This window comes from Pan paniscus, chromosome 7, assembly GCF_029289425.2.
Source record: "Pan paniscus chromosome 7, NHGRI_mPanPan1-v2.0_pri, whole genome shotgun sequence".
Lineage (NCBI taxonomy): Eukaryota > Metazoa > Chordata > Mammalia > Primates > Hominidae > Pan > Pan paniscus.
Genome location: NC_073256.2, coordinates 115,436,339 through 116,313,653, shown reverse-complemented (window position 1 = coordinate 116,313,653; position 877,315 = coordinate 115,436,339). Strand labels below are relative to the sequence as shown.

Genomic DNA, 877,315 nt, shown 5'->3' with positions numbered 1-877,315 from the left:
ATATATTTATATATAGTGTGTTTTTAATAAAAAGAGAAATATAAAACTCTGCTTATTCAGATACTTTGAAAATTTTAAGATTCTTAAATAAGTAAGAAAATAAACCATTTCTTAACCTTTTTTGAATCACAGATGTCCCTGAAAATCTGACGAAAGCTAGTTTCCTCTCCCTAGGGGGAAAAAAAAACACACATGTGTATACGCAAGTGAAATTTTGCTTACAATTTCACAAAGTTTATGGACTCTCTGAAGTCTGCCTATGGACCCACTAAAGGTCCATGAACTCTAGGTTAAGAACTTCTGCAATAAACCCACACTTTGTTTTGGCAAGATGAAAAACGAAACTATTACAAAGTATGACTGTTTAAGCTTTCATTCTTTAGGGGCATGTATCTGAAAGGAATAATTTCTTTTTTAATCTCCCATTCCCTAAAAAAATTTGGCTCTGTTATCCCTCCTGTTTAGCCTTAAAATGAGGACCAATTTCCTTTGGGTCAAACCCCAAACTCTTAGTGTCTTGACTTTCTAAATGCTTGACAACTATAGACACTTTAATGAAATCCAAATGGGTGAAATTCAACACTTCATTCTGATGCTCTTTACAGATGTTCTTAATAAGAACACTGAAGAAGTCCTTAGAAACCTAGCTTCACACATCAACCAAGGGAAGAAAGAATTCATTGGAAAATGAAGATAATAAGTAATTCCGGATAATAAGTATCTGTATCCTGTACCAGTCAATATTGTGCACTTACAACATAAACCTGTAATCAGCTTTGTAGGGAAGTATGTGACACACAGGGTACAGCCTGCTGATGGACTCCTGGGTAGCAATAGTATTACATCATAGTACCTTCTGATGTTGGATATTTAAATTCTGCTCAGAATAATTTTTCCCCATAAGAGCTTCATTCATACAAGTGACCATTTCTTTTTTAATAAACTCCGGAAGAAGAAGAAGCTGAAACAATCACCTTCAGCTATCATAATATTAAAATAATTATTTAAATAGAAATGAAGATAATTACTTTAAAATAAACTTTATGAATGCTAGAGTTTTGTCAGTAGAATGAATGTCATAACACCATCTAGGTAGCCTAGGTTACCATAATCATTTTGTTCTTCTACTCCCTTTATTTTCCAACAGTCGATAAAAGCTCACCTGATATCTGTCTTCAAAGCTCTGAATAGAACATTTATGGTTTGGAAAATGATTTCCCTGAATATTCTTTGAGGCCATCTGGAGAGAAGAGTTTGCACACTTAGATGGACATAAAAGTTTACATTAAACATGTTTACCAATGAGTTCAAAACTTTGAAGGTGAAAAATACTCGATTTATCTGACAAGGTATTAGTGGTAAGGGCCCTTTTCTTACAATTTTCAAGAGTGTTAGCTTTACAGGAATGTGTGGAAGTGAGGCACATTAACCTAAAAGGGAAGATCAGCAAGAAAGGTACTCCAGATTTTGCATTAGATTAAGTCAGAGTTCTGAATTCTGATCCAGAACCTGTCACTCTTGTTTCCTACAGAGCCTTAGGCAATTTACTTCACCCCACAGCTACTCCCCCATTCATCTCTTTCTTCACCCATGAAACAAAGATAATGCTGACCTACCTAATATGAGAAGGTTGTAATTTAATGTCATGTTCAAAATATTCAACAATTTTAAAGCTATTTAGTTAAGTTTTAGTATTTGACAAATTTGTACCTATGCCAAACAGATGGCTACAAACAAGTGAGACACTGGCAATGTGCTTGTGCCTAACACCATCAATAATTAGAATAACATTAGGTTAGAGGGAGACCAGAGGAAAATAGAAGTATGTAGAAAGACAGAGAGGAAGGCAAAGTTCTAGAATTGGCTTGTACCTTGGGAAAATCACTTGACTTTTTTGCACCTCAATTTCTTCATCCTCAAATGAAATGAAATCCTCTGTATGGTCCATGTTAATATTCTGTTTATTTTTAAATTTGGTCTCTTTCTGGTAGAATGTAAGCTCCAAGGGTGTAGAGCCCTTGTGTCGCTGATGCACCAGAGTAATCCTGACATCATCAGAGTAATCCTAACATCACAGAGTAGCTACTCACTAAAAATCCAAGTATTCGACATTTCCTAAAGTCCCTTTCAGCTCTAATATCTGATTCTTTTTTGAAAACGGTTTATTATGAAAATTTCCAAGTATATAGGACAGTAGAGAGACTAATATGACAAACACCCCTCTATTTATCCCTCAGCTTTTCCAAGTCTTAATTTCTATATTTGCTTCAGATATAATGAAGAAATAAAATATCATAAATACAACTGAAATCCCCCCTCAATATGTACTGGTCTCTAATTTCTTTCCTCTTTCTCTCCAAAGGTACCCACTATGCAGACTCTGGTGCTTATTATTTCCAAGAACATCTTATACTTTCACTATAGTTTTATGAACTACATGTCTCCAAACTTTATATGAATGATAGGTACACATCATTCTGCAAATTATTTTTTTCCCATACAATATTATGTGCTTGAGATTAATCCATGCTGATACGTTTACTGCTAAACGGGTCATTTTAACTACTATATGGTGTTCTATTATGTGAATATTGATTATTTATTTACCCATTCTCATGCTAGGGGACATTGATTTTTTTTTTTTTAGTTTTTCTCTATTACAAACAATATTTCAGAGAATATTCCTGCCCATGTATCTTTCTGCAGATGTGTTTGAGTTTCTCTAGTGGAATCACTGAGTTAAAGGGATATGTATCTTTAATTTCACTGGTCTAGGCCAAATATCTGATTCACTTGCCCATATTCTTACTGAGATGGTTGGTCAAGTTATGTATTTATTTTTTCATTTTCTTTTTTTATTTTGCCCCGGGCAGGAAATGAAGTGTTAATCAAGTTGACGAGAGCATCATCTTTCTATTTCTAACCTTTTCTAGATTTAAACAGATAGAAATATGGCAGAATTCTTTTAGAAGTCAAGAAGACTAACATAAAATAAGGAGCTTTCAGATGGATCTTGATCAGAACCACATAAAAATATGGCCATGTCCTGTCATCGCATTATGAAATTTACAACACAGCACTGTCAATATGTGATGTTGCAAAAACACAGTGCCACATGGTAAACATTGCCGAGGTCTGTGAATAAATCCCTCTGAGAGCTTATGACTCTTTATGACCCAGTTCACAAATGAAATAACTTTTAGAGTAGAGAAACATTGACTTTTTAGATCAAGATAATGGGAAATGTTAAATTCTGACCCATAACACCAACTGAACTACTGTTTTAATGCTGTCCTTAAATAGGCAACATGTCTATTAGTTTAATTTGGTGTTCTAAATACTGGATCTTATGCAATTCCTTTAGCCTTGTATTTAAGATGATCTATTTGCAAAGATAGGTTATGGGAAAACTTTCTTAGTCTCAGTCCCTGCAATTAAACAGTTTATGTTTCCTCATTCAACAAATATTAAAATATAATAAAGAATATGAAAGTATTTATATTATCCACTTAACATAGTTTTTTTCCCTATGTTCATTTTCTTATTTAGATAAAAGATGTAGGGCATGAACAATGCAGTTTCACTGGGAGGTTTACCTTGGTAAAAAGACAGGAGCTATTACATTCTATCTTGTCAATGATCCATGGATAATGGGTCAGCAGGGGATTTAAGAACTGTATCTTTCAGTTCTTGCCAGAGAGATACATCAATGTGCACTGATGTGAGCTATAATATGACACACCTTGCAGAACCCTCAAAACCCTTCAGGCACTCTAAGCTGCTTTTATGAAGATAGGGGACTAAAGGTTGTCAGTTAAGGATGGTATTTTGTAAATAATTTCGGTAACAGAATGATTTCCCTATTTCTCCATATTAAATTCTAATGCATAAGAATTAATCCTCAGGTTTAAAAGTCCTTAGTTTTGTTTTGATTATTTCCATTACATTAGCAGCAGATCTGTTTTTACCAATAGGGTAAAACAGACCCAATATATGCATTGGTTTATACATACATTATTTTATATATACATTGTTTATTGTTAAGTGGGGGTGGAGGGAAGCAAGTTGAAAAATAGTATTACAGTAGATCCTATTTGTGTGTGATTGTCCAGATTAGTCGGGGTGGGAGCAGATAATAAGAAATTTACCTTATACACTTATATACTGTTTGAATATTTTAAAATAAGTATGATTGTTTTTATCATCTAAAAAATAAGTAAATTTACTTTTCAATGTAAAAATATTACTTTCAATTTACAGTCTTCTGTGTGGTCTTTAAAATTTTAAGAAAGTTTTAAGAAATTAAATTAACAGTCTTCTGTAGGGTCTTTAAAATTTTGAGAAGTTTTAAGAAAACAAATGATATGTGTTTCTAGTAGAAATCACATTTATTTTTATTGAGTTAATAAAAATTTTTATGGGACAAAAGTGATCTGATTTCTTGATATTTTCTAACTTTTGTGAAATCATCAATACTTTTCTAGAAATGCTCTTTTCTCAAAACCATATATCTTACAAGCTAGAGAGGACCTTATAAATTGTGTAGTGCAAATTCTTATTATACAGATGAGAAACTGGGTCTCAGAGAAGTTAACTGTCTTGTCCATAAACAGTTTCAGAGCTTAAAAAAAATAAATCCGTCTCTGACCTTCACGTTTATGACTCTTTCTGTCAAAAAATGGCCTCCTCCAGCTCTAATTTTAGTGTGATGATAACATAAATAATCTAAAAGCAATGTAGTTTAGCTCTGATCCTAAAACCAGCACACATCCACACCTCAATACGTAAAGCATTACTGCAGCAAATGGATGCTGTTTGTACAAAAGCTGAAGTAAGAAGTCATTTGGTGACAATATTTTCATTAGTAAATTGAAAGAAAATTATTTTTACTCTGTGATTTTCCCATTTCAACCAATTATTATAGTCTCTTTCATCTGCTGCTTCTTTAAATTAGGGAGCAGATCAAGAGAACAAAGAAGAATGAATAAATAAAATATCAAAGCCAAACATGTCTATTAATGAAAAAATTGAAATTTGGGACAGCAACAATAGAAAATAAAAGTACATGGGAAAGACCACGGAAGGGCAGTAAGCATCAAAGCAGAGGAAAATTTGACAACTTCAAGGACAGTGAGTAAACAAGTAAAGAAAAGGGGGTTGAGATTTGTTTTATGTTTATTATGGTAGGCACATAGTAAATGGCTGATGGATAAGATAAAGGGAATGATGGTGTCAAAGGCTAACGCAGAAGTTCTCTCTCTAATACACATAAGAACTACCTGAAGTGTTTGTTTAAAATAGAGTACTTATTCTTTATCACCAGAAATTCCAATTCGCCCACTGGATTAGGGAAGACACAGAAATAAGTACCTTGGGTAATTCTAATGTTCACACATGAGGAACCCTGGGCTAGAACTGTCGAAGCTCTAAAAAGAGTGAAAATATGGAACCAGGATAAAGAAACCTAGAGAAGAGAAAAGATAGGAAAAGGAGCTCTGAATGCAAATCAATAAAGACAGATAAATTAGAACGTAAAGATGTAACTAAATTAGAAGAATGGTTTAGAAGTGTCATGGAGGGTTATATGAGTGTGTGTGAAAGGAGACAAGCAAAGATTGGTCAGAGGTAGTAAATCCAGATGAAAAATTACAAAGATGAGCAAATTAAGGCTTTATTTTAGATTTTTAAAATAAAGATTATTACCCTTTTCCTTCATAAAAGTAACATGTGCTCATTGTGGAAGAGTTTAAAAATTTAAAAAGGAGAAGAAAAGTGTACCCTTAGTTTGTCACTCATGAAGCTGCTGTTAACATTTTGGTATATTTTCTGCTAGTCTTTGTTTCTGCTTAGTTTTTTAAAGGTTTTGTTTGTTTTATATATTTGAGATAATAGTGTCTCTGTCTTTTTATATAGTTGAGATAATACTGTCTAATACCAACATCTCCTAACACAAGGTATTTCATGGAAACTTCATTTTAAACATCTGCCTAGTATTAACAATAGCCAGTTCTCCTTTCTTTCCTGCTAACAGAACTCAGGTTTCTTCAGGTGGTCAAGGGCTTCAGGCTTAAAGGCTAACTCCATTTCCACTCATAAAAGGTGATTTTTTAATTTAGTTTAAGCCAATCATGGTACAATTCTATTCCCCTTATCAGTGATTGGCCAAGGAAGGGACAAGTGACATACTTCTGACCAATAAGATATAAGGGCAAATCTACAGGTTAGATTTGTGAAACAGATTCTTAGTTCCTTAAAAGTGATACAAGGAAGAGATAATCCCTTTTTCTGCCTATGGAATGTGTGTAAGGAGGGAGCAGTGGAGCTAGTGCTTGGTGCTGTTGCAGCCATTTTGTGGCCATAAAGGAAGTCCAGTATACACACTAAAGATGGAAGAACAGAAAAGTAGGAAGAATTGATCCTAGTTGATTGTGACACTCCAATTAATTACACATCCCTGGACCCTACTTTGAGACTTCTTGTTATGTGAGAAAATATCTCCTATTATTTAAGCCCCTTTGAGGTGGGTTTTCTGTTCTGTGCAGTAGAAAACATCCTAACAGATATAGCATGATAATTTACTTACCAATTTTCCTCTTGTGGGCTATAAGGTTACTTACAATTTTTCACTATCAGTTTTTGCCTGGGATAGTTTCAAGAAAAAAAAGTTACATAGCATAGATAATAAGGTAGCTTGTGTTGGATGAAAAAAACCAACAAGCAATAAAAAAAAAAAAAAAAAACAGGAATGAACTTGAAATATCTCAGGTCATCAAAGCTGAATCATTCTGAATCTCCACACCCTTTATTGCTCATTGCTGTCAGCAGAGGTGGTTATCAGTGACAAGTTACATTACAGAAGAAAAAATTGAGAAATATAGTCTCCATATAACACACTAATAAAGGCAAACACAAATAAACCCCTAAAATACAAAAGTCATTCCTGTTTGCAATGTGTTATATGGTTTCATCAATTGTTTAAATCTTTCCTTATTATAATAATATTAAAATTACTTTGGTAATAAGAAAGACAACCCATTATGCTAATACTTTTCTTGTATTAAAATTTGCTGTTGATTCTACACAGCGTTTAGTGCAAATGCATCTATTTTGTCATGTTGACGATCCTCAAGAACTAATGTTTCCCAAGTGCCTTCCAAGGGTAGGCTGCCCCTCCAGAATCAAAGTTTGGGTAAAAGTATCTGACTGAACATTATTTAAGTGAAGAGGACCAAATGCCTGGGCTAACATCAGCAGATGAACAGACGAAATTCCCAGTAACCACCTCTGATTTTATCACTAGTGGTAGTTGGGCCTATTTATAATTTGAGATTTTAGATTTGTTGACTTTTTAAATATTTTGTTGTTCTACAGACAGATTTTAAAAATGCTTCCTCATGTAAAAAAGGGTGTGCCTGTGCAAAATAGCAATTGTAATTGCTACAATTATAAAGCACTAGTACCACAATGACCTACATTTCAAGGTTAGCATCAGTAAGAGCACCTAACACACATTCATAATTTTATATTAACAATTGATTACATGTAATTCGTTTCTAGAAATTATTTTTAAAACCTTACTGCATAGACTACAAAATGAGATTACAGTCACAGCTCGAGAGTTAATACCTAACTTGTGCATGAAGTTCTTCAGCACTGTGGTTATGACTTGCGATATTTCCAACTCCTGGCCGGTCTCTTGCCAGGAGCATTGATTCATGAGTTGACTGTGGTAGAGGGTGTAAGGAAAACACAGGCTAATCTAAAACTCAAATAATGACTCTTCTCTGAACCAAAAAACCCAGCAGATCAATTTCCTAAAATACAAGATATTTTCCCTATGATGTCTCATAAATTTGTTCATTTCCTGTACACTTGGACAGTCTAAAGAAGAAGAAAACAAACCCAGAATTTGGAGAGGAACTCACTGTTTAAAAGTTCACCTGGCTGGGCATGGTGGCTCACCCCTGTAATCTCAGCACTTTGGGAGGCCAAGGCAGGCAGGTCACTTGAGGTCAGGCATTCGAGACCAGCCTGGCCAGCATGGTGAAACCACATCTCTACGAAAAATACAAAAATTAGCCAGGCATGGTGGCAGGTGCCTGTAATCCCAGCTACTTGGGAGGCTGAGGCAAGAGAATCATTTAGAACCTGGGGGTGGAGGTTGCAGTGAGCCAAGATTGTGCCACTGCACTCCAGCCTGGGCAACGAGTGAGACTTTATCTTAAAAATAAAAATAAAAGTTCACCTAAGATCATGAAGAGTATGTAGAAAAAGTCTACCCTGACAGAAGCTAGAACCTTTCTGAGCCTAGATGAATGCTGGATTTAAGTGTCTAGATTGAGGGGAGCTGTTAAATTAGCCCTATCATAGGTTTTTAATTATCTAAGTAGCCAAGATTCCAAAAATGTGTCACTAGATATAGAAAGGCAGAAACTGATCATGAAAATCAGTGGAACTTAGCACATGGCTTGGCATATGAGAAGCATAAAATAAGCATTTATTAAATTAATGAGTAAATAAATTAATTATAAGTAACCTTAACTTTTAAAATAGTATGTGTATCAGATGGGGAACTGCTTTCTCCACTTTCTCCTCTCTTCTTCCTCTTTCCCTTCTGATTCCCATTTCTTCCACTAAAATAAATGGAGAGGAACAGTTCTGTGGTTATACCTATCTATGTATTCCTGTAATAGGGACTTCAAGGATATGCCTGTAGCTTGATAGTGAACAAGGGTCATTCTTTGATAATTGGACTGAACCCTGTGAGATGGAACTGTAACACTTGTAGTCAGTAGGGGTGGGTGGGGCTGTGAGATTGACTATGTAGAAAAAGCCTGCAGGATTAGGGGGGCTCTAGGGACAGTCAATGTTAACTCTGCCCTAAAGTATTCAAATCTTCTGTACCAACACGGGCAGGATCTTGAGAGAGGAGGGGCAGGGAGGTCACTGAGTTAATTCTGTACAGACAAAAGAAAGCAAACAGCTGTTTCATTCCTCTACATAACACAAGCACATGCACTCCATACTCTATCCCTACCCCTACTCCTCAGGAAGACTTTGGGCTCATCCCATGCTGGGGAGTGCATTTGTGTGAGCATTAGGCACACAGGCTGGTGAGTGGACACTTTGTTGGAGAGAATTAATCTCTGGTGAGAGATAAACATGACTTCTAGCCAGCTCCCCTGAAAACAGAGGAAGCAATTAGTCAGGAACACTTTTTGAAACCTCTTAGTAAGTTGAATTGAACAAGGTACTGTTGAGAAATTTTGATTCTAGTCCTCAAGTCTCTATCTACTTTTCTGGAAGATTCTAAGGTACAAACATAGGACATGTTGCTTGGAATCACCCTGAAAGTGAAATATGCCATCCCCACACAAATATACAAATTTTAAATAAATCTGATAATGCCTTGTTTAACCTGTTGTTCCATATTAAACAGTTTGTGAGAGCCTACTGTGCCACAGGCTCCTCTGTCATTCCCCCTTTAAGTTAAATCACTTTCCTTCCAGTCTCTGCATAGCACTACTCTTTATCTCCTTCCAAAGCCCTCCACTCAAATCCTACACTATACTTCAGGGTTGTCACTATACTAGAGTCATGTTCCCCGAAACCATTTAGGAAAGGTTGAAATATCTCAGAAGGTGATTACATGTTTGCCATGAGCTCTATACATGGAGTAACCTGCACTTCTGGCATTTTCCCAGGGACAAAGACCAACCAGTGGTGGAAACCTCACTGGTAACCCAACTCAGTTTGCTTTGCAGAGAAATCCTAACCTTCTAGAAGAAAGGATCCCCACCCTTGGAAAAAAATATTTTGTGAACATAGCTTAGTGGTTTCTCCTTTCTCCTCTTCTCTCCCGTCTTCTTGAAGGTTGTATCTTCCTGTACTCTTCTGTAGGATTTTAGACTTCTGTCCTGAAGGCAGGATAAAGTCTCTGTCTACAGTGATAAATCATAGTGTTCAAAGTCTAATGGTAAGAGAAGTTGCCCATCATAAATTGTGACAATAGGCCAAGGACTTTTCAAAAATGAAGTGGCAAGAAGCTCCCACCTCTTCTATGCTTCCTGCTTCTTCCCATCCTGTGCTTTCAAGTAGGACAGCCATGGAAGTTGCATGTTATATTAAGATATTGCATTTATCTGAAGGAATAATACACAAGTCATTGAAATAAACAAAAGGGGATAAAACCTTAGGGGCATCAATGTTTTTAATATCTTTGAAAAACAAGCAGCCCAATTGTCTAATTCCAAAATGCCACCATATAAAAAGGGAAGGGCTGAAGTTGCAGAATGAGAATTCTGAGAAATCCTATTTTTTAAACCTAGGGATAAAGAATGCCCTTCAGTATTGAATTTTATAGAGGCAGCCCACTCTTCCAGAATCTAGAGGAAAAACAGTATTTAAATAGCAAGACACCTTTGCAGGAGTGTTGAAACAAACAAGAAAAAGTTTTATTTTGAAAATACAGTCTTTAAAGATAAAATTTGGGTTCCATTTTCCATATCTAAGTGCATCCAACAAGATCCAAAAACAAACAAAACAACAAAACAAAGACCCACAACATTATGTACAGAGCTCTAAAATGAGCTGTGAATATCTACAAGAAACTAGCATATACTCTTTGTGATGGGATGTAGTAGTGTGTGGCTTTCTACAGTTCTCAGTCCCCCAGAAGAAGAGTTAACTCCCTGGAGCTGCAGGTGCGGCTGCAGCAAGGGAAGAGCTGGGGTCAGTGAAGGGCTAGGGATGCGACCCCCCGGGTAGGAGACGTGGAGAGGTGTCTGGGGAGGGGAGCAGCGGCGGCACGGGACAGATCCTGGGCTTCTCTAGAAGTCCTGCCGCGGGGTGTGAGTCAGGCTGTGCCGCCGCAGATCACAGTTTCGCCTGAACACTTTGCCGCACTGCTCGCAGCTGTAGGGCTTGATGTCTGTATGGGTGAGAAGGTGAGTTTTCAGATTACTTCTCTGATTAAAGGTTCTTCCACATGTGGGACATTTGTGTGGAGATTCCTGTTCAGATGTGAAGCAAGCAAAGGATTAATCCTTCACACCACCACTGCACCCTTTTCAATAGTTTCTGTCTTATCGTTATCACAAGCGTTAACATAACACTCGCATGACAACAAAAGAGGAGACTTGCAGGAACAAATCTGTGCTCCTAATCCTCCAATCATGAAAATACACGTGCAGGCATACACAGAGGCCCGATTACACTGATAACTTCGGAGGCAGACCCGCAGCCACCTCGGTGGGCTTTGTGATTTCCAGCTCTTCACATTTCATCACCATGTCATAGGCAGGAAAAGGGGGAAGGAAAAACTCTAATCCTCTCTTAAGGAACAACATTCTCCTGGGTAATAAGGCTCCTCTTTGCTGGAAAACTAAACTATTCCTCAATGTCCTGAAAGCTACAAATTATGAGGCCCTTGGGAAAGAGAACGTATGGGATTTCACTATACCTCCATTATCAAAATTACCTTTATTTCCTCCTAAACACGAAAGCTTTATATGCAGGACAGATTGGATGAAAAAAATTCTAAAATTAGGATTTATGATAATCAAAGTGGCCTGTTTTTTGAGAAAAATATAAAAATGCTTTATGTTAAACAAGATTAATTTTACGTATTAAAGAAATCAAGTGTTGCTTTTCCCCACCTAGAGAACTAATCTAAATAGAGCCTTTTAAGAGAAAGAGTCTGCCATTGAACACCTTTTGCAAAGCAGTAATGATAACACGAACCAGCCACTGTTTTTAAACAAGAAAACAAACTTACCTGCATGTGTAAAGTTTTGTGAACTGCTAGAGTTCTAGACTGACAAAATCCTTTCCCACACTCCTGACATTTGAAGGGTTTTTCTTTGGAATGGATGTATCTGAAAATCAATATAAGGTTTCATTGAAATAACTTTGCCCCATGGTGAAGAGTTACTTTTAGCAATTACTTAAAAGGAAGTCGTGGAAGAACAAAAGAAACAAGATTTCCATTTACGTTTTTAGATTTTTTTTTTTTCCTGTGTAATTCTCTTTATGGTTAATCTCAACTAATTCTCTTCAAAATATTCACCAGCCCGCGGGCTTTATCTACACTTGATCGCCCTCTCTGGCGTATTCTGGAGCTCGAAACCCCGCTGAACGGGCCTTTCTTGGCCTCCATGGTTTTCTCTGGGATTTAAATTGGCCAAATCAGGATGTAAGGCAAGGCTGAATTTAGAGGTGCTAATTTTAGTGAATCCCTTAACAGCCTCGGAGGATGGGTACAGAAGTTTCATCTCTGGGAAACAGCAGGTAGAGTCCAGAAAAGATACCGCTAAAAAGGTCTCCCCAACTCCTGAGAAGTTTTTACCCAATGATAACACTTACATTATTGCATGTCTTCAATTGCCTTGTATTAATGCAGAGTTTAAGGTCGCGGGAGGGAGGTGGGAGCTGTTTGTAAATTCGGTGACCTCAAGACCTCCTCCCCCTCTCAACCCACAAATACAGCTTAAAAGAAAGGTCCCCATGGTAGGCTCTGGGGCGCACCTGGGTGGAGGGTGGGTGGTGGGGGGAGGGACGAAACCCAACAGAAGTAGCCCGACTGCAGCCAGGACCGGCACCCCAGGGTACCTGGGTTCTGCCTGCACCACTCCCCACAGCACCGGGAGGAGACAGGATAACCATCCCAGGACTAAGGCCAACGGATTGTTCCTGTCCAAGACTGAGGAAAGGCCCTCCCTCATTCCAAACAAGAACGTAGCAAGAGCCGCTGGGGGAAAGAAAGGGTAGATGTTGGGAATTAGCTGAACCGGGCTGGGGAGCGTGACTGAGGGTGTATTTTAGATCACAGGAGATTATAATGACACTTGGAATGTCTATCAGGACTCGGTGTGTCCAGGACAAATTCGCTTTCCCTCTCCCAGCCATCCTCCTTGCCCGCCTCACCTGTGATCCCGCAGGTGATCTTGCCTCCGGAAGGCCTTGTGGCAGATGTCACACGTGTACGGCCTCTCGTCCGTGTGGGTCCTCTCATGGATGAGCAAATTGTAGGATTTGGTAAAGTGTCTGCCACAAAACTTGCAGATAAACTCTTTTTTTGTTTTGGAGGGCAACCTTCCTCGAGAGGGCTTTCTGTCCGGAGTCAATTTACTGAGGCCCGAGATGGGGCTACCCAGTCCTGGGCTCAGCTTGCTCAGGTCTCCCATCTTAGGCGGATCCTCTTGCGTGGCAGCCACCGCCAAATTGGCAAAGTCAAAACGGGGCCGGTCCTTGTGCAGGGCTGGGAGGACGTGGGCAATGGCCCCCTGCTTGGGGTGGAATAGGTGGGTGGTAAAAGGCAGGGCCGGGAAGGGGAAGCGCGCATCCACGAGGCCCTGCGCCGCCGCCATCTCCGTGATGGTGGAGCGGGTGATCTCGTGCACATTGGGATACCCCAGCGTCCAGTGGTTCATGTGCATGGTCTGTACCGCGCTGAGACCGTACAGGCCCTGCAGGTGGTCCACCGTGGCCGGGAAGGTGTTCACGGCCTGCAGGAAGGAGTAATTGGTGAGCTGCAGCGACGGGTGGAGCGGGATGGGCGCTGGCAGAGCCTTGCTCCCCATTTTCCGGGATGCTGGGGGAGCTGAGGGGACCAACCCTTTCTTCCAGGAATCAGAGGCCGGAGGGCGTGGGGCTCCGACAAAAACCCAGTGAGACAACAGCACGTAGAGAAAGCCCTAAAAATGGCAGGGAAGAGAGGGAGAGACCGTGACTATAATCCAAGGCTGCTCCTTCTGCCCTTTGGCACCTGCGCAGGTTACCACACCTAAGTCTCCCTCCCCACCCGACTCCAAGATCCCCCGAAAGCCGTGAGGGGACTGCGTGGCACCTTGGCACCTGCTCAAGTCCGCGTGCAGATCAGCCCTGGGCCAGAACAAGAAGTGCTCCGCTGGCGAGCGCGTGCCCAAAGGAAGGAAGGTCGGATTCAGACTCTAGGCAGATACGGAGCGGAAGACTCCTCGGTCCCAGGAAAACGAAAGGCGGACAGCCGGGCAGCACCCAGCCCAGCCCAGCCCACCCTCCCCAAGCCTGTTAGGCGAAGCTCAGTCAACCGCAATGCCAATGCTAGCAGGCCGGGGCGAACCTCTGTCGCCGCTGCGCCTCGGAGCTCCTGGGAACGGTGGGTTAACGGATGGGTCGTGAGATCCCACGCGCTGCGCTGCCGCCGCGCCCTGAGGCCGCCTTTCCCGCGCTTACCCGGACGGCAAGCCGGCGTGCAAGAGCGAAGCCGGCGCGCTTCATCCTCCTGGGCCAGAGGGCCCTGGGAGGGGCTCACCTCGCCCCGCACTGACCTCGGAGGTTTTCTTTTTCCTTCCTCTGCCCTCAGCCCCATCTATCAGCGGTGACGGGCCGCAGGAAAGAAAAGTGACACCTCAGGGGCTGGATTCGGCCTAGAATCGCCCCCTCCTCCTATCCACGGGCTCTCCTCCCAACCCCCGACTAAGATCCCTTCCAGATGGTTCAGGCTCCCAGGGGGTGGGGTGGGGGCGGAGAACGTCCCTGAGGCCGGAGGAACCCCTTTTCCCAGACTGAGCGCCAAGCTCTTGGGAGGCCTGAGCTGCTTCCCGGCCTGGCACCGAGGAGCGACCTCTACATCCCTCCACCCGGCATGCCCCAGGAGACGAGAGAGGAGAGAGAAGAGAGGGGAGAGGAGAGAGGAGAGCGCTCCGGGGAGGGAGAGGAAAGGAGCTGCAGGGGAGCTGCAGTAGGCCAAGCACAGGGTGGCCCTGCTGGCTTGCAGGAACCTTGTCCGTTGGCCTGGACGTGAGTGCGGCTGCGGTCCCACCACCAGGACGCCCGGCCTGGGCCTAAGCAGGGCGCTTCCCCTCTCTCCGTGCTCCCAATGGCAACACAGGTCTGTCAGACCCAGGTTCCCGGGATCACCTCACCTACATTCACAGCGGGCCCACCTTCTCCCACTACCAGCCCCCTTTTAGAAAGGAGTTCTGCCAGTTCGGGGGACCGGGGCCTTCCCTCTGAGGGCAGACCCCCAGGTGTAGGAGTCACGTTTCCCAGTCTGCGCCACCAACCGCCAAGCCTGGCATTTGAACCCAGCAGGAAGGCAGGAGAGACTCCAGCCTTCCCTTCCCACCCAACCCCTTCCTGCGTCTGAGTTGTCCTCTCCAGCGCGTTATGAAGTATTGCCTATGGTTCCATCTGTGAGCAGACTTAGGGGGCTACGCTAATGACAGAGAGCTCTGGCAAGGCAGGATCTGGCTGCCTCTGCGGGGCCCACACCTTCCTCTGGAAGGGCTCGGGACAGAGATTTATTAACGAATCGCTTCTGCTTGGTGGTATGCGGTCTGGGAGTTCAGGCTAGGAGTTAATGAGAGGTGGGTAACAGTCAGAGGGTCTCAGTCAGACCATTCAACCGCAACTGTAAACCCCCATTAGTAATCAACTTTCCCACCACAAATCACGATTCATTTTTGCTCGGTGGCAAGTCTCTTAGGGAGGCAGGGGAAAAGGATTCTACTAACATTCCTGGTAATCTATCTGATTATTTCCCTTTCAATTAAAAATAATAATTTATACCTTTATTTCCTTCTCTTTGCGTAATGAGGATTTTCCAGAGATTCAAAATATTATTTTTCCCTTCTTGTTGAAAAGTAACCTCTTTCCCATAGAGAGGAAACCGAAATTATTATTTGGGTGTATTCCCAGACTAGATTTCTTAGAAATAAATACAGGAGGCAAAGCACAACTCCCACCACAGGGTGTATGTGTTGGGGAGGGGGGAGCGGGCATGGGGGGGAGTGGTTTCGGCTAAAGTACTGTTGTGACCTGTGATTTCTATACCAAAGGCACAGCGAACTCTGCCATAAAGGTTACACAGCCACAAAGTTGAGTGCCATCTTCTTTCCCTTTTCTCTGAATGGTTTATAACACAGAAATTAACGACTAATATAATTCAGGTTCATGTTAGCAAAAAAAAAAAAAGTGCTATTTCATAGTACCTGTTTGTTTTAATTTGTAGGGCAGATAGTTTCTTCATAGAGGAAGAGCAAACCATTGGTCCTTTTGAAACCCTTTTACAAACAGAACAACCTTAAATATCCACCAATGGCTCTTGCCACAAATAATTAGGAAGGTTAAATTTCCACACTCCCATTGAGTTGCTGGAAATGTATGTCAAAAGAAGTATTTTAAGTGAATGCAGAGATCCTAAAGTACTTTCGTTTTGTCTAGAGCTGAGCCTTGTAGTTCCCACACTCCCTTTCAGGAAATAACAGCGATCATCATCTGCTGTCATTTCTCCACCGTCCCGTTTCAGACCACTGGTTACTTTTAATCTTGGAAGGAAAGAAACTTAAACCAATGAAAAGTCATAAATATGTTGGTGGAGCTGAGGCTACTTTTCTTTCATCAGTCTTCTTCACAGGAATTTCCAGGCATGTGGAGAAATTTTGTAAAATTTACTTGACTGGCTGTCACCAAGGGAGATGTGTACACACTTATTTCAGTTCAGTGAAGCTTTCAAAACATTGGAGAAAAAAATTAAGAAGTAACTTGATAAGGAGTTTTGCTCTTTGGTAATGGTAATATTACATTGAATTATCTAAAAATAATATACAGTCAGGGTTCATCTGCTAAAACCTGTGCACTGGTATATGAGATAAATGACTGATGGTCGGATAGGTAGGCTCACTGAATTTCAGCCCAAACCACAGCAGAATTTTATATAAATTAGAGAGCTATAGACTAAGTAGATCAAAGAAGATCATTAAAAAGAAAAAAAAATTGTTAAAGGACAGATTGTTAGGGCCAGACTGTATCAGGTGAATAGAGAAACGGCTGCGAAGTTCCTGCCCCTTCAGAGCGCCTCTGCCTTCCCAAGGAGTTAATTAAATTAAGATGCCTTCCGCATAATCTAGGTTCTGTTTCTCTGTGCTCCCCTTGCTCCCCCTGCGTGAGTAATTTTCTTGTTCTGCCCAGGACTGCAGTTTGTTTAGCAGAGAAAGTGGCTGTCTGCGCCCTTTCGCTTCGGGAAACGCCAGCCCCCTTTTGTTCTCGGCTAACAGGTAGGAAGACAGATCCGGGGCTCCCTCCACAAACACCGTTTCCTCGCTCCTTCTTCGTACAACTGCAACTCCTTTCTCACTTGCCATTTCTCAGGAATCCGAGCGTTTAAGCCCACGGGGAGTTTGCTTTTGGGCCCCCCTCAGTCAGGACTAGAAGGTGGGAGGAGAATTTTAAAGCCAGCACGAGGTTGACAAATTACCGAGGACTGAACTATTTCCCTCTTGAAATGTGCCTTCAGCGTCGCTGGCTGGGCAGGCACCGGGTGTCCGGGCCCGTCCACGCTGCGCTGCCGCGGCTGCCCCGGGACAAGTCGACCCAGGCTTGCTAGGGCAGGAGCAGAAACACCATGGGATTGCGGGGTTTGATCTCAGTGTACGTAGACCAGCTTTTATAAGAAGTCTTGCTGACCTCTTAGATTAAATATCCCAAAACAAAATTAAGAAACAGTATGTAGAAATGTGTGTGGCTGGGTGTTAGCTGGGAGTCGCGTGCCAGGGACCCAAGGAAGTGAGAAATACAGTGCCCTGGGATTGCATCCCCATGATCTATTTTCACATCTGAACTTGGGGCACACCAGACCGAGAATCTGAACGCCTCTTGCACCCCCAAACCCTTCCTTCCAAAGGGCAGCTACAGCCCCTTCCCAGAGCGAACACTCACCTCCCGCAGAAAGGTCAACCTGGGCAGCCGCGCTCAGACCCGGTCCAGGCAGCGATGCGCACAGCTTGGAAAGGTCATTGAGTCCACGCCTGGCAAACTTTTTTTTCCGCGCGGAGTCGCAGGAGTCGCGGACATGATCTGGAGGACCGCGAGCAGCTAAAGCGAGAGCAGATCCACGTCTTCGTCAGAGTCTGTGGACGCGGACTGTGTAAAGACCCGGGGTGCTTGGGGCCGGCGTTCAGCGCTCGCCCAGAACCTCGCTCTTCGGCGAACCTCTCGCTGTCGACTCCGGGTGAGGTCGGAGCCCACAGCCTTGCAGGGCCATCACCCTGCAGCAGCAAGCACGCCGAGCTCCGTCCCCGCCCGCGTCCCTCCCCAGGCTGCCCCAGGCCGGGAGTCTTGGGCTTTAGTAGCGGCCCCGCCTCCCCTTCGGGCGGGCGTCCCGCCGCCGCCGCGCGGGGCCCTCAGCGCCCTGGCTCCGCCTCCGCGCCCGGCGTCTGCTAATGGTCCACTCTGTTTACTTCTGTTTGGATAGCAACTGAGTCTTAAAGGCACAGGTTTGCTCGAGGTTTCCCTGTTATAGAGACGCAGCCGTAGGTGACTCAGTTCAAAACTCACACACAAACACAATACCCACCCCCTTTCTTCTCGTTGCCACTTTTCCTTATACCATTAGAAACTCAACAACTGCTTCTCTGCCTCTCAAAGACTCCACAGAGAAGCCCAAAGGGCATTTAGTAGTTTTATTTGGTGCGCTCGCCGGCTTAATTTGCACATCTTAACACATTCAATACAACTACTTTCACCGTAGAGTAAAATAATTCAGGTCTAGACTGCATTCTCCAGCATAAATCACTCTTTCCCCAATTTTAAACATCTTTGTACATACTTTTGGTCAATTATGACTACATGTGTAGTCTGCTTTCGCCTGCTGTTTTCTAAACGAAGTTTGTTTACAGAGGTGGCAACTGACTAATTTAGTTATTATTGCAAAGACGCGTGGAATGCCCCAGGAGAAATTTCTTCCAATATTTAAGCTTTAATCGGGAAATGTTCATTTCACACGCAGTAAACCAACTTGGTTAAAAGAGTGGGCATCTGCAACCCATTGGCAAAGAATAAAGAATCCATCTGGAATTGGTGAAGAACACTCATTTTTAAAATTTAGGAAAATGCGATTCTAGTTTTTCAAAACATTTACATCTTCATTCCCAGCAAAAATTGAGTTCATTGTTCAGTCTCCAGGAAAGTTAATAGAATTCAAAGTGCAGTGATACATTTTTCAGGTCCTTCTAAAGGTTTGGTCTTGTGTGAGTGTAACTGCAAAAAGCACTTCAACCTCTCTGGAATAGGGGTGACCGAGTGACAGGAAGGGAATGATACACACTCATTTTAAGCAGCTTCTTTTCAGATGTGATTTGCGTGATCAACACTAAGCAAAAACGCCCTTCGTCCCAGACGAGTTGCCAGAGGGGATCTGCGTTACTCCACGGCAAGCCCGCACTTTGAGGACGTAGATCTTCAACCAAGAGGCTGTACAATTCAAAAGTGTTCCGTCGAAAGATGGTTTTGAATGAGACGCCCCAAAGGACAATTCAAAAAATCTCAATCGTGCGGGGAAGTAGATAAATATAAGCAGAGGCTAAAAACTGTCAAAAGGTTAAGCAGTAATTGGGGAGTCAGGCAGAAGCTCCCAGATATTATTTTATTAAGATAAAATTCTTTCTATTTTATTTATGCCGAGGTGGAGAGAATTTTTCGTTCCTTTGATAAAACATAACAGGGGTCGCAGAGCTTTTTTCTGTCTTTCCAATTTTAAGTTCGCAAAGATTAAAAAGTGAGCTTGAAACGGAGATTCGAGTGTTTAATATCCTGCAGTACTTAACTGCTTCAAAGTAGATTTGACACACAGAATGGAAGCAGCAGAATGCCTAAGCATTCAGTTTTGTTTTTTTTTTTAACGTTTTCCCTGGTGGGTCCCATAGGGGTGCTTTCATTTTAGAGCTCAGTCCTGAGCCTCAGCTGCGGGATGCCTGCGGTCCTCTCTCTCCAACTGCCTCATTCCTCCTGCAGCTTTTCTCAATTTGGGAGATTTGGAGGGAGCTTTCTCTTCCTTCAGACTCCCCAAGTCTCCCACTCACGGGGTGGTGACCTGAAGAGCGTTCCTACGCTTCACACTTCCTTTTCATTAAAGGAGAGGCAACTCCCCAGCAGCGGGCTTCACACCTTTCCCGCCCTTAAGTATGTGTACGTTGGGTGCAGAACCGTTTGGTTTTCCCGAGGGGTAGGCAGAATTTCCAACCCCACGAGCTGCTCCCTCTTTCCGCAAACCTCCTAACCCCGGGGTTTTTCCATAAATGTGTTTACTTCGTCCACGCCAGCCTGCGAAGTTCCAAAATGGAGTCTGGGCCACGCCGGCGTTCTGGGCACGACTACGGTCTCTTGAAAAGGTAGGGAAGAGTCGGCGAGCTCCAGCTTTGGGGGATGCCGCGTGGCCCGGCCGCGCCTAGGCCGCCTGCTGGCCCTGCCGCCTCGATGGGCAGGTGCGCGCCGAACGCGGGGAGCGGCCCGGAGGCTGAGCGCAGCGCAGCACCGTCCGCGGGCCCTCCTGGGCCACCTCTGCGCCCACCGGGGGCTGACCCTTGTGTTTCTCCAGGCTCAGACCCAGCCAGCCCCTCGTCCCGGCCGGCGTCTAGGGCGCAGGCATTGCGGGGCCCACCCAAGAGCAGGTCACCCGCCAGGCTCGCCGCCCGCCCCCAGCAGCCCTCGGCGCAGAAAGGCCACGCGGCCCACGGGCGAGTTGTGGGTTTCGGGTGTGCGGAGAGGGAAGTCCCGGAGTCTGCAGTGGCCCGGCTGTGCCCCGGAGGCTGTCTCCGCGGAGCCGATCCATTCCTGCCGCGGCCCCGGGGACCTGAGCTGCTGGCTTGCTCTGAAATTTCCGCTGATCCGGTCATCTGCTGTCCTCGCGGCTCTGGACTTGGGACACCAAGGACGCTCTCAGGGAAATGGCTAACTGATGAGGGGCGCGCGAGCAGCGGCTGCCTGAACCCCAACCGCTGCAAGTTTACGCCCCGGGAGGCCGGGATGAAGGCCAGGGAGAGGAAACGCGGAGGAGGAGGTGGAGGAGGAGGGGGCGCGCAGCGCAGGCCCCTGCCCCCCGGCCCACCCAGGAGGCTCTGCCAGCTAAGCAGCGAGCAGGTGTCAGACACAGACTTCCCTGGAGTTGACTCTCAGCCTCTCCCACTCGGACCGCGCGCCTCTCCCACTCGGACTCGGATCCTAGAAACTTTTAATATTTAAAGAATACAATGTGGAAACCTTATCTTTTTCCAGGGATCCCAGCCACTACCTCCGGGGACTCGCCTCCCTTCTCAGCCTTCCACTGCCTCTGCGGGGCGGAGACCTTTTGCATTTGAACTTCCCGCACTGTTGGCCGTTTTTCGCCAGAGCCTGGAGGAGTAGGGAGCTTGGCTCTGCTCAGGGTGCGTGCACCCTGGCCCTGGAGTAGCAAGGACGCCTGGGGAACCCAGAGGAGGATTGCGTGTACTAGGCCGAGTCGAGGGTGCGGAGACAAGGGCAAAAGGCTAAGAATTTTATCTTTTAAAACAGCGCGTCAGCGCCCGTGCTCTCAGCAGGGCTGAGGTGGGAAAGCGCAGCCGCGGGCTGTAGTCCGCAGCCGGCGGGAAGGGCCGCAGCGCCCCCTGGAGGCACCGGCCGAGCTCTGCGTGGCGCGGCCTGAGGGGGCGGCCACACTGGTGGCGGGCTCCGCTGCGCGAGGGCTTGGCCAGCAGCTGCCCCGCCGGCCCAGCGGCTCCCTGTACCTGGGCCCGAGCCCCTTTGCTGCAGAGAAAGAGTCGCGTGTGCGGTAGGGGTCCTGTGGAGAGGGCCTGGGCCTATTATAAGGGCCAATAAGCTTCTCCACACCCACCGTCGGGTCCTTTGTGGGAGCCCCACATGGTGTCCCCCACCCCAGAGCCTTTTCTCCTGGTGGGTTTCTGAGACGGATTTTTCAGACCCACGACGCCACTCCGGGCTGCCCTGACTTCCCCAGAGGAGGAGAAAGATACCAGTTCTGACCCCAGCGCAGGGAGTTCGCAGGCGGTCGCGTGCGGGGCGGCGCAGATTCCAAGGCCGGGGACCTTGTCTGGGCGGGAGATGCAGAGGGGTTTCCCAGGGGACCGCGTGCAGACAGGCTGCCCCACTCCCACGGATGGCGCGGGGGCCCTCCCGCGTCTGCGGGAGCTGAGGGTCGCTCCTCACTCCAGGAACCCCGCCACCCGGAATCGGGCCGGGCCAGCCAGCCGCAGGCACCCTTCCGGCCACCAGCCTGCGAGGCACTGAGTCACAGGGAAGGGGAGCTCAGTGGGAAGGCCGAGCACGGGGTCTCAGGGCAAGTTGCGTGGCCGTGGCCGTGGTGGTCTAGCCTGGGGACAGAAACCTCCTTGAGCCCAGGTCCAGCCCGGGTTTGGATTTCCCAGCTGAGGCCCTCGGCTGCCGCAGCGGCGGAGCCCAGAGCCGGCGCAAGGCCACCCAGGCCACCGTCAGCCCCTCGCTAGTCGCAAGATGCCTCCGCGACCCTGGAGCGTGAGGATGGTCCCGGGGGAGGAGCGGGCGGAAGGGCGGACCGGCTCCTGCACAAGCTGGATACGGCTCGCGCTCCGCGGTCTCCAGGCCCGCGCCGCACGCCGAGGGGGTAGGAGCGGGCTCCCGGGGCGGCGCGCGGGCACAGAGCGTGCTTTCGCCTTCCGGTGACTCCAGGGAAGGGGATCTCCTGCAGTTTGCCTCGTCGGAGAGAGCCAGGCTAACGCCCATGGTCCCGCGTCCAAGGCTGCTTCGAATTCATGGTGCTTTTCGAACCAAGCGCTTCAGTGTCCGTGACAAGGAAGACCAGGTTTACCGATGACATCGCAGTGAAGGACAGGCCCCAGACACATCCGGGGAGAGGGGGGCTCTCCGCACCGGGCCCCTCTGGGAAGGCCCCAACCGCCCAGGGCGGGACTGGCCCGGCCGTCGTGCTCAACGTGGGTAGACGATGGATGACAGAAAAGAACATCCTCGGAAAAGACTAGGGCACGGTCTGCAAACCTATATTTTTGTTAGGCTTTCATATTGTGTGTGTTTTTCAACGCACTTGCCAACGCTTAAACATTGGGAAAATTCAAACGGAAATCTTGATTTCCGATGACCTCCGTTCCTACGCGGCAGTGAGTTGGCTGGAGCTGAGTAGCTCTACCCTCCCGTCTCCAGACTTGTTTTTAAAAGGCCGGCTGAAGATTGCCTCGGACGTTCCATTTCTCACTGCAGATTTCGTTTCCCTGGGACGCTGGGATAGGTCCGAGTTACCCTCTAGAGCAGCGGTTCTTAAAGTGTGGTCCAACAGCATTCGCATCATCTGGAACTTGTTAGAAATGCAAACTCTCTGGCCTCACCTACTAAGTCAGAAACTGGGAGTGGGGCCTGGCAATCTGTGTTTGAGCAAGCCCTCCAGGTGATTCTGATGCATGGTAAAGTTTGAGAACCACTAACCTAGATCAGATTGACATTGGGGTCCATCGCGGGCGGGCGCGATTTATCTTTCCCGCGCATGCTCTCTCTCCTGCTCCGTCCCTACCTCTTCCTTCTTCCTTCACTCGAGAGAATGCACGCATAAACGCATCTGCTTTAGGCAGCTTATTCATTCATTCACTCGCTCACTTATTTCTCATTCATCAGACTTTCCAAAGGCACCTTCAAGTACTTGGAAACGAGCTTAGGATACCTAGGGGAACAAGGCTGTACCCCTCCCCGCAAGGAGTCGGCATAAGATGGTGGGGAGAGCAATGGAGAAAAAGTGCGGGTGCCTTCTTTCACGGCCAGTTGTTGTTAATTAGTATTATCTAATACTAGATCTGACTGATTTCCGGAAATGTCGCACCTCATTTTACAGTTTCTAACTATTTGTAACACTTGCCTGCCTTCCTTGTCCGTGCCGATGTCATTCTTTTATTTTCATCACATTTTAGGGATTCTGTGTGTCTACTGCACACCTTCCACACACATCTTGACACACATTGCCCACACCTTGCCAACCCTCCCTGCAGTAGGTCAGAGTGCATGACACTAGGGGTGAGGGAGTGTCACAATCCGCGGGACCACGGGTGGGCCAGGGCTCAGAGTCTCTGTGCCCCTGGATTACCCTGAGGCTGGGCAGGAGGGTCTGAGGACAGCTGGAACTGACTCACATGTTCCCCTCACCCACTTGGTGCACACTAGCTCCCACCCTGCTTCCTGCTGCCTCAATCTGCCTAGCTCTCCACCTTCAAGTGCATCCAGCATTGGCGTCCTGATTTGTCACCTTAAGATGGAATCAAGTCCCTTTGCTTTTTTCGAGGGAGTATAAAATAGTCTCCCTTCTCCCCCAACTAAAAATCTGAATGACACTGGCACTTTTTAGTCTTCTTATGCCAAGTCAACTTCCCTTATGATTGTTCACTTTGCACTTTCTCTCTAGGACCTTCACTTGAACTTCTCTCCTCGGCCAAAGAGCTGCCTCCACTGGACCATTTGCTTCCCTCCAGGATTTTCTAGTTTTGGGCAGTGAACAATAGAAGGCACTTTGCCTCCCCAAAATCCCGTCTAACTAGAAGCCTCTTGTCATCATCTATTTTCAAGTTTTTTTAGTTTTTTTTTTTTAAGCTTTAATTTTAGTGAGTCAGTGCAGGGAAGCCACTGAAAACGCATATAAACAAAAATGAATTTTCATACTGACCATAGTCATAAATTGTACAAAAGTATTCATCATCTCCACTTTGACAAAGGGTTGCTATTTTCAAATGACCTTTTCTTATGGGGATTCTCAAAATATAAGTTGTTACAGTGGTCAGGAATGTGGTAATCTCTTTACTACCAGTGATTCTATTTCTTAACAGAATTTTGCTTCCCAGTGCAGATGGTTTGATATAGTAACATTCAAAGCAGCCAGCCCTTAGGAAATGCCAAGGCCAATATTTGAATGCAGATACAAGTTTTAACAAAGGAAAATGTAGTATATCCTTGTAGCTGTTTGCCTGTGAATATTCCCCTGGAGGGCTAATACACTATTCTTGAATCTAATCCAAGTCAAGCCAACTCTAAAAATCCTGTGAAGTACCAACTAATAAGGCACATACAATTCCTTTTCAACAGTTTTCTTGAGTGTCTACTATGTACCAGGTAAGAGGCAATTGTGCTATCGTTTGAAACCTTGAACTTTCATCCTGACTTGTGGGTAGAAGTGAGGACAAGGAAGGTGGAATTTTAAGGTTGGATCCCCTTGGTTTTGTTAAATTGTTAAAGTATTTGTATTTAATGGCAATCTTTAAAACATTTATTGAATTCTGTCTTACATTTTTAGTCATTTTTATAAGTCAAGGAGAGAAAATCAATGTTTAAGCCAGCCCATTTATTAGAAAGTGAATGCCAGCACAGGCTTAACTTCTGGCTTTCCAACTGGAAGACAACATTTTATAATGATGTTATTTCACTTCATGCCAGGTGATAATTCCACTGTAGCTTCATTGTGATTGGTGACCATAGCTCACTCAAGCTGATTCTCACTTCCTGACTGTAAGGAGCCACAGAGAAAAAACAAATCATTCTTCTTCTGGCACCCTTGCTGGAGGAGGAGTAAGGGAAGAGGCAGACGGCTAGATTGGCCCCATCCTCATAGTTTTTTGGGAGAATTTGGAGCAGGACCAGCTCAGATCAAAGTTTCAAAGAATACTGGTCTTACAAGAAGTGATGAGCTCTGTTATCTTTGCCTCTGAGCCCCAAACACAGAAAACTTCAATGGATCTGGAGACATACCAGTATGAGAAGCCCCCCTCCACTCTTTACAGTGTCTGCTCATACTGCTTGTCTTAGCCACATACTTCACTTTTCAGTCACCAAACCCCTCTTCCCTTGTCCTTTCCCCCATACCATCCCTGGCCCATGCTTTGCAAGTGGGCTTGCCTCCAGGAATCAAACTGGGTGGATGCTATGATGTCAGAACACCAGGCAGCAGTGTTTCTAACGTGTTAGACCATGGTTGTCTTTTTCTTTTCCTGGAAAAGTACACTAAGTGCAAGTTGTCTCCCAGGCCATGAGGCACACATCCAAATGTCCTATGTGGTGGGCCCGCCCAGGCCCAGGAGAGTGTGGAGAACAAGTGTGTCATATGGGTGTGTTCACTAGTCCTGCTCCCCCTCTGTCTCATCCTTGACCACATTCTCTTGACAAGCCATATGGCCTGGGAGTCACCTGGAATATATTAAGGGCATTGGTATGTAGAACCCTTGCAGAGCAAGGGAGCAATAGCAGAGTGGTATTTTAGAGTTGGTAATTCATTTAATATACATTTATTGAGGATGTTTGGTATGGTAGGCCTTGTGGTAGGTACTGGGAATGCAATAATGAATTTGGAGCTATGGTCTACTGGGAAGATGTACAAGTAAATAGGCAATTATGATATCGTATGCATCAGAAAACCTGGATCCAAGATCCCTAGTTAATAGCTCTATTATGTTGGGCAAGTCATGTTGCTTGTTGAACCCTCTGTGTCTGAGGGTTCAATCTGCAAATTAAGGATATTCTGAGGGTTAAATAACATGGATGCAGGCCAGGCATGGTGGCTCACGCCTGTAATCCCAGCACTTTGGGAGGCTGAGGTAGGTGGATCACAAGCTTAGGAGATCGAGACCATCCTGGCTAACACAGTGAAACCCTGTCTCTACTGAAAATGCAAAAACAAAATTAGCTGGGTGTGGTGGCGGGCACCTGTAGTCCCACTACTTGGGAGGCTGAAGTGGGAGAATGGCATGAACCCGGGAGGTGGAGCTTGCACTGAGCCAATATCGGGCCACTGCACACCAGCCTGGGCGACAGAGTGAGACTACACCTCAAAAAAAATAAATAAATAAAAACAAAAATAAATAAATAAATAACATGGATCCATATTAATGCTCTTAGTAGTTATGACTTTTTCTTACCCATTAACATGAACTGACCTTACAAAATTATTCCTCCTATCCATGTAAGAAGTTGGAGAGAAAACCAAGGGGAAGAAATTTGACTCAATACCTATTATCTGGTTATCAAGAGTATACAATTTAAGCTGTTGGAACAAATGTTAGAGAAAAAGTTACTCATCTGCTTTGACAGTAAGACTTTTACCAAGAGAAAATGTCTACATTTTCATTTTTTACTGAAAAGTAGGAATACAGTACCATGCATTATATTATAATCTTGTTTTAATTGCAATTAGAGAATACATGGAGTGAATCTATAATAAATAGGTTGTTTTAAGCTTCTAAGTTATTATTTTGGATGCTATTCTCTAATGAAATAATGATGCAATTAATTTGGGGATACTATTGATGTATGAGGCCTTGAGGAAGGAGATTGTATTAAAATACAATTGAGCTGTGTGTATCAGAAAATCCAAATTAACATGGGTTTAAACAACAGAGAAGTTGACTTCTCCCACATAAATATAGACAAGCCAGCATCAATATGGTGGATAGCTTCTTCATTATCAGGTACTTGGGCTCATTCTATCATGTGTTTTCACCAACTTCAAGCCATGACTCTTACTTTATGGTCCAAGATAGCTGCATTCTGACCCACAGCAAGAAGGAAGGCATGAAGGAGGGCAAGCCCCCCACCCCCACCTCTAAGGAGACTCCACAGAAAGCAGAACCTAGTCACCAGGCATATCTAGCTGCAACGGAGGCTAGGAAATGTAGTCTTTACTCTGGGTAGCCATATGCCCAGTTTAAATTCAGACTTCTATTACTAAAGAAAAGGAGAATGGATATAGGGAGACAACCAACAGTTTTAGCCATAGGATGTCTAGGCTTGTGCTTTGTTCTTTATATATGTCATGTTATTTTATTTTATTTTATTTTATTTTCGAGATGGCGTCTCGCTCTGTTGCCCAGGCTGGAGTGCAGTGGCACAATCTCAGCTCATTGCAACTTCCACCTCCTGGGTTCAAGCTTATTCTCCTGCCTCAGCCTCCCGAGTAGCTGGGATTACAGGAGCATGCCACCACACCTGGCTGATTTTTGTATTTTTAGTAGAGACGGGGTTTCACCATGTTGGCCAGGCTGGTCTCGAACTCCTGACCTCAGGTGGTCCATCCACCTTGGCCTCCCAAAGTGCTGGGATTACAGGTATGAGTCACCGTGCCTGGCCTACATATGTCATCTTATATGTGTTGGCACCATAATCACTGTCATTGGTTCTACATCGTTTTCACTGACACCTTTGCTGCTTTTATGGTTTTAAGCACTATATGCATTGGCAGGATTCTACTTTGGAACCCCTGAGCATATTGCCACTACTTGCCCCTTTTTGTTCACTCTTAGTTGTGGCTTCCGATATGCAGCTTTCTTCTTAGAGTGGGGAGGTGTGAACAAAGAAGGTGGGTCGGACTTGGAAAAAAGAGGTTTCAGGAACCTGGCTGGGGATTGTTGGGGAAGGCCACTTGTACCACATGGCAGGATTCCTTTTGTCAGATATGTACTAGGTGTCAGGTGGGCCTAGTGACTGGGTCTTCTGCAGCAGGACTTCATTTTTTCCTTGGAAGATGGAATAGGAAATGAAACAAAACAGTACATACTAGTGGAAAAGTCCCTGTATTGAAGCCCTGGATTCTTCCTGGCTCTGTTGCCATATAAAGCAGACTTGGTTGGCAACTGCTAAAGGCAGGAATGGCCTTTTTATTAATATAACCTCATAGTCAGAGGCTGCAGAAAAAAATGTGCAGCTTGGGTTCCCCAGAGGGGCAGAGTCAAAACTGCAAGCAGACCCCACACACAGCAGGGAAGGCCCTGCTCAGCCAGAGCCCAAGGACAATCTCTAAAGATAAGTGTGGAGAGACTTAATTACCATTTAAAATTGTCCTGGCCTGACCTCTCTGCCTGGTGGGTTAACTTTGCTTCTGAGCCTTGTCCTGTGTTAATACTTACAGGCTCTATTCTCTCTTCCAAGCCTAGAAGTATATTTAGTAACATGATCTTCCAGGTATGGAAGGAGGGTGGCAGGAAGGGCCTAGAGCTCCCCAGTCTCACCTGGAGTCACTCTTCAGGATGCTGCTTGGCTTGGGGCAAGTTTGAGTATGGAGGTTACATGCAGGGTGTTGATGCCAATATATGGGGAGAGGGATTATTTCCCTGCAAAAACATCTGGAGTGACACTGAAGACATACTTATATACAATTTACATGAGCCCCAAGGGCTTCCCATGCCTGAGAGAATTGGGTAGATAGTTCCTATTACACATTTATTTCCTTAAAGGAGATATTTTATATTCTACCCTGTAATTCAATTCTTTTGACTCCCCACTCTGCTAAAAAGAAAAAGAACATATAGTCCAAACAATTTTTAAAATACATTTCCCCCTCCAAATAGTAAATGTGCACAATTTGTGCAGATTTACACACATCTGTAAGCTATGCCTTGTTTATGCCAGTGCTTACAATATTTTAAAAATAAAGGATAATGTTTTTCATTCTGTATACAATAGTATTTTCTTTTATCAACTCCCCACATACAAATGTATTTCCCTTTTTTAGGGTGTTATTACACGTCTAAATAGTAATGTACACAACTGATATATAGGAAGGACACATATGTTTTACAACAAACATACCAAAGGATGTAAAATACTCATGCTGACTCTTTAGAATACAATACCTAATAACCTGCAGAGTTAGAAAAGGCCATGTAACTTGGTCTGACCCCATTCTATGTGTTGGAGTTAGAGGATTTAGGATCATGGAATGTAGTTTAGAGACGATATAACCCAGGTCTCTCATTTTACCTATGTGGCCACAGAGGCTCAGGAGGAAAGTAATTTCCTCAAACTAGCTGACTTTTCCACGGCACAGACCTGGGGCTCCTGATTTCAGGCACAAGGCTCTTTCTCTTATGACCAGGTAACGGTCTAGATTGAAGCTGGAATTCGGCTCTGGGAAAAAGTGGTGACTTGATTCCAGCAGAGTAATTGGCTGTATCAATAGCCTCTGAGTATCAGAATTCCATTCAACCCCAGCTGTCCTCCCAGGGCCTAACTTTTCGAAGTATGGCTGGAGGACCAGGAGCATTGGCCTCACCTGGGGGCTGTTTAGTAATGCAGCAGACCTCCTGAATGAGAATCTGAATTTTAACAAGATAGTTCCCTTGGTGATATGCCTATAGACTAAATTTGGAAACAAGTACTCCAGGCCACTGTGCCTCTATTGCCAGATAATTTCCTTAAAGCCCTTTTAAATCACTTTCCTCTGATTCATTAAACACCTACAATGGCTTCCTATTGCTTATCTCTTCCTATCCAAATGTTTTTGAAAGTTGAGTGTTTATCTACTAAACCTGGGGAGTACTGTTTCCCTGGTTATATACTTGACTTGCTCTAGAGCTAGATCTGGGAATCCAGCTATTGATATTTAAAGACCTCCTCCAGTGACTAGCCTTCATGGGTCCTTAAATTGGCTGTTTGAGAACTATTGATCCAAAATGTTGCTTAGGAATAACTAAGAATAGATAAATCTTAGAAAACAGTAAGCATTACTCCCAACTACCTTGTTTTTCTTAGATGCCAAATCATAAAAACTGTTTTCCTACTCATAGTATTTTCTCTTATTTTTTTTCCCCTTTCATTGGCTTCTCACTTGCTCCCAATCTGAGATGATAAACTCTGCATGATTCCCAAATTATCTCTTCCATTTCCCACTGTTAATTATTGTTACCATCAGGAGTGAACTATCCTGGAGGCCTGTTTAGATCAACTGGGGATCCAGGCATTTCGTTGATCTGGCTTCGGTATCTGACTACCAGAAATTATTTGGATTATCTGGTTTGCTAACTGCAAGTCTCCACTTACCTCATCATTTCATTAAAGTACCACCCAAAATTGTGCTTTGGTTAAAAGGAACAACATTCCTGGAGCAAGAGGGACCATTCACTAGTCAAGGCGAAATCAATTAAGGAGCTCTATCTTTTAGAGTAAAAGAAAGTATACTTAACCATAGATGGGGCTCTTAAGTTGCACTGACATATCCAGGAAAGGAGATTGTTGTGTATTCCAGAGTCATCTAGTACAGCATGATTGTTTTTGTTCTGACAGGGCTCCTTTCTTACAAGGCAATGATTTAGGACGGAGCCAGTCAGCAAAGTTTTTTGTACTTAACAAAAATGGCTGTTATCAAAAGCCAGTGCCTCTCCTGGCTGTTCACTGTTACCTCATTACAACCATGATGTTATCTGCTGGGTATCTGGGTTTACCACTGACCACAGCAGAGGCTTGGACATTATTTGCTCAAATGATTTTCTTCTCCTCTTCCTTTTGTTTTAATTATGTGCATGAGGGATCAGGCTGGAGCAGGCCGGGTCAGGGTAGGAGTGGTTATTCCACAGAGCACAATGTGTACTTTTTCAGCATTCTACTTACTTCCATAAAGTAGACTTTATGAGCTGTGTGCTTGCATTTTTGTTTTCTGACTTATTGTTCTCTATCCTACAATTGTTCTATTAATTTGATAGTATATGGTTTCAGCCAAACATTTGTTCCAAATTCTGCCAGATTAAGGGGAAGTTTCCAGACAAAACACTGCCCAGGGGCCTTCCTATACAAGCAGAACTACTTCAGCTCATCCCTTGGCCACTGCACTATCTCCTTGGAAGTCTTCAGGAGTGGAGTGGGGTCAGTGGTTGCACTTGAGCTCAGCCGATTTCAAGGATACCTCATCTCTCTGTAGCAGGGCACATCCACAGGCAATTCTGGAACCAGCTCAGTGGCAGAAACATGGGTCAGACAGAAGCCGTGGATTAGGAACTTGATCTGAGTGTTGAGAAATGAAGTACAGAAGCTTGTAGGGTCAGCTCCATCCTTCTTGGGCTAAGCATTTTCCTTCAGGCGCTGTGCAGGCCTGTTCTCAGAATGACATTCACATTCCACTCAAGTAGTCTGCTTTTGTAATTCCCTGGGGATTTTCATGAGTATAGAGGTCACTGTCTCTGACAATTAAGCTTTGAAGTTAATTCCCAAGATAAATAGAGCAAATTGACACCAGTTTGGTTGTAATTTTTCTTGCTTCAAATTCTAGAAGACAACAGTGAACCGGCTGCCAGACTCAGTTCCTGGAAATCCAAGAAACATGGGCATTTTATTTTTTACCCTTCCTAAATGAGGCAATTTAAGGCTGTTAGAAACAACAAAATCCATGTAAACGTCTTAATTCTACAATTTTGCTTGCATTTCTGAGAGGACAGACAATCATTGTTTCCATTTTTTTTTAAGCTACATAAGTAGTGGTTTCTTTTAAAACTGGGATGATAGAAGGTTATAATCTTTTTAATTCAGACCTTGCAGCAGAAAAGTTGGATTTACTTGTGAACTGTATTATTCAGTAACACACTCTGCATGGAACAGGGAAAGTAAATAACTGAACACATACTTTATAATTACACACGGGAGGAATTCAAAGCTACAGTGAAGGGAATGGAGTTTGGGGGCCTGGGGCGGCAGCTGCAGTTTCTGGCTTCTCCCTCCCTACATGCTGAGGGCCTGAGAGAACAGGAACCTGGAGTTCCCAGTAGGCCTCCCATTCCCCCCACAACCGCCTTCCCCTCCTCACCAGGGTAGTGAGGGAGTTGAGATGAAGGATTTGTCACTCTAGGACTCAGCTTACAGGGACATAATTAGGATTTACAGAACAAAATGTGAGCCCAGGATGGGACTCTAGAGATTTATTATACCACTTCCTACATGGTGTTCAGGACACCTCAAGATCTTAATAATTTTGAGGAAAAAAGATTCCATTGTCAAATAAGTTTGAGAAAGGTTATATATTGGAGAATCAAAGTGCATGCTAGCACAACAAAGACTCTGAGAAGGCCTACGGTAAAGACATCTGTTTAATCCAGTCTTCCTCACCCCTGTTTGATTTCTAAACTTCCTTTCAGCTACAAAGTTCTGAAGGTTCTTGCTGACCAAGCACTTTCTGCTTTTCAAGTGAGTTTGTGGGAAGACAGAGAAAATCATGATAATTAATTCAGATTTTAAAACTCAGATTATAACACACTAAAAAATAGGGATATAATTAATTTCATTGTCAAGGGAGACCAAGAGGCTGGCACAATTTAATTGTACTAACCTGATCTTTATTCCTTTATTTATTTATTTATTTATTTATGACAGGGTCTGGCTCTGTCACACAAGATGGAGTACAGTAGTGTGATCTTGGCTCACTGCAACCTCCACCTCCTGGTCTCAAGTGATCCTCCCACCTTAGCCTCCCAAGTAGCTGGGACTGCAGTGGTGCACCACCACACTCAGCTAATTTTTTTGCAGAGATGGGGTTTCGCCACATTCCCCAGGCTACTCTCAAACTCCTGAGCTCAAGCAATCCTCTGCCTTGGCCTCCCAAAGTGCTGGGATTACAGGCATGGGCCAGCACATCTGGTCTCCCAACCTGATCTTTGAATCACAACACTGTTACTCATCAGCTGTGTGACTCTTGGCATTCGTTTGCCTTAGTTTCTCTAGTTAGTTTTTTGTTGTTGTTGTTCATTTTTTGAGATGGAGTTTTGCTCTTGTTGCCCGGGCTGGAGTGCAATGCTGTGCTCAGTTCACTGCAACCTCTGCCTCTCGGGTTCAAACGATTCTCCTGCCTCAGCTTCCCAAGTAGCTGGGATTACAGGCATCTGCCACCATGCCTGGCTAATTTTTGTATTCTTAGTAGAGACGGGGTTTCACCATGTTGGCCAGACTGGTCTCAAACTCCTGACCTCAGGTGATCCACCCACCTTGGCCTCCCAAATACTGGGATTAAAGGCATGAACCACCATGCCCGGCCTCTTTGTCAAGTTTTGACCTTTGAATTAAAAATCTTTTTCAGCTCAACTCTTGTCCATGTGTGGGACTATTGATTGGAGCTTCTCCCAGTAGTCCATACAGTTGTTAAAGCCCTCCTCATTCTAAACCTGTTATCAGGTTTAGAAATTGTTTCTGGTCCATAAAGCCAGTTTTGCAGGGAATTATTTCCAAATGAGGAATTTGTGCTTCCTTTGGGGAGAATCAGCAACTTATTATAATTTTTTTAATTGGAAAGGTAATACCAGTATTGTAGAATCTTTGGAAAGCCAAGAAGAGAAGAAAAGAATGGTGCTTGGTTAATGAGCACTTACTATGTGCCAGATACAGCTCTAAGAGTTTCGCTTGTATTAACCTCAAGGCCAAGCCACACAAAGGCTCACTGCTCTGCAGTGCAGGAACCTAGAAAGGATACTTCAAACTAGTCAAAGGTGGAGTAACTATTGAATCTGTCTAGCTATTCGTGAGGGACTAACTAACCATCCAATTGCCAAATCCCCCAACCTTTTAAAGGAGATGCATAGGTATATTTTAAAGCACAAGCTTTGCAATTGTCTTGTTTTTTCACAGTTTCTTGGGTGTGGCCTTTTTGTGATCAACCAGCATTCTACAGGTTATTTGCAGTATGCTATAAATCCAGGTATTGATAAGGCAGAGTAAACATTTTCTCCTGGTGGGGTGATAGCCCTGCATTGCTTTAGCTTTAGATTTCTCTCCAGTGGACTGTGTCTGTGCAGAGACAGTTGGTTTATAGACCGTCAACTGAAGCAGGGCACAATAATAAGGTAAGGACAACTGGAGCCGTGGAATGCCACAACAATGGCATGCGTGTTGTAGGATGCCAACCTGCTTTGAACACATTCTGACTCATTTCTCCTGTTCTCATCTTCTCTAGGCTCCCCGCTGCATACTGAAGTACCCTACAGACAAGCCTGTATTAGTCAGGACTCTTGTTTGCAAGTGACAAAAACCCAACTCTAGCTAGTTTAAGCAATAAAGGGAGTTTAGTGGTCCATGTAACCGAAAAGTCCATGAGTTGAATAGCTTCAGGCATGCCTAGATCCAGGCACTCAAACCATATCATAAGGATCTCTTTCCCTTCTTTTCATAATATATGGCCTCATTCTCTTCTACTGCAGACAGCTCCCACTCTGCGGCCTGGGAAGGTGGACACTTATAGTTCCAGCTTATGTTATGTGATCATTATAGTTTACAATCCTAGAGCAGGGAAGTGTGTCTTTCCTTTCATGTTAATAGCACAAGCTCTGGGACAAGACTGCCTAGTTACACAGTCTATCTCTACCACCTAGTTGTATGAACTTAGACAAGTTACTCTATCTTTGCTTCAGTTTCTTTATCTGTAAAGGGGTGATAATAATAGCATTACCTTATCAAATTATATGATAATTAAATGAGATAATGCATCTGAAGCATTTAAACTGTTCCCAGCACAGGGTAAGCACTCAATAAACGCTAGTAGTAGGAGAAGACCTTCCATAGAAGATTTGGCTCAGCTTGTGCCATATGTGTATCTCTGGATTAATCACTGTAGGTTGGGGAATAAAGGAATCTGACTGGCCAGATCTGAGACATAGTCCCACCCTTTTGCACTGGGAGGGCAATGCCCAAACCACAATGAATCACAGAAAAGTTATTCCCAAAGGAAGGACTGTTGAGCAGACAAATAACACTATAGGGCCAACACATGGTCCAACCCTGACCAAGACAGGTAGCCTCAGCTCTGCCCTCCAGTATGATTTGAAATAAAGTTGGATTGCCAGCATGATCTCACATTCAGAGATTGAGCCACAGGCCTAATATAGCCCTAAAGTGGAAGTATCATCTCATCACCCTCATTCTGTCAGAACTGCGCCCATCTAGATGTCTTGATTCTAGCTTGATCTGCTTGGTTATCCTGCCTAGAACTCCTGGCTCTGCATAGAGCTAGGACACACTATAAACTTCATTTTGCCTGGCTGTGGCCCTTACACAGCCTAGTCTGCATTCGGGCCCCATGCCCCTGCAGTTCTCACTGTCACCACACAACCACCCACCACTGCTGCCTGGAACTTCTCAGTACCTTGCCTTGCCTACTGGTTTTGGGCCAGCTGGTACCATAGCACACCTAAGCTTGCTGTGTCCTAACATACCATGCCATAGCTATCCTGGAGTCAGTTTCCTCTACCCTGCCCTAACTTCCTCTTTTGTTGTCCCAAATCCCAATGTGCTTTGGCCCCATTTTAAGAAGATCTGGCTATGCCTTATTTCTTAATGGCCTTAATTTTAAAACTGCATTTGTATGTTGTCTTTTCTTTGCTGGTTATTCTTTTATGGCTTTGGTTCTTATTCAAAAACCTCTTCCCATTTCCCTGTCCATATTACTGCATTATAGATGTGTGTGTGTGTGTGCATGTGTGTGTATTGTTTTACTTTCTCTTGAAGAGAGTATTATTTTCAATGTCTTAGCCCAGGGCACTAATATGGGGGCATCACGGGGTATGATAAACTTGAGGGTCCATAAGTGGCATCTTGGGTAGAATGAAAAGTTCCATATTCCATATGTTTGCATTAATAGACAACTAGTTCTGTAGCTGACTAATAAATCACATTTCCAGGTCAATGAATAGGTTTTTATTTCACAATGAATGATTCCCCAAATATAAGAACTTCTAAAGAGCAGATAAAAGCAGCTGCAAATGTGATCTAGGAATAAATATCACGAAAGGAAACCCAAGCAGCCTGCAGAGTTCCAGCTGCTCTCCCCCAACCCTTATCAGCGTTCTAATGGTCAGGCGCAATTTGAAGTTAGAAGGCACATTTCCAACAGCTTTTGTCCTTATATGTGGTTCTTGAAATAGTGCAGACATTCTGGTTCCTATCAAAATAGTAGTCACTGTCTCCAAAATTATTCACTTCCTTCTCATCCTCTCTTCTCCCCCGGCCCCTCTTTGGCATCTGCATCTTCCATCCTGATACTCAAGATGACAAATCCTGATTATGAGGAGGCTCTGATGCTACATACTTTAATATGAGCTGAGCAGAGCCAAGTTTAGCCTGTGATTTATGTGGTCATTCAACTCACTAGGGCAAACAAGGGTTTCTTAATCCCATATCTTTAATCCTTGCCTCCTCCAAACCACATTTCCATCTTATTGTTGCAGCTGCAGCGGGTTCCTTGAAACTAAACTGCAGTTTTCCAGGGATGGTAATTCCATCTTCCTGAGCTGATTCAAAGATTAAACAGAGTGCTTTAGAGATTGCATTCACAGCAAGCAGCAAGGGCAATCAAAAAGTGGTGTTTGGGCCAACAACAATACAACTTTCAGATGAAAAAAGGGGGCTGAAAAAATCTTTAAAATTAGAGGGGTTTGAATGAGTTTTTATTCTTGACATTGAAGGCTATGGAGCTGCCTTCTATACCGTAAAGTGCTAAGGATTTGGCATCTCTATTACCTCAAAACCTGAGTCCCCAGGTAAATGAGTGAGTGAGGCATACAGTACAGAAAACAGTTTCTCTCCAATTCTGCTGCCAATCTGCTCCATGATCTTGGGAGAGCTAAGGAACTTGTTGCAGAATAGTCATGTATCTCTCTTTAGATTTTCAGTAATTGTCTTTTCCTGCCTTGTGATGCAACAAGTCTGGATGCCTTATTTTGCAGTTTTTACTTGAAATGTGAGCAATCACTATCAATAAGCCAGGCAGAAACATCAGAATTGTTGAGCCAACAGAAAGATCAAAAATTTCTTATGGGTTTTCAGGAGACCAATGGCAGCCCTGCGCATAGAGAGAAGTAGCATTGAGTCTGATGAATGACTTTGGGAGCAGATGGGCCCCAAAGCACCCACTCTGTCTGGTCAATCTGACCTTCTTGTGGTTACTTTTGAGAAAGTTTTGGACTTTAACATCATTCTCATTACAGGATGACATTTCAGAGGAAACCTAGCTTTGAATCATTGGTGTGAGTAGTTTTCTCTTTGTCCCTCATTATTTCAAAATCAGAGGATTTTGTCCTCTTCCTTCTTGTTGGTACCATACCGTGCCTTACACCAGCAGCAATTCTGAGGCATTTTATGGGCACAGTGCCCAGGCTCCCCTATCCTATGGGAAGAGAAAGAGAGGTTCATCCTCATTCCTCTGAACTCTCACAGCCTCTCATTGCACCTTCTGCTTTCCGCAGACTTAGCTTCTAATACTGAGTTTACCTCCTTTTAATTGTTTGGTGGTAAGCCAGTAAATTAAACTGTGCCTCAGGTTTGTTCCTCAGTTCTGGCTTTTTACAAGGACTGTTGCCTATGTGGTATGACTTAAGATTGTCATTCTCAAATATAAACCCACTTCCATGCCCAAAATTCAGTCTGTAGTGATCATTCCTTGGGCTAGTCCCTCTTTTGTTTTGATTTAAAGAATCCTGGGAAGAAATCCATTGGTTCCTTACGAGGTTGATGCAAGATGAGCATAGTGGTTTCAGGGGCCATCTGGGCCTTTGAAAGAGGGAAAGTATGCATAAAGAAGAAGAAGGAGCCCATAGAAATAAACTGTACTGACTTCACAACTCTACCCAGGGCTGTCTGCTTACACAACCTTGTCGTTTCTTTTTCCTGTGTACATAAAGCCTTTATATAACCAGTTAGGGTAAGCAAAAACTCAATTTAGCAGAGAAACAGAAGCAGATAATGTTTATTTATTGACAAGGGAAGCAATCAGCCTTTGTTCACAAACTTATTAAACAGACAAGGTTCTCCCTGCTGTCTAAACTGCAGTGTGAAGAAACAAGAAGGCAGAGGCCTGCCAAGGATGGGGAACAGCCTCCACAAAATTTTCAGGGGCAAAAATGGAATCTTTGTCTTCATGCTTCTCTGCTTTCTTCAAATGGACTCTCTGAACCTGCAAACCTCCATGAACTCAAGAAGGCCTGACAACTCTTTCAGGGTACAATGGCTGGTTTTAGTGCTATGGTTTTTCTTTTCTTTCTTTTTAATATCATGAATCTAAACAAATTCCACAGGGGGAAAAAAATAAAAAGAACTGGCTGGCTCAACATAAAACCATTGATATGGTTCCAAATTCTCTCCCATCATTGTCAACGCGCGCGTGCGCGCGCGCACGCACACACACACACACACACACACACGTTTTTGCAAAACTGTAACCTACATATACACAGAGTTTTATGTTCTGGTTTTTCACTTCACTTTATTCCATATACACATTTCCATGACTTGGGGGGTACCCCAGACTTCAACACTTTTAATAGCTAAAGGGTATTCCATCTTATTTATATCTCTGGTTGAGTGACCATTCACCCTTGTACTGTGGGCTTCTGGGTTGTTCTAGCCTAGGGAGACTCCGTCGTTCTGTGCTTAAGGACATGCCCGTGGGGTTTCTCAGGCCATGTTCACAAGTAGTGCTAGGGTTTAGGTTTGTTTGTTTGTTTGTTTTCATGATTTCTTCCGTCACAGTTTTCATTTTATGTTTGCATGAGGTTGTTATTTCTGGATTTGGTTGCTTTAAAAAAATATCATATTCATCTTTGCCAGCTATCAATGCATTTGTTCTGAAATGCAATCAAGGCCTACTCTAAAAAGCAAACAATACAAGTGTTGCCACCTGTTGATGGAAATTTTATTACTCTTGTTTCACTGGAGCTCTGATGAAGAACAGCGTGAAAGGAAAAAAGAAACTTTATTATAACTCCCACAAACTCAATCCCCAGACTTATTAACATAATATTTGCATTATTACTGTTCTTTTTTTATTTCATACCTTCTTCTAACATGGGTCATTGACTGTAAGCAAGTATACATTTTGCTTCATTACAATTTGCTTTAGATATATTTAAAACCTTTCCATTTGATCAAGGCTCCACATTTCTTTTTAATTTAAAAGTTTCAAACATCAAACATTTTGAAACCCCATGGATGGTGTATACCCTAGTGCTCTACATGAAATGATGTCAGCAAACAGCCAGAGTTTGACAATCCTCAGCGGAACCAATTTTAACTAATTTCAAAGAAGAAAAAATAGTTTCCATATTTCATAAAAAGGGTTTGCTAATAAACATAATAGAGGAAATAGAGGAAGTTACTTTTGTTAAAGCTTCAAGAATGAATATGTGTGCATTAAGAAAATAAGCAAACAGCATGCACTTTGATAAACCATAATTTATATAAATCAAAGGACAAGAGCCAAGAATTACAGTAGTTTGTAACCAATGCCTTATAAATACTATAGTTTAAATATGCAAGTAAATAATAAATTCTAAGAACAGCCCTCACTCAGCGATCAGCAGTGCCTTGTATATAATAGAAGAGCAATCAACAAACTTCTGAATCCCTTTTTATTTGTTTCCTGTTCTGTTTGTTCATTCGTTTAATAATATTTGAGCTCTTACTATGTACCAGGTTCTGAGCTAGGTGTGCAGGAATAACAAGCTGAATAAAACACCATCGCTATCCATGTATCTAATGTGGAAGTAAGAAAAGTCCCAGTTATGAAATATTCAAATGCAGATAATAGAAAATAAAATGAGACTAATTGTGACTCAAACATTACAGATGTTCCTGTTATCTCACTTAATAAGAAGGCTGGAGGTACGTGGTTCCAGAGATGATTCAGTGACTCTCTGAAGCCCAATAACCCAGAATATTTTTGTTTCTCCTCTACAATCCTTAGTTAGGTGTTGCATTTTCCTCTTCATGCTTGTCACTACTGGTTGCAAGATGACTGTCACAGTGTCTGGCTTTACAGTCCACATTCACAGCAAGAAGAAGGAAGAAAGGGCAATGCCAGAAAGTGATTTTATTTGAGTTTTTTTCTTTTTTTAATCAGAAAACAAAATATCTCTCCCAGAAATACGCCAGCAGTTTCCCTCTTAAGCCTTATTGGCCAGAACTGGCTACCCCTAGCTGCAAGGGTGCTTTCCAACCTCTGTAGTGAGAAGGAGAAAGGAGATAGAAATGACTGTTGATAGGCCGGGCGTGGTGGCTTATGCTTGTAATCCCAGCATTTTGGAAGGACGAGGTGGGTGGATCACTTGAGGCTAGGAGTTCAAGACCAGCCTGGCCAACATGGCAAAACCCTGTCTCTACTAAAAAATACAAAAAATTAACCAGACTTGGTGGTGCGCACCTGTAGTCCCAGCTGCTTGGGAGGCTGAGGCAGGAGAATCGCTTGAACCCGGGAGGTGGGGGTTGCAGTGAGCCGAAATCATGCCAATGCACTCCAACCTGGGTGATAGAGTGAGACTGTCTCAAAAAACAAAAAAATAAAATAAGAAAAAGGAAAAAGAAAAGAAAGAAATGGCTGTGGCTACCCAGCTAACAAAGTTTGCCACAAGGGACCCAGTGTAGTATGAAATGCCTCCAGACCATCATAGGCTGTAACAACTTGAACATTAAAGATTCAACATATTTGCATGCAAGGGTGATCTGGCTGTGACATCTGTCACCTTATTGACCACCAGGATTAATTCAGCTGATCTGGCTGGCTAGGCAGGTGTCCCCTTCCTCCCTCAGCACTCCATGTGCCTCTCTCCCGAAGCTGTGCGCTCAGTTGAAGTGGATGACCATCTCCGACAGAGGAGGACCGGCCTTCGGTCAAGGGTACAGAGTAGCTGAGCTCCCCTGCTAGAACCTCCAGACAAGCTCTCAAGATTCAACATATTCATTCATGCAGTAGAGTTTTATGGTTTTTTTTTTGAAGGTTTTGTCTGAGCCAGACCCTGAAGATAGAGCAGTGAATAAGATAGACACAACTCCTTCCCTTGAAGAACTTAAAGTGTAAAAGGGGAAATAGATAGTAGACAAATAATTACACTAAAATATTGTTAGCATATCATCAGCAGATACTAATGACCTCCACCAGGATTTCACCCCAAATCCATTTGCACCAGGCTGATCTGCAGCTTAGAAACCCAGAAAAGATCTTATCAACTAAATAGATCTAGGGATTCTTTTAACTGGATACACCCACCCAACCACTCAACCAACCAACCAACTTATTTCAAGGGTGTATTTCAAACAGAGGTATTACAATTAGGCTTTTTTGTAGTTTCGCAGGTATGCCTGTAAGAGGCAGTTTTTGTGTTAATTTGCCTCCTCCCAGCTCTTTGCACTGTGTTAAGAACCTGGACCCTGACAAGGCAGGTCAAACAGTTTCTTAGGGTGAGGTTGTAACCTTCTGCTGTTCTAACCTCAGCCTCTTGCCCTGCTTCTCCAGGGGCTGGAGGATGCTGCCAGGCAGTGAGCATGGCTGTAGGCCAGCACAGGAGCATGGGGGGCTTGCAAACTGCACATGGGTAACATCTGGACAAACTAGAGCTTCTGGAAAAATCAAAGAACAAAGCCCCATCCCTGAGAAAAACCTACAATGGACTCCGCCAGGTCCAAACAACGGCTGCACCACTTGTGGCAACATAAAAGGCCAACATCCTGGCCATGAGTAATGTGCTCTTGGCAGCTGTTAAAAGAGGCCTAAAACCCCACTGGCTCCCAGACCTAGCCGGACGGGCCAGGTGCAGGCTGACAGGAGAGCTGTGTTGATTCTAAAGGCCAGAGATGTTATTTTGAGGTTTGACTGTTTATGTCTCATTACTGCTAATTTCCATGAGTTTGCAGGCCTTGTTCTGTCAGCTCTATCCCCTGGTGGAGAAATCTATCTACACATGAAGACTATTCACTAACCTACCCCAACCTCCAATTTTTTTGTGTGATGAGAATCATTTCTGGGAATACAACAATCTACACATGGAAGTTTCTTAAGCAATTTCAGTTTAGATTTGTGGGTCCCTCTCCTCTGAAGTTCTCTCACTTGGTATGAGCAGGGCTGGCCTGGGACACATTTAAACCGCGTTGTAACCTTCTAGTTCCCCTCCTCTTAGGAAGCTTGTAACTATTAATACAGTGGCCTGTGCAAACACATGAAAATATTAGCTTTCTTTTATGCAGTTAGAAAATGAAATGGAAAAAGATTGGATTCATAAGGCAAAAGAATATATAACACGTGGGATTAAATTTGACAAGAAATGTGCAGGGGACAGAAGGCTCCTTCCTCCCTCCCCCCAACATTTTTGTGTATTCCCCATGCAGTCCTTTGACTGTGTGGGTCCTCATCCCACAGAGCCCCTTCCCGGTCCCCAGTCCTACCTGCTGCTGCTCCTAAGACTTTTCTTAGCTTTTTTATTATGGAAAATTCTAAACATATACAAAGCAAATCCAATAGTATAATGAACAATCATGTACCCATCTCATTCTGCCATCTCTATATTATCTATTCCTCCACTCTTCCATTGCATTATTATTTTTTCTTAAGAGTTGTTTAAGGTAAAATTTACGTACATTGAAATATTCAGCTCTTGGGCTCTTAGCGGTCCAAGTTTGACAAATGGATACATCACCCATGTAACTTATTCCCTATCACAGCATAGAATTTCCCCCTCCCCTGATTCCTTCTTGTACCTTCTCAGTCAATCCCCCCCAGGCAACCATTGTTCTGATTTTTTTTAAACCTCAGATTTATTGTTATTTTTTGGCCTGTTTTAGAACTGACAGCGGTTTTTCTGATTTGTGTCCTATCTCTGAACTCTACTTTTAGTTTCCTAACATGAGAGCTGGCTTATCTACTAAGACAACACACTCATTTGTGGGTAGGTGAATGGACAGATGTATTACCTCTCTCAAGTCAGACCTTGGCATTTCACAGAGGTCTTTGGAGATAGAGACATTAGCCTCAAAAGGTCCCTCTTCTAAGGTGAGATCTTGTGGCAGGCTGTGGTAAGGGAGGCATATGAGGGGCCCCTCAACTCTTATCCCCTGGGGCCTGTTGGATATGGTACAGTATGTATGGGAGAATATAGGGTTCATAAACTGTTACACAGGCAGATCTTGCTTGCGAAATCTTGGCTTATGAACACTCTCTACTTCTTTGCCTTATTACAAGGTGTCATTCTCACTGTTTTGAGCCCATCTCCCTTAGCCAGTCCCCTAACCCTTTCTTCTGCTTGGCCATGACACTGTTATTGCCTCTTACTCTCAGGCCAGTCCTGATGTGGCTGACAGAGGTGCCAGGACCCCTCTTCATGTTCTGATTGTCAAATTCTCTGCTGAGGCATGAATTTGAACATTGGAGAGTAACACCTTAAACAAAGGTTTAGATTTTCTTTTTTATAGTTTTGTTTTTGTTTTTGTCTTTTTGAGAAAGGGTCTCACTCTGTCACCCAGGCTAGAGTGTAGTGGTGCAATCATGACTCACTGTAGCCTTGACCTCCTAGGCTCAAACGATCCTCTTGCCTCAGCCTTCTGAGTAGCTGAGACCACAGGTTCATGCCACCACCACAGCTAATTTTTTATTTTTTGTAGAGTCGGGGTCTTGCTATGTTGCTCAGGCTGGTCTCAAACTCCTAGGCTCAAGCGGTCCTCCTGCCTAGGCCTCCCAAAGTGCTGGGATTAGAGGGATAAGCCACCACACCCGACCTTCTTTTCTACAGTTAATAAATACTAAGTTGTATTCTCTGAGCTACCTTTTCAGGTAGTTCTGGATCTCAGCAGAGAGGAAAGAATATTTGTTAAGCATCTATTATGCTCCAGGCTCTTAATCAGTCTCTAGGATAAGTTAGCAGCAAGATATACCCCAAATACCTGACTTTTGCAAGTCATTCAGCAGGGCTTTGACCCTCCAGCTAAACTAGGGCTTCACAGAGGGAGGCTTGATAACATCATTATTATTATAGCTATAATATGTTGGGCACCCACTATCGAACAAGCAATTCATACACGTTATCGCTTCTAGTGCTTTTGAAGGCAGACATTTTAGTCTTCACAGAAAAAGGGGGAGGGAACAAATATTGATTGATTTGCAATTCACATCTCAGCCTATGAAGTAGGAACTATTATTATCCCCGCTTAAAGACTGAATGAGATAATACATGCAAGGTCTTTAGAACAATGTCTGCCCTATAGAAAGCACTACATGAACACTTACCTTTATTGTTATTAGGTAATTCACTTGCTCAAAGTTGCATTGCTAGAAAGGAGTAGAGAATGGGTCTTGAACTGTTGGTTTTTTCCCTCCCACACTCCCCAGAGATGGCTTCGAAGTCTTGGGACCCAGAAGACATGACACTAACCTTGAGCTTAGTTCTTGGTGTTTGGCAGGTTGTTGGTGGAATCTGCAATTTACAGTGAAATAGGAGCGGTTTCTTCCAAGATGGATGATGTCTTAGCTTGTTTGGGTTGCTATAACAGAATACCATAGACTGGATAGCTTATGAACAACAGAAATTTATTTTCTCACGGTTCTAGAGGCTGGGCTATTCGAGATGAAGGAGCTGCCAGATCCGGTGTCTGATGAGGGCCTCTTCCTGGTCCTTGCCATGTCCTCAAATGACAAATAGTGCAAATGAGCTCTCTGAGGTTTCTTTTAAAAGTGTACTAATCCCATTCTTAAGGGGTCCATCCTCGTGACCAAGGCTAACCTCCAAATACCATCATCAAATTGGGGGTTAGGATTTAAAGATATGAATTTTTGGGGGTCACAAACGTTGAATCCATTACAGATGAGAAGCCTACCTCTGGATTCTGCTCCCTGGAATGCAGCCTGCGTTACTGTCCTCTTTAAAAAGTCTATGATGGTACATCTGCCATTTGCTCAGAGCCCTGGTCAATTAGATGACTGTTAGATCACATATTTATCTAAGACATTATGTCTGTAGGAAATCAATGAATATAAATATTTGTTAAGTGCCTATTGTGTGTCAAGGCAATTAAACAGGAACATCTGCATTTCAGCAGATTTCTGGAATAATCCTTACCATGACCTAGATGCACTGGTTTCCATCTGTTTTCTGACTTCATCCTCTGTCCCTCTCCCTTGCTCATTGTGCTCCAAGAACATGTGCTGTCTTTCTAGTCCATTGACATGTCAATCTCATGCCCAACTCAGAACCTGCATGAAGAAGTGCAGATGCTCTTCCCAGAACAGATGCTCCTCCTCCACATCTGTTCATGACTGGCTCTTTCCCATTGCTCAGGACTCAGCTCCCAAATCCCCATCAAAAAGGACTGACTAACCTAGAACCACTCCCATCTCCACCCTGTTTATTGTTTTGTTTTGTTTCATTTTTTAATTACTTTGCTCTGTTTATTTTCTACTTAGAACTATTCCCAAACTAAAAATATCTTACAATTACTTAGGAAGCTGCACGAGGGGCAGACATCTTAGTCTGATGATTTAATGCTGTATCCCCAGAGCCTAGAACAGTGATCTCAGTATTTGTTGAATGCATGATGAATAACAATAATAATAATAACTTAGGTAATGTATTGCTGCTACTCATGGTCATGTGGTCCTCTCAATAACCAGTGGAGACAGGGAGGGCAATTATATTTACACTGCAGGAAGAGAAACTAAGTCTCAGTTGTGAAGACTGTAGACACAATGCTTGTTCCATTTTCCTTTTTACGCTTTTTGGCATCCTTCATTGCATGTCCAGCACTACGCTAGAAGCTGAAGTGGTTTTTTGTTTGTTTGTTTGTTTGCTTGCTTGTTTTGAGGTGGAGTCTTGCTCTGTCACCCAGGCTAGAGTGCAGTGGCGTGATCTCAGCTCACTGCAACCTCCGCGTCCTGAGTTCAAGCTATTCTCCTGTCTCAGCCTCCCAAGTAGCTGGGATTACAGGTGCCTGCCACCACACCCAGCTAATTTTTGTATTTTTAGTAGAGACGGGGTTTCACCATGTTGGCTAGGCTGGTCTCGAACTCCTGACCTCAAGTGATCCACTCGCCTCGGTCTCCCAAATTTCTGGGATTACAGGCGTGAGCCACCACGACGGGCCAGTTTTTGTATTTTTTTAAACAGGGGGTTTTAACACTCCCTTTCTTTTGAGGACACTTGCTCTCCTTAGCTTTTGCAGGGTTATGCCAAAGCAGGAGAAAAAAATGCATTTGAGACAGTGAATAAAGGCTTCTTGTAGCATCTGCAGCAGAAGTTGGTGAATCTGCTACTGCTTTGTAGGTCTTTGAAACAGGAGGAATTTTCTTCTGCCTTTCATACTTTCTGGAAAAGCTATCCTAAAATAGATAGGTAAAATGATATTGGTCACTAGTAAAGGAAATATGAGCTAACCGTGTTGGCATAAAAAGGAAGGGAGAAACTTCTTTTGGATAAGAACTTGATGTGTGTGGAGGGGCGGAGGATGGATATTTTCTCTGAGTGGTGGGTGCCCTGTGTGACAGAATGATGAACACGTCTTATCTGGGGAAAATTTTTGTAAGACTCCATTTTAAAAATCACACGCACACACAAACACACACACACACACACATATCAATCAATCAGCATTAATTATTATTTGCATTTCAAAAAGATTTCTCAAATGATAAAATAATTATTTTAATATCCAAATAAAAACTTTTGTGTATATTAAGTACTATACCAGGCACTTTTATAGTTTCCTATTCAATCTTCAAAACCATTGTATTAGGGTTCTTTAGAGGACAGAACTATATATATATATATACATATATATATATAAAATATATATGAAAGTTTATTAAGTATTAACTCACATGATCACAAGGTCCCACAATAAGCCGTCTGCAGGCTGAGGAGCAAGGAGAGCCAGTCCAAGTCCCAAAACTGAAGAACTTGGAGTCCGACGTTCGAGGGCAGGAAGCATCCAGCATGGGAGAAAGATACAGTCTGGGAGGTTAGGCCAGTCTCTCTTTTTATATTCTATCGGCGCTGGCAGCTGATTAGATTGTGTCCACCCAGATTAAGGGTGGGTCTGCCTTTCCCAGCCCACTGACTCAAATGTTTATCTCCTTTGGCAACACTCTCACAGACACACCCAGGATCAATACTTTGTATCTTTCAATCCAATCAAGTTAACACTTAGTATTAACCATCAAAACCACCCTTTCCTTTGAGGTGGGTGTCTAAACTACACTTTTAGAGAAGAAACCAAAGCTCAGAGACAGTGCTTAAGGATCTTGCCCAAAGTTGCACAGTAAGTAGCAGAAATGAATTTGGACCTAAATCCAGTGTTCTTTTTACATTTACATTTTTAAAATGTAGTCCTGGATACTTGTCTTACAACACATAAAATTTGATTCTGTTTAGTGAAAGATGTATTTGCCTTCAATTTTTCAGGAATTTTTCCTTCAATCAACCACTGTTTATTGTCCTTGTGTCATATCCATCTTTCAGGCACATATTCAGCATATCAGCACGTTTAGCTCTTACATGCCCCCAAGCATGTGGGGCTGGCTCCACCATCCTGTTTTGAGGACCCATGTTTAGAAATCCATTCTGCTTAAAGAGAGATGAGGACAGTTGAGAGGACAGAAAACAATCCAGTACAATTAACATGTCAATAGCGGCAACATGAAACCCAGTGTTGAGCAATTTGGGCCTGTGTGAACAAACAACTGAAATAATTTCAAGCCCCGTCTTTTAAGAGTGAAGAGTGTGTGTGTGTGTGTGTGTGTGTGTGTGTGTAGGCATGTGCTTGCACACAAGTGTAGCTTACAGGTTTTTTCATTTTTTTTTTTTAAGACAGGGTCTTGCTCTGTTGCCCAAGCTGGAAGGCAATGGCACAATCACAACTCACAGCAGCCTCAACCTCCTAGGCTCAAGTGAGCAATCCTCCCACCTTAGCCTCTATTTTTGTATTTTTTGTAGAGATGAGGTATTGCCATGTTGCCTAGGCTGGTCTCAAACTCCTCAAGGGATCTGCCTGCCTCACCTCCCAAAGTGTTGAGGTTACAGGTGTGAGCCACCGCACCTGGCTGGTTTTTGTTTTTTTAATATATTTTTTATCTTTATAGATTTAGGGAGTACAAGTGCAGATGTGTTACATGGACATATTGCATAGTGATAAACTCGGGTTTTTGTTTTTTTTTTGAATTGGCTTTAACTGAATAATCAATCACTGCAATAAATTTCACCTTAATTTATTGGATTACCATGAGAATGTTTGGATAGAAACAAACTAAAGTATCATAGAATCTTAAAGCAGTTCCCACCTGATAAATCCAGCCTCTGTGTTTTTGCGATGAGAAAATAGAGGCCAAAAGAGGCTTAAGGGTTTCAAGGTCTCTCAGTAAAGAGAGACCCCAGGTATCTCAGCCTGTGGCTGCCAGAGGCAATTGCCTTGGAGAACTCTGTTCTCACTCCTGGACTTCTGGTTGCTCCTAAGCAGAAATATTCATTTATGCCTGGTGTGGAAGATTATTTTCCTCAGGTTCAGTCACATTGCAGTGTGGAAAGGGATTCAGTTTAATACCTGAGTGGGCAAATGTGGTGCAACAGGTTTGTACACTGAAATACCTATGTGAAAATCTTCTTACCTGGCATCTCCTTGGCGGCATTCAGGCGCATGTGGACACCTTGTCCCAAGGAGTCTGGATGAAGGCCAGGAGTCTTGCACAGCAAGTGTGTGTGTTGAACCAACATTTCTGGTTATAACTCTCCAGGGACTCTTCTTTGAAGATTATGCAACTCCAGCTAAGAGGATGGGCTTTCCTTACCAGCTTTGCACACTGAATTAACTTTTAAAAAACAAACAACAGCTTCTCTACCCTCTTTTATAGAAGTTTTTATTTCTCTGTTTCTGGCTAAGTAGTGTTTAGAGAAGGGAGAGAGAATTCTGTTAGACATGACAATGTTTTTCTAATTTTTGTTTTAATTTGCAAGTCATTTTTAATTTGTGGAATTTGAAAGAAGCATAAATCAAGTGAAAATATTATTGCACATTTTTAAAAAAGAAAGCTCTTATTTGTTTTTCAAAATACAACAGGTTCCTCTGCTTAATGATTTTTTTTTGCCATTTATGTGAACCCCTAATTTTTAAAATCAATTTAGTTTCAAAAATAGCCAAAACGGGCTGTGTGTAGTGGCTCACGCCTGTAATCCCAGATATTTGGGAGGCTGAGGCACAAGAATTGCTTGAACCCAGGAGGTGGAGGCTGCATGAGGCAAGATCATGCCACTGCACTCCAGCCTGGGGGACAGAGACCCTGTCTCAAACAAACAAACAAACCACAACCAGTGAGACTTTGTCAAAAAAACAAAAAACAAAAAACAAAAAAAACACAACCACTCAAAACTATTTCTTAGGATCACATGGCCCTGGTTACCTGGCTGGAGTTTTTACCATTTATTATTGCTTCAGGTGGGTTAGGATTATTCATTTCCCTTGGTCTTATAGTTCTGAATGGAAGACTTCTTTTCTTAAAGTAACATCCCTGGTCTCTCTTTACCCCCGCTACCTCTGGTGTTTGGGCATAAGAACTGGGCATGCATGACTCAGCCTCTTGGATTCCACTTCCCTGTTAGCCTGGCTGCCTGCAGAGAGTATGTTTTTTAGTCTGTTCTCTGCATAGTGTTGTTAGTGGGGCACGTTCCATCCCTATGAAGAGAGCCTGTGGCTTTCCAACTCTTCCTGTGACCAAGCAGACAAGTTTAATTTGGGGCAAAATGTAAGTCACAGATTTAAAACCATGTTCTCCAATCCAGCTTTACCAGCGATCAAGAGAAAGTTTTTTTTTTTTTCGTTTGTTGTTGTTGTTGTTGTTGTTGTTGAGATGCAGTCTCACTCTGTCACCCAGGCTGGAGTGCAGTGGCGCGATCTTTGCTCACTGCCACCTCCTCCTCCTGGGATCAAGCAATTCTCCTGCCTCAGCCTCCAAGTAGCTAGGATTACAGGCGTGGGCCACCACATCGGGCTAATTTTTGTATTTTTAGTAGAGACGAGATTTTGCCATGTTGATCAGGCTCATCTTGAATTCCTGACCTCCTGTGATCCACCTGCCTCTGCCTCCTAAAGTTCTGGAATTACAGGTATGAGCCACGGTGCCCAGCCCAAGATAAAGTTTTGATCTTCAACTGTCTGACTCTTGTGTCTATCTCTCAGTCGGTCTTAAACTCAGGTGAGGAAAAAGGGCTTAGTTCTGTAAAACCTCAACACATATAATGTTGTATAGACAAATTCTTAATGTTTTTCTATAACCTAATTATTTGGACTGGAAGTAATCTATTTTGGTCAATATTTCAAGGGTGGAAAGCACTACTATAGAAACTAACAAATTTGAATCATTTAGGAATAAGCTTTGTTTATTTTTTATTTTATTAGTTTTCATTTTTAAAAAAATTCCCATTATGTACAATTAGAAAAATAGAAAAAAAGTAGGATAAATACTCTTATTATAAGGCCCCCATTCAAAATATACTAACATGATTGTTTTGGTGTATTTCCATTAAGAATATTTTCTGGGGTGGACATGGTGGCTCATGCTAATCCCAGCACTTTGGGAAGCTGAGGCGGGCAGATCACTTGAGGCCAAGAGTTCGAGACCAGCCTGGCCAACACGGTGAAACCCCGTCTCTACTAAAAATACAAAAATTAGCCAGGCATGGTGGCGTGTGCCTGTAATACCCAGCTACTTGCGAGGCTGAGGCACAAGAATCACTTGAATCTGGGGTCGGAGGTTGCAGTGAGCCAATATCATGCCACTGCACTATAGCCTGGGTAACAGAGCAAGACCCTCTCTCCAAAATAAATAAATAAATAAATAAATAAATACAATATTTATATGAGTAATACATCCTTGTGGCTGCATTAGTAATTTTGTAAGGGAGGCTGCTGATGTATTATTGATCATGGCAAAAACAGAATCTTGACTTAACAATTAGTTGTGGTCTACCTAATTTATCTATACATAAAGAGCTTTTTAAATTTAGAACTTGAGGAAGACAATAATTTGTTGAGAACGACCAATCCGCTCATTGTGAAAAGAACTAGAGTTTGCTTACAAGATTACATGCAACAAACTACAAAAAATGAACAGTGACATCTGACTCCAGACCCTAGTTCTTCCTCACAAAGAACTAGTGGTAACCTTTTTCCAGCATGTGTTTCTTCCAGCAGTCCACAAAACTGCTTGTGGCCTGTTGCCTTGCTATGTATGGACCTCACCAGAAGCCATGTGATGTGTCAGCTCTGTTTCCCTTGCTAAGTGCGATGGCTGACCACTAAGCTGGCTGGAGTGGGCTATTCACCTATGCTCTCCCTGGGGCTATAATCTCTCTGCCCAGTCAGTTTTCTCTTGAGCACTGTAACCGTGGGAGGGACATGTTTAACACCTTTCAGTGGAAAGACTCATTTCCTCTGGAGTCTAAGTTGAAGAAGGATATTCTCACAGGCAGGTCGTAGACTGTGTTAAACACTTCCTGTGTGATGTCATTTAACACTGCAATCTCCCACAACCCAGCAGTAATGCACAGGGACTAATGTCATCCAATAATGCGGGCTACATGGGCTTTATTTTAAAACACAGTTGTAAATTCTGTAATGTACCACATATATCCAATAAAAGACAGGATTTTCGTAAAAATATTCCTCAGAAAAGAGTCACCATATGTTCAAGTCCTTACAAAGTTGATCACACTATAGAAGTTTCCTTCTCAATATTTTGTTTTGAATAACAACTTATTGTTTAGGGAAGACATGTTAGTTTGAAAAAAACTTCAGCCAATGTTAGTTCTTCACGTTTATTGAGGTCATCTGCTGGAATATTTAAAAGTTACTAAAAAACTTAATATGGAGTCAATAATTAATCCTGAGGTTATTACTACACAACTTTAAGTCCTGGTTACATTTATAAAGTAAGTTTAAAAAAATTACTTTAAAAAGTATAAGTGGTTATATTAATACATACCTATGTGGCAGATGAGAAAAATTATCTATCCTACAACTCAATAAAAAAGACAAAATATCCAATTAAAAATGGGAAAAGGATCTGAATAGACATTTCTCCAAGAAAGCTATACAAGAGACCAATAAACACATGAAGAGATGCTTAGCATTATAAGTCACAGAAGGACAAATCAAAACTACAATAAGATACTACTTCATACCCACTAGGTTGGCTGGAAACAAAAAGTCAGATAACCACGAATGTTGGTGAGGATGTGGAGAAATCAGAATTCTCATACACTGCTAGTGGGAATGTAAAATGGTGCAGCTGCTTTGAAAAAAAGTCTGGCAGTTCCTCAAATGATTAAACATAGTATTACCATATTCTACTCCAGGTATATGCCCAAGCAAAATGAAAACATATGTCCACATAGAAATATGTACATGAATGTTTATAGCAACTTTATTCATAATAGCCAAAAGCTGGAAACAACCCAAACATTTATCAACTGATGAATGGATAAACAAGATGTTGTATATTTATACAGTGGAATATTATTTGGCTGTAGAAAGAAATGAAGTACTGATATACGCTGCAACTTGGATAACCCTTGAACATATCATGCCAAGTGAAAGAAGCCAGTCACAAAGGACCACATAATATATGATTCAATTTGTATGAAAGTCCAGAAGAGGGAACTCTACAGATCAGAAATTAGATCATAGGTTACTTGGGCCTGGGGGAGGGGATGGGTAGATAAGGAGGTGGTAGTTAAAGATTACGGAGATTTCTTTTTGAAGTGATGAAAATGTTTTAAAGCTGATTGTGGTGATGGTTACATATATCTGTGAATATACTAAAAAACACTGGATTGTACACTTTACGTTTGTGAGTTGCGTGGTATGTGAATTCTATCTCAAAAATTCAACATCTGTCGATAAAATATGATTATCTACTGAAAAAAAGGTCAACTATCCTAATAGTTTATAACTGGTTGGTTGTAGCTTATAATAAAAATTCCACGGCCAGGAGCCTATATAAAATAAAAAGTAGTATATCACAAATAAGATAAAACAAAACTAAGTTTTTGTTTTTGTTTTTGTTTGAGACAGAGTCTCACTCTGTTGCCCAGGCTAGAGTGCAGTGGCGTGATCTCAGCTCACTGCAGCATCCATTTCCTGGGTTCAAGCAATTCTCCTGCCTCAGCCACCTGACCTGAATAGCTGTGATTACAGTCACACACCACCATGCTTGGCTAATTCTTGTATTTTTAGTAGAGACAGGGTTTCACCATGTTGGCCAGGCTGGTCTTGAACTCCTGACCTCAAGTGATCTGCCCACTTCGGCCTCCCAAAGTGCTGGGATTACAGACATGAGCCACCTCTCCCAGCCTTGTTTTTCTTTCTTTCTTTTTTTTTTTTTTTTGAGACGAAGTCTCTCTCTTGTTCCCCAGGCTGGAATGCAATGATGTTATCTCGGCTCACTGCAACCTCCGCCTCCCGGGTTCAAGGGGTTCTCCTGCCTCAACCTCCTGAGTAGCTGGGATTACAGGTGCCTGCCACCACGCCTGGCTAATTTTTGTGTTTTTAGTAGAGACAGGGTTTCACCATGTTGGCCAGTCTGGTCTTGAACTGACCTCAGGTGATCCTCCCGCCTCGGCCTCCCAAAGTGCTGGGACTACAGGCGTGAACCACCGCGCCCAGCCATTTTTGTTTTGAGACAAGGTCTTGGTCTGTTGCCCAGGATGGAGTGCAATGGTGTAATGATAGCTCACTGGAGCCTCAAACTCCTGAGCTCAAGTGATCCTCCCACTTTGGCCTCCCGAAGTGTTGGGATTACAGGCATGAGCCATCACACCCACCCAAAAAGAAAACTAAGTAATACCTAGACATTAGGTCACTCTTGATGGATGTTAGGAAACCAACCCATTATTCTGAAAACTAATAAAAAGAAGGAATCACACATTTATCTTGCCTTTCCTGAAGACTGCACCTTAGGGTAATCAAAAGTTGATAAGAGAACATTTTTCCTTAGAGAAGTATTCTAGCTAATAAATGAAGAAGAAATGATAGAATCAGAGTATCACCATTTTGCACCCTTTCTGAAATGGTGAATCTAGGTAGTGATGATTAATGGCTATAATAACACAAAAAGAAAAACAATCAACCAATTAGCCTCTTGATGAAAGTGCTAAGAAATATTCTTGCCAATAAATAGAATGTGAATGTGATAAAGTCTCCAGAGCCACCTACTATTTCCCAGGAGATAAAGGGGAGTAGAGGAACATGATACGAGACACCACAGGAATGCAGTCAGCAAAATTCCAGGTATGGGAAACTCTAAAGGGCGGATCAACAAATGAATTGCATGCAAGGAAAAAAGAGCCAGAGGAAGGAGGACACCCATAGATTAAAAGATAATTAAAAAACATATCAACTAAATGCAAGTTATGGACCTAGTCTGGATCCTAATTTAAACAACTTTATGACACAATTGGGGAAATCTGAACACTTGCTACATGTTTAATGATGTGAAGGCATTATTAATTTTTAGGTACTATAATGCAATTGCAGTTATATTTCTCAAAAACAGCTTTCTCTTAGGGATACATATTGAAATATTTTTGGGTGAAATGATAAGATATCTGGGATTTGCTTAAAAACAATTCAGGAAGGAGGGCATGGAGGATTATGAACGAAACATTGGCCGTGAGTTGATAGTTGTTGAGGTTATTTTTTTGTTTGTTTGTTTGTTTTGAGATGGAGTCTCTCCCTGTTGCCCAGGCTGGAGTGCAGTGGCGCAATCTTGGCTCACTGTAACTTCTGCCTCCCAGGTTCAAGGGATTCTCCTGCCTCAGCCTCCCGAGTAGCTGGGACTACAGGTGGTGCCACCACGCCTGGCTAATTTTTTTGTATTTTTAGTAAAGACGGGGTTTCACCATGTTAGGTAGGATGGTCTCGATCTCCTGAACTTGTGACCCGCCAGCCTCAGCCTCCCAAAGTGCTGGGATTACAGCCATAAGCCACCGCACCCGACCTTTTTTGAGATTTCTATATACTTCTATTTGTGTTTGAAATTTTCTGTAATAAATTTTGTTTTTTGGTTGCTTTTGAGACAGAATCTTGCTCTGTCGCCCAGGCTGGAGTGCAGTGGCACAATCATGGCTCACTGTAGCCTCCAAATCCTGGGCTCAAGCAATTATCTCACCTCAGCCTCTGGAGTAGCTGGGACTACAGGTGCATACCACCATGCCTGGCTAATTTTTTTTTTTTTTTTTTTTTATTGGTAGAGATGGGGTTATCCCTATGTTGCTCAGGCTGGTCTCGAACTCCTGGTCTCAACGGATCCTCCCTCCTTAGTCTCCCAAAATGCTGGGATTACAGGCGTGAGCCACCACACCCAGCCTGTAATAATTTTTTTGTTTTTAAGAAAAAAGCACTATGTGGCAAATAGTTTGGATAGAAGTGAAGATGAGGTGGTCAGGAAAATTGGTAGAGAACATCTCTTTAGAGGTGATGGAAGACACTGACATGAAACATGCCTTTAAAAAGTTTGAATAAAATGTTTTCATGAAATGTGTCAGTGGGAAAAGGCAATTTTTAAAAATAACATTTTTTAATACTTGCAATTTTGTATATGCATTTTAAACTAAATTACCAAGTTAAATATTGTAAGAAGATAGTTAAACATTTCATCTTTGCATCAGTGGCCAAAACGACTTGGCTGTCTGATGAGTGCAGCCCCAGGCTCCAAGTTCCTGACTGCCCTCCTCTGTTGCGGTGGCATTCCTGGAAGGCAGTGGATCTGGAAGCACTGGCGGCCGCGCTGCAGACCATGAGAACTACTACTGAACAAGCGTGTCCTATCTGACCACGGGGCAGGAGCACAACCACGCTGTGGTGCGCAGGGCTGAGGTCTTCCATGCCGTGAAGGCAGTCAACACTTCCAAGTTCTGCCCTCATAGATATGTTGTAGACCAGCTAAACCATCACAATGTCACCAAGAAACGGCCCTAACTCTGAGCCATAACTCTAGATTTTATAGATCATGGTGCTGCCCTGTTTTTACCTATCCTTGGAACTGAAAAACTGTAGCTTCTATAGAAATGTGAGCCTTTGGACAGGGATCTTATTAAGATTGTTAAATCAAGTTTAGCCTAAAGCTGCCTCCTTACATATTTTAATTTTGGCCTAGGTTTCTCCGTACATAATGAACTATAACAAGTGGAGGTGTAAACAGACCGTAGCCCACACGTGTGCCAATCTCTGAGTTTTGACCAATCACATGTAGCCAACTCTTTGAACCGTGTTCAAATAAGGCAAAAGCTGAGCTGTAACCAATCTGGCTGTTTCTGTACCTCACTTCCGTTTTCTGCACATCACTTTCCTTTTTCTGTCCATAAATCTCCTACCATGTGGCTGCGCTGGATTCTCTGAGCCTACTCTGGCTCCGGATTTGTGAATCGTTCGTTGCTCAATTAAACTCTTTTAAATTTAATTTGGCTCAAGTTTTTCTTTTATCAAGACAAACGATTTTGTAGGGTTCTCTCTGACGCAGGAGCTACCTCCACCGCTGCCACCCAGAGGTGCTTGTCCGGATGATGAAGCTGCATCAGAAGCCTGCCCCAGGAGGCCACAGAGCAGGAGATCCACTCTCTTTTCAAGCAATAGGGAAGGTGCTGGAATGTGACATCATTAAGAACTACAGCTTTGTACACATAGAAGACAAGACGGCGGCTGAGGATACCATACACAACTTGCATCATTACAAGCTTCATGGGGTGAACATCAACGTGGAAGCCAGCAAGAATAAGAGCAAAGCATCAACCAAGTTACACGTGGGTAACATCAGTCCCACTTGTACCAACCAAGAGCTTCGAGCCAAGTTTGAGAAGTATGGTCCAGTCATTGAATGTGACATCGTGAAAGATTATGTCCTCATACACTTCATACACATGGAGTGGTCAGAGGACGCAGTGAGACCGTCAGGGGCCTTGACAACACAGAGTTTCAAGGCAAGATAATGCATGTGTAGTTGTCCACAAGCCCGGCTTCGGACTGCCCCTGGAATGGGAGACCAGTGTGGCTGCTATCAGTGTAAGAAAGAAGGTCACTGGTCCAAAGAGTGCCCAGTAGATCGTACGGGTCGTGTGGCAGACTTTACTGAGCAGTGTAATGAACAGTGTGCAGCAGTTCACACGCCTTACACCATGGGCTATGGGGAATCCAGGTATTACAACGATGCATATGCAGCACTCCACTACTATAAGCGATACTGGGTCTGCTCTTATGAGGCAGTAGCAGCAGTGGCAGCAGCTTCTGCATGTAACTAGGCAGAGCAGACCATGTCCCATCTGCCTCAAGTCCAAAGTACAACTGTGACCAGCCACCTCAACTCTACTTCTGCTAATCCCTAAGACAGATACCTATTGCCAAGTTCCTGTGCTGCTGCCACTTCAGCTGCTATGGCTGCTGCTCCGGCCACCACTTCCTCCTATTGTGGAACCGCGTCATGCTGCAGCCATGCTCCCCACAGTTGGAGAGGGCTACGGTTATGGGCCAGAGAGTGAGTTATTTCAGGCTTCAGCAGCTACACGGAATTCTCTACACGACATGGCCCGGTATGAACGGGAGCACTATATGGACCGAGCCTGGTACTCAGCCTTTTAAAAACTGGAGGTAGAATAATTGCTGACTGAACCCTCGGGCTGCGGGTATATATGAGAACTTGCTCCGTGCGGTCCCCTTTGCCAGGATGTTTCCATTGCTTCACGTTTCAGTAAACAAAAGGAGTTTGTGACCAACTATGTTTTCTTTCTTAATTTAATTCTTCTAAGTTGACTTTTCTTTCCTCCTGATACTAGTCTCTGTAGCCTTTTTTACTCTGTTCCTTATATTCTCAGCCTCTGAACAGCCCTAGGTAAGGATTATGCTGGCATCCCCTTTTTCTTGTGCAGTGGAACCCCTCTTATCTTGCTTTCCCTAGGAGTTGAATACTTCTCCCTGCCTACCTGCAGCATCTCCTTTCTCTTTCAAATGACCATGTAGTGGCAAGCAGCCTTTTACTCTTCTCTGTTAGTTCTGGACTCTAACATTGAAGTTAATCTTCTGAAATTGCTAGGACCATTGGGGGTTGTGTTGTTTGTTTTTTTGTATCTGACCTGTGATCGTGGTACAGCATTAGCTGAAATTTAGCCTTGTTTTACTCCACTCCTCCCATTTTTAAATAATTTTTTGACAAATAAACATTTCTAACACTTAAGAAAAAAAAGACATAAACATGAGCATAGTGGTCTGCATATAGAATATCTGGGGCTCTAAACTCCCTAATATTTAAAAGTATAATCACTGTCCTATTGTGTTTCTTATTTCTTTAGGCTGATAGGAAGATATCAGGGTTTTCCTGTGTGACAGATGATAAAAAACATATTTTGAATGAAAGCTGCAGTAAATCTACAAACTATGATTTGGGGTCTTTGCTTAAGTATGAGATATTTGATGAGGACTTTATAATGCAACATTAGTTTCCATACCTTCTGTCAAAAATAATTGCCTAAGGCCAGGCACAGTGGTTCACATCTGTAATGCAGTGTTTGGAAGGCTGAGGCTAGAGGATCACTTGAACCCAGCAGTTGGGCTGCTATTGTGTCACTGCACTCCAGCCTGAGTGACAGAGCAAGGCCCCACTTAAAAAAAAAAAAAAGAAGAAGAAGAAGAACTTCCTAAATTCAAGTGGAAATATAAGCTTTTTCAGTTAAACATACTAAAAAATAGCATTTTCTTCTGGGATTTGACTACTAAAAAGAGCATTCTCTTCTGGGATTCATTAGAAAAAAAAATCATCCCCATTGCTAAAAGTTTATTCAAGTTTTCTATCACCTGCCCATAAAAACTCAATTGTTTTAATATTTTCATCAGGATAACTTGGGACTGTATAATAGTCAAAGTTGCTCATATTCAGGCATATATAATATAAGCAATTATGTGTTTTCATTTAGTGCATTCAATGTCATATCCTAGCCATTTCCCTGTGCTATAATGAAATTGTAGTAAACATAATTTTCATGGCCCCTTAGGGTATTAGAGTCACTGAAAGGAGACCCGCATGGCTAGAACACACTGAAAGATGGAGATGCAGAAGGAGATGGTGCTAAAGAGGCGGTAGAAGCCAGAGTCTTTTAGGTTACGTTAGGGAATTTGGGTTTTGTCTTAAGTGAAAGGCAGGATAGTGGTGATTGAGAGGCTTGGGTTTTGGAGTCAGACTGACTGAGTTCAAATCTTAACTCTACACTGTTCTAGTTGTCAGTTTGGGCAAATTAATTTCTCCAGTCCTCAGTTTCCTTATCTGTAAAATAGGATGGTAATCACAGGGTTGTGAAGACTAAGATAATGCACCTGTGTAATGCATGATAATCTCTGCAAAGTGCCTGACACATTGGCTATTATTAAGTGCAATGGGAAGCCATTGAAGTATTTTTGTGTAGGATAGTGACATGACCCCATTTACTATGTTTTTAAATGATCCCTGGTTTCCATATGGAGGGCTCAGGGTGATTAGCTAGCTGGCTATCAGAAGAGAAGGCTTGGGCCAGGACGGTGACAGTGGGAAGACGCAAGAAATATTGTAGAGGAGGAATTGAGAGAGATTTGTGATCAACTGGATGGGCGTGGTGAGGGAAGAGGATGAATCAAAGATGACTTCTAGGTCTCAGGTATGCTTGAACTACTGAGCAGATAGGAATCGCTGAGATTTACTAGGAGAGTAGCACTGAATGAAGGGACAATTTGGGGGAATGTGTATTGGGGTGTTAAGATCAAGAGTTTCAGAAATGTTAAGTTACAAAAGATCTTAGAGACATTTAAGTGGAGATGTGTGTATCCATGGTATTGGACAAATAGGTCTAGAGCTCAGAAAAGTCTGAGCTGGAGATAAAAATTTAGAATTAGATATTTCAAATCATGGAAATGGATGAGGTCATCTAGGGAGATGGAAAGTTCATAAAGAGGACAGAACTTAGAGCCATCCCGTAAGGAGCTCTGACATTTAGAGGTCAAGTAGAGGAGAAATGGCAGACGAAGGAGGGAGAGATGGAACATCCAGAAAAGCAGAAGAAAGCGCGGGAGAGGATGACATCATGGCAGCCAAGAGAATAGAGTGTTTCCAGAACCAGGGAGTGCTCAATTGTGTGGAATGTTTCTGGAGACTTCCTGGGCAGCAAAAAGCATCTTGTGTGTTGCAGGCAATGGAGTAAGGAAGTAGAGGGCACATGTGAAGTCCGTCCTTCTGAGGAGGGTTAGGATTGACCCTTTGTTTTCTTTACTGCCCATTCTTTCCCAGCTTGCCTATTAATGATTTATTTGACTCACAGCAGTTTCACATTTCTGGGTAGGGATCAGCTCTACTTTGAAGGCTGAGGATTTCAGACAACTGAGAAGCTCTCACGGAACACAGAAAGCTGCCCTGACCTCCCCAGCTGCCTCTATCCCAGGCCACAGAGGCTTCGGTCATCCCAAGAGAGCCAGTGTGGAATGAGGCTGCCTGAGGGAGCAGGTGGGCACAGCCCACACATCCCAGCAGTGACCAGATCTGCCCTGTGAGCTACCTGAGAATGGAATTTCAGCCTGGGAACCCCTGCTGCTCCTGCAGTTGCAAGAGTTGCAAGAAAAGGGCTAAGGCAGGCGTGGTGTGCAGTCAGAGAGCCTAGCAGAGCCTTCCCGCTCCCAGGCTTCTTTTTCTCTCCCCTTTCACCTCTCCCTCTCTTAAACCAATGTAATCTCTAAGCATATTTCTCTAAAGCCATTGATTAACAGAAAATGTGAAGTAATGCTGTTTGGATGGGGGAAGGAGAAGCCTCTAGTTAAGAATAGCTAGAGTTAATAAAAGCTTATTGTGAATAGTAAAAGCATAGGGGCTTTACAAGTGTTACCTCACTTAATCTTCACAATAATCCTCTGATGTAGGAATCATTATCCCTATTTTACAAGTAAGTAAACAGAGGCTTAGAGAGTTAAGAACTTTCCTAAAGTCATGTGGTGATAAGTGGTGGAGCTGAGGATTCTATTCTAGATTTCTCTCACACAGGGCCCAAACTCATCCAAAGGAGAAAAAAATATTCCAGAATGGTTCACTGATTTTGTGATTAAAGATGCTAAGCATAAATAGGATGTAGCATAGTATTCATATTATTTATGATATTCATATTTATGATAATGCTAAGTGAAAAAATATAATATAAAACTATAGGCCGGGTGCGGTGGCTCATGCCTGTTATCCCAGCACTTTAGGAAGCTGAGGCAGGCGGATCACTTGAGGCCAGGAGTTCGAGACTAGCTTGGCCAACATGCTAAAATCCTGTCTCTACTAAAAATACAAAAATTAGCTTGGTGTCATGGCGTGCACCTGTAATCCCAGCTACTTGGGAGGCTGAGGCAGGAGAATCACTTGAACCCAGTGGGGGGAGGTTGCAGTGAGCTAAGATTGCACCACTGCACTCCAGCCTGGGTGACAGAGCAAGACCCTGTCTCAGAAAAAAAAAAAAAAGAAAAAAAGAATATAAAACTATAACAATCTTTAAAAAAAGACACGTGGGAAAACAGCAGAAGAAAATATACAAAAAACTATGTGTAATGTATACATATATCAAAATATCAAGTTGTATACTGTAAATATATACAATTTTTGTCACTTATACCTCACTAAAGCTGGGGAGGGGAAACTATATATGTGTGATTGGATGTGGGGCGATTTCATATAATTCTACATTTTGTGCTCGTGGTAATGTTCAATTAGACTTCTTAAAAAAATGTTTTTAAAAAGCAGACTGGAGGCTGGGCATGGTGGCTCACGCCTGTAATCTCAGCACTTTGGGAAGCCGAGGCAGGCAGATCACTTGAGGTCAGGAGTTTGAGACCAGCCTGGCTGGCCAACATGGTGAAACCCTGTCTCTACTAAAAAAACAAAAATTAGCTGGGTGTAGTGGTTGGCACCTGTAATCTCTGCTACTCGGGAGGCTGAGGCAGGAGAATCACTTGAACCTGGGAGGTGGAGGGTGCAGTGAGCCAAGATCGCACCACTGCACTCCAGCCTGGGCGACAGAGGGAGACCCTGTCTCAAAAATAAATAAATAAATAGCAGACTGGAAATCAAGGAAACCAGTCTGTGGCCAGCAGGCCCTTTTGTGACTTCAGTATTTCATGTATAAATTTATATTACTAGCCAACAGTTATTAAGCAATCACTATGTTCCAGGCATGTTTACAATAAAACAAAATGGAAATCTCCCTACAGTTTTCTAAGGGAGGTGTTATTATAGCTATTCTATAAATGAGGAAATGAAGTCTCAGAGAGGATGAATAGGAAAGGCAGTAAGGAGCTTCAGACCTGGCTTTGAATCTTGGCTTCCCTCCTACACGTTAACTGGCTATGGGAAGGTTACTATCTCAGAGACCCAGTAATTTCTACCTCCCAGGGTTCTTGTAAAGAGTAAATATGATTATGCATATCATGCCCTTGGCACAGAATAAAGTACAGTTATCCCCTAGCATCCATGTGAAATTGGTCCCAGGACTCCCCATGGATACTAAAATGCAAGGATGCTCAAGTCCCTGATATAAAATGGTGTCATATTTGCATTTAACCTATGCATATCTTCCCATACTTTAAATCATCTCTAGATTACTTGTAATACCCAATACACTATAAATGCTATATAAATCATTGTTATTAATATAATGTATTGTTTAGGAAATCACAACAAGAAAAAAAGTCTGTGCATATTCAGTATAGATACAATTTTTTCCCAGATATTTTTGATCTGAGGTTGGTTGAATCCAGATATGTGGAACCCATGGATAAGGAGGGCCTACTGTGCTTGATGAATGGTAACTACTATTAATATTAAGCACTTTGCAAAAAATTTTGCAAACTGGGGAAGGCAAAATAGGAATTCAATCCTAGGGCTGTATGAAAGCCAAGTCTAGGCTCCTTTCCCCATGAAATGATGCCTGGGTGATCCTGTGGCATCTTCTGTGCTATCTTCTGGGTGTAACAGTAATGATCCTGACATTCTTAAATCTGCTTTTGAAATGATAGTTGAAAACATAGTGCCATATTTTGTTTCTTTCTATTTATAAAAGTGTATCCATTGCCAAAGGCCTTGGACTCGAGGGTCAGCCCCTGATTTCTCTGCTTAAGTGAGATGTGTGGGCTAGCACACTCCAACCCATTCTGGAAAGCACACTTGTGTCTGGATCCTAGGAGAGGGGACTGGGGACTGGTCCACAGGCTGGAGATTTTGTTACTGGCTGTGGCCGAGCACGTACCAGGCAGGCTGTGTTTGAATTAGCTACATGTCAGAAGGTTATAAAACACTTTTACTCCCTGTGTCCTCTTAAAAATATTTCTTTCGTTTTAAATACTGGAGGAACACTACATTATGTTTAAGATCTCTGGATCCCAAAAAGTCTTTTGGGGAGTTGGTTTCCTGCCATTTGTGTAGTTAGCCTCTTCTCTAGGTCTTTCTGTATGCGTTTCTACTGTGCAGAAAGATTAAATTACTGCTAAGTGAATAATGTAATCTTTCATTCATGCTGCACATTTCTTAATGCTCTTTATGTTGATTGTCAGTATTTGGTTAATTCTCATAAAACATTTTAGAAAGAGAGAGAAAAGAGTTTATGGAGCTGTAGGTTATGCCACACCTACAGCCCCCTTTTCTGAGAATGATGACCCAAATCAGTTATTCCCTACATAAAGTGGCTTGACTATTCCCTGAGTGAAACTGACCCTATTGTTTTGGCCCTAGCTGATTAGACCAGGGTGTCCTAGGCAAAGACAATCATGGGAAGCCAGGTATGCAGGAGGTTAAAAGCCTCAACAGAGTTTGTTGTGAAACTCTACCTGACCGACAGAGTCTGTTTGACAGGAATAAACTGATGATGCTTTCACACAGAGAAGGGTAGTCACACTCCATGGCAGGAAATGTTGTGCCACTTCTCCATAAGGTCCGGCATCAGGCCATGACTAGGAAGTCCAGGAACTCAGAATACAGCTAGGGACATGGAGGATGAACTCCACTCCCACAGGCAACCTGGTAATCTGAGTGCTTCTTCTCCTAGCAAACCTGAAGAACATCCCTAATATTGACCCTCAGAAATAATATAATCAAGTTCCTTCTTACAGGTGAGGAAAACCGAGGCCCAGAAGATAAAAGGACCACATGACTAGTTAGCAGTGCTCCTGGGGGAGAAGAGCTCTGATTTCTTGATTCCTAAAGTAGTTATTCAAGCTGTAGGGGCTGTCTCGTGTTTTGATATGGTGTGGTGATCATATCAGTATGCTTTAGAAGACACAAATTAATAGTTGTCAACATTTATTAATTATGTATGTATTTATTTAATACCTGCTAAGAGGCTACAGCTTAGCCAAAAATCCAGGGGAAAGAAGAGAAAATACAGGCCTTAGCCTCCAGTCATTTATAATTCAACTAAGGAATCACACACATCAGACTCTTTTATAATTAAGTGCCAATGTGAATCCATAAAATGATGGAATAAGGGCTGTATTTACTGCAGAGGATAAAAAGACTTTTGTTTGTTTGTTTGTTTGTTTTTGAGACGGAGTCTTGCTCTGTCACCCAGGATGGAGTCCAGTGGCATGATCTCGGCTCACTGCAAGCTCCACCTCCCGGGTTCACGCCATTCTCCTGCCTCAGCCTCCCGAGTAGCTGGGACTACAGGCGTCCGCCGTGACCACGCCCGGTTAATTTTTTTTTGTATTTTTAGTAGAGACAGGGTTTCACCGTGTTAGCCAGGATGGTCTTGATCTCCTGACCTCGTGATCCGCCCGCCTCCACCTCCCAAAGTGCTAGGATTACAGGCGTGAGCCCCCACGCCCGGCCAAAAAGACATTTCTTTTGCGTGTTAAATAATAGGATTGATAGTGGTTGACTGATGTGATGCATGGAAACAAACTGTGGAGCTACCAAACTCAGAGGAAGTGAGACTGATGGATTGGGATCGATTGGTCATGCCTGTTATGTGGATGCTGGGAGTGTGTGTTCCATGTTGTTTTCAGGTTTCTAGTGGAGGTGTATCTGTTTTGCATAGACACAGACATGGACACACAGCTTTTCTTATTTCTTTCTTTCTCTTTCTCTTTCTTTTCTTTATTTTTTAATTGTTTTTTTTTTTATTTTTGAGACAGGGTCTCTGTCGCCCATGCTGAAGAGCAGTGACACTATCAGAGGTCACTGCAGCCCCCACCTATTGGGCTCAAGCTATCCTCCCACCTCAGCCTCCCGAGTAGCTAGGATTACAGGCATGAGCGACCACACCCAGCTAATTTTTGTATTTTTTGTAGAGTCGGGGTTTCACTATGTTGCCCAGGCTGGTCTCAAACTCCTGACCTCAAGTGATCCACCAGCCTCTGCCTCCCAAAGTGCTGGGATTACAGGCATGAGCCATTGCACCTGGCCCACACATTTCTGATGCAAGTAATAGCCTAGGCAAAGACTTGAGTGTGTATGTTTGAAGGGTAATGGGGAGGCTGGACTTGGTCAAATCAAGAATGTGGGCAGATAACAGAGGCAGGTAATAGAATGACAAGTGGAAATTTTTAATTTTACCCTATGACAAGGCTACTGTTTGTGAAACTATGTGAAGTGAAGGCACCAGTTGAACTCTACCACTCCTCAGGAAGTGGGTGTGTTGGGATGTGAAGTAGGAATGGGGTTGGGGAGGGGATGAGATTCTGGGTGTCCCTCACTTCTACAGCAGAGCACTAGTTTGTCTATTTAATACATTGTGACTTTGTATAATAACCTTTTTTGCTTTTGAAGAAACAGTTTTTTGCTTTCATAAAGCAAACTTGAAAATCACTGCTTTAAGCAATGGAGGGTCTCTGGAGAATTTTCTCTCGTGAATTTGATGCTTTAGGAAGATTAATAGGGTACTAGTTTGTAGATTGGATCTGAGAGGGGTGTTAGGGTACTGTTGCAATTTTCAAGTGTAAGGAGACAAAGCTCTGTTTTAGGATGAAGGCAGTTGTACTAGGGCAGAGATGACTAATAAAGAACTATTTCAGGGGCAGGGCTAGGGAGGGAGAAGTAGTCCGCATCCAAGAATATAAATAATTTAAAATGAAATCGTGCTCATCTCAGAAATTTGAACTCTATCAAATTAATTTATCATCTAGGCTATAAATTTTACGAGGGTAGAGAATTATGCCTGTCTTATTTATCTGGTGCCTGGAACATAGTAGTATTCAATAAATATTTGTTCCCTAAACAAATAAACAAAAATCAGATGTAACCATTAGGATAATTTCTGCTGCAAGTAGAAGCCTTGACCTCAAATTGGCTTGAACAATAAGGATATTTATCATTTCACATACCTGAAAGATCAGAGGTAGAGTAGATTCCAGGATCAACACAATCAGCAGCTAAGTGATCATCAAGGACCCAGGTTCTCTCCCCCTCTCCACTCAGCACCCTTGGCATTCGGTTCATCTTGAGGCTCATGCTTCTCATGTTGGAGGATGGCTGCCTGTAGCCATCAAGCCATACGCTTCTTTGTTTAAGGACAGCAGCATAGAAAGGAAAACCTTTCCCCTAAACAGATCATGCATCCTTACTTCCCATTCCCATTCTCACCCAGTAATCAGTCAAAAGAATGCCTTGTCCTGATTGGCCAAGCTCAAATCCAGTCTAACCCTGGAGCTGGGACTAGAACCACTTCCTCTCCATACTGGAGGAGGGAGTGTTAGATACATGGACAAAATTTTAGTCTAGTAAAAAGAAATAAGGGGGATGGGTGCCGAGTTGTGTACATTTGTCAGTCAGTGTGTGGTTTGAGGACAAGCAGCCTCAACAACACCTTGTTAGAGATGTGAAATCTTAGGGCTTACCTCAGGCCCATCAAACCAGAGTCTGTTTTAACAAGAGTCCCCAGGTAACTCATATGGAAATAACAGTTGAGAAACATTGCGCCATACCATACACTTTAATCCCTTTGTGGCCCTTTACCTGGCACAGGGAGCAGATAAACATCTGTGTCTTCTTTCAGACTCAGGCGTGAAGAATGATCTTCAGTGCCATTGCTCCTGAGTTCCCATGCCATTTTGTTCCTACTTCTATTATTTATATTTATCCCATTGCATCATAGTTAGTTATTTAAAATATCTAGAATCCCCAAGCACCTCACTTAGTACTTGGTACTAAAAGGTACTCAATGAGTTCCTATCCATTCGTTCATTTATTCAACAGATTTTTATTGAACACCTTTGCTACCTGGTGCCATTCTAGATTCTGGGGACACAGCAGTGAACAAAGAAGTCAAAGACCTCTACTTCACAGAGTGTAAATTCCAATTAGAGGAGTAAGGTATTTTAAGTTACATTATTTGTTATATTAAGTATATACTTGTAGAGTGAATGAATTAATTGAACAAATATTTATTGAGCACTTACTGTATGTCGGGCACTGTTATAAGCACAGGGATGATATCTGTGAACAGAAGTCTCTGTCTTCAGTGGTGCTTACATTCTAGTAAGATTTGGGGACAGAATGAGAAATAATAAGTAGATAGGTAAATTATGTAGCATACTAGAAAACAATAAATGCTGGGAACAAACAGAGCACTTTAAGGGGGAATCAAGAATGCTGGGGCCATAGAGATGAAATTTTAAATGGAGTAGTCAAGGTGGCCCTCATTGATGAGGTGACAGTTTATGTTCTAGTGGAAGGAGTGAGTTTTCTGACATGTGACTAGGAGAATAATGATGTACTGGAAAAAGTTAGGATGTTGCAGCTGTGGCTCAGATATTTTTTTGGAGGAAGGTAAGATAACAAGGTAGTTTGGGCTTGTTGAATTGATTGATGTGCTATCCAAAGGAAAATGTCCTACAGACAATGAAATATGTGGGGGTGGATTCTGTTTATGAGGTCAAGGTGGATGTATTAGATTTAGGCATCATCAGTATGTAGAATTGGTTCACCAAGGAAAGAAGAGAGAGGAAAAAAAGTGGGGGCTCATGTCTGAGGCTTAGAAAATACCCCCTATCACGGGATAGAAGGAAGAAGATATTTTTGTATTTCCCAGAAACATCACCGGGTGATTGATTGAGGTCAGTAGTATAACAAACAAATAAACCAGTGAACACATTTTACATCTTATCCTTCCACTATACTGATTATAGGTAAAAGGGTATACTTGGGGAGGAAAATACATGAAGCATGGGCTGCTGAAACTTTAATACTTTTCCGAAAGGCTGTGATAAGCAAAAAATTATTCATAACCATCTGTGACTAGATAAGTTTGGTCAAATTGGCCAGGGTGACACAGACTGTCCAGTCCACTCTGCCTTGTTCTTGCAGCTTCTCCATGGCACAGGCCACAGTCATTGAGCCAGCTGTGGGTGGAGCCACAGGCCAAGTGCGGGTACTTCACTGTTCAACCCATGCAGAGGAAAACCACCTTTCTTGGTGGTAACCTTGGGGATGAAATCAGGGACAGAACTCAAGCTTTGGTTGCTTTTTTTTTTTAAGTTCTTTTTCCTTCCTCTTTCCTTTCCTTCTTTCTTTCCTTTCTTTCCTCCCTCCCTCTCTCTTTCTCTTTCTCTCTTTCTTTCTTTCTTTCTTTCTTTCTTTCTTTCCTTCCTTCTTTCTTTCTTTCTCTTTCTTCGCAAGTCTTGCTCTGTCACCCAGGCTGAAGTGCAGTGGTGCAATCTTGCCTCACTGCAACCTCCACCTCCTCGGTTCAGGCACTTCTCCTGCCTCAGCCTCCTGAGTAGCTGGGACTACAGGCATGCACCACCATGCCTGGTTAATTTTTGTATTTTTAGTAGGGATAGGGTTTCATCATTTTGGCCAGGCTGGTCTCGAACTCCTGACCTCAAGTGATCCACCCACCTTGGCCTCCCAAAGAGCTGAGATTACAGGCATGAGCCACCATGCCCAGCCGCTATTTTCTTTTTATCTAGAAAGGACCCCTATCTAAGCAATCCCAATAGAACCTGTTCTTACCTTCCTTCTCAGTGCCTTTCTTTCTTGGCTAACCATTGCCTTTATACTGTCCCCTGGTTTTCCAGAGCCAATTCTGCCTTTATTTCATTAACCGTCTCAAATATATTCTTAGAGAGCTGTAGTAAGAAAAATCACACTGAAGTGTGAATTGCTAACGTTGTTAATAAAAGATAAGACATTTACTGATTCACTTGTTCATTTAGTCAACAAATATTTATTGAGTGACTGCTATGAGACAAGTATTTGCTAGGTCCTGGAAATAAAGTAGTGAATAAGTAAGAGTTCTGGCTTTTGTGAAATACATAGTCCTAATTCAGAAAGAATTAGAGTCAGATGGATAAAGCTTACATAGTAAGAAAGTGCTAAAGTAGGGATAAATTTAGGGTCATGCAGTCTTTGGGAACAAAGGTAGGAAACGGGGAGAGTGTACCAAGCAAAGGGAACAATGTGTACAAAGGCCTGGAAGCAAAAGTAAGGGACTAAGAAAAGGTGAGTGCACTGACGGGGAGGCAGTGGCATAGGAGAGCCCGCAGTGGTCAGCAATGGCCAGAGCATAAGGGCTTGTAAACCCCATTAATGAATCTGGACTTCATTCTGAGGGCCTTGAGGACCCAGCTAATGGTTTTAATCTGGGGACTGTCATAATCAGATCTGCATCTTAGAAAGATCACATTTGTTGCAGTTGCAGTGTGGAGAACAAATTGGAGGCACACAGACAGGTCAGGAGGTAACCACAGTCATCCTGGCAGGAGTCGATGGTGACCTGAACTATGTACTGTCAGAGGGAATGAAGATAAAGGGACAGAGTCAAGCTAGGAAGGAGGAATTCATGATTGATTGAATGGGGTCAGAGAAGGAGAGAGAGGAGTCAAGGATGATTCCTAAGTCTCTGACTGGGATGGAAATACTCCCTAATGGTAGAATTGCAGGCATCCGTGACCTGGGTCTATAGCATAGATTTTTTTTGGGTGGAGTACGTGCTTGTCACACTTAAAATCACATTATGCAAACAGCTGCCTACCCCAGATATTTACCTTTGAGGATGGCTCTGGCACTCATTTTTACTTATTGGCATAGGGAGGTCTTTTGTCATGCTAGGACTGGGAGAGTTTGTGGCCTGAGTACTTTCAGAGTCTAGTGAAGGACCAGAGTATTTCCTAGAATTATTCAGGGTATTGGCAGTTTTCACCTAAATAGATGATGACTGGAGTCCAACCCCCGGCCCTCACATCATGAAGTTTCACTTTCATGCAATCTCTATTCCCTCTAGATCCCATTCTTCCCGCCTCTTGTTTATAGTGGAAGCACTTGACAGCTGAAAGTCTTAACAGTGTAACATACTGAATTGAATCAGCTTTCTTTTACTACTGTTTATATCTAAGCACTGTGTCTCTCTCTCTCTCTCTCTCTCTCACACACGCACACACACACACAGTTTTATTTAAAGATAAAGTCTGCACAACTTACAAAACTTTTAACAAAACCCCAGGCAACCTAAATTGCAATCCCTGCTATGTACATATCAAGAGTGCTATACCATGGATATTTAAATGTTATATATCTAAAGGAATCTACCTAGAAATCATGAATTATCATTAAATATGTTTTATAAAAGTTCTCGTTATAATTTATAATGTAACAAAGGATGGTTAATGTTGCACATAAAGAGTGTTGGAGCCATAAACGAGAATACTTGACAAAGCAATGAGATTTAAAAAGAAAATAAGTGCACCTGGTCTGCCTTAAATGCTTTTTAAAAGACTCTTTCAGGAAAGTTCCTGCAAGTGAATTAAGTCTCTGTTTCTCCCGGGGCTGCCAGCACTTTCTTTGGCCAATACAACAGCTGCACCATGCGGTGCTGAGCTGCAAAAGGCGCAGCACGTGGCTGTGGTCACTGCCCCAGCCCTGGTAGACTGACCTTCAGAGGCTCTTAGCTGGCACATTTAACAACTGTTAGGAGGCCAGATTTTCCACTTGTGCAACAATGTATAAGCCATTTGCTTTCAGCAGTCCCTGTTAACTGAGTAGAAGGCATTTGTAAGTCGGACAGCATGACCATCTTTCAAATTAGGCCTCTTAGTTACTAGCATTGATAACCATGCTCAAGGCTAGGATGATAAAATGATATCGTTCTTCAATTCAAGGACAAACACAATGCCAAGCTGACTGGTGTTTTAGAAGATGTATCTTTACCAAAATAATGGTTTATCTGTACATCTGTGCTTTCAGATAATGGATTGTCATGAACCCTGGCCTAAACTCCTAAAGGGTTTCATGTCTCTGGAATTAGAAAAAGATATAGTTTTATAGGTGTTTTCTTTTCTTCTTCAAGGGATTCTTGTTGCTGAATTATGTGTTCTACCAAGGCCTGTGGTGGAAGAGGGTAGGTTTGTGAATTAGAAAGGTCCAGTGAAAACTTCTATTTATGTGACCCCTGGTGGCTGGTGGGAGTGATTGGTAAGCCTAGACAATTTTTCTTAAAGGCTAATTTCCTTCTAATAACAGAGTAGCAGATTGATGCCTGGGTCTGGTTGGTGTTTCCTGAGATTCTAGTTGCTTGCTGTCGCACAGACAAGGTACATAAAAAAGTAAATAAATGGGTCTACATTCATTAATGTGTCCTCCAGATATTGTAATTAAAGGCTGTTGTGGCTGTCGGCTGTCCCATTTTGACTGCCTGTCTTAGGCTACGAAGACACGAACGAAAGCGAGAGTAAAATTCCTGGGTTGGGGATTATACTTTTACCAATGCAGAGAAAAGGCAGAAGGCTGTGGAGAAATTGGGATGAATCAGAATCATGTTGGCTTCCTTGTTCCTTGCCAAGCCCAGGTGTCCCATTTTACTCCAGCAAGGGCCAGAGCACTGGAGTGGAAGCCAGGACAACTGGGTACTTTGTCCCAGCACAACCACGGACTTACTGGGAGACTGCACAGATTGATTCCCTCTAAGCCTACATTTCCTCAGTGGGAAAATGAAAATGCTGGACCAGGCAGTGCCAGTTTCTGGATCTTCCGGAACTAGAGGCTTTGCCTTTTACTCTTCCCCACACTGCTAGAGATGGCTGGGGTCTTCTCCTTAAAGATACTGCTAGTTCAAAGCTTGCAGAAATCAGTAACTGTGTGCCTTCTTTCTTGATAGATTTGGAATTGACCATGTAGATAATCTCTGAGAGCAGTTCTTAAAGTGTAATCCAGAACCGGTGGAACTTGTTAGAAATGCATATTCTTCGGACCCCCTCCAAATCTGCTGAATCTGAGATTGTGGAGGTACGGTTCAGCAATCTGTATTTTAACAAGCCCTGAATTCAGGTGATTCTGACGCATGCTAATATTTGAGACCGCTGATCTAAATGAAGTATAATGCATTCGTTGAGGGTAAAAAAACATTGGACTCTTGTTCTATTATACCTTGACGATCTTGGTCACATTTGGTATTTTTATCTTTTAAAACATGCCCAAGGACACTGGAGATAAGATGAAATTTGAAATGAGCTGAGTCAACTCTGTATGTCAAAAGGTTGTCACATTTAAACATTTCTGCTTTTCTGGTGGGGGACAATTACAGAGTGGTTTAAAATATAGCCCCAGGCCTGAGCAAAGAGAACTTTGGGAAATGTAGTTTATTTATTTGTTATAGGAGTGCTTTGCAGGGGAGGGAGGTTTCTGGGAACTGTCTTCCTGGAGAGGTATGAAGTTTTCCAGGGCACCCTAGACTTGGCTGAAAGAGAGCCATTTCTGCTGTCGCTGGCAGCAGCTCTCTGTAAAAGCTCATGCATTTTATCTTTGCATGTTTGTTTGTTCTGCCTGTTGAACACTGGCTCTCATACCATCTTGTTCTGTAATTCAAAACTGACTTTTTAATTAGGTCTGAAAAGGAATGGTTCCCAGGCAATTCCTTTACAAAACTGGTAAGGACAGTTGCATTTGCTTTGACTTGTTTTGATGTAATTTGTCTGAGAGGGCTGCAGGGTCGCTCTGTTTTAAGTTATATTGGGCTGGCCTCTCTCCTGTGTTTGTAGTGGGAGGGGAGGAGGGCTGAATTCTGCTCTTGGGAACTTTGTGGGGATGAGGAGAAGATCCTGGCAGACTTTTCTCTTTCATTTTTAGACAGTAAACTGAATTGGTTCATGTGTTTAAGTCCACCTGGCTCAAGTTTAGCTGTTTGGCCAGAGGAAAAGCCTTAACTAGCTAAATTACAGGGGCCACGGGGCCTGCCGAGAGAGCAGACTGGAAATGGTGACTGGTGTGCTAGTTCAAAATTTCCGTTTTCAGGTTCTATCTAACACAGACTGGAGACATTCTAGTTAATTTGCATACTTGAAAATTGGATTTCTAACCTAACTTCTCAATAAAGAAAATTACTGCATTTTTGAATTCCTTTTTGCTTCAACATCCGGATGTGGGACCCTCAGGAGGCCTGGAAATCAAGGATGCAGTTGCTACCAGAGAAACCCCACTTTGTTTTGGTGGTTTACACTTTTATTTAAGATTTACTTTGGAGAAAATGTTCCACTGCTTTACAAAGTTTGAAAACCGTTGATTTAGACTGGGGGTGTCCAGCCCAACCTTGGCCCTGTAAATCAGGTTTGTCTACTCCCTTTTAGTCCACAGAGCAAGCCTCAGACACCGGAGGCACTGAGACCACTCTTCCTCAGCCCCTGTGCTATTTGATTTTTCCCAATAGCTCTGACTTTATCTATTTATTTTAAAATTTTTTATTTTTGAGACAGAGTCTCACTCTGTCGCCCAGGCTGGAGGGCAGTGGTGCAATCTCGGCTCACTGCATCCTCCGCCTCCCAGGTTCAAGCGATTCTCCTGCCTCAGCCTCCTGAGTAGCTGGGACTACAGACACGCACCACCATGCTCGGATAATTTTTGTATTTTTAGTAGAGATAGGGTTTCACCATGTTGGCCAGGCTGTTCTCGAACTCCTGACCTCAAGTGATTCACTCACCTTGGCCTCCCAAAATGCTGGGATTACAGGTGTCAGCCACTGTGTCTGGCCCCCAATAGTTCAGACTTTAGATCCACCACTAGCCCCACATTCAGCCATCCCTCTGCTTCCCCCCAGCATGTGAATACTTACTTGGGTCTCCAACTGTCTGGCATTTTGTCACATTGCTAAGCAACTGCTTCAGAGACAGAAAGGCCAGCGAATGCCTTGAGCCATGTGTTCTCCATAGCTGCTTGGCTTTGTGGTACTTTGTCCAGGCCTACATAACAGGTCTTCTTAGTGGCCTTGTCCAGAATGGAGTCATCCCTGCTGACTGCTCCTTGCTCTGGGGTCATCTCTACTACTACGGTTTCACAGAAACCTACTATAAATAGTTATCTCATGTACATCTATTTTCCAGTTTCTATATTTTTACAGTCATCTCCATTTCTATGGTCTCATACTGGGGGTGGGGGTATGTGTGGTTGTATACTTTTATGTTTATAATCTTTTCTTTACTCCATTTAGTGGGATTTCAGAAGTAAATGAAGGCAAACATATATGCTGAATGTTGTTTTACTAGAAATAACATATTGCATAAAATAAGTTTTTATTTTGAAGCCATTATAGATTCACAGAAAGTTGCAAAAATACAGGTTGAGTATTAATTATCCAAAATGCTTAGGACCAGAAGTGTTTTGGATTTTGGATTTTTTCGGATTTTTTCAGATTTTGGAATATTTGCATTATACTTACCAGTTGAACATCCCTAATCAAAAAATCTGAACTCCAAAATGATTCAATGAGTATTTTCTTTGAGCATCATTTCAGCACTCAGAAAATTTCAGATTTTGATTCAGGGGGAAAATGGATGGTTGTTTCTGTACTGAACACGGACAGACTTATTTTGGTCATTATTCCCTAAACAAGACACCATAACAACTATTACATGACATTTGCATTGTATTAGGTATTATAAGTAACCAAATGATGATTTTTTTTTCTTTTTTTGAGGTGGAGTCTCGCTCTGTTGCCCAGGCTGGAGTGCAATGGTATGATCTTGGCTCACTGCAACCTCCGCCTCCTGGTTCAAGCGATTCTCCTGCCTCAGGCTCCCAAGTAGCTGGGATTACAGGTGCGCACCACCATACCCAGCTAATTTTTGTATTTTTAGTAGAGATGGGGTTTCACCATGTTGGCCAGGCTGGTCTCAAACTGCTGACCTCAGGTAATCCACCCACCTCGGCCTCCCAAAGTGCTGGAATTACAGACATGAGCCACCGTGCCTGGCCCAAAAGATGATTTTAAGTATTCAGGAGGATGTGTGTAGGTTATATGCAAGTACTCCACCATTATGTATAAGGACTTAAGCATTTGTGGATTTTAGGGTGTCCTGGAACCAATCTCCTATGGATAATGAGAAATGACTGTTTCTCTCTTTTTCTGGGCACAATATTTTTAAAGTTTTTACATTATGAAAGTAGTATAACAATGTTGAAATATCTAAAGAAAAAGTTAATGTGTATTTCTTTACTCCCAGGGCAACCACTTGTAACAGCTTAGCATGGGTATGCCCTCATTTCATTCCATATTGTCCTAATATTGCATATAAATAATTGGCCTAACTCATCCCTTACTGATGAGCATTTATATTGCTTAAATTGTTTTGCTCTTGCAAATACATTGCATTGAACATTTGTTTTAATAAATTTCAGATTTTGAGCATTTCAGATTTCAGGTTTTCAGATTAGGATTGCTCAACCTGTCACGTGGAGGTTTCGTGTATACTTCACCCAGATTCCACCAATGCCAAAATCTTACCCAACTCTAGTACAGGATCAGAATTAGGAAGTTGACATTGGTACAATTGACAGATCTTATTCAGACTTCACCAATTTTAGATGTAGTTGTGTGTGTGTGTGTGTATGTGTACATAGTTCTGCACAATTTTATCTAGTGTAGACATGGGTAACCACCACCACAATCAAGATACAGGACTGTTCTACCATAAAGATTCATTATACTGCTACCTTATAGTCATGCCTTTCGCCCTCTTCTCACTCCCAACCTCTGGAAATCACTAATCTGTTCTCTATGTCTATCATTTGGTCATTTTAAGCATGTTATATAAGTGGAATCATACAATATGTATTTGATATTGGCTTTTTTCCCACTTAGCATAATTCCCTTGAGATCCATTGGAGGAGTTGTGCATATCAATAACGTGTTCCTTTTTACTGCTGAGTTGTATTCCACGATATAGGTGTTCCACAGTCTAACCATTCACCCAACTGAAGGACATTTGAAATGTTTCCAATTTTTGGCTGTTACAAATAAATGCAATGCTTTTCTATTAAATAAAAACCGAAATCAGCCTGCTGCGGTGGCTCGCGCCTGTAATCCCAGCACTTTGGGAGGCCGAGGCGGGCAGATCACCTGAGGTCGGGAGTTTGGACCAGCCTGACCAACACGGAGAAACCCCGTCTCCACTAAAAATACAAAAAATTAGCCGGCCTGGTGGTGCATGCCTGTAATCCCAGCTACTTGGGAGGCTGAAGCAGGAGAATCGCTTGAACCTGGGAGGCGGAGGTTGCTGTGAGCCGAGATCGCGCCATTGCACTCCAGCCTGGGCAACAAGAATGAAACTCCGTCTCAAACAAAACAAAACACAACACAAAACAAAAACAAAAACCTAAATCATAAAAGTCTAAGAAATGCCACAAATGTTGAATTTGACACCATCTTTGCACTTTTAAAAGAGAGGGTAAAGTTTGGCTTCCATATGGCTAGTCATTGGTAAGTCCTTGGTCTGAAGCCTCCTTTACTCACCATGAAACATAAATTGTGCCCTCTTGAAATCAGTGCACATCTGTGCTGGGGCAAGGAGGCAGGCCTGGTCTTGGTTCAGTTAATTACCCATTGATTTTATACTCTTGGTAAGACCAGACTCTGGTATGTTATGAGAAGTTTGTTCAAGTCCCTAAGGCCATTCTCCATAATAATGCGGCCAGTTACAATGAGTTATAGGTGATTTGGCTAACACATTCCTCATTGTTAACAGGGTAGTTCATTTGTTTGAGATTTATTTCATCTGTTTTACAACACCATGCCCAACCACACGGGGAACCTGGAAGATGGTATTGCAGTGTTCTTTGAGTTTTTAGGCAAAAACAATTCTCTTAACAATGGTTCCCAGCATCATAAAATGTTTTAAAGGAATTTATTCATTTGTTTAATAAATATTCATTGAGGACATAATATGTGCTAAACACTATTTTAGGTACTGGGAATATAATGGTGACCAAAGCAACCTGACATGATTACTCCCATCATGAAACTTATATTCTAACGGGGGAGACAAATTAATCAAATCACAAGGAGAAATCTGAAGTTACAACCGGGATACATTCTATACAGGAGAGGTGTTATTAAATCGTATAATGACCTGATTATTTCCCAAAAGCCCTAGCTCCTAATGCTGACATCTTGGGGGCTCGCATTTCAACATATTGATTTTAAGGGGACGTAAGCATTCAGTCCACTGCAATCCTGAACCAGGAAAAGAAAATTAATAGGACAGTTGACAAAATTTAAATAAGATCTGTAGGATAAGCTATTGTATTGTTAATTCCTTAGTCTTGATAAATTATGCTTATGTACCAAGTTACATTTGGGGAATCTGGGAATTCTTTATACCATATTTACAATTTTGTAAAAAGTCTGAGATTACCTCCAAATGGGGATTTTTTATTTAAAAAAATTAAAATGAAGATTAAAAAGGGGGCTCCCTGAGTAAGTGCCCAGAGCAATAAATAAAAATAGACTCACATCTTAGAATATCATCGTGAAGTTTTAGAGCAACACGGATAAAGAAATATCCTGAAGACTTTCAGAGAGGGGAAAAAATAGATCACATATATAGGAATGAGAATCCTATGGGCACAAAACTTATCAATGGCATTACTGAAAACTAGAAGTTACAGCAAAATAGTCTTGATGGTAAGGGCTCAGTGACGTCATTCCTTACAGTAGCTAATAAGTGCTACCTTGGAAGATTTCCTTGTCCACATTGGCTGTCCGGAGCTTACAGGATGTAGTAGTAGTACACCTTGGGGGAACTCCTGCTCTTCTCAGGATGACTCCCTCAATTGCTTCCTTTGCTCTCCCGTCCCTGTTCCCAACATGCTGAAGTCATCCCCAGCAACCCTATTTGTATGTGACTGCCCCTCTGGCTTCAGTTGACTGAACTAAGGAGTGAATCTTTTATTCCAAATAGGCCATTCAATGTCCCTTCTTCAGGAATTTGGAAAAAGGATGGAGAGATCTCTCTGAGCTAGACTCTTCAGTGGAGGAAATGTTACAACTCATGGACAGTGGCATTACCATCTGCCTTAGGAACGGAGCAGCCTCTGTCTTCAAGAAAAAAGAATGCAGCACACAAGGAGAAGAAAACAAGCAAGACAGGTAAAGAAATGCCTGGTTGCAGTCCCTCCTCAGACCAGGCAGCGGTTTTGGTGTTGCGTTCCTTTAGATGTTTATTGTCCTTAAAATAAATTCTTCTTTTTATTTATCTTAAATTGACGTGTTACTTGGAAACAAAGGACTTCAGTAATACAGAAGAGTGTTTGGATTTCCTTGCAGATATTTTAGCCCAAGAGAGTGATTTAGATAGTTTCGATGAAATTTTGTAATATGCTGTATTTTCCTTCTGGCAGGCCAGCCTAATCCATAAGTAATGTGATGAATGGTGGAGAGTGACCTCATCAAGCCCCAATGAATGTACATTGTTGGGTGGTTTCCAAACTGGATGGTTAATCATCAGACTTACCTGGAGGCACTTTTTTAAAATTCAGATTCTGGACTCCCCTCTCCCCCTTAGCTGTGGAAGGAGAACAGTAGAGGGAAAACAGGAGAGAAATTAGTTTTGCCTAAGTGTGCCTGGATAGTTTTGAGAGATTCCATGTCAGATATTCAACTTTCTTTTAATATTTTCTCTTAAAAAACAAAACAAAACAAAACAAAACCCTTGCTGATAACGTGCTTGTGCTTACCATAGGCCTTTTCTCACTTTACAAAGAAAGACCCATCACCATCCCAAATCAAGCTGGCCTTGGGTATGAGAACTCCTAGGACACCAAAGAGAAGGTTCCTACGATGATGTGGTTCCCAGATAAGGCTTAGAAACTCTCATTTAGAAAACCTTATTTCTGAGAGTAAAACCAGCATTAGAAATGGCCATTTTGGTATTGAGATATTTGGTTGAGTGTGATGGTAGGAGTAATGATAATTGTTGTTTAACATCTTTCTTCCTTAATCTGAGTGGCCCTGTCCTAGTGGTTCCTCTAAATAAGGCAGCTGTTAAAGAATGCATCACCTGGTGAGTAAAAAAAGAGGATATTGGGCCAGGCATGGTGGCTCATGCCTCCGGCACTTTGGGAGGCCGAGGCGGGTGGATCACCTGAGGTCAGGAGTTCGAGACCAGCCTGGCCAACATGGTGAAACCCCGTCTCTACTAAAAATACAAAAACTAGCTGGGCATTGTGGTGTGTGCCTATAACCCCAGCTACTTGGGAGGCTGAGGGCAGGAGAATGGCTTGAACCTGGGAGGCAGGGGTTGCAGTAAGGCGAGACTGCACCATTGCACTCCAGCCTGCGCAACAGAGCAAGACTCTGCCTAAAAAAAAACAACAAAAAAAAGGATATTGGTATGAAGGAGTGAATGTCAATATATTTAAGTATATGTAAATATTGATTATTTTTTACCTCTTCAATTACTTATTCCTAAAATGTATCATTGATTAGAAAGGAACCCATAAACATATACATCTACTATGTACCCACACAAATTAAAAATAAAAAAATTTTAAAAAGGAAAGGGAAGCCACTATAAACACCCAAAGCAGAATAGGTGAATGATTTTGACTATTTTAAATGTTTTTCATGACTACCCAATTTTTCAGGAATAAGTCATGGATAAATTTTTTATTTATTTTGGACTTGCTGTATATTATTACATAAAGAATATAGTTAGAATTGATTATCAAATCATCATGAAATATTTATTTCAAATATGGTCAAGTCTCATCTTTAAAAATATTTTTTGAATGAAGCAATTTTTTTTTAGAAACAGGGTCTTGCTCCATCACCCAGGCTGGAGTACAGTGGCATAATCCTAGCTCACTATGGCCTCAACCTCCCGGCCTCAAGCTTCTAGCCTTCTCCCTCTTTGGCCTAATTCTCATTTTTATTTATTAAATTTTGCATATTTTCTTCTTTCGATTAATAAGAAATAACATGCTAGCTTCTGGATTTTTTTTTAGCAATGCATACACTTTTCTTTCATTAATTCATAGGGAAATTTTGATCATATATTTAAACAAAATTACAGAGTTTGATATTTTTAAATTAACAGACTGTTTTTTAGAGCAGTTTTAGGTTTACAGAACAAATGAGTGAAAAGTACAGAGTTCCCAAATCTCTTCTTGTTTCTCCCCCTCCCAACATTTCCCTGATGATTAATATCTTGCATTAGTATGGTACATTTGTTATGATTGATGAGCCAATATTGATTCATTATTATTAACTAAAGTCCACAGTTTACATTAGGGTTAATTCTTTGTGTAGTACATTCTATGGGTTTGGACAAATGTATAATGACATATACCCACCATAACAGTATTGGACAGAAAAGTTTTACTGCTCTGAAATGCTCCTGTGCTCCACCTGTTCATCCATCTCTCCCCCACAACTCCAGGAATAACTGACCTTTTACTGTCTCCATAGTTTTGCCTTTTCCAGAATGTCATATAGTTGGAATCATATAGTATGTAGCCTTTTGGGGTTGGCTTCTTTCACTTAGTAATATGCATTTAAGGTTCCTCTATGTCTTTTCGTGGCTTGATAACTCATTTTATGTTAGTGCTGAATAATATTCCATTGTATGGATGTACTACAGCCTGTCTATTCATTCACATATTGAAGGAAATTGTTGTCATGTTCAAGTTTTAGAAATTAGAATGAAGCTGCTATGTTTATTATTAACTAAATAATAATATGCTATATGTTATTGGCATAAATATGTTATTTATTAACTAAACATTCATATGCAGGTTTTGGGGTATTCATAAGTTTGGGTGATACCAAGGAGCAAAACCATTGCTGCATAATTAAGAGTATGTTTAGTTTTGTAAAATACTGCCAAACCAACTTTCACACTGGCTGTATCATTTGCATTCCTACCAGCAATGAACTGAAGTTTCTGTTGCTCCACATCCTCATCAGCATTTTGTATTGTCAGTGTTTTCCATTTTAGCTATTTAAACAGGTGTGTAGTAGTTTCTAATTTTTGTTTTAATTTGTAATTCCCTAATGACATATGATGTTGAACTTCTTTTCATATGCTTATTTTCCGTCTGTATATCTTTTTTGGTGAAGTGAGATCTTTTCATGTCTTTTGCCCATCCTTTATCAGATATGCAAATATTTTCTCCCAGTCTGTGGCTTGTCTTTTTATTTTCTTAATGGAGTTTGATTTGTATTCTTGGTTCTTATTCTTTCTCAACAAATGAACACCAGAGTTTGATCAAACTAAATTTTTCAGAAGAATACTATGCCTTTTACGATACCTCTAACTTCACAAATAACCTAAAAGTTTAGTCACACATTCTATTACATTTTTACAAAGTATCAGGTTGGTGCGAAAAAGTTTTTGCTTTGTTGAAATTTGCCATTTGATATTGGAATACATTCTTAAATAAATGTGGTTATGTTATAGATCATTTTAATGCACATTTCTTAGTTTTTTTGGCTAATGAATTATTACTTGCGTTTATTTTATATTTATTTTATTTATTTTTGAGATGGAATCTCCCTCTGTCACCCAGGGTAGAGGGCAGTGGTGCAATTTTGGCTCACTGCAACCACCACCTCCTAGGTTCAAGCGATTCTCCTGCCTCAGCCTCCTGAGTAGCTGGCATTACAGGCATGTACCACCACACCTGGCTAACTTTTGTATTTTTAGTAGAGACGGCATTTTGCCACATTAGCCAGGCTGGTCTTGAACTCCTGACAGGTGTTCCACCCACCTCGGCCTCCCAAAGTGCTGGGATTACAGGCTGACCCACTGTGCCCAGCCTATTTTATATTTATTTTTGACTATGGAAATGATGTTAGACGAAAAGCAAATTCAAGTGATTTTCTTATTCAAGTTCAAAATTGTTGAAACAGCAAATTGATTTATTATCTTGCTTAGCATGTTTGAATAACATGTTATAAAATGATATATTAATTATCATGTTATTGATTTAATCTTTTTTAGTAATATTATGTAGTACTTCCCTGAAGATATTTATCAGTTGTTTTTAACAATGTTTTTGAGATATGAATTAATACATTAATTTGAATTGAAAAACAAAGTCATTGCACACTGATTAATTTTTGAGAAAAAAAAGAAAAAGTCAGGCTTTATGTGAAAGTGAAATAAGGCTGATTGGATTGACATAGAGGATTAGCTCTTTAGGTTTTGTGGCAGGTATTTTCCAAGACTTGAATGTACTCTTTCCTCAGCTCCCAGTTTTGATAAAAGTATATGTAAAATGTGTTAAGAACAGTTTACTGAAAAAAATTGAATTGACAGAAGTGTAATGGAATTAAGATTGATATGGAGATCCTAGTCCTGTCTAAATCCAAAGGATAAAACCTGATGCCTCGAAGTGAAAGAGTAACAACCGTGGTCAGCCATCCGTATCCGTGGGTTCAGCATCTGTGGATTCAACCAACCTCAGATCAAAAATATTCAGAAAAAAAGTTGTCTGTACTCAACATGTACAGACTTTTTGCTTTCTTCTCATTATTCCCCAAACAATATGGTATAACAACTATTTACGTAGCATTTACACTGTATTAGATGTTACAAGTAATCTACAGATGATTTAAAGTATACAGGAGGATGTGCATGGGTTATATGAAAATACTATGCCATTTTATATTAGGGACTTCAATATCCGTGGATTTTGGTATCCAAGTGTGCATACACAAATACACCAATTTATGGCCGGGCGAGGTGGCTCACACCTGTAATCCTAGCTACTCGGGAGGCTGAGGTAGGAGAATTCCTTGAACCCAGGAGGCCGAGGTTGCAGTGAGCAGAAATCGCGCCACTGCACTCCAGCCTCGGCGAAAGAGCAAAACTCCATCTCAAAAAAAAAAAAAGAAAAAAGAAAAAAGAAAAGAATTCTCTATCAGTAGACTTTTTTGGCCAGGAGTGGTAGCTCACCCCTGTAATCCCAGCACTTTGGGAGTGTTATAAATAAAGTTTTGGTGCTACAAAAGAAATAGCGCTCGAATATAAAATTTTCTTTTTAATTCTCAGTAAGGCAAGTTACTTCTAGAGAAGGGTGCACCCTTACAGATGGAGCAATGGTGAGCGCACACTGGACAAGGAAGGGGAAGGTGTTCTTATCCCTGACACACGTGGCCCCTGCTGCTGTGTTGTTCCCCTATTGGCTAGGGTTAGACTGCACAGGCTAAACTAATTCCGATTGGCTAATTTAAAGAGAGTGACGGGGTGAGTGGTTTGGCGGGAAAAATGGTTATGACAGAGCTGGTAATCGGAATTTGTCAGAGTGGAGTAGGTAATCAGAATGAGTCAGGGTGGTGCAGGTGATTGAAATGAGTCAGGGTGGAGCTGTTAATCCAAAAAGGTTGCTTTATGAGGAAGTTAAGTTTAAAAGTAGAAGGCAAATAATTGAACATACTGACATATTGATTCTTTGTAAAGAAATTTAGAACTCATATCTAACAGGAGGCAGAGGCGGGTGGATCACTTGAGGCCAGGAGTTCGAGACCAGCCTGGCCAACATGGGGAAACCCAGTCTTTACCAAAAATACAAAAATTAGCTGGGCATAGTGGCTCACACCTGTAATCCCAGTTACTCAGGAGGCTGAGGCACGAGAATTGCTTGAGCCTGGGAGGCAGAGGTTGCAGAAAGCTGAGATCACACCACTGCACTCCAGCCTGGGTGACAGAGCAAGACTCAAAAAAAAAAAAAAGATTTTCTTTTGTTGTTGTTGCTGTTGTTGCAACAAATTTGGTTATGATTTGCTAACACCAGTTTGAGCAGGTCAGTTCACCCAAAACTCTGGGGCCGGTTTCTTTGTTTGTAAAATTAGACCAGTGACTATTTCTTTTAGGTTTCCTCAATCTCTATAATTCTTTTATTTTATTATTGTCTTAAAAGTTTCTGGAAAACATTTTTAAAGTACTACATAATAATTATTTCAATATTTTTTCAAGTTTTTTTCCCTCACGAAACATGGAATGACTGGGCTGGGCACGGTGGCTCACGCCTGTAATCCCAACACTTTGGGAGGCCGAGGTGGGCAGATCACCTGAGGTCGGGAGTTTGAGACCAACCTGACCAACATGGAGAAACCCCGTCTCTACTAAAAATACAAAATTAGCCGGGTGTAGTGGCATATGCCTGTAATCCCAGCTACTTGAGAGGCTGAGGCAGGAGAATCGCTTGAACCCGGGAGGCGGAGGTTGTGGTGAGCCGAGATCATGCCATTGCACTCCAGCCTGGGCGACAAGAGCGAAACTCCAACTCAAAAAAAAAAAAAAAAAAAAAACACATGGAATGACCGAATTTATTAACATAGTATTACTGCTAATTTTTTTTTTAAGTGAGCCTAAGAGTGAAAAGTCTAAACAATCAGTTGAAGGCATTTGTTCCAACACCTTAAGCTTTGGAGTTTGAAAAGTAGACTGTATAGTCTCCTGAGCTAGAACAGAGACAATATGGAGGATGTCAGACTGCCCATTATTTTAAATTCCAGACTCACATAGAATTGTAAGTGCTGACCTAATACTGTTTCGTTATCAAAATGCCCGTTTGTATTGTCATTACATAGCCTAGATAAACCTTAAAAGACCTGTTTACTTTGAATCTTTAGTTACATAGTAATGCATGTTGTTTCTAAAACCTTTTGGAATAGATGTCATAGCTCAAAATCACAGTTATCTATCTAATCAGTCTAGCTAACAAAGCTTACAAAGTGTGTAACAAATTCTTAGATAACACTGCAAGGCTATGTTTTAATGGAATAGCCAGGATCTTTTTGTTCTGGGCGGAACAAAATTTTCTTTATCTTTTCTGCAAGGAGTTGGCAGTTTACTCAAGGGCATTTCTAGCTTTTCAAAATGCAAATTTACAAGCACATTGCCTACATTTAAAACTACATATATTTGTCTGTTTTGATCTGCACAGCAGTTCTCAGCAATAGACAGTGTTGCTGCTGTTAGTCACATTTGGAGAAGCTGAAACAGAGAGACTGAGGCTTTCTCACTTTCGCACAGCTTCTTAGAGACGATTAAGCAACAAGTTTATTGAGCCCTACTAGGAGCAAGTCATTGTTCCAGTCCTAGAAGTCATCTATAATATCCTGGCCTCAAGAGACTTTCCTCTAGACCTGGGCAGGAGAATAAAGCTTTGTGGAGCCGCAGTGTAGTGAGAGTGTTCCTGTGGTCCTTCCCAACACAAATGCCTCTCTGCCTCTCTTGCCTATGCCTTTGGTTTATTATGGACATTCCTGGGCACTACTTGGCTTGTTAGCTTCTCAAATGGCAGACAGAGATCTGACTCTAGGGCAGACTCAAAAGTCTGGAATTTAGGGACATTTCTCCTGAATATGATAATGTGGTGGCTGGATCCATTGAGAGATTAATTTCTCTTAGGTTTCTTACAGTAAGAAAACATGAAAACAATAAGTAGAATTTTTCTCTCTTGGGCTTTGACCCACTTCAAGCAGTCAAGTGAGCCTGCTTTTGTTCTCTGGTGTCATTAAAAGGCTTTTCCTTCCCCAACCTCTCAAGCCGTAGGTTCCTAAAGGTGCTAGATTATCCAAGAAGTAGAGGGACCCCAAAGGCTGAAGGGGGCTAAGTGGAACAGCTGCTCCCATGTTGTACCCCAGAAGGGATTGGACATTTGATGGGAATGGGGAGCAGTGGTCCTGGGGAACGAGACTGAACACCAAGAATCACTGCCTTTGGTGCCACAATGGAAGTTTCCTATGACTCTGCTTGGCACTAAGCATAATGGAGAGAATAGGGTCCTTTGCCTTTGAACAGACCCTGCAGGCTTGGTCAATAAGCATCTGCTACTGTGATGGCCTGAGAAATAAAGGCTCTTCTACCATTTCCTGGGTACCACATTATCCTACCCTTATCTCTACTGTTGGACTATCCAAAGGAGGAGGAGAAAACTCATACTAATCATTGTGATGATGATCTACCATGCATTGAGATACAACATATATTTGGCACAGTGTTTACTTAGCAGGACAATTTGTGAAAAATTTCACGTGGCAGAATAACTTGATTACAGAGTTAACTGTGTCTTGTGTTCAAGGTTGTAGGCTCATCAGCAAAGAATGAGAGGAATTTTTCCATATCTCTTCCAACAAAGAAGCCTAGGCATTGTGTTCTGAAACCTGGATTTCTTAACCTCTGGGAAGAATGAAATGGTCTTTATTTATAAAGGTCTAAATCCCAAGTGGAAACTGAAAGGACTGAGCTTCTGGATTTTATTTGGCCTGAAAAATGTTTTAAGAGAATGTGAATTAGATGCTTGTGTTTAAAAAACAGAAGTTTTCATATAAAAACTGAAATTTCCAGTACCTCTTTAAAAATCAGAAGATTTGGTAACATTCAGCCTAACTTCCCTGTGACAACAGGCAGTTGGGGATGAGCTGGAGCTCCAACTCAAGACAAGAATGTTCTTTCCAGTTTGCCACAGTACCCAAGACGCCTGAATGTCTTCTATGGTACCAACATCCTTAAAGAATATTTCTGCCTGGCTACTATAGATATTTGAGTTTTTTATCTCTGGTCTGGGTCTATTGATGGGAAAACAACTGAATATTTCCACATAATTGAGGAAGATTGGCTCAATCTCAGAAGTGACTTCCTCAAATCTGGACAAGAGAATAAGATCTGGGACCTATCCATTGATGCTATATGGGTTTAAAGCCTTCTAATTATTTATTCAGAAAAATATGTAGTGCAAACACTCATTGGGTAATGGATAGTTGTCATGTATTGTTTCAAAATCAAAATAGGATCATACTGTTTACGACTTGTATTTTTACTTTACTGAATATATTTAAAAATCATAAACAAGGGCCAGCTGTGGTGGCTCATGCCTGTAATCCCAGCTGTTTGGGAGGCTAGGGTGATGGGATTGCTTAAGGCCAGGAGTTTGAGACCAGCCTGGGCAACATAGTGAGACCCCATCTTTAAAAAAAAAAAAGTAGCAGGATGTGTTGGTGTGCACCTGTAGTCCCAGCTACTGGGGAGGCTGAGGTGAGAGGATTGCTTGAGACCAGGAGTTCAAGCCTGCAATGAACTATGATCTCACCACTACCCTCCAGCCTGGGTGACAAAGGGAGAACTTGTCTCCAAAAAAAAAAAAAATTATAAACATTTTGATGGATAGCACATATATATATGTTTATATATATATGTTTATATATATGTTTATATATGTTTATATATATGTTTATATATATGTTTATATATGTTTATATATGTTTATATATGTGTGTGTATATATGTGTGTATATATATATATATATATATATATATAAAAAACATGGGTTATAAAGGAAACAATGAAACAAGACTATCCATTTGAGCTGGCCAATCTTGGGGTATTAGTTTCCTGTGGCTGCTGTAACAAATTGTCACAAACTTGGTGGCTTAAAACAACAGGAGTTTATTCTTTCATAGTTTTGGAGGCCAGAAGTCTGACATAAAGGAGTTGGCAGAACATTCAAATTCAGGAAATACAGAGAATGCCACAAAGATACTCCTTGAGAAGAGCAACTCCAAGACACATAATTGTCAGATTCACCAAAGTTGAAACAAAGGAAAAAATGTTAAGGGCAGCCAGAGAGAAAGGTCAGGTTACCCACAAAGGGAAGCCCATCAGACTAACAGCGGATCTCTTGGCAGAAACTCTGCAAGCCAGAAGAGAGTGGGGGCCAATATTCAACATTCTTAAAGAAGAGAATTTTCAACCCAGAATTTCATATCCAGCCAAACTAAGCTTCATAAGTGAAGGAGAAATAAAATCCTTTACAGACCAACAAATGCTGAGAGACTTTGTCACCACCAGGCCTGCCTTACAAGAGCTGCTGAAGGAAGCACTAAACATGGAAAGGAAAAACCGGTACTAGCCACTGCAAAAACAAGCCAGATTGTAAAGACCATTGATACTAGGAAGAAACTGCATCAACTAATGGGCAAAATAACCAGCTAACATCATAATGACAGGATCAAATTCACACATAACAATATTAACCTTAAATGTAAATGGGCTAAATGCTCCACTTAAAAGACACAGACTGGCAAACTGGATAAAGAGTCAAGACCCATCAGTGTGCTGTATTTGGGAGACCCATCTCACATGCAGAGACCCACATAGGCTCAAAATAAAATGATGGAGGAAGATCTACCAAGCAAATGGAAAACAAAAAAAAAAAAGCAGGGGTTGCAATCCTAGTCTCTGATAAAACAGACTTTAAACCAACAAAGATCAAAAGAGACAAAGAAGGCCATTACATAATGGTAAAGGGATCAATTCAACAAGAAGAGCTAACTATCCTAAATACATACGCACCCAATACAGCAGCACCCAGATTCATAAAGCAAGTCCTTAGAGACCTACAAAGAGACTTAGACTCCCACACAATAATAATGGGAGACTTTAACACCCCGCTGTCAACATTAGACAGATCAACAAGACAGAAAGTTGACAAGGATATCCAGGAATTGAACTCAACTCTGAACCAAGCGGACCTAATAGACATCTACAGAACTCTCCACCCCAAATCAACAGAATACACATTCTTCTCAGCACCACATCATACTTATTCCAAAACTGATCACGTAGTTGGAAGTAAAGCACTCCTCAGCAAATGTAAAAGAACAGAAATTATAACAAACTGTCTCTCAGACCACAGTGCAATCAAACTAGAACTCAGGATTAAGACACTCACTCAAAACCGCTCAACTACATGGAAACTGAACAACCTGCTCCTGAATGACCACTGGCTACATAACGAAATGAAGGCAGAAATAAAGATGTTCTTTGAAACCAACAAGAACAAAGACACAACATACCAGAATCTCTGGGACACATTTAAAGCAGTGTGTAGAGGGAAATTTATAGCACTAAATACCCACAAGAGAAAGCAGGAAAGATCTGAAATCGACACCCTAACATCACAATTAAAAGAACTAGAGAAGCAAGAGCAAACACATTCAAAAGCTAGCAGAAGGCAAGAAATAACTAAGATCAGAGCAGAACTAAGGAGACAGAGACATAAAAATCCCTTCAAAAAATCAATGAATCCAGGAGCTGTTTTTTTGAAAAGATCAACAAAATAGATAGACCACTAGCAAGACTAATAAAGAAAAAAAGAGAGAAGAATCAGATAGACGCAATAAAAAATGTTAAAGAGGATATCACCACCAATCCCACAGAAATACAAACTACCATCAGAGAATACTATAAACACCTCTACACAAATAAACTAGAAAATCTAGAAGAAATGGATAAATTCCTGGACACGTACACCCTCCCAAGACTAAACCGGGAAGAAGTTGAATCCTTGAATAGACAAATAACAGGTTCTGAAATTGAGGCAATAATTAATAGCCTACCAACCACAAAAAGTCCAGGACCAGATGGAGTCACAACAGAATTCTACCAAAGGTATAAAAAGGAGCTGGTACCATTCCTTCTGAAACTACTCCAATCAATAGAAAAAGAGTGAATCCTCCCTAATTCATTTTATGAGGCCAACATCATCCTGATACCAAAGCCTGGCAGAGACACAACAAAAAAAGAGAATTTTACACCAATATCCTTGATGAACATCAATGCAAAAATCCTCAATAAAATACTGACAAACTGAATCCAGCAGCACATCAAAAAGCTTATCCACCACGATCAACTTGGCTTCATCCCTGGGATGCAAGGCTGGTTCAACATACGCAAATCAATAAACGTAATCCATCATATAAACAGAGCCAAAGACAAAAACCACATGATTATCTCAATAGATGCAGAAAAGGTCTTTGACAAAATTCAACAGCCCTTCATGCTAAAAACTCTCAATAAACTAGGTATTGATGGGACATATCTCAAAATAATAAGAGCTATTTATGACAAACCCACAGCCAATATCATGTTGAATGGGCAAAAACTGGAGGCATTCCATTTGAAAACTGGCACAAGACAGGGATGCCCTCTCTCACCACTCCTATTCAACACAGTGTTGGAAGTTCTGGCCAGGGCAATCAGGCAAGAGAAAGAAATAAAGGGTATTCAAGTAGGAAAAGAGGAAGTCAAATTGTCCCTGTTTGCAGATGACATGATTGTATATTTAGAAAACTCCATCATCTCAGCCCAAAATCTCTTAAACTGATGAGCAACTTCAGCAAAGTCTCAGGATACAAAATCAATGTGCAAAAATCACAAGTATTCCTATACACCAATAACAGACAAACAGAGAGCCAAATCATGAGTGAACTCCCATTCACAATTGCTTCAAAGAGAATAAATACCTAGGAATCCAACTTACAAGGGACGTGAAGGACCTCTTCAAGGAGAACTACAAACCACTGCTCAATGAAATAAAAGAGGACACAAACAAATGGAAGAACATTCCATGCTCGTGGATAGGAAGAATCAATATTGTGAAAATGGCCATACTGCCCAAGGAAATTTATAGATTCAATGCCATCCCCATCAAGCTACCAATGACTTTCTTCACAGAATTGGAAAAAACTACTTTAAAGTTCATATGGAACCAAAAACGAGCCCGCATTGCCAAGACAATCCTAAGCAAAAAGAACAAAGCTGGAGGCATCATGCTACCTGACCTCAAACTATACTACAAGGCTACAGTAATCAAAACAGCATGGTACTGGTACCAAAACAGAGATATGGACCAATGGAACAGAATAGAGCCCTTGGAAATAATACCACACATCTACAACCATCTGATCTTTGACAAACCTGACAAAAACAAGAAATGGGGAAAGGATTCCCTATTTAATAAATGGTGCTGGGAAAACTGGCTAGCCATATGTAGAAAGCTGAAACTGGATCCCCTTCCTTACACCTTATACAAAAATTAATTCAAGATGGATTAAAGACTTAAATGTTAGACCTAAAACCATAAAAACCCTAGAGGAAAACCTAGGCAATACCATTCAGGCCATAGGCATGGGCAAGGACTTCATGACTAAAACACCAAAAGCAATGGCAATGAAAGCCAAAATTGACAAATGGGATCTAATTAAACTAAAGAGCTTCTGCACAGCAAAAGAAACTACCATCAGAGTGAACAGGCAACCTATAGAATGGGAGAAAATTTTTTAAATCTACCCATCTGACAAAGGGCTAATATCCAGAATCTACAAAGAACTTAAACAAATGTATAAGAAAAAATCAAACAACCCCAAAAAAAGTGGGCAAAGGATATGAACAGACACTTCTCAAAAGAAGACATTTATGCAGCCAACAGACACATAAAAAATGCTCATGATCACTGGCCATTAGAGAAATGCAAATCAAAACCACAATGAGATACCATCTCACACCAGTTAGAATGGCAATCATTGAAAAGTCAGGAAACAACAGGTGCTGGAGAGGATGTGGAGAAATAGGAACACTTTTACACTGTTGGTGGGAGTGTAAACTAGTTCAACCATTGTGGAAGACAGTGTGGCGATTTCTGAAGGATCTAGAACTAGAAATACCATTTGACCCAGCCATCCCATTACTGGGCATATACCCAAAGGATTATAAATCATGCTGCTATAAAGACACATGCACACATATGTTTATAGCGGCACTCTTCACAATAGCAAAGACTTGGAACCAACCCAAATGTCCATCAATGATAGACTGGATTAAGAAAATGTGGCACATACACCATGGAATACTATGTAGCCATAAAAAAGGATGAGTTCATGTCCTTTGTAGAGACATAGATGAAGCTAGAAACCATCATTCTGAGCAAACTTTCACAAGGACAGAAAACCAAACACCACATGTTCTCACTCACAGGTGGGAATCGAACAATGAGAACACTTGGACACAGGGTGGGGAACATCACACACCAGTCCTGTCATGGGGTTGGGGGAGAGGGGAGGGATAGCATTAGGAGATATACCTAATGTAAATGACGAGTTAACGGGTGCAGCACACCACCATGGCACATGTATACATATGTAACAAACCTGCACGTTGTGCACATGTACCCTAGAACTTAAAGTATAATAATAATAATAATAATAAAAAGAAAAAATATATTATCCCAAAGCAAAGAAAAAAAAAAGAAAATCTTCTTCAAAGACAATGATATTCATTTCTATTTTCTTATAGTATTTCTGAAATGTATGATAAGTCTGTATAAATGGATTAAAATTAAAAAAAAATAAAATGAAAGATTTGGCAGGACGGTGCGCACTTTGAAGTCTCTAGGGGAAAATCCTCCCTTGCCTCTCCCAGCTTTCGGGGGCTCCAGCCATCCCTTAGCTGTGGCTGCATAACTCTAATCTCTACCTCTGTCTTCACATGGCCTTCCTTTCTGTGTTTCTCAAATCTCCTTCTGCCATTCTCTATAAGGACACCTATCATTGAATTTAAGGCCTACCCATATTATTCAGGATGATTACATCTAGAGATTCTTTATTATTTTATATTATTTATTTATTTTTTGAGACAGGGTCTCACTCTGTTGCCCAGGATGGAGTGCAGTGGCACAATTTCGGCTCACTGTAACCTCTGCCTCCTGGGCTCAAGCAATTCTGAGGCTGGTGCCTCAGCCTTCTGAATAGCTGAGATTACAGGTGTGATCCATCACACCCAGCTAACTTTTGCATTTTTGGTAGAGATTGTGTTTCACCATGTTGGCCAGGCTGGCCTCGAACTCCTGGGCTCGAGTGGTCCACCAGCCTCAGCCTCCTAAAGTGCTGGGACTACAGGCAAGAGCCACCAGACCCAGCGTGAGATTCTTATCTATCAACAAAGACTCCTTTTCTTTTCTATTTTCTCTTTCTCTCCTTCCTTCCTTCCTTCCTTCGTTCCTTCCTTCCTTCTTTCCTTTTTCTCTCTTTCTCTCTTTCTTCTTTCTTTCTTTTTTTTGAGTCAAGGTCTCATGCTGTCATGCAAGCTGGAGTGCAATGGCATGATCATAGCTCACTACAGGCTTGACCTCCCAGGCTCAAGCTATCCTCCCACCTCAGCCTCTCGAGTAGCTGGGACCACAGGCATGTGCCACCACAGCTGGCTATTTTTTTTTTATTTTTTATTTTTAGTAGAGACAAGGTCTCACTATGTTGCCCAGGCTGGTCTCGAACTCCTGAGCTCAAGCCATCCGCCGGCGTCGGCCTCCTAAAATGCTGGGATTTACAGGCACAAGCCACTGCACTAGGTCCCTTTTTCTAAATAAGTTCACATTCACAGGTTCCAAATGGACACATCTTTTTGGAGGCCACAATTTAACCCACTATGCTTGGTTAAATGATTTTCTTCTTAAAAATTATTTTTTAAAGCAGTGATTGATTTAAATTTCCAAGTCCTTTTATCACATGGCTACATGGTAGGCAGAACTGAGCTGTGGCAGAACTGAGCTGTGGCAGAACCCACTGAGTGGCTCCAGTGGGGCTGGGGGATATACAGTAACAAATGGGCCACACACCTAAGAAACATGCACTGAGGGTTTAACTCCCTGAGCGTTGCTATCCAGGGGAAGTGGTGGTGAAATTGCAGCAATAAGGTTAATGATCTTTCTCCTTAGGCTGTGGGATTTGGATTACAAAACTCAACTGAGACTTCTTTGAGAATTGAATAGCTTCCACTCATGCACTGTCCAAGATTTCTAAAAAGTTGACTTCAATAAAAGGTATTTTGTTTGGCAGACAATAAGGAGCTGTTTTTTTAAAGTTTTCTTTTATTTATTCTGCCTCCAGGATTATACATTGGAGGTGTAGGTGTGGTTGGCACTTGTTCCCTTTCGTATTTCAGGAGTCACCCTGACCACCTAAAAGCTGGGTTTTTAAAATTATTCAGATCCATGGAACATCCAGAGCCTTCACTGGTGATGAGGCTGTGTGTGGTGCTCAGGGACAGGCATCATTCTTTGAAATGGTAGGCAAGTCTCAGCAGAGCCCCTAAAGAGAGTATTTCCTGTGCTGTCAAAAGAGTTACCATAAATGGGAATGTTATAATAGTAGCTAAAGTTTACCAGGGGCTTATTATAGGCCTGGCACTGTCCTAGGCCCTGGCATGTGCTGCATTTATTCTTTCATTTAAGCTTTGTAATAACCCTGTGAGGCATGTACTGTTATTATCTCCATTTCACAAATGAGAAAACTGGGGCATGGAGAGGTTAAATTCTTGCCGAAGGTTGGTAAGCAATGAAGCTGAGATACAAACCAGTTAGGGTAGCTCCAGAGACTGTGCTCATAACCACTCTGTAATCTGCATCTTCTGATCCATTTCTGACAAAATTGTGCAGTGGGTGAAGCTGTGTCCAGCGTTTTTCCATGCCCTCCCTGCCTTATTTTTTCCTTTCTGAGGCAGGGTAGTGTAGTAGAAAGCATATGGATGTTTTAGTCAATCTAACCCAGCTATGTGAGCCTAGACAAGTTAGATAAACATCCCAAGCCTCAGTTTCCCCTTTTAAAAAAATTATTTTTTCGAGACAGGGTTTCACTCCTATCACCCAGGCTGGAACGCAGGGGCGCGATCTCGGCTCACTGGAACCTCCGCCTCCCAGGCTCAAGTGATCCTCTTGCCCCAGCCTGCCACGGCTGGGATTACAGGCATGCGCCACCACGCCCAACTAATTTTTGTATTTTTTGTAGAGGCAGGGTTTCACCATGTTGCCCAGGCTGGTCTCCAACTCTTGGGCTCAAGCAATCTACCCGCCTAGCCTCCCAAAGTGCTAGGATTATAGACATGAGCCACTGCGCCAGGCCAGTTTCCCCATTTTAAAATGGTAATTATAATGACAACTTCATAGGATGTCCTGTGGATGAAATAATACAATGTAGTGGATGTCGTGGTGTGCTGCCCAGATCACCCTTTCAGGATCAAGGCACTCTTCCCCTCCCTCCCCTCCTGTCAAGAGAGTTACCTGTTAACAGTTCACAACTGAGCCTCTTCCAGAAATTGCCTTCAGCTGAAGGTATTAAGTCCAAAATTATGCCCCTCCCCAGGGGCATCTGGCATCTGATGACTTATCAATTGTGTGTGGAAAGGGCAAGAAGGCCCACTCCCTTACTTCCACTTAGGACACCTCTGAAGGACCACCCCAGTTCTAGCAGCTACCAGTAGGAGGATTGGTTGAAACCTCTATTGCAGCTGTGCTATTCTTCCACTTTTTCCTCTGCCCGATCCTGTTTACTTCAGTCCTCTCAGGCACTGGTGCTGAGATCACTTCCCAATGAACCTCTACATTCAGACCTCCATTTCAGAATCTGTTTCCTGGGGAGCCTGACTTACAGCAGCTAATGTATAGAGAACATCTGACACACGGTACATATTCAATAAACTCTTTCCAGCGTTCCTACTCACCTTGTATTCTTCCTACTGCAATGCCTCACCACCCCAGAGTGCTTGTGCCTTGGACTATCTATGTCTCAACGAAATTTAGCAGCCCCACATCTTGCCACAGGGAAGCATCTTATCAAAAGCTGGTTAGTCATGGGTCAATTAATGTCTCTATTCACCTGGGTTGAGGGCTTCATAACCTCCTAGACTACATTAAGCAGTCACAGGGTGAGAGCCTGATTCTAGAGGAGATCCAATTACACTACATAGGTAGCTGCCCACAGCCCTAGACATAAGAGGCTTTCAGCGAATGTTTATTGTTGATGATGTAAGGCCACTACTGACCCTGCAAAATGAACACTCAGTTTGCAGATTCCAAATAGGTGGAATTCAAAAACTAGACACACTCTCTCAACAGGAGGTGCTTTGAGAACTTAACAAAATTTGGAATTTCTGCTCCATCAGCAACATGCCTGAGAGATCTGAGCATGATGGTCTAAAAACTGTAGGGTATAGATAGAGAAGAAAGCAGCAGCCACAGTGTGCAGGCAGCAACATACAGCAACGGGGCACATGGTCCTGCATCCCAGGAATGTTGCTTGCAGAGCCTCTGCCCACTCCAGACTACAGGACTGTGTGGCCAGGAGGAAGAAACAGTCTGGGGCAGCCCCATGTGTTGCCTTGTGGGCAGGCGACAGGCCTTGCAGAAAACCTAGTGGGCTATTTCACACAGTGACCACTGCAGGGCACTAACGGGGCTTTGATACTCCACTGTGTTGCAACGTAATGTAGACTTAGATGGACTTTGATGTCCATAATGATACTCTACAGCCAATGGCATTGGCCTACTGCTATTTTAAAGGCACGTCGTATAACTTTATTAGAGAGTACCCCTGATAAATGACCTGTGCTTTAAAAATAGCAAACTAGGCTGGACATGGTGGCTCATGCCTATAATCCTAGTGCTTTGGGGGAATAAGGTGGGAGGACAAAGACCAGCCTGGGCAACACAGCGAGACACCATCTCTAAAAATATTTTTAAAGATTAGCTGGGTGTGGTGGTGAACACCTGTAGTTCTAGCTACTTGGGAGGCTGAGGCAGGAGGATTGCTTAAGCCCAGGAGGTTGAGGCTGCAGTGATATCATGCCATTGCACTCCAGCCTAGGCAACAGAGTGAGACCCTATCTTTAAAAAAAAAGTAGTAAACTATATGGCATAAACTATATGGGCATTTTGGATTGCTTATGTTGGGAGGCTGAGAGGTATAGGGGAAGAAACACAAGCTCTGGCAAAATTAACCTGGTTTCAAGCTGGGTCTGCTACACTCACCTAATTGTTAAGAAAGTTTTTGTAGAGACAGGTCTTACTATGTTGCCCTGTCTGGTCCTGAACTCCTGGTCTCAAGTGGTCCTCCCACTTTGGCTTTCTAAAGCACTGGGATTACAGGTGTGAGCCACCACGCCTGGCCTCTTCTTCTATAGTAATAAATGCTGTATGGCTTCTATTGGTTGCCCTGCAAAAGCCTGTATTTCTGATCCTTCCTGTCATCTAGGTGTGACCATGTGACTGGGTTCTGTAAAGTGGGATGAGAGCTGAAGTGATATGTGCAACTTCTGGCCCATGTCCTAAAGAGAAAGGAGATTGCTTTTTCTACCACTTCTTTCTTTCTGACTGAAATGTAGCTGTAATAGAAGGAGTGGAAGCAGCCAATATGGACCACAAAAAGCTGCTTGTTGAAGATGAAAGTAGTAATAGAATAGGCCAGAGTTTACCGTATTAGCCTTGGGCCCTTATGTTCGGAGTGTTATGTGACAGATACAAACTTCTATCTTATTTAAGCTACTGTTATTCTGACCTTTGATGTAGCAGATAAACAAGTATTTTACCTAAACTCTTAAATCTCAAAAAGTTTGCCTGTGATGTACATTTCTCATGAAGTTACCTGGGATATGCTCCACCAACACAGGGGAATCAACCAAGAAAAAGGAAACCATGTGGTTTGGGAAACAGAGGATTTAATACAAGGTAGAGACAATGGAAGTACTCAGGAATCTAGTTTAGTTATATGAAAACAGACATTTCCAATAGCTAGTGGCTTCAACAAGAAGAGATTTTCTCTCACCAAATGAAAGATCCAGAAGATAGCAAGCAGTTCCTGGTGCATACAGCTGTTCTATAATGTCCTTAGAGACTTAGTCTTTCTTGTTTTGTATTCCACCATCCCCATGGTGTGCTTTTTATACTTAGGTTTACAAGTTGATTGCTGAAACTTCAGCCATCATTCCCATGTTTTAGACAGTAGGAAGGAGGAAGATTGATGACAAAATGGAATAAAATCCAGCTGATTGAGACTTTTTTTTTTTTTTTTTTTTGAGGAGTCTCGCTCTGTCGCCCAGGCTGGAGTGCAGTGGTGCAATCTGGGCTCACTGCAAGCTCCACCTCCCGATTCATGCCATTCTCCTGCCTCAGCCTCCGGAGTAGCTGGGACTACAGGCACCCGCCACCACACCCGGCTAATTTTTTTTGTATTTTTAGTAGAGACGGAGTTTCACTGTGTTCGCCAGGATGGTCTCAATCTCCTGACCTCGTGATCTGCCTGCCTCGGCCTCCCAAAGTGCTGGGATTACAGGCGTGAGCCACCGCGCCCGTTCTGATTCAGACTTTTTTTAAGGAGCTTTCCTAGAAGCCCCACCCAACAACTTCCATTTGCCATAAATTAGTCACATGCCTGATCTTATTTGCAAGGAAGGCTGGGAAATATAGTTTGCTACCCACAACAAAATCAAGGTGTGGTTAATAAGGAAGAAGGAAAGAATAAATATTACATAGTTAAATGGTTGTTTCTACCTTGTACTTCTTTCCCAAAATGTTGCCATTGCCTGTGGATAGTGAGAATATGGATGGTAATGGGTTGTTTTCATTTAAAATTTTTTTGTATACTGGTGGTTTTATAGCAAACATGTATTATTTTTTAATCAACCACACAGAAATATAATAACCAACTTTATTAATTACCACATGCTAGGCGTGCTCTAAACAGTTTGTGTGGTGTGTGTGTGTGTGAGCATGTGTGTGTTTATGAATTCCTCAAAGTAAATCTTTGAGGTAGATGCTACTGTTATCTCTATTATATATGGGGAAACTGAGGTACATGAAGGTTAAGTGACTTGCCTAATATCACTCATTTAGCCAGTGGGAGAGCCAGTGTTGAAATCCAGGGAATCTAGCTGATAGTCTGCCTTCAGCTCAATGTTGTACTGCCCTTCCTAAAAGAAAATTAAACAAAGAAAATAAAACAAGAAGGCAAATGCTGCTCCTATCAATGATAACACCAGTCTCACTATTTTCACAAAGACAAGAGCTGCATCTCTATCATACTTCATATTATCTTGATGTTGTCTGTGTCAGGTAAGATCCTTGGCTGGGGACCTCCTGCTCACACCATAAAAAAGGAATCATATCCTCCTGAAATCGACCATGTCTCCACCCAGAGGGCAGCAGGCTTGGGCTCCACTCACTTTTAAATACATTTGACATCCTTGGCAGCCCTGGCCATCATCAATACCACTTAACATATTTCCAAGGAGTCTGGTATGTTTGGGAGTGCCTCCTTGCCTCAGACTAAATTGGCCAATCCACCAAGTGAATGCCTGAATCTCTACTAGGCTGGTTTGAACCTGTTGTGTGTACCTTAAGAATGAAAAATACTAGACATCTGTCACTTCATCCAATTAAGTCCTACCTTGGTTTATTAATAGAACTAAGAGCCTCACATAGGTCACCTGACTCCTTCTTCAGTAGATGCCATTTCAATAGATTTTGCAATCCCTTTGATACCAGCGTCCTCCTTTCTGCCTTCTCAGGTCTTCAAATGATTGCATGAACTAAAATCGCATGAGCTTGAAATTGCATTGACTGTGACTGGTGACATTTGAGAGTTCCAATGTCTCTAAAAAGCCCTGTTCAGTCTGGCATTGAGCCATCTCCAAATGAAAAACCCATTTTCCTGGCAAGAAACAATTGATGTGAACCCAGACTAACATGGTATTAAAAGGGCCTATGAATTTACATAGCTGAAGATTGTTTACTGGAATCCCAGGTCAGGCAGTGTAAAAAATGTTTTCCCGTGTTGGATATACTGTGCATTGATTTGAGCTTAACTTGGTTTAAATTCTGGCAAGTGGGGTTGCTAGTTCTTATGTTTGGATTTTGTTATCAAAATCTTGGCAATAAATGATTTTAGCCCTATTATATTTTAACACCCTTAAAACCAATGTCTGTGTTAGCTTCCTGCATTAAGAAGGGAGAAAATGCATTACTCCAGAAGTTCCAGAGTTTCTCTTCTCAGAATCCTTTTGGGAATGAAGATAAATTTCATTTTTCACACATCTTTCCTCAATTCAATGCCTCGTAAGTAGTACCAGCTTCTCCTAATGATCTCACCTTCCTTCTGCCCTTTCTCCTTAGGGTCTGTGGACTCCCTATTCCCCACCCAGAGTGGGCCTCCAGGATTTGGGTGAATTGGGGCCACAGGTTTGAGTGGGAAAAAAGACCCCTGCACATTTACTGAATCTGGCAGGCACTTTCATTTAAATTATCCAATTAAATCTCTGTAACAAATCTCTCAGGCTGACATTCTTTCAGATGAGGAAACTGGGACTTCAAATAATAAATTTTCTCTAGGTTCCACAATGAGGCAAGTCCATGAACAGTGTACCTGGTTCACAAGGCTGTGAATGCTGCCTCCTTAAAGCAATCTCTTTACTCTGTTCTGATTCAAAAGCTGCAAGTGCCTCATTACTATCTCTTGCCTTGTTATAAAGATGGAGGGACTATAATTGCATTTAAAGTTCATACCAAGGTGCTGCCATTCTCTCATAACAGAGACCTCTTGAAGACTAAATATCCAAATAAATGGGTCCTGGCATGGTGGCTCACGCCTGTAATCCCAGCACTTTGGGAGACCAAGGTGGGCGGATTGCCCAAGCTCAGGAGTTCGAGACCAGCCTGGGCAACACTGTGAAACCCCGTCTCTACTAAAATACAAAAAATTAGCCAGGCATGGTGGCGTGCGCCTGTAGTCCCAGCTACTCAGGAGCCTGAGGCAGGAGAATTGCTTGAACCCGGGAGGCAGAGATTGCAGTGAGCCGAGATAGCACCACTGCACCCCAGCCTGGGCGACAGAGTGAGACTCTGTTAAAAAAAAAAAAAAAAAAAATCCAAAGAAACAAAGCCCTAAGAATACATTGCAAGGCGTGACATGTTAGTGACATGTAAAGTGTTTCACCTCCCCAGAGTGAGTCCTGAGAGGTTTCTGGTGGAAAAGGAGATGGATTTGATTGACCTTTTAGGGATCATTCAAACCCAGTAGTGTAAGGAGCTTAGCCTTGCAGCCCCTGTCCCAGCCCTGGACAGTACCCTCTTTGCCCACTTCTGCAGCTGCTTCTGCTCCCACAGTACAGCTTATTCTTAGCCTAGTGTCCAGATTTTTTCTTTTTCTTTTGGGATAGAGTCTTGCTCTGTCCCCCAGGCTGGAGTGCAGTGGTGTGATCTTGGCTCACTGCAACCTCCACCTCCTGGGTTCAAGCAATCCTCCCAACTCAGCCTCCCCAGTAGCCAGGACTACAGGCATGCACCACCACACCTGGCTAATTTTTTATTGTATTTTATTGTAGGGATGGGGTTTCACCATGTTGCTCAAGCTGTTCTCGAACTCCTGGACTCAAGGTGTCTGCCCACCTCGGCCTCCTAAAGTGTTGGGATGACAGGCATGAGCCACCGCATCCACCCCGTGTCCAGATTTTTGTGTGTTTATCGTATGCTGGTCCATAGTGTCCATAGTCCCTCTTCCTCAGCATTATGCTCCTAGTTCTTTCTGAAAATATAATTCATAACCTATGATCTTTCACTCCTGTTTCACATTTAAAATAAAATTGATCTCCTTTGTAAATCTGTGCAATCTGCGCGTTATCATGTACTTACTGACATGTTCTTTTTTTCTGTTGGGCTATGAGGGTTGAGGGATCCACAAAAGGAAGAACAAGGTCTTCCTCCAGCCTTGTCTGTCTGGCTTCTCCAGGCTTGCTGAGCTATAACTGGTCTTTCTTCTGATTTTCAAGCACACCAAGCTCCTTCCCACCTTAGGGCCTTCACACTTGCTGTTCCCTCTGCCTAGAAAGCTCTTCTTGGGCGTCTTCCCACAGCAGGCTCCTTCTAATCAACAGGTATCAGACGTCACCTCTCTGGGAGACTTGTTCTGATTCCATATAAAGAAACCACCAACCTCCAGCCACTCCATCACATCCATTTGTTTTGTTTTCTTCATAGCACTTATCTATTTCATGTTATCACATCTATTTTGATCCTTTAAAAAAAATCTGTCTTAACTTCATGAGAACAGGGACCTTGTCTTTTTCACCGCTACATCCCAGCACCTAGAAAAGTGGCTCGCACATAGTAGTAAATAAATATTGATTAATACATGAATGAATAGTGGTACTCAATACATGTTAGTTGAACTAACATGAATAAATGACAGAATTTGGTTTCGCTTTCCTCTGAACACCCACAACCACACCTCTCAGCATAATTACCAACTCCTCCATATTGCAATAGTTTTATTTCTCTGAGTAGGCTTGGAGCTCAAGTAGGCAAGCACACTGTCTAATTTATCTACATACCCTTCCTAAACCCAGCAGAGTGCCTTTCACGTTGTAACTTCTCAATAAACGTCCTTCCATTTTCTGGTGACTATCAGAGCCCAAGAAATGCTGTCTGGGTTCTTACCAGTGATGTGGCCAACACACATTCTGTCCTTATACATAAGCATGGTCATGCTGTGTGATATGATTGCACAGGGTAGAAAAGCATGCCCTGGATGGCCAGCTCCTTCTATTCATGCTTCTGGGTCTCGGAGCCAAATGTGCTGAGAGGAATCATAACAGCTACGTTGTTCATGGATAGGAAAATCAACAATGTCAGTTGCCTTGTTTCCAATAACCTTGTGCTGATTTTTTAAATGTCAACAGCTCATTGGGGTATCTTTAAAAAGCAGCCTCAGTGACGCCTAGATTCCTGTGCCCCATTGTGACTCAGCAATCAAATCCATGTATAACTAGAGCTTGGATGATTTTCCCACTAATGTGCTTGTTAACTTATATATAGGCCAAAATTGTCTGCTGTTTTCGCTTTGCCTAGTTTATCCTTGTCATTTTGACATCTCACTCCCCATAAAAATGTAGTATCATTTTCAAATGTAGAGATTTTACTGTCTTTTCCAAAACATAATAAACCATTAAATTGGACTGACCCAGAATTGCTTCCTCAGGAAATACCACAATTTACACTTCTCCAATTAATAATGTCTCTGCCCTACTACCTTGATGTTAATTCTTTTCTCATAGTGAAACCCTAGGCTAACTCAACTAAGGAATAGCTATTGGTGTGAAAATTTTTCAAAGATTTTTCCAAAAATCAAATAAATTCATTATTTCTCCCCTTTCTCTGTAAATTTGCTTTCCTTCTGAAAGAATAGTCAAGAATGATTTATTCTTATAGACACTGAGTTGGCTTTCCTTTAACTGACAAATATTCAGTAATCCTTAGTCCTTTTATTTATTCACATTGCTGCCAGTGTGCAGAAATCGCTTTTTTTTTTTTTTTTTTAGATGGAGTCTTGCTGTCTTGTTCTGTCACAGGCTGGAGTGCAGTGGCATTATCTCGGCTCACTGCAACCTCCGCTTCCTGGGTTCAAGCAATTCTCCTGCCTCAGCCTCCCAAGTAGCTGGGACTACAGGCATGCACCACCACGCCCAGCTAATTTTTGTATTTTTAGTAGAGACAGGATTTCACCATGTTGGCCAGGATGGTCTTGATCGCTTGACCTTTTGATCCACCCGCCTTGGCCTCCCAAAGTGCTGGGGTTACAGGTGTGAGTCACGGCGCCTGGCCCAGATATCTCCCTTTTAGAGGCTTGACCCCTCCCACTATCCCTTCAGACAGGGAAAATAATGATTAAGTCTAGCAACTCAATTTTCAACCTTTTTCGGTTAAACATAAGATACAGGTACAAGAGAGAGTTTAAAAAAAAATTACCGGATGGATGTGGTGACTCACGCCTGTAATCCTAGCACTTTGGGAGGCCAAGGTAGGTGGATCACGAGGTCAGGAGTTATGTATATATACTATATACTCTCTCTCTGTCTCTCTGTCTCTCTCTCTCTGTCTCTCTCTCTCTCTCTCTCTCTCTCTATATATATATATGTATATACTGTAGCTGGGACTATAGGTGCATGCCACCACATCCAGCTAATTTTTGTATTTTTAGTAGACACTGGGTTTCGTCATGTTGGCCAGGCTGGTCTCGAACTCCTGATCTCAAGCCATCTGCTCACCTCGGCCTCCCAAGGACTGGGATTACAGGCATGAGCCACTGTGCCTGGCCCTACCTTATATTTTTAAAATTCATTTTATTACAAGGTAAAAAATTGTTGTCCATTTGCACATCCAGCCATTGGTAAACATGTGAGAAAATTAGTTTTAAAAAATGAGCCTATCAAAATTATCATATTTTTCAACACCCAGTTAAATATTTCACACAGGCTTTTCTTTTCCTTTTCTCCTTTCTCCAGTTTTGCTTCTAACTGATTCTGTTATTATCCTCCTATCAAAATATTGTTACAGCTCTTTCATCAGCTTTTTTTAAATCCTGTAATAAAATGATTTACATTTTTATTTTCTTCTTATCCCCATCTCAATAATTCTGTATTTAGTTTAATTGCTTATAGCCAGTAGTTGGTCTAGTAAATAATTTTAACTTGAAATACTCATTCAGCTTCTATTTTATGGTCATTGATGTCACTTTTAGAAGTTTTAAATGGACTTTAATGCATTATTCCTTTTTTAAGAACTTGAAATGCTAGTAACTCTTACAGAAGTTTAAACCTATTATTCACTAGCATACTTCTCTAAACAATGAGCAAATAAGCCATTTAATCTTTTTTTATTCTGCTCTTTTGATAGAAACTTAGTACTCTTGATTTGTTAATAAGGCAAATACATTTTCCTTTGAAAGACATGACAGGTGCTGTTCTTGTGCATAGATTCATAACTAGAAATTCTAAGCTCCCAAGTAACAGTTTTTGAGAGGCTGGAGAATGCTCCTTTAACATTCATTAATTGCAAAATAAACAGATCCATGAAGCTAAACCTTCAGGAATCTGCACTAGATGTTCAAAGCTTTTTAATGTTCTGAAAAGTCATCAAATACAACCCTTGGGTGGATTTGGTTATTGTTTGTTTGTTTTTAACAGCTTTATTGAGATATAATTCACATACCATAAAATTCACCCTTTAAAGTGTGTGATTCGGTGGCCTTTAGTACGTTCACAAATATGTGCATTACCATAGTCAATTTTAGAACATGTTCATCATCTCGAGAAGAAACCCCCTATTCTTTAGCTATCTGCTCTCTCACTGTCTTCCCCCTGTCCTCCCCTGCCCTAAGCAACTATTAATCCAGGTTTTTTCTTTATAGATTTCTCTATTCTGGACTTTTATATACATGGAATCCTATGGAATGTAGTCTTTTGTGACTGGTTCCTTTCCCTTACTATAATGTTTTCAAGGTTCATCTATATTATGGCAGTATATCAGTACTTTGTTCTGTTTTATGGCCCAGTAATATTCAATTACATAGATGTGCCACATTTCATTTATCTGTTCATTAGTTGATGGACATTGGGTTGTTTCTACCTTTTGGCTCTTATAATAATGCTGCTACAAACATTTGAATACAAGTGTCTGTGTGGACAGATGTTTTTATTTCTCTTAGGCATATACCTAATAGTGAAATCACTGGGTCTTATGGTAATCTTATGTTTAATAGTTTGAGGAGCACCCAGACTGTCTTCCAAAGTGGTTGTGCCATTTTACATTCCCACTAGTAGTGTGTGAGAGTTCTAATTTTTCCACGTCTTCGCTAACACTTAATTGCTATTTGACTTTTTTATTCTAGCCATCCTACTGTGTGAAATGGTATCTCACTGTGGCTTCAGTCTGCGTCTCCTTGATGACTAATGATGTCAACCATTTTTTCATGTGCTTATTGGCCATTTATTTGTATCTCTTTCTTGGTAAACACCTATTCAGACATTTGCTCATTTTAAAATTGTGTTATTTGGCTTTTTATTATTAAGTTGAAAGAACTCTTTTTTTTTTTTTTTTTTGAGATGGAGTCTCACTCACTCTGTCACCCAGGCTGGAGTGCAATGACATGATCTCAGCTCACAGCAACCTCCACCTCCCAGGTTCAGACCTCAGCCTCCTGAGTAGCTGTGGGATTACAGGCACCTGCCATTACTGCATGGCTATTTTTTTTTTTTTTTTTTTGAGATGGAGTCTCTCTCTTGTCGCCCAGGTTGCAGTGCAGTGGTGTGATCTCGGCTCACTGCAACCTCCGCCTCCTGGGTTCAAACTTCTCCTCCCTCAGCCTCTTGAGTAGCTGGGATTAGAGGCACCCGCCACAATGCCCAGCTAATTTTTGTACTTTTAATAGAGACGGAGTTTTGCCACGTTGGCCAAGCTGGTCTCGAACTCCTGACCTCAGGTGATCCACCCACCTCGGCCTCCCAAAGTGCTGGGATTACAGGCGTGAACCACCATGCCCGGCCTAATTTTTGCATTTTCAATAGAGATGGGGTTTCATCATTTTGGCCAAGCTTGTCTCAGACTCCTGATCTCAAATAATCCTCCCACCTCAACCTCCCAAAGTGCTGGGATTATAGATGTGAGAGATGTGAGTCACTGCGCCCAGCCTGAAAGCCTCCTTTATATAGTCTAGATACAAGCCCCTCAACACAAAAGTTCTTAATGTTGACAATGTCTAATATATCTATTTTTTTCTTGTGTTGCTCTTGCTTTTGTTATCATATCTAAGAAACTATGGCTGAATCCAAGGTCATGAAAATATACCCCTATATTTTCCTCTAATAGTTTATAGTTTTTACTCTTCTATTATGTCACTAACCAATTTTGAGTTAATTTTTAAAAATAGTGTGAGGTAAGAGTCCAGCTTCATTCTTTTGCATGTGGCTATCCAGTGTCTCAGCACCATTTATTGAAAAGACATTCTTTCCCCATTGAATGATCTTGGTTCTTATGTCAAAAATCAGTTGATTGGCCATAGATATATAAATTTATTTCTAGACTCTCTGATCCATATGTCTGTCCTTGTGCCTGCACCACACTGTCTTGATTACTGTTGCTTTGTAGTAAGTTTTGAAATTGGGAAGTATGAGTCTTCCTACTTTATTCTTCTTTTTCAAAATTGTTTTGGCTACTCTGGATCCCTTGAATTCCATATGAATTTAAGAATCAGCTTGTAGATTTGTTCAAAGCTGTCAGGTGAGATGATATTGGAATTGCATTGAATCTATAGATCAGTTTGGAGAGTATTAACATTTTGTTGTTGTTGTTGTTTTGAGACAGTGTCTCACTCTGTCGCCCAGGCTGGAATGCAGTGGCGTAATCTCAGCTTGCTGCAATCTCCGCCTACCAGGTCCAAGTGATTCTTGTGCCTCAGCCTCCCCAGCAGCTGGGATTACAGGTGCACACCACCACGCCTGGCTAATTTTTGTATTTTTAGTAGAGACAGGGTTTCGCCATATTTGCCAGGCTAGTCTCAAACTCTTGACCTCAAAGTGATCTGCCCACCTTGGCCTCCTAAAGTGCTAGGATTACAGGTGTGAGCCACCGTGCCCAGTTTTGGAGAGTAGTAACATGTTAACAATGTTAAGTCTTTTGATCCATGAACATGGGGCATTTTATTCATTTATTTAGATCTTCTTTAATTTCTTTACAGAACGTTTTTAGTTTTCAGAGTACAAGTTTTGTGCTTCTTTTGTTAAATTTATTGTAAATGAGTTTTTTATAATTTTATTTTTAAATGATCATTGCAAGTATATAAAAATACAATTAATTTTTGTATATTAATCTTGTATCCTGCAGCATTGCTGAATTCATTTGTTAACTGTAATTTTTTAGTGGATTTCTAAGGATTTTCTATATACAAGATTACATCATCTTTAAAAATAGTTTTAGGCCAGGCATGGTGGCTCATGCCTGTAATCTCAGCATTTTGGGAGGCAGAATTGGGCAGATCACTTGAGGTCAGGAGTTCGAGATCAGCCTGGCCAACATGGTGAAACCCCATCTCTATTAAAAATATAAAAATTAGCTGGACATTGTGGTGGGCACCTGTAATCCCAGCTACTTAGGAGGCTGAGGCAGGAGGATCACTTGAACCCGGGAGGCAGAGGTTGCAGTGAGCCGAGATCACGCCATTGCACTCCAGCCTGGGTGACAGAACAAGACTCCATCTCAAAAATAAATAAATAAATAAATAAATAAATAAATAAATAAATAAATATAGTTTTACTTCTTCCTTTCCAATCTCAATGCCTTTTATTTCTTTTTCTTGCCTAGTTGCATTCATATTCATAAGAGATATTGGTCTATAGTTTTCTTGTGGTATGTTGGTGTGATTTTGATATCTAGGTAATATTGATCTCACAGAGTGATTTGGGAAGTGTTCCTGCCTGTTCTATTTTTGGAAGAGTTTGTGAAAAATTGGTATTCCTCATGGAATGTTTGGTAGAATTCAGTGGGGATGACATGTGGGCCTGGGTCTTTCTTTATGAGCATTATAAAAAATTACAAACTAATTATTCATTACTAATTCCTAATTCATCTTTCTGACATATAGTTCTATTCAGACTTTCTATTTCTTCTGGAGTCAGTTTCAGTAGTTTGTATCTTTCTTTTGGTTCCTGATTCTGTCTGAGCTTCCCCACTTCATTATCTCTAAGTGTTGACAGATGTGATGAATCAGCACTAGCATTGTGGAGCACAAATGAGTGTGGCTAGATGCAAGACCTGGATGGATTAAAAAGCAGTCAGGGGTCAGCAACCCATGGAGCAATAGAAGCCAGAATGTGCATTAGCAGAGAAGTCAGGACCAGCCATAAAATAGAGCCAGTGGGAAACTAGACCCAGAGGGAAAGTAAGAACGAGGAGGTGTGCAAAGCAGGGGAAGGAAAACAGCAATAGAAGAAAACACAGACCAAGGCTTAGGCAGACAGACCAGAGACCAGCAGTAAGAACAGAGCTCACTCCCTGGTACTGAACCAACTTCTGCCTCAACCCAAGACCTTTTCTGAACTGTGTTGAAGGCAGGAACCACTCCTGAGCTTGGTGCCATGGGACTCAAAGATACAGATATGTGGGACCTATCTGACAATATTAGGTAATGAAATAATTAGGTATTTCAATTAGTGATAATTGAAATAATGTGAGAGCCCTAAAAAGATCTATACAACCTGCTCAAGTCATACCCTATACCAAATTCTTTTAAGCATGAGAGTGATATCCTAGGAAAAATTAATTTAATATTAATATATATATAATTTCATATTCCTTAGAACTACACATGACTATACCAAACAATGCACAATTAGATTGACATTTTATATGTCCCAGAAAGAAGAAATTTTTTTTCATATTTTGGAATATAAAAGCTGAGCCTTTATTCCAAATTAATTATCTTCCAAAAAGAATGGGTAACATAAATCCATTAAATAAATGAAAGAAGTAAAATGGAAAATATTTTTGATCACACATTTGATTAAAATATTTAGTATGATGTGTATCTGGAAAAAATGGTCCCTTAAGGAATACAAATTCCAAGTAACATAGGGTTTATTTTAAAGGGAGAAAGCCACAGCTATGCTAATAATCCCTTTTAAGATTCTGTGGATAACATGAGACCCACAGTAGTATCTTACATAAACATGTAAGGAGATTTGAGAGAAACACAAAAATAAACTGTGAGAATTGCCCCTGCAAAGTTTTTTCCACCCTCTGGCTTTTTTTTTAAATCTCAAGGAAAAGATGAGAGTAGAAAAGATAAAGGAAATTAAATCAGAGGAGTGAATTGTCAACTATGTCCTTGAAGAACATATTAGTAGATAGGTGTGGGGATAGATTGATTACTTGATTTATTATTAACTGGGTCAGGGTGTTTTTACTTGAAAGTCCCCAAAGCCAGTGTAAATTAGCTTAGCTCCAGGCTGGGCGCAGTGGCTCACGCCTGTAATCCCAGCACTTTGGTAGGCCAGGGTGAGTGGATCACCTGAGGTCAGGAGTTTGAGACCAGCCTGGGCAACATGGTGAAACCCCACCTCTACTAAAAATGCAAAAATTAGCCAGGCATGGTGTGGGCACCTGTAATCCCAGCTGCTTGGGAGGCTGAGACAGAATTGCTTGAACCTGGGAGGCGGAGGTTGCAGTGAGCCAAGATCACGCCATTGCACTCCAACCTGGGCAACAAGAGCAAAACTCTGTTACGAAAAAAAAAAAAAAATTAGCTTAGCTCCAAAGGCAACTTGTTAGTTCATAGAATTGCAAAGTCTAAGAGATGTAGCTGAATGCTATACATCATTCTCTTGTCTTTCTGTCTCTTGGCTCTGCCTTCTTCTTTCTTTTTCTTTTTCATTTATTTATTTATTATTTAAGAGCAGATTTCACTCTGTTTCCAAGGCTGGAGTACAGTGATACAATCATAGCTCACTACAGCCTCGAACCTCTGGGCTCAAGAGATCCTCACACCTTAGCCTCTAGCTAAGTAGCTAGAACTACAGGTTTGCACCACCATGCCTGACTGTTTAAAAAAATGTTTTTGTAAAGACAAGGTATCTTCAAAAAAAATTTAAAAGCCTGATATGTGGACTAGGCTGGTCTCAAACTCCTGGCCTCAAGTGATTCTCCTGCCTCTACCTTCCACAGTGTTGGGATTATAGGCATAAGCCACCATGCCCTACCCCTCCTTTTTCTATTCCTCCTCACCCTCCTTTCCTCATCCTTCTCTGTCTTCTCCTTCTCTTCTTCTTTTTTTAACCTCATGTTTCTTCATTCTAAAAATGGATTTTTCCGTGTAGTTGAGGAAGATAGTTTTTGACAAAAATGCAGTTTCATACTCCTTAGAGCTAATTGTTGATTACATTAAGGAACACACTTCAGGCCAGTAGAGCTGTAGTAACACAGAAGGCAAGATAAGAGGCTCAGAGAATGGTCATATCTGAAGGCCCCTCTGACTCTGCAACCTCTGTCTTTTCAACCATGACCTTGCCACAAGAGCCTTTCTCTATACTAGTGTGGGCTCGAGGAACTTCCGCACATTGCCTAAAGATGAGAATGGCTTCAGTTCATTCGACATTCACCCACTAAACACATGCTCTTAAGCTCCTACTCTGTTTGGGCTCTGGAGTACAGAGAACAGTAAGATAGATGACTCCCTGTCCTCATGGAAATTATACTTAAGTCAGCGCTGATGGTTGGGGGTGTTGCTTCCCTAGAATGGTGAAGGCCTCTTTGAGATGTGACATCTCAATGTGAGCATTGAGCTCAGATGCTCAAAGGTGAGGAGGTTTTAGCTATATGAAGATCACTTTCTAGGAAAGCAGAGAAAATCTCCTAGGAGATGCCAGGTGAGCTTCTGACTTAATCACAAGAAGGAGCTGGAGCTGGGCATGTGAAGGTTACACACCTGCCACACTTTCATAATTGAGTTCCTCGCCCTCTCTCACCATTGTGGCTGCAGTAATCTCTTGAACAATCTTCTTGATTCTGAAGGGCCCTGGAGCTGCCTTTCTAAAATGCGGCTCTGATCATGACACTCTCCTGTTTAAACCCTTCCACTGCCCCAGGTTAAACTCTGAACCCCCAGGCACACAGGTGTGGTTGATGACCTGGCCCCTGTGCTCCTCACCAGCCTCATTCTTGCTACCCACCACGCACTGCACGTCGCAGTCACACTGAAATCTCTGGTGTTCCTCTTCCATGACAGGCCCTTTTACATCTTCATGCCTTTGTACATACTGCTCCATCACCCGAAATTCCCTTCCTTCTTTGGCCCTCGTTCCCTGGGTAATCAATACTCATTCTTGAAAGATGTCACCTCCTTTAGGAAACCTCTGACTACCCCCAAGCTGGGTTGGATGTCTGTGCTGTGCACTTGTAAGCCCCCTGAGCTTACCTTAATCATATCATCTTATTGTAATTTTCTGCTTCTTGGCTTCCTCCTCCATTAGACAGTAATCTCTCTGAAGACAGGGTCCTTGTCCTAGCCCAATACCCAGAGCAGAGGAGACTCACAGTAAACATTTAAATACAAGTGTAGTGGCATGTTGACTGTAGTCCCAGCTACTTAGGAAGCTGAGGAGGGAGGATTGCTTGAGTCCAGGAGTTCAAAGCTGTAGTGTGCTATGATTGTCCCTGTGAATAGCCACTGCACTACAGCCTGAGCAACATAGACTCCATCTCTAAAAAAATTAATTAAATAAATAATAAATACATAAATCATTTTTTTAAATCTACACAGAAACCAAAGTGCGGAAGGTGAATTATAGACTTCACCTTGCAGAAAACCGAATAAATGATGTATAGGGCAAATTTGAGAAACATTTCATAGGAAACCCATAAAAGTAATAAAGAGATAAAAATGAAAATTATGAGATTGAATAATAGATACAGAAAGTGTTGAACAGTTGTTTCTTTTCTGTTTTGCAGGCATATTTTCCTTTCAGTAACCTCTCATGCCATACCTAGTGTGTATAGCAATCATTTGACCCCCTGATTCCTGCCACAGGAATGGGCCTGTAACCCAGGCTGACCACCCTATTCCTTTGGACCTGGAAATTGAACAAGGAGTAAAAATAATCCCCACCCCCACCTCCAAGGAGGGCCAGTTAGCAATTTATGAAGAGATTGATACGGATCTCTTTTGGTATCTGAAATTATGAGCTTCTAAGAGCACTTTTGTTGTCAAGCAGAGCAAGCTCACCTGAGAATTCAGCCAAAGCAGAAAAAGGATTGCTGAAAAGTAGAAAGCTGGCATCTGTCTCTATTCAGTTTGAACCCTTGCATCCAGCTATATCTGAAGTCAGGTCTCCCAAACTTCTCAGTTATGTGAGACCTAACTGTTTGGTTTACTTGCAATCATAAGATAAATATTGGTAACTAGAAGTGGAGTGCAGCAAGTCTTAGGCCCTAACATGAAGAACTGGGTGAGTTGAGGTGTGTAAGTGGGAATAAGGATTCTTCTGTCCCCATCTAAGAACTGAACACTTGGATTATAGGGTAACCACACATGTTATATTTGAGAAATCTGATCATGTGCCTTCTATAGCTAGTGCTTTAGTGACTTGTAGAAAATATCCAGATATTGGAATAAGTTGATGATTTTTTATGCCTTTAAGAATTTCTTTTCTTTTTTTTTTTTTTTTTTGAGATGGAGTCTCACTCTGTCACCCAGGCTGTAGTGCAGTGGCGTGATCTCGGCTCACTGCAAGCTCCGCCTCTTGGGTTCACGCCATTCTCCTGCCTCAGCCTCCTGAGTAGCTGGGACTACAGGTGCCAGCCACCACGCCCGGCTAATTTTTTGTATTTTTAGTAGAGACGGGGTTTCACCGTGTTAGCCAGGATGGTCTCGAACTCCTGACCTCGTGATCTGCCTGTCTCGGCCTCCCAAAGTGCTAGGATTACAGGCTTGAACCACCGTGCCTGGCTGCTTTTAATAATTTCAAGAAAATTACAGCCTTCATCAAGCAGTTAAACATGCTATTGGCATATGGCTCAGCAATTCCACTCCTAGGTATTCCACAAGAAATGCAAACACATGTCCACATCAAAGCTTGTACATGAATGTTTACAACAATATTATCATAATAGCCAAGAGTAAGAAACAACCAAATGTCCACCAACTAATGAATGGTTGAGGAAAATGTAGTACATCCACACAAAGGAATATTATCCAGCAATAAAAGGAGAAGTTCTGATATATGCTACCACAAGGATGAACCTTGACAATGTTATGCTAAATGAAAGAAGTCAGTCACAAAGCACCACATTTTATATAATTCCATTCATATGAAATGTCCAGAATAGGTAAATCTGTAGAGATGGAAAGTAGATGTGTGGCTCACACCTGTAATCCCAGCACTTTGAGAGGCCGAGGCAGGCGGATCACCTGAGGTCGGGAGTTCGAGACCAGCCTTACCAACATGGAGAAGCCCCATCTCTACTAAAAATACAAAATTAGCCAGGCATGGTGGCGCATACCTGTAATCCCAGCAACTTGAGAGGCTCAGGTGGGAGAATCACTTGAATCTAGAAAGCGGAGGTTGCAGGGAGCACTGAGAAGGCACCATTGTACTCCAGCCTGGGCAACAAGAGCGAAACTCTGTCTCAAAAAAAAAAAAGAAAAAAAAAGTAGATTAGTAGTTGCCAGGGACTGGGAGGGATGAGGGAATTGAGAGGTGAGTGCTAGGTTTCTTTGGAGTGATAAAAATGTTCTAAAATGGATTATGGTGAGGGATGCACAACTATGTGAAGATATTAAAAAGTCATTGAACTAAGATATTAAAAAGTCATTGAACTTTACACTTTAAATGAGTGAATTGTATGGCATGGAAATTATATCTCTATACAACTGTTTTTTTAAACAAGAAGGCTTTAACCTAAACAGCATGCTGAATAAACAGCATGCTGAAGGGGAATGACATATAGCTCTGTGGAGAGGCCCTTTCTGTCTGTAACCAGCAAGATATCTGAGATACCTGTAGGATAACTAAGAAGCAGCTGATCATGTGCATTTGGAGAAGTCTAAGGACTCTATTCCCTACTTGAACCTGGAGCTAAAGTTAGTGAGAGGTAAGGTAGGCAGGTGGGAATTGCAGAAGATAAAACTGGCTGGGGTTAAGTAAGCACATAATTAGGAAGAAATATTTTTAAAAGTAAAAACAAACAAACAAAAAAAACCCTTTTTTTAAAAAAAAGAGGGAAAAAGATCCTGGCTGTGGTAGAAGCTTGACCCCCAGGCCTCCTCCAGACACCTCCTGCTGTTACTTCTCAGCACTACAAAGGTGAGAGTAATTCTGCTACTAAAGACAACCACTGGGATGTGGTCTGAGAAAGACTACTGGATCTTGGGGTGTTGGGACACAGCCAGGAACAACACAGTTAAACCAAGAGCGAGGCGTATGGGCACAGCATCAAGGTCTGTGGCAAAGAGAAAAAGCCATTGGGCTGTGGGTTCGGGTTCAAAATTCAGGACCTGGCAGATCTTTGGCTTTGGTTACTAGCTCATGGAGTTGACAGTGCAAGATTCACCCTACTGCTAGGGCAGACTCCTTACTTTTTCTTTTAGCAGCACAGGTATATGCTATAGAGTGGTGGCCACTGGAAATTGGCTCTCAGTTTTCAAATAAGAGGTTTTGTTGTGGTCTTCTGATTCACCTCATATATTGCAAAACTGAGTATTCAGGCCAGAGCACAGTGGCTATTCACAGACGCAATCATAGCGTGCTGCAACCTCAAACTCCTGGCTTCAAGCAATTTTCCCACCTCAGCCTCCTGAGTAGCTGGGACTACAGGTACTCGCCACTGTGCCCAGCCTATATTTTTAATTTATCCATTGGTTATTAAATGAAGAGTCATATCTAGACCTAAAATTCTGGGACTTTAGAGCACAATATGGTGACTAGATGAGTTTTGAGGTTTCTTCTTTTGGGGAGAAAGAGAGTGTGTTTTCATTTGTGGAAGAAAAATTTGCATTGTCATGGGGGGGCACTTTTTAAAGTATATGAAAATGTGTGTGTGTGTGTGTAGGATCCTGAATAGTTTAGGAATGAAATGGACATCAACTCTATCTTTGTGGTTTCAGTACCTTTTGTGTTTGGGAACAGTCTCTCCACATCCAGTGGACATATGGTACATGCCCCTCAATACCCTGATTGGTCTTGGATACATCATATAATAAAACCAATTAGAATCTTTTTATTGTGTAGAATTTATAGGGCTTTGGGGGAGGAAAAACCTTTCTCCTTGTGATATTTCAAGCACTAAGTAACCTATAAGCTTGGAGCTACTGGGAACTAGTTTTGCTGCCATTTTCAAATAATCTGCCAGAAAACAAAGCTCTCCCAGAAAACAGGACCAAGGGGGCAAAGACTTATGTATGTTTTGTTCACTGCGGCATCCCAGCACTTAGAACAGTGTCTGGAACATAGTAGTTGCTTAATAAATGTTAGTTAAATGAATAAAATCAGAACTGAAAAATAGGAAGAGAGAAAGAATGCCTGTGACATGGTTTGAACTTTTGCTTCCATTTGTTTCTAGAGTCAGCTCTATTCCTTGGCCTTCCCAGGGACATGGGTGAACAAATTTATTTTATTCTAGTGAGTGTGGCAGACACTATCAATTGGTTCACTCAATACTGCTCCAACCCCATACTAATGAGACTTCGTGTACATCCGAGGCTGGAAGATGGAAGTCTACATTACCCATAGACCTTTGCAGTGAGGATTTCTGCATGGGATGTAGCATCCATCACATAGATGCATCTGAATGAGATTTGGAAGAGGGTTATGGGTCCTATGAGGTGGCTATTCCAGCAGCACAGTGGCAGAGGCATTTTGGTGCTTTTGCAGCAGCTGTCAGAAGCTCTGATGTCTTGTCAGTTCCTAGCTCTGTGCAACCAGCAGTGACAGCAGCAACTTCCTACTCTGGCAACTTTCTTGACCATGGCTTAAAGGCAGCCTGGTCTTTAAGTCAGTAGTGGTGCAGTGGCAGTGGTAGCAGCAACTTTGCTGAGGTAGATTTCAATGTAGCTCCAGGAGTTCCTGAAAGCCCAGCCTCCTGCTACAAGTCTTCCAATCATTCTGCAGCAAGTTAATACACTTTAGTAAGTATCTCTCTGCTTAAACTGTCTTCAATGAATTCTTTTGTCCACAATTGAATGCTGACCAATTTGAAGTTGATTTTCTGTCATTAGCAACTGCAAGAGTCCAGACTAACTGTGTAGAACTTATAAAGGTAAAAATAACAAAGGAAGCAGAAATAATAAGAAAACATATGAGAAAACTTCCAAGTATATGAACGTGGAAAAATGGTTATTTTCAGTGGAAAAATATCAGATTGGCCTCAGGCTTCTGAGTAACACCAAATACCATAAAACAATAAAGCAATACCCATAGAAACTGAGGGTGGGAGTGCTGTCATGTGTGATGTCAAAAGAATGGCATTCTCAGTTATAAAAGATCTCAGAATTAGACCATCTATGTGTTCTGTCTGAAAAATTTCTTAAAGATGAGCTCTATTACATTGAGAGACTCGTCAAAACTTAAGAATTTAAGAATGAGGAAATTGTGGTAGAAAAGAACTGCTGACATGTAACAAAATCAAGTAAGCACATAAGACATAAAATTGATAAATATATTATAAAACTGAATGCAAAACAAAAACTTAGTGAAATAAATACGTGGTTTAAAAAAATAAGTAGGTATAGCTAGTAGGGTTCTTGCAAGTAACAGAAATGAACTCTAAGTAAAAAAAGAAAGTTATTAGAGGGCCATGATGTAGCCATAGAATCGAGGCAAAAACTATAGAATAGGGTCTCAGAGAGGAAAAGAACCATAGCAAGTTCAGGGATCCAGAAGGAACTAAGTGACAATCTCAAGTCATTGCCACTGGGATGCTCTGCTCCAACCATTGTCAGTTTTTGTCACGTGAAAGCAAAGTGCTTCTGGTGTACTTTGCTTATTGGAAAGTAGAAAAAACACTTCCTAGCTCCAAAGCTGTATACCAGTGACTGAAGCTGTAGTATTTTGCCCCAGTGCATATTTAGAAGAACAGCTGCAGTTGGAATAACCATCTGATCATGCTAGCAGTAATCATTGACATTCTTTAAGACTGTGTTGGGGCCGGGCACAGTGGCTCACACCTGTAATCCCAGCACTCTGGGAGGCTGAGGCAGGAGAATACCTTGAGCTCAGGAGTTGGAGACCAGCCTGGCCAACATGGTGAAACCCCAAAATTAGCTGAGCATGATGGTGCAGGCCTGTAATCCCAGCTACTGGGGAGGCTGAGGTGGGAGGATGGCTTGAGCCCAAGAGGTAGAGGTTACAGTGAACCGAGATTGCACCAAGGCACTTCTGCTTGGGCAACAGAGCCAAACCCTGTCTCAAAAAAAACAAAAACATACACACACAAAACCAAGCTGTGTTGGGATACTGTCAGCCCCCTTGCAGGCTGTGTTCTCTTCTATTTCCTTTCTTCTCATCTTATTGGCTAGAATGACATCATATTCCCATATCTGAACCAATTATTGCAAAGATAATGAAATTATTTAGATTTGGACATAGTCTAATTAAGATTTATTCTCATGTAATGGGAAGGAGTTTGGTCTCCTTGAAGCCCATGGCTGTTTTATAATTTTAAAATAAAAAAGGTAGGACTGGGCATAGTGGCTCACGCCTGTAATCCCAGCGCTTTGGGAGGCCGAGTGGGAGGATCGCTTGAGCCCAGGAATTTAAGTCCAGCATAGCCAACAAAATGGGACTGCGTCTTTTAGAAAAATGAATTAATTAAGCCAGGTGCAGTGGCACATTCGTCCTAGCTACTCGGGAGGCTGTGGTGGGAGAATCACTTAAACCCAGGAGTTCAAGGCTATGGTTGTGCCACTGCACTCCAGCCTGGGTGACAGAACAGACCCTGTCTCTAAAATAAAATAAAATTTAAAAAGGCATTTTGTTTAGCAAGTAAAAATAGCTATTGGGTAGGTCACAAACAGTGGTGTTAATATCTGAAATTCTCCCAGGGATATATCCTTGCCTTTGATTTACCATTTTAATAGGGAGAGGAAACCCCAGGGTCTTCCATTTGGTTCTTCCTATTGCAATAATTCTTACTTCATAGGAAAAAAGTCTGGGGATTTTTGCCACTTGTGGAGAATGTTTATCCAACACAGTAACTGAAAAAATCCACGGAATGAGTGAATTTAAAATTTGATCCTGTCAAAGTAACCTAGGCACATCCTCACTCTGACAGGTAATTCCTGGTGATTTATGTGTGCCAGAACTAGCTAGTAGCCCCGAGCAAGTATCTAAGAGTTTCCAAAAAGCCTTATTTCCTCTCGTCCTAAAACACAGTTACCCTATTAAATTCCCATTAGGACTGTCTAGGAGTAATAGTCAAAGAAAGAGAACCTTTGCTGTTATAACACTACCTAGACTTCCATTCAAGCAAGTGCTATGATTTGTTAATTCAGCTCTGGAAATTGTATGAGGAGTCATGACTCTCTACTGTCTTGCCTGATTTGCTTTATCCAATCCAGTCAGACACCCAACTGATTGAGCCAGCACTTTGGATGCAGCACTTCTGGTAAGTGCATCCTTATCGACAAATTCAGCCCAATCTAAAATTGTGTTTCACTTTTCTTGGTTGAGTGCTTTTAAAATATATTCCCACAAAAATTTCACCAATAGTTTGTTTATTTAATGTAGCAAATCCCTGCAACCCTTGCAGTGTAAACATCTTCTCTTAGCAAAAGGACGGTTCTGGCCAAATACCCCAGGCAGATGTTGTCGTCTACTCTTGTCCTTTATGTGCTTGTTGCAGGATCTTGCTCTGTCACCCAGGTTGGAGTTTAGTGGTGCAATCACAGCTCACTGCAGCCTTGATCTTCCAGACTGAAGCCATCCTCCCACTTTGGCCTCCTGAGTAGCTAGGACTACAGGTATATGCCACCGTGCCTGGCTAATTTTTAAAATTTTTTTGTAGAGAGGAGATCTTACTATGTTGACCAGCCTGGGCAGCATAGTGAGACCTCCTCTCATATTCTCTAATAGTGAGAACTCCTGAGCTCAAGCAATCTTCCCACCTTGGCCTTCCAAAAGTGCTAGGATTATAGGCATGGGCCACCATGCCCAGCCCAAAATAAGTGTTTTAAATAGAGCAGGTAAATTATTATAAAGCAAGGTGAACAATTAAGATAATGATTACAAAGACTCATAACATGGAAATGGCTTATGATATAATGTTAATTGAAAATGGCAAGATTTAATTAAAAGTTTAATCAAAATATTCAAAACAATTGTGTTTGTATGCATACCTATTGATGTACACATAACTATTGATATTATATTATTTTACTTACCTTACTGCTTTCTATATTTCACAGGTTTTCTTGAATGAAGATGTCTCAGTCCATTCAGGCTGCTAAAACAAAATGCCATAAACAAGAGAAATTTATTTCTCACGGTTCTGGAGGCTGGGAAATCCAAGATCAAGGCAGATTCAGTGTCTGGTGAGGGCTCATCTCACATGGTGAAAGGGGTGAGGAGCCTCTGTTACAAGGGCACCCTCTGTCATGGGCAACATGGTGAAACCCTGTCTCTACCAAAAAACAAACAAACAAACAAAAAACCCCCAAAAATTAGCCAGTTGTGGTGATGGCACACGCCTGTGGTCCCACCTACTCTGGAGCTTCAGGTGGAAGGATTGCTTGAGCCCGGGAGGCAGAAGTTGCAGTGAGGCAAGATGAGGCCACCGCACTCCAGCCTGGGAGACAGAGCAAGATCATCTCAAAAAACAAACACAGATATTTTCCAAAACAAAAGTAGCAATAATTTTTTTCTACCTCAGTAAGTTTTATATTAAGCTTTACAGCACAGTACAACTTGTCTTTTTTTTTTTTTTTTTTTTGAGACAGAGTCTTGCTCTGTTGTCCAGGCTGGAGGGCAGTGGCACATCACTTGGCTCACCACAACCTCCACCTCCTGGGTTCAAGCAATTCTCCTGACTCAGCCTCCCGAGTAGCCAGGATTACAGGCATGCACCACCACACCCGGCTAATTTTTGTATTATTAGTAGAGACAGAGTTTCACCATGTTGGCCAGGCTGGTCTCCAACTCCTGACTTCAAGTGATCTGCCCACCTCGGCCTCCCAAAGTGCTGGGATTACAGGTGTGAGATACCATGCCCAGCCTACAACTTGTCTTTCATAGGCTTCCTGAAGTCTTGAAGCAGCTATACACTTTCTTTCTTTTCTTTTTCTTTCTTTCTTTCTTTTTTTTCTTTTTTTTTTTTTTGAGACGGTCTCACTGTCACTCAGGCTGGGAGCGCAGTGGCATGTTCATAGCTCACTGTAGCCTTGACTTTCCGGGCTCAAGTGATCCTCTGTCCTCAGCCTCCCAAGTAGCTGAGACTACAGGCATACACCACCACACCTAGCTAATTTTTACATTTTCTGTAGACATTGGATCTCCCTGTGTTACCCCACTGGTCTCCAACTCCTGGACTCGAGCAATCCTCCCACCTCGGCATCCCAAAGTTTTGGGATTACAGATATGAGCCACTTTGTCTGGATACAATTGTTAATCTTACGCTCTTCAAAGGGATAAACAGAAGTTGCTCCCAGTGTCAATTACATACTCCTTCTAATTTTATTTTTCTTCTCCTTCCCTCCTCTCCTCCCCATGATGACTTAAAAACATTGTTACTTTCATTTGCATTTTCCTGACTATTGGTGAGGTTGAACATCTTTTCATGTTTACTAACCATTTGTGTTTTGTCTATAAATTTATCAGTTTAGATTTTTGCCCATTTGTCTATTTAGTCTATCTTTTCCTAATTAGTTCCTTTTATCTGTTTTTGTGTTCTACATATGAATTCTTTTTCATCTATTATATATATATTGCAAATATTTTTATTTCATTCTGTTGGATATCTATTTTAATTAACTTTAAAAAAATGTTCAGAGATAGGTCTTGCTATGTTGTAGCTCAGGCTGGTTTCAAACTCCTGAGTTCAAGTGATTCTCCCACCTTAGCCTCCCCAGTAGCTGGGACTGTGGGTGTGTGCCACTGGGCCTGGCTTTAGGTAGGTATCTATTAACTGTGGTTATTGTCTTTCATGTAATGGAATTTTTCAATTCTTTTTTGGTTTGTTTGTTTGAGACAGAGTCTTGCTCTGTCACCCAAGCTGGAGTGCAGTGGTACAATCTTGGCTCACTGCAACCTCTGCCTTCCAGGTTCAAGCGATTCTCCTGCATCAGCCTCCCAAGTAGCTGGGATTATAGGCACAAGCCACCACGCCTGGCTTTGTATTTTTAGTAGAGAGGGGGTTTCACCATGTTGTCCAGGCTGGTCTCCAACCCCTGACCTCAAGTGATCTGCCTGCCTTGCCTCCCAAAATGCTGGGATTACAGGCGTGAGCCACCAAAACTGGCCTAGTCTTCAATTCTTATGTAGTCAAATCTGTTCAACTTTTCCTTTCTGTTTTTTGAGTATTACATATTGCTTATCAGGTCTTCTATCTCAAGTTTATAAAAATATTCCGCTATACTGTACCAAAACTTTTATATTTGGGGATATTTATTTATTTATTTTTGAGAGAAGGCTTTGCTCTGTCACCCAGGCTGGAGTGCAGTGGTGCAATCACAGTTCGATGCAGTTTCTACCTCCTGAGCCAAAGTGATCCTCCCACCTCAGTCTCCCAAGTGGTTGAGACCACAGGCACGCACTATCATGCCTTGCTTTTTTTAAATTATTTTTTTGTAGAGACAGAGTCTCCCTATGTTGCCCAGGCTGGTCGCGAACTCCTGAGCTCAAGCAGTCCTCCTGTGTTGGTCTCCCAAAGTGCTAGGATTACAGGTGTGAATTGCCGTGCCTGGCCTAATTTGTTTAAAATTTTTTAAATAAGATTTTAATTTTAGAATATTTTTACGTTTACAAAAATGTCATGAAGACAGTACAGAGAGTTCTCATATACCTCAAACCCAATCTCCCTTATTTATTAACATCTTATATTAGTGTGGTACATTTGTCACAATTAATGAACCAGTATTGACATTATTAACTGAACTCCATACATTGTTCATATTTCCTTAGTTTTTACCTAATGTGCTTTTTCTGTTCCAGGAGTCCCTGATACATTTGGGATACCCCATTATATTTAGTTCTAGTATTTCCTTGCCCTCTTCTGGTCTGTAACAGTTTCTCAGACTTTTCTTGTTTTTGATAATTAAACTAGAAGAGTTTTAGTCAGATATTTTATAGAATACTCCTCAACTGAGATTCGTCCAATGTTTTTCTCATAACGAGACTGGAATTTTGTGTTTGTGGGAGGAAGATCACAGAGGTAAAAAGCCCTTCCCATCGTGTCCTTTTTTTTTTTAAGACAGGGTCTAGCTCTGTTGCCCAGGCTGGAGTGCAGTAGTGCGATCTTGGCTCACTGCATCCTCTGCTTCCTGGGTTCAAGCAGTTCTGCCACCTCAGCCTCCTTAGTAGCTGGGACTACAAGTGCCCGCCACCACGCCCAGCTAATTTTTTTTTTTTTGGTATTTTTGGTAGATATGGGGTTTCACCATGTTGCCCAGGCTGACCATCGTGTCATATTAAAGGTATACATGATCAAATGACTTAACACCATTAAGGTTAACCTTGATCACCTGACTGAGATAATGTTTCTTTATTAAAGTTATTTTTTCCTCCTTTTCATACTGTACTATGCAAAGGTATGAGGAAGTCACTACATATAGCCCACACTTAAGGAGTGAGAGTTATGCTCTACTTCCTTGAGAGTGGAATATCCCATTTCTCTGTTTTTAACAACTTGGATCTAAAACACATCTGGAATTTATTCTGATATATTGTTATAGTAGATATTAGGACTGTTTCTTCCTCCTCTCTTTTATGTAATAAGCATTTCTTTTGTCTGGGGTAGTTGGTTGAAATTGACAACATCCTTACCGCTAAAAGGAGAGCCCTGCTGTTTTAGATCAAATGGAATTCCCATTCCTTTTTTTTTTTTTTTGAGACGGAGTCTTGCTCTGTCACCCAGGCTGGAGTGCAGTGGCGCCATCTTGGCTCACTGCAACCTCTGCCTCCTAGGTTCAAGCGATTCTCCTCCCTCAGCCTCTGGAGTAGCTGGGATTACAGGCATGCACCATCACGCCCGGCAAATTTTTGTCTTTTTAGTAGAGACGGGGTTTTGCCATGTTGGCCAGGCTGTTCTTGAACTTCTAACCTCAAGTGATCCACCCGCCTCAGCCTCCCAAAGTGCTGGGATTACAGGCATGAGCCACCAGGCCCGGCTTCCATCCCTCTTTCCACACAGATTTATTCAGATAAGCCAATTGTTGTTTCAGGCGTAAACTAAATCATTGCCTGCTAGGGAATGGTCAAGCCGACAGTTTGAGCCAATGACAAGAAGAGGTTGTGGAAGCATTCTGGAAGAGGAGGTTGCTCCTTCTTATATAAAGGAGCTACCAAAAGATAGTATTTTTCTCCTTTGGGGCAGTTTGGTGTAAGATTTGGAGCTTGGCAAATTCGGCAGCCATTGAAGTCTTAGGAAGCAGCTGACACTGCCTATGTCAGAATGAAGATGCAGAAAAAGAAAACATAAAACAAGTGAATAAACAAAAACTCCAATGTCTTTCATGTCAGTACTGAGCCACCAACTCAAAGCAATTCCTAAATTTGGAATTGCTCTATTTCAGGGTCTTTCAGTTAAATGGGCCCTTTGTAGAGTAAGGCAGTTTGGGCTGGATCATCAATTGCTTGCAACATAAAGAAGCCTAACTGATGCAGAGTTATAGAAACAGAGATCTAACTTTATTTTATGTATTCCAAAAAGTCACCTGTTTCATCCAAATTTATTGAGTGATCTGTTCTCTGTGATGTAAAATGTCACTTTATCATAAACAACATTTCCAGATAAAAATGGTTATGTTCTGGGCTTATTATTTATTATGTATTATATATATATAAATTTATCTATATCTAAGTTAATACCACTTTATTTATTTATTTATTTATTTATTTATTTATTTTTTTTAGGGAGTCTTACTCCATTACCCAGGCTGGAGTACATGGTAGCATGATCTTGGCTACTGCAGCCTCCACCTCCCAGGCACAAGCAATCTTCCCACCTTAGCCTCCTGAGTAGCTGGGACCACAGACGTGCTAATTAGCTAGGGACCATGCCTAGCTAAATTTTTTTGTATTTTTGACAGAGACAGGGAGGTTTCACCATGTTGCCCAGGCTGGTCTCAAACTCCTGAGCTCAAACAATCCACCTGCCTCGGCCTACCAAGTGCTGAGATTACAGGCATGAGCCACTGTGCCCAGCCAATACCACACTGTTTTAATTTCCATTGTTTTGTTTTGTTTTTGAGACAGGATCTCACTCTGTTACCCAGACTGGAGTGCAATGGTGTGATCAAGGCTCACTGCAGCCTCAACCTCCCAGGCTCAAGTGATCCTCCCACCTCAGTTTCCTGAGTATCTGGGACTACAGGCGCATGCCACCATGCCCAGCTAATTTTTTGCATTTTTTTGTAAAGACTTGATTTCCCCATGTTGCCCAGGCTGTTTTCAGACTCCTGAGTTCAAACAGTCTGCCTGCCTCAGCCTCCCAAAGTGTTGGAATTATAGGTGTAAGGCCGGCCAATTTCCATGGTTTTATTCCATGTTTTGCCACCTGCTAAGACAAGTCTCTCTTCATTGTTCATTTTTTCAAAACCTCATTGGCTGTTTTTATGTATTTCCCTTTTCCATTTTAACTTGAGAATTAACTTGTTAAATTCTGTAAAAGGTCCTTTTGAGACTTTAAAAAATTGCAGTTAACTAAATTTATATATTAATTCAAGGAGAATTTAAAAATTTTAAATATTGCATCATCTCATTTAGGAACATGGTATATCTTTTATTCAGAGCTTCTTGCATGCCTTTCACTATTTTTTTTTAAAATTCATATAGGTTTTGTATATTTTTCTTTTGGATTATTTCTATGTATTTTATGGAGCTTGTTATATTTGTGAATGCTATCTTTTTCTTTCCCAATTTCTAGTTGATTATTGCTGATGAACTAGAACACTGATTCTGAAAGTATGGTCTCTGGACCAGCAGCATCAATATTTCCTGAAAACTTAGAAATGCAGATTCTCCAAGTGATTTTAATGCATACTAAAGTTAGAACCACTGGATTAGAAAGATACTTTGTCTTTCCTGATTGTTGAAGTCCTATTTTTCTTATAGTTTGCAGTAGACAACCTTGTATTTTTTATTACTATTATTATTTTTATCTTTTTCCATTTTCCATAGAACTGTCAAGTCCAAACTTTTTATTTTTATTTTTTACATTTTTACATTTTTTATTTTATTTTTTGTGACCAGGTCTCTCTTTTTTGCCCAGACTGGGGTGCAGTGGAGGTCACTGTAATCTCCAACCCCTGGGCTCAAACAATCCTCTCACTTCAGCCTCCCAAAGCCATGGGGTTACAGGCATGAGCCACCATGCTAGACCCTGTACTTTTTTCTTTCTTTTTTTAGAGTTCTTAAGGTGAAATGGTAGAATTATTGAAATAGTTCCTGCTTTAAAGAACCTCAGTTTTGCACACAGATAAAATAATGCTTTATTTTTGAAACAGCTTTGTGGAGATATAATTGACATACAATAAACTGTACATAATTCAAGTGCAGTTTATTGTACATCAATTGTTTGATAAGTTTTGATTTATATACACATTTGTGAAGCCATCACCACAATCAAGACAATGAACATATCCCTCCCTCCCAAAAGTTATCTCTTGGTACTCAAGCTCTGTGTAATCCTCTCTCTTTGAGTGTGGGCTGGACGTAGTGATTTGTTTCTACCTGATAGAACACAGAAAAAAATAATAGGATGCCACTTCTCTGATTAGGTTGCAAAAGACTGTGACTTCCATTTTGCTTGCTCTCTTGTCTTCTCTCCACTTGTTCACTTGGATGAAGCCAGCCTCTATGCTGAGTGCTGCCCTCTAGAGATGGCCACATGGCTGGGACCTGAGGGGCCTCTCAAAGGCCAACTGGTAGTAAGGAACAGAGAAGTCTTGAGTTCAGCACCCATGAGGAACTGAATCTTGCCAACAACACCTGAATGAGCTTGGAAGTGGATCCTGTCCCAGTTAAATCTTGAGGTGACTATGGCCCTGGCCATCACCTTGACTAAAGCCCTGGGAGAGACACAGGGCTGGTGCCTCAACTGCAGCCTTTTGAGAGGCCCTGAACTGAAGGGTCCTGATAAGTTGCACCTGGATTCCTGACTTACAGAGACTAGGAGGTAATAAATGTTTGTTAAATGGTTACATTTGGGGATAATTTGATATTCGGCAATAGGCAATTAATACAGATAGGAATTAATAAGTTATGTGTGTGTATATAAATATATATATATATAAAACGTATGTGTGTGTATATATATATACATTTTTTTCTTGAGACAGGTTGTCACTCTGTTGCCCCAGGCTGGAGTGCGGTGGTGTGATCACGCTCACTGCTGCCTCCACCTCCAGGGCTCAAGAGATCCTCCTGCCTTAGTCTCCTGAGTAGCTGAGACTACAGACAGGTGCCACCACACCCAGGTAATTTTTGTATTTTTTGTAGAGAAAGGGTTTCACCATGTTGCCGAGGCTGGTCTTTTTTTTTTTTTTTTTTTTTAACAGAGTCTCACTCTGTTGCCCAGGCTGGAGTGCAGTGGAGTGGTGCATTCTTGGCTCACTGCAACCTCCACCTACTGGGTTCAAGTGATTCTCATGCCTCAGCCTCTTGAGTAGCTGGATTACTGATATGCACCACTATGCCCAGCTAATTTTTTGTATTTTTAGTAGAGACGGGGTTTCACCATGTTGGCCAGGCTGGTCTTGAACTCCTGGCCTCAAGTTATCCACCTGCCTCAGCTTCCCAAAGTGCTGGGATTACAGGTGTTAGCCACGGCACCCAGCCTATATTTTTAATGCCCTTACTCTTTATTTTTTTCAAAATAATTTCCATTTACTAAGCATAAATCTGTGGTGTTCAGACCCTTCTCTATTACTCTTTCTCCCCTTATTTGTGGCTAAATATAAAGAGATAATTCAACAGTTCTTTGTCGACGGTATTTTATAACAACTGATTATATGGCAGAAAAATCTATTTTTTTTACTTTTGAGTTACTCAAAACCCTTGGATGATGATTTATTAGCAAGGTGCCCCTGAGATAACTTTCCTAATATCTTTGACTTTGTTTCAAAGGAAATTTTAGAAGCCACAGTCATCTTACCCTCTTTCTCCTAAAGACTGAGATTGAAATCGTAGTTTAAATACCTGAGGGAAATTAACCACGTAAAAGTATTCCATGGATAATTTTTTGTAAAATAATCACTTTATTAAGCAAAAAATTACCTTTTGTAAGGGAATCACTCCCGTTGGAAAGGAATTCCAAAGAAAGAGCAAAAAGAAGATTGTAATGGGGATGGATATTCCATAGTGTCAGGTTAGGGACCACACTTCATTATCTGTGTCTGGCAACTTAATGAATAAATGTTGGTAAAAAGAATGTTTGAAAGGAACAAAAATATTAAAGTTTGAATATTCAGTCTTTCTCCCTTTACTTCTCCCACCCACTGAAGGAAGGATCCTTCATTTCTTATCTCTCCATCTATGTTGAGTTAAGGAAGAGGTTAGTCTGGGCATGGTGGTTCATGCTGTAGTCCTACCACTTGGGAGGCCAAGGCAGGAGGATTGCTTGAGCCCAGGAGTTCAAGACCAGCCTGGGCAACATAGTGGGAATCCCTGGTGCTACAAAAAATTTAAAAAATTCGCCAGGCCTAGTGATGCACACCTGTAGTCCCAGCTACTCCGGAGGCTGAGGCAAGAGGATTACCTGAGCCTGGGAATTTGAGGCTGCAATGAGCCGAAATCACACCACTGGACTCCAGCCTGGGTGACAGAGTGAGACCTTGTCTCAAACCCCCCCCCAAAAATCAAACAAACAAAAAAGCCACAAGCACACACACACACACACACATACACACACACACACAAAACAAACAAACAAAACAAAAACAAAGAAGAAGGTTAAATTATTATTTTGTGTGTTGGGGGAAAGGTCTTGAAGTAATAGCCAAGGAAGGTAAACGGCCTCGATGGTAGGGTGGGGGCGGGATTGCGGGGAGGGAGAGAAGGGTGAGTATGAGAAAATGGAATAACCTTGAGAGTTTGGTGAAGTTATTTGGAGAAGTTATTTGGGCAGGTTTTCAGGAAAACTTTAGGGAAAAAGACCGGTAAAGAGGATTTTTGGGAAGTTTTGCTGTGTTAATATGCATACAATTCCTCCCTTGGCACTTCTGTGAGATTTTTAGTAAAAATTTTCATCTTTCCAAACTTTTTGCAATTGAATTTGAGCTTACTTTGAATGTATCACATGCTCAGACTGGCCTTAGGGCGGCTGAGTTTACTGCAGCTTCTCTCTGTCTACTAAGCATCTACCTCTCCTCTTTTTTCCCTCCTGCTCTAGGCCTCATTGCCCTGTTTTCCAACAGCATTAACTGATACCACCAGTACACATTTATCTAGGGGTATTCTTACTTCCCTAACTCTCCTTGCCTAGAAGTAAACAAGTCTTCTTTCTGCTTAGTTCAGTCAAGACACATTAGAAATTATTCATAGAGGCCACAGGCAGGAATAAAAAGAAATTGAAAGATCAAAAATATATAAAGAAAAATGATTAAAGCAAGAAACATTAGTTTATAGAGTTTAGGTTTCTTATATATTTTTTAACTAATTAATTTTGATGGAGTCTCATTTTGTCACCTAGGTTGGAGGGCAATGGCATGATCTTGGCCCACTGCAACCTCTGCCTCTAGGGTTCAAGCGATTCTTCTGCCTCAGCCTCTCGAGTAGCTCATACTAAAGGTGTGCCCTACCACATCTGACTTTTTTTTTTTTTTTTTTTTTTTTTTGTATTTTTAGTAGAGACACGGTTTCACCATGTTGACCAGGTTGGTCTCAAACTCCTAACCTCAAGTGATCCACCCACCTTGGCCTCCCAAAGTGCTGGGATTATAGGTGTAAGCCACCACACCAAGACTAATTTACTTATTTTTAGACAGGGTCTTGCTCTGTCACCCAGGCTGGAGTGGAGTGGTGCAATCATAGCTCACTGCAGCCTCAAACTCCTGGGCTCAAGTGATCCTTCCATGTCAGCTTCTCAAGTAGCTAGGACTACAGGTGTGTGCCACCATGCCCAGTTGACTTTTACATTTTTTTGGTAGAGATGGGGGTCTACACTATGTTGCCCAGGCTAGTCTTGAACTCCTGGCCTCAAGGGATCCTCCCGTCTGGGCCTCCCAAAGCTCTGGGATTACAGATGTGAGTCACCATACCTGGACAAGTTTCCTTATATCAATGTAACTAAAGACTCACTATGAAAGGGCTTCATCTTATGGAGTCTTTCAGATTCTTAGTGTTGGTTCTTTTCTCTTCCTTAGCTCTGTGGCTGTGTTTAGTGTCTTAGCCAATCATTGCTGTGTTTTGAGAGATCTTCAGCTTGTTCTGGAACTTAGGTTTGTACATAAAGGAAACGTTTTTTCTCCTTGTAACTACTGTATAAGGAGGGTGAATTTTATAAAATGAAAGCCATTTTTTTCTTTCTTTCTTTTTTTTTTTTTTTTTTTGCTGAGCTCCAGCCTGTTATCAGCCTGAACTACAGCACTTTTCTGAATGATAGAACTTACTGATAGTTTGTTACATACAGAATTGAATTGTTATTTTACTCTTTCATGAATATATACTCTATATCTTCAACTAAGCAGTTCTGAGAGGGCAAGGGCCATATTTTCTATATTTTCCCTTCATAGGTCTTAGTTATTGTGTTTATATAAAGTTAGTTTAGATCAATAGTTCTTAAAGTGTGATCCAGGTACCTCCGGGGGTATCTGAGACCATTTCAAGGGGTCCACAAGGTCAAAACTATTTAAAAACAAAGTTTAAATATTATTTGCCTTTTTCAGTCTCCTTCTTTCATGAGTGTATGATGGAGTTTTCCAGATGCCACATGGATATGTAATGATATCATTGATCTGATGCCTAATGAAATGTGTGCTTATGTATCTTGTGTTTTAAAATTTTCTCAGTTTTAATTTCTTAATATTGATAAATATAATCCACATAAACAAAAGCTTTTTAAGGTTCTCCATAGTTTTTAAAAGTGTAAAATGGTACCGAGACAGAAAAGTTTGAGATCTGCTGATGTAGATAATTATGTGTTGAACTGAAAGTGAAATCAATCTGATCTTATCTAAATCATTTTTCTGAGTTTATAGTGGGGCCTGGGATTCTTTGCTATTACTCTCTGTCTCAGTCAAGGTCCAATCTGATACAGAAACCACAAGAGATAGAGCCCACAGTTATTTGAACAGGAAAAGTTTAATATAAAGAATTATCAACTATAACTGAGGACTGGAGTAACAAGGGATTGGCTAGTAAGAAGCAAAGACACCTCTAAAGAATATAGGTGCTATTGTTTGAATGTTTATTTTCCTCCAAAATTCATATGTTGAAATCCTAACCCTGAAGGTGGTGACTTTGGAGGTGGGGACTTGGGAGGTGATTAAGTCATGAGGGCTACCCTCATTAATGGAATTTGTCCCTTACAAAAGAGGTCTGAGGAAGCTGTTTACCTCTTCTACCATGTGAAGACACGGGGAAAGATGGCTGTCTATGAATCAGGAAGTTGGCCCTCACCAGGCACTGAATCTGCCAGGCCTTTGATCTTGGACCTCCCAGCCTCCAGAACTGTGAGAAATAAATTTCTCTTGTGGGTTTTTTTTTTTCTGTTGAGACAGAGTCTTACTCTGTTGCCCAGGCTGAAGTGCAATAGTGCAATCTCAGCTCACTGCAACCTCTGCCTCCTGGGTTCAAGTGATTCTCCTGCCTCAGCCTCCCAAGTAGCTGGAATTACAGGCACCCACCACTGCGCCCGGCTAATTTTTGTATCTTAGGTAGAGACAGGGTTTCACCATGTTGGGCAGGCTGGTCTCGAACTCCTGACTTCAGGTGATCTGCCCACCTTGGCCTCCCAAAGTGCTGGGGTTACAGGCGTGAACCACCGTGCCCAGCAAATTTCTCTTGTTTATAAGCCAACAGTTTATGATGTTTTGTTATAGCAGCCTGAACTGACTAAGACAACAGGAATAACAGCTACTCCTCCCTGGGGCTGAGCTAGAGCATCCAAGGAAGAGGCCCCCCAGGATTGAGATCCAGACCTTGTTGAAGAGGACACAGCTGTGTCTCACTGAATGGCAGAGAAGTTACTGTAGTGCCATGCTGACAGAACTTGCTGGAAATCTTCTTTCTGGAACTTTGCAGAAATCTTCCTCTTAGGTTTCTGGGAAAGCTGTTCATGGTGAGGTGTCTCAATGGGGGCACTCGGTAGCAAAATTGCCTGAGGGAGGAGTGGGGTGTGGTGGGAAGGAAACTGTTGGCCACTGGGTGCTGTTGCTGCTCTGCACTGCAGGAACCAAATGCTGATGAAGGTACATGTGTTGCAGGACCTGGCTGGACAATGTTGAAGTTGCCCATTTAGTAGGACCCAGAAAAGCAGCCCTGGGTGCAGGAGCCTGCAGAGGGAACATATGCCCACCAGGAAGGAAACCTTTTTCTTTTGCAATGTCTCTCCAGTGCTGTCCACTGACAAAGTTTACCATCATGCCATCTGGTAAAGAAAAATTACTTAAAGGGCCTAGCTCTATTTTAACAGAGCAGGCAATGAAGGATCAATCTAGAGTTGAGAAGAAACAAAATCGCAAATGGCATACTCATTTTCTCTTATGAGAAAAGAAAAAGAGCTCAGAGTAGTCTGAGCTATGTGAGGTATGCAAAATGACTCTCTCAGGCCCAGAGAGTCATGAGTATGGAACTTCAGTCATGCCTCTTCCAACCCATGCCCAGGGGCAACTGTGTAAAAGCATTTTGTTCCTGTCTAGCTGCCTCACCCACTATCTTTATGTTCCTGAACTTTGTGATACAAACAAAAAATGAATAGCCAATCAATAGCTTATGTTATTTCAATGTAAATTCCTGGTAACAATTTAGGAATTGCCTCTTCTTTTTTCCTTACACCCCACTTCTAACTGCTATTCATCAGAAGGTCATTCTCAAGCTTTGGGCTGGAGTAAACTCTATACTTAATCATATTTTCTGAATCTCATCATTTAAGGTTGACAAAATATATAGTTTATGAATTACGGTGTCTCTTTAAATTCCTTATATCTTACCCCTGAAGGTGATGGCATTTGGAGGTGATTAAGTCATAAGGGCTACCCTCATGATTGGAATTAGTCCTTTACAAAAGAGGTCTGAGGAAGCTGTTTACCTCTTCTACCATGTGAAGACACAGGGGGGAAAATGGCTGTCTATGAATCAGGAAGTTGGCCTTCACCAGACACTGAATCTGCCAGGCCCTTGATCTTGGACCTCCTAGCCTCCTTATGTTTTCTTTGCTTGGAAATCCATTCATTTATCCAACAAACATGTATTAATTGATTATAATGTTCTGAGTACTTATGTGTAGCAGACATTGTAGTCTGTTGTCTAATTACAATTTCCCCATTTTTTCTACATAATAGGATTCCAATTTTGTTCTGTTGACCTAAAGGAAGAAGTGGAGACAAAATTAATATAAGTAGAGAGTTTATTTGGGTCAAGTTGGAAGATTGCAGCCTGGGAGCACAGATTCAAGTTGCCATGAATATGCACTCCAGTTAGCAGCAGTTATAAGTGGAATTTTAAAGGGAAAGAAGAGGCAGTTCCATTGCCAAGAATGTATATTAAAATAACATAAGCTATTGATTTGCTATACATTGTTCAACTATAAAGTGTGGGTTATGGTGTCTGGTGCTACATTATTAGGTACACTTATAGCTACTTGTGGCAATAGCAAGCAGTTTTAAGAGATGAATACATAGCTAAACAGGTGGTTGTGGGGGAGTAGAATGTGATTGCTGTCTCATTGGGCTTGATAATTTTTAAAGACTCACATCCCTCAGATAAAGGTTTTTTCTTTTCTCAGTTCTTCTCTGCATGGTTCTCTTTGCCATAAACTTCAGGGAAGTCTAGTCCCAGCCTCAGCTCTAAACCCACCTCCATGGGGTGAATCACAAATGGTCTTAACAGGTTTTGGTTATCCTCTTTTCTTTGTCAGAGATGGGGCTATAAACCAAAAATAAAATATAACCCCCCTCAACTGACTAAATGGACCCGCTTTTGGCCAAGGGATTCCAAAGAAACCTGAAAAACTAGTTCAGGTTATGAAGGAAGTAGAGTTTAGGCACAACTGACCAGTGTTAACATTAAAATAGCAATCCTCAGATTGACAGAACAGACTCTTTATAGCAATAAGATACCAACTCCAAACTGCCTCTGGTCACATCACATGACAAATAACAGGCCCTAAAGGAAATCAAAGTATTTTTACCCCCAAATATATTTCTTTGAGATATTTTGGAATGGCCCTGCAAAGCTGTCTCTTGTGGGAAAAATTTACTTTCTCTAGAGAATCCTCTTCCCTTTCCATATCTTTTCCTGATCCAGGAGAGATTTAACTGGTAAATATCTGATAAGAGACATTTACCATCTATTCCCTTTGAAGTCAGCTACCTGGAGGCTCCATCTACATAACATGAACCTTGGCTCCCATAACCCCCCTTATTTTAACTACAAGACTTTCTTTCTGCTGATTTGAACTCTTTAGGCAAAACTTAACTCTTTCAACCAATTGTCAGTCAGAAAATATTTGGATCCTCCTATGACCTGGAACCCTCCCCCTGCACCCCCCAACTTTGAGAAGCCTTTCCAGGCCACACCAGTATAAACTTTACGTATATTGATTTATGGTTTTGCCTGTAGTTTCTGTCTCTCTAAAGTGTGTAAAATCAAGCATAACCCAACCACCTTGGGCACGTATTCTCAGGACCTCCTGAGGTCATTGTCCTTATATTTGGCTCAGAATAAACCTCTTCAAATATTTTACACAGTTTGGCATTTTTCATCAACATGTCTGTGACACATTTCTAGCCAATAGGACATGTAGGGAAGTCTGCAGAGGGGCTTCTGGAATAGACTTTTCCTACCATCTTATAAAAGTTGTATTCAGAAATAAATAATTATCTTCTGGTGCTGGGCATTGTCATGTCTCCATGTAAGGCCTGGAACATTGGTGGCCATCTTTGTCCTTTGAGGGGAGGGAGATAGTTTGAGGAGACAACTAGGTCTGCTGTGCACAGAAGAGCAGTGAGAAATAGAAATTAAATCCTAGGCCCCGCAGCCAACTGAATGGACCCCCCTTGGCCAAGGGGACCCCAGAGAAACCTTAAAAACTATCCCAGCCATGACAGGATAGGCGGTCAGACATACCTCATTATACTTCTTCCCTTGCTAATTGCCTTTAGACTTTATTTCCTGAGTTAAACAGGAACAATTCCTTTTGAAAGACTTGCTGGACTCCTTTTTTTGTGGTTTTGACAATACAACTGACCAGCATTCCTTTCTGGTAAGTGACCACCATGGATTGGTTGTGGCTGATTTACAGAGGATGCACACAGGATGCCTCTGTGTCTTCGGTTTCACCTTTTGAAGTATATAGCTTAATTTTAATGCATGTAAATGTTAAGTCTCCACCCCAAAGTGAACATGGGACATATATAATATGCATGTTTGCTTATTGTGCATGTGAGTGTCTGCCTTTGTGAATATATATATAGATATATATATATATATATTTTTTTTTTCACGAAAAGAAGGCACTATAACCTATTGAATATGTACACTTAGCCAATCCGTCTCATTCTTCCTTCTTTAAAATGCCTGCTTCCGGTTTCTGACAGAGGCTATGCTTCCCAGATTGTGGGATGGCCAGCCTGCAGGCTGCAACCTTTTACAACAAATAAAGCTCTCCACTCCAAATTTATGAACCTTGTGATTCTTAAATCAACAACAAGAAATGGAAGTAAATTGAAGAATTATTCAAACCTAGAAACACCTCCTTCTAGGCTTCTTGTTTTAAAAATCATTTTGAGTTGTTACTTGTAGCTAATAGTTATGCTTGACTCCTGACATGACAAATAGGAAGAAGATACTGTCCTTATTCCCAAGAGGTTCACAGTGTGGTCTGAGAAACAAGTTAAATAATAGTTTAAGATTGTTATGATAAAGGAGGACAGTGGTTAAATTCAAATGCAACATGCTAGTTTCAAACTAACTATAAAACTGAGTTAGAAAAGAGAAACAGATCAAGAGAAAATGTTTTGTAAAGTTACCTCTTGAAGGAAAACATTTCCAAATTTTCCTGCAAATAAAAACCTACACAATATATTTGATTAGTGATTTCTCTCTTCCCCAAACTGTTCCTTATTATAGCAGAAAAGATTAATTAACATTTGTTAATTGATATTATTTGTCCAACAAATATAAAAATGAGGCTGGGCATGGCGGCTCATACCTATAATCCCAGCACTATGGGAGGCTAAGGTGGGAGGATTGCTTGAGACCAGGAGTTCGAGACCAGTCTGGGTAACATAGTGAGACCCCTGTTTCTACAAAACTCAAAAGTAAACTTAGCTGGGCATGGTGGTGGATGCCTATAGTCCCGGCTACTTGGGAGGCTGAGGCAGGAGGATTCCTTGAGCCTAGGAGTTCAAGGTTGTAGTGGGCTTTGATTGTGCCACTACACTCCAGCCTAAGAGAAATACAAAGTTGTAGTTTCATTGAATAGCTGCAACTAGTATGACAAGGAAAAATTTTTACCTTAATATGTTTCTATCTTAATATTTTAAACATGGTGGTGTACGTATTCAGTTACAAAGAATGTATGCGCCCTCTCCCTCTCCCTCTCCCCTCTCTCCCTCTCCCCACGGTCTCCCTCTCCCTCTCTTTCCACGGTCTCCCACTGATGCCGAGCCGAAGCTGGACTGTACTGCTGCCATCTCGGCTCACTGCAGCCTCCCTGCCTGATTCTCCTGCCTCAGCCTGCCGAGTGCCTGCGATTGCAGGCGCGTGCCACCACGCCTGACTGGTTTTCGTATTTTTTTGGTGGAGACGGGGTTTCGCTGTGTTGGCCAGGCTGGTCTCCAGCTCCTAACTGTGAGTGATCCGCCAGCCTCGGCCTCCCGAGGTGCCGGGATTGCAGACGGAGTCTGGTTCACTCAGTGCTCAATGGTGCCCAGGCTGGAGTGCAGTGGCGTGATCTTGGCTCGCTACAACCTCCACCTCCCAGCCGCCTGCCTTGGCCTCCCAAAGTGCCGAGATTGCAGCCTCTGCCCGGCCGCCACCCTGTCTGGGAAGTGAGGAGCGTCTCTGCCTGGCCGCCCATCGTCTGGGACGTGATGAGCCCCTCTGCCTGGCTATCCAGTCTGGAAAGTGAGGAGCGTCTCTGCCCGGCCGCCATCCCATCTAGGAAGTGAGGAGCGCCTCTTCCCGGCCGCCATCCCATCTAGGAAGTGAGGAGCGTCTCTGCCTGGCCGCCCATCGTCTGAGATGTGGGGAGTGCCTCTGCCCCGCCGCCCCGTCTGGGATATGAGGAGCGCCTCTACCCGGCCGCGACCCCGTCTGGGAGGTGAGGAGCGTCTCTGCCCAGCTGCCCCGTCTGAGAAGTGAGGAGACCCTCCGCCTGGCAACCGCCCCATATGAGAAGTGAGGAGCCCCTCCGCCCGGCAGCCACCCCGTCTGGGAAATGAGGAGCATCTCTGCCCGGCAGCCACCCCATCCGGGAGGGAGGTGGGGGTCAGCCCCCGCCAGGCCAGCCGCCCCGTCCTGGAGGGAGGTGGGGGGGGTCAGCCCCCCGCCCGGCCAGCCGCCCCGTCCGGGAGGTGAGGGGCGCCTCTGCCCGGCTGCCCCTACTGGGAAGTGAGGAGCCCCTCTGCCCAGCCACCACCCCGTCTGGGAGGTGTACCCAACAGCTCATTGAGAACGGGCCATGATGACAATGGCGGTTTTGTGGAATAGAAGGGGGGGAAAGGCAGGGAAAGGATTGAGAAATCGGATGGTTGCCATGTCTGTGTAGAAAGAGGTAGACACGGGAGACTTTTCATTTTGTTCTGTACTAAGAAAAATTCTTCTGCCTTGTGATCCTGTTGATCGGTGACCTTACCCCCAACCCTGTGCTCTCTGAAACATGTGCTGTGTCCACTCAGGGTTAAATGGATTAAGGGTGGTGCAAGATGTGCTTTGTTAAACAGATGCTTGAAGGCAGCATGCTCGTTAAGAGTCATCACCACTCCCTAATCTCAAGTACCCAGGGACACAAACACTGCGGAAGGCCGCAGGGTCCTCTGCATAGGAAAACCAGAGACCTTTGTTCACTTGTTTATCTGCTGACCCTCCCTCCACTATTGTCCTATGACCCTGCCAAATCCCCCTCTGTGAGAAACACCCAAGAATGATCAATTAAAAAAAAAAAAAAAGAAAGTTTCTTCCTGACTATAAGACCCTGACCGCTCTTACAGCTCTCACTTTAGAAAACTTGCAATTGTAAATTCTTCCTCTGCCCCTTTGAGATGTAAATCTTCTACAGCCAAGGAGTATCTTTCTCAAGGACATGGAAGGCATCCCTTTGAAATATAAACATCAAGAAAAACAGCAGCCCTATCTTCCAGTCTCCGTGAGAAGATAGAAGCCTAACTTCAATAAGCACCAATTAGCAAACAGAGATGGCCTAAGCACACAAGCCAACTTCCGGGCTAATGTCCTCTAGGACTTTTCCAGTAGCTCACCTCAGCAAGCACAAACACTCCAACCTTTTGTTTTGGAGTAGTTGAGTTCAATTTTTGTCCTCTGTTGTAACAGTCTTGACCCCTTTGCAATGGTCTTAAATAAAGCCTTTCTTGCCTTTTAAAAAAAAAAAAAACCAAACAAGAATGTATGCTTTTTGTTATTCAAAGGCACTGGATCTCAAATTGCAGATTTCTTTCCCATTTCTCTTAGAGCACTCAACTGAGAATTGTAATCAGCTGTTTGCTAGTATAATTAAAGTGTATATTTAATCTCGATTCCAAATGGAGCTGTTGGAAGCAGAAACAGATTACCTTACTTTCCTTTTTTTTTTTTTTTTTTGGGACAGAGTCTTGCTCTGTCGCCCAGGCTGGAGTGCAGTAGCACTATCTCGGCTCACTGCAAGCTTCGCCTCCCGGGTTCACGCTGTTCTCCTGCCTCAGCCTCCCGAGTAGCTGGGAGTACAGGTGCCCACCACCACGCCTGGCTAATTTTTTGTATTTTTAGTAGAAATGGGGTTTCACCTTGTTAGCCAGGATGGTCTCGATCTCCTGACCTCGTGATCTGCCCGCCTTGGCCTCCCAAGGTGCTGGGATTACAGGCGTGAGCCACTGCGCCTGGCCGATTACCTTACTTTCACAGTTAAGTGAAGCTGGGTGACCCTTATCTGTATCTCAAATGTTCCTGCAGCTTTCCTTTGTTCATGAATGCTGCTGCCTCTTATTTGCAGTTTGAATGGTGACTTCTATGCTTTCTTCCTGGAATCTTCAGGTTGGTTTTCCACAGACAAAGTAAAACAGAAGCTTGAAGCATTTTTTTTTCTTCTTCTACGTAATTCAGGAGAAAAACAATTCCTTTATTGAGTAACACACAACACAACAGGCACAGTCCTGCCTCTGGGCCTTAGCACTTATTGTTCCCTTGGCCTCACATTCTAACATTCCCTTGGCCTCACATTCATGCTATCTGCATGGCTCTGGCCTCCACTTCCTTAGTCACTCTCTCATTGAGGCCTTCCTTTGCCATCCTACCTGAATTTCATCCCTTCCCCTCCACTTTATTTTTATTTACTTTTTATTTTTTTGAGGCAGAGTTTTGCTCTGTTGTCCAGGCTGGGGTGCAGTGGCGCAATCTTGGCTCACTGCAACCTCTGCCTCCCAGGTTCACGCATTCTCCTGCCTTGACCTCCTGAGTAGCTGGGACTACAGGTGCCCACCACCACACCCAGCTAATTTTTGTATTTTTTTAGTAGAGACGGGGTTTCACCATGTTGGCCAAGCTGGTCTCAAACTGCTGACCTCAAGTGATCCGCCCACCTTGGCCTCCCAAAGTGCTGGGATTATAGGCGTGAGCCACCACGTCCGGCCTCTTCCCCTCCACTTTATATTCCCTTTTTCCATTTCACTTTTCTTCCTTACCAGTTTTCAATCTCTAACATGACCCATTAGGTACTTTTTTATCTTATTATGTTTCCCCAACCAGAATGTAAATCCCCTGAAGGCAGGGATTTTTGTCTATTTGTCTCTTTTCTTTACTGATGAATATCCAGCACCTAGAACAGTGCCTGGCATACTTAAGTGCTCAAAAAATATTTGTTGACTGATCTACAATGGAATAAGGCCCAGCTTTGGAGTCTTAAAGGCCTGGATTAGAACACAGACATTCTGTTTATCCTAGGGTAACTCCTTTCACACTTTTGAACCTCAGTTTTCTCACCTTTAAAATGGAAATAACTACTTCACAAGGTTGTTTTCAGGGTTTAATGAGAAAATGGAGGCCTAGTGTCTGATCCTATTGGAGTCGTATGATAATTATTAGTCTTCTCCCTTTTCAAGTTGAGGAAAGACCTCAGAAATTTATTTTCTGATAGTATTCCTCCTACTTCCACAATTCTTTATGGGTGTATCAGTCAAGATCATAAGCCCTTTAGAAGGTGCAATCAAATTAGTGTCAATTGAAAAGAGTTTAATTTACAAAGCATCAGTTGAGGATTGAGGTTAGGGGAACATAGGACATAGAGAAGAAACCCAGGGAATAGCAGAGCAGCCATGATACTCAGGCCCAAAGGGTCAAGGGGAAGGAGGAATAATTAGGTAGAGTAGTTTGCCTTGCAAAGAGCCATGATTCTCTGGAACACAGCTAGCCCTAGGTCACCTCACAGGAAGGGAACCAGGGCATCCAATAGTCTGACCTCACCCTCCTTTCTCCCTCAGATGATCTCTTGCTGGGTCTATCATCAGACCCAACCATAAGCCAAGGGGCTTCTGATGTCAGCCATACATATTAGCTCTCAGAGCAGAGAGCAGATGGAAAAGGATGGAGAATGAATCTGCAGGACCAAAAGGATGCTATCCAGCCCAGTGCCCTTACGATTTATCAGGCACTTGCTATGCAAGGTATAGAGAATAAAGATATGGCTCAACTTTCAATCAACTCATAGTTGGGTTGGGATGACAGCCTAATAAACAGAACTTCAATATAGTGTGACAAGTTTCATACAAAAGCCAACACGGTGCTACGGACATATATACAAGACAGTATCTCTATCACAACTTAAATGTGACAGATAGTGGGTGATGGTGCTGGTGGTTTGACTGGGAAAGCCTCCCTGGAGATTGCTGTTGGTAAAACAATTCAGGGATCATTTATTTTCTTTCTTTCTTTCTCTCTTTCCTTCCTTCCTCCCTCCCTCCTTCCCTCCCTCCCTCCCTCCCTCCCTCTCTCTCTCTATCTCTTTCTTTCTTTTCTTTCTTTTGAAACAGGGTCTCACTCTATTGCTCAGGCTGGAGTGCAGTGGCTTGATCATGGCTCACTGAAGCCTAGTAGTTGGGACTACAGGTGCATGCCACCATGCCCAGCTATTTCTTTTGTATTTTTTTTTTTTTTTTTTTTGTAGAGATGGGTTTCACCATGTTTCCCAGGCTGATCTCAAACTCATGGGCTCAAGCTATCTGCCTGCCTTGGATTCCCAAAGTGTTGGGGTTGAAGGTGTGAGCCACCTCGCCCAGCCTTCCTCAAGAGGTTTCTCTGATGAAATACAAAAAGATGGGAGTGAGCCTGGCATAGTGGCTCATGCCTGTAATCGCAGCACTTTGGGTGGCTGAGGTGGGTGGATTGCCTGAGGTCACGAGTTCAAGACCAGCTTGGCCAACATAGTGAAACCCTGTCTCTACTAAAAATACGAAAAATTAGCTGGGCGTGGTGGCGGGTGCCTGTAATCCCAGCTATTAGGGAGGCTGAGGCAGGATAATCTCTTGAACCAGGGAGGCAGAGGTTGCAGTGAGCTGAGATCACGGCATTGCACTCAAGTCTGGGCAACAAGAGTGAAAGAAAAAAAAAGCTGGGAGTATGGCATGGAAGTGAAGATGAGAGTTGGGGGGGTTAGAGTGGAGTAATTTCAAAGATTCTTCTCAGCTTTAACATTTTAAATATTTAGGTTTTAAAATTGTTGTTGTCCTGTTATTTCTGAACAGTCAGACTGTGGATCTTTAATAAATGCAAACAAGTATAAAATTTTGTAGCTGGGCATTGTAGTCCTAGCTACTTGGGAGGCAGAGGTGGGAAGATTGCTTGAGCCCGGGAGGTTGAGGCTGCAGTGAGGCATGATCACACCACTGCACTCCAGCCTGGGGGACAGTGAGAACCTGTCTCAAAAAAACAAAACAAAAAAAACCCTTTTTCTTGTTCTCAGAATTAGAGTTTCAAAAATGAATGGTCTTAAAATAACTAAATTTAGGAAAGAATATAATGGTTTGAAAATAGTGTAAGTTTATTACATAGTGAAACTTAAAATAATGCAAAAAGAGGACTAAACTAAACTTGTATTAGCTGCTAATAGTCAAGTTTAATTTGGGCAAATATTCACATTATTCAACATTCTCTTCAAATTGGTTTCCTTTATTTAACATTCTCTTCATATTTATTGTTCTAACCTCCAAGAAAATTCTATGTAACTCTACATCTTGACAATTTCTTTCTTTCTTTTTCTTTTTTGAGACAAGGTCTGCTCTGTCACCCAGGCTGGAGTGCAGTGGCGCGATCTCGGATCACTGCAACCTCTGCCTCCCGGGTTCAAGTGATTCTCTTGCCTCAGCCTCCCAAGTAGCTGGGAGTACAGGCGCATCACCACGCCCGGCTAACTTTTGTATTTTTAGTAGAGACGAGGTTTCACCATGTTGGCCAGGCTGGTCTTGAACTCCTGAGCTCAAGTGATCCGCCCGCCTTGGCCTCCCAAAGTATTGGGATTACAGGCGTGAGCCACCGCGCCCGGCCCATCTTGACAATTTCTGACAAAAACAAGTAAACTCATGTAGCAGCTGTATATTGTTATGTGAAAGGTATATATGGAATTTAAGGTTAAAAGTATACCCACAATATGGATGCATGCAGTGGTCAGATTACAATGGGATGAGGGCTGCTGGGACCAGGTTGGGGGAGAGGACCAAAGAGGGGAGGAAACAAACTTTTCTTGAGTATTCTTCCTGGCAGCATAATTTGTGACAGGCTTGCCAGGTTACCCAATGGGACAGCTGCAAGGGCCCAGTGCAACTGAATTTGGTGCACCGAGAGATCTCACTGTACGAATTATTTTCTCGGTAATTAGATGTAATTATTGTGAAATGTAGCGAGGAGCTTGTCCACAATAAAAATCAAACAAGAATTTCCAGAAGTATCCCTAGTACTGTGGCCTACACATGTCAAATGGCTGGGGGAAAACATAACCGATAATTATAAACAGAACTAGAGAGGGAAGCGTGGGCAGTGAGAAAGTAATACTTCAAACGGATTCACACGATGTTAGGATGTGTCGTTGGGAAAGCCAAAGAAATGAGTCAAATTGGATCAGGGCAAACCGTAGTGAGGGCAGGCTAGGGGCGGAGCTCTGGGCCAGCTCATAGGGACTTGCCCATCCCCAGCCTAGAGCGGCTCCGGCCTCGCCCCCTAGCTCTAGCGGAACCTTCTCCTTTTCCTGGTCACGGGGCTCTGGGGCCAGCCGGGCCTTCGTCCCCGGCCCCGCCCACCCGCCGCGGCACCGGCCCCGCCCGCCAACCCAGGCCGCGGCAGGCTCCGCCCCCCGCCGCGGCGCCCGGCTCCGCCCACCTTCTCTGAGCCGCAGCCGCAGGCTGGCGGCCGGCGGCCGGGGGCGGGGAGGGGCGGGGCGGGAGGAGCCGCGCTCCTAAGCGGGAGGGAGATCCGCCGCGGAGTTACGGGAAAGTTGGTCCGAGTTCCCAGAGTTTCCCTCTGTGGTGCCCTAGGCTCGGCCGGCCGGTGCCCCGGCTCCTTTCCTCCTTTCGGCCTTCGCCGTCCACCAGGTCCCTCTCTCTGCCCCCGGCCGCCATGGAGCAGCCGCCGGCGCCTAAGAGGTAACGAATCGGGGAGCGGGAAGAAGGAGGGAAGCGGCGCCGGCGGCCGCGGGGCGGGGGTGGCTAGGCCAGGCCCTGCTGCGACCCTCTCCCCGCCCGCCGGGCCCCGAGCCGGGCGCGCTGAGGTCGGGAGGCGGGTCCGAGTGTCCCGCCGCGTCTGTCCACGGGCGAGGGGACCTGAGGGGAGCGGGAGCCGGAGCCTCCCCTGCGGCCGGCAGGCCTGGCGCGTGGAAAGTCGGGTGGGCAGCGCCGGGCTCCCTGCGGCCTGACCTCCCGGGGCGGGAGGAATTAAATATTAATAGCTACACAGTCTGTAAAACATTGTGGATGTGCTGCTCTGACAGGTGTTCTTCCCCCTACCCCCTCAAGTTCAAAAGTATTTATGGATGCAAGACAGTGGGAAGTTTAAATTAGAACCCCCTCCCCCAATATAGTTTTGCGTGTAAAAATAGTGCTGCTTTGGTATGGTATTTACTGTTATTAATAGTTTATATTTAATCTTTGACACCTGTGTTGGAAATGTATGCATACAAGAGTGGGATGTGTTTGAGCTAATATTTGCAATGATCTTAGGAAGCCAAATCTAGGTTGTCCATTGACAGAAGTTCATAGTATGTATTCCTCTCTCCCCAAGAATGAATTAACGAATTGTTTGATGTTGCTAAAACATTTAACCTCAGTCTTTCATTTTTAACTTATAAAATAAGGATAGTAATCTCTCAGATAGTGCTGTTGTGAAGATTAAAGAGTTCGTATGCTTTGACAGCTAGAGATCTTTAGATGAAAGGTGTGTTCAAGAACATGGGATAATTGAAAAGTTAGGAACTTTGGGAGCTATTGTGAATTGTGTGACTAGACATGTGAGCCTTGAAGCCTGGAAGCCATCTGTTCAGGTGGAAAAAAGGGGGGGTCGTGAAGGAGTTTCCAAAAGGGACCTGCTGTCAGAGCACTTGAGCAAGTCAATTGATAGATTCTTTTCTAGCATTTTGTAAGTTACCTGCATTCTACTCATTGGGCACCGTTTTAATACAATATAAGAGAATTGGGCACTTTTTTCTTTTCTGGAAGAACTGGAAGGAGCACCTTTGAGAAAACACAGTAGTCCAGTTTGAACAACTCTGAATTGAAGTGCAGCTCTCTATTGATTAGCTGTACTGTAAGTTATCAGAGTTTCATTATAGGTGTAAGAGAATCCTTGCCCTTGTGGAGACATTAGAGAACCTGGAGGAGTCAGGGGCAGGTGTAGGCGGCAATTCTGTGGTGATTTATACTTTTCAAAGTGGTGGTTGCACTTTTAACAGACTTATTTTTAGCTTATTCAGAGTCTTATTTTGAAGTAGTGAACAAAAATGCTGCAAAAGCATTTTTGAAGGCGAAAGATATGTGACAGCAATCCCTGATATTTGAATGTCTCAACATTTTTTATAGAATTTTCATATTCATAATATTTAATCCTCACAGCAACCCTATGGAGTAGATTGGATTATAGGTATTAATCCTAATTTATAGATGAGGATGTTGAGAGAGTTTGCCACATGGAAGGCTATGACAGGAATTACTGGCAGTTTTGCCCCTATTGATTATTATCTCCTAATAATGAAATATAGCTACTCCTTTTGAGGTCATCCTGTTTGCCAGGAAATTTAAGTATACATTATTTAAATCCTAAGAAATAGTAATCCTGGCTCTGCTACTTATTATGCTAGTTCTAAGTTTAATTTCTTCATCTGTGAAATGTATTGTGGGGATTAAATGAGGTGATATGTAAAGCACTTGGGACAGAGCAAGACCCTGTCTCAAAAAAACAAAAACAAAACAAAAACAACAAAAGATAATGGGGACTAATTTAATAAATATTTATGTATCACAACTGAGCTTAAGAAATAAAATTTGACAAATATATTTGAAGCCCCTATGTGTTCAACAGTGTTAGTTGTTAACTTCTGTTTTCCTTATTATATGAGGCTCAAAGACGTTAAATAACTTGGTCAAGTGGAGAAAGTGCCAGAATTCTGCATCTGATTGGCCACAAAGGCTGTGCACCCTCTTGTTGTATACAGTGATGGCTCTTTTTGAAACTCTCTTTCTTATCATTCCATGATGTAGTGGTCCTCTTTTTCTGTAATCTCCTGGTCTCTGTTGCTTATTCTGCTCTTAATCTTTATAAAAGTGCCATTTTGCTTTTCTGCCTTGAATAACACTTCCTTAGTGCTGACTTTTACATGGCCTTATCGATGTCGTTGATGTTCAAGTATGACTAGAAGCTGCTGCTCAGTTGGCATTTTTTATTTTTTCAGGTAGGTCTTACTCTTTCATTATCCCATCTAGTTTGTCACTACAGCCTATCAAATTTTCTATTAAAAAGTTGGTGGATTAATTTTTTCTGTTTTCTTTCTCAAGAGTACTACCCCATAAAACCCATTCCATGGTTTTATGACCCTCACTTTTGAATTGCAGCAGTACCTTCTAGCTGGACGCTTTAGTCCAGTGGTTTTCAAAACTATTTTGTTTGGTTTTGAGATGGAGTGGTACAATCTCGGCTCACTGCAACCTCTGGCATCCTGATTCAAGCGATTCTCGTCCCTCAGCCTCCTGAGAGGCTGGGATTACAGGCGGGCGCCACCACGCCCAGCTCATTTTTGCGTTTTAGTAGAGACAACGTTTCGCCATGTTGGCCAGGCTGGTCTCCAACTCCAGACCTCAGGTGATCCACCTGCCTCGGCCACCCAAAGCGCTGGGATTACAGGCATGAACCACCGTGCCTGGCCCCCATTGTTCTTTATTTATGTTATAGGCTGTGGGTACTCCCAGCTTTACCTTTATTCACATTTTTCCTTTAGAAAAGTTTGTGTTACTTTTTGCCTGAAGAATAATCTATGTTTTATTCTTCCATCAAAGCCTACCTCATCAAGTATGTTTTCTGAGTACTTTCTAGCCTGAGATATTTCACTGACTTCCTAACGTGATATCCATTTGATTATATACCATCTTTTTATTCTATTTTATTACAAAATTTTAGATATCCAGAAGATAATGAGGGCCTACTGCGGTGGTGCACGCCTTGTAATCTCAGCACTTTGTGGGGCTGAGGTGGGAGGATTGCTTGAGCCCAGCAGTGGGAGGTTTCAGTGAGCTATGATTGTGCCACTGCACTCTAGCCTGGATGACAAAGTGAGACCCTGTCTCAAAGAAACAAAAATAAAAATAAAAAGAAAACAAAAAGAAAAAAGAGAACAGAGCGTAATTTAATAGATACTTAGGTATTACCATCCAGTTTAAGAAATATTAATAAAAATATTACCAATACATTTGAAGCCACCATGTGTATTTCTTCTCAATTACACTCCCTTCCCATCCCCCAAAAGGTAATCACTGACATGAATTGGATATTTGTCCTTCCCATACATGCCTTTATATTTTTAGTATGTTACATATATATGTGTGTGTGTATGTATGTGTGTATATATATATGTATGTATGTACACGTATCAACACATAATGTTAGGCATGGGTATTAGGCCTGGCCTTGTCACTGACTTTGAAATTTGCTTCTTTGGGCATCTTCTTCTCCTCTGGGAGTTGGAGATTCCAGTGTGTAGCCCAGTTCAAGAATCATGACTCAGAGACCTAGATGATTTTTAAGGCACCTCTCACCCTCATATTCATTGATTTGCTCTCCTTAACAAGGTTTGTGTTAAACATAGGCAATAGATGTGGTCACCCATGTCACCGACTTGAGGTACCAGAGTAGTTTTTAGATTCCTTAGATTTCGTTAACATACTTGTCACTGAGGTCTTCAGAAGTCCTTTTTTTTCTTTTTAACTTTTTTTTTGTTGTTGAGATTGGGTCTCACTCTATCGCCCTGGCTGGAGTGCAGTGGCACAATCATGGCTCACTGCAGCCTTGACCTCCCTGGGCTCAGGTGATCCTCTCACCTCAGCCTCCCTGATTAGCTGGGACCACAAGCATGCACCACCATACCTAATTTTTTTTTTTTTTTTTAATTTGTAGAGATGAGGTCTTGCCATGTTGCCCAAGCTGGCCAAAGTCGTTATTAAAAGGATTTCCCTCTGGGAAGGGAAATTCATTAAATCATAGATCCCCAACCATTTTGGCACCAGGGACCAGTCTCGTGGGAAATGATTTTTGCACAGATGGTTTGGTTGGGGGCGAAATGGTTTCAGGATGAAACTTCCACCTCAGATCATCAGGCAATAGTTAGATTCTCATAAGGAGCGTGCAACCTAGATTCCTTGCATGCACAGCACAATAGGGTTCGCACTCCTATGAGAATCTAATGCTACTGCTGATCTGACAGGAGCTGGAGCCCAGAGCAAGGGCGGTAATGCTCGCGTATAGCTCACCTCCTGCTCTGTTGCCTGGTTCCTAACAGGCCATGGACCAGTACTGGTCCACTGTATTGTGCTGTAAAGGAGTTGGGGACTCCTTTATTAAATGATCATTAATTAGCATTTTGGTTAGATGGAATTTGTTGGATTTATTTTATTATTTTATTATTTTTTTTGAGGTGGAATCTTGCTCTGTCGCCCAGGCCGGAGTGCAGTGGCACAATCTCGGCTCACTGCGAGCTCTGCCTCCCAGGTTCACGCCATTATCCTGCCTCACCCTCCTGAGTAGCTGGGACTGCAGGCGCCTGCCACCACACCAGGTTAACTTTTTTGTATTTTTAGTAGAGATGGGGTTTTTCCGTGTTAGCCAGGATGGTCTCGATCTCATGACCTCGTGATCCACCCACCTTGGCCTCCCAAAGTGCTGGGATTACAGGCTTGAGTTACCGTGCAGCCGAATTTATTGGATTTTTTATAGGGGAACTGCTAGCTGAGAGAAAAATGACCACATAATAGTCCAGCTTTGATAGGTAGAAAGGTAAATGACCAGAAAACATGGGCTCTTCACCAGGTGGAACCTTCATAGAAGGGAGGTGGGTCTCTATGATAGACAGGTGGGCAGCATGAAAATATATTTAATACTTGTCAAAGAGAGGACAGAATATCACTGCTGGAGTGAGACACTTTACCAGATAGGCTTGTTCCTCAAATAGGTTGTAGTGTTAGTAGTTATTTAAAATGTGTAATTCGTTGATTAAGGTATGGTTGGAGGGCAGGTTAGCATTGAACAATGAAAACATTAAAAGGATAGTAAAAGAATAAGCTATTGAAGCATACTTACTCTCAAGACAGGTGAGTTCTTTAATTTAAGCTATAGTTGGATTCTGTGGCAATTTTTTATTATTATTTTTAATAGTGTGAAAGGGTAGTTTGGGGGAAATAAAATTGAAGGTTGAAGTCATATGTTAGGGGTCCTTCACGCAAATGGAAAGCTAGAAAACACTAATTTCATAAGGGCAAATGAGTGTTTGGATGGATTACCCATCAGAAAACAGATTATTATGGAAAGAAAAAGCAAAGGGATCGGGTTGAGAATATAGAGGAGTTAAGTAGAAAGTACTCATGAATTCTTCAGCATGAAGAGCCCACATCAACTTGTAGCATCTGTAGCCCGGATCTCAGGCCAGGAATTAGGAATGGAGAGAGATAGCAGATAACTCTCAGCGCTCATGAATGGAAGTGGGTGAGAGAAAGCAACACACCAGTTAAGTAGATAGTAGGAATATCACGAAGATATTGCAGGGAGAAGAGGGGTGGATGTCATTTTATGTGTATATTTCTAATTTATGTTTCCTTGGAATGTTGGAAAGTAAAATTGTGTGTATATCAGAGAGATTGACTAAATAGAGAGCTGGAGTTGTCTTTGAGTAGATGAACTCTAAGAACTCTTAAAAAAACCCCAGCAGACTCAGAGGAAGGCCCTAGGGAAAATTTCCAATTCTAGAGGTAGGCAAGTGGACAAAATGTTCAAAGTAGTTAGTCCAAGGGGAAAAGAACCAACCAAACAGGAGCGTCTCTGAATTAACAACTTGGTCCCTAAAGCATCTGCTGTCTTCCCTTTGGCTTTTCTTGGTTAATTTAGGGTGGCATTAACTTGATTAGGATTGCTTTAGGCCGTGCTGATGGGAATAGTCAGTTGGCTCTTCCTTCTTGGAGAGAGGGAGTGCGACAATAAAATTTGCAATACTTCCGGTAAACAAACTTCTGTTGCATGTCAACTAGAGAAACTCAGTCTTTAGTTGACTCTAGGAACACTTCAGGCCATCATATATTACTGGCTTTCAACATTTAAAAAAAAAAATTCATTGATACTGAGACTCAGTACAGACCCACACATTTACATAAATGGGAGGTAGAGGTGGGACAATTGCTTGAGCTCAGGAGATTGAGGCTGCAATGAGCCATGATTGTGTGGATGCATTCCATCCTGGGCAACAGAGCAAGACCCTGTCTCAAAAACGTTCATTGGGCTGGGTGCGGTGGCTCACGCCTGTAATCCCAGCACTTTGGGAGGCTGAGGCGGGCAGATAATGAGGTCAGGAGATCGAGACCATCCTGGCTAACATGGTGAAACCCCGTCTCTACTAAACAAAATACAAAAAATTAGCCGGGCATGGTGGCGGGCATCTGTAGTCCCAGCTACTTGGGAGGCTGAGGCAGGAGAATCGTGTGAACTCGGGAGGCGGAGCTTGCAGTGAGCCGAGATTGCGCCACCGCACTCCAGCCTGGGCGACAGAGACTCCATCTCAAAAAAACAAAAAAACAACAAAAAAACATTCATTGTTTGCATACATACTGTGAATATCGAGATGAAGATTACCTTGAATTTCTGAAAGTACATCATAGGAGTATATCTTGAAAAATGACTCATAGCAAAATGAGAATTACAAAGTGTTAACATTAATGATAATTAGTTTAGGTAGTATTATTTTGAGTTCTGAATTAGTTTATAGATTTATATAATACCAGACATCTTAGTATAGAGGTGAATTGAGTAAATTTTTCAGATGTTTCTGCTATCTTGATACACACACACACACACACACACATTTATAATTTATAATTGGCAGCTAATTTTCTTGACTCTGTTTATGGAACCAAGCCACATAGTCTCCTGTTCTCTGTTGTGTTGCTCTGTTCTTTCTGAAAACTGGCTTTCTTTACTTACTGATCACTACTCATGGCAAAATTGGCATTCGGCCTTTACTTCATTCATTTCCTCATTTATTCATACATTCAGTAATTATTAATTGTTTTCCACATTCCAGATGCTCATTGGTGAATGAAACAGGTGGGTTCTTTGCCCTCATATAACATACACTCTTGTTGTAGCTTGAGCTATGAAAGATATAAGTAGTGTGTAGAGAAAGATGGTGAAACCTGCTTAATAGGGCAGTTGGCAGAGGCTTCTCTGAGAAGGTGATATTTAAGTTGTAACCTGACATTGAGAAGTTATCCATGTGAGTAGCAAGGGAAAAGTATTCCAGGCAGAGGGGAAAGCTATGAGAAGGCCTGGAGGTGGGAAAGAGCTTAATGTGTGGGAGGAATTGAAATGACACCAGTGTGCCTGGATTGGAGAAGAGGACAGTGGCTAGAGATGAGCTCAGAGAGATGGGCACGGATTCAATGATGCCGGCCATGGAAAGGAATTTGGATTTAAGTCAGAGCTCTGTGTGCTGTCATTAAAGGTTTTTAAGCAAGATTTTAAGCAGTTTATGTTTTTAAAAGATCCTTTTGGCTGCTTTGGGTAGAGTAGATTGTAGAGGGTTAAGAATAAAAGAGAAACAAGTTAGGAAACTATTTTAATAGTTTGTGATTTGAGATGGTAGAGTCAGTGGAGATAGAAGTTGAGAGATTTGCGATATTTTGGAGTTATAAATGAAGGACTTGCTGATAGACTAGATGTGGGGAATGAGGGGAAAAAAAAAAGAATCAATCCTGGCTCCTATGTTTTGAATTGAAACAACTTGGGGAATGAGGAAAGACCGGGAGAACAGGTTTGGATATCTATAATCTCTTTCTTGGAATTTCATAATCCCAAGAAAGTGAATCTGATTGGCCTAAAATGTGATATTAAGTGGTTCCTTTAGAAGAGGAAGTGGGTAGGGAGGAAATGATGCACACTGATTTCTATTTTTTTTTTTTTTTTGAGATGGAGTCTTGCTCTGTCGCCCAGGCTGGAATGCAATGGTGCAATCTTGGCTCACTGCAACCTCCGCCTTATAGGTTCAAGCAATTCTCCTGCCTCAGCCTCCCAAGCCGCTGGGACTACGGGTGTGTGCCACCACACCCAGCTAATTTTTGTATTTTTAGTAGAGATGGGGTTTCACCATATTGGCCTGTCTGGTCTCGAACTACTGACCTCAGGTGATCCACTCACCTCGGCTTCCCAAAGTGCTGGGATTACAGGCATGAGCCGCCATGCCCGGCCTGATTTCTATTTTTATCCTATTGTTTTCACTCAGAGTAGAGAATGGAAAACATATCTAGCCGTTTTTAGGTGTTGAAATGTTCAGGTGTGCTGGTAACCTGCTATTTAAAAAAAAATCTTTTTATTGCAAAATAAAACATTAGTACAAAACACATGTATGGCTTGGTGAATTATTATAAGGCAGATACCTTTGTAATCACCCCTCAGGTTGAGAAATAGATCACAGTGGCCTTTCCCTATAAGTAATCATTTTCCTGACTTGTGTAGTAATAACCCAAATGTGCATTGCTAGATACTGTAGGTTAGTCTTGATGATTAAGAAATAGTAAGTTTTGGCCAGACACGGTGGCTCACACCTGTAATCCCAGCACTGTGGGAGGCCGAGGTGGGTAGATCACCCGAGGTCAGGAGATCAAGATCAGCCTGACCAACATGGCAAAACCCCATCTCTACTAAAAATACAAAAATTAGCTAGGCATGGTGGCAGGCACCTGTAATCCCAGCTACTCGGGAGGCTGAGGCAGGAGAATCCCTTGAACCCAGGAGGTGGAGGTTGCAGTGAGCTGAGATTGCACCATTGCACTCTAGCCTGGGCAACAAGAGGGAAACACTGTCTCTAGGTTGTGTTTTGTTTGTTTGTTTGTTTGTTTTTTGAGACAGGATCTTGCCCTGTCACTGAGGCTGGAGTGCAGTAGTGCAATCTCAGCTCACTACAGCCTGACCCTCCTGGGCTCAAGGGATCCTCCTGTCTCAGCCTTCTGAGGAGCTGGGACTATAGGCATTGGCCACCATGCCCAGGTAATTTGTGTATTTGTAGACATGGGGTCTTGCCATGTTGCTTAGGCTGGTCTTGAACTCCTGGGCTCAAGTGGTCTTGCCTTGGCCTCCCCAAGTGTTGGGATTATAGGCATGAGCTACAGCACCCAGCCCAAAAAGCAGTTTTGATATGAGTTGTCACTTTTAATCTTTAGTTTAGTCCTCCATCCTTTTCCTTTTCCTATTGGAGAACCCAGGTTGTTTGTACTAGTTTCCCAGAGTCTGGATTTTGCTGATTGCTTAATATAGGTCAGTTCAACATGTTCCTTTGTCTTCTGTATTTTCTGCAAACGTGCAGCTGGATCCAGAGATGGAGCAGACTCAAGTTCGATCCCTTAGGCATTGTGATATATATATATATATATATATATATATATATATATATATATGTGGGGTTTGGCGAGACCATGGGAATATCATAATGTCTAATTGTCTTTCTTTTTTGTGATGTTAGCGGCTGTGGATGGTTAGTGGGTGTTGCAAAATAATGAAATTCTAAATACATCATTTTGCTTTCATTTATTAATTGGAATGTTTTTATAAAAAGTAACTTCCCCTCATCTTCTGTTTAGTTACCCAGTGGTATTGTTGATAAAGGAAAGACAGGATAAATGTTTGATTCTTTCCTTTTATTTACGAGTTTTCAAGATAACGAATTAGTTCCCTGTCTTTCTCCAAAGGTGGCCATTTTTTTTTCTTTTAAATGCCATTATGAGAAGATGGATTTAAACATACTTGATGGATTTAATCCATTGGAATCACTTTCATTGAAGCGCAAATTGTCTCACCTTTGGTTAGTGGGAGTCTCTTCAGGAGATAACATGACCCTAGTGGTTTTTGATAGTTTCCTTGTTGTCTGCTGTGATATTTGGGGCCCATCTTGTATACTTCTTGTCCTAGATCTGGAATCATCCATTTCTCCAAAAAGCCGTGGTTTCTCTTAGTAAGAAATGATATTTCAAGATCCTAACCTGGAGACTAATATCCTAATAACTAATATTCTGTTATTTTTAATAGCATTTTATTCATAGATAGGATAACTGATTTTTTCTTTCAAACTATGGGATATTCTGCCAAAAGTGATGGCACTGGTGGTTTTGAGCTCTTTTCTCTGGATAGTCTCTCCACTACACATTTATTTTCTAAGTTTGAGTCAGAAATTGGGCATATATAAATTCAAATTACGTGATATAGACTATTTAGAGCAGACTTTTATCTTTATGTTCTTCCTATTTGCTCTGGTTGCTCTTTGACCCACTGTAATCCTAATACCCAGTCTTACTTTTTTCTCACCACTAAATATTTCAGATGACCTAGGGTCATTTTAAATGAAAAAGATAGAAAATAAAATAATCCAAGACAAATAACACCACTGTTGATAAGAGCAGATTTTAGGCTGGGTGCAGTAGCTCATGCACTAATCCCAGCACTTGGGAGGCCGAGGCAGGCAGATTGCTTTAGTCTAGGAGTTTGAGACCAGCCTGGGCAACATGGCAAAACCTGGTCTCTACAAAAAAATACAAAAATTAGCTGGGCATGGTGGTGCACACCTGTGGTCACAGCCAGGAGGCTGAGGTGGGAGCATCACCTGAGCCTGGGACGTTGAGGTTCCAGTGAGCGATGATCATGCCACCGCACCCCAGCCTGGGCTACAGAGTGAGACCCTGTCTCAAACTAAAGTAAACTAAAAATAAAAAAATTTGCCAGGTGTGGTGTTTCACGCTTGTAGTCCCATCTACATGGGAGGCTGATGTGGAAGGATTGCCTGAGCCTGGGGGGTTGTGGCTGCAGCAGGCTGTGATTGTACCACTGCACGCCAGCTTGGGTGACCTGGTGAGACCCTGTCTCTACAACAAACAAAAAATTAGCTGGGCGTGGTGGCGCATGCCTTTGTCCCAGTGACTTGGGAGGCTGAGGTTGGAGGATTGCTTGAGCCTAGGAGGTTGTGCTGCAGTGACTTGTAATTATACCACTTCATTCCAGCTTGGACTGCGCTTGGGTGACAAAAAAAAAAAAAAAAAAAATGCTGGGCGCGGTGGCTCACGGCTGTAATCCCAGAACTTTGGGAGGCTGAGGCAGGTGGATCACCTGAGGTCGGGAGTTCGAGACCAGCCTGACCAACATGGTGAAACCCTGTCTCTACTAAAAATACAAAAAAAATTAGCCAGGTATGGTGGCAGATACCTGTAGTCCCAGCTACTCGGGAGGCTGAGGCAGAATTGCTTCAACCCAGGAGGTGGAGATTGCAGTGAACTGAGATCGTGCCACTGCACTCCTGCCTGGGCGACAGAGTGAGACTCCGTCTCAAAAAGAAGAAAAAAATCAATTAAAGATTCAGTTGCCTTTTTTAGTTCTCAAATCTAGGTATGGTTATTTCAGAATACTTACAACGAACTGGATTAAAATGTATGAGCCTTATAGGTGTCCATATTGCTAATAAAATTATTTTTAATTTTTATTTTACTAGAACATGAATATGTTAGGGAATTTTCAAATTTATTTTAATAGGACGTGAATATGTTAGAGCATTTTCAAATTTGTCTATATTTTCTGAATTTGTGATTTTTGAGTAATTAGTAATTAAGAAAGCGAATGTAATAACATGTCTTAGGGATAGGGAGTATGTTGCAGTGTTTGTTAATTTTGTATAGGTTTGTTACAAGAAATGTAAAGAAATCATATCACTTTCCAGTTTATGATAAGTGGAGAAAATTCTTAGATAATAAAAATTAGAGTCCAAGGGTGAAGGAAGAAGAGAAAATTTCAGCTTCTTTTAAAACTCCTTGCCAGAAAATTATAATTTTAGAGTACTTTTGGGCAAAGAGCCCAACTTAAGAGGAAATGGTATGATAGAGTTGAAAAACAAGACTTTCGTATAATTAAAAAAGCTCTTCTGTCTATTGCAGAGCATTTATTTTCTTAGGTGGTTTCAGGTCTTTATGGTGCCAATAATTAATTAAACCCCCATAAATTTAATACTGTTTTATAAAAGTAAATACACTATGAGATCATCAGATTACATCTATTTTGCTATCAAAACAATGATAGAAAGTGAAGCAATTAAGAGCTGGTGCTTTAGAGTCCGATAGATGTTGGCTCTAATCTCAGCTCTGCCATTTACTGAAATGCAGTGGTGGGCAAGTTATTTAGCTTTTCTGTCTGAATTTACTCGTAAAATGGAAGTTATATACTACCTTCTCCTTGAGTTTTGTGAAGATTAAATGAAATATTGATTGTAAAGCATTTGTCTCTGAAGACAGCTTCCAAACTGTTTAAAAAGTGTGTCTGACGTCGTCAGCATCTTTTGAAGAAACACATAACTTTCTTTTTTTTTTTTTATTATGCTTTAAGTTCTAGGGTACATGTGCACAACGTGCAGGTTTGTTACATATGTATACATGTGCCATGTTGGTATGCTGCACCCATTAACTTGTCATTTACATTAGGTATATCTCCTAATGCTATCCCTCCTCACTCCCCCCACCCTACAACAGGCCCTGGTGTGTGATGTTCCCCACCCAGTGTCCAAGTGTTCTCATTGTTCAATTCCCACCTATGAGTGAGAACATGCGGTGTTTGCTTTTCTGTCCTTGTGATAGTTTGCTCAGAATGGTGGTTTCCAGCTTCATCCATGTCCCTACAAAGGACGTAAACTCACCCTTTTTTATGGCTGCATAGTATTCCATGGTGTATATGTGCCACATTTTCTTAATCCAGTCTGTCATTGATGGACATCTGGGTTGGTTCCAAGTCTTTGCTATTGTGAATTGTGCCACAGTAAACATATGTGTGCATGTCTTTATAGCAGCATGATTTATAAACCTTTGGGTATATACCCAGTAATGGGATGGCTGGGTCAAATGGTATTTCTAGTTCTAGATCCTTGAGGAATTGCCACGCAGTCTTCCACAATGGTTGAACTAGTTTATAGTCCCACCAACAGTGTAAAAGTTTTCTTATTTCTCCACATCCTCTCCAGCACCTGTTGTTTCCTGACTTTTTAATGATTGCCATTCAAACTGGTGTGAGATGGTATCACATTGTGGTTTTGATTTGCATTTCTCTGATGGCCAGTGATAGTGAGCATTTTTTCATGAGAAACACATAACTTTCTAAGAGTATAAAAAGACAATGTTCACTTCTAGTTGAATTTTTTAAGAAAAATCAACTTTATTACTTCAGAGCTAAACATTTGCTAAATATTTATAAAATGTTGAGCTTTTAAAAGGCAAAAGGGAGCAGGATTGAAAAAAAAAAATGGCCAGGCATGGTGGCTCACCCCTGTAATCCCACCACTTTGGTAGGTTGAGGTGGCCGGATCACTTGAGATCAGAAGTTCGAGAACAGCCTGGCCAACATGGTGAAACCCTGTCTCTACTACAAATACAAAAATTAGCTGGGTATGGTGTCCCACACCTATAATCCCAGCTACTTGGGAGGCTGAGGCAGGAGAATTGCTTGAACTTGGGAGGCGGAGGCTGCAGTGCCACTGCACTCCAGCCTGGGTGACAGACCAAGACTTCGTCTCAAAAACAACAACAAAACCTTTCATTTTACTAGTTTGAGGTAAAAATGTACTTCCTGTAGTTGATGTAGAAAAGATGTTTTATTTTGTGGATTCAAGATCAGACTCCTCAATGTATAATTTAGAAAATGCTTGTTATTTAATGCTAACTTTGAGACTTTTTGACATCGTTTAATAATGTTACATTGAAGGACTGAAGGATGAAAACCTTTCATGTGTTTTAAAGATGTATGTTTTTTTTTTTTTTTTAACAGTATTCAAGATGAAACTGCTAGGGTACAAGAGGTTTTTTTTTTTTTTCTTTTTTCTTTTCTTAAATGGAACACTTAATGAATTTGCATATCATCCTTGTGTAAGAACCATGATAATCTTCTCGGCATCATTAGTAGGACTTAATTTTAAATGAGATTTCACATATGAGATGAAGGATCATGCCTAGCACATAGCAGTAACACTTACGACTCAGTAAGTAGCTGCTATTAGTAGTGATACAGCTACCAGCAGTGTGGTCATTAAAACCTATGCTTTAGTGGATAGGGAAATCTGCCAGAAGAGAAAAAGAGATTGACAGTTACAGAGCTGAAATCAGGTAGAAGGCACTTTATGAAAAAGAAATCTCTGTTCTCAGGGGTGGAAGTTTTTTCTCTTCTGCTGGGTTAGCACTCTTGCCAGTGCCTCTTCTCCATGATTAGTTTCCTAAAAGATCTAGAGGGCAGATACCAATTGTATTAGTCTGTTTTGTGTTGCTAGTATAAAGGAATGCCTGAGACTGGGTAATTTATGAAGAAAGATTTACTTGGCTCATGGTTCTGCAGGTTGTACAAGCATGGCAGCAGCATCAGCTTAGTTTCTGGTGACACTTCAGGAAGATTTTATTCATGGCAGAAGGCATGGGGGAGCAGATGTGTCACATGGGGAGAGAGAGGGACCAAGAGAGAAGAGGAGGTGCCAGGCTCTTTAAACAGCCAGCTTTCTTGTGAATTAATAGAGTGAGAACTCACTCATCGCCAGGGACAATACCAAGCCATTCATGAAGGATCCTCCCCCATGACCCAAACACTTCCTACTAGGCCCCACCTCCATCATTGGGAATCACATTTCAACATGAGATTTGGAGGGGACAAACATCCAAACTATATCACCAATTATTTTTGACTAGAGAGCTAGATCTGATTATACAGAAAGCCTTCCTTTGTGTCTCTCTTTAAAAGCTTTTCTCCAAAACAAATAACCCAAATAAAAAGTGGGCAAGGAACTTAAATAGAGATTTCTCCAAAGAAAATGTATACATTGGCCAATAAGCACATGAAGAGATGCTTGACATCACTAGTAATCAGGGAAATGCAATCGAAACTACAGTGAGATGCCACCTCATAGTCTTTAGGATGACTATTATTAAAAAAAAAAAAAACAGCAGAAAATCACAGGTGTTGGTGAGGATGTGGAGCAATTGGAGCCCTTGTGCATTGCTGGTAGGAGAGTGAAATAGTGCACCCACTGTGGGAAACAGTGTAGCAATTCCTCAAGAAATTATAAACATAGAATTACCCTGTGACTCAGTAATTCCACTTCTGGGTATATACCTGATATGCTTTGGATCTGTATCCCTGCCCATATCTCATGTCAAATTGTAATCTCCAGTGTTGGAGGTGGGACCTGGTGGGAGGTGATTGGATCATGAGGGCAGTTTCTCATGAATGGTTTAGCACCATCCCACAGTGCTGGTCTTGTGATAGGGTTCTCACGAGATCTGGTTGTTTCTAAGTGTGTAGCACCTCTCCATCTCTCTCTCTTCCTCCTGCTCTGGCCACGTGGCCCTGTGAAGTGCTACTCCCCCTTTGCCTTCCACCATGGTTGGAAGCTTCCTGAGGCTTCCCCAAAAGCAGAGCAGAAGCTGCTATGCTTCCTGTATAGCCTGCAGAACCATGAGCCAATTAAACCTCTTTTCTTTATGCATTACCGAGTCTCAGGTATTTCTTTATAGCAGCGCCAGAACGGATTAATGCAATACCCAAAAGAATTGAAAGCAGGGTCTCAAGATATTCGTGTGCCTATATTCATAGCAGCATTATGTACAACAGCCCAAAGGTGGAAGCAACTCACGTGTCCACCAGCGGATGAATGGATAAACAAAATATGGTATATATATATATATATATATATATATATATATATATATACAATGGAATATTATTCAGCCTTAAAAAGGGATAAAATTCTGATACATGTTACAACATGGATGAACCTTGAAAACATTATGCTAACTGAAGCAAAGTACACACAAAAGGACAAATTTGTATGATTCCAGTAGAATAGTCAAAGTCATAGAAACAAAGTAGAATAGTGGTTACAAGGGACTATGGGGAAGTGGAAAATGGAAAGTTATTTAATGGGCATAGAATTTTGGTTGGAGATGATAAAAAACTTTTTCTACACTTATAAGACTTCTGACACCAAATACCTGGGGTTTTCTCCCTACAGCTCTCAGTTCTCTGTCCTAGCATTTAATTCAATTTTGATACTATCTCCCTGGAGTGAGTGTCAGACACCACAGGTTAAGGACTGAGTTGTATAAAGACTTCCACCACTTCAGATGCCAGTTGCAAGCCCCAGGCCTCTGGTACTTCTGACTTGGCTACAAATCAAGTTCAATCATTGGCTACAATGATTCATTGAATGCAGGGAAACACTTTACTTACTATTACCAGTTTATTATAAAGGATATACAGATGAAAAGGCACATAGGGTGAGGTCTGGAAGGGTCCCCAGTGCAGGAGCTTATGTCTCCATGGAGTTGGGGTGCATCACTCTTTCAGCACGTGGATGTGTTCATCGATCCAGAAGAAATTCTCTGAGTCCCATCATTTAGGGTTTTTATGGAGGCTTCACCCTGTAGGCATGATTGATTAAATTATTGGTCATTGGTGATTAGGTCAGTCTTTAGTCCTTCTCCCCTCCCTGGAGGTGGGGCTGAAAGTTCTGACTATGTAATCACATGATTGATTTCTTGGGTGACCAGCTTCCCTACCCACTCCCCTGCAGCTTTGTAGGGGCCTACCAAGAGTCATCTCTTTAGCATAAGCTCAAATATGTTTGAAAGGGACTTATTATGAATAGCAAAAGATAATTCTTCCACCCTTATCATTCGGGAAATTCCAAAGGTTTTAGGGGCAGTGTGCCAGGAATTTCTTACTAGATCACCATATTATAGATGATGAAAAAGTTTGGGAAATGGATAACAGTAATTGTTGCACAAGAGCTGAATGTACATGTTAAAATAGTAAACTTTATGTTGTGTATATTCTGCCACAATAATAAAGAAAAGCCTTTAGCCAATCATAAACAGCTCTCTCCTTTCTTCTGAACTTTTCCTGAGTCTCTTCAAAACTGAAGAGACATCCTTAGCAGAAGTTACAACCTGTCCACAAACTTGCAAACTGCTGTTCCAAGGTTGGAAACAGAGAAAGAAAGAGGACCAAATATAGTCCCTTCATTTTTTCTGCTGTAAGGCCTTTTATGACTGACTGAGCTGTTTCATGTGTTTTGGTGTTTGCAGACTTTTCAGAAACAGCTCCAGTCCTCTCACTTCACACTTTCTTTCCTGTCCTGCCCTCATGTTTTCATATAATTTAACACAGATGCTTTCTGCTACTTCTTAGAGAAGATTGAAATACAGTGGCTGTTAGGAAGAGGTGCTGCCTTATGTACTTTCATCTTAATTTCATTTGATTATTGTTCTACATAATTTTTGCTTCTGTCACACGACAATTTCTTCTCTTCTTCCTTTTATCTGACCTTTGAACATGTCCCTTTTCATAGCTCTTAGGACTTTATTCCTGTAATCACACTTTTGCCCCCCAGTTTAAAAATCTGTTTCTACGAGTGTATTCTGTTTCAGCCTTCCAACATGGTCAGGCCTTGTTTATTAATGAAACTACTCTAGGTTGCAAATTAGTTATTGTTTTGGCAAGACCAGAAACTTTTTCTCTGTTCTTAACATTCCTCATATCTGTTTCTTGAAGTTTTCTCTGGCATTTTGATTCTCCTGTTGCCTCTGTTTCTCTGCCTGCTTTATGTTCGGTTATGAACTGATCTTCACAGTGCATAATTGACAGTGACTTTGCATTTTCTATCTTTTCCTCCTTTATTTATTTATTTTGCATAGTTATTTCCTTGGTGAGTTTATCTACTCTAATGGCTTCAATTTGATTGAAATGACCCACAAATACTTTTGAGACTTGGAATTTTTGTACTCAGTCTTATTCACTATTTCCAGTCTCCTAAATAACATTTGATTACTGGTCGGGTACAGTGGCTCACACCTGTAATCCCAGTACTTTGGGAGCCCAAGGTGGCTGGATCTCTTGAGGCCAGGAGTTTGAGACCAGCCTGGCCAACATGGCGAAACCCCATCCCTACTAAAAATACAAAAAATTAACCGAGCATGGTAGTGTGCTCCTGTAATCCCAGCTCCTCGGGAGGCTGGGGCACGAGAATTGTTTGGACTCGGGAGGCAGATGTTGCAGTGAGCCAAGATCATGCCATTGCACTCCAGCCTGGGCAACAGAGTGAAACTCTGTCTCCAAAACAAAACAGAAACCCCCGAAACCAAAAACCCAAATATTTGATTACTGTCTCCTTAAAGGCATTATGTTCAGAACTGAATCCTCACCTTCTACCTAATCTTTTTTTTTTTTTTTTTTTTGAGACGGACTGTCGCTCGTCGCCCAGGCTGGAGTGCAGTGGCACGATCTTGGCTCACTGCAAGCTCTACCTCCTGGGTTCGCGGCATTTTCCTGCCTCAGCCTCCCAAGTGGCTGGGACTACAGGTGCCCGCCACCACACCTGGCTAATTTTTTGTATTTCTAGTAGAGACGGGGTTTCACTGTGTTAGCCAGGATGGTTTCGATCTCCTGACCTTGTGATCCGCCTGCCTTGGCCTCCCAAAGTGTTGGGATTACAGGCGTGAGCCACCGTGCTCAGCCCACCTAATCTTACCGTGTTCAGCCCACCTAATCTTTACTAATTGGCATTGTCACTTTTTCCAGTTCACATTTGGTGTGTGATTCTTTCCTCTGCTTGGTTTCCTATATTATTTACTGTTACTTAGGTCTTTTAAGACTCAAGGTAGAGAAGTACATAGATTATCTTCAGTAATAGAAGTTTATTGTGAGGATACTTGGGAAATGTGCATGGGGTAGCATGCTCCCTCTGAGCTCCAGTGTTTTCTAATACTGGGTTGTGTAACAGGCTCCATTAACACAGGGACTAACAGCTTAGAGTCACTTGGAATAATGACTTGAGCTCCAGTGACTTTTGTCTTTGTTCAGTTAGCATGTATACTTTGCTGAAATCTAAGATTAATTGGGTCATTTTGCAACCATAAAATTTGGAATATCCCCATTGGCCATTTCAGCCCTGGTAGGGATGCTTTTGGCCTTTGCATCGACTTCTAGCCATATATGTGTATTTTTTATTGCTGTGGTAGCAAAACTGATTTAAGTTGAAGCAGGTCATGGTTAGCCATAAGCGTTTATATAGGAAGATAGATTTTTTTTTTCCCATAAAGGCATGTTTTAAGTCACAGACATTTTGAGGTTCCTTTAGGTCTCCAGGAGTTAGCAAATTTGTTTTCATTTGTTTATTCATTTATTTATTAGATATGTTATTTAAACAGTAGTGTGTGAGGTTCTGTGGTAGGTATTTAGTGGAAATAGGCTGGATAAGACATGATCCATATCTTTATGGAATTCATATTCTAGCTCTAGTGATATTCTCATACAGTACATAATAATGAAAGGAATAATGAATCACTGTACTAAGTACTACAATAGAGGCAGGTGCTAAGTGCTGTGGGACCATAGTAGACAGTGGAACTAGTTCTTTGTGTATGTGTGTGTGCTTGTGTGGATAGGTGGGGACAGTGGTAGAAGTGAGGAGGTGATTTCTTTAAACTTCCCAGAGAAAATTTTTGATTGTGTCTTTAAGGAGGTGGTTAATTTTGACAGGCAGAGAGAAGGGGAAGATCATGTTGTAAGAGAAAATGGTGATATAGAGGTAGAGCCTGTATTATCTCATCATGAAGAGATAGCTGCCAGTCCCTTCTCAAATCAGTTATGAAGGTCTCCTGCATTATCTTCATTCGTTCATTTTCCAACACAAAATTTGAATGCCTTTCCCATTCCTGTGTTCTACTGTCTATTTCTTATGTAACATACAAGTGACTGCACACTATCTGCTTTTTATATTACAGTTATTATTATTATTATTTTTTGGAGATGGAGTTTTGCTCTTGTCACCCAGGCTAGAGTGCAGTGGCATGATCTTGGCTCACTGCAACTCTGCCTCCTGGGTTCAAGCAATTCTCCTGCCTTAGCCTCCCGAGTAGCTGGGATTACAGGCACCCGCCACCATGCCTGGCTAATTTTTGTATTTTTAGTGGAGACGGGGTTTCACCATGTTGGCCAGGCTGGAACTCCTGACCTCAAGTGATCTGCCTGCCTCGGCCTCCCAAGGTGCTGGGATTACAGGCGTGAGCCACCGCGCCCGGCCTATATTACAGTTATTGTGGGAGTTTTAAAATGTTATGTGAGAATTCAGGACCTTTAAGAAGTAGTTCACTCTGGCTAGGCTGTAGGAAACAGAAATGAGATGACTGAGAAGGTCTTAGTTTCCGCAGTTAGTTATGATTTTTGTTTTGCATGTAGTGAGAAATGATTCTGCTTTTGAAATATCTCTTGAATTATTTCCCATCATTCTCGCTATTTTTAGCTCAGATCTTTATCACCAGATTTTTGCAAGAAACAAAACTACCCCCTAGTTTTGCACATTTCCAGTTCTCTTATAAAATTTGGCTTATAGGACATTTAGAAGATTAGGAAGAAGTCCCTGGAGGAAGAGTATCTTGGTTCATCTTATACGGTCAGCAGTGTTCCGCCATTAGCATAACCACCATAATTTAGCACTTCAGAATTTTATTCTCTGATTCTCTCATACCACATTTTCCTAATAACATAAATGAAATTGCTATTGACCTAGACCAACTATTATGTAATATGGCATAGTGATTTGGAATTTAGGAAGCATAAAACAAGCTAAAAGTTCATCTGTTTAATATTTCTTGAGTGCATACATTGTATAGCACTGGGAGAAGAGAAACTACTGAATCCTGTGCTCTAGAGGCTCGTAGGTTAATGGTTGTAATAGTGTATTTCAAAGTGGAGATAACTAGTTGAGTTGAAGATAAGAAATTCCTGGGAAGACTTCCAAAAGGATATCTACCTTAAAAAAGGTGACTATTGTGTTATACTTGATAGTAACTGATGGAACTGATAGAGTCCACTTTGGTGTTTACTAGCATCCTAATAATGAGAGACACTATATTGTATCTGGGACAGGGTTTATTTGGTTTGATTCTGTTTTGCCATTTATTACTCAAGTGACTGAGGAAGTCATTTAAGTCTTAACGTTTTCTTATCTAAAAACTGAGAATATCGTAGTAACTACCAAAAAATTGTTATAGGGATTAAATAAGAAAATGCTTGTTTGGCCAGGTGTGGTGGCTCACACCTGTAATCCGAGCACTTTGGGAGGCCGAAGTGGGCAGATCACTTGAGGCCAGGAGTTCAAGACTAGCCTGACCAAAATGTTGAAACCCCATCTCTACTAAAAATACAAAAATTAGCCAGGCGTGGTGGTGTACACCTGTAATCCCAGCTACTTGGGAGGCTGAGTTGGGAGGATTGCTTAAACCTGGGAGGCGAGGGTTGCAGAGAGCCAAGATTGCACCACTGCACTCCAGCCTAGGCAACAGAGTGAGACTCTGCCTCAAAAAAAAAGAAAGAAAATGCTTGTTAAGTGTCAGCACAATGCCAAAAAAAGAACCTAATAAATGTCAGCTACCTTTATTATTATGTTTCATTTAGCTTTTATTCATCTATCTTTCCCACTAGATTGGGAGCCTCTTGGTTATCAAGGGCTACAACTTAATTTTCTTTGGATTACCCTAGCAGGTAACTTATTGTCTACAAATTCAGTAAGTGTATATTGAATGAATATAATGGACTAATTTTTTAAAACTGATTTTATAATTTTTTGTACCCGTTTTAAAGATTCATTTTAGAAGTATTAGCTTTCCTAAAGATAGTAAGGTTATGTTATTGCTCAGCAGCAGAATTCACTCACAGGGATAAGACTGATTAACAGGTTATTGTTTTTACTATTTCTTTTCTTTTTTTCATTTTTTTTTTTTTGAAACAGAGTCTCGCTCTGTTGCCCAGGCTGGAGTGCAGTGGCGCGATCTTGGCTCACCGCAAGCTCCACCTCCTGGGTTCATGTCATTCTCCTACCTTAGCCTCCCGAGTAGCTGGGACGACAGGCGTCCCCTACCATGCCCGGCTAATTTTTTGTATTTTTAGTAGAGACGGGGTTTCACCATGTTAGCTAGGATGCTGGTCTCCATCTCCTGACCTCGTGATCTGCCTGCTTTGGCCTCCCAAAGTGCTGGGATTACAGGCGTGAGCCACCACGCCTGGCCTGTTTTTACTATTTCTGATTGCCGTGGCCAGTTTATTCAAAGTATAGAAGAGGCCTTTCTTTTTTCAGTGTATAAGATGATTTTATTGAATGCATTTCATGAAGTAATTATTGAATCAGGCAAATAAATTTTAATTTTGTTATGTGAGATACAATTTTAAAGGTTTTCCCCCAATAACAGAAAAAACTGAATGTTTATTTGAGAAACCGTATGAAACAAAAGCATAGAGAGAATCATACCCCAAGGGAAACCCTGTTGTCTGGAATTCTAAAACCTTTACCTGCAACAAGTATGTATTGTTCTTATTATGTTCCAGGTACAGTTTTTTGTGCTGGGGATAAAGCAGTGAATGAAACAAAGTCTGTCAGTATTTGGCAGAAATACACACATATGCAAACACGCACATACACACACAGATGCTCACATTTAAAAAATGGTTCACTTCTGTACATATTATTTTGTAACCTGCCTTTTTTTCTCTTAGAAGTATATTGTGAATTCTTTTTATATCAATGAGTTTTCTGCAACATGATTTTTAGTGGCTACTTGGTATCTCATGGAATGAGTGTTCTATAACTAATTAATATTTTATGTTTGGACATTTAATTTCCTTCTAAATTTTGTTACAAATAATTTACAATTAATACCCTTTTTTGTGTCTATTTCTAAGAACAATTTAATTAGATTTAATACCTATTGTTTACTCTTTAAAAATCTTTTTATTAGGGAGAACTTTAAACATAGTTTAGCAAAGTAGAGAAAGTGAACCTATATGTATTCATCATTCATCACCCAGTTTCAACAATTATTAATTCCTTGGCCAATCTTACATAATATATTCCCCTATATATACTGCATCCTTTATTATTTTGAAGTTAATCGCAGATATGTTCTTAACTTGTAGCATGCATCTCTAAATGATAAGAATATTAAATAATTTATCACCATATTAGCATTATCTGTGGTATAATTTGAAATGTAACTTATTCTTGAAATTATAAAAAATTAGGAAGAATTTGGAGAAAATGGAGACTATTCTATACAGAATCTCCACCTCCCCTCAAGATTTAGAAAACTTTGTATTGAGAGCTAGGAAAAATTTTGACAGAATTAGTTTTTCCTTTTTTATTTTTTTAAGAGACAGGGTCTTGCTCTGTAGTCCAGGCTGGAGTGCAGTGGCACAGTCATAGCTCACTATAACCTCATACTCCTGGGCTCAAGGGATTCTCCTGCCTCAGCCTCCTCAATAGCTAGGACTACAGGCACCCATTACTATGCCTGGCTAATTTTAAAATGTTTTGTATAGACAGGATCTTGCTACATTGCCCAGGCTAGTTTTGAATTCCTGGCCTCAAGCAGTCATTTCACCTTGACCTTCCAAAGTGCTGGAATTGCAGGTATGAGCCACTGTTTCTGGCTGGAAATTCTTACATTGAACAGGAAACAACAAAAATGAGATACAACAAGCTTACTGTTTTAAAGTGCTAGAGAATTTGGATGTCACTGAAAAAAAAAAAGGCATATCCTAATGTGTCTGGAATTGGTGGGTTCTTAGTCTCACTGACTTAAGAATGAAGCTGTGGACCCTTGTGGTGAGTGTTACAGTTCTTAAAGATGGTGTGTCTGGAGTTTGTTCCCTCTGATGTTCGGACACGTTCGGAGTTTCTTCCTTCTGGTGGGTTCGTGGTCTTGCTGGCTTCAGGAGTGAAGCTACAGACCGTCGCGGTGACTGTTACAGCTCTTAAAGCGGCGTGTCTGGAGTTGTTCATTCCTCCCGGTGGGTTCGTGGTCTCGCTGGCCTCAGGAGTGAAGCTGCAGACCTTCGAGGTGAGTGTTACAGCTCATAAAGGCAGTGCAGACCCAAAGAGTGAGCAGCAATAACATTTATTGCAAAGAGCGAAAGAACAAAGCTTTCACAGTGTGGAAAGGGACCGAGCGGGTTACCACTGCTGGCTTGGGCAGCTTGCTTTTATTCCCTTATCTGACCCCACCCACATCCTGCTGATTGGCCCATTTCACAGAGAACTGATTGGTCCATTTTATAGAGAGCTGATTGGTCTGTTTTGACAGGGTGCTGATTGGTGCGTTTACAATCCCTGAGCTAGACACAGAGTGCTGATTGGTGTATTTACAATCCTCTAGCAAGACGTAAAAGTTCTCCAAGTCCCCACTAGATTAACTAGATACAGAGCACTGATTGGTGCATTTACAAACCTTGAGCTAGACACAGGGTGCTAATTGGTGCATTTACAAACCTTTAGCTAGACACAGAGTGCTGGTTGGTGTGTTTACAAACCTTGAGCTAGACACAGAGTGCTGATTGGTGCATATACAATACTTTGGCTAGATATAAAAGTTCTCGAAGTCCCCACCCAATATAGGAACCCAGCTGGCTTCGCCTAGTGAATCCCATGCCAGGGCCACGGGTGGAGCTGCCTGCCAGTCCCGCACTGTGTGCCTGCACTCCTCAGCCCTTGGGCGGTTTATGGGACCGGATGCCGTGGAGCAGGGGCCAGCGCCTGTTGGGGAGGCTCCGGCTGCACGGGAGCCCACCTTGGGGGGGGGGCTCTGGCATGGGGGGCTGCAGGTCCTGAGCCCTGCCCTGTGGGGAGGTGGCTGAGGCTTGGCGAGAATTCGAGCTCAGCGCGGGAGGGCCGGCAGTGCTGGGGTACCCGGTGCCCCTTCCGCAGCTGCTGGCCCGGGTGCTAAGCCCTTCACTGCCCAGGGCTGGCGGCATCAGCTGGCCACTCCGAGTGCGGGGCCCGTCAAGCCCACGCGCACCCGGAACTCGCGCTGGCCTGTGAGTGCCGCGTGCAGTCCTGGTTCCTGCCCACGCCTCTCCCTCCACACCTTCCCGCAAGCAGAGGGAGCCGGCTCCGGCCTTGGCCAGCCCAGAGAGGGGCTCCCACAGTGCAGCGGCGGGCTGAAGGGCTCCTCAAGCGTGGCCAGAGTGGACACCGAGGCCGAGGAGGTGCTGAGAGTGAGTGAGGGCTGCTAGCACGTTGTCACCTCTGAAATCCCCCTCTAAACAGGACATCCCAACTGCTGTTGGGAATTTGGTCGATGACCACTCTAACTACTTCCTGCTGGATAGGGGCTTTGAAGGGGCCCTGCAGTTGTAGTGTCCTCCAGAGGGGAGCTCTCTAGGCCATTGAAAGTGCCAGCGGGTCGGTCCAGGGGTCCTCGGTAGAAGTTGTTAGTTGAACTCATTTGGGGTTCCATTTGTAAGACCATCTGTAGCTTGGTGGCCTCAATTCTAGAGGAAACAAAACAAGGAGGTTAAAAATATAGGGTCTAAAGGCGAGTAGCAGCAAGATGGCTGCCACGGGACCTAGAAAGGGGAGAAGCCATGTTGCCCAACTCCAGAGGTTGGTATAAGAATTTGAAAGGCGTCTGATTTCAGAAGCCTTTTCCTGTAAACGCTGGGTGGCATCTTGTACTATCCCTGGCTGATTAGTGTAAAAACAACACTCTTCCCCTAAGAAGGTGCAGAGTCCTCCTTTCTCAGCAGTGAGGAGGTCTAGGCCTCGGCGGTTTTGGAGAGTCACTGCTGCTAAAGAGTCTATTTGGGATTGTAGAGTAAGGATAGATTTCATTATTTCTTGAAAACTGTCTGAAAAATCCTTTGAGAGTGTGTGGTAGTAGGATAATGAAGTAGATAAACTGGCTCTTCCGGTTCCTGTAGCAGTAGCCATTCCTAACCCTATAAGTAGGGGTATTAGTTGTATGGCTCTGTGCTGATGGACTTGAGCTTTGAGGGGTACTGATAGGGTCTGATTTCCTGGGGCAATGTTAATGTTGGAACTTGGAAAGACTAAGGTGCAGGTGCCGGTCCAGTTAGTGGGGAGGCAGATATAGGTGGACATTCCACATAAGAAGAATATACCTTGGCTGGGTAGACAGAACCTTACCCTGGCTTTTAAAGGAATAGGGTACACTGTTTTTTTCTTTACTATTTCTATCTCCCTTTCTTTTTGACTTCTTCATTGTCTCTCTCTTTCTCTCTGACTCCCTCTTTTTCTCTCTGTCTCTTCGCCTGTGTCTCTCTGACTTTGTCTCTTTCTCTCTTTCCTTTCTGCTTGTCTTTCCCTGCCTCTGCCAGCAGCTTATGCTGCTGTTCTTCCCTCTCCTTCCCCTTTTGATGGCTTTGGCAATGTAAGACTGCCATCACTTTGGGTTTTTGCACTGCGTGTAATACTAATGTTTAAAAATGATTGCTTTTATCTTTGATTCAGTATATTTCCATTGCCAGTATAATAGGAGATTATGCTCTTGCCTACTTAATGAGATAGTCAAATGATAGATGTCTTAAGTCTGTTTGTGCTGCTATAACAAAATGCCATAGACTGGGTAATTTATAAAGAAGAGAAATTTATTTACTCACGGTTCTAAAGACTGGGAAGTCCAAGATCAAGCTGCCAGCAGGTTTGGTTGTCCAATAAGGGCTGCTCTCTGCCTCCAAGATAGTGTCTTGTTGCTATATCCTCTGGTGGTGAGGAATGCTGTGTTTTCACATTGTGAAAGGACAGGGGTGAAATCTCTTTCATTAGGGTCTTAATCCCATTCACAAGGTGAGGAGCCCTTATGACCTAATTACCTCTTAAAGGCCTGATTTTTTTTAAAGGGTCTTGCTCTGTTGCCTAGATTGGAGTGTGGTGGCATGATCATAGCTCACTATAACCTCAAACTTCTGAAAGTACCCCACCTTTTAATACATGACATTGACCGTTTAGATTCAGCACCTGAATTTTGGAGGGGACATATCCAAAACATAGCAATAGGAAAACCAGATTGCATTTGCTAGTTGCTTATTTTAAAAAGATAATTCTAGAGTATGTCTGCCTAAGCATATAAGAAATCCTCTGTTTTAACTTCCAGGAGAGGTACTTTGTGGGTAACTTGTTCTCCACAAAATTCCCGAGCAACTAGAAGAGTACATGCTCTAAAGCCACTCAGTCAAGAATAACGTTTTTGGGGGCCTTTGATTAAAAACATTACCTTTATGATGATATTCTGAGGTGTTAAAATTCACAATATGTCAAAGACAGATGAAACTATGTACATTATATTGTGTTTGCCAAGTCAGGAAAATAGAAAATTGTGTTGTATGTGTATTTTATATTGACATAGAAATATAGAAATATAGAAAATTCTCGTGTTTACTGGATTCATTTGGGGGATCTTTGACTTATTTGTTTAAAGTGAGCCAGATTATGAGCTGCCTTGAAGCAAACTTTTTACTCCTGGAGAATCATGTAGCCATTAGATTACTTGTTTGGTTTAATATTAATGAGATTTGTTAATATAGTGCTGCCTCTATTGCTGTATCATGTGGATGGCTTCATCTTGAGCTTAGCCATGAAGGTGAAGTCTCTTTGATTTCTAAGGCACAATTGTCAATTTTTAAAAAAGATTGCTTCTCTTTCTATAGGAATATGCTCTTTAATCGTTCACAAAATGTTTCTACTTTATTCCTCTCCCTGCTCATTAGTTCCCCTCCCTCTTTTAAAATTTCTTTCTCTGCTCGGTCTGTTTCATCAACCATTCTTTTGCTAATATCTTTAACTCCCTTATATCATTGTTGTTCTGTGGCATCTGCCTGGAAAATGCTAACTCTGGACAAATTCTACTGTCCAGAGTTCTGAGCAGCATTGAAGAAAATACACAAACTCTAAGATTGCCAGCTTGTCAATTTCTACTAGAAAAACCGGCTGAAGTTTTAAAAGATAGGATCATTAATATTTTTATATAATAAAGTTCATGTTCTCTAAGTGTGCAGTTTGATGAGTTTTGACAAAGTGTGTATAATCCTGTAACTCACCCAAATCAAGATTTAGAACATTTCTACCACCTCGAAAAGTTGTGTTGTGTTCCTTTGCAGTTATCTTACTTTCTCTCAGTTTTGGCATGCACCTTTCAAAGTGATGTGTAATGACATACCAGAAAGGCTTCTGGGATTTTGATTCTGATTGCCTTGATCTAAGCTCAAATTGGGGAGGATTGAGTTTAAAAATATTGTCTTCCAATCCTTGCACATGATATACTTGTCCTAAGGGAGAGAGAGAGAAGGAAAAGCCATCTGCTGGTGGGGGAAGGATAGGAATATTTTTCATTCTGACTCCAGGCAAAAAATCATGTTTCTGATGGGCAAGTAGAAGCAAAAGCTGTCTGCCCTTCAGGTGGGCCAAGAAACCACCCGCTAGCAGCAATTGCTGATATAGAAGCTTCAATAAGTTATCAGAAGATCTAGTTAAGGTAATCGATGAGTGTAGCGGCTGTAAACAACAGAGTTTCAATGTAGATGAAACAGCTTTCTACTGGAAGATGGTGTCATCTAGGACTGTCATAGCTAGGGAAAAGATGTCAGTGGCTGGCTTCAAAACTTCAAAGTACAGGCTGACTTTCTTGTTAGGGACTGGTGAGGTTGGTGACTTTAAGTTGAAGCCAGTGCTCACTATCAGTCCAGAAATCCGAGGCCTGACTTTTTAATAATTGTCATTCTGACTGGTACAAATGGTATATTATTGTGGTTTTGATTTGCATTTCTCTTATGATTAGTCATGTTGAGCATTTTTTCATATGTTTGGCTACTTGTATGTCTTCTTTTGATGAAAGTTTGTTCATGTCTTTTGCCGATTTTTAAAATGGGATTATTTGCTTTTTACTTTTTGAATTAAGTTTCTTACAGATTCTAGATATTAGACCTTTGACGGCTGCATAGTTTGCAAATATTTTCTCCTATTCTGTAGATTGTCTGTTTACTCTGTTGAGAGTTTCTTTTGCTGCACAAAAGCAGCTCTTTAGGTTAATTAAGTCCCACTTGTCAGTTTTTTGGTTGCAATTGCTTTTAGTCATAAATTCTTTCCCAAGGCTGATGTCCAGAATGGTGTTTCCTCTTTTTTCTTCTGGGATTCCTACAGTTTGAGGTCTTCTATTTAAATCTTTAATCTATCTTGAGTTAGGGGTCCAGTTTCATTCTTTTGCGTATGGCTAGTCAGCTATCCCAGCACCATTTATTGAATTAAGGAGTCCTTTCCCTATCGCTTTTGTCAATTTTGTTGAAGATCAGATGGCTGTAGGTGTGCAGCTTTATTTCTGGGTTCTCTTTTCAGTTCCATTGGTCTATGTGTCTGTTTTGGTACCAGTACCATGATTTTTTGGTTAAAGTAGCCTTATAGTATAGTTTGAAGTTGGGTAATGTGATATCTCTGACTTTGTCCTTTTTACTTACAATTGCCTTGGCTATTCAGGCCCTTTTTTGGTTCCATATGAATTTTAGAATAGTTTTTTTCTAGTTTTGTCCAAAATGATGTTGGTAGCTTGATAGGAATAGTGTTGAATCTGTGTATTCCTTTGGGCCATGTGGCCATTTTAATGATGTTGATTTTTCCACTTCATGAACATGAAATGTTTTTTATTTTTAATGATATTGATTTTTCCACTTCATGAACATGAAATGTTTTTCCATTTGTTTGTGTCATCTCTGATTTCTTTCAGCAGTGTTTTATAGTTCTCCTTGTAGAGATCCTTCATCCCCTTGGTTAGATGTATTCCTAGGTATTGTATTGTATTGTATTGTATTGTATTGTATTGTATTTTGTGACCATTGTAAATGGGATTGTGTTCTTGACTTGGCTCTCAGCTGGAACGTTACTGGTGTATAGAAATGCTACTGGTTTTTGTTCATTTTGTATCCTGAAACGTTACTCAAGTAGTTTGTCAGTTCCAGGAGCCTTTGGTGGAGCCTTTCAGGTTTTCTAGGTATAGAACCATATTTTCCGTGAAGAGATATTGTTTGCCTTCTCCTTTTTCTATTTGGATGCCTTTTATTTCTTTCTTTTGCCTTATTGTTCTGGCAAGGACTTCCAGTACTGTGTTCAATAGGGGTGCTAAGAGTGGGCATCCTTGTCTTATTCCAGTTCTCAAGGGGAATGCTTCCATTTTTTGCTTATTCAGTATGATGTTGGCTGTGGAGTTGTCATAGATGGCTCTTACTGTTTTGAGGTATGTTCCTTTGATGTCTAGTTTGTTCAAGAGGTTTTTTTTTTTTTTTTTAATCATGAAGGGATGTTGGATTTTATTGAAAGCTTTTTCCATGTCTGTTGGGATGGTCATATGAGTTTTATTTTAAATTCTGTTTATGTGGTGGATCACATTTATTGATTTGCATATGTTGAACCAACCTTGCATCCCAGGAATGAAACTTACTTGACCACAGTGAATTAAGTTTTTGATGTGCTGCTGGATTTGATGTACTAGTATGTGTGTGTGTATATATATATATATATATATATTTTTTTTTTTTTTTTTGCGACGGAGTTTTGCTCTTGTCTGGCTCTTGTTGCGCAGGCTGGAGTGCAATGGTGCGATCTCGTCTCACAGCAACCCCTGCCTCCCCGGTTCAAGCCATTCTCCTGCCTCAAGCCTCCGGAGTAGCTGGGATTACAGGCATGCACCACCACGCCTGGCTAACTTGTGTTTTTTAGTAGAGACGGGGTTTCTCCATGTTGGTTAGGCTTGTCTCGAACTCCGGACCTCAGGTGATCCACCCGCCTTGGCCTCCCAAAGTGCTGGGATTACAGGCGTGAGCCACCGCACCCGACCTTGGTTTACTAGTTATTTTACTGAGGATTTTTGTGTCTATGTTCATCAGGGATATTGGTTTGTAGTTTTCTTTTTTCTTTGTGTCTTTGCCAGGTTTTTGTATCAGGGTGATGCATCCTTCGAATGAGTTGCAGTGAGTTCCTCCTTGATTTTTGGAATAGTTTCAGAAGGATTGATACCAGCCCTTCTTTGTACATCTGATAGAATTCGGCTGTAAATCCATGTGGTCCAGGGATATTTTTGGTTGATAAGTTTTTAATTATTGATTCAATTTCAGAATTCAATACTGATGTCTGCTCAGGGTTTCTATTTCTTCCTGATTCAATCTTGGGAGATTGTGGGTTTCCAAGAATTTATCCATTTTCTCTAGGTTTTCTAGTTTGCGTAAATAGGAGTGTTCATAATCGTCCCTAAGGAACTTTTGTATTTTTGTGGCATTGGTTGCGTGTCACCTTTGTCATTTTGATTGTGCTTATTTGGATCTTCTCTCTCTTTTTTCTTTTGTTAATCTAGCTTGCAGTCTGTCGGTCTTGTTTTTCCTCTTAGAAAACCAACTTTTTGTTTCATCGATCCTTTGTATTTTTGGTCTTAATTTGATTTAGTTCTTTGCTTTTATTTCTTCTGCTGTCTTTATGGTTAGTTTGTTCTTTTGTTTCTAGTTCCTCTAGATATAATAGATTGTTGATTTGAGATTTTTCTGATTTTTTGAGGTAGGTGTTTAGTGTTGTAAACTTTCCTGTTTATACTTTTTTGCTGCTTCCCAGAGATTTTGATACTCTGTTTTCATTTATTTCAAAGAACTTTTTGATTTCTGCTTTAATTTAATTGTTTACCCAAAAGTCATTCAGGAGTAAGTTGTTTAATTTCCATGTAATTATGTGGTTCTGAGAGATCTTCATGGTATTGATTTTTATTTTTATTCCACTGTGGTCTGAGAGTATGGTTGGTATGATTTTGATTTTTTTTTGAATTAATTGAGACATGTTTTATGGCCGAGCATGTGGTTGATCTCGTAGTATCTTCCATGTGCAGACGAGAACAGTGTATCTTCAGTGGTTAATGGATGAAGTAGTCTGCAGATGTCTGTTAGGTCCAATTCATCATGTGTTGAATTTAAGTCCAGAATTTCTTTGTTAGTTTTTTGCCTCAGTGGTCAGGCTAATCCATTAGTCAGTGGGCTGTTGAAGTCTCCCATTATTATGTATGGTTGTTTAAGTCTTTTCCTAGGTCTAGAAGTATTTGTTTGCTTGTTTGTTTTGAGACTGTCTCACTCTGATTGCCCAGACTGGAGTGCAGTGGTGCAATTTCGGCTCCAACCTCCCAGATTCAGGTGATTCTCCCACCTTAGCTTCCTGAGTAGCTGGGGCTACAGGCTTGTGCCGCCACATCTGGCTAATTTTTTGTATTTTTTGTAGAGATGGGGTTTCTCCATTTTTTTATTAAAATTTTTTTTTAATTTCCATAAGTTATTGGGGAACAGGTGGTGTTTGGTTACAGGAGTAAGTTCTTCAGTGGTGATTTGTGAGATTTTGTTGCACCCATCACCTGAGCAGTATACACTGTACCCAATTTGTCGTCTTTTATCCCTTATCCCCTTCCCACCCTTTCCCCCTGAGTCTTCAAAGTCCATTGTGTCATTCTTATGCCTTTGCGTCCTCATAGCTTAGCTCCCACATATCAGTGAGAACATACGATGTTTGGTTTTCTATTCCAGAGTTACTTCACTTAGAATAATAGTCTCCAATCTCCTCTAGGTTGCTGTGAATGCCATTAATTCATTCCTTTTTATGGCTGAGTAGTATTCCATCATATATATACATACACACACACACATACACATATATGTACACACATATGTAATACACACACACACATATACAGTTTCTTTATCCAGTTGTTGATTGATGGGCATTTAGGTTGGTTCCACATTTTTGCAGTTGCGAACTGTGCTGCTATAAAAGTGCGTGCAAGTATCTTTTTCTTATAATGACTTCTTTTCCTCTGGGTAGATACCCAGGAGTGGGATTCCTGGAGCAAATGGTAGTTCTACTTTTAGTTCTTTTTTTTTTTTTGAGACGGAGTTTTACTGTTGTTGCCCAGGCTGGAGTGCAATGGTGCAATCTCAGCTCACCGCAACATCCACTTCCTGGGTTATAGTGATTTCTCCTGCCTCAGTCTTCCAAGTAGCTGGGATTACAGGCATGCGCCACCATGCCCAGCTAATTTTGTATTTTTTTTTAGTAGGGGCGGGGTTTCTCCATGTTGGTCAGCCTGGTCTCGAACTCCCGACCTCAGGTGATCTGCCCACCTCGGCCTCCCAAAGTGTCGGGATTACAGGCATGAGCCACTGCTCCCAGCCCTACTTCTAGTTCTTTAAGGAATCTCCACACTGTTTTCCATAGTGGTTGTACTAGTTACATTCCCACTAGCAGTGCAGAAGTGTTCCATGTTCACTCCATCCCTGCCAACATCAATTATTTTTTGATTATGGCCATTGTTGCAGAAGTAAGGTGGTATCGCATTTTGGTTTTGATTTGCATTTCTTGATCTATTAGTGATGTTGAGCATTTTTTCCTATGTTTGTTGGCCATTTGTATATCTTCTTTTGAGAATTGTCTATTCATGTCCTTAGCCCACTTTTTGATGGGATTGTTTGTTTTTTCCTAATTTGTTTGTGTTTGTTTTAGATTCTGGATATTAGTCCTTTGTCAGCTGTATAGATTGTGAAGATTTTCTCCCACTCTATGGGTTGTGTGTTTACTCTGCTGACCGTTCTTTTGTCGTGCAAAAGCTCTTTAGTTTAAGTCCCAGCTATTTATCTTTGTTTTTATTGCATTTGCTTTTGGGTTCTTGGTCATGAAATCATTGACTAAGCCAATGTCTAGAAGAGTTTTTCCAATGTTATCTTCCAGAATTTTTATAGTTTCAGGTCTTAGATTTAAGTCCCTGATCCATCTTGAGCTGATTTTTTATAAGGTGAGAGATGAGGATCCAGTTTCATTCTCTTACATGTGGCTTGCCAATTGTCCTAGCACCATTTGTTGAATAGGGTGACCTTTCCCCACTTTGTTTTTGTTTGCTTTGTCGAATATCAGTTGGCTGTAAGTATTTGGGCTTATTTCTGGGTTCTTTCTGTTCCATTGGTCCATGTGCCTATTTTTATACCAGTACCATGCTGTTTTGGTGACTGTGGCCTTAGAGTATAGTTTGAAATCAGGTAATGCGATGCCTCCAGATTTGTTCTTTTTGCTTAGTCTTGCTTTGGCTATGTGGGCTCTTTTTTGGTTCCATATGAGTTTTAGGATTGTTTTTTCTAATTCTGTGAAGAATGATGGTGGTATTTTGATGGGAATTGCATTGAATTTGTAGATTGCTTTTGGCAGTATGGTCATTATCACAATATTGATTCTACCCATCAATGAGCATGGGATGTGTTTCCATTTGCTTGTGTCATCTATGATTTCTTTCAGCAGTGTTTTGTAGTTTTCATTGTAGAGGTCTTTTACCTCCTTGGTTAGGTGTATTCCTAAGTATTTTATTTATTTTTGCAGCTATTGTAAGAGGAGTTAAGTTCTTGATTTGATTCTCAGCTTGGTCACTGTTGGTGTATAGAAGAGATACTGATTGTGTACATTAATTTTGTATCTGGAAACTTTGCTGAATTCTTTTATCAGTTCTAGGAGCTTTCTGTGGGAGTCTTTAGGGTTTTCTAGGTAAACAATCATATCATCAGCAAACAGCAACAGCTTGACTTCCTCTTAACCAATTTGAATGCCTTTTTTTTTTTTTTTGAGACGGAGTCTCACCCTGTCCCCCAGGCTGGAGTGCAATGGCGTGATCTCAGCTCACTGCAACCTCTGCCTCTGGGGTTCAAGCGATTCTCCTGCCTCAGCCTCCCAAGTAGCTGGGATTACAGGCGCCTGCCACCATGCCCAACTAAGTTTTTGTATTTTTAGTAGAGACGGGGTTTCACTATGTTGGCCAGGCTGATCTCGAACTCCTGACCTCGTGATCCACCTGCCTCAGCCTCCCAAAGTGCTGGGATTACAGGCGTGAGCCACCGCGCCTGGCCTAGATGCCCTTTATTTCTTTCTCTTGTCTAAGTGGTCTGGCTAGGACTTCCAGTACTGTGTTGAAGAGGAGTGGTGAGAGTGGGCATCCTTGTCTTGTTCCAGTTCTCAGAGGGAGTGTTTTCAGCTTTTTCCTATTCAGTATTACGTTGGCTGTGGGTTTGTCATAGATGTCTTTTATTACATTGAGGTATGTCCCTTGTATGCTGATTTTGCTGAGTTTTAATCATAGAGGGATGTTGGAGTTTGTTGAATGCTTTTCTGCATCTGTTGAGATGATCATGTGATTTTCGTGTTCGATTCTGTTTACGTGGTGTATCATCACATTGTGTATGTTAAACCATCACTGCATCCCTGGTATGAAACCCGCTTGATCATGGTGGATTATCTTTTTGATATGTTGTCGGATTTGGTTAGCTAGTATTTTGTTAAGGATTTTAACTTACATGTTAATCAGGGATATTGGTCTGTAGTTTTCTTTTTTGGTTACATCCTTTCCTGGTTTTGGTATTAGGGTGATACTGGCTTCATAGAATGATTTCGGGAGGGTTCCTTCTTTTTCTGTCTTGTGGTATAGTTTCAGTAGGATTGGCACCAATTCTTCTTTGAATGTCTGGTAGACTTCTGCTGTGAATCTCTCTAGTCCTGGACTTTTTTTTTTTTTTTTTTGAGACGAAGTCTCCTTCTTGTCCCCCAGTCTGGAGTGCAATGGTGCGATTTCGCCTCATTGCAACCTCTGCCTCCCGGGTTCAAGCAATTCTCCTGCCTCAGCCTCCCGAGTAGCTGGGATTACAGCTGCTTACCACCATGCCCAGCTACTTTTTTCTATTTTAAGTAGAGACAGGGTTTCACCATGTTGGGCAGGCTGGTCTTGAACTCCTGACCTCAGGTGATCCACCTGCCTCGGCCTCCCAGGTGCCTTGTTTGTAATTTTTAAATTATCATTTCAATCTTGCTGCTTGCTGTCGATCTGTTCAGGGTATCTAATTCTTCCTGATTTAAGCTAGGAAGGTTTTATCTTTCCAGGAATTTATCTATCTCCTCTAGGTTTTCTAGTTTATGCACATAAAGGGGTTCATAGTAGCCTTGAATGATCTTTTGTATTTCCTTGGTATCAGTTGTAATATCTCCCTTTTCGGTTCTAATTGAGCTTATTTGGATTTTCTTTCTTTTTTTCTTGGTAATCTTGTTAATGTTCTATTAATTTTATTTTATCTTTTCAAAGAACCAGCTTTTTGTTTCATTTATCTTTTGTATTTTTTTTTGTTTCAATTTAATTTATTTCTGCTCTGATCTTGGTTATTTCCTTTCTTATACTGGGTTTGGGTTTGGTTTGTTCTTGGTTCTCTAGGTCCTTGAGGTGTGTGTGGCCTTAGATTGTCTGTGCTCTTTCAGACTTTTTGATGTAGGCATTTAGGGTTATAAACTTTCCTCTAAGCACTGCCTTGCTGTATCCCAGAGGTTTTGATAGGTTGGGTCACTATTGTTGTTCAGTTCGAAGAATTTTTAAATTTCCATCTTGATTTCATTTTTGACCCAATGATCATTTAAAAGCAGGTTATTTAATTTCCATGTATTTGCATGATTTTGAAGTTTCCTGTTAGAGTTGATTTCCCATTTTATTCCACTATGGTCTGAGAGAGTACTTGATATTATTTCAGTTTTCTTAAATTTATTGAGGCTCGTTTTGTGGCCTCTCATATGGTCTATCTTGGAGAAAGTTCCATGTGCTGTTGAATAGAATGTATATTCTGCAGTTGTTGAGTAGAATGTTCTGTATATATCTGTTAAGTCCATTTGTTACAGGGTATAGTTTAAATCCATTGTTTCTTTGTTGACTTTCTGTGTTGATGACCTGTCTAGTGCTGTCAGTGGAGTGTTGATGTCCCCCACTATTATAGTTGCTGTCTCATTTCGTAAGTCTATTAGTAATTGTTTTATAAATTTGGGAGCTCCAGTGTTAGGTGCATATATATTTAGGATTGTGATATTTTCCTGTTGGACAAGGCCTTTTATGACTCTCTTTGTCTTTTTTAATGGCTGTTGCTTTAAAGTTTGTTTTGTCTGGTATAAGAATAGCTATTCCTACTCGCTTTTGGTGTCCATTTGCATGGAATGTCTTTTTCCACCCCTTTAGCTTAAGTTTATGTGAGTCCTTATGTGTTAGGTGTGTTTCTTGAAGGCAGCAGATGGTTGGTGAATTCTTATCCGTTCTGCAATTATATATATATTTGTTTGTTTGTTTGTTTGTTTGTTTTTTCTGAGATGGAGTCTTACTCCATCACCCAGGTTGGAGTGCAGTGGTATAATCAGGGCTCACTGCAACTTCTGCCTCCCGGGTTCAAGCAGTTCTCCTGTCTCAGCCTCCTGAGTAGCTGGGATTACAGGCACGCACCACCACGCCCGGCTAATTTTTGTATTTTTAGTAGAAACAGGGTTTCACCATGTTGTCCAGGCTGGTCTCGAACTCCTGGCCTTGTGATCTGCCTGCCTCGGCCTCCCAGTATTGAGATTACCCCCGTGAGCCACCATGCCCGGCCAGTTCTGTATCTTTTAAGTGGAATGTTTAGGCTATTTACATTCAACGTTGGTATTGAGATGTGAGGTATCATTCCATTCATTATGCGATTTGTTGCCTGTATACCTTGGTTTTCTTGTTTTGTTTTTTAAATTGTATTTTTGTTTTGTAGGTCCTGTGAGATTTATGCTTTAAAGGGGTTCTGTTTTGATGTGTTTTCTGGCTTTGTTTCAAGATTTAGAGCTCCTTTTAGCAGTTTTTGTAATGCTGGCTTGGTAGTGGCAAATTCTCTCAGCATTTGTTTGTCTGAAAAAGACTGTATCTTTCCGACATTTATGTAGCTTAGTTTCGCTGGGTGCAAAATTCTTGACTGTTAATTATTTTGTTTGAGGAGGCTGAAGACAGGGCTGCAATCCCTTCTAGCTTGTAAAGTTTTTGCTGAGAAATCTGCTGCTAATCTGATAGGTTTTCCTTTAAAGGTTACCTGGTGCTTTTTCCTCATGGCTCTTAAGACTCTTTTCTTTGTCTTAACTTTAGATAATTTGATGACAGTGTGTCTAGGCGATGATCTTTTTGTGATGAATTCCCCAGGTGTTCTTTGAGCTTCTTGTATTTGGATGTCTGGGTCTCTATCAAGGCTGGGAAGTTTTCCTCAATTATTCCCCCAAATATATTTTCCAGACTTTTAGATTTGTCTTCTTTCTCAGGAACGCTGATTATTCTTAGGTTTGGTCGTTTAACATAATCCCAGACTTCTTGGAGGCTTTGTCCATATTTTCTTATTCTTTTTCCTTTGTCTTCGTTGGATTGGGTTAATTCAAAAACCTTGTCTTTGAGCTCTCAAGTTCGTTCTTCTGCTTGTTTGATTCTATTGCTGAGACTCTCCAGAGCATTTTGCATTTCTGTAAATGTGTCCATTGTTTCCTGAAGTTTTTTTATTTATGCTATCTATTTCATTAAATATCTCTTCCTTCAGTTCTTGTTTTTTTTTTTTTTTTTTTGAGGTGGAGTCTCGCTCTGTTGCCAGATTGGAGTGCAGTGGTGCGACCTCAGCTCACTGCAACCTCCAGCTCCTAGGTTCAAGTGATTCTTCTGCCTCAGCCTCCCTAGTAGCTGGGACTACAGGCATGCACCACCATGCCAAGCTAATTTTTGTATTTTTAGTAGAGACGGGGTTTCACCATGTTGGCCAGGAAGGTCTCGATCTCCTGACCTCTTGATCTGCCCATCTTGGCCTCTCAAAGTGCTGGGATTACAGGCGTGAGCCACCGCACCACATTGACCTTGGACGGCCTGGTGAGTATATGCCTTGGTGATGTTCATTTTGTATGTTATCTCACAAGTGTTGTCTGGATTTGTATATTATCTCACAGATGTTGTCTGGATTTGTTGTATCTGGATGTCTACTACTCTAGCAAGATTAGGGAAATTTTTTTGAGTTAGTTCCTCAAATATATTTTCCAGGTTGTTTGCTTTTTCTCTTTCTGTATCATGAATGCTAATAATTTATAGGTTTGATCGCTTTACATAATCCTGTATTTCTTAAAGACTTTGTTCAATTTTAAAAGTTCATTTTCCTCTATTTTTGTTGACTGGGTTAGTTCAAAAGATCAGCTTTCATTCCTTTCTTCTTTTTTCCTTTTGTTCATCTGTTTTGCAGTGATGTGATCATGGCTCACTGCAGCCTTGAACTCCCAGGCTCAGGTGATCCTTTCACCCCAGCCTCCCAAGTAGCTAGAACGATAGGTGCGAACCATCATGCCCAGCTAATTTTTAAATTTCTTTGGAAAGACACGGTCTCTTTATGTTTTCCAGGATGGTCTCAAGCTCCTTGGCTCAAATGGTCTTCCTACGTCAGCCTCCTCAAGTGTTGGGATTATAGGCATGAGCCACCATGCCTGGCCTGAAATTCTTTCTTTTGCTTGGTCCAGTCTATTGATAAAGCTTTCAGTTATATTTTGAAATTTCTTAAGTAAACCTTTTTCAGTTCCAGAAGCTCTGATTGATTTCTTTTAAAAATCTTTACCTCTTATTTCCTGGATTTCCTTTGAAGTTTTTTAGTATTGATTTTCAATCTTGTCTTGGATCTCTGAGCTTCCTTGCAACCCATGCTTTGAGTTCTTTGTCATTTCTGAGTGTCCTTTTTGGTTGGGGACCATTGCTGGAGAGCTAGTGTGATCCTTCTGTGGTGGCACTACATTCAGATTTTTTCATGGTGCCAGTATTCTTGTACTGGTTTCTTCCCATCTGGAGACACTGGCACTGCAAATTTGTGTAATTATTTTCGTACTGGTAGGATTTTTTCTTTCTTGTCTTACAATGTTGTTTTTTTCTTCTTTCCCTTTCCCCTACTCCTTAGGGGGTGTGAGTGGAAATAATGCTGTGTAGAGTCTTTTGGCTTTGTTTTTATAGTCCTATGCACTTCAGTTGGCAGGTTTTATATTGGGCTGTGTAGTTTGGCCTATAAGCCAGTAGAAGGCACTTATGGGTAAGAGCCAGGTGTTGCCAGTGTGACTGGGTATATATTTGATCCTTGTTTACTGGGAGCAGCTCTCCGTTGCCTCAGGCAGTGGGCTGATTTGTGGAGTGTACAGTAGTCTGAGTTTCCTGCTCAGCCCTGAGGGGGCAGAGGGAAAGATATGCAGGGCTGGACTGGGCAGGCTCACCGCCAGACCCTCCAGTGGCAAGCACAAGTGTCAGTGCATAGGGAGAATCCAGTGGGTAGTCACCAAGCACCCAGAGGTGTACCTGGGTATGAAGCTGGGAGAGCTCCTTGGCCCTAAGTTCTCTGCACAGGGATGGGTGGCAGCTTAGAATCCTAATCCTGAAGAGTAGGTGCTCCAGATGGCTGGACATCTGCCTGGACATGAAGTGGAAAGGGTCCCCCTGCCACCCCACCACCACTAAGATTTCTGCGGAGGAGGGTTGGGGTGATGTAGGCTGCTGAACCAGGCAAGCAGGTGCTCTGAATGCCTGGAGTTATGCCTGGGCATGAAGCAGGGAGGGCCTGCCTGTACCCAGATCTCTTCATAGGAAGAGTGGCATGGCCCAATATGCCAATTTGGGCAAATAGGTACTTTGAATGTCTGGAGATCTTCTTGGGCAATGGAGTGGAAGGGCCCTGCTGCACCATAATCTATGTATAGAAGGATGGAGCAGTTCAGGCTGCTGATCCAGGTGAATGGGTGCTCTGAATGCCTGGGAGATCTGTCTGAGTGTGAAGCAGAGAGGGCCTCCCTACACTAGGATCTCTGCACAGGAAGGGTGAGGCAAGTCAGGCTGCTGATTCAGGTGAGCAGATGCTCTGAATGCCTGGAGATTTGCCTGGGCATGGAGCAGAGAGGGCCCCCCTGCACAGAATCTCTGCACAGGAAAAGTGGGGCAGCTCAATCTGCTAGTCCATGTGAGCAGGTGCATTAGATGCCTGGGTATCTGTCTCCATGTGGAGTGGAGAGGGCCCCACTGTACCACAATCTATGCACACACAGGAAGGGTAAGGCAACTCAGACTGCGGTTGCAGGTGAGGGGGTGCTCTGAATAGCTCTAGATCTGCCTGCATGTGGAGCAGAGAGGCCTCCACTGTGCCATGATCTATATCCATGAAGGGTGAGGTGGTTCAGCCTGCTTGTCCAGGCAAACAGTTGCTCCAAATGCCTGGATTTTTGCCAGGGAGTAGAGCAGAGAGGGCCCTGCTGCACCACATTTTCAGGGGAACAGGCTGTGGCAACCAACCATGGCACATGCAGACCAGTTCCAGGTTGCTAAGCTGGATCTGGCTCGAAGTCTGGTTGTCCAGGAGAAACAATAGCTGTAGCAGCTCTTCTCTCATCCTTGACCTGCAGTGGAGGAGAGCACAATCCCAGCACCTACTGCTGAGGCACTTACTACAGTGTGGCTGTGAAGACCTCTGTCCTGCTCCAGAGCCAGAAGCCTATGTGGCCATGCTACTGGGTTGCCAAAGAATGGTTGACTTGCATGCACCCACATTTAAAATGGTGTCCTGCTCTCCATCCTGGGTCTGGGAAATGCCAGTAGCTTTTCCGAGTGTCTGTCCCTCACAGCATCTCCAAACCAGCTTGTCCCCAAGTTAGATCCAGGGCTTAGAAGAAACAAAGTGCTCTTTCTTGACCTGGGTTGCTCAGATCCCCAGTGGAAAAGTGAGTCACAGAGGGAGGCTTTCTGACTGTCTTGCATACTTGGGCTTCCCTCACTTTTATCAATTGGATGCCATAATAGGGGCTGTTTGTGTTTCTGTGTCTTCCTTGGATCTGAGGTGTCTGTCACGATTCCAGTGGATTCCTGTTTTCCTTTGTGAATTAAAGCTCTCAGAGTTGGCCTTTGTACACTATCTTGCTATTTCCAAGTGAATGAGGCCCACTAAAAGCCTCTAATCTGCCATCTTGGAAATAAAAAAGGATTTAGAATATTCCATAATCTTAATTGAGAAAGCAGTGGCAGGGTTTGAGAGGATTGATTCCAATTTTGAAAGTTCTACTTGTGAGTAAGATGCATCAAACAGCATCACATGCTATAGAGAAATCTTTTGGGAAGGAAGAATTAATTGATGTGGCAAACTTCATTGTTGTCTTATTTTAAGAAATTTCCACAGCTAACCCAACCTTTTGCAACCACCACCCTGATCAGGCAGAAGCTATCAACATAGAGGCAAGACTCTCCACCAGCAAAAAGATTTTGACTCGTTGTAGGCTCAGATGATCATTGGCATTTTTAGCAATAAAGTGTTTAAAATCTTTTTTATTTTTAATTTTTGTGGGTACATAGTAGGTGTATATATTGGGTACATGAGATATTTTGATACAGGCATATAATGCATAACAATCATCAGGGCATAGTGGGTATCCTTCACCTCAAACATTACTTTTATATTAAGGTATGTACGTTGTTTTTTCAGACATAATGCTATTGTACACATAATAGACTACAGTATAGTGTAAACATTTATATGTCCTGGGAAAACAAACATTTTTGTGTTATTTGCTTTATTGTGGTGTTTGCTTTATTGTTGCGGTATGGAACCGAACCTGCAGTATCTCTGAGATATGCCTATATGTCTTTCCTGTGACTACTTTTAGTATTCTTTCTCACTGATGTTCAGCAATTTGATCATAATATATCTTGGTTCTCTCTCTCTCTCCCTCTCCTTCTTTCTCTCTTTGTGTGTTTTATCTTTTCAAATTTGTTGAATTTGATGCATCTGGGTGGGTTTATGGTTTACATAAAATTTGGAAAATGTTTCTCCTTATTTCCCTCCTTCCTTTCCTTACTTTTCTTTCCTTACTTCCCGTCCCATTTGTTTCTTTTTCATGTGGGACTCAGGCTTTTTGTTTCTTCCTTTATTTAAATAACACTTTTTCCTTTTCAAATGATTTCATCTTTTGTGCTGCACTGTCTAATCTTTTAATCTTATTCAACAAAATTTATATTTCAGATATTTTATTTTATTTTTTTAGCAGATAAAGGCTTGTTTTATTTTAATGATTGATCTGTATAATCACCAAGACCACTATGTACAGACAAGAGAAGGGGAGCTTTATTTCCTCGTCTCTTCCTCCTTGGACAAAGTCTTGATGCTCTCTTCCTTCTTGGCCTGGAGGCGCTCTTCATGGTACTTGCATGCTTCCTTGGTCTTAGACCAGCAGGCCTCTGCCTGGTCAGCCAGGAGCATCTTGTGGGTCTGTGTGCCTTTAGCAGGTGGATGTGTTCCATGAGAATCCACCTGTTTTTGAACACACTCCCCTTTACCTTCAGGTACAGGCTGTGATACATGTGGCGATCAGTCTTTTTAGACTCACAGTATCTTTGAGCAGCTGATGCAGAATTCCTATTCTCCTCACCCAGGTTACCTTCTCTGGCATTTGAGTATTGGCTGTACCCTTTTTGTTTACCTATGCCCATGTACCTGCCCTTCTGGCAGGCCAAGGTGCTTTTCTGGCAGGGAGCCCAGGAACGGACAGTCACAGGCTTATGGATAATCAGCCCATCTTTGATCAGCTTCTGGATCTGCTGACAGGAGTTGGCATGGCCAATTTCATTGGTCTCATTGGTGTCCAGCCAGATCTTCTTTTTGCCATAGCGGAGGACACTAGAGGCAAGCCTCTTCTGAAGCATTGAAAATACTCACAGCTTCTGCTGCAGCAACGAAAGCAAATATTTTATTTTTTATCTCTTAAATTTCCATTTATCTTTCCCCCTACCTTCCATTTCCTTTAACATCTGTGAGTATGTGAAAGTATATTCATAAGAGGTTTTTATAAGATATTTATCAATTTCACCACCTCTTGTTTCTGGGTCTGTTTTATTGACTAATTTTTCTCTTTATGAGTTATAGTTCCTGATTACTCATAGGTTTAATAATTTTTTATTTATTTTTTTGACATTGTTAATTTTACATTTGTGAATGTTGAATTTTATTTTGCTTAAGAAGTTACAGACTCGTTCTGGTAGGCAGTTAAGTAAGTTGTCTTGTGGTTTGGCTTGATGCTTTTGAGGTTAGTTTTTAAGCTCCTCTAGGGAGAATCTGGAATATCCTTTATCTTTTGGTAATATAATCTCCTTTCTAAAATAATGCTGTTCTGAGTTCTTTTCTGAATGACCTTTGTATTCGTGGAGTTCTTTCAACTCTGGATAGTGGGAAAGATTCCCTGCCTTGTGATATTTTGTGATAAATTGCCTTGTCTGGGAATTTTGCTTTTTATTGCTCCCTGGTCATTTTTTTTCGCCTTAAGAAACTGGTTTTGCTGGGCTTTGAGGAGTGTTTTGTAAGCATGCACAGATTGGCATTTCATGGAAACCTCTAGATAGATTGCTGAACCTTTTCCCTGCATAGCTCCCTTCTCCCGATACTCTGTAATGGAATTTCCATTTGCCTTGATTCCTCACCAAACTCTAAGCTCTATTTCTTCAACTCAGCAAAATTGCTTGGTTCTCTTTGAGTTCTTCTTTTCCTGTGCTACAGTCTGACATAGTCTCTAGATATAAAGCCTGGGCGATGGCAGGGCTCATCTTATTTCTTCTCCTTCTCTTGGGGACCTCAGTATATCCAGTTCTGGAATGCCTGATAGCCAGCATCTGAAAATAGTTTCTTACATTTTGTTGAGTTTTGTAGCTATTTGCAGCTGACAGATAATTCTGCTTCCTGTCATAAACCTGGTGGGCAGCTGACAGATAATTCTGCTTCCTGTCATAAACCTGGTGGCTAGAAGTGGAAGTTCTACAATGGATACTTAAACTTTCAAGCTGCTTGCACTTTTGGTAGCTTTTGATGTAGCCAAATATTACCTTCTTGTGCTTCATGACCTCATTTCTTAAATATTGGTGTTTCCTTGATATGTGTTTTGTGTTTGACTCTTATTTTTTCTTAGACATTTTCTTGATGATTTTGTCTCTTCTGAAGGCTTTAAGCAATGTGCTGATGACACCAAAAATTATATTTCTTGTTCAAATCTCTCCTGAGATTTGTAAATCCAGTTGCTTACTGGAAATCTACTTTTAGATGACTAGAATTGAGCCCATCTTGTTCCCCTCCAGACTGTTTTTTTTTTCCCTGTGTTTCTTACCTTAGTAAATGGCATTACCATCCACTCATTTGCAAAAATAAAATAATGACATTTTTTATATGGCAAAAAATCAAATAGACTGCAAAACTAAAAGCTTATAAGTGAAGTCAAAATCCAAATGAAAATGTTTATAATCTCGAAAAAAGGGCTAGTTTCCTTTGTATACACGTAAGAAAAGGACCGAAAACCCAGTGGAAAAATGAGCAAAGAACAAGTAGGTGATTTAGTTTCTTAATCATATGAAAAGATGGTCAACTTCACTCATAATAATACAAGTTAAGTCTACACTGAGCTAATAAGTTTTCATCACAGATTGGCTAAAATCCAAATAATTTCATTAAATACCCTATTGATGGAACTGTGGGAAAGAAGGGCTCTCATATATTACTTGTTGGAGAATAAATTGGTACAAACTCTATGGAGGACAACTTGCTGAAATCAGTGTATATGTATATATATTTATATAACATACAATTATAATAGGTAAAATATACCATAATGTAATCAATAATTTTAATAATTACCATATAGTTATGACAATAGTGATCTTATGTTATACTACATTATTAAAATTATATTATTACATGATTATATACTTATTTGTCAGCATATCTACTTTTATATTTATGTGTGTGTGAATGTGTCTGTATTCTCAGTTTCATTTCTGGGAATTTATTCCACATATATACTAGCACATGACTTATTCATTCATTGACTTATATATAAGGTTATATATTCATTCATTCATTCATTGACTTATATATAAGGTTACTCATTGCAGCATTGTTTATCATATCAAAAGAGAACCTGGATGTCCATAAGCAAAAGACTGGGCAAGTAAGATATGCTATATCTCTGTAATTGAATAGGGTGCAGCTGTAAAAAAGAACATTGATGCTTTATTCAGGTTGAGAATCCCTTATCTGAGATGCTTGGGACCATAAATGTTTCAGATTTCTGAATTTTGTTTTGTTTTGTTTTTTGGAGTATTTGCATATACATAATGAGATATTTTGGGTCTGGGACCCAAGGCCAAACATGAAATTTGTTTTGTATCTACCTTATACACATAGCCTGTAGGTAATGTTATACAATATTTTAAGTAATTTTCTGCATGAAACAAAGTTTGCATACATTGAACCATCAGAAAGGAAAGGTGTCACTATCTCAGCCACCCATGTGGACAGTCTGTGGAGTTGTTTGGCATCACCTTCATTTCTGACTCTGAATTTACATGCTACTGATAAGCAATCATTTTCTTATACTTGCTCATGCATAAGTACTTAACTGCAAAAAATATGGCATAACATTAATACAGTGGAAAAAAAAATATGTTCAGGGTAATGAAGCAGCACAGTGGCATTACCAGAATACCTCTATCAGCTTTTAAACAACAGGAACAACAAACAACGGCAGGCTTTTAGTTTTCACCTATGATGCTGATTTTTGATTGAAAGGTTACTATACACTGTGTAGTTTTTTTTTTAGGTGAGAAGAAACATCAGAAGCAGCTGAGGGGCCAGGAAATAGGTCCGCTAGGGATAAGGAAACATTCTGCTGGATGGCTTTTTTATTTTATTTTATTTTATTTTATTATTATTATACTTTAAGTTTTAGGGTACATGTGCACAATGTGCAGGTTTGTTACATATGTATACATGTGCCATGTTGGTGTGCTGCACCCATTAACTCGTCATTTAGCATTAGGTATATCTCCTAATGCTATCCCTGCCCGCTCCACCCACCCCACAACCGTCCCCGGTGTGCGATGTTCCCCTTCCTGTGTCCATGTGTTCTCATCGTTCAATTCCCACCTATGAGTGAGAACATGCGGTGTTTGGTTTTTTGTCCTTGTGATAGTTTGCTCAGAATGATGGTTTCCAGCTTCATCCATGTCCCTACAAAGGACATGAACTCATCATTTTTTATGGCTGCATAGTATTCCACGGTGTATATGTACCACATTTTCTTAATCCAGTCTATCATTGTTGGACATTTGAGTTGGTTCCAAGTCTTTGCTATTGTGAATAGTGCCGCAATAAATATACGTGTGCATGTGTCTTTATAGCAGCATGATTTATAATCCTTTGGGTATATACCCAGTAATGGGATGGCTGGGTCAAACGGTATTTCTAGTTCTAGATCCCTGAGGAATTGCCACACTGTCTTCCACAATGGTTGAACTAGTTTACAGTCCCACCAACAGTGTAAAAGTGTTCCTATTTCTCCACATCCTCTCCAGCACCTGTTGTTTCCTGACTTTTTAATGATCGCCATTCTAACTGGTGTGAGATGGTATCTCATTGTGGTTTTGATTTGCATTTCTCTGATGGTCAGTGATGATGAGCATGTTTTCATGTGTCTTTTGGCTGCATAAATGTCTTCTTTTGAGAAGTGTGTGTTCATATCCTTCGCCCACTTTTTGATGGGGTTGTTTGTTTTTTTCTTGTAAATTTGTTTGAGTTCATCGTAGATTCTGGATATTAGCCCTTTGTCAGATGAGTAGATTGCAAAAATTTTCTCCCATTCTGTAGGCTGCCTGTTCACTCTGATGGTAGTTTCTTTTGCTGTGCAGAAGCTGTTTAGTTTAATTAGATCCCATTTGTCAATTTTGGCTTTCGTTGCCATTGCTTTTAGTGTTTTGGACATGAAGTCCTTGCCCATGCCTATGTCCTGAATGGTATTGCCTAGGTTTTCTTCTAGGGTTTTTCTGGTTTTAGGTCTAACATGTAAGTCTTTAATCCATCTTGAATTAATTTTTGTATAAGGTGTAAGGAAGGGATCCAGTTTCAGCTTTCTACATATGGCTAGCCAGTTTTCCCAGCACCATTTATTAAATAGGGAATCCTTTCCCCATTGCTTGGATGGCTTTTTAAAATGTTTCCTCGAGAATCGTCTGCCTCATTAACAGTGGCTTTTGTCTTAGAAGTCTCTCTTTGATGTTATAAAGTGACGTGATTTCCTATTCTGTTAAGAATGCACTCCACTTTAGTCCTAAAATAAGCCCATCACACCATGTTGTCTTCCGGCACTTTTTCTGCAATGTTAACATCATCTTCATTGTCATTACTACTACCATAACCTTGATTCAGAACCATTTCTGCTATTTCTTTTTTCTTTTTTTGAGATAGGGTCTAACTCTGCCACCCAGGCTGGAGTGCAGTGGCGTGATCTCGGCTCACTGCAACCTCCATCTCCCAGGCTCAGTCTCCCAAGTAGCTGGGACCACAGGCATGTGCCATCATGCCCACCAAATGTTTTGTATTTTTTAATAGAGACAGGGTTCCGCCGTTTGCCCAGGCTGGTCTCAAACTCCTGAGCTCAAAGGATACGCCTACCTCGGCCTCCCAAAGTGCTGGAATACAGGCGTGAGCCACCGTGCCCAGCCCATTTCTGCTATTTTACCATCGGTCAATGAATGAGCAACTGGAGACTCATTATCAATGTTAAAAACTTATTTGATATCAATTTCTTCCAACTTACTGACAGACTCTGAAGGTATTTTTTTGTATATGTAAGGAAGTCAAACATCTTTTTATTTTTATTTATTTATTTTTAAAATTTTTAATTATTTTTTTTTTTTGAGACGGAGTCTTGCTCTGTCGCCCAGGCTGGAGTGCAGTGGCGCGATCTCGGCTCACGGCAAGCTCCGCCTCCTGGGTTCACGCCATTCTCCTGCCTCAGCCTCGCAAGTAGCTGGGACTACAGGTACCCGCCACCATGCCTGGCTTATTTTTCGTATTTTTAGTAGAGACGGGGTTTCACCGTGTTAGCCAGGATGGTCTCGGTCTCCTGACCTTGTGATCCACCGCCTCGGCCTTCCAAAGTGCTGGGATTACAGGCGTGAGCCACCGCTCCTGGCCTATTTTTTTTTTTTTTTTTATCTTGACATACAGAATCCTTCAAAGTCATTGCCTTGTTCATCATCATTACTGAACATAGTTGCAAGCTAGAGATTGTGCCAGGTATGCACAACTGTGTCTTTAGATACTGTGTTCCAGTCATTGACAATAGCATATACAGCATTCTAAATGCTGAACTGCTTTCGAAAACCTCCCACGCTCATATTTCTGTTCACTGCTGCAAGTAGGCTGTTCAAGAAAGTGTTTTTATATTTATTCTTTATTGATCTGAGGATACCCTGCTCACTTGCTGAATTAATGAAGTCACATTTGGGGGAAAGTACATGAAATAAACATTATATTTAATGAGATTTTTCAGCTGGAGGATGAGCAGAACAGTTGTCAAGGAATAACAAAATCTTGTAGCCATCATCCAGTCTAGCTTCCCTGCAGCAAACCTGAACCACTGCTACAAAATGCTTGTGAAACCAATCAGAAAAGATGTCCCTAGTGACCCATGCCTTTTTGTTAGTCTAATAATGAACCCAATCTTTCCCACACAGCAGGTTTACACTTAGTGTGCCTTCTGCATTAGCACCTCCCAGGACAGTTACTCTGTCCATGGCATTCTTATCCTGTAGGGGCTGTAGTCAGAGTCTTTCTGGGGAACTGACACTAAACTGTGATGTTTCATCAGCATTATAGACTTGTTCTGTTGTCAGATTTTCATCAGTGATGGCCTTGGCAAACTTGTCAATGAATTTTTCTGCTTCTTCATGATCAGCAGTTGCTTTATTCACCACAAATCTTTGAAAAATTAATGTGTCTTTTCTTAAATTTCTGCAATCAGCCTGTTGAATATTCACAGTTCCCTTCAATTTTCAGTTCATCATGATATATCTTTGCTTGTTTCATGAGCACCATACCATTAAGTAGTGTGTTTTCTCTGCCGTGCTGACAGATTTACTCTTTCAGTACACATTTGAGATCTTCATTTTGGTTTTCCGCAATTAAGAAAAATTTTTCGTTAACTTCTGTTCATTGACACTTCAGCATAGAACTTCAACAATTTATCCTTCTGTTTCTTCAGGTTGTATATGGTGGTCATTCCAACACCATGCTCTTTTGTAAGACATTTCCCATATTGCTTTCCAGTTTATCCAGCAGCTTGACTTTTTGTGCTAGAGATAAGCATAAATGCTTCCTCTTTTTCTGTCACTTACTCAGATTTTCAACATTGTCTTTATCCAACAAAGCAGAGAATAAGCAAAAAAACCCACAGTGAGTAATGCACAGTCTTGGCTCCGTGTGGGGCATCGTGGGGAACCTATCATTGGTGCATCTGGCGTGTACCTGTGCCATTTTATTACCCTTCTTTGGATGTGCTTGGGTGGGAGAATCTGTGCGTGCATGGAAAAGGTATGTCAGAGCTGAAGGGGGCTGGGGAGGATCTTTTTTCCTTAAATTGTGTTATGTGCTTACAGTTTGACTGTGACTCATTACATGAGGTCAGGTGTGGCATTTTCCATTGTGGGTATCATGTTGGTGCTCAAAAAATTTCAGATCTTGGAGCATTTTGGATTTCAGAGTTTTGGATTATGGATGATTAACCTGTATGGAAAGATCTCTAACATAGTTTTGTCAAGAGAAAACAGTAGACAACATGACAATATTTATACAGAAGGGTGTGTATATGCTTCTTATATATTCAAAGGGGTGGAATTAAGAATATGTATTCATATTTATATAAAGGTTTCACAAAAAACTAATAAAAGTGATTATTTTTGGAGGTGTTGCTGGGCACATGAGGAACAGGGCTTGAAAGGAGAATGTTTACTATGTATATTTTTATATTGTTTGAGTCTTCTGAATATATTAAAATAAAATTAAAAACTTGGTAAAATTTTAAAAATTAAAAATTTTGTAAAAGGTCTTTAAAGAAAATATTTTCTTTCTTCTTTCTTTTTTAAATCAGTAAACTAAAAAAGCTGAGTGAAGACAGTTTGACTAAGCAGCCTGAAGAAGTTTTTGATGTATTAGAGAAGCTTGGAGAAGGGTAAGTACAAAAAATATGAAAGCATGTAAATAATTTCAGAACAATTTAAAAAATATTATATGATGTTAATCTTTCAACTAGAGTATATTCGTATGAATTGAATAGTATTTAATAGTAATTAAACTTGGCAGGTGATACTGAATTTTAAAGATTAGTTTGTGCTAAATCTGGTAATAGTGTTTTTTCAGAGAAAGTAGGCCATATATATATAAGGGAAAAGCAAGAAATGTGCTGTGAAATGATGTTCAAGAGTTTTGTTAGTTCATCCCTTACGGCATTCTTATTAATACGTTTGAAGGTTTTGACTTTGTTAGGCAAGTGACCATAAGGCCATCCTTTTAGATCTTGAGGCTCATTTTATTTTGGAAAAGGTAAGTAGTTGATATGACAAGAATATCTTAGTGAGGGAAACAGTTTATATAGGCAGAAGAATAGTTGACATGGTTTCAAAATAACAGTAGAGAAACATGTGCCGGTTTGAGCAGAGAGAAAGGTAGGGAGCATTTAATGGAATGGCAAAGTATAGGAGAATTTCCAAAATAATAAAGGTACAAAACAGAATTAAAAGAAGCTTATAGATCAGCAAGAACAGGGACAAGGAAATAGAGAAAATGAAAAGGTAAAATAATAAGCTAGGCCGGGCGCGGTGGCTCACGCATGTAATTCCAGCACTTTGGGAGGCTGAGGTGGGTGGATCACTTGAGGTCGGAAGTTCAAGACCAGCTTGACCAACATGGAGAAACCCCATGTCTACTAAAAATACTAAATTAGCTGGGCGTGGTAGCGGGCGCCTGTAATCCCAGCTATTCGGGAAGCTGAGGTAGGAGAATCGCTTGAACCCGGAAGTTGAAGGTTGTGGTGAGCTGAGATCACGCCATTGCACTGTAGCCTGGACAACACAAGCGAAGCTCTGTCTCAAAAAATAAATAAATAAATAAATAAAAAATAAAAATAAGCTGAACATGATGGAAGGAATAAAATCAAGTGTATTTTTCAATAAATGTTAATTCTCCCATTAAAAGACAAACTGTTAGAGTAAATGAACATGCGAAATCTACCTATATTCTGTTTATAGGAGATGCAAGTAAAACAAATAATGGAAATATAAGGCTATTTATTTATTATTAATAGAGATGGGATCTTGCTATGTTACCCAGGCTGGTCTTCAACTCCTGGCCTCAAGTGATCCTCCTTCCTTGGCCTCCCAAATTGTTAGGATTATAGGTGTGGGCCACTGTGCATAGCCTATAAGGATATTTCTTATAAAAATATTATAGATAAACATACAAATAAAAAAACAGAAAGTAATAGTAGCAATATTTATATTAGATACATTAAAGTTTAAAAGGTTTCAACTAAATAAAGAGATATATTAGGTAGCAATATCAAGGACAATTTATAACAAAACATGTCAGACAACATGGCAGCTAAATTTATGACAGAAAAGCTATTAGTGATGTCAGAGGCATCTAATAAAAGTATAATTGCATGGGAGATTTCAATGTATCTCTTTTAGAATTGGACAGATAGAAAAAAGAGAAAGGACATAGAGGGATTAAACATTATGAAGAATAAACTTGATTTTATAGAAATGTAAATATATATAAAGTAAAAATATATGAAGTACCTGTATGTCTATATAACTATGCATATATATTCTTGCAGACCTGCTTTTCTGGTGTATGTTCAAAGGACCATTGATAAAAGAAAAGTTACAAATTCTAAAAAATAAGATATTTTTACAGGTCACATTTTCTGATTGTATTAAGCTGTTCTTGTGTTGTTATAAGAAAAATACTTTAGGCTGGGTAATTAATAAAGAAAAATTTAATTGGCTCACGGTTCTGCAGACACTGCAAAAAGCACAGTGCCGGCATCCGCTTCTGGTGAGGGCTTCGGGAAGGTTATAGCCATGGAAGAAGGCAAAGGGGGAGCGGATGTCTCACATGGTGAGAGCAGGAGCAAGATAGGGCAGGGGAGGTGCCACGCAGTTGTATTTTTTTTTATTTTAAAATTGTTTTTAGACAGAGTTTCACTCTCGTCATCCAGCCTGGAGTGCAATGGCGTGATCGTGGCTCACTGCATCCTCCTCCCGGGTTCAAGGGATTCTGTTGCCTCAACCTCCCGAGTAGCTGGGATTACAGGTGCCTGCCACCACGCCCAGCTAATTTTCATATTTTTAGTAGAGATGAGGTTTCACAATGTTGGCCAGGCTGGTCTTGAACTCCTGACCTCAGGTGATCTTCCCACCTCGGCCTCCCAAAGTGTTGGGATGACAGGCACGAGCCACTGCACCCGGCCTGCCACACCGCTTTAAATAAGCACATCCTGTGAAAACTCACCATCTCAAGGACAGCACCAAGCCATGAGGAAACTGCCCCTGTGACCCAAACGTCTCCTAACAGGTTCCATCTCCAACATTAGGGATTACATTTCAAAATGAGATTTGGAGAGGACAAATATGCAAACCATATCACTGATTATACTCACTAAATTAGAAATAAGTAATTATAATATGACAAAATCCACACCAACTAGAAATTAGGAAACATAATCTGAAGTAACCCGTTGATTGAAGAGGATATTATAAATTATAAAACAATGAAAAGGAGAACACATTGTGCCAGTATCTATGGAATATAGCAAAACTAATTAAAAGTTTTAGTTCTAAATTCTTTCATTAGACTAACAAAGAAAGGCAAAAAATAAACTTAGTGCTTACTTAAAGAACTTAGAAAAATTATGAAACATACCAAAAGAAACTGAAGATTGAATTAAAGAAAAAGCAGAAATTAATGAGATAGAAAAAAAATTAGAAACGATAAATATGGGCCAGGTGCAGTGGCTTACACGTTGTAATCCCAGCATTTTGGGAGGCCGAGGTGGGTGGATCACTTGAGGTCAGGAGTTCGAGACCAGCTTGACCAATATGGTGAAACCATATTGTCATTTAGTAGAGTAGCCATCTCTACTAAAAATACAAAAATTAGCCGGGCGTGGTAGCATGTGCCTGTAATCCCAGCTGCTTGGAAGGCTGAGACAGGAGAATTGCTTGAACCCAGGAGGCGGAGGTTGCAGTGAGCCGAGATTGTGCCATTGCACTCCGGCCTGGGTGACACAGCATGACTCTGTCTCAAAAAAAAAAAAAAAGATATGTATATGTTTGTATATATAAAAGCTTTTGAAGAGATCAGTAAAATAATTAAACCTCTTACAATGTTGACTAAAGAAAATAGAGAGAAAATACAGAAGATTTGGAATAAGAAGGAAGATATAGCCAGTGATAGAGAAATGATTAAATAACTGTTAATTATAAAGGTACCAACTCATAGCATATTATTTACAATAGCCAAAATGTGGAAACAACTCAAATGTCCATCTGCTATCCCAGGTGAATAAACAAAATGTGATATGTCTGTACAGTGACCTTTTAGCCATAAAAAGCAGTGAAGTACTGGTACATTTTACAGTGTAGTTGGACCTACAAAATATTATGCTAAGTGAAGGAAGAAGCCAGATATAAAAGGTCACATATTGTATGATTTCATTTATATGAAGTATCTAGAATAGATAAATCTGTAGAGACAGAAAGCAGATTCTATATATTTTGGAACTACATACAGATAATGGTTGTACAGCATTGTGAATGCACTAAATGCCATTGAATCGTACACTTTAAAATAGTGAATTTTATGTTGTGTGTATTTCACCTCCTCCCCTCCAGAAAGGTTCCAAGTATGTTTTATACAGTGTTTAAAGGACAGTTAATTATAGTTTTTTTTTAAATGAAGCTAGTGTAACTTTAATATCAAGACCTAAATGTACAATAAAAGAAAACTGTAATTCAGCCTTGCTTTGTTACTCATTATGGTAACTGTTCCCACTTTGTCTCAGGTGAATAGCTGTTGCCACTTCTCTTGTGCTGGGATCCTGTTATCTATTAAACTCAAGGAGCCAGTTTCACTGTTGGCATATTTGTCATCTTTCCCCTGCACTAATAGAGCTTTGGTCGATGCTGGTATCCTCTGGACCCTTTTTGTCAACATAGTTAGGGAGTATGTGAGCATGGCACTTATAATATATATCCATTCTAGTATCCCATTTCCTTGAGCCTTTGATATGCTTCCTTTGGTGTGTACTGAGGCTCACTTAGCATCTCACTTAATATGGGCCACTTTTGAGTCCAGGTTTCAGTTAACTGGCTGAGCAACTGTTAGGGACACCCCCAACTGTTTGAGCTAACATGCTGAGTCTGGAATTTCTGGTCTTGCATCCATATCAGTACATTTCTTCCTCTCTGGAAATCTTAGAATTTGTTCTCACACATATTCTTTAGGGTTCTGATAAAAATTGGCAAAATCTTGCAACTTTTTTAGTGTGAATAGTAGCTGCTTGGGTTAAATTTTATACTTGTCTCCCTGGTGTCTATGGGAGTTGAGTATAACTTTGGGTCTGGAAGCAATAAGTGGTGGTGGAGTGGTCTGGAGGACCACTGCATTCTGCTGAAAAGTGACTGCCTCAGGAGGTAGATAGAGTCTTCAGGCATTGTAAGGTTAATTTTCTCAGACAGGAGGGCAGAGTTGCTTTTGGTATCAAGGGAGGCTTGATAGGATTTGGGGATTCAAGGTACTCAGATTAATGAGAATCTATCTAAATGTCCTAATACCAGTTCTCTAGGTACTTCTCTTTACTGTTAGATGCCTTAACTTTAACATAACAGACCTGGTGCTAATGTGAATTCAACTTGCAGTGTAATTCAACTTCCAGTAAGACTATACCTAGAGTTTGTTTTTCAGAAATCTCAACCCTGTTTCTGTACGAATTAAGAAATTCAGAAGTTTTCTGGTTCTCTCAGTCTTGAGCTGGACATTTAAGCCTTTAGCTTGCTGTGTTTGTTCTATAACTTTTCCAGTGCAGGCAGAGGCAGCAGCCCATTCTATAGTCCTTATATTTTATTTTCACCATACATTGTATTGATACAGCTACTTGGTCTTTTAAAGCTTTGCTTAGACTCCAGGCAACTAAGGGTGATAATTTAAATAACCGTTTGCCACTGAATGCCATAGACCATCAGTATACTATTTGTTACTTGTATTGAAGTCATTACTGTCTACACATCTGTATTAGTCTGTTTTCACACTGTTGGTAAAGACATACCCGGGACTGGGTAATTTACAAAAGAAAGAGGTTTAATTGACTTATAGTTCCACGTGGGTAGGGAGGCCTCACAATCATGGTGGAAGGCAAGGAAGATCAGGTCACATCGTACATGGATGGCAGCGGGCAAAGAGAGAGCTTGTGCAGACAAACTCCCATTTTTAAAACCATCAGATCTTGTGAGACCCATTCACTATCATGAGAACAGCATGGGAAAGACCTGCCCCCATGATTCAGTCATCTCCCACTGAGTCCCTACCACAACAGGTGGAAATTATGGGAGCTACAAGATGAGATTTGGGTGGGGCATAGCCAAACCATATCAACATCTAAGAAAGAACTAATTCAAGATTCTCTTCTTTAAGATTCTTTCCCTTGGAAACACTTCTACCAAAAACTATATTGCTATCAAGGAAAAGATAAGCTACTCTATGTACTCTAGATATGAAGAATTTAGTAATGAAGTTAGGAGCTCAAATGAATTGTGGAGGGGCCAGGGATGCAAAGTTCATGAAAACTGTTGCCAAAGGTTGAAGGTCGAAGTCAGCATTGAAGATCTCAGCCTGAAGCACTGAAGTGGGTGTTTCTCAAAAGCTCTCTGGGAATCTGCTGGAATCCTGCAGTCTTGAGAAACTCCCACCAACTACCTCAGTCTGCAGCAGTGGTGGCTGTTGGAAGCTCAGCAGGAAGCTGCTATGCACTTCATATCTGTCAGTCCATCTGCTACAGCTGTATCTGGAGAAAAATCGTTTCTCCTTTCGTCATTCACACATACGTGTTTTTCTCACTGGCAGACTTTTAATGAGGAACCATTCAGGGAAGGGGATTCTGGGAAGTGGGGATTGCAGCTTCTCTTTCGTAGTGCTGAGGAGTCCTTAGAAAGGAGTGATGGTGTTGCCTAATTGACAGTAGATGATCTAGCACTGAATTCTATGTTAGCTTTTGAGGGAATATACACACATACACACATACGGCTTTCAAGGGGAGATACACACACATACATTCCCCCACACCCAGCCCAATGTGACTTTGGGTACCAAACCAAATTAAATGACTTCAGAGAGCCCAAAGAAACAGAGGAGAGGATAAAATGTATTTTATTGAAGTAGCCGCTTTATCACTTATTTGTCTCTTTTTCACTTATTTTAAAAGATTATAAATTTGGAAGGGCTTCTGCATAGATTTCTAATATTAGGAAACATTCGATGTTTTCCATTGGCTTGCTCTTGTTTCTCTTCTGTAGAAAAATATGGTGAGAAAAACCTGATTTTTGGGGTGGGAATGTGTTTGAATTCTGGCCCTACTGGTCTGTTTCTCATCTTTTAATGAGGATAATAGTGTTTTTCCTTATGATTGTGAGGGTTGAATTTCATAATGCATGTAAAATACCTAGCATAGGACCTGGTTTATAGTAAGAACTCAGTACATAGTAGTGTTTAACCTCGTTTTTAAGTTCATACTAAGGTATAAATGGCTTCTTCCTTCTTTGTTTTTGCTTTTTAAAACACGTGAATATTCAGTTGGCAAAGTTTCAGGAGTTGTAGCAGAGACAGGTTTTGGGCAAGTTACTATTAGACCCTGTTCCTCATTTTATTTACCTGTGAGTTTGTAGTTTTTCTCTTGAGGAAAAGGTAATGAAAGGAACTTTTTAAAAAGAGACCTTGGATCTGTAAATCAGGTAGAAGCAGATGGCTGCAGATTCCTTGCTTCTCTAACTTTGATGTTAATGTGGTCCCCAGCTGAGGGTTTTAACTGTTAAGGTACTCTGAACAGAAGTGTGACTTTTTGATATTCTGGGGGTCATTTTCCTTGAGATCAGCCTTTTCTCCTAATTTGAGGCTTTGGCTATTTTTAATCTACATTTCATTCTTTTAATTTCCATTTATATCTTCTTAATGCTGCATTTGTTTGAGTTGACCAAACGCAAGTCTGTTTCTTTCATTCATAAGAAAAATAGCTACTCATTATATGTTAACTTGATTATTTTAAGTCTGTAGTTGAAGCAATAAAGCTAAGATATAATTCATTACCTTTTAAAATTGTTACTTGTTTACTTTGATTTTTTAATCATTTAAATAGTGTTTTAAACTAGAAAAGACTATCCACAGAAAACTCATAGTAGACTTTTAATCTTATAGTTACGATGTTTGATAGGAAAAAAATAATGTCTTGGTTTCTTTTAGGTCTTATGGAAGTGTATTTAAAGCAATACACAAGGAATCCGGTCAAGTTGTCGCAATTAAACAAGTACCTGTTGAATCAGATCTTCAGGAAATAATCAAAGAAATTTCCATAATGCAGCAATGTGACAGGTATGAAGAGATTTTATTTCTTTGCTTACCCTTGTTTTGACAAGTTTTGCTAATAAAATATAACAAAATTTATTCTTTGATCATCTGTTTAGTTTTCATTTCTTTTTCTTTTCTTTTTTTTGAGACGGGGTTTTGCTGTTGTTGCCCAGGCTGGAGTGCAATGGCGCCATCTCGGCTCACCACAACCTCCGCTTTCTGGGTTCAAGCGATTCTCCTGCCTCAGCCCCCTGAGTATCTGGGATTACAGTCATGTGCCACCACGCCTGGCTAATTTTGTATTTTTAGTAGAGATGGGTTTCTCCATGTTGGTCAGGCTGGTCTCGAACTCCTGACCTCAGGTGATCCACCCGCCTTGGCCTCCCAAAGTGCTGGGATTACAGGCGTGAGCTACCACGCCTGGCCTAGTTTTCATTTCTGACTTCCCATTGGAAGTGAGATTAATCCTTTAAGGCAGATGAGGATGGCTTTGTCAAGTGTCTTTAGGACTTACAGCTCTTTGCAGCTTTTCTGCTTAAAAGCAGAAATGAGGCTGGATGTGGTAGATCACGCCTGTAATCTCAACCCTTAGAGAGGCCAGAGCATCGAGGGTAAAGGAGCCCAGGAGTTCAAGGCCAGTCTGAGCAACATAGTGAGACCCTTTCTCTACCAAAAAAGAAAAAATTATCCAGGTGTGGTGGCTTGGACTTGTAGTTCTAGCTACTTGGGAAGCTGAGGCGGGAGGATTGTTTGAGCCCAGGAGTTCAGGGCCACAGTTAGCTATGATTGCAGCACTGCACTATAGCCTAGACTTTTTTAGGACAAATTTATGGATGAGAATGAGTTTTTGATGTTAAAGGGGTCATTTAACAGTCTGTATTATGTAATCACTTTTACTAATTAAGAAGTCATGTTTTATGTAAATCTAATTCATTCAACAAACATTCACTGAGCATCCCCAGTTGACCCGGTACTGTGCCAGGATCTAAGAATGCCAAAAGAACTAAGACACTTTTTTCTTTTTGAGGGGTCAGTAGTGTAGTTGGGAAGACAAATATATAAATAAATAGCTGTAATATAGCACACTCATTGTAGTGACTGGTGCATGGGGTAATGTGAAAAGAAGAAGGCAGGGCATCTTCCTCAGCCAGTGGAGCCAGGAAATCTGGAATGCTGACAAAGAGTTAATTGGGTGAAGAAATGGAGTGATAAGGGAGAGTCAAGGGGATGACAGGTAGAAAGGTAAAAACAACTCATTGGGGTGTGCTCATCTGACAAGATTTAGAATTATTGGAATGGAAAGTATGGGACAGAGAACAGAATGAAATGAGGTTGGATAGTTAAATGAAGCTGATGGTGAGAAGCATCTTATGCAATGTGAAGTAGCCTAGGCTTTATTCTATAAGGGATTCAGAGTATATAAATTATGACTATGTTTAGCCTAAAGTTACTTAACCACAGAGGGATTTATTATTCTCCCTTAACAAAAAGTCTGCTAGTACAGCAGCAACAAAGGAACAGCCATGTCTCAGTCTTCTTTTCTTGTACTCTCTCATCGTTATCATGTGCTTTGTCCTCATGCTTATTATCTCATGGCTACAACAGGGCTGCTACAGCCCCAGCTTTATGTCTACATTCCAGGCAGGAGGAAGAAAAGAAGAAGCAGGGAAGGGGCTTTCCCAGAAACCTTCAGCTTCAGTCTTATTTGTAAAAATTGTCTCATGTGTGACTTAGAGCTGGTGACACAGGGTAGTCTGGGCACATTGTCTCCCCTTATCAATTCAGGGCCCTGTAATTAGAGATTTATGGAAAGCTTTCTCTCCTAACAATACATGGGATCTATAGATTGTAAGCTTTTTGGCTAATGAAGTGATTGCATAATCCTAGAGGAACTTTGCTGCTTGGATCTGTTCAATTTTGCTTTTCTTTAGAATATGCTGTATATTTAAATTATGTTACATATTTCCCATAGCATGTGAAATTCAAGTGGTTATAGAAAAAAAAAAAGATACATTCCTCAACTGTGGTTCCCACAATTTGATATAGAATAAGAGATGAGATAGCATAGTGCTCGGCCACCAGGTATGCTTTATACTTGCCTGATGTGAGTATTATTTTGTTATTGTGGTTAAAAATAGTTCAAGGATTAGCATTGTACTTTGAGTGTTGTCTAGGAAAGTCAGGGTCTCAAATGTTACTATTACATATCTCTTCCCTCAATCTTTGTAGGTCTTGGAACCTGTCAAATCTTGTTCAGATTTCTGCAACAGCATCTTATTTGTTCACTTTGTCTTTCATTTTTGCCTCCTCCAACCCATTATCTTCCTTGAAGCTAGAGTGTTCTTTCCAAAATGCAAATGTAATCAAGCATTCCCTGTTTAAAACCCATGGTTCCCCATTGCCTCGAGAAATCCAGTCTCCCAAGAGTGGCATACAAGGTCCTTCATGTTCCATGTAGTGCTTACACCTCCAGTCTCTTACCTGAGTTTCTCTTTTAAGTGCCTGTTTACTTGTATTCTCTATCATCTAAGTCTTAAGTTCCTTGAGTTCGGGGATTGTATTTTACTCAGTGTCCTTGGATCCTGCCACATAATGGTTACTCAGATACTAATGAGTACTTCTATTTAATAATTTCTGTTTGGGCAACTCAACTAGACTATCCAGAGGGAATTACACATTTAACATTCTAAAACCAGTTTTAAACATTCCAGACAAGCCTTTCAAATTCCTGTGTATCAAAGGCATCATCATCTACTTAGTCTTTTAGCAAGGCTGAGAATCATCTTTATTCCTTTTTATGATACTTCAGATGATACTGAGTCTTGTAGATTTTCCTTCTGAAATGTCATCACTATCTTTATTCTTCTCTTCATTCCTTAAGGAAAGGAACCATATATTTTTCTTTATTAGCACCTGTTCAGCGCCTAGCAGTATACTTTTTGATGAATGAATGAAAGGGTGTGGTATGTATGAGGAGTACAAGGAAGAGCATTACAGATTGAGGGAACCCCAGGGAAATCAGGTACTTATTCTTGTTATGCACTTTAAGCTTTTAAAGGGAAAGAAAAGTAAAGAATACAATGAGAAGGAAATGTTAATAGAATTCTAGAACTTTTGTACCACTTTATAGCAGAATGCCTTGCACATAGTAGGTACTTCTGAAATATTTGTTGAATGAAATAAATGCTGAGGCAAATATTGATGAAAAATGGTTTCTGCCTTTTAAGATTTTACTGTCAAATTCATATTGTAAGTATGAAGTTGTGAAGGATCAAAAAATTAGTTGGTTAAAAGATCCTAAAATGCTAAAAGATAGGACTAGTAAAAAATAAATTAGGGCCGGGCATGGTGGCTCACGCCTGTAATCTCAGCACTTTGGGAGGCGGAGGTGGGTGGATCATCTGAGGTCAGGAGTTCAACACCAGCCTGGCCAACATGGCAAAACTCCATTTCTACTAAATAGATACAAAAATTAGCTGGACGTGGTGGCAGGTGACTGTAATTCTAACTACTCGGGAGGCTGAGGCAGGAGAATCACTTTAACCTGGAAGGCGGAAGGTGCAGTGAGCTGAGATTGTACCACTGAACTCCAGCCTGAAGAAAAAAAAAAGAAAAAGAAAAACAATTAGGAAATGACAGGGAGAAACTTAGATTTTAGCTACCAATAACTAGTATTAATGTAAATGTGTTATTAAGAAATTAGCATAAAAATGATTGGAAGAAAACAGTATGAATTGAAAAATTCCCAAATAATACACTGAAATTTTGATTAGGGAAAATGAGATATGCATTTCTGAAATTTAACTATTTTCTTAATACATTCAGCTATTTGTGAATTTGGTAAATTGTCTTGTTTTCTATACTCTATAAAAGGACCAGAGGTGGTGTTTTAATCTTTTTTTGTTCATTTTAAGTGAATATTTAATAATGGGCTGAATACTACATGTTAGCATAAATATTTCAGGGAGCCCATCTGCTTTGTTTATTGCTGAATGTGCAGTGCCTAGTTCAGTACCAGGTACAGAGTAGACATTTAATGAGTATTTATTAAATGGATAAATCATAGAATATTAGTGCTAGATTCAACTTCTGTGGGTCAGCTAGTTTAGTGTTTTTCAAATCATACCCTGCTCTAAGAAGGTACTTCTAGGGGCATTTTCTTCACTGAAGAATTGAGTAGAATGAGAACCTCATTATTGCTTTTATCTTTTTTATATATGGGACTCTTTTGAAATTTTTATTTGAGGAAAAGTCTTCTAGTGCTAAAGCATATTTAAAAACAATTTTGCAGATACAGAAAATGAGACCTAGAGCTTTTACATGAATTGCCCAAAATCACACTGCTAGTTAGTGACTGAGATGCAATAAGAACCCACATTTACCCTACTTCAGGGCCAGTGTTGAAGAAAGCAATGCCTGTAAAAAGATTCCAACAGTTCAAAGTGAAGCACTCTCAAGGCATTCCTAGGAGTAGAGGCAACAGCTGGTTAGCAATACTATGTGGCAGGTAATATGTACACAGCGGAATCACAACTGACATAGTCCCTACCCTCCTGGTGCTTATATGCAGAGAAGGAACTTTTCATATCTAAACAAAGAGAAATATGTTGTTATGAATCAGGGCACACACTTATCCCCTTTTTACCTGTTCAACTAGTATGTATTGAGTACCACCTACTCCTAAGTGTAGGCCTGATGTGCTCTCACAAGAGATACAACAAAGAATGGGTCTCGGCCGGGTGCCATGACTCACGCCTGTAATCCCAGCACTTTGGGAGGCTGAGGCGGGTGGATCACAAGGTCAGAAGTTTGAGACCAGCCTGGCAAACATGGTGAAACCCCGTCTCTACTAAAAATACAAAAATTAGCTGAGCGTGGTGGCAGGCACCTGTAATCCCAGCTACTGGGGAGGCTGAGGCAGGAGGATCACTTGAACCCGAGACGTAGAGGTTGCAGTGAGCCAAGACTGCCATTGCACTCCAGTCTGGGTGACAGAGTGAGACTCCATCTCAAAAACAAAACAAAACAAAAAAAAGAAACAAAAAAGAATGGGTTTGAGGCTTTAGACTTTCACTCAGCTGGAAGAAACAGACGAATGGGTAGGCTGTTTCAGTACACAGTGTGGTAACAGCTGTGATGGGATAGATATGGGGAAGTATGTGGGTTGGAAGAGATATCTAACACCTCATGTTTGGAGGTTCAGGGAAAGTTTTCCCAGGGAGGTCATACCTCAGCTGAGTCCTGATTGATGAGTTAGATTTGCTGGGCAAAGAGAAGAGATAACTCTTATGGTGAAATAGAGCATTTTCAGCTGGCCTGTTCAGGGTGTCACTGAGCACCCCTTGGCTTCTACCAGAGTATTCTACATTCTTACCTGTTCTATTTCCTCATGTTTCTAGATAAGATTCCATTTGAACACTGTTTCTGAGGCAAATAAATAAATAAATAAATAAATAAATAAATAAATAAAAAGTTTGAAAATCACCATGTTGGAGGATTATTGATGAACTTTGGCAATTTGTATCAGCAATTTTAACTTTGGCAATTTGTATATTCAGTTTTGGGTGGGCCAAGAAATAAATTGCTGTGTGATTGAGATTTATGCTGGAAACAGCTCAGTTTTAATAGAATATCCACATTGCCTTTGTAAAAACACCATATTACCATACTAAGTTATAGAACACTACTAAGATTGTAGTAAGATGTTGATGAAAATGATGTAATTAAAAATAGCCATTTCTTTAGTATTTTAATTATCACATGCTCATATTAGGAAGACTTTTAAAAAGTATACCTTTAGCTATATATGGTTTCCTTCAATTAGAATGAAATTCAAGTTACTATTTAAAAAGTCACCTTTTGATTGTATGTGGTGGCTCATGCCTATAATCCTTGCACTTTGGGAGGCCGAGGTGGGCAGATTGCTTGAACTCAGGAGTTCAAGACCAGCCTGAACAACATGGCAAAACTCTCTCTCTAAAAAAAATACAAAAATTCACCAGGCATGGTGGCACGTGCCTGTAGTCCCAGCTACTTGGGAGGCTGAGGTTGGGAGGATTGCTTGAGCCCAGGAAGCAGAGGTTACAATGACCTGAGATCATGCCACTGCACTCCAGCCTGGGTGACAGAGCCAGACCCTGTCTCAAAAAAAAAAAAAAAAAAAAAAGTCACCTTTCAAGCAGTATTTTCAAATAGTATTCCATTTTCTTTATTTAATTATATGATGTTGTTGATGGACACTTAGATTGATTCCATATTTTGGGTGTTGTGAATAGAACATTTGGATTTTTATAAGAAGCTTAAACGTAATGATTCAGTCCGTATAATTTGTATCATGCGTAGTGTTTAAGTAAGGTACAATTAGATAGGAGTATGTAGTCCTTTTTCCATTTTTCCCCTTTGGTTTTTCTCATTTTTTTTTAATACTCTTTCTATTTTGAGTTGTGATGCTAGAGGAGGACCATTAGGATAAAGAGTGTAGGGAGCTGTAAAGTGAAGATGGAAATGGAAAGGATGTGATCATTAGGTATGAGATGAGAGGAAGCCCAGAAGCCCCCACCCCCTCAAAAAAAAAGAAAACGAGAACAAGATACGTCATTTTATTGGATTGAAGGCGTTAAATAGGGGAAGGGAAAAATTAATGAGACAGGAGGATGAAATGGAGAGAAGATGCATAAGAGAAAGGCATAGAATGTGGCTCATGATTGGCATGCTAGTTATTAAGGCATCATATTTCACCTCTGCTTCCTGGTGTAGTCTGTAATTTCCTTTGTGTTTTCCTGGTTCTTCCACCCAGTGAAATTTTCAAAGACATAGCTGCTTACTCCTATTTAAAAGAGACAAAACTAGCCAGGCACAGTGGCTCACGCCTGTAATTCCAGTGCTTTGGGAGGCCAAAGCAGGAGGGTCACTTGAAGCCAGGAATTTGAGAGCAGCCTGGACAACGTAGTGAGACCCTGTCTGTACAAAAAATAAAAAAAATTAGTCCGGGTGTGTGCATGTTTATAGTTGCGGCTACTTGGGAAGCTGAGGTGGAAGGATCACTTGAGCCCAAGAGTTTGAAGCTACAGTGAGCTATGATTGTGCCACTGCACTCTAGCGTGGGTGACAGAGTGATACCCTGTCTCTTAAAAAATAAAAATAAAAAACGTAACAAAACTACAGTTAGCCCTCTGTATCCTGCTTGTTCTGCATCCACGGATTCAGCTAACTGCATGTTGGAAATATTGGGAGAAAAAAAGCAATAGAAAAAAACAATTAAAAAAAAAACCAAATGCAGTATAACAATTATTTGGATAGCATTTACATTGTATTAGGTGTAATAAGTAATCTAGACATGATTTAAAGTATACTGGAGGATGTATGTAGTTATATGCAAATACTGTGCCATTTAATATAAGGAACTTGTGCATTCATGGATTTTGGTATCTGTGGGGTTCCTGGAACCAGTTCGCCATGGATATTGAGGGATGGCTGTGTATAGAATTGCTGGGTTCTGATACAACCTGCAAGTCCATATACTGGCTTAGTCAAAATTCTTAGGCATATGGCTGAATTAAAACTTTCTGCATTGCTTAAAATTTATATACAGGTATACCTTACTCTGTTGTACTTCTTCACTTTGCAGATGCTGCATTTTTTTTTTTTAATTGAAGGTTTGTGGCAACTGTACTGAGCAAATCAAGTCCGTCAGCACCATTTTTCCAATAGTTTGTGCTTGCTTCATGTCTCTATGTCATGTTTAGGTAATTCTTCCCATATTTCAGACGTTTTCATTATTATTATGTCTGTTATGGTGATCTGTGATTAGTGATCTTTGATGTTACTGTTGTAATTGTTTTGAGGTGCCACGAACTGCACCTTTGTAAGATGGTGAACTAAATTGATAAATGTCGTGTGTGTTCTGACTGTACCACTGCTAGGCCGTGGGCCCCATCTCCCTTCCTTTCCTCAGGCTTTCCTATTCCTTGAGACACAATATTGAAATTAGGCCAATTAGTAATTCTACAATGGTCCGTAAGGGTTCAAGTGAAAGGGAGAGTCACACAACTCTCACTTTAAATAAAAAAGCTAGAAATGATTTAGCTTAGTGAGGAAGACAGGTTGAAAGCCGAAATAAGCTGAAAGCTAGGGTTCTTGTGCCAAACAGCTAGCCAAGCTTGAATGCAAAGGACAGGTTGTTGAAGGAAATTAGAAGTGCTACTCCAGTGAGCACATGAGTGGTAAGAAAGTGGAAGAGCCTCATTGCTGATATGGAGACAGTTTGAGTGGTCTGGATAGAAGTTCAAACCAGCCACAGCATTCTCTTAAGCCAAAGCCTAATCTCGAGCAATGCCCTTACTGTCTTCAATTCTATGAACGTTGAGAGACCTGAGGAAGCAACAAAAGTTTGAAGCTAGCAGAGGTTGGTTCATGAGGCTTAAACAAAGAAGCTGTCTCCATAACATAAAAGTGCAAGATGAAGCAGCAAGTGCTGAAATAGAAGCTGCAGCAAGTTATCCAGAAGATGTAGCTGAGATAATTGATGAAGGTGGCTACATTAAGCAACAGATTTTCAGTGTAGACGAAACAGCCTTCTACTGGAAGGAGATGCCATCTAGGACTTTCCTAGCTAGAGAGAAGTCACTGCTTAGCTTCAAAGGACAGGCTGACTCTCTTGTTAGGGGCTAATGCCTCTCATGACTTTAAGTTGAAGCCAGTGTTCATTGCCCATTCCAAAAATCTTAGGACCCTCAAGAATTTTGCAAAATCTCCTCTGTTTATGTGGCAAATCACATTTATTCATTTGTGTATATTGAACCAACCTTACATCCCAGCAATAAAGCCTACTTGATCGTGGTGGATTAGTTTTTTGATGTACTGCTGCATTTGGTCTGCAAGTCTTTTATTGAGAATTTTTGCATTTATGTCCATCAGAGATATTGGTCTGAAGGTTTCTTTTTCATTTTGTCTCTGCCACATTTTGGTATCAGAATGATGCTGGCCTCGTAGAATGAGTTAGGGAGGAGTCTCTCTTCCTCAGCTTTCTTGCAATAGTTTCAGTAGGATTGGTACCAGCTCTTCTTTATACGTTTAGCAAAATTCAGCTATGAATCTGCCTGATCCAAGGTTTCTTTCTGGAAAACAAAAATTTGTGTGACTCACTGTATTGTGATATTTGCTTTATCCAGGTGGTCTGGAATCAAACCTGCAATATCTTATAGATTTGCCTGTATATAACACTAGAGTGTTACAATGTTTTGAGTGAAACTCTCTCCCCTTCTTCCCTAACCTTTAATAATCAACATGCTGGTTTAAAAACAGATGTTAGAACATCTAAATAATTGTAGTTAGTTAACTTGCTGGCTAGAATGAACAACATCATGTTTGATCCTTGACAGTCCTGCTCAGGATAATATTTAAATGCTAGTTTGATTGTATTATTTCCTTATATAAATTTCTTCAGGGGTTCCCCATTGCCTGGACTGCCCTTTCTTCTTTGTCACTAGTCTAATGTTTTTCCATTTTTCTCCCTAGCGTCTGCTAGTAGGCTTGTTCAGTGAATATTTGTTGTTTGAATTACTTAAAAAAAAGATAAATAAATGTGAATTTGAATGCATATCTATGTTAATGGAAATAGACTTGAGTTTAGAAGTCTCAGGTCTTGAACTGTCTGAGCCTATTGGTAGGCTTTTTTTTTTTTTTCTTTGAGATGGAGTCTCGCCCTGTTGCCCAGGCTGGAATGCAATGGCGCGACCTCGGCTCACTGCAACCTCTGTCTCCCGGGTTCAAGAGATTCTCCTGCCTCAGCCTCCTGAGTAGCTGGGATTACAGGTGCGTGCCACCAGGCCCGGCTAATTTTTTATATCTTTAGTAGAGACAGGGTTTCACCATGTTGGTCAGGCTGGTCTGGAACTCCTGACCTGGTGAAACCCCATCTCTACTAAATACAAAAATTAGCCGGGCATGGTGGCGGGTGCCTGTAATCCCAGCTACTCAGGAGGCTGAGGCAGGCGAATCGCTTGAACCCGGGAGGCAGAGGTTGCAGTGAGCCGAGATCGCGCCAATGCACTCTAGCCTGGGCGACAGAGCGAGACTCTGTCTCAAAAAAAAAAAGTATGCTTTATTATTACTCACATATCATGAGGCCAACAGATCAAGAGACTATTGCTATGGAAAAGATATATTGTTATATATACAGCTCACAGGAGAAGGAGGCGTGCTGTGTCACAGGGGGCTCCACAGGGAAGTACCAGAGTCAGTTAGGAGGCAGAGAAAGAGAGGGGGGAAAAAGTGGACAAGAATGTTTATGTGGTTTCCCTGGGAAGGGACAGGTGAGATAGGGTAAACAGGTTTAGGATTGGCTACTTTGAGTATTTTGAGTGGGTTCTGGGGCATAGGGCTTTCTCTGGTTGTCTGGTACCTGGCCCTGGGGCAATTTGGGCAAGTGAAAAGTTGACCCTAGAGTGTAACCATAGAGGTGGTTGGAGGTTTGGGCTTTAGATAGGTTGGTGTGCATATGAAAGACATCCTTCCATGGGAGTTAGTTTGCTGTCTCTAGGAATTAGCTTACCCTGAGAGGGGCAGTCGCTTCAGTTTTAGCAAGGTCCCAGATACCAAAGCATCAAGAATACAGAAAATAAAAAGATATGCTTACTATAATCTCTGCATGGACTAACACTACTTTTTAATTGGTCTCTCTGTATTCACATTTGCTTCCCTACAATCTAGCTTTCATTCAGCAACCACAGAAACTTTACATCATGTTATTCGTCTGCTTAAAATTCTTCACTGATTTTTTTTTCTGTATTTCAAATAAAGCCCAGTCTCTTTACCTTGGTTTTGAGGCCCTTCATGGTCAGGCTTCTGCCTACATGTGCAACTCCATTATGTTCTACTGTATCCTTTACTCACTTTATCCTGGGCCCGCTAATCTTTCAATTCTTTGACCGTGATTTGTTCTGTCTTTCAGGGCCTTTGCAGGGCAGTTCTTAGTGCTTAGTTATCTGGCTAACTTCTCGTGAAGTTTTGCATCTTAGCTTAAATATTATTCCCTTGGAGAGTCCTAAATTAGGTCCTGTCTTAGTTTTTTGTGTGATTTATTTATTCATTGGTTCTTTTCTTTCTTTCTTTATTTTTTAATTTTAATTTTTCTTTTTTTTTTTTTGAGGCGGAGCCTCACTCTTTTGCCAGGCTGGAGTGCAGTGGCACGATCTCGTCTCTCTGCAACCTCTGCCTCCCGGGTTCAAGCGATTCTCCTGCCCCAGCCTCCTGAGTAGCTGGGATTATAGGCCCCTGCCACCATGCCCAGCTAATTTTTTTTGTATTTTTAGTAGAGACAGGGTTTCACCATGTTGGCCAGCATGGTCTTGATCTCTTGACCTCATGATTTGCCTGCCTCGGCCTCCCAAAGTGCTGGGATTACAGGCATGAGCCACCGTGCCCGGCCTGCTTCTTTAGTTTGTATATAGGAGAAGAGAGCTACTGAGGATAAAATGGAAAGCAAGACAGATTGGTACCTATCTTTATGGAGCTTCTGTTCTTCTGGGGGAGGCAGATAAAAGTCAATGACAAAGTCCTTGCAGGATGTAATAAGTGCTTTACAGTATAAAAGGTGCTGACTTAGAAAGTGTCAGAGGATGGCCACTGTATACATATGAACTCTGGAGTTTAAGCATTTCTTTCTTTTCCAATCTGTGGATTTTGTAATTCACAGCAGTTCAGTGGAGAAAGGACATTTTATTGTTAAAGCTCACTTATCTACTTTCAAAGGTTTTTCACATACTCCAGTGCCTTCCAAGTCTCAGAGGCTACCATGGAATATGAATGCATTCCATTCCTTCATATGAACTAGGAGCAATTTTATTTGCAGAAATGGTGAATACAAAATAAAGTCACAGCCAGTTTATCTTATAGCACCCTTTCTTCTTTTCTTGCCATGGTTAGTAATCATATTTATTTGTGAGTTTACTTCCTTAATTCCTGTATATTCATGCTAGTGTATTTGGTATGAGGGTCCAAATTGTGAATGTGTGTTTCACTAGTGCATACTGAACATCTGGTCAAATGCCTGGCCCAAGTAGAGGGTCAGTGAATGCAGGTGGCTGTTTAGTTCTAGTTGCTTAAATACTTTGCTGGGTTAAAGTTAGTGAGGCCATGTTTTATGTTATAGAGGTGTTGGACTTGGATCCATCTACTTACGTGGGTGTTAGATGGGCCATGAATTATTTTTTTGAAGAGAATTTTACCTTTTGCCAAAGTTTTCTCTTGACTTACTCTTATGGAGAGATAGGGCTGTGTTTTCAGGTGGCTGCCCAGGTTAGAATTCCTAATTTTCATGAGTTATCACTTCTACCCTTAGCATTGCTGATTAGTGTGTATGGCAAGAAAAATGTACATTTTTTGTATGCTTTTCAGTGAACATAATCATCAATTCATTGTTACTTAACACTTTTCAAAATTTTGAATGAGAACATTCATATTTAAAGAATTTTTTTTTGGCGGGCATGGTGGTTCACGCCTATAGTCTCAGCACTTTTGGAAGCTGAGGCAGGCGGAACACATGAGGCTAGGAGTTCAAGACAAGCCAGGTCAACATGGCAAAACCCCATCTCTACCAAAACTACAAAAATTAGCTGGGCGTGGTGACACAGGCCTGTAATCCCAGCTACTTGGGAGGTTGAGGCACGAGAATCACTCGAACCCAGGAGGCAGACATTGCTGTGAGCCGACATGGTGCCACTGCACTCCAGCCTAGGTGGCAGAATGAGATTCTGCTTCAGAAAAAAAAAAAAGAGAGAGAGAGAGAGAAAGAGTTTTTTTTTTTTTTTTCTGAAGGATATACAGTCTATTCACTGGTAGAGTGAAGCTTAACTCTGGGTCTATGTCAGAGTCACCGGTAGAGCTTTTAAAAACCTACTGAATCAGAACCTCAAAGGAGTGTGGGCTTGGGTCACAGGTGGCTCTGATGCACAGCCAGGTGTAGGAACACTACTCCCTATAAAAGTTTCCACATAGGCGCCATACCTTAAAGGAGTACATGTAAAGAATTTTTTTTTTTCCCATATGTTGCAGTTCTAAGTCTGTATTTAGTTTCATTTGTTTGTAAACAAGCACTTTTCTTAAATGGTTCAGTGAACATTTATGAACTCCAAATACATACTTTCAATTCCCAAGACCTAGCAAAGCTGAGTGTGTCTGGAAATTTAAGGTATGAGATGGAGAGTAATCAGAGATACGGGTAACAAGGTAGACTCTGAAATAACTTGTATGCGGTATGAAGCAGTTAAGAGCTTTTCCTTTGGGTAATGGAGAGCTGTTAGAGTATTTTTGTTTAACTAGGAGAGCAGTATGATCAGCTTGTTTTACTTTTGTTTTAAAGTAAGGTACCTTGTCAACTGTATGTAGCATAGACTAGAACAGGGGAGAAAACTAAGACAAGGAGACCAGTGGGGAGCAAGTCTGTGCAAGAGGTAACGGAGTAGCAGTGGGGATAAAACAGGTTTGAATTCAGGCCCTTCAGCTCCAACCACTGTTCTACCTTTGACTTCAAGACATAGTTTTTTTTTTTTGTATTTATTGCCTTTGTTTTTAATATAAAATTTAATTATAACGGGAAAATTTTAAACTTTTGTTTTTTAGATGACTGATGTTTTTATTTATTTATTTTTAACTTTTATTTTAAGTTCAGAGGTACATGTGCAGGTTTGTTACATGGGTAAACTTGTGTCATGGGGGTTTGTTGTGCAGATTATTTTATCACCCAGGTATTAAGCCTAGTACCCATTAGTTATTTTTCCTGATCCTCTCCCTCCTTCCACCTTCCACCTTCTGATAGGCCCCAGTGTGTGTTGTTCACTCTGTGTGTCCATGTGTCCTCATCATTTAGCTCCCAGTTATAAGTGAGAACATGCAGTATTTGGTTTTCTGTTCCTGTGTTAGTTTGCTAAGGACAATAGCCTCCAGCTCCATCCATGTCTCTGCAAAGGACATGACTTTGTTCTTTTTTGTGGCTGCATAGTATTCCATTGTATATATGTACCACATTTTCATTATCCAGTCTATCATTGATGGGCATTTAGGTTGATGCCATGTCTTTGCTATTGTGAAGAGTGCTAGTTACAATGAACATAAGCATGCATGTGTCTTTATAATAGAACAATTTATATTCCTTTGGGTATATATCCAGTAATGGGATTGCTAGGTTGAATGGTATTTCTGTCTCTAGGTCTCTAGGTCTTTGAGGAATTGCCACACTATCTTCCACAATGGTTGAACTAATTTACACTCCCACCAACAGTATATAAGCATTCCTTTTTCTTCACAACCTTGCCAGCATCTGTTTTTTTTTTTTTTTTTTTTTGACTTTTTAATAATAGTCATTCTGACTGGTGTAACATGATATCTCATTGTGGTTTTGATTTGCATTTCTGTAATGATCAGTGATGTTGAACTTTTTTTCATATTCTTGCTGGCCACATGTAGGTCTTCTTTTGAAAAGTATCTGTTCATGTCCTTTGCCCATTTTTTAATGGGGTTTTTTTTTCTTTCTTGTAGATCTGTTTAAGTTCCTTATAGCTGCTGGATATTAGACCTTTATTGGATGCATAGTTTGTTCAAAAATGTTCTTTCATTCTGTAAGTTATCTATTTACTCTCTTGATAGTTTCTTTTGCTGTACAGAAGCTCTTTGATTTTACTAGATCCCATTTGCCAATTTTTGCTTTTGTTGTGATTGCTTTGGGTGTCTTTGTCGTGAAATCTTTGCCTATGTCCTGGATGGTATTGCCTAGGTTGTCTTCCAGGGTTTTTATATTTTTGGGTTTTACATTTAGGCCTTTAATCCATCTTGAGTTAAATTTTTGAACATGATAATAAGGGAGGGGTCCAGTTTCAATCTTCCGCATATGGCTAGCCGGTTATCCCAGCACCATTTATTGAATGGGGAATCCTTTTTCCTTTCCATTGCCTGTTATTGCCAGGTTTGTCAAAGATCATATAGTTGTAGTTGTGTGGTCTTATTTCTGAGTTCTTTATTCTGTTTCATTTGTCTGTATGTCTTTTTTTGTATCATAACCATGCTGTTTTGGTTACTGTAGCCCTGTAGTATATTTTGAAGTCGGGTAGTGTGATGCCACCAGCTTTGTTCTTTTTGCTTAGGATTGCCTTGGCTATTCGGGCTCTTTTTTGGTTCCATATGAATTTCAAAATAGTTTTTTCTAGTTCTGTGCCGAATCTCAAATAGTAGTTTTAGTAAGAATAGCATTGAATCTATAAATTACTTTGGGCAGTATGGCCATTTTAATGATGTGTGTTTGTGTGTGTGTGTTTATATATATTTTTTTATTTTTTATTATTTTTTTGAGATGGAGTCTTGCTCTGTTGCCCAGGCTGGAGTGCAGTGACACAATCTCAGCTCACTGCAACCTCCGCCTCCTGAGTTCAAGTGATTTTCCTGTCTCACCCTCCTAAGTAACTGGGATTACAGGCATGCGCCACCATGCCCAGCTAATTTTGTATTTTTAGTAGAGATGGGGGTTTCACCATGTTGGCCAGGCTGATCTGAAACTCCTGACCTCAAGTGATCCTCTCAAAGTGCTGGGTTTACAGGCATGAGCCACAGTGCCCAGCCTCATTTTAATGATATTGATTATTTCTATCCCTGAGCATGGAATGTTTTCCTATTTCTTTATGTCATCTCTGATTTCTTTGAGCAGTGTTTTGTAGTTCTCCTTGTGGAGATCTTTCACCTCCCTAGTTTGCTGTCTTCCTATGTAGTTTATTCTTTTTGTGGCAGTTGTGAATGGGAGTTAGTTCCCGATTTGGCTCTCGGCTTGACTGTTGTTGGTATATAGGAATGCTAGGGATTTTTGCACATTGCTTTTGTACCCTGAGACTTTGCTGAAGTTGCTTATCAGCCTGAGAAGCTTTTGGGCTGAGGCTATGGGGTTTTCTAGATGTAGGATCATGTCACCTGCAAACAGGGGTAGTTTGACTTCCTCTCTTCCTATTTGGATGACCTTTATTTCTTTCTCTTGCCTGATTGCCCTTGCCAGGACTTCCAATACTATGTTAAACAGGAATGGTGAGAGAGTGCATCCTTGTCTTAATGCCGCTTTTCAAGGGGAATGCTTCCAGCTTATGCCCATTCAGTATGATTGTTGGCTGTGGGTTTTTCATATATGGCTCTTATTATTTTGAGGTATGTTCCTTCAATACCTAGTTTGTTGAGAGTTTTTAACATGAATGGATGTCTGATTTTATCAAAAGCCTTTTCTGTATCTATTGAGATAATCATGTGGTTTTTGTCTTTAGTTCTGTTTATGTGATGAATCACATTTATCGATTTGTATATGTTGAACCAATCTTGCATCCCAAAGAGAAAGCCTACTTGACTGTGGTGAGTTAGGTTTTTTATGTGCCACTGGATTTGGTTTGCTAATGTTTTGTTGACGACTTTTGCATCAATGTTCATCAAGGATATTGGCCTAAAGTTTTCTTTTTTTGTTGTATCTCTGCCAGGTTTTGGTATCAGAATGATGCTGGCTTCATAGGATGAGTTAGGGAGCATTTCCTTCCCCTCAATTTTTTGAAATAGTTTCAGCAGGAATGGTACCAGCTCTTCTTTGTACATCTGCTAGAATTTGGCCCTAAGTCCATCTGGTCCTGGGTGGTTTTTTTTTGGATGGTAGGCTGTTTATTACTGCCTCAGTGTTAGAGCATAGCTAAAATTTTAAAGGCTGTACTGAGAAGTCTTCCCTGACAGTCTTCTCTTAACCTCCACAATTGGTAGAGTCTCTACGTGTTCTTTTATTGTACTTTCAATTTTTTTTTTTTTTGCTTATTTGTTTTTCTGTCTTATTTATCTTACATTGGTGCCCAGCAAAATGGCTACTGTTTTTGATTGTAGCTATTACTAGATAGAAGTATTTACTTGAACAAGTTGTCCTCTTACATGCCATACTTGGTTTTTCCCTTTCTATTTGTGTACCTTTATTCATGGTCTTTCTCTTTTCTAGAATTTTCTTATCCCTCTTCTCCATCTACATTTTGGAGTTTAAACTTTTCTTTCAAAATCTCATTCAAATCCCACTCCCTTCCGCAAAGTTCTCTTTGGATGATTCCAATGTTATTTCCTCATTTGAGCTCTTGTAGCATTAAAGTTGTGTCCTATTTAGTTTCTGCTGTCTTGTATTTTCTATCTCTATGCATTTTTTGAATATGATATTCTGCCTCTTTGAGATAGGTTAGATTTCTCATACATCACTATATGTAGTTTATCCATAATATACATTATTGCTGATGGTCATTTGTCCCTTTCTAAATCTTCCTGAAGACAGCTTGGCTATAAACATAGTTTATTCTGCTCTGGAAGACTTAAGACCTCAGTTTAGAAATTAAATTGCTAATATTTTAATTCTATAAATTTAAGCAGAAAAATTTATAATTTTTTTCTCTAGAATTTTCAAAAGCCAGAAGGAAAGAAAATTTAAAATAACTTTTTTGGCCTCATGGAAATATAGATTATTTTCGAGTTGATTAATATTTGACTGAATGCAAAATCCTTTAGAAGACATATTTAAAATGCTTTAGTTAAAGGGAAAACTTTTCATTTGTTCCTCATGTTAAGTAGTAAGTTCTTTGCCAAAATGAAGTCTTATTTTCTTCAGAATCACTCAAAACATTTGGGCCTCTTCTGGTTTGTAATCCTGTTAAATTTCGTCCATGAAGTAAAGCCTAATTATGCATAGTTGGTGAACTCCAGATATTGAGAATTTGATGTGCAATAGAAATTTACTTATTTAACTTATTGGAACATTATGAAATGTTGAAAATACTTTGTATTGGGATTAAGAAAAAAATTTCTTTGGGAATTAACTAAATTTAATTGTTTATGTATTTTCCTTTAGCCCATATGTTGTAAAGTACTATGGCAGTTATTTTAAGAATACAGACCTCTGGATTGTTATGGAGTACTGTGGGGCTGGCTCTGTCTCAGACATAATTAGATTACGAAACAAGACAGTAAGTATTTTAAAATTGTTTTGCTAATCTCATTTCTAAAGATTGATATTTTAGAATCTGACTAGTTGGTATTTTGTTACACAGAAAATAATAGCATGAAAAAAGGAAAGGTTTTAAGTGGTGTAAAGATATCTAGTAGGAGGTGTGAGAACCAGCCACATATCTTTCTGTAACAAATTTAGGAATTACATGATTGTTTAATTTATTTATTAGGATAATTTTTGGTGTGTCACAGAGAAACTACCATGGTACTTCTCTTCTTCATTTGGAATCAGCGTGTGTGTGTGTTGTTTAATAATGTGAGTTTCATAAATTATGGCTAGAATTTTATTTAAAGTTTATAATATTCATGGTATTTACGTATCTTAAATTTTATGTATTATAATTTATGGCTGGAATATTTGAAGAAATTATATACTTCTGAATTTAAAAAAAATAAAACATTTTTGTATTTATTTTCCCAAATATTGTCAGGATGTGTGAAAGTGATAGAAATATATATATTTCTATAAATTTAGCTTAGTGAAATGTATTGTTTAATAAAAGCTTTTTATGGTTATATTTTAACTCTAACTAGAAGTGCTATTTACAAAATTGTTTACTTTAAGCTAGTAATACATCTAGTTTATTTGGACAATTTGTATGGACCAAAGTGACCTTTTTTTCTTGAATAGGAAGAGTAATCAGTGAAATAATTTGTAATTCTGTAGCAGTAACATTATTATATGTTGTCAGCCATGTTTCAGTAAAATACATTCAGAAAAAATACTTCAGTCAATTTGTAGTTAACCAGAATCATTTTAAAGTTTGATTTGGGAAGTACACTGTAAGTTTATTTTACTAATTTTTTTTTCCCTGTTAGAGAAAAGAAAGTAAATAGGATTTCTTTTAAGGGAAGTGAAACAGAAGTTGAAATAATCCCTGTTTTGACAGAGTAGATTAAGTGATCTGTGACATTCTGCTAATGATATATTTTAGAATTTCTATGGCGCTTAACTAGCATTTATGTAAATCAGATGATTCTTGAGTGGCAGAACAATGCTTCAGTGGAAAGTAATTATATCCCAGTTAGAGAATTGTTTTAAAATCATTTCAGGGCTAAACTCAGTGCATTTGATATTTAAAGTTATCAGGTAGGAATATGAAGTAGTGTGTGAAATGGAAAATTTTAAACATCTCTATTTTCTTAGTTTTAAGTGTTAATGTTACAATTTTGAGTAGATATGAAGTATTTGATCCAAGAAGTTTAATCCTTGTTGCCAATAATTACAACTGTGAAGACATACTATAGTTCTTAAAGATAGGTATGGATCAGATCATTATCTTCAGAAAACTCTTTGTCAGTTATCAAAGGAAAGATTTTATCCATTCATATTCTTTGTTATAAGACACAGTCCACTGAGCATGTTGGGGAGTCGTACACTTGGAATAACATAGTTGTTACGCTCACACAACAGGTACCCTGGGTTCTGGGATGGCATGGTAAGAGTCTAATTTCCATATATGAAAAGGAACCCAGAGCTGCACAAGAGATTGATCAGGAGCTGTAGGTATATTGTTTCTGAGTGTTGCCTTGATGACAGCTCCTATTAAGTCTCAGGAATATTTGTATCTTTCTTTTCTAGTGCAAGGACATTTTTCTTCATTTATTTATTATCCAAAAAGAGTACCATTATTGTTAAGGTTAATAATATAAAGATACGTAACATCCTATTTAAAAAATATTTGGATGTTGTAGGCCTTTGTTCACTAGAGTGTTACTCTTGATTGTCTGAATTTCAGAAGCATGACTATTACTGACTGACTGGCTTTCAAAAATTTGACGAATCTAACAGTCGTCTTTGATTAAACAGGTGTAAAACTCACTCTAGTAATTGTTTTCATGGTCATGAAACAATCTTTTCCTAAGAATATGGCAATTTGTTTTTAAGAGCTTGTATGGTCTGTTGTTTTTTTTGTGATCTGCTTTGTTTCTTTAAATTCTGTATACATTTTAAATAGCACAAGGAATTCTTGTTATTTTATATTGTTATTCTTGTTATTTTATATTGCAAAGTTTATATTTACTCATATATTTATGCTTTTTATTGTTCTTTATTTCTTTCTGTGTTTCTCAGTTGTCTGAAGAATATCTGTTAGTATTTCCTTATGTGTGGTGGGTATGATGATAATGTCTTTTTTTTTTTTTTTTTTTTGGTGAAAATATTGTTATTTTACTTCATGTTTTCTTTTTTCCTTTTTCTGAGACAGGTTCTCGCTCTTTTGCCCAGGCTAGAATGCAGTGGTGTGATCACAGTTCACTGCAACCTTGAATTCCTGGGCTCAAGCGATCCTCCAGCCTTAGCCTCCTGAGTAACTAGGACTTCAGGAGCATGCCATCATGCCTGGCTAATTAAAACAATTTTATTTTGTAGAGATGGGGTCTGGCTATATTGCCCAGGCTGGTCTTCAACTCCTGGTCTCAAGCAATTCTCCTGCCTTGGCTTCCCATAGTGCTGGGATTACTGATGTGAGCCACCATGCCTGACCCTCAGTTCACTTCTGAACAGTATATTTGCTGGGTAAAGAATTCTAGGTTAGTGATTCCTTTTAGCCTTTTAAAGATATTATCCAGAAATCTTGTATTTTATATCCCAGAACATAATTTATTTATTTATTTATTTTTTATTTTTGAGACAGGGTCTTGCTCTGTCACTCAGGCTGTAGTGCAGTGGTGTGATCATGGCTCACTATAGCCCCGGCCTCCTGGGCTCAAGTGATCTTCCCACTTCAGCCTCCTGAGTAGCTGGAACCACAGTCATGTGGTACCATGCCTGGCTAATTTTTTTGATTTTTTGAAGAGATAGGGTCTCACTTTGCTGCCTAGGCTCATATCCTAGAACATATTAATTATAGTCTAATTCTGTCTGCTAATCTTTTAAATGTTAATCTCCTGTGGGTCTCTTTCTATTTTATATTGTTTCTCTTGTTTTTTATTGTTTTTGTCTATGCCTTGTGATCTTTGATAGAGTGCTAGACATTGCGTAAAATGTGATAGAGGTTATTTGAACTTCTGAATGTTGACGTATTTTACTTAAGGTTTTTGTTTCTATCTGGTGGCTAGAACTACCAATCCTGGATCACTTAATTCAATTGGGGTTAGAGATAATTTGAATTTGGGCTTCAGTACAGTTATGTGCTACATAATGATGTTTCTATCAATGATGGACTGCATGTAGAATTGTGGTCCCATAAGATTATAGTATGATATTTTTACTGTACTTTTTCTATGTTTAGATGTGTTTAGATACACGAATACTTACCATTGTGTTGCTGCTGCCTACAGCATTCTGTACAGTAACATGCTACACAGGTTTGTAGCCTAGGAGCAATAGGCTATACCATCTAGGTTCGTGTAAACACACTCTGTGATGTTCACACAATGATGAAGTTGCCTAATGATGTCTTTCAGAATGTATCCATGTTGTCAGGTGACACATGACTGTACTTTTGAGGGTTGATCCTCCTTTACATCTAGGATATGGTCCTTTGGCATTATAGAGCTTCTCAGTTTCTCGGTAGGTTTTGATTTCCAGTCTTTGACCTTCTCATCTTGTAAGTCAGTCAAAAGGTCTGCTCTGCTTATTAGCCTCTTGGCCTCTGTTCCATAATTGATAGATGCCTCTTGGGGAAAAGCAGCCCTTATTGCTAGGCTTACCTCTTCTTTTTTCTTTTTTTAATATTTTGTTTTCAGACAAAATACACTGCTCGTGTGTCTTCATTAGCCTTAACATAGACTTTTAAATGTATTTTCTCCAGACATTTTAGTTCTTTAAGCAAGAGAGTGGTCTGAATTATCTAGTTTATCACTACCAGAAGTGGAACTCTTTCAAATAGTACAAGTTCTGTTATTAGCAGTTCTGTTCTGCTATGAGCAAATATATGCAAAGCTACCCCCAAAGGCTAAGGGAGCTGAGAGCTGAAGAAAGATGCTGATAAATCCAGTTTCTTATAAAAAAAACATTTATTACAGACTAACAAACAGAAATAATGTTTTGGGTGGCCAAGAGGTGGTGTATTCCCACATCCACCCTCCCGAAAATATCCTTTATATAGCAAGCTTTTTTGGTAAAACATATGCAGCTGGTTACACCTCAGACTTTGTTGCTACTCATGACCACTGGAGAGGTTAGATAAACATCTTTATGAGGGGTTGTCTATGCTACAGGCATTGTTTAAAGACCTTGCTGCTGGAGCCAAACTCCTGTCATTATGGTGGTTTTGCTTCGAAATGGTGTCACTCTTATCTTGCAATAGGCTGGTTTTTTACCTACATCTTTAATCTAGCTGGAGTTTATTTCTGTATATGATAGGAGATAGGGGTATACAGCACTTTTTTTTTTTCTGTTTGGAAATCTAATTGTCCTAACACAATTTTCTATCCCTTTTTAACTGGCTTATAAGCCTGTCCTACTAAAGTTACGTATATATTTGTCTCTATATTTGGTCTGTCTGTTCTAGCAGAGATTTATTTGCCTGCTTCTGCAACAGAAATATGTTTTTTTTAAAATTATTATTATACTTTAAGTTTTAGGGTACATGTGCACAATGTGCAGGTTAGTTACAAATGTATACATGTGCCATGCTGGTGTGCTGCACCCATTAACTCGTCATTTAGCATTAGGTATATCTCCTAATGCTATCCCTCCCCACACCCCCCACCCCACAACAGTCCCCAGAGTGTGATGTTCCCCTTCCTGTGTCCATGTGTTCTCATTGTTCAGTTCCCACCTATGAGTGAGAATATGCAGCGTTTGGTATTTTGGTTCTTGTGATACTTTACTGAGAATGATGATTTCCAATTTCATCCATGTCCCTACAAAGGACATGAACTCATTATTTTTTGTGGCTGCATAGTATTCCACGGTATATATGTGCCACATTTTCTTAATCCAGTCTATCATTGTTGGACATTTGGGTTGGTTCCAAGTCTTTGCTACTGTGAATAGTGCTGCAATAAAGATATGTGTGCATGTGTCTTTATAGCAGCATGATTTATAGTCCTTTGGGTATATACCCAGTAATGAGATGGCTGGGTCAAATGGTATTTCTAGTTCTAGATCCCTGAGGAATCGCCACACTGCCTTCCACAATGGTTGAACTAGTTTACAGTCCCATCAACAGTGTAAAAGTGTTCCTATTTCTCCACATCCTCTCCAGCACCTGTTGTTTCCTGACTTTTTAATGATCGCCATTCTAACTGGTGTGAGATGGTATCTCATTGTGGTTTTGATTTGCATTTCTCTGATGGCCAGTGATGGTGAGCATTTTTTCATGTGTTTTTTGGCTGCATAAATGTCTTCTTTTGAGAAGTGTCTGTTCATGTCCTTCGCCCACTTTTGATGGGGTTGTTTTTTTCTTGTAAATTTGTTTGAGTTCATTGTAGATTCTGCATATTAGCCCTTTGTCAGATGAGTAGGTTGCGAAAATTTTATCCCATTTCGTAGGTTGCCTGTTCACTCTGATGGTGGTTTCTTTTGCTGTGCAGAAGTTCTTTAGTTTAATTAGATCCCATTTGTCAGTTTTGGCTTTTGTTGCCATTGCTTTTGGTGTTTTAGACATGAAGTCCTTGCCCATGCCTATGTCCTGAATGGTAATGCCTAGGTTCTCTTCTAGGGTTTTTCTGGTTTTAGGTCTAACGTTTAAGTCTTTAATCCATCTTGAATTAATTTTTGTATAAAGTGTAAGGAAGGGATCCAGTTTCAGCTTTCTACATATGGCTAGCCAGTTTTCCCAGCACCATTTATTAAATAGGGAATCCTTTCCCCATTGCTTGTTTTTCTCAGGTTTGTCAAAGATCAGATAGTTGTAGATATGCGGTGTTATTTCTGAGGGCTCTGTTCTGTTCCATTGATCTATATCTCTGTTTTGGTACCAGTACCATGCTGTTTTGGTTACTGTAGCCTTGTAGTATAGTTTGAAGTCAGGTAGTGTGATGCCTCTGGTTTTGTTCTTTTGGCTTAGGATTGACTTGGCGATGCGGGCTCTTTTTTTTTTCTATATGAACTTTAAAGTACTTTTGTCCAATTCTGTGAAGAAAGTCATTGGTAGCTTGATGGGGATGGCATTGAATCTATAAAATACCTTGGGCAGTATGGCCATTTTCACGATATTGATTCTTCCTACCCATGAGCATGGAATGTTCTTGCATTTGATTGTATCCTCTTTTATTTCCTTGAGCAGTGGTTTGTAGTTCTCCTTGAAGAGGTCCTTCACGTCCCTTGTAAGTTGGATTCCTAGGTATTTTATTCTCTTTGAAGCAATTGTGAATGGGAATTCACTCATGATTTGGCTCTCTGTTTGTCTGTTATTGGTGTATAAGAATGCTTGTGATTTTTGTACATTGATTTTGTATCCTGAGACTTTGCTGAAGTTGCTTATCAGCTTAAGGAGATTTTGGGCTGAGACAATGGGGTTTTCTAGATATCCAATCATGTCATCTGCAAACAGGGACAATTTGCCTTCCTCTTTTCCTAATTGAATACCCTTGATTTCCTTCTCCTGCCTAATTGCCCTGGCCAGAACTTCCAACACTGTGTTGAATAGGAGTGGTGAGAGAGGGCATCCCTGTCTTGTGCCAGTTTTCAAAGGGAATGCTTCCAGTTTTTCCCCATTCAGTATGATATTGGCTGTGGGTTTGTCATAGATAGCTCTTATTATTTTGAGATACGTCCCATCAATACCTAACTTATGGAGAGTTTTTAGCATGAAGGATTGTTGAATTTTGTCAAAGGCCTTTTCTGCATCTATTGAGATAATCATGTGGTTTTTGTCTTTGGTTCTGTTTATATACTGGATTACATTTATTGATTTGCATATATTGAACCAGCCTTGCATCCCAGGGATGAAGCCCACTTGATCATGGTGGATAAGCTTTTTGATGTGCTGCTGGATTCGGTTTGCCAGTATTTTATTGAGGATTTTTGCATCAATGTTCATCAAGGATATTGGTCTAAAATTCTCTTTTTTGGTTGTGTCTCTGCCCGGCTTTGGTATCAGGATGATGCTGGCCTCATAAAATGAGTTAGGGAGAATTCCCTCTTTTTCTATTGATTGGAATAGTTTCAGAAGGAATGGTACCAGTTCCTCCTTGTACCTCTGGTAGAATTCAGCTGTGAATCCATCTGGTCCTGGACTCTTTTTGGTTGGTAAGCTATTGATTATTGCCACAATTTCAGAGCCTGTTATTGTTCTATTCAGAGATTCAACTTCTTCCTGGTTTAGTCTTGGGAGGGTGTATGTGTCGAGGAATTTATCCATTTCTTCTAGATTTTCTAGTTTATTTGCGTAGAGGTGTTTGTAGTATTCTCTGATGGTAGTTTGTATTTCTGTGGGATCGGTGGTGATATCCCCTTTATCATTTTTTATGGCTTCTATTTGATTCTTCTCTCTTTTCTTCATTAGTCTTGCTAGCAGTCTATCGATTTTGTTGATCCTTTCAAAAAACCAGCTCCTGGATTCATTAGTTTTTTGTGTCTCTATTTCTTTCAGTTCTGCTTCGATTTTAGTTATTTCTTGCCTTCTGCTAGCTTTTGAATGTGTTTGCTCTTGCTTTTCTAGTTCTTTTAATTGTGATGTTAAGGTGTCAATTTTGGATCTTTCCTGCTTTCTCTTGTGGGCATTTAGTGCTATAAATTTCCCTCTACACACTGCTTTGAATGTGTCCCAGAGATTCTGGTATGTTGTGTCTTTGTTCTTGTTGGTTTCAAAGACCGTCTTTATTTCTGCCTTCGTTTCGTTATGTACCCAGTAGTCATTCAGGAGCAGGTTGTCCAGTTTCCATGTAGTTGAGTGGTTTTGAGTGAGTGTCTTAATCCTGAGTTCTAGTTTGATTGCCCTGTGGTCTGAGAGACAGATTGTTATAATTTCTGATCTTTTACATTTGCTGAGTAGAGCTTTACTTCCAACTATGTGGTCAATTTTGGAACAGGTGTGGTGTGGTGCTGAAAAAAATGTATATTCTGTTGATTTGGGGTGTAGAGTTCTGTAGATGTCTATTAGGTCCGCTTGGTGCACAGCTGAGTTCAATTCCTGGGTATCCTTGTTAACTTTCTGTCTGGTTGATCTGTCTAATGTTGACAGTGGGGTGTTAAAGTCTCTCATTATTATTGTGTGGGCGTCTAAGTCTCTTTGTAGGTCACTCAGGACTTGCTTTATGAATCTGGGTGCTCCTGTATTGGGTGCATATATGTTTAGGATAGTTAGCTCTTCTTGTTGAATTGATCCCTTTACCATTATGTAATGGCCTTCTTTGTCTCTTTTGATCTTTGTTGGTTTAAAGTCTGTTTTATCAGAGACTAGGATTGCAACCCCTGCCTTTTTTTGTTTTCCATTTGCTTGGTAGATCTTCCTCCATCCTTTTATTTTGAGCCTATATGTGTCTCTGCTCGTGAGATGGGTTTCCTGAATACAGCACACTGATGGGTCTTGACTCTTTATCCAATTTGCCAGTCTGTATCTTTTCATTGGAGCATTTAGTCCATTCACATTTAAAGTTAATATTGTTATGTGTGAATTTGATCCTGTCATTATGATGTTAGCTGGTTATTTTGCTCGTTAGTTGATGCAGTTTCTTCCTAGCCTCGATGGTCTTTACAATTTGGCATGATTTTGCAGTGGCTGGTAGTGGTTGTTCCTTTCCATGTTTATTGCTTCCTTCAGGAGCTCTTTTAGGGCAGGCCTGGTGGTGACAAAATCTCTCAGCATTTGCTTTTCTGTAAAGTATTTTATTTCTCCTTCACTTATGAAGCTTAGTTTGGCTGGATATGAAATTCTGGTTTAAAAATTCTTTTCTTTAATAATCTTGAATATTGGCCCCCACTGTCTTCTGGCTTGTAGAGTTTCTGCTGAGAGATCAGCTGTTAGTCTGATGGGCTTCCCTTTGTGGGTAACCCGACCTTTCTCTCTGGCTGCCCTTAACATTTTTTCCTTCATTTTAACTTTGGTGAATCTGACAATTATGTGTCTTGGAGTTGCTCTTCTCGAGGAGTATCTTTGTGGCGTTCTCTGTATTTCCTGAATCTGAATGTTGGCCTGCCTTGCTAGATTGGGGAAGTTCTCCTAGATAATATCCTGCAGAGTGTTTTCCAACTTGGTTCCATTCTCCCCGTCACTTTCAGGTACACCAATGAGACGAAGATCTGGTCTTTTCACATAGTCCCATATTTCTTGGAGGCTTTGTTCATTTCTTTTTGTTCTTTTTCTCTAAACTTCCCTTCTCGCTTCATTTCATTCATTTCGTCTTCCATCACTGATATCCTTTCTTCCAGTTGATCGCATCGGCTCCTGAGGCTTCTGCATTCTTCCCGTAGTTCTCGAGCCTTGGCTTTCAGCTCCATCAGCTCCTTTAAGCACTTCTCTGTATTGGTTATTCTAGTTATACATTCGTCTAAATTTTTTCCAAAGTTTTCAACTTCTTTGCCTTTGGTTTGAATTTCCTCCTGTAGCTCGGAGTAGTTTGATCGTCTGAAGCCTTCTTCTCTCAACTCGTCAAAGTCATTCTCCATCCAGCTTTGTTCCGTTGCTGGTGAGGAGCTGCATTCCTTTGGAGGAGGAGAGGCGCTCTGCTTTTTAGAGTTTCCAGTTTTTCTGCTCTGTTTTTTCCCCATCTTTGTGGTTTTATCTACTTTTGGTCTTTGATGATGATGATGTACAGATGGGTTTTTGGTGTGGATGTCCTTTCTGTTTGTTAGTTTTCCTTCTAACAGACAGGACCCTCAGCTGCATGTGTGTTGGAGTTTGCTAGAGGTCCACTCCAGGCTCTGTTTGCCTGCGTACCAGCAGCGGTGGCTGCAGAACAGCGGATTTTTGTGAACCGCGAATGCTGCTGTCTGATCGTTCCTCTGGAAGTTTTGTCTGAGAGGAGTACCTGGCCGTGTGAGGTGTCAGTCTGCCCCTACTTGGGGGTGCCTCCCAGTTAGGCTGCTCCGGGGTCAGGGGTCAGGGACCCACTTGAGGAGGCAGTCTGCCCGTTCTCAGATCTCCAGCTGCGTGCTGGGAGAACCACTGCTGTCTTCAAAGCTGTTCAGACAGGGACATTTAAGTCTGCAGAGGTTACTGCTGTGTTTTTGTTTGTCTGTGCCCTGCCCCCAGAGGTGGAGCCTACAGAGGCAGGCAGGCCTCCTTGAGCTGTGGTGGGCTCCACCCAGTTGGAGCTTCCTGGCTGCTTTGTTTACCTAAGCAAGCCTGGGCAATGGCGGGTGCCCCTCCCCCAGCCTCGCTGCCGCCTTGCAGTTTGATCTCAGACTGCTGTGCTAGCAATCAGTGAGACTCCTTGGGCGTCGGACCCTCTGAGCCAGGTGTGGGATATAATCTCCTGGTGAGCCGTTTTTTAAGCCCGTCGGAAAAGCACAGTATTAGGGTGGGAGTGACCCGATTTTCCAGGTGCCCTCTGTCACCCCTTTCTTTGACTAGGAAAGGGAACTCCCTGACCCCTTGCGCTTCCCGAGTGAGGCAATGCCTCGCCCTGCTTCGGCTCGCGCACAGTGCGCTGCACCCACTGTCCTGCGCCCACTGCCTGGCACTCTGTAGTGAGATGAACCCGGTACCTCAGATGGAAATGCAGAAATCACCCGTCTTCTGCGTCGCTCACGCTGGGAGCTGTAGACTGGAGCTGTTCCTATTCGGCCATCTTGGCTCCCGGATCCAGAAATATGTTCTTAATTATATGGTGGCATGCTTGATGTTTGGGATGCAATTCCCTTGCCTTTGTTTTCCTTGATCTCTCTTATAAGTTTTATTTATTTATTTATTTTATATATATATATTTTTTGAGTCGGAGTTTCGTTCTTGTTGCCCAGGCTGGAGTGCAATGGCGTGATCTTGGCTCACTGCAACTTCTGCCTCCCAGATTCAAGTGATTCTTGTGCCTCATCCTCCCTAGTAGCTGGGATTATAAGCACCCGCTATCATACCCAGCTAATTTTTATATTTTTAGTAGAGATATGGTTTCGCCACATTGGCCAGGCTGGTCTCGAACTCCTGACCTGAGGTGATCCACCCGGTCATCTAAAGTGTTGAGATTAGAGGCATGAGCCACCGTGTCTGGCCTCACATAAGTTTTAGAATAAGTTGTCAAGCTCCACAAAAAGTCTTGCTGGGTTTGTGATTGGAATTACATTTAACTCATAATTTGTGTTAACTAATATTTTCCAATGCATGATCATAGAATATCTTTGTGTTCAGTTCTTCTTTTTTGTATTTAAATGCATTTTTAAATCCCCTTGAATATCATTCGGCCGGGTGCGGTGGCTCACGCCTGTAATCCTGGCACTTCTGGAGGCCAAGGCAGGTGGATCACCTGAGGTCAGGAGTTTGAGACCAGCCTGGCCAACACGGCAAAACTCTGTCTCTACTAAAAATACAAAAAAATTAGCTGGGTGTGCTGGCAGGTGCCTATAATCCCAGCTACTCGGGAGGCTGAGGCAGGAGAATCTCTTGAACCTGCGGGGCAGAGGTTGCAATGAGCTGAGATTGCGCCACTGCAGTCCAGCCTAGGCAAAAGAGTGAAACTCCGTCTAAAAAAAAAAGAAAAAGAAAATTATATACATTTTAAATTTGATTTGCTTCTAGGAGCTTTGTTGTTTTTACTGCTAATGTGAATGATCTTTTGTTGCTGTTATATTTTCTAGTTGGCTAATGGTAGTATCTAAGATTGCTATATCTCATATATTTTTGTTATTCACCATAGCAGTTTTTACCATTGTTACTCCTCTGACCCTGTTCCTTGATTTTACTAATTAGTCATTTGCTTATTTATTTTCTATTCACGTACCTTTTTTGTAATCCAGTTAATAATCCTGTGTTACATTTTGTATCATTCTTGCCTAGTACCTCATTTATTTCTCTTAATCTCTTTTTAGGAGTTTTATCTTGTCCTTGAAACTCATGCTTTATGTTTGGGGCCTTTTCCTTGGAGTGAGTATCTCAGATACTGGTTTACTCATTTGCTTGCATCTCTTTTTACTCTTGTTCATTTGGGTATGTCAGGTAGAGCCCTTGAATTGACTTTTCTTATTATTATATTCACTTAAATGAATTCATGTATGATCTGTGGATGTAAAACTTTATTGACAACTTTAACCTTTATAAATCTAAAAAAAGATATACAAACACAATTACTGAAATTGTTTTGTGCTTATCTTTAAATTGTTAATAAAAACTATAAAATATAGGTTGAGAACAAGGTTGGATTGGTGCTCAAGTGGACCCAGATGGATGTTGTTGTGACAGCATAATCCTGTTCTGATGTGAGACCTTAACTTTATAATTCATTTGATTATGTATATACTACATATATCAACCACATTAATAGTAAGCTTTCTCAGAGTAATGGACAGTTTAGATTACATTATTAGAAACTTTCTGGATATTTTCTATGTATAATTTGCATATTCTATTTGTACATATTTATATATAGTGAGCTTCATTTATTATAGAGAAGAAACAAAATTATGTGATGATTTAGGGAGTTGACAATAGATTCTAAATTTTTAATTTGTTTTAAGAGTAGTAAGTCTTGGAGAACCACCTAAGTAACATATTTTTTTTGTGTGTGGAACTGTGCTTGTCTTTGAAAGAAATCTTATTAGGGATAAAGCGTTCTTGATTCTGAATTATTGACTATTGTGTATTTTTGAACAAATGTTTCCTTGAAAATTGAAAATAAAAGGCACAGGAAAGAGCAAGTCCAATTAAGTTACATGTCTTTTAAATAAAACATTTAAGTTCAAATTTTTTAGCTTGATGTATAAACAGAGTTTATGTATTACCTCCTTTCTACCTGTACAGTTTCATACCTTGTCACTGTTTTATCAGGTACTTTCCAGTTCAGTGTTACAGTGAGAACTGGCTCCTAGAATAAGAACTGGCTTCATATTTTGGTGATTATATGTATGCCCTTGCCTCATCCTCTGCCCTTCTTTTAGTGTTATCCCTACCCCCAGTCTTTGCCTAGTGAATTTGCATCCATGAAGGTCCAGCTGAAAATGTTACCTCCTATTTGAAAATTTGCTTATTTTCTCAGGTAGTTTGTTGTCTATTTAGTAATTCATTGATTAATTAATTGGGTGTTTATTGCATATTCACTCTTACATAAAGAAAGCACAATAAATGCTATTTTTACTGTGATGATGATGTTTATTTTGACTATTAGGTAGGCTATCTTTTCATATTTGTATTGGCTGTTTCATGTTCTTTTTGTGCCTGTTCTTTGCTGTTTGTTGTTTCTGTTGGCCTTTTTTTAATGTTTTATTGCTTGACAGTTTGCTAATAGTTATATGAGTACTTCACGTATTTTAAAAGTCATAAAACAAATTATCTGATTGTCAGCATAGATATTAAAGAAGGACCTTCAAAATCTGATCTATACTTTTCCTTTGGGAAACATGTAGGAAAAGATGAAGGCATAGAATTAAGTTGTGGGTTAATTAGACATATTCCAGTGATTGTAACTGAGTCTGAGTTGTAAAGGGTAGAGATTTTGTCTATTTAACTGCTGATTCTTACTCAGCATGGGCCAGATCACAGAGTTGGCACTTGAGCTGGTAACGAATTGTGGTAATTAATGGTAGTGGTACTAGAATTAGGAAAAAGGTAAAACTCCTGTATTCTAATGGGTGATAAAAGTTTCTCTGACTCTTCTGGTTACATTATGAGTAAAAATCACTGTAAGATTAGTATTCATTGAGTCCTTTTGGTTTTTAAGTATTTGGGGCTCTATAAAATAGTATATGTGACTTAAATTTCTGATTTTTGTGATCAGACTCACAAACACAGCTCAAGTCCTGGTATCATACACATTCAGTAACTGATTTTTTCACAGTATTTTAAACTGTCTTTTAAGTTTGATGAAACTTCTTTGTAGATAACCCAGCCATGGTATCCTATATATGGGAGTTACATTTAATTAGTCAGCTTTTAGTGTTTGGGAGAAGAGTAGTTGCAGTTGCCCAGGAGTTTTAATATATTAATCTTGAAATATTCCAAGTGCCTAGAATAGCTTTTGGCACCTACAAGCCTTTGATAAATGTTGAGCTGAAACAGCCAATTTTTTGGCTTCTTGTCCTGTGAATATAAAATTACCCTACCTCTTTATTCAGTGTTATATTTTTGTGGATAAGTTATAATTTGCATGGCTACTATTCGGTATTAATAATGTGGATTGCTGAACAAATATGGTCATATACCAAAGACAAGCCATAAAAAGTATGCTTACTAGTAACCTTGGCATGTGTGAAATACCAGAATGTTTCATTAGTTCCCTGATTTTTACAAAAGTTATATATGTGTCTGTTTAATTTTTTGCTTAATTTTAAAAATGTGTATCTTGATAATTTTAACCATAGGCCTTCTGTGACTCATGAAAAAGCTTTTTGTTGTTGTTTGTGTAAGGTAATATGAGCATTTTTTTTTTGAGGAGTCAAGTGTTTTCAAGTTTTAAAAGAATAAAAACTTTAGTATATTTGTGGTAGTAAGTTTTGAAGGTTTCCCGTGAAGAAATTTTTTAAAAACCAGTTTATATTATATTAAATGCCGTTAAACATCTCGAAACATTCATGCATTTCAAACATATACTGCAGAGTAGAAATGCATAACTCTGTGAAATTGAAGCTCTTAAAAGATAGGTTAGATTTTTGATTAGAGGCTTTCCAAATGATCTTTACATAATTGTAAAGGTATGTCTTGACATATGGAAGAAATAGAGTCTATATTTTGGATGTTTATTGTATACTTAAAAAAATTCTAAGAAAATGCCTAAGGTTATTCTTTCCCATTTAGGCCCATTTTTTGATTTGACTACTTGTTTTCATTCAACCTAGTATAGGAGAAATGGCATGAACCCAGGCTTTCAGCAATATGGGTTTTAGTTTTGGTTCTTCTACAGACTAGTCTTATGGTCTGTAGCAAATCATTCAACTGACAAGGACTTCAGTGTCCTCATCTGTTAAGTAATAAGTAACATTTGCCTAGTGCTTTACATTTTACTTGGCAGTTGATATGGTTTAGCTCTACGTTCCCACCCAAATCTCATGTTGAATTGTAATCCCCAGTGTTCGGGGAGGGACCTGGTGGGAGGTGATTGGATCATGGAGGTGGATTGGAGGTGATTGGATCATGGGTGCAGATTTCCCCCGGCTGTTCTTGTGATAGTGAGTTCTCATGAGAGTGTGTAGCACTTCCCCCTTCATCCTCTCTCCCGCTGTGCCATGAGAATTCGGTGTTTGCTTCCCCTTTGCCCTTCCGTCATGATTGTGAGTCTCCATGGCCTCCCCAGCCATGCCTCCTGTACAGCCTGTGGAACTGTGAGTCAATCAAATCTCTTTTCTTCTAAATTACCCAGTCTCAGGTAGTTCTTTATAGCAGTGTGAGAGTGGATGAATACAGCAGTTTTATTTACATTTTGGTTGAATGGAAAGGTTCAAAACACATTTATTGATTTAGGCCCAGTGCTGTTCACCAGAAGTACGAATAACTAATAAATGTTGCTGTCTTGCATTCTTCACACACTAGATGAGGTAATAGGTATGTAAAAAGCCAAATTCTGTTTTGCAAAGAGTTAGAGTTCTTTAGGAGGAAAAAAGGAGACGCACATAGCCTAACAATTTAGAAAAAGTTTCATTGGTGAGAGAATCCGTTAGCACAGTGGTCCTCGACCTTTTTGGCACCAGGGACTGGTTTCATGGAAGACAATTTTTCTACGGATGGGGGTGATAGTTTCAGGATGAAACTGTTCCACTTCAGGTCATCAGGTATTAGATTCTCATAAGGAGTGCATAACCTAGATTCCTCGCATGTGCAGTTCACAATAGGGTTTATTCTCCTATGAGAATCTAATGCTGCTGCTGATCTGACAGGAGGAGGTGGAGCTCAGGCAGTAATGCTTGCCCACCCGCCACTCACCTGCTGCTATGTGGCCCAGTTCCCAACGGGCCATGGACCAGTACCCAGGGGTTGGGGACTCCTGCTTTAGCAGATTCTTGAAAGAATAGGAGTTATTGAATATAAGCTTCAAAAGGGCAGGTGTTTTTCTTTTTTCGTTCACTGTTTTATCTTTAGCTCCTAGGATGGGTGCTCAGTAAATATTGAGAGAGTGAATGAATAAATGAGTGAGTCAGAGAAGAGAGGGCAAAGAACATCTTGGAAGAGGAAACAATGATATGCTCAAATTTTATTTCTGTCTCTAAATATCCAGTGTTGTACCCCTAGGTTACCCAAAGAAGAATGTTCCCAGCATGTGGTCTAAATGGATTTACTTTTCTCACACTTAATTAATTACTCAAAATCATTGCCACATTTTAGGTTGATGGCTCTATGTTAGGATCATGTTGTTATATAATTTTCTGTTTCTGGGAGTTTTTTCTTTTTTTGTTATTTTGAAAAAAGCAATGTATTCATCTTTTATCCCTTTGGTAATATCTTTGAGCTTCTTACTCAGTGTATTTATTTCCTGAAATGTATGTGATTCTTCTTTGAGATTTCTTTGGAGCTTCCTGATTTCTTGTTCTAATGTGGACTTATTGCTTTGAGGTCTGTTTTATAGCCGTATTCTTAGAATTTCTTTTCACTTGACTCTTGGGTTAGTGCCACCATTAAAAAAAGGATATTTCCTGTTTTCTTGGTTTTTACCTTTGTTTTGTATTCTTCCTAAACTCTCTTCTTCATGATACAAGAATAAGGGGTCAATTATTATTTGAGCCTTTGCATATCTGAAAATGTCTTTATTTTGCTTTTATGCTTGGTTGATAGCCTATGTAGAATTTTACAGTGAAAATAATTTTCTCTCAGAGCTTTGAGACTTTCCTCCATTTATCTTCTAACATCTAGTGTTGCTAATGGCTGTCAGAGTCTTATTTATTTGTAGGTTTTTTCCCCCTCTGGAAATTTCTGGAGTTTTCTTTTTATCTTGACGTTTCTGATATTTCACAAGAATGTGCCTAGATGTGAGTCCATTTTATTAGTTATGCTCAGCATTCAATAGTTCCTTTTAATATATAAACACTTGTCTGTCTTCAGCTTTGGAAAATTTCTATTTTCTTTATTGAAAGGTTGAATCTCCTGAATTTGTTTTTCCTCTTAGATTTTCTGTCTCTTTTTGTCTTTTTGCCTTTTGGAGGAGGCGGGGTGCTTTATTTTGCTTTATTTTCTGACTTTTCTAACTGAACTTTTTATTTTAGCAGTTATATTTTAATTACAAGAACTCTTTTGATTATTCCTTTTTCATAACATATTGATGCTGACATGGATAGAAAAGCTTTTGAAATTGCTTTAAGAATAATACGTTTTTTAAATAAATGCTATTGTCTGTTTCCTGAATCATTTCTGTTCCTTCTAGGGTTATTGATTTCCTTGTTTTATTTATTCTGGTCTTGCCCTTGGAACTGGAAGGCTGCTCAGGTCTCACCGTAAGCACTGGGACAATGCCTTTTGACTGACAGGCATAATATTAGGGTGAATGGGTTGGGAGCTAGCTTTTAAGGGAAAGGGCCTACAACAGGTTTTTATTGAATTTCTTTTTTTTTTTTTTGAGACGGAGTCTCACTCTGTCGCCCAGGCTGGAGTGCAGTGGCGCCATCTCGGCTTACTGCAAGCTCTGCCTCCCGGGTTCACGCCATTCTCCTGCCTCAGCCTCCCGAGTAGCTGGGACTACAGGCTACTGCCACCACGCCTGGCTAATTTTTTGGTATTGTTTTTAGTAGAGACAGAGTTTCATCATGTTAGCCAGGATGGTCTCGATCTCCTGACCTCGTGATCCGCCCACCTCGGCCTCCCAAAGTGCTAGGATTGCAGGCGTGAGCCACTGTGCCCGGCCCCCTGAATTTCTTTAGAGAGGAACCCTTTCCCCTTTTTTTTGATCTGGGGATAAATGCCAGAATTCATGTAATCTGCATGTACATGGGAGCAGGGGCAGACTGGGGACAAGGAGCCAACTCTTGTTCCATTTTCTTCTTTACAGCTTCCATGAAAAAGTGAACTCCCTTTCACTCTTGCTCTCCCTACCCTATGGTTCTAAGCTTGGAGTCCTTCTGGGGTTTACTTGGTAGATCACTTCTTTGTCTGCTCTTGGTTATGACCCTCTCCATAGAAATGCTTCCAAATTTATTGTACTCACTTGTGCCTTATATATACTCTATATGCTATCATACTCTTAGGAATTTAAATTAGTACAACTACTTCAAAGAGTAATTTGGTAATCTCCTGTCGTTGAATATGTATGTACTCTAGGCTCTATCCAGTGGTTTTCCTCCTCCTTCTGTACTTTTGAGAAATCTTGGCACAATTGTATAGTGGGGCCTGTGCAAGAGTGTTGTCACAACAGAAAACTATTAATAGAAGCATATTTAAATGTCGATCAGCGTTAGTCCCTGGGTTAAAGGATGGTTGTAGTTCCTTCAGTCTTCACACTTTGTAGCTCTTTCGTGAAGCCAAACTCTGGGAGTAGTATTCTGATTCAAGAGTACCCAGCATCCAGCTGTATAGATGAGAATTACATTAAAATACCACACAGGTGTTTGTTTGTTTTTTTTTTTTTTTGAGACGGAGTCTTGCCCTGTTGTTCAGGCTGGAGTGCAGTGGCACTGTCTTGGCCCACTGCAACCTCCGCTTCCCATGTTCAAGCAGTTCTTGTGCCTCAGCCTCCTGGGTAGCTGGGATTACAGGCATGCACCACTATGCCTGGCTAATTTTGTATTTTTAGTAGAGATGGGGTTTCACCATGTGGCCAGGCTGGTCTTGAACTCCTGACCTCAGATGATCCGCCCACCTCGGCCTCGCAAAGTGCTGGGATTACAGATATGAGCCACCACACCTGGCCTTTATGTCTTAAAAGTTATATAAACATTCAGTTTGATATATAAGAGACATTTTCACTATATACCTTTATCAGGATGAGATCTATTTCTGTAATATTGGGTGGGTGTGAGGGAACACAAAATAATGGAGAAGAAATTCCAGACTGAAGATAGCAACTCTTAAATGATTTGTATATTTTCTTGAAGGCTGGTGGTGGACTTGTTTTATATTGAAAATAATTGAGAAAGTCCAGTTTTCTTTAGTTACCAGTGTAAGGGCACATTAAGACTATTCTGCTTGGTAAATTCTCACTGTTACAGTTTTAGAACAATGGTTCTCAACTCCAGTGACAGACATTTGGTAGATAAAATAACAACAGAAATATGTATTACTTTTATGTGCCAGGTACTTTTCTAAATACATTATGTATATTATGGCATTTAATCCTCATGAGGATTGGAGAACTCTATGAGGTAAGAACTATTAATGACCCATTTTCCAGATGAGAAATGGAAACATATGGAGGTTAAGTAGTGATATGGAAAGAAAGGATTGGAATTATAGCTGAAGATTAGAATTGAGCTGAGAACATGAAATGTGGAGCCAGACTGCCAGGATTTGAATCCTGGCTCTGCTACATACTACCTCTCTGAACTTGGGCAAGTTTTTAAACTTCTCTGTGACTTAATTTCTTCATCTGATATATGGGACAAGGTATGAGTTGTTATAAAGATTACATGTATTTAAAGAATAACACCTGGCACATAAGTGGCCCTATATATATTTGCTTTTGACATTGTCGTCCTTATCCTATCATCTCACTTAGGTAGATAAAAGTGTCTTTGCATTTTGGACATGATCATCTATCAGATGTATTTGGGTAGAAGAATGCAGAGAACTATAGAACCAAGGATAGAATCTTAGTATTCACCATTGGTACTTTGGTACTTTGAATTATTGTTGTTAATGAAGAAAGTATACATTCCATAACATAGACCTCACATTTTTAGGTACAGTGTTAGTTTCTTTAATAGAATCAAAAGGTGGTGGCTGGGCGAGGTGGCTCACACCTGTAATCCCAGCACTTTGGGAGGCTGAGGCAGGGAGATCACTTGGGCTTAGGAGTTTGAGACCAACCTGGCTGACATAGAGAAACCCTGTCTCTACTAAAAATACAAAAATTGGCCTGGTGTGTTGGCATGCGCCTGTAATCCTAGCTGCCGGGAGACTGAGGCATGAGAATCACTTGAACCCAGGAGGCAGAGGTTGCAGTGAGCCTAGATCTCGCCACTGCACTCCAGCATGGGTGACAGAGTGAGACTCCACCTCAATAAACATATAAATAAATAAATAACCAAATAACCAAATAAATAAAAGAGTCAAGCAGTGGCTATTCAAAATATACTAGCATATTTTATCCAAGTGCCCTTAGAATCAATACCTTGCATGTAATAGCCTTTATGGTAAACATTTGGTTTGTTATATTTTAAAAATATGTATATGTTCTGCCTTGATGTTAAGTGCTTCTTCAAACTTTTTTTTCTTGGTAAGGGCATATCAAGTTTGCATTATTGATTATTAAGATTTATTTGGAGTTTAAAAGCTTGATATATCATTGTTAATAATAGACATCTTTTTTATATGTGTGGATTTCTGTTCAATAAAGTGCTCTTTGGGGTTTATATTTGCCTTTGTGTTATTAGATTAATTCATGTTTGACTTTCCTAATCACTTTGTTGCATGTTCCTCCTTTGTGTAATAGATACTGGTTCATACTGGATTTACAACTCCATATATATTGAGTGCTTTTCTGTTGTCTTCTGATCTCTTTTTCAGGAATCTTTTCATGTGGGAAAGGATTTTAAAATGTGTACCCACTGACCATTTTCACAGTAGAGTATCAGTTCTCTTTCTCTGCAGATCAAGGGATTATAAGCAGCTTGTATATATATATATTTACATATGGTGTAAGTAGTGAAAGCTTTCATTTTGAATCACTAGTTGTGGGGCTTTGTGATAGATTATTAATCTTTTTTTTCCTTGCCAGACATGTGCAATCCAGATTTCATGAAAGACAACCTCTCTCTGCCCTCTCGAATAATGGTTAAAATATTCTAGTTATTTTTCCTAATGTATGTACTTTGTGTTGAACAGAAGATTTGTGTTTTTCTGGACAAATTCCATAACTTTTTTTATTGTTTATAACCTTGGATATTTTATATTTTCAAGTCTCTTCTTTAGGGGGGTGGAATGGAATAGATTTGTGAGGGTAGAAGGGAGTTAACTGAACAGCTGTGCTGTTTTTCCCAGAGTATTTTCCTCATCCAGGATACCTGGGAGCCCCAATTTAATGTGTGCATTCTTTATCCTAGGAGAGGAGGAGGGGGCAGGGAGAAATTTTGGTTGTTAAGAAGTTGGAATATGAAGCTTGATGAATGATCAGATAAAATCTTACATGTAAGCTTAAGTATTACTTTTGAGATTTAAGTATTTCAGAAATTGCTACATATTCACCAAGTTTCTCGAAACCATTGATTTTTCTGTAAAGGGTTTTGGTAACTATTGTGTGAGTTGATTATGCCATAAAAATGAATGGAAACTGAAACATCTGAGAGTTCCGTAAAATGAGAAATCAAATGCAAATGAATACAATGACAAACTCGCTAGGGGAGGTGCTAGTAGGAAAATGAAGGCAGCAGGAGACTTTAAAAAAATGACTGTGCATGTTCCTTTTAAAAAATATGTTTATTCTACTTTTCTTTCCGCCAATTATTGTATCCCTTTTTTTGATGGGCCAGAAAGTAGAAAATAGATCAGACATCTAAAGCTGTTATACATCTGGAATAACCTCTAGCATTTCTGGAGTTAGTCAGTGGTTTGTGCTTTACACAAACCTCTTTTCCAAGAACTTCTCCTGTTTGGTATTTACTTCAAGTTTACTGAATCAGTTTCAACTTTTGGTTATAAGTTACAGAAAACCCAGCCTAAGCCAGCTTAAGCCAAAGAGGGAATTTATTTGTTCACATAACCCTTGCTCATTGCAAAGTTAGTTTGTGCATGGCTTGATTCAGGGTGAAAGGAATTACTTGAATTCATGTTTTTGTTCTGATACCTCTTTCTTGGCCTCACTCACACAAGCTCTTCCCTCAGTTACAAGATGTCTGCCAGCAGTTCCCTGGGTTATATCTTTCTAGTTGAAATCCAGCAGAAAAGAGTGATAATCTTGTGCCTCTGCGTGGGTCATGTGCCCTTCTCTGAGCAAATCATTGTGGCCATTACAATGTGATTTAGTAATTGACTTAGACCTAGGTCATATGTTCAATCTGGAGCTAGGGTAGACTTGACTACCAGAAATACATGGTCTGAGAATGGAGAAGTAGTGATTTCCTAAAGGGAAATCAGAATATGTTTAGCAGGAGAAGAGCAAATGAGTGCTAGACTGGCAAAAAATAATAGATGTTTCTATATATTTACTAAACTTCAAAACACACCAGGAATAAAGGACAATAATTTAAAAACTCTAAAATAGCTCACAAAATGAATCTTAAACTGTGGAAGATACATCTGGTGACATTGAGTCAAAGCTTTTGGGTCCCATCTCTTTTTTCCTTCTGTCACAGTAAGGGACAGTAAGGTTGATGTTTCTCAAGGAGGCTGTTCCTGCTAGGTCAGCAGTAAATGTTTGCTAAAAGGATTTTCCTGGAAAGTACTCAGTGGAAAGACCCATGGTTCCCTTTAGTCCAGGATGGCTTGATCCTAGTGTTATTTCTGGTGTCCCTGGCCCGTTCTTACTAGGATTTTCTGACTCTGAGTGGGTACTAGTGATCAGTGCTGTACTAGAATCTTAGGAGAATGAGTTCTTTTGTGTAGAAAGTGATACTTTTTGCTCCTTATTTCGGGTGTCCCATGGAGTGAGTATGAGTTCTGAGTGTACTTCACACTTGCCTCTTAAAGTTCTAAGCCACAGCATTAACAGGATATGCATTGTGGGATTAGACCATTAAAATTTTCATGGCAGTCATGTGCTGCCACATTGTAATCTCTGATTAAATACAGCATACACATCATGCCTCATTACATCTTTTCTAAATCTTTTGATTGAATTATAAACACTTTATGATTTTTCCACATTATAATATATAGTCCCCTACATAGACTATCCCTTCTACCTTAACTAAGTAAATTAAGTTTACAAAGGTATTTCCTTGGCTTCCCTTATTGGTAAGTTGCCCAGTTTTCACCTTTGTTGCTATTCTTCTTGGCATTTCTCCCAGTTCTACTTCCCTTTCGTCAGTCAGGCCCACCTTCATACACTTTATTTTTATATTGTACATTCCTCTGCAGGCAGACTGCCTGTCATTGCCAGATCTGTAGTGAGCCCTTCTTCCCTGTCAGAAGCCTGACCCCATAGCACGCTGTAACAGTGGTTATTTGGAGTGATGTGGTTTAGTGGAAAGACCTTTGGATGTGGAGCAGGAAGACCAAGCTTCAGTGCTTGGGTTGTTACTTATTAGCTCTGTGACCCTGGGTACATTGTGTAACTCCTCTCAGCTTCAGTTTCCTAATCCTGAAATTGATCTAATATCATATTACTTGCTTTACCTACATCAGTGTTTTCTTGTGGGAAAAAAACATGGTAAGTGTCAGAGGACTCTGTAACCTGTAAAGTTCTATACAAATGTAAATTGCCACTTTTTACTGTTAAGGTAAAAACTTTAAAAAGTGGTATTTAGTTTTAAATCACAAGTGATTTAAGAATCGTATGATGTTTGTTGAAATAGTGGATATTCTTCAGCATTAGAAAAACATATGAAAAGATCATTGTGTCTTATCTTACTTTTGTTTAATCTTAGGAAATCAAGAAATATATATAAGTTAATATTCCAGGAAATGGAAAGTTAGTTCCTTGGATGGCAAATTTCTAATTTTAACAGTTTTATATGGAGATCTTCTAAAATTGCATTGCATAATTATCTGTACTTTTAACTAGAGTGTACTTTTAACTGCTTCATTCCTTTTAATTATATAAATTATAGAGAAAAACATAACACGAGCACATTGTAAAAATTTCAAATAATACAAAAGGGTACAAAAGAGGAAGTTAATGTCTTCACATCTACCCTTCAATTTTACTTCCTTGAGGTTGTGTCAGTTAATTTCTTGTGGATTCTTTCACCACATACGTATGTATATCTTGTTTTACACAAGGGATTAATACCATATGTGATATTTTATACCTTACCGTTTTTCATTTTCAACTTCTGATATATTTTAGATACCTTCCCATACCAGTACATATAGGTCTTATGTGTGTGTAACAGAATGTATTTTTTTCAGTCTCCTGGATGAAAGTGACTTCTAACTTTTTAATGTTTTGTTGCTACAGTCAAAGCTGCAGGGAACTTTTGTACATAGGTATTGGCATATTTGTGTTGTGGTCATTGGATGTATTAATGAAATGGAATTACTGAGTCAAAGGACATGTTCATTTTTTATAACAATTTTTTGGGAGAACTGAGAGGATGCTAACTAAGCAATATATGATTCTTTAGTGCTAAGGCACTTTCAGTTGTGGGAAAAGACTCTAGATAGTCTTTAAGACCTACGTAAATTAGGAAAGATGGATTTTGCTTTTGGCACCTTTTGGCTTCTCTGCATGGTCTGACTCTTCTTCGTCTTCTGAATAATTTTGCTTAAGGTGTTCACTATTAATTCCACCACACAAGTCTCTCTTAGGATTCTAAGCAAGGTTATAGACCTGTTACTATTACTCCTACTGCTACTACTGTTATTTTTACGAATTATTTTATTATTAAATTCTCCACTTCTGTTTTCGTCCTTTTAGTCTTTGTCTGAGAGCCTGCTGTCAGAGTTTTCTTCCTAAAAGTTCAGATATGATCATGTCATCTTTCCACTTAAAAATATGTGGGTGTGTAAAACAGTTTGGCCCTAATCTGACTTCCCATTTTGCACTATTTTACCATACACACTATGTTCAAACACAAAGAACTATTCACTGGTAATGCACTTTATGTATTTTTATGCTCAGTGCCTTTGCACATGCCTTATGTATCTTTCCCTCTTTGGTCACCTGATAAACTTTGTTCACTCTTTTAGAGTCAGCTCAAAAGTCATCTCTGTGAAGCCCTTCCTGAGTGGTAGAATGGTAAGGTAGATGGTCGAGGCTGGCAGGAATTGTATCATTCAAGGCCTTAAATGTTGTATTAGATGGTTTGGATTTTAAGAGTACTGGTTCTGATGCATAATCAGCTTTAAGAACTGCTGTCCTGGAGTGCTCCTATTGCTAATCCTGTTGTTGCAGGCATCACTTAGTATTGTAATTAATTGTTCCTATTCCCTTCCCACAAAATTCTGAGTGTCATGAAGACAGGGATCATGTAACAGACTTTCAGTAAATCCTTGTTAGTGCCTACCTTCTACAGTTCTGTTTGGGTGTTAAATGAAATGAAACCTGTGGAGTGGCTGACTAGTAAGAACTCAGTAAATGCGAGCTGTTATTGTTATCACCATTGTTAACACTGGATAGATTAATCCTGACTCGAGGAACATAGGGTGATTTCTTGAAAGAGGCAAAGTTTGATCCAGGCCTTAAAAGACTGTGTAAGGATTACATTGGTGAGTTTCGATCAATTTTTAAGACCTTATGCAAGTGCCTATGAAAGTAAAACTTAAATGAAGTATCTGTACTTATCTATTTATGGCATTTGAAAGGGGGGCGTATGTCTAATTTTTTGTATCCTTACTATCTAATAGGTATTAAATGTTGAATTAATGCGTCATTTTATATGCATAAGTAATTATGGCCAAAAGGTGGAGTTTAGCTAAGATTGCGAAAGACTTATTAGAAAATTAAAATTCTTAATTTTGTGTGAACTTAAAACCTCACTTGAATTCATTTTTACTGATCTAAAAGCATTAAGGCAGTATATGTATTTTAAAACCATTTGTGCATGTGCCCTTGAGACAAGTTGGTGGGTGTATTTTTATCAAAACCATATACACAGTGACATATTAAATGTATCATATTATTATACTAATCATGTGACTAAAGAAACAAAAGTAACCAGAGGACTAAAGCCTATCAAAACCATCTTTTTGTTTTCGTACAATGAAATTCTTCTTAAATTTGCCAGTGAATTCATACCAATTGAAACCAGATGTAGACTTCCGTCTTTTAACGTATTAGCTCAGCTATAAATGTCTTATTTTCATCCCTGATTGCTGAGTATTTCATTCATGGTTTATTATCTCTCTACCACCCTTCTTTAAAAAAATACAGCAAAACAGACTATAAAATGTGATTCAAAGGATTTAAAAATGACATCGCACCATTTGTATAGTGACCTAAATGAAATGAAATCTGTAATGTATTGAGGATAACCTAATTAAATCCACAAATGAAGTATTCTGTTGATAAAATATTTTGTATTCCAATCAATGGTGTCCACAAATTTTTTTTGTTTGTTTTAAGGGATTCTTAACAGATACCACTGAAGAAAGTGCTAGCTGTGATTTGAGAATGGATCTAACGCTTTTCCATCTTGGAACTGAATTCTTACATTACCTTCTTCTATATGAAGCAGATCCTCTCTCATGTGTTTTCTCCCTCTTGGTGTTTTCAGTATAAATCTGACCATTTTGAAATAGTTGGGTATGGACCTATCCAGCCTCATGAAAAGTCTTACAGATATGAGAAAGGTACTTCTTTAAATTTTATGTCACAATAGAAAGAAGTAGTTCTCTTTGTTGCCAAATAAAAATCTAGCTACTTTTGGTAATTGGCTGTGCTTATATGTGAATGAAATTTGTTAAAACAGCTAGAGATTATTTGAAAACAAAACTCCATCTATCTAGGAAAATGACTGTCAACTTCTTTATTTTTTAATAACAAAAAGGTTAACATATGTCCAAATGACATGAAATGAGCATGATACAAACATCTAGATCAGAACCTGCTGTATGGTGTCCACTAAGTATACGTTCTTATTTCCTTCCACTCTCCTCCTTTTCCATTAGTGACACACAATACTTGTAGAGTGCCTTAAACCTTGATACAGATATTTCTCTTGTCCAAAGTTCATTTGGTACCATTGATATTTAAAAGAGACCAACTAAACATTTATCTTCCAAATTTGCTAAGATTTGTCTCCGTTTTGGTACAAGGCTGAAATTTGGGCTATCGCTTTTTGTCATTTTTCTTATTGTAGTGGAAGGAAGAAAACTGGGCCTTACTTGGTTTCTGAGTGCCATTTTATAATTGTTATATTTCTATTCTTTAGTTCATTATTTGAGTTACTCTATTAGTAGTCTTTCCTTTCTCTGGATAGTGAGCTACTTTTTTTATTTAAAGCTTGATTTTAATGCCACTTCCTCTATCTGTTCCTAATTAATTGCACTCCTTTTTGGTTATGTTTCACTTTGAAAGAGCTTTTTATGATCATTTATGAGTCTCTAAGTCTGTATTTCCTGCTAGATTGGAGCCCCATGAGGTTAGGTTAGAGATTTAAAAAAAAATTAAATCTAGAGTAGGTGCTCAATAAATAATTTTTCAGTGGATCAATGTTTCCTAGTGCTTCTTGGAAAATACTTCTGAATTCTTATGTCACTTTTACACTCTGGTTTACATTCTGGTTATATATGTGCTGTTATTCACAGCAATATTGTAACCCCTGGGGTAATTTTAATTTTATATTTGATACTTTATTGTTTTAATTTGCCTTTCTTTGATAATTAGAGCAGTTTAGTAGTTTCCATGTATGTTAATTAGCTCTTTTTTTTAGTTTTGTGAATTTTATATTCATTTCTTAGGCCTGTTTATTTATTGAGATTTTATTGTTTTTCTGAAGGTTTTATATGAGCTCTTTATGTTCTAAATAAATAATTATATATATTAATATCTTGCTATGACTATTTTTTTCTTTTTAAAAATTTATTTAGTTTTTTTTAGAGACGAGGCCTCACTATGTTGCCCAGCCTGGACTTGAACGAACTCCTGGGCTCATGTGATCCTCCTACCTCAGTCTGCTGGGTAGCTGAGACTATAGGCCTGTGCCACCATAACTGGCTATTTTTCTGAGTTTTCTAAGGTTATGTAGAACCTTGTATGTATTCTAAGCTTATGTATTTTAAGTTTTTGTGTAGACAAAACTAATAAGTTCTCATAATTCTTTCTTTGCTTTTTTTGATTAGAAACTATCTTTCCTGCTTAGTGATTTGAAACTTACTTTGGTTTTCTTCTAAGTATTTTAAAAATGTTTAAATCTTTGATTTATATATTTGTTTTAGCAGAATTAAGCATCTGTTTTCAATAAAATGCTCATAAAGCCACCCATTAATGTACTCAGGGTGAAAGGAATCAAAAAAATTATTGGCCAGGTGAGTGTGCTTACTTCTACAATTCATTAACAGGTATATTTGTTTTGTTTGGCTGGCATACCATTGAAAATAATTTAAATTTGAATGCTGAGCTGGGGCAGGTACTCTGTCTGATATTCAGGGATGATTTTTTTTTACTGCCTATTTATGGCTGGTATCTGTTCTTACTGTTGTTTACCACTGGTAGCTGTTTTGATTGGTTGGTATTGTGGTTGGCAACTGTTCTAATTAGACATTTGCTTTAATAACTGTCAGATATTTTGAATATCACACTTAGAACAAGTCTCAAAATCCCCAGTTTTTCTTTTTTTTTTTTTTTTTTGAGACGGAGTCTCGCTGTGTCACCCAGGCTGGAGTGCAGTGGTGTGATCTATGCTCACTACAAGCTCCACCTCCCGGGTTCATGCCATTCTCCTGCCTCAGCCTCCCGAGCAGCTGGGACTACCGGTGCCTGCCACCACACCCGGCTAATTTTTTTGTACTTTTGGTAGAGACGGGGTTTCACTGTGTTAGCCAGGATGGTCTCGATCTCCTGACCTTGTGATCCACCTGCCTCGGCCTCCCAAAGTGCTGGGATTACAGGCGTGAGCCACCGTGCCTGGCCCCAGTTTTTCTTATATTAGACTAATTAATATATTTATGTTTGTGACATCTGGCAGTGGTGGGATGGAAGTAATATTGATTGTTGAAGGAATGTGAGGTTTGCTACTTAGTAGTTGTATGACATTCGGTAGTCCATTTAATTTCTCTGAATTCGTTTCCTCATCTGTTAAAAGGAATAATAATAAGTGTTTCTGCTTACTTACTTAAGTAGAGAAATCACATAAAATACTTTTTATAAACTGTAAATAAATATAAAAATTTAAGACAACAGTATGCCTTTACGTTCTAGAAAATATTTCTCCACCTGTTTATTGTTGTTTAAAGTGATTTTATTGAGGGATAGGAACCTTTCATTTCATAATTGAATTTAAAAGTCTTAAAGTACAGATACTGCTTATAAGCCTTAATACTAAATTGGGTTGTTAAAATAAATTTAAATTAAGCTCTATTCATGTACTTGTATGAATGACTGGATATTGCATCATTTTTTGATTAAGGAGGATATGAAGCGAATGGGAAGACATTGACTCTCTGAAGTAGTGGGAGGGATTTGTTACCAAAGGGAGGAAAGCATAATGAAAGAGAGGCTGTATAAGCTTCAGATCTGCACTCTCCACCTTTAACAGTTCAGAGCCAAATTCAGGTTATGCCCTCAGATATTCTTGTCTGCTCATTAGGACTGGGATTATCAGTTTCCCTGTCCGTGTATACCCAGCACCTTGAAGAGTATCAGCGCTGTGGTAGAGCCAGTCAAGAATATATTTACTAAATGAACACATAGATTGATGCCCAAATGAGTGAGAATTTTATTTAGTGAAGATTGCCTCTACATGAAGATACTTTGATAACATAGAATCATAGAGTTGGAATGACCCTTTCAAGTCATTGAGCAAAGCCAGACAGTTCATGAATTAGTATAATATCCCTGGAATATCCTCCTTTAGACTTGCTGTGGATTTGTCCAGTGGCTTTATAGCATTAAAATCAGACAGATCCTAAGACCCTGAAGTACAGTCAGTTTATTTAATTCTGAACATTCTTTAGTAGAGCAGTGATATATAGGGTACAGGAGCAGAGATAACAAATCAGAGTTAATAGAAAATTAGTGACTTATTGGTTGGAAATAGAATGTTAAGAGATAAAAATTGAAGTCTAGGTAACTAAAAAGGTCTGTACTGAAGTAACTAAATAAGACACAATTTTATGGGCTGATGCTGCCTTTATTAACACCCCAAGCTTTTTAGTCTTTATACAAAGAGTGGAGGATGAGGACAGACGAGAAAACCTAGGTGCATATGACAGCACCACCACCTTGCCCACCGTCTGCAGTGGTCCATTATGGTGGCCCTAAACACACTCCTACCTCCCACTCCCCCACATTTGGCTGCACACCACTAACTTAGAAAGATTGGGAACATCAGATGAAGGTGTCTCCTTTCTTTTTGTATCGACAAGTCTCTACCCATTCATTCATTATTTATCAAGTGCTATCTGTACGCCAGGCATAGTTCCAAGCATTGTGGATACATCAGTGAACAAAGTGTTCACAAAACATTCTTGTTGACCCTTTCTAGTGCAGTACTGTCCAAAAGAAACACAAGCCACATGTAATTTTAAATTTTTGAGTAGCCACATTAAAAAAAGTGAAATTAACTTTCATAATGTATCACACATATTAATATATAACAATATTATATAATATGAAATACCATATTTAATACTTATTATATTAAACATTAACATTTTATATGTTCAACATTAATATATTAATATCATAACATAATATGTAAATATTTAGTGGGTAATCAATATGTGAATTTTTAACAAAATAGCTTGCATTCTTTTTGTACTAAGCCTTGATCTTTGGTGTATATTTTACATTTATAGCATATCTGAAATTAGAATACCCATGATTCAAATGTTTAGGAGCCATGTGTTGTTAGTGGTTACTCTATTGGATGGTGCAGCTTTAGAGTATGGTGCTTGCTTTCTCTGCGCTGTCAAGTCAGACCATCTAGTCTGAAGGAGAGAATAAATTCCTGGAAGTACCAGAATTTTCAGATAATCCAGACTGCTTACCTATGGCCAGGAAAGCCTTACATGATCTTGTCCTTGCCTGTCTCTCAGATCTCATCTAGAGCTAGTCTTCTGGTGCATTAAACTTCAGCCTTCTTTATTCAACTCAAATATGGTGAGCTTTTTCTTGAATCAAGGCATTTTCCCCCCTCAGTTTTATTTTTATTGTGCCAAGATACACATAAATAAAATTTGCCATCTTAGCCATTTTTAAGTGTGCAGTTCAGTGGCATTAAATACATTTATAAAGTTGTGTAAGCATCCCCATTATCCATCCCCCTAACTCTTTTCATCTTGTAAGACTGAAACTCTGTACCCATTAAGCACTAACTGTCCATTCTGTGCTACCTCGGCCCCTGGCAACCACTGTTCTACTGTCTATCTGTGTGATTTTGGTAACTCTGAGTATTTCATATAAGCAGGATCATACATTAGTTGCCTTTTTTTGTGACCGACTTACTTCATTTAGCATAATGTACTCAAGGTTCAGCCATGTTGTAGCATATTGCAGAATTGCCTTCCCTTTTAAGGCTGAATAAAATTCCATTGTATGTTTCTACCACATTTTACTTATTCATTTGTCTGTCGAATGACATTTGGGTTGCTTCCACTTTTTAGCCATTGTGAATAATGCTACTATGAATATGGGTGTACGTTCATCGTGAAGTGAAACTTGTTCAAAAACACCTCTTTGAGACCCTGCATTTAATTCTTTTGAGTATTTACCCAAAAGTGGAATTGCTGGGTCAAAAGGTAATTTTATGTTTAACTTTTAAAGGAATCTTCATACTATTTTCCACAGAGGCTGTACCATTTTACATTCCCATTAGCTATACACAAAGTTTCCAATTTCTCTACTTCTTTGCCAACATTTGTTCTTTTCTGTCTTTTGATAATAGCCATCATAATGGGTGTGAAGTGGTATCTCATTATGTTTTTGATTTATATTTCTCTTATGATTAGTGATGTTGAGGATCTTTCCACGTGCCTCTTAGCCATTTGTATACCTTTGGAGAAATGTCTATACGAGTCCTTTACCCATTTTTGAATTTGATTTTTTTATTGTTAAGTTTTAGGAGTTCTCTATATATTCTGTATATTAATGTCTTATCAGATACGTAATTTGTAAATGTTTTCTCCCATTCTGTGGGTTGTCTTTTTACTCTGTTGATATTGTCTTGGGATGTGCAGGTTTTTTTTTTTTTAATTTTCATGAAGTCCAATTTGTCTGTTTTATTCTTGTGTTCTCTGTGCCTTTTTGGTCGTATCTGAGAAATCATTACCAAATCTGGTATCATGAGGTTTTTGCCCTGTTTTATTTTTTCCCAAGAGTGGTATAGTTTTAGGTCTTATGTTTAGGTCTTTGATTCATTTTCAATTAATTTTTGTATATGGTGCTAGGTAAGGATTCTACTTATTCTTTAGCACATGGATATCCAGTTGTGCCAGCACTGTTTCTTGAAAATACTGTTCATTTCCTATTGAATGTTCTTGACACTCTTGTTGAAAATAATTTGATTATATATACAAGGGTTATTTCTGGGTTTTCTACTCTGTTCCTCCCATCTATCTGTCTGTGTTTATGCCAATATCACATTGTTTTGATTACTATAGCTTTGTAATAAGTTTTGAAATCAGGAACTATGAGAATTATAGCTTTGTTCTTCTATTTTCAGTGTTGTTTTGGGGCCCCTTGAGATTTCATACAAATTTTAGGATAAGTTTTTCTATTTCTGCAATAAACATCATTGGGATTTTGATAGGGATTACATTGAATCTGTAGGTTGCTTTGGGTAGCATGGGCATCTTAAAAACATTAAATTTTCTTATCTATGAAGATATGATAGGTTTTTATTTATTAATGTCCTAAAATTTTTTTTTAGCAGTTTTTTGTAGTTTTCATTGTACAGATATTTCACCTCCTTGGTGAAATTAATTCCTAAGTATTTTATTCTTTAAAATAAAGAAATTCTATTTCTATTGTAAATAGAATTTTTTTTGTAGTTTCCTTTTCAGATTGCTCATTGGTAATGTATAAAAATATATCTGATTTTCTTGGGTTGATTTGTATACTGCTACTTTGTTGAATTTATTTATTAGTTCTTTTTTTTATTATACTTCAAGTTTTAGGGTACATGTGCACAACATGCAGGTTAGTTACATATGTATACATGTGCCATGTTAGTGTGCTGCACCCATTAACTCATCATTTAACATTAGGTATATCTCCTAATGCTATCCCTCCCCACTCCCCCCACCCTACAACAGGCCCCGGTGTGTGATGTTTCCCTTCCTGTGTCCATGTGTTCTCATTGTTCAATTTCCATCTATAAGTGAGAACATGCGGTGTTTGGTTTTTTTGTCCTTGCAATAGTTTGCTGAGAATGATGGTTTCCAGCTTCATCCATGTCCCTACAAAGAACATGAACTCATCATTTTTTATGGCTGCATAGTATTCCATGGTGTATATGCGCCACATTTTCTTAATCCAGTCTATCATTGTTGGACATTTGGGTTGGTTCCAAGTCTTTGCTATTGTGAATAGTGCCGCAGTAAACATACGTGTGCATGTGTCTTTATAGCAGTATGTTTTATAATCCTTTGGGTATATACCCAGTAATGGGATGGCTGGGTCAAATGGTATTTCTAGTTCTAGATCCCCGAGGAATCGCCGCACCGGCTTCCACAATGGTTGAACTAGTTTACAGTCCCATCAACAGTGTAAAAGTGTTCCTATTTCTCCACATCCTCTCCAGCGCCTGTTGTTTCCTGACTTTTTAATGATCACCATTCTAACTGGTGTGAGATGGTATCTCATTGTGGTTTTGATTTGCATTTCTCTGATGGTGAGTGATGATGAGCATGTTTTCATGTGTCTTTTGGCTGCATAAGTGTCTTCTTTTGAGAAGTGTCTGTTCATATCCTTTGCCCACTTTTTGATGGGGTTGTTTGTTTTTTTCTTGTAAATTTGTTTGAGTTCATTGTAGATTCTGGATATTAGCCCTTTGTCAGATGAGTAGATTGCAAAAATTTCCTCCCATTCTGTAGGATGCCTGTTCACTCTGATGGTAGTTTCTTCTGCTGTGCAGAAGCTGTTTAGTTTAATTAGATCCCATTTGTCAATTTTGGCTTTCGTTGCCATTGCTTTTAGTGTTTTAGACATGAAGTCCTTGCCCATGCCTATGTCCTGAATGGTATTGCCTAGGTTTTCTTCTAGGGTTTTTCTGGTTTTAGGTCTAACATGTAAGTCTTTAATCCATCTTGAATTAATTTTTGTATAAGGTGTAAGGAAGGGATCCAGTTTCAGCTTTCTTCATATGGCTAGCCAGTTTTCCCAGCACCATTTATTAAATAGGGAATCCTTTCTCCATTTGTTGTTTTTGTCAGGTTTGTCAAAGATCAGGTAGTTGTAGATATGTAGCATTATTTCTGAGGGCTCTGTTCTGTTCCATTGGTCTGTTTCTCTGTTTTGGTACCAGTACCATGCTGTTTTGGTTACTATAGCCTTGTAGTATAGTTTGAAGTCAGGTAGTGTGATGCCTCCAGCTTTGTTCCTTTGGCTCAGGATTGACTTGGCAATGTGGGCTCTTTTTGGGTTCCATATGAACTTTAAAATAGTTTTTTCCAATTCTGTGAAGAAAGTCATTGGTAGCTTGATGGCGATGGCATTGAATCTATAAATTACCTTGGACAGTATGGCCATTTTCCTGATATTGATTCTTCCTACCCATGAGCATGGAATGTTCTTCCATTTGTTTGTATCCTCTTTTATTTCATTGAGCAGTGGTTTATACTTCTCCTTAAAGAGGTCCTTCATGTCCCTTGTAAGTTGGATTCCTAGGCATTTTATTCTCTTTGAAGCAATTGTGAATGGGAGTTCACTCATGATTTGTCTCTCTGTTTGTCTGTTATTGGTGTATAAAAATGCTTATGATTTTGGCACATTGATTTTGTATCCTGAGACTTTGCTGAAGTTGCCTGTTGGCTTAAGGAGATTTTGGGCTGAGACAATATGGGGTTTTCTAGATATCCAATCATGTCATCTGCAGACAGGGGCAATTTGACTTCCTCTTTTCCTAATTGAATACCCTTGATTTCCTTCTCCTGCCTAATTGCCCTGACCAGAACTTCCAACACTGTGTTGAGTAGGAGTGGTGAGAGAGGGCATCCCTGTCTTGTGCCAGTTTTCAAAGGGAATGCTTCCAGTTTTTCCCCATTCAGTATGATATTGGCTGTGGGTTTGTCATAGATAGCTCTTATTATTTTGAGATACATCCCATCAATACCTAATTTATTGAGAGTTTGTAGCATGAAGGATTGTTGAATTTTGTCAAAGGCCTTTTCTGCATCTATTGAGATAATCATGTGGTTTTTGTCTTTGGTTCTGTTTATATGCTGGATTATGTTTATTCATTTGCGTATGTTGAACCAGCCTTGCATCCCAGGGATGAATCCAACTTGATCATGGTGGATAAGCTTTTTGATGTGCTGCTGGATTTGGTTTGTCAGTATTTTATTGAGGATTTTTGCATCGATGTTCATCAGGGATATTGGTCTAAAATTCTCTTTTTTTTTGTTGTGTCTCTGCCCGGCTTTGGTATCAGGATGATGCTGGCCTCATAAAATGAGTTAGGGAGGATTCCCTCTTTTTCTATTGATTGGAATAGTTTCAGAAGGAATGATACCAGCTCCCCCTTGTATCTCCGGTAGAATTCGGCTGTGAATCCTTCTGGTCCTGGAGTTTTTTTGGTTGGTAAGCTATTAATTATTGCCTCAATTTCAGAGCCGGTTATTGGTCTATTCAGAGATTCAACTTCTTCCTGGTTTAGTCTTGGGAGGGTGTATGTGTCAAGGAATTTATCCATTTCTTCTAGATTTTCTAGTTTATTTGCGTAGAGGTGTTTATAGTATTCTCTGATGGTAGTCTGTATTTCTATGGGATCGGTGGTGATATCCCCTTTATCATTTTTTTATTGCTTCTATTTGATTCTTCTCTCTTTTCTTCTTTATTAGTCTTGCTAGCGGTCTATCAATTTTGTTGATCCTTTCAGAAAACCAGCTCCTGGATTCATTAATTTTTTGAAGGGTTTTTTGTGTCTCTATTTCCTTCAGTTCTGCTCTGATTTTAGTTATTTCTTGCCTTCTGCTAGCTTTTGAATGTGTTTACTCTTGCTTTTCTAGTTCTTTTAATTGTGATGTTAGGGTGTCGATTTTAGATCTTTCCTGCTTTCTCTTGTGGGTATTTAGTGCTATAAATTTCCCTCTACACACTGCTTTGAATGTGTCCCAGAGATTCTGGTATGTTGTGTCTTTGTTCTTGTTGGTTTCGAAGAACATCTTTATTTCTGCCTTCATTTCGTTATGTACCCAGTAGTCATTTAGGAGCAGGTTGTTCAGTTTCCATGTAGTTGAGCAGTTTTGAGTGAGTGTCTTAATCCTGAGTTCTAGTTTGATTGCACTGTGGTCTGAGAGACAGTTTGTTATAATTTCTGTTCTTTTACATTTGCTGAGGAGAGCTTTACTTCCAAGTATGTGGTCAATTTTGGAATAGGTGTGGTGTGGTGCTGAAAAGAATGTATATTCTGTTGATTTGGGGTGGAGAGTTCTGTAGATGTCTATTAGGTCCGCTTGGTGCAGAGCTGAGTTCAATTCCTGGATATCCTTGTTAACTTTCTGTCTGGTTGATCTGTCTGATGTTGACAGTGGGGTGTTAAAGTCTCCCATTATTATTGTGTGGGAGTCTAAGTCTCTTTGTAGGTCACTCAGGACTTGCTTTATGAATCTGGGTGCTCCTGTATTGGGTGCATATATATTTAGGATAGTTAGCTCTTCTTGTTGAATTGATCCCTTTACCATTATGTAATGGCCTTCTTTGTCTCTTTTGATCTTTGTTGGTTTAAAGTCTGTTTTATGAGAGACGAGGATTGCAACGCCTGCCTTATTTTGTTTTCCATTTGCTTGGTAGATCTTCCTCCATCCCTTTGTTTTGAGCCTATGTGTGTCTCTGCACGTGAGATGGGTTTCCTGAATACAGCACACTGATGGGTCTTGACTCTTTATCCAATTTGCCAGTCTGTGTCTTTTAATTGGAGCATTTAGTCCATTTACGTTTAAGGTTAATATTGTTATGTGTGAATTTGATCCTGTCATTATGATGTTAGCTGGTTATTTTGCTCATTAGTTGATACAGTTTCTTCCTAGCATTCATGGTCTTTACAATTTGGCATGTTTTTGCAGTGGCTGGTACTGGTTGTTCCTTTCCATGTTTATTGCTTCCTTCAGGAGCTCTTTTAGGGCAGGCCTGGTGGTGACAAAATCTCTCAGCATTTGCTTTTCTGTAAAGTATTTTATTTCTCCTTCACTTATGAAGCTTAGTTTGGCTGGATATGAAATTCTGGGTTGAAAATTCTTTTCTTTAATAATCTTGACTATTGGCCCCCCTGTCTTCTGGCTTGTAGAGTTTCTGCTGAGAGATCAGCTGTTAGTCTGGTGGGCTTCCCTTTGTGGGTAACCCAACCTTTCTCTCTGGCTACCGTTAACATTTTTTCCTTCATTTCAACTTTGGTGAATCTGACAATTATGTGTCTTGGAGTTGCTCTTCTTGAGGAGTATCTTTGTGGCTTTCTCTGTATTTCCTGAATTTGAATGGTAGCCTGCCTTGGTAGGTTGGGGAAGTTCTCCTGGATAATATCCTGCAGAGTGTTTTCCAACTTGGTTTCATTCTCCCCATCACTTTCAGGTACACCAATCAGACATAGATTTGATCTTTTCACCTAGTCCCATATTTCTTGGAGGCTTCGTTCATTTCTTTTTATTCTTTTTTCTCTAAACTTCTCTTCTCACTTCATTTCATTCATTTGATCTTCCATCACTGATACCCTTTCTTCCAGTTGATTGAATCGGCTACTGAGGCTTGTGCATTTGTCACGTAGTTCTCGTGCCTTGGTTTTCAGCTCCATCAGGTCCTTTAAGGACTTCTCTGCATTGGTTATTCTAGTTAGCCGTTTGTCTAATTTTTTTTCAAGGTTTTTAACTTCTTTGCCTGGGTTCGTACTTCTCCTTTAGCTCGGAGTAGTTTGATCATCAGAAGCCTTCTTCTCTCAGCTTGTCAAGTCACTCTCTGTCTAGCTTTGTTCCATTGCTGGTGAGGAGCTGCGTTCCTTTGGAGGAGGAGAGGTGCTCTATTTTTAGAGTTTCCAGTTTTTCTGCTCTGTTTTTTCTCCATCTTTGTGGTTTTATCTACCTTTGGTCTTTGATGATGGTTATGTACAGATGGGGTTTTGGTGTGGATGTCCTTTCTGTTTGTTAGTTTTCCTTCTGTCAGGTCCCTCAGCTGCAGGTCTGTTGGAGTTTGCTGTAGGTCCACTGCAGACCCTGTTTGCCTGGGTATGAGCAGCGGAGGCTGCAGAACAGTGGATGTTGGTGAACAGCAAATGTTTCTGCCTGATCATTCCTCTGGAAGTTTTGTCTCAGAGGAGTACCGGGCTGTGTGAGGTGTCAGTCTGCCCCTACTTGGGGCTGCCTCCCAGTTAGGCTACTCGGGGGTCAGTGACCCACTTGAGGAGGCAGTCTGTCTGTTCTCAGATCTCCAGCTGTGTGCTGGGAGAACCACTACTCTCTTCAAAGATGTCAGACAGGGACATTTAAGTCTGCAGACGTTTCTGCTGCCTTGTTTGGCTATGCCCTGCCCCCAGAGGTGGAGTCTACAGAGGTAGGCCGGCCTCCTTGAGCTGTGGTGGGCTGCACCCAGTTTGAGCTTCCTGGCTGCTTTGTTTACCTACTCAAGCCTGGGCAATGGCGGGCGCCCCTCCCCCAGCCTCGCTGCCACATTGCAGTTTGATCTCACACTGTTGTGCTAGCAGTGAGCGAGGCTCTGTGGGCGTAGGACCTTCCAAGCCATGCGCGGGATATAATCTCCTGGTGTGCTGTTTGCTAAGACCGTTGGAAAAGCACAGTATTAGGGTGGGAGTGACCCGATTTTCCAGGTGCTGTCTTTCACCCCTTTCTTTGACTAGGAAAGGGAATTCCCTGACCCCTTGCACTTCCCAGGTGAGGTGATGCCCCGCCCTGCTTCAGCTCATGCTCAGTGCACTGTACCCACTGTCTTGCACCCACTTTCCGATACTCCCCAGTGAGATGAATCTGGTACCTCAGTTGGAAATGCAGAAATCACGTGTCTTCTGCAGCACTCACGCTGGGAGCTTTAGACTGGAGCTGTTCCTATTCAGCCATCTTGTCTCCACCCCTATTTATTAGTTCTAATAGGTTTTTTTTTGTGGAATCTTTGGAATTTTCTACATATATGATCATATCATCTGTGAACAGAGATAATTTTACTTCTTTTTTTCCAGTTTGGATGCCTTTATTTGTTTTTCTTCCCTAATTGCTCTGTCTAGAACCTCCAGTACTATATGTAACAGAAGTATTAGGCTGGTGCAAAAGTAATTTTGGTTTTTGCCATTACTTTAAAAAAAAAAAAAAGGCAAAAACTGCGATTACTTTTGCACCAACCTAATAGCATCCTTTCATTGTTCCTGATCTCTGTGGAAAAGCTTTCAGTCTTACTGCTTTGAGTATGACGTTTACTTTGGGTTTTTTGTATATGGCTTTTACTATGGTGAGATAGTTTCGTTCTATTCATATTAGTGGTGTGTTTTATGAAAAGAAGTTAAATTTAATCAAATGCTTTTTCTGTTTTCATTTAAAATGATCATGTGGTTTCTTCTCCATTCTGTTAAGGTGGTGTATTGCATTGTTCGATTTTGTGTGTTGAATCAACCTTGCATTCCAGGAATACATTCCAGTTGATCATAGTGTATAACCTGTTACAATCCTGTTGAAGTGGGTGTGCTATATTTTGTTGAGGATTTTTGTATCAATGTTCATAAGGGATATTGGTCTTAGTTGTTTTGTGGTAACTTTGTCTGGCTTTGGTATCAGAATAATGCCTCTTAAAATGAGTTTGGAAGTGTTCTCTTTTCTTCAGTGTTTTAGAAAATTTGAGAAGTTGAATCAAGATATTTTAATTTTTTTTTTTCCTTTTTGTGGAGTGTATGTTCCCAGATAGCCATTCACATGGTTGGCCCCATTATATCATTTAGACTTCAGTAAAATGTCTTTTGGGCCTTCTTGAATGTCAATCTAAAGTAGCTTCTCAGTCGTTCTCTATCAGTAGCTCTCTGTTGTTGTCCTCATAGCAATTTTCACAGACATTTTCCTGTGTTATCCTATTTTCTATCAAATTATCCCGTTGCTTATAGATAGAATATAAGCTTGAGAGTAGTCCCTAATCATTTAGAATTTTTATGGTTGATTCTGTTACATAGGCATGATTGATTAAGTCTTTGGACATTTGTGCTTAACTAAATCTCTACCCCCTCTCTCCTTGCAGCCCTCCCGTAAGTCAGGGGTCAGGCGGAAATTTCCAAACATCTAATCACTTGGTTGGTTTTTTCGGCAACCAGCTCCCATCCTGAAGCTATCTAGGCTCCCACCAAGAGTCACCTGATCAGTATAAATTCTGGTATGGTTGAAAGGAGCTTATTATGAATGACAAAAGACAGCCCCTCTCACTCTTGTGAGAGGGTGAGAAAACAAAGATAAAATATCTTGATTCAACTTCTCACTCACTCAGTCAATTCACAGGGTCTTAGGAGATTTTGTGCCAAGAACCTACAAAGACCAAATATTTCCTGTGATTTCATAATATCACACTACCTTACGAGGTTGTTTTAAGAATAAATGAGAGAATGCATGCATAACTCTTAGCACATTGCCTGGTACAGATAGCAGTGGCTCTACTGCTACAACTATTAAGAAGATTTTCTTTCTTTCCCATCTGTCTCTTCCTTGGCCTTCTCTACTCTCCCCTTTTTCCCTCCTCTGATAGTCTTTGCTTGTGTTTCCATTTTCCTAATCTTTCTCTGACGTTTTTTCTTCTGAGTTCTCAATATTAGGTCAGAAGTCCAGAACTTGGAAGGGTTAGGAGTGGCATTGGTGTAGGAGCTTCTCGCAGAAGATTCATTGCAAGCCCCCCTCCCTCATTTACTTTCCTTTATGTAAAGCTGTTGGTTTCATTTTCATCAAGAATCTGAAATATCTCAGGGGAAGTATCTGAATTTACTTTTTCAGAACAGATATTAGCTGTGATAGTGCCCTCCCAGTGTTAGAAGATGTGGGAAATCACTATTATGATTCCTTATATCAGGCTGATTCTTGAGATATGTTGTTTGCTTTAGGAATGATACTGATAATTTTTTTTTTTTTTTTGAGATGGAGTCTCGCTGTGTTGCCCAGGCTGGCATGCAGTGATGTGATCTCAGCTCACTGCAACCTCTGCCTCCCAGGTTCAAGTGACTCTCCTGCCTCAGCCTCCTGAGTAGCTGGGATTACAAGTGCACGCCATCACGCCTGGCTAATTTTTGTATTTTTAGTAGAGACGAGGTTTCACCATGTGGGCCAGGCTGGTTTTGAACTCCTGACCTCAAGTGATCTGCTCGCCTCAGCCTCCCAAAGTGCTGGGATTACAGGTGTGAGCCACCACGCCCTACTGATACTGATAATCTTAAAGAGAGAAATTTGATCATCCTTTCATTAGTAAAATGTGTAATAAGAGTAACAAAGCTTATTGTGGGAAGAAGAGGTTCTCGATTATTTACCCCTTTAGCATTTTCCTGGAGGTTTAGTGGTCATTAGAAAGAAGTACTTGTGGCTAGGCATGGTGGCTCACACCTATAATCCCAACACTTTGGGAAGCTGAGGAAGGAGAATTGTTTGAAGCAAAGAGTTCAAGACCAGCCCGGGCAACATAGCGAGATCCCCATCTCTACAAAAATAAAAATAAGTTAGCCTATTGGGGTGGCATGTGCCTGTAGTTCTAGCTACTCGGGAAGCTGAGGTGGGAGCATGCCTTGAGCCCAGGAATTTTAGGCTGCAGTGAGCTATCATCACACCACTGCACTGTAGCCTGGGCAACAGAGTGGGGTCTCTTAAACACACACACACACACACACACGGAAAGACATACTTGTTACTATTGCTCTTTCGTAAGATTTTATCTAACGTGGCATTTTAATTATGGTTTTAAAAATATTTCTTTCCAGTTAACAGAAGATGAAATTGCAACCATTCTTAAATCTACATTGAAAGGACTAGAATATTTGCACTTTATGAGAAAAATACACAGAGATATAAAAGCTGGAAATATTCTCCTCAATACAGAAGGACATGCAAAATTGGCAGATTTTGGAGTGGCTGGTCAGTTAACAGTAAGTTAACTTTAATGGTTTTCTAAACACTTGGCTAATTTGTTCAGATTTGATTATAACTAAACTTCAATTACTTTTTGAGGGGGAATGGAAAGAAATGTGTAGTTTTTTAATTTTTGTGGAGAAGGAACCATAATTGAGCCAAATTTGAGTATTATTTAATTTATAATTTAGGGTGATTGAATGTGAAAATATATCTTATAATCAAAATGCTTAAATGTTCTAAAAGGGAAGCTACGTAGCTCATTTCTGTAGCTTTTATCATTATAGCACTATCTTTAACGACTGTGTTTAATGATGGTAGTGTGGATAAGTTACCTGTGGACTTGGTTATTTTCAGAATTCAGAATTCCTAAGTATGTCATAACTAGTTGAAATTTTAGCAAAATAGTCAATTTCTGATATAATCTGTGGCATTGGAGGTTTTAACATTTTTTTAAAAGAATGTGTGGCATACAGATTTCCTTTGTGCTTTTGTAGTAGCATTTATGGCTATGTAACGTTATTGCAGGATACAATGGCAAAACGCAATACTGTAATAGGAACTCCATTTTGGATGGCTCCTGAGGTGATTCAAGAAATAGGCTATAACTGTGTGGCCGACATCTGGTCCCTTGGCATTACTTCTATAGAAATGGCTGAAGGAAAACCTCCTTATGCTGATATACATCCAATGAGGGTAAGAAAATTATGGTTTGCTGAAAATGTTAGCCTTATATAAGTGTTGCCGTTTTGTAATGTCAATGTAAGTAAATATAAACTAAATAAGTTCATTTAAATGTATTCTTTTTAAAAATGGTAAAATTACCTCTTAAAGATTAGTAACTGTTAACTTCTCTTCCTTCTGCATTCTTAATTGTGAGAAAAGAACCGAAGGCTTTGTATATCTCTACCATCACTGTTCTCCTCCCCCAAAAATATACCTGTAAAATTTTTGCTTGCTTTTCAATAGAAGAAAGGGTTGGTAAATCCTCTTTGCTCTTCAGTTTATTGTTTTCTTGATTGTGGTAGTGAAAGAGTTGGAAGTAATCATTTCTCACCTTTTTACCCACTCTGTAATTTATACCTTACTGTGTGTGTTTTTTTTTCTGCCTTTTCTCTTCTTTGGTCTGAGGATGGTATTAAGCAATCCTAATTTCTAATATTACTATGCACATATAAAGGAATTCGGCTAATTTTTTTTAATGAATGCTTGCTGAGAAAATGGAATTCCTTTTTTGAACATCATTATATGCTTCTGTGACCTCTGCAGGATAATTTTTGAGTTTGAAATATATATTTTGCATATTCAAATCTAATTGCCTATGTTTCAGGGTTTGTGATGATATACTTTTTAGGTTTATTACTATGTGAATCATATAGATAAGTTCATCATCATAAATAGGTACACTGATCTTTGTATACTTATTGCCCTCTAGTGGCTGTAGTTATCTCAATAAGGATGTAGGAATGAGGGGAGGAGTGTATGTATGTGTGTATTTGTAGAAAAGAGAAGATAATATCATGGTGGTTGGAGGAATGTGAAGTAAATAGATAGAAAGAGGAAGAATGCATAAAAATTCAGATATTTTAGAATATCTGAAGAAGAATAAATTGGAATTACATCTGATATTATAATGCCATTGTGGGTTAAATTTCGATAATATAGGTAACAGTGTATTATACAGAAAATATTTAAAAATCTGTCTGCTGTATTGAAACATTTTAAAGAGAGTTTTTTTTTTTCTTTTGAGATAAGGTCTCACTCTGTCACCCAGCCTGGAGTGTAGTAGTGTGATCATGGCTCACTCGAGCCTCGACCTCCTGGGCTCAGGTGATCCTCCCACCTCAGCCTGCAGAGTAGCTGGGACTATAGGTATGCACCACCATGCCCAACTAATTTTTTGTAGAGACAAGGTGTCGCCATGTTGCCCAGGCTGGTCTCCAACTTCTGGGCTCAAGCGATCCGCCCACCTCAGCTTCCCAAAGTGCTGGGATTACAGGAGTGTGCCCAGCCTAGAGTTCTTTGAGTAATGTAATTGTATACAATATGTATCATCTTCCTGGTGTATATAAATTCCTTTTGGTAAATGAAAGATAAAAATGCATCAATTGTTTGAAAATAACTTGAAAAACAACAAGGTCAGCATAAAAACAGGAACACAAAGTCTTATTTCATCTCTGATCATTAGTTATCTGTGGTTCTTTTAGTTAGGATGTTTGTAGGGTGATCCTCAAAGTAGGTGTATTTGAGTTTGAATCAGTGAGGTTTACTAAATTACCCAAGGCAATCTAGGTAAGTACAAGAGCTGGGATTTAACTTAGGACTTCCATTATTACTATTCTGCTTCTTCCCTGTGTAAATCTTATTTTTCCAACCAAATAGTTCAACATGTTAAATTTGATCCTGTTCTCAGATAGCAGAGAATTGTAATATGTGGCCTCTTCCTTTAAGGATCTTCTAATATTACCTGAGAGTTTGAATGAATACATTATACATTATTAAAAATATACCTGAAAATAATATTTCTCTTAGAAAAAAATATACATATATTGCAAACTTCCTAGGATGCCTTGCTCACTGTTTTTTTTTTTTTTTTAATTTAAATCCTACCAGTTTTTCAAGTCCCAACTTGGATTTTATGCCTGTGTAGAGCCATTCTTGACAGCTATCGCCCAAGTAAATTTCTCTTTTTCCTCATATTTTGTATATAGGCAATTTCTTCACAGTCCAGTTCTTTGGATAGTTAATCAAGTGTTGCCTCGTGCATTTCCAAACATAATATAGTTTATTTCCTATTTAAATGATATCATTATTTAACTTTTCTTGTGTTTGTGAGCTGTCTTACAAAGTAGAGTATTGAACTGCAAGTATTGGAAGCTGTTAAGATCATGTAACAGATAGTTTTATCACTGGTAACAAGTACTGCCTTTTGTTTTCCTTGAAATGACAGGTTCACTTGGTTCCTTTTTGAGAAAATGTCTGTCAAATACCCAAGTCTGTGTAACCTTAGTTTTCTGTTAGTTATTCTTCAAGTAAAAATGATGTTCTTTGAAAAGAGCCTTGTAGTTTGTTTAGCTTGCAGCTCAGTCACACAACTGCTGTTTTTCAGATTATTGTTCTTTGATATGTGGGGAAGTGCTTTGTGCATATTTTCCATTTTGTCAATGTAGAATATTAAAAATACATATTCAAGTGTAGAAATTTAATAGAATTAATAAACTTTACTGTTTCATGAAGGTTTACAGTAGTTTGGTGGGGGTATAGTGAGGGCAATGAAAGAAAGAGCTGTCCAAGAGAGAAAAAAAATTGTTGAGGGCCCAGCTAAAATTGGTAATTGGGAAAGTATAGTGTAATTAATCCTGGTTTGTGGGCCTTCCTATGGTAGTGTGCTCTGCTGTGCAGTAGAATGCATTATGGCCTTGATATGGAGGGTTTGGGTTTTAATGAATGAGTGTCTTAGAAGGATGGGGCTATAGGGAATTTAAGGATGCTGCTGAGAGACAGTTCAAGGGGTTACTAACAGGGCACAGTCTGGAAAGAAAAGAGAGAGTGTAAGGAAATGGGGTGATCAAAGAATATGTAGTGTTCTCCATGCTTGCTGCATAGCAGTCATCTGGGGAGCCCTACCCTAAACAGATTAAATCAGAATCTCAGGAGGTTAGAGAGGAGATAAAGTGGTAGTTAAGATATGAGAAAGCTGGTAGGATATGACGCTATGGTAAGTGAGTGAAATATTGAAGTTTTTTACCAACTTTTTTTTGTACTGTAGTAATTTTCTGAAATAAATATTTTATCCTCCATTGGGTGGATTGGATGAAATGGATAAGATTATGTTATTTAAGATGACATAACTTGTCAGTGGCAGAACTGAGATATGAACTCAGTTTGTTCTGTGTTTTTGCCTAGACACCAAAGAAATATCCTCTGTGTTAATATCCCAACTCTGTGCAAGTGGAGGAGCGGCTAACAAAAATAAGACATTTTAAAACCATGTAATCCAATATTATAATTACTGATTTAAAATCTGAACCCTCTAAGTTTTCCAGAGTAGCAGGAAATATGGACAGATTTCAATTTTTAAAGTTTTGTTTTCCAGCCATGTTTTGGTAGCCATATAGGCTAATGAGATAATCAATAATCTACAAAGTTGCCACAATGAGACAAAGATGTGATTGACACGAAGACCCCACAGCTGATACAGGCAAAAAACCTGATAGTTATTTTAATATAAGTAAATGATACAATTTACTACATATACATGGTTATCTAGAACAAAGTTAGAGACAAAGTTAGGATGTGGTGGGTGAGTGGTGGGTGAGTTTCCCCAGCCTCCATCTATAGTGGGGTGCCCAGCCACTGGTGGTATTGCCTAATTGGAGTGAGGATTCTAGCCAGTCTTTCTGAAATGCCTTGCATTCATCCTCACAGAGTTCTAGCCCTTTCCACTATGCCTGCCCACTAGCTGTATATAATTAGGAACACTGCAGAACAGTGGTGCTGCCTTGTAGACTGAGTGAACTGGGATTTGGTTTCCCAGTCATTTTCTCAGCCTTTTACCGTGTTTAGGTACCAGGCCTGTTTGTAAAGTAGTATTGCTTAGGCCAGCAAAAATTAGGGGCAAAAAGAGATGCCTTGAGCTTGGATAATTTAGAATGGAGTTGCTTCTCCTTAAGTGGCCACAAATTAATACTGTTTTTCACTGATTAAGGTTTTTGTAGGACATATATTTAGGGTGTCATAGTCTGAGGGATACGAAGAACTTAAAGATGGCACTAAATTAGAAAATGAAAGTAGTTAAATTGGAAATTTGCAGTTATTTGAGAATGGGTCCTTCAAAGGTGTTAAGTCTGAGGTCATTTGTTTTATATGCTTTAGTTTATCAGTTTGTCAAAGATTGATTATTTCTTTTATCATTCCTGGGCAGAATAAGGAATATTTGGAATATAGATGTTCAAGGAGAAATTTTCTAATAAAAAGAACTATTAAAAACACTGGATTTGATTGATGGCAAGGAGTTAACCAAATTTGTTAGTTTCCATACAACTTTTTCTTCCCCCCAAAGAAACTTGTAGTATATGTAAACCGAATCTTCACTGTGGTAGACAGTAATGATTATCTGTTTAGTAAAGGGAAATGATGATGTACACATTGAAACATATAAAGCTTTTAAACAGGAGAGGGATAAAAGTGCTTATAACTTTATATTCATCTATGAGATTAAAATTAGTGAGTAGTGGCAAATGGGAGTAAGTCTAATCAGAATGTTAAGTGAAACAAATTTTTTAAAATTAAAACTCAGTTTATTTTATAAAGTTAAATATGAAACCACCAAATTAATTTTGATCAGTTAGATAAATAGAATAGTTAAAAAAATTTAGTTTTGAATTCAGTTAACCACATACTTTTGAGGAGATCAGTCTTCTCTTTTTCTCAGGCCTTTAGGAAGTGAGTGTGAGAGAGTGTGTGTGTGTGTATATGTGTGTGTGTGTGTGTGTATATATATATATATTTATTTATTTATTTTTTTGAGACAAAGTCTCGCTCTGTTGCCTGGGCTGGAGTATGGTGGCAGTCTTGGCTTGCTGCAACCTCTGCCTCCCGGTTTCAAGCGATTCTCCTGTCTCAGCTCAGCCTCCCAAGTAGCTGGGATTACAGGTGCGCACCACCATGCCAAGCTAATTTTTTGTATTTTTAGTAGTGACGGGGTTTCACCATGTTGGCCAGACTGATCTTGAACTCCTGACCTCAAGTGATCCACCTGCCTCGGTCTCCCAAAGTACTGGGATTATAGGCGTAAGCCAGTGCACCCAGCCTTAGGAAGTATGTGTATATATATATATATATATTTTAAATCAGGAGGTGAATAAATAGTATCATTTCCTTCCTTCCGTCCTTCCTTCCCTCTTTCTTTTCTTTTCTCTTTACTTTTTTCCTTTCCTTTCTTTTCCCTCCCTCCCTCCCTCCCTTCCTTCCATCCATTTGACGGGGTCTCACTGTGTCACCCAGGCAGGAAGGAGTGCAGTGGCACAATCACAGCTCACTGCAGCCCTCAACCTCCCAGGCTCAAGCAATCCTCCCACCTCAGCCTCTCGAATACCTGGAACTACAGGTGCACACCACCACACCCAGCAAATTTTTGTATTTTTTTCCTTGATGGAGTCTCCTGTGTCACCCAGGCTGGAGTGCAGTGGCGCCATCTAGGCTCACTGCAATCTTCGCCTCCCTGGGTCAAGCAGTTATCCTGCCTCAGCCTCCTGAGTAGTTGGGAGTACAGGCGTAACCTGTAAAAACCCTTTGTGTTTGCTTACCTGTTGTTCAGCATAGGGAAAGGGGTAAGGAAAGAACTGTATGGATCACTCTGTGGACAGCAGGAGAAGTACCTGATGATTTCTTCAATCAGGCAAAGGAAAGAAAATAGAAATCAAACCAAGAATTTTTACTTCTATGCAATGCAATACTGAATGTTTATAACTTTAAAAAAAGATGTGTAAATAAATAGTGTAATTTGGAAGATTTATGTCAAATGTGATTTAAGGAGATAATTGGAGGCACTTGGCAACTTTCTGGAAATTTAACTCACATAAAGCATGACAATCTCTGTTTAAGAGTAAATTAAGAATTATTGATTTTATTGGGGAAGCAGCCAAGATGGCTGAATAGGAACAGCTCTGGTCTACAGCTCCCAGCGTGAGCGACGCAGAAGATGGGTGATTTCTGCATTTCCATCTGAGGTACTGGGTTCATCTCACTAGGGAGTGCCAGACAGTGGGCGCAGGACAGTGGATGCAGCGCACCATGCGCGAGCCGAAGCAGGGCGAGGCATTGCCTCACTCGGGAAGCGCAAAGGGTCAGGGAGTTCCCTTTCCTAGTCAAAGAAAGGGGTGACAGAGGGCACCTGGAAAACCGGGTCACTCCCACCCTAATACTGTGCTTTTCCGACAGGCTTAAAAAACGGCTCACCAGGAGATTATATCCCGCACATGGATCAGAGGGTCCTACGCCCACGGAGTCTCACTGATTGCTAGCACAGCAGTCTGAGATCAAACTGCAAGGCGGCAGCGAGGCTGGGGGAGGGGCTCCCGCCATTACCGAAGCTTGCTTAGGTAAACAAAGCAGCCAGGAAGCTCCAACTGGGTAGAGCCCACCACAGCTCAAGGAGGCCTGCCTGCCTCTGTAGGCTCCACCTCTGGGGGCAGGGCACAGACAAACAAAAACACAGCAGTAACCTCTGCAGACTTAAATGTCCCTGTCTGACAGCTTTGAAGAGAGCAGTGGTTCTCCCAGCACGCAGCTGGAGATCTGAGAACGGGCAGACTGCATCCTCAAGTGGGTCCCTGACCCCTGACCCCGGAGCAGCCTAACTGGGAGGCACCCCCAAGTAGGGGCAGACTGACACCTCACACGGGCGGGTACTCCTCTGAGACAAAACTTCCAGAGGAACGATCAGACAGCAGCATTCGCGGTTCACGAAAATCCGCTGTTCTGCAGCCACCACTGCTGGTACGCAGGCAAACAGAGTCTGGAGTGGACTTCTAGCAAACTCCAACACACCTGCAGCTGAGGGTCCTATCTGTAGGAAGGAAAACTAACAAACAGAAAGGACATCCACACCAAAAACCCATCTGTACATCACCATCATCAAAGACCAAAAGTAGATAAAACCACAAAGATGGGGAAAAAACAGAGCAGAAAAACTGGAAACTCTAAAAAGCAGAGCGCCTCTCCTCCTCCAAAGGAACACAGCTCCTCACCAGCAACGGAACAAAGCTGGACGGAGAATGACTTTGACGAGTTGAGAGAAGAAGGCTTCAGACGATCAAACTACTCCGAGCTATAGGAGGAAATTCAAACCAAAGGCAAAGAAGTTGAAAACTTTGGAAAAAATTTAGGCGAATGTATAACTAGAATAATCAATACAGAGAAGTGCTTAAAGGAGCTGATGGAGCTGAAAGCCAAGGCTCGAGAACTACGGGAAGAATGCAGAAGCCTCAGGAGCCGATGCGATCAACTGGAAGAAAGGGTATCAGTGATGGAAGATGAAATGAATGAAATGAAGTGAGAAGGGAAGTTTAGAGAAAAAAGAATAAAAAGAAATGAACAAAGCCTCCAAGAAATATGGGGCTATGTGAAAAGACCAGATCTACGTCTGATTGGTGAACCTGAAAGTGACGGGGAGAATGGAACCAAGTTGGAAAACACTCTGCAGGATATTATCCAGGAGAACTTCCCCAATCTAGCAAGGCAGGCCAACATTCAGATTCAGGAAATACAGAGAGTGCCACAAAGATACTCCTCGAGAAGAGCAACTCCAAGACACATAATTGTCAGATTCACCAAAGTTGAAATGAAGGAAAAAATGTTAAGGGCAGCCAGAGAGAAAGGTCGGGTTACCCACAAAGGGAAGCCCATCAGACTAACAGCTGATCTCTCAGCAGAAACCCTACAAGCCAGAAGACAGTGGGGGCCAATATTCAACATTCTTAAAGAAAAGGATTTTCAACCCAGAATTTCATATCCAGCCAAACTAAGCTTTGTAAGTGAAGGAGAAATAAAATACTTTGCAGATAAGCAAATGCTGAGAGATTTTGTCACCACCAGGCCTGCCCTAAAAGAGCTCCTAAAGGAAGCACTAAACATGGAAAGGAACAACCGGTACCAGCCACTGCAAAATCATGCCAAATTGTAAAGACCATCAATGCTAGGAAGAAACTGTATCAACTAACAAGCAAAATAACCAGCTAACATCAAAATGACAGGATCAAATTCACACATAACAATATTAACTTTAAATGTAAATGGACTAAATGCTCCAATTAAAAGATACAGACTGGCAAATTGGATAAAGAGTCAAGACCCATCAGTGTGCTGTATTCAGGAAACCCATCTCACTTGCAGAGACACACATAGGCTCAAAATAAAAGGATGGAGGAAGATCTACCAAGCAAATGGAAAACAAAAAAAGGCAGGGGTTGCAATCCTAGTCTCTGATAAAACAGACTTTAAACCAACAAAGATCAAAAGAGACAAAGAAGGCCATTACATAATGGTGAAGGGATCAATTCAACAAGAAGAGCTAACTATCTTAAATATATATGCACCCAATACAGGAGCACCCAGATTCATAAAGCAAGTCCTGAGTGACCTACAAAGAGACTTAGACTCCCACACAATAATAATGGGAGACTTTAACACCCCACTGTCAACATTAGACAGATCAACCAGACAGAAAGTTAACAAGGATATCCAGGAATTGAACTCAGCTCTGCACCAAGCGGACCTAATAGACATCTACAGAACTCTCCACCCCAAATCAACAGAATATACATTCTTTTCAGCACCGCACCACACCTGTTCCAAAATTGACCACATAGTTGGAAGTAAAGCTCTCCTCAGCAAATGTAAAAGAACAGAAGTTATAACAAACTGTCTCTCAGACCACAGTGCAATCAAACTAGAACTCAGGATTAAGAAACTCACTCAAAACCACTCAACTACATGGAAACTGAACAACCTGCTCCTGAATGACTACTGGGTACATAACAAAATGAAGGCAGAAATAAAGATGTTCTTTGAAACCAATGATAGCAAAGACACAATATACAAGAATCTCTGGGACACATTCAAAGCAGTGTGTAGAGGGAAATTTATAGCATTAAATGCCCACAAGAGAAAGCAGGAAAGATCCAAAATTGACACCCTAACATCACAATTAAAAGAACTAGAAAAGCAAGAGCAAACACATTCAAAAGCTAGCAGAAGGCAAGAAATAACTAAAATCAGAGTAGAACTGAAGGAAATAGAGACACAAAAAAACCTTCAAAAAATTAATGAATCCAGAAGCTGGTTTTCTGAAAGGATCAACAAAATTGATAGACCACTAGCAAGACTAATAAAGAAGAAAAGAGAGAAGAATCAAATAGACACAATAAAAAATGATAAAGGTGAAATCACCACCAATCCCACAGAAATACAAACTACCATCAGAGAATACTACAAACACCTCTAGGCAAATAAACTAGAAAATCTAGAAGAAATGGATAAATTCCTCGACACATACACCCTCCCAAGATTAAACCAGGAAGAAGTTGAATCTCTGAATAGACCAATAGCAGGCTCTGAAATTGTGGCAATAATCAATAGCTTACCAACCAAAAAGAGTCCAGGACCAGATGGATTCACAGCCGAATTCTACCAGAGGTACAAGGAGGAACTGGTACCATTCCTTCTGAAACTATTCCAATCAATAGAAAAAGAGGGAATCCTCCCTAACTCATTTTATGAGGCCAGCATCATCCTGATACCAAAGCCTGGCAGAGACACAACCAAAAAAGAGAATTTTAGACCAATATCCTTGATGAACATTGATGCAAAAATCCTCAATAAAATACTGGCAAACCGAATGCAGCAGCACATCAAAAAGCTTATCCACCATGATCAAGTGGGCTCCATCCCTGGGATGCAAGGCTGGTTCAATATATGCAAATCAATAAATGTAATCCAGTATATAAACAGTACCAAAGACAAAAACCACATGATTATCTCAATAGATGCAGAAAAGGCCTTTGACAAAATTCAACAATCCTTCATGCTAAAAACTCTCCATAAATTAGGTATTGATGGGATGTATATCAAAATAATAAGAGCTATCTATGACAAACCCACAGCCAATATCATACTGAATGGGCAAAAACTGGAAGCATTCCCTTTGAAAACTGGCACAAGACAGGGATGCCCTCTCTCACCGCTCGTATTCAACATAGTGTTGGAAGTTCTGGCCAGGGCAATTAGGCAGGAGAAGGAAATCAAGGGTATTCAATTAGGAAAAGAGGAAGTCAAATTGTCCCTGTTTGCAGATGACATGATTGTATATCTAGAAAACCCCATTGTCTCAGCCCAAAATCTCCCTTAGCTGATAAACAACTTCAGCAAAGTCTCAGGATACAAAATCAATGTGCAAAAATCACAAGCATTCTTATACACCAATAACAGACAGACAGCCAAATAATGAGTGAACTCCCATTCACAATTGCTTCAAAGAGAATAAAATACCTGGGAATCCAACTTACAAGGGACATGAAGGACCTCTTCAAGGAGAGCTACAAACCACTGCTCAATGAAATAAAAGAGGATAGAAAGAAATGGAAGAACATTCCATGCTCATGGGTAGGAAGAATCAATATCGTGAAAATGGCCATACTGTCCAAGGTAATTTATAGATTCAATGCCATCCCCATCAAGCTACCAATGACTTTCTTCACAGAATTGGAAAAAACTATTTTAAAGTTCATATGGAACCAAAAAAGAGCCCGCATTGCCAAGTCAATCCTAAGCCAAAAGAACAAAGCTGGAGGCATCACACTACCTGACTTCAAACTACAAGGCTACAGTAACCAAAATAGCATGGTACTGGTACCAAAACAGAGATATAGATCAATGGAACAGAGCAGAGCCCTCAGAAATAATGCGGCATATCTACAACTATCTGATCTTTGACAAACCTGGGAAAAACAAGCAATGGGGAAAGGATTCCCTATTTAATAAATGGTGCTGGGAAAACTGGCTAGCCATATGTAGAAAGCTGAAACTGGATCCCTTCCTTACACCTTATACAAAAATTAATTCAAGATGGATTAAAGACTTAAACATTAGGCCTAAAACCTTAAAAACCCTAGAAGAAAACCTAGGCATTACCATTCAGGACTTAGGCATGAGCAAGGACTTCATGTCTAAAACACCAAAAGCAATGGCAACAAAAGCCAAAATTGACAAATGGGATCTAATTAAACTAAAGAGCTTCTGCACAGCAGAAGAAACTACCATCAGAGTGAACAGGCAACCTACACAATGGGAGGAAATTTTTGCAATCTACTCATCTGACAAAGGGCTAATATCCAGAATCTACAATGAACTCAAACAAATTTACAAGAAAAAAACAACCCCATCAAAAGTGGGCGAAGGACATGAACAGACACTTCTCAAAGAAGACATTTATGCAACCAAAGAACACATGAAAAATGCTCACCATCACTGGCCATCAGAGAAATGCAAATCAAAACCACAATGAGATACCATCTCACACCAGTTAGAATGGCAATCATTAAAAAGTCAGGAAACAACAGGTGCTGGAGAGGATGTGGAGAAATAGGAACACTTTTACACTGTTGATGGGACTGTAAACTAGTTCAACCATTGTGGAAGTCAGTGTGGCTAGTTCTTCAGGGATCTAGATTCTTCAGGGATCTAGAACTAGAAATACCATTTGACCCAGCCATCCCATTACTGGGTATATACCCAAAGGACTATAAATCATGCTACTATAGAGACACATGCACACGTATGTTTATTGTGGCACTATTCACAATAGCAAAGACTTGGAACCAACCCAAATGTCCAACAATGATAGACTGGATTAAGAAAATGTGGCACATATACACCATGGAATGATATGCAGCCATAAAAAATGATGAGTTCATGTTCTGTGTAGGGACATGGATGAATTTGGAAATCATGATTCTCAGTAAACTATCGCAAGAACAAAAAACCAAACACCACATGTTCTCACTCATAGGTGGGAATTGAACAATGAGGACATATGGACAAAGGAAGGGGAACATCACACTCTGGGGACTGTTCTGGGGTGCGGGGAGTGGGGAGGGATAGCATTAGGAGATATACCTAATGCTAAATGACGAGTTAATGGGTGCAGCACACCAGCATGGCACACGTATACATATGTAACTAACCTGCACATTGTGCACATGTACCCTAAAACTTAAAGTATAAAAAAAAAAGAATTATTTTAGCGTAAAAAAAGGTCTCTATCTCTGTGTCCTTACACTACCTACTTACAAATAAAGGAGCCCTGCAGATATTTTCAAACATAAGGAGTCATTTTTGATGAATGATGTCTTCAAAAATAATGCTATCCTTTCCTGAAGAGTCTTTTCCTTAACCCACGATATTTTCCAACTGGCTCCCACCTCCCTTTTTGGAGAAACATAGCATTTAAATAGGTGCAACAAATGCTTTAGTATAGGCAGCGTAAAAACAGACATGGGTTAGAAGATCATTCTTTATAGTGCATATCAAAAAGTAAAACACAGTAGCTCTCTCCCATTGCAAATCCCATGGTACTACTTTTTTCACAAACAAATGATTTTTAAAAAAGAGACAAAAAATGTGGTTATGTCCACATGTAAAGAGTGAACACTTAGTTAACCGTTTTTTAATATTTAAAAAAACCCAACACCAAAAAAGAGAAAAGCCTCCATGTCCTCCTTCCTTCCTGCTCAATTAATAATAAAATTTGCTTGAGAAGTTCTGGAAAACTGATTCTCTGTAGTGGTGAGACTTGAGTAATACCACACCCAACACACTTAACACACCTTCCATCTCCCAGTCCCTGCTGTATAGGTATTTGTAGATACCTTGGATGTCTTAGTGTTTGTGCACCTGTGTTTGTATGACACCACCTGTTGGAAGATTCCTTGCAAGGATTTAACACAGGGGTGAATGGCATAGAGGAGTATCTTCATTTAGCCTGGGAAACCAGAAGTCTGAAATCAAAGTGTTGGCAGGACTGTAGTCCCTCAAGGGGCTCTACAGGATAATCTATTTTTCACTTTTTCCAGCTCTTGGTGGCTGCCTGCAATCCTGTTTTCCTTAGATTGTAGTTGTCTTACTCTAATCTCTGCCTACATCTCCATATTGCATTTTCCTCTGAGTGTCTGTGTCATCATCATCATCTTCTTTCTTCTTTCACAGGGTCTTGCTTTGTCACCCAGGCTGGAGTGGCGTGAACATGGCTCATTGCAGCCTCGAATTCCTGGGCTCAAGCAATCCTCCCGCCTCAGCCCCGCAAGTAGCTGGGACTACAGGCACAAGCTACCATGGCTGGCTAAATCTTATATTTTTTTTGTGGAGATGGGGTTCACCATGTTGCCCAGTCTGGTCTCGAACTCCTGAGCTTAAGCAGTCTGTCTGCCTTGGCCTCCCAAAGTGCTGGGATTACAGGTGTGAGCCACTGCACCCAGCCCTGTGTCTTCTTTTTTGTCTATCTACCTCAAATTTCTCTCTGCCTTTCTCTTATAAGGGCACTTGTCATTGGATTTAGGGCCCACTCAGATGATCCAGGATGATCTTCTGCTTTCAAGATTCTTAACTTAATTATATCTGCATAAATTGTATTTTCCCCCCCCAAATTGTGTAACATTTAGAGGTTTCAGAGATTAGGATGTGGACATATCTTCTGAGGATGGCCATTTTTCAACTCACTACACTCCCCATAATATGTTCTCTTCTTTCAAATAGAGAAAGAAAATTTAAGATTAATAATTATGTATAATTTAAGATTAACATTTATATAGTATAAGTATAATTACATAATTTAAGATTATAATTAGGATTAATGAGTAATATATAACATAAAATTTATCATTTTAACCATTTTAAAGTACTCTATACAATTCATTGCCATAAAGTACATTTACATTATTGTGCAATCATTACCACTATTTCTAGAAATTTTTTAATTATCTTAAACTGAAACCCTGTACCCATTAAACAATAATTCTCCATATCCTCTTGCCCCAGCCCCTCGCAACCAGTATTCTACTTCCTGTCTCTATGAGTTTGACTGTTCTAAATATTTCATATAAGTAGAATCAAACAATATTTGTTCTTTTGTGTGTGTGTGTGTTTTATGTAGCCTAATGTTTTCAATAATTTATACAAGTCGTAGAATGTGTCAGAATTTGCTTCCTTTTAAAGCCTGAATAATATTTCTTTGTATGTATATAGCATATTTTGTTTATTCATTCATTTGTTGATGGGCACTTGGGTTTCTTCCTCCTTTTGGCTTTTGTGAATAATGCTACCATGAACTGGATCCACAATAATCAATTCAAGAGTGTTTTATTTTTTGAGGAACCTCCATACTGTTTTCCACAGCAGCTGTACCATTTTACATTCCTACCACCAATGTACAAGAGTTCCAGTTTCTTCACGTTCCTGCTAGCACTTGTTATTTTCTGTTGTTTTTCTTTGCTAATGGCCATTGTAATGGGAGTGAAGTGGCATCTCATTGTGATTTTGATCTGCATTTCTCTGATGACTGGTGATATTGAACATCTTTTCATATGCTTATTGTCCATTATCCATTATGTATATCTGTTGGGAACTGTCTATTCAATTCATTTGCCCTTTTTTTTTTTTTTGAGGCGGAGTTTTGCTCTGTCACCCAGGCTAGAGTGCAGTGGCATGATCTCGGCTCACTGCAACCTCCACCTCCCAGGTTCAAGCAATTCTCCTGCCTCAGCCTCCCGAGTAGCTGGGATTACAGATGCGCGCCACCACGCCCAGCTAATTTTTGTATTTTTAGTAGAGACGGGGTTTCACCATGTTTGCCAGGATGGTCTCGATCTCTTGACCTTGTGATTCACCCACCTTGGCTTCCCTAAGTGTTGGGATTACAGGTTTTGAGCCACCGCGCCCGGTGCTCCTTTGCCCATATTTAAATTGGGTTTTTTGTTTAACCTCTCTCTAGTACTGACCTGCTTGTTGTTTCTATGCTGGTGAAGGTCTCCTACTCCTTTAACTTTTTACTGCCTGTTTATTGTCTTTCCAGTTGTCCCCATATCACTTTCTCCACCCCAATTATAATATGCAGTCTGAGTCCCTTTGTATGTCTTCTTTGTAATCACTATATTGAGAGATCTTTCAATCAGAATGCTTTTCACTGTTTCTATGCAAATGACTTAGTTGTCTACCAAGTAGAGGATTATTTTTATTAAATCATATATATGTACTTTGCATTATGCAATAGGTGTGTTCTGAAGAAGTTGTGTAAATATTTAATAATTGTGAATCAGCATTTCATATTCTTTGGAAATTATTTTTTAAAAATATTTTTTCACAGTTTGTATTATTTAAATTTCCATTTTTATTTTAGGGTACATGTGCAGGTTTGTTACAAGGGTATATTGCATGGTACTGAGGTTTGGGCTTCTGCTGATCCTGTCACCCAGATAGTGAACATAGTATCCGATAGGAAGTTTTTCAGCCCTTGTCCTCTCCACTCCTTCCTTCCTTTTAGAGTTCCTAGCGTCTGTTGTTTCCATCTTTATGTCCGTGTGAACCCAGTAGTCAGCCCCCACTTATAAGTAAGAACATGCAGTGTTTGGTTTTCTGTTTCTGTGTTAGTTTGCTTAGGACTATGGCCTCCAGCTGCATCCACATTCCTGCAAAGGACATGATCCCATTATTTTTTTATGCCTCTATTCTGTTCCATTGGTCTGTGTGTCTATTTTTGTACCAGTACCTTGCTGTTTTGGTTACAGTACCATGTAGTATAGTTTGAAGTCAGGTAAATTGATGTCTCTGGCTTTGTTCTTTTTGCTTAGAATTGCCTTGGCTATTTAGGCTCCTTTTTGGTTCCATATAAATTTTGGAATAGTTTTTTTCTAATTCTGTGAAAAATAATGATGGTAGTTTGATAGGAATAGCATTGAATCTGTAGATTGCTTTGGGCAGTATGACCATTTTAACAATATTGATTCTTCCAACCTGGGAACGTGGAATGCTCTTCTATTTGTTTGTGTCGTCTCTGCTATCTTTTAGTAGTCTTTTGTAGTTCTCCTTGTGGAGATCCTTCACCTCCTTGGTTAGGTGTATTCCTAGGTTGTTTTTTTTTTTTTTTTTTTTTTTTGGTAGGAATTGTAAATGGCATTGCATTCTTGACTTGGCTCTCAGCTTGAACATTATTAGCCTATAGAAGTGCTACTGATTTTTGTACATTGACTTTATATCCTGAGACTTTGCTGAAATCATTTATCAGGCCTAGGAGTCTTGACAGAATCTTTAGGATTTTCTAGTATACAATTATATTGTCAGTGAAGAGAGATAATTTGACTTCTTTTTTTCCTATTTATATGTCTTTTACTTCTTTCTCTTGCCTTATTGCTCTGGCTAGGGCTTCCAGTGACATAATGGATAGGAATGGTAAGAGTGGACATCTTTGTCTTGGTCCAGTTCTTAAGGGAATGCATCTGGCTTTTGCCCATTCAGTATGATGTTGGCCGTGAGTTTGTAATAGATACCTCTTATTATGTTAAGGTATGTTCCTTTGATGCCAAGTTTGTTGTGGATTTTTATAATGAAGGAGTATAGGATTTTGTCAAAAGCCTTTTCTGTGTCTATTGAGATGATTATATGGTTTTTGTTTTTAATTCTCCTTATGTGGTAAATCACATTTACTGACTTGCATATGTTGAATCATCCTTGCATCCTAGGAATAAAGCCCACTTGATGGTGGTGAATTAATTTTTTGATGTGCTGCTGGATTTGGTTTGCTCATATATATAAATTTTTTTTTCTTGAGACAGGCTTACTTTGTCATCCAGGCTGGGGTGCAGTGGTGCAGTCATGGCTCACTGCAGCCTTGACCTCACAGGCTCAAGTGATCTTCCCATCTCAGCCTCCTGAGTAGCTAGGACTATAAGCATGTGCCACTGTACCTGGCTAATTAAAAAAATTTTTTTGGAGAGATGGGATCTCAATATATGTCCCAGGCTGGTGTCAAACTCCTGAGCTCCAGTGATCCTTCTGCCTCAGCCTCCCCAAGTGCTGGGATTATAGATGTGAGCCATTCCACCTAGCTCAGTGTGCTAATATTTTGTGGAGGAATTTTGGGTCTTATGTTCATTAGGGATATTGGCCTGTAATTTTCTTTTTTTGTTATGTCTTTGCCAGATTTTGATATCAGGATGATACTGGTTTTGTGGAATGAGTTAGGGAGGAGGCCCTCCTCTTCGATTTTTTATAATAGTTTTATTAGGACTGGTAGAATTCGGCTGTGAATCTCTCTCTTTGGGGGCTTTTGTTCATTGGTAGGTGTGTAATTTCTGATTGAATCTTGTTACTTGTTGGTCTGTTCAGGATTTCTGTTTCTTCCTAGTTCAATCTTGGAGGTTTTGTGTTTTCAGGAATTAATCCATTTCCTTTAGATTTTCTACTTTGTATGTACTGAAATGTTCATAGTACCCTCTGAGCATCTGCTGTATTTCTGTGGGCTTCGTTGTGATGTCACCTTTGTTATTTCTGATTGTGCCTATTTGGATCTTCTCTCTTTCCTTTTTTAATCTAGCTAGCAGTCTGTCAGTTTCATTCATCCTTTCAAAAAACCAATTTTTTGTTTCATTGATCTTTTGTATGGTTTTTTGTTCTCAATTTCATTTAGTTCTACTCTGACTTTACTTATTTATTTTCTTCTCCTAGCTTTGGGTTTAGTTTTTTCTTGTTCCTTTAGGTGTGAGGTTAGATTGTTAATTTGAGATCCATTTTCTTGATGTAGGCATTTAGCATTCTAAACTTTCCTCTTAACACTGCTTTTGCCGTATCCCAGAGGTTTTGGTATGTTGTGTCTCTGTTTTCATTTTTTTCAAAGAACTTTTTTATTTATGCCTTAATTTCATTGTTTACCCAAAAGTCATTCAGGAGCACGTTGTTTAGTTTTCATGTATTTATGTGGTTTTGAGAGTTCCTCTTGGTGTTGGTTTCTATTTTTATTCCATTGTGGTCTGAAAAGATGCTTGGTATGATTTTGATTTTTTTGAATTTATTGAGACTTCCTTTATGACTGAGCAGGTGGTCAGTCTTTGAGTATGTTCTATGTACATATGAGAAGAATGTATATTCTGTGGTTGTTTGGTAGAGTATTCTGTAGATGTCTATCAGGTTCAGTTGGTCAAGCATTAAATTTAAGTCCAGAATTTCTTTGTTAGTTTTCTGCCTTGATAATCAGTCTAATGTTGTCAGTGGGATGTTGAAGTCTCCCACTGTTATTGTGTGGCTGACAACATCTTTTCTTAGGTCTGAAAGTAATTGTTTTCATAAATCTGGGTGCTCCAGTGTTGAGTGTGTATATATTTAAGGATAGTTAAGTCTTCTTGTATAACTGAACCCTTTAAAATTATATAATGCTCTTTTTTGTCCTTTTTTACAGTCGTTTGTTTAAAGTCTATTTTATCTAATATAAGACCTCTGCTTTTCTTTGTTTTCTGTTTAACTGATCTTTCTCCATTCATTTACTATGAGTCTATGGGTGTTGTTACTTGTGAGATGGTTCTCTTGCAGATAAGAGAAAGATGGATTTTGTTTGTTTTTTCCAGTTTGCCACTCTATGTCTTTTAAGTGGGCCATTTAGGCCCTTTATATTCAAGGTTAATATTGATGTGTGAGGTTTTGTTCCCATCACAGGGTTGTTAGCTAGTTGCTTTGTAGTCTCGATTGTATAGTTGCTTTATAGAGTCTGTGGGTTATGTGCTTTATGTGTGCTTTTGTGTTAGTAAATGTCATTCTTTTGTTTCCATGTTTAGACCTCCCTTAAGCATCTCTTGTAGGGCTGGTCTGGCAGTGATGAATTTGCTTAGTAATTGCTTGTCTGGGAAATAGGTTATTTTTCCTTCATTTATGAAGCTTAGTTTGGCAAGATATGAAATTCTTGGCTGGCATTTCTTTTAAGAATGCTCAAAATTGGCCCCTAATCTTGTCTGGTTTGTAGGATTTGTGCTGAGAAGTCTACTGTTAGTCTGATGGGTTTCCCTTTAGAACAGGGGTCCCCCAACCCCTGGGCCACAGACTGGTACCGGTCCATGAACTGTTAGGAACCGGGTCACACAGCTGGAGGTGGGCGGTGGGCGATCAAGAATTACAGCCTAAGCTCCGCCTCCTGTCAGATCAGCACTGACATTGGATTCTCTTAGGAGCGTGAACCCTTTTGTGAACTGCACGTGCAAGGGATCTAGGTTGTGTAGTCCTCATGAGACTCTAACTAATGCCTGATGAACTGCGGTGGAACAGTTTCATCCCTAAACCACCCCCTCCAACCCTATCTATGGAAAACTTGTCGTCCACGAAACCGGTTCCTTGCGCCAAAAAGTTTGGAGACTGCTGCTTTACAGGTCATATGACACTTTTCTCTAGCTGCCTTTAAGGTTTTTTCTTTTGGGTGACCTTGGATGGTCTGATGACTGTGTACCCTGGGAATAGTCATTTTGTGTAGTATCTTGTAGGAGTTATCTGGATTTCTTGTATCTGCATGTTGATCCCTCTAGCAAGATTGTGGAATTTTTTCTGAATTATATCTATCTTCAAATATGTTTTCCAAGTTGCTCACTTTCTCTTCTCTCTCAGGAATGCCAGTAAGTCACATATTTGGTCGTTTTATATAATCTTATATTTCTTGAAGGCTTTTTTCATTTTTAAAAATTATTTTTATTTTTATCTGACTGGGTTGATTTGAAGAACTGATCTTCAATCTCTGAAATTCTTTCTTTTGCTTGGTTTAGTCTGTTGTTAAGGCTTCCAACTGTATTTTGAGATTCCTCTAGTAAATTTTTCAGTTCCAGAGGTTCTGTTTGGTTCTTCCTTAAAATAACTGTGCCATCTTTCAAATCTTAGATTATTTTTCTGTTTCCTTTGTGTTGGATTTCAACTTTCTCTTGGATCTTGTTGAGTTTCTTTGCCATCCATATTCTGAATTCTGTATCTGTTATTTCATACATTTCATTCTGGTTAGGATTAATTGCTTGGGAGCTAGTGGGACCTTTTGGAGTACAAATAATTTTTAATGAATCTTTTAGTAACGAGAATGACACTCTTGAAATTTTCTGCCATGTAAATGTGTATCTTCTCATGATGGGACAGTCCCATGTTTTCATCAATACTAAATTTAATCATTAATATTAAATTATTTTTGATTTAATATTGTTAAAATGCAAGAAATGCATATTCTAACATAAAGGCAATAAATTTGGCTTTGGGACCAGTTGGACAGTATCTCTTCTCTCCCAAATTGGTTGTTTTGTGTCAGAGAAATTAAATGTCATCTAGAGTGCCTTCTGTATTCTTTTACTCCCTTTCCCTTTGCTTTATTTCCTTCCGTAGATACTTGGTGCACACTTATCAGGTACCACTTGAGCTGTTAGGAAGTAGTAGTAAGCACAGCAGACATGTTCACTGTTCTTTTGGAATTTATAGTTCAGTGATAACTAGCATTTTAATGTTAGAATCATTTAGATTTCTGTTTAATAGGAAAGGGTAGATAAGAGTTTTGTTGATTAGAATAGAAAGCTATACACTGTAAAACGTTTATTCAGTTATATGTATATATTATCTCAAATTACATAAGATCATATGGTTGTAGATAAAGATTTTATTATTTTGTCATTACATACTTTACTTGCATTTCTCCCTTGAACCTACCCTTATCTTCCTTTTTTTCTTTTCTTCCTACTGTTGTCTTTTCATTTTTTTGTTTCCTGACAGGGCGTGTAGGTGAATACTCTCCCCTCACCCCCCTCTCTACCTTTGGTTTCTTTTCCTTTCTCTTCCCTATTTTTTTGCCTATTTTAGGTGATACCTTGATTCTATTAACTGTACTTTCACATCATCCAAGGATCCAGAGGAGTGGGAGAAATGGGACCATCAGGGAATTTCAGTACTGCTTCTAAGACATGGATTTTTACTCCATTTGAAAGTTAAGAGTTCTCTGCTTTGTGGTCCTGATACACATTGAAGGGTGGTGGTGGTACAAGGCATTCTAGACCCTAAACTGGGGATTAAGGTTTATTACAGTGACAGTTTCAACATATTTTTGTCTTGTCAGAGTTATTATTCTTTAAGACATGAACAAGTGAAGAGAATAAACAGGTCTCAACTTCTCTAGATTAAGCCTGCTGGGGTCACCCCTGATACTTACACAGGAAAGAGACATTCCTACTCTTCGTCTGTATTCTAACCTTGCTGTTGGTATTGCCAAGTGCTCTGTACACATGATTAGTTTGGTAACTATTGAGGAAATAATTATCATTTTCCTACTGACATACAAATTATATAAATATGAATTATAGTTTTGGAGACGTGTTTCCATTAAGTATTGCTTAGAGTAATACTTACGGAGAAAGAATTATACTACATTTCATCTTTTTAGGATTTTAATGTGGGATACTGACAAATGCAATATTTCTCTGTATTTGTGTGGGAGAATTTAAAGGAGATGAGTTAAATTGATTTATTAATGATTGAAAGATGACATTTACATTTCAGACTTTTAAAATTGTGGTCCATGGTAGAAATATTTTCACAGTGTGATCCATTATGCACATGTGTGCAGACACACACACACACATAAGTGAAACAAAATATACATGAAACCATACTTATTTTCCTTATTTGTGATTCACTCTGACTTCTGTTCTATCACAGTATTCTATTCTGTTTCATCTTTTCATTAAAAAATGTGTGGTCCAAATCCATTACATTGATTTTATGACCCAGTAATGATTTGTAACTTGAATCTATAGAGCAATAATTACTGAACCAGGTGTTGGAAATCCAAATTCTAACAAAGTCCGAATGCTTCTATTGTTGCTACGTAATAATGGTGTGACCTGATGTTTGAGACTTGTGAGGCTTGAATCAATTTTGTTATCTCTGAATTAGTTATAATGGACCCTCATACATCTACTTCACAGAGTTCTTTTTGAAGATCAAAAGGGATAGTGTATATGAACAATACATGTAAAATACTAAGTACTGTAGAAATATGAACTAGCTTTATGAAGTTGCTTTTGAAGTAACATATTTAGACTATAAATTAGTTCAGGTTCTTACAGAGGATGCCCGTTTAATATTTACTATTGTTACTTAAGGAACTTTGAGCTGTGGAAGGATCGAGCAGTTGTTTTTCATCACCTGATTTTGTTGTAGGACATTCGGTAGGATGGGAGGTATTGGGACGTTACACAGTACCCAAAGGAATTACTGTTTCTGTGCCTGAACCTGCTTATTGACAGTTTATTGCTAGCCAGGGGAGATTGCTGAAAACTTTTAAGTTCTTGCTTATGGCTGCTGAGATGTCTTCTGCAGCCTCTACTGGAAGCAATATGAAAATAATGAGCCTATTAGGACTGTGATACATTTTATCTTTTCTAATGGTGAAAAACAGTTATTTTTTACTTCTTCATTTTCCCCTATACTGCATACTAGCCCAGTAATGGAAACCATGATTCACAAGAGGGTAGAATGAGCTGTTTCTGGAGCAGAGAATTCAGTCAGCACATCTTATGAAATTGCACTTAAATATTGATGTTTGTGCAGATATGTATTTTTCTGGTAAGATAGTTCATAGTTTTCCATCAAATGAAAATAATAACTCCTTGAAACAAGGATTCCTTGATCGAAAATAACTGAGAACTGTGGTTCTTAATATCAGTGACCCTCAAGAGGGTATCTTGTTACATTGTGTATTTAGGGTAGTGTTTTGTTTACTATTTTCTTTATCATAGCGTATTACAGTTCTGCATTTCAATCTGGAACCAACCGTAGATTATGATGTCTTCCTCCCGTAATCTTTCTACTTCTGGAAAGCTTAGTTTTAGATAAGTCTAATTATTGTTAGAAGTTCCTCATCCCACTGATTTAAAAAATCTTTTCTTTCTTTGAATTCTCATATCACCTTATCTATAATTTTCTTATGGCACTTTTAAACTTACTGTGTATTATCATAGTTATTTTGATATAGTTGTCTTATTTGCCTACTAGATCTAAGTTTTAAATTCAAGTATGTTTCATCTTTGTGTGTCTAAATGAATCTAGCAGATTCTAATATAAGAATATCCAATAAATATTTTTGTTGAATATGTGCTTATTTCCTTTCCTATCTCAAAGATACTTCTGTGGTGTTAATACTGAAATCTGGTAAGCTCAGATTTTTCTTTCTTAAAATAATAAGTGTTGTACTTACAACTTAGCATAAGAATCAATGAAATAAATTAAAAAATGAAAGTAATTAAATGCTAATCAAATCCAACTTGAAAGAGCTGTCATCCCTCACAGCTTGCCTTTCAAACTTTTACTTAGCACAATTTATTTATTTAACATTTAAATTTTAAATTGATATAATTTATATTATTTATTTTTTGGCACTTTAGTTCCTGTTCCTTATTAGAGATCAGAAAAATCAGTAGTGGGCACCCTTAATTTTGGCCTCAGGATATAGTAGCTTTGGTTTGCTAATTGGGGATGAAAACTGTTTTAACAGACAACCGTTAAGCATTATTGAAGATATATATCTTAAAAGCAATTGTGTGGACTTACTCTGTTGGTCATAGTAAGTTTTATTTTATTCTAAGCCAGTAATAGTAACTATTTGTGCCAGAGATTTAAGCTAGCATTTATTTTAGGAGACATAAATAGCTAGGTGTGCATAGGGTAGGAAGGTGGAAGGAGGTATACTGAGGGCAGGTATTTACTCTAATTTCATGTGTATAACACTTAAAAATTTACATTTTTGGAGGAAATGGTGTCTCTATCAGGTTTAAATTTTGAAATTATGTGTGGATTGACATTTTTAAAAAGAAAGACAAGTCATACCTGACTTATAAAATAAATATGCATTTTAGTTAAATTGCTGTAGAATAGAATTCAGCTGTCCTAGAAGACTATATTAATTACAGATTAATTATTTAATTTTGTTAACTTGGTTTTAAGTATAACTTTCACATGAATAGAACCATCTTTATTACATCTGGGATCATTTAATTTGCATAATTAAATGTAGTTGTGCTATGCAATGCAAGGTAAGAAATAAATGATTAGCGGTGACTTTGTAAGCATTTCGGTAAGTAACTTATAAACTGAAGGTCACCATTTTAATTGGAATGCTCGTGAATCTCTTACATTCTGTAATCAAATGAATGATATCAAAGAAAGAAGTAATTTAACATAACCATTGTGGCTTACACTGAACATATGTTCCTGTTAATAAGTTGTATCATGATCTTTAAGGACTTGTATGTAGTTAGTACATTTTGGTTCATTTGATATCCATGGTTTTTCTTCATTTTTATTAGTGAGTTGTTACAGTGGTTAACAAGAAATACACAGATTTAAGCTGCAATAGTTTTCCCAGGGTTATATGATCTAACTTCACAAGCTTCTTGAACATATGTAGATGCTTTTCTATTTTGCTTTACTTATGACATACAATTGATATAGGCAAGCATGAAAGCTTGGGCAGATTTTCATTGCTTTTTCTGGATCTTGCTCAGGTTCTGTGGTATTTATGTAAAGCACAATTTTGTTACTTGGGAATGCATGTTGAAATTATCATGTGCACTATTTTGCTGTAGGCCCGTTGGCACTGCCACAAAGGTAATACACTGCTAGTAGGCCATTTCCTTGTCGACTGCATTTACAATTTAATAGAAATATTACATGACTTTTTAAACAAGTGTTTTGGCAGGGAGGAAATGGCAGATTCCATACAAACAAGCATAGCTTCCTTTCCTAAACCACACTCCAGCTACTCAAGAAATTGTAGTTGGTTTCAAGTTTGGGAGTTTAGGGGTAGAATGGGAAGTCAGGTTGAAATAGGAATGACATTGATATTTACTGTAAAATAGTTATATATTTTTAGCTGCTGAATTTCATTACTGTATAGTTTGAGTGACACTAGTATATTTCTGAATAAGTGCTGAGATTATTTTCTTAAACATTCATTTTAAGTATTATGGATATGTAGTAGTTGTACATATTATTTTTATACAGTTCATCTGACTGGCCTGGTTTTGATTGGTCAGGACCACCAGATAGGCTTTAAGACTTAAACATTATTAAAAAATTTATATATATATATTTTTTTACAGTTTTGGCTTTGCTGTGTAAATTGGTCCTTCATGACACTTGCCTAAGTTAAGCTCTACTTCTTTTATGTCAACTCTTATTGTATCTTGAAGGTGAATCGCTTTGGGGGTTAGAGAGTATAGAAAGGTGGGGGTTAGAGGCCGGGTGCAGTGGCTCACGCCTGTAATCCCAGCACTTTGGGAGGTTGAGGTGGTTGGATCACAAGGTCAGGAGTTCGAGACCAGCCTGACCAACATGGTGAAACCCTGTCTCCACTAAAAATACAAAAATTAGCCGTGTGTGGTGGCACGTGCCTGTAGTCCCAGCTACTTGGGAGGCTGAGGCAGGAGAGTTGCTTGAACCCAGAAGGCGGAGGTTGCAGTGAGCCGAGATCATGCCACTGCACTCCACCCTGGGTGACAGAGTGAGACTCCATCTCAAAACAACAACAACAACACCAAAAAAAAAAAAAAAAAAAAAAGAAAGGTGGGGTTAGAAACTATAGAAGGAAAATTTGGTAGACTTATTAAAACTGATGTAAAACGTAATGGATTCCCACCACATCTTTTGTTCAGTTTCTTTTTATACTCTATTATGTATTTCAAAACTTGAAAGGTCATATTTATAATTTTTTATTTGGAAGTTATTCCATCTTATTCCTCTGTTATTTTATTTAGTTCTCTGGATCTTAAATCGTTTGTAGTTTTGGATAAAATGTTGCCTTCTTTAATTCCAAAGTAGTTTATACTTTTAGAAACTGTCTACAGAGAAAAAATTGTACGTTACTTTTCAGCCTTTATCGTTGCTACATTCTACTTTCTAGTATAGATCCCAACTTTGTCTTCTGTAGAGAAAGAGAACAGTTTATAGTTAGTTCTTTCTCCTTTTTTTCTTATTGCTTCTGACTTCTTAGCCAACTTACCTGGCAGCTGTAGTAAGTTATGCTGCTGCGGTGTGGTAGAGACTGGCATTGGGTGTGTTCTTATAGCCATCATAGCATCGGCTTTTGTTATTTTCCATGTTTCAGTTTGTTGGTAATGGACATATGGACATCATATGTTCCACAGAGTAGTGTATGAAGCCAATTTGAACTGTTTCCATTTGCCTCAAGTTCAATCATGATATTTATTTTTCCATGGCACTTACCCAGATTATCCATACCTCCTGCTTAGCTCTGTCACTGCCACCATGGACTGTATTTCTTCTGATTGCCTCCATTTTTTCACAGTATCTAATTGCTTTTCCCTCTTAGCTCTGTCTGCACAGCATTGATTGATGTTTATAAAAGATCCAAAGATCTTTCAGATAACAGATACTCAGGTGCATAGTAGTATGATATTCAGCTAGTTTTTTGTTTGCATAAGGAAAGTTATATATCCAGTTTCACAGACTGGAATTGAATATTCTAATGGAAAAGTTAGAAGAGTAACAATATGATTTTAGACAGTTTTGCTTACTTTTTAGTACCAACAATAACAGCAATATGATCTCAGGGTACCTTACCTTTGTTATACCAAATCAAGTCATAATTTTATTCATAAATTTTGAAGCTAAGATCCTAGATGCTCCCTTTTAGGCTTGAGAAAATATGTCTGCATTATTGTTTACTATAGCTGTTCTTCAGCTCTCTTGCCCTATGCAAAGTCACTTAGAAAGTCATTGATTCTCAGAATATGAATAAATGTGTTGCTATCATTTCATGACATTCATTGAGCCAACTATTACTGTAACTGAGAAGCTGTGGGTTTAAGCTTGTGGATTCACTGGAATGCATTTATCCATTTATTCAGTAGATATATATTGAGTACCTACCATGTGCTTGGGACTATTCTAGGTACTAGGGATGCAGCAGCAGGAAAAACAAAGGTAAAAATTTCTCTTTATTGAGTTTATATTCTACTGAGGGAGGGAGATAATATCAAAAATAAATAAATACATCATGTGTCTTAGATAGTCATAAGTGCTAGAGTAGAAAAAACAAAACAGGGAAACAAGATAGGAAATTTCAAGGGTAGGGTGGAGTGGTTGTTGTGTTGTGTTGGATTGCCAGTGAAGGCCTCATTGAGAAGATGATACTGGAATAAAAAGCTGAAGAAAATGAGGGTATCTGGATGTAGAATATCTAGGCAGAGCCAACTTACTGCAAGTTCTGTGGTGCTGAAGTGGGAGTGTGCATGGTGATTCCTGGTCCAGATCATAGAGCCTAGAAGGTCACAATCAGTGCTTAGACTTTTATTCTGAATGAGATGAGAAGTCACAGAATTTCTAAGTAGAGGAGTGACATTAGAGCCAGAAAGGTGGTAAGGGTGGAATTACATAGACCAGTTAGGAGACTTTTGCATAAACCGAGAGATGACGGTGACTTCTCTTGAAGAAGCAGTGAAAATAGTGAGTAGTTGAATTCTGTTATATTTTTTAAGTGGATTAACAGGATTTGCTGATGGATTAGGTACATGAGAACACTGACAATGCTAAAAAGTTACTCTGCACAGCTTTGAAAGATGGTCCTTTCCTAGTCTATCAAAATATAAGCAGGAAGGCAGAAATGGAATGAATAATATAGAGTTTATTCTTCCACAAAACTCAACTGTAAATGTGATGCATGTTTGCTATAGAAAGGAATAAAGGTGTAAAGGAAGAAAACAAAGTATAAGGAAGAAAATAAAAATACTTGTACTGCCTCAAGATTTACCATTAACATTTTGATATATGGGCTTCTGTGTACTTTGTCTACCTACTGTGCCCATTAGTACATACTGGTTTTTAACCACAATTGGAATCATGAGATTACATTGTTTTATAACTTTCTTTTTTTCCTTTATCACTACATCTTGATCACTTTCCCATATCCTTAAGTTTTTGAGCCTTAAAATACTTTAAAAATTGCTAAAGTGAAATAATTTCATATACATTCTGTTTTTATGATAAAACTTTAAAATGTATGGTTTCTTTGTTTAAGGCGAAAGGAAGCAACTTATGCAAAGAAGCCATTACTAGTCATTAATCCTAAAGTTTAAAAAAGTTCATGGTTTTAATTTTTCATACTCATAAATTATTTATTAAATATCATAAATTATACTTTTTAAGAATTTAAGTATTCTGATGATAAGTTTTAATTTAAGGTGTAGCATATCAATTCTCTATGGATTTCATTTTTCTGTTTCTTTTCTACAAATTTTATTTCCACATAGAATGTTAAGAACTCTCTATTGGAGGAAATTATTATTTTTTTTAACCTTAAGAAACTGATATTTAATTGCATTTGTACATCCTATCTTTAACTTTGTATCAGTAAGCAGTCTTAACCAGCTGAGTGATTACATCAAGCCTAAATAATTAACCATATCAGAAAACATGCAATTAATAATGAACAGATTGTTAGATACTTCCTTCTAGCAGTACAATCATTTTGAAAAGAAAACATTCTAAATGTTTTTTTCATTTAAAATGTATTGTACCTGCCAAAAAATACAAATGTGGTTTTCTTAACCTTGGACACTGATATATACATGTGCAGTAGGGAAGCATACCTCTGTTGCCAGCTTCTTAGTTACTGGGGTAGGCAGAATTGTTCTCCAACTACCTGACTCCTTCTGCAACCTCTTGTGCTGATGGTATTCATATAAAATGTAAAAAACATTTTCAAATGTTTTGCGAAGTTTCGAGAAGAAAAGTTCTGAAAAATTCCTAGGAGAGGGAAGAAAAAGGGTGAAGGCAGAATGACAAGTACCCATATTTGGAGATTTGGTGGAAGGAGATAAAAGAGACCAGAGAGTAAGAGAAGAATTAGGAGAGTTTCAGCCAAGGGAGAAAATAGTTTTAAGGAGGTTGTGATTGATGACCTTTTACAAATGTTTGTCCTCTTCTCTGTCTCCATCTCCATCTCCGTCTCCTTCTCCTTCCTTCTTCCTTTTCTTCCTTCTTCCTTCCTCTTCCTCCTTTGTCTTTCTTCTTCTTTCTTCTTTTTTGCCTTTAGTTTGGGTAGTATGAATAATAGGTTATCAGATTGGAGGTCATGGTTAACTTTCAGGAGTGTAATTCAGTCAAGTAGCGGGCTGAAGTCAATTCCTGGGGGATCCAGAAATGAAGTTCGGTAGCCAAGAAGAGGAGTAAGTTGGGTGGCGGTGGGGGCGGGGGGTGGGGGTGCGGTGAAATTTGAAGGTTTGAGAGTCCAGGGAAGATTTTAATGGCATGAGGAGACTTAGTCTGATTTTAGAATGAGATGTAGGACCCAGAGGAGAGGATTAAAGATGTAAGGAGTAGGGCCAAGGGCGACAGATAATGAAACAAGGCCCCAGTCAGGTAGCAGGGAATGTGACTGAGGATTTAAGTCTAGTCATCAACCATGGGGAAAGTAGATTTAAGCATACTCTGTCTATAACCTGCTCCTGCCCTGGACATCAAGTGTTACATTTGAAGAGCTCACTGCTTATTAATGCAGAAGCAGTATCAAGCATTTTATATGGTTGCCAGACTTAGGCAGGGCCAGTGGGTTGAAAGGCAGTAATACTTTGCTAGGCAATAATTGGTTTAGGGGTGCTGGTTAGCTGTAGTGGTGGTTCAGTTGCTTACAAAGTATTTAGAAGCCTCTGAGCAACTATATTCTGATCTGCCTTAAAAATAATTTAGAGTGAAGCTAATTACTGAAAGACCTTAACCAACTTTTAAAAATATTGTGGAAATAAGCATAAATTCACCATTTTAACATTTTTAAGTGTACAATTCAGAGATGTTATATACACATTTACACTGTTATACAGCCGTCGCTACCATCCATACACAGAACTTATTTTTTTTTACTTTTTTATTGTGGCAAAATACACTTAACAAAATTTACCGTTTAACTTTTTTTTTTTTTTTTTAAAGACAGAGTTTCACTCTTGTTCCCCAGGCTGGAGTGCAATGGCATGATCTTAGCTCACTGCAACCTCTGCCTCTCAGGTTCAAGCGATTCTCCTGCCTCAGCCTCCCAGGTAGCTGGGATTACAGTCATGTGCCACCACTCCTGGCTAATTTTTGTATATGTAGTAGAGACCGGGTTTCACCATGTTGATTGGGCTGGATGGTCTCTAACTCCTGACCTCGGCTGATCCCAAGGTGCTGGGACTACAGGCGTGAGCCACCGCGCCCCGCCTCATTTAACTGTTTTTAAGTGGCATTAAATACTTTCGTATTACTCTGCAACATCACCACTATTCATCTCTAGAACTTTTCATCATCCCAAACTGAAACTCCATGCCTGTTAAAACAGTTACTTCCTACTACTTTCTCCTCTAGCTTCAAGTTAGAACTATTGTATTTTCTGTTTCTATAAATCTGACTATTCTGGGTACCTCATGTAAGTGGAATCAAGAAATATTTGTCCTTTTGTGTCTGGCTGCTTTCATATAGCACAATGTATTCAAGGTTCATTCATCTTGTAGTAACTATCAGAATTTCATATCCTTTTTATGGCTGAATAATATTTCATTTACGCATACACATCATTTTGTTTATCTGTGCATCTATTGATGGAAACTTCGATTGTTTCCACCTTTTGGCTCTTGTGAATCGTGCTATGAATGTGGACACACAAATATTCTGTTTGAGTCCCTGCTTTTTTTTTTCTTTTTTGAGACAGAGTCTCGCTCTGTCACCCAAGCTGGAATGCAGTGGCGCAATATCGGCTCACTGCAAGCTCCGCCTCCCGGGTTCACACCATTCTCCTGCCTCAGCCTCCTGAGTAGCTGGGACTACAGGCTGCCCGCCACCACGTCTGGCTAGTTTTTTGTTATTTTTAGTAGAGAGGGGGTTTCACCGTGTTGGCCAGGATGGTCTCGATCTCCTGACCTCGTGATCCACCCACCTCGGCCTGCCAAAGTGCTGGGATTACAGGCATGAGCCACCACGCCCAGCCCGAGTCCCTGCTTTTAATTCTTTTAGGTATATACCAGGAAGTGGAATTGCTGGATCATATGATAATTTCATGCTTACTTTTTTGAGGAACCACCATACTGTTTTTCCATAGCTCAGCCATTTTTTTTGTAGACATACAGATAAGATGGCATATAAAATGCATAATATTTGTATTCAAAGATTTATGGAACTCATGACGTGCAAGAAAATCACATCTTTAGGTTGAATCACATTTACATCATTTCAGGAAGCTAGCTGACTTATTTGTTTAAAGATGTTAACAGAAAAAGATAACATGTATATTTTTAATATAACAATTCTTGTAGTTGGAGAGTTCTTTCTCATATATAGTGTAGTGTAGTGTTATTAACAGTCTTGGCATGTTTGATATAAAATCTGTACAGTGCTTTATTTTCCACAAGCCTTGTTCATTTGAACTACTTTTATTCATGAAGCACTTTATGTATATTTTTCTTTACTTGTTAAAACATTTGGCTGTTTTAAGGAGCTTGACCTAAACTCTGTGCTTTTGAAACAGTGAAGGCTACATGCATCATGCCACAATTCTTTGACTGCTGTCAACATATGTTTGAAAGTTTATTCTAATAATTTAATTCCATATTTAAATTAATGACAGTTTTCTCTTTTGTTGTTTATAAATGTGTATGTGAAATGTAGTTACCATTCCCGACAGGAACTTTTGGTAACACATTTAATAGAAATTTATAAGATAAACATTAGTCATGACAAAGAAAACAAAAAAACAGCTTTCTTCTAATAGTAAAACAAATATGCGAGGCAAAGAAACGGAAGATACGAATTATTCTCTTGCTTTTGAATATTTCATGAGTTTTCTTCTGAGATATTAGTAGAAAGTACCTCATAGTCTCTTCTAGTAGCTTTTTATTTGAAGTGAAGGGTTTTTAGACTTGACCTTTTGGCTGCTATAATTATTTGGGAACTGTGATCTCTTCATTTGTTGACATATTCTTTAAACTATAGTATAAATGTGTTAAGTTTGATATATAGAATGCTTTTTTACTTTGACCTTTTTTTGCCTCAAAAATGAATTCATTGATTTCTCATATCCACAAATCTAGCCCTATGATTTTGTCTTTTTAAAATTTGCTTTCCCCAGGCTGATCCAGTTCTAAATTCCATTTTTGTATCCCATTATGAAGATGTTTTCTCATTTTTTTCTGATTCATCACAAATTGAACATTTCATTGAGTTTATAAATATGTGTATGAGTCTTTTAGTGGTATTTTTTATATTGGTTTAACAACTGAATGTAACAATATAATATTTATAATTTGTGGGGTTAAATTTACAAAATAATTCTTTGGTTGTCCTTTTGTGTATATTTTCTTCATGCATGTCATCTCTTTATTTCCCAGATAGTTTAACACAGAAGCACTGTATGTTAAAATAACATAACTTGGATGACATATAGCAGTAAATGTACAAAATAAATTTTTAGTTGCCATTTTTCATATGTATTTTCTCTCCGAGTGTCTCTTTTGGAGGAAGCGAGAGTTCCTTGTAGATGAATTACATAATTTCATGCTGAATTTAGGAGAAATAAATTGTTAAAATGAATACTTAAAAGAAAACATAAACTCCAAACCTATGTATATTTATTTTAATCTTTGGAATGTAGCATAGTATTCTACATATTTACCAGTTTATATGTCATTGATAATTATTATAGTGTACATTTACTGAACTCATTTTGTATCACTGCTATTGTTCTAAGTATTTTTTTGGATGGTGTTAATAAATTGTTTCTTATTTCTTTTTTTAAAATTTGAAATTATTGAGATGAATTTCATATAACATATAATTAACCATTCTAAAGTGAACAGTTCAGTGGCATTCAGAACTCTTATCTAGTTCTAAAACATTTCTTTCACTCCAAAATACAGCCCGGTACTTGTTAAGCATTTTATCCCCATTCTCCACCATCCCACCTGCCCCTCCCCACCCCTCCGATCCTGGCAACCACCAGTTTGCATTCTGTCTTTATGGATTTATATATTTTATCTAAATGGAATCATGCAATATGTAACTTTTGTGTCTGGCTTCTTTCACTTAGCTTAATGTTTTTGAGGTTCATTTATGTTGTAGCATGCATTTTATTCCTTTATATGGTTGTGTTCTGAGTATTTTTTGTATACTAACTTATTTGATTCTCACATCAAACCCTATTTTGTGGGTGTTAGTACTATATCTACAGCTTACAGTTGATCAAAGTAAGGTATAGAGAGAATAAAGAACTAGTAATTGGTAGAATCAGGATTAGAACCCAGACACTGGACTTTATATCCTGGTCTTATGACCTAGATGTAAAATAGTGTTTTATTCATCCTTGTATAAAGTAGATCCTAAGTATGACTGAACAAAATTGAAAAGGGAATTATATAACATTGAGGCAACTGGAAAAATTTAGGTTGAATAACTGAGTGCCTGGGCTATGAGAAAGTTTAGAAGCCATAACCAAAATATGTAATACCAAATATTAAATATAGACATTATCTTTCTGATATTTTTGATATTTTTGGAACTAAATACCACTCAAAGTCAGTAAATGTGCATTTTTTTTTAAAGAAACACAGCAAACTGTCATAGCTTCTTCTTGAATCCCTTGAAGTATTTCACAATAATTATATGGCTTCTCTGTATGTAAAATTTAAACCTGCATAAAAAGTTCTTAGTGACTGCCCCCGACCTCCACTAAATAGTAATAACTTGATGGTTAGAATGTGCCTGAATTTGGCAGTTTTCCAGAATTCTGGTCATTAACTGTATAGCCACCTAACTTTTCACTTTTTTCTTTGAGAAAATTAAATCATCTTAACCCTTTACTCTTAAATTATATGGCTTTGCTAATAGGAAAGCATTCTTTTGATTTACTGAGGCAATTGCTTTGAAACCTTTGGGAAATAATTGTTTCTTTACTTAGCTGAACTTTGAGTACAGGAAAAAAACAAAACCCAAACCTCTTTGTTTTCTAAATGTGCTAGTGCCTGTGGAAGAGATGGTGATGTTGTTTAAGTAATTAGCTTGAAGACATGTAGATGAGAGATTTTATGTAAAACAAATTTTTGAGTCATAATTTTATTGTAATATCAGATATATGATTCTGTAGAAAAGATCTTTCCCAAAGCTGTAAAACAAAACAAAACAAAAATTCTTTCTTTCCCATACAAGGTTTCTCTCTGTCGCCCAGGCTGGGGTGCAGTGGCAGGATCATAGCTCTTTGAGATCTCAAGCCCCTTGGCACAACACCCCCGCCAAGCACAGCCCCTAACCCCCTAACCCCCTAACCCCCCGCACCCACCACCCACCATGCCTCAGCCTTCCAAAGTGCTGGGTCTACATATTTGGGAGGCTGAGGTTGGGGGATCACTTGAGCCCAGAAGTTCAAGACCAGCCTGGGCAAGTTTGAGAGACCCTGTCTGTGTTAGTTCATTCTCATGGTGCTATGAAGAAATACCCGAGACTGAGTAATTTGTAAAGAAAAGAGGTTTAATTGATGCACAGTTCCACATGGCTGAGAAGGCCTGAGGAAACTTATAATCATGGTGGAAGGCACCTCTTCACAGGGCGGCAGGAGAGAGAATGAGTGGCGAGCAAAGGGGGAAGCCCTTTATAAAACCATCACATCTCATGAGAACTCACTTACTATCATGAGAACAGCAGGGGGAAACTGCCCCTGTGATTCAGTTATCTCCACCTGGTCCCACCCTTGATACCTGAGGATTATTACAATTCAAGGTAAGATTTGGGTGGGGATACAGAACCAAACCATATCACTGTTATCTACAAAAGATTTTTTAAAAAGTAGCCAAGTGTGGTGGTATGTGCCTATGGTCCCAGCTACTCTGGAAGCTGAGGTGGGAAGAACTTTTGAGCTCAGGAGGTCGAGGCTGCAGTGAGCCATGATTGCACCACTGCACTCTAGCCTGGGTGACAGAGCAAGAGACCCTGTCCCAAAAAAACAAAAAACAAAAAAAAAACCCCGAACTAAAAAATTTATATACAAAAACCTCAGCATATTTCTCAAAGAACTGTGTCAGTGAGTTCTTAAGCATTTTGTTTTCATATAATATAAAATATTTTATTTCCTGCTGTCTTTGTATGTATACAAATAACCAAGTTGTTAGTTTCTTTGTTGTATGAGCTTTTATGTAATTTATGGCATTTCCATTTGTATGTAGCTGTAATGAACTTTGTCTCTGCTTTGTTCCTTACCATGGAAATGGGTTTTTTCCCCCTCAGATGGATTCAGACAATAGTTCTGGGTGCTAAGTCTCCATGTAAGGAGTTAGCCCTTCTATTTACAAAGGCTGTCCTTAATTTCATAGGTAATGTTTCTGGAAGTTCAGCCATTGACAGAATGTTATAAGAGAAGGTTCTTATCCCAGAGAGCTTTATTGTACATTCTCTAATTTCATTTTGCCTTATCATTAATATATTTTTAGTGTGTTATACGTGTTACTTATATTGACTTTTCCTTTAACATTTAAATAGTGTTGATGCAGGATTTTTCTTGGCCCCTTTGCTGGGCTTGCAGGAGCAGGTGCCCCATTTACTCAGCCTGCCAGGCCACATCTGGCTTGCACTCCAGTGTGGATCCCACAGCTGCCACAACTGCACACTCAGCCCCCACATTCAGTGGGTCCCGAGTTCTTGTCCCATGTCCAAGAAGAATGAGGTCTCACTGACAATTGAAGGGTGATGAGGACAGAGAATTTTATTGAGTGATGAAGCAGCTCTCAGTCTAGAGAGGGGACAGGAAGGTGGTCTCTCACTCGAAGTTGGGTCATCTCTCTCAGTGTGGCTGGATCTGGGGTTTTTATGGGCACAGGATCGGGGGGGCCCATGGGCCACAGGTAGTATTGGAAAAGGCAACATTTGATTGGTTAAAAAGCATTGTTCAGAAAGAACCAGCTGGGAAAGAGCAGGCAAACAGAAATAGAAGTTCTTTCTCTGGGTCATGGGTTTCAGGCTGTTTTTGACTTGAAGGTGGGGTTTCACCCTGTCTGACTAGGATTTTTCTGCTTCCTGCCTCTATCAGTGTTGGATGTTATATTAAATCTGATGATTTTTATTTGCATCTAGATTATTGCTTATCATGTGTCAGTACTTCTTTCCTGAGTCCGTACTTCTTTCATTTTTTTTCTTTTTTTGAGATGAGGCCCCACTCTGTAACCCAGGCTGGAGAGCAGTGGTGCGATCACGGTTCACTGCAACCCCTTGAGCCTGGGCACCTGCTCGCCTCAGCCTCTGGAGTAGCTGGTACTATAGGCACACACCACCACGCCTAGCTAATATTTCTATTTTTTGTAGAGATGGGGTTTCACCATGTTGCCCAGGCTGGTCTCGAACTCCTGGACTCAAGCAATCCACTTGCCTTGGCCTCCCAAAGTGCTGGGATTTACAGGCATGAGCTACTGCGCCTGGCCTCTATTCATTTTTATATACAGTGTTGTGAGTACTAATTTTCAAATATTTGTTAACCTGAAACCCTTCAAAAGGGTTGAAAAGTTATCTAAAAGTACAGTTATCTACTACAGATATAGGTGGAGAAGCTTATGGTGGAAGAATGCTAGCAGCTACAGCCTTCTGAACATCTCTTCATTTTATCATCTATCGTGTGAAAGAGATCTTCTATTGTGTGAAAGGGATCTTTAATCTTTCCTGTGTTTGGGTATCTTCGAAGGGCTAGGCCATACATAGAACAGGGTAGGAGAAAGGAGGTAAGTAAGGTGAAAGGAGAAACAGATTTGTTTGACACAAGTGTTGTAGGGACTGATACTTTGTTACCCTCAGTTGTGTAACATGTTGCTTGATTCTGTTGAAGACCCTGTATTCCGGGTGTTCATTGATTTTTTTTGGGATACTTCCTTGACGATCTGTATGAAGCACCCTAATAGAACATTTTAGAACATGTAGTTTCTCTAAAAATTCCACTTTGAATTTTTGGAAGACTGCTATGTATTAGTCAAAAAATATTTTAGATAAATTTCTTTCCCCTGCCTTCTTATTCTTTGACTAATTAGGCAAATGTATACAAAGGGTGTCTTCCTGTATTTGAACCAACCAAAAACACACATCTGAACTGTCAGCTAAGGGGTAGGCTTGGTGTTATGATCAATTAGAGGAGTCTTGCTTCTAGAACAATACCCACTAGAACAATAAAAAATCCAAGTCTTTTTTTAGAACTGTTGATATGATTTAAAAGACAAGATTAATGGGCTGGGCGCAGTGGCTCACGCCTGTAATCCCAGGACTTTGGGAGGCCGAGGCAGGTGGATCATGATGTCAGGAGTTCGAGACCAGCCTGATCAATATGATGAAACCGCATCTCTAGTAAGAATACAAAAATTAGCCAGGTGTGGTGGTGAGTGCCTGTAATCCCAGCTACTCAGGAGGCTGAGGCAGGAGAATTGCTTGGAGCCAGGAGACGGAGGTTGCAGTGAGCTGAGATCACACCATTGCACTCCAACCTGGGCAACAGAGCGAAAGCAAGACTCCATCTCAAAAAATTAAAAAAAAAAAAAGACAAGATTAATTTGGCACGTGTAATCAAGTAGCAGAGGCAGTTTGAAAGCTGAACACAATTGAAATATAATTGGAATTATACAGAAAACATTTATTTCATATTCTTAAACAAGGTTTTAATTAAAATAGAATTGACTCATCTTTTTTTGATGTGCCTCTGAGAAGGAAATTTGTAACACACTTCAGTTGATGGTTGGCTTTCTCTGACTTTGATTAATCACTTTCAAAGTAAGCAATAGATGAGTATAGTAATTTTATAATTATACGCAAGTGAGATTATTTTAAACTGTAACTGTAAAGGAAGTTTTATATTGTTCAACATTATATAATGCTGTATATTTTTCTTTTACTATTAAAATACATGTAGTAATCTGAAAAAAGATTTTGTATTATTTTTATAAATACAATTTAATGGAAACTTTAAGCTAGAAATATTAGTTTCAAAGACATTTATCTATTAATACTGAAACTTTAAGCTTTTTTGAAAACTAGTTGATGAAACTAATAAATATTGGAAATAATCCAACTAGTGGAGCTGACTGTAAGTTATGATTCCACACTAGTGAACCAACTTGAGCCTCCCTGAAGCACTGCTAAAAATAAAACTTTGAACTGTCTGAAAGATTTGAAATGACAATGGAATTTGATTATTCACAGTCAAGATAAAAGGACTCTCCTCAGTGCAAGATTAAATGCCCCTAAAAGTTTAAGAAGTTTTCACCTGTCAAAACTGATTCAAAGAGAAATTAATTCTGTTTAAATTAATAATACTGAAGAATGTACACCTCATCTTACCTGTATCTAGAATCCTCACTGGGTAAGTATTTAATCCATTCTGAAAGAATCTTAAACAGTTTTATTAAGAAGAACATCAACCAATCTGCAATATTACCTATTTAAAAATTTCTTATATGTTCATTTCTTAATTAAAGCTTTTAACAAAAGTAAGTGTATTTTGTCACTGAAACTGTATTAAACAACTGAGAAAGTGTCTAATACTCTAATGTATTTTTAAGCATTGATTAACTTTTATATGGTGAGTCACTTGCTTCATCATCTCTTTTAAGAGTAAAAATAAGTGCTATTTAGTGGTAGAAACCAAGTATTTATACTCTTTTCATTACCAAAATAAGACACAAAAATTAATGGATTTTTTTAACATTGAAGATTATAGTTCAATTAAGTTTATGAGGAAAAGTTATGATTGTCATGTTACTAATTGTATCACTTTTTCCTTATATGTTGTGAATTTAACATTTGTTTTGTACTTCATTTTTTATTTTTAAAACAGCATAGGCTCAAAACAAAGTAAAATCTTTCAGAAAAGACTATCAGAGTCTATACTTGCTCTCTTTTCTTATTTTGACTTGCCTTTTATACATTCAATTTTTAAAATGATGCTGCATATTTAATGAAAAAAGTTTTTTAAAAGGAAGTGTTGCCAATCAGTCAAAATTTGTTACAGTTAAAATTTGATGGTCTACAGACAATTTATAATCCTTTTCTTGTTATAAAATATTGTCAAATTTATAGTAGTATCAGTTAGAAAGTTTATGGAAACATTGTTTAAGGTGGTTTAAAATAGAAGTAAATCTTTAATTTGAATTTGATGACACCTGTTTTCATTTTGTTCCCCCGGCAACACTGCTAGTACCAAAATTGCCCATAGACCACCCTGGTTTTTGAAAAGAATGAAATCATTCTGTTTTTTAAAAATTTTATCCTTTTACTGACTAAATATTTAAACAGGGTTATAAAACATCTGTCAGAGTTTGTGAACTCATGTTGGAGTAAAAGAGTTTAGGACACATAATTGGAAGTTTTGCATGAAAATTCCTGAGTAGTTTTAGTTTGTCTTTCTTAGTTATGCTGAAGTTTTTATTAGAATTATAATTAGAAATTAGAAAAGTAATTGACAGCAACAATGGAAAAAATATCTGGACTCAGTTGTTTTGGAAAGCTATGCTTGCTTTCCTTCAGTTATTGACAATTGAGATTTTTTAAAAAGACAATATGATCCTTTTCTCTGGAAGGCTCTGGGCAGTCAAGATATACGAATTAAGGTTTACACTGTTGAGACTCCTGTGAGAGAGAGGTAAAGCTGACACAAATATTATCTTTTCTAGCATTTTTTCCACCTGCTGTATGATTGATTCATGTGTTTGGGACATTGTAAAATGTCATTATTCTATCTTTTTTAGTTGTGAATAATTGAGACTTAGATGTAATAAAACAAGTGGCTGAAAATTATTAGTTTTTCATGTCCAGAGACCAGAATTGTTTATAATAGGCAAACTGAGCCAGACATGTTAGATCAATGTGTATTCTTTTGATAATTTCCTTCATCAGATGGGATTTATTCCTGTGTTCTCCAAAGGAAAATTTATATGGGAAAATTTTGGTTTACTTTTAAAGAATTGGGTATTTAGACCAGCAAATCTTTGTTTTATTTACATTTGCCTTGTGTATTAAGAAATATAGGTTATATTCTGTTATAGAAATATTTATGAGGCTAAATCTCTACACTTAACATGATTAGGTATAACTGTATATAGAACTAACAGAGACACTAAATATTTAACATCTATTACAAGTAATATTCTGCTGCTGTTTTTTACTATAAGGTTACTTTTTCTTACAGTAGATAAATCATTTTTCTTATTGAGAAGCATGTGGCTGAATATATACCTGTCTACCCCTAAGTTTTCTTGGATATTACTTTATTCTGTATGTTACTAGGCTAATATAGAAAATGTCCTTGGATGAATCAGAATACCTCTGTGTGTTTTTTTTTTTTTTTTTACATTTACAAAAACCATTGTGTCAAGGTAAGGAGATTATTCTGGTTTAATATAATGCCATTTGAATGAGGAGTCAGTTTTCTTTCTGGATAAACCAGTTATTAGGTGAAATTTACTTCTTGACAGTGTCCATCATTTAAAAGGGACTGGAAGAACTCGTGTTGAAGTTTCCTTAAAAATCAGGATGGGGCCAGGGGCGGTGGCTCACGCCTGTAATCCCAGCACTTTGGCAGGCTGAGGCAGGTGGATCACGAGGACAGGAGATCGAGACCATCCTGGCTAACATGGTGAAACCCTGTCTCTACTAAAAATACAAAAAATTAGCCGGGCGTGGTGGCGGGCACCTGTAGTCCCAGCTACTCGGGAGGCTGAGGCAGGAGAATGGCGTGAACCCAGGAGGCAGAGCTTGCAGTGAGCCGAGATCGCGCTACTGCACTCCAGCCTGGGTGACAGAGCAAGATTCGGTCTCAAAAAAAAAAAAAAAAAATCAGGATGGGTACTGGGTGTGGTTGTGGCTCATGCCTGTAATCACAGCACTTTGGGAGGCTGAGGTAGGAGGATCACTTGAGCCTAGGAGTTTGAGACCAGTTTGGGCAACATAGTGAGACCTTGTCTCTACAAAAAATAAAATTAGGTGGGCGCAGTTGCACATACCTGTAGTCCCAGCTGCTCCGGAGGCTAACATGGGAGGATTGCTTGAGCCTGGGAAGACTGAGGCTACAGTGAGTCATGATTGTGCCACTGCACTCCAGCCTAGGCAGCAGGGCAAGACCCCATCTCAAAAAACAAACAAACAAAAAGAAACCTTGGTGGTTTATGTAACCAGCTACTTCAATGGGGATACAACCGTCTGATGACATTTTAAAATTTTGACTTCTGCTTCATAGGATCAATAGTGTGGTGAAATAGAAAGAACTGCCTTTGTAGTCAGACCTTTAGTTTTAGCATTTTGTTCTCTCTAATACGATCTCTGTGAATTACGTAATGTAATCATCCGTAAAAAAGATGTAATACCTTTCAAGTTTGTTTTGAGAGTTAAATGAGAAAGTAGGTAAAGATAGTGTTTGACACACAGTAGGAAGTTAAAGTTAGTGCACATACATTCTTACACTTTTCATTCTTTCTGGGAATTTGACTTCTTAGTGCTGAGTACCTTGGCAAGAAAGAACAGTACATACAATTATAAGAATGTTGTGTCCTAGTGGAATTTAGGGTAGGAATTGGGATCCATGTTTCTAAGACTATTTTTAGTTAAACTACTTACTATACCTAGATACTTTTTTTTTTTTTTAATTGAGACAGAGTTTTGCTCTTGTTGCCCAGGCTGGAGTGCAATGGTGTGATCTTGGCTCACTGCAACCTCCGCCTCCCGGGTTCAAGCAATTCTCCTCCCTCAGCCTCCCAAGTACCTGGGATTATAGGCAGTACTTCTAAGAGAATTCTCAAAGCCAGAGATCATTCTCTCTCCTCTTAGTCATTTATGCTTTTGGTGAACTTATTAGTTCATCTCCTTTTCAGTTAATATGGAAAGCATTTCTTATGCTTAGTAATATAAAGTACCCTTGAAGGGAACACCTTATAAGATGTCGTTTTATATATCCAAACCAAACAAAGTTGGGCTAAAGAGTCATGACCTGGTTCTGAAGGAAGCAAAGACAGTCTGCTTAAAATGTAGAATATATATTATTTGGCATTGTACAGCAATAGTATTATTAGTCTGTATTTATGAAATATTTTCAAGCTTAGCAAACAATTCTACATAAATTATAATTTTTAAATTCTCACAGATAGTTAACCCTATGAGATCCGATAGGAACTGTGATTGCCATTGGACAGATGAAGAAATGAAGACCCAGACTGGGGTAGCATCTGATCACTCATATTGCAATCCAGGATTGCGATTAAGTGCTGATCCCCCTTTTTTTTGGTGGTGGTTAAATTTTCATAGGACTTTATTAGTGAAGTGATTTAAGAGTCAATCCACAGCAGAATACTACTAAAATCTTTCTTCAATTAGATGGGAATCAGTAGAAAGAAATGGGGGCAGGTTTGGTATGTAGATATATTCATTAATGAATATAGACTTATCTGAGTGGTGTGTTTTCTTTTCCTTTGCAGAGTATACTGCTGGTAACTTTTTGGGACTTGGATATGTCATAATAATTATAGTAATAATAACACCTAAACATGTAAAAAGTTTTTATTGTGCATGAGGCAAAAGTGTGGTACGTGAATTCTAGTCTTCTCAACAATCCTTTGAACAAAAGGTACTATTTTTGCTGTATTTTATATATAAGGAAAAGTTTGATGTAAAGGAGAAAGTATTAAAGACTATGTAACCTTTCTCCTACCTTAGAAATACAACTTGTGTTCTCGTTGTTCAGTTCCCACCTATGAGTGAGAAAATGTGGTGGTTGCTTTTTTCTTCTTGCAATAGTTTGCTGAGAATGATGGTTTCCAGCTTCATCCATGTCCCTACAAAGGACATGAACTCATCATTTTTTATGGCTGCATAGTATTTCATGGTGTATATGTGCCACATTTTCTTAATCCAGTCTATCATTTTTAGACATTTGGGTTGGTTCCAAGTCTTTGCTATTGTGAATAGTGCCACAATAAACATACGTGTGCATGTGTCTTTATAGCAGCATGATTTATAATCTTTTGGGTATATACCCAGCAATGGGATGGCTGGGTCAAATGGTATTTCTAGTTCTAGATCCCTGAGGAATCGCCACACTGACTTCCACAGTGGTTGAATTAGTTTTCAGTCCCACCAACACTGTAAAAGTGTTCCTATTTCTCCACATCCTCTCTAGCACCTGTTGTTTCCTGACTTTTTAATGATTGCCATTCTAACTGGTGTGAGATGGTATCTCATTGTGGTTTTGATTTGCATTTCTCTGATGGCCAGTGATGATGAGCATTTTTTCATGTGTCTTTTGGCTGCATAGATGTCTTCTTTTGAGAAGTGTCTGTTCATATCCTTCGCCCACTTTTTGATGGGGTTGTTTTGTTTTTTTCTTGTGAATTTGAGTTCATTGTAGATTCTGGATATTAGCCCTTTGTCAGATGAGTAGATTGCAAAAATTTTTCCCGTTGGGGAGGTTGCCTGTTCACTCTGATGGTAGTTTCTTTTGCTGTGCAGAAGCTCTTTAATTTAATTAGATCCCATTTATCAATTTTGTCTTTTGTTGCCATTGCTTTTGGTGTTTTAGACATGAAGTCCTTGCCCATGCGTATGTCCTGAATGGTATTGCCTAGGTTTTCTTCTAGGGTTTTTGTGGTTTTAGGTCTAATATTTAAGTCTTTAATCCATCTTGAATTAACAGGAAGGGGAACATCACACACCGGGGCCTGTTGTGGGGTTGGGGGAGGGGTGAGGGATAGCATTAGGAGATATACCTAATGTTAAATGACGAGTTAATGGGTGCAGCACACCAATGTGGCACATGTATATATATGTAACCTGCACGTTGTGCACATGTACCCTAAAACTTAAAGTTTAAAAAAAAAAAAAGAAATACAGCTTGACATATAGCACATTATACATTTTTAGGTCTGTTGGAAATTTTGTGGTTTCAAAGGCTTCGTAACACATTTGCAAAACAGTAGATAGAGTATTATTTAAGCTTTACTTTTAAAAAACTCATTTTCACTTTTTAATCCATGGTGTTAAAAAAATCCCTCCAATACTGTTAATAAGACAAAATAAGTTTAATAGTCAAGGCCTACATATGGATCATAGATCATATTGTTTAATTTGCTGCAAGATGACTTGGGAATTCCACATCAGAATTTGAAAGAAGCTCATTTTCTGGTTGTAAAACTTTTGGGGAGGGTCTCCATTTTTTTGCTGGATCCCACTTGCTTGAATAAAATATTTTGAAGAATGAACTACAAAAATTAAGAATTATGTTAGTATATCGATTTACTTATTTTTACTGATTACAAAGTTACTAAAGATTAATTTTGGTATTTCAGTTTTATCAGATTATTAATTTTGATGTTTGTTTTTGTTATAGATAGTAAAAATTGAACAGCTTCTCCATGGGTCTCTCAATGTACAACCTGCTTCATCCTTTCATTCATTTTTTTCAAACATTGATTGAACACTTACTCCATGGCAGGCATTTTTTGCATATACTAGGGACAAAAAATAGGAGTAAGGAAACAGTCTTTATGCTTAAGAAGCTTACAGTCTGTGGGATAAATACATAGCAAGCAGGTGTTTATAGTACATTTTGGTAAGTACTGTGGTAATTGTGACTAGAATCTATGAGATGATATAACTCAGCATTATTGGGAGTTAGGGTGGGTGGTAGGTATAGGCACTGAGTCCTGAAGACTAAAGAAGTAGAGATGGGGGTGTGCTACAAAGTAAGGTTTTTCTAATCAGAGAAGTTAAGCATGTATAAAAGTAGATGTGTGGTATTCTGGGATCCTAAATAACTCTTAAGGGCTGTAGCAGAGAATGTGGGTGTAGATTATTTATGTATGTGGTGATTCTAATACTGGAGACAGAAGTAGTGGTCATGTCCTGACCTGTATATTATTTGGGAATTTAAATTTTTCCTCCCTGAAGATTATGGGAGGCCACTTGAAAATTTTGAGCAGAATGGTGGGATCTGATTTTTGTTGTTGTTGTTATGTCACTAATGGCATCAGTGTAGGAAACGGATTAAAGTGGAGCAGGACTAATATTAGGAATACCCATTAGGAGGCTGCCAATAATCCAGGGGAGAAATGATGATACCCTGGATTAAGGTATTAGCTGCGGTAATAGAGAAAAAGGGACAGGTTCCAGAAATATAAAAGAGGTAAAATAAGATATGGTTAGTATTTTAAAACTTCATTGAGCTAAATAATCAAGTTATAAGAGTACTATATGCCTATGACATGTGAGGGATAGTTCATCTACCACAGATTTGTTTTGAAGCATTTCCTTATTTTCAAAGAGGCTGTATTTCCTTTAGCTATCTCTATTCTAGAAGTGAAATATAAAACGTACTTCTTAAAACAGGTTCAGTATTTACCTATTGAATTGTAGCGTGACATTTTAAAAATTGTAATTTATACTTATGGTAGGAGTGCTCTAAAGAGTTACAAAGAAAAGGAAAAAATACATTTATACTGTCTTTTACATTTACCTCTGTAGTTACCTTTGCTGTACTCTTGATTTCATTGTGTGGATTTAAGTTAGTATCTAGTGTCCTTTCATTTCTACCTGAAGAACTTCCTTTTTGTTTTTTGCAGGGCAGGTCTGCTAGCAGTGAATTCTCTCAGTTTTTGTTTATCTGGGAATGTCTTGATTTCTTCTTCATTTTTGAGGAGGGAGAGGAAGTCCCAGGTAGCAGAGGCTTCTACAGTGATGATGGGAAAGTGAAGAAAAGAGGGAAGGGAAAACCTAGTGTGATATCTTGACTGACAAATACTGGATGGAAAGTTGTATGTTGGGTACTGATTGCATTGGTAAAGGGCTTCAAAGCAGAAAGTCTTGGCTTGGAATCCTACAACATTGGTGGGAGAGGGGTGAATGAATATGGCTAAGGGACAGTTTTAAGAAATAAAGTTGATAGTGTTTGTCAGAATTGATATGGAGAGAGCTGCTATATCACATTCATGGGGCATCAGATATTAAAACCTTTGGCTTCCCTAAAGTTGTAACACATAACATACATGTTTTACCTGTAAGATGTACCATTTCTTTGCCTGTAAGAAAAATTGTGCACAGATCTTCCATTTTTACTTTACATTCTTTTAAAAAGCTCTTATTTTTAATTGTGGTTAAAAAAATTTACCGTCTTAACTGTTTTTCAGTGCACAGTTCAGTAGCGTTAAATGTATTCAGATTGTTGTACAGCAGATCTGCAGAATTTTTTCATCTAGCACAAATGCAACTCTTACCCATTAAGTAACCACTCCCCATTGCTTCCTCCCTCCAGCCCTTGGTAACTACCATTCTACTTTCTGTCTCTATGATAATTTAACTACTTTAGATACTTCCTGTAAGCGTAATCATAGAGTATTTTTCTTTTTGCAATGGGCTTATTTCACTTAGCATAATGTCCTTAAGCTTCATCTGTATTTAGCATGTGATTTTCTTCCTTTTTAAGGCTAAATAATATTCAATTATATGTTTATACCACGTTTTGTTTATCCATTCATCGTCTTCGTTCATTTTTTGGTTTTGTTTTTAGTATAGATTATCTTTCCTTTTTACCCGCTAAATTTCTTTATCTCTAGGCTTCAGCTTATTTAGGGACATAAACCATTTGCCTGGTTTGTTCTTTGGAAGTCATTTTATTTTTTGTTTTTGTTTTTATTTTTATTTGTTTTTTTAAGCTACTTCCTACCGAAAGGATGTAAGTCATTTTAATGGTTATATTTTCCACCTGTTTTGCAGCTATATTGCTAACTTATGCATTGCGATGTTAATTATACATCTAGAAAACTTTGAGTTATTTTATTAGTTTTCTTAGATATTTAATTGATTGGAAGTGTTTTTAAGAAAACTTGGAGTTTGCTAGTTAAATAATTATCAACAATGTAGCTAATAAATTCTTTTCTACTAGCATGCAAACTCTACACTGCATCGGTTCAAATTATAGTACCTAATGCTGCCTCAAGGCTTGTGACATTATAACTTTTCAACTGAGCAATGCTTAATTTGTTATGAAAGTAAAAAAAAAAAAGTTAAGTAATTCCATCAAAATTGTATTGCTGACATCTGTTTCTGATAAAATTTTAGTAATATGATAAGAATTAAAAGCATTGTGTGATACTGGTTTCTGAGTCTCAAGATAGTAAACTGTAGAGGACTTGTCTTTTGTGAATCATTTGTATATGTAAGGTGTTATTAAGTCCAAATGGAAAAGAAATTTGGTGCTGAGAGACATTAAAGCAATAACTGAGTTTCTTTTTGACACCAATCTTCTGAAATATCCTGTTAACATTTGTTAAATAAGTGATATATTACTCCTTGAATTTTGCAAAAATAATGAAAAATTGTATGAAAGAATTTTTAATACAGTCATGCATTGCTTAATGATGGAAATACATTCTGAGAAATCTGTGAAGAATATCATAGAGTGAACTTATACAAACCTAGATAATATAGCTGTCTATACACCTAGGGTATATGGTATAGCCTATTGCTCCTAGATTACAAACCTTTACAGCATGTTACTGTACTGAATACTGTAGGCAATTGTAACACAATAAGTATTTGCGTATCTAAAGGACTAAAATGTTGTTAATGCAGTTGTTAATGCAGTGCATGTTGTATTTAGGGCATAATTTTTTTCTAAAGCCATATAATATTTTAACATAAACAGGTCAGTGTGCTTGACCCATTTTTTAACTCTGTGACATGTGGAATTGTTTCATGTTAACCTGTGGATTTGTCTCATTAGTAATTCTTAAATTACTAATATTGGAAGAAGAGCTATGACCTTTGAGATCAAAATGTATTTGGAGGTAATGAAGTTATTTAATAAGAATCCTCTTGAAACCAAACTGGTGGTGAGAGGGAAGAAAGCAGTTCAATAGGGGGTGATTGAAAGGAAAAAAGAGACCTAGAAGGGAAGCGTCAGCAAGAAAGAGTCAAAGAGCAAGGAAAGAAAGAAAAATGAGGTGGTTAACAGGAGGTAAAAGTAGTAGTATTGAGAAGAGAAGAGAATGAGGGCTGAAAGGGAGTAAGGTTCTTAACTTCTTACATAGTTTGGGTTGGTTGCCTTTTGATCTCTCAGAACTAGGAACAGATATGTTTGCTTTAGTTTGCTGTTGTTGCTGAGCAACTTTGTCACTGGTGCATCCACTAGGGTTATTGCAAGCATCACCCTGCAGATACTAATCTCAGCAGCGCACTCCCGTTTCAGTTAACTCCATAGCCTTCTCTGCCTGACCTGAATCAAGCATATTTTGCTCCAAAGCTCATTTTTTTTTTCTACCGCACAGTCCAGCTTCAATAGGGAATTACTTTTTTGGATTTACCATATATCCTATAATTTTGCTGAACTTATTTACCATAGAAAATTGATTTTCTTGGATCTAATAGTCTGTGCTCATGCCATCATACAAATTCATATTTTCAGCAGCTTTACTGAGATATATTGACATATAAAGATTTTATGTGTTTAAGGTATACAGTGATGTTTTACAAATTTGTATTTTATTTCTTCCCACTTTTCCTATTATGTGACTTTAGGGCAATATACTGATTCTCCTAAATTTTACTTTCTTTATATATTAAATGGACACAATAGATTTATTGGAATCACAGGCTTATTGTAAGGACTAAATGAGAAATTGTGTGTAAAGGATCCATTACAGTATTGGTACATAGGGGTGGTAGGTAGACTGTTATTCTAGTTTTATTTCCATTTTTATTGAGAATGTGTCTGTGTTTCTTCACTTTATATAATTCTAGCATTTAGTTTTAGAAATAAATTTTAAGAAATCACATTAAGATACTCTTAATACTCTTTTTTTTGCTTTTTTGCATTTTAATCCTGAGTACTTTATCTGATCAATTCTTGAGTGATAAGGTAATATAACCTAAACATTTCTCTATACATGTGAGGAATTGTTTCAGCCACATATTTTAAGGTTGAGTCTAAGATTATAATACAAATATTTTAATGTATTTATATCTATTTTTCATTGCGTTTATAAGATTTGTGGTGGCTTTTCTTTTTGCTGGGAATTCTATTCTTCCATATAACCCTATGGGTCTCTCTCCTGCCCTCATTTCCTTTCATTATCTACTGAAATGGCATATTACCAGAGAAGCAAGAAAACATAATGGTTAAGAGCTGGACAGCTTGGTTCTACTACTTATTTGCTGTTTTACCTTTGGTAAATCAACTTGTTTGTGCCTCAGTTTCACCAGTTATAGCATGTTTATTTTAATAGTAACTATCTCGAAGGGTTGTTTGTGATTGAATGATTTGATGTGTGTCCAGTACTTACCACAGTACCTGGCACTTAGAAAGCACTATATATGGGTGAATGGCCATTATTGTCAAAATCAGAGGTCGGTCTTGACTGTTATGTATATATTATAGAAGATTTTCCTTGCCTTGCCTTATTTTTTCTTAGCTCTTCTAACCATTTTATATTTAATTAATTGATTCATTTATGTGCTTATTGTCTGTCTTTGTCTGCTGGAATATATGTATTCTTTAAAGGCCGGGACTTTTTTGTCGTGTTGTATCCATCTGTATTATGTAGAGTAATTCTTACTAAATAATGAATGAATGAGTGACTCAACCAGTATTTCATCCACCTTTCAGAGTAAAGATATGTTTAGATATTCAGAGATTGACAGAATATAACTCTCATTTGCTTCATTTGAGGAAAATACTTGAACTAACTCTAACCAAACAGTAAATGAATCAGAATTGAGGCTTTGAAAGATTATGAAGAAGAAACAGTTATAAACAATAAATCTTTCTATATATATTACCAAATCCCAATGGATAATGATAGAGTGACTGGAAGCATACTAAATAAGAATTTTTGAAATAAAAAGGACGCACTAATTAATAGCCTTTAACTGAAAATAATTCTGCATAAATTAAAGAATATCAAGTAGGGTGTATCAAATTGAAGAAGGAAAATTAGATGATGATAATGGATGCTGAAAAAATTGAATAAAATTCAACAGCCTTTCTTGAGTACATAAATATAAAGTATATAAAAAAGGAAACTTTTTTTTTATTATACTTTAAGTTTTAGGGTACATGTGCAAAATGTGCAGGTTAGTTACATATGTATACACGTGCCATGCTGGTGTGCTGCACCCATTAACTCGTCATTTAGCATTAGGTATATCTCCTAATGCTATCCCTCCTCCCACCTCCCACCCCACAACAGTCCCCAGAGTGTGATGTTCCCCTTCCTGTGTCCATGTGTTCTCATTGTTCAATTCCCACCTATGAGTGAGAACATGCAGTGTTTGGTTTTTTGTCCTTGCGATAGTTTACTGAGAATGATGATTTCCAATTTCATCCATGTCCCTACAAAGGACATGAACTCATCATTTTTTATGGCTGCATATCATTCCATGGTGTATATGTGCCACATTTTCTTAATCCAGTCTATCATTGTTGGACATTTACGTTGGTTCCAAGTCTTTGCTATTGTGAATGGTGCCACAATAAACATACGTGTGCATGTGTCTTTATAGCAACATGATTTATAGTCCTTTGGGTATATACCCAGTAATGGGATAGCTGGGTCAATGGTATTTCTAGTTCTAGATCCCTGAGGAATCGCCACACTGACTTCCACAATGGTTGAACTCATTTACATTCCCACCAGCAGTGCAAAAGTGTTCCTATTTCTCCACATCCTCTCCAGCACCTGTTGTTTCCTGACTTTTTAATGATTGCCATTCTAACTGGTGTGAGATGGTGTCTCATTGTGGTTTTGATTTGCATTTCTCTGATGGCCAGTGATGGTGAGCATTTTTTCATGTGTTTTTTGGCTGCATAAATGTCTTCTTTTGAGAAGTGTCTGTTCATGTCCTTCGCCCACTTTTTGATGGGGTTGTTTGTTTTTTTCTTGTAAATTTGTTTGAGTTCATTGTAGATTCTGGATATTAGCCCTTTGTCAGATGAGTAGGTTGCGAAAATTTTCTCCCGTTTTGTAGGTTGCCTGTTCCCTCTGATGGTAGTTTCTTTTGCTGTGCAGAAGCTCTTTAGTTTAATTAGATCCCATTTGTCAATTTTGGCTTTCATTGCCATTGCTTTTGGCATTTTAGACATGAAGGCCTTGCCCATGCCTATGTCCTGAATGGTATTGCCTAGGTTTTCTTCTAGGGTTTTTCTGGTTTTAGGTCTAACATGTAAGTCTTTAATCCATCTTGAATTAATTTTTGTATAAGGTGTAAGGAAGGGATCCAGTTTCAGCTTTCTACATGTCGCTAGCCAGTTTTCCCAGCACCGTTTATTAAATAGGGAATCCTTTCCCCATTGCTTGTTTTTCTCAGGTTTGTCAAAGATCAGATAGTTGTAGATATGCGGCATTATTTCTGAGGGCTCTGTTCTGTTCCATTGATCTGTATCTCTGTTTTGGTACCAGTACCATGCTGTTTTGGTTACTGTAGCCTTGTAGTATAGTTTGAAGTCAGGTAGTGTGATGCCTCCAGCTTTGTTCTTTTGGCTTAGGATTGACTTGGCGATGCGGGCTCTTTTTTTCTTCCGTATGAACTTTAAAGTACTTTTTTCCAGTTCTGTGAAGAAAGTCACTGGTAGCTTGATGGGAATGGCATTGAATCTATAAACTACCTTGGGCAGTATGGCCATTTTCACGATATTGATTCTTCCTACCCATGAGCATGGAATGTTCTTCCATTTGTTTGTATCCTCTTTTATTTCCTTGAGCAGTGGTTTGTAGTTTTCCTTGAAGAGGCCCTTCACGTCCCTTTTAATTTGGATTCGTAGGTATTTTATTCTCTTTGAAGCAATTGTGAATGGGAGTTCACTCATGATTTGGCTCTCTGTTTGTCTGTTATTGGTGTATAAGAATGCTTGTGATTTTTGCACATTGATTTTGTATCCTGAGACTTTGCTGAAGTTGCTTATCAGCTTAAGGAGATTTTGGGCTGAGACAATGGGGTTTTCTAGATATCCAATCATGTCATCTGCAAACAGGGACAATTTGACTTCCTCTTTTCCTAATTGAATACCCTTGATTTCCTTCTCCTGCCTAATTGCCCTGGCCAGAACTTCCAACACTATGTTGAATAGGAGTGGTGAGAGAGGGCATCCCTGTCTTGTGCCAGTTTTCAAAGGGAATGCTTCCAGTTTTTCCCCATTCAGTATGATATTGGCTGTGGGTTTGTCATAGATAGCTCTTATTATTTTGAGATACATCCCATCAATACCTAACTTATTGAGAGTTTTTAGCATGAAGGATTGTTGAATTTTGTCAAAGGCCTTTTCTGCATCTATTGAGATAATCATGTGGTTTTTGTCTTTGGTTCTGTTTATGTGCTGGATTACATTTATTGATTTCTGTATATCGAACCAGCCTTGCATCCCAGGGATGAATCCAACTTGATCATGGTGGATAAGCTTTTTGATGTGCTGCTGGATTCGGTTTGCCAGTATTTTATTGAGGATTTTTGCATCAATGTTCATCAAGGATATTGGTCTAAAATTCTCTTTTTTGGTTGTGTCTCTGTCAGGCTTTGGTATCAGGATGACGCTGGCCTCATAAAATGAGTTAGGGAGGATTCCCTCTTTTTCTATTGATTGGAATAGTTTCAGAAGGAATGGTACCAGTTCCTCCTTGTACCTCTGGTAGAATTTGGCTGTGAATCTGTCTGGTCCTGGACTCTTTTTGGTTGGTAAGCTATTGATTATTGCCACAATTTCAGAGCTTGTTATTGTTCTATTCAGAGATTCAACTTCTTCCTGGTTTAGTCTTGGGAGGGTGTATGTGTCGAGGAATTTATCCATTTCTTCTAGATTTTCTAGTTTATTTGCGTAGAGGTGTTTATAGTATTCTCTGATGGTAGTTTGTATTTCTGTGGGATCGATCGTGATATCCCCTTTATCATTTTTTATTGCTTCTATTTGATTCTTCTCTCTTTTCTTCTTTATTAGTCTTGCTAGTGGTCTGTCAATTTTGTTGATCCTTTCAAAAAACCAGCTCCTGGATTCATTAATTTTTTGAAGGGTTTTTTGTGTCTCTATTTCCTTCAGTTCTACTCTGATTTTAGTTATTTCTTCCCTTCTGCTAGCGTTTGAATGTGTTTGCTCTTGCTTTTCTAGTTCTTTTAATTGTGATATTAGGGTGTCAATTTTGGATCTTTTCTGCTTTCTCTTTTGGGTATTTAGTGCTATAAGTTTCCCTCTACACACTGCTTTGAATGTGTCCCAAAGATTCTGGTATGTTGTGTCTTTGTTCTCGTTGGTTTCAAAGCACATCTTTATTTCTGCCTTCATTTCGTTATGTACCCAGTAGTCATTCAGGAGCAGGTTGTTCAGCTTCCATGTAGTTGAGCGGTTTTGAGTGAGTGTCTTAATCCTGAGTTCTAGTTTGATTGCACTGTGGTCTGAGAGACAGTTTGTTATAATTTCTGTTCTTTTACATTTGCTGAGGAGAGCTTTACTTCCAAGTATGTGGTCAATTTTGGAATAGGTGTGGTGTGGTGCTGAAAGAAATGTATATTCTGTTGATTTGGGGTGGAGAGTTCTGTAGATGTCTATTAAGTCCGCTTGGTGCAGAGCTGAGTTCAATTCCTGGGTATGCTTATTAACTTTCTGTCTTGTTGATCTGTCTAATGTTGACAGTGGGGTGTTAAAGTCTCCCATTATTATTGTGTGGGAGTCTAAGTCTCTTTGTAGGTCACTCAGGACTTGCTTTATGAATCTGGGCGCTCCTGTATTGGGTGCATATATATTTAGGATAGTTAGCTCTTCTTGTTGAATTGATCCCTTTACCATTATGTAATGGCCTTCTTTGTCTCTTTTAATCTTTGTTGGTTTAAAGTCTGTTTTATCAGAGACGAGGATTGCAACCCCTGCCTTTTTTTGTTTTCCATTTGCTTGGTAGATCTTCCTCCATCCTTTTATTTTGAGCCTATGTGTGTCTCTACACGTGAGATGGGTTTCCTGAATACAGCACACTGATGGGTCTTGACTCTTTATCCAATTTGCCAGTCTGTGTCTTTTAATTGGAGCATTTGGTCCATTTACATTTAAAGTTAATATTGTTATGTGTGAATTTGATCCTGTCATGATGATGTTAGCTGGTTATTTTGCTCGTTAGTTGATACAGTTTCTTCCTAGCATTGATGGTCTTTACAATTTGGCATGATTTTGCAGTGGCTGGTACCGGTTGTTCCTTTCCATGTTTAGTGCTTCCTTCAGGAGCTCTTTTAGGGCAGGCCTGGTGGTAACAAAATCTCTCAGCATTTGCTTTTCTGTAAAGGATTTTATTTCTCCTTCACTTATGAAGCTTAGTTTGGCTGGATATGAAATTCTGGGTTGAAAATTCTTTTCTTTAAGAATCTTGAATATTGGCCCCCACTGTCTTCTGGCTTGTAGAGTTTTGCCAAGAGATCCGCTGTTGGTCTGAGGGGCTTCCCTTTGTGGGTAACTCGACCTTTCTCTCTGGCTGCCCTTAACGTTTTTTCCTTCATTTCCACTTTGGCGAATCTGACAATTATGTGTCTTGGAGTTGCTCTTTTCGAGGAGTATCTTTGTGGCGTTCTCTGTATTTCCTGAATCTGAATGTTGGCCTGCCTTGCTAGATTGGGGAAGTTCTCCTGGATAATATCCTGCAGAGTGTTTTCCAACTTGGTTCCATTCTCCCTGTCACTTTCAGGTACACCAATCAGACGTAGATTTGGTCTTTTCACATAGTCCCATATTTCTTGGAGGCTTTGTTCATTTCTTTTCATTCTTTTTTCTCTAAACTTCCCTTCTCACTTCATTTCCTCTTCCATCACTGATACCCTTTCTTCTAGTTGATCACATCGGCTCCTGAGGCTTCTGCAATTTTCACGTAGTTCTCGAGCCTTGGCTTTCAGCTCCATCAGCTCCCTTAAGCACTTCTCTATATTGGTTATTCTAGTTATACATTCGTCTAAATTTTTTCCAAAGTTTTCAACTTCTTTGCCTTTGGTTTGAATTTCCTCCTGTAGCTCGGAGTAGTTTGATCGTCTGAAGCCTTCTTCTCTCAACTCGTCAAAGTCATTCTCCGTCCAGCTTTGTTCCGTTGCTGGTGAGGAGCTGCGTTCCTTTGGAGGAGGAGAGGCGCTCTGCTTTTTAGAGTTTCCAGTTTTTGTGTTCTGTTTTTTCCCCATCTTTGTGGTTTTATCTACTTTTGGTCTTTGATGATGGTGATGTACAGATGGGTTTTTGGTGTGGATGTCCTTTCTGTTTGTTAGTTTTCCTTCCTACAGATAGGACCCTCAGCTGCAGGTGTGTTGGAGTTTGCTAGAGGTCCACTCCAGACCCGGTTTGCCTGGGTACCAGCAGTGGTGGCTGCAGAACAGCGGATTTTCGTGAACCGCGAATGCTGCTGTCTGATCGTTCCTCTGGAAGTTTTGTCTGGGAGGAGTACCCGGCCATGTGAGGTGTCAGTCTGCCCCTACTTGGGGGTGCCTCCCAGTTAGGCTGCTCCAGGGCCAGGGGTCAGGGACCCACTTGAGGATGCAGTCTGCCCGTTCTCAGATCTCCAGCTGCGTGCTGGGAGAACCACTGCTCTCTACAAAGCTGTTCAGACAGGGACATTTAAGTCTGCAGAGGTTACTGCTGTCTTTTTGTTTTTTCTGTGCCCTTACCCCAGAGGTGCAGCCTACAGAGGCAGGCAGGCCTCCTTGAGCTGTGGTGGGCGCTACCCAGTTGGAGCTTCCTGGCTGCTTTGTTTACCTAAGCAAGCCTGGGCAATGGCGGGCGCCCCTCCCCCAGCCTCGCTGCCGCCTTGCAGTTTGATCTCAGACTGCTGTCCTAGCAATCAGCGAGACTCCGTAGGCGTAGGACCCTCTGATCCATGTGCGGGATATAATCTCCTGGTGCGCTGTTTTTTAGGCCCGTCGGAAAAGCACAGTATTAGGGTGGGAGTGACCCGATTTTCCAGGTGCCCTCTGTCACCCCTTTCTTTGACTAGGAAAGGGACTCCCTGACCCCTTGTGCTTCCCGAGTGAGGCAATACTTCTCCCTGCTTTGGCTCGCGCATGGTGCGCTGCACCCCCTATCCTGCGCCCGTTGTCTGGCACTCGCTAGTGAGATGAACCCGGTACCTCAGATGGAAATGTAGAAATCACCCATCTTCTGTGTCGCTCACGCTGAGAGCTGTAGACCAGAGCTGTTCCTATTCGGTCATCTTGGCTGCCCTCCGGGCCATTCTTCAAAAGTAAACATTTTAAACAGTGGAATGCTAATGTTATTTCTAATAACAAGTATGTCCTCTATTATCATTATTATCATTATCATTATTTAGTTTTGTTCTAGCATGTTCAGTGAGGTAAAAAATGAAATAATCTGTATGAACATTAGAAAAGAAGAGGAAAAATACATTTTATTTTGCTGATATGATTGTATGCTTATGATATCCAAAAGGTACCAGTAAAATATTATCAGACTTAATAACATAATTTGGTGAATAGTTGTCTATAAAATACACAGAAATTGGTAGCCTTTCTCAGTGCTGATAATAATGTTATTAAAGAAAAATTGGAAAAAGTAATCAATTAAAAGTAGTTTCAAAAACTAGAAAATCCTTAGGAATAAAGTTAACAAAAGAAATACACTTCTGTAGGAAGAAATTCGTAAAAATCTAATTGAAAGACATTACACTGGAATTGAAATGAAGGAAAGAGCATGCTGGCTTTAAAAATATGTTCCCAATTCTTATAATATTGTGTTGCCATGCAAAAACTATATCATAATAATCTTTTACCAAAAATTGTTTAAAAGTTAATTGCAGTTCTAGTTAAAATTCCTTTATGGTTTACATTGGAATTGGGTAACATAATGTTCATACTTGTTGACTAAGAAAATTATGGAGAAAAAAGTGAGAAATGAATAGCTTTACCAGATATTAAAATAAATTCTAAAGCTACTGTAATTTCAATAGTCTGTTGGGAATTTAATATGATAAATGTGAAAATTTGAGCTCAATGGGAAAATGATAATCATGCATTTGGAATTATCTGTTCATCTCAAAGAAAATTGAATCTTTGGTCTCTTACAATACCTAAATAAATTCTAAGTATACTAGAGACTTACATGGAAGAATATGAATTCTGGACTATATGCATGAATTAGAAACTTGGGAGAAGTTTCTAACCAACATAGGAAACGCAGGAGCTATGAAAGAAAAATAAGTCTAATCATATAATGATTTTTTTGTAACTTATATGTGGGATCTCATTGGCAGCAAACTCAATAGATAAGCGGTATGTTGGGAAAAATATTTATACTTCAAATTACAGATAAATGGTTGATATCTACGATATTTTAAAAAACTACAAATTAGTGCCAAAGACAATCCAGTATAAAAAACAGGGAGAGAGATGAATAGTTGACAGAAATGCGAATCCCAATAGACTAATGACACATAGGAAGATGATTAATAGTACTTTAGGATATGCAGATTAAAGTAACATTGAGTTTTTTTTTTTTTTGAGACAGAGTCTTGCTCTTGTTGCCCAGGCTGGAGTGCAGTGCACGATCTTGGCTCACTGCAACATCTGCCTCCTGGCTTCAAGTGATTTTCCTTCCTCAGCCTCCCAAGTAGCTGGGATTACAGGTGCCCGCCACCATGCCCATGCTAATTTTTTTTTTTTTTTTTTTTTGAGACAGAGTCTTGCTCTGTCACCCAGGCTGGAGTGCTGTGGCACGATCTTGGCTCACTGCAACTTCCACCTCCAGGTTCAAGTGATTCTCCTGCCTCAGCCTCCCGAGTAGCTGGGACTACAGGTGGGTGCCACCACAGCCGGCTTATTTTTGTATTTTTAGTAGAGATGGGGTTTCACCATATTGGCCAGACTGGCTTGAACTCCTGATCTCAAGTGATTCATCTGCCTTGGCTTCCCGAAGTACAGGGATTACAGGCTTGAGCCACTGTGCCTGGCTGAGATATCATCATATATCCAAAATTAAAAATGTTATGGCTCCACTCAATATTGGTGGCAAATTAGAGCAAAAGGCATTTGTGGTAGAAATGTGACATTTACTTCTTTTCTTGGAAAGCAGTTTTGGCAGTTTTACCCCTAGAATTTATCTCATAAAAATAAAAGCATAAATATGTAAGGATATATGCATTTTTCAAAGCAAGGATCTTTTTGCAGTATTTTTATTAGTGGTAAAAAACTGGAAACAAGGTGGGAAAAGTTGAGTACATTTGATACATTTTGGCCTTGTAACATGCAGCCATTAAAAAGAATGGAGTTCTGTGTATACCAATTAATGTAGTTATATTCCACTGTTTGCTATGAGATGAGAAAAATAAGATGTGAAGAAGCATATGTGGGGACAACTTCATTCCCAAAGAAACAAAATAGAATTTTAAATCTCTACATATGTTTGTACGTGGTTATTTAAGGATGGAGAAGAAGGTATGGAGTGATACATATCAGGTTGTCATTGCTGGTCACCTGGAGTTGTGGAGAAAGGTAGGGGAAAAATCAAGAATGGGAAAGTAGGAGGGATGGAAAAAGATTCAGTAGTTTTATAGGCTTGTATTTGAATAAAGCCCAAGTAGAATACTGACAGTGCATTAATAAAAGTCATTGAGGCAAAAAAGATACCTCCTGATGCACACAGGATTTATGGGACACATTAATGGTCTAGAGTTGTATTGTAAAAGGTATGTTAGCCACAATTTATTAAGGGTTATTAACAATTTATTAAGGAGGAGACATTAGATAATGACATCAAGGCTGGGTGCAATGGCTCATGCCTACAGTCCCAGCTACTCAGGAGGCCTAGGTGGGAGGATTGCTTGTATCAAGGAATTCAACACCAGCCTTGGAAACATGGCATACTGTGCCTCTACAAAGAAATACAGAAATTATCTGGGCGTGGTGGCACCTGCCGGTGGACTCTGAGAGGCTGAGGTTGCAGTGAGCCGAGATCGTGCCACTGCAGTCCAGCCTGAGTAACAGCATGAGACCCTGTCTCAAAAAACAAACAAAAAGAACATACTATATATTTATTATATTTTAAGATAGTCTAGTATATTTTCATGTATTCAAATTTTTATTCGGTGTCTACTCTGCCAGATACCTTTCTAGGCATTTGGGATATATCAGAGATTACATCCTAGAAGGAGGCAAGAGATATGAAACAATATATAATAAGTAATTTATATAGAATATGAGAAAGCCATAAGTGTTTTGGAAATGATTAAAGAAAACTAGAGTGTACACTAAGAAGGATACAGGGAGTTTTGGTGGACAAATTTGTGATTTTAAATACAGTGTTCAGAGCCTCCTTGGGAAGGTGATATTTGAGTAGAGGCTTGCAGGTATTGTGGGAGTAAACCACACATATACCTGGGGAGATCATTTTGGGCAGATGGAATGGTCAATGGAAAGCCCTTTTGTGTTTGGAGAGGCAGAAGGGAGCAGAGTGATCTAGGGACAAAGAAGTAGGAGATAATGTCAGAGAAAGACAGGAAGTAAGGGAGGTGATGGAGGTAGGTGAGATCAGTAGTGCCTTGTAGACAGACCCCTGGCAGGCCTTGAGCAGCAGAGTGATAAGATCTGATTTACATTTTTAAAGGATTACTTAGGTTTTGTTGAGAACAGATTGTGGGGGCGGGGTGGGCAAAGATAGAAGGAAAGAGGCCAGTTGGGAGGCCTCTGCAGTAATCCAAGTGAGAGATGATCGTGGCATGTGTTAGGTTGGTAACAGTGGAGGTGGTAAGACCCAATCAGGTTTTGGATATATTTTGAAACAAAAACCCACAGAATTTTTTTTGACACATTGGATGTTGTATGTAGAAGAAAGAAGAGTAAAGTTAGCTGGAGAGAATTACCGTAAAACAGAAAAAAGCAGGAGGTAAAGAGTGACAGAACAATTGAGAGGGACAGATGGAGAATAACCTCAAGAAGCAGGAGTTTAACACAAAGAAATGTATCTCTAATTTTGGTTTATAGCAGGTGTGTGTGTTTGCATGTGTATGTGTTTGTATATATTAGGGTTGGGATCTTTCTGTACTAAGTAAGTCACATCTGAAGACTGCTGTCTTCTCTTTTGCATAGGCTAGCTCCGAATAGAGTTACTACAATTAAATAGAAATAAACAATTGAATAGATAATAGATAAAATACAATTAAACAATTGAATAGATAAGTGGGTTATTAATATTACAAATATTAAGATACTAAGTGAGAAAAGGAAAACTGGGTGTTTTCTGGGAACTAGGTCAAGTACAAATTGAAACCAGTGTGGAAAGTGCAGTCAAGAAGGGAATGAGATAATAACAGGAATTCTTCTCTAGAAAGGGGAAGACCAAGGAAAGGAGGTAACACTAGCAATGAAATAGTTCATTACAGTGGTAGCATTTGAAAAGTTATAACCTTGAAGAGTTTAGTCATAGCAGTCAGAGAAAAGACTGATGTCCAGCTGGCTGGCTGACTTTTTATTTTCCCACACATTATGTCATCTGCTCTTAGTGTTGATTCTTAGCAGTTTAGGGTAGACTTAAAGTTTGTTCAGAAAGGTGCAATTTTCATTTTCTTGAAGTTGACCTTGAAAAGTGGTGAAGCACGACTGGGCATGATAGATCACGCCTGTAATCCCAACACTTTGGGAGTTCGAGGTGGGTGGATTGCTTGAGCTCAGGAATTCTAGACCAGCAACATGGCAAAACCCTGTCTCTACTCGATATCTATATCTATATCTGTATCTATATCTATCTATATCTGTATCTATATCTATATATGTATATATATATATAATTAGAAAAGTAGTGAAAGTGTTTTGTAAAATCAGAAATCTCATTACATAGTTATTCTTCAAGTTGTATTTACTCATTTATCTATTCAATCAGTGTTTACTGAATATCAACTTTGTATTCAAGCACTAGGAATTAAAAGATGAATGAATCACACACTCTGTCATAAAGTACCTCACAGTTTAGAGGTATGTCATTATGTGAGTACTTGAAAATTTCATTTCGATTTTCCTCGAAAATCGAAAAGTGAATAGATTCATTCACTTTTGCTACAGTTTAATATATAATACAGTGTTTAGCAAGAAAGGGTGTCTAATATAAAATGTGCCATTTAGCCTACAGCAACTTTATATACTTTAAAACCTTATTAACTCCACAGTATTTGAGACAGCAATTATTTCTTAGGCCTTGTGTGTTCCTTTAAGTCAGAGATCCAGGTTTGACATATTTTTGCTACACATTCTGAAAATGTTTTGAAGCTAATATTGGAGTCCCTGTATGTTTAAGGACTCTACTGAGTAGGAGGATGAACACGCTGCTAAGACATTACTGGTGATTTTTGATTACAAGTTGATATTTAAGTCTCTGCTTCTAGTTCTGCTGTTTAAATGAGTCTCATTCAGCAGAGCAAAAATGGAAATGTTTTAAATCATTTTGGTACCTGTAATTGTCCATAAACAATCAATTTCAACTTTATGAACTCCCAAATCTTTGGTACACCAAGGGTTGTACTAATAACTGTTCTAATTGGTCTTTGTGGCTGCATGTTTAAATGTTGGAAATGAGACTTTAATGTGAACATGCAGTAAATCTTAACCACAGAGGCACACACAGGTCCCCCTGTAATGTGGACCGGGAAAGAGACACATGTAAACAGACATATTCCTCATCTGAATACGTGGAGCCATACTTCCATAGAATTGCATTCAATGTTTATATATAGAGAGATGGCAATGAAAAACTGCTGTTTGTATGGGTTTACTGTGTATTTTGATCTCTAGGTTATTTACTTCTTCTAAATGTGTAGGGATGATATTAAAACATGCTGGTATCAGTTAATTTAATTAAAATAATAAAAAGTTATATAATTGGGGAGGAGTCATATGCCTTCATTGACCTTAGGAGAAAAAGATTGTTGAGTAAAAATATTTTAATATAATAAATAGTTTTGGATAATAGTTTTTTTGTTACACATAAAAGACATGAATAATTTAAAGCTTAAGTTATGATGTGATTATAATTTCTGTTGCATTTGGGACCCTTTATTCATGTGAATGTCCTAAAAATATTTGGTCACAGACTGTAAACAACATAAGGAAATCAATTTTCTCAGAAGCTTTTCTAAAGACTTAGAAATATTAAACAAATGCATTCAATACAATGGATGCCGTAAAGCATCAGATAAAATATTAATTTTAATTTTTAATCTATGAGTTGCTCTCTCAAAAGATTATGGATTTAATAACAGTTTATTGAAATGAGAGCTAAAAGATGTGTCTATACAAGTTCGGTTTCATTCATACTTTGACTTTTAAAGTCAAACACTGATTTTCATCATGTTAAACTTCTAAAGAGCAATGAAAAGAAGATTTTTGGCCAGAGTAAGGAGGCAAACATTTTATAAGAAGGGGAAGTTCAGTAGTGCTAAATAATATAAAACTTGGCTTTAAAAGAAGTCTTTAATTGAATTATTTATCAGTGATGAAATTGAACTTACACAATTCCTCTTTAGGTTCCAAATAATGAAGTTCATTTAGTATTATTATTATTGTGGTTGTTATTATTATTGTTGAGTTGGGGTCTTTGTCTGTTGCCTATGCTGGAGTGCAGTGGTGTGATCATAGTAACTACAGCCTCAAATATCTGAGCTCAGGAGATTTTCCCACTTCAGCCCACATTGACCTGAGTAGCTGGGACTACAGGTGCATGCCATCACACCCAGCTAATTTTTAAGTTTTTTGTAGAGGTGAAGTCTCAGTATGTTGCCCAGGCTGGTCTCAAACTTCTAGGCACAAGCGATCCTTCCTTTGGCCTCCCAGAGTGCTGAGATTATACACATGAGCCACTGTGCCTGGCCACAAAGTTCATTTATTCATTCAACAAATATTTGTTGTGCATCAGCCACTTTTCTATGGGCAGGATATATAGCCTTGAGTAAAACAAAAATTCCTGCCTTCATTGTGTTTATATTCTGGTTGGGTTAGACATAATAAATATAACACATACATAAAATATATCATTGGATGGTGATTAGGGAGTATGAAGGTCTGATTGTACTTTTAAATGGTAGTCAAGGATGCCTTGTTAAGAAGGAGATATCTAAGCTAAAGACTGAAGCACACAAGGGAGTGAGCCATCTGGGGTAAGACTGCCTTGATTGGAGGGAACAGACAGTACAAAGTCTGTGTGAGATGGGAACATGCTTGGCTCATTGATTCTTAACCAGAGGCCAGTGTGGCTGGAGTGAGCCAGAAGGACATTAATAGAAGATGAGGTAATAGGGATAATAAAGGTGTTACAAAGATCTCAAGGTAAGTTTATTTTTTGTTTAATTGTGCTTTCATTTATTGTATCTTATTTTTTGAGCTCTCTGTCGCCCAGGCTGGAGGGCAGTGGAGAGCAATCATGTCTCACTGCAGCCTTGATCTCCCAGGCTCAAGTGATCCTCCCACCTCAGCCTCTGGAGTAGCTGAGACGACAGGTGTGTGTGCCACCACACCCAGCTAATTTTTAAATATTTTTGTAGAGGTGAGGGTCTCACTATGTTGCTTAAGCTGGTCCCAAACTCCTGGGCTCAAGTGATCTTTCTGCCTTGTCCTCCCAAAATGCTGAGATTACAGACATGGGCCACTGTGCCTAGCCTAATTGTTCTTTTAGAAATAGTGTCAGTCAAATGGACTTGCCATTGAAGATTTATAAGAACACTGTGCAGTAGATTTAAACAGTTTGGATGTCATTATACTTGAGATTTTGTTCATTCTTCCATCTGCCTGTCCATCCATCTGCCTGTCTGGGTTAGCAGGCTAGGTAATCATATGTGATCCTGTTTTCAACAAGGATGTAAACTGTTTTAGATCAGTTTACATATGTATCTACATATAGGATGGTTAAAAATAATCATAGAAGAGGAATTAATATCCCTAAATATTAGATTCTTTATGGGAGTGGGCAGCTATCAGGTAGAGTGAAAAGATCCTTGACTTTGTGTTCATATGGATTTCTTTTACATTCTAGGCCAAATGGTGTACAACCTTGGGCAAATTATACAATCTCTCCCACTCTCAGTCTTCACATGTGAAAAACTGGGTAATAAAAATACTAATCTTCTAAAGGTTTAAGCTTAGAAATAATGTTATATAAAGGGTGTACACAGTGCCTCTCCTGCTGGAGGCACTTAATAAATGGTAACTAATGTCTTCGTGTGAATAAGAGATAAGGATGGTAAGGATAATTATTAATATTATTATTGAAAATATTTTTAAAATTAACCATCTTTACCATTGTTAAGTGTACAGCTCAGTGCCAATAAATACATTTATTTCCCTTTTCCCTCCATTTCACTCCTCCCTCCCCACTCCCCTTCCTGGCCTCTGGTGATGGCAAGTGTACTCCATATGTCATGAGATCCACTGGTTTGAGCTCTCACATATGAATGAGAACTTGTGACATTTGTGTATTGGAATGGTAGGGATTATTGAGGCCCACGGTTAACCTAGAAAGTGTATACAAGTTAATTTTTAAAATTGTCATTCTTTGAGAGCTTTTCTTGGCTACTAAAAAGTGTCAACATGTAGTGATTAGAATTTTCCCTCCTTTTCCATTAACTCTTGAAGATGCTAAGGGGACATTAATTATGAAGGTCTGTAAAGCAGCACCTTGATTTACCTCTAAGAAAGACAACATAGAGTTAGATATAAAGCTGTATTGGGCATATCTGTTCTCAGGTTGGAATGCCTGTGTTTGATTGTTATAGGCAGAGAGAATTATAGTCCTTGTGATGTTGTACTCAGTAACATCTGCACAGAGGCTTCTTCCCCTCTACTCTTCATGGCACTTTCTATATGCTTCTGCTACCATTTACATATGCATATTTTAGCATTATATGATAAGTTGCATTGAGGACATTTTTCTTGCCTTTGATTAGATTAAATCTTCTTTAAGTAAGGGGTAGTATCTTCAATTTTGTATTTTTAGTGTGGAGCACAGCACAGGGTTGGTAAATTGGCAACATGAGGGCAGGAATTTCTTATTTCTTTTGTTCACTAATATATGTTAAGCACTAGAACAGTGCTTGGCCCATAGTAGTTACTCAGTATGTATTTGTTGGATGAATGAATCCTGTATGCCAAAGATAAAAGTCTTAATAGTTAAGAATGTTCTTTTGGCACTATATTGGTTCAGATTTGACAAAATGGTGTAGAACTGATTAATAGGTAAATTCCACCAGAACTTGCGGTCAACCAACACCTTTGCTTTAGACTGCCTCCTGTTTGGGAGGGCAAGAATTTAGCTAATTTGGATCTTGAGCTTAATAAACATTAACATGGTCAAAAGTCAGTTAGCAGGAGAGAAAAATGGAAATAAAAGAGCTAAATATTTTGCAGATTCATTAACCAATCTATCATTAATTAATCCTTAAACATTGTATGTTAGTAGCCACTAGAAAGGGAAATCTTCTTGTGGGGAAGATATAGTGCTGGGAAATTTGTAAATTATAAACTACAAAGTTAAAGTAGTAAATAAAGGAAATTAGGAAATGTATTTAAAAAGCCAGTATTATATATAGTAGTATATTTTTATAGTATATAAATACATATTACTATAGTTATAAATGTGTTAATATATAGTCTGTATTTATAACATATAAATATAGTAGTATAAACATATTATACTCTTAAATATTTAAGACTGGTAAATAGTTTGATCATCCTTTTTTATGTCTTTTCAATGAGCTAAAAATTAGATTTTATAGTTAAATTCCATTATTTGAGCATATGTTTTCTTTATTAGAATAAAAAATTGTAAAATGTGATAATATTTATAATTATGCTTATTATTTGTTAGGTATACTGTATTTATATTTAAGGAAACATGAGCAAATGACCAAGAATAATTAAATTATATTGGAATGTTCCTTTCAAGTAGGTGCTTTGGAGTTTTAAATTTAATACTTTAATAATAAATGCAAATTGTTAATTATTTTATTGTTGTTTATTGGTACAATGAAAGTGTTGAAGATATTTTCATAAGAAGAATGGTAGTATAAAATAGATTGAGAATAAAATCAAAGTTAATTGAATATTAGGAACCCTTCACTAGTATATCATTAACTTTTATGTTTTTTTATATCACATTTTTCCACTAGATTACAGAACTACAAAAGAATATATTCTTCCTTGAAGTTTTGCCACAATTTTGTGTATAAAATTCTTTTGAATAAAATGAATATGGAGGTCAGGCACAGTTGCTCAAGCCTGTATTCCCAGCACTTTGGGAGGCCAAGGCAGGCAGATCACTTGAGCTCAGGAGTTCTAGACCAGCCTGGACAACATGGTGAAACCCCGTGTCTACAGTACAAAAATTAGCCTGGCATAGTGGCTTGTGCCTGGAGTCCCAGCTACTTGGGAGACTGAGGTGGGAGAATCACTTGAGTCCAGGAGGTCAAGACTGCAGTGAGCTGTGATCACGCCACTGCACTCCAGCCTGGGTGATGGGATGAGATCCTGTCTCTGAATGAGTAGAATAGAATAGAATAGAATAGGGAATATGGAATAACATATAACAAATAACAGCCTCTCAAGCAGCTGGGATTGCAGGCATACACCACCACTCCCAACTAATTTTTGTATTTTTAGTAAAGATGGGGTTTCACCATGTTGGCCAGGCTAGTCTTGAACTCCTGACCTCAGGTGATCCATCTGCCTAAGCCTCCCAAAGTGCTGGGATTACAGGCGTGAGCCACCGCGCCTGGCCAGGAACCAAAATATTTAAATTGAACAAAGGCGTGTCTTTGTTTCTTGCTATGTGAAGTTAAGAAACACACCTTCACGTTAACATGGAAAAACACTTAAAAAGATATGAAAGATAACATTGACATCAGATGAAACCTGATTGTAAAAGCATAATGAATTATTACTATATGCCTTTGGTTTTGAAAAGCAAATAAAGAAACAAAAAGTAAATTTTCCCCAAAGCATTAATAGTCATGAAGCTTACTGAAAGTAGTAAACATTATGAAAACTTGTTGTGTGAAGGTCTAAAAATTCCTGTGTTAGAAGAAAGCTTTCACAGTGTCATGTCATTTTCAGTGAAAGAAGAGCACATTTCAACGTTGAAACTGAGTATTGCATTTTAAAATCCCATCTATTTCAGGAGGATTAATATCCATATTGGACCAGGCATGGTGCCTCATGCCTATAATCCCAGCACTTTGGGAGGCTGAGGTGGGTGGATCGCTTGAGCCCAAGAATTTCATACCAGCCTGGGCAACATGACAAAACCCTGTCTCTACAAAACATACAAAAACAATTAGCTGGGTGTGGTGGCATGCGCCTGTAGTCCCAGCTACTCAGGAACCTGAGGTGAGAGGATCGGTTGAGCCCAGGAGGTTGAGACTGCAGTGAGCCGTGATCATGCCACTGTGCTCCAGTGTGGGTGACAGAATAAGACCTTGCTCAAAAAAAAAAAAAAAAAAAAAAAAGTGTATCTCCTTATTGTAACTTTTAGAGTACTGTTTCTACAGACTAGTATAACTGTTGCCTTTTCACAGCTTTATGCATAGTTGTTAGAACAGTAATCCTTTCCCATAATATGTCTATTATATTTCAGACCATAAGCCCATTTTAATTATTGTTAATTTTTACTTGATATTTACTATATTTGCTCTTGTCTAAATAGTAATTACTACATTAAATAAGATTTTTATATAACCAACATTTCATTATAACATTATTTCCAAGAACTGTCCTATAAATAATTGAGTAAAACTGACATTTTAAACCACCCCCTCTGTGCTCCATGTTTAACTCTTAATACTGTTCTCATGCTCTGACCCCACTGCTGCCTGTCTCTTTGCTGGTGTTGCTGTCCTCTGTCCTTTGCCTCTTAGTGGTCTCAGTTTTCTCTTAATATGAACAAGCAATGGGAGGAATGGTGCTGCTGTTTCTTCCACCTTGGTCACAAGCTAACCTCTACATTTTTGTCTAAAGAAGTCACTTTTATTCACTAAGTCCTTTCTATTCCCATTCTGTTTCAGTAATGCCTTGATTGGTTGTGTCACCTGTGCAGTAGTTGAAAATGGATATGAGTACACAATTTCAGGACCTCCCTGCTTCCTTGTAGATCATTTGGCCGTATGTAAGTGATTTAACAGTCATGCAGTCAGAATTGTTAGAGTAAATAATTTCCATCTTCATTACTGTATCTTTGTATTCATGAACACTTGCAGGAACATAATATTCTTCAGTTAAATTTAGGCAAGTTTAAAAAAATTAGGCTAAATAAGTAACAAATTTAAAAATCAAGCTAGTTTACATATTTGGAGACTTCCATTTTTGTAATAATGGTGAATGAAGAGTTTCTTTTGAGTACTTTTTAAAATACCAACAATTGATAAAGTGTAAATTTACTTAAGGAATTAATTAATGTAGGTTTTTTGTATGAAAGCAGTCTTGATATCAAATTATGATTATATGTAAATTTTAACTTAGTTACATTATAACTTTCAAAAAATTTCTTAGCCAAAAAAAATTAGCAGAGAGTTTAGTATTTATTTCTAGAAACACAACTAAAGTAGCATGAGTAGAGAGTTTAAAAGGAATAGTAAAACAGATTTCTTTACATGATAGATTATAAGAAAATGTTGGGTGCCAACACCTAATAAGATATTTAAAAATAATATTGCTTTTAGTTATGAATATTTCTATTAGTTTATCATATACCTAATTGTATGGTGGTTCAGGTTGATTTGAGATTACAAACATTGATGTTGAAACTTCATAGCTTTAGACCATCTTTTTTTGTGTGGGTTTGTGTCAGCTAAATTATCAGTTTCATTTGCTCATTTAAAACTGTAATACATAAAAAAATTGGTTAAAAAGGATTATTATACTTTTTTAGACATTGTGCAGATTCCATTTTAGTAGCTCCAAAATAAGACATTGGAGTTGAATTAGGGGAAAACTGATATTATGCAGGAGTGCTGTCCTCACTTTCACCAGAAAATTATTTAAATTGGAATTTCCAAACGTGAGAAATCTGAAAGGAATAAAAAATGCTAGTCCTTAATGTTAGCCGTATGGTTGGTGTTAGCCAAAATGAAGTTCAGGCTGTGATGCTCTGTAGCCACTGTATGACCTACCCAAAGGCAATCAGAACTCACTCGTTTCTTCCTTTTTTCTTTTCTTCCTCTTTTTTTAAAACTAATTGGCCCATGTTTAGTTTACTGAATGTCATCTGGACTCAGTAAAAAGCAAGTGACCTGCATTGAATTAGTGTAATTGTAATACAAACAGAATATTGCATAGTTTTGGTCTTATACAGGAAAGGAGAAAGTTGGAAAGATTTTTCTGTTTGATAAATAGAAACTGAAGATATGGGAATCCAGGCCTGGTTCATACTTGATTTTACCTTTCATGTCTCTTTGTAAGATCAGTATTTGGACTTTTAGGCATTTTTCCTCTGTAAAAAAATATTGGTTTTCATTTTGAAATTTATTATGAAAGAAGTCTGCTTTTTGTAAAAAAAAAAAAAAAAATCTTACAAATGATGTATATTAAGTCATGGATCTAATTCAATCATAAGAAAGTTAGCATTGTCCAAAATGGAAGTACTTTATGCACTACTAGGATTGTCAGGAACTTGGCATATTATTTTACCTTTATCATGACCAATATTGCAAGGACATTTTCAAATGCTATTTTATTAGTTTCGGATAGTTTATATTTATTACATTCTGTGTCAGATGCGTAATAGCTCCATTTGCTAAGGGGAAAAATAAAGAGCTGACATATTTAAATTTCATTTTAAATAATATGTTTTAAATTTTAACTATATGACTTTGGTCTTATAATTAATTAATTTGATTTTGAAAGTGTCATTTTGAAATGGAATTATTTGGCATCCTGAAATGCATATTCTGTGTAACTTATACTCTTGTAATAGGACACTGCCAGTACAATAACTATAAACAGCTTAGATCTTCCTATTATAATCTTGGAGTGCCTTGTACTTTTTGTCCTTAACACATATTTCTTGAAATATTTCTCTGATTTTTAATTTAATGTTTGGTTTTTCCACTGGATTCCATGTCTCAAGAGAGCAGGTACTGGGTCTTCCCTTGTATTTTAACGTGATAGTCTTTCGTGCCTAACACAATGCCTGGCATATGATAGGCAGTCAGTAAATGTCAGTTAAATAAGTGTAAAAATGAATAAGGAAATTATTTACGTTAGTACTTAGAAAAATCTAGTATCTAAATAGTATCCAAGTACTGAACAATCTAGTAATTGCTTATATAGTATAATTGCAGTGGTAGAATCCTAGCTTTTCTACTTGCTGATTGTATTACCATGCCCAATTTAACCTCTCCATGTCTCACTTTTTTCCCATAAGTACAGTGAGAATAATTATAATCTTTATCCTGAGGAGTTGTTATGAGGATTGAATGAGGTAATTCATGTTTCCTTGGGGAATGCCCCACAGAGTTAATTGATATTATTATCATTGTTCTGTTTTTTACTATTTTAGAGGTGCTTTGGAATCATAGAAGGAATGTATGGCTTTATTAGGAAGGGTTGTATTAGGGAAAGCATAAAAAAATAGGTAATGTACTAAAAACTTATTGAAAGATGGTTAGACAATGCCTCATGGCCAAAGGTAAGCCATGCTGAAAAGAAGTTGTACTTTATTTCGTAAGTAATAGGGGAAAGATTGGGGTTTGAAGTATGGGTTCAGCAATCTGCATTTTAACAAGCCCACCAAGAAATTCTGATGCATAGTAAAATTTAAGAACAATTATTATATGTACATATTTATATAGATGAGAACTATTGTTATATGTACATGTTTATACAGATTAAAAATGTACAGATGTTTTAAATAATATTTTAATTCTGTGTGTTTTTTTACTTAATAATGTAGTCTAGCAAGTTTCTGATCAGTAAACTCAATTTTCTCCTACATGTATTGTAAAATTAGAAATATTTCCTATTAGAAAATAGTTGTCTTCAGATTAAGTTAGTAACCAAAAGTATTCTTTATCCACCTGAAAAGAGGTAGTATAACTTGATGATTAAGATCATGGACTTTGGAGCTAGACTGCCTGGGTTCCATTTTCAACTCTGTCCTTTATTTGCTGAGTATTTGAGGGCAAGTTATTTAACCTTTCTATCCCTCAGTTTTCTCATATATAAAATGGAGAAATACTTCCTCATAGGGTTTTGGTGAGGATTAAAAGAAATAATTTTTGTAAAGCTACTTAGTACATTGCCCCATACATAATAAGTGCTATATAGAGAAAATGTAATAGTAACAACAATAATTACAACATATGATAACATGAATGTATCAAAAGTTACATAATTAAAGCATTTAACAATAGTGCTGAGACAGCCTAAGCACAGCATGCTTATTGCTTAAAAAGTCCTGGTTAAATGGCCATATACATATGCCTGAACTTTGGGGCCTCATTTTACCCTTTTCTGGCTGTAGTATTATAGAAGGGTATGCCTCTTTCTTCTTGTTTTTTTTTCTCCTACCCATCACTTATTTCCTCTCTGCTATGGAACTTTACAGGCTCACGTGCTCCTTGATTTAGGAGACAAACAGTTCTCCTTTGGGAGAAGGAAAAAACAGTGAAAATAACCTGGGGATATTGCATTTGAATTATCTCAAAATAGTATAAAAACGCATGCCTGTAGTCCCAGCTACTTGGGAGGCTGAGGTGGGAGAATCACTTGGACCCAGGAAGCGGAGGTGCCAGTGAACTGCTTTTATATGTGGCTCTGAAAGAAAGGGTTAAGACAGCAGTAGAGAACACTGCTGTCTCCATTCCCTGGCTTTCCTCCAGCTTTTATCTCTGTCTTGAATTCTAGACATATTTCTAATAATCTGCTTATATAATTTTCTTTACTATTTTGAGATAATTCAAATCCAATATCTCCAAGTTGTTTTCACTGTTTTTTCATCAGACTTGTTTCTCCCTTTATATTTGAACCAACTATGTATTTGAAACAACTGGTTAGATGGTGGTGCCATTAACCAAGAGTATCCTCCCTCTGCCCAATCTTCCGCCTTTATTTTTTATTTTATTTTGAGACAGGGTCTCACTCTGTCACCCAGACTGGAGTGCAGTGGCACGATCTCCGCTCACTGGAACCTCTGCTTCCTGGGTTCAAGTGATCCTCCCACCTCAGCCTCCCAAGTAGCTGGGACTACAGGCATGCACCACCACCCCTGGTTAATTTTTGTATATATATATATATATTTTTTTTTTCTTTTAGAGACAGGGTTTCATCATGTTGCCCAGGCTGTTCTCAAACTCCTGGACTCAAGTGATCCGCCTGCCTTGGCCTCCCAAAGTGCTGGCATTACATGCCACTGTGCCTGGCCCAATCTTCTGCCTTTAATCAGTCACCAGGTCCTGTTGATGTTTCCTTCCCTCCTTCCTGTCCAGCTCCACTGCCACTGAGCTGATTCAAGTTTTCATTATTCACCAGTTCCCATCTCTGTAACTTTCTTAATATCTCTCAAGTAATATCCCCTTCTTTTCGTCCACATCTTTATTTTTCCTTCCAGATTTTTTTAATACTCCGCATCACCAACTAATTTATTTGGAATCGAGATTAAAAGAACATTTGACAGTTGTGAATGTATGTTTATTCTGAAACTTCTAGCTAGTTGTACAGCTAACCCTTGACAACTTACCAGGTTAATTTTACTTTATTTCTTCAGGCCTGGGGTTTTTTGATGACTTCAAGTTTGGGATCTTCAAATTTGAAGTTAGGGAATGTATTCATGTCTGCTTTACCATACACTTGCTTGAGCTTAAAAAGCTTCTTCTCTGGCTCTTGCTGGTACTCTGGATCAGTATCAACAGATCCTCCAGATGTCTGTCACTTAGATTTGTATTCTCTAACCTTGTACATAAAGAGTTTCTGTACAGGATCAAGTTCCTTATTAAACGCCACTGCTGTAACACCAATGTTCCTCCGCAAATGGACTGAGACTGCTGACTGAAAGACAGAGGAGAACCTGAAGAGCCTCTGGAGAATCTGGCTGATTCTTTTTTTTTTTTTTTTTTTTTTTTTTTTTTTTTTTTTTTTTTTTTTGAGACGGAGTCTCGCTCTGTCGCCCAGGCTGGAGTGCAGTGGCGCGATCTCGGCTCACTGCAAGCTCCGCCTCCCGGGTTCACGCCATTCTCCTGCCTCAGCCTCCCGAGTAGCTGGGACTACAGGCGCCCGCTACCACGCCCGGCTAATTTTTTGTGTTTTTAGTAGAGACGGGGTTTCACCGTGTTAGCCAGGATGGTCTCGATCTCCTGACCTCGTGATCCGCCCGCCTCGGCCTCCCAAAGTGCTGGGATTGATTCTATGTTACTTGCACTCAGTCCTGAGCTGGCAAAGCCAACACCACCGCCATCGTTCTACCTTCTTCTGGATCAGTACCAACTGATTTAATAATCTGCAGTCTCAATCCCCTCTCTAAAGTAAACTTCATGATGCTGCTAGATTGATCATCTTAAATGAAACACAACTCATATTACTGTCTTACTTAAGATCCTCCCCATTAATAGCCAAATTTTTAAGGGTGTCATGTAAGACCTTGGGCTCTGCATACATCTTTATTCATGTGATATTTCCTTTCCTTTAGCCATACTATCATTTGTAGGTAGTGTTAGGTTTACCTCTGCCTTCTTCTAAGTGTTACTTTATGCCTGCATTTTCTCCCATCTTTTTTCTACACATTCTATCTTGGGAACTTTTCCTCTGGGCTTCCTTTGCATCTTGTGTGCCCCAAGACCATACAAGTTATCATCTTCTGTTATAGTTTATATGACTTCTCTACCACATTATGAAGTTATTGATAGCAGCATGTGTAATTTTTATTTTGTGTCTTCAGTATCTAATACTACGCTTTATGACATACTAATTATTAAATAAATGATTAATACATTTATATACAAATTTGGGGTACATAATTTTCATTTGCATTTTTTAATAACTGGGAAGGTTGAGGTGGACATATCTATATTTAATAAACCTTGAAGGAAAGAATATTCTCTCTCTTATCAGTGAACAGCTTGAGTGCTACCATGTGTTCAGCTGTGGGTGAGGCACTACATGAATGAAATCAAAATACGAGGGAAGGACTGGTGTTATAAATGGCTTTTTCTTTGACAAAATATTATTTAAAATAATTCATTTTATACTCATAATGCATATTTTTTTTAGTGCAGTTTAGTTTTAGGAAAACAAATCATTTAGGTTAACATCTAAAATGTTAATGTTGAACTTTACTGACTATAGTATGGCATATGTCCAATAGAATCTGTTAAAAATTTTCCTCTGCATCAGATCTAAGTTGAGAAGAATGAGGTAACTTTAATGTGAACCTAGATTGTAATGCAGTCTTTCTCTCCAGTGAATTGCCAAATTCACAATTCCATTTGTATCTGGAATTGGGGAAGCTGAGTTTAATATGGATGTTTGCCAAGTTAGCAAATCTTGGCAAGATAGTCTTATTCTCTGTGCTTAATTATATAGTTTTATTATAAAGTTTTTCACATGTTCATTTGTAGGTATCTATTATTCTCTTGAGGTGAGTTCACATGGTTGCCAATCTCTCATTTATACTTTATTCTTTTGGTAGTTAATCATTTACTGTCAAGCCTTCTATCTTTCTTAGAAGACTACATTTTTATTTTTACATTTTTATATATTACCACTAGTGATCCAGTTTTGTCTCTTTGCGAGGTTTATGGATTTTTGAGCAGTACAAGTGTAAATCCCTCAGAAAGGCTTTGGTATATTAATTTATTTCATATTTATTGAGTGCCTGCTCAGACACTGTTTTAGGCACTCATACATAACAGTGAATGAAACAAAGTTCCAATCTCTTAGGTACCTATTTGTAGTGGGAAAAGACAGTAAATTACACACAAAAAGCTGGGCACAGTGGCCCACGCCTGTAATCCCAGCACTTTGGGAGGCTGAGGCGGGTGGATCACCCAAACTCAGAAGTTCAAGACCAGCCTGACTGACATAGTGAAACCCATTTTCTATTAAAAATACAAAAATTAGGCGGGCATAGTGGCGCATGCCTGTAGTCCCAGCTACTTTGGAGGCTGAGGCAGGAGAATTGCTTGAACCCAGGAGGCGGAGGTTGCAGTGAGCCGAGGTCGTGCCACTGCCCTCTAGCCTGGGAGACAGAGTGAGACACTGTCTCGGGAAAAAAATACACAAAAAAACGAAAACTATAACATATCAGGTACTGATAACAGCTATGAAGAAAAAGCAGGATAAGAGGGATACAGAATGACAGATATGTTTGTGATATTATATGTAGGATGGTCAAGAAAGGCCTGTCTAATAATGTGACTTATAGTAGAGATGTGAAGGAGCTAAGTAAATGAGCAATGCAGATTTCTGGGGAAAGAACGTTCTAGTCAGAGTAAACTGATGTGTGACTGTGTTTGATGTTTTAGAAACAGTAAGGAGGTTTAAGTGGCTGGAGCTGGGTAAGATGGTGAAAGAAGTAGGAGATGAGATCAGAGGGGTGGCAGGGAACCAGCTCACTTAGAGCCTTCATAAACCATGGCAGGACCTTTAGCTTTTACCCTGAGTGAAACAGGAAACCATTGCAGGGTTTCGAGCAGAGGACTGGTATGGTCTGATGTGTAATTTAAACGGCTCGTTCTTCATTGAGAAGGGATTGTAGCAGGACAAGAATGGAAGCCAGGTGAATAGTGAGGAGGTTACTTCTTCAGTAGTCCAGGTAAGAGATAATGGCGGCCTGAACCAGGGTAGTAAAGGTAAAGTTGTTGAGATGTGGCCAGATTCTGGATATTTGTATTTTCTGATTATCTAAATGTGGAATGTAAATGAGAGTCAGGATTTTTGGCCTAGGTTTTTGGCTCAGATATCTTGAATGATGAAGATAAGAAATGATGTTAAACATATTTATAGTTAATGTGTTTTAATAAAAAAAAGAAATGTTTACTATATGTCAGGTTTATCTCTTAAAACATTCTGCTTTGGCATCTCTCATAACTAGAAAATCTCATCTTTATACTGTTTCTTCTTCTTCTTCTTCTTCTTCTAATTCTTCTTCTTCTTCTTCTTCCTCTTCCTCTTCTTCCTCTTCCTCTTCTTATTCTTATTCTTCTCCTTCTCCTTATCCTTCTTCTCCTTCTTCTCCTCCTTCTCCTCCTTCTCCTCCTTCTCCTCCTTCTCCTCCTCCTCCTCCTCCTCCTTCTCCTCCTTCTCCTCCTTCTCCTCCTTCTCCTCCTTCTCCTTCTTCTCCTTCTCCTTCTCCTTCTTCTTCTGTTCCTCTCTGTCACCCAGGCTGGAGTACACTGGTGCCATTAGGGTTCACAGTAGCCCTGACCTCCCAGGCTCAAGTGATTCTCCCACCTTGGCCTCCCAAGTAGCTGCAACTTCAGGCGTGTGCCACCACCCCTGCTAATTTTTAAAATTTTTTTGTGGAGATGGGGTCTCATTGTGTTGCCCAGGCTGGTCTCGAACACGTGGGCTCAAGCAGTCCTCTTGCCTTAGCCTCCCAAAGTGCTGGGATTACAGGCATGACCCACCATGCCCAGCCTTAATACTGATTCTTAATACTTCACATTTTATTCTCTAAGTATGTGCTGTTTGTTTGGTGCTTGGTCCTGAACTCTTTTTAAAATGTGGTTTATATTATTATTCAAATATGGTGAAACTAACACGTCAGGAGACAACTGCCATTGAAAAGATTGATACAGTTTCTAAGTGGAGAGGGCATGGCACATCAGACAGGGTGGCATATATGCCACGCCACATAGTGCTCATAGGGAAGCACCAGGGTTGTTTAGGAGGCAGAAATAGCTAGGGAAATCATGGGGGAGAGCCTTTATTAAGATTTTAGTGAGAAGGAACAGGCGAGGCAGGGTAAGGAGGCTTAGAATTGGCTGGTTTTAATAATGTCGGCATAGTCACATATAAGAGCAGCCCCCAAGTTGTTTGATACCTGGCCCTGGCGTGATTATTAGAACAGGGGACTATTCTAATAGTCCCAGAATATAAGAGTTCTGTGAGAGCTGAATACTGGGGATGGATGGGAGGTAGTTTTAGATTGAGTGGTTTGCATGCGAAAAGCACTCAAGGAGGGGTAGTTTGCTGTCTAAGAAGTAGCTAGCCTTGGGAGGGGCAGTCTCTCCTGGGTCAGCATGGTTCCCATCAAGAATACGGAAAACAAAGTGAAAACAGTTTCTGTATGTTATATTTGCTTGGCTTCTGTCTTTTTAATACTACCATCCTAGTTTATGCCCTCCATTGGTCTGGTCAGGAAAATTACAGTAGGACCTTCCTTTCCATCTTTAGTTTTTATCTTTGTTTCCTCCCTAGCATTTATTTTCGAATCAGTAGCCACAAAGGGGAATCTTGGTTGTATGACTTTACCTAGATCCCTCTAGATTAGTAAACTTTTGACCGTGTTCTAAAGTAGTGCTTTAGGGTTCCCCATATTTGATTTGAAGTCCACTTGATTATATGAACCAATGTTTGTGAGAGGAAGGAAGGTGGGTGTGTGGGGTCTCCAGTTTTTTTCATGCCCCTTTCAATTATTGTGGGTTTAAAAAAGGTTTCTGTACTAGGGTTCCATGTATGAGTTTATTTGGAAAGTAGATTTCACTGCTCAAAAGTTGGTAAACTCTCGTAAATGACTGTCAAGCTTCCTTATTATAGCATGATTATTTTTTTCTTCTGTGTCTAGGGTGATGGGCCTACCAGCTGAGCCTATCATACTAAAGAGATTAGTCTAATTTTGTGTATGAAGTACTTGAGTCTTTTCTGAGTCAAATAATTTAGCCAAAGTCACAAATCTCTTATTGGGGGAAAAGAGAATTGGTATAATCTGTGTCTAAAAATCCATCAAGTTACCCTAAAAAACTATCACTGTACAAATTCCTCACTTGGCCTTTACTCTTGCTGTCCCATCCAGGTTTCCAGGCTTCTCTCAACATCCCCCTATATAGACAATTTTTCCTGCCAAACAAGATGATTTAATGTTTTCCAAACCTGTTGCTTGGTCTACTTTATTCCTTTACCTTTGTCACTGTCTTCTATTTATAGGCACATTCCTTTTTTTTTTTTTTTTTTTTTTTGGAGTGTGGAGGGGAGTGGAGACAGGATATTCCTCTATTGCCTGGGATAGAGTGCAGTGGTGTGATCATAGCTCACTGCTGTCTTGAACTCCTGGCCTCAAGCTGTTCTTCTGCCTCAGCCTCCTGAGTAGCTGGGAACATAGGCACATACCACTAGGACTGGCTGATTTTTAAAATTTTACTTTTGTAGAGATAGGGTTGCGCTATTTTGCCCAGGCTAGTTTCTAACTCTTGGCCTCAAGTGATCCTCCCACCTCTGCCTTCCAAAGTGCTGGGATTACAAGTGTGAGCCACCATGCCTGCCTGTGTATTCCTTTAACTTAGCAAGTGTTTATGAAACACCTGCTTTGTGTTGGGCACTCTCCTGGACTCTTGAATATAGGGATAAATAAAATTCTTTCTGCTTTAGGGAACCCCCAGGTTAAGGAAAGCCAAAAGTCTAGCATGAGTAATCTACAGAGTCTTTCAAGAGTACTTCACATCAGATGTGTCTAGTAACATTGTGTAGCCAGACCAAGTGGTTGGGAACAATGGTAAGAGATGAGCCTGGAAAATTGAAAAGAGAGGAAGGGGGCCATGAGCGAAGGATTGTGGATAGCTTGTATAAACTGGAAAAATCAGGGGCAAGTTCTGTCTCAGAATTTCCAGAAATTCTAATTCTGTCAGCAGTAGGTATCTTTAGTTTTATGTAGAGTTGTTGCATTACTGGACTGTGTTTTACACAGATATAAAACAGATATTAAAGGAGAAACTAGAGACAGGAGAATTAGGTTACATGTTTGTTGTAGTATTCTACTGAGCTGTTTGCTTAGTACCTGAATTTTAACAACCACAAATATTTGTAGTATCAAATTATCTTATATATTTTCTCATTTGATGTTAAAACAACATAGTGTGCTGGCACAATTAGATACCCACATATACAAAAATGAAATTAGACTCCAACCTCATACCCTGTAAAAATGTTAATTCAAAATGCACCAAAGACCTAAATTTAACAGCTAAATCTATAAAATTTTTAGTAGTAAACATAGATGTAAATCTTAGGCTTTGCTGTGTGTGTGTTAGCTTGTTTTTGCATTGCTATAAATAAATACCTGAAGCTGGGTAATTTATAAATAAAAGAGGTTTAATTGGCCTACAGTTCTACAGGTCATACAAGCATGATGCCAGCATCTGCTTGGCTTCTGGTGAGGCCTCAGGAAGCTTTTACTTCCTGAGGCAGTGGGGGCATCAGTATGTCACATGGTGATAGCAGGAGCAAAAGAAAGGGGAGGAGTCTCAGGCTCTTTTAAATAACCAGACCTTTTTTTTTTCTTCTTCTTCTTTTTTCTTTTTTTAGTGCAGTGGCACGATCTCGGCTCACTGCAACCTCCGCCTCCTGGGTTCAAGTGATTTTCCTGTCTCAGCCTCCCAAGTAGCTGGGATTACAGGCACATGCCACCACGCTTGGCTAATTTTTATGCTTTTAGTAGAGACAGGGTTTCACCATGTTGGCCAGGCTGATCTTGAACTCCTGACCTCAAGTGATACACCTGTCTCAGTCTCCCAAAGTGCTGGGATTATAGGCATGTACTGCTGTGCCCGGCTAATTTTTATATTTTTAGTAGAGATGGGGTTTTATCATGTTGGCCAGGCTGGTCTTGAACCCCTGAGTTCAAGTGATCTGCTGGGCTTGGCCTCCCAAAGTGTTGAGATTACAAGCATGAGCCACTGCGCCTGGCCTATGATGACTCTTAAGACTTGAGTCCAAGCCACATAGCCATTAGAGGTGGCATGGAATGTTTTTCCAGGTATGAAGTGGGGACAATTTTTTTCTCTCTTCTCAATCTTTTCTCTCTACATTCTGTACTCTTAAATTGTTTTACTCAACAAACATTATCTTTTGTATACTAAGCATTGCACCTGGAACTGAGGATACAGAAAGCAGTGTGGAGCTAGAATCACTTACCAAAATTCTGAAGTTTCTAGTTTGGGAAGCTGTTTGGTTGGTGATTAAAGAGAGTGACTCCAAGAGGAGGAAGATTGGTGAGATCAAGAAAATTTCTTATTTCCCCATGCAGACTTGCATGTAGTCTTCCTTTGTTCCTAGAGGCTGTTTGAAAGAATACCTTATCCTCATTGTCTCTACTTTATTCGAATACATTTAGTTTCTTTTAAACTTCTTTTAAATTGTTTCTTCATATTTGCCAGAGATCACTTATTATCAAATCCGATGGCCTCATCTCAGTCCCCTTCTTACCCCTGACCTCCTAAAGCAGGGCCTTTTTTCTGTAAAGGGCCAGATAGTAAATATTTTAGTCTTTACAAGTTATATGGTCTCTGCTGCCGTCATTCAGCTCTTCCATTATAATGTGAAAGTAGCCATATAGACAGCACATAAATGAATGAGTGTGGCTGTGTTCCCATAAAACTTTATTTACCAAAACAGGAGACTGGTTAGATTTGGCATGTGGGCCGAAGTTTTCTGATCCCTGCTCTGAAACATTTGATTGTATTTCTACCTTTTTTGGGAAGAGAGTGTTTCTTTTCTTCAGTGATACTTTTCCCCCTTTTCTCATTGAATGGCACCTTTTCCTGTATAGTCACTTTTTCATGTGATTCTATCTACAGCTATTTTCTTGCTTTATACTCAGGCTTCTGTTAAGGCTTCTAGGCTGCAGATTCTTTCCCCACTTCTAACAGGAAATAACTAAGGTGGAGAGTTCACTCCTGCTGCTGCCTTTATGGCTGCCTCCTTTTTCCCCACCTCCTTTTATCAGGGGAGCATCTGGGGGGCAGGGTGAGGGGCAGCCTCTGTAATAAAGGGAAGAGAAAAGAGAGTCATTACCATGACCTGGTAGATGGTTCTGAACCACTTTTTTCAGGGTTATAGTAGGGTAGATTGCTTCCTCATGTTTGCTATCATAAGCCCCCCACTTCAGCATCCTATGCAGGCCTGTACACCTAAAAAGTACCCTTAAGTGTAGCAGTCTAGCATTCTGAGCTGCTGTGGATGTTTTTTCTGTGGTGGTTGTCTGTTGTCAGTTATGACAAACACTTCTTTTTCTTCCTCACAACTTTAAAACAGGGAAGAAAGAAAATCTCCTTGCCCCAAATTATCCCCTTTCCATTCTGCCTGAAATTTTGCCAAATAGATTCGTTTCAATTTTTAAGCCAAACACACTTGGGAGGTTTAAGCACAGATGAGTTACTGTTCATCCTGGCATCATTATGAAAAGGCATAATCAGTTTGCCTTTTCCCTTGTTAAACTGAGATAGACTCAGTGGAAGTTTTAATAGGTGGGAGGGAGGGAAGAAAGGTCAAAGAGAAACATGGCACTTTGGGCTTTTTCTGGGAGCGGAGCCAGCAGTGAGAGCTGGGGTTTTTGGGCTTGTAGAGGTGGGACTGGGAGAGGGAAAAGGGAAGTGGGAGGATGCACAAGACAAATGTCAGTTTTGAAAATGTGCCTTCTTTCCAGATCTTTGCTCTTGTTTACTGCCTTTCTTGATCTTTACTATAATGATGAGTGTGTATGTGTGTATGTGTGTGTTGTCGGAGAGAGGGTACAATGGAAGTGGAATAAAGGAGAAACCAGAGGTAATTTGTCAGTAATCCTCAAATAGCAGTAAGGCTCACAGTTTAAGCGCCTTCTTTCAAGATACACTGCTAGCTAATGACAAGGCCACGACCATTTAGCTGGCTTTCTTTTTTTTGTTATGTTTCTCTGTGGTGTTACATATAAGAAGTAACTGCTGATTCACACTCAGCAGTCTTCTCTGGAGGATTTTATTTTAATTACCAATCTTTCGATCTTTCTCATTTTCTTGGGTTTAAAATTCAACTGGACTTCATCCTCAGGCCATGTCACTTATTTTTCCTCCTGTTTTCCAGCTTGTCAGTATCCTCAGGCATTCACTTTACTCCTCTATCTAGCCAAGACTCTACTCTGTCACTTGAACCACTTTCTTTTTTTTTTCTTTTTTGAGACAGAGTTCCACTCTTGTTGCCCAGGCTTGAGTGCAGTGGCACAATCTCAACTCACTGCAACCTCCACCTCCCAGGTTCAAGTGATTCTCCTGCCTCAGCTTCCCGAGTAGCTGGGATTACAGGTATCTGCCACCATACCCGGCTCATTTTTTGTATTTTTAGTAGAGATGGGGTTTCACCATGTTGCCCAGGCTAGTCTCGAACTCCTGACCTCAAGTGATCCACCCGCCTTGGTCTCCCAAAGTGCTGGGATTACAGTCATGAACCACCACACCTGGCTGAACCACTTTCTTTTCATTCCTTTTTTTCCTTCTCTTTTTTGCTGTATCTTCCTAACAATGTACCAATACTAAACTAATCCCATAGTAATAAGTATAGTAGCTATTATTTATTGTCTACTATCTGACCAACTCTATGATAAAGTTTTACATAACTTTTAAACAACTCTAAAAGGAGTAGATATTATTATTGGCACACTCTAGGTTAACTATCATTATTATAACTCTAGATAACAACCCAAGACACAGCTACACTGATAGAGCTAGATTATCACTCAGACTTAAAAAACCTCAAAGGTTTTTACCTTTCCCATTTTGCTGTGTTCCTCGTAACCAGGCTGCTTAACTGCAATTATGTAACTGTGAAGACTGATGCCCCCAAAAGATTGATTTCTAATCTGAAATGGACTGTTGGCAATCCTTTCACATGTTCCCCTACGCCTACCACCTCATTCTCTTCTGGGTCTGTTGCAAAATTTCTTTACCCCATCTCTCCTTGGTCTTGTCAGACTTGCTTTCTGGTCCAAAGAAAAACTGGAGACTATTAGCAGTTCACTGTTTCTGTGCCTCCATCTAACTTAATGTATTAGTCTGTTCCTGCTGCTATAACAAAATGCTAAAGACTGGGTGATTTAAACAACAAAAGTTTATTTTCTTACAGTTCTGGAGTCTGGACTTCCAAGATCCAGGTGTTGGCAGGTCTGGTTTCTTCTGAGGTCTCCCTCTGGCTTGCAGATGGCTGCCTTCTCTGTGTGTTCTCACATGGCCTTTGGGTTTTTGTTTTTGTTTGAGGCAGGGTCTTGCTCTGTCTCCCAGGCTGGAATGTCATGGCGTGATCACAGCTCACTGCAGCCGCGACCTCCTGAGCTCAAATGATCCTTCCACCTCAGCCTCCTGAGTAGCTGGGACTACAGGTGCACACCACCATGCCTGGCTAATTGTTGTATATTTTGTAGAGACGGGCTGTCGCTATGTTGCCGAGGCTGTTCTCAAACTCCTGGGCTCCAGTGATCTGCCTGCCTTGGCCTCCCAAAGTGCTGGGATTACAGGCATAAGCTATTGTGCCCAGCCCTGGCCTTTGGTTTTGAATGTACACATTCCTAATGTCTCTTCTTCTTCTTATAAGGACACAAGTCATATTGGATTAGAGCCCCACCTTTATGACCTCATTTAACCTTAATACCTCTTTAAAGGCCCAATCTGCAAATACAGTAACATGGAGCATTAGGGCTTTGACATAAAATTTGGTGGTGGTGGTGGTGGGGGGACAGGACACAATTCAGTCCATAACAGTCAATATCTATACTTTTCCTTCCTTCCTTTATGTCTTTTTTCCCCCTCTCTTTCTTCCTTCCCTTTATTTTTTCTTCGTTTCTTTTTCTCCTCCTTCTCATCTTATTCTTCCCTCCCTCACAATATGTTCCATGTGGAGGAAGAGGGTTCCTTCTCTGCTCAAGTCCAATCTCTCAACCTCTATTCTGAATCCCATTCTTTCTTTTTCTTGTATTTTGGAGCATTACTCATCATTTGTTCACTCTAGCATTTATTTTCTTCAGTTTCTTCTACATGGGTTTTCTTTTATCGGTATGTAAATATACTACTGCTCAATCATTATTACTACTACCGTTGTGTTCTATTATGCGTATTAGTCCCACGTAATTTATTATTGTAAGATGTAACAATTAAATGCTATAGAAGTAATCCTTCTGATTTTAAAATGGGAAATAGTACAGGTTTTTGCAATTTCAGAGCAATTTCTATTTCTTAGTTTGATAGAATGTTTCTACCTTAATGTTAAGCTAAAAATATACTAAAACTATTGTAATAAAAGTTTAATACATTAGGATAGGTGAACACATAATTTCCATCTTCTTCTGAGATATAGAAATGTGTTGATTACTTTAAATGTAGCAATTGTAGGGAATTCTCTGCCAAGTTACAGAAATCTATGTATTAATATAGTTCTTCTTGAACTCGGTCCTCGATAATTTGATTTTTTACAGACCCTTGAGTTTACCATGATGAATTGTCATTGCAATACTTATTTGCACTTACTATACCAAACTTCAGTTGTGCTATATCATTAAAGTTTGTTACTTTTAGATTGCTTTGGGAAGCTGTATATTATAGTCTAGCTGTAGGAAATTTACATACAATGAATGAATGGCAATATAATATACATCCTTATGTTTATTTATGAGTCATAACTAATCCTATTTAGTATTTGGTTTATTGTATTCAGTGATTAATAGAATCAGGGAAAGTAAACCAAAAAAATCCAATTTTTTTTTTTTCGGAGATGGAGTCTCATACTGTCACCCAGGCTGGAGTGCAGTGGCGCAATCTCAGCTCACTGCAACATCTGCCTCCTGGGTTCAAGTGATTCTCCTGCCTCACGAATAGCTGGGAACACAGGCATGCACCACCACACTCAGCTAATTTTTTTTTTTTTTTTTTTTTTAGTAGAGACAGGGTTTTACCATGTTGGCCAAGCTGGTCTTGAACTCCTGACCTCAAGTGATCTGCCTGCCTCAGCCTCCCAAAGTACTGGGATTACAGGCGTTAGCCGCCGTGCCCAATGTCTGATTTTTTTTTTTTTTGTATGTAGAATTTTTCATTTGACGGTCTTTTTTTCTCAGCCACAGATATATTTTACTTGCAACAAGAAGGTTTTTCTCATGTGTCCACAATCTGTATCATCTGGCCATACGGAGCTTCTTATGTAAGCAATTACCACTGATTCTGGGACTAGCTATATAGATATGTTGCTTTATTCAGGGTCATAGTGTTAAAAAAAAAAAAACACTCTGAGCTTCCACCTTAAGAACATACAGACAGCTGGGTTATTGGGTGGGGAGAGTACCATTCAGCTGAATCAATGTAATGCACCATATTAACAGACTAAAGAAGAAAAGTCACATAATGTAGAAAAAAAAATTTGATGCAATTCAGCACCCATTTACGGTATTGAATGATCTCAGAAGAATAGGAATAAAGATAACTTCTTCAATTTGATGAAGAATACCTATAAAAACCTTTCAGCTAACATCATAATTAATGGTAAAAGACTGAATGTTTTCCCCTAATGTTGGGAACAGGAACGATGTTCACTCTCACCACTCATTCAGCACAGTACTGGGAGTTCTTGCCAGCTCAAAAAGGCAAGAAGTGAAAGGAAAAGGCATACAGATTGGAAAGGTAGAAATGAAACCATCTCCTTTTGTAGATGATATGATTTTCTACATAGAAAATACCGATAAACTCATAGAATTAATGAGTAAGCGCAACAAGGTTTCAAGATGCAAGATATAAAAATCAGTTGTTTTTCTGTATACATTAACAATGAATTCATGGACATTAAAGTTAAAAATGCAATACCATTTACAGTTGCTTAAAAAACAAAAATATATTTAGAAACTTTACTACTCTTTTTGTCTTTTTTGTCATTTTGGAAGAGGTTTGTCAATTTCTTGTGTGTGTGTTTTTTAAAATAGCTGTTTGTTACATTGATATTTTTAACTTTTTTCATATTTTAAATTGTATTGATTTCTACTCTTTATTATTTTCTTTCTTCTTGTCTTGCATTTATTTTTGTTCTTCTTTGTCTAGGCTCTTCAAGTAGGAGCATGTGTCCTACAAATTTTAACAGGATTTGTTGTATTTTCATTTTTATTCGGTTTAGTGTATTTTTTTAAATTTCCCTTGAGACATCTTCTTTGACACATAGATTATTTGAAAGCGTGTTCTTTAGTTTTCAAGTGCTTGATTTTCCTATTATGTCTCTGTTATTGATTTCTAATGTGATTCCATTGTGCTTGGAGACTCTACTCTGTTCAGTTCTTTAAAATTTGTTGATGTATGTTTTATGCCTCAGTATATGTTCTCTCTTGGTATATGGTCCATGATTACTTGAAAGTAATAAGTACTCTGCTGTTGTTGAGGTGGGGTATTCTATAAATTTTGTTGATGGTGGTGTTGATTTCTTCTGTATCCTTGCTGATTTTCTGTCTATTTGTTTTATCTCTTGTTGTTAGAGGATATTGACATTTCTACTGATAATGGTGAATTTATCTATTTCTCCTTTCAAGTTTTAGTTTTTGCTTCATATATTTTATAGCTTGTTGGTTGGTACATATACATTAGTGCTTGTTATATTTTCTTGGTGAATTATGTCTCATCACTATGTAATGTCCCTCTCTGTCTCTGGTAATTTTCTTTGCTGAAGTCTCCTTTATCTGTTATTAATATAGCCACTTCTGCTTTCCTTTGATTATTGTTTGCATGTTATATTTCTTCCATCATTTTTCTTTCAACATGCCTGTATTTTTATATTATAAGTTAGTTTCTTATATACTACATATAATTGAGTTGCATTTTAAAATCTACCTTTTCAGTTTTTGCCTTTTAATTGGCATATTTAGGCGATTTACATTTAATGTAATTATTAATATGTTATGGCTAAAGTTTTGCATTTTTTTAATTTCTGTTTTCTTTTTTTTGACTTCCTGTGGGTTACTTGATTTTTTTTAAGAGTTTTCTTTTGATTTATCTATAGTGTTTATGAGGATATTTCTATGCAAAACTTTTTGGTGGTTTATTTTAGTATTATTCTATATGTACATAAATTATCACAAGGTACTGGTAAAGCTGAGGCTTTCTATTTTTACATTTGTTTCGGTTACTTTCATGATTGTTCATTGAAGCATTTTTTTAAAGACTCTTAAAATATTTGTCAGATACTTCTGACATGTCTTTTTTTGGTGTCGACTTTTATCTTTTTTGTTTTTTTGGTCAGTTTGTGATTTTTTTGACTCTTGGTCTGATGAGTAATTTTTGGTTGAAAACAGGACCTATTTCCCCATTATATTCTGAGACTGGATCTTATTTAAACCTTCTGTTTTAGGTGAATGTTTATGACATTACTTTAAGAGGGGAAGGGAGCTCATCACTGCCAGGTAGAGTTTGTTGAAGTCCAGATTCCCCTTTCAGTCTCTGTTGCCCTACTCAAGTAGCAGGAGTGGCTCCTCATTATTGCTGAGTCAGAGTGGTGATTCTAGCTCTCCGTGTGTAGTCTCTATTGTATTGGTGCTTACCTAATTTCCACTGGTTAGTGAAAGTCTTAATTTAACTTTTTTCTAGTCCTCCTCAGTGGGTAGTGGGAGGATCACCTCATTGCTGCCAGTTTGGAGAGGAAGTACGGGTTCTACTTGATGTCTACTGACACTGCTAGGGGGAGCTGTCCTTTTACTTTCCAGAGGGGTGAAATTCTTGGCTCCCTACTTGGTCTTTTCTCACCATGTCAGGAGTATTGTGGGACCTTGTTATAGTCTCATGAGGATAGAACTTTAGGCTGTCCACTAAGCCTTTCTGACATGGTTAGAGTGGGACTACAGTTTTTTCTGTGGTGTTCGGCTGACATAGAGTGAAATTTGCCTAAAGTTTTCTTCTTTCCATGGTGTTCTTCTCTTCATCTTTTGGGCAGGGTTTTGTTGGAGCTTTTTTGTTTGTACCTGTTAGTTTTTTCTGGTTGTTGGCTTATCTGGCCCCAAGTGTGGAATATATAAGGGAAAAAGAAGATCCAGGGAAGTCATCAGTTATGTTCCTTGGGTTCCAAGATCCCTAGCTGTTCTGCCTTCTCTCCATCTTTCATATATATATATATATTAGAATCTATATATATATGGGTTGATATATATATAGAATTGATATATATGTATATATAGAATTCATATGTGTGTGTGTGTATATATATATATATGTTTAGAAACAGTGGTCTTGAACTGGTCTTGAATTCCTGGTTTCAAGCAGTCCTCCCCACTCGGCTTCCCAAGTGGCTGGGATTATAGACATGAGCCACTGTGCCCAGTCTGGATCTTCGTATGCTTGTTTATTCATAATGTCCATGGTTTTTGGTTGTACTTAACGAGAGAAATAGGAAAATGTACATCTACTCTATCTTCCTAGAAGCAGAAGTTACACATAGTTTTTAAACAGCAATGACTTTCTAATTTATGGAATTTTAGATGAAATATAAAATATAGTGACATACATACACATATATATTTATATAAATGTCTATTATATGTATATTTATATATATTTTATATACTATATATGTATTTATTTATTTAGCAAGGGGAACAGTTTGATTGTTGTTGCCTAGAGTTGGCCCCTGAATTAGTTTTCCTAGTTTCTCCCATTCTATTTATGAACTCTGTCTCTAAAAATGGTAAGTTTTTATTCCCCAAACTTGTGCTAAATGTAGTGGGAATTTGGATCCATACTGTTTGATTCATGCAGTGATTTTTGACCCTTGATACACCTTACACTCATATAGGACATTTTTTAAAAAACCAACCAACCTAGGCCTAGACAACACCAGATTCTTTGGGTTAAGTTCAGGGAATAAGCAATTTTAGAATGCTTCCCAGGTGATTCTAATATGTAGCCAGTGTTAAGAACCACTGGCATAGAGTTTGGAATTGGTTGGTTGCTTGTGAATCATAAGGTTTTCTTAAAGAAATTTGGAGTTAGAAACTAATTTATGAATTTTTTTTATCATTTTAATTAACTTATGGTAGAATCTAAGGGTTTATTTATCTGGCAATCATATTTGGCCAAGGCTGTAGATTAAGCCTTATTTTCCCTAGGCACGAAAATGAGGGGCTGTGTTGACAGATTTCTTTTCTTTCTAAAACTTACTATTTACTCTTAAATTTCACACTAAATTTCTGAGATCTATTGTTTTTTTCTGATTGTAGACTTTGATGTATGTATATATGTCTGTGTGTCTTTTTTTAATTATAAACTTTTCATATTTTCAGTTGTTTCTTTTTTGTTCTTCATATATTTTTTGTTGTTAATTTTGATTTTCTTAATCCTAATTTACATTGACTTCTATTATAGATTTTTGTGAAATTGATTTGTACTGGGCATTATACTGTTTTGGGACCAGAGCCTCACTTATTGCATCATATTCTTGCTATCTTAGGACTAGTGTATTGTTTTATTGTGATTCAATCACAGGAGCTCTGTGCTGACCTCTGCTTGTTTAGCTTTAACCCAGTTCTTTGTATCAGTTTGAGTTTATAGGCCTTTGTGTAAACATCTGCTTAAGTTTTGTAGTCTCTATTAGATATGACTGGATTTTGAATGATGTGTTCTTTATAATGAGCATTTTTATATTTTACTATGTTTTGATTACTTGATTAACTTTCACAGATTCTATAACAACTTAGTCTTTGCACTTTGGTTGTAAAGTGACATAATATTTTAACTCGAATCAGGATGATTTTATGCTAAATGATAATTTTGAGGATAGTATGTCAATTATAGGCACTAGGCCCGGTAACTGGAGCCTTTGCCCAAAGATTATGCCCTGCATGGGCCATGCTACATCTCTGTGCTAGAGCCCATAGTTTTCCCTCCTAGATCATGCTCTGCAGACCCAGGATCCCAGGATTCCCCATTTAAATGGTCCTGAACCTATGCAGGCATCTTCCCTGCTTTTCCTCATTAGGACAGACTGCACCAGGCTAGTGATAGACAAGACACAGCTATTGCAAGGGTGGCATATGGTGGTGGGGGCACTGGGATAGAGCTAAGACATGTGTGCTGCACTGTTTTAGGAGTCAGAGGTGGGAATAGAATAGAAAGAAAATCAATGGATGCTATTGATTTACTTTGGATTGAATTGAATTATTGTTGCACTTTGGTAAAATGAAGCTAGGCAGTATTGCATATAATATTCTGATCTTCTAATAGTACTTCATGGTGTTGAACTTCTTGTCCTTGGAACTCTTTTACCAGATGATACAAAAGCTGCTAATGACTAGTATTAATTTATTTCCCTAATCTTGTGGTCAAATTATACTAAGTTACATTACATGAATCTTTTGTTCATTATTTCCTTTTTTCTCATTTTGTAATCATATGTTTTTTTTTTTCTGTTTTGAAGCATTTTGGTACATTCCAGATTGTTCCTTTGGATGGGGGTATTGGTTCTTCTTTCTTGCTTTTGAAGCTCTGATTCATTTTCTGTTTTATTACTAAGATAAGTTACTATGAAAGTTTTCTTCCAGATTCTTAATTTTATCATGCTTCTGAAATTGTTTTGATAATACATGCAATTAGTTTATCTGATATATGTCAATTATTTCTTTTTTTTTTTTTTTGAGACGGAGTCTCACTGTGTCACCCAGGCTGGAGTGCAGTGGCGTGATCTCTGATCTCGGCTCACTGCAAGCTCCACCTCCCGGATTCATGCCATTCTCCTGCCTCAGCCTCCTGAGTAGCTGGGACTACAGGTGCCTGCCACCACGCCCAGTTAATTTTTTGTGTTTTTAGTAGAGACGGGGTTTCACTGTGTTAGCCAGGATGGTCTCGATCTCCTGACCTCGTGATCCACCCGCCTCAGCCTCCCAAAGTGCTGGGATTACAGGCAGAACCACCATGCCTGGCCACTGATTTCTAATATTTTGTCTTCCCTTAAGTTTTCTGATACATTCAAGGCAATTAGTTCATCAGCTTTATTTTTCAATCTATTTTATTGATGTTTTTGTACTGTCTTCTTATTTTTTGTAAACTTCTAGTAGTTGTTCTAGTATTTTTTCCGCATAGTCTTACCTTTCATTTTGTTCTTTTTATAATATGTAAATGTTTATGATCCATTATTTATTGTTATAGCTAATGCAGTGTAAAGTATACATTGTACCATATTTCAGATGAGATACTTTATTTAAATAGCTGAGATAAAAATTTCATGGCTTAAAGTGACATCCAAACCATACACTTCTTTTTTTGAGAAGTTATTATGCTGTTAAAATGTCTAGAATTATTCTAAAATTAAACATTAAAAGGCCTTATCTCAAAACTTATTTAACATTTAAAATATTATTTTATTCACTATTCTTAGTAAAGTTTCACTCTTATTCCATTATTCTGAAATATATAACTTAATATGCTTTGTTATTGGCAGAGCCCTCTTCTTTGTCAGGGTGTGAATTTAGGTAATCAGTGATGTAGTATGAGCATAATGCTTGCGGAAGGGTTGTGGTTGTGTATTTTCTAAGGAAGATCAGTTGGCTACCCAGACAAGATCACAGAGCAGCATTTATTATTCGAAGACCGATCTGCCAATGTAATAAATATAGAACTGTCTCATAGGATGGACTTAACCAAGTTCACTGATATACAAATCAAAATTCCAATGTATTACTTTAAAAATAGATATTTAACCCTCAAGTAATCAGATGTTCATCACCATATTCTCTTCTGAAGTCAGTTTTACATGGGAATCCAAATTTTGACCAGAAGGCTGTCAGGTGAAAATGGTTACTAGAATAAGGTGATTAGTTGGATGATCTTATTGACTACTGCATCAAGCTATGCTCATCCGTGTCTACCACTTGAATTTATCTATTGCAAGGACCAGGTATATTTTTTAGTGGTCCAGGGCATCCTCTTCTTGGACAGAATGGAGACACATTACCGATTTCATTTTTCTGGATGCTCTTTTGATGTCTTGTGAACCATGTCTCTTCATTATTTTTTCAGGCATATTAAAATACAGTTACTTAGAAAAAATAAACTATATACCAAATTTTATCTGTGTTAAAATTTCAAATATGTAAAAAAGTAAACAAATTAGAAGGACATAATATAAAATGAAACAAGTTTGTGGTACTGTTGCTGGTGAACATGCATCAAACAGGAGAAAATATTCCTGTTAGTTTCCCTGGTTTGCATTCACTATAGAATAGTGGTTTTCAGGCTTTTTGGGCTGAGCAGTCCTTTTCACTTTAAAGAATTGAGGACCCAAGAGCTTTTGTTTATATGAATCAATTACTATTTTCATAAAAATAATGAGTGGATAGCTTAATAGAAGATGGTTGAATTTTTTTTTTTTATTTGTGAGTGTTGTAACACATTATTTCAATGGAAATGTATGAAAAATATCTGGCCTAACACATATATGATATGTGATTAAGATGGAGCAATATTCTAATCATTTGTTTTCTGGTAATTATGATATTCTTCCTTTGATACTACACCAAAATTCAACAGTGATAATTTTCTAAAGATTAATTCCAGTATTAGAATCTGAAACCATAGTAGTGAGTTTTTCTATTTTGTTACATTAAAATCTATTTCTCTATCTTGTACTTGGAATAGATCTTTATTCATATGTGAATGGGTAATGTCATGTATTTGTCATTTGGAAAAATCAGAAAAGTTTCTAAATACTAGGAAACTGTTAAGTTCATGGTGGCAGATAGAAGCTTTTGAAAATTTGACTTTTCAACTGAAAGCTTAAATTTTATAATTGTTATCAAAAACCATCTGTGTTTCCATGATGTCATAGGTTCAGTTGATTCATTTTTGAGAAAATGTCTGTCGAGTATCCAAATCTGAATAATCAAAGTTTATCTCTCAGTTTTTCTTTCAAATGAAAAAGATGATTCATGAAAAAAGCTGTAGTTCAACATGCAATTTAATCACAGATAATTTTCTTTGAGACAACCATTGTACTTCATTATGTAGCAGGTATAGTTTATGCGTATTTCTCATTTCACTACAAAATGCTAAAAAGATGCTAAAAAGATTTGCTAAAAAGAGTATTTTTTAAATCAAGGATTTTCTTAATCAAAAGTGTCTTTTTTGTGAATTCACAGATTCAAAAAAATTGTGAATGCATGACAATGAAGAATACAATGATTACAGTTTTGTTCCACTGTCTTCATTGGTGCTAGGGAGCCAGCAATTTTATCTGTCATTGCTTTTGTACCTGTAGTGCAAATGTCAATTGAGAGAAAAAGGAAAAGAATGGCTTAGTGTTTTTATGAAAAAAAGATTTGACTTGGTAGATCCCTGAAAGGGCCCAGTGAAGGAGTTCATGAACACCTCGAGAACCACAACTGTAGAGAAAAGCTGTTAGAGAAACAGTATTTTTCACCTTTGTCTAAAAAGTGCTTCTTATATCAGTTGCTTATCAATTTCACTATTTTGCTATATTTGAAAAACAGTGAAAATACATTTGAATACCACTTGAATTACAGTATTCTATTTCAACACAAATTGAGTGTACTGTGGTTCTGTTCTACTGCTAACCATCCAGAGTTAGCTCAGACCCCACAAGTTCAAGGGCATGATCCCCAACATGACCACTCTTCAGATACCAGCTACACTTAATTTGTCCCTAGGTTACCCATACTTCTGACTAAATGGCTATACATTCAGCAGTTCCTTTGATCCCCTCAGGTTTGATAACTTGCTAGAATGACTGGCAGAATTCAGGAAAGAACTATACTTAGAATGACAGGTTTATTATAAAGGATGCTAATCAGGAGGACCAGTCAAATGAAGAGACCCATATGATTGTCTGAGAGGGAACACAGGGCCTGTGTGACTTCCTTTTGTAGAATCAGGACATGTGAATGTGTTTGCCAACCAGGAGGCTCTGCTAAGCCTAGATGTACAGAGTTTTTACTGGGGTTTCATTAAGTAGTAATGATTGATTAAACCTTTGGCCATTTGTTTGAGCTCAGTCTTTAGTATCCACTCACCAGAAGTCAGGCAGCTAAATATACTAACCTGCTAATTACATGCTTATTCTTTCTGCTGACCATCCTGTATCCTGAAGCTATCTAGGGGCTTCAGTTGGCATGTGTCAACTCCTTAGCATAACAAAGACATTTCTATCTCTGGAAATTCCATGGGCTTTTGCAGCCTCTTGGAAAAGAGCTTCAAAAGTGTTCAGAACACTGCAAAAGAGAAATGTTGTGTTGGACTTCTAGGGAGCCTGGGTAAAGAGATCTGATTAATACTCTATATTGCCATTCCCTTCCCCTTTTTTTTGAGTTCTGGAGTCAGTTTGTGGTAATGTTCAACCACCCATCTTAAACCATGAAGTAAATTGGAAGGTGGAGACCACATACTGATGGCACTCCAGCAGTATCATACTAGCCTGATACTGCCCATTTATGGAGATAACAGCTTCTTCAAGCAGTTCTCTTGCCTCAGCCTCCCAAGTAGCTGGGATTACAGGCACCCACCACCACACCTGGCTAATTTTTGTATTTTTAGCAGAGATGGGGTTTTGCCATGTTGGCCAAGCTGGTCTCAAACTCCTGACCTCAGGTGATCCGACTGCCTCAGCCTCTCAAAGCGCTGGGATTACAGGCATGAGCTACCGCACCCGGCCACAAACATATCTTTCATGGCTAAAGCAGCAGGAAGAGAGAAAGGGGGAAGGTGCTACACACTTTTAACAACCACATCTTATGATAACTCACTATCATGAGAACAGCACCAAGGGGATGATAATAAACCATTCATGACAACTCCACCCCCATGGTCCAATCACCTCCCATCAGGCCCCACCGCTAACATTGGGGATTACAATTTGACAGGAGATTTAAGCGGGGACACAGAGCCAAGCCATATTGTACTTCTAACCTAAAGAGCTGTAAGATAATAAACTTGTGTTGTATAAACCACTACATTTGTGATAACTTACTACAGCAGAAATAGAAAACTAGTATAGATGGATAGCTGGGGGCAGGGCGAAGACAGAGAGGGAGGAAGTAAGAGAGGAAGAAGTTGTTATCACCACAAATGGGCGGGCGGATGTTGCAGTGAGCCGAGATCATGCCGCTGCACTCCAGCTTGGGTGACAAGAGTGAAACTCTGCCTCAAAAAAAAAAAAAAAAAAAAAAAAAAAAAGGTGTGCTTGCTTCCCCTTCACCTTCCACCATGATTTAAGTTTCCTGAGGTCTCCCTGAAACAGAAGCTGCTATGCTTCCTATACAGCCTGCAGAACCATGAGCCAGTTAAACTTCTTTTCTTTATAAATTACCCAGTCTCAGATATTTCTTTATTGAAATGTGAGAATAGACCAATACAGAAAATCAGTGCCAAGGAGTAGGGCATTGCTATAAAGATACCTGAAAATGTGGAAGCAGCTTTGAAAGTGAGTAACAGGCAGAGGCTGGAAGAGTATGGAGGGCTCATAAGAAGACAGGAAAATGAGGGAAAGTTTAGAACTTCTTAGAGACTTGTTAAATTGTGACCAAAATGTTGATAGTGATATGGACAATGAAATCCATGCTGATGAGGTCTCGGATGGAGATGAGGAACTTACTGGGAACTGGAGCAAATGTCACTTTTGTTATGCATTAACAAAGAACCTAGTGGCATTTTACCCCTGCCCTGGGGATCTGTGTATCTTTGAACTTGAGACTGATGATTTAGGGCATCTGGCAGAAGAAATTTCTAAGCAGTAAAGTGTTCAAGAGGTGACCTGGCTGCTTCTAACAACCTGTGCCCATATGCATGAGCAAAGAAATGATGTAAAACTCAAACTTGTATTTAAAGGGGAAGCAGAACATAAAAGTTGAAAAATTTGTAGCCCAGCCATGTGGTAGAAAAGAAAAACTTATTTGAGGGTGCAAAAGCCAGCTGCAGCCATTTTCATAACTAAAAGGAAGGCAACAGTTGAGACTTGGGAACCCCAGCCTAGATTTTAGAGGAGATATGGAAAAGCCTGAATGTCCAGGCAGTAGTCTGCTGTAGGGCTGTAGCTTTCATGGAGAACCTCTACTAGGGCAATGCAAGAGGGAAATATGGGGTTAGAGTCTTCACTGGAGTACTGCCTGGTGGAGCTGTGAGAAGAGGGCCACCATCCTCCAGACCCCTCCAGACAGAGCTACCAATAGCTGGCACTATGCACTTGGAAAACCCATAGGCACCCAATGCCAGCCCATGAGAGCAGCCTCAGGGGCTGAACCCTGCAGGGCCATAGGGATGGAGTGGCTGAAGGCTTTGGGAGCCCACGCCTTTTATCAGTGTGCCCTGGATGTGGGACATGGAGTCAAAGGAGATTATTTTGGAGCTTTCCAAAATACAGTGTCTAACACAGATCTCACTAGGCTACATCTGAAGTGGTGGCAGGGAAGCTTTTTTATCCTGGAGTATCTCAGAGAGAATTTGTTTCCTTGCTTTTTCAAGCTTCTAAAGGCTGCCCACATTCTTTGGCTCATGGCCCTCTTCCTTTATCTTCAAAGCAGCATTATTTGAAGACTGCTTCAAAGCAGACCATTATTCCAAACTCACATCTCCCTCTGACTCTCCTGGCTCCCTCTTCCACTTTTTAGGACCCTTCTGATTACATTTGGCCTGCCTAGATAATTTAGGATAATCTGTCCACCTCAAGACTTTTAACTTAATATTATCTTCAAAATCCTTTTTGCCATGTAAAGTAACATATTCACAAGTCCGGGGATTAGAACGTAGACATCTTGGGGGGTGGGGGCATTATTCATTCTATCTCTCTACATCATCTTTCCCTCCTTCCCTTCTCTTCTTCCTTTCCTTCTTCCTTCCTTTCCTTCTTCCCTTCCTTCCCAGGCCCCACTTCCAGCATTGAGGACCACATTTCAACATGAGATTTGGAGGGGACAGATATCCAAACTCAAGTATCCATTGGTGTTCCTTGCCTGAATTGATCATTAAATTACATTGAGGGTGCAATATGTTGATACTGTATTTCAGTTACTGTGTATTTTTAGAATTTTTCTATAAAGAACAGCTTTTCTTAAACTCTTTGAAAAATATTGTCATAGGCCAGGTGCGGTGGCTCACACCTGTAATCCCAGCACTTTGGGAGGCCAAGGTGGGCAGATCATTTGAGGTCAGGAGTTTGAGATTAGCCTGGCCAGTATGGTGAAACCTTGTCTCTACTAAAAATGTGAAAAATAGCCAGGCATGGTGGCGGGCACCTGTAATCCCAGCTACTTGGGAGGCTGAGGCATGAGAATCGCTTGAACCTGGGAGGTAGAAGTTGCAGTGAGCCTAGATCATGTCACTGCACTCCAGCCTGGATGGGTGACAGCGAGACTCCATCTCAAAAATAAAAAAAAAAAAAAACACTGTAGACTAATTGTTTTCAATTTGTTATAATCAGTTATAGTCATTATTACTATTATTATTTTGATGCTCAAATTATCCTAAATTTGGTTATTTATATGTCCTTTTGACATAATACCATTAATCTTTGAGTGTTTCCTTACCTTCTGGTCTAGCAAGATACCCAGAGCTAACCTTGTGATTTTCCTATTTTGACCTTTGAAATTAGTCATTTCCTCAAGGAGCATAGGTTTCTTTTACTGGGGATTGGCATTTTAGAAGCCAAGATCTTGGTACCAGGTGTGCTCCTTGTTACAGGTGTCCACTATCTTTAGATATATTTGGTACTTCCAAGTTCTTAGGCTTTTTTTTTTTTTTTTTTTTTTTTAGTTATTTGGAGGGAATTGATGTGCTTCTTAGTGATTTCTCAGATCTTTTGAGTCAGTTATTACTCTTTCATCTACTTTCTATTTCCAAAATTTTATTGCTGTCTCTTATTTTCTATTGCCCTTCTCTCTTTGGAGGTTAAGCCTTTTTAAAATTCTTACTGTACTTTAGCAGGATTTTGGGGAAGGAGTTGAGGTAAATCAGTATGTTCAGTTACCATACTTAACTGGATGTCTTTATATCAACACTCTCAATATAAATTTAGGTTTTACTATGGAGAAGTACTATGCCTAATGCAGTTGACGTATAAAACTTAAGTGATTGTATAGTCTGTTTGGGTTGCTATAACAAAATACCTTAGACTGGGTAATTTATGTACAAAAGATATGTATTGCTCACAGTTCTGGAGGCTTGGAAGTTCAAGATCTAGGTGCTAGCAGATTTGGTGTCTAGTTAGGGCTTGTTCCTCATAGAAGGCACCTTCTATGTGTCCTTATTTGGCAGAAGGGATTAGATGGTTCTGTGGGGACTTGTTTATGAGGGCATTAATTTCATTCACAAAGGTGGAGCCCTTATGACCTAATCGCCTCCCAAAGGCCCCACCTTCTAATACCATCACGTTGGTGATTTGCTTTGAACATATGAATTTTGCAAGAGACACAAACATTCAGACAATAGAAGACACTGTCTTGCCTTCAGGTAGTTTCCATGTTATCCAGGGCATTTAGAATGAGTTTATAACTAATCAGAGTACAATATTAAAATATGGAAAGTTCTGAAGTTGAGATATTAAACAGTGATAGCACTTGTCTTGTATTTTATATTTTAGAATAGTGGTTCTCCATGTTACTCACATATTAGAATTGCTTGGGAGATGTAAGAAAATATTGTGCCTTGTCGTCACCCCAGATCAGTTAAATCAGACTCTTTTATGGCTGATACTAAGTTCTTACAAGTGCTGAACTTCTGATGTGATCCAGTTAGTATTTGAGTGATTTCTTTCTTTATGGGCAACAAGATGCCTTTGGCTCACCTCGTAATTTCCCTGCCCTACATCTGAAATAAGTCAGTTTCTCTCACAGCTCCATGAGGTTTCAAACTTCACAACTGAGAAGATGCTGGTCTCCTTTTTATGCTTCACTGACTCACTCATTCTTTATGACTCAGCTGAAATCTCATCTTCCCATACCCATTTAGCTCACATACCTATTTGGGCTAAGTCATCCTTTGTAATACCTATTGCTCACATGTATTTGAGCACTTACACTATTTTATTAAAATGATCTGATATACATTTTTATATTCCATTAGACTCTAAATTTCTTGAAGAAGTTAATATATTGCAGGTATGGATACATTTATGTGCTTACAAAAGTCAGTTGAACTGATCATAGGACTTCTATCTGAGAGAGTGAAATTTATGATAAAGTTCTTTAAGTGTTGGCTTTTGTTCACTTTTGCTTTTCTCTACAGCCATGTTTTATGATATTGTTGGATTGTATTAAAGGGATATTATATTTCAGTCTTGAAAGATGGTTAAGATTTACAATTGATTGTATTGGGATTTAAATAGTGCATGAGTAAGAGGTGGTTGTGGGGCAGACTGGAATAGGTGACAGCTTAAGGGGTGGTATCAAATGAAGCTTTTGCAATTGCGAGTATAATTTTTAAATACTTTTAAATATATGTATATATATTTAAATAGAGTCAGGATCTCATTGTGTTGCCTAGGCTTGTCTTGAGCTCCTGGGCTCAAGCAATCCACCTCCCTCAGCCTCTCAGCTCAGGGACTACAGGCATGAGCCACTATGCCTAGCTGCAAGTATAATTTTTAAAAGTTAAAAAAAATTTAAAAACCATCATAGTAAAAATAAATTTTAAAGACACTTATACAATCTTGTACATAATTGCTGCTATGAATTGACAGTTTAAATTTTTAAGATTCTATACCATCTTTTAGTTTTTATTGCTGCATACTAGTCATTTTTATGTGAAAGCAGTCTTTACTGTTTTACTCCCTCATTTTTGCTTTTTAAGAACTTTTCTTTGTGGTTTTGTAATTCACACATTTGTCAGTTTTTATGGCAATATGTTACTTTATGTTATTTATATATAGTTTACTTAGCACCCTCAATTGTTTGACTTTTTTTTTCTTCAGTTTTCCACCGTTAGAGACAGTAAAACTATAATCTTCTTTGTTACAAATACTTTTCCACTTTTTTCTAGAGACTGAATGTATATAACAGAGCCTTTATCTTAAAATAAAGTTATGTGCAGCAGAAATCTGATGGAAGCAGTGGTAATGTGAGGTAGCATATGCTAAGGAATCAAACTTGTTCTAATTTTGACATTCACTTTACTAGCTGTGTGATCTTGAGTAAGCTAGCTTACTCTTGTGAGCCTCAGTCGTAAAATTAGGTTAATAATAGCTCACATTATTGAGCATTTACAATTGTGGCAGGCACTATTCTAAGTGTTTTACATGTATTAATCTATTTAAAATTCAGAACAGCCCTAACATTCCCATATTAAGATATGGGAACAGAGGCATAGAGTAGTTAAATAGGTCAGATAGTTACTAATAATGGTGCTGTTATGTACCCAGTGCCATCTAGAGCTGGTTCTCTTATTTGCTTTGTACTTCCAGAATACCAGCTGCACCCTCTCCCTTAATTTGGTTTCCAGGCTGGCACTTTGGCCTTTCTTGGCCAGATTAATGATTGCTACTGGAACTGGAGTGAGTTGTGAGTTCATGTTCCCAATACTTTAACTCTGTGCTTACTGTGGAAACTTTATTATAGGAGAAAGTTTCACTTTAGATTTACTATTCTCTTCAAAATTTCTGTATATTTCATATTTGCTTTTGAGGGAATGGTGATAAAAATTTAGATTCACATTTTTTTTCTTTTTTAGACGGAGTTTCCCTCTTGTTGCCCAGGCTGTAGTGCAATGGCGTGATCTTGGCTCGTTGTAACCTCCGTCTCCCAGGTTCAAGCAATTCTGCCTCAGCCACCCTAGTAGCTGGGATTACAAGTGCCTGCCACCACGCCTGGCTAATTTTTGTTTTTTGGGAGAGACAGGGTTTCACCATATTGGCCAGGCTGGTCTCGAACTCCTGGCCTCAGGTGATCCACCTGCCTCAGCCCCTCAAAGTGTTGGGATTACAGGCATGAGTCACTGCACCTGGTCTAGATTCACATTTTTATATTAACATCTAAAAGGCCTTTTCCTGTCCTTCCCTCTTTTTCCTCTTCTCCATCCCTTTCCTAACTAGCAATTTAATACTTGTTTAGTATAATTTTACCCTTCAATTGCTAGGCAGTTAGAGTACCAGGGTTTTTTAATACCTGGTAAAGAGTGCCAGGGTCTTTTTATACCCAGTACGGGACCTGATAAACATCCAGTTCAACCTCCTTACTTGGAAAAAAAGACAAAATGATACTAAAGCCACACAGTCAGGTAGTGATTTAGAACTCAAGCCAGTTTTTCTGACTCATGTCCAGTATTGGCCTCATCACATTGTACTGTTTGCTTTTATTTGTACTGTCTTTTATAAATTAGTGTAATTACTTTATTTCCTTTCCAGAAATTATTTTTAAATTTTATTTAGCTTGTTACCTGTGTATTATGTTTGCTATCAGGAAACAGCTATATTTGTTTACTTCTTTATAGTTTTATAGTGTTTTCTCATCCTTTATCTCATTTATTTGTTGTGAAGATAACCTTTTGCTCATATATCTGAGGTTCTTAAATAATAGCATGAATTTCTTTGTTATTCTGGCATGCCCATCACTTCTATACATTCACAGACTCAGCTGCTGTAGAGTCAGACATGTGTTGACTCATTCCACTGAGATTATAAAGTTCAGTCATTGTTGATTCTCATTTTCAGCCCTTTCCACATCTCCTGGGTACTCTTGCAGTCTAAGGCATGACATTTCAGGCATGAAGATAATTAGTTGTTTCGAAGCACCTAGATTTCTTAGCTTATTAAACTGCTTGTGATCAGAGTAGTTCTTTTAGAAAGATAATCAGAGGTTTGGTATGTAGTTAAGCAACACATTGTGTAGAAACAAACACAAGGATAATCATGTCATTTATTTTACTAACATTCTTCAATCAAAATGGTGTTAGAGATAAGATAAATTATATGGCTGTAATGTGTGTCCCTGTGATTTGGTTGGTGGCAAGGGAATGAATTGTTAGTCTAAAGTGAGCCACTGATTGCCAAAACTTTCTATAGAAGGGGCCTATTACCTAATCAACTCATATAAAACCTAGAGATTCTTAAGAGGATCCTCTGTGGTTCATTATTAGGTTAAATTAGTTAAATTAGTACAGTAAGGCTGTCAAGAAAATCTATTATTGATGAGCTAACCTTAAAAAATGGAAATAAATGGCATAGTGGTTTTCCTGGAGACATTTTGGTGTAGATCATACACTAAGACTTATTTGTTTGGACTGTATGCTCGGTGTTCATGCTTGTTCAATGCATATTTGAGGGTAGAATGTGACATTTTAGGTTCACTTTATGAGAGTACTGGGTAAATAAGAGTTAGAGTTAAGCTTTTTATCCTTGGGTTTCTAATAGCTACTGCTAAGGTGAGCCTTATATGTTAAGATTATCTCAAGATAAGACTGCAACTCATTGCCTCAAAGTTCAAAGGAGAGCATTGGCTTCAAGGACATAAATCATTGTGTTATCCACCAGTTTACAACAGAAGTGCAGATGAACAATATTTATCTAGACAATCTAGTATAATTTACCTGCAGTTTGAGGTCAGTCTATATAGGGGCTTATGTAAGTCCTTTGAACTGTTTCACGGAGATGGGAGTTCAAATTTATTTTTATTCTCTAGTTGAAAGTAGCAGGTGGTTTTGTGTACCTTTTCCAGCAGCTGCTTTTAACCCCATTTTACTCATTTTTTAAAGCCTTATTAGGTTCTGCCTCAACTGTGGAGCTGTCTGAGATTAATTAGGTTATTTGCAGGCAGAATTTCATTGTCTGGCACTCTGTTGTTTGCTATTCGTTTCATATGTGTTTTTTTTTTTTTTCCTGCACAAGTTGACTGTGAGCTCTGGGGGTCTGAGATATGTATCCTATTTTAAAAACTGTAATAGCCGGGTTTATAAGGTCTGATATTTAAAGGGACCATCACATAAAGTAGATAATTGAGCCAGGCTAGATAGAGCTCATGCAAAAGGAAGAACATATGTCCTAGTTTAAATTAGTCTAATTACAGCAGATTCATCTTGTGGCAATGTGAGATTGATTTTTTCTGAACGAAGTAGGTCCACTGGCACTATTTGGCCTGTGGCCCTTTGTTTTGATACCTCTAAATTATAGCATTGTTCTGAATACACAGAAATGCTTTATAAATATTTGTTTGATTGAAAGATGTTTATTGTTTTGTAATACTGGCTACACTGCTTTTGAAAGACTATCATAGATGTAGTATGTATAACATGACGTGAGGTATATAAAAATATTCTAATCTATTAAAGAATTTACGTTTTTTGAAAGAAGATGCATATACTGGTAAAAAGATTGACTCTTAACCTATAATCAACAGACTTGGATATTGAGTCTTTGCCGCTGTGTCCACAGAAAGTCCATTTGATCACTTTCCAAGTTAGAAACCAATGATAATGCATTATATTAAATGGCTGCATATTCTGAGGGCATTCAAAAGAATGATATAGGCAATTATTAAAATACCTGAGTGCCTTGCAATTTAAGGTACCTATTTCTTATTTCTTGAATTCTGGAGTAATTTTTCATGCTTCCTTTTTTCACCTCTCCAAAACAATATTATTAGCATGTACTCTTGGTTCCTCCTTTGAAGTATCTCATGCTTCATTTCTTCCATTTCTTTCCTGTAGATACTATTCTAGTTTGAACATTTTATTACTCATGTTGGGACATCTACATTAACCCCCTAACTGACTTGTATTTCATATTTAGAATGTCTTCAGGTTTTTTTTTTTTTTTTTAATCTACTTCTTGGGTCATAAACATACTCAGATTAAAAGCAAAAACAGGCCAGGGTGACTATCTAGGAGGCGAGAGATGAGATGGACTCTTTTTATGGCTTTTGATTTTTGAGCTTTCTGAATGTATTATCATTACCACTAAATTATAAGTACTCAATCATTAGTAATAAATTAAAGTAGTATATTACCTTTGAAATTTTTCATTTGAAATTTTGACTCATATTTAAAAAGAGAAAAGTCTTGGCTCTATCAAGTATTATTTCAAATTATAGCAGTAATTTTACTTAAATATTCTGGATTGCAAAAGCAAATTGGACTCCTACTACCCATTTTAAGCAGCAATGCTTATATAAAACTGAAACAAGAAGTAAATCTGGCATGTAGTAGCAAAATTTGGGAATATATATGTTTAGGGAAAGTCCTTAGTGGGTCAGAAATATAGTCTTCTTTAGAGACTGATAAAAAAAAGTAATAGGTAAAATAAAGAATGATGTGCTCAATGAGCTACAATTCAAATAGAGGAAATTTAATGGGAAATGATTACATTAGTAGCAGATGGACTGGCTTCCTGAATTTCAGTCTTACTAGAAATCCTAGAACAGCTTAAATTTGTTTTTCAAATTTAGAGTCTGATAAAAAGACAGATAAAGAGATTTGTTTATTTGATTGTGCTAGTGTGATTCTTACTGTCTTTTGGATATTTCATTTGTACTAGGCTATTTTTATGATTCCCACAAATCCACCACCAACATTCAGAAAGCCAGAACTTTGGTCCGATGATTTCACCGATTTTGTTAAAAAGTGTTTGGTGAAGAATCCTGAGCAGAGAGCTACTGCAACACAACTTTTACAGGTCAGTGCTTGTGCCTCGAAGGGAAGGATATTTTCTTCATACCTTTCAGCTTTCTGACATTGGCCAGAATTGCTGTGTGTTTCATAACTGATTTCTAAAGATGTAAACCTCCCCTCCCCTCCTGTTTGCTCCCTTCTTTTCTTTCCTCCCCTCTCGTCCCCTCATTTCCCCCAGAGTCGTTTTAAAACAAAATTTCCAAAGCATTCTCCTTTCAGAAAGGAATCTTTGTCTTCATAGTTACTATTTCTCATGGTTTTTTTTTCTTCTGTTCCTTGACTCAGCATTTATCCTTTGACTTTTTGCTCCACCATAAAATATGTAAGTACAAGATCCCTGGACTCCATGAAGAGATTATCACGTTGTAAATATCAGTTACAGGATTATCTAAATGAAGAGCTTCAGAGTTTCAATTTTTTTTGATAGAATAATTGTAAGTAGACTTTGTATCCAGAATGTCAGTAGATTTTAAAATCTACCTTAAAATTTAATGCAAATAGAAATAATTTAATATTTATAATAGGTGTTTGTGAATCTTAATTTCCCCAACAGAATAGTCTTAGAACTTTCAGCTAATAATAAGTATGTCTCACATTAACAAAACTTGATATTTGCTAAATGATTTCTATTGTTAAGTGACAAAAGGATGAAAAACATGGTTCTTGTAAAAAGGGACTTCCCTGTCTCTAAAGGAACCATTGGGTTAAAAGAACAAAAAAAGAAAAAAGGAAAAAAAAAAAAGTAACTTTCCAAAGTCCCATTTTTCCAAAAGGATGTATTGAGGGGTATGGAAAACAGGCTCTTAAGTATAATGTTTATTGTTATGAAAGTGTAACTTGGTACTCAATCTCCATAGATGTCAGTACAGCAATATCTATTTAAAATAAAAATCCATATATTCTTTGATCCAACAATTGCACTTCTAGGATTATTCTACAGAAATATTTAACCATGTGTGAAATAACATGTGTAAAAATATTCGTAGAACGTTGAAATTGTAAAAGATTGGAAAGATCCTAAATATCTGTCAACAAGTTGGAAACAATTTAAAGTACAAGAAAAAGAGTTACTGGAAAAATACACCTATGTACACACAACATATATACATATCTTAATGCTTATAATGGAGTATCTCTGGAAAAATAAGCAAGAAACTGGCCTCCAGAAAAGGTAACTAACTATGGATGGGGCGGGACTGGGATGGAGACTTGCTTTTTGATGAAAACTGTTTGAGACTTTTGCGATTTGGGTTATGTGCAAATACTACCTTTCAAAAATTAATGGTTAAGATGGTAAAATTTTATTTTTCCACAAAAATTGATTAAAACATTTATTTTGAAATATTGTCAATATTCATTTGAAATATATATGTATGTGTTATATATGTATATTATATGTGTGTGTATATATTTTATTTTTTATTTTTTTGAGATGGTATCTCACTCTGTCACCCAGGCTAGAGTGCAGTGGCACCTGGCTGACTGCAACCTCTGCCTCTTGGTTTCAAGTGATTCTCGTGCCTTAGCCTCCCAAGTAGTTGGGATTACAGGTGTGTGCCACCATGCCTGGCTAATTTTTGTATTATTAGTAGAGACAGAGTTTCGCCATGTTGATCAGGCTGGTATCAAACTCCTGACCTCAAGTGATCCGCCTGCCTCAGCCTCCCAAAGTGCTGGGATTACAGACATGAGCCACCGTGCCCGGCCCATGTATTTTTTGAGATAGGGTCTCACTGTATTGCCCCCGCTGGAGTGCAGTGGCATGATCTCGCTCACTGAAACCTCTACCTCCCAGGCTCCACCTATCCTCCCACCTCAGCCTCCTGAGTAGCTGGGACTACAGATGCATGCCACCACATCCAGCTAACTTTTGTCTGTTTCGTAGAGACAGGATTCGCCATGTTGCCCAGGCTAGTCTCAAACTCCTGGGCTCAAGTAATCTGCCCACTTTGGCCTCCCAAATTCCTGGGATTATAGGCGTGAGCTATCTCGCCCTGCTGAAATATATATGTATTTTAAAGTAGTCCAAAGGGTACTACCTTTGGACTCCTAGTATCCAGTACTTGTACATATTAAAGTTAATATGTGTGTATTTAACCTAACAAACTTCTGATTTAAATTTTTTTTTGGGGGGGTAGGATAATTATCTTTGGCCTCATTAGAGTCTTATTTGGCAGGAAGCCTAGGAACCATTCTGTCTCTTCAAGGAGTTTTGTATGTCTTATCTGTTATGATTTAAATTAGCTGTCCCCAACCTTTTTGGCACCAGGGACTGGTTTCATGGAAGACAGTTTTTCCATGGATGGTGAGCAGAGGTGGGATTGTTTCAGGATTAAACTGTCCTGCCTCAGATCATTAGGCATTAGTTAGATTCTCATAAGGAGCATGCAACTTGGATCCCTCACATGTGCAGGTCACAATAGGGTTTGTGCTCCTGTTAGAATCTAATACCACTGCTGATCTGACAGTAGGCAGAGTTCAGGCTGTAATGCTCACTCACCTCCTGCTGTGCAGCCCAGTTCATAACAGGCCAAGGCAGGTACCAGTCTGCAGCTGGAGGTTGGGGACCCCTAATTTAAATCATAGTTTAACTCTCAGTGGACAATCTTATTACCAAATTTTAGTTGACATATATCTATAGCTTACGTGTACAGATTATACCATATTCATTTCCAGTAAACAAAGAAACAATATTTAAAAAGAAATTCCTGATGGATTTTTAAAATAGTGATTGATTTTCTATGACACAGATAGATTATTGTATAAATTTTTAAAAATCATAGAAGGGAAGGATCCTTTGAGATTATTAAATTGAAATTTTAGTAGTTTTTAAAGATAAATTAAAACCCTGGAGATGTTAAAAGACAAGGTTCAGTTTCAGTCTATTAGCACCGGAGTTCCTGATCTGAAGATGATCCTTATACCTGCTAGTGGGCAGCCTAGATTCTAAAGTCAGTAAGTGGCCAGGCACCGTGGCTCACGCCTGTAATCCCAGCACTTTGGGAGGCCGAGGCAGGTGGATCACTTGAGATCAGGAGTTCAAGACCAGCCTGGCCAACATAGTGAAACCCCGTCTATATGAAAAATACAAAAATTAGCCAGACATGGTGGTGCATGCCTGTAGTCCCAGCTATTTGGGAGGCTGAGGCAAGAGAATCACTTGAACCCGGGAGACAGGGATTACAGTGAGCCAAGATCGCACCACTGCACTCCAGCCTGGACAACAGAGTGAGACTCTGTCTCAAAATAAATAAATAAATAAATAAATAAATAAATAAATAAATAAAGTCAGTGAGCAGTCTTCCATGATCTCTTCCCTTTTTATCAAGTTGGAAAACAGAGGTACTTACAACACAACTTCAAACAACTGTAAAGACAAAGACAGTGTCCTAGAGGAGTGTAGAGCAATAAGAAAGAAAAGACTCCTGTCCTACTCTAAACATTTTTGACAAACTAGTAGAAAGGTCACACACACACCCCAAAAACATACAAAAAACTGAAGTTATATTCTTTGAGAAATGAAAGACAAAAATGTTAAAAAATTACAATACAATGTAGAAGTTACATTCATGATGCACAGCCTATATGATTAAGAAATGTAAAAGTAGAAGAATGGATATGGTAATCACAGATACCTCATACAGAAGAAGCAGATCATTTTAGGGAGGAGAAATAGTATGACCAATATGAACAAAGACACAAAAATGGGAGATGTATTTTAGAACACAGTAAGATCTGCTTAGCCAGAACAGAAACACCAGTTAGAGAAATGGTGTCTGAGTTTAGATACAGACAACAGTGAAGCAAGAAGGGTATTCTGATGCCTCGGATGAGATGCCTCAATTTTGTCTGAGAGCCACCTTACTTACATACGTAAACAAGAGAATGTAAGAAAAGAATGTCTTTGATAACATAATATTGCAACAAAGTATAGAAATAGAATGAGGAGGCGCTGTAATAATACAGGTGTGAATTGTTAAGGACCTGAGTTTAAAAAAATAGTTGCCAAAATAGAAAATAGTAAATCTGATGAAAGAATGAGAAGGATTTAGTGACTGATTATGTATTAACAGAAGTGAGAGAAGACCAACACTACAGAAACTAGAAACCAGTAGAATTATATTTCTTTAACAAAGTATAGAAATTTCAAACTACATTATACTTTATCTTCTCAGGGGAATGTATAAACTACCCTTCTAAGCTGCAGTTATTTTTAAGAAAAGCCAATATACTTATCTGGTTCGTCCAATTTACCACAACCTTGCTTTTATGCAATTCATTGTGAATTCACTATAGCGTTATGCTACAGTTAGTCTATAGAGCTTAACATTCTTAATCTCAAAATCTCAGTATGTCCAATTTCATTTGTACTCATGCTTTCCCTACATAACTGCTGCAGACATGGTTTTGATCAACAAAGAGGAACTGGCTAATAAAGTTAAAAGGGTACATGAAGAGCAAGACCATATTATTTGAGTATTCTTGAGTCAGAAGAGAAGTTTTATCAGACAAATTGCCAAGTTTTTAAGTATAAGTGCTCCTTAACTTACAATGGAGTTAGGTCCTGATAAACCCCAATGAAGGTTTAAAATATTGTAAGTCAAAAAGGTGTTAAAATACACCTATCCTAGCTTAGCCTAGCCTACCAAAAACGTGCCCAGAACACATACATTAGTGTAGTTGAGTGTTTTGTAGACGCAATTGAATGTGAAAACACAAAACACAATATCCAAAAAATGCTGACAACACAGTACACTATAGAATATTGGTTAATTACCCTCATGATCGCATAGCTCACTGGGAGCTGGGACTTATTAATACCTCCATGCTCAGCATCAGAAGAGAGTATTGTACCACATATTACTAGCCTGGGAAAATATCAAATATCAAAATTCCAAGTATGGTTCCTACTGAATGCATATCACTTTTGCAGCATTGTAAAGTTGAAAAATCCTAAATTGAACCTTTGTAAGTCAGGGACTATCTGTATATTTTTAAAGGCATTTTAAGATTAGCGGGTGGTAAAATTAAAACTGCAAAGCAACGTAAAAAAGAATGCAGAAAAAACAAGATGGCAAATGTAAAACATTTATGATAGCATATTATGATAAAACATGTATGTTTTACATAATGTGAAACAATTGTGATAAAATGGCATTAGCATATAATTATATACTAACATAAGTGGTTAATTTTTTTATTAAATAATATTTAGTTAAGTACTAAATGGTTCGCTTAGTTCATAAGATAAATGAAACTCCATGCTTTCTACATGAGATAAACTTACAAACTTACATAAAATCCAACTCATGTTTCTATATGAGGCATACTTAAAAGAATTTGGGTTAAAAGTTAAAAACAGCTGTTTGGTGGTCTCTTCACACGGACGTGCATGAAATTTGGTGCTGTGACTCGGATCGGGGGACCTCCCTTGGGAGATCAATCCCCCGTCCTCCTGCTTTTTGCTCCTTGAGAAAGATCCACCTACGACCTCAGGTCCTCAGACCGACCAGCCCAAGATACATCTCACCAATTTCAAATCCGCCACTCCAAGAGCCCCTGGAACTCCGGCCCAAGGCTCTCTGACTCCTTCCCAGATCTTCTCGGCTTAGCGGCTGAAGACTGACACTGCTCGATCACCTCGGAAGCCCTCTAACCCATCATGGACGCCGAGCTTTGGGTAACTCTCACGGTGAAAGAAAGGAACAGCATCAGGACACATTGAGGCTCAGAAATTTATATTCCAAGAAGAGGTGCACAGGAACAGAGCAGATCCAAAGACAACCACCTGGAAGCAGTCATAACAACAGAAATAGCAAATCAATGCTGGTTATTTTCTTTTGTCGGAAATGAGAAATCTTTATTTCTCCATTCACTTTTCTCAAGAGAAGATTTTCAGAGGAGCCAAGATGGCCGAATAGGAACAGCTCCAGTCTACAGCTCCCAGCGTGAGCGACGCAGAAAACAGGTGATTTCTGCATTTCCATCTGAGGTACCGGGTTCATCTCACTAGGGAGTGCCAGACAGTGGGCGCAGGTCAGTGGGTGTGCGCACCGTGCGCGAGCCGAAGCAGGGTGAGGCATTGCCTCACTCAGGAAGCGCAAAGGGTCAGGTAGTTCCCTTTCCTAGTCAAAGAAAGGGGTGACGGACGGCACCTGGAAAATCAGGCCACTCCCACCCTAATACTGCGCTTTTCCGACGGGCTTAAAAAACGGCGCGCCATGAGATTATATCCCACACCTGGCTCAGAGGGTCCTATGCCCACGGAGTCTCGCTGATGGCTAGCACAGCAGTCTGAGATCAAACTGCAAGGCGGCAGCAAGGCTGGGGGAGGGGCGCCCGCCATTGCCCAGGCTTGCTTGAGTAAACAAAGCAGCCCGGAAGCTCGAACTGGGTGGAGCCCACCACAGCTCAAGGAGGCCTGCCTGCCTCTGTAGGCTCCACCTCTGGGGGCAGGGCACAGACAAACAAGACAGCAGTAACCTCTGCAGACTTAAATGTCCCTGTCTGACAGCTTTGAAGAGAGCAGTGGTTTTCCCAGTACGCAGCTGGAGATCTGAGAAGGGGCAGACTGCCTCCTCAAGTGGGTGCCTGACCCCTGACCCCTGAGCAGCCTAACTGGGAGGCACCCCCCAACAGGGGCACACTGACACCTCACACGGCAGGGTACTCCAACAGACCTACAGCTGAGGGTCCTGTCTGTTAGAAGGAAAACTAACAAACAGAAAGGACATCCACACCAAAAACCCATCTGTACATCACCATCATCAAAGACCAAAAGTAGATAAAACCACAAAGATGGGGAAAAAACAGAACAGAAAAACTGGAAACTCTAAAAAGCAGAGCGCCTCTCCTCCTCCAAAGGAACGCACCTCCTCACCAGCAACGGAACAAAGCTGGATGGAGAATGACTTTGACGAGCTGAGAGAAGAAGGCTTCAGACGATCAAATTACTCTGAGCTATGGGAGAACATTCAAACCAAAGGCAAAGAAGTTGAAAACTTTGAAAAAAATTTAGACGAATGTATAACTAGAATAACCAGTACAGAGAAGTGCTTAAAGGAGCTGATGGAGCTGAAAACCAAGGCTCGAGAACTACGTGAAGAACGCAGAAGCCTCAGGAGCCGATGCGATCAACTGGAAGAAAGGGTATCAGCAATGGAAGATGAAATGAATGAAATGAAGCGAGAAGGGAAGTTTAGAGAAAAAAGAATAAAAAGAAATGAGCAAAGCCTCCAAGAAATATGGGACTATGTGAAAAGACCAAATCTACGTCTGATTGGTGTACCTGAAAGTGATGGGGAGAATGGAACCAAGTTGGAAAACACTCTGCAGGATATTATCCAGGAGAACTTCCCCAATCTAGCAAGGCAGGCCAACATTCAGATTCAGGAAATACGGAGAACGCCACAAAGATACTCCTCGAGAAGAGCAACTCCAAGACACATAATTGTCAGATTCACCAAAGTTGAAATGAAGGAAAAAATGTTAAGGGCAGCCAGAGAGAAAGGTCGGGTTACCCTCAAAGGGAAGCCCATCAGACTAACAGCTGATCTCTCAGCAGAAACCCTACAAGCCACAAGAGAGTGGGGGCCAATATTCAGCATTCTTAAAGACAAGAATTTTCAACCCAGAATTTCATATCCAGCCAAACTAAGCTTCATAAGTGAAGGAGAAATAAAATCCTTTACAGACAAGCAAATGCTGAGAGATTTTGTCACCACCAGGCCTGCTCTAAAAGAGCTCCTGAAGGAAGCGCTAAACATGGAAAGGAACAACCGGTACCAGCCGCTGCAAAATCATGCCAAAATGTAAAGACCATCGAGACTAGGAAGAAACTGCATCAACTAACGAGCAAAATAACCAGCTAACATCATCATGACAGGATCAAATTCACACATAACAATATTAACTTTAAATGTAAATGGACTAAATGCTCCAATTAAAAGACACAGACTGGCAAATTGGATAAAGAGTCAAGACCCATCAGTGTGCTGTATTTAGGAAACCCATCTCACGTGCAGAGACACACATAGGCTCAAAATAAAAGGATAGAGGAAAATCTACCAAGCAAATGGAAAACAAAAAAAGGCAGGGGTTGCAATCCTAGTTTCTGATAAAACAGATTTTAAACCAACAAAGATCAAAAGAGACAAAGAAGGCCATTACATAATGGTAAAGGGATCAATTCAATAAGAAGAGCTAACTATACTAAATATATATGCACCCAACACAGGAGCACCCAGATTCATAAAGCAAGTCCTGAGTGACCTACAAAGAGACTTAGACTCCCACACATTAATAATGGGAGACTTTAACACCCCACTGTCAACATTAGACAGATCAACAAGACAGAAAGTCAACAATGTAAAATAACAGAAATTAGTGGGCATTTAGTGCTATAAATTTCCCTCTACACACTGCTTTGAATGCGTCCCAGAGATTCTGGTATGTTGTGTCTTTGTTCTCATTGGTTTCAAAGAACATCTTTATTTCTGCCTTCATTTCGTTATGTACCCAGTAGTCATTCAGGAGCAGTTTGTTCAGTTTCCATGTAGTTGAGTGATTTTGAGTGAGATTCTTAATCCTGAGTTCTAGTTTGATTGCACTGTGGTCTGAGAGATAGTTTGTTATAATTTCTGTTATTTTACATTTGCTGTTAACTTTCAATCTTCAGAAGACTGGGACGGAAAATGTCAATGCAGTATTTTTAATTTTGGTTTGCATAAAAATCACTTGGAAAGAAATGCTAAAATGCAGATTCTATGGCAACATTCTTAGAAATTCTGATTCAGTTTGTCTGGGGGAGGCCGAGAATTTGAATATTTAGAAGTAACCCTCTGCCCTCGCTCCCATGATTCTAACACATGTGATGATGCACACCAAATTTTGAGGAATATGATTTAAGTAAACTTCTTAATTGTATTCAATGGTATTGGTATTTTTGTTATTGTTGTAGTAACGTAAAAAGTGAAATTAACCTAATAAAAATGTTTCAATTGTCTGTTTTTATTTAAAAAAAAAGTTAGAAACAGGCAATGAAATTTTAATAAAATATAAAAAGATACTATGAATAACATCAAAAAAGCAAAATTGACAGTAGAAATCAGTAAATGAGGATGGAGTCACTTAATATTGATAAAGAACATAATATAAAGGAAGATATAGTTATAAACTTGATATATTAATATGTATGTTACAAATTAAAGACATAAGAGGTTGCTCTAAATAAATAAATTGGGATATTTTGATATTCCGTTTTCAGTCACTGAGAAACCATGTAGGCAAAAAATAAACATCATCTGAATTATATAGTGATTGATTTAATAGAAAAATCAAATTTTATGTTTAATAAACAAATTACGTGTTTTTATTAAATGCTTAGAAAAGTATGTGACGCCAGTATGAGATAGAATTAAATGCCCACAAATGGTATATAATATACAAAGGAAACTAGCATATTATGAAGATAGCATTTCTAATCAGTGAGGGAAAAACAAAGTAAAAATGGTGCTGAGATAACTGCCTGCCTTTAGGGGGTGTTGGGAGGATTAACTTAGATCTTCACCACAGAAACACCAAAGTAATTTCCAGATAGATTAAGGTCTTAAATGTTAAAAAAACTAAAACAAAAAATAGAAATAGGAAAGAACTAGGGGTTAATATAGGAGAATATTTATATATTCATTCCGGTGCAATAAAACAAAAGAAAAATGGATGATTTGAATACATATAACTTAAAAAATGCATGAATGGCAAAAAATGGAAACTAAAAAATATATATATAATATTTATGTCAGGCAAGGGGTGATTATATGAAGGGTTTTGTAAAGTATTTCAACAAGAAAAAGATGAATGTACCAGATTCTAATAGGCAGTAAAGTTTTCCTATTTCTAAATGTGTCTAAAATAAAAATTAAAGAGGGTGAGGATTCTTAAACCACCTAAAGTAATGAGAAGACAGAAATTACTGCAGATCAACCTATCACATTCTTGATGATGTATTTTAAAAATTAAGACTGCTTGAAAAGTTTATTCTTTTAAAATCTGAAATATTTCCTCTTAAATTTTGTTCATGTTCTGAATTATCAATTTCTAAACTGATAGTGTTCAAAATTAATGATTTATACAAAAACACTTCAGATAAAACAAGTGCTTAAAGTGAGTTGAAGAAGGGATTTCTGCCGCTGGACAGATTGAGTAACCATATTTTTCTCTATACTTCCTCATTAAAGTACAGCTAAAACCATGGACATTGTAAGTATATAAAACAAGCATAAAAAGACTCTAAAAGGTGGAAAGAAGGCAATAGACTGCTAGAGATGGTGGGACTCAAGGAAAGACATAGCCGTGAGTTCCCTGGGGTTTCTTTTTCCCTCATTTATCCCACACTGGGTAGTGGAGAAGCCAACAACCCAGAAACAACATTGGACACAAACTAAAAATAAAAACCTGCTCTTTCGAGCAGAAGGACGGAGAAATGGACAGCCTAGTAAGACTGAAAACTTTCAGACGATAACCGTTCTACTCTAGCCAAGCACCACCAAGAAAACTATGGCCTACCCTGGTCACCAGCAAAGGCTAAATGGAGAACCTAGACTTCTATCCTTTTGAGGCTGTCCAGTCCTTCTGAGGCGGTGTCAGAGAAGACTGAGTGTCATGCTAAGGCATTCGTCTCCACAAGGCAGTGTAGAAAGTATCCCCTCCCTAAGTGCCAGTGAAGACCATGTGGGAGCCTAGACTTATACTCCTACCAGGCAGGAATAAGAACCCAACAACCTCCCTGTTGGAGTGGGGTCAGAGGCAGTCTGGTGAAGGGTCAGGACTTTCACTGCCAATCAGCTAAAATGAGACTACTTCCCACAGTACCAGTACAGGACTCTGGGAGAACCTGACCTCTCACCCTTATCCATTAGTAACAAGGAGCCCTCCATAGCCCAGGCCAGGAAGTGGAACACAGTATTTGCCCCCGCATTCACTTAGTCGCATATAACCACCTGAATGGGTTAAGTTGAGAAATGTAGGATCCAGTTGGGCAATTGTCGGTCCAACCACAACTCTATTTTTGGTGTATGACCAGGAGTCTCTACCACAGATATGTTAATAGGACTTAATTTGTTTGGTAAGATTAATCTATAACTGTTCTAAAATAATTTATTGGTTCTTTACAATTGATTTTAGTATTTCTGTACTCTGAAAAAGTTCTTTCTTATAGTTGTCCCAAATGATATGTTTGCCATTTTAAACCCTCTTTCAAGTATCTATTTCTTCTTCAGCACAATTTTTTTTTTGTCTTTAAATATATTTTTGTGTTCTCTTGATGTTTATTAAAATAACTCAGGGCTGGGTGCAGTGGCTCATGCCTCTATTCCCAGCACTTAGGAAGGCTGAGGTGGGAGGATCACTTGAGCCCAGGAGGTGGAGACTATAGTGAGCCATGATTGCACCATTGTGCTCGCATCTGGGCAACAGAGCAAGCCCCTGTCTCAAACAAACAAATAAACAAATAACTCACTCACTCAGTCAGGTCACTTTTACCTGATGCTATCAACTGACATGTAACTATGAAAATTACTGAAACTGATTGCTGCCCCAAATTTAGGTTATCTATCCAAAATTATAACCTTTCACTCTACTTTCTCTCATGTCCCTCCTTCTCAATAAAAACAAATTCAAAACCTAGGTCTATTCTGATAGTTTTCCTTCTCTTTGTCAGAATGATAGAGAGCTTAGCTATTTTAGCTAGATCAGGGTGATATTTTTTAAAAAGTGACAAGTTATTTTATATATAGTAAAGAAATTAGGCAACATTCATTTTCTGAAAAAATATTTTTGTCTTGGTTAAATTACTTAAGATACAATAAAATAGAAAATATGTTAAAGAAGTAACAAAATAGTTGCTCTCCTTTTGGCCACTGATTTTGGCTGTCAACTTATTAAGATTAATTAAATTCTGTAACTCAGTACCAAAATAAGTTTATTTCTATGTGTAATATAATCTGTAATCCTATTTTTAACTTAATCTTTTTTACTCCTAATGTACACTTCCTTTGGACAATTAGATCTTTAAGGATATTATAGTTTTATTAACAGGGTTGCATTTTTGCATGTGTGCTTTAAGTTTTTTTTTTAAGCAAGTCCCAAAGCAAATTCTTTATTTCTAGGCAGTGGCCATACTCTCTTTTCTTAACCTATACATTTAATTCTAGATGAAAAAACAATCATTGAAGCCTGTGATCCTGGTTAACATTTACATGTTGTTTTAACATTTGTTAGCTATAATTCAGAAAAATCTTTTGAATTTATACCATTGAATTTTACTTTTTTAGCATCCTTTTATCAAGAATGCAAAACCTGTATCAATATTAAGAGACCTGATCACAGAAGCTATGGAGATCAAAGCTAAAAGACATGAGGAACAGCAACGAGAATTGGAAGAGGAAGAAGAAAATTCGGTTTGTAATTATCTTCAAAAAGTTGATTTTTTTCTTCTGAGTTATTTGTCTATAATTCTGTTTCTTTAAATATATTAAAAGCACTTACTGTTTTACTATACAAGTAAGATACGTTTTTTCATTGAATCTCAAAATATATTTGGTTTGCATTATATGTTTGCTATCTTTTTCTGATGTCTTAAGAATTAGTGATTAGTGGAATGTAATGTTGATAGGATGAACTTGCACAGTACCTAGTATCTAGTTGATACTAACTCTGGGTTTGTTAAATAAATATTGTCTTGAATTTATACAGTTTTGTGTCATATCTTCTGGAGTTTTCTTTTAACTGGTCACCAGCTATGCTGTAGATGAAGCGTACCATAGCAGGAGTTGCAGATGGGACATAAAAAGGCCTAGCATATTAAACTAGCCATTAATTCCTTTTACTTTATATTGATGTTACTACATTTAAATAACAAAATAAAATAATTGTATTTATTTACCACATTTTGTAGTGTCTAATACTTTTTTTTTTGAAACAGAGTCTCACTGTGTTACCTGGGCTGGAGTACAGTGGCACGATCTTGGCTCACTGCAACCTCCACCTCCCGGGTTCAAGCGATTCTCCTGCCTCAGCTTCATGAGTATCTGGGACTACAGGCGCACACTACCATGCCTGGCTAATTTTTGTATTTTTAATAGAGATGGGGTTTCACCATTTTGGCCAGGCTGGTCTCAAACTCCTGACCTCAAGTAATCTACCCACCTCAACTTCCCATAATGCTGGGATTACAGGTGTGAGCCACTGCACCTGGTTTGTAGTGTCTAGTGCTTCTATACCTTGCTAATTATTTTTTGCCTTTGTGTTTCAAGTTATATATTTTTTTCTGGATAAAGATATAGAGGAGAATAACCCTTGGTATTCGAATAGTCATAAAATCTGAAAACACATGTATTATTTTATGTTTTACTGATTGAAAATGTATTTCATAACAGTATGTTCTCACATAAAAGTTCATTTTAAAAATGAACTTTTACAGTTTCTGTATACAAATGGAATTATTTTGCTAAATTAAATTCAGTTTTAATTTCAGAGACTGGTTATCCAGTTGGGAATTCTTTTGAAATTCTTTTACTCTTTTTACCAATTATAAAACCTTTTATCACATGGTAGCCCAGGACAAGGAGAAATGTGCATCTTTGTAGAGCTGATTTATAATCATGTTCTTTAGATATGCAGCTACATGAGTTATTTATTTGGCCGTTGTCATGGACTACCTAGTGAGGAGATACTTGAAGCCTGTATTCTAGACTTAAAATCTTTCACCAATGAATTCATTACTTAGAATTTTAAATAGTGTCTTCAAAAGGTATTTTTTTCAGGTTTGTCATTGTGCATTAATTCTACAAAGATGAGTAGGTGATATGGGAGATGTAAAGACCCTTGGTTCTTGCTCTCAGGGGGTTTCATATTTCCTACCCTGGATTCCTGTGTGATGATAGATACATTTAGTTTCAGATTTCTCTCCAGTTAATGTTTTTAAATGTTAAATTTTTGTAGTTGTTTCTTGTGGTTTCAAAGGCACTTTATCATATATTATCAGTTTTTACTACTTTTTAAGACTTTGTTATAGTCATTTTGGTTTCTTTCTGCCCCTTTGGGGATCTCTTTCTTCACTATTTTTCTTTCCTTCGCTGAGCTTAAGTCACACTAGTCTTTCAGATTTTTAATTTTTTTTTAACATGCTTAAGATCTTTCCTTACTCAGGGCCTTTGCATGTGCTATACCCTGTACTTGAAACACTCTTTTCCTTAGAACTCTTGGAGTGGCTAGGTTCTTTTCTTTTGAGTCTCAGCTTTAAATATCATGTACCCCCAAAACATAGCACCTTAAAACAACACACATTTATTATCATGGTATTTGTAGATTGCTATTTCAGGAGGGTCTTAGTTACGTGATTCATTCTCAGGGTTTCTTATGAGATTGCAATCTAAGTGTTCGTCAGAGCTGCAGTCATCTGAAGGCTTGACGAGGGCTGGAGGATTCACTTCCAGGATGGCTCATTCAGGGGCTCTCAGAGTGAGTGGTCCAAGAGAGAGAACAAAGAGGACCTCTCACTGTCTTTTATGTTGTAGTCTCAGGAGTTAAATACTGTCACTTCTGCCACATTCTATTTATTTATTTTTATTTTATTTTATTTTTGAGACCGAGTCTCGTTCTGTTGCCCAGGCTGGATTGCAGTGGCATGATCTTGGCTTACTGCAACCTCCATCTCCTGGGTTCAAGCAATTCTCCTGCCTCAGCCTCCTGAGTAGCTGGGACTGCAGACTCATGCCACTATACCCGGCTAATTTTTGTATTTTTAGTGGAGACCAGGTTTCATCATATTGGTCAGGCTAGTCTTAAACTCCTGACTTTGGGTGTTCCACCCATCTCGGCCTCCCAAAGTGCTGGGATTACAGGCATGAGCCACTGCGCCCGGCCCAGTTTTTAAAAGCAAGTGAGTGGCGGAGCAAGGAGCTCCAAGAATCAGTTACCTCCACAGAAGCAACTATGTTAAACTGGAAAAAACTGACAAATCAACTTTTGCATAACTCTGGAATCTGATAGAAAACTTAACAGCATCCAGGGGAGTGCTAGATTTTGATAAGAAAGCATTATGACATTTTTGCTTATATACCTAGTATCCTTTATTTTCTAGCTCAGCAGCAGCTATGGGGCCAGCAACCCATATTCCCGGTGTAGCTCACTGGTGCCAGGAAGGGGACAATAAGATCCTTGTTCTGAAAAAAAATTGTAGTTTTCATTTTGACCTGTCTGGTGGTTCCCTGAGGGACTGGTGCAGATACCTTTGTTCAGCCCCCCATGAGCTAGAGCAACTTCCTGTTTGTTATCTGTCAACCATCTAAATCTGCTAGAGCTAGTAAATAAATTTGGCAAAGTTTCAGGGTACAGCATCAACCACAAAACTCAGTTGTATTTCTAGGCACCAGCAATGAAAAATGTAAAAAGGAAATTAAGCAAACAATTCCATTTATAATAGCATCCAAAAGAATGAAATACCTAAGGAATAAATTTAACCATGGAGGTAAAAAACTTGTACAGTGAGAAGTACAAAACATTGCTAAAAGACCTAAATCAATAGAAAGACATCTTGTGTTCAGAGATTAGAAGACATTATATTGTGAAGATGGCAGTACTCCTCAAATCAATTCACAGATTTTAAAGATCTATTTCCAAATTTCAGGTCATTTTTTGCAGAAGAGGAAAAGTCAGTTCTCAAATTCATATGAAATTGCAGGGGGCCCCAAATAGCCAAAACATATCAAAAAAGAAGAACCATGTTAGAAGACTCACACTTCTGTTTTCAAAACTTAATATGAAACTGCAGTGATCAAATCAGTGTAGTACTAGCATAAGGATAGGTATGTAGACCAAGGGAATAGAATAGAAAGTCTGGAAATAAACCCATAAATCTATGGACAACTAATTTTTAACAGAGTTGCTAGGACCATTTAATGGGAAAAGAACAATCTCTTCAACAAATGGTACTGGGATAGCTGGATAGCCACATGTAAAAGAATGAAGTTAGACCCCTATGTTTTATCAAATACAGCAGCCTTTTAGTATAAGATCTGATTGGCTGGATCAACACCCTACATGTAAGAGCTAAAACTTTAAAACTCTTATAAAAAAACATAGGGTTATTCTTCATGACTTTGGATTTGTCAGTGAATTCTTAGAGAATGATACTAAAGCAGAAATAACAAAAAAGATAAACTGAACTTCATCAAAATTAAACATTTTTGTGCATAAGAGAATAAATTATCAAGAAGTGAAAAGACAGCCTGTAGAATGAGAGAAAATATTTACAAATTATGCTTCTGATAAGGGTCTAGTATCCAAAATGTATAGAAGCTGTGTGCAGTGGCTCATGCCTGTAATACCAGCACTTTGGGAGGCTGAGACGGGTGGATCGCCCGAGCCCAGGAATTCAAGACTAGCCTGGGCAACATAATGAGACCCCATCTGTTTAAAAGAAAAAAAAAATGCAGACTGTATAGAGAACTCTTACAACTTACAATTGAATTATAGGCAAATTGTTGGTTACCAGAGACCGGGACAGGGCCCAGTTGTGGTGTGCAGGTGGTGGGAAAGAAGGAAGGATGGAGAGCAACTCCTTAATGGGTACAGTGTTTTCTTTTGAGGTGATGAAAATGCTGTGATACTAGATAGAGGAGATGGTTGCACATTGTGAATGTACTAAGTGCCACTGATTTGTATACTTTAAAATGGTTAATTTTTTGTATATGAAGTTCACCTCAATTAAAAAAAAAAAAAAAGTCACTAGGTCTGGCCTGCACTCAAGGCAATAGGAATGAGGCTCCACCTTTTGAGGGGAGAATTGCCAAAGAATTTATGGTTATGTTTTAAAACGGGCTCAGACTATCCTCTGGCCGCACATTATTTACATTCCTTGCCTATGCAAAATACACGCACTATCCCATCTACCCCAAGTATTATTTCTTTACAATATCAGCTCAAAATCTAGAATGTCATCTTCTAAATTACATTCAGATAGAGATAACGTTCCTTGGGTCCAGTTCCTTTCAATCTGAAGACCTATAAACAAAAGAGATGTTTCTTACCTCACCCCCACTGCCCCGAATAGCCAATGTACAATGGTGGGTCAGGCATAAAATTATATCATTATGGGTAGTTCTGTTTAAAAAAAGGGAAGACAGGAAGTGCACGAGTCACTATTCCATAGCAGTTTTGGAATCCAGCCAAGCAAATGTTAGAAGTTTCTTCATTAAAACTAAGTTCTATTCCTACCTCAGGATAGTTTTTCATGGCTCCTTTCTGTGTTCTCTGAGTTTTTTGCTCTGCCCACTGAGTTCTTCCTTTTTCATGGAAGGTAGCCTGTGTGTTGAGCTAGATAGTTTTCTCAGCCTGCTTCCTGTGGTTAGAAATTTTGGAGTCCAAAGCCCTCTTTTCATTTCGTGCATCTCTGTGCTATGCAGTCAATGCTGGTAGTGTTTCTGCCAAAAACACTTTGTGGGTCTCCTATAAATCTCATTGCAGCTTACTCCATTAGAATAATCTATACTCATACATTTTGTTGAGATAATTGTTTCCCTAATTTTGGCCTCTTGATGAGATTGTGCAGGGACAATGCCTTTAAGCTTCTTAGAAGCCCTGTTGAGGAACTGCATGGATCTGTCAGAAATCTGAACAAAGGATTTTACAGTCACCTTTTCAGCTTGATATTTATACCATAATTTCCGGACTATTGCCTGGATTTGAGGTTTGCTTGCAAGCTGTCTCATAACTGTAGCATGGTTTGCTGTCTGTAGAGGCTGGAGATTTACAAAATCGACAAGTCTCAGTCCCTCTTTTGTTTAATTGTCGTTTCTTAAGCTTATCTCTCTCCTTTTGTGTTTGATTATAAGCAGCAAGAAGAAACCAGGCAACATCTTAAATGCTTTGCTAGACCACCCAGTTCATTAGGTACATTTTTTACTTTTCCTGTTACTTTTCTGGTTCCTATAGCCAACAGTTGATATGGTTTGGCTGTGGCCCTACCCAAATTTCATCTTTAATTATAGTTCCCATAATCCCCATGTGTCATGGTAGGGACCTGGTAGGAGGTAATTGAATCATGGGGGCAGTTACTCACATGCTGTTCTCATGATAATGAGTGAGTTATCATGAGGTCTGACGGTTTTATAAGGGGCTTTTCCCTCTTTGCTCGGCGCTTCTCTCTCCTGCTGCCCTCTGAAGAGGTGCCTTCTGCCGTGATTGTAATTTTCCTGAAGCCTCCTCAGGCTTCATATGAAACTGTGAGTCAATTAAGTCTCCTTTCTTTATAAATTAACCAGTCTCAGGTATTTATAGCAGCGTGAGAATGGACTAATACAGTAAATTGGTACCAGGTAGTGGAGTGCTGCTGTAAAGAACTTGCCTTGTCTCAGATGAGACTTTGGACTTGTACTTTTGAGTTAATGCTGGAATGAGCTAAGACTTTGGGGGACTGTTGGAAAGGCATGATTGTGTTTTGAAATGTGAGGACATGAGATTTGGGAGGGGGCAGGGGCAGAATGATTTGGTTTGGCTGTGTTGCCACCCACATCTCCTCTTGAATTGTAGTTCCCTTATTCCTCACGTGTCATGGGAGGGACCTGGTGGGAGGTAACTGAATCAGGGAATAACCACCCCGTTCTTGTGATAGTGAATGAGTTCTCAGGAGATCTGATGGTTTTATAAGGGGCTTTCCCCACTTTGCTGAGCAGTTCTCTCTCCTGCTGCCCTGTGAAGAGGTGCTTTCTGCCATGATTGTAAATTTCATGAGGCCTCCCCAGCCATGTGGAACTGTGAATCAATTAAACCTCTTTTCTTTATAAATTACCCAGGTATTCCTTCATAGCAGTGTAAGAATGGACTAATACAACAGTTTCTAAATTTTCTGCCACCACATAAGAATCTCCTTTTCTCCAGCTTTCTAATATTTCCCTTACCTTCCTGAAACTTTCTTAAAGGCTGTCAGGCTTCTGACAGTTTTTTAATGACTCTTCAGGCTCTTACTAAAACTGTCTTCAAAGTGCTTCTAGCTTCTGCCCACTGCTTAGTTTCAAATCCAATGATACCAAGTCGTTTTAGGTATATGTTACTTAGTCCTGTCCATATTCAAGGTGAGGGGAAATATTATGAGCACTTAAAAATTATGTCAGGTTTTTATGATTTTTTTTTCCTGAATAAACATTTATTCTCTGGGGCAAAGCTTAGTGTTTCTAGGTAAAATGCTTATGGTCTTTTTTTACTGAAATTATAAGAAAAAAGTAAAAAGTTTGAAGAGTCACACATTGAGCAATATTCACATGCTTTCTTCAGATTATTTTTTCAGGCAGTAGCTTCCATTTTGAGGTCATTTTATCTGTTGTTGCCCTGCATAGAAAATATACAATATGTACACACATACACTCTCACAAGCACTTAAAAGAATGAGATAGGCAGAATGAATCTGAAGTCTTTCTACAGTAAATGTATATCCTACATTGCCATTTATTTTTAGCAACTTTTAAAATTAGTAGATGTAATTTCTCAGGAAAGTTTATCCACATTGAAGGCTCAGAATCTTACATAGTTTATATCATTTATTCCTTTGGGATTCTTTTGTGAATTGGCTTAAATTGAATTACATATACAGTTTTAAATCAGCTAATTTATCATAGACTACACATCTCTTGATGTTCAGTAGGACAATTTATTTCGTTGAAGTGATACTCTTTTTCATAAAAGTAAAATATTTTTTATAAAGTTTACATTCATTTTTGACTAAATGAACACAAAGTTTAATCTAGGTTGTGTATGTAAAAAGCAGGCATACAGGATTTGTGCAGTTAGTACTAGTTTAACTCTAGTATTCAAAATGTAAGCATGCAGTTTGGTAATTTGGTAGTTACACAACAAGCAGTATTCATTCTTATGTATTTCTTGAACTTAGTTGATGATTTTTAGAATACTAATTTGTAAGTTTGCTGGTATGGCTTATTGAAATATTGTACAGGTACTTGAATGAGTTTTTAAATATTTATACAGTAAAAGAGTACTTGTTTTTAAGTAAAACAGCAAAGCAAATATTCTACATGTGGTACATTGGATGATGATTTTCAAAGCAGAATGATGTTAATTGAATTTATAAGATAAGGCATAGAATGTAGCATTGACATGCTATTTTTAAAGCACTTTAAAAGACTGATAAGGAGTTTAAAAGAATTGCTTGTCACTGGAGCTCAGACATTTCTTAAGGATCACAATGTTAAGTAAAATACAAGGAGTTAAATGGATGTAGAAGAATTTTAAGTGAAATGTTGAGCAAAAAATGGGATACTTTTTGATGTTAAGCTTGAATGAAATCTTTTCACTTTTATGCATGTATCAGGTCCTTTACTTTTATCTGAAGAAAGGTGTTATTTGACTTCATATTAACTTATTAATGGCTCAAAGAAAAGAAGTCTAATTAGTCTTAGACTACGTCTTAGAGCTTCTATCCTTGGAAAAGAAATGAGGACTTTCTGGTGACCTCTTATGGTCTGAACTCAGAGCTGTTCAGGTTGTGGTCCTTAATGTCTGAATAATGTCATGTTCTCTTTAAACATGCTTCACTAAAGCAGTTAATTCTCAGCATGGGTGTGGGGAGAAATGCCAGGGTGCTTTGAATAACCCATTCCCCTCAGGTGGTGATACAGTTTCAGGTGAGCATTTCTTAGACAGAAACTTCCCCCGCCTTCCCCTCTTTCCCCTTACCCCTGTTCAATAGGGAGCTTCAAAAGTCTACCTTCTTTTTTTCTTTGAGATGGAGTCTCACTCTGTCGCTCAGGCTGGAGTACAGTGGCGTGATCCCTGGCTTACTGCAACCTCTGCCTCCTGGGTTCAAGCGATTCTCCTGCCTCAGCCTCCCAGGTAGCTAGGGTTACAGGCGTGTGCCACCATGCCCAGCTAATTTTTGTATTTTTAGTAGAGACAAGGTTTTGCCATGTTGGCCAGGCTGGTCTTGAACTCCTGACCTCAAGTGATCCACCCGCCTTGGCCTCTCAAAGTGCTGGGATTACAGGCCTGAGCCACTGTTTCTGGCCAAAAGTCTACCTTTTGAGAACCTTTTGAATTAGGTAAAGAAAAGAACAGCAGGAGAATTAGCCCAAGTCAGTCCAGAAGCCTGTAATGTACTCAGTTGGTAAAAGGGAGGTTGCATTATCTAAAAATAGATCATACTATCTGGATGTGAATTCTAGTTCTGTTCCCAAATAACTTTGTCTTTGGGCAGGTTACTTAACCTCTCTACTTCAGTTTTACCATCTGCAAATAGAGTTCTTATGAGGATATAATTATATATATACACACCTAGAACAATGTTTTGCACATAGTATGCTCAATAAAGTTTAGCTTTTGTTTTTATTAATGCCACTACTTATACCATCACTACTGCTGTTGTAACATTTTGGCCAGGTTTTTTGTTTTTGTTATTGTTCTGTTTGTTTAGTTTTCGGGGTTTTTTTGCTGGTTGCCCCTACTGGTTTTGCCCTACCTTGTGGCCACCAAAATAACATTACTGATCTGGTGTGAACCAATATAGATTCAATTTTTTAAAAAACATTTTAAAACAAATTTTAACTGGTCAAATATGTTTGGAAGAGTTGGTAGATATTAAACCTAGTTTTAAAATTAAAAATAAATGTATTTGGGCCAGGCACGGTGGCTCACGCCTGTAATCCCAGCACTTTGGGAGGCCAAGACAGGCTGATTGCTTGAGCCCAGGAGTTCAAGACCAGCCTGGGCAACATGGTGAAATCCTGTCTCTACAAAAAAAAAATTAAAAAACACAAAATTAGCTAGGCTTGGTGATGCATGCCTGTAGTCCCAGCTATTTGGGAGCCTGAGGTGGGAGGATGGTTTGAGCCTGGGCAGTTGAGACTGCAGTGAGCCATGATCATGCCACTGCACTCCAGCCTGGGTGACAAAGTGAGACTCTCTTTATCTCTCTCTCTCTCTCTCTAAAAAGAAAAAAACATATATATATTTATATATTTATTATATATTTATATTTTTACAATATATATTTTTATATTCTTTAATATTTTTATTTTTATTAATATGTAATATGTATTTGTTCTTACTGGTTTTCCTAAATATAAGTATATATATGTATATTTGTATACATATATTTGAAAATATGTATAAATATACATACACACACACACACACACACACACATTTTTTTTTTTTTTTAGGAAAACCAGTAAAGAACATTTACTTATTCTCATTCCTTTACATGGTAAAAGGTAAATTTTATTTAATAAGAAATATTTCAGATAAAATTATTGACCACAAATTGAAAACTTGTAAAACAATTGATTACTTGTTATTTCTAATTTTTCCTATGTAATCACAATTAAAACAAATTCTTATATAGTTAATAACTGTGTAAATACTGTTCACTTATATCATATTATCATTACATGTTATTTCTTTTTGTGATTTTCAGAACCAATAATTGTCTCCGTTTTTGTTACTGTTGTTGTTTTTACAGTTTTCTAATCACTAGTTTGTTCCCAAATGCTATATTCCCAAACTCTGCTGGAGCTCTGAGTTCCTCTGTGTATGTTCAAACACAATTTATTAATGCCGTACTTTTTTTTTTTATTATTGATTCATCCCTTCAATAGTCTTCTGTCCTTTACTAATCGGAACTAATTGCTCTTTAGGAGTGTTGAGCAGCTGTCATCCTAAGACTTCCTTTCAACATCAACCTGTGGAATGTCCTCTTTTTTTTCTTCTGTAATCCCTTTATCCCTGATGTTGTCTTCTGTCTTTCTTGTTTTACTTCCTTATTTTTATGTATCATATCTCCCAGTAGCTTCCTGACATCAGCAGTTTTTTTCAGTCATTGCATATCTGACCATGTCTTTATTGTACACTTACCCTTGATTGATTGATTGGGTGTAAAATTTTGGATTGAAAATAACTTTCTTTTATAATTTTGAAGACCTTGCTCTTTTTCCTTGCTCAGCAATAATGCTGATGAGAAGATAGATGCCATTCAGATACCTGATTCTTTGAATGTTTGAATGTGGGAGCTTTTTGGATCTTTACATTGTCCCTGTTATTTAAAACTTTCCTAATAATGTGCCTTGGTATACATCTTTTCCCCATTCATCGTATGGAGTGTCTTTTGACTTTTTAAATCTGGAAACACCCTTCAGTTCTATGTGATTTCATGTTTGCTATTTCTTGGTAATTTTCACTGTCTCTCCTCTCTGTCTCTGGATCTCCTTTTATTTGGTTGTTGAACCTTTTAGGTTAGTCTTTCAATTATCTTTTCTGTTTCCTTTTCCCTCTTTTTCTCTTTTTATTCTTCTGAGATTGCTTCAAGTTTATCTTCCAAACTTGCTATTTTTTCATATCAGATATTTAATGTCTAAGATAGCTTTCTCTTCTACGTTATTATTTCGTTATTATTATTTTGAGTTATTTTTTGCTCCCTGCCTTGTCTCTGTTTCTTTTGTGTTTGTTTTGATCTCTGACATTTCACTTTATGGGCTTTCTTCAAATGTACGGGGATTATATTTGAGAGAAGCACTAAAATTACCTCTGGCAGCTCTGTGTGTAAGAGTGGAACTAGTTGACCAGCAAATTTTGCTGTAGAAGATGTTAGGGTTCACTACTCTGAATTCACATGCTTCTTGTGACTTTTCTCTTTGCAAGCTTAAGTCTTATTTTTGGTCTGCTGAGTTAGCTACTTACATATTTATCTGTTTTCTAACTTCCAAACATTTTTCTAGCTTCCAGATTTTTGACATCTCCCATATGCTGTTATCTATTCAATCCCTGTGCTGTTTGTCTTTTGGGGTTTATCCTTTTCTGTGGCTTTATTGTAGTTTTGAGAGGGTTTTGAGAGGGATAGGTGTAAACCTGTGTGTTCTAATCTCCATTTTGATGGGAGCTCCTGCCATTTGTAATTTCTTGGAGTGTTCTAAAATTATAATTTTTATTTTATTTTTTAAATCAGTCTGTCTATCTATCTATCTATCTATCTATCTATCTATCTATCTATCTATCTATCTATCTATCTAAGACAGTCTCACTCTGCTGCTCAGGCTGGAGTGCAGTAGTGCGATCTCAGCTTACTGCAACCTCCACCTCCTGGGTTCAAGCAGTTCTCCTGCCTCAGTCTCCCGAGTAGCTGGGATTATAGGCGCCTGCCACCATGCCTGGGTAATTTTTGTACTCTTAGTAGTGACAGAGTTTCACCATGTTGGCCAGACAGGTCTTGAACTCCTGACCTCAAGTGATCTGCCCGTCTCGGCCTCCCAAAGTGCTGGGATTACAGGTGTGAGCCACTGTGCCTGGCCTAAAATTATAATTTTTGATATTGAGTTTGTAATATGATCTCTTTATAAATCTATAAAACCCTCAATATATTTCAGTGATTAACAAACTCCTTGAGTGCCCATAAATTAGAACAATTCAAAGAAAAAATCATAGTTTGTTCAATTCTGATTTGTTTTAGACAAGTTGTCAAAGTGACAAGCAGGGAAGGGAAAACTTCTGTAAGATAGCATTACAAGGAATCAGGGCAATTAAAGCAAATCATATCCAAATTTATAGTTGATTAGAATAGAAGTAAATGGTCCAGGCACGGTGGCTCATGCCTGTAATCCTAGCACTTTCAGAGGCCAAGGCAGGTGGATAGCTTAAGCTCAGGAGTTCAAGACCAGCCTGAGCAACATGGCAAAACCCCATGTCTACCAAAAATTCAAAAATTAGCCAGGCGTGGTGGTGCTCACCTGTAGTCCCAGCTACTCAGGAGGCTGAGATGGCAGGATTGCTTGAGCCCAGGAGGCTAAGGTTGCATTGAGTCGACTTTGCGCCACTGCAGAGCTAGACCCTGTCTCAACAACACAACAAAAATAATAGACATAAATGATATTTTTCTTTTTCTTAACCACTGTGTCTTTTACAATAATTTTGTCTAGGTTATGGAACGAAAGTACAAGCTTGGACCCCTTGTTATCTAATTGATACTGTGCTTGACTTAACGTGTATCTGTTAAGTCAAGGTTGTTGCATTGCAACCTCTTGTTATTTGTGTTCACAACTTAGCTTGGTTACCTTTGGCCCATGAAACTTTCTGGTTCTTTTCTTTTTTTCTTTTGCTTTAGTTTGAGGGATTCATTTGGCCATTACCTACTTAGTCGTGGTACTGGGGAACTGACTTTCTTTTAGGATATAGCAGAAAGTTTTAGATGGATATTTTGGTGTCCCAGTTGTTTTCAGTGAAATTTTTCTCCATTCTTTTTTCTCCTTTTTGATTATTTCATGGATGAAAGGTCTTTTCAGCATGGTGAGAGATCTGTATTGCCAACTTTTGCTTCTGATTTATTTTCAGCCCAGAGGACCTGTATTCTGTGGCAGCTTTTACTGTAGCTGTTTCCAGTCCAGACTCTGGATTGGTCCTTAAGCAGTGGTGGAGCAAATAATGACACAGAGCAAGTTTAGCATTGGACCATTGAAAAATTTCATAAAACTAACTTTTTAGATAATGTAGATCAAATTTTCTCTCTGATTTCAGAATTTCAGAACTGAAATTCACTGCTACATTAAGGAGAGATTTATATCTCACATCAAGTATTGATACTTGGGTCTATTGTGTGTGGATCCTGCATTCTTAACATAATTTTCAGAAAATATATGGGTTATAACAATATAAAGAAAAATTTCCAAATTTAATTTACTTCTATCTAGTTTGGCTTATTGCAGTTGGGGAAAAATTAGGGGCCTAAAATTAAATTGCCATTTTCATCAATTTATAATGTGGCTTTTAAAAAGGAAATGGTATATGATAACCATTACAAGATATGTTGGTTTTTAAAATTTTAGTGCATACACCTGTGCCCTGGGTAACTATTATAAACAAATCTTTTAAAATATTTTTTATTCAAGAAAAGTATGGAGCACGATTGGAAATAGTGCCTTATGAATTTGATTTTTATACCTATTATAGAAAAAGCTTGTCTGATGAGAATGTATCTTGACAAATTGACATGTTTTGATAGGTGCTGAGGTAATTGTACAGATTTCTAAAATTAAACAAATTGCAAACAGAGATTTCTGTAGAAGGTTAATCCAATATCAAAGTTTTTGTGTTAGTTTACGTGTTGCTAAATATGACAAAGATCTTCTTTTGGCATTTCTGAGCATGTGATGTAAATTAGGTGTTGAGATGGGTCAACTGTATTACATAGTAAGAATTTGTTTTCTGGATATTAGTGGAAGATATTCCCAAATCTTTAGTATGAGTTGATTAAATAATATATCTGTTTGTTCATATTTACTGTAAACACTTGAATTGCTTATGGCAAGTCTACCTTTAAAGAGTATGTATTAACAAAATTGGTCTTTCTATGCAATAAACTTCAAAATGCAACATTTTGTTGTTACCAAGGAGCATTCTACAGTAGTGTTGTGTATGATATAAAGCAAATTTATGGGAATTGTCTCTGCCATATGAAAGTTTAAAATATATTATTGAATAAAAGATGCTATTTTGAAAATAGAATGCACTTAAGTGCATTTTTAAAAAGCATATACATATTGAAATTTGTAAAATATTTTTAAAATACTCTGAAAAGAAACTGCAAAAAGTTTTTGGTGAAGTAATGGAATACAGAGTTCTTGTCAATATAAAAATTGTAGACATTAATCACTTAGAGTTTATATGCTTTATTACCTCTAATAGAAACATGATTCTTTGGGATTTGTGATACTCGATATAATATGTAAAATATTTAATAAATTGCTATATCATTTGAGCTTTCTCTTTGTGGTAGTGGTGGCTTTTGGAAAAAACAAACAAAAAACAATGCTTGATTTTTATTCTGGGAAATTTCTCATTTAATTTTTATAGGCTAGGGCCTAGGCATCAGGATTTTTTTAAAAACCTTCCTAACAGATTCCAATGTGTGGCCTGGGTGAGAACCATTGACTTATGGGTTGTAGTGTTGGGCCTTGTGATAAAACAGATAATAAATATTTGCTCAAATTAAAAAGCAAAGGATTTTCTCAATTTTTTAAGTTAACTTTTTATTTTTGAATAGTTTTAGGTTTATAGAAGAAATAGAAAAATAGTTTAGAGAGTTTCCATATACCACCCACATTCAGTCTTCCCTGTTATTAACATCTTATATTCGTATGATACATTTGTCTAAATAACGAACCAATATTAATACAGATTTGAAACTAAAGTGCCTATTCTTTTCAGATTTACTTAGTTTTTACCTAATGTTCTTTTTGTGTTTTAGGACCCATCAAGATACCGTATTACATTTAGTCATCATGTCTCCTTAGGCTTCTCTTTTTTAAAAAAAAATGATATATAACGATTATACATATTTACAGGGTAAAGTGTGATATTTTGATACATGTATACATTGTGTAAAAATCAAATCAGAATATTTAGCATTTCCATCACCTCATGCATTTATCATTTCTTTGTGGTAAGAACATTCAAAATCTTCTGCCATTTTGAAATATACAATATTGTTGACCACAGTCACTGTACTATGCAACAGAACACCAGAACTTATTCCTCCTAACTGTAATTTTGTATTTATTGACCAATCTCTCCCTACCACCCCTAGCCTCTACAAGCCTCCCCTACCTCTGGAAACCACCATTTCTACTCTCTACTTCCATGAGATCAGCTTCTTTAGTCTTTCTGTGCTTGGCTAATTTCACATGGTATGTATATATCATAAAAATGAATGAAATTTTGTCATTTGTGGCAAGCACGTATTTACCTGGAGGAAGTTAAATGATATAAGCCAGGCACAGAAAGGGTTCATGATGTCGCAGCCTCTCAGAATGTCCTTGTTTTTGATGACCTTGAGAGTTTTGGGTAATAATGGTTAGATATTTTGTAGAATGTCCTTCAATTGGGACTTTTTTTCTAATGATGAGATGAGGCTTATTGGTTTTTGAAAAGACCCAGAGATAAATATAAGTCTCATCACATCAAGAGTAAATTATTCTGTGAACACAACTTACCACTGTTGATGTTAACCAGGATCACATGACTGAGGTAGCATGTCATGTTTCTTTACAGTAAAATTATTCTTTCTTTCTTTTCATACTGTACTCTTTGGAAGGAAGTCACAGTACACAGCTCACATTTAAGAAGTGGGGGGTTATTCTCCACTTTCTTAAGGATGGAGTATTTAGAATTTTTTCTACACAGGAGATTTGTCTCTTCTCCCCATTTATTCAGTCATTCGCATCAATATTGACTCATGGTTATTAGTTTATATTTTGGATTATAATCCAATACTACTATGTTTATTTATTTATTTATTTTGCTTAAATTGTTCCAGCTTTGGCCATTGGGAACCTTTTGTTTTGACTCCTTTGTCCCTATGACATATCCCCATCATTGTGCGGTTTTGTTTTGTTTTTAGCTCTTCCTTACTCACTGACACTATAAGATATTCTAGGCTCATCTTGTATATTTCCTGTTCCAGTACTAGAATAAGGAGCCTACTTCCTTTTACTGGAAAACTGTAGGAAATCAAATTTGGATTCCAGGGGGACTTTTTCTACTGTGGGATGTTGTTGCTTCTGTGCCCTCTCAGCTTATGAGGCAAGGAGATATATGTGTGTATACTAGCCTATGTATATACACATATATAACTATATATGTAGGCACGTGTGTGTGTGTATATATATGTATGTGTATACATCTGTATCTGTATTAAACTAAACATTAGTTTATACTGTTGTGTCTGACTCTAATCCATTATTATTCTAGATGGGTCCTCTTGCTTGTTTATAACCTACAACTCCAGTGGTGAGAAACCTGGCTCCTATCATTCATTTACTAAGTTTCTCAACTCCAGTATACATGTATAGTGGTTTCAGAATTCTTAACCCATGTGGAAAACATGGAAAACAACATTATCAGTTGCAGTGCTTATGTATCATTTCTTTTGTCTTTAGTCTAACAGAATTCACAGTTCACTTACTCCAAAGTTACTTAGGTTAGTACCTTTTCTTCTCACCTCCTTCAGTGAATTGTTTCAATATATTTTTAATACAGTTACTTTTTTTTTTTTTTGCCACATTCTACATTTCACCCTGGGATCCCCCGACCTCCTAAATTATTTTTTTTAATTTTGCATACATTAGGTTCACTCTTTTTGTTATTGTTGTTGTTGTTGCTTTTGAGACTGGGTCTCTCTCTTTCACCCAAGGTAGAGTTCAGTGGCACAAACATAGCTCACTGTCTTGAACTTTTGGGCTGAAGCGATCCTCCTGCCTCAACCTCCCAAGTAGCTGGGACTACAGGCGTGCACCACCAGGCCTGACTTTTTTTTTTTTTTTCATTTTTTGTGGAGATGGGAGTCTTACTATATTGCTCAGGCTGGTCTAGATCTCCTGGTCTCGAGGAATCCTCCTGCCTCAGTAGGTTCACTCTTTATGATGTAAGTTTTGACAAATGCATGGTATTAGGCATCAAAACGATACATATGATACACTGTAGTGTCAAACAGAACAGTTTCATCACCCTTAAAAAAAATCCATTGTGCTTCACATAATCAACTCTCCCCCAACCCCCTTTCAACCGCTGATCTGTTTACCATTTATAGTTTTGGCTTTTCCAGAATATCATATAATTGGAATCATATATTATGTAGCCTTTTCAGACTGGCTTTTTTCATTTAACAGTATGTTTTTTGTAACAGTCATCCATGGTTTTTTTTGTGGCTTAATAGCCCATTTTGTCACTGAATAGTATTACATTGCAGAGATACACAACAATTCATTTATCCATTAACTTATTGAAGGCCATCTTCAATAGTTACTTACTAGTTTGGGGCAGTTATCAATAAATAAAGCTGCTGTATACATTCATATGCTGGCTTTTGTATGGATATAAGTTTTCAGGTACATTGAATAAGTATCTAGGATCATAGTTGCTGGATCTTATGGTATGTTCAGCTTAGTAAGAAACTGCCAAACTCTTTTCCAAAGTTGTATCATTTTATATTCCTACTAACCAAGGAATGAGAGTTTCTGTTGCTGCGCACTAGTAGTTTGTATGGTCAGGGTTTTTGTTTGTTTGTTTTTGCATTTTAACCATTCTAAAAGGTGTTTAGTGGTATCTCGTTTTAATTTGCAATTCCTTAGTGATGAAGATGTTGGGCATCTTTTTATATGCTTATTTGCCATTTATATATCTTTGGCAAAATGTATGTTCAATATTTTTCCCCATTTTTAAATTGTGTTGTCTGTTTTCTTATTGTGAATTTTTAAGAGTTTGTGTATTTTGGATATGAGTCCTTTATAAAGTAAGTATTTAACAAATATTTTCTCCCATTTTTGATTTGTCTTTTCATTCTTTAATAAATAGTGTCTTTCACAGAGCAGAAATTTCTAGTTTTTAGTTTTTGCCTTTTGTTTTTTTAGAGACAGGGTCTCATTCTTTCGCACAAGCTGAGTGCAGTGGATGATCATAGCTCACTGTAGCCTCAAACTACAATCCTCCTGCCTCAGCCTCCTGAAGTACTGGGATTACCAGGCATGAGCCACCATGCCCAGCTGAAGTGTTTAGTTTTATTATGATGATACCAGCTTTTTTCCATGGATCATGCTTTTGGTGTCTGTAAATTCACTACCAAACTCAAGGTCCCATAGATTTTCTCCTGAGTTTTCTTCTATAGGTTTTATGGTTTTGCATGTTATATGGGTCTTTGAAGCATTTTGAGTTAATTTTTGAGAAAGCTGTAAGGTCTATATCTGGGTCCTTTTTTTTTTTTTTCCATATAGATATCTGGTTGTTCTAGCACCATTTGATTAAAAGACTGTTCTTTCTCCAATGAGTTGCCTTTGTGTCATTTTCAAAAATCTGTTGACTATATTTGTGTAGGTCTGTTTCTGAGCTCTTTATTCTGTTTCAATGATACATCATTGATATATGTGTGTATTCTTTTGCCAGTACTATGCTGTTTTGATTACTGTAGTGTTATAGAAGTTTTAAGATTGGACACTGAATCTTCCAATTTTCTTTTTCCTTTTCTTTTCTTTTTTTGACACGGCATCTTGCTTTGTTAAACAGGTTGGAGTACAGTGGCAGCAATCACGGCTCACTGCAGCCTTGACTTCCTGGGCTCAAGTGATTTTCTCACATCAGCCTCCCAAGTAGCTGGGACTGTAGGCGCATGCTGCCACATGTGGCTAATTTTTGTATTTTTTATAGAGATGGTGTCTTGCTGTGTTGCCCAGGCCAGTCTCAAACTCCTGGGCTCAAGCAGTCCAACCACTTCAGCCTCCTAAAGTGCTGGGATTACAGGTGTGAGCCGCTTCTCCTGGCCAAATTTTGTTTTTCTGATTCAGTATTGCCTTGGCTGTTCTAGGCCTTTTGCATTTCCATAGAAAGGATCATTTTGTCAACATTTCTAAATTAGCTTCCTGGAATTCTTATTGGGATTGAATGAAATCTATACATCAAGTTAGGAAGAAATGGCATTTTAACAGTATTGAGTCTTCAAATTCATGAACATGGGATGTTTCTCAATTTATTTAGATCATCTTTTATTTTTTGCATCAGTGTATACAGATCCTGTACATGTTTTAATATGTTAGACCTAAGTGGGTTTTTTTCTGTTGAAATTTTTTTTAATTTCAAATTTCAGTCATTTATTGCTGGTATGTAAGAAAGCAATTGACTTTTGTGTATTGCCCTTGTATCCTGTGACGTTGCCACACACACTAATTTTTATTAGTTCTAGGAGTTTTTTGTAGATTCTGTGAAATTTTCTACACAGACAATGATGTCATCTGCAAATATAGATAGTTTCTTTCCAATCTTTATAACTTTTTTCTTATTGTACTAACTAGACCTCAGTTTTCTTTTAACTTTAATGTTTCTGTATCCTCACTATGTTTCCTTGTCTCCCTGGTTCAGAGGTTATATATTTTTCCCATTTATAAATATGGATATGGAAGAAAAATAAGACATGGTAATTGCCTACAAGAAGATTGCAATCTAATGAGTGAGACAAATAAACTGATAACTGATCATAATGCAATGTAGCAAGTACTGTGATAAAGGTATGCATGAACAGTAATTGTTTTATTGCTCTTGGTTTTCTTTTTACTTCCCTCAAAAGGCCCCTTCTCTGCTTGTTTCTTTAGTCAGCTACATTATCCCTTTCTTCTGGGCCCTTTTTCCTCATTCAAAAATATAGTTATCCTTTGACCATTTAAAAAATAAGGGAAAAAACAACAAATTATTCACAACTAAACTTCTTGATAGCATAGTCAGAGCCTTTGTTTTTTCACTTTGCACTTACACTGTGCCTCTTACACTGTGGCTGAAGTATTCTCCAGCAATATTCTCTCCAAGGCGTATTTCTGTGTAAGATGAGATCACTTTAGCAGTTATTTAATTTGAGATGTCCATAGGTCATTTAAGTCATTTTGTGTAGCAGGCAGTTGGATACGGCGGTCTGAATCCCAAGGGAGAACTCAGGCAAATTAGGAAATCAGTGCTTTCTGCAGTTGGTAGTTAAACCATGAGAATAGATTGGATTGCTCAAAAAGTGTTTAAAGAAAAGTGTAGGTTGCTGCTTTTGTCTTGACATCCTAGCCATTGCCTCCTCTGGAAAGAGGAAGCCTTTCATGGGGCTCCTCCAGGCTTCAGTTTGGCAAGTGCTCCTCTATGTTCACCATGGAATACTGCGTTTAGCTCTGAGAATATTTATCTCACTGTGTTTGTCTGTTTTGTAACTCCCCATTAAACTATACATTTCTCAAGGAAAAGATTATACCTTAACACACTTGCCTGGCACACAGCAAACATTTATTACATAAATATTTAATTGGTAAATACTTATCAAATCAAGAAACACGTGTATAAAACTGTTTTAAACAGGTTTTGCCTGACTTTTACTCATCATTAAGGATAGTGCCAGCCACAAAATCATCAACACAGAATGTATTTGCATTTAATAATTAATAAGGTGTATACTTGCACATGAAGTATTTCTTCAGCAATGCTTAAGTCAAATGTGTGAAAAATATTTGGGTTGTGGGGGAGATTGTTTTTTGTTGCCCTGACATTTTTCTGCCCCAGAATTTCATTTTTATCAGGAAGTTCAGTGATGTAAACTGTATGTTAAAATCAATATTGTTACTTTAGCATGTTTCAAGTAGTCTTCTTTTGAATTGTATGTTTTGGAAATTTTCTAAAATTATTTTACAAAATTATATCTAAGTTTATGTAGGTGATATTTCTGTTGTTAAAATTTAAACAATAAAAATACAATTTATGTATTAAAATTTCTGTTTACTACCAACAAACCAAAAAGAACAACAAAATTTCTGCTACCTCTTAAAATACTATCATAATGGAAGAGAAAAGGAATGAGAGAAAGAAAGAATGAAGAAAAGAAAAAAATCTTTTTAAAGACCCTTTAGCCCTTAGTTGTATTTGTTCTAAGAACATAAGATATATACAATCATAAATCTTTTCATATAAAAGCAATTTAGAATGAAGTTTTGATAAATTAATATGAATATTCATTATTTACTTTTGTATACTTCTATAAATTTTGTGGAATCACCACCTGTTCATTGAGTTCATGCTATTATATGCAAGTGGAGGTTACTGAATGTGAAAGACATTTGTTGTCCTTGAGGAACATAAACATTGCTTATATAAAGGTATCAACATGACAGTGGTTACAGTATTTTTAAATATATCACTGCTTAAAAATGTATCAAGAAACCATTAGCCTATTTCTGAAAGCTATTGATGGTATGTTAGTTAATGTAATAACCTATTTTATAAACCTATTTGTGTAAATCTCCAAATAGTGGAATTTTAGTCTTTTGTCTTTGGTTCCCTCTTGTGGATGTTTTATAAACTGCTTGTAAGAACACAACAGTTTTTAAAGGTGTCATTCTTATTTTAAAATATTTGATTTTATAAGTTTCTTTATATTTGTCAATCCTTTGACATGCTTTTGGCTGTGAAAGAAAAAAGAAATGTCACGGTTAAGGTTGCTTTTACTTTTAATTTACTCTATTGTATATTAGTATTGTGCACAGGAGATGTAAGGTAATCTTTTGTTTGGAAACTTCTCCTATAATGCCAAAAACTTGTACAGTCTTGCATCATGGAGCCTCTGAAGTCCTGCCCACATGCCTTTTCACCATTTAGGCTTGTTATACTGATGAATAAGTCTTTTATGACGTTTGGAGATCCTGAAAGCTTTGATGTAACTTTAAAACGTGCCTGTGAATGTGCAAAAAGTTAGGATCCATGAAGTTTCTGTTTGCTAAAGACAGGTATGTCAAAGACAGCAGCTGTATAAGCTATTAAGCTGATTTCGTAGTGAAAGGGAAAGACCACCTACTTAGAGCAGTGAGAAGACAATTAATTCTTTTTATAGATTTTCAGATACTGTAAATCTTAGTTTTTAATGGGTGAATACCAATTTGTTACTTTTTTCAGCCCGTCAGACATTGAAGTGGCACTTAAGGGCAGCTATTTGAAAGAGAATATTTTTGATGTTTTCTCAGTAATTTTTAGCTCAGTTGGATCAGAGTTACCAGTTGACCTACTGTGGGCAATTTCACTTGGAACACAGAAACAACAAACAGGTACAACCTTGTGTATTGATAACAAGGACAATGGGATAACTGCTATCCTTTACCAGAGTTGGAAGTACAGTTTCAAGGTAATGCTCTGTTGGTCACATCAGTAGTTTCACCTTGCTATAGGAAAGAGTGTTTTTAGTTTAGTAGGAATCTTACATGATTCGAGACATACAAGCAAATGTACAATAGTACCCTTTGATTTTTGCCTTTCTAACTCAGTGATTAAAATATATTTATCGACCTAGGTTAACATGTTAGCATCAAGCAGTCACCAGCCCCCGAATTCAGTTATGCATGGGGAAAGAAGTGAAAGATTCTTACCCTAGTTTTCCCCAGTTTTGTGCTCATCTTGCAGTTGCATTGGACATGCCTTGTTGATTTCTTACTTGATGGGAAAATGAATAATTAGATTTCATTTCCTTGATCATATGGTCAAGTGACAAAGTATAGTAAATCACTTTTTGATTACAAATAACTGGTGTTACCTATTTTATTCAAATTAAAATCTCTCTCAACTTTCTCTTTAGATTCAGTTTGATCTCTTCAGGTTCTGAATATTGGAGTTATTGTTGATCCATTATATTTGACTGCCTAGAAACTTTCTAGAAAATGTTAATTCCTCTTTGGTGATTTCTTTCAGATTCAGCTTGTCATTTCTGTTACTATATGACCCTTTTTAGTACAGGCTCTAATTAATTATCCTCAAATCTGGATTCTAGTAATAACCGTCTGATTCTAGTCTTTCTCCAGTCTTTCCCTTCTCCAAATCATCTTTTAGTTCCCAAGGTTCCTATCACTCCTTTGCCAAGCAACTTATGCTGGGCTCCCAGTGTTGAAAGCATCCATGAGCTGTAGGATATTCCCTAATTCAATCAAACTTACTCATTGCTTTCCATTCTAGCTGGAATATTTCTACTTTTGTTCTCGGTTTTTTCTGCAGTTTAGAATGCAACTGTCTATTCTTCCCTAATTTTACCCCAAGATCCAGCTTTCTAAGGGGACTAAATTAATTCTAAGGAGCAAGGGCATCTTAATTCTGTTGTTTGTTCTTTCTACCCATTCTCAGTGGCTTGTTTACTCATGTGTTTATCTTTGGGATAGTGAGTTCATGTTTGGCTAGATTTTATCTCTGAGAATGGTGTGAGTTGAGGGTTCAGTATGCGTCCCTGTAATATGGATTTGTATTTGTTTCTATCAGGCACCTGGGGTGCTACCTTACTGGGGCTATATTTGGTTAACTTCTCAGTTTGAGGTTCCCCTAGAGCGTGTGAGTGATGTAAAATTGAAGGCCTAAACCATGGTTATAAATTCTAAAGGGAGGCTTCCCAATCCCTGTCCCCTACCTTAGGGAGGCTTCCCAATCCCTGTCCCCTACCTTACCTAGCTCAGGTAAGACTTGTCATCTCCTTTGCCACTGGGTAAATTGTTTCTTGCCTATCCTTTTGCTGAGGATGTAGACTTTCAAAATTCCCAATTTTAAGTGGAGGTTTCATTTCTACTTTGGAAAGAATCCAAATACTTCCCTTTTCCCTTTTATCTGTTAAAATATAAACCTTATTTAACCACTAATCCCCCACCCCCATCATCACATGCCTCTAAAGAAGCCTTCAAATTAGATTTGGCTTATTACCATAGCTCCGTTTTGAGCCCTTACTATCTTGAAAACTCAGCTATGTATTTGTAGTATGTTTGTTACATTTATTGTTTGCTGTTTAATTAGCACCTTTAAGAGGTTTTAAAAATATTTAGACCACTATAATGCAACTTTTTGTATAATTGTTTCAAGTATATATTTTACACGTTTTTTTTGAAGAATTTTTTTTCATGCTATAGCAGAATGCATACTCATTAGAATTGTCCAGTTGAATGAAAGCCATTAAGATCACTGCTCTGATACTGATACTATGCTGTTATGTGATTGCATGTGCAATAAAGAAGTGTTTAATGTCATTTTAAGAAGAAAAATAAAATTAGAATATTTTCCGTTTAGGACACCTGTTTAAGGAGTAGTCTAACTGTCTCACTAAACAGGTATCCTAACTGAGAAATATTCTATTTTTATATTCTAAACATTTTGAGAATATAGAAACAATTTTATATTCTAAAGTATTTGTCTTTTGTGACACTAATGACAAATTAGTCTCACAAGTGATAAATACTTTTTATCCTTAATTCAGTCAATTACTGAGTATTTAGAAAATGCTTTAAGGTAGTAGATATTACAAATATCTACTAGTAGATAATGCAAAATCTCTAATTATTTCTCAGGCTGTTTTAGCATAAGCATGTCTTAGCAGTGGAGTAGGATTTCCTAATAATGTTTTCAAATATTTGTATTCCATGTGGATTTTATGATTCATAAACTGGATTATCATCAGTACTGTGTTTTGCATTCCTGGCACATGATGGCCACTGATTGAAAATGCTATTGTATTCCTTACTGGAATTGGCTGCTTTCTACAGTGGGGAAGCATCTGTTCTGCAGACCTTTTTCTATGAAGTATCAACATGTTTTTCTTCTGCTTTTCTTTTGTGAGGAATAACAGAGTATATGTAAGTGAAATATAATTTTGAAAAAACATAAATGTTTCATTATAAAAATATAAAAAGTATCAAATGAAATTATAATACTAATCTAAAATATCAAGAATAAGTTAAGAATTTTAAAAAGTAAAAGCTGTGGCTTAAAAGTTTTCAACACCATCACCAAATTATAAGTGAGTTTTCTAATTTCGTTTAACTAGTTATCATTCCATCTGTACTTTATTAATTTCTATTTGTGTGTCACCCTCTCATTAGTGAATTGAGTGTTCATGCTATTTTTATTGCTATTTTTTACTGTCAATTTGTAAATTAGATTAGCATTCTTTAGCAAATTGACTACGTAAGTAAAAATAATATGCAGTAAGATCAATCCCTTCCAAACTTAATTCAATGTTTTTACAATTTTATCTAAGCCAATTGTGTGAATCCAGAGGTTCAGGCTTTATTGTCCCTTTGTAGATTCAACTCTAATGTAGAATATAGGGAGGCTAAGGACTATTTTATACCAATCAGATGTTATGTTTCTTGTTAAGTTTAATGGTCACAGCATTGAATCTCACAAGGATAAGAGAAAAATGACTCACACGTGTTAAAATAGAGTTAGTGTTTTGGGAATAAACTGGTTGCAACCGTGACAAAATAAGATATTCAACCAGCAGATTTGAAAAAAGGAACTGATAGAAAATCATCTTCATCTCTTTACTTCGGAAAATGAAACATGTTCTTGCAAACCTGTAGTATAAGTTAAATGGGGCTTGAGAAATGCTGTAGATAGTTTAAAAGCCTTACATAATTAGAAGGTAGGTCTTAGGCTTTAGAATTAGACCTGCCTAGAATTCTTGCTTCTCTACTTATTTGTTGTATGACCTTGGACAAATTATGAAACCTATTTGAGCCTCAGGTTCCTTTGCCTAAGAGGAATAATAGCACCTCTGAGGGTTAATAAGAGACTTTTTTTTTTTCCCCTTTGGGACGGAGTCTCACTCTGTCTCCCAGGTGCCATCTTGGTTCACTGCAACCTCTGCCTCCCGGGTTCAAATGATTCTCCTGCATCAGCCTCCTAAGTAGCTGGGATTACAGGAACGTGCCACCATGCCTGGCTAATTTTTTGTATTTTTAGTAGAGATGGAGTTTCACTATGTTGGCCAGGCTGGTCTTGAAATCCTGCCATCAGGTGATCCACCCACCTCGGCCTCCCAAAGTGTCGAGATTAAAGGCGTGAGCCACCATGCCCAGCCGAAAGAGAATTAAAAAGACCTTAGCATAGTGCTTCTAACTCATTGATAAGTGTTTTTTCATTATTAAATAAATGATCAACTGAATAATTGTAGTTAATGGCATTATTTCCTGTCCCAAAGTATAATATCTTTAATAGCTATTCTATGTTTTATAATAAGAACATGTTACTAGAACCTCATAAAATTGTCCTTCATTCTGTGTTTTGGCATTACCTCATAATGAGAGATTTAACATTCATTCAATAAATTACATAATAAGAACATTGCTTTTTACCAGACATCAGGAATACAACTGTAAACAAGATGTGGTTACTGCCCTTATAGATTTGAGAGTCTAATGGGGGATTTAGACAAGGTAAGTGGATAGACAATTACAGTACTGTAAAATCAGCATAAGCACAGAGTACTATGGGAATACAGAGGCATGACACCTAATTCAATCTTGGGGTGTCTGAGCTGAGAAGGAATGTGTCTGAGTGTAGTTCTAATGTAAAAAGTTGTTGTAAAACACTCCACCCAAATGTATCTATTGTATGTTAAATATATAGTCTACTCATCTTTTAAGAGCTGACTCAAGTTCAGCCTCCTCTGTGAGACCTTCTTCACTTTCTAAAGGCAGAGTTAGAGGCTCTACTCTTGGTATTCCCATTTTACTGTCAACACTTTTCTTGTAGCACTTAATAGATTGTCCTGTAACTTATTGTTCACATGGTAGTAGATTTCCCTTAGATCTCAAACTCCCTAAAAACTGAAATGGAATTAAACTATCTTATTCATCTCCAATGTCTGGTGTACTACTTGATGTACAATAAATGCTTGTTGGATGATTAATAAGTGAAAATATAAATTGATTTATTCATTAAATAAATATTTATCAAGTACCTACTGTATGCTAGGTGTTTTAATAATGAGGATTCAGAGGTTAAAACAGTCTCTTGTCTTCATCAGACTTACATTCTAGTGGTCGTAAAGGCCAGGTATAGACTGTGAAGAATACAGAAGAATGGAAAATGATGGAGGCTTTAGTTTAGATTGGTGGTCAGAAAAAGCTTCACCGAAGAGGTCACAGCTAAATAGATACCTGAGTTAAATAAATTATCAAACTGATTTATGGATGAGCATTCCAGTCTGAGAGATCAGCCAATTTAAAGGCTCAAAAGGAAGAACATGTTTAGAATGCTCAAGAAACAGCAAAGGAGGTCAGCTTGGTTAGAGCTTGGTGAGCAAGAAGGAATGTGATAGGAGATGGGATTGGCAGATATTACTAGATGGGATAGGCCAGATCACATTTGGACATGATAAAGGTTTTGGATCTTATTCTAAGTGTGATAGGAGGCCAAATGCAGAGTTCTTAGCAGGAGAGTAACATGTCATTTGTCTTCTGAAGGGATCAATCTGCCTATGTGAGTGAGACTAAAAGGGGCAAAAATGGAAACAATAAGAACAGTCAGTAGGCTATTTTCATGCTCCAAGTGGGAGAAGATGGTGGCTTGGACTAGAATGGATGGAATAATTTATATGGGACTCTGGGAATAGAAGGTGGTGATATAAGCTTTTAAAAATTGTGAGCTTACATCTCCAACTTAAGCATTTGAGTAGAGAAAAATTTAAACATAATTCAGGTACATGTATATAGTAGAATAATGGGCTAAGAAATAAAAGAACTTGTTTCTTAGTCCCAGACCTACTTTTAAGTAGGTGTGTGACCTTAGGGAAGTCTCTTATTTTCTGTGGACCTCAGTGTTTTCAGATATAAAATGATGGTTTGAATTAGTTTCTCTCTAACTGTAAAGGTCCTTGATTTTATAATTCCATGAAAAAGTCAATATGTATTGAACGTGTCAACCTAAATAACAAAGACTCTCTAAAAGAAAGTAACATTTATTTTAGAATAGGGCAGTGCGAGTAAAGGTGCTATACAAAACAATGTGCATATTCGGGGGGTAAAGGAAGACAAAGGTTTTTTAAGGAAAAATGGGGAGAATTGCCTAATTGTTTTGAAGTGCTTATCCTTGTGCGCCAGTCTGTGGTTGGATAGGCAGTTGCTGGGTAGATGTCCTCGCAGTATTTTTCACGTAAGATTGCAATGGCCTTTGTGCAAGATGGTGGTTCTGGCAGTCTTTTGTGATAGCTTTCGCTATCAGGCATTTATGCATGAGGACCATCTCTTTATGGCTTTCCCTTGCTCCATTTCTCAGGGTTGGTTTTTGTTTGTTTTTTTGTTGTTTTAAACAGAAATGACTTCATTTTGATTCTGACAACTTTCACAAACCCTTACTGTGTTTTGAATACTGAATGAAGCACTTTAGTGGATTCAGAGGTACTCTAAGACATTCTTGTCCATAGGGTACTTACATTTATAAAAGATTTTGCAAAACAATTGCTTGCAATATGAGATCATAAATTGAATACAGAAGTGTCTAATGCCGGTTGTAAATTCTATGGAAGTTTAGAAAAGAGAATAATTAACAAAGACTGAATTAGCCATGGAAGTAGTAGATACTTGATCTGAAACTAGGTAGGATTTAGTTAAATGGATAGAGGGGAAGGACCTTCTGGATGGAGAATAAGACGTACACAAAGGAAGTCTTTAATGAACATAGCATCATATGGAGTTATGGCAAAGAGATTCAGTTAAAGTCCAGCCTGCCTGTATTGGAGGTTATATGAACAATGGGAAAATAGGATTGGTCCATAGAAGACATTGAAATTTAGGCAGAAATGTTTAGCTTTAATGAAGGCAGTAACTGGGAGCCATTGTAGATTCTTCATTAGAATGATAGAAATAGTATTCAAGAAAGGTTAGTATAATGCTGTGTACTTTGAGGAAGGTGTGAAACTACCTTGTTCCAGGTAGCATGCAGGCATTTTGCTTACCTTTTTATTTAATCATCAATCTTTGGAGACAAGGATCCTATGCCTCATAAGTGATTTGAGCCAGGATTTGAACTAATGTCTGTCTGACTCTAGAAAGTTAGATGGGAGAGTCCTCAGTCAGGAAGCATTAGCTGCAGTAAACCACCTATGAGGTAGTGAGGATTATACCCAGTAGCAGTGGGAATGGAAAAGAAGAGATGGAGCTAAGAGAGAATTATTTAAAGAACTAGTTGACTGATGCATATATAGGGAATGAAAGAGAAAATAAATGTAAGAAGACATTGAAGTTTTATGTAGCAAGTGAAGATTACCATGCTTTGTGGTGGTTGTTGGGGATGGAGACAGATAGGAGAGACTGGAGAGATAAATGAAATAATATCTGATTTGGGACTGTCAAATTTTAGACATCATTAAGTATTTACGTAATAAGTAAAGACATAGGAAGATTTCAGGATTTGAGACTCCTCGACTTATTAGATAGTTGAAGGCATGAGAATGAAGAGGTCTTCTAAAAGAGAAAGGATCATGAAAGAAGTGCAAACGACTTTGAGACCTAATGCCCAAGCTTAGCATGTAGGTTTAGGAAGAGGAAAGGTATCAAACAGCTGTCCAACTGCTGTTATATTATACAACCCAAGTTGCTGAAACTCAACATTGATGTTCTCAGATTTGCATTTTGACCTCTGCCAGCACTAGATTTTGCTTATATGTTTCTACTAAAAATGGAATAAATATAAATGAATTTCCGTGCATAATCAAGTTTTTCTAAATAGCAGATTCTTTGGTCCTTTTTTTCTTTTTGAAATGGGGTCTTGCTCTGTCACCCAGGCTGGAGAGCAGTGGCACCATCATAGCTCACTGTAGCCTCAAACTCTTGAGCTCAGGCAGTCTTCCAGCCTCAGCCCATCAAGTAGCTAGGACTACAGGCACACCACCGTGTTCAGCTAATTTTTAAATTTTTTGTGGAGGCAAGGTCTTGCTGCATTGCCTAGGCTGGTCTCAAACTCCTGGCCTTCTGCCCTGACCTCCCAAAGCACTGTGATTATCAGTTGGTGTTTCAAACAGGATTTGTTAATTTATTTTTATGACCCTATTCCAGTATATCTTTGGTGAATGTTCTAAAGAGCACTTTTAATTTGTACTTTTATTACTGACTTGATTCTTCTGTGAAACATTTAAAAGCTGAGATTTGTCAACAAAAGCAAAAAATTGATAAATCAGACTTCATCAAAATTAAAAACTTACATCAAAAGACACTATAAATGAAGTAAAAAGCACACAGAATGGGAGAAAATATTTGCAAATTATATCTCTGGTAAGGAATTAATATCCAGAATTTGTAATAACAACAGAAAAACCAAACAACCCATTTTAAAATGGGTAAATGGATATTTCTCCAAAGAAGATATACAAATGGCTAATAAGCGTGCGAAAAGATTGCTCAACATCAGTAGTCATTAGGGAGATGCAGATCAAACTACAATGTGATAACACTTCATGTTCATTAGGATGGCTATTATTTTTTAAAAATGGAAAATAACAAGTGTTGCCAAGGATGTGGAGAAGTTGGAATCCTGTGCATTGCTGGTGGGAGTGTAAAATGGTATAGCCACTGTGGAAAACAGTTTGGGCACTTAAAAAATTAAATATGAAGTTACCATGTGATCCAGCAATTGTACTTCTAGGTAGATACCCAACCAAACTGAAAATAGGGATTCAAACAGATACTTGTAGGTCACTGTTCACATTAGCACTATTCACAGTAGCCAAAGGTGTCAACAATCCAAATGGCCATCAACAGATAAATAGGGAAACAAAATGTGGTGTATTCATACAATGGAATATCATTCAGCCTTAAAAAGGAATGAAATTTTTCTACCACAATATGCATGAATCTTGAATGCATTAGGCTCAGCAAAATATATTGTATGATTCCACTTACATGAGGTATCTAGAATAGGCAAATTCATAAGTATAATAGTAATTATGAATTAGTACTATGGTATGAATAGTAGTACTCATGAATTTGCCTATTCTAGATACCTCGTGTAAGTACAATAGAGGTTGCCAGGGCTGGGGAAAGGGGGGATGAAGAGTTCTGTAAATGTATAATGGTGGTGGTTGCACAACATTGTAAATATACTTAGTGCTTCAGAGTTATACACTTAAAAATTGTTAAAATGGTGAATTTTATATATATGTATTTGTATATTTTGCCATAATTTAAAAGAAAAAGCTAATGGCTGTTTTACAAGGTTATAGACATCATTATGCCCATTATAATACAAAGTGTCAATGTGTTCTGTCTTAAAGGTGCTCTCATATATATTTAGTTGTTTTGTCACCATATTCTTTGTTATGCATTTACTGATAGTTTACCTATCTTAATCCTTATTTTAAAAGCAACTAGCAGCCTTCTACTTCATCAGTTTCTGTTGCTTGATCTGTAATTACCTAAAGCTTTAGGTTATTTTGAATAATTTTCACTCTTAAAATAACATTTGTATGTATGTATTTATATTAAAATCAGTACTAATAGTATTTTTAGTAAGTATTAAAACTATAATATATTCATTCTCTTGTTAAGAATTAAGAAATCCAGCTGTCATAGAAAAGTCTTCCCTCATTGCAGTATTTTGCTTGCAGGATGAAGATGAGCTGGATTCCCACACCATGGTGAAGACTAGTGTGGAGAGTGTGGGCACCATGCGGGCCACAAGCACGATGAGTGAAGGGGCCCAGACCATGATTGAACATAATAGCACGATGTTGGAATCCGACTTGGGGACCATGGTGATAAACAGTGAGGATGAGGAAGAAGAAGATGGAACTATGAAAAGTATGTGGCTTTTTTACATTGAATATTAGTTTTCTAATTTGAAAGGATACTTTTATAGGAACCAAGCTAGTTCTGTGTTACTTTTTATAGCCAACTGTGGAAAATTTTGTTTCTTAGATTTATGTAACAGTAAAAAAGAGTATGGCACAAGTCACCTTTTTAAAATTGTATTTTAATATAGCAGAAAACAACACATCTTCAACTTAGAGTTATGGAACTTTTTTCTGTTGAAGGTTGCTAACCCACAGCTTAATTTGCAAAGTATTTTAGAGAGAAAAAGATAGTGTTCCTAACATTTACTTTCCCAATTAAAAAAGTGAACCTAAAATTATCTTCCAGTAAATTCAACAGACTATTATTTTATGTTGTCCAAATTATCAGTTAAACCACAAAGAGCAGTGCCAGCTATGGGAAGAAATAAGATGGGAAAATAAGAAGCACTAGAAAGAAGGATTAAGAGACAGGGATGCTCATACAGAAGATTCAGTTCCATGAATATTTACTGCTGCTTATCATATGTGAGGCACAGTGCTGGGGGTGCTGCAGTGGCTAAAATGATGATCAAACATTCTCTCTGACCTCTGTTGCTTACAAAGTGATGACAATAGGAATGGTTTCACAGACTAGCACTTCTCTTTTTTAAAAACAGTTTTTTAAGATACTGCAGTTAACATCGTAGGTCATTGTGATTTCACAGTTATAGGCAAAAATGAATTTTCTCTTAGCACCAACTGACCTTTTTCTTCCTGTCATGCTCCTACCCTAGTCCTGTGTGGTTAGTGTCAAAGTCTAAGCAAGCACTAGGCTGCTTTCCGCTGAAGAGTATTGCCTCTCCATGGCAGAACAGCAGAATTACATGACTTCTAGCATTGTAGAACCTAGAAAATTGTAAATATTCAAGTGATTTGCTGGTACTGCAAAATGGATACCAGAATTTTCTCTCAGATACTTCCATTTCCTTTTTGCCCACCCTTTTCTTTTTGCTACTCCCCCATGAGGTCTGACCCATAACTTCAAGTCACGTGGCTCAGTACTGCTGCTTTCTTCACATTCCCTAGTTCTGTGTAGCCCACTATGGTTGCATATGTACTTTGGATAGAGAGGATCATGAAGCACAAAATGTAATAGATTGCTATATTGCCATAATCCTGGGGGTGGAATATGAATTTTCTATCTCCTGCCATTGGTGGGTCTTCTGTGCCTTTTTCCTGGAAAGCAGCCTAAATCTTGGATTTCCTGAAATTCCTAGCTGGGCATCTGACTAGAGTAAGTTTTCTGCATCCATAACGTGCCTCACTCCACTGCAGAGGATGGTCTTATGGCCTCCAGAACCAGCTAGTGTTGGGGTACAAGTGGATCACGAAGACTCTGTGGTAAAACAGTTAACACATTTTTCATCAACATGTAATATCAATTTTCCATAAGCTGATATAATTTTTAACTCAAATTTTATGATTCTTAACAGATCAATTAGATCATTGAGTGCTTTTTTGTGTCTTTAGGGAGTTACTGAGCTCCTTATGAAACTATATGAACAACTTTTCATGCAGTCATATAGCTGAACATCAGCATATATATAATAGTTAAGAAAAATGAGTCTTTATAGAATCTAATTCATTTAGATTGCAGTGTATTATATTTCAAGGAAGAGAGACTAATGATGATGTTTCCGACATCATACTTTATACCACAGATTTCTGCACATTTTGTGTAGTGACTTTTAGATTTGACATCCACAAAAATCAATACATGTTATAATTTTGTTATAACTGATTGTATAGGTATGACTTTTTGTCACAGAGATTTTAGTGAAAACCAATTTTGAAGTTGAACAGATAGTGGTTTTTATAGCTGCAGTTGTTTTATGGACCTCAGCAAATTTTAAATCCCATGAGCCAACTTTCTGTGTTTTTTGTTTCTACAAGTTAGACATCATTCTGTAATGTGAGACTTCAGTGTTTCCAAAATTCTAATCAAGTGATGTTAGTATAACCCCTAGGGATTGTCATATTGTAGTATAGCAGTAGTAAAGTATGTGAAGAAGTTATTGAGGGAAGACTTACTTTTTCTGAAACCATATAATTATTGTAGTTTTGTTTTTCTCGTGATCTAAATCTTTAAAACTTCTTAAATTAGTTGGTATGAGGTCTCAGCTTATGTCACATCAGTCAAAGCCACATTTGCTAATGTGTCTTTAGCATTTTTGTTCCCTAATAAGATGATAGCAGTATATTATTTTTGGTTTTCTAAAATCTCTACAATGTGTACTGAAGATTTAGAATTTCATCTCTTTTTCCATTGGAGTTTCAAGTGAGTTGCCTGATTTAACATCCTTGTCAGTTTAAATTATGTTTACACTTTCTCTTTTATACCTTTAACCATGAAGCTAGAAATTATGGGCCTATTTTCCTTACCTCTAGGAAGGAAAATTACCCACAGACCCTTTGAAGGGAAGTGGAGAAAAATGACAAAAAGTATTTTAAAATTTGATCTGCCTTTTAAAAAATGGACGTGGACCCTATGGGCATGTCCCAAGAATAACTTTCTAAACCTGTTTTTAGCAATGATGGCATTACTTTTACCCTCCCGCTCCCAGTCTTCCTATTCAGATATCCCTAAGGCCTCCTCATTCCCCATGGAATGTCCAGGCTTCAGCTGTGTCACCAAGATCCTTCACAGTCTGGCACTAGCCATTATTTACATGTGGATCTCTACTTCTTCCTTATGGATTATGTTTTATCCATACTAGTCTGTGCCAGTTGGAATTCTGAATGCTTGACACTGGGTAAAAGCAGGTTGGTTGTCATTCAAGAAAATCAATTTAGGATTTCTTATCCTGGAGTAGATTAGGACCAGGTCAAGAATCTATGTCATCAAACTGATGGGGTAGGAGAGATTATTTCATCATGGGTGACTCTGGGAGAGTAGTAGCTTCAGCAAAGAAAGACTGGGGCTTTTTAGTTTGTTCAGCTCAGATCTACTCAGTTAGCTCTGTTTTTATGGAGGAACTTTCTGATCTTACAGAGCTGTGGCTAGATTGGTAGCACTAGTTGCCCTGGAGGGAAACTATGTCTTATGGGTATCTGAGGAAGAGCCATATTTTCCAGCCAGGTTTTTATTTTTCATGTGTGTATCTGTTGTTTCTCCAGATAAGTCACGAAGTTTGTCCTGGTAAGAATGCTGTATAAATCTCCTCTGCCACATAATAGTACATGCTCTTGGAATATTGGTTTCATGAATGAATACTAATTACAGTAGAGTCAGAGTCAAGCTGTGTGTGTGTGTGTGTGTGTGTGTGTGTGTGTGTTATAGTAGAATTAAAGATACATAGCTCTGGAAGCTAAGAGAACTTTCAGGTAAACCTCCTGCCTTGGTAAGATACTTTCTTTTCAAGTGTTCTACCATCCCTGCTTCTCATTTCACAGAGCAGACCCTCTGAAAATGTGTTCCTTAAGATACCCATTCAGTGAAATTCTCTGATAAATATAGATAAATAATATACAGTAATCAGAATTATTTGGGAAATGCATATTTATCCTAGAGATAAATTATTAGAGAACTATAGTATATATTATTAACTTATTAAATACAAATAGTACAGGAAGGAAACAGTTTAAAAATTACATTACCCAAGCTTTCCTTCACTTATTTGACCATGAAAAGCTTTTAATGAGGAACGTATCAGTGATTAACATCCTGTGTAATAAGTATCTGAGAAACACATTTTGGGAAATGCTATCACGAGAGCCCTCTAGTTCCCTGACCCTAGTTCCTAGTCTGCTTTCTTTTTATTAGCACACCCTCCCTTCACTTCTATATCCAGCTTAGAGGCTATATTTCATTATTTCATTGCTTCTGCCACTCTCTTATATTCTAAACTCCTCTTAGAGGCTTTATTTCATTGCTTCTGCCACTCTCTTATATTCTAAACTCCACTGCCCTAATGTCTTGTCTTTTCTGCCTCTCCTGGAAAACTTTGATATGGTCCAGTCTCAGTGTTCATCTTCTCTGCATCTTTACCCTGGCTATTGAGTGCTGCTGGAGATAATCTTCCATCTGCACAGATGAGGGCTGCCAGATCAAGACCTTCTCCCCCATTTGGGCCCTCAACTTTCCTGGAGGCCTGTGTTTCTCTGTTCAGCAATTCCTCATTCTACAGAGTGGCTAGTTTAGATCTTCACTAGATCTCTTCTTCCTGCCTCCCATCTCAGTTTCAGTAGATGACGTTGCTCCCTACTTTACAGAAAAAAAGTGAAATGTTATCATGCAAGTACCTAGAGAAGCTGTATAGGTGTTTTAAATGTGGTCTTTGGAATAAGGTTGAAAAATTGAGTCATTCTTAATTTCCGTTTCTTCCTTCACCCTTCATGGAAGTAACATCTCATCAGTTCTGCCCCCTAAATATCCCTATCCTCTTCTCATGATCTCTGCTTGCATTTCTTTAGTGCAAGTCCTCATAGTTTCTCACTTGTGAGGCTTCTAAACTGATCCTCTGCCTCCAATCTTCATTCCCTCCCCACCATACAGATTTCAGCACATTTCTCTTCGGCTTATGCCCTCCCAGTGACTACCAATTGCTTATAGGCTAAAGCTCAACACCAGTTAAGAAGCAGTATATGCTCTGGTTCCTACTTACCTTTCTATTCCCTCTTCATCCTTCTTCCAGCTTCTCAGCTCTTACAGAGCTTTTTTACCTTTGGCCACTTGCAATGCCTAAATCCTCCTGTGGGATTTATGCTTCTTTTGCTAAATCATATTCATTCACTCAGGCTCAGTTAAGAGGTTGCTTCCTCTATCAACCCCAGGTTAGGAATAAGTGCCCCTCTAATAGGCTCCCATCTCACCCCAAGCTTTCACTCTTACAGCACTGTCATGCTTTATTGTGAGCGTGTGCTTTTGTTTATTTCCCACTGTATTTTTGATACCTAATACAATACCTAGCACTTGGTAAGAGTTCATGAAATGTTTTCTGAACAAATGATGTGGTATAGTGAAGAGCATGGGATGTGAAGCCAAATCATTTAGTAATTGTGTTGCTTAATTCTGAGTTTCAGTGATAAATATTTGTCTCTCTGTTGTGTGTATATGTGCAGGTGTGTGTATTAGGTAAATTCAAAACATGCCTAGCAGTGTTTTAAATATAGTTGATAATCAATAAAGGATAATATTCATCTGTCCACCCTATTAATTTATCCTTCCAACAACTTGATAAGAGGGAGCATCCGGGAAGCCCTGGGCATTGTCAGCCCTGCTTCCCATGCGGTGATAAAAATCATATCTTCCTGGGACCGGAGATGCTGAGCTATCAAGCAACTCTGTTCTTCCCATGGCAAATTCTTGCCTCCACCTTTCCCTGCCTCCTCCAAGACCTTGCTCCATCTCTCTTTTTTTTAGTAAGCTAGTCAAAGGGGCTTCTATAGAGAATGATGATCTCCAAAATGAACTGAGTAGCATCAACATGAATAAGAGGGGTTTGAATGGCAAGATGAGCAAATGCTAGAGAAGTACTCAGCGCACTTGGCATCTCCTGACCGAGAGTATGTTTGATAATATCTATTGATACGACTTGAGATGAGAGAACTGTTTTCCACTGTTTGTGAAATTTGACATCTCTTTGAGAAAATGAGGAGAGTGTCATGGAAGTATAAAAGTACGTTTACATTTTATTTTATTTTATTTTTGGAAATGGAGAAAAAGGTGAATTTCTCAGGTTATAGCTGTTACTAATTGAGCTCCTACTACAGGCCAAACACTGTGCTTAGGATTTTGTATATGTTATCTTATTTACTCCTCACAAGGATCCTATAAAATAGCATTTCACTACCATTTAGCACTAAGGAAACTGAGACTTGGGAATGCTGTCCAAGATTTCCTAGCAAGTAAGTGATGGAACCAGTATATAGACACAGGGTTGACACTAGAATCACATCACTACTCTGGGGCCAGTGAGCTCAATGTCCCTCTTGGGCAGGATTCTAGAACATTTAAGAGTCCTTTAGGAAAGATCAGGATCGTTATAAGTCAGCATAGATTACTGAGAAGAAATCATATCAGAATAATATAATTTCCTTTTTTGATAGCATTGCTAAACTTCAAGGTCAGAGAAAATGCAGAGTTTGAATATTGTATCTTAGGATATTAGGAAAGTATTTGACAAGGTCTTTCATGATATCCTTGTAGACACTATATAGTGTGACCTAGCTGGTGGTCCTGTTATGAGAGTGCAACAGTTATACTCAAATGTGCTTATATCAGTGAGAGTTTATTGGAGGAAACAGAAACTACTCTAGGTATTCCACACACAAAGCAATTTAAGTCAGAGATTGTATTAATGTGTTCTCATATTGCTATAAAGAACTATGTGAGACTGGGTAATATATAAAGAAAAGGGGTATAATTTGCTTATGGTTCTGCAGGCTGTACAGGAAGCATGGCTAGGGAGGCCTCAGGAAACCTGCAATCATGGTGGAAGGGGAAGGGGAAGCTGGCACGTCCTACATGGCTGAACGGGAGAAAGAGCAAAGGGGGTGGTGCTATACACTTTTAAACAACCAGATCTTGTGAGAACTCAGCCACGAGACAGCACTAGGGGGATGGTGCTAAACCGTTAGAAACTACCCCCGTGATCCAATCATCTCCCACCAGTCCCCCCTCCAGCACTGGGAATTAAAATTCAACATGAGATTTAGGTGGGGGCATAGAGCCAAGCCATATTAAAGATGTAGAAGTTAAGAAAATCAATGGAAAGCCTAGAGGAGAAGGCTGTGTAGCATAGGCTTCAAGAGTGACTCCCACAACACCACAAAAGTGAGCATATAAGGAACAACTACTACTGCCACAACGAGGAATGGCAATCCAGAGGCTGCCGCTGGCGCCGCTGAGTTCAGTAATACAGATTGAAATCAACCCTCACTGCTATTTAGGGATTAGAAAGCTACTAAATATTACTGCAACCACTCCTCAGTACCTGTGAAACTGGTGACTAGATGCTAGAATGCTGCTGTAAATAATCAAGCCTCTATGACAGGGCTTGTAAGAAGGAAATAACTAAACTAGCAGGCATATAGCTTCTGTTTGCTTCCCCCCACCGCCCCCACCACCCCAGTTGCGAAAGAGTGCACTTACCCAGAACTCTAGTTGCAAGGAATTCTGAGAAATGTGGTGTTCAGCTCTCTAGCCTCTATGATACAAAGGCTCACCAGGGGCACACAGCAGTGGTTGCTAAATTTCAGTCGACTACAATGTTAAATAATAAATTGTTTACCGGAAGATTTCTCATTTTGTGATACAGGACCTCGGCCTCCAGCCCTGGCTAGCTCAAAATTTTTCATAGAAACTTGGATGAAGCTATAAGGTGAAGGTCCATCAGAATTGCAAATAACATGAAGTGGAACAAAATAAAAATATGTTATAGGATAGAACGAGGATCCTAAAAGATCACCACAGGCTGGAGCAGTGGGCTTGATTTACAAGATAAACCCTGCTTTTGGGTCCAAATAACCAGCCTCACAAGTATGTATTGTAACAGTCGCTCTTCAGAGATGCTGGTCTGAAGACTAGAGCAGGGCTTGGGCATCTCTGCTTTTAAAATACATTTTTTAAAATTTAAAAACTCTACAAGTGCTTCTGAGGTGCAGCTAGGACAGATAACCACTTTTTAGAACAAGGAAATGAACAGCTTCCCTCTGCTCTCAGGAGCCAGAACTCACCTGGAGTATTGTGTTTAGAACTTACCTGGAGTATTTAAGAAGGCTGGAGATACACTGGAGCACATTGAACAGAGAGGCAGCTGGATGGCGATGTAGGTGGAGACCATGTTGTATTAAGAATGGGTGGAGAGGCCGGGCGCAGTGGCTCACGCCTGTAATCCCAGCACTTTGGGAAGCCAAGGCAGGGGGATCACCTAAGGTCAGGAATTCGAGACCAGCCTGGCCAACACGGTGAAACCCCATCTCTACTAAAAATACAAAAATTAGCTGGGCATGGTAGCATGCACCTGTAATCCCAGCTACCCAGGAGGCTGAGGCAGGAGAATCGCTGGAACCCAGGAGGCAGAGGCTGCAGTGAGCTGAGATCACGCAACTGCACTCCAGCCTGGGTGACAGAGCAAGACTCTGTCTCAGAAAAACAAAAAAGAATGGGTGGAGAAATAACCGGTTATGTTTAGGTTGTATATTATTTACTTATATTAACCTTTCATAAATGTTTATCATTTCTTAAATACTGGGTTAAATAATATTTACTAAATATACATTTTAAAAATGTCTTACCTGTGTATGCATATAGTATTTGTTGATTTTGAAAATTTCAGAGTTTATTTTGGACAGCACATATATGCAGTTTTACTTAATTAGTAAGAGAAAGCAAATGAAGTTCTGCTTTAGCTTTTTAGGAGTTACTCTGGAAACGATACTAGATATTAGTGTCAGTTGAGGAGAGATACCAAGAAGAGAAGACTGACTCTACTCCCTGGTTCATCCATTGTTCCTAGACAAAATTGTTAAGTATGAGGCAATTTGTTTTGTTCTGAGCATCTACTTCCATGCCGTATTCTTTGTTTAGTAATATCTTTCTCTCGGTTCTCATATCCTTTCCTTCCTTCCTTTTTTCCCCGAAAATCTGTTTTGGAAAGAGACCAGATACACAGGAATAAAATGCCTAATAATGTTTAATGCTCATGAAATACATTTTCCCCTGGAATCGTACAGCCTTGAGCCAAAGGAGTAAATCACTAAGGATGGAATTTTAGATGCCAAGAAATAATTGGCAAGGGTAGGAGAATGTGTAGGGGAACTACTTTCTCACTTACCATTCTTTTATGAAAAACTGTTCCATTCCTCTTTAACTTAGGAGGTTAATGTTGCCCGGGATATGACAATAAAGGTGACAGCAGTAAACTACAGGTCCCTCTTGCAGCTGGGTGCAAATACCCATCATATTTCTGGGCAATTAGAAATCGTTCATTTTCCTTTACAAAAGTACGAGGAATCCAGGTAAGGTGTGGCTGCAGTGGTTTGGAGTTCCCTGTGGGCACTGAATATAGTCTACTATTCTGTGTGCTCTTGGTCCGTGGGACGTTTAACGAAGTATAACCCAGCTCAGACCTGCTGGTGTATGCATTTTGGTTGTAGGATACCTCTTTTATTAGCACAAAACACACCCAAGGATGTAAATATTAGTCTTCCCTGTAAAAATGAAAATGTCTTTCCTGTACAAGCCTTGGAAGAAAGCATTTTCATAGATACAGTGACCATTACAATATTCATTACTCGCACAGGAACTCCTTCCTTTTATTTAACTAAAATCTTTGGGCTTCAATTTTTGTTTCCTTCTATTCTGCCTTCATTGGAGATTGAAAACAGCTGGTCACTATTTTCTGTGCAAAGAACCCTTCATAAATACTTGGATACTTATTAAGTTCTTTCTCAGACTTGACTTTTCTTGGCTGAATAATTTCAATCTCTTTAACCTTTGTGCAGGTATTATTTTCTAAGTTTTTTAATCTTTTATGAATAGTCCGTGGACCTTCTCCATGTTATGTTTATCCTTCTTTGTTTTAAAATACAGTATGGTGAAGTTCAGGAAAAAACTGATGTCAGTAGCTTCTGTGTTAACATCCTGGTTTTTATATGTATTCACTATACTCTTGGCAACAAATTAAAGGACACTTTCGAAGGCCATTAATGAGGTGGAACCACCCACATCTTAAAATATTTTTAGAAGAACAAATTAGGTAATCTTCATAAATCTTTTTGATGTTGACGCATACATTACTAAAGTTATGATTGTTATTTTATTCTCTAAACTTAAATATCTTTGTCATAATCATGCTAAGAAGTTAAAAATTAAATTATTTTGTTAAAGTATTTTTAAAAATTACTTTATATATTTAAATTTTTATGAGGACTTTTTACTTGTTTAGAAGATGTGCAAATTAGGAAACTTAATGAATAATTGTGGGTGGACTGACGTGTTTTCTACGGTATTATATTTCTCACAATTTAGTTTACTTGTAAATGTTTTGGGGATGCATGAAGGAGATGAAAAGCAACCTTTTTCTTTAAAATTTCTTATCCACAAAGAGAATGAATGATAGTTACTTTATTCTTTATTGCTAATAGGTTTTTAGTTCCATGAGCAACTAGTTGAAGGAATTAGGGCCAAAATTGAGGAACTAGGTAATTCTGAACGTTAAAATTATTGTTAAAATAAAATGTTTTTGTAAGCTGGGGTCAAAATTCGGCTGCAGCTGGAGAAATTGATGTCAATTTTATATGATTATTCTTTTTGTACTTAAAAAAAGTATTTGCCATAGCAACCACATCACATATGACAGTGGTTACTATCTTGAGATTTCCTGCTTTATTTTCTCATTGAAGAGCCTAGTATTTTTTTTAATAAACTGTAAGTCAGAAACATCATCCTCTCTGTCCCACTTCTGTGAACATGTATCTCTCTGGAGACTCAGCTGCGCATTGTGGCATGTGTTTCATATTGTGTAGTTAAACATTACTGGGCAATTGCAGCTGCCCCCTCCCATTAACTTTTAAAACAAACCTAACCTGTTTTCCTCTTTAAATTTTTTTAAAAATTGTTTTTTAATCTTTTTTTTGTGTATGAGAAAGAGATACTCTAAATGTTAATACTAGGTTTTAAATTAAGCAATGGAAAATATTTAGAAGTATAAGCACATACATTTGAATAAAAAATTAAGTGTAAACATATCTTGGTTAATAGTATCTTGTTATTAAATCATCCAAAAAGAAAAATCTGACAGAATAGACTCCTTCTTTTATTTAAGTTGCTTTTAAAACTTTTGTTAACTCTGTAAAAGTGTTTATTTTTATCTTAGGAGTGGGTTATTTTTAAAATTTTTGAGTGTGGAAGCCAAAAGGCATTTTGCCATAGGTTTTTTAGGTCAGCCTGTAAAAAAACCTTTAAAACTATAATGTATCTGAGACGTAGTGATATTTAAACTACTCTGTATAATAGTGGACTTCAAGTTTGAAATTGGGATGTTTCTGCAGTGAAACTGCAGATTGCTGCTCCTTCTGCTTCTCCCTACATCCTCCATTTGGGAATAGAAATGTATCAGTTAAGGACTGAATTTGACTGTATGTACCAATAAACCCAAATAACAGTGGTTTAAACAAAATAAGATTAATTTCTTTTCTCATTTGATGAGAAATCCAAAAGCAGAGTATCCGGCACTGGCGGAGTGAGTTCATGATGTCATTAGAAATCATTTCTGTGACACCATCTTTAGGGTATTATGCTTGTTCTCCTGCCTGCAGAGTAAATGTAGGATCTCTAGCCATCAAGTCTGTATTCCAGGCAGTAGAAAAGAGCAAAAAACAGAAAGGATTGTGCCTATATCAAGAAAACAGAACTTTCCTAGAAAACCTTACTTGATTTTTTTTTAAGAGAAGGGTCTCACTCTGTCATCTAGACTGGAATATGGTGTTTGTGATCATAGCCCATAGCTTATTGCAGCTTCAAACTCCTGGCCTCAAGCAATCCTCCTGCCTCAGCCTCCCAAAATGCTGGGATTAGAGGTATGAGCCACCATACCTGGCCTAAACCCTTATTTTAATGTGTCATTAGCCAGAATTGTATTACATAGCCACTTTTTCCAATGAGATAGATACTTTCTCACCCCTAGTCAGGAAGCTAGGGATTATAGATATTAGGGAGGCAAATTTTTCACTTTGAGACACTACGACATTGGTGGTGGCTTATGTGACTTCAGTTAGAAGCTCCTGATTGGGATGTTGTCAGGAGCACGCACAAGACTGTTGGGGTTGGAAGAGTAGATTCCTGGAATGAAATTTCCTAGTAATTTCCTTTCTTTATTTAATCAACACCAAGGAGTAGTCTGCTTCTCTCCTTTCTGTTGCTACCACTTCTCTCTAATCAAACTGTTTCTTCTCTGACTCATTGCAGAAAAGAACATTGTCTTTCCTTCAGCCTTTTTCTTACTCTCCTCATTTCTAAAGGAAATGCCTGCTCAGCCCATCTTTCTGTTTTGAAGGTTTTTATAGAAGATTAAAATTTCCCCCACTCTATTCTTTGTAGTGAAAAAAGCAACTTCTGAGATTTTATTTTTCTCCTTCTCCTTCCCAGTGTATGCTGCTACTCTTAATATGTAGGTCATATTAGAATAGGTGCTCTATAAATGTGAGTTTCTGGTAGGAAAAGATTAGTTTTTAATTTACTCCAATAATGGTTTGGGTGAATTTTCTCAGATAGAGGTCCAAAGTAAGAGTCAGTGGTATATCAAGAGAACCCTGACTGTTTATTACAGCACTGGGGAGTTTGTAAAGATTCTGGGATGAAGAGTTTCTTATCTCCTAGTTGAGGAGAAAACAAGACCATAACGAGAGCCTCAGCAGTGAAGCCAGTGCTGGATGAAAAAAAAAAAAAAATTAATGAAAGCAATGTGGTCCTGGCCTGGTGTGGAGAGAGGAAGATGATCTGGGGAGGAACATAGGTCACAGAGTGCTGTTGTCTTCACTGGATTAGTAGTGCCACAATGCATGCTTTTTGTAGTTTCTATTGTTTTTGTTTTGTTCTTACCAAAGCACCTACAAATACTAAATTTACTTTTTAAAGAATGCTATCTAGAAATACGCTTCAGTGAAACCTTTCTATTCATTATCAAATGCAGTTGATAATGGTGGATTAGGAGTTTCTTACTTTTCCAGCAGTTAGTTTCTAAAGAAACCATTTTTTCTCTCCTCCCTGATTCTGACTTTCCTTGACAAACTTGATAACCCTTATTATATAATACTGAATGTTAAAGTTTTCAGATGTATTTATGTGTGTGACACATTTTAAGACTTCTTGATGAAAACAGAACTTACAACTAAATATATAGTTCTATTACAGAATTAATCTTCCCTTTAAAAAGAAAAAGAAACAAAAAGAATATTGAGCAAAGAATTTCTTTAAGGGATTATCCCCCTTCTCCCAGCTTTATGGTTTGATTTACTCAATTGGTTTATAAAAAATATGTGTAAGTTGAGCTACACTTGTAATTTTTTTAAACTTACAAAATGGGGCAGAAATGGAGAATAACAGGTTAAATTCCTAGACTCTATTTTGGTATAAGAGGTTACCATGGGAACCAAGTTTCAATTCTGAATATAGAGAAATACGTCTTGTAATGATGAAGCCTAGAGACAAATCAAAGGTACTAAAAATCTGCTGAAAATGTTAATGGAATGTATGTGTCCTGTCTAAATGTCAGTAATGTAACCCATCAAATTAACCAATTTCTATTTTTGTTGTTGATTTCAGGGAACAAAGTTGAAGATGAACACCATAGACACCATATCTTTATTTTTAGCATATTTATTGATTGTTGAAATATTACACCTTCTCTTCTATATATTTTGTTCATTTTTAACATACTTGTAAAGTCTGTTATGACAGGAAATCTAAAGGCAGCTTTGGCTGTTTTCATGCTGAACTGTCCCTAAGGAGTTTCTTTTTCATGAGCTTTGAATGTGAGATATGAGAGTGTTCTAAGTTCTAAAGGTTTACCACAAATATTGGTGTTTTATACTATCTTAAATTTCATAGAATGTCTCAATATCTTTACAGTGGGTACCATTTGGGTCCCAGATGTCTTGTCACATTTTCTAGCCATCTAAAGCTGGAACAGCTGTAATTAGAGGATTGGTCCTTAGATAAACAGTTGTGTTGAGAGTCTTTTTCTATTTTTCCACTATTACATGCATATTCTGAAAATCAGGTTCTTTCTGACTCTACTGGGATAGATCATTCTGTTATTACTTGCACCAACCTAATAATAATTGTAGTAGTCACAATACTTTCTCAAATACATTATCAGCAGTGCACCAATGCTAGTAATGAAATACATATAGCATCTACTAATTCAAAAGTAATGATGAAAAACCATGGCTCCTGCTGTTGTTCATAGGTATTGAACATCTGGGTAGACAGTCAAAAACACAAATTAATAGAGTTATCTGTGAAATTATTTAGGTAAAGGATTTGGAATTCTACATTAGGGAACTTATGGTTTAATGAAAAGTAAAGATGGAAACACATTTAAAAGACATAACTCAGCGAGGTATGGTGGCCCACACCTGTGATGCCAGCACTTTGGGAGGCCAAAATGGGAGGATTGCTTGAGTCCAGGAGTTTGAAACCAGCCTGGGCAACATAGTAAGACCTCATCTCTACAAAAAGTAAACAAAAATTAACCGAGTGTGGCGGTGCATGCCTGTAGTCCTAGCTACTCAGGAGGCTGAGATGGGAAAATCGCTTGAGCCCAGAAGGTCAAGCCTTCAGTGGGCGGAGATCATGCCACTGCACTCCAGCATGGGAGACAGAAGGAGAGACCCTGTCAGGCAATCAAATCAGTCAGTCCACCCACCCATCCATCTATCCATACATACATACAACATACTCATAGGGTAAAAATAAAAATTACTTTTACCAATAATTATATTATTCACATGTTTACATTGTATTGTAATCATTCATTTAATCATAGATTAGGCTCAACCATCAAAACACCCATTAGAAAGCGAAAAAGACCTCCGGATAGATATTAAAAAATAAGATTACTTGCAACTAAAGATCTGCACATAGAGAAAAACTTATTTAAAAAAGAGTAAATAACACAAAGCCACATAATTAGCAGGATCTCTAAGATGTATTTCTATACTCATGTTCATAGGAGCATTATTCAACAATATTCATAGGAGCATTATTCAACAAAAGTAGAAAAACCCAAGTGTTCATCGACAGACAAATGGATAAGCAAAATGTAGTATATACATAGAGTTGAATGTTATTTATTCTTGAAAAGGAAGGAAATGCTGACACATGCCACAACATGAATGAACCTTGAGGTCATTATGTTAAATGAAATAAGCCAGTCATAAAAAAAAAAACAAAGAAAAACAAAAAAAATACCACTTTAATGGATTATACTTATATGACATATCCAGAGTAGTAAGATTCATAAAAACAGGAAGTAAAATGGTGGTTGCTAGAGGTAGGGGAAAATGGCAAGTTGTTCATTGGGTACAAGAGTCTCCATTTTGCAAGGTGAAGATTGGTCACACAATACTTCATGCTACTGAATGGCACATTTTTGATGGTAATTTAAAAAATTTTTTTTATTGTGGTAAAATACATATAACCTAAAATTCACCATCTTAACCATTTTTAAACATAAGCATACCTCATTATTGCAATTTGCTTTTTTGTGCTTCACAGACATTCTGTGTTTTACAGATTGAAGGTTTGTGGCAACCTTGTGTCAAGCAAGTCTATTGGCACTGTTTTTCCAATGTTATGTGCTCACTTTGTGTTTCTGTGTCATAGTTTGGTACTTTTCACAATATTTCAAACCTTTTCATGATTATTATGTCTGTTACACTGATCTGTGATCAGTGGTCTTTGGTGCTACTATTGTAATTGTTTTGGGGCACAACAAACTGCGCCTATATAAGATGGCGAATTTAATTGATAAATGTAGTATGTGTTCTGACTGCCCCACCAGCAGGCCATTACCTTGTCTCTGTCTCTCTCCTCAGGCCTCCCTTTTCTCTGAGACATCACAATATTGAAATTAGGCCCATTGATAACCCTGCAATGGCCTCTATGTGCTAAAGTGAAAGGAAGAGTCACACATCTCTCACTTTAAATCAAAAGCTAGAAATGATTAAACTTAGTGAGGAAGGCATATTGAAAGCTGAGACTGGGTGAAAGCTAGGCCTCTTGCACCAAACAGCCAAGTTGTGAATGCAAAGAAAAACTTCTTAAAGGAAATTAAAAGTTCTACTCCAGTGAACACATGAATGATAAGAAAGTGAAACAGCCTTTCTCTTTCTGATATGGAGAAAGTTTGAGTGGTGTGGATAGAAGATTAAACCAGTCACAACATTTCCTTAAGCCAAAGTCTAATCCAGAGCAAGGCTCTAACTCTGTTTAATTCTGGAAGGCTGAAAGAGGTAAGGAAGCTGCAGAAGAAAAGTTTGAAGCTAGCATAGGTTGGTTCATGACGTTTAAGGAAAGAAGCTATCTCCAGACCATACAAGTACAAAGTGAAGCAGCAAGTACTGATGGAGAAGCTGCAGCAAGTTATCCAGAAGATGTAGCTAAGATAATTGATGAAGGTGGCTACCCTAAACAACAGAATTTCAATACAGAATAAGCAAGTCTTCTATTGGAAGATGTCATCTAAGACTTTCCTAGCTACAGAGGAGAAGTCAATGCCTGGCTTCAGAGCTTCAAAGGACAGGCTGGTGGTGGTGACTAAGTTGAAGCCAATGTTCATTTACTGTTTTGAAAATCCTAGGGCCCTTAAAAATTATGCTAATTCTACTCTGCCTGTGCTCTATAAATGGAATAATGAAGCCTGGATGGCAGCACATTTGTTTGCACTATGGTTTGCTGAATATTTTAAGCCCACTGTTGAGACCTACTGCTGAGAAAAAAAGATTATCTTTGGACTGTTACTGCTCAGTGAGAATGCACCTGGTCACCCAAGGGGTCTGATGGAAATATGCAAGGAAATTAATGTTGTTTTCATGCCTGCTAACACAACATCCATTTTGTAGCCCATAGATCCAGGAGTATTTTAGACTTTCAAGTCTTATTATTAAGAAATACATTTTATAAGGCAATATCTGCCGTAAATAGTGATTGCTTTGATGGATCTGGATCAAGTAAGTTGAAAACCTTCTGGAAAGGATTCATCATTCTTCATGTTATTAAGAACATTTGTGATTCATAGGAGGAAGTAAAAAGATCAGCATTAACAGGAGGTTGGAAGAAGTCCATTCCAACCCTCATGGATGACTTTAAGGGGTTAAAGACTTCAGTGGAGGAAGTAACTGCAAGTGTGATGGTAATAGCGAAAGAACTAGACTTGGAAGTACAGCCTGAAGATGTGCCTGAATTGCTGCAATCTCATGATTAAACTTGAACAGATGAAGAGTTGCTTCTTATGGATGAGCAAAGAAAGTGGTTTCTTGCGATGGAATCTACTCCTTGTGAAGATGCTGTGAACATTGTTGAAATGACAACAAAGGACTTAGAATTTTCCATAAACTCAGTTGATAAAGCAGTGGTAGAGTTTGAGAGGATTGACTACAATTTTGAGAGACACTGTGCTGTGGGTAAAATGTTACGAAACAGCATCTCATGCTACAGAGAAACATTTTGTGAAAGGAAGAGTTAACTGATACAGCAAACTTCACTGCGGTATTATTTAAGAAACACTACAGCCACCCCAAACTGGACTTCTGAGCAGCACAGGTGCCTCTGCACTCTCTCGTTATTCTCCAGGGTTCTCCCACTGACACTCCAGTCAAATCTTAGCTATTTATCTGTTGCCTTGGTCTTTTTTTGTTGAGAGTGGACTAGCACCAGGCCTCTCTTGTCAGCCATCTTTCTGATGTCACTCCTAAACATAACTTTTAGAAAACCAAATACCGCATGTTCTCACTTACAAGTGGAAGCTAAATGATGAGAATACATGGCCACATCTGGGGAACAACACACACTGGGACTTTTCAGAGAGTGGAGGCTGGGAGGAGGGAGAGGATCAGAAAAAACAAATGGGTACTAGGCTTAATACGTGGGTGATGAAATAATCTGTAAAACAAACCCCCATGACACAAGTTTACCTATGTAACAAATCTGCACATGTACCCCTGACCTTAAAAGTTAAAAAGAAATTTTTAAGAAAATTGACGTTGTGAAGGCAAACAAACAAACATAACTTTTATGTGCACTGGGAAACCAAAAAATTTATGTGACTTACATTATTGCGATATTCTCATTATTGCAGTGGTCTGGAACCAAACCTGCAATAACTGCGAAATATGCCTGTATCTAGTTCAATAGTATTAATCTTAAGCACTTCCATAAAGTTGTGCAGCCATCACCACCATCAATTTCCATAACTCTTTTCATCTCGTAAAACTCAACTGCTGTACCTATTAAACACTGACTCCCCATTTCCCACTCCTCTTAGTCCCTAGCAACCACCATTCTGTTTTCTGTCTCTATGATGTTGACTACTCTAAATACCTGACATAAGTGGAATCATACAGTATTTTGTTCTTTTGTTACTAGCTTATTTCACATAGCATAATGTCCTCAAGGTTCATCCATGTTGTAGCATGTGTCAGAATTTCCTTCCTCACATTTTGCTAATGGGCACTTGGCTTGCTTCCATGTTTTAGCTGTTATGAATAATGCTGCAATAGACATGGGGTTACAGATATCTCTTCAAGACCTGGCTTTCAATTCCGGATATATACCCAGAAGTAAGATGGTAAATTTTATCTTATAAAAATTTTTTTAAAACACATAAGGTGAAGTCAATAAAACCTCTGTTTTGATATGGCAAACCATTTTATTTTAAGGCAATGAGACAGAATTTTTTTAATGAATAAATATCACCATTACCACTCTCTCTTATAACCTCACCTAAGCCGCCTCACCTAGGCTTCCAATCTGTCAAATAACACACATAGAGATCCAAAAGTAGGGAGAAAGGAAAGAGGAGATAGGACGTTTACCTGTCAGTTCAATCTCCGTCACCCCACCCTTTTGTTTTTTGAAGTTTGATTAAGAATTCCGGACTCTCTGATTTGCCACATAAAGTAGGCATCGATTTAGGCTTCCCTCATATTTTTAAAGACTAAAAATAAGTCTTAACATGCTTTCTTTTGACCAAAATGACCTTAAAGCTCATCCCAACTAACGTTACTTAGTTGTCATAGTAGTAACTGTAGTTTTCAACTGTGCTAGGACTATTACAAATGCAATCTAGGTTGGTCAGATAACTTATGAATATTATGTTTCTTTTTAGAGGAACAGTGAGACTAGAATGTCTCCATAGGCAAGTAAACAAGTTGATGATGAATCTGAAACATATATCCTATGAAAGGAACTGGGGATGTTTTATATTAAAAATAGACAGCCAAGACAGGAGCCATTACCTCTGTCTTCAGATATTTGAGGGACAATTATACGAAAGAGGAATTTATTTGGAACATGAGTATAAATTACGGAAGGAAAGATTTCAATTTTACATTTTAAAAATACTTTTTGTAACTTACAGTTGCCCATCAGGGTCCCTTGTGGGGAGGTGTACTCCCCACAAAAAATTCTTAAGAAAGTAGCTTACTGCCTGACCAACATGGAGAAACCCCATCTCTACTAAAAATACAAAATTAGCCAGGCATGGTGGCGCATGCCCGTAATCCCAGCTACTTGGGAGGCTGAGGCAGGAGAATTGCTTGAACTCAGGAGGCGGAGGTTGCAATGAGCTGAGATCGTGCCATTGCACTCTAGCCTGCGCAACAAGAGCGAAACTCCATCTCAAAAAAAAAAGAAAAGAAAAAGAAAAGTAGCTTACTTTGTATTTGGAGAATTATATGGGAAATGCCTTCTTGGTGGTCTCTGGGACATTTATTTGGAGCCCTGGGGCTTTAAGGATCCAATTTGAAAACCGCTGATCAAGACCAATATAGCCAGATTAAAAATCTAGTTATTCCAAATATTTATTTCCTATTTAGTCATTCAGTATAAAAAATGAAGAGCCATTGAAAGATTCTGAGCAGAATGACATCTTTTGGTTTGTATTTAGAAAGGTCACCACTTTGACAATATGGAAATTAAAATCAAAACTGTGATACTGGAAGCAAGGAGACTAGTTTGGAGGCTGCTACAATGGCCTAAGCAAGAAGTGATTAGAAGCTAAACTAAGACAGTTGCAATGATAAGTAGAGAAAAGGGGTTATAGTTAACTGTACTGAGAAGTAGAATTAAAAGACCTAATAATCAGTTTGCTATGGTGGGAAGGGAGGAGTCTGAATTAATTCTCAACTTTATTATTTTGGGGATTGAGTAAATAAGGTTGACTTTAGTGGAGATAGAATATGTCGGGGGAGCTGTAGGTTTGAAGGGAAAGATCTTGAATTTAGTTTTAGAACTGGTAAATTAATTGGCAACTCACCTCAGATTAAGTTGTCTAATAGCTAGCAAAGTTAGTTATGGAACTTAGGCGCAAAGTCTGGGCTAGAGAAGTAGTGTTGGGAGACATGGATGTAAGTGTGGCAGGCGAAGCCATGGAAGTCCAGGGACAGAGGGAATCAGAAAGACTGAGGAAGCAGTTTGATAAATATAAGAGGAAACTGAGTAAGTTCTTATGATTTTTTTTAATTTTTTTAAAGTTTATGTATTTCAAATATATATATTTTTTAATTTGAACAGGGTCTTGCTCTGTTGCCCAGACTGGAGTGCAGTGGCACAATCATAGCTCACTGCAGCCTTGACCTCCCAGGCTCAAGTGATCCTCCCACCTCTGTCCCCAAAGTAGCTGGGACTACAGATAGGTGCCACCACACCTGGCTAATTTTTTGTATTTTTTATAGAGACAGAGTTTCACTATGTTGCTTAGGCTGGTCTTGAACTCCTGGGCTCAAGCATCCCTTCCACCTTAGCCTCCCAAAGTTCTGAGGTTACAGGCCACCATGCCTAGCCAAGTCCTCATAATTTCTTACAGCTGAAAATGTACAATAACAATAGCAATGCAGGCTTAAATGCAAAGAAAAAAAGCCCACCAAAAACACCTGAGTTTTTAAAATTTACTTTCTTTGAGAAATTTGAAATAAAGCTGAAATGATTTTTAATAAAATTCTGATAATGATTTTACTAAACTTCTGAAATGTTTCTACAATCTAAACATTCCAGACCTTTGCCTAATCATCAGCTTAATTTTTATTTGGTCTGGGTATTTTTTAATTCTTATTTTATTTCACTTTGTTCTTTATGAAATTAATTATGTTGGCCTTGAATCTGACCAGTGCAAATTTATTATATGGCTTCATAAAAAAATCATACTTCAAAGAAAATACTTCCTTAAATGTAAGAACTTATACCTTCCTTATGTTCTTTGTTTACCTAAGGAAATGCAACCTCACCACAAGTACAAAGACCATCTTTCATGGACTACTTTGATAAGCAAGACTTCAAGAATAAGAGTCACGAAAACTGTAATCAGAACATGCATGAACCCTTCCCTATGTCCAAAAACGTTTTTCCTGATAACTGGAAAGTTCCTCAAGATGGAGACTTTGACTTTGTAAGTACATTTTAATTCTTCAATTTATGTTTTCTCCTTCTATATTTTATCATCAAATTGAGAAGCATAGTTCATATATATATGAACTGTGTGTATGTATATGCAATTATAGACCATATGTTAATATTCATTATACAGCCATATACATGGTTAGAGAAATTGTGAAACTGTAGCTTGCTTATAGAAATGTACTTGCAGAGAAATACTTTTTTATAGTTAAATAAATCATAGCTCAAATTTAGATAAATATTCAGGACTCCTTAAAACTAAAATGACAACTATTTTAAAAGATGTTTTCAATAATGCAAATATGAGATACTTCTGACATTCAGTAAACTCAGTTGCCAAAATTAATGAAGCAAAGGTATTTATGACATAGAGTTTGAGAATTTGCTTCAATTTTTAAAGTATATGAGTTGGTTTCTATTTGAGTAAGTGTTAATTCCACTTGGTTTCTCAGAAATAATAGTCCTATTCTGTACCTAGGAGCATATAAACTTCAGTATAAAACTGCCTTATCACCTATTTTGTTACATTTTCTCATTATTTCTTCTACCCTGGTTCTTCTTACTTCTTTTAAAGAATGCATAAAATACAGATGAACTATTTTAAAGTAACTGTTTCCAGAACTTGAGAGAGTAAATTCTCAAAATGAGTTATTTAATGGAGTGAAAATTTTATGGAGTAAATTTTTACTTAACCACATTTTAAATAATAATGTTACTTTTGCATATTGTTCTGGAAGATTTTTTTTTCCAAACAAAATAACTTTATAATCCTTTATAGTTTTATTTATTAATAAACGTATGGATAAGTAAATACAATTTTAGATAAATATAAATATGTACATTTTTTAAATTTAAGAATTTTTAAGTAATAATAAACCATTTTGCTTAGACAACATGACTCTAAATGCTTTGCAATTATAAATATTTTAAGTACTTTTTTCCTCAATATTGTGATTGAGTTTTTAAATAATCAGATAATAAAGTTTCAAAATCTATCCCCAATAAATTTAGTACTAATTGCTAGCAAATATTAGCAGTATAATTCACAGGTTAGCTTGCAAACATCATTGCAATGTCTACTTAATATTTTTTCACTATTGTAGTAAGCAGTTAGAAAAATAAAATCAATACATCTTTAGTCCTAATAAGATTTCATTTTAACCTATCTACTTTTTTAAAATTATAAATTATTTAGAATGCTGACATTTAAGCTTTAAATTATTCATGAATATAAATGAATAATGTAGAGTATTTAGCCTCAAAGAGTTGTCTTGTGTCAGTTGGAATAAATCTTTTTTTTTTTTTTGGCATAAATTTAAGGGTACAATTGCTGTTTTTTAATTTTACATGGATATATTGCATCATGGTGAAGTCTGGACTTTTAGTGTAACCATTACCCAAATAATGTGCATTGTACCCTTTAGATAATTTCTCATCCCTGACTCCCTTCTTCCCCTCTCACCCTTCCAAGTTTCCATAGTCTATTATTCCACACTCTGTGTCCGTGTACACATTATTTAGCTCCTACTTATACATGAGAACATGCAGTATTTGACTTTGCTGTTTCTGAGTTGTTTCACTTAAGATAATAGCCTCCAGTTCCATCCATGTTGCTTCAAAAGATAAGATTTTATTCTTTTTTATGGCTGAATAGTATGGAATACATCTTAATGGGCTCTGAGAAACACTTTGAAATGAGCTACAAAGTAATGAATAAATTATCATGGTTAAGAAATGGCAAATAAAATGATTTAACTTTGCTTCAGTTAATCTTTCTACCACCCCAAAATTTAATGGCTTAAAATAACAACTATTTTACTTTCATCAAAACCACAATTTTGTAGGTTAATAGTTTGTCTAGGTTTATCTAAGTGTTTCTTCTGCTGGGCTTACCTGGGGTTTCTTAAGTGACTGCAGTCATCTGCTGGCTTGAATGGGGCTGAACACTCTCTCTAAAATTACTTCCCAAATGTGTTGGCAATTGTGCTAACTATTGGCTAGGTCGTATGATCTCATCAGGCAAGCCTGGAGTTTGTATGTGGCAGTAGTAGCCTTCCAAGAAGGTGAAAACAAGGTTGTAAGGCCTCTTGACATCAGCGTAGGATCTGCACAGTGTCCATTGATAATAGCATCAAAAAGAATGAGATACTTAGGAATAATCTTAACCAAGTAGGTAAAAGACTTGTACACTGAAAACTGCAAAAATATGGGTGAAAGAAATTAGATATCAGTACATGAAAAGACATATTCATAGATTATAATCTTTAATATTGTTAGGATGTTAATATTGCCTAAAGCAATCTACAGAGTCATTGTCATCTCTGTCAAAATCCTAATGATATTTTTTGCAAAACTGGAAAAAAACTCATCCTAAAATCCATATGGATTCTCAAGGGACCCTAATTAGTCAAAACAATCTTGAAAAAGAAAAACAAAATTGAAGATCTCATGTTTCCTGATTTCAAAACTTACTACCAAGCTACTGAAATCAAAACAGTGTGGTACTGTCAGAAAGACAGACATGTAGACCAATGGAATAGAGAGCTAAGAAGTAAATTTTTCACATCTATGGTCAAATGATTTTCGGCAAGGATGCCAAGACCATTCAGTGGGGGCAAAGAAGAGGCATTTCAGCAAATCGTGCTGGGAAAACTGGATATCCACATGCAAAAGAATGAAGTTGGAGTCTTACTTTACACCATATACAAAAATTAATTCAAAATGGGCCAAAGATCTTACAGTAAGAAATAAAACTAAAAAATTAGTAGGAAATACATATGAGAAAAACTTCATGACATTGGATTTAGCAGTGATTTCTAGGCTATGACACTAAAAACAAGTAACAAAAAATAGATAAATTGGACTACATCAAAATGGAAAACTTGTGTGCATCACAAGACACTATCAACAGAGTGGAGGGCAACCAATGGAATGAGAGAAAACATTTGTAAATCATATATCTGATAAGAGGTTAATATTCATAATGTATAATGAACTCCTACAACTCAACAGCAACAAAAAAAAACCCAAACAATCCATTTCAGAAATGGGCAAAGGGGCTGGGCATGGTGGTTCATGCCTGTAATCCCAGCACTTTGGGAGGCTGAGGTGGGTGGATCACCTGAGGTCAGGAGTTTGAGACCAGCCTGACCAACAAGGTGAAACCCCACCTGTACTAAAAATACAAAATTAGCTAGGGTGTGGTGGCACATGCCTGTAATTCCAGCTACTTGGGAGGCTGAGGCAGGAGAATCACTTGAACCCAGGAGACGGAGGTTGCAGTGAGCCGAGATCGTGCCATTGCACTCCAGCCTGGGTGAAAGAGCGAGACTCTGTCTCAAAAAAAAAAAAAAAAAAGGGCAAAGGACTTAAATAGATATTCCTCCAAAGAAGATAAGCATGGCTAATAAACACATGAAAAGATTCGATAATTATCATTAATCATTAGAGAAATGCATATCAAAACTACAATAAGATACTACACACCCATTCAAATGACTATTATCAAAACACAAACACATAAAATAACAAGTGTTGCTGAAGACATAGAGAAATTGGAACCTTTCCTTGTGCACCTGCTGGTGGAAGTATGTTGTAGTCACTATGGGAAGCAGTATGGTGGTTCCTCAAAAAAACTAACATAGCATTATCATATAATCCAGCAATTCTACCTCTGGGTATGTACCAAAGAAGTGAAAGCAGGGTCTCAAAGAGGTAGTTGTACACCCTTTTTCATGGCAGCATTATTCACAATGACAAAAAGGTAGAAGCAACCCAAGTGTCCATTGATGGATGAATGGATTAAAAAAATGTTGTAATACATAAAATGGAATATTGTTCAGCCTTAGGAAAGAAATTGTGCAATATGCTACAACATGGATAAGCACTGAAGACATTATGCTAAGTGAAATAAGCCAGGTCACAAAAGGACAAATGCTATATGATTCTACTTATATGAGTTACCTATAATAGTCAAATTCATTGAGATGGAAAATAAAATGTTGGTTCTCACGGGTGGGAAATAGGGAGTTATTGTTTGTTGGGTACAGAGTTTCCGTTTTGCAAGATGAAAAACGTTCCAGAAGTGGATGGTAGTGATGCTTGTATGAGAGTGTGAATATAAATAATGCCACTTAACTGAACACTTGAAAATGGTTAATTTTGTGTTATGCATTTTTTTGCATAAAAAATGCATAAGAGAAGAGGGGAAAGAATTTGCACAGTGTCACTGTTGTCATAGTCTGTTGTCAAAATATGTCAGAAGTCTAGTCCTAATTCATAGGATATGGAAATAAATTTCACCTCATGATGGAAGGAACAGCAAAGTCACATGGCAAAGGGTGGCTATGAGATGGAAGGAATTATTACAGTATACTTTGCAGACAATCTAATAGAAAGGGTGTTAATTAAAATTCAACAGAAATTAGAATGTTGAATTTAGGAAATTAAGAGTTCATTAATGATTTTGATAATGACCATTGCAGTACTCTACTTTCAGATTTTTCACATACACACAATTTTTGACATGTAGCCTTCTACTGTCTGTCTTAGACTCATTTTAGTTTTGTGAATCTATTTTTCCAATGGCTAACTCCTGAAAGTAACTTTTGGAAACATTTTTAGCCCCTCATAGATTTTGTAGTCATTCTATCTGGAAATTCCAAAATTTGTTAGAAAACATTAAGCTAATTTAACAAATATTTTACTTTGGATTGTGCTAGGCACTGTGGGTAAAAATAAATTATACTGATTTATTAAGAGGACAAGGTATGAGTTAATGAAGTGGTAAATTGTAATCCAGAACAATAACTCAGACATTGCCATGTGGTTTTGAATAAGAGGGAGATTTGATGAAGGCTGGAGTTGTATATGAAATTATAATGTGGAAGAGGACTTTGTCTAAGCATTGATAAATGGATAGCAGAAAGAGAGAAGGCAGGAACTACAAGGAATGATGTGTAATAAAAAGCTTAGCGGTAGGAAAGCATAATCTATGTTGGATGGCAATGAAATAGAGACCTTCAAGTCTGTGGTAGTTAATCTGGAAAAATACGAGAGATAAAATGGAAAAGTAGATCCAGATCAGAGGGTGAAAGCTTGCAAGGTTACAGAGTCTGAATATTTATTTAATAGACAGTGGAAAGCCACTGAAGGTTTTAAGTTGGAGGATGACATGATGAAAAGTATCTTAAGAATATTAATATTGAAGATAGCATGAAGGATTGATAGGAAGAGACTCAGGGTAGGGGAAATCGGTTATGTGGCACAAGCTTAAAATAATATAGGAATAAAATTGAAAAGAAAAACAAGAATGAGGAGGAAAGTTTAACAGAAATAGCTGACATACTAGATTGAAGAGTACTATTTTGATTAGTTAAGGTGAGGAACCAAATGATAAATGGTGACAGTAACAAAAAAAATAATAAAGGAAGATGTTCTCACAGTTGGAAAGGGATATCAAGAGATCATATGACTGGATCCAATTTTTGCAGAGTTATTTATTTTTGACTTATATAGGGCAGATAGCCTTAAAAAGGGAATTGCAGGAGGGACGGAGTGACTAGAACACTTCTTCCTTTCTCAACATTTATTACACCTGTCAACTGGAACTGCTCAACCCTCTCATCACTTTGAGGAAAGTGGAAAATGTTTGTAATCGCCACTGAGCGGAATGGAAATGGAAATAAATAAGAGATGAATAAAGGAAGCATTGCCAGAAGATGAACAAATAATTGCCAAGAGTGGTAGTGAGTATGGCAAAAGACAAGGAAAAGGGTGTAAGAGGGGCAAAGAAAGAGTGGTTAAAAGAAGAAGCATAGGTGGAGCACAGCGTAAGTGATTTGGTGGACTGCTTTGCTCACAAAATGGGGAAGTGGACTAAAAGCAAAGATACCAGCTGTTAATGAGGGAAATCTGTTCTTATTCATTCCCTCATATGTTAGTTACAGAATGTTTAAAAATATGACTCATTAAAGTATAAAGCATACTAAGGTTTATGTGTTTATCTTCCCTCTTCATGATGCATCTCGAGGCCGCCTTCTAGAAGAGAACTGTATTTTATATAATTCCTAAGTCTATTTGATAGAAGTTGCTTAAAATAAGCCAAAGTTGTTTTGACCATGTTTTCAGGACAGAGAAGGCTTCATCCTTCTGCCTTGAGGAAAATGGGTTCTAAGAAAAAAAAATGAAAGAGAACACTTTATTGTCTTTTGAGGTACTCAGAGCAGATTCCTAAAGTACAAAACTTATTCAGAAAGGCACCTGCTAGACAGATGTGCAGGGTAGGAAGCATTCCTTGTCTTAAAGCCTGTATGCAATAGAATTTGTGTACTTCCTTTTAAATCGTTAGCATTTGTCTTTGGGATTTTCTATGGATTTTCTCATGTTATGTTCCTGAATGTAAGGAGATGATAAAAGAATTTATGATGTCACCAAATTGGGGATTATCATAAAAAGATAGGAGATAAAATATATTTGGGCTAATTGAATTATTTTTAACCCTACCGGAAAAAAGTTATGTTTAGGATGTGCTTATGAAGATTTCTAAAACAAATGTAAAAGGCAAGTCTGTTTATTATAGCACTAGTCTAATGTTTCAGTTTTTGTTAGAATTATTTCCAAACAGCCTTAACATCCAGATTGTTTAGTGTTAAATAGAGAGCATGTAGATAATGTTTTGCAGAAATTACAGTATCGTATTTAAATAGATATATTTTGGGTAATGTAAAGATTTTGGAATAAGAACAAAAACTTCAAAAGCCATCTGTTAACCCACTACATTGGTTCCAAATTTTAAAAAAGAAAGAAATTGGATTGACAGTAATTACTAGTATAAGAGAAATTAGGTAAATCAACCATTTTTGGTTTTGACTCATACTGAATTGTAAGTTAACATTTCTTAATTACTCTGATTCTTAAATATTTATTCAGTTGGTGGTGTTCTTTTGAGCTAAGGGACACAAGAATCCTCCAGGGCCACACTGAAGAAAAAGTCCCAAAAATTGTGGCAGAGAAGGGAAAAAAACTAACTTTGCTCTCCAAGTATAAAGTTGCCTGAGGCTTTCCTAGTTTTTCCGCAGTCCTACCTTTGATGCCTGCATTAGCAAGTGAGTATGATTACAGGGAAACAAAACAAAAGTCACTGTTGCAAAATGCAGAAAACAGTAAAGGGTTGTCAGAGAAAGTACCAACCCTGCTGCTGGAGCTGCCCATGGACATTTTAGGACTCTTCACTTGTTCTGGAGAAATGTTTCTTTCTCAGGGTCTTTTCACCCTCCTCTATAGCCAGCAGCTGTGAAGGAGTGATAAAGAAACTGGAGTAGCCCCGAAAAAGAGGAGCAGGGCCACCCCTTTAGTAAGCCCTCAGCAACACAGACCCTGTAGACAGCTTAAGGTAAAAACTTAAGCCAGCAGCATCTACCAGTTTTTTGTTTGTTTGTTTGTTTGTTTTACCAGTATAGCAGCATGTTATCTGCTTTGTTTAAATGCAGGTAATGTTTCTGGTTTTAAAAGAGATATTGGCTATAGTTTTCCTTGTAGTGTACTCCTTAGTCAAAGAACTGCTTGTTCTCCACAGTCCTTAGTTCTGTGGACTGAGGAAACCACTTCAGTTGAGTGAAGTATTTAAGCATATTGTCATCAATTACCTTTGCATTAATTAAATGATTATTGTCAAGTATTTCCAGATGTTTGCAAGAGTATTAACAAAGTATGAAAAGACAACTATAGATATTTCAGATTTATTTCTTCTAGGGTAAAGAAGAAATAAACACACAAAATCCCAAATGTTCCAGTGGATAGCTTTGGATAAGAGTTTATGATTACAGGTGTACATGTGGCATGAACTCAAGTGTATGTGGCATATTGTGCTTTCACTACTCAGTCATTCCTTGTAGAGCCAACAGGAAATTAAAATTAATGAGAAGCCTGCACTTTGAAATAGTTGCAGAATTCTTGACTATTTCAGTCCTTTGTCAGCTCACGAAATCTGTGCTGGCAGTCATATCCAACAGATGGTGTGGCGTGTGCACAGTTGTGTCATGTGATTGTCTAGGTCCATGTATAATTTTTATGAGGTTTTGACCATCCGTCTGCTGAGGCATTTAAGATAGTCATAACCTTTGTTTTGAAAGGAAAGTGACCTGCTTCGAAGATAAGTGTTTATGTACAAGTAGAAAATAATAATTTAGTCACTGGGCAGCTAAACTAGATTTAATTGATTCTGCGTTAAAAGCAACAAAGATGTTAGTGTCTCTGAACTGCTGCACTGGTTTTTAAAATTTTTTTCTTTAGTAGAATTTAATCCACTTGGCTATCTGAGGTAGAATGAGCGTTTCACTTTCTTATTCCTAATGGTGCTGTTTAAGGCTTCCATAATTTCTGAAATTTTTATTTGGTGGTTGTGTCTAGGCAAAGTCTACTGAAACATTAAACTAATTCTGCTTATTTAGGTAATTAATACCTTAGGTTAAAACTCATTATATCATCATTTCCCTTACAAATTTAAGTGAGCAAGCCTGTACTTATTGGATTAATTAAGATAGAAAGCACAGGTGCAGTATGTGGTTTCTTGTCAACATATTATAATTTATTAAGATGTTTAAAGCACATGGCAAAAGAAAAATTACTTACAAAAAGAGCTCCAAGAAGCACAAACTCTCCTCATAGTAGTTTGCTCTTTTTAAAATGTCATTTATTTAGAAGATTACATTGAAAAATTGACTACTCTACATTTTAAAACAAGATATTGTACTCCAAGCATATGTTGTGGCTAATGTTGATGTCTAAGGAAGTTATTTTGACTATGTGGGCTTTCTATTCATAACTCAATTTTGGATGTTTAGTCAGTAAGCACTGGGGACTATTGGGGTGATTACATCAAAAGAGATGTTAACCAATAGTGGAATTTAGGATCAAAGAGTGGACAATGTAATTTATGATCTTCTAATTTAAGACTGATAGCCCAACAGTGTTTACCTTTTGAAATAAATAAAGCATTCGATTTCAAAAAAGTTTTAAAAATTGATTGAGGAAACTAGTAATGCATATATCAGGTTGTGTTTTGATGATGGAATAGTTTTGTACTTGAACTGTCATGAAATTTCTTTAAATCTAAAATTATTTTTGTAATTTTATACTTAATTCAGGTTTTCTGAGTATGCATAGTAGTTCACTATCAGAAATCTTTCTATAACTGACTTCCATCATACTTCTCATGTCTATCTTCCACAGTCAGAAGTATGCACATCATTGTTTGGGGGCCTATCATATTTGTTGGCCTACTTGAATTAATGCTGACACCTTTTCCTCCTTCCTGCCATTAGGTTGGTAGCTTTTTCCGTAGTACCTCTCATTCATAAAAATAGAAAGCCCTCATTAGGTTGGTTTCTTCATGTTGGAAGACTTTTCAGTAAATAATAGACTTTTTTTAAAAATCCAGAATCTAGTTGTCTTGATTCAAAACCAAAGTAGTCTTGTTTTGTAACTGTGTTCATCAGTTGTTGAAACACCTTTCCAGAACGATAGACAGACCTTAAGGAGATAAGTGAGTGATAGGGGCATTCAAACTAATGTTGTTTCTCATAGCAGATGAAAGTATTTTGGAAAAAAGATACCTTACTGATTTATTTTGAAGACACATTTTCATGGTTCTCAACAGACCTTTTTTTCTTCATGAATTCAGTAATGGTGCATGTTGAAATTTGATATGCAGTATAGTATTATTAATTACTAAGGCATCTCATAAAAGGCTCAGTAACCTGGGTTAGAGTATCAAGTTTCGTTCTCACAGATCTTCAGTTTAGTTTTTAACTCTCTATCTTAATTTGAGAATGCAAATGAAACTACCTAATAGCCAAGGCTACAAATATATAAATATATAAAAAGTTAATTATCGGCCATATTCTTGTACTAACTAGTCCAGTGGAACGACTAGTGAGTTCTGGATTATCTTTGCTAATGAAAGATCTAAAATTGTCATTTTAATGCCTATATTCTTTGATGAAAAGAAATATACTAATTCATTAGAACTTCAGTGATAGTACAGAATTCCTGAAATTGCCTTGCTTTTGGTTTTGACCATTTAATCATTTTTGTTTTGATTATGAACATTAAAATACTTTCCCCTTAGCATATCTATATAAGGCACAATTGAAATAAAGTGCAGATAATTTCCCCTTGCTTTGTGGAACAGTGAATTATAGCTCAAGTCTGCAAATAAATTCTGTCTTCCATCTTTTATTATAAAATTAGAGGTATATTCTTCTAGAAAAAATATTCTTCAAATAACTGAAGAAGATTATTAAGTATCTGTAACCCTTGGGTGTCTAGTAGTCATCATTTAGTAGCAGCTCTTTCGATATGTGGAAATTCATCTTTTTTGTTGTCATTTTTAAAAGAATTTTCCAGAATTAGTCAACCTGTGGTGTCTTTCTATATTGTATATCAGTTACTCTCACCTGTAAGAATTTCCTCCTTGTCTATGGTCATTTATACTTTTTTTCCTCTTGACGCCATATTTAAACTATTAGGCTTCTATTAATTTGGGGAACTATGCCACATTTTGCTATGACTCATGATAGGAGGCTGTTTTAAGTTGGAAACTTCAGCATCTGAAATTGTTTTTCTAAGTAGCCAGTCTTTATATTGAAAATGGTGTGCAAAGTTTATCTAATATAATTTTATGGCTCAGAGGGTGTCCTGTCCTTTTGTTTTGGCTAATAAACTAATAAGTATTGGGAAAAACAGCAGCTGACACATATTGAGATCTTAGTATGTAGTGAGTACTTTTTAAAGCACTTTCCTGACAATGCCGGAGATCCTTTACAGAAGGTACTATTATCCTTTAAACATGGCACATGTATACATATGTAACAAACCTGCACATTGTGCACATGTACCCTAAAACTTAAAGCATAATAATAATAAAATTTTAAAAAAGAAAACTTTCATAAAAGCTGCAAGAATAAAAAAAAACTGAAGAAACTAATGCATGGAGAGATTAAGTTCAGTGGTCAAAATCTCATAGCTTGTAGGTGGTAGAGCAAAAATTTGAACCCAGGAAATCTGACTTAAGAGTTTACTTTGTACTATTTAACAATGATACTATCACTAAGCCTTTAGTGAAGAGGTTAGCCTGAGCCAGAAGTAAAGCCATCAGTCAAGAGAAAGAGGAGATGCATAAATCATAGCACTGAATCCAAACTCTGGGTAGTAGCAAAACTGAAGCCCATTCGAATAAAGTAGGAATACAGACATGGAGCAGGCCGAGGTGCGGGGTGCAGACTCAGTTGGCTTAGCCAGCAACACAGAATGCTTTTTTGCACATTTCAGCTGGGTCAGAGAACAGGTCCTAAAGGCAACCATGTCTGCTGAACAGACTAGTATTGGATATGATGCAGTAGTAACCTAGGTGGTAAAGGCTTTAACTGCCAAGCTGAGGCTTCTAGGTTTAGCCATAACCCTATGAGTAATGGATAGCTAATAAAAAATTTTTATGAGGGGAAAACTCTTATCAAACTTGTTTTTTGGTGTCAAAGTGAAGCATAGAGAGGAACTGGAGACCCTGGAGACCTAGGATAACTGGATTAAAGACTGTTGAAATTGTTAAAAGTGGATTAAGGCAAAGATAGTGGAATTAAAGAAGAGAGTCTACATTCAAGAAATCATCTAGATTAGATCATTTAGAATCATCTGGATCTGATCATCAGTTTTATATAGAGGATTAGGGTGAAGAAGAAGGTTTCTGATTTAGATAATTAGATTGATGGTTTTGCTATTGTTTGAGATAAAGAATAGAAAAAGGGAAGAACAGATTTTAGAGACTGGGTGTGTGTGGAGGATAAGCTAACAAGATATGTTGTGGATGTACAGAGTTTTCAGTGTCTGGAGGACATATAAGTCTATTAGACAGTTGAAAGTACAGAATGGAACCATGAATTTGGGAATATTTGGCATGGAAAAAAGTATATGAGATCAACCAGAGAGACCCTTGCAGAGAGATGATTACCAAAAATGGATTTCTAGGGTATCCCAAATGTAAGGTGAGTGGGGCAGGAACAGTGAGCAGAGGCTGGCTCTATCTACCCATGGATATATTGAACCAAGCTTAAATGTAGGCAGATTACAGCTGTCACCTGAGAATTTACCATGAGTAGGATTTCACTGTTTTTTTTTTTTTGTTGGGGGGGGTAGGGGGAGTGTGGGGCAGGTATCAGTCTGTGCTTGAACTTAAAGAATAGTTTTAGCTATCAAGTTTTTTGTTAGCAGTTTTTTGAGCATTCATCCTACCACAGGGTGTAAATAACTTTTAAACAGTTACAACTCATTGGCAATATATCTGAAATTACTTTTTTTAAAAAACATGCTTTGAAGCATGCTCTTTCTAATCTCCCTTTTCTGTCTCTTAACTATGCCTTTGGTCAAATGCTACAACTTTTTGGTCACTTTCAGTTAGTAAAAGTCTGGGTAGTTTAAGATTTTAATCTCAAATTTGATTTAAGTCTCACTTGATCCTTCCCCACCCTACCTCTTAGAGAAGACCACCTAAGTGGCCTAAGACTGTTGGCATGCTTTCTCCCCTCCTAGGTCTAATTCTTGGAGAGAGAGGGGAAGGAGGCAGCATGGAGGAAGGACAAGAGAGGCAGAGGTCATCATCTGAACGAACGTGGTTATCTGAAGATAGTGGGTCTCACTCTGGCATAATCTGGTTCTAACTGCTGCAAAATGTCTCTGACAATGTGATGTTCATGTGGTTGGAATATGTGGTTTTCTTGGCATGATAGCTTTATCTTGGCTTCCTTTATCACTGAGCTCTTCCTCAGAGATGGGTAGCTATATCTCCTTTCTGTTCCATAAGTTCAAACTCCTCCCCCTCTCTAGATGGGGCATTGATGTGTTTGACCAGCAGCCCTTGCTTCTTCCCCAGTCCTGGTTCTCTCACATGAGCCATGGGAGTCAGTGGTGTTCTTTTTCTAGGGTCTCAGAGAATTAGTGGGTAGATAGGGGAAATGTGAGAGGTACTCTCCACTTCTCCCCTGCCCCCCCCCCAGGTATACTATTTCTGTGGCCCTATTAGGTCTGCTGCTGCAGGCTGCTCTACCCAAACCTCCCATCTTCAGAAATCTCTAGATAAGAAGTAGACAAGTTTCTAGGCCAATGTATTTTCCCCAACTTCTAGGGATATATGCCAGGTCATCTATGAACACTTCAGCAGGCTAAATTCTACTCCACTGGCAGCACCAGGGCAAGTTTGCAGGTTCTTTATTCAGTATTCAGTCCAGCTGGAAAGTGAGATGCCGGTCTCCTCTTCTTGCAGGAAACCACAACGTGTCTTTGATGTAATATCTTGGTGCTGTGCAACTTGGCTTGAGTGAGGAAGCTCCTATGACAAAAACTGCACCCCAGTGCTCCTGATGTACCCTTGCCCTCTTATGTAGGCTGGGTGATGATTTGGGAGTGGTGGGGCTCATTCAACCTCTGAGTAAACTCAAGGTCGGCGATTTGGCCCCATTTGGTTGGTGGCTGTCTTCAAGATAGGTGGTGCTTGTACATTATTTTTGTCTTTGTTGTGAGCCTTAGTCTCACAATTCAGGGGACAGTTAAACACTTTCAGTCAGCATTCTTCTGTAAAAATAAACATTACTGACATGACTGACATTTTAGAGCATTTCATGTTTCTTTCTCTACAGAAATATTTTAGTTTATTTTTTCCTTCATTCATCATTTATTCAGTAAACATTTTTTTGTGACAGCCTTGTTGCATGCCAAGCGGTAGGCACTGCCAACTTAAGCAAATTGCTGCTCTGGAGGAGCATTTGGGTATAGACATATGAACACTTAATTATTTTACCCATAGATAAATTGACCAGACACCACTGATCTGGAAAATCAGGTTGTAGTGAAAATAACCAGACTTGGAAATAAAACCATGAAAGTGAAAATACGAAATTTTAATACAAGTTATTTTTTATTGAACAGCAATGTCTAACATTCAGAATTCATGCTATCTAAGCTTACAGAATTTCCAGTGGCCCTGGGTACATAGGATCATGTAATCACATGGACCAGACTAAGAATGCTTGTAGATCATTTACTTAAAGATTTAGTTTTAGGTTTTTTCAAGGAAGGAATTTAAGACAATAATGTCTATTTTTACTAACTTTTTGGTAAGAAATTTTTAGCTTCATACGAATATTTTATTGAGTGGATACTGCTCACATGTGGCACATATTGTTTATGTATTTAGTTCTTTGTGTCATCTAAAATTCTAAACTGAGACTTCTTCAAAAATTATACTTATCTTATATCTCCAAAGTAATATTTTATACTTTGTCTATTTGCCTTAAACAAGTTGAGTCTAAGGCTTAACTGTGAAACAGAATTCATGCTAAGGAACTTAGAACAATTCAGACCAATCAATTACTATAGTCTCTATTTATTGTTTTATTGTTCTGAAAGTTAAAAACAAATTACATCTAGATTACAAGCTAAAGGTTGTTTTAAAACATTATGCAATGTTCTCACTCATAGGTGGGAATTGAACAATGAGAACACATGGACACAGGAGGGGGAACATCACAATCCGGAGCCTGTTGTGTGGTGGGGGGAGGAGGGAGGGATAGCATTAGGAGATATACCTAATGTTAAATGACGAGTTAATGGGTGCAGCACACCAACATGACACATGTATACATATGTAACAAACCTGCACATGGTGCACATGTACCCTAAAACTTAAAGTGTAATAATAATTTAAAAATTAAAAAAAAAATTATGCAAGTGGGATTTTTTTCACTTCAGTTTCTGTTTCATAACTAAAACATTAAAACAGTATCACTGGCAACAATTTAATACATAACCTCTAACTTAAATGAATATTTCTTTAAAGTTACCTTTATTTTGTAATTTAAGGAAAACCTGTTTTATATTAATATTTAAAACAAGCATCGAAAAATAAAACCAGCTCCTGAGGAGAGGCGAAATATTTTTAAAACACTTGAGCTTCTCTCTTCAGGTTCTGTGTTCTGTGTTCAGATTGATAATACATTTCCAGGAGAAAGTGGATGGTATTTATACGCCCATATATTTCCATGAGTCATTTTTAGGAAACTATTATTTTAATTCATGGTAAATTATAAAATGAATTAGTAACAATGTAAGAGAAGGCATTCAGGAAACATACCAGTTCATACTCCATTTCATATTGATGTACTTAATATATTTAGCTTCTTGTATTTAGGGTAGCATCAATTAGCTCTCCTTTAAGCGAAAATGTTCTAAAATACTTAGGTATGACTGTATTTAAAATATAGTCTTTTTTTGAATTTTATAATAAAAAGAAATTTAATATTTTTAATCCTTAATAGATGCAAATTATAGGTGTACAAAACATGTAGTAGCTACTCCTATGTTTAAGATTCAGTATCTTACATTGTTATATTTTTAAAGTTACGGGATATGTAAATACTGAATTATTAGATACTCCATTTGAAGTGATTCAGATTCAAAAAATATGAATAAGCATTTGTCTCAATAGATTTTATTCATTTATTTAATAAGAACCACTTTTGTTTTAATTAATTTTCCAGAACATGAGAAAATATTAATAAGGTATACACATTGAGGTTAGAATATGTTATTATTCATATTTTTGAGACCGATTTAGGATTACTTGGTTTAAGTATAAATTAATATTTAATGTTCTAATTTTATATTTTTTTCTAGAATAACACGCTAACAAAACTCCTTTTTAGTTTTTAATGTTCCTTTGTTCAACAAAAGTATTTTCAGTGCCTTCTATGTGCCTTTCACCTCCCTTTAGAAAGTAATGCAGTCAAGGGAGCCACTTGCAAAATATCTCTGTATTATCAATTGCTTCACCCACCTTACTCACAGGGTATCCTATTTTACCTATTTTATGTCACCGTTAGGCTTTAAGGTCTAACGCAGTCAAGCTGATTTTGCCATCCAATCAAATCAAATGCTTGCAAAATTGAAGCAAACAGCATTTTTCCTATTCCCAGCTGCACTAGCTACTTTATTAAACTTAAAACATACTTATTTATAAGAGAAATTTTTAAATTGATGTATTTACCTTCAGTCTGACATTTTCTTGTTTGTTCAAATGAGAATTCTAGTTGTAAAAAAACTGTATTTAAATATTTTATAGAAATTATTAATAGTGCAAAAGGATACTAGTTCATAATATCATTGAGAGCAGCTGTGAATAAATCATAATTAGGATTTATTTACAGTTTAAAAAAAAAACCCTCTGATGTTACAGGGGCTGAAAATGAAGGCAAATATATGGGTGAGGGTAGGGAGCAGGGGGCTGTTTGGCCTGGTAAAAATTTTGTAACTATTTGCAAAACTGATTAGGAAATTGGAAGGAGAAAAAGAACACACATAACTGTCTTCAGACATAGACAAAAATAGGACTTGCATATTTGTGGCATGCCTCTGGATTAGGCATTAAACTAAATGTGACTGTTAAATAATAACTTAATAGCAGCATAACAAAAGGGGCATCTATTGTCTCTAGTAATTCTTCTTTATAGAAATCCATTACGTATTAGAATAATGTATGTCAACATCATTCTTTTATTTTGCCAGTTTCTGCTTTGATTTATAGTTGTGTGTAACCCGGACACCAATATTGATAGGATCATTTAAAAGCTTAGAGCTTTTCTTTTTTAAACCTTTCTTTTGAATTTATTCTAAGTTACCATTTAACAAAATACCTGATATTGAGTCCTACAAAATTTCAAAATAGAGAACTTGTTTTTATTTAAAAAGAAGTGATTTGAATAAATGTCAATAAGCATTAGATATTATATTTTAAATAAAATGTTAGTAAGTTTTAGAAAAGTATTAGATTTTCACATACATCTTTGTTATTGAGGTAACTTATGAGTAGAAAAATAGAATTTTTAGTAGAATATGGTAGGTGAATCCTTTAATATTGGTAAAATAAGGTTTATTTACAATCTTGTTAAAAAGCTGTTGGCCATAGTACTTCTCTTTCTGTATATGTCTTATTCCTCAGTGTATACTTTAATTTATGATTAGTTTAAAGTTTAAAAGTTTTAATCTGTGATGAACTCTAGGCTTAAGTTTATGGTATAGTTTATTTTTTACACTGTTCTTAAAAAGCTATTTGATTACTAGGTAGGATTCTTTCAAGTAAAAATTTAAATGTCAAAGTAATTCTCCTTAATAAAATAATTCCATTAGGATGTTTTCATTAAACTTACCAATCTCTTAATAATCCGCACAATAGTCATCTAAGTAAAACTTGTATTTTTGTTTGTAGTTTATGTAAAACAGCCTAAGTATTTTAATGCTATGAATCTAGATTTTTAAATGAGTACACTGTACATTTTACATAGACACATCTATTTATAATTATGAGCATAAATTATAAGTGTAATTTCTGAGATGCTTAAAGATATAATAAAATTTATGTTGTTATACCAGTCTTAAGAGTGCCTAGGAAAACTTTAAAGAACCACCCAAGAAACTGCCATTTAATTCTGTCTAAATATATTTTGTCCAAGTTAAGAAAAGGAAAGATATTTTGTTCGTATAATTATTTTGCCTTCTGCAAGCTCCCTTTCATCATATGCTGAATCTCTAGCAGGGTAGATCATTAAACTTTTCAGATGAAAAAAAAAGATGGTTGGGGAAAGACTAGTTAGTACCTGATTGGGCAAATGTGGGTTGAGTTTTGAAAACCTTTTTATTTTTTTAGATGAGTTTCCCTGAGTTTTTGTTTACTCAGTTTATAAGGTATGTAAGAATACATCATTAGTTCTTACCTTGACCTTTCCTAAATCTTTTGCGTCATTAAATAGAACAAGGCTATGCAGTTAAAATATTTATTTGAAAGCTTTTTAGAATCCTAATAATTTTGCTTACTTTAATTAATTTCTGTCAAATTGTGATAGTAATTGTTAGTCCTAAATTGTTAAGAACTTTATTTTAAATTTGTTTTCCCATAATTTTCCCCAAAATTGTTTTATTTTTTAAGCAATCTAAAACATAACCAGCCACAGCCACATAAAAATTTTTAATAAAAACTTTATTGAGATATAATTCACACACCATATAACTCACCCATTTAAAGTATGTAATTCAATGGTTGTTTAGTACATATACAGTTTTGTAGCTGGCACTATAATCCATTTCAGAATATTTTCATCATTATCCCAAAAAGAAACCCTGTACCCACTAGTAGTCACTTCCCATTTCCTCCCAACACCCTTTTCTTTTTCTAGTCCTAGGCAGCCACTGGTCTACTTCTTGTCTCTGTGGATTTGCCTGTCTTGACATTTTATGTAAGTAGAATCATACAATATGAGCCACAACTATTCCTTCTACCTTTCTAGTAGATAGGTGATTATTACAGCAGGGTGACTGTAATATTGCTGTAACTTAATAATTTGCCACCTATGATAATAGTTAACATAAAGTGTTTCCTGAAGCAGTATAGATAAAAACTTGAAGTCTGAAATAAAATATTTGTAATGGATTCATCAGGACCTTAAATACTAGAGTAGTGCAGTCTACTTCCTATATACTAGAAATCAGTTATATGTAATACATGCCTGGCACTGTTCTAGATATTCATGATATAGCAACAAATAAACCAGACAAAAATCTCTACCTTCACAAAGCATATACTGTAATGGAGAAAACAGTCAATAACCATAATAAATTAGTAAATTATACAGTTTGCTAAAAGACGATAAGTACTTTGGAGAGAAAAAAGAACCACGTAAGGTAATGAAGGCCGGTGTTGGGGTAAAGGGCTTGCAATGTTGAGTAGAATGGTTGGAGAAGGCTTCATTGAGAAAGTGACAATTGAATAAAGACTTGAAGGAGGTAAAGGACCAAGCAGGGAGTGAGCCATCCGGATATCTGAAGGAAGAACATTCCAAGTAGAGGGACCAGCAAAGACTCTGAAGTGGAAGCTTCCTTTGGTGTGTTGGGGGAACACTAAAGTGATACATTGATTTTGGGCAGCTGAATGAGTGAGGGCCAGAACATAAGAAGATGAAGTTGGAGAGCAGGATAGGGAAGTGGTAGGGTGCACCAGATGGTAGGCTTCTGAAGGTATTGTAAAGATTTGGGCATTTGTTCTAAAAGAAATATGTAGCCATAGAGAAATAACTTGATCTCTAACTGACTGACTTTAAAAAGTTTACTCTGACCACATTTCAGAATTGATTGAGTGGGGCAAGGGTAGAAGCAGTCATCCGGGCAAAGAGCACCAGAGACAGTAAGAACTGGTCAGGTTCCTGATAACTTTTTAATATATAGGCAACAAAATTGTATAACTGATTGAATATGAGAATGAAAGATCCGGGATAATTCCAAGGTTTTTTGTTTGAACAGCCAGGATGGTGTTGCCTATAACTGAACTGGGGAAGACTGTGGGTGGAACTTGTTGGCTGGGAATTTCTTCTGCATCCAAGTGGGCATACCAAATATATGGTTGTGTGTCCAAATTGGGAGTTCAAGGGAGAGTTCTAGGCTAGAATTTGTGGTAATCAGTATATAGATGGTATTTAAAACCATGAGACTGAATGGGATCTTCAAAGGACTCTCCAAAGAAATGAGTATATGTGGAGAAGAAAAGGGGTCTGTATTCATTTCCCATGGCTGCTGTAACAAAGAAATAGTATATGTAGAGAAGGGAAGGGGTCTGTATTCATTTCCCATGGCTGCTGTAACAAATTACCACAAATTGAGTGGCTTAAAACAGTAGAAATGTATTGTTTTACAGTTCTGGAGCCAGGAATCCAAACTAAATCTTAACGGGGCTAAACCTGAGTTGCAGCAGGGCCACACCTCCTCTGGGGAAATTTGAACTAAGTGTTATGAGGCTAAATCATGCTATCAGCAGGGCTACAATCCCTCCAAATACTCTAGCAGAGAATCTCTTTTACTTTTCAGTATCTGGAGCTGCATTCGTTGAGTCTTTGGTTCTTTCTCCATTTTCTTTCTTTTTTTTTTCTTTTTTTTTTTTCTAGAGATGGAGTCTTGCTCTGTCGCCTAGGCTGGAGTGCAGTGTGGTGCAATCTCAGCTCACTGCAACCTCTGCCTCCTGGGTTCAAGCAATTCTCTTGCCTCAGCCTCCCAAGTAGCTGGGATTATGGGCGTCTGCCACTTCACCTGGCTAATTTTATTATTAGTAGAGACATGGATTCCATTCCAAGATGGCCAAATAGGAACAGCTCTGGTCTGCAGCTCCCAGTGTGATTGACGCAGAAGACGGTGATTTCTGCATTTCCAATTGAGGTACCTGGTTCATCTCACTGGGACTGGTTGGGCAGTGGGTGCAGCCCACGGAGGGCAAGCCGAAGCAGGGCAGGGCATCACCTCACCCAGGAAGCGCAAGGGATCAGGGGATTTCCCTTTCCTAGCCAAGGGAAGCCATGACAGACTGTACCTGGAAAAATGGGATGCCTCCACCTAAATACTGTGATTTTCCAGTGGTCTTAGCAGAAGGCACACCAGGAGATTATATCCCATGCCTGGCTTGGTGGGTCTCATGCCCACGGAGCCTTGCTCACTGCTAGTGCAGCAGTCTGAGATCAACCTGCAAGGCAGCAACCTGGCAGGGGGAGGGGCATCCGCCATTGCTGAGGCTTGAGTAGGTAAACAAAGCAGCCGGGGAAGCTCAATCTGGGTGGAGCCCACTGCAGCTATGCAAGGCCTGCTGCCTCTGTAGACCCCACCTCTGGGGGTAGGGCATAGCTGAACAAAAGGCAGCAGAAACTTCTGCAGACTTAAACGTCCTTGTCTGACAGCTCTGAAGAGAGTAGTGGTTCTCCCAGCACGGTGTTCGAGCTCTGAGAACAGACAGACTGCCTCCTCAAGTGGGTCCCTGACCCCTGTGTAGCCTAACTGGGAGACACCTCCCAGTAGGGGCCAACTGACACCTCATACAGCCAGATGCTCCTCTGGGATGAAGCTTCTAGAGGAAGGATCAGGCAGCAATATTTGCTGTTCTGCAGCCTCCACTGGTGATACCCAGGCAAACAGAGTCTGGAGTGGTCCTCCAGCAAACTCCAACAGACCTGCAGCTGAGGGACCTGACTCTTAGAAGGAAAACTAACAAACAGAAAGGAATAGCATCAACATCAACAAAAAGTTCATCTACACCAAAACCCCATCGGTAGGTCACCAGCATCAAAGACAAAAGGCAGATAAAAACCACAAAGATGAGGAGAAACCAGAGCAGAAAGCTGAAAATCCTAAAAACCAGAGCACCTCTTCTCCCCAAAAGGATGGCAGCTCCTCACCAGCAATGGAACAAAACTGGACAGAGAATGACTTTGATGAGCTGACAGAAGTAGGCTTCAGAAGGTTGGTAATAACAAACTTCTCTGAGCTAAAGGAGGATGTTCGAACCCATTGCAAGGAAACTAAAAACGTTGAAAAAAGATTAGACTAATGGCTAACTAGAATAAACAGTGTAGAGAAGACCTTAAATGACCTGATGGAACTGAAAACCATGGCAGGAGAACTACGTGACACATGCACAAGCTTCAATAGCCTATTCGATCAAGTGGAAGAAAGGGTATCAGTGATTGAAGATCAAATTAATGAAATAAAGTGAGAGGACAGGGTTAGAGAAAAAAGAGTAAAAATAAATGAACAAAACCTCCAAGAAACATGGGACTATGTGAAAAGACCAAATCTACATTTGATTGGTGTGCCTGAAAGTGATGGGGCGAATGGAACCAAATTGGAAAACACTTTTCAGGATATTATCCAGGAGAATTTCCCCAACCTAGCAAGGTGGACCAACATTCAAATTCAGGAAATATAGAGAACACCACAAAGATATTCCTCAAGAAGAGCAACCCCAAGACACGTAATTGTCAGATTCACCAAGGTTGAAATGAAGGAAAAAATATTCAGGGCAGCCAGAGAGAAAGATCGAGTTACCCACAAAGGGAAGCCCATCAGACTAACAGTGGAACTCTGGGCAGAAACTCTACAAGCCAGTAGACAGTGGGGGCCAGTATTCAACATTCTTAAAGAAATGAATTTTCAACCCAGAATTTCCTATCTAGCCAAACTAAGCTTCATAAGTGAAGGAGAAATAAAATCCATTACAAACAAGCAAATGCTGAGAGATTTTGTCACCACCAGGCCTGCCTTACAAGAGCTCCTAAAGAAAGCACTAAACATGGAAAGGAACAACTGGTACCAGCCACTGCAAAAACATGCCAAATTGTAAAGACTGTCAATGCTAGGAAGAAACTGCATCAACTAACGGACAAAATGACCAGCTAACATCATAATGACAGGATCAAATTCACACGTAACAATAGTAACCTTAAATGTAAATGGGCTAAATGCCCCAATTAAAAGACACAGACTAGCAAATTGGATAAAGCGTCAAGACCCATCAATGTGCTGTATTCAGGAGACCCATCTCACGTGCAGAGACACACATAGGCTCGAAATAAAAGGATGGAGGAAGATCTACCAAGCAAATGGAAAGCAAAAAAAATCAGGGGTTGCAATCCTAGTCTCTGATAAAACAGACTTTAAACCAACAAAGATCAAAAGAGACAAAGAAGGCCATTACATAATGGTAAAGGGAGCAATTCAACAAGAAGAGCTAACTATCCTAAATATGTATGTACCACCCAATGCAGGAGCACCTAGATTCATAAAGCAAGTCCTTAGAGACCTACAAAGAGACTTAGACTCCCACACAGTAATAATGGGAGACTTTAACACCCCACTGTCAATATTAGATCAGCAAGACAGGATATCCAGGACTTGAACTCAGCTCTGCACCAAGCGGACCTAATAGACATCTACAGAACTCTCCATCCCAAATCAACAGAATGTACATTCTTCTCAGCACCACATCACACTTATTCCAAAACTGACCACATAGTTGGAAGTAAACCATTCCTCAGCAAATGTAAAAGAACAGAAATCACAACAAACTGTCTCTCAGACCACAGTGCAATCAGACTAGAACTCAGGATTAAGAAACTCACTGAAAACTGCACAACTACACAGAAATGGAACAACCTACTCCTGAATGAGTACTGGGTACATAACGAAATGAAGGCAGAAATAAAGATGTTCTTTGAAACCAATGAGAACAAAGACACAACGTACCAGATTCTCTGGGGCACATTTAAAGCAGTTTGTAGAGGGAAATTTATAGCACTAAATGCCCACAAGAGAAAGCAGGAAAGATCTAAAATCAACACCCTAACATCACAGTTAAAAGAACTAGAGAAGCAAGAGCAAACACATTCAAAAGCTAGCAGAAGGCAAGAAATAACTAAGATCAGAGCAGAACTGAAGGAGATAGAGACACAAAAAACCCTTCAAAAAATCAGTGAATCCCCAAGCTGGTTTTTCTGAAAAGATCAATAAAATAGACTGCTAGCAAGACTAGTAAAGAAGAAAAAGAAGAAACAAATAGACTCAATAAAAAAATGATAAAGGAGATATCACCACTGATCCCACAGAAGTACAAACTACCATCAGAGAATACTATAAACACCTCTATGCAAACAAACTAGAAAATCTAGAAGAAATGGATAAATTCCTGGACACATATATGCTCCCAAGACCAAAAAACCAGGAAGAAGTTGAATCTCTGAATAGACCAATAACACGCTCTGAAATTGAGGCAATAATTAATAGCCTACCAACCAAAAAACGTCCAGGACCAGACAGATTCACAGCCTAATTCTACCAGAGGTACAAAGAAGAGCTGGTACCATTCCTTCTGAAACTATTGTAATCAATAGAAAAAGAGGGAATCCTCCCTAACTCATTTTATGAGGCCAGCATCATCCTGATACCAAAGCCTGGCAGAGACACAACAAAAAAAGAATTTTAGACCAATATTCCTTATGAACATCAATGCGAAAATTCTCAATAAAATACTGGGAAACTGAATCCAGCAGCACATCAAAAAGCTTATCCACCATGATCAAGTCGGCTTCATCCCTGGGATGCAAGGCTGGTTCAACATATGCAAATCAATAAACGTAATCCAGTATATAAACAGAATCAATGACAAAAACCACATGATTATCTCAATAGATGCAGAAAAGGCCTTTGACAAAGTTCAACAGCGCTTCATGCTAAAAACTCTCAATAAACTAGGTATTGATGGGACGTATCTCAAAATAATAAGAGCTATTTATGACAAACCTACAGCCAATATCATACTGAATGGGCAAAAACTGGAAGCATTCCCTTTGAAAACTGGCACAAGACAGGGATGCCCTCTCTCACCACTCCTATTCAACATAGTGTTGGAAGTTCTGGTCAGGGCAATCAGGCAAGAGAAAGAAATAAAGGGTATTCAAGTAGGAAAAGAGGAAGTCAAATTGTCCCTGTTTGCAGATGACATGATTGTATATTTAGAAAACCCCATTGTCTCAGCCCAAAATCTCCTTAAGCTGATAAGCAACTTCAGCAAAGTCTCAGGATACAAAATCAATGTGCAAAAATCACAAGCATTCCTATACACCAATAACAGACAAACAGAGAGCCAAATCATGAGTGAACTCCCATTCACAATTGCTACTAAGAGAATAAAATACCTAGGAATCCAACTTACAAGGGATATGAAGGACCTCTTCAAGGAGAATTACAAACCACTGCTCAACGAAATAAAAGAGGACACAAACAAATGGAAGAACATTCCATGCTCATGGATAGGAGGCATCAATATTGTGAAAATGGCCATACTGCTCAAAGTAATTTATAGATTCAATGCCATCGCTATCAAGCTACCAATGACTTTCTTCACAGAATTGGAAAAAACTACCTTAAGGTTCATATGGAACCAAAAAAGAGCCTGCATAGGCAATACAATCCTAAGCCAAAAGAACAAACCTGGAGGCATCACGCTACCTGACTTCAAACTATACTACAAGGCTACAGTAACTGAAACAGCATGGTACCGGTACCAAAACAGAGAAATAGACCAATGGAACAGAACAGAGGCCTCAGAAATAACAATACACATCTACAACCATCTGATCTTTGACAAACCTGACGAAAACAAGAAATGGGGAAAGGATTCCCTATTTAATAAATGGTGCTAGGAAAACTGGCTAGCCATATGTAGAAAGCTGAAACTGGACCTTCCTTACACCTTATACAAAAGTTAATTCAAGATGGATTAAAGACTTAAATGTTAGACCTAAAACCATAAAAACCCTAGAAGAAAACCTAGGCAATACCATTCAGGACATAGGCATGGGCAAGAACTTTATGACTAAAACACCAAAAGCAATGGCAACAAAAACCAAAATAGACAAATGGGATCTAATTAAATTAAAGAGCTTCTGCACGGCAAAAGAAAATACTATCAGAGTGAACAGGCAATCTACAGAATGGGAGAAAATTTTTACAATCTACCCATCTGACAAAGGGCTGATACCCAGAATCTGCAAAGAACTTAAACAAATTGACAAGAAAAAAAAACCATCAAAAAATGGGCAAAGGATATGAACAGACACTTCTCAAAAGAAGACATTTATGCAGCCAACAGACACATGAAAAAATACTCATCATTGCTGGTCATTAGAGAAACGCAAATCAAAACCACAATGAGATACCATCTCACGCCGGTTAGAATGGCGATCATTAAAAAGTCAGGAAACAACAGATGCTGGAGAGGATGTAGAGAAATAGGAACGCTTTTACACTCTTGGTGGGAGTGTAAACTAGTTCAACCATTGTGGAAGACAGTGTGGCGATTCCTCAAGGATCTAGAACTAGAAATACCATTTGACCCAGAGATCCCATTACTGGGTATATACCCAAAGGATTATAAATCATGCTACTGTAAAGACACATGTACACGTATGTTTATTGTGGCACTATTCACAATAGCAAAAACTTGGAACCAACCCAAACGTCCATCACTGATAGACTGGATTACGAAGATGTGGCACGTATACACCATGGAATACTATGCAGCCATAAAAAAGGGATGAGTTCATGTCCTTTGTAGGGACATGGATGAAGCTGGAAACCATCATTCTGAGCAAACTGTCACAAGGACAGAAAATCAAACACCACATGTTCTCACTCATAGGTTATGACTAAAGCACCAAAAGCAGTGGCAACAAAAACCACCATAGGTTGGAATTGAACAGTGAGAACACTTGGACACAGGGTGGGGAACATCACACATGGGGGCCTGTCATGGGGTGGGGGGCAGGGGGAGAGATAGCATTAGGAGAAATACCTAATGTAAATGACAAGTTAATGGGAGCAACAAACCAACATGGCACATATATACCTATGTAACAAACCTGCACGTTGTGCACATGTACCCTAGAACTTAAAGTATAAAAAAAATAGTAGAGATGGGGTTTCACCAAGTTGGCCAGGCTGGTCTCAAACCCCTGACCTCGGATGATCCGCCTGCCTCGGCCTCCCAAAGTGCTGGGATTACAGGTATAAGCCACCACACCAGCCTTCTTTTTCCATTTTCAAAGCCACTGATATAGCATCTTTTCTCTCTTATCTGTTTCTTTTTGTTTTCTTTTTTTGGTCACATGACCTTTTTCTTTTGTGTAAAACCTCTCTGCCTCCCCTCTTCTAAGGACACTTGTGACTGTATTGAGGGCCCACTGAGATAATCCAAGATAATCTCCATATCTCAAGATGCTTAAGTTAATCACATTTGCAAAGTCTTTGCCATATGAGGTAACATTTTCAGGTTCCAGGCATCAGGGCATGAATATCTTGAGGAGCTTACCACAGTCTGCCCTCTTGTCTCCAAGGATTTACATCTATCTCACATGCAAAATATTCACCCCATCCCAGTATCTCCAGAAGCCTCAACCCATTTCAGTTTCAACCCAAAATCTCACCTAAATATCATCAGCTCAAAAGTCCAAGATCTCATCCAAATCATCTAAATCTAAGTTCATCATTGTATATAATTGTAGGACACACATCAGCTAAGCTTTCTGCCACTATATGACAAATCTCCTTTCCTACAGTTTCTAATAAAATGTTGCTCATCTCCTTCTGAGACCTCACCAGTACCATCTTTACTGTGTTTATATTTCTACCGACATTCTGCTTATGATGATATGTGTGTTCTCCAAGATGAATTAGGATTTCTCTACCATGCTCCTCACTTTCTTCTGAGCTGTTACCAGCAGTGCCTTTAATGTTCAAATTTCTACCAAAAATCTGTTTTAGGCAATCTGAGTATTTTCTATCATGCACCTCCCACTCCTTCTAGCCTCTGCCTGCTGTCAAGTCCAAAGCCACTTTCATAGTTTTAGGTTTTTGTTTTTGTACCACCCCACTTCCAGGCACCAAAATCTGTATTAGTTTCCTATGGCTGCTATAACAAATTATGACAGACTTACTTGGTGGCTTAAAACAACAGAAATTTATTATTTTATAGTTATGTGGACCAGAAATCCAAACTAAGTCTTATGGGGCTAAATCAGGGTTTCAGCAGGGCCACAGTTGCTCTGGAGACTGTAAGGGAGAATCTAGAGTTTCTTGCCCTTTTTAGTATCTAGATCTGTATTCCTTGCATTCCTTGGTTCATAGCCCTTTTCTCCATTTTCAAAGCCAGCAGTGTAGCATCTTTTCCCTCTGACTCTGCTTCCAAGGTTGTCTTTTTCTGTTTGAATTCCTATCCTGCCCTCTTAAAAGAACATTTATGATTGCATTTAGGGCCCATCCAAGTTATTCAGAATTATCTCCCCATTCTTAGGATCATAAGAGACTTAATTTAATCACATTTGCAAAGTTTTTGCCATATGAGGTAACATTCAGAGATTCTAGGGATTAGGACATGGTATCTCAAGGGACCATTATTCAGCTCACTGCATGGTTTAAGGACTGATCCCCAGGGCACTCTTAACATTGAGAGATTGGGGAGAAGACGAGGAATCAGCAAAGGGGACAGATAAGGAACAAATCAGCGAAGTAGGAAAATAACTAGTAGAGTGTGATATTCTGGAAGCCAAGAGAAGAAAGTGTTCTAAAAAGAGATAGTCATCAGCTGGTTCAGATTTTATTAATGCCCAAGAAAGATGAGGACTTATAATTTACTATTGGATATTTAGCAACAAGGAGGTCATTGGTGATCTTGACAAGAGCAATTTAGGTTCATAAACTCTTTTGGTGCAAAAGATCCTCCTTTTTGCTCCAGATAATGACAAAAATTATTACAGTAACATGAAATAGTGACTTATCTTATGGACAAAATTTCTTGGAGGGCAGGGCCATGTCATGCTTTGCTTAGGATCTACCACAGTGGGAGTGTTCACCCAGTCTCCTTTTGTATCACTCATGGTAGAGAGGACATGTTACTGCAGAATGGAACACAGGAACTAGCTTCTGGGATCTCTTCTCCTTAGCAACTTACTGAGAGTTCTCCTCTCCTCTTCCTGCCTCAGCACCATCCGACACCCATCCTATCTAGGCCATAGACATAGGGAAAAACTTGATGATAGGCATTTTCTCTACCCCTCTACCCCTGCCTCAGTCCAGATCTTCATGTCAGGATTTAAAGACAGAAAAGTTTGCAGCATTATTCATAATAGCTTTTTAAAAAAAAGGTAGAAACAACCCAGATATCCATCAATTGATGAACGGATAAACAAAATGTGGTGTGTTCATACATAATATGGAATACTATAAGGCCGTGTAAGGATGAAGTACAGATAACACTTTATTCCTTTCACTATTATGAATAATGCTGTTGTGAACAATTTTGTACAAGTTTTTGTGTGGACATCGTTTTCCTTTTTCTTGAGTATACCTAGGAGAAGAATTGCTGAATAATATGGAAATGCTATGTTGAGGAACTGTCAGGTTGTTTTTCAAAGTGACTGCAGCATTTTACATTCCTGTCAGCAGTGTATGAGGGTTCCAATTTCTCTACATCCTCGCAACACTTGCTATTGTCTATCTTCTTGATTATAGTCATCCTAGTGAGTATGAAGTGGTATCTCGTTCTGGTTTTGATTTGCATTTACCTAATAGCCGATGATGTTGAGCATCTTTTTGTGTGCTTATTGTCCATTTGCACATTGTCTTTGGAGAAATGTCTATTCAGACCCTTTGCTCATTTTTAAATTGGTTATTAGTCTTTTTATTATTGAGTTGTAAGAGCTCTGTATATACTCTACATACAAGTTCCTTATCAGATATTTTATTTGCAACTATTTTCTCCCATTCTGTGGGCTGTATTTTCACTGTCTTGATGGTGTCCTTTGAAGCACATTTTTAAATTTTGATAAAGTCCAGTTTCCTTTTTTCTTTTTTTTTACTAGTGCTTTTGGTATCATAGCTAAGAAAATTATTGTGTAGCTCAAGGTCACAAAGCTTTACACTTACATGTTCGTCCAAGAGTCTTATAGTTTTAGCTGTTACATATAGGTCTTTGATCCATTTTGAGTTAATATTTGTATATGGTGTTAGATAGTAGTAACTTTGTTCTGTTGCATGTCGATATTCAGTTGTTCCAACACCATTTGTTGAAGATTATTCTTTCCCTCATTGAATTATCTTGGTACCCTGCTAGAAAATCAATTGACTGTAAATATGAAGATTTATTTTTGGACCCTCAATTGTGTTCCACTGATCTATATGTCTATCTTCATGCCACTACCACACTGTCTTGATTGCTGTAGCTCCGTAGTAAGTTTTGAAGTTGAAAAGTGTGTGTCCACCAACTTTGTTCTTTTTCAAGACTGTTTTGGCTTTAAAAATTTTTTTTATTTTGGTTAAAAAAAAACCATAAAATTTGCCATTTTCATCATTTTTAAGTGTACAGTTAAATAGTAAGTATATTCACATTGTTATGAGACAGATCTCCAGAACTTTTTCATCTTACAAATCTGAAACTTTAAACCCACTAAATAACAGCTCCCCTTTCCCATCAGCCCCTGGCAACCACCATTATACTTTCTGTTTCTATGAATTTAACCATTTTAGATACCTCATATGAATGGAGTAATACAGTATTATCTTTTGTGACTGGTTTATTCTACTTAGCATAATATCCTCAAGGTTCATCAATATTGTAGTGTGACCAATTTTGTTCCTTTTTTAAGGCTGAAGAGGATTCCATTATATGCTTTTACTATTTTGAATTCCTTTAATTTCCATATGAATTTTAGGTTTAGCTTGTCAATTTCTGCAGAGAAGTCAGCTGGGATTCCATAGGGATTACATTGGATCTCTAGATTCTGTAGATCAATTTGAGGAATATTGCCATCTTAATAATATTGTCTTCCAAGCCAGGAACATGGGATTATGGTTTTCAGAGTATAGGTTGTATACTTCTTTTGTTAAATTTATTACAAAATATTTTAACGGTTTTGATTGTAAATGGAATTGGTTTTCTTAATTTCATTTTTGTTTGCTCATTGCTGCTGCATAGAAATACAGTTGATATTTATATATTGATCTTGTATCCTGCAACCTTTTGGAACTTGTTTATTAGTTCTAATAATTTTTTGGTGAATTCCTTATGATTTTCTACATATAAGATCATATTCACAAATTGAGATAGTTTTACAACATTGTATTTTAATACATTAATTCAGCAAATATATATTGAGGACCTGCTCTGTGCTAGGCACTGTGCTTCATGTTGGCAAAATAGAGATAAAAGGCATAAACTCTGCTTTCATGAAGTTTGCAATCTAGTTGGGGGTCAGATCTTTAAACAAATAATAACTATTCAGCATTATAAATACTGTGATTGAAAATATATAAGGTGCTATGATAACACAGAGAAGGGCTACTAATTTACACTGTGAAGAATTAAGGAAAATTCTGAACATGAGTTTTTACAAAGTTCTGGACCATTTTGTAAATAAGTAGCCATGGTTATGATAACTTGTCATTTCAAGGCCAAAATGACTATGGATATTTAAAAATTATTGTGTAGTATGAACTTCAGCTTTAAGATTTTTAAGTCTATCAAAACTTAAGCATATTTGCATTAATAGTGAGACAAAAGTATATACAGATGTTTGATTATGTAGTAAATCTGTTGCTATAAAAGCATATGATCACATTTGGAAAATTGCTATTGCATGTCTTGGCAGTTTGTTAAGAACTAAAAACTTTAAAAACTAACTGGTGTTTTGATAGATTAAGTTCAAGGCCACCTTTTGTTTAAATGATGTTTTGTTTTATGTAATTAGACCATGCTAGGTGAATTAAGTATGTAATTAAAAACAGAAGGTTTGGCTAATTCAGAGTAAATGAGTACAAAATACAAGGTCATTATCCATCTCTAGTGAGACTCCAGATGAACAGTGCACATGGAACTATTTATAAAACATTTTTCATGGTCAGAACTCCTCTAGGTTGCTGTCCATGGCCTTTGAATTAAGTATTCACAGACTTTCAGGGAAAAAAAAGTACCTGTAATATAGAAATATGATCCCACTTAAGGTGCTCATCTGAGTGGAAAACCAAAAAAGATTAGAATCTAATCTTCTATCCCAGATAGAAAAGGTAAAATGTATTCCTCCTGTTTGAAACGTGAACATTTACTATGTTGCTTGGCACATTGAGTTGATGGTTAGAACTGTGAAACTTTTGAGAGTCCTGACTCTCATTTGTTTTCATTTCATGCAGCCTGGAGATGTGCAGGCAAAATATCCCTAATTTAATCTGTTTCCTCCGTGCTTAGTCACAGTGGGTGACATGGGATGGATTTTTTCTTCTGGAAAGCCTGGAAAGTATTTTATTTGAAATATATTTTCTTTTATAGTATGAGAATGTGCAGCTTTTAGAAAGCAGGTGTTTAATTTAGTGGTTGGATTCATGAAGAAAGTTTGAATCAGTGACTGGAAGCACAAAGCTGCACCTTCTGTTAGCAGTCCCTTCACAGTTGGGCTCCTGGTGTCTCTCCAGTTTTTTCCTGCTGTTCTCTCTTCCACAATAGCTGTGCTTCAGTTTGCCTGGGCTTTTCCAGCATCACCACCACTGTCTTCATCCACTGTCTTTGGCTTGCCTTGCCTTTCTTGGCACTGTTTAAGATTGGTTTCCTCAAGCAAAAAATGGGTTAGGTCTCCCAGTAAATGTTTTCATAATCTCTCTCTCTCTCTTTTTTTTTTTTTTTTGAGACAGGGTCCCACTCTGTCACCTAGACTAGTGTGCAGTGGCACCATTATAGCTCACTGCAGCCTTGAACTCCTGGTCTTAAGTGATCCACCCACCTTAGCCTCCCAAAGTGCTGGGATTACAGGTGTGAGCCGCTGTGCCCAGCCAATGTCTATTTTAATTCCCTAATCTAAGCCAGTTAAGAAGTTAAGATGCCCATGCAAACAATTATAATGCAATAAGATCATTGTTTAATGGAAGAGTCTTCAAAACTACAGTTAGGAATATATAAGGAACACCAAAGTTCACCTGAGAGAAAAGGGATGCTGTTAGAGAAATTAGCATTTAAACAGATACCTAAGAATGAGTAAGAATGTACCAGATAGACAAGTGGAAAAAATGGTGCTGCAGTATTTACAGAAGGACTAGCCATAAGAAAGCATGTTCAGTGTTGCTAGAGCATGAAATTGAGTTGGAAAGTGGTAGAAATGAGGCTGGAGAGTAGGCAGCAGCATTTATACCTTACAAGGAGGTTGGGAGTTGGGCTTATGGATAACTGAAAGCCATTGAAAAATTACAGCGAGCTGACCTCTTGAAACAGAATTGCAAAAAATTGAGATTGGAAGTAGAGAAATCATTAAGGGGATTGTTGCAATATGACATAGTCCAAATGAGAAATGAACAAAAGCAATGAAATTGATATTAGGGGACAGTTTTGAGAGAATCTCTAGTCCTTAGTGATTAGATCTGGGAAGTAAGAGAAAAGGAAGATCTCAGATAAGTCCCAGATTACCTGAATAACTAGGTGAAGGAGAGAAGAGGGGTTGGTGGATCCATTCAATTTAAGGAATAGTGACTTTTTAAGGTGGAATATGATGAATTCATTTTGGATATATAAGTACCATCAGACATTCAGAAAGAGGTGCTTCTTAGACATAACCAGAATTGGAGTTCCACAGAGATCTGGGCTAGAGATTTCTGGATTGTGAGTCATTTTTTAATTGGTATAGTTCAAGTCATCAGTATAGAGGGAGAATAATATTAGACTGAGATGGGTCCCTGTGGAGCAACAACAGAGAAAGGAATGTGACATCTTAGATACTGAGGGAGGAGAACATTTCAAGAAAGAGGAGATGAATGTGTAAAAAGCTTCAGCAAGATCGAATCATACGAGAGCTAAAACCCGAAGATTGGATAAGGTGTTAAGGAGATCAATGTTGCTTTTAAGTGAAGCAGCCTCCATGAGATGGTGACGCCTAAAGCCAGACTGCTTCAGAGCGGGAAGTGAATCAAGGAGGGAAGAAGTAGACTTCTTCCTAGAAGTTGCTTGTGAAAAGAAGAGATATAATAGTTAAAGGAGAACATAAGATTAAAGAAACTTTTTATTTTATTTTATATTGCTTTTAGATATGAAACGTTTGATGATTTTTTTTTTTTTTGAGACAGGGTCTTGCTCTGTTGCCCAGGATGGAAATGCAGTGGCACAGACACAGTTCACTGCAGCTTCGACCTCCTGGGCTCAAGTGATTCTCCTGCCTCATCCTCCCAAGTAGCTGGGACTACAGGTGCACGCTACCATGCCTGGCAAATTTTTTTTAAAAAATGTAGAGTTGGGTCTCACTATGTTACCCAGGCCGGTCTTAAACTCCTGGGCTCAGGCAATCCTCCAGCCTTGGCCTCCCAAAGTGCTGGGATTACAGGTGTGAGCCACCATGCCTGGCATACTTGATGATTTTTATATGCTGAAAGAGCTAATGGCAGGAATTGGAGGATTGACTGAAGATAGTCAATGGAATGAAGTTCCTAAGGAAAGAGGAGGGGATGGGACCTAGAGCACTAGTAGAGAAACCACATCTGGACAGGAAGAGGGAGAAGTGTTACTCTGGGTCAAAGGAATTAGAGGATAAGAGTGGGTGCAGCCTTCGGGGTGTGGGTGACACCTGATAATTACTCCCCTCTCATTTTATCAGTTCTCTTGCCAAATATCTAGCAATTTCAAATCTTAACTGCCATTGTAGGTATCCTTGATTTCTCTAACCATAAAATCCATTCCATTCCTGCCAAAAAAAATACAAAACACTATTTTTAATATCACTTCTTTACCACACTGAATGTTGTTCCCTTTCTTTAAACTATTTCCTTTTTAAAATTATTACTATCTTCAGCATATTTGCATTTCATTTTTAGGCCTTTCTCCAATTTCACACCTCTTCTAGATTAACTTAGTTCTCCCCCATGTTCTCTTTCCTGTTCCAACTTCACAGAATTAAATATACTTCTAACACACTCCTGACAGGCAGAAAGACATCATTTCTTAAAACTCTTTAAATCCTGCCTGCCCAGAAAAGATCCTTTTGGAGTAAATCAGAAATTGCAACTTAATTTAAGATATCATATTACTGCTTGCTTTGTTTTTACTTCTCTCTCTCATCGTTCTCTGCAACTCCCACACTGTCTGCTAATTTACAGTACTGGAGAATTTAGAAGTATTCATTTGCATTATTTAACAATTATTAGTGTGTGTCATTGAGCTTTTTGGAGATGCTTTATGAAAATTTAATAATAACAAACGAATGATGTACTGATTTCACCAAAATCATGGCTTAGTCTTCTAAAATATGACGTTTCTATCTTAGCCAGTAATTTACATTCCTTTCATTAGTAGTTCTATTTTAGAATTTTTATTTCTGATGTACATTTGAGTGCTGCCTTTTATGTTTTGTTAAAGCATGTAAGTGGAGATCAGTTGTGCCTTAGCTTTGCTTTTGTATTAAAAATATCTTTTATCTAAAAAATGAGTAATAGCTAAGCATAAGTAACGTAAAAGGATTTCTTTCTGTAGCTTTTAATTACTTTATTATAAGTATAGAAAAGAAGGCTTTATATGCCATTTTTAGCCTTCCTGTATTAATACTGTCCTCCTGGTTTTTAAGATGCTGTTTGACCTATGAACCCATATCCTTTAGTATATTAACTGATAGTTTTAGAATTTCCTAGGTGATGAGGTTGGGCGTTCAAGACCAGCCTGGCCAACATGGTGAAACCCCATCTCTACTAAAAAAATTAGCCAGGTGCAGTGGCACACGCCTGTAATTCCAGCTACTCAGGAGGCTGAGGCAGGAGAATTGCTTGAACCCGGGAGGTGGAGGTTGCAGTGAGCTGAGATCGTGCCACTGCACTCTAACTTGGGCTACAGAGTGAGACTTCGTCCCTGCCCCACCCCCGCAAAAAAAAAAAAAAATTTCCTAGGTGAATCTTCCCAAATTGTTCCTATACCTGCTAAAGAATTAAAAATGAAATGAAAATGTTTTTATACTCATCGCTAAATTTAAATCTGTATAGACAAGAGAACAGATATTGGTTTCATCATCATTTATTTGAAATAACATTTTTTTTAAATACTACCAAATTACAAAATAAGTGTCTGATTGTTTTAATAAAAACAGAAAGAGTACTTCTCTCTCTCTCTCTCTCTCTCTCTCTCGTGTTTATTTTGTGTAAGCAAGAAAAGAGGGATGGAAGGATGCCACTAGGCAGTAATAAATGGCTACTTTTAGAAGATAGAGGTAGGAGAGATTGGCCTTTTCTTTATATATCTTGCTATCTTTTCCACTTTTGTATGTGAAAAATATACAGACAACATAAAGGAAAAAAATAAAACTCTGATCCCTTCTTTGAATTACTGTCTAACCCAGTAGTTTCCAAACCTGCCTCTATCTGAATCATCTCAGGAAGATTTACTAAAAATCAGGCCCCTGACTCTGAAACAGAATCTCCGGGAGTGATAAAAATACTAGACTAGTGGTTCTCAAACCTGTGGGCCGTCAGAAATCATCTAAGAAGCTTTTGACACGTCTAGATTTGCACCCCCACGAACAGGGAATTTCTGACTTGTAAATGGTTTGTGAAACTTGCAGTTGGTTTTTTTCAAAGGCTCCCATGTAATTCCAGTGACTCACCAGTTTTGAGAACCATCCGTTTAATGATTTATTTTCTCTGTGCCAGACACTGTGCTGGATGCTACAGTGATTTAAAAAATTAGCAAAACACAGTTTTTGCCTTCAAGGAACTTACAGTGTAGTTAGGGATTGGGGGTTGGGACCAGTGTAAAAACAGATGAAAGACTGATACGATGCAGCTGTTTTATGGGTTAAAATAGGAAAATGTCCTAAGAAGTAAAGTCAGGGGTGGAAAAAAGAGTGTCAGCTATTACCTCTGTTATTTAATATTGTTTTGAAAGTTTTGTCTAATGCAATAAGACAAGAAAATGAAGTTTAAATATTGCAAAGGAAGTGAGAAGTGTCATCATTATTTGAAATTGAAAATACAGTTATCTAACTAGAAAACCCAAGATAATCAACTAACACTTATGAGCATTATTAAAAGCATACCAGTAAGATGGTGGTCAATGACAAAATAAATTCAGAAATTAGTGTTTCCTCTATACCAGCACAGACAAGTATGTGTTTAAAGATCCTACTTATAATAGCACAAATATAAATAGAAGATCTGTAACTAAGGAAACTTGCCTCAAGTTTAAGCAAGTAAACTCTATGACTAACTATAAGAAATAAACTATAGAACATAAGGGACATAAAAACAGTTTAAGAAATGGGGAAACATCTCATATTTGTGGGAATAATGGGGAGAGTTAATGTTTTAAAGTTATGCATTCCCTACCCCAATTGCTCTCTATTGATCATTAATACAATTCCAGTTAAAATTTCAGGTGTTTTTTTCTTTTTGCCAAACCTGACAGTGTGTTTCTAAAGTTCACTTAGAGGTGTAAACCAAACACACTTTTGTAAAAAAAAGAAATAATGTGAATTAATTGCATAAGTGAGTATAAAATTTTTTTCTAAAGCCACAATAATTAAAACAGTCTAATAATACTAATTCAAGATATCAGAATAAATAAAAGTGGAATTTTCAGTTATTAGGAATAGTTATATTCAATAGCATCTATTATTGAATTTGTGGAATCTTGGTGTTGGTACAATCAGCTAAATGTGTGGAAAAATAAATTTCATGTGGATTAAAGGTTAAGTGAAAGCAAAAAGGTAATAGAAAAAATACAGGTGGATATATACATAATCTTGATATGTGGGAAGACTTTTTACTATATAATAGTAAGGACAGAAACCACTTTTTAAAAAGGTTTATTACATAAAGATTTTAAGTTACTGCACAACAACAAAAATAGTAACTAAATTGAAAGGTAAATTAATTGGGAAGAGGTATTTATAACATGGTATTCACACCCTTAATATAAGAGAGCTCTTACCAATTAATGATAAAATTAACTCCTGATATTGGGCTGGGAAGGCATGTAGAGAACATGTAAATTTAAACTTTCAGAAGAACAATTTCACCATATGTATTGGGAGCTTTAGAATGTTTTCATATTCTTTTTTTTTTTTTTTTTTTATTATACTTTAAGTTTTAGGGTACATGTGCACATTGTGCAGGTTAGTTACATATGTATACATGTGCCATGCTGGTGCGCTGCACCCACTAACTCATCATCTAGCATTAGGTATATCTCCCAATGCTATCCCTCCCCCCTCCCCCCTCCCCACCACAGTCCCCAGAGTATGATATTCCCCTTCCTGTGTCCATGTGATCTCATTGTTCAATTCCCACCTATGAGTGAGAATATGCGGTGTTTGGTTTTTTGTTCTTGCGATAGTTTACTGAGAATGATGGTTTCCAATTTCATCCATGTCCCTACAAACGATATGAACTCATCATTTTTTATGGCTGCATAGTATTCCATGGTGTATATGTGCCACATTTTCTTAATCCAGTCTATCATTGTTGGACATTTGGGTTGGTTCCAAGTCTTTGCTATTGTGAATAATGCCGCAATAAACATACGTGTGCATGTGTCTTTATAGCAGCATGATTTATAGTCATTTGGGTATATACCCAGTAATGGGATGGCTGGGTCAAATGGTATTTCTAGTTCTAGATCCCTGAGGAATCACCACACTGACTTCCACAATGGTTGAACTAGTTTACAGTCCCACCAACAGTGTAAAAGTGTTCCTATTTCTCCACATCCTCTCCAGCACCTGTTGTTTCCTGACTTTTGAATGATTGCCATTCTAACTGGTGTGAGATGATATCTCATAGTGGTTTTGATTTGCATTTCTCTGATGGCCAGTGATGATGAGCATTTTTTCATGTGTTTTTTGGCTGCATAAATGTCTTCTTTTGAGAAGTGCCTGTTCATGTCCTTTGCCCACTTTTTGATGGGGTTGTTTGTTTTTTTCTTGTAAATTTGTTTGAGTTCACTGTAGATTCTGGATATTAGCCCTTTGTCAGATGAGTAGGTTGCGAAAATTTTCTCCCATGTTGTAGGTTGCCTATTCACTCTGATGGTAGTTTCTTTTGCTGTGCAGAAGCTCTTTAGTTTAATTAGATCCCATTTGTCAATTTTGGCTTTTGTTGCCATTGCTTTTGGTGTTTTGGACATGAAGTCCTTGCCCACGCCTAAGTCCTGAATGGTAATGCCTAGGTTTTCTTCTAGGGTTTTTATGGTTTTAGGTCTAACGTTTAAGTCTTTAATCCATCTTGAATTGATTTTTGTATAAGGTGTAAGGAAGGGATCCAGTTTCAGCTTTCTACATATGGCTAGCCAGTTTTCCCAGCACCATTTATTAAATAGGGAATCCTTTCCCCATTGCTTGTTTTTCTCAGGTTTGTCAAAGATCAGATAGTTGTACGTAAGCGGCGTTATTTCTGAGGGCTCTGTTCTGTTCCATTGATCTATATTTCTGTTTTGGTACCAGTACCATGCTGTTTTGGTTACTGTAGCCTTGTAGTATAGTTTGAAGTCAGGTAGTGTGATGCCTCCAGCTTTGTTCTTTTGGCTTAGGATTGACTTGGCGATGCAGGCTCTCTTTTGGTTCCACATGAACTTTAAAGTAGTTTTTTCCAATTCTGTGAAGAAAGTCATTGGTAGCTTGATGGGGATGGCATTGAATCTGTAAATTACCTTGGGCAGTATGGCCATTTTCACGATATTGATTCTTCCTACCCATGAGCAAGGAATGTTCTTCCATTTGTTTGTATCCTCTTTTATTTCCTTGAGCAGTGGTTTGTAGTTCTCCTTGAAGAGGTGCTTCACATCCCTTGTAAGTTGGATTCCTAGGTATTTTATTCTCTTTGAAGCAGTTGTGAATGGGAGTTCACTCATGATTTGGCTGTTTGTCTGTTGTTGGTGTATAAGAATGCTTGTGATTTTTGTACATTGATTTTGTATCCTGAGACTTTGCTGAAGTTGCTTATCAGCTTAAGGAGATTTTGGGCTGAGACGATGGGGTTTTCTAGATAAACAATCATGTCATCTGCAAACAGGGACAATTTGACTTCCTCTTTTCCTAATTGAATACCCTTTATTTCCTTCTCCTGCCTGATTGCCCTGGCCAGAACTTCCAACACTATGTTGAATAGGAGCGGTGAGAGAGGGCATCCCTGTCTTGTGCCAGTTTTCAAAGGGAATGCTTCCAGTTTTTGCCCATTCAGTATGATATTGGCTGTGGGTTTGTCATAGATAGCTCTTATTATTTTGAAATATGTCCCATCAATACCTAATTTATTGAGAGTTTTTAGCATGAAGGGTTGTTGAATTTTGTCAAAGGCTTTATTTTATTGAGGATTTTTGCATCAATGTTCATCAAGGATATTGGTCTAAAATTCTCTTTTTTGGTTGTGTCTCTGCCAGGCTTTGGTATCAGAATGATGCTGGCCTCATAAAATGAGTTAGGGAGGATTCCCTCTTTTTCTATTGATTGGAATAGTTTCAGAAGGAATGGTACCAGTTCCTCCTTGTACCTCTGGTAGAATTCGGCTGTGAATCCATCTGGTCCTGGACTCTTTTTGGTTGGTAAACTATTGATTATTGCCACAATTTCAGCTCCTGTTATTGGTCTATTCAGAGATTCAACTTCCTGGTTTAGTCTTGGGAGAGTGTATGTGTCGAGGAATGTATCCATTTCTTCTAGATTTTCTAGTTTATTTGCGTAGAGGTGTTTGTAGTATTCTCTGATGGTAGTTTGTATTTCTGTGGGATCAGTGGTGATATCCCCTTTATCATTTTTTATTGCGTCTATTTGATTCTTCTCTCTTTTTTTCTTTATTAGTCTTGCTAGCGGTCTATCAATTTTGTTGATCCTTTCAAAAAACCAGCTCCTGGATTCATTAATTTTTTGAAGGGTTTTTTGTGTCTCTATTTCCTTCAGTTCTGCTCTGATTTTAGTTATTTCTTGCCTTCTGCTAGCTTTTGAATGTGTTTGCTCTTGCTTTTCTAGTTCTTTTAATTGTGATGTTAGGGTGTCAATTTTGGATCTTTCCTGCTTTCTCTTGTGGGCATTTAGTGCTATAAATTTCCCTCTGCACACTGCTTTGAATGCATCCCAGAGATTCTGGTATGTTGTGTCTTTGTTCTCATTGGTTTCAAAGAACATCTTTATTTCTGCCTTCATTTCGTTATGTACCCAGCAGTCATTCAGGAGCAGGTTGTTCAGTTTCCATGTAGTTGAGCAGCTTTGAGTGAGATTCTTAATCCTGAGTTCTAGTTTGATTGCACTGTGGTCTGAGAGATAGTTTGTTATAATTTCTGTTCTTTTACATTTGCTGAGGAGAGCTTTACTTCCAACTATGTGGTCAGTTTTGGAATAGGTGTGGTGTGGTGCTGAAAAAAATGTATATTCTGTTGATTTGGGGTGGAGAGTTCTGTAGATGTCTATTAGGTCCACTTGGTGCAGAGCTGAGTTCAATTCCTGGTATCCTTGTTGACTTTCTGTCTCGTTGATCTGTCTAATGTTGACAGTGGGGTGTTAAAGTCTCCCATTATTAATGTGTGGGAGTCTAAGTCTCTTTGTAGGTCACTCAGGACTTGCTTTATGAATCTGGGTGCTCCTGTATTGGGTGCATAAATATTTAGGATAGTTAGCTCCTCTTGTTGAATTGATCCCTTTACCATTATGTAATGGCCTTCTTTGTCTCTTTTGATCTTTGTTGGTTTAAAGTCTGTTTTATCAGAGACTAGGATTGCAACTCCTGCCTTTTTTTGTTTTCCATTTGCTTGGTAGATCTTCCTCCATCCTTTTATTTTGAGCCTATGTGTGTCTCTGCACGTGAGATGGGTTTCCTGAATACAGCACACTGATGGGTCTTGACTCTTTATCCAACTTGCCAGTCTATGTCTTTTAATTGGAGAATTTAGTCCATTTACATTTAAAGTTAATATTGTTATGTGTGAATTTGATCCTGTCATGATGATGTTAGCTGGTGATTTTGCTCGTTAGTTGATGCAGTTTCTTCCTAGTCTTGATGGACTTTACATTTTGGCATGATTTTGCAGCAGCTGGTACCGGTTGTTCCTTTCCATGTTTAGCGCTTCCTTCAGGAGCTCTTTTAGGGCAGGCCTGGTGGTGACAAAATCGGTCAGCATTTGCTTGTCTGTAAAGTATTTTATTTCTCCTTCACTTATGAAGCTTAGTTTGGCTGGATATGAAATTCTGGGTTGAAAATTCTTTTCTTTAAGAATGTTGAATATTGGCCCCCACTCTCTTCTGGCTTGTAGGGTTTCTGCCAAGAGATCCGCTGTTAGTCTGATGGGCTTCCCTTTGAGGGTAACCCGACCTTTCTGTCTGGCTGCCCTTAACATTTTTTCCTTCATTTCAACTTTGGTGAATCTGACAATTATGTGTCTTGGAGTTGCTCTTCTCGAGGAGTATCTTTGTGGCGTTCTCTGTATTTCCTGAATCTGAACGTTGGCCTGCCTTGCTAGATTGGGGAAGTTCTCCTGGATAATATCCTGCAGAGTGTTTTCCAACTTGGTTTCATTCTCCGCATCACTTTCAGGTACACCAATCAGACGTAGATTTGGTCTTTTCACATAGTCCCATATTTCTTGGAGGCTTTGCTCATTTCTTTTTATTCTTTTTTCTCTAGACTTCCCTTCTCGCTTCGTTTCATTCACTTCATCTTCCATTGCTGATACCCTTTCTTCCAGTTGATCGCATCGGCTCCTGAGGCTTCTACATTCTTCACGTAGTTCTCGAGCCTTGGTTTTCAGCTCCATCAGCTCCTTTAAGCACTTCTCTGTATTGGTTATTCTAGTTATACATTCTTCTAAATTTTTTTCAAAGTTTTCAACTTCTTTGCCTTTGGTTTGAATGTCCTCCCATAGCTCAGAGTAATTTGATCGTCTGAAGCCTTCTTCTCTCAGCTCGTCAAAATCATTCTCCATCCAGCTTTGTTCCGTTGCTGGTGAGGAACTGCGTTCCTTTGGAGGAGGAGAGGTGCTCTGCTTTTTAGAGTTTCCTGTTTTTCTGTTCTGTTTTTTCCCCATCTTTGTGGTTTTATCTACTTTTGGTCTTTGATGATGGTGATGTACAGATGGGTTTTCGGTGTGGATGTCCTTTCTGTTTGTTAGTTTTCCTTCTAACAGACAGGACCCTCAGCTGCAGGTCTGTTGGAATACCCTGCCGTGTGAGGTGTCAGTGTGCCCCTGCTTGGGGGTGCCTCCCAGTTAGGCTGCTCGGGGGTCAGGGGTCAGGGACCCACTTGAGGAGGCAGTCTGCCCGTTCTCAGATCTCCAGCTGCGTGCTGGGAGAACCACTGCTCTCTTCAAAGCTGTCAGACAGGGACATTTAAGTCTGCAGAGGTTACTGCTGTCTTTTTGTTTGTCTGTGCCCTGCCCCCAGAGGTGGAGCCTACAGAGGCAGGCAGGCCTCCTTGAGCTGTGGTGGGCTCCACCCAGTTCGAGCTTCCCGGCTGCTTTGTTTACCTAAGCAAGCCTGGGCAATGGCGGGCGCCCCTCCCCCAGCCTCGCTGCCGCCTTGCAGTTTGATCTCAGACTGCTGTGCTAGCAATCAGCGAGATTCCGAGGGCGTAGGAGCCTCCGAGCCAGGTGTGGGATATAGTCTCGTGGTGCGCCGTTTTTTAAGCCGGTCTGAATCGCGCAATATTCGGGTGGGAGTGACCCGATTTTCCAGGTGCGTCCGTCACCCCTTTCTTTGACTCGGAAAGGGAACTCCCTGACCCCTTGCGCTTCCCAGGTGAGGCAATGCCTCGCCCTGCTTCGGCTCGCGCACGGTGCGCGCACCCACTGACCTGCGCCCACTGTCTGGCACTCCCTAGTGAGATGAACCCGGTACCTCAGATGGAAATGCAGAAATCACGGTCTTCTGCGTCGCTCACGCTGGGAGCTGTAGACCGGAGCTGTTCCTATTCGGCCATCTTGGCTCCTCCCTCTCTCTTTTTTTTTTTTTTTTTAACTCTAGTTCCATGACAGATTATGTTTTCATATCCTCTCACTCACTTCTAGGAATGTAATCTAAGGAAATAGATATGTGCAAAAGATAGTTTTTAGGGCCTTTTTGACAGCATTGTTTAACAAAAATGGAAAAATCAGTTTCTGCATCGAGAGCCCCACTCCTTCCAGCTCACCACTCACCATGCCTAGGGTGAGGCTCTCAGTTTCATGGTGAAAGGTGGAGGCATCTCCACTCCAGGCAGCTGGTTGGAGAAAGGGGTGAAATGGGCATGCCCCAGCCATCTTTTGAGAAAGGTGCCCAGAAACGGCCATATAATGCGGGTCAGTACTTGGTCATAGGGCTACATGTAGTTGCAATAGAGACCGAAAGTGTTGCTTTTATTCCGAATGACTGTATGCCTGGCTAAAATGATATTTCTATGGAAGAAAGGTAGAATAGATATTAGGGGATAGCTACCAATGTACCATACCACTTCTCTGCATTTTCATCTTAGTTTTGCTGTTATTTTTAGGACTGTGTCTCCTCTTTCTCATACCCTGCAGCTACATATCTACCTTTAGTATCAGTCACTAAATTTCTGTCAGTAGGTCATTCTTTGAGACATGATGCATTTTTTTCTACCCAAATACGGGAAATTAGTTGCAGTGCCTAGCAGACGAGGTTATGACTACTAAACATTAGCATTGGCTTATAACATTAGAAGTAGGAAAAGAATAAACTCTAGATTTTCTCTTCTTCCTTTCATTTCCTCCCTACCCTACCCTAGTAACTAGGAAACAGTTTTGTTACCACTAGGGAGAATAGTCCTTGTACCATTGTCTATCTTTTAATGCATTTAAGGCACTGTACAAGTTATAAAACTGCATCTGAATCCCACCCTCAAGGACATTTTTTTCTAATTAAAGCATCTGTGCCTTATTTTACGAAAATTATTTTCAATGTTTTATCTCAATAAAATGACTGCACTTTTGCCAGCAGCTCTATCAGCACAGGTCATTTGATGAACCCATGCTTCACCATTCTTCACAGGTTATCTGGAAAAGCCATGTCGCCCAGTCTTTAGTATTTCACAGCTGTCACTCATGGACTAGTTATGCCAGAGAGGAAGAGAAGTGGGAGAGAAAGACAGGTGCTGCCATCTTTTTCAGTTTTGCAACTTTTCCTCTTATGATTCAGTGCCAGCTTAATGTGTATAGAGAAACTCTAGTGTTCTGACAGTTACACCAAAAGTTGTGCCAATTCTTGATCATAGTTATCAGCCATTACATTGAATGGGAGGCATGAAGGACATAAACATTCCCATTGTCTAAATAAACACACAGATTGTCTAAATTAAGTAACTTGGCTCATGATCACACACCAAGTGAATGTTGAAGCTGAGATTCACATCCAGGCCCGTCTAATTCCGGAGCTTATTCCCCAACTATAGTGATTACTGAGTGCCTACTAGAGTGGGGGACGTGAGGATTGTCTTCATATATGTGAAGGATGATCACATGGCCACAGGATTCTATTTGTTCTGTGTAACTACAGGGGGAGCCACTAGAGCCACTTCATTTTTAGTTAAAAATGAAGGCAACTTTTAACTAAATGTTAGAAAACACATTTTATAACAAATTAATTTATAAGTGGAATGGAATGCCTTTTGAAATAATGATTGTACCTGACAAAAAATTCAGACTGAGTTTTGGAGGTGACAGGGTAAGTAGTAGAAATTATTGGACTTGCAGACTGGAGATATCAATTCAAATTGCATCTTGGCCTTGAATTAGCTATTTAGGTTTCCGAGTTTTCATTTTCTAGTGAATTAAGTGAAGGAATTGGACTAAATCACCTCAAAGTCTCATTGCATTTAGGTAAGTGCAAGCACATTGTATGTGCTCAGTAAATGTTTGTTGCATGAGTAACACAACATAGTCCCCTCTGTCCTAATGCCAGTGCCAAATCCTTATCCTCCCAGCTCAAAGTAATCTCCTTCCTTTATACTGTGTGGCACTTTATCTGTATACTTCTCATTGAATTTATTACCTTCTACTTTATAGTGAACTTATGAGACTCAGACCTTCTTGGTGATAAAATCTATATCATATTATATTCTCTCATATTCCCCACTGGGCCTTATGCACAGTAACTATTCAATAAATATTTGTTGAATAAATTAGATAAAATTACTTGATTCATGAAAACACTAAAAAATAAACATTTTTGCAATCATAGTTTTATCTCACTTTCTCGAGAAAGAGGTTATTTTGCCTCTTAGCAGCAGTAGACAAATACATGCAAACAGTCTAAACAAAAGCCTATGTATTGCTTGAAGTTAAATTAAAACTTGTTCAGACAGGGCATTGACACTGACAGTAGCCACCTCAACTCAGCTTCACCTACTGAAAAAAATCTACTAAACAACACCTGGAACTCATTACATTCTTTCATTTGAGTTTTGCTGCCTTAATATTGTATCACACTGAGAATCTAAGTATTATCTGGCTTTCTTTCAAGTATTGTTTCCTGAGAAGGTATTTGCCTAAAATTCATTCATACTCCTCTAATCTTTCTTCCTCTCCCGTCACCTCCCCTTTTTTCCTCCACCATTTCCTTTGGACTTTCACACTCCAGAATTCAAATGATACCACCGTGTCCTAGGGGGTTGTGTACCATAATTTATGTGGTGAAGGACCTGGTGATTTGATGTGAAAATAAGAAACATTAAAAGTTGTGAGTAGCCTGGTTCACACATCACCTCTGTGGAACTTCATTGAACCCTTTCAGCACTTTTACACGGTCTTTAGTGGCTTTACACACACCTTATCCTCTGTGTTTCTGTTGGATCTTACTCCTAATATAGGTCCAGTTACATCAGATCATTGTCACTTTAGTTGTTTGTATGTCTGTTTCCCCAACCAGATTGGGGCTACATTTTATTCTTTTTATCATTATATGATGTTGAATAAATAAGTGTGTTGACATGAATTATCTAGACAACTTTCTGTATTTTTCTCACAGTTTTTTTTCCCCCACACACAGGCAAGTGCATTATTCCTGTTTTATAGATAAGGAAACTATATGTTAAAGGAGCTAAGAAACATGCCCAACGCCAAAAGGCAAATAGTTGGAGGAGCCAGAATTCAAATCTTTAGCCTGGGGCCTAAGATCTTTTCCTTATGTCAACTTGCCTTCAGAATGTGTCTTTCGGTCTGTTTCCTTTATCCAGTTTTCATTGCTACTGTCCTTAATCTACGCAACATTACCTCTTCTTTGGAGCTTTGTCATGGGTCGTATTCTGCCTAACTGTTCTTTTCCATTTTAACTCATGCATCATTATTCTGATCATGTCATTCACTTTGAGACTTTGATGGCCCCCTACTTCTGTAATATAAATGCTAAATTTTTTGGTTTATAGCTAATAGGCTCCAAAATCTGCCCCCATCTACTTTTCCAGGCTCATCTTCTATTCCTGCCTTCTCTGTGCCCCCCGAACTCCAGTCTTGCCCTGCCACTTCATTATCCTTCACATGTACATGGCAGCCTCCTACTTCTTTGTCTTTACTTGTACAATTGTCTGTACTATTTCCTTGTGCCTTTCTGTGCTGTTTTCAAGCACCCTTCATTCCTGTGTTGCTAGTTGAAATCTTACCCAGCGTAAACCTATCTGTTCTGTTAAACGGTCTCCAGCCCCACCAGTGGTAATTAATTTCTTTATCTGTGTGCTACTTTCAAATTGTAATTGCTTATGACTGTGTATGTTCTTGATAATGTGTTGGAAAGCCTTTGAGAAGAAGGACTGTCTTCTGCTGACTGTTTTCTAGAGCTTCATACAATGCTTTGTTTATAAAACACACTCCATAAAATTTAGCTGACTAAAGTGAATCTGGCTTTCAGGGCAACAGTAATGGTTCTAGATAAAATTCAAATTGACCACTTGTATATGGGTTGTCTCCTGGTCTGCCACTAAAGCATTAGATTTATAAATACTTTTTTTTTTTTTGAGACGCAGTTTCCTTCATTTTGCCCAGGCTGGAGTGCAATGGCACAATCTCGGCTCACTGCAACCTCCGCCTCCTGGGTTCAAGTGATTCTCCTGCCTCAGCCTCCCAAGTGGCTGGGATTATAGGTGTGTGCCACCACGCCTGGCTAATTTTTTGTATTTTTAGTAGAGATGGGGTTTCACCATGTTGGCTAGGCTGATCTTGAACTCCTGATCTCAGGTGATCGGCCCACCTCAGCCTCCCAAACTGCTGAGATTACAGGCATGAGCCACCGTACCCGGCCAATAAAATTCTTCTAGATAAATCAAATGATGAAGTTTACTTTTTTCAAGAATATCCAAAAAGATCATATTCATTGTGTTACTCAGTATTTTGTACGCTGTAATATGTAGTTTGTGTATATGTATGTATACACATGTACATGTGTATTATGCATATAGATATTATTTGTCATAACAAGAAGATCTTAAAATTTTAAATCTTATATTTTCTATTATATATAGTATTTTCTAATCCTTATTAACTGCACCATTGAAAATCTAGTTCCAGTGTTTTCTTTATATTTACTTTTTTTCTTTTCTTTTTTCTTCCCCAAAGGTACCTGTCTTTATAGTTACTTTGAAAAAGAAAAAGCATAGTAAATGGTGAAATCGTTTAGTCACATTGAAAGTACATATACTGATGTAAAAGTCCATAAACTTGTACTATTATATTCTAATTTAATGTGGACTCTTCACTCCCTTCACTTCAACAAATCACAGTAGTTTTCCCTGGTGAGTTTGGTAGCTGGGGGTTCAGAGTCAAAAGTGAACTTACACTATTTAGTACATTTTTATATTGGTATTGTTTGAAATTTTTCATTTAATGTAGACTACTTTTATAACTTCTAAGTGAACAATAAAATAAAATATGTTGGTGTCCCTGCTCAAAGTGTTAATAAGGATACTTTGGTATCAAACTAAAACTATTTTGAATGACAAAGGTTAGTATTTCCCCTGATTTTTGTAGGAAAGAAATTATTTTCTTTGTTTAAATGGCCTCCTGGTCTTTCTGAAAAATTGTGGGACTTAGACTAAAGTGAACTTTAGTCTAAGTCCACTTAGTGGACTTAGTATTAAGTCTTTAATACTTAAAGACTTAGTATTAAGTCTTTAAGTCATGGTGGCACATGTGTTGGGAAACTAAATCTTCTCATTCAGTCTATGTTCAAGGCCAAATCAGTGGAGGCAGCTCTTAAAGGGTAGTAAAAAACTGACTTAATTTTCACTGAACAGAGGTGGCACTCTTAGCTTTTTGGAGACTGTCCTACCCGTCTGTGTTCAAACACACTCCTGTGTTCTGTTGTATAATTTAAATCTATGACACCTAGCAGCTGGTCTTAATCACCATGGTAAACCATTTCTTCTGAGCCCAGACCAAATTAAGTACCAATTTAAGATACCCAAGATAATTCACCACACCCTAAGTTAAATTGGTTATCCCACCTTTTACTTCCTTATCTTTTTTATGGACCAGGAAAATTGTCTTACTAAAACAAAGTTTGTTGAGCCTTCAGAATCTTGGTTATTTTAAGGTCTTTTTAAAATTTTTTCACATGGTCCAGCTGCCAGACAGATTGTACATCAATTTCCTGCAGCATTTGGCAGGACTATGTATTTACTGCCTTAAAAACAATTTGAATTTATTGATTTTGAAATTTGTGATTGCTTTCTAAAGTTTTCCCTCCTCACCCCCATCTAAATTTACTTTGGGGAAAAAGGCAAAACAGAGCACATTGGCCCATTTTTATGCCAAGACTTTCAGGGAAACATTTTATATGATTAATATTGTGTGGCTAATCTGGTGTAAAAAATCAATTTTCTCCATTTTAACTTATGAGAGCATGACCATCCTGTATGAACTATTTAAAGATCCTGTGACATCACTAATCCAAAATTAAGTGTTTGTTACTGCCTTTATTTATGCGTGTTATATTAATCATGTAAGTTAATATTGGGCCCCATTTCTTTATAAGAATTGAATTACATTTCTTCAGCAGATCCATATCTTTTCTACCACGGCAGCATCCTAGCCTTGACTTGAGCAAGCTGAAATTAGTGGACTCTGGACTTGGCCCCAGCTCAATGAAATACATAGGTCATGGTACCTGGTCGCCATTTTAATAGGTCTGGATTCAGTTAGAGAGCTTCTCCCTTATCTGTCTATTCCTTTAAACCCATTTGTCCTAAAAGATTGTTCTCTCTCACTAATAATCAGAAAAGAAACAACATTATAAAATCTGTATGCTTTCATTCCATCAAATTCAAACTGTTTTATAAAATATTAGACTATTTGTTACTAGGTGAGTATATTATTCTGAAAGATTTAATGTCAACACTTTGAGGAATCGAGAAATACCTATTTGTAATGCTTGTACAATACTCTGTTATCCTTAGAATTACGGCACCTCACAAATAACATAACTTCTACCCAGGGAATAATTGACTCACCATGGAGGTCTGGCTCCCTGCCTCATTAAATCTTCTAGAATTGCTGGGAGGTAGCTAGCAATTATTCTTCCCTCTGTTTGACATATGTGGAGAGTTAGGCACCAAGCAGTCAGAGGTCATGTGTAGAGTCTCTAAGGGAGTGCTGTTTGAATATTGGTCATTGAATCAAATCACTGCTGAGCAAACGTCGAGACAACTTCTGAGGGTCATCTCATAGGGGACAAAGTTACCTAAATGCGAGAAAACATGTCTTTATCCATCCTGGCATTGCTAATCCCTGCCCTCATTTACAAATTGTATTTTATACTTATATGTATTTTTTATCTTTACGTAGTTTATTCACAAGATCCATAAAAACATTTGACTGTCTCTTATTTGTCATTCTTATTTAAAAGTTGGTAAAGAACATTTAGAATGAGCTATGTAAAATTGTTTTGAGAACACTTAGCTTTAATTTCAGTTGTTCTTAAGAATCACAGCCTTCGGATTCATTTTTATTCAGGGAGAAATAATGCTTTTAAAGCATATAACTGATCTGGAAGAATGCTATATTGTTTTATCTTCAAGACTTGCATGTCAAAAATTCACCTGCAGGTTATTTTCTTTTTAGAGCTCCTTGGGAAGGGAATGCTGTAATGAAGTGACATTAGGATATGTTTATATTTATTTCAAAGTGTCAAGATGGGCATGCTGGAAATTTGAATTCCTTGAATTTGAATTCCTTCATGACCTTTTAAGTTAATCTTTGATGCCAGCTCAAGGGGAGTGTGAGAAACGTGAGAATTCAACTAGCTTCAGTTGAATACATGTTACACTTCAATGACTAAATTTTTTTAGTATGGAAGGTTACTAAGTGACAAGTAAAGGAGAAGTCTGATTATCAAAACATCATTCTATCCTTGAAAAAATACCAAACAAACGTATTCCAGCCAATAGTTTTTCCAGATAATGTTCAGAATTTATGTTAAAAAGTCGTGCCTTGAGATTATAAAGTCTAGGAGGCTTACCAAGTTTTTTTTTTTTTTCAATAGCTTTAGGGATACTAGTGGTTTTTGGTTGCATGGGCAAGTTGTATAATAGTGAAGCTGGGCTGCTAATGTACCCAACACCCGAATAGTGTACCCAGTAGGTGATTTTTTCAGTCCCACATCCCCATTCTGAGTCTCCAATGTCCATTGTACCACTCTGCATGCCTCTGAATATCCATAGCTTACCTCCCACTTATAAGTAAGAACATGCAGTATTTGGTTTTCCTTTCCTGAGTTACTTCACTTAGGATAATGGCCTCCAGTTCCATCCAAGTTGCTACAAAAGGTGTTACTTTTTATGGCTGAGTAGTATTCCATGATATAGATATAACACATTTTCTTTATCCACTCATCTGTAGATGAGCACTTAGGTTAATTCCATATCTTTGCAACTGTGAATTGTGCCACAGTAAACATACAAGTGCAGATGTCTTTTTTATTAAACATCTAGGGTAGCTATTTTTCATTTATTCATTGAACATTTTTTCCTTGAAAATATACTAGATGCAGTAATGGACAAACTAGAGAAAGTCCTAGCCCTCATTCTAGCATTTATCCATGTGGATTTTCTAGCAGTGGTTGAAATATACCAGAATCATGTGACGTTCTTTTCGTATCAAAAGATACAGTTAATATCCTGATACACCTCCCCAACAAGAATATATCAAAATGTGAAGGAAAGAGAGGGGAAGGTATTTTGAATAAAGCTCTTCTGGCTAATTTTTCTCTTTTTTCAGTATAAAAAATTTTAATATATTCAAAAAGCTGAAAAATAGTACAATAAACACTTAACATTTACTACTTAGATTCAACAATTTTGAACATTTTGCTATATTTGCTTTGTGTGTATGTATATGTCTATGTGTTTTCCCCACCAATTTTGAGGCAAGAGCATAGCCTGAAACTTTCCCCCAAATGGAGTCCCTCTGATGTAGTAGGCTATTATTAATTTTGTTTGATTTCACTGGGAGGGTGGGAGGACAGTCGTGTACAGCATACCAAGGTTGGATTTCTTGTCAGTAGCCTCTGTAGTAATTGTGATATATGCTGGTCAAGATTGTTATAGAGAGATACTGTCATCGCTGTTATCAGATACAAGTTTGAATTCAGTTCCATGGTCTATTTGAAGAGGTTTTTTTGTTTATTTGTTCTTGGTGAATGTTCTTGTTTTTTTTGAAATCATACTGTGGCAGCTAGGCAGGTGATATGCTTCCCCCTCCAATATTAGTACAATAATCATTCACTGTTTGCATGCTCTTTTTACATCCATTTACTTTAACCTGTCTGTGCCTTTATATTTAAAGTGAAGTGTGCTTCTCCTATCTCAGAAAGTTTAAAATATTGTTCCAGGTGTCTTCTGGACTTCGTATTTTCTAAAGAGAAGTCTGATGATTCCAATTGTTGCCCTGTATATGTTTTTTTCTCTCTGTCTCCTTTCACAACTTTTTTATTTTTGGTTTCTATCAACCTAGGCATTTATTTTTGTGATTGATGTTGTTTTTAATCTTCTTTACAGTTCATGAGCTTCTTGAATTTATAAATTTATCTCTTGCCAAATTTAGGACTGTTTTTAGCTATAATTTATGCTGATGTTTTTTCCCACCACTTTCTCTCATTCCCCACCTTCTGGGACTTCAGAGGGTCCTGAAACACTTTCTTTTTAAATTTTTTTCTCTCTCCTCTTCAGATGAGGTAATTTTCACTGACCTTTTTCCAATCAATTTTTTGTCATCTTCATTCTGCTATTAAGCCTATCCAGTAAGCTTTTTATTTCAGATATTGAATTTTTCAAGTTTTAAAGCTCCTGTTTGTTTTCGTTGTTGTTATATTTCTAGTTTCTCTGCTGAGATTTCCCATTCTTTTCATCCATAATGAGCATATCTTCTCTTACCTCAGCAGTAATTATAGCTGCTTTAAAGTCTTGTTATTTCTGATATCTGGGTCGTATCAAGGTTGGCTTCTGTTGATTGTCTTTTCCATTGGGGGTGGATTGCATTTTCCAGATTCTTCATATGTCAAGTAATTTTGGATTACATCCCAGACATTGTAAATGTTTTCTTGTGGAGGGGGAAGAATGTGTTTTTGTTCATTCTTTAGAGACTTCAGTAGTTGGTTCTTGTGTTTTGTCCACAGTTTATTATCTGCAAAAGAGTTAGTCTGTTAAGAACTTTCTCTGACCTAGCAAAAGCTGAACTCCTGATACGCTTCTTCATCTTTTTTTCTCCCCCCTCCGAGACGGAGTGTTGCTCTGTCACCCAGGCTGGAGTGCAGTGGCAGGATCTTGGCTCACTGCAACCTCCACCTCCCGGATTCAAGCAATTCTGCTGCCTCAGCCTCCCGAGTCACTGGGATTACAGGCACCCACCGCCACGCCCAGCTAATTTTTGTATTTTTAGTAGAGACAGGGTTTCACCATGTTGGCTAGGCTGGTCTCTAACTCCTGACCTCATGATCCGCCCCACCTTGGCCTCCCAAAGTGCTGGGATTGCAGGTGTGAGCCACTGCGCCCGGCCACTTCTTTGTCTTTTAACTGCCTGTAAAGTTTCCTGCTAAACTACACACCTGCGCTATCATGCAGAAAGAGATTTTTTCATGTCTTCATGCAGGTGGAGTGAGAGCTGCCAAGGGTAAAACAGTGATGAAGTATGTCATCCTCACTATGGCATTCTTTTTCCTGCATCTTCTCCACTGCTACCTCTCACATGCACTCTTGTCACCAGTGATGAAAGGACTTAGATGTATTTAGCAGCAAGTACCACTGCCACCTCATCAGGAACATAGGGAGAGAGGAAAATCGCAGAACAAGATAACGACAGAAGCTGGTAAATATAGTGTATAAGAGCAGATAGAGAAAGCTCTGCTGGCACAGATGTGGGCATGTGGTGCATGAGCCCAAAGAAAACTAAAAATGAAGGAGAGACAGAGGGTAGGGAGCCACCTGTGCCACCTTTGTGCTAGGCCGTTTAACATCTGTGGTCTCATGTAATCTTCAGAACATCTCTGTGACATGAGTTTATAGTATTTCCACTTTATTTGAGAGGCTCCGAAACTGAAAGAACTTCAGTGATTTTCTGCAAGTTAAAAAACTTTATAAATGGCTAGGCAGAAAAGAAAATGTCTTTTTTCTTTCCTGCAGCTAGTTTTAGTCATCTGAAGTCCCTCTGCAAATTTGAGGGAGTAGTAAGGATTTTTCTAGGTTCTGCCAGCTTCCTCAGTGAGAACTCCAGGCATCTGGCTTGGAAAAGTTGGCTAAAATGCTTCACAGCAGCCCTCTCGCATGTTTCAGTTCTTTGCTCTGCTCGGGAGGCGAACTCGATCGATCTTAAGCCCAAGCTTAGTTTAAGTAGGGGAAACCCTTCTCTACCTCCCAACTCCCCTTCTTCCACCCCACCCCCAAATCTCAGTCTGCTTCCTGATGGCCTTTATAAACCAGCGCCTTAAGAAAAAGAGTTTGAGTACTCTTCAGTAGATACATAGGGATCACCTTGTGAGTGAGGGGCAGAGTATTTGGGTTGGAATTCTTCCTTACAGATTCCTCTCACTTCCTGACTTCCATTCCTCTTGTCCTTGTGCTCACTCTCAAATTTCCGCTACATTGAGTCATGTTCACAGAGAGCAGCATGTGACCAAGAGCCACTTGCTTCTTCCACACATAGCCCAGGGGTCTGTCTGAATTCAGGTTCTTTCCTCTGTTTAATTTTCTTCCTATACCTCTCTATGCTCAAGACCCTAGAGTAGACTGCTGGTTCTCAACCAGGGGTGATTTATTTGGGTTGTCCAAACTTGGGGAAAGCTACTGGCATCTTGCGAATAGACGCTGGGGATGCTGCTAAACATCCTACAAAGCACAGGACAGCCCCTCACAACCAAGAATTACCGCTGACCCCACCAAACGTTCATTAGTGCCAAGACTGAGATGCCCTGAAACAGACTCCTGAAGCCTTTTCTCTGTGTCCTTTCCCTTCCCTCTCCCTTGCCTTCATTAGGGCCCCCCCACCCAAGTGTGATGATTATGCAAGGCTAGCCATTGAAACCTTATACCACAGAATTTCAGCTTCCCAAGCCCCTCAAGCATTTCAGAGCTGCAGGGGTGGCCCTTTCTGGTGGAGACTGAGATAGGAAATGGCTGAATGAATTGCTAATGGACATTTGGTGAAGGACCCATGAGTGGGATTTGCAGAGGAGAAAAGCTCAGGAACCCTTAATTCTCAAACACGGACATTGAGGGTGCACCATGGCTGCTAGGGAGTTGGGGTTGAGAAAGATGTTTTTGAAGGATATGTATGTGTTGTAGGTGAGGTGAAATTGTACCTTTACCAGTTTTTAGGGTATTTCAGCTAGGCCTAAGAATTAGATTGACATAGATAGATCAACAGGAGAAAAACATAGAAATTTATTTAGTATGAATTTTACATGGCAAGGAGCCTTTGTAAGGAAATGAAGACCCACAGATGCAGTTAGAATTGAAAACTTATATACTGAATTTACTACTCTTTTGGCGAAAGAGTAGTAAATTGTGAAACTGTGACAAGGCAGAGGAGCTTGGGCAGAGTAGGTAATTGGGCAGAGAAGTAACGAGGAAGATAAGGGTTAGCTTAACAAGGTTTGTTTGTACATATTTTCCTCGGTCTCAGCTTCCCGTCCTTGATGATAAGAATGATGCTTTCCTTCTGGTAGAGGGAGGCTGTCTTTCACACGGGAATTTCATTTCCTGCTTGTATGAAGAAGAAAGGTCAGAGAGTTCTTGCAGTTGCTGTTTTTCAAGTACCTTTTACTCAAAATAGTCAGTATGCCAGAGTAATGTATTTTGGGGTGACATATTCTAAATTCCTTTGTTGTAAAAGTATTAAGCCTTGCATGGTTGTAGTGGAAATCATCAAGAGTGATTTAATTTATAGATGTTAGAGAATTTGGAAACATTTTGAGTTGACTGTGTAAAAATAATTTTGGCTATGGCTGTTTTTGAAAAGAAATTAATTATGAATAATTACCATTTACCCAGAATCTATTATTCATATCATTAACAAAGCCACATTAGTTTTGTGGTAAGTTTTGTTTTATGCAACACTAAAATCTGTTCATGCATTTGCCTTTTTCATTTTATAACATGATTGTCAACTCTCAACTGAAAAAAGGGTGGGGAAGCAACATTGGTTCCACCTGGAATCAGTTTTTTTCCTTTTTCTATTGGAATGAAAATCCTGCTTTTCAGGGGGCCACACAGCCAGAACATTTACCCATAGCCATCTAAGACTGCTGATAAATATAAAGTATAACTTTATTACAGTGACCCCGTGTCAGTGTCCTTTGTAATTCTGATTAGTCCTGATAATTACCTTGGACTTTTCATCACCTAACCAGTAAAAACCCAAGTCTGCCCAATATTAGAGTTTGTGGGGCAATAAAAGTCTCTGCACTGGACTGAGTTGCTCCCAAGATTTCATATCTGTAAGCAAATCACTGCCTGATTCTCACCTTCCTTGCATGCCTCTGATTTTGATGAATTATCTAGATAAAACAGAGGATATTATATGTTGAATACACAGGTAACATTAAACTTTTCTCCCCCAATGTTTTGAATACAAACTTCCAGTCTACACTTAAGTACATGTTGGTGTAAAAGTCAAATCTTGGTGTTTTCTCTGCCCAATATACCTACCTTTGCCTTGAAGTGTATCTAAGGCCTAGATAGAATTTATAGTCCTAAATAGTTTGCTTTAAAGTGAACTAGAACATCGTGATACTCTGTTTACCGTATTTGATTATGACAAACTGTCAAATAACAGTTCAGTCAATGAATGGTGCTGCTTGTGGGTGAGCTGAGAAGGTCATAGGCAGAAAAAGCAAGAAATTCTAGAGGAGGAACTAGCATAATTTGTTTCGCATCTGGCAAAAGAATGGAAAGGTTATCATTGTTAAATCCGCCATTTATAATTCTCAAAGTTTTAGCTCATAGGGGCATGGTGACAGTGTTTTGTTTCACTTCTTTAAACTTGATGCTGACTTTTATCATAGCGTAGATATCAGATGATGCTTTAAAAAACCTCCTTAAGAGAGTTGTCTATTTTTATTTTTAAATATTTCAAATGGATGGTGTTTCAGGTCAGACCTCATTTTTGTAATAGTACATGGAGTCTGTTCTTTAACAAATTGTATTCAACCTTATTGTGGATTAATATTCTGGTAATATGGTTTTACTTTCTAAAAAACTAGTCTTCAGAACAGTCTAGCAAAAGATCTACTGTAGTCAGCTCTAAAATTGTTTTCCTGGTGCTTGAGAATTAAAGGCTTTTGAAGTAAGTTAAATAGGCCATCTCTGTTGTCACTGCCTCTTGTATAACAATGGATGTTCTACATTCTCTCTTCTCACCCCTGTTCTTGGTGCTTCTGAGCAAGATCATGCACACACTTAAGCACAGGCCTTTCAGGTGCATGAACCTGAGAGTCCGCAAAGCTTCCGGCTCCTACTTAGCATTAAGATGTCAACCATAGAAATTATGGTCCCTGATAAGGCTTGAGAATTGTGCTAGCCAATGAATTGATTGAGACATTCAAGTCATTGGATATGGGTATACAGATGAACTCAGATTTCAGCAAACTTCATCACAGTAACGTCTTTAATTATTAATATTGGCTCATTTTTCTGAATATGTGTATGTCACAGTGATGACAAACACTAACAAGTTAATAAATACAATCTTCACTAGTGGTTGTTGCCATGTAAGATGGCTCTTATTCTTAAAGCAATATTAATGGGTGACAGATTGGATGATGTTAGGCATCTGCTAAATTTGGGGATCTAAAGAAGGCCCAGTCCTATATTCAGGTATCTCACATTGTACAGTTCTAATGTGGCAGAAATTTTAAAAATGATTGCAGTACGGTGATAAATGTTATAACAGAGACATATGCAAAATTATCTTTAGGTGTATGGAGAAAAAAGTAACTCAGTCTGCTTACAGGGAAAATTTGACCAGGAAGACTTTATGAAGATGACATTTAAGATCAGTCCTAAAGATGAATAGAACTTCATCAGGCAGAGATGAGGGAAAGGACATTCTCAGTAGACAGAACTGTGTTAACAAAGTCTTGAAGCCAAAGTGGGGAGTGTGGAACAACATTCTAAGCAAAGGAAAGGCATGTAATCTTTTAATCCTAACCTCTTAATTTTTGGACCATTTTACTCCCAATTCAAGTGCAAAGAGCTTGGTGAATCTGAGAAACTGAAAGAGAATCAGTCATGATGGAAACATAGGAGTAATGGCTAGAGTAGCACAAGCTGAAGCTGCAGACCTAGGCAGGATTAGATTCAGGCAAGGCCGCATTTGGATTTCATATGCAAGAAAGAGCCATTTCAGTATCTTAGGGGCAGGACATGACCCAGTATACATTTTTAAACAATAATTCTGGCTGCTGTATGGAGAGTGAATTGGAGGGGAGCAAAGATAGAAGGAAACTAGTTAGGAAGCTATTGAAACAGTGTGCTCAAGATAAGAGGGCTTTGACTGGGGAGATGACAGCAGATGAAGAGGAGGACATCGATTTGACATATCTTGGTAAGTAGTATGAACACCACAAGGCATGGCAACATTTGAATATGGTAGGTTCTTAGCATTTGCAACTAGTTGGATGGCGGAAGAGCCATTTAGTGAAATAGGAAAGGTTAAAAGATAAACAGTTTAGAAGGTCTCTATCAGATATGAACTTACTGAGTATTGCAATACCCAGGAGACATCTAATAGAATTGCTAAGTTCTGGAACTCAGAAGACAGATCTATATTAGAGATACTATCAGATAGATGGTATTTAAAGCCCAGGGCATGTATGAGACTGCCTAGGAAATGGAGTATATAGTAAAAGCCCAGAGTCCTGAGTAGTTCTAACATTTAGTAGTTGAGAAGAAGCCAATAAAGGAGGTTGAGAAATGGCCATAAATTTAGGAGAAAAGAGAGCATGGTGTTGTAGGAGCCAAGAGAGGGAGGTTTCAAGAAGGAAAGGTGTGGACAAAGTATCAATTATAGCTGAAGGGGCCAAATAAGATAGAAACTAAGAAGAATTCATTTAACTTTGGCGACCTAACAAGAGGAATTTGGAGAGCATTAGGGGATCAGAAGCCAGTATGGAGCAAGTTGAAGTTTGATTGCCAATTTAAAATATGGTTATTGTTTTCTCCATACTTTGAGAAGTTTGACTTTCTAAAGGAGAAGAGGGATGGAATTGTGACAACTGGAGGAATGGCCGTGAGTCAAGGCAGGGTTTTCTTGAGATAAGAAAAAGCAATAAAAGTTTAAGATGGGAAATATCAGAAAGTATATCATGTTGATGCTAAAGACAAAGAGAGTTTGAAGATGCACAAGAGAAAGAAGCTAACTGTGTAGATAGGTTTCTGAGAAGACTACTTTGGGGCAATCCAGCCTGTAATCGGAGGCAGGTATGCAAATTCATTACAACAGGGGGTGTAGAAGATGGGTGCAGTAGGAATGTTTGTAAATGGCATTGCTTATATTCAGAAAGAATTTCGGGCTCTTGTGATTTAGAATCACAAGATGTTTTCTTTTAAACAAAAATAATAACTGAATTTCATAGTACTTTCAAAATGTTCTTCATCTGCTGTGTAAAGGCTATTATTGTCTCTCAGTGATCTCTTAGGGATTATAAAAGAGTAACAAATTTTTGAAGGCACTTTACAAACTTAAGTAATTACAAAAATGCTGAGTGCTTTATGTAATCATTGATCTTAATCTCATAATTTTTGGACCATTTCACTCCTAATTCTGGATTTTATGATCCATACTTGTTCTCATTCTCCTTACTATAGCTTTTCATGTTCTGATTTTTATTTTGTTATGTGGGTTTTGCTAGTTCAACAATAGTAATTACTGTTGAATTATAATATTTATTGTAGATAAAGCAGAAATAAAGTAAAATTTTATTTTGGTTTATTGTGAGAAATCTTTTTTTTAAATGTTATGTGACAGATGATAAAGCCTATGATAGGCTAATTCATAATGCATTCAGTCATTTGGAACATCTTAGATTTTGAGAGAATTGTGTTATTTAAGGAAATGACTTATTGTAAGCCTCATTAATCATCTATAAAGTTAAGAATAATGCCTATTTACAGAATTATCTGCCCCATTTCACAGCATTATTTTGAGGTTCATGTGATACAATGTATGTAAATATGCTTTGTAAATTGTGAAGTACTGTAAAATATATTATGATTTAAAAAATATTAGGTCTCAGGCTCTGTGGCCAATTATAAACTCCCCTCTCCACCATAAGGTGTATGTGAGTAAACATTCCAGGAAATAAACACTCGACTGGCATAGGGTTTTAGTTTAGTTTTTAAGCATCATTGACTTGCAAGTGTCTATACTAATCTGAATCTAATTTAAAATTTTTAAGAAGCCATCTCTTTTTTGGAAAAATCTATTATGGCTAGTAAACTACATATATTTAACTGCATTGTATAGTGTTTAAGAGTGCCAGCTCCAAAATTCAGTTCCCTTGGATTCAAATCCTGGCCACATTTTTTAATTAGCTAAATGTCTTAAAGTTCAAACTCTTGGTGCCTCTGAAAACTTAAATTCTGAAAAATGGTGATACTAATAATACTAATTCATAGGATTATTGCCTATTAAATAACAGCGTAGTGTCTGCCAGTGGTAAGCGCATGTTAGCTATTATGTACATATTTATAGCAATATGAATCTCTATATATAAGAATACTTCTTGTAAAGTAAGTACCTGCAAAGAATTAAATTTTAAATAGCTAAGTACTCACCAGATTTCTTCATTTAAGTAGCTGCACCCATGGGATTTTAAACACATTCAGAGGAACATTTTCTCCCTTAAAGCCACTATAATTTACTTTTTTGGGTGACAGATTTACACCTAGTAGGTAGTTGCCCACCTACCCATAGCCCAGCAGTGCTACTGGTGATTCCTTCCTTGTCTAGAAAGATTTTGAATTACAGACAGTCCCAGGTATATGATGGTTCCACTTAAAGTTTTTTGGTGATATGAAAGTGATACACATTCAGTAGAAACGGTACTTGGAGTAATTGTATAGCCACTCTTTTTCACGTTCAGTACAGTATTCAATAAATTACATGAAATATTCAACACTTTATTATAAAATAGGCTTTGCGTTAGATGATTTTGCCCAACTGAAGGCTAATGTTAATTGTTCTGAGCATGTTTAAGGTAGGCTAGGTTAAGCTATGATGTTTGGTAGGTTAGCTGTACTAAATGCAGATATTTTTAGTTTATGATGGCTTTATCAAGACATAACCCGATGGTAAGTCTATGCATTAAAAAAAAAAAAAAAAGGAAAGGAAAAAAACCAGGCCTCTTTTCTTAAAAGGCAGAAAAATCTGCAGTGCCAAATCTGACCACCAGAGGGTACTGTATAGCCAGCGACCTAGCCCTCCCTTAGAGGTTGAAATCTTGCCCTTATGAGCGGGTTCAGTGGATGCCACTATTCATATCTGTAGAGCTCAGTGACTTCATGTTTCTCAGTTTCCGATACCATTGATCTGATAGTGGCCCAACTTCGTAACTTCTCAGGAGCCAGTGATCGAGCTGTAAGCCACTCATCCTCTACAAACCTGTAAACTCTCTGAGCCAGTCAAGCTGTAACTTCATTCACCCCTACCCTTTTCAGAAGCCACCTACCTATTCAGAAGGCTTTGGTACATTGCAGTTGATTTAGGATCATTTAATTTTATTCTGTTGTACTGCTTCCACTTTTACCACTCTCCCTCAGGTGTTCTATCAGTTAATTTCTAAGTGGGATATAAAAGATTTTACAAAATTGTTACCAAATATTCAACACTTGGTCACCCTGCAAGATTAAAAACCCACACCTCTTAAGAGTCAGTAAACAGTGTCTTGTTTTTTATACTTAGAGCAGAGATTTACCAAGGGTTGGGGAAGCTTATGCTGTCACCCTAGCAAAATTGTCTAGGAAAAATGTCATCTTTAAAATTAGTTGATATAATTAAGGATGACACTCACTAAAGACCAATGAAAGACAGTTTCTGGTCATTGAAAAATTTAAAAATAGCTAGCAGAATCTGCAATTTCCTCAGTATTTAAGAGTCATCTCTCCCTTCTTTTGACAGCTTGGTCCAGCACAGCTGACTATTCTGACTATAGAAACAACTGTGAGAGTGAGGGTGGCCTATTTAAAAGGCCTTGTACTGAGTACGGGTGAGATGAGGCACTGAACACCCCTGTGAGAAGAAAATGATTAAGACTATGACTGTCTCTCACAACTGGGGTAATTAGAAGAGATATGTGGGTTGGCGGTGGCAGGGCTAGGGTGGACCTGACAGAGTCACAAGATCATGCACTGTGGTTAAGAGAACTGTAGCAGGAAGAGGTTCATTCAAATGGACATTCCTAACTGAAAATAGGCTAGAAGAACTTAGGTAAATTATGGGTATCCAGAAATGGGCAGTGTTGTATGGACCAGCTTGCAGTGTTTTTGGCAGTTTGAAGGTAATTTCTTTGCATGTGGTATTTTTCAAAATTAGTTGATCATTTCTGGTATTGCACCACTACTCTGACTCTAATAATGGAAAGTTCACTCACGGTGTTCTTGTCTAAGAATGCTTTGGAGAATTCTAGGATCTGTTAATACCAGGTACTAGCAGCTCAGCACTAGGTCTGCTGGGTCATTTATTTCAGATTGAGAGTTACATATATTGTATGTGAATATAAACCAGTTTCAGAATAATTATCCAGTGGATAAGCTCTTCCTTGAATAACAGTGTATGTCAGTCAGTTACTAATATTTTGTGGAAAGTTCCTCAAGAGCACATTGAATTCAGCAGCCACATAGCTATGTTATTACTTTTTCCACAGGAGGTAAACCAACAATATGTCTTTCATTTGGTCAATAATTAAAGATGCATTTTTCCTTTTATCCTTATTAAAATGGACTTTTTAAGACTGAACTGAAATTTCATCTTGTAAAATAAAAATGTGAAGATTTACTAGCAAAACTACTCCATATTAATGTATATTATTCAAACCAGAGCTGAAATTCTGATCCCCAAATTTCCACTCATGACCACAGTCTCCCGGCTTCCCAGTAGATGTAAAGTAAGATCAGCCATTCTTTGTGCTGTCCCCCAACCTCAGTTCTCTGCCTCTGCTTCCATGTCCACATTAGTCGTGAGGCCACTCAGAAGGCAGGTGTCTGGCTCAAGGGAGGATAAAACCAAAGCCTTGCTGCCTTTGCAAGAGGTGCAGCTTGGTCCAGCCCCAGCGCTGAAGACTTGCAGGAACATTTGGGAACACACTCATTTTGCAAGGTATTATTAGAGATAAAATTTTGATGCCATGTTCTCTATTAAATTAGTTGATACCGAAAAACAGTTTTTAAAAATCTAATTTGGCGCCATTCTCAGACCGCCCCCCGCCCCCACAAAGAAAAGCCTTTTTGGACCATTCGTGTATTATAATCATCTAAGTGTGAAAATTTTAGTTTGTAATCAATGTTTACTCAGCCTTTTGGAAGTAATGGTGGCATATTACTTTCTCATCTTTCTTTTCTTTCTTTTTTTTTTCTTTTAAGATGGAGTCTCACTCTGTCACCAGGCTGGAGTGCAGTGGCACGATCCTAGCTCACTGCAACCCCCGCCTCCCAGGTTCAAGCGATTCTGCTGCCTCAGCCTCCCGAGTAGCTGGGACTACAGGCACCCGCTACCTCGCCCAGCTAATTTTTGTATTTTTAGTAGAGACAGGGTTTTACCATGTTGTCCAGGATGGTCTCAATCTCTTGACCTCGTGATCCGCCCTCCTCAGCCTCCCAAAGTGCTGGGATTACAGTCGTGAGCCACCATGCCCGGCTCTCATCTTTATTTTCTGTGATTTCTGCATATTAGTTGCCCAGTCTAAAATGCTGACATAACCCACAAACACTGTTGTCCTTTCCCCAATTCAGAAAGTTGAAGATTTGAAACATTTACATTTGAAAGTTGATTCTTCCCCCGTAAGACACATCTAAGTTAATAATTAGCGGGACTTATGTTCATTTATTCTCATTCTCTACCTTGTTGTACCTTAAATTCATAGCATTTGTGAGCATATTTTAAAACAAATATTAATGAAAAAACAATAGAATCTCAGTTTCATTCAGGCGACGGTTTTTCTTTTAAGTTTGCACAAGACAGCTTATTTATTGTTAAGGTAGACATCAATTTTGCTTTTTAAACATTTTCATAAGAGCCTCCTATCCTTTTTTCTTGTGTCCTTACAAATATCTGAATCTCTTCATGGGTGTTTTAGTTTAATTTGTACATTTGTCTGTCAGTAGCTGGGAAAATTAAATATTGTTTCAGCCACAAACCATGCCATTCTAAAATTGAGAATGCTAAAATGTTTCCTTTTTGGTACATTTTATCTTCTAAGGCCCATGTGGCAAGTGAGAATGCAGAACTATGATCGAATTTATTTTTTCTTTTTAAGTGTTTTAGAAACATTTTGCCATATTTTGAGTTTTATTGTTTTAAAAATAGTTAACAGACCACGATTCTTATTCTGAACTGTTTTAAATGAACTGTGGATTTAGATGCTTCGAAACTAAAATATGAGACTCTTGTTTATTTCTAGATGTTGCTTCACTATTAAAAATTATCTATTACAATCTAAATTGCATGATTTGTGGGTTTTAGCTAACCTCTTTCATTTTAAAACTATAGATTTTCAAGAAACAAATATTTACATTTTTATGATATGAAGATAGTATAATTTAAATTGTTAGACTAAGTATTGTGATGTCAGTGAAGCAGAAAATTGTGACATTAGTAAGAATGATGCTCTTCCAGCACACTTCATTCCATGCGTGTTTCCTCAAAGAGTCAACTATGGTATTTATTATTGTTTTAGAGATTTTTTTGAGAGAAGCCATTATTCTAAGAAAAGGATGAGCCCCTTATTATTGAAATAAATGTATCATCAGACATGCAGAATAAACATGTAGTGGAGCATGAAACTATCCTGTAGTAATATTAATTAAACATGCTGAAAAAATACCCTCATCTTCACAGATACTCTTTTTGCTTTACTTCACTGCAAATTTACCAACTTGATGCCACACACACACATTTTTTAAATAGAGTTAATAGATGTGTACTATGACATCGAAAGGGACTTTCTGTTACCACAAAATTGTTAGTAGAGTCCACAGCTGAAAACAGCAGGTGTTAAGTACCCGATATTCTAAAGCATGCCACCAACAACTGAAGCCAGCCACCTCCCTCCAGCGATTACTAAGAGACCCACCATTTTTCATTCATTCAATAAATATTGATTAAGCACCTACTATGTTTCAAGCAGTGTTCTAGGCACTAGAGATGTAGCTGTTTACTAGACAAAGGCCCTATCCAAATGGAATTTATAACCTAGTGGGAGGGGAAGAAAATAGTTCTCTCCTTACCTAAAGTCAAATAAGGAGCCTTCCAGAGATCCATTCACAGAGAATGGTGGTGCCTGCAGGAAAGGGATACGGTTACCTGGTACCCCAGCAAGGTGCTTACTGAGCTAGCTGAATCTGTAGACCCACTGGTGTGCCACTAAAGGCAGAGCCTTTAGTTCCTGGAAGTTTGGAAGGTATATTAGCATAGACACTGATATCTGCTTCTCTCCCAAAGATTTTTGTAGGTAGGAGACTTCTGTAGGTAGAGCCGAGGCCTGCGGGATAACTAAGGGCCATTGGAGTAGTGACCCTTACCTTCCTTGGGTCCCACTAGTCCCTGGAGAGTGTAGAGAACTTCCATGATCTCTTTACTCCAAAAGAGGAGGACAGAAGTCATAATGCTGCCCAGGTGGCTTTCAGGTCAGAGGAGACAATATCTAACTCAGAAAAGATGTTGGGCAGCCCCTCTATAAAAGGGGTGGGCACTAGGATAATACTAACCACAACATCAGGAAATACATACACACGCTTTCTGTGCACAAACCACTAGTAATCAAACAAACCAGAGCAAGACCAGGGAAACATACCTCACTGACAAGTCACCATTTACATAATAACATCCGGTCTCCTTCCTGCTGCCAGCACTAGAGGAACCAGACCTTAGAAAGAGACGGCGAGAAGGTTCTAGATATAGACATCATCCTTCCCCACTGTAAATTGGTGCGAGCTCATGCTAAGGGAAGGGACAAAATTTGCACTTAATAAGAGATTGAAGTTTATATTTGGTCTGGACTTTTAATAAGTAAAAGTGACCAGAAATCAGTGAAATCATCCCAAGATTTACTGTGGGATATGTCAAGGAAATTTGGCTTTGCATAGCCGAAAGAGTGTAATTGGAGAAAAATTAAATTACTTGAAGTTTATATTACTGCTCCACAGAGGTTTGACTACCCAGTAAGCTAGTTACAGATATACTTTAACCACTGTTGTTTTTGTAATGTTTGTGATCTTCCATAACAAATATTTCTCATATAATGTTTTTCTTAAATTGAAGTATAAAAAGAAAATTAATCACTTAATTTGTTAACCTCTTATTTATGGCTTCATTGGTGTTTTAAACTATTCAAAGTGCTAATCAGAATCGCTGAGATAAGAAATCAAAGGTAATACAATTTTTCATCTGCCCTTAATAGATCCAGAAAGATTTAATTACTGGTTGCTTTTGAGTTACTTAGATTTTGTTGTCCTGGGCCTAGAATGTTAGAGCTGCTTACAATATAGCAGAAGTGTGCCCAAATTAAGTTTTTCCTGATATTTTTAATAAGCAAAGCTACTCACCAGAAACGGAAAATGCACATAAGAAATGGGTGCTCAGCTGCCATTGAGGAATGCAACGAAAATTTCATCATTCCTTTTTTAAATGGGTGGCCAAGATTTCTCCAAGACAAGGTAATTATAGTAATGCTCATCAGTTTGTAACTCCTGCACTAGATTCAAGGTAAACACAGCACCAAACCAACTGTGGAACAGTCTGAACAGACATAGGCAAAGTCTCACTGGAATGTGAAGGAGACATGTTTTATTGGTTTTGTCAGGGTATCTCTGTTTTTATTGATAACATTAGGAAATCTATCCCAAAGGGCTATGTAGAAATGTATTTCTTTGGCTAAAGAGCTGGTTAAATAGAAAAATGCTTAATTAACACATATGCACTTATTTCATATGGCCAGTGATGGCTAAAATACATGAACAGCTTATAAGTAAAATGCTTCACCAGGTACAATCTGACAGGAAAGGTGGGATTTTTAAGTAATTTTTTCTATTTTTAACCTATAAACAATTTGTGAAAAAACTGTTTCACATGATCATTGGATTTTGTAGTGCTTTTGTAGTTCTTGGGAAACCCATGAAACAGCTATCAGTAGACTGCAGTTCAAATTTATGTGGGTTAGATGTTGCCTTTGAGGGCCTACATAAGCACCTCTAGCTGAGACCCCTACAGTGGATCATTTGATCTCTCTAAGCATCCTCACCTGTCAAACGGGGTTGGTAATATCTGCCCCCTAAGGTGATTGCTAGGCTTCAATGACTTAGTGTACAGGACCTTAGGATAGTATTCAGCACATTGTAAATAATCAGTAATTGGCACTTTCTCCTACTCCTTCATTGATATTCACGAGAAACCGTATTCTTCCTTTGGGAATGAAAATCTAGAATCCTAAGTTTCTTCTAGGTGCTCTGAAGTTAAACAGCCAAAACAGAATGATTCATGGTAGTTTCCAATTGTAATCCCAGAATATTTTTAGTTATTCAATCAGCTGAAGACCTGGGCCTCTCAGCTCAGAACAGGATAAATAATGTCTGTTTGGGGAAGGGGAGTCTGCCAGTAGATTTGATGTCAATGCAGCTTTTAAGATCACATTTTTACAGTGAGGAATTCAGCTTTTCTTCTATAGTGTTATCAAGTGCCTGAAATTATCACTATCTTATTTTTGTAAATGCATATTTTAAATGTATATGTAGGGTTTTCTTTAAACAGGCTTCATAGTAGTTTGGATTGACTAGAATGCTCCTTTTTTGTATGCTTCTCAGTGCCAGGAATTAAATCAGGAAAATGCCTTAATATATTAATGTTTTCTTTTCTTTTTTTTCTTTCTTTCTTTTTTTTTTTTTTTAAGCTTTAAGTACTACCTGTTATCCCTGTGGCTCAGCCTTATGGGCAAAAGGCCCCTTGCCTGTTTATGTATATCTAAACCAATCAGTGGACCTGACTGGATTTTTACTAGTGCTTTGTTGTGTTTCCTGTTCTCATTGTTAGTAAAATGTGTGGCAGCCTCCATCAACAGTGTTTTCTAAAACCAAACAAGATTCTGTTCAACGCAGTAAAAATTTCAGCTAAAATGGAATATTAAGGGAAAAAAGAGTATGTTGCTCCAGGCCACAAAAAACTCAAAACATCTGAGACATGCACTGGTAAATCTTAAAAATGCTATAGGCAATTCAGCATCAAAACTGCCATAGAAAATTCTTGTTGTTAGCCATTCTGTTGATAGTTCATATTGTTAGAATTGCTAGCAGATGGGAAAATAGATGAGTCAGGATACAGTATTAGCAACCCATATTTTTTTAATCAAAGGCCACTAATAAGGTCTGTAGCATCTGCAAGATTTATTTAAACAGTTGCTAGGAAGAGTTTGTTTTCCCAGTAAACACAGCAAACCTTAGGATTCTCTTGATTGACTGTTTGACTAAATGTGTTAACATTAACATGTAAGACCATTTGCTTCATTGTAGTAGTGTCTCATTTATTTTGACAGACTGATTGTTCCAGCAACTCATAGAATCATTAGGTCTTGAAATGTTATTACATTGATGTATTCAAAACCTTCATACTCCCGTTTCTGCTATTTGAGATTTGACTTCTTAAAAATCGCTCATGTAATTACGACTATTTTTGACAAAACAAAATTATATAGAAATCTTAGTGTTTTTCCCCAGAGATTTTAAGATGAATTATTTTATGAAGTAAGTTTTATCACTTGACTGTGATATTTTGGGTTTTTATAGTAGACTAGATATGTAAACTTAAAGGAAGTTCTAATTTTACTGACAACTCTTTCTGATCAGTAATAAGCAGACTTTCAATACTTCTTATAGAGTTCAGAAATAATTCTAATTATTAAAGGTTTGAAATGTCAGAATTATCAGTGAATTGATTTAATCTTATTTTCCACCCTAACTTCTCATATCACTGAGTTTTTTATGCTCCTGTTTTATACAAGAGCTAGTAACTGAGTTATTAATTTGCATATCTTTTACTTGGTTTTTTTTTAGAAATACTGAGAAATGTCATAGTTTTGGATATTGATCTTTCATCTCCTGAATGAAATGTAATTATCAAGGGCTATCACTAACAAAATGAATTTCTTATTTAAGCTGTCACTCATGTACCAAACTATATCAATTTACAAACAAAGTGTTGACTCATATTAAAAAGTAGTTTTGACTTTTTAATTTAACTAAAAACAATATTCATCCATAATAAAAATAATGATAACTCATATCAAGGAAACTGTTTTAGGTTCTATGTCCTCTGCTTAGAAGGCAGTATATTCTGTGGAACACTTTATAAAGATTTTCTGTTCAAAACAATTGAGACGGTGCTCACTTCAGCAGCACATATACGAAAATTGGAATGATACAGTGAAGATTAGCATGACCCCTGTGCAAGGCTCACATGCAAATTCGTGAAGCATTCCATATATTTCTACCTAAATGAGAAGGAACCAGAAAAACAATTCTGGCAATATGACATAACAGGGTTCTATAACACCCCTGAAAAGATCACATTAGCTCTCCAGCAATTGATCTAAACCAAGATGAAATCTTTGAAATATCTTTTTATAAAGAATTCAAAAGGTTGATTATTAAGCTACCAAAGGAGATACAAGAGAAAGGTGAAAAACAACATAAAGAAGTTTGAAAAACTATTCAAGATGTAAATGAAAATTCATTCTACTATGCTTGGTCCATAGAAAAATCTCAATAAATATGTCAGTGAGTACTTTGAAGTTCTCTGACAGCCCACCTGAAGACCTAGCTATATATGTAGCTTATGCAGAAGTCAGATTTCCTGTAAACTCAACCTCATACAACCACAAAACTGAAATCAGATATTTTTAAAATAAATACAGCATAGTAGGTTCGGAGATGAGTAAAACACTCTATCTCCCACAACGAGATTGCAATCTAGCTGGCAAGATAGGCCCATGCACAGCTAACTCACTGAAGGATGAGTAAGATGATAAAATGGGAAATAGGATAGAGAAGGAAAACAGCATCAGTAGAAACAGATATGGCACACGAATGTACTCCATTGTGTATATGTACCATATTTTCTTTATCCATTCATATTTTGATGGACACTTTTTGCTTTCTCATCGGTTGCAGTGAGCCGAGATCACACCACACCACTGCACTCCAGTTTGCGTGACAGAGTAGACTCTGTCAAAAAAAATAAAAAATAAAAAATAAAAAGAATGAATAAGACTTACTATTTGATATCACAACAGGGTTACTATAGTTAATAATAACTTAATTGTACATTTTAAAATAACTTGAAGAGTGTTATTGGATCATATTCAAAGGATAAATGCTTGAGGGGATGGATACCCCATTCTCAATGAGGTGCTTATTTCACAATTGCATGCCAGTATCAAAACATTTCAGGTACCCGATATGCACCCATAAAAAAAAAAAGTTTTTTAATTAAAGAAGAACTTCTAGGAGATTTGTTGCAAAAAGGATGTCACCAAGAGCAGTGAGACAAAAGCGTTATGTAACCTGTAAAGGAAAACCTATCAGACTAACAGCAGATTTCTCAGCACAAACCTTACAAGCCAGAAGGGACTGGGGTCCTATCTTTAACCTCCTTAAACAGAAAACTGTTAACTAAGAATTTTGTATCCAGCAAAACTGTTCCATAAATGAAGGAGAAATAAATTCTTTTTCAGACAAGCAAATGCTGAGAGAATTTATCACTACCAGAGCATCCCTACGAGAAATGCTAAAAGGAGTTCTGAATCATGAAACAAAAGGTAGATATGCACCAGAATAGAACCTCTTGAAAGCATAAAACTCACAAGGCCTGTAATACAATAACACAATGAAGAAAACAGAGTATCTAGAAAACAACCAACATGATGACTGGAACAGTACCTCACATTTCAGCATTAATGTTGAATGTAAATGGTCTAAATGCTCCACTTAAAAGATACAGGTTGGCAGAATTGATAAAAAATTAACAAACCACATATCTGCTGTCTTCAAGAGACTTACCCAACACATAAGGATTTGTATAGACTCAAAGGGGTAGAAGAATATATTCTATGCAAATGGAAAGTAAAAGTGAGCAGAAGTAGCTATTCTTATTTCAAATAAGACAGAATTTAAAGCAACATCAGTAAAAAAAAAAGACAAAGAAGGACATTATGTAATGATAAAAGGATCAATCCAACAAGAAGATATAGTCCTAAATAAATATGCACCTAACTCTTGAGCTCTGAGATTCATAAAACAATTACTCTTAAATCTAAGAAAAGAGATAGGTGCGACCCAGTAATAGTGGGGGACTTCACCACTCCACTGGCAGCACTAGACAGATCATTGAGGCAGAAAGTCAATGAAGACAGGACTTAAACTTCACTGTAGAACAAATGGACATAACAAATATTTACAGAACATTCTACCCAAGAATTGCAGAATATACATTCTTCTTATCCAAAATTAAACATTCTCCAAGATAAACCATATGATAGGCCTAAAACAAGTCTCAATATGTTTTTAAAAATCGAGTTGATATTCCCCTTCCTGGTGGGGAGGGGGGAGGGGGGAGGGATAGCATTGGGAGATATACCTAATGCTAGATGACGAGTTAGTGGGTGCAGCGCACCAGCATGGCACATGTATACATATGTAACTAACCTGCACAATGGGCACATGTACCCTAAAACTTAAAGAATAAAAAATATATATATATAGTAATAGAACTAAAAAAAAAAAAAAAGAAAGAAAAAAAATCGAGTTGATTCATAGTTCTGCGTGCCTGGGGAGGCTTCAGGAAACTTATAATCATGGCAGATGGTGAAGGTGAAGCAAGCTTGGACCTTCTTACATGGTGGCAGGAGAGAGTAGAGAGTGAAGGGGAAAGAGCCCCTCATAAACCCATCAGATCTTGTGAGAATTCACTCATTATCATGAGAACAGCATGGAGGAAACTGCCCCCATGATCCAATCACCTCCCACCAGGTCTCTCTCTAGACACCTGGGGATTACAAATGAAGATTATGGAGATTACACTTCAAGATGAGATTTGAGTGGGGACACAGCCAAACCATATCATTCTGCCCCTGGCTCCTCCCAAATCTCATGTCCTCACATTTCAAAATACAATCATGCCTTTTCAACAGTCCCCCAACGTGTTAACTCATTCCAGCATTAACCCAAAAGTCCAAGTCCAAAGTCTAATCTGAGACAAGGCAAGTCCCTTCCACCTAAGAGCCTATAAAATCAAAAGCAAGTTAGTGACTTCCAAGATACAATGGGGGTACAGACATTGGATAAATGCTCTTATTCCAAATGGGAAAAATTGGCCAAAACAAAGGGGCTAAAGGCCCCATGCAAATCTGAAACCCAGCAGAGTAGCCTTTAAATTTTAAAGTTCCAAAATGATCTCCTTTGACTCCATGTCTCACATCCGGGTCACACTGATGCAAGAGGTGGGCTCCTGTGGTCTTGGGCAGCACTACCCCTGTGGCTTTGCAGGTTACAGCCCTCCTCTCAGCTGCTTTCACAGGCTGGTGTTGAGTGTCTGCAGCTTTTCCAGGCATATGGTGCAAGCTGTCAATGGATCTACCATTCTGTGTTCTGGAGGAGAGTGGCTGTCTTCTCACAGCTCCACTAGGGAGCACCCCAGTGGGGACTCTTTATGGGGTCTCCAACCCCACATTTCCCTTTCACACTGCCCTACCAGAGGTTCTCTTTGAGGGCTCTGCTCCTGCAGCAAACTTCTGACTGGACATCCAGTCATTTCCATTGCATCCTCTGAAGTCTAGGTAGAGGTTCCCAAACCTCAATTCTTGACTTCTGTGCACTCGCAGGCCCAACACCATGTGGAAGCCACCAAGGCTTGAGCTGAAGCCGTGGCCCGAGCTGTACCTTGGCCCCTTTTAGCCATGACTGGAACTGAAATGGCTGGGATGCAGGGTGCTATGTCTCAAGGCTGCACAGAGTAGCAGGGCCCCTGGGCCTGGCCCATGAAACTAATTTTCCTCCTAGGCCTCCATGCCTGTGATGAAATGGGGCTGCTGGCAAGATCTCTGACATGCCCTGGAGACATTTTCCCCATTGTCTCGGCTCCTCATTACTTATGCAGATTTCTGCTGCAGGCTCGAATTTCTCCCCCAGAAAACGGGTTTTTCTTTTCTATCACATCATCAGGCTGCAAATTTTCCAAACTTTTATGCTCTGCTTCCCTTTTAAACATAAGTTCCAATTTCAAACCATCTATTTGTGAATCCATAAAACTGAATGCTTTGAAGAGCACCCATGTCACATCTTGAACACTTTGCTGCTTAGAAATTTATTCCCCCAGATACCCTATCATCTCTTTCAAGTTCAAAGTTTCACAGATCTCTAGGGCAGGGGCAAAATGCCACCAGTCCCTTTGCTAAAGCATAGCAAGAGTGACCTTTGCTCCAGTTGCCAGTGAGTTTCTCATGTTCGTCTGAGACCACTTCAGCCAGGGCTTCATTGTCCATATCACTAACAGCATTTTGGCCAAAACCATTCAACAAGTCTCTAGGAAGTTCCAAACTTTCCCACATCTTCTTAACTTCTTCTGAGCCCTCCAAACTATTCCAACCTCTGCCCATTACCCAGTTCCAAAGTCGCTTCCACATTTCCAAGTATCTTTATAGCAGCGCCCCACTACCTCAGTGCCAGTTAACTGTGTTAGTCCATTTTCACACTACTATAAAGAAATACCCAAGACTGGGTAATTTACAAAGGAAAGAGGTGTATTGATTCACAGTTCCATGTGACCGGGGAGGCCTCAGGAAATTTACAATCATGGTGGAAGGTGAAGGTGAAGCAAGCCTGGACCTTCTCACTTGGTGAGAGGGGAGAGAAGAGTGAGATTGAAGAAGGAAGGGCCCCTTATAAAACCATCAGATATTGTGAGAACTCACTCACTATCACTAGAACAGCATGGAGGGAAACTGCCCCCATGATCCAATCACCTCCCACCAGGTCTCTCCCTAGACACATGGGGATTATGAAGATTACAATTCATGATGAGATTTGGGTGGAGACACAGCCAAACCATATCAGTAAAGTCTTAGGTTACAAAATCAGTGCGTACAAATCAGTAGCACTATTATATACCAACAGTGACCAAGCTGAGAATCAAATCAAGAACTCAACCCCTTTTACAATAGCTGTAAAATAATCAATAATAATAATAGTAATAGCAATAAATTACCTAGGAATATACTTAGCCAAGAAGGTAAAAGATCCCTACAGGGAGAACTACAAAACACTGTTGAAAGAAATCATGCATGACACAAATGGAAATACATCCCATGCTCATGGATTGGAAGAATCAATATTATGAAAAAGACCTTACTGCCCAAAGCAGTCTACAGATTCAGTGCATTTCCTATCAAAATACCAACATCATTTTTCACAAAATTAGAAAAAAATCCTAAAAGTCACATAGAACCAAAAAAGAGCATATGTAAATACATGTGTGTGTGCACATGTGTGCATGTGTGTGTGTGTATATGTGTGTGTATGTGATATTGAGACAAAGTTTTATCACTTAAAGGACTAAGATTTAGGTACTTCATTAATTTACTTACATGAACACCTAGTTCCTTAATAATGTTAGATAATGTTTCTCTAATATCACAGACCTGTTTTTCACAAATTTTACGTATTGATAATATAAAAATCTGTTAAAGGAAGAAAATTTTTCTTCTAAGTAGCTTCTTTTTCTGATTTCAGTCTATTACTGCAATACAATATTTATAAACCTATTGGCAGTTTGCCCCAGTAAAAGTAGTACAAGATATTTACAGGAATATCTTAATTCAGAATTAAAGTAATGATAATTGTTTGCTTTATATAATATGTTAGTTCTTCTGATCTTAGAGTAACCCACTCCTTTGGATCATATATTCTTATTCATATTTATCTATCTACCTTTACGTCATGATATTTGCAGTATAGTAGGATAGTTTCTTGGTGTACGTACAGTCTCTAAAGTCTAAGTATTTTTTGGAATATCTAGGGACATGAAACTCATGCATAAAAATCAATTATAAAATAGTACATGATTTAGAATCAAATACTAAATTGTGTTGTTTAAATTATGAGTGTTACATAGAAATTTAGAAATGGGAAAGATTAACATGGGCTGAAATAGAGATGATGTTGAAGAACACAGAAGTGGAATTGGATCCTACATAGACATAGTTGGGCATGTCTTTCTTGGGAAATGTGGTTGTGTGGTATACATTGGCCTTTCAATGTGGCCATTACCGATGTGTACAGTTCAAAGTTTGGAGTTTCCCTGTTTGTCTTATTCTGTATCCCCACAGTGATTTGAACAGCACTGAGCATGTAACAGATGCGAGATCACTACTTGGATTAAAAATCAATGAAGAAAGTGTATGATACTACATATGATATATAAATGTATCTTTTGTGGCATAATATTAAAAGCTAGGTTCTTTCATGACATATGACTACAAAATAACAGGGCTGATTATTAATATACATACCAGAACTTCTTATGCACCGAAGTGAGCGGCATTCACCTTCAAAGTCATCATCATGGAAGCCTGCATACTCTTCTCCATAACACTGTCATTTCTCAAAATATTTTTGGAACTCCTTTTTTGAATTTCCTTCAGAGAGTCTATGATTCATTCTTTTCAGTATCCTCAGAGTCTTTTTCAGCTAAGAGTGAATTTGGTTTTTGGAAGCAGAAGTCACAATAGGGCCAGGGATGGCGAGTAAAAGGATCTGCTGAGAAATGCTACTTTGGATGACTATAAGTAATGAGTATTTTTCCTAGCTTGACTCATAAAATAACCAAAGGCAGTTATCTTCTTAAAACAAAAAGTAAGTTGCAAGTTTTATCATTTTAAAACCAAGCCTGAGCTGGGTGCAGTGGCACATCCCAGCTACTGAGGAGGTCAAGGCAGGAGGATCTCTTGAGCCCAGAAGTTTGAGACCTTGTGTCAAAAAAAAGAAGAAGAAGAAGAGGAAGACGAAGAAAAGAAAACCAAATCTGGATTACTCTTACATAACTGTCCTACTCCAGAATTGATCATGGCTTCCTGCTTTTGGGGCCCCACCAGGCCTATTCAGCCTTACTTCCCGCCCACAGTCATCTTCTTTATTAAGCATTTAGTAAAATGGAGGATAGAATGGTTAATTTAACCTTTATTCAGTCTTGTCACATTCTTGGGTGATCTCTGCAAGTGTTCATGATTATTGTAGCACTCAGTAGCTGGCAAAGATGTAAAAAGTTAGAGTGAATATACCTGGAACATATTCTGAAAATCTGTTTGTTGGCAGTGATGGATTTGTCTTTGTACCTTTTTACAAATTCCATCAGCGTATATTTTTCTCATTTGCCCTTTATTAAAGGCAGAGGATCGGATTGCTTCATTGCAGATTACTTGAGGTTCTTGCAAGATATGACCTCTGAGTTCTTCAAGGAAGAATTCCTGTTTTAATTGTTGAACTATACTTCAAAGATGATGTAAAGAATTTGCTGAAATATTTATGTTAAAACTCATTAGACATTAAAGTCTAATTTCATTGTATTGATTGTGGATAATGTGGATAATTTCATTGTATTGATATCTTTGTTTCTGTATCTAGTTGAAAAATCTAAGTTTAGAAGAACTACAGATGCGGTTAAAAGCACTGGACCCTATGATGGAACGGGAGATAGAAGAACTTCGTCAGAGATACACTGCGAAAAGACAGCCCATTCTGGATGCGATGGATGCAAAGAAAAGAAGGCAGCAAAACTTTTGAGTCTAATTTCCTCTCTGTTTTTAACTATTCTGGAGACCAAGAAACCACTAGGAATTGAAGGAATATTTGGATATTTTTAATCCTAAGATTTTGCCCTACAATTAGGCAGAGGTCAAAAAGTGACAATGGTACATGCCCAGGTAAATTCCCAAAAGGCAGAATTGACAGTTGTATCTGCTGTGCATTCACTCTAAGATGAGGAGAACAAAAGAAATGTATTCTCTTGTTCTGTCAGCTGCATACCAGCAATAAAACTGTGTTATGAAATGGATTTTCAAGGTTTAGAGACCTTGAAAATCCAAAGCTGTTGTTTCATTGTACAGCACTGAAGGGCTTTATGTTACAATATTCTTTATTCCTATCTAGTATACTAGGCTATTTATTGTATCCCCTTAGGTAAACTTATTTATTTATGCTATTTTGCTTTGTTTCATTTTTTAAGGACAAGATCAGGATAGCTTTGGTGAAGGTAGGGTCATATTAATATGATGATAATGTGCAACCAATTTATACTTTCTGCAGGGAGCTATGGGGTACATTCCTTGATTTCCAGAATAGTTTTTCAAATAGGAAAGCAATAATGGCAGTAGTTCTCAAATGGGCTAGGCCTTTTTTATATTGAAGCAATAATTCCATTTTTACCCTTTGAAATTTTGTTTTTTTTATTTTTGATGTTTGGTACAAATAGAACTATATATATTTAGGTAAAATAGATCTATCGTGTTTAAAACCAAAGAAATCAATGGAACCCTTGCACAAAAAAGTGTGATAAATATTTTTAAATAAAAACTTAATACAAATGTAATTTGTTAATATTGTTTCATGTTTTATGTGTAGATCTAATAGCTGAATTGATTCAAACTGTAATAAGCTCATCAATTTCATTTCTATGAAAATGTGCTCTGTTGTCACAGGATGTTTCTGTTGATTTTATTCATTTCCTGGGAATTGGTAAACATCATGTGCCTGATGATAACCCAGTAGCAAAAACATTTGTACTGAGTGGTACAAGCCTTGGGGACTGAAAAAAAAAAGATTAAAACCATTAAAAAGAAACTCATTTTTACGCTGAATGAACATTTATATGATTGCATTGGGACCAGTCATTTCCTAAGCTACATATGGCCATCTTGACAGTGTTTTTTCTTTTGTGTGTTTAATTATTATGTGTAAATCATAAAGACAAATAAATTTCACTGTGCCACCCAGCATATTTCGTTTCTGTATCTTTGTTAAAACTCATGACCTGGACTCTGCATTTTCCAAGCAAGGGACGTATATTAGTTAGGACAGGCTAGATTATACAGTGCTGACAACCCTCACCCTTCAGCGGCTTCACATAATACAGGTTACTCCTCACTCTTGCTCCAGGCCCACCCCAGTTTGGCAGGGCGCCCTGCTCCTATCATCCACACCCAGGGACCCGCTGACAGGGCCTCAGCCATCTGAGATATCTGTGGTCACCACAATAAGGAGAAGGGGAGCTGGAGAGTTTCATACTAGCTCCAGCCAGCAGTGATACATGTCTGGTTGGCCACAACCCAGTATTCAGAATTAGTCACATGGCCACTCCTAACTTCGAGGGAGTCAGGAAGAGTAGCATCACCATGTAGCTGGAGGGGAGAGAACAGGAAAAGCTGATGAGTTCACTAATGTCTGTCACAGAAGGTATATTGTCTCTGGAAAGCTTCCATTCCTTTTTAAAAATGGTATTTGTACCCTAGGTAATGCCTCAAAGTGTCATTTGTCTCTACCCTGTTGAGCCCTTACAAATAATAAATTGTATAATTGGATACAAATTATAAGATTATAAAAAGAACGATAAGTATGAAACATACAAAGATTATTAAAAAATGAAGAACTGAATTTACAATATATGCTTCAGCAAATCTATACTGGAGTCTGTTGGGGACAGTTGTGTGAGTTGATCAACTGAAACACCCTGCCCTTTTTTCTTTTCCTAATTATTTTTCTTTTTACTAACCTGTTCGATATCTTGCCTGATTTGATGGAATCAAATGACTGATTTGCTGTCATCCAAGCAAAACCACCTACATGACATGGACAAGAAACCTATGAAGATGATTTCTCTTCAGTTTGCTAAATTAGAAAATGTATGCAAATTAATTCAGCGAGGCCTGTTAACCACTCAATTCAATCTCGAGAGTCCTCCTTTTAAATATGTCAAGTGTTCCACTCACATTGCAATTTTCTGCCGTTAGACTTTATATCCTATTATATCTATGTCTATTTAAGTGTATGCACACAAATACATATATTTAAGAGAATTAAGAGGAATGGGCATTGTTTTATTTTAGAGCCCTAGGAAACTCCAAAACATTTTAGGATGACCTACTTTTAAATTTTTCCTATCTTCTTACTCTTTGCCCCTACCAGTCAAAGGAATTTAAGATATGTTTTGAAGAATCACAAGCCATGAAAGAAATCTGCCTGGGTGCAGTGGCTCACACCTGTAATCCCAGCACTTTGGGAGGCCGAGGCAGGCAGATCACAAGGTCAGGAGTTCGAGACCAGCCTGACTAATATGGTGAAACCCCATCTCTATTAAAAATACAAAAATTAGCTGGGCGTGGTGGCACATGCCCGTAATCCCAGCTACTCAGGAGGCTGAGGCAGGAGAATCACTTGAACCCAGGAGGCAGAAGGTTGCAGTGGGCCAAGATCACACCACTGCGCTCCAGCCTGGGCGACAGAGCAAGACTCTGTCTCGGAAAAAAAAAAAAAAAAAAAACAAGAAAGAAATCTAGTCTAGGCCAGGCTTGGTGGCTCATGCCTGTAATCCCAGCACTTTGGGAGGCTGAGGCCAGCAGATCACTTGAGGTCAAGAGTTCAAGACCAGCCTGACCAACATGGTGAAACCCTGTCTCTACTAAAAATACAAAAATTAGCTGATTGTGGTAGCAGGCGCCTGTAATCCCAGCTACTTGGGAGGCTAAGGGAGGAGAATCGCTTGAACCTGGAAGGCGGAGGTTGCAGTGAGCTGAGATCACACCACTGCACCCCAGCCTGGGCAACAGAGTAAGGCTTTGTCTCAAAAAAAAAAAAAAAAAAAATCTTCAAGTCTAGTTAAGCCTTGATTAATCATGACGCTTAGGAAAGACAGTTTTCTAGTTATTTTAATGAGTTTAAGAAGAAACCTATTTTAACCTGGTTGCTGGGAACTTTCCAAAAATAGGTAAGTGTACTTTTCTGCACACCCCATCCTTTAATAAATACAGTATCGTGAATGTAACTGAAGCTAGTGAATCAGGGTTTCATCTTGCTGAAAAGCTAGCATCATTGTATATATTGTCCTGTAGATGATAAAGTTTTTTCTTTGGTGTAATGAACTTAGATGACTCATTTCTACAGACTTACAATACACTTAGCTTATTTTAGCAGAAATAGTTTTATGTTCAAAGTATGAGCTAATTTGGCAAATACAAATTGGAGAAGAAAGTGTATTCAAATGGATTTCAAAATAATAACACCTGTTATTCGGGGCACTTACTATATGTCAGATGCTTTGATGAACAACCTTAAATACATTACTTACCGCTGTTATATTTTTCCTCCGCTTATTTACTGAATCACCTCCCCAGTGTTCAAAATCATGCTTTACTCACTGAAGGATGTGCAGTTCTGTAACAAATTATATAATACATTAATAAGATGTTTTTTAACTTAGTCACAGGAAATCTTTTCAAATTACTGATTAGCATTCAATAGGATTGCTATTTTCATTTCCTATCCTGTATGTTAAAGATTAATGATTAAAATAAATCCTGAAAATGCTAATAACATTCTAAGTAGAATATCATTAAAGAAAAATAATTGGAGTTATATCGCATTACTAAACCATTATTAGGCATAGGCATTTAATTAGATATTTCATCAAAATGCAATTTTGGAGTACCAGGGTTTTTTTTTTGGTGTTTTTTTTTTTTTTTTTTTTGGCCTGAAAGACTAGGAATCTGGAATCTAATGAGAACTATTTTTCTTTGCCGTTTGGGCAACATGATGGGACCTGGACCCAAGGAAGTTTTACAGACCCTGGTTGGGCAGTCTGATGCCACTGAGTGGTGACTTCCAGGGAGTCAGTCAGTTTTGCCCTATTCCATACAAACCACCTTCAACCTCAGCCAACTACCTTCTACTTCCTTTTGGGGTCCCAGAAAGACTCCAAGAGGGGAAGCAGAGAACCAGCTCAATTCTTCCACCAATCTTGGAAAAACAATTCCTACTTCATGCTCTTCTCACACTGGACCACATCATTAGTCAGACTCTTTGCCACCACTTTCTTCACTTGATAAAGCTACCTAAATAAAAATTAGGATTTTTTAATTGCTTTTCTGCTCACAGAATTTTGCCAAGTTGAGAATGAACTCTGTCTCCTGGTGTTCAAGACCTGCAACAGGCCTCAACTGACGTTTATGACCTTATCTCCATTATTGTTTTATTTGAGCCCTTTCCGCCAACAAACTGAACTGCTTCCAAACTCTCTATATCATTATTTTATTTATGGGTTGTAAAGTTCCTGACGGCAGAGACTTGGTGTTTATCCATCTTGTTTCCCCACAATGCATGCCAGTATATTAGATATAATTTGGTATTAAAGTTTCATTGAACGCCATGAGCTCAAACAAAAAAAATTGTCATTAGTCATACAGGCTGTCTTTCTCCTTGGCATCCACATAATCACCATAACAACAATAATAATAATTTTGTGAGCATCTACTAACCCATGCATTTTTGATACACCATCTCAAACCTCCACAAGAAGATGCATATTCCCTTTAGTGAAAAAGAAAGGGAGGACTGAAAACAAAGAATTAGAGAGATTAAATGAGGTCACACAGCTAGTTAATGCCAGTAGTGGCCTTACACTCCCATCTGTCTCTAAAATCTTTGCATTTCCACTAGACCACATAGCCTAATAAACAGGAGGTCTGGCTTTAGAATGTTAGGGTTGCTGAGCCTGCTTGCTGATGGCTCTTCAGTTACAACTTAGGACTGTTGTTGGCTGACTTTACCTCTTTCACATTTCAGTGGAATCTATATTTTCTGAAATGGCATCCTTCCTACATGTAGAAAAAGGATGCAGGGTGCATGCATTCAAGCTTCCAAGATGAGTCGTACAAGATTTTTTTCTTTTATTATTTTAGGATATACGTGGCGTTCTTGTGCCTTGAAATCTATGTTTTGTTGTAAATGATAATGTATTATATTCTCTCCCTTATCAGTCTTTCTTTGATAATGATTGCTTTAGAGAAACATTAATCAGCATGGCGGAAGGAGCCTGGCGTCAGAAATTAAATGATCTGGGTTCAAATCCCAGTTGTTCTTTTGCACTTTTGTTGTCTTGGGCAGAAGTAACCATTTAATCATTCTGTGTTTCAATATCTTCATCTGTAATACAGCAATTGGGAAGATCAAATGTTCTAGGACATGTACAATATTTAGCAAAGTTCTTGACATATGACACGTAAATACTAAATTAAAAAACAAACTTTTAACTCTTTTTAGTTTAGTGCCATGTTTTTGCAAGAATGAAGAAGGGGGCTCTGTTCCTTGATAAGCAAGCTGATTGTTACTTCGAAAGTGAATTAGAGTCACCTAGAACCCAGTTAGGCCTTCTCGTAAGGGCCTGACCTACTCTCTGGTGGTGATTTGCACTGAGGAGAATCTATCATGCTCAATTTTTTTAAAGTATTCTCTATACACGGAGGAAAGAAAGTTGTATATCTTAGTCCATTTTGTGTTGCTATAATGGTTGAGACTGGGTAATTTATTGAATACCTGAGACTGGGTAATTTAAAGAAAAGAGTTTTATTGGGTTTATGACTCTAGAGGCTGGGAACGTCAAGAACCATGATGCTGGCATCTGGTTGGCTTCTGGTGAGAGCCTCATACTGTGTCACAGTGTGGCGGAGAAACAAAAGGGAAAGCGAGTGTGTTTGAAAAGAGGTAAATATGAGAGGACATCTTTCTTTAGAATAGCCCATTCACTCAGAGACCAATCCATTTCCGGAGAACTAACGCAGTATCAAGAGAAAGGCATTACTCTATTTTAACATCCTAATCACCTCCTAAAGGCACCTCCTCCCACCACTGGTACATTGGCAATTAAATTTCAACATGAGTTTTGGCAGGAACAAACACATCCAAATCATAACATTATCTTATGCTAAACTTTCCCCCTCCTCTTTAAGATGATTATTGTAAGGATATTGTTAAGGCCAGCATAAGTTGCCCCGTTTGTGATGACCCATCAGGAAATATCAAATTTATGTCCTTAAAGTTTTGTTTCACTGAAGTTTCATCGTTCTTGGTCCTTACAAATATGAACCATGTCATTGACTTGGCCTCAATTTGCTTTGGTCCCAGGAAGTTCAAAATTAAATTTATGTTTTAATAGTTTGTAGGATTCTATGCTGTATATATCTACATTTCTCTGATCCTATATTTATAACAACTGAAAATACCTTTTTAAAGGAAATATCTGGAGGCATGGGTTCTTCCACTAAAAAACATCTGATCAACCATGTGTAATCTGTGTATCTTCTTACAGAGTTCTTGTGAGTGTCAAATATGGCAATATGTATCAAGGTGAGTTGTAGTTCAATTGCTGGAATCTTCTGTTTGGGAATATTACCATCCAGGAGGAAAGGGAACTCTAGAATATAAGGTTCCCAGAGACTGAGATAACTTCTCTTCTTCTTCTTCTGGAAAGAGCCAAGATAGAGAACATCACAGTACCTTTGGCCCTCACACCTCCTGTCCTCACAACCTGTTTTCAAATCACATTAACACAAAAACTGATTCAAGCTTACCAGGCAAGCACCTTTCAGTCCCAGGTCAGCCAACACATCAGAAAGAATTTCTTATAAAAAAAATCTACCTCTCTGTATTTTTCCATTTTTACTATTCTATTCATAAGTTACTTAATGTTTTCTATAGGAAGAGAAGGATATGAAGGAAAAAAAAGATGAGAGCAAAGAAAAATAGTTTTTAGCATGATACAAATGACATTTTAACCAAAAATCACAAATCTATGTCATACCCCACATTTCCTCAACAGAAAAGTGAGTCTATGTCATTTTATGAGACAGCACTAAGAATTAATCAGTTCAAAATTTTTCTGGTAGAAAATCCAGTGCCTGCCTATGTTTAAACCAAGCAACTAGTTGTCTTTTAAATTTTTATAGAATGTCCAAGGTGAACTGTAATTAGTTGAGTGGAAGCTAAATAAAACCTGATACTAAAGCACTGAGCTTTTAAATATTCCCTGATGTTCAGTGTATACCGACCATGTTAGATAGGGCACTCCTGCACCTGTGCATTTTTCAGCCTTTCCACTTATTCTATGACAGCTTTCTTTCCCATTTGGAAAGAAAATATTCTTGGCAAAACATTTGAATGAAAAGACATATAGTACTTGGAACAGAAGTCTTTGATGTCAAGGAAAAACAAGGTACATGGAGGAATCTGAAATGTGGAATTGTTTCATTATTAGTCAATCAGTGTGCAAATTCATGAATTCCTTCTCTGTTGTCCTTCCATAAAGTATATAGGAGTTTATTTTAAAAGCACACCAGCTGACGACCATAAATCAGTTTGCATGCTTAGCATGTCATCTTTAAAAATTATATGTGATATTAGAGCCTGATAGTAATGAATGAATGAAATGGACCTTTAAAAGTTTCAGCAAAGCTTTTTGATTCTGAGAGTAAATTAATTGCTTTAACAAGTAAGTAGTGATTTGGAGTTTGATTTGAATTTGAATGTGTCAGGCAGTCAAAAAAGTCCAAGCAGAATGTTTTTAAAGTTCTTTTTTTTTTCAGTTTATATTGCTTTATTATTATTATTATTATTATTATTATTATTATACTTTAAGTTTTAGGGTACATGTGCACAATGTGCAGGTTAGTTACATACAAAGTTCTTAATGTAAAATTATTTCAATTTCACAGTAATCTAATGGGTTGCTAGTTTTTTAATCTTGTTCAATGAATCCTGGTGCCTTGCTCAGTTCCCTGACATTCATCCACAGCAATGATAGCAAACATATATATAATATTGTATATATTTTACAAATATATACAAATACATGCAACATAATGTATTGCAATATATAGATACTATATATAGTATTGCAATATATAGATACTATATATAGTATTGCAATATATAGATACTATATATAGTATTGCAATATATAGATACTATATATAGTATTGCAATATATAGATACTATATATAGTATTGCAATATATAGATACTATATATAGTATTGCAATATATAGATACTATATATAGTATTGCAATATATAGATACTATATATAGTATTGCAATATATAGATACTATATATATAGTATATATGCAATACGATATATACAAATACATGCAATATTTGTCTGTGGTATTCTTTTCTAACTTGCCTGAGAGAAAACAATTTCTTCTGACAGAAAAGGCCTATCCTTACTCTGTCCAATTAGAAGTCAATTCATTTCCTTAGTTCTTGAGGTTGTTATAAAAATATAAGAAAGATTATATCTTTTACAGATTGGAAGTCCTCAAAGGTAGGTATCTTTGAAGCTCTGCTGCCTAACTTACTGCATGGCCATGAGTGAGTTCCTTAATCCTTTTTATAAGTCTCACCTTCTTTTTTTAACCTTCTATTTTAAGTTTGGGGGCACATGTGAAGGTTTGTTACATAGGTAAATCCGTATGTCATGGGGGTTTGTTGTACAGATTATTTCATCATTCAGGTGCTAAGCCTAGTACCCAATAGTTATTTTTCGTGTTCCCCTCCCTCTTGCCACCCTCCACCCTGAAGTAGGTGCCAGTGTGTGTTGTTCGCCTCTATGTGTCCATGTGTTCTCATCATTCAGCTCCCCCTTATAAGCAAGAACATGTGGTATTTGGTTTTCTGTTCCTGTGTTTGTTTGCTAACGATAATGGCTTCCAACTCCATCCATGTCCTCACAAAAGACATTATCTCATTCTTTTTTATGGCTGCATGGTATTCTATGGTGTATATATACCGTATTTTCTTTGTCCAGTCTGTCATTGGTGGGCATTTAGGTTGAATCCATGTCTTTGCTATTGTGAGTGATGCAGCAATGAACATTTGCGTGCATATGTCTTTATGGTAGAATGATTTATATTCCTCTGCATATATACCCAGTAATGGGATTGCTGGGTCAAATGGTAGTTCTATTTTTAGCTCTTTCCACAATGGTTGAACTAATTTACACTCCCACCAACAGTATATAAGCATTCCCTTTTCTCCGCAACCTCGCCAGCATCTGTTATTTTTTGACTTTTTAGTAATAGCCATTCTGCCTGATGTGAGATGGTATCTCAGTGGTTTTGATTTGCATTTCTCTAATGATCAGAAGTCTTACCTTCTTTATCAAGCAGAGGAGACAACCTCAGAGGGTTATGAAAAGTAAATGAGAGATGCACAGAAAACCCTTCAAACACTACCTGGCACCCATGAGTACCCATGACTTGCACTTTCTTTACTCATCAACAAGCATCTATTAAGCACCAACTATGTGCCAGTGTCTAAGCTAAGTGTGAAATACAGAAATAAAGGCAGCTTTGTTCCTACCCAAGAGCTGGTGCTTATAGCCTGGTACAGGCATGGACACCCACGTGTGGTCATTGCAATAAGAAAGATGTAAACAAAGCCCTACAGGAGTAGGAATAGAGGAAGTCTTCACTAATGAGATATTTGAACTGAGTCTTGAGGCATGTAAGTCAGGAAAGGGAGAAAGGCACTTTGAGGAGGGCAAAGCATATATAAAGACAGAGATGAGAAAGAATGTCTAGCATACCTTTCGGTGTCTGAGAAAGTTCATTACACAATTAAAGCAGTGAGGGTAGTTTGTCTTGCTTACTCTCTCTGCCCTGCAGTTTAGGAGAGGTCATGGAATCATGTGGTCTGTTTTTGTTTTTGTTTTCCCAAATCACTGAATGTTTTCCAGATAAATTAACACCAGTTGGAGCTAGCCTATTTTCTGGTGCCTTTAGATACTGGTCACACTCAGCTGTACTCAATTCTACTGTTTAATAAATATCTAGAAATAGTGATGTCTGCAGAGGCTTGCTGAGGTTAGGTGTTGGGGAAAAAGGGGCAGAGAGAGGTAGGTAGAGAGTTGGCAACAGCTTCTGAGGAGACAGGTTTATATTCAGTTCCTCAAATCAGTTCACTATCTGCATGCTGTGAGTGAAAAGCTTATCTTCTTTTTGTCAGCAGTTTTCTTCTTGAGGCCATCAGCATTTTCCATTTTTAATTAAGGCAATTTACAAAGAAGGATGCATAAAGCATAATAAAATAGCCTAAATTAAGAACAAATGAGAAAAGATACGACATATGATATTTTACTGTGAAAATACAAAAAAATACAAAAAAAGTAAAATATCTCAATAATCTTTTATATTTATTATGTGTTGAAATAATAATATTTTGGATATGTTTGGTGGAAATATATTATTAAAATTAATTTCATCTGTTTTACTTTTTAAAAATGTGGCTACTAGAAAATATAAAATTATATATGTAGCTCACATTTGTAGTTTGCATGACATTTGTATTTGACAGTGACAGTCTATTAGCTAAATGCATCCATCATCTGATGAATGGATAAATGAAATGTATATCCATTCTGGGGAATATGATTTAGCAATAAAAAGGAATAAAATAATGGGGACAGGATTTTTGGGGGAGGTGATGAAATTGTTCTAAAATTGATTATGTGATGGTTGCAGAACTCTGAATATATTAAAAACCGTGGAACTGTACGCTTTAAAAAATGAATACATTGTATTAAGCTATATTATAATCATAAAAATAAAAGTTTTTGAACTACAGAAAACAAAAGATAAAAGTATACTCTGTTGCTCAGAAGAAAGCCAACTATTCTTAGTACCAAGATAAGAAGTGTCTCTCTAATGGCACCCATAGGGAAGCATGCCATCAAAATTGAATTCAACAGCAATATTCAATTATCACTATTCTCAGAGTAAACACAGGGGTAACTCCTGCAGGCCCATCTTTTGTGATGTTTTTAATATTTACTGGTGGCTCAAACTCAGTTTAGTAACTCATGTGCAAATGGTTCCCAAATTACTGCCTTTGACCCAAACTTCTCCTTAAAACTTCACATCTGCATTTTTAAGGTCCCACACGTACCTCAAGTTCAACATGACCAAACGCCATTCCCCTTGTATTTTCTGTCCAGTTGGTGCCACCATCTTCCATCCAATCACTAATGCTAGAAACCCGGGAGTCCCCCTTAAATCTTCATTGTCTTTCACCCCATGCCATTCTACCTCTGCCAGTTCAGTCTTCCAAGATGTTCCCAAATCCGTGTCCTCTATTCTACCTCCACTATCCTTCAGGCCTCATTGTCTCCTGCCGGAATATCGCAGCAGCCCCTTAACTGGGCTCTGTGCCAGGCTTGTTCCTCCTCAGTCGATCTCACCCTGCTCCATCTGCCAGCATGTGAATCCAGGATGCAGTGAATTTCCATCATATGCAGGATAAGGGTCATTAAAGCCTCTCTGACCAGGGCCCCACCTCCCTCTCCTCATCTCTTGACATTCCTTTAAGTGACCTACATCTGCCTAGCTCCTGCCCACCCTCCTGAAATTGAGGCAACCAAGTCTTACTCATTCTTTCAGCTTAGCTCAGGGACACCTCCTCTGTATACCCAGATATAGATCACTGTCACCGCACTTTCTGTATTGCATTATGGTATCTACTTACTCTTCTGTCTTCTCTGCTGACTGTAAGCTGCCTGAGGGCCAGGACTGTGCCCATGTTTTCCTCATCTCTGTAGCACCAGCACAGGCCCTGACAAAGTAATGCTGAATAAACGTTTGTCAAATGATGGGTGGAGGAACCATAGGTAAAATAAACGTGATTTAAATTTTGGATCTAAGCAAATGGTTAAGAAATCTTATTTATTTATTTACTTATTTATTTATTTAGAGACATAGTCTTGCTCTGTCACCCTGGTTTGATTTCTTATGATGCATGTCTTCAACTATTGTGGAATTACAAATTAACACACTTTAAAACTACATTTGAAATATGCAGTGGTGTGATCTCGGCTCATTGCAATCTCCGCCTCCTAGGTTCAAGCGATTTTCCTGCCTCAGTCACCCGAATAGCTGGGATTACAGGCACGTGCCACCATGCCCAGCTAATTTTTGCATTTTTAGTAGAGACAGTGTTTCGCCATGTTGCCTAGGCTGGTCTCAAACTCCTGACCTCAACTGATCCGCCCATCTTGGCCTCCCAAAGTGCTGGGAATAGAGGCGTGAGCCACCATGCCCAGCCTATGGTTAAGAAGCCTTAGAAACCCAATTTTTAACTACTAAATGCCTTTGCTGGCCTCCATGAGGACACAGATTGTGTCTATCTTGCTCATCACTTTGTTGCCACTGTCATTCAGTGTTTGCTGGAAGGGTGGTTGGGAAGACAAGCAAACTCATGAACATAGATACAGGCAGAGAAATACATTGGAAACAAACTGCCATTCACAAAATCATACCTGTTATCGCCCAAACCTGAGTTAGATTACTCAATAGCCAATACCCTGAAAGCTTGGGAAGCATTTATTTTGGCCTTGAACAAATAATTATCCAATTGAAAGTGAAAATTTAGGTGGCAAATACTGCTGTATTTCCTGAATTCAACTACATTGTCAGGCCTGAAAGAATATACCCCAGTTTCTAAAGGGAGAGACATGAGTTTCTCTATTGTCTTATGGAATGAAAATAGTCACATCTCTGGAGTTCTTTAGAAAGCATGTCTAGACCGTTTAATTCACACAAAACAGACAGATGCCTCACATCTGCTTTACAAAAATGAGAAAAACAGAGTCTGGGTTTTTTGTTGTTGTTGTTGTTGTTTTTTTTGCTTTAGCTAAGAGCCAGTTTAATTTTTATTCCTATAATTCTGTGGTCGTTGGTACAGAAATCTGTGTGAATATTGAGGGATATCTTAATAGTCTCAGGACTTCCTGCACTGTGAGGACCCAACCACAGTACTAAAAAGTGCTTTATAGAATACATACAATCCTCAGTCGAGGTGTTGAGAAGATAAAAACATACTTGCAAGCAGCACAGTTAATGCAATAATATATCTTTTTGCTACCAGTTCTAGTTCTTTATTTTATAGATTTGTTATATGTGCAATTACAATGCAAAAATCAAGGGTGAATGACAGACCAACAGCTACCACACAGAGATAGTGGAAATGATATTATTCGTAATGCTGCTAAGCCGCAACACTGAGGAACGAGTTTAACAGTAAGAAGTGCTCAGTCAGCTTCAGCACACATGCAGATGTAGGAACAGACATTCTGCTCTGTCCTTATTCCTACACTTTCCCTAAAACCATAATGTAAAAGGTGAGGGCCTGAAATAACGCACCTTGGTGGTTTTATCTAGCATTTCTGGAAGTGCCATTGGTGCTAACATTTCTTCAGCAAACATTCAGGGAAACTGTGTCTAAACACTTATGTACCAGAGATATTAAGATGATTGGACTATGGCCCATGCCTCGACCAGACATAGACCTGTAAGTTCCGAGTGCTGAGATGAGGGATAACAGGAATGGATGAGGTGCTTTGGGAGCTTGGAGAATTGGAGAGGGGAAGGCATTTGTTCTAGTTCAGGGAGAGGGGCTGGGGGCTTGAATTATGATAGGGCAGTGGTGTTAGAGAAGAGAGGGAAGATCCCAGAACTATTTAGGAAATTGAGCCAATGGAGCTGGTTCACTAAATGAATTTGTGGGACAAAGAAGAGTGAGAAGACGAAGTTAGCCCTGCAAACTCAACTTGGGCCGCCCCAAAGCAGTGATGCAGTTTATTGGAATAGGAGTGGGTTTCAGGGATACGAGAATGAGTCCAGAATTGGACGTGTTGAATTTTAGATGGCTATGGGATATGCAGGAGCAGGTATCCTGGGGGCAGCTGGAAACATGGGTCTGGAGCTGGATGAGAGAGGGAGACCTGGAAATGAAGACTTAGTAATCAGAGGCATGGATGGAAAGGCCCACGGGAGCTGTGCCAAGTGAGGAAACAAAAAGGGAACAAAAATAAAATTTTAGGGGGCAGTGGAGCAAGAGGGATGGCCAGCAAATTTGACAACAAGCCAGGAGGCATGAGATGGAGTTGGAAGCCAAGAGGGGAGACACTTCAAGGTGGAGATTCTCCACCACTGGTTATAGTACATAGTGGATGCTCAATAAATAAGTGAGCATTGAACAAATAAATGTAGTCAGTAACTACTGAGTTTCCATCTGACTTGAAAACAGACTTTATGTTTGTGCTGATTTACACTATAATGGTGATGGCTGTTGGCTTTGGAGCCAGAAACGAGGGGGCTAGAACCCAGCTCTGCCACTTGCCAGTCAGATGGTCTTGGAAAAGGTACCCAGGCCCAAAGGAAGATATTGCCCACCTCAGTAACTGGTCATCAGAAGGAGGTGGCTAAATAAAGTTTGATACAACCACACTGTGCAGTGAAAAAGAATGAGGTTGATTTTTATGAACTGATATGGAAAAATATCTCTGAGTGATATTGAGAAGTTTCCAGAACAGAGCAAGCTGCAAAAGCATTTTTCAATTCTCTGGGTATAAAGATGTGTCTATTCATAGAAAGGTCTGGGAAGACATACAGTACACCAGTGCAATAAGAGTAGTTACTCTGGAGCAGGGACTGAGTTTAGAGGGCGGTAGTCATGTGAATTTTGAGTTCTCCCTGTAAGGTTTGATTTCTTTGATTTCAACTATTGTGGAATTACAAATTAACACATTTTGAAACTACATTTAAAATATCTACCTTCTAGTGTTGTGGTGAAGACTAAAATGCAGTGACTCTAGACTCATTGCTGCACAAAGGATGCTCCGTACATAGACTATATAAACCGCACCTGGTAAGGACTCCTGAAAAAGGCAACGGGAACCCTCATTTTTGAGCATGGGCTCTGTGCCTGGCACTTTCTTCACAGTGACCTTCTCTCTAAGGTAGATGTTAAATGTGGCCTTGGGATACATCTCTGTGCTTCTGATTCCTCATCTACCAGTGAAAATTATACTAGAACCTATTTTATAGGGTTTTTGAGAAAGGGAAATGCACGGACATGTGCCTAGTGAATGTTAGCTATTAACGTCATCATCCTCCTCCTTAGATTTTAGCTGAGAAGACAAATGTTCAGAAAGATGTTACTTAACCGAATTCTCACAGTAGTAAATGTCTGACCTAGAATTTTAATGAAGATTTGTGTAAGTTTTTTGCACTGTACCACTGGTTAATGGTACACACACACACACACACACACACACACGTGCTTATGTAATAAAATTGAATAGAAAACTGAACCAGGGACAGGGGATTGGGGAATGAGGAACTATTGTTTAATGGGCACTGAGTTTTTGTTTTGCAAGATGAAAAGGGTTCTGGAATTGGATGGTGGTGATGGTTGCACAATAATGCGAATGTACTTAATGCCAACAAACTAGACACTTAAAATAGTAAATTTTCTGCTATTTTATCACAATTAAAATTTAGAAAATAAATTTTTAAAAAATGGAAATGGGAGAAATTTGCCTTAAGACTGCCAGCCCAGGAGCTGGAGCTGGAGCTGAAAGGCCCTGCCTGTGTCCGGGGCTCTCAGGGCCTCTGGTCACACTCTCGGTCTGGATTCCTGCCATCTCCCAGTCCCCAACCTTTTGTCCGTCTGTGCCTCTCAGGAGGGCCCCAGGAGCAGCCTACCCTCAACTCCTTTATCCCTTTGGGGCTAGACTGGCCCGCTGGAGCAGATTTGATGCTGGCAGCAGCTATCCCTGGTCCTGCCCCCAGGAATCAGTATGCACATCCTCCCTCTGATATCCCTCCTCTCCCTGCAAGGCCTAGCTCAGGCATCACCTCTTCCCTGAAGGCTAGAGAGGTGCCGTGTTGTGCCCAATATCTCACTGCTAGTGCATGGCAGATGACAAATGCACACTGCAAGCTCTTCTTCCCACACCAGCACATGCGCTGCCAGCTTCATTTGAGATCCAGCCAGTGAACCGCAGGGCTGAATCGGTATGCAGACTTCATTGTGCTGAGCTGGCCACAGAGGATACATTTAAATGAAGGGCTCAGGCTTGGGTTTGGGGTTTAGATTTTGCTAGAGGATCAGCAATGAGACATTAATTAATGTTAAGCCTATCTCTCTAACTAGTATAAAGTAATACCTGCCGACCCAACTGTGTGCGCATGTATTGACCGCTGCTCTGATGCCTAATAGTGTGTGATTTCCACTGAACCCTGCCTCAGAGGGATTGGGGGCCTATATAGTGATTCCTTTTGACATTATTCACCTGGGAACTGGTTCATGCATTAGTCATTACCTGAGGGGAATATCTGGCAAGCTTTCCTCAGTTCTGGATGTCATTCAGAAATGTGCCTCTCAGGGAAGCTGTCCCTTCCAATCTCATTGTTGGTGGCAATGCCTGACTAGCATGTCACAGGTCTCCAGCCTGGGAGGCTTTGCTAAGGATGTCGGTGCCCTGAAACTCCTGACTCTTGATGCAGCTATGTACCAGGTCAAATCGACTCCACAGGGACCTGCAATTTATCCAGAAGGGCAATGACAAGGCCCTTCTGACCTCGTTTCATTTATTATTTGTCAGCATTTATTCTGTGCCAGGCATTGTATTGGGCACTGGAGATAAAATATCCCTGTATCCATGGAGCTTCCAGACTAGCGGGGGTGACAGACATCACCCAATAAATAAAAATGACAAATTACAATAACAGCTAAGAAGGAAAAGCATTGGATGCAGTGAGACAACACGAGGGAGAGACATTGGCTGGCAGAAAGCAGAATTTAAATTGGAAGGAGTGCAGAGAAAGCCTCTCTTTGGAAGTGATGTCTACCAGGAGCCCTGGAGAGCAGCTGTTTCCATCCCCTTCTCCCCACGGGTGAGGCTGTCCCCTTCCATTCCACCCCCATGTTCACAGACACACACAGATGCACAGACACACCCACATGCATACACTCAGACACGTGGACACAGAGATTCACACACAGACACATATACACATGCACACACAGATACACACAAGACTCATAGACATCCATATGGCCACACAGAAACACACAGACATCCAGGCACACAGACATAATGGACACACACACACACAGAGACTCACAGACACAGAGACCCACATACACACACATAGATACACACATGCACACAGGCGCACACACACACATATGCATCTCTCAGTGACATGTCAAACCTGCTCCTGAGGGGCTGTCTGAGGGGCCGTTTCACCTGAGGGCACCCACAGGAAAGTTGAGGGGAGGCACTGAGGGCTAGGGCAGCCAGCACAGGGCCTGGCAAATGGCTTTGCCCTCAGTGAAACAATGGCTCCTGGTTGACGTGGTTCCACCTCTTGGTTCTTCTCCTGGCATTGTTTGCTGAGGCCAGCACTTCAGTCTCTGAATATGCAACATCTGCACATTCCAGTTTCTAGGCATCAAGCTCTTCCCTGAAATATCAGCACGAGTGAGTCCTCAGACTCGGGAGCTCCTTGCAGGCTCTAAAGCTCTGACACACATCTACACATTCTCATGGGGGCTCAGGAACAATGGGAAGGTCGGTAGGATATCTCAGTTTGACTGAAAAGGCTTTAAACACACACACGCACACACAAACATACACACAGGAGGGCTTTGTAAAAAAATGGGGAAGCTACTGAATAATCAGTGATCTCATGTTTTAAAATTGGAAAATTACATAGCAATATATTTAAACTGTGCATAAAACCTCACCATCCTCCTTCTCAGCCTCCAATCGCTGGCTCCCCGGTTCCCAGTGTAGAGGAAAGGACAGGGTGGAAATGGTTTGCCTCTGGGCCTCTGTCAGCTCCCATCAGCCCCTCTTTCCAAAGGCAGCCCTCAGTCCCCAGCCCAGGACAGGCATGAAGACAGCTGCCTGGCTTCCCTTCAGCAGGCAGTGGGGAAGCCCAGGGACACCCTTGGTTTTGTGGATTGTGGTTTCCCTCCTCTCCTCCCACATTCCCACAAAAAGAAATGCAGAATCCGATCCTGTGATGGTGGCCTTTGTAATGACTGACTCTGGACGCAGTGGGTTACAATGTAGCTGCTCCTGGTGGAGTCAACCCTGGGCAGACCTACAAAGTTTGCCAGAAAAATCAATACAAAGCTGACAGATCAAAAGTGAGTCATGCCAGTTCTCCTCTTAGGAAACAGTTCGATGGGTGTCTGACTGCTAGCACCTCAGTTCTTTTCATAGTAGGTCTGAAAATAGCTCAGAAATCTTTAAATGTCTGGAGACGTAGGCGACAAAAAGAGTTTTAAGTGGAAAAAAACCTCCCCAAGAACCCCAATTCTGTTCCTGCCACACATACCCCCAGCCCACCCGCTCATGCCATGTAGGCTGCACTCCTGGGTGCCCAGGGACTGCTGGGCAGATGGACTGGCTGCTGTGGGAGGCCGATAGTCTAGGGCACAGGCTCGGTCATCCCTGGATGGATGATGAGCCTGGTCATCCAACCTTCAGAGGCCCAGGCCCTTTGTGCTGCCAACTCTGTGTGTCCCTTGTTACAAAGCTCTAATGTCTCTTCTGCCTGTGCCTGGTTGCTGGTTGAAAGGCAACTCCTTCCTAAATGGGCCCTTTTCTGTCTTTTAGATAGAGCCTTACTGGGCCCGTGCAGATTTTCCACTTCCTCGGCTGTGGCCCTTGGCATCTGCGGTTATATTCAACAGGAGCACCAACGGTGGCCAAGAAGTCACTAGTAAGTCTAAGACACTGGAAAGAGAAAGATTAGCCTGTGTGTGAGGGGAGTGGGGGGGTTGCAGAAAAGGATGGGTTGTTGGGGGAGAGCCTAGGGATGAGTCTGTTGGGAATGAACATGAGTTAACATGGACAGAAGCGGGGTGAGAGCCTTAGAATGGATACAAGAGGACCGATGTGCAAGATACCGAGGAAAGTGTGGGTGACACCTGGTCCGGTGGGTGCAGGCGAGGAGACAGAGGCACTACTGCAAGGGGCACCCCTGAAGTAGTGTTTCCCCATGAGTGGTATGAAAGCCACCTGAACCCAAGTCACCTGGGAGCCTTTAACTGCAGATTCCTGGTTTCACCTCAAGAGTCTGAATTTGTAGATGGGTGATGCCCAGAAATCTACATTGTGAAGAGCTCCCCAGAGGATTCTGCCACAGTAAAGTGTCTCTCAAGTCTACACTGCTTATGACTGTGTGCAATGCCCTTTGGATTTATTTCCCTTGCATCTAACATGGTACTTGGCAATTACTCAGCTGCCAGTAAATAATCAATATTGTGAGTAAAGGGATACATACATTGGGAGGATTCAAAGATGACCGAAATTTCAACCTGAAGGGCCAAGAACACTGTGGTTCCATTGATAGAAATGAGGAAGAAGTCAGGAGGAAGAGCAAGTTTGGAGTGAAGGTGGGAAATTCCATTTTAGAGAGGGTGAATGCCAATGCACATGGGTGACGTGGGTGTGGGGCTCGGGAGTGAGGGCGTCGGGCAGGAGACACGGGGGTCCTTTGCAGGTGGGTTGAGGCTGCAGTTGGATAAAGGGTGTGACAGGCTCCTATGGACATTGTGGCTGTGGACAGAGCTGTGGGAGAAATGGAAGAGGGAGGGGTCAGAGGAGAAGGAAGAACCATGGGGTGATGGGAGGGAAAAGCAGAGCCTGCAGCACACAGCGCCCCAAAATCACAAAGGAGGGAGTTCCCAGGACTTAGAGGTTGATCTGTGTGGCCAAAGAATTCGGGGGAGCTTGAGGACAGGCCACTGAATTTGGCTATTAGGAAAGCACTGGTGACCATCAGGACAGCAGTTCCAAAAGGGTGGTGGGAACAGAGGCCGGTCACAGAGAAAACACAAGGAAGTGACAGGAGAGGAAAGCCAAGGTCGCCAGTAGAGATCACCCCCTCAGGATTTCTTAGGGAAAGGGAGAGAAATAGGTTGGCAGATAAGTAGTCAGCTGAGAAAAGCAAGGCTATGGCCTCACTCATCCCCAAGGGCCCCTTCTCATGCCAGGCTCCCTCAGGGTGCTGCCTGGCCTCCAGGCCTCCCTCTGCCCACTGCACACCCCCTCTGTGTATCCCAGGCACTCGGGCAACATGGCTCTGAGTATTCCCTGTCTCTCCAGGTGGCACCACCATCCACCCAGCCACCAACCCAGCCAGAAACCCAGAAACCATCCTCCCCTCCCTCTCCCTCATCCCACATCCAGTCACTGATGGAGTCCTGCAGAGCCGCCTCCCCGTCCACCTGCACTGCCCCTCGTCCCCACCCCACTCCCTTTGTATCTGATCTATACTGTGACCGTGACCTCAAATCAGCCACCTGTCCCCTCTCACACTTCCAAGCTGATGCTAGAGTCATATTCTGACAACATTCATCTGGTCAGGATATCTGTACCCTGGTGACAAAAGAATGAAGCTCAGGCTCTTCAGATGGCTTAGTTCTGCCCCGCATCTGCACCTTGCTTTTCTCTAGACTTACTGACTTCAACGTTCTGCACACATGCTGGTGCTTCAGCCTCCTTCTGTGCAGGTCCCTGTTACTGGAGGAAAAGGTTTTTTCTTTTCCCTTCCCTCCACCTGCCCAGCCCTGACTCCCAGCACCATGCCCTGTCTGGCTGGCTCCTGGAGTCCTCTTTCTGTTTGTAGCCCAGAAGTCCTGTCTTCACAAAGGAAACAGTTATTCCTCTTTCCTCATGTCCTCATTGCCCCCTTCATCCAAAAATGCTTCCAGGGGGCTCCTGTGCTCTCTATTCTACCAGATTGTGGAGCCCTCTGGCAAGCAGGGATGGGGGCCAGTCCAGGTGGAGAGCAGTGGGAACAGCCCCAGCGATCGTTGCCCCCATGAGGCCTTGCTGGGCTAGGAGCACACTAGGTTAACTGGAAATAAAATAGACTCAATGGAAGGCCTAGAATAATGTCACTAGACATTGCCTCTCTTTTTGCTCTCTGCTCTTTTCCCTTCTTTCTTCTCTGCCTTTTCCTTTATTCACTCTGTCCTGTTCCCTCTTTTTTTTTCTCTCTTTCCCTCCGATTTCTGGTTTCTTTTTATCCACTGTTCCTTCTGTAGGGCCTTACACAACTCCAAGGCATGCCAGCCTTCTTCTCCCCTTCTCTTGTATCTCTTTCCCCTCCCTCTGTTTCCCCTCCATGGGTCTCTGAGGCCTTGTTTGCATCTCTGTTCTGAATGCATCAGCTGCCAGCTGCAGATGCAGTCGTTTGCTTGGGAGAATTTACCCAGGAGGATGGTGCTATTGATAAGTGAGGTCCCAGAAGGAGGAAAATGTTGCAGAGTTTCAGATCTGCAGCATTGACCGGATGTAACACCCATGTAAGGGCCTTGGGTGGAAATGCTAGTTTAAATTTCTCCTAAAAGTAGGAGGAGATAATAACCGTGTACATGCAACATTTAAGTTCTTCCCTCAAGGGGAGGTGTTTGTTTTTCCTTTTAAGATGTAAGGCATCCTGGCCCTAAAATACCCCCTGAATATCCATTTATACCCTTGCTGCAGGGATGGTGGCTAAAGGGGAGGAGCTGAGCTACACCCCACTTGATGGAACGCAAAGACTGTGGTGAGGTTGGAGAGCAGTGCTGTGCATCCTTCCTCAGCCTTAACGAGTGCGGGGCAAGGTTAACACAGATTTCTACACCCTTTTGCTGCATACACAGACGAGGCCACCTGCAGATGCCACCACTGCTCAGTGTGAGTTGAGTGTTGGATGGGAGAGCCATCTGCTCCATACACCTCAGGGCCCCTTCTGGGGCCCAATAACCTCATGGGAACAGGTGGGGGATCTCCTAGCCTTCACAAAGGCAACAAACCAAAATGAGCAAAGAGTTAGCCCTGAAGTCGAATGGGATCTTGTTGATTTTCCTCTGCCTAATGATTGTTAATAGGAGGAATCTGGATTCCGTGTACATAGGTGGAAATAGTGGAAATCCCAAAGGAGACAAGCTGATGATTTTAAAACTTGATTCACTTGGATCAGAACCTAGCTCAAGCATTTTCCTGATTGCATTGTCCCTGCAACTGTCGTCTATTGTAGCTGACTGCTGAAGAGGAAATGAAACCAAATAGAAGGTTGTTTGTAAGCAATCTCTCTGCTCTTCTTAAAAATAAATTAGGGATATCAGGATCGGCTCATGGCTAGAATGAGGACATAGAGAGACATGCAGAAATTCTGTTTTTATATTGAGGTGAAGAAGTGGGTAGGGAGGGCTTTAAGGATTATCTAATCCAACCTTCTCATTTTGCAGCAGTGGAAGGTGAGGCTTGGAGAGGCCACAGGATGTGCCTACAATCACAGAGCTGGAGGCAAAACCCAGCAGAACCAAGTCAGCCCAGTGGCCTTCCTACCGATTCACCATGGCCTTTGGACCGGCCCATACTCAGTCTATTTTAAGTAGTGCCAAGAAGTGTCTCTATGTATCCCCCAGCAGTATTCATGCCCAACCAGCCAGGACACTCAGGGTTCCCCAGTTTACTATTAGGGAGCTACTTCGGCAGCAGGGAGAGTGGTACTTTGGGACAAGTTGGGGCTGGCAGGGCAGGCTGACAGAGGTGCTGAGCAGGAAAGCATGCAGGAGGAAAATCCTGCAGGGGTGTCTGTTTCACAAGAGTTACAAGAATACAGGACCATTCCTTCTACAAAGGAGGCTAGTGGTTCGAGATCCTAGAAAACCAGGACTCCGCCTTTACCAAGAATAAACAACAGCTTCTCCTTCCCCAAATTGCAAAAACAAACAAACAAACAAACAAAACACCCAGGCTTTCTCAGGAAATCTGGTCCCCAACTTTGAATGCCCTCCTTGTTTGCTACTGCATATGTAATTGAAGTGCCTCCAAGAGATGCAAATAATTTTTGTCTATTTAATCTGCACACTTTTTGAGGCTGGAGTCCCGAGTGTGTCAGTATTACTGTCCATTCCCGAATCGAGGCACAGAGATGAAAGTGCAGCAATCAGACATAATGGTTCAGTGCAGCCTGCGTCAATGCTTGCACAGTAGTGTGTTAATGAGTGTTAAAACCGACATCTCAAATATGGCGTCCTCAATTTTAAAAATTACAGCTCTGTAAGAAGTCATGCTGTTAAAACACACAAGAAATACCAGTTAAGCCTTCAAGTAGCTAACACACAGCCTGTACAGATCACCACTATCCCAAAGTGCATAACAACTTACTTTCTTTGAAATGAGGCAAGAATTAACAGGTAGTTCAATTATTTGAGTGCTAAGATAAGTAGAAATAACAAATCCAAATGTTAAATACCAATTACTACCTTACGAGCTACAAATCAGCTTGGCATTACAACATGCCCTTCCTCACTCACAAACCCAAGAAATGTGGGGGTTTGGCAGAAAACACAAACCTATAACCAATATGCATTTGTGCAACAGATGTGTCACTTCCCAATCCAGCACTTCCAAAATGCGCATCACAGATATCAAAGCCTGGCCCATATATTTGTCCTACTGGCATTGAAAACAATAACCTTCAAATGCTGGGAGTGACACTTCTCTCAAGCTCACAGCTGGAAACAAGTCATCTCCAGTTTCTACTCTGTCCCCCTAAAGGAGGTTTACAGGTCAGTCTGACAGCCTGGTTGCCAAAGATGTCACCTCATATTTTTACAGAAAATTAACCTGACCCTCCCTGGTTAGCTTCAGGGACTAAAAGAAACTGCTGGTTAGATGTTATCTAGCAAGGTCAATCAAAGACCCAGTGGAGAGCACCTGTAAACTTCAAACCTTAGTGAGACTTTAGGGGAGAGGAAGATTATTTCTCCCTGGGTCACCATTCAGTCTACATCCCTTGTGGGAATTAGCTCCAGGGTTCAAGCCAGCCGGGTTGTTCTCTCTCCTACTTATCTGAAACCACCACTTGAAAAACTCAATGCTATTGGGACATTCTCATGCTCAGAAGTGAGTAAAGGTCCAGTTGGGCAAGATAATATTTTATATAAGTATATATGTATGTACAAGAGATGTTAAAAAGATAGTCTCTAAAGCACGTTGGGATTCCTCCAATGAAAGGCACCAGATAAATGCAAGTCATTACCAAAAAGAAAAGTCAAGTTTTCCAGCTTTCACATCTGCAAAGGGTAACCACTAGGGTACCTCTTTTTTGGTGGTAAGCCTTCTTGTTTAGAAAAATCTTCATGAGAGTGACTGAGTTATTCTGCCTCGTTCCTTGCTTCCACTTTGCATAAGCTTCCTGGTCAGCGGCCATGGATACCAGGCTCAGTGACCCAATACCATCAGCCTTGGCAAACTGATCGGTCCTCGTAAGTCTGTACCACCACCTGCCTTCAGTGCAGCTGGGGATGAGTCTGTAAATGTTATGCCTTCCAGGGCTGGAAGCACCAGCCAAATCTAAGTGTTCCATGTGCAAATTCTGAAAAATAACCCTGCTCCTCTGATTCAGTGCCCAGTTGCCTCTAAGTCATCTCACTTTTCCTGATGCTTCAGAGACACAGATGTAGACACTAGGAGACAGCCACCTCCCAGCCTCCCACAAGCCTCCAGTCCAATGGAAAGATTTGAACTGGGGGCTCCAGGACACAAGTGGCTAGTGAATTCATTCAATAAATCACCCACACTGTAGTAGCCATGACAACTACAAGAACACAAAGCCTTCTGATAAGATCCTTGCCACACCTCCATGAGGTAAGTATCATCTTCAATCAACTGAAACACAAAAGGACCTCTTAAGAAGAGGCCCAACCTTTGGATGAAAACCCTGGATAGCTCCATGCTCAGACCCCTGGGTTCTATTGCCTTTTCAAAGATGGAACAATAATGAAAGCCACCTGGAAAACCATCAGATTACCTTAAAGATGATGGAGAAGAATTATCTTATAGAGGAACCCAGGTTCCCTATCACAATGTTATGTGCTGGTTAACCGAACAAGAGGAGCAGGAGCATTTTGGAGGAGGAAACAGTCGTCTCCCTTCAATACAAGTTTGGAAGCTTGAAGGTCTTTTGAATAGCATTAAGCTTTTCAAGTTTACAATTTTTTATGACATTTTATGAACTAGCAGTTTTTTATTTTACAACTCTTTCCTTTCTCCTGGCCTCTACCCAGTCACCCCCCATGAAAGGCAGTGGGAATGCAAGTAAGAACCGCAGCGTTTCCATGCTGGGTAAGCCACACCACCATCGTGCACGTCTATATTTTGAGTACATGCTTCCATACCACCAGGTTTCCATGTCATGGCAGGAACTCCAGGGCAATCACAGCATCATATACAACATACTATATCCTAGAAGCAAAATTATCTGAGTAAATTCTGCTTGGAAATAAAAGGGCTCTCATTTGATGAGCTTTCAGAGAAGGCAACAAAAGTATTTAAGCTACTGCCGTTGCTAGCAACCCAACAACGTTCACCTCAGGGAGACAATACAACAGTAAACTTCTTTTCAGTTGAGGAAGACAACACGACCTTACTCCTAAACATCTTAAAAAATAAATATTTCAAAAACATGCTAATATCTTAGACACAGCAAAGTTTGGTCAAATGGCCTAGATCAGAAACCTCATCCGGAAATACATTTCTCTACAGTCACCCTAGGAAACAAGGAGGCTTGACTGTGAACCAAGGGGCTCAGCCTGCACTAACTTGGCTTTAAGCACCCTAGGGTTTGGACTATTTAGCTGAAGCCCCTCTCCCTAACACATCTGTTCTTGGGAAAAAAATTCGATCTTCACTGCATGTTTAACTAAGTAACATTCTCTAAAGAGTGACATTTATGAGATGAACATCAGTGTACATCGTTCTAAAGATGATTGGTGCACCCATGCAAGCCACGGAACTACAGATCATTTATAAAAACAACTTAGAGACTTGCATTGGTCAAGTCTGCTTAACTTTGCATTCTGTTTGTTTTGGTACTAAAACTAAGTGAAAGCAATGGATAAAGAGCTGAGATTTTGTTTTCACATGACTGTGAGCAAAATCTCATCATATCCTTGCTGACCTCATAGATGCATTTCCACTGGACAGACTTGTGGGGGCTTTTTGTACAGAACTCACACGACAACCTCAGAAACAGGAGCATGACAACTCATAGACAGTACTGGGCCACAAGCACTAGAATAGCGTACACGATGGACAGAAAAATTAGCATTCTGGGTGTACTCATCTGGCAAAAAGGTGAACATTTTATGCCCACGATGCAAAGACCAGTGAGTGTCATTTCATGGAAAGGTGCAAAGGCATGGTGTCAGACACACCACCCTCTAAAAACGATTCTAAATACTGTAAAAGAAACCTGGGTGCATATCCCATGCATCTCTCCCCTCAGGGGCTGGGCATACTCCTTACACCATAACCATAAGGTGCCTGGGCTGTGCCAGAGGCACAAGAGGCAGCTCAGCAATGTGGGGTGGAGGGTGACAAGTCCTCCCGGCTAATGTAGGGAATCATTTAAACTGAGTTCACTTGGTGAGCTCCTGCTCATGTTCGTCAGGCTTGCCATAAGGGATTTAACTTTATGGGCATAATAGTCCCTTAAATTGACCGAAGGGACCTCCTTCATTCCATCTCCAAAGTCACAGCTGCGCATGGCACTCTCAAGTTGCTTTTGGCGCCGGTAAAAGTGGGAGAACTTATTGAAGATCAAGGTGATGGGCAGGACCACCACGAGGATGCCTGCCAAGATGCAGGCAGAGGCAGTCAGCTTTCCTGCTGTGGTCCCTGGGACCACATCCCCGTACCCCACTGTGGTCATACTGACAGTAGCCCACCACCAGCAGGCAGGGATGGTGGCCAGGCCCTCGTTCTCTTCCTTTTCAATGGTGTAGGCCACCACGGAGAAGATGGAAATCCCCACGGAGAGGTAGAGCAAGAGCAGCCCTACTTCTTTGTAGCTGTATTTCAAAGTGGCCCCCAGGGAGCGGAGGCCAGTGGAGTGCCTGGCCAGCTTTAAGATGCGGAAGATCCGCATCAGCCTCAGGACCTGGGCCACCCTGCCCAAGTTGGCTAAAGTAGGTGTGCTCTCCACCACCAGGTTCACCACCAGAGTGATGTAAAAGGGGACGATGGACATGAGGTCAATAAGGTTTAGGGCATTCTTGAAGAACTTGAGGAAGTCAGGGGCCACAGCAAACCTGGCCACCAGCTCAAATGTGAACCAGGCGATGCCAAAGTGCTCCACGATTTCGAACCTAGGGTCCTCGCCAGAGTTGCCCTGGCTGTCAGGGATTTGGAAATCGGGCAGGCTATTGAGGCACATGGTGATGATGGACCCCATCACCACCAGGATGGACAGGATGCTGAAGACCCTGCTCAGCACTGAGTAGCCGGGGTTGTCCAGCGCCAGCCACAGCTGCCTGCGGAAGTTGCCGAGGGGCTGCCCATCGAACTTGGAGGCGTCGTTGTAGAAGGCAAGGATCTCATCGAAGGAAGACGTGGTGCTCTCCTGGTCACTCTGCTCGTCCCACTTCTCCTGCTCGGGCTCTACTTTGCGGCCATGGTAGCTGTAGCTGCAGCAGGAGTCAATGAAGAACTCGTTGATGCCCCAGTACTCGATCTCCTGGCTGAAGGAGAAGACACATAGCTCAGCCATGACGTGAAGCTTGCCGGTGTGATAGAAATGCAGCACGTAGGGGAAGAGCTCAGGGTTGCGGTCGAAGTAGAACTCCCGCTGGACGTCGTCGTAGTCATCGCAAAGCTCCAGAATGGCCTCGCGCGAGTGGCAGAGCAGCAAGCGGCCCAGGCGCGTCTCGGGGAAGCGCAGCAGCGTGTGCGAGCGCAGCCTCCTCTTGAAGCCGCCCACGTTGATGCGGATCTCCCCGTCCTCGACGTTGGCCTCCGACACGTCCCACAGGCTCTGGCCGGTCATGCTGGAGGCGCCGGCCGCCCGCGCCGCGCGGGGGCGCTACACCTGGAAGCGGAGGGAACAGCGTCGGCGAGAGCGCCGTGCGCCCTGGCTGGGCCCCCTCTCCCTACCCATTACTGGCGGGCCCAGGCCTCCTGGTGGGTCTTGGGTGCTGAAGGGCTGGGCTGGGGCAAGAGTTTGAGGGGTCTGACCCCCTCCCAGGAAAGGCTGGGGGTGGGTATGTTTCTGTTAGCACAGCTCCACCCCAGGGGTCTCGGTGGGCGCTTTGCGCGTGCGGGGTCGCGTCCCCGCGGCTCTGAGCGCCCAGAGGGCTGCATGCTGACCTTGTCCATGGGCAGGCCCGGGAGACGCCCCCGCCCGCTCGCCGCAGACAGGCGGGACCGGAGCTGAGATACGCACGGGCAGGGCCGTGCCGACACGGGGGGCGCGTAGCTTTGGTGGGGTGGGGGGGATGCGCTGGAGTCTGGAAACCCGGGCCGCGGGAATGAGGGGGGCGGCCCGGCCTCCCCTGGGTCCAGATCCCACGCCTGCAGCCCCCGCGTCCCCGGCCCAGGTCTCCCTGCCGGCCTGGCGCTATGCCCCGGGGCCGCGTGCGCTGCGCCTCACCCAGCGGGGCTGCCCGGGCTCGCCCTGCGCGTTCTGGAAGCGCTTACCTGGGAGCACGGGCGCCCGCGGCCGAGGCCGGCGGGAAACTTCCCCAACCCGCGGGCGAGCATCGCGGCGGTGGCCGCTGCCTGCTGGCGGTGCGTGCGCGGGTGCGAGTGTGTGCGCCCGAATGTGCGCCCAGCGGGCCGGCGGGCGGGGGCCGCCGAGCGTCTCCTCCCGTCTCGGGCCGGGCACGCCGCCGCCGCCCGCAGCTGCGGAAGGCTCACAGGTGGCTGCGTGGTCCCGCCGCTCGCGGAGCCCCCTCTCCGGATCCGCGCGCCCCTCACCCGCCGAGAGAGGCAGGAGCCCGCGCCGCAGTCGCCCCGTGAGCCGGGGCGGGAGCAGAGCGGGTGTGACCGGGCGCCGGCCCTGCGCGGGGCGCGGCGCGGTGGTGCTGAACGGACAGCTCCGCGCGCCTCGGCCGCCGCCCGGGCTCGGAAGGCGCAGCCGCCGCCGCCGCTGCTTCTCTGCGCTTCCCCGGCGCGTCACCGCGACCACCTTGCGCCCCCGGCTCGGCGCGGGGCCGACACCTCTCCCTCCCCCCCGACCATCCCCCGGTGACAGCTGTTATTATCACCACCCCCAGGGCGCAGGCAGGGGGCTGCCTACGGTGACCTTTCCCCGCTGGGTCTGGCGGGAGCTGGGCTGGGAAATAAAGGGCGGCTTGCGCGTGTCCGGGGACAGGGTGGGACCGGAGGAACTCCAGGTCTCCCCTTTTAGGGACCTGAAGAAAAGTTTCCCGAAGCCCGGGGGTGGGGTTGTTGGGGAACAGGAGCTGGAGGGGAAAAGAGGGGGCCGGGAAGTCCAAGGTGGAGATCGGCTTAGTACGCGGGGGGCGGGAGCGCAGGCCGCACGGCGGGGGCGGGAGTCGCTGAGTTCTGGTCGGAAGCTCTGTGTGGGCACCGTTTGTGTCCAGGCCGGTGTGGTGTGCTGGCTGTGCGGGACTGCAGGGCGCTGTGTGTGTGTGTAGGCTGAGGACAGCAGGACTTTTCAGTGTCTGTGTGTACCGCGTTCATTAAAATGGGTCCTCTGTCGGATGGGAAGATGCGTCGGCACAGGGGGGCCCTGGGACGTGTGTCAGCGCAGTGTGTGCATGGGGAACCGTGTGCTGTGTGTGCAGTGTGCTGTGTACAGTGTAGTACTCTTGGGACTGTGACGGGCTCATGTGTGTGGAATATGTTGAGAGCGGTGTGCTTGCCGACAGTGGGGACTGGGGGGTTCGAGCTGGAGTGGGGACTGGTAGATGTGCTCAGGATCTGTGTCCCTATTCCTAAGAAGACTCGTGGCCCAGATCTGAGCTCTTGGTCTCCTAGGGTTGTCCTTAAGGCCCTGCCTACTGGACCCAGTCCCTGGGGAGCCCCCTCCCTTTGGTGTTTCTCTGTGGTGTCCACTTGCAAAGACTGGAGCACCGTGGGTGTGTGCGCTTAGCAGGGAGCTAGCGTCTACATGTCTCCGTCAGAAGTCCTGGGAATGCCCTTGCAGGGTGGCTCTGGACTCATGGTGCAACCACTACTGCCACAGTGGGAAGCACATTCTTTCTTTATGCAATCCTGGCAATGCCGTCCCAGCTGAAGAGGTGCTCTGTGTAGCTCTGGAGGGCTTGGGGCCTCCTTGGAGGACCTGTAGAGGACCCTTAATCTGGCTTCAAATGGGGGCTCCTGCATCCAAGTCTGACCCATCCCTGTGACCCACTGGCTTCTGGACATGTGTGTGGGTGTGAATGCAGGTGTGTTTCCTGCTGAGAGGGCTTCACACCCATGCCCCTGCAGGTCTCTGCAAATGTGGGGGATTCCACAGAGGCAGCCACATGGGAGAGGGATAGTAGGGTAGTGAGGGCCACACACACTTCCTCTTTCTTGTGTTTGACCTTTGGGTCAAACTTTTCTTTGGAAAACTTTTCTTCAGGTCCCTAAAAGAGGAATCCAGTCCTCCATTCTGCCCTACCCTCAAACGCACACAAGCCACCCTTTATTTCCCAGTGTGTTTGTGTGTGTGTGTGTGTGTGTGTCTGAGAGGGAGAGACGGAGAAAAATCTGATCTTGGTTATCCTTGTCTTCATCTCCCTTTCTTTCAGGGTCTGTGTGTGGACAGCAGCCTCTATCTAGGTCTGCTGGGTCCATCATTGGAGGTCTGTGGCTCCCGCACACTTGGCTGCAGTCTGGGAGCCCCTGGATCTCCTTCATCCCCATGGGGGTGCTGTGGAGAGAGTGCCACCCTTGCTGAGGGAGTGTGTGCTTCAGTGCATTTATAATCCCTGTGTCGCTGCCTCTTTCACCCTTTTCCAATCCCCCCTTCCACACATTGGGGGTGATGGTGGCTGCAAGGTGTGGGGGCCTGAGCAGCAGCACCTATGGGACAGCCTTCATGGGCCCTGTGGCTCTCCCTAGCTCTCACCCCTATCCTTTCACTACGAGCTGCCTGCCTTCCGGCCCCTCCAGAGCTCACAGCCCCCTTCTGTGGCTTCTGCCACATGTCGCCATTCCCAGCCGCTCCCATTCCCTTGGCCTTGGCTCCTGGCTATTCTGGTTTAGCTCAGTGCATAAATCACCTTTTTCTGCTGCATTTGGAGGGTCCTTCCTTCTACACATACTTGAGTTTGATTCCTCCAGGGCTTTCCTCCCTCCCCTGCTTCATGTATCTGCCCGCCTCCTTCTGTTCCTGTCTGTTGTTCTTTCTCTTTCATCCTCTGTGGTCGTGGGAGATTTCACCCATGGAGAGAGAGCCCTCTGCCTTCTGCTTTTCTTTGTTTTTTCCACACCCACGGCCACCCCACCTGCAGACCAGGCTCTGCCTGGGCCCCTGGGGCTCTCACCCTCCCATCTCTCTAACAGAGGCCACTCCTTGCCCCTCTCAGCTCTGCCCCTGCTCTTGCCAACAACCCGACCTCCTACCTTCCTCCCTCTCTCCCTCCCCCTTGTCCCCTTCCCCAGCTGAGAGAGCTGTGCCAACATGCTTCCAGCTACACTGGGGCCCTGTGTCTAAGCCTGCCCTTTGATAGCTCCTCCTGTGAGTTTGGGGTCAGGGACAAGCCCCCCTGCTCACCTTTCCTTGAATGGCAGAGTGAACTTGGAGCCTGCAGGGAGAAGCCCAATGTGGGGCACATCAGTTATTTCTTGGAAAGGCTGAGACAGAAGCTCTGTGGGTCTGACAGATGCCTTTGCAGAGGTTAAGTGTATGTGACAGGCAGAGCCACTTGCTTATTTCCCAGTCACCGTGCTGAAAAGAAATGGAGCCGTCTCCCTCCTTCCATACCGGGGAAGCTGGCTTTGTTTATGGTTTATTTAGAGGTCTGAGCCCTGATCTTAAAATACAGCCACCTGCTCCAGGCGCAGGTTGAGGCCTGCCTCTGGGCTGGCCTGGCCTGCTGGGAAGATGGTGAGGGGGTACAGGTGTGCAGGGAGAGGCACCCTGGGAAGGGGGATGAAGAGACCTTAGTCAGTGGCCCAGATCCTTGCACCTGGTCGACTGTTATCTCTGCCTTCACTGCCAGTGATGATCTCTCAGCTGAGCCCACACATCTCAGACTCAGCTTTTCTCCCCCTGACAGGCGAGGGGGCTGCACTGGCAGCTTGGCTGAGGGAGCTGCCTGACCTACATTCCCCACTGTGAGGAACAGTTGGGTCCTTGACCTTCCCCCTGGGGTTTCAGCACAGAGGTGCTTTCCGCCCTGAAGGACTGGACAGTTCACCTGTGTCCATCCTGCTCCCCACCAGCCATCCTCCCCACAGCAGCCAGAATGTCCTTTAAAAACACAAACCAGGTCATGTCATTCCCTCCTGAAAACCTTCCAGGGACTTCCCATTGCACTGAGAATGAAAACCATCTCCTAACCACAGCTCCAAGACCCCCTACGATACACTCTGCCCACCTCCCGAACTTCGGCTCACTGCTCTCTTCTCCACCAGCTGTGCTCCAGCCGCACGCTCGCTTTGCTCCCTGTGCAGGGTCTCTGCACTACCACACTCCCTGCTTGGCATGGCAGTTCACGGGGCAGGCCCCTTCTTGCCACTCAGGTGATGTAAATATCACCTCTTCAGAGAGGCCTGACTCCCCAGTCTAAACTGGAGCCCTTGGTCAGTTTCTCTTGTTGCCTTCACGACACGTATATTAAATAGTTATTGAATACATGATTGGATGATGAATGAATGAGGCCCCAGCTGCTATGTTAAGTTATTCTGTGCCTGCCAGAGTCTTGGCCCCAACTCCTTCCTCCTGATGCGTCAAGAAGGGAACTGGATGGGGAGGGAGTCACTGTGCTTGGAGCTGTGGTCTGGAGCCCCCAGGCTCTGGGGTGCTCTCCTGAGCAACTGATCAGCTTAGTAGATCTCAGTCCTAGCTGCACATTCGAATCACCTAGGGAGATTTTAATTTAGCCAATCCTCCTAGATGCCTTGGGCCTCACACCAGGCCAATTAGATCAGAGTCTCTGGTGAGGGAAAATCAGCATTTCTTAAGCTCCTAAACGATTCCAGGGTGGAGCCAAGGTTGAGCCCCTGAGCAGCCTGACTTTGGGGGTGCGGATCGAGAGCTGTGTGTCCGTGAGTCTGCACCCGGCGGTCAGTATCAGGGATGGGGTCTGCGTCTCACTCGGTTTGGCAGACACCCACCCACTGCCCCAGCTCTTAGGGCAGGGCCTGCCTGCGGTGGGAGCACTGTGAGGGCTGAGTGCCTTTGTTGTCGCCTCTCTCCATGCCAGACTCCTAGACGGTTTCCTGTGCCTGCTCCTCCCAGAATTCTTTACCTTGGAAACAATTTGAGATTAGGATCTGTCACAGTTTCTCCTCCTCCTTGGAAGAGGATCCCCTCTTGAGCCGTTTTGATGTTGATGGTGGAAATGGGGACGGAGGACAAGGGAGCTAGCCAGCCTGTCTGGGTGGCTTTACAGTAGCAAGGGCGCAGGGGCGTTGCTGGGGATGGAGGCAGGCCTGGAGATGAGGGAGGCAGGAGAGCGAGACCCTGGAATGAGGGAAGCCAGGTCTAGGCCCCAGTGAAGTTGGAGTGGGGGGAGGGGAGGGATTGAGAGGAAAATTGGAGAACAAAGGATTTTAGAAGTTTTGCTGCACGTTACAAATGCAATTCCTCATGAAGTGTTTTCTCAGGAGGCAACAGTAAATGTTTATATGGCTTTTGCATTGTTCCTGGATGCTGGACTGAATTTGTTTTATAGGTGAGTCCTTGCCTGGGCCATTTGGCTTTATCTGCAGAGGCCACTCCCCCATTTGACTACAACCCTTCCATCCCTGTGTGCTCCCTGGAGGCCAACAATGAGGCAGAGAAGGGTGTGGTTGTGTCTGAAGGGCTTCTCTAAGAGTCCTTTAATGAAAAGGGGCCCAGATCCTCCAGTCTGGCCTGCACAGGGCCTACACCTGTGGGGTTGGAGCCCTCAAGTTCCCTCCTCTGATACCTCTTGCTCCAAGTTCCTTATCCTTAGAGGGCTCTTCACCAGCCCCACTAGGCACTGCTCCCTTGGGGGCCCTCCACTGAATTCCTCAGGACATCCTGAGACAAGACTGGAATAATTTATTATTTATTTATTTATTTATTTTTGAGACAGAGTCTTGCTCTGTCACCCAGGCTGTAGTGCAGTGGTGCGATCTTGGCTCACTGCAACCTCCACCTCCTGGGTTCAAGCAATTCTCCTACCTCAGCCTCCTGAGTAGCTGGGACTATAGGCACCTGACACCACACCCGGCTAATTTTTGTATTTTTAGTAGAGACAAGGTTTCACCATGTTAGCCAGGCTGGTCTCAAACTCCTGACCTTAAAAGTGATCCACCTACCTCAGCCTCCCAAAGTGCTGGGATTATAAGCATGAGCCACTGCACCTGGCCCAAGGTTGGAATAATTAAGAGAAGTTTGATTAAATTTAAACTTAGAGTCACCACAAAGGAAATGAACAAGAGGACAACATGGCTGCAAGGGTAGGGGCAACCACCTCCCTCCAGGGCCCCTCTCAGCCTCAGGGGTCTGGCCATCTTTCCCCTCTACCCTAGGTCCTCCTGAAGACCACTGTGCAGAGGTTGAGGCCCAGGGACCCAGAAGCTCCCTCTCCCTTGGCCTTAGGCATATCCTATGCAGTCAGCTGTCTCTCCTCTCCTGAACTTTCTGTGGGAGGCTGACAGCTGAACTGAAGCCCCCATCCCCTCTCACTGGCCCTACCTTCTGGGACCAGTGGGATGTCCAGATCAGAACAATTCACCCTGAGGCCCTCCAGTGCGTTCAGGGAGTGGAGGAGCCTCAACTACCACCCACCACAACAGGTGACTACGGAAGATGAAGATGGCAGAGAAAATGAAGAGCCAGCCCTGCACCCTGAAGCTAGCTGTCCCAGTCCTGCCCTTAGCCATGAATCCTTGGGTGAAACATTTACTCTCTCTATGCCTCATTTTCCTCATCTTGAAACCTATGAGAGTCCCACACTCATAAGATTACTGTGAGAATTAAAAGATGCATTAAAGAGCTATATACCAAGGCCTGACACATAGCAAGTGCTGAAAATGTTAGCCATGACGAGTGCCAATTGCTGAGTGCTTGTGATGCGTCGGCCCTGTGCCAAGCTCTCTGCTTGCCTCTTGCCCTCACTTGGGTACTATTATTACCTCATTTAATGATGCCCATTAAGTGGGGTGTTTAGACTCAAACATGTCTCTGTGGTATCCAAATCTGCCCTCTTAACTGTCTCAAGTAGGTGCAGGACCAATTAGGGTAGGCTAATTGCTGTAACAAACAACCCCCAAATCCCAGGGACTTAACATAATACAGCATTCCCCCCTTATCTGCAGGGGATACATTCCAAGTCCCCCAGTGGGTGCCTGAAACTACAGATAGTACCAATCCTAGAAATTTTTTTCTATACATACATACCTATGATAAAGTTTAATTCATAAATTAGACACAGTAAGAGATGAACAATAACTAATAATAGAATAGAACAATTATAACAATATGTCAATGTCACCACTCTTGTGCTTTAGGGCCATTATTACAAAAAGGGTGACTTGGACATCACTGTGGCCCTGAGACAGTTGATCTGATAACCAGTGTGGCTGCTAAGTGACTAAGGGGTGGGGAGCACCTGCAGCATGGATTCGCCAGACAAAGGGAGGATTGCTGTCCTGGATGGGACAGCAAGAGATTTCACCATGCTACTCAGAAAAGCACACAATTTAACATTTATTAATTATTTCCACAATTTTTCATCAAATACTTTCAGACTTCAGGTAAATGAGACCAAAGAAAGTAGAACCTCGGACAAGGAGGAGAGCAACTTGAAAACAATGATTTCTTGCTTGTGTTATGGTCCAGTTGGGTGTTTGGAAAGCGTCTTCCCCACATGGTGATTCCAAGATCAGTATCCTTCCATCTAGATCTCTGCCACCTCCCAGGGCCCCAGAATCCTTTCCCGGCATCCTCTGTATTAAGTTGAGCGATAAGGGAAGAGACAGAGCATGGACAATGACACAAAGATGCTTTCGAGGCCAGGTCTGAAAGTGGCAGACTTCACCTCTGCACATCCCCTGGCCAGAACTCAAGCATATAAAACCACAGGGTGTCGAGATTATAGGAAGAAGCAGATCACAGAAACTGGGGTCCCTGGCATTCTCTGCTGCTGATGGATGAGCAGAAGCTGGTAGACATCCTGCATCCATTTCTCCCAAGGTGGAGACAGGGGGCACAGGAAAGTCCTCATTGCTATCCTTGGCTGGAAGGACCTCACTCCAGGTCCAGGATGAAGCCCAGGATGCCCAGGCTCTCTAGGAGTCCTGGCTGGCACTGAGAAATGTTCTCTTAGTCTTCAATAGGACTTTGTTTTCCTTTTCTCAGAACAAAGTCTTCCACTGTGAACTTATCCGCACTGCATTTTAGAAGGGTGCCATTCCACGTTCCCACTGAAGCTGGAGGGGTTTGGGCAGAAGAATGTAGTGAGGGATTTTAGGCAGATCACAGACTCTTTTTTTTTTTTTTTTTTTTTGAGATGGAGTCTCGCTCTGTTGCCCACACTAGAGTGCAGTGGCGTGCTCTCAGCTCATTCCAACCTCTACCTCCTGGGTTCAAGCGATTCTCCTGCCTCAGCTTCCCGAGTAGGTGGGATTACATGTGCCCACCACCACGCCCAGCTAATTTTTTTATTTTTAGTAGAGACGGGGTTTCACCATGTTGGCCAGGCTGGTCTTGAACTCCTGGCCTCAAGTGATCCTCCTGCTTCGGCCCCCCAAAGTGCTGGGATTTCAGGCATGAGCCACCGTACCTGGCCAGATCACAGACTCTTGGGGCCAGAAGCCAGACTTGGAAGCTACAGAGCCAGGACATACATGCAGTTGGTGGCAGGATGCTGCAGTCCCAGCACAGTGCTGCACACAACACCATGCAGGCACCAAGGGTGGTGGGAGGTGCTTGGAAGCTACTGCTCTAAATGCACTGACTGCACGTCTTTGTCTGCAGGTTGTGGCAGAGTGGAGCACAGAGGGCTTGGAAAAGCCTGGCTGGTATAGATGGGAGGGAGAGGGCAGGGGGAGCTATAACATGTAAGAGTCTAGATGGGGCAGAATTCACCTAGATATGGAGTGGAAGCTCAAGGACCCTGCTCCAAAAACCCACCCCGCTCCTCCTCCCTTGACCTCTACTCCTTCCCTAGGCTGGGAAGTTGTGAGAAATCTCTCAGGGTAAGATCCCTTTCTGTCCTGGTCTGTTTGTCTTTATCATGCCCAGCTGTCTACCCTAGGACACATTCCAAGCTCCCAAACCTCCCTCAGTTCAGAGGTGCTCACAGCTGCTGCCCCAGCCCTCGCCCTTCTGCTGTGAAAGTGACACCTGCCCACCCACCTACCCATCCGCCGCCCATCGATCCATCCATCCATCCACCCACGTACCTATCCCACACCCTGGATGCCTCTGTGGGCTCCTGTTTCCATGGTTACTTCCAGGGCCTGAGTTGGCTCTGGGTTTTCTGAAAGATTCTCCAGCTCTAGGCTATTCCCCATGACAGCTTTGTTGCTGGACCCAAACCCTGGATAGCTTCTGAGATACCACGCTGCTTGTAGCTCTCCCTACCCGCAGATCAGGCATTGCCTGCAGATTGGTCCATCAAAGTGATCAGTTTTCTGGACCAAAATAAAATCAAAACTGGACACAGTGGCTCATGCCTGTAATCTCAGCACTTTGGGAGGCCAGGGTCGGAAAATCACTTGAGACCAGGAATTTAAGACCAGCCTGGGCAATATAATGAGACCCCATTTCTACAAAAAAATTTTTTTAATTAGCTGGGGATGGTGGTACACACCGTTAGTCCCAGCTACTGGAGAACCTGAGGCAAGAGGATTGCTTAAGCCCAGGAGTTCAAGGCTGCAGTGAGCTACAATTACACCACTGCACTCCAGCCTGGGCAACAGAGTGAGACCCTGTCTCTTAAAAAATTAATTAAATTAAATTAAAAGCTCTCCACTGCTTGAACAGCGAGGCATTCTGGAAGGAGAATGCCTGGGGGGCTGCCACAGGAAAGCAGGTGGAAGTTCCCAGAGATAGGCAGGTGCTTGGCTGGGACGGCCTCTTTGTAATAATAACAAAAGCTAGCATTTATTGGGCACTTACTGTAAGCCAGGCACTGTTATAAGGATTAACGTCTAGTAACTAGGTTAATCGTCACAACAACACGGTAGGGCATGTGCTAGGATGATCTGAGGGGGAAACAGGCACAGAAAGGTTGAGTACCACGTTCACAGTTACAGAACTCATCAATGATAGAGCCAGGATTCAAGGCAAAACAGGGTGGCTCCAGAAACTGTGTTTGTTTGTTTGTTTGTTTGTTTGTTTGTTTGTTTTTTGAGACAGAGTCTCACTCTGTCACCCAGGCTGGAGTGCAGTGGCACAATCTTGGCTCACTGCAACCTCCGCCTCCCAGGTTCAAGCAATTCTCCTGCCTCAGCCTCCTGAGTACCTGGGATTACAGGTGGGCGCCAACACTCCTAGCTAATTTTTTGTATTTTTAGTAGAGATGGGGTTTCACCATGCTGGCCAGGCTGGTCTCAAACTCCTGACCTCGTGATCCGCCCACCTCGGCCTCCCAAAGTTCTGGGATTACAGGCGTGAGCCACCGCACCCGGCCAAAACTATGTTCTTAAACATTGCATTCACTGCTTCTCTACAGCCTTCCACTCCCCCACCCCTGGGATTCTGGAAGTTTCCCTGAGTCATTTTTTCAAGACAGGAGGTTCCTGAACACCTCCCCAGCACTCAGCTCTGCTCTGAGCCCACATGTGAGAAGCCCCCCTTTCCATTCTAGGCCCACTTGGGAGCCAGCTGTCAGTTACTCAGAAGCCTGGAAGGGTCACAGCTGTTCTCAGGAGGAGTCCCCTGGATTCTGCCATCTGGCTGGTCTGTCTGTGGGCTCTGGAGGATTCCCTCAGGACAAAGCCAAGCTGCAGCTTGTCCTTAGAGACCTTCGGGAGGGTGGGAAGAAGCAATCCCATCAGAGAAACCCAGCTGAGGGAAGACACAAGATGTTCCCCACGAGTGACAAAAAGCTAATTCACACCCTTCCCTGCAGCCAAAAAATTAAGCTAATTTTTCATTTCTCTGCTTACGTGTGACTCAACTAAACATAGGCATCTAGGAATGCAAACAATGACTAGATTTTCTAATTTAGGGCAGTTTAATTAAATCTTGCTAAAATGACGGAGGCTCTAGGTATTTTTATCATGGTAGAAAGCTCTGTGACTTGGAAAGAGGAGGGGTGGGGAACACAATGCTGGAAGCACCTCCTCTCCTGACCCTCTCCCACCTGCACTGGCCTCCAGGCCTGCCCAGTGGAGTGTGTCTCCTGAGAGAAGGAGCGGTCCTCTCTTAGGGTTCTAATTTCCCTTGCTCTTGTTTATATTAAAGGAACATGTTTCCTTACATTACATTCATTCTAATTAGCTGGGGCTAGAAAGAAAAAGTCCAAATCACTTAGCAAAAAAAAAAAAAAAAACAGTTTCAAACACAAGATTATTTTTGAGAAAAATTTAGACTTCCCAGAAGTTTAAGGTATAAATATTAAGAAACCAAAATAAAAGATGTCAAAGGTAGAGTCTTCTAGTGCATCTTGATCGCCCAAATCCAGCTCTCAGTCCCTTCTGGGCATATGGAAGGGTGACATTTCCCTGGCCCCTCTTAAGTTTGGAGGAACCATGTGGCTTGCTCTGGGCAATGAGCTGTGATCTGAGGTGACAAGTTGCATATGGGCCAGAGCACTGAATGGCCCAGCTTGTGTGAAAGCCTGCAGTGTTTTCTCCCTTTGCTGTGGAAGTACATGTTGACATGATGGTGCCCCAAGGTCAAAGCAGCCTGGATCTCTGAGCTACCCCATGGAGTACAAGTGCCCTAGAGTCTCTGGGACCTGAAACAGACTGTGTGCATACAGCTGGGTCACATCACTGAGATTTGAGGGGGACTGGCTGTCTCCTATGGCAGAGTCTCTCTTACCCTGATGAACAAATAATGCTTTTGTAATAATCATTGTACAACAATACCACATTATTTTAATTATATTAGATTACTTTGGAATTTCAAAAAATCATCTGTTCAGATAGCCTGGAATAGGATGAAGTTTACTTTTATTGAGTCTAGAGAAAATTGTTGGAGAACATGTTTAACCTATTAAAGCAAACTTTCTGTGTTCAGATGAAGGCTTTAAAATTTACCCACATTTCAGGGTAAAGATAATGGCAGCCTCTCAGAAGAAAAGGGGTCAGAATAAGAGTGGGATTATATTTCTCAAAGAATTGTGGTTACAGGCACGTCCATGAGTGGGAAGCAGACTCTTAGGAGGGAATAGAGATGGAGTGGTTGGGAAGGAGATGAGAAGATGTTTGAAGAATTTTAAGAAGGTTTTCTGTGTGATGTGCTGCCACATCAGGAAACCACTCATTATAATGTTTTAGATGAAGTAATGCTGACTACTATCATCAACAAAAGTATCGTGGCTCAGTCATGATAGAATTTCACTTCTTATTCACATAGAGTCTGTCTTAGTTGATTTATGCTGCTATAACAAAATACCCGAGACTGGATAATTTATAAAAAACAGAAATTCCTCATAATTCTGGAAGCTGGGAGGTCCCAGATCAAGGTTCTGGCAGGACTGGTGTCTGGCGAGGGCTACTGTCTGTTTCCAAGATGGTTCCTTATTGCAGCATCCTCCAGAAGTGGAGACGTTGTGTCCTTACATGGTGAGAGGGTGGAAGAGAGTGAACTCACTCTATCAAGCCCTTTTGTGAGAGCCTAATCCCATTCATGCAGGTACAAACCTCATGATTTAATCACCTCCTAAAGTACCCACCTGTTTATCACATTGATCATTAAGTTTCAACATGTGAATTTTGGGGGACACATTCAGATCATAGTAGAGTCCAAAATGTTTGTTCTAAATTAGTGGGCATCTCTCCTACAAGTGATGATTCAGGGACTGGGCACCTCCCCATCTTCAACACATCCTTCCGATAGTGCAGAGCTCACTTACATCAAGCCAGGAGAAGGAGAAAGGGAGTAGAGATGGATACAGGATGTTTTTATAGTCTAGGCTCAGAAGTGGCCCACATCATACCCACTGGCATGTCATTGGTCAGAACACAGTCACATGACCAATCCTAGTTGCAAGGGAGGCTGGGAAATTTATCTACCTGTGTGGCCAGGAGGAAGAGGAATCAGGCGGGGTGAAGAGCTAGCCAGTTTACGTCACAAAAGGTCCCCACTGTTTCGAAGTTGGATTTGAGTATGCTTTAGCAAGCAACCCAAAGTGGAAAGAGCTACAAACGGACCCAGCTTTGTGTAGGTTCTATTTGTAGGGTGGAGGGATGAGTGGGACTTTGCCTGAGGCACAATCTTCTGTTTCTTAGATTAAAATAATAATCATGACCTGACTCACAGAGACACCTTCTGGGATTGCCAAGTTGTTGGAATTGTAATACAAATAAGTGTAGGTGAGTCAGTTATAAGGACCAAATAGCATGGGAAAGCCTGAGAGGAAATGGTAGACCCTATTCTGGTGTCGAAATTACTATTTTATTTTATTTTATTATTATTATTTTTTTGAGACAGAGTCTTGCTCTGTCGCCCAGGCTGGAGCGCAGTGGCGCGATCTTGGCTCACTGCAACCTCCACCTCCCAGGTTCAAGCAATTCTCCCGCCTCAGCCTCCTGAGTAGCTGAGAATACAGGCATGCACCACTATGCCTGGCTAATTTTTGTATTTTTAGTAGAGACGGGGTTTCACCGTGTTGGCCAGGCTGGGCTGGAACTCCTGGCCTCAGGTGATCCACCCACTGTGGCCTCCCAAAGTGTGGGGATTACAGGCATGAGCCACCCGGCCTGGCCAAAATTACTCTTTTAGAGAAGAATATGGTTTTCAGGTCTCAGTACCACACACAGAATCGAATAAATATAGGGCCCTGTGAACCAGTTAAATGGAGGATGCCTACAAAAACTCCCTCTTGACACACCATTACTGGCTTGGGCGGCCCCATCTGGGAGGGGTTTGTGGGTGAACCCTGGGGCCCCCGCCCTCGGAGAAGATGGATGACGATGGGCTTCCTCTCATGGGGTCAGGCATGACCTGACCAAGGTGCCAACTCTTCAACAGAAAAGAACAGTGGCTTTTCTAAACCAATTTGTGGTGCACACTGTAGAGTTCCTCAACTGCTTTTCTACGGTTGGTGAGGAGAAACTGGCAGACCTTTGTCTTTGTACCCAACAAATTGAAACAACTCTCAACATTTTAGACACAAAGTTGTCATCTGTCTCTGACCTAGATGATGTCACAGTTGAAGTATCTCCTTTAAGTGTCACTAGTGTCACAAATGGACTTCGGCACATTCTGAAGCCACTTCAGAGCAGTTACAGAACAGTACACAAGACTCTGGACCCCAGGAAAGTGAGGGATCGGCAGGAAATAGCTTAACTGTAGCCAAGGATCCAAGATATGCCAGAAATCTCAAAATCGCTCAAGTAGGTGTACCAGCAATGGCAATCAGAAACAAAATTAGGCCAGGCATGGTGGCTCGCGCCTGTAATCCCAATACTTTGGGAAGCCAAGGCAGGTGGATCACTTGAGTTCAGGAGTCCGAGACCAGCCTGGCAAACATGGTGAAACCCCATCTCTACCAAAAAAGACAAAAAATAACCGGGCGTGGTGGCACATGCCTATAATCCCAGCTACTTGGGAAGCTGAGGCAGGAGAATCACTTGAACCTGGGAAGTGGAGGTTGCAGTGAGCCAAGATCGCGCCACTGCACTCCAACCTGGGTGACAGAGTGAGATCCTGTCTCAAAACAAAAACAAAGCAAAACAAAAAGCAAAATGATATCAGAAGGACTAGTCCCAGACCTTCCTGAGAGGCCAGATGCTCCAGTGCCTGATGGTGAAAGTGAAAAATTATAGAAGAAAGTTCAGATAGTGAATCTTCTTTTAGTAACTAAGCTTAATTTTGATAAGAATTACATATGCATATGTAGGGATACATTTATATTCTATAAGAGAGAGAGCCTGAACTGTAACTTTTAGTCATAAAAACATCAAATGGCCACATACACGTCCACCACCGAGCTTCTTCTATGTTAAAAAAGTAAAGCATTTATAACCTGAAAAACAAAAACCCTCTCTCTTGAGATTGCAAATTGGACATTAGCACATCCAATCCTGATAGATATGCAACTGCTTTAAGAAACAGGAGCTTTGTGCAAGGAATGAGGAGGTCAGTGATAAGGACAGTTGGACTCATTCACATTGTTGCCCTGCTCTAGCTGGGACCAGCTCCCCGGGAGCACAACAGCTACTGTAAGGTTGGCAATCAAGTTGGCTTTGAAACTGTTTATACAAGCTGATTGCTACTAGAAACGTAAGAAATTCACAGGAAGTTCCATGCAAGGAACCAGAGAAAAAGGCTTTGAGCTGTGTTAGCGGCTCCATTTGAAGGTTTCAGGGGTGGTATGCAGCAAAGGCAGAGGAAAGATGTTGTTAGATGAGGCCTGAACAATGGGGACTGTTTGCAACTCTAACGCAGCCAGATGTCTGTTCTAGTGGCCAACCACCTCACTGCCCTAGAGACAGTAGAGGGTAGAGAGGAGGTTAGCTAGGATTTATGTATTTAATTCATAAGTAGGAATCTGTTACTGGCACAGATATTTTCCTGTGTTGTGGTAGGAGGAGCTACTATCGCAGGCAGCACCTCGGGAGCAATAGAAGCTAGCTTGGATAATGAGAAGCACTTGGATCAATCCTTGCGGGAGATAGATCAGCAACTTTTGGCAAAGAGTGGCTGTGCAATTTGAGAGCTGATTTTAAACTGGAGGGGCCGTTTGAATTCCCTCTGTTGATGTGGCTAATCAAGCCCAAGGAACAAAAAGAGGCAAAATGGCAGCTTCTGCAAGCGAGATGGAATAATTGAGTTTAAACTAGGGCAGTGGGGGTGGTTTGGGGGCTGCTGTGTCTTAAGCTGAGGAGCAAGATGAATGGGAGAGAAGCTCCCTTGGTCCCACTCAGGGAACACTTCAGATCCAGCCTGGGACTTAGTACCCCCTGATTTGTCCCTCGAGGAGTGATGTTGGTCACACATAAGGCATTTCTCAGGCCTCAGCATAAATGAGACAGCGTCGCCCCCCTGGGTACATTAAATTTTGGAGTAAGTAACTTGTGTTTTATTTGTGGCAAGAAACAACATTTTAGCTTGTAACTTGGAGTAAATGTGGTCTGTGGATATCGCCAAGGGGCAGAGTCTTTTGTTGGAAAGACTGGATGTTGTGCTCAGATGTTAGTGATGTGGCAGGGGCAGGGCAGGCTGCAGAGGCACCAGACCCCACTGCCTTAAATCCCCTAGGCTCCACACTCTATAGGGGAAGAAGAAAGGAGAAGCTGGGTTGAATGAGGAGACGTATTGAGTGTTGTGAGGGGGCCTATTGGCCTTAAGTGAAGATGTTTTCCTGTGAATATGTTTCCCTCATACTTCTAAAAGGGAGTTATGCAGCCTAGTTGTTGGCTCTAGAAGAGTTGTAAGGTGATAGATTTTGTTGCATTAAATTCAAAGCACAGGCCAGTGGCTTCTCATGAGAAGAGCAGTTAGAGCAATGCAAAATCCTTGTGCCACATCATCAGAAAACCCATCTCCAAATCTTCATTTTTCCTTAAGGATTTAGGAGTTGAATGTTTATTTCTTTTGACTATGCAAGAGCTGAAAAGGCCATGAGGACACTCAAATTTATGTGGGTTACACTTAGTAGGCGTGTACAAATGGGCATGGCTGGTTGAAAATAAGCCTCGTCTAAGTGTTGAAACCAATTGGTCAGACTTTCTGGGGGGTGGTGATGGATGCTTTGCTAGTACATAATTCATTGCAATAAGGACATGTTGTTGTCAAGAATACACTGCTAGAAATTATATTCCCAGTCTTAGGACTTTGAGCTGTACCAAAACTCCTACTGATCTGGGGGTAAATTATTAAGTGAAAAGAAACACTTAGAATCCACTCTTCCCCTTTCTTCTTTCTGTTAGCACCTGTACCATCTGTGAAAGATTTTGTTTTTGTAGACACGCAAATGTCTGTGTGTTTGTGGAGGGGATAGTTTCTGGAGGTGAAGAAAGATGTAAGGAGGATGATAGAAGAGAGCAGGGAGGGTCATATCATAGACATACTTAATACTGTTAATTCAATCACACGCTGTCGACAAGAGAGATGGTGTCAGTGTTCTATCAACCGTATCAATTAGTGCCAATTTGGTTATTCATCTATTTCTTTATATATCCACCCATTTGTAAATGCATATCTAACTCTCCAAAAAAGCATCTGAGTCAACTGAAATGTATTTTATCCCATTCCTCCTTCCTTCATTTATTCAACAAATATTTGTTAAGGTCTTACCATGTGCTCATGAAAATACAGCTTTGAGCAAGGCAGATAGATAAAGGGTCACAGATAGGGCCACATGTTAGGGATGCCTGGGGGTCCCCAATCCGAACAGCAGTTCCTAGTTCTCTATTTCATTATTTCCAGAAGTAGATGAAGGCGAGAGGACGGCGTTCACATGAGTCCACATGTGTTTTCACTAGGGAGGGAGGGAGTGCATTTAGTGTTTCCGCTGCTCCTTGGCCTGTGGACTCTCCCAATTTTGATTTGCACAGTGTTTGAGTCAGATTGCCTTCTAAGATCTTCCAAACCGATTTTAGCCAGCTGGTTTTTAATGCAGTAACCACCAAGATGTTCCATTATCTCTAGATCCTTGGTTTTTAATTTTTCCCCTTTCTAACAGCCCAAATTAGAAATAATGTGGAAAAACTTAGGAAACACAAGTGCAGAGAAAATAAATTAGACCAGTTCAATGGCCTTATATCCTAAACAAAACTTGATTGTTGAACCTTGGACTGGACTGGAGTCAAATTTTTCCTTCTGGGCACATGGCGCTCTCTGGCTGAGGAAGGGACCAACGAGGGTATTTGAGAGACACAGGTCTTCCCTCCAGCACCCAGCCTGGCCAGAAGGCATCTGGCAAGGGAGGTGTAGGAGGCTGCTCTGTGCTCTAAGACAGCTGGGCATGAGTCAGAAGGGACTTAAGGGCAGTGCAAGCCCCCAGAGCCAGGCTGATCATATTTTTCAAGACATAAAATGGAAACACATGGTTTGACACACAAGTTACAACAGGACAGAGAATCTGGAATTAGAAAATTCACATTGCAAAATTCACATTGCAAGGTGTGGTAGCTGGGTCCAAAGTGGGATTCAGAGAGATGCGAGGTTTGCTTTTGGTTGAACTGATAGCCCATCTGTGGAACTCTGAGCACCTGTCTATGGGCAGTGACATGCACAGGGCCTTTGCTGGCCAGACAGCATGGAAGACATCGATGGCAGAGTTGCCTTGGGAAGGAAGAGAAGTAGAGACTGAAGGATGCAGGGAACGGCAGAGGGTCAGTGCCTCACGGGCTCCTCGTGCAGACAGAAGGCTTAGAAGGAAAGCCAGAGGGGCTGCTGTTATAAGGAGGTTGAGGACACTGGTATAAGCAGAGGTGCTTTGAGGTTCATGGACTAAATGTGGGAGACACTCTTCTTCTATCTCTGCATGGAACTCAGCATTGCTCTCATGTCTCATGGGCTGGTGATTTTAGATGCTCCAAGACATGGCACCTCTCCTCACCCAAAATAATCAGCATTCTCCAAGGGGCATCATCAGCAGTGAATTCTCAGAAAGCTTCAACTGAGTGGACTGGGGCATGGGGCTGAGGAGACCATTTCCAGTTGAGAGATCCTGTGTGAGAAGAGAGAGGCAAGTAGAGGAGTGTGAGATCAGGGTGTTCATGAGCTTTCAACAAGGCGAGCAGAATCACAGATACAGTAGAAGACCGCATAGCAACAGGGGACGTTTTCTTTCAAACTCAAAATTGGGTCACATGGTAGGAGACACAGCTGGATAATAGGATAGAGTATCTGAATTCAGGACTGGTCGAGAAAAATGGCCAAAGCTGTGTCAGATTAATTTAATGGAAGGTTTCATTTGATTAGATTTCCAAGCCCTGGCTATGCATGCTCATTTATCCAGCCTATTGTCTAAGCAGAACGGGAACCCACAGTCAACTTGATAGAACAGCAGGAGCGCTGCCAGCCAGCCTCTGGCTTTGAATTCTTTTTCTGATCTAACATGTTAAGGAGGATGTGTCAGGAAGGCCTATTTAGAATACAAATGATTGCTTAAACTCTCTTCAACGCTTTAAGAGTATATTTTAATCATTGAGTCTTCCCTTAAGCCCAGCAGAGTATTTGAGAATAAATTGTTGTGCGTTTGAGTCAACCAAAATTGGGTAGACTTGCTGAATTTATGAGCCTTTCTCTTCTCCTGGTCTTTCTCATGGCCGTGGCAATGTGCACTTCCACTAGCTTGTGAAATGCATATGAAGTATAATTTTCCCCAAATTGATCTGTTCTACATCACTGAATCTTAGCCATTGCATTTTTATGCCAGAGTCAAATTTAGCTTATTATTATTGTTGTGGTGGAAAATAATTATAATCCTTTAATTGTCATGGCACTTCACAATTTTATAAGAATTCACAAATGTTATTTAATTCCATCCTCACTATAACACTGAGGACCAAGGAGAAGGGGAATCATCATCTGGGCCTGCAACTCCAAACTACCCCCTTTTTCCAAATGGCCAATTGAGGTTCTTAAAGGCTGGGTGACTTGCACATAGCCACACAGATCTAAGCTGTGCAAGCAGGAAATGTGGAAGCTCAGGGGAGCTGCCCTGCCAGTGGTGAGTTCTGGTCTCATCAAGTGCGTCTCATCAAGTGCTCTCTGCAAAGCCGATGAAGTGGGTTTGATCATCTCTACCTTGCAGGTTCACTGCAAGTACAATGGATATGCAGGTGCCAGCACAACACTAGACCCGTGCCAAGGGCTTAGTTGCTCCCTTTCTTCCCCCATATCCAAGTGATTGCAGGTTCCATTTAGAGATTCTGAAGCCCACTGGTGCTGAGATGTGACAGCATAAAGCTTTTCCCTCAATCAGCCTGAAGGCTAAGGGGCCAGTAGTCATACCATGCATGTGCGTGCACACACACACACACACGCACACACACACACATGCACACATCTGAGTGGGCTAGAAGGTGAGCTCCTCTCGGAATTTAAAATCTGCAGCAGGTTAAGAGGAAGACAGCTCTTCCCCATCAGCTACTGTTCTGGTCTCTAGAATCAGCTCCATAAATATCCCCACCCTCTCTCCACTACACTCACATTCATGGTAGTTCCCTCTTCAGCTCTCAACTTTACAGCTCTCTAAGTCTTTGCCTTTCAAGTCGAGCTGGTTCTCACACCTGCCTGCTGACTTACGCATGGCGTTTGGCCTCCTCCAGTCCCAGTGACTCTGCTGGGTGTATCCTCACTCCCTCCCTGTCCAGTGCTCCCTTTGCTCGCAGGTTGGTGAAGGACGTAGGAATAGCCTGGAACACTCTCTATTTGAGCCTTGCACTCTCTTAGCAAGTTCAGCTTGAGTCAGGAAGGGTGGGGATCACAGGATGTCACCACTGTGGCTGCCTCTTCCAGGCTGGACTCCAGGGCGACAACCTTTGCCATCACCTGGTCCAACTTCCTTTTTTTACAGAAGGGAAATTCCATGCTTAATTCTGGACTTAAACTACCTGAGCAAGATATTTTCATTCATTTGTGGCAGGATAACTGGATAAACATCTCTTATTTACCCCTCCTCAGGCTCCTCTGGAAAGAGAGGTGCCCCATCTGGTTTCAGTGAGGAATTAAATCCAGAAGACTTAACTGGAGTCCTTTTAGCCAATAGCCTGCAGGCAGATGTCTGGAGGCACTGGTTCATAACTCAGGGACGCTAAGGCTGGCTCGTGGGTGACTGTCTCAGTCTTTTCCTCACACTGTCACCTCATGTTTTCAAGGGGGCTGCTGTACCCCCAGGCATGTGTCTGTATATCGCACAGGAAGAAGGAAAGTAAGGACATTGCCAGCAGATGTCTTACATCTCATCAGCCTATACTGTGTCTCCTGACCACTCCTAACTGCAAAGGATGCTGGGGAAAAAAGAGCATTGTAGCTTTTCCAGCCTCTGTGGTAGGCGCAGATAAGGGATTAGAGTTGGGTGTTACTGAATCAATGTATCAGACACTTCTCAGTCAGGCTAGAGCCAGATTTAACTAGATTTAGAAGGAAAAAGTATGTTTCTTTCACCTGCATGTAATGAAGGAAATCTATGCCCTTCATACACTTAATAAACCTGTAAGTCTCTACTATGGGCAGGTACTGTGCTAGCTAGACATTACAATGCGTGGGGGCAGACACAAAGATGGGAACAGTAGACACTGGGGAACCCTAGAGCGGGGAGGTTGGGAGTAGGGGAAGGGTTGAAAAATGATTGGGTACTATGCTCACTACCTGGGTGATGGGATCATTTGTACACCAAATGCCAGCAACACACAATTTACCCATGTAACACACCGGCACATGTACCCCCTGAACCTAAGATGAAAGCCGAAATAAATAGCATAACATAAAATAAAATAAAATAAAATAAAATGCCTGGGGGGAAGATAAGTAAGCCTATATTCAGTTAGCAAATACTTACTGGATGTTTATTGTGTGTCAGGCCCTGGAGGATTGGAGAATGAAGATACATCCTTGGTTGCCCATAGCACCCAGTCTACTTTGGAACAAGAGTGGTGTACAATGGGAACATAGAGGGGGGTGCCAAATTCAGATGGTTTAAAAGAGCCCTCCTGGTGGAGGTGACACTGACCTGGGTCACCTTATGATATGGTTTGTCTGTGTCCCCACCGAAATCTCATGTTGAATTCCCATGTGTTATGGGAGGGACCCAGTGAGAGGTAATTGAATCATGGGGGCAAGTCTTTCCCATGCTGTTCCCGTGAGAGTGAATAAGTCTCACAAGATCTGATGGTTTTAAAAAGAGGAGTTCCCCTGCACAAGCTGTCTCTGTTTGCCTGCTGCCATCCATGTAAGATGTGATGTGCTCTTCTTTGCCTTCTGCCATGATTGTGAGGCTTCCCCACCTGTGTGGAACTGTAAGTCCATTAAACCTCTTTCTTTTGTAAATTGCCCAATCTCAGGTATGTCTTTATCAGCAGCGTGAAAATGGACTAATACACCTTAGTATCACCATTTCAGGGGAGGCATCTGTATTTCCTGACCCACTGCTAATTAGGCTCTGAGGCGTCTAGGTTCTAGGCCATGACGGAGGGCATCTTTCCAATTAAGTTACATTCCACGCACAGTGATTGAGTTCCTACTCTATGCTTATGATATTTACAACTAAGAAGAGAAGAGAGAATAATAATAAGATAATAATAATAACAATATTACCACCACCACCATTTATCAAGGGCTTACTGTGTGCCTACGTGCAAGACAAGTCCTAAGCACTTTATGTGTATTAACTTATTTAACCCTCAGAACAATCTGGAAACCTGGCATCTCCCCACTCATCCAAAATTGTCACCCCTCTCCTAGGGGCACCATCAGAAGTGGATTCTCAGAAAATTTTAGCTGAGTGAGAGAGGGTGGGATAAGGTTATGGGGATTAGTAGACTTTCTGGGGACAAGAAGTCCTATATGAGAACATTGGGGCAAGAACAGGAACTGTTGGAATATTGATATCTCTGGGGCCAAATAGGGATTCATTACAGAAATAATAAAAGGCTACATAGCTACAAGGGACTTTTTTTCACCCAAACTGAAAGTTCAGTCATGTGGTTGGAGGCATGATTGGACAATGAGACAGGTTATCTGTATTCAGGACTGGTCCTTAACTTGATTGTGGGTTTTATTTGATTGACTCTCTCAACCCTAGTTATTGTGTGCTTATTCATTCAGCTTATTGTTAAGCAGAATGGTAACCTACAGTCAAGTTTTATTTTATTGATTTATTTTTGAGACAAGGTCTCACTCTGTTGCCCAGGCTGGAGTACAGTGGTGCAATCATGGCTCATTGCAGCCTTGACCTCCCAGACTCAAGCAATCCTGCCACCTCAGCCTTCCAAGTAGCTGGGACTACAGGCATGCACCACCATACCCAGCTAAATTTTTTTTTTTTTTTTTTTTTTTTTTTGAGACAGAGTCTCGCTCTTTCACCCAGGCTGGAGTGCAGTGGCACCATCTTGGCTCACTGCAAGCTCCGCCTCCCGGGTTCACGCCATTCTTCTGCCTCAGCCTCCCGAGTAGCTGGGACTACAGGCATCCACCACCGTGCCTGGCTAATTTTTGTATTTTTTAGTAGAGACGGGGTTTCACCGTGTTAGCCTGGATGGTCTCGATCTCCTGACCTCGTGATCCACCCGCCTCGGCCTCCCAAAGTGCTGGGGTTACAGGCGTGAGCCACCACACCCAGCCATACCTGGCTAATTTTTGATTGTTTGTAGACATGGAGTCTCGCTATGTTGTCCAAGCTAGTCTTGAACTCCCAGCCTCAAGTGATCTTCCTGCCTCAGTCTCCCAAAGTGCTGAGATTACAGGCATGAACCACTGCACCTGCCCCACGGTCAACTTTTAAAAAGCCAGCAGGAGCATGTCCCATAGAGAGATGCTAGAATAGAACTCTGAGAGACAGCATATAGTTTTTCTGGCAAAAGGACAGGGTTTGAGGAAACTATATTCACTGTAAATGGAGGCAATATCATTGAAAAGACTGATCAAAAGAGGATAAGCACTAAATTCAGTGCATAAACTCTGCCTCAATCTTGGGCTGACCTCTGAATTATGCATTTGTAGAGGTTTGAGCTGCCACCCAGGAGACAGAATATGCAGTGTGAGTTCAACCAAGTCAACTGCCTACTGAAACAAATCAAATAAAACAAAATCTGCGTATATCCCCACAGCCATCCTAAGCAGCCAGTGTCATTTCTCTTGTTTTAGAGGTGGTGGTAGCAGAGGCTCAGGGTGCCCCAACATATCCCCTTGGCACTTACCAGAGCACTGGAGGGCACTGGAGGTTTGGAGGATGAAGACACGTCCTTGGTTGCCTATAGCACGCAGTCTACTTTGTAACAAGGGTAGTGTGCAAGAGTAGTGTGTGACTCTGCCTTAGGCTATCTCTTGTGGCTGGAGCCTGCTCTACCTGTGCATAGGGCAGGCCAGAGGGACACAGATATGATCCCTATCCCCCTCCCCAGGGGCAGCCCTCAAACAATGACTGGTGGGAATTGGTGGATCAATATGCCAGCTCCTTTGCCCTGGGGTTAGGGAGATGGGGGATAATTCCAGGACATGTATTTTCCACTGCCTCTAAGAGTTCCCCAGCAGGATTAAGCTTCTGTTTTGTCACTGGCTTGACAATGATCTTTCATTGGCTTACTTCCCTTCCTTACCTGCTCCCCTGCTGGGGCTTCCTGGGATCACCTCCCAATTAAAACACCAGCACCAGAACACCCATCTTAGAAGGTACTTCTATGGGGGAGACAAAACTAAGATGATGGGGAAGCCCAGGCTCAGAAGAGTTAAGCAAACTATCCTGGGTTCAAGTAATTAAGTGGCAGCCAGAACTCAAGTCTGGGGTTTTTGGATTCACAGCCTAACTTCTAAACGCCTACCCTGAGCTGGGAGTGTCTGAGTCTCTGGAGTCAAAGGGGACCTCCTGCAAGGCAGGCCCACCTTCAAGTGGACAGCTGCGAGTGTGGTTGTGTGGTGGGGAGGAGTCCACTGCCCTTGGCCTCCCTCAAATGTCAGCAGCTGTGGGAACAGCTGGAGACTGATAACTCAGTTTTTACTTCTTCACAATTAGTGCAAGGCCCAAGAAAGTCAACAAAGGAAAGGTCAGGCCCTCCCCAGAGGCTGCTCCTCCTCTTCTGGGGCTGCGGTGTCCCCATTGTGGGGTCTCCTCTCTCAGCCTCTCACCCAGTGTTTCTCTGGAAGGGGTCAGAGAAGATGCTAGTCCCCTGGGGCTCTGCTTGGAACATGTGCTCATCAGTAAAGGTTGACAGAGAACATACTGCAGGCTCCTCCCCAGGGAAGGGCAAGTACCACCTGGCAGAGTCTCTTCTAGGGCTGAGGGAACAAGCACAGACTGTTCCCAAGGCATGTCCTCCTCGCCTGGCTGGCCCTGCACAGATGAGGCCCTCAGGAGTTGGGACAAACACTCCCTGGGAGGAGGAGGCAGATGGTTCATGCTGAACTCATGGGAGACCACCCCAGACTCCCAGGACAGCAGGGCCCCCTCCATCCCGGAGGGGACACGGAGGCAGAGGAGAGCACCTATCTGGCTTTGCTCTGCTGTACTGGGGACACAGAACCCTCCCTGTTTCTCCTGTGGGGCCCAGACTTTCACTTCCTTTCAGAAACTCAGCCTCACCAGGAATGAGCCAAACACAGACTCCAGGGAGCTCCGATCCCTTGGACTCTCTGAAAGAGGACACAGGAATGTGTTAGGATGCTAGATCTGGCTCAAGATATGCAGGCCAGGATAGTCTCTCCACAGTGGTATGCAGGTCTTGGGGAAAGATTCTGCTATGGCTGAATGGGTTAGTGGCAAGTGCACCGGCCTTATGGCTGGGTGGGTCTGGGTTCAGGTCCCTGCTCTGACTCTCCCTAAGATCCCTTAGGAAAAAGAAGATAATGATGTGATGAGGATGCTACCTTTATATAATTGCTAAGTACTTAGTAGGTGCTAAATAAATGGTAAAGCTATTATTAATACCAATTATACCTGGGGAAGTATAGAACAGCAAGGATAGTATAATCTTATGTATATAAAATTGTATATAGATAGGATGTTTACCAAACATTAATAGTGGTTATCACTGGGTAGTGGGATTTGGGGGTAATTTTTACTTTCTTCTTTTATTTTTCTGGGTGTTCCTTGAATTTTTTTTACAATGCATGCGCACAAGAATAATTGCTCATCTGTAACCTCAATTAGCTCCAGTAAAGGCTGGATTCTTGATATGCTTAAGTGTGGAAGTTTGGGATTAGGCACTTGAGGGAACCTGAATTACTCTTCATAGCAGGGAGAGAAGAATGTGGGATCCCAGAGCAACCTGAGAGGAGATGAGACTGGGAAGAGGTAGGGGAGAAAAGGGAGCAAGTTGACAAAATCCCATGTGGTCAGCAACATAATCTTAAATCTCCCACGTGGTCTACTACCCACTCAGATGCTTGGTATGAGTGATTGTTGTTGTGGGATATGAAATTGGAGCCACATTTCACATGTTGTGTGGGGTCAGACAGAGGCAGCATCTGAACACATACAACCCACAAATGAACAATCCATTCTGTTTTTCCAGGAATCAGCAGAAGCCTTGGAAAGCCTTGTGAGTTCCACAGGACACAGAATTGCTTGAGCTTGAGCCAAATTGTCTCTGTTATCCATTGCTACATTAAAAAAACACTTCAAACTTATTGGCATCAAACAACAATAATCATTTATTATATCTTTCCAGGTTCTGGGGGTTGGCTGGGCTCTGCTGGGTGGCTCTTGCATGGGGTCTCTCCTGCAGTTGCAGCTGGAGTCCCAGCAAAGCCTTCCCCATCCACATGTCTGGTGTCTGGGCTGGAAAGCCTCAGGCAGCTGGAGCTGCAGCAGCTGGGGTTTCTTGCGATTTCTCTCCATCTCTATGTGGTCTCTGCATGGTGCTGGCAGCCGGGCATCTTCAGGGGGCTGGACTTCTTACGTGGCTGTCCATGGCTCCTAAGGCATGTGTCCCGAGAGAGAGAGCCAGGTGGAAGCTGTGTGGCCTTCCTAACTTGCTTTTTGGAAGTCACACAGTCAATTATATGCACTCCATCAGTTGGAGCAGTCAAAAGGCCCACCCAGATTCAAGGAGAGATGACACAGCCGCCATCTCTCAATGGAGGAATTGCAAAGTTCTGGAATGAACATATGGGATTGAAAATAATGTTGTGGCCTTATTTGGAAAATACAGTCTGCCACAGGACATTTCACAGATGTTGAGGGGCAGGGCAGTCCCCAGCTGATATCTGAGTTACAATCAGGAATAAACAACAAAACTATTTTTTTTAAAAAAAGACAAAATATTAACTGAAGTAGACTTCAAATCAAATCTAAGATTATTTAGAAGAACATGGATGAAGAATAGGGACTTTTATTGTAGCAGATTTACTGGAATTGGCTGTGAAAATCATCATGAAAATGAACAAGCCAGAAAGAAAAATGTTACTCTTTTGTTCAAAACTTTCTGGATGGAGCCAGCAGTGCTGGAAATGGAACAGGAGAAGCCTGGAAGAGGGCCCAAGGGTCAGAAGGGTCAGACCTTGGCTGTTGGCAGGGAAGGCAGGGATCTGCGTGAGAGAGATTGCTGAGCTGAGACGTTCAGGGCAGAGCCCGGGATGGGTGCAGGAAGGGACAAACCTCAGTACGGCAGGCGCCTGCTGTGTCTACATGTCACCTGCCTTTGCTACATGTATGTTCCCTCGTGGTGACACCTGGGGGCACAGCCTTGGGGCCTGGGAATCTGTTGCCTTGCTCTGGGCTTCAATAAATGAGTCCAGGGCTCACGGGCTTGGTCTTCCTTTCATTATGGAATCCCTGGACTTGGACTTCAGTAACCATCTCCTGCAAACGATGGCCCTTCACTTCAAGGAACTGGCTCCCCCTCTGGGGGCTCTGGCTTGTCACTGACTCTGCATTCTTGCATCTCTACAGTCAGACCTGGAATCCCTGAGCATGGGTCTGGAGGGAGCCTGAGTGTCATTTGGGTTGGAAAGCAGCTCTTGCTCACCACCAGGATCTGATGCGTGGGTAGCAGCTTCTATCAAGAAGGATCATGAGGTTGCATTTGGGATCAGAGGGGAAAAGGGCCTCGATCAATGGGCAGTGGAAGGTGGAGTGGTGATACAAGTTTGCAAACACTTCTGAACTCTGTTTTATCTCTGGGCAGCAATAGGGGGTGACCTCCCGAAGCACGTGGTCATCTCTCCTTTCCTCCCAGATCTCAGGGCTGGCATTCCATGGCCTCCTGTAAGCCACACCCCATTCTCTACTGCTCTCAGTTGGTGACATAGTGGCCAGTTCTTGCTCTGGCTTCCTTTTGGAGATGGAGGGCAGTAGATCGGCAATTCATTCTCTTTAGATGAATTATCTTTAGATGAATCACCCCTTTGATCTTCTTGAAAAGACCTCAGAGATCATCTAATTTTACCTCTTATTTTGCAAATAAGGAAACTGAGGCTAAGAGAGATAGAAAAGCTTTGTTTGCCAGTCTTCCCTTCAGCATCTCAACAAGACTTTGCCAAGGGGCCCGCTTGGGGCATGGCACAAAACCCCCTTCCCACTGCCAATATCTCCCCTCCAGTCTCCTTCCCTGCCGTGGCCAGGACATGTAGAAACTCATGCCAAAGAGCGTCAACCGGGAATGTGTCTTCTTTCTTGAAATACGTTATGGATCAGCAGGCAGCCCCCTCAAGACCCCAGCAATGAAGCTCGCTTGAAGCCCGGCACACAGTAACCCAGAAACATATGTGGTGAGCAATAACAGTCATAAATTTTATGAGATTATGTGTTCCTAATGTGAGATTTCAGGCTGATCTGTTTGTTGAGTTATGCCAAACTTCAGCATGATTCAATCAAGTTTTGCTTAATCTTCCCTTATTTACTCTGGGTGGGGGTGAGTCACGGAGTATGTCTCTAGTCCAGTCTGCTGAACTAATTTACCCCAAGGATTTTGATGGACTGGTGATTTGTTCTCTTTGTATATTCAGTTTATTTGCTTATAGCATTAGACCAGGTCTGGATTACATGCAGTGAACGTCTGTAGCCATGCTGGGGACCAGGACCTCTTTGGAGAGTCCACACTAGGGACAGAGAGCACCTTGAAGGTTTCACAGTTTCCTTTCAGTCAAGGCCAAATCATGCAAAATATTTTGTTACCTGTTGATGAACTCACGGGATTTAACGCTGTGGCCTCTTTATCACAGAGAAAGGCGTTTTGGCCAGCTCCCTGCATCTCTGACCCTAGGCGGTGTGGATCTGGAAGAAACAGGGAATATTACCATCTTCTCCAAAGATGTAAAAGCCTGGAAAATTTGCCCGAGGCTGGGAGTGACTCCAGCTGCCAAGCATCTCCATCTCCCAGTGTCCAATTTTTGGCAGCCTCGGGGGAGATGGGAGCATGCAGATGGAATGTGAGGTCTGTGTCCTCAATGCCTCATCTCAGTGCACTGAGGAGATGTCAAGTCCCCTAGGACTAAGAGCGGCGAGGCGCAGCCTGTAGTCTGACGGTGAGGGTTTGGGATCTCCTGGCTTCCATGGGATGGGAGAATTGGGGGTTTTGGCCTTCCATATTTGAGGCTAGGGTGGAAAGGGTTTTCCTTGATTTCATCTTTGATCATGATGCCCACTGTTCCAGTTTGCTCGGGACTGAGGGGTTCCCAGGATGTGGGGCTTTCACAGCGAAAAAGGGGAAAGTTGTGGGAAACTAGGAGAAGTTGGTCACCATAATTTTGATGTTCCTTGACTTTGGTAAGTCATGCCCTAAGATGCATCCAAAGCTTTGGGTAGGAATGGGAGGGTCACTCTTTCCTTCCCAAGTAGCTGCTGCATGGCCTCGGGTCTGGAAACAAAGATTCCCCATCCACCCCAACCACTGTAAGAGTGAAAGTTTTCCTGCTCAGTTTCCCAGACACGTGATGCCCTTCGCTGTCTGCTGAGGGGTGGCAGCAGGTTTTCCTGCCAATGTGGGGCATTGACATGCTCTTAGCCCACACGAAGAGATAGGGAAGCCCACAGCTTGCTTGGTAGGCTATATTAGTCCATTCTCACACAGCTATAAAGAACTACATGAGACTGGGTTATTTATGAAGAAACGAGGTTTAATTGACTCACAGTTCCACAGGCTGTGCAGGAAGAATGGTTAGGAGGCCTCAGGAAACTTTCAATCGTGGTAGAAGGTGGAGGGGAAGGTGGCACGTCTTACCATGGTGGAGCAGGAGAGACAGAGAACAAGCGGGCAACTGCCACACACTTTTAAACCATCAGATCTTGTGAGAGCTCACTCAGTATCATGAGAACAGCATGGGAGAAACCGCTTCCATGATCCAATCATCTTCCTCCAGGTCCCTCCTTCAACACGTGGGGATTACAATTCAACATGAGATTTGGGTGGGGACACAGAGCCAACCCATATCAGAGACAAACAAGCAGAAGCAGTTTCTGAGGCTGGACATCAGCATTCCTGAAACCTTGATAATCTGAAGCAGTTCTTTTCTTTTTATTTCCTTTTCTTTCTTTTCTTTTTTGAGACAAGGTCTCACTCTGTTGCCCAGGCTGAAGTGCAGTGTCATGATCATGGCTCACTGCAGCCTTGACCTCCTGGGCTCAAGTGATCCTCCCACCTCAGCCTTTCAAGTAGCTGGGACCACAAGCACATGCTATCCGCCCCCTCACCCAGCTAATTTTTGTAATTTTTGTAGAGACAGGATTTCACCGTGTTGCCCAGGCTAGTTTTGAACTCCTGGATTCAAACAATCCTCCCACCTTGGCCTCCCAAAGTGCTGGGATTACAAGCATGAGCCACCACGCTTGGTCCAGAAGCAGTTTCAAGCTAATTGTAAGCTGGCAGCAGGTTTTGGATTTATCTGTCGGACAGAGGGATGGGGGACTGTGTGTGTGTGTTTTCTTTCTAGGAGTAAAACTCAGAACACTACTGTGAACTGTTTGGTTATAAGGGTAACGTTCAGAGTCTGTTGCACTCTGGTTAAAAGTGTGGACTCTGGAGCCAGACTCTGTCATTAATTTGACCTTCGGTAATTAGTGTAACCTCCTTGGGCCTTAGTTTCCTTATCTATAAAATGGGCACAATAGTGAGGTGGCTTCAAGAATTAAATTAATTAATATTCACAAAGAACTTAGAATAGGGCCTGGTACATAGTAATTACTCAAAAAATCTTATCTATGGTACTAGGATGAAATGGCAGAGTCAAACATGTTAAATTAACTTTGTGCAGTCATGTGTGAAGTTGCCTTGGTTGTCATCAGAACTGCACACCAGCAGTCAGCGTGGCTGCTTGTCACTTCAGCCAGATGTTCTCACTGCATCTCTCATTCTGTCTTGCCACCCAGTCACTGCCTCCCAGGGAGTGGGAGTTTGAGTCTGGACCTAAGTAGAGGCTGTGGAGTTTGACAAAGTTTTATTGAAGGCCTGGATTGGCAGAACATCCATGCAGAAAAGATCACTGGCCACTGGCCATCAGACATGAAAATTCCAGGATCTCAATGGCAGAGGCCCTTCACCAGGGACCACTCCTGGCTGGTCTCCTGCCTACCATGCTGCAGGGCAGACTGCCTCCTCCCAAGCCATGGCGTCAACCACCCCTCTTACCATGAGTCCAGATGCCAACAACCTTCTTTCTTCTTTCAACAGGAAGAAAAGCCTCCACTCTCACCCCATCTCCCAGTCGACACAATAAGCATCTGCAGATACACAATTGCTTTGGATGCTTCTTAGGGCAATATGTTGAATTTCAGCTCCTGTATTATTTTGGATATACATAGCATTAATTTTATGTAAAACATCTTCCCAAATGAGTCCTGAGCAAATAAACTTAACAGCGGATGTTTTTGAAAGCTTACCTTTGGCTTGAATTTTATAATCCTTGTCTTTATTAATATATCAAAATTTTCTAAAGAAGAATTGGATAGAGTCTCTAATTGAGTTTTTAGTGCCATAATGGCATAAACTCAACTCTCCCATCATGCATTTGACAGTGTTTCAAATTTATGTTTGGTAAATGTGTTTTTAATACACAACATTTCACTGAAGCTGAAAGGCAGTTGTATAGATCTGGATGGTACAAAAAAATTCAGTGGTGTCAGAAGAGATTTTTCCTGTACCATTCACCACTAAGATTAAAATATCTAGTCAAGAAAGAGAAAATGCCCTAGAATCATTTCTTAGAATCATCTGTTTCATTCTGTCCTGTTTTCCATGCATATTTGCAACATTGTGATATTCAAGGCACTTCAAATTATTTTATTCTTGATTGGTTTTGTAGGTGGTTTACTAACATTGTTTATAATCCTTCCCCAGTTGTGACATTTGCTGGAGAAAAAAATCCCCAATATGTTTGCATATAGAAATATTTGCATTTTGAGAATCCACAAATCCAACAACAACAAAAAAGTTATCTGTTCTATATCTGTCAGGGATTGTGTCTCAAACACATCAAGGTTGTAGCCAAAATAATGAATAATAGTTAGCTCTTTTTACCTTATTCAGACTATTTCACTCACTGCATCTGCTACAATTTTAATTAGTTTTGTATTTCATTCTCCAAATAGGTGCAATATTATTTAGTGTCAACATTTATATTATGCAGAAACATTCTGCCATAATATTATCAAATTTGGCTGTGGCTTCTGCCAAATGGATAAAATTTCCATTATCATGTGCATGCTCACAAAGTTTTTTGGATGCTCCTCTGAACACTAGATCTTGCTTGCCAAAAATTAAACCATGTAAAATCTGCAGTGAACAATAGCACAGTAATTTTTCCTCATTTTTGTAATGTATTTGCAACATTGATAGTTTTTTTTTTTTAATCAGATGCCAGCTTTTCAATACTGTATTAGTCAGACTAGGTCAGGCAGTGCTTCAGTAACAAGCAATGCCAAGATCCCAGAAGTCTGACACAATTGAAATAGATTTCATATTTGTGCAATACCTGCTGCAGGCCTGGGTAACTTCTAAGGCAGCTTCACTTCATGGCCTGGCTCAGCGATCCACACAGACAGAGACACCACCACCCTGTGGCTTTGCCATCTGGAACACACAGCCTCCTCAGTCCACGTGGCAGGCGAGAATGGTGGAGGGTTCTAAACAAACATTGAAATGCTTCAGCTCAGAAATGACAGGATCCCTGCTGCTCACTGCCGCATTGGCTCCACTAGTCATGTTTCTTCTCTCTGTGGCAAGGGGAGTGAGCAGAGATGTGTAATCTTCGCACTTGCCTGGAAGGAGAAGAGAACCCAATATAAGTAAGCACCAGACTTCTTTCTTTGCCACAGTAACTTAGTATTTGTTGGTGTGCTCTTCACTTTCTTCATGTGTACAAAGAATATGTGATAAATGCTGCTAGTCTTTGCAGTCATTTCTCAATTTTTATTCTTCTTATCCCCAAAGAATTAGAAATAAAGAATCCTTTGAGGATGAATAAAGTAAACACAATCTACCAATATTTTTTTCACTATTTGGAAGAATTCATGTGTAACAAATCTGCTGAAACTTTCTATTTCCGTTTTATTTTATTTTGTTTTTTTCTAGAGATGGGGTCTTGCTGTGTTGCCCAAGCTGGTCTCAAATTCCTGAACTTATGGGATCCTCCTGCCTTGGCCTCCAAAAGTGCTGGGATGACAAGTGTGGGCCACTGTGCCTGGCTGAAAACTTCCTATTTCTAATGTCTTTTGGAAAGTTACAATCTCTCGTTTGAGTTTTAAAAAAAAAGTTCAATCAGAGTAGCCTTGGATGTAATATTAAAATTACATAGTCTTTCTGGCTCCAACCACATTGTCTCCATAAGACCTCTAGCCTTTCATCTTTCTCCTAAATATTTCTGGAAGTCCCTGAGATGGTTTTAAGAGTGCTTCTCTAGCCACTTCTCTGGGCTCCTGTTTGCTACATTCTCTTCCTGCTTTGGCTCCTCCCACTACTTGAGAGTTCTGAGACTACAGCAACATCTCCCAAGACACAACCTTATCCTGCTGCTCACTCCACCCCCATCCCTTCCTGTCTCTATCCATTGACTGACTGGTACCACTAAAGCCTTGTACTCCAATATCCCAAGAAATGGTAGACAAATAGCTCTCTTAGTGCTTCAGCCTCTACAGTGGCTAGTTAGTGCTACATAAGAAATGACTCCAGAATTCAGTGGCTTAAAACAATAAGCATTTATTTTGCTTATGATTCTGTAGGTTGACAATTCAGGCTGGAATTAGATGGGCTTCCTCTTGTATCTGTGGCCAGCCATGGGTCAACTTTGCTGACCTTGACTGGATTCTTTCACCTGCCTGGGGTCTCTGTTGGGAGGTAACTGGGCCAACCAGCTCTGGTTCCCCAGCCTACTGGAGGATAAGAGGATATAAAGGTCTCTTATCCTCCAGTAGACTAGGGAGCCAGAGCTGGTAATAAAAGTCCTCTTATCCTCTAGCAGACTAGCTCAGGCTTGTTCAGGTGGATGGGGCAGGAATCCCAAGCAAAGGGCAGAAGTGTGTGAGGCCTCTTAAGGCCTGGGCTCAGAACTGGCAAACATCACTTGTATTGATTCTATTGGCCTTATTACACTGAAAGTTACAGGACCAGCCCAAAATCAAGGAGATGAGGAGTCCACCTCTTGATGGGAGGAGCTATAAAGTCACATTGCAAAGGGTATGGACACAAGAAGGAGTGAAGGACTGTTGCCATATCTGTACCCTTCCAGAGCCTCTCCTTGGAATTGAGGTGGCGATCCATAGGAATTGGGCTGAGGACATTGGAGTGACAGGCCCAGGGTCACTCAGAGTCATCCCTGACTCTGGTACTGGTCTGTAGACCTTGACCATGTTCAGACATGCCAGTACCATGGCAGTGAGCTTAGTCCAAGTTCAACTAAGCCCCAGGAATGTGTGGCTGCTAAAGTTGACCTGGGAAGGGGGCAAGGGACCTTTCAAGAAGCCTCCTGAGTGCTCTCTCCTTCCTAGCCTCCTGCATATTAGTGTCACTTCCTAGAACTGTCAGAGGCAAGTAAGTTGCCCTTGGGTGGACTCCCCCTCAGAGAGAAATGGCTGCAATCTTTGTCTCCTGAGTGTCACTAAGCGAGAGAGGGAGGGAAGAAGAGAGGCCCATCTGACTGCTAGGTTCTGCCTCCCTTTCTGAACTGAAGGGGGGATCCAGGATACAGCTGAATAACAGGCAAGGGTCATAGTGATGTTTTTCTGTGTGCCAGCTGAAGTGGTTTCTGTGCCTACCTTTCAGTGCCAACCCATGAAGAGGTACTTGGCTTCATGGACAGGAGTAGAAGTGGAAAGCCCCCCTCAAGTGGACAAGATGACCCTACTCAGGAGATGAGTCCAATTCCAAGTCAGATTGGAAGGAGTAGAAACCAGTATCATGTTTCCTCAAGTGACATCAGGCCTCCAGTTTCTCTCGGGGTCCCTGGACCCCAAGGGCAGGCATTAGCCACTGATGGGGAAGTCTGAGAAGAGAGGGCCTGCTGGGAATGTCCTGGACTGAGAGTTCCTAGGGCATGGGGTCCCAGAGGACACTGAAATTCTCAAAACTTCTTTTCATCTTGGTATAACATTCAACAGAAGATAAAAATGGGAACAATTCATCTCGGTTTCGGTGGGAGGGGAGCCCAGAGGATCCCCAAGTCAGTGCTGCCTGGGCTGGGCTTTTCTGATGAGGAGCCTCATGCTACCTTTCTTCCTCACTAATATGGGGTATTGTTTAGGATGAAATATGGAAAGAGGTGTAGAAGCAGTTTTAGAAATAGGAAGCATTCCATGAATACAGTATTTTTGTCATCTATTTGTTCATTTATGCCTTGACTACTTCCAAACAATTTGAGGCAGTGTAAAAGATTAATAGGATGAAAATAAGTCCCCAAACGACTATCACAGAACTGCAAGAGAAAGTCAAGTAATAAAAGGCATGGGAAGAGTCAAATTATATTTTTTTAAAAAAACAGACTCAGAAAGGTTTCTTTTATTGAGTATAACATTTAGTTCTTGGGGGATAAGAGGAGAGATAGACAGGTATGGAGATGACTAATGTTTACTAAGCACTTCCTATGTGTCAGACACTGCAATTAGATTGTGTGAACTAAATCATGTTTTCTGAGTTTTTCAGTAACCGGGGTAAAAAGGGGGAACTATCAGTTTCATAAAATAAATCTGTAGAAATTCATCAGGAAACTACCTTTACCTGACTTTGAGTTCTAAGATGAGTCTTTAGGCACATCTTCAGAGGCACATATTGAAGAATGTCCTCTAAAACCATTCTATTGTGTCCCGGTTCTAGTTAAGATGGAGTAAGCACACTCTACCCTGTCTCTCCCAGTGAAATGCAGCTAAAAACCTGGAAAGACTGCACGAGATGCTATGCAAGGATGCTCAAGAGCAAATAGTAATAGGCAGATTGGGGAAAAAGGCACAAATTTGGTGTACCATTAAACTGGTGGTGAGTTTACTTTTTCCTTCCAGCTTGGACTTGAAGGTGGGTACAGTTGTGGGAGGTGCACAGCAGAGTAGGGTGACCAAAGCCCAGCTTTCTGACCAGAGAACTGCAAAGGGGAGCCCCAAGGAGTGGATAAGTAACAGAGAGATCGTGGAGAAGGAGACTCATGGGAAGTGACCGCATAAAGGTGTTTATGAGCTGCATGTCTCATCTCTGAGCTGCACATGTGTGGATCTGATCCCCAACAGCAGAGAAACACTAACAGATAGACCATTGCCCAGGTCCCAGACTAGCCACTAGGGGAAGAACATAGGGGCAGAACTGAATGGCACTGCAAAGACTTTGAATTTGAAAACAGAATTGACACTGGAACTACAGCCCACAGAAGGCAGGTTGGAAAGTGAGGCCTGAGCTTAACCAGGTTCATTGCCTGCTAAGACAAAAATAGCAACATCATTCATAGAATTTAAGCAAGACACAAAGTCTCATAGTCTAATAATCAAAATGTCCAGGATACAATTCAAAATTACTTGGCACATAAAAAAGCAGACAAATCTCAACTTGCGTGGGAAAAAGCAGTCAACGGATGCCAATGCTTAGATGACACAGAGTTAGAATTATCTGACAAAGAGTTCAGAGCAGCTATAATAAAAATAATCCAAAAGTAAGGGTGAATTTGCTTCACATGAACAGAAAGAATAGAAGGCCTTAACAAGGAAATAGAAAATATAAAGAGAACAAAATGGAAATTTTAGAATGTAGAAATGTAATCATAACCAAAATAAAACACATGGGATGGACTCACTAGCAAAACTGAGTGACAGAGGAAAGAGTCAATGAACTTAAGGATAAATAAATAACCATGACCTAATCTAAAAAACAGAGAAAAAAACCATAGTGAATACAGATTTAGAGACCTATCACACAGCACCAAAAAGTCTGACATTTAAGTCATCAGAGAACCAGAAAGGAAGGAGACAAAGTGCATTGCTGGAAAAAAACAAAAAACAAAAAAAAAAAACTTGAAGAAATAATGCCTGAAAAATTATCAAATTTGGTGAAAGACATAAACCTACAGATTCAAGAAATTGAATGAATCCCAAACAGAATCAGCCCAAAGAAATCCATACCCAGCCACTTCATAATCAAATGGCTAAAAACTAAAGACAGAGAAAATCTTGAAAATAATTAGAGAAAAACAACATACTACTTATAGTGGTATAATTCCAATGCTTGAGGACTTCTCATCAGAAACCCTGGAGGCAAAAACAAAGTGGCACAACATTTTTCAAGTGCTGAAAGAAAAGAACTGTCATTCCAGAATTCTATATCCAATGAAAATATGCTTCAGGAATGAAGGTTAAAATAAAAACATTCTGTGAATCAGAATAAAGAAAACTAAGAGAATTTGTTGCAAGTGGACATGCTCAAAAAGAATTGCTAAGGAAGTTCTTCAGACAGATGAAAAATTATACCAGATGAAAACTTGGAACACTGAGAATGGAGGAAAAGCAACAGAAATGGTAAATGACTGGAAAGAGTTTATTGAAAATGCAAAGGTATTCCAATTTTGGCCAATTTTACATCAGCCCTGAGGGTACTCCAAGGGCACATGTTAACTGCAGTTCTAAAACTCAGTGCTGTGGGGAAAGGGGGGCTCATGCAGAAAGTGAGATCATGTCAAATCACATCCCTCCTCTGCTCAGTGGCATCCCATCTCATGGACACTTCATAGTTTAGCTGTCCGGTTCTTCTCCCTCCTTCTGGTGGCTTTGGCTCATTTGGGGAGGCAACAATTCCTCTTCCTGTCTCTAACATATAATCCAAATAGAAGCTTCATCTCATTTCCTGGCTTTGGTGGTTGGTCTAGGGGTGGGCACTAGATCAAGCCAGACCAATCAGAGTTCTCTAGGACTCTTGAATTGGAACTAAGCAGGGAGATATATGGCAGGAAGCTGTCCACAGGTATGCTTGCTGTCACATGGAAAGGTTTGTCTGCATGCAGTCATAGGGAATGAGATGACAGCCAGTCCTGCACCCCAATCCCTGGTAGCAGTCATCCTTCAGGGCTAGCACCACCCATGCCCTTCCTGTAATTTGATTATGTGAACTTGTTAATTTGTCTTCAATTAAGCTACACTGAGTTGTGTTTTCGTGACTGTTAAGAGTTCTGAATAATTTTTTATTTGAAGCTTTAGCTATCTTGTAATTAAGCATTGTGCTAGACTTCTGGTGGAGGGGAGAATAGATAAAGAACAGAGAGTCCCTGTTGTCGAGAGTCCTTCAGTTTAGTTGGGAAGAGAATTTACCCAGAAATGTCATTTCAGAGTGCCAAGTGAGCATTACAGACAATATGGGCTATGAAAAGAAAAGGGAAAAAATTGCTGTGGGCTGAAGTGATTCAAAATGTTTTCATGGAGAAGGTGAAACAGGCTGGAGGTAAAAGGAAAGGTGAGACATCCACAAGATGACAAGAGAGAGGAGAATATTCTGAGTAAGGGGAAATCACTTGAACAAAGGCAGACAATCAGCCATGCTTGAGAGAATCATGGAGCTCAGTCATGGGAGGTGGCTTATATGGTTTATAAAGTGCTCTCATATTCTTCATCTCATATTTTCACAATGACTTAACAAGGTGGTATATTATGATGTTCCCACTTCACAGATGGTTCTGAGCCATTCAATGACTTTCTCAGGAACATTAGTAAGTGGCAGATCTAGAACTTAAATCAAATGTTTTTGTTCAAGTGAAAGACGTTGAATGTCAGGTCAGAAAGTAAATTTTTCATTATAATGGCAAAGGACATCAGCTAATATTTGACAACAATTTCTTAATATTGTCAACTAGTCAATCAGCAAATTATCTAGTCTTTTAAAATTTTTTGACATGTTTGACTCAAGATCCAAACAAGGTTCACAAATTGAATTTAGTTGGTAAGTCCTCCAAGTTTCTTTTAAAATTTCTAGATTCCCTTCCCCTTTTTTCTTGCAAGTTATTTGAAATATTCTGGATTTTACAGACTTCATCCCAATAGTATCAATTACATATTCTTTTATCTCTTGTATTTCCTGGAAACCATGGTTAGATCTTGGGGCTTGATTACATTCAGGTTCATTTTTAGAAGAATACTTCATAAGTGGTGGTGGGTGCTGCCAAATACATCGCATTAGAAGACATGCAATGTTTGGTCATCTCTCTTTTCATCATCTTAACATTGATCATTGGGTTCAAGTATTGTCAGCTTGATCCATTCATTATGAAGTCTCCCATCAGTTATTCACCTAAGGGTTTTAGCAGCCATTGATATCATTGCCTAGTTCCATTATAACAGTGGGGGCTACAATATGATGACAGTCTAATTCTATCATTCTTTCTTCATTTATAGGCTAGAATTCTCCCATAAAGACCATTTGCACATCAACTATTTGGCTACCTGAAAAGGTAAAATAGATGCTTCTTTCCCTTTATTTGTAAGTTTTCAGAATACTGAAGTAGTTATCTAGCATATTCCAAAGGTAACTGATTAGTTTGTTTTATTATTATTGTAGACTCAGGTATTTTAATATTTTTGATATGTTTCAATGCATTGCAATTACTGTTCATTTCAGTGCTCAAATTGTCCCATTCTGATCAATGGGAACCCCTTCAGGTAGTTTCTGGGTCATTTTGTTATGATTGCCATAGTCTTTGCTATCTTTCTTGGTTTCCAGACTTACCTTGAATATTCCTGCTCCGTATCTGACAAAAAAAAAAAAAAGGGCATTTTACAAAGAGCTCTGGTTTCTTTTTCTGGGAAGTAGTATTTAGAGACAACAATCTGGGCCCTGGGGTGCTCATTGTTACTAGGTAGGTTGTTGTCTCTAGGTCTTTTATTTATTTATTTTTATTTGACATGGAGTTTCACTCTTGTTGCCCAGGCTGAAGTTCAATGGCACAATCTCCACAACCTCTACCTCCCAGGTTCAAGCAATTCTCCTGCCTCAGCCTCCTGAGTAGCTGGGATTACAGGCATGCACCATCATGCCTGGCTAATTTTGTATTTTTAGTAGAGACGGGGTTTCTCCATGTTGGTCAGGCTGGTCTCCAACTCCCGACCTCAGGTGATCCGCCTGCCTTGGTCTCCCGAAGTGCTGGGGTTACAGGCGTAAGCCACCACGCCCAGTGTCTCTAGGTCTTTTAATCAGAGAAGGTAAATACTTTTTATTTTAAAGAGAAAATACATCATGGACTCATGCTTAGGTTTCCAATTCAAGTTTAAAATGACGTGGCTTTTACTTAGCTTCTGTGACTTTATATTTGTATCTATTTTCTCTTATTCTGAAAATCCTTGGTCCTAAAGTGAATAACTTATGTGCTTTGTTCTACTACACATGTATTTTAGAATAACAATAGAAACATTATTATTAACAATGTAACTGAAAAAACCGTTTTGTATTTCTATGCAAGATTTTTTTTAATCTTTATGTCATATCTTACTAGGGTTATATAATCAAATTACTGTATTTTAAAGTCACTTGAAATAATTATTCCCTATGTAAGTCACCAAATTGATACACAGTTAGGCTTAATTGTTTTATTTATTTTCCATTTTTAAGAATTGCATTTTCCTAATTAATTTTTGTTTTATAATTATGTAAAGCATTTACATATTTTTTGTTTGTTTGTTCATTTTTGAGACAGGGTCTCGCCCTGTTCCCCAGGCTGCAGTGCAGTGGTACAATCTCGGCTCACAGTAACCTCCACCTCCGGGGTTCGTGCAATTCTTCTGCCTCAGCCTTGCGCACCACCACACCTGGTTAATTTTTGTATTTTTAGTAGAGACGGGGTTTCACCATGTTTGCCAGGCCGGTCTTCAACTCCTGACCTCAGGTGATACACCCACTGTGGCCTCCCAAAGTGCTGGGATTACAGACGTAAGCCACCATGCCCGCTGGCATTTACATAGTTTTAAGGTAAAAGTCTATAAAACAAGGTACATTGAGGGAAGTCTTGCTTGCATCCCTGGCTTTTCTGTTTTATTTCCTACTTCCTTTATATATAACCACTTTTAGTTTTTGTTATCCTGCGTTTAAAAAATATATAACCAATATGTATATATAATCTAATAATCTCACCTTTCTCAGGTAAAATACTTCCCTATAAACAGTATTCTCTGCCTTTCCCCACTTTTAATAGTATGTTCTTAAAATCACTTCATAGTGGTATATAGAAATATTTCTCATTCCTTTTTATAGCTGCATAGTAATCTATTATGTATTTCAGTAATAATAAACTCCATCATTTACTCAACCAGTTTCCTACTGATAGGCATTTGGGTTGCTTTCAATTCTTTGCTATTATAACTAGTGCTGCAATTAATTGTCTTGTGCACATATCCCTTCATACTTTTGTCAATATTTCTTGGGTATAGATTCTTGCAAGTAGATGGACTTGTTCAAATGGCAAATATATATATCATTTTAGTAGGTATCGATAAATTTCTTTCTATAGGGGTTGTAATATTTTCCATTTCCAATTGCAATATACTGAGTGCCTGCTTCCCCACTGCCTACCTAACAGAGTATATTGTCAAACTTTCAGAGCTTTGCTTGAAAAATGGCATTTTGGTGTAATGCTATTTTTCATCTTTCTTATTACTCTCAATTTAAAGTTTTAATCCCCTAACACATCTCTTGGCTCATTGCAACTGTTCAATAATTATTCTCTGAACCCATGAAAGCATGAAGTGGCACTGGAGGAAGATTAATCCAGCCACAGAATACACAATCATTTGGAATACGGGGAGAAGAGGCAAGGAGCGCTGGTGAATTTCAGGACCCAAACTCAGGCCATAAAAATAGTGACTTGATTTTTCTACAATTCCTAAATATTTTCTCTTTTTCAGGGTGGGTGGGGCACAAATTTAATCTCTGTCTGTTCAGATTTTGCTGCATCTCCCCCCGCCCACTGAAGTTGTGTCTGAATTCCAGGCTCTTGGAGCAGGGCTACAGTGACGGACGGGGGCACTGCGAAGGGGAGTCAGGTTCCTGGTCATCATTTGCCCATCCAGGCACCAGCTGAGACGCCCTCCTTCCTGGAGGTCCTCAGTCATTGAGGCAAGGAGGTTGCAGCTGTGTGTGGCCTCCACTTTCATCCGGGGTCTTTCTTCGGTTGGCCCTTAGTTCTTTCAGGCCTTTCTCGTGAACTTAAGGACATCTGGCTGTTCTCTGTCACCACTTAGGGACCAGAGGAGACTCTGGGAGGACATTTAAAGTCTTATTTCCCGGACACCCCATGTAGCCATTTCTACTGCTCAGCTCTTGGGCTGTGCTGAGTTCCTTCACAGAAAATGGGACTTGTTTCCTTTGCTTTGAATTGCACGACCTCCCCCCCACCCCCACTCAAACCCCTCTGCCACCCACCCTCCAAATCTATCTAGGGCTCAGCCCAGGTGTGGGAGGAAGGCACAACAGGGTTTCTTCTCGGGGACCCATCAAACCTTTTACACCTTCCCCAGTGCCCAGCTTGGGAAATATTTCTCTCCTGGGGAAAAGGGGTATGATGAAAACTGATGACTGGCTTTTGAAATTCAAAAACCAAGAACTTGACTGCCTTTAACAACCCTCCCTTGAAGCAGTGGATGGATGCCTGCTGTGTGGGAGGGCCATAAGGTGAAAGAAAGGAATGTGGAGGAGGGACTCAGTTAATTTCCAAATGTTATCCCGGTTACACCAGTTAAGAGCATATAGCAATGGCCCAGGTATGACGGGATGAGAGGTGGAATGAGATATTGGCTAGGGTTTGGGGCTGATTATTGAAGGAGGAAAGCAGAAAGGATTCAAGAATGATGCTGGGATCTGGAGCTGCCCAAGCAGAAGAATGATAGTGCAAGTGGCAGACATGGGGCCAGCAGGAGGGTGGGCACCCTGATTCTGGGAGGAAGATTGAGAATTTGGCTTTACGCTTGGGTGAGATGTAGAGGTGATCATCAAATCCATGAAAGGGCCTGAGATCCCTTCTTTCTGGAAGATGAGACAGAGAGAGTTGCTGAAGTTTCAGGACTGAGTCTTGGAAACTTCCCCATGTAGGAGGTAGGAAGAAAAAGAGGATGGTTCACAGAGGCCAAGTCTTTGTATTACTGGATGGAAGGTCTTGACAGTGAGTTGTCCAGGTTCTTGGAGTGTTAAACAAAGAGTTGAATAAATAATTGAACAAAACGCAGAAACAAATCAATGAAAGAACGAAGCAATGAAAGACAAAGCAACAAAAGAATGGAGTAAGAAAGCACACTCCACAAAGTGGAAGCAGGCTGGGACAAGCAGCTCAAGAGCCCCTATTGCAATGGTCTTTAGGGTTTTTATTAGGCTAAAAGAATTTGGTAACACCCCTAGGTGTCCTTTAGAAGCCTCCAGTTGGTTACACCTTATGAAGGATTGGCGTGTGACCAGAGGTAGTGGAGACTTGGCTCACAGCCAATCAGAGGCCAAAGTGGAAACGTCTTATTATCACATGAGTGAGGATGTGGCCTGTATGGTGCCTAATCTTGCCTAGAACTGGCTGCACCTGCTGTTCTTTTGCTTATGCCTTAACCCTTGGTTACCCTAAATCTCTATTTTCCTGCCTCATTTGCTGGGCCAAGCCACATGTGAATGTGTCTTTCTTCTAACGATGTGGTCTCACCTGGATATGTGGGAGGAGAATCCATCTTAGAGCATCTCATTAATACACTAGCCTGGTCTATACATGCATTTGATGACCATCTGTTGCCCTGGAAAGCAACATCTGCACTGATCATTCAAAATTGTGCATCCTTGGGAATATCTGAGACTGTACGTTTTTCCTCCTGTAGATACAGATGTTCCTAGAAGTAAGGTTGGTTTTACTTTAAAGTAAAAAACATTCACTACACACCTAATATGCACAGAGCACAACATGGTACAACTACGTGGTACAGAATTTTTAAACTGCTGGCTTATGGGCTATATCTGACCCAGTGACTTCTGTTGTTTAGCCCACATAGTGTTTGTTTTGTTTTGCTTTGCTTTGCTTTTACTTTTAACTAGTTACCCAAATTTTAAAATCAGGACGTTTCACCTAGAAATGTGGATCTCAGGCTATTCTTAAAAAATCCATTTGGCCACGGTAAGCCAGTATTCACAAGAGGCAAAATCAGCTCGAAGGTTGGAGCAGCTGCTCCCTCAGACAGACATGCACCTGCTATTCTATAATAGATCCTGCCTGTTCCATGTCTCTCATTTATACATCTAGTCTGACACCTGTGAGCCCTGATGTCTGAAATGCCTGGCTTGAGGATTCAGTGCATGGGCTTTCATAAAACACAGGCTCAAATCTTGACTTGGCCACCTACTGGTGACTTTGGGCAAGTTATTTGACCTCTTGAAGCTTGCCTCCCTATCTGTAGAATGACAATGAAAAGAATTGCCTACCTCCCAGGACAAGGAGCACAGAAGACAAGTAGAAATTGCTCAGCAAATGGCAGTTATTGCTGTTAAGGATGAATGAGACAAACTCCCTGCTGATAAGATTCTAACCCTTCGAAGCAAGTAAGAACACAGGCACCTGTGAGCCAAGGCAGAATGGGCTCTGTTAGGGGGAGGCTAGGAGCAGGCAGAGCCCTCACGCTGTGGCACAGAGAAGGTTCCCAGAGTAAGGAGGGGACCTTGGGGCCTGGATTTCTTTCCTCTTCTGTGGGAGGCAGGCGGCCCAGCTGCGGCCTGCCTGGACTTTGAAACGCTGCCATGCAGGACGGAGCCCAAGCCCTGGGAAGGCTGGTCCCCACCCCTGCCGGCCGCCTCTTTGCTGGGATTCCAGGAACCGGCCGTATCAGTTGGGCCCAGTTTCAGGAATCGGGTTTCTTGCCTTTTCCCCTCAGTCATGTGGCCGCTGGAGTGGACGGTGCAGGCAGGAATGTGATGAGCTGTCAGGCCGCTTTCCAGGCAGGGGAGTGGGAGTATTTCAGATGGGGAATCTGGTTAGAATGTGGGGATACCAGGCAGACCCCACCTCATGGAGCAGCCCGGGCAGGTCTCTCAAGTCTGAGAGCTAAAAAAGCAGGCTCCCCCCGCCTCCAATCTTAGAACACAGACCACCCCTGGCAAGACTTGTTTCTGGGCTGGAGGAGACAGCCTGAGAGAACAAGGAAGGCTTTTTCTCTCACCACCCTGGGGCTGGGAATGTCTCCTCTGACCTCCTCTGCCTTCTGGGACCCTGGGCTGGGAAGGAAGTGTGCCTTTTAAACAAAATGTTATGTACACTGCGATAATTTAGAATGCTGCTCATCAGCAAACGTCAAAATCATGTGCATTTGTGTGGAAGACCTTTCTTCTAAAGAACTCCAAAAATAGGCAAATGGAGCACCAGGTTCACTTTCCAGGCCTGCTTCTCAGGCAGGGAGAAGCATATCTGCTACTGATAAAACAAGAGACACAGAAGGCCAGCCTGCTGCACAGAGCCAGGAAGGGTCACCGTGGCAGTGTGTCTCCACCCAGGGCTCCTGCCCCAGTCTGCACTCAGCTCCCCAGCCCACCACCTCCTAGGTCCCCAACTATTTTTCTTTGAAAAGGATGGAGGTCCTTCCCCTTTAGAGTGAGGTAAATGAAACAATCTCTTGGGCACAAAATTTAAGTGGGGGGAGGTGACAAAAAACTCAACACTCAAGATAAATAATATTTTAATGCAATTTAATTTTAAAAAGCAAAATGAATGGAAAAAATCTATGATGTACAAAATATCAAACTTTGAAATAAAGGTAGGATCCAGCCATGTATCTACATGACCACCTCATTCACCTTCATTGGCCTCAAGTTTGCTGCAAGCACCATCCCCAGAGCCTGTGTAGAGGGCAGGGAGCACTGGGCTGGGTCCTATTCTGCTGCTTAACAACTGGTTGACTTTAGGTTAAGTGAGTGAAACTTTTTTAGCCTCCATGTACTCATCTGTAAAATGGGGACAGTAACACCTACCTCAAAAGGTGTGAGAGTTAAGTGACGGACAATAGACAAAATGCCCAGCACAGAGCTGTAGCCATTCCCTAAGAACTGACTCCCAACCCTGTGGTTTCCCACCAGGCTTTTTCTCCTGAACCTCACAGGAGACATTGCGGACTAGAATTAATCTGCTCTATCCCCTAACCCAAGTGCCTGCACCTGGCAAATGAGTCATGTATGTCTGTTTAATGCCCGGATTAAATATGGAAAAGGAAATTGATCCAGAGCTATCAATTAAATGATCAGTGAAGTGAATCTACAGTTAAGATTGAAAGAAGTGGTAGGAGCCCCATCACAGGGTGGAAATGCAGATCTCAGGGCCCCTGGAGTAAAAATATGGGTCAACAAAATGGTAAAATTAAAATACACACAATAGACCACATGTGGTGGCTCACGCCTGTAATCCCAGCACTTTGGGAGGCTGAGGCAGGTGGATCACCTGAGGTCAGGAGTTTGAGACCAGCCTGGCCAACGTGGTGAAACCCCGTCTCTACTAAAAATACAAAAATTAGCCGGACATGGTGGTGGGCATCTGTAGTCCTAGCTACTCGGTAGGCTGAGGCAAGAGAATCACTTGAACCTGGGAGGTGGAGGTTGCAGTGAGCCGAGATTGCGCCATTGCACTCCAGCCTGGGAAAAAGGAGCGAAACTATCTCAAAAAAAAAAAAAAAAAAAAAAAGGAGAGAGAGAAATTAATTAATTAAAATAAAATAAACACAACAACCTGAGGGAAGTATTTGGAACTTATGTGATAGAAAGAAGATTGACTTTCTTGTTATAAGATAACCTACAAGAAAATGATAAAGAATACCCAATGAGAACATGAACAACAGACATAAACAGATAATTTACAAATGAAGAAATGCAAAGGACCCAAAATCCCATGAAAGCATGCTCAACTTTTCTAATAATCAAAGAAATGCAAATTTTTCATGGATTAAACTATCACCTTTTTAAAAAGTTACAATTTCTGGTACTAGTGAGGGTCTGAGGAAAACAGGTAATCCATACATTGCTGAAAGAAGAGTAAATAGGATTTTTCTGGAGGCCAACTTGAATAAAAAGTTTTTAAAATGTGCAGACTCTGACTCAGAAATGGCATTCCTCGAAATAACATCTATTCTAAGGTAATAATAGATGTGAGAAAAAATGTTAGTTTCAGCAAAGAACTGCTTAACAGGACACTGAACATCACTTGAGTGTCCTACAATAGAGGATTTTTAAAAAGTTTATAAAAAGGTAAGTAGATGACATCAAAGTGTTATCAGTGGTTATCTCTGGGTAATAAGATTGTGAGCTGTATTTTCTATTTTTTGCTTTTCCTTTTTAAAATTTATTTTATTGTGGTAAGAACACTTAACATGATTTCTATCCCCGTAATAAGTGTACAATACATTATTGTTGACTGTGGGTACAGAGGAACGTAGAGCGTATTCACCTTGCTTAACTGAAAATTTACACCTGTTAATTAGTAACTCCACATCTGCACCACCCCCTAACCCTTGACTCTATGAATTTGACTATTTTAGATACCTCATAAAGTGGAATCACACAGTATTTGTCATTCTTTGATTTGTTTGTTTCTCTTAGCATGGTGTCCTCAAGATTCATCCATGTTGTCCCATATTGTGAAATTTCCTCCTTTATTAAGGCTAAACAATATTACATTGTATGTAATTACCACATTTTCTTCATCCATTCCTCTGTTTACGGACATCTGTGTTGTTTCCATATCTTTGCTATTGTGGATAGTGCTGCAATGAACATGGGAGTTCTAGCATCTCTTCAAGATCCCGATTTCAATTCTTTTGGATAAATACCCAGAAGTGGGATTGCTGGATCATATGGTAGTTCTATTTTGCTTTTCTGTGTATTTCCAATTTTCTACAATGAACACATGTTGCCTTTTATAATAATTTTGTTTTAAGAATGAAAGATCTCAAGGGTCTGATTATCCTGGGGAGGAGAGTGTGCTGTGGGTGACCCTGCACCTGTGACTTCTGGATCTGCTGTGTCCGGTCCTCTAGTCCCTGAGCACTTGAAGAAGGAGTGGGGTTGGGGAGGATTCCAAGCTGCACCACAGGTCATTGCAAACCAAGATGGTCAGCACAGTGTGGGAGCAATCTGTGAGCCTGGTGTAGGTTTCTGCAACATTTGGCTGATTTGAAGTAACAATAAAGAACAAAGTTTTTGAGTGGAGTGATTGCATTATCTAATACTACAGAGCCTGAAAAGAAACGTGCTAATAATTGTTTTAAGCTAATTATTCTGTAAAGGTCAAATAGTGCTTGTGAACTTTAGCTGCTATACTTAGGGCACTGAAGCAAACAGATCAGTCCGTTGTTGGGAGTATAATAAATCAACTTTTGAGTTTAACATATTTTCACGAAGGTTATTTTTCCTTGCAGGAGCTTTTCAGCCACTGAGAATTCAGAGCCTTTAATGATTCTGGAGACCTCTTAGGTATTAACCCTTGAATTGCTTGGCTTACCCAAACCATGCTTCCCCTAACCCCCTATCTGAGCTAGGTGAGAAGCAGATTATCTGAGACCGACATCAAGTGAACCCACAGACCTGGGATCCTTGGTGCCTCCAGCAGCCAAGGCTTGGAACTTCCTGGGACCCTGGGTCTGCCCTAGCTTCCTCCCCACCCCAAACACCACAGGGTTCTCAGTGGGGTTTTCATACTATTAATTATTTCTGAGCTTTGAAAGGATTGCAAAAGGCCCATGGGGATCAAGGAGGCCAAAGCCCATCTGGTGAAGAGATGCTTCATGATGAGGGAGGGGCCATGTGGAGAGTTGTGTTTTGTAGGCAGGACAGATATTTGCAGGTGATGCTGGATCAGTGGTGTTTGCATCCTGGGCCCTTCCAATATGAAAGCAGCCAGAGAAGGGACTGGAGCCTGAAATTAATAATAATCATGATGATGATAAGGAAGCGGGGAGGAAGAGAAGGAGGAGAGGAGGTTGATAAAAACAGCTATCATTTATTCACACGTATTCACACTGTGTATCAGGCAGCATGTTAAGTGCTTTGCACACATTCCTCATATACTCACAATCCAAATACTATTCTTTTATCCATCCTAGAGATGAGGAAATCAAAGCTTAGGAAATGTAAATAATTTGCCCAAGTCACACAGATAGTAAGCAGCACAGTTACAGTATAAGCCCAGATCTGTGTGACTCTGAGACCTAAGTCTTAACCACCGAATGACATTGATCCTGAAACGTATAGGATAAAGCTAGTAGAACGAGAGGCAAGTAGAGTGTTCTGAGGCATTTAAAAAGGTGACAAAGTAACTCTTCAAGAAGCCAAGTGCTGGAGGTCTTTTTTCAGCTCTTGACTGTAGAGAAAGGTGGATGCTTGCAAAGGAACAGACCTCAGGGTGATGTCTTAGCTGGATGTGAATGGGGCTGTGGGGTCAGTTCCTCAGTTCCCCCGTAACCTCTTGCTATCTAAATCCATTGTTTCCTAAATGAGTTCAGTGAAACACAACTCATTCTTAAACCCGTGTTCTCTCTGAAGCTGTCTTGCTTCTTTTCCTCCTCTCTCCTCTGGATCTGAAGGAGATATGACTGTATGTGGCACTGCTGGAGACACCTCTTGAAGTCAACTGGGCACCTGGCAGGTAGGGGCACAGCCTCTACTCTTATGTCCCTACATTCACGGCTTCCCCACAAGAGGCAGGAGAGAGCAGTGGAGCTTCAACCTTACTAGCTGCTAAAGAAACACGTTTCCCTCCCTGAGGCCTGCAGTATCCACATTCTGCAAAGCCTCGACTACAGGGGAGTGGCTGAGGCTGGAAGTCCCTGAGACTCACACCTTGTCCATGTCCCTGCTGATTACCACCAAGAGGCTGGAACTGCCCCAGCCTGAGAAAGCAAGAAGCAGCTCTCAGGATGGCAGAGTTGGGTGTGGGCCTTTAAACCTATTGGCCCATAAGAGGGAAGTGCCCCAAATTACTTTTTCCAGTGCTCACAGTGCTGGATGGTTTAACAGGACACAGAAGTTGTGCATGAGGTTTTTTTTTCTTATATTTTCAATGAATGTTTTTAGTATAATTATTATGAAAATTTATAATATATTTGTCTTTAATTAGACATTTACTATTAATATTATAATAATAATTCAATAATTCAATTCAGAAGAAAATGTTTAACATTTGGAACTTTATGGTTCCTAAAAATAATGTATTGAAATTTCTATTTGGCTGCAAATAAATATTACAGAGTTCATATAAAAACTTCCATGCATAAAATAAATTACATAAAATTTAAATTCTGCCGAAGAAGTGAAATTCAAATATAAAATCAAGGGGAAAAAGAATTAATATAAGATTCTGACTCCTAACAAATAGCAATGTTGATGCATTTTTTAAATGGGTGCTGGTGAGTATCATATCACCTTATTGGATGAGAGGTGCTGGGAGGGAAGGTAGATAAGGTTAAGGGGAATTGATTGCTGTGTTCATTAACGTGGCCAGGCTAGGCCTCACTGAGAAGTTGATGTCTAAAAGGACAGCATTAGCAGATATCTGGAAGAAGAGTCTTCCAGGTAATGCAAGGCCCTGAAAGAGGGAAGGAACGTGCCCAGCATGTTCAAGGAACACCAAAGAGCCCAGTGTGGTGAGACTGGCAAAAGAAAGAAGGAAAAGATGTCAATGGTAAAAGTTTATTTTTCAAAATTAAGGAATCGACAAGCAAAATAGGTTGAAGATCATTGAGTCATATGTTATAAAACATGGTGTTATGAGACATTTAACCCAGGTTCCTGGCTACCGGTTACATCTATTCCTCACAAATCATACACTCTCGCCCAAGTTAATTGCAAGCAATTGGATGTTGGATATTTTTTAAGAGATATTTCACTCTTAAGTTATAAACATGTGTTTTCCATTGAACTCTAAATATCTTTGTACTGGGAGGGAAGTAAAGTAATGTACATTCTCTTCCCTTTAGAGTAGATGGAACAATTGGATATCTATATGCAAAAGCTGAATCTCCATCTAAACATCAGCCCTTAAGCAAAAATTAACTCAGAACATAAATCTAAATGCAATGCATAAACTAAAAAATTTTGAGAAGGAAACATAGGAAAAAATCTATGCGACCTTGGGTTTGGCAATGAGCCCTTAGACATGGTATTAAAATATAATCTTTTTTATAAATGATGAGTTGGACTTCATCAAAATTGAAAACTTGTGCTCTGAGACAGACACAGCTAAGAGAATGAAAAGCCAAACTACAGACTAGGAGAAAATATTTGCAAATCACGTATCTGACAAAGGACTTGTATCCAGAATATAGAAGGAATTCTCAAAACTCAACAGTAAGACAGCAAACAACCCAGTTTTAAAATGAGCAAAAGACATTAACAGACATTTCGCCAAAGTGGAAATAAAAATGACAAATACACACATGTAAAGATGCTTGATAAAATTAGCCATTAGGGAAATACAAATTAAAACCACTACAAGATACCACTACAACCCCTGTTAGAATGTCTCTAGAAATATATACTGATAGCACCAAGTGCTGACAAGGATATGGAACAACTAAAATGCTCATACATTGCTGGTGGGAATGCAAAATGGGATAGCCCCAGTGAAAAGTTGTTTCACAGTTTTTCATGAAGTTAAACATATACTTACATCCCAATAACCCCACCCCTGTGTATCTACTCCAGAGAAGTAAAAATGTATGCATACACAAAAACCTATACATGAATATTTATAATATCATATAATAAGTACCTTTATTTATAATTGTCCCAATCTGAAAACAAACCAAATGTCCTCCGGTAGATGAAAGAAGGACATCTGTGTTGCATCTATAATCCATACAATGGAAGAGTTTTCAGTAATGAAAAGGAATGGGCTTTTGGTACATGCAACAACTTGGATGAATGCAAAGATATTATGTTGAGTAAAAAAAAAAAGTTGCAAAAGGGTACATAGTACATGATTCCATTGACATGACATTCTTGAAAAGACAAAATTATTAGAATGGAGAATAGATCAGTGGTTTCCAGGGATTAAGGCCTGAGGAAGCAGTGACTATAAAGGAAGGGCACAGCAGGGCTTTTACAGGTGATGAAACAGTTCAGTATCCTGATTATAGTAGTATTAAATGAATCTGTATGTTAAAATTCTACTCTACAAAAGGGTCTCCAAGAAAGGATCAGTTTTTAAATAATTTGGAATTTTCTAGGTAGATATTCATGCCATCTCTGAAGACAGAGAGTTTTATCTATTCCTTTCCAACCTGTATGCCTTCCATTTCTTTTTCTTGTCTTATTGCACTAGCTAAGTATAATAGGTTTTTTTTTTGTTGTTTTTTTTTTTTTTTTTGGAAACAGCTTCTTGCTCTCTCACTCAGGCTGGAGTACAGTAGCATGATAATGGCTCACTGCAGCCTCAACCTCCTGGGCTCAGGCAATCCTCCCATCTCAGCCTCCCAAGTAGCAGGGACTACAGGCATGAGCCACCATGCCTGGCTAATAGTTTTTTTGTTGTTGTTTGTTTGTTTTTTTGTAGACACAGGGTCTCACTATGTTGCCCAGGCTATTTTTGAACTCCTCGGCTCCAGTGATCCTCCCACCTTGGCCTCCCAAAGTGCTGGGATTACAGGTGTGAGCCATCATGCCCAGCCTAATAATTTTGAAAATAAAAAAATTTAAGGTATGTAATAGGGTCTTCCTGCCACCCCGACTTCCATTTATTCCATTCCTACCAACCTTCTCTAGCCCCTCTAGCTTCTCCTGTAAACTTCCAGAGTATCTTTATGTATATACAAGGAAATCTGGATATTATTTTCATTTTTTCCTGCATTCTCATGAAATGTAGTTTACACAGTACTTATTTTACTTAATATATCCTGAGTTCTTCCCACATCCATGGTAGAGAGCTAAATTCTAGGAGAAGGTTTAGTTGCAGCCTTGGATCTGTTTTAGCTGATGTTTTTCACACACTGCATGCAAAATTCCTGAGGAAGAAGCATTTGCTCTCCAGGACTGACTGCACCCAAAGGCAGGAAGGATCTATTTACTAAAGTGTTTAGCCAGGTACACAGTGCACATAGTCCACTGCCATGTGCAGGGCTAAGCTACTGCCAGAAATCAATGTTCACATTTGAACTAATGTTTCAGACTGCCTGGCTTATCTGGTGAATGTTTGTAGAATAAATGGGTTGGAAGAGAACTCGGGCACTCTATCTAATGCCTGGGCCTTGGCTGTCCATTCTGTAAAGCCACCAGATATGAGTGGTTGGTACCTGGACTGTTGGCTTAGACAGACGGCCTCTTTCCATGGCCAGATCAGCTTAGCTCACCTGTACCCACCCCTCAGTTGTTCAGACCAGACAGCCTGCATCTCTGCCATGCTTCTCCCAGGATGCTTTTTCATTCCAGTGCTTGATCTTCACTGATCCTCAACCTTCTGCACTTTCTAAAACCTGTAAAACGTTCCCTTCATCACGCTTCTGAAATATAATACAAACGTTTGCTTCACATAAACTCTTGATCAAGCCTCGGCATGAATGCTACTGTTTTCACACTTCTCCATTGTGGGTGGGTATCTAGATTTTAGATTCTAGACTGATCATTCCATTTCAGATCTAGAAAAACAGAGGTCTCCATAAATCAGCAATATGCAATGGGAGGAGACAGTGTGGTATGGTGGAAAGATGGAAAGAATATAGGTTTTGGAGTCCAATATTCAAAATCTGAGATCAAATCCCATCTCTGCTACTTACTAGTTGTGTGACTTCGGCAAGCCACTTAGGTTTTCTGATCCTGTTTCCTCATCTATAAAACTCCTGTGTGGTCATAAGGATGACAGGATAAGTTATATAAGACATTCACAAAAAAAAAGGAAAGAAACGAAGCAGATATTACCTTTTGTGTCTTTGGGCAGAAGGAATTTCTACCACCTTCCTCCAGCGGTGAGGCAGCATGGTGAAGCGACATGGTCAGGCAAGCTGACTGCCTGGGTTCAGTCCTGGGTCCATTACAGTGTGACTTGGGGCAAGTTAATTATCTCTCTAGGCCTCAGTTTTTAATCTAAAAATTGGCATGAAAATAGTACCTGCCTTACACAGTTGTGATGATCCAATAAGAACATTTAGCTCAATGCCCAGCACACACATGTTCAATAGACATTATCAGGAATGTAAGAGAATAAGCCAGACCATAAGTAAATGTCATGACTGATGACATTTCATTGGCCAAACCAAGTCATGTAGAAAGCACACTGTGCCCACAGTGGGAGGAAATGCACTTTACATGGAAAAGAATGTGGATCTAGAATCCTGTTACAGGAGGGTAGAGATTGGGGAAAAGATCCAATCATCTGGCTCGGACACAGAAGGAGATGTTAAGGGCACTGATATGGCTCAGAAACAGAAACTCATAAACAGCAATCACAAAAAAAGCAAGAATAATAACTGCCATTTATGGAGCACCAACTCTGGTGGGAGGGGCTGTTCTCAAATAATCACAATATAGGCTGGGCAGACCCAACGAATTTCCTTCCCCTCATCTGACTCTCTCTGTCTTTCCCCTCCTACAGTGCTTTAATTCATGGTGAAATTCCATTTCAGGGAAGTTAATTATAAAGAAGAAATAATAGCAACCATTATGACCAGAGTAAGACTGATAATATTTATCAGTTACTTCATGCACATTATCTCATTCAATTCTCATCATAACCTCAGGGCATGGTGTTATTTTTCTCACATTGTAAATGAGGACACCAGGCTTAGAGACCAAGCGCTTTCCCAAAGCCACGCAGCTGGAAGGGAGCAGCGCTAGACTGTGAATTGTTAGAGTTCACAACCCATGCTCTTCTCATTATCCTGCTCTGCCTCCTCCTGGTGCACAGCACGAAGTCTCCAGAGCCTCTGTTCCCCAGACTGAAGCGGAGCCAATGTTCTGGACCCTCTGCCTACAATGTGGAAGTGGATAAATAGTAGCGAGGATGTTGGTGCTTATGTTAACAGAAAGCTGTTTGTATTATCTCTCACGTCAGTGAAGGATGTTCAGAGCCAAGAGTTAAGGGAAAAAAAAAACAAAAAACCACTGGGTGTTCAGGTAGAAAAGCCTAGGAAAAATAACAACAAAAAACCCCACTGGGCAGAGCTGGGTTTGGAGCTGAAGTCTGCGTCGTCTCACAGGAGTGGGTGGAGGGGCCGGGGAGCTGTGGCGTCCTGGCTGTTGGAGTCTGCGGGCCTCCCCAGCTGATGGCTGAGGCATAAGGCTCTGGAACTTGGAGGCTGCCCTGAAGAGCCCTCTGCATTAGTTTCCCAGGGTTCCTTAACAAAGTACTGCAAACTGGGTGGCTTAAAGCAACAGAAATGGATTCTCCCACAGTTCTGGAGGCTAAAAGTCTGAAATGAAGGTGTCAGCAGGCCATGTTCCCTCTAAGACCCAGAGTCTGAGACTCTTTCCTTGCCTTTGCCTAGCTTCTGATGGCAGCTGGCAATCCTTCATATTCCATGCCTTGCAACTGCATTACTCCAACATCTGCCTCTGTCTTCACATTGTGTTCTCCCTGTGTGGGTGTCTGTGTCCACATTTCCCTCATCTTAAAAGGGCACTAGTCATATTCGGTTTAAGGACCCCCCTCCCCCTGATCCCACTCAGTATGACTTTATCTTAACTTGATTAGATCTGCAAAGACCATATTTCCAAATAAGGTCACTTTCCACTGGTACTAGGGGTTCAGACTTCAACACGCAATTTGGGGAGAGACAATTCAAGCCATAACACCACTATGTCCTATGTCCTAGGACTTGGTATAGGGTAAAAGTACTGTCTCATGTAGCCTTAGAGCCCTCAATGCAACTGAGACGAAGGTTCCAGCAGTGGCCCTTAGACAAGTTAAAAAGCATAATCTTGAGGGGTCAGCCTCTAAAGTTCTGTTCTCCTGCAGGTGTGGGGACTATCCCTAGCTTTGTGACTGAAGACTTGCCAGGTCCTGGAAGCATCTGGGAAGTGTTTTTGTTGAGGAGAGTTGAATGTTTGAAGAAGAAAATATCAGAGTGACATTCCTGCTGCTGGCTCCCCTCTGATGTGCCGCCCTTGTGCTTTCTCCTACTGCACTTGCGATCCAGCAGCCTACAAAGAACATGTGCTTTCGAATGAAAGCCCTGCTCCAGCACTCACTAGCTAGTTAACCTTAGGAGTATTATTTCAAAGCTCTTGGAACCTCGGTTTTCCTCATCTGTTAAAATGGGACCATAAATACTTAACTCAGTGTTGTGAGAGTGAAATTATGTTATGTGCAGGGAAGTACACATAGCAAGTATTTGATATGTGTTAATTTCTCTTTCTCGTCCTTACTGGATGGGATCAGAGGGATGGATAAACCAGTTACCACTTCACCAGTTCGGCAAATGTTTATCGAGCACCTACTACACAAGTGGCTTTATGCTGGGCCCTGGGGATGCAATGAATAACAAGATCAAGTCTTGTCCTGCAGGCACAAACAACCATGTAACAATGTAGTAAGTTTTGTTTCTTTTCTGTCCTGGGTGCTCCTCTGGGACCTTCAACATCCTAAGAACATTTTGGGTCCAGTGGTCTGAGATCTTACCAGAGCTCCCAATCTCTTTCCTAAAATATAGTGTAAGTGTTAAGTGCCTACTCTAGGCAAAGTCTTTCACATATAATACCCCTACATTTTACAATATTTTGTATGGTCCTAGCATCTGCATTTTTCAGGTGAGGAAACTGAGACTCGGGTGTAAAGAAAACAACCAAAGATCATCCAGATGGGATTTAACCTGACTTGTTTGGATCCCAAGACCTCATCTCCTTGATACCATTTACAATTTCAAAACTGTGTCTCTAAGTAGACAAGCTTACATTTTATCTGGCTCTGAACCTTACGCAAAGGGGAGCTGGTTCCAAGAACAAGAGAGGTAATGTCAGCATTCCTGGATGATGTGTGGCCCCTGAGTCCAGCTCAGAAGGCTGGCACACATTTGTGCTGACACCCCACTGTGTCTTCTTGGTTTTAGTCCTACCTTGGGTTTATGTGCACTTGCTGAGTAGCTGGGAGATGATGGTCCTTACCTATGGAGCTACCACCCAGTCCTCTCTAGCATATTTCGGCTTTTCAGGCATAAGATGAGTCTGTTCTGATTAAGATGCCCAGTCATTTCATTATGCAAGACTCTGAAGCTTGGGATCAGTGTTAAAGCCAGTGTTCTCTAAGGACACACACACACACACACACACACACACACACACACTGCAGAGGTCAGGGGGTCTGTGGAGTTAGGATATATTTTTAACAGGCCTCTCTAGTTCCTAAAAGAATGAAAGTTCCCAGTCCACTGGCCTGAGAATGCTGAAGTCACTTCAGCCCCCACCCAACAAACATTAAAGACCTGGGAGGCCCAGGGTTCCCGGGGGCTACTGGTGTTAGGGAGAGGCTTGATGGGCCTTAGAGACAAACTGGATCTGTTGCTGCTTCCCAGCTTGTAAAAAAAAAAAAAAATCAAAATCCCATTTTTGATGTCTGACTGTGAGGCCCCATCCATCCCACCCCTTCTGCCCCATATCTGTGCAGGTAGGTGAGAATGCCTGGGCTCACCTTCCTTTAGCACTAGCAGGAATTGAAGCCACACAACACATAAACCTTTGCCCACAAGCAGGAACCCTCACCCCATCCCCACCCCATAGGCACCATGAAAGCCCAAGCCACATTTCAGATGTGCTTGGGAGCTTGCCCTGCTCTCCCTAGAAAACCTCATTACTTGAGCAATAAACCTCTTTAATACCCTCTTGGTGCATGGGTGGTGTCATCAGTCTTAAAATTTGAACAAAATTTTGGGTGGGGGTACTTCCTGTCTCCATGGAGTGACTCAACAGAGCCTCTTGTTTTATCACTGAGGGCTGCACTGCTCTAACATGTCTAGAATTCCTTCTGATTTCTTTATTGGGCCCCTCCTCCTCCCTGCAAGGGAGCTCCCAGTGCAAGGCAGACCCTCATCACAATTGTAGGGCACATGAAACTTATTTTCTGGAATCCCAGGCCTGCCCTTTGTTTTTTTCCCCTTCAGGACATTCATCTTACATCCTCCAGCTGCTAAACCACCTAGCCTTCTGCCCAGCCTTCACACTCACCTCCCCTGAACCCCCGTATTAAAAATACACAAAAAAAGATCCAAAAAACCCCCTCCTACCAAGGCCTTAAATGACTGCTGAATCTTAACACATAGCTTTTGTGGGGAGAAGATCCTTAATAGTAAAAGAACTTAGTTGCTAATGTGGCGTTTTAGGCTTCAGCAATAGGACAGGCATCTATGTAGTTAGGGTCCTAACTCCCAAATACCTTCCCCTTCAACTCACCAGCTGCAATTATGCAATTAGGGCTTCACTCCTTTGGTTCAAAGCTTCATTCTGCTAAAAGGTAATTCTTCCTCCTGCTTTAGTAATTGATACTTAGTGGGCACACAATTATCACATCCTTTCCTGAGGACAGAATATTAGGGGGAAGGGATGGAGATGAAGAGGATATTTGGCAATCAAGGGAGCAGAAAACTTCCATTGGAGAAGGGTTGCAGGACCCAGCAGGAATAGTGAGAGAGTTGGAAATTCTGGTACATCCTCATTTCCAGGGATCTCAGACATGTCCAGTGATGCAAAGTACAATAGGAGCTTGACCTAGAGAATGTTAGTTATGCCAGTGCCCTTGAGGCCATCAGCCCCAACCTCACTCTTTCACAGATGAAGAGCTCAATGTTCTGAGAAGGCCTACCTAAGGTCACCAAGTTACAGCCAGGACCAGGGCTGGAAATCAGGTCTGCTGCCTCCAAGATGGCACCATCACAGTTCATCTGTGACAAACAATCAAGCATGATAATTGTGAGTTCCTTTGCTGTTACATTACTGGAACTTACCTTCATTCTGACACGCTTTTGTGAATGCAGGAGACACAGGTTTGGTTGCAGCTGCCATTCCCTAGATTTGACCTAACCTAACCCTGGACATGTCCATGGAGGTGTGGGTGCATATGCAAGTCACCTGCCATGTGTTAGGGGTTTGTGTGGGAACCTGTGTGCTCCCATGTTAGCATGTCAAGGAACGGGGGCCCCTTTATGATCCTATAATGAACTGCTTCTCCTTCAAATCTCTGCAATCCTAAATGCTGGTTGGATGTCTCATTCTTCTTAACCATGTAGACATGTTATGGGGGCCCAGGATCCCCACCCACTTTTGAGAAACTGCAGAGACTGTTTCAGCGAGAAGTCCTGCCCTTTCCAAGTAAGTCAGTTTCCAGAGGACTCCCGTGGCAGTGAGCACCTGCCTCCATACCCCAGGCCAGATCCCAGCAAAGGAAGATAGGCTATAGCTCTTTCAGATTTCTCTCTCAGTAACTGACGTAGTTTTCACCTCTTTTAAAATTCAACATATTGCTTCTTGCAAGACTCAGGCAGGAGTTCCAAGTCAAACAAGGGAGAGAGTGTGCTGTCCTCCCCACTGCTGTTTTTCTCTGTTATTCTGACCCCTGCAGAGTGCCCTGGGGCCATGGCCAGAGCTGTCAATGACACAGCGCAGATGTGAGTGGTGGAGTCAAAGAAAGCCAGCAACCAAAGCATTCAGCCCACTGCTTCTGAAATACAATCAGCGTGCAAGTTCATACATACATGTGTAGATATGTGTTTGCTTTTCCTACGAAAACTTTAATTAGCAAGAAAATTGCAAGTGGCCATAATCCTCCAGCCTTAAAGGCAGCCTGCATGCTGGTGCTGGATTTTTCAAGTCAGTCGGCTTCCTTCATCAATGTGCTTCCCATTAGCCAGAGAGTTGCCCCGAAAGGCTGTCTTCTTTCACCTGCCTCCTCTGAGGGAGGTCTACAGTTGCCTTGTTGACATGGCAGTCACTAAAGAGAAGGGGACTCTGGCTATAGCCTTAGTCCAGGCAGCCCAAACAGGGAGGAAGAAACCCCCCTCCAGCCCCAGGTGCCTGGAGATGTGAAATCTGGGTCGTGATGGCCATTCAATAGACAGGCTTGCTGTGCAAGTCCAGAACTTCAGAACAGCAGTTGGCCTGCAGCCTCTGAGGTTCAGCAGGGACTCAGTATGATTTCTAAGGGTTTCCTATCCTCATCAGCTTCCCATATTCTGGTCTTCCTGTTGCTCTTGGGAGCCTCTAACCAGAAGAAGAGTGGAAGGGGGAGCGATCCAAAGATTACTTCTATCCCTAGGCACTCACCCCCACTGACTCACTCATCTCCTGCTGGGATTCTAAAGCCAGGATAAATGGGCTGGGGTAAGGTTTGACTTTTTAAGAAAACTTTTAGCAACTGCTGCCTGCTTCTTATTCAAATTTGGCTGATGATTATTGAATACTTACTATGGGCTAGGCATTGTGCTAAATGCTTTCACATATCTAATCTCACACAATTCTTATAACAACCCTGAGAGGGAGGGATGAATATCCCCATTTTACAGATGGACAGATTGTAGAGGTAGAGAATGCTGGAAAATGGAACTGGAGAGCCACCAACACTTTGGAGACAGACCTGAGTTCCAGTCTCTACTTTGTCTTTTACTAACTGTGTGACATGGGAAAGTTACTCAATTTCTGAGCCTTGATGTCCCGATTGGCAAAATAGGCATTGACTTACAGGGCAGTGACAAACAAATGAATAATGCATGTGTAGTTGGCATGCTGCCTAGCATACAGTGGGCACGTAATAAATTAGGCAATGATGACTCTTGGAAAGATAGGTCTAGTAGACGTGTGTGGGGCAAAACTGGGGAGGCTGATGTTGGACATGGGAGTCAGGATAGAAAGCCATGGGTTTTATGTGACAGTCTCAGCTGAAGCCAGGTGGGGGTGGGTGGAGCAGGAATAGACAGATAGATCAGTAAAACAGAATGGAAAGCCCAGAAATAGATCCACCATAAAATGGAGCTTAGTTTATGATAAAGGAGGTGTTATAAATTAGTGGACAAACTGAACCATTCAATAAGTATGTTGGCTTCCTATGTGGAAAACAAAAACAAAAACATTAGATCCCTACCTCACACCACAATTAAAAATAAACTTCAGATGGCTTAAGGACCTAAATGCTCAAGAGAATGTTTTTATGGTATAGAGATAAGACAGTAATGTCAGAAATCATAAAGGAAAATGTTAAAATTATAAACTTCTGGAAAAGTAAAAAGCAAATTAAAAAGGATTAATAATTCAAAAAATATAAAGAATTTATTTAAGTCATTATTTTAAAGGACAAAGATTCCAATAGAAAAATGAAGACTATAAGCCAACAATTCACAGAAGAACCCTGAATGTCCAATATACCTATGAAAAGATGTCTGGGCCTCAACAGTAAGTGAGGGTATTTGGTTTAAACAAGGAAATTCAATTGCACATTATTAGCTTGGTAAAAACAGAAAATCACAACAATACAAAGTATTGGTGAAAATATAGGGAAATAGGAATTCAGCAGGTAGGAAAAACCATTTTAAAGAACAATTTTGGTAACATCTAATAAAATTGAAAACACTTGTACCCATGACTGAACTCTCCTCTTCTAGGTTATATCTTAGGGAAATTCCTGTACATGTTTTATAAATACTGCTTATAGAAACAAAAAAAAAATGAAAACCACAAAATGCCCACAATTGAGGATATGAGTAAAACAAATAAGTCTGTATGATGAATTACTGTACAGCAACTAGAAGGCATGGAGCCAATCTACATATATCAATATAGCTAGATCTAGAATACACAATTTTGAGCAATAAAAGCAAGTTGCAGAATATTATGTATAGGATGATACACTTTTTGAAACAAATTTAAAAACATGGAAAAATGTTATATATTGTTTATCAATACATTCATGTGTGCTGAAAATATAAAGACATGAACTGGGACACATGGAAACCATCATAGGGTTGCTCTGGGGAGGGAGGGAGGGGAACAGGACTGGTGTGAGGACATGAGATATTTTAATTCTGTAATGTTTTATTTCTTTTTAAAAAGATCTGAAGTAAAAATTTACAAGTAAGCATGTGTTCATTTGTGGTGGCAGGCACATGGCTTCTTTCAGGGTGTTTTTTCCTTTTAAAAATAAGCATACCTGGGGTCACTCTGTCTCACTCTCTTCTTCCAGAGCCTGGCTCTCCCTCCCTTCTCTTCATCAAGGAGTTAGAATCAAGAATGTCATCAATCATGGGAACAACTTCTTGCTGTTCTTGTAGGACCTTTTTATCTTGTCTCTGAGACAGTGTCTTTTCTTCCCCTGGCTTTATCAAGGAATTTAACCTTCCTAGCGTTCGTCTAGAACTTGTAGTAAGCGTGATATTAAAAGCAAAGCAACCACTCCAGTGATCTTGGTGGGAAAAAATTACATGATTTCTAAAGTGCTGTGAGTCAAACTCTGAAATGAAAGCTAGAAGACTACTGCATCGATATGGTAATATTCACCCCAGAAGGCTCAGACACGTACATAAAAAGACTATTCACAGTGGTGTGGGCAGAGTTGTGGGAATGCACCCGGATGGTGAGGCTCTGGGGACCAGCAACAGCGGCAGTCATTACTACCCCAAGGCTAAAGGGAGGAGGAGAAAAACAGTGTAATTGTGGTCCAGTAAAAACGGAAACTCCGGAGGAGGGGATGACTGGTGGCAACTGGAGTCATGCAGGGCAGCACCTAAGACCAGTACATGACACCAAAGCAGGGAGAGGGTGGAAAATCGGTGAGAAGAAATACCGTGAGCTATCTTTCCTCCCAACTGCTAACCTCTTCTGGGTGCCTCCCATTGGCTAAGTCCAACTGGAAGGCAAATACGAGGCATTCTGGGAGATGTAGTCCACAGGAGTCACCCCGCATCCCCAACCTCCTCTCTCCCTAGGAGGGCAGAGAACGAATCTGGCATAGGGGTGGGGGAAGATGGAGAAGCAGCAGCCTAAGAGCTAAAGGAATCCAAGTCCTGGCACTAAGCTAGTGATAGCCACATAATTGCGTTCGGAAGAGCAGAGGGAGAGAGGCGCATGCTGGGGCATGCTGCCCTTGGACAGAGGTCACTGTTAAGGAAATAGAAACCAAAGAAGAGAAATATGGCTTGGAATTGGGGCTCTTACTCAGCCTCCGGGGAAACAGACTGGCAGGCCTCCCGAGACCCAGTGTGAGAGGCAGAAGGAGAGGGACAGGGGACTTCAAGATAGGCCCAGAGGGAGTTGGCAGCCAGTGGCTATAAATCACCATCTGCTTCTTCCAAGTGGGAATTCATAGGTAGCCACGGCTGCTGAGTGCACAGATGTGGAAGGAAGCGGGCGGCTGATGGAAAGCAGGCGAGTGGGAGTGAGAGGCGCTGTATGTGAGACCCAGCATCTGCCGGATCCTAACGCCAAGACGACCCTCCAGCCTGAGGCCTCATAGGAAACTGCTTGTCCCACTACCCAGGCTCCAGGCTGTCTGGAGATGCCTCCAGGAACCCCAGGCTCGCTGCCTCCACAGTGGCCCTCCAGCAGACAGTGACACCCACCAACTCACTAAGATTTCTCTCAGCTCCGGGCTTCCCAGCTGAGGTCTGTTTGGCCTGACTGTGACAGAGAGAACAGCGCTGGGCAACAGCTCAGGCCAGGGCAGCATCTTGACCATCTGTACTCCCCTCCCATCCTGACTGGCACTCTTGAGTGTCTGGTGGGGTATATGAACTTAGAGGCTCCATACTATAGCAATGGCCAGTGGCAGAAGAAGGGGTCCTCAGGCCCTCCTCTGGCTGTGAAATCTCCGCGGTGACATCACTTCCAACCTGAGACTGCTCAAGTCAGGGAGGGATGAGATGAGACCAGGAGGCTCTGCCTCCTAAATCTCAAAGAGGTGAATGTCACTCAGCCCCCCTTGGGGCCTCAAGTTCTAACCAAGCAGTACCATGGCTAACCAACTGCAACTAGACTGCATGTTCCTTGAGGACTGGAGCTGAAATTTGGCTGTTTTTTTCTTTTTTCTTTTTTTTCATTCCAACAGCACATTTCCCCTGCACATATCTGGTACTTAGTGATTGTTTAATTTAATCTGATCTAGCCCTTTCCTTTCAGAGACAAGGAAACAAAAGCCCCATGATGGTAGGCATGGTCCTTGGGGGAGCACAGTAAGGGCAGAGTCTGTACCGGAACCCGGGCCCCTTCCTTGTCCATTGCTCTTTCTACTCCAGCAGCATGAGTCTCCTTGTTATTCTGCGAAGTGATTTTCTGGGGGTGCATTTCCACCAGGTGAAGGGCATAGCATTTAGCCTCATATGTTTCCTGACCACTGGCTCCCCACCAGAGATAGATGGACCTTCTCTGGCATTGAGCTGGGTGCCATGGAAAGCTCTGAACTTGATTTGTTATAGAAAAATAAATGCTGCTAAGTCGGTCTCCCCAGGGGTCATTTTAGCTACATGACTCATGGGGTCTTCAAAGACCCTGCTCCATTTAAGGCTGATCTATTTGCAAGCATGTGTAGGCTTTGAGAATTTTACAGTGGTTTGTGAAGAGGATGGAGTATACACTCAGAATGCATGAGCCTTTCCTGGACTGTAGATAACATGGTATGAGTGTGTGTGAGAGAGAGACTGATAATGATTGTGTCAAAGCTTTTTAGAAACAGATCACTAACTCTTGTCAGATCTGAAATGATTTTCTGCAAATGGGAATTTGCTGACCCAAATTAGACCTGCAGAATATCTATCCTTCTGGGTTGCTGAGGTGCCCAGCTGTGGGAGCAGACCCAGGGAAGAGGTGTGGCTAAGGAAGTGAAGGGAGCGGCCTCTTCTGCACAGCCCTGGGCTTAGCTGTGACTGTGTGATAGGAATTTAGGTGGAAGCATCATACTTTTGCCCCACTTCACCCCAGCTTCTAAGCCTGTGCTGCAGGAATTTGTTTGAGGTAAAATAAATGGATGCTCTCCTCCCACAAGCAGCCTTTGCCCTAGATCTGGGGAAGGATGGACATTCCTGGCAATCCACCTCGGGAATCAGCTAGATGCTGGTGGATGCAGATTTGACTTCAGGGAAAAGTGTCCCCCCACAGTATCGCCCATCACCCTGGATCTTCTAAAGCGCAGTGGATTTGTCTTGACCTTGGGGAGGGTAGCTTTGACCAATAGAATAATAGAAGCAGGACCAGCAGAGCGGTCACAGCCCCCCAGCTCAACCTGTAAAGTGAGTGTGCAGACAGTGGCATGCCAGCACCCAGTGTCTCAAAAAAAAGTGTTGCAGCCATTCTTGAGCCCACTCTCTCTTACCCCTCACATCCAAGCCATCAGTAAGTGCTGTCAGTGCTTGCTCCAGTAAAGATCCAAACCAGGCATTTCCCTTCTCCCCACTGAGCAAGCTTCACCCAAGCTCGTCTCTACATTCTCTCAAAGGGATCTGTTGACTATTAAAATGAGCCTAACTTCCGCTTTTCCACCCTCCTTTGCTCTCTTCCAGGTACACTTCTTTGTTGGTTAACCTACCTTCCTTCTGGGAGGAAGGAACACTTTTGCACAATCCTCCCCAGAGGGACATTTGCCACCTGGAATCCAACCAAATGGAGTCTGCCAGGAGCTTGTGCAGCATCTGCAAAGCCAGTTCCAGTTGACAGAGGATTCAGGCTGGCAGTGAGGACTCAGCTGAGATCACCAAACCCTTGGGACTGGCTTGAGTTCAAAATGCTAGGTGCCCTGAGCCAAGAAGCAACAGAACCCACTTGTGGCTCCCTTGTTCTGAAGCCACAAGGCCACATGCTGAAGGCCTGTCCCTGCAGCTCTCTCCAACCTCATCAGACCAGCAAAACCACCTTGTTCCTAGGTCCTTTCTAGAAGCTGGTGTGCCTGGGGTGAAAACATCCAGTGTCCCAATGAAATATATGCCATTTATACAAGGTACGCTGCTTTGTCGTTGTTAACACAGAGAGGGGACTGGAGGCAGGCATTTTGAACTCATGACTTCAAGGCAACCCAAACAGATGTTAAAGCCTGACCATCCTTTTTGTTAAGATCATAAATATAGCTCAATTTATTGTAATGCTCAGAGGTGTCAGGCACTATTCTGAGTACTTCATTAACCCTCTCAACAACCATGAAATTATTATTACCTGCATGCCACAGATGAGGAAACTGAGGCACAGAGAGGTTAAATAACCCACAGGTTTACAAAACTATCAAGTGCCAGAACAAACTACAAACCATCAGCCCAGCACCAGAGCCTATGCCCTTAACCACACCATAATATATATATATGGGGGTCATGCCTTGTTTTAAAAAGAAGCACTGCATTTTTTTTTCTGCAGCTACCACCTCTGGCACCGTGGGCAGGAGGCAAGGCCTGGTCTGCAGAGTGTGTGAGCCTTAAACTCCCAGCATGAAGCTCTTCAGCCTCCAAGGGCGCTGGCCACCTCTGAGCACTCATTAAAGTCAGGTGTAAGTTCTCTCTTGTCCAGTCTGGTTGGGAAGGGGGGTACTCAGTGTAATCTAATACCTTAGTTTATACATTCTGCAGGGTTTTGGGTCTACAGGAGTGTGAAAATAGCAGATTATCAGACTGACGAAATCCAATTTTGACCTTGTGATTTTGTCTCCTGTGGAGCTTGGGTGCTACAGATGTGGAAGGTTGAAGAGAGTGAACTGAATGTTTAGGGACCCTCTGACACCCCTGGAAAATGTTTTTGCAATCCATGATCTTTATTTGTTTATGGATCATTTTGCATAGAAGTAGCTGAGAGTGTGTAATCACATAGCCTCAGCCCAACTGGCCTGTTAACAACGCTATCTAATCACTGGCATGCCAAGAGAGCCACTAGCCTTGACTACTTTACTCTGACATTTAGTTAAACAGAGATGATGCCCTTATGCCTTCCAAAATGGCTGCATCGTAAAATATTAAAGTAATGAAAGTGTCTGTGAGTGAGAGCTCTCAAGGAAGGAGGAATAATCCTTGCAAGTACAAACAACGGCCAAATGTATCTGACAATGAATGCATCATTTACAGGCCAGCTTGTGGCATCATTAAAAATAGATCTTACTGTTTGTTGGGGGCTTGGGGAAATTAATGAAAAAAAAAAAAGAAAGAAATTGGCTCAAAAAGACATGGTTGTCTTGGTAGCCTTGGAGAAAGGAATATGATCATTCAGGAAATATTACTGAGCTCCCACAGTATGACAGGCACTGGACTAGGCATGGAGACACAGAGGGAAGAAGGTCCCACCTTTGTGGAGCTCAAGTTTACAGGGTGGATGGGATGGGCAGGTCTGCAGGGAGTTACACACAGTGTGCAAATGGTGCAAGAGAGATAAGCACAGGGCAACGTGGGAGAGAGATACCAGGGGTGTCCCTCCCAGTTTTGGGGAGTCAGAATAGGCTTTTCTAATGTAATAATTTCTAATTCAAGATTTGAAGGACAAAATGGGGAGAAAAGGACGAAAGGGGAACCCCCAGGTATTTGCAAAGACCCCGAGGGTAAGTAAAAACCATACAGGGATAGAGCAAAGAGGGGACAGAAGAGACCATATGTCCCAGTTTATGGTGGGCCCTCAAAGATGAGAGTCTTGGCAACTTCCAGCCAAGATAAAGAGAAAGGACACAAGGTACATTACAATGTCCCCAGCACTGTTTACCCTTCCCATGCCCCTGAAAACATGGCACATTCAGGGAGCTACAAGGTCCCCAGGACTGTTTACCCTTCCCATGCCACTGGAAACATGGCACATTCAGGGAGCTACAGGGTTTCAGGATGATTAGAGCAGAAAGGGCAAGACCAAGAAGTGGCAAGAGATGAGCCTCTGAGATTTCCCCAGAGATGAGAGTCTGGAGGGCCTCATGACTTAGATCAAAGATTTGGGGTATGTGAGCCACTGAAAGATTCTAAGCAGATCAGATTAGAAAGATCCTCCTGGCTGCTCTATGGAGGCTGAATGGGAGAAGGAAGTCAAGACCAGAGGTAGGCAAACCCATTAGGAGACTATTGCAGTGAGGGAGATCACAGTGGCCTGATTCTGGTAGAAAGCATTCAAGAAAACACTCATTTATCCTTTTCTTTCTTTCTTTCTTTCTTTCTTTTTTTTTTTTTTTTTTTGAGCCAGAGTCTGGCTCTGTTGCCCAGGTTGGAGTGCAATGGCTTGATCTCAGCTCACTGCAACCTCCGCCTCCTGGGTTCAAGTGATTCTCCCGCCTCAGCCTCCCAAGTAGCTGAGATTACAGGAGCCCACCAGTACATCAGGCTAATTTTTTTTTTTTTTTTTTAGTAGAGATGGGTTTCACCATGTTAGTCAGGCTGGTCTCAAACTCCTGACCTCAGGTGATCCGCCCGCCTCGGCCTCCCAAAGTGTTGGGATTACAGGCGTGAGCCACCGCGCCCGGCACTCATTTCTCCTTTTCATCACTTCCTCTTGGGTGACTCTGTCTTTTGGAGCTCTCTGAAGTCAAGATATTTGCTTTTGCTATTAATATTCAGCAGGAATAGCGGGATGGTGCCCAGTTCTTGCCCCTGGGAGCTCACATCTCTTCCTAGAATGTCGTGACTCTGTTCTTCAACACAGGAAGGAAATACCATTTCCCCAGCTCTTTCTTCGGAAAAGTCACTCTTGATTTGCTTCTGGGAGATGTTTGTCTCTGGACAGGGCTTGGATTCCATGAGCATGTGCGTGTGTGCGCTGCAGTCCAGCTCAGGGGTGGCTCTGCTTTTCTTGGTTTCCTGGATGCCGGCAAAGTTAAAACAGTGACGTTTCCTCTTGATGCTTATCTCCACAACACTTTCTCAAAATGTCTTGCCCATTAACTTTCTAACAGCACCATTTTTGGTGCCAAGCTTCTTGTTTGAAGGCTTGGCGCTTCACTGCAGCAAAAAACAATAGCATTTCTGCCTGTCACTCCCCTCTCATTCCCCTAAACCATGCCTACCTTTCCTCTGAGTCAACACACAAAGCTATGCACTTCTTGAGAAACACCCCTAAGCTTGAGCCTGCCCTGGGTCCCTGGAAGGTGGCTCATGGATCATCAGTAATGCATTTTAAAAGAAGAGCCGAAAATGCAGGGAACACCATCCCTGGAAATAGATTCCTCAAAGAAGTCACAGGCACTGGGCAAGAACGACTGGAAGCCCTGATAGAACCCTACACATCTCAGAATCCTCCGTGGCTCCCCATTGCCCTCAGGATAAAGCACAAGCCTACTGGGCATCTGTGGTGTCTTTTTTTGGACAGCAGGGTTCAGTTCTGTTCCTCCCTCTTGAAACTGCAGCATGTTTTTATTGGGTAACCGGCGTGTGATTGGACCTGCCATGGCTGCCTGACCCAGGGGAAGAGCTCCCCCTGCTGGTGGGAAGGTCTGCTGCACCTTGGCCCCAATTGCCCGTGTACCTCACTTCACGCATTGTGTTCCTGGGGATTTGCACATTAAGCTGAATCATCTGCTGAGTGTTCTTGGGGTGTGCACTTTTAAAAGGAAATCCGTAGCAAATTCTTGTGTGAGGCGAAAAATCCTTTTTGGAGCAAAACCTGATAGCATCTCTGCCCTTGGAATAATCACTGCCCTTCCCCATCCCCTCGCTTGTTGATGTTCTGAACGTTGGAGTTTATTGAAGGGGGTCTGTTGATGCTGGAGTTCAGGAAGAGGACCCTGGGCATGGGTCCTGGGGAAAGGCCACAGTAGCTGAAGCTGAGCCCCAGATGCTTGTACATCTGACATTTCCATGCTTTGCCGAGGCTCCTTATATCCTGAAGCTTGTCTCTTAAGGGGTGGATGTGTCTCAAAGTCTGATGAGGGGGTGTTGTTCACAGCTTCAAAGGCCCCCCACTGGCAGGTTCAGCTGGACCCACTCACACATTTGGAAATGGGTCAACTCCTGTGGGCCTTGGCCAAATTATCAGGAGGAAGCAGAAAGGAGAAGGCAAAGAGAAACATGCCCTCCATTAGAAGGGTAACTATGTTACCCAAAGGGGTTGTGCCTATCACAATTAGAGTTGTTTTTCCTCCCTCCAGATGTTGTGTGTTACAGAGTCCTTTATTAGTAAGCACACACATGGCAGCCTCAGCCACATCCAGTGCCAGTGCCAGCCTTACACCTCCAACCATGGTGGCTGCAGTTAAGCATGAGGTACGGTGTGCTATGCACTGAGGTATGAATCCTGTGCTTCTGGGAGCACCATTCTGTGAAAATGAGACTCCCATTAGAGTCTGGACACTTGGCCCAAGAGAATCTGATTAAGCTTCAAGGCTTGATCTCTTTTGAGATTAGAATCCTTGCTGTGAGAACCCACCTTCAAGGCCAGCATCCTGGTTTTACCTGGAGACCCAGGCAGATAAACCCTGGGTCATTTCCAGACTAGGCTCCTTAGGAGTCAAAGTCTGGAGACCCAATTTGCATCTCTATAGTTGATTGGAGTGCTGGATCCCTGCTAATCCAGTCAGCTAATAAGGCCAGAACCCACTGGACTTGAAAATTATGTTCATGGCATCTTAAGCTCAGGGCATGAAGGAAAACCCAGAATAAAAAGCACAAAGACTCTTTCCTTCTTCAACTGAGAGGGCAGACAGGCTACGTGCACTTGAAAATGGTTATAAACACCAGACCCACCAATTACAATTTAGGAGGTCTTATATGTAATCTGCCCAGTTCCAGATACTTTAATTCTATATCGCAGAGAAGTAAGTGCCAGCTGGCCACAGACCGACCACGCTCAGGGTTCAGTTCTAAACATCACTGTTTGGGAAAAGCACAATCTAAAACAGACAGCTCTGGATGTGTTTAGGTTTTGCTTTCTTTCCACTTTTAAATATTAAAAATTGACTCCAGCTGTGGGGTTGAAAGTAACGCCTAACCTATAAAAACATTGACAAATAAATCACAATGCAATTTGCCGCGCATTTTTGTGAGGTCTAAACACCAGTTCTTGAAAGGAATTTTCCATTATTGCATCTTGGGAAGATAACTTCTTCATGAAAAATTCATTTGACTTTTGTATTTCATAAAATCATCACATAGCATTCCCACATTTGGGATCTGCATGTACTGGAGCACCCCCGGCTTTCGGCTTAGCTTTCCAGACTCCTCAGCCTGTCTTCCATGAGTTTTGCAGGAAGGTGGGACAGCATTTGGAACCTTACCTGGTAGTTTAGAGCTAAGCTGCGCCCCCTACCCTGGCCTCTGTCCTTTTGCAAACTAAGCTGAGCGTCAGCTAAGAGACAGCTCTCTCTGAGTCTGGTGTGAGCACCAAACTCCCCTAACCAAACTCTGTCCATGTGTCCAGCACACCTCTGGGCACCACCCCTGTCCAACCAAGAAAGAAATCTCCAACTTTATTGCTCCTTGATGCTTTCACTACTAGGAAACAGCACTTTCCTTTCTGAAGTAGGGACAAGGGATTCAAGGGGGACCCAGAACAGAGGAAGGAAAAAAAGTCTGTGTGACAGGCTTGGTTGTGAGTTAGAATCTTCAAGTGTCTTCTTCCAGCAATGCTGCTAACCCCAGCCCAATCTGCATGGTATCACCCATGATAGGATAGGCATGCTGCAGTAACAAGCACTCGCAAATCTCAGTGACATCTTTCTGCTTATATTCTGTCCATCACAAGCCCATTGCATTATAACATCTACATTAGGATCCAACTGATGGAGCAACCGCCATCTGAAACATTACCAATGATCACGGAAGAAGGAATAACCATCTTAGAAGCCCCTTCACCAGTAATTAAATGCCATAATGACCAGAACTGGTTACATAGCGCCATCCAACCTCAGGGGACCAGGAAATAAAATTCTACCCATCCAGAAAGCAGAGAGCTGGAAAGATTTGGTGATTGGCATTGATGGGTATTACATCCATCTTGTCTACCTACAAATATCTGGTGGTCCTTCTGCAGTATCTATACTGGGCAGTGACCCTTCTGGGCCCTGGCCTTAGTAAGATCACAGCCTTGGGAGTATAGCTATGGGGACCAGGAAGCTAGTATGTATCAACTGCAGTCAAGCTTATAGCAGATGCCCTCTTGGGGTGTCTGCCCAGTTCCTGCACTTCTTCTCTGAGTGCTACACCCAAACTTCTCATAGAGGTGCCCCTAGCAGTTGCTATCATGTAGGTACTACACAGCCCTCCTCGACCCAGTTTATTGGATCAGAGGAATGTACTTAACTAAAGCAGAGCCAGTATCACTCTCAGAAATTTAGAATTGTGGTTCAGAAACAGCTAGTCTGTATGGTGCATGTCAGTTGGAGAGCTTGGGCAAAGCCATTTTCTGCCACATGCAAAGAAAGTTGTACAGCAGAGTAAGAAGAATGAGCCAGACATGCAGAGAGGAGTAGGTATAAGTAACCATGTGGAGAGAGAGAAAATTCCAGCCTCATCTTAGCACACAGACACTTAATACCAGAACAAAATTAACACTTTGTTGGCAAGGGAGAAGGAGTGCTGTACAGGCAAATAAAAGTGTCTACCACAGAGGTTAATTACCTAGGCCTAGGGCATTGAGTGTCTGGAAGATTCCTATTGAAATACTGACACTCTTGGCAGGTTGCGGTGGCTCATGCCTGTAATCCCAGCACTTTGGGAGGTTGATCCCAGCAGGCGGGTCACCTGAGGTTAGGAGTTCGGGACCAGCCTGACCAACATGGTGAAACCCCATTTCTACTAAAATACAAAAATTAGCCAGGCGTGGTGGCAGGCGACTGTAATCCCAGCTACTCGGGAGGCTGAGGCAGGAGAATCGCTTGAACCTGGCAGGCGGAGGTTGCATTGAGGCGAGATTGCACCACTGCACTCCAGCCTGGGTGACAGAGCCAGACTTCGTCTCAAAAAAGAAAAAAGAAATACACTCCTGCAAAAGTAATACCTGCTGCCATTACTCACTATAGTGCTCTGTGTTTATCAGTTTAGGCAGCCATTTGATGATGTCCTTAGGGGAAAGAGGCCAGGATTTGCCTATTTTACTAGATTGGAATGTATGGGGGTTATAACAATGAGGAAAATAGTCAATTGTATATAACAGAAAACCTCCAAATAACTGTGGATTCTTTCTGTTTCACACAAATCTAGAGGTAGGTAGCCTGAGGCCAGCACAGCAAGTTGATGAAATCATCACTGACACCGTTTGTTCCCCTAGTTTTCTCTGCTCTGCCTTCCCTTTAAACGTCTCATTCTCATGTTCTAAGATGGCTGTAGGAGTCCACCATATTCTTGTTTCTGGAAGCTGGTGAAGGAAGGAGAGGAGGGTGTGTCCTCTTCTTTTTAAGACTTCTCAGAAGTCTCATTGGCCAGAGCTTAGTCCTTGGATGAGGAAGATAGAAAAATCTGCCCAAGAAGCCCTTCCTAAATGGTGCTTCCAGTAAAATTAGCTCCATTACCCTGGCTCCAACTAATTGGACCAGGACTTAGGACCTAAATCAAGACAACCATGGGTAGACCAGACTTGAGGAAAGTTTATCTTGAAAGTAAGTTGATTTGAAATTTCACCTGGTTGAGCTTTTCTTTCCAGTGGGGGCTTTCCATAAATGAATGGTGACATAAAGACCACATCAGATCCTCTCTTCAGGACACCACACAAAGGGAAGGGGGGCACACAGGCTCAGGCCTGCCCCAAATGGTGCCAAGCTATTGCTCCACAGCTCTATGAGTTCTTTTTTTAAAAAAAATATATTACTAGAGTTGAGTCTTGTTATGTTGTCCAGGCTGGGGTGCAGTGGCAGTGGTCACTATTATTTCTGTCTGCCCAGAGAACAACAAAAGTATGTTTTTCCCATACCTCTCCTCCTGGTTCCTTTGGTCTCTATACCCATACCTATTATATCTACCTATACCTATATCTACTACATCTACCTATATTTGTTCATTCATTAGAAACTGCAAGTTGGTGATATCCTAATTTTCATTTATCAGTTGGGAAATGCTTTTATAGAGAGACTATTGCCTTCATCTGCTACATGTTGAATATCCCTCATCTGAAATGGTTAAGACTAGAAGGGTTTCAGATTTCAAAGTTTTTTGGATTTTGAAATATTTGCATATACATAATGAGATATCTTGGGAATAAGACCCAAGTCTAAACACAAAATTCATTTATGTTTCATATATACCTTACTATTATTATTTTTATTTAGAAACAGGGTCTCACTCTGTCACCCAGGCTGGAGTGCAGTGGTGCAATGAGAGCTCACTGCAGCCTCGACATCCCTGGCTTAAGTGATCCTCCCGCCTCAGCCTCCCAAGTAGCTGGGACCACGGGCATGCACAACCACACCCAGATAATTTTTCTTTCTTTTTTGTTTTTGTTTTTTTGTAGAGATGGAGGTCTCCTTATGTTGCCCAGGTTGGTCTTGTACTCCTGGGCTCAAGTGATCCTCCTGTCTCTGCCTACCAAATTGCTAGGATTACAGGCATGAGCCACCACACCCAACCTATGTTTCATATACACCTTATGCACATAATCTGAACGTAATTTTATATAACATTTTAAATAATTTTATGCATGAAACAAAATGTGTGTACATTGAATCATCAGAAAGCAAAGAATCACTATCTCAGCCATCCATATGGACAATCAGTGGTTGCTTGGCATCACCATCATTCCTGACTCTGAATGTATATGCTACCAATAAGCAATCATTTTCCCACACTTATTCATGCATAAATACTTAGCAAAAAGTATATCATTGATACAGTGAAAAAATACGTGTTCAGGGTAACTAAGCAGCACAGTAGCATCACCAGAATACAGGCATCAGCTATGAAACAGCAGTAACAACAAAGGTAGACTTCAGTCTCCACCTAAGATGCTGTATTTTGATTAAAAGGTTACTGTACATTGTTTTTTTTTCTTTTAGGTAAGAAGGAACATCAGAAGTAGCTGAGGGACCAGGATATAGGTCTGCTAGGGATGAGAAAACATTCTGCTGGATGACTTTTTAAAATGTTTCTTCGAGAGTCATCTGCCTCATTAATTACAGTTTTTGTCTTGCAAGTCTCTCTTTGATGTTACAAACTGTCTTTATTTCTTGTTCTGTTGTGAATGCATGCTTCTGTAGTCCCTCAATAAGCCCACCACACATTTTCAGCAAGTCATCCATAGGCATTTTTTCTGCAGTGTTAACAATGCCATCGTCATTCACTTGCATCATGTTGGAGCTCAGAAAGCTTTGGATTCTGGAGTATTTTGGATTTCAGATTTTCAGATTAGGGATGCTCAACCTGTATGTGTGCTCACAGGTACAGTTCATATGGGGAAAGCAGGATCAGTCAACAGCCCACCTCCTCTTTAGATGACTAATTCTTTCAAAAATTTTAAAGACCATTGTGAATTGTGGATTTAAACATGTGTAATGACTTTCAGTCCCTTGAAATTATTGTTGTTGAAGCCAAAATGTTCCTATCTTTTGTTATGGGATTCTCTACAATTTGGCTGTTGAGTCCTTTTGTCAGAACTCCAGTAGTCTCTTTTTTTTTTTTTTTTTTTTTTTTTTGAGACAGAGTCTTTCTTTGTCGCCCAGGCTGGAGTGCAGTGGCGCGATCTCGGCTCACTACAAGCTCCATCTCCTGGATTCACGCCATTCTCCTGCCTCAGCCTCCCAGGTAGTTGGGATCTGGCTAATTTTTGTATTTTTAGTAGAGATGGGGTTTAACCGTGTTAGCCAGGATGGTCTCGATCTCCTGACCTCATGATCCACCCACCATAGCCTCCCAAAGTGCTGGGATTACAGGCGTGAGCCACCACGCCCAGCCGAACCCCAGTAGTCTTTAATAGCTTCCTTGCTGACTGGTGTGACAAATTGTTCCTCTTGGACACTTTCTAACTTGGATTTGGAATTAGCCATTTCTCTAAGGAGATTTGCATCTTTTGAGTAAAAATTGGTATTTCAGAATCAGCCTGAATGCTAGGGATGTCCATTGCTACTAGGTTGATCATTGTTTCTAGACCTTTTCAGTGAATGGAGGTGGGGGTTGCAGAGGGAATACATGTATATAGTCCCTCTGCAGCCCCCAGCTCTGTTATATAGCAGAGAAAGCATATTTGATGACAGAACTTTTATTAACCTCTTTCATCTATATATCCTTTCTTCCATGCCAAGAATCCTATTCTCAAGGACACAGGGGATGATAGAATTAGAATATCCCACAATTACTCATTTGTTTTATCCCATATTGCATACACAGCAGACTCAGAATAAAATACTAATCCTACCATCATTATTATGACCAAAAACATTTTAAAAGTGTTTTACATAAGATCTCTCGATCCACCCCACTTAAAAAAAATAGTTGTACTATGTCTCCATTGTCAGGACATGGAGCCATTATACACTTTATCATTAGCACTCATTTAGTCTTAGTTTCACAAGTAACTGTGTATTTAATGCTCTACACGAATCTCTCTCTAGTTATTTTGGTTACCCAAGGTTTATGCTCTAGAAGACTTCTTAGGAGGGACTTAAGGAGACAGTTTCCCTAAGTTGTTGATAAACAGTATGTCTGTACCCTTTATGTTTATGTTGAAAGTCAGTTTTGCTGAATACACAGTTTTGGGCTCACATTTTCTGTCTTGAATACCTTAAATATGTTATTTCATTTTCTTCTGGCAAAAAGTGTGATAATAATCTAATTTTCTTTCTCTTTCATGCCACGTACTCTTTTTTTCTAGATGCTCAAAGTATTTTTCTTTCTCTGTAAAGTCCTGTAATTTTATTAGAGTGTATCTTAAAGTTGGTCATTGATACAGTTGTGCTGTGTACCCACCCAAATCTCATTTTGAGTTGTAGCTCCCATAATTCCCACATGTTGTGGGAGGGACCCAGTGGGAGATAACTGAATCATGGGGGCAGTTTCCCCCATACTGTTCTCATGGTAGTAACTAAGTCTCACAAGATCTGATTATTTTATAAGGGGAAATCCCTTTCATTTGGCTCTCATTCTCTTATCTTGTCTACCATCACAAGATGTGCCTTTCACCTTCTGCCATGATTGTGAGGCCTCCTCATCCACGTGGAACTGTGAGTCCATTAAACCCCTTTCTTTTGTAAATTTCCCAGTCTCAGGTATGTCTTTATCAGCAGTGAAAAAATTGACTAATACAGTAAATTGGTACCAGTAGAGTGGGGCACTGCTGAAAAGATACCCGAAAATGTGGAAACAACTTTAGAAGTGGGTAACAGGCAGAGTTTGGAACAGTTTGGAGGGCTCAGGAGAAGACAGGAAAATGTGAGACAATTTGGAACTTCCCAGAGACTTTTTGAGTGGCTTTGACCAAAATGCTGATAATGATACAGACAATGAAATTCAGGCTGAGATGGTCTCAGATGGAGATAAGGAACTTGTTGGGAACTGGAGCAAAGGTGACTCTTGTTATGTTTTAGCAAAGAGACTGGTGGCATTTTGCCCCTGCCCTAGAGATTTGTGGAACTTTGAACTTGAGAGAGATGATTTAGGGTATCTGGCAGAAGAAACTTCTAAGCAGCAAAGCATTCAAGAGGTGACTTGGGTGCTGTTAAAGGCATTCAGTTTTATAAGAGAAGCACAGCATAAAAGTTCAGAAAAATTGCAGCCTGACAATGCAATAGAAAAGAAAATCCCATTTTCTGAGGAGAAATTCAAGCTGGCTGCAGAAATTTGCATAAGTAACATGGAATCAAATGTCAACCACCAAGACAATGTGGAAAATGTCTCCAGGGCATGTCAGAGATCTTTGTGGCAGCCCCTCCCATCACAGGCCTGGAGGCCTAGGAGAAAAAAATGGTTTCGTGGGTTGGGCCTAGGGTCCCTCTGCTGTGTGCAGTCTAGGGATTTGGTGCCTTGTGTCCCAGCTGCTCCAGCCATGACTAAAAAGGGCCAATGTACAACTCAGGCCATGGCTTCAGAGGGTGCAAGTCCCAAGCCTTGTGGTGTTGAGCCTGCAGGTACGCAGAAGTCAAGAATTGAGGTTTGGGAACCTCAGCCTAGATTTCAGAGCATGTATGGAAACGCCTGGATGTCCAGATAGAAGTTTGCTGCTGGGGCGAGGTATTCATAGAGAACCTTTGCTAGGGCAGTGCAGAAAGGAAATGTGGAGTGGGTCCCCCATAGAGAGTCCCCACTGGGGTGCTGCCTACTGGAGCTGGGAGAAGAGGGCCACCATCCTCCAGAGCCAGAATGGTAGATCCACCAACAGCTTACACTGTGCACCTGGAAAAGCCATGCTCAACACCACCCTGTGAAAGCAGCTGGGAGGGAGGCTGCACCTTGCAAAGCCACAGGGGCAGAGCTGCCGAAGACCATGGGAGCCCACCTCTTGCATCGGCATTACCTGGATATGAGACATGGAGTCAAAGAGTAGTTTCGCTGCCCTACAAATCCTCTATACCTCTCCTTTTCATCTCTCCCTCTCCCAACCCCTGATGACCACTGATCTTTTTACTGTCTCTGTAGTTCTGCCTTTTCTAGAATGTCATATAGTTGGAATCATAAGTATGCAGCCTTTCAGACAGGCTTCTTATAGGAATACACATTTAAGTTCCCTCTATGTGTTTTCATGACTTAATAGCTCATTTCTCTTTAGCACCAAATAATATTCTATTGTCTGGATGTACCACCATTTATTTATCCATTCACCTACTGAAGGACATCATGGTTGCTTCCAAGTTTGGGCAATTATAAGTAAAGCTGCTATAAACATCATGCACAGATTTTTGCATGAACATAAGTTTTCAATTTCTTTTGGTAAATACCAAGGAGCATTATTGCTGTATTGTTTGGTAAGAGTATGTTTAGTTTTGTAAGAAACTGCCAAAATGCCTTCCAAAGTGACTGTACCATTTTACATTTCCACAGCAATGAATGAGAGTACTTGTTGCTCCACATCCTTGTCAGCATTTGGTGTTATCAGTGTCTTGAATTTTCAACATTCTAATCAATGTCTCATTGCTGTTTTAACTTGAAATTCCCTAATGACATATAATATTGAACATCTTTTCATACACTTATTTGCCACCTGTATATTTTTGGTGAGATGCTTGTTCAGATCTGTTGCCCACTTTTAAATCAGGTTGTTTGTTTTCTTAATGTTCAGTTTTAAAATTCTTGGTGTATTTTGGATAACTGCCCTTTATTAAATGCGTCTTTTGCAAATATTTTCTCCCCATCTGTGGTTTGTCTTCTCATTCTCTTGACAATGTCTTTTGCAAAGCAGAAGTCTTTAATTTTAGTAAACACCAGTTCATCAATTCTTTGTTTCATGGATTGTGGTTCTGGTGTTGCATCTAAAAGTTATTGCCAAATCCCAGGTCATCTAGATTTTCTTTCTTTCTTTTTCTTTTTTTAACTCTTCTAGTTTTATAGTTTTGGATTTTACATTTAAGCCTATGATCCATTTTGAGCTACTGTTTGTGAAGGATGTAAAGTCTTTGTCTAGTTCCATCTTTTTATATATGGATATCCAATTATTCCAGTATCATTTGTTGAAAAGACTGTCTTTTCCTCATTGCATTGCCTTTGCTCATTTGTCAAAGATTAGTTAACTATATTCATGAGGGTCTATTTATGAGCTCTCTATTCAATTCCATTGTTCTATTTGTCGATTCTCTCACCAATATCAGTCTTGATTATCGTAGATTTATAGTAAGTCTTGAAGTTAAGCAGTATCAGGTTTACTTTTTTCTTGTCCCTCAATATTGTGTTGGCTATTCTGGGTCTTTTGCCTCTCCATATAAACTTTAGAATCTCTGTTGATATTACAAAATATCTTGCAGGGACTTTTAATTTTTTTTGAATTGTGATGAATCTTTACAACAAGTTGGAAAGAACGAATATCTTGACAAGACTTTGTCTTTCTATCATCCTATTACCTTTAATCTATTTGTATCTTAACATTTAATGTATGTTTCCTATAGGCAACATATAGGTCAGTCTTGCTTTTTTATCCACTCTGACAATCTCTGCCTTTTAATTGAGATTGTTTCAACATTTATATTTAATGTATTGTTGATATGGGTAGACTTTAGTTCATCATTGTAATTTTTTTCTATTTGTCCCAGCTGTCCTTTGTTCCATTTTTCTCGATTTCTGCCTTTTTTGGATTAATACGCTTTTTTAAAAAATATTTTTATCATCTTTTTCCTTGGTTTATTAGCTATAACTCTTTGTTTTGTTATTTAGTGGCTGCTATAGGGTTTATAATATACATCTGTAACATTTTACATTCTACCTTCAAGTGATATTATAGCATTTTTATGTATAGTATAAAATCCTTTCTTCCACTTCTCCTTTTATGGGCTTTGTGGTATTGTTAGCTATACATTTTGTTTTCACATATATTGTAAACCCTACAATACAATACATTATTATTATTTTTGCTTAAAAATATAATTATATTTTAAAGGCATTTAAATGATAAGGAAAAGTTTTATACACATATATATGTAGCTACCATTTCCAATGTTCTTTATTCTGTTGTGTAGACCCGTATCTATATGTGGTATCTTTTTTTTTTCTGCCTGAAACTTCCTATAACATTTCTTATAGTGTAGACCTGCTGGAGATAAATTCTTTCAGATTTTTGTGTCTGAAGAAGTTTTTATTTCACTTTTGTTTTTGACAGATAGCTTTGCTGAGTATAGTATTCTAGATTGATACAACTGTCTCACTTGTATTTCTCCCAAGGAGAAATCTGCTGTTATCCTTATCTTTGTCCCTTTGAATGTTGTGGTCTTTTATCTCTGGATGATTTTATGATTTCTCTTTATCAATGGTTTTTGACACATTTTATTTTGATGTGCTTTTATGAAATTTTATTTTCATATGCTTTTCTTCATGTTTCTTTTACTTGGCATTCATTGAGCTTCTTGGATTTATGAGTTTATAGTATTCATTAAATTTGAAAAAAAAATTTGGACATTATTTCCTCAAATATTTTTTCAAGTCTCCTACTCCCCCTCCTCTCCCTTGGCGCTCCAATGACAGTTATATTAGGCTGTCCCACCACTGATGCTCTGTTAACATTTTTTTTTTTTTTTTTTGAGATGGAGTCTTGCTCTGTCGCCCAGGCCGAAGTGCAATGGCGTGATCTCAGCTCAGTGCAACCTCTGCCTCCCAGGTTCAAGCAATTCTCCCTCCTCAGCCTCCTGAGTAGCTGGGATTACAGGCACCCATGATCATGCCTGGCTAATTTTTGTATTTTTGTGGAGATGGGGTTTCACCATGTTGGCCAGGCTGGTCTTGAACTCCTGACCTCAGGTGATTAGCCCACCTTGGCTTCCCAAAGTGCTGGGATTACAGGTGTGAGCAGCCACCATGCTTGGACAGCTCTGTTAACTTTTGAAGCTATTTCTTCTCTCTGCGTTTCATTTTAGGTAGTTTCTATACCTCGATCTTCAAGTCCAATGAATCTTTTCTCTCCTGAAATGCCTAGTCTGCCATCAGTTCCATCCAGTGTATTTTAATCTCAGGCATTGTAGTTTTCATCTCTAGAAATTCAATTTGGATCTTTTATATTTTCCACATTTCTATTTAACTTTTTGAAATATAGAAGAACTCAAAATAAAAACTATTTTGGTGTCCTGCTCTGCTAATTCCAACATCTGTGTCAGTCTGGGGATGGTTTCTACTGATTAATTATTTTCCTCATTATAGGTTGTGTTTTCCTGCCTCTTTCCATGCCTGGTTCAGAACAGACACTATTTCCAGTCCTATGTGAACATCAGATACTGTTCCCTCTAATATTTTCAGACGATTCTTCCTCCAGCCTTTAGGTGGCTCTTTTTTGGACCGCCTTTCCCTAGATGACATCACTCCAATTTCTTCCAAATCCTGTATCTGGTGTCCAATATTTTGAAAGGGTCTCTTCCTCACTGGCAAAGCCTGAGGCTTACCAAAAGCAGAAAAGGGGAGTAAAAAGTGTGACTCCTACTAAGATGAAATGGAGAAAAGCACTCAATAGTTACCTGATGCCTTCAGTGTGTTACATGCAAACGAGTGGTTTTGGTATTTGGGAAAGGCAGGTTAAAGAGGCTGCTTTATTTATTTCTTCTCAATGAATATGGGATCATCTTTCCATGATTAAAGTCAAGAGGACCTGCAGTATTTGGGACATACATTGCTAGATTAAGCATACATAGATCTCAAACCACTTCAGGCTCAGTAGATTGCAATCTTTTGTTTTGTTTTAAGCTAAATTGGCCTATTTCCACACTCTCAGAGACACCTAGGATTTTCAGCTGTAACATTCTGTGCTTCTAAGGGTCTCAAAATATTTGATAGATGTTTTATTTTATACCTCCTTTATAACCTTGGAGATAGAATTCAAGCTTTCACCTGCCTTGCAACATTACTATAGGTGATGGGATTAGCACCACAAGGTGAGAATTTGGAGAGTCCCATATTTTCTACTCATGGCTCCTGTGCTCCAGCCATGTATTGCCTTTTCCATCTGAGTTTGCCCAACCCACTCTAAAAAATAAACCCAGGCCATTTGCCAAGGGGATTAAAAGGCACTGGGCAGCAAGGATGCCTAAACCATGCAGAATGTATTGTCCCCTCCTTCTCCTTCCCAGGCTCTTAGGCTTTCCTGGCAGCCTGACTTTGTGGAGATTCTCAGAGTTTTGCTATAGGTAAATGTTTGTATTTCTTTTGCATTGCAGATACAGGGAGCCAAGGATGGAAGGATTCCAGGTGAGGAGGACTGCAGCATTGAAAAACATGGTAGAATTTAGGTAAAATTTATCTTCAGATGAAAACAGTACCTTCCTAAGGACTTGTCAGATGATAGTTTGCAAAACAATTATGTTTTCTTCAGTGGCCTGGGGCAGTATCCACATGTGGTTTTTATGGTTCTGGAGTTCCACATGGCCCAGTCTCTTTCCAAAATCACATTCAAATAAATGCACTTCAGAAACTAAAAGTAATTTTAGTAACCATCCTTTCATTGTATCTCTTAAATATGGGGAATCCTGTGTATAATCCTAGGCAACATGGTGTGTAATAAATAATATAATAATGATAATAAATTTTGACTCCTTTTAAATTCTCTCATACTCCAAAGCTGCCCCATAGCATCTACACCTCTCAATCTGCTCTAAAACTTTCCCTGACATTCATTGTGAGGGTCTTTCCTCATCCATGATTTTCTCCACTATCACTATTTTCTACCTTGCTACCGCAGCAGAGAATGCCACAGGAGTTACCACACCTCCCAGGCTGCACTAGGAAAGCTGGGAGACCTTGAAGCTTCATACTTCCTTTGCTCTCCACAGAGGGAAGCTGGGAGGACCTCTGGGAATTGTATTTTTCCCTTGCTCTGAGTGCTTTTCTTGCAAGTCAGTGCAAGAAAGAATTACTAATAATTAAAGCTTTTCTCCCTTATATATTTAATCAATAATGGAAAATGCATTTGAGAAAGCTTCCAAGTGAACCCCTGGGGTCAGCAATAGTGATAAGAAATGGCCTAAGAGGCTGGGTGGGATCATTAATTGCCAGCCCAGTGGGTGGCCAGAGCTTCCAAAAGGCAGATCTTTAAGGGAAGACTTGGGGGATGGCTTTGGTCAAGGCAGAAGTAGAAATGTGTGGTCCAGACTCCCTGGCACCCCTTTAGGAAAATTCAGGCTTGCTTGTAGGTCTCTTACAAATGCTTCAGTGGCACCTGGAGTGGTTTGGACCTAGGGGACAGACAGGACATGTTGATGAGGCATTACACAGTGGCTAGGGATGGCCAGATGCTTACAGGTGGGCTGAGGATAGGAGCTTGGAGATCAGAGAGAGGCAGTGTGGATCAGGGAAGCCGACTGTCAGCAATGGGGGCAACTAGTAAGTGGTCATTGTCTATAAATCTAGAAGGCAGCACTGGGGCACTAAGGTCCCAGTAGCTGGGACTTAAAGGCAATACTGGAAAGATCAGGGTGAATATTTTGTCCTAGAGGAATGGAGATCCTGGTCGTGAGCAGCACCTGATGAAGAGGAATTAGATAAGGATGCAGTTATCAGAAATGAGACCTAAATCAAGGTGACCGGCCACAGGGAACAAGACAAAGCCTTATTGTTAGACTCAAGAGATAAGATCAGTCCTGGACTATCAGAAAACTCAGGCAAATGAGCCCTTGAAGTACAAAGTATAAGCACCCAAGGTGCCTTTTAGGAGAGGTTGCTGGACACTGGTTAGAGCATGGGGTAAATGAGAATCCTGGCTCTTTGACCTCCCCTCCACCTGTGAAACGTTACCTAATCTCTCCCAGTCCAGTTTCCTTATCTCTTAAAGGGTGTCAGTAATTCCTACCTACGGAGTAGTTATAGACATTCTGATACTCGGTAATGCAGAATGGGGTTGGAAAACCTGTCAGCTCTTAATACTACGCTTGATACTACCAAGTGGGATTTCATTCTCCAGAGCACTTTATCCTACTGAGCTGGCCTTGATGCTACAGAGCAGGGTCGTAAAACACATCGGCTCCTCTCCTCCTCCTCCCACACCGCCACTGTCATCATCATGTCTCATCCACCCATTCAGATCAGGAATGGCCCCAGAGCCTGGGTGTGGATTCTGCAGATGAGTGTTGGGGACATGCTGGCATGACATGCACACACATGTACAAACACGATGGCCCCAAATTACTCAAATTTGTTTGTCAGTCAGTCGTTTGGCACTGGAAATCCCTGTCCATAAAAGCGATATTATGAACAATGGTTTGGTTGCCAGACTGGCCCACAGTGCCTTTCTTGCTCAGGGTAAAGAGGGTAAGCATAGCGCCACATGAGGTGGGGACTCCATCTGCATTCTTGCTTTTAGAGCCAACATTTAGAGGGAGGACTTGATACAGGGAAGTTGTGGGAATCCACCCGGAGCTAAGGGGAGCTCTAAAAGCCACACAAAAGCTCTCCCAGGCCCACACCTCTCTTGGTTCCATACTGTGACCAGCTCCTGGTGAGCTGCAATAAGACTCCCAAAGTGGAAGCCCAGATTTTCCAGGATTGAGAGTGGCGGATAAGGGAGTGTCTGAACCTTCCTTGCTGGTATCCATTATCCTCTCTCTTCTCCACTGCTCCTGCAGAAGCTGCTTCAGTGAGTGAGAGCATCTGTTCCTGCCATTTGCCAGCTGTTGTAAGAGAATTAAAAGTCTCGTCTGAGGCTATGATAACAATTTAATGATGAGCCTGTGAATTAGGGCATAACAGCAGAATTGCCGCTTCATTTTCAGGCTTTGATTAGTGGAGCTGACTTTATCCTGCCTGACCACGCAATGAGCCATACAATGCTCCTCTGTGGATGAGGCAGGTGAAATTCTCCAGGAGGGGGGCAGGAGGAGGAAAAGCAATATCAAACTTGATCAGGTGATACTGAACCAGAGGAGAGGTAACAGAATCTGATGCTCAGATGAAATGGGATCTGCAGCAATATCCAACTCATCACGAGTTGTTGGAGAAAGAGGAGGTTTAAATTAATGGATTTTTTAGACAACTGAAAGCAAATGCTTTTTCCCAAAAATGGAAACTTCTAAAAGCACATTCATCATTGTTCCATGCTGTAATGGAGTTGTATCCTGAGGAGCTTTTGAGGCATGTAAGGCTATTTGCCCTGGCACTAGATGACCCCCTCCTAATATGTTTTTCTATTTGGGGACTGTTCTCTCTCACTCTCTCACTGTCTTTTGCTGCCAGCTACCACTTCTCAGTGTATCATCTCTCAGCATTTCCTCACTCTGCTTGCTTGTCTTTTTAACTCTGCAGGAACTGAAGGTTACCAGGGAAAACCAGAAAATCAACCTGCTAGAGCATAACCTTACATCTCACTGGATTCTAAGGCAATTGAGTTGGATTAAGGTGGATCTTCACCTTTATTTCCCCTATATTTATTTATTTCCCCTCTATTTGCTATCACTGCCACCCATATTCTCAAAACACACAGACACACACACACACACACACATTCATTGAAGACCAAGGCCCTGACTCATATCCTTTTTCTGCATCTCTAAACCTGCCATTACTGCCTTTAGATCTAACCCACCAGGGTTCCTACCCTGGGCCCCATTTTTTAGAGGACCCTGCTCTCTAAGAGACAAGAAATCTAAGGGGCCAAGGGAAGGGTCTCACAGAGAGCCCATGCCCCCTCTTTCAAGACTATGTTCTGGGTACCTAGGACCTTGAAAGTGCCTGCCCATATGGCCCTGAGCCCACTTCCAGGGCCTCCTCCATGGGTCTGTCCTCCAGAAGGTGAGCAGCGCTACTGGTGTGTGCACTCCTAGAGGCATCCAAGTAGCTACTGGTTGGGAAGGTGTGAGTGGAGCTTGGATGTTCAAGCCCATCCCACCTGCCCTGTCCTCCTTGTTCCACATCTCAGAATAGATCGGGGTGGGTGTGGGAAAAGAAGGCAGGCACCTCCATTTGAACTCTTGCAGAGGCCACACCAATCTTAGGGGCGGACTGAATCTCCATTCAGTTCTGGGACATGTCAATGCCTCCGTGGATGGTCCATTCAACACACTACCAGCCTTATGAGTTCTTGACTTGCTCAATTCTAAGCACCTTCACCTGCACTCCAGATCTTAGCATTGCACTCCAGAACTTCACAAGTAGTCCTGAATTCACTAGTATTAAGTATATCAAATATAATTTTCTGACTCAGATCATTCCCCTTCCAGCATCTGTCATGTTAGAGACACTAACCTAGGAATCTAGGCCTCTCTTCCTTTCAAAATCTGGACCCTCCCTCTTTTTCCCTCCCATCCCTGTAGCTCTACCCTTTGGGGACACCAGCTGCTCCTTCTGTGATATCCAACTTCACCTCTTTGATGAGCTTAGAGACCTTGAAACCACAAAGGCCTCTATAAGGAATATCTGTAAGATAAGGAATATCTGTAAGATAGCTTCTCTTCTCTACCTAAAATGACACAAAAATCCAAGAAAGAGAGAGCAGCATAAAGGTAAGGAAGAAATCCTTTTCACATCTCCACAGATCTTTGAAAGGCCACCCAACCACCTGTGGGCTCTCCCTTGTTCAGAGGGTTTCCACTTGTGGTTCAGTCTATTTGGACATCCTGCTCCATTTCTCAGCTCTGCACCCCCCACCTTTCATTACTTAGAGCAAGCCTCTGCGACCTCTCTTCTTGAGTGTCATGGAAGTGCCTGATCTGACCTTTGCTCTTTAAGCCCATGCTTCCTGCTGCACAAGACACAAATCGTGTTGCCTCATCCTCTTGCTTAAACCCTTTCTGTGCCCTCCCCATGCAGAAGAGGGCCCCCACTCCCTGGTAGGGGTGTCAGGTCATCCATGACCTGGCCTTTCCATGTCTCCAGCTTCATCTTCCATCATTCCCAGCCCCTGCAACATCAAATCATACATGATGGTCCTCCCATACCAATCATGCCAATAAATGCTTTCGTAACTTTGTTCATGCTATTCCTCCACCTGGACTGTCCTTGCCACCATCCCACCCCTTCAGTTCCCACCCCCTTCACATGCCTACTGTCCCATGACATAGCTCAAGTATTATACCTTCCAACCCTGCTCTCACCTCCTTGCAAAGGCTATGCTGGTGCCCCTCTACTGGGCTCCCACAGAGCTGGTTAAGCCCCTCTGTCTTAGAATGTCCCATATTGCACTGAAATTATCCACTGAAGTATTTTTATGTGCTTTTAAGTGCCTTGAGAGTCCCCACTGCACAAAGCACTCAATATATGTCTGCTGAACCAATCTGAACTGAGAAAAGCAGGTGTATTTCTGTGATACTTATTTCCTTACTAATGACTCACTCAAGTAAAGATACTCATCTAGAGGTCTATTTGCTTGTTTCTGGGTTTTTCTATGGCTGCTGCTTCTATGGCTGAAGTCTAAATGCTAGTTGATCCATCTCAATCAGTTAATCATTATGCATTTATTGAGTATCTACTATGTGCTGAGCATTGTGAACAATTACAATCAGAAGGACAAAACATAGTCCTTGCCTTTAAGGAGATTGTAACTTTGACAATTTTCCTGGAAATTAAAAATAATATAATTTGCAACAGAGCATTTTTAATAGGAAGGACATAAAAATTTCTTTTCCTTTTTACTATATAAAAATGTTTGATTATCAGCTCACCCAAGGTTCCCAACCACAGGGGTCTAGGTTTTGTTCAGCAGCCATGGTCTGCTTGAGAGGCCTGAGAAAAATCAAATAAAGACAAAGTACTGTAGGGCACTGTATATTTTTGGGCAATAAAAAGGCTCTAGAAGTTAGAAAGCAACTACAGACCAAAGCGGGGAAAGGTGAGGACCTGTTTTTTAGTGTTTTTTTTTTTTTTTTTAATTTGGATAAAAACCTGGAGTGACCTCCTGGATTATGTGGAACAAGTTTGCTTCCATAGCAGCGAGTTTTGTAGCCCTATGTCATTTGTTCTTAAACAGGGGTGATTTTGTCCCCCAGGGGATATTTGGCAACGCCTGGAGATGTTTTTGGCTGTCACAATCTGGGAGGGGGCATCTGTCCAACGGATGGAGGCCAGAGATGCTGCTAAACATCCTACAATGACCAGGACAGCCCCCATGACAAAGAATCCTTCAGCCCAAAATGCCAATAGGGCCAGTGTTGAGAAACCCTGCCCTGTGTTACAGGATGGGACTGACACTAGCTGCATTCCAGCATCCCACAAAAATAACCAAATGCAATAATGGCTCTTGACAGTCACAAGCTTAACCCCTGGGTGCCTCTGACTCATGCATAAGGACGAAGCTGAGACTTTGACAGAGGCCGGAACAGAGCACTCTTGGATGATTTTTATGCTATAATTAGTTTTAAAATATTCTTACCTTTCTCTCCCTTCCTTGCTCCCAGCTGCATTTCTTTATCTTAAAAGAAGGAAGTTAAATAAACAAGAACAACTCCCAAAAGATCCTTTATTTTTATCACTGGCGTTTTTCCCCTTTTTTCTTTGCCCATGAGGTAAAACACAAAATAATGGAGAAAGAACATCATCAAGGCTGCTGCTAAGATTAGTGGTGGCTCCTGGAGCCTACTCAGAGAGTCAAACACCGCAAACACAGTTGCAGTGCACAGATGGAATATGATCATCATAATTTGTTCATTGTGCTTTCCCCCCAGGGGTATTTCTGGGTTATTTATTTATTTAAACACAGTGGTATATGTTTGAAGTAAGAATATCGCAATCCATATTGTTCTCTTTTCCCCTGTGAGGGTCATGTTTCTTCTGTCAATAACGCAGGCTCTGTTTTCCTTGAGCCCCAAATTACACTTCCTCATAAGAAATGAAAATGCCGCAATTTCCTTGAGGTCTTTATTCCACATGATTCTGCTAATGACTAGGGTAAAATTGAGAAGTTCAGGAAAAGGAAATCTCTCCTTCCATCAAAGTGGGTAAACAAACTAAGGGAAAACAAGAAACTAAATTATGTAGAGGGTTTAAAACATGTCCCATAAATCTGGAGGCTAGCCGAGAACCCCAATGGGACCTCCTTGCCTGTCCACCCAAATAGCCCCACAAGCTACACTCAGCACCTGTTACATGGGCCCAGAAATATGTGTGTCTGTCTGTGTCTGTGTGTGTGTGTGTGTGTGTGTGTGTGTGGTGAGGGGATACTGCAGATCAGAGATCAGGAAAATGGTCAAAGGGTTTTGTCAGCATTGCCACGATGACAAAACCTTTTATCTTGGCCACAGCTGACAAAACCCTTTCACCAGCTTGCTGTGGATTTTGTTTCCCAGCATTGGAAAGATGTAGTGCAAATGCTATCAACCTCAGTAGTATCATCTCACCTTGTGTCTCCTTCCCCTGCAGGCTTATCTGTACCCATCTACTTGGGATATTTCACATCAGCACACTAGTTCACATCTCTAAGCCCTTGTGTAAAATGTCCCATCAGTCTGAAACACTTTCTATATCTGTCCATCTGGGAGAATGCCTATTGACCTTCAAAAGCTTGCTAAGACAACACTTCTATGAACAATTTCCTAATTTACAATACCCTCCCCTTCCCCCACACACATTTCTGTGTCCATTTAACAGGTGTTATTGGTGCCTCACTCATCTCCCCTGGGACTACCCCAGAAACCATCTGAAGACCAAGTGAGCAATTCCTGTCCCTGTCTATGGCTTCATTTCTCAAGCATTTCTGTCTTGACTTGAGGGCTTTCTCTGACCACAGGAGCATGTCATCTCTACATGGGTTAGGCAAAAGTGCCAGGGAGTTAATGTCTCAGAAGCAACTTTTAACCAATGAGGGACAGGAATTCTTTGATAAACACCCCAGCTTCCTTGCTCCACAATGGGACAATTCCAAAGGCTGCCCTCCACGTGTCTCAGAGGGCTGTCAGTGGGACTGAGCCCCAGTTGCCCACAGTGTTCACCTACTGATCAATACACTCCCGATTGGCTTCTGCTTCCTCACTGTTTCACTTTCTCACTCCCTCATTGTGCTTCCTTGGATCACCTCTCAAATAAATGAATGGCATCCACATCCCTATTTCAGGGTCTACTTTTGGGGGAAATCTGTACAAACATCCATGATCGCTCTGTGTTCTATCTGCTTCTGTGTGTCTAGGATACCTCCTTTGAGAATAGGCCCTATTTGTTACTCATTTTTATTTATCTCCAGTGCCTAAAACACAGTGGACTCTCTGTAAATGCTTATTGAAGTGAACCAAAGGGGAGACTGAGAAACATAGGGGACCATCCGCAGAAGACCTGTAGGGGTGAACCATTGAGCACAGGGATAAAGAGGAGAAAGAAGTTATTTACAGAAACTGTTGTGAGGGAAAACCGGATTAATTAATGGGGATTGAATAACTCTCAGAAACAGCAATTAGAAAATGCATCTGCAGAGGGGAATTTGTCAAAGCAGACAATAATGTGATAAATGAGTGAAAAGTGGACTGCGGAGTGGGATAGTGTCCACACTGGGATTTCAGTGCCTAAGGAGAGGGGATTTCCAGCTGAACCAAAGATGTGGACTGGACTAAACAGAGTCAGGGTGAAGGGGTGACTTGGCTTCTTCTGAGGACAAAACTCCTTGGGATGGTTGAGCCCCAGATTGATGTATCAAATGACACCAAGGTTTAGCCACTCAAGGCTTGCCACCTACTTGCATATACTTGCTGCTTAGCACTGAATGTTAACATGGTGGGGGAAAACCCACTATTATTTGCTGTCTAAATAGCTAAGCATATGCTGGGCTGCAGACCCATTGTGAAGGAGTCAGTGGAGACAAGATAGGGGAGAAAGACTATGCTTTGAGACAATGTGCCGCACGTTTCCCGAGGGAGGAAGCAGACAGCCCCAGGAGCAGAAGGCTGGGTGTCTTTCTGGATATCGTACATTGTTTCATCACAATGCTACATCTTTCCTAATTTTTTCTCTTTGCATCCTTCAATTTCTTCCATTTGTGATGATGTAATCCTAATGAAAAGCCTCAGCTGATGTGAATGGACAGGTGATGTGAAACACAGTATTCAATTCCACAAATGTTTATTGACAGCCTACTAGGGCCAGGCCCTGCATCAAAGACTAAGCTTGAAGTGAGTAAACATAGAATCCTTGCCACTATTTTGTAGAACCATATTTGTAATCCTGCTAAATATACTATCTATCTATCTATCTATCTATCTATCTATCTATCTACCTATCTATCTATCTAATAGCACATTTTCCAGACGAGAAGGGCACTGTTAATTCCACAGAGGGGACGGGACAAGGACAGCTTTAGAGGCAGAATGAGGTTGGAGCCAACTTTTGAAGCAAAGCAGAAATTTCTTCAGGAAGTGAAGACAGAGCAGGCATTCCAGATATTCATTCATTTGTTCATTTGGTCACTTTCTTTACTGGACATTTATTGAGTTGCTATGGTGTGGCAGGTATTGGGGCAACAATAGTGAATAACAGTCCTGCCATTTAGGGAATGCAGAGTCCAGTGTTAGAAGCTGGCAAGAGCCAGGCCATGACCACACAGTGGGAGAAGAGCAACAATGAGTAGCTGGCATGATGTATGTGGCCCTCTTTATGGCCCCGCATGCTTCCAGCCTGGAAAACATTTGTAGGGGTGAGTCAAGGATGGTGTCCTAAGGGAGATGACATCCCAGCTGAGAACTAAAGGTTGAGTAGGCATTGTCCATGTGAGACTAAAGCAGAATATTCTAGGCAAAAGGGCCTTTTCATGCAAAGGCTGAAGAATGAAGAGGCCCATTTAGGAGGATAGTGAGAGATGAGGCTGGAGAGGTAAGCTGGGATGAGGTCATGAGGGCCGTTTGAAGGAATCTGGACTTTATTCCTATGGCAAGGGGAAATTATTAGAAGCCTTAAGCATGGGCATGCCATGTTCAGGCTTGCATTTTAGAAAGATCATTCTGGCTACTGAGTAGAGATGGTTTGCAGGGGAGAAGGAAGACCAGTTCAAAGGTGGCGGCAGTAATTCAGGTGAGAAATGATGAGGGCCTAGGAATGGGTGGTAACAGTAGGCAGGGATGGAGAGAAATGACCCAAGTAGCACTTGCACATGCCCATAGGCACCAAAGAATGCAGTGGAGCTGAGAGATCCCACGTAAGGTGGTCATAGCCCAGAGTAGAGAGCAGAAATGGATGGGAACCGAGGCTGGAGCCAAATGTTGGGACCTCTAATGCTACACTAAGAAGTTTGGAATTCACTCCAGAGGCAACAGTAAGCCATTGAAGGCTTGAAGGAAAAGAAGATATTAATTCCGATATCCCAAAAGGGTAGATTCGCAACAGAAGAAACAGTTGCCATTTTGGTTAATGTAACAGTCTAGGTGCAAAACTTGAGCCAAGTTGTTGACTCTCTCAGCCTATCAGATGATATCTCTACCTCAACTGTAATGTGGACATAGTAGTCTTTAAAATGGGTAAAATGGGTAAAAATCTATTTTATAAGACTAAAGAGGATTATGAAGGTTCATGAGTTAATATGTAAAATGATTAGGATCATGTCTGATACATAGTCTATTAATCAGAGTTCTCTGGAGAAACAGAACCAACAGGCTATGTCTATATATGGTTTTGGCTCTATGGAGGCTGAAAACTCTCAAGAGGGACCATCTGCACACTGGAGACCTGGGAAAGTTGGTGGTGTCATTCAAAGGCCTGAAAGCTGGAGGGCAGGTGGTGTAGTTTCCAGTCCAGACCTGAAGGCCTGAGAACCAAGAGCACTATGTCCCAGCTCAAGCAGCCCGGCCAAGAGCATATTTGATCTTCCTCCTTTTTGTTCTATTCAGTCCCTCAACAGATGAGATGTGACCCACCCACATTAAGGAGGGCCATCTGCTTTACCAATTCAAATGTTCATCTCTTCCGCAAACACTCCCTAGATAGATACACCCTGGAATGATGTTTAACTGTGCCCCAGTCTGAGTATCCTGTGGCCCAGTCAAGTTGATGCATTAAATTAACCTTCACACATAGTAAACATTTGGTGTTAGCTTTATTTGTTTACTAATTGTCATGAGAATTAAATTAAATGGTGTATATAAAATTCTCAGAAGTGATGGTCCATACACATTAATCAATAAATAATAAGTATTGCTATTAGTTTTTTTATTTTGTTATTAGTGCTTAGGTTATGAAGTTGGGCTATGACCCTGGAGAGCCAAGAGGAGTGAATCACGTCAGCAATGTCATGCTGAATATAAATCTTGATTTAAAAACACTCCCCAAAAATAAAAGAGAGAGAAGGGCTCTCTTTTCATTATATCAGGGCAGTTGGATGTAAGAAAGCTGGCGAATTTATTCTGAAATATTATGATAAGATTAAGAAAAATGGGCATATGGTGAGAATTATTTGTTAGGTTTCAAACATCTCAAATTCCTATATTTGAGTATCCTAAAAAAAATTGTATGCACAGATTGTATTGTCAGTACAAATATTTGCAAAAGTGAGTTACTTCATTCCAGACTAGATTCTTTTTGTTATATGAAAGTTTCAGAGCTTGCCCTTTCTAGGTCAGTGAGACATAAAATTGGCTGATTTTTTTTTCCTTTACCTACACACAGAAGGGTGTTTACCCTAAAAATCAAACAAAGCAGAAAATGTGCAGTATTTGAAATCTTTGGCTCCACACAGGGAGAGCCTCTGACAGCAGCTCTGCAGCCGGCCTTAGGAATTGCCACCATGCTGTGGAAGTCTGCACCTTCCAGAGTGATGCAAGGACTGTGACCCAGGTTTTGGCATATTCCTCACCAAAGACCGTGTTAGAGAGACGAGCCAGGGTAAGCTCTCATCTCCTGCACAAAATATGCAAACGCACAAGAATGAGACCTTCTCTTGCATTGTGTCAGAACAGCAGGAATTTTTACAAGACAATTTTGAAGGCTATAGCTGGGCACAGTGTTGAAAACCCCCCACAGGACCGATTGCAGAGTGAACACCCTGATCAAGATGGTGTCTTAAACTCCATGAACTTCCCCTGTGGGTAACAAAGCAATAAGTAATACTTGTGCAACCCTGTGAAATTATTTTCCTTTCTACGCTCCCTGGTTACTCATGTTCTCTGTACACTCGAGAACAAAATGGTGACCATTAGGCTGTGTTTACTCAGCAAGTGCTGGTGTCCTTAGGAGCCTTTCTAGCCCAATAGTCTGTGATTTTGAGAGCTGGCTCCAAACTGGCCCCAGGAAGGATCTTATTACTTTTCCAAAACACTGGAAATCATCATTTGGACACAAAAGTTAGAAGCTGCCTCAATCATCCAGTTAAAAGCAAACAGCTATGTGGTTAGGAAAGAGGTTGATTTCCCATTGCTTCCTCTGTATTGTGGTCTGTACAAGAACTTGGTACCACCTAAATCTATTGAGATCCACACTGAATAAATAGGATGAGTTTTTAAATATGTCAATTTTTTGACCCTAGACTTGTCAATGCAATATCAACCTCACATAACTTGATACTAAGATTATCTGGGGCCAGGTGCGGTGGCTCACGCCTGTAATCCCAGCACTTTGGAAGGCCAAGGCAGGAGGATCCCTTGAGCCCAGTAGTTCAAGACCAGCCTGGGCAACACAGTGAGACCCTGTCTCAATAATAAATAGATAGACAGATGATAGATAGATAGATAGGTAGATAGATAGATAATCTGGGTATATGCACTCTTGTTCCCTCCGCTCCCCCCCCCCCCGCCCCGCTTTCTCTTTCTCTTCTGTTTTGGAAATGACGGTTTTGAATTTAAATGAGATAGAGGAAAGATGAGTGAGAACAAGACATTTGGAGTACCCACAACCAACGTGAAGTTTCTGAGTTCATATTCCCTCTTCATGCCCCATTCAGATTGATTCATGAGCACACAGAAGCCTGCTGACCATATCCACAGTGCATCTAAAACCACATTTGAATGGCATTTCTTGCTGTGGTTTTGTTTGTCTGTTTGAGACAGGGTCTTGCTCTGTCATTTAAGTTGGAGTGCAGTGGCACAATCACAGCTCAACTGCAACCTCGAACTCCCGGACTCAAGAAATCCTCCTGCCCTAGCCTCCCAAAGAAGTAGCTAGGACTACAAGTGCATGCGTCACCATGCCCAGCTAATTTTTGCATTTTTTGTAGAGACAGGTCTCACCATGTTGCCCAGGCTGATCTTGAACTCCTGGCCTCAGGTAATCCACCTGCCTAAGCCTCCCAAAGCACTGGGATTACAGGGTGAGCCATTGCATCTGGCCTGCTCCAATTTCTTTACATTTTGTTTCCTCAGTGATTTATGGACTGAGCCTCTCAGGGTGGCTTACAGGATTCAAGAGAAAGCAAATCTATGATTTAGTTAAGATATTGATTCCGTAGAGTAAATCAGACTGGCAATAAAAGAGAGAAAAAAATGTAGGATGTTGTTGGTTGGTGAGGAGGAGTTGTGCTGTTGGACTTTATTGTGAGGATTCCATTCAAACATACTCCAGTGCACTGGCAGTGAGTTTTGTGTCAATTCTATTATCCCTCATCATGTAATTGTGGATAAGTAATTTAAATGGAAACATCTTGGGCTGGACAGAGAATGGTTTTTGGAGTCAGACAGATCTGAGTTTAAATCCTGGCTCTCCTACTTAAATAGAGAGTGATCTTGGGCAGGTTAATTACCCTCTCTGAGCCAGTTTCCTCATCAGTCAAATGGAGAGGGTAATCTTACCTCATACATTTTATGAAGGATAAAAGAGATGATGTATGTGAAATGCCTTTCACTTCCTCCTGTTTTCTTTTTCCAGCTTTGAAAAATCGATTATACCTACCAACTATTTGTCCAACAGCCTCTTGGGAAGATTAGTTATTACCTAGAAACCAGCTTTAGTGAGTAAAATAAATTAGTTCACAAAATCATGGCGATTAAAAATTAAGTAGTGCAAATGCCCAGGGTCCTGAGGAGTGGGTGACAGTCCCTGTATTTTGTGAAATGCATTTTGATAGGGAAAGGTTTGAGGACAAGTAAGATGTGTTTAAGAGTGATTTTTGTAGCACTTGCTTTCAGGTACTAGGTCAAATTTTCTGATTTCTAAGGCTTCACGATTATACATGAGAGCAGATATTCAAATACAGTAACTTTGGGGAACTGTGTCATAAAACACATATGTTACCAAATTAAAATTTCTTATTTGGCATTATTCCATAGAGAATCCTTAATTATTTGGTTCAATGATCTCTGTGTACCAAAGAAACAATATGTGTGCATGTGCATTTATGGAGAGAGAGAGCTCTGTTTGTAGTGAATTTCACAAATGCCTTAAAATTAGATAAACTTTTAAAAAAATCCAAGTTACCTTTTCACAGACACAATTACAGGTGTACAAATGTTTTAGTAGAGTCCAAGAAATTTTGCAGTACTTTTCTTTCTCTTTTCATCAAGGACCAAGACTATAACAATTTTTCTTCTACTGAAGATTAATATTTCAAAGGATTTCTCTTCAAGGGTAAAGCTCACAGAAATATCAACTTCTAGGATAAAAGAGGATTCTTTTATTCCGAGGATAAAATGTGCATTCTTCATTATGCAGCAGGAAGCCTTGCTGCCTGGCAATGCTGTCCCCAGGGCCATGCCCAGGATAATCTCCACAGTGAGACTCTAGAATGTGAAGTTCCAACATGGCTCTTGTTTATGCAAAACTTATTTTTCCTGAAAACTAGCAAAGTGCCAGGAACTTTGAAGATTTATAGAGTTTATAGTTCTCAAAATGCACATATACTTCACAATTACAGGCATACTATTAAATAACATTTTAGATCTTGTCCTTACTACTTCTTAGAAAGCTCCCTGATTTATCCTTTCAACGAATGGATCAGTTGTTGCATAAAACTAACTTAAAATGCAAAATGTTTCCAAGTTTACTAAGACCCTTAATTTTTAAGAGCACTACATCACTTTGTTAACCAAAGTGAAAATTCTAGAAGGCTTGAGAACTCAGTGCTAATAAGCAAGTTTAAATCCTTCCTATTGTCAAAAAGTGGCACACACCAGACTTTTATACTTTAAACACATTAAACTTTTTTTGTCTCATCTTCTTATTGTTTCAGTAGGTATACATCCTAGCACATATCCAGTAAAAGTTATCTTCGTTCATAAAAATTCCACTTATCTAGCTGAAAAGTCCCTTGGGTGAAAGGCCAAACCCAATAAGATATTTCCATAATGGAAAAACAAGGCCAATAGGATCAGCAGGTCACAGAATTCATGGTCTTAGACTTGACCTGCTGAAGCTCTACTCACGTCAGTGTTCCTCAACATGCTTTAGCTCCACCACCAAGCATCTTTTTCAGAATACGACATTCTTGCTTTCAAAGCCTCAGTGCTGAGATTAATTGGGGAGTTGGGAGTTTGCATCTCACTGAAGGGGGGCCTCTATCATAACATAACAGTGTTGAGGAATGGGATTTATCATCCCCTAGAGAGCCTTAATTATTTGGCTACAACATCATTTTTATTAACTGGAATGAAAACTCTGGATGTTTTTGAGAACTCAATAGTAATCATGTAGGATATACTGACATCTGGTGGCATTGATTAAGCAAATCTTACAAATTAATAAGCAGTATTGTAATTAAAATCATTTACTGAGTTGTTTTTAAATATTCGTAAATCTTTTGGAGTTTTTCTAATTTCTATTTGAAAAGACTTTCATTTTCCCCTTATAATATTTAACAGCTAGCCTAGTCCATTCATGTAAGCATTCGGTAAAAAGTTCTATTTTAACTCAAGAGTAATTAATCCTAGATTAATAACAATAGCTACAAACTATTGACTAACTTAGGGCTCCTGTTTTAATAACATGGTCTAAACAATAATCAATTTTTCTGATTTTTAAAGAATTTGTTTTGTTTTCAAGGAACACTTTAACATGGAATAAATGTGATTCTTCTAGTTTCCTGCTTAAAAGCCAAGAGTGGAGAGCTGCCTACAATAAAAATGGGGTGTGGTGTGTACAATTTCATGCTACTAAATCATTTGACTTTTCAAAAATACATCTAATCAAATCTAGGAGAGAATTACCACTGCCTTCTTATTAGCATGACTCCAGAGTTGTCCATCAAGAGAAGTAAAACAATAGTTTCCACCCTGCTTTTCAGAGTGAAAAAATGAAGACAGATTTTTTTACTTGTCCAAAGTCAGTGTCAAGTCCATGAATAGAATGCGGGAGCTGCTAAATCCTGGTTCTTGCCACCTTTTGATGTGTGTTTCCATTTAAGATGAGTGACATGTAGTGAGTTGTCATAGTTTTAAATAGATCTCTGTAAGGTCTGGCTTTTGCATCAAATTCTGGACTAAAATCATGTTTAAATTTTGCTTCCTCTCATCTTTTCCTGGTTTTGATTATTTTTTAAGAGTAGTTGATGGTCTCATGACACGAGCCTTCTCTTTTGTGTTTTGTGTTTCGTGTTTTGAATTTTATGTGAAATTGTGGGTTTGATCTTTGACCCCTGTTTACTCTAATACTGATTTGCCACTAATTTGATAGCAAGCCATAGGGATCTACTGTAAACATGCTGCTCACTTTACATAGCTCTGTTTGACTCTTAAGTGAAGAAATATGTGTGTGGAATATAATTGAGAGGCTCTTGCAGGAGTAATAAAAACCACATAAGTTTTCGACTTCCCAGGTAGCACTCAGATTAATATAATCAGTTTCTGTGATGGAAGGACCTAGCAAATTGAGAGGAAGTCATCAATGTAGACAGGTATAACCTAGCATTTAGTTTTAAGTTGGTCAATAAACTCATCCACAAACATAGAATAAAGGTATAGACTACGCAGCCCTGCCTAAGCTGCCTGGGGCTCTGAACTCAGAACTCTGATTACAGGTGTGGCCAGCATGGGAGGCGAGATCAGGCCTGAATCATTTCATGCCCTAATCCTCGAGGGTCAGGGCAACTGGAAAGGAAATCACAACACAGAGATGTGGTGGGGAGGGAAGGGGAACCATTGGCTGAGTGAGGGTGCAAAAAGAGGGCATCAGGTGGGCTTAGTCAAACCTGCACTGCAAGAGGCACCCAACCTGTGAGGTGATGCATCCCTGAATTTATTTCCCATTGACCAGACCTTCCAAAGGCAACTATGTTTAGTCCATTTTTTTTCTTTTTTTCTTTTTTTTTTTTTTTGAGATGTAGTTTTGTTCTTGTTGCCCAGGCTGGAGTGCAATGGCGTGATCTCGGCTCACTGCAACCTCTGCCTCACGGGTTCAAGCGATTCTTCTGCCTTCGCCTCCCAAGTAGCTGGGATTACAGGTGCCCACTACCAAGCCTGGCTAATTTTTTGCATTTTTAGTAGAGACAGTGCTTCACCAGCTTGTCCAGGCTGATCTCAAACTCTTGACCTCAGGTGATACACCCGCCTCAGCCTCCCAAAGTGCTGGGATTACAGGCATGAGCCACCCACCTGAGCAACTGTGTTTAGTTCTTAATCGCTCAGCTGAAGAAATGAGAAGATCTTGGAGACTCTCCAAGGCAGGGTTTGCCTTGTCGCAGATGCACCTTTGGGCACAGGCCAGGGAAGTATAGAGCAGTGCTAGCCTTAGGAAGAGAGGATATGGCAAGACCCGTGTTTTGAGAGGAAAACACTGTCTTTCTCTTTCTCCCCATTAGGCCAAATGCCTGGGACTTGCTGGCCTGAGAAGGAAAAGGTACAAAAGGATTCTCTTGTCAATGTATATTCCAAGTCTTAATTTCTTGTGGGTGGGTTTATGTTATGCCCAGTTTAAGAGCAGTCAGCCCTCATGATTCTGGGCTTCAGCTAAACATGGAGCATCAGTTGTTGCCCTTGGAATACTTCGATTCAATAGAAAAGAATTTGCTATTAAAAACACATTTGTGGTATTCAACTGGTCTCTCTTTTTCAGTTTCATCTCATTTCTCTTAATCATATTCAGAGATTGCATGAGAATGAAATCATTTGTCCAACAAATGATTATTGAGGCCCTGCCTTCTTTATGCACTATGCAAGGCATCAAAGGAGAAAAGACATATAGAGTACTTAGGTACTCCCTCAAAGAGCGTGCATTTCTGTTGGAGACATGGAACATACACACATGCAAAGTTCAAAAGCAATTCAAGAGTCTCACTGTGCAATACAAATATCCAGCAGACAGGAGATGCTGCAAAGTGGGTAGGACTCTGAGGAAAAGTAGTGGGGTCAATAAAAAAGAGTTCAGAGGAGAAGACGCGCACTAAAGACTGGAGTTCAGGAAAGGTTTGCTGGTAGAGATGGCAATTGAACTAGAAGGGTGGCATTCCATGTAGAGAAGGGGAGACATATTTTGAGAACAAATCTAACTTAGAGGAAAAAGACTCAGGGACATGTCGTATGGTGCAGGAGACACAAGTTCCAGCCCTGACTCAGTGGCTTGCTGCTGCATGACCTTTAACCAGTCTGTTTCATTGGCTGTAACTGAGCTTATGTGTCTATAAAATGGGAACACTAATGCCTCCCCTGACTTGCATGAGCCGTACTGTAAAGATCAGATGAGATAATAGGCATGAAAATGCTTTGTGATACCAGCATAAGACACAGATTAAAGAATGCCTGAAATGCCAGTCTGGGTTTGACTTTAATCCTTTAAGTAATAAGAAGTCGCTGAAGATTTTTGAAGGAGGGAGTGAATGACATGATGAACAAGGTGTAAGGAGCCAAATTCCTCTCTCCAACTCCCTCCTGTAGCCTGGCAATTAGTCTCTCTTTTCTGCTGACAATTCCTTGTGATGTCAATTCAACATCTCCTGTAGACGCTGGGAAGAAAATCCATCCCAGCCCTGAAGAAGAGCTGTGCACGCCTTGAAGTAATCATGCTATGTAAATCAAAGGCCTTGCTACAGCTCAGTCCTCCCATTCACTTAAGCATATCTATTGTTCCTGGAACTTCTTCCAATTTATTCACATTTAAAGATGCCTCATACTGTGTACAGAGCATTCTTGTACTGTATCACCAGAAAGCATCCTTGTTTTATGATGTGCTGTCGTTGGCTAGGCAGCCTTAAAAATCATTAGCCCCCTCCCCGTTTTGCTGCTTTGCTGAATTCAAACACACTTCCAAGCCCCTATAATCTTTTAAATATTATCCTAACCTTTTGAAGTGAGTATGTTTCTGAATATATTTACTTTTTCTTATATTTGAATTTTACTTTAATGACTGAGCTACTAAATTTACAATATTACAGATACTACAGAGCTTAGTTTAGTGATGAATCATTTTGCTGCAACAAGTTGGAAAACCATTAAATGTTCAAAACCTCCACTGAATGCAGTTATTTTTTTTTAAAAAGAAAACATATCCAGCTTAGTTTTTTTCCTCGTTTGAAACAATTGAAAGGTTTAAAGAAAATTTAAAGGCAATGTCTACTGTCCTTTTTAACCCCATAAGTGTTTCTAAGTTTTTTTAGTTCCTATTTGTCTAGGCCAATGAATGAACGAATGAATTGAAACAACTGGGTCTGGAACAATGTATTTATATTATTCATCTAGTTCTGGAGCCAGCAAACTTTTCCATAAAGGGTAGGATAGTAAATAGTCTCAGGTTTGTGGTCATATGATCTTTGTCCCAACGATTGACTCTGCCATTGCAGCATGAAGGCAGCCATAGACAATTCAGAAATGATGGGTGAGGATATTCCAGTCAAATGTTATTTACAAAAATAAGCAGTGCTGTGACAGTGTTTGGCTCTTGGGTTGGTCTAGTTACTTGTTTTCAAATGTTGATGTGCATCAGAATTACCTGGGTAACTTGTGAGAAAAAAAAAAAAACTCAATCCCCAGATTCTGATGCCACGGATTTGAATTGGGGCTGGGGCTGGGGCTCCCCAGATGATTCTGATGGAACATACTTTGAGAACCTCTGTTCTTTTTCCTCAAGAAATGCAGCTCTGAAGTCTTAATTTAGCTGCCAACATTTTGATAAGGGACTCATATAAGGCAGGTTTAGGCAAGAGAATCAAAGCTGGACCAGTGAAGATGAGCATATTTTAAATGGAAAAAATAAAGCAATTTTTGCATTTATACAAATTTCAGAGCCCAGTAATTTTACTCTATTATTCTACCTAGCATTAATTTTTGTAGTCTAAATGGTGATATTTAAATAAATCATAAAACTATAGCAATAGCCAAATAATATTTTGGATTTTAATGTGTAAATTGAATTTAAATAATCTCAATTGATTTTAAAGGATTTATTAGCCTTCCAACCTGTAAAATAGTTTACTACTACTATTATTAAAATTACCATAACCCCAAAAAATTACTTAATAATAAGAGCTTTACAGCCCATAAAATCCTCCCATTGTTTTAGCATCACATCAGTTGATACTTTATAAATCTGGAATGAGACTTTTTCCAAAAGCTTGTTGAAAGCTACTCAGCAAAGCAATGAAAAAATAGAAAATATTTTTTTCCATATAGAAATTGAGAGGAGCATGGGTCCCGCCCTGTACAAAAGCATTTCTCATACAAAGAAAAGACACTCAAATTATAAACAGATGGACAATCACATGGCAATCAATTAAAATATATCAGGTGAGGTCTGGTTCCAAATTTGAATTCCAGTTTTGTTGGCTAACCCCACAGTTTCCTTAACAGTGAGATGAGCTGCTACGTGGAACTGTAAGCTTCGGTCCTCTCTCTGTCCTCCCCTTCCTGTATGGCAGGGACACAGACTGCTGCATAAGCAGAGAACTTGCCATCTAAGGAGACTTACATTAGTCCCGAGCCCATCTGCCAGCTGGTGGTGATGGATGGAAGAGTGAACTACCGCCCTTCTTGGCTAGTGGATAAGTTTCCATTTGTTGCTCCTTTGTGATTCAACTCAAAGCTAATAATTTTTTATTATTGTCCTTCTTTTCTCTTAGCAATATGCTGCCTGCCTGGCATACTGTACAAATGCAGCCTAGGTTAAAAAAAAATCGGAGCTCAATTCTTGAATTTTAACAGTGGACTGATGAATATATATGTACTTCATATAAACTGCCTCATTTCTCTGAACTTCAAATTTTGATAAATGGGAAAAATAACATTTTTTAATTTACTTAATTACAGGACAATAAACAGGTTAATCTTGGCTGGAAGGCATTTGGCCACTAGAACAGAGGAAATTCAATAATCTGATATTTTAAATTGTTTTTGTAAGTGATACAAAGTGGTTTTAAATATGTGGTTAATGATGCAAGACTTTAATGCCTGTATAATTAAGAAATGATTTTTATATTTGCATTTGGCAAATACAAACTAACTTATGAATGCATACTTAATAACTTAATAACATAGTAATGATCCTTGTATGTGTCTAAATCCTCTTAAGACCCAGAGCCCCACCTCCCAGTGAAGACATTTAGTACTTCCTGGTTTTTATTTTGAAAAGCTGCTAATCCTCAGCTTGTCCTCACTAATGTGAGTACTGGTGATCTCACCGGTTTCATTAGAAGCAGAGTGAACAACACCAGGACCATTTCTGATGCCACTGATAATGGCTAACAAAAAAATTCTCGGCAATGAATGAGTCTCTGTCACACACCAAAGCTATTGATCCCGTTCCAATATACAGTCAATAAAGCCCATTGTATTCTGGAACTGATTCTTGGAGGTAAAACTTGTAACTGTATTTTCCCAAAAGAGTGGAATAAAATGCCTTTATGTTTGCTTGATTTAATTTTTTTCCCAAAAGAACCAGCATCATGACCCAAGAATGTTGGTTTACTACCAAACTGATATTTTATCTTTAAAGTCACGATACTCTAAAACAGTTATATTCCTCCAGATTGTATTCCCTCAGTGTCTCGCTTCATTTTGAAATCAATCCCTGTACTTCTCTCCTATTGCAATCCAGGAAGATACACATTCATATCACATCTAATATATACCTCCCAAATCGCCATGTATGACTTTCACTTTTGTTCTCTAAATTAAATAATGAACTGCTCATTTTTATTCAATATCTCCTACTTATAAAGTGAGGGAATTTTAACATGGTTGCTCAACTTTCTACATAAAGTGCTACTAACTTCCTTAAGAATAACCCAAGGAACATCTTGTTGAAAACTTTCAGAGTACATTTCTAAAATGAAAGTGAATAAAGTAAAATAAAGAACAACCTATTCATCCTACAGGAAGACTTTTTACATAAAAGTATGCTTTGTTCCTTCTTTTTCTTCTTACATCAAACATCATACCATATATATATACCATAGTATATCAACACCTCAAATAAATATCTCAACATCTCAAATAAGCAAGAAAACAGTTCAAAAACAAGGAAAAAGGGAACAAAGATTATTTTTCAGGGGAATTTATGTCTTTGATTCTTTTTTCTCCAGATGAGGAATCATCGGTTTTTAAATCATGTATGCACCCTCCACTATCGTACCTGCCTAAATCCTATTAATCCTTCTATACCCTACCTGAGTTCTATCCACTTGATAGTGTTCTCTAATTTCCTCAAAACAGACACTTATGCTCTTTCTGACCTGATATAATTCTTGCAGTATATTTCACCAGATTAGACTTCCAGTGTGCTCTAGTGGTTTCATATGTGTATTTTGTGGCTTGCCTACAGTCATATAGCTAGTAAGCACTTATGAGGAAATGAAAATCCATGACTGCTGGCCCCAAATTCTATGATGTTTCTTTTCACATCATGCATCCCTGAACACTGTTATCTGTTACTCTTTGCTCAGAAGATGAGAGTTGTCCTTTCCCTAAAGGACTATAACTTCGTATAATATTTCACATGCTGCCAAATTACTTTGCCTCTGCAAGTTATATTTTTCTAAGTGGTTCTCCTGCTATTTGGATTTCTCCTTCTGTCTCCTTCATGGGCTCCTCGTCCTCTTACTGCTCTTTGGGCTTTGAAGTCTCCCAAATGTAGCCTTAGTTACCTTTTTATTTCATGTGCTCTAAATCAGTGGCTTCATTTATATCCAAGAGTTTAACTCATGCCCTGCATGCTCTCAGCTTCCACTACAATATATTCTGGTGCCTGGTGAATATCTCCAATATGTTTTAGAAAATGAACTCACCATTTTTCCTGCATGACCTCCTCTTCCTAGCTTATCAATTTCAGCCACAATACATTCTCAGTCATCTTTTTTAACTTCTGCATCGCCAATCCAATCACTAGCTAATTCTTATGGATCTGTCCCCTCTTTTCCATTCCCACTGGCTTCTTCCTAATTAGGGACTCTTCAGCTCTTTTCTGAACATCTCACTTTCAACTGCCTCCCTCTGCCATTCCTTCCTACACATCTCTTGAAGCCAGGGCAGTAAGTGAGGCCAAAGCAAAGGAGGCAGGACCAGGCAGGTACTTTGACCTTAAACACAGGGGTGATGTGGTTTGGATGTGTCCTCACCCAAATCTCATCTTGAATTGTAGTTCCCACAATTCCTACGTTTTATGGGAGGGACCCAGTGGGAGATCACTGAATCATGGGGGCAGGGCTTTCCCATGACATTCTCATAATAGTGAATAAGTCTCATGAGATCTGATGGTTTTTTAAAGGGAAGTTTTCCTGCACAAACTCTTCTCTTGTCTGCCACCATGTGAGACATCCTTTCACCTTCTGCCATGATTGTGAGACCTCTCAAGCCACATGGAACTGTAAGTCTATTAAACCTCTCTTTCTTTTGTAAGTTGCCCAGTCTTGAGTATGTCTTTATCAGCAGCATGAAAATGGAATAATACAGTAAGTTGGTACTGGGAGTGGGGTGCTACTGAAAAGATACCCAAAAACGTGGAAGTGACTTTGGAACTGGGTAACAGGCAGAGAGGTTGGAACAGTTTGGAGGGCTCAGAAGACAGGAAAATGTGGGAAAGTTTGGAACTTCCTAGAGAATTGTTGAATGGCTTTACCCAAAATGCTGATAGCAATACGGGACAATACAGTCCAGGCTGAGGTAGTCTTAGATAGAAATGAGGAACTTGTTGGGAACTGGAGCAAAGGTGACTCTTGCTATGTTTTAGCAAAGAGACTGGTGGCATTTTGCCCCTGCCCTAGGGATTTGTGAAACTGTGAACTTGATAGAGGCGATTTAGGGTATCTGGCAGAAGAAATTTCTAAGCAGCAAAGCATTCAAGAGGTGACTTGGGTGCTGTTAAAGGCATTCAGTTTTATAAGGGAAGCAGAACATAGAAGTTCAAAAAATTTGCAGCTTGATAATGCAATAGAAAAGGAAATCCCATTTTCTGAGGAGAAATTCAAGCTGGCTGCTGAAATTTGCATAGTAACAAGGAGCCAAATGTTAATCCCCAAGACAGTGGGGAAATGTCTATAGGGCATGTCAGAGGTCTTCACGGCAGCCCCTCCCATCACAGGCCTGGAGGCCTAGAAGGGAAAAATGGTTTCATGGTCTGGGCCCAGGGTCCTTGTGCTATGTGCAACCTAGGGACTTGGTGACCTGCATCCCAGCTGCTCCAGCCATGGCTAAAAGGGGCCAATGTAGAGCTTGGGCTGTAGCTTCAGAGGGCAGAGGCCCCAAGCCTTGGCAGCTTCCATGTGGTGTTGAGCCTGTGAGTGCACAGAAGTCAAGAACTGAGGTTTGGGAACCTCCACCTAGATTTCAGAGGATGTATGGAAATGCTTGGATGCCCAGGCAGAAGTTTGCTACAGGGGTGGGGCCCTCATGGAGAACATCTGCTAGGGCAGTGAAGAAGGGAAATATGGGATCAGAGCCCTGATACAGAGTCCTCACTGGTGGACCACGTAGTGGAGCTGTGAGAAGAAGGCCACCGTCCTCTAGACCCCAGAATGGTAGATCCACTGACAGCTTGTACTGTGCACCTGGAAAAGCCATAGACACTCAATGCTAGCCCATGAAAGCAGCTGGGAGGGAGGCTGTACCCTGAAAAGCCACAGGGGTGGAGCTGCCCAAGACCATGGGAACCCACCTTTTGCATCAGCATGACCTGCATGTGAGACATGGAGTCAAATGAGATTTGGCGCTTTAAGATTTGACTGCCCTGCTGGATTTTGGACTTGCATGGGGCCTGTAGCCCCTTTGTTGTGGCCAATTTCTGCCATTCGGAATGGCTATATTTACCCAATGCCTGTACACCCATTGTATCTAGGAAGTAACTAACTTGCTTTTGATTTTACAGGTTCATAGGCAGAAGGGACTTACCTTGACCCAGATGAGACTTTAGACTGTGTACTTTTGAGTTAATGCTGAAATGAGTTAAGACTTTGGGGGACTGTTGGGAAGGCATGATTGGTTTTGAAATGTGAGGATATGAGACTTGGGAGGGGCCGCAGTGAAATGATATGGTTTGGCTGTGTCCCCACCCAAATCTCATCTTGAATTGTAGCTCCCACAATTCCTATGTGTTGTGGGAGGGACCTGGTGGGAGGTAATTGACTCATGGGGGCGGAGCTTTCCCATGCTATTCTTGTGATAGTGAATAAGGCTCACGAGATCTGATGGTTTTATAACAGGGAAGTTTCCCTGTACAAGCTCATCTCTTGTCTGCCACCATGTAAGACATGCCTTTCACCTTCTGCCATGATTGTGAGGCCTCCCCGGCCACATGGAACTGTAATTCCATTACATTTCTTTCTTTTGTAAATTGCCCAGTCTCAGATATGTCTTTATCAGCAGTGTGAAAACGAATTAATACAAGGGGGTGCAAGGATCAAGGCTTTTTAAAAAAGAGATTGAAAAAAAATAGTAGGAGAGATGGGGGGTGTGGAGAGAGAGAGAAGGGGAGAGAGACAGAGATCCTGAGAGCCAACTAAGAGAAGCAGGGAGTGATCAAACACTCAAGAGGGAAAAGAAGACATGCATTTATCTCAGATATTCTATTTTCTTACTGCCTCTCTGCTTATATTATCACCAACAAAAAGTAATACTTAACTTTAAAGCAGGAAACCAAAATCGACACTCATTTTATTCTGATTTTTACAATTAGTTGGATCTGAGTAATGATTCTCAAAGGATTGGCAGAGTAGGAAATTAGGGCAGTATCAAATAGAACTCATGGATGGAGCTGGAGGCCATTATCCTCAGCAAACTAACACAGGAACAGAAAACCAAACACTGCATGTTCTCATTTATGAGTGCGAGGTGAACAATGAGACCACACGGACACAGGGAGGGGAACAACACACACTGGGGCCTGGGAGAGGAGGATTAAAAAAATTAAAAGAAAAAAACAAATAGGATATAAACCTAGATCCTGAAAAAGTACTAAGGTGGTTTTTGTTTGTTTGTTTTGTTTTGTTTTGTTTGTTTTTAAATGAGAGTAATAATTACTATGGTACCAGCCTCAACACAGCCTCCTTAGTAAGGGTTGATTGTGTATATTTATCCAACAATGCTGAAGAAAAAGTGTCAGGTTTTAAAAACCCCGGGTAAACATGTAGACTTTCTAGAGAAAATAAAATCAAATACGTATTTCACATAATAATATATACATTACATTCTTGAAACTAAGTATTTCTCATTTGACCCACACCCTAAAATCATTTGAAAATGAATCAAGAAATGGTGGAATGGGCAACTGTTAAAGAGTCCTGGTTACCTCTGGTTTTAAACCAAAGGTAATCAGCCCTTAGGAGGTTTATAGTAAGCTTATCAAACCGTGGCCTGCGGGCCACATGCAGCCCAGGATGGCTTTGAATGCAGCACCTCACAAATTGGTAAACTTTCTTAAAACATTACGAGATTTTTTTTAAGCTCATCGGCTATCATTAGTGCTAGTGTATTTTTTGTGTGGCCCAAGACAATTCTTAATGTGTCTCAGGGAAGCCAAAAGATTGGACACCCATGGTTTATACATTACAAAATGAAAGCATCTTTATTTAGAGCAAGTTTTTTTTCTTTTTTTCTTTTTTTTCTTTTTTTCTCTTTTTTTTTTTTTTTACCAACTGTGGTTTCCAACCCATTGGTGAATTGTGAAATCAATTTAGTGGGTCATGACAAATTTTTGTTAAATGAAATAGAATAAAAAATTTTTAAATGTTAGCATGTATTACAAATTTTAAGGGTATTATTTCATGAAACTTTTATTTCAGTAAATATATCTGTATGTGTATACCGCCTTAATGTAAGAAATGTTTCTTCTTGTGTATTACAGTCAAACCAAATGAGAAACTGATTTAAGGCAGTATAACAGGCTTCCTGCTGCTTAAAATTAAAAAGCCAAACATTTCATCAAATTAGACTGTCTTACGTTGTTCTACCTATAGCTGAAATCACTTCTTTAAAAGGATACCCTGTGTATTAGTCCGTTTTCACACTGCTATAAGGAACTGCCTGAGACTGGGTAATTTATGAAGGAAAGAAAAAGGAAAGACTCACAGTTCAGCATGACTGAGGAGACCTCAGGAAACTTACAATCATGGTGGAAGGCAAAGGGGAAGCAAGGCACCTTCTGCACAAGACAGCAGGAAGGAAAAAGAATGCAGGAAGAACTACCACACATACAAAACCATCAGATCTCATGAGAACTCACTATCACAAGAGCAGCATGGAGGAAACTGCCCGCATGATTCAATTACCTCCATCTGGTCTTTCCCTTGACCAGATGGTCAAGATGGTAGGGATTATAGGAATTACGGGGATTACAATTCAAGATGAGTTTGAGTGGGGACACAGCCAAACCATATCACCCTGCCTCTCTCCACTGCCCTACCTTCAGGGCATTTCTTATGCCAGTGATTCTCAAAGTGTCCATGGATCCTTGGACATCCCTAAGACCTTTTCAAGGGAGTCAACAGGTTCAATACTATTTTCATTATAAGGTGGGGCTATTATTTGCTTTTTCACTGTGCTGACACTAGCATTGGTAGAGCAATGGCAAAATGAGTAAAACTGCTGGGTAAAATGGGTAGAACTCATCATTCCTGAGGCAGTGGCACCAAATTGTACTGGCAGTCTGTGAATTGTCACTGCCACGTGCTCACAGATTTTTCTTAAAGCACTGATTCATTTAACAATGACCTTGATAAAGCTGTGAAAAGTATTCATTGCATTAAATGTTGGCGCTTGTGCACATACCGTTTTAATATTCTGTGTGAGGAAATGAGTTCTCATAAATACTTTGATGCATACCGATTACAATGGTTGACTCAAGTAAAATCATGTGTGTGATTATTTGAGTTGTGAGCTGAACTAGTTGCTTTTTAATGGAATTCCATTTTTACTCGAAAACAAACTATGGTAATTCAGATGTGAGGATTTGGTAGACATTTTCCCTAAAATGAACAAAATGAGACTATCACTTCAAGCAAAACAACTGAAAGTACTTATTGCCAATAATAAAATTCCAGCTTTCAAGCAAAAATGAGAACTTCTAAAAAAGTTGACAGCATACCAATACTTAAAGGATTTATGATAAAATCCGTGGTGATATTATCATAGTGATTATTTGATACCATATAATGAAATGTGTCAACATCAGGAAGACCTACATAACTCAGGGAATCAGTGTTTTCCAAATGACCAATGCATAATGCCAATACATGAGAGACCAACGGATTTTAATGCAATGAAGGACAAAGTCATTGATACGGTTTCAGAATCTACCAATTCTACCAGATTTAGGAGATCATCCTTGAAAAAACTATCACTTGTTGAGTGTTGATGTCAAATCTAAAAGAAATATCCACAATTATCTAAAAAGGGTGTTAAAGTACTCTTCTCTTTTCCAGTTACAGGTTTGTGTGAGGCCCAACTTTCTTCATCTACTTCAACCAAAACAATGTATCATCTCAGACTGGGTGCAGAAGCAGCTATGGAACCACAGCTGTTTTCTATTAAGCCAGACATTAAAGCAACTTATAAAAATGTGAAACGATGCCACTCTTCTCACTAATATTTTCATTGAAAGTATCTTATTTATATTATTATATAAAGGGCTTATTTTAATAAAGAAATAAATTCTTAAAATCTTTCTTAACTTTAATTTCTAATACAATAAACATTAGCTATTAATATAACCCATGTAAACAAAAGCTCTTTGGAGTCCTCAATAATTTTTAAAGAGTATTCATGGGTCCTGAGACCAAAATGTTTGAAAATCATTTCCTTGACCTTGGTTTGATTCCTTTCTAAAAAATCACCAAATCTAAAAATATGAACTACATAGTTGAACCTGTAAGTCAACAATCAATTGTACTGTTTAAGAAAATCTTACTAACAGGTATGGATTGGGGATTTTTTTGAAGCCTCTCTGGGTTAAAAAAAAAATAAATTTCTTAACTAAAGACTATTTAACACATATGTCATATAGTAGGCAAGAATGACCCAGGGCCCAAAAAGGACCCTCAGTGTTTTCTCCCCTGCTGATCTTGATTTTAAAATGTTCACTTTTAGTTACTATACTGTCAAGATGGATGTAATGTACAAACGTAACCTTTATTCATCAATAGAGAACACAATTCTAATCTGACACTTCAAATATGTCATCCAGCCTGAGAAGTGTAACACACATGATGCAAAATGCCTACCATCAAGAGCTCTTCTTGAAATGTCAGTGCACAAGCCCATGCACCCATGCCCCCAGAACATTCCGGAGCAGGCATCATCCTGCAGTGAAGGCCGTATGAAAGCAACATGACTTAATTACATTCATCACACTGAAAATCAAATTCTATGCCAATGATACATGGCACTTGGAGCTTTTTTACAAACATTAACTAATTAATCTGTGAAACATCCCTGAGAGGCAAGACATAATGATATACGAGCTGACAACCTAATTATGTCTAATTATTCCTATTTCCCCCTTCCAAGGGTTTTTTATTGCTAGTTCAGAGAAGTGGGCCTGCTATGTTCTTAAATCAGATATGGAAATCAATTATCTCTTATTCCATCCAGAATTCTCTTGCTACGAGAGAATTCTCTAGCATTCACCTTTCTTTGTGGAACAGATCAACCTGTACCATTTTTCACTGGAATCGTTTATAGAAGCTTGAAAGCATCCAAACTTTAATTTAGTGCTGAACTCACAATTCTACCTCTTAAACTACATTCTTTGCTCCTTTTTCACCTCCAAATAATTTTGATTATTATCCTCAATTGCTTTGACCAATTTTGCTCTGCTGTCCTCTTTTCTTTCTATAGTTTCTTTCTGCTGGAAACATACTCACAGGCACAGGCCCTATTATCCATGCAGTTCCTTTTCCCCAAATTTTGTAATTGGAAGGTCAAAGTTGCCTTCTCTGTGCCTTTGTCCCTGTTGTCTCCCTCTTTTGAGACCTTGTTAGCTTTCCTCAGGCTCCCTGCATTCCCTCATTTCTCATTCCATTTAAAATTCAGACAATTTTGTTTCATCTGAGAATTCCACTTTGGCTTCTAAATTTTCTCCTCAGCAGCAAGGTGGGCCTTGAAAGTGAATGGCCCCTATGTTTAAAAACATTGCTAGGCCGGACACAGTGGCTCACACCTGTAATCCCAGCACTTTGGGAGGCTGAGGCAGATGGATCATCTGAGATCAGGAGATTGAGACCAGCCTGGGCAACATGGTGAAACCCCGTCTCTACTAAAAATACAAAAATTAGCCAGGTACAATGGCACGTGTCTGTAATCCCAGCTACTCGGGAGGCTGAGACAGGAGAATCTCTTGAGCCCAGGAGGTGGAGGTTGCAGTGAGCTGAGATTGCGTCATTGCACTCCAGCCTGGGCGACAGAGTGAGACTCTGTCTCAAACAAAACAAAACAAAAAAAACAACAACAACACTGCTAGAAGATGTATTGTTAAAAGGGATGTCACCATTTATGGAAAAAAAGATATAATTATGTTTTAAAATGCATCAATTATCTCAGGCACTAAAAATAGGTAACAATTCTTATAAGAACCATATTAGAATTATCCAAAGAAACAGAACCAATAGGATGTGTGTACACACACAGAGAGAGAGAGAGAGAGAGAGAAGGAGGGTTATTTTAGGGAATTGGATCATGTGACTGTGGGCCTGTTAAGTCCAAAATTTGCAGGGCAAGCTGAAATTCTGGCCAGAGCTGATGTTGCAGTCTTGGGTTTGAAGGCAGAATGAGGCAGAATGCCCTCTTGCTGGGGGAAACCTCAATCTTTGCTCTTAAGGCCTTCAACTGATGGGATATGGCCTACCCACATTGTGGAGGGTAATTTGCTTCACTCAAAGTCTACTGATTGAAATGTTAATCCATTCTAAAAAAATTAAATAAATACCTTCACAGCAATGTCTAGGCTGGTATTTGACAAACAACTGGGCACCATAGCCTAGACAAGCTGACACATAAAATTGGCCATCACAAGAGCCTACCTTGTTTGAGAAAGTATTTAAGGTGACTATTTTCTCATTGCTGTAATCCTGCCAGCTAACAAAGTGCCTCCTTTGCTAGTGTTCACTTACTCTTCATTCAGTGGCGAAGTCAATGAATGTGTGTTATGCTTATGTTTCCAATAAGTTGTAAGCTTGAGGAACAATGTTTCTCTTGCATTTCCTGTAGCAATTGCAATTACATAACTCACATTTTCTGGGACAGGAGTGTTTTCAGGTGCTCTGTTTACTGTCACATCATGTGTCCTGATTTTTAATTTTAGGAAACATGGTCACCATACTTCTAACATGTAATTGCATGCTGGACATCGTCAGTAAATTTCAATAAATACTTACTGCTTGAAATGGAATTTCCAGCCAGTGGACATTTTGTTTAAAATATGACAAAATACAACTGGGGGAAATTATCATTTCTCTTCTCATTTATTCCTGAGACATACAATGCAATCTGGTTCTTGTGTTTTAAATTTTCCATGTCCAGTTTTCAGGGTGTGGTTATAATGAATTGCCAAACCAATATGAAGTAAGATATTCAGTAATCAAGGACAAGTTCAAACAATGTTGAACTTTTTTTAGGGTGAGTGAATGTGCAGGTAATGTATCCGGGGAAGGGCTTGTATATAAAAGGAGGGACACAATTAGACAAATAAAAATACCTGTTTATGGTTTCTCTATGCAGATAATAAAACTTTATGACTCCAGGAGGAAGGTGGATGAACTTTATTGTACATAAGAAAATGGCAGAATCTAAGAATAAATACAACATTAAGAATTTTTTTCCAATAAAAATTACTTGGGGCTTTTCTGGACTGCTGAAATTATTTTTCTACTTTATAATCTGATGCGATTTTTTAAGCTGCTGGTTTGTTCCAAACTGATATCTCAAAGGAGTACAAATTATAGCGCTTGGAATTTAGATAGGCCTGGTGAAAATTTAAAGCTATTATAGAAAACTGAATGATGAATTATCTTCAGGGAAGCCAGAAAGTGCCTGAACCAAAAGCCTTCAGATACTCAGTCAAAAAATTAGCAAGATTTAGTGACAACTTGGCTACATGGAATGAAGATATGAGAGAGACGAAAGATGTTTTAGTCTAGGTAGGAGACTGGAACTATGCTTATCTTATTATTAGAGACAGAGAGATTAGGACAGATAACCAGTTTGGAATATTTAGCAGTGGAGTGAAGGTGCTGAGTGATTTTGAACATGTGTCGGAGTGAAACATGGAGATGCTCCATACACAGCTGGAAGTGCAGAATATGAATGCAGGTGAGAAACCAGAACCAGAGCTGCATTCCCAGAACCTTTATTACAGAATTTAAATGAAGCCTAAACTATTGACTGTGATTATCGCTTTTCACCCCTATGTCTCCCCTAAGCCACAGATTTCCTCTTCCTGGACTCCAGCTAGATGGAGTGATTGGCAGGCCCCCTACTTGATCTTTGCCCTTCTGGAACATGTGCACACTCTATCCTCATCTGGAATTCTCTCTTTTCCCATCCCACACCTCACAACCCACACCCCAACTTCCACTCAGGTCTCACTTTAGATGTGGCTTCTCTGAGTGCCTCCTTATACACACACATGCATGCATGTGCACAAACACATATCTATGTGCAAGTGCACACACACACTCCTCCTGGGTTAGGTTAGTTACCTTCCTATGAGGTTCCAGAACCCGTAGGATTTATTTCCCCCATTACACTATGTTATAAAATTCTGCTCACTCTTCCTCCCAACCAACTTGAGTTTGAGGTTCCCCAGGGCAGGGATTTCATCCTTCCTGCTCGTTATTGTATTTTTAACTCCATAACACACAGTAGACACTCAACAAATTCAATGAATAAATGAATTATCAGAGAGGACTGAATACAGGCAAGATTACAGTGGATGAAGCTCTACAAAAGCATGTGGGGAAAAGAGAAGGGTGATAGTTGCCTGCCTCAAATGACAAGCCTGGAAGTGCTTGGAAATGTTAATTACCTGTTGTGTGTATTACCTTATGGAATGAACGAAGAGGTTATGGTGTTGCATTCTGATGTGGTTTTTCTGGTGAGATGTGTAAAGTAAGGCACACCCATGTGTATGGGTGGTAGGCATGTCTTCCAAGAAGCTGGAAGCCATTCTGCAGAGCAGTCACCTGGGAAAGAAGGGTGTTCTCAGACAGGAAGTGAGCTGAAGGGTGGCTTGGGTGGGTGAAAGGACAGGCTTGATCTTGCTCTCTTGGTCTGGAGCTGTGCTTTCCAATAGAGCAGCCACTAGACACATGTGGCTATTGAGCACTTGAAATGTGCTGATCTGGATTGAGATGTGCTCCAAGTATGATATACACACTAGATTTCAAAATGAGTACAAAAAATATAAGGTATTTTATTAATAGTTTTTATATCGATTACATGTTGAAATGATATTCTGGGTATGGTGGGTTAAATAAAATCCAACATTGAAATTAATTTCACCTGTTTCTTTTTGCCTTCTTAACGTGGCTACTAAAACATTTAAAATTCTATATATGGCTTGAGTTACATTTCTATTGGACAACGCTGGTCTAGACTTAAGAGGAGATTTGGACATTTCTGAATGTCCTCCTGGGTGTGAGACAGAGCAGAGACTCTTCTTAGGGGACTGCCACCCTGCCCCAAGCATGGAAATAAAGGAAAATCTGGAGTTCCTTCAAGGGAAATTCCAAACACCTAGCCAGCCCTGAGATGTAAATAAGCAAGCTGATAAGCAAGAGGGTAATAATTGCTGAAAACAATAGCAAAGGAAGTTAGAGCCACAAGATGTTCAGTTCCCTATAGAAACTAAAGACAGGTCGGGCATGGTGGCTCATGCCTGTAATCCTAACACTTTGGGAGGCTAAGGCAGGAGGATCCCTTGAGCTCAAGAGTTCAAGACCAGCCTGGGCAACATAGGGAGACCTTGTCTCTAAAAAAGAAGAACTAAAGATAACATCTTCACATATGTCCCTGAGTTGTTTTTCAGAAACTCACACCCCCCACCAAATGGAAAATGTCGTTCACTGGCACATAGACCTCAGGTAAGGGAGAAGTGAGGACTCAGTGCCATTCTTTGTGCTAAATTTCTTCCTGAGGGGACTTGAAGAGTCACATGCAGAGGCCAGACCTCAACATTCCTTTCTGCTGACCCCAAGTTTTTAGACAAAGCTTTGCTTCCTTAACCAGAGAATCTTTGAATCCCCTAATGACTGGTAAGCCCCTGCTTCAAGATATCCTACCTTTTTAGGCCAAACCAATCTCTAACCTCCAGGTGCTGATTTATGATTTCACTTCTGCTTTCCTGAAGTGTACCCCTGCCTTTAAAAACCTTTGCCTGTAAGTCAGCAGGCAGTCTTAAGCACAAGCTGCCCAATTCTTATTCCTTGGTGTCCTGTAAATAAATGCCCTCCTTTCCCTCACTGCAAACCTCGGTGAGGGTGTTTGTCTTTAGTGTGCAGGGTGAGCAGACCCAGGTTTGGCTCAGTAACAGGTGGAGCTATTAAGGCAGCAATGGAACAAATCTGAAAACCTGAAATGTAAGCATATCTTGTAAAGGTAGAACGATTTATGAGCATCTCTGTCTTGTTTGCACCATTGTAAAGGATTTCTTCCTAGTGCTCTATGTGCTGGACACTGTGCTAGGTGTTGGGGTTACAGGATAAGCCAGGTAAAGGTTGTCCTGCCCTCCTCAAGCTTGCTCTCTAGCTACGTGATTCAGTCTCTCCCTTCATCAGGAGAGTTTCTGCTACTGCTGTCTTTGGAGGAGAATGGATAGGGAAGCATGACATTTGATATTTATTTGTTTTTCATCATGACTAAATGTATTGAATGTTTACTCTGTGTCAGGCACTTTTAATTCCTTGTCTCCTGGAATCCTCATTAATCAATCACCCTACAAAGCAGGAACTATTATTATTCCTGTAAAAAGGAGTAAACTGAGGATTGGGAAGTAAAATAACTTGCCCAAAGCCAAACAGCTGGTCAGAAACAGAGCCCGAATTGAAACCCAGATCTGCCTGAATGCAGTGTTCCACAGCTAACCACTATACACATACTACACTGGCTAACTTTCTTTTTTTAGAGAGAGAGGGCAGGGGCGGTGTGGGGGGGGATGGCACGGGGATGGCACTTTGTTGCCTAGGCTGGTCTTGAACTCCTGGCTTCAAGAGATCCTCCTGCCTTGGCCTCCCAAAGTGCTGGGATTACAGGCGTGAGCCACTGCACCTGGCCTGTTGCTATTTTACAACTGAGGAAACTGAATCCCAGAAAAGTGAAATAACCTGGCCAAGATCATGGAGCTACTAAACTGTGGCAACATTATTTGAATCTTAGTCCTCTTACATGTAAAGTTCTTTAAATATTCCATCTCTCTAAAGTTCCCATAAAAATATATATTTTGGTGGCACTGCCTGTAACCCCAGCACTTTGGGAGGCCGAAGCGGGCAGATCACTTGAGGCCAGGAGTTTGAGACCTGCCTGGCCAACATGGCAAAACCCCATCTCCATAAAAATGCACACACACAATAATAGCCAGGTGTGGTGGTGTGCTTATAATCTCAGCTACTTGGGAAGGTGAGGCATGAGAATCATTTGAACCTGGGAGGCGGAGGCTGCAGTGAGCCGAGATTGCACCACTGCACTTCAGCCTGGGCAACAGAACAAGATGCTGTCTCAAAAAAATAAAAATTAGAATTAGAAAAGGTATATTTTAAACGTGTGGAAGATAAAAGCTAGCCTTCTTAGCTTGGTGTGTTGGTGAACACCTGTAGTCCCCTGTAGTCCCAGCTACTCGAGAGACTGAAGTGGGAGGATCACGTGAGCCCAGGAGGCTGAGGTTGCAGTGAGCCGTAATTGTGCCGCTATACTCCAGCCTGGGGCACAGAGCAAGCCCCTGTCTCAAAGAAAAGGAGAGGATCCAGTTTCAGCTTTCTACATATGGCTGAAACTGGATCCCTTCCTTACACCTTATACAAAAATCAATTCAAGATGGATTAAAGATTTAAACATTAGACCTAAAACCATAAAAACCCTAGAAGAACACCTAGGCATTACCATTCAGGACATAGGCATGGGCAAGGACTTCATGTCCAAAACACCAAAAGCAATGGCAACAAAAGACAAAATTGACAAATGGGATCTAATTAAACTAAAGAGCTTCTGCACAGCAAAAGAAACTACCATCAGAGTGAACAGGCAACCTACAAAATGGGAGAAAATTTTCACAACCTACTCATCTGACAAAGGGCTAATATCCAGAATCTACAATGAACTCAAACAAATTTACAAGAAAAAAATAAACAACCTCATCAAAAAGTGGGCAAAGGACATGAACAGACACTTCTCAAAAGAAGACATTTATGCAGCCAAAAAACACATGAAAAAATGTTCATCATCACTGGCCATCAGAGAAATGCAAATCAAAACCACAATGAGATACCATTTCACACCAGTTAGAATGGCAATCATTAAAAAGTCAGGAAACAACAGGTGCTGGAGAGGATGTGGAGAAATAGGAACACTTTTACACTGTTGGTGGGACTGTAAACTAGTTCAACCATTGTGGAAGTTGGTGTGGCGATTCCTCAGGGATCTAGAACTAGAAATACCATTTGACCCAGCCATCCCATTACTGGGTATATACCCAAATGACTATAAATCATGCTGCTATAAAGACACATGCACACGTATGTTTATTGCGGCATTATTCACAATAGCAAAGACTTGGAACCAACCCAAATGTCCAACAATGATAGACTGGATTAAGAAAACGTGGCACATATACACCATGGAATACTATGCAGCCATAAAAAATGATGAGTTCATGTCCTTTGTAGGGACATGGATGAAATTGGAAATCATCATTCTCAGTAAACTATTGCAAGAACAAAAAACCAAACACCACATATTCTCACTCATAGGTGGGAATTGAACAATGAGATCACATGGACACAGGAAGGGGAATATCACACTCTGGGGACTGTGGTGGGGTGGGGGGACAGGGGAGGGATAGCATTGGGAGATATACCTAATGCTAGATGATGAGTTAGTGGGTGCAGCGCACCAGCATGGCACATGTATACATATGTAACTAACCTGCACAATGTGCACATGTACCCTAAAACTTAAAGTATAATAAATAAATAAATACATAAATAAATAAAAGGAGAGGAGAGGAGAGGGGAGAGGGGAAAAGGGAGAGCGCAGAGGAGAGGAAGAAAGAGAGAAAGAAAGAGGGAGGGGGAGGGAAGAGGAGAATGAGAGAGGAAGGAAGGAAGGAAGGAAGGAGAGAAAGAAAGAAGGAGAAAAAAAGAAGGAAAAATTGGGGGGGGGAAAACTAACCCTCTTTGACTAGAGACTACCAGATATCCCAAGATGTTGTAGGAAGACGGATTAGTACCTTCTAGAGCCATTCTCTCTTCCCCTAAGTAGCCAGGAGTTTAAAAAAAAAAAAAAAATCTGCTGTAATGTGAAGAAGATAAAAGTTCTAGACTCATACTTCAGAGTTGGAAACATTTGGAATGATATAGTCCAAGCCTCTCATTTCACAGATGAGGCCCAGGGAGATACAGGAACTTGCCCAAGGTCACCCAGCTAGTTGGTGGCAGAACCAGACCTGGAGCACGTGCTGCTTTGCACAGTGTATGCCTCTCTTCATAACCCTCCCTGCCCCCAGGAGCACCCAAATGAGGGCCTTGGGGAATTTCAGGGCGGTGTGTGTGTTTGGGGGGGAATTGCTAGGGGGTGCCCTATTGGTTGACAGGAGGCAAAGCTTACTCTGCCTCATTACACATGTAGTTTTCATCACAACCCCAAGGCACTCGTGAAGAACCCAGAGAGGCCACAGCACACAGCAGGGCCCTGCAGAGAGAACTACTGGAGTAGTCCCTGCTTTCCTTATCGTCTAAGACACACCAGTGCTGTGGATCCAGATAACAGGACAAATAGTATAAAAACAAGATTCGCTCAGAACCTGGAAACAAGTGGAGGGTTTCGCTTTCCTTGCTTTTCTTCCCTTTAAGCACATGCAAGTCCAGGAGAACAGCTTTTCGGAGGAAGCCTGTATAACTCGGCAGAGCAGCTGTGGGGCTTGACTGGCAAGACAGGTTTAGGAAGCCGTGTTTGGGAGGAGACGCCTGCAGGAGACGCAGATGACACTCCATGCTGATCCTGGAAATTTCACACACAGTAAAAAATTCTAATTAGCAATCTGGGCCAAAAGCCGTTTCTGGGAGTTGCTCTCCAGGCATCAAGCTGTTCCATGGCACGGGTGCCCACCCAGCCATGACTCGCTGTCCCTGCACACACATTTGCACTTCCCACTTCCCTCTGGGTGTTCTATATTCCTGCCATACTCTCTCCTTGTCACACTTGCGTCAGCCACACTCTTTTCTCAGGCCCTGCTCAAGAACCTCGACCTCCTTGAAGCTTTTCCAGACCCTGTCCAGCCCGAAAATCACTCCTTTTTTTGGAATCCAAGATTCATATCCTCCTGTATTTAGCACTTAGTTATCGAGTTCCTAGTTGATTTATACTTATTTATCTTTTTATGTATATGTTCTGTCTCTTAAACTGGAATTAAGCCACTTACAGCAAGGGACAGATCCATTTTCCTCCATGAATTCCAAATTCCTTCTTGGTACAGAGCCACGTGAGTGCAGGCACTCCATACACTTTGGATGTTGATTATGACAGTGACAATGATGATGATAATGGTGATGGAGGAGAATGAGGAGAGAAGAAAGAGAGAAAATAAATTTGTCCTAAGGGACAAATTGAATGACTATTGAGATCAAACTCCAGGCAAAGAAAAATCTGAGAAATGCTCAAATTTATGTCTGTGACACTTCTACTTGCCATGTTTGTCACGTCTGGTTTCACAGGCCATTGCATCAGTGCTAAATGCAAAGCTGGATTGTCTCTTTCATTCCTTTCCTTGAGGACCGCACTGTGATGGTGACTTTCATGTGTCCACTTGACCGGGCCACAGGGTACCCAGACATTTGGCCAAACATTATTTGGGATGTGGCTGTGCGGGAGTTTCTGGAGGAGCTTCATAGCTGAATTGGTAGACTGAGTACAGCAGACTATGCTCCCTAATGTGGGTGGGTCTCATCAGTTGACTGAAGACCTGAATAGAACAAAAAGACTGAGTCAGAGGGAACCCCTGCTGCCTGATGGCTTGAGCTGGAACATGGGTCATTTCCTGCCTTTGAAATCTAACTGAAAAATCAGCTCTTCTTGGGACTCAGGCCTGCCCACTTTTGGGCTGGAACCTACCCCACTGACTCTCCTCGTTCTCAGGCCTTCAGACTCAGACTGAAACTGCACCATTGGCTCTTTAGGGTGTTCAGTTTGCCAACTATAGATCTTGGGACTTCACCTTCATAATCATGTGAGCCAATTCCTCATAATAAGTCTGTGTGCGTGTGCATGTGTGTATGCCTATCTCCTATTAGCTCTGTTTCTCTGAAGAGCCCTGATTAGTATACGCTTCTACCTGGACATCTTCATTGAGCAGCAGAAGTCTTGGCTCCACCACAAACCAGCAGTGAACATTAGGTAAATAATTTAGTTTCTCTAAGCTGAGGTGTTTGCTTTTGCTTTTTAAAAATGCAAATTTTCACCAGGCATGGTGGCTCATGCCTATAATCCAAGCATTTTGGGAGGCCAAGGTGGGTGGATCACTTGAGGCCTGGAGTTCAAGACCAAGCTGGCCAACATAGCACATAGCAAAACCCCATCTCCACTAAAAATTTAAAAAAAAAAAAAATTAGCTGGGTGTGGTGGTGCCTGTAATCCCAGCTACTTGGGAGGCTGAAGCATGAGAATCGTTTGAATCTGGGAGGCGGAGGTTGCAGTGAGCCAAGATTTCGCCACTGCACTCCAGCCTGGGAAACAGAGTGAGACTCTGAAAAAGAATTTTTAATTCAAATTTTAATGAAGAGAGGTTGGTTAATAGGTACAAACATACAATTAGGTAGAAGAAATTAGTTCTAACATTGGATAGCAGAGTAGGGTGACTATAGTTAACAACAATGTATTGTATATTTCAAAATAGCTAGAAGAGAAGAGTTTAAATGTTCCCAATACATAGAAATGATCAAAAAATCAGGGTGATGGATACCGTAAATGCCCTGACCTGATCATTTCACATTCTATGCATGTAACAAAATATCACATGTACCTCATAAATATATACAAATATTATGTATCAATTAAAAATAAATAAAAATACAAGACATAAAAATGCTTTCTAAAAACACAAATGTTCTGCTTACTTTACAGAGCTTTTGAAAGAATCAAATGAAATAATAGAGGTGACAGTATTTGTAAACTATGAACTGGAAGGGAAAGATAATACTATGATGTGGCTGACTACTTCTTTTTTTTTTTTTTTTTTTTTGAGACAGGGTCTTGCTCTGTTGCCCAGGCCGGAGTGCAGTGGCATGATAATGGCTCACTGCAGCCTCAACCTCCCAGGCTCCAGTCATCTTCCTCTCAGACTCCCAGGTAGCTGGGACCACAGGCACATGCCACCACACCCAGCTAATTTCTCTTATTTTGTAGAGACGAGGTCTCACTATGCTACCCAAGCTGGTCTCCAAACTCCTGGGCTCAAGCAATCCTCTGACCTTGGCCTCCCAAAGTGCTGGAATTACAGGCATGAGCCACTAAGCCTAGCCAGTAACTACCTCTTGACCTCTGACCTGTGGCCATTTGTCTACCTCTATATTTCTCACTCCAGGGGATTTTTCATTTACCAATTACATCTAAGATCTGTTGTGTCATCACCCCAAATTAAATATTTTATTTCTAAAATTAAGGTCTTTATCTCATTCCCCTCAATATTTCTCCAATTCACAAGCAGCCTTAACAGTAACAAACCTATTATGTAGTAAGATTTGAGGGGCGATTTTGCCCTTCCCACCTCCATCTACCCAAATTCTTACCATGACTGATATACTCCTTTGGGTTAAGACCTTGTGTTGCCAGGAGAGTCCATTTAGAAAGCAAATAGACACAGAAGATCTATTATGTCCATACCTTGGCATGGATTCATTCTTAGACTACTCTTTGAAAGTAGAGAGCAAAGGAATGCGAAGTGAGATGGTATGATTTTAGACAAGGCAGGGGAAGAGATGCTGTCTGTGGAGGACTGGCCTGGATGGGACACAGCCTTGGGAAGCCCTGCATAGCCAGAAGTCAGTAAATGCAGGTGGGATGGGGTATGGAGGGAGGACACGAGTTGCGGAGGGTTATGGAAAAAGGCTTCACAATAAGTCAAGGAAAGGTCAGTCTTAAAGCAGCGTGGGCACTAGATTAACATTTTGTCCATTGAATACTTTTGTTTAGGGCTGGCTCTGTTCTTGTTTCTCCAGGCCTGAGACCAGATATTCTTATCAGCTCTCTCCTCCCTTGGCCTATTCTACCTCCCTCAAATCATCTCTCACTGCTGTTTTTAAATTCCACGTTGCTTGGATCCTGCCTTTGCGTCTGGTTCCCAAAGATGCAATTCTGCCTCAGGCCCTGAGGGTCACACCAGGACTGTGCAGCCTTGGTACTCCCCTTAATGGGTTTCCCCCACTCTGAGCATTGTCTCCCTTGAGTATGGACTGATCCCAACATCCCTTTCCCAGAAGCCTCCTATGGCTTTAAAGTGATAAAACTCCTGGCTCTCCCCTGATTCCTAACCTCTTCCTTATCTAAGGTTATTTACAGTAATAACTGACATTCCTATGGTGAATTAGAGTTTTGTGAAATTTTATAGTTAACTATGATCTGACTGTCACCCCAACACTCTACTGAAACTCTCAGGAAAAGATCACCAGTGACCACCTATTATTGTCAAAGCCAATAAACACATTTCATTTACTGTCTCAGTACCCTTTCTGCAGCTGACAGCTTTATTCAACACACCTTCATTTTTGTAGTTCTCTCCTGTCCAGGTTTCTACAGCACTGCTCTATGCTGGTCTTCCACAATGTTGGCAATTGCTTTTATCTGCTCAGCATCCCTTTTCCTCACCTTGATAATGCCCCATCACCTTGAATAGAGTGGGCGTATGATCCAGGTGGGCCAATCATACCACCAAATCCTGTCCTCAGCGATTGGTGCAGGAATGGGTCACATGTCACAAAGCAGACCAGTCAGAGATTTTTTCCCTGGACTTTCTAACTGAAGCTGGTTGGGAATACCCTTAATCAATTGGTTTTGCTGCCTAATACATACCTTCAAAATCTCAGTGGTTTTTAACAATCTAAATTTATTTTCTTGCCCAAGAGTCTACAGGTCAGATATGGCTCCATTGAAGACAGCCAGGATTGGCTTCAGGTCCACTTCACAGGTTTCTTTTTCCTCCCTGGACCAGTGGCTATTTGGAGTTCTCTTTTCAGAGAGGAGCACAGGAATGCCTCTAAAAACCTTGGCCTGGAATTGTCACCCTCACTCCATCCACGTTTCTATTGGCCAAAGCAAATCATGTGCCCAAGCCCACCATCAATGGGAAGATGCCTCTGTGGGAGAAATTGTAGTCACTGAGCAACGGGTGGGGATGTACAAGGCAAATATTCCTGTGTCGGGGGCATGAAGAACTGTGTAGTCCAATCTGCCACACTCCCCCTTTCCTTTGTCACTCTAAGGATGGCATCAGGAGCCCCTGTGGCCATAATCTCACCATGTGAAGCTGATCTGAGGATGAAGCCCAGATGGCACAATCAGGTTCCCAGATCCAGTAGTCCAGCTCCACCCCTGCCTTCCCAGGTTTTAGTTAGGAATTAATGTATTTCCCTTTGAACTGGGATCCTGTCTCGAATTCTGAGAACCCTAAAAATCCATGCTCTTACCTCTTAGGCAGTTTTTGTTGGCCTTGTGTTCTGTACTCTATCTGGAATAGGGGTCAGCAAATTGTGGCCTATGGGGCGAATCCAGTGAGCATGCTGTTTTTGTAAATAAAGTTTTATTGGAACACAGCCACATCCATTTATACACATGTTGTCTGTGGCTGCTTTCACGCTGCAATGGCAGAGTTGAGTAGTTGTGACAGAGAACATATGGTCCACAAAACCTAAAATATTTACTATCTGGCCATTTACAGAAAAAGTGTGCTGAACACTGCTCTAAAAGATATTGGCTACTTGCTAACCATGGCCACTCTCATCCACCTGTATGCTGGTGAGTCCCAGATCTATTTCCCTGGCCCTGACCTCACCAGCGCACCTTAGAATAAATTCTGTGCACCCTTTCCTGCTTGAATATTATACAAGTTCCTCAAATTCAATGAGTCTTGAAACCAAACTCTGGTTCCCCTACACTGGTTCCTCTTTCCTATTCCCCACATCAGTGAATGGTGCTGCCTTTTTACTTAATAGCCCCAACTACAACAATCTTAGACTCTCCCTTCTCCCACCTTTCCCTGCCCCATCAGCAGGTCATGCCAATTTTACTTCTAAACATTTCTTAATCCCTCTCCTTCTCCCCAGCCTTTCTCATATATCCTCATTTGAGCCATAGCAGTCCCTAACTTGTCTCCTATCTTGTGTTTCTCCCCTTAAACCATACCCAGCCACACCTGTGCCTCCAACAAGGGAGATTTTACAGCACTAAGCTTGCCCTGCTGCCCTCTTATCTTAAGCTACTCAGTGGTTCCCCATTAAGAGTCGAGACTGACCTTGATCATCCAACACACAAAGCCCTCAATTTCCTGGCCCTGTCAGCCTCTCTATCCTTATGTTAGTGTATCACCTAAGGGTAATGTGGAATAGCTTCATGTGGATACATACATACTCTGCTGTCTTTGCCTGTGTTCTGCCTGCTGCAAGCCCTGTTCACCCTTGACCTCCCTTCCTCATGTGGCTAACTCATCTCAGGGCTCTCAATAGTCATCACCTCTTCTAGTTAGCCCTCCCAGGCTGCACCTGCCTGCCCAACCTGAGCTGGCTGCTTCTTCTTTCTTTCCTCCCACCCTTGTGCTAAAGTTAACTTGTAACATTGAGCCTACCTATTGGCATGTCTGCCTGCTCACAGCCAGTTAAGCTCCTCATGCCTTATCCAATTTCATGTCCTGGGCTCCTGGCACAAACTTAAGTATTTGGTGAACTGAGCTGAAATACAGCTCACATTACTTAATGTTCAAAAAAGCCTTTAAGATAAATATTATCATTCCCACTTCATGAATTAGGAAACTTAATCTCAGAGAATTCGCCCAAAGTCATACAGCTGATAAAGGTCAGAAGACCACACTTTAATCCAGGTCTACCAATCTTGAACTTTTCAAACCTCTGACCACAAAACCTCGGTTTTTTTCTGGATGGGTCTTTTTGTGTTAGTTGTAAAATATATTATGGTTATAAAAAAGCACACTTGACATAAGTGTATACCTTTAAGAATAATAATAGTACAAATGCCCATGTAACACATAACCCAATTTAGAAAATAGAACGTTGCCAAACCTTTCAACCACTATCAGAATTTTTGTATTTATCATTTTTTGCCCCCTCCTTCCTTCCTTCTTTCCTTCCTTCCTTCCTTCCTCTCTCTCTTTTTCTTTCTTTCTTTTTCAGACAGGGTGTCACTCTGTACCCCAGGACAGAATGCAGTGGAGCCATCACGGCTCACTGTACCTATACATATCTCACCATGTTGCCCAGGCTCGTCTTGAACTCCTGAGCTCAAATGATCAGCTCGCCTCCACTTCCTAAAATGCTGGGATTACAGGCATGAGCCACAGCACCTGGTCTATCCTTTGCTTTTCATTAGGTCTTCCCACATATACATAGATGTACTTCTAAACAATATATTGTCTAATTTTGCATGCTTTTGAATAATACTGAATATAATCTTCTATGGATTTGCTATTATTATGTTTGTGGGATTCATCCATGTTGCTGTGGCTATTAGGTGGTTGTCATTCAGGTAATTTCATTGCTGTGTTCCATTATATAAATGTATCAAAATTCATTTGCCCACTATTCCTGCTAATGGACATTTGAGCTGCTTCCAGTTTTTTGTTTGTTTTTTGTTTTTTTTTTGTTTGTTTTTTTTTTGCTGTTACAAAGAGTGCTGTTATTCTTATACATCTCTTCTGCTGTCCAGGTACGGAAGTTTCTCTGGGGTATGTACATAAGAGTGAAATTCACATGTACATCTTCATCTTTACCAAATACTGTCAAACTCTTTCCAATGTCATCAGCACTAAATAAGAGTTTCTTTTGCTCCACATCCTTATCAACACTTGGTATGCAAATTAAAAAAATTTTTTTTTGCCAACCAGCAGGTGTAAAATGGTTCTCATTGGAGATATTATTTTGTATTTTTCTGATTACTGGTGAAATGGAAGTATTTTATATGTTTATTAGCCATTTATAGTTTTTCTTATGAAGACTACCTGTTTATATTTTTGCCCATTTTTCTACCAGGTTGTCTGACTTTTTCTTATTGACCTGAAGGAGTTATTTATATATTCTGGATGTGAATCCTTGGTCGGTCATATGTATGAGAAATAAAAGTTCTGAGTTTGACTTTTGTTTTGTTTTGTTTTGTTTTGTTTTGTTTTGTTTTTTGAGGCAGGGTCTCACTCTATTGCCCAGGCTGGAGTGTAGTAGCATGATCACAGCTCAGGGCAGCCTTGACCTCCTGGGCTCAGGTGATCCTCCTGCCTCAGCCTCCCCAAGTAGCTGAGACTACAGGCATGCGCCACCATGCCTGGCTAGTATTTTTGTAAAAGATTCTCAGTTTCTGACTTATCTTTTTACACTTTATGGTGCCTATTGATGTATAAAAGTTCTTAGTTTGGCTGGGCATGGTGGCTCATGCCTGTAAACCCGCACTTTGGGAGGCCAAGTAGGCAGATTGCTTGAGCCCAGGAGTTTGAGACCAGCCTGGGCAACATGGTGAAACCCCATTTCTACAAAAAAACCCAAAAATTAGCTGGGCGTCACGGTGTGAGCCTGTAGTCCCAGCTACTCATGAGGCTGAGGTGGGAGGATGGATTGAGCCTGGGAGATCAAGACTTCGTCCTGCCAAAATCGCACCACTGCACTCCAGCCTGGGCAACAGAGCAAGACCCTGTCTCGAAAAAAAAAAAAGTTCTTAGTTTTATTGTAATTGCACTTATGAATCTTTGTCTATGTGGATTGTATTTTTTAATTTGTTTAAGGGATGCTTCCCTATTGTAAGGTTATAGCCGCCACCTATTGAGTACTTTCTATGTTTCGGGTACTCCTTATCATCTCCCTTTTACAGGTGATGAAGACAAGGCTCAGAGAAATTGAGCAACTAGATGAGGTCATACAGCAAATAAGCAGTGGAGTCAGGATTTGAACCCAGACAGTCTGCCTTGTGTTTGCACTTTAACAATTGCCAAACTGTTGTTTATAGAGATGATGTCATATGTTATTCTATAAGATTTAAAGTTTCGCCTCTCTCATCAAAGTCTCTAATCTGGACTTGGCTTATGATGTGAGATACCTGAATTAATCCATACCCTTCTCTACTTTGGCCCCTTAAAAGCTCCTAATTTGAGTAATGCTTATTGTAACACAACTAGTATTGACTGAATTGTGCTAGAGATGAATTTAAAAAAAAACATTTTATTCATGGGAACAATCAACAATGCGGACTACTAGAGAGGGGAGGGAAGGAGGAGGGCATAGGTGGAAAAACTACCTACTGGTACTATGCTCACTACTTGGTTGCAAGAAACCCATGTAACAAACCTGCACATGTACCCCTGTATCTAAAAAAAAGTTGAGAGAAAAAAAAAAAACTGTTTTGTTAATGCTGCCAGTGACTGATCCCAGGCAAGGTAGGCAAAATCTAACCCTGCTCTCTAAGTAAATGATTTGGCACCAGAGTAGAGTTCTTCAAATTAACTGAGGAAGACAGACCTCCACGTTTCAGCCCTTTTTTTAGCTTTTGGCATCCCGTAAAGTGAACAGGATATCCCCTGAAGAAATCCCACGAGAGGTAGAGGCCGTCACAAAGTACGGAACAATCTCCACAGCTCTGCCTACACTGCTGGGACCAAAATAGTTCACATGGCATTCCTGCCGCCTCCTTGTGAACCGTGTGGGAAGGAACGCTGGTCACGAATTCTTCGTTTCAACCACCCACACACACTAGGACAGCAGCAACAGCAGTGACATCTTGGAATCTAGAGAACAGCACGTGGTAGGCTGTACATCAAATCTTCTCTGCATCACGTACCATCTTCCTCCAAAATTAGAGGTTTTAAACAAATGTAAAGAAATTGAAAATGTTTTTTTAAATTAAGAAATAAAATGGGAACAAGTTGAGTATAGCAGAGTATCAACTAAAGGGAAAAAAAATCAAGCTTTTAAAGAATTAAACTTAGTTTTATTCAGAAGTCTCACTGAATTGTTTGAGGCCAGGAGTTCTAGACCAGCCTGGGAAACATGAGACCCCATCTCTACAAAAAAATTAAAAAAAAAAAAATTGTCTGGGTGTGGTGACTCACGCCTGTAATCCCAGCACTTTGGGAGGCTGAGGTGGGTGGATCACGAGGTCAGGAGATCGAGACCATCCTGGCTAACACGATGAAACCCCGACTCTACTAAAAATACAAAAAATTAGCTGGGCGTGGTGGCGGGCATCTGTAGTCCCAGCTACTCAGGAGGCTGAGGCAGGAGAATGGCGTGAACTCGGGAGGCGGAGCTTGCAGTGAGCCGAGATTGTGCCACTGCACTCCAGCCTGGGTGACAGAGCAAGACTCTGTCTCAAAAAAAAAAAAAAAGTGTGGACTTCATTATGGCAATGGGGAGGCTTCGAGGCATTTTAAACCAGAAAGCAACACAATCCATTTAGTATTTTGCTTGTTAGCAACTGTACAACTACTTACAATCAGGCTGATAGAAAAATACTAGAGTGGTTGTACCAGGCTTGACTGGTTCCCCTCCCCCATACCCCCATGGCATTCCCACTCATCCTGGTTGGTAAAGCTTACCTCTCACTAGGCTGGAAATACCCAAGAATCACTTTCCCAGCCTCCCTTGCTGGTAGAACATGGGCATGTGACCCAGTCCCAGCCAATGGGATCTGAGGTGAAAGGATGCCAGGAGGATTCTGGAAAAGGCTTTCCTCCCTCAATGGACAAGACCAGTACCTTAGGGATAGCAGAGCAGAAAGGTGGAAGTGACGACATAATAGAACCACATAGAGACACATTCCTCTGGAGATAGCAGATAATTATTGTTTAAGCCACTTTTATTTGGATACTCTGTTACTTGCACCCTAAAGCATGTGAAGAGAAAGAAGCATTAATGAAGTCACCAATATCAATGAATGTGATGTTATAGAAAACTTATCAGACAAGGCATGGCAGCTCACACCTGTAATCCCACCACTTTGGGAGGCCGAGGTGGGACAACTGTTTGAGGCCAGGAGTTCTAGACCAGCCTAGGAAAAATTGCGAGACCCTGTCCCTACAAAAAAAAAGAAAAATATTAGCCGGGGCCAGGTGTGGTGGCTCACACCTGTAATCCCAGCACTTTGGGAGGCCAAGACAGGGGGATCACTGGAGGTTAGGAGCTTGAGGCCAGCCTGACCAACACCGTGAAACCCTGTCTCTACTAAAAATACAAAAATTAGCTGGGCTTGGTGGTGTGCACGTGTAGTCCCATCTACTCAGGAGGCTGAGGCAGGAGCATTGTTTGAACCCAGGAGGCAGAGGTTGCAGTGAGCTGAGATTGTGCCACTGCACTGCAGCCTGGGCAAGAGAGAGAGACTCTATCTAAAAAAAAAAAAAAAAAAAAATTAGCTGGGCATGGTGGCATGCACCTGTATGTAGTCCCAGGTGGGAGGATCACTTGGGCCCAGGAATATGAGGCTAAAGTGAGTCAAGATCACACCACTGCACTCCAGCCTGGGCAACAGAGAAAGACCCTGTCTCAAAAAATAAAATAAAATGTAATATAACAAATAGAGACCTTTTTCCTTCAGATATTTATTTGAAGTAAATCAGCCTCTTAAAATTGGGAATAGTTACCTACAATTGTTAGCTGTTCACTGAACATCTCGAGTGCTTAAGCAAGAAACTACACAATTTCTGAGACGACATGTCTTGTTTTTTCTGTATGTGAAATGACTTTTTCTCACTCTTTTCTCTCATTTGCACATTTCCCCTAAGAAACACTGAAAACTGTCCCTGCTCCCTTCTAGGCAGCAATTCTCTTTTCTTGAAGGTCTCTCTTTCATGAACTCATGGAAGTCAAAGCACATTATCTAAGAAAAACCTCAGCATTGTGTAAACAAAAGAAGGCAACTATCAGCCTTCAGGCAACAGTATAGAATCATGGTTTTTTTAAAGTGAGAAATACCCTACAGATCATTTGTGGTCACACATTAGAATTTGAATACAGGTAAAACCAGAACATCTCGTTAGAGTTCTTAAGATTAATAACAACATTTATCTTTCATCCTAAATTCACATATACAGTAGCTGGCAACTTTTCAGCAATTCCACCTGGTCCCATCTGAAGAAAACCCAATCCAGTCATCGCACACTGGGGTCCTATGGCTACCACATTCCTCATTCAAGGAATATTTACTAAAGATCTATCAAGCACTGGCACTGAGATTCAATCGCTCGGATCTTTTTTTCTCATATTGCTTACAATATTTCTGGGAACTCATGACTTTTTCATATGCAATCAATTTTTAAAATATCGGTGAGAAACACTACATATGTGATAGAGGACTGGAATTGCCAGGTAGAGATGGGAGATGATAGCTGCTTTGGGTTAGTCAGTGTCTCCTCCTCTTCCATTGACTTGGACAAATGTTTACATCGGAGATGATCTGATTCTGGCCCCGACAGGCGCGGGGACCTGTTGCGGACGGCCGCGGGGATTGCCCCCTTGGGCAGTGCGGCCCCGAGGATGCAGACACTGGCCCAGCGGAAGGAGAGCGCGGTGCGAGCCGGGCGGCCCCGGGAGGCCGCAGACCGCCGGGCTCCCCGCGGACACCTCGCACCGGAGGAGGAGAGGAGGCAGCGCCCGGCCAGGCTGGGAGCACCTACGGCCGCGCGGGGGCGGGAGCCAGGTGGCCTCGGCGCGCCCGCCTCGCCCGGGCACCGAGCAGGAAGTGGCTGCGGCGCGGCCCGGGCGCGGCCTCCTCGCGGTGCAACAGGGCGGGGAGGCGGCCGCAGCCCGAGCCGGAGCCCGAGCGCCGGGAGCGAGACCTCATGGCAGTGTTGGCGCCCGCGGACCCCGGGGACGCCGCCTCGGCCGCCCTGGACGAGCTGTCACTGAATTTCACGTACGGGGCACCAGGCGCCGGCAACGGCTCCCTCTCGGGTGACTGGTACCGCAGGAACCAGGTAAGGGCCGCCCCGCAGCCACCGCAGCCCGGTGGGGACGCGGCCGGGGCGGCTGGCTCCGGGCGCCTCTGCGCCTCGGCCGCTTTCCTGCCAGCTCTCAGGAAGACACCCGGCCTCTCCGAGTGGGAAGAGCTGACATGCGATGTTTCCCGCATTGACCTAAGTCCGCCTCATCCGGGAGCGCGGGGGTCCGCCCAGTCTTCCTCTCCCGGGCACCCGGCACTGGGAGTGGGCGCCCAGGTCTTCGGCCTTGACCTCAGCCACCCGTTCCTGGGACCTCCGGGTCCCGATCCCGCCTCCGCAGCCTGCGTCCGCCCTCTTCTCCCGGAAGGAATCTAGGAGTGTGGGGGCAATTCTCCACTCATTTTCACCCCAGGATCCTTTTACAGTTAAAAGAAAAGAAAAAAAGTGACACCCTGTTGTCAGAAGCAGAAAACTCATTAAGGGCAGCCTCATGTCACCTCGCGCAGATGCCCTGCGTGTGTCCCTGGTATCTCAACACAGCTCTTCCATTTCCGTGCGAGGAACACATTTTCTCAGGTTGCATTTGCAGGACTCTCATTCTTTCCCACCGGCCCTTTGGGAAAACTTTGTTAACTTAAACAACGCCAGTTTACACTGGAAATATACATTTAACAAAATCAAAGGGACTTGGAGCCGCCCATTTATTTTTGGCTTGGTTTAAGATGAGGAAGAGTTCTGGCCAGCCCTTCCTCTAGCAGCGTTCATATTGCAACTGAGTTTTATCACGGTGGATTCCAGGCTTCCTCCTGTTTTCATTAAATGTGTTACTTTGTTCTTGTTCTTTAACAAAACCATGGATACTTTTATTTTTGCAACAATATAATCAGAAAATATTTGTTGCTGTTGTTCTAAATCGGAGAGTTTAACCAATTATCAAAGATCTGGATTCCTTTTATGCCTGAAGTGTTTTAAATATTAATTTCTGAATGCAGAAGAGAATATATTTGTATAAAGAATAAGTAAGATAAATAAGCATGTTCACTTTATTAGTTTTCAAGAGGGGAGAGTATTGCTTTAAGTCATTTCATCATAAAAGATATAAAAATAGGAAAAATGAGGGTACTCAGAGCCTCTTGATCAATGTTTGTAATCCAACCCCATTTCTCCTTTCTTCTACCCACAGGAATTACAAAGAAAAGCATCATTTTTATGGGAACTTGAGTCTATCTATTATATTATTCTTTTATTAGAAGCATTCCCAATATAAGTTTAAGAATGAGTTATCTATCCCCTCTTGATTAAAAAAAAAAAAATAGAGGGTTAGCAGATGTGATCATCCAAAAACAGGACATTGTTTTCACAGTGGAAACCTCTGTAGTCATTAGTTTTCTTTGACATTTCCTGGAATTCTTGATTGTCTTGGCTGTCTGATATCCAAACACAGATTATCATGTGACATAAATGCGAGGCAAATAAATACTGTTTGCAAGGCTTAATTTGCCTTTGACAGTGTGTATTTGTACAGGTTAGAAAGGATGTATCCAGAATGTGCTAATTGAAATTACTGAGCTGACATCTAAACTGCTGGTTTGAGATAAAACCGTATCAAGTTTTCTCATTATTGTGCAAATTTAGGCCCTCTTATAAGACGGTGGTATTTTATCTTTTCAGTAATTGCATTTGTGTTAAGCAAAAGTAAAAATTAATTTTTAAAAAGTTTACTCGAGAAGCATTTTATTGAGTGCCTCTGGTGTTGTCCAGGCCAGTAAAAATAAAATTGAGTCTAATTTTTCTTGTCTTTTTTGACACTGAATAGAAATGGCTGAAAATGGGTGTGGCTCCAGAAAAACAAAGTGTGAGATATAAATGTGTCACTCCCACAATCAAAATGAATGTTGGTTGCTAACTAGCCACAGCTTAATGATGCTTATTTGCTTGCCTCCATTGGTTTTATCACAACTAAAATATTTGCACAGTGCGTGTTGGCTGATAGCCTAGTTCTCTGTCCCTTTATCCCTTCCAAAGTGATTATCATCAAATCTGATCAATTAACCTTACTACATAGAAAAAGACAAACTTCCCTGGAATGCTTTCATGTAATAGATGTTTAACAGTGGCCACTTAGAATCAATGTTGTCTAAGACAAAGGTGTGAGTGCTTCTGGAGGAAGAAACCTCAAAGCAACTCAAAAGTAGTAGTTCAGTGGGGGAAGATGTCTTAGGAGCAGGGAAGTGAAGTCTTTGCCCTTTGCACTACTCAGACGCTGTGTGCTTGGTGAAAAGCCTGGCCTATAGAAGTATAGAAGTGATGGAGTTGTGCCAGGTAAACAAAAGGCACTTTATGTTTGATCCACAAGTTTTCAGTAGAGAAGGATAATGTTCCCAAGATGTTTATTGAGCTCCATGCTATGTACAAAGCACTGCAGAGATATTCAATATAGTGCAAAACCCAAACTCTTCCTTCTGTGAATATTATTAGGTGTTTGGGAAAATGAGCTATGTAGGTAATGCCAAAACAAGGCAGTATGTTGTAAGTGTCATGTGAGTGATGTAAAGTCCCATGGAAATTCAGAGCAAAGGGGCATTTGGCTGGGCCATCAGGGATGTTTTGTGGAGAGGTGGTATTTGAGCTGGACGGTTAATGATGGACAGGGTTTCATTGATAGGCATGCACAGTGTAGGGCACTGCAGGAAAGGAAAAAGCTTAGGGACCCAGAAGCAGCCCTCATGGCCAGGACTGGTGCCTTTCTGAATATTTTCCTTCCTAGAGTACAATTCAAGTATCATTCTGGTTGCGGTGGAAGATGGAGACTGACTATAAGGTAGAAATATGGTTTGGGGTCTTGGATATAGTCATGGGTTGCTTTGAAGGACTGGTGACAAAGTTTGGACTTTACCTTGCAGACAGTGGGGAGCCATTGAAGATTTTTTTGAGCGGGAGTGCAGGAATCAAAGCAAATTAAATTTTAAAAAATGTAAATTAAGGCTAGCAGGATTCAGTTTTCAAACTGGCCAGCTGTGGACTAAATCCAGCCTACAGATACATCTTGTTTGACCAGCAGAGAGGCTTCAAAGTCTTCAATACATTGCCAACACTTAAAAATGAGAAGATTAAATATAAAATTTCAAGTTTCCATCATCTTTTTAAATATTAGGAGTTCCAGCAATGCCGGGCCTTTTCCCCCACATGATCACTGAGCTGGATCTCATGTTTAAAGCAAGCTGTGCTCCCCGCTGCAGCTCTCTTGGTTCTCTTTTCTTTTACCTACTGACCCCCATATGCATTTTTTAAGATTTTTTAATTTTTATGGATACATAATACTTGTACATATTTATGGGGTCCATGTGAAATTTCAAAACATAGGCATTTAATTTGCAACCAGTGCTAGAGTCTGTCACCTCTGCTGTTAACTAGCATACTTGGACAAGTCACTTAATTTCTATGGACGTCAGTTTCCTTATTGGTAAAAATTAAAGTTGGACCAAAAGATCTCCAGCTTCCCTCATGTTATGTGGTTGAATAAATAAGAGCCAAACCAGCAAAGTTTGTAGAGAGAATGGACAGAAGAGGGAAAATGTGGGAAATAATGAGAAGGAGGATTTTGTTGTTGGTTCTTTAAGTTTATGCATATTGTTAAATGTCTAAATTCACAAGGACATAGTCAGAAAGGTTTATTCTGCATAGGGTGAGATGAAACTTCAGGATTTTTTATGCCCTTTCTTTGAACTTTTGATTTTCAATGGCTTGGATTTTAAAGTCAACATATTTAAGGGAAAATTGATACAACTTGGCAGGGAGGAGGACAGTGAGGAGACTGACATTTGTTATGCATTTACTATGTGACACTTTATAGCTGTTATCTCATTTGAGCCCCCCTCAACCTCGTAAGGTATGTGTTATCCTCACTGCTCATGTAAGGACACTTGTGTTAAATAACTTGCCCCAAGATCTTACAGCAAGTGGGTTTAACTGCAAAACTACTTTTATTCCATGCCTGAAGGCCATTGTTAGAAACTAAGGCTTGAAAACAATGTGGTAAGAGTCCATGCGAGGGGAAAATGATTAAGGCTTCTGTCTTGCTGGACTTGAGAAAAATCATGCTGAGTTTTATATTACCCTTTTATTAATTTTGCTTTGCTACCATCTATCTCTTTTCTGCTAGTAGCTGCATATGACTATCCCTTAAAGAAAGAATAGTGCAAAACTTTCAAATAATCAAAGGGCTGAGTAGAGGTTGCTTGCTGGTCCTTTCCATTTCCTTCCAAAGAAAAATCCTTTTTCTATTTTGTTTTGTTTGTACTTGATTTTGTTCCCTTCCTTATGTATCCAATGTGACATTTTTTCCTTTATCAGATTTTCTAGGAGATGTATGTATAGGGCAGCAAGAAGCCAAGCATGGTAGCTCGTGCCTGTAGTCCCAGCTACTCAGGAGGCTGAGACAGGAGGATCTCTTGAGCCCAAGAGTTCAAGACCAGCCTGGGCAACATAGAACAATGCTGTCCCTTAAAAAGAAAAAAAAAAAAGCAAGAAGAAGGAAGAGGGAGGAAGAAAGAGATTAAGAGATTACCTCAAAGCAACTGTTCAAAACTTTTGTAAATCAATAAATAAGTCCCCGGGGCCCTTGTTAGAGGAACTGAGTTTTAATATACTTGTATATGTGGCAGACCAGATATTTGCATTTAAATCTACCTGATACCCTCCTTATGGCTTGAGTCATACTACATAGTTATAATATTCGCATTGATGCAATCAGCTGAATCCAGGCTATGGGAAACTGCCAGCTTACAGCATACATGGCCTGGTTTCTTAAAAAATCATTTCTATGAGGAAAAAAAAGGGAAAAAATGGATAGTTGGATGACCTATAGATTAAAATAGACCTAAAAGACACAGCAGAAAAAGACACCATTTACTATAGTATTTAGGGTTTCTTAAAAAATCATTTTTATGAGGAAAAAAGTGGAAAAAATGGATAGTTGGATGACCTATAGATTAAAATAGACCTAAAAGACACAGCAGAAAAAGACACCATTTACTATAGTATTTGGGAGCACACACTTGGGTGATAAAGCTATAAGGAAAAGCAAGAAAGTGATTGCCACAAAGTCAGGCCAGCGATTCCTCTGGGGAAGAGAGAGGGTTGTGATGGGAGGAGGGAAAGGGAGGGTTTGTGTGGGGACCCAATTTCTATTCTTGATCTGGATATTTTCCGTATGACAATTTATTGTAGTAATTTACTCATCAAAATAATTATCTTCACGGTTGTCTATGTAATACCACAATGAGATACCATCTCACACCAGTTAGAATGGCAATCATTAAAAAGTCAGGAAACAACAGGTGCTGGAGAGGATGTGGAGAAATAGGAACACTTTTACACTGTTGGTGGGACTGTAAACTAGTTCAACCATTGTGGAAGTCAGTGTGGCAATTCCTCAGGGATCTAGAACTAGAAATACCATTTGACCCAGCCATCCCATTACTGGGTATATACCCAAAGGACTATAAATCATGCTGCTATAAAGACACATGCACACGTATGTTTATTGCGGCATTATTCACGATAGCAAAGACTTGGAACCAACCCAAATGTCCAACAATGATAGACTGGATTAAGAAAATGTGGCACATATACACCATGGAATACTATGCAGCCATAAAAAATGATGAGTTCATGTCCTTTGTAGGGACATGGATGAAATTGGAAATCATCATTCTCAGTAAACTATTGCAAGAACAAAAAACCAAACACCGCATATTCTCACTCATAGGTGGGAATTGAACAATGAGATCACATGGACACAGGAAGGGGAATATCACACTCTGGGGACTATTGTGGGGTGGGGGGAGGGGGGGGATAGCACTGGGAGATATACCTAATGCTAGATGACAACTTAGTGGGTGCAGCACACCAGCATGGCACATGTATACATATGTAACTAACCTGCACAATGTGCACATGTACACTAAAACTTAAAGTATAATAATTAAAATATATATATATAAAATAAAAAATAAAAAATAATACTAGCATTGCTATGACTATTCAACTTGCATGCTTCACCTAGGTAGCATGGGAAATGGTATGTCATATTCATTTTGTTAGCTTATGAGAATTAAACAATTTCTTTTTCCAGTGTTGATGATTGTTCACACTGGCATTTGATAACTTACCTTGGAAAGGCTGGCATTCCCCAAAGCTATCCTTTTTGTTCCTGTATTGTGCTGTTATAAAAGCTTCAGCTCTTTACTGGATGTGTTGCCAAGTTTCTCAATTTCTCCATTTCTCGGCTTTCTCTATATAAATGGAAATAATAATAATACATATGTACCTTATAGAGTTGTTGTAGGCACAAAATAAGATAATGCATGTCAAATAGTTAGCAAAATGCCAGACACATAGCAAGTACCCAATAAACACTAGCTATTATTACATTGCAATCAACCTATATTATAGGACATGTCATTAAAATATATATCGAATAATCAGTAATTTTTGGACTCAGCTCATTGCAAATGGAAATAAGAAAAATTATGTCAGTTATTTAATGTAACTTTGCTTTCTTTAAACCATAACCACTATTTCTCTGCATCTAGTGCCTTCCTCACGCTCTTTGATGTTTGCCTCCCTTTCAGTCACATTTCAGAACACTTCCTAATGAGAGTCATTTTCTTGGAGCACTTGATATCTCGAAGTACTAAGGCAGAGATTCTTCCCATGTCTTCAGCCACTTTCCAGACTTCTAGGTTAGAAAGGTGGTGCGTGTAGCACTGGGAACAGCTGATAGAGGTGTTTGGTGGCAATAGTGTCATCATTAGACCCTGACTGTAGTTTAACCAACCAGTAGGACCACCACCCCAGCCTAGGAAAGCTCATTTAGTGTTAACATAAGACTTTGTGCCATTTATTTTAGCTTGTTTTTTTTTCCTGAAAGACCGATAGTCCTCTATTCCATTTATAACTTCTGTTAACTACCCCCTTCCCCATCCTATGTTCCAATACACTTACATTTTACATAAAGTCAAATCTCTTCACCCAGTCTGTCATGGCCCACCAAAGCATCCTAATTGCATGAGGCCTGACAGACAGCACTCTACTGCCCCTCCATATAGCTCTCAGGATGTACACACTACACATTTGCCTCACCATGTCACTTTCCCAGCCCTTGGTCAGTCTCAACGTGTTTGTTTGTTTTTGTTTTGTTTTGTTTTTTGACAGTCTCACTCTGTCACTCAGGCTGGAGTGCAGTTGCACTTGTATGATCTCAGCTCGCTGCAACCTCTGCCTCCTGGGTTCAAGTGATTCTCCTGCCGCAGCCTCCTGAGTAGCTGGGACTACAGGCGTGTACCACCACGCCCAGATAATTTTTGTATTTTTAGTAGAGACAGGGTTTCACCATGTTGGCCAGGCTGGTCTCAAACTCCTGACCTCAGGTGATCCACCTGTCTCGGCCTCCCAAAGTGCTGGGATTACAGGTATGAGCCACCATGCCTAGCCTCAACAAGGTATCTTGCCATCTTTGGCACATATCAGGAGGTGCTGACTGATCCCTAATGTAAATATGGGCTAACATATATTTAGTTATGAGCTCCATGCCTCACTGAAGATTGCATTTGCCCCAACATGACTTCTTCAGAGACCCACCCGGAGCTTGGCAGGTCATACCAGGTCTGCATAAAATGAGTGTCTGGCTGCTTGCCTGTGGCCTCAGCACTGGTTCCCTAAATCAGCTTAGTCTTTTTTGAGCTGCTATAATAGTATACCACAGACTGGGTAATTGATAAAGAATAGAAGTTTATTTGGCTCATGGTTCTGGAGGCTGAGAAGTCCAAGGTCCAGGGGCTGCATCTGGTAAGGGCCTTCTTGCTGTGTCATAACATGAGGGAAGGCATCACATGGTGAAAGAATGTGCAAGAGAAAGCAAGAGAGGGCCAAAGTTGCTTTTATAAGAAACCTACCCCAGAAACAAAGACATTAATCCACTCATGAAGGCACAGCCCTCATGACCTCATCACCTCATAAAGGTCACACCTTCAATACTGTTGCATTGGAGATTAAGTTTCCAACACATGAACTTTGGGGGATACATTTAAACCATTTCATCACTTGACCCCACTTCACCTTCTTTGCAACTCTCAAATTGTTTCCTCCTTCAGGAACTTGGACTATTGACCTGATTTCTTTAGCTTGCAAGAGGAGTCAGTCTCTCTTCTGGTCTTTGAACTCGGCTTCCCTACCATGAATGCTTTGTAAGTTAAGAGGCTTTAGGTTGCAAGTTACAAAAAAAAAAGAAAGAAAGAAACTAACTTTAACTGACTTAAATAAGAAAAGAAAGTAATCCATTTGGATGATGTAAAAGGCCAGAAGAACTCTAGGTTCAGTCAAGCCTCCATCCAGGGGGGCTTTAAAAATATGGTGAATCCTCAGTTCCTCACTCTCATTTTCAACTTTTGTTCTTCAGGGTTGTTGGTTCCACTTTTAGCAGGCTTGCCCCTCTAGGGTACATACTTCCTTTCACCCCTCTGGAAGAAAGAGCTTGACTTTCTCAACCACTAATGAAAAAACATGGGCTTTAGTCTGATTGGATGATGTTAAGACCATGTCCTGTCTCATACCAGTCGCCAAGGCTGGAGTTACCAGGCTTAGTGTTCCCAAAGCACATGGGCACCCTTGAGAAGGACTGGACACCCACCTGAAATAGGAGTCCTGTAACCAAGAGAAAGGGCACTGTATGCCCCAACAGCAATGTCCCCACAGGTGGGCTCAAGTCCTCCTCCTATGGATTTTTGTCTTCATGGGACACCCTTGGACTAACACCACTCCCAGCTCACCCAGGACCTTTCATTTCTGTGTCCTGGCTCACATGAGCAGCTCCCCAGAATAACCCACTTACTCTGCCTTGTCTTTGTTGGTGGGACCTGACCAGTACAGGTTTAATTTCTGAAATATTTTCAAAAGTATCATCCCTAAGCAGTGACTATTTCCAAGTTCTAAATATATTTCTCCTTGCCCCCAAGGAATTCTAGAAAGGCCTCTACTTATTCCTACTGATAGAAAAATTAAAGGGAATAAATGGCAAAGGTAGTGTCCTCTGCTTGGTCTCTATCTTGCTTCTTGCTTGGCAATTTCTTATCAACAAACACCTCTTCAGTAGGTAGGACAAGTTTAGTGCATTTAGCTGACTTAGGTTATGGTGTGCAGATATAATGCTGTATAGAGTCCTAGGGGTCATGTTAGCATTGTGAATATCTCATTCAAGTTTGAGGTGAATCCTGTGAATTCTGGGGGTCTTTATTTCCTCTTCAGCCTCTGGACTTGCAGGGCTCTGATCGTTCCAGGGCTGTTTTGGGGGCTGTCTGCATTGTGTTCCCTCTTATCACAGCCCACATTAGGCTGGGTCAGTGAATCAATGAGGGTCCAAAATGTAACCAACATTCCATTCAAGAAAAACCGTAAGCAGAGAGGCCTTCTGTATAAGGCAGTATTACCAAAGAGTCAGAAAACATGGACTATGACCTCAAAAAGTAGCTGCATTTTTTGTAATATACATTGTGTGTGTATGTGTGTGTGTGTGTGTGTGAGAGAGAGAGAGAGAGAGAGAGAGAGAGAGAATGCCTTAGAAATACTTGAAAAACATTTGAAAGAGTGGTTAGAAGTCACCCTCCTTATATAACCTGGTGAGCTATTTACATTAAACTTCCAGAACTAACATGGTACTGTTTTGTGATTGTGAATAAGAGAGCCAAAGCAGAAGAGGAAACATTGTGATATACATTTGGATGTGGCCGCTGGAGTCACAATGGTAGAGAAATGGGCAGTTCGACCCAAATGACAATTGCCATCAGTGAATCGTGTGGGTGTCATATGAGCATTGACCATGAGGTGTGTTGGGACCTGGCTGCTATGTCAGTGGGATGTGAGGCTTTTGCCAGGAATAGTGGGCTTGGGGATGAGGAAATTAGCCTGGCTGTGAGGATTGGCCCTTTAGAGGTTGTGAAGAGCCCAAGTCACAATGTCTAAGGGGTATAGCACACTTGAACTTGATTGTCTGCCTCGATTTCAGAAAGGTATAATCTGGTGGGTGGTGAGGGCCTCAGGAGTCTCTGGCAGAGATCAGTGAGTGAGTGGCAACATCATCACAATCCCTCCCCATATCAAGGCAGAAACTCACCCAGTGGCTGATACTTGATATAGGCTGTAGAGTTTAGTCTTTGGGGAAAGATGCTGACAAAATACTGTTGGAGTTCAAGGCAGGCATTGCTCCCAAATAGAGTATGCACTCCGGAAACCCAGGCAGGTGTGGGGTAGAGCATTGCAGCTGACAGAGCTCACAGCATCCAGCTTTTGCAGAGGAAGCCTTGTTCCAAACCTGGGCTGGGCCTGCAAAAGGTGGCCTGCAATCCTGCTTCTTTGGAAACAAAGGATTATGGGTTGTTAAAACTATTATAATAAACATGTTGTAAAACATGAAAATTATAAGGCCCTATATTGACCTGGACATAGACAGTGGCATTCTTTGTGTTCAGCATGTCTGTTTTTGTTTCAAAAATTTCCTCCCCAATATTATACAGGATTAAGCTGTTTTGTAATAGAACCAAGTTTAAGACTTCCTTAACTGGAATCTCACCTTTTCTTGACTATTGTTGCTCTCCATTTGACAAAGTGTTAAAAGCCCTCAAATGGTGTGTTATTAAATGTATTGCTTTTTCCATAAATTTGCTCTGCTGAGACTTATATTTCTCAGAAATGAAAAAACCTGGTGGCTTCTTAGTAAAACTCAGGCTTATTTTTAATGAAATTTTGTTTTTAAAAACAAAGAATGTACAATTATATAAATAAATGTGTTCCCTAGTAAAAGACAAATGTAATCGTTCTTAATTGCATGGGAAGGCAATATGTTGGGGTTTTCTGCCTAGGCTTTAAGGTTGATTAAAAATTGGCATGAAACAGCTTGTAGAATAGCAATGATGTACTGTGTTATGTAACCCTGAGCCTTTATGTTGGCTTGTAAATAACCCGATTTGGATCTGGTGTTGTACAGCTTTCTCAGGATAGGGACACAACAACCCAATAGCATACAATAACCAAGATAACAAATTAAAAATCTGCTCCTGACTGAAAATTTTTCTTTCTTCTTTTTCACATATAGGATTATAGTTTTAACTCGGTTTGTGTTAGTATTGCAGACAACTCAATTATCTACAAGAACAAAGGAGATTAGTGGTAAAAATAGCACAACCCACCCAGTAATCTAAAAAGCATTACCGTAGTTCAGGTTGTCTCCAATGTTTGCTGCTATGAATATTGTTTCTTTTTTCTTTTCTTTTTTGTTTTTAGAGACAGGGTCTCACTCTGTTGCCCAGGCTGGATGCAGTGGTACAATCATAGCTCACTGCAGCCTCAAACTGCTGGGCTGAAGTGATCTTCCCACCTCAGCCTCCTGAATAGCTGGGACTACTGGTGCGTGCCACCACGCCCAGCTGGTATTGTTTCTTTAGGACCCTGTTTTAATTAACTATCCTCATTGCCCCTACTTCTTGTCTGAACTCCTAGATCTATCTCCTGCTTGGTCTTCCTGTTCCCTGGTCTCCTTGCCAGTCCATCCTCCACACTGCAGCTAGGATGAGTCTTCCAAAAGCCAAATCTGGACTTATCCTTCTCTAGTTTGTGTCTTTGTGTTCTTTGAGTTCTTTGTGTCTTAGCACCGCCTACGGATCCGTGGCACAAAACGTCTCCTGCTTGCGTCTCCAGACCAGCTATACTGCAGTCCTCTGCTTTCAGGCCTGCAGGGCCCCTTGTTTGCTGCACCTTGGGCCCCTGTACTTGCCCTGCCCTTTGCCGGAATGCACTCACCCTGGTGAGATATCACCCTGCGAGGCTTCCCTAACTCCATCCCTGGAGTAGGCTGAACAAAGATCCCCCAGCAAAAGATATCTGCATCTAGATCCCAAAGTCTTCTTTGAATGTTACCTTGCCTGGCAGAAAGAGGGCTTTGCAGATGTGATTCAAGTAAGGATCTTGAGATGGAGAGAGTGTCCTGGCTCACTCAGGTGGGCCTAAATGCCATCACAGGTATCCTCCTGACTCTTTGATTTCAGCCCAATGAAGTTGAATTTGGACTTCTAGCCTCCAGAACTGTGAGAGAATAAATTGTGTTATGTTAAGCCACCATGTTTTGTGGTAATTTGGTACAACGGCCACAGCAAACAAGTACAGTCCCTACCCTAGACAGATTTGTACTCTGTCTTCTCTATTCCCTGGGGTTTTGCGGAGCACACCTCTATTAGAGACTGAACAGGCTGTGCTCTGCTTGTTAGTGGTTGCTTTCTCTACTTCTTCTCAGCTTCCCTTTTAAAATTTTTTAATTTTTAATTTTTGTGGGTACCTATTAGGTACACATATTTATGGGGTACATGAGATGTCTTGATACAGGCATGCAATGTTTAATAATCACGTCATGGAGAATGGGGAATCCATCCCCTCAGGCTTTTATAATTGCATTACAAACAATCCAATTATACTCTTTTAGTTATTTTTAAAGGCACATTTAAGTTATTATTGGCTGTAGTCACCCTGTTGTGCTATCAAATAGTTGATCTTACTCATTCTTCCTGTTTTTTTGTACCCATTAACCATCCCCACCTCACCGCCCCCTACCCCAGTACCCTTCCCAGCATCTGGTAACATCCTTCTACTCCTTCTGAGCTTCTTGGGGGTACTTTGCATCCTTGATTCCTGACATAGGACCTAACATTTAGCAGTTGCTGAATGAATACCAAATGGATGCATGACTGAATGGATAACATCCTGATGTGAGCTTGCTGAAGTTGTCTGTCCCCTACATGTCTCCTCTTCTCTCTAATCACTTTCATTTCATGTCCTTTCCCTCTACATAGTGTGTTTTTCTCAAGCAGTGCCTACATGCGGTCTTCAGTTGCGCAATGGTTTTATTTTTCTCCTTAACATCTTTTCTTGGTTCTGCCAGCTTCCTTTTCATTTCTTCTCTTGTTATCATCTCCTCTTAACTCTATTTTTAAATAAATCCATCTTCTCCTTAATTTCACTGAGCCTGCAAAGGAGGGTGTATTTAAAATTTTTTAGCTTGGAAAATTTTAAACCTATAGAAAAGTAAAAAAGAGTAGTACAATAAATACCATATGTCCCTCACCTGGAGATTCACCAGTTGTTAACATTGTGAAATATTTGTTTCTCTCACTTTCTCTTTCTCTCTCTCTCTCTCTCTCTCTCTCTCTCTCTATATATATATATATATATATAGTAATGGACTATTTGAAAGTCAGAGGCACATGTTATAAATCTTTACCCCTAAATGCTTAAAGATGTATCTCTAAGAGTTTGGATGTCTTCTTGTCCTGTCCTAACTGTCCTGGAGATATATCATGTGCCTACCTGTCTACTGGGTACAAATGCAAAACAACTCCAGCTCATTCCTAAGAGTTCACCATGAAATGGGGTGAGCTGAACACCCATGTCTCAGACACGTCCCCTGGTGTGTACAGGCCATTACGGTCATTTCTGCAGTAATTAGTTGACCTAAATCACTCAATCTGTACTATTGCTGATACAAGACACTAGATCTCATTTCCAGTTCATGCATGTTTTATTGCCAGGAACAAGAGATAGCATTATTCCAGTTGTGAGTTGCATACAAAGCATTATTCCAGTTGTGGGTTGCATACAACCATTACTGTGTTCAAAATGAGCTCAGAATCTGTGGTGCTTTTCTGCCATGTACTAGCTCCACTGGGATCTGATTTTGAATTTATGTTTTGAAGACAGAGCCAGGAATATGGTTGAGTTCAAAGCCAGAGCTGGGACAGATCACCAATTCCACACACCCCTGTATTACCATATCCTGTCTCCATACGGCCAAATCACTGCTTTCGCTCCACAATGGATTACAGGTCAATAACACAGTACTACAGGTCAATTTGAAATATCTAAAGATCATTCTGGCTAATAAAAGTAGGATAGAAAATTGTTATTCCAAATACAATTACAATATCTGAATACTTATCAATGCTGCTATTTTGAACCTCATTCTATATAAATTGTATGCTGTGGCTGCCACCACGTATTTGCCCAGACATCCTGGAAAAGCCAGAAATTACGCTGCAGTGGTGACAACAGTGAGCACTGCAGACATTAATTAAAGGCATCTTCCTGTGTTTCTGGCCTCTACTTATAACTACATTATTAAGATGTGGAACAACCTTTCCTCCTAACTATTGTCATTGCTTTATTTCATTTGTATTGAGAAAAAGAAACAAATTCTGCTAATTAAAAAATTGTGGTACATTGACATTGACTAGCCAAAAGGTTATCTATTGCATTCTACAGATAAATAGTGATTCAGACTTGACCTGGGTGCCTTGGGCTCAAAATTTGGCTGCTATCTAGCTGTGTGACTTTGCATAAGACACTTTCCTTCTCTGGCTCTGTTCTCTTCCCTGACCAGTGAAAGGACAGGGAAGTGGGGGAGTAGAAGAAAGAGAAAACAAGAGAAAGAGAGAGATATTTAAACTTCCATTAATTCTAAAATGTTAGAAAAAGAGATAATGTGCTGAATAAGTAATGATGTAAACTAGACATTTTTAATCTAATGTAATGGGAAGTTTCTAAGGGCCTGCTCAATGTATGCAAATGATACTTCTGATTGCAGGAATTTGTAGTCATTAAAGTACCTTTACCAGAGCTTGTAATTGGAAGCAGTATTTAGTAATGGTTACCTCAAGTTACTGTATGTCTTTGAAGGTAATCAAACCACCATCTTTTAAAAGCATTGCAAATTTGAAATTTTCCTCCCCAATAATTAGGGGAGTTAATGAGGATTTACTGTGTTACTACCATTCAAAGAAATGTATTAAATAAATTTAATAAGCATGCAATCAACCTTGAATAATTAGACAAAATTTCAGAAAAAATATAGAATAAGATGTATCAGTTTATACAGAGGATTATCAGGAAACTTTCTGACAGCTGCTTTATACCAATATGTTTCTTGTTTCTTTAGTATAATTCAAATTCACTAGATTTTAAAAGTCAGCAAGTAGCTTTTTACTACACTTTTAATTGTTGAAATCTGAACTCTGGGACAAATTTTGCTCTCACAGAAACTGCGTGTTTGGTATATTCAAACCTCGGTTATTATAAAATAGTTACTCACTGAGATCCTTCTAGTGCCAAAGGTCAAAATGTCCTATTTCTAGACAGTTTATATTTGATCCAATAGTTTAGTTCAAATGGTATTTAATAAACAATGTCTCTGTGCCAGGTCTATACTAGTCATTAGGGTTTAAAAGATGAGTTGGTGTGTAAGTCACAGCTCTGCCTTCAAGGAGCTTATAGTCTAGTGGAGAAATGGCCTTGTAAAAATTAATTGCAGTATTGTATAATACATGTCCTGATAGAAATATGTAAGACTCAATTCAGAAGAGGGAAGTCAGGAAAGGTAAACTGGAAGATGGATCTAAGGAAATTATGCAGAATTCAGTACAAAGGGATAAAGAGTTAGAAAATATAGAAGAGATCTTAGGAAACAAGGGGTTAGAATGAAAGGACCTAATGTATAAGAGGAGTTCCATATGGAGAAGAAAGAGAGAACAAAGGGTAGATGACATTTAAAGGGATAATGGTGGAGATCTTAACAGAATTAGTGAAGACATGAATCCTCAAATTGAGGAAGCATGAGTCCCAAACAAAACCTAAATCACATATACAGAAATTGTAGTAAAATTGCAAAAACAAAACAAACAAAAAAAACCATGATAAAGAAAATCTTAAAAGCATTCTGAGCAAAATAACAGATTGCCTACAAAGGAGCAACAATTAGACTAACAACCTACTTATCAACAACAACAATAAGGGCCAGAAGTCAAGAGAATAATAACATCAAAGTGCTGAGTAAAATTACTGTCAGCCTCTACTTCTCTACTCAAGAGGAAAGATGAAGATATTTGCAGAGTGACAGAGAGTTTGCAATTCAAAGAATTTTATTGAAAGAGCTACTAAAGTTTTCTTCAGGAATAAGGACACTGAAGCCAGAAGAAAAAAAATAAGATGCAAGAACATAATATCCAAAACATGAAAACAACCCAAATATCTATCAACTGATGAATGGATAAATAAAATGTAGTATGTTCATGCAATGGAATACTACATAGCCATAAAAAGAAATAGTACATGCTCTAGAGGTGATACATACTTGTACATGCTACAATGTGATGAGTCTTGAAAACATTATGCTAAGTAAAAGAAACCAGGCATAAAAGGCCACATACTGTATGAGTCCATTTATATAAAATGTCCAGAATAGGCAAATTCATACAGACAGAATGTAAATTGATGGCTGCCATGGACTGTGGGGAGGAGGGAATGGGAAATGACTGCTAATGGCTATGGAGTTTCTTTTTGAGGTGATGAAAATATTCTTTTTTGGGTTTTTTTGAGACAGATTCTCACTCTGTTGCCCAGGCTGGAGTGCAATGGTGCGACCTCAGCTCACTGCAACCTCTGCTTCCCAGGTTCAAGCGATTCTCCCATCTCAGCCTCCCAAGTAGCTGGGACTATAGACATGTGCCACCATGCCCAGCTAATTTTTTGTATTTTTTATTAATAGTAGAGACAGAGTTTCATCATGTTGGCCAGGCTGGTCTGGAACTCCTGACCTCAAGTGATCCACCCACCACAGCCTCCCAAAGTCCTGCAATTACAGGCATGAGCCACTGTGTCCGCCCAGATGATGAAAATATTCTGAAATTAGATCGCAGTGATGGCTGCACAACTATATGAGTATATTAAAAACTATTGAGTTGTACACTTTAAGAGGCTGAACATTATGGAATGTAAATTATATCTCAATAGAGCTGTTATTTAAAATAAGAACAGTGGTGAGCAAGAAATGGGTAAACATGGGCTGGGTATACTGGCTCACGCCTGTAATCCCAGCACTTTGGGAGGCCAAGGCGAGCAGATCACTTCAGGTCAGGAGTTCAAGACCAGCCTGGCCAACAGGGTGAAACCCCGTCTCTACTAAGAATACAAAAATTAGCCAAGCATGGTGGCATGCACTAGTTCCAGCTACTCAGGAGGCTAAGGCAGGAGAATCGGTTGAGCCTGGGAGGTGGAGGTTGCAGTGAGCCAAGATCGCGCAACTGCACTTCAGCCTGAGCAACAGAGTGAGACTGTCTCAAAAAAAAAAAAAAAAAGAAAAGAAAAGAAAAGAAAAAAAAAAGAAAGAAAGAAATGGGTAAACATGGATAAGTAAGGCAAGTATTGACTGTATGGAACAATAATAATGACCAGGAACTCTTATTCATTGCTAGTGGGAATGCAGGTATAGCCACTTTGGAAGACAGCTTGGCAGTTTCTTACAAAACTAAACATTCTCTTACCAGGCAATTCAGCAACCTTGGTATTTACCCACAGGCACTGAAAACATAGGTCTGCACAAAAGCCTGCACATGGATGTTTATAGCAGCTTTGTTCATAATTACCAAAATTTGGAAGCAACCAAGGTGTCCTTCAGTAACTGAATAGATAAACTGTGGTACATCCAGATAATGGAATATTATCAAGCCATGAAAAGACATAGAAGAAGTTGGAATGCATATTACTAAGCAAAAAAAGTGAATCTGAAAAGGCTACATACTATATGATTCCAACTATATAATATTTTAGAAAAGACAAAACTATAGAGACAGTAAAAAGATAGTGGTTGCTAGGGGTTGTGGGTAGGAAGGGATGAATAGGCGAGCACAGAGGATTTTTAGGGCAGTGAAACTATTCTGTATGATATTATAATGGTGGATACATGTCATTGTACATTTACCAAAACCAATAGAGCATAAAAAACTAACAGTGAACCCTAATGTAAACTATGAACTTTGGGTGATGACGATGTTTCAATGTAGGCTCATGAAATGTAACAAATGTATTACTCTTGATTCGTGAGAATGGGAAAGGCTGTGCATGTGTGGCAGCAGGGAGAAAATAGGAAATCTGTACCTTCCTCTCAATTTTGCTGTGAACCTAAAACTTCTCTAAAAAATAAAATGGTTAAAAAATAATGATAATCATGACTAGTTTGAGGATATAAATACAAGGTAGAACTGATACACTAGTCAGCAACATATGAGATAGGACAGAAGAAAGATTGTAGTTAAAACAAATGGAAGCTTTTATAATGCTCAGGAGGCTGGAAATATTGATTAACTTTACAATTTATGTCAAGAATGCAGATAAATTAGTGGAGAAACTGGATCACTCATATATTGCTGATGGGAAAGTAAAATTGTACAACTCTGAAAAATAGTTTGGCAGTTCCTTTCAAAACTAAAAATGGACTTACCACACAAACCAGCAATTACACTTTCGGGCATTTATCCCAGAAAATGAAGATTTATTTTCATGTAGAATTTGTACACGAATGTTCATAGAAGCTTTGTTCAAAACAGCCCCAAACTGGAAACTACTCAAAAGTCATTCAATGAGTGAATAATTAAACAAACTGTGGCATATCCATACCATGGAATACTACTCAGCAATGAGAAGGAATGACCCAACAGCTTAGATGAGACTCAGGGAAATTATGCTTAGTGAAAAAAGGCAACTTCAAAAGTACACATACTTCTAGATTCTAGGTATGTAACAATATTTTTGAAATAACATAGAAATGGAGAATGGATTGGATTGTGGTTGGTAGGGGTTAGGAATGGTGAGGGAAAGAGGATATATCTATAAAGGGGTAATACAAGGGAGTCTTATGGTGATGGTACAGCTGCATATTGTGATTGTGGCAGTGGTTACACACACACACACACACACAAATGGATTCATATATAATTGGTGAAATCTAAATAAGGTATTTACCAATGCTAGTTTCTTGGTTTTGATATTTTACTGTAGTTGTGTAAGATGTAAACATTTAGGGAGGGCAGTTAGAGGAAATATGCCTGGGAACCCCCTATACATTTATTTGCAACCTACTATGAATCCATAATTATTTCAAAATTAAAGGTTTAAAAAAATAGCAGTACTTACTAAAATAATAGAAATAAGATGTATAACTTCCTAACCAGAAGAGTGAGAGCAGAGGGAGGGATAAAGAACACTCAACCAATTCTAACAGGATATAGGAAAGAAGAAATTGGGATGCAAAGGAAAACCAAGATAACTACAAATACAGACACACACAAAAGATAGTAGAAATAAATGAAACTATGTTGACAATCACAATAAGTGTAAATGGACTAAATTTCCCATTTGACAGAAAATTTCAGTTTAAAAAATCTAGTTATTTTCTATATATAAGAGATCCAACTAAAATGTAATGACAAAGAAATGTTGAAAGTAAAGTGATGGAGGAAGAGGAAATATCAAAAGAGTGATTATATTATATTAATATCGGATAAAATAGACTTTAAAACAAAAACATTATTGAGATTAAAGAGTCATACTGATAAAAGGAACAATTAACTGAGGAGATAAAATAATCCTGAACTTGTACACACCTAACAGTATAGCCTTAAAATATGTAATTCAAAATTCAGCAGATTTAAAAGGAAAAAAATGTCTAAATCCATATTTGTGGTAGATTTTTAATATATCTCACTTGGCAACTGATAGACAAAGCAGTCCAAAATTTAGTAAGAGTGTTAAAGATTTGAGCAATGTATTAATGGAGATAGATGGGATGGATGGGTGGGTGGATAGATAGACAGACAGATAGATAGATAGATAGATAGATAGATGATAGAATATGTAGAATATATATATATAATGTTAACAACTAAATACTTTCTTTTCAAGCATACATGGAAACTTATAAAATGACCACATGCTACCTGGTCACAAGACAAATTTCTGTTTATACCATGTATTAGGTCATAAAGCAAATGTTGATTCACACACAGCACATTTCTGACCCAAACTCAATAAATTAGAAATAATTTAATAAAATTAGAAATAATTAAAGTGGTAACCAACTTCATTTGATTGATAACCAACTACCTCATTCACTTAGAAACTTTTTCAGAAAACATACTTTTGAATAATATTGAGGCTCAGATGAAAATCATGAGATAATAAGAAACTATTTAGAACTAAATGACAATGACTATGCACGTCCAAACTACAGATGAAGCTGAGACAGACAGTGTACTTAGAGGGAAATGTATAGTGGTACTTTCATATATTATTAGATAAGAAGAAAGGGAAAAAGCTAATGAGTTAAGAGTCCAAATGAACAAGATGAAAACGGAAAAATTGAGTAAACAAAATAAAGATAATAAAAATCTAAGGAAGAAATATATTTATTAAATATATCAACCTCAGAAAATTACTTATCTCTGAGAGGGAGAAGAGACTGAAATAGCAATAGCTACATTTGTAGTATCTTGTTTCTTTGGACAAATATCTCTATCTACCTATAGTGTTTTTTAAAGTATTTTATTTTCAGTAACAACTTTATTGAAATGTAATTCACATACCATAAAATTCACTCATTTAAAGTGTACAATCTTTTGGTTTTTAGTATATCACAAAGTTATGCAACTATCACCACAATGAATTTTAGAACATTTTATCACCTCAAAAAGAAACCCCCTCACCCTTTAGCTGTCATCCCCAAGCCCCTCATTCATCCCAGCCCTAAGAAAACCCCTGATTTATTTTCTGTCTCTACAGATTTGTTATTCTGGACATTTAATATTAATAGAATCACATAATTTGTGATCTTTTGTTACTGAATTCTTCCACTTAGCATAAACTTTTCAAAGTTCATCTAGGTTGTAGCATGTACCAGTACTTCACTCCCTTTTATGGCTGAATAATCTTCCATTATATAAAATGTATCACATTTGTTTATTCATTCATCAGCCAATAGACATTTGGTCATTTCCACTTTGGGGCACTAGGAATAATGGTGCTATGGATATTTGTGTACAAGTTTTTATGTGAACATACGCTTTATTTCTCTTGGATCATTTCTTCTCTGTAATGATAACCTTTTTATGGACACTTTCAATCCTTTGTTTATCCCAGATATTACTGTGGAGTTTTGTAGTGGTAGTTAATATCACAATGATATTGAACATTATTGAAATATTCCTGGAAAAAATAAGCATTTCCTTGGTTTTCAGACATCATAAGTTTATGACTCTATTTCAAGTGGTTTTTTGATTCTATAGAATTGTGTAAAATAGCTCACAGTTATAAAAAATTAGCCAGGCATTGTGCCACGCATCTGTAGTCACAGTTACTCGGGAGCCTGAGGCAGGAGAATTGTTTGAACCCGGGAGGCGGAGATTGCAGTGAGCCAAGATTGTGCCACTGCACTCCAACCTGGGCGACAGAGTGAGACTCTGTCTCAAAAAAAAAAAAAAAAAGATAGCACACGCTATGATGCTTTTTCTAAACTGGTGTTAAGAACAAAGGCATTAATTGTATTGAAGCTGTTTCTTAATACACTACATTAACCAGTAATAATATTTTAAATAATAGGCCATTTCTAATAGTCTAAAATATTATGCATTTTATCAAATGAAATTAAACAAGTTAACTGGTATTCAATAAATCTCCCTTCCTTTTTCCACACCTCAGTCTATGATTATACATTTAACCACAATTTTTCACAGCACAGTCTTATCCAGTTCCATTATTGGGGATGCAAAGATGAGTAAGGAATGAAAACAGGACAAAACCTCTGCTCTTGATGATCTTCATTTAGCCAGAGAGAAGTAAGAAAAGAGTTAACATCAATCATGAGGTCCTGGAAGGAAGATAAGCTCTGAAGTCAAATAGACCTGGGATCCACCAGTAATGATGGAAATTTAGAAGGTAACTTAAACCTCTCAGGTTCAGTTTCCTCATCTATAGGAAGCGAATACAAATCATTACAAATACTAGCAAACTGAATCCAGCAGCACACCATAAAATTAATTCACCATGATCAAATGGGCTTTATTCCTGGGGTGCAAATTTGGTTCAACATACTCAAATCAGTAAGTGTGATTCACCACATAAGCAGCATTAAAAACAAAACAGACATGATCATCTCAATAGACGTAGAATAAGCTTTTGATAAAATTTAACATCATTTCATGACAAAAAAAAAAAAACCCTCAACAAACTAGGCACCAAAGGAACATACCTCAAAATAATAAGAGCCATCTATGACAAACCCACAGCCAATATCACGCTAAATGGGCAAAAACTGGAAGCATTCCCCTTAAGAATTGGAACAAGACAGAAATGCCCACTCTAACCACTCCTATTCAACATAAAAGTCCTATCCACAGCAATCAGGCAAGAGAAAGAAATAAAGGGCATCCAAATAGGAAAAGAGGAAGTTAAATTATCTTTCTTCACTGACGATATGACTCTATACTTATAAAACCCTAACGACTCTGCCAAAAGGCTCCTTGACCTGATAAATGACTTCAGTAGAGTTTCCAGATATAAAATTCACAAAAAATCATAGCATTTCTATGCACCAACAATGTTCAAGCTAAGAGCCAAATCAGGAACACAATCTCATTTACAGTAACCACACACAAAAATAAAATACCTAGGAATACATCTAACTAAGGAGATGAAAGATCTCTACAAGGAGAACTACAAAATACTGCTGAAAGAAATCAGAGATGACCCAAATAAATGGAAAAATATTCCATGTTCATGGATTGGAAGAATCAACATCGTTGAAATGTCTATACTGGCCAAAGCAATCTATAGATTCTATACTATTCCTATCAAATTACCAATGTCATTTTCCACAGAATTAGAAGAAACTGTTCTAAAATTTATATGGTACCAAAAAAGAGCCTGAATAGCCAAAGCAATCTTAAGCAAAAAGAACAAAGCCAGAAGCATCACCTTACCCAACTTCAAACTATACTAGAAGGCTATAATAACAAAAACAGCATGATACTGGTACAAAAATAGACATATAGACCAATGGAACATAATAGAGAGCCCAGAAATAAAGCAGCGTACCTACAACCAACTGATCTTTGACAAAGTCAACAAAAGCAATGGAGAAAGGACTTCCTATTCAATAAATGGTTCTGGAAAAACTGGCTAACCAAATGCAGAAGAATAAAACTGCACCTCTCCCTCTCACCATATAAACAAATTACCTCAAGATGGATTAAATATTTAAATGCAAGACCTCTCAAACTATAAAAAGCACCAGAAGAAAACCTAGGAAATACCCTTCTGGAAATTGGCCTAGGCAAAGAATTTTGACTGAGTCCTCAACAGCAATTGCAACAAAAATAAAAATTGACAGATGGGACCTAATTAAGCTAAAGAGCTTCTGCACACCCAAAGAGACTATCAACAGAATAAAAAACCTATAGAAAGAAAAAAATACTTGCAAACTATGCATCTGACAAAGATGTATTAGTCTAGAGATTTCGAACTAATATCCAAAATCTATAAGGAACATAAACAAATCAACAAGCAAAAACCAAATAATCCCATTGAAAAGTGAGCAAAGAATATAACAGACACTTCTCAAAAGAAGACATTCAAGTGGCTAACAAACACGGAAAAAATGCTGAACATCACTAATCATCAGGGAAATGCAAATGAAAACCACAATGAGATACCATCTCATACCAGTCAGAATGGCTATTATTAAAAAGTAAAAAAACAACAGATGCTGGTGAGGCTGTGGAGAAAAATAAACACTTATATATGGTTAGTGGGGATGTAAATTGTTCAGCCCCTGCGGAAAGCAGTTTGGAGATTTCTCAAAAAACTAAAACTAGAACTACCATTTGACCCAGCAATCCCATTACTGGGTATATACCCAAAGGAAAATAAATTGTTCTACCAAAAAGATGCCTGCACTCACATGTTCATTGCAGCACTATTCACAATAGCAAAGACATAGAGTCAACCTAGGTGCCCATCAACAGTAGACTGGATAAAGAAAATATGGGGGGGGGGTGGGGAGGAGCCAAGATGGCCGAATAGGAACAGCTCCGGTCTACAGCTCCCAGCGTGAGCGACGCAGAAGACCGGTGATTTCTGCATTTCCATCTGAGGTACCGGGTTCATCTCACTAGGGAGTGCCAGACAGTGGGCGCAGGCCAGTGGGTGCGCGCACCGTGCGCGAGCCGAAGCAGGGCGAGGCATTGCCTCACCTGGGAAGCACAAGGGGTCAGGTAGTTCCCTTTCCGAGTCAAAGAAAGGGGTGACGGACGCACCTGGAAAATCGGGTCACTCCCACCCGAATATTGCGCTTTTCAGACCGGCTTAAAAAACGGCGCACCACGAGACTATATCCCTCACCTGGCTCGGAGGGTCCTACGCCCACGGAGTCTCACTGATTGCTAGCACAGCAGTCTGAGATCAAACTGCAAGGCGGCAGCGAGGCTGGGGGAGGGGCGCCCGCCATTGCCCAGGCTTGATTAGGTAAACAAAGCAGCCGGGAAGCTCCAACTGGGTGGAGCCCACCACAGCTCAAGGAGGCCTGCCTGCCTCTGTAGGCTCCACCTCTGGGGGCAAGGCACAGACAAACAAAAAGACAGCAGTAACCTCTGCAGACTTAAATGTCCCTGTCTGACAGCTTTGAAGAGAGCAGTGGTTCTCCCAGCACGCAGCTGGAGATCTGAGAACGGGCAGACTGCCTCCTCAAGTGGGTCCCTGACCCCTGACCCCTGAGCAGCCTAACTGGGAGGCAACCCCCAACAGGGACACACTGACACCTCACACGGCAGGGTATTCCAACAGACCTGCAGCTGAGGGTCCTGTCTGTTAGAAGGAAAACTAACAAACAGAAAGGACATCCACACCAAAAACCCATCTGTACATCACCATCATCAAAGACCAAAAGTAGATAAAACCACAAAGATGGGGAAAAAACAGAACACAAAAACTGGAAACTCTAAAACGCAGAGCGCCTCTCCTCCTCCAAAGGAACTCAGTTCCTCACCAGCAACGGAACAAAGCTGGATGGAGAATGACTTTGACGAGCTGAGAGAATAAGGCTTCAGACGATCAAATTACTCTGAGCTACGGGAGGACATTCAAACCAAAGGCAAAGAAGTTGAAAACTTTGAAAAAAATTTAGAAGAATGTATAACTAGAATAACCAATACAGAGAAGTGCTTAAAGGAGCTGATGGAGCTGAAAACCAAGGCTCGAGAACTACGTGAAGAATGCAGAAGCCTCAGGAGCCAATGCAATCAACTGGAAGAAAGGGTATCAGCGATGGAGGATGAAATGAATGAAATGAAGCGAGAAGGGAAGTTTAGAGAAAAAAGAATAAAAAGAAATGAGCAAAGCCTCCAAGAAATATGGGACTATGTGAAAAGACCAAATCTACGTCTGATTGGTGTACCTGAAAGTGATGGGGAGAATGGAACCAAGTTGGAAAACACTCTGCAGGATATTATCCAGGAGAACTTCCCCAATCTAGCAAGGCAGGCCAACGTTCAGATTCAGGAAATACAGAGAACGCCACAAAGATACTCCTCGAGAAGAGCAACTCCAAGAAACATAATTGTCAGATTCACCAAAGTTGAAATGAAGGAAAAAATGTTAAGGGCAGCCAGAGAGAAAGGTCGGGTTACCCTCAAAGGGAAGCCCATCAGACTAACAGCAGATCTCTCAGCAGAAACCCTACAAGCCAGAAGAGAGTGGGGGCCAATATTCAACATTCTTAAAGAAAAGAATTTTCAACCCAGAATTTCATATCCAGCCAAACTAAGCTTCCTAAGTGAAGGAGAAATAAAATACTTTACAGACAAGCAAATGCTGAGAGATTTTGTCACCACCAGGCCTGCCCTAAAAGAGCTCCTGAAGGAAGCGCTAAACATGGAAAGGAACAACCGGTACCAGCCGCTGCAAAATCATGCCAAAATGTAAAGACCACCGAGACTAGGAAGAAACTGCATCAACTAACGAGCAAAATCACCAGCTAACATCATAATGACAGGATCAAATTCACACATAACAATATTAACTTTAAATGTAAATGGACTAAATGCTCCAATTAAAAGACACAAACTGGCAAGTTGGATAAAGAGTCAAGACCCATCAGTGTGCTGTATTTAGGAAACCCATCTCACGTGCAGAGACACACATAGGCTCAAAATGAAAGGATGGAGGAAGATCTACCAAGCAAATGGAAAACAAAAAAAGGCAGGGGTTGCAATCCTAGTCTCTGATAAAACAGACTTTAAACCAACAAAGATCAAAAGAGACAAAGAAGGCCATTACATAATGGTGAAGGGATCAATTCAACAAGAGGAGCTAACTATCCTAAATATATATGCACCCAATACAGGAGCACCCAGATTCATAAAGCAAGTCCTGAGTGACCTACAAAGAGACTTAGACTCCCACACATTAATAATGGGAGACTTTAACACCCCACTGTCAACATTAGACAGATCAACGAGACAGAAAGTCAACAAGGATACCCAGGAATTGAACTCAGCTCTGCACCAAGTGGACCTAATAGACATCTACAGAACTCTCCACCCCAAATCAACAGAACATACATTTTTTTCAGCACCACACCACACCTATTCCAAAATTGACCACATACTTGGAAGTAAAGCTCTCCTCAGCAAATGTAAAAGAACAGAAATTATAACAAACTATCTCTCAGACCACAGTGCAATCAAACTAGAACTCAGGATTAAGAATCTCACTCAAAGCCGCTCAACTACATGGAAACTGAACAACCTGCTCCTGAATGACTACTGGGTACATAACGAAATGAAGGCAGAAATGAAGATGTTCTTTGAAACCAACGAGAACAAAGACACAACATACCACAATCTCTGGGACGCATTCAAAGCAGTGTGTAGAGGGAAATTTATAGCACTAAATGCCCACAAGAGAAAGCAGGAAAGATCCAAAATTGACACCCTAACATCACAATTAAAAGAACTAGAAAAGCAAGAGCAAACACATTCAAAAGCTAGCAGAAGGCAAGAAATAACTAAAATCAGAGCAGAACTGAAGGAAATAGAGACACAAAAAACCCTTCAAAAAATTAATGAATCCAGGAGCTGGTTTTTTGAAAGGATCAACAAAATTGATAGACTGCTAGCAAGACTAATAAAGAAAAAAAGAGAGAAGAATCAAATAGACACAATAAAAAATGATAAAGGGGATATCACCACCGATCCCACAGAAATACAAACTACCATCAGAGAATACTACAAACACCTCTACGCAAATAAACTAGAAAATCTAGAAGAAATGGATACATTCCTCGACACATACACTCTCCCAAGACTAAACCAGGAAGAAGTTGAATCTCTGAATAGACCAATAACAGGAGCTGAAATTGTGGCAATAATCAATAGTTTACCAACCAAAAAGAGTCCAGGACCAGATGGATTCACAGCTGAATTCTACCAGAGGTACAAGGAGGAACTGGTACCATTCCTTCTGAAACTATTCCAATCAATAGAAAAAGAGGGAATCCTCCCTAACTCACTTTATGAGGCCAGCATCATTCTGATACCAAAGCCGGGCAGAGACACAACCAAAAAAGAGAATTTTAGACCAATATCCTTGATGAACATTGATGCAAAAATCCTCAATAAAATACTGGCAAACTGAATCCAGCAGCACATCAAAAAGCTTATCCACCATGATCAAGTGGGCTTCATCCCTGGGATGCAAGGCTGGTTCAATATACGCAAATCAATAAATGTAATCCAGCATATAAACAGAGCCAAAGACAAAAACCACATGATTATCTCAATAGATGCAGAAAAAGCCTTTGACAAAATTCAACAACCCTTCATGCTAAAAACTCCCCATAAATTAGGTATTGATGGGACGTATCTCAAAATAATAAGAGCTATCTATGACAAACCCACAGCCAATATCATACTGAATGGGCAAAAACTGGAAGCATTACCTTTGAAAACTGGCACAAGACAGGGATGCCCTCTCTCACCACTCCTATTCAACATATTGTTGGAAGTTCTGGCCAGGGCAATTAGGCAGGAGAAGGAAATAAAGGGTATTTAATTAGGAAAAGAGGAAGTCAAATTGTCCCTGTTTGCAGATGACATGATTGTATATCTACAAAACCCCATTGTCTCAGCCCAAAATCTCCTTAAGCTGATAAGAAACTTCAGCAAAGTCTCAGGATACAAAATCAATGTACAAAAATCACAAGCATTCTTATACACCAGCAACAGACAAAGAGAGACCCAAATCATGAGTGAACTCCCATTCACAATTGCTTCAAAGAGAATAAAATACCTAGGAATCCAACTTACAGGGGATGTGAAGGACCTCTTCAAGGAGAATTACAAACCACTGCTCAAGGAAATAAAAGAGGATACAAACAAATGGAAGAACATTCCATGCTCATGGGTAGGAAGAATCAATATCGTGAAAATGGCCATACTGCCCAAGGTAATTTACAGATTCAATGCCATCCCCATCAAGCTACCAATGCCTTTCTTCACAGAATTGGAAAAAACTACTTTAAAGTTCATATGGAACCAAAAAAGAGCCCGCATCGCCAAGTCAATCCTAAGCCAAAAGAACAAAGCTGGAGGCATCACACTACCTGACTTCAAACTATACTACAAGGCTACAGTAACCAAAACAGCATGGTACTGGTACCAAAACAGAGATATAGATCAATGGAACAGAACAGAGCCCTCAGAAATAATGCCGCATACCTACAACTATCTGATCTTTGACAAACCTGAGAAAAACAAGCAATGGGGAAAGGATTCCCTATTTAATAAATGGTGCTGGGAAAACTGGCTAGCCATATGTAGAAAGCTGAAACTGGATCCCTTCTTTACACCTTATACAAAAATCAATTCAAGATGGATTAAAGATTTAAACGTTAGACCTAAAACCATAAAAACCCTAGAAGAAAACCTAGGCATTACCATTCAGGACATAGGCATGGGCAAGGACTTCATGTCCAAAACACCAAAAGCAATGGCAACAAAAGACAAAATTGACAAATGGGATCTAATTAAACTAAAGAGCTTCTGCACAGCAAAAGAAACTACCATCAGAGTGAACAGGCAACCTACAAAATGGGAGAAAATTTTCGCAACCTACTCATCTGACAAAGGGCTAATATCCAGAATCTACAATGAACTCAAACAAATTTACAAGAAAAAAACAAACAACCCCATCAAAAAGTGGGCGAAGGACATGAACAGACACTTCTCAAAAGAAGACATTTATGCAGCCAAAAAACACATGAAAAAATGCTCATCATCACTAGCCATCAGAGAAATGCAAATCAAAACCACTATGAGATATCATCTCACACCAGTTAGAATGGCAATCATTAAAAAGTCAGGAAACAACAGGTGCTGGAGAGGATGTGGAGAAATAGGAACACTTTTACACTGTTGGTGGGACTGTAAACTAGTTCAACCATTGTGGAAGTCAGTGTGGCGATTCCTCAGGGATCTAGAACTAGAAATACCATTTGACCCAGCCATCCCATTACTGGGTATATACCCAAAGGACTATAAATCATGCTGCTATAAAGACACATGCACACGTATGTTTATTGCGGCATTATTCACAATAGCAAAGACTTGGAACCAACCCAAATGTCCAACAATGATAGACTGGATTAAGAAAATGTGGCACATATACACCATGGAATACTATGCAGCCATAAAAAATGATGAGTTCATATCGTTTGTAGGGACATGGATGAAATTGGAAATCATTATTCTCAGTAAACTATTGCAAGAACAAAAAACCAAACACCACATATTCTCACTCATAGGTGGGAATTGAACAATGAGATCACATGGACACAGAAAGGGGAATATCACACTCTGGGGACTGTGGTGGGGTGGGGGGAAGGGGGAGGGATAGCATTGGGAGATATACCTAATGCTAGATGACGAGTTAGTGGGTGCAGCGCACCAGCATGGCACATGTATACATATGTAACTAACCTGCACATTGTGCACATGTACCCTAAAACTTAAAGTATAATAAAAAAAAAAAGAAAATATGGTGCATACACCATAGAATATTACGCAGCCATAAAAAAGAATGAAATCACGTCCTTTGCAGCAGAATGGATTCAGCTGGATACTGTTATCCTAAGCAAATTAACACAGAAACAGAAAACCAAATACTGCATGTTCTCACTTATAAGTGGGAGCTAAAATCTTGTGTATACATGGACATATAGTTGGGAACAATAGACACTGGGAACTCTGGAGGAGGGAGGGGGCAAGAGTTAAAAAAACTGCCTATTGAGTATATATTCACTGTCTAGACGACAGGATCAATACGAGCCCAAATCTCAGCATCTTGCGAACATACCCTTCTAACAAATCTGCACATGTACCCCCTGAATCTAAAAGAAAAATGGAAATAAATAAATAAAGCTACAGTAACCAACAACAGCAACAAAAACAATAACCAAAAATAACAATAATCTACTTTACCTGTACTCCAGAAATGGAACATCTAAGCCTGGATGACAGCGCATCTGTTTATGGCATGGTTTACTTAATATTTTAAACCCGCCATTGAGACCTACTGCTCAGAAAAAGAGATTCCTCTGAAAATATTACTGCTCATTGACAATGCATCTGGTCACCCAAGAGCTCTTATGGAGAGGTACAAGGAGATGAATGTTGTTTTCATGCCCACAAACACAACATCCATTCTGCAGCCTATGGATCAATGAGTAGTTTTGACTTTCAAGTCATATTTGTTAAAAAATACATTTCATAAGACTATAGCTGCCATAAATAGTGATTCCTCTGATGGACCTAGCCAAAGTAAATTCTGGAAAGGGTTCACCATTCCATATGCCTTTAAAAACATTTGTAATTCATGGGAGGAAGTCAAAATATCCACCCTCACAGGAATTTGGAAGAAGTTGATTCCAACCCTCGTGGTTGACTTGGAAGGGTTCAAGACTTAGTGTAGAAAGTAACTGCAGATGTAGTGGAAATAGCAGGAGAACTAGAAGTGGACCCTGAAGATGTCATTGAATTGCTGCCATCTCATGATCAAACTTGAATGGAGGAGGAGTTGCTTTTTATCGATGAGCAAAGAAAGGGGTTTCTTAAGATGGAATCTTCTTGTGAAGATGCTGGGAATATTGTAGAAATGACTCACTGTAGGTTCAGATGATAATTAGCATTTTTGGTAATAAAATATTTTTTAATTAAAGTATGTCTAACATTTTTAAACATAATGCTATTGCAGTATGTTTATTAAGTGTAGGTTACACTATACTTAATAAACTACAGTGTAGTGTAAACACGACTTTTGTATGCACTGGGAAACCAAAGAGTTTGTGTGACTCACTTTATTGTGGTGGTCTGGAACCAAACCTGCAATATCTCTGAGGTAAGCCTGTATAATTTTGCTCATTCCTACTTTACTTTGTGGGGGTTTTTTCTTTTTTCTTCTTTTTTTTTTTTTCTTTGAGACAGTCTTGCTCTGTTGCCCAGGCTGGAGTGCAGTGGTGCGATTTTGGCTCACTGCAACCTCCACCTCCCGGGTTCAAGCAATTCTCCTGCCTCAGCCTCCCAAGTAGCTGGGATTAAACACATGCACCACCATACCCAGCTAATTTTTATATATTTAGTAGAGACGGGGTTTCACCATGTTGGCCAGGCTTGTCTTGAACCCCTGACCTCAAGTGATCTGCCCACCTCAGCCTCCCAAAGTGCCGGGATTACAGGCATGAGCCACCGCACCCTGCCTTGACCCTACTTTGGATTCGTGGTAATTATTGGACCTGCCACCAGACATTGTTTCTATTGTGTTAGTAAAGACACACATATATTACCAAAAAAAAATGCATCATAAGTATTCAAGGAGAAATAGTATAGGGTATCCTTTGATAGATGAGAAGGGCTAGGAAAGACTCAACTAAGGTGATATCTACCTTCAGCATTCTTTATGAAAAGAAATTATGTATATTCAATTATCTCTGCCCACTTGTTTCTGCTCACTAATTCAAAAACGTGTGATTCACTCAGGTACAGTTTATGGTTGTTCCTACCTCTGTTAATTATTGTATAATATTCAGAACTAGACTTAGACTGAAGAAAGGACAATCTTCTTTTCGTGGTTTCTTAGGACGTGAAGTTGAACTCCCACATCATTTTGACAACTATTATTTAATTGTGGGGAATGTGTATATGGCTAATTTTAAATCTCTAAATTTTTGCCTCATGTAGGTTCCAGGGGGTGGGGAACAAACTTCAAAGTTAATTCTAACTTCAGGAACTATAAAGTAAGTTTTATATTCAGGTCATTTTGAAATATGAGTAAATTTTATAATAACCCATAAGCTTATGGGGAAATGGTAAGAAAGGAAATATTATAAGGTGAGCTCTTTTAACCTTATAATGATGGCTTAAAAAGTTAAAATAATAAAATAGTATGATTGGCATTACCAATTAGAAAATATAGAATAGAGAAAAGAAGCCGGACCTCTCCCTCTCCCTCTCCCTCTCCCTCCCCACGGTCTCCCTCTCCCTCTCTTTCCACGGTCTCCCTCTCATGCCGAGCCGAAGCTGGACTGTACTGCTGCCATCTCAGCTCACTGCAACCTCCCTGCCTGATTCTCCTGCCTCAGCCTGCCGAGTGCCTGCGATTGCAGGCACACGCCGCCACGCCTGACTGGTTTTGGTGGAGACGGGGTTTCGCTGTGTTGGCCAGGCCGGTCTCCAGCCCCTAACCGCGAGTGATCCGCCAGCCTCGGCCTCCCGAGGTGCCAGGATTGCAGATGGAGTCTCGTTCACTCACTGCTCAATGGTGCCCAGGCTGGAGTGCAGTGGCGTGATCTCTGCTCGCTACAACCTCCACCTCCCAGCCGCCTGCCTTGGCCTCCCAAAGTGCCGAGATTGCAGCCTCTGCCCAGCCGCCACCCCGTCTGGGAAGTGAGGAGTGTCTCTGCCTGGCCGCCCATCGTCTGGGATGTGAGGAGCCCCTCTGCCTGGCTGCCCAGTCTGGAAAGTGAGGAGCGTCTCCGCCTGGCCGCCATCCCATCTAGGAAGTGAGGAGCACCTCTTCCCGGCTGCCATCACATCTAGGAAGTGAGAAGCGTCTCTGCCCGGCCGCCCATCGTCTGAGATGTGGGGAGCGCCTCTGCCCCGCCGCCCCGTCTGGGATGTGAGGAGCGCCTCTGCCCGGCCGAGACCCCCTCTGGGAGGTGAGGAGCGTCTCTGCCTGGCCGCCCCGTCTGAGAAGTGAGGAGACCCTCTGCCTGGCAACCGCCCCGTCTGAGAAGTGAGGAGCCCCTCCGCCCGGCAGCCGCCCCGTCTGAGAAGTGAGGAGCCTCTCCGCCCGGCAGCCACCCCGTCTGGGAAGTGAGGAGCGTCTCCGCCCGGCAGCCACCCCATCCGGGAGGGAGGTGGCGGGGGGTCAGCCCCCTGCCAGGCCAGCCACCCCATCTGGGAGGGAGGTGGGGGTGTCAGCCCCCACCCGGCCGCCGCCCCATCCGGGAGGGAGGTGGGGGGGTCAGCCCCCCGCCCGGCCAGCCGCCCCGTCCGGGAGGGAGGTGGGGGGGTCAGATCCCCACCAGGCCAGCCGCCCCGTCCGGGAGGTGAGGGCCGCCTCTGCCCGGCCGCCCCTACTGGGAAGTGAGGAGCCCCTCTGCCCGGCCACCACCCCGTCTGGGAGGTGTGCCCAACAGCTCATTGAGAACGGGCCAGGATGACAATGGCGGCTTTGTGGAATAGAAAGGCGGGAAAGGTGGGGAAAAGATTGAGAAATCGGATGGTTGCCGTGTCTGTGTAGAAAGAAGTAGACATGGGAGACTTTTCATTTTGTTCTGTACTAAGAAAACTTCTGCCTTGGGATCCTGTTGATCTGTGACCTTGCCCCCAACCCTGTGCTCTCTGAAACATGTGCTGTGTCCACTCAGGGTTAAATGGATTAAGGGTGGTGCAAGATGTGCTTTGTTAAACAGATGCTTGAAGGCAGCATGCTCCTTAAGAGTCATCACCACTCCCTAATCTCAAGTACCCAGGGACACAAATACTGCGGAAGGCCGCAGGGTCCTCTGCCTAGGAAAACCAGAGACCTTTGTTCACTTGTTTACCTGCTGACCTTCCCTCCACTATTGTCCTATGACCCAGCCAAATCCCCCTCTGTGAGAAACACCCAAGAATTATCAATAAAAAATAAATAAATAATAAAAAAAAGAAAGAAAATATAGAATATTGGCCAGGTGCAGTGGCTCATGCCTATAATCCTAACACTTTAGGAGGCTGAGGCAGGAAGATCACTGGAGCCCAGGTGTTTGAGACCAGCCTGGGAAACATAATGAGACCCCATCTCTACAAAAATAGAAAAATTAGGTGGGTGTGGTGGCACACCTGTAGTCCCAGCTACTTGGGAAGATGAGGTAGAAGGATTGCTTGAACCCAGGAGGTCAAAGCTGCAGTGAGCTGTCATCATACCACTGAACCCCAGCTTGGGCAACAAAGTGAGACCCTGTCTCAAAAAAAAAAAAAAAAAAAAGGGAAAATAGAATATCCCCTCTAGTTGTACCTACATCTGTAAGTCAAGTCGTTTTCTGAGAAAAATAAATAAAATGCTACATATTTTTATTTCTGGTTCTACAGCATTAAAAAAATTATAATTGGTAGTTTCTACCATCCCTCTATTAAGAAAACCAACATATCACCTACATCTTATAAATATTTTCTATATTCATTGGATTTGGAAGACATTATTGAAAACAAAATGAATGTTGCAATAACATATCATAAAGTTGCTGCATACACCCTGAGGCAAAAAAAATGGGGAATAAAGAAACAGCAAAACCTTCATTTACTCTGTCTGCCAAACAACAGGTTGGCAGTTTTTTTTTTTAAAGGAACCATTTACATGATTGCTTTGTCATTTTAGATACAGATAAAGAAAATAAAGCTTTATTATTACCTCTTAGTATCGCCTTAGCCTATCACTTTGGATTACTAGCGTGTTGCATCATAGTTTCATAAGCGGACCTCATTCATTTAGGTCTCCAAACTCCTTATGGTATTTCTTTTTTTTTTTTTTTTTTTTTTTTTTTTTTAGCATTTACATGATTTTATTTCATTTCAAAATAAAATTGGTGTTTTTGCTCACATGTGTAATGGTGAATTTCTGATCCTTTCAGAATTTTCAAGTGAATTCTGGCCCTCTTTGATCAGCCCATCCGCTTGAGGTCCATTTATTCTCTTACTGGGCACATTGTTGGATCACAGGATTTAGACATGGCCTTCACAATCTTTGAACGGCTTTTTTTTTTTTTTTTTTTGGAGACAGAGTCTTGCTCTGTTGCCCAGGCTGGAGTGCAGTGGTATGATCTCGGCTCCTCAGTAGCTGGGATTGCAGGTGCATGCCGCTATGCCTGGCTAATTTTTTATATTTTAGTAGAGATGGGGTTTCACGGTGTTGCCCAGGCTAGCCTCAAACTCCTGAGCTCAGGCAATCCGCCCACCTCAGCCTCCCAAAGTGCTAAGATTACAGGTGTGAGCCACTGCGTCCAGCCTAATATAACTTTTTTTTTCATTTTCTTTTTTTTTTTATTATACTTTAAGTTTTAGGGTACATGTGCACATTGTGCAGGTTAGTTACATATGTATACATGTGCCATGCTGGTGCACTGCACCCACTAAGTCGTCATCTAGCATTAGGTATATCTCCCAATGCTACCCGTCCCCCCTCCCCCCACCCCACAACAGTCCCCAGAGTGTGATATTCCCCTTCCTGTGTCCATGTGATCTCATTGTTCAATTCCCACCTATGAGTGAGAATATGCGGTGTTTGGTTTTTTGTTCTTGCAATAGTTTACTGAGAATGATGTTTTCCAATTTCATCCATGTCCCTACAAAGGACATGAACTGATCCTTTTTTATGGCTGCATAGTATCCCATGGTGTATATGTGCCACATTTTCTTAATCCAGTCTATCATTGTTGGACATTTGGGTTGGTTCCAAGTCTTTGCTATTGTGAATAGTGCCGCAATAAACATACGTGTGCATGTGTCTTTATAGCAGCATGATTTATAGTCCTTTGGGTATATACCCAGTAATGGGATGGCTGAGTCAAATGGTATTTCTAGTTTTAGATCCCTGAGGAATCACCACACTGACTTCCACAATGGCTGAACTAGTTTACAGTCCCACCAACAGTGTAAAAGTGTTCCTATTTCTCCACATCCTCTCCAGCACCTGTTGTTTCCTGACTTTTTAATGATTGCCATTCTAACTGGTGTGAGATGGTATCTCATTGTGGTTTTGATTTGCATTTCTCTGATGGCTAGTGATGATGAGCATTTTTTCATGTGTTTTTTGGCTGCATAAATGTCTTCTTTTGAGAAGTGTCTGTTCATGTCCTTCGCCCACTTTTTGATGGGGTTGTTTGTTTTTTTCTTGTGAATGTGTTTGAGTTCATTGTAGATTGTGGATATTAGCCCTTTGTCAGATGAGTAGGTTGCGAAAATTTTCTCCCATTTTGTAGGTTGCCTGTTCACTCTGATGGTAGTTTCTTTTGCTGCGAAGAAGCTCTTTAGTTTAATTAGATCCCATTTGTCAATTCTGTCTTTTGTTGCCATTGCTTTTGGTGTTTTAGACATGAAGTCCTTGCCCATGCCTATGTCCTGAATGGTAATGCCTAGGTTTTCTTCTAGGGTTTTTATGGTTTTAGGTCTAACGTTTAAGTCTTTAATCCATCTTGAATTGATTTTTGTATAAGGTGTAAGGAAGGGATCCAGTTTCAGCTTTCTACATATGGCTAGCCAGTTTTCCCAGCACCATTTATTAAATAGGGACTCCTTTACCCATTGCTTGTTTTTCTCAGGTTTGTCAAAGATCAGATAGTTGTAGATATGCGGCATTATTTCTGAGGGCTCTGTTCTGTTCCATTGATCTATATCTCTGTTTTGGTACCAGTACCATGCTGTTTTGGTTACTGTAGCCTTGTAGTATAGTTTGAAGTCAGGTAGTGTGATGCCTCCAGCTTTGTTCTTTTGGCTTAGGATTGACTTGGCGATGCGGGCTCTTTTTTGGTTCCATATGAACTTTAAAGTAGTTTTTTCCAATTCTGTGAAGAAAGTCATTGGTAGCTTGATGGGGATGGCATTGAATCTGTAAATTACCTTGGGCAGTATGGCCATTTTCACGATATTGATTCTTCCTACCCATGAGCATGGAATGTTCTTCCATTTGTTTGTATCCTCTTTTATTTCCTTGAGCAGTGGTTTGTAGTTCTCCTTGAAGAGGTCCTTCACATCCCTTGTAAGTTGGATTCCTAGATATTTTATTCTCTTTGAAGCAATTGTGAATGGGAGTTCACTCATGATTTGGGTCTCTCTTTGTCTGTTGCTGGTGTATAAGAATGCTTGTGATTTTTGTACATTGATTTTGTATCCTGAGACTTTGCTGAAGTTGCTTATCAGCTTAAGGTGATTTTAGGCTGAGACAATGGGGTTTTCTAGATATATAATCATGTCATCTGCAAACAGGGACAATTTGACTTCCTCTTTTCCTAATTGAATACCCTTTATTTCCTTCTCCTGCCTAATTGCCCTGGCCAGAACTTCCAACACTATGTTGAATAGGAGTGGTGAAAGAGGGCATCCCTGTCTTGTGCCAGTTTTCAAAGGGAATGCTTCCAGTTTTTGCCCATTCAGTGTGATATTGGCTGTGGGTTTGTCATAGATAGCTCTTATTATTTTGAAATAGATCCCATCAATACCTAATTTATGGAGAGTTTTTAGCATGAAGCGTTGTTGAATTTTGTCAAAGGCTTTTTCTGCATCTATTGAGATAATCATGTGGTTTTTGTCTTTGGCTCTGTTTATATGCTGGATTACATTTATTGATTTGCGTATATTGAACCAGCCTTGCATCCCAGGGATGAAGCCCACTTGATCATGGTGGATAAGCTTTTTGATGTGCTGCTGGATTCGTTTTGCCAGTATTTTATTGAGGATTTTTGCATCAATGTTCATCAAGGATATTGGTCTAAAATTCTCTTTTTTGGTTGTGTCTCTGCCTGGCTTTGGTATCAGAATGATGCTGGCCTCATAAAATGAGTTAGGGAGGATTCCCTCTTTTTCTATTGATTGGAATAGTTTCAGAAGGAATGGTACCAGTTCCTCCTTGTACCTCTGGTAGAATTCAGCTGTGAATCCATCTCGTCCTGGACTCTTTTTGATTGGTAAGCTATTGATTATTGCCACAATTTCAGATCCTGTTATTGGTCTATTCAGAGATTCAACTTCTTCCTGGTTTAGTCTTGGGAGAGTGTATGTGTCGAGGAATGTATCCATTTCTTCTAGATTTTCTAGTTTATTTGCGTAGAGGTGTTTGTAGTATTCTCTGATGGTAGTTTGTATTTCTGTGGGATCGGTGGTGATATCCCCTTTATCATTTTTTATAGCGTCTATTAGATTCTTCTCTCTTTTTTTCTTTATTAGTCTTGCTAGCGGTCTATCAATTTTGTTGATCCTTTCAAAAAACCAGCTCCTGGATTCATTAATTTTTTGAAGGGTTTTTTGTGTCTCTATTTCCTTCAGTTCTGCTCTGATTTTAGTTATTTCTTGCCTTCTGCTAGCTTTTGAATGTGTTTGCTCTTGCTTTTCTAGTTCTTTTAATTGTGATGTTAGGGTGTCAATTTTGGATCTTTCCTGCTTTCTCTTGTGGGCATTTAGTGCTATAAATTTCCCTCTACACACTGCTTTGAATGAGTCCCAGAGATTGTGGTATGTTGTGTCTTTGTTCTCGTTGGTTTCAAAGAACATCTTTATTTCTGCCTTCATTTCGTTATGTACCCAGTAGTCATTCAGGAGCAAGTTGTTCAGTTTCCATGTAGTTGAGCGGTTTTGAGTGAGATTCTTAATCCTGAGTTCTAGTTTGATTGCACTGTGGTCTGAGAGATAGTTTGTTATAATTTCTGTTCTTTTACATTTGCTGAGGAGAGCTTTACTTCCAAGTATGTGGTCAATTTTGGAATAGGTGTGGTGTGGTGCTGAAAAAAAATGTATGTTCTGTTGATTTGGGGTGGAGAGTTCTGTAGATGTCTATTAGGTCCACTTGGTGCAGAGCTGAGTTCAATTCCTGGGTATGCTTGTTGACTTTCTGTCTCGTTGATCTGTCTAATGTTGACAGTGGGGTGTTAAAGTCTCCCATTATTAATGTGTGGGAGTCTAAGTCTCTTTGTAGGTCACTCAGGACTTGCTTTATGAATCTGGGTGCTCCTGTATTGGGTGCATATATATTTAGGATAGTTAGCTCTTCTTGTTCAATTGATCCCTTTACCATTATGTAATGGCCTTCTTTGTCTCTTTTGATCTTTGTTGGTTTAAAGTCTGTTTTATCAGAGACTAGGATTGCAACCCCTGCCTTTTTTTGTTTTCCATTTGCTTGGTAGATCTTCCTCCATCCTTTCATTTTGAGCCTATGTGTGTCTCTGCACGTGAGGTGGGTTTCCTGAATACAGCACACTGATGGGTCTTGACTCTTTATCCAATTTGCCAGTCTGTGTCTTTTAATTGGAGCATTTAGTCCATTTACATTTAAAGTTAATATTGTTATGTGTGAATTTGATCCTGTCATTATGATGTTAGCTGGTGATTTTGCTCATTAGTTGATGCAGTTTCTTCCTAGTCTTGATGGTCTTTACATTTTGGCATGATTTTGCAGCGGCTGGTACCAGTTTTTCCTTTCCATGTTTAGCGCTTCTTTCAGGAGCTCTTTTAGGGCAGGCCTGGTGGTGACAAAATCTCTCAGCATTTGCTTGTCTGTAAAGTATTTTATTTCTCCTTCGCTTATGAAGCTTAGTTTGGCTGGATATGATATTCTGGGTTGAAAATTCTTTTCTTTAAGAATGTTGAATATTGGCCCCCACTCTCTTCTGGCTTGTAGGGTTTCTGCTGAGAGATCCGCTGTTAGTCTGATGGGCTTCCCTTTGAGGGTAACCCGACCTTTCTCTCTGGCTGCCCTTAACATTTTTTCCTTCATTTCAACTTTGGTGAATCTGACAATTATGTTTCTTGGAGTTGCTCTTCTCGAGGAGTATCTTTGTGGCGTTCTCTGTATTTCCTGAATCTGAACGTTGGCCTGCCTTGCTAGATTGGGGAAGTTCTCCTGGATAATATCCTGCAGAGTGTTTTCCAACTTGGTTCCATTCTCCCCATCACTTTCAGGTACACCAATCAGACGTAGATTTGGTCTTTTCACATAGTCCCATATTTCTTGGAGGCTTTGCTCATTTCTTTTTATTCTTTTTTCTCTAAACTTCCCTTCTCGCTTCATTTCATTCATTTCATCCTCCATCGCTGATACCCTTTCTTCCAGTTGATCGCATTGGCTCCTGAGGCTTCTGCATTCTTCACGTAGTTCTCGAGCCTTGGTTTTCAGCTCCATCAGCTCCTTTAAGCACTTCTCTGTATTGGTTATTCTAGTTATACATTCTTCTAAATTTTTTTCAAAGTTTTCAACTTCTTTGCCTTTGGTTTGAATGTCCTCCCGTAGCTCAGAGTAATTTGATCGTCTGAAGCCTTATTCTCTCAGCTCGTCAAAGTCATTCTCCATCCAGCTTTGTTCCGTTGCTGGTGAGGAATTGTGTTCCTTTGGAGGAGGAGAGGCACTCTGCTTTTTAGAGTTTCCAGTTTTTGTGTTCTGTTTTTTCCCCATCTTTGTGGTTTTATCTACTTTTGGTCTTTGATGATGGTGATGTACAGATGGGTTTTTGGTGTGGATGTCCTTTCTGTTTGTTAGTTTTCCTTCTAACAGACAGGACCCTCAGCTGCAGGTCTGTTGGAATACCCTGCTGTGTGAGGTGTCAGTGTGCCCCTGCTGGGGGGTGCCTCCCAGTTAGGCTGCTCAGGAGTCAGGGGTCAGGGACCCACTTGAGGAGGCAGTCTGCCCGTTCTCAGATCTCCAGCTGCGTGCTGGGAGAACCACTGCTCTCTTCAAAGCTGTCAGACAGGGACATTTAAGTCTGCAGAGGTTACTGCTGTCTTTTTGTTTGTCTGTGCCCTGCCCCCAGAGGTGGAGCCTACAGAGGCAGGCAGGCCTCCTTAGCTGTGGTGGGCTCCGCCCATTTGGAGCTTCCCGGCTGCTTTGTTTACCTAATCAAGCCTGGGCAATGGCGGGCGCCCCTCCCCCAGCCTCGCTGCCGCCTTGCAGTTTGATCTCAGACTGCTGTGCTAGCAATCAGCGAGACTGCATGGGCGTAGGACCCTCCAAGCCAGGTGGGAGATATAATCTCATGGTGCGCCGTTTTTTAAGCCCGTCGGAAAAGCGCAGTATTCGGGTGGGAGTGACCCGATTTTCCAGGTGCCGTCCTTCACCCCTTTCTTTGACTTGGAAAGGGAACTCCCTGACCCCTTGCACTTCCCAAGTGAGGCAATGCCTCGCCCTGCTTCGGCTCGCGCACGGTGTGCTGCACCCACTGTCCTGCGCCCACTGTCTGGCACTCCCTAGTGAGATGAACCCAGTACCTCAGATGGAAATGCAGAAATCACCGTCTTCTGCGTCGCTCACGCTGGGAGCTGTAGACCGGAGCTGTTCGTATTCGGCCATCTTGGTATTGTTTTCATCTTACAATTGAGAAAACTGAGAGTCAAAGAAGATAATGGCTTTGCAGGTGTCACTTATAGTGAATACCTGTCAGGGACAGGTCTCCTGACTTTTGGAACAGCGCCTTTTGGTCTGACTTTTAAAATAGCTTGCTGCCTCTATGCCATGGTAACCCTCAGCAAAATATCTCACGTTTTTTTGTACCCCCTTCTTCTCACTGTAAGTGATCCACAATATCTGCACTCCACTCTCTCACCTTCTTAGTCAACCTTAGTCTATTATTTCTTGTTGTGTAATAAATCATCCTAAAGTTTTGTGGTTTAAAATTACAACCATCAATGAGTGCTTTGGAATCAATTCGTCAGCTGGGGGTTCATTGATATGGGTCAGACTTGGCTGAGTCCACCTGGGTTCACTCATGCCTCTGCAGCCAGCTGGTATGTCAGCTGGGGGCTGGGTGCTCTAGGGATGGCCCCCCTCTGGGGTTGGACATTGACTATTGATTAAGGCCATAGACACGAGTACAGCAGGGTTGTGTGTGTCCCCATCTGTCATCACCCAGCAGGCTAGCCTGGACTTGTTCTCAAAATATTTCATAACCAGAGGCGTGCAATACTTTTTGAGGCCTAGTCTTGGAACTAGCATACTTTCGCTGCATTTGTAGCCTGAATTCAAGGGATAGGGAAATAGACTGTTCTTCCTAACAGGAGGAGGTACAAGACTACCTGGCCAAGGGCACGGATATAAGGAGGAGGAAGGAATTGTGTCCATTTTTGCAATCTGCCATACTCTGATTACTTTCAAATAACTTGTCTGATACATTAAGATATTAATAATGTAATAGTTTATACCTTTCCAGGAATACCTGCTTTGGGCAAAAATAAACCTGTGATAAGAATATTTAAAGGAACAGCAGCATAATGCTGTCTTGATGAAGAATTATGTATTTTTTTATTTTGTGGCCTGTGCATTTGGTGTCATAGCCAAGAAATTATTGCCAAATCCTGCCACCATTTTTTTTTAATACCCAGACTGTTAAAAGAAAAACTTCAGCTGAATTGAATTTAAAGGCGCTTAATTAAGTAACGAATGATTCAGGAGTCAGGCAGCCCCCAGAATCACAGCAGATTCAAAGAATCTCCAGGGATGCCTCGTGGTCAGAACAAATTTATAGACAAAAAAAAAGGGAAGTGGCATATAGAAATCAGAGGTGAGATAGAGAAATAGCTGAATTGGTTACAGATTGTCATTTACCTTATTTGAACACAGTTTGAACACTCAGAAGCATATGACTGGTTGAAGTATGGCTTCTGGCATTGGCCAAGACTCACCTATTGTTACAGGCACATACTCCTAAGTTCGGGTTTCAGTCTTGTTACCCACTAAGTTGGGTTACAGTTCATCCACAAGGACTCAAATGTAGAAGTACAGAGTCCTTCTCAGGCCATATTTAGTTGGCTTTAACACTGTTGACCCTGGGCCAGGGAGCTATTCTGCAGCAGGTGAGTTTTTCCTTACTTCTCCAAGTCAAAGCACACTCTGACTTACTTCACCACCAATTTTGTATTGTTATAAAATACAAGTAATATAAAATTTTGCCATTTGTAAGTGTACACTTCTGTGGCACTAAGCACATTGTCATTGATGTACAGCTGTCATCATATCCACCTCCAGAATTTTTTCATCTATCCCAGCTTTATACCCATTAAACACAAACTCCCCATTCTTCCCTCCCCCAACTCTGGCAACCACCATTCTACTTTCTATCTTCATGAATTTGACTATCTTAGATACCTCATGTAAGTGGAATCACACAAGATTTGTTCTTTTGTGATTGGCTGATTTCACTTAGCATTATGTCCTCAAGGTTGTAGACAAAAGTAGTCAAACTCTGTAAAATATTTGAGGAGATTTATTCTGAGCCAAATATGAGTGACCAATGGCCTATGGCACAGCTCCAGGAGATTATGAGAACATGTGCCCAAGTGGTCAGGCCACAGTTTGGTTTTATACATTTTAGGGAGATATAAGACATCAATCAATACACATAAGATGTGCATTGGTTCCGTCTAGAAAGGCGGAACAAGTGGAAGTGGGGGCTTCCAGGTCATGGGTGAATTCAAGCTTTTCTGATTGGCAATTGGTTGAAAGAGTTATTATCTAAAGACCTGGAATCAATAGAAAGGAATATCTGGGTTGTGGAGACCATGGTTCTATTATGCAGATGAAGCCTCTGGGTAGCAGGCTTCAGAGCTCTCATCAGACCTAAAAAGGTGACTGAGTCTTAGTAAATTCTCTCCTGGATCAGGGAATAGACCTGGAAAAGGATGGAGATTCTCTACAGAACGTTGATTTTCCCCATAAGAGACAGCTTTGCAGGGCCATTTCAAAATATGTCAAAGAAATAGGCCGGGTGTGGTGGCTCACACCTGTAATCCTGGCACTTAGGTAGGTCAAGGCGGGCAGATCATGAGGTCAAGAGATCGAGACCATCCTGGCCAACATGGTGAAACCCTGTCTCTACTAAAAATACAAAAATTAGCCGCTGAGATCATGCCACTGTATTCCAGCCTGGTGACAGAGTGAGACTCCATCTCAAAAAAAAAAAAAAAAGAAAGAAAGAAAGAAAAAAATATATAGGGGTAAAATACTTTGATTCCTTTCAGGGCCTGCTATCTGTCATGTGATGCTATACTAGAGTCAGGCTGGAATTTGGTGTCTTATTGCTATAAAAAGTCTGTTTTGTCAGTCTTCAGATCTTTGTTTTAATGTTAATGCTGGTCAGCTGTGCCCTAATTCTAAAGGAAGGAGGGTATAATGAGGTATGTCCCAACCCCCACTTCCCATCATGGCCTAAATTAGTTTTTCAGGTTAACTTTGGAATGCCTTTGGCCTAGGGGAGGGTCCACCAGTCAGTTGAGGGGCTTAGAATTTTATTTTTGGTTTATAAGGTTCATCCATGTTGTAGTGTATATTGAAATTTCCTTCCTTTTTAAGGCTGAATAATATTCCATTATATATATGTACTCTATGTTGTTTATGCATTCATCCATTGAGGGACACAGGTTTTTTCCACCTTTTGGCTATTATGAATAATGCTGCTATTATTGAATATAAGTGTACAAATATCTGTTCAAATCCCTGTTTTGAGTTCTTTTGGATATGTACCCAAAAGTGGAATTGCTAGACCATATGGTAATCCTGTGTTTAATTTTGAGGAATCTCCACACCATTTTCCACAGTGGCTGCAGCATTTTACATTCCCACCAGCAATGCACAAGTGTTCCAGTTTCTCCCCATCTTTGCTAACACTTCTTTTCTCTTTTTTTTTTTTTTAATTATAGCCATCCTACTGGATGTGAAGTAGTGACTCATTGTGGTTTTGATTTGCATTTTCCTAATGATTAGTGATGCTGAGAATCTTTTCATGTGTTTATTGGCCATTTGTGTGTCTTCTTGGAGAAACAGCTATTCAAGTCCTTTGCCCATTTTTTAATCAGGATGTTTTTGTTGTTGAATTGTAGGCATTCTTTAAATATTCTGGATCTCAATCCAGATATATGATTTGCAAATATTTTCTCTCATTCCATGGGTTGCCTTTCACTCTATTGATAGTGTGTGTTGATGCAAAAAGTTTTTAATCTCAGCCAGGCATGGTGGCTCATGCCTGTAATCCCAGCACTTTGGGAGCTGAGGCAGGCAGATCACTTGAAGTCAGGAATTCGAGACCAGCCTGGCCAACATGGCGAAATGCCGTCTCTACTAAAAATACAAAAATTAGCTGGGTGTGGTGGTGCACGCCTGTGGTTCCAGCTACTGGGGAGGCTGAGGCACGAGAATCGCTTGAACCTCTACCTCTAGGAGGCAGAGACTGCAGTGAGCTGAGGTCATGCCACTGCACTCTGGCCTGGGTGACCAGAGTGAGATTCTGTCTCAAAAAAAAAAATAAGTTTTTAATCTTGATGAAGTACAATTTATCTATTTTTTTCAATGCCTATGCTTTGGTGTCATATCCAAGAAATTATTGCCAAATCCTACCACCAATTTTTGAATACCCAGCCTGAAGCCATTTAAACTGCTCAGTGAATGACTTAAAGAATTTTAAAGTAAGTTATTTCTATTCAACAATGTACTTTTATAATTATGGGAGATGTTAATAAATATCCATTCATGGCCAAATTTTTTTCTCAGTCTTCATTTTCCTGATTAATGCCAAGTACATTAGATGTAAATAGCAAGCATGGAAATAGTACATTGCATTGTGCCTCAATTGTTTCCCCATGAGGGATAGTGATCAAAATTATTACCAAGTGCCTCTATTAGGAAAAGAAAATTCTTAACTGATTAAAGAATATGGATATTATATATCAACTATATAATGAGTTTTCCACTTTTTACTTCATTTAAAAAATACTAAATTTCATTTCTAAATACTAAATTTCATGCTATACTTGAGTCAGGCTGGAATTTGGTGTCTTATTGCTACAAAAATCACATATAATAAAGCTCTAAAACTTCAAAGACATTTTGCATTCTGAAAAGGGTTCTTTGTGGTTGCAATGCTCATTTGAAATTCAAATAACTTCTTGGAATTTGAAGCTAGCTAGAAGTTATGTACTGTAGAATAAGAGGGAGATGATCCTTTGTATCACTGCTAATTTACACTAATAGAAGATATTATACTTTTGGACCTAGATGGGAGCAACAAATGCATCTTTTGAAATCGTTAAATAATACATGAGCTATCTATGATAAACATCTTGGGCAACGTGTAAGAACTTACCTTTTAACATCTATAGTTCTTGTGTTACACGATTATATATTTTTTCAAGCAGGTGTTTATTAAATCTTCAATTTTATATAGCAGTAGATGATGCAGAAGACCCAATAGAAAGAAGCAGAAGACCCAATAGAAAGAAGCATAAGACTTGATTCTTTTCCCTCAGAGAATTTGAGCAAACATGATAATATAAAAGAGTAAATAAGGGAGGCTTACCATTTAGAATCTGAGAAAGTCAAGGTGGGCCGAGGTGGTCTGAGGAGGTCTCAAGGAGATGTACCTCTGCAGGCCAGGAGGGCGAGGTTTGGTTGGAGTGAGTGAGAGGCATACCTGCATGACCTACGAGAGCAGTGGCATGAGAAAGTGTCACATCTGGCTAGAGGATGGCGCGTGCCACATACCTGAGATAGAGGAAGCACATTAAAAATAAGTCATGGACAGAGGCCTGGGTGAGGACTAATTGTGGTGAGCTGGTCTAGCAGTTTATTGTTTGATATAGTAGACTGCAGAGAATCATTTTAGGTTTTTGACCAGGGGAGTAGTAGGAAAATTTAGCCCATCTCCAGTGGAGATCATAGAACCTTAGAAGTAAGGGATTTCTGGAAACATCTTATCCAATATCCCATTTTTACTTAGGCCAGAGAAGTGAAGTAACTTGCTCAAAAGGTCACCCAGTTAGAATAGAGCAAATCTGTGTCTCAGATTTATCCTTTACCTTGTAGTCCGATGATCTTTCTTTCATATCACAGTCCTCCAAAAGATATTAGAGAAAAGAAAATAAAAAGAAAGGATACGTAAGAAGCAGCATCTTGATTGGAAAAACCCGAATAACTATTTAACTATTTTATTTATTTTAGTAAATGAGGCAGAAAAATATCTAGAGAAGTCATAAAGGACCAAGTGATTTCTTAAAAATAGTGTTCGAAAAAAGTGAAAAACTAATTCTAATTAAATCCTATTAATATCCCAAACCTACCCTGGGAAATGGGTGCTAGGCTAAAGCTGAATTACTGAACAAATGAATGAACACCTAAATTTGTCTTTTTTCTTCCAGTAAATATCTTACAAGTATTATTTAAGGAAAACATTTTCTTTTACAGATTCACCTTTTTGGAGTTTTGCTGGCTATTTTAGGAAACTTGGTGATCAGTATTTCTCTAAATATTCAGGTAAGAAAAAAGCTTATTTTTCTAACACTATAGATTGATCCAGGGACACATTATGACTCTCATGGGCCTTGGGCACTTTTGTCTTTGTGGCTCTTTTCTCCATAAAAATTATTAAAAAAATATATTTTATGACCTCATTGGTATAAACACAAATATAATCCAGGCTGGAGTGCATTCATTTTTCCTCTTCTTCTTCTGATTTTAAAAGAAATTAATTTTGCGGGATGGAGTGGTCTCTGACAGTATTGTAGACCCTAGGTAAGGGGCCGACGGTGTCTAATGGATAAATAGCACCGGTTTGATTTGCAGTACTTTGATTTCTTCCATAGCCTTCACCCCAGATGGGATTCAGACACTTTTTAGAAGCAGTTCATGAAAGTACAGATTATAGGGTTTTTTTCCCCTTTCTTTAAAATACTGTTAAATATGCCACTATAGACTAATGGTCTTGAGGAAAGAATGTAGAATACAAAATAGGAACTATAACTGAACATGAATTAGAAACATGAATAAATCGCTGATTTGCTAAACTGCAAACTGAATGAAATATGAATTTTTAACCAAACCATGAATTAAATAAAAAATTTTAAATCATTTCATGAATCAGTTTGAAATAGAATCAAATTAGTGCAGTCTTTAAAACAATTTGAATCAAAATAAACCTGAGCATCAAAATATCTCCCAGGATGTTATATGGTAGTTCCCTCTTATCCTCAGGGAATGCATTGCAAGACTCCCAGTGGATGTCTGAAACTAGAGCTAATACTGAACTCTATTCAGTATATACTATGTTTTTCCTATACATACATACCTATGATCTCATTTAATTTATAACTTAGGCACAGTAAAAGATTAACAACAATAACTAATAATAAAATAGAACAAGTAAGTAAAATAAGGGTTACTTGAACACAAGCACTGTGCTACTGCAACAGCTGATCTGATAACCGAGAGGGCCACTGAATGACCAAGGGACAGGGAGCATCTGCAGCATGGATACGTTGGACAAAAGGAGGATTCACATACCAAGCAGGACAGCAAGAGATTTCATCCTGCTACTCAGAAAAGCATGCAATTTAAAATGTATGAAATGTTTATTTCTGGAATTTTCCATCTAATATTTTCTGACCATGGGTAATTGAAACCACGGAAAATGAATCCGTGGATCGGGGGGTAACTACTATATTTGTTTATACAAATCTTTGCTAGAAAATGACCTAATATAATTTTCAATAATTCCCCAAAAATGTATTCGTTCTTAAAAAAAATACAAAAATAAATTAGCGTTCTTATAAAAAGAATTAAAGGAATACAAAAGAAAAAAAGTGGCATTCCCCTCATAGCTCAGAATGTTTTCTTATTTGTCTTCTGATTTACTTTCAGAAATATTCTCACCTTCAGCTGGCACAACAAGAGCAGCCAAGGCCATACTTCAAGAGTGTGCTGTGGTGGGGTGGTGTCCTGCTGATGGCCGTGGGAGAGACGGGGAACTTTGCAGCCTATGGATTTGCTCCCATTACTCTGATCGCTCCGTTAGGCTGTGTGTCTGTTACAGGTAAGCCATTCTGTATTTTGACAAACAGAAATTAAAAGAGCAGAATAATCGGAGAAAAACACACAACTGAAACAACAAATGCACCAAAGAAGAAAGTCTATTGCCTGGTTTCTTATCACGTTAACATGGAACAATTATTCTGCTAATTTCAGCGATCCATTGTCATGCTGTCACATTAACCATGAAGAAACTTGCATTTTGTGACTCTAACACCTATGTGTGAAAGCCTGATGCCTGAGTCTTAATAAATTAACGGCGACAGAAGATGTTATACTGTGCTTGTAATCATTAATGAGTTACCTAAAAGCATTTGTAATGCAATGTTTTATTCATATGTTAAACTGATAATGCCTGTAGTTAGAGTCTTTGATGCCTGGTCTTGACTTCATAGTTTAGTATCTCTTTGACATTAAGAATTAAATATTGGTTAGTCTACATTACTATAAGAATGTGTAATTTTACAGTAATGTCACAAATATCTACTTTGAAATTTTATGTAATTTACTAAATACATTTAGAAAAGAAAAAATGAGATGTGAAAGACTGAAAAAAATGAGCAAAAATCATTGCTAAAAAGGAGAACAAATTCTCTAAGCCCTGTTAAAATCAATAAAATCTTTTTGGTTTTACTCTTTATCTGCTGCTATGGAAACAGAATGTTTCTAAATTTGCGTGAATTTAGAACTTCATTGAAATAGAAACAACTTGATAGTCATTAGCTGTTAACAACTAGATCAAGCATATCACGTTTACATATCCCAATTTAAATGTTCCTCCTAAACAACTATATGATATTCTTAAAGAAAACATCATTTAAACTGAAACGATGTAGATTCGAAGAGAATTTTATTTTGTAAGTCATTTATCTCAATCATTTAAAATATTTTATTTAAAATACTTTAATGAGGTCTAATAGAATATTTAGCAAAAAACACTTACTTTGCTTTCTAGAAATTGCCTACTTAAAAGAGCCATCCTGTTACTACTCCGAAGAGGCACACGATTTATGTAATCATTTACTGTTTTTAACATTCCAATAGAATAAGCAAATTGGGTAAACCTCACTTTCTATTTAGTAAACCACTAACATGTACATAGACATTTTAGACGTTTTATGTTTTCAAAATCTGGGAAATAACAGATAAAAGATCTAGTTATATGATGAACTTGGGATCCCTCCAGACTCCTGCTGTCTTGAAAATGTTGTTTTATTCTCCATAATGACAGTGTATATCATGCTGATCTTTAATTTTTTTCCTTACTTTATGCCGTTTCCATGAAATAGCCAGAGAAAAATGTGTCCAGGCATATTAGATAGATAACTGGGGAAGGCTGGTGGTGAGTGCACCATATCGTATTGAAATTCTCCATTTATCTCATGTGTCCTGGTCCTGGGAAGCCTTTTGTGGGAGTGGGGTATAAGAAAAAGGGTGCTACCTCAGGTGGTTCAAACAAAGGGGAAATATTGTAAAGATCAGAGATTTCACAGAAATGCGATAAAGCCAGACCTCATGGGGCCTGAAGTGAGAATGGGGCAGTTTTCAGCACTTCAGGGTCAGCAGTGGCACCCTTCCTAGACCTTCAGTGAAGCTGCCTGTGAGTCTGCCCACCTTGGCAAGACTTGATCCAAGCTCTCATTAAAACCTGAAAGCTGAAGCTTTCCAATCTTCCACTCAGAAAGAGTGTCCTATTCTCCCCAAGTCCCCTGTGAGCTGGTCCACCCACCTTAAAACTCTGAGCCCACTGCCTTGACAGATGGGCTTTTTCTTCATGCTACAGATTATTTTTCTTTGTGTGCTGTTAGCCCCAATTAATGTTTCAGCTTCAGAACATTTTTAGCTACCTCCCTCTCTGTGCATCTGAAGTGATTCAAAGATGTGAACTTACAGCCTCAAACACAACTCATTTCCTACTTTACAATCTTTGCACACAGTAATGTATGTTCATAAATAGTATTCCCACAGCAGTCCTGAGCTGGATTTAAGTCATTGTAAAGCTTTGTGGGTGGGTGAGGGACTGCTGGTGATGGAGGATTTTCCCTAGAACAAACCCCTGCTACCCTGAGATTCTTTATAAAGACTCTAGAAACTCTAGAGAATTTGAAGGAAAAGGGAAAGTATAAACCAGATGTCTCTTATGTCTGTGTCTACAGATGAAGCAGAAAATCCACACTTTCCTATAACTTTTTTTCTGTATCATTTCTTGGGAGCTTTAAGAAATCAAATCTCCCATTGAATTTTAATAAAAAATAAAACCTATTGCAGTGTTGCTTGGGAAATTGCATATTCTTTTCTGATTTTTCTTCTATCTTTTGTTGCTTTTCTAAGAGTAGGAGACAGAGAGATTATTAAAATCCAGAACACTTACAATAGTTTTAGTCCTTAAGTCCAGGTGTGTTAAGTCCCTTAAGTCTTTCATCTTCCTCCCTCTCCTTAGACAGTCTGGTTCACACCAACACACTGCGCTCCATTTTTCCTTTCCAGAAGCAGGGAGAGACTGTGCGGGTAAACATGTGGACTAGTTTTACTACACTGATGATTGCTAATATACCAGACTTGCTATTTTGTCTCACATAATCAAAATTTCTGCTCCTTTTGTATACTTTGAGTATAATATATATTTGTATACTTTAACTGAGTGTAATATATTTGATTATATATTATATATAATTATATTAAATATATGCTATTTAATATATTTGTATTAAATAATATAAATATAATTTATTGATTATATTTAATATATTTAATATAATTATATTGATTCTTTAATATATAATATTTAATATATTAATTATATTTAATATAATTATATTAAATAGTATTGTTATACATTTAATATATATTAAATATAGTTACATATTAATAGATAATATATTAATTGAATACATATTAATTAATATCAATTAAAGTATACAGTCATATGATTTACATGTATATATGTATGACATGTATGTCATATATGACATATGTCTGACATATACTAGTCATATATAGGACTCATTTGTAAGAAGCACCACAGTTAGCAATATAGGCATTTCAACTTGCCCTCTACCCATGTTTTCCTTTCTTGAAGCATCTTTCTTCTGTGCTTTCTTTCCCTCTCTCTGTGTGTCCTGCTGTTCCTCACTGACGTGCTCAGCTTCAGGCAGCATTTGTCCAACATTAGTTTTACAGGTAGATTCATAGGTGGTCTAAGAAACAAAGAATTCCATAATCAAACAGGATTCTGCAATTTGGGGTTTTAAAGGCGACACAGGTTTCATTAGTGTAGAGCTTCTTGGGGCCCTAAAACAGGCCTATGCACTCTATGAATCTTCGAGAGGCAGATGCAGTACACCAGGTCTCCAAAACATACTGAACACATCTGAGATTCCCTTGATTGCATCTCAAGGGACAGCAGTTCTGCAGAAAACCCTTTAGGGAATTCTTAAGGCAAAGCTCACAGGCAGTCACATTGTGCTAGAGACTCAGCCTAAATAACCCGTCTATGCTTCACTGTGAAGACGGCACAATGGGGAAAGATCTCAGTGCACAGGGATGCCCAGGCCTGGGTCCAGCTTTTTGAGAGAGTCAGAACCTTTGTATCCTTGCGTCATCTTTTAATTTTACTTTATTTTTCTCACTGGAAGTCTTTCTCAATGAATAATACGTCCAAAATCTATTCTGACTAAAATGCTAGTTTTACTAGCAGTGTGGTTAATTCTAGATGTGGATTTGTGTTTCCATTAATTCACAAAGCTTAATTAATTATTTTCAATTTCACCTAGAGGCTAGGTTCAATACTCGTCCAAATAAACCAGGGCAGCAGAAAGGTCAAGAGCTCTAGGGCCACACCGCCAGGGTTCAAATCTCAGTTCTGCCATTGGCAAGCTCTGTGACCCTAGGCAAATTATTAAAACCAATTTATGCCTCAGATCCCTAGCCTGTAAAGTGGGAATGAACGTAGTTCCCATATGAGAGGTCATTGTGCGGAAGAACTGAGTAAACTCAAACATCTAAGGACAGTGTTGGTATTGGTTAGATAGTATTTGACATAATGACAACACTGGCTATTGTCACTAGGATTTGTAATTATTATTGTGTAGATAAATAAAATACCTTATTCTTTATAATGGAGCATACTTCCATGCCTCCAAAGATGGCTGATGGTTAAATTCTCTAAAATGGAGAAACCAATTCAAGAAAGGCTTTTTATTGTTCTCATCTATGCAGTGGCTAAATTTACAGAGAGCAATAAAGTAGCATCCTCACAGCTCATTTTTCATCTAATTAAGTAGCAATTACCCTTCAACTCCTTCGCATATTCCCTACCAAAGCACGGTGGAAAATAGAAGAATTTCCAAATAACCTACCAACACGAAATACATTTTAAAAACCAGTACAGGAGTTTGTCAGAGGAAATGCTTAGCAAGCTAGATGTATATACAGTTTTCCATCTTCTTGCTCTGGCTTCAAAGCACTTGTGTTCTCTTGTTCATTAACTACAGAGAGGCCGAATGGCAGATTCCTTTCAGATCAACTGTGATTTGAGGATATGTTTTCTGGGAAACTATTAATATACCAGAAATCCAGTACAAAGAAATAGGTTAGATATTCTGTGGAGTTTGTAATAAAATTTCAAACTGCTGCTAATCCTTCTTGTCTCAGGTAAACCCTTGCTCAAGAGGCCTTCCCTGGCTTTCAGACTAAGGTAATTAAGCAGACTTACTCTCTGCTCTCTTCACACCCTACGCAGGCCCTCCTCTCATCTGTGTGGTGCCGTTTTGTGAATTAGAAAAAGGGAGCCCTTTCTCAAAATACTTTATTTCTGTCTGTCTGCAAATGATTGTAATACATTAATTTTGTTAGAACAGGACACTCTGGGACCATCTGTCAGAGAATTGTGCTGAGAAATACACAAATCAACAAGGTGTGAGATGCAGGTGGTGCCACCTCAGATGTGGAGACTCTCTGCATTGCAAAACTTACACAGCCCGCCCAACCACACACAGCGACCCTGCCCTACACTTCCCCTTTGGCACCTCTCAGCATGCTCACAATGACCTGTTTCATGTCCTTCCTCACCATTTAACTGAGACCCAGGGGACTGGTGACTGACTGTGTGTCTCGTTGCTTGACATTTGCCCTTCCTGGGAGAGCACAGCACGGGGAAATCACAAAATGCAGCCTGCAGAATTGGTTCAAATTTGAATTTTGACAAAACAAGGATAGGATATTCCGTTCTAGGGTGTTGGAAGAGATAAATACTTGCTTAAAAGATTTCAATTCCTAATGAAGCACGGTGGTTAAACAGTTCATTGCAAGAGACTCATGAATATTCATGCTTGTGAACACTCATAGGTCTATAAGCCTGTCCTTTGGGGATTGAGTTCAGTTATTTGTGCATCTCCAAAGCGTGGGCTTACATTTAATGTTTTCCTTTTTCTGTTTATCCCCATGACTGTGATCTATGCTATGCCTAAACATTTAGAGATGATTAAAAACAATGAAGTTATCAACAATCCAAAGAATTGAAGCCACATGGAATTAAATAGCTTCATGGCAGACTTCTCTCAGTATAAAATTAACTTGTCTATGGGGCGGCAAGGAAGTGGGATATGGAGGGAGATCATTGCAGGGGCAAGGAGGGAGGGAGGGAGAAATAGAATGTGATGGAAGCACCGGTGACATTTTTCAGTTCTATGCCTCTGAGTATATTGATTAAAAGTAACCAGAAAAGAGTGCAAGAACATATCAGCTTTTTCCAAGTTAAATTCGGGCAATACTTTAGACAAAGTAATAAAGGTAAGAAACTAATATTGAATGAGCATCCACTATGCCAGGTATGAGACACATAAACTCATTACCTCAATCATTGCCCAGCTGAATGGAAATGAGTAATAAATAGATTGACTTTGGGATAAATTATATTAAATTAAGCACTTGAAATTTTGTATGGAAAGATAATAGCAGCAAGATCTCCATGGCCCTAGAGTAAGTTCCTAAGAGAAGTAGTCGCACTGTTACTGAGCTAATTTGTATTAAGGTTGGAGAGCTAACTGCACTGAGAAAATGAGGAGAGCATGAGTCTGATAAGTCTTTTCCATCTCTAATTTTCCCCAATATGCTGGTTTTTGCTCAAATCAAAATTCATGATGTGGAATACATGTTGTTTTGTGTATTTCTGTGGTGCTGTTATGAAGCCCTAAACTGAAATGTATCTGTAATCCATTAGACGACGGTCATAGCAGAGCCAGGAAGCCCTGGTGAGGCCTTTTGGAATTCCAAAGAAATCATGTCAAGGAGAAACTTTGGTCTCCAAGATTTTTATTAGAAACAAATGAAAGGAAACATAAACAAACCAATGAGCAAGTGACCCATAGCGTTACACAAACCTAGATGCTGCGAATTCTCTTTGTCCCTTAGAGCAGTGTGCTTACTGCCAGCCTGGATGAGGTCACCGGAACTCTAAAACCTCACAGGATGCCTGTGATAGTGTCACTTCACACGGACATTGATTTTAATGTTCAAGATATGCAGAAAATATCACTTTTCTTAGTGGCTTGCTGAGTTATCTGCTTTTGCGTGTTTGTCCAAAAACCAGCCTACATAAAATGTGTGAAATAAAACTCTGAAGTTTTAATCTATGTCTGCTCATATACTCTCAGCAGAAAGCATTCCTGAAGCCTAAACACTTTATTTGAAACATCTTTTCCACTCATCCTTATTTTTTCAGCATGCCACAAGAGTATTTCTAGAGAGGCTGCTAATGATGAAGTAACACACAATTAAATTTGTAATACAGAATTAATCTAGTCAGTGGTAGTATTTTTACTTTTTTGGAGTCTTTTCAACTTTAACATTAACGCATGCCAAGAAAAATGTAGAAAAGAAAGGATTATTGTTCTTAATCCAGGTAAGTTCCCTCGTTTGAAATTACGCAAATTGTCTCTGAACGACAGTTCCTTCATTATCTTCAGTAAATGACAATAGCAATTATTTTAATCAACATGAATTACTTGACACTTTTCTTCCTGCCAACATGAATGGTAGAACTTTTCCCGCTGTAAGATGACATTTTTCAAACTGACATATCCTCAGATATTCAAATCTTAATTCCATGGAATACATGGAATACAATTGTAATTGACATACCTCTTTTCCTAAAGTTCTACAACTAACGGGGAATGATAATTATGTAGTAGTACCTCAATATGGTTAGAGTTGACTCTGCCTGTGAGCACGCTCGATGTGTCCACGTGTTTGAAGCTTGATTGTGACTGACATGAAAGTGTTTTTGTGGTTTGCTTTTTAGCAGTACAATAAAGTTGCCATTATAAGTGGTCAGAAACCACAAGCCAGATATTTACATGTGAGGTTCTGTTTGTAGCATTATTATGTAAATATGTTCTTTTCATGTCATGGGTTATTTTCTTTTTATAAGAGAGAGTTTTCCTTAGTGTTTTATCTTCTACTTTCCTATATTATAAATATACATCCTGGTTTCTCTTTATATCACAGAGATGATGTAATAAATTGAATGTCCAGGAAATGAAAATGGATGAAATTTTTATTTGTAGGCTAGATCAGAGTTCACAAACTTGCCTGTAGACCAGAGTTGGCCCATGTTTTGACTGGCTCAAACAATGCTTTTAAAGAATACTAATTAATTTCCTATGGGTAAAAATTGGACAATAACACACACACAAAACTGAATTTTTGGCTAAAGAATCAGATTTGGTAGTGCTGGATTTGCAGTTGGCTAAGGCTGATTCAGGAGTGCCACCTTTCACTGATCTTGAATAGTTCACCACGGCCCCACAGCCCATCACCACCATGGCCAGCACCCCCCATCACCACAGCCCACCCTCTCATCATTACAGCCTACCCCCATCACCATGCCCACCTCCCTCATCACCACAGCCCACCCCCTCATCATTACAGACTACCCCTCATCACCACGCCCACCCCCTCATCATTACAGACTACCTCTCATCACCACGCCCACCCTCTTCATCACCAGAGCCCATCCCCCTTATTACTGTGGCCCACACCCCCCTCATTTTTTTTTTGTCTTCAGAAGATTACCTTAAAGGCCCTTATAGGCATTTGAGTTTGTAACCTGTCAACCAAACGTTCTTTTTCTCCCCAGCTGAATCAGATAAGAATATCATATCCATAATCACATTTGAGTAAAGTATAATTAATTGATTGTCTTAGCTTTGGGTTAGATTTGTCTTTAAGAAGTGACAATAAAGGGTAAAAAAACAGAGAGAAATAAACAAAGTGAACAAAATCATTTAAAAATAGCCATGCCCTAAACATTGAAACAGTTATTGAACAGTCTTCTGTACCATTAAGCTTTTAATAAAAAATTATTATTTTAGGGGAAGAGAGTTTAAATAAAAAGCACACATATGTCTTAATGTTACAAATTTAAAAAGGGAATGCCCATTTACCTCTTATTCTACAGACACAGGGTTCTAAACTGACATGTAAAAATCTGCCCTTGAGCTAAATTGCTAACAGAGAAGTTTGGTATTTAACTTCTCATTTATTAATCCACATTAGTAGCTATTACAGAAGAACCTCAAACCAAGTATTTACAACTTTTCTGAATACTCATGCATCAGGTTAATTTATGGTTGGCTTTTTCTCTCTCGTGGCCTGCTATGGGTCTTAGAGCATCAAGTAACTTTTCCATAATAACAGCTGGTCTTGGACCGAGTCTCATAAACTGAAGGATTTCAGAGAGTAGGTGAATGAAGGACAAACCGAGGGTTGATTCCTAAGTAAATCAAGAAGCACGAGGAAGTGCAACACCAAGACACATACCTCACTCTGGGACTGGCACCCTCCCCCACATCTAGACATGGTTTGGAAGGCACCGGAAACTTGCTTGGCCTTTATTTTATCTATTTTCATCTGGAAACCTGAATCCAAATGCCCAAGTGTAGATTTCCTTATATGAACCTTGAACAGAATGAATCTCCATTTTGATTGCCAACCTAAGTGACACTTAATAGCCAAAAGAACAGATGACTCACCAATAGGAGGCAGTCCACAGTCAGCAGTCAGCAATTGCTGCTGAAAAGCTTCCTTAAAGCATTAGAGCTTCAAGGGCAACTGGATACATTAAATACATTAGACTGCTCCATGGAGGTACCATTTTGCACCAAAGGAAACACTAGAAGAAGGTTGCATGTCCTTTCCCCTTACGGATAGTATTCCTGCTGTCTTCCTCCGCCCTGCCCCCCATGACTCCTACAGAACCACCCTTTGGGTTTTGGCATGTTATCTTTTCAAACTCTTTTATTTTTTAACGTAATTTTTAAAATTGTTTTAATTGACAAATAATTTTATATGTTTATGGGGTACAGTGTGGTGTTTTGATAGATGTATATGCTGTAGAAACATTACATCAGGCTAATTAACATATTTATCATCTCATCTACTTCTCATTTTGTATGGTTAAGAATATTTAGGCAAAAGACCGGGCGCGGTGGCTCACTCCTGTAATCGTAGCACTTTGCGAGGCCAAGGCGGGAGGATCACGAGGTTAGGAGCTCAAAACTAGCCTGGCCAACATAGTGAAACCCCATCTCTACTAAAAATACAAAAATTAGCCGGGCATAGTGGTGGGCTCCTATAGCCCCAGCTACTCAGGAGGCTGAGGCAGGAGAATCGCTTGAACTTGGGAAGCGGAAGTTGCAGTGAGCTGAGATCGCCAATGCACTCCAGCCTGGGTGACAGAGCCAGGCTCAGTTAAAAAAAAAAAAAAAAATCTGTCAGGTGCAGTGGCTTTCGCCTGTAATCTCAGCACTTTGGAAGGCCAAAGTAGGAGAATCAATTGAGCCCAGACGTTTGAGACCAGCCTGGGCAACATAGTGAGACTCTGTCTCTACAAAAAAAATTATAAACTAGCCAGGCGTGTTAGTACACGGTATTGCCTATAGTCCCAGCTCCTTGGGAGGCTGAGGTGGGAGAATCACGTGAGCTCAGGAGGTCGAGGCTGCAGCGAGCCATGGTTGCGCCACTGCACTCCAGCCTGGGCAACAGAAGGAGACCCTGTCTCAAAAAAAAGAACTTTTAAAATCTACTCTTTTAGGAATTTTGAAATATGTATCACTATTAACTGGGTCACCATGCTGTGCAATAGATCGCTAAAACTTATTCCTCGTGTCTAAAGGAAATTTGATAAATTGGTATATTATCAATGGTACATTACCTTTTGCCTTTTATGCCATGGTATACCAATGGTGTATTACCTTTCACCTTTTTTTTTTTTTTTTTTTTTTTTTGAGACGGAGTCTCGCTCTGTCGCCCACGCTGGAGTGCAGTGGCGCGATCTCGGCTCACTGCAAGCTCCGCCTCCCGGGTTCACGCCATTCTCCTGCCTCAGCCTCCCGAGTAGCTGGGACTACAGGCGCCCGCTACCACGCCCGGCTAATTTTTTGTATTTTTAGTAGAGACGGGGTTTCACCGTGTTAGCCAGGGTGGTCTCGATCTCCTGACCTCGTGATCCGCCCGCCTCGGCCTCCCAACGTGCTGGGATTACAGGCGTGAGCCACCGCGCCCGGCCCACCTTTTATTTTTTTAATGCATTATGGCCATTGTGGTCTAGTGCCTGACTCTGGAGTCACTGTGTGACATTGTGTAATAAACTTAAACTCTCCAAGCCTCAGCTTTTTTATCTGTAAAATGAGTATAACAATGCCAACTATCTCACTGAGACGCTGGGAGGATAGAAAGAGTTAATTATTCCGTGTCAAACCCTTAATAAGTAGAATATTCAGCCACCGTTATTGTGTATATATTTTCCTGTCATAATCATTGTATAAATATAATTTTCTACCTCTTTTAACATAATAGCATAAAATTATCAATATCACTATGTAATTTTCCATAATAATTTCTATTAGCTGCATAATATTCTACTGATTATTGCTGAATGTTTAGATTATTCCAGTTTTCCACTGTGAAAAATAATTTTGCAATTGACACCTTTAGGCTTGAGACTCTCCATTTTTTGGAATACTTCCTTAGGACAGATTCACAGATGCAGAATTACTAGATCAAAGAATTTGAATAGTTTGATGCTGTTGATAGATATTGTAAAATCACTCATCAGAAAGTTTCTATCAATTTACAGTGACTCTAGCAATGTGAGGGAGTACTGACTTTACTTCTTCCTTGTCAATAGCCTTAAAATTGTGTGTGGAAAAGAGCACCTGGCTCTAAATTATCTTTATTACTGATGATTTGGACTTTCCCCTATATGTTTGTCTACTCTCATTTGCGAATTACTTGTGTTCCTGCCCATTCATTTATTCACTGGGGTTGTGTTTCTTTGCATACTGGTGGGTATACCTGTTCACACATATCATCACTAAGTAAAGAAAAGATGCTGTGTCAAATCTTGGTGTTTTCAGTTATACCTGCACACATAGACCATGGTCATCTTGGAAAACAGAGGACCTGTCTCTTTTCCCTCAAATACTCAAAGCCACCTGGGAAAACACAAAGAGCACAGCTTGGTCCATGCACTCTTATTTCTAATAACTGACTGTTTATAAAATGTTCAAGCAAGGAGAATAATTAGAAAGGATGAAGCACAAATGCTTCCTTTCACCGGTTGAGGAAATAAAACCAAGGCTAGCACATTAACATGTGCTGTATTCCATAGCTGGTTCTGGACAGAGCAACACTCAAACCCAGGTGTTCTACATCCCAGCCCAGCACCCGGCCACCTAGGCAGTATTGTGGAACTTCAGTTCTTCAACAAGACCTTCTTCTTTTCACCTGGAGTGATACTCTGAGTAACAAAACAGTAGGGAAGTCTTTTTGGCTAATTCCTGTCCGTATTCCACTTCCCAGCATTCTCATGAATCAGCCTCAGCCTTTCCAATAGAGCATTTCCTTAAGGATAATGAAGTAAGAATGAGTTGAAGACAGCTCAGCTCAGATTAGACCCCCTTTTGCAAATTTTATATATCGGCCCCAAGATAAGATGATTCTTGGGCAACTGCAATAGCACCATCCGCCATCAATTGTTGATAAGCTTGTAGGGAAAGGGTGTCACATTTTATAAACATCTCCCACCTGCCAAGAATAACAGTTCACTGACTATGGGCAGTGAATTTTGGCTGGGAAAATAGCCTGTCTGAATCAGGGACATTTTATTAACCTGCTAGGACTATTGTGTGCTTAGGAGAGCCCGCATCTTCCTCCTGGTTTTTCTTACATCAGTTTTCCCCCCGAAAAAGTACTTTTTAATAAAGCACCAAGATCAGTGAGCACTCTCTGTAGACCCGTGTCTTCTGAAGGCCAGAGGGAAAAGCATTCATGAGTCTCTGCCCAAACATGTCTCAAACCAAAAATGCACACACAATTGATTGCTTAAGTAAATATCCAGTCATAACTATGGTTTAACCATAACTAGTACAAATCTGTTTAATTTACAGCTATGTTCTGTTTTAATGCTTTTTAAATGATTAATCTTGAAATGCTCTATTTTTGAATATTAAATTTTACTATAGGAATAAAAGTATAATAGATTTTCCCCTTTTCTAGGTGTTCATTAGGCAATGGTTATTGTGATAGCAACTACTAGAAAGTGTTGGGCTTGATAGACCTCTGATTACAAACATATATGCGAGTACTTCAGTTGATGTTTTTCTCATTTGAAAAATTTACTACTCTACTTAAAAGTCATGTTATTAGCTGTTGCTCAATACTGCCTTTTTGCTCAACACAGCTCTCATTTTAGCATATTTTGCAAGATAAATGAGTTGAAAGTAAATGTATCTTAATAGAATGTTCTTTTTTTCTTGCCTTTTTTACTAGATAAATAAAACTAAAAAATCTTGTTCTATTACCTAAAAATTTTGTAGAAAATCTCAAGTTCTCTTAAAACAGAAAAAAAATGTTATTGGCTGAATGTGGAAGTGCATTAGACTTCTATTATCTTTCAGAAAGGAAGAGTAGCATATTTATGTTTCATAAAATTCTGACAATTGTTTTATAGCAATTGATATAATTTGATACAAGTAGTGTATTTCCAGTTTTTTGTTACCAATCATGTCCTTTTAGCTTTTAGCAATGAAATTATTTCCCATATAACATTTTCCCCTCCTCCTTCTGAAAGTAAATGTATTTATGAAACTGTGGCTTGGCAACAAGAAAAGTAAAATGATGTGTTTTCTTACTTCAAGGGAGCCAATGGGGTATAGTGTACTAGAAAGAGCTCTGGACTGAGAGCAAGGAAATATGAGTGCCAGTTCCAGCTCTGCTGTAATGTAAATGTGTTTTAAATGGATGGATCAGTGAATAGACAAACAAATTCTTTGGACTTCAGTTTCCCAATTAGCAAGTTTAGAACCTGGAGTAGATTATGTCTATGTCTCCTACTACCTTAAAATCTCATTCCATGTAAGCAATGTTTCCCTTCTTACTATAATCCTTTGTAGTGAAATGGTCATTTCAAGGATTGTTATAATGGAACACATTTGGTATGTGTTAATGTAGCGACACTTCACCTATTTTTTATTGCTAATCGATCTCCTACTTAGAAACATCCCTTACTTAATTACACAGGAAGTCTGTGATTGGAGGGTGGGGTAGGGGTTTGGGTTTTTAATACCTTTTCTCATGCTCTACCATGTGAAATTAGTTTCCCTGGATTATTTTGGTCCAAATCTGAAATAGAAAATTTGCATACATTTTTATACCTATCCCAAATTCATTTCTTACTTTAATGAGCCATGTAGTCATGCATTAGTTTATCTACAGAAAACCTTGCTTTAATGTTTTAAAACCAAAACACTCAAACTCATGCTTGATGAGCATTTCCCATGCCTGGTTTACTCTGTGTGAAACTTCCATTCCTGTAAGTAACCTGCCCAGGAAAAGTTTTGAAGGACAAAGATCAACCAGAATGAGAAAAAGCTAAGTTGAGAAAAAAAAAAAAAAAGGAAACAAATAGCATCTCATCTTATCCTGCATGAGGGTTTCTGGTGTGGACTTATTTTGTTTTCAATAAATTGCCGGAACATCAGATATAGTCACATTCAAATTTAACCACAGCATCTGTTTAATGGATTATTATACCAACATTAAAATTATGTCTATGAAGAATTCTTGATGACATGGCAAATTGTAATGTGTTAACTGAGGAAACTGAGAAAGGAAATTTGATATTAAAGTTTGATCTCAACTGAAGAGAAGTAAAAACACCAATATATTAACTGCAATTTTCTTTACAGGATGATATTATTTTATGATAACTTTTCTTTCTTGTACTTTTACTTTTAAAAAACAACCAGCAAATAGTTTTTGTTAAAAATTTACAGCATATATTATGTTGTGTATCTTTTTGTATTATTGCAATTTTGGATTTTCCCATGCCTATACTCATAAATGACCCCATAACAGGGACAACTCAGAGAGGTTCAGTTTAACCCTGGTACCTGAGGCGACAGTAGCAGACGATGGCTCGACTGTGAGGGAGAGAGTCCAGTAGTGTCACTAATGGGAAAGAGAACAACTGCAAGGCTGAGATCCCATACTCTTTCATTTCATTCAATGAGCATTTATTGAACACCTTTTATGTGCTAGATACAGCTACTCACTGGAGATCTTAGAAGAATAAAAAGACATATCTCAGATTAAAAGGAACTGATGGTCTTTTGGGGGAAGACAGGCAAATAAATCTTAGGTGTAGTGAAAAAGCTATACACAGGGGTAATCAGAGCATAAGGGTGGCGGGATCAGCTCGGCCCAGGGGAATCCAGAGGTGACACTTGAGTCTAGAGCTGGTCACAAGGACAGGGCAGAGCTGGACATGTAAAAGCCATTAAGCATGAAACTGCATGGTGGATTCTGGGAATTATAATTACTTCAGTAAAGGTGGGCTACAGATGATCAAATAAAGACAAATGTGGTGACCAAAGCATCAGAAGCAAAATCATAGCTCTTTGAGTGTTCTGCTTGGTAGTGTGGCCTTTGTCCTGTAGACCAGCCACTTAGGGGTTTGAAAGCAGTGGATTTACATTAGATTTGCATTTTAGAGCGATTACTCTGGTGGTGGTATGGGGAAAGGGGAAAAGGGGGAAATGGGAGGTCAGAGGGAAGCTAAAGGTCTAAGCCAGAGAAGCTGCCCTGAGCTTGGGATAGGGCTGGTGATCACAGGAATGAAGAGTTGGGAACAGACCTAACAAAGAGTGAAATAAGGCTGGTTGTGGTGGATTATGCCTGTAATCCCAATACTTTGGGAGGTCGAGGCAGGAGGATCACTTGAGCCCAGGAGTTTGACACCAGCCTGGGCAACATAGTGAGACCCCATTTCTAAAAATAAAAAACTTTTTTAATTAGCTGGGAGTGGTGGCATGAGCCTGTGGTCCCAGCTACTCGAGAGGATCACTTGAGCCTAGGAGTCCAATGTTGCAGTGAGTTATGATCTTGCCACTGCACTCCAGCCTGGGCAACAGCGCAAATCCCTGTCTCAAAAAAAAGAAAAAAATAGAGTGGACGATAGATTTAGACCCAGTGACCTGTTGGATGTGGATCGTCAAATAGAAGAGAAATAGGAGCAGTCCTGGGATTCTGGTGTTAATAAGTAGATACAGGAATTATCGGAACAGGAATTATAGGAGGAGATGCTGGGAAATCATGAGTTTCAGTTTAGCACATATTTAAAGTTCTTCCTGTCCTTTTTTTTTTTTTTTTTTTTTTTTTTTTTGCGACAGGATCTCCTTCTGTCACTGAGGCTGCAGTGCAGTGGTGCCATCATGGCTCACTGCAGCCTCAACCTCCCAGGCTCAAGAAATCCACCCACCTCAGCCTCCCCAGTAGCTGGGACTACAGGCCCACGCCACCATGCCCCACTAATTTTTTGTATTTTAAGTAGAGATGGGGTGTTTCACTATGTTGCCCAGGCTTATCTTGAACTCCTGGACTCAAACTCCTCCCAAAGTGCTGAGGCTTACAGGCATGAGCCACTGCACCCTGCCCCATCCTTCTTTCTTTCCTTCCTATCTCTTCCTTTCTAACCCTTCCTGCTCTTTCTGCCCCTTCCTGCTCTTTCTGCCTTTCTTCTTTCTTTCATTTGTTCTGTCTTTTAGCAAACTTTTATTAAGCCTTCACTATATACAAGACACTGTCTCAGCCACATCCATTGTAAACCACACCAATTTCCACATATCCTCAGCCACAGGGGGAAGAAAGGCCTTTTTATAGCCACAACTGCTGAATGTCTCTGATCAGGACATAGCTCATCAGGCATAAGGCACAAATTGCTTAACTTCTTTCAAATGGCATTGCGTAATAGACACTTTTATATTGGAACTACCACTAATGGCCATTTTCTTTATAGGTAGTGCCATTATTTCTGTTACATTTCTGAAAGACAATTTGAGAGCCTCAGACTTACTCGGTAAGTAATTATTTAATTCATGTAATTGTAGCATTGCTTGATCAGGAAATAAATAATACAATCCATAAAAATATGTGCGATAAAAACTGGAAACAAATTACTGAAATGGGTGTAAGTCTCATTTAGAGTCAGGCATTATTCTGTCTTGGAGCTGCCATCTCTTCTCGCATAAAATACTTCCATTTCTATTGTGACTACTGCTAAATGTGATCAATTTTTGCTATAGCAAATTATTAATTAATAATTATAATGAATTATTATAAAATAATTTATGATTATAAGATTAATCAGTTGAAGGGATTATATTATTATAATGCACTGAATTATAATTTCATAACATTTTATTATTATAATAACCCATTAAAATACAAATACTTTAGGCACTTTAAATAAAACAATGCCTCCCTTCTTCCAGGGAGATCATTTTTTTTAAAAATTTGAGCTCTAAATGTGACACTAGTGTTGGTATGTTGAGCATTTGTATATTTTATAATGGGTTATTATAATAATATTAATGTTATAAAATTTTATGAACACCATAAAATTCAATGAAAACATCTGTGTTACCTAATAGACTATTATACTCCAAAGGATATATTTGTTATATTGTTACACGAAAGTATTGCATAAAAATGAAAACCACAAAAAATTTGATGCACCAACTAACTAAAATTTATATTTGGCTTTTCCCAAAAGTAGCACAGACCATTGTTCTTAAATATTTTATTTGGAAATACAGTTATTAATGGAAAATGACAGTAGCCTTCCTGGCTGTAAGAAACATTTCTGATGTATGGCAAAGCCATCACTTATGTATTGAATTTTCCAGCTATTGTTGGACATATCATTGGTGAGAAGAATTATAGAGATTCATATTTTCTTCCATGACAAAATCCTGTTTGAATTGCTGCTGACATATGATAATGAATACAAATACTTTAGGCACTTTAAATAAAACAATGCCTACCCTCTTCCAGGGAGATCATTTTTTTTTAAATTTTGAGCTCTAAATGTGACACCAGTGTTGGTATGTTGAGCATTTGTTTTCCCTGATCATGTTTCCCTTGAGCATAATGTCTTGAAAATGTTTTCTCTTTTTCTTTTCCTCCTTGGTTTGATTCTGCTAGCAGAGTTTTTAGTCAACATTGTCAAATTTTTCATGGTTAAATGTTTTTCTAAATGCATTCATATGTGGATTCTATCTCTTCCAACATATTATTTTTCTATACCCTTTTTTATATATTGTGGTTTGTAGAATCATTTGGGGAAGTTGTATGGACTCAGAAATAAGAATGGCCAATGCCTGATGCAGTGGCTGATGCCTATAATCCCAGCACTTTGGGAGGCCGAGGCAGACGGATTGCCTGAGTCCAGGAGTTCGAGGTCAGCTTGGGCAACATGGCAAAACCCCGTCTCTACTGGAAAAAAAAAAAATAGACAGGTGTGGTGGCATGCACTTGTAGTCCCAGCTACTTGGGAGGCTGAGGCAGGAGGATCACCTGAGCCTGGGAGGACGAGGCTGCAGTGAACCAAGATTGCACCACTGCACTCCAGCCTGGGCAACCGGAGTGAGACTCTATCTCAAAAAGGAAAAAAAAATGACCAATACCTGAGTTTTATAAACTAAAAATTAGGTCCTAGATATATTATTTTTCTCATTTATCAAGTGGCTTAAGGGAACTTTAAATCCTTTTATCTAATATCTGTCATCTTTTATAGTTAATGATTGAATAATGATCAAATTAATCTAAGGTATTTAATGAGAGAATGCAGATATAAAGGGGGATTTGCTGACTAATCTTGAATATTAGTGATAAACGATAATTAAGACAGAATCCCCGTCCACAAATAATTTATAGTCCAAGATAATATAGATTCATAAATAGGTTTTTTTTTTTAAGTAGAAAAGAATGTGTGCCATAATGTCATGAGTCTTTAGTTTAGAAGTGTTTCTGAATCAGCATTGCTGACATTTGGGGCCAGATCATTCTTCATTGTAGGGGCTGCCCTGTGCACTGTAGGATCATTAAGATCCCTCCTGACCTTTACCCACCAGATCCCTCTAACATCCTCCCACTCAGTTATGACAACCAAAAATGTCTCCAAACATTCCAAAATGTCTCCTAGGGGACAAAATTACTCAGGTTTAGCCCTGTTCTTCTCTAGCTGAGAAGATCAGAGAGAATTTTTTACAGCAGAGATAACACTTGAATTGGTTCTGACAGCTGGGCAGGACAGGCATAGGCTACACCAATAATTTGGAGGAGGACATACAGAGGGAATAACATGAGAAATGTTAACAAAGATACGAAAAGGTAAAGTAAGATTCTATTTCATACTGCACCTTAACTCCTGCCTGTAAGGCTTAGGAAAAAATAAATGCAAGTTGTAACTATGGAAAGGAAGAAATAAAAATATCAATATGTACAGCTTATTTTCTTATATACTTAGAGAACGCATGATCAATCAAACATTACCAGAAGCAATAAACCAGCTCTCAACATTAAAGGATCTAAATTAAACTGACTCTCATAACTTCAGATCTGGATTCAACTCTGGCTATCAACTGTACAGGCAACCTAGTATTACTTAACTTCTCTAAGCCTCACTTTTCTGGCAAATATGTAAGACAGTTTTGAAGATCACATTAAATAATTCATATATAAGTACTTTGAAAAATGCAAAGCTTTGTCAATATAATTGTCATAATTTCTATTACCACCTTCATTGCTGAGAGATTCCTAAGAGGTAATACTAAAAATGTAATATAAGGAAGGGGAAAACACACACACACACACACACACACACACACACACAGACACACACACATCAAGAAAACAAACTAACAAAATAAAACCTTTAATTAATTATTTGGGATTCTTTGCTAATTCCTCACCTTTTTTTTTTCTTTTGAGATGGAGTCTCGCTCTGTTGCCCAGGCTGGAGTGTAGTAGCGTGATCTCAGCTTACTGCAACCTCCACCTCCTAGGTTCAAGCAATTCTCCTGCCTCAGCCTCCCAAGTAGCTGGGATTACAGGCATGCACCACCACGCCCAGCTAAATTTTGTATTTGTAGTAGAGACAGGGTTTCACCATGTTGTCTAGGCTTGTCTCTAACTCCTGAGCTCATGATCCACGCACCTCTGCCTCCCAAAGTGCTGGGATTACAGGCATGAGCTATCACGCCTGGCCTAATTCCTCATCTTTTAAAAGCAGCTAAAATTTATTAAACATTTACTCTTGCCAAATACTATGTTAAGTGTTTTGCATGGATTATCTCATTTGAATATAGGAACAATCCATTTACAGAAGCAAAATCTGATACTTAGCAAGGTTAAGTAACCTGCCCAAGGTCATATAACTAGTACATGATAGACCAGTATCCTAACACTGGCAATCTGGTATAGCTATAGTATAAAGTTAGGGTGAGTCTTTAGTATCAGAAAGCTATTATGTAACCTTATATAACCTTTCTCTTTTTTCTTTTTTAAGACCACACTAGAGGAATCTTATGTAATCTTTGCAAAGTTATATAAATAAGCTTTTTAAGCCTCAATTTTCTAATCTTTAAAATAAAGATAATACTACAAACCTCACAGGATTAAATGAGTTCATATATGTAAAACTCTAACAACAGGGCCTATCACATAATGTGTTCAATAATACTAGCTATAATTGTCATTATTACTACTACCACCATCACCCACCACTGTACTCTACTAATTAATCAGAGGAAACCTAGATTAGGACATTTTTGCAAACTTTAGTAATCCAGGTAACCTTTCCCACAACTCTGATTGGGTGCTCTGTTTTGTTTTTTCCTACCTAACTTAATGCTTTTGGAGTAGGGCTATGTAACTCATAAGTCACATTTATTTCATACCATAGTTAAACATGACCCATTTTTGCCTTTAATCTAGTGTCATAGGAATGAAAAAAGGATTTAGTCACCTATTCTATACCCTTGCCTCCAACAAGCGATATCCTAAGATTATCATTATCTGAGATGTCGTAACCCACTTCATATTTACGGAAGTCCAAGGAAGGACTTTTCCCCAACCCCTCTCAGAAATGTGTCAAGTCACATGTATTTTCTTTGAGCCTTTGTTGCCGTTGCCTTGAGAAAATGTAGCTTTTTCTGTTAAAAGCAAAAAAAAAAATTTTTTTTAAAGCATCTTTTTCTTTATAGGGACTAAAACCAAACAGGTAAAAGAGTAGTTAGTGGTGTTTTTTAAAGATTAACATATGAACATGCTAAAAATTAAATTATCAAAATGTGTAAAGGAAAATCATTTATTTTTCTCTGTTTCAAGCAAATGAAAGTTTGTTTTTCATGATGGAACAAATGAAGATTTGGGGACCATGTGGAAACAAGCTGAACTAATTTATTGCCAAATGTTACTCTGTGACTATGAAGCTTTTCATCACTAGTCTCAAAAAATGACCTCACAAAGCTATTTCTGAAAGCAATCGCCAAGTATTATTAAGGCAATGACAGGTTTGGACTGTGCCCTGATTCTTAGTGGATTAATTATTTTAATGATTATTTTTCCTTTTAAAAAAAGCACCAGATTTCTCTCCCCTTCAATCGGCTGAAAACTATAGGATTTTCTTCTCTCTTCTCCCTTAGACGTCAAAAGCACCAAATCATCTGTGAGATCCTAGTTGATTTAAGACCAGATAGAGTCATCATGGAAATAAAAATGACAGTCAGCCTAAATAGAATATCAGGAGATTAACAGTGAGAGGAGGGCCATTTCCTTCCTTCCATTTCCCACACCAGAAGTCAGCTTGATTTGGAGCCAATGTCTAGAATACTAAACTAGCTAAATGACCCATCGTCTCTGGTTGAGAAGACAGATCGACCGTTTTGGTTGCAGAGCTGCCTCAAGAATGGGAGCCTTTCTGATGGAAGGTCTGGGACTACTTGAATTCACCACATCACTGAGATTTTCAATTGAGGGCTCCTTCAAGGTTTAGCTACCATAAGCCTGAGGAATCCAGAGAGATTGTACTTATGGGAGGGTATTTCCAAATGGTTTGATGTTAAGGAGTCCAATTTATTCTTTGACTCCTGTTATCCCACAAAAGCAATAACTGGACTCCCACTGACCAGGAGACATACTGCAGGGACCAAAGGGATTAGACTGCAATCTTTCCCTTGCAGTCAGGTTAGCTGAATAAGAAAAACTCTTAAGGCTCCTAAAAGTCAGGTCAGACCAGATTCCAGAAGTCAGCAAATGGGCACTTAATATTAAGTAGCATCCAGCTGGAAAGTGGACAAAATTCAAGATTTCAGGTTTTAGTTCAGGGAGAGAGGAGCTTGGGAACCAGGATATCTGTTGTGGAAGAACTGTGCAAGTACATCTTAGATTCCAAGACTCCGCCAGCTAGAGGTGCCAGTGAACAGAAGCTTCAGAAGGAGCCTGATTCTGGGGTGTTTTCCTCCAACCACATTTTTGGTGCACAGGTATCTATAGAAGACTTTTGCAACAGAACACTAGTAGCCTCCTGAAACAAAGGCATGCTCACAGCTGGATCAAGTTAAATGTCAAGTATTTCCCAAAATATAAAATATTCCCCCAAAACACTACTTCAGTGCAATATAAATGGTCAAATATGTTTAGAAAATATGACAACCATATCCTCCTCTGGGAGATTTACAGTGAATGCTAATACATTCAGATCTGAGAGGTTTTCCAGTAAAAGAATGATTTAAGTTTGTTTAATTCACCTCTTCTCAAATACATTTGCCTTGGGACCTTTTTTGGTGGAGCATCTACCTTATGAAACTGGTTCCAGGGAACACCAGTTTGAGAGTGCTCTTCTAAAGGAAACTTAAGGCCAGAAAAATAACCTGAGACCAGTCAAGGACCCCAGGGTCCTCTGCCAGGAACAATCAATTCCTTTAATCCCCAATGAGGATGCTGCATATGGCCTCAGGTTGTGCTCTGTACAGCTCCTAGGGGTGCCACTCATATAGACTTCAATGTAAGTGACAGCCCTGAGCTGTCCATTCAGTGGCCTTAATTCTTAATGCAAATAAGAGGCTGTGGAGTATAATAGTTAAGAAAATAGACTACCTAGGTTCCAATCCCAGCTCTCCTCTTCTTAGCTGGAAAATCCCAGGCAAAATAGTTATTTCTTCTGTGACTCAATTTCCTCACTTGTCAAATGTAGATGGTAACAATTTAAGAGTATACATTATATAGTATTCATATTATATGTCATATACTATACAACTTATGTGTAGTATAAGTTGTAACAGTGTAATAACACAAAGGTAAATCATTTTCACAGATTTGTTGTGAGGATTAAATTAGTTATGTATAAAGCATTTAGAACTGTGCTTACAAGTATTAGTTATTACTATTATAGTTATCATTATCATCATATTTTAGCATGATGCTGATTATACCATAACTCTCATGTCAGCCATACATGTCTATGAACTCAATAATTTTAAGAACATCACCTAAAAAAAATTATTACTGGCTGGGCATAGTGGCTCACACGTGTAATTCCAGCACTTTAGGAGGCCAAGGTGGGAGGATCACTTGAGACCAGGAGTTCGAGACCAGCCTGGACAACATGGCCAGACCCTCTCTCTGCAAAAATAAAAATTAAAAAATTAGCCAGTCATGGTGGCACATGCCTGTAGTTCCAGCTACTCAAGAGGCCAAGATGAAATGATCACTTGAGCCCAGGAATTCGAGGCTGCAGTGAGCTATGATTGCATCACTGTACTCCAGCATGGGTAACAGAGTGAGACTGTGTCTCTATTTAAAACAAAAAAGATTACATTCCCTTGGCATATGCTCTCCCAGTATAACTAGTGTATCTATTATAAAAGGCAGGGATTTTCTTGTTTACCTGTTTTGCACAAATATCAAGTTTATAGGGAGAGGTTTTATTTAATATTTGTGTATGTTATCAAGCTAAATCTAAGATTCCCACCAGACGATTATAGACTTCTAAGTGACTTGAGTTGTATTTGATAAGAAAAATGTATTTGCTGCAGGTTTGGGCATGAGGGCAGAGGATGGCATCCCATGCCTGCATTGTGGGTAGCATCTAGCATCTAGACATTGGCTCTTACCTGCAGCTTACCCACAGCTGTCTGGCTGCTGTTTTATGTCCCCTCCAATATCCAGATCTTGGGACTCTATGCACTAGTTTCCTGAGGCTAGCTGTGGGTAGAAAACATAGGACTGCTATTTTTTCCTTCTTCTTTGTTATGTCTGTTAGTTATGCCATGTCCTTCTTTCTGTTTTCTTTGAAAACCAACAGCAAGAAGTCTTTGCTAGGCATTGAGAAAACACCAGCCAATTCCTTTCTGCTCGTTCCTTCCATTCTCAAATTGGGTTATCTCCTTAGAGACAGCCCCAGTGATGGTCCCTGATCATCCTAAGGCTATAATATTAGAGACATCATTTTGGACTAATTTTTAAGCTTAACTCAGGTGGCCATTGGCTCATGGCATGCCTGCATCCTGTGATGCATCCTGAGATGGATGCATCCTGAGATGGATCTATCCGGGGTCCGCTGTCATGTCAGGCCTCTCAGTGGGCTTTGAAGCGTATTCAGTTCCTTAGACTGGCTTCTTGCAGAGCCAAGTTCCTGGGATTTTGCAAGTCTGATGACTTAATTTGTACCTAGAGATGCGGAAACTGAGTCTGGAGTAAATAAGTTGCCTAAGTTCTTCCAGGTAGCAAGTAGCAGTGAAATGTGAATTTTGTGGGGGCAGTTTCAGCTTGGATTAGGCTTCTGGGATCCAAGTCTTGACCTAAAATGCAACATTTCTGCGGGTGAGGAACATGTTGGTGATACCCTGCTTCCTTTTGGATCTTACATGACCAGACAAAGGAAGTGGAGCAAGATGGCTGAATAGAAGCCTCTACCAATCGTCCTCCCTGCAGGAACAGCAAATTTTACAAGTATCTACACACGAAAAAAGCACCTTCATAAGAACCAAAACTCAGGTGAGCAATCACAGTACCTGGTGTTAACTTCATATTGCTGAAAGAGGCACTGAAAAGGGTAGGAAGGATGGTCTTGAATCACCAACACCACCTCTCCCACATCCTCCAGCAGTGGCCAAGTGGCACAGAGAATCTGCACACTCGGGGAAGAAGAACACAGTGATTACTTTGCACTGGAACTCAATGCTGCCAACACTGGGTAGAGCTCAGCTGATGGCCGCAGAGGGAGCATTTAGACCAGCTCTATCCAGAGAGGAATCAACCACCCCAGAGGTGCGAACTTGAGTTTTGGCAAGCCTTGCCACCGTGGGCTAAAAGGCTCTGGGGTCCTAAATAAACTTGAAAGGCTCTCTAGGCCACAAGAACTGCAACTCCTAGGCAAGTCCTGGTGCTGTGCTAGGATTAGAACCAGTGGACTTGAGGGGCATGCGATCCAGTGAGACACCAGCTGGGCAGCCAAGGGAGTGCAGGCGCCACTCCTCCCGCAGCCCCTGGCAGCTCAGCTCACAGCTCTGGAAGAGCCTCCTTTCTTCCACTTGAGGAGAGGAGAGAGAATAAAGAGGACTTTGTCTTGCAACTTGGATACCAGTTCAGCCACAATAGGATAGGGCATCAGGCAGAGTCCTGAGGCCCCCATTCCGGGCCGTAGCTCCTGGATGACATTTCTCGACACACCCTGGGCCAGAAAGGAAGCCACTGCCTTGAAGGGAAGGACCTAGTCCTGGCAGGATTCATCACCTGCTGACTAAAGAGTATTTGGGCCCTGAATAATCAGCAGTGATAGCCACAGTACTCACCGTGAGCCTTGGGTGAGACTCAGAGATGTATTAGCTTCAGGTGTGGCCCAGCATATTCACAGCTGTGGGGGCTATGGGGAAGGACTCCTTTTGCTTAAGAAAAGGAGATGAATGAATAAAAATGATTTTGTCTTGCAGCTTAGGTACCAGCTTGGCCACAGTGGGGTAGAGCACCAAGAGGGCTCTTGGGGTCCCTGATTCCAGGTCTTGACTCTTAGATGGCATTTCTAGACTTACCCTTGAACCACAGGAGAGCCCACTTCCCTGAAGGGTAGTGGCAGGTCTGGCAGCATTCTCCATCAGCTGACTGAAGAGCCTTTGGGCCTTATGTCACCATTGGCAGTACCCTGGCAGTACCTGAGGGTGGTGGACAGAGGAAAGACTCCTCTGCCTGGGGAAAGGGGAGGGACAAGTAGAAAAGACTTTGTCTTGTGGTTTTGGTGTCAGCCTAGCTGCAGTAGAATAGAACACCAGGTAAATTTCTAAGGTTTCTGACTCCAGGCCTGGCTCCTGGACAGCATCTCTGGGCCCACCCGGGGCCTAGGGGAACTTGTCACCCTGAAGGGAAGGACACAAACCTGGCTGGGCTTTGCCACCTGCTGATTGTAGAGCCCTAGGGCCTTGAGCGAACATAGGCAGTAGCCAGGCAGTGGATACAGCAGGCCTTGAGCAAGACCCAATGCTGTGCTGGCTTCAGGTCTGACCTAGCGCAGTCCCAGTGGGAGTGGCCACAGGGGTGCTTGTGTCATTCCACCCCTCGCCCCCAACTCCAGGCAATTCAGGACAGAGAGAGAGAGAGAGAAAGAGAGGGAGAGAGAGAGAGAGAAAGAGAGGGAGAGAGAGAGAGACTGTTTGTTTGGGAGAAAGTAAGAGAAGAGAACAAGAGTCTCTGCCTGTTAATCCAGGTAATTCATCCAGACCTTATCCAAGACCACCAACATGGTACCTCTACAAATCTGCAAGAACTACAGCATTACTGGGCTTGGAATGCCCCCTCATGTAGATATGGCCACAGTGACCAAAAACTTAGATCACAACACCCAAGTTCCCTAAAATACCCAGAAAGCCTTCCAAAGAAGGATGGGTACAAACAAGCCCTGACTGCAAAGACTACAATAAATATCTAACTCCTCAATGCCCAGACACTAACAAACATTCACAAGCATCAAGACCATCCAGGAAAACATGACCTCACCAAACAAACTAAATAAGTCACCAGGGGCCAATCCTGGAGAGGCAAGGTTATGTAACCTTTCAGACAGAGAATTCAAATAGCTGTTTCGAGGAAACTCAAATAAATTCAAGATAACCCAGAGAAGGAATTCAGAATACTATCAAATAAATTTAACAAAGAAATTGAAATAATTCAAAAGAATCAAGCAGAAATTCTGGAGTTGAAAAATGCAACTGACATACCAAAGAATGCATCAGAGTCTCTTAACAGCAGAAATGATCAAGCAGAAGAAAGAATTAGCGAGCTTGAAAACAGGCTATTTGAAAATACAGTCAGAGGAGACAAAAAAAGAATAAAAAGGAATGGAAAACGCTTACAAGATCTAGGAAATAGCCTCAAAAGAACAAATCTAAGAGTTATTGGCCTTAAAGAGGAGGTAGAGGGAGAGATAGGATTAGAAAGTTTATACAAAGGGATAATAACAGAGAACTTCTCAAACCTAGAGAAAGACATCAATATTCATGTACAAGAAGGTACAAGAAGGTTCATGTACAGAACACCGAGCAGATTTAACCCAAAGAAGACTACCCCGAGGCATTTAATCATCACATTCCCAAAGGTCAAGGATAAAGAAAGAATCCTAAAAGCAGCAAGAGAAAAGAAACAAATAACATACAAAAGAGCTCCGATACAGCTGGCAGCAGACTTTTCAGAGGATCTTACATGTCCAGATTACTCCTTTCGGCAAATGGGCCAGCAGAAGGTAAACTAACAAGTTTCCTAAGTCAGAAATCTGTCTTTCAAAAGAAGGAATATATGTGGCTTTACCAAAATAAAAATAGCAGGAACTGACGTTTCATACCACTTTTAGAAAAAGGTGGAATATAAATAAGTTTAAAAGGAATTTATTTAAGGAAGTGCAAATGACTAACACTTTTAAACACTTATGAAAAATGTGCATACAACTCATAAAGGGGACAGTAAATCACATAAATATAAATGACACCAAATAAACAAGCATGCAACTGGTGGCAGCGACCCAGAACTGCCTTTGTAATTATTGCAGATAGCTGAAATAAAAATTATTAAGAAGAAAGAATGTGTGACCTGCTGAACTGCCATAAAGTTACGTAGCAGATGCACAGTGATGTGAGGCCCAAATGAAATAATATATGTGAAAGGGACTTAGAAAGTATAATTGCAGCCGGGCACGGTGGCTCACTCCTGTAATCCCAGAACTTTGAGTGGCAGAGGCGGGCAGATCACCTGAGGTCAAGAGTTCGAGACCACCCTGGCCACCATGGTGAAACCCTATCTCTACCAAAAATACAAAAATTAGCTGGGCGTGGTGGCACGTGCTTGTAGTCCCAGCTACTCGGGAGGCTAAGAGGAGGATCACTTGAACCCAGGAGACGGAGGTTGCAGTAAGCTGAGTTTGCACCACTGCACTCCAGCCTGGGTGACAGAGCAAGACTCTGTTTCAACAAAAAAAAAAAAAAGAAAGAAAGTATAACTGCAAAAGCATCAGCCATTTTATATTTTTAAAAAGTTTTGAAATGCAGTGAAATATACCCCATAAATATATACACCTCCTACGTACCCACAAAAATTACAAAATTTAGAAAGAAATGCAATGAAGATATACATTGATAGGGACAGTCATGGAAGGCAAATGCAGACGTGGATGTGAAGTAGGGAGGGATATGTCAGGATGTGAAACAGGGACAATATTGGAAACTTGTTCAGTAAACAATACTACCTCCATGAGGTAGAATACCAGTAGACTTAAAAAGAATGAAGCCACCCTGCATTTACTGATGTGAAATGTCCTCCAAAATGTTCTAAGCAGAAAAAAAAAGCAAGATACAAAAAAGTTTATATAATACGCAATTATTTATGTAAAAAAAAACCTCATGTACACTTATACACACATGCATAAAACATCTCTGAAAAGAAAACCCCAGGAACTAGTGGTGGTTGTTAACTTTGAGGAGGAAAACTAGTGAACCACCAGGGTACATGAGATTTAACTTTCCACCAATCACCCTTGTGTATTGTTGGAATTTTGCCATATACATGTGTTGCCTACTCAAAACTAAATTTAAATACAAGAAAGTTAATAGAACTGGATACTATTAGAAGAGATAAAGGAGTGTCTGGCAGAGGAGCTTGATATAACTAGAAATTTGGATTTCACAAAAGAAACAGAAGTATCTGAGACATCTTAAAGTAATATGCTACTTTACCATACCAAGTTTAGAAAACAGTTTTTTTGAATCTCTTCCTCCTAGGGACCTGCTTTTGAACAATTATGTAATTTTTTTTCCAAAGAAAAGACATGACTGACCAATAATTTTCTCCCAAGTTCTTATATATGGTTTTATTATTTGCTTTTCTTATAGTGTTTAATAATGTATACTGTTTTTTGTTTTTAAAGTTCTTATTAGAAATAGCTTTAAAGATTGCATATAATTTGTCTTCACAAAGTATTACAGAATAAATTGTTACATTATAGGAAACTTCCCTGTAGCTCTACAATACCCTGAATTGCTGTTGTCTAGCTTTTGCAAAAAATCAAATGCTATTTGTTTCCAGGAACTAGAGTTCAAAACCTAAGTCATTTGCATAAGAGGAACAGGAAATTGGTGCCTTCAAATTGTGAGACTTTGTAGACAAACCAAATTGTTTCAGGTTGGAGTCTATGTTGGTTATTAATTATATCCACAATAGCACTGACCTCAGAGATGAAGCAAGTTGAAGCAAGTTTTCAAGTGTGCTATCTAAAATATGCTACTTATACCAGGGGTGTTTTTTCAGACTGCTAATTATATATAAATAAGCAGTTTTCAACATTATTTGGAAGGGCAAGTCCTCCCTTCACCCCTTCTTCGGTGGCCTCACCCCCTAATCCCCCTACACACATTCCCTTCTGTCATTTTAAGTAATGCTAAACCGATGGCAGTAACACATTCCTTACATAGGTTTATGACGTGGTTTCTATTTTATTTTTATTTTACTAAGCTAACCTTGGAATTCTATATTCTAGATTGGATTAATTAAACTCCTACAGCAAAGCCAGCATTCACCTTTGTTATTGCTGCTAAAAGGACTCCAATAAATGCCAGTGATTAAAGATGCTCATTACCAGAGTTTCAAATTGTTAAATCACCTGAGGGTGCTTCAAGGCCCCAGGGATGAGTGAGTGTAGAGCAGATCATCATGTGATAGTTTCCCTGTCCTCTGGACTGTGCCATCTAGATCTAGACAGATCTAGATGTGTCTAGATCCATCATGCACTTACTGACCCATGAGGAAACAGTCAGCTTAGGAGGTGTTTTCACGTCTTCGTAGCACATATTCTGATCTTCCCAATCACTGGGGAAAGCTTCCCTGAAGATGCTGGGATTCATCCAGAACAATAGAGAAAAATTGGAAGTTATGTCCTGCCCCATCCATCCCCCGGCTCTATTCCCCTGTGAAGGGAATGCCTTCAGGTGAATGTGGACGCTATCCAAGGATGGTTTGATGAAACGGAGTATAATAGGGAGGGGCAACTGGCACTTTTACAAGTAATGCGCAGTCTCTAGGCAATGTCTGCGTCAACAAAAGCTTTAGGTTGGTTTCAATTTGGTTTTTCTTTTCAATTTTATTTAAAGGTACGACACTGGCATTTGCAGGAACATATTTACTGGTGAACTTTGCTCCAAATATAACTCAGGCAATCTCAGCAAGAACAGTACAGTATTACCTTGTCGGATGGCAGTTCCTGATCTATGTGGTAAGAATTCTAAATATTTTACTATCCCCGAAGCTATATTATCCAGACCACTGGTACATGCAGATATTAGAGAACATAATCTTTTCCTTACCAGCACTAATATCTTATTAAAATCTAAATGTATTTGACCAATACCAAAGTATTTGAAATACTAAGTCAGCAACAGAAGCACCCTTAGTTTCCCAGGTATCCTTTCCTGGAACAATTTCCACATCGATTAATCCAGCAAGTTCCAGAGCAATATGTTTTAGGAAAACTCAGAGTAAAAAAAAACATTCCCTTCCAAGTTGAAGGGACAATACTTAAGGACACATTTTGCTTTACTGAACTTTATTCAAAATAGGGGTTCTCTTCAAAAAAAGTCCTTGTTTTTTATGGCTACATAGTATTCCATGGTGTATATGTGCCACATTTTCTTTATCCAGTCTATCATTGATGGACATTTGGGTTGGTTGCAAGTCTTTGCTATTGTGAACAGTGCCACAATAAACGTATGTGTGCATGTGTCTTTATAGTAGAATGATTTATAATCCTTTGGGTATACACCCAGTAATGGGATTGCTGGGTCAAATGGTATTTCTAGTTCTAGATCCTTGAGGAAACGCCACACTGTTTTCCACAATGGTTGAACTAATTTACACTCCCACCAACAGTGTTCCTGTTTCTCCACATCCTCTCCAGCATTTGTTGTTTCCTGACTTTTTAATGATCGCCATTCTAACTGGCGTGAGATGGTATCTCACTGTGGTTTTGATTTGCATTTCTCTAATGACCAGTGATGATAAGCATGAGGGATAGCATTAGGAGAAATACCTAATGTAGGTGACAGGTTGATGGGTAGAGCAAATCACCATGGCACATGTATACCTATGTAACAAAACCGTACACTCTGCACATGTATCCCAGAACTTAAAGTATAATAATTAAAAAAAAAAACTTGATAGATGTAGACAAACTGCCCTCCAAAATTTCCATATTCATTTACATTCCCTAGTACTCTCAACCAATATAAAATATTTAAACTTGTATATTTTTCTTTTATTATATTTTAAATTTTATATCTTTAATTTTTCCAGTGAAAAAGATTAAAGTGATTTATTTAAAAAAAAAAAGTCCTTGTTGAGATCAATGCCACAGACTGTCTGAGAGGAGCACACAACAGTACTACAATGCCAAGAGACGTATAAAAGAATGAAATGAGGCTGGGCACGGTGGCTCACGCCCGTAATCTCAGCACTTTGGGAGGCCGAGGCGGGCAGATCACTTGAGGTCAGGAGTTTGGCCAACATGGTGAAACCGCATCTCTACTAAAAATACAAAAATTACCCAGGAGTGGTAGTACACACCTGTAAACCCAGCTACTCGGGAGGCTGAGGCAGGAGAATCACTTGGACCTGGGAGGCAGAGGCTACCGTGAGCCAAGATTGTGCCATTGCACTCCAGTCTGGGCGACAAGAGCAAAACTCTGTCAAAAAAAAAAGAATGAAATGAACTGATAGAGAAATATGAAGGTGTTAACTGGGTTATCTTGTTTGATGTAGTGGCTGTATCTGTAGGTATAAAAAAAGAGAATATGATCAAAAGGGCTGATACGCAACTTGTCACAGAAGTTAGTATAGATTGGGGAATAATAATATTCTAGGAAGGGTATGTAATAAGAAGAAAACTGGGATAGTCTAGCTGAGCATTTAACCAAGAACCGGTTTGGTAAAATAGTTGTGAAGTCAATAAAAAGAATTAGGCTGGGCGTGGTGGTGTACGTCTGTTACCCAACACTTCAGGAAGCCAAGGTGGGAGAATCACTCGAGCCCAGGAGTTTGAGACCAGTCTGGCAACATGACAAGACCTCAACTCTACAAATAATTTTAAAAATTAGCCAGGCATGGTAGTATGCACCTGCAGTCCCACCTACTTGGGAGGTTGAGATGAGAGGATCTTGAGCCCAGGAGGTCAAGGTTGCAGTGAGCCATGATTGCAGCTCTGCACTCCAACCTGGGTGACAGAGTGAGACCCTGTCTCAAGACAAAAAAAAAAAAAAAAAAAAAAAAAAATCAAAGCACACAGAATTATACATTTTTAGAGTTAGAAATGGCCTCAAAAGCTAATTGGTCTAGCCTTCTGCCATTAAAACAGGTAAAATAGTATGATCCTACTTTATATGCCTAGTATTGAAAAGTGTGACATTGGCATTTACAGGGACATGTCTACTGAGGAAATTTTGCTCTAAGTACAGGACCGAAGCAGTTCCTAGTGTATATGACAAGAATTCTATATATCCTGCCATTTCTGATATGTATTCTGACCACTAGAACACAAATACTTACAGATCTTTTTACTTTCATTTCCTTTGTTTCCATTTCTACTCCTTTCTCTTGCCCTACAAAGATACTTAGGTTTCTCTGTTTAAAAAAAAAAATTCTCATACACTACACACCCCTTTAATAAACTGTCCAATATCCCTCCTGCCATTTATACCAAGAATGTCTTCAAATAGTCTACTCTTGCTGGCCCTGTCCACTTCCTTAGCTCCCACTAACTCTTCACTCATTCCAATCTGTGGATGGGGCTGTGGGTCAAAGGAGGTCGGGGACTTTGCTAGCAGAGGGAACGGCAGACAGATAGAACAGCACTGCATTATGTGGCTGGAGGAGGCTCACCGGTCAGATTTGTTTATTAGGAGGAGCTTGTACCCACAGTGTTGATGATGAACAGCAGGGGAGGCAGCCTTGTTAAGAGGTTGCTGACACAGTCCAAGCAAGAGATGATGGAAGCCTGAATTAATGCAACAGGAATGGGAATGTAGAAAAGGACCAAGTTCTAGAGTATTTACATTCCCAACAGGAAGGGGGCTAGGAGTGACGAATGAGGGTGTAGGAGAAGTCTGGGGAAGTAAATTCCTCTCCATGAATTGCCAAAGGAATTGCTTTTTTTGGTCCTGATTCTTCTTGAACCTTATGCAACATTTACTCCCTGGCCCATCATCTTCTGGAACCTCTGTCCTCCTTGCTTCCTCCAAATGTTTTCCCTGTCTCTCTTCTTCCTCTCTGACTAATCCATGCCAGGCTCTTGAGCACTTCCTCTTCCTCTGCCTCGCTTCTATTGATGCTGCACACTCTTCCAAGGTCTTCTAAAAGAATCCCGTTGCCCACCCACCAGCATCCTTTTGAAATACTTCCTAATCCAGATCTACCTCTCCTTCCCAGGCCCCTCCTGAGCTCCAGATCTATATTCTTATCTGTCCACTTATTACTCAACCCTGGATGTCCCACAGTCTCCTTAAATGTAACATATCAAAAACCAAACTATCTTCTCCCCCAAACTCTCTCTTCTCTTCCATGTCAGCCTCCCGTACTGGAAACCTAAACTACACATGACTTCTCCTTCACCCTCATTCCTCACTCCTACCCCTGATCCTGTTGGAAATGTAAAGTCTCTTGAACTTGACCCCCTTTTCACATTCCCATTCCTGTTGCATTAATTCAGGCTTCCACCATCTCTTGTTTGGACTGTGTCAGCAGCCTCTTAATAAGGCTGCCTCCCCCTGCTGTTCGTCATCAACACTGGTACAAGCTCCTCCTAATAAACAAACCTGACCAGTGAGCCCCCTCCAGCCACATAACGCAGTGCTGTTGTACCTGTCTGCCTCCCCTACCTCCTTTGACCCACAGCCCCATCTCCTTATGACCCCTGAAAACTCACCCTCATGGGCATGGCTCAGATTGGACCTCTTTATCTATTTACCTGCCTGTCTTATTCCAGAAGACCCTGCACTTCTTCAGGATATGAACTTGTATTGGTTGCTCAATGTATCACTCAGGCCATCAGTCATAGTGCCCTGCCTATTTAAATCCCTGATCCTCATATGTTATGGTCCTGAAATTCATTTTCATAGGCCTTATTTCTACCCTAGTGCTGTCACTTCCTAGCTCTTCCCCTCACCCCTGCCCTCCTTCAGCCTTTAAGATTGGGCTTCCCAACTCAGATTGCCTGTCTCGGGTCTGTCATACTTTGTGCCAACCCCTCTGCCCCATTTATCTTCCTACTTTTATGCCACACTCAGTTCTTTAATTATCCCAGCTTTCATCAGTCCATGATAAGCACTAGAAGGAGTTCTAATCTCTGTGATTTAGTTCTGTTTTTTATACTTTACAGAAAATTTCATGATAGTCCAGACTTGAAGCCTTACCAACAAATTATTACTCTTTGCCTGCAGGCAAAATAAATTCTTCATCTAGTTAAGAAAATGGTCACATAGCCTGAAACCAGAAAATTAATGGCGTGAGTTAAATCCTTTGTATATTAAAGATGCATCAAGACTTATTTCCTGGAATAAACAGCATTGTTTAATGATGATCTATCTTGTATTGCTTTAACACCAGAGAAAACATTTGAAGAGATCCAAACTACTTTTTATTAAACTGTGTATTTCCACAAAAAGTACTGAGATGAATTGCAGTTTGCCATTTTTCCAAAATCAACTCTTAAAATAAATTTATCCATTCATTTATTCACGTATCCATTAAGTGGTGGTTAGACACCAAATTTAGAGAGAGGAATTCCCGTAGCAGGAATTTTACAGTTCTGGGAGAAACCCATATATCTGAAAAATCATATTAAGATAAAGAAAGTATATTTGAAAGTAAATGCCACAGAGAAAAATGTAAATAATTTCAGGTATTTATAACATAGCATAAAATAATCCTTTAATAAAGTCACTTTTGAATAACACTGTTGGCATTAGACTCTGAGGAGAACAGATCTATATTATATTCATTTGTAATCTAATTCATTATATAATTGCATCTCTAAAGACTCTAGAAGTGATGAATTTTATACTAAGATTGTGAGCTGAAATTTGGTTTGAATCTGTTAAACATCTAAGTAATATTTAATCTTCAGATGTGGCAAATTCTGTGCTTTTCTGCAAGCCCTGACTGCAAAGATAATAATTACAGTAATTAAGACTATTCTTTGACATATCATTCATCTAACTCTATGTATTATACCAAGTATAAATAAGAGCACCTGAATTGGCTTTCGGGACTGATCAAATAACTTCTAAAATATGTATAAGCCTGAATACATTTTATATTTCTCACAAAATGAATTATAATATTGCGGCACCCACTGGCTCACATCAACCCCTTGTCTTGTGTGTTTGCGTGCCCCAGACAGATGTCTGTTTTTCCTTCAAGATTTACATTAAATGGAAGCCTCACAGAGACAAGGCTCAGGAGCTTTTCCTCTGATCTGGTACAGAAAAGAAAGGAAGGAAGATTTGAGAAGCCCAGTGTATACCAGCCAGAGGAGAATAAAGTGCACTCACTAAAACAGCCTTTCCCAGCCTGTCTGCTGCAGACGGGCAATCCCCATCCTTGCCAAAACGCAAAGAGGAGTGGAGTTTTCAAGGTCAAACTAGGTGAGAAAGATTCTGCATAACATGGCCTGTCTGAGAAATTCATCATCTCTGTTAGCATGTTAAAAGCTAGGAGTCCTGTAAGAATGAGAAAGATTTGATTTTGTTAATCCTACATGCCCCAGGCTTATTTGACCATGAGGCCCTTTTCCTGGAAGGACCTTTTGTTGAGTAATACCTATGAGCAAACGTGTTCTGCAAAAACCATGTTAGAAAATGCAGCCCTGATTCTCAGTTACTTCATGTTCTTTGGCAGGCTTGGTCATGGCTATTGTGCTCACCCAGATTTTCCAAAAGATTATTCAAATGGAACCTCTTTTGTGCACATAAAATCCTTCACAAAATAATCTGCACATTGCTCATTTTCTCTCAGACAAAAAAATTAAATCAGCAGATGCTGGGGCCAAGCCTGTCATTTGGTGTCATTCTGTACCCTAAACCTGATTATTAAGTCAGCCTTTCTGGCAAAGCTGCGACAAAACCCACCATCAGGTATTAGAAACCTAAGGGAGAAAACTGTATGTTTTTATAGGACATCAATATCTATGGCATGATGTTATTTGCTTTATTGTCTGAATGCAAATAGCACTTGTGTGTCCACACAAGGGTCCACTTCTTCGGTAGCAGAGTGGCTGAGCCCTATGTCTAGCTCAGACTACATTCTGTTCTTTACCTGCACACTGGCCGTATACATGGGCCACTGTTATCCTCTGCATCTGATAGATGGGGAAGTTGAGGCTGGAGAAGGCCCAGGAACTTGTTTAAGGTCACGTAAGTACTAAGTGATAAAGCCAGAACTCAAAACCAGTTTGTTCACTTCTGGGGTGCACAGGCCAATACACCTCACTCAATGCCTCTCTGCAGAATTAATAAACTGACTACCAAGGATCAGATCTTTGTCCAAACATGGCCTTAGAGAGAACCTTTGCAGAGCTCATTTGTTTTAGACAGAGAAGCCATATGCTATGGCCATAGGCTATGCATTTGAGAACTTAGTGAGGGAAGATGAGGTCAAATCGGGCTCAGATATTGGTACTGGCAGTGGGGCATCCAGTGCTAAAATTTTGTCTATCTCTTTTGCCACACACCCCTTCAGCTGCCAGTGCTCTTTGTATTAGGTTGATGCAAAATTAATTGAGGTTTTTCCCATTGAAAGTAACTACTTTGACAAATTGAAAATTGTCTACTTTTGTCTATTTTTCCTTCAAGGCTTACATCAAATGGAAACCTCACAGGTACAAGGCCCAGGAACTTTTCCTCTGATCTGGTACAGAAAACAAAGGAAGGAAGAATTGCACCAACCCACCAACCTAATACAAAACCCCTTTGCTGTGTAAAGTAACATCATCACAGCTTCTAGAGATTAGACCAGGGACTTCTATGGGGGCCATTATGCTGCCTATCAGAGCTGCATCATTTAGCCCCTCTGAGCCTCAGTTTCCTCACCTGTAAACTGATGATAGCACCTACCTCCTAAATGGTTGTGAGGATTCAACGAATTCGTAACAGGAAGCTCTGAGAACAGTGCACAGGGTATGGGGGACACGCAGTAAGTGCTGTTACTTTTTCTAACCTGTGAGATTGCAATCAATAATGCAGCCTCTTCCTGGGGCACCGCAACCTGCAGAAATCACAGCTTCTTTAATATTGATGTTTTCAGGGAGAAAAAAAATGTTGCTAGAAAAAAATCAGCATTAATTCATACTGCTTTAATATTTTATTCCTAGGAGCTGTGTGACTTCTTGCCACAAGGCAGAACCAGGGCAACTATAGTTATTCTGTGAATAATGGGAACTCATGTTTTATTTATCTGAAGCCGCAGAGATGGAATTTGCCCACACATGAAAAAAGTCATACATGGTTTCTAGAACTGATAACAAATACCTGCAAAAATTAATAATCAGCATGAGAATCGATTTACCTAATAGGCTCTGTGTGTTAACACAGGAAGAGCTTTCTTTTCTCCAGCAACAAATACAGCGGCCCAAACGCTGCTGTGAATTGTCTATAATTGTCTCATGTGAGAAATGGAAGCCTGTGGTTGAGGGGAGACTGGGCCCAGAGGGATATTTCTGTTAACAATTGGTGAAATGCACAGAAATTAGGACACCCAATGTTTTGATGGCTGTTTTAGGGAAGGCAAAGAGATACAAGTTTAATAGCTTTTGTAGCACTACTCAATTAAATCAAAGGTCTGGCAAATAAGTCCCATAAGAAACAGTTAAGATAATTGGTTTAATTTACCCGGAGAAGAAAAGACAAAGGGATGAGTTCATCTTCCATATTAGATGAAAAGGTTTTTAAATGAGGAAGATAAGGGCCTGCTGTTTCCCATGCCCACAAAGGATTAGAGAAAAAAACAAACCCACAAGCAAACCCTTGAATGGAAACAAATTTAAGTTGATTTAGAGAGGGCGTTGTAGGTAGAATGCATTCCTCAAAATAGTGAAGTCCCTAACTCCTGTGGTTAAAAAAAGAAAAAAAGAAAAAAAATTAGTGATGGTACTGTCTGCTGTTAGAAAAGTAAACATTCATACTTACAAATTCAGCCCAAGAATACCATCTCGTCAAAAATAATAGCCTGGGCCGGGCGCGGTGGCTCATGCCTGTAATCCCAGCACTTTGGGAGGCCGAGGCAGGTGGATCACTTGAGGTCAGGAGTTCAAGACCAACCTGGCCAACATGGCAAAACCCTGTCTCTACTAAAAATACAAAAATTAGCCGGGCGTGGTGGCGGGCACCCATAATCCCAGCTACTTGGAAGGTTGAGGCAAGAGAATCACTTGAACCCAAGAGGGAGAGGTTTAAGTGATCTGAGGTTGAGCCATTACACTCCAGCCTGGGCAACAGAGTGAGACTCCATCTCAAAAAAAAAAAAAAGATGTTAAAACAAAAATAAAACTGAGAACTCAAAATTACACTAAAGTTCTTAAGGACAGGAAAATTTTAGACTTTCAGTCAATTAATATTTATTGAACAGTTTATTAGACATTAGGTCTTTTTTGGCAACTTATTCATAATAAATTTGAGGTGTGATTTACTCATTAATTCCATCAGTACTCATTGAGTGACCGACTGTATGCCAGGCACCAGAGATTGGGTGGCAAAAAGAGTAGGTAAGATTCCTGTTCTAGGGCTGGCATTCTAGTAGGGAAGACAGAAAAGAAACACATAAACATATGAACAAGAAATGATGACGGCAAAATGCTCCACAGCAACCTGAAGCTGGGGGTGTGACAGGATAATGAGTGGCTCTGTTAGATCAGAAGAGTGAGAGAAGGACTCTCAGAGAGGTGGCATTTGACCTGTGAGCTGAGTGACTTGGAGGAGGCATTGTGCAAAGATCAGTGAAAGAGCATTCCAGGCAGAGTGAACAGTTAGTGCAAAGGCCCACAGGCAGGAGCAATCTGAAGATTGCAAAGAACTAGGAAAAAAAAAAGAAGTTTTAAAAATTGCCATGAGGCTGGCACAGAGTGGACCATCCAGGAGTGAGTGGTACAAAATTAGGTCCAGGGAGTTGCCTATGACTTTATGATCCAGGAGGGAGTTTGGATTTTATTCTAAATGTGAAACCACAGGAGGTTTCAGCAAAGGAATGAATGGGTCTAGTTTATATTTTTACTACATGCATCATCCTGGAAGAATGTCACAAATATAATACATGGTGAAGAAAAGCAAGCAAGTGAAAGCAAGTATGATTCCACTTGTATAAAGTCCAAACATGCAAAAGTAAACTGGGTACCATTTAGGGACATATAAAAATGCGATAAACCATAAAGAAAGTGAATGATAAACACAGATTTTCAGTGTAGTGGTTCCTGGGGAGGTTGAAGGAGGAGGGGAGTGCAGCTGGAGAGGGGCACATGAGAGACTTCAGAGGTGTCGGTACGTTCCGTTTCTTAGGTTGGGTAGAGAGTCTGTGAGTGCCTGTCATATTACTCTAAATCCCTTTGATGTGCATCATATATGTTCTCTATGAATAAAATATTTCATTATCCAAATTGTGTTTTTAAATGATTCCTCTGGCTGTGGAATGGCTGGATTATAGAGAGGCAAGAGTAAAATCAGAGATGAGTTAGAAGCAAATGCAGCTGTCTAGAGAGGAAGGCAGGGAGTGAGGGAAAGGGGTTTGGGGTTTGTGCAACACGGAGTGTGGGAATGCCACTAACTGGCGGGCAAAGGCCCTGGAGGAACAAGCTGGGAAGGTAGGGAATCTAGTGGGAGGTGTTACCCACATTATTGTGGCGTGTCTATTAAACATGCATGTGGAAATGTCTCATAGATACTTGGGGAAATGAGGCTGAACTTCCAGGGAGGTTAGGACTGGAGATCTAGATTTGGGCATCACTGGCGGAGAGGGACGTTCGAGCTCTGGGTCTGGATGGCCGAGGTGCTTATACTGCTCTCCTGTGTCATCCCTAGGAACCTCAGTCACCCTCAACGCTCATATGAGAATTGCTGCAAAATCAAAATGAGAAGTGTGACATTTTGAAGACTTTGCATAGAATAACTTACTCTTTTCCATCTTTTTCATTTCTAGATTTTAGAAATATTAATTTTCTGCATTCTCCTGTATTTCTATAAAAGAAAAGGAATGAAGCATATGGTGATTCTGCTGACCCTGGTGGCAATTCTAGGTAAAGGCATATTTTGTTTTCTTATTCTTTAATTGAGCTGTGCTGAGTCATAAATGAGGTTTGAAGGAAAATACTTAAGCATTCTACTCCTTTCTCATTGTTTATATTTTTCAGCTCTGATCTATAGGAAGAAACTGAGTCTAAATTATAAAAATTATACGTTGCCTGTCCATTACTGCAATTGATATATATTTAATTTTTTAAAAAATACATTTAAGGATTTTTTGCTTCTTGATAACTTTATTTGCTCCCTGATAATTTGAAGATATTTTGTTAATAAGTAATTGAAAATCTTAAAAGAGAAACAAATTAATGATCCCAATTAAAACTCTTGTGTCAGGAATTGGTTAGCAAGACCTATACTATTTATATTTTCTTTAAAAACTCTATAATATAACTAATACGAAACGTAGATGTAAGCAGTATGATTTTCTTAAATATCACATTTCTTTCATTCATTGTTTACCAACCCGTTTACTTTGTTTTTCCAGAGGCACCTTGTTAGAGTTGAAAATGAGTGCTTAGATAAGCCCACTATGTATTTTTAATGTATCTTCCCTCCCTTCTCCTTTTCTGTGTCTTTCTGTCTCTCTGTCCCTGTCTCTTTCTCTCTCTCTCTCTTTCCCCCACCCCTACACACACACACACACACACACACACACACACACACACACACACACACTTTCTCTCTCTCTCTCCCTCACTCATATATACCAACACTAGGAGATCTCACTAATCATTTAGGAAATTCCCTTTAAAAAAATGTATTTGTAAATTTTCCTTCATTTCCTCTGAGCCAGTCAGATGGCCCACGCATCACGTGCTGTTTGCCATGACTCGGAAGGCTGTACTCATACCCCTGGGGCAGCATGCAGCCTCCATGTTAATGAGGTGCTGGGTTTTCATGTTCCTATCTCATCAACTAGTTCTCTCCTTTGTACTAGAAAATTTGTGTTTTTGATAGTTACTTATAGAAACAAATGTACTCTGTGCTATATTCAGGTATGCTATAGATCAAGAGAACAGAAAGAGAACTTTATATTTGTTTCTTTCCAAATTACCAAGTAGGGAAAACAAAAGCAGACAACTAAGAAACAAAGTATACCTTACATAAGAAAATAATGAAAATGAAGCCAACTTTAAATAGGAATGTAAGATAACAGAATTAAGATAATGCACAGCAGTTATGATAATAAATGTAAATGGAATACGTTTACCTAGTAAAAAAAAGAAAAGAAATATTCTCAAATTGGACATCAGGGAAACTTCCAGATTGATTTTGAAAATGATTCTGAAATTGGATTCAGCCAATTTGCACTAGTACAGCTGTAAGGATTATTCAAATAGCAGCCACCATGCTTCCTTCCCCTAATATCTCCTCCTCTCAACCCCAGCCCCGTCATGATAAATACTAAGGCAGGGGTTCTCCAGGACCCTCTTCCAGCAGTGCCACAGCCAGCACCCTTTCTGACTGGCCCTTGCAGGTTGCGAAGTGTTTTGGCTACATGCATAAATTTTCATCTAAAACAAGGTAAATCAGCTTGAAAGTAAAACAAAGCAGGAGGTCATGATATTACTAAATGAAAATTAAGGCAGAAGATATTAAGTGAGATAAAAGGGGTAATTTATCCTGACAAAAAGAGCACAATCCACAAAATATCATATCCAATATGCAATAGAAAATCTGCAGAAAATGCAAAACTACACTAACAGAAATATAAGGGGGTTAGGAGACTTCTCTCAGCTCATGGAAGATAATTAGACAGAGACCCATATAAAGACAGAGGATCTGAATAATTAGTCATGAACTGGTACCTCTAATATTGAACTCTAAATCCTGAAAACAGAGAATAAACTTTCTTTCAAGTGCCTGTGTAACGTTTACAAAAGTTGATCCTATAATTGGCCATGAAGAAATCCTTGATAAATTCCAGGAAGTTGAAAGAATACAGACCACATCCTCAGATCACAGTGAAATAAAAACAGAAAAATAATAACAAAAATAGAAACCAGTAAAACCCTACCACCTGGAAATGTTAACACTACCCTTAAACTGCAGCTGTGCAAAGTACAAACCAAGATTTAATTGCAGCATATTTTTAAATTATTATTAAAGCACTTAATATTAAACCTAGAGTTCATGACTAATGCTGTATTCAGAGAGATTGATTGCTTTAAATGTAAGTCAATTAAGCATTCAACTCAAGAAATTAGAAAAAATACTGAAATAAAGCTAAGGAAAGCAGAAAGAATTAATTAAAATTAATTAAAAAGGCAAAAATCAATGAAATAGAAAAGAGAAAAGTAATGGATTTATAACTAAACACAACATGTTCTTAAAAGACAACTAATAAAATAGATCCTCCATCAGAAAAAAAGAAAAACCACAAATACCCCAAAATAGAAACGATAGATAGATATGCATATATATAAATTTGAATGAATTGCTTATTTTTTAATGAAAATAACTATGGAGGAAATAAAGGAGTTGTTAAAAAGCTATATCCTAAAAAAGAACCAGGCCTAGAGAGTTCCAAAGGTAATATCTTCAAATCCTTAAGGAATAGATTATTCTGATGTTGTTGCAACTATTTGAGGACATAAGAAGAAAGCTTTTACTTTTTAGAAAACATAATCAGATAAGACTCACCTCCCAAAATGGGAAACAAAATAGGACAAACAAAAAACACTATGAACTAATATCACTGCTAAATATTGATACAAAAATCCAAAAAAAAAATTAGCAAATAAAACACAGAGCAAATCATTCTCAGTGACAAAATGGTCTTTGTTTTGTTTTGAGACAGAGCCTTGCTCTGTCACCCAATCTGAAGTGTAGTGGCACAATCATAGCTCACTGCGGCTTCAAACTCCCAGCCTCAAGTGATCCTCCTACCTCAGCCTCCTGAGTAGCTGGGACTACAGGTGCGTGGCATCATGGCTGGCTAATTTTTTTTTTTTTTTTTTTTTTTTTTTTTTTGGAGAGACAGCGTATCCCCATGTTGCCCGGGCTGGTCGCAAACTCCTAGGCTCAAGCAATCCTCCTGCCTCACCTTCCCAAAGTGCTAGGATTACAGGCATGGGCCACCACACCTGGCCCAAGTGGTCTTAATAAAACTGGTTCTTCTCTGTAACATTTACAACAATTTGCACTTACATATTCTACTTATATGTTTATATGCTGTTATGAGCCCCCCTTCCTGGCCAGATTAGAGCATGTCTATTATTTACAGTATATATTCTTTAAGTAGAATTGAGCACAGTAATCACACAGTAAACATTTGAATTTAATTAACTATGGGAATGAAAGAAGGATTCTTTAAGAAATTCATTAATATAGTTCATCAAGTTTCATATGCACTCCTGATAAAGAACTTGTTGGTGAAATACCAGAAGTGTTCTCATTACAGCAAGAAATGAGAACCAAGATGCTCACTCTGCACTGTGTGCTCATCTTGAATATTGTAAATGAGCATTAGTACGTTTTAAAAAAGTAATTATGAAAGTCATGTTGTATCCATGAGACGTAACAAAGTACATGATATTGCTTGTGTGATTGATAAAAAATGGAATTAAAAAAAAGAAAATAGCAAGTGAGGGTAGTCAGAAGAAAGAAACCCGGCTTCTGGCGAGTGGCCCACTTTGCCAGTAGTGGTGATCATTCTTAAAGGACTCCAGGCCTGGTGTGATGGCTCACACCTGTAATCCCAGCACTTTGGGAGGCCATGGCAGGTGGATCACCTAAGGTCAGGAGTTTGAGACCAGCCTGGCCAACATGGTGAAACCCCAGCTCTACTAAAAATACAAAAATTAGCCAGGTGTGGTTGTGGGTGCCTGTAATCTCAGCTACTCAGGAGGCTGAGGCAGGACAATTATTTGAACCCACGAGGCGGAGATTGCAGTGAGCCAAGATCACACCATTGCACTCCAGCCTGGGCCACAAGAGCGAAACTCCACATCAAAAAAAAAAGTACTCTAATGCCTCTGGGTTGATCAGGAAACCAGGAAGGCCAGGAAGTCCTTCTCTATCCATGGAATGCTTTGGTTATCAGAGACAAATTAATAAATAAAATGTGTATGGCTCTCATAAGGAAATGTTGATGGCAACCTAGGAAAATTTTTGAAAGGAGGTATATTGATGAAAATCTAAGAGGGAATTGAGAGGGCCAAATTTCAAAAACAGGTCAGCACATGTTTAGGAAAAATGGTGGTGTTCTAATGATGAAAATATACATGGTAATTATTGACAATTAAGAAAATAGAGAAAGATACAAAGAAAAATATAAAAATCTGTGCAATTGAGCACTGTACAACAGAGTGTGACTGGTACTCTCTGGAAGGCAGTTTGCTAGTATATTTCACGAGCCTTTACAGTGGCTGTAGTCAGGAATTCCCCTTTGGTGGTTTTCCTAAGGAAATAGGCAGAGTGATAAACAAAGACTTACGTTCAAGAATATTCATCACAGCCCCGTTTTTAATGGTTAAAAAAAATGGATACAATCTAAATATCCAAAAATAGGGAATTGCCAAAATAAATTCATACAAATTCATGCTTTAGGAGAATACTTAATGGAATAGAAAATACTTTAGGTAAATAGGTTCCTAAGCGGTATATACTTGGAAAATAAGCTCCTAAGTAGCATATACCTTATGATTCACATATTGTAACCTATTCATACTTATAGATAGGAAAATAACAACATGTCCAAATGTCAAAAATGATTTGAGGTGAGTGCTGAAACTACAGGTAATTTTAATTTTCCTTTCCAGGCTTTCCCACATTTTCCAAAAATTTTTAAATGAATATGTTTACTTTTGTAGATTTTTTAAATGAATTTAAAGTTAATTCATTATCCCAGTGCTAGAGATAACCACTGACAATATCTTGATGTAGTTTATTCTCGTCTTTTTTTCTGTGCTTACCTAAGTACCTTCTATTTTTAAGTATAATGTTAGAAGAACACTGCATTACAATTATGTATTTCCACCTGTCCTCATCAACCACCCCCCAAAAATACTTAGAAGTACTCAACACCAGCCTAGAAATAATTTACAGGTTAAAATAGTGATTAATCAGTTGACAATTGTGCATGCTTTGAAAATGTAATGATTGGCTACAGAAATTGATAGTTTGTTTAGCTATCAATAACAGAGAATTCTAGTTTTGTCTTTGTCTTGTGTTTAAGTATAATATAAAATCAGATAGTGGTTAAATCAGATGACCTTTAAGGTCCTTTGCAGTTCTGAGGTTCTGAGGCTAATGGAACAGTACGTTCAACTCCTTCTCCATTAATTGTCCCGTTGGGAAACCTGGCTGTTCAGACCACAAGATCATAATCACACTGTGTTCTAATTTCAGGCAGTGTTTAGAAGGAAATCAAGGTCCCTCAAGAGCTAACCTACAAACTTAAACCATCAAGTGACACACAGATCTCTACAGATATTTAAAATGCCTAGTTTAGCTAAGATGTGGCTACTGGCATAATCAGTAGGAAATATGTAAAAGAATCAGGTCAAAAGACATCTTAAGATGGAGAAAGACCTGATTGTAAGGGCCTCTTTGTTGAGAAGTGGGGTTTGTTTTTAGAATTTATCACCTGATCTCCTCTGTCAATTATGATTTTTTTTTCCTTTTTTTTTTTTTTTTTTTTGAGACAGAGTCTCGGTCTGTCACCCGGGCTGGAGTGCAGAGGCCCTCTGCGAACTCCGCCTCCTGGGTTCACGCCATTCTCCTGCCTCAGCCTCCCGAGTAGCTGGGAATACAGGCATCCGCCACCACGCCCAGCTAATTTTTTGTATTTTTAGTAGAGACAGGGTTTCACTGTGCTAGCCAGGATGGTCTCGATCTCCTGACCTCATGATCCGCCCGCCTCGGCCTCCCAAAGTGCTGGGATTACTGGTGTGAGCCACCGCGCCCGGCCAATTATGATTTTTAACTAAAAGAAAATGCCTAATTTGGAAGTGTGCCCTAGTACCCTTCAAGTTAAAGTATATTTTCAGTTTTCGGAAAAGGATATTATGGGAGGCTTTTCTTGGCTGGCCACCACTTGCTGTTTTAAATATATATATATTTCAAATACATACATACATATATATATATACACACACACACACACACACACATACATAAAATACCTCTTCAAATAAAATGAAGGAAACTCAGATATATTATGATCAAGTAGATCAACAGCAACAAAAGGAGTATTTCTCCTTTGCATTGCCTTTGACTTATAGTTTTTTTATTTCATGTAAAAATTATTTTTGAACTTTCAGTGAGTTTTAGCTAAATTATGGAATTATTTGCAACAGTAACTTCGAGGGACATAAGACAGAAAGTATTCTTTTCTTCCTTACAGAAAGATGATGTTGCCAGAAAATGCTCCATTACTTTCATAGTGATATAACCTTATCAAGTTACTTTTTCTTAATTGCTGTTTGGAACCTATGAAAAGTTTGTTCTCATAAGGGATGAGTTCCTCTTTAGCATAGAACATAAATAGCTATTGCTTATGTAAACCTTAAATTGATGGTCCACCCTGAGAAATGAATACTCGACTCTGCTCCTGCTTCCAATTATTGTCATTGTCAAAAATATGCTTAATGAAACTTCTAGGTGTCTCCTAACAAAAGGGCTCATATATAGACTTAGTACAACTCACTTGATTTTAGCCAAAAGGCTGAGAACCAATGACTTAGTACAACTCTAAGTAAACTCAAGAAGTGAGTTGCATTTCACTTTCCAGTCTTCTCATCTACTTGGTTTTTAAATTTTCAGTATAGTTTAATAGTTATTTTCTCATTAATGTCACATGGACAATCTGACTTTTCTTATCTCCTCCCTCCATTGTTTTTGCCTTTCCCATCTACTAGTAATTATAACCTCCACAGCATTCTTTCAACAGTTAGGGATGGAAAAGAAGCATCTTGCTCCACAGATAAAAAAAAAAAAAAACACACAGTCACACAGCAGATCTTTAGCTGATTTAAGCAAATTTGATATCCAGCACGGCTCGAGCAACAAGGCCACTGCTTACTAATGTCACATCCCTTCCTACACCTCTCACAACTGTGTTCATTCTTAAACCATAATTGGTATATTTGCTACTCTACTACATAAGCTTAAGATATTTGTTAATTCAATCTGAAATATGTTCTTTATTTGTGTTTTTTGTTTTCTTTTTCAGCCTCATTGACTGTTATTTCAGTAAAGGCCGTCTCAGGCATGATCACTTTTTCTATGATGGATAAAATGCAACTAACTTACCCCATTTTCTATATCATGTTTATCATCATGATAGCATCTTGTGTTTTCCAAGTCAAGTAAGTTAGCTTCTGCATACTCACTAATCTTTCAACATTCCGGTGCTTCTCTGGGCATTAATCTTTACTGGCTTCAGATGATAATTAAAATGAGATACAACTGATTTCTAAGGGTGAAGGGCCTGTAGCTTGTCCTCAGCCAACATGCCTTGCTTCCTCCTTTGCATCCAATAATGAGTTTTTATGAAGCGTTGCCTTCATGTCTTGTGAGTTCTAAAGCGCAGCCTTAACCCAGCTAAGTGCACTTTGATACTTTCCTGATGCTCTTCTGCTTGTAATTAATATCCGTGGTACACAGGTTGTCATTAGCAATAAATCAAAGGGGCAGGTCCACATCCAGGCTTTCATTCTAAATATAGGACACACATGAACCCTTCACCTTCATTTCTTAGCTCATGCTCACTAATTGCCCAGAGAAGGACGAAACCAGACATTTGGCCGGGAGGGAAATCCTTTCCCCAAAATTTTGCATCTTTGGCCAGAATTTCCTTTGTATCCATGGGATTGCGGAATGATTGTTTTATGTTTCTCTTGAGGCCTAATAGTGGTGACATGGAACGTTTTTAATTTCTGCTCTTCCCTGCCCCCACCTCCGTCAACTCTAATCACTTCCCCTCTATCTCTCACATTGGGATTGTGCCTTTGCCTGCTGGGCTTTCTTGAGTTGACCTGAAAGTTTTCTGTTCACCCCAAAATGCTATGCAAAAGCACCATCCCAGATAAGAAATCAGAGCTCAAAATCAGTACAAGAGTGGTTCCTTCTGTAGGTGTGAGAAATACCGTCTAATTGTTATGGGCTGAAGATAGGCCCTGTTACAAGGTCTGTGGAGAATTACTGGAAAAACCCAATGTTTTGTCACTGGTTTGTCATCTCCTTATAAGCCTGTGTTTCTAATACTTGCATTTGCTATCTCATTTATCTGTTTCTTCTGAATTAATTGGTACTGCCACAGTATCTTTTGGGATTAGTGGCATTATCTTCATACCATACTTTGTAAATTTGACAGGCAGACACAATTGGGGGTAAACTGCATCCTGTCACCCTTGTCTCAGTCTCCTGCACCCATCACACTGTATGACTGTGGTTCTCAGCCCTGGTTGCCCATTAAAATGACCTGGTTTTTGTACATACATATGTACATACATGTATATGACCTGGCTTTTGTACGTATATGTACTTGCAGGCATACATGCACATGCATGCATTTATGTATACCTACATATGTGTACGTACACACACACACACACACACACACACACACAGGCTCTACCCACAAAGTACTTTTTTCAGTTTCTCTAGAGTAGGACCTAAGCATTAGTGCTTTTTAAAGGCACCCCGGTGATAGTGCAATTCACTGCTTCAAAAAACAATCTAGTCCCTAGCAGGGCAGCACAGCACAGTTGTGGGAACTGCATTTGTGTTGGTGGCCAGAATGAGAAGCTGAGCTCCCACATGTGCTCTGCAGCTGGAGCACTGAGCATTGTTTTTGAAACATTAAACATTCCTTTACTTCTCCATCTTCTTTCTTGGCACGTGGCATGTCAATGGATAGCTCTACTATTCCCCAGATATGATATTTAACAGATTCTGGGGTCTATCCTAATGAATCAGGCCCAGTGTGATACTGGTCCAGCAGCTTGAATCGCTTCCAACTCAAACTTCTGTGGCCTCGGAATATGATTAATTGCTTTTCATTGTTACTGTTGTTGGTTTAAACAGACCATAAAACCTGACATCTGATCTCATACATCAGATGCATATAAGCTATGACTGCTGATTGGAAATGCCCTTTCACTGCACCTCCTTTCCCTTTGTAGTTGTAGCTAAAGAACACGTGTTTCTTGAAGTTATTGTTAACTTATTGCTGAATGTCTCCTAAAGCCAAAGCTCCAGTAAGTGCCTTCTGCCCTAGGTTCCTGAATCAAGCCACGAAACTCTACAATACAACAACAGTGGTGCCAGTTAATCATATTTTCTTTACAATCAGTGCCATCATTGCAGGTGAGTTTTGGTTTTCTATACATAGGTGATTCCAAGCATAAATGAAGTTTCTCCCAGAGTAAATGAGAGAATCCAGAAATCTTTAGGTTGTAAGGATCTGTGTTGCCTCCACCTGGTGTCTGAATTTCCCCTATGACAATCTTCCAGGAGAGGTTCCTCTACTTTGTGTGAATGCTCTCTGCCTCCTGGGTCAGCTCAGTCCTGCTTTGGATCACTCTCATTCTCTGGAGATTTCTAAGTAGAAAGTGTTTTCTTATATTGGAGCTGAAATGAGTTTCCTTGCAAATTTAAGACCCTCATCTTTGTTCTTGTTGGAGTCTTTCCCTTGCCAGCCCTTGGATTAGTCCATTTTGTGTTGCTATATAGGAATACCTGAGACGGAGTAATTTATTTTTAAAAGAGGTTTATTTGCCTCATGGTTCTGCAGGCTGTACAGAAGCATGGTGCCAGCATCTGCTTCTTGTCAGGACCTCAGGAAGCTTTTACTCATGGTAGAAGGCAAAGGGAGAACAGACATGTCACATAGCAAGAGATGGGGCGAGGGAGAGGGGTAGGTCCCAGTCTCTTTAACAACCAGATCTCATATGAACTCAGTACTGACAGAGGACACCAAACCATTCGTGAAGGATCCACCCTCAGGACCCAAACACCTTCCTCTAGGCCCCACCTCCAGCATTTGGGGATCACATTTCAACATATGATTTGGAGGGGACAGATATCCAAGCTATATCAGCCCTTCTGATCATCAAAGCAACTGAAAGGTCCTCTTGAGTCTTGTCTCTGGGCCATACATGCCCAATTCTACTAACTCTTCCCTATATGCCCCTCACCAGCTCGATCAGAGAGTACAATCCAAAACTGAATTCAATGTTCCAGGGCAAGCCTGAGAGACAAGAATAGAAACTACTGCCTTTGCTATTCTGGCCTCTATTTTTCTACTATTGCAGTTCTTTTATTAGTATGGACCATTTTTTAAAATATGACAGGCATGATAGCATTAAAACTAAAAGTATAAATTTGAAACTCGGTCCAAACCAAAAACAGTTGATTCGAGTATACCATTTCTATATTTGGTACTGGTATGCCCTCATTCATTGGCTTATTTGATGTATTTACCACCTTCTTGATCTTGAGAGTTCATTTCTCAATGTAAAGTTTATGTATTTGGGGGAGTAATTGAGGATTGTCTGTTTCCTAACTGGCACATTTTTTTTTTCATTTTATGGAAAACAATGTGACTGTCAGTGGGTAGTTCTTTAAAGTAATTAATGCATTTTCTGTTTCCCAAAATTGAAACTTAATATTTAAAGAAAATATTCTATCCCATGACATCTAATTTTTTAGTATTTTAAGCTAGTTTAATAAATTAAGAAAAGATTGCATATTGATGTGTCTTAGAATTATTGGAAAAGGAAAATAGGCCAAAAAGAGACATAGAAATGACATAAGCCTGATAGTTAATATTAATGTGCATAAAGAATATAGTTGCCCTGATCAGAAGATTTTCTGCAGCCTGGGAACATAGCAAGATGTCATCTCTAACAAATTAGGGGGAAAATCACCCAGGTATGGTGGCACGTACCTGTATTCCCAGCTACTCAGGAGGCTAAGGCAGGAGGATCGCTTGAACCCAGAAGTTCGAGGTTACAGTGAGCTATAGTCACACCACTGCTCTCAAGCCTCGGTGACACAGCAGGACCCCATCTCTAAAAAAATAAAAGTTAAAAATAAATAAATAAAGATTTTCTAGGAGGACCAACAGGGCTGGGTCTTAATACTCAGCATACAGAGTAATTGATGAGTCGGCGGGATGGCAAGACCTTTTGGGAGTCATAAGAGTCCCTCTGATGTTACTGGTGAGTGGAATGGTGGTGGAGCTTGCCAACTACTTCTCCTCTCTGCCTCCATGAGAAAGCATAGCTTACAATTAAGATGAGACCGTATTTTGCCTACTAATTAGTCAAGTTTTGTTTGTTCTTTTTATTGCAATATCCAATGCTGATAAGGCTACAGTATCACAGGCACTCTTATGGGCTAGGTAACATGCCGCCACCCTCCTAGAACTGAGTTTTGCAGTTTTTATCAAAAGCCTTAACAATATTTCTACTCTTTGATTCTACAAGTCAACAACAAAAACCCAAATAACCTGATTTTAAAATGGGAAAAGAACTTGAATAGATGTTCTTGAAAAGAAGATACACAAATGGCCAAAAGATGTGAAAAGATGTTCAACACTTCTAATCATAAGGGAAATGCAAATCAAACCACAATGAGATATAATCTCACACCCAATAGGATGGCTGCTATTAACAAGAGAAAACAACAAATGGTGGTGAGGATGTGGGTCAACTGGAACTTTTGTACACCATTGGTGGGGATGTAAATGGTGCAGCCATTATGGAAAACAGTGTGGCAGTTCCTCAAAAAATTAAAAATGGAATTACCATATGATCTAGTAATTTCACTTCTAGGCAAGAGAATTAAAAGCAAGGTCTTGAAAAGACATTTGTATATGTATGTTCATAGCAGCATTATTCACAATAGACAGAAGGTAGAAGCAACCCAGATGTCCATCAACAGATGAATAAATAAACAAAATGTGGTATATATATACAATGGAATATATTCAGCTTTTAAAAGGAAGGAAATTATAACACATGCTACAACATAGATGAACCTTGAGAACATTATGGTAAGTGAAATAAGCCAGTCACAAAAATAAAAATATTCTATGATTCCACTTATATGCGATATCTAGAGTAGTGAGATTTATGGAAACAAAAGTAGAATGATGGCTGCGGGGAGGAGGAAATGAGTTGTATAATGGGAATAGAATTTTAGTTTTGCAAGATGAAAAAGTTCTGGAAATTGGTTGCAAAACAGTATGAACCTACTTATCACTACTGAACTATACACTGAAAACAAAAGATCAAGATGGTAAATTTTATGTTATGTATATTTTACTACAACGTTTCTAAATTGGGAAAAAATAGCCAGGTGTGGCAGTGCACACCTTTAGTCCCAGCTACTCAGGAGGCTGAGGCGGTAGGATTGTTCGACCTAGAAGTTCAAGGTTACAGTAAGCTATAATCACGCCACTACTCTCCAGCCTGGGTGACGGAGCAGGACCCTATCTCTAAATAAATAAAAGTTAAAAATAAATAAATAAAGATTTTCTTGGAGGACCAAGAAAATCTCTAGAAACAGAAATTCCACTTCTAAAAAACCCCATAAAAATTCATAAAATACCTGGGAAAATGTGTTGATGAGGCATACCTCATTTTATTGTGCTCTGCAGATATTGCATTTTTTACAAATTGAAGGTTTGTGATAATCCTGCATCGAACAAGTCTGTTGGAATAATTTTTCCAACAGCATGTCCTCACTTCATATCTCTGTGTCACGTTTTGGTAATTCTTGCATTATTTCAAGTTTGTTATTATTATATCTGTTATGGTGATCTGTGATCAGTGATCTTTAATGCTACTACCATAATTGTTTTGAGACACCACAAACTGCACCTGTGTAAGACTGCCAACTTATCAATAAATGTATGTGTTCTGATGCTCCACTGACCAGCTGTTCCCACATCTCTCTCCTTCCCCTTGGGCCTCCTTATTCCCTGAGACACAATAATATTGAAATCTGGCTATATTATTAAATATAATAACCCTACAATGGCCTGTAACTGTTCAGATGAAAGGAAGCATCCCACAATCCTTCCCTTAAGTCAAAAGCTAGAAACAATTAAGCTTAGTGAGGAAGGCATGTCAAAAGCCAAGATAGGCTGAAAGGTAGACCTTCTGCACCAAACATTTAGCCAAGTTGTGAATGCAAAAGAAAAAAGTTTTTGGGCTGGGCGCAGTGTCTCATGTCTGTAATCCCAGCACTTTGGGAGGCTGAGGCGGGCGGATCACCTGAGGTTGGGAGTTCGAGACCAGCCTGACCAACACAGAGAAACCCTGTCTCTACTAAAAATACAAAATTAGCTGGGCATGGTGGCACATGACTGTAATCCCAGCTACTTGGGAAGCTGAGGCAGGAGAATTGCTTGAACCCAGGAGGCGGAGGTTGCAGTGAGCCAAGATGGCACCATTGCACTCCAGCCTGGGCAACAAGAGTGAAACTCTGTCTCAAAAAAAAAAAAAAGAAAAGAAAAAGAAAAAGAAAAAGAAAAAAACTTTTTGAAGGAAATTTAACATGCTACTCCAGTGATCACATGAATGATAAGAAAGTAAAGCAACCTTATCACTGATATAAAGGAAGTTTGAGTGGTCTGGACAGATCAAACCAGTCACAACATTCCCTTAAGCCAACGCCTAAACCGGAGCAAGGCTGTAACTCTTTTCATTCTATGAAGGCTAAGAGAGGTGAAGAAATGACAGAAGAAAAGTTTGAAGCTATCAGAGGTTGGTTGATGAGGTTTAAGGAAAGAAGCCATCCTCATATCATAAATACAAGATGAAGCAGCAAGTGCTGATGTAAAAGCTGCAGCAAGTTGTCCGGAACATCTAGCTAAGATCATTGATGAAGGTGGCTACACTAAAATACAGATTTTCAATGTAGACAAAACCACCTTCTATTAGAAGAAGACACCATCTAGGACTTTCATGGCTAAAGAGGAGAAGTAAATGTCTGATTTCAAAGCTTCAAAGGACAGGCTGACTCTCTTGTGAGGAATAATGCAGCTGGGCACTTTAATTTGAAGCCAATGCTTATTAACCATTCTGAAAACCGTAGGGCCCTTAAGAATTATGCTAAATCTACTCTGCCTGCACTCTTTAAATGAAACAACTAAGCCTGGATAACAACACATCTGTTTATGGCATGGGTTACTGAATATTTTAAACCCACTGTTGAGACCTACTGACCAGGAAAAAGATTCCTTTCAAAATATTACTGCTTATTGTCAATGAACCTGATCACCCAAGAGCTCTTGTGGAGATGTACAAGGAGATGAATGTTGTTTTCATGCCTGCTAACACAACATTCATTCTGCAGCCCATGGATCAATGAGTAATTTTGACTTTCAAGTCTTATTATTTAAGAAATACATTTTGTAAGGCTGTAGCCGTCATAGATAATGATTCTGCCGATTGATCTTAGCAAAGTAAATTGAAAACTTTCTGATTTTCTTGATGTCATTAAGAACTTTTGTGATTCATGGGAGGAGGCTAAAATATGCACATTAACAGGAGTTTGGAAGAAGTCTATTCTAACCCTCCTGGATGATTTTGAAAGGTTCAAGACTTCAGAGAAGGCAGTAACTGCAGATGTGATGGAAATAGGAAAAGAACTAGAATTAGAAGTGGAGCCTGAAGATGTGACTGAACTGCTACAACTTCATAATCAAACTTTAATGGATGAGGAGTTGCTATAAAAGAGCAAACAAAGTGGTTTCTTGAAGTGGAAACTACTCTTGGTGAAGATGCTAGGAACATTGTTGAAATGAAAACAAAGGATTTAGAATATTTCAGTAACTTAGTTGATAAAGCAGCAGCTGTGTTCGAGAAGATTAAGTAGAGATTTTGAAAGAATTTCTACTGCAAGTCAAATGCTGTCAAACAGCATGGCATGCTACAAAGAAATCTTTCATGAAAGAGTTAATCGATGTGGCAAACTTCATTATTGTCTTATCTTAAGAAGTTGCCACAGCCACCCCAACCTTCAGCAACCACCACCCTGATCAATCAGCAACCATCAACACTGAGGCAAGTCCCTACAACTAGCAAAAAGATAGGACTCACTGCAGGCTCAGATGATCATTAGCATTTTTAGCAATAAAGTATTTTAATTAAGGTATGTACTTTTTTTAGACATAATGCTATTGCACATTTGATAAACTATAGTATAGTGTAAACATAACTTTTATGTACACTGGGAAAGCAAAAATTTAGTGTGACTTGCTTTATTGAGAGATTAGCTTTATTGTGATGTGGTCTGGAACCAAACCCACATATCTCCAAGATACACCTGTACGAAGAAGTACATTGCTGCTTTACTGAAGAAAAAAAATTGAAAAAAAAAGAAAAAAGATGTAGAACCAACTTGAATTGCCCTTAAAGAAATGAATATTATGGTATATCAGTTTAAAATAACATGAAAACATTAAAATGATTATAAGGAAGTATGTAATAACCTGGAGTGTGCTTCAGAAAGTTTCATTTATTCAACAAATATTCATTAGAACTGGACATGGCTTCTTCCTGTAAGAAGTTCATTCCCTAGGTAAAGAGATAAGGTGAAGAATGAGAAAGCTCCTTGAGGATAGGTCTCTGTCTTGTCATTGCTCCAATGTGGCTGACACACAGCAGACGTTCAATAAATATTTGTTGGCTGGCTAGCAAGGATAACACCACACACACAAAAAATTAATTCCAGGCAACATATAACTTAAAGATATCTTAACAGAAACTCTATGAAGGCTTTGGAACTTTACAGAAGAAATCATTGAGACCAAGAGGGAGAGAAGCAAAGTTCATCAAAGTAGATGATGCGTCCTTGTTTACCTTTGGAAGACCAGAAGAAGATGAGAGGGGGCTTGGCAGTGGGAAGTAGAGCTAAGGTAGCACTTCAGCTGCTAGAGTGTGCTTCGGCACTTGAGTCGCCATGTGGCCAGACCAACAGATCACTGGGCATCTCCCCGAGTGACAGCATGGGTGGCAGCAGCTGGCCTGAGGTGGACCTGCCATGTCAGAGGCCCCAGAGTCTACCCAGACTCTCAGGCCAGGCTGGCTGACCCCTGACCTAAAACTGCAGGTGGGGAATAGTTGCTAGAGTGCTGTTTTCTTGTATGTTCCAGTTGGGCAATCCTGGGCTGGATGAGAAATTTCTGCTTGCAAATATATGTCAATTATGTTTATTTTATAATAATGATAATTATATCAGATCTACAAATCTATGTTCTTTTTGGAATAATTCAGAATGTGTGGCATGCAAATTTTCTTAAACTAAACTGCTGAATGTGCATTTTAAGGATGACTAAATTTACTTTGAAAAAATAACATATTAACATAATTTTACAAACAATATTTAGCTATTATAAATAACCTTACTTCAAAATCAATTTTGTCTTCTTTTCCTGTGTTACAGGTATCATATTTTATCAGGAATTCCTTGGTGCTGCTTTTCTCACTGTATTTATATATCTTTTTGGGTGAGTAAATGTCTCAGAGGTAAAGCATGTGAAATTCTATTACTTTTACATAGGATTTTCGGCATTGTACCGGAGGTATAGAAAATTGGAAAATAATATAAGAAACATCAGTTTCCTGAGCTCCTAAAAGAAACATATTTTTTAACTTAAGGCCCTAAACAGGGCTCAGTGTCTTTGGCTTTGTGACTTAGGTATATCTCTGCAGTTCTGAAACATTGGGGATTTCCAATTCCAGGCCAAAGACAAGATACATCCACTGGCCCTTGTAGTTACTCCACGACCTTTCTGTACTGTATCAGACCTACTTCGCTCTTGGGAACCCCTAGATTAGATCTAAATTAGAGAATCATGATCCTCTAGGGTCGCCCAAAATAAAAGGCCAAGATGGGCAGATCCCTTGCTTTAGTCATGATAATATCAGGTTGGTAGCATCCCTTTCTTGTGTTAAGAGTGTGCAGCTTGAGCTCTCCCTAGAGATTTGGTGGGCATCATTGCTAGCATTGCTTGCAAACAGAGAGCAGAACTTTGACAATATATCGCCAGTGTATAGGAGCTTCCACGACTCCATGAGGCACTTCATTAAATGTTTAGCTGCTCCTTGATCTAGTAGTCAGCATGATCTTTGTTATGCAAACTTGAGCCTAGGCTATTTTCGGTGTAGGAAGCCATCTATCTTGAAAATTCAATTTCATAAGATAATTGGGCAAGGCCAAACTTCTGAGGTCTGGAAATTATGACTACTCTTATGGCCAAGGAAAACTAGATTTCTTAGAAAATTAAAGAATAAATTATTTTTTCTCTTGTGTCACATGCCAGAAATGGATCTGGGCGTGCATGGGCAGAAAATGAGACAGGGTGTCCCAAAGGGTTTTGAGCCTGAGTTAGCCCTCAGATGGTAAAAACCTGGGCCAGAGATCTACTGGAATCTGCCCAAGTCTTGGTTCTGGGTAGAACTATTGGCTGTGCTAATTAAGACAAGTACTAGGAAGCTTACCATGAGAAACTGGATGAACAAAACCAATGGGATTTATGTCATCATGTAGAATATGGAGCTCAGTTATTTAATACCATGAGTCTGTTTCAGTGTTCTTGTATTCTTTATTAATATTATCCTTACAGGTGTTTTCTGTCATTCCTTGGTGTATTTTTGGTCACAAGAAATCGAGAAAAGGAACATCTGCAACAGTCTTATATTGATTTTGGAAATATTCCTGGTAAAATCATATATTCTTTATAGTGGAAAATTTGATCCTTATAAATGAATAATTATTGGTATTATTTTGGGTGGTAAGTTAATATAAAACATAATTCTTACCCTAAAAAATGTACATTTAATAATGAAACCAAAGGTGCTATTTTCAGTGTAAATGTTACTAATAATTTATTGAATGTCAGTTTTGCACAGAACTGGGGATATAAAAGAACTGACCATGTTTCCTCGATTTGGGTGATTTGGAGGATTTCCTTTTTGGGTTTCCTTAAATTGGAAAAGGGTAGAGAAAAGAGTAGCAATGACTACCAGCAGCAGACCCCTGCCACTTTGAGAGCCTTGAAGGAACATCCAAGGACAAAGGGTAGGCAGCTAAGGAGCATGTCTTGGGGGAAGCCTGAGGTGGCCTGTGCACTGTGGCTCAGGACAGTCACCAAAACATGAGTAGTTTCTTCCCCCTTCCTCACCCCGCCTACCCAGAGAGCAAACACTCTTTCCCGTTCTCACTCTCACTGAGAAATAACTCGCCTAGTCATGTAGACAACAAAAGCCAAGTCCAGGACAAAGGAAACTGTCTGCTGTGTCACCTCTTCCCCTGTCCACCCGCCCTCAGCACTCTCCAGCCTTACTGGGGATGTAGGGGGACCTATAGGTTTCCAGGCAGGAGTGGAGATATTCTCACAGCTTTCTCCACCATTCTGTTAGCATCATGCCTGTGAAGCAAAAACTAGGGAAGTCTCATCCCTAAGACTGAGAAATATGGCCCCATGCAATGAATGCTGTGTTCTCTTTGCCATTCGAGCCATCTTATCTGCTGGGAGCAGTCAATGAAAGAATTGGCATCAGTGGCAAAGGTGCGTGTGATAGAAGCCTTATATGGTTAGAGGTTCTTTGATAGGAAATAAAGTTTGACTTTTTTTTTTTTTTGAGATGGAGTCTTGCTCTGTTGCCCAGGCTGGAGTGCAGTGGCACAATCTCAGCTTACTGCAGCCTCCCCCTCCCGGGTTCAAGTGATTCTCGTGTCTCAGCCTCCCAAGTAGGCACCACCATGCCCGGCTAATTTTTGTATTTTTAGCAGAGACGGGTTTTCACCATGTTGGCCAGGCTGGTCTCGAATTCCTGACCTCAAGTGATTCGCCTGCCTCGGCCTCCCAATGTGCTGGGATGATAGGTGTGAGCCACTGTGCTGAGCCTGATTATTTTTAACTCTATTTTTTATTTCACAAAGCCCAGTGCATAGGCTCCGTAGTAGCTTTAGAAGTCACTATCAAAGGCTATTTTTCTATGTTGTTATACGCATTCGACGTGGAAAAGAAGACACAACCCCAGAGAGAAAGACTTGGAGATGAGTGAATGCTTCATGTGAATCTCCAGACTAAACCCACCTGATTTCCATGGCCAGCATGTAGATCCTGTGGGGTGGGGATAGTGGCTCTGACACAGACAATTCGCTATCACATAGCTACAGACATGGCGTTTCAAGGGCCTTTTCTTCCTTGATATTCATCTCTTCTCTTTAGAGAGTGCCCACATAGTATAAAAGAGAGGTGATAAAATGTGGCCTAGATTGAGGAGAAATTATTAAGACTTATTTTTCTGTAAGACCTCAAAAGATTCTCTATGATTATTATCTCCACAGGGAAACAAATGTCGGACAAAATACAACCAGATTCACGTAGCTTATCCTATGGAACTTTGCCTGATGGAAGTGACTCAACAAAGAGCCAAAGTGGAGAGAAGAAAGAGGTCTAAATGCTGAGAGGGATGGCTGTTGGCCTGTTATTCGATACCACCTTTTTAAAAAATTGCACATGTTCAATTTGTGTCAGCAGCTCTTTTATAAGCTGACATGTGCTAGCATTCATTTCAGTCCTTTCCCCCACCTCAGCGTCTATGGACAATCGGGGACTTCCTAAGCTCTGACAGTCTAATATTTCCATGGAATGTGATTTGGAGTGTTCCCCACACCCTGGACCTCTCCCTAGTGATTATCTAGCCAGCTACACCTTACTCAGAGCCCGGCTGCTCTAGCAGGAATGTTGCACAGAAACATACATTTGCGGTTTGGCCACAGGTCGCATAGGTGGCTTCTCCCACGGGTAGTGTCAGTTGCTTCACTTTAAAAAGTCACTTCAGCCCCACAACCTCACTCCCAAAAGAAAGGTTTGAGAGCGCTCATTTTTTTTCTAAGACACCTTTTATAAGCCTCCCTATAAAAATCTCACCTTTCAAGTCCTAAATTAGAATTGCAAGTCATCTTTTCTGAAAACTAATGCTATCAAAGTCCTCCTCTGAAAATTAAGGGTCTCTTTAAAATTAGAATTTATAAATGGCATTCAGTGATGGTGTACACCAAAATTAAAAGACCTTGACTGGTGGGCTTTTTACATGTAAGAAAGAGGAAGTTTAAGAAGTAGGACTCTGCTTGTTTCAGTAGCCCATGTACTAAAATAGGAACAATGCAGAGAAGATTAGCACAGCCCCTGCACAAGGCTGACACATAAATTCATGAAGCGTTAGAGACAAAAAGTAGGACTAATGTTTGTTTATTTTTTAATAAAAATATAGAATGGTGATGTTTTCTTCAGCTGTATGATTCTATCATACTTGAAACTGAAGAAAAATTTAATATCCTATGTCTTTTTTATAGATCTTATAATTTATCAAGTGGATTTATATGTCTTATTCTCCATATAAGTCTAAAAAATCACATTTAAATTCTTAGTGATAGTTTCACTACACATCATTTCTTCCCAAAGTCATTATCTCAAGCTTTGTAAATTCTTCTAGATAAAAGGAGAGTTGTGATTAGAGAACTGAATTTCAGCCATTTAAACCTGTAGACATAGAAAACAACCCAGTGGTCAAACCTGAGCTTCAAGAGGAAGCCCAAGTCCTCCTGTTTCCTGAATGGCTTTTCCACTCCAATTCATCACATATCTGCTAAGACACATTTGCAGGTAGAATCCATAATAATATCTGTTATTTATGATCTACCTAATATTTAAAGGAGAAGAAAAGAGGTAGCCTTCGCTGCAGCCAACATCCAACAATAAGTCCTACCCTTAATGACATTTCAAAGCCTTCAGATCACTTCTGACATGTCTGTCCAATATCATTCCAATCAATAGTCTTGCATTTAAATAGGTTGTTTAACTCGGTGGTATTGAGACTGTAACCTTAATGGCTCAGGTCTTTTAGCTTTGTTCTTTGTCATAATCTGCACTCCTGGCCAGACTGACCAAACCTGGCTGCAAAGGAAAGAGATTTGAATTGATCACCAATGTATGAAAAATACAGAACCCATGTCTGGCTCCTAAACTCCTGGTAATAATTCCCGCCATTGTAGCAAGTGTCCCATGCATTCAGATGAAGCAGTCATAATTTATGGTGTATTTTACCGAATTGGTCCAGCATATTGGTACTACAAGGCTCAGCCAAGAAATGTATCTGGTGCCTTAAACTACAGATTTCTGGTGACTCTTAAAACTGGTTTCAAAGATTGAGAAAACAATTAGGTTGAAGAGTTTTGCTTCAAGTAGACCTGCATTCATAGCTAGAGTGCATGAGGTTTTCAGCACTGTAGAATTTCACACAGGCACAAGCATAACACCAGTACTTTAGCAGCCGCCAACAGTTGCATCTATTAAACGTTTTGAGAAATGACATTGACTTATGCACATTTAAGCAATCAACAATGTTTTAGAAGTCCAGGTAACATATAAAATATATTCAGACCTAGTTTTACTTTCCATATTGTTGCTCCAAAGTAAGGTAAATAGGAGTTTTAGTTGTACTGGCTTGTAAGATTTTTTAAATTACACAGTGCATGACAACAACTAAAGCCAACTCAGTCCTTCTCTTGGCATTGTGAGTTGAGGACCTTTAGCCAACTGTTAGCTCATCTGACTATTTGTCTAGACCAAGGGTCGGCAAAGTTTTCAGTAAAGACCCACAGAGTACATATTTTGGAGTTTGTGTTGTCTGTACCAACAGACAGACATGGTGTCTGTCCCAACTACCCAACTCTGCCATTGTAGCACTAAAGCAGCCATAGACAAGATGTAAACAGAAGAGCATGGCTGTGTTCCAGTAAAACTTTATTTACAGGCCAGGCATGGTGGCTCATGCCTATAATCCCAGCACTCTGGGAGGCTGAGGCTGACAGATCATCTGAGGTTAGGAGTTTGGGACCAGCCTGGTCAACATAGTGAAACCCCATCTCTACTAAAAGTACAAAAATTAGCCAGGCGTGATGGTGGGTGCCTGGAGTCCCAGCTACCTGGGAGGCTGAGGCAGGAGAATCACTTGAACCCGGGAGGTGGAGGTTGCAGTGAGCCGAGATCATGCCATTGCACTCCAGCCTGGGCGATAGAGTAAGACTGTCTCAAAAACAAACAAACAAACAAACAAAAACAAGTGGCCAGTCTGTGAGCTATAGTTCCCAACACCTGGTCTAGACTATTCTGCCCTTGCTCTGCAGCTTCTTTCCTGTTGATTGGGCATTCAGGGAAGGAGTTTAAAAAGTGAAACTCATGGCTCATGAAAAATGAGATACTTTGGGAGTGTGGAAACATGGCTTGATATTTGCCTTCAGATATTTTTGCTTATATAAGTTCTAAATGGAAGTGATAAGTTCATTCTTAGGGTCCAAGTTGAAAGGCAGTGGTTCTTTTGTGAACACCACTAACTACATTCGAAAAGCCTCTCCAATTCCACATTCCAAGTCTATAACAGCTTTGGAAATGAGTAACAATGACCTCTCATGTAGTAGATTAAAGCAGAGGCCTTTGCCATATGATTGTTTTTTGGCTTAAATGTTTGCTTGCCCTGTAACTGTAATACTTTGGTTACCAGAATCACTTGAAAACAAATACAATAAAAAAATTTCTCAAGCAGTGACCCAGAATGTATTCTTCCCCCTCTTCAATACCCCACACACTCCTAGAGATTCTGTTCTGTGGCAATGTAAGAAAGAGAAAGGCAGATTTCATAGATGAGTACAATTTCAGTGCTATGAAAGAGTAATGGTGGTAATGTGTAAGTTTGGCTCCAAAGGACGCAGGTGTAATGGTGGACATGACTCAAAGAGATAGAAATGTCAAGTCAAGTTCCCTAAGCCAAGCACCCTCTTTGTGCTGCTGTTTCCAAGCACGCAACTCATCCAGGAATGGTGAATGTACGCACTCAGCCATGCTGAAGGCTGCCTCAGTGCTTGCCAATTTAACAGTGATATGATGGACATAAATATAGCAGTTACTGACATGAACCTTCCCAACACTCTTCCAGACTGCTTTACTTAAACTCTGTGGCTGGTTATAGAGGCAGTCTTTGCACTGGGCGGCTGCAAGGCTAATGCACATGTTTGGCACCAGTGAATGTGAGTCCTTTAGTGAGGTTGCTAGATAAACACCACACATTTTGAACTATTAGAATAAAATCTCAAAATTGAATCCAACGTGATTGTATGGGGAATTTAGAGGCTGCTTCTAATCGTTAGACTCATCAAAAGTCTGGCTCTTATTATGACCATCTTGAAGTAAAAAAATAAAATAAAATTCCACACATACACAGTTTCCATGCAAATATAGACCAGCCTTGAGCTATTAAACCTAGCATTTTAGCAATTGTGGTAAATGCAGGGAACAGCCTTCCCACCCAGGAATTTTTGAGTCTGTTCCCTTTCTCACCAGCCTCAGGGTACCACACAACATGATGTCCTGTGCCAGAAGAGCAAATCAGTTACAGGAGCTGTGGCCCATCCAAGGAAGCTTTTTTTTTTTTTTTCCTGAGAGGGAGGAAACTCTTCCTTTAATGTTGGTCCTTATTGAGAGTTAATGAGTCCCAACCACAATGTAAAAGAGAAATATCAATCCCAATATCAAATAAATGTGGTGTTTTGGGGTGCACCCTGCTGGGCCAGGTGCTGCCAAGAGTTTCATGGAGTTCCAGACAAGATGTCAGATAGTCTCCATGTTCCAGGAAAGAATCTCCTTCCCAGGGAGCTGACAAGTGCATAGCCAAGAAAGAGCCCTCCATTCCTGGTGGGACCAGCAAGCATGGACCGAAGCCACTTTGCACATTTGAGCTGCTGCTATCCAAACATGAACAAATCCATCCAGTGTGCACGCATCCCACTTTCAAGCCTTTCCCTCATGGTTCTAATTTGAAAACCAATCTCAGAAATGTTCTGAGGCTTGGGCTCTACTCCCTCTATCCAAAGCACCTCACCTAAACCTTCTAAACACTGTGCATGAACAAGGAGATGAATCAACTCAAGAACTCTTGACCCAGGGACTCAAAGCCTGGGTTATTTGCCTGATTATAGACTGCTAGCTCAATTACCACATGACTCAATCTTAGCAAATGTTCATTAATTCACTCAAATATAATTGATCACCTACAATTTTCAATGTAACATGCATTTTTTTAATAGACTTTATTTTGTAGAGTAGCTTTAGGTCACAGCAAAATTGAGCAGAAGGTACAGAGAATTGCCATCTGCTTCCTGCCCCTTCACATGCACAGCCTCTCCTATTAGCAACATCCCCCACCAGAGTGGTACATTTGTTACAATCAATGAGCCTACATTGGCACATCATTATCACCCAAACTCCCTAGTTTACGTTAGGGTTCACTCTTGCTGTTATACATTCTACGGGTTTGGACAAGTGTATGGTGACATGTACCCATCATGATAGTATCATACAGATCAGTTTCAAAAACCCTCTGTGCTCTGCCTAGTCATCCCTCCATCCCTGCAGGCCCTGGCAACCACTGATCTTTTTACTGTCTCCAGAGTTTTGCCTTTTCAGGAATGTCATATGTTGAAATCATAATATGTAGCTTTTTCAAATTGGCTTCTTTCACTTAGTAACATGGATTTAAGGTTCCTCCATGGCTATTTACACTTAGTTGCCCATTTCTTTTGAGTGCTGAATAGTATTCCATTGCCTGGATGTACCACAGTTTATTCGCCTATTCGTCTACTTGGTTGGACAAGCAGATAAATAGATATCATCTTGGAAGGACATCTTGCAATTGCAAAAAGCTTCCAAGTTTTTGCAATTTAAAGTTATTGGGAATATGATGATGAATTATACCAGCTCTTTGGGAGTTGTCTGTCTAGTTAGAGAAACCATAGCTATCATTTATTGAGCCCTTACTGCTAATCTTTTACTTGTGTTATTCATTTCATCCTTAAAATTCTCTATTAGAGAGGTCCTGATCCCCACTTTACAGATTAGAAAACCATGATAAGAGGCAGGGCAGGAATTAGGGTAGGTCAAGAGAGGCCCAAGGCACACAATTTAATGAAGCTTATGAAAATCTGACTTGTGGGGTGGTGAGAGGACCCTGAGAGTGAGTGTCTCTTTAAATGTTGTGCCCTAGGTGCCTCACTGTGTCCCAGTCCTGGCAAAAGGAGTTAAGTGACTTGACCAGTATCATTCAGCTGGCAAGTGGCGGAGCTGGGATTTGAACCCAGGACATCTAGCTCTGTAACCCACACTCTTAGCACAAGTGGCCAAAGTACCTATACTGTGCAATTGAATGTCAAAAATGCCTTAAGAGACTTAAAGGGCATGGGAGCTTGGAGGAGAGAAAGGTCTAGGGCACAGTCTTCAAAGGGATTCAGGATTGTAGTGGGTTAAATGGTGGCCCCTGAAACAATATGTCCATGTCCTAAACCCTGCAACCTGTGAATGTGACCATATTTGGAAACAAGTTCTTTGCAAAAGAAATTCAGGATCTTGAGATGAAAGCAACCGGGATTACCTGGGTGGCACCTAAATCCATTGACAAGTGTCCTTAGACAGAAAAGGCGAAACACAGAGAGGGCCCTGTGAAGACAGAAGCAGAGACTGGAGTCCTGAAATCACAAGCCAAAGCAGACCCAGAGCCATCAGAAACTAGAGGAGACAGGGCAGGACTCTCCCCTAGCACCTTCCAAGGGAGCACAGCCCTGACTACTCCTTGATTTCAGAATTCTGACCTCCTTAGTGGTGATTTATTGTGGAAACTCTAGGAAACTAAAACAGGGATTGACCTGGTCTTTGAAGTGCATGTAGAATTTGGACATAAGGGGAAGCCCCATGAGCAAAGAAGAAACTGAATAGTTCAAGCCTGGTAAACATCTATAACATGGGGTCACACGAAGAGGAAGGCAACTCGGTAAGGCTAGAAAAGCAAGTAAGAAGGCCCTGAGTGGCCAGCTATAACACAGATTTAAGAGTTCAGGCTTGATTTGAGAGGTAAACGATTGTATTAACTTCATTTCCTGGGATGCAGACTGAACTTAACGAACATAATCAGTATCTTTCCAAAAACTCACCTATCCATGCACACTGGCAAATAACACTCAAAAACAACAACAATAAAACTCACCTATCAGAATTTAAGGGCCGGGCATGGTGGCTCACGCCTGTAATCCCAGCATTTTGGGAGGCGGAGGCGTGTGTATCACGAGGTCAGGAGATCGAGACCATCCTGGCTAACACAGTGAAACCCCATCTCTACTAAAAATACAAAAAATAAGCCGGGCGTGGTGGTGGGCGCCTGTAGTTCCCGCTACTCGGGAGGCTGAGGCAGGAGAGTGGCGTGAACTTGGGAAGCAGAGCTTGCAGTGAGCTGAGCTGGTACCACTGCACTCCAGCCTGGGCGACAGAGTGAGACTCCGTCTGAAAAAAAAAAAAATTTAAGGACGTTACTCCACATCTTCCTTAGGCAGTCACTCTCAGTATAAGATGGCATAAAAGATATTCAAGAAATAATGACTGAACTCTACTTTTGCATTTGTGGCTCATCACATCCTACCAGAAATGATCAAGCATAACGAGGCTATGAGCTGAACAGTGACCTCTGAGTTGGCCTTGAGCAAAACAGCTGTCTCCAGAAAAGAATGGGCTGGGCCATCCAGAATCTCACTCTCCAGAACTTGGGTTGAGAGGCATGGAGACAGTCAAGGAGGTAGGAGTGGGAGCTGATACCGGAAGGCTTCCCAGAGAGATATAAAGGTACAAGAGGGCCACAGAGGGCCTTGGCAAGCCAAGGTTAATAGTATACAAGGAAGAGTGAATCATGAGAGTAAATGAGCTAAGAGCCAAATCTGTTGGCAGAGACAGGGGAAGTAAGAAAATACTGCAAGGAAAACAAAGACTCTGAGAGAGGTGACCAGGAGAGCAAAGCCCAGGACCTGTTGCAGGTGTATAAAGTTCACGGCACACTTACAGTAACAGCCAACTCCCTCCAGCTGGCTGGAGAGACTCTTCCGAGCCACCAAAGAGCCTGAGTTCCATGGGAGTCATTGGGTTTCCAGAAGACAATAGATAGATCAGGCTGTTGGCACCAGACAGGGAAGGGATGAGTTCATTTGAGAAATACTTCATGAAAACCAGGAGGCCATCATTTCCAGTATTCACACTATGGTGCAGGACTGTTCAGTGAGAGTCCATAGTGGTAGGGGACAACCTTCAGATAGAAGATGGAAGAAAGTGGGCCCAAGAAAATGATCAGGAGTCCCTGGTGGATCCCAGGCCTAATCTTAATGAGCAGTATACCCTTATTTTTTAAAGGTATGTAGAGTACTCTCAATGCATGGTCACTGGATGATGGCTGAGGCATCTGCTGAGTGAGTGTGTGTGTGTGTGTGTGTGTGTGTGTGTTGGGAGTGGGGCGCGATGATGCATAAAAAGACGCTGAGGGAGCAGGGGACATACTGGGAACCCTTTTCAGTGTGGAGAGAAAGGTCAACTCCCTTAGCCACAGACAGGATAAAAACGGGGAGCACAACAGCAAAAGAGCCCTTTAAACACCTCCTTCCTTGACTCTCTGTCCACCTAAGAATGCAAATCTGAGCAGGTGGCTCTTAGGGCAAAACCAGAGAAATGAACCGGGTCACGGGAGGAAAGGCGCCTCCAAGTAGCCCCATCCCCTGGGCTCTCACCACCCCCAAGCTAGGAACTCCTGCACCAGGTTGTGGCTCTGCTGCTGTGCCTTGGAACAGGGTGAGCGCCCCCACGGAACCTGGTACGCAATGGCCCCCTTTCTCCTTTGGCTTGGGGGTCTCGGGGTGGCAACCTGGGACACTGCTGTCCGGAACATGACAGGGCCCACCCTGCTTCTCAGTCGCTAACAGGAAAACAGGATTCTGCAGGGGAGGACAGAAATCTGTCACCCGGGGCACAGGGCTTGCCTTGCTGGCCTTTCCACGGGCCTTCTCTAAAGCAAACCACCTGTTTCCTGCCCAGCATGGGCCTGAGCCTTCCAAGATGTCCGCAGAAAAGAAACGTGTCCAAACCACTGCTGAGGAATGACAGTCTTGGCACTGCCTCCAGTTATATTTGTTGTTCACTAAGGAGTTTTGTGGAATTCAGACTCATTTTCCACTGAAACAGGGGAAAGTAAAGACGGCACCAAATAAAAATAGCTTCCCGGCGTTTCCTGTTTACTCTGCTCTGCGGGCTTCCCACGGCCTGGGGGCTTCACTGGACGTCTGCACAGAAAGCCCCTCTCCAAAGAACACCGCAAGTGACGATTTGCTTTCTTCTTCTGTGTTTCTATCTCTCTTCCTTGTGTTCCACGGAAGTTTAGTTTGGGGGTCTGTTGGGTTAACTCCCAAGTCTCCTTTTTCTAGCCCTTTTTAGAGGGAGACAAGGTTGCAGGGTGTTTCTCTGCTTTCCACGGCCCTGTTCTCTCACAAAGTAGAGCCAATTATGTCCGGCCTGCTGGGCCTCAGAAGGAAGATGTAGGAGAAAGAGTAGGTGACACAAATATAAAAGGACTGTGGAGAGAGGGGACCTGGCCAGGCACAGTGGCTCATGCCTATAATCCCAGCACTTTGGGAGGCCAAGGTAGGAGGATCACTTGAGCCAAGGAGTTCCAGACCAGCCTGGGCAACACGGGGAGACCCCGTTTGTGCAAAAAAAAGAAAAAAAAAAATTAATTAGCCAGGTATGGTGCCACATGTGTGCCTGTGGTCCCAGCTGCTTAGGAGGCTGAGGTGGGAGGATCCCTTAAGCCTGGGAGGTCGAGGCTGCAGAGAGCTATGATCTCGCCACTGCACTCCAGCCTGGGCAACAAAGCAAGACCCTGTCTCAAAACACAAAACACAACAAAAAAAGAGGGGGTTTAGGCCTGGCACAAAGATTTCACATCCTCCTTCAGAATGATGTTCAGGAGAGAACAGAATTGACAGCAAAGACACAGGTGACAAGACAGGAAAAGCTCATCCAACAGAAGAGCAGAGGTGTCCCAGACATCAAGCCTAACGGAGCTGTGTGTGACTCTAAGCTTTTGCTTAAAACCACGGAGACATCAAACATGTTTGGGGAGAGTTCCGTCTGAGGAGCAAGCAACTCCTGGGTGGGCCAGGAGTGACGGGTCTGTGCTGCAAATTGGTGTTTGGCCCCTGCACACAGCCCACGTGCTGAACATGTTTTTTCGGTCCAAAAACAATGGGAGCAGCCTCACTTTCCCTACTGATTTTTGCACCACAACAATAAAGTTAATAATGGAAAAAACATATCCCATGGCCAGGAACACTCTCAGCGAGCACAGCAGAGTGTTGGATCTACCATCTATCAACAGAAACTGCTGAGAGCAAACCAAAACCTGTTAACTGATTTTTATGAATGATCGAAACAGCAAAGCAGATTTATTTGATTTCCATCATATAAAAATTGACAGTTACATAAATATATCTCTAAAACTATCAGGATGAAAACCATCCTGTTCTTGACAGGAAGCGAAGTCACAAAAAAAGCTAAACTGACACTGCTATCGGGGGCCTCTTGTGGATTGAATTGGGGCCCCCACCCAAAATAAACATTAAAGTCCTAACCCCCACTACCTCAGAATGTGACATTATTTGGAAATAGAGTCTTTACAGAGGTAAGCAAGTTAAAAATGAGGCCATTAGGGACTGAGCCCTGACCAGTTCAGCTGGTGTCCATAGAAAAAGGGGAAACGTGCTCACAGAGACACACAGAGTGAAGCCAAGGCGAAGACACGGTGAGACACCATCAACAAGCCCAAGGGACAACTGTGACCACCTGAAGCCAGCAGAGAGGCATGAAACAGAATCTTCTTCACAGACCTCAAAAGGAACCAACCCTACCAACACCTTGATTTTGGACATCTAGGCTCCAGACTTTGAGACAATAAATTTCTGTTAAGTCCCCCAGTTGATGGTACTTTACTACAGCGGATGTAGCAAACTTATACAAGGACTTTCATCTCCTTTGCTCCCAGAGGCTAACGCTCTCCTCTGTTCGGAGAATCTGCCATGGTGCAAACCTTGCTGGGAAGCAGAGCCACCCCGCACCTCGCTATAAATGCTGAAAGCCAAGATTTCCCTCTCCCCAACCCCTGGCAGATGATGCTCCATTCCAGGGCACTGGGGCTAGAGCACTGGGCAGTTTAGAATGGATTCTTTCGTTGCCTGCAGTGGTGGCTCCTAACCTCCAGTTGTAATGATGCCAGGATGCCACCCAGCATTTGCCAGAAACCTGACCTTGGCCGTACGTCCGGCCATTTGGTTTCACTTGGTTCCTTCCCCTTTTCCAAGCCCAATCCTGCAGACTTCCCATGGATTCTGTAAGCACCTCAGCAAACGAGGACATCAGTGCAGATCAATAAAAAGCCGAGCATCCCACACACCTTGTCTGGCATTTTCCACACCCTGCTTGACCATGGCCTGTGAGACATCCTAATCTCAGTGGAAACAAAGGCAAACTCCCCACATTTACCCTCCATCTTTTCTCCAGTCGCCACCAAACTACCTCTGTTCACGGCACCCCTGTGCTCCCCTGACCACCATGAGATAGGTCCCATACAACACGCGCTTCCCCTTTTTCCCAGGCTCCCCAGCAGCCACCCTCATGTCAGGTCCTCCCACCTGAAACACCACCCCAGCCCACACACTGGTCTGAGCCATTGTCTGCACCTCAGATTCCCATGCATGCTGGTGGGGGCAGTGAGTCCTGGAGAGAGAGAAAGATCTGATCCTACCCCCAGCATGTATTTCCCCTGCTACTGCTCCTGGCCTCATCATCTGCTCACCTGCACTCCACTGGAGTCCAGCCCTCCTTCAAAGCCCATCTCTAATATGGATAAAGAGTTTTATAATTTTTCTTCTTGAAACAAGATCTGGCCCTGTCACCCAGGCTGGAGTACGGTGTCACAATCTCGGCTCACTCCAGCCTCAACCTCCTGGGCTCAACCGATCCTCCCACTTCAGCCTCCCAAGCAGCTGAGACCACAGGTGAAGGCCACCGTGTTCTGCTAATCTTTGTATTTTTTTGTAGAGATGGGGTTTTGCCATGTTTCCCAGGCTGGTCTCAAACTCTTGGGCTCAAGCAATCCACCTGCCTTGGCCTCCCAAGGTGCTGGGATTACAGGTGTGAGCTACTATGCCTGGCCAGTTTTATGATCCTTATCAGCCAGAGGTGCTCCTTCCCACCTTCAAATCCCCTTTACGTTCTTGGATGCAACTCAGTGTCTTCCACGTTGTGTTACAGTCATCTACATGCTCATCTGGTTCCTGCTATTCAATTGCCACTATCTATGGGACAGGATTTGCCCTGGACTCCTCTCCAGCTCCACTACCACCACCGTCACTTCTCAGTGATGATCACTCACAGCCCCCTAGCTGATCATTCAGTAGAAAAGCCCCAGTCAAAAGACTAGACGTGATCCAACCTCCATGACCTCCCTGCCCAGAAGGCCTCCTCCTTGCTCCATCCTGCCCTACTCTCCAGCTTCACTGCTTCCTCCCTGTTCGCTGAACACACCGGGCACACTCCTGCCTCAGGGCCTTTGCACAGGGTAAGTCCCTCAGCTTCTTTAAGTTTTTGCCCAAATGTCACCTTCTTGAGGAGGTCAGCCCTGACCTCCTTATTTATAATCTTGCAACCCACCCCACCTCCACCCAGTACCCTTAGTCCTGTTGCCCTGCTTTCTTTCTCTCTGTAGCAAAGATCACCTCCTAGAATAATGAATAATTTTTTATGTTTATTGATCATTGTCTGCCTCCCCATCCCCACCTGCCACAAAGTGAGCCCCTCAAGAACAGGAATCTTGATCTGTTATGCTCGCTGATGTATCCTGGGTGCCTGGTACATGGGGGAGACCCAATAAATATTTGTTACATAAACAAATCTCTGAATTCTGCATACTCCTGACTACGACAGTCACTAGGTTCCCAAATCATGCTACTTTTCTTTTTAAGCCTAGCTGCCTGTTTGCTTGGCTGCTCTTCCCTGCGCTGCCATGGAAACCAACAGCCTAGTGACAGGTTGCTTTTCATGAAGTCAGGCAATGTGCATCACACCCCGCAGAACACACGGACCTGCACCATGTCCTCCACAGCCAGAGGACGGGATGCTCCGCCCAGTCAGCTGGATGTGTAGGGGTGCAAATGGCCCTGGGGCCAGCACCACCGCAGCTCAGGCAGTCTCGGGTCCCCATGCAGTGAGCAGTGGAGGCTTCCTAGGAGGACTCACCCCTGACTGATGGATGCCCACACAGACCACACATTCTGTTCTCAGGAGAGGCTCAAGTCAGAATGTTCCCATTGCCACCCACAGGCACTTTCTTTGTATCCCCAATAATAGCAGGTATTTATGGGGCACCTACTATGGACGAGGCACTTTGCATATATTACCTCCAATCCTGGTGGCACTGAAAATTCATAGTTATTATGACTTTCACACTTGAGGGAACTGAGGCTCAGGGAGACTAATCAGCTTTGCCTTGGGTCACAGCAAGTCAGTGAAGGAGGTAGATTGGAATCCAGGCACCGAAATGTGTAGCCTCTTCCCATGCCATGAGCTCCCACCTGCGCTGCTGTCTGCAGGCTCCTCTGCTGTGATTGTCTCAGACCCTGTGCCTGAAGAAGGGTGGATAGAGAGCAAGTGGTGGGGGCAGAAATCACTGTAGAAACCCAGCGTGTACACATGACATGCATGCACACACACACACACACACACATGCACACACACAGATCAATGACATGGCCCCAGCAACATTGTAACGCCAGAGTAGGTTTCTGAAGGAGGGGGAGCTCTAAGCTCTCTCTGGAGGCCTTTAAAAAATAACAACAAATAAAAGATAATTCCATCTCATTGGAATGACGTAGGTGTGGTCGTGTCTAAAAGCAGAGATCAGCTGACCCCAACAGTCAGCTTTATGACTATGATAAACCATTACTGAGCAGGCGGACTAACTACTTGGAGCATTGCTAAATCTGTTTTTAATAATGTCACCATCCCAGGACCAAACCCTGCCCTGTCGCTGCAATAAAGGTTCATCATTGCTGGAGAAAGAGCACTGGGTCACAGAGGGCAGAGGCGGGGAAGAGGAGACAGCCTGTTTGTTCTCAAGCATGGGGCTTCATGAGTCATAGGTTCGCTCAGGCGGTGGGGGAAGAGCTTGAAGATTTATCTCAGCTGAGGTCTGAAGAATAAAGATGAAAACAATAGCAAGGAGACCATGTCAGAGCAGCAAGGACAACAGCCCTGCTTGAAAACTGCTCAGCAAAGGGACATGGGGGCTTTGTCGGTGCTGGCATGCACACAACTGTGTAACGTGCACATTGCAAACACAGGGAGACACCCCTCGAAGGTGTCTAAGATTGTCACGCAACGTTTGTCTCAGGCTGTCTCCAGAAGTGGCCAAGCACCTACTACGTGACTCAGGTGGTGAACATTACATTGAAGTGACATCAAAGGCAAAAACTCTGGTCAGCGCTGGAGAAGCAGAAGGGGCCTGCAGAGGAGAAGAGGGCCTGGCAGCCACCCGCAAGAGTTGCCAAACCAAACGTGGTGACATGAGAAGTGACCAGAGGAGATGAGTGTGAAGGGATCTCAGAAAGCAGTGACACCAGTGTCCAAATGTGAGCATCCTAGGCATTTGGCCACCTGGCCCGGGTCCACAGATCCTACTAGTGTTGACAGCTCTCATCACCTTCTGCACCCACCAGAATCCAGGCCTTTCTGTATCACATGAGAAGGGTGGAGTTCATGCTGGGCAAAAGAATAGTGAGAATGAGCAGGGGACGCCCTGGCTTCTGTGCCTGCATGGGCTCACAGGTGGATAAGAGCCATATCCAGAGGTGCTTCTTGGTGGAAAGATGGGGTTAGCCGGGTCCCACAGCAGTGTCCATGGGCACAGAGGTGACACAGGTGTCCCAGAGATGGGGGGAGATGGTCTCTTTGCTGCCCCTGCACAGAGTCTACACTTTGCCAGCTCCCTGGGAGAAGGCGACTTAGGAGCACCCACATGGGTGCTCCCTCAATGGGCTTCAGCAGCAAGGCCCTGGTAAGGCTGCTCCATATGGCTCTCAGAGAATGGATGTCAGGGATTACAGAGGCCCAACCTGGCACACCTGCACATCTGAATGCCTACACACTTGCATATCTGCTACCTGCAACACTTGCCAAGGGCCTACTGTATAAATACACCTGAGACTCCATGGGCAGGGGAAGGGTGGAAGGCCCTGCATGAGCAGATGGGAACTGGAACTTTAGGTCCCTGTCTGCATCTAACAGGAGACATCAGGGTAAACGAGACACAGGCAGAATGTGCTCTGCCACAAAACACTGCTGCCAAGATTCTACATGGCTCCCAGCTCACTGCGAGTAAACGCCCACGTACCACATCTTACCCCCCACCCCGTGACCCCAGCCCCTGCTACTCTGGCACTTGCTCACAGGGCTCCAGCCACAGAGGCCTTTCACCAGCTCTGGAAAACTTCTGGGTGCTCCCACCGCAGGGCTTCTGCACGAACTGTGCCTCTGCCTGGATTCCCTCAGGAATCACAGGACTTTCAGGCCTCACCTCGGTCAGCCTGTCCTCAATGTCACCTGCTCAAAGAGGACTTCCCGGCTCACTCACTAACATGGCAGCCACCCCCTGACACTTGCTCTCTACCTTCTCCTCTTTATTTTTCTTCACAGTATGCTTTGCCAGCAAATACTCAACTTGAGTATATTTTACTTATTTTTTTGTCTATTGTAAGTTCCCCAAGGGCAGAAATTATTAGCTGTTGCTGTCTCTCCAGTGTTTATCATTGTGCCTGATAGCTAGTACTTGCATGCACATTGTTGAATGAATGAATGAATGAATGAATGAACAGGTGGACAAATGAGTGAACAAATGAGAGAAAGGGAGAAGACACACACAGTGCCTGCCCTCAAGGCCTTTGCTCTCTGGTTGAGTATGTCTTTTTGCTTAGAATAACTTAGGAGCAAAATAAGTTCATTGGTCATATAAGATTTAAAAATTTTTTCAGCATTTTCAGCTCTTCTTCCCTCCAGATTCTAGCAGGAAATTATACCTAACCTGGTTCTTTTTTTTTTTTTTTTTCCCCAAAACAATCATGGAAACTGTGACTGAGAATCTGAAGGGTTTCGGGAGGAAACTCATCTGTAGCTTTGTGGTCCTCACCCAAACCAGCCTGGCCTGGGGGCTAGGAAGAATGTTGACAGCAAGCAGAGCCAACCATGCTGACAGTGCCAAGTGCTGGGGCAGGGCCTGAGGAATATAGGCACAGGGAGTGGGGAGCAATGCCAAGGCTGCCGAAGGAGGGGGCAGGCAGGGGGGCACCAACACAGAGCACATACAGCAGCAAGATGACTGTAGCCCACTCTCAAACCACACAGCCCCTGCCTTACTCTGGAAGTGGGCAGTTCGATTCTGGGAGGGGTCTTTATATCTGAAATTCTACTATTGGAGTTCCTGTCTGTCTTAGCTAATGTTGCATAACAAATCACACCAATATTCAGAGACTTACACAATAACCACTGATGATCTCTCATGATTTCTGTAGGTCAGGAATTCAGGGACAGCTTGGCTGGGCAGTTCTGGTTCAAAGTCACTCATTAAGTTGTAGTTGGATGTCAGTTGAGGTTGCAGTCATCTGAAGGCTGGACCGGGACTGGAGGTTCCCCTCCCAAGGTGGCTCACTCATGGCTGGCAGATTGGTGCTGGCTGTTGATCCGTGCCTGGTGTCCCTGGGGCCCCTCCACAGGGCTACTTGAGCATCCTCATGGGATGGCAGCTGGCTTCCTGCAGAGCAGCTGACCCAAGGGCCATGTCAGAAGCTGCAATGCCTTTTTGACTTCGCCTTGGAGGTCACCACTTTCTCTTCCATCGTATTCTATTCATCACACAGGCCAGCCCAGATTCCGTGTGGAAAGGGGCTACACGGGGTGTGAATCCCCAGAAGTGAGGATCACTGGGAAATGTGTGTATGGGGGCCCATTACCACACACTGTCTTTTGTGACATCAAGTCACTGACACAGTTGGGGTGCAAGGGCCTCCGGGAGACATAGCTGCTAAGTCTTATCAATCCAATTCACATCTTATTAGGACTGACTTCATGACACCATCCTTTCCAACTAGGTTTAGCCTCCCTTCCCCCATCCCACTCCAGCCCCCCACCCCTTACCCCGACCCCCACCCCCACCACAGGCAGCAGAGGAAATCAAAGAGGAGAGTGAAATGACACAGCAGTGAGAGTGAGGTGGGGGCTGGGAAGGGAAGTGAGAGGAAAAGCCAAACGAGGGTCTTCTTCCCTCCACACTCAGGACCCCCTGTTGAATTCACCTATTGAATAAATATTAATTGCATCAACAATGTGCTGGGGACCCAGTAGTAACACAGACCTCCCGCCCAAAATTGATTCTGTATGGCATACGTCCTCATGGAGGTATGTTCTAAGGTCCACCAGGAGCACAGAGGAAGAAGCGCATGAAGTCTATGCTGGGGAAGATTGGGAGGGCTTCACAGAGGAGGTGTCACTCCACACACCCATGAAGTAAAGCTTCCCAGCCCTTGTACAGTCAGAGAGGCAGAAAGAGGCTGAATATCTTATTCCTTGTCACAGATAGGAGCATCACAGCCTGATCTTCTGCCCTCAGCGCCCAAACAGCACATCCCACAGACTATCATGTTCGACACAGCTCTCATGCTGTGGCAAGGAGACTGCGTGTGGCAAGGTTGGAGCTGCGTGGCCACCACCGCCATTTACCAACATTAGGCCCAGGACTACGGGCTGGCGGCTTTCTATCCTATCACAAAAATAACCAGGGAGAGAAACCCTGGCAGTATCCTCACCCAACTTCATCTAGGCAAGCAGCCCTCGCTCACAGGAAATCCTCCCAAAGGTTCAAGTCCAGTCTCTCTGGCTAGATGTTCAAGGCGGTTCCTCTTACCATGAGAATTCTAAGAGTTATTACACAGTGTTTGTCTTTTTGACTGGCTTATTTCATCTTGACTTACATCCTCCAGGTTCATGCATGTGGCAGCAGGCATTAGAATATCCTTTCTTTTTAAAGCCAAGTAATATTCTATTACATGTATATACCACGCTTTGCTTCTCCATCAATCTGTCAGACGGACACGTGAGTTATTTTCACCTGTTGGCTATTGAAAATAATACTATGAGCATGGGTATAAAAATACCTCTTTGAGACTCTGCTTCCAATTCTTTTGAGTGTATACCCAGAAATGGAATTGCTGGATCAGATGATAATTCTGTCTCTACTTTTTTGAAGGACCACCATACTGTTTTCTGTAATCGTTATTATATAATAGTTATTAATATTTTAATGATTAGTGAACAGTAGCCATCCTGCAAAGCCCTGTCACTCATTCCAGGTCTTTCTCATCCAATCTCATTGTCTAAGGTAATACCCCAACAGACAGTCTTCATTTGCTGGCACTCAGTGTTGCCATTAACCTTCCCAAATTACGCATATTTCACAGATGAAAATCCTGAGTTGCACTGATGAAAGGGAACTTGCCAAGGGCAACAGAGTGAAATGTCAGAACTCCAGACTTGAATTCAAGCAGCCAAGCTTCTCATCTCCCCCCAGGAGGCGTGTTTCAAAGCCTGGGATGGAACTGGGGCTTGCAGGCCAGGTGTGGTGGCTCACGCCTGTAATCCCAACACTTTAGGAGGCCGAGGCGGGCGGATCACCTGAAGTCAGGAGCTCAAGACCAGCCTGGCCAACATGGTGAAACCCCATCCCTACTAAAAATACAAAATTACCCAGGCATGGTGGTGGGTGCCTGTAGTCTCAGCTACTTGGGAGGCTGAGGCAGGAGAATTGCCTGAACCTGGGAGGTAGAGATGGCAGTGAGCCAAGATCATGCCACTTCACTCCAGCCTGGGTGACAGAGCAAGACTCCATCTCAAAAAAAAAAAAAAGAATTGTGACTTGGATACCTGTGTCACCTATATCATGTGACTTATACTCCCTTTGCCTCAGTTTCTTATCTTGAATATGGGTCTAATGATGATGATCTGGAAGTCATTTAAGGATTGAGTTAGGTAACTGCCAGTCGGCCTGGGATGCCATAATTAAATACCACAGGCTGGGTGGCTTAAACAAAAGAAATTTATTTCTCACAGTTCTGGAGGCTGAGAAGTCCAAGAGTAAGATCAAGGTGTCGGCAAGGTAGGTTTCATTCTGAGGCCTCTTCCCTTGGCTTGCAGGAGGCCACCATCTGGCTATGTGCTCTCATGACCTTTTCTTTGTGCTTACATTGGGGGTGGGTGACACAGCAAGCTCTCTGGTGTCTTTTCTTATAAGGGCACTAATCCCATCATGAGGGCCCCACCCTCATGATATCATCTAACCCTACTGCCCTCCCAAAGGCCCTACCTCCAAATACAAATACCATCACATTGGGAACTGGGCTTCCTATGAATTCTTGGGGGCATACTGAGTCCGCAACAGTCCATAACTTACCAGAGGAGTCTCCATGTGCCAGACTATGCTAACTGCTTTACCCCTAGCCCAGGCTCACAGGGCAGCGTTAAGGAGTAGAGCTTTGTGGCTAACAGCACAGGCTCGGAAACCAACTGCCTGACATATGGTAAGTGCTTAACGAACAGTTGCTGTTACTTGCTCCACTTTGCAGATGAAGAAACTGAGCTTTAAAAACATCAAGAAACTTGCTGGAGGGGTAAGCTGGGCTCCCTGATTCTCGGCTACCTTGGGAGAGCCTTTGGTACAGTTCCTCACACAAGGTAGACACTCTGAGGCGTAAGGCTGGCTGCTGCTGACAGTCATGATGTTTCCTTCTCATTCAAGCAGCTGCCCCTGCTGCTGCTGCCTGGATTCCAAGGGAAGATCCCAGAGGGATAAACCCCTGTCCCCATCTCTCCCCCCCGCAGCCACGCCCACCACCCCTCTTAAATTCTTGTCTCAGCTTCTGATCCTTCCTCGCTCCAGTCAGCCATGGCCCCACTACAAGATGCAGCTTCCTAAACAGCTGATGTGGGGGCTTCTGATGGTACAGGGGACGTTGAATGTCATGGCAGGCAGAGCCGCCAAGGTGTGGCTCCAGCCTCCCTCCCAACCTTTTCATTGACTTCTGGAGTCCGCTGCACCCTGCAGCACTCCCTGGACAACTCCTGGATGCCTTCATGTATGTTCTTCTCAGGTCCAGAGGAGTAAATCCTACCCACTTTCCAAGACCTCCTTTGGAGACTTCTGAATCACTCCCCATTAACTCCACACAACCCGCCGCCCCGCCCATCTCTGCAGAATTCCCCACTTTCTTCTGGCTTACAGATATTAAAGCACATGTCTTCTCTCTCCTGCCAAACCGCAAGCTCCCTGCAGGCAGAAACTACAAGAACATTGGGGGCTGAGCACCCAGAGAGGTACCAGGCTCACAGGAGTCACTCCATGAATATTGATCAAATTGGGTTGAACTGTTGAAGTGAAATCCAAAACTCCCAGGGAAGCTCATTCTCCCTGAGCAGGACCAGAAATGCCCCAGCAAAAGAAGGCCTTTGTCCCCCACACTCACTCTAGACCTCCTGGAGAGAGAGAACACGAGATCAATCAATGCCAGGGGCTGCCAATCTTTGCTGTTTTTCCCCTTAAGTCATGTTTATTGATATAATTGGTCCAAATATTTTAATTCCCACACAAATGTGTCACCTCCAGTCTCCACAATGTCAAAATGTCATCAAGTAACCTCCCCAAAGTCGCGTTTAACCTCTGTGGCAGCATCAACACCCACACAGCTGCGGTGCCACAAAGCAGCGGTGAGGCAGTGGGTGTATCATCCCCTCTGCCTGCCTCTCTTGTTTCTATATATATATGGAAAATAGTTATAAGAAATAAAACAATTGTCTCTGGCTCTCAAGCTAAATCTTGCAAAGATTATGTCTCGCTACTCTCTATATGAACCGCCCAAGAACTGCTTGCCTCCAGAACTCTATTATCCTCAAAAACAGAGAGAACATTATCATCTCTTCTGTGTTGCCATTGCTTTTGCCTGCTGTTCTTTAAGTTTTCTCCCAAAACATCTTTTTTTTTCAGTCCTAAGCATACAACTTTGCCAATAATGGTGAAAAAAATCTTCTTTAAGAAATGCAGCCCTTCTCATATGGGGATTATTTTGCATGTGCTATTTGTTGGACACATGATGTTCTGCAGGCTCCGTGTGTCTATGTAGGTCACTGTAATATTTATTACATGTGTTCGGGCATGATTGATAGTTATGTACCCTTGTGTATGCATATGTATGTGGATATGTGTGCATTTGTGGATACAGGCATGTATGCACAGGTGTGTGTGGCTTCGTGGCAGAGTTGGATGGCGCCCACCCACTATGCCTGTGCTTCTTATGTTTCTCAGCCCCCCTGGTCTTTATACTGGGGCAGTATGGCTAGTTTTGGCCAATGAATTGTGAACAGAAGTGACTTCTGGCCAGGGCAACTTAGTGCCCACATGCCCTTGTAGTGGCAGCTGTCATGAACTAAATGTTTGTGTCCCCTAAGATTCACACACTGAAGCCCTGACCTGCAATGTGACGGTATTTGGAGGTGGGGCCTTTGGAAGGTAATTAGGTGTAGATGAGGTCATGAGGGTAGGGCCCCATGATGAGATTAGTGGGTAGGGCCCATGACGGGATTAGTGCCCTTGTAAGACGAGAAAGAAAGACCAGAGTTTTCTCTCATTCAGTCATGTGAGGACACATGTAACCCAGGAAGAGGGCCCTCACTAGGAATTAAATTTACTGGCACCTTGATCTTGGACTTCCCAGCCTCCAGAACTGTGAGAAATAAATGTCTGTTGTTTAAGCCACCCAGTCCATAGTATTTTGTTACAGCAGCTCAAGCAGACTAAACCAGGAGCCTTGGAGACATGCATGCTAGATGAATTAGCATGAAGATGGAAGAAGGTGCCCAACTCACACAGGCTGTGATGTGAGATAGAACCTCTGAGTGTGTTAAGCCATTGAGATTTCAGGCTTTCTCTTTTGCAGCAACTAGCATTGCCTCATCTATAAAATAATGCAGATAATCTTCCAGGATTAAAAAAATAATAATAATAATGTAGATAATACCAAGTACATAGGGTTTTTGTTAGAACTGAATTAGCTAATAACTTAAAAATCATGTGTGCATTCTCCAAGTAGTGTGGGGTAACTGCAGTAAACAACAATGTATTCTATATTTATTTCAAAAGAGCTAGAAGTAGGGACTTGAAATGTTCTCAACACATTGAAATGATAAATACTCGAGGTGATGGATAGCCCAGATACCCCGACTTGATCATTACACATTCTATGCATGTAGCAAAATAGCATATGTATCCCATAAATATGCAAAAATACTATTTATCAATTTTTAAAATTGGACAAGTGCCTAATAAGCACGCTCTACTAGCCTGGCCCTGTGCCAGGTGCTGGGGATACAAGCCCAGGGACCCTGTCCTCATGGACATTTTATTCTTGCAGGGCAGATGTGGAAACTGACCTACATGGTAAATGCACAATTCCGGGAGCGGGAGCATTTACAACACCAAGGAGGCAGCAGTTCATTCCGAAGGATTCAGGAAATGCAACACTATAAAAGGGTGGGATGAGCAGCATTTTGAGGAAGAAGTAGAGCTTGCCAGGTTGAATGAGCCAGGGTGCCCCAGGGGAGATGCGGGGAATTGGTTATGAATGGTGGGATGTGTGTAGCAGGGCCCTTTGCTGGTTTTTAGAACCTTCAAGGAAGGCCTGGGATTCTCAGATGCCACATTCTGTTGAGGCTGGGTCACTCCCAGTGGCTCCAGGGATAGGGTGAGGGTCTGGGAAAGCGTGAAGGTGTCATTTACTCTCGGTACAGAAAATGCGAGCTTTCTTTTCTTTTTTAAGGCTATGGCAAAATGCCCTGCTTTCTTCATATTCATGTAGAAGGGAGCGTGTGTGGGGGCGTCTGCCACCGTCCCCCAGGCGAATGTGCGCTCCCAGAGGCAGAAACAGACCTGGTCATGTAGCCCCCTGGGTTTCCTGAGCCGAGGGCCTGGGCTGCGCCTGGAGCCCCTACAAACGCCTGTTGGATGGAAAGGAACACAGGTCTCCTGCTGGGCTGCAGTTTGGAACAAACAAAACTGAATGCCCACCCCAGGGTGGCATCCACGTCAGCCCCAGGGCTGCACGGAGGTTTCTCTCCCGGGAAGTCTGCAAGCGCCGCCCCGGCGCACCGCGCCACCCCGCGGTCACACCTGGGAACTGCACCTTCCCGGACTACACCGGGGAGCCCCGCTCTCCCGCCATTGTCACCCCTTCAGGGGCTGGCATCCTCAGCCGACCTCCTTCCCTCTATAAAGTCTCCTACAATGTCCCGGCACTGCTTCACCATGGTTATTGGGGTCCTGACATCCTAAGCCCCGCTTGTCAGATTATGAGTGGGAGGTGACAATGAGAATTCAAGGCACATGTGAGAGAAAGGGACAAAGACAGGACGTGGTAATCCCTTACTGAAGAGCATGCTGGTAAAGAATGCTGGCAGAGAGGGGTTTGAGCCCAACCCAACCACTCCCTAGCTCGGACCCTGCAGAGCTACTTCACCTCGCCGGGCCTCAGTCTCCCTCTCTATAAAATGGGGATGATAGAACCCAGAATCGCTGTATTAAAAGACACAATTCATATAAAATAAGCTAAGGCTCCATGGCTGGCACATAGCAAGTGTTCAACAAATACAAATTCAAAGCACCTATGCTTCTGTTGCTCCATCAGAGCCTTGCTTCAGGTTAGTGAGGTGAACATTAATATTTCCATTTTATTGACAAGTACACTGAGGCTCAGAGAGTGGAAGGGACTGGCCCGAGGTCTTTCAGTCAGGGAATGATGGGCTTGAAGCCGTGCCTTTTTGTGCTTGCCAACATTCCAGGAGCCCCCTGAAAGAAGATGCAGGGGCAGAATACTGAAGGAAAGCTGGGAAGGTCAAAAGAGAGAAGAGAGAGGAGACGCAGTGTTAAGTCCAAGACAGCAAACTGCTCTTTTCCCTTATGGATGTTAGACCCTCTTTCTGGGGGGAAAAAAATGCTTTATTCAAAAAGTTCAGCCAGGCATAGTGGGAGGCTGAGGGCGGGAGAATCCCTTGAGCCCCAGGAGTTGGTGACCAGCCTGGACAACATAGCAAGACCCCCATCTCTACAAACAACAACAAAAAACTAAAAAACATGGTGAAACCCCATCTCCACTAAAAATACAAAAATTAGCTGAGTGTGGTGGCGCTAGCCTGTAATCCTAGCTATTTGGGAGGCTGAGACATGAGAATTGCATGAACCCAGGAGATAGAGGTTGCAGTGAGCCAAGACTGTGCCGCTCCCCTCCAGCTTGGGCAACAGAGTAAGACTCTGTCTCAAGAAAACAAACAAACAAACAACAACAACAAAAAAAACTAAAAAGACAAAAAGTTTGTCCTGAGAAGCACCCAGCACTGTTAGGAGGCCTGGGCTCTGGTCCTGGCCCTGCTACTAAGCAGTGGTGTGACTGGGTGACTTTGGACACATGATACCCCCTCTCTGCGGCTCAGTTTCCTCCTTGACAAAACGACGGAGAGGGTGGGTCAAGACGCCTGCTCCGGGGCCTTTCAGCCACACACTGGTCCCTCCCCATGCTTTTCAGTTGCCCTGTGGGGAAGCTGCCCACTGCCACTCTGTGGACGTCCATGGCCAAGGGGTGTCACCATTTGCCCTCAGAGACCTCCGAGGAGGAAGAAAGGACCCAGAACTGTGCCCCAGGGCATGACAGATGGAAAGAATAACTCTTAACTCGATCATATGAACAGGAGATTAGCATTAATCCCCAGTGGGGACTGAATCACTGTGCCCAAAACGCTGCACGCAGGGCCAGGAGCTCAGCAGGCGCAGAGCACGGCAGGCGGGGAGCCCGGCCGTTCACTAGCCAGATTAAAAGAATTCAACCTGCAGAGGCTCCAAAGGCCGACCCAGGGCAGAGCGGGAGGAGAGGTCACTGCTCCCTGCCACCTCTCAGCTGAGAGGAGATCGCCGTGTGGTGTACCCACGGCTTTCTGGGTGCGGGACAGCTGTGTGCCTATGTTTCATTGTTTTGCTTTTGGCTGATGTTTCAGACAAGAGCGGGCCAATTGGTAGACGTCAACATGGGCCTTTCATAGCTGCCTAACTAGGCAAAGATGAATGACTTGGGTGGTGCTCTAGTCGAAAATAACAGCAGCATATCATGGCAGAATTAAAGAGAGAGAAAAACAAACGAAATAAATCTATCAGGACTCCAGGGCCATCTTTCTGAGGAAAACGTCAGGGTGAGAAAGACTGGATTCCTGTGCCAGACCAGGGGTCAAAATCCTCGACACTCTACACATGGCCCTGAAGCAGGGAGTTGTTGTTGTCCTCGAGCTGCCTAAGGACAAGTCGGAGCCTGTATAGGGAAGACTCAGTCAGCGTCCCTGTCTTCTATTCCTAATGACTGATTAAAGCCGTTGAAAATGTTAAAAGCCATTCCAAATGCCACGCTGGTGGAACAACTGTGTTTTCTTCACACTCAGGGAGATGGAGGCTGAGGAAGCACTGGTGACCATGAGGAAGGGGGTCTCATGCTGGCGTTTGGGGAACCCTAGCTGTCCCTGTTCCCAGCTTGACTCTGTGGTCACCACAGTAGGGACAGACACTCCCCTCCAACCACTCCCCAATGCCCTCCAGACTTAGGGGAGGGTCCGCAGATTCTGCTTGGGAGCGCGGTGGAGGCCCAGACCACAGCCACCCCTGCCCCTGGCCTCGGGGTGGAGGGGCAGAGCCAGGCAGCTCTGTGAGTGATGTTGGCCCCATGCTGAAGGCCAGCTTCCCCTTGCCTGCCACTTGCTTTGCCTTGGAGGGTGCCCCTGAGCCAGTGACAAGTGTTTGCGGGAGCCACGCTCTGCCCTGGGTAAGAAGAAATTTCTACCTTTTCTCCCTGCTCCACAAAGAGAGCTCTACAGCCCCTCACAGGCAGAGAACAATTAGCGACTCAAAAAGGAAATGTATGGGATGAGACACTTACTTACGCTTTGCAGGGGCCCCTCCGCTTCAGGAGGACCTTCTAAGGAAGGCTTTCTATTGGTTTGGAGCCTCCGATACGTTCTAACATCTCAGCTTGGTGGGGGTGCCCTTGAGGTCTTCATCCTCTCTCTGCTCACCTGGAAGTGCCCTGTGCTCCCTGGGGCCAGTTAGTGCCCCATCCGGCAGGTTTTTCTCCTCTCATGATGCCCAGCCATGGGAGGGGGGGGTGCCTCCAGATGCCCCAGCCAAGGCTCTCAGGGCAAAGGATCAAGGTTACTTTCTCGAAGGTCACTCAGGCTTGTGTGGGGTGACGCAGCGGGACAGGAATGACTCCAAGATGCCAAGACCGGAAGAAAACACACTCTGTCCGCCCTCTGCAGTTCCCCCAGGCCTCATCTCTCAACAGCCACACAGAGAGTCAGGACAGGGTGTCTCAGAAACATCCCCTCCAGTGTCTAGCAGCTGAACGAGGGCGGCAAAATGCCATGCCAGGCTCCACCAGAACTTATATGTCCCTGCAGAAGTGTGATGCCGTGGGAGCCTACAGGGCACGGTGAAATACCCAGAAGTTACGTAAAGGGGCAGCTGCTAGATGTTAGAAGAAAGACAAGTTCCCGGCCAGAATATTCAATCTTCAGCAACCAGAAGCTAGGCCTCACTGTTTAAAAAAAAATAAAAGGAAAGGAAAGAAAGAGAGAAAGGAGGAAAAGGCCTACAATGATCCAGATCTCAATGTTAAAAAAAAAAAAAATTTAACTTTTGTGCCCTAATTCATAACACCCAAAAAGAGTGACATTCAAATTTCTGAACAGTCAATTCTGGCAAAAATATCAGAATCTTACAAGTGGGAAAAAAATTCAAAAGATTATCTTTCCTGGTGATTCTCAAACATGATCCCATGAAATCACATTGGGAGCCTAATAAAAATCACAGGTTTCAGGGCCACCCTACAGACCTAGTCGGGCTGGAATCTCTCGGGACTGATGCTAAGATATTTGTGAGTTTAGCAAGCTCCCCAGGTGCTCTGATGATAATGAGGTTTGGAAACCACTGGTGGCCCACTGCTCCTGAACCTTTCCTGTGCATGCGAACCACCTGGTGATCTTGTTCAAATGCAGATTCTATTCCAGGTCTGAGTGGAGCCTGGGATTCTGCATTTCTGTTGCTGATGCTGCTGGTCCTAAAGCCATACTTGAAATATCCGGACTGTTCTCCAACCTCCCTCACTTGACTGAGAAACAGATAAACTGAGTAGCAGATATAAGGGAAGCCGAGAGGAGAACTGCTGAGTTAAAAGAGAAAAAAATGACGTGGGTGGGAGGTGAGCGAAGAGAAAAAAATGACGTGGGTGGGCACTGAGCCGAAAGGAAGCTGCAAGCTAATTGATCAAGAATGATAGTAATCTCAGCACTTTGGAGGGAGGCCAAGGCAAGAGGATTACTTGAGTTAGGAGTTTGAGACTGGCCTGGGCAACATGGCAAAACCCTGTCTCTACAAAAAATAAAAAAATTAGCCAGGCATAGTGGCTCACACCTATGGTCCCAGCCACGTGGGAGGCTGACACAGGAAAACTCCTTGAGCCCAGGAGGCGGAGGTTGCAGTAAGCCAAGATTGTGCCACTGCTGCAGCCTGGGTGACAGAGCAAGACCCTCCCCCCAACCCAAAAAAAAAAAAAAAGAATGATGGTAAAGCTGGTTTCAAAGCCAGCCCCAGAATCTCCACTTGGTCATTTTCTTACCAGACAACAGTCTTGGGGCTTGTTTCCTAGTGATCATTGCAGGTGTACAATGGGAACTAGAATTCTGCACAGGCCCCTGGGACTGAGAGCTTGCTGTGCAGCTGAACCATAACTGCCCCACTCTTTGGCAAAATCAACTTTAGAGTCTACATGCCGACCTCTGACATGTGTTCCAGGGTGCTCATCAGGCACTCCCTGACACCCTACCACCCTGTGTATAGAAGTGTGCACGTGCACACACACACAGAAATGTGGCTCCAGACACCCCTCCACCTGGTGTATACAGTGTGCATATACACATGCTTCACAAGTGACAACAGGAAATAATCACCCTGTCTTCTGAGGGCCCTGTGCTGGACATCTATCCCATCTCTCATTCCCTTGACCCAGTTTGTGCTCAGCCCTTGCTGCAGCAACTGGCTGGGCACAGGTGTAGGCCAAGGGCACCTTGCCTTAGCCACCCCTAGTCTTCTGCCCCTGGGGCTTCTTGGCCTGCCTTCCGTGAGATGCTCACTGAGCAGGCCAAGCCATTCTAGCACCTGTGCAAACCTGGCGGAAATGAACAGTCCCTGGGGGAACTGTTCATTTAGGCAATAGGAATGGGAGCTGGTAAATAAAGATTTTCCTCTCCCGGGCCTCATGTAGACAAAGCATTCCATTCATCAGACTGTCCCCAGAGGGATGGAGCCCCAATTGCCTCCAAGGGTAACCAGCTCACAATGCACACTTGGATTGGCTTTCCTCCTTTCCTGGTTCACTTTCCCAGCCTCCCTAAAATAAACTCCCTACATGAAAGCCATGCCAGGCTCTGTTTTAGAGAAAAACCTGACTAACCCATGCCCTCCAGTGGTAGTGGCTAAATCCTGCAGAACAAGGAAGGAGGAGGCTGCAGACTTCAGAGAGGGCTGGCCCACAGTGACCCAGAACACCAGAGGCTCTCCCTAAAGCCACAGCCCCTGCCTGAGGCTCACTGCAGCTGTGCAGGTTTCTGAGATCAAATTATGTTGAGTCCAAAAAATAATTTAAGGTCCTCTGTGCGACGTTGGAAACAAGAGAAGGAAAGCTAAAGAAACAAGGCTTGTTTAGCCTGGAGAAAAGGTTAATAACCAACTTCATAAAAATAAATGGGTGCTTCTCAATGTTAGCTGATGTAAGAATGCAGGGAGATAGGACTGACCTGGAGCTGAAGGGCCATTTCACCCGTCGGTATGCTGCCAAAGTGGAGATGGCATCTCCCGGTGAAGTAATGAGCTCCTCATCATCGGAGGCATTCAGCTTGTGATGCAGAGGGGTAGACTTACTGGGGATAATGTGGATGGGATTCATTCTTTGGATAAAGCTTTTAAAGTTATTCCTTTTTTTTTTTTTAAGATGGAGTCTCACTCTGTCACCCAGGCTGGAGTGCAGTGGCACGATCTTGGCTCACTGCAACCTCCGCTTCCCAGGTTCAAGCGATTCTCTTGCCTCAGCCTCCTGAGTAGCAGGGATTACAGGTGTGAGCCACCACGCCCAGCCTAAAGTTATTCCTTTTCTAGGCACCTCTTTAAAAATCATGAATCCTTTTCAAACTAGGATTCTGTTAGTATGAGTCTGCCCCAAAAAGGGGGAATGTCGACTGATAAGTGACCTCACAAACTCCCCCAGTCCAAGGACATTGAATTGTGCTTTTCCGCTGTTTTTTTCCTGAGTAGGCTGTTTACTCATGAGGTCTTGGCACCACCTAGTGGGCTCTTTTGTTCATTACAACATGTGCCTGGCCAACAAGAGTATTAACTGTAAAGTTTAATACATACACCCTTTTTTATTAAAGCATCAATTCAACAAAAATGTATTAAATACAAGTTATGGGTTAAGCATTGTGCTATCACCTGGGGTGCAACATTAATCAAACAAGACATGGTCTCACCTTCATGAGGCTCATATTCTAATGGACTAGACAATAAACATGTAAACAACAAAAGAATTAATTGCTATACGTTGTGATGTCAGGAAATAAACCCATTGTGTGATATAGAGTAATGTAAGCAGGAAGAGGCTATTTTAAGTAGGATTGGCAAGGCCAGTGCGGTGGCTCACATCTATAATCCCAACGCTTTGGGAGCCCCAGGTGGGTGAATTACTTGAGGTCAGGAGTTCAAGACCAGCCCGGGCAACATAGTGAGATGCCTGTCTCTACAAAAAAATATAAAAATTAGCAAAGTATGGTGGCACCTGCCTGTAATTCCAGCTACTCAGGAGGCTGAGGTGGGAGGATCACTTGAACCAGGAGGTGGAGGCTGCAGTGAGCCAAGATCATGCCACTGCACTCTAGCCTGGGCAACAGAGTGAGACTGTCTCAAAAAAAAAAAAAATTAGCTGGGTGTAGTGGCAGGCATGTGTGGCTCCCAGATACTTAGGAGGCTGAGGCAGGAGGATCACTTGAGCCTGGGAGGTCAAGGTGACAGTAAGCCATGTTCACGCCACTGCACTCCAGCCTGGGAGACCTAGCAAGACACTGTCTCAAAAAATAAAAAATAAAATAAAATAAATGGTGGGCAGAGAAAGCCTCTGCACGTGGACAATCGTGGAGGAGCCAAGAGCTTGGCCATTCAAGGAGCTGAGGCCAGCATGTTCAGAGCCCAGTGGGTTAGCCCAGAGGGGCACAGTGGGACTGGAGAGAGAAACGAGGGGAGTTCCATGTTCGTAAACATTTCCTCAAGTGAAAGCACACAAATGGTTAGGGTGGGCTCCTCCAGAACAATATCTAATTAAATTTAAATTTTCAAAACATGGGGAGAGGGAAAAATGCCTTGACATGAACTTGGCCACGTGCCCAAGTCCAGGAGGCCCCTACCAGGGCCATGGGTCACAGCTGTGTGCCCCACTCAAGAGAGCTGCATCTGCTCCCCACACCCTGCTTCAGGGTCCCCATTATTGATAAGCTGCATCTTTGATTATTTATTTTGGAACCTCATTTTTAAAGTCTGGAAGAGTGGTTCTCAACCTTGGCTGCAAATTACCTGGGAGCTGTTAAAACCCCCAAAGTCTAGCTCACACCCTTGACCAGTTAAAGCTTCATCCCAGGAGGGTAGGCCCTGGGCACCAGTGCTTTGAAAGCCTGCAGGTGATTCCCATGTGCAGCCAAGGCTGAGAACAGCTGGTCTGGAAGTATACTCACCAAAAGAAAAACAAGAGACCTCATTTGATATTCTCAAGTAGAGAAGGCTACAGAAGTAATGAGGCTGTTTTCTTTTTCACTACCAGGCCTCTTCCCCAGGTGGAAGCCCTGACTCTGGGCCACCCAGCCCTCGACACTACGCTCTCATTATGTTCCCACCTGGACGCTTCACCATGCAGTCAACAGACCCTGTGAGCTGACTTTGCAGACATGTACTTTTTCGTAATGGCAAGCAGGCCTGCTACAGGCACAGGAGTTCTTGGGTTTCCATGGCCTTGTTACTCAGTCACACTTCCCCAAGGTGCAGAGGGTCCAAGAGCCAGACCTCCGAAAGCGGCGATTCTCCGCTGAGCGGCACATCACAACGGCCTGGGGAGCTCATAAATACTGATCCTTGGGCCCAACCCAAGATTGATTTCTGGGCTACAGCTTGGGCTGTTGGGTGATTCTAAAATGCAGCCAAAGGCCAGGCACAATGGCTCACACTTGAAACTCAGCACTTTGGGAGGCCGAGGTGGACAGATCACTTGAGGTCAGGAGTTCGAGACCGGCCTGACCAACGTAGTGAAACCCCGTCTCTACTAAAAAATACAAAAGTTAGCCAGGTATGGTGGCGTGTACCTGTAATCCCAGCTACTCGGGAGGCTGAGGCAGAAGAATCGCATGAACCCGGGAGGCAGAGGATGCAGTGAGCCAAGATCGTGACACTGCACTCCAGACTGGGCAGACAGAGTAAGACTGTAGGAGAGAAGAGGAGAGGAGGGGAGAGAAGGGGAGGGGAGGGGAGGGGAGAGAAGGGGAGGGGAGGGGAGGGGAGGAGAGGGGAGGGGAGGGGAGGGGAGGGGAGGGGAGGGGAGGAGAGAGGAAGGGGAGGAAAGGAAAGGAAAGGAGAGGGGAAGGGGAGGGGAAGGAGAGGGGAAGGGGAGGGGAAGGAGAGGGGAAGGGAAGGGAGCCAAGACTGGAAGCTGCTGTTGCCAAAGAAAAGGCAGCGCCTGTATTCCTCTGTGTCCTCAGGAGGCCTATAATAACCAGAACCGCTGTGAAACTGGGGTTGATGCTTGAGTGGCCCACAGTTGCTATAGGCTATGTATTCTCTGCTAAACAGCTCAATCCTGGACCTATCTCTGTGCTCCCCAGGCCTCAGATCGGCTGGCTACGAGTAGGCCAGTTAAGACTATGAGGGAGTCCATATAACTTGTCAACCGCCCCCCCTCACCTCCCACTGGTTGGGAAGAAAGAACTCACGCAAGGCATGTGGCCGCCAAGACGGCAATGCTACATTTAGTACATGATGGGTGGTTACATACTAACTTCCCATTAAAAAAAAAAAAAAAAAAAAAGGAGTATTATCCTTAAAGCTCTTGCCAGTCAAGCACCAACAGAAAAACTGGTAACGTGCACTTTGCTGCACTTGCATGGTATAACTCTTTATATAAGCAATGGCTTATGTTATTAAAAGAAAACTACCCACGTACATCTTAACGTCTAGGATACATAACAGAAGGTAACTAGTTATATTGCATGGTGAAAATCCAGGTGATTTAAATTTTGTTATTGTTGCTCATCTTCATTTTCTAATTGTTTTATGATGAATATGGATGACTGATATGAACAATATTACTAGAGCATAAACACCAAAAGGAATCCATTGTTTCTTACAGAACTCAAGTGCATAGCTGGTCTGTAAGTGTTCAGCTCACAACTCTGCCTTTTTTCTTTTTTTGGAATGGAGTTTTGCTCTTGTTACCCAGGCTGGAGTGCAATGGTGCGATCTCGGCTCGTTGCAACCTCCGCCTCCCGGGTTCAAGCAATTCTCCTGCCTCAGCCTCTCCAGCAGCTGGGATGGCAGGCATGCGCCACCATGCCTGGCTAATTTTGTATTTTTGGTAGAGACAGGGTTTCACCATGTTAGTCAGGATGCTTCAAGAACCCTAAAAGCATTGCTCCCTCAACAAGAGGACAAGGGCCACATTGCACTTATTTGGTAGCTATGTAGCTCTAGTACAGCATGGCAGGCACTTGGAAGGATCAAGATCAACACGCTAATCAATTCAACTGCCAGAAAGTAAGCCATTCCCCTATCAGTCTTTTTCATAAGGAACATGGATTCTTTACTGCCTCTGCAGAGTCTGTTAGTTTTTCAACGTATCTTCTGTGAAACTAGTGTTCTCTGGACAATAGGTATGCAAAAACCAAAAAAGGTACGTGTGTGGGAGTCTGAAAGACAGATTTCTTTCCTAAAGAGCTTTGCAGAGCTTTGACTCTGCAATTATTCATTGTGAATCACAATAGGAGGATACCATATATAGCTTTTCCCATATTTATTTAGCCATAGAACACTTTTCTCCAGGAACAGCTGCAGGGACTAGTACTCCCAGGAATACATTTTGGGAAATGCTAATCTATCTTTCTGGTGCGCAGCTCTTGACCTACCACCCACCAGGCAGAGTGGCTGCAAACGTGCCCTGTCCCCTATAATGAGGGCGGGGCAGCAGGCCCTAGGCAGGGCTGTACAGAATGAGGTTAGGTGGCCACGCAGCACACTCAGACTTCTGTCATCGAGTGAGCTCAGCCACAAATGAGGTGACTGAGAGCCCAGAAAACAAATAAGGAATGGTCCAATAAATATTCACAACTGAACATCAGGTGACATTTTCATTTATTCTGTTTACAGATGCCACTTAGTTACACTGTTTTTTTTTTTCAGTCTCATCTGGGTTGGATCCAAAGACATTCAGAGGCATGGTGAGAGGCAAAGCATCAGACATCTCATTGGTGGCAGGTACTTCCTGACTACTGTACCACCTGCCGTATCCTTCCCCACCTCATCACCCCCAAAGCCATTTACTGCCAAATGCTACAGTAAAAACCCAATGCATTTACATAAAATAATGCCTAACTGCATATTTACATTTTTTAGAAAAAAAATCCCATTTAAGCTCTTCTAGAAAGTTATGGCAGGAAAGGTAAGGACCAAGGCTATGAGCAAGCCATATGTGGAAACTTAAAGTAGATGAGCACTGAGTTTCTCCATAGGTGGAAAAAAGCCACACTGAGCCCACTCTTCCTGTGAGGCAAGATGAGACCTTCCTTTTATACCCTGCTGAGAATCTCAGGTGGACAACGTGACTGCATGAGTGTTGAAAGGCAGCTTGCCGGCTTAGTTATCACCTTGCAGAGGTAGCTATGCACTACACAGCCACACTGCCCAAAGCGCGCTCCTAAGAACACTGGTCCTACAAAGGGCTCCTTGTAAGGGAACTTTAGGAATCACAAGTATTTAGAAAATACTATACACTATCATTTCCTTCCTAGAGATCTACAATGCACATTATCACATGGAAGTTTCCAGAAGTTCTTTCATAAAGAAATGCTTAACTTTATTTAACCTAGAGTTTCCATATCAACCTGACCTTGGAATCTCTTATTTTTTTAGGTGACACATATCATAGAACGTATTCTGAGAAATGCTCCTCTATGGCTTGGAGAAAATCTTTGCAGAAACAAAATAATAATAATTTTTTACTTAAAAAAATTAAGTAACTAGTAGGATCAAGTGTTGGTCAACAACAAAGAGATCAAAGAGTCAGGAAGTCCACGTCATAGACCCCCCCTTTCTAATTCCAGCCTAGCACTGATGCCATAAACTGTGCCTGCCTGAAAACAGGCAGAAATCAGTTGTCCATGATTTCTCTCTTTAAGGCTTGAGTTGTTCGGCATGGAAATCACAGTACAGAATTGAATGAGGTCCATCAGGAGCCCATATTTCATGTACAGAGGCCAAGCGTCTTGTCTTGTCTTCTGCTATAACAGTGAAATCATTAAACATCTATTGTTGCTTATCACATGACTATGAGGTTTTTCAAATAGACCTGACAAGCCCTTTGTTTCTAACAAAAAAAGGGGATGATAACTCGTAGAGCTTCTCATTATTTTTAGCCACAACTACACAGACCAAGAGATCATAATACAAAGCTTTTGGCCAAATAATTTAAAAGTATTACAGCAAGGACAGGGAAAGATGAAAATCAATGACATTACTGGAATGATGTAAACATTTCATCATCTGCATAATACATAATTTTTTATTCTTGTTTCCAGGGAGTTTCACATGATATTTTAAAGCAGAAGCAGATTCTCCACATGTAGAACTTGGCAGACAATAATAACGTATTATCTATGCCCTGCTGGGATACAAGCACGCATTCACACCTCAATAGCAATCCTCGCAAATCGATACTGCAGAGAGGCGGGAGGCCTCAGTAGCACTAAGCCCCTCTGCGCTGCAGGCTGGCTGGACAGCATATCCAGCAAGCCTGTCAAGCTAACAAACCCCAGGGCTTCTCCACAGCCAACAGCCATGGAAAAATCTCCCTGAGTCACAAAGCCTAGGAGAGTTCTGGAGCAGTGCAACGTCACACGCGGCAGAGGGCCTGACCACAGCCCTAGAGTCAGAGCTTCCTGCCCAGCCACGGGCTCTTCCCCCGCCGGGCCATCAGAAGAGGCACGTCCTGGCTTCTGCCTCTTCTCCCTTTTCTTCTTCTCTTTCTGTTTCAGGATCTTGCTCCTGAATGGGTCACTGTGTTTGGATTCCTGGGGCCCACAGTAATGCCAGTCCTCATGGAGCTGGAGGAAGTCCTCCTTGGCTGGGACACAGATCATGGTGTGAGGCTCGGGGCTGCCCTTGCTGAGCAGGGACAGGCTGACCCAAACCAGGGCCCTGGGGAAGTGGCCCAAGATGGACAGGCAGGCCTCTCTGGTCAATCCTTGCTGGCCTCTGCCAGGAGCTCGCCGGCCTCCCCGACTATCCTCAGAACTGGGCCCACACCAGGCTGACAGTTGCTTCAGTAATTTTCTACTCCTACATGAAGTTGGAGACATACGTTTGAGGATATTTTGTTCCAGAAAAAAATATGCAATCAGAAGATTAGACACTGCTAGAATTAATTTGATTCTTTTATACTATATAAGAATCAAAACTACAATTTTTAAGAAATTAGAAATACACTGTAGTACATTTTAGTACTTATATTTTTCTTTTTATGTGTTTGCCATTCTGAAACTCAGGGACTAAAGATTTAAGAAGTTGAAGGCAGGGAAAACAAGACAGTGAGATAGAATCTAGGATTGTAATCACAGTGAGGGTGAAAATAAAGAGCCACTAAGATTTCAATGAGTAAAGGAACTGTAAGGGACTGTTACATGTAAAGTAAGAAAGAATGATAGGAAATTATGAGGCTACTATATGGAAAAGTAAGCACAAGGCTAGAGGGATAAGCACTTTTTAAAAATCAAAGTACAGGCCGGGCGCAGTGGCTCACACCTGTAATCCTAGCACTTTGGGAGGCTGAGGTGGGCGGGTCACCTGAGGTCAGGAGTTCGAGACCAGCCTGGCCAACATGGTGAAAATTAGCCAGGCGTGGTGGCATGTACCTGTAGTCCCAGCTACTTGGGAGGCTGAGGCAGGAGAATCGCTTGAACCCAGGAGGCAGAGGTTGCAGTGAGCCAAGATCACACCTCTGCACTCCCGCCTGGGCGACAGAGCAAGGCTCCATCTCAAAAAAAAAAAAAAAAAAAAAAAAATCAGAGCAAAGCACAGAATGCAGGGTCACTGATAAGCAGAACCGGGCCCACACCAATACTGAGAGGAGAACATAGTGTATCCGGTAGCCTCTCTGGCTAGGACTATATTACATCTAATGGGTTGCTGCTCTAACACAAATCCATATAATTCAAAAGGAACTAGAAGAAATCTAATTTGGTGATTTAAAGCAAAGAATCCTTGCTCAAACTGCATAAAATATGTCAGAAAAAAACCTGCTTTGGCTTAGATCTATTGATGACAATATTGTAAATCATTTCATCAATTAGCATCATGCCTTACATCAAATATTATTAAGCTGTTTCCCTGAGCCCTCTATGAAATATAAAAGACTGGCTTTCCCTTCCAGAAAGTCTATAAATTCACTTGGATTTTGCATAAAGAAACAGTGATAACGCTTACATCCTGTAGCCTCTTCAATATTAAAATAAATAATCCAAAATGTACCCAGAAGTCACCGACACTTACCTGAGAACGCAGAGGTGACTCCCTGTGGCAGCAACATGGTTTTCACTGGCCTCCTGGTCTGTGATCCTCTCAGGCCCTGCCGATTCTTGACACCCTGCATCCATTACCTCCTCTGCCTCCCTGGGGTGCTCTATGGATGTGCCCACTTCATCAGATGGCTGATGAGTTTTTTTAGGCATGGGAGCACAAGGCACCTCAGATCTTCTTAGGTCACTCTCCTTACCATTTGGAGATGAAGCTACAGAAGGTTCTTCGTGGTCCTGGCCTCTTGACTCCCAGTCTTGAGTTAACTGCTCCCAGGGACAGCAGAAAGGTGCCAGAGTGCCAAGCTTAACGTAGTTGGGCCGTTTTGCAGGAGGGCGTCTAAAGAAAAACATACAGGAGAACCAATGTCGAACAATTTAGGATTGGAAAACTAAAATAATTATAACCATTATAATGCATCTCTATTTTAAAACACACATACACACACACACACACACACACACACACACACAAAAGCTTTCCAAGAAACATATGATAAAGAATAATAGGCTGGGCTCAGTGGCTCATGCCTGTAATCCCAGCACTTTAGGAGGCCAAGGCAGGCGATCACCTGAGGTTAGGAGTTCGAGACCAGCCTGGCCAACATGGTGAAAGCTCTACTAAAAATACAAAAATTAGCCGGGCATGGTGGAGGGTGCCTATAATCCCAGCTACTGGGAGGCCGAGGCAGACGAATCACTTAAACCCAGGAGGCAGAGGTTGCAGTGAGCTGAGATCACACCATTGCACTCCAGCCTGGGCAACAGAGTGAGACTCCGTCTCAGAAAATAATAATAATAGGCCAGGCATGGTGGCTCATGCTTGTAATCCCAGCACTTTGGGAGGCCCAGGCGGATGGATCACGTCACGTCAGGAGTTCGAGACCAGCCTGGCCAACATGGTGAAACCCTGTCTCTACTAAAAATACAAAAAAATTAGCTGGGTGTGGTGGCATGTGCCTGTAATCCCAGCTACTAGGGAGGCTGAGGCAGAAGAATCGCTTGAACCCAGGAGGCAGAGGTTGCAGTGAGCCAAGATCATGCCACTGCACTCTATCCTGACAAAAGCGAAACTCCATCTCCAAAAAATAAAATAATAATAATAACCAATTCTACTGGCCAAGCTTTTTTGTTTTCTTTGGTCTTCAATAAACAATGTAGCCCCATGTGGCCACTGAACCACACCAGGGGGTCCATTCCTGAAAGCTACAAGGAACTGGTGCCCCTAGAGTTGTGCCACGATTTTCCTGTACACTTACGAGGTTCTAAGCTCAAGGCTACATGAAGTTTCTGTCTTACTCTTGACCTCTAGTGACCCAGCTATCCTCCACAAAGGTAATAAATATCATTATCAGTTTCTTACATAGCCTTCCAGAGACATCTTATGTACACACAAGCAGATATTACATATTTCTTCCTTTTTATTTATTTTTATACAAATAGCAGCATACTAGGTACAGTACTTTTTGCTTAACTTCATTTTCATTTAACAAAATATCTTGATTACTTTATACCAGTACTGAAAGCTCCCTCATTCTTTCTTTTTAATAGGCTGTGTATCTTGTATCTTACTCTACTGAATGAATATGCCCTAATTGATTTAGACAGTCCTCTATTAAAGGACATTTTGATTGTCTTTAAGCTTTTGTTCCTCCAAACAAGGCTGCAATTAATGATCTTGACGGTCACGCTGCCTTCCCCTGCACCACTATGACTCTTGTCACTCCCAGTGGCTTCAGCATCTGCCTAAATCATCCTTCCAATAACCCACCAGTCACCTTCCCACCCTCACTTCGCATGTCTTACTTCACCCCACCTCAAGCACCCACTCCCTGCTCATACCTTAGGTGTGGTCACTGCCAACACCTGCTCCAGCTTCAAACTGCGATGTCAGTATCCTGCTCTCAGAGCCATGCCTCCTGTTTTCCACCCACTTACCCTCCCACAACAATGCCCCAACCATCCATTTACACTAGCACCTCCCTGCGGCTCGCAGCAGCTGCCTCGCTCTTCATCAGCCTAGATGGCTCACACCACCGTCCCTCCCCTACAAACACCCCCACTCCCTCCACTGGAAAGCTGACCTGGGCGCAGCCAACTCTCCAATGACCCCATGCCAGCCCGAGTGGCAGAGCACAGCGGAGGAAGAACTCATGATGGTTCTTAACGGTCTTCCTTTATAAACACAAATCTCAAGTAGGTGCCCTCTACATCTTACAGATCCCATGTTTCTCCTCTCAATTCCGTCTTCCACTCTCCCAGAAACTGCTTACAATTCCTCTCTCCTCAAATCTCCAACAGCCTCTCTCCCCTTCTTACTGCTGGCTGATAGCTGTGCCTCTTTTTTCATGAAGACAGTCACAATCAGGAGTGTGCTACTTAATCCCCCCACTGCAGAATCTAACCTAGCTAAATAAATCCATGTTCAGCTGTCAGTGGCAGTCTAACAGCCTTATATTAATTTTTCTGAGGAAGGAGAACTAGCCAACTTAAGAATTACAGAAAGAAAGTGGTTTGGAAAATAGGATTAAGAGCCAGGGCCGGGCGCGGTGACTCACACCTCTAATCCCAGCACTTTGGGAGGCCGAGACAGGCAGATCACAAGGTCAAAAGATCAAGACCATCCTGGCCAACATGGTGAAACCTGATTTCTACTAAAAATACAAAAATTAGCTGGGCATGGTGGCGGGCACCTGTAATCCTAGCTACTCGGAAGGCTGAGGCAAAAGAATTGCTTGAACCTGGGAGGTGGAGGTTGCAATGAGCCGAGATCACGCCACTGCACTCCAGCCTGGCGACAGAGCAAGACTCTGTCTCAAAAAAAAAAAAAAAAAAAAGTCAGAACTGTTTGTAAATCTAGTTGGAAGATAGCCAAAGAAATAAAAGCAGATTAAACTGTATCAGTGGCAGTCTAACAGTCTTATATTCAGAAGAACTGAACTCAATCCCAACAGATGCTGCCTCCTCCACGTGTGCCCTGAATCCCACCCCTTCTTCCTTGTCCAAGGACTTCGCTCTTACATTTTAGCTTCCCTCCCCTCTCCTGGGTACCCCCAACCAGCCTAGAAACTTGTGCCTCCATCAAGAACATAAGCTACGTGGCCAGGTATAGTGGCTCATTCCTGTAATCCCAGCATTTTGGGAGGCTGGGATGGGAGGACTGCTTGAGGCCAGGAGTTCAAGACCAGCCTGGGCAACAAAGCGAGACGCTGTCTCTACAAAAAATTTAAAAATTAGCCAGGAGTTGTGGTGCACACCTACAGTCCCAGCTACTCAGGAAGCTGAGATGGGAGGATTGCTTGAGCCCAGGAGTTGGAGGCTGCAGTAAGCTATGATCGCACCACTGCACTCCAGCCTGGGTGACAGAGCGAGACCCTGTCTCAAAAAATAAAAGAAGAATATAAGCTCCATGAAGGCAGAGACAGACTTGTCTGCCTTGTCCCTGCTGTCACCCCACCGCCTACAATGGTGTTTGACACACAGTAGGCTCTAAATAAATGTATGTTAAATGAAGGAATAAATGAGACAAATATATAAAGATGCACACAGGAAGATGTTCACAGAAACACACAGCAAAAAGTCAGAAATAACCTCAAAAGCCACTGATAAATTACAGGACATCCACACTGCAATTGCATGTGACCATTCAAAGTGACATTTTGAACAAAGCTGGCAGGCTGACTCACAAGCCAAATGTGGCCTGCTGTCTGTTTTTGTATGACCCATGAGCTAAGAATGGTTTCTACGTTTTTAAATGGTTGAAAAAGCAAAAGAATAATATTTCACGACACATGAAAATTATATGAAATTCAAATCCGAGTGTCCATATATAAAGCACGATTGGAACACAGCCGTGCTCATTCTCTTACGTGTCATCTGCAGCTGCTTTGGAGCCACAGTGGCAGAGTCGAGTAATTGCCATGGAAACCGAGGGCTCCACAAAGTCAAAAATATTTATCATCTGGCCCTCTACCAAAAAAGTTTGTCAATACTTGGTTTAGAGTCATATTTTTTGATATGGTAAAACCATACATACCATATTGTTAAACGAAAAAGACAGGTTTCAAAATAATGTATGTAATACCATTCTTTAAAAAAATATGTATATCTATGGAAAATTTGCATGCATAAAAAGCTCTGAAGAGTAAGAAATAAGTATTATTTTTAACTATTATTTAACAAACACATAGAAGCCTCTCAACTACATACTATGGGAGGCACAAGGATGTATAACATGTGATTGCTGCCCTCAAAGAGCTGGTAAGGTAGCAATCCAGGAATACATCACTAGTCACTCATTCATCCACCACTCAGCAAATAGTTTGAAACGCAGGCACAGGCCAGGCAGGGTGGCTCACACCTGTAACCCTAGCACTTTGGGAGGCCAAAGGAGGTGGATCACTTGAGCCCAGGAATTCAAGAACACCCTGGGCAACATGGCAAAACCTCATCTCTACAAAAATTAGCCAGGCATGGTGGCAGGTGCCTATAGTCCCAGCTACTCAGGAGGCTGAGGTGGGAGGATCACCTGGGTCCGGGAGGTGGAGGCTGTGGTCAGCCATGATCACGCCACTGTACTCCAGCCTGGGTGACAGAGTGAGATCCTGCCTCAAAAAAAAAAAAAAAAGCAAGCTAGGCAGACTGCCTGTCTCTACAGTTATGGTTGCAGCAATGAACAAGAAAACACAATTCTGCCCTCATGAAGCTCACCATCAAGGAACTACAATATTCAACCAGTCATTCATCAGACAACAAATAAAGGTTATTAAGACCTACTGTGCACCAGGCACTGGCTAGACACTGCAAATGCCACAATAAAGAGAGACAGCTTCTGTGCTTCTGGGAGCCTACAATTTAGGGGGCAACAAATTCCCAATGTTAGAATATACTTTGCAATATAAAGGAAATCATGACCCTCATCGGCCACACTTCCAATGAAAAAAGAAAAGTCTAAATGGATAGGTACTAAGATATAAAAACAGTGCTTGGCCAGGTACAGTGGCTCACACCTATAATCCTGGCACTTTGGGAGGCCAAGGCCGGTGGATCTATGGAAAATTGGTATCGAGACCAGCCTGGGCAACATGGTGAAACCCCGTCTCTACAGAAAATACAGAAGTTAGCCAGGCACAATGGCACATGCCTTTACTCTCAGCTACACGGGTGAGGTGAAAGAATCGCTTGAGCCCAGGAGGCAGAGGTTTCAGTGAGCCAAGATCACACCACTGAACTACAGCCTGGGCAACAGAGCAAGACCACCATCTCAAAAAACAAACAAACAAACAGTACTTATCTCTCTGGGTGGCAGGACTATACCAATTTATCTTTTTATATATTTTCATAGTTTAATTAAATTTTGATAACTATATATTACTTCTATAATAAGTTTTAAAAACACAATTTCCATTTTGGAGGGAGAGACGGGTTGGTAGTAGAAATCTATTAACAAGTGTCTGAGACTCATGTCCAAGTTTAAGTGTACATCATTATTGATAGAAATAAATAACAAACAGAAGGGTTTATAACCAAAATGGGCCTACAAAAGCCAAATAGATATAAGACAATCTCCTCACTTAAGTAATATCTTCTTAATTATTTCTCAGTAATGCTGAACTCACTGAAAAGTCTATGAAATTACCAAAGCCATCCTAATGTTTGGGATACCAATATAAGCAGGCACTTCTCTTTTCCTTAATACATTATCAAACTAGAGAAGCCAGTTTCTTACCTTTTGTACTTTTCAAGAAGATTCTTAGCTTGCTCTTCCGCAAACAGCATCCCGGCAGGGCAGTCTGGAAAATCACCTGGGACATTAGGTGACCTCTTATACTGAGAATGCACTGCAGACTCTTTCAACCCTCCGACTCTCACACCTCGATAAATCTAAAAGAAATGTCAAAAAGATACTGACAGTCTACCAACTTAAAGTGAATTGCTTAATGTTTATATGGGGGAAAATGGGAACAACCTAAACACCCCTCAAAAGGAGAATGGATAGAAATACACACAATGGATTACCATGCAATAGTAAAAATGAATGAAATCGAGCTTCGTCATGCTTCATTAACCAATATGGAAAAGAATCTCAATGCCAAGTGAATACAGCAAGTTGCAAAATCATATACACGGTAAGGTATATACTTTAAAAACATGTCAAGTCTAAATAGTTATTTTATTGTGGGATACAAACATACTTTAATAAAGCTATAAAAATATGCATGGTAGTAGCAAATACCGAAATCAGCGGAGTGATTATTTTAAAAGGAGGGAGGGAAATGAAACTGGAGAGAGGTACACAGGGTGCATCAATGCATCTGTAATGTTATATTTCTTAAGCCGGATGGCGGGTAAATGGCACACAGGCATTCACTATATCAGCATCTATTCTTTTTTGTATGCTTGAAAGCATCTCATAGTAAAAAATTAAGTAGGATTATTTTTAAATATTCCTACTCCTGAATGATTAACTGGATGTCCCTTGCACTAGGCATGCTAAAAATTAATTACCGGCATGAATCTAAAAGTCTCACATGCCTTTTACACTCTCTAGAATCGAAGTAATATTTATTTATTTATTTATTTACTTATTTATTTTATTTATTTATTTTTGTTGAGACAGAGTCTCGCTCTGTCGCCCAGGCTGGAGTGCAGTGGTATGATCTCAGCTCACTGAAACTCCACCTCCCAGGTTCAAGGGATTCTTATGCCTCAGCCTCCCAAGGAGTTGGGATTACAGGTATGCACCACCACACCCAGCTAGTTTTTGTATTTTTAGTAGAGATGGGGTTTCACCATGTTGGCCAGGCTGGCCTCAAACTTCTGACCTCAAGTGATCTGCCCACCTCGGTCTCCCAAAGTGCTGGGATTACAGGAGTGAGCCACCACACCCAGCCTTCAAAGTAATATTTGAAATAACCAGGAAAAAAAAGACACATTCGATTCTAATAAAATTTTTAGCTGCAGTTGATAAATAGGAGTATATAATAGGTTATAGTTAACATTTCAAAAACAAAAAAAAAAGTATTCTATCCATCTGTAAAAGTTAAGTCCTTTGCTTTTAAACTGATAACAAATTTCTTCAAATCAAATACCTCAACATTTTTGTTGCCACTACTATTCGAATATCAGGCCACTTTAAAAACCTCAACAACTGACGATATGTCAGCACAGGTCTTATAATGAGAACCTGGCTCCAGGGACTATACGTATGAAGTATCTTGTATCCAGGACTATAGCTCTAAGGGCAGAAATATACCACTCAATTCCTCCTAAGTTGTACATAAAGTCTGGAACATTTTGAGTACTTAGCATTTATTAGGAATGTATTTTAAATATTGCAACTGTTAGAATCAAAAAGTAACTTACAAATGGAATCCAGAAAGCCATGCCCCAGCCCTTTGGGAGCAGGACATCCCAGCCACTTCCCCAGCCTAGTCGATCTTCACCAGTCACTTTTCCTGGCTGCTGAATCAAAAGTATAGGTATCTTGGATTCATGGGGACCTAAAATAAGCTGTGACCCAGGCACCAGCAATTCACTCCTCATCCGGTTTAAATCCTAAAGTGGAAGAAAATAATTCAAGACAAATAGCCCTAGTCTTCTGGGAGATCCTCCTGGGTCTCCCTATAAGCAGCTTTAGAAAGTTAAATGCTCTTTTAAAAAAGCAAGAGAAAAAGTTCTAAATAAATAAATGTGAGCCATTTTAAGTATAAGGTATTCCTCCTACAGATATTTTCCTCTATACAAGTGCTTAGGTAGAAATGCGAAATTATCTTATATCATTCATTATCAGTATTCATTCTGCTGATCTCTTATATCAAGATTAATCTTGTATGTTGATATTCTGTCCTTACATTGATTTTGATTAAGATTTGGTGTCATGAAGTAAAAAAGATATAAACAATTAAGTGACACCTTCTCAAGGATGGGCAACTAGAGAAATGCACTGACTCTTGAGAAAATTGCTCATCAGATCTTCAAGAATTAAATAGAAGATGTTTAAAATTATTGTTAAGGGGAATGTAGGGGGTGGATAACATCCTTTCAGACTTTTCTTGGAGCTGTAAAAAGAGATTAACAGGTAGGTAAGAGGGCTATCACTGTTTAGAAAAACTATGCAAGAGACTGCCTCCAGGCCATAGTCTAACTGCTACCTCATGAACGCTCTTCAAGCCAGGTCCAATCCTGATTCTTCTTTTTCACTTTCGGGGTTTCCACTACCATCTATGTGTTAGTAATTCCAAACTATATCTCTTTAGCTCCGACTTTTCCTCCCAGGATCAAAACCTGTCTCCTGGACCTCTGCTCTTGGGAAGTCCCACAGCCCCTCAAGCTCAAGATTGAACTCATCACCCTTCCCATTGTATTTGCTCTCTTCCTATATTCCTCACCTAGCTGAATGACACCACAATTCACACACTCCATTCATTCAGCCATTCAAATATTTACTGAGCACTTCTATGCGCCACACACTTTTCTAGAACCTGGAAATACATCAGTGAGCAAGTAAGACATGGTTCTGGCTCTCTTTTAGCTGAAATCCTAAATCCAAGCTAGAATATCAGGACCTAATCGACACACCTCCTCCTTTCTTACCTCCTATCTTCCAACCAACCACCAAGCCTTGTCAATTTCACCTTCCAGGAATATGCATTAAACATCACCCTCTCCACTCTAGCCACACTGCCACAACTCAGGCCCCCATTATGTCATACCTAGAATATTTCAAGGGTCTTTTTAAGGCCATCCAACCCACAGTCTCTCTCCAGCTTCCTCACCCCCCATCTCCAACCCCACACTGCTGTCAGAGTGAAATCTCATCATGTCACAGCCAACCTTAAAACCTTCAAGGGTGTCCCACATCTCCAGTCCAAATCCTGAAAAGGCTTCAAGGTCTTTCACGCTGTAGCCCCATTTGCGTCTTCAGCTTCCTCTCTCACCCCATTCCTGATTCCTAGCTCCTGATCCACTTGTAGAGTCTTCCTGGTTTTTGCCTGGGCTCCTGCACATGCTTTTCTTACTTCCTGCAATCTTATCTTCACTGAAACCTTGACCCTGCCCCCAAGAAGTCTGGTGACTTCTGGCTCCCATCTGAGAGTCAGTTCAAATGCCTGCTCTTCCATCAGGAGGCTGGCCTCATTTTTCTCATCTGAGCTCAGTACCCCTTCTAGACGTTTCCTGAGTGCCCTGTACTTCTTTGACCACATCTAAGTCATCTATCCCAGCATCTTACACAATGTCTGGCCCTGGAAGGTCCCCAGTCATAGTAAAATTAAAGACAGAGAACATTTAAGGGAAAAGAAAACAATAAAAGAAAAACATATTTCAACCATGAGATCATCATTTCAAGAAAAAGTCTTTGTATTAACATTTTCTAGAGATTATTCTTACTTTATCTCTAAGAACAGAAAAAAATCACAGTATGTATCTTTATTCTTAGATTCTTATCCTTGGATAATAGACAAGATCCTTATCTTATTCTTAGATCCCTATCCTTATTCTTAGATTATCCCTAAGAACAGAAGAAAATCACAGTACATATCATGAGTTAGGGATCAACAACTTGTTTGAAAACAAAAGAAAGTCTATGGAATTCTATGAAGTATGAATAACTTTTTATGGTCTCTAGAATGATATATTTAACCTGTCATTCATGACTTTACCAATAACCCTTACACTATTAGTTACCTGATCCGAGATTTTATTCTCTGTGACACTCTTACAGATATCTTGGTTCCAGATAAAGCTATGCGTACATTCCACAGGCACACCCTCCAGAAGCAGCTGTCTAACTTTCTCATTATCTAAGAGGGAAAAGAAATAGCCTTCAAACCACATCCTTCAGATCAATGAAGTCAAACTCCAAACATTGGCAATAGGCCTTTTGTTACAAAACAATATTTCATAGGCATTTACTTAACTTAGAAGAATTTACTTGACAAGAAATTAAGTTATTCTTATAGTCGGTTTTACAGTCTATGACATAGCAAAGGCTCCTAAGCAGTTTTCTCTGGTATTGATTTTTCATGTATAAGATGCAAATATCACAATATTAAATTGCCTCCAAATAACTGTCTAATTCCACATGTAAGATAATCAAATTCTAGGAGCCACGGCAAAGGCAAATAATACGGCACATTAAGGCAGGCATGGTGGTGCACACCTAATTCCAGCCACTTGGGAGGCTAAGGGGGGAGGGTGACTTAAGCCCAGGAGTTTAAGTCCAGCCTGGGCAACATAGCAAGACCCCATCTCTAAATAATAATATGCCATATTATAAATACATGTCATATTTCAACTACTGGCTTCAGGGCTTTGTGTATCATTCCTCATCCAATGGTGGTGAGCCAACAGATATCATCATCTTCTCTTCTGTCCATTATTTTAAGTCTCTGATAACCTATTTATATTGAACTATTTATTCGTTTCTGTAAAATGTATTTTTTCATCCTTTTTTTTTCTTTGAGACAGAGTCTTGCTCTGTCGCCCAGGCTGGAGTGCAGTGGCGCAATCTTGGTTCACTGCAACCTTCGCCTCCCAGGTTCATGTAATTCTCCTGCCTCAGCCTCCCAAGTAGCTGGGATTACAGACGCATGCCACCATGCCTGGCTAATTTTGGTATTTTTAGTAGAGACAGTATTTCACCGTGTTGGCTAGGCTGGTCTTAAACTCGTGACCTCAAGTGATCCACCTGCCTCGGCCTCCCAAAGTGCTGGGATTATAGGTGTGAGCCACCGTGCCCAGCCTCATCCCTTTAAAATAAACATATTTTCAGTGATACATAGTGTTTTATCCCTTTAAATAAGCTGTACCGTGCTAGAAAGTACTCAAGCAGGAAGGGGAACAAACTTTATCAGTGACAAACTTCTATATTGATAGAAGGAACTTCCTACATGCAGTCATTTAATCCCCAGGGAAAAACATCTCCCAAATCTTATTTTGTTGAACTGAAGAATTTTCATTAGAAAAAAAGACAATTTGTGAGTTTGCGTTATGGTTCTAAACTGTCCACCCAGAAACATCACTCAAAGGCACATACCTGCCTGCTGGGTCTGATGGCTAGGAAAGAATAAGTTGGAAGCAACTAGGCCATAGTGTGACAGATTTTAGGGGAGAACGAAGTTAGAAAAAATTAAGTTGATGAAAAGATCTGAGATTAAAACTGTTTAAAAGCCACAACAGGCCAGGTGCAACGGCTCATGTCTATAATCCCAGCACTTTGGGAGGCCAAGGCAGGCAGATTGCTTCAGCTCAGGAGTTCAAGACCAGCCTGGGCAACATGGCAAAACCCTGTCTCTACAGGAAAATACAAAAATTAGCTGGGTGTGGTGGTGTGTGCCTGTCGTCCCAGCTACTTGAGAGGCTGACGTAGGAGGATGGCTTGAGCCCAGGAGGTGGAAGCTGCAGTGAGCTGAGATCGCGCCACTCCACTCCAGCCTGGGTGACAGAGCCAGACCCTGTCTCAAAAAAATAAAGTAAAATAAAAAATTTTTAAAAGCCACAGCAGCTTCATTACACTACTCTTCCTCACAGAGATAACCACCATCAGATCCTCAAGCCACAGTGCTGTGTGCTGCAAGTTCACATGGCCTGTCTAGGGGCAGTCAAGCTCCACTTCCAACAGCCTGGGTACCCAGAGCGCTTTCCTGTGGAGCACTGCCACGGATTTCGGGAACATGATTGGGATTTTAGTCAGACTAAGCTGCAGACAAAAGAGACAGTTGATACTTACAGTGTAAAGATACAGGAAAGTACTACCTCATCTTCAAACATTCTAAAAGATAATAATAGATAGGTCTGGCAAAAGTGGCTCACGCCTGTAATCCTAGCACTTTGGGAGGCTGAGATGGGAGGATCACTTGAGCCTAGGAGTTTGAGACCAGCCTAGGCAATTTAGTGAGACCCTGTCTCTACAAAAAAGTTAAAAATTAGCCAGGCATAGTGGTATGTGCCTGTAATCCCAGCTATTTGGGGGGCTGCGGTGGGAGGATCGCTTGAGCCCGGGAGTTCAAGGCTGCAGTGAGCCATGATTGCGCCACTGCACTCGGGTCTGGGCAACAGAGTGAGACTCTGTCTCAAAAATAAATAAAATAATATTAATAATAATAGATAAAACATAGTAGACAGTATGTCCAAAGGAGTATTATTGAGCTAAAAAGAAATGTGCTATTGAGCCATGAGAAGACACAGAGGAAATTTTTGGTTTTTTTTTAGATGGAGTCTTGCTCAACTGTTGCCCAGACTGGAGTGTGGTGGTGCGATCTCAGCTCACTGCAGCCTCTGCCTCCCAGGTTCAAGCTATTCTCCTGCCTTGGCCTCCCAAGTAGCTGGGATTATAGGCACCCACCACCATGTCAAGCTAATTTTTTTTTTTTTTTAGTAGAGACAGGGTTTCACCCTGTTAGCCAAGCTGGTCTCGAACTCCTGACCACAGGTGATCTGCCCGCCTTGGCCTCCCAAAGTGCTGGGATTACAGGCGTGAGCCACCATGCCTGGCCTACATAGAGGAAATTTAAGTGCATATTACTAAGTGAAAGAAGCCTATCTGAAAAGGCTATGTATTGTATGATTCCAATTATATAATATTCTAAAAAACACAAAACTATGGAGGTAGTAAAAAGATCAGTGGTTATCGGAAGTTAGGGGGAAAAGAGGGATGAATAGGCAGAGCACAGAGGATTTGGGGGGCAGTGAATCTATTCTGTATGATGCTATTATGGTGAGTATGTCACCTTTGTCAAAATCGATAAGAGTATATATACCACCAAGAGTGGACCTTAATACAAACTTAGAGTATATATATCACCAAGAGTGAACCCTAATACAAACTAAGGACTTTAGGTGATAATGATGTGTTAATGTCGGTTCATGGATTGTAACAAACGTACCACTCTAGTAAGGACATAGACTGTGTGGTGGCGGTGCATGGAAGGGGATGGAGGTTCATGGGATCTCGGTACTTTATGCTCAATTTTGCTGTGAATCTAAAGCTGCGCTAAAAAATAATAAAGTCTATTTACAACAAAGTGGAGTACGTCTGAAGGCTAAGGGGAAGGCCCTTTTAGGTCAATAGTCTTTACTGGGTAGAGAAAAAGAATATCCCCAGCTGAGTCAGCACACACATCAGTGGGCCTAGAATGACTGCCACTTCTGAATGTAATTCTAAGTCCTTCCCCCAGACTCAAAGCATGTTTTCTTTCATACACAGACAAAAGTTCTTGAATTGATTATATTAACTCCAGAATGTGACTTGAAGACTGAAGGGAGGAGCTTGCTTTCTCCTTTCTTAAATGTATTTAAAGATCACCAAATGTTAAATTAAACTTTCTTTTAATGAGTTTTACTCAGAGAAGCAAAGGTAACCAGTAAAAGGCTTTCTCATTTGGAAATCAAATAAAACCAAAGTTACAGCCTTCAGATTAAACTATTTTAAATAAAATATGTAAAACAGTTCAAAGGGCCCAGGGGAAGCAGAGAACATGGCTGCTAACTGGGCACTGCTCAAGTCCGCTGCAGATCAGTGCTCTCAAAGTGCTTGCAAGAGCTATAAAATATAAAGGGATGACCTCTAACCTATCACTCTAAAGGCAGCTGTCCTCCTTCCATGTTTTGGGTAGTATGGGAAAGTCATACTACCAAAGAGTGTTTAAAGGGAAAGATCATAAGCCCACGAGCACAACGTAAATTCAGTATTTCCTAAAGGAAATTGATCTCTCACAGATAAGAACTAATCAAAATAATCCATCAAAGCAAATTGGCAAATACTAAGGATAGCAAATAAAACAACAGCTAGTACGGCAGAAACTATATTTTTAAATCTCATCTAGAAAACCAGTTACCTATATAGTGAAATACTGTGTTAATAAAGTTGAAAAGATTTGCAAAAACACATTATTAATATTTAATTCAAATTCTAGAACCAGCTATCAAGCAAACTTTTTCAAAGCATCTAAGAATATGCATTATCACTTCATTTTCTTCATGTACCTTCCCTTTTAAAAGCTCTCTAGCTGGGAATGGTGGCTCACACCTGTAATCCCAGCACTTTGGGAGGCCGAGGCAGAAGGATTGCTTGACTTCAGGCGTCAAATTAAATCACGTTTTTCAAGATAGACTTTAATTTTCCTTGAGCTGATTCATATTAAAACAAAAGCCTTAGAGAGGATTTAATAATCACCTCATTCCAAAAAAGGATTTGAGGTAGCAAGAGAAACTAAGTAGAGTTTATAGCTTCAAGGCAATTATAATAGTCAACATTTAATGGTGTAGTAAATGCTGCAACTTTTACGTTGCACCAGACCACATTCGTAGTAAAAAAGAAAAGAAAAGAAAGAGGCAATGACTCATTGAGTAAAGTCTTAGGCTTCATAATTAACTAACTTACCTACATATCTTCAAACTCCTGTCTCATCCAATCCACCTTTTATGTGAAGTTCTGACAGAGTAATTTATTGCCTCCTCAATAAGCTATCTAACTACATTAAAAAAAAATTCTGGGCCAGGCGTGGTGGTTCATGCCTGTAATCCCAGCACTTTGGGAGGCTGAAGTGGGTGGATCACCTGAGGTCAGGAGTTTGAGATCAGCCTGGCCAACATGGTGAAACCCCATCTCTACCAAAAATACAAAAAAAAAAAAAAAAAATTAGCCAGGCGTTGTGGTGGATGCCTGTAATTTCAGCTACTCAGGAGGCTGAGGCAGGCAAATCACTTGAACCCAGGAGGTGGAGGTTGCAGTGATGACGCCATTGCACTCCAGCCTGGGTGACAAAAGCGAGACTCCATCTCAAAAAAAAAAAAAATTCTGAAGTCGTTACAACACAAACCTTTACTTTATCTCCAAAGACTCACATGGTAATTTTAATTATTCTTCCAATTAATCATGTTTAAATGACAGTAAATACAATGAGACATTATCAAAATTGCTGCCAATCTCATATCAGAACAAAATTTTAGCCAGCCCCTTACCCACCTCCTGTGCCACCCCAGCCAAACAACTTTCTCAGGCCTCTAGTACTACTTAGTCTAAACCAAGACATCTTATACTTCAGCACCTGGGATGGCCTTGCCAGGATTCGAACCTGGATCATCTGTATGGTCAGACAGAGGCTTCCACTGAGCACAAGACCAGCTTCGGGTGCAGATCCCTTCCTCACAATTAAAATTCTGAAACGCCAGACATTTTCAGAGAACGTAGTTTGCAGAGAGACAGGTTTTACTAGATACTAAAAAAAGAGAACTCGGAAAATAAAATGAACATAAGTATCAGGCTACATGTTTTACTGCTAAAAGACACTTCCACACATACCATTTCCTTAGATCATAATCAGCTTGTAAAGTGGGCAGGTAAGGAGACTGCCCTAAGTTTTTACAGATGAAGTTACTGGAGAGGTGTCAGAGAAAGAACTCTTCTTCTAATAAGACTGGACTGCTCGAAATAGTAAGGAAAACCTGGGGTGTTTTTAGAACTTTACCTTGGCATTTTTCTGGATTGGGCAAAGCTTTGGACTTCTTTTGGGGCAAATTTATTCGAGGATCCCCAACTGTCAGTCCCAGAATAGTACCTGCCGGAATTTCTGCTGGTGATGTTATTCCTTTAACAACAACAAAAAGAAGTTTACAGAAAGTCATTCATAATACATCTGTATTTGCTTGTATTTTTAAATCTTTCAGATTTCCTAATGAAACGTTTTTCTTGGACTAATTACTTAAAAACATGTATTCCCTCTCTTCCCATTGATACTTTTAGAGAATAAGTTAACATTCATAAAGAATGAGGTTTCTTGCAAAAAACATGAGGCCAACATAAAAAAAGGTTCTTTTATGAAATGAACACCTATGCTTCTATCAGTGATAACTACAGCAGCTATGAGCAAAAACGCAGTTGTGTGCAGGTAAGCATAGAGTTTAGGTCAGTACCTGGTGTATGCATTTATCTCCACTATCAGAATGCCAGTTACTTAGAATATGAACATACCATTTGTTTGTTGTTTCATAACCAGGCATGAATATAGTGTTTATTCACTGAGTTCAGTCCCTCTCTTACTTGGTTCTCTTGCTGTGTCACAATAGCAGCAGGTTAAAAAGCAATACTACATGTTGGAGGCCCAACTGCAAAAGGCTCTTTTGGCCCCCTTCCCTCCCCAACACAACCCAGTCTTCCCTTTGTATACCTCCCAACAACTCGAAAATGGCTTCTTGTCTGCAATGAAGGGAAACGCTGTCAGGTTTCTTACAGGTTTCTATCCACCAGCGGTGAGGTGTCTCCTCTGTGTCCTCTCCCACCTGAAAAATAACAACTACTATTCGCTGGACGAACAATGAATCCACCTTCATAATTTTGTCATGGTTGTGATATCAGCCCCCACTCTTTCTTCTTCTATGTGTGGAAATGTATGTGTTATGGGGTGAACCAGGGAAGTTGCCACTATACTTAACATAGTAATTAATACCAGACTAACTACTCTTTGAATTAGCAGCAAGGATATAGTATTACACTTCTCTCAAGATTTCACATATGAAGAAAATCATCTATGGTTTTCATAGACTAACTCACTAAGATACTTCACACTCAAAGTCTCTCCAGAGCGCAGTACCAACAAAGGAGGCCTCACTCCTCTCTCTTTTTTTTTTTGACACAGTCTCACTGTCACAGAGGCTGGAGTGCAGTGGCCCGTCATGGCTCACTGCAGCCTCAATCTCCCAGGCTCAAGTGATCCTCCCACTTCAGCCTCTCAAGTGGCTGGGAGATGGAACTACAGTCACATGCCACCATGCCCAGCTAATTTTTTTTAACTTATTTTTTGTAGATATATGGTCTCACTATGGTGCCCAGGCTGGTCTTGAATTCCTGGGCTGAAGCAATCAACCCACCTCAGCCTCCCAAAGAGCTGGGATTTCAGGTGTGAGCCACCACGCCTGGTCCTCTTCCACTAGAGCTAACTTCATCATCTCCAATGTAAGCAATAAAATGTTCCTCACCAAAGGAAAATCAAACCAGTACCTTTTGAAGAACTTTCCAGATAAAAGATATACTACTACTACATTATTCCTAGAAATGTATATTTTTTCCACATGGAACTAGGAATTGAGGAAGATTTCAAAAAGTCCTTCAAGTATCACATGCATGGCAAGAAGGGAATCTATAGCCACAACTCATGCTCAAGTTCATTGAAGTAGGATGTGCACTTACGGATCCTAAAGAAGCAATCATGGCCGGGTGCAGTGGCTCACGCCTGTAATGCCAGCATTTTGGTAGGCCGAGGCAGGTGGGTCACTTGAGGCCAGGAGTTCGAGACCAGCCTGGCCAACATGGTGAAACCGCTACTAAAAATACAAAAAATATTAGCTGGGTGTGTTGGCTGGCACCTGTAATTCCAGCTACTCGGGAGGCTGAGGTATGAGAATTGCTTGAACCTGAGAGGTGGAGGTTGCAGTGAGCTGAGATTGTGCCACTGCACTCCAGCCTGGGTGACAGAGTGAGGCTCTGTCTCAAACAAACAAACAAACAAAAAAGCAATCATAACAAAGGTACCATTTATTCACAGAAACTCAGGTAGCACAGCTTAGTGGTTTACAGTACAGGCTCTGGAACCAAACTTCATAGGTTCAAATCTTTGCTCCACAACTTACTTATTAGCTACTACGGGGCACCCTCTCTGTGCCAGACATTGTGCTAAGCACTGGGGAGAGAGTAAAAAACAGGACCAACTCTATCCTCACCCTTATGAAGCTCACAGTCTCATGAGAGACATGGACATTACATAAATACACAAATCTATATATATAAATTGAGGAAATTTGCAAGATGCTTTCTCTGAAAACAACAGAAGGGATCTAGTTTAACTTGGGGGATCAGGAAAGGATGCTAGAGGGAAATGCTAGAGACTGAAATCTGAAGAATGAGGAAGGTTCAGCAAAGTAAAGAGTGGTGGAGACAGAATGCTCAGTAGTTGGAAGGAAAAAACAGGTGCAAAGGCTCTAAGGGAGACAAGAACTGACATTCCAGAACCTGAAAGAAGGTCAGGGTGGCTGAAGTGTAGAAGGTGAGGAGAAATGAGGCCTCAGAGGCAAGAAGGCACAAGATTACATGGGTCACATTGAGCACTTTGGATTTTATCTTAATTACAATGAGAAGCTATTCAAAAACTTTTCATCAGGAAGCAACAAGAGGGAATAAATTATCAAAAAATCACTCTGCCTTTTGTGTGGAGAATGGGCTGAAAAGGAGGAAGGATGGAGGAAACTTAAGGTTCCCTCTAGAATCCTTTCCTGATCCCCCAATTGTTCAGGCAAGAGACAACACTGGTTGAGAGTACAGCAGAAGCAGTGAAGATGGAGAAAAGTAGCTTTTGTATTTTAAAGCATCTTTCTTCTAAAAACTCAGAATCTGTTCAGCTCTATCATCGTATTTGACCACGTCAAGTCAGTGAGAGGCACAGGCATTGAAAAGTTAATTGCACTAAGACCAGAAAACGAACAGGATCTGAACCCAGGGTGCAGATTCCTAATCTAGTCTCTATGCTAGCCACTTGCCAATAGAGCTACTCAAATTTAATTTTTAGTTAATTAAAGTTAAGTAAAGATATAAATTCAGTTCCTCAATCACTCTAGCCACAATTCAAGTATTCAACTGCCACATGTGGCTAATGGCTGTCGTATTGGACAGCACAAAGGAACATCATCCTCACAGAAAGCTCTACTGGAAGTGCTGCCCTAGACACACTGCTCTTAACCTTTTTAGAGATTCTAGACCCCTAAAACTAGCCCCAGAAAACCAGCCAGGTGCGGTGACTCATGCCTGTAATCCCAGCATTTTGGGAGGCCAAGGTGGGTGGATCACCTGAGGTCAGGAGTTCGAGACCAGCCTGTCCAACATGGTGAAACCCTGTCTCTACTAGCTGGGCCTGGTGGTGTGCACCTATAGTCTCAGCTACTCGGGGGGCTGAGGCAGGAGAATCGCTTGAACCCAGGAGGCAGAGGGTGCAGTGAACCAAGATCGCACCACTGCACTCCAGCCTGGTCAACAGAATGAGACTCCATCTCAGAAAAAAAAAAGAAAAGAAAACCTACATGGCACAAGCACACATGCACAAAATCTGGCACACAATTTCAGGGATTTTAGAGACTCCCTACCTATGAAGCAGAAGTTAAGACCCTCTACAAGACTCACAGATGCAAGAGCAGTCTGTATTTAAGTAACAACAGTCAGTTTACTGATCATATCCACTTAGTTGTGGTCTTTTAGGAGAAGTGAAAGATAAAATCTTTGATAATAAGCATAGTAAGTAGGGAAATAAACATCTAAAAGCCATGGCCCAAAATGTTACGAAATTATATATTAGGTTTCACAAATTTGACAGGAAAAACATGATTAGAATAAAACACTACAGTCGCTTTTACTCTTACAGTGTGGACAGAAGCAGCTTTTATTGCTTCAGTTAGGATGGAGTGGGAAAGTGGCCCAATCAGCCGGAATCTGTTCATCTCCATCGTCAAATCGCTGAAAAAGAAAGAACATCTTAAAACGGAAACTTTCATCACACAATATCTGTGCCACTGACAAAAACGGAGCAGGTCTTCACTGAAAATGTTCAGTAGGTTCAAAGCAAATTCAACTCATACCTGATTATAATGCCTGTGGTTGGAGAGATCCAAGAGTATGGTAGACATGGATCTCTAGTTCCATCACCGATAATTTTTTTAATTGGTTTAGCATTTTCTCCATCGTCTTTCCTTTTTCTTTTCTTGCCAATTTTCTCGTCAGGCAATTCAGTTTGGCTTTTTTCTTGGGATGGTGTTGGAAGTGGGTCAGCGATGCAGACAGCTGATTTGATGGGTTCCACACACTGGCACGCTGCTTTTATTTCCTCTAAGATATCCTAAAAATATATTTAAACATTCACTTTAAAATCTTGAAATTTAAATATATTATGACAAATTTAGTTGGGTTATTTTTTTTTTTTATCTCTTTAAAAATTAACATTTTTGGCCAGGCACGGTGGCTCATACCTGTAATCCCAGCACTTTGGGAGGCCGAGGTGGGTAGATTACCTGAGATCAGGAGTTCGAGACCAGCCTGACCAACCGGCAAAACTCCATCTCTACTAAAAAATACAAAAAATAGTTGGGTGGCAGGCACCTGTAATCTCAGCTACTCAGGAGGCTAAGGCAGGAGAATCACTTGAACGTGGGAGGCAGAGGTTGCAGTGAGCTGAGATCGTGCCATCGCACTCCAGCCCGGGCAACAGAGCAAGACTCCATCTCAAAAAAAAAAAAAAAAAATTCACATTTTTATCCCCTCACAAATTAACTTAAATTAAATTTATCATCAAAAAGCTTTTTTCGGCCAGGTGTGGTGGCTCACGTCTGTAATCTCAGCACTTTGGGAAGCTGAGGCAGGAGGATGGCTTCAGCCCAGGAGTTTGAGACCACCCTGGGCAACATAGGGAGACCTTGTTCCTACACAAAATAAAAAAATAATTAGCTGGACATGGTGGCGCACCCCTGTAGTCTAAGCTACTCGGGAGGCTGAGGTAGGAGGATCATTTGAGCCTGGGAAGTAGAGGCTGCAGTGGGCTATGACTGCACCACTGTACTCAAGTCTCAATGACAGAGCAAAACCCTCTGGAAAAAAAATTTTTTTTTAATTTAATTTTAATTTTTGAAAAAAAGCTTTTTTGGATGTTCTGAGTAGTGTATGCCACTTTAAACAAAAAAAAATTTTGAAATTGAAAATTTCAAATGGGTTAATTAGGGCTGGGGCTACGGGTAGGGTTAGTCAAATATTATGAAAACAACATGATCACTCTGACTACATTTTTTTTAAGTAGTGAGTATGCTAAAGAAGGGAAGCTAAGCTAAATTTAGTTTGAAAAATCATTAGAATTACTCAAAAATAGCTTTTCATTATCAAATAGCACCTAGATACTAGTGAACCACTTCAGTCATGGTAGAAACATTAGTTCAAATTCAACATTTCAAGTAATTAGCATAAGGCTGGTTTTTATCTCTACTTCTGCTTATGACTTACTAAAAATATGAGATGTCAAGATTAGTTTTGTTTTTTTTTCGAGACAGGGTCTCACTGTCACCTAGGCTGGAGTGCAATAGCACGATTTCATCTCACTGCAACTCTGCCTCCTGGGCTCAAAGTGATCCTCCCGCCTCAGCCTCCCAAGTAGCTGAGACTACAGGCACATGCCACCAATCCTAGCTAATTTTTGTCTTTTTTGCAGAGACGGGGTTTCACCATGTTGCCCAGCCTAGTCTCAAACTCTTGGATTCAAGCGATCCAATTGCTTCAGCCTCCCAAAGTGGTGGGATTACAGGCATGAGAAACCATGCCCCGCCCTGACTTCATTATATTTCATAAACAAGTTCTGGGGATATAATGCACAGCATGGGTGGTGATGGATGTGTTATTTGATTGTGGTATACAACATGTATATCAAATCATCATATTATATAATTTGAATATATTTGCTTTTTGTCAATTAGACATTTTTAAATACAAATTTTAAAAGTTTTTTAAAAATTCACTTCATTCAATATTCATAGAGCCCCCCTATATACAAATATCAGACTATCAGACAAACCTTTACACTATTTACATTTCTACAGTATTGACTTCCAGCAGTAATTAAAAATGCAGTTTCAGAATGACGGGATATAACCTGAAGGATTATACCTGTTTAAGGGTTGGATGCAGCCAGATCCACAGCTGCCTGCTCTCAGAAGTGTCACCCGGGGTCCTCTGGGACTTCCAGATAAACGTAACAGGCCCAAGCATTTCTCTGGGATATTTATTCACCCGATAAAGCACAAGGCTCCCTTGGCGCTTTCCAGACAAGCAGTGAACTGCTGCAAACGTCAGCCCTGACATCAACAAAGCAAAATTCCATAATTCCGGGTATTGAGACTGCAGTCCTATTTCATGATAACCACACTGTCATTTACTGTCTGCCTCCATGAGAGGTGAAGTTTTGGTTGTGAGGATTGCTCAGATCAAAGCCTGGCACACAATAAGTTCTCAACAAATATGTGTTAAATGAATAATGAGAGCTTCAAGTTTCTTTCTGTCAAGTTCACTCCACCAGAAAAATGACTCTATCACTTTACACTTGATAATGTTAGAAATTATTTAAAAGCCAACCCAACTGTTTTTAAGTTAACATTTTCATTGGGAATGATTAGTGTCTCACACACTTTTCTATATGTTTGAATTCCAAAATGCTTACAGTAGACACTTCTTTATGAAATGAATAAATATACATAGACTAAAATAGAACTCAGCTTTAAAACAAGTTTACCTGTGTCTATGCTACACATTCCAGAAAGCGCCTTTAGTATTTCTTCCTCTTTGCCTTTCAACTCCAAACAACAGTAATAGGATAAATCCTGCACAAAGCGGGAGACACAATTAAGTACTCAGGAATTTACACAGGCAAAACTGCTAAGAAGCCAAAAGCCATATCACAAAACCTTTAGAGGCCTAAGACACAAAACAAATTGCTAAAGCTATGTTCTCATAAGTCAAAATCTAAACCTTCTCCTGCCCGATGGTTTAGTGGAAAAAATATCTAAACCTGTCCATTCCTGTCACCTTAACAAATATTTTTAAACCAATCCGAACCAAAATAAAAATGAATCTCCATTTAAAATGTAAGTTACGGTATCCTACTTTTTAGATAATCTATGTTTTATCCCATATTCATAGACAGGTTCTACGGAGGGTACATAACTGTTGCCTCTAAGTAAAGAACCATTCACCCCCAAAGTCTACCTAAGGTAAGAAACCAGAGTAAAATAAGCAAAACAGTAATGAATTCTGCAAAATTATGCTCAGGTTGCTCAATTTGGTTAGCTAATTCAGGACCTCAAGATTACTTAACACTAAGCCTAGAGATACAATATTGCAATTAATCCATCCCATATTTCTCCCATACTCAGTCTTGACCATGATACGCAACTTTAAGCACAGTACAAAGAAAGTAAAAGTAATAACATACAATTTCAAGTAAGATGAAGAGAGATCAGACTAAGCTAATGAAATCAATGTTAAAAGTTTCAATAGTTATAGTATCCATAATAATAATTATAATAATAATTCTAACAGTTTGTTTTGTTTTTGAGACAGGGTCTCACTCTGTTGCCAGTGCTAGAGTACAGAGGCGCAATCACAGCTCACAGAAGTCTCAACTTCCTGGGCTCAAGCAATCCTCCTGCCTCAGCCTCCCAGGTAGCTGGGACTACAGGCACGAGCCACCACACCCAGCTTTTTTTTTTTTTTTGCAGAGACAGAGTCTCACTATGTTGCCCAGACTGGTCTTGAACCCCAGGGCTCAAGCAATCCTCCTGCCTCAGCCTCCCAAAATGCTGTGATTCTAAGCATGAGCTGCCATGCCTGGCCTATAATAGTTAATAGTCATTGAAGGGTTACTGAGTGCCAGCAATGAGTTAACTCCTTACATGAACAGTCATTTAGTCTTCCTGACAACCGGATGTACCTAGTATGGTTATCTTATCTGACAGACAAGGACACTATGACACGGAGATTGTTACTTGAACAAAGACACAGTCATTAAGTGGAGAAGCCAGCATTCTAATCAGGCTCGGTGACCTGCCAAACCAACCCTTCCGCTATAGCATCTTTAAGCAATTTCAGTACACTCAGTAACTAGAACTAAAAGGGAAATTATAGCTATGATTCTGACAACACATGTCAATCAATATGATCACTCACACAAAGAAATCTTCCCATCCAGTGTCCAGCTCTCAGCTGTCAGTGGCCAGAGGAACCTCACCCAAACAAGTGACAGCAGAGAATAATGGTTCAGAGTGTGGAACCCTGGAGTCAGGCAACTGGGCTCAAATCTGAACCTCAACACTCATTGGCCATACGATCATGGGTAAACTACCTAACCTCTCTGTACCTCAGTTTCCCCATCTGTAAAATGGAAATAATGGTAACTCCTTACCTCGTACTATTCTGAGGATTAAATGAGTAAACACATGCAAACCATTTAAAACAGGGTAGGGCATATATTAAGCACTCACTAATATTTGTTATTATTAGCTATTAGTTTTATTACTTAGGGCTGATCAAATTTTAGAGAAAATATCTGATAACTTCAGCAAAAATTATGCCCAAAATGAAAAGTAACTCATTGGCAGAGGACAGTGGAAAAAGCACAAGCCAGGGGAATCAGCCACCCAAGTGCTATGTAGGCCACCAACAAGCTGTGTGAGCCCGGGCAAGTCACTTCATCTCTCCAGAACCCAGCTTCCTCAATGTGAATGAGGAACTTGACTATTATCTATGATTTCTGCTGCTGAGTTCTCAAATCAAAGACTCCTAAAAGGTCCTCTTATTCACTTCACACTAATTAGAATGACTGTGATCAAATAAATAAATAAAGTAACAAGTACTGAAAAGGATGAGGAGAAATTGGAACCCTTGTGTATTGCTGGTGGGAATGTAAAATGATACAGTTGCTATGGAAAATGGTAAGGCAGTACCTCAAAAAATTAAACATAAAATTAACATAGAATTATCATATGATCCAGCAATTACACTTCTGGGGATATATTCAAGAGGACTGAAAGCAGGGACTGTAACGATATTTGCATATCCATGTTCACAGCAGCATTATTTACAATAGCCAAAAGGTGGAAGTAAGCCAAATATCCACTGACAGATAAATGAATAATCAAGATACGGTATATACCTACAATGGAATACATCTTCAGCCTTAAAAGGGAAGGGAATTCTGACACATGCTACAACACGGATGAATTTTAAGACATTATGCTAAATGAAATAAGCCAGTCACAAAAAGACAAATATTGTATGATTTCACCCCTATGAAGCACCTATAGGATCAAATTATTGGATAGACAATAGAATGGTGGCTGCCAGGGGCTGAAGGAATGGGGAGTTAGTGTTTAATGAGTCGAGAGTTTCAGTTTGGAAGGATAAAAAAGTTCTGGAGATGGATGGTGGTACTGATTACACAATGTAAACGTACTTAATGCCACAGAACTATACACTTAAAATGGTCAGATGGTTTTGTTATGTATATTTGACCACAATTTTTTAAAAAGATTCTTGTATTGCTTATTCTACCACATTACTCTCAAGGGGTATCAAAGGACACCAATAGTAATGGCTTTCAAAATTTGGCCAAGGCCATTCTGCCACTGAAAGATAGGCCCTTCTGCAAAGAACAAATGTCTAAGTATGTATTGGAAGAAATAGAAAGCAACTGAATTAGCTTCTGAGAGGAGGGAGCAATCAGATAAATACTATTAAGAGGCTCTAACAAAATCTGTCCTCTCAAAGCGTTTAAAATTTAAAACATCCTTCCCAGCATCCCACTGACCCATAAACACCTAGACCAGCATTCTGAACCCTGTTCAGGGTACACAGTTGATTCTCAAATATCTGTTATTGATGAATGACTGTTAGATTAATCTATAGTGAATAAAACTTGACATGATCAACAAGACCTGCACGACCTGGTTCCTACTCTTTTCTCTAGGCTAACCTTGCCCTGATGTTGCCTTGTTCTCCTTCTCTTCTTCTCTGTCACACAGAATTGATTCTTCACTCTCACCTGGCTTCCTTCTGCCTTCCCCCTCTCCCATCTTATCCCTGAGAGCTCAGCTCAAACAGCACTTCTGGGGGACGCCTTCCAGTTAGGTTAGAAATGCTCATCATACTGTATGCTTTTCCCTTACAACCACATATCTGGTAAATCATTTGATTAATGTCAGTCACCCCCCTAACTTTAGGCTGCCTGATCTCCAGCATCTGGCAAAGGACCCGGGCTTCATGCTCAGGAATTATTTTTAAAATGAATAACCACATAAACGGGGCTTGGCACATCATAAACTATTCTAAAGGCCTCTATGGAAAAGGATCAAACAAAAATAACAAAAAAGCCCACTGGAAAAGCTCACCTGCAGGAGGCACCGGTTCGTCATGGCTCGATAGCAGGCCCTGTGGCTCTTGACTGTTGGCCTCTCCCCAAGGCAGTAGCCCCACTTCTTGACCATATGAAACCGCTTGGCGTGCCAGATGTGAGTTTCTAACCAAATGTTCTTCTTTTGTCTACGGTTAAATTCTAGCATCCGGTTCATGTGACATCTTCGAGCTTTATGGCATTTATTTTTTGAATGTTCTTTTTTCTGATGTACGGCTTTCTCCGCCTATAGTTTCAAGTAGAGGGACATATCCCAGTTTGTAAGAATCTCAAAACAGAGTTAACGGTCAGGAATGCAAACAAATAACTTTAGATTAAGTGGAATATTTTATAGATCCCATTAGTTTGCTTAAATTGTTAACTTAGTTTCTTCAATGTAAGTAGAGAAGGAAGACAATGGAAAGAGTGAATGTTTTAGAGCTAGGAGACCTAGGAAGGAGGCACAGTTCCATCACTCACTAACTAGGCAAGTTTCATGGAATATGAAGATCAGAATACTTATAAAATGTTCAACACAGTAACACAAGCTTAATATGGCTATTAGTATTAGAGGGCAAGAAAGAAGAAATCAAATGCTAGCTTCTTGTTGTCATTTTAACCTGTAGAATTGTAACTAAAACCAAAAACTTAAGACCAAAAATAATACAAGTGAGGAAAACCCATACATTTCATCTCAGTTAAGCTACAGACATACACATGCTGAATGCTATCACTGGGAAACAGATTTTATATTAAATCTAGAAAGTATAAAATTCCTTGTTAGTTTTCCCTCTTGAACTCAAACCCCACCACCAGCATAGCAATGGTACATAGAAGGCTGCTCAATAAATAGGTTTTAAACCAATTAGTAAAGACATGGGCTTAATCTTAGAATGTTCAAGTCTAGAATTCTGGTGAAGCCAAAACACAATTAGACTTGTACAAAAATTAAAACCCAGTTCAAGTTTTCAACTTCGAAAAAGTCAGAAAGCAAATGCTAAGCATTGACATTGCTTTTTTTTAACCTTCCTACCCCAAGCTGGCCACACCCCAGAAACACAGATCCAAAACCACTCGGTAAGAGGGTCAGAGTTTTTTTTTAACATCTGGGAAGGGAACATCAACTATTCAACACCCTTACAAGAGAGGAGTATCAAATGCTATATTTCAAAGCACCCATAATAGCCAATTGCCTGTGAATTTGGCTTGGAGGGAAGAAGTTTGGATAATGATTAAATCAAATATATGCAAAACAAAAACAAAAACCATAAGGGTGTTGTTTTCTGAGTTTTTTTTTTTTCTTTTTAGACAAGGTCTCACTGTTGCCCAGGCTGGAGTACAGTAGTGTGATCACAGCTCATTGCAGCCTCAACCTCCCCTGGCTCAGGGGACCCTCCCATCTCAGTTTCCAAGTAGCTGGGACTACAGGCACACATGTACCATCACGCCCAGCTAATTTGGGGATTTTTTTGTAGAGACAAGGTTTCGCCATATTGCCCAGGCTGGTCTTGAACTCCTAGGCTCAAGCAATCTGACCACCTCAGCCTCTCAAAGTGCTGGGATTACAGGCGTGAGCCACCATGCCCAGCCTTGGTTTTCATTTTTAATAAATTCTATTAGGTCAATACTTCTCAATTTCTTCTAGGAGCTACTAATCTAAACATTTACACTAAGTGGAACTCCTACCTCTTTCTGGGCAATCTCCTGTAACCGTCTGGGAAGGCGTTTGACGTTGTGGCTCATGGCTCTTCGTCGCATGTGCCGTGGCAGAGTCTGAAAAACCAGTGAATTCGAAGACTTCTGGGTCACAGCTTTTAACATAGCACTGATTTCAGCAGCTCGTGCTTGAGCAAAAGTAGAAGCTGTTGAAGGAGATGACAAAGTCATTAAACACCAATCTTGAATTAACATTGGAGAATAAACAGGCTGCTGGGGAAACTTAACTGAATTCCTCCACCAAGAAGGCGTAAAGAGAGACCAGAAAGCGTATCTAAGGTATAGGTACAAGGTACAAGGAATATAGGGTTTAATTGTGGTAGTGTGGATGGGGATCATAGGGTGAAGAACAGAAGAGGCTGGAAAGGGCCTGGAGACAGGCCCTTTAAATAAAGGTTTGGTTGCCATTTGTGTGTACTCAATTTTCCATCCTTGGAGAATGCTGTGCTGAGTGTGGATGGCATATTTAAAACAAGAGGGGCACGGGGGCTAAGACAAAGAGGAACAGTTCACAAAGACTTGTAAGAAGACGAGTAAGAGACAGGGAGAGAAACTGAAGAAGGGAAAGCCATCAAGCCCAAGGAAGCTCTGGCCAAAGTCCAGGCTAGAGGCGAGAAGGGTCTAAAGTAGGAGGAGGAGAGGAGAGGTAGGGGAGGCAGAGCCAGGACCACAAGGAGGACAGTTTGTTGCTGCACTAGACACGAGAGTTCAAAATACAAGCAAACTGCACCTGTTTATGAGTACTCACCAGTTATATACTTGGGGATCTCCTGAGACGTGCCCTCGGGACCTGCTTTCCATCCTCCCTTTTTTCTAAACATCCCTTTGGAGGAAGACTGCTCATTCACTTCAGGGTCAGGCAGAGAATGGGGGTTGACTCTGGTTTGCCGCTGTCGTGAAGTTCCAGGATGAGGCTCTAGTATATTTTCAAAAAGAAACATGTCACCTTTATCAGAGATAAAAATTATAGTGGAGAACTAATATTTGTTGGGTGGCAACATTGACCATGTTTTTAATCCTATAGTCACCCTGTAAGGTGGCTATTACTACTTATTTTTAAAGAGGAATCTTACGTAGGAAGGTGAATTAACTTGCTCGAGGTCACAAAGCTAGTAGGTAGCACACAAGGTAATCATGTCAGGATGACATATAAAGGACCTTGGATATAACAGATAGAGGTGAAATTTTCTCCTATAAACAGTGCAACATGAATTTCAAATCTAAGCTCCCTGCTATGGTCTGAATGCTTATGTCCCCCAAAATTCCAGTGTTGAAATCCTAACCCCCAAGGTGATGGTATTAGGAGGTGGGGCCTTTAGGAGGCGATTAGGTCATGAGGGTAGAGCCTTCATGAATGAGATGAGTATCCTTATAAAGGAGTGCTCACAGAGACCCTCGCTCCTTCCACCATGTGAGAACCCAGCAAAAAGGTGCTGTATATGAACCAGAAGGCAGGCCCACACCAGTCACCAAACCTGCCCGCTCCTTCATCTTGGACTTTTCAGCCCTCAGAACTGTGAGAAATACATTTGTTATTTATAAGCTACCCAGTAAGATACAGGTTGTGTATCCCTCATCTGAAATAACTGGGACCAGAAGTGTATCAAATTCCAATTTTTTTGGATTTTGGAATATTCGTATATATATAAAATGAGATATCTTGAGGATAGAACACAAGTCTAAAGACAAAATTCAATTACGTTTCTTTCGCCTTATCATACACAGCCTGAAGGTAATTTTATACAATATTTTTAATAATTTGTGCATGAAACTTTTTGCACATTGTATACTTGAACCATCGGAAAGCAAAGGTGCCACTATCTCAGCCACCCTGTGGACAATCTGTGGTTGGCTGGCATCAGCATCCTTCCTGACTCTGAATCTATATGCTACTGATAAGCAATCACTTTCTTACACTTACTCACATGTAAGTATTTAACAGTAAAAATTACATGTATTTTATTTGTCTTTGTGGGTGTGCTTACGTGGTGAAATCTGGGAGTGCTTGGAAATATTTATATCACAGCTGAAGGGGGCTGGGAACATCTTTTTTCCCATGGGAATGCTGAATAAACTGTGTGTTATATGCCTTCATTCTGACTGTGACCCATCACATGAGGTCGGATGTGCAATTTTCCACCTGTCATGTCATGTCAGCGCTCAAAAAGTTTTGGATTTTGGAGCATTTTAGACTTCAGATTTTTGGATTAGGAATGCTCAACCTGTTTTTTGTTACAGCAGCCCAAACGACACTCCCTTAATACTATAATCCACATGATTGTGTACAGTCTTTTATCCTAATTCTCTGCCACACTCAAATTGAGAGCCACTATACTAAATAAATAACTAAAAGCAAAGTTCCAGGATGGATGTGGTGGCTCACACCTCTAATCCCAGAACTTTGAGAGGCCAAGGTGGGCAGATCACTTGAGTCCAGGAGTCTGAGACTAACTGGTCAACGTGGCAAAACCCTGTCTCTACCAAAAAAAAAAAAAAAAAAAATTTGCTAGGCATAATGGCACACGCTTGTAGCCCCAGTTACTCGGGAAGCTGAGGTGGGAGGATCACCTGAGCCCAGGAGGTCAAGGTTGAAGTGAGCCACGATTGTGCCATTACCCTTCAGCATGGGTGACAGAGTGGGACCCTGTCTTAAAAATTTAAAAAGCAAAATTTCCAGCCAGGCACAGTAGCTCACGTCTGTAATCCCAGCACTTTGGGAGGCCAAGGTGGGTGGATTGCCTGAGCTCAGGAGTTCAAGACCAGCCTGGGCAACATGGTAAAACCCCGTCTCTACTAAATACAAAAAATTAGCTGGGTGTGGCAGCATGTGACTGTAGTCCCAGCTACTCAGGAGGCTGAGGCAGGATAATTGCTTGAACCCGGGAGGCAGAGGTTGCAGTGGGCCAAGATCGCACCACTGCACTCCAGCCCAGGCAACAGAGCAAGACTCCGTCTCCAAAAAAAAGGCAACATTTCCATACAAGTGTCTGGGCATTATGACTATAAGACAACATTAAATATCTGTCTGTGGCCGGGTACAGTGGCTCACGCCTGTAATCCCAGCACTTTGGGAGGCCGAAGCAGGTGGATCACTTGAGGTTAGGAGTTTGACACCAGCATGGCCAATATGGTGAAACCGTGTCTCTACTAAAAATACAAAAATTAGCCGAGAGTGGCGGCACACGCCTGTAGTCTCAGCTACTCAGGAGGCTGAGGCAGGAGAATCGCTTGAACCCAGGAGGTGGAGGTTGCAGTGAGCCGAGATCGCACCATTGCACTCCAGCCTGGGTGACAGAGCAAGACTCTGCCTCAAAAAAAAACAAAAAAAACAAAAAAAAAAACTGTCTGTAAATTAAGGGAGAGATCAGTAGAGAATTTTATAGTGTTTCTGCTTATTTCAATTGTGGTGTTAATTATTAAGCCACTATAAATCTTAGAACATTGTGAGGTTTAAATGAGATAAAAAAAAATGTGAAAGCCTTATCATATGGCATGGTAGGCATCAACTGTAGGATCTGAATCTAGACCTTATGAACTTGACTCTAAAATTTACTTAATCAGACCCAATGCAGTTTTTTAAAGCACTCCAAACAAGTTCTTGGACACTTGCTTTTGCTGTCTTCCCAAATTAGCACTTTCTACCGCTGCCCTAATGAACAACTGTGATCTTCCTATCACTTCATAAGGTTCTAAAATCAGCACACCAGTGAAATACAGATATGATGACTATACTGCACTTCTCTTAGGAAACACAGAAGTATAATAATCATTGATGTTAAGGTAGAAATAAAATATACCAGCTCTAAAATATGCATAGCCAATTTTCATTATTTATAGTAGTCATGTTTCATACGTCCCTGAATTACGTCAATGAATTAGTGAATACTGAACCATTCCTCCTAGTGGGGATACATATATATCTTCATCTCACATAGATTATAATCTTTTTTTTTTCCTTTTTTTTGGGACAGTCTCACTGTCACCCAGGCTGGAGTGCAGTGGCACGATCTTGGCTCACTGCAACCTCCACCTCCCGGTTCAAGCAATTCTCCTGCCTCAGCCTCCCAAGTGGCAGGGACTACAGGCACACACCACCATGTCTGGCTAATTTTTGTATTTCTAGTAGAGACGGAGTTTCGCCATGTTGGCCACTCTGGTCTCGAACTCCTGACTTCAGGTGATCCGCCCGCCTCAGCCTCTGAAAGTGCTGGGATTACAGGTGTGAGCCACCGCCCCTGGCCATATTATAATCTTAAATCCAAAAAACAACTCCTCCTGGTAGAGTCTATTTCCTTTATTTTACAAAAGAGAAAATGAAGTCCAGAAATGCTAAGTGACCTGCATGAGGCTGCCCCAGGGCTGAGATTCAAACCCCAGGAGAGCTGGAGCTTCCTGCACTGTACTGCCCTGCCCTTATACTGCCTCCATCCTCTGCCCATTTCTGCATGAAAGCTGGGAAGCTCGGCTGGGAACGTAAACACAGGGAAACTCAAATTTTTCCTGCTCTATGTATGTCCACAAATGATAGCCAAAGCTTCATGGGTATTAATATTGGGGTTACAAATAAGCTTTGGCAAGTAGGCAAACTTGCAAATAGGAAACTCAAAAATAATAAGGGTCTACTGTATCTGTTTTTAATTCAGCTCATTTACTATTTAGATAATGACTATCAAAAGAGCTGACAAAAGCGATTTGATCAAAATGGGAGTGGAGAGAGCATCATGTGTATCTTTTTTTTTTTTTTTTGAGACACAGTCTCACTCTGTCTTCAGGCTGGAGTGCAGTGTCATGATCTCAGCTCACTGTAACCTCCACCTCCCAGGTTCAAGCGATTCTCCTGCCTCAGCCTCCCAAGTAGCTGGGACTACAGGCACGCACCACCACACCCAGTTAATTCTTGTATTTTTAGTAGAGACAGGGTTTCACCATGTTGGCCAGGATGGTCTTGATCTCTTGACCTCATGAACTGCCCGCTTCAGCCTCCCAAAGTGCTGGGATTACAGGCGTGAGCCACCATGCCTGGTCTCTTATGTGTATTTTACCTTGTTTTTGAGCTTGGAAAGGTTTTTCACCTCCACTGTGGTGCTTTACACCTCTGTCAGCCACAAAGCCAGAGGACAGAGTCACATTGGTGGGCTGGTTTCTCATTTTCTTGGCGTGTTTTCTTTCTTTTGCATTTGACATTTCTGGAAAGGAAGTAATACATTTAATACAGGGAAAGGAAACTTCCACTCAAAAATAAAAATAAATTTAATGAGTAAATATTCATGTGATTCAAAATAAGTCTATTGATGGAAGAGACCCTATTAGTACATTGCAGTTTGCACTGTCAAATAATTAAATCATATACAACTGTTGATACCACATAAAGTCTGTTAGAAGAATGAAAAATGAGATAAGATTGCTATGGATGATAAAAAATTAATTAGTTCAAATACTTTATCTTGATTCTTAGATGAAATAAGAGCCACCTGAATCAATGAAATACAGAACACCCTATTCCAAGAGAGAAACTCTATTAAAAACAACACAAATTACTGACGCTTTCATTTCTGCTACTCAGATGATGCCAGCTATATATTTAATTTATAATGGCAATAGATAATGATTTCAATTTGAAGCAAGATAAAGGACAAAAACAGTGGGACCCCGACTGATTTACCAGTCAGTAGTTCCCAACTCTCAAACTCAACATCCCCTATTTTTACTGATTCAGTTTGAAGCAGCTGTTCTCTATTTTTAAATGAAATGAATGTTATAACCTATTAGAAACATATCGAGACATACCCTACAATAGATGCCCTAAATGTAACATAAAGGAGACCTAAGAAGTAATTTTAATAAAATAATATATATTTCTGTATGTAACTATTTCACCACAACTACACTAGATGATATTATGAATAGATTTTGAACCCAGGGAATAATAACATCCACACAGGCACCAGCACAGGCATTGGCACAATCCATAAAGCTGGATGGTCCTGGAAGCCCTTCAACCCCAAGGTACCAGTGATTAACTCTTTCATTGCTAACTGCAGGAAATCCGAAGGGCCCTATACATGGACACACTAGGAGGTAGGGCTGCTCAGAGCAGCTGGTATTTACCAAGCTGTTCTCAAAGCAGTTCAGTATTTTAATACCAGTCTTTACTTCTACCTATACATAAAATTACCATGAATTCAACAGCTACAAAGGCAAAGCAGCACAGGTGTGTTGTACCAGTGCCTCGAAGAGAAGGTAGCAATGCCACTAATGACGTAATTTTCCAAATTGGTCAACACTCCTTAGTAAACTACCCCCACCCCCGCCACCCTGCCAAAAAAAGTACAAACTTGCTTTGATTTACTGCATTACTGGAAAATTCAGTGCATATTAAAACTGTGTAACCAGGCCAGGTGCGGTGGCTCATGCCTATAATCCCAGCAGTTAGGGAGGCTGAGGCAGGCGGATCACTTGAGGTCAGGAGTCCGAGACCAACCTGGCCACCATGGCGAAACCCCATCTCTACTAGAAATACAAAAATTAGTTGGGTGGGCCGGGCGTGGTGGCTCACGCCTGTAATTCCAGCGCTTTGGGAGGCTGAGGTGGGCGGATCATGAGGTCAGGAGATGGAGACCATCTTGGCTAACACAGTGAGACCCCGTCTCTACTAAAAAAATACAAAAAAATTAGCCAGGCATGGTGGCGGGTGCCTGTAGTCCCAGCTACTCAGGAGGCTGAGGCAGGAGAATGGCGTGAACCCAGGAGGTGGAGCTTACAGTGAGCCCAGATCGTGCCACTGCACTCCAGCCTGGGCAACAGAGCAAGACTCCATCTCAAAAAAAAAAAAAAAAAATTAGTTGGGTGCAGTGGTGCGCACCTGTAGTCCCAGCTACTCGAGAGGCTGCGACAGGAGAATCGCTTGAACCCAGGAGGTGGAGGTTGCATTGAGCCGAGATGATCACACCACTGCACTCCAAGTTGGGCAATAGAGCAAGTCTCCATCTCAAAAAAAAAAAAAAAAAAAACCCGTGTAACCAATAATTTTATATAAATTAAGTACTGGGCTACTGTGGGGCTTTTCTGCACATAGCAGGCTGTCTAATATCCCTGGTCCCTGCCCAATAAATGCCAGCAATGTTAGCCCAATTATGCCAACCAAAACACCTACACAAACTTCCAAAATGCCAGCCACATCAGAATTTGCCCACTTCCACTGAGAGCCACTAAATTACCCCCCATTCACTTACTTCCTTTTCCAATGCAAGACCTCACACAAAATTAAGACTTGCCTATATGGTATAGTGTTTAAGGGCTTTCACTATTGAGTTTGAAAGATGTGGGTTCAAATTCCTTCTTTACACTTTTTAGTTACATAATCTTCGGAAAATTACTTTCTCACTTTCAGCCTCAGCCTCTTCTTCTACAAGTTGCTGTGAGAATTAAACATTATATACAGGCCAGGTGGCATGGCTTATGCCTGTAATCCCAGCACTATGGGAGGCCAAGGCGAGTGGATCACTTGAGGCCAGGAGTTCAAGACCAGCCTGGCAAACATGGTGAAATCCCATCTCTACTAAAAAATACAAAAATGAGGCCGGGCGCGGTGGCTCACGCCTGTAATCCCAGCACTTTGGGAGGCCGAGGCGGAAGGATCACAAGGTCAGGAGATCAAGACCATCCTGGCTAACACAGTGAAACCCCGTCTCTACTAAAAATACAAAAAATTAGCCGGGCGTGGTGGCAGGAGCCTGTAGTCCCAGCTACTCGGGAGGCTGAGGCAGGAGAATGGCGTGAACCCGGGAGGCGGAGCTTGCAGTGAGATCGCGCCACTGCACTCCAGCCTGGGCGACCGAGCAAGACTCCGTCTCAAAAAAAAAAAAAAAAAAAAATACAAAAATGAGCCACGTGTGATGGCATGCGCTTGTAATCCCAGCTGCTCGGGAGGCTGAGGCACGAGAATCCTTTGAACCCAGGAGGCGGAGGTTGTGGTGAGCCGAGATCACGCCACTGCACTCCAGCCTGGGCGATAGAGTGAGACTCTGTCTCAAAATAAAAAAAATGAACAAACATATACATACTGGATATGGTTTTGGCTTTGCAAAATGCATATACACAACTCACTTAGCATGGGGCTTTATGCTAACTAAATGCTCAGTTTATGGTAGCTATTATTCTTAAATAATAAATGAAATAGCAGGGATTGATGCCATTTCACTGTCTCACTCCACTAATTTCAACTAAATGAAAGACAGCTATATCTACACGCAAAAACATTTTTCAAATTAAACAGTATGAAGGAAGTAAATGGAGTTCTGCAGAACTGGCTGGCTAGTGAAGCACATGATTCAGATCGGTCTGCATTAAAAGCCATTCCAAATATTTTACAAAACAACTTAGTTAACCTACTGTTACCTGCTTGAATCAGAACTCACCAGCAAGGCTAGACAAGAACACCATAGAAACTCTAGCTCCCCTCAGTATTAGAATGGTCCAAGAAAAGGTTGGTGCTGGAGGATTAGGATAACCTTGGGAACATCCCTGAGCTTTGGGTCCAGACTAAAATATGAGGAAATCAAACTGGCAGTGGTCCTCTAACAGCAGAAGGGAATGAATATAGGATGCATCTTTATGAAGCCTGAGGATTTAATTTAAAAGTTTCCAGAGGCCTGGTGTGGTGGTTCACACCTATAATCCCAGCACTTTGGGAGGCCAAGGCGGGAGGATTGCTTGAGCTCAGGAGAAACCAACCTGAGCAACATAGTGAGAACTCATCCCTACAAAGAAATCAAAATATAAGCTAGGCATAGTTATGAGCTTGTGGTCCCACCTACTCTGGAGGCTGAAGTGGGAAGATCGCTTGAGACAGGGAGGTCAAGGCTGCAGTGAGTGAGCCTTGATCACATTACTGCACTCCAGCCTGGGTGACAGAGCAAGACCCTGTCTCAAAAAAAAAAAGTTTCCAGAAGGAATCTTAACTCTTACCTTCACCTTCAAGTCAGTTTTGTCAAACTTTAATAAGCACTAAATATGTGCTGCCTTTATAAAAATATTTCCCCCAAATAAAATGGATACGTTATGTTTTCTGATACAGCTTAGTATCCTCTGGACAGACACAACCTTTGGTGTTAGTTAGTTCCCAGTTTGAGAACCTGGGAACTAACTAGATGATGTCTATTTTCTTCCAGATCTAAAAAGTTGCTGATTCAGACTTGATATAAAATCTGCCTTAAGAATAAAGGTACCTTGTTTCACAAGAAATATTTTACACAAGTTGAATCATTTGTAATGCTCCAAGATAGCTTCTTATTTAAAAACTTAAATGGTGAATTATTTTGTAAATAAAAATGTCTTAATTATCTAGTTTAATCAGATTTAATAAACTTTTGGGCACCTACTATGTGCCCAATAGTTTCCAGCTGTGTATAATTCCAAAGTAGAATAAGAATTTTGTCATCTTAGGCAGCATTGAGAACTTGATGTGGCAGGCACTATTCTACATGACTTATTCATTTAATTCTCACAACTCTGTGGTCACTAGTATTATTCTCATCTTATAAATGAAGAAATCGAAGCACAGAGATTTTATATACCAGTCCAAGGCTACTAAGCTTGTCATTGTGCTGAGATTCAAACCAGGCAGTCTGACTCTATCCACTATTCTTTTTTTTTTTTCCGCCCCTTCCCTCTCCAATCCACTATTCTTGAAACACATAACAATTAGAAAATATGACCTCATATAATAAAATACTAAATTATGCGGTACAGCACAATAGGAAACAGGACAAGGGAAAAAAAAAAATGAGGCCGGGCATGATGGTTACACCTGTAATCCCGGCACTTTGGGAGGCTGAGGTGGGAGAACTGCTTGAGCCCAGGAGTTGGAGACCAGCCTGGCCAATATGAAGAAGCCCTGTCTCCACAGAAAATACAAAAATTAGCCGGGCGTGCTGGTGTGCACCTGTAATCCCAACTACTTGAGATGCTCAGGCTGGAGGATTGCTTCAGCCCAGGAGGTCAAGGTTTCAGTGAGCCAAGATCATGCCACTGTACTCCAGCCAGGGTGACAGAGTGAGATCCTGTCTTGAAAGAAAGAAAACAAAGAAAAAGAAAAGGAAAGGAAGGAAAGAAGAAAAAGAAAAAAATGTGAATTGGTAGGAAAAGTCAAAGAGAAAATAGAATTTCAGTTAGCTGGAATTTGCACAGATAAGGAAGAAAGAGTATTCAGGAATCTACAGTGTGAATACAGGAGGACTCTAGTGGGAAAAGGGAGTAGATGACAATGAAACTTGAATAGGCAAGGGGAGGCCAGACTGAAAGGTCTTTTATTCCAGGCCCCAAACCAATGAAAAAGATCAGAAGGTTCCTGAGCCGGAAGTAGGAAGGCCAAAACCTTAGCAGTATGTAGGACAAAATGAGAGGGAATAAAGCAGATTTTCTTGTATTATCTTTAGGAAGCAGGGAAGGCAGAGATTTTATTATTTTTTTTTTAACTGTTGCATTCCTCCTAGCATCTAGCAGAGTGCCTTACACAAAGTAGGGACTCATATATCTGTGAGTGCCCGCATAAATGAAGAAACGAAGCGTACTTACAATGCAAATATCAACAGGATAAGAAATATTTAGCCAAGTACCATCCCTTCTGACACAGCAGAATACTTACAAGGGATCTGGGCCATTCCAGATCACTATCTTTCTTTCTGAAATGATATCCCAATCACTAGGGCTCTGTTCAGACAGTGACCTTGTAAAGCCCGAGGAGCACCCTAGAGAAGGGAACACAGGAGGAGCAGGAAAGGGAACACGGGAGGACCAACGCCCAGATCTCAGCGTGGTCGCCAGAATGACCCATATTAGTCCCTTGGGGTTGCAGAAGAGGGGATGCAAGCCCATTCCCAGGACGGCCTCCACCCGGCGGGGCAATGAAGGGAAATGGCTGATGTAGGGGGCTCCAGCGCAGGGGCCGAAGGAGATGCGACACCAGGGAGAGGGGCCCCGGGCACAGGCAGCAAGGAAAGAGGTCAGCGGAGTCTGAGAGAGAAAAGATGAAGAGGGGAGACGGGCGCCGGGAGGGGGGCCGCCGCATACAGTCCCCCCGACACTCGCAGCCTGGAAGGCACCAGCCCCTCACGACCAACCTGCCAGACGCTGTGAGGAATCCCCGGGTCAGAATGACAAGTCTCCGCGACAGTACCCACCGAGCCAAAGCTCCTGGAGAGCGCGCTGGAGAGCGCATGCGCCAGACCGGGCGCTTCCTCCACGTGGCCTGGAGCGTCGCCGAAACTACAGTTCCCAGAATGCCGCGCGAGCCCGCCCCCAGCGGGAGCTGTGGGGCAGAGGCGCTGCTGTGGTTGGTCAGTCCAGTAAGAAGCCAGCAGGGCTGGTGCTGGAGCTTCTTCTCCTGAAGGGGCTGCAAGAGGGAAGGCTTAGCCATGTCGTCCTTGATCAGAAGGGTGATCAGCACCGCGAAAGCCCCAGGGGCCATTGGACCCTACAGGTAACGTGGCTGGTGGAAGCTGTGTCGGACCCAGGGCGTGCGGGTTCGGGGATTCGGGGTTGGGGCCACTCCGGGCCGGAGCCCCAGCTAACACGCAAGGAAATTGAGCCTGGAAAGTGAGCAACGCGCCCGAAGACCCACAGAGAGTTGGGAGCCACGATGGGACCAGGAACCTGCACTCCATGGGACTTTGCTCGTTCTGGGGCTGCCTCGCTGCGGAGCACAGCCTGCCAGAAAGCTCTCCCCTGTTAGAAGCCTTCAGACCCTGTGTATTGTTTTGGGGGAGGGGGTCGTTTTTGTTTTCTTGGTAACAGCTTTATTGAGATATAATTCACGTACCGTAAGATTCACCCCCTTTAACATGTACAATTCAGTGGTTTTGACCATACTCACAGAGTTGTGCAGCCATCACCACTTTCTTCAGAACATTTTCATCACCCCAAAAATAAATCCCATCCCCATTAGCATTCACTCCCCATTCTCCTCTCCCCCGGCCCCTGACAATCTACTTGCATCTTCATGGATTTGCTTGTTGTGGACATTTCCTATAAATTGAATCATAAAACATGCAGTCCTTTATGACCAACTTCTTTCATTAGCTTCATACTTGGTCTGCCTGTCTCTCAACTGAAAAGAGCCCCATCAACAGCTCCCTCCTTTAAACCTACTGCTGTGAGAAAAGGCACTGAGATGTGGCAGAACAGGAATTATTACAGAAAACTTGGAAATAAATAAAATGCAGTAGAAGTGAGAGGGCAAGTGGGGTAGGGAGTAAAGGAGAAAAAAGACAAATTGATTTTAACTTGGGGTGGAAGAGGAAAAAGAAGATTTAGGAAGGTTCCTTGTGAGAGGTAGTCCTTTGGTTTTGAAGGTTGGTTTTGTCATTTATAGTAGTGTTGTAAAGTTTGATTTTTAAATTAATTTATTAAGGATTTCAACAGGAAGTCATTGAGTGAAGGGCATGGAGGTAGAAGTCAGGTAGAGGGAATGGCTTGAGTGAGGGCATGGAGGTAGAAGAATGCATGGTATAAAGATTTTGGGGAGAAAGTTTTCATAATTCAAGTGCTACTTCTATCTTTTTTGTTTGTTTGTTTGCCAAATCTGTATATCACTTATAATTTACTTAACCTATTTCTTTGAGATGGCTCACTTCATTTTATTTAACAAGTTAATTGAAAAAGGAAACTTTACAACAGTACACTAAATAGAAAACAATTCAATAGAAAGTAATAGTAAAAAATAAACTCAATTTTAAAAAGGTATTATTAAATTTTAGCTAGATATTGCAGTTGGCTCAAAACCTGAGGCCTGCTCTCTCTTTGTTAAGAGTGATGTTTCTTTAGCCGGGTACTGTGGTTCACGCCTGTAATCCCGGCACTGTGGGAGGCCGAGGTAAGAGGATTGCTTGAGGTCAGGAGTTCAAGACCAGCCTGGGCAACATAGTGAGACCCCCATCTCTATTTAAAAAAAAAAAAAGTTTAATTAAAAACTTTCAAGTGATGTTTTAATTTGTTTTCTAAAGATGATTTTTTTTCTCCTTAATGTAATCAAACGGGGTAGAGTCATCATTGCTAACATTTACTGATGCTTACTCAGCAGCATCGGGCACTATCCTTTTTTTTTTTTTTTTTGGAGGCAGAGTCTCACTCTGTTGCCCAGGCTAGAGTGCAGTGGTGCAATCTCAGCTCACTGCAACCTCCACCCCACAGATTCAAGTGATTCTCATGTCTCAGCCTCCCAAGTAGCTGGGATTACAGGCAGGTGCCACCACACCTGGCTAATTTTTGTATTTTTAGTAGAGACAGGGTTTCACTGTGTTGGTCAGGCTGGTATTGAACTCCTGACCTAAAGCGATCCACCTACCTCGGCTTCCCAAAGTACTCGGATTACAGGTGTCAGCCACCATGCCTGGCCAGCACCAGGCACTGTTCTAAGTTATTTATGTGCATGGTTATATTATAGTCCCTATTTTTCAGATGAAGAAACTGATGTGTGCAAAATTAAATAATTTGCCAAAAGTTACACCACTAAAAAGTGATGTAACAAAATTTGAATTTAGGAAATGGGTACTAGAGCCTAGTCTTAATCATTTACTTTGTTGTCCCTGGTGTAGATTGAAAAAAAAAATTGGAAAAGGAATCATTTTCTTACTATGTTTTACTGTGTATGACTGACTCCTTTGAGAAATACTGATTAAGAGTTGGACTTTGGATTTGAATTTTTGTTTTGCCTCTTTTTAATTATATGATCTTGCAGAGTGACTTAACCTCTCTTAGTTTGCTTCTTTGTCTTCTCAATGGGCATAAATAATACCATTTGATAAGATTATTGTGGGAATTAAATAAAAGTGACCAATAAAAATTAGATTTTGGCCAGGCACAGTGGTTCACACCTGTAATCCCAGCACTTTGGGAGGCCGAGGCAGGTGGATCACAAGCTCAGCAGTTCAAGACCAGCCTGGCCAAGATGGTGAAACCCCGTCTCTACTAAAAATACCAAAAAAAAAATTAGCTGGGTATAGTGGCGTATGCCTGTAATCTCAGCTACTTGGGAGGCTGAGGCAGTGAATTGCTTGAACCTGGAAGGCAGAGGTTGCGGTGAGCCAAGATCGCACCACTGCACTCCAGCCTGGGCTACAGAGCGAGACTCTGTCTCAAAAAAAAAAGATTTTAGCAGGGTACAGGTTGTGGTGGTTTCCAATACTAAATGGAAGAATATAAACTTTATTTTGTATATAATAAGGAACAATCAAATGTGGTTTTTTTCTTGTGGTTGTTGTGGTTGTGTGTTTGTATGTGTGTATATTGAGACAGTGCTTCACTGTGTCACCCAGGCTGGAGCCGGGATCACAGCTTATTGCCGCCTCAACCTCCCAGGCTCAAGCCATCCTCCCACCTCAGCTTCCCAAGTAGCTGGGGCTACAGGCTCAGGCCACCATGCCCAGATAATTTTTGTATTTTTTATAGAGCTGGGGTTTTACCATGTTGCCCAGGCTAAATGTTTTTAAGCAGGGTGTAACATGATCAGATCTTTTAAAAAGAATTCTGATAGTAATTCTGATAGAAATTTGGAGGTAAAGAATAGTTAGGGGATATTATAAGTAAAAATTTGTGATTTTTTTTTCTCCTTCTGCCCTAATGTCTTTCTCTCAATCACACAGTGGTAGCATTTAGAAAAACATCTTTACCTCCAAACAAGAGGGACACAACCAAATCAAAGTGATTATTAGAGACACTTTGTCCTGGAGCCTGCTAAAGAGCATACCCCTTCCTTGACCTATTTAGAGATATTCTGTGGACTTTGTTCAAGAAAGAAAGCATAACAGTAATGTTCCTGGTTGACTTGAAGGTAGGTGGGAGTCAACTGTCTTTATAAAGCTGAAAGCTAAAAAGAGGGGAATCATCATATGAATGTGCCAGTATGACATGAAAAAAAAGCCACCAGCCAGCTTCATGGTGTGGAGACTTCCAGGACATTGTGCCTCTTGTGCACTAGGTGACTAGAAATGGTGCTTATTTTCAATAGTTAATGTTTAAGAAAAAAAACAGACTGCAACTAACTACTTATATTCTGATAAAGTTAATTGGACATGTTTTAGGAACCTTTTGGGAACAAGAGTTTTTGTGCGTGGAGTGTGTAGTGAGTACACTTTTTGAAAATCCTGGGTCCTCTCCAGGAAGAATTCAAATGTGTTGAACTTTCAGTCCCTGGCATTGGGATGGATGGGGTGTTGTCACTAATTAGCCAATCAGCTCAGTACATTTCAGGAATACTTCCAGACAGAACCTTGAAAGATATCAACATTGCATTGCTTTGCATTGTGCATTTTGCACACCGTCCTCATAATTATAAATTTTTGAAGCGGTAGCCCGTGTGGTATACACAATGATGTGAGAATTATTAGAATGCTTTTGAAAGTGTGATTACCCTTTAACCTGGTAGTAGAACAGTGCACTTTTAAATTTTCTGAAGTCCAACCACTTGTCTTTGGATAGTAGGATTCTTATGCTCAGAAAGTGTCAACTAGCCAATTATTCTTATGAACAAACCTCTTTAGATCTGTAAGAGATAACTCACATAGCTCAGATGGTCTCAGCTCCAGTGCTTGCTTTTTATATTTTGAAAATAAAAGAGTTTCTTTTTACTATCATGAAGTTTCTGATAAATAAGAATGCATATTGTCTTAAAGTGTGTTTCAGATATGGGGAAAGCTGAAGGCACTTTGCACAGGACCTAGGGCAGACGGCCTAATTCTACACAGGACAGTTAATAAAAAACAGTGTTACTGATGGTATTATTTAACCCGAGAAAAGATTACAAATTAACAAACTCAGTAGTTATCTATTTGTGGGCCAGTATGAAAGCCAGATAGTTGAGAAGACTTTCTAGACTTTCTGAATCATGTTACCAAGTTTAAACATACCTCCTTAGCTCTCTCCAAAGCATTTGCTGTAAGTCAGCAGGTCCTGCTAAAAAGAGATTCACTGACAACCAAAATTGTTTATGCTACTAAGTGGTTAAAGAGCAAAACATCAGTAAGTAGTTATAGTGTGCCTACTGTATGCAAGGAATCACCTACACCCTACACAGCTACAGAGACATGGTAAGACATTACCCCGACCTCAAGGAGTTTAGAGTCTAAGATACCTTGGGAGACAGGATAATAACAGGATGAGTTACAACACGAGGCAGGATCCTGTACATAGTATAAGGAAGATACAACCAAAGCACTCCTGGGATCCAGGGGAAAGAAAAGCTTAGTTACTTAGAGAAAGTGTGTGTGTGTGTGTGTGTATGTGTTTAGTATAGTTTTATTTATGATAACAAAATATCAGAAGCAATGGTGACTCATTAAATAAAGTACATCCATATTGTAAAACATATGTAGCTGTTAAAAAAAATGAGGAAGCACTCTACATATACTTATGGAAAGATCTTCATGATATTCTGTTGAGTGAAAAAAACAAAGTGTACAAGAATGTTTAATATACCACATTTTATGTAAAAGAAGAGAGAAAATATATATTTGTCTTGGTTATCTGTTCATTAAAAAAACTGGATGAATACATAAAGAAGAACAATGGTTCTGGGCTGGGAACTGAGCAAATAGGGAACAAGAATGGAAGAAAGACTTTTCACTGCAATTCTTTGTGTATTTTCTGGATTTTTGAACCATATGAACTCCTATTCAAAAATAAATTATAAAGGGAAAAAAAAGATGTGGTCAAGAAGACCAGGAAAACTTCATGAAATAAAAGAGGAAAGTTTGGAGCATGTTGGAAAATGGAAGAATAGGGAACTAAAAGAAGATGATTAAAATGAGACTATCTTAAATTTATAAATAAGCATAGAAATTTTAAAACAAATTTCACTTTTTTTTTTTTTTTTTGACACAGAGTCTTGCTCTGTTGCCCAGGCTGGAGTACAGTAACGTGATCTTGGCTTACTACAACCTCCACCTCCCAGGTTCAAGTGATTCTCATGCCTCAGCCTCCCAAGTAGCTGGAATTACAGGTGTGCACCACCACTGGCTAATTTTTGTGTTTTTTAGTAGAGACAGGATTTCCCCATGTTGGCAAGGCTGGCCTTGAACTCCTGGCCTCAAGTGATCTGCCCGCCTCAGCCTCCCAAAGTGCTGGGATTATAGGCATGAGCCACCATGCCCTGCCACATTTCACTTCTAAATTAAAATTACATTAAGTCTTCTTTCTTCAACATTTTAAAAAAACAGATAGGCTTTCTTCATCCCAAAATTAATATCATTCCTATAAAAAGTAGACTTGTTTGGCTTTTTTTCAGGTATCAATATATTGTATTCTTTTTCCTGTGATTTTATCCTACTTCTGAAATTTAGCATCCTCATAACAGAAAAAGTCAGTTACAGAAGTAAGCACTTTGCAGAAATGAAGTTGTATTAGTTCGTTTCCACACTGCTATAAAGATACCACCCGAGTATTTATAAAGAGGCTTAATTGACTCACTGTTCCACATGGCTGGGGAGGCCTCAAGAAACTTACAATAATGGCGGAAGGGGAAGAGGCACATCGTATATGATGGCAAGCAAGAGAGAGTGTACATGTGTAGGAGGAACTGTCAGACACTTATAAAACTGTTAGATCACGTGAGAACTCACTATCACGAGAACAGCATGGGGGAAACTGCCCCCATGGTCCAGTCACCTCCCACCAGGTCCTACTCTCAACATGTGGGGATTATGGGCATTACAATTCCAGATGAGGTTTGGGCAAGGACACAGCCAAGCCATATCAGAAGTGGACCCTCAAAAGTATATCCTTAATTGATCCTCCAATAAGCAGTGACTAATCTTGTCTGAAGATGACTACTTGTGTTTTTAAAAGTGCTCTTGAAATTGCATTTTTTTGCTTTACAGCTATATTGAGGTATAAGTTACTTATAAAAGTTACCCATTTTAATGGCTGGGTGTGGTGGCCCACGACTGTAATCCCAGCACTTTGGGAAGCGGAGGCAGGCGGATCACCTGAGGTCAGGAGTTCAAGACCAGCCTGGCCAACATGGCAAAACCCCATCTCTACTAAAAATGCAAAAATTAGCTGGGCGTGGTGGCTCACACCTGTAATCCCAGCTACTTGGGAGGCTGAGGCAGGAGAATTGTTTGAACCCAGGAGGCGGAGGTTGCAGTGAGCCAAGATTGTGCCACGGCACTCCAGCCTGGGTGACAGAGTGAGACTCCATCTCAAAAAAACAAGTCACCCATTTTAATTAAGTGTAGTGTTCCATGAATTTTAGTAAATGTATAGAATCATGCATCCACTATAATAGTCAAATTTTAGAATATTTCTATCACTCCCAAAAAATTCCCTTGTACCCATTTATGATCACCCCTGGCCCTAGACAACAATTAATAATCTGCTGCTGCTATTTTCTTTTCTAAGGTTTCATTTAAGTGAAATAAGACAATATATAGTCCTTTGTTGGATCTATCAGTGGGTGCATGTGTGCGCGTCTTGCTTTTTTGCTATAAATAATGCTATTCTGAACATTCACGTAAAGTCTTTGGACATATGTTTTCATTTCTCTTGGATAGTTGCCTAGGAAAGAAATTGCTGAGTTGAGGCTCAAGCCTGTAATCCCAGCACTTTGGGAGGCCAAGGCAGGAGGATCACTTGAGTCCAGGAGTTTGAGACCAGCCTAGGCAACATAGCAAGACCTCATCTCTACAAAAAATAAAAATAAGTAAATAATAAAATAAAAAATTAGCCAGGCATGGTGGTGCACACCTTTAGTCTCAGCTACTTAGGAGGCTGAGATGGGAGGATCACTTGGGCCTGGGAGGTCAAGGCTTCAGTGAGCCAACATCCTACCACTGCACTTCAGCCTGGGTGACAGAGCAAGATCCTGTCTCTAAAAGAAGAGTTTGCTGGGTTGTATGTTAAATATATGTTTAAATTTTTAAAGAAACTGCCAAACTATTTTCTAAAGTGGCTGTACCATTTTGCATTACTACCGACAATGTATGAGGGTTGCTCCCCATCATTGCCAATGCTTACTTTATCAGTGATGTCTTAGTGTGTGGTTTTGCTTTGCATTTCTCTAATGACTACTAATGTTGAGCAAATTTAATGTACTCTAACTCTTTGTATATTTTCTTTTGTGAAGTATTATTTGCTCATATTTTATTGGGTTTGTCTTCACATTATTGACTTTTAAGAGTTCTTCTTATATTCTGGATATAGGTACTTTATTAGGTATATGTTTTGCAAATATTTTTCTCCCAATCTATGACTTGCCTTTTCTTCCCCCGACCCCTTTTTTTATTTTGGGTCTCTCTCTGTTACCCAGTGCCACTGAGGCTGGAGCGCAGTGGTATACTCATGGCTCACTTCAGCCTTCAACTCCTGGGCTCAAGCAATTCAATCACCCTAGCCTCCTGAGTAGCTGGGACCACGGGTGTGCGTCACCATACTTGGCTGTTTTTTATTGTTTTTTGTAGAGACTGAGTGGTTGCCCAGGCTGATCTCAAACTCCTGGTCCCAAGCGATCCTCCTGCTTCACCCTCCCAAAGCACTAGGATTACAGCACCCAGCCCCTTTTCATTTTCTTAAAGATATCTTTGATAAACAAAAGTTTTCAATTTTCATGAAGTCCAATGTATCTGTTTTTTTTTTTACAATTTATACTTCTCTGTCCTATCAAAAAAGTCTTCTAGCATTGAATTTTATGTTTTATACTTACATAAATACACTAGCTTTCTGTTTATTGCAGTCAAGCTGTATTAGTCGACAGGACCATTTACATTTCAGGACAGATAGGCATGGACCCTTCAAGTGGACAGCTTGTGTCAGGAGGGGTAGCAGAAGAAGCTAAACAAGTAAGTTATTTTCCACATTTAAGGTTCCCTTTTCTACTACCTTTTTAATGTTGAAGAGCATTAAGAATCCACTTGCCTGATTTGTTTTATAGAGATTAACAGATAAATGTTTTTTAAACTACTTACTGCTTGATTTAACATAGTTTTTGATCTAAGAGTTGGAAATTTGATGGATCATGAATCATCTAACAACCAAAAGAGAGATTCCACCTCCTTAACACTAAGGTGACCTTAAACCTGAATCATTGACGTCAGATGACATGTTGCCACTTCCACATGGATTGGGAAATTTTCTTCTCAGGGCCACTGACCTGCCCCTCTTCAAAAAAAAAAAAAAATTACCACCACAGAAGTAAAAAGTCAACATTTTTAAAAATAAGAATGGGGAATATAATTTTAATCCAATAAATATAATAAAACCATAATTTAGGCCAGGCACGATGTGGCTCACACCTGTAATCCTAGCACTTTGGGAGGCCGAGGCTGGCAGATCACTTGAGGTCAGGAGTTCAAGACTAGCCTAGACAACATGGTGAAACCCCATCTCTACTAAAAATACAAAAATTAGTGGGGGGAGGCCAGGCACAATGGTTCACACCTGTAATCCCAGCACTTTGGGAGGCCGAGGCGGGCAGATCACCTGAGGTCAGGAGTTCAAGACCAGCCTGGCCAACATGGTGAAACCCCGTCTCTACTGAAAATACAAAAATTAGCCAGGTGTGGTGGCATGTGCCTGTAGTCCCAGCTACTCAGGAGGCTAAGGCATGAGAATCGTTTGAACCCGGAAGGCGGAGGTTGCAGTGAGCTGAGATCGTGCCACTCCACTCTAGCCTGGGCGACAGAGCAAGACCCTGTCTCAAAAAAAAAAAAGAAAAAAAAAAGTAACCCAGTCAGGTGGCACATGCCTGTAGTCCCAGTTACTCAGGAGGCTGATGCAGAAGAATCGCTTAAACCTGGGAGGTGGAAGTTGCAGGAAGCCAAGATCGCGCCACTGCACTCCAGCCTGGGACACAGAGCAAGACACTGTCTCAAAAAATAAAATAAAATAAAACAATAAACTATAATTTACTGCATTTACTGAGTCATATAATGCTGAAAGTTTGTTTTGTTTTGTTTTGTTTCTTGAGACAGCCTTGCTCTGTCGCCCAGGCTGGAGTGCAGTGTCGTGATCTCAGCTCACTGCAACCTCTGTCTTCCGGGTTCAAGCAATTCTCTTGCCTCAGCCTCCCAAGTAACTGGGACTACAGGCACGTGCCACCACACCTGGCTTATTTTTTGTATTTTTAGTAGAGACGGGGTTTTACCGTGTTAGCCAGGATGGTCTCGATCTCCTGACCTCATGATCCACCCACCTCAGCCTCCCAAAGTGCTGAGATTACAGGCATGAGCCTCCACACCCGGCCTAGCTGAAAGATTTTTAAAAACCTAAATATCCACTCATAAAGAACTGGTTGAATAAATTATGCTAGATCAATACAACTAAAGTAATGTGGAAAGATCTCCAAGGTAAATTGTTCCATGGTAATAAAACCAAGATGCAGAACAACATGCACAGTATGCTACCATGTGTGCTTGTGTGTTTAAAAATATGTAACATAAGCATTGACTGTACCTAGAAGGATATACAATAAATTAGGAACAGTGGTTACCTCTGAGGAGGGAAACTTGGGAGAGGGAGAGAGGGGTGAGAGATATCTTTACACGGTATATGCTTTTTTAATAGCTTTTGAGTTTTTTGTTGTTGTTGTTGCCATATCCATGTATTACCTATTTAGAAGATTATTTTAAAAGACACAAGAATATAATGAAATATTGCATTGTGACCAGCAAAGTGGGAAGAGTGAATCCAAAAAAAGATAAATGTTTTTCCAGAAGCCAGTGTCTCCAACTGTTATATAATTTACTAATATCGTTTTTTTGAGAAAAAGGAAAAAGAACCCTTTGAAGTCAAATATTGCTTTAAAAGAAAATATGTTTTAATGCTTACTAGCTCATCCTTATCCTTGACGTGATATCGAATGAAGAACACCAGAAATTATTTCTGTGGACATTGGCTGAACAATTAACACATTTTAGCACTGAAGAAGGAACTTCAACCTAGTCTTTTTACGCACAAAAGGAGATAACATTTTCACCATATTTCAGAAAGACTCATTCTATTAAAGGAAAGCCAAGAAACACACTTGTAAGCGAGTAGGGAGGATTTTTCTGCAACATAAGCTATTTAAGGAGGTATTAGTAAAAGATGATTAATTGAATTTAATTAAAGCTTTAAATCTAACATCAGTGACTTAGGCCTTTCTTGGCTTGGTTCACAGGCTCTTAAAAACATGGGTGAAATTCTGAAAGCTGCAGGCTGTGACTTCACTAACGGTGAGCAATTTGATATTATTTCACATTTCTTTTTGATATTTCTTTGGTCTTTTTGAAAAATATATGGCATCCAGTAAGATGCCGTGCCGTATAAATAGCAACTGTTCTACTTCACTTCTTTGGTCCCATTTCAGTCCCATTTTAATCCAGACAGTCTCAGATTCATACACTCTTTTTCTAAGTAATGTTTTAGGTCAGACCAAATAACTAAACCTAATGACAATGTTTATATCTTCTAGTGGTGAAAACAACTGTTCTTCTGGCTGACATAAATGACTTCAATACTGTCAATGAAATCTACAAACAGTGTAAGTAATTTGGCTTTATTCCTATTTTCCATTTTTAAAAAGAAAGAAATCTGGTCACATTAATGAATGTGCATTATGAATTAAGAGTGGTAGGAGATGCTAAAGAAATGGTCATAGATCTTAAAAGAATTAATAATCTGATTGGAAATATGTTGTATACCCCCCATGAAAAAGTTCTAAGACATTTCTATTGCATTCCCTAAAACAATATACTGAAACCCTACATATCCATTTTTCAAAAGCTTAATTTCATTAAATCCTTCTCAGGCTTTTTAAACTCTCCTAAAAGGTTTTTTACGCATAGATTTTATTTATTGTTGCTGTACGGTGCAGCCACCATCTTTATCCTGGCTCTCTCAGACTCATTAGTTAGTTACTTAATATTTCTATGCCTTGGTTTTCTCATATGCAAAATGGAGATAATATACTCCTACCTTATAGGGTTGTTGGAATGATTAAATGAGTCAGTACAACATGTAAAGCACTTAGATGCTGGTGTGTTATAAGCACTGAGTAAATGTTAGCTATTATTAACATTGATGTCATAGTAGGGAAAATTGGTGTCCCCAACACCTAGTGGGATGGGGCAAAGGTATAACTTGGAAAAAGCATCATTACTTATTCTCTCCTGAAGAAATTACTAGAAAAGACCAAAGTTGGCAGAGGAAGTACTTGCCAAAATTTCTGGAGATGGGCACTTGTTCCCTATTTAGATAAATAGTTTATAAATATCACTTTAAAAAAAACTCCATTCACATCAAACAAGATCAAAATGTTAGGGTATGTATTTCTTTTTTTTTTTTTTTTTTTGCCAGAAAGCTAAGAGATTTTAAAAAGTATTAACTATCATAGGAATCATATGGCAAAATATTTTATCAAACAAATCTGATAGTGAGCCTCTTTTTTAAAATATTGCTTAAGGCCAGGAGCAGTGGCTCACACCTATAATCCCAGCACTTTGAGAGGCTGAGGTGGGTGGATCACTTGACATTAGGAGTTTGAGACCAGTCTGGCCAACATGGTGAAGCCCCGTCTCTACTAAAAATACAAAAATGAGCCGGGCATGGTGGTGCACGCCTGTAATCCCAGCTACTCGGGAGGCTGAGGCAGGAGAATCTCTTGAACATGGGAGACAGAGGTTGCAGTAAGCTGAGATCGCACCACTTCACTCCAGCCTTGGGCGATAGAGCGAGACTCTGTTTCAAAAAAATAAAAATAAATGTTGCTTATATCTAAGAACTGACTAGTATATGAAATATTTGCCAGATTATTAATTGTAGATATTGAATAACAATAGAATATCTGAAAACTAAAATAAAAATTTCCACTTGATCTTTATTTTTTCAACTCTTCTCTATTAAAAAAAATGAAATTCTTTTAAATTCAGATTTCAAGAGTAATTTTCCTGCTAGAGCTGCTTACCAAGTTGCTGCTTTACCCAAAGTAAGTACACTTTAAATGACTAATGTACACAGTTTTCAATTTCTACATTGTTTTCCTTCTATAAGTAAACTAAGCACTGTGAAAGGAAATTTAAAAGAAGTAGCCTGGGCAGGGTGGCTTACCCCTGTAATACCAGTGCTTTGAGAGGCCAACACAGGAGGATCGCTTGAGGCCAGGAGTTCTAGACCAGCCTGGGCAACATAGCAAGACAGCCATCCCTACAAAAACAATTTAAAATTAGCCATGCATGGTGGTGGTGCACACCTATAGTCCCAGCTACTTGGTAGGCTGAGGTGGGAGGAACACTTGAACCCAGGAGTTCAAGGCTGCAGTGAGCTATAATCGAACCACTGTGCTGCAGCCTGGGTAACAGTGTGACCTTGTCTCTAAAAAAAAAAAAAATAGAAAAGAAATAGACCCTGCTTCCCCAGGGACTTAAAGTCTGAAAGGAAATATCCCATATTACATGCATGAAAAAAAAATTAAGAAACCTTTTAAGACAGCACATGAACATAGAATCAGAATCAAAATACTTAAATTGTGAGAAAAGGCCAGGCGCGGTGGCTCACGCCTGTAATCCCAGCGCTTTCGGAGGCCGAGGCAGGCAGATCACGAGGTCAGAAGATCGAGACCATCCTGGCTCACATGGTGAAACCCCGTCTCTACTAAAAATACAAAAAAAAATTAGCCGGGTGTGGTGGCGGACGCCTGTAGTCCCAGCTACTCGGGAGGCTGAGGCAGGAGAATGGCATGAACCCGGGAGGCAGAGCTTGCAGTGAGCCCAAATCGCGCCACTGCACTCCAGCCTGGGCGACAGAGTGAGACTCCATCACAAAAAAAAAAAATTGTGAGAAAAAATAAAATAGCAGCTGTATTGTTGTAGTTTTACTTAGGGGACTATAAATTTGAGCCAGGTTTGTTTGTGAGTTCTGCAGTAAAAATTTCACCTGGATATTGTACAATTAAAAATCTAAGCCTTCCACTAGAAAAATAATCTCTAAACCAGGGGCACACATATTTCTCACCATTTTGATTTTGCTACTTTTAACTCAAAGCTTAGCAGCACAATATTCCTGCCTATAAAAAAGCAGCTCTTACTGACTTCCACTTGCAGTTTCTACCAAAGAAAATTTATGTTTTAAGAGTGTCATTTGTATTGCTTTAATTAGTTGTTACTTGGAATGATCATTATCAAACCTATTAAGGTACTGGGTGTAGTAGAAAGAGCTCTGAACTTGGAATCACAAGACAAGGGTTCAACCTCTGCTATCTAGCTTGTGACTTGGGATGACTTAATTACTCCTTCTACACTTCAGCATATCATTCTGTGAATTGAGGGGAAAATACGTCTCTAATAGGACTTCTGTGAGAATCACATAAGCTAATATAGTATATGAATATACCTAGCATGGTAACCTGGTCTATTACAGGTTCTTGGTGAATATTTCCTTCTCCTTTCCTTCCTTGAAAAGTTTAATGTTAAAAATGTTATATTGCTGTTGGTTGCATGTTTTTAGTAGGTATTATAGAGTTTGCAATTTGTACAAAATGATTACAACAAATTCTTTCATTTTCCTCACAGGGCAGCCGAATTGAAATTGAAGCAGTAGCTGTCCAAGGACCACTGACAACAGCATCACTATAAGTGGGCCCAGTGCTGTGTAGTCTGGAATTGTTAACATTTTAATTTTTACAATTGATGTAACATCTTAATTAACCTTTTAATTTTCACAATTGATGACAGTGTGAGTTTGATGAAAATATCTGAAGCTATTATGGAAATACCATGTAATAGGGAGAGTTGAACATGAAGATTAGAGAAGGAATCCAGTTACTTTTTTAAATTACACCTGTGTGCACCTGTATTACTGAATATAGGAAAGAGATACCCATTACATAGTTACTCAGTAAATAAAAGAGAAATACCAGGTAGGAAAGAAGAGTTATTATTCCTGAGAAATAATCAAGAACATATTTAATTCAAACTAATGATGTGAACTATTTAGTTTTGATGTCAGTTATGTGATTCTGCTTTTACTTGAGTAAAATTAAAGTGTTTAAATTTGAGGTCAAGGAGAAGATAGTGGAACAAAATGTTATATAGATAATATTTTTCTAATGGAAATAAAATAGGCAGATTTCCTTTGGTGTGATTTTGTTCACTTATTTCTTAACAGTTTATACATTAAAACGTATTGCCTAGTGGGGGCAGGTAAAGTTAAAATCTCCAACTATTTCATTTTTCAAAGCCTACTTCTGACTTCATACACTTTTTTTTGTTTTTGTTTTTGTTTTTTGTTTTTGAGACAGAGTCTCGCTGTCTCCCCCAGGCTGGAGTGCAGTGGCGCGATCTCGGCTCACTGCACGCTCCGCCTCCCGGGTTCACGCCATTCTCCTGCCTCAACCTCCTGAGTAGCTGGGACTACAGGCACCCGCCACCACGCCCAGCTAATTTTTTTTTTAGATTTTTAGTAGAGACAGCGTTTCACCGAGTTAGCCAGGATGGTCTCGATCTCCTGACCTCATGATCCTCCTGCCTTGGCCTCCCAAAGTGCTGGGATTACAGCTGTGAGCCACCGTGCCCAGCTGACTTCATACACTTTTATACAGTTTATTTTTTTCAACAGTTATGGCCAGCTATTACATGAAACCTCATTTAAACTTTCTAGTCTTCAGCAGTTTTGGCCATTTACAGTGTTGCAGAATTTGCATGTAAATTTTCACATTTGTAGACATCTTTTTAATCTCTGCTATATCTGTCCCCCCTTTTCATCAATGATATGATTTATTTGGGCTTCTTTTTTTTTTCTTTATCTGTCTTTGCCAGAAGTTTATTAATTTTATTAATCTTTTTAAAGAACCACTTTTTGGCTTTGTTGATCCTTTCTATTATATCTTTCTTTTCTTTATCATTCTTTCTGCTCTTATATTTATTATTTTCTCCAGCTCATTGATGAGTCATTTTTTTCTACTTTTAATATTAAGAGTCTTTTATTAGTAAGTTACAGAAACCCAACTCAAATTAGTATTAAGTGGAGAAAAGAGATAAATGCACAGGCTTAGGTCACAGAGGCCAGAGTACAGCTGGCTTTAGGCACATGTAGCCCAGAAACCTCATGGCTCCACCTGTCTCTTGGGGGAAGATGCTGCAGACCCCAGATACAGGCTATGAGTGCACTAACCCCAGCAGAAAGATAACCATTTCCTGATCTCTCTGGCAGAAGAATCTCAGGGAAGCCTCTGGTCCAGCTCAGCTTAAGTTCCCGTTCCTAAGCCAAAGCCAGGAAATTAGACACCCTGGCCAGGTTGGGTCTAGGGGGAATACTTGTATATACGTCATGACTTCAAAATCAAACTCTAGAATGAAAGAACTGGAAATAAGATGCTGGTACCCACGTTAATTAATTTGTTAGTGGCTGGGTCTTGGCTTGGAGTCTTTTTTTCCACACTGAAGGAGAATCACTAGAATTTGTTAAATTTTTGTGGGGGAGTGGGGAACATTGCATGTTGGTCTTTTTTTTTTTTTATTTTTTGAGATGCTCTCACTCTGTCACCCAGGCTGGAGTGCAGTAGCACAATGATGTCTCATGGTAGCCTCAATCTCCTGGCTGAAGCATTCCTCCCACTTCAGCCTCCTGAGTAGCTGGGATTACAGACACATACCACCACACCTGACTAATATTTTTATGTTTTTGTAAAGACAGGGTCTCATTATATTGCCCAGGTTAGTCTTGAACTCCTGGCCTCAAGCAGTCCTCCCACCTCAGCCTCCCAAGATTAATTTAAAGTCTGCTTTTTTTTCTGAAGAACACAACAAATCAAATGAAATGGTTTCTGTAATACAATTCAGATAAAAAATACAGCAAGATAAACTTTTTAACACTTTATTAGTTCTAATAACATATTTATTCAATCAAAATTATAAATGTTGACCCAGCAGTATGAATAATTTCATTAAAATTTTGGCCATAATTTCCCATAAAGCCAATTATTTTTAGTTATAAGGAAATTGCCATGATTACATAAGAAAAAAGAGCATTTGTTACCAACAAATACTTATAGAATGACAAACTTGTACTAGACTTAGGGGAGGAGAATGAAGTTTGAACTAACTTTCCTATCCTCAGAAGAGCTTACAATTTTTCTCACTTCTGCCATGTGTTTAGCAATTGGAAAGCATGAAAAATAACTCCAAATAAAGGATTCCATTTCGGTGAATTATTCATCTGGCATAAATCATAAATTGTGGTCAGCTAAGTGCTAATGTACTTAGGCAGAGTTGCTTACTCTGCAGCACTAATCAATGTTTATGAATATAGCAAGAATTACTGGAACATTCTCTATGACCTATTATCTCCAATGGATTAAGTGCTGACTCATTGACTCAACAGACTCAAAATTCTATTGATAGTTGTGCTTTGACTAACTTGTTATTGCAACAAGTTTTGCAATTAAAAAAATAATCCCTCATGTACATCAACATACTAACAGTGATCATCTTTGATGAATTATGGGTAATATTTCATCTTTTAAAGTTTATATTTTCTGAAGTTTCTACAGTGAACATGTATTGTTTTATACTAAGAAAAAAGTAATTATTTTAATAACATCCTTCTTTTGTAATTATTGCCTAAAATAGTCATTCTGTTACATATAAGTACCTAGGCAGAAAGTGTTATTTCTACCCCCACCAAGAACACCAAAAAAATGTTGTTTAAAAACTCTTATATCCAGAAACTTGAAGATAATCTATACTGATCCACTAAATAACTGCTATCTGAAATCACTATTACTTTGTTCTCCACTGAACTGCTAAGGGTGTGGTGGTGGTTGGAAAAGTCACCATTGGGCCTTGTCACTTCCTAGTGAGGTGCTGGGCCCCAAACCCTCTCTCCAACCCAAAGCTACTCTACAACAGTACAGCTGCCATGGAAAGCCTCTTCTCTTGTCATTGAATGACTCTTTTTTTTTTTTTTTGAAATGGAGTCTCACCCTGCCGCCCAGGCTGGAGTGCAGTGGCGCATCTCAGCTCACTCCAACCTCCGCCTCCTGGGTTCAAACGATTCTCCTGCCTCAGCCTCCCGATACAGGTGTCCGACATCACACCCAGCTAATTTTTGTATTTTTAGTAGAGATGGGGTTTCACCATGTTGGCCAGGCTGGTCTGGAACTCCTGACCTTGTGATCTGCCTGCCTCGGCCTCCCAAAGTGCTGGGATTACAGGCATGAGCCACCGCGCCCAGCCAAAATGACTCTTTTAAAAGTGTTTAGAGGCTGTAATCCCAGCTACTCAGGAGGCTGAGGCAGGAGAATCGCTTGAACCCGGGAGGCGGAGGTTGCAGTGAGCTGAGATCGCACCACTGCACTCCAGCCTGGGTGACAAGGGTGAAACTCCATCTCAAAAAAAACAAAAAAAAAAAGAATCAGGGCTGGGTGTGGTGGCTCATGCCTGTAATCCCAGCACTTTGGGAGGCCAAGGCGGGCGGATCACCTGAAGTTGGGAGTCCGAGACTAGCCTGGCCAACTTGGTGAGACCCCGTCTCTACTAAAAATACAAAAATTAGGTGGGTATAGTGGCGTGCACCTGTAGTCCCAGCTACTCGGGAGGCTGAGGCAGGAGAATGACTTGAACCCAGGCGGCAGAAGTTGCAGCGAGCCGAGATCACGCCACTGCACTCCAGCCTGGGTGACAGAGTGGGACTCTGTCTAAAAAAAAAAAAAAAGTGTTTAGAATCACACAAATCAATTCAATACAACATGCATCATTTTAAATTTATGTGATAGTATGAATCGCCATACTTACTTTTATTAAGAAATTTCAAGGCCAGGCGTGGTGTCTTATGCCTGTAACCCCGGCACTTTGGGAGGCTGAGGCAGGCAGATCACTCGAGCTCAGGATTTCGAGACCAGCCTGGCCAACATGGTGAAACCCCTCTCTACTAAAAATACAAAAGTTAATTGGGCCTGGTGGTACATGCCTGTAGTCCCAGCTACTTGGGAGGCTGAGGCAGGAGAAAGGCTTGAACTCACGAAGTGAAGGTTGCAGTGAGCCGAGATCATGCCATTGCACTCCAGCCTGGGAGATAGAGCAAGACTCTGTCTCAAAAAAAAAAAGAAAAGAAAAGAAAAGAAATTTTAGAAATGTCTATATTCTATGAGAAAACAAAATGAGGCAGATCTCAAAACAAAATTGGTATCCCCAGTTGGTTTCCCAGAAATCTTTTTCTGGAAATTAGTGAGGTTTGCAGACCTCTGTCCGCAGTGGTGGATGGAAGTAGCATGTTTATTAATTTCAGTAGCACATTATTAAACTGAAGGAGTATTTTAGAATAATATAGGTTGGCCTTTCTTCTACCTTTGGGAGTTATTAAACCCTGGCTTTGATGTCCAGAGACCTCTTTCATTAGGCACAAGAATAATGATATGGTTGTTAACTTTTAACAACTCAAATGTTCCCCAATAAATGTGCTGAGTGGTGGTACTGACCAGTAAAGCAAAAAGCCTGCAATTTGCCTGTACAGGGATTACTAATGCCAACTTTTGTTGATACTAAAAGGAACTGGAAGAGAAATTCCATACTTGTCAGCTGCTCTCTGAAATTACACCGATTCTGCGTAGGCAATTAAAGCCTTGAGATTATAACCAAACACTCATAAGTTTATAAACTCTGGAGAGGTGAAAAGCTGACGTAGTTTTAGATGTAATGACATCTTATAAGCAAATGCTTTCAACATTTCAAACACAGCATGCCTTGCTATCTGGTGTGGGAAGAAAGAAGAAGGGAAGGGTCATTCTCCTTTTACCTTACAAATGTGTGTGGGCAAATGAATGGCTTTATGATGTCCACATCGCTGGCCTTTGTGAAAGAGAATTCGGAATTGGATCACCAAACTATCTTCATAAAAATAGGATACTCAGCCGGGTGCAGGGGTTCAGCCTGTAATCCCAGCACTTTGGGAGGCCAGGGCAGGAGAATTGCTTAAGCTCAGGAGTTCAAGACCAGCCTGGCCAACATAGTATGTCTCTACTAAAAATGCAAACATTAGCCAGGTGTGGTGGCGCCTGCCTGTAATCCCAGCTACTCAGGAGGCTGAAGCAGGAGAATCACTTGAAACTGGGAGGCAGAGGTTGCAGTGACCAGAGCACACCACTGCACTCCAGCCTGGATGACCAAAAAAAAAAAAAAAGATATTTGCCATCTCTAACAAGCTATTGTATTTGCCAAAAGAGTACATTGTGAACCCTACTAGGATTATTTGACCATGACCATCCAACATTCTTTGATTAGTTAAATGTGGAAAGAAACATTTTCTTAATTAAGCAATTCTTAATTCAAGTCCCAATGTGGAATAAACCATTTGTTCAAAGTGGTGTGGGTGTTTTGACTGCTCAAAATATGGTAAGAGCTTTTACTCCACACTCTAAATGGAAAAAGCAGTAAGGTAATATAATAGGTTGACCGCACATTTCTTCTTTTAAAAAAATAAATAAATAAAATAATTTATTTATTTATTTAATGTAGAGACAGGGTCTCCCTATATTGCCCAGGCTGGTCCCGAACTCCTGGGCTCAAGTGATTTTCCTGACTTGGCCTCCCAAAGGGCTGGGATTACAGGTATGGGCCACCACACCCAGCCATTGACTACACATTTCTACCCTGTGGGTGCCTCAGGGGGTTGGCACTTCTGGCCAAGAATTTGAGTCTGGTCTGGGTATTTCCTAGATTTGCAAATTGGCACCCACTGCTGGTAAATGCAAATGTTCACTCCCAAGAATGAGAGTTGGGAAATTTGTTCATCTCCATCCCAGTTAGGTACATCAGGTACAGAAATAATGAAGTTATCTTAATTAAAAGAACACAACTGGACTACAAAGTGGTTGCACAGCACCCCAGGGATAGAAAAACCCAGCCCTGCTGGCAGTTTCTCTATGAACAACTCAAGCCTTTTGTCCATCTTGTGCATTTTGAATCTGAGGGCAAAACCGGTAATCTTCTTTCAGGGTCTGGGGACCTATGATCAGAATACATTTTGCTCTGTTAAGACTCAGTCTTAGGCAAAAGGAAAAATTTCTAACATAGGAAAGGATCAAGCAGTGGTTTTACATGCAGTCTTCACAGTACACGGGCTATGTAAATTGTCATTTGTGTTTTAAAATGTGGATATGTAGACTGAGCGTGGTGACTCATGCCTGTAATTCTAGCACTTTGGGAGACCCAGGCAGAAGGATAATCTGAGGCCAAGAATTTGAGACCAGCATAGACAACATAGCAAGACCCCATCTATAAAAAAGTCAAAATGTAGATATGTAAATATACACTTATATTTTAGCATATACATATAGCCTGGTATATACATATACCTTTTTTTCTGGAAGTATACACAAGAAATATTATTTTTTCATGGAAGGACTAAAGGATATGGGAAGGAAACTTCACTACCTATTTTATACCCTTCTATATTTCACTTTTACCATAGATATTTATTACTTTTTAAAATTAACAGGTTATTTTGATGGAATATTTAAATTTCGGAATGTTCAGATATTGTGAAATATTTAAATTTTCCTTATAGGTTTTTAATGTTAAAACTGAATATTATCTAAGAGAATAAAAAAAAGTTTCCAAAAGTGTTTTAGTTACCACATTAAAGGATAAAGACAAAAGTAGAGAAAGTACCAGAAATTTTTATAAATTTCCAAAATTTTATGAAAATAAAAGATTTGAGTCTCAGCCTCCTGAGTAGCTGGGACTACAGGCACATGCCATCATGCCCAGCTAATTTTTTATATTTTTTGTAGAGATGGGGTCTCACCATGTTGCCCAGGCTGGTCTTGAACTCCTGGACTCAAGAGATCCACTGCCTTGGCCTCCCAAAGTGCTGGGATTACAGGCATGAGCCACCATGCCCAGCCAAATTTATATTTTATATGTATTATTTTTTAATGAATTAAGTATAAATGGGACTCCTTGGTATTTGTTATTCATTTACTGATTCAACAAATATTTATCAAGTACGTACCACATTCCATTAAAGGAGCTAAATGCCTGAATTCAAAAATACATAAAACACAGTGCTTGCCTTCAATGCAATCACAATCCAGTGCCTTTACTTTGCAGAAAGGATGATGTCATCTCCTCAGGGAACTCCTTTTATTGTCTTCCTCGGCACTTTACAGTCAGAACATAAATTAATATTAAAATCAGAATCAAGAGAATATGTTTTTCCCTGTATCCTATATTCTTATAATTAATTATAGGCCATCTTAGTAGTTATTTTAATGTAGAAGCTAAAGTAAGAGTCTAGTTAGGCCGGGTGGCTCACGCCTGTAGTCCCAGCACTTTGGGAGACTGAGACAGGTGAATTGCTTGAGCTCAAGAGTTCGAGACCAGCCTGGGCAACATGGTGAAACCCTGTCTCTACTAAAAATACAAAAATTAGCCTGGCATGGTGGCACATGCCTGTAGTCCCAGCTACTCAGGAGAGGTGAGGTGGGAGGATTGCTTGAGCCCAGGAAGTCAAGTTTGCAGTCAGCCATGATCACACCACTACACTGCAGCCTGGGCGACAGAGCAAGACCCTGTCTCAAAAAATAAAAAATAAAAATAAAGAGACTAATTAATTCATCTGAGCAGTTACCTTAAAAATACATATTTACTTAGGAAATAGTAGGAATTTTTTTAAAAAAGAAAAATACCTATTTACAAACAAGATAAATAAACAAAATGTTTCCAGAATTCTATTCTGATACTCAAACACACAAGGCACTCAC

At 40.3% G+C, this 877,315-nt stretch overlaps 7 protein-coding genes, 1 long non-coding RNA gene, 2 other non-coding genes and 4 pseudogenes across 23 annotated transcripts; 9 read left to right on the top strand and 5 right to left on the bottom strand.

The window, feature by feature from the left end:
• Positions 1–10,430: 10,430 nt before the first annotated feature.
• OSR2 (odd-skipped related transciption factor 2) lies at positions 10,431–18,103 on the bottom strand. Of its 3 annotated transcripts, none has more exons than XM_055116768.3 (5): positions 17,701–18,103; positions 14,102–14,350; positions 12,925–13,694; positions 11,777–11,876; positions 10,431–11,012 (listed from the first exon to the last, which is right to left on the bottom strand). In XM_055116768.3, the coding sequence occupies exons 2-5, from the start codon at positions 14,348–14,350 to the stop codon at positions 10,830–10,832; spliced, it is 1,302 nt and encodes a 433-aa protein (XP_054972743.1). In that variant the 5' UTR covers positions 17,701–18,103; the 3' UTR covers positions 10,431–10,829. The 3 variants fall into 3 exon arrangements, with proteins under 3 accessions (XP_054972743.1, XP_054972744.1, XP_063462521.1); XM_055116769.2 differs by having other exon boundaries at positions 10,431–10,930; positions 17,701–18,092; XM_063606451.1 differs by lacking the exon at positions 14,102–14,350 and having other exon boundaries at positions 12,925–13,949; positions 17,701–18,090.
• A 2,081-nt stretch (positions 18,104–20,184) lies between these two features.
• Positions 20,185–26,451, top strand: LOC134730834 (collagen alpha-1(I) chain). Its single transcript, XM_063606450.1, has 2 exons — positions 20,185–23,188; positions 24,191–26,451. The coding sequence occupies exon 1, from the start codon at positions 20,185–20,187 to the stop codon at positions 20,998–21,000; it is 816 nt and encodes a 271-aa protein (XP_063462520.1). The 3' UTR covers positions 21,001–23,188; positions 24,191–26,451.
• Positions 26,452–54,944: 28,493 nt separating this feature from the next.
• Positions 54,945–57,933, top strand: LOC103786645 (RNA-binding protein 4B-like; annotated as a pseudogene).
• An 85,513-nt stretch (positions 57,934–143,446) lies between these two features.
• On the top strand, positions 143,447–648,965 carry STK3 (serine/threonine kinase 3). Of its 6 annotated transcripts, XM_063606446.1 has the most exons (16): positions 143,447–143,670; positions 194,475–194,555; positions 201,896–202,024; positions 219,888–220,002; positions 262,008–262,172; positions 262,684–262,851; positions 367,135–367,272; positions 379,598–379,723; positions 411,226–411,418; positions 432,385–432,560; positions 528,252–528,357; positions 603,185–603,618; positions 604,026–604,155; positions 620,320–620,350; positions 643,604–643,702; positions 648,750–648,965. In XM_063606446.1, exons 1-12 carry the CDS (start codon positions 143,645–143,647, stop codon positions 603,553–603,555), a joined length of 1,794 nt encoding a protein of 597 aa, XP_063462516.1. In that variant the 5' UTR covers positions 143,447–143,644; the 3' UTR covers positions 603,556–603,618; positions 604,026–604,155; positions 620,320–620,350; positions 643,604–643,702; positions 648,750–648,965. The 6 variants fall into 6 exon arrangements, with proteins under 6 accessions (XP_063462516.1, XP_063462515.1, XP_063462519.1 ...); XM_063606445.1 differs by lacking the exons at positions 643,604–643,702; positions 648,750–648,965 and having other exon boundaries at positions 620,320–620,667; XM_063606449.1 differs by lacking the exons at positions 528,252–528,357; positions 604,026–604,155; positions 620,320–620,350; positions 643,604–643,702; positions 648,750–648,965 and adding an exon at positions 577,142–577,197 and having other exon boundaries at positions 143,448–143,670; positions 603,185–603,292.
• Positions 186,068–188,393, bottom strand: LOC117981467 (large ribosomal subunit protein eL19-like; annotated as a pseudogene).
• On the bottom strand, positions 335,476–336,244 carry LOC129398537 (ATP synthase-coupling factor 6, mitochondrial-like; annotated as a pseudogene).
• On the top strand, positions 502,069–502,175 carry LOC112440824 (U6 spliceosomal RNA). Its single transcript, XR_003028822.3, has one exon. It is a non-coding gene; the product is annotated as a U6 spliceosomal RNA (small nuclear RNA).
• On the bottom strand, positions 527,296–538,254 carry KCNS2 (potassium voltage-gated channel modifier subfamily S member 2). The gene is made up of 2 exons (XM_034966410.3): positions 538,116–538,254; positions 527,296–537,507 (listed from the first exon to the last, which is right to left on the bottom strand). The coding sequence occupies exon 2, from the start codon at positions 537,463–537,465 to the stop codon at positions 536,032–536,034; it is 1,434 nt and encodes a 477-aa protein (XP_034822301.1). The 5' UTR covers positions 537,466–537,507; positions 538,116–538,254; the 3' UTR covers positions 527,296–536,031.
• On the top strand, positions 551,654–552,656 carry LOC100993497 (WASH complex subunit 3-like; annotated as a pseudogene).
• On the top strand, positions 565,001–576,715 carry LOC117981466 (uncharacterized). The gene is made up of 3 exons (XR_004673007.3): positions 565,001–566,070; positions 566,524–566,826; positions 570,867–576,715. It is a non-coding gene; the product is annotated as an uncharacterized LOC117981466 (long non-coding RNA).
• Positions 648,966–670,269: 21,304 nt separating the features above from the next.
• Positions 670,270–782,507, top strand: NIPAL2 (NIPA like domain containing 2). Of its 4 annotated transcripts, XM_034966406.3 has the most exons (11): positions 670,270–670,696; positions 718,097–718,165; positions 719,549–719,720; positions 736,074–736,133; positions 749,743–749,864; positions 759,821–759,917; positions 767,102–767,237; positions 769,151–769,239; positions 776,332–776,395; positions 777,515–777,609; positions 779,245–782,507. In XM_034966406.3, exons 1-11 carry the CDS (start codon positions 670,562–670,564, stop codon positions 779,355–779,357), a joined length of 1,152 nt encoding a protein of 383 aa, XP_034822297.2. In that variant the 5' UTR covers positions 670,270–670,561; the 3' UTR covers positions 779,358–782,507. The 4 variants fall into 4 exon arrangements, with proteins under 4 accessions (XP_034822297.2, XP_034822298.2, XP_034822299.1 ...); XM_034966407.3 differs by lacking the exon at positions 736,074–736,133; XM_034966408.3 differs by lacking the exon at positions 777,515–777,609.
• On the top strand, positions 780,029–780,133 carry LOC112440723 (U6 spliceosomal RNA). Its single transcript, XR_003028742.1, has one exon. It is a non-coding gene; the product is annotated as a U6 spliceosomal RNA (small nuclear RNA).
• A 29,956-nt stretch (positions 782,508–812,463) lies between the features above and the next one.
• POP1 (POP1 homolog, ribonuclease P/MRP subunit) lies at positions 812,464–854,841 on the bottom strand. 4 transcript variants are annotated; one of them, XM_063606444.1, is made up of 17 exons: positions 854,712–854,809; positions 848,634–848,777; positions 844,340–844,507; positions 843,562–843,737; positions 841,874–842,122; positions 838,222–838,309; positions 837,600–837,787; positions 835,535–835,791; positions 835,319–835,412; positions 832,084–832,195; positions 831,385–831,504; positions 825,602–825,717; positions 823,280–823,471; positions 821,643–821,797; positions 816,115–816,254; positions 815,892–816,021; positions 812,464–814,682 (listed from the first exon to the last, which is right to left on the bottom strand). In XM_063606444.1, exons 2-17 carry the CDS (start codon positions 848,773–848,775, stop codon positions 814,028–814,030), a joined length of 2,982 nt encoding a protein of 993 aa, XP_063462514.1. In that variant the 5' UTR covers positions 848,776–848,777; positions 854,712–854,809; the 3' UTR covers positions 812,464–814,027. The 4 variants fall into 4 exon arrangements, with proteins under 4 accessions (XP_063462514.1, XP_034822295.1, XP_063462513.1 ...); XM_034966404.3 differs by having other exon boundaries at positions 815,892–816,254; positions 854,712–854,841; XM_063606443.1 differs by having other exon boundaries at positions 815,892–816,254; positions 854,772–854,835.
• An 11-nt stretch (positions 854,842–854,852) lies between these two features.
• RIDA (reactive intermediate imine deaminase A homolog) lies at positions 854,853–869,686 on the top strand. The gene is made up of 6 exons (XM_003821690.4): positions 854,853–855,070; positions 863,315–863,420; positions 865,739–865,793; positions 866,033–866,101; positions 867,489–867,544; positions 869,127–869,686. The coding sequence occupies exons 1-6, from the start codon at positions 855,006–855,008 to the stop codon at positions 869,187–869,189; spliced, it is 414 nt and encodes a 137-aa protein (XP_003821738.1). The 5' UTR covers positions 854,853–855,005; the 3' UTR covers positions 869,190–869,686.
• The last annotated feature ends 7,629 nt before the right edge of the window (positions 869,687–877,315 follow it).

Coding starts and splice junctions, on each gene's coding strand:
- OSR2 (XM_055116768.3), bottom strand. CDS start 14,350: ATGGGGCTGAGGGCAGAGGAAGGAAAAAGAAAACCTCCGAGGTCAGTG. Junction 13,695..14,101: donor GAGGCGCAGCGGCGACAGAG/GTTCGCCCCGGC, acceptor TGCCATTTTTAG/GGCTTTCTCTACGTGCTGTT. Junction 11,877..12,924: donor GATCACCTGCGGGATCACAG/GTGAGGCGGGCA, acceptor ATTGATTTTCAG/ATACATCCATTCCAAAGAAA.
- LOC134730834 (XM_063606450.1), top strand. CDS start 20,185: ATGCCGCGTGGCCCGGCCGCGCCTAGGCCGCCTGCTGGCCCTGCCGCC.
- STK3 (XM_063606446.1), top strand. CDS start 143,645: ATGGAGCAGCCGCCGGCGCCTAAGAG. Junction 202,025..219,887: donor ATAATGCAGCAATGTGACAG/GTATGAAGAGAT, acceptor ATTTTCCTTTAG/CCCATATGTTGTAAAGTACT. Junction 379,724..411,225: donor AAGAGGAAGAAGAAAATTCG/GTTTGTAATTAT, acceptor TTTTGCTTGCAG/GATGAAGATGAGCTGGATTC.
- KCNS2 (XM_034966410.3), bottom strand. CDS start 537,465: ATGACCGGCCAGAGCCTGTGGGACGTGTCGGAGGCCAACGTCGAGGAC.
- NIPAL2 (XM_034966406.3), top strand. CDS start 670,562: ATGGCAGTGTTGGCGCCCGCGGACCCCGGGGACGCCGCCTCGGCCGCC. Junction 719,721..736,073: donor AGGCTGTGTGTCTGTTACAG/GTAAGCCATTCT, acceptor TTTTCTTTATAG/GTAGTGCCATTATTTCTGTT. Junction 777,610..779,244: donor TGATTTTGGAAATATTCCTG/GTAAAATCATAT, acceptor TTATCTCCACAG/GGAAACAAATGTCGGACAAA.
- POP1 (XM_034966404.3), bottom strand. CDS start 848,775: ATGTCAAATGCAAAAGAAAGAAAACACGCCAAGAAAATGAGAAACCAG. Junction 843,738..844,339: donor GATCCCCAAGTATATAACTG/GTGAGTACTCAT, acceptor CTCCTTCAACAG/CTTCTACTTTTGCTCAAGCA. Junction 831,505..832,083: donor CATTTTCGAGTTGTTGGGAG/GTATACAAAGGG, acceptor TTGTTGTTAAAG/GAATAACATCACCAGCAGAA.
- RIDA (XM_003821690.4), top strand. CDS start 855,006: ATGTCGTCCTTGATCAGAAGGGTGATCAGCACCGCGAAAGCCCCAGGG. Junction 855,071..863,314: donor GGGGCCATTGGACCCTACAG/GTAACGTGGCTG, acceptor TGTTTATTGCAG/TCAAGCTGTATTAGTCGACA. Junction 863,421..865,738: donor TAGCAGAAGAAGCTAAACAA/GTAAGTTATTTT, acceptor CTTGGTTCACAG/GCTCTTAAAAACATGGGTGA.